Source organism: Mesocricetus auratus, unplaced genomic scaffold, assembly GCF_017639785.1.
Source record: "Mesocricetus auratus isolate SY011 unplaced genomic scaffold, BCM_Maur_2.0 Super-Scaffold_100042, whole genome shotgun sequence".
In the NCBI taxonomy this organism is placed as follows: Eukaryota; Metazoa; Chordata; class Mammalia; order Rodentia; family Cricetidae; genus Mesocricetus; species Mesocricetus auratus.
In genome coordinates this window covers 1,280,001-2,225,000 of record NW_024429219.1, presented here as the reverse complement: position 1 = coordinate 2,225,000, position 945,000 = coordinate 1,280,001, and the positions used below count along the sequence as shown (strand labels likewise).

Below are 945,000 nucleotides of genomic sequence, written 5' to 3'. Positions count from 1 at the left end.
CACACACACACACACACACACACACACACACACACGGAGACTGAGGGCAGCCTAAGGTCATTCGGGGCCATGTCCAAGCCATCTATTCATCCATGATGCTCCTGGACCAGTCAGGCCATCCTTGCCCTCACTACTGGCCTGGTCTCTAGCTGCCTCTGTAGCAACCTGGGCATGTCACAGCCTCCCACTGTGGTTCTACCGGGCCAGGGTTACCATCTGCACGGGGCCCTCTTGCCTCTGAATGTCTCCAGTATTGAAGACAGCCACCTCTCTCAGCCAGACAAAGCCGGTGTGAAGAGGCTGCGCTGGGGCTGGACAGCAGCTGGACACCCATGTCATCGTGCCTTTTTTGAATGCACAGGGGAACTTGTCCCGCTCCTTCCTCTGCTGAAGGACTCCCGAGACCAGCTGTCCACAACCTCGCACCCGCCGGGCGTTGGTGGCACACGCCTTTAATCCCAGCACTCGGGAGGCAGAGGCAAGCGAATCTCTGTGAGTTCGAGGCCAGGCTGGACCGACAGCCTCCAAAAACAGAGAAACCCTGTCTTGTAAAACAAAAAAACAAAAAACAAAAAACACAACCTCGAACCCAACCATAAAGCCCTCTCCTGGCCTATCCACCTGCTGCTTAGACTTTTCTGAGGAAAGGGACTGTCGAAACCCAAGGCAGCAGCCAGGGAGACTAGCATGCTCATCCACATTTTGCTGGCATGCCTGTGTGTCTACCGGCTCCTGTGTGTGCATCCATGTATGGCACATATAGGTCCCTGAGCACACGTGTGTTTACATCCTTGTGTGCTCATAGATACATGTGCATGCTCTACGCACATCTGTGTACCTGTGTACATCTGGTGTCCACACTTACGGCACCCTGTGCACATGTACACATGTGTGTATACATTCGTGCTGGGCCATGAACTGAGACCCCAGGCCCCCTCATTACACAAGCAGGTTTTCAGGCTGTGGAAGACTGACTAGAGCAAGCAGATCCTCTGGGGCTGGGAAGGCCCAGAGCAGCTTCAACAACGCCAAGGCCAAAGGCCCCATTAACAGCTGTGGTCACTTGGAGGCCAGTGAGGGTGTTTTTGTCAATCCGAGAGAAATGAAGGCAGCAGTCAATATGGAATTGTACTTGAGAAAAATATGAATTATCTATCAGTTACCAGCCAGTGGTGTGGCAGGGGCCTAGGCGCAGAAGCCTGGGTGGCAAGTCTGGGCAGCACCTACACAGCTGGACCCCCGGGACTGAGAGCAGCCGCTGCCAGCCCCTTCCCTGGGCATTGAGAAAAGCCCTTGGGTGTCTGCTCCCAGATGGCCGAGGTGCCAAAAATCTCATTATCAATGTTGGTCCCACCTCCACCCCCTGTGTGGCAGGGCTGGGAGGGGGCAGGAGACAGCATCCTCCTGCCTGACAGCTCAGCTCTGCTGCCCTGGCATTGGGTGAAGGTTGGGCTGGGAGGCCAAGCCTTCAATGCTCCCTGGTACGTCTGGCCAGCCAGGACTGTCTCTAGTCTGAGCAGACTACCCCATGAGAACAGTTAGAGCAGGGCAGCAGGAAATAAATCATTGTGGGAGACTTGATGCCAAACACCTCAGAAGGGGGTTGCAGAGGCCGCAGCTGGAAGGAGGAAGCCAGCAGAGTTGGCAGTGCCTGTCTCTCTCAAAGACCAAAGCCCTGGACCCTCAGCATGGCAGAGACTGGCCCCACCAACACCTTCAGGCAAATAAGATGAAGGGAGGTGATCCCACAGGCTGCATCATCCCCAGGACTCGGGGGGGACTTCTGCCAGACACCACCAGACCTCGTGGACAGACCGGAACCCTGCCTCACTCTAGGAAGGGAGGATGGACTTAAGGGGTGCAGTTGAAAGCAGAAGAGCCCTGTGGAGAGCCTCGTGTCACTGGAGTCACCCAGGTATCTCCTGGGGCTTCCTGACCTAACCCCAGGTCACTCAGCTGGAGTAGGGGGGTCCAACCCTGCCCCCAACTATGCCCCAGATACAGACAGGGAAAGAGAGACCTTCAGCAAGGATAGTTATACAGGAAGGCCAACTTCAGGAGGCCATGTTGGATGGCTCCCTCATCTCTGCTGCTCATCTTACAGGAGTAAGTGCTGCGTGCTATACCAGTCCCATCTCATTCAGACCCTTCATCAGCAACAGTTTATGGTTGGGGAGAACGGAACACACAGGCCTAGAGTAACTCAGGATGAGGCACTGTCTATAAAGTCACCCAGACCCTCTTGGCCCATGGGAGCCAATCAGAGCTCCAGCAGTTGGGCTCAGCCATCACTTAACCAAGGGTGAGAAGTTGGGGGAGCCTGCCAGCCAAGAACAGTAGCCAAAAGAAACCACAGGAGGTCAAGGCCTGAGACCCGACCCAGGCCAAGTAGACTGATCACCCACCACACACTGGGCCTGGCTCTGTCCAGCTCTTCAGTCTCCAGAGAGAGTGCAAAAGCCACACCAGCGGGGGTGAGGGCTGCGGGGGTGGGAGTTGGGGGTGGGGGCTTAGGTTTTGGAAAGGAGTCCCAGGAGGTGAGGTGAGACCAAGCATGCACTGCAGGGACTGCCCCAGCCCCAGCTCCAGCTGTCCCCTAGAACGTGGATGATAAAGATGCTGCCCAGAGCGGGGAGGGCATGGGAGGAGGGGAGGGAAAGGGAGAGGGACCTGGAACTGACTTGTGAAGCAACCTTGTTTCTTATCTAAATTTAAACTGAAAAATAAATAAAAAATATTATTAAAAAAAAAAGATGCTGCCCAGTGGGTGACCCAGTATCCCTCAGTCACCTCCTCACTGCTCCAGCTGCTGCAGGGTTCCCTGTGCACAGCTGGAAGGCCCTGGGACTTCCCCCTTCCCGCCCAGTGTCCCGTGTGCCCTGCACATCTAGTCAGCGTCCCCAAGAAGGTCTCGCTCTGCTCCTCCTGCAGCCCTTACTCCCCAGGACGTTAAGAAGGCTGGTGTCAGTGACCACCGTGTCCCAAGCCCAGCATCTGCTGACTAGTCGCATAGCCCTGAGCAGGCTGCTTTCCCTTGTCACTCCTCAGCTTCCCCGGCTGTGCAATGGGGACAGGAACAGACTCCACTTGGGCAAGTCAAAGCACTCGTCTGGCTACCCGGCTCCCAGCAAGTGCGCAGGGGGTGTTTCTGTCAATGTCAGCTGGAGCTCGGGACACTGTGCTTCCAGCCCCTGGAGATCTGGCCCCCAAGCCAAGGCAGAGAATATAAGAAGCAAAGCCCAAGCCCACAACCGGCAAGCGGTCACATCACTGGGAGGAGGCAGGCAGCCCCCAAGGTTTCCAGGGGGCTCTCAAGACTCAGCAGAGGCGCGGGACTCCGCTCAGAATAGATTTCAAGGCACTGAGCATTAAAAAAAAAAAAAAAAAAAGCGGCCGTTCTCTCCCTGCCCCATGGACCTCATTGATTGCAACACTCCTGACATTTCCAGACCCCAGGGGAGGGAGGCTGACTGACTCTGGCCACACGTCTGTCCGTCCGAGGGGTGGGCACACCCACACTGCCCGGCCCCGGGACCCGCCTCCTGCTTGAAGGATGCTCCTCCTGGCTCTGGCCAGGTGGGAACCCCATGTGGACAGCATGTGTGCTCACGCACAGACCTCAGTGCCCCGGGACCGCGGCGTCCCACCCGTTGGCCCTCCCTCCAGGTGCCCACTGACGGCGCAGCTACTCACCGTCCAGGTGGCCGACTTGGCTGTGCTGGACTGCTGGAAGGTCACCTCGAAGTGGTGGGGGCCGGGGTAGTCAGTGTTGGAAGGGATGACAGGCGCTGGAGACATTGTGTCGAACGTAGAGCTGGGCTGGGCGTAGGGCGAGTGGGTGGGCGCACTGGCAGCGTGCTCTGGGGTGTAGGGGCTGGCCGGGGCCGCGCGGCTGCCCATCTGGTCCATGGCGCTGCTGAGCAAATTGAACTGGGCCTGGGGAGGAGTGGGGGGGGGGGGGGTTGGACGAGGAGGGAGGGGAGAAACAAGGGCTAAGGTGGAAACCCCAGCGCCAGCTTCTTGTCCCGTTGGGGAGGTGTCTTGTTACTGGAGCCTTAAAGGGCCAGCCGGCTCCCAGTCATCCCAAATATTTCCTGGGGGGGCCCCCACCCCACCCCAACAGGTCACTACTTGTGTTGGGATAAACGCATGTTCACCTCTCCTGCCTGCCCCTCTCTGTCTGCCTCTCCCGGGTGCCAGGGCTTCTGGGGATCCACCCAGCTGCCAGAGAGGTGGATTGGGGCTTTCTTCGCACACCTACCTGGAGGGGAACTATTTGGCAGGGAAGGTTCCCAGCCCAAGACCCCCGTGAACTCCACTGTGTCCCTAGGGCAGCCTAGGGGCTGGAGTGCCCCATAGATCACACAGAGAGCCTGTAGCCTGGCTGCAAGGGTGGGGTGGGGATACACTGGCTTCTGGAGCATGGGTGCCCCAAAGCCGGGGAAGACTGTGAGTGGCTCCTAGATCCAGCCCCTCTTGAGTGATTGCCGGGACAGAGGCGAGGCTGCCCTCAGTCCCTGAGGTCCCAGGACCACTTCTAAAGGAATTTCTTTAAGCTGTTGACTTTATCTCCATTACAATGACTTCCCCGCCCCTCCAGGCTTGGCAGCTCCTCCAAGCTTCCCTGCCGGTTCTCTTGGACAGCCCAGGCAGCCCAGCCCTCCCCCCCTCCCCAATCAAGTCAGTGAGCCCCTCCTTCACCACCCTTGGGACCCTACTGCCCCGGAAATTTAGGGAGGCCCCACCCCACTGCCGAGGGTGTCTCAACAGGTACCAGCTGGAAGACTCCCTAGTCTACAATCAAAGGCATCAGGCAGGAAGGATTTGGGGGGGACAGTACCAGTGGCTGATGCTGGCCAGAGTGGGTCCCTAGCAGAGTTGCTTAATTGATCCTCTCCACGCCAGTGAACTTTCCCACAGACCTGTACTTCCATAGGCTTGAGGAGGAGGGGGTGCTGCCTCCTGTTCCCACTTCATGAATGAGAACCCCCTGAGGGGGAAATGACTTGCCCCAGCAACATAACATAAGACCGGCTTGATGGTGCAAAGTTCCCCTTTTACACTGTCTCCCTCTTCAGAGAGGGCCTGGGAATCTGGGATCCTGTCCTATACATACATCCCCTCCCACTAGCCCGACTCCTCTAAGTGCCAGAGCAATAAGTGCTCCCACACAACAAGAGAGGCCAAGACCCAAGGCCTGGACTCTACAGGGCTCCAGATCACCGTGCTCTCTCCTCCTCGTGGGGACCTTTGTGCTCAGCCCCTCCTGTACCTCAGTCTCGGGTGGAGGGCAGTTGTACAAAGTGATGCCAAGGCCCCAGCGGGCCACTGCGAGTCCTTGATGACAATGACAAACAACCCAAGTGTCCTTGAGCACAAGACAACATCAGAAGCAAGGTACTGCAGGAGGGAGGTCCTACTAAAGGCTGCCCGGCAGGAGGAAGGCTAGCTTATAGGATAGACAGGGAGCTGAGCAGTCAAGGGGAAAGTGACAGGTTCTAATTTGGCTGTTTTTTATTTTATTGTTATTATTATTTTTTATTTTATTTTATTTTTTGGTTTTTCGAGACAGGGTTTCTCTGTATTGTTTTGGAGGCTGTCCTGGAACTCGCTTTGTAGACCAGGATGGCCTCGAACTCACAGAGATCCACCTGCCTCTGCCTCCCGAGTGCTGGGATTAAAGGCATGCGCCACCAACGCCCGGCCTTGGCTGTTTTTTAAAATATATATATACGTTTATTTATTAACTTTTGGTTGGTTGGTTGGCTGGTTTTTCAAGAGCGGGTTTCTCTGTGTATCCCTGGCTGTCTCATAACTCCCTCCCATAGACCAGGCTGGCCTTGAACTCAGAGAGATCCTCCTGCCTCTGCCTCCTGAGTGCTGGGATTAAAGATGCGTGCCACCACTGCCTGGCTCAAGATTTATTTTTTTATTTTATGTGTATGAGTGTTTGCTCGGATGTGTGCGAGCAACACCGCACGCAGGCCCCATGTGGAAGTGGGCTAGGAAGATGTAACCCTAGCCCCGAATGGCATTGAAATTAAGATGTTCTAAAGAGAAACTTGTGTCTCTCAGTCTGACTATGAGGGTATTGAAACAATGGACCCCAAAGAAATGGGGGCTTCCCCCTCCCCCCCACAAGAATCTCATGCTGGGAGTAGGAAAGACTTCCGCACTGTTCAAACAACTTGCCTGCACTGACACTGAAGCTCAGGGGCAGGTCCTCAGTAGGCTGGATGCTTAGATATGCAAATTCTTGGCCCTCTATTTAAATTTTAATTTCACTTTGGACCCTGAAGCCAAACTTAAGTGTCTTTCTTTGTCCTGCTTCCCAGTGTGGCCATGAAAACACTTTCTCTATGATATTGGTTTCATTTTTTTTTTTTTTTTTTTTTTTTTTTGGTTTTTCGAGGCCAGGTTTCTCTGTATTGTTTTGGAGGCTGTCTTGGAACTCACAGAGACCCTCCTGCCTCAGCCTCCCGAGTGCTGGGATTAAAGGCGAGTGCCACCAACACCCGGCTTGGTTTCACTTTTTACAATTGGCTTATTGAGTGTGGGTGGCCAAACCTGGCTTAGGGCACAGGATTGTAACCCCAGATTCAATAACAAAGACAGCATCGAATCCCCTGGAACTGGAGTGATAAGTGGTTGTGAGCTGCCATGTGGGTGCTGGGAACCGATCCTGTGAGCTCTGTAAAGGCAGTAAGAGCTCTTAACACTGAGCCGTCTATCCAGCCCCAAGTTCTGGCTCTTGCCACTACTGTGGCCTCTGCACCCTGAGACTCTGAGGACCAGGCAGGAAGGGATTTCCTTGGAGGCTCCAGCTGAGCTGAGCCAATGTCTAAGACCCAGCTTCTCCCAAGTATACACAGCCCTGCTGGACTTGGACGAATAGACCTTGGCAGGACAACCCGTTTCCATTGTTAAAAAAAAATCCAACCACAGAGGGTCCAGACCCTGATACCACTGAGTCTTCCCCCTAGTCCTGAACTAGCCCCCCACACTCCCCCAACTTCCTGTGTCACAGGACACTAGGCCCTCCACCCCTACCCCAGGCAAGTGGACAAACGAGTTAGAAGACCACCGGCAGCTAGGGCTGTGTCTTGAGACACAGCAACTCTGTGGATGAAACCCCAGAGCCTTGTTCTGAGCAGACGCTAAGTGTGAGTTCATGTAGGCAAACACCCAGAACAGGCAAAAGAAGCCAGAGCAGAAGATGGCGAAAAGGCTGCACAGAGAGAGACAGAGGAGCTCAGGAAGGCATTCCTCTCTGGGGAGGTGGAGATGGTCTAGAAGTGACACTTGACTACATCTGTCCACACTAAACACCTCTAGGTGGCGTGTTTTATTATTTGTTTGTTTGTTTCATTATTTTTAGTTTTTAAAGATATCTATCTATCTATTTATCTATCTATCTTTTTATACAGTGTTCTGCCTGCATGGACATCTTCAGGCCAGAAAGAGGGAGCCAGATGTCATTACAGATGGCTGTGAGCCACCATGTGGTTGCTGGGAATTGAACTCAGGGCTCCTGGAAGAGCAATGCTCTTAACCATTGAGCCATCTCTCCAGCCCTATGTTTAGTTTTTGAGACGTGGTCTCATGTAGCCCAAGCTAGCCTGGAGCTCCTTATTCAGGAGGGTGACCTTGAACTCCTGATCCTCCCTCCTCTTCCTCTTGAGAGCTGGGATTACAGGCAGGCACACCAGGGTGCCCACTTCCTACAGTGCTTAGAATTAGACCCATGGCCCCAGACACTCTAGGCAGGAAGTGTTCTACCATCTGAGTTAGGCTCCCCAGCCAGACTGCATGTTTTACATGAGTAGGTTGTATGGTGTGTGAGTTTTACCTTAATAATGCTATCCAAAAACAGAAAGGGACATGATCCTTGCCTCCCCCAGCACCCAGGCCATGTGAGGGGAGCATGGGATGCGGCAGCTGGCCCCCATCAGAAAGAGGGGTTAAGCCTCCCACTCCGGGGTATGTAGGATGGGGAGTCCTCACCCCATCCCAAGATCTCCCTACAGACTCCTGGTAGAAAGTTCATGTTCCCCTCCTCCTGCTCTGCTGACTTAGGAGTTTGAGCATAGTGGCAGAAGTCTGGTTGGCCCAGCAGTCCCCGACTCAAGCACCCCCACTCTCAGACTCCTCCTGCAGACCTCCGACCACAGCCCTTCCAGTGGAAGCCTCTACCTTGGTCTTGTCACAGACTCTGCTGAGCTCAGAAGGGCTAGCTCTGGCTACAGCAGCTGGAGCACCAGCATGCCCCTGACCTTTGTCCTGCTCTTAGTGCTCTCCACTGGAAGGTGTCACTCCTATGCTCCCTGCTGAACAGCAAGCCTGTGAATTGGACCAGTGGCTACAAAGGATTTGAGCATGTGAAGAGAAGCATCCCAACTTCAAGGACTCTATGCCATAGAAAGAAGGTCGGTCACCCCACTCCTGGTCCCATGTCACACACTGAGATGACCCTAGGCCGGCAGGAGTAATTATTGGTTATATTCACCAACTCATTTCATCTGTCTTAAGCCACAGTGCTGGGGACAGAACCCAGACTTTACACACGGCAGGCAAACACACCACAGCTCTGACTCTCTTTTTACCATGTGAATGGAGCTATTGACATTCAGAATTCCATACATGGTTCACATTCTACACTTGTCTGGAAAGCCATCAGGCCGAGGAACCCCATGGACATCCTCACATAAAGCCCCTTCCAGACGATGTAGTAAGGAGCCAACACAAATTCCCTAGCTGCACACAAAACCTAACACACCATATCTGCTGTGCAGTCATTGGACTACACTGCTGAGGGATGAAGGGAACCATGTCTGTACACGTTCGGTATAAATGCAATTTTTTTGGATCCCTACTCATTAGAATTTGAGGATGTAGAACCCACAGACACAGGAATCCAGAGGGTGCAGAGGACTCAACAGACTCAGACAACCCCACGGTCACAGAAGAACACACGGACAGATGACTCAGTAGACACGGGAGCCCACAATCACAAACATTGAGAGCCACATAAGACGCAGAGGGCGCCCCAGGCGCAAGAAGCCCACAGATCCGGGCTCCCACCTGCTGTGTTTCCCGAGTGGTCCGTATTTCAGAACGGTTGCTTAAGGCATTTTCCCACCAAACAAAGTAGCAGAGGGATGAATGAGTGAGTGAATGAATGTGTGTTGTGTGTCTGGTGACAGCTTCACACATCTGGGTAACGGTCAAGAAGGCAGCTCTCTCTGGAGTGGCTGTCTGTCTAGGAATGAGGGCAGATGAACCGTGGTTCTACCTCACGTTTCCTGTCTTCCAGGGGGATCTCTGCACCTCAGGGAAGGGATTTCCCCTGTTATGGTTTCAGATCCAGGATGTCTTCCCAGCGAAGGGCTTTGGGGAGGGGAGTCAGGACAGCGGCAGCAGGCAGTAGCAGCCTTTCCATGCCCAGTTTCTGCCCTATCCCTGATGGGCAGGGAGCCCTACCTCTCTTGCTCAGATGCAGGGCACAAGCCCATGGCAGTAAGGTTCATATTTTAACTTGTCTGCATTCTTCAATGATTGGAGGTGGTTGCCAAGGACTTAGTCATTGAACCAAAAGGAACTGCGATAGCATCTGTGAGGGGCATTCTGCAGGAGGGACCGGGCGCTTCCAGGAGGCAGGCAGGCCCTCAGGAGCGGAGGGCAGAACCTGGCTGGCATGGCGAAACTGAAGTCCTCTCACAGAGGCAGGACTCTGATGACCTGCTTGGGAGCACTGGACCGGCATTAGACCAACCTGTCCTCTTGCCTGGTGAACGCTGCCCCTCCCCTGCCTGCTCTTTTCCTGCGTTCCTAGGGACGCCTCCCAGTCTGCTCTTGGTTGGTTATCTACCGTGCCTCCTGATGATGGCAAAAACCCCGCTGATTGGAACCTGTAGGAGAGCTTCTGTGTAGTGCTCCCTTCTCCTTCTGAGTTTGGGGGGGGGTGGTGGGGGGAGAAGGACCCACTCCTGTTTCCACATTGCCAGGCTGTGGGGCTCAGTCTGCCCCCCGACTTCTGCTTCTAGTCAGGCTTCTGAAAGAGGAGCCTTGTCAGAGAGGCCTAAGTAGGTCCACACAGAAGCCCAGGGGTCCCCCAGGACCAGAGGCCCCCTGGAAGCCCAGACAAGGCCCACTTGGCCTCAGGGAGGAACCTGGGCAAAACCCTAACTTTTTTTGGTTTGTTTTGTTTTCAATGAGAACTCCAAGATAGTGGGCTAATTAGGACCTGCCCGGCCTTCGGCGGCCCACATGTGCCTACATGTGCATGTGGGGTGCCTGGGCGTGACCTGAGAAGGCCCTGAGGAATGAGGGAGTCATGGAGCCAGAGGGTGGCCTTTCCTCCAGTGTCTAGGCCACTAGTGGACCAGCCTCTGTGGGGAACCCCAAAATCAGGATGGAGGACAATAATAGTTCTAATGGGGATGGGGGTTTGAAGAGAACACAGCCCCACCCCACCCCAGGTCTCTGTGTCACACACTAGACTTTGTCTAGAGGGGCTGGAATCATCTAGCAAACCCCAAGGGCACTTGAGGGTAAGACTTGCCCTGGGCTCAGGCAGATGGGGTCCCTGTGAGCCACACCCTCTACACTGTCCTGGCCTCGGGCAAAAGAGGGGTTCCCTCTGAGCCACACCCTCTACAGAGAAGGACAGGCTTTCTCCAAAGAGTCTCCCATTCCCTTAGTCTCAGGAGTCTTTTTCTTGGTTCCTGCAAATAGATCTGCTGGAAGCAAGACTATCAGTACCTCTGCCCTCTCTCCTTGGGCTCAGACTTCAATTCAGTTCTAACACCTTGCCTCCCTTAGTCTCTCTTCATGCCTGGGGTGACAGCAGGCTGGTGACCTCACCCTATAGCAGAGGGTCATGGAGCACAGGACACCCACGACTGGACCTCCAGCTCCCCGACCTCCTGCTGGAAGGCAGCTGAGTTTCTTATCTTCCCCGAGCAGAGAGAGAAGTGGATAGAGCCAATCCAATCCCCCAGCATTCTCTCCTGGCTATGTTAGGTTGACAGTATGGGTCCAGGGTGAGCACTGTGTTCCCTGGGGAGTGAGGGTGGGACAGCAGAAACAGGAGAGAGGTAGGATATGGCTCCATATCCTTGGGCCTCCATTTTCTCTTCTGCACAGTGGGAATGAAATCCATACGTGGCTAGCAGCTTGGTTGAGGAGGTCTGGAAGCAAGAGACCCCATGGCTGCCTTGCGTGGGCACGTCACCACCAATCCACTGCCACAAGGCCCGGTGAGGAAGGGACAGAGGCTGTCTGCCCACAAGAAGCAAGTCTGGCACCAACGGCTGAGCGGGGCCACGAAGCTACATGCAGGATCGACTTCACTGTCCCTAGATGGCATCTGGGGACTCATTCTTGGATGTGCACCACGCGTATTAACACCCGCCATGGAAACGGGTGCTCAGAAACTCTGGCTGAGCGTAGCAGACCCTGAAACACCCAGGCAGGCCTAAACACAGAGAGTTCTACCTCCTTGGCCTCCAGGAGTCTGGAGGAAGTTGTCCACCATGTGTCGACTGTTGTCCCTCTTGACCACAGTGCCCATGGGGACGGGCTGATCCTGCTCATTGCTGGAGTGAGGGCAGGGTCATCCCCCAATCCATCCCCGGCATCACCTGTCCTCAGACAAGGAAGCTCTCACTTCCTGCTCTCAGGCTCCTGCCCTCACACGTAAAATTGGATGCGTGATTTTACCTTAACGATTCCCAATCTCACGTCTTAACTGTTTCAAACCCACACGCAGTCTCAGTCGATCTGAGAGTGGTGGACGTCTTTTTAAAGGTTGGGAGCGGGTACCTCCCCGGCGCACTCCCTTCTGAAGTCACCGTCCGTGGCAGCCTTTGTCACAGCCTAGAGCTCCAAGACAGACCACAGAGGGGGACTGGTTGCGCCCAGTTCTTAGCAATACTTCCATATTGCATGCAATATTCTCCAGAAAGGCGATTTTTTTCCCCTAATGAAAATGGGAACAGAAAAACCTGCCTGTCATGTGTACTGGATGTCGAAGTTAAACGCAAAGGCCCAGGGGTGCAGGCTGATCTCACTGTCCATCTCCTCACCACAAGACCAGCCTGCCAAGGCGCCATACCTCCCGGGAGCCCTGGTGTGCTCTCTCCAGCTGCCCGAGGGTTCTGGGCTTCCCTTCCCACTCATATGTGTAGCACACCTAAGGTGGTGCGGTATTATCCCCTGTCTCCCCACCTGCTTCCCATAGAACTCAAGATCTTCACGGGATCGCTCTGCCTCAGTTTACATTGAGGTGATGGCACTGAAATCAATATATATGGAGAAATGGGAACAGGTCATGACACATCACACAGTGCTGCAAGAGTGTTGGATACTGACTGGGCTCCCTCCATACTCTGCCCTCTCAGAGAGGCACAGGCGCCGGCCAGGCTCTGCTGCTGCTTCTGAGGACCCCGCACTGAAGCCTCCAGATCTCCGCAGACAAAAAGAGCCAAAGTTCACTCACCAAAGTGGCCAATCAGTCCCCGGTCCACAGCCATCAGCCAAGGGCTTGTCTGCCTGCCAGGGGCACCCAGGCATCTCCATAGACTGTATGCAGCATGCCTCGCACCCAGGCAACTCCATAGACTGTATGCAGCATGCCTCGCACCCAGGCAACTCCGGACCCTGGATGCAGCATGCCTCGCACCCAGGCAACTCCATAGACTGTATGCAGCATGCCTCGCACCCAGGCAACTCCATAGACTGTATGCAGCATGCCTCGCACCCAGGCAACTCCGGACCCTGGATGCAGCATGCCTCGCACCCAGGCAACTCCGGACCCTGGATGCAGCATGCCTCGCACCCAGGCAACTCCATAGACTGTATGCAGCATGCCTCGCACCCAGGCAACTCCGGACCCTGGATGCAGCATGCCTTTTCAGGAAGGAAACCTTCCTCATGCTTCCTTCCTTCCAGCCTCATGCTGAGCCCACAGCTGCTCTGACAGCCCACCTGGTCTGGCCAACTCCTCTCCTGGGCTAGACTCACAGAGATGACACCAGGGACCCAAGCCTACCGCAGGGGGCTGCAGCAGAAGCCTTGAGGTCAGAGTTCCCACCCTGCTCCCTGAGGTTCTGATATGCACAGAGGGGAACGTGGCTTCATCGACCACACAGGACAACAGGAGAGGCTGGAGCAGAACCCACCCAAGGCCACTGTGGCCTCAGTAGGAGAGGGCCTTGTCTGGGTTCGACCTCCTTTTCTTCTCTCCTTCACTCTTCCTCCCTTCTTTCTATCACTTCCTCCTTCCCTTACCCCCTCTCCATCACTTCCTTCCTCCTTCCCTTCCCCCCTCTCCATCACATTCTCCTTCTCTTCCCCCCTCCATCACTTCCTCCTTCCCTTCCCCCCTCTCCATCACATTCTCCTTCTCTTCCCCCCTCCATCACTTCCTCCTTCCCTTCCCCCCTCTCCATCACATTCTCCTTCTCTTCCCCCCTCCATCACTTCCTCCTTCCCTTCCCCCCTCTCCATCACTTCCTTCCTCCTTCCCTTCCCCCCTCCATCACTTCCTCCTTCCCTTCCCCCCTCTCCATCACTTCCTTCCTCCTTCCCTTCCCCTCTCCATCACTTCCTCCTTCCCTTCCTCCCTCTTTTCTCCCTTCTTTTCTTCCTTGCCTCTCCCTTCCTCCCCTTTTTGGTCTGTTCCCCCCACCCCTGTCCTTTACTTCCTGCCTCCCTCCCTCCTCTTTTCTCTCTTCCCTCCCTTCCTTCTGAAAAACCACCCTGGTCTCTGTGTGTCCCCTCCTGTGGATTACAGGACAACTGTGGCACATCCTGGCTTTCTCACACAAGTAGCTGGGATAGGAACTGGAGAAAGGAGCCAGATGCCAGAGACCCACATGCTGTGGTCCCTCAGGCTCCCCTGGGCTGCCTCTATTAGTTCATGACCAATGTCACTTCCTCACTATAAGACCCACCCTGGGCACTTACTCTGCTGTCTCATGGCCTTTTCTGCTCCCTTACTAAGGCAATAGTAGCAGCCAGGTAGCGTTTACCCATTCAGCACAGGTATGGGTACCGTGGCCCTGTGACCACATCTGCTTCCATGGGGTCTCAGTATTCCGCAGAAACTTGCCCTCCCCACCCCCAGGCTTCTTTCCTTCACCCTTGGGGCAAGTGCCACACTCAGTTCTGCTCTGAGCCCAGCACTGAGGGATGGGGAGACAGGGTCCTCCTGTCTCTAGGACACAGCTGAAGCTGTGTGGACTCTTCTAAGGGTAAGGAGGCTTCTGGAACCCCAGTGTTCTCCCATAGGCATGTCTGAGCCTGGGTTCAGCTTGCCCGGGGTTAGTGACTGACAGAAGCCTGGCCCTGTGGAGACAGCCATCTCTCCCGCCTGTGCGCGCTTGCGGGAGCCCTCCATCCTGATGGTGTTTCCCACAGTCTCTCTGAGCCTGTGATTAAACGGATGGAAATGTCAACAAGACACGACTTGTGCATGGGGGGGGGAACGGCTGCCTCCCTGGAGGTATGCACATAGCACCCCTGCTTTTGCCCGCTGAGGCAGAGCCCGGTCCCATGCCAGGGCCATGTGGAACTTTCCTCTCCTCACACCCGGGAAACGTGCCCCCAGAAGCACCACACTCAGCTGCCAGGCATGTGTCTGCACGACCCACTGTGAAACCCAGGCCCGCCACCCCACCCCACACCCCCACCCAGCGCAGCCTGAACCCTGGGTACGGCAGGGCAGACCGTTCTTGGGGGTTGTCTAGTCAGCTCCCCCATCTCTCCGGCACTAGACAAGCAGCAGTGATTTCACAGGAATCTTTTTAAAACCACCTGAGTGCACCCCAATATTACAGGGGAGGTGGCTCTCTGAGAAAGATGTAGGAGGGGGCGTGCCTCTGCCAGCTTCTCTCCCTGGGCACGTTCTTGTGCTCTGGAACTCAGCACCCATGTTCATGCACGCACACACACACACACACACACACACACACACACACCAACTGCCCTCCTGTCCCTCTGTCCTGCTTATGGAGTCAGTGAGGACCCCCCATCTCCCCAGTCTCTTCCTAGATCTTAGGACAGCGTGGAACAAGGGATGAGAGGCTGAACTGAGAAATCAGGACGTTGACGACAAAGGGGATGTGCAGTCAGGGTGATGAGGGCCCAAGCGTGTCACCTGCAGTGAGACTGTCACACTGTCTTGGGACCCGAAGAGGGAGAAGGCGGCCGAGTGTAAGCCGGGGGGGGGGGGCGTTGTGTGGGGCGTGAAACAGAAGCTGCCCATGCATCCGGGGCGTCCCCTGGCTCTGCCTTGCTTCAGGCCCCCTCTTGGCAGAGGGTCCCGAGCTCTCCCCTGGGAGTACGGTGATGAGTCATGCGGCCTATCAGCAAACGAGCTCAGGGGCTCCAGGAAATAAGGGAGGACACTGCCCGGCAAAGGGCCCAGAAACGGGCATCCGGGTCGGGTGGGATTCTGGGAAAAGCAAGGGCTACTGTGGTTTCTAGTCTGTAGGAAGCCGCCCCCTGGGCCCCCAAAGGTCTTGTGGGATCTGGCATGGTTCTAGGCAGGCTTCCTGGCTTCTCCTTAACGTGGTTCTCTTTCCCAGACCTGCTTCCTCATGTCCATCTCCACACCATCCCGCCCACCCCGACTCCCACGCCCGGGTGTCCACGTGGCCACCCCCATTCATGTGCTCAGGCTCGTGCACACAGAACCCTACAGCCTTTCTGGCCACGGATGCAGGGCTCCTAAGGCTACCGTGGCCTCGTCCCCTGCAGGTCTCACACCTGAGCATCTCCACAGATGCCCCGTCCCAGCCACCAGACAGGAAGATCCCTCTTCCTCCTTCCTATCCTTGCTTCAGGAGCTCCACACTCCCGTCTCCAGCTCCGGCCTGCCAGCCGCTCTCCCTGTCACAGCTATCCAACAGCGATGCACCCCAGACACTGCACAGCCGCGGCACAATGCTCAGTCCTCACTCCCGAGGTCACTGCAGCAATTCCCCCATCACAGCCGAAAGCCCCTGAGGTCACTCTCATGCACTCCCTGCCTGACATCCAGTCCAGTACAGAGAGAGAGTCCTCGTTTCCCACCCCGCCTGCCTTCCCGAGGGGCTGGCCTCGCATCTGGATGGACCACGTCTCTCTCCCAGCCTCAGCTCTGCCCTCCTGTGGTCAGTTCCCAGCACTGCACCATGCCTCTGTAGAACCTAAGCCAGCTCCACCCCTCACCCTATAGCCCTTTTCCTGATGCTATCTTTTCCCACTTGGGGCCATTCCTTGTGGGCTCCTCTGGTCCAGAAACCACGCTTCCTGCAGGATCACAGGGAAGCCTTGCTCCAGGCGCACGGTTCGACTCCAGACCTGGGCCACACCTCAGGCAAAGAGTATACAGCATTCATACACCACTGAGCTAGGAGGGAGAACAGCCAGGTTCACCAGGCATGCAACCTTGATGCTGGATCTGCAGAGACAGCTGAGCCCCACTCCGCACACCACACATGGAAGAACCAGGGCACGCTCGCGTGCGAAACACACACACACACACACGCCTATATCTATCTTGGGGAGATTGAAGCATTCTCTGTCTCCTCCTTCTCTCCCTCCCTCCCTCCTCTCTCTCTCTCTCTCCATCTGTCCCTCTGTGTTTGTGTGTGTGTGTGTGTGTGTGTGTGTGTGTGTGTGTGTACATGCAGAAGAACTGGAAATTGAGGAAGCAGCTAAGATTTTGGGTGTCAGGAGACAGTGCCAGCTACAACACGTTTCTTTTCAGCTCACCGCATCCAGCAGGTCCAGCCCCAGTGACTCTCAACTCCTTTCCACACCGTAAAGGGGCTCCCTGTGCGCAGGAGGACCAAGCCTGCCCTGCATCGCATTCAGGGCTGGACTCGAGCTATGGGCATCGCTTAGTTAAAGAGTCTTTACCCTTGGAGAGAGAGAGGTGGGGGGAAGGTGGGGGAGAGACAGAGTCAGGGGCATAGGAAGCTGTAGGAGGAAGAGTCTATGCCCAGTTCCTGCAGTCGTGCAAAGGGCTGGCGGCACAGCCGTGACCAGACCTGCTCATTGGGACCTCACAGCTCATCTCTGCAGCCTGAGCAGACGCCAGCCGGTACCACCCTGCTTACAGAGAAGGAAACCATGCCTCAGCCCGTGACCTCACGCCCCCCACACACACAAAAGTCACGGCTGGCGGGCGCCGGAGGTAAAGTCTGAACCCACACACTGAACCCTCCTCAATCAAGACGGGGTACGCTTTATCAGAAAACCCTGGAAATCAGTCGCTTCTCCAAAGACAGGGCTTCCCTGCCGATTCCCAGGCGGCTTCTGCAACTGGGCTAGGACAACAAAGACAGACGAGTGGAAAAGACGCGCCAGAGAGTCCTCGGTTCACACAGACTTTAGTGTACTCTGAGCCAAAGGCTACACTCTCCTGCGTGGTCCACTCGGTCACCGGGGCAAGGTCACAAAGTGATAAGGAAACCGAGTCACCCACCCAGTTAGGATGGCGGCTCAGCCCAGCTCCCGGAGGGAGAAGTCTGGTGCCCCAGCAAATCCAGGGCTGCACTGCTGTGTTGGGTCGAATGCCTAGGGGGCACATGGTGGCTGTGCTGGTGCAGTGGATACCAGAGGAAAACCACAGTGCCCTTGGTCTAACGAGGAAGAACACAGGGGTTGGGGAGCTGGCTCAGCCGGCGATGTGCGTGCCACCAAAGAATGAGGACCCGAGTTCCATCCCCAGCACCCATGTTAAAGGCCAGACGCGGTAGTGTGTGCATGTATTTCTAGTGCCAGGAAGCAGAGACAGGCAGAGAGACAGACAGACAGACAGTTCAGTCTACCAAGCATGCCCCAGGCACAAGTGAGAGACTGTCTCAAAATACACGGAGGACAGATCCTAGTGAGTGATACCCAAGGTTCACCTCTAGCCTACACTTGCACCCACATATAAACACACACGTACACACCACCCACCATAGCTGCCACCACCACCACTGCCATAGCCACCGCCATAGCCATGGGCGCCGCCACCACCACCACCACCACCACCAGCATCACAGCAACGTAACACACACACAGAGAAAAATCACATGACATAGTAGCCTTTGCTGGTTCTGGGACCTAGGGCAGTGGCAGCAGGATGGGAGTCGCTGATTATTTTGGAAGCAGGACTCTGTGTGGCCCGCACGGTGGGTCTCTGCCCACTCTCTGCCTCAGGGAGGGCACCCACGGATAACCATGATTCAACCTGCGCTCGGTCTTTGTCATGGGCGGTGCCTGCACCAGTAGAGGACAAAGGTACTAGAGTCCTTCTGCCCTCTGACCTCCAGGTTAGCCAGTTAGGAGTCTCTTAGGTTGCAGACATGGCAGCCAGATCCCCCCAGAGGTCAGTAAAGTGGATACAGCACAGAGCTGGGTATGAGGTTTGAAGGCTGCCGCCTGGATGCCCGTGACAGTGGTGGACAGATGCACCAATGAGTATGTGGGGGAGGACAGGCAGAGGAAGGAAGGGAACCCTTTCCTTGGATTTTAGGGTTGAGGGTGGGGGCAAGGATGGAATTTCTGTCCCTTGGAGCTATGCTAGGATGTCCCACAACGCATGTTCATGCATGGATACATATATATGCACATGCATACACATATATGCACATATGTATGTATATATGTGTATATATGCACACGCAGTGTGTGTGTGTGTGTGTGTGTGTGTGTGTGTGTGCTTGCTCTATTCACACTGCCAGGAGCTGCAGCTCTCCAAAGGTCTCTGGTCTTTCACAAAGACACCTGAGGCTCTGTACTCGTGGCCCCCGTCCTGTCTACGCCTGAACTCTGTCAGCCTCCCACAGTAAGTCCTTTACCCCGTGGCAGGGTCCCTTGCACAACGCATGTGCCAATGGCCCTTACTCTCCCTGCCCCCCTAAAGGAGAAATAGCCCTATGTGGGGCAGCTGCGCCCCAGCTTCCATCTGCTCAATTAAGCAGCCTGGTGTCTGCTTGACCCCAGGGGCCTGGCAAGTCTGGAAATGAGCCCGGAGTCCCTGGGGCTCAGGCCAAGCACAGGCTGTGGCCCCTTCTGCCTGCTGCCTTTCTGCCGGGCTAACTGTACCTGAATGAGAGAAGCAACAGGAAGCCTTGGGTCCGGTCTGTCTGTGCCTTCAAGTTCACACCCACATTGGGCAGAGCCCACGGCTATGAGAAATGCCCCATCTGTGCTGTCAAGTGAACAAATTCCCAGGAGAGGATGCTCTCGGCAGGGCGGGGCCACTTAACGCCAAAGCCCAAAGCAAAGATGACCTCGTTGCACGAGGTCCGTCCGTCCGTCCCCTCCGCCCCCTCCACCCCCCCCCCCCGCGGCAGCTGGGTAAGCTGGACAGGATAGCTCGGGAACTCTGAGCATGGCCAGAAGTCACCAGCCTCAAAAGCTGTCTCAGGATTACCCAGCTCACAAGGTAGGGGCAGTAACGCACCCACCCCGATCATACACCAGCCGAGCCTCCCATCCAGCTTCCCGCTCACTGCCCAGCCAGAAGCTACCCCAGGATGAACAGAACCAGGGCCGTCCACCCTCCAGCCTTCCCGATGCCTCTGGTCACCCCCAACCAGTGGCAGGCACCTGACCAGGGAGACACCTTAGACCGTCTCTCTGAACCCCGACTGCGACAGATCCTGCCGAGACCCTGAGATGCACGGCACCTGGTCTCCAAGCAGAACCCGCCACCAGGCGCAGCACACCTACCGTGGCAAGGTGTCTCATGGGGTCACCGACGTAAAGCATGGTGGGCTCGTGGGGGTCTGCACACGCTGAGGAGCTGGTGTGCCGCGGGACGAGGCATGGGTCTGGGTGGCTAGGTGGGGGGTAGGGGGCGGGTTGGTGGCTTCCCACTGGGGTGGACTGGGGGGTGAGGCTCTGTGGCTAGGAAGGCAGGAACTGAGGATGCTCAGGAGTGTGTGGGCTGAGGCTTGGCATTCTCGCCCTGCCTGTCTCCCTTATTTCTGTCAACTGGCTGCATCCAACAACAAACTGGGGTCCACCCCTTTATTCCTCATGACTATTCATCAACACAGGGCAGGCCTCAGCTTGCCCGGAGATGTGTTGGACCGCACCAAGAAGGCTGCGCAGGGGGAGCGGGTGGGGGGACGCAGGGTCAGTGGTTGACTCGGAGATCATTCTCTCCCACCCTGCTCCTTCTAAGCTGCTGCCCAGGGAAGGCTCTGGGGGCTGTGGCTGTCAACTATAAGCAGCCGCTGCTCTACAGCATGAGCAGTCAGCCCTGGTCTTGGAGACCTTGACAGCCAGGGCTTGGCCACCCTCAAGGAAGAGATGGTTGTTGCCAGGCTTGGAGACCCAGGTGAGAGAACCTGCCTCCTCCCAGGTAACTATGGACCCGTAGGGACCACCCCAAGGTCTGAACAGAGGAAAGATGCACCAGTATGCTTGTGCCAGGGCACCTGTGGAGAGCCAGGCGCAGGGTCAAGTGCTCAAAGGCCCAAAGTGGTGGCCGGAGCCAAAGAACCCATAGCATTGCCTTATAGATAAGATAGTATTTTGTCCTGGCTCTAGCTAAGCCCAGGAGGCAGGGACATGGCCACACCACCAAAGAGAATTCCTGAGGGACCCCTTTATAGAATGCTTCTCGGCCACCATGGACCTTGCACAGTCGGGGGCTCCACATCAGCGTCTGCCTAGTGGGGATCGTACGGTGGCCACCACTGCTCTTTTGTCTGGAGAAGTCACCTTTGGCGGCGGTGCCCGAACCCTTCTCGTCTACAAACGGATGTGTGTGTCCCGTGAAAGTGGACACCGGCACTGGATTCCCAGGCCCCCTAAAATACAACAGCTTGAGCCCCACAGATGTTCAAGAAGATGCAGAGATGGTGTGAAGACTGAGCCCTTCTAGCCCTTTCTTGCCAAATCCCAAAACCACCCTTCTGCCTCTCCAGAGAGCTGGGAGCAGCTGGGCTCGGGCAAGGGGGCGGCTGTAGCTATAGCTCCCATTCAGAGTCCTGGGAGCCACGGAAGCAGTGGAGACAGGACTCTACTTCATCCTCAGCCCTACACTGGCCCGAGAGCCACAGCTCCACCTGGCGTGGTCGTGGTTGGGGCCACAAACTGCACCAGGTCTGCTCTGCTCATACAAAGTCACCTGTGAACAACAAAGTCAGTTCGCTAGTCAAATTTTGGAGGAGGCAATCTTCCAGGAAACCCTGCTCAGGGGGCCCTGGAGGCAGGCGCAGCCTCCCTCCGTGGGGACTAAGGGGGACAGGCTTGCAGCCTCCCACCCCAGGAGGTGTGGTGGACCTCCAGTTTCCAGAATGACGTTTGGGGATCTGTGTCCCTCAGCTGCTCTGAGTCCTCATCAATCAACTGTCATGCAGGTTTTTTTGTTTTTTGTTTTTTACAAATACCCAAGGGAGAAATTGAAGGGAGAATTAGTACAGGGGAGGACTTCAGCAAGAGCTCATGCCCACACTACTAGAGAAGGTGCCATCAGCCTCGTGAGGGAAGGCATGTCCAGCTCTAAGCTCTCCTCGCCACTCCAGCCTCTGCCCCAGCCTGGCTCCTGCCTCTTCCTAGGTGATCTGTCTGTCTGCCTCGGGTACCCCCAGGTAGTGTTAGGAGTCCTCAGATAACCCCAGGTAGTGGCAGGGGTCCTCAGATAGACCCCATAGTGACAGGGGTCCTGAGATACCCCCAGGTAGTGGCAGGGGTTCTCAGGTACCCCCAGGTAGTGACAGGGGTCCTCAGATGGCCCCCATAGTGTCAGGGGTCCTCAGGTGCCCTCAGGTAGTGGCAGAGATCCTCAGATACCTCCAGGTAGTGACAGGGGTCCCCCATAGTGGCAGGGTCTCAGCACCAATATCTGTGTCTCTGACTGGCTCCCCCTTGCTGACAGCTGAGGCAGGAGAGTGAAGTTCTGCAGGCTCCTGTTTCTCTTTCTACACCACATGTACTGGCGAGAGAGCTTATCAAGAGAGGCAGGTGCCTGAGTGTGGTGTGTTGGTTCAGGAGCAAACACACCATGTACTGACCCTGCTGGTGGCTTTGTCCTCTTCCCCTGGACCTTGGAGTGGGGAAAGTTGGTGGTTGGTTGACTTTGGTGCTGTACACGTAAGACCCTCCTACCACCAAAGCCTGACAAGGTAAGGGTTGCCAGGAACCACTGTCGGTGGTGGGTAGGCTTGGGGTCCCCAAGTGAACTACTCTGAACCTGTCCCCAACTTAGACCCACCCTTCTTCTCACTGTAAATACTCCTTGCAAAGGTGTATCCTTCCTGACCTACCTGCCCCAAAGATTCGTACACAGGTCCCTTGTGTGTCCTTCTCTTGGGCAGGACAGACACCCTCTCTTCACCCCCATGTCAAAGCCGGGAAGTCTTCCTTGGATACCCCTTGGGGTCTCAAGGCATTTGCTCCCTGGCTCAACCACCAACAGACCACAGGGAGATCAGCACAGCACCTTCTGCACAACCCAGCTGCAGCACCACCCCCAGCCCTCCGTGGCCCACCTGCTCACAACAGCTGCTGCCAGAGAAAGGCGCCAGAAACAGCGGGAAGGGGCGCCTGTAGTGGAGGTGCAGGCCTGGCGGAGGATGTGGGGAGACAGGAAAGGGCAGCGATCCTGCAGCCCTGCCCAGGGCACCCGACTCTCTCCCCTTTCCTTTGTTGGACCACGGCACCCCCTATACTTTTCTGCACCCTAAGATCTGGAGGGGGCTCTGGCTCTCGGTGCCCACCTTCATGTGGTTCGTGGAGACTCTAGGAATCAGAGGGAAAGGGCTGATCCAACACCCTGTATCCAGAGTGAGAATTGGGATGCCTGGCCTCCGAGCCAACCCCCTGCTGTCCCTTGGCACACAGTTGGTGCTCAGGATGGGGGGGGACTTCTCTCTCTTTCCCTTCAATCTTCCAAGACAGTGTGGCAGAAGCCTCAATGATATGGGACTCCCCCCAACCACACACACACACACACACACACACACACGCACGCACGCACGCACGCACGCACGCACGCACACACACACACACAGCAGCAGCAGCAACAGCATCCAGAGGCTCACAATCTTGCTGGGTACCCTAGGACAGGCTGGATCAGTTATCCCCATGCCCAGCCTTTGGCATGGGCCCCTCAGCTCACCCTACGCAGTATCCAGGAGAGAGTTCTCTGTGTTCTCCTCTTGTTGGACAGCGAGTCATTCCACTTTTGAGACGGGGTCTCGCTGACTTCAAACTTGAGATTCCCCTCCATGTGCTACCTACCCAGGGGCTGGGATTTTAGGCATGTGCCACCACACCCAGCTACCAGGGCCTGTTTTAAAGCGTTGGTTTCTGTAAAACCACCTGAAATCTTCAAGGGTGTCCAGAACTGAAGACCACTGCCCCGGGAAAGGATATGCACAGGCAGAGGCCGGATTGGATGAGGAGCAAAACCAGTTCGAGGACCTAATGCCCGCTGCTTAGCAAACTGTTCGGGATCTTCAAGGAAACAGTCTGGGGAGCACAGGACCTCATCCGTGCCCTCACCATCACTCCCTGTGGGAGAAATGGCACCTGTTGTTCTCAAACCCTAGAGACTTCTAACTGTCCATCTCCCCATTTTACAGGAGCCAGGCAGGAAGTATAGGCGGGGCTACCAGACCAGGGGAAGCCTGGGGAGAGGGAGGCAGGGAGAGGCGGCCAAGAGACACCATGCTGCTGAAGGAGAAACACGCTGGATTACGGGCAAGCCACAGCCTCGTGTCAATACACAGATTGATAGAAACAGGTTAATAATATTAAGACAGAGCTAACCAATAAGAAGCCTAAGCCATCCACCAAACATTTTATACTTAATATAAGTCTTTATGTGTTTATTTGGGACTAATCGGCTATGGGACCAGATGGGACAGAAACCTCTGTCTTCAAGTCACTGAAATCCAGAAGACTAAAGGACCTTAAGGTCTTTGCAGCTTACAAGGTCAGGGGGGTGGGCTACGAACCCAGGACATTTAGCTTTGGGGGCCTTCAATTTTCCCCTATGCATCACAACCTTCTAGACTCTGCTACATCATCCACATGACCATAGGAATCTAAGACCACAGAAGCTCAGGCTTCCCTCACCAAGCCTGGAGCTCTTCCAGGACCCACTAGGAGCCCAGCAGCTCCTGTCTACACCATCTTCTTTAACCCCACAATGCAGTCTCCTCAAGCAAGACAAGGATGTGGTCAGATGTCAAGGCCCAGCCTGCCCTTACACACAAGGCCAGGCAGGTAAGCTGGTACATAGCATCAGCTGGTACTCCTCAGGATTCTGCACATCTTCCAGCATCCTCTCTGTTCTAGCCCCTTCCATCACTCCAACTTCACAAGCAAAGTCATGGAGACACTCAGAGGTATGTGAGAACTTGAACTCACTGACTGCACCAGTTTCTGTCAGTCATTAAGGTGGGCTGAAGGGCATCATGTAGTTTTGAGGGTTTACTGCAGCAACATCTGGTAGACCTGCCCAAAATCTCCTGGTAGACCTGCCCAAGACCTCCTGGTAGACCTGCCCAAGACCTCTTTGTAGACATACCCAAGACCTCCTAGTAGACCTGCCCAAGACCTCCTGATAGACATACCCAAGACCTCTTGGTAGACCTGCCGAAGACCTCCTGGTAGACCTGCCCAAGACCTCCTGGTAGACCTGCCCAAGACCTCTTTGTAGACATACCCAAGACCTCCTAGTAGACCTGCCCAAGACCTCCTGATAGACATACCCAAGACCTCTTGGTAGACCTGCCGAAGACCTCCTGGTAGACCTGCCCAAGACCTACTAGTAGACCTATCCCAAGACCTCCTGGTAGACCTGCCCAAGACCTCCCATGTGACAGGAAGCAATCTCCCACTCGAGGTCCCTTGGACACAGGATAAAGCATTGAAGAGATGTCCCACCTGTCCAGGACTGTACTGGCTTAAGCCAGGCCGCCCTTTGCTGGACTTTGCGGTATTTTTAGGTGGGGATGCCCAGCACATAGGAATAACTAGGCACCAATCAACACTGAGTGAGTGTCTGTGGGTGTGGGTAAGGACACAGGCAGTAGGGTTGCTGAGAGCCTTTGGTACCTCGGATGCCAGAACTGTCCACTGACCTGGGAACAAGCTTGGGTAGTATTCCTTGTACTGGACCAAGCCAGAGACTGGGCTGGAGTTCTCAGGGATGGGACTAGCACTCGGGAGTTCCCATGCAGTCACAGTGTTAAATGGGCCCAGGTACCCCAGCCCTGTTGGCACCGCTTCCTGTGTGCACTTGCCAACGCCCCTGGACTCTAAGATCATAATACTCAGTCATTCTCTCAAAAGCCACCCAACGCTTTAGAAGCTGCTGAGTCTGGGGCTTCACCTTGTGCCCATGTTCTTCTTGAAAGGAACAACACAGGGAGACCACATGTGAGTCCACGGCACGCACACCACCCTCCCCTCTGCGCGAGTGTGGGCCGGCTCCTCCCTCAGATGTCCATCCATACTTCAGAGGCCCCCGAGTGTGTGTCATTAACCTTAACTCCTGGGCTTCAGACACCGGACACAGAAGAGCACTCATCCAGCTCACACCTGAGAGTGTGGGCCTCTGCAGGCTGCCCACTGCCTGTGGCTTCCTCAGACCAGGAGTTCACCTTATGGTCTGTGCCCTGGCCACTACTTCCTTAGAACCCCACCCTACAACAACGAGGGACCTTGTAGGTCCCCGAACCACTCCCACACGGCTGCACCCCAAACCGTTACTTCCGTAGTCACCTCCGTCCCACGTATCACCGGACTCTGACGACCGCTAGGAGTCTCGTCACTGGCCATCACCTTGCTCTGGGAGCACGCTTTCTGTGGTGTCGGGCTGTCCCCTTCCTCCCTAGCCACTGTGACCCTGATAAGTTGCAATCAGCAATGTCATTTGTGAGATCAAACTGCAACATCTAAGTGCCCCCTGCAGCACTCTGCCAGTGGTGGCAAAGGCCACCTTCCTGCTGATGAGCTCTGTAACACCGCAGTCGGACAGCCCTAGACATCGCTTGTCTCTGAGTCTTGCTCTTCTGCTATCCAGAGCTGGTGAACATCCAGGAAGCTGCCAGGCCAGCAGCTGTCTCTTGAAAGGACTGGACATAAGGGTCAGAGACGAAGCCTGCCGAAGGGAGGCCAGGAAGTCCTGGTCCCAGGGAATTCCCACTTCCAGGAGCTGAGCTGTGCACCCAGGAATTTCACCCATGGCTTTACTGCAAAGGCATGTTGCTACCTGACAAAGCGGGCCCCTTGTTTGTGGAGGCGTTGTGCCCCACCCGAGTTACCCCTGCTGGGAGCTGCATGCCCCAGCAGGTGAGGTCTCATGAACACCTTGCCAGCATGTTTACATTGGGCATCCTTAGGGCCAGGGGTGGGTACCATATCCCTAACCTCAGTGGTCTGGGACTGTTCCCTGCTCCTCGCTTCAGTCCAAGACCCTCACCAAGGTAACTCAGTGGGGTCTCAGGGCACTCTGCCCTCAGGCATGGGCTGGGAAGCTTGGGCTGGGGGTGGCAGCTTCCAGCATTCCCAAGGCAGGCATCTTTAAAGTCTTCGTGTAAGCCCCTCCCCAACCCACCGACTCCCAAGCCTGGTAGCCATCTCCTGCCCCTCTAGACTGGAAGACACCAATATCCTAGATGATGAGGGTCGGGATCTTGTCTCTAAGGGGTAGCAGGCAGGCAGGATGGGGGACTTTGCTTCTTGATATGCTGCAGGACCGTCTTCTGCCCCCAAGCCCCAGGCTATCCTTCCGCAGCATCTGCCTCAGTTTCCTTGCCTGCAAAATGAACACTCACAGGTGTTGAATGAGGGTGAGCTGCCACTCTGAGACAGGATCCTGAGCAGGCAGAGACCAGGGCTGGACAGACAGAGCTCAGAGACGTGGATATCTCCAGGCTGACACCCGAAAGACCTCCGCCCACCGGGGCTGCCGCTATAGGACAGAGTCTTCTCCCAGATCCACGGGGACCAGTGGGCCCTGTCTAGCATTCCACCCTCTACAGAGAGGGGGCAATAAGGAGGTGCGTCCTGACTCTTCAGTCTTGCTTTGCTGTACATGCATTCTTTTTTTGTTTGTTTGTTTTTTTGTTTTTACGAGACAAGGTTTCTCTGTATTGTTTTGAAGGCTATCGGTCCAGTGCTGTACATGCATTCTTACGGCTGGATCTCCACAGGGCCTCCTGTTCACTGATGCCCAAGGCAGTCAGGCTTCCCCTTCCAAGATAGGGCTTAGCCTCACACTTCCCCAGCCTCCCCAGTCCCTGCCCCTCCAGCCCACGGCCCATCAGATGCGAGTGTAAGGAAGGCTGTAGGGGAGACCTGCTCAGCTCTCGGGTGCCTCTGCAGCTGACATGTGCCAACTTGGCCTGGGCTTTGCGCTTCCTTCATGTGTTTGCAGGGTTCCTCCAACAAGTCCCCACCTGACACCATCCCAGCCCCCCTCCCCGTCTTGTGGGATCCCAGCACCCTGGTGGTCCAGTGGGGGGGGATGCTGAGGACAGAAGGCCTAGCGGGGCCTCCTCGGGACTAGAGGTCTTCACCTGCCCCTTCTTGCACGCACCAGACACCTCCCTCTAGCTCCTGGCCTCACCAGGACATGACGGTAGCCGGTGAGTGAGGCAGGCCCAGAATCTGCAGCTTGATGGCTTGACATCAAGAGGAGCTCCCAGTAGGAGACCACACTGGCTGCTTGGCACTCCTCCTGGTCCCCAGGAAAGACAGCCCTCAAGATGGGGGAATGGAGTCACTGTTCCCACTGGCCGCTTCTTCCCCTTGTAATAGAGAGCTCACTGCCCTCCATCCTGACCTGGTCCAGAGGTTTATACAGGGACGCAGGTCAATCAGAAAGAAACGGCTTAGAGCTCAGAGGTGGATAGCAGCAAGCATACTCAGACCAACACGGGGCAGGTTTTCCTGGGCAACGGAAAAAGAGAGGTACCCTCCCCACAGGGCCTAGAGATGTTGGAGAATCCCAGCTCCCTTCTCTCTGAGGGGTGAGCTGCCTAAAAAAAAAAAACAAACAAACAAAGGCACCCCAGGAAAAATCAAAGGAAGAAGTGGGTAAAAGAGGCATCTGGGAAACATGGGAGGTCCAGCCAGGCCTGAGGCTCTTCCTACCCCTGGATCCAATCATGCTTGGATCCATTCCTACCTAGGAGTCCACATAACACGAGAGCTGGTTATACATTTATTTCTTTATAATTTGAAGTGGTCCGACTAACCCAAGGTGAGCCACCCAAAGCCCCTGGCTTCCCCGTGCCACCTGGCTGCCAAGAAGAGTCAACCCACATTTATTACCGGCGTCCAGTCCTCAGCAAGGATGGACCCACTCACCATGACTGAGGAGGTCACGCCCGGCAGGTGGAAGACATCCATGCTGGTCTCCTCGCCGCCCACCGCCTCGCTATTCCCCCTGCTGGGCTGGGGAAGGTCAAAGTAGGTGCTGTCTGGCTCCCTGCATTGTGGGGGAAAAGAAAACTGGCTGTTAGCATCTGGTCCAGCACTCCCTGAATTTCCCCTGGCTCAGGATGCCAGGTTACCCCATGGCCTTTGTGTGTCCCAGGAGATCCGTCGCCTGCCCCCATCTTCTGGAGCTTTCCTACCTCCCCCCCACCCTACCCCCCCACCCCCGCCAGCCCTTGGCTTGCCCTTCAGGCCTGATACTACTGGGAAGACCTTGCTTCACATACACGGGTCTCTGTACCCTGGACCTCTCCTGCCCACAGCCGTCTAAAGAACTGGCCAGGGAAAACCATGCCTATGGGTCCTATGCATGTGGGTCATGGCCTAAGGCAGCTACTACCCTGGCAGACCCCTCTGCCAACCTGCTCCAAGCCAGCCAAGGCCAACCAAGCCCAGTGTGTGTGTGGTGTGTGTGCCTGCCCGCGCCCACAGCGGTGGGAGGGTCTCCATACTCACAAAGAGTTCCACAGATGTTCGAAGGTGGCTCCCTCACCAGGGGAGGAGGACGGAGACTGGGCCATCTCCCCGACACTGCGGCTCATTCTGGAGGGAGAGGGAGGACAGCATGAGTATCTGGGGAGTCCCGTCCTCAGCCTTCCTCAGTACCAGGGGAGGTAAGGGGACAGGGCTGGCTGTGACAGTGCAGGGGGAAAGCCCCTGCTGGAGCCAGGCCTGGGATGCAGAGCTGCCTCGGGGCTGTCCACCCACGCTGCCCACCCCACCTCTGCACCTTCCCCTTCTCTTCCTCCCTACCCTTCCCCCCCTCAAGCCGCCCATCCGCTGGCCCAGGAATTGAGACTGAGGCAAATTTGGCTTTAGAGATGCCATTCCTAGATTCTGCTGAGGTGGGGGAAGGGGTCTGGACAGGCAGGAAACAGCCTCCGGAAAACAGGTAACGAAGGGCAAGCCCTTGTGTAGACGGGGTGAGTCAATTTAGTCTCCAGGGCCTTGGGTCAGTTGGTGCAAAAACAAGCCGGGACTGTCATTGCCATGCTCCCAGCCTACAGGTACGGCCAGGGTTAGGCCAAGCCAGGCCTTGGTTGTGTGTTTGGTGGGGGAAGGTTGTCCCTGGTGCCTAGGACTTGGCTATAACTCAGACTCCATCGGTTCCTCTCAGTAAGAGCATGGGTAGGGTGCCCCCTGCTGGAGCCAGGCCTGGGATGCAGAGATCTGTGCAGACTGTGGTGGGACTCAAAAGAGGGGCAGGGTCCTCTGGGACCCACAGGTAAGAAAACTTCACCCTGCAGAGTCTAAGGCCAAGGCCCCAAGCTTGCCCTGGAGTTGTCATCTGGGGGTGCTCTCCTCCTCAAGGACATAAAGGGGAGCAGGGTTACCCTGAGCCCAGCTAATACCCACTATTTCCTTAGCGCAGCTTCCCACATGGAGACTCCACCCAGGAAGAGGGTGGGGCAGGGGAACCCCAGCCCACCTGCCCGCTGCCCCCATCCCTGCTGAGGAACTGCTCCCTGGGGCAGCCTTCTGAGCCCTGGGAGCCAGCCTGGCCCAGCCCTGAACTGCCAAGCCAACATGCCCAGACTTGCCCGGGGCTGGCAGGGCAGATCTGCCACTTTTGTCTGACCCCGGGGCAGGCGGCTGCTGCTCACAGAGGTTTGTGGCATAAGTCTAGAGATGGCACACGCCAGGCCATCCGTCCCCAGAGAAGTGGCACCAGCTGGGAGGGCCAGTGCCGGAGCCCAGCTGAGTATAGGCGAAGAAAAACCCGAGGACGGAGGCCCAGCCAGCAAGGGAAGACGGCCCAGGACAAGCATCCTGTACATGCCGCAGCCCTGTCTTACTCAGTAATAACAATCAATTTTCCTCACCTCCCAGCCGCCACAACTGCAAAGGTTTTGAAAAAGCATAGGGCCAACCAGCATGGGGGGGGGGGGCAGAAACCGGCCTTCACCAGTTTCAGGGGAGGGGAAGGGGGGCTTGTCCCTTCTGGTGAGGAGCCCTTGGTCAGGGTGGGCTGGCCAGCTGGGCCAGGCTGGTGGATGAGGAATGAATGTCGTGAAGAGGTCAGCTAGGCTAAGCTAACACCCTCAGACCCAAGAGGACATGCTTGGACGTCCTGTCCCCAAGGACCACTTGGTCCGTTTGTCCCTTTTACACTGGCTCTGCCAGGTTCAGAAGGGGAAAGGACATGGCTCCCTGTCACGCAGTAAACGGAGAGCAAAGCCCAGGTCCCTTCCTAGTGGCACTGTTCACCTTAGCCAGACGAGACGGAGAGCCAGGGACACATCAGCAGAGGAGCTGACAGAAATGATGTGACCGAGCACATGTTAGGTGGGCATTTGGCCATGGCCAGGGACAAGCTGCTGATTTCAACTCCCGTGGAAACAGTGCTGAGCCACCTACGGTCTGAGCCTGTTGCTTTAACGGGTCTGCGCAGAACAGGAGATCCAGAGGGAGTAGAAGGCATATTGGGGGCGCTAGCCTCAGGGGGTACAAAGGCAAGCAAATGCTGACGGGTCTCTTCAGGGGCTTAAGTATGCTCGGACCAGACAGAAGCAGGTGGCTGCACCTCAAGATGAATGGAGGTTGCTGAGCTCCAAGCTTCAAAACGCCGTTTGGAAGCCAGCGGTGGTACGCACATTGCAAGCCCAGCCATCAAGACGCTGAGGCAGGGGCATCAGTTCAAGGCCAGCCTCAACTACATGAGATCTTGTCTCCAGAAGTAATAACAACAACAACACTGCTTTAAAAATAAAATGCTAAGCTGGGCGTTGGTGGCCTTTAATCCCAGCACTCGGGAGGCAGAGGCAGGTGGATCTCTGTGAGTTCGAGGCCGGGCTGGACCGACAGCCTCCAAAACAATACAGAGAAACCCTGTCTCCTAAAACCAAAAAAAAAAAAAAAAAAAAAAAATTAATTAATTAATAAAAAATAAAAATAAATAAAATGCTAATTCCATGTTAGGAGAATTTCAGGGCATTCCTTAATTTTGTTTTTGTTGTTTTTTGTTTTTTCAAGACAGGGTTTCTCTGTATTGTTTTGGAGGCTGTCCTGGAACTCGCTCTGTAGACCAGGTTGGCCTCGAACTCACAGAGATCCACCTGCCTCTGCCTCCCGAGTGCTGGGATTAAAGACGTGCGCCACCAACACCCAGCTTAATTTTTTTTAATTCCCTGTATTTATACGCATGTGGTGCGGTGTATGTGTGCACACGTGTGCCCTGGTGCGAGTGTAAGAGGCCAGAGGATACCCTCCAGGAGCCGGTTCTCTGCTTCCAGATCTTCAGACACGGCAACAAGCACGCTCGCCCACCCAGCCATTTTGCTGGCTCACTTTTATTTTCTAAATTAAAAGCAGAGGTGAGTTCAAGGCCGGGCTGGGCCGACAGCCTCCAAAACAATACAGAGAAACCCTGTCTCATAAAACCAAAAAAAAAAAAAAAAAAAAAAAGCAGAGAGACCCATGGCCGCATCTGAAACAGGCGTGAGTCACACTGCCTTAAATGGTCTCCCACCCCCCCTTTGCCACCCTCTGATGACCAGGACTCAGGGTAGGAACGAGCACTTTGAAACTCCCTGTCAGGTGGGGGGCCCCAAGCAATGCTCCCCCATCTTGGATGTGGCCTGGGATCGGACTGGGGTCTGGGTGTGCCAGCGCAGGATGTGGTAGGAGTGCCCCGTTGGCACCTCCACTCCCACACCTCACCCTATCTCTTGCCACCGTGCTGCTGGGTGACCTCCTCGGTTCCAGCCATGGCATATCCGAAGATGGCCAGTCCTCTGGGGATGCAAGGAGGAACATGGGTCTCGCCACACCCCTTGTGCCCACCCGGCCAGGATAAGCAGAGGGACACTGAGAAGGGGCAGGCGCCCAGTGCTCAGAGACAAAGCTGGGGCGGGGCGGGGTGGGGTGGGGGATGGGGCGGGGCTACCTGCAGGCACCTGCCGTGGAATATTTGTTTTATGATGCCAAGAAATGTTGCATTCTTTTTGTGTTGCATTCGTTTAACTCTGTGGAGCTATGTCACTTTGCCTGTCTGAAGCACCTGATGGGTCTAATAAAGAGATGAACCGGACAGTAGTTAGGCAGAAGAAAGGATAGGCGGGGCTGGCAGGCAGAGAGAACAAAAAGGAGGGGGAAAAATCTGGGATTGATGAGGGAAAGAAGAGGGAGGACCAGCCACCCAGCCCCTCAGCAAGCTGTGGAGGAAGAAGTAAAGAAAGACATGCAAAAATGGAGAAAGGTAAAAAAGCCCAGAGGCAAAGGGTAGATGGTATATTTTACATTAAAGAAAGCTGGCTGGAAAAAAAGCCAAGCGAAGGCTGAGCATTTATAAGAAAGAATAAGCCTCCACGTGTATTTATTTGGGAGCTGGATGGCGGTCCCCTCAAAGAGCAAAGAATAAAGAGTTTTTAAAAATTCACTAACCCTGTCTTGATAAAACAAAAAACAAACAAAAAAATTAACTATCTTGTCCTTGAAGACTCCTTCCTAGCATCCAGGTCTGGACTCAGAGACCACCACGGCCTCAGGGAGGCCACCTACACCCTCCAGCCTTGCCTACCTTCCCTTATTTTCTCCCAAATTTCCACAGCTGGTAACCCACCCTGATGACATTATCAGCTTATAGTCTGTCTCTTCAGAGAGGGGGAGAGGGGGAAAGAAGGGGAGAGAGAGAGGGAAAAAGAGGGAGTGAGAGACAGCAAGAGGGAAGGAGAGGGAGAGAGGAGAGGGAGGGAGAGGAGAGAGAGAGACACAGAGAGAGCAGAGAGAGACAGAGCAGAGAGAGAGAGACAGAGACAGAGAGAGACAGAGACAGAGACAGAGACAGAGAGAGAGAGAGAGAGAGAGAGAGAGAGAGAGAGAGAGAGAGAGAGAGAGAGAGAGAGAACCTCAGGACCAGGGTTTGGTGATGGATATCAAGATATCAAGGTCTCCTGCACCCAGCTTCCTGGAGCTGTCAGGACGCACCGTTGGTGACTGCCTGATGGAGGGCACCGGGCACCCGCATGTAGTTTCCCATTCACACAGCCTTCCCCCTGGACCTCAGATCCTGCCAAGCTCCCTTCCTGCCCTGCCCAGTTTTGGCTCCTTCATTTCCCCAGGCTCCCACCTACCACAAGTGGGTGTTCAGGGGTTGCTTTCCCTTCCCGTCCCAGCCAGACTGCAGCCCTGGCCTCTGCCTCCACCACCGGGAGTGTGCCATGCTGGCCATCACAGGAGCCAACCAAAGGGGCTTCCTGGGGCCCTGGCTTCAGGTGTGTGTGTGTGACCTCGGGGTGAGAGGGTAGGTCAGAACCTGCACTCTGGTAAATCAACCCTAAAACCTCAAGTTAAACCCTCTCAATTAAATCTACATTCCCTAATAACTTGGGAGGCAGAGGCAGGTGGCTCTCTGAGAGTTCCAGGCCAGCCTGGTCTACAAAGCTACACTGAGAAAACCCTGTTTCAAAAAAAGACAGAAAGAGAGAGGGAGGGAGGGAGGCAGGGAGGAAGGGAGAGAGAGAGAGAACACCATATGTCATGATGGAGAAGAGACCAGTTTTGAAGAACTATTTGTCAGAGGTTACGACAAATTTGGAGAGTGCAAATCCACTGTTGGAAGTATAGATGTCAAAAAAAAATTACTGTGTGCGCGAGCAGGGTCACACACCTCAGAGGTCAGAGGACGGCTTTTAGGAGGATTCGGTTTCTCCTCTCTGCAGGCTCCAGAGATAGAACTCAAGTTGTCACCTTGACCCTCTGAGCCATCCCGCTGGCCTAGGGACCGTAGGTGTTTGATGAAGACTTGCGTTTCTCTGGGAGCCACAGAAGGTCCAGGATCCTCAGAGGAAGACTTCAGGTGCAATAATTACGCACAGCCATGATGTCTGCTGATGGCAGGAGCACCAATGGTTCCCAGAGGGGCCCTGGCCAATCATGTCAGAAGCTCGAATGGACCCATGCATGTGTGTTCACACGGCAGCCGGGTCACAGCCTCTGGGCATGGCTGGGACATGGGGTGCCTCCAGCCCTGTCCTAGCCCAGCCTCCTCCACCTCCTCAAAGCCTCAGGTGAGCTCCTTTCTCTGCTGAGCTGAGCCTCCTCTAGGCCCGGCAGTGCCTACACCGGCGAGCCAGGACCAAGGCAAGCCGCCAAAGATGCTCTGTGACAAACTCAGACCCCAGCACCTGCTGCACCCCACGGAGTCCCAACAAGTATGTGAGTCGGGGGGTACATCAGCCCACAGTACCAGAGCAGAACACGGTTACAGACGGAAATGAACACGTCCAGATAGCAAACCCTCGTTGAACCAAGGATGGCACAGCTTATCACAAAGGGCATTTGCATCTGCTAGGAATACTTCCATTGTCACAACTGGGTGGCAGAGGTTCACCCCATCCTCCATGGAGAGAGCCCAGGGATGCTGACTAAAGACCCCTGGCAAAGCCACTAGGCCCGCACAGACACTGGGCTTCCTGGCTATGGCAGGGACCGTCTCTCTTCTGGTCATAAGGGACTAGCACCCAGAGGAGCCCACCCTGCCTGGGCCATCCCTACCCATCATGGTATGTCTACTACATGATGTCACGGTTAACGTTGTCTGTCAGTGGCTCACCTCCCATTGACTCTGCTGATCCAATCAGAAATAAGCAAACCAATAGTCCCAAGCCCACAATGTTTGAGACCGAAGGGACCTGCCCAAGTAATTGGGCATCCTAGCTGCCGCTTGAGCTGAAGCAGGCTTCCTGGTGACTTCCTCTGTCCTCTGGCCCCTGAGGAAGTCGCCGACTCTCACTACCTCACTGTGCCCATTATATCTGGTCTCAATTTCCCAGAAAAAGCCACCACCCTTTGAACCTTCTGTTTGGTCCACACATGTTCCGGTATCAGCTCCGTCCTTCTGCCAAGCGTCCTCTCCTTGTCCCCTGTCACCGTGGCCCTGGATACACGCTACTTCTATGTTCGGCTTTCCAGCTCCTCCCATCACTGTCCTTGAAAACCAGAGGCAGCTTCTCAAGAAAAGCCTTTGTCTTGGTCAACTCTCAACTCCTCTCCTGCACCCTCTGTCCCTGTCACCTGACTGGAGGTGGGGACACAGATGTCACTTCACATAGGCCACGCCAATCAAACAGGATGGGGCACCTTGCTCCTGCTACCCCTACTCCCCACCCCACCCCACTCCACCCCACCCCACAATTGCCCTGAGCCATCCGCGGGGACACACACCCACCTACTAGGACCCTAAAACCCACCCTCCCTGTGGGAACTCCTAAGCATGGCTGTCCACATTTAGCCCAGAGACAGCAGAGGCAGCGCCTTCAGCAGTATGAGACTCCTGGGTTACGGCAGAGGTCATCTCTCTTCAGGTCAGCAGGGAATAGCCCCACCGGAACCCACCCTACCATGGTATGCCTACATGATGTCTTGTCGGCGGCTCATTTCCCGTTAGTAGTTAATTTCAACGAACAGAAGATCTGAAGTCTGGGGCGCCTAGTAAATGGATGGTGACCACAGGAGGCGCCATCCAGGGCCCGTTTCAGTCACTCTGTGGCCTTTCTTCCAGGGAAGACAAAAAGAAATGCCCTTGCACCCTTGAGATCCCCTCTTGGGCGCAGCAAAGGTGGCAGGCTCAGGGGCATGACCAGTGAGCGTCCCTCCTGAAATGGCAGTGTTTCTGGGAAGTGGCGTAGACCAAAGGCACAGGGAGTCAAGAACCTGGCCACGTCAGTGCCCTAGTGTCAGGAGCCTGTGTCTCCCAAGTCACTTCCAGAAGAGGCACCGATGGCACGGTAGGCTAGACAAAGGACAGGGTCCTACCCAATGCAGGGCAGAGAAGTACCTCCCTCCTCCCCCTTGGCCTGTCGGTCCCGCCCCAGCTGGCTGAAGCCCTGCCCTTGCTCACCTACCGGGTGGGACAATCTGTTCCCTAGCCAGGTGGAGGCCCTTGATGTCCAGGTGGCAGCTTGCTGCCCTCTCCCCAAGCTGGGGGAGTAGGGCAGTGGTGACGGAAGACACATTTAGCCACCCCGTGCAGGGTGGGGTATGCTATGTGAAGTATGAAGCAGCTGCCTCCTCTTCCCTGGGCTGAGGCCATCGGCCACAGAAGGCGGATGGGGCTGGAGGAGGCTTAGCCCTCATCCCTCAGGTTACCCAGGGTTCCCTGCACTTCTTGAAGGAGACAACGGTTAGTCAAACTTCCGGCCCGTGCCAAGTCACCTGGCGCCATGTGGGAACTCAGACTAGACCACAGGAAACTAATACTGCAGCAGGCCGACCCGTGTCCCCTCAAGACAGCTGGAACTCCTCTTACATTACCTCTGTGAGTCCACCAAGCCGGTAGAGCATGAGACTCTTTAACCCTCAGGGTCTCGGGTTTGAGTCCCGTGTGGGGCACCGGATGATGCGTGGACTCACGGAGGTAACGCAAATCAAATGATTAAGGCGTGCAATGAAAAGGACAAACTCACAAAAGCACAGAGTAAGGCCGGAGCTGCCTCTGATCCCTCGCAGACTCTCTGCCACCTGGGTCTCTGACCTCCCAGCCCGAGCCAGAGCAAGAAAGCAGGCATGCTTTCCTCTCAGACCTCAGGCTTATGAGTCCCTCACATAGCACCCCAGGCCACGCCCTAAGGTCGGTACCCAAAGCTATCGGCGGGGATAAATTTCCATAACAGAACTCGACGTACAGAGAATGGCGGGTCCTGCATCTTATTTGACTAACCAGCAAACAGCCACAGGAGGCTGCATCACCCACTCAGGGCACATAGTTAGCGCCCAGCTCTTGACCCCTGCACTCTAGAAGTGACAGTGCTCCTAGTACACCTTCCTAGGGGAAGCCCCCACTTGTTTTCAAGGCCCCGCCTATACACAGACATCCAGGGATTTCCCCTACCCTGTTGCTGGCCCTGCTCAGATCTTCCTTCTGTCCAAGCCCCCTCATTTCCTACCCTGACACTCAAGCCCTGTTGGGCGCATAAGCCAGGGTCCCTTCTGCTCCGTCCGCACAACCTACCCCCACCTCCCTCTCCAGCTGTGTGAACCTGGGCAGGTGACATGCCTGTCCCGAGCCTCCTGTGCTCTCATCTGCAGAGGGATGATTATGGGTTGTCACACCCCCCCTCCCCCTCATACCCCCTCCCCCTCCCCCCTCCCTCCTGGTGGTGCAATGATATTAAGAGTGTGACCCTGAAAGCATTGCACAGGGTGATGCCCCTGCACAGAGCAGACACAGCAGAGTCACACCCCTTTACAGTAGGAGGGAATAAGTCGGGCCCTATCACCCTAAGGGAAAGGTGGGGCGAGGGACAGCATCTGCGGATGGAGGAGAGACAGACCGTTGATCTGGTCTCCACCCGGCCACTCCGGTCTCATGCGCCTCTTTTGAGAGTGGTCCCCAAGCCTCAGGAGCATGGTCTCACTCACAGGACAAAAAGCGGGCGCCAGGGAGAGGGACCAGGAAGCCGGGTCTGGACTCCCACCCTATGCCTCCAGGTTATGGTGGCTGGAAATAAGGGGGGCAGGTGAATTTGGAGGGTTGGGGGGCAGAGGTATGACACAGTTGATGGAGCGAGTTCCTCTGAAGGACCAAGGGCATGGGTGGGGGGCAATTCAAGGGTGTGACCCAACACACACCATCGGTGAAGCTGAGCAGACCTCCCCTGGCCATGTGCAGGAGGAGCTGGCTCTGAGGGAGCACATGTGGGGAGGAGTGGGTGACAAGACGGGTTCAGGCCGAAAGGATGGAACGGAAAGGGGACCGGGATTCAGCTGGGCACAGCTGGGCACAGAGTAGGGCTCCTGCTGAGGGGTAGGAGAGACGGGAGCCTGCCGTCAGGGAGGGTGTCTGCCTAGAAACTGTGTGTGCCGGTTGGCAGAACAATTCTCAGCGAGGCAGGCGCCCTCCTCGAGGCAGTTGTCACAGCAGCCCTCCCCTTTACCGTCCGCCTGCGGCCCTATTCCCTGCCAGGACGCCAGTCCCCCTTGTTCTTTCAGACTTCCCATCAAATCCCCCCTGTTCTGAACTCATTTCTGCTCTGATCACAGTGGGCAAATGGTCCCTTTGCCAACCGGTCACCATCGCTGCGGGTCTGGGGTCAGCAGCTAGGCACATCACGTGGCTGCTGAATACAGAGGCTGCGGGTCACAGAGACAGCAGGGCAGGGCAGGTAGAGCTGCCCAGGACAGTGATGGCGCCATGGGAAGAAGCAGTCTCCAGTGTACTATGACCCTGATCCCCAGACCTCTGCACCGACCAGCAGCATCAAGAACTTCAACAAGCCGCCAATTCAGGGGGCCCCCATCTCTTCCTGCGTGTGGAGCCTAGATTCTCTAGTCCCTAACACGGACCGTCACGCCTTCCTTGAAAGGATGGTCCGTGCAACGCTTTTGGGAGATTCCTGGACAAGGTTGTTACCGAGGACCGTAATTCAGCCACCTGTGGGTCCTCGTGGCCCAGCTTTCGTTTGGCTTTGGAGGCAGAAGGTGGCTTCTTACAAGCACTGTCTGCCCCACCCACCTCTCCAAGGGACTTACCGACTCCTGGGTAAGGTGGCCTTTAACCTGGCAGAACTAGGTGACAAACATATCAGAACACGCTGTCTAGACCCTGAGGCTGCAAAGACACGTTTTGTGGTGCGTGATAGCAGAATCCCACTGTCATCTGTAGGACCAGATGGCTTCAGAGTCTCACCTCTCAGGGTCTTCTGGACAGCCACCGCCTTCCCCTGGGGAGTGCCATGACATCTGCTACAGGGGGAGAAGCCCGTGTGTGTTCGGCTATAATGCAGAGACAGACCTGGCCATGCTGCTCGGTGAGTGCCCAGCTGGCGCCTAACGAGCAGATACGTTGGTGGTAGAATTAATCGTTTAGTGTGACCAAGTGGTCTTGCAGGTCAGGGAAGGAGGGCCGAACCCTGGAAAGGCACCTGCTGCCAAGCCCGGCGACCCAAGATCCATCTCTGGGGTGTGCTCACATGCCTTCATACACACAAAATAAATATACAAAATTGAAATAACCAAAAATAAAAAAGGAACTGTATCCTTATTTGGTCTTTGGTCTGTTGAGAGTTCAGATTTTGGGACCCAAGTAAGTGCCACTGGCCATGTGTGGCACAGCAGGGCCCTGTGTCCGCATGCTGGCCCTGTTAGCATTCACTGTAGGCACAAGACCCTCACAGCATGAGAGAGACCTGCAATGAGGCTGTCACTCACGCCTACAGTGAATGCCAACGGGACCAGCAACTGAAGTAACCAATCAAATCAGAGATACCTCGAGGCAACCAACCATAGTGGTGCACGCCTACAATCTCAGCACGGGGGACTGAGGCAGGGGGATCAGGGCCGAGGGTCATCCTGGAGTACTATGAAACCTGTCTTTAAAACTTGCAGGGAGACGTCTCTCTTTCAAGCAATGTTCCAGCCATCTGGGCTCCGGGGCCAAGGCTAGGTTCTACTGAAACGGTGATGATAAAACACAAGGGATGTGGCCCATACATCCCCCCCCCACCCTGCTTCCCCACCCACCCTCTCACCGCCACATGCACACTGCCTCACAGTGCACACCACACAACTGAGGTGTTCGTATGCGTGCACACACACATGCATGCTCACGTGTTCTCCGGCCTCACTGTAACGGTTTCTACATAGGACCTTCTCCATCTTATCCTGGTAGGACCCTACGTAATTTGCCTGTCCCGGGACATTCACCCCACCCCCACCCCCAACACACACCTGCTGAACCCCATCCACTGTCCACACTCAGGCCAGACTATAGATGGCCATGTGAGGACCATGAAGCCCAGGACAGGCTCAGGCTGAAAGAGGCTGAGGCCAGGCAGTGGAGAGGGAGCTAAGGAGAGCCAGTCAGTTCAGGGCAGTGACAACATCCTGCAGGACAAACACGGCCTCAGGGGGTCCAGGTAGCTGCTTGGTGCCTCTCTTGGGCAGGGAATAAAGGGAAACCCAGGCGGGGCTGCAGAGATACCAGAAACATTTCTGTCTCCATCCTTACCAGCCACATAGCACAGGGTCGCAGGGAGACCCTGTAGTCCGCACAAGACAGACGACTTTCCAAAGTGCCACACCACGATGCCTGGTCCCATCACAACCACGGACAGTGCCTCCTCAGACTGCCTTGGCCACCGGCTTGCCCATGGGGCAGGCCTGCTCACATAGTGCCTTACTTCTGGGCTACCAGGTGAGAGTTAGGGGGGAAGAAGGGCCTTCGTGTCCCGTTGGCACCGTGAGGCTGTTGTCCCATGAGGGAGGGGGAACCCGACATTCAGAGCTGGGAGTCAAGCAGAGCCCCTGCCTACCTTGGCTGAGCCTGGGCCCTGGGTGGGTCCGCAGACTGGGGTAGAGGTGCCGGAGGCCCCGTGGTTTGCCAGCGGGCAGTGGCAGCAGCGTCCCTGTTGCCTAGGTGATGACATTGGAGTTACGGAAGCTGGGAGGCCTGTGTGACCAGCTCCAAGCCAATGGGTGGAGCCTGGCTGGGAGCCCTGGGTCTGGGGACCAGCTAGTAGGCTTACAGGTACTGTCCTGGCTTGTGTTCTTGACCCCTACTCCCCGGCGACCGACCCGAGGACGGTCTGCCATTACCTGGGAAACTTGAACTGGGGAGGTAAAAATCACAGGTGGTAGTTTCTGCAATGTCTGCTTCCCCCTGTTGATGGTCCCAGGCACATAAACTAAGTCAGGAGATGTCACAGTGAACCCACTTACGCCCTGGTACCATCTCTACCCGCTGTGAACAGTTCAGAATACGCCCTGTGGACCCTGACCTCTCAACAGCACACCTCCATGTGTTGGCGGCAGCTGGGAACCTGTCCTTTTGAGTGTTAGGAACCATGCCTCTATCCTGTTCACACCCACGCCAAACTCTAGCTGGGTGGGAAGCTGGGATGATGATGAGCAGCCAGAGTGATAAACTCAGAATTCCTATCTCATGCTCTTAACCCCCAGTCAAAGGATTTTGAAGGCACCCCTACTTACACTCCTGTTGTAATGCAGTTTATGCTGGTAAACTACCCGGTGCACTGAAGTTTTGCAAAAGGAGACTCTGGGAATGGGGAGGTTCCCTTGTCTCCCCCAAGCCCTTCGTCCTGATGCGAGCTGCGTCCCCACCCTCTCGACTCTATAACAAGGAAATCAGCACACAGCTACGAGCACCAAAAATATTGATCTTGCTGGCAATGTGATGGCACACGCCTTTAACCCCAGCACTCAGGAGGCTGAGGCATGTGGATCTCTGTGAGTGTGAGGCCAACCTGGCCTACAGAGCGAGTTCCATACCATCCTGGGCTGCATAGTGAGACCCTGTCTCCAGGAGGCAAACCATTCCCAAGGGATGTTACTCACCGTTGCTCATCTCATGAGATAAAAGCGAAGCATCCAATCAGAAGTGCCCAGCAGAGACATCTGGAGTGGCTTGATTGGTGCAACCAAGGAAACATCATCACCCAGCAGAAACTGACTGGGGAAGCTGAGGCAGTCAGTCATAGCCGCCGCCCCGCCCCACCAGCTGTCAACGAATAAGTCTCCAGGCCTGAACGTCTCAGCTTTTCCTTCCACTGCAGGGATTCTTTCAGGTTAAAAAACGAAATTTAATTGTGAGCGTGCGTGTGTCGGTGTGTGCATGTGGGTGTAGCCCCTTCTGAGGCTTAAGTGCCGGGTTCCCTGGACCTGAAGTTGCAGGTGGCTTTGAGCTCTCCACCTCTCCAGTGCCCACTGCAGACATTCTTTTTTTTTTTTTTTTTTTGGTTTTTCGAGACAGGGTTTCTCTGTATTGTTTTGGAGGCTGTCCTGGAACTCACTCTGTAGATCAGGCTGGCCTCGAACTCACAGAGATCCACCTGCCTCTGCCTCCCCAGTGCTGGGATTAAAGGCGTGCGCCACCAACGCCCGGCCACTGCAGACATTATTACATCCTGGGGCTTCCCCCACGATGGGCAGGAGGAAGCCTGTCCTCTTCACACCTAGACACCCCAGGGAAAGCGACCTTGCACACCTGACCACTAGAGATTAAAAAAAAAAGCACCTTTAGAGGCGGGAGACACGGTGGAGCATAGGTGCTAAGAAAGTAAAGAGGGGGCTACTATGGGCGGAAAGGTCGGGGAGAAGAGGGAGGGGCGGGACTGGGAAAATGAGGGTGTATGTGATGGGCAGGGTCAGCCGGATAAAGGGAATATACAGAAGCCATTTGGAAAGCAAGATATGCAGAGCTGTGCAACAGTGGCTTAACTGCTTTGGGTGGCAACCAACCACCCTCTGGAGAGACTCGGTTCAGTTAACTCAAAACCAGCCCGTAGCGGGAGGAGGCGAAAATGTGGTACTGTAGGCTCCCTTAGCAAGCCAGGTCTGGAGAGGTAGTACACCAATGGGGGGGTCTTCTCCTTCCTTCCTTCCTTCCTTCCTTCCTTCCTTCCTTCCTTCCTTCCTCCCTCCCTCCCTCCCTTCCTGTCCATCTGTCTGCCTGTCTCTCCACCACCACCCTCATTTTTCAGACACAGTTTAACTAAATATCCCTGGCTGTACTAGAACTTGACATATAGACCAGGCTGGCCTTGAACTCACAGAGATTCACCTGCCTCTCCCTCCCGAGTGCTGGGATTGAAGACATTCGCAACCACACCTGGTGAGAGCACATTCCTTCTAGTCGACGAAACTGACAAAGCACACCGCCTCCTAAATTTCTGTGCCTATGCCCGAAGTCACAAGGCCCTCCCGAGACCAGGCAGAGATGCTTTCTCCTTGCAACAAACAGGGGCAAATGCTGAGATTCACCTTCCTCAGACACAGAAAAGTGACAGATGTGGACCAGGCTCTCAACAAGTTACCTGTTATCATCCCCTCTAAGGCTCGGGGAACACCGTTCAAGGCGGGCGGTGTGAGACCAGAGTAGAGTCAAGCCGGCTACTGCAATCATGAGCTCACCTCCGCTGCATTCACCTCCACAGACCCACACAAGACCAGCCCCGTCAGCAATCAGTCAAGGAAGGGAGAGGACCTCAAGGGGCTCAGCCCTTCACCTCTGAGCTACCGGCTGCCGGTGGGTTCTGGGAGAAGGGGAGCCATGTCTTTGGTTGTGTACCCTCTGCTGGGTCCGGTGGGCTCCCACGGATGGCTCTGAACTCGCAGCCACACCCTTGGCCCGCTTATGCTTGATGGGTCGCAAAACAAGCCAACATGAAGGGTGGACAGGTGAGAGCGGTCAATACCCAAGGCGTTCCCATGCGAAAAATATAAAAATAAAAATACGGAAGTGCCCACATGTTGTCATAAGCTGCAAAGGTAAGTGGGTGGTGATTACAGCGGATGCAGGAAGCAAGGAATTCCACAAAATGCCAGTTTGGGAAATGTTACCTGAGAGGGTGGCCCTGGTCTCCTCTGGATAAACCCAAGCTATACGCAGTGGTTGCTGTGGAACAGCTCTCTTGTTCACTGTGAAAATGTGTTGCTGTCCTTGTTAATAAAGAGCTGACTGGCCTATAGCTGGGCGGGAAGAGATTGGGCAGGAGAGCCAGACTAGGAGGACTCTGGGAAGAAGGGAGGAGCCTGAGGAGTCTCAAGAACCAGATGCAGAAGAAGCAAGACATGTAGGAAATGAGATAACAAGGCATGAGCCATGTGGCAGGAACTCAGATAGGAAATATGGGTTAATTTAAGTTGTAAGAGCTGGTTGGAACAAGTCTAAACTATTGGCTGAGCATTTATAATTAATAGTAAGTCTCTGTGTGGTTATTTGGGAACTAAGCAGTGGTCCTAATGAAACACTCCACCTACAAGTGGTCAAGTCTGAGCAATGTGTAAGAGGTGGCAGAGCCTTTGTAGGACAACAGACCCTGGGCAATAGACCTAGAAAGGGAAGGAGGTGGTGTCCCATCATTGATCCTGTCTCCTGCACATCTCTCTCTTTCCAGGAACCCAAGGCCCAAGAGCTGGGGTGTGTTACACACACACACACACACACACACACACACACACACACACACACACCACTCAGGTCAGAGACACTTGTGGGGGTAGCTGGTACTTTTCTGGGTTCTCTGAGGACAGGCAGGGACCCAGCATCTGTGCTACATGAATCCTTGCATTGAAGGACAATGGATGAGCAGGAGGATGGATGGGTGAGTGGGGAAATGGATGGGTGAGCGGGAGGATGGATGGGTGAGCGGGAGGATGGATGGGTGGTTTGGTGAATGGGTGAGTGGGTAGCCAATCACATCTCTATTTACATGAAAAATGACAGCTCAAGCCATGTCCCAAGCTATTTCCTGACCCATAGAACATGTAATACAATGGCAGGCAGCCGCCCCAGTGCTAGACAGAGAATTCAAAAAATGTTTTTGCACATCTCTCTGAAATGAGGTCAGGGCTGTTCTCACCATACTCCAGGCCCAAGAGTGGTGTCCAGGTGTGGACTTTAAAGATGTCCCTTGCTTGTTTCCATGGAAAGTGGGGACAGCTTGTGAATGAGCACACAGGTAAATGCTAGTGAGTACAACCTTGAGGTGAGCCTGGTCTCACCTGTTGTGAAGCTAGTGACATCAAACAATGAGTGTTTCTTCCCACACGGGACTGGAGAACTGAGCCAAACTGGCTAAAATCAAGGTGTGACTGCTGGAGGGACTTGCTTCTACGCCACCCAACTACTCCAGGCACCCAGCTCTTCCATCCTGGAAACATCTGTCTAACCGTTGCTTCCGGCATGACACCCTCTCTCCAACTCTGACCCATCACTCTCTTTATAACGGCATTGGGTTGCCTGGTTTAATAATCCAGAATGATCACGGTTGTCACCATCCCTGAAGCAGGAGAAAACGCTCCCAGGGATTAGGATGTGGCTGCCTTGGGGAGCCAGTTTCCCTACTGGTTTCACAGATGTCTTTTGAGCCCTGTGCTCAGAGCCAGCCCTCAGCTGCCCTGAGCTTCCAATAGAGATATCCACACCATGCTGAAGTAGCAACGGTCAGGGCCCCCAAAGCCCTGGTGTCAATATTTACTCGCTTCTGAGACTGAGGGCTGCCTTGAGCGGGCCCTGCTTCTTCCTGTTCCGTTAGACAGAGGACACGCCTTTCAGGGGTCAGAGACTGCCCTGGCTGACAGCCAAGGCCAGGGACACTGGCAGATGGAGGCACAGTTACCATACCTGCCCTCCCCACCTGCCCGACTGCCAGGACCGCACCTTCCTTTGTCTCAGTCCGAGTCTTCAGTCCTGGCTGTCGGTGCCCCACCCCCAGCATGATAGTTCCTGAGTGCACATGGGCGTCAAACAAAGGACGCGATGGACGCCCCGGTGCTGACGCCGTTCGTTTGACATGAATTTCAGTATTCGCGTACATGGACAGTGTAGCTGTCACACCAATACCGCGAGTGAAGGAATGAAGATCAGAGGACGGTGGAGCTAGCCATTAGCCAACTGAAGAGGTCTGGAGGCCTGCCACGCTACAGCCACCCCTGTTTACCGATGAGGAGGTGGAGGGGTTGTTCTGTCCAACACACAGTTCATGACTGGGGAAACGCCCCGACAGAACATTCACTAAGGCTTCTGTTTCCACCGCCGACAGCTGACCTGGGTCTCCCGGACACACTCTTGGCCAAACCTCTGTGCCTTTGATTGTCCTCACTCAGGTCCTCCCCATGAGAGGAGTGTCCTCAGAGGACTGCCACGAGCACATCACTAGACGGCACCCTCCCTGCTGAAGTTTCTGGTGGTCCCTCCAGTGGCAGATCCACGGCGGCCCCTCCTGCCCCGCTGCAAGGCCTATTCCCACCCCACCCCTGAGCAATGCAAAGCGTGTCCTTTGGAACACTGGCTCCCGCATTCCACCTGGGGTGGCTAACGATGTGGTGGCCTCAGTGACCTCCACGTGACCCAGGAGGCCCACACCCCGCAGGACAGAAACCTCAGCTTCAAACTGATACCACCGAGCTCACAAAGCTTGGGTTCTCTGGCCCCATAATGGGGCCTAGCAGACAGCAGACAGTAGGTGCTCAACAGTGAGCAAGCGATGAATGCTTTCATGGTGGCTTTGTGGACAGACGGACAGACGGACAGACGGACGGGCGGACGGACGGACGGACGGACGGGATGGGGTAGATGGAAGTGTGCTGTGAACAAGTGGGGGAGCCATATGTGGATGGATAGATAAAATGAATAGATAGACAGTGAACAGACGTGCGGGGAGGGTGGGACGGATAAATGGACAGGTAGATGGGGTTAGGCAGATGAAGTCGTAAGTGCAATACTTTCATTTTTTTTCCAGCTCCATGATCCCATTCTGGACTTAGACATCCAGGCAACTCATAAACCAAAGGCTTGTCCCCACTCTGGTAAAGCTGGTTGCGGGCGTTTTTAATCAGCCCCTTGGTGGGATTATCATACATAGCTCAAGGAACACCTGTGTTGGTGTTGAACTGGTGGTGAAAATCTGTTCTCTTCTGCAACCCGGAACTCACTGTTCGGTGCAAGTAAGTTTGGATCCATGTAAGAACCATGGTAACCAGGACGGTGAAATGGTAAGGAAGTGACAAGGGCCATCCTAAGAATAAAGACTTGATAATTTAAAAGATATGCCTGGCTCAAATACTATGCTATTTGTCTAGGTGGATATTTTCTGGAAACTGTTAGCTCTTGAGCAGGCTAGGCACCAGCCAGGGTTTGGAAGTGAGGCCAGCAGCCCGGAGTTAATCCAGACCATAAAAGTTATCGCTGTGGCCAGGAGAGGAGGGCAGGTCACATCTATCTGGTCTGCAAGGCCCTTCAGATGCCCTTACATAGAAACCTGACACCTCACTGACACACTAGGAGAAGCCATGGCTAGCACTCACCCTGTCCCTGTGAGGAGATTTGATTAGGCTCCTCTGGTGGCTTCTTGCACGGGAGACATTTCCCCCTTCCCTGATGAGAACAGGGCTTGGAAGATTGAGCCCACCATCCAGAAGAGGGAGGCTCCCACCATAACTTTTATAACCTGACTTTTTTGTTTTTAATTCCATTAGGTAGCCCACACCACGGGTTGGACTCAAAACTCAAAGAATTCTAAAGCGCCACATAAGGCCAAGGGGGAACGGAATGAGAGCTTGGGGAGATGACTCAGCAGTCAAGAGCCCTGTTACACTTGGGAGTCTGGTTCCCAGCACCCACCAGGCAGCTCACAACTGCCTGTAGCTGCAGCTCCAAGGGGATCCAAGGGTTCTGGCCTTCACGGGCACCTACACTCGTATGCACATACACACATATGCGTAATTTATTAAAAAAATCGAAACACGGGGTGTTTTCATTGCAACCGAGGAAAGGACGGCAGTTGGCACACGATGGTTCTGGTGTCTCCAAAAATGACTCAGGCGTCAGATAGTGGCAAACCCGAAGAAACAGCCGTGCCTCCCAGGTGGTTTGCATGCATTGACTCAAAGGAGGCTGTACTGACTCAGATGTGTTTTGCATACACAGTGGCACATTTTAGTGTCACACAAAGCTTGGGCGTTGTTCTTGGAATTAACTCTGACCTCAATCTTCCTGTGGTCCGCCTCACTATTTTTATCCCAATCTATCATTTCCACACTAATCCAATTAGCGCCCTGTTTACCGATGCCTCATTTTTTAATTTGCAGCTTCATTCTATAAGCTCGGGGACACTTTCACAACCTCGTCTCTCCTCCCTCATTACTGCCAAATAATTAGTCAAGGAGGCGTCCCTGATCAAAAATTAAGGGCCCAGCAGCAAGCTGGAGCATGCCTTATTCCAAAAGAAAGAAGTGACAGGAGGCTGTCTGCAATTACAAAGGCTTGTTGATGGTGGCTGACCAAGGGGAGACCAAGGATGGCTGGTGGTGGCAGGAAGGAGGTGGGGGGGACCCACAATGTCTGATCCTAGTCTAGTGGATCAAGGAAGCGCTGTCTCTAACTTGCATGGCAATCACTAGCAGAGCATCCTTCTCTAGTATGGTATCTGAGTCTAGTCCGTATTGTGTCATTAAGAGTCCCAGGGACCCCAAAGAATGGGGCTTGATAAAAGAGTGGTCAGACAGGCTGCTTATTGCTCACAGTCTGGGCAGCACAGATAACAGGAAGTACCCACTGCCAACGGGGTGGGGGCTCCCCTTCCCTCTGTGGCCCTACAGCATCTAGCAAGGGCTGCTGGGATTTCTGCAGAAGAGAGACCCCTCCCTAGGGTGAGCCCCTGCCTCCAGGGCTGGTGAGCTGCCCTCTCCCCAACCCTGGCACCTGGGTTGCTCTCCTTGATCCTCACAAGGGCCAGGGATTCCAACGGGTCAGCTGGGCTGAGAGTCACCAGGGGTGTTCTCTAGCAGGGCAGCCTCCACCTGGGAGGTGGACATGGCCGGGTGAGCCCAGAGGTCTCAAAATCCAAGCCCCCAGGTTTAGCTAAATCCAGAGACGGGGACAGCTCGGAAATCACTTCTGAAGTCCAGGATACGGTATACAGGATGGAAGAGTGGAGCTTCCTTGGCCTCTGTGGAGGACCGACCGAAAGGTGTCTGCCATGCATACTGCCCCCACGGGGAGGGGCCACGTGCCTAATTAGCCCAGCTTCCCCTGACACCCCCCTCCCAGGGATGGCAACTTCTCTGAGCAGCAGGTGAACAATTACGAGTCCCGGCTATCCCCATGGGAGGGATCTGGCAGCTGCCACTGGGCAGGGACATTGGGACAGCCCTTCTTAGATACAGCAACCCTGAGCAGACTGACAAAGCCTGTCCTTTGGGTTTCCTGCCCAGGCCCTGTCCCTGGTTGGCAAGAAGATGGAGCAATGGGGAGGGTGATGCTTAAAGAATCTATGCTGGAGCTGGTTGCAGAGAGGCTGTGCAAACGTTCCTGGGTACCCGATACCCCTGCATTGTCCCCCTCCCTCCTCTCCGGGTTCTCCGGTGTGGTCCGTGGGGGCTCAGGAAAGATCCCAGGAGGGATGAAGCCTCAGCTTCTTCAGAGAGCATGGAGGCAGGTGGGTGACTCGTGTCTCCCAGGGTGGGACTCCGGGACACTCTCCCTTCACACGTCACATGGTCGCATTTGAGAAAACAGAAGAAGTAGGAAGACCATGCTTTCTATCCCTCACCCCGTCCTCCTGCAGAAGTCCACGGATGCACGAGACTTCATGAAATGCAAAAGACTTCGTACAGAAAAAAGAAACAGTCGCCTGCGCAAAGAGACAGGAAGTCTCTGCTGGCTATATGTCTGGCAGGGGATTGGCAGTCTAGAACACACAAAGACGGTCTGGAGAGCCATTCGGGCTGTTAACACTGGCTGTTCTTCCAGGGGAACTAGGTTCAACTCATAGCATCCACATGGTGGCTCACAACCATTTGCAATTCTTGTTCCAGGGGATCTAACGCTCCCTTCTTGCTTCCATGGGCACCAGGCACACATGTAGTACACAGACATATATGCAGGCAAAATATCCCTACCCATAAAATAATGGAACATACAAAGAACTCAAAACACTAAACACGGGGGCTACAGAGATAGTCCAGCCATCGAAAGGGCTTACTGCTGCTGCAGAAGATCTGGGTTCAGTCCCCAGAACCTGTACCAGGTGGCTCACAACTGCCCATATCTCCAACTTGAGGGAATTTGACACCTTTTGGTCCTGTTTGGGTTCCCGCACACATGTGGTACATACACATATGTACACTCAGGCACACATGCATACACATACATAAAAATAAAGCAAATAACCAGGTGGTGGTGACACATGCCTTTAATCCCAGCACTCAGGGAGGCAGAGGCAGTTGGATCTCTGTGAGTTCGAGGCCAGCCTGGTCTGCAGAATGAGTTCCAGGACAGCCAGGGCTACACAGGGAAATCCTGTCTCAAAAAAAAAAAAAACCAAATAAGTAAATAAATAAATAATAAAGCAAATATGTAAAAAAACTAAACACACACACACAATCATACAACTCAATTTTTAATAAAATGGACCAATGAGAGGAGCAAAGAACTCTCAGAAGGGGAAATACAGATGGTTAATAATCAGAGAAATGCCAATCAAAACTGTACTGACATTCTGTCTTATTACCCATTCAAAAGCAAACAAACAAACAAAAACAACAAATGCTGGTAAGGATGTGGACAGAAGGGAGCCAGAGGGAAGGCAGACCAGCCCAGCTGCTTTGGAGTCAGTACGGAGGGTCGTTAGCCAGAGACCTACCATGTGCGTGACCCATCTGTACCACACCTGGGCTTCTACTCCAAAGACTCCGAATCAGCGCCACGGACAGACACCTGTGCATCAGTGCTCACGGCAGCAGCGGCTCTGAGAGCTAGTTACCCAGCAACAGAGGAATGGATGAGGAAAATGTGGCAAATAGACACCATGGGATTTTTTTTCCAGCCGTAGAGAATGACGGCGTTCTGTCATGAAATGGGAGCAACTGGAGTGTGGATCATATTGAGTGGATTAGGCTAGTCCCAGCCAGATAAACGTCCTGCGTTTTCTCTCATGTGTGGTGCCTAGACTTTTACATATACGCATAAAATCACATAGGCGTATGCAACAAGAAGGTAGAAATGACTTGTCTAAGGGGGACTAATAAGAGAGGAGGGGGAGGGGAGAGAAACACAGAGTTACACTCACTGTCCAATGTACGCCTGTAGGAAAAAAATGTCCTTATGTATGTAACACAGTACTACACACTTCATAGAGAATTCTCAGCCTGACCCTGAATAGCATGAGACCTTCTGTGCCCTGCTGTGAAGGACAGGAACCCACAGGGAGGCAGCACCCTCACTACGGGATTGGCTTATTCCTATTCTACCCCTTGTCCTCTGATCACAGTTCAGCTGGGAAGGCTCCCTCTAACACACACACACACACACACACACACACACACACACACACACACACAGGAGAAAGACACTCAGGACTCCGTCTTCTTTCTGTCTTCATCTCTGAACTCCCCAGTGTCCAATAAAACTAGTGTTGAGGCTGGAGAGACGGCTCAACAGTTAAAATCAATCGCTCACTGCTCTAGCAAAAGATCAGAGTTCAGTTCTTAGCATCCACATGGTGGCTTTTTTGTAACTCCAGTTCCAGGAGACCTGATGCCCTCTTCTGGCCTCCATGGGGACACACGCACATGCACGTGCACAACACACACACACACACACACACACACACACACACACTGCACATACATACATGTAAGCAAACACTCAAGCACATAATTTTTTTTAAAATTGTACTTAAAAAGTAGCATCTAGCCGGGCATTGGTGTGGTGCACACCTTTAATTCCAGCACTCGGGAGGCAGAGGCAGGTGGATCTCTGTGAGTTGGAGGCCAGCCTGGTCTACAGAGGGAGTGCCAGGATAGGCTCCAAAGCTACATAGAGAAAACCTGTCTCTGAAAGACAAAAACAAACAAACAAACAAACAAAAATTAACATCAGAGTGTCATCTCAATCGTGAACTCTCCTGTTGAGACCCTGTCCTTTCTCATCACTCTTACTGAGCACCTCCAGGCAAGTGCTGTACCACAGAAGTATGTCCCAAGCCCTTCTGAGTCAACCAGGATAGGTTCAAACTCGATTTGCTGCCCATGGTGGCTATAAGCTTTTAATCTCCCTGCATTGGCCTCCCCGGTGGTTGGGATCACAGCCCAGGCCTGAGTTCCTCTGTCTTTTTATGACAGCAGCCTCACCACACTTACGATGAGCTGCTCCCCGCACCCACCCCAGGGCCCATCCTCTTAGTTGCTGTAGGGCTCTCCCTGCCTCTACCTCCCCATCTGTAAACATATGAAACAAAGCCTACTGCAGACAGGAGACCAAAGCAACAACATCCTTTGTGAGCAGTTACAGGGGAGAAAGCATCATGCAAATTCTTTAGCCGTACTGCCATTCACCCTTGTACCCAAAGCACCCTGGGAAAACAGAGGGACTTCCTTTGCAGAACAAGGGGGTTTTGCTGCGAACCCACAGAAGGTCCTAAAATGCCAGGTGTCACCACCCAGGGCCCCTCTCAGCCTTCAGTCTGTTGAAGTCTGCCCCGGGCCAGTGACATCCTGCACCGACTCTTTCGGGTAAACTGGGCCCAGAACCACAACCCCATTGCCTCAGCCACAGTTCTAGGTCAATAGTGAGATTCGGGACATACAACCCCTGAACGTGACTACAGGACACCAGGACATGTGACTCCGAGCTTACCTGCTGGGCACTCTCAGTGTGTCCAGGTGGCCACCTTGAGACTGCAGATCCACAGTGGCACTGAGCAGCTGCTCTGTGTAGGAGCAGATGGTCCAGCGCTGAAGGACACACGCATTAGGAGATGGTCCCAGCTGGGAGGGAGAGGTTCTGGACAATCATCAAACCAAAGACCCATCTAGGGCTGGGGACACATCTGGGACTTGGCTGGGAACACATCTGAGGCTGGGGACATGTATGTCTGGGGACACATCTGGAGCTGGGAACACATCTGGGGCTGTGTCACTAAAGCACTCTCCATAAGCATGAGGACCCGCTTACGGCCCCCAGAACTCGAGTTAAAAAAGTGGGGTGTGAGCGGGGTTATTGAGATAGCTCACCTGGGCTCAGTCATTTGCAGCCAAGCCTGAAGTTTGAGTTGGGAACCCAGACTCCACACGGCAGAAGGAGAGACCCAATTCCCCCAACCTGCCCTCTAACCACCATGGGCATGCTGTGGCATGTGCGTACCCACAGACGTAAAATACTAATAAAATAATAAGTACACTAAAATTTGGGAAGAAAGCATCGGTTGTCTTTAAAACCCAAACCAGGCATGATTGCACGTGCTTGTCATACCAGTGCCGGGAAGAGGGAGATGGAGAGATCCCTGAGGCCCCACGGAGACATCCAGGGGAGAGGCTCTGTCTCAAATAAAAAGGCGGATGCCACCTGAGGAACAACACCCAGAGTTGACCTCCGAACCCTATACCCATGTGTATGTGTGCACACGGGTACACACACACACACACACACACACACACACACACACACTGTTGTATTTGCATATTCCTCACCCACTCCCCTTCACATTCCCACAGACTTCTGCCACCCACAGGCCCCTTACTGGGACCCAACATGAGCCACCTTTACCTGCACATATGGATAGGTGCAGCTAGAACGGCTTTCCCCTATCCCCTATCTGGTGTAATCTTTCCCCCTATGCTTTAGTGACTGGGGAGGGACGCCCGTGGCTGGGACCTGTTTCCTCTGGGACTGTGACAGCAGCTGTGGGATTTGGAAGCCTAACAGGAAGCCAGCCAGAGATAAGAGGTCCAACTGAGGCACACTTCCCACCCCAGGTCGGGTGGAAGCAAGAACAGGGAAGGTCTTTGCCTTTTGAGATTCTCTCAGCAGAGGGAAGCCTGTGGGAAATGCTCTCATACAGAGACCCTGCTGGCCTTCTAGGGGAGGGAGATGGAGCCCGGGTCCTCCAGGCTCACCAGATGAGTTTCTACCCCTTAGCCCTGGGATCTATTGAATCTGTTGGTGTGAGGATGCTGGTTTCTTCCCCCTCCCATTGTCCTTCAAGAGCAGAATTTTAGGCAGGATACAGACCCCAGCCTTGAAAGGCTGCTGTCCACGGCTTCCTAGGTTATCAACTTAAGGGTCTTAGCCAGACTGGTGTCTGCATGGAACAGCTTTGTTATGGGTCAAATCAGATGATGCACTCTCCACAGTTTGTCCTGAGAATCTGGCTCTGTGACCGGTAGCCACTCTGTTCCCCCTCTCAGCTGGGATCTCAGCACTGGCCTGCATCTGAGCTCAATGGCTCAACCATGGCCCCGGCTCTCCATAGATTCCATACAAACGAGAGGTCCAGGTCCATGAGTGGCCTCTCTGTCTTCCCTCATCCTCCGTGTAAGGTCAGTGCTGGTAGGGTACCTTCCCACACAACTGTCCTACATCTGTCACTGAATAGCAAGTGGGGACTGAGCCCACATTCCTCTGGAGACTGGAGAGTTTGTATACATGGTCTCCACCCACCTGTCTAAAAGTGAACTTGGGGGATCACAAGGGTTGCAGGCTTCACAAGCCTGTTTGAACATGACTCTTTTGTTTTTGTTTTTTGTTTGTTTGTTTTGAGACAGGGTTTCTCTGTGGCTTTGGAAGTTGTCCTAGAACTATCTCTTGTAGACCAGGCTGGCCTTGAACTCACAGAGATCCACCTGCCTCTGCCTCCCAAGTGCTGGGATTAAAGGCGTGTGCCACCATTCATGGTTGTCATAAAAGTCTTACTAAACATCTTGAGTTACCAACACCAGGGTGTGGGGGGGGGAGGGAGGGAGGGATGGAGGGAGGTAGGGATGGAGAGAGGGAGGGAAGGGGGTAGGGAGACTTCAGGAACCCTTACTGTGTGATCCGCTGAAAGCTGATATTAAAATACTTGCAAGGATTCTTTTTCTTCAGAACTCTGTTATCAGAAGTTGGCTTCATGGAAGCCTGAGACTTGAAGCCTGTCAGAACTGTCTCCTGTGGGATGAAGCAAGCACCTAGGGCTGTGTACAAAAGCTTAAAAATCCAAATTGAGGCATGGGTCATGAGAGGCCAAGGCAGGAGACTCATTTCCAAATAGCAGCCAAATTTGGCACCCGAGAAATCTTAAATCTTTCCTTACCCATAGTCTGAATAGAAAATTCCTAATGAACTATTAATCTTAATTTATTCCATCTCCTCAAGACGTGGGGCCAATACAATGACTTAGCAGGTAAAGGTGCTTGCCACCAAGCTTGACAACCTGAGTTAGATCCCCAGGACCCACAGGTTAGAAGGAGAGACCCAACTCTTGCACAAGGCACGAAAAGTAAGTAAAAATGGAACAATTAAAAAAAAACAACTCAGCATGGGACCTTTTCACTCTGTGTACTATGCATGCATGTACATTACACGAATGTGATGTTTTTCTAGCTCCAGATAGTACTGCCAAAATATATTTCTGGAAGAAGTCTGTTTAATTCCTTATATAAATTAATTATTCCTAAAGCCGTAAAAAAAAAGATAGAAACTAACTGAAAAGCTTTCTCTGTTCACATGAACTATAACCATCTTTGGTAAATAAATCTAGCTCAGGTTTGCTGGTTTAATTTAAATACACATATCTTCCACACTGTCCATACCAAAAAATGAGACAAACACACAACTGCTTTCTTCCTGGGTTTTCTGGTCACCGTGCTGCTAGCCTGGGCCAGCTAACCTCACAGTAATTCAGGAGCTAACTGGCCTGTGGCAGTGCCTGTAACTCCAGCTCCAGGGGATCGGTACACCCACTCTGACTAGTAGGTACTGTCACTCACATGCACATACCCACATGAAGACACACACACATGCAGACACACACACATACCCACACACACATACACACACACACACACACACACACACACACACGCAGACACACACACATTAATAAAACAAGTAAACTTGTAAAATAAAATAAACATTTTAAAAACAGGAAATTACCCATAAAATTTCTCCTGGAGCTTTTATAATTCAAACACAGTTTTTAGAAGAAAAAACAAAAATAAACATATCTCAGAAAAATAAAACTATCAGCAAAGTCTTCCACAATAATTAGGAATCATAACGCATCTCCTTCTAAAATAGCTGCTCAAGTCTTTAAAAAATGTTTTCAGAGTTACTTTCTAAAAGAATCATTTTATGTGTATGTGTGTTTTGCACCATGTGTGCTCCTGGTGCCTGAGGAGGTCAGAAGAGGGTGTCAGATCACCTGGGATAGAAGTTATGGATGGTGATGAGCCGTCATGACAGTGCTAAAAACCCAGGTCCTCTGGAAGATCAGCCAATAAAGACGTTCTGTGCCTGCTGAGGTATAATCCTTTTGCATACTGTATGTATTTGCCATTCGAATCCATTTCATAAAAAGCTGACTGGCCGGTAGTCAGATAGGAAGTATAAGCAGGACAAGCAAACTAAGGATGCTGGAAAGAAGAAGGGTGGGGTCTCAGGAGATGCCAGCAGATGCAGAGGAAGCAGGACACGTAGAAAACGAGGTACTAAGCCATGAGCCACAGGGCAAAGGGTAGATAAGAAATATGGGTTGGTTTAAATGCAAGAGTTAGCTAGTAACAAGCCTGAGCTAAAGGCCGAGCATTTACAATTAATATATGTCTCCATGTCAGTTATTTGGAAACTGACAGGCTGCCTATATGTGCCACTCCAGAAAAATGTACAAGGTTGCCTTAAAGAAATGCTTACACGGACAGTCCCACATTTGCCATCCATGAGTAGAATACTGGTGTGAAACCTCACTGTTGTTTACCTCTGTGTTTTCTTCTGGAGGATGGAATTACGGAGAGCTAAAATTCTTTAGTGTGTATATTTAAGACCAATGGAAACTGCAAGAGAACCTCCTCTGTAAGGGACGATGCAGGGACATCTTGTGGTGAGGAAAGTCAGAGGTTTGAGGGAAAGAACTCATTTAGTTTGAGGGTTAGTTCAAAAGAAATAGCAACAGAAGGAAGAAAATAGGAGGGAGGGAGGGAGGGAGGGAGGGAGGAGGGGGAAGGACAGGGGCTGGGATGGGGGAAGGAGAAAGGGCTGGAAGACAGGCTGGGAAGGGGAGGAAGGAAAAACAAACTTACATTGATATAGAAAGAGGGGAAGAGATAATAGAGACAGGACTGGAAATTTGGCTCAGTGGTTAAGAGCACTGGGTGCTGTTCTAGAGGACCCAGGTTCAATTCCCAGCACCCACATGCTGTAGCTCAAGTTCCAGGGCATCTGACACCTTTACCTTTTTGGTTTTTTCAAGACAGGGTTTCCCTGTGGCTTTTGGAGGCTGTCCTAGAACTAACTCTTGTAGACCAGGCTGGTCTCGAACTCACAGAGATCCGCCTGCCTCTGCCTCACCAGTGCTGGGATTAAAGGTGTGTGCCACCAACACCCAGCTCTTTTCTTTAAAAAAAAAGACAAAAAGGATTTATTTTAGGTGTATAATTTTTATTTTGGGTGTATAAATGCTTTGCCTGTATGTGGTATAGAGATGCTTGTTTCCATAGAGGTGACAGAGAGAGAGGAGAGAGAGAGAGAGAGAGAGAGAGAGAGAGAGAGAGAGAGTACCTGGCTTTAGATAAGGACTGTTACTCCCTGGGGGGGCATCATCCTTAAGGATATTTGGAGGAGAAGTTCTGCAGCTGGACCCTGATGGTGGGACACTGACTCGGCTTGGCCCCCAGCACAGGTTTCTGAGGTCTGCCCTGGGACTGTATGCGACTTACATGGATTTAGTACACAGCACCTAAGCAAATACACAGGGGCAAGCTCAACAAGACCAGGAATGTTTCTGAGAACAACACTAGTTTATTGTGATTACCTTTGTGGATATGGGGTGAACGGGAGATGGCTCATCTGGCAAACTGTGAGAACCTGAGCTCAGATGCCCAGATCCCACACAAAACATATTTTAGGGAGGGGGAGGGTAGGGAGAGGGGGCATAGGGAGAAAGAGAGGGAGGGAGGGAGGGAGGGAGGGAGGGAGAGAGAGAGAAGAACAACATCAACAGCAAAAAAAAAAAAACCACATTAAACAACAAAAAACAGGCATGTCAACAAATGCCTGCAATCCTAGCACTAGGGAGCAGAGACAGACAGTAAAAATATCAGTCATTGGAATGGGAACAATCCCATGGGCTGTAAAAATGTGGTTGGTTTATACATTCATAACTGGAGAAGACGGGGTTGGGTTCACATCACTCCTAATCCTAGTCACGTAGGTTCAAGGAGTCCTTTCCAACAGAGAGCTCCACGCAGGGTACTGAGGTGGCTCTGTCTTACATTTACTAGGTTTCTTGGCCAACACCAGCTGCAGTGGAGAGAAAAACCCAGAAGCCCCTATCCCGCTGCCTATCAGATCTGGGATCTCAGCTCCTGCAGTATGAAGACATGTAACTCCAGGCCCCTTGAATTACACACTAAAGCCTCTTATGCCTCAACTGTAAATGGGCACAATGGCAGTACCTATGAAAGGGGGATGTTGGAGAATTACAGGCAAAAGCAAAATCCGAACTTATTTAGCCTAATACCAGAACACAGCCATTATGCACTAGGCGCTAATTCCTGCAGCTACTTCATAAGCAGTACTTTTGCTAAGCGATTCTTTCTTCTTTGGTCCTCCCCTGTGGAGCAGCAAGTTCAGGAAAAAAGCACTCTTTTAAAGAGAAAGTGTCTGCAAAGGCAGATAGGCTACAAGGTTGCTCTGCAGGGTGGAAGGCAGCAAGAGGACCTTGCCTGGCTCCAAGTTGTCTGTAGATCACAAAATGTATCTGTTAAACTTCTTGCTGCATATTCAGACAGAAACAAGGTTGAGCGATCTGGGCTTCAGGAGTTTCTGTCACAGAATTACTCATCACAGTTTCTTTGAGGCTGAAGTAGAATTCGGTATTGATAATGTTTCAAAATACCAGCTTAGTCTTACATGAACTGGAAACTAAAGGCCACCTCCAAATGCTGGAGTGTTAGAAGGAACACACAAGAGGGATTTTGAGGGTTTCTCTGATTTTTTTTCTTTTTTATGAACACCATTCACCACGTACACAGTCATTTGTGTTTGCTTCTGGGCAGTAAATTGTCCTTGAGTTTGGTGACAGAAACTGTCTCCCACTGAAATGGACATGCAGCTGTATTAAAGACAATGACAAAAAAATTGGTTTTACTTTGGAGTTGTAGGAATGTTGGGGTTAGTACAACCCTGGATGCAAGCCAGGCCTCCTTGAAGCTCTCTCCAGTCTCCCCTCTCCATCTCCACTTTGGCTGTGCTCCTTTGAATGTGTCAGCATTGGAAGCCCATTCCAGAACCTGGGTTGGGCATGCTCTATAAATAAATGTAACACAGAAGCATCTTTACCACCAGACCTACTCTTGACAGATGCCACCAGCCTGCACCCAGCTCAGAGGCCGATTCCTGCTTTTCTGCCACCATCTCTCCAAAACCTGGGAACTGGCCCTCTCCCTGGGGCTAGAGTCAAAATCTAGGACCAAAGGCCATCACATTTGGGGGGGGACTGCTCGGTGGATATCAGCATTCTTCCAAGCATGTTGGCTAGAGCACCTTGGCTACTTTTCTTCAAACCTTCTGAGAAAGGCACTGCTCTGACTGTTTTGCAATGGTAAACCGAGGTTCCCAAGGGTTAAGTAACTTGCCCCAGACTGTTTTCAAATGGGGTGCCCATCAGAATAGACAGGCATGCCTGTTCCACAGAGTTTTCACCAGAAGAACCATATTGCTCAGCATCCCACAGGTACCTGTGTGGGATAGACAGTCTTCTACTTAGGCTCACCAGTAGCCCAAGCCCACCAGACTGGTGGGAATGCAACATCTTCAAAACTGCTTATCTTATTTTTAAAATTGCTTATACAATCCATACATTCATGGATGACAACATTTCAAACACTTCCCTTTTGTCCACAAAGAAATGTTATAATTTGTTTTCACTGAATAATTCAGAGGATGGAGGTTTTTATTTTTGGGGGGGGGGAGGGTTGACGTTTTCAACACACCAAGAATTTGTGATGCATTTTGTCTCTGTTGATTTTCTCCCAAAGCTAATCATCAGCAAAACACAACGAAGTCAACAACCACAAAAACCAAACAGGAGCAGCGAGGCTCACAAGTAACTAAAGGTGTCTGCTGCCTAGCCTGGATGCTTGAGTTAAATCCCCAAAACCGATGGAAAGGGGAAATTGATTTCAGAAGCCATCCTCTGACCAGTGAGTGTACTGAGGCTCAAACACACACACACAATTAAATTTTTAAGTGAAGAAAAACAACAAGAACAATACGACCTTCCCCAAATATTGCCGCAACCCAGGTCCCAAGTGCCCACCTAATTAATAAACAGACCACCGCAGCACACATAGGGAACCAAGTGTCCTGGGGGTCAGAAGTCAGCAGTATTTTCCTGACTGTCCCCCCTTCCACCTCCGCAAGTACATGGACAGGCGCCTACAGATGCGCTCACATCTTAAGAGTGAGAAGGTCATAACTAAGTTGCCCAGTTCCGAAGGACTTGAGCTGATCCGGAACAGAAGAGATCGAGCGCGGGCAGCCTGGATTCTCTACCTGAAAGACTAGCCAGGCAGGTGAGGCACTATAGTAAACTTAACGCAGGACCAGCAGCAAAACCCCAGGTAACCCGTATCTCGGAACCAGCTTAGATTGGCCCTAGCTGGCTCTGCTCTCTCTTAGTCTGCTTCCATGGCAAGAATTGAAAGGCCCTCAGATTTTGCATTCCTTGCAGGATAGGATACCCATGTACCTCCCAATTTCCACTAGCACCAGACCTAAGCCTTAGCATCTCTGGGGATGGTGATCTACCTGTGGTGGACAGGGTGGGCAGGAGACAGGCCCATGGGTTGCCGAAGCACCAACTGGGTCTACTAGTAGCCCCACTCCAGCTCCTCCTGCCACAGATGCGAGGTCCCTGGGGCGGTTGCCACGGCTAGCACCCCGGCTTGCCGCTCACCCCAACCCCAGTTTCAGAGCCGCGTGAGGGATCCCTGCCGCTTACACCGGTCCCAGCGCTGCCTACCTGGGGCTGGCCCGGCGTCGGCGTCGCAGAGGACTGGGCTGCACCGCTGCCTCCTCTCTGGGCTGCGGGGCGGGCTGCGGGACGGCGGGTTATATTGGCGCCCGGCGGGGAGGCGGCGGCAAAGGGACTGCCGCGGGCTTAGCGCCTTTCGCAGCAGACCGGCGGGAAGGCAGCGCGGGCACTCAGCCGTGGCGGGAGGAGGGCCGGCCACCCGGGCCCCGGGCTCCCACGCGCGCTCCGCCTCTCCAGCTGGCTCTGCCCGAGTCGGGGTCCAGGCTCCACTCCTCCCGCCTCCTTCCCGCCACCGCTTGGCGCGCGACGCCCAGCGGAACCCCAGCGGGGTCTCCCTGCCGGGCTGTGCGCTAGTAGCCGGAGCCCTCGGCGGAGCGGGACCGGACTGCGACCTTTGGCGGGGCTCGGGGCGCCAGGAAGGGTGCGCAGGCGCCGAGGGGTTGGACACAGGTGCAGACTCGGCACTCGAAGCCCTGGACTCCCTCAGACTCTCTCCTCTGTCTTCTCCCCCAGACGCCCATCTCTCCCGATCCCCCTCGCTGCCCCTACTGCCCTGCGTCTGCAACCCAGGGGTTCGGGGTGCCCTCGGTGAGGTAGCTGCGCCTCCTCCGGAGTTAGCCCTGGCTGGAGTAAGCCTGGAGGAGGGATGGAGCCCGAAGACTGAAGGCCCTGGAGGAGAACCGTTGTCAACCGACAAGCACCAGCGGGGCTCCTAGGAGAAAAGTTCGAAGCCCTCTCGATTTGCCTGATGGAGACCACAGCACGCCTGGAACGAGTATTCAGTGCAGACCACCTTGGGTTCGACTCCTCAAACTACAGTCAGAGGCTGCGCCTCCTGGACCGGTACACCCCGGGGGGCCACCGGCTGCACCCTACTCCCTCCCGATCTGTCCGGGTTTCCTAGCCTTGGGTGTCAGTCTCTTCTTGGTCGAAAATGCACGTGGGTGTTAGTGAGGTAGGCGATGCCCAACGGATGCCCACAAACTGCTCCTACAGAGCGGCTTGGGGTTAGGCAGAGGGGGGCTCATCTCTGGCTCGAGATGTCTACTGCAGTACGGTGGGCAAGCGAGCTGCGAGCGGTCGAGCCTTCTTCCCTCATCTCTGCACCCAGGCCCTCGGGACAGACTCAACACACAGAACGAGTTCGAGTTCGTAGTCGGCTTTCGGGCACCAGGTGTGCACTACCTAGCGTCGGTATGGGACCCCTCAGAGGCTCTGCAGAGTGGTCCTTGCCCGAGATGTTCCCACAGCCCTCAAAGCTGCGCCAGCGTCGCCGCCAGCGGCTCTGCGAGAGAGGCGGGCTGGTGCAGACTGATTCCCCCTCTCACTCGGAAGCCTGACCACGAACCAGGCCGATTGCTTGGTGCAGGTTGGGGACAAAGATGGAACACCAAGCAAGACTTTGGGACTGGTTGGGAAGAGGAAAGCCCAGCACACCGCGCCCTCTCCAAGTTCTTTCCGGACGGTGCAAGTACCCCCATTCGTTTCAGTATCGGAAGTTAGATGCAGAGGTTGGGAGCTATGAACTGGACCAAACCACACCAGGTCCTGTTCTGCTTTCAGAATTCGACAGCGATATAGTGATGCGCGGGGGCGCTGGGTGCAGACAGAACAACCAACCTCCTGAATGAGAGGGGGAGGGGGAGCCCTGTAGGGCAGAGGACTTGGGGTGCCGCGTGGGTAAGGAACGGGCACTTTGGGGGAGCCAGCGCGGTCTGAAGTCCAGTTGGTGCCCTATCCCGCAGATGTCTGGCGGGACTGCCATCCCGGGTGAACCAAGGACGACTAAGTTCACACTCGAACACAGGACCTCCAGGAAGGCGAGCTGATACACATGCCTACGATTTCGTTTCGAGCAGCACCTGAGCAGCTCGAGGTCACGCTGCAGGTGGTCGCTCTCTCTCAACGAAACCTCAAAGCAAACCTATATGTATACTTCTACACTACATAGAAAATAAATTGTAATAGATACTATGCTTTGCTTTATTTATTTATTTATTTATTTATCTGAGAAAGGGTCTCACGAGACCCAAGATGGCCTCAAACTTTATAGTTAACGGAGGATAATGACCTTGATCGGTCGCTGCCTCTGCCTTCAGGTCTGGGATTAAAGGTGAGCTTCATCGTGCCGGGTTTATGCAGGGGTTGGGGATCGAAACCAGGGTTCCATATAAGCTAAGCAAACTCTCTGCCATCTGTGCCGCGCCCGTAGCCCAGGCAACAGAAACTTTGTTCCATACTAAATAGGTGGACCTGCATACGACTACATACTTACAATAAATATGTATTTACATGTCAATAAATGTAGTTTACAAGCACAAACGTCTAGTTAAAAACCTAAATTTCAGACGAGGGAGGTTTTTCAGCCTAAGTTTGTCCCATGCAACGTCTGGTAACATATTTATACTGTGACTTAATCTGAAGTCAGAATTTAGCCGTGCCAAGTCCCTGCGGCTTGCGCGGAGAGCCTCTGTGGCGCAGAAGCGCGCTCGGCGCCTTTAAGGCACGAGCTCGGACTCCCCGCCCCACAATGCCGCGCGGCCTCTCGGGGCTCCCATTGGCTACGGCTCGCTTCCGCCTCTGTACTTCCGGCAGCGGCCCGCGGCGGTTGCGGGCGGTGCCTCAGGGCGGTTCTGGCCCGGGCTGGCCATGGCCATGAACTTCTCCGAGTCATTCAAACTTTCGGGCCTGCTTTGCAGGTTCTCCCCGGACGGCAAGTACCTGGTGAGCCGCAGTGCGCGGGGCAGAACCCATGCGTGGGCGCGCGACTTGTGCCGGGGGCCCGGGGCGGGTCGAAGGGGGGCGGGAAGGGGGCCCGAGCGGGACGAGGGGGGCGGCCAGGGGGACTCGAGCCTGGCAGGAGTGATGGTGGTGGTGGTGGTGGGGAACCAGGCAGAGGAGTTTTGGGCCGGATGTGGGGGAATTAGGTAGACGATCGGGGAAGAGAAAAGGGACCCGAAGCAGGAGAAGAACCCCGGCGGGACTAGGGGGATCCTGGCCGGTGACCATGCGTGGAGCGGGTGGCCTGGGCAGGGCAGGGATGGAGTTGCGGGTAGGTTGATACCTCTGGCAGGTGGTCAGGGTAGGGGAGGAAGGGACCTGGAGCAGGTGGCCGGGGCTGGGCGGATGCCAGCTTCCCCCCTGCTCCAGTTTCCCTTTATCAGAGTTGGGTAAGGTGATGCTGCTGCTTTCACACGTTGGAGGGCACAGGGGATGCCGGCTCATTGTTTGTTATTTTGTCACAAACGGCAATGGTTTATGCTTTCTCGCTTGTAAGCTGGTTAAATGGTGCCCTCATTTGTGGCCCTCACCACCTCTTTCCCTCCATCGCATGCAGTTATTTAAGTAACTGTCTTTCTGAGTCCCAGTGTTGGATGTTAGCTGTCCATTCAATGGGTGACAGGACAGAGTTCAAAATACACCAGTATGACCATTGTGCACTTAGAAGGCAGAGGCTCGACATTAGGAAGTCATCAGGAAAAGGGCTCATGTCTTATTAAAAAAAAACCAACAACAACAACAACAAAAAACTATGGTTCTGGGCCAGTGGGGTAGCTTGGCCGGGAAAGGTTCCTGCCACTAAACCTGATGACCTGAGTCCCATCTCCAGGACCCACGTATAGGAAAGGGAGAACTGTCCTCTAACCTCGACATAAGCCATAGCTAGTGAGGACCCTTCCCACAAACAACTGTAATCATAATTTTTAGTGAGCTTCCTTTTATGCATCTATCTTCTTTTAACAGACATGTACCTTTTTAAAAACTTATTTTTCAAGACAAGGTTTCTCTATACAACCCTGGCTGCCCTGGAACTAACTCTGCAGATCAGGTTGTCCTCAAACTCGAGATCTGTCCTCTTCTGATTCCCCTGTGCTGGGATTAAAGGCAGGTACCACCACCACCATCTGGCTATCTTGGATCTCTTTGTGTGTTTGTTTTGTTTTCTAGAGACAGGGTTTCTCTATGTAGCCCTGGCTGTCCTGGAACTCACAGAGATCCACCTGCCTCTTGTTTCTTAATCCACACTTGTGCTGTATTTATCCAAGCCTTTGAGACAGAGTTTACCCTTCTGTGTCATTAGAAAGTAGGAAGTGTCAGGATAGAGATGGTGTTAGCAGGTAAAGATACAGCTCTGCAAACCTGACAACTTGAGTTCTGGAACCTGTGTAAAGGGGAAAGGAGAGAACACACGCTCTCTCTCTCCCTCCCTTCTTCCCTCCCTCCCTCCCCCCTCCCTCCCTCGATATATTTTACCACTGCTATGCAAGCCTGACAACTTGGGTTCTGGGTTCTGGGTTCTGGGACCCAGTAAAAGGGGAAGGAGAGAATTAACCACATTTTCACCAGTTGATACATTTTACCTTTTTCTAAGTGTCTCCACAGATTAGGGTTGCTTTACTGTTCTGAAAGTTCTAATGAACAGCATAGAGCTTTTGGTTATCTGTTTGTGTTTGGGATTTGCCCACTCATCAAAGTATTGTGGTGCTCTTGGTAATTGTTTCTTGGGAGTCTTGCCATACTGAACAGAGAAGGCCCATGTTTCCAGTTTCAGTGTCTTCAATGGTTCATAAGGAATTCATTGTAACTGGTAACTTTGTAATTCACAGCTCACCAAGGATAAAGTGAAATCCTGTGGGAAGTCCTTCTAATCTGCACTTGGCCTTTGTGCCCTACCCCCACAGAATACTAATTAGGCTTTCTTCGAGAACATCTGCATGTGCACTGCATGCACATGTGTCTCTATGTTAGTGTGCAATGGTACTCAGGTGCCACAACACACAGAAGATAGAGGACAACCCAGAGTATTATTGCTTGACTTTCACCTTATCTGAGACAAGGTCTCTTGTTCTCCACTGCACACACCAGGCTGGCTGGTCCACAGGCTCTTGTCCCCACCTCCCCTCTGACCACTGTAACGCTGGGATTATAAACTAGTGTACCCAGGTCTATGTAGCTTCCGGGGATCCAAACCTGCTTTTGAGGCAAGTGCAGCTTCTTGGCTTTTAGACTATAGTATAATATGCAGAGCTGGCCTCAGGCTTCCCCTCCTGGTGCTGTGATTACAGGCATGTACCGTCACACTCAAGGGGAGCCTGTGTTTCAGGGTAGAGTTTCTTGTTCTGGCCGTTCAGGAACTCACTCTGCAGACCAGGGTAATCTTAAACTAAGGGATTTGCTGCTGGGAGTAAAGGTCTGCTGCTGGGATTACAGGCATGCACATGGATACCTGGCTCCATCTGATAACCTAATTTTTAAAAAATAAATTTACTTGCACAAATCTTGGGGTTACAGTTGATAATCTGACAGATGTATACTGTGTGTAATGATGAAACTAGGTGGTAGGACTTTTAAATCTGTGTGCTCCAACTTTATCTTCTTCTAACTAATTTTGGAATGAGCTCTGTAACTGCTGGTCCATGTGAAGCCAAACAGCTCTGAAACACATCAGACAGGAGGGAAGGAGATGGCCACTGTGGCCAGGCAGCACTGTTGTTCTGAGAGCTCCCCCTGTAGAGCAGATACTATCGAGTGCTTTCTGCCTGGTTTTTTAGGCTTCCTGTGTCCAGTACCGGCTAGTGGTCCGGGATGTGAAGACCCTTCAGATCCTCCAGCTGTATACATGCCTGGACCAGATCCAGCACATAGAGTGGTCAGCAGACTCCCTCTTCATTCTGTGTGCCATGTACAGACGGGGCCTTGTGCAGGTGTGTACTGTGTGTCAGTGGAACTTCTGCAGACAGGTGCTACATATCTGTGGGCCCTGTGTGTGTGTGTGTGTGTGTGTGTGTGTGTGACACTTATAGATGGGGTGTGTGCAGGCAGGACACATACCTCATATAGGTAAGGCTCATGTAAGTGTGTCCCATGTGTGGATGGGGTGTCTGCACACATGGCATGTGTAATTGGTCTGGTGCTGTTACTGTAAGTAACAGAGTTACAATTAGGAAACTTTCCCAGGGGTGTAACTAGAAAAGAATAGTTTCTTTTGTATCCTTTCAAGTTTGAACCCCCCCCCCCCCATGAAATTCTAAAGTTTCTTTGTTTAAATATGTAATGCTCTCTAATAAATATTTTTGATGTGGGAAAAAAAAACACACTAGAGTGTTGTTAGTCTTTAAGCATATGTTTTCCAGGGTGGGAGGTATTTATCAATAGCAATGGAGCAGTTTAGACACAGTGTTTCAAGACACGCTACAAGGCAGTGTTTCAGTGCTCACAAAGCCTAATGAGTGAGGTTCTAGTGATGGAGACATTAGCAGAGAAAGTCACCAAGAAGTGAGGCCTGAAGTGACCAGGTCCTGCTCTCTCCCTCACGGAGGGAGGTGCGTGCAGCCGGTTTGCAATCCTGTGTTTCTTTCTGGATCAAGGTCTGGTCACTGGAGCAGCCAGAATGGCACTGCAAAATCGACGAGGGCTCTGCAGGGCTGGTTGCTTCCTGTTGGAGTCCGGATGGCCGCCACATTCTGAATACAACTGAATTCCATGTAAGCTGGCCAAGTGTGGCCCATTCTGTCCTGTGTGCCTAAAATAACCTGGCAATGTGAAAATCTGGGTTCTGGAGTAACATGCAGGTCAGAGTTCATAACCAGTATAATTTTTAAATCCTATTTTTTTAAAGGAGTATTAATTCATGCATTTTAAGGACATGAGTGCTCAGTCTTCATGCACAGCAGAAGGAGGACCATTACAGATGGTCATGAGCCACCTCGTGTTGCTGGGATTTGAACTCAGAATCTCTGGAAGAGCAGTCAAATGCTCTTAACCACTGAGCCATCTCTCCAGACCCTTGAATATTAAAAGGGGTTGGCAAAATGGCTCAGTGGTTAAAGACTTTTGCCATCAAGCCTGGCCACCTGAGTTCAGGCCTGTGAATGTACATGCTGGAAGGAGAGAACCGTGAAATCCTGCAAAGAAAAGTTTGTGTCTCCTGTTACAGGCTGTTAGAGCAAGAGGCAGGGCCAACTCTGCATTTGTTATGCTAACATCTTACAGGGATATGTGGCCTGGGTTTATAGAGGATCATTTGGGAGTTTTCTAGACAGCTTGGTCAACAGTCCATATGCTAAGAGCTCTGTAGACCAAAGTCCAGCCTCCAGATCTGAGACCCTCAGTTAATGACCCAACGGGAAAGTTACCCTTTCTAAAGTTTATGAAGCATTCTTAAAAAATGCAACTTTATTCATTCAGTTACACACACTGAAATGGAAAGAGCATTTGAACCGAGTAAAGTGTACAGATTGCCTCTGACATTGTTGGCTAACAACTAACTCGGTCATAGGTACTTTGCTGGTGGCATTGAAGTGAACATTCAGATCAGGTGTGGAGGAATATCATGTCATACCAAGGGGCACCGGGAAGAAGACACTGAAAAGTGTTCCCACCTTTTTGTTATAGTTTGGGACAGGGTCTCACTGTGTAGCTCTGACTGGCCTGGAACTCAGATGTGTAGACCATGCCGGCCTCTGCTTCTTGACTAATGGGACTGAAGCTTTGTTTCACCATACCCTGCCTTACTCCTAACTTTTAAGTTTTAGCTTTTAAAAAGTCCCACAGACTTCAGTTAGCACCAGCTATGCTTGGTGGCCGGGAGGTGACCCTGTAGGTATCCGTCTGTTAGTAGAGTGGACACATAAGTGAGAGTCGGACACATTGGTTGTTGTTTTCAAGGCAGGCTGTATCCATACGAGGGCGCTACAGAGTGGAGGGAGACCCTGCATCCTGTGAGATGAGGAGAAGAGCACCAGTTGGGCTGGTGCCTGAGCAGTGGAAGACGCTCACCTCCACGCTGCACAGGACACGCCCGGCCCTGAGAGGCTGCTGGCTCCAGAGGGCACCTTCGGCCGCATTGCACAATAGCCATTTGCTCCCTTTTTTTTTTTTTTTTGAGGGTCCTGGGGTCTGCAATGTATATGACATTGTGTGATTAACGGTGGTTCACAGATTATTTAAATATGCCTGTGCCCCGCCCCTCCTGCTACTTGTAAGGAAAGGCTTGCTGGAGCTTACTTGGCTGTCACTCTGCTGCTGGGATCTGAGCTGTAGGGAGCCCTGTGGCTTTGGTCTTCCCCTGTGTCTCTGCTAGTGACAGAGGACCCTGCTTGACTAGTGCAGATGGAGGTGTTCAGGTCTCCAAGGGTCTGCATCAGGATTTGAAATGGCCACCAGTCCAGGAGCACTAAAGTAGCATTGCATTGAGGGTTGTTGTTGGATGTGTATGCCCCTGGATACGTGACCTCGTGTGCTGTCAATCTTGTCCTCCTTGGTTATTCCCCACCTTTTATTCTAAGGCAGTGTCTCTCACTTGAACTCAGATCTCTTCAAGATCTGTTACTTGGCTGGCCAGCTTGCGAGTCTCTGTCCTGCACAGGCTGGAATTTTAGACAGGCCACCATACCCACCTGGCATTTGGGGAGTGCTAAGTTTGCGAGCTCCACTCTTCCCTTGAGCAGGAAGGCCTTCCCCTGTCTGTCGCAAGCTCTGCACTGAGGTGTCAGTTTTCACCTCTGATGATTGCTGACAGTCTTAGGCAGGCATGCTATATTAAACTTCGTGGGAGTGTACAGTGTGAGCCCATCTTTATCTTATTCAGCTTCAAGAGTCTTTCTAAAGATGGGAAGCATCCTAATTCCTTTCTCTCTCCCATTCTCCCTGGCAGCTGCGAATAACCGTCTGGTCCCTGTGCACAAAATCTGTATCTTACATCAAGTATCCCAAAGCCTGTCAGCAGGGTGAGTCTGCCAGACCCCTCACACACAGTCGTCTTTGTAACTGTTCTGGAGGGCAGCTCTCTGTCATGGAGAACGGACAAACGTGGCTGCAGCAGCATGCCCCTCCCAGCCAGCCTCCTCTGTGCCTTCAGATGTCTCCTGCATCCCCCCACTCTGTGCCTGTTCCTCCCTGTGTCTCTGTGAGCAAGAGCCCCTCCATGCCATTTCCTTGACAACAAGATGCTGTGGAAAGGAGCAGAGAGGAATGGCATCCTGGGAGGAGACCCTGCTCTCTGTTTAAACAGGGCCTTCAGCTCCCGCCCGTTAGAGTCTGGAAGGACTTGCCTTCGGCACCTAGCCGCCAGCTTCACTTCACTAACTCTTTTTTTAAAGATTGATTTGTACCTTCGGGTGTGTGTGTGTGTGTGTGTGTGTGTGTGTGTGTGTGTGTGTGTGTGTGATGTGAATGCAACTACTCGTGGGGTCCAGAAGAGGACATCACATCCCCTAGAGTTGGGGTTTCAGGTGGTTGTGAGCTGCTTGTCTTGGGTGCTGGGGTCTAGTTTTCTGGAAAAGCAGTACAGGTTTTGAGCCCCTGACCTGTCTCCAGCTCATTGCAGTGGCTCTTCTGTCAGAGCTCACAGCTGTCACATCTGTGCATCCCAGAACAGGGCGAGTGGGAGAAGCCCCTCCCCATTTGAGCCTTACTGCCCCTGGAGAAGGTAGAGGGCTGTCAGAGTGCATGGGATGATGGGATAGGAACGCAGCTCTGCCTTGGAACCCAGAAACTGCACACAGTAGGGGAGCAGGACACATTGGGTGTCTTAGTTTCCTTCGTTGCCATAAGCAGTTTGCAGATCACACTGGACCGAAATGCATTGTAGGTTAGGATCACATTGATTCTTATAGTCTTACTTAAGTGTACTGTACCTCAGCAACAGTCTGGCTCTGGGTGGGGGTGGTCCTCTAGTCCTCTATTTGAAATGTTCTTGTCATTCATGGAGCAACAACATTGGCCTTGTGCTTTTCATGCTAATACAGTAGAGGAAAAATTGCTTAATGTTTTTAAGTAAGTTTGTTCTGAATATTCATCTTTTGTTATTTGAAATGATAAGTTCAAAAGTAAAAATAAGAAACGGTGGGCTGGAGAGATGGCTCAGAAGTCAGGAGCACATACTTCTCTTCCAGAGGGCTCTCATTCAGTTCCCAGCACCCATGTCAGGTGGTTCACTGCTGCCTGTAACTGAGCTTCCGGCCCCTGCGGGCACTCCTGCATTCTGTGCGCATACCTGTACACAGACATACACACATACTAAAAAAAATAGAAACAAAAAGAATGCAATGACAGACTACAGAGCTACCTCAGTGTGTAAAATGCTTGTTGAACAAGCATGAGGGCATGAGTTCAGATCCCCAGAATCCACTTCAGAGCTGGGCACGATAGCACAAGTCTATAATCCTAGCATCCCGACATCAAGATGGGAGCTGGAGACTGAGAGTTCCAGAAGTTTGCAGGCCAGTTAGCCTGTCATATGCACTTGCAAACAAAAGATCTGTGTCAGACAAGGTGGGAGGGGAGCACAGACACCAAGATTGTCTTCTAACCCTTATACATACATGCGCCATGGCACAGGTGTGCCTGGATTCACATGCAGACACACACACACACACACACACACACACACACACACACACACACACACACACAGAGCAAGCTGGCTTTTGACCAATGCGTGTCTCCTGTAGTTTCCTCTGTGAAGCATGCTAACCAGGTAGGCCCTGCATTCATTCATTCAGGAACATTTGTGGCACGTCAGGAATCAGGTACTCAGGTTGATTCAGGGCCGAGAGAACCGCGGTGTTCGTATTTGTGGGGCTCCCCCTTCTCTTGATTGGCTCTTTCCTGTGTCCCTTTTAAAGTCTCTGCTGTGCTCTGGTGTTTGTCCACGCTCTAGTTCCAGTTTACCTTCTTTCTCCACAGGGATAACTTTCACCAGGGATGGCCGCTACCTGGCCCTGGCAGAGAGGAGGGACTGCAGGGACTACATCAGCATCTTTGTGTGCAGTGACTGGCAGCTCCTCCGGGTAGGGAAGTCCTCTCTTCAGGGAACCAGTGTTGTGGTGATCCCAGGGGCCTCTGAAGTTCCTGGTGTAGATAGGCTTCCATGGCCAGAGGGCAGGCCTACTGGGTGTGCCTTTACACGGCGCACACTAAGTGTGATCCAGGCCTCGCGGTGCATACTTGGTGCACATTAGAAGCCGGTGTGAATTCTGACCTCTTGTTTGCCCACCGGGAGTAACGAGAGCATTCAAGCTCCAGCCTGGGTGCTCTTCGGTACAGGCTAGGGACCAGACAGCAGGCAGGTAGGGCTTTTTAAAGCCCTCTGAGGGTGAGAGGAAAATAAGCCAGCTCCAAGGCTCTTTACTCTTCAAAAATGGAGGCTTCCCAAAAATGCTCTCTCTCAAAAGCTCTCTCCTCAAAACTTCTTTCTCTAAAGCGCTTTCTTAAAGTTCTCTTTAAAAGCTCTCCCTAAAACTTCTCTGAAGTTCTTTCTAAAAAGTCTCCAAAAGTTCCTTCTAAAAGTTCTCCTGAGGTCTTCTTTTCCTATCCTACAAGTTTTTATACCCACAGGCACATTTAACAACTCTCTGACAACAGGGCATGCATAGCTCTCAGAGCCAGGAAGGCAGTAGGATCTTGAACAAAGCCTCACATCTCTCCCCTGACAAACTTAACTGATTAAAGGGGGCTTCTCAGTGCTGCATCAAAGGGGAAAACCAAGGCTGTATTATATGTGATCTGGAGGCTACAGCTCTTACCACTGACACATGGGTGAGAAGGAATTCCTTTCTCTGGGCCTTAATTGAGAACACAAAGCACCCAGTATATATTCTATGTACAACCAGATTCATAGTAACAAATATTCTGGAGTTGATCCCTAGAATATTAACTGCTACTTCTGTAATAAATGATAAAGGCCCCAGCACTGCAGGAATGCTGTTGAGTTGGTCCTGGGCAAGATGCCTCAGGAGCTATGACACTGAACACATTGCCCTCCATGCCCACAAGCTTCAGACCCATGAACATAGTCAGTGTCAAAGTGTTAGAGCAATATATATGGGGGTACCCTGGGGAAGCGAGGTGCGGGTGGGTGAGGGGATGTGGGCCTTGCCCAGAATGATTGGCATGGACGCTGTGTGCATTCATTCACAGGACAGCATGCAGATATTTAATCTGTCTGTAGCTGCATATAAAATGATGCATGGGCCAAAAGCATTGGCTATATTAAATAAATGTGCTCATCTACGGAAATGTTTTTCAATTGTCTTGCTTTCCTCTCGTCTGGAAGCACTTTGACACAGACACCCAGGATCTCACAGGGATCGAGTGGGCCCCGAATGGCTGTGTGCTGGCAGCGTGGGACACCTGCTTGGAGGTATAGCGCATGGTCAACAGCACACTCTTTTTTTTGAGAGCATTCACCCGCGGGTCCCTGCGTGTGCTTTTAGTGCGGCTAGGCACTGAAGCACCGCGCTCACTGCCTGTGACGTGTCCTGATGTCTCGTTGCAGTACAAGATTCTGCTCTACTCCTTGGATGGCCGCCTGCTCTCAGCATACTGCGCCTACGAGTGGTCCCTGGGCATCAAGTCTGTGGCTTGGAGTCCGAGCAGTCAGTTCCTGGCCGTTGGGAGCTACGACGGAAAGGTGGGGAAGCCCAGGCCAACTCCCCGAGTTGCAGGACACTGGCAGCTCACCTGGCAGCTCTGTGAGCTGCCCGCATGCCATTCTCACGGTTCCTTCCCCAGGTGCGCCTCCTTAATCACGTGACCTGGAAGATGATCACCGAGTTTGGGCATCCTGCCGCCATTAATAATCCCAAGACAGTAAGTCTTCATACATCTTCACTTGAGCATGGTGGTTTCTCGGTGCTGTGATGTTGTCTTCCCTGCCCTGCCTCCTCACACACTCCTTTGTCAGGGGCAGGTCTAGTCCAGGCTCCTCTGGACCGCGCCTCTGTCCCAGCCAGGCTCCTCTGGACCGCGCCTCTGTCCCAGCCAGATGCTGTGTTCATTCTTGCTCCATCCTCTGCAGGCCCCTGGTGTTTTCAGAGGGGACTGGGGAACCCTGAGCATCTGCCATCCTACCAGGCACTGTGCTCTGGGTCAACAGACAAGCAGGTCCTGTGCAGACCTTGGCTTAGGGGCAGCCCGGGTCCAGGAATCAGGGAGTTCAAAGATTCTACAGTTGAAGGCGTGTTCCGTAGCTCTGTAGTGCTGAGTCTGCTGTCTTCTGCAAGTGGTCTGCAGCAAGGACAGACCTCTGCTTCCCTGTAGAGGTCACCCATCCACTGAGATGGTAGACCTGCGGAGAACAAGGGAGGGCCAGGGCTACAGGCCAGAGCCCTGCAAGAAGGAAGAGCTGGGTAGAGGCGAGGCTTTGACTTAGAGTGCTCGTCTAGTAGCTGTGGCGGACCTTGGCCAGAGCTCAGGGTAGGGATAGCAAGAGTGCAAGGCTGGCCGGCCATGGAGGCTGCCAAGGTTTGCCTATGGTTCACGCGTCTAATTTTCTTCATATGTGCCGTGTTTTCTCTACCTGGGGCTGTGCTGCATGGGTCAGCTTTATGTCACTGGGACAGAGACATAATCCGGGAGAGGATCAATTTAAAGGATTTAAAGGGTGTATCTGGCTCCTAATTTTCAAGGCTTCAGTCCAAGGTCCCTTTGCTGGTTACTTTGGGTCTGTGTCGAGACAGTACATTGTGGTAAGGAAGGAATGTCAGAGCAGAGCTACTCTTACAGTGGTCAGGAAGCAGAGAGGAAGGACAGGTGAGGTCCCCATATGGGCTTCAAAAACACCTCCAGTGACCTACCTTCCCCCACAAACCACTTAAAGTTACCGCCACTCCCCAGTAGTGCCACAGGCTGGCAGCCAAGCCCCAACTCGTGGCGTTTAAGATCCACACTAGCAGCAAGACTGTCAGGCCTGTCTGTTTGCTGCTCCCACAGCCTTGCTACTCACTGGCCTCTGGTCTGGCACCCACAGGCCACTTCCGCAAAGCTGTTACACTGTTCGCCATATACAGCCATGTGGTCAGTGCCCGTCTCTAAAGGACAGCCTGGCCAGCGGGACTGCTGTGGCAGCTGAGCTGGCTTTCCCTGCAAGGAGCCAGGTGGGCGCTGCTGCTTCCCGGTGGCCGTGGCCTCTGGCACTTAAGTTGGGCCACCTTCCCTTGAGCCCCAGGTTCTTGTCAAACTGGTCAGTGGCCACGTCGTATTTTTCAGGTTGTATATAAGGAAGCTGAGAAGATCCCACAGCTGGGGATGGGCCACCTGTCCTTCCCACCCCGAGCAATGGCTGGTGCCCTCTCTACTTCAGAGAGCAAATGTAAGCAGCAGAGAGAAAGCTCGTTCTTTCTTAGATGAGACTCCTGTCCACGTGAATCTCGGGTGCTGCCAGGGTGGGGGAGATTTTGATTTGAGGTGGGGTCACCTTTCCCACACTGCCCTGCAGTCCCTGTGCCGTCATGAGTCTGTCAGGATAGCTTGAGTTAACTGTCCTGGCCCTGTAAGGCATCTTTTAGACACAATTCTCTGAATGGACCTCAGAGGGATTTGGGAGGATGGAGAATAGGGGCAGACATATACTTGGTGGCTCAAGTCTTTTCTGGAATAGGACTCTGAGCTTCCACTTCCTGCCCGGCAGGGAAATGGGCAGGGACTTCAGACTGAAGATGTGAGGGGACATCAGCTGGCCAGTGCGGGCTTGCAGGGTTGAGGGAGCCAGGCTTGAGAGGTGCCGCTCATGCCAGCTGGCGTTTGTCTAACATCTGGTACTGGTTGATAATCTCCCTTCAGCTCCCAGCTGGAAAAGGGTGGCCGCCTGCAGAGATGCTGGAAATGGGTAGACCTGCTGGATGTGCAGGTAGCTGGGGCTAGCTCAGAAAGCAGACCTGAGCACATTATTCCCTTCCACTGTGGCTCTAGACTGCATGGTCCTGTCCCCACGTGGGACCCTCTAGGCAGCAGAACTGTTGTCCCCTAGGGAACTTGTGCCAGACCTCTTAGCACAGCTGTTGGATTTTTAAGCCTCCACCCAGCAAGTCTGCCCCACACTTGCTGGCATGTTTTCCTTCCCTGTCTGCTTGCTCCCCTCCCCCACTCTAACAGCGCCCTCAGCTTGTCCTCCCTGTTGGTGTTCCAGATGAGATCGCCTCTGGACCAGTTTCCTTGCAGACTCTGAAGCCAGTAGCTGACAGAGCAAACCCTAGGATGGGTGTAGGGATGCTGGCTTTCAGTTCTGACAGCTACTTCCTGGCAACAAGAAACGGTCAGTGTCACACTCACAGGCAGGTGAGCTGCTCACTGCACCCTTTGATGCCAAGAGCAGAGCGGAGTGGAGAAAGGAAGCTCAGGAGGTGCTTTGTGCTGTCACCCCTGGTTCTCTGCGAAGAGCACATTGTGCGCCGTAGCTCCTTGCTAGTCAGCCGCACTCTGGCGACCGCTGCTCCCTCCTGCAGGCCCTCACTGTGCAGGAGCATTGGTCCAGCGTTAGTCTCTGTGGGCCTGGTTTTGTTTGCATGTTTCTACATTTGCAAATGTAAAAAACCAGAGGAAAAAAAGGGTTTTGTGGCTTTTGGAGGCCTTTCCTTTGTTCTGGGTGCTAGTCCCTGAGAAAGAAACCAGTACACCTTTGAGCCAGGGTTTGCTTGAAGAGGGTCAGCACTAACACCATGTCCTATCTCTGTTCTCTTGCAGACAATGTCCCCAATGCTGTCTGGGTCTGGGACATTCAGAAGTTGAAGCTGTTTGTGGTCCTAGAGCACATGTCTCCAGTACGCTCATTTCAGTGGGACCCTCAGCAGCCGCGGCTGGCCATCTGTACAGGAGGCAGCAAGGTGTACTTGTGGTCCCCAGCAGGCTGTGTGTCGGTGCAGGTACCTGGGGAAGGTGAGCAGATGCCCACAGACAGGGACATGGTGGCTCAGCAAGGCTAACCTGCTGAAACCTATTGCCACGTATAGCAGTGACATGCCCCCCCCCATGTCTTTCAGCAACCTTGTAGGACCTTGCCTAGTATGTACACTGAAAGGGGACCCGCTGTCCTATAGTGTGCACACTGAAGGGACCTGCTGTCCTATAGTGTGCACACTGAGAGGAACCTGCTGCCCTATAGTGTGCACACTGAGAAGGACCTGCTGCCCTATAGTGTGCACACTGAGAAGGACCTGCTGCCCTATAGTATGACACTGAGAGGAACCTGCTGCCCTATAGTGTGCACACTGAGAAGGACCTGCTGCCCTATAGTGTGCACACTGAGGGGACCTGCTGTCCTATAGTGTGCACAGAGAGGAACCTGCTGTCCTATAGTGTGCACAGAGAAGGACCTGCTGTCCTATAGTGTGCACACTGAGGGGACCTGCTGCCCTAGTGTGCACACTGAGAGGGACCAGGTTCCTCACTCATCCCAGGCTGTCCTCCCTGGTCCTGGTTTCTGCTCTCACTCTGTGACCACCTGTCTCTCTAGGTGACTTTCCAGTGCTTGGACTGTGCTGGCATTTAAGTGGGGATTCCTTGGCCCTCCTTAGCAAGGATCACTTCTGTCTCTGCTTCCTGGAGACCAAGGAGGGGGTTGGCACAGCCTGTGGACAACGGGATGGCCATGCGTAGGACCAGATGGAAACAGAGGCAGCGGATTCTGCTGGTCCCAACACAAGCAACAGCTACACAGGCTCTCCAGATGGGATACTCGGTGCTCGGTTGTCTGGAGTGAGGTGTTTCTGTAAATATGTATAAAGTTGTAATATAAAATAGGTATTTGCTAATCCACAGAAAACTGGTGATTGTTTTCCTCAAGGCCTGTCTGGGGGGGGGGATGAAGAACCCGGAAGTAACCCACCTACCTCCCTTATGACTCTTTGCTGTCCCCTGGGCTGTTGTCAGGGTGCTCTGGAGCAAGGGTGGCTGCTGTCTGACCTGTCCAGCCCTCTGCAGCAGGATGTCCTCAAAAGTGCTGAGGCCCCAGCACCGTGCCTGTCCCCATGTGGGATGCGAGTTCACAGCAGTTGGGCAGGTCTCTGGCCTGGCAAGGCGGTTATCCTGGGTTTCCGCCTGGTAGAGTCAAAAGTGCTCAGCCCACCCAACATACTTACACAACCTCCAGCAAATGCCTTGAAAGCAGCCAGACTAGAGCTGGGCTTGCGAACCAGGATTCTAACCTGACTGTGCACTTGCCCATCTGAGTTTCTGTGAAGAGAACCTCTAGGGAGGGTCCACAGCCAGGAGCACATTCAGCCCCTCAGGCCTCAAAGGCAGTCTTCGGCTGGCACACCTGTTTATGCGGTAGTAACTTCAAAATGAAGCAACTTCATTTGGTTTTCAACGTCTTTACTATGAGACCAAAAGCACAGGGTGAAGACCGGGTGCATCCGAGGTCACCTTTCCACCTGGACAGGCCCTGACATCCTAGTCACATCCATGCTGGTTAACTTAAAGCGGGGCAGGGGTGTCACGTGACAGGCCAGCAACTAGAGTTGTATTGGCAAGTGGTAGAGCTGTGGGGCAAGCTGTGTGAGGTTGGCGCGCTGAAGCCCTGCGAAGCTCAGGGACAAGCTGTGTGAGGTTGGCGTGCTGAAGCCCTGCGAAGCTCAGGGACAAGCTGTGTGAGGTTGGCGTGCTGAAGCCCTGCAAAGCTGTGTGAGGTTGGCGTGCTGAAGCCCTGCAAAGCTCAGGAAGGCTGATGGTGCCTGGGGTCCAGGCTGGTCTGTTTATTAATAAACATGCACTTCTTAAACCAAACCACTCAGTCCCTTTTAAACAGAGACACGATGATGTAAACCCACTACCACAACTTCCGGGAGGGGCTGGATTATGTCATGAAATGGACCTTTTCTGGGCCTAGGAAAATTGCTGAGTTAACCCAACCTGGATTAATTTTACAAAGCGTGGCTTTAGGTCACATGCACTCACAGAAGGCAGGCAGCCTTTCTTGGTAACTGGTCTACGGACTGCTATTGTATTTAGCTTTGAAAAAATGGGCTGAATTTTAAAATACAAAACTTGACGGGGGGGGGGGGTGTTAACGCTTGTGCAGTAGCGGTGCAGGCTCCAGAATCACTGTGCTCCGTCTCGTGTTCAGCAGTCCACGGAGCAGAAGGGGCGGGCACACCCTGCTAGGCATGCTGGAGGGGCAGGGCAGGAAGAACAAGCCCCGCAGGGACATGGAGGAAACACTTATGTGGAGTTACAGAAGGAACACAGTGGCATGGGACAGTCAGTATTCCTGCCTTCACCTATCAAGTTGCCAAGGTGTCTAATATCCAACTAGATATATATATATATATATATAATTCACTTGACTATTCTAATCAGACACCTAAAGGGACATTGCCTGTGCTCTCTCCAGCCATGGTGGGTAGCATGAGGTTGCACACTGAATCCCCACAACCTTGGTTTTCTTGAGGACACGGCCGTCTAGAAGCCTATCTTGCCCCTAGTCATGGAGTAACCCAGCTTGGCTTCGTTGTTAATGAAGGACATGAGTCCCACGTAGGTCTCGATGAGGAGTGGGCGCTCCAGCACCAGCACGCTGTTCGCCTGTCCTGGCAGTGGGCTTTCCTTCTGGGCTTTCTTGACAGCTTGGATCAAGAGAGCCTGGAAGCTTTCCAGCTTTAAAGAGAGAACAAACATGGAGGCTTAGCCTCGAGGTAGACCACACTGCTCCACTACACCAGGAGAGGAGGATCTGGGATGTTCCAACGACAGGTCAAGCGCTAAGAGCTGTGTCACCAAACAACTCGTGCCGTGCGGACATCACAACAGGACTTGCGTTAAGTCCAGACAAGTATAGATAGTACCACTCTGTCACTCAAGATGCAACCAAGAGACTCAGCAGCGCCCCACAGACATGGTGCTGCCAGCACAACAGACTCAAGAGACTCAGCAGCGCCCCACAGACAAGGTGCTGCCAGCACAACAGGCGGTGGACCTCTTACGCAGACGCACATGCTCTGTACACACTACAACAGGCAGTGGACCTCTTACGAAGACGCACATGCTCTCAAGTGACACAGGGTGGCTGGTCCCTTAACAATCCCGTCACCACTCACTGTACACACGGGTGAGCAGTGACCAGTAATATCACAGCCGGAGGAACCCATGAGGACTGTGATGTCACTGAGCGACAGGACTCTCTCAGCCCTACCATAACCTATCTGGGACGCATGTAAGCGATGCTCCGTGTGCTGCCGTGTCTGCCCCTCTGAAGAACCTCAGGGCTCCCTCAGCACCTCCCAAGTACAGAGCTGCACCGTCAGCAGCACCTGCAGAGCCATCGCCAGGACTGTGGGGTTTCCCCACGCTAACTCACCCAACCCAGACCGAGCATCCTGCAGCGGGATGGGGGGGGGGTCCTCCCTGAGTTCCCAGGCCCCGCTATCTAGTTTCCCCGTTATCAGAAGCTGCACGTCCAAGTGCTCACACTAGACCGTACAGCCCGGGGTACCCCCACCGGTCACTGCTGGGTCCAGGGGCCTGGGATCTGCTTACCTGGCACAGAGACGCGGTCTTCTCGTCCATGCCGGCCATAGGGTGTTCTATGAAGGTGGCGTAGGGCATGTTGGTGGACCAGGGGTTCCATCTGTTGATGAAAGAAGGGCGGCTCTGCCTGTCCCACTGGATGCGAACCCCAAAGCCTTCTCGCCTGATGGAAGAGGGGGAGGAAAGCCTTGCTTATTACCACAGGGGCACAACACTGCCGCCAGCATCAGGGACGGCAGGGGAGGGCGTGGCTTAGCGTGACAGTGGTCTCCACAAGCCACTTCAAGTACTTTCCAAGTGCCCTGGGGCTGGAGAGATGGCTCAGAGGTTAAGAGCCCTGGCTGCTCTTCCAGAGGTCCTGTGTTCAATTCCCAGCAACCACAAGGTAGCTCACAACCATCTGTAAATGAGATCTGGTGCCCTCTCCTGGCCTGCAGGCATACAAACAGGCAGGACAATATACAAAATAAATAAATCTTAAAAACAAAACAAAACAACAAAAAAAAAGAAGTTAATGCCTTGGTTGATGGTAAACCTCATCTTTACAGCCTATGAAACAGGCACACAGTTCAATCTGGCCAAATTATGGACGGGTTCGTTCCTTAAATGTGTTACTGAATGGTGTTTAAGCTTGTAGCCATTGGCTTCCTGGATTCCCTATTCAAACTCGGGTGTGGGCCTCTTAAGCTTCAGAATCTTTCTTTCACAGCAAGCTGACCAGCTCTTGAAAAGTGGCTGTTGGGTGTTTTCAATACATCCGGCTTTTAGTACGTTCAGTCAGTCAACCAACCAGTCAATAATCTGCTTTCAAACAACAAGCAGAAAAAGACTGAACACATACCCTGTGTTCCCATCCCGCTAGGGGTTAAAATGCCCGGTCTGGGGAGTGCTCAGTATGCAACAGGGCTTTTAACAGTGGGGCTAGGCTTGCACACACCCTAACAGGTAAGTGGATTTTCGTGCCGGCAGAGCGGCCGACTGTGCCAGCATCCCTTTTAAGGAGGTACTGGGCCGTCCTGAAAGTCACCAACTCCTGTTTTTAAGGCCCTTTCCGCTGGTCCTTCAAGAGGAGGCCTTTCGCTCACGGAAGAGCGGGGCAGCACCGCTCACAGGGCCGGCAGGGGCCCTGTCACGCAGTGCGCCGGCTGGTGCACCTACTTGTTGAGCGACTTGGGAGGAAACTGGAACTCTCCACAGGAGATGGTGTCCACCGCGCTGAGCGCCACCCTGACCACCTGCTGGCACCGAAGGCTGATGAAGTCATACTTGCAGATGAGCAGCGACTGGTCGGTGATGAGCACCAGCCGCTCCTTCTCGTTGTTCCAGTGGTCCACCCTGGAGGGGCGGGGGGAAGGGCCTGTCACCACGGGTCCCCGCCCGCTCACCCCGCTCTCCCGCTCGCCCCGCGGCTCGGCGGCTTACTCGGTCAGCAGCCACACCCCCTGGATCTCTCCGTCCTCCACGGGTCGCACGACGGCGCGGATCTCCTCCACCGCCTGCTCGATGGTGCCGGGCCGGAACACGAAGTACTCCTTGACACGGGCGCGCCGGGTAGGGTCGTGGACGCTCAGCGGCCACAGCGTCTGGCGCAGCGGTGTGTCCGCCCCCGGCCGGCCCGCGCCCGCATCCTCGCCGGCCGCCAGCAGCGCCGTGGGGCTCGTGCCCGCCGAGTCCACCGTGTCCCGCAGCTGCAGCATCGCGCGCAGCCACCCGCCGGTCCCCACGGACGCGGCCGCCGCCCCGGCGTCAGCCCGGCCCCGGCCCGGCCGCGCCCCGCCCCCTCGCCCCGCCCGCCTCGCGATTGGCTGTACCGTGCAGGTTCCCACCCCTCCCGCCTTCCGGATCCGCCTCCCGCACATCCCGATTGGCTTTTCTCCCGGCCGTCTCCTGCGATTGGCTCCAGCGCGTTGCCGTTCATAATCGCGGCGGGCCCCCCGGGCCGGAAGCAGCCGCCACGCGCGGAGCCACTTCCTGTTTACTCGACGGGAAAGGTGCAGGTTGCCCGGGGAGGTTCCTGGCTGAGGACCGAGGTGGAAAAGGGAAGCCGCTGACTCGCGCGGAAGGCGGGGCTGGCGCCAGGGGCGTCGCCCCGACAGTGCGTCCGCGCGCAGTGGCTCAGGGCGCCCTTCACCTTCTCCAAGGTTACGGTGCGGTTCGGGGCGTGGCGCTCCGCGGAGGTGTGCGTGCCTGCTCGGGGGCGGTGGGGGGGGTGTTTGGAAGCGCGGCCACGGGGGTGTTGGCTTCCGGGGACTGTGCACGCCCCGTGTGTGGGCACCTCAGATAGGTACAGACATCTCAGGGTGTGTGCTGCCCGCCATGTGTGTGCATGCGGGCATCGAGGGCCACCCTTGGGTTTGTGGCTTCTTACGGTTTGTGCACTGCGGTGGTTGGGTACCTGAGGGCCACGTCTAGGGTGTGTGCGGGCATGATTGGATGTCGGGCATGATTCGCACGAGTGAGCTACCACATCGCAGACTAGTGCTGCTGAGAGGGCTTAGGAAGAAAACCCCATTGGCCGTTCTTGGGCCCTGCAAAGCCTTCTTGGGACAGACGCCCTCCTTAGCCCACTTCATCCAATCCAGCGGGTTCTCCGTGGAAGAATGGTTCCTTTAAGTGGGTGGCGCACGTATGCTCTTCATAATAGGCACGTCTCCTGGCCTGCAGTCCTGGACCCAGCTGTCCTTCCAAGAGTCTAACTGACAGCCCCCCCCCCCATGCCATCCTCCATTGCTCTGTCCCCGCAGGCTCCAAGGGCTGTGCATCCATGGCAGTTTAAATCCTACCTTCACCAGTGGGCACTTCTGACTTGGCTGACCCCGTCATGTTCCCTCTTACTCTCCCCCCCCCCCCCCCGTCACCCCAAAGCCTTTTTTTTGTTGTGGGGTGCTGCACACGAGATACAGCAAGCCAGGCATGGTGGCGCACATCTTCACTCAGGAGGCAGAGGCAGGCGGATCTCTGTGAGTTCGAGGTCGGCCTGGTCTACAGAGCGAGTTCCAGGACAGGATCCAAAGCAAAAACCAAGGGGGGGGGGAGATAAAGCAGTAATCACCGAGGGAGCATTTGCCAGAAACACTTCCCCTTCTGCAGAAACAGGCCAGACCGGCACAGGTGTGTGGGTGCTGGCAGAAACTACCAGGCCTCTGGGTCAGAGAGGAAGAACTCTTAGGAGGAAAGCCGTGGAGGGTGTCGGAGCACCTGCTCCCACAGGGTTTCCAGCCGTGTGCCTGGGTTGGTGGAGATAATGGTCTGCTAAGACGATGTGGCCCATCAGTCACCCACGAGACCTGGGTTAGATTCAGGAGTGAGTGACAGCCCAGGGTCGCTTTAGCTCTGGACCTGTCGTCCGTCTCTTGATAGTCTCCAGGGCTAGTCAGTCAGCCTGCAAGACCTTTTACGTCGTGGCTTCTTCAGAGTCTAGTTGACAGGGCTGAGGTCACTGGGACACGGATAGAAAGCAGCCGCCACGACGTAAGAGATCCCCACCCGGGCTCCTGTCTCTGTGGATAATGGGGGATGAGCTACTGACAAGGGAGGGGCAGATGACCAGTTAAATGCCTTTAAGACAATAAGCAAATGTCTTTCTGTGGCATGCACACGTCCAGGGTGTAAGGGGTAAATCATCGTGGTCCATTTTCTGTCTGAGGCGTCTAGTAGAGCCACAGCTGAGCAGGTGATCTGTGCCTGTCCCCAGCAGAGGGCATAAGCAGCTGGAGCCTGCCTGTCTGTAGACACCCTCAGTTCACCTTGAGGTTGAAAGCCCCATCTGCTGCAAGACAGAAGCCATGTATCAGAAAAGGGGAGGAGAATCTCCAGCCCCGGGAGGATGCAGGAAGGGAGGGCTCCGTGCTAGACAAGCAGGAAGGGCAGCAACACTCTGTCCCAGCCCGTGGCGGAAAAGGGCAGGGATCTTCAGATTTGGGGACTACAAAAACGCATGGCCTCACATCGTGAGGAATCTGCATACTTGTCCATTTTGGCCACTCGGACACCCGGCTTCTGCTGAAGTGGAAATAACCCTGTCTCAATTTTGCTACGAAGTCAGCAGCATTCTCACCGTGAGTAAGGGCCACTGTGTCGCACGCCGGGCTGCCAGGACAGACCACGGACTGGCTTGTTGGAAGCAACAGCAGCATGCAGCGAGATTCCTGAGAGCAGCCTACCAGGACCACAGTGTGTGGGGCGGGGTGGGGCGGGGCGGGGGAAGGACTCCTCCTGACTCCTGAGGACACACACGTCTTCCTCTGTATGTTGCCAGCCCACTCTGGGTGTCCCTCAGCCTGTGGCCGTCTTTACACAGTTGTGTCCACTTCCTCTTTTGTAAGGGTCCCTGACATATTTGCACAGGCGCACCCTAACTGCCTCCGCTTTACCTGGCCATCATCAAAGGCTCTGCTTTCCGAAGATGATCAGTCACCGATACAGGCTGGGATTTGAATGTACATTATCTATCTGGTAATGGTGGATTCATCTAGGCACAAGTGATGACACATTGCATGTAGATGACCCCCACATGGGTACACAGGTCAGGGGCGGGGGCGAGGAGCCAGGGGGCAATGCCCAAGACTAGGGGAATATGGTTTGGGGGCCCCAGAGCTTGGATTGGCCCTGGGGCCCAGTAGCCTATTCCAGGGACTTTTCAGGGGGCTGTTCCCAGATTGGCCAGCAGATGTCGCAACTACCCACACCCAGCCTTCCTGGGGAGGCAGCAGCTTCACAGCTTGTGTTTTTAAAGTCCCAGGTGAAGCCATTATCTTCCTGCAGAAGACTCGGAACCCCGGCCTTAAAGAGTGGATTCTCATCTTGATTTCCCGATGCTGTGACATAGCATTTTGCAAAAATCTGTGGGTCCCCACCCTTGCCCTCTTTTTAAGGGTCCCAGGCCTCACACACGCTAGAGGCTAGTGCTCCACCACTTGGGATGCTTCACCACAAGGCTGAGCCCCACCTCTGATGCCCGTGAGGACCCTGAAGAACCTGGGGTGGGTTCTCGGGGCTGCATGGGGCTTCCCCAGGAGCTGGTACCATCCGTCCCCCGTAAAGTTCTATGGGCAGCCTGGAGGAGTGGGGAAGGGAGTGGGGGGGTGGGAGAGGGGCCCTTTCAGAGCCATCTGTCCTCTGGCTTGTGCGCAGGGTCTGTCTCTTGGATCTGCCCTCCTGGAAGCACCACTGGAAGTTGTCCACAGGAGGCAATCCTCGCACTGTCGGGAGCTCTGCCGTGGAACGCCCCACGTTGCCCTTAGCCACTGACTCAGAGCCTGACTCAGAGCCTCCACCACGTAAGCAGAGGTCGCTTTGACCAAGAACCGGGTTCCCAGGCTGAAAAGATGGCTCAGCAGGTAGAGCGCCCTGCTGCCACACCTCATGGCCTGTATACATACTAAATAAATTTAAAAAACAAACAAAAAATGCCATGACCATGGCAACTCTTAAAAAAAAGTTAGTCAAATGCACACACACCTGAGAGAAATCAGCTCTTGACAACTGCGACACACAGGGCTGTGGGCATAAAGACACCGGCTCCAGACACTGGCCTTACGGAAACTCAGCCTGACCACAGCCCTGGGTGGTCCTCACAAAGTGTTTCTATGGTGATTTCCCAACAACTGCCACGCCACCAGGAGGATGATTTTCCTCCATGTCCAACTGAGTCCAAGAGGGTCGGTCTCTCCGGAACCAACCAGAGCTCCAGTGTCCACCTAGCCCAGTGAGGAGGCCCGGTCTTACACAAGGCGTGTCCGCCCGCAGTCCTCCATGTCCCCCATGTGGCCTCAGAGAAAACCTCTGTGGGTCTCTCTTTCGGAAGTGGGAAGTAGGAGGAACCTAGGCCAGGAGATCTTTTCATTTATTTATGGTTTTAGATCAATCCTCATATACCCCAGGTTTTATGCAGGGCTGGGGATTGAACCCCGGCCTTTTAGTACGATAGGCAAGCACTCTACCAAATGAGCTACAGCCCCACCTCCACGCTGAAATACTGGAAGGATCTGAGGCACCTTCTCTGATTGTGACTCACAGACAAGGACTGTACATGCATTGAGTGTGAGCTGGCTGACCCCTATGCCCCCCAAGAGACCTCAGAAGGACCCTCGGCTGGCCCAGGGCAGGCCCTGCAGAAAGAAGTTGGGGGGGGGTTCTTGGCTGCCCCAGGACAGGCAACCTCTGTGGACATCCATCTCTTCTTCAAGTGACATTACCACAGGACAGTCTGCCCAGGGTACAGTTGGCATTAGATTTCCTTTGCTGCTGTACAAGTGACCCAGGCTGGCAGCTGAGCCCACAGAAGTGCATTGCCCTATATCCCAGAAGCCTGAGGTTGGGACATCCAGACTTCTCTCCAGCATTGGTGGCCCTGCAGTCCCTACCAGCCCAGCTGTCTTCTCAGTCATCTCCCTGATGGGTCCTCTAGTGTCTCCTCCTCTGTCCCACAAGAATCCCTGCTGTTGGGTTAGGAACCCACTCAGATAATTACTAGGATGGTAATCTGAGATCCCCTCGGCAACTTCACCTAACTGTTTCCAAATCAGGCCCCACGAAGGCATGGGGGATGGGATGTGGACTGTCTTAGGAAGGTATTCAACCCAGACCAGCCACCTCTCCGACACAGGCTGTCGTGTGAACCGATGTTATTCTTGCTTGCAGTGATGGCTAATAACACACCCACCACCCTGGACCTTCCTCCACCCTGCCCGATGTTCCCTTGGTAACGGGTAATAAGGTGATGAGTGAGGGCCTGTGATGGGTCAGGCAGGCCCACATAGAGAAACCACATGTAGCAGCGCTGGCTAGTGTTTTATCAGATGGGTACCAGCCAGCGTCATTTGGGAAGAGAGAATCTCAATTGAGAAAACGGCCCCCACCAGACTGGCCTGTGCAGTTTTTTTTTTCTTGATTGATGAGTGACATGGAAAGGCCCAGCCCATTGTGGGTGGTGCCACCCCAGGGCAGGTGGTCATATGAGAAAGGTTGAGCAAGCTGAGGGGAGCAAGCCAGTAAGCTGTAAGCTGCATCTCCCTGTGGCCTCTGCTCCAGTTCCTGCGTCCAGGTTCCTGCCCTGAGTCCCTGCCCCGACTGCCCTCGGCAGTGGCGATGGAGTGGTGACCCGAGAGTTGTAAGAAGAGATAAACCCTTCCCTCTCCAAGTTGCCTTTGACGGTGGTGTTTTCACCACAGCAGTAGAAACCATAATTAAGCCGGTAGCTACACATTCCCCGAAGCTGCACAGGCTGGGTGTTCAAGTACTGAGCAGGAGGCAACCTCCAGGGAGGTGGTTGCGTTTCTTCCATATTGCGCTCAAAGTCAGGAGGCCACAGAAATAGAGGGCCTGGTGCAGGCCCCGCAGCTGGCCACCGACAGGGTCCAACCTGGGTCCTTGCTGCAAAATCATGAGCCAGAACTCCATCCCGGGCCACAGTCCATGTGAGTCAGCGTACGTGGGGGCGGGGGTGGGGTGGGGCGTGTTTCATTATGGTTTCTCTCTCACAGCAGGTTTAGAGCTTTGGAAATGGATGTGAGAACCAGTGAGCCACAGGCCTCTAAAATGAGTTGTTTGGCGTTTGTTCGGGGCACCTGGCATAAACTTTGCCCTCTAGAGACTATCCCTGTCCGTCTCTGGCTTTTGCCAAAATTTTGGTTATCACCAATGATGTCATCTGCAGAAATAGGTGACTGTGGTTGCATCTGAGTACCCGAAGATACCTGGGGCATTTGTTTCTTTTTGCTTTCTGAGAGAGGGTCTTACCATGTTGCACAGGCTAGCCTCAAACTCCTGCTCCCTCTGCCTCAGCCTCCGCCGTGGAGAACTGGGATCACAGACAGATGCCACGGTGTCCGGCTGTGGAGACAACCTTTGATGTTAGTTAGGTTGGCCTTTCACCTGTTAGAAAAAGTAGCCTTGAAAACTCAGACGGGACACTGGCTTACTTTTTCAGAATGGAAGCTTTTGCCTGGCAGCTGATGTCTCTGTAGCTGCAGGGGATGCTTTGGGATTCTATCTGTTGGGCTCGCTTTCCCAGCTCCTGCAAAATGCATCAGACTGCAGAGCAGGGCGGCCAGCATGGCTGTGGGGAAGGAGGGAGCGGTTTGCTTTGGAAATTAGCGCTGTGGTTTGAGCCCTCTTCCTCCCCACATTATTTTTCCTCCAGCCAAAGAATATTTTAATTATTTCCTGCAGAGAATGAGACGACACCAATGGAAAATACTGTCTCCTCAGGGCACAGTGCTTCGGGCCTCTAACCCAAGCAGCTGGTAGGGGCAGGCAGAGCTCCGTGAGTCTCAAGGCTAGCCTGGTCTACATAGGGAGTTCCGGGACAGCCAAGACTAGTGAGAATTAAAAAAAAAAAGGTGCTTTTTAGTAAGACGAGAGAAGCTTTTCTATAGGTGTGGAAAATGGAACTACAGCCATGACTCTTTGTCTGTTTGGACTGGACCATCAAACAAAGCCTGACCCCGAGTGTCGCCAGAGTTACGACTCAGTGACACTTTAGCACACTGCTGGGTGGGAGGCACGGTGACAAGGTGGGCTGAGGAAGGGACAATCTACGATCCTGGGAGGCGTGTGCTGCAGCAGTGGGCTCCGGCCCATGTGTGAATGCCGCACACTCCTTGAAAGCCCGTGGTTAAATAAATAGATAGGTCAGGTGTGGTGGTGCATGCCCTTAGCCATGGCACTTGGGAGGCAGTGGCAGGTGGGTCTTTTAGTTCCAGTCCAGTCAGGTCTACAAAAAGAGTTCTGGGATAGCCAGGGCTGCAGAGAAACTATCTTGAACAAAACCAAGTGTGTGTGTGTGTGTGTGTGTGTGTGTGTGTGTGTGTGTGTGTGTGTCTGTTTTGCCTTAATGTGTATTAAGCTTAGAAGAGGGCACGGGATTCCCTGGAACTGGAGTTACAGAGGGTTGTGGGTGGCCATTGGGTGGCCATGTATGTGCTGGGAATCGAACCCAAGTCTTCTGGAAGAGCATTCAACTCTCTTAACCACTGACCTATCTATCCAGCCCCAGAAGCTCAGGATTTTGATGGGTAAATCCAACCCGTACCCCGCAAATGGACCAAGCAGACCCTAAAGTGGAAGGTGACATGTGGCAAGATTCAGTAAAGGCTAATCTGAGTGGGCGGGCCACCAGCCTCCTGAAGCCAGCACCGTGGTCTTCAATACATTCAGTGCACACAAGGGGGCGCTGTACCAACAGTCCAGTTAGCGTAGATAATCCCAAAGCACGTTAAAGGCAATTGCCGCTAAATCCCAACACAATTTGACAGGAACTGGATAGATTAACCTCAAAATTAATTTGGAAGGATGACCAAGAATGACCATTACAGGCCCAACAAGATGACTCAGCGGGTAAAGGTGGCTGCTGAAAAGTCAGATGGACCCGAGTTTGATCCTTGTGACACACATCATAGAAGAACCAATTCCATCAATTTGTCCTCTGATCCCCACACTTGCACTTCGACACCTGAGCTATCCAATAAACGAATAAGACTAATACAAATTAAGAAAAAGAATCACTGTTAATTATTTGCAGGAAAAAGCAAGCTACAAACTTCACGGATCTGGGTACACAGTTATGTACCTCCTTAGCCTAGAGCTGTCACAAGCATCTCAGTGGCCAGCTATTGCTCGGACCTGTTTCGGCAAGGAAGGAAAAAATGGTACAATAATTTGGGATGGAATCATCAGAAATAATCAGAAGCAGGAGCTGTTTGTGTCCAGCCAGGAGAACACAGTATCCGTGGTAGCCACGTGACCGGGTCACTGGCCATATTGTTCGGGTCATTGGCCATATTCTCCTTTAACAGCAGACACTGGGATGGACTCCATGAAATACACGCAGCAGATTCAACAACAGAACACTTACCCATCTTTCATGACTTTTATATATGGGTTTACATACAGGTATTATCCGTATGTACTGTATGTACTTGATGAACTTGGAGCATGTCCCTTCCCCTCTTGCCTGTGCTTATTGTGGAGTGATGGAGAGACACGTTGACTGCATAACTCATGGAGCTAGGCTGCTTCGTTTACCGTGTTGTGACTGTCACTCCAGCCCATGACACACCTTGAAACAATTATGTCCCAGAAGCTGTCATGTCATCATGAAAAAGCAGCAAGGCAGCTCATTTTTGGAGAATATTTGTTGTGCTTAACTTAGTAGCTGTAAAAGAAAACTTTTTTTTTTTTGGTTTTTTTGAGACAGGGTTTCTATGTGGCTTTGGAGGCTGTCCTGGAACTCGCTCTTGTAGACCAGGCTGGTTCGAACTCACAGAGATCCGCCTGCCTCTGCCTCCCGAGTGCTGGGATTAAAGGTGTGCACCACCTCCGCCTGGCAAAAGAAAACTTTTTGTTGTGAGTATAGAAGTGTATGAAACCCACATGTGCAGTTTGTTAACACACGTGCAGTCTGATTTCTAGTTTTGTGGGGTTTTTCCTTCTTTCCTTTTTTTTTTTTTTTTTTTTTTTTTTTTTTGGAGATAAGGTCTCATGTAGCCCAGGATGGCATTGCATCGAATTTGCTATGTAGCTGAGGATGACCTTGAACTTGGGCTCTTCCCTCCTCTACCTCCCCAGTGCAAGTGTGTAGCACCACACCTAGTTTGTGTAGCACCCGGGATTGGACCCAGAAAACCTCGTCCCTGATGACTTTTAAAATGACAAACTCTAAATGTCCTGATTACTCCATGGTTGTGTTGGAAACTAGACACTCATTAGGCAGACAGCTGCTCACACATGCTCATAGGAGCCAGACTGGACAGGGAAAGAAAGGGTCTCTGGGGCCAGGATGAGACTCCAGTCAACACCAGCCCATGTGACAGGCTTTGCTTGGAGATGTGAGCTCCATGTTAGTGGGTCACCTACCCACACCTGACTGGGAACAAGGACTCTGGGAATAGGGGGCAGACCCCATTCTGCCCATGTGCATTCCTCCTCTCGTAAACGGCATCTGGGAAAGGACACACCTGCCATGGAAGAGGGTGTGTCTTAGCCCAACCACAAGGACTCCAACAGGAAGCACCTGGTTTCCTGCTGGCCTGACCACCTGACACCTGCCAAGACTCTTCACATGGCAGAGAGCATAGGCGGAGCTAGAATAACCCAAGGTCATTAAAGGAAATCTAAGGGAAATCATCAAGTTGACGGGGCCATGCACGAGGCCATGCATGTTCTTTTGTAAAATCAGTAAAACCAGTTCCCTTTGCATTGTTTTTCTTCAATAAGGTCCCCACACAGAGCTGCTGGATCCTAAAAGCCCAGACCCTGTCCCACCCATAGATTGTCTTTCTGAGCCAGGACCACTTCTCTGTGATGAGCAGAGGAGATACTGAGATGGAGTCATCTTTCACACGCCCACCCCCAGCCCCAGCCCCAGGGAAGGTTTAGCAGAGCAGGAGGTGAGCTTTTCCAGGGTCCCAGTCCATGCATGCACACCCTACCGACCGTGCATTCACGAAAGCCAGCTGTTGGAGAGGAATAGGTGCACAGAAGGGACAGGCAGGCAGGTCCTGCCTGCAGTGGAGGCCCCTGGTGTGACATGGGGTACTCAACGATTTCTTGAGTGCAGACACCTGGGAGGCCAGTACTTCAGAGTCACCCAGAAGGCTTGGGTCAGCCTCTGCTACCCTGATCCAGGGAGGGTCTGGTGATGGGTTCAAAGAACGGGATCCAGAACAGAAGGGTAAACTGGGTTTCTGTTTGGGGAATTGGGTAGCAAGTTCCAAGACCACTTGTCTCTTCCCCCCTGTCTTCTGTCTCTGTCTCTCCCCCTCTCTCATCTGTGTCCCCTCCTCCCTCCCCAAAGCCAGGTTCCTGTGATTAGTGCAGTCTGTAGTCTTCGTAGGCTGAGGCAGGGGCTCTGCTCCCTTCCTGGTCCTGGGGTTCATTTCACAGCAGCAGGTCTGTCTGAGCTGGCAGTACCCACACCCATTAACGCCGGATGCAGCCTTCTGAAATGGGAGTGGAACACTTTCGCACCTCCTCTTCCAGGTCCCTTGACCAGAGTTTCCCTCAATCACTATCATCGGGGAGGAGGAGGTTGGAACACCTGCCTCATTCCCCAAGAAATGATGGCGGAGGAGGGAGGTCTTCAAAAGAGGGCAGGCTAGGCCTACCAGTCATGGAAAGGCAGGCGCAGCTCTCCAGAAAGACTAGCAGGGACTGAACCTCACACAGCTAGTGAGGTCCCCTACTGTGCCCTTCTGGGACTACCCTAGTTCAGCTTCCAAAAGGAGCCCCTCTGAGTGTCCTGGCCCCAGGGACTCCATGTCTAGCGCTGGACAGTCTGGCCCTAGCCCTGGAAGAAAGTCACATCAAAACAAAACCAGGCTTAAAGGACAGCAAATAGCCCGGAGCAGGGAGTTGCCTTGCGTTCCAGACCCCATGCAGGTGCCTGGTGGGACCTACACGCCCACTCCACGCCCATGCCACCATCCCGAAGCACTCCGCACAGAACTAGGAATACAGATGCTCAGGCGGTGGTGTGTCACCTATAATGTCAGTTCACAAAGGAGGTGCCCAGAGTCACACAAAGGCTGCCCTCCCCGTATCCCAATCTCCCCCTGCTTCTGGGGCAGCCGAAGCGGGGCGCGGGATGAGGAGCCAAGGAAAGATGAATGCAGTGTTCGTGGAGATGCGCTTGCGGAGGTCCCGGGTAATGGTCGAATCGTGTTTGCCAGGTGTGCGACATTCAGGACTGGTCACTTGGATGGGAACAGACCTAGGGCTCTCGGCCCGAGGTGCGCAGGGAACTCCAAGAGGATGCTCAAATGAAGCTAGATGTCGGGTACAGGGACGCGAGCTTAGTCTTGTGGGTTGAATCAGGAGCCGCGGAGGGGAGGGGCTGGCGCGGGACTGGAAGTGGGCTCTCTCTGTTGGGACGGTCTGGGCGGGGCCGAAGGCGGAACGGGCGGGGCCTGGGCTGGGGGTGGAGCCGAAAAGGGGCGGGAGTCGGGGCGGGAGGGGGCTGGGGTCCGGGTTGGGGGCGTGCGGCGGGCGGACCTGACGTCTGGAGCGTCCCGCTCCGAGTTCGCTCTCCATCACTTCTGGCAAGTGTCTGCAGAGCGGAGCGCGAAAGTCTGTCTGTCTCAGCGCTCCGAGGAGCTGCACCATCCGCACCTGCGGCGACCTCGCGCCCCGCACCTGGCGCGGCTCGGTTGCTGCATCCCGCTGTCCTACAGGGCATGGCGCGCGTGAAGAAGGGGTCTCGTGGCCACAAGAGCCGCTTGTGAGTCGGAGAGTAGAGGACCGAGTGGGAACGCGACCGCGCGCACGATGCCTGTCCGGGAGGAGGCGAGAGCGGCTTGGCGCGTGGTGGCCCTGGCTCTGCTGCTGCTCCCCGCGGTGCCTGCAGCCGCTCAGCCGCGACCCCCGCGCCCGCTGCAGCCAAGCATGTGAGTAGCGCGAGTCCTGAGGCTCGCGGCAGCGACGTTGACCCGGACAGAGCTCGGGGCTTTGTCTTTGGGGCCCCAGAACAATGGACTCTTTGCCTTAACTAAGGAGGATCTGGGGCCCTCGAGGCTGCCACAGGTTCCTAGTCTCCCGGGTCCTGCCTCTGTAGCGAGGGTTCTGCAGATTTAGGAGGACTCTGAAGTTTGGAGAGGTGAGGATTCCAAGCCCCTGCGGCGCAGGGTCCAGCTGGGGAACCGGCTTGGAGACGGCCGAGAGGAAGCAGCCTGGACCCACTTCCTCCCGAAGCTGGTCTCCTGGGGTCTGGGGGCCTGAGCAGGGGCGGGGGTGCCCAGAGGGGGCTGCCAGAACTGGTTTGTGTGTTAAACACGTGCGCTCTGGGGCCTCGGGAGAAGGAATTTAGTACTAGAATGGGCAGGAAGGAGAGGGTCAGGGAGCCAGCGGCGCCGGATTTAATTTTGAAAGATGATTCCCCAACAGGCCTGTTAGCGGTCTCTTAAACTGCAAAGCGATCCCTCTGTTGGCCTCAAAGGAAAGCCGGTGCGAACTGAGCCCAAGTGGATGAGGTGCACGGAGGAGAGGCCTGAGGCCCCCACCCGGCCCTTCCCTGCGGGTTGCAAGGTGGGGCCTGGTAAACTTGGCAAAGCTGCTGGTGCTGCCTGGGGAGTGGACGAGGGACCCTGAGTTGGAGGCTTCCTCTCTGCCGATTAGAGCGCCCTTTCAGCCACAGAAGAGCAGATTTGCTGCTCTTGTCTAGGGCTGGCGACTGGTGGAACCACCACGTACTTGGCCTTGAGGACAGAGCCATGGCTCCCTGGGGGAACGAGAGGACAAACTTCCCACTGGGACAGGTGCCCTCAGGACCCCCCACCGTGGGCCTTGCTTTGGTCCTGGTGGCCATTACAATGGAGAGCTGATCTGAGTTGGGGGCCTCTCACCCGGGAATGGATGCATCCCTGGCTCCTGCTGCTCATTTATTTCTCTTAGCTGTGAGTTTGCCCAGAAGGAGCTTCAACCCCACGATGATGATTTTCTTAATTAGCATGGTGGCCTGGGTTGCGAGCCTGCCCGCCCACTTTCCTCAGGTTCTGGGTGGATGGATGCAATCTGGCATATGTGGAAACTGTCGGTCGCCCTTTATGGGTTCTCCACCCAGCTTTGTCCGCTCCTGCCGATCTCCCTGGGAGTGGAGCCAAGAGCTTGCTGCCCGCGTCCTGCTCACCTGGGCCCGGAAAGTCTTCAGCTGTTGAGAAAGTTGTTGGGACTGGTCTTGGATGGGCAGCAGGAGAGCCTGTCCTTTCTTGATGCATTGTCTAGGACCCGCCTTCCTTTCTTCCTGCAGTGGGGGCTGCATCTCTGGGGCTCCTGCCCTAACTTCCCTGCTCTTGCGGGGGGGGGGGGGTCCCAACAGGGCCTCTGTTATCAGATTGTCCGTTTTGAGTGGGTCTGAGTTCCAGGCTGGCCAAAAGTCCTGGCTTTCTTCCCCAGAGCTGTATCTCTTGGGCATCTGAACACGGGCCCTAGCTGGCTGGGCCAGCAGAGAGATCTTTCTGAGCTTTGGAGAAGGAGCACTTGACTTGCCCAGCAGAACAGCAGCAGGTGGAAGCCTTGAGGAAGGACCAACTTCCAGAGGTGACTCTGCAGGTTTGCCCTTGGCTCCCCCGCCTCACAGAGGAGCAGGGGAGGGGGGCTGGGAAGGCAGCCAGGACCCTAGAAAATACTTCTCCCTGGGCCCGACCCTCTCTGCCCTGCTGCCTTCCCCCCCCACCCACCCAAGGATTTCTAACGAGCTGGCAGGGCCTGGTACGGCTGCCACACCTCTTTGGCCAGTTTTCCTGAACCGATAGCTGCTGACTTTTCATAGTACTTTGTCTTCCTGCCCGTAACTCCCTACAGCTGGTGTGTGCGCAAGCCATGGGCCTCTGTGGGTTCTAGGGGTAGGGTGGCTCTGACGCCCATCTCATGAATCTGCCATGGCAATGGGTGTGGTTCTCTGGCTGCCATCGACTGAGGGTGCCCAGATCCAGTGGCCAGAGCCCGGCTCACCTGCTTGTTTTTTTTTTTTTTTTTTTCCTCTAAGTGACTTTTCGGCTTGGTGGAAGCGAGGCTTGCCGGTTTCATCCGGAGATGGGAGCGACTGCTGAGCAGTGCAAGGCCAGCATGGCTCCTTAAGGACTTCCCGCAGCCCCGTTGAGGGTGGAGTGAGAGGTTGCCCGGGTGCCGAAACCCTGAGCTCTGGCAGAGGCTGCCCTGCAGTGTTCATACACAGCTTCAAAACACAGAGCTTCTCCCAGGCTGGAAGCCCTTTGGGTAGCCATGCTAAGAAACCTGCCAGGACTTGGGAAACAGCTAGTGATGACCCCCCCCGCCCCCCCTCCTACCCCAGGCAGGTAGAAGGCCCCTCTCCCCACCAAGCTCAAGTTCCATCTTGCAAGGAGCTTTTTTGGACCTACTGGCCCCGAGGGCTTAAGTAGCCACGTTCTCCGCGGCTGAGGCCATTTCCAGTTCATCTCTTGAGTAGCCCCGGATGCCCCTCTTCAGGGCATGGGGAAGCTGACGGGGTAAATGGCCAGATGTCCCAGAAAGCAGGAGGTGTTGCACCTGTGGTGGGGGAGCAGAGCAGGGGAAGGAATGCATGTCTGCCGAACCTCCTCCGACGGTTTTTCTTGTGCCTGGTGAGAGGCCTCTGAGGGTCTCCAATCTGCCCTCTCACGGGCGAGCATTGCGATGCCCCAGACAGCCACTGGGCTCCTGTCCCTAAAGTCTCACACTTTTCAGTGTGTCAGCTGCACCCAGGCCAGGGGAAGTGTGCTCAGAGGTGAGCCAGGAGGCCAGATGAGGGGGATGGTGTGGACAAACCATCCTCCGGAAGCAGCTTCAGGCCTCTCATAGGGACAGCGTGCCTCCCGCGCTTCCACACCTGGGTAAAGGGCGCCATTGCGGCGAGCATCCCGGGCCTCCAGCTCCTGCAAAGGCTGCCAGCATCCTGGAGCCCCGTTTCCATGCTTCAGCAGATGGCTCTGCGGCCGGCCGGGCTGAAGTTCCCTCCCTCTGCTGGCCCTGGGTCTACCTTGCGGTTTGAGCTTTGCCTTTCATGCCTCGGTGAGAGGCTGCGTGCAGTTACAAGGAACAGAATGACACCGGTGCTTCTGGGGCCTGCGGTGTGGCTGTCTGTCTGTCTGTCTGTTCCTTCACTTCCCTGCCCCTAGAATCCCCCACCCTCCACCATGTACCTGCACCAAGTCCAGCATGTGCCCCCTACAAACATCAGTTAACCACCCCGTTGGGCTCCTGTAAGAGCTTGGAAGCCCCTGGGCTGGTCTCCTGTCCACGTGGCATCCTGCAAGACCATCCTCCTCACACGGCTGGGGACAGCGGCATTCTCTGCCTGCTGCGGATGTCTCAATATCAGCTGTGTTGTTCTCTTGGGCCCTAGAGAGGTACAGAGCAGGGACAGGTGGTCAGAGGGGAACAGAGGGAACATGTGACCATAGCAGAGCCGCTTCCGCCCGGCAGGGAGGGTTCTAAGTGGCTGGGGAGACAAACACCCCGTGTCCCTTCTCCTAGGCCCCATCTTCTGTTGGTCCTCCTCCAATCAGCTACAGTTACCACTAGCCAGAGGGCAGGTGTGTGTGTGTGTGTGTGCAAGTGTGTGTGTGCAAGTGTGTGGGGCAGGTGTGTAGGGGTGTGTGTGCAAAGGAAGTTGCATATATTCAGGGGTTCCATAGAGGGCACTCTCCTGCAGTCATACAGCAAAGTGGAGACCACCAGGATCAAGAATGAGGCTATGACCCAAGCCAGGGAATGCTGAGGAGGGCTGTCCCTGTGTGGGGTCTGCTGCTCTTGTGCAAACCCTTGCCCTGGCCTGTCCCTGCCTGTGTTCCAGCCTGGGCTCCTCTGCCGACAACAAGCTCTTGCAAGTCTGGGTCCCTCATTCCTTAGCTAGCCATCTGAGAAGCACAGCATCTCTGCAGAGCTCAGGAAGAGGCGTGCGTGGTCTTTGGTCCAGGTACCACTGTCTGGCTAACAGGTTAAGATTTTAAGACACTTCCAGGAAGTCATGGTCACCTCCTTTGAGGTGGTGGCATTCCCATGGGGTGCCTATTATCAGTATAGGGGAGGAGGGTGGTGACTGATCTTCTGTCTCCATTGTTGTCATCATTGTCTTGGTCATTGGGGTTGTCTGTCCTCCTGGGGCATTGTCTTTATAAGGTGGCAAAAACCCTTTTCCATCTGGCCCTGGGATTTCACAGCTACTCAGTTCAGTCTGGGGTTCCACCTGGCCATGGAGAAGGAGTTATAGTGCACATGTGGGGTCCACAGGATACTTCAGACCTTATTGCTTTGTCCTGGGACCTGAGCATCCTTGCTTTGCAGTCATCCCAGACTTGGTAGGGCTGGCTTCAGCCCGAGATAGGAAGTTTGGGAGACTGGGGAAAGTATGGTGGGACTGGAAGGCCTTAGGACAAGTTATGACAGTTCCCTGTCTGCGATTGCCAGTGGCTGTGCCTTGCCTATGTTGTGGCTGATGGGAAGCTAGGGTTGAGATGGCCCTGGAGCAGATGCAGACCCTGCACTAGGCTGGGCGCCCCTGATGTTTGTTTTCTTGCATTCATCTTGTCTACAGGTGGTCATACGCTTCCCTGAGGGGGTGGCTTCCCACGCAGCAGAGCCAGGGAAAAATAAAAAATAAAGGCCTCTTCCGTCAGAACATCCGTCTGGGGGTGGCTGGTCTGGGGCCAGAGCTGCTGGTTGGCTTGGTCCGGGTCTCTTAAGTGATGGACTTTGGGCGGCACACAGCAGTCACTGAGAATGCTGAGGTCATTTGGGGAGGGGTGCCTCACTGGGCATGGGGTGGAGGCAGAGGTCAGGGGCAGAGCCGAGGAAGTATCTATATCCCCTGCTGGGACAGGGACCTCAGATAGGGTGGGGACGGGTGGCCCCTGCTTACTGTATTCCCTGACGAGAGGGAGGGGCTCTGTGCAGAGGATTCTAGGCTCTCTGTAGTACCCAACAGATTGGAAAGTGACTCTGGCCCATGTGACTGGTGACTCTCTGCCCTCGGGATTGAACTCAGAACCTGGCCACACTGGTTGAATGTCTCCTTCTTGTTCCTTGTGCCACGTGGGGTTCTCGCCTTTTCCCCCAGGGTTGGCCTAATGGGGTGGGTCTTGTCTTCTGTCCCCTGACTTGCCTTCGTATCCCCTGGTCCCTCGGGGATACAGGCTTGAGTGAGCCTGCACTTTGTGTCTGTTCCTGGATGAGCATCTCCAGGTTGCCCCTCCAGGTGACTTTCTCTCACAGGGCCTTTTCTCCTCTTGGTGGGCCTGGGGGGGTTGGGGGGGCTGCCTTAGGCCATCCACCTCTGACACTCTGTGCTCCCAAAAGCTGGCTACTGGGACAAGTGGAGGGCAGTGACATAAAAAGTCACTGCCCTGGGTACGGCTGGATAGTGACCAGATTTTGGTTTTCCCTTTCCTAATTTCTACTCGTCTCCATCCCTAACTACTGGGTCATGTCCACATACCCCCACCGTGTAGACGCTGAGGTAGCAGGAATGAAGGAGGTTATGGAAACAGCATTATTCTAGGGACCTGGACTTAGGGACCAGCCTGAGCCCCAACAAAGGCTGTCCAAAGGGGGCGATGATTCTGCCTACAGGGCCTGGGGCAGAGCCTCGTCCAGCCCAGGATCCTGGCAGAAGATGCTGCGGCCGTCATTCCTTCTCAGTCGCCTTGTCCTGGAGTCCAGAGTGGATGCCAGGCAGGCATTGTGTGCTGTGGCCCAACCACAGTTGGGTACTTAGAATAGCTGTGGAGGCATGACTGGTGCCAGCCAGCTGTTGGTAGTAGGTAAGTCGAATGTCATTGTCCTTCTTCTTTCCCCCAGGCCCCATGTGTGCGCCGAGCAGAAGCTGACCCTGGTGGGGCACCGCCAGCCCTGCGTGCAAGCCTTCAGCCGCATAGTGCCCGTGTGGAGATCGGGCTGTGGGCAGCAGGCATGGTGTATCGGCCAAGAGCGCAGGTATGTGGCAGAGGTCCTAACGTATCGGGGAACAGTTCTCAGCTAGGGTCAGACAGCCAGGGCTTGGAGGCCCGCCTTGGTTCCGCCTGAGGCCTCTCCCCAAGGACGTGGCCTCTCACCCTCAGACTTCAGCAGGCCCTGGACGATGAGGGTCGGGAGGAGCCCTGGTGGTGGTGTGGGACCTTGCAGTGGGGGACAGGGAGGAGTGGCTGACTGGCCAGAAGGTAGAAGCCTGCTCAGCCGGCTAAGGTTCCGGCTGGAGATTTTTGCCAGCTGACCCCTGGGCCTAGTTCCCAAGCCTGTGAAAAAAACTTATTGCTCAACGTTTTATTTAAAAATCAAACTTAAGGGAGTGCCTTTGCATAGCTCTCCTCTGAAGGGCTCAGGGGAAGCTGAGCAGTGTGGGGGAGCAGTACGGGAGTGGGAACACTGGGTGGCGAGGGAATGGGGGTGGGGGGCGGGGGCGGGGGTGGGGGGGGAGCCGGCTGGAGCTCTGGGTAGGTGGAGGTGTGTGTCTGAGGAGGAGAGGGCTGAGTCCTGAGCTGGGTGGGGTACTCAGCAGGGAGCCACTGCACTTGTGGGATCCAGGGTCCACGGGTTACCTGCTGCCCGCTGCTCTGCCTGACCTAGATGCTCCGGAGGCTGCTTCAGAATTCAGTATTTGTTTGTTGTCCGTTAGAGCTGGCGTAGAATAGAGATGGGAAAATACAGCGGCGATTCATTGTTTCTCAGGGACTGTTGTCTCCTCACCCGGGACAACCATGGCAATGTCTGAGGGGCGAAGGGGTGTGGCGCTTACCTGGATGGGGCGTGCTGCTCAAGTCTGAAAGACATAGCAGAGCCCCTCCCCATGGAGTGACAGGCCGCACCTCCCAGGGACCGAGGCACCTTGAGGGGAAGGAGAAGTCTCCCATTCTCGGATGTCAATATTTTGTACCTTTCCATCCATCCTTTGCATGGTCCTGGGTGCACACGTTTATGAAGCAGGGATTGGTGCTCTACGCCGTGTTTCCCTGCCCACAGCTTGTGAAAGACACTCTTTCTGGAAGCAGCTGGGAGCCACTGGGGGGCCCTGAGGCTGGAGACCCTGTGGCAGTCAAGGTCTGTAGGTTGGCAGGGACTCAGTGCGGCAGGGTTTTCTATGTGGCTGAAGACCTCCAGCCTCCTGGCACGATGTCCTCAAGAGTCTGGGGAGAGCCGCACATCCCTGACTCTGTGTGTGTGTGTGTCTGTGTGTGTGTGTTGGGGGGACAGGGCATTGGTGGGTAGGCGTGGAGGACAGTGTACTTGGCATAGTGTCTGAGTGAGGGTTTCCTGGATGTCGCAAGATGGCTTGTGTCCAGTTTCTGGGATCCCCCCATCATACTGCCCAGCTCAAGGCATCTGGTTCCCCTTCACCCATCCTCTGACCTGTAACACAGACGTTCAGCCCCGGGTAGGGGTGGGGGTCCCTTGTGGCGTTTTGGGTTCTCGGCTCCAGGCGGGGGCCAGAACTCTGTGGGTAAGCAGCAATCTACTAAGGTTGAGGCTGTCCTCTTTGTTGGACACGTGCCTGTGTCCCTCCTTCTCCTGCTCTGAGGTGTACCTGAGTCATCTACCTCCGTGCCCACTGTAGAGAGGGTCTTACCAGCTCATGGAGACAGAACTCAGTACACACACCAACCAGACTCGCCCCGGCTCAGCTCCCAGGGAACAGCAAACACACGGGCATTGCTCCAGGCCTTGACGTCCTTCTTGCTGTCTCTCCCAAGCTCTGGGAGGAAACTCCCCCAGCCCTCATCTGGACAGCTGGCCTTCCAGTGGCTGTCCTGCCTCACCTTATCCCTCTTAAGAAGCCAGTCCAGAGACCCCTCCCTTCTCCAGTGTGCCTGACCCAGTGGGATATTGCTTCTGGGTTCCCAGTCTCTACCTGGAACCCTCTGGCCCGTCCGTCTCCCTAGAGTCATGAACAGAGCCCACGCTGGGGTGTAGTCTGAGGTTGGTGAGCGGCGCAGGTGTTTGGTAGGGGAATGAGGTCAGAGTGGGGCCCCACCGTCAAGTTGAGCTGCAGGGACTTGGGGGACATCACACAGTGGTCTCTGGGACAGGGCCCTGCTAATGGGCTGTGTTGTCAGCCTTGCTGTTTCTGTCTGCCTTCCTCTTTCTGATGTGTTATGTGCGCGCGCGCGCGTGTGTATTTGTGTGTGTGTGTGTGTGTGTGTGTGTGTGTGTGTGTGGTGGTACAAGCATGTGAGTGTGCAGGACGCGTATGGGTGGGCGTGACCGCGTGCGCACGTGGAGGTCAGAGATGTCGTCATCTACCCCGCTCTTCCCCACTGTCTCGAGGCTGGGCTCTCTCGCTGAGCTGGGAACTCGCTGTCTTGGCTAGGCTGGCTGACCAGCGAGCTCCTTGTGTCAACCTCCTCTTCCATTGCTGGGGTTGCATATATATGTAGACGTGTTCAGCCATCTCCATGGATGTTGGGGGTTTGAACTCACACGCTCTTGCTTGCACACTAAGTGCTCTCTCACCCACTGAGCCATTTCTCTAACCCCTAGGGATTTTTTTGTTTGTTTGTTTTAGGTTTTGCGATTTTTTTTTTTGGGAGGGACCCTCTCCTCGAGCTCTTGTGCGGGCAGCCAGGCAGGGCATCACATCACGGACTGAGGATCCCAACCCCTGCCTTGAGTGTGCATGGCCGGGTGGAGAACTTGTTCTGGCCTGGCCTCATCCGGTATTGACCTGGGTGAGGTCATGGTGACTGCTTAGGCCATGCCTCACATGTGGCCGTTAACCTGGCGGCTCCCGCCACCCTCCTTTGTCTTGAGGTAACGGGCATTTGCGGTGGCATGTGGCCTCGTCGGTAACAGGCGAGGCTGCGGTGACACCTGAGAGGCCAGAGTGTGGGGGGGGGTCAAGGGTCTCAGGGTGAGAGTGACTTCTTGACAGACCGACAACCAAACGCCAGGCTGGGAAACTCTACATCGAGCACTTTCTAGGCTACATAAAGAGGTCCTTTGAGGGGTGAGGGAGGCGTCACCTAGAAAAAGGAAGGAAGGGAGAAGGGGAACGGAAGGTGACTGAGATTCAAATCATGGGACCCCCCCCCCCGACCCTTTTGGAAAGCCCAGAGTTAGTACTGTGCCCTCCATCCTGACATGGCCCCGGCAGCCTCCAGTCCTACAAGGCCAGAGCCCACGCGAACTGGCGCTATCTGAAGGTGAGCTGAATCTGGTTCTCATAGCTGCATGGCCTCTCCCAAGAATCTTTTCCTTCAGGGGGCCTTGTAGAGGAGCGTCCAGGGGGGAGCCGCACACAGCCCAGCCCTGTCTGCAGCCCAGGCAAGGGGATAAATATTTACGATGGCCAGGCTCTCGTGCTTTCTCGCTGCCAAATGTTCACGCTGTGGCCGGTTTCTGTCCAGGCAAGTGGTTTCATGTCCTGCCAAGGTAGTATTTTGTAAAGCACTCCCAGAGTTTCTGTGTGCAGGGCCTGCGGCAGGGACACATGCTTCCGGGAAGTGGCCTCAGTCCTGTTTATTGGGCAGAGCCCAGGCAGGGCCACTTGGCTTCCCGTGTACTACTGGTCCCAGAAAACACGGCCTGGTTTGTTGCCTAGAGACACAGCCTGGGCCACCTGACCATTCCCAGGGCCTTGAGGGCCCCTTGACCTTGTGGCTGTTGGCCTAACTTCTGGGTGGGGAGGGTGGGCCTGTGGCCTTAAGGGCTGTAGACACTGCAGGCTGGAGGCCGGTTGGGGAACTCTGGAGTCGTCATCTTCTCCTTACCTGTCTTTCCTCTCCCATGTCTGTCTCCGGTCTATGTCTCATTCCTGGTCCTACAAACAAAATTCACAGTGCTTACAAACAAAATTCACAGTCATGGGGCTCGGGGGCGCATGTTCCCAGCTGTGAGTTCTGTCTTCGTTTCTTAGAACTGCTGTGGCAAACGCTGACGAGTCGGGTGGCTTAAAAACGGCTTTGTGTGTGGGGGGGGGGTCTGGGGAGATGGCTCAGTTGGTTAACTGTCTCACAAGCATGGAAAAACTTGGGTTCAGATCCGCAGAACCCGTATTAACACATGCTAGGCAAAGCGCTGCACACCTGTAATCCCAGCGCCGAGGAGGCCAGGACAGGTGGGTCCCTGGGGCCTGCTGGCCAGCCAGCACAGGCAGTTAGCGAGCTCCCGGTTCAGCGAGAGGCTGCTTCGAAGAAATAAGGTGAAAAAAAAAAAGACACCCAACAGTGTCCTCCCTCCCCTCCACATGCTCATGACACACGCGTGTGCGCCCTCACGCGGGAAATAAAGGCTCACAAGACAAACCAGCAGGTTTTGAAGTTGGAAGCCCTAGTATAGTGGTGAGGTGCTGAGGGAGCCCCTGTCGCAGCCCCCAGCTCTGGTGCCACTGGCTGTCCTATAATGTCTATCTTGGGGTGTCACCAACTGTCCCCACCCCCCATCCACATGCTTTCTTTTTCATAGTCTCAGCAGGGTACTATTCCCCGTGCTCTGATGTGTCCCCATCACACAACTGATTGCACGCTAAACAGACTTTGTTCCCTAGTCAGGTCCCTTATAGGCAGGCATGGATTTGGGGGAGCCGCTGTTCAAACTCAGTGTCAGGAGTGACAGACAAAAATGTCAGAGTGGCCAGAGCTGACAGCCGAAGCCACAGCCATCTGCCTTAACTGGTCCCTAGAGCAAGGGAGGGTGTCTGTGTGTCAGGCAAAGGCAGAGACAAGATTCTTCCCTTACTAGGATGGAGCCCCTAGTAAGTAGCCCTAAGGCTTCTAAGAACGGCCCTAGGAAGAAGGCAGAGACTTTGGGGGGACAAAAGGAGCTGGGCATTGGTATGTGGGGTATCAATTCCCTGGGCACTTAGGCCTGCTCAGCTTAAGATAAGGACCTGTTTCTAAGGTATTCTCAGAGCCCGAGTGCTGGCCCTGTAATGATCAACACATACTTTCTCTTCTGTTCCAGGACCGTCTACTATATGAGCTATAGGCAGGTGTATGCCACGGAGGCCCGCACTGTGTTCAGGTGCTGCCCAGGGTGGAGCCAGAAGCCTGGCCAGGAGGGCTGCCTCTCAGGTGAGTGCCCATCTCTCTTAATATGTGCCGGGCAGACCATGAACAGAGGTATCTCTCTCTAACGGGGAGCATCTGCCTGGACTTGACTCCCTGGGTACTGGCCCATGGCTTCTATACTCATAGCCCCTGCCGCCAGCCACATTCGCGGTGCCCAGGGACCTCTAGCGCCACAGTTCTGTTTGCCAAAGACTGTTGAAGCAGAATTCAGAAAGAAGGGACAGTGGATTCCCAGCATAGTCTGGTAGAACCGTGGGAGGCAGAGCTGGCCTGGTGCCGGCACAGGAGGGAGGAAGGAAAACCTGAGCATCTGGCCATGCCAAGGACAAAGGAATAAGCTCCTGGCCATGGAGCTTGGCTATGGTGGCTGCTGGAGAGAACTTGACCTGCAATTATGGAACAGATGGCTGGCAGGTGGATGTGGGGACAGGTGGCTGGCAGGTGTTATGGGGACAGGTGGATGGCAGGTGTTATGGGGACAGGTGGCTGGCAGGTGTTATGGGGACAGGTGGATGGCAGGTGTTGTTGGGACAGGTGGCTGGCAGGTGGATGTGGGGACAGGTGGCTGGCAGGTGTTGTTGGGACAGGTGGCTGGCAGGTGTTGTGGGGACAGGTGGCTGGCAGGTGTTGTGGGGACAGGTGGCTGGCAGGTGTTATGGGGACAGGTGGCTGTCAGGTGTTGTGGGGACAGGTGGCAGTCAGGTGTTGTGGGGACAGGTGGCTGGCAGGTGTTGTGGGGACAGGTGGTTGGCAGGTGTTGTGGGGACAGGTGGCAGTCAGGTGGATGTGGGACAGGTGGTTGGCAGGTGTTGTGGGGACAGGTGGCTGGCAGGTGTTGTGGGGACAGGTGGCTGTCAGGTGTTGTGGGGACAGGTGGCTGGCAGGTGTTGTGGGGACAGGTGGCTGGCAGGCAAGAGTGGTATTCCTCTGAAAAGACCAGTCCCTAAAGTCAGCGGGATGGCTGGGAGTCACACTCCTCACATTGAAGGACAAGAGTGATGGGCTTCACCATCGGAGACTTAGTTGCTTGTCCCGAGTGAACTCTAGTGAGAAAGAGGGAAGAGAGAAGAGATGCTTGGTGATTTTTTTTCCAGGAGGGAAGTGAGTCACTCTCCGGAAGGGAACAGAGGGAAGAGGACAGGAGGCCAGCTTGGAGGTGACAAGACTGGGATTCTGTCCAGCGCTCCCTCAGGTTGGGGTGTTCTGGCCCAGCACCAGTATCTCCCTTCCCTCTGTGGCTCTCTGAAGCTGTCTGCTGTCTCCCCTGCTTCCCGTGGCTTATAATGGGCCACAGGTCATCAAAGTCTAGGGCCCCCGGGTTTCTGCTCTGAGGCGGGGGCTCCCTGGGTCCACTAGAGGAGACGCTAACCATGGGATGAGACAACAGGGAAGCATAGAGCGTGTGTGGCTGGATGGGAGGGAAGCTGGGCTCTGAGGCTTCCTGGGACCAGGTGGGCAGGGATGCTCTGGGCCTGATGGCAGGGCGGGGGCGGGGAGCAGGGCAGCCTTGTAGCCCCGTGTCCCCTCTGAGTCATGAGCTGGGGTTCAGAGAACATCCCAAGGTTGAGGGTGGGCAGAGGCAGGTCAAGCCAGGCTTGACCCCTCCATCTGTGCAGGCTGGCTGTCTCCCTGCTGTGTGGTGTGGTGGAGTCGAGGCCCAGGTGCCGGCTTTTGTGGGCAGTGAGGTCATCACGGCAGGGTGGGTCCTGTAGCAGCGCTGTGAGTGTGGCCATGAGCCCAGTCTGGCAGATGGGGAACCCTGGGCCTGCTTCTTTCCTGTCCGCCCCGCTTGTCCGTGCACAGACACCCCGCTGTCTGCCATGCACATGTAGAAGTGTAGACATGTTACGGGTTGCTCGTAACTCCTGGCTTGTGGCAGAAGGTGGGTTATGGGAGCAGGGCCACCCAGCACCGAGGAGACTGTAGAGACCCTCCCTGGGCAGTGGGGCGCTGGCTGTCCCCTGGCCACTGCAGGATCTCCGCCCAGAGCCTGGGCTTCCTTAGTTGTTTGCTTTGAGGCTTGTTTTCGATGAAGGCCTCTTAGTTATACGTGTCTGACCTTGTTTATTTAACGGTCGCCGCGGAGCCCGTGACCCAGCATCTCTGTCTCCGGATGTTCCTCGCTTTCCTTGTTTATCAGAGTCTGGTTCCCATCCTCGTGGGGTGGGGGGGGGCGCTGGCGTAGGTGTGAACCTGGGCCTGTCCCCTCCCTAGGGGCCGGAGACCCAGCACGTCCCCCGAGGTGGCCGCATGCTCCTTCCTTTGTCCACCAGTTTCTCAGGCTACTCGCTGCTGGTGCTGGGGACAGGGTGGGGGGTGGGGGGCGGCTAGCAGGGGCAGCACCTGCCTTGGGAGCCCTGGGATGGGTGAGGAGGCTGAGGGCAAGCAGATGCAAACGCTGTGGTTAGTGTCTTGAGTGGAGCCTAGGCAGGTGAGGCGCAGCATCAGCCTAGGCGCGGCCGGCTGGCAGGGCAGGGTTTGGTCATGGCGTCTGCCCCACATCATCAAGCTTGTGCTACTCTCTCACGGCTGTCCTTCTGGAGCTGCCGTCACACCGTGGGCCACAGACTCGGGGGCACCAGGCCACTGTCTCCGAAGTCCTGTTTCTGGAGACACTGGGCCAGGCAGGGCTTGGGGCTTCTCTTGCATGAGAGGTCTTGTAACCCTGGCCTGATTCGGGCAGGAATGTGGGGACCGGTGGTTACTAACGGGCTAGACACCTACCCCGTGTGAGCCAGGAAGCGGAGGCTGCTCCTGTGACCTGTGGGGTGTCACCAGCCCCCAAGGCCTTGGCTTGGGCTGGTGACACAGGTGTGACAGTGCCCATCTCAGAACCATGCATGTAACGAGTAGCCTCTTGTGGGGGCTGCTGGCTGGTATACAGTGGAGCTCAAGCGGTGTGCACTTGTCCAGTTGTTGCTATAACGAGTAGCTTCTTGTAGGGACTGCTGGCTGGTATACAGTGGAGCTCAAGCGGTGTGCACTTGTCCAGTTGTTGCTATAACGAGTAGCCTCTTGTGGGGGCTGCTGGCTGGTATACAGTGGAGCTCAAGCGGTGTGCACTTGTCCAGTTGTTGCTATAACGAGTAGCTTCTTGTAGGGACTGCTGGCTGGTATACAGTGGAGCTCAAGCGGTGGGCACTTGTCCAGTTGTTGTTATAATGAGTAGCCTCTTGTGGGGGCTGCTGGCTGGTATACAGTGGAGCTCAAGCGGTGGGCACGTGTCCAGTTGCTATTAAAGGGGGTCCAGATAGCATGCAGGGGCAATAGCATGCGGGGTCGCTCTGCTGACGGTTGGGGGGGGAATCTGTTTCAAGCCGTGACCTCCAGGGATGGAGCCGTGAGGGCTGCCCGACAGGTTCCGCGGAGCACCTTTAGGCTGAGACTGTCCTACGGTTTCCAGGTCACACGAAACAAGGGAATTTCATAGCGGCGGGGGAAGGGCTGACTTAGCGGCTTGTGGGGGAGTGTTCCTCCCTCCTGTGAGGTCCACTGAGCTCAGATGCTGGCGCTGGCTCTGCAATTCTCTGTCCTGCGGGCTGGAGACCCTGGGAAGTCTCATCCCAGCTTAGGCTGTGTGCTGCTACCCACCTAGAGACCAGGACCTTGCGCGGGTGGATAGGGCTTCTGCCTTTCAGGTTCTTCTCAGTGCCTTAGCGGTCCCGGCTCCCCATGGTCAGGTGTGGAGAGAATCCCCTCCCAGCCAGCTGGTTAGGAGCAGCAAGGACCAGGTGGGGGGTCAGGGAGAGGTAGAGGCTCAACTGATTTCAAGGGCGGGGTTACGTCTCCCCCTCCCCCCGTCCCCCCATCACCCCTAGCTCCCCTCCGCAGGGAAGGGCAGTGCCCTGGCTGCCAGCTCCAGCCCTTCCCCAGCCATTGTGAAGTTTCCTTGCTTCGTGTGACCTGGGAAAACCGTAGGAGGACGGTGTCAGCCTGAGGTGCTCGGTGGACCTCACAGTGTTTGTGTAGGTGATGGAGTGATCGAGGCCAGAGAATGGCAGGAAGCTGCTAATCGGGTCGTGATTTCTCCCAAGGTCCATTTATGGGATGGTGGCTGGGACTGGGTGGGGCGTCAGGGGTAATTACCAGGCTTCCCGAGGGCCCTTGTGGCCCCGTGACGCGGGTGCGGCTGGACCCTGCCCCCCCTTCTGCTGCCCTCCCTGCCTCCTGCTTCCCATTTCTCCGAATTCCATTTTATTTATTTATTTATTTTGAAATAACATAATCCTTTATTGCTTCTCTGGGAATTTCACACCATGCACCCCCCCAGCCCTGTTCACCTCCATATCTGCCCTTCATCCCTGAGAGGGACTCCCCTCACCCCCAGAATGAATTAAAAACAAAACAAAAAGAGCCGCCTCACTCCCCCGTCTTTCGAACACCTCCCCGCTTGTCCTGGTGGCATCGGTAGCTGCGGTGTGTCCCAGAGTAAACCCCTTTGTCCAGTCAGCCCCAACCACGAAACGTGCCTTGCGATGAGTCCCTTGGTCTGGCTCAAGGCCTCTGGCAGCGCCCTCCTCACCGGATCCTCACCGAAACTCCTCTCAGACATCCTGCTGTTGCTGTTGTCATGGAAGGTCCTGTGGAACGCAGGACCCTCTGGGGTAGTTGTTACGGTGGAGGCCAACTAACTGGAGGCCCAGGATGTGGGTCTGGGTCTCTGTGGCAGCTGAGCCGGTTGCTCTAGGCCACCGATGTCGTGGACTATTATTTTGAGGCGTGTTACCTTTCGTTTATGCTGTGGAACGTTTGTTTCGCGATGCAAAGGTGTGCTTGATTAAGTAAAACTCACCTGCGGTCAGGAGGTTTTTTGACTCAGCAAGCAGCTGACAGGAAGTGGTGAGGAGCAGCCAGGTGGAGAAGGGTTTTCAAGAGGGGCAAGGAGACCCACACAGATGGACAGGAGGTGAGTGACTTGCTAGACAGCTTCCCGGAGGAGCAGGGTTCCACCTCAGCCTTTGGATCTTGAGTTCTTTAGGGGGACGGGGGTTCAGGTAAATTCCCTTTCTAGCTTTGAAAGAGTTGGTGCCGGGGCTCGAGAGATGGCTCAGAGGTTAAGAGCACTGACTGCTCTTCCATAGGTCCTGAGTTCAATTCCCAGCAACCACATGGTGGCTCACAACCATCTACAATTCAATCTGGTGCCCTCTTCTGGCGTGTAGACAGAACACTGTATATGTAATAAATAAATAAATCTTAAAAAAAAAAAAGAGTTGGTGCCTGAGGGAATAGAATTCCCTCAGGCCATGGCTCTCGCTGCCTAACCACTGCTCGTAGCAGCCAAGTTGCAATTGCTGATTTGGATAGCCGTGAGTTAACTTGACAAGTTAAAAAGAGGCCTGTAATTGGTGTCCAGTGTGAGGCGCCAAAATGTTGTGGGGTGTATTTACTCTTTTACTCTTTGGGGGTCAGCCACCCAACTCCCAAATAAATCACACACTTTCTTATAAATGCCCAGCCTTAGCTTGGCTTGTTTCTAGCCAGATTTTTTTTAAAGATTTATTTATTTATTACATATACACCAGATTGAATTGTAGATGGTTGTGAGCCACCATGTGGTTGCTGGGAATTGAACTCAGGACCTCTGGAAGAGCAGTCAGTGCTCTTAACCTCTGAGCCATCTCTCCAGCCCCAGATTTTTTAAGTTAATCCTGTCTATCTTTTGCCTCTGGGATTTTATCTTTCTCTGCTTCTGAATACCTTTCATTGCTTCTTACTCCGTGGCTTGCTGTGTAGCTGGCCTGTGATGTTCTCCTCATCCCCTTCTCTTGCTCCTCCTCCTCTTCCAGAACTCTCCTATTTATCCTCTCTGCCTGCCAGCCCCGCCTGTCCCAGCTCCTGCCTTGCCATTGGCCGTTCAGCTCTTTATTAGACCAGTCAGGTCTTTCAGACAGGCAGAGTCCCGGCTTCACAGAGTTAAACAAATGCAGCATAAACAAAATTCACACACCTTAAAGTAATATTCCTCAACAACACACTTGAGACCTGCCCCCCTCAGTCGAGGGATGGGGGGTTGAGGGGGCAACTCTCCCATGAGGGGCGGAGCAGCTCTCCTGCTGCTGTGGTGGAGGGGAGAGGGGGAGAGCAGGGCCTGATATCCTGGGGCAGCTTGGCACACTCTTGGATTTAAACACACATCGTTCCCATGACCCCCTGTGGTAACGTGGGCCATGGAACATCATTGCAGACCCCAGCTGCAGCAGGAACATGGGCCCAGACATGGCTCTCAGCAGCAGCTCAGGCTGGGATGTCACCATGGCCCTGGTGGCAGTGGCAGCACAGGCCACCCAGATCAATACGGCCCTCAGCTACCAACATGGTCTCAGAAGACTGACCAGAGCCCCGGCATCCACAAAGCCCTCGGTAGTAATAGGAGCCACAGACATCAACTGAGACCTTGGCTGTGGTAGGGTCATGGACCCAGACAGGGCTCTTGGCAAGCAGTCCAAGCCAGGACATCACCACAGCACCTTGCGGTAGTGCGGACCACTCAGATCCGTATGGCCGTGCCTGCAGCATGACCCCCAGACCTCCCACCTGGCCTCAGGTGACAGCCTAGACCCTGGTAGGGCCACACCGAATTCCACTCTTATTCCAGTTAGGTGGCAAATTTTGCTCAGATCCCCCAACTTCTCCCCCCTGCCCCCCTGATTTCTAAGCCATTAAGTTGCTCAGGGCCTATGTTGGGACTCTCCTCCTTCCACTGAATAGGGGGAATATGTACACAGCCAACAAGGTGCCCGTCCTTAGCGACTGATCTCCATCCCACTGCATCCAGTCCCTGAGACAGACCTGCAGGGGGTGACTCACTGGCCTGTGATGGCTGGGCTCAGCTCGGGGGAGTTGGGACCCAGCGGGGGCTGTGGAGTATGAAGGACATTGTGAAGGAAGTCTGCAAGAGAGTTGAGTCTCTCTCTCTCTCTCTCTCTCTCTCTCTCTCTCTCTCTCTCTCTCTCTCTCTCTCTCTCTCTCTGTCTCTCTCTCTCTCTCTCTCTCTCTGTCTCCCCCTCTTCTCTCCCTCTCTGAGTTCCATAGGCTTCCTTTTTGAAAGATATGCATTGTGGATTCCCGGGGCAGACTATGTGTAGTGTGTGTATCCCACGCCAAAGGCCAGGGCCATCTTCAGGAAGAGAAGCGCCATGTTAAGGCAGCTAGGTGGCCTCGACAACGCACATGTAAGGACCAGTGTGGGTGTGGCGCTCCACGGTTGCCATGGAACAGAGGAAGTCTGGGGTGGGGCACGTGGCCTCCAGGGAGGGTGGGCAGTTCTCCTGAGTGAGAAGTGTTGGTAGCAGGGCAGGAAGAAGGCAGGGCAGGGTGGAGCTGGAGGAAAGCCCTGTCCGAGTCGTCCGTGGCAGCCTGTGTGTGAAGGCGGCCGTGTCCGTACCTGGGTAGGAGTCCTAGCAGGGCATGGGGTTTGAGGGGGCAGTCCCAGGAGTGAGGCTGGAGTTAGCAGAATAAACTGGAAGGATGAGGTCAGGATAGTGGAGGTAGGAGGCTCCTATGGCCGCGGCCATGACGGCAACGGGGCATCTTAACCCTTCTAGACTTTATCTCTTGGCTCCCTTTTCAAATAAAAAAAAAAATCAATTTTGGGGCTAAAAAGTTTGTGCTGGTTCACTTTTTTATCAATGTGACACCAGCCAGAGTCATCTAGGAAGAGGGAACCTCAACTGGGAAAATTCTCCCTCAGATCTGGGGTAGGGGTGGTGGCATTTTCCTGATTTGTGATTGATGTGGGAGGGTCCAGCCCACTGTGGTCCTGAGTTGTTTAAGAAAGCAGGCTGAGGCATGGCGGCTCTGGCACACACCTTTAATCCCGGCATTCGGGAGGCCAAGGCAGGCGGATCTCTCAGTCTCAGATCAGCCTGGTCTACAGAGTGAGTTCCAGGACAGCCAGGGCTACCCAGAGAAACCCTGTCTAAGGAAAACAAACAAACAAGGAAGAAAGGAAAGAAGAAAGGAAGAAAGAGAAAGAAGGAAGGACGGACGGACAGAAGGAAGGGAGGAAAGAAGGGAAGCGGATTGAACAAGCCGCGGAGAACGATCCAGTAAACATGGTCCCTCCATTGTTTCTGTTTCAGCTCTTGAGTTGAGTTCTTTCCCTGACTTCTCTCCATGGTCTGGACCCCCAGTCTATGCGAGCCAGGCTGCAATCTGAAATAAGCCCTTTCCTCCCCAAGTTGCTTTTGGTCCCGGTGTTTATCACAGCAACAGAAACCCAAGTAAGACAGGGTTTATCCGGCTCACAATTCCGGGCTATAGTCCATCGCTGCAGAGGAGTCAAGGTGTGAATTCCACCAGTTACAAGAGAATCTCTCATAGGGGTGCCCACTGGCTAACACAGTCCAGACAGTCCTCACTGAGGCTCTCTGGTGATTCCGGATTGTGCCAGTTTGACAAATCGGGCTGTCCCAGCTGGTAGCCGTGATCCAGCAGCATCCAGGGCCTGTGTCATGCTACCTCTCCCAGCTCTGGTAACCCAGATGTCCTTGATATCCATGGCATGGAGAATCTTTGCCCTGTCTCTGCCTCTGTCTGTGTGTGACCTCCTCGTTCCTGCTCCATGCAAGGACACTCGGTGTGTTTAGGAACCACTCTTGTCCTTGTCTTTATTTCCATTTCGAGTGCCGACCCCATTTTCAATCAAGGCCACCTTGTAAGGTCGCTTATAGGTACGAGTGTTAGCCAGGTACCACATGCTGATGGGTCCTTAACCATGGAGCAAGAACAGAGACTGCACAGGTAGGGGCTGGGGAGCCTAGACTGCTGTGGAAGGCTGAGGTAAGGACTGGCAGGGTCAGAGAAGCAGCTGGGCGGATGGCAAGGGGACTCAGCTCCACTCTACCTCCAAGAAGCTGGATGCCCAGGGCCCCCCACTACCCTGGTCCCTGCATATGCTTTGCATGTCTGGGGGAAGAGAGCTCAGGCTCTTGGCTCTGCTGGGGGGTGGGGAGCATGCAGTCTTGAGGATATGTGCTGTGACTGCTTGTCCAGCTCACAATTCTAGGCTAAAGTCCATCACGGCAGAGGAGTTAAAGGTGCGAATTCCAAGCAGCCAGTTACAAGAGAATCTCTCATAGGCGTACGTATTGGCTAACACAGTCCAGTCCTCACTGAGGCTCTCTGGTGATTCTGGATTGTGCCAGTTTGACAAATCAGGCTACCTCAGGTCCTGACTTTCCCTGGCCACTCCCGCCTCCTTGGTGCTAAGGAGGGCGGCATTGCCAGGTGCCAGAGGTTTCCTTAGAAAACTCCCTAGGCAGGTGGAGGCACTTGTCACTCTGGGAACGGGGAGGCATGTGCCTCTGACCCTGCTCGCTACCTGGGGTCCCGGCAGCCTGGACCCTTACAGTTGGACGTTTAGGGATGAGGCTTCAGCTTGGAGGTGCAGCTGGTGGGTGCGGTCAGGCGGGGGTGGCTCCTCCAGGTCTGCTGCCCCCTGGGGACATCCGGGTCTCCCTGGCTGGCTTGTCAGGGATGCTTTAGAGGGGCTGCGTGCAGGAAGGGCCGCTTGGACCCCAGCTCCCCTCGCTTCCTGCCTCAGCATCTGCTCTTCCTTTTCTGTTTCCGTTCTGGCCGCCCGTCAGCCCTGCACTCCAGTGTGGGAGTTGGATCTGCCAGTCCCGGTTCCCGGGCTTCCCTTCCTCCATGTGGATGCAGGGTCTGCTCCGCAGGACCCACGGGGCCCCCTCTGTGCTCCTGTGACCTCCTGTTGCTGTTTTCCTTTAAGTGCCTCAGGTCACCCACTCACAGAGTCCCCCTTTTAGGCTCCCCGGGCACCATTCCCATGCATGTTGTACCTGGACTACAGTCCACCCAGGCGAACCAGCCATACTCTGTCTTGTATAGATTCCTGCACACAGAGAGGTCCCCCCCCCAACCCAGGCATGCCTGCGTGTAAACCGTGCGCTCACTTGTATGGCGTGAACCCGCATAAGCGTATGCGTATTCTGTCACAGTCCCCATCTTAGTGTTTCGTGGCTGCTAAGAGACACCATGACCATGCCAACTCTTATAAAAGAAAGTGTTTGATTAGGACCCACATTTTTCAGAGGTTTAGCCCACTGCCATCATGGCAAGGAGCATGGCAGCGTGCAGGCAGACATGGTGCTGGAGAGGTAGCTGAGAGTTCTGCATCCAGATCCACAGGCAGCAGGAAGAGAGGGACACTGGGCCTGGCTTGGGCTTTTGAAACCTTAAAGCCCACCTCCAGTGACACACCTTCCTCCAACAAGACCACGCCCACTCTAATCCTTCTCAAGCAGTGCCACTCCCTGATGACTAGGCATTCAAATACAGAGCCTATGAGGGCCAGCCATTCAAACCACCACACCCCCACACAGCACGTGTGCCTGCGCATGCTTATAGCGACATGCTTTTATGGGCCCACGCGTGTTCACATCCACGGCACGCGGACACTTTGGCTCAGAGTCTCGTGTTCATACCCTCCATCCCTGGGGCTTCCTTTTCCTCTCTCCACTCTGAATGGGGTTCTGTAAGCGTGAGATCCCTGGTAGAGAGGAGACTGTTGGGCCGGGCAAGTGATCAGGACCAACTTAAGCAAGTGTCTCGGGTGCCAGCAGTAGGGACAGGGGGGTAAACAGGAGGGCACCAGGGGCTGCTGTGACACTGGCACTGGGGTGAGGAACTCGTGGGTGGAGCAAAGGAGACACGTGTGTAGCTGGTCTCTGGCGTGCTCTCCGGCTATGGGGGACTTGGAGTGCCCCTAGACTTCCCTCCACCTGCCCCTTCCCTTTCTCTGTATGCCAAAAGGCAGGGTGAATCCTGGCCGCTGGAGCTGCCTTCATGTCCAGCATTTCTGCATCCTGTCTGGGGAGCCAAAGCTGCCCTAACCCTCCTCAGGGCCCTTACCCGTTCCCCATGGTGGCATGCTGTCTGCTGTGTGTGCACACGAGCGCCAGGCTCAACCCAGCAGGGGCCATGGCCCCAGAAGCCTTCATAGTTCGAGCTGTAGGCTTGATGAGTTGAACCCTGCTGAGGCAGCAGGGCCCTGGCTGCTGCGTAGCCCGTGAGTGGCGGGAACGTAGACAGGGTTGGGTTGACGGTCCTTGGCATGGCGTTTTCCTTTGGGTTCTTCCAGCTCCTTGGTAGCCTGTTTGAGTCTGGTGGGAGAGGGGGCTCTGAGATACCGCTGTCCTCAGTGGCGGGCTCTGCGGCTGTGACCTCAGAGCTCATTCTGTCAAGCCATGGTATTTGCAGATGAGGTTGCACCCTGAGGTGGGCTGGAGTGGAAGGGCTCCCTGGCCTGCATTGCCAGCTGGCCAGAGTCCAGTTGTACTTTTTATCCCTGTATCACTGTTGGGGGGGCTCGGTATCCAGTGGGGGCGCATCTGTGTTCCCAAGGCAGCGGGTGCCGTGCGGGCTCACATGTCATACACGCGATGTTCGCAGTATGGGCCACTTAGGGGCCCTTGCCTACGGGTATCTTAGGTCCCGACATCTATGTCATACAGGCACCGGACTATAGCCTCCTCGCTGCTGGTCATCACAGGGCTGGGCTCTGGGGATCTGGGTGGACCCAGGAGGGTGGAGCGCCTCCCTTGCTGTGCTCTTGGCTCTGCCTGTGTCGCCTTTTGATCCCTCACTGGCCAGGGTACCTATGCAGGGAGGACTGGTCCTTTGGCCACATTGCAGTGGTTAGAGTCATAGCCTGGTGGTGTGTGAGTAGGAGCTACCTTCTCTGAGAGGTGGATCAGCTGCGGTGGGCTTCCTTTCCTGGGAGAAGTAGAGGCTGGTTGTCTACGGTGTGCAGGGTGGGGCAAGGGGGTGGTAATATGGTTAGGGCATGCAGGACCACACGGGAGTGGGCGTGTAGGACCCGTTTGCAGGGGCTGGGTGTACAATGGTGTGTGCAAGGTCGGGGGAGGGGGGTGAGCATGTAGGTCAGGAAGGAGACTGAGTCAGGCAGGGCTGGGTCTGCAAGGCTGCGTATGTAGAGTGTGGGTTTTCAAGAATTCCTTCTCTGGAGGGGGATGTAAATAATGCCTGTCCCCTTCTTGTAGCCCCACCCCCAATGGCAAATATGATTCTCAAAGTCAAAGTCCAGCTTGGGGAACCCATGAATTCACTGGGCTTTGCTTACAGAGCATGGCGCAGACACGGGAAGAGCTGAAGCTCGGGGACCTTCCTGCTAAGGTGAGCCCAGCTCCCTCGCTGGAGGTGGCTTCGTGCTGCCAGTAGCACAGGCCAGCTCATGAAGCCAAGGAGCCCACGCCTGCTTTTCCAGTGCAGCCGTAGTACAGGAGGCTCTCACCCGAGCATGGAGGTGGCCAATTCCCCTATAGCTGCATATAGAGTGCCTCCCAACTCAGCCTTCCAGCCTGTGTACTCCAGCGCCTGGGGCATGGGGTCAGAATAACATACAGATGGCCGGGAGGCGCAGGAGAGAGTGGTTGGACTCTCTGGTGAGTCTCCAGCGACCCGTCTCACCCCTTCCTATGAAGACGACCCCTGTAGTTGGCAGGCCTGGTCTTGAGGGCTTCTTGCAGGTAACCACAGCCGTGCTGCTGAAGATGGCTGTTGAGTGTTCTCTGATGGGGCTGGATAGTGCTGGGATGTGGAGCATGGGACACGTAGGACCAAGCGTGTAGAGCCAGGTGTGCCAGCTGTGGTGTGCTGGGCGGGGTGTATAGGCCTTGAATGTGCCCAGTACAGATTGGGGCCTGAAGGGCTGATCGTTGAGCATGCAGGGCCAGGTGTGTGAGCTCTGTACTGTTCCTAGGGACAGCCTCTGCCTTCATAACACCTACCCCAAAGCCCACACAGTCACTTGCCTGCTCTCTTCCAAAAGCTGGGTTTGGGCACCTGGACTCAAATGTAGTTGGGGATATTTAACTAACCTCTCAATTATAATTGGTTCCAGTTTTGAAAACAAAAGCTGTATTTTTCTGGTCCCGTCCCGCACGCCAATTCTTTGTTTGAATGAGTGGATGAAGGGGGAGGAAGGGTTTTTGTGGTGCCTCTGGGTAATGTATGGAGAGGCGTCCCCAGGAACTGTGCCCTCGGCCTCTTCCCTCCCTCTTGCCATCCTCCCCGCCCCCGCCACATCAGCCTTAGCTGCTTTGTCCCCCATACTCCCCCTGCCAGGAAGCCTATCAGGCCGCAGAAGCAGCCCGGGGTAGGCCCCTGGAGCACAAAGCAGGCCTTGGGCACAGCCTGCCTCAGAGGGACCATCCCCAGCAGGAGACGAGGACAGGCCCTGGGCGGCACGATCCTCTGTGTGACCGACCATAGCTGGCACCAATGTCACAGTTAGCCCAGGCCGCCTGCTTTAGCACCTGTGTGAGCAGGGTGGCCTACTCAACCTTTGGGATGCCCCTGCCCTCCTGCAGGGGATGAGCTGAATCAGTACATGGGGGGCCTGGGACCAGCCTGCTGGGAAGTTAGGAGGCAGGGCCATCCCGGGGACAACTTCGGGGACCGTGACAAGCGCGTGAGGTGGAAGGGACGGGCTCCTGGAGTGACCACGCGCGGTTCCCGCTGCCGCTCCCCCAGGGAGGATCCCAGGACTCCGTGTCCCGTACCATTTTGGTTAGCACTTGTTGGTAAAGTGGGGGGAAGGGATGTCCTGCCCGCTGTAGGTCTCTAGGGTCAGTTAGAGCCTCCACTCTCCCCGACCAGCCATGCACGCCCTCACCGACCAGGAATCCGACTTCATCCTGCCTCCCCACCCAGAGCCCTTTCTGTGTGTGGTCTCCTCTGTGTGGTTTTGAGTTGACAGACAGCACCTCACCCACCCCAGTGCCTGCCAGCGACCCGCGCTTTGCATGGCCGGCACTGAATTGGGAAAAGATGGGCAAAAACTCGTGCTCAGGCGATGAGTCGTTGACACATAGTGACCACTGTCCCTCTCCTGTATCCGTTGTGGCTGTGCTGTGGGACCACAGCATTTTTTTTGTGTGTGTGATCCAAGGCCAGGCTTTCTCTAAGTGGACCCAGGCGCTGAGCCTTGAGCTTTCTGGGTCCAAGAAGTCTTGTCTCTGGGATTGCTCTTGGCCTGGGGGGGGGGGTTCTTGCATTGGAGAGGACCAAGGTCTGGGAGGCGATACCAGTCTTCAGAGTTTCTGGGTAGAGATGGCCCTGGGGCCCAGGAAGGTTTGGAATTAGGGAAGGGTTAGGAGAAGGAGGGGGAACAGTGGAGTTGGGAGGGGGAGAATTGAGGGACTGGGGCAAGATTCTCGAGTCTGCAAGATGGGATCACTGTGGAGTGTCTGAGGTCTCTGTGACAGCTGGTGAGGTTCTGTCGCAGTGCCAGGAGGGAGAGCTCTAGTGGAGCCTTGGGGCTGCCCTGGGGTGAGGGGTACACGGTGCTTGGCTGGGAAACTCTTGGGCAGCCACCAAGCTTTGGGCCATGGGGTGTGGCTCAAGGGTGCCTGGTTCTAAACTGGGATAATTGATTAATAGAGGGAAAGCTACCCAGCCAGCTGCCCTCAATGTCGCCACTGTCTCAGGGCGGGGGACTGACCCCTTTACTACAGGTCCAGATGCCACCCAGGCCTGCTTTTGGGCAGCAGCCTCAGTCAGGCTTGGGCGTGGCTGCCCTGGGACTCCGGCCCACAGTGAGGGGCCTTGTTTCTCTGGAGAGGTTCTGGGAGGGGGCCCAGGTCCTTCCTTGTCCTCCCCGTCTATTAGATGCAAGTGGCCCTGTCCTGGCTGTGGTCGAGGCTGGTTCCACTAGGCACCGCTGTACTGAGGTCCCTGGAGAGGGGACGGCAACCTGACCTTGACCCTGGGCTGTGGCTCCGGGGCTGCCTGTGCTGTTCCTCACAGTCCAACTCCTGTTTTGGGGCTACAGCAGGCTCAGTGAGGAGACATCATCTAGCGGGGGACTCTTGGTGTTCGCAGCTGGACCCCAATGCTGGGCTATAGGGAGGACCCGAGAGAACCCTGCACACCCCGGGGAGGACCTAGCTTCCCCAGCCACCAGGGCACATGGGCTTTTTAATAGACTATGCCTGCTCCCTGCTGAGGGGCCAGGCCTCTCAGAGCAAAGGTATCCAGAGGCATTTTATGTCTGGCTGAGTGAGCTCTGTGCCAGCTGCCCGAGAGGGCTGATGCTTCTCACACACCCCCCCCCCCCGTGTGTGTCTGTGCTGTACTGACAAACATCTGTCCTCGAACCCCTGACAGGTGTCTCGTGTCATTGTAGAACTGCTGGAGGAAGGCGCGGGTTATCATGAGGGTGTGTGGCTTGCGATCCCAGGTATTGGGGGTGCCTGGGCCCAGATGCTTCTTCTTGGCTTCACCCATTTTTGGGACACCCTCAGCTCCAGGTCACTTGAGGGCTCTAGGCAAGAAAAACCATTCCGTCCCTGCAGCCTGCTGCATTCTCCTCTCCCCGTGGGATGACCCTTCAGACTCACTGTAGATGGGTTTTTCTCTGCTACCAGCTCTCTCTCTCTGTCTCTGTGTTTCTCTCTCTGTCTCTCTGTCTCTCTGTCTCTCTGTCTCTGTCTCTCTCTCTCTCTCTCTCTCTCTCTCTCTCTCACACACACACACACACACACAAACAACAACATGGAGACACATTATTGATTGTGAAAGCTTGGCCTATAGCTTAGGCTTGTCCCGCTAGCTCTTATAACTGAAATTAACCCATGTCTGTTCACCCGCGTGCTGTCTTGTGACTGTGCTTGCGCCTCTCTTTCATCTTGCAAATCCCCCCCCCCCCCCCCGTTTCCTCTCCATGTCCTCTGGAGTCTCTCCTATGCCTAGATTCACCTCTCTCTCACACACTCCTCTCTCTCTGCCCAGAAGTCCCGCCTAACCTCTTTCTGCCTAGCTATTGGCCACTCAGCTCTCTATTAAACCAATCAGAAGGCATCTTGGCAAAGATACATCTTCACAGTGTGCAAAAAAAGACTGTTCCACAACACCCCACTTTCTGCAGAAGCTATTGCCGGAGGCCTGTAGTGGCCTTGCGACTAGGTAGGTCAAGGCCATCTCTGCCCCAGGTGGAGGAGAAGGGAGGACTGGGTCCCCTCCTCTCTGGCCTTGCTTGTGGGAGCAGTGGTCGGGACAGATATGGGCTGCTCCAGGTCACTCTGTTGTGCTCAGGACAGTTCCCACCTGTCCCAGTGCCAGTGGGGGCCCGGAACATTCATGTCTCCCCAGTGAGTCAGTAATGACCGGGCTTGTCCCCTCCCCTGTTCCCTAACAAAAGCACTTCTGTCTTTGTCTGGAATGGCTGTCTCCCAGAGTGTTGGCTTCAGAGATGGGTGGTCTTCTAATGACATAATTACAGCAGACGCCGCAAGAGGCCCACTCTCAGGCACGGTGCTTTTGAGCTGCCTGGTCTGGGCATTGGCAGGCTGGTGGTCGGCATCTCACGTGAATGGCAGTGTCCGGGCGCGGCGGTAGAAAGCCCCGTTGGGTCTCGGTGCTGTCCCAGGCTCGAGTCCCCCCCCCCATCCCTTGTTTTCTCCGGTGGTCTCTCTGGATGCCTCTCCCCAAACTGGACGTGGAAAAAGACCCTGTCTTTTGCATCCTCTGGTTTAGTTCTCCCCCACCTCAGCCGCGGCACCCTCTCCGAGGCACCGTGGAGACTTCAGATACTGGACTAGGCAGTCCTGGTGTGTGTGCCTCGCCGCTGACCATGTCCTGAAAACCGGGATGCCTGGGTTGCTTGGGGTCTGCCATGGCTGATATCCCCCCCCATGTCTGTCCTCGAGTCTGGTGTGGAGGTCTGGCTGGGGTCACGAGAACCTGGATTGTGAGGACCTTGTGGCCAGGAGCCCTGTATGGTGTGGGTACCTGGGACCACTCGAGGCTAAGGGGATAGCTGTGTAGGCTACTGGTGAATGGTTTCCTGGCTGCTGTCACCCCGGTGAAGTCTAGCTTCTATCCACATGTCAAGAAGCTGTAGTGCCCAATTTAACACTCCCCCACCAGCCAAGTTGAAGGATCAGGAACTGTGGTTCCCCGGGCACTAGATGGAGATACCTCCAACCTCCATGGATGGCCTCTTCTGTCTCCTGAGCCTCACGCCCTCATGGTTCTGCTGTTCTTCAGCTGGCGGAGGGACACAGAGGGGCAAGCCTCCTCCAAGCTTCTGGAAAGCACGAAGGACACAAGTGTCTGCCTCTGAGATGCACACGGCCCACGTGGGAGGCTTCCGTGAACTGGGAGCTCCAGGCTGCTATGCCGGAGTGAAGCAGCTGTCTGGATCGGTGAGAGCAGAGAGGGGCTTTGCACCCTCCCACTCAGCCGTGAGCACCAGAGCCAGGGAGAAAAGCTATTTTCCTACAGTGCTGCAGCCTCAGCCTGCCCCGGAGTCCACGTAGGTGCCAGGTTTAGGCTGTGTGTGTGCAGGGGGATCCCCCTGCAGGGAGCTCAAGTGCAGGGTGAGCAGCGGTCAGTAGACATGGAGCCTGTTTGGAGCCGAATGTGGAGAACAGTGCCAGGGAGGGTCTCTGAGGATTAAGTCCCTTGATCCCATAGCCAGGAGTGGGTGGGCTTGGAAGGCACCACTTTGCCAGTGCCTCGGTGAACAGTGACTGACAGGCTTGACCCCCTGGCGTGCGGTGCCTGCAGAAGGGAAGGAATCGGTGTCAGCACCTTCAGTCCCCAGGCTCTAACAGGGGATGCACAGATGTGTGGTTGCCAGAGCCCTGCTGATTGCCACAGGATACAGTGAATGCCAGGAGTCTCAGTTGCGGTGGAGTCCCCAATGGGTTCACGTGCCAAGCCTCACCCAGCCTGTGGGCAAGTGGGGCAGCCACCCTGTGCCTCAGTTTCCTCCCTGGGGAAGAAAAGGTGGCTGTGAGTCAGAGGGGACAGTAAGGGACAAGCTTGGTGTCTAACCAGAGAGCGAAGGTGGGCTCAGAGGCCAACAGAGTCCAGGCTGCTTTCCTGAGTGAGCTCTGCGGGTCCCGTCTTGCAATTATGCAGCCCGAGGTCCTTGTCTTGTGGCTCTGAGGCCCCTTTCCCAAGGCACTGCCTGACCTGTGGCACTGACTGGGGCCACCAACCCCTAAGCTGAGACCTGTGCCAGCCCAGGTATTTCCATGCCTGCTACCCCCATCCCCAGGATCAGTCGATCCTGTAGGCTGGCCCACTTCACCAGCCCCGGGTGTTTTAAAGTGTTGGACAGACTTGCTGGGGGTGGGGGAACTCACATCTCTGGGTGCCTTGGGTGGGTAGACACCCCAGAGTCCTCGTACTGAGCCAGGGGTCCTGGGCTATGAGGTCTGCTTAGGACTCTTCCCAGAGGCTGGAGGCTCTGGCTTCTTCCACCTAGATAGAAGGTACATTTCGCAGAGTGGCCTTGGGAGCTGGCCTTCCTACTCAGACAACAGAGGTCAGCTTGCATCTTGTCCCCACTCTCCCGAGTGAGCAATGGCTGCTCAGAGCCGGCCTCATCTGGGGAGGCAGACTCTAGGGAATCTCCTGATGGCTCATCTCCGGGATTCCTGGGGTGTGTGTGTGTATGTGTCTATTCCCACCCCAGCGGGATAATTAACGAGGTATCTGCAGGGAGCTGGTGGGGGAGCCGGTGGCTGCTTCCCAGATCTGCTCTCAGGTCTCAGCCCCAGGCATTCCGGAGCAAGGCCCTGCCCTCTGCGCCCAGTGGTGCCAGGCCTGTGCGCCGTCGCGAGGATCTAGGCCAGCAGATAGCAGGACAGGTACCGTGGGAGGAGAGGGTTGGCCACCGAGCTGCTGACAGTTGCATAGATGGTTAGCATCCAATCAGGACTGGCTGTGAAAGTGCCGCTGCCCGGGTCATACTTAGGCCAGCGTCTCCGTCTCCAGGCAGCCGGGAACAGTGGGGAGGCTGCTCCTCCATGGTAGGCTCCAGGCTCCCGAATCTGGGAGAGGAGGCCTCTAGTGGCTGCCTCTGGCCACAGGTCTCAGGAGGGAGGCTGCGTCTTGTGCTGGGTGCTGGATTTCAGTTGCACCAGCCTCCAAGGCCCGGATGGAGTGAATGAGCGTAGTGGACCCCAGGCACATTCTGGTTTCCTGGGTAGGTGTGGTCACCCAGGACCGGGATCCTCCAGGCTCCTGAGGAACTGCAGTGTGCCTGTTACATGCTAGCCCGGAGGCCCCGAGGGCAGAGAGGCCTACAAGTCCAGTCATTCAATTTAACTGGACATTTCAGAAAATGATAGACGGCGGGGTACCACTGTGCTGAGCCCTACCTTGGAAATCATGCAGTACCCATTTGGCAACTCTGGGCCAAGCATCTTCCCTCAGCCCAGGCCCCAGGTTCCTGGTCTCATTCCCTCAGGCCCAGCCTATACCTTCTCGACTTGGCTTTTTCCTCTAGACTCTCTTGGAAGGCCTGACTCACCCAGCAGTCTATGTGTCTGCTCCTCAAGGACTATTCCAAAATGCTGCCAAGGAGCCTTGCGCTCGAGGAAAAGGGAAGGGTGTGGCTTGGCCTCTGGCTGGGCGGCGAGGATGACATCATCTCCTCTCTACCCCCGATGTGTTTGGAGACGGCACCCCAGGATAGCTGCTTCCTCACATGGAGAGGAAGTGGCTACATGTCCCAGGATCACCTCCCTTTGTGTCCGGGCTATCTTGGAACGTGCACGGGGCAGGCAAGTGCCTTGGTTTTTGCCTGGGTCCTCTGGGCCTGCAGTCCACCCAGTAAAAGGACCAGACGCAGGTCGGTGGTCCACCGAGCTGTTCTGCCTTCCTGGTGAGCTGTCTACCAACCACGGGGCTTGCAGCTATGTCCGCTTGCAAGCTGCGGCGCCTGCCCCTCAGGCTCGATCCAGGCCACGGCTGTGAGCGCCTCCTCACGCTGTAGTGTCCCTGCTGACCAGCTGTGGGCCCTTGAGAGCCTTCATGTGTATACCCTGGCTGGCGCGTCCACTCCAGCCCCCTGTGGGCTGCGTTGCTCCCAGGTGGTATCCGAATATCCCTCGGGGATGAGAGCCCATGAAGATGGCTGGGTACAGCGAAGGAAGGCGCCACGGACAGCATGCGGCACTAGAGAGGACCGTCCTTACACGGTACCAGAACCCATGTGACCCCCAGACCCACAGAAGCCTCTCTGCGGCTCCCGTGGAGGAGAGAGACCCTCACGGGGCTCAGTCCAGACTGCCCCTCCGTGGAGTTCTCTGTGTGTATGATCTCCCCTTGGGTGCCCCTATGAAAACAGGGGGCCGGGCGTTGGTGGCGCACGCCTTTAATCCCAGCACTCGGGAGGTAGAGGCAGGCGGATCTCTGTGAGTTCGAGGCCAGCCTGGTCTACAGAGTGAGTTCCAGGACAGCCTCCAAAACAATACAGAGAAACCCTGCCTCGAAAAACGAGGAAAGAAAAGAAAAGAAAAGAGGGACAGGGTCCCAGGCATTCTGCGGTGCCCGGGGACAGGTGAGTTTTCTGTAAGATGCCCTCCTCTCACTCTGTAGATGGGGAAGCCGGCATTTACAGAGGCGATGCCCAGGCACTGAGCTCTTCAGGGGACGTCGGTGTGGCTGTCACCCTGTACCTGGGGACGTGTTCAGGGCTGAGCTGGCGGCTTGCTCGATTGAGTTGTGGGGCTGGTATGGGGCAGGGGCAGGGCCTAGGCAGACAGGCTCTGCTGTGCTTATAGCCCCTGCATTCTCCTGATCCCCCACATGCATCTAAGGTCATCTGTATTCTGTGTGTGGGGAAAGTGCTTAGCTCAGGGTAGGAACTTCCCCCGCCTCTTGGCCCGTCTCCTCGCCAGGCTTCAGACCAGAGCTCTGTCGGGTCCTGAGGATTTGACCTGGCCCCGACCGGATGCTGTTTGCTGTAAGCCACACCTACAGGGATACAGGATGAAGAATTTGGTGGGCAGGGAGAGAGGCCAGGGAAGACATCACTACAGACCCACAGCTAGACAGTGGCCTTGATCGCGGTTGCGTGGGGCCATGTGTGGCGACACCGGGGACGAGGAGGGCTGCCCTATGGGGAGCAGGGATAGCTGGTTGGGTCCCTGCGACCACACGAGGGGGAGACAAAGGAATTCTTTCTTGTCACTGTGTCCAGCGGGCCGCCCCTGAAGACCGCTCTCCAAGGGTCCTGGTTAGTGTGGTTCCCGTGGCCTGGGTGCTCGAGGTGGACAGCCTCATGGTGGATCTTGGGGCTTGCTCTCCTGTGGTTGTCCTGGTTGATGCCATCTGTGCCTCTGGAGGAGGGGCCTAGAACTTACAGTCCCAACTATGCCTGCCCTGCCTAGGGTTGCTGGCCCCTCCTTGTTCCTTGCTGTCAGAACTGGGGCGACCATCTTTCCATCTCTTCCAGACCTTCCCCTGGGTGGCAGGGAATGTTGATAGAGGAGCCATCAGAGAGCTGGGTCCGGCACTGGGCAGATTTGGAGGTTCACAGATCTCATCCTGGAAGAGCTCAGGGTACCCACTGGCTTTGGTGCCTTGTGTTCAGGGCGGTGCACTCGTGCCCCCTGGTGGTGATAAGAGGCCAGTGCAGGCTGTGGCTGCCTAGGATTTAGGGTCATTGGTATGACCTAAAAACAGTCACGACAGGCAGAGTGGGCTGAGGGTCTGTGCCCCGTCGGGCTTCATTCCTGCGTTTCCCACCTACACACCATCTTCCCAGGGAGAAATGGCAAGGCGCTCACACACACAGACATACAGAGACGGACACACACCACCTACACCACACTACACACACACACACACCACACCACACCACACATACATCCACATACCATCCACACACCACATCACACACCACACCACACACACCCACACACCACACATTACATCGCACACTACACACACCACAACCACACACACACACACACCCACACACACACCACACACCATATACGCATACCACACACCACACACACAATACTCACATGCACCACATACACACACACCACGTATATACACACAATACACACACCACACACACAACACATACACACAGCACACACACCACACACCCACACCACACACCCACATACACACACACCACATACATACACATACAACACACACACACCACACACACACATACACACACACCACACACACACCACACACACATACACACACACCACACACCACACACACACACACACACCACACACCACACACACACATACACACACACACACTCCCTCAGGCAATCTGTTACTGGATCTCACCAGGGTTTGGCCACCCAGGCCAGCCTAAGCCCTTTCTTCTGCAGACTGCATCACGATATTTGAAATATTTGAAATAATGGTGGAGAGATGTTTGGACACTGGAGGCGAGGCAGAGGTGTGGCTGGGAGGTCTGGGGTGGGGGGGTGACACGGCACGGACTTGGGTGGGTCCAGGGTGACACTGTCAGTCTGTGCAGGTGGCAGTTGTGGTGGGGAGGGGCTGATCATAGGTCTGTGAACCCTGTTAGGATTAGAGTGTAAAGCGCTTGTTTTGAGGTCTCCCTCCAGTTATGGGAGGCCAAGAGTCGGGGAGCAGACAGTCTGGGGAGGAGGAGGTAGAGTTATCCGGGAAGATGGCAGCTGGGGTTAGGCTTGTCTGTAGAGAAGTAGAACCCAGTGTGATTGATGGGGGCAGGGGAAGTAGGTTCCCATGAGTGATGGGGTCCTGGGTGAGGGGAGGCTTCTTGGAGGCTCTTGGAAACTTTCTTTTTTCTTTTTTTGTTTTCTTAAGACACGGTTTCTCTGTATTGTTTTGGAGGCTGTCCTGGCACTCGCTCTGTAGACCAGGCTGGCCTCGAACTCACAGAGATCCGCCTGCCTCTGCCTCCCGAGTGCTGGGATTAAAGGTATGCGCCACCAACACCCGGCTGGAAACTTTCTTGAACCAGGGAGAGGTGGGGAAGGAATAGGCTAGTTGGGGACATGAGAATGGGTAAATTGGGGAAGTACCCTGGAGAAGAAGACTCAAGCCTTCAGGGTGCTGGACACAGGGTGGGCAGGGCCACAGCCTTCCCTGCACAGAGGCAGTACAGCCCGAGCCTGCTCTGTCTCCAGGTTGCCTTTTGAAGAATGGACAGCCCTCACTTTCCCAACCATTCTCCATCTTAGTATTTCCCTCCTGCATTTTACTGTGTGGTGTGTGTGTGTGTGTGTGTGTGTGTGTGTGTGTGTGTGTATCTGTGTGTATGTGTATGTATGTCTATGTGTGTGTGTATCTGTGTGTATGTGTATGTATGTCTATATGTGTGTGTGTCTGTCTATGCGTATCTGAGTGTATGTGTCTATCTGTGTCTCTTTCTCGTATCTGTGTGTATGTGTATGTATGTCTATGTGTGTGTGTATCTGTGTGTATGTGTATGTATGTCTATGTGTGTGTGTGTCTGTGTGTCTTTGTGTGTGTGTGTCTGTCTATGCGTATCTGAGTGTATGTGTCTATCTGTGTCTCTCGTATCTGTGTGTATGTGTATGTATGTCTATGTGTGTGTGTATCTGTGTGTATGTGTATGTATGTCTATGTGTGTGTGTGTCTGTGTGTGTGTGTATCTGTGTGTATGTGTGTGTATGTCTATGTGTGTGTATCTGTGTGTATGTGTATGTATGTCTATGTGTGTGTGTCTGTGTGTCTTTGTGTGTGTGTGTGTCTGTCTATGCGTATCTGAGTGTATGTGTCTATCTGTGTCTCTCGTATCTGTGTGTATGTGTATGTATGTCTATGTGTGTGTGTATCTGTGTGTATGTGTATGTATGTCTATGTGTGTGTGTGTCTGTGTGTGTGTGTATCTGTGTGTATGTGTATGTATGTCTATGTGTGTGTGTATCTGTGTGTATGTGTATGTATGTCTATGTGTGTGTGTATCTGTGTGTGTGTCTGTGTGTCTATGTGTGTGTGTGTCTGTGTGTGTGTGTGTATCTGTGTGTATGTGTATGTATGTCTATATGTGTGTGTCTGTCTATGCGTATCTGAGTGTATGTGTCTATCTGTGTCTCTTTCTCGTATCTGTGTGTATGTGTATGTATGTCTATGTGTGTGTGTATCTGTGTGTATGTGTATGTATGTCTATGTGTGTGTGTGTCTGTGTGTCTTTGTGTGTGTGTGTCTGTCTATGCGTATCTGAGTGTATGTGTCTATCTGTGTCTCTTTCTCGTATCTGTGTGTATGTGTATGTATGTCTATGTGTGTGTGTATCTGTGTGTATGTGTATGTATGTCTATGTGTGTGTGTGTCTGTGTGTGTGTGTGTATCTGTGTGTATGTGTATGTATGTCTATGTGTGTGTGTATCTGTGTGTATGTGTATGTATGTCTATGTGTGTGTGTATCTGTGTGTATGTGTATGTATGTCTATGTGTGTGTGTCTGTGTGTCTTTGTGTGTGTGTGTGTCTGTCTATGCGTATCTGAGTGTATGTGTCTATCTGTGTCTCTTTCTCGTATCTGTGTGTATGTGTATGTATGTCTATGTGTGTGTGTATCTGTGTGTATGTGTATGTGTGTCTATGTGTGTGTGTGTCTGTGTGTGTGTATCTGTGTGTATGTGTGTGTATGTCTATGTGTGTGTGTATCTGTGTGTATGTGTATGTATGTCTATGTGTGTGTGTGTCTGTGTGTGTGTGTGTATCTGTGTGTATGTGTGTGTATGTCTATGTGTATGTGTATGTATGTCTGTGTGTGTGTGTGTCTGTCTATGCGTATCTGAGTGTATGTGTCTATCTGTGTCTCTTTCTCTGTGTGTGCCATGTGTCTGTTTCTGTGTGTCTTTGTGTGTATGTGTCAGTGTGTGTGTATTGTAAGTTGAGTTCCTGAAGGTTCAACCTTGACTTTGTAAATCTTCCTCTGTGAATATAGTGGAGACCTTATTCATTAAGTCAGGATCTCTTGGTGGAAACCGGAACTCACCAGTACGGCCTGTCTGTCTAGCCAGCTCACTCTAGGATAGCCCCCACCTCTGTCTTCAGAGTGCTGGAATCACAGATGGGCTGCTATGGGTGCTGGGGATTTGAACTCCCCTCCTCACATTTGCACAGCAGCACCTTACTCCCCGGCCTGAGTAATTCTAACACCTGAGCATTGACATCACCGCTCCTTGGCAGGGCGCCCTGCGGTGTGATGTTTGCAGAACCTAGGCCCAAACCAGATCCTGTGTGGACTGAAACCCAAGTCCAATCTCCCTGCCTGCCGCAAGAATTCTCCCAACAGGTGTTTGTTGGCCTTTACTGTGCTCCGGGCTGTACTTCAGTTCTGAGATGGTGGCCTGTTCCTGTACGCAGCAGGAAGGCAGATGGGACAGAGACACTCACAGAGACACATGGCCAGTCTAGGGCCAGTACTGGAGGTCAGGACTAGTCCACAGGCAGGGAGACTAAGAAAGGTGTGGTCATACCAGATGAGGGTGAGCAGAAGTCCTTCACAGGGTAGGCTTCCCCAGTAGGCATGGGTGGCCTCTCTGGAGAGGTTTTCAGCTAAGTCCTGGTCTCCTGGGCTAGCCGGTGCCCCTTTCTAGAGCAAGTGCACGGAGGAGCTGCAGATCTGGCCATCCGTGCTGGACGGGGCAAGTCGGATGCTGGCCAGAGAATCATGTGTGCCGCGTTCCCTTATAAACCGGGACAGTGTGAGCAGACGGCTGGCCAGCTCTGGCTAAGGCTGACACCCAAGGTGGGTTCCCAGCCAGGCCCAGCCCCATCCCTGGCAGGGCGCTGAGCTCTGCCGGAGAGAGCCGTAGGAAAGTGAAGAGATCCCCCAGATCCTCCGGTTCTCGGCCCAGAAACTGAGCAGGAGGCAAAGCTGGTCGTAGCCGGTCATCCAGACCATGGGGGGAAACATGGGTTGAGATCTTCCGAGACCCTGGGAGAACCAGCAGTCAGTGTCCCTGGCAGAATGACAAAGGGAGATTGGGACGGACAGTGAGGTAGAGACAGAGGCACGTGCAAGCAAAAGGCTCCCACATGCCTGTCCCCCAGTTTGCTGCTAGCTTAGTCCTGCTTGGCTCTGATCCCCCTGCTGCAGTCCTCCCTCCTGGCAGAGAAACGAGAGGTTCGGAGTCATGGCCGTGGCGGCGAGCGAAGACCTGGACATTTGGGGGATCTGAGGAATGTTCTTGGCGTCTTCTGAGCTTTTTACATTTTGTCTTGTTTTCTGGGAAACAAATGGAAAAGAAAAAAAAAAAACAACCAAAGCCCATTCCTACAGTTTTGGAGGCTGATGTGTATAAACTGTTTGAACCTGGCAGAGCTTAGAGAGAGAGGGACAGGAGGACTTGCTGCGGAGGCCTGTGTACCCCCCAAGTTTTGGCCATGGTTCTGCAGCCTCTTCAGCGGTCCGGGATAGCCCCAGACACTTAAGGAGAACTTTCCATCCCATGCATCTAACTCGGAATCTAGATGTACCATCCCGCAGCGCTGTGGAGCCCAGAGTCATCTCTGAGTGGGCATTGTGTCACCTACCTGTGGGCTGTCTGCACGAAGAGCCTCTTGCTGGTGCCGGGTGGCTTTTGGCTGTGGTGGCGGTTCCCCACTGCCTGGGTTCAAGTGCTGGGATTGCCGAGTCCTGGAGCTAGAGGCAGAAGGAAGCAGGAGTCTCCCTGTCCTGTCTGGGTGGCTCCACTTCCTGAGCAGCCTCAGTGATGGCCCGCCCTGTCACCCGTGTGTCTGACTTGTCATGATGTCTTTCCCTGTCATTCATCTTGGGCCTCAGCTGTCAGGCTCCGTCAGAGTGCAGCGTGGTCCTCCCTCCATTGTCCTCCATGTTCCTGGCTAGAGCCAGTGGTGGTCTCCACTGCACAGAACCTTACTGTGCCCATAAAGATTGTGTCTCCCGCTGGGCAAGGCCTCCCTTGTAGCAGCCTCTGCCTGGTCTAAGGGTGGAGCAGGAAGCCTGGGGCTTTGCCCTGCCTTCCAGAGATCCTGGAACTGTGGATGGGTGTGGGCCTGGGGGCACTGGGGCCCAGGGAGGGAGGACATCTGTGTGGGAGCCCCCCCCGTCTCAACCAGAGCTGCTATTGGCCAGCTGCTCCTGTAGCCACCTTAGCGGGAGGGCCTGTGACTTTCCTAAAGAGGTCGCCCAGTGACCTTGAATGTTCAGCCAGGTGAGGGAGGCCTTTTAGGCTGTTTCTTGACCACCATGTCTTGTCTTCAAGTTGCCCTGGAGACCATGGGTGTATGTAGGGGGGTGAGAGATTGTGTGTGTGTGTGTGTGTTGGCTCCCAGCCTTCCCTCCATCTCCAGCTTCCTGTTGGAGAATATCATGGAAAGCCCAGCTCATCAGCTGTGCATGGTTCTCTGAAGTGAACGGATCAGGGCTGGCGGCACACTTGTGCTTCCAACTTCTGGCATTCTGGAAGGGGAAGAAGTTAGAAAGCCAGAGCTTGGGTAAGTGATGACCTGAGTTCCATAGCCGGGTGCCGCATAGTGGAAGGAGAGACCGGAGTCCCACACGCCGTCCTCTGACTTCACGTGAGCACTGTGGCATGAGTGCTCACACCACATACATGACTTCCATGTGAGCACTGTGAGCGTGAATTCCCACACACATCCATGACTTTACATGAGCGCTGTGGCATGAATGCCCTTACATACATGACTTCCACGTGAGCACTCACATACATACATGACCTCACGTGATCACTGTGGCATGAGCTCTCACATGCCAACACGCACATGGAATAAATGAACAAGATGTGATATGAAAAGTCGGAACTCTAGGGACCAGGGAGAAAGGGGTAGGAGACAGGAGATATGGAGGGCAGTGGAAATACCTGTGCCACCTCAGAGGATCTGTGTCCCTGTACCTGCTCAAACCCCTGGAAGGTGCAGCATCCTGATACAGACCATGAACTCGGGGGTAGCAGTGGCATGGTTTCTTTCTACACAGTGCACCTCCAACATCATGTGAATGAGGAAGGAATCCAGCTGGAGAGAGGTGGCTCAGTGGTTAAGGGCACCGACTGCTCCCCCAGAGGACCCAGGTTCAATTCCCAGCACACATAGCAGCTTACAAACTGTAACTCCAATCCCAGGATATCCAACATCCTCATCTGGCTTCCATGGGCACCAGGCACAGTTGTGTTGTACAGACATGCATGCAACTCAACACCCGCACACATAACAATAATAAAAACAATTTTAAAGTCAGGAAAGAATTACGGGTGGCAAGGTAAGAGGACATAGGGGACTCTACATTTTGAAATATTCTATAAACCCCAAACTCTTCCAGAAACAAAAAGGAAAGGAAAGGAAGGAGGGAGGGAGGGAGGGAAGGAAGGAAGGAAGGAAGGACTAAAGCAGAGGATCTCGTTGGAAAATGTAGACAGTGGCCCCACCCATCACAACCGGCGCTCAGGGAAGGGACCCAGTCACTTGGTAGCAACACTTTTCTCATGCAAAAGGGATCTTTGTGATGCCTTTAGATAGCGCACTTTTGCCCGTTTCTGGGAGAGTGGGAAGCACGTACACACACACACACACACACACACACACACACACACACACACACACACACACACACACACACACACACACACACACAGCCGCTCTCCCTGTAGCTGGTGCCCTGTGGTTGGCGCACCTGCCTGAGCTGGTTTCTTCTGAACAACTTCTGCCCCGAGGATGCTCCTCCGGAAGAACTCCCCCCAGTAATGCTGTGCTCTTGGCCCTTCCCTTCGGCCATGCTGCCCATCCCATGATTCTTCTTGGCTTACCCCACCTTGCTCGCCGTGGGGCCAGCCCCCCCCCATGCTTCCCTGGGGGAGGGGTCATGGTACGGATGGCCTCTCACCCTGCTCCTCCTAGTCTGTGCTACCGTGGGCAGGGTCTGGTGGGAATCTGTCTGGAACGTTGTCTGGCTGCCCCAGGCTGCCAGGACTCCTGATCGGAACGGGAGGTAACCACCCAGTAAGGTATGCAGGTGGTGAAAGCCAGGCTTGCAACAACAGTGGCTCTGCTGGGCACCATTCCCGCCTCCCCCCACCCCTGCCACCCCCCCCATCTGAGGGCCAAGGGGCAAGCTCCAGCCCGGAGCAGTAGGCAGAGGCTGCTGAGTGCTGGCTTGTTTATTTCCATTTTTTAAAAGCTGATCCACGCCTAGTGACATCATCAGCTCCCGTGTTACCATTCAGACTAGCACAGACGGGAGATTATGAAGATTTTTTGCCTCATGGTTCTCTGGGGCAGATTCCCTCACTGAGTCCAAGAATCACCCTTCTCCTGGAGCTCTGGAAAGATCACAGCCTGGCCTTCTGTGCCTTCCCAGGGTCTCTTAGACGTCGGTTTGCGGCCCCTTTGTCCCCCGCTCAGACTCAGGGTGCCAATACCTGTCTCTGACCTCTACCTCTTCTCTCTCTCTCCTGCCCCTACTTATAGGACCCCTCAGGGTCACAGCGAACCTCCCACCCCCCACCCCGGGGGGGGGCAACTCCAGCAACTCAGCAACTCCACTTGTCCCAGCAGCTCAACCCCATCTTGCTGATGGAGCATCGTATGCTTACAGGCCCTAGGGGCGGGAGGCGTGCGTGCCCGGTGGGGTGGGGGGTGGGGTACAGTATTGCAGCAACTGAACTTTGGAAAGCAGAGCAGGAGAGCGATTGCAGCCCAGCACTTAAAACTCCTTGCCTGCCGGAGGCCATCATTTGTGTGCGGGTGACACACCCAAGCACTCCCTCGTGCAAGATGAAGGCTGGCGTGGCCAGAGTGGTCCTCAAGCCCTTGCCCGAGTGTCTCTTGCTGGACCCACAGGCCGTTCTGGGGCCCTAAGGGCTGCCCTTCCTGGGCTCTCGCTGTCAGAGCAGGCGAGAGGCTAGGGTGGGACAGCGCGGGGCGGAGGGGCTTCAGGCTGCTCTGCTTCGCAGGGACCTCCCCAACCCCACCCCTGTGTGAGCGCCGGCCCCTGGGGTGGGGTGGTGGGTGGGTGGGGAGGTAGCAGAACGCTGAGTCCCACCCTGTGGATTCTCAGATGTAGCGGTTACTGTCTGTGCTTCATGAAACCAGAGCGAGACTTCCTGCCTCCAGGCGAGTTCAGGGGTCTCTTTGGGTCAAGGTTATGGGCCTTACCCAGGTCTCTTGGTTGGATGGGATGGGGCCACGCTGACCCCTCCCCTGCCAGAATTGGAAAAGCAGAGCTTGGACTCTTTAGCCCTGTAGATGCAACTCACATCTGTGTCTAGGTCACCCAGTGACAGGTTGGGTCTGGCCTGCCTTGGAGAGAGAGGGGCCACTGCTGGCTAAGGCTTTGGTCTCGTTCTAGGGTTGTAGAGCTATAGTGGTGCCAACTGCAGACCTGGAGTGGATGGGCCAAACTCTTTGCCCGGGACGGCAGCCGGGGGGGGGGGGGGGGGTAAGGGACAGTTTTTGAGCCGGGTGTCCTGTGAGCAATGTGTGTACACACTTGTGACAACTGTCTTCTTGACAGAGGCACAGGGAGGTTCATCCTGCCCCCGGTCAAGCCATTCTGCAGACAACTCCCCTGAGAGTCACGCAGCATAGCCTTGGCTGTGACCCCCCCCTACCCCCAGGGAGAGCTGTGGTGTAGGCCACTGTGTCGGGGCCCATGTAATGTTTTGCTACGATAAGCCGTGGTCTTCAGTATTAACTGGAAGCCTCTCTGATATGACCAGATGTCTCTGTCTCATCTTTTAACACCGTTGGAGAGGTAGCCTACCCTGCATCCATACACCTCCACTCAGGGTCGGACCTGGGGCTGCCCGGCTGGTTCCGATCGCAGCCCCAAAGATACCAGTCCATGATAAATGGCCCCCTACAACGTGGGTCTAATACAGACCGGACGCAGCAGCACCACGGCAGGTGTCTGACCCGAGAGCCAGTGTCCTGAGAAGAAGGTTCTAGTCTGCCCTGTGGAGGTCGCAACATCTTTCCTCAGGGACTCAGCTCCTGGGGCCTCCCAGAGTTCCCAGCTTCTCCTATAACCAGTATGAAGACCATAGTCTTGGTTCTGACCGTTTTGGGCCTGGGTTAGGTAGGACCCTGGGACTGTGGCGGCTCCTGAATTTGTTCTGCGTAGATTTCCTCCAGTGGTCCGTCTAGGTCTTCTCGATGTGTGTTCCTTGCATCTAAGGTGAGAGAAGAAAGACCCACAGAGGTTCACCGTAGTCCTCCTGCAGCCTGCAGGTCAAGCCAGCTCAGAACTCTTGCCCACGGGACCCCTGCCCAGCTTCCGAGCCTCTCCGCCAAAGCACCATCAGGTGTGACGTGCCCAGGGTTCAGGAGCACACCTGGGCCGGCATGTGTGGGTGTTTGGGTGTCCAGGACTGTGAGCCCTGCCCAGCTCTGACCTTCATGTGGGTACAGGCAAAGTTGGCCTTGGCTCCAGGGAACCCCAGTGGCTGCTTCCTACAGATCCTGGGAGCAGATTGGGGACATTCTGAGTGGTGTCTTGGTGGCTACCCAAATGGGTGGGTGATCCCTTTTGAATGTCCCATTTCTGTGCCTTGGCTATAGTTCTGAGAAGTGGGCCTCCTGCTTTAAGGGAAGTAAGCAGGAAAGGCCCAGCATGGCTTGGGGTTCTGCCTGTCCTATCTGTACTCCGAGGAAGCATGAGCAAGCCAAGGGGTGTGGGCCAGCATCCCCCCCCCCAGCCAGCGAACTGGCAACTAGTACCCCTAGCTGATCTCAGAGCCCCTGGCTTTAGGACAGAGGTTTGGAAGATGCGATCAATTTTACAACCTTTTTTTTTTTTGAGACAGGGTTTCTCTGTGTAGCTTTTGTAAACCAGGCTGGTCTCCAACTCACAGAGATCCACCAGCCTCTGCCTCCCGAGTGCTGGGATTAAAGGCGTGTGCCACCAACGCCCAGCTAGAGGGAGAGGTTGGCCATGATTCCCCAAGGGGAAGAATGAAAACTAGGCATGGCAAAGAAGTGACTGTGGCTTTGGAGGCCGAGGTTGGAGTGACTTGGGGGAAAATGGGAACCGGTGTGGGTGGGGGGGCTCCGGTGCCTGAGGTTCTAGAGGAAGTATGAGACCCCCTGGCCCATGCCCTAACTTAGCTTAGTGATAGGGTATAGGCTCATTGACCATTAGAGCCGAGAGTGAACAAAATCATTGTTTGTGCTACCTGGTTAGTGGTATTTTGAAAAACATTTAAATTTTATTTGTATGAGTGTTTTGCCTGCGTGTGTGTGTGTGTGTGTGTGTGTGTGTGTGTGTGTGTGTGTGTGTGTGTGTGTGTGTGTGTACGCTTGATGCCTGTGGAGGGCAGAAGAGGGTGCCGGATTCCCTGTAAATGGAGTTATAGACCATGTGGTGCTGAGAACCAACCTGGGCCCTCTGTAAGACTGGTCAGTGCTCTTAACTGAGCCACTTCCGGAGCCCCGGTTGGTGGCACTTTGAGACAGTAGTGGCGGGAACTACCCCTCTAACTCCGGGGACCTTGAAGCCCCCGCCTGACCCCCCAGGTACATCATTATCAGCCCCTGGTCCAGACCAGGCCCTAGGCTGTCTCAGCTCTGCCTGTGCCAGGCACCCGTGAGCTCGCACTTCCCTTCCAGTCTGGCTGGGCTGGCTCCCCAGACCCTACCTCACCCCTGCTGCCTTACCTTCCACAGAGGGCTACCACTGAGAGCAGCCCCCCTTGTCACCAGCCGAGCAGCACTGCTAACCACCCAGTCACTGTCATTGTCATTTCCTGTGTCCCCAAGGCTGGCCTAGGTCACTGTCTTCCTAAAAAGATCTGTTTCCATGTCCCCGAGGCCAGACACCTGCCACGGTGTTTGGCAGGGTGCGCAGGAAGGGAGGCATGGCGGCTTCCTGGGGCTAGGTGTGTGTTTGGGGGGGCACGTGGGTGCTCAGCCCCACCTAAGCAAGCAACACCTTCACCCAAGCAACACCCCTGAGCTTGTTCAGCCAGGAGAGCTGAGCGGGCATGTCGGCCCTGCAGAGCAAGCTTGCACAGAGGTTCCCAATTGTCCCACTGCGCCCCTGGGGAAGGAGGGGCCCATCCGGGCTCTGAAGAGGAACATTCCTAGGGAGGAACATTCCTGGGGAGGGTAGAAAAGAGGCCCAGCCAGTGCAACTGTCCCAGATCAGAGTCTCCTGGAGTGTTGCTGGCTGAAGGGATGTCCCTGGGATTGTCTGTCTGTCTGGCACAGCAAAGTTGAGGGGCTGCCCACCCCCTCAGGGGAGATGCCTCTCCAGACCTTCCAGGATCAGGTTCTTTCTGAAGCCCCTTGATCCTGCAGCCCCTCGCCTTTCCTCTGGGGCTGACTCTAGGCCAGCTGGTTTGCATCAGCTCTTGGCTGAGACTCAGGGAGCGGCCTCGGCCTGTCTGGGTGACACCTGGCTGGCTATAGGAAGAGGGGATTCTTGGCCTCATAAATCCTGGCTCCTGACAGGCAGCCCGAGGCTTCAGGTGGGTAGACAGGATCAGGTAGAACCCTGGTCCTGGCTGTCGCCCCTATCCAGTGGGTGTGGGCAGCCCCTTTGGGTGTCCCAACCCATGTTCTGTACAGCAAGGGCCTCCTGGTCTGGGGAGCTCTTCTTCACAGGCTTGTGTGTGTGTGTGTGTGTGTGTGTGTGTGTGTGGTGTGGTGTGGTGTGTGTGGTGTGTACATGTGTGTGTGTGGTGTGTATGTATGTGTGTGTACATGTGTGTGTATGTGTGGTTTGTGTATGGTGTGTATGTGTGTATGGTGTGTGATGTGTGTGTATGTGTATATGTTGTGTGTATGATGTGTGTATGTGTGTGGTGTGTACATGTGTGTGTGTATGTGTGTGTGATTTGTGTCTGGTGTGTATGTGTGTATGGTATGTGTGTATGTGTGTGGTGTGTACATGTGTGTGTATGTGTGTGTGGTTTGTGTCTGGTGTGTATGTGTGTATGGTATGTATGTATGTGTGTGTTGTGTTTGTGGTGTGTGTGGTGTGTTTGTGTGTGGTGTGTGTGTATGTGTGTGGTGTGTGTGTATGTGTGTGGTGTGTGTGGTGTGTGTGTGTGTGGTGTGTTTGTACATGTGGTTTGTGTGTGTTGTGTGTGTGTTCTGTGTGTATGGTGTGTGTAGCGTGTGTGTGCATGTGTGGTGTGTTTGTGTGTGTGGTGTGTGTGTATGGTGTGTATGTGGTGTGTGGTGTGTTTGTGTGTGTGTTGTGTGTGTGGTGTGTGTATGTGTGTGTTGAGTGTGTGTATGGTGTGTGTGGCGTGTGTGCGCATGTGTGGTGTGTTTGTGTGTGTGGTGTATGTGTGTATGTGTGGTGTGTGTGTAGTAGTGAGGGCACATCTTTTGGCTGAGTCCTCCCTTTTACTGCTCCTGGAGATTTCTAGGAAGGATGTATTGATATGCCAAGAGCCCGGTTGTGAGGTGACCAGGTCATACGCAGTGCTGTCTAGTGAGAGTAGCCAAGGGCAGGCCTAGGTCCTGCAGGAAGGTCCCATAGGCTCTTTAAGTCTCTTCCTCAAGGTGAGAGGGCTGGCGACCCCGGGAGTCCAGCAGGAGGCAGGGGGGGCCTCCCCTGTGCTTCTGGAAGGGACCGTGTCAGGTGGGCTTGCTGCTAGTCCTCCGGGCATCTGGGGAGCTGAGCTGGATGACTGAGGCAGGCTGCCTGCCCATCAAGCTCCTCCCCGCACACCGTGGCTCCTGTTGTTCTTGGGCGTCTCCCGGGTCGTCTTTTCGGGTCCCCCACTCTTCCTGGGCTCTATTCTAGACCCGTCACGTTGCAGCTCTGGTTCCAGCCCCAGATACTTTAATGCTGCCGTTGTCCTCACAGCCCTCTCTGGGTCCTGGTCACTAGTTTTCTCTTCAGAGCCTGGAGTTTGGAGAAGACAGCTGCCTGGGGTAGGGAGGGGTAGGGGCAGATGAAGCCAGGGTCATAGGCACCAGTGTGGCCGGGCTTGGATTCGTGTCCAACCCTTCTATGGCTGGGGGCAGGGTGCTAAGCAGGCTGTGTCCCCAGTGGTGACGTGCGGGAGGTGCCAAGGACCGGGCCACAGTGCCACCGATGCAGAGCAAGGTTCCTGAGTCGTAACCTGATTGTGATGTCCAGCTTGGGGTCCAGTGGGTTCCTGAGTGGTAACCTGACTCCAGCTTGGGGTCCAGTGCAGATGGGTGGCGTGTTGCCTGCCCAAGCCATTTGGCCCCTTGGGACTCCACATCTAGTGTGGAGTTGGGGAGGGGGTATCTTGTAAGTGCCAGTTCCCAGATGATGACCCGTGAGCAGGGACTGTCTCCATACAGCTGCTTCTCGTGGCGGGGCGGTGGGGGAGACACAGCCTCTCCCCTTGTCCCCAACCCTGGCCTCTTCCCCCTTCCAGTTACTCTGATGGTCCCTGTACAGGACATTGTGTGAAGGTTGCCTTCACCCTGTGGGGTGTGTGCGGGGAGTGGGGGAATGTGTTGGGGTAAGGAGAGGCGGCGGTGTCCTGTCCTTGGCCGGCTGTTTGCTGAAGGCCCCTCTGGGCTGGAACGACACGTTGAAGCCAGCCTTGACCAGGAGGAGAGGAAGCCTGGGCATCCTGGAGACAGACAGACATCCCTGGTGGTAGTGGTGGTGGTGGTGGTGGTGTTCCAAGCTGACTTGCCAGAGTTCCATCTATCACGCAGCTGCTGTTGGGGCCTGAGGGACGTGTAGATACAGCCCAACCCGGGACCTGGTCTTGTACTGTTCTTGGTGTTTTTGCTTAGAACTGCTTCTCCAGCGGGGAGGGGAGTTAGTCCCCCCTCATATCACACCTCCTCCTGGAACCTCCTCGCGGCCCTGCCACTCCCGGCAACCTCCATCCTAGATGATTAATGACGGTCGAGTGGGCCAAGCATGGAGTGTGTCCCCTGGGGTCACACAGCCTTGGCTGTTTGTCTGGGCTTCCTAGAACTAGGCTTCGGTCCCCTGCGGTGGGCCCCTCTAAAAAGCCCCACGGCGTCTCGCTGCATTGAGGGGGGCTGGTGCCCAGGTCTGGCAGGACCGAATCTGTGAGGCAGTGGCCACAGCCTTGTCTCTGCCCAATGGAGATGCTGTGTGTGTCGATGCTGCAGACTCTCTCCTGGCTGGGGAAGGCCAACCCCCCGAGAGCCGCACCCATGTACCCTTTAGCATCTCCCGGTAATGGATGTACAGGCGAGGGCCCGCCAAGCCTTGTCAGGCTGGGCGCCAAGATGCCGAGGTGTCTTTTTTTTTTTTTTTTTTTTTGAGGCAGGGTTTCTCTGTATTGTTTTGGAGGCTGTCCTGGAACTCGCTCTGTAGACCAGGCTGGCCTCGAACTCACAGAGATCCGCCTGCCTCTGCCTCCCGAGTGCTGGGATTAAAGGCGTGCACCATCAACGCCCGGCTGATGCCAAGGTGTCTTAAGCGGCTTGATGCTCACCTGCATTGTAGTCACTGTCCTGGGGCCCCCGAAGCAGTGGGGCCCACCCGGTGCGAAGAGCACTCCCTTTTCTGTTTAAATCGAGGTGGACTTCACGCTACGAGAATCACTTACACTACAAGAATCAGCCCCTTTGGGCTCGGGTTTCGGTGGCACCTGTCAGCATTTCTGGCGCGGTGAGGCCATGATGCTCTCACCCTCCAGTGCTGTTTGTTGCCTTGGTGGAGGGCCCTGTCGTCAGTGGCGGCTCCCACACAGCTTTTCCTGTAGACACGCCCCCTGAGGGTACCAGGCACTGTGACCCTCATTGTTATTCCAAGCTCAGGGCTTTTCCTGTAGACACATGCCCTCTGGAGGTTCTGAGCTGCCATGGACATTCCCACCCTGGTGCCCGCTTGACCAAGGCCTGGCCTTGTGAGGTCCCCTAACCTGGATCCAGGGTCTGTACAGTGCTAAGAGAGAACCTTGGTGTGTGACCCTGACCTGTGAGTCCCCACTGGCCTCCCCTCCAGCTTCCCACACAGTGGTGGCATCTGTCTTTGTGTGTGTGATTTCTGTCTTTGCGTGTTGTGATCTGTCCCGTGCTAATAGCGTCGGGCAGTGTGTAGCCCCTGGGACCGGCTCCTGGCACTTCTCACAACGTGGGAAACCCGTAGGGGGCTGCTCTGAGGATTGACGTTGGCTTGGGGGGATGCAAAGAGGAAGGTGAAGGTATTCCCTAGGGGGTGTCCTAGTGGTCCATCTCGGGGACATCTAGTGGGCCATGGGGTTGCTGCAGTGGACTGTGGAGGTGTCTTAGCCTTCGGGAGTGGGGCCGGGGACCGTCCTTGAGAAAGGTAGGAGCATCCTATTGAGCCATGAGTGGAGTCCAAGGGGGCCAAGGTTCAGGTTTTTTTCTTTTGTTTTGCAAAGGAACATAAGGGTCGCATATTATTGTCTTGAAATGACAATCCTTGGCCATCAGAATCAGCATCAGGGGTGGTGCAAGCCAGGACTGCAGGCTACTTGGTGGGTCCCTGTGCTAGGCGCTAGGTCTGCCTCCAGTGGATTCAGCGGTGAGGTCTCTAGCTTCAGGTCACCCGTGTGTGCCTGCCTGCCTGCCAGTGCCACAGCCTCCGGGCCGTATTGATTTCAGAGGGTTTCATGAAAGCGCCTACCCAAAGCATGGAAACCCTGTGTCTGTAGCCAGCGACCCCGGATAGCCAGGGCATTGCAGACGTGGAACAGTTTGCACATGTGTCACTAAGAACTTGAAATGTAGCATTGGCGGGGGGAGGCACCTTCCTCAGCTGTCCCCCACCCCTGACATGCCTCCATCACTTCCCAGACAGCCAGCTGACCCTGGCTATGTGCATAGAAGGTTGCTCAGCTCGGGGGACCTGACCACTCTGCCCTGCTGTCCTGCTTCCCTGGTTGTGACAAAGATTGTCAGAGCCTGGGAGGGAGAGTAGGGGTGAGTGTTCTGGCTTCTGTCCTGGAGCTCTTATGTGTAGAATTTGTGTAGCCTTTGCTGTTTCCCGCAGCCCCCCCCCGTGGGCCTGGGCTGGAGACAGAGGAACCCTGGGGTGGGTGGGGGTCAGATCTTCTCTGAGGATTACATACACAGTTACGGATGATTCCCCCCAGGGCAGATGATGAGAGCAGAGCTCAGGCTAGCCCAGTAGTGAAGGGAAATACTCAGGGGTGCTATGGTGACAGGGCAGCAAGTGTCTATCCCGGGTACCAGGCACTGTGACCCTCATTGTTATGCCAAGCTGTAGACATGCCCCCTGAGGTTCTGAGCTGACATGGACATTCTCACCCTGGTGCCCGCTTGACCAAGGCCTGGCCTTGTGAGATCCCCTAACCTGGATCCAGGGTTTGTACAGTGCTAAGAGAGAACCTTGGTGTGTGACCCTGCCCTGTGAGTCCCCACTGGCCTCCCCTCCAGCTTCCCGCACAGTGGTCTGAATGACAGGACGGGCCTCAGAAGCTGTGTCGCGCCCTCATATCCTGGCCCGCCAGCCTGGCTTCGGTGTTGTCTCGTCAGGCCAGCAGACAGGGGACCCTAGGGGCACCCCAGCCGTGACCTCCGCTGAGACTCTGTGTAACTCCCCAGGAATTCCTAGGAAATTCCCACTGTAGACTTTGCAGGGCTGGTGGTGGCTACATTCCAAGACTCCAGAGGCAGCAGCTGGACAGTGTCCTTTGGCCAGCCACTATTCTCATGGGCCTGTGGGTATCTCTGAGGCCCTGAGCTTAGAGGCGGGAGGTTCTTCTAGAGGACCTCCTGAGGAGATGCGAAAGATACTAGGGCCACTGGGCAAGCCTTGGGTTGTCTCAGGCCTCAGCGTCTACGCCTGGTTCTGTCTACTAGGTAGTAGCTGGGCAGGGTTTGACCTCCTTCCCAGCAATTGCAGATGGCAGGTGGAGTAAAGGTTTATCCTTGTGTGCCCGTGACACAAACTAATAAAAGGTCCAGAGGCTGATCCTGGGGTTCAAGCCTCAAGCTGAAGATCAGAAAAGCAAAGCAGCCGGCCACTAGCTTCTTACTTACCTTGGCCTCAGGCTGGATGGGCCGCTCCCGCCTCCGCGAGCTCTCACCAAGCCTCAGACTGTACCCTTGCCTCAGCGTGACTGGTGGACAAACGTCTCCCTGGGACCTTGCTTCTGCAAATCATAAACAGTGTATCACCACAGTGCCTGTGACATGCTGGGGTGCCCTTGCCCCAAACCTGCCTCGAAATTACATGGGGGAGAGCCTCAGCCTTTGTGGGTTAGTGGTTGGGGACACTAGAGGAGCCTCCCTGGACGCAACTGAGGCAGTCTGAACAGGCTGGTGGGCAGAGTCGCTAGAAACTGACTCCACGCATGATGGCCTACACACTTGTAAGGCGTCCTGGATCCCTCTGGACCCCACCCCCTCTCCCCCCAGAACCCTGGTCCCTTCAGTCCCAGGCTAACCAGATTGGGTGGCAGTTGAAACACTGTTGCTTCTGTGTAAGACTGAGCCCAGGCAGGAGTCTTCGTCTCAGCTGTCCACAGACCTACTCAGAGTAGCCGCCCGTGCTCTGTACCCTCGGGAGCTGGTGGAGGAAAAGGAGCCGTGGGCTCAGGGCCTGGCAAGTATGGGTCCCGCAACTTTGGCTCCGTGCTCATTGCCTTCCCTAACCTGACACAGCTCCGCCAGGTCATAGGGGCGTGGAGGGAGACCAGAGCTGCCATGGTGGGACCCAGGGTGTTGAGTCCATTGGCAAGGTCCTGGCAGCTGCAAAGAGGGGTCCTGTGGGGTCCCCCAAGCTTCAGAGCAAAGGGAGGCTGCTTTCTTTGGGAAAGCACAGGTGGTCCACCGGAGCACGCAGGATGCCCTGGGGGCTACACCCCTGCTCTAGAAAGTCAGATCCTCTTTGGATGAGATGCTCAGATGGCGTCCTGTAGACCCGTTACACCGGATGCTAGGGAGAAGTGGGGGGGGATGGCAGTATGGCTCTTGGTCTGTTCATTGGGTCCCCCTTGGGGGCCTGTCCTCTTAGCTAATGCCCCCCTATCCCCTGGGGGACGCTGAGTTTCCACGGCTAAATGCTCATCTGCCTTTCTCGCCACAGATGTAGATGAGTGTGCCAATGCCAATGGGGGCTGTGAAGGCCCTTGCTGCAACACCGTGGGTGGTTTCTACTGCCGCTGTCCGCCTGGCCACCAGCTGCAGGGTGACGGCAAAACCTGCCAAGGTATGACCTGTCCCGTTGCTCTGCTCTGGGAAGGGGAGGGGGGAGGGGGGTGGTAAGAGCCAGGGGCAAGCCCAAGCTTAGTACTAGGTGCTGAGTCCCCATGGGGGAAGGGCCGCATCCCTGTGGGATGCCAGGCGGCACCCATAGGAGCCTCGCCTGCCTGTCAGGGACTGTCAGAGGCCTGGGGCTGGAAGCAACTTGGACGGGCTCTGTAACCCCGCCCCAGCATTGCTGGTAGGCAGCCAGCAAAAATCAAGACCAGACAAAAGGCAATCCTGGGGGAGACACAGGGAACAAGAGGGGAGGAGGACAGAGAGGGGGGAGGGGGCCAGGAGGATGGAGGGGGCCCTGCTGTCCCCAAGCCCCTCGTTCTCTGGCTGCCCTGGCATCTGAACCCAGGGCTGGGTTTGAATAGCTGAGTCTCTTGGATCGTCTGGGGCCATCAGTGGTCAGGGTTCTGGGCCTGGGTGAACAGCCTGTCCCTCTGCTCTCTCTCTATCAGGTGGTCACTTGTCATCTTTTGCCCCAGCCCCAGTTAAGTGTCACACCGTCTCCAGCCCTCCCAACCACCCATCTGTGAACCATCTGCCCACACGTGGAGGCCTAGTCTGCTGGACTTTGGGTGGGGAGAGGCACTGAGACGTAGGGGCTGCGGCTGGGGGTGGGGGGTGGGGGAGTGTCCGCTCTGTGTGAGACATTCTGGAACAGATTCCCATGCTCTCCCTTCGAACTTGTTCCTTATGGCCAGCGGGAGGTCGGAGGTGGGGGATGTTGCTGTGACCTAGGGTCATGTCCCAGGCCATGGGGCAGTGCTAGGCCTGCACCTCCGTGCGTGTAGCCTGAAAAAGGAAGCATGGGTTTGGAGTTGAAGGTCAGCATCCCAGGAGATCAGGGTTAATGACTGTGCCAGTGTCCCCATGCCCATGTCCCCAGTCCCCCTTTAGAGCTGAGACATCTGCTTGCAGGTCCACTTGGTTCCCCCCCCCCACCACCCACCCCCCACCCCCTGCCCAGGACTTCTTGCCAGCAGAGATTTGGGGCTTAGGTTGGCACCAGCATTAGAGATGGATCCGTGATTCGAGGTGGCATCGTAAGTCAATTCTAGGGAGCAGCTCGCCCTACCCTGTTCTTGTATCTCTGTGACATGGCTGTACATATGGGGCAGAGTCCCCCACTGTGACCCATAGATGCATCCTAGGAGGAGACTGACAGGTCCCTGTCAGTCACAGATCCTAGAGAGCCACCTTCATCACCTTAGTAAGCCTGGCGGGGGCGGGGGGTGCGGTTATCTTCCTCTGAAAGGAGGGAGTGCTCGCTGCTAAGCTGGTTTGAGGAGGAGACTGAAGGGCGTGGTTCTGTCCTGACCCTGGACAGCTTGCCGTGAGCCAGTTCATCTAACCAAGTGTTGGTTATATGCCCCCCCACCCCCACCCCACGTGCCACCTGCCCCGCAGCCCCCTTCCCATGGCCGCTTCTTCCTCTCCCAAGAGGGAATCGGGCTCTCGGCCCTGTGACTTCCCAGATGGGGCTGGCCTGAGGCAACCGATTGCCCACGGGCCCCCAGACCCGACTGGGAGTCTGGAACCCCTCTCTTCAGTGGTATACGGAACACCAGGTCAAGGAAGGGAAGACTCCCGGTATTCCCATGCTCTGGTCCTCCTCCTGGAGTGTGTGGCATTTATCCATGTGGCTGGCTGGCCAGTGCCTGGCCTGACCAAGCAGTCACTTGTGCTGGTGTCTACCTATCTGGCAGCTCTTACACAAGGGTAGATAACCCAGAGTTACCCCTGTCTCTGGGGCAGGCCGTAATGCGCCAGGCATAGGGTCTCTTCGGAGCCTGCAGGGAAGGCCCAGCATAGTCTTGAAGACACCCCCCCCACACACAGACATCAGCGTGTGGGCCAAAGAACCCAGCGTCAGGATGAAATGGTGCTTGGGGTGGCGTGTTTCTTGCCACCCAGGGCTCTCCCTGCCCAGCCGTCCTGCTCCAGATTTTGGTCAGTTGCTTTGGCGGTGATGCAATGGGTCTCAGACCTTGGCTCTGCTGGCCCCATACTTCTTACAGCCCAGGAGAGCGGGGCGGAAGCTCTACCGTGGGGTTCCAGGCGGGCATGTGTTAAGGCACGGGGAAGGATGACCCCCCCCCCAAAAGACCCCACAGAGCCCCGGAGAAAGAACTGCCGCCTTCATCCCGTTTACATCTGTCCAGTCTGGCAGAGGGATGCTCTTGGGTGTGTATCGGGACTTGCTTCCCATCCTCTCCCTCCCAGAAGCTGGAGTTTGTAGCGGCATGTACCCTGGGGCAGGTGTGTGGCGTTGATGACCATCCCGGTGGGACGTGAACATCTGGGAGCTGAGCTCGGTGCCAGCAATCCAACCAGGCTAGCCTCCACTTGCGCGCCCCGGGCATGAGGTAGAAAGAAATCAGAGAAGAGTGATGAGCCAGGGCCAAAGCTGGCCGCCCGTGGATGCTGCTGGACTTGGGCCAGGCAAGCACACTCCGCCACTAAGCTATACCCCGAGCCCTCTTTGAGATGGGGGCCTGACTAAATTTCCCAGGCTCTCTTGGATCTCACTCTGTCGCCCAGGCAGGCCTGGAACGTGAGATCTTCCCAACTTAGCCTCCTGATTATCTGGGGTTGTGGGCCTGTGGTTCCAAGCTCTGCTTCTGTTCCTTTAATGAGATATTGGAGTCTCTGTTTGGGGACCCTGAGGGTAGACCAGGTCCTTGCCTTCTGGCTGAGGTGGGTAGAGGCGGTGGCATGGCCAGATGGCCGAGTCTTGGGCAGGGGATGGGTTGGCCTCAGACCTTGCATTCCAGCAGCACCCGCCTTCTCTCTCCTTCCTGTCTCTTCCCTGGTCCCACTCCCCCTTTGCTCCCCCCCCCACACTGTGGGGTTCATGTCCCAGCTCAAGTTTGGGATGATTGGAGTTCTAAGTCACCTCATGGCCAAGGGGCCTCTACTGAGAGCCAGGAGCCTGCTGTGTTTTTTGTGTGTGTGTGTGTTCCCTGCCAGCCCAGCCTCCTCTGGCAAGTAAGAGAGGCAGCATAGCTCGCGGGGAGGGGAGGGGTGGCAGCCTGTGTGTGTGAGCACAGGCCGTGTAGGAAATGAAGACATCCCAGGAGGGAAGGACGGCCTTGCCTGCTCACGCGGCAGGGAGGTGTGTGCAGAGTTGATGGTGGGGTGAGCCCAGAAACCGCTGTGAGTGATGAATAGCCGCTGTAAAAAACTGAGTACTGGCTTGGGAGTCTGGCCGGAGGTATCTTGGCCCCGGGGCCCCGAGACCTGGTCCAGGCTGGTGTACGTCATGTTTTGGGACACTCTGCTGGGGCCAGGGCTGAGTCCAATCAGCTGGACTGGGTAGCCAGAGTGACACTAGCCGCTGCTTCTGCCATGCTGGGTGGGAACTGGCCTCTGCTCTGGACTAGCCCTGAATAGGTAGGCCCCAGGCCCATGTGCGATAGGCCTACCTTTGGTGAGACCCATTTTTATCTGCTGCTGGGTGTGTGAATGCATGTTTGCATGTTTGTGTGTGTGTGTGCATGCGCGTGAGTGTGCGTGTGTGTGTGTGTGTGTGTGTGTGTGTGTGTGTGTCTGTGCAACAAAAGAGGATGGGCAGGATTCTCAGCTCCTAAGTCACTAGAGGACTCAGAGGACACGGTTGGAGGCTGAGGCCTGCATCACTCCAGCAGACTGCCGGTCCCCAGGCCAGTATTAGCGGCAGATCGTGGACAGGGGAGGGGCTCTGAGGATGGCCAGCCTTTGACCTGGGCTGTCACCTCCTCTGTCTTCCCTTTACCTGGGTCCTGATGGGGGCAGGTCCTACATCAGGCCTGGGGCTTCTGGCAAGTTCAGGCAAGCTCCAAAAGCCACAGTTTCCTTTCCCTTGCTTCCTGCCTGGGCTGCCCTCTGGCTTGGAGCTCATTTCTTTTCTTTTCTCTCTTTTTTTTTCCAGACAGCCCTGGCTGTCCCTGGAACTCGCTTTGTAGACCAGGCTGGAACTCACAGAGATCCACCTGCTTCTGCCTCCCACATGTGCTGGGATTAAAGGCGTGCGCCACCACCATTGCCTGGTGGAGTTCATTTCTTAAGCGTTCCCATCTGTAAGATGGGTCCAGATCTTACATCAAACGGAGCGAATGGCCTGAAGACTCTTGTGGAGTTGAGTTGTACGGGGAGAGTTATTTTATCTTATTTTGAGAAGTTAGTGCTGTCAGGCGGGTGGCCAGGGCTTCTCATGTCGGGGTGGGGGGTGGGGTGGGGAGGATGGGGGCTTTGGGGAGGGTGGGAAGGTGAGGCTTGGGAGCCCTTTCTGGTTCAGGTCTGCAGGACTGCCCTCCTATTCAGGATAGGGCTTTGCAGGAGATGCCCCCAGCCCAGCCCAGTCCACTCCTGCCAGAAGATAAAGGAGACTGCGAAAGGGACCCCTGGTGCCCAGGACAGGGGCTGGGTGGGGCTTTCTCCAGGGGAAATGGACAGCTCTTCCCTGGGGGAGGCTTGGTCTTCTGTCTCAGTCCCTTCTCTTTCCCCCATCAGCTGTAGGGGTTTAAAGGTAGAGCTGGGATCACCATGGAATGTTCACGAGAAGCCTGTGGGCTCCAGGTCTTCTTGGACACTACGTCACTGTCCCCAAGGAGGCTCCCCCCAAACCAGGGTTCCCAAGGAGCCGTCTCACCCGCTCTCAGCTGTCACAGTGACTCCAGTCCCATTTCTGTCACACCCACTAATGCAGCCTTGTTGCCCGAGAGCTCCACCAGGTCCTCTCTGTCCCTAGGGAGACGAAGGAACGTGGGAAGTAAATTGCAGTTCTGATTAGGACAGTCTGACAGCGGTTGCAGTTCAGATTAGGACAGTCTGACGGCGGCTGACCCAGGCCAGCTGTACTGGTCCGCAGGCGGGGCCAGTGGTGCTGCTTTAGACCCCTATTCTTGTGCCCGGCACCTGGTGTGGCCGTATATTTGTCTGCACCTCCTTGGCAGTAGAGCCTTCTCGAACCCTCTTGCTATGCAGGGTCTGGACCCCGGGAAGCAGCATTCCTATGGAGTCTTCCCAAAGTCTTTAGTGCCTGTGGATTTTGTACTCCTTGGGGTAGCCTGGCCTCAGTGGACAGGAAGGACAGTGACTGAGATGCCCGCTATGCTCCTGGCACTCACAGGTACCATGTGGGATGGCGCTGGGCCACTGCTGACCCAGGCCCCTCTCTTTCCATCCCTCAGCTGTAGGGATTTTTTTTTTGAGACATGATTTCTCTGTATTGTCTTGGAGGCTGTCCTGGAACTCGCTCTGTTAGACCAGGCCGGCCTCAAACTCACAGAGATCCTCCTGCCTCTGCCTCCCGAGTGCTGGGATTAAAGGTGTGCATGCCACCACCGCCTGGCTGACAGTAGGGGTTTTAAAGGTAAAGCTGGGATGGTTATAGGCTGTTCCTGAGAACATTGTCCTCAAGGAGGCAGACATGCAGGGGAAGCCTCCCAAGTTTCACACAGGGGGGTAGCAGTGACTGCAAGAATCCCAAGCAGAGGGTATGGTGATGCCAGGGCTGGTGAAGTTCAGAGTGGCCTCAGGAGAGCCACAGGGTCCTGTCCTTGGATGCTTGCACGGCGTCTGCTCCCCCTGGGACCCTCTCCTTTCTCTCCGGGCCTTTGGGATGTAGGAGAGGTCCGTTTCTCTGGTCAGCAGTACCCGGCACGTAGCTGGTGTTTGCGTCTACCGATGTCCTCTGTGAACTTGGATGGTAAGTTTAACCTGCGGTGTTGGCCACATGAAGGGAGGTGGTTGCAAGGAAACCTGAAGTGAGCCTGTTGCTCCAGCCACCCTCTAAGGAAGACCCGAGTGCCATCTAGGAGGAAGAGGCCTCGCCAAATGCCAGTTCTGCCGGCTTCTGTCCTGGCTCAGCACGTAGCTCCCTGTTGAGTCAGTTCCTGCTGTTGATGGTGTACCAAATGAGGCACTTAGTTTAGCAGGGAGAGTCTCAGGCTGGGGGGATGTGGCCACACACCTGTGGGCCCTAGAGCTAGGCATGGGCCTGGCTCCCGGGCCACAGGCATTCATAGTCTTCTCCCTGTCAGGGCCAGAACGGGGGCTTTCCCAGTCCAGTGTCCTCTGGATATGGCAGGGAAACCCAACTACAAAATGCGATCCTTCCAGGCCGGTGGCGGGATTTCCAGGGACGTCCATGGCCAAGGCCTCCCTCCATCAGAGGTGCTGAGCGTTGAAGGTTCTCATTTCCCGTTGCTGGCACACACTTATTCCTCTGGTGAGCAAGCTGGCAGGTAGACTCTTGGTTGAGGCCAAGGCAGGAAAGCAATAGCCTTCAAGGTCACTACGTCGCCAGTGGCAATGGCAACAGCACAGAGGCTTGTCACACCTTCCCAAAGTCAAGAGCACTGGGGCCAGTTCTCCAGGGGACACCCCAGGGTAGGCAGGTGTAGCCTCTGGTAAACACCAACACCCTCCTTCTTGGCAGAAAGTACTGTGGGCTCAGGCAGACCCTGCAGAGGGAAGAGCTACATGTCATGAAGGTCTAGGTGTGAGTCCCCGAGTGCTGACGTGGGACAGCATGACTCGGGGTCCCTCAATCCTGGGGCTGGGGCTGTGTTAGAGCACTTGCCTAACATACCCAAAGCCTTGGGTTCAAATCCCCAGGACTACACGCATTTCATGGTGGCTTAAGCCTACAGTCTTTAGACTTGGGAGAAGGATGCAGGAGGATCAGAAGTTCAAGGTCACCCTCCTCTGCTTTTGAGGCCAGCTTGGGGCTGTAGAGACTGCCTCCTAATGAATAAACCAGCAAACAATAAATAAATAGAGCTTCATTCTCAAGCTAAGCCTATAGAAAGGAAGTAGACAGTACAACGGTAGGCCCCAAAGTGTTCTAGGAATCTTGGCTGGTATCCCGGGGGGAAGAAGACAAGTCTCCCCATTGAGAATATGACCATCAGACGATGCAGGCAAGATCTTGCCCTGGTTCTGGAAGCTTCTGCACTGGACTAGGGGGGTCTTCTGGGCTGGGGAAGGGAGGCTCCAGGCAACCCTTCTCTCGTGTCCTCCTGGTACCTCAGCTGGACTTCCTGGCTTTACTCCCTGGTGGTCTACTCGACTCCTGAGTAGACCAATAACTGGCGGATAGCAGGGATGCTGAGCTACCATAAAGCATGTCCTGTCTTGTGTAACCCGGAGCGACTCATTTCCTTTCATGTCTCCTGAAAGTGAAGCCGTCCGGCCCCTCCTGATTAGCAGATGGCTGGCAGGGCCTGGACCTCACGGCCAGCTCCAGGGCGGTGGGGGCGGGGTGGAGGCGGGCTGGGGGCGGGGACAGGTGAATCTCTGTACCTAGCCTCAGCATCATCTCTCCTCCACTTGGGTCCTCTGCCTCTATTCCCCTGCTGCGCCAATCTCTGCTTGCCCCAAGGCCTCGACTTGTTCCTGTGTGGACTCGTCTTCCGGCTGCTGTTTCTCCCATTGTGTTTGGTCTGAATGATGGCGGCACCTGCCACCCTGGCCTCGCTCTTCCCCCAAGGTATCCTGAGAAGTGAGTCTCAGCCCAGACCACCCTCCAATGCACACATACGGTTCTCTCACTACCCCCCTACTTCAGACCCTGCTGGGCGCAGCTAGACGCCTAGCTCCATCGAACCTTCAGACCCCAGAGTCCCATCCTAGAACCCTTTACAACTCCGGACTGCAGGAACAGGGGAACGGTCTGTAATTGGCTGCTATGGGACCCATGTACCCCTTAGGGCCAGTGTAGGGGTTAGAGGGAACAGGATACATACATGCATGCATGCATGCATGCATACATACATACATACATACATGCATATATTGAAGAGTAGGGGAAACCTTGGTGAGTCAGAGATCACTGATGCAACTCTTACACATGGATGCAGACTGTTTCTTAGAGTCTGGGTACCATGTATTCCAGTGGCCTTGGGCATGACAAGAGTTACATACCTGTGGGTATTGGGGGGTGGGGGCAGCAGTATCTGGGACCTCCTGCAGGTGCCCTGGAGGAGTTGGCTGCCAACCCTTGCCCTGGCATCCAGCAGGTGTAGGGAGGAGTGACTGTAGGGGCAGCTGGGCCATGGAGGTGACAGGTAGGCATCCTGTTGGTGGACTCACAGTCTGCTGGCACCTTCTGCTCTGCTGTGAGCCAGGCCCTGGGATCCAGGCACTCTGTCCAGGTCCCGACTTCACTGCCAGACCTCCTCTTCTTCCTTGCCTAGCAAGTTTGCACCTACCTGCTCATGCGTTCTGTATTCCTAAAAAAATGTCACTTCCAATAAGGCCAGGTCAGGCCCTACCTCAACTCAGGATGAGTCACTGATGTCAATTTGTCCCTTTCTCCTCTTAAGTGCAATGTGAGACTCAGGTGTCCATGATGACTGACCTCCCCCTAGGGTGTGAATGCATCCTTAGTAGGATGCCCATCATGGCCCTGTGTTCTCACGTAACCATAGGGAGAGAGGACCCAACAGCAGACAGCCACTGAGAAACTGACAACGCACACTGTGTGTGCATGGTCTGAGATCCTTGCATGGTCCTAGATCTGACCTTTGTAGTGCCTCACTGGCATTATTCTGGCCTTTGGGGGGGTCTTGGGTGCTTTGGGTGGGTTCAGTGTTCCCTGGGGTGTACTGCCTCTAGAAGAGGCCATGTGTCAAAGCTGCTCGCTCAGGAGGCCCTCCATCTGTAAGGACAGGGGCCGCTCTTAATTCCACCAGGCCCTGCCAGGAATGGCTACAGGCAGGGAAGGCAGCTGGATCCATTCTCCTTCCTCCGCTTGGGTGAGGAGCAGAGGCTGGTAATGGGTTTACCAGAAGGCTCACTCAGAATGATTCCAGGAGGCACAGCCAGGACCCTCTGTGCTCTGAGGCCAGGCGTGGGCCCTGGTACACTCTGCTCCTGAAATAACCTCCATACAGCGCAGTAGGAGAGGGCTTGGGAGGAATACTGCGGAGCCTGGGCTCTGTAGGGAAGCGAGCTGAGCTATATTTTGGCTGCAGACTGCAGACTGACCTCCTCTGGGGGCGAGAGGTCAGAAACAGTCAGCAGGTGCATATGCTGGCTGGGAAGGAGGTTTGAGGGTAAGAGGGGGTGGCGTTCTTGGCCTTAGAGCCCGAGTTCCTCTTTCCCATGCAGGTTCCATCCCAGTTCTGGTTTCTATTTCTGCTTCTCTGACAAAAAAAAAAAAAAGCCCTGATAAAAAGCATATTTGGCTGAAGAGCGGTGGTGCATGTCTTCAATCCTAGCACTCCCAAGGCAGATGGGAGGTGGATCTCTGTGAGTTTGAGGCCAGCCTGGTCTATGGAGCAAGTTTTAGGACAGCCAGAGCTGTTACACAGAGAAATCCTGTCTTGAAAAAACAAACACACATGCGCACACACACACACACACACACACACACACACACACACACACACACACAAACCCCAAAACCAAAAACAACAACAAAAAAGCAAAGTTGGGGGAAAGGATCTATTTTAACTCACAATTCCAGGTTGCAGTCCTAGCGGCAGAGCTTCAGACCGCTGGTCCCAACACATCCACAGTCAAGAGCAGAGAGAAATGATGCACATACATGCATGCATGCTTGCTTGCATACACGCATGCGTGCATACAAATCGGTGCTCAGCTGTCTCTCCACTCATGCAGCTCAGGCCCTGCTGTATAGGAAATAGCACCCCCTCCACCCCGACCCCAGGCTGAGTCTGCCTTCTCTGACTGACTCAACGAAGGCAGTCCTCCCGACATCTCCACGGGCCAGTCTGCACAGACAGTCCTTCACTGAGACTCTTCCCAGCGGATTCTGGGTCGTGTCCACCAAGGTAACCATCCCCAGCCCCTGTCTGGCCCTCCTCCCTGTGTAGCTGGAGATGCAGTTGGCATGAGCCTGGCCCTGTCCTGCTGACAGCCCACCCTGCTCTGTCCGCATGGGCTGTCTGCCCCTTTGCTGCTCCTGGAATAGACCCTCCGTTCACCTCTCCTGAGGTCCACCTGGGAGCATGCCTAGACAGCCCAGCACAGCGGGCGTGTGAAGATGCCTATGGACATCACTGCCTGTTTCACCACACACCTCTCCCCACCACGGGGTGGCTTAGGACCTCAGCTTTAGACCTCAGTACCGTCTCTAAAGGCCCCTGCCTCCTCCCCCCTCTCCTCTGTACCCCTCCCCTGCCTGCTGGGGAGTCGGTCGTGATGTTTCTTCGCCAGGTCAACACAGGCAGTTCCCCCCTGTGGGATATTGCCATGTGGGAGCATGGGCAGGGTGGGGAGTGAGCCTCATCTCTGGGAGTCATCTCTGAGCTCCTAGGAACCTGGACCTAAATAGACCCCACCACCACCCTCAGACATTATGCTTCTGTGCCCCCATACCTCACCCATTCTGTACTCAGCTGGGGCAGCCTGGGCACTGCTCATTTCTTTGGGGCCCAGTAACATGTACTTAAGGTGTTTGATATCCAAGTTTGGACCAGGATAAAGCCTTGGTAAAGGAATCATGGAGAGGGTATCCAAGGATGACACTAGGAGACAGACCCACAGAGCAGGAGCGGGGGCCCGTGGCTCTTAGCTCTTGGTGTCCCTGGGAGATGCCAATTCTGCCCCGCTGCCTAGAGTCAGAGGGCCTCCTGACTCTGGAGGAAGTAATGTTATTTGGGGGAGTCACTGTGGTATTTGGGGGGGGAATCAAGACAGAGGAAACTAGTGGTTGCTTGCTTGGGGAGGGAGCTGGGCTGACTGGGAGGTGGGAGTGGTCCCTGTTGCTGACACAGACATTCCATAGGCAGAGAGCCACAGCGGGTTTGCATCGGGAAGGCATTTTCCAAACAGCATCCAGACCCCAAAGTCCTGTGCCTGGATATGTTTAGTGACACTGAGGGGAGATGTTGGGGACAGTAGGGTGACTTTGCAAGTCCCTGGGCTGTTATTTGGGCCAGGCTAGACAGATGAGGGACATGGGAATGAGTGGCCCCAGTTTGGCTAGGGTATGAGCTGGAGTCAGTAGAAGAGGGAGTATGAAGTGAGGCCACCAGTGGTCCCAGACTGCGGGGGCTGAGGTCAGCATGCATGTGGCTACCCATGGATAGGGCCAATGCTGGAGTCTTTTGGCTTGTTCCAGGCCCGTCTGGCTGGCTCCCTTGAGATCTTTAGGGACTGATGGGGAAGGACAGATCCTTCAGGGATCAGCTCTGGACACTGTCATTGACTTAATGTTTAGTCTTGGGGGGGGTTGGCATTATTAGAGGACCTAGGGGTCAGACAGTCTGACCTCCCTACTCATGTCTACACTTTTTCCACAGGAGGGAGGGGCTGCCACTGTCACCCCTTACTGTAGAGGAAGAAACGGAGGCATAGACAGGTGTCATGGCTGGGGACTGGGCATGGGAAAGATAAGTAGCCATACATGGTGCTGCATGTGCAGTTGAGAACTCACATCTAGGTCTATAAACTGGGAACCAAGAAAGCTAACTTGAAGTGGCAAAGTCTTTTAAAATGGCCTAACACACCCTCTGATTATACAGCTCCCAGGGAGGTTATACCACCCAACCCTCTCTAAATGACCACTAGCTGGGGACCAAGTGTTCAAGGTTTACTTCAGCTTACAACTCTCAGGACACACTTGGTGACTGAAGTCTGGGCAGGAACTCAAAGCCAGCGACCTGGAGGCAGGAGCTGAAGCAGAGGCTGTTTGGCAAACTTTGCCTGAGGAGATGCAGCACCCACAGTGTCTCCTCCCACCACAGGCTAAGGTGTAGTTACTATCAGAGTCCCACTTGGACATCCCATGAGTTTTACTGGGGTCACTTACAGAAACATGGGTGAGGGGTTGCTTACAGTGGCAGAAATGACTCAAAGACAGCCGCGTCACCAAAGCCCACCCCGGCATGGGTGACAGATTGCAAAAAGCTTGGAACCTGGGGAACACGGCACAGCCTGCAGGCAGCTAGCTCAACAGGTTGGGGAGTGCCCTTTCTGGGTGCCTCAGTTGGCCTAAGCCCACCCCAGACAACTCAGCTGGTTTCTGCTTTCAAGCTGCTCTGCTTCTTCCAGGCACCTGTCTTCTCTGAGAGTCACTCTCCTCAAGTCTTGTTTATTCTTGGGAGGGAGGGGCCTAGTGAGTCTGGTCAGTTTCAGAGACTTCCTGAGGCTATTTTGTGTGGTTACTTTCTATCTTAAGGAGCTTCCCTACCAGATACAATGTTTCAATCTCGAGGAACCCACTACACAACGTCTGGCTGGCTTGCTGTATTTGCTTTTTTGTATCACCCTGGACCACCTGCCCAGGAACGGGAATAGCACCACCCATGCTGGATTGAGCCCTCCCACATAAATCTTTAATCAAGAAAATGCCCTGCAGGCCAATCTGATGGAGGCATTTTCTCAGTTGAGGCATGCACATTCTCTCTCTCTCTCTCTCTCTCTCTCTCTCTCTCTCTCTCTCTCTCTCTCTCTCTCTCACACACACACACACACACACACACACACAAAATAAAAAAGAACCACCCCCACAACCCCAAAACCCAAACAAAACAGGACAAGTGAGTAGTTCTGCTCTCTAGGGCCTTGAGTTCGGGAGGTGTCAGAGTTTTGCCTAAGCAGGTGTTTGTGTCACTTTGTCTGCCACTTCTCCCAGCTGTGACCCAAAGGGTGCCAGCAGAGGAAGCCCTGACTCACTGGTGAAGTGACTTGAGTTGACTCTTTTCCTGCCTCTGTGAGATGGCTACTGCCTCAGCCTCATCACATACTGGTCTGATGCAGCTAGAGCGCCCCCCACTACCTACCACCTTTTGGTAGCCAATGACTAAGTTGGGACCCTAGAGTCCCCATTGGCAAATGGGGTACATGTTCAATGGTAGCAAGCAGCGCCATACTATGAGAGTTGCCTGCCATCCAAGTCCTGCCCATGGCATGCTTGCTGGGGAGGGTTCTGGAAGCGTACCCCAAGGCAAGGGCTTGGTATCTCTGAGGTGTGCCACTCAGGGAAGTCAGGAGAGGGGGCTTACCCTGCAAACCAGCAGATCCCAGACAAGCATGTCTGCACTGTCATGCCCCGGCAGGTAGGTGATAGAGTAGGCTGGGCCCTGGATTCCAGACAGGACAGAACAGGTGGGACACTGGGGCTCTCAAGGCTGCTTCTTTCAGGGTCTCTACATTGTTGGGCAGGGCCACTGGTCAGCAGGGGCTTTTCTCTGCCATATATAGCCAGTGGGCCAGACTGTGGGTCGCAGACCTTTCCGGTCTATTGTCTGGTGACCCAGGGAGCATGAACCCTCTTCGTTCCTGGCAGCTGTGGCTAATGTCACCGTGAGCTCAGTGCCTATTTGGAGTCTTCAGAGGAGACACTGGTCACATCCAGGAGAGCAGATTTTGCTGTTAGGATGTCAAGGCAATGGCCTCCCTTGTGGGTTGCTGTCAGTGGCTTCCTGGAAGCAGGCACGGACAGGTGTCCTGCCGTCCCACCCTGGCTCAGGGACTCAGCCTAAATCTAGAGTTCCTTCCCAGCAGGGAATCACCTGATCACCAAGCCCCCTATCTTGTCAAGCATTCCCACCTTGCTAGGCACAGTTTTTCTCCATCTTCATTCAGGCCCTGGGGAGAGAGAGGGGGTCTGTGATTGAGAGGGTATATCAGAAAAAAGTTCAGGTTCAGGCTCAGGAAGCAATCTCCCACCCAAGCTGGAATCCCAGACCTGGTTCTCCGTGTGAGGTTGGTTGCAGGGCAGCTAGTTAAGAGCCTGAATGTGTGTCTTCTGGGACTCAGAGGGGGCATCTCCTGCAGACCCACGCCTGTGCGAGGGGCTGCCCCTTTTAGCTTGTCTGCTCTACTCACTAGCACTCTCCTCCTGCTGAGGGATGTGGGGACCCTATCCAGGCTGCTTTCACAGAGTTCAGTGAAGGGTGGGATAGACTGGGACACAGGGCTTTGTACTGTGGCCTCACGCAGCCCCGCCTCCTCTCACTCCCCACCAAGCCGCCTCTGCAGGGTCTCCCAGCCTTGCCAGGGTGGCTTCACTCTCTGCTTTGGTTTCTCTTCTGTGTCGGCCAGGATGCGGCGACTGTAGCCTGTGCAAGCTTGTGTGCCCATCTCTGTGTGAAGTTGCACGTCTGCGTGCGTCTTGTGTGTGCCTTTGTACGGCGGGCCTGTGTGTGTGTGTGTGTGTGTGTGTGTGTGTGTGTGTGTGTGTGTGTGTATGTGTGTGCGCCTGCGGTTTTGTGTGGGTTTGTGTCTCTGGACCATGGTTTGATTGCGAGTGCGCCGGCAGGAATGCATGGGGTGTGCTGTTGGCTGGGACCAGTTTGGCCCCCTTGGGGGAGGTTGGGCGGGGCTAGGAGTGGGGCGGGCTCCCTCTGGAGTCTGAGGATTTGGCCTTTACCTGCAAGGGGTGGAGGGAAAGTTGAGACCATAAAGGCAAAGGGGCGTGACATGCCAGACGCAGAGCTGCTCCTGGCCGGCACACAGCCCCAGTGCCTCGGAGGAGCTGGAGTGCATCCGACTGTCTGTGTCTGGGCTGGGTGTGCACTGGAGCTGGAGCCCTGATCTGTGAGCCCTGAACAAGACTCCTGAGCCCCAGGACGCCCACCGCTCCACAGACCCGGCATGGAGGCATCCCGGGGCTGGGGAGGGCTGGCTGTGCTCTGGTGCCTTGGGCTCCTGGGCAGCCTGGTGGTGGGTGTTGCCAGCACTCACTACCGCTATCTGTGGAGGAACTGCTACCCATGCCACCTGAGCCAGGCTGGCTACCCAGTGAGCACCGGTGACCAGAGGCCAGGTGGGCACCCCAGGAACAGGGGTGGGTGGGATCAGGATGGCCCTCCCTAGCACGCTCTCTTTGTTTCTCTCTCTCTCTCTTTTTGTTTATTTTTGTTTGATGTGCACGGGCATTTTGTCTGCATGTATGTATGTATGCATACTGTGTGTGCCTGCAGTGACCCCAGAGGCCAGAAGGGGGTGTCGGATCCCCTGGATCTGGAGTTACAGACAGGTGTGTGCCCTGTGTGGATTCTGGGAATCAGGGAATCAGATCCTCTGGATGAGAGAAAGCAAGTGATCCTAACCACCGTGCTGTCTGCCCCCTATTTCTTTTTTCAAAGTTTATGCCAGGCTTTGAGCATGGGGAGGAAGGGGGGCTGGGGAGCCAGAACTGGAAGGGCCCAACAGATGGTCACTACTGCTGAGACGGGACCCGCGTGTGTCCTGAGCAATCAGACCTTCCCATCCTGTAACAGCAGGGAGGTCACTTGATTGGAGGAGGGGAACCTTCCTTGCTTCTTGTGCTAAGCTTCCCGTGTCCCTCCGCCCCTCTGTATCAGCCACTCTGGGGGTCAGGGAGGTGCTTAGGGACCTCTTGGGGTTGCCTGTGTGAGTATGGCTGGTGTTATCATTTTGGCTCATGGGCCTCTCAGTTCCAGCCAGCAGGGTCACTTAGAGGCTCTGGGCTTGAGGCAAGGTCACCATGGGGATTAGATCCTCTTACTCTAGTTCACCCTGGAAGCTGGGATGGGTGCTTCTGAGCCAGCCTCCATCCACTCCATTTGGCTAAACAGAGCTTGGAACTGGGCACCCTCAGGAATGTGACCAGAGTCTGTGGTGCGGTCAGCTCCCAAGTGACTCATCACCCACACCGCAGGGGGGAGGCAAGGGCCGCTGGCGCTCCCAATCAAGCCCTCCCAGACTTGGGGTGTCCCTAGGGTGAGTCCCACTCAGACTTGGGGTGTCCCTGGGGTGAGTCCCACTCTTCCACACCTGGTAATCAGAAGCCGCCTCCTCTACTGTGTTACTCAACTCCAAGGGTCCCCAAAGCCCCCAACTCCAAGCAGACCCCTCACTCAGTGGCTTCGTCCCAGGCCAGGCTGGCCCGTCACTGCCTTGTAAGTGGCATTTGAGAGCCTGTGTAGCACCAGAAGGTCTCAGCTGGGCATGCCCAGGCTTTGGAGAACTTAGAGCACAGTGCATGCTCTGAGACTTTTACGGGGGGGGGGGGGATTGAGGGGTCAGCGGGAGGAGAGAGGATAGTGGAGCATGACTTTCAAGACTGAGAGCCTGGTGTCTTGCGTGTGGCAACAGGAGAGTCTCACTTGGTGCCTGGCAGAGTGGGCTTGCTGTCAAGGGCCCAGAGGTCTCCGTGTTTCCTGGAAGCCATGGTGACGCTTGAGAAAAACTCTGAGGTGGTTTCCGCTGAGGCAACATTTGGTGGCTGGCTACTCCCTTGCCTGTTGTTGGGCCAGGAGCTGGTGGGGTGGGTTACGGATCGGGGCCGCTGGTCTCTCCTGATGGCACCGCCAGCCTCAGCTTAGCAGGTACTCGCAGGCTGACCCAGCTTAGGTTGGCACGGTGATGTTACCATGTGGTGCTGACCTGTCATGAGACTGCCAAGTCCCCAGTCACTGGTCACAGCAGATGGGGGCAGAACTACTTAAAACGATTTTCCCAGTTCCCCCCGGCTGGATGGCTCTGCCCTGGTACTCTTGGGGATTCAGTGCCCAGTGGGTTTGCCTGTTATCAGACATAGCCCCCTGGAACAAGCGGGTTCCAGGTCATCTTGGCGTGTATCTCTGCTTCAGTTCTCCCCGGGTCAGCAGGAGGGTTGCCTGTGCTGCAGCTGCTGCATCCCAGCTGACCCTGCTCCTGGGAGCATCTCGGGGTGGCCCCCACTGCAGGTTCAGTGTGACTCCAGCCGCTCTGTCTCTGTGTGGGAAGTGTAGCACGGTCCTGGGGTGCGGGCCCGTGGGATGAGAAATTCCAGTGAGCGTAGCCTCTGAGCATGCCAGGACACGGGTAGCTCTTGTGAGCCTGGCCATGTGGGTCCCCCTCCCCCCCACCCCCGCGCAGGTGCTGCAGGGTCAGGAGACCAGGCTGGGAACTATGGGTTCGTGGAGCAGCAGCTCACGTGACCTGAGTCACACAACAGATCTGTCTGTATTCTGGCTTTTTGTTGTTGTTGTTTTTGTTTTTGTTTTTCTCATGACCACTCTCATAGATCAATCTCCACCCGGTGCCCTAACACAATGCAGACACAGACCAGGCCTGTAACTCAGTTGGTAGAGTGTTTTCCCGACGTGCGCAACATCAAGGAGCCCATTCCCAGCACTGTGTTAAAAACTAGATGTAGCAGACTGTGTCCATGATCCCAGTGCTCAGGAGGTAGAAGCTCAGGGCTGTCCTTGGCTACACCGTGAGTTTGAGGCTGGCCTTGGCTATAGGAGACCCTATGTCAAACAACAACAGAGCCCGACTAAATTACATGATGGCCATGGCTAGGGTTGAGATGTAAGCATGGAGCAAGCCTGGGAGAACCTGGGTCCTCTCCCTCCCAGCGCACAGAGGCCTGGACTTCACGGTGTTGAAGCGACAGGGCCTTAGCCCCCCCACCCCCACCCCCACCCCAGCTTGCCCTCTCTGACTCTCCCGTTGCCCCATAAGGCTTTGTGGTGGCCCTGTGTTTTGTCCTTTGCTTGATCCTGTCTTGGGTTCTCACTTTGTCACGGGGATGAGGGTGCGAGCACCTTTAGGGACGTTATCTAGCCTGTCGCGCTAACTTTGAGGACTGCCGAGCCTCTGTGGCTCCTTTGGGTCCTCCAAAGGCTCTGCTTGTAGGCTCAGCACCTACAGAGGTCCTCCAAGCTGTTTGAGAACAGCTCCATGCTGCCTCCTTGTGGCCCACCTTGGGATGAAGCAAGCAGGGTCCCAGGGTCCTGCCCTGCTTTTCAGAATGTCAGCTGTTTCTGTGAAACGGGGTTGTCTCGGTTCAGAAGAGGCCTGGCTGTCAGGGCTGCCGGGGGAGAGGGGGAGGAGGGGAGGGAGGGCGGTGTGTTGGGGCAGATCCTTCACCCTGGGATGGGCCTGCTGTGTCCAGATGCTGGCTCTAGAGAATGACGGTGCTGGGACTGCTGAGAGCCACAGGGGGCGCTACTGAGCTCTAGCCCATGCTCCATTATAAACTCCCGCAGTAGCAGGCCCTCCATTTCCAGGATGGGAAGGGATTGAAGCTGGAGTCATGATGCCTGTCCCTCCTGAGAGGCACTTGGGACGGTGATAAAGGCCCTGCCCCTGCCTGGGAGACGTGTCACGGGAGTGATCTGGGACCCTTGCAGGGAGTTGGTTGCACACAGAAGGAGGCTAGAGTGACGGTCCCTGTCTGAAAGGACTGTGGAGGGTGGGCAGGTATGTGAGATCACGGAGACCCGTGCCTCCACACCTGTGTACGGAGAGCTAGCAGAAGGGTCGAGTTGAGAAACAGCTGCCTTGTGCCCGGGAGTCCTTCACAGGCTGCCTTCTGCTTGAGAGCCTTTGTGGTCAGCAGGGCTGCTGGGCTTTTGGAGAAGCATGCAGCCGTGTGCAGACTCACCGCTTCCCTTGGACTGGCCCGGGAGGATTGAGAGCCCCCTGCCGAGGTGGCTCAGAGTCCATCGCTCTGATAGCCTATTCACTGTACCCGCGCTGTTGGGGGCCAGGGGTGGTGCCCAGGAATGCCCACACTGTCTAGACAGGGTTTTTACAGACCGACTGGCTGAGAAAGTCCCCGGCATGTACCTCAGCCGAGCTGTGTGAGGCTTCCGTGACCTTCCAGGGATTTGAGCTCAGGAGCCACTCCTCTGTTGGCCCCATGAGATGGATGTTGTCACCCTATAGAGTCACCCTAATCATGCCCTGGCTTTTCTGTCTCTCAAAGCGTTTTTTGGGTCCACGTCAGTGCCGTCAGGCCTTTGTTTTCAAGCCGAGGACTCATGTGACCGGTGGCTTTGCGGAACAGAAGCAGGGGCTCGTGGCCTTATTTCCTGCCTCTTGTGGCAGGTACACGGAGCAGGGCCACCCTCTGGTGGCTCCAGGCGAGCCCCTTTCTAGCCAGCCGGTTGGCTCTCTCCGCCACATCCTCCCGTTGCTGCCCTGGAGGTACCTGGCGACACTCACCGTCTAAGTTCCCGGCAACACTCCTGGAAGGAGCATCATCGTAGAATGAGGGTCACACTCCCAGCAGAGACAGGTCTTAGGAAGCACTGAGAAACCGAAAGGAGGCTGCTGTGTGGACAGAGAGAGAGAGAGAGAGAGAGAGAGAGAGAGAGAGAGAGAGAGAGAGAGAGAGAGAGAGGCACCAGTGTCCATGGTTTGAGTCCATCCTCCACCACCCTGGAGCTCCCCTCAAGCCCTCATTGTCTCCTTCTGGATCCCTGGGCTGGTCCTAACCCTTGGGGTTGCATGTACCTGATAATGAAGAAGCCAGTGGCCCGTGATGAATAGCTCTCCCCAGCAGGGCATGCCAGCCATGGAGGATGGGCATGCCAGCCATGGAGGATGGGCACTGCCTCTGTCTGGGGTTGTGATGGAAACAGATGCGGTCTGACGAGATCTCGAGTTTATGCTTCCATCCGTTCGGTGCAACGGGCCCGGCCTGGTGTGTGCCGAGCCGGTAACTCCACTCTCTCTACCTAGATGTGGACGAGTGTCGTGCGCACAATGGTGGTTGCCAGCATAGGTGTGTGAATACCCCTGGCTCTTACCTCTGCGAGTGCAAACCCGGCTTCCGGCTCCACACGGATGGTAGGACCTGCCTAGGTAAGTGTCACCTGCCTGGGGCTCTGAGCCTCTGATGAACTTCACCTTCCAGAAACATACTCAGGCCTGGGAAAAGGGACCAAGGGAGGCCTGAGTAGGCTAGCATTGGGTTATGCTGCTCCCTCTCATGGAGCACAGCTGCCTGGGAGTCCTGAACACACCCTACAGGGGTGGTACTGCTTCCCGCCTCTCAGGTAAGGAGGCTGAGGTTCAGATGGGAAAAAAAAAAAAAGTGCATCCAAGGTCTCTGCTCACCCCAGTCCCTGTGTCCCCAGCCTGTGTTTGCTCTGCAACTATGCTGAGTCTTGTTGAGATTGAGATCATCTGCAGGGGTGGGGGGTGACTGATCAATCAACAGGGACCCAGGCCTGGCTGGGCTGCCACCAAGACATGGGGTGGAGGACTCCTCGGGGTTGCTCTTGGGTGGTAGGGAGGCAGGCTGAGCCTTGGCCCTGTCAACAGAGACTATTTCTTGGTCTGCAGAACAGGGCCTCTCTGGAAGCCTAAGGAACAAGCTACAACAGAGGTAATGGGCAACCAGAAAGCAGGCCCCTGGCCCTGGCTATTGGTAGCATTTCAACTATGAGGGGAAGGGTTTGGTGGGCTCCTGAGAACGCAAGGCCTCTGGTGCACCCTGGAGACAGGGTTGATTCCCTCCCTCTGTTTCTATGTTGCTCTTGGGGGAAGGCGCCCCTACTTTCTACTTTTGGAGATCCAGACAGCTTGGGCCAGTTCTGAGCAGCCTGGTCTTGGCTGCTATATGGCTGGCACTGTGCCAGCCCTGGGAGGTTTCACTCTGTACACACATGTCCCAGCCTCCGTCCGCTGCTCCGCTGCAGGAGCCAGGCAGCTGCCCGAGTGAGAAGTAGAAGCAGATGCAGGAATGTTGCCATGTGTTCGGGGGGGGGTAGCTGCAAGAGTAGAGCCCAGCAGCAACTGCCTGTTGCTCCTTCTGCCCGTGGCTTGGGCTCTTTAGTCTCCTGGCCCCCTTGTCAGGCAGGATACCCCTCCTTAAAGCGGGGTGACACTGGAGTTTTGGTGTGAAGGGTGACCCCCTGCTGCTGGCTCCCTGCTGGCTCCCTGCTGGCTCCAGGACCAAGGACGCTCATTTCCTTGTTTCTCCTCTTTGTCTCCATCGAGATGTCCTGAAAGGATAGCGCCAGGATAGGATTGTACCATTATCAGTCAGAGAACAGAGATGCTTCTTAGACCCAGAGTGGCCAGTGGTGCTTCTCGGAGGAGCTCTGAGCTGCTGGTCTCGGGAAGCCCAGGAGGGATAGCCCTTTACCCTACCCTACCCTGTGCCAACACCACCCATTGCTATGCTGGAGGTCGGCATGCTAGATTCTGCACCCGTGGGGCCCCAGAGGGATGGACTCATGACATACATTTATTGTAGGCGGTCTGCATTGCCCCCATGGTTGTCCCCACAACACTGTTTAAGTGGCGGGTGAGTTCTCAGGGCTTCTGACCCCTCCCACCTGACAGCTGACTTGGTGGACATTGGTTGTATGTGGAGCAGTGGCCTCAGATGGCCTCTCTCTCTCTCTCTCTCTCTCTCTCTCTCTCTCTCTCTCTCTCTCTCTCTCTCTCTCTCTCTCTCTCTTGCGTGCACACGCACATGCTCGCTCTCACTCTCTTTTTACTGCAACTTTCAACAAGGGATTTACACTGAAGTTTCATGAGATCACAGCTTCCTGCTGTGCTGTGTCTGGGGACAATAGAATAATGGCCTGAAAACTCCCCAACGTTGACTCCTCTAGGCGTGGTGGCTTCCCGTCTCTGGTGAACTCTGCCTTAGAGACACCTTGATCTCCCTGTAAGTGTCTGGTGGTGTTCTGGGGACCCCTGAGCATTATCTCAGTTCCTGCGCTATGCCTGTGACACATTTCCCCGCATTCCCTGGGGGATATGGTGCCTACTCATCCTCCATCTTCAGTCGTCTCTCTCTGTTCCCATCTGGCTGTGGGTGATAGATGATTTTGTGTGTCTGTAATTCCTAGGGAGCTTCTATGATGACCCTGGGTTTGTCATCCTGGGACCACCAGATGCTGACTTCCCTGTGGGGACCTGAAAAGGTTCCAGAGTAATTATAGGACCTCTTGGGAGCTTCCTTCAGGAGTCCCTGGGTATCCCTGATGCCCTATCCCATGCCTCTTCTTCCAGTTGCTGAGGGAACCACCTTGACTGATTGGCATGAGATGCTGGCCTGGGATGGAGGTAGCTGAGCAGCTCTGGATGGGGCTGAGGTGGTTGCCTGAGGGAGTCAGGGTGTGGTGATCTTTGTCCTAGGGTCTATGGAGGACCCGACACTGGCCATGGTCATGTCACATAGTCATCTCCAAGGCCAGGTAGACCAGGGAATGTATAAGTTCTGACACTGATTCTCATTCTCTTACTCCCTCTCCACCTCCCCACTCCCTCCCCGTCCCCTTCCCCTTCCCTGCCCCCTCCCCCTGCCTCTCCCCTTCCCTCTCCCCCTTCCCTTCCCTCCTTCCTCCTCTCTCCTTCTCTCTCCTCCTCCCCCTTCCCCCTCCCCCTTCCTCTGCCCCTCCCTCTCCCCCTCTCCCTCCTCTCTCCCTCTCTCTCCCCCTCCCCTTCCTCCTCCCTCTCTCCCTCCCTCCTCCCAAGGTCTCACATAGATGAGGCTGGCTTGAATTTACTGTGTAGCCAGAGCTGGCATTGAATTCCTCCAGCCTCCACCTCCCAAGCATCAGGATTATACATGATTACAGGCACGCTTCACCCACACGCTGCCCCAAATGTAACAAAACACACAGAAAGATTTCCGTTTCCATCCCTCTTTTTAGATTTTTATGTGCATGAGTATCTGTTTGCCTGTACGTGTGTGTATGTGTGTGTGTGTGTGTGTGTGTGTGTGTGTGTGTGTGTGTGTGTGTGTGTGTGTGCACTATGTGTGTGCCTGGTGCCTGTCAAGTCCGGAAGAGGAGGAGTTGGATCCCCTGAACCCAGAGTTAACAGATGGTTGTGTGCTACCGTGGAGACGCTGGGAACCAAATCCAGGTCCTCTGCAAGGGCAGCCGCTGTTTTTTAACCACTGGGCCTTCCCTCCCTGCTCTTCAGAATGGGTATTTTAAGCAGGACTTTGCCACCAACCCACTGTAGTAAGAACATTGTCCCCTGTCCTGGCTACCCACTCCGACAGGAACAAAAGAGCCCCACCCATGGCTTGGGTTGCCCTCTCCTGGGGTGCTCTGTCCTCTGTCTCATTTCTGAGGTGGTAACGTGGGGGTAGAGTGGGAGATTCAGGCCTGAGACTGTTCTAGTTTTCTGAGCTTGGGCCATAGCCCGTTCCTCCTTTCCCCAGCCATGGAAAGTAGGGCCTGCCCAGGGTGGTGGTTTGGCTGAGGGTCCGGGAGTGTCATTCCTACTTTCCCGTGACATTTTGCAGAGCTCCAGAATGGAATAGCCGCAGGGTGTCATAACACAGCAAGGGGGGGAGACCCTCCTCCTCCTTCCCCTCTGTGGCTGTGGTGCTCTGAGTGGCATGTGCCCGTCCAGTGGTTTTCAGTATGACTTGGACACCGACCTTGTATATGGCTATGTCCTTTGGGTTGAAGGACAAATGGGTCCAGTCTGAGGGGCTATGGTTGTCACTGGCTCAGCCCCGTGGCACAGGTGGCCTCTCTTCATCTCACACCCATTGGCTCAGGATGGACACCCTTGGGGAGGCCTCTGTGGCCAGCACACACCTGTGGTGGCTCCACCACCTGCGTTACATGGGTGTGAGTGTTTGCATGACCAGAGGAAGGCTGCTCAGCCCTGTCTTTGTGTATCTGTGGCCTTGACTGAATCTTCCCTCCCAGGCATCAGGTCGGTAAAGGGCTTTACAAGCCCCAGTCTGTCCCCAAGGCTCCTTTCTGGAGGAGAAGCCCCAAGGAATGCTGTTTGGGACCTGGAGGTTGCTGCTGGCAGCATCCTGAGTCTGGGGCCAAAGCCACAGGCAGCTCAAATGTGCAAACTGCCAGGCTCTTCTGCAGAACTCATCCCCATGGAGCCACAGATGCGGCTCTGCCCATGTTTCCCAGTCCTTCCAAAACCTGGCAGGGGTTACAGTTGTACAAGGGGTCAGCTTCCCATCCTTGAGAAGCCCGAGGAAGCCTGGCCTGAGTGAGGCCAGTGGGAGAGGCGGGAAGGGAGCAGCCGCTGTGGTCAATCCCTTCCTGTCTCATGATCACACCCCGGGCTCTTCACAAGGCAGGGACCGCCTCCGCTTGGCGTTGGGGGAGCAGGCTGAGATGGAGCAAGGGTACCTACTAGGTTCAGTGGCCCATACCAGGTATCTCATCTCGACCCAGAGCTGCCTGGAAAGAGGGCACAAATCCTGGGCTGGGCACAGAGCCCAGCAGGGATGGTTAAGCAGTCACGCTGGGCGTGCAGGGATATGGCATGCCATAGGGGACAGAGTTGGTGACTAAGGCAGTGTTGGCTTGGTGTGTGTGTGTGTGTGTGTGTGTATGATTGGAGGGGCCCAGTTCTGCTGCCCTTGGGTGGGTTGCAGTGTCAACAAGGCCAATACTGGAATTGTGGCAGAGTAGTACTCTTTACAGGACATATCTGCCTTCTAAGCAGCCCATCCAACACTTTCGTACATGCTCTGATGGACGGAAGCCCAGCAGTTCTTGTGGTACCTCTTGAGAATGCAACTGGGAGCTAAGGCTTGACAGCAGAAAACTGCCCAAGGTTGTGGGTGTGGTGTGAACAAGGTGTGAACTTTGAGCCTAGAGGTTGCCTGCATATGTGTGTGTGTGTGTGTGTGTGTGTGTGAATGATGGATGCATGCATGATGGATGCATGTATATATGGATGTATTGATGCATGTGTGTATTTATGATTATGCATGCATATATGCATGCATGATGTATGTATGTGTGGTGTGATGAGTCCCCTCTGTGCTGCCGTCTGCCCCTGCCTTGTCAAAGACCTTCCTAGGACAGACTGCTCTGGCCGCTAACCATACATGGTGGGAGCTTAGCACCCAGACGCCACACCAACTTGAGGACAGCAACTATAACTCCATGACACCACCCTCCAGCTAGCCTCAGACACCAGGCTGGTGTGGGGGCTGCACTAAAGCAGCCGATGGGCTTGGCTTGCCGATCGTAGGTAGACCTCGCTCTCTACTGGGTCCGTAGTGATGAGTTTATGAGCTGGAGGCTGGAGCCTAGAGCCACCCCAAGGCCCAGTGTGCATGTCCTGTCGCGTCTGCTGCGCGGCCTGTGTCCAAGAACGTGCGGAGGGTGTCGGGGATTGACAACACAGAGACTTGTTCAACGATGTAAAGAAAACTTTAAGCAGGCCCCAAAAAGGTTCAAGAAAACTTCCTAAGAAAGGCTCCCACCAGAGAAGCTTCTGCTCTCTCCTCTCCCCTGGCTGGTTCTGCTCTGACCCCAGAAACTGATCTGGGCATGGCAGAAGAGGCGGTTAGTCTTTGGACAAGGTCGAGGTCAGGGCGGTTTCTGTGGGTAGGCCTTTTCCAGGAACGTATTGCCCCGGGCATTGTATTGTTTTTAGTAAACATGTTTTTAGTAAACATTGTCTTACAGCTGCCTACTCCCAGGCAGAAGGGGAAGTGGGTCTCTGCTCAAGGTCTGGTGTTCCCACATGTCCCATCCCCCACCCCCACGTGCTGTCATCTGCACGGCACTCATGTTCCTGATGCGAGCCCTGAGGCCTTGGCTTAAGACCTGAGTTTGTTTCTGCAGCGCAGGTGCTGCCTCTTGAGACTGGGCTAGTGCCCTTTGTTGGGGGATATCATACATCCAAGAGTGTTGTACAGTTTGGCACAAAGTAGCCCTCTGTCTTGTAGGAAACATCATTTCTTCCTCCACAAAGTCCATTCCTTCCTCCGAGCTTTGCACCTCACACCCCACCCTGAGCAAGTGTGACTCCTGCTGGTTGTGAGTGGAGTCACAGCCCAGCTCTGTTGGAATTCCAAACTCTTGGATTTGCCAATCATCCTGTGCTGGCTGCCCTGACAAAACACTGCATGGGCTCAAGCAACAGGGTTTTGTTTTTCACATAGTTACAAGTCCAAGAGCAAGGTGCCAGCCTTTCTGGTCCTTGATGAGATCAGAGCCCTATCTGTGTGACCACTTTCGACCTTAATTAAGGTACAAAACTCTGAAGAGTGTCATATCAGAGGGCTTCGGCATGTGAGTTGGGGGGAGGGGTACAGGGACACACACAAACATTAAGGCTCTAATATAGAATGTCATCCAACTGTAGTCACTTGTGTTTAATTTGGAAGTGGTCAGGGACCCACGTGAGATCTTGGGAATTGCAGGATGGGCCATGGGGCAGGACTACTGGGGCCTGAAGGATTGGGCACAGACCCTGCCCAGTGTGGGATGAAGGGGGTTTGCTATGAGTACATATGGCCTGCAGGGAGGCCAGTCCTGACCCCTGCTCCAGAGGTCACTCAGCTCTGCTCATGTCTGACCTCGTGTCTGATTTCGAGAACCATAATCAGATGTCAGCCTCTGGCCCTGGCCCTGGCAGAGGTCCCCAGAGCGAGTGTCCTCGGTCGTTCGAGGGGCCTGGAGACATCTCCACCAGCCCCTGAGGCCCAGGCATGCAGACCCCGGCCAGTCCGGGAGCTGTGCAGCCCCCCCTGGCACAGGGAAAAGACAATCTGCCTGGCTTAGCTTTCCGGGAATCCACAAAGGATGTGCTGGGTGATGCTGGCCTGGCTCCCTGGTGTGCACAGCTTGGGAGCATCTGTGAAGTCTGAGCAGCCCTGTGGAGCAAAGGACAGCAAAGCCGTGGTTCTGAGGCTGTGAAGCTGTGCTGGAATTCCAGGTCTTCCATGCCAGTCCACGGCGGGCTCATTCATGGGCCCGCCCCAGCTTCTTTGCCCATGACCACATCGGAGATGGAGATGAAATACCCTTACCTCCTGGTTTATGGTGCATCCCTGAAGGGAGATTGAGACACCGTGCCCCTCTGTGCCTGCCTGGTCCCACCAGATGGGCTTCTGGTTCCCATTACATGTCCTGAAGGGATGCAGTTGGTGTGGTGTGAGAACAAGTAAACAGAGCCCCCAGGAATGCGGGGCCAGCTGAGGCCATGTGCATGGGCGCCCAGACGCCTCTGGAGGAGGGAGGGCTAGTGGCTGGACGCTGGACGCCGGGCTCAGGTGAGGCCAGCCAGGCCTGGGGTCAGCATGGCTTCCATCCAATCTTAGGGGTCGGGGCAGAGTTGGGGGGGGGCGGACCTCAGCTTTGGTGGACTTACCTCAGTCCTGTAGGCGATTGCTGTAGCTTCCCCCTCGGTGCGCATGTCGGGGGGGGGGTGGGTGGCCAGGAGATTGGTCACTGCCTCCGCATGGCTGGCTTTGCCCTGGAGAAGGGGGGCCTCCATGTGCTCTCCCGGCTCCGCTTCACTTGAAAGAGAGATCTGTTTCCTGAGCACTGTGGCCTTTAAGCAAGCTTGTTTTGAAGGAAGTCCAGCCTCCTCAGCGCCCCGAGGCAGCTCAAGTGGCAAATGCCTGCCAGCGCATCCCTGGCCTTGCAGTGCCGTCCCCAAGTGGTGCCAAGCCCCCGTTCCTAGGCAGTAATTAACCATTTCTCCCAACCGGGCCACGGACAGCACCGCTTAAAGTTGACAGTGCCCCCACATCCCAGGCAGCACCTCAGGGTACAGCCTGGCTCCCGAAGTGCTTTAGTGATGAGTCTCAGGTTTGCTGACACAGCTTGGAGCGCAAGCCTGCAGGCAGACAGCCTTACCTCCCTGGCCAGGGGCAGCATTCCTGCGGCAGGGCTAACTTCCTTTAACCACGAGGGCGCCACTGCCAGACCGTAACCAAAACCATGCCAGGAGCTGGCTGCCACTGCCGGCGGGGAAGCTCGGTGTCCATCCCGCGTGTCCCGCCATGCAAAGCATCCTCCCCGTCTCAGCAGCTGCGAGGGCACAGGCACCCGCCAGGCCGGCCAGCATCTCTCTTCTATTCCTGGCAGCAGTCCAACCTTGCAGGACAGGATGCTGCCCTCTGGGACACGGTCTTTCTGAGGACTGATGGTTGCTGGGAAGAGTGGGACACTCTGCTAGGGTGTGAGGTGTGGTCTGGCCTGGGGTAGAAAGAATCTGCTCTGATCCCCCCACCCCAACCCCTGAGAAACGGGTGGCCAGGCCTGTGGACTGAGGTGGGCATTCATAGGTGGCCTTCTGACCTGGCCCTGAGGACCAAGGCGGTAGGGTGGATCTCACCATGCCTCCTAGCCTGCTGCTGGGGTTGAGCCAGCTGCTTCTCAACAGCCTCCTGGTGTTGCACGGGGTTGGGGTGGGGTGGGATGAGATACTGGGCTTCTGTCAAGGTGGGCTGATCTCCCTTGCACCCGGCCCTATGTGTGTGTGTGTGGGCTGGGTTTAGAGGGTTCAGAGAGATGCCCACCGTGCCGTGGATCCCGCTGGTGGCTGCGAAGAGAGTAAAGTCAAAAGCTGGGCACTGAGAGCGAGGGAGGAGGGTGGTTTGAGGGTTTGTGTGGGGAAGACGCTGCCGCCTGCCCCCCCCCCTGTCTTCCTCAAGTGAGAAAACGAGGACCTGCCCTCTTGGCCTGACCTCGGCTCCTCTGTGCCCTCAGCCATCAGCTCTTGCACCCTGGGAAATGGCGGCTGCCAGCATCAGTGCATCCAGCTCACAATGACACAGCACCGCTGCCAGTGCCGGCCCCAGTACCAGCTGCAGGAGGATGGCAGGCGCTGTGTGCGTAAGTATTGTGGAGCTGGGAGAGTGAAGGGGTCCGGGGTCCAGAAGAGCCTGGTGCTGTGTTAGCCTGGGGGTGAGAGGGAGGGAGGGAGGGAAGGAGGGAGGGAGGGAGGGAGGTCTGGGCTGCTGTGGGCCTGTGGTGCAGGGATGGCTAGCACTGTTGGAAGGTATGGCCCCGGGGTGGGAAGTTCAGGGTGGAGATATCACCCTCTATTTGGTGGATATGAAGGTGAGCGAGCGTTCATGAAGCAGAGGGAATCAAAGCTGAGGAGCTCGAGGCCCTGGAGGGCCATAGGGTTGGGTCCTTGGGTCAGAGGACTGGGGAGAAGGGTTTGGGGCTCCTAGCCCAGCCCCCACCCCCACCCCCTGTCAGTTTCAACACCTTTGCAAACTCTGGGAGGAGCCAGTAAGACTCACAGCAGGAGCTCACCCGGGCTGGCCGCCTCCTTGCTGGAAGTCCCTCTTTCCAGTGAGGCCTTGCTCTCTGCATGTCCTGGAGAACCGTGACACTCCACAAGTCACGGGCCTCGGTGGGGCACTGACTCTTGGCTATCTGATAGAGCTGTAGGAGCCCAGCCTTGGCTATGGAGTCTTCTTGGGGGGACTCGGAGCCACCCACAAACTGGGGGGACCATGGCCCAGGCTGGAACAGAGAGGGGTTCCCGTCCTGAGGAGAAACCCTGCCTCTGTCAGAGTCGCCTTTCCCCATCTCTTCTCTCTGCTTCCATCCCTCTGGCTCTGGTACGCAGGGAGAAGCCCATGTGCCGATGGCAACGGTGGCTGTATGCACATATGCCAGGCGCTCCGTGGCCACGCCCACTGCAGCTGCCACACAGGCTACCAGCTTGCTGCGGACCGCAAGGCCTGTGAAGGTAGGATGCTTTACCTAGCCCCAACATCCCTGAGGTGTCCTTCTGGATGGGTCTCCGTGTGACCTTGGGTGATACTTAGTCTCCTCTCCCTGTCGGGTGGGGAGACCCAACATGAGCTGCCTACAACCCAGTCATGTTTCTGCAGAAGGGAGGGAACTCAGGGTGTCTTAAACATACTTCCCGTAGTGCCCAGCTAGTACCTGATCCTTGGGACCCAGGAGAGGTAAGCAAGGGGAAGGAAAGGGGGTCGCTGATAAACCCCAGGAAATGTCCCAATGAATCGGTGCTGGGCTTCCTCGGGGCCAAGCGGTGTTAAATGCTTCCTTAGCTATAGGCTACGGTTTGGCACTAGCTTCCGGAATCCATTCCTTCATCCTGCTGGCGGCTGTTGTACCGCCAGCCAGGCCAAGTTTGTACTTGACTTGCTCCCTAGCTGTGTGCTGTCCCAACGTCTCTGTAGATAGTAGGTCTGGGATGGGCAGCCTTGCGGGGAAGTCTGTCCTTTGCCCAGTGACTTCAGAGTGAGTGTGGTGCTCCTGGAGACCATCAGAGAGACGGTGGTTGGCCTCCCAAGATGCCACGGGTCAGGTGGCCAGGTGCCCACAGGATAGGGGAAGTCAGCAGCTACATACCTATCTGCACTAGGAAGTCGTTACCCGTGCAACGGAAAAGCCCCAGCCCTGGGCTCAACACGAGACACAATCCGTGTCAACGCCACCCCCAGGAACCTGTCAGGGTGAGCCTGGCAGGTACGGGACAGCGTGACCTACACTACGCTGTCTGATCCAGGAAGCAGTTAACGTGTCCAGGGATATGGGGGCCCCCCCACCACCACTTTTCCCGCCGTCGGGAGCCTCTAACAGCCCTTTTCTCTGTCCTTCCCTTTCAGACGTGGATGAATGTGCCTCAGGGCTGGCCCAGTGTGCTCATGGCTGCCTCAACACCCAGGGATCCTTCAAGTGCATGTGCCACGCAGGCTATGAGCTGGGTGCCGACGGCCGGCAGTGCTACCGTGAGCAGTGGACTGGGGTGGGGGTGTGTGTTTGGGGAGCACTGACGAGGCCCCTCAAGACCCTAACGTCAGTTTCAGCCGGGCAGCTCTGGGCGTCGTGGGTCCCCAGGGGGGCTGGTTAGTGAGTGCGGAACCTTGCCCCGCGTCCCAGCTGTGTGATGTCGTCACAGGGATCGAGATGGAGATTGTGAACAGCTGCGAGGCTGGCAATGGCGGCTGCTCGCACGGCTGCAGTCACACCAGCACGGGGCCCCTGTGCACCTGCCCTCACGGTTACGAGTTGGACGAGGACCAGAAGACCTGCATTGGTGCGAGCCAGTTCCCTTCCAGGGTGCCCTGCCCCTCCAGCCCCAGGCCTCGCTGCGCTTGGGCTTGTTCTGGTGTCGTGACTTGGAAGCTTCTTCCCTCTCTGCTGCTCTGACTGCCTGGGCTCGGCAGGGGCTGCAGGGGAGCTGATGAGAGTCAGCGACTCAACGCCAAAGGATTCTGAGCGCTTGCACTGGGGCTGCTGGGCTGTCCCCTGCCTGCACTCTTATGGCCATTGGCTGTTGGGGGGGGCACAAAGGGAGAGAGAGAGGGGGGAGAGGGAGGGTAGGTTGGAGGGAGGGGGAGACAGACAGGGGGAGGGAGAGAAAAAGGGAGGGAGGGGGGCAGAGGGAGGGGGAGAGTGGGGCACAGGGGGAGAAGATGAGGGAGGGGGAGACAGAGAGAGAGAGAGAGAGAGAGAGAGAGAAAGAGAGGGGGGGAGAGAGGGGGAGATCATGTTGTCCATGTAACTGTCCATGTGTGTGGTTATGAGTGTGTACAGTTGGATATGGGTATGTGAGTATGTGAGTTTGGGCAGGATCGAGCAGCTGCAGATGCGTGATTCCTTCCAGGTACGTGACTCTGTGACTGTATGCATGATTGTATGTAGTATGCAAGGGACTGCACACAGGCTCACATGCGGCTAGGTAGGGTTGCATATACACAGTGTGTGCAGGGGTTGTTGCTGTGGGACTGTGGGAGGATGTATGTGTATCCATGGCGCCAGCAGGCTCCCGTGTGTACCCCACAGACGTTGACGACTGTGCCAACTCCCCATGCTGCCAGCAGGTGTGTGCCAACACGCCTGGTGGGTATGAGTGCAGCTGCTACGCTGGCTACCGGCTCACCACTGATGGCTGTGGTTGTGAGGGTGAGCACATGCTACACACGGTAGCAGTTGGGTCCTGAGGTGACATGCAGCCGGCATGCTTCCTGCTCTGCTTGTGGGCATTAGGTGCCTACTGTATGCTCATACACACCCGTACAACCCATCCTGACCACATGCAAACTGGCATATGATCTCTTGCACACCACACACAAGTTGTACATGTAGCTAGCCAGCCTCACATAGCCAGAAGCATGTACTTGTATACCATTGTGTGCACACCATTGCCCCTCCCTCCCTCCCTCCCTCCCTCCCTCCCTCCCTCCCTCCCTCCCTCCCTCCCGTAGTCACTGGCTCCCCTCACAGGGTTGGGGACATGCTCCTGCCTGTTCCTTCAACAACTCTCCTGGCAGATGCCCACTGTCCCTTCACTCTAGAGTACAAAGACTTCTGGAGCAAGCACCGTGGCTGGGCAGTAGGGTGGGGTAGGGAGGGGTAAGGTGGGTAGTGTTACCAGACGCTTAGCGAATGAGTGCTTGAATATGTCTGTGAGGTACAGCCAGGATAGGCGTGGGCCTCCAGGCCTCTGACCGTGCATACATAGCAAGCCCGTTTGTCTGCAGATGTTGACGAGTGTGCCTCTGGTCACAGCGGCTGTGAGCATCACTGTTCCAATCTGGCTGGCTCCTTCCAGTGCTTCTGTGAGGCTGGTTTCCGGTTGGACGAGGACCGCAGGGGCTGCACCCGTGAGCCTCCCCCAGTCACCACTGCCTTCTGGGTGTCTGATCCCAGTGGTCCACATGTCTGGCATGCTAGCTGGCTTGCCATCACCTTTGTGGGTCCCAGGGCAGGATGGTCCTGCCTCCTGTGTTAGGGGTGGGGCCAGCAGGCTGGTCGGGTGATTGATTGGGCAGGGCACAGTGTTGCGGATGGAGGGGGGGATCCTGGGCATCCGGTTTCTGTATTGACCAGGCGAGAGAAGAGCTGAGACTTAAGGCGGTGTTGTTGAGTTGAGTGAATGGGCGGCAAAGTCTGAGGCCCCCGTGTGTCCTCCCCCCAGCCCTAGAAGAGCCCGTGGTAGACCTGGATGGTCAGCTGCCCTTTGTGCGGCCCCTGCCCCACATCGCAGTGCTGAGGGATGAGCTGCCACAACTCTTCCAGGATGACTACGGGGCTGAGGAGGAGGCGGCGGCTGCGGAGCTGCGGGGAGAGCACACGCTCACTGAGAAGTTTGGTGAGGCGTGAGCCCGCCCCCCCTTGCAGCTTGCAGTCCTGGGCCATGCTGCCCTATGATCTTGGGAGGCCCAAAGAAGGTCCACCCCTCACAGTTCGTACAGCTCGCTCAGGGCTAAACAGGCCCCCACTCCTAGGGTGGGGGTTCCCATATCTCACCTTGGAACTTAGAGGCAAGGCTCTCCCTTCTCCTCTCTTCTTTGGCCCCAAGGGCCCGAGGCTAGGGGATCTAGCTCTTAAGTCCCACTCTCCGTCTCCCCCCCAGTCTGCCTGGACCACACCTTTGGCCATGACTGCAGCCTGACCTGTGATGACTGCAGGAATGGAGGGACCTGCTTCCCGGGCCTGGATGGCTGCGACTGCCCAGCGGGCTGGACAGGGATCATCTGCAATGAAAGTGAGGCACTGGTGGGGTCTAGGCCCAGTCTGTGAGCCCAAGAGTTATGAGCATCCATTCTGTATGGTTCCTCGTGCCTAGCTCTGGGGAGAAGAATCTGAGTGTGTGCACCCACCCATCTGTCCACCCATCTGCCCACCCACTTACACACCCACTTACACACCCACCTATCTGCCCATCCACGCATCTACTCACCTATCCATCCATCTATTCACCCATCAATCTATCCATCTGTCCATGTACCAATCCGTCCGTCCGTCCATCCATCCATCCTCCTACCCATCCTCCATCCATTTGTCTGCCCGTCTGTCCTTCCTTCCTTCCTTCCTTCCTTACTTCCTCCCTCCCTCCCTCCCTCCCTCCCTCCCTCCCTCCCTCCCTCCCTTCCTTCCTTCCTTCCTTCCTTCCCTTCTTCCTTCCATTCATCATCCACCCACTATCTTATCAGTCTTTCCCTCCCCCTTCCTTTGATAAGAGTCTACTGACTGTCTGCCCCGCCCCCACTAGTCATGGTACTAGGAAGTGGTGCATTCTGGGAACCAGCAGGCCAGGATGTCTGATGCTCCCAGTCAGTCTCTAGGGATTCAATGACAAGTCGACAACTGTCTAAGGGTATTGGAGGTGTCTGTGAAGGAGAGCTAGCAGGCAGGCTTCTCTTATACAGGTAGCAGGGACTATGAAGCCATCTGATGGGAACAGAGTCTTGTTCAGGGCTACACAAGAATTTATAGCTGAAACACTCTCGGAATGGATCTGTCTGTCCAGAGCCTTTCTCATCTTCCCCAAAACCCCCTGACCCGGGAGGAAATTACACTCTTCTCCTAACTGTGAGGATCATCTGAATGGGATGTCTGGTTGAAAGAGCATTGGATGTCAGGATGCAGTTGGAGCATTGGATGTCGGGACGCAGTTGTTGATTAGTGATGTCTGCCGTGAGTGTGGCTGGGGCCGTGAGGCACAAATAGCATCGTTTGCTGTTCCAGGCTGTCGTTTGAAATTGGTGCCTTTCACGCCAGGAGGACCACCGAGTTCTGCTGGTTGGTAATCCTGGTGTTTCCCTGTGGTCTCCCTGTAGCTTGTCCTCCAGACACCTTTGGCAAGAACTGTAGCTCTCCCTGCGTCTGTCAGAACGGCGGGACCTGTGACCCGGTGTCAGGAGCCTGCCGCTGTCCCCCAGGTGTCAGTGGGGTCCACTGTGAGGATGGTGCGTGTAATCCCTCTGGGAACTCTAGAGAAAAGGGGAAGCAATGTAGAATTTGGTGCAGATTTTTATTCTTCTGCCTCCGGGGCTCCAGGCTGTGCCTGGGAGGGAACAGAGACTTCAGTAAGTTTGGTGTTAGTTTTGCCTTGTTGCTCATTTCCTTCCTGGGACTTCTGTATAGAAAGTTGAGATTCAATTCGATGGGTGGGAGACATGTTTGGAATGGATTCCCTGGGGAGGTGGTGAGCCCTTTGGACCTCAATAGCCTTGGAGCAGAGATGGGGATGGCCAGCTGGGATTTGTAGAAGGGATTCTGTGTTGGTGGCTTTGTAGGGTGATGCTTGACATCCTGTCTGGCTGTAGTTACAGCACTGTGAAGGAATTATAGTTCGTGGGAATAAGCTTCTCAGGGGATGGCTTAGTCTTTGGGTCACTTATTTTATTTATATTTTAGTTCTACCACTTAAACGGTTCCTGCTAGGGTAAGAGGATACAGTTGACAGAACCCAGCCCCGAGGCTCTGGGGGTGGCCTGAGGACAACAGGGTGCCCAGACAGCCACACAGTGTTTTCTGCTTCTCCCCAACCTTGCTTAGTGTCTCTGCTGTCCCTCTCTCACACTCTGCTACAAACATGTAGAGACTGGAAGAGCCGTGGGTGTGACAGGCTCCTGGTGGCCTTAGGGACATTTGGCAGGTATAGGATCTGAATCTACATCACCGGAGACTTTTCCCCAGTTATCTTGGGAAGAGGGCACTGGATTCCCCAGCAAGTGAAATGTGCCAGTACAGGTAAATTAGAGGAGGCATCTGGGGACACATAGGCAGTTTTTCAGGGGCAGAGACCTCGCAGGGCCCCTGTGTCCCTTACTTTGTGGCACCATTCTTCCAGTCTGCCTGGGACTCTCTGTGGCCACAGCTCTTTGCTGACTTCCTCCCTCTGTCTCAAAAACCACCTGCCTGTAAGCTAAGGGCATCATTTGTTATTGGCTTTGGGCAATGGAGGTGGTCTGATCTTGAGATCGTCTGATCTTGAGATCCTAGAGATTGGGACACGGCAGCTTTAGGTTTTCATTTTCAACTATCTATGTCCCTTTTAGTAGGAGGGACATGGGGCAGGGCAGAGCCAGAGAGGGTATTTGAAGAAGGGTTAGCCATCCAGGCTTGGGTGTAGCCCTGACCAGTTGAGGCCTTGCAACCTTCTCTCTTTGGGATGGAGAAGTTGGGCTCAGTATATCCTGTGTGGATCAGAGGTCAGGACACTTAGGAGAGATTTTGCACCTCTCAGGCGTGTGCCGATGAATGTGGTCAGCCTCCTCCTTTGCTGCTGGTTCTGCCAGGACAATCAGCAGGCGTCACCGGAAAACTCAGCTTCTGCCCATCGGTCACAACTGTTCCTGTCCTCTGTCCTGGGCACTAGGCCTCTGAGTGTCTCCTCATCTGAGAACCACGTGTAGGTAAGCCAACTGCTCTCTGCAGTTCTAACCAAACTGTTCCCCACAGGCTGCCCCAAGGGCTTCTACGGTAAACACTGCCGGAAGAAATGCCACTGTGCCAACCGGGGCCGATGCCACCGCCTCTACGGGGCCTGCCTCTGTGACCCAGGGCTCTATGGCCGTTTCTGCCATCTTGGTGAGTTCTGTTGCGTCTGCCCGTGTGAATGGGGCCACCTGTCTTGCGCCGAGCCTCACAGCTGTTCTGGGAGCACCGTGACAGGGTCTGGGTGGATGGGGTTGGCTTGAGGTGACCAGCTGGAGTTTCCCCCCACTGTCCTGGTCTCCAGGCGTCTGCTGCGCTGACCCTAGACTGTGGTGTCATGCCTACCTCTCATCCGGTAATGGAGGCAAACAGGGCCCAGACTTCCCAGGAAACTTGCGGGACGCTGGTCTGGGCTTGTGGGGCAAAGCCAACTCCTCCCCAGCCCCTCAAAGAGTTCCCATCTCTGAGTGCAAGACACTCAGAGAAGGAAGGGGACGGTACATTAGCAGAGAAAGATGTGTGAAGGTAACGTTTGACGTTTCTAAAGGAGTTGCTTGAGAGGAGAAAGCTGAGGTCATCCTCGTTGGAAAGTGGTGTGATCCAGGGACAGGCCCTCAGCTGTGTAGTCCCTGGTTCTTAGTCCCGGGTCACCAGGTCACAAATTGATGTGCTCGTTTTTTTAGAATGTTCTGGATGGGGACTCAGCTACAGCAGGCCCACCGGGGCCACCCCTGCCGATTCAGGCTGACTGGGGGTGAGTGTTGTCCTGGGTAGGGCCCCTTACTTACGGCTCTATGTCTGCAGCCTGCCCTCCCTGGGCCTTTGGGCCGGGCTGTTCCGAGGATTGCCGCTGTGAGCAGTCACACACACAGTCGTGTAACCCGAGGGATGGCAGCTGCTCCTGCAAGGCTGGCTTCCGGGGCGAGCACTGCCAGGCAGGTGAGTCTCTGAGGGAAGAGGGAAGGTCCCTGGGCTACCGAGAACATCACCTCCCTCTCAACGTTTCCGTCTCGCCCCTCACTCTGTAGAGTGTGAGCCAGGCTTCTTCGGGCCAGGATGCAGACACCGTTGTACCTGCCCACTGGGTGTGGCCTGCGACCCTGTGAGTGGCGAGTGTCGGATGCAGTGTCCCCCAGGCTACCAGGGCGAGGACTGTGGCCAAGGTGAGCGCTGTCCCCTGGGGTTCCCGTGGTCGGGGGCTCAAAGTGCAGAGCTGGAAGCAGTGCCTAGGTGCAAATGGCCCTTCACCTCCTGTCAACCTCAGCAGCACTGTGGTTCCTGAACGGCCATCTTAGGATGCTCAGAGCGGGGAGCTGGCCTGTCTGCCTGGTTCAGGCCGGAGAAATGGTCAGCACCTGTGTGGGATGACTGTTCACTCCTCACCTCCCTGAGGGTCCCGGGATGGCGCTGTGCTGGAGTCTGGGCAAGATGGATGAGAAGGGAATGGGAAAGAGCAGGGTGGCTCCTGGAAGAAGGATGCCTTGGAGACGTTTAGTCTACCCATGGGGTCTTGTAGTCAAGTGCGTATGAGTGAGCACAGAGCCTAGATGCTATAAATTACTTGGCAGCTGGAAGAATGGGTCTCAAGACTGCTTGAGGGGCAGATGAGCGACATGAGTCCCTAGGTGTCAATGGAGAGTCTGTTCTGCCTGGCCCCACAGCTGATTAGCCCCAAATAAACACACGGAAGGCTTATATTAATTATAAACTGTTTGGCCGATGGCTTAGGCTTAGGCTTCTATTAATAGCTAGCTCTCTCTTAATTATTATCCCATAACTTTTTTGCTTATTTTTTATTATTTTAATTTTAAATAGCTTGTTTTACATGTCAATCCCAGTTCCCTCTCCCTCCCCTCCTCCCGCACCCCTCCCCACCATCCCCCCCAGCCTCCCACCCTATCGCCATTTCCTTCCACATAGGGGATATCTAGAGTCTGTCATTTCACTCAGGGCAGGGTCCAGGCACTCGCCTAAGAGTCCAGGCTGAGAGAGCATTCCTCTTTGTGTTATGGACACACGATGTCTGTTTGTATGCCAGGGATAAACACTGATCCACTGCTCAGGGCCCCATAGGTTTCCCAGGCCTCCTCACTGACTCTCACACTCAGGGGGTCTGGATCAGTCCCATGCTGGCCTCCCAGCTGTCGGTCTGGGGTCCAAGAGCTCTCCCCCTTGTTCAGATCAGCTGTCTCTGCTGGTTTTGTCAGCCCATTCTTTGCTAATTTTCTCATCGCTCCTCTCTCTCTGTCACTGGGTTCCATGGGTTCAGTTCAGTGTTTAACTGTGGGTGTTTGCCTCTGCTTCCATCAGTCACAGGATGAAGGCTCCAGGATGGTTATAGACATCAAGTTCATTTCAGGAATGGGCATTTAAGGTGGTCTCTCCACTATTGCTTAGCTTGCCAGTTGATGTCATCCCTTTAGATCACTAGAGGTCACACTGGTGCCTGATCTGTCTTCTAACCTATGATTCCCTCTTGCCCCTATCCTACCCCCCACTCAACTTTCCTGTTCCCCCATGACCTACTCTCTCTTCCTCTTCTCCCCCATAACTTTTAGTCTGTGTGTTTCTACATGGCCTTGTCTTACCGGAGAATGCCCGGACCTGTTACTCCTTTGGCGGCTACATGGTGTGTCACTCTGGTGTCTCCTCTCTGCTTTCTTCTCCCCAGAATTCTCCTCGTCTGGTCGCCCCGTCTATACTTCCTGCCTGGCTACTGGCCAATCGGTGTTTTATTCATCAACCAATAAGGGAAACATATATACAGAAGGACATCCCCCATCACTTAGGTATCACTGAGAGACTCGAGACAAGGCTGGGGAGCAGGTAGCTTAGTAACCCCCCCCCCCATTTGTTGGCAGTCCAGCCCATGGGGCTGGGAGCTTGACCTAGAGGACCAGAGAGGGAAGCTGTTTGGCCTATACCAGCAGGGGTCGTGTGACTAGGTGCCATGAACTGTGACCCTTAGTGTGAGGGTCTAACCTGTATAACTTGTGGGAGTGTCAGGCTGGGCACCCAAACATTCAGCTTAAAGCTTCTTGACCGGGAGGGGATATACCACGTGGTCACGGGTCCCTGAGAGATAGGGAAGGCTCTCGGCATTCGTGTTGTGGTCAGTACAGCTGCTGCCAGCTGGTGGGGGGTGTTGGAGCCTCTCTTGGCATAGCACTTGTTGTCTATATACCCACCCATTGGTCAGATTCGAAGGGAGCTTCTGGGCCCGAATATGACCATTTTAGTGCGGGCAAGCATAGAGAGGAATGCGGGAGCCACCAGCCATCCCCCCCCCCCTCCCCTCTCCATTGGGGAGAGAAGCAGAAAAGACTTGAGCACTACCACCCAGCCAGGGACAGAGGTCAGCTCGGCAGAATCGGCCAGGTTGACCTGTCTGCGGGAAGAGGCCCGGCAAGGGCTTTCAGGACTTGTTGGCGCAGGAGAGAATATTCAGGGCCTCCCAACCCAGTCTAGTGTCCCCAGACCTGGCCTGCTCTCTGGTCTCCATGATCTCAGGCTGCTCACCAGCTACGAGCGAGCGTCCCTATTTCCATCCATAAAAGGGTCTGGGAAGTGCACAGGACTGAGCCTCCTAACAGAAGCCACCCAGAACATACACACACGCATACACCCGTCCGTGTGCCTGTGTTAGACGCACACTTGTAGCTCACTCAACTTCCTCCCCAAGCCTGTGTCCTCCTTTTCCAGGTTCCATGCCGCATGGCCAGGCCCGGTGAGGCAGCTGTGCAGGGGACCCCTCTTCCCCGCCAGTCCTGGGGTCCGCCCCCTGTGCTACAAGGAAAGGGAACCTCCCCGTTCCTTTCTTTACTTTACCGAAGCCTCCAGGGCCCCCGAGGACAGACCACAGGAAATGACACGCATACTTTTACAGAAATGGCTCCCCTTGTTATTAGGTCTGGAAACTATTACCGCCCAAGCACAAGTCTGTGCTTAGTGGGGAGAGCTCCCGAGGCCTTGAGGGACCGCCAAACCGGGAATGTTGGGCTCTCTCCCTGGTCTGTGCTGTGTGGTTGTCTCCGCGCGTGTGTGTGTGTGTGTGTGTGTGTGTGTGTGTGTGTGTGTGTGTGTGTGTGTGTACACGTGTGTGCGCGTGCCTATGTGGGTGCTTTGATCAGGTACCTAAAGCATGCATATGTGTTGTGCCTGGTGGCCGCCTGCCTGCCTGCCTGCCATACCTCTGCACCAGGCCTGCTGTCTCATTCCAGCAGCCAGAAGTGGGCAGATGCTAGGGAGGCAGGCAGGCAGGCAGGCAGGTAGGAGGCCTTCTGTGCTTCCTAAATCCCCGCTCCAGTCTCCTGCTCTGCTCTCCCCAGGCCCTGAGAGCAGAGTTGTTGGTAGGGGACACAGAGGTGCTTCACCAAGTGAGATCACTCGGGGCTTTCCGGTACCCAGGGCTGTTGAGCGGCTGTATGCACTCTAGAGGCCCTGCCCTTGGACATTCCCCAGTTCCCATTACTGCTGTATTCCTTGGTGTGACCTGAGTTTCAGAATGTGGAGGGCCCCAGACCGCTGGGGTCCTTCCTTCCTCTCTGTGTGGACCAGTTAACCACCCTTTGCCACCTCACCCTTTCAGCCTGCCAGCAGATAGCTGCAGCTTTGGCACTGAGGAGCCGCGTATGAGGCGGAGGGGACAGACTGGCACACCTTGGTTGAAGTGGGCTAGTCGAGGTTCCCTGAGGTGTGAACCATCCTCCAGCAGGAATGCCGCCCCCACTGCTCCTGGGAGCTCTCCAGGGTCCTGGATGGCCGTAACTTCTGGCAGCCCTGCCCCTGCCTCTTCCTGTGCCCCAGGACTGACCACTCGCGACTCTCACATCTGCTAAGCTCCTGTTCCCATAACCTGCCCCTGGTCTCCCTGGGGCTCCAGAGGAAGCTCCTGGCCTTGATAACTACACGCAGAGCGACTGAAGCCCAGCTGCTCTCTCCTACAGAGTGCCCAGCAGGAACGTTTGGTGCGAGCTGCTCGGGTTCCTGCTCCTGTGTGGGGGCCCCCTGCCACCGGGTCACGGGACAGTGTCTGTGCCCACCGGGGAGGACCGGGGAGGACTGTGGAGCAGGTGAGTGGTAGCCGTATGGCTCCAGGAGCCCCCAGCCCTGGGCTGTGCTTGAGAATACCATCCTGGAGCACATGTAGGGACCCTTGGATCCCAGCCCAAGCTCTATTTGGGGGGCACCCAATCTGGACTACACTTAGGAACCTGACCATAGACCATTTTGGAAGCTTATCCCTAACCAAGCGCTAGGTTCCTTTGTAGTAGCTTCAGGGACTCATACTGGAACAAACTGGGATATGGGGGAGGGGAGCTGCCTGTAGCTGGTCCAGCAAGCCTTGGGCCCTGCACTGGGCTCTCCTGAATCGTCAGCTCCCTGCCCGGTGTATTTGTCTCTCTAGCAGGCTCCTTATTTTTCCGTTGAACTGTCTCTGGGGTTGGGATTGCTTATCACTGGGTGGGTGAGCTGCAGGCCTGCGGTTCTGAAGCCTGCCTCTTCCCTTGGCAGTCTTCTATGGGAACTGCGGTCCCTTCTCTGAATTGTGGCAAGATGGGGGGGTGGTGCTTCAGTGATGCGTCAGGTACACACCATTGTGCCAGCGCTGGGGTTGCTAGGGAAAGAACAGCTAACCCCGGGAATGGGCTCTAGATTGTCCCGAGGGCCGCTGGGGGCTTGGCTGTCAGGAGATCTGCCCTGCGTGTGAAAACGGTGCCAGCTGCGACCCTGAGACCGGAGCCTGCCTGTGCCTCCCTGGCTTCGTTGGAAGCCGCTGCCAGGATGGTGAGTATGGCGGCTGTGTGACCTCAGCCTCAGCCTGTGGCCCTGGATGGGCACCCCAGGCTGCCACGCTCACCCTCTTTACCACCAACAGCCTGCCCAGCAGGCTGGTTTGGAACCGGCTGCCAGATGAGGTGTGCTTGCGCCAACGACGGACACTGCCACCCGGCCACTGGACGCTGCAGCTGTGCCCCTGGGTGGACGGGCCTCAGCTGCCAGAGAGGTATTATGTGGGTCCTTCTGCGTGTCCTTTGTCCACTGGTCCCTCCCTTGCATCCTGTCCCAAGAGGCCCCGTGTTCTGACCTGGCTGTGGAGCTCGCCACAAGATGACTCTGAGCTCTGTTGCAGCCTGTGACAACGGGCACTGGGGGCCGGATTGCGTCCACCCGTGCAACTGCAGTGCGGGCCATGGGAGCTGTGATGCCGTCAGTGGCCTCTGCCTGTGTGAGGCTGGCTACGAAGGTGCACAGTGTGAGCAGTGTGAGTACCGGCCCGGCACTTGTACCTCTCCCCCAGCGCGCGCACTGGCATGCACACGCGTGTGGCCGCGTGCACACGTGTGACCACGCACACGCGTGTGACCTCGCGCACACACACGAGACCTGAGTATTCTGGCGCACCCAACCATGCATGCTCATGCACTCTCTCCCACCTGTCAGTGGCAGACTTAAGGCTCGCCTGGAGTAGCAGACGGGGAGCTAGGACTGTCCCAGCCTGGGAGGAGAAGAGAGGGGTTCCTTAGGTCTCCATATGTGTACGCCCAAGGCTTGTGGATGGGCTGTGAGTGGTTCCGGGTAGCTGGTTTTAGAGGTAGCCATAGGTGAGATCCTACATGGGCCCCAAAGATCCGGGACTGTTACCTGCCATCTGGGGGAAGGGTAAGAGGGGAGTGTGTGGTAAGGCCGGGTGTCCCCACTGTTGGGAATGGAGGGACTTCAGACCTTTCCCCCTAGTCCTGGACTCTGCTACAGACTCTTGATGTCTGAGCCAATGGTGGACCGCCCTTTGTGTCCTTAGGGTGTCGCCAGGGGTACTTTGGTCCTAACTGTGAGCAGAAGTGCAAGTGTGAGCACGGGGCAACCTGTGACCATGTCAGCGGGGCCTGTACCTGCCCAGCCGGCTGGAGGGGAAGCTTCTGTGAACATGGTAAGCTGGGTGGGAGCAGGCCGGGGCGTGAGCATGGTAGCCTGGGTGCAGGCTGGGGTGGGCCCTGAGTACAGGGCAGGGTCCTCTGGCCTCTGGGCCTCTTGCCAATGCCACCTCTGTCTGTAGCCTGTCCTGCTGGCTTCTTCGGGTTAGACTGTGGCAGCGCCTGCAACTGCTCCGCTGGGGCCACCTGTGATGCTGTGACCGGCTCCTGCATCTGCCCAGCTGGCCGCTGGGGTCCACGCTGTGCCCAGAGTATGTAAGGGGACTAAGCCTGGGTGCTGTGGGGAGCATGGGTTCTTCATGGGACCGGGGACACCCCTACCCCTGGTGCTCCTTCCTGGCATCCGACTGCTGAGGACATAGCTTTACCCACGGGATCCCAAGTGTCCATCCCTTTTGTGGCCGCTGAGATGTGGCCCTGAGCCTGGCAGGTTTGCTCAGCCCCGTGACAGCTCTTGCCGTCAGTCCCCTGGCTACGCCCTTGATGGTCCCTCTCCCCTTACAGCTTGCCCACCCCTCACCTATGGGCTTAACTGCAGCCAGATTTGCACCTGTTCCAACGGGGCCTCCTGCGACCCCATCCATGGGCAATGCCGCTGTGCCCCTGGCTGGATGGGACCCACCTGCCTGCAGGGTAAGCCCTGCCTGGGAGTTCAGGGTCCAGTCCTGGGTAATGACCTCTCATCGGGCCCGTGGAGGGACGTGGGCACGTGGAATGCCGGGGTAGGTGCAGGGCGGCTCACCTGTCAGCATGGCCTTTTGGGGGAGGGTGGGAGGGAGCTTGACTGTGGCCCTTAGTGTCATGGCCCCCGGTGGGTTCAGGACAAGCCTGGGCTCGGGCATCATAAAACCAGCCCTGATAAGATTGCAGCTTGAAAGTCAGATTGGGCTTTGGTGGTGGTGGGGATGTGTGGAAACTTAAAAAGAACGCCAAAGGTCTCTGCCGGCCGGATGCTGAGGCTTGCTTCTGCTTTCTGGGCCTCAGCCTGCCCTGCTGGCCTGTACGGTGAGAACTGTCAGCATTCCTGTCTTTGCCGCAATGGAGGGAGCTGTGACCCCGTCTCGGGCCGGTGCACGTGCTCAGAGGGCTGGACCGGCTTGGCCTGCGAGGAAGGTAAGCTGACTGGCCTGGGTAGTAGATGTTTGACTCCTTGAGGGGGCGGCTCCCTGGGGGTGGCCTTCCATCCAAGGACAAAGGTTTAGGAAGGTTGGGAAACTCAGACCCTCCCTCCCACCCTCCCTTCCCTCCCCCTACTTTTTCAGAGTGCCTTCCCGGACACTATGGAGCTGACTGTCAGCTCACCTGCGGTTGCCTTAATGGGGGCACATGTGACCGGCTCACGGGCCACTGCCTCTGCCCAGCTGGCTGGACTGGGTACAAGTGTCAGAGTCGTGAGTGGGTTCTGGGAAGCCGGGGGGGGTTCTCTGCCAGGGGTGACCTGGTTTCACTCCATGCTGAAGATATGGGGCCAGGCCTGGCTCTCACCAACTTTTGAATGGGTTTGGGACTTCCTGGCTGCACCTAAGAGACCGGCCTGATTGGCTGGTTTGCCTCTACCTGGGAGAGAAGGGTGTACTGTTCATCTCAAGGCTTCAGAGAGAGAAAGCCTTGATCTCTGGACTTGAAGCCCTGTACTGTTCCAGGCTCCATGATTATAGAAGGCTTTTGAGCCCAGGGCCCTTGTCCACCACCCCACTCCAGGCTTGAATCCCCTTGGAGTCTGGACACGTGGACACTGTCCTCCTTCTAACTCACAGGCTCCCCTTCTATGTAGGCCCTGTCGTTTGCAGACCCAGCCTAGAGAAGCCCCTTGCTCAGACCCAAGCCTGGGGCTGCTGGTGCTGGCCGGGCCACACTGGGATCCTCTGGGTGGGTGGGGGGGATCCAGTGACTCTTCACGGCTTCTGGCCCCAGCCCCTCCCCCTTCCCCCTCGACCTCCATGGACAGCAGTCCTGGTTCTGTGATTCCCAGCCTTCCTTGTCTGTCTCTTACGCCACAGCCTGTGCCAAGGGCACGTTTGGGGGTCGTTGTGAAGAGCATTGTACCTGCCGGAGAGGTGCCACCTGCCACCATGTCACGGGGGCCTGCCTCTGTCCTCCAGGATGGAGGGGCCCACACTGCGGGGATGGTGAGCGCTGACTCATATAGCGTATGGATCCAGCTGCTGGGAGGGAGCTGGCCCTGCACAGCCACCTCGGGACTCCCCGCTGCCCCTTTCCAGGGAAGCCTACCTTTACCTAACCCTACCCTTCCCGCAGCCTGCCCACCTGGCTGGTTTGGAGAGGCCTGTGCCCAGCGTTGCGACTGCCCACCTGGTGCCCCCTGCCACCATGTTACTGGGGAGTGCCACTGTCCACCTGGCTTCACCGGACCTGGCTGTGAGCAGGGTAGGTGCTCCCCTCTCGTTGTGCTTTGTGGAGAGGGGGATTTCTGAGGGCTAGGCCAGGCCTGACCCTAACCCAACTCATACCTAGCCTGCCAGCCCGGCACCTTTGGAAAGGACTGTGGGCACCTATGCCAATGCCCTGGTGAGACCTGGGCCTGCCACCCTGCTTCAGGGGCCTGTGTGTGCGCTGCCGGTTACCATGGCACCGACTGTCAGCAACGTGAGTGCTGTCCACTGCCTCGGGGGGGGCCTGGGGTTCTGTCTGACATTCTGGTATATGCGGGGTGGAGGGGGAAGCTCACAGGGGTTGCCATGCCGTGTTCGGTGTGTGGGGGGGTGCCGCATGTTTGACTCCAGCCCCCAGCTTATGTAGCAGACCCTCTTCTCTCCCTGCAGGCTGCCCGCCTGGTCGCTACGGGCCAGGCTGTGAACAAGTCTGCCAGTGCCTCAACGGCGGCTCCTGCGACATAGCCACGGGAGCTTGCCACTGCCCTGCTGGGTTCCTTGGGGCCGACTGCAGCCTTGGTGAGGAAGCCAGGTTGTAGGGCTGGATGGCTTATTGTTGAATTTCTGGGGAAAGGGGGCAGGGCCCTGCTGGCCGACCTATGGGAGGACAGACCCCTGCCCACCCCCCCTGCCCGCTCTTCCCGCATTCCTGAAGTAAGGTAGAACGGCAGTGAGGGTGTTGCTGATGGCCCCAGACTTCTGGCCAGCTCCGTCCCAGATAGTAGGCCAGGCACTGAGTACCTTCCTGCCCAGGAAAGGGACTTTCTCCTGAGTCACATGGGGACTTTCCCCATTTGAAATCCAGGCACAGCCTGGGGGGGTGGGGGTGGGGGTGTTGTGTCAGTGTGTCTCTGCAGAGACGGCCTGGGGCCCAGCTTCCTGCAGAGCCTTTTCATGGAGGGAGGAGGGCACCGGGGATTGGCGGTACAGCCCCTGTGTCTCCTGCCCCGTCGCTGGGGTTGGTACAGATCCCAAGGGGAGGAAACGACCCACCTGCCCCCTCCACAGCCTGCCCGCAGGGTCGTTTTGGCCCTGGTTGTGCCCATGTATGTGCGTGTGGGCAAGGGGCGGCCTGTGACCCTGTGTCAGGGATCTGCACGTGTTCTCCTGGGAAGACTGGAGTCCGCTGTGAACACGGTGAGTATCGGAGCGAGGCGGGGCGGGGTGAGGGGGGCGGCTGGGCACATGCACAGTCCACCGATGTGCCTTTGAGTTAAGGAGCAGGCTGCTGAAATGATGGACGGGAAGGGCGTGTGCCCATTCCCCAGGGTCGCACTCACGGCCACTGTGGATTCTCCAGAGACCTTGGGGCTGGGAAAGCAGTAGCCTCACCTTATGGACAGCCTGCCATGCTGGCAAACAGGCCATCTCATGCCAACACAGGCCCTACCCACACAGGACTCTTGAGACTTGGTTCACTCAGGGGCCTGTTCATGCCTCTGTGGTTAAGTGGGGACCCCTCCCCCCCATCCTGAGCCTTGTAGCTGTTTTGTGTCCTGGTGATACACTTCTTGGAAGAGTGTCTTCCCGGTCCTTTTTGCCAGGCCCAGGCCGGGGTCCCCAGCAGAGACAATCTGGACTGGTGAGCAGTGGGTGGACCAGGGGCCGTGGTTCGTGGCACACACTCATGTCGGTGTGCCCAGTTCCAAGGCTACACAGGCACAGCTTCTCGCTTCCTCCTCTCAAAGGGCCGCTGCTCTCTAAACCCTTGTTCTCAGCCTGGTGCCCCCCCACCCCGGGACTGGTACAGTCAGATTAGAAGCCCAAGGCCTGGCGGGGGCCAGGATGCCCCCCCGTGGCAGGCAGTACAAGGTGGACAACCGGCCACCTCTGAATCCACACAGCCCGTCATGCCTGACCTGGGGTCTCCCAGTGCACATGTTCTCAATCCTGAGGAAGTGTGCTGGGAACCCTTCCTGACTCCTTGCTGGCTGTGCAAGTGCTCACAGCCTCATCCCCGAAGACCATGCTCACAGCCTCACCCCCCCCCGCCCTCCCCCGCCGCAAAGACCATGGTCCCCTTATCTCAGAGTGGCCCTTGGACCAAACCTGGTGCAGGCTGTCCAAGATGCTGTGTGGAGCGTGGATGCTGTGAGGGCAAGACCAACCCTAGGCAACTCAGGAATCAGCTGTTGAGTGAATGCCAGTCTGTGTGGGGACGTGTCCCGGGAACGTGTCCAATCCTTGCTAGAGTTCTCAGTTATGCCTGCCTTCTCGACCTCAGGGTGTCCCCGGGATCGTTTTGGCAAGGACTGTGAGCTCAAATGCGCCTGCCGAAATGGGGGGCTGTGTCACGCTACTGATGGCAGCTGCTCCTGCCCCCTGGGCTGGATGGGGCCACACTGTGAGCAGGGTGAGTTTATGGGGGCGGCTGGACCAGAATGTCCATGTGGATTCTGAGCAGGGAGGGCCTTTCTCTGGGCCCCGAGAAAGATGCAGAGCTTAGGGCCTGGGCGGCCGTGCTGGGGGCAGAGTCAGGTGCACTTAAATCTTTGTCCTGTCCCTGCAACAGCCTGCCCTGCTGGGCACTATGGTGCTGCCTGCCTCCTCCAGTGCTCCTGTCAGAACAATGGCACCTGTGAGCCCACCACGGGTGCTTGCCACTGTGGTCCTGGCTTCTACGGTCAAGCTTGCGAGCACTGTGAGTGGGGCTCTCCCCTGACCTTGAACACGCCGTCTAGGCTGGTCCTAGTCTGTGAGAGCAATGGCCACTTCCTCAGTCATTGTTCATTGGGATCAGATGGGATGAGCCTGACCCGGCTCTGGGCTGGAGACGCCTGCTCAGGGTCACACAGAATGGGTAGAGATGGGCTCCCCGGCTAGCTCCCTATGTCTCTACCTTGTCATGTGAGCCCTGGCTGGAGCCGGGAAGGAGGGAGACTAGGACATTCCGGACAGGGCGCCTCTCTCAGCTCGGATTTGGCCTTTTGCTCTGGGAAAACTGGGTGGTCTCTGCTGCCTCCTGTGCTCGACTTACTCTAACTAGGGTCCTCCTTCAGCCTGCCCCCCTGGCTTCTATGGATCTGGTTGCCAGGGAGTCTGTGAGTGTCAACAGGGAGCCCCCTGCGACCCTGTCAGCGGCCAGTGCCTCTGCCCTGCTGGGTTCCATGGCCAGTTCTGTGAGAGGGGTAAGTGTCAGGGCCCCCACCCAACCCCTTTACCCTTTCTTTGTCTTCTTTTAATCTGGGGAAGGGAACGCTGAGCCCATTGTCCCCACCAGGGTGCAAGCCAGGCTCCTTTGGAGATGGCTGCCAGCAGCAGTGTAACTGCAACCAAGATGTGCCCTGTGATCCCATCAGCGGCCTCTGCCTTTGCCCACCAGGGCGCACAGGAGCCACTTGTGACCTGAGTAAGTGGAGGGTCCTGCCCAGGGTGGGACATTATCAAATCATGCGGGTTGGGTACCTGCATGCCAGGCCTCAGACTGGGCACTGTAGCTTCCTGCGATCTCTGCTCCAGCCTGCACCCTCTGGGGGCTGCTGGCAGTAGCCAGAGCGTGATCTGCCAAGTGCAGGCACCCATTTACAGCTACCAAAGCGAGGTCCTGCTCTGTGGTAGCCTGCAGTCTCGGGACTCTATCTGGCTATCATGAGAAAGGTCCCAGTGGAGGTGGGAATATGTCCCCGACTTATCAGTCATGGCCATGACCCCCTTCACACCAGATTTCCTGAGGATGGGGGCTCTCTTGTCCTGCTGGGGGTGCAAAAGTGACTTTATGATTTTTGGATCCATGTAGCCTCGGGGACAGCAGCTGTGGCCACTCTACACGGCCTCAGCAATCCAGGCACCGGGCAGGAACGCGTGCCCAGGGCTTGTGACTGATGCTTTTCCATTTAGGAGCTCATCGTTACAGAACACAGGCTTTTAAAAAGTGGTAGGAAGCCGGACGTTGGTGGCGCACGCCTTTAATCCCAGCACTCAGGAGGCAGAGGCAGGTGGATCTCTGCGAGTTCGAGGTCAGCCTGGTCTATAGAGCGAGTTCCAGGACAGCCTCCAAAAACAATACAGAGAAACCCTGTCTCGAAAAGCAAAAAAAAAAACAAAACAAAACAAAAAAGTGGTAGGAACTGTTATCCTTTTGAAAGGAAACTACTTTCCCAGAGGACCTCATGCCACCTGGGCTGTCTACCCATTGTCCAGGCAGATGGGAGGGTTGTTTATGCTTCTCTTCTCCTACCTCCTGCCCCTACAGATTGCAGAAGGGGTCGCTTTGGGCCTGACTGTGCCCTGCGCTGTGACTGCGGGGGTGGGGCTGACTGCGACCCCATCAGTGGGCGGTGCCATTGTGTGGACAGCTATACAGGGCCCACTTGCCGGGAAGGTGAGTCAGGTCCCCCTGGGGGCTGGGGGGAGAGGAACTGAAGACTTCCCTGCCCCTGGCCAGGAACCCACCCCCTTGTCCCCAATACCGCCATCAAGTGGCGGTACCAGGCCAGTCAGTGAGAAACTCGGCCATCCCTTCCCGGCACCCACAATGCTCCCACTCCACACAGCTAGTGTTTGCTGAGTAGGCCTCCTGGCCGTTTCCCGTGGGCAGGACTGCGTTGCACTGCCAGCCCAGAGCACCAACCCTTTCTCTAGAGTGACCTTGCAGATTGCAGGGGGGGCTCACAGACCCACGCGCTGGCAAAGGGCTGGGTGATTCAGCACGGGCGGGTGCTATGTGCCCGTGTGTCCGTGAGCAACAGTGTATTGCATGTCGGTCGGTCGGTCCACGCATGTGCTCCAGGGTGTTGTGAGCTAGTGCTTGTGCACATGTGCTGGCCACTGTGCATGCACCTGTGTGCTCACATGTACCGTGTGCTCCAGGGGTGTGTGTCCACCCGGTGTGCACAGGCGTGCGTGCGTGTGTGTGCGTGTGTCTGTCTGTCTTCCTAGTGTGTGTGCTTCCGGTACACGTCTTCCCCATGCATTCGTGTCCCGGGTGTGCGTGTGCTTCCGGTACACGTCTTCCCCATGCATGCGTGTCCCGGGTGTGCGTCCGCACGGTGCGTGTGCGCGTTTGGGTACATGTTCTGTGGATGTGGGCATGGGCTTTAGGCATGCATTCTCTGGGTGAGTTTGTGTGTCCCGTGTACACGTTCTTCAGGGCACATGTATGCTCTAGATGTGTGCTTCCCAGGTGTATGTGCCCCACGTGTACGTGTGTGCCCGCATCTCTGTGTGCACTGCATGCGTGTGCATGCGTGTGCTTGCTCCAGCGATGCCTATGCACCAGACATGCCTACCATGCTGCACTCGAGTATGTGTGCTACAGTGCATGCCTGTTCCAGTCACGTGTGTTCCAGTACACATGTGTACGTCAGACACGTGCGTGTACACATGCTTTATTGTGTGTCTGTGCCTGTATGTACCCACATGCATAGGCAAGTCGTCCCTTGGTCCCCAAGTCCCCAAGGCCCCATGGGACTGCAAATCCCATCTGCAAGGTAGAGCTGGTTGTATACCGCACCCCTGTGACCAGCCCCAAGCCCTTATGGCATGTCTTGTAGGCTCCCCAAGTCCAATCGGCTGAAGTCTCTGGGAAGGATCTCTGAGAGAGCTGAGGGCCCAGACCCAGGAGTCCTCAGCTTGAAGATCCTCAGTGTAGACTGGATACTGTGTGAATCATTTTCAGCTTCTCTCCAAGGCGATCATCGCCTCGTTTGTTCAGGGTTAGGTTGCAATTTGCTAACGAGTGCCTGGATGCATAATGCTATCTATCCACAGTGACACCCAGTGGTCAGATATGGTACTACACCCTAGGGCACCACACGTCCCAAGCCTTGACATATAGCTTGGGATCTCTAAGGATGGGGCTGTGGGGAGGGCATTGTTGGCCCCCGGGAGTCCTGGGATAGCCCTTTTCCCTGGGGTGGGGCTTGGCTTAACCTTGGGTGAAGTTTTTTTCCCACCCAGCCTCAATGCCCTATCTCCCACCCTTCTGGGAAGCTGGCAGAGTGGGGCTGTTTACGTGGGAGTAGGATGGAGAAGGTTATGCTGGGGGATGTGGGGCGATTGATGCCTTACTGGCCCATTAATGGTGTCTGTGTATCACTCGGCTCCCTGGGAGCCCAGAGATCAGGCGGAGAACATACTTGCCCAGACACGGCTCTCTGGTTAGGCCCACAGGAGTAGTCCCACACAATGGTGACCACCTTTGCTTCCCTGTGCCTTCAGAACCTGGGCCATGGAGGTGATGGGGCTGGACCATGGAAAAAGGGCTAGACCGTGGATGGGGCTGGACCATGGACATGAGGCTGGACCATGGTGGGAGGGGGATGGGCTAATGCCTTCACTGGGCTTGGCTAATGAAGGAAGATCACCACCTTCATTCTGGAATTGGCTGTCTTGAGGATCCCCCCACCTCCCCACCTTGCTGCTGACCCCTCTTTTCTTCCCATGGCCCCAGTGGCCACACAGCCATCCTCCAGCAGGCCAGCGACGGGGCCATGAAGCACTAGCTCACGGAATCCCTCCACAGAGAGCCACTGCCATGTTGGGGCCCAAGGAACCCAGAGGACACACGTGGGTGAGCCTAGGACTCCTGGATCCACACCCCCTCTGGAAAAGCCATGGATCTCTCTGGAGGGCTGCGGATAGCCGCACAGCCTACCCGCCAAGGACTTGTGGCCATGGAGAAAGGGTCTCAAGTGGACACAAGGAACCCAGGGAAGTAGACCAGGCCCTCAGGCCACCGTTTACATGGGGACCCTGCAGGCTGTGCCGAGGAACCCTGGCCCTCTTCAGAGACCTGGGTTGGGACCGAGGCAGGGGTAAGCAAGGCCCCACCTGCCCGGCAGGTCCTTCTGGTGCTAGGCCGTGGACTGCTGCAGCCAGCGGCTGCTTACCTGGAAACGTAGTCCGGCCTGTATTTATGTAAATGTATTTATGGGCAGCTTCACTAGCCATTGTGGCCCTGGGTCAGCTGGAAACCGCCCCATGCCAGAAGCTTGGACTCGGGCCGGTGAGCCGTGGGTTCTCCATCAAGTGGGATCGAGAGTTTTGTAAAGTCCTGTGAGTTAAAAGGCACAGCGGTGCCCTTGTGGCCTGGGTCTTTGTGCGTTTCATAGACTCTGTGGGAGTCCTCCCAGGAGCACCTGGCACGGAGGGCTCTTGGATGGGATCCTCCCCCCAACCAGGGAGGCCCAGGTGAGTTCTGCACCTCTAATGACAAGTGCCACACCAGTCACACTGGGATTCTTCTAGCTTCCAGCTCTGGGGTCATGAGTCAGCTCCTGGCCAAGGTGAATTATCCCTAGAGCATACACTGGTAGTGCTCAAGACACCTATAAGAGACCTGGAAAGTGACTTCCTGTAGGAAGAATGGGCAGGGGCTGGTGTGGGAGGGAATCCATGCTTAACCCAAACAGCCCACCCCTGCCTCAACAGGGGGAGGGACAGGCTGGTGCCACAGGTGTGGCCCAGAGCAGAGCTGCAGACGGCAAAAATTGGGGGAGCGCTGGACTTAGACCTGAGACTCTGCTGCCACTCAGGGTAGCCCCTTTGCTTTGGATCTAGGTAGCGGCAGCCTCTTCCCTGTCTCCCCGTGACCTAAGCTCAGGTGCAAACCCAAGTTTTAAAGAAACACTTTAATGCCATTTAAACCCTCCGTCACAGTATCCCTGCTGGCACCTCGGGTCACCTTCCAACAACACAGGCCCTTCCTGTCCCACTTGGGAAAGAGAGGCCCATCTGGGAGGTTGCCCCGTGCTGTCTTGGGTAAAGGCAGATGTCCTGTATCGCTCTTAGCCTGGCTGCAAGCTCAGGTGGCCAGGAGCATCCAGAAAAAGGGGCAGCCAAAGGGAGAGGCCAGGTTGGGCTCCTACCACAACGCAGGCCCCTGTAGCTCCGCCCGGAGCCTTCCGAGAAGGCGGTGGGATGGATGGATGCCCTGCACGCAACCTCGAGGCTGCGGGGAAGGCCCACAGTGCACGTGTGTCCCGGGACAAACTTCTCGGGAGTCAGGCAGAACCACAGGCTGAGGGACTGACGCCGTGTCCGCCATGGCGGGTTTTTTGTTTGTTTTGTTTTTGGCGCGGCCCAGCTACACATCCGTCTCCACCCGCAGCCGCTCCATCCTGCGCACGTTGCCCTCCACCGCCATGCGGCTGGTGATGCAGCGGGCAAAGCCCTCAGGAAACCAGCCGGTTTCTCCATCCCGAAGCCTCTCGCCATGTAGCCAGCCTGGATGCACAGGGGTAGATGAGAGAGGAGTCCGTCCCCCGCCCCGCACCTCCCATCCCTACCTCTGCCCTTGAGGGTTCTAGGGCCTGGGTGACCATTGGAACCGACACCCCCCCCTTCCTGCCTCAAGAGCACCTAGACAAGGAGGCATCACTCAAGGCCACGTGGGCACCCAGCCCTCCCAGCAGCTCCATCACTGGGGACGGGGATGGGGGTGGGGGCTGCACCCACTACTCCACCATGACCTGGGCCCTGTAGAGAGAGGCCTATGCTGGGACCACCAGGGGAGCGGATACCCATTTGCTTCACTTAGGGGTGTCGGTGATGAACTTTCCAAATCTCTTTGTCCCAGTACCTACAGTCCTCCCTTCGAGGAGTCTGAGTGCAGCTGTGTTTGCGCATGGATGCGTGGATCCACATCCATGTGCACCCATGTGCAGGGAGGCCCAAAGAGAGCCTCAGTTCCTCAGTCTCTCATCAGCATGGAGCTTGCCAATTAGGCTAGGCTGGCTGCTCAACGAACCCTTAAGATTCATTTGCATGCCTCTGCTTCCCTGGCAAATGGTGACGCAGACTCATGTGCCACCGTACCCAGCTCTCTTTCACGTGGGCTCTTGAGTGCGAGAAATCAGGTCCGACTGAGCCATCTCCCCAGTCCCAACCTTTGGGGGAAGTTCACCGCTGGTCGCTGTACCTCAGGCACACTCTGCACCCTTGTCTGGTTGATGCCCACCTAGGTGTGGCCCATCCACACTCACCGTCCTCTTCCTGAAGGACCAGGACAACATCAGCCTGCTGCAGTGTGATCTCATCAGCCTGCTTGGCAAAGTATGCCTTGGTGATCTCCACCTGGGGCAGTTCTGCGGGGGTGGGGGGTAGAAGAGAGAGGGCTAGGAGGGTGGTATTCCTCTCCCACAGACACGTAGTGTCAGCTGTCCCAAGCACAAGACGGACAGCTGCCCCTGGCATGAAGACTGGCCTTCCAGGGGTGCGGGGCAGACACCTGCAGATGGACTTCTCTCCCTTAAGGGCCCGAGGTGACATTTCGATGGGCAAGCCTGTTCTGTTGCTTAGGACCGTCTCCCCGGCTGCAGGGCTTCAGGGCCAACAAGGTTAAGCTGTGGCTACCTGTACATAGTCACAAGTGCATACAGGGGCCACGGTCCAGGCCCCTGGGGAAGCTGTGGTGTGGCCTGAGGATCTAGGACAGACCATCTCTACCCCAGGGCTGAAAAACCCTGCAGACCCCATCCCTCCACTCACCTCCTTTGTTGGCGATGCCCTGCCACTCCCTCTCCTTGTAGGTGAGCGATGTGATCCACCGGGCCCGGTCACTCCTAGAGGCCAGAGAGAGCATAGTCGAGACCCTCCCTCCCTTCCTTCCTTGGGGTCCATGAGTTCTAGGTCCAAGATTCACTGGCCATGCTGACCTGCCCTAGTGTGCGCTTCAGCTCCTGACATGGCCCATGTTGCCTGGCAACATGGGACTCCTGCCTCAAGGCCTTTGCACAGTGGTGCAGCGGCTGAGCCTCTCTCCCTCCTGGCTTCACCACCACCCGGACAGTGATGAAATACCCATCAGTCACATCCATCCACACCCATCCTTTCTTCCCCTTGAAGCTCCCTCCCTGGTTACCGGACAGCACAGCTATTCACCGTCTGGTGTCGCCCCACGAGGAAAACAAACACCCAGGGACAGGCTGCCGTTTTTGCTTATGGCTCTGCCCGGCCCTGACAGTGCTCAGCATACACGCAGGCACTCGGTCACAGCACACCCCATTCTCATGGGGCCCCTGCTCGCACAGGTGCTCCCCTCGCATGCAAGCTGGGCCCAGCATCTTACGCAGAGTCAGAGGACAGCAGGATCTGCTCCTGGCGGCCCTCACTGTTGCGTAGCAGGGTCACTTGGAAGGGGTGGGGCACGGAGGAACTTCGGCTGCTGCCCCCTGGCAGTGAGGGCTCTGAGGCCTCCAGCTTCCTGACCTGTATGTGGTCTAGCTGCGCATAGTCTTGGACCAGGTAGCTCTCCTCGCTGTGGGGACACAGGAGAGTCATTAGGGCCAGGAGCCAGTTAACCTCAAGAGTGCTCCTAAGACTTGTCTCCTGGGCCTGGGGACAGCTTCTGTGGCCAGGGAGGAAAACCCAGGCCTGCCAGAAAGCATAGACCTGACTCTGTATAGAGTCCTGTGGCCGTCCCGGATCAAGTGAGGTGGGGGGGGGGTCAGGGCCACTCCGGGCTGCTCTCTAGTCTTGATGTCTGCAGCCTAGTGCCTACCTCTTCTTCTTGGTGACAACCAGGACGTCGTTGAAGAGGAACAGGTAGCATGTGGGCCGGCTGGCGATTTTCCGAAAGATACTGGATTCCTCCAAGAGGAAGACCTCCCCGCGCTTCAGCAGCCAGCGAGAGGCGGAGATGAGCGGGAGGGACTAGAGACAGAGCGGGCAGATGAAGGAGCAAGGTGGGGGTGATGGTAGGGACAACCCCTGCCTCCCTGGATTGAGCCGGCTGTCCCCGTTAGGACTGAACGGAGAACCCAATGAGATATTCCTGAGCCTTAAGGAACGGCCATTCAGTTGGCCCACAGGTACCAGGGGCAGACCCTGGGCCCTGTTCTGCCCTACAGGAGAGCCTTGACCAGCCCCAATCCCCAGGAATGTTCCACCTAAGCTGGGGGTGGGGGCCGGTCCTGGAGAGGCCGTGACAGCCTCCTTGCTCCTGATCTCCCCAGGCAGGTGTCCCCAGAAGCCCCTGAGACTCCCACGATGAGGACAGTAGGGTGGGGCGGGTGGGTTGGCACGGCACCTACCTTGACCTTACCGAAATCCAGCTGCGTGTGCAGTGTGTACATCTGCTCTGTGCGTTCCATTTTGTGGGCCCCCTCGTTGCACTGTTTCACAAGCTGCGGGGGGGGGGGCGAGTCCACGCGCATACACGTCAGAGGCGTGGACGCAGGACCGTGGACGGTCAACGGAGCACCCGCCCTTCCTGTGGCACTGCCCTGGACCTAGTCCCCTTTTCCCCACCAGTGCCACAAGACGTTTGGGATGAATAATCCTGTTAGATAAGCTGGGGTGGGCGTGGGGGCAGAAGTTGCCTCACCTTGCTGATGGCCTTCAGGGCCCGGCTGGCGGCTTTATACCTCTCGGGGTGGCCCTGTGTCTTCAGGCAGAGCGTCTGGGGGGAAGGCAGCAGCTGTAGAAGCCCCTCCCGAAGAGCCCTGAATGGGGCAGGGGGCTCCCCACCAGTTCCAGACTCTGGAAGTCGAGGAGGGGCCTCGAGGCAAGCAAGGACTTCCAGAGGGCTCTCGATTGGACCCACCAGGGTTGTCTATAGCCTGCCAATGGCCTCCGCACCTCTGGGGCCAAGCCAGGGAAAGGGAGCCGGGCACCACGCATCCCGGGGAGAATGTCAGTATGTCTGCAGCTCCAGGGCCCGAGGGTGTAATGGGCACTTGCCTAAGTACCTGTCTGCAGGCTACAGTGTCGTGTTACCCGGCCCACCGCCGAGTGATCAAGGTTAATCACACTGCCTTATATTGAATTGTAATTATCCAACTACAGATGTGTATGAGTGTGGTGAGGGAGGCGGTCAGAGAGGCACCACGGAAGGCAGGGCCTCCCAGGGAGGTTCCCACGAGCCGCCACCCAAGCCTCCTGCAGGACTCACATCTGTCAGGAGTGGCAGCCGGGTCACCCTCTGCATGGGGAGGATCAGGAAGGAGATCATAGGCAGGCCCCCACACGCGGGCCGTCTCTCGATCTCCCTGAGTGCTTCCCGGAAGGCCGCGTTGCTGTTCCTGCAACAGGGAAGCTTTGTCACTCGACCGCAGGGAAAGTGGGGTGGGGTGGGCTGGGAGCACAAGGGGGGGCCCCCACTCACGACAGCTTCTGCAGGGTGCGCTGCTGGTAGACCTCGTTGGAGCAGTAGGCGACGTAAGGGTGGAAGTGCTTCTCGGCGTGCTCCTCCAAGACGTCGCTGATGTCCTCCACGCACACCTGCGACTTGTGCCGCTGCTCCAGGGCTTCAAAGAACCTGCAGCGTTGGAGCGAGTGGGGGAGCGGTTGGGGAGGGCGGAGGCTCGGTTTTGGCGGGTGCGCTGCACACCTACCTACGCAGACTGTACGCACGGACAAAAAAAAGTGTCCCCGCAGATCGGTTCTTAGAGGCAGCACCTAGGCAGGTGCCCAGTGGGTCAGGCAGATCCTCGTGTAAGCTAGACCACATCTGTCCAACGGCTCCGCCCCTCCCCCATGACAGATCAGCTGGCCACACTGCCTTTGTAACATCCAACACACACACCCGTGTCTGTTGTCCCTGGGTGTGAATTCAGAGATGCGGCCACCCCTGTGTTGTACTGGGGTCCTAAGAGACCCAGGGAGAGCCATGCCTCTTTAGGAATAGGCCTTTTAAAACTAACGTGGTTCTGCCAGCCAGGCTCCCCGCAAGGCTTTGCAACTATCCACTTTCATGGAATCCAGCCCATAATGGACAAATGGGGGCTGGGGGCCTGGGCTCTTGGCGGCGTCCTGGAGCGACTGCCAGCCAGGTAGGATGATGGCAAAGTAAGCAAATGACACCAATGGTTGGCCCAGAGTTTCCTGGGTCTTGGCCACCTGGTATGTAGGACCATACCAGGCTGGTCCTGGGCTATGTCCATGTCTCTAGGCCCTGGTTTTAGGCAGCTGGGAGAACTCTCTCCATATGGAGAAGACGCTTCGAGGCTTGGGTGTGAGCATGGGCTCTTAGGATTCAGCAGACCCTGTAACCCACATGGACCGCGTTTCCTGTAAGAAAGTGTGCTCTAAGAGTCTCTGGCCCTTGGGAAAAGCTGTGTAGCTGACTGAGAGGTTCATAAGCACATGGGCCCCATGGACGAGCGGAAGCTGCAGCTGCCCGGACACGGCCACTCGGCTGAAATGCGTGAGTCCTAGGGTTTCCTGGAAAGGTCTGGAAGGGCCAGCTTCCCCCTCCTGGCCCCAAATAGCACAATTCTCAGAGGAGATCACTATGAACGGCCGGGGGGAAGGCTAGAGAGTCCCGCACCAAGGCAGCAATGGCCATGCTGAGCCATTAGAAGCTGCACAGCTCATCAAGGGACCGCAATGGGGGTCAGGAGTCTGCATGAGGGTCACCCACTTCCCGGGACCCGTCCCCTCCTCTGATGAGTCAGGAGTGGGTAGTTCCCACAGCTAGACGCTGAGTCTCTTACAGGAAGCCCCTGTCTCCAGGGATATGACAGTCCTCGGTTCCCTGTCTAAATGGCTCAGAAACTTCCTGAGGTAGAGAGGACACCCGCGGCAGCAGACTGTGAGCGGGCTTAGTAAGGTCCGGGCTGATCCTGACGTGCACGGGCCAGCACCCTGTGTTTGGAGGGGCCTGGCTTGTGAGCCAGCACTCTGTGACCTATTCTCCTGACACTACTGAGACCCAGGAGCGTGCCTCAGGCAACAGCCTCGTCAAAGAGCGAAGCCAAAGCTAAAGGGACAAGGAGACCTGAGGTTTCCTGGACTACAGCAGCAAGGGCAGACCCCCCTCCACACACACATACCACATGAACGGACTGTGCTAGGGATATAAACATACGCACATATACAGGCATGAGCAAACACATACAGGCAGCACTATTCCCAGTGCTGGGGTGAGATAACCCACCGGCATTAAGCAAAAAGATATACACAGGCACACGCAAAGCACATATATACACTAGCACACGCATTCGCGAAAGCACTTGCACACACACAGACAAGATACAAGCCCTCACCAGCCTGCAGCTGCGTACCTGGTCCCTCCTCGGATTCTAGGCCCTGAAACTAGAGCCCAGCCAGGCCACCAGACACTGCTGGGTAGAACATGACCTGGGGTTGCAACTCGAGGCTGCCACCTGGCTGGCTGAGTACTCTGTGGGCACTGCTGACTATGCCCGGTGCTGAGATGCAGGGTTGTACCTGAGAAGTGTGCCCCTGCCCCTGCACCCCATTTCCTGGGAGTCTGGGATGCCCACAGTGTCCCCATAGCCAGCTCCCAAGGGCTCCTAGTGGTTGCCATGCTCTGTCTCAAGCTCCCCATCCACTGGTACAGCCCAGGGCCCACACAGAGCTTGCTGATATCCGCCCCCCCCCCCCCCCCGCAGTGAAAGCTGCCTGGAGGCATGCTTGGGGACCCAGGGAGCCCCAGATGGTGGAAGGACAGGGACGCTCACTTCTGACTGGCAGCCAGCACGTCCAAGATGTTGGAGAAGAGGTGGTGGTGCTCTGTCTGTGTCATGGTGACCCGCAGCTCCCTGGACTGCAGGAACTCGGTCGCCAGGATCCTCAGGCTGTGCAGATAGGAGAACTCAGATGTGAGGATCTCGAAGATGGCCTGCACGAGAAGAGGATGCTCAGAATGACGGGGTGGGGGCGGGGGGGGGGGTGGACTGGGGTGCGGGCCCCTTCGGGGAAGGCTGCCATGACTGCTGCACAGGCCAGAGTCCATATCCCTGTGTGCTCAGGCTGGGTGGAGGTGGCCAGGGGTCTGCTTTCCGGGCAAGTTGGTACACACAGTACCGACACGTGCACGGCAACTCCTCTACCACTGAGTCATGCCCCTCATCCCAGGCCAGGACTCTGGCTCTTCCTTCCTGACGTCCCTTGAGGATTCGCAAGGCAGTCAATGAATGGGTTTAGTCCTTCAGCCATCACAGTATCTGGCCATTAGGGTAGGTGAGGAGAGGGTATCACCGTGGCTCTAGTCTCTAACTCCCAGGGTACCGTGTGGCCCCCACACCATGTCTGGGGCTTCCCCAGTGGACTTACCTCCTGCCTCTTGCGCTCCTCCACCGACAGTGTGTCCAGGACACCTGACTCCAGCACCTGTGGAGAGCGCAGGCGAAGGAGCTGTGGGTGGCAGGTCCCACAGAATGGAGCCTGGTGCCTCTCCACTTCCATCAGGGACCTTCAGCCGTCTACAGCTCCTCCGCTTATCTCCCACTCCATAGAACCCTCCCAGGACAGCGCCAGATCATCTCTAGAGCCGTGGACCAGGAAGACGGACAGGGTCCAGAGGAACAGAGTGTGTGTGTGTGTGTGTGTGTGATGACTCACATGCCACCTGGGCATCTGAGTCACAGTCCTGCCAGGGAAGGGCACAGGCCGTTATCACCCGCACTCTTCACTCTCTTGGGGCCCCGATGGCTCCAGGCTGTCTTAGTGCGGCTCCCCCGATGCCTATAGCAGTAGAGCGTGTCAGGGCAGGCTGGACCGTCACATGCCTGTCCTCCTACTCACGGGCTGGGCAGAAGAGGCACTGTCAACAATGCACGGGGGGCCCCTGCGTTGTTTCCAAGGCTGCATAAGCCGGGCTCTAGATATCAGGCAATGCTGTGGGGTGCAGTGTGCTGGGCCCCGTCCCCAGCTTCTAGCATCCAAAAGGGTAATAAACACGTACTTCTGGACATGTCTGCTTGTGAAGCACAGAAGTCTGTCTTGCCGCAGCCCTTGGCTGGACCCTCCCTGGCTAGGGTCCCACTGTAGGCACTCTCGTGGTGGAATGCCTGGGTCTACCACCCCCATTTCCCGCCACACCCACAGCCTGCAAAGGACACATGCCTCTAACAGCAGCCAACCAGCTGCATGTCCTATGTGTCAGGACCACCACTCTGGCCCTGCTTTTGATGCAGCCTGGACAGGGTCCCATTTCCAGATGTGGGAAGTACGGGGAGAGTGGGGAGGCTTCCCTAGTGATATGACGGTCCTAGGAAGGGGGCTCCCTGTGCTCACAGTGCACCTTTGTGTCAGACCAACCAGGACCTCTAGCCACACATTAGGACAGAAGACAGACTCTGCTCTACTGTATTCCAGTGACTTTGGAAGCTAACTTTGAGCTCCTTGTAAGGGCCTGGGCTACCACAAGTTGGGCAAGGGAAGGCCATGGGGCCTCCTTACCTCTGGGAGCTGGCTCCAGGTGAGCTGAGCAGGCCGATAGCTCTTGACCACGATGGTGTCCGCTTTCTGAGTTCCCTCTGGGCTGGAGGGCTCATCGAGTATATCATCATCAGACTCATGACTGGTATTTAGACCCCGCTCCCGGATCTCCTGGTACAACTGGGGGTCTGGAGAGAGCAGAGCCGCCTGTGAGGGTTTGGGGATAGCCTGGCCCTCCCAAGGGCCCCACAAAGCTCTCAGAAACATGTAGGCTCCCCTATGGCCACGGGTCCTATGGCGGTACAAGGACAGGCTGGGAGATGGTAGCAGCCCAGTGTAGAATGTAGCACTCCAGGTCAGGGCCAAGCAGACCAACCAGAGCTGCACGAGCCAGCTGTGCCTAGTCTGGGAGAAGGAGGCTGGGTACTCAGGTGGGGCCTGAGTATGCTGGCTGCTGCCCACGGACCGACAATACTCCCAGCCCAGTCTGGCCTGGGCCAACCCAGTTCAGGGCATCTCTGAGTTTGTGAAGCTGCTGTGTCAACCTGCATCTGAGCCTGGGCACGGTTGCTGCTGCACACAGGGAGTGTTTCCCAGAGACTTTGCAGAGAGGCTCAGATCCTTGTGTTCTGGACCACGGCCACCCATAGAGCTGACATGGGCCAGGAGGGAGGGATATTCTTGCCAAAGTCACCACGCCTTAGCGGGACCAAGAAGACACAACAACACTAGTTATTGCTGTCTTACGGGCTGCAACGCCCAGTAGGCTCTCTTCAGACCGGGAAGATTCCACGCAGAGAAGAGAGATGAGCGTCTGCCTCTTATCTGATGCGCTATAATCCAACCTGGGTCCCATTGGATACTGAAGATAGTGTGGGGCTTGTCTGTCCCCATCTTTGGGTCACACAGTCTGGGAGTCCAAGGGATTCTATGAGATGCACAGTCAGACTAACAGTAGGGAATCTGTGTGTGTCCAGTGTCCTGCCCAGCCTGACCTCATCTTCCCAGACCCACCCAGTCCCCAGTTGGCCCTACCGAGACCCCTCCCTGGCCATGCTCAGCCCTCAGTTTCCTGGGAGCCACTTACCATCTTTGAAGGAGCCTTTGTGTGGGCGTTTCCGTCCCAGAGTTTTCTGCAGACAAGACACAGAAACCTCAGCAGCCAGTGGGGAGGGAGCTGTGGGTCGGCTCCCCTTCCGTTACTATGGCAGCCCAGAGATCTCCCCCACAGCAGGATAGGTAAGAGAAGGGAGGGGGCTTTGTCGACACACAGGAATTGCTCACTCAGTGTGAGCTTCACAAAGTAGAGGCCAGAACAGGTAAAGGTTGGGGTTCAGGGCAGGGGGCTGCCACGGGCCCAGGAAGGCTGCCTAAGGGGCTAAACCAGTTAGGAGGCATTACCTGGAGAGTGGGACGTAGGGGGGAGAGGGGGGCTGGACTGGGCCTGGTACTGGTTCAGGGTCCCAGAAACTGAGGGAGGGGTTGCAGAGGCAACCAGGGGCAGAGCTCTGAGGAATCCCCACCCTACACTGGCTTCCCTACACAGTCCCCACTCCTTGGCTGGAAGACCAGGTTTTTTTTTTTTTTTCTTTTACACAGGTACACTGGTTCCAGGAAAGCAGGGGCCAGTTGCTTCTGGCTCCTGAGAACCAGTTGGGACCTGAAAACTCCCCTTACAGGTCGGGAAGGTGTGATATACTGCCAGCCGAACCTGGCCCAGCTCTTTCTCACCCACCCCCTCACCTCCTCCTTTCCAAATCCTTCCTCAGTCTCTCCTGCATCCCTTCTGGCCCTGAGACCATGGGGGGGGGGCTCCTGTACTGTCTCCTGCCAGGCCCTGGGCACCCCACAGTCCCCTCTCAGCACAGGAGATCTCAGGAGCAGCCACCACTTGGCACCCCCAGCAAGGGCGTGCAGCAGGTACTCGGTGGAACTTGCTACAGCCAAGGAAAAAAACGAAGCCGGCATTGGTGGCGCACGCCTTTAAGCCCAGCACTCGGGAGGCAGAGGCAGGCGGATCTCTGTGAGTTCAAGGCCAGCCTGGTCTATAAGAACGAGTTCCAGGACAGTCTCCAAAACAGTACAGAGAAACCTTGTCTCGAAACCCCCTTCCCCCCCAAAATAAACAAAATGAACGAGACCTCGACCAGCCTGGTGCTGGGTGGGGTGGGGTGGGGCAGTGATGCCACTGACCTAGCTGCTGAGGTACAGGGTTACACTTCAAGGGTCCAGGCATCTCAGGCAGATGTGGCAGGGCAACCAGAATGACGGACAGTTGCCGGCACTGCAGACACAGGCCTTGTCTTAGCCACCACCGGCCTCCATGGAAGCTTATGGCCTGGCCAAGCTGCGTGCCGGTGGCTACCATTCTGGTGGGTGTCTGCTTCTCCCCAAATCAAGCTGTGGTTCGGGGTCTACGGAACCAATGCCCAAGTAAGCACGCTTCTCCCCCCACGAGGAGGATGTGTACATCTCTAGGCAACCAAAGGCGGCACGTACTCCTTTTTGGAGTGTGCTACAGCTGGATGGCGGCCACCCTCACTTATATATGGGGAAACTGAGGCTCAGAAGGAATCTGTTAGGGGCCACATAGCCCACAGAGGCCCATCACAGGCCCTTCATGGAATCTGACTGAACTCTGTGCCTGGGGCACCCCTGGACAAGTCTGAGGGAAACACCTGCCAGAGAGGCCCAGAAACTCATCTGCCCTGCCTGTGTCCTGGGAAGCAACTGCTTCGCATGGCTGTGACACAGAGATTTCCCCCATCTGACCCTGACAACATAAGGATGGAGGGTGGGAGAGGCCACTACCTGACCATGGTCTTCTTGCTCAGTGGCTGTCTGTCAACAGACGCCTGGAGACGCAAAAGGCTACAGCAGAGCTCAGGGGAAGAATGTTCTCCCCACAGGGCAGGGAGAGAAGCAGCAGGGCTGGGGGACAGGTGATGAGGGCTACACACTGTCCCTCCTTGTCCCACTGGGAGCCTGAGCCTGGCCTGGCTGCAAGTGCCATCAGACAGGCTGGCTCCATGCTTGGGCTCGATGGCAGCCGATTCCCTCTGCTGTCCACTCCGGGCGGAAGCAGGGGCACGGAAGAGTCCCAGGAAGGTGACCCAGCCTCCTCCAGCCAGAGCATGAGACCTGAATGCATCCAACTAAAGTAGGAAGGTCAGGAGCCCGCACCCAGCAGCTGCCCTGCATGATGCAGATGCAGATGCAGGAGACAACAGGACCGGGCTGCCTCCTTGCCTGTGAACTCCTGAGACCCTAGAGACACTGCCCATTCCTTGCTGTCCCCTACCTTATTTTTGGCTGGGCACCGAGCAGGAGGCTGAGTGGCCTCCTCAGTGAGGGCCTGAAGCTTGGGGCCGAGCTGGATTGAGTCCCCCTTGCTGCTGAATGACCCCAGGCCCTTCATGGCTGCCCTGTAGGACTGGTTCCTCATTCGCTTCAGATTCCCACCAGTGTCCGTGTCCATGTCCATGTCATCCAAGGATACGTTAGGATTCGGGAAGAGCCGGGGATCCCGCCGAGCCGCCTCCTTGCTGAGCACGGCCGCCCCGAAGCTCTGATGGCGGGCTGGGGACTTGGTCTTGGCCTTGCTGGCCACCGCCAAGCTCTTAGGGATGAGCTGCTGGGTCCCCATCTTGAGTGCCGCGGGGCTCTGCGTGCTGAGGACAATGGGCTGTGACCCCTCACCTTCCGGTGGCACATGCAGGGGTTCGGAGGCCTCTGGCTCGAAGGCAGCATTGGTCCTGGCTCTCAAGGAGCCCCGGACCATGGGGAGCCCCGGCACTGGATTCCCATTGGCGTCGAGTTTCAGCTCCGCATGGAAACGATATTCCAGTAGTTTCTCATCCAACGAGCTGTCAGAATGTCTCTGGGACATGCTGGGCGGGCAGGCTGGGGCCTAGAGAGAGACAAGAGGTGAGAGGCTCAGAGGGCCTCCTGCATATACAGCCTTCCTGGCGTTCAATACCGTTTCTTCCTAGTGTCTTCCCATAAAAGCGCCCAGGCAAGGACAGGGAGAGCAGTGCCGGCCATGGCTGCTCACCAGGTACAGCTGCATTACAGGTGTGCAGGGAAGCTGGGGTCTGGGCTTATCTGAGGCTATGTGCCTCAGGCATGCAGCTAACCATTCTCTGGTGGCTGGATTGGGCCTCAGGGACTACTCTGCTTTCTTTGACATAACTTACCAGGTCCTGGGCAGGAAGCAAATAAGAGCGGGTCTGTGACTGGGCCCAGAGGCCCCGTAGACCAGGTTAGGAATCCCAGGCGCCTTACTGATACCTTGAGCACTTGATGCACGGTTTGCACAGGGACAGTTACAGTTTCCCCGAGACTGCTGTGGATGTGACCGTGGCCCTGCCTGGCTGTGCATTCTTGCTAAGAGGATGGGCTATGCAGAGGCCCAGGGACCTGTCGGGGACGTGCCTCGGATGTCTGACCCTGACAACATGATAAGGAACAAGCAGGACGGAGGGTGGAGGGAGAGGCCACTCCTGGTCATAGACGCCCTGCTCAGTGACTGTCCACACAGACACCGCAGAGCCAGGATCCAAGTGTGAATGAAGCTTGCTTCCTCTTCTCCTGGCCAAGCCCATTTCCCATGGTGCCAAGGCTGACTCCAAAACCTCTCCTCATAGCACTCCCCAATACACATTTGCAATTTTCATGTTTCCGAAGTAGGGGGTCCACAATTCCAGTCTTGGGGGGGGGGGCGGTCCTAAGGTAAAAACCTGGGTTACCGTGCAGATGGGACTGCAGCAGGGAGTTTCAGCCTGAGCCACACTCCCAGGGCTCGCTGCCCAGCATGGGACGAGAACTGAGAGCCACTGTCAATATGCTACCCCCCCAGCCACTCCACCTGTCCATCCCAGCAGCTCATGTGCCCAAGGCCCCTTTCTGGCTTCTTTCCCCTCAGCGTTGGCCTGCCCCTGTCCCGTCACCCTGCCCTATCTACTACCCAGGCAACAGAAGGAAACCCTGAGCAACGGTTTCCAGAGTGTTCTATTTATTTCTTCACCATTGGTATTTTCTGTCCCCCTTGGAGCAGCATAGCCCTAAGGTTGGCTTTTGGCTAGCAGGAGATGCGACTGGAAGGGACAAGTGTCTCTCCTAAGCAGGGGAATCCCACTGGCCTGTGACCCAGAGACTGAGGCCTGGATGCAGCAGGAGCCAGAGTAAAGGGTTGTCTGTGTGGGAAACCAGTCTTCCACACTGACCAATCTGCTGAGGGCCAACTGTCCACGGTGCTGCCACTTACCTCCGTGACTGGAGGTCCTCAGACACCAGTCAGGAGCTGCCCTCCTGGGGGCCTGGAAGCCTGGGGTCCTCAATGGTTACAGGTGCCACCTCTTGGTTTCAATCTGCAAATCTGCAAAATGGGCTCAGTAAGAACAAAGGCGCTGCCTGAGGATTTCCTAGCAGACTCCTTAAATGGTCTGCAAAGCCCATCAATTAAAACAGCTCTGGCCGGCTGCAGGGGCCACACAGTAACAGCCAAGGCTTTTCTGAACCAAACACCACACTGTACTGGTAACGAGAGAGGCTGCCACTCAGGATTTGTAGGATCCTGATGTAAAGCGGAGAAAACTCCCTTCTATATATATTTTCCCTTTAATTTTTTTTTTAAACAAGGGAGCCAACGTCGAGGAAGCCTTTTATTTTCTCAGAACTTGGTACAGGCTAAAATGACATGGGTCTAAGAGGTCTGTGGAAGCACACCATATATATAACCTCAGAACCAGAGAGGCTGGAAGAGGAAGTGCCAGCATTCCATGCCAGCCTGGGCTACATACATAGCGAGACTATCTCAATGAAATAAATTAAAAAAAAAAACCCCTCAAATCCCAACTTATGAGGAAGAGCCTTCCAAAAGGGAAGTTAACCCAGCTCCATGTCTCCTGCCCACCCACATCTAGGGTGAGGCTTAGCACTGGGTCCCAGCGGCTCCTTGTCACTTGTCCTGGGCACTGTCCCAGGATCCCATCCTAGGGTGTGGTACCTCTCTGCCCTGCCCGACAGAGCAAATGGACTGAACTGGACTAGAGAGGACAGCTACCTTGGGGATTACCAGCGGTGGGGGTGGGAACCAGACTGTTTGGATGGGTTCAGGGCCTCGGGAGCTGATGACTCCTTGACCTCTAGGAAGATCATACCCACCCCAGAGCTCAAGGCAGGTCACAGCTCCATCCTAAGCCATAGTTCAGAACACAGAGTGGTGCCAAGACCCTGCCCAGAAGTCCCTCCCTGAAGGGGACGGGGCTGGTCACACTACTGATGATAACCACACCGTGGCTAAAATACAAGGCACCCAGGAAGCTGTTCGTGTCCCAGCTCACCCCCTGAAGCCCTAGGCTCCTCCACCACAGAAGATCTTAGCTGAAACTATCCGGAGAGGTTGAGTGCAGCCGAGCATCACGGGCCCCAGGGAGGGGCAGCCTGGGGACTTAGTGCCCCAGAGCAAGGGAGGGTGCATTCCTAAGGACATTCCAAATGGTGGCTGGGGATGATAGCAGCCGCACCAGGCCTCCCCCGGGGCGGGAGCTGGCATCTGTCACCCGTGTGGTGTGAGGCAGGGCTGCACCAACCAAGGCCCCACACTCAAGTTAGCTTCTCCGGTTCACCAAGGTCTGATGGCCCAGGACAGACTTCACCCGCAATTCTTTTTTATACAGTGATCATTACACTCAGAAAGGGCAGACCACACGGAAGCGCCCCGGGCCATTAGTTTGCCCCTCTCCTACCAGTAAACACCCATCACCCCTAACCCAGCGTCTCAGTCGTGAGGGACAGCATAGCCCCTGGCAGGCGGTGGCCTCTCCCAGAAGAGAGCAAAGTCCATCCCAGGGCCAGAAGTTGCCCAAAGGGAATCTGTCAGGTGAGCCACTGCTGGGAGTGGCTCCTGTTCCCAGCCTGGCACCGCACCCACAGGCCTGGCAAACAACCTGCCTGGCACCCCAGAGAGTAGGACTGAGGGCTATGGGTGCGTGTCCTGCCAGGTAGCACTGAAATGCCTGCTGGACACGTGTGTCCTGAAGCTGCGGGGCTTCATGGGCAGGGGACCACGAGGCTGGCTTGCCTCTTGTTAATCATTTCCACTCTCTCTGTAGCCAGCTCTCCTGTTAATCCCCCCCCCCCCAGCTGTCCAGTTTTGCTTCTGCATGCTCCTTGGGTCTGGCCCACTTCTAGGTCTTCTCAAGCACCCTCCTAGCTCAGGGTGGGGGGGTGGTCCTTAGGCTTGGCTCAGGCTATCCTCAGGCTATTAGGGCTCTCTCTAAAGCAAAACAAAAACAAAACAAAACAACAACAACAAAATGCCAGGCATTGTCTTGGGAAGGAGTTGGGGACAGATTTTTAATGTCTATAAAACATTTTTACTTATTTTAGGTGTATGAGTGTATGTATGTATCTAGGTATGTATGTAATATCACATACATGCCTGGTGCCTGCATAGGTCAGAAGAGGGGGGTCTAATCCCCTTGTAACTGGAGTTAAAGACAGTTGTGAGCTACCATGTTGGTGCTGGGAACCAAACCCAGGTCATCTACCAAGAGCAACAAAGTGTTTTTTTTTAAACCCCTGAGCCATCTCTCCAGCCCCAGATCTTTTTTTTTTTTTTTTTTTTTACTGTTTTTTTTGTTTGTTTGTTTGTTTTGGTCTTTCGAGACAGGGTTTCCCTGTATTGTTTTGTAGGCTGTTCTGGAACTCATTCTGTAGACTAGGCTGGCCTTGAACTCACAGAGATCTACCTGCCTCTGCCTCCCGAGTGCTGGGATTAAAGCCAGCAGGGGGTGAATTTTTGACTGCCGGAACACGTCTTTCTCTCCTCTTCCTCTCTCCCACTGGGGGATAACTTTCCTTTGGATCTGGAGGCACCCTCTTCTGTTCTCGGTGCCTCAGACTTCACGTCCTCATTTGGTGGCCCGTACTCCTTCTCCCTACCCAGCCCTGCAGAGCGCTCTCACCCCACACTCACTAAGCGCGGGGCCAGGTAGACTTTTCCAGCTTGTCCCCGTGTCTCAGACCTGCATCTACATGTGGTGCAATGTTATTTCCTGGGTTATTTCCCCCCCCTAGACACCCCCCCCCGCCGTCGGGAGACAACCCTGGGACCCATGCCGCTGCTACACCACCGAGCTATATCCCAGCCCCTTGCCTTATTATAATTTATTATATTTGAGACAGGGTCTTACTAGATGGACCAACTTGGCCTTGAACTTGCTCTGCAGTCCAGGCAGACTTTGAATTTGTTGTCGTCCTGCTTGAGTCTCAGGTGACTAGGATTTTTTTTTCTTTTTTAGATAATTTCTAGTTCTAGCACCATTTTATCCTTCTGGAACACTCACTAATCAAGACTGAAACCTCTGAACCAGGCAGTGGTGGTGCAGCACGCCTTTAATCTCAGCACTCATTGGGAGGCTGAGGCAGGCTGATCCCTGTGAGTTTGAGGCCAGTCTGGTGTACAGGGCGAGTTCCAGGACAGCCAGGACTCCTGTCCAACAACAACAAAAGAGAGGATCTCTGACATTTCCTCCTAATTTCTTACCTCTCCAACTTTTTCATTTCTTTGACCTTCTTTTGAAGACACCTCCTCTCTGTTCAGCCTTCTGACTTCTGCCACTTCCCTCCTGTCATTTCTGTGTCCGCTCCCTGCCAAGATTCTCCCTTGCAACCCCCCCCCCATCGCTCTCCATTCCTAGCGCCCCATTCTGATTTCTCGAAGACAACATCTTCCACCGACTTAGAGGGCAAGAATCCCAAGTTTTCTTTTACATGTCTCTGCTGGCTGCTGTTGGCTACCTCACTCTCTTGCTCTGTCTCGTCTGCCCTAGACCTTGGTCTCTCAGACACGAAATGTTCAAAATAAAGAGCTGCTTTGGTTTCCGCTGCCGACGGGAGGCCGATGTGGCCCAAGAGCACACAGGCTCTGTCCCCGGGAGCTGTGGACTCCCTGCTGCAGCCCACGTCCCCATGGGACAGCCTTCCTTCCGGGCTGGCTGGCTTCTGACTCTTGGTTCACCAAGAAACTGTCAGTGCAGGGACCTCAGATTCTCCTTCTAGAGGCCTCCAGGGAAATAACCAGCCATGGTCATCCACCAACAGTATTTCTGAGAGTGGGGTGTGAGGCCTCCCAGACTCCATATGGACCAAGGGTGTGTCTTGTCTATTCCAGGCCTCCAGGTTCACCGAGAACATGGAAGCAACTCCAAAGTCACCTTCGACAGCAGCTCTATCTGGGTGCCTGGCCATGTATCCCTGAAAGTCTTTGGGATTCAGGAACAACTTCTTCTACGTGCCCCCACAAACACAACAGAGCTCAATTCTCAAATGGATGTTGGCACTTTCCCTGTCCTGGACCCACCTCGTGCCTCCCTGAAGAGGCTGTGGTGTTCTAAGAGAAAAGCAGCAGAAACTGGGCCAGAGCCACTCGGCAGACCCAGATGCAACAGCGATAAGGGTGACTCCTAGCTGTTTCTGCTCACAGTGAGCTGGAAGTGGCCCCATGATTGAGGCCTTAGAGCCTACAGCCCACATTCTCTTTGCACAAGGGTAGCAGAACCACAGGGCAGGATTTCATGCAGGGCCAGTGAGATCTTGACAAGACATCTCAGGGGGCCACTGTGGGTGTGGTCCTGGATGGATGGGACTCTCTGCACCCATGGTCCTCTGCTCCAGCACCCTTCCAGGAAGGTCAGCTTTTCATGAACCTTGTGGGTACCTGTGCTGCCCTCTAGTCCCCTAAGCCTGATCTCTTCCTAGTCTGAGCCTGTCTGTCACAGCTGGTCATAGGAACCCAAATCTCTCAGAGTCTGAGCTTCTCTGCCCTGCTGGAAGCCCTCCATCGCCAGCTCTGACGCTGGGCCATCTCTACCTGGTGAGGCTCAGCCTCTTCAGTATCAGACTCAGCTAGCGGGCAATGGTGGCCTTGTGCTTGGGCAAACCCTGCCTGACTGAGCTGGGGAGTCGAACATAATTTGCAGCAGGGTTAGGCTTTGTAACTGGCTAGTTACATTTGTAATCAGCTAGTTACATTTGTAACCAGCTAGTTACATTTGTCAGGTGGCCAGCAGAGCTCAGGAGAATCTCAGCTGAGGGCAGTCTTGCTGGGAGCAGTTTTATCCACCTAGAGACAATTTGTAACATCTGAAGACACTGTTGGTCATACCCACTGGCATTTCTGTGTGCCAACAAAGCAACCGACTGTAACAAATGCCTCCAAAGCTGAGGTGGGGGAAAGACCAATCATAGCTAGCTAGCTAGAGTCACCCTTCACTCACCCACTGGGTGCATCCAGCCAGGCCACATCATCCGCCTGTCACTCCACACTCCCCTTCCCATTCTATAAGCCCAAGTGGTAACCACCGGGGTCCCTTATAAGGAGCCTGGGTTGGGGAAGCAGAGTCCTGACCTGACGGGAACCTGGGGCCAGGCCTCCACTGCTCAGTTCACCAGCTGAGAAACAGGCCCACGGGAAGGTCTCCAGGGCCGGCTAAGTCTTCAGGCCCCTCCCCGAACTCCTGGCCTCTGAGTGTCTTCCCTTCAGGCAGTGAGAAGCAGGGACAGAGGGAATGTGACCTGCCTGGGTCAAGCCCCAGCCAGTGAGAGCACAAGGGGGAGGAGCCAAGCTCCGAGGCCCCATCCTGACCTAAATGGCTGTCCTCAAACCAGGAACTAGATGCAGACGACGAGGGATTCTGGACCAGTGCTGCTACAGGAGGGCAGTCACCTGCACACTGTGTCACAGAGTGAGCACAGGCAATGCCTAGATGGATCTAGAAACCAAAACCAAAACCTCCAGGTCTTGTGGCCAAACAGAAAAGCAACTGGGCCACCTTCCGGGAAGCAGACTTGTTGTCTCCAAGAACAAGCCTTGGGAATCTCAACCAGCTACTTCACCTCTGCACTGGGACTCAGGCATGCTCCCTCACACATGGGTGGGAATTGACTGCCCTGCAGGAGGTGGAACGTGGCTACAACCCTCCACCAAAAGTTCAACAGAAATCAGCGGTGGCTGCTCTTCCAGAGGACAGGGTTCAAGTCCCAGCACCCACATGGTAGCTCAGGACTGTCTGTAACTCTGATCCCAGGGGGATCCGATGCCCTCCTCTGACTTCTGTGGACACTAGGCACACCTGTGGTGCACATGCATAAACATGGGCAAAACACTTAAACATATAAAGTAAATAAATCTTTAAAAAGAAAAAGAGTAGTTTCTGGTTTTAGATGCTTGGAGACGGGAGTGCCAAGGGGCCTCTACCTAGGTGACTTAGTCCTTACTTTTTTCAAGGAAGCCTGGACACCCCCTCCCTCCAACAGGCAGTACTGCAAAGAGGTTCCTCTCGGGACGATGGACATCCTGAGAACATGGCCTGACAGACACATTTATCCATTTTTTCCCCGGAACAGGAACACAGCAGCAGCCGACTGAATCAAGGCGCTCTGAGAGATAAACCGCGGCCCGGAGGCTCGAGCAGCTTGCCTGATTTCACACATAGCAACTTTCAAGCCTGGCGCCCACATACCAGGGCAGAAAGCCAAGGGTACCAGGGCATACCGGCACACAGTCACGAATGGACCCACACACGGTACCCTGACGTTGGTCACTCCAGTGACGAAACACCCAAGCATCCACTTGGGGACCATCACCTCCTGTCTGGGCCCCAGGTGTGATGTGGAGGCCACTGAGATCCCAACCGTGGCTGCCACCAACTCAGTCCCCTGCTCCTGAGGCCCATGCCCAGGTTCATCTTTCTCGCTCAACCTCAAAGTAGATCCCTGCTCCTGATTTACAGATATGGGGATCAAGACGGGGTGGGGACAGGTGTCCACAGGCCAGCCTGCAAGCGGCTCCCGCAGATGTCCGGAGCTGCCCCTCCCACTGGAAGGCACTGTGGAGACCGGCTGGCCACCAAGGCCATCAAGGTAGAAAAAGTGCACGAGGGGGTCAGGCCCCTCACTCTTGGGGCCCATCTGAACAGACCATCTTTCTAGCTCCCGGAAGAGTTACTTCCACCACCACCCCGCCCCCCGGGACTTCCCAGGAGTCTCTGCTCCCTAGTGTCTAACCGGGTTCGCTGCAAAGTGTCCCTTGGACTGCGCGGCTCGGGGCAGCTAGGCTCCTAGTACCCGGCTTGCAGCTCCAGCGAGGGCGGGGCGCGACGCTGTCGCCGAGGTCGGGAGGGGCTGGAAAGGAGCAGAGGCGCCCCGGGAGGCCCAGGTGGCCTTCCCCTCGGTTGACACTCCAGTCCCCAGACTCACCTGTGCGCACAGCCGTGGAGCAGCGGGGCGGGTACAGCCTGCAGTAACGCCGGGTCTCCTCGTCCGGTGCGGTCCCGCCCTCCCTACTTCCTGCGCCGCCGGCGGGCGGACGGGCGGACGGGCGGACGGGCGGAGCCCGAGCCAGGTGGGCTCCGCCGGCGGCTGCGCGGCCGGAGGGCGGGACGCACCCTAGGCACCTGCTGCACCGGGGCCGCCTCACTTGGCCGCGCCAGCTGCGTCACCGCACTACCCGGGCCCGCCTGCGTCCACGTGACCAGTCTGGTGGTTCGGGGCCGGAGTCCGCCCTTGGGTACCGTCTACTCACCCTCCCGCGCCTAAGTCTGCTTCCTTTCTGCGCCTGTCTCTGGGCTCCTCCGTCTCCTCCAGGAAGCCTTCTGAGATAGCCCGGGCCTGCGTGAACCTGTTTGCTGAAGGCAGGCCCCACCCTCTGCATTCTTTGCAGCTGGCTACTTCAGGGCAGCCCCAGCCAGGATCTCCCAGAACAACCTCCATGGTGTGTGGTACAGGGACCGCTGAGGGTTGGAAATTCTGCCAGCCACGCAGGTCGGTCCCCGCCTTGATTCTCCCGAGCTCAGGAAAAACACTCCCAAGTCCATGTAGTGTCCTCAGGGATGATGCTGTAACAGTGCGCGCACACACACACCCCCATCCCACACGGGGACTTTAGGGGCCAGGCTCACCGTGTGGGGAAAGATGGGGGGCTGCACCATTGCCCTCCGAAGTGCCACCAAATCTGAGCCCCCAAGGATGAGCAGAGTTAACCGATAATGGGGGGAGAGAGGAGTAGAAAAGGCAAGAGTCAGCATGAGTATAAGGGTCAAGAAGCAGGAGGGGCATGGCCAGGGGGAAGCCTGAGGGGGGGGGAGCAGAGAGCACAGGGCAGTGTGGGCGGCAGTGCCCAGCCTCCATCCAACAGCAGGAGCCTCTGCCTAGTAGATGAGTCCACCAGTTCCCAGGCTGCCTCAGGTTCCTGAGAGCAGGGGTTATTTGCAGACGGGCACCACTGCACCCGGCATTTTAGCATTTTAGGTTTTCTTCGTGCAACATCGAACTCATGGTCTGACATTCCCAAGACACCTTGAAAACGTGGTCATCATAGCAGACCCAGAGGAGGGGACAGCCACAGCCACCTCTCACTGTGGCTCTTTCTCTGTCTGGCTCACTGTGCAGAACCAGGGCTGAGTGTGACGGGGACACAGTGAATGCCCGGTGACCCTGGTGTAACCTGAGGTCCTGGGACACATCCAGAAGCCTTAGTGTATGCTGGTTCCTTTTCTGTGACCTCACACCACGCCCCCCCCCTTGTCCCCTACATGTTCCTCCATACAGTGACCCAGGTAGTGTTGCCCAAGAGCTTGCCTCATTGAGCACCGCATTTCTAAGAGGGATAACCCTGGAGACTCTAGCTTGGCCCTTCCTTGGCGATGCAGTGTGAGGGGTGTGCCTGGCCGGAGTCCTCCTGCGCCCTCATCCTTCGCCGGCCTCAGCCCTGAAGTTAGGTGGCTTGGTTGCGCCATCCTCTGCCCTTTCCGGTGTGATATCATCTGGGCAGGGCACTAGTTGGTCACGGGACCAGGTCCAATGGACATCAGTCACACTGGAAGGAGAAGAGGAGCTCAGGATGACCTGGGGACTGAGTGAGCCCTGGGTCCTGGAACTCCTTGGGTAGCCAGCGGGTGTGCCGCTTAGGCGGCTCCTGGGAAAGGTGGGTTGTTGCTGACCCCCAGAGGCCATTGTTGGGTATTGCGCTCACCAAGCCCAACCTCCAAGAAGTTGCCTGGGGGTTTTGGAGCACACTGACCAATGAAAAGAGGAGGCTGAAGCCGGATGGAAACACTGGCCAACCGATGCCCGAAAGAAGGCCAAGGGCAGGTAGAGAGAGGGTCCTTTTACTCCAGCTTCCTAGTAAGGCCTTGAATGTCAGCCTCTGCTGAGCGCTGTCTCCTCACACCCTCCGTGAGTACCTGACCCTTAAAGAACTAAAAGACAGGAAGAAACAAAACAAAAATAAAAACAGCAAAACAAAAAAACCCTGATCACAAAACAGTTTACAGCAGGGAAAAGTCCAACAGTGCAGGTAGAATTGACAGACCAAAAAAACACTTTTTTTTTTTTTTGCAATCATTATGCAGACCAGGCTGGCTCAAATTCACAAAGATCTGGCTGCCTCTGCCTCCCAAGTGCTGGCATTAAAGGTGTGCATCACGGTGTCTGACAAAAAATGCATATGGCAAGGTGCACACAGAGAAAGACCCCCCCCTGCAAATGGGGGACTCAGACCAGGACGTCCAGCCTCCTCCTGGAGGACCACAAGTTGTTAAGGGTATTTGGTAGGCTGCAATGGGGGTCATCTTTATCTAATTTAGGAAAAGCCCTTCGGGCCTTTGTATCAAGCCGCCAGGCCTTTGTCTCAGTAGGGCAAGGAAGAAGCTGGGAGTTACCCATCTCTGACGCTTATGTCTGTCTGTCTGTCCGTCTGTCTGGGATCTGCCTAACTCCTAGTCCCTCCCCTTGTCCTATCATTCATCTCTAGACTTGTAACTGGTGGAAGGCTGTGGGGCTGTCTTCACCTGTCTTCACCCTCAGGAAGGGTGCTGTGTCAAAGCCTGCACAGAACTCAGATCTGGAGGGTGAGCTGTGGCTGGGCAACCTATACTGCCTGTCCTGGGGTCCTCTTTGCTCCCCAAGATCCCTGGTTGGGGAGAAGAGGTTGATTCTGGCCTTCCATCCTTCATAGCTTTGGGCCAGTGTCTGTCAGTAGCCACTGCCTGTGTTGGTATATTACTTATGATTTATTTAAGCTTGCCCAAGGATTCAGAAAGGAAAGTCAGCCTTAAGCTATATAAGGCAGGCACACACCTTTAATCTCGGAAGCCAGAAGCTAGGAGGTGGTGGTACACACCTTTAATCCTAGGACTCAGGGCCAAGAGGGCAGGCGGATCTCTGTGAATCAAAGGCCACCCAGATATACACAAAATTGATCCAATCCTAAAGAGAAACAGCTGGCACAAAGGTGATCTCAGCACCTGGGATCACACACCTTTAATCCCATCATAAGGGAGGTAAATAAGACAGCCATTGATTCTCCAGCCACTTGGAGGATGGGAAGACATTCAGTCCCAGGATTCTCCAGTCACGCTGAGGAGAGGCAGCAGGATCAGCCCATTCAGCCTGAAGTAGCGGTAAGAGCTAGTGACCTGAAGTAGCGGTAAGAGCTAGTGACCTGCTACTTTGCTTTTCTGGTCTTCAGCTTGAAGCTTGAACCCCAATATCAGCCTCTGCGTCATTTATTAATTCGTGTTACAACCACCCCTGCAGGACACCCAACACTGAGCCCTGTGGCCTAGGCCACACTCAGTATCGCCATAGTATGGGAGACATCTGATTCCAGCTATCTGCAGGGAAGAAACATGCTGACCAGCAGCGACTCAACCAAAGCAGCCCCCATCCTGCCTTCGGAAAAGCTATCCTGGTGGGGGTGGGGGGGCGGGATGCTCTACCTCACGCTAAGGGTAAAGGGGCCTTCGAGGGCCAGGTGAATTCTGTTGGCACAGCAGTCAACACTAGTAAAAGGCTGGTCGAAAGGGGAATCTTATCAATGTGTGAGGCTTACAACCCCAAGTGCCAGGCACAACAGTGGGGGGGGGTGGGGAGGAAGCTGGGACCCAGGACAAAGGGAGAAACTCCATCACCAGAAACAGACCCGGAACAATACATGTGATGGAATAGTGTGTGAGGCTTGTGAGGCATCTAGCATGGATAAGCACACGTGAATGCATACGTGCCTGAGCCCGGGGCCCTGCTGCTGCGCTGTACCCCAACTCTGCCCAGGAATTTAAAGAAACCAAGAGCACAATCTAAAGGGTAGCAAAAGGGCCAAGGGGAGAGAGAGCGTTGGTCCATCTAACGATGCGTGCGAAGGGAGGCTCCGGAAGGGGTGGGCAGGAGAAAGGATGCTGGAAAAGATACGGTTCCAGATCAGTAGTGCCTTGCAGTCGTCATCAGAGACTCCCCTCCGGCAGCAGATGGGAGCGGACGCAGGGACTAGGCATTATGTGGAGAGAGCCTAAATCCAGAGGTCTCCACCCGGCTCCTTCCCCTTGGAGCTCGGGGCAACCCCATGGAAGAGGGGGGGAGTCAGGCCCACTGAGACAACTAAGCAGGGCTCACATGGGCTCTCATAGGGATTGAGGCAGCAAGCACAGGCCTTGCAGGAGGTCTGCACCGGGTCCTCTGTGTATATGTCGTCGAAGTAGACGGCCTTTCCGTCCCACCCGGTCCTGTGGCTATTCAGTTCCTAATAAACACACAGAGGCTTCTATTAATTATAAACCGTTTGGCCGATGGCTCAGGCTTCTTACTACCTAGCTCTCTCTCTCTCTCTCTCTCTCTCTCTCTCTCTCTCTCTCTCTCTCTGATTTTTCGAGACAGGGTTTCTCTGTATTGTTTTGGAGGCTGTCCTGGAACTCGCTCTGCAGACCAGGCTGGCCTCCAACTCACAGAGATCCACCTGCCTCTGCCTCCTGAGTGCTGGGATTAAAGGCGTGCACCACCAACGCCCGGCCTAGGTCTCTCTCTTGAATATTAACCCATTTCTATTAATCTATGTATTTCCACGTGGTCTTGGCTTACTGGAGAACGCCCTCCGGTCCTATCTTCCCTGTAGCTACACCATTGCCCTCATCTCTCTCTCTCTCTCTCTCTCTCTCTCTCTCTCTCTCTCTCTCCTCTCTCCTCTCTCCTCTTTCTCCGTTTAATTAAACCAATAAGAGAAACATGTATGCATGGCATACAGAAGGACCTCCCCCATCACGTTGTGGCTGTTAGCCTGGTGTTTTTGTAGGACTCCTAGCTGTGGGAGCGGGTGTGTCTCTGATGCTTTTGCCTGCTTGGGAGACTTTTCCCTCCTGTTGGGCTGCCCTGTCCAGGCAGGGTTTTTGCCTTGTCTTACTGCATTTTGTTTTGTCCTGATGGGTTGTTTTCTCTTGGAATCCTGCTTTTTTTTTCTCATGGGGAGATGGACGGAGAGTAGATCTGGGGGAGAGGGGAAAAGGCGAGGGGTGCTGGAGGGGTGGAGGGAGGGGGGGACTGTAGTTGGGATGTGTCGTGTAAGAGAAGAATATATTTTCAGGTTAAAAAGAAAATCAAATTACGGGCACTGGAGATTCGACTCTCGGACATCAGGATCACTTGCTGCTTTCCCAGAGGACCTGAGTTTGTTTCCCAGCACCCATGTCGGGCGGCCTACAACTGCTTGTAACACCAGCTCCAAGAGATCAATACCCTTCCCCAGCTTCTGAAGGCACCAGTACATGCAATGTCAGGTCCACACGGGAACAGAAGCCTGCTAGATGGTATTAGTACTGAGAGCTCTTTCATGCTTTAATCTTTTTTTGAAGGATGCTTTTTTAAAAATAAAAGTAATGATGCTAAACTCTGATATTTGCAAAGGTCAGTAAATCAAACCACAGAAAAAGCTCAAAACACGGCAGAGGACCTGTCCTACCTAAGCTCCTACCGTGGTTGCCCTGGACTACAGGCCATAAAATGAAGTAAACTCTTCCTTCCCCAAGATGCTTTATGTCACAGCCTTTTCATCAGCTGGCTCCTGAAAGGCAGTGGTTAGTTTCAAAGGCTTGTATTCGAAAAATAAGACATGTTTCAAATCCATGATCCATACACTTCTATCTTCAAAATTAAAACAAAATAGCGCAAATTGAAACCAAAATAAACACGAGAAATCAAATAATAAATTATCATAAGACAGTGTAGTAGGAAACCAGTCTACATCATTAAAAAAAAAAGCAATGATCAGTGAAAAGCAGAGATACTATTTGAACAGTTCGATGAATTTGATATCCTTAGACTGCTAAAAAAAAAAAAGGAAAAGAGCTAAGACTCAAATGATGGATTATCAGGAAGGAGAAAGAGCCATCACCACAGATCTTACAGACTGTAAAAGGATAGGGAACTTGGCCAGTAGATTCAACAACTAAAGGGAAATGGCCAAGTCCCTCTAAAGGTGCTAGCCACCAAAACGGGCCTAGCCACAAAAAGATTATGTAAATGGAATCGTATCTATGAAGAATTAGAGTAAAAAGAAAATCACTTTTTTTTGTCTAGTGTGGGGGGACAGACGTGCCGTGGGGCATGTTGTGGGGGCAAATGTCTTTCCTTCCACCGTGTTGGTTCTAGGGCTGCAGCTCAGGTCGCCAGGCCTGGCAGCAAGCGCTTTGACTCACTGAATAAAGACACAAATTCGTTCTGCAGCTCCGAGCAAACAAACACACATTCCTGAAGAAGACCCTGCAGGCCCTGAAGATGCTACTGGTGAATCCACTCCAACAGAAGAAGCAATGTTCCCCTTACATCGAGTGTTATCAAGGCCCCGAGAGAGCAGACGTTGCCCACCTCAGGCTATGTGTCCACTGTTACCCTAAAACCAAGACTAAACACATCATGAAAAACCTCCCAGAGAACTGCAGACTAATATCCTTCGTGAACACAGAGGCCCATGGTCTTTTTACAGAATAGTAACGAGCCGGATCTTGTCGTGCACAGGATAGATGATAATTGTGGGATATTTCCATACACTTGGACACTCCCGAGACTGCCGGTGAAGTTTACTTTGGATCAGAGGGTGGAGCTAGTACTCGCTGACCAAAATTAGGCACGGGGGTTTTGGAGGATGGGGAACATATAGACACAGGAAATGGTAGGGTGAGGCTTAGGAAGATTCTTGACCCTTTTGAATCAAGGAAGAAAGGGGAGGGAGAGAGAGAGAGAGAGAGAGGGAAGGAGGGAGGGAGGGAGGGAGGGAGGGAGGGAGGGAGGGAGGGAGGGAGGGAGGGAGAGAGAGAGAGAGAGATCACTGGTCACTTCTCCGCTGCTTCTCCGATCATTCAGATTCTTACACTGATATCTGACTCCTGACTTCTTATTGATTAAAAAATACTTAGATAAATGCTTCATCTGGTGACCAACACAGGGCATGAGATCAGGAGGCAGGTGCTCGCTGCCACAAACAGAGTTAAAAATTAAAGGCCTACATAGAAAAGTTTTCTGGATTGATTCTGAAGGGAAAATTGAGACTTCATCAATTATCAGGAATAGACCCAACAGAAATTGTTGGACCTTTTACTAATGCTGAAATTGCCTCATTTTGGGCAGAAAATGAACATTGCCAAAGAGCTTGCAGTAATTTTCAAGAGAGATTCCTAACAAATATCCCAAAAGCAAGAGACTTCAGTTAATAAAAACAACTAATTGGATCCTCACGTCACACAGTAAGAGGAACACCAGTCTGGAGTCCCTATATTCCACACTGATGCACATAGATTAGGAAAGACAGGTTACAAGTAAGGAAAATTAAGTAAAGTGACTCAAAGCCCTTATAATGCTGTTCAAAAGGGAGAATTATATCCTATTCTCATGGTGTTATTAGATTCTCCTGAACCTCTTAATGTAGCTAACTGACTCCTAACATGCAAAGAGTTGTTTTACACATTGAAACCAATGAACTTTTTCAGATGATTCAGAATTAACTTTGTTATTTATTAAATTACAAGAAATAATCAGAAATAGAAATTATCCCTTGTATATAACATACATCATATCCCGGGCTAACGAGGAGCAAGGCTGCCATTAACCTAGGGGCATTAATCTAGGCCTGGTTTGTGGATAATGAATCCTCTATTGAAGGTGTTCGGATTTTTGCAGAGGTACAGTTGAGTAACCACAGTTCTGATGTAGAACATATTGGTTACCTTGGGCATTCCCATCCACCCTTGCAGTTCATCATGCCCCCCAAACCTGTGGGGCCTTGTCCCCCTCACGTCCCTTATGTGAGATTCAGCTACATTGTGGTGACTCTCAATAGGACTTGCTCTCTGGCCTGCAGAGCTTGGGGTCGTGCATACGCAGCACACTGCATTGCATAGCTTGAGGTCATGCTACAGAGCTTGGGGTCGTGCACACGCAGTACACAGCACTGCAGAGCTTTGACTGATGGATTCGAGTTGCGCCACATTGTTTATCCTGATCCCTGATCCCACTCTGCCACCTCTCTATATTTTCCTGTAGCCTCCAGTTTCCCTGCTGCGGTTAGGAGTTCAGGAGCTATAAAACCCTCCTAGGGTCTTCTCCCTCTGTTAGGCCATGGCAGGCTCCAGCCCCTCTGTGCAGGGGGGGGGGGCATTGGCCCGACCTTCGATTTGTAGAATCTGCTTCTAGCCCCCCACCACGCTTTCTCCTCCACACTTTGCCTTTGGATGGAGCTGTGGAATGGCCTTGTCCAGCCTGGCAAGAGAGACATGTGCTTTTCCCCAGCAGGGCTGCAGTCTTGGCTCATGGCTGGGGACCCCTCATGTCCCAGAGCCCCCTTGGGCAACCTACACAGCAGGCACTTGCTTTCTCAACTGCAGAAACACCCAGCCCTCATCCTGGCTGTTGTACCCGCAAAGCACGACACAGCTTGTGCTGTGGAAAACTTTCGCTGCATGAGAAATACGGTTGAGGGCTCCCTAAAATAGTTTCCCTGCAAATGGCCAGCAGTTCCCCAGCCCAGAGGGAAGCTGAGTGGGAATGAAAAGCCCCTCTCTTCCCAGAAAACAGATTCTTCTTTGACACATTTTTTTTCCTCCTCTTAATACCCCCATCCCCCCTTTTCCAAAATGGGGCCTTTTTCCTCAGTCTTTTATGTGGGGACTGGGCCACGAGAAGACAAAGTCCACTTGTCAGCAACCTTCTGTCAGCCGCTGTTCCCTTTCCCTCTGGGGCTCTTTCAACAATACAGCCATTATCGGGCCTTCTCCGATTCCACGGAGTTTTCCTCTCTCTCCCGGGCTAATGAGGAACAAGGCTGCCAGGTTGGACAAAACGGGACAGTTTTCACTCCACTGGAGCCCCAGTGTGGCGAGCTCTGGGAAGCACCATTATTGGGGGGTGGAATCTGTGGGTCACTGTCATGCCATTTGGGAGAACCACTTTTGGGATTGTGGCCTTCAGTCAGCTTGATGTTTCACAGAGGACGGAAATGTACTTCCCAAAGTAGAGCCTTTCAAGCCACCCCAGGTCTCAGGCTCCCCGGGCAAGCCCCAAAGTTGTGACCATCCAGGCTTAAGATCTCATTGGCACCTCGTCAATCATGGCGGGAAGGAAAACAACCTGAGACATTTAGCGCTGCCCCCCACCCCCCCACACACACACTTGGCTTGATGGTGTTAAGAAAATATAAGGGCTCGGCTCCCCAGATCTGGGTCCGGGATCTTATGCCAAGATCAACTTCCATTTCTTCTCCTCTGGCAGCTAGAAGGAACTGCTGATTAGGAACCCTGAGAACCCTACGTCTGGTGACATTCATCAGAGCACAGAGAACTTGGGGAGGTCCAGGACATCCCAGAATCCCCGTTCAGTGATGGTTCAAAGAGCAAGCCATTCACTCCTCCACCCACCACCCATCCACCCACCACCCATCCACCCACCACCCATTCACCCATCATTCACCCATCCACCCACCACCCATCATTCACCCATCCACCCACCACCCATCATTCACCCATCCACCCATCCACCCATCCATTCATCCATCCACCCACCCATCCATCCATCCATCCATCCATCCACCCATCCACCCACCATCCAATTACTCCTCCACCCACCCATTCATTCCACTCCTCCATCCATCATCCATCCACTTCCCCACTCACCTGTCCGTTCCATCTATTCACCCACCGCCTACCTTCCATTAACCCCTTCACCCACCCACCCACCCCATTCACTCCCCCCCATCTTTCTCCCACCTGCCATCCATTTGCTCCTCCAGTCTCCGATTCATTCACCCACCCAGCCACCATCCACTCACCCCACCCGCTCACCCACTTGCTGGTGCCACGCCTTTCCCTGGCTGCACCCAGTCTGTTGTGGGCACCAACAGCTGCACTGAAGGCCCCCCTCCTAGAGCAGGGATTCCATTGGAGTCAGGACCTCCTCCCTGTCTTGGGGCCTGATCACCTACTAGTACTTCCAAGCTGTTGACTGGAGTCTATGTACCTGCCTTGTGTCCACAGTGTGTCGGCGTAATACTTGAGGAAAGGTGGTGACTGGGTGGGTCTGGGGTGGGGGGATGCGGGGTTGGGCTCATGTGCCCCACCAATGTGGTCAGATGGAAGAGGGGAGAAGCCAAAGGCAGGGTCGGCGCCCGGAATGAGTCCCGAGGCAGCTGAAGGTAGGAGGCAGAAAAAAGGAGGCCAAGAGAGTCTTGGGAGGCCAAAGGGCAGCTCCAGGAGCAGGTGAGACAGCCCATCACTTAAAGCTTATGACAGCAGGGTCAGGCATGCCCAAGGTCAATTTCGTGAGCCCAGGCTCCTCAGAACGGGGTCTTTTATCTATCATCTATCTATCTATCTATCTATCTATCTATCTATCTATCTATCTATCTATCTATCTATCTATCATCTATCTATTTTGTTTTTTCGAGACAAAGTTTCCCTGCATTGTTTTGGAGGCTGTCCTGGCACTCGCTCTGTAGACCAGGCTAGCCTCGAACTCACAGAGATCCGCCTGCCTCTGCCTCCCGTGTGCTGGGATTAAAGGCGTGCAACACCACAGCCCGGCTGAACGGGGTCTTTTAAATAAGCAACGTTTACTCATTGCGAGTGTGAGTGTGCCTATGCCGCGGCAGTGTCCAGAGGTTAGAGGAAAACTGAGGGGCTCAGGTCTCTCCTGCTACCCTGAGGGTGCTCAGGGACCAAACTCAGGTCGCCGGGCTTTGCAGCAAGTGACTTTACCTCCGAGCTCTCTCAGCAGCCCCAGGCAAGTCCTCTTAAGAGGTGGTCATCATCCCTGGTAGTTTCTGGAAGGCAGGGCCTGCAACCTCGGTTCTGCAGCAGAATCATTTGCTGCTTGGGCTACCGCCCCAATCCAGTCAGACTTGCCGTGGAAGAAAAAAAAAAAACCAGATAAAGGGTAACTCACCCGGGACAGGAAGAGGGTGGCAAAGAGGAGCCAAGGGGAAAGTCAGTCAGGGACCCTGGGCAGAGGTGGGCAGTGGGGGGCAACACTGCTCACCTAGGACATGAGCTTAGCCTCTGCCTTAAGATGCATGGTGGGCTACACTTGGACTGCCAGGCTTAGATGGTGGACACTCATCTTCCCCAGGTTTCTCCATCTGAGCAGAATCAAGCTGGGGATCAGATGCTGAGAGGGTGTACTGCAGAGAGAGAGGGGGACATCCCTGGGTCTCCATAGGAGAGACACTCTGGGTGAGGCCAGAGAAGCCAGGTCTGCTCACCGATAGCCTGAGGGCCTTTGCTCAACCCTGTTCCTCTCCTGGGGCAGCTCCAGGCACACCTGGGTTATAATGCAAGGTAAGTGAACCTGGCCAGGGTCTCTGCTCTAGCAGAGAGGGTGGCTTTGCCTAGTACCTGGACCAACTTGGTCTAGGCTTGGGAGGGGGGCCGCACCCCCTCCTACCCCACCTCAGAGGCCAGGCTTCCCCTTAATGAAACTTTCAATGAGACTTAGAAAAACACACAGATTTATTGCATATCAATCTCAATGTATAAATTCATTGTAGCATTGGAAAGATTACATTTGGTACCCAGTCCGTCCTATTCTACAGCATTGACCTCCAAGCCAGCCTCTCCTGGCTTTTTTTTTTACCTTACAGAAATCTCTACACAAGTACATCTGTCTTTGCCACAAGCCTCAGAAAGAGATCTGCAAAAAAAAAAAATCACTTTTGACTATCCTCTACATCGTGTCTTCTTAATTCGTGATTCTCCCACGGCGATTTCCATGGTCACTAGGAACTGTGGTCCATTTTCATGGGCATTTTGGGCCTCTTGGCCTTGACTTAGACCCTAATTACATACTCAGTAAGTGCGTCTACGGGATTTTCCTCGTAATAAGAATTTCACAAACAGACACAATAATGACCGCTAAACACGAGCCATGCACAGCTTTTTATCAACGCAACGGTAATTTACAAGGAAGGAGGCGAGAGGTGAGGACAGACACCAGCCTCCTCCTCAATGGTTTTAAATTCTTTTTAACATTATATGAAAACCAGACATTTACATTTGATTTCCTTCTCAACACTATATAGTTCTAAAAGAAAAACAACAAAACAAAACAGAAAACAAACTGAATCAGATCTGAATGTAACAATGGCAACACTCTTACAGGTTCAAGATTCTCGCAGGTGTCAGGGATATATTTATATATATATATTTATTTATATACTATTGGTTCAAAGTACACACACACCACACATGCACACACACGCGCACACACACACACACATACACACATGTGCGTGCACACATACAAACAAACACACAGACACACACACACACACACACACGCACGCACACACACACACACAGGCTTTAAGTTACTTATTCTGACACCAGGGCCCGCTTCCCCCATGCTGCAGGAGGCACCGGAGAAAATCCCCAGCTTCCTCCATTTGCAAGTTGAATCACACATCTAGAAATCCAAGCTGCCTTTCTGGACTCAACCTTTCCCCTCCTAAAAGTGGTGATCTGAATTGGTGACAGAAAGGAACTAAACGAACAAATGACTGGAATGGTGAAAGAAAGGAACTTGTCCGGAAATAATGCAAGAATGTCTTGTCACAGTATCGCTCAAGGCTACAGAGACAGTTTTCATGGCTTTCAATACCCGGCTGATCTCCGTGGAAAGGAGTGTCCCAGTGTTGGCTGGCAAGAGGGAGTGTGGTCCATCACAGGCTTCCCACCCCCCTGTCCCAGCAGCAGCACAGTGGGTCTCCTCTTCCCTACCTGGGACAGCGCAGTGAACAGCTCAGTACGTTTCAATCACTTGGGCAGGGAGACGGGAGACGGGGGACGGGGGACGGGATGGGGACCATGATCCAGTGCTTTGAGCTTCGTGTCTAACACACGTGACACGTCTTTACGAAGGTACTTCACTCACTCACTCACTGGGGAAGCAGACGAGGCAGAGGAAGGCAAGGGCTCTGTGAGTCTGGACTCTGAGAGGCAGAGGGGTTAGGTCAGTCGGGGTCTGGGTAGGTCACCTGCTCTCCTGGTCTTACAAAGCAGGGCCCCTCAGCCTGGGCGGGCTCAGCCATGTGGTACTGCTTGCCCATTCCTGGGTTTGCATGGGGATGCTCGGTGTCTCCCTTCGCCCACAGGATGGTGAACCCCCATGTTTCCTACCCGATCTTCCAAAAAAAAAAAAGGCAGAAGTAACAGGGGAAGAGTGTGGCCTTGCCAGGGGCTGGAGGGGATGCAGGCTAGGAGGCCCTCCTTACGGAATTTCTACCTGGGGAGGCAAGTGCCAACAACTGGAGGTATAGCATCAGGGAAACAGTCTGGCTGGACACCTGTCCTGCCGTTCCATGCTGCAGGCGGCGACAGGACAACGGAGCCCTGCTACCGTTTGGTTCTCCAGCAGCCAGGATCTTAGAACTCACACCTGGTCCAGCTCCCTGACCCTGAGAGGGTCTCCTGTGCTTCCCGACGCTTGGCTTGAGCCAGATGGGCCATGCAAGAGTGCAGCGATGTCAGGCAGGCAGAGCTTACTGTTTGGGTGCAATGCGGTATGGAGGCAGCGTGTTGGGGGATGCAGTGCAGGTAAGCTGGGGATAAGCGCTGTCTCTGTCAGGGGGTGAAGGACAGAGTCCTTCAAGTGCTGGGCCCGAGGGGTGGGTGACTGTTCAAGAGAACCTGGGTTTGCTAGCCTCACTTTTTGGGGGGGGGAGGGGTGTGGGCAAATGACATATGACTTAGCACAGCTGAGACGGTCTTGAGAAGGGGAAAGAGTGGATAGAGAAGGAGGTCAGGGGTCAGGAGTGCCAAAGAGGACAACAAGGAAAGCCTTTAGCCGCTCGGCTGTTGTCAAGATTCATAGAAGTCTCTATCCAGATAGACTCCCCACTTCGGAGAGGCAAAGCCACATCGCAGGGGGGGGGGGGGGGACAAAAGCACACATCTTACTCTTTCTCAGAAGAAAGTATGTAACTTGGGGCTTACAAAAGCGGGGCATACGTATATCAGAGGTGGAACTTACGGAGGGGTCCCCTCCTAGCTCCAACCTAGAGGAAACTGGAACCCCTAAGCCGAGGCCTAGCCCACCACTCGAGAGGACGCCATGAACCTGTGAGAAAGTGTGCGTGGTTGGGACCCATGAATCCTCACAACTCCCAGCCACGGCAAGTTCCTCCGAGGCGTGTCCCGCTGCCCCAGCCTGCCGGCCCACGCACGTGACCGCGTGTCTGCTCGCACGCGCACAACAACACACGCCACGCAGGGCTATCCTCTGTAACCTGCAGCGTCGCAGTATCTTCAGGGATGTCCCCAGCAGTCCAGCCTCCAGCATAGCCCGGACCACACAGCAGAGATGATTGTCTTTGCCCCAGAACAGCCACAGAATCCATGAGCGCGCACCTGCTCGGATGTTAGGTTGCCCCCCAGAGAGAATCACTGACATGCCCGTAGTGTGACAGACTTGAGCCTATGGCTGTTGGCACCGACACCACTCTCACTTTTTTAAAAGGGAAAAAAATCCAGGAAGAAGGATTTCCCTTCCTCTTTTCTTGTTGGGTTATTCTTTTTTTCTCTCTCTCTCCTTCAAAACAATAAAATAAATAGAACGCTTGTCTTAAAAATTCAAATTTAACAAAATCATACGATTGTCTGGTAAATGGGCAATGGTGTCGGCAGGACTCCTCGAGGGAGGGGCGCGGGGGTATTTGGCACATTAACAACCGCCCCCCCCACTCCCTGGTTACCGATCGCACAGCACACAACCTCATCACACAGTTTTGGTCCTTCACTACATACTTATATTAACATCATTTCTTCAGTATAAGTTGTCCAATGCCAAAATACTGTTAAGGAGGAAATAAAATAAGGAAAGAAATGAATTAGAAAAAAAACTACAAGTTATATACAGATTAAGGTAAATTCCATCAGAGAAAGACATTATATGAAGTTGGCCCCTGTAGGAATAATTTAAAGCCCATCTAAGCAGAGAAGTAGACACATCATGACCGTCCCAAGGGAGCAAGGCATCTGGTCCCAGGGGCTGTGCTGCCTCTGCTCTTTGCTGTGGCAGGTTCCCTGGATCCTCCTTTGCTCCTCACCAGGAACGCACACAAAGAACAGATGTGGTGGCTATGCGGTTGGTGGATCTGGAGTCTTAGGCACAGGCAGTGCTTGGCGTCCTGGAGTGGTGGAGCAGGTGGGTGAGCTCCCCACACTCAGTGGCCATGGGGAGGGCATCAGACCGCCAGGGTTGGCGGAAGAGTGGAAGGCTGAAGGTCAGACAGAGCCCTGCCTTCGGAAGAGCAGCAGTCAGGTCCAGCACTGGGGTTGGTTGTGAAGGGGAAAGACCACTAGGTGTCCAGCATGGAAGACCCGAGTCACCGGCTCCCGACTTCCCCATACAATTGGGGGGTCTTGGAGTGGGGGCCGGTGGATTGCTCTGCAGGCCTCATGGGGCGAGACGACAACCTCCCTGACCAGGCCTCCACAAACCTGCAGACAGGCACCATGACCAAGAATTCCTGCGTAGTCAGCATGCTATTCAGACGGCTCCATGCCCCTTATCCTGTGTCAGGGACACCCAGAATCACCTTGGCTTGTACAAACAAACAGGGTCGGGGATAGAAAATTCTCCATTATCTACATTATAAAGGACACACCCGAGCAGTGCTCGACGTCCTGGTAGGTGTGGGCTTGCTGAGATTTCAAAGCAATGCAAAATTACTTTAAAAAAAAACATTTTGCAAGTCATTTTTGATTTTCTTTTTTTAAAAAATACTGTCTATTTTTAAAACCCACATGCTTAAATAGACTCTCTGGTCAATAAGATTACCAAAAGGGTTATTCGTGTAATTTTCATTATAAAAATCATTTTTGCGAGGTCTCTCTCCGTAGCACATGCCCACTCGTTTCCGTTCTCTCCCCCCACCCCTTTCTTCATACCATGCAGCTGCCCAGATGTGGCCAACTGGCTCCTTTTGGGATATAGAGCCCACCCCTGCCCACTGGTCATCTGACAGACGGCTCCCGGGTGGCCGTGCACTGCACCACTGCAGACCATGTCCTCGAGGCCAGTTCTAAGGGGTGGCGAGGGTCAGCGGCTACATGAGGGGCCTTCAGGTTCCGAGTTTCATGGGAGAAGCTGGACTTGAGCCATGGTGGGTGGGGCTGGAAGCCGGTTGAGGCAGAATGAAGATGTCAGGAGCCTCTCCCTGGCCCCTTCTCTGTCTCCCGCAGCTGGTACCCTCCCTGGCTTTGGACTCCAGCTCTGGGGCCTCCAGGACCTCAGAGGTGGTTGATGGGGTTAAAGGCTCCGGACTCTGATGAGGCTCCTGTGATGTTTAACCAAGCATCCAGTGAACTCTGGGAGGGGGCGTGGAGAGCGGCGTCCTCGGAGAGGGACAGCATCATTGCATACGCCTGGTGGGGGGGGGCAGCACACAAGAGGACAGGTGAGGGGCATCCCAGACAGGCAGACCCCGCAAGCATCACCAACTGTCCCCAGCCTGTCTGATCCCCAACCTCAACCCCTGCCCCCACCCAGTTTAGATGGATAAAGGAAAACAAAGGCACTAGAGAGGCCCAGACGCTCCAGCTTGGGAGGGGGAGAGAGGAGTGTATGGGAACAAGGGGTGCCTCTCCTGCCAAGGGTGACACCAGGACACAGCAGACCCTGGAGGAGCCTCTGTGCCCACTGGGATCCCTTGAACTCCTGGGGTGATCCCCTACAATTGCATCTTCATCTCCCTCCAACCCCTGGTTTCTCTGCCCAGTGACTGGCAGAAACCTAATGGTAAGTGTCTGCTCCGGGAGCATGCTGGGGATTGGCAAGAGTTGTTTTTAATTCTGTGCCAGTGAGACTGTCTTTGCTTAGTGGGCAGGAGGCCCGGGGGAACTTGGAATGACTATGGTAGACTCCTTTATGGAGTAGGGGGGAAATGTCTCTGAGCTGATGCAATTATAAGGTAACGTGCTGTGTTTGCTGGCCTCAGACAGTCGTGGGGGCATCCTTCTGCCTCAAGCCATGGGACGGGGCAGGAGGTACCAGGGCGAACGGCTGTGTGGAGTATAGTATAGGAGTTACAGGCGGGTGCTACGGAAGCCCACTATGGGCTCCCTCTACCCTTGAGCAAACACTTAGTTAGAGACAAAGACAGACACGCAGACGAATCGGGGTGAGAATCCTGAGGTGATGCTGGGAAGGCTGCCGAGGGCAGAATGAGAGCCAACCCCCTCTAGATGTCCAAACAATGGGGTGCAGAGTCCTGCGGCCACTGTCCCTGAGACGTGAACACAGAAAGTGCCCAGGACAAGCCCGTACCCTCTAGGACCCGGTTCTAGCTCCATCTCGGAAGCAGTGATCTCCTGAAAGGGACTTTCCCTGAAACAGCAGGGTAGCCAGCCACTCATCCAGGCTCAGAGGGGAGGAGATCCAGGCAGCTGTTCCCCATTGGGGGTGGGATGGGCAGGGTTGGGAAAGTTGCCCTCACTTGTGGTCAGAGAGCTAGCTCAAGTTTATCTGCCTTCAACCCCCCCACCCCCGCCAGCTCTACCAGAGTGCTGGGGGCTTACATTGGGCTATCTCTTTAGACAAGGCAGTGGGCCCGGGGCGGAGCTGGGGGGGATATGGATCTGAATGTCCTCCAGGACTCCTGGGATAGCTATAGCCGGGAGTGCTCAGGTTATCTTTTGGGTGATGAGCCATGGTGGCCGCTTACTGTCTAAGCCAAGAGGAAGTGTAAAGGAGGGGGTGAGGGCTCTGCTGGGTACCTACCTGGTTCTTAGCCTGCCTGTACAGGGTCTGTTTTAAAGCCTCAGAATCTAAGGTGGAATTAAGCACATCTTTAACTTCAAATGCTTCCTCAGCTGCTCTGCGGAGATCCAGCCCCTTCCCAAAGGTTGGCGTCGGCTCCAAAGCTAACAGACCGCCTGCTCGCTCCTCAACACACCTGCACCAAGGACCAGGGAAAGGGGCCTGGGGTCAGCTCTTTGGCCGCTGGTGGCCTCTCTCTAGGGCTTCATGGCTGGTCCCCATGCCTGCATGCACGCCACGGGTTCCCACAAGCCACATGCACAAGGAGACAGACACACAGACACACAGACACCTAGATGGGAAGCCACACGGATGTGGAGGAGCAGACAGAGGGACAGCAGGAAGGCTGAACGCGTGCACACGTCACAGGCAGCAGGCAATGTGGTCTTCGGGGTAAAGGGTGAGAGGGAAGCTTTCGTTTTCTTTCCTGAGACTCTGGGCAGCTTTTGGAGGGGTCCTGGCTGCCCTACCCAACCCCAGGACCAAGAGGGCTAAGGAAGAAATGCTGGCTCCAGAGGGCCAGCCTAGGGCATCTCAAATACTGACACTGTCACCACTGACAAAGTAATCGGCGAACAGTTAGGACACGGGGACGTGGCTCTGGCCTGGACAACTTCTAAAATCACGGGCGCTGGGCCACAGCCCACCAGAGGCTGCACCCAGCGGTCCCAGGTAGATGGGGTAATGAACAGCCGCACAGCAGAGCTGAGGCCTCCTGAGGTAGGGTCAGCACAGTGCACCCTTCCCGTCCTCTTCCCCACTCCAAGCTTCAGGGAGACCCGGAGGAAAAGAGTGGAGACCCTGAACTCTGGCTAGCATCACCCCAGACCTAGCTCCAAATGCCTGGCGGTAGCAGCACCTGCTGGGCAGAGGTTAGGCCAGGCTGGAGGAGGTGGTTCCGGAATGGTGGCCTCGTATTCAGGTCCCTCCCACCCAGCCGACTGATTCCCCGGCACTTGGCCACCCCCACCTTCGGGTGTGGTCGAAGCCCATGGTTAGGGAGTTGGGTGGTTCCTCATCCTCCTCGTCCTCATAGACTCCTTGGGGCTCAGGTGTGGGGGACACAGTGTCTTCCTGTGACTTCCCGGCTAAGCTGTCATCATCCTCTTCCTCCAGGTCCTCCTCTTCCTCCTCCTCCACATCCTCCCGCTTTGCGCCGGCTGAGCCCGGACATGGGGGGTTGCTGTCCAGGTCTTGGGTCTCAGGCCTGAAATGACAGGTGGGGAAGTTGGCTGTGTTCAGGGGCCATCCTTCTTACCGCAGGCCACGGAACGTGGCTCTCCCCCTTGGCCTTCCCAGCCCTTCAAAATGAGCTAAGCTGGCATCTGTGATCACTCGAAGAGGGAGATACAGGTCTAAAGGCAGTTGCCGACTTCCTCACCCAGGAATGAGAGCGACGGAGGAGGTAGGGGGATCCAGAAGAGATGGGGGCACCCCCGAGGGAGAAAGGGGGACAGAGCAGGGTCCCTGAGGGACAGACACCAGGCCATTTGGGGGCCAGTGAGAAATGTGGGTGTTAGGGAGGAAGCTATGACCAGGCCTGGAGAGGAGGGGTCCTGTAATGGTGCTGGCGTTGGATGCTACACAAAGGGGAACCCTCTGGACGCTGGCATATAAGTGCTCAGATGCCTGGGGCTCTGTGTTACCCATCTGTGCACGCACCTCCAAGCCAGCCATGAGATCTCAGGTTGCAGAACTTGGGGACCGAGGGCTGGGTTCGGGCTGCCGCTGCTGCTAACAGAACTGCCAGGATGGGCTGGCTTCAGGGAATGTTGGTCCCAGCTTTCAGCCTAGGCGCTAACTCACAGCCTACCATGGTCTCCGTGGTCTAGGCAGATCTCAGACACTCTCTTGGTCTCTCTCTCAGTCTCACTGAGTCCTCTCTCTCTCTCTGCATATACTATGTATGTATGTATGTCTGTATGTATGTATGTGCGTATGAGTACAATCGCATGTGTCTAAACGGAGGCCAAAGGTCAACCACCCACGTCCTCCTCAGCCACTGTCTGCTACGAGGGTCTCTCACTGGCCTGGGCTCACCTATTTGGATAGACTGGTGGCTGCCAAGTCTCAGAGGTATCTGAGCCTGCATCCCCAGCACTGGGAACACAGGATGTCATACCATACTCTTTTCGTCTTTAAACATGGATTTTTTTTGAGGCTTGAACTCAGGACCCTCATGCTTGCACAATGACTGGACCACGTCCTCAATCTTTTGAGCAAGAATTTATTAAAAAAAAAAGATTTCATCTCTTTGCATGTCTGTGTGCGGATGTGTGTGTGCACACATGTGGGTGCCCAAGGATGACATTAAGTGGAGCTGGACATTAAGTGGACCTTGAGCTGGGTGCTGGGAAATGAACTCCAGCCCTCTGGGTGAGGCCTCTATCCAGGTCCTGGGCAAGACTTTTTGAGCTTTGGCTCCCTATGCACGGAGGGTGAGCCAGATCCATTTCTTTCAAAGGGGCTTTGCCAGTCTGTCTCAAGTTGAAGTCAATGACCACACTGTGTTCCCTAGGGGCTGCGGCCATGCGGGCAGTGTCCACTCCAGCAGAGGGCACAACAAAAGACAAATGAGCCTTGGGTCCCACACCTAGAGCTCCCCCCCCCCCCCGTTCTCCATTCGCACTCAGTTCTTGCGGTCTTGGGGGAGAGGGGCATGCAGTTATTGCCAGTGAAGACGGCATCTTAGTTAAGTGGACTTGTGAGGTGGTGTCAAGCCCTTGGCTGTATAGGTGGGGCTGAGCTGGGGTGATTCCGTCGCAGAGATGTTCAGACACCATCACCAGTTTCTTCCCAACGTGCGGGACACTGCCTCCTGACCTGCCGGCCCTCCGGGACAGGCAGAATCTTGACAGGCTTTGAGGCACCATGTGTCCCTGGCTTCTAGTCCACCTGTGTTGGGGGGCCAGCCAAGAATATGCTGAGTTCATCCCCCAGCAGGGAAAGCTCCAGGTCAGGCGGGGTCTGGATCATACCCCCCCCCATAGTTGTAGGGTAGGAGCCCCAAGCTCCTTCTAAGGACAGGAAGAGAAAATGTGGGCCAAGAGCCCAACCTGACCCTGGGCCACCAGGTAGCTGTGTGAGTAGGCCACACCTGCTGGTTGGTCTTCGGCAGAGCTAAGAAGGACCCTGCTGTCTGGGAGCAGAGGCCACGCTATCTTTTCTTGCGTGCCCACTCTCTGGTGTGCAGTCCAGCGGGGACAGCGGGAGCCCTCACCGGCTGGTGTCAGCTTCAGGTAGGAGGGCGGCTTTTCCGGCGAGGACAGGAAAGTGCCCTAGGGGTAGGTGTGCTAGCACCCTGGCTGGCATGACCCGCAGCAGTAGAACCGATAGCCCCAGGGCCGGGGAAGCAAAAGGCGGAGAGGACAGGGTGTGGCATAGCTGGTTCCTGGGGATTCTGAGGTAAAATCCGGTGTCTTCCATGGTTCTTGGTCAACAAGTAGCCTCTGCATTTTACCTTCTCATGTCCTTGGTCAGCCAGTAGCCTTCTCGTGTGTGTGTGTGTGTGTGTGTGTGGTGTGTGTGTGCTGTGTGTGGTGTGTGTGTGGTGTGTGTGTGGTGTGTGTGTGTGTGTGGTGTGTGTGTGGTGTGTGTGTGTGTGTGGTGTGTGTGTGTGGTGTGTGTGTGTGGTGTGTGTGTGGTGTGTGTGTGTGTGGTGTGTGTGTGTGGTGTGTGTGTGGTGTGTGTGTGTGTGTGTGGTGTGTGTGTGGTGTGTGTGTGGTGTGTGTGTGTGTGGTGTGTGTGTGTGTATGTGTGTGTGTGGTGTGTGTGTGTGTGTGGTGTGTGTGTGTATGTGTGTGTGTGTGGTGTGTGTGTGTGTGGTGTGTGTGGTGTGTGTGTGTGGTGTGTGTGTGTGTGTGTGTGTGTGTGTGTGGTGTGTGTGTGTGGTGTGTGTGTGTGTGTGGTGTGTGTGTGTGTGGTGTGTGTGTGTGTGTGTGTGGTGTGTGTGTGTGTGTGTGTGTGTGTGTGTGTGTGTGGTGTGCCTGTGTTGTCATTTGCGGAACTGTCCCCATCAACCAGCAGGACTTTGCTGTAACTCTATCACCTCTATAGAGACCCTATCCCTAGTCTCCATCGGAGGCACTGTGTAAAGAGAAGCTTTTTCCTTGAGAGAAGCCTTCCCGCCAGCCTGGTTCTAGAGCCGCATCAGTCCCAAATAAACACACAGGAGGCTATATTAATTATGAAGCTGTTGGCCTTGCTTGTTTCTTACTGGCTAGCTCTGACTTAAGTAATTACCTCATAATTGTTAATCTAAGTATGTTTCTTACCGGAGAATAGTTCCGGGCTTCCTATCCCATGGTGTTACATCTTGACTCTCTGTGTTTCTCCTTCCCAGAGTCCTCCTGGACTCCTAGTCCCACCTATCTAGATTCCTATTGGCCACACAGTGCTTTATTGACAAATGCACAGGACTTCCCCAACAGCACTGGGTTAGGATTTCCCAGTTGATCTCTGGGACACAGTTCAGCACATGGCTATTCCTTTGGGTTGGCCTGGAAGGCATTAGATTCTCACTGATCACTAAAGGAAGGACTCAACAGTGAAAGAGACTTAGATAATGTGGGTACCAGGCCCAGCTGGGTCTGCTCTCCTCCCCACCAGACTGCCAAGTAATGGAAACATCACATATGCTTGCTCTAATAGCAATAGTGGTGACATGCGGGGGGCGGGGAGGGGATGGTCTTCCTTAGGCTCCTTGGCTCGCAGGACAAAGCCAGCTGGACCTCAGAGAACTCCCTCAACAGATTGACTGCGTTTAGGAGGGGGCTGGCCCTGCTATGTTGCCAGCAGTGTTGAATGCGAGGGAGGGTTGTGGGGAGCTCTGTTAGAATACCCATGATCTGCTTAGGTTGGGTGGCAACTTCTCTTCTTTTCGCAAATGCCTCTTCTTCCACTGGGTCATGTAGGTGGTCCCCTGGCCTTCCACTGTGACTCAGAGCTGTCTTTTGAGTGCCCAGGTACCTGGCAGCCCACCCATGCCTGGTTCTGGTCCATCCCAGTAAGGAAGAGTCTTCATTGTTCTTTGGGTGGTTCTCCCTTGGAGCGTGAGGAAGCCATGGTCTGAGCTTGTCTTCAGCAACAGGGATATTTTCTCCTGCTCTCTGCGGGGTCAGGGAAGGTAGCTCACTCACACACAGCTTCCTCTGAAGGGAGGACATCAAACTGCTGAGCAAGTGGGTGGTTCTCAGATATGTCACATCCTGAGTGACAGAGTCAGGTTCCTTTCAGAGCACCGTACCTAAAGCCAGGATGGGCATGCCAGGGTACTTAGCAGGCTGTAGCCTGGGCCCTGGTGCATAATCAGGGGTCTCCAGGAGCAAAAACCACAGCCTAAGAGCATTGGTGCTAATGATCCGGGTCGGTCTGTGTTGGTCTCTCCCAAAGCACTGGACAAGAGAGGCACAGCCCGCCTTGGAGGTGCAGACAGGTGCTTGAGGGAACACATCTCTGGGGAACCCTCCCTCACTCCCTCAAAGTGTTTTGTGGATGGCAAGCTGGGCCCTGGTGGCACAGAGCTGTAGTTCATGATGCTCACGCAATAAAGGCTGGCTCCCGGCTCTAGGTTGTGGGTTGGCTGTGGACTACAGCAAGGCACCCCACTCCCATGGGTTCTCCTCTTCTGAACCAGAGATCCATCCCATCCTGAGGTTTCTTGGAGGGGGTGGTTTACAGAGCTTCTGCTTCTCAGTGACTTCTCTGATCAGTTTATTTTCCTGGGGTACAGAGACGTCCTTGTAGAAGGGAAGAGTTTTCTGAGTAAAGGGCACGCTGGAGCCTGCATGTGAGGTTTTAGAGAACACCTCCAGAGCCTGGTTGAAGTCTGCCACCTCTCTGTGCATCTGTGCAAGTCTGTGCATATATGCATGAGTATACATACACATCCATGTGCATACATACCACACCTATTTACTACATGTAGATGCATGCACACACACACTTCTGCTTGCACATGCCCATGTGTGTTTGTGTACAAACCATCTTTGACTTACAAAGGTTTTAAATTTTACAACGGTGTGAAGATGACCAGAAGGATCCACACTGTGTCGCTTGACCTTTCCCCATGCCACGCTATGCACAGGTACAGTATTCCCAGGAGATGCTGGGCAGGGCCAGGGAATCTGCTCCCGGGCAGCTTGAGGACACCAGGGCGTAGCCAGTACGCTATCGCACACTGCACCCTCGGTGTCTTGATGTGGGCGGGCGGGCTTTTGGTCAGTCGCCCAAGAGTTGTTCCTGTCTGCATTACAGACGAGGCTACCTGTGGCAGACGGTCTGCGTAGCACCCTACTGTGTGTTTCCTGAGTGTCACGGAGCAGGGGTTGGGGTGTAGAGGCTTGCTGAGCTGTGTTTGGTGACTTAGGCCCACTGAATATATCACTGAATGACGATCTTTCTGCTTTGTGGGATTTCCATCTCATAGCCTCGTTGTCAGTTGATCTCTCTCTCTCTCTCTCTCTCTCTCTCTCTCTCTCTCTCTCTCTCTCTCTCTCTCTTCTCTCTCTCTCCTTCCCTCCCTCTTCCATATGCACGTTTAAAGGGGCAGCATTTCTGTCTGGAAAATTCTGGAAAATGGGTGCCGGAGCTGCAGTGTAGGAGCTGCAGTGAGGAACTGGAGCTCTTCTTGTTTCTAGCAACAGAGCCTGGGACTTCCTCCAGTGGGACCTAGCACCACGGCGGGTGGGTGGGGGTGGGAGGGGGCGGTACACCTGGGGCAAGACCATTGGGGCAGCTGAGTCTAGGCCTTCCCCCCCAGGGGGCCGGCCTGCTTTCCTTACCGTTTGTCCATCCGAGTAGACGCCTGGTTCATCTCGCTGTTGGCGATAAAGTTTCGGATCTCAGAGAAGTAGGAATCTTCCTTCTCGTCTAAAAGTGCATGGTTGTCCGACTCGGAGGTGGGGGAGGAGGCGCCGGTGCCCAGGTGGTTTGTGAGAACCCCAGAGTGCTGGCTCACTGTGGGAGGGGCTGAGTGTCAGGGGGCATTCTGGGTACACCAAAGCCCCCAGCTTGGGGCCATCTCAGGGGACTGTACCTTGGAGAGCTGTTTGAGGGGTGGAGTTACCCATGGCCCCGCCCCTCCGGCTCTCATCCCTTGCCCGTCCTCCGCCGTGCCCCACAGCCCACCAACCTGGTGCACCCTCGTGCTCGTGTTTCTTCAGGTGCCGGTCCAGGTTGGTCTGCTGCCCGAAGCAGCGGTTGCACAGGTGGCATTTGAACGGCTTCTCCTTGTTGTGGATGTTCCTCACGTGCCGCTGGAGGTTGGAGGAGATGCTGAACGACCGATCGCAGTACTTGCACCTGGTTAAAAAAAAAAAAAAAAGGGTGCCCTTTGCCTCAGAGGAGAGGAGACCCGGTGTGGTGGGTCAGGGCCAGACCTCAGTCTCCACAGCAGCTGTGGAGTCCCTGAGGCCACCTGGATACCCAGCTGGAGAGCTCGGGTGGTCCCAGGGTTGCATTCTCTAGAGACTGGATATCCAGGCCCTGTTTGAATCGCCCCTGAGCTAGTGGAGGGAGTTAAGAGGCGGAGATACACAGCGTGAGATGTCGTTCTTCGGCCAGCCTCAAGAGGGCAGCCTTGAAACACGGAAACATACACAGACTATGCAGGCAGGTTAACAGCCATGGGAAGGCCTGGCTCTGGCTTTTCTGACTGGAGACCTTGGGCAAGCCCCATCTCACTTAGGGACTCAGTGTGACTATTAATATTCTTAGTGTCCCTGAGGGCTAGGCGGGGGCTTTTGGCCTTGTGGCCTTGACCGCTGGGGCCAGCCAGTAGCCACGCTGAGCTCTTACTTCAAGGCACCGCCAGCTCCTGCAGGATCAGATTATTGTCGTGTCCCCCACTAGGTTGACCAAGCACTGGAATTAGAAAAAAAGATGCTAGTGGCCAGCATGCATTTTATCAGGAATCGCGGTGCAGTTAGAGGCCAGGAGGGATGTCTGCTGTGTGTGTGTGTGTGTGTGTGTGTGTGTGTGTGTGCCCATGCCCCCAGGTGTGGCCTCAGTGGCCCTCACAGCAGAGAACAGAGGCCTGCTACCCCCCACCCCCAGTTTCAGAACAGGCCCAGGCAATACCCACAACAAAGAAACCAAGCCGGAAACAAAGAGGAGCAAGTGATTTAAGAAGGAACCTTCCAAGCCCTGCAGCACACGTGCTCTGCCTCGGAAAGGAGCCATGTCTGCATTGTGGGAAGCCTGCGCTGTGGGGTGGCTGACAGGGCTTTCCTGAGGACCTGTCCACACAGGCAGAGCAACCCTGGAGCAGCAATCCTGATGCCGTGTTTTTATTGCATATGTGTGCATGCCCCCTCTCCACCTCCGTGTGTGTGCGTGTGTGTGCGTGTGTGTGCGTGTGTGTGCGTGTGTGTGTGTGTGTGTGTGTTTACAAGGACATGTGTGTGCTCAGGCCTATGAGAACACACCTGTGAAACTGGCCATCAGAAAGACTTCTGGGTGTTTATCTGGATCTTAGAGGCACACAGCACTTAAAAACTATGTTTGTGTGATTGTATACTTTCATATTTGGGAAATGAGTCCCGCTAGGTGACAGCCCAGCACACAAGATTTCCAGTGCCAGCGCCATGAGACACTCTGCCCTCCTCTCTGGAGTCAGAGACTGTGATGTCAGCCCCAGCGAGACAAAGATGGGGGGCTTTTCTCCACCCACAGGGGTGTGTGACTGTTCTAAATACAGCAGCCTTGCATTCCTATGGGTCCTACCCCACTGCGATTTGGGGCTGGTGGCCTGCTCTAGAGTAGCACTCTGGTCACGAGCCTTTGTCATGTGGTTGAGGACATGCCTGAGGACACCAGGGACACAGCCAGGAGGGGCTGTGCCAAAGCTGCTTTTATGACATCGTGCCGTTCCCGTACAGGAGGGGGCCCGGGCCCAGAGACTAAGATCGGAGGTCTGTGTGAGTTGTGGTGGGCCCCCCCATCATGTTCTGTGACAGGGTGTGTCTGCTTGTGTTTCTGTCCCTGTTGGAGCCCAGAAACCTCAAGGGTTGCAGTTATTTAACTTTGCCCTTGGACTCTAGAGCCTGAAAGTCCTCTGGTTCCTGGCTTCTAGATAAAGCTGAGGAAGTTTAAGGCCCTGGAGAATAGGAGGCTTCTCTGAGAGGGGCCCTCCCTGTTGCCCAGGCTCTTCCTTCGGGCTTGGCCGCTGCCAACACTCCCAACCTTGAGTTTGGTGTTACTCTTCAGGGTTCCCTTACTCAGTCGCTATAGCCTCCAGCCTTGCCTGAGACCAGGCTCCCCTGGCTCTGTCTGTACTGTTAGCTGCCTCACCAGGCTCTTGGTGACCTAGCCTCTTCCCTGAAGCACAGGTTTAGGGCCTCTCTATTCTATCTCAGATTGTCCCCAGTGGCCTCTGGGGCATGTGGGTGTCCTTGGTCACAGCATTTCTTCCTATAGCCTGGGAAGCAGCCCGACTCATGTGACCACCTGCAACGGTATAGCCGCTGGTTTTCTCAGCCTGAGTATAACAGACTTCAATCCTTCATGCTCCGCACCCTCCTACAGAGGCAACAGTCCCAAAGGAATTTCACCTCTCACCTGCAACCCCCCCCAAACCCTAAGGCATACAGACACCTTGACGGAGCCAGCCAGGCCCAGGTCTTTCCGCTTAGGAAAGGAAAACCTGATTTGCATCTGCAGAGTAACACCAAGGTCAAGCTGCCCACCACGGGACTGGGAGTTCACACCACCAGGATGAGAGTTCTCTGCCGATGCCACTGGTCAGCCAGGTGGCCCCTGTGTGTGTGTCGGTCCGAAGCCCTCCCTCCCCATCCTAGCTCTGGACTAGACGGGGGGGGGGATAAAGTGAGATGGACAGGGGATAACGGGGGTCGGGGGTCAGAAGGATAGAGCTCTAGAGCCAGGACGGACCGTGTGTTCCGTCTGCTTGCGGTGTCCTGAGTGTAGCCTCTCCTTGTTCTAATCTAAATAAATGGCCCAGGCAGAGACGTCCACTTGAAATTTAGGGGAGCAGAGAGCCCAGGGCTGCGAGGGGAGCAGAGTTCGCCCAGCCCGCGCTGTGAATAAGCTGACAGGCGGCTAGGGGAATTTACAGCCATGCTGCATAAAAGCAACACACACCATTGTGCTCGCAGAACGAGAGGGGCACGGGCGGCTCAGTCGGGAGCTCTGGGAGGACCTTGCTGTGACCGTGCCTGTGGCAGTTCCAGGGAAGTGAGGGGTGAACAAGGCAGGAGAGGGTGAAGCCATGCCTCCCCGACCCCAGGCAGCTGCATCTCCCCGGAGACGCAGGAGGGCTCCCCAAGCCACTGCTTCGTTGTCGTTTTGAAAGTGAGGACAGAAAAGGAAAGGAGAGGTTAGAAATGTTCTAGGAATAAAAACGAACAAGGAAGAGGCCTTGGAGGGGCTGCCTGCAGCCCCACCCGACACTGTGTCGGCTCTAACACAGGACACAGACCAGGGGTCGGGAAGGGAATGAGGGCTACACAACCTCACTCTGGGGGGCGAACATGCCTGAAGCGGGAGCCACAGGCCTGATCAGGAGTTCCAGGTTGGTTCAGGGAGGCTTGCCTCCACAGGTGATGCAGGCTATGCCCGACAGCCAGGAGAACCTCTACTTGAAAGTTGGAACTCAACTTTTACATTTAAGATTTTTTTCAGTTAAAAACGAATATGTGTGTGAGTGCCTATGTGTGTACATGTTCATGTGTATGCGCTAGTGTGCGCACCCATGTATATATGCATGTAAGTACACATTCGTGTGGAGGCCAGAGGTTGACACTGGATGTCTTTTTACTGTTGCTTTTCTACTTTATTTCTTGAGGGCCTTTCATTGAATCTGGGTTTCACTAGACTGGCTGGTCAGAAAACTCCAGGTGTCTTCCTATCTCTGCCCAGTTAGCACTGAGATTACAGGGACAAACTGCCATGACTAGCTTTTATGTGGGTCCTGGGGATCCAAATGCAGATTCTCATGCATGTAAGACCATCCCCAGTAGATCAGATCTTTCCACCTCTGCAACCCAAGTCTGTGAAGCCTACATGCTGGAGTCTTAGCGTGTGAGAGTGTTATTATGTGCTCTCCAACTTCAGGAGAAGATTTCAAAGCCAGGAGTGCTAAGGACCGCTTCCTGGCTGGAGTGTATGGGAAAGCGGCCTCTGGGGAAAGCAGAGGCCACCCGTGTCAGACATGGAGACACATGTGAAACAGACATATTTCTGAGGGCTTCCCCATCACCCAAGGCAAGCTTCCTCATCTTTCTTCGGAAGGCCTCTGGAGGGTGCATACACCCACATGTGCACACGCAGTGACTTTGCACATGCGTGTGCTGACACCGAGGTGGGCATCATACCGGATCAAGCAGCCTTGCCAGGCCTTTGCTCTGTGCAGTGGTCTTTCAGGATGGGCTATGCTTTCTCCTGTTACAACTTAAACTCCTTCCAGTTATCAAAGCAAGACCAAGGTCCCCAGTAATATCAAGAGGCAAGCTGCACACTTTTAAACCCCTTGGCGAAGGCCTGCCTCGAGCCAGATAAAGTCAGGATTTGCAACACAAACTTGCAAAGCAATTATTGTTACCAAAGTCGAAACTCTCAGATTGGAGAGAGCAAAAGAAATCAATGATAATTAAATTCTTCTATAAACACGGCCCCTACCCTCTGGGGGCTCTTAGCACGACACGCTGTCCAGGAGTCGGCTCTCATTACAGAAAAAACACAGGGCTCGTTTTCTGGGCGAGGACCAGACCAAATAAATCTTTCTGTTGCTCGCCTTTGTTAAGTTGTAAGTCACTATTTTCAGAGAGTAGACGGGGGGGGGGGGGGTGGCTGCGTGTCGGGGAGGGCTGGGAGGCATGGGACACAGAACTAGAAAGAACTGTCGTTCATTCTGCTGGCACAGATGTGGGCCTGTGGCCACCAGGGATGCTCTGTATACCTGAGCGGGGCTTGGGGGATCACAACACATGCAACCCACATGGGATCCCCGGATGCAGGGAACCGGCACACAGACCGAGTCCCCCAGGGCTCCATCGTCACGTGGCCACTTCCTGGTGAAAGGAGCTCTGCATGGACACAGTCTGGGAATCTAATGCCACCGGTCTAAACCGAAGCTAAACTCTTTCTTTCCCAAAGCCTCAGCCAGCTAGACACACCCCAGAACGTGTTGCTAAACTGGTCCTGGCAGAGAAGTGGCCGTTTCCCTGTTTGTCTCAGGGTGACAATTGCCTGAGTTCTGTTTAAAAAGGCCCACTCCCTGGCTGGGAGCATGGGGCAAGAAACGTCTGCATCCTCAGCTCTCTTGTGCAAAAACAAAGGCTCAAGGGCAAGAGGGACAGGGGCACGGGGCTGGAACAGCAGGCAAAAGTGGCCATAGGTTCCGACCCTTGGGGAACCTCAGGACATCTCTAATCAGTAACTCCTCAGCTTTGAGGTAGGGACAGTAAGACCCACTAGGACGCTGCTCCGTGTCACTCGGCAACTCTCGTATCCCAAGATTCTGCGTGGCTCACTCTCTACTCTAGCGACATATGTGTGTGAGTGCCTATGTGTGTACATGTTCATGTGTATGCGCTAGTGTGCGCACGCATGTATATATGCATGTAAGTACACATTCATGTGGAGGCCAGAGGTTGACGCTTGGGCTACTGCAGGGACTCGAGGGCATTCCATATTTGTTGAAGAGATCATACTCGGGGGGGGGGGGGAGGAGGTGGCTATGGTCACCATGAAAGGGACAGGACTGGATGGGGCTGGCTAAGGTTCTCCTAGGGATCTGTGGAGAACCCAGCTTCAAGCCACATCTCTCTCTCTCTCTCTCTCTCTCTCTCTCTCTCTCTCTCTCTCTCTCTCTCTCTCTCTCTCTCTCTCTGATTTTGATTGCTTGCCCTGGTTGATTACTTTAGCTACAGGAAAGGAGAGGTTCTTTTACATCTTCTTTTAGGAGCTTGGAAGGAACCTTCTAGAAGTTTCCGGGGCACCTCCTGCCTCATCCTTACACTCTTCTAGGGAGCAGGGGGACGGTGGGCCAGGAGATAGAGGCAGACCGTGTCAGAGCCAGATCCCACTGAACATCGTGGCTCCTGTCCACTATCCTTCCACTAACCATAGTCCTGTGGGTGGATCTGAATGTAGGTGTTTAGAAAGGGTGCATAGAACCAAATGGGAAAAATTCTCTCCCCCCAACCCCCGCCACTAACCCTAGGTGACTCCTACCTGTAAGGCTGTTCCCCAGTGTGTGTCCTCAGATGTCTTGTGAGATTCGCAGATCTGGGGAAGATCTTGCCACAGTACCTGGGGCAGAGGGAAGAGAGAGAGGTTGGAGAGGCATTAGGGTGGTCCACACGGCCCTTTCCCACATTTCCCTTCATCCAGAGCCCCATGCCTGAATTCCACTTTATTATCCCCTCTTTGCCTCGGTCCCAGACGTCTCACAAAAGCACAGAGCAGAGGGAACCGGCCGTCACTCCTCCAGTCTGGGGGTTGGGTGGGGGCATCGTGTCTGTCTGGGATCAGCAAGGGAGCCTGGGAGCGTGTCCTCCCAACACCGTGACCCACGGCGGAAACTACAACACCGGGCTCAATCCTTCCTAGCGCTGTAGCTAATGCTGACCAGCTGTTCCCCCCTGGCCTCTGAGCTCAGCCAGGTGAGGCTGGAATGGCACAGCGTAGTGGTGGACGGTTCTAGAAGCCCTACCCACACGAGTCACGTGCAGAAGGCGACATCACGCAAGACAGTGTGCTCACCACGCTTCTCCATGACTGTAGCTCGGCCTCTTTCAGGGACAAGCTCACAGCCGCAGGGCAGGGATGCGGTGCAGCCCCTCCCACCGGCACCCAAGGGGCACGCAGTGCCTACCTGCATGTGTATCTCTCCTTGCCCTTTCTGAGGATGGGATCCGAGAGCGTTGGGGGTGGGGACCGGAAGTTGAAGGGGTGGTGAGGCAGGGGCTGCAGGGAGCTGCCGGAGTCGGCCTTCATGGCTGCAAAACTCTCCAGCTTCTCCGTCATGGTTTCTATGGCTGACATCTGCAGGCGTGGAGAGGGCAGAGAGGTCAAGGACTCAGGCCTAGCTGTCACCTGTCTTCAGAGATTGGGCATGCCCACTCTGCCTATACCCCAAGAGCTTCGCCTCTGCATGTCAAGTCTCAGGCCCAGAAGGGCTTGGTGATGATGGGGTTGGACCCCGGAGGGTACAAGCTACTTAATGCACAGCAGTGATGTCTGTTTCTCAGAAACTTTCTCGACATGGTTACCAGGCTCTTTCTGTCTGAGTGACAGTCTATCAGACCGCTTAACTGGTGACCCATACGGTCATCTCTTTTCTGCCTCTTCACCCTGGCTCTGGGCCACAGTGGCAGGCAGAGAAGGTAGGCCCATGGGAGCCGTGGGCAGAAGGGACAATGGGTATCTGGGCCCCCCACAGGCCTCTCTTCCTCAGGCCGGGTGGGTCCTGCCTGGCTGGCCTGCTCTGCCCCACCAGACATTCCCGTGAGCTCCTAGCGAAAACACAAACACCGGATGAGCCTGGCTGGCTAGTCGACTTTTTCCAGCGGGCCCTGGGAAAATTGGGGGAAGCTATTAACCAAACTCTGAGGCCCGACGGAACAATGGCAGCTCTAAGTTTAGCTGTGAACTCAGCCATGGTGCAGGTTTCACAGGCCGGGGCTTACTCAAGGCGGGAAGCTCAGGGAAGAACAATGCTCTATGCAGGGTTAAGATTCGGTGCTGGCGGCGGTGGTGAGCTAGGCTGAAGGGCTATGACCTGCAGCTCAGGGGAGGGGCCGGACCATTGCAATGGGCAGGACAGGACAGGACACTTGGAGGACTTTCCCTTGGGCTGTGCCCTGGGGCTGGGGGTGGAGGTGGGGGAGGAGCACATGGCCTGGGGGCCACAGGCAGGATCATTAGCAGGCTGGAGGGGTCTATACTCCATTTTCTGACAGTGGGGCTTTCCTGGATTCCACGGAGCTCCTTGCAAATAGCCTGGCTTCCCTCTGGGTTTCCTCTATGCCTTCCTGCTTAGTCTTGCCCGTGCCTCTTCCCGCAAAGGCCTGTCCTGTCTCTGGTCCTTTCGCTGAAGCATGCTAAGCTATCACCCGCCACCCCCACACACAAACCCCACCCCAGGAACACCAGCCCCAGGGTTTCCTTACGTCCAAGACAGTGATCCACTGGTCACCCTACACCAGCCATACAGCCCTTCCTAGGACCTGGGGCCCCCTCTCAAGCACGGGGCTACTTTGGACAAGAGGCCCCTAGACCAGGCCAATGGCTTCCACGTGAGAACCACCTGTTTTCCTATGTCCACCAGCTCCACCACGACCTATGAGGCCTGCAGAAAGTTCCCTCTGCCTCCCGGGAACCAGAAACCCGAGGTCCAGAGCTTGTTCATGGGGGGGGGTCTAAGTACACCCATCTCAGACGCCCACTGTGGTTGTTACCTGGGGGTGGAACAGTAGTGAGGACGGCCTCAGGTACTTCTCTTTCAGGACTCCCACAGGGTCCGTCACCTTCCGCTTTTCTACCCTGCTGGACAGCAACACAGAGGGTTACGTACCCCCACCGAGCCACTTGCACCCCGGTATAGCATTGCTGTGCCGTGCTGGTCGTGAGGCTGCTGTGGTGTGTGTGTGTGTGTGTGTGTGGCAACAGGGTTGCCCAGCCAACTCCTACGTGAATTCCAATGGACCCTGAGGATGGTGGGTATAAGGCCCAGCTGCCCCCCGGCCCAAGATTTCCCCAGCTTCCTGATAGTCCCATTACCACTCCCAACTTTTCTGAGCTCCCTTGCATTCCCTCCAACAGTCATCGCCTCCTGTGGGAGGACGGAACGTTTCTGTGCCTGCAGGCCCCACGTGCACCGGCCTCCTACCGGTCGGCTGGTCATACATGCGTGATGGGGGCCGTCCTCGGGGTCTCCAGCCACCCACAAGTTACTCTGCACCGCTGTAGGGGCTCACTGCTATCCCGTCCCGGCTGGTTACCCGCACAGGGCACTTTACCTATGTATGCTGACAAACGTGAGTGGCAAACACCTTTCTGTCCTGGGGGAAGTTACCAGACACTTCCTTCCTACAGCAGCCAGGCAGATTGTACCTGAAACCCTTCAGTGGGTGCTGGACTCTGACGTTCAGCGACAGCTCGTTAAACAGTAAATCCCCGCGGCCATTTCTTTTTGTGCCCCCCCCCCCAATACCCAGCAAAGGCTGCGCTCCTATCTCGGGCATTGGTGGTGTAGAAGCCCACGAGGTTTGCTCAAACCTGCTGACCCTCTTGTTGTCCTGTTCCCTCCCTCCCACCCCCCCCGCCGCGTGCCCAGAGACAGAATGAGCTTTTTTCCCCCTAAGCCGCTCACTCACATCCCACATGGACCCTGGCCTGGCCTCGCTTCGCCCACCCTTGGGCGAAGCCTTTGTTCCCCTGCCTTCCAGGGGAACAGCAACAGGAGAGGCAAAGTGGTTACAGGAGGACATCACAGTTAGCCCTGGGTCTCCAGAGGAGATCCGAGCCCTGCCCCAGGGGTAGTGACAGGATCAAGGCTGAAGAGAGGGCCGCAGGAAGGGGGCGGCAACAAAAATGCCAAGGCACTTGGCAAGAACTGCCAGCCTGGGGCTTCCCTCAGGTAACTAGGGCGTGCCTGCTATGGGTGGGTGGGTGGGGTTGGCGTCTCCCATGACAGACAGGAGTTCAGTCTTTCCAATCATCTAGGGATGGTGACGCTGGCAGAGAAAGGGACCCAAGCGGCAAGGGGGAGGGCCTTGATGGCAGACCTAGCATTGTGGCAGTGGGGCAGTTCAGGACCCCTCCTATGGTCTCGCTGCACTGTGTCCTAGCCTCCTGTGCTTTCACCTGGAGGGCATTCTGAAAACGCACACATTTGTCCACCACGCCTGGACCTGTTTTTGCGGACGACCTGCACAGCGGAAACATCGCTGCTGCTCCCCCCACTGGGCTCATCTGTCTGCCGGGGGCGGGGGGGGGGGCTTGTCCATCCCTATCCTCTCCAGCGGCCACAGTCTTAGGTCCCGAGGACAAGCGCTCAGCCTGGCTTCCTGACGTTATGAGGAGAGACTACACGAGAATATAAAAGGAGGCTCTGGGGTCCTGTGGTCAGTCCCCATGATTTCCTTTCTCTCAGACCGAACATGGGTTCCTGGCAGCTCACAGAAAACGACAGGTCTAATCCATCTGGTAGAAGGGGCCAGCAGGGGGAGCAGGGAAGCCCCCCCACCCCCGGGAGGGGTTCTCAGGGAGAGTTGCCTCGCTCGTGGGGTTTAGCCAGAAGGTTGTTTGTCTCCAAGTACCTGCCTACATTCTGCATGAGTCCACAGGGCATTGGTGCCTCTTGCTTCCTGTCTTAGAAAAGCACTTCCTCCTCTCTCCCTCTCTCTTTCCTCTCTGGAGCCTCAGCACTTCCTTGCGTAAGCTGTGGGAGGCACATTTTCTCAGAAAACACCTGATGGGTATCTTTCTCGTTTCCTGGGATTATGAAGCCAGAATCCGGCAGAAAACAGAAGCCCGGCCCCGGTGGGGAAGGTGCAGCCTGGGGCCTGGGTGAGATACTTGTGGGCACAGGTGGCCGTATCCCCCGGGGTAGCCACCGTCCGGTCTGCCTCGCTTGGGGTTTTCCTCAGCGCTTTATCACCTGCTTGCCTCTCCTCTCGGAGTTGTGGGTCCGTCTCCAGTCCTCACACCACATGGCCAGCCCCAAGGAGACAGTAGGCACACAGGCCTGTCCCCACAGCATCTCTGAATGCATGCTCACACATGCGCACAAGATCCCTGACAGAGCACACTGACAAGCAGGGTCAGCATCAATGGCATGACCTTCCTAGGGTCACCCCACTCCTTTCAACCCCGTGACTCCCGCACACAGCACATGCTGGCAGGGTTGGGGCTCCAAACATGGAGCCCGGTCTGTTTCCCAAGCCCACCCTGCCTCTTTGGGAGACTCAAGGCCTCTCTGTAACCGGGGAGTAGACTCAGACTTGCCCTCCGTTGCAACTGGTGTCAGAGAGGCAAGAACTCTGCCCTACAGGGACCAGCAATTCCTTTGGTTTGCTCTGGGTTCCCAGAACCCTCCTGTCCCTCAGTGTGGCTCTAGGGTAGTATGGGGCCCCACAGGGCAGTCTCAGGAGAGGAGAGCTGCAGGGAGATGGAGCAAGTTCTCAGAGGCAGAGCAGGGTGTACTGACCCCTTCGAGTGAGGCAGAGATTAGCTCCCGAAAAGACAGCTGATGGGGGAGGGGGCTCTGGATTGGGTCTTAATGGAGAGGCTCCAGGTAGGGTGTAAGATGTCTGCCCTGCCCCCCTCCCCCGAGGGAGCATGGGACCCTCATGGGCAGAGGTACTTCCCAGCAAATGCACACGGAAGAACCTTGAGTTAGGAGGTCGAGAGACAGAAAGAGAGAGTCCCTGCCTAACTCCACGGATGTGTGGCGGGGGGGGGGGAGCGAGTGAGGGCAGGCCATGTTAATACCTGTAGATGGGATCCATGAAGAAGGGTGAGGGCTTGGCATAGTGCAGGGACGGCTGCTGGGGCAACTGTGCTGGGCACACCTTAGGCAGCCCCTCGCCAACCCCTGGCTTCCGTTCGCCGTAGACGTGGTTCTTCCTTGGTTCCCGGCTGCCTCCGTTCTGGCTCGCTCGGGCCCTGCTGCCGATGCTCAGGTCCAGCGGCTGCTCCTCTCCAGACGAGGGGACCAGGGGAACCTTGGATGTGAGCAGGGCAGGCTTGGCCTCTTTTGGTTTGGTGGTGAGGTCGAAGGGGCACTCTGCGCTGGGGCCGCCCACCTTGAGGGCATCCCGGGGTGACTTTGGCTCGGCCTTGACCAGCAAGTTATGGGCGAGGGCTCGGTCCGTGAAGGGGTAGAGAGAGTGGGGGAAGTTGGGCAGAAACTGGAAGGGGAACACGGAGTGGTAAGGGAGCGAGCCCAGCTTCTTCTCCTGCATGCTCATGAAGCCAGGGCCGAAGTACTTCTCGGCGATGGAGGCGATGGCCTTGATGGAGTCGCCGGCAGCCCCCGAGGCCGTCAGTAGTTGTTCCTCGGGTGCGGGGAAGAAGGAGTGCTGGGAGTAGAAGGCTGGCACCTCGGCCACACTGTTCATGGCCCCCGGGGGCGCCGATCCATCCCCAAACCCAGGCTTGCTCTCGGCCGGCTTGGCCTTGTCCTTGCCCTTGTCTCGGTCACTGTCCGCGTCACTGTCCAGGTCCGAGCCGGTGCCCGTGGTGGTGTCCAGGTCTGTCCCCGTCGTGGTGTTGATATCCTCGAAGTCACTACCATCCGACATGTCAGGGCTCCTGGTCTTGACCTTCTCTACGTACGTATCTTCCAAGCGGCCGTCGAACTTCTCCTCGGGCCCCGTGGCCGCCGTGGCGCCCTGGCTACTGTTGCTGACCGCAGAGACAAGGGGCAGGGCCGGATTTCCCAGCGGGCTGGGGAGCTTGGCGTCCTGTGCGTGGTTCAGGGGGCTCTTGAGCAGCGGTGTGGGAGGTAGCAGCGGCGGTCGTGGGTACAAGGACGGAGGAAAGATGCCCGGGAAGCCCGGAGTCAGTGTGGGGAAGGCTGGAGGGGCGGCTGAGAAGGGGAGGCTCCCAGGATGAGGTCTGGAGGGGAAGTACTCGTTGAAGCCCAGGCCCCCATGGTTGAGGGTGGGGGAGGGTTTCGTCTTGTCCATCATGGGGCTGGGGGTCAAGGGCAGGCCTGGGGTGAAGATGCCTCCCGGCGTGTAATGGTTCTTGCCCTCGCAGAAGCGCCGGTGCTTGTTGAGGGAGGACGTAGTGCTGAACATCTGCCCGCAGTCCTTGCACTTGATCTGCGTCCGGCAGTCCGCGTGCATCCGCTTGTGCCGGCACAGGTTGGAGAACTGCGTGTACGACTTGTGGCAGACCTCACCTAAAACACCCACGGGAGGCAGAACAAAAAAAGCAGGTGCAGGGTGTGAGATCATCATGAGACCCCAGGTACCGATGCAGGCTGGGGTCCCTCCCCAGGGGTCCTGGCCACGTGGACCGAGGTCTCTCAGCCTTCTGTTGTGGGAAGCGTGGCGACTTTCTGATTACTGGTTCTTACCCTGGGGCATAGGAAATGCCCACATCAAGCTCTTTGGAAGCCACTGGTCCAGACTGGGTGAGGGCAGAGCAAGGGTGCCCAACGCCAGAGTCTCACTGGTGACCAGGAGATGGCTTAGCGCAGAACTGTCCACATGACTTGCCTCAAGGTGGTGACCTTGGCTGGCTGTCTCTACAAGGGAGTAGCAGCCCTTCCTTCCTAGTTTAAAATGCTCCTTGCTTTCTCCCCCCCCATCCCTCCCCCCCGTTCCCGGGCCCTGCCACCAGTGTCTCCGTATCTCAGGGTACCCCAGCAGCTCTCGGGAACCCTAGAGTTAGGGCTCCTGATTGTGCCTGTCCACAGTTTTGGGGATGAGGCTCTGACTGTGACTTTCAGGGAAAGGGCTGGGTCCATGCTTTAAACTTGGGAAGCCTCCTAGCCAGGAGCGTACAGCCCGGGGGTCCAGCAGAGTCTGCTTTAGCTGACAGACATCATCATCTTACAGGACAGGGCAATACCAGGTGGACATCAGCCTACCCAGAGGCTCAGAAAACCCCACAGTGATCTTCCTGAGGCCTGGAAACTGGAGGTCAGTAAAGCATTCACCTGCCTTTCTCCTTTTCTAACAACAACAACAAAAAAGGAGGTATATATATGTATGTTGCACATTCTTCCACACACCCACAGCCCTATAATTATCTCTCTCCTCCCAATGACAGGGCCGTGGACACACACACACACACACACACACACACACATACACGCGCGCGCACGCACGCACGCACGCACATACCCACACACACACCATACATGCACACCACACATGCACACACACATGCACACATGTACACACACACACACCCTTTGACTTTCCCCACAGGGGTTTGCTTTCTGTAGCATGCTATAGCTCTCTATACATTCTGATCTACCACTTTATCTGAGATGTCTTTTCTCTGAGACTATCCCACACTTTAATCACAGTATCTATTTATATTAGCTGCCTTTCCTTCCTTGTAATCATGGTGGGGCATTTTCTGGCTGAAAGGAGACAAATTTTGCTTCATTTAATCAAATCTTCCCTTTTTGGGACACTGTTCCGGGAGAGGCACCACGTTTAGATGGTCTATGAATAACCTTACCTGACTCCTGGTTTCCCACAAGGATCCACAAAGCAAATCTCAAGCTCAGGTCACTTAGACAGACTAGACACGCAGCACCCGAGAGTCCTGCCATGTTCCTGGGCCCCTGAGGGATCCTGGTGGAACCTAAATGTCATCTTCTGCCATCATCATGAGCAAGCCTCCCACTCAGGGGCCTCCTGGGACAGAGGGACCCTTCATTCCTACCTATTACTACAACTGGGAAAGGAGACTCTGTGGTAGGTGGGTTGCAGAGACACCTGGGCAGTCCCAGGAAGGGAGGGCAGGTTCTAGACATGGAGAATGACTGCCAGCCAGCTCAGAACCATCCAAAGGAAGTGGCTGTCTCAGGAATTGGGAGAAAGTCCTGGCTGCAACATTATGTTGGGTATGAGGAACAGAGCTGAAGAATCTACTAGGACAGGAAGGGACCCTGGGGAGGAGTTCCCTTTACTTCTGGGATGTGTGTGTGTAGATGTGCATTAGTACAGGCATGCATGCAGGCACACACACACACATACACACAGGCATACACACATACATACACATGCACATGCACACACACATACATACAAATGCACACATTCAGGCACACACACATACATACACATGCACACAACACACACACATACATGCACCACACACACATACATACACACATACACACACATACATATACATACACATGCACACACACATAGATAGATACACACACAATGCACACACATACATGCAGACACACACACACTGGGGGTAATAGTGCCAACTTAGCCCATACCGTACACTGTCATATGTACACACTTCCTCCTTCAAAGATGCTCTTTTGAAAAGGACCCACGAGAGCGCCTCTGCGACCCAAACGCTTCTCTCTCCCTCTTTCACGCTGCCCCCTCTCATATACACATCTGAACTCCCTGATCCAGAAAGTTGCTATCCCAGTCTCTGTGCTCAGTCAGGTGAGGGTTTGGGGATTTCTAGACATTGGCTGTAGACGCACGTTTCACCTGGCAGCCAGATGTAGAGTTTTCTTGTAAGTAGCTGGTACCTGGGCCATTGGGGACTCTTCTCCAAGTAGCAGATCCTTCCTTGGAAGGGCCACGTTACTAGACTCCCCTTAACTGATTTTCAGTTTTCCTTCAAGCTTCCTACATACCTCCAGTATACTCCATGGTCTGTAGGATGCACACAGTGCTACACCTCACGCTTATCTCTCTCAGGTGTGTCACTCCAACTGACCAGCGTGCTCATTGGGCCTGCCTGTCCACTTCTGGGGACTTCTTTCTAGTTGGCTACCCTTGGTCAAAGCAAGGATGCAGAGACGGGCCAGAGACAAAGGGTCACGGATGCCGGGAGACCCTTAGGAAACACCGTGCTCAGTACATGTCATTTAGGGATGGTCACATTCAGAAGTTTCCTAGGAGACACGATGCTCAGAGCGTGTCAGCTGGGATGGTCACACTCAAGAGAGTCCAGCTGGGGCTCGGCTAGGGTGGGAACACAGGGAGGAAGGGCAACCAGACCCTTCTGCAGAAATCTCCATCATTAAGAGTACCTGTTGGCTATTACCTTCCTCCAGCTACCCACAAGGAAATCTGGAGGCGTGCGTGAAGATGTGAGGTGCAGAGAGGGGAGAGAGTTAAGTCTGCAAACCTCGAGGAGGCCAGCCAGCAAGGTAACGGCACGGTGCCGCGTGCCCTGTATCCAACTAGAACCAGCTGTAAAGGCTTCTGGATAGATGGGTGTCCTCAGCAAGACCTAGGGGAACCAGGCTGGGCAACTCACATATGAATGGCTTCACTGTGCTGTGGATATGCTTGTGCTGCTTGAGGCCACTGGATGTGGCGAAGGTCTTGCCGCAGTCGGGGCAGGCATGGGCCCGGGCACCGACGTGCTGTGAGCGGATGTGACGTTGGAGGTTGCTGGGGTCCGTGAACACCTGGGGAAATAAATGCCATTGCTGTATGGCCCTCTTGAATTCTACCATAAGCCTAGGGGGTATTGAAGGATGGGCCCTGCCCCTCTTTCTCCTGTTGCCCTGCAGTGAGATGGTTGGGACAGGACTTTGCTATAGCAGTGAAGACCGGAGGGCCTTAGCAGGACACCGAACCTCTCCTGGCCTCAGTTTCCCTGCCACTGGAGCCAGAATTCTGTGACTCCCGAGGCTCCAAAAGACACTCAGTGTTTTCTGGAGCCACTAACCTGGATGGTCTTGGTTCTGGAGGCTTCACCCCTGCGACCCCCCAGCATTGTGCATTGGCAGGGGGAGGCACAGGGCTGCCCCCGAGGAAGACTCAGCTCTGGTCTTGGCTCTGTTTACTGTAGGGCTGTTCGATGGCATAATCTCTGAGACTTCCTGCCTTTCTCAGTGATGAGGAAGGACCTAGACAACCCCAGGGCACCTAATCCACGACACCACAATCTCTCCTGAGTTTCACAGAGGGGTAGAGGGAGAGTGTGCAGGTGAGTGCATGCTCTGCGGGGCGAGGGTCTGGTACCTTAACGCAGTTTTCACATTCGAAGCGCTTGCCGCTGTCGTGGGACATCTGGTGGCGGATGAGGTTGGATTTCCAGTTGAAGGCTTTGGGGCACTGGTCGCATTTGTACTCACGCTCCTCCGTATGGACAATCATGTGCTGCTCCAAGCTGCGTACAGGGGATGGGGGATCACTCTAGGGTCCACTCGTCTGGAAGAGGAGGTCCCCTTACCCCATACGGCTTGTTCTCCTGTTATGTGGCCCCCTTGGAGGCCCCATCAGGCGGTCAGGGGTAGGGTGGGACCCTAGGCGACCCTTGTCAGATGATCCCAACGTTAGGGGCTAAGTTTGGGTCTGATGCTGTGCTACGCAAGTATCAATTCCAACACCCGGGAGGTTGAGGCAGGAGAATCTCGAGTCTGAGGCCAGCCTGTACCACACAGCTAGACCGTAACTCAAAAGGGGTGACGGGGTGGGGGAAGCTAAGCTTGGGCCTAAGGGAAAGGGTTCAGGGTACCAACGCAGTCACAAGTCCCAGAGTAATACTGAGGCCACGACATTCAAGTCAGCCTTCTGAGAGGAGTGGTAGGCAGCGGTGGAGTGGGTCTTGGATGAGATGTTGTTACGGTGGTGAGAACAGCTGCTCTAGGGGGCCCCCCGCTCCTCTTGGCTGCACTAGCAACCCCTAATCCCCTCCTCCCCGGGGACTCTCCCTCTCCTGTCCCCGGGATGACCGTTAATCTTCATGAGTAAAGCAGTCATATATCACGGCCCGTTAATTACGGGGCCCAGCCACCCGTTCAGAGCAGAAACGCCTGCTCCTCTAGGTCCCAGAGATTGTATCTTTCCCCTGTTGCTAATTGTGATTTATGTGTTTATGTAAAGAAAACACGGACCCTCCTCAGCCCCGGTCTCTGCGACGCGCTCGGGCGGGATTTGCCCACAAGCTTGTTCATTCTCAGTCATCTGCTCGGGGTGGAGGGTCTGCTACCCCCAGGGAGTCTGTGATGGGATTGGTGGTAAATCCCTAGTAATCACAGAGCCGTTAGCGGCCTGATGGGGTTTTTTGCTCCGACCTCGCAAGGTTGTCCGGGGTAAACTCTTCAACAGCATGGGCTCGGAGGCTGGAAAAGTTTCCCAGACTCCTCCGCTCCTCAGAGCACTGGGGCCAGAGGTACCAGCTTCTCCTACCCAGAGCCCAGGATGCTCTTTTGTCCCAGGGGTTCAGATAGGTCCCCAAAGACCCTTGTGCCTGGGTCCTCACACAGTTCTGACTTCAGGGCAGAGAAGGGCAGGTTGGGCCCGCTCCAGCTACCAGTGTCTGGTTGTCACGCAGCTGGGCTTGAAGCTCTTTGCCCATGCTTCCGGGGTCCCTCCCAGGCAGGTAGCTGCCACCTGAGGGGGCCATTCTCATGAAGGATGACCCTGTATGATCCTTTTGTGGGTCCACTGGGAAGGGCTGTGTACGTCCAGAGAGCAAGGCTGGTCTATATCCCCTCCACAGCGGGCGCTGTGGGCTCACAAATCCAAGTTTGGGGGCCTTATTGCAAAAGTATCACCAGGGCCAGGTGGTGGCAAGACCACGCTGGTGTGTACTGTCTCTTTCAGGGTGTGTGTGTGTGTGTAGGGTAGTGGTGCCAGTGGCCAGCAGACCAGGCCCAGTGGGTCCTCCTGATGGGGCCAGGCCCTTTGTGGTAAGAATCCTATCCGGTGAGATATGGTGAGAAAACACCACCTGCAGCTTGCAGACCTGCACACCCACTCTGTTCCCAGCGCAGAGAGGTAGCGTGCATGAACCCTTGGTCTCCTAGCCCTAGAGACTAAGGCTTGACAGGGCGGTGGGCTGGGGACCATGGTGGGGGGGGGCTGCCAAGCGGAGGGCGTGGTAGGCGGGGCAGGGCGGCACCTGTACTTGTTGGGGAACATCCTCTCGCAGTCCTTGCACTCATGAGCTTGCCCATCGCTGCCCCCGCTGAGCCCCTCGGGCTTGAGCTCTTCCCCGAGGCCCTCGTACAGCGGGGCCCCCGCAGAGCTGCACGCATACTTCTTGTGGCGCCTCAGGTCCAGCTTGCACTGGAAGAGCTCATCACACTCGTCACAGCGGAATGTGGGATCCTCTGCAAGACAGAGGGCAAGGAGGTGAGCAGGGCAGGCTGACGCTCACCCAGCCTGGATCCCCAGGGGGGACCTTGCAGACCCAACCCATCCCACTGCCCCAGGGCTTCCATCCACCCTGGCTGCTCCTACCCAACTTCCTTCCAGCCCTTGTCCTGGCCGCCCAGGGGGCACAGAGGTCACAGGACAGATCAGGCCAAGCTGGAGGACCTCATCTCCGCGTCGTGGAAAACACTGAGCAAAGTCGGGCTCCTCCCTGCATGCCTAGCGGCCACTGCAGATTCAAGGGAACCCTGCCTCTGAGTGGAGAAGGAAGCCAGGCCAAGTGCTTTGTTTATGAATTAGGGGAAAAAAGAAGGCAGAACTCCGTCGCATATAATAAATTATTGTCGTCAAGGTCAAACAAATTAAAGGGGGGCAGCTATTATTAAGTTTATGAGGCAGCATCCCGAGCACAGTGCCAAACCAAACAATTAGCCCGGAGCTGTAACCGGGGCGGGTCTCTGCGCCCTGCCTGCCCCGCCTCCCTGCGGCTGCAGCCGGCCCTTCAGCTCTCACCCAGGCCTGGAGAGAGAACACCTGCTCTCGGATCGTGCACGAAGAGGGCTTATGCGCACACATGAGCACGAGCACAAGCATGTGTGTTCTCTGTGTGCTCTGAAGTTACATGTGGGTGTGTACCCAATGCAACTGTGTTTGTGTGAGCGTCCCACCCCATCTGCTCCCACGTGTGCAAAGTCATGCATGTGTGGGCATCTGCACCCAGACCTTAGTGAATGGGCAAACACGCATGCATGTACCTACTTGTAAGTGTAGGTACATGTTTGTGTACCTAACTACACGTGCGATGTGTGAGCATACTTTCACATTTGAATACACTCGGACTTTATATGTACGTCTGCATAATTGGGGCATGTAGGTATTTATGACCATCTTCATGTGACTTTGTATATATTTTCTGCGGGTTATGTGTGCATGGGTGTATGCATTCTATACATCTGTGGACATGTATGGTTATGGGTAAGGGGCTTGTACATGTGTCGTTGTGCATGCTGTTGTAAATGTGTACACACTTGTATGTAAATGGTCACATCTTAGGGGCTTGCAGTTGTATGCCAATGTGTGTGTGTCCGTGTTTATGAATGCTTGTATTTTGTGTGGGGGGTTATGCTTGCATCTGTGTGCATGTGCGAATGTGTTGGAGGGGTGTGTGTGCATGGTCACGAGAGCTGGCCTGGAACCCAGCAGTAAGCGCTTAGATCAGGGTAGGGGCAGTGCTGCTTCTTGGTCCCGACTCCCACCAGAGAGAGCACCATAACCATGGACTGTTTCAGGGTCTACAGGAGATGGTTAGCTTCTCCTGAACAGCATGGAGTTCTAAGGACGGACCCTCTCCCGCTGCCCAGAACCTCTCCCGACTGGAAGTGTAGAGGTGACATTTTACTATCTGTCCTGCGCTGTACCTGGGTAACTCAGAATCCAAGGTGGGACTTTGCAGGGCTGGGTGTCAGATGCATCCCCGAGCCTGTGCAATGATGCCCACCATGCCTAGCTGGATCTGGGAAAGGGGAGATGCCTGGGTGCCAGGGAATGGACATGTGTATGTTTGGGGCTAACTGGGAAGGTACTGCTCCTGTTTTCCAGGGTCCAGACATCCTGGCCCACTGGCTTACCTCAGCTGCACAGCAAGCCTCTTTGGGGAGGAAAATGAGACCATGGGAACAAGGTGCTTTGGGTCCTTTGGGCCAGTGGAATTCTTTCCTATATGCAGCCCTGCTGTGCTGGGGAAAGAAGGCTTGTACTCTTGCCTTGGCTTGGAGGTCTCAACTGGTAACATCTCCTGGAAGGCCCTGAATTCCTCCTTGGGTGCCACCGTGGGACCTCATGACTCACAGGATAGGGTCGGGGAGGAGGCAGGCACAGGGGATTCACACACGGAGCACCCACTTTCCGTGTCTATAGAAGAAATCAACTACAATTCAAAGAGGTTTGCTGGGAGCCCTTTGGGGCAGGCATTATGCTGAGATGCTCCACCCAAGGGATGCCCTGCTGTATCCCTGGCTTTATCACGGTCAGCTGTGGCTAGCCATTCTCACTATCTGGGCACGAGATGCAGGGTAGCAGGCCCCCTGATTTCCCAGAGAGGATTACGAAGCCATCAGCCAGACCCTATGAGCGTTTGAAGGTAATCATGTCACTCTCCACGCCAACCCTGGTTTTCAGAGTCAAAACCCCACCAGGAAGGATCCTGTGTCTGGGCACACTAGGCACACGCTGTCACAGAGGCCCCTGTGGCTCCTGGAGGATGGAAGGGGATGGACATGCAGATCATGGAGAGTCAGGAATGAGAAATGCTCATTTTTATCACTCTTTCTAGACTCACGAGGAAAAGTCACAGTAGTTCAGGAGGAAAATGACATCACTGGCCATACCACTCACTGGCTGGCAAAAAACTTCTAGTTCTGATTTGGGGTTAAGATTATTTTATTTTTAAATTAAAAATTTTTAAAAAGTTGTCTTTAGGCAGGGACTCACTATGTAGCCCTGGATGGCTTGGAATTCTCTATGTAGGCCACACTAGCCTTGAACTCATGGAAATCCACCTGCCTCAGCCCCCCTGAGTGTTGGGATTAAAGTCATATGTCACCACATCAGGTCTTGGGCTTTAGACCTTAAGTGTAGGGTTTTTTTTTATAAGAAAATTCAGCTTGATTCTCACTTGATGCCTTAGAAGTCACCTTGGAGGGGAGGCAAATGACCTTGGTGACAGCGCTACCCTTCTCCTCTGCCCGTGTCTCTGTAGAAGGACAGATGTGGGGACAAGACATGCCTCTGCCCAGGTAAGTGGAAAAGCCACTCAGAATCTTCCAGGCAGGGTGGGCTGGCCTTGGGCACACACCTGGGGCACACTGCAAGGCATTTTCATTTTCCCAGCACACAAAATTCCATTTAAGGAACTGTTGAAAAGGCAGGTTATACCGATATTATGTCTATTACAGCCCATCACAGCCCGGGGCCTCTCCTGTGCACACCACACAATGGGCCACATCGTGGAGAGGGGAAGTGGGCTGCCAGGAGGCTTTCTGAATGAGGAGAGTGTCTGAATGCAAACGATTTCTTTTTTCCCCCAGAGAGCAAGTGCTTCTCAGGAAAGAGAAGGAGAGAGAAGTCTTCCTCCTCCACCCAATAATCAAAGCATCATGAGGTCACCTGGCCTAAGGAGCGGCCTGTGCCGTCCATCCTGCGAGGATGCTGAGTTGGCCTTGTGTGCAGGGCTCCATGCAACTCTGCCGCTGGTGTGTCTGTACGGTGGGACCATGCTCTTCCCTACCCAGGAGCAGGAAAACCAGGGGTTCCATGTCCTCCTCATCACAATGGCCCCCCAAAGACCTCCAGACCCTTCCCCCCACGAAAGCACAAGAAAAAGCAACTGGGAAAGAAACTCTACCTAAATGTGGTGGGGGTCTTGGGTTGGGGTAGATCAACCTTCCACCAAATTACACTGTACCAGCACCTGCCTGTCAACCCTGCACCTTGCTTGTCTAGCTCAAGTTCCATCAGCAACTTTCTCGGCTGAACAGGAATGTAACAGAAAAATAAATCCCTGCCTAATGGCTCTGAGACTGAGGGGTTCACAATTACACGGCACCCGCATCCTAATCTACAACTCCAGCTCAAAAGCGCTCAAGAGGCCTACTCCAAATTCCTGTGGCGATAAGGGGCTGGCTGCATTTAGCCAGGGCTGGGATAAAAGATTTTTTTTATGATAATTATCTTAGTGAGGGACGCGTTTGCATTTTCTTTCTGTGCAATTCTGAGTTTAACTCGGGCGTGTGTTGGGGGTAGCTGTTGGGGTGGCAAAAGAGTGATCTTGACAGCAGAGGTTAGGAAAGTCAAATATTTGATGTCAGACTATTATGTGTGGGAAGTAATTAGCTCACAAATGTTTGATCAGTTATTAGGAAAATGTAGAGGGGGTTATTTAATATCAGGGTGGGAGGTGTGTGGTGTGTTTAGGGGGGAACAAGAATCAAGGCTTTTAAAGAACCCTTTGGAAGAAAGAAATTTCAGTATATGAGTGGAATTGCATAGAGGAGGATTCTCGGAGCTCGGGTGATTTATCTTCTGTGGCTCTCAGGTGCTGGCTAAGACTCACAGGTCCTTTCAACAATCACTTTAAGGAAAATGAAGCCTCCCTCTTGCTGCACAAGTCTTGGGGATTCATTTTTGTTTTCTCAGTGGCCTAACTGAAAACCAAAGTTTAGAGGAGACAGAGGACCCTGGCTGGTCAAATGGCCCTTCTACTCCAATTTCTTGTCTGACAAGCTAAGAGTTATGTATTACTGCGGGAAAAAAAATAAGGCACTCTGGTTACTGGCAGGCTTGCAGCGTCCACAGGTAAACTGAGGCAGAGTTCCACAGGAATGGTCACAGAGACTTCTGCTAAATCCAGTGGGCATCCAGCTCCCTGGTCTTTGCTGCAAGAATCCTTGTGTCTAGAAACATCTAGGGGACACTGCTGTTTTTTTCCCCACTGGTAGCTTGGCATTAAAAAGGAAGACAGATTTGAAGGCTGGGAAGGTAACTCAGTAATGCAATTGCTATGTAGCATAGCACAGGTCCATAGACATGAGGGCTGGGAAGTTAACCCAGTAACATGCTTGCTGCATAGCACAGGTCCTGAGTTAAATCTCTGCAACACGCTGGCATGGTGACGGACACTAATCCCAGAGCAGGTAGGCAGAGACAGGAGAGTCCCTGGAGCTTGCTGGCCATCCAGCACTTGCCTAATTACTGTAAGCTTCAGGCTAGCAAGAGACCTTGTCTTGAAAACAACGTAGACAGCACCAGACGAAAGACTGTCAAGGTTTACCTCTAACCTCTATGTGCAAACCCACACATCTGCACTTTCCCTGCACACACAGGAACACAAAAGCGCCTCCCATACCCCACAAGAAATTAGACACGGACCCTCCAGTCCCTGCAATGACAGTAGAGGGCCAAGAGATTCACTCTTCACTGCCAACGTACCCTTCTCGAAAGCAGCTGTGCCAGGGCCCCGAATATGCAGACACAGACTCAAGAGAGTATAAACCGTGTGTTGGAACACCCAGAGTGCGTGAAACTGGCTTCCTCTCTAGCATCCTCTCAGAGGTGATGGAATGAATGGCTCACGAAAGAGGGCTCTGGGCTCTGCCCAGCCTCCCAAGTACCACACTAGGTTGGGGTCTTTTAGTACAAAAACACCTGGAAATAACGATACATCTGAAGCATCATCTGGGCTCAGCGGATAAAAGGCTTGCTGCACAAGTAAGAGGAACAGAGTTCAGATCCCCAGCAACCACGTAAAAGCCAGGTAGATGCGGCAGCCTGCCTGTAATCCCAGTGCCAGGAAGTTGAGACCGCTGTCCGTCGTTCCCCAACCCCCCCCCAGAGCAACCATATGTCTCTACGTGTATGAGTACACATGTGAATACAAACCTGTACACATGTATATTCTGATGCATGTGCACTTATGTGTGTGTGCATATATGTATATAAACACACATGCATATGCACACAGAAAGTTTTCTGGGCCATTAGCAACATTGTATAGATGTAATTCAGCATAATAACAATTTGGCTACATTGCCTCACGCCCCTCTTACATTTAGGATGTGTGTTGAATCTCCAATGAAAGGGAGGGGGTCTCTAGCCTCAAGGGGAAGGGGCTGGTAGCCTGTTGTCCTGGTTGGCTTTATAGTTTATTTTATATTTTATCTTATTTTTATAGGACAGAGTTATCTGGGAAGAGGGAATCTCAGTTGAGGTAATGATTCCCCAAGACTGGTCCTTAGGCAAGCCTGTGGAGCTTGTTTTAAAATAATGATTAACGTGCGAGGACCCAGCCCACCATGGGTGGTTTTAGCCCTGAGCAGTTGGTCTGGGTTGTACAAGAAAGCAGGCTAAGCAAGTCGTGGGGAGCAAGCCAGTGTAAGCAGCGCTCCTCCACGGCCTGTGCTCCCAGGTTCCCTGCTTTGAGTTTCCTGCCTCGGCTCCCATCAATGGACTGCGACTTAGGGGGGGCGGTCTACGAGCCAAATCGGACCGTCTTCCCCATGTTGCTTTTCCTTCACGGTCTTTATCACAGCGACAGATGCCTGAGTCACACACCCCGGGGTCTGCAGAAGCTCAGCCAGGGGCATCAGCTTGCCAATACCTGCAGGTGTGCAGGGGCAGAACACCATTCATGATCTCCCAGGTTGGGCGGGGCGGGGGGGTGTGGCGGGGGTGGGGCGCGGGCGGGGTGCGGGCGGTTTCAGGGCCACAGTTCAGCAGGCTCTTACCATCCAGGCTGGGCGCCATGACACCCAGGGAGTAGGTACCCTCTTTCACATGCACCAGAAGCTCTTCTCCAGGCTCAACGTCCTTAATGACTTTGTAGTAAATCTAGGAGACAGAGAGAGATCGAAGGCAGTGAGTGAACGCTGAAAGTGGTCTGTCGTCACCACAGGAGGCACCAGGCACCCACGGAGCCTCTACCCCGCCACCTGAGTGCCACACGAGGCACCACGACTTGACCTAATTCTTAACTTCTCAAAAAAGATGCTTGCGTGTACAGGTGTTTTCTATCGTGTGTATAAGCCAGAAGAGGGGATTGGATCCCCGCAGAACTGGAGCTACAAGCCGCCAGCCACGTGGGTGCTGGGAAGCTGCAAGTTCAGTGGTTCTCAACCTGTGGGTGGTGACCCTTGGGCTGAAGGACCCTTTCACGGGAGTCGGATATCAGATATTTACACTACGATTCCTAACCGGTGGCAAAATGACAGCTAGGAAGCAGCAACAGAAACAATGTTATGGCTCCGGGGGGGGGGGGGGTCACCACAACACGAGGAGCTGTATTTAGAGGGTCGCGGCATCTCCCCAGCCCCCAAGCTGTTTATTCTATTTTTTAAATGCAAACACATTTTATCACATTTATTTATTATCTTCCGTATGTTGGGGGGGCCGACATGTGGCGATCACATGATAACCTATGGGAGTCAGTTCATCGCCCCACCACGCGGGTCCTGAGGATTTAACTCGGGGACCTCGGGCTTGATAGCAAGGGCCCCACTGAGCCATCCCACTGGCCAGATGCGACGGCGGAGAAGGCCTTCTCCTGAACTTCGGAACCATGTCAGCATATGAAGAAAAGAAAGGAACCGAACCCCTTCTAATCTGTCTCATTCTGCTCTGACAGAAAGGATAGGTGGGAACCCACAGAGTTGGCTCAGTGGTTAAGGGCACTTGTTCCTAATGAAGGACCTGGGTTTGGTTCCCAGCACACACACACACGCACACACACACACACACACACACACACACACACACACACACACACGAAGGCTTACCGCTTCCTCGGGTGCTAGGCATGCATCTAGCGTGCAGACATACACGCAGGCAAAGTCCTCATGCAAAAAAAAATTAATAAATAAATCCAGAAGAATAAGAAAGGATAGGAGATGCTCAGTGTCATGCCCCCCGCCCGACCAGGATTGTCCTAGGAAATGTCCCAGATTATACAGTGGCTTCCCACTGGGAATGCGCCAGTCCATTCTCAGACCCCCCTTGCCAATGTGAGCCTGAGTCAGTTGGCTACAGGGGGTCCCCGGGGAGGTCAGAGCGTTGGTTGCTTGTGAAGATGCTTTCCGGCTGGGCACAGGCCCTGTGGGCGAGGGTGCTGCCAGGCTGTGACTTTTACGCCCGTGTGGCAGCTGTGAGTCAGGACAGCCCAGGGTGGAATGGAGTGAATGCCTGCCAGGGGCTGCATCCAGCAGGGGACCAGGGGTTCGGAGTCTGGGAGTGGGGTGGGGGTGGGGGTGGGGGGTGGAGTTATGGACCTGGAGGGAGTGAGCCCTGGCGCTGGGACAGCTACATTTGCTGTGTCCAGCAGTATGACCTAAACCCTGTCGGTTGTAGCTTGCTACCGCATCTCCCCCAAAGCTGAAGTCAGGCCTGGTTTGCTGGCTGAGATGAAGAAGACTGGCTGTTCTGTTGGGGAGACTAAGCTGCCACAGTACTGCAGGCTTGGGTGATTTTGTGTGTGTGTGTGTGTGTGTGTGTGTGTGTGTGTGTGTGTGTGTGTTTATGTGTCTTCCCTAACTTTGCCCAGACTCCAAAGCCCAACTCTTCAGGTGGGGCCTGGGCCTCCCAAGTGCACAGTGGCTCAGAAAACTCTCTCTTCTATCTGGAAGTGTCAGCATGTGGCTGTGTCTCTCTCCCCCCCCAGGGTAACTCACTGGCTACCACCGCGGGCGGGTACTTTGGACTCTGTTCTGATGTTGGGACTGTCTGGAGGTGGAAGAAATGCCCCAGAGATACCTACGGCTCTGGGGAGGCCTGACACAGGCCCATCCAGCAGCCCGAGGCTGGCCTTCTACATTGCTGGAGGGGTAGGTAGGGCAGGAGGAAGAGCACAAGACAGGGCATTGTAAGAGAAGACAAACTTGCCTAAGCACAGGGACAGGGCGGGTGGGTGACCCTCCTGGCCATAAACAGCAAACAACACTTCAGTTCCCACTCACTGGCCCTGGTGGAAGTCCGCCCTATTAGGTACCTAAGGGAGCCCGGGGAAAGCCGCTTGCCTCCCCGGGGACACAGCCCTAATTAGGGCTAAAGGCAACTAGCTCCAGAGTGACACCTGTGAATCACGTAAGGGCACAGAGGAGCTGCACGCAGAGTGGATGCCCATTGGCTGTGACCCCCAGAACACCAGACAGCGGAAGTGTGCAGCCAGGAGCCTGCAGGTACACAAAGCAATCTTATCGGTGAGGCATTCCTTTAAAGAGCCGTCCACAGTAGTAACACACTTGGGGGGGGGGTTATTCTTGGGAAGGTCGACAGTACAGAGAGGTCTTAAAATGGGGGGCTGGAAATGGGATCACACAGGCTTCATGAACAAAACCAATGGTGTCTACGATCCCAGTTTTACATCACCAACACTGCAACCGAGTAACTTGAAGGTCAGACTCACGCCGCCACCACGCTTCGGAAGAGGATCCACCCACGGCTGCCCCAGAGAGAGGAGCTGAGGCCACACAGGTACAACCCCCCCCGCCCCCGGATCCGGAGGGGAGGGTGTGTGTCAGCGGTTGATAAGCTTAACTCGCACTTCTGTCTGGCAGGAGAGCGTATGCTTTGCGCCCAGGGCTCAGAACCAGCGAGTGCGGCAGGGGACTTGGTGCTGGGTATGAGGGCTGAAGGAGAGGGTAACGAGAGCTTGGCCCCTCGAGGTCCCTGGGTTAGAGCGTGCCACCAGCCACCTGTAATCACCCAGACTGCACGCGGCCATGGCTGCCATGCCAACAGTGTGCCCTCCTACCAGCTGGCCACCTATCCCGAGACGTGGGAGGTAGAGGGGAGAGAGCACCCTTCCTTCCACACACACCCTTCCCAGGCTGCCGGCCTTCCTGGCCTACATCCCACATCACTCCTCTGGTTAAGCCGCCTGGCTTTCCAAGGCTCCACGCCACACACGTCCTACCCCTTTCTCTCTGGGCTGGAGGGACCTGGAGTCGTGCCACCCAATTCTGGTTCTGAGGTCTACAAAGGCAGTCAGTTCCGCCTCCTGATTACTTTCGAAGGTAGCCAGCCCTCCTGGGACCTGCTCCTGCCCACACCTAAGCCCCTGTTTCTGGGACCAGTGGGCCTCCTGACTCTTACGTCATCTCTTGGGGCTGCCCAGCCTCCCTGCCCTAATCTCCTCTGAGGGCTAAGGGGGATTCCTTAGACTCCATACCCTCCCGCACCTTTGCTCCTGGGCTCACCGGGCCTCCAGGGACCTCTACTCCGGTTCTGTAGATGGAGCCTTCTGGGACCCTCCCACCAGCATGAACACTGCAACCGGAGCCACAAGTAGGGACACAGGTGTACCTTCCTCATCCTCGCAGAAGGGCCACTAGGGCCCCTGTCAGGGACACGTGGGACACACAAAGTAGGCTGGGCAACCGTGGCTAGTAGGACTTTGAGCCCCGGACGTAATTAATCAATCCCTATTAGTGCTAATTGCAGAGGCCAGGGTGGGGCTAAGGTGTCCCAGCTTGCCTCCACCTGGAGGGCCAAGAAAATGGGCAGGAATCTTCACAGACTTTCCCGAAGCCTCGGCCCTGCGTCAGGCAACCACATGGGGGCACATACGGAAGCCAACCCGTGCTTTTATGACCTGTTGCAAGTTGGCACGAAGCCCTTATCACCCAGGCATTCTGAGAAAGCCAGTTCCTGGTCTTGCGGGGCTGGGTGGCTTCCCTCAACAAAGGCCAACTTCAGTCGGACCCGGCGCTGTGTTCAGTGGGGCGCCAGGCGGAGGGGCGGGGCGTCCCATGCTTCAGCACTGCTGTCCACTGGATGCACCAGACCCCTTCTAAGCCTGGCCCATAAAAGACCATAACCGTAGTCCATGGAGATTCTCGCAACTGGCTCATTACATCCATTTGGAGTGCTCCGGCCCCTGACCAGTAGCCTCACGAGGTAGGCTGCCAGCCAGCAGGAGAATAAGAAACCCAGGAGTATGACACCCTTCAGCCCCCAGCAGCATCTTTAGAAGAAGACTGCCTTCTTTCTAAACCACAGTGCCATGGGTTTTAGGTACAAATGAGTCCTGGGTTCCTGTCACTGCAGGTCTGGTGGCTACCCCTTGTCTGAGACCCTGAGGGCGGCAGCCTTCTCTCCCCAACAGCTGAGGTGACAAGCCAAATAAACGGCTTCTGTCGGTGGCTCTCCGGAACGAGGACACAAGCAGATGGAGCCCTCGAAGCTGAGCCTCCGTCTCTTCCTCTCAGCCTCCCTCATCCAGCCGTGGCTGCTCAGAGTTCGGGTCAACACGCAATCGCCTGTAACTATACTTTGCTCAGCCCAAACTGTTTCCCTTTTCCTTTGCACACGTTCCGGGCACTAAGAGGTGGGCTCCGTGTAGCAGAGAGAACCTGGAGCCTTTTCAACGAAAGGCAGACACCTGCTTGGGGACCAGGTTCAAGCCTAGGACCCTATCACACCCAGAGGGCCGTTTACAACGGCTGCCAGCTCTCAACACCCCCCCCCAAGGGCCCTTGGCTTGGAACCCGAGATACTGTTTAGTGACGAAAAGCAAGGCCCAACAGGTCCCAGGGCTGCTTAGCCCGAGCATGCTAGCACTGGAACCCTCTTCGTGGGAAGGGAGTGAGGAGAGCAGGGGCTTAAAGCCAGTGGACACGCCAGTGGTTCCTTCACTGTGTCTACATCTGTGTGGCCCTTGCCCTACACGCCCAGCAGGAACAACTTCATCTGTGCCTAAGCCTTTACAATTGTTTTTATTTTTACTGTAAGTTCTGTTACTTGAAGATTAAAAAAATTCCTATGCCTCTATCTCTTTCTTAGCTGCGCACTTTGGGTAAGGATTATACAAATATAAAGTATTAGCCCATAGTTAAATCTTCGACACCCTCTCGTGGCTTCCTAACAAGGCATTGCATTTAGCTAATGGAAGATAAATTCTGACAAGCGTTTTTGTTTATTTGTTTTGTTTTAATTGGGCTATCACCACAGTTGAAAGCTGATTTAAACTTAACTGTTCTCAAAAAACAAAAAAACAAAACAAAGCAAAACAAAACAAAAAAGAGGGTCCCCTTGATCCATAGAGAGTCCCTGACAGGTGACAGTTTTTCTGAATTAAAACAAATCTGACATCTTTTTTAAAGGTTAAGAAAAATCCAAAATTAAATCGTGTGTGTGTGTGTGTGTGCGCGCACGCGCACGCGCACGCGCATGTGTGGATTGAGGACAACTCGCAGAAGTTTGTTATTTCTGGGTTCCAGGTACTGAACTCAGATCATCAATTTAGGTGGCCAGTGCCTTTACCCCCTGATACATCCCACCAGGCTGCACTGGATTTTGAAAGTGTTTTGTCCATTGGTTAGCAAGGCTCAACACATTCTCTAATCACACCTTGCTTGTTTTCAAACAGAAAGCCGTGTTTAGCTGTTTGGAGCTACCGCTCCAAAGGACCACAACAAAAACACGATTTCTGAAAGTGACGTAGGAAGGAAGCAAGAGGAGTCAGGAGAGGTCAGGGGCTCAGAGCCTGATGACCCTGTTTTAAAAAAAAAATCATCCCTGGCAGCTCACACACCTTGGAGGTAAAAAGGTTCTCGGTGGAGAGCCATCTGTCACCAGGCTTGACTGGGCGGAGCGGCACCAGGATTTTGTGAAGGAGCAGGGTGGGTCCCATGGACACTTGGATGCACAGCTCCCGACCAGGTCCTGTTTAGACACCCTGTTCAATACATTCAGGAGGGGCTTCTCTCCTGCCGTAGGCAGACCTGCTCTTTAGCTCCATTGGCTGCAGCTGCCTCAGCCTTCCAGGCACAGGCTAGGCATGGCACCCTGGCTGCGCTGCCCTGCCCTGGAATACTGGGGCACTCTACAGACAGCCCAGGCTTGGGTTGCTCTTACAGATGTGGGGTGCTCTACAGACAGCCCAGGCTTGGGTTGCTCTTACAGATGAAAGCAGCTGTATGAAGCCGGAGCAGCAGGCCTCTCCCAGGGCTGCTGGAAAGCATGACCTCAGCCTATCCTCCACCCTCAGCCTGTTGTCCAGTAAACCCTCCTCTATGCACAATCCCACCCTACCAAGGCTATGCGTGAAAAAGAGATGCTGGGACCCTCCTCTCACTCTTCTGTCTCTTTTGGATACTGGAGCCGAGGCCCTGGATCTTGCACCATGAATTAGCAAGGTCTATGTTTCCCTAACTTGATGTATTTCCTTCACTGAGTATCCTGCATAGTATAGCAGCACCATTTCTGCAAGGCAGGTGTTTGGTCATGGGCTCCTTCCCTTCAGGGCCTGTGCTGTCTCAGGAGTGCTATGTACATGTGCTGTGTACATGTGATTACACACATGGCTGTATGTTTAGGTATGCACATGTACTGTGTATGTGCCCGTGGGTGTGTGGTGTTCCTAGCTGCCTACATGTTTTTGTAGACACTTTTGGGAGGGAGAAGAGAATCTGAGAAACACTATGGACATTTTTCGGTGTTTCTTTCTCAAACAGAAGCCTGTCCTCAGGAACCTTTTTATTAGTAATGTCTCCAGGAAGTTTTATCCAGCCATGGAGAGGGTCAAAGTGCTACTCTGTAGGGACAATTGTCTTCATGGGATGGCCAGGAAGTGGAGTGATTATATGGAGTCTGTGGATGTCTGGGAAAAAGAGAAGGAGAGAGGGAGGGAAAGGGAGAAAAAGGAACAGGTAGGTGTGTATGTGTGTGCATGCATGTGTGTGTGTGTTTGCATGCGTGTGCGCATGTGTGTGTTTGTGTGCGCGTGCACATATCTATATATCTCTGTTTTGGAGAGAATAACAACTAGCCTGAAATCTAATTTTCATTTCAAGAAGTCATTTCATTTAACTGGTGAATATTTGCTGTGAGTCTGTGGGTTCCAGTGGGGAGGGGGGAGGAGGCTCTATTCTCCCTAGAGTGAAGGGGTCTCACTGTGAGGTTTAGGGGTGGGAACAGCCCCAGGTGTGTGTGGGGGGGTGATTTTGGCTGTGGACCCTCCAGAGGTGGCATTTGCCTAAATCTCCAGTCCCTCCTGAACACGGGGCTGTTTATCATCCTACACGGGACTAAGGCAGGGAGAATTCACTCTGCAAGGCCACGGAGAAGAGAGGCAGCCAGCGGTAAGGAGGTACAGGTAAGTCTGACCTGATACTAGTCAGGCAATGTAGGCAAGTGTGTGACACAGGGCACAGGGCACAGGACACAGGACACCACAGGACACAGGACACAGGACACAGGACACAGCACACAGGACACAGGACACCACAGGACACAGGGCACAGGACACAGCACACAGGACACAGGACACCACAGGACACAGGACACTGGACACAGGACACAGCACACAGGACACAGGACACAGGACACAGGACACTGGACACAGGACACAGGGCACAGGGCACAGGAACAGGACACAGGACACAGCACACAGGACACAGCACACAGGACACAGGACACAGGGCACAGAGCATAGGGGATAGGACACAGGACACAGGACACAGGACACAGGACACAGGACACAGGACACAGCACACAGGGCACAGAGCATAGGGGATAGGACACAGGACACAGGACACAGGACACAGGACACAGGACACAGGACACAGGACACAGGACACAGGACACAGGGCACAGGACACCACAGGACACAGGACACAGGACACCACAGGACACAGGACACAGGACACCACAGGACACAGGACACAGGACACCACAGGACACAGGACACAGGGCACAGGACACAGCACACAGGACACAGGACACCACAGGACACAGGGCACAGGACACAGGACACAGGACACAGGACACAGGACACAGGGCACAGGACACAGGACACAGGACACAGGACACAGGGCACAGGGCACAGGGCACAGGGCACAGCACACAGGACACAGGGCACAGGGCACAGGACACAGGACACAGGACACAGGACACCACAGGACACAGGACACAGGACACAGGCACACAGGGACACAGGACACAGGACACAGGACACAGGACACAGGACACAGGACACAGGACACAGGACACAGGACACAGGACACAGGACACAGGACACAGGACACAGGGCACAGGACACAGGACACAGGACACAGGACACAGGACACCACAGGACACAGGACACAGGACACAGGACACAGGACACAGGACACAGGACACAGGACACAGGACACAGGACACAGGACACAGGACACAGGACACAGGACACAGGACACAGGACACAGGACACAGGACACAGGACACAGGACACAGGACACAGGACACAGGACACAGGGCACAGGACACAGGACACAGGACACAGGACACAGGACACAGGACACAGGACACAGGACACAGGACACAGGACACAGGGCACAGGACACAGGACACAGGACACAGGACACAGGACACAGGACACAGGACACAGGACACAGGACACAGGGCACAGGACACAGGACACAGGGCACAGGGCACAGGGCACAGCACACAGGGCACAGCACACAGCACACAGGACACAGGACACAGGGCACAGGACACAGGGCACAGGGCACAGGACACAGGACACAGGACACAGGACACAGGGCACAGGGCACAGGACACAGGACACAGGGCACAGGGCACAGGGCACAGGAACAGGACACAGCACACAGGACACAGGACACAGGGCACAGGGCACAGGACACAGGACACAGGGCACAGGGCACAGGAACAGGACACAGGACACAGGACACAGGACACAGGACACAGGACACAGGGCACAGGACACAGGGCACAGAGCACAGGACACAGGGCACAGGACACAGGACACACAGCACAAGGAACAGATCACAGGGAACAGGGCACAGCACACAGCACACAGGACACAGCACACAGCACACAGGACACAGGACACACAGCACAAGGAACAGATCACAGGGAACAGGGCACAGCACACAGCACACAGGACACAGGACACACAGCACAAGGAACAGATCACAGGGAACAGGGCACGCAGCACAGGGCTAGGAAAGGCTGGGGATGCAGTGGCTTTGAATCAAAAGGATGGATGCAGGGAGTTCAAGGATGTCAATCATTCTAACCTGGAGCGTTCTTGCCCATGGTCTGAAATGAAAAGAGAACTCCCTGCAAGGCAATCACTTCTCTTTAAATCCTACATGATAGTTTAAGTAAACTTCACTGGAATGGTTTTTTTTTTTAAAAAAAAAGCGTTTTGAAGGCCAGTTTTCTAAAAAGCTTGCCCCACAAAGACTCACGCCTCGCTGTTCCATTCCAGCTAAGTTCTAGCATCTGTTTCCCAGGTAACGAAATCCGTATTCTCACTGCTCTACCAGCATCTCATGGAACGAAGACCATCCCTGCAATCTAGATGCCTGCCTCATGCTTCCCGGGGCTCAGTGCTCTGCAGACCGGAGCTTGGGAGGGGGCTGGGCCAGGCTGTGCACCTTAAATCCAGTTTTCCACCACTCTCTCTTCTTCCTAGCAGCAGGAGGGTTTACTTCTACGCTCCCCTCTAACATCACGGTTATTATTTCCGTGCTCCAAGTTCCTCAGTCAGAAAGTTGTCTTTTTTTCCCCCATCTCTCAAAATTTTTGTTTCTCGTCGAAAGGTCACGGGAGTCTTGGAAGCAGAGTCCCTCCCTGGTCCTGACTCTGTCTGGAACCAGCAAGTGTCCGGTGAATCCATTGGTAGTTTCCAAATCGTGCCCAAGAGCTGAGGAGACAGCTCTGGAGGGACGCCGTGAGGCAGTGTGCAGGGCTGGGGGGCCTCCCTGCAGCTTCCTTGCTGCCTTTTTAAATGCAAAATATTTCTCTGAGAGTCAAGATCCTTGAACCACTTTAGACAGCTTGCACAGGCGACACAAGAATGGGGCCTTTGTTATGTGGTCTTCACAGTTTTTAAAGTAAACGGATCCCTCTTCCCCCCCAACAAAATATCATGTGCAGCCCTAAACTGCTCTGCTGGGATGGCTGGGAGCTGCTCCCCAGAGGGACCCATGCTCTGAGAACACAGAGCTTTGCTGGGGGTACCTGAAGTCTGCAGGGTCAAACTTGAAGTTGCAAAACGGACAGAGCAGCGCTGGTCACAGTGCTCAGTGGATCGGAAAAGAAACCGAGTATCCTCTCTCCCGATGGGCTTGCGGGTCTGGACCCCTGCACCCTGGGAACGCAGTGAGCAGCAAGCCATGGCGTTGGAGGAGCCCGTGAACTTATGGGTGTTCCCGTTCTGAAAAGTTGAGCTCAGAACTGGAGGTTCCCCAGCCTCTGGGAGGACTGAGGCAGAAGTCAGGATGGCCAGCTCAGTTTGCTCCTAGAGAGAATGGAGGCCACGCCGACGCAAGCCCATGTCCTTGGCAGTAGGTTATGCCATGATTATGACTTGTGGGCTTTGGACATTTTTCCTGGTTTAGGAAGCATTCCTGTGCCAATAGATTGGCCAGTATGAACCCTTTGGGAAACCTTGGTTGACCAGGGCCATTAAGGTCGTTTCCCGCTGGTTCCCATGTCTGCTGGCATTTGTTGGGAATGTGGCCCCTGTGAGTTGCAGTCCCGTATGTTCCAGCTGGCCTTTAAAACTATAGCTTTCGGTTCTCCAATGCCATCAGCCCCAGACAAGTTCTTCTGACCTTTGCTCTGTGGTCTCTGCTCTCATGGAGTATTCTGGGGCAGCTAAGTTCTTCAGGTAGCCCATGCTGGGCAGGTGTCAAGTGGCCATCCTCTGTGGCAGGACAGAACTTAGCAGTTGACCCATGATCTTACCAGAGGCTCAGCTGACCTGCCCCTCAACAACCATCCTCCTGGGTTCCCTGTCTCCAAGGACAGTTCGAGGGGACAGTGACCATCATAGACCTACCTGCTCGTTGATCTGACACATGGTGAGGTTTTGGTCATCACAGGAACAGGCTACACGGATGTACTTGAGCCAGCTGCCAGCCCCGGCCTGATTGGCATCCACGCAGAACTTCTCGCTGCCCAAGTCTTCAGAGATCTGCTGGGGAAGAAGTACACTAGGGTCAGAGGTGGCCTGCGAGCTGTGTCACGCCGCACCGGCATCAGAGGCTCAGGCAGGATGGCAGGTTGCCTGAGACCTTCAGCCAGTCCTGCGAACCAGAGAGGCCCTGTCCACCCGGCCCACACGGTCCCGGGAGCCATCAGGAGATTGGTGGAGAGGAGGGTAGCCTTTCCTGTCCTTACACAGCGGCTCACACAGTCAGGTCAGGCAATGAGGAGTCTCCAGCATGGTAAAAGCAAGCTGTCCAGGTGCGAGAAAGCAGAGCCTTCTGCGTCTGACACAAGCCCTCTGCTAAGGACAGCGGGGTTGCTGAGCTAGCGAAAACATTTCTGAAGGTAAAGGTGTGACCAGGGTGGTGTGCAGCTGCACCTGAGTCTGGGTGTGTGTGCATGCGCACGCGTGTCCAAAGTGTGCGTGCACGCATGTGCCAGTGTGCACACACGTGCCCGTGGAGACATGCTCCCGTCGGATGGCGCACGTCACCCGGATGCCAGGGAAACATCTCATTTCCTTAAAACTGGAAAGTTTTCAGCTTGGTGCTGGCCAGCATGCAAACATCACGCTTCCTCACCACGTCCTGCTCAACAGGCGGGCCTGGCACTGGCTTCGCTTTGTTGCTGCTGGCTCCCCTCAGAGACCCAGGGTTTGCAGATCTGTGTGTCCCCCACCCCACCCCGGGCCCCCACCCTGAGGGTTGCTTGCAAGAAGACCTGGGGCCACGTGCTTGCAGCTGCAGATACAACAGTGCCTGCTCTGTTCAGTGCCTGTGGCAAGCCTGAGTTCAAACCTCCGAAGCCAACAGCAGCTGAGGTGGTTAACTAGGCACACAACAGGCAGGATGGTTGGCGGGCAGGAGTGCCCTGGGGCGGGCATCTCCAGGTGGGAAGGGTTGGACAGATAGATAGGAGAGTCTAAGCAGGCAGGAGTAATGGGTGTCTGAGGAGACCAGTGAGGTGCTCTGTTAGGGTGGGGACACCTCACCACTCGGCACATGCTTTCCAAGATCCCTGTACACCTGTGGCAGACACCGGTATTCTTCTTTTGAAAAGTTTGGCGCCGTCATGAAACAGTGAAGCCACGTGCCCTGCCTCTGTAACCCACCCATTCCCTTGTCCCCAAGGACTCTCTGACACTAAGTCAGACCCCGAGCACACAGGTGAGAAGTGAGTCTTTCTTACCCCCCCCTCCGCTCCAGAATGCTTTGTCTCCCAGCTGACGCCTGTCTGCGACCTCTGGGTTTCCGACAGAGGATGGCAGCCTACGGGTACCTGGTAGGAGAGACTCGGCGTACGGAGCAGGAGGCTCTGCGGCTCCCAGGGGCATGGCTGCACTTTGTTCAGTAACACACTGTGATGCCTGATCCCAGGGCCACGTGAACTCCCCGCGTGCTCCCTTGGGTGCCCAGTGGACTCTCGGGAAGCATGAGGCAGCAGGGACAGAAATGCGGCTAAGGACTGACTCCATCAGGCAGAGACTCGGGTTGAAGCGGCAGAGTCCTTCAACCACTCACCCTCATGCTAACCTCAGTCCAGAATCAGCTAAGAGGCCTCACCACTCCAGGCTGGCTTCGGACGAGGCCATGAAGCAACTGTATTCTGTGCCTGGGAGACGCCCACGGTGTAGATGCTGGGGAGAGCAGCCAGGGCCCCCAACCTGAGACCCCCACTTTCCTCTCAAAACTGAAACACTAGGATCCACACACTGTTGGCAAAGTTGGGAGCCCAACTGTACTCCTCTCTCAGCTTGGGGAACAGGTAAGGGTGTCAGAATGCTTCCTGAGATGCAGGACCCTCAACTCTAGAGACACTGGGATAGAGGTGTGGCCTCCCCTCCCTTCTGGGGCCCAGCAAGACCTCCCTGGGTGACTGAGCCCAGCAGAGAGAGTGTCTCACCCTAGCCAGGACACCGGGAGTTCACTCATGGCCCTGCCACTCAGGTTAGATGAAGCTACCCTTGGAGGCCACTGCCTGCCATGCTCCAATCCAGGGCCAGCCCAACCACACCACTGGGTGACCCCCACAGCCTGGAGGGGATGGAGGCAGAGATGACAGCGGCCATATGTTGACGCCACAAAGGCTGACATTCAGGAGGGCAGCCCCCCATTCTCTAAGAAGTTGGCTCAGGATACCGATCCCAAATGGGGGGCACCCTCCTTAGACATTCAGACATGTCACACTCTCTTCCCGACTGATGACTCTGCAGGAAACTGCTGAGGAGGTCAGCCCACAGGTTACAGGACCTCTATCTGATAAGGCAACTCACTCCCCTCCTGAGACACACGGACTGAGAAGGGGTAGCTGCGGAGAGACCAGTAGACCCCTTCCTCCATGCCAGAGGGGTCAGGGACTTCCTGTGGGTCCCAGCCACACAGGCCTCTAAGCAGATGGTGCTGAGTTCCCAGGGCCTGTCTCTGGCTCCCTGTCCCTCACTCTGTGTATCTTTCTCAATTTTCTGTCTCTCTCTTTTTTCCTTTATGGTTCAGGGCCTAGGGGAGCCAGTTAACAGCGCTGTGAATGGACATGTCTTCATACAGGGGCCTGTCCCCGGGACTTGGTTTCTCAGAGTTGAGGCCTATTTCTCCAAGAACAATCTTTACGAATCAGCTTGTAACAACTCTGCTAAAAGTCCTTGGGAGCTTGCTGAGACCTAGTTAGTCATATTGCATGCACTCATTTATGGTTATACATATATAGATATGTACCCCTGTGGGTATGTGTGTATAAACATGTGCATTTATATATATATTCTGTATATACATCTGTGTATACACAGAATCTTTACTCGTGTGTACACATGTGCATTTGTGTGTGTGCACACACACGCACTCAGGGGTCTTAGTCATGGGTCAGTTGGTATTATTTTTGAAGAAGACAAATTCAGTCCTGTGAGAAGGTGACCTAGGTAGCTATTGTTGCTGGCTCTAGTCTGTGACCTGTCCAGGCTCCTGTCTCTCAGGATCAATGTATGACATACACACTAGGGGAGGGGTAGCATCCTCTAGGATCTGAAACCCGCCAGGCAGGCCTGGCTCCTTACAGGTCCCTGGCACTGTTGCCTCTGCAGCGGGGCTTTGACGAACTTACAGAGATGGAGCCTAAGTGCCACTTCCTAGCTGTGGGGACCTCAGGTGGCCCACTGGGACTCTGACCAATATTTGCTGGGCTTTGGTGGTTCTTAGGATACTGAGAGAAAGGCCTGGGTCTCAGAGTGTCGAGTCTACAGCCGTAGGCAGCCGAGCGCACGCATGTCCCTGACTGCACTGGGGGTAGCGGGTGCCAAGGGCCTGACGCCAGAGGCAACCGCACCAGCCCGGCCTTCCTGACCTGGAGTCTGGCCTCTGCCTGCACCTAAGCTCTGGTGGGAGCTGTGTGTAGCTCTGACAGTCCCAAGGATGTCTGAGAGCTCACAGGACAAGAGTGCGAGGACTCTTGTGTTAGGCTCTGTTCGTACGTGAGACATGAACAGCTATGATCAAGGGCAGTTGTGTTCTCTTGGCTGCCTTTGCCGTGGCAGTGGAGTTGAACCTCCGTCCAGATTTTGGAGTTTGGGCCCTACCCACTTGAAAGCCTGGCTCTGGAGTTGAGCCCGCGGACTCCCATAATTGCTGGTGGAAGTGGCCCTTTCTGCCCATTTGCCCCCACTTGGCCTCTCAGCCACCCCCCCGCCGCCCCGTGCTCCTGCCAGCTTCCCCAGCTCATCAATCACCCCCATCAGAAATGCTGAGTTAAGAAACGAAGAAATGGAAAAAAAAGAATCCTCTTACCCTTGACAATTTTTTTTGCACATCATTTGAGGTTTCCTGCACTTTTAATTTGTGGCTCTCTGCTGGGGCTAACTCTTTCACATTTAATGGGCATGGCCAGGGCCTGGCTCCATCTGGGATGTGCACACAGGCGGGAATACAGAGGCGTCTGTCGTCAGCTCACCTAATGGATTCCCAGGCCTGCCGGACGGAGTGAGGCCTCGGGGGTCACCTTGTTGGCCTGTGCCCCGTGGCAGCCCTAGAAGTTCACAGTGCGATGGGTGTCCCACTGCCCTCCTCCACACCTGCATGCACACCTGGACGCACACACTAACATGGACACACATGCACACACATGCATAGAGGCGCATGTGTGAGCTCACACACGCACACACACACACACACACACACACACACACACACACTGGTTACGATTTACGACATTCACAAGGAGCTGAAACAGAAAGTCCGTTCTTGTGACGGAAAGAGGAGGGCAGGCCTTCTGGAGACACCTCGGTGTGGCGGACATGGAGCCTGAATGAGCTCATAAATCTGGACCTGATGCTCATTATGGGCTTGGTGGTGACATGACCAAGTGCTAAGCAGAAACACGGCGGCAGGATGGGGCCCTACTGCTGCCAGCAGACAGGGGCCTGGCTGCAGAGACCAGGAGGTCGGGGGGCCCATCTGTTCAAGCTGAGCAGGAAGGAGTCAAGAAACGGGAGGGAGAGAGTAGTGGCGTGTGTTTTCTGGGACTCATTCCTGGAAGGAGTTGCCTGGGACTTTCTGACCTTGGCCTTCACTGGACAGTTGCCAGGGCAGTGGTGCCTAATGGAAGCATGGGATGGGGTAGAGTTACAGGGTCTTGGACAGACCCCAGAGCGTGGCTGGCTCAGGGTTTGGATGCTGCAAAAGACAGCGTTGCTGCCTGACCCCCAGGGACTCTGCTGACAGGTGCTGGTGATGTCCCAATTCCACACCTGGAGAACTTGGCTCCTATGTCAGTCACGGATAGGTCCCCTTGTCTCAAAGCCACACCAAGGAATGCGTGTCACAAAAAGTCACCGAATTCCACATTTTCCAGCGTCTGGGCCCCACACAGGCCTTTGCAGAAGGTCTGAAGGAAGCCGCTCAGACACCCAAATGCCTCGCGAACACTATGAGGTTCCCGGCGTTCTTGCACCCAGCCCTCGGAACTCTGAGATTCTAGGCTGTGTGCAGACATCCCAGACTCACAGCCCAGCTCTCCCATGTCCTCAGCCACCCTGTGCAGCGGAGCCCGTGGGGTACACGCCTCATGCATCCAGCCTGACGCTCTTTGTACCATCCTCAGCCGTATCTCTGTGCCTCCCAGCCCTTCTATGCCACGCTAACTCTACTTCTCCCCTTTCCTTCTTTACTCTTTTTGGCCCAGGCTCCTCCTGGCAGGGAATGACTCTCTGGAATGACCCTCCTTACCAGCATCTTTGAACTTTGCCTGAAGGAAGAGGGTGGGATGGTGAAGTGGAAAAGGAATTGGGTGTGGCTGTGTGCTTTGCCTAAGACTCTCGAAGCCTCTAGGGGACTCATACGTACGTCTAAATCTCAGGTAGGACAAAAGAAGATCAGAGGAGCCTGGGGAGCCTGGGCCTGCCAGGGCTTGTCCTTGATGCCTGTTGCAGAAGCTGGGTCACCAGCCTTTCCAATGATCCTACTGCAAAGCCACCAAGGGCATCCTTTGACGGTCCTCACGCCGTCCCCACAGTGCACACAGTGGCCTGAGTGGGGTGTCTGAGGTGGGTGGCACTGACTCAGCCACCTGCCATCTGTGGCTTGTCTTGTCGGTCTTGGGCTGCAAGCCCGAGCCACAAGGAATAAAAGGTCAGCTTGGTGATTCATTGCTAGCTTGCTGTGCCTTCCACAGAGTGGAGGTATGAGACACAGAAGGGGCCAGTAGGGAAGCGTCGTAGGCCACTAGCAACAGCTGGCGGGAGAGGGTCTGCTGAAAGTCGGGGGGCTGGCAGGTCAGACACTTCTTCTACCGCCAGCTGTGGGCGGATGAGAACACTCGGAAGTGAATGCTCTGCCCCCAGGGGGATACAAGGAGGTTTGGGTGGCCATCTCTCCCTCTGATCATTCACCGCTCTCAACTGGATAACGTGCCTTGTCTTGGGTCCTGCCTCATGGTCCACCTAGGAAACCAGAGAGCCTCTTTTCTGCTCCCCAGGCCCTAGCCATCTGCACACATAGTGAGCTCTGAACAGCCTGCTGGAGGTACTAGCCAACACTGTTGTTATGTACACTGTCTGAACACTGATGGCGGTGGGGCTCGTTGACTCTAGGAGGAGCTGAACCTGGGGGGGGTCTGCTCTTGAGACTCGTGCCTACCGCCACTAATGCTCCAACAAGTGGGGGGGGGCGCTCTCCTCAGTCTTCAGAATGCACGTGACCCATGTGCATTCTCTGGGGACTGTGTGGTGGGGGTGATGAGCGCTGGGCATGTCTCTCAGGAGCTCTAGAGTGGGGGTTATAGGGCAAGTTTCTCTATACTGTTGCTGCCTCCACTTCTCCCAAGAGGCCGAACTGGCGACTCTTGTCACAAGCGCCTTCTCCATGCAGCTCCAGCTTCTCAAAGCCAAGGCTGACAGTCTAGACAGTAGTAGTCACCCCACCTGATTGTCACACAAGATACACTCAAAGAGGACATATTTTGGTGAACTCAACCCCCTTGCAGAAGTCCAGTCCATAAACATCTGCTCAGAGTCAAACATCTGACATCACTACCTGATCCTGGCGGCATGCGCAGGAATGGTATTTCAACTGGTGTGTAGAGGACAGGGATTTGGGGGAGGGGGTTGAGCCTGAACCTATAAGGAAAATGACCATGAACCCCGCTGCTCATAAGACTGCTACAGTCACAATGTCTGCTTGCCCAGATGTGAGTCTTGTAGGGAAGGACTCCTTGGATCCTACCAACAAAGGAGCACAGTTTCTGAAAGCCGGAGGCACGGTACCCTAAGGCATCGCAGGTATATATGTTCTACTCCACCCATGGATGTTCCCAACAAGTAACCAGCTCACGGGGGTCTCTTCTGCGTGACAAGCTCAACCCACTCTCTGCTCCTTGTACGGCAGGAACACCCATCTCTGGTTCTGCTACTGTAGGCTGACCCCAGGTCACAAGCAAGTGGCCTGGGACCCTGTGCTTTACAAAGGCCTCTGAGAAAAATCATCCAGGTCCCCCAGGGGACTTGCGGAGTACTCCTAAGTGTTGAGGGTCTTCCCATATTTGGAGCCTCCCCCACATCGCCTACAGCACTCCTTGGGCTGGTTGGGGCCAGAATCCCAAACTCAGGCTGTTGGCGAGAGGAGGGACACAGAACTGCTGTTTCTAGTCCGGTCCATCCAGAGCAGTGCTGACGCAGTTCAAACTCAAATAACTTCAGCAATATTTCAAGTCCAAGTTTCCTTTCAGTCAAGAACAGTCCAGGCAGCATCCCAAGACTGGAGCTTGCAAGCTGGCATAGACCTGGCCCTGACCTTCCAAAGCAAGGCAGTTTTGCTCTTCCAAAGCAAGGCAGTTTTGCTCTTTTTTTTCTTCTTCTTCTTAATCATAAAAAAATATATTAAGATCCCACAACCCCAAACCAAATGCTTGTGGCCACACCCCTGTTCAGGGGGTGCAGTGCAAGGTTTGTCACAGGAAGTGGCTCTTCTGAGGGCAGGCAGGGCCTGGGAGGTGTCACACACATAACCTTTCTTTGGCTTTTAGATGGTGACAAACTGCAGCACTTGCGAACATAGCGACCCCCACAGCGGATGCGGGAGGAGTTCCCCATGGTGGGCTAGCCACTGACATGTGGTTGGGGCCACATGAGGTCTCAGGCCTTGTGGGAGCAGGGCCTTGGTGTAAGCCCAGATCTTTGTTTGACAAAAGCCCTCATACATGGGAGTCGTGTGCAAGACTGGGGAGCCCAGCAACCGTCCTGGGCCTCCCTACCCAGCTTGCTAGAATCGATCTCTGCTTGGCGTCCAGTGGGACTTCTGAACCCCGGGCATACAACGTCAGGATGGGAGGTTAAATGTTCCCTCTCCGCTCATCCCCGTCACTGTCACGGCAGCCATCACGGGCAGCATGCGGGGAGGGTTTGGAGAATTTGGTGCAGCCTGGCTGTAAGTGGCAGCTCCCACTCTTCTGCTCCTTAGAGAGGTCACTGATGTGCAAAGCCCAGGTCACTCTGCTGGCCCTGACCTTTCTTATCTCACCCTCAGCAGGAGGGTCAACCCCCCCCCCCCCAGGGTGTGTGATGCTACAATCAATGGTTACCTGGTCGTCTCGACACGGCAAACTCACGTTTCCCCAAGGGACGGCCACAGCTGGAAGCGTTTCTGAGGCACAAAGTAATCTGGGAAACGCGCGTAGGTTGTACAAACAGAGAGGTACAGATGGGTAGAGCAGTGAGCACCGGCTATTTGTCAAACACTTCCATACCGCGTCACTCATTCTAACCAACCTCTCTTCTACCTTTCCTTAATGTCTCACAACCCCAGGGTTGCCTAAGGCAACTGAAACTTCTCTAGGGAGGTCTGTCCTCAGTTGAGGCCCACTGGATGTCTTCATGGGTAGACAGATGGGTGGGTGTGTGAATGGATGGATGTTGAATGGATGCGTGGGATAGATTGGTGTTGGCAGTCTGTATGAATGGATGTGTGAGTGTATATTGAATGGCGGATGATGAGTAAGTAGATAAACATCAGACGGATGGGTTTTGGACTGTTGTTGGGTGCATGTACGTGGGGATTGATGGATGGACAGATGGATACTGATGTTGAATAGGTAGGTGGATGCATGGACGTTGGGTGGATGGATGGATGGATGTTAAATGGGCAGACAGATGGATATTGAATAGGTGGATGGATTAACAATTGTTGAATAGATGTATAGGTAGATGCTGAATGAGTGGACTGATGGATGTTGAGTGGGTGGATGGACAGATGGCTGTGTGGATACATAACCCATCCAGAACTCTCTGGCTTCCTGAAGCTCCCACAGTGGTCCAGAAGAGAATATCTTTCCAGTAATATGGATGACAGAACGCAGGATACCTCTTCCAAGATGCTACTTGGAAGTTTCACATCAGGGGTCCTCTGCAGCATGGACGGACTGGACTATGGCGGTCATTTTCCATCTTATTTCTCCTCCCTCAAATGGGTGAGGGTCTTGAGGATTTCATCTGGCTGGCTCCCAGAGCCAGGTAGACAGTAGGTGCTCAAACAAGGTTTGGAGAACAAGTGAATGAGTGAAGGCATTTCAGGACAACCGAGGAGGATCCATGTTCTCCCATGCCTTCCTTTGCCCACTGGACTCCCTTTCTTCATCTCCCCTATTAAGTCTGGGTCATTTTCCTTCTCATCTCTCTGGGCTGTGCTGAAGGGCCTGTCAACCCTCTTAGCCAGTCCTCTCTGAACTAGAATTATAATCTTTGCCGGGTCAATGTTACTAAGTCACCACCCTGAGTCTGTTTCCCGGGGCTCAACATAATGGCGACCTACATCCCCCAGCACAGAGGCTGTGGATGGCTTGTGACATGACACATGGTAGGTGCCTAGAGAAGCCTGCTAGGTTATATATGTGACTCTCCTGCAGCAGACGCGGTCTCTGGGCACCCATCCCTCTCGCTGGAACACACGGGTACAGAGGAGAGCAGTGACTCACCGCCTTCTGTATCAGCCCAATGTTTTGAGGTCAACTCTTGGAAATAGCTCAAATCTCAACAGGCCAAGTCTAAGCAAAGACCTTGCCAATCTCCACAAAGAGCGATTCTTGGTGCTCTTTGACATACAAAAATGGTCATTGGCACAGGATTCTTGGTGCAGACAGTGTTGTCTTTGGAGGTCCTGCAAAGGGCTAATGCCAGTTCCTTTCCCTGAGCGGGCCCAGGTATGTGCACAGGAAAGGCCCAGCTGGTGAGGCTCAGCTCTTATTGTGACTGCACTGCGCAAGGAACTTTTCCTCCAAATGGTGCTTTGTGATGACTCTGCTTCCCATGATCCATTTTTCTTAGGGTGCCTGGACCTCAGCCAATGCCCAGTTGGTTGGAAAGATGAACCTTAGGACCCATTGACTGCATTCCAACTGGGCCATTCTCTCTCCTTACAGCCAGCCCTCTTGGCACCAGAGGTGAAGAGACTAAGACACAAGGTATGCTGATTAGCTTCCATACACCTTACTGGTGACGGGCTTTGGGCTGCATGTTAAGCCCGCCCTCAGATGTGAACTTGGCCTGAGACTTCTGCTTCAGGATGGGCATGTTTGAAGTGACTCTTTAGACAAAGGTACAGCCTAGTCAGCCTGTTACAGCAGATAGAAGCCATTCAGCATAATGACTCTCCCCATGTCTGTGTTCCAGTGCCACTGCCGAGTGAATGAAGGGTGCCCTCCACCCTCTGCCTGTGTCTCTTCTGGGTCCCCAATCTATTCAAGTCTAGGATGTGGAACAGAAGTATTTATGTGTGTGCGTGTTTATATATATGTGTGTGTGCTTATATGTATTGATACATTGTGTACATGCAGGTTTGTGTGTGTGTGTGTGTGTGTGTGTGTGTGTGCGTGCGTGTGTGTGTAGGCCAGAGGTAACTTTGGGTATCTTCCTAAATTGTTCATCATCTAATATTTTACCATATTATATGTAAACATACTACATTAATCCCATCACGGAGAAAGGCCTCTCACTGAAACTGGAGTTCGTCATTAGGCCAGGGAGCCCAGGGGTGCTCCTCTCTCTTTCCCTAGTGCTGAGATTACAGATGTGTGGCCGCACTGTGCAACTTTTTACATGGGTTCTGGGGATCACACTCAAAGTTTATCATGCTTGCACTCAAGCCTTTTACCAATGGAGTCATTTCCCGGGACCCCTTAAGCAGTTTGCTCAACCTTTTTTGCTTCGTTTCGTTTCGTTTTTAGTTTACTCAACCTTAAACAAGGCATTGACACGCTACCCTGATGGTGAACACACCCCGCAGCCCCCATGCCCGCACTGACACGCTACCCTGATGGTGAACACACCCCGCGGCCCCCATGCCCGCACTGACACGCTACCCTGATGGTGAACACACCCCGCGGCCCCCATGCCCGCACTGACACGCTACCCTGATGGTGAACACACCCCGCGGCCCCCATGCCCGCACTGACACGCTACCCTGATGGTGAACACACCCCGCGGCCCCCATGCCCGCACTGACACGCTACCCTGATGGTGAACACACCCCGCGGCCCCCATGCCCTCTGATGCAGAATCTAAACGGGGTGATTGTGTAGGAGGCAGGGCCTATTTCCCTTCCTTACAACTTACTCTTCCTGCTGCAGATGGCACTAACGGGATCGGTACGGCTGGCCTTCCTCCCCCCAAAGGAGCCCAGAGGCCCTTGTTTCTGGTAGACCTGCCTCCATGTCCACGGGAGAAGGAAGCCATCCCAGAGAACTGGGAGAAGCAGACATGGTTTGTGAGTGTCTGTCTCTGCGTCCCAGGATATTTCCAGAAGGAGCCATAGATGTTTTCTCCAGGGCATCAACCTGTGCAAGGACTGACCCCGCTGCTCGGTGTGAGCATGGGGGAGGCAGGGCTCCTAGCCATTGCTTGAGTTGAGTATTCTGGGATCTGGGTCCACACAGTGGCCACCCAGGTCCAGACTCTGGTCTGATACTGCCCCCCCACCTTAACAACAACCCCCCCAAAGGCAGGCATCTGAGTTGCTTTCTGTGGCTCCTGAACTGGGGTGTCCCACACAGTGGCCTGCACGGCCAGCCCCTCCTCAGCAGAGGTTTGGAGTAGATCTCCAAGGCAAAACATTTCTGGGGTGCTCCTGACAGGCTGGCGATTTGGCATGTTGTTGACAACGCTTCTCCTTCTGTTGGAGGATGGATGCATTGTTTTCTAGAAGGTTCTGTGACTTCCTGAGGAAGTTCAGCTCCACGGTGTGTCAGGGGCATCTGGGCACACTCTTGACATTATTTTTTACTTTAACTTGCCTTAATTTGATCTTCTGTTCTAAATAGTAACTACTGTGTGTGTGTGTGTGAGAGAGAGAGAGAGAGAGAGAGAGAGACACAGAGCAACACACAAACACACAGAGAGAGGTAAAGAGAGAGAGGGGAGGGAGAGAGAGAATCTGTCTGTGTCACTATGTAACTCGGGTGAACCTCTGGACTCACTATATAGCTCAAGCTGGCCTTGAACTCAAACCCTCCTGTTTCCACCTCCTGAATGTGAGTCCATGCCACCACATCTGAAGTAATTATCTTATTAATGATTTTTAAGTCAGAGGAACCGCTCTGATTTCTCTCTAAATGCTTTCGTTGGAAGACATGGTTTTTTTTTCCAATTTCATGTCCAATTCGATTTTCAAAATAAATAATGAAAAATATGACAGAGTCATAACATTTAAAATAAACAGTTTTGCAACCCTCTCCAGTAATTCATTTAACAGTCATTAGTGTGGAAAAAAAATCAATTCAGAAATGTTTTTGCTTTTAAGCAAACCTCTTCTGCTTTTGTCAACAGTTTATATATGCAGATTCCACTTTATGGGATCAACAAAACACAGATCAAAAATATTTTTTAAAAAAGGTTTTTGTGTGGAATTTGCACACACCTGTGATTTCCTGACCCTATCCTTTAGACAGCACAGCATGCTGACTCTTTGAAATGTATCAGGGATTCACAGCTCAGGCATGCATGTGTTCATCTGTGTCGTTCTATGCAAACGCCACCTTCCTTACATCAGGGACACAGCCTCCTCAGATTTTGGTCTCTGGGATGTCCTGGAACCAAACTCCTCATACACCAAAAGACAACTGTATTCTAGAGTGGAAGCAAGAATTCTTTCTAGAAAATGAGGAGCCTTACAGTCGCACACACGCGTCTGTGAACAACAGAGAGCTGGGTCTGTTAGCTCTTTCAGTGGGGAGCTGGGTCCTGCCACCTCGCTGGCTTGGCCTAGCAGAAAAGGCAGCCACCAAGGGCGCCCTTGGCAGCAACATCCAAGTACTTGCACTCAGTTATCCTTTCTGCAGGGCGAGACTCCTCCAACGCCATGCCCGTGTGCAACTGCAAACCCAGCTTCCTGTGGCTCACATGGAGAGGAGCCTCTCTGTTGGACAGAGTACAAACCCTAGAAGATGCTTGCACCTACTAGAACTGGTTGTCAACATCTCGGAAACAAAGCCTAGCGAAATAAAAACCCACGTGCAGCCCTGTCCCTGCCCCAAATGCCACAGACTTTGCTTCACGTGCTTGTAGACGCTGGCAGACTGAACTGTGGCATTTGTGGGCATGCCTGGCATTATGCAATAGGATGTTAGGCACACTTTCTAATGAAAAAAAATAATAAACACCGGAGTGTAGAGTACGGATCTTTCACGAGACACCGTAATCATTTTTTTCTGCTCTAACCTCAGTTTTCTCTGGAGTAGCTCCAGGGAGCCCAGGGTGGCAGGGCTGCCTTCTTGTTGGGGGAACAAAAGGGCTTTTTTGGTCTTTGGGGCTGTCAAGTTTATCCAAATATTCTCAGTTTACTAGTAGCCCCCTTTTGAATTGATATTCCCAATACAAGGACACTTTGTATCTGGAAGCCACACTAGCCTAGGAAGACTGCGGAAAAGCCTTGTCTGCCCTCCTTGGGGTCCAGGAGGAAAAGACATTCCTGGTGTCACTGGCCATGGGTAGTGGTGAAGCCCTTCTATGGAAGGGGAAACGGAACACACAGAGGATGCCACCCTCTCGCCAGGGCACCAGCATGCCCCCCCATTCTAATTTTGACCCATCCCATGCAGGCTCTGTGTAGCCGCCACACACCATTGCCGGAGGAGGGGATTCGTCCAGCCACACTGAATTGTGTGCATTCTCTGGCTACAGGAGCACCAGGACAGGATAACTGGACTCCTTGCACAAGACAGATTATGTTTCACCCTCTCCTCCATCCCATCTGCTCAGTCCCCTCTCCTACTAGCCAGCCCCACGGGCCACACATGTATGCATACATATACCCAAGCGTGTATACCCGCCCACGCATGCCCGCGCATGCGCCCGTGCACAGGCAACCGAAACTCTTCAAAGGGGTCTCAGCAGCTTCACAAAGAGTGTTTCCTTCCACTTCAGCCTTCCCGAAACGGCTCTGATTAGCGCTAATGATAATTCCCATTAATCACCTTTGACTGCTGCAGGATGGAAACAAGGCTGTGGTCAGGGGCCACTGGGGTCTATTTATGGCTTGTGTGTGTGTGTGTGTGTGTGTGTGTGTGTGTGTGTGTGTGTTGGCAGTCAACACTGTGCCCCAATGCCTCCGGCCTGTGGTTGACATCAGGCCAGGTACGTGGGGGCTGCCAGCTGCCCAGCGCAGATCAGTGTCTCTCCTCCGTGTCTCACGTGGGGTATACCAGCGACTCACGGGACCCTCATTATCCACAACCTAGAAGCAGTGTGGCTATATGTCCAGTGGCAGTCACAAGTAATGGCTCTGGGTGTAGGCAACTGCCTCAGATGTGAGGAGAAAGAATGAGGGATGGACCCTGTTATCGGCCAAAAAGTCTTACTCTCCACATTTCTCCTCCCCTCCTATACATAATGGTGCACCCCATTCCCTTTCCCTGACAGCCCCTAACCCAGGGTAAGAAAAGCATCCAAACTTGACCCTTCACGCCACCCACAGGTAGTCAGCGGATGGTCACAGGCCGCAGAGCTGAATGTCCAGAAGAAAGGCAGGCGTGAAGCTCCGAACCTGTACCCTTGAGGTCCCCAGTCACTGCCCAGCCCTTGGAGAATACAACATTCAGCTCCTTTTCCAAACCGGTGCACGCCGAGCCCACAGCTCTGCCCATAGCTCTTGCCTTTGCCCATTGGCATCATGGCTTCCTAGCTCAGACTAGACCGAGTCCTCCTTCCCCCACCTCGGGGATTCCTGGCGCTTTTCTTCCTTGTGGACTTCCCAGAGGTAAATTCCAGCCTCTCAGCACGGAGAAAAGCCTTCCCCTGGCTGAGATGAGACAGGACCATACACAACCAGGCTACACACACACACACACACACACACACACACACACACACACACACACACACACACACACACACGGTTTCTTCGTCAAACAATGGCCATGATAAGCTTACCTGGGGACTAGGAACAAAGTTTCCTGTGTTTCAGGTTTCTGGTCATCCTGGAGGCTATGATAATTAAAATTGTATTCCGACTCTAGTTTATTATGGACAGTCTACCTGTCCCCAACAGCAGAAACAAAAAGGGAGGAAGTCGTTGTCTGGTAGCAAATGGTCAAGTTGCCTAAAGGGGTGGGTAGGGAGGGCTGGGATGGGGGTGGTGGGAAGCCTAGGCAGGGACGGCCCTGGTCAGGCACGGGTGAAATGGAGAGGAGTCAGAGAGCACCCTGCATCATGGTAGGTCCATGTGTATGAATGTGTATGAATTTAGAAGTGCTTCGGCTTACGCCCTGGAACTTTTTGAGTTTAAATGTTATGAGGTCCAAGTGAGGCTGCAGCACAGGTTGATGTGAGGTTGACTTCACAGTAAACTCGGGACTCCCTCCAATCATGAAACCACTGAGCACAGGTCTACAGTCCAGACCTCTCCTAGTGGGTAAAACATGGCCCCAGAGGCCTCCATCTCTACTACTTAAGTTTTGTTATTTTTTAAGCATGCATTATGCACTTCCACGGCATAGTGAGTGGTGGGGATCTGGTGAAACCTATTCAGGACCCGAAGAACCTCCATCTGCCTAGCAGGCTGGTTGAGATGAGCCTCTGTCTACACCCCCATGCTTGCTGGAGTCCACACGAGGCAAGAGCGCGCAGTGGGCAGACATCGCTGCCACTCTACAGATACCATGCAAGATCTGTTTCCTATTCATAGAGCCCCTCTGGGATGATGCCACGGCAGGAGCTGGCCTGAGCTCTTCAGCCCTTTGCCTTCAGTGGCAAATGTGTTAGTAATGGTTCTCCTAAAGGTAGGTGCTCCTGGGATTCCTACTGCTCCGTGCTAGGTTTAGTTTCCCTTACTCTTCTTCTCTCCCCTTCTCTCTCCTTCCATCCCCTCTCTCTTTCCTTGGAAGGGTTTGGTCTCAACATCTCCGAGTCTGACTTCTCCTCACGGATGAATATCATCACTGTGGAAAGAGACTGCCAAGAGGGTAGCTGGCTTTGTGGCCAGCCCTGCGCCGTGCGTCTGCTTGGTGGTCTCCTGCGGGGGGGGGTCTTGTTTGGAAGGCGGCCTCATGGAAGACGGAGAGGAACCTCCAAACTTCATATTCATAACATCGAGACCGGGATCAGACTTTCTAACATGGGAAGTAATTGCTTTATAGCCCCAGGTAGTTCCTCCTTCCGCTGCAAGATGATACCACACATCTGGCTCTGTTTTTGTGACTTCCCAGGGAGGTTCCACCTAGGAATGACCCTTTAGAGACAGTGGCCTGTGCAGGCTGACTGGTCAGACAGCTTTGGAGTCACAGCTAGCCTAGATTCCCAGACTTGACCATCCCAGGACTGTCAACCTAGAGCCCCATTCCAGGGTAGGAGGCATTCCCTACAGATGAATACTGTCCCTTGGAGTCACGCCCATGCAGCACATTCACTTCACACGGCTCTTTGCTGTGTTGAAGGGGCTGCCAGAGGACAACGGCAGGGGGCATAGAGCCATCAGAGGAACACCAGTCTTCAGAGGTTGAGACAGCTAGAAGGAGACTTATACTTTCCAGCCTGGGGTTGGAGGTCTTGTGTCTGCACAAGATCAGTGGTCCCAGAGCAGAGACTGTCTTGGTATGGACTTCAATCTTTCCCACAGGTCTGCATCATAGCCTTGGAGGGGGCGTGTGCGTGTGTATGTGCGTGAGTGCATGTGTGTGTGTGAGTGTGTGCGTGAGTGCGTGAGTGCGTGCGTGCGTGCGTGTGTGTGTGTGTGTGTGTGTGTGTGTGTGTGTGTGTGTGTGTGTGTGGTTTCCCCAGAGTGACCCTGTATGTACATCTTGATGGCGGTGCAAGCCCATACTGTGACTGCATCTCCTTGCTATGGACGATTATCCTGGTCCATCAAAAACCCTATTCTGTCCTCCTTCTAGTGAGTCTTCCTAGCCAGTGCAGAGATGTCCCGATTTCCAGCTCTTCTACGTTGCTGGGTGCAAGCCTATCTTCTTTAACCTTCCGGGGAAAGCCTCTTGGGAGCACGGCACGCACAGAGTGGACAGGCTGCTTGCCATTACCTTACATCTTTCAGCGTTTTCAATCAAGTTTAATAAATGCCAGGTGGGGGCATTTGAAGAAATAAGGGCCATGTCCCCAGAGCTAACATGAAGACAAAGGCCACGCTGGGACTGGGCTGCGTAAGGCCACTTTACACTCCTGGGCGGAAGTCTGCCCTGGGTGAGGGTAGGAACCTGAGCACCTCCTTGAACTTTCCCCAAACCCAGGACCAAGCAGCTACGCCTATCACTTCTTCAGTGGTCACATGTCCATTCTCCAGCCCATCCTTTCTAGGCCTTCTCTCAAAAGCCCTGGGATACTTGTTCCTCCTCATCCACGTGAGAGAGTTTCAGAGCTTCAGGGTTACAAGTGAGGTGTGTGTGTGAGAGTGTGTGCGCATGTGTGTGAGTTAGTGAGTGTGTGTATGTTTGCAATGTGTGTGCATGTGTGTGAGAGACTGTATGTGTGTGTACTTATGTGAGAGACTGTGTAGTGTGTTTGTGAAAGAGAGTGTGCATGTGTGTGAGTTAGTGAGTGTGTGCATGTGTGCAGTGTGTGTGAGTGTGTATGTGTGTGTACGTGTGTGAGAGACTGTGTAGTGTGTGTGAGAGTGTGCATGTGTGAGTTAGTGAGTGTGCGTTTGTGAGAGTGTGTATATGTGTGAGTTAGTGAGTGTGTGCATGTGTGCAGTGTGTGAGTGTGTATGCGTGCCGTGTGTGTGTGCATGTATGTGCATGTTTGTGTGAGAGACTATGTATGTGTGTGCACATGTGTGAGACTCTGTGTAGTGTGTGTGTGAGTGTGTGCATGTATGTGTGTGAGAGACTCTGTGTAGTGTGTGTGTGCATGTATGTGTGTGAGAGACTCTGTGTAGTGTGTGTGTGAATGTGTACATGTGTGTGCATGTGTGTGTATGTGTGTGCATGTGACTATGCTGGACAAATGAACTTTGCGTTTGACCTCCATGTACTGAGTGTAGCATCACCCACAGCTTTGGCCTCGGGTGGGGGGTAAGCGCCTGGTGTTGAGTGTTTGGCACTGATTCTGGATTCAGACATCCGTAGGTCTTCCACAGAGACCCCTCTCTAACCTTGCTGGTGGTGGGCTGCCAGGGAGGTGCAGGCACTGAAGTAAGCCCAGGGAAGGAGTCGCCCCCCCCATTTTGGGGCAGTGAAAACAGATGCATGTTTCAAAGGTGGACAGGGCCTCTCTGGAGGCGTCTGAGGCTCTGCCCATTGGCCTCTCTGAGTCAAAACACGGGGTGAGAAATGCCATGTCTTCAGACCGCTCCCCCACTTCAAAAAAGGCTTTCGCGGCACTCAATGGAACTCTGTTCTGCAGACACTGCCACCATTGTTGCCTCTGTGTCTTCGCCCTATCACACACAAGTGGCTCTGCTGGAGAAATGAAAGTACCGTACGCACAGCCCCAGCCGGCAGACCGCCCCTCCTTCCTGCTGCAAGACGGCACTGCACATCTGGCTCCATTTTTTTTCCTCCCGTGACTTTCCAGGGTGGTTCCACTCCTGTTCCGAATGGGACCTGGAGGGGGCTCCTGCTAGAAGCCGGGGCAGGACAGCTCCCCTGGCTCCCGTTGTCAACCCCGCCATGTCACAGCCGTAGCAGACCCCAGGCCCCTGGCTTTGCTTGGCACGGCTTCTAGTCTTGCTGGATTCTGCCTAGAGGTCATGTTCCCAGAGAACCCAGGCAGGCACTGGAACCGCGCCCTGGCTCTTTGGCCAGCTATGAGGTGGTACTGCAGAGGTGGCTGGTGGTCTGAACACCATACACCAGTGGGTGCCTCTCTCTAGCATCGGACTTAACCTTGTGCTCCCTGGAAGTCTGGGGTTCAAGGACAATTCACTGAATTTGGTTCCCTTGGGCCATGATGGACCCAAGCCTTGCATTAGGTTCTTGGTCTACATTTTTTGCCAAGAACCTATGGCTTGCTTGATGGAGGGACTGTACTTAACCTAGAGCCCAGCTGCCCTCCAAGCGCAAATAAAAAAAAAAAAAAAAGCCAAGTCCTAGAAGGAGCTGTAGCTTCCAGAGGGGTTGGGGGGGGGGCTACTTTTCTCTCCTGTAAGAGAAACATCCAGACTGGAATCTCCTGGCCTGAAGTCCCTGATCAGTAACATACAAGTGCTGCACATATGGTCACCATTAAGGCGTCATGTCCAAGATGACAGATAAAAGAAGTGTTTGGTTCGTTTGCCAGAGCTTTGACCATGTGACAATTAGTGGCAAGGACAGTGGCCTGCTAATAGGAGACATGGAGCTAATCATATCTGCCTGCTGCCAGCCAGTGAGCCAGACAGCCAAGGGAACCCAATTCTAAGAGGGCAGTCTCTCTCTCTCTCTCTCTCTCTCTCTCTCTCTCTCTCTCTCTCTCTCTCTCTCTCTCTCTCTCTCTTTCCTCCCTCCCTGTGTGTGTGTGTGTGTGTATTTGAAAGTTAGAGGTTAATTTGGGATGCCACTCTTCAAATGTTATCTAACTCATTTTGGTTTGATTGCCTTAATTTGTTTTTTTGTCTTTAATTATGGTGTTCATGTGTGTGTGTGTGTGTGTGTGTGTGTGTGTGTGTGTGCGCATGTCAGTTCAGGTACCCATACAGTCCAGAAAGGGAGTCAGGTCCCCTGGCATTGGAGTTACAGGCAGCTGTGAACCATCTTATGTGAGTACTAGGAACAGAACTTGGGTCCTCTGCATGAGACGCACAGACAGGCTTCTACGAGTCTGAGGATGCACACAGTCCTAGGTTACGCCAAGCCCAGACACGAGCACATGGCACCCGCTTTCCAAGAGTCTTCCATGTTGCTCACATTTGAAGCCCTCGTCTCATGCCAGCTGCTAAATAAACATCACTGTGGAGCGAGGGCGTTTCGTCTGACGTCCATCCTCTGTGCCTCCGAGCTCAGGTTGCTGCTGACGGACAAGTCTCGGGTGTTCTTTACAACCAGCCACACAGAGGACACTTTTTTTTTTCTCCTTACAGGCAAAGAAGTGAAGGCTGCCAACAATTTTCTGAGGGTCTCTAAGGGAAGGATGAAGCTGTGAGTGTGGGTAAGGATAAACAAGGGTGACAGGTGGGGGGGAGGCTGAAATCTGAGCTCCACAGTAACTGCCAGAGACTCCGTGCAGATGGTGTGGACGGGTCTCTTGTCAGGAAGCTTTGGCCACTCTGCTTCTGACTGGGGCCCTGGATCCTACTGCTCAGGCCTCTTCCTGAAATTCTGGCCTCAGCCCTAGACCCAGGAGATCCCTGGTGAGTCTGATGTGGAAGCCGGGGAGGTGGCGGGGGAGGGGGCGTTGGTGGCTGCTCCCGGAACCCTGATACCCAGGACAGAGGGTTGGGTAACAGGCCTTTAAGACAGCCCTCAGTGCTCTGTAGCTAGAAAGCAACTTTGCATTTTAAAGAATATAGAACACACACACACAATACACACACACACACGCACCCATATATACACACACATGCACGTGCACGCGCACACAGACATGGATGCGCTCGCATATGCACATGTGCACGCACACACATACATACACACACTTATATACACACACACACACACACAATGCACCTTGAAGCTAAGCATCTAAAGAGGAATGCCACATTGAGAAGCATCAGGCCACAAGGTCATTAACGTTCTCTCCTGGGCTTCTTAAAGGCTCCCAGGTGACTTTCCGGGAGTGCTACCACCTCCCTGCTCTGTGCTGTGAAGTGGGAGTGCCCCTTCTTCTCACGTCCCAAAGCATCATGGGTAGAAGACTCAGAGGGAAGTGCGGCCCATGAGACTTCCTATCCATCACTAGGTGAGTGCAGGTGCTGAGGTGTGGACGGACGGGCGAGGCGAGGGCTGTTTCAGGGGAGCCATCTGACTAGCGGTCCCAGGAATTTGTCCCTCTTGTGGCCACACTGTAGGGATGTCCTAGCCCTTTCAAGTATAGGGGCCAGGGGGTGAGAGAACCCAGATCTCAGTCTGGGGGCAGGAGAGGAGAAGCCAGGCCCTGGCCCTTCTGGAGCAAGGCGGACGGCCAACCAAGGGCCTCCGTGAAGACTGGCTGCAAATCAATCTGACTGGACACTGGAGTCCGCTGCCCTCCCTTCGTCGTTGCTCTAGGGGGCGCTGCAGCCTTGCTCTCAGCGTCTAGCAGCCTGGTGGGAGGGTGTGAGTGGAAGTCCTGCACCCAGGAAAAGCCGTTTTTGGATCTTCTTTTCCGTTTGTTGTTTTGTTTGCTTGCTTGATTTTCAGACAGGATTTCCCTGTAGCTTTGGAGCCCGTCCTGGAACTAGCTCTTGTAGACCAGGCTGGCCTCGAACTCACAGAGATCCGCCTGCCTCTGCCTCCCAAGTGCTGGGACTAAAGGCGTACGGCGCCACCAACCACTGGCACTGGATCTTCCTAACTAAGCTTCCCTGCAGTGGCTGAGCGGGTGAGAGGCAGAGCCAAGCTTAGACCGCAGTTCTCCAATGTACAAGGCAAGGAAGGGGCACGTTGTCCTTCAAGGTCTAAACCATGCCTTGTCTGGGCTGTCCATTATTCCCTGTACCTTGACCTGGGCCCCACCTTGGCCCAAACGATGGACACATTAAGGGCTGGGCCAGGATGTGAGCAGCACGGTCACACGGGCACATTCCCCCCCCCCCAGAAATCTCTTTGCACTCAAATCATAAACCTCTTCTTAAGAGCACAGAGGTGTCCTCCCCTAAGATAGAGCTCACCCAGTTGCAGTCCATGACTGCATTTTGTGGTGTCAACCTCAGGGACCAGTGAGATGATTCTGTGGGCAAAGACACCTGCTGCCAAGCCTGATGACCTCTGCTCAGTCCCCCCAGGACCTCCTGGTAGAAAGAGAACCAACTCCCACAGATTGTCTTCTGACTTCCACACACTCACTGTGGCACGTGTATACACACACACACACACACACACACACACACACACACACACACGAAAGATCTAGATTTCTACCCTCACTGCATGGACCCGTGCTGCTTGCTTTCTACTGAGGGCGTCTTGTTTTGGACACTGTAGAAATGTCCCACAAGTTCCCTGGACTCTACCCACCAGCGCCCCTAGTGGTGACAACCACAACCATCTGCAAATGTTTCCAGTGTTGGAGCCGGGGACAGGAGGGGACAGAAAGGCCCTAGTTGGGGACCACTAGCCACTCTGAAGGCCACTTAGGCACTGCTGCCTTCAAGAGCACCATGGAAGAACACCAGACGTCAATTTGTCCCTGTCCTCCTGCTCCCTAGCCAGAGTCCTGTTCAGGGAAACGGTACTTCCCGGGACCTAGGAAGAGGAAGAAGGGGAGACAGACACTCTCGGTGGGGACAATTCTGATAAGAGTGCATGACAGCCACCTGGAGGGGCTCTGCCCAGGCACCTCAGTTGTATTTCCCAGTTGGGCTTCATAGTTTTTCATTTGGCTTGGCCAGGGCCAGGACTTGGAGCTGTGGAGTAGGCTGGGTATGGGGTTAGCTGGCATTAGGAGATGGTTGCACGCCACATATCCAGCTGTCACGGGTCTCTGAGAGACGTGTTTCATTAATGCAAGCACAGGTGTTGGCAGGCTGGGGCCCAGGTGAGATTCGCCAGGCCTGAATATGACAGTCCTCGCTCCCAGGCCAGGTGGGGATTGCACAGGAGTCAGGTCTGCTCTCTGGGTGGATCAGGCCAATGGAGGCAGTGCTGGGCAGATTCTAGACAACCCAGGTGACCCCACCCCCAGTCTCCTTCCTAGCCCAGCCACCTGTCTTAGGTTAGGGGGCACTGCATCTGACTGGCCAGAGCTGAGAGTCCCCTGGGGACACTGCCCAGGGCCTTAATCCTGGGCAAAAAGGGCAGGCTGATGTGTTAGCCCCAGGTCTGAGAAATTCATGGAAAACAAACTCCTCCATGTCTGAGACTCACTGCCCGGAGTGGGGGTAAGCCACTCCTTTGTCGAACCATCCCTGAGTCTTCACTCCTTCTTGGCTTACTGACCCACCCCACAAAGCCTTCCCAAGCCAACCACATGTATACGCCCAAACCCAGCAGTTACTTTTGACGTCGGGGCAGCAATTGCTGTTTAATACTTGTTACTGCTCTGCTTCTTGCCTTTTGGAGTCAGGGTCTCACAGAAACCAGGCTAGCCTCCACCTCCTCACTATGCAGCCAAGGATGACCCCGATCTTCCTGCCTCCATGTCCCAAGTGCTGAGACTACGTGTGCCTGTCACCACGTCTGTCTGGGAAAGCTGAGGCCAGAGGGGCTTTCCCAGCTGTCCAGGGAGGGCTCACACGCAGCCTCTGCCTCCTCCTGCCCCTCCAGCTGATCTAAGGGATTGTAAAGCAGATGGCTGGGCTGTTGTCTGGCCACCAAGGCCTCCTCATGGTTCCTGTTCTCTGGGAGCCGGTGGATTTTCTCCAGTGTGGCCTCTGAGCCGGTGGATTTTCTCCAGTGTGGCCTCTGGGGTGGGGGGAGGAGTCAGTTGGGGCAGTATGAGGGACACACAGGGCTGCCTATGAGGTCAGAGAGTCCTTGTCTGTTCTCTGCTCACCTGGATGGCCTCAAGCCCTACCATTGTCAAACAAGCTCTAGTACTGTCACCTCAGGGTGGAGTGTGAGCGCCAGGGAGAAGTCCCTTCCCCCACACGAGGGTTCTGCCCACTAGGACCCAGCCTAGTTCCTATGGATTAGGACCTCAGGCACTGACATAGGGTGTAGGGAGGTAAGTAGGGGTAACGCAGTACCTGCTGGAGGCCAGCACTTAGATCCCATAAGGAGGCATTTTGCAATGATATCAAGGGCAAATGCAGGGGTTCTCTGAACTGAGACCAGGAGAGGCACTCCTTCTGGGGCTCAGTCAGCCTTCAAGGTGCGACAAGAAACATCCTGTGTCTCTTTCTGTTGGGCCCTGAGGTCCTCTGGCTGCAGGCTATGAAACTGAGCCAGGACCAGGCAGGCAAGGAACAGCCATCCTGGGCAGAGAATCTCATGCCCTTCCCACCAACCTCAGGCACTTCACACCCAGTTAACTTTTATGAGCAGGGCTTGCTGGGGGAATAGGAGGGTGCTTGCCCTTGGGGGCAGCCAAATCCCAGGCCCCAGGGGACTCTGAGCACAGGCAGGTTGGGCCAAGGCCAGCTTTCTAGTCATTGAGATCTCTGTCTACCTTCACCTGTCTCTCCATGAAACCCTGAAGTGCTATACAACTCACCAGGTCTTCCCCTCTCTGTAGGGCAAACGACTCCAGCCTTGTCCAGCATCCCTCTGCCTTCGTGATGCCTTTAACTAACCCCACGGCACCATAAGAAGAGAATCCCAAGGTGGACACCCAACCCCTGGTTACAGTAAAAGCCCTTCCAAGTCACTTGTGGACATGATTCAGAACTTGATGAGTGCCAAGTGCGGCCTGATCAACACCCTGAGCCATCTATTGTTCATTAAGCTGGACAGAGGCCTTAGTGGGGGGGACTTGAAATGGGGAGGAAGTGGGCAAGCTGGGGGCGGGGGGGTGTCTAATGTCTGTTTTCAACACGTGGCCAATCACAGCCTCTCTTTCTTCTGTTTAGTATAATTTTATACTGGGCGGATGTGTTTAGGCCTGAGCGGGCCTGACAGTGATGATTAATACCGTGCATCAGGAGATTCCAGCGCAAGCATTCGGGAACAAGCTGTGCCTGCACCGTTCTCATCAGATGGTCAAGCCTGCAGGCCTATTAGAACCAGCAGGAGGCCTCCAGGCTTAATCACAGAGGCTGGGCCCATGGAGGGAGAAGAAAGGGAAAAAGGAAAGAGAACAAATCCCAGAGAGGGCCCGGAAATGCTACTGGAACCCCCACCCCTCCCCCTCCCCCCCAGTCACTGCAAGCGGCCAGGAGGGGAGTCAGCAAGGGGGGAGAGAAACAATTAAAACCTGCAGCCAGCCGCAAGAGACCACAACTCTGGCCGTGGGAAGTCTTGCAAGGTCGTGGGCGTCAGTGGCTGAAATAAATCAGCCGTGGGCAGGGGCAGTGTGGAGCTGGAGTCTTGGTGTTGAGGCAGAGCAAGTCAGGAACAAAGAGGGAGGTGGTCAGGAGTGAGAGCAAGGGCTATCAGTGGAGACCAGCCTCTGGCCTGCCATTCCCCGAAGGATGGTCACTGCCCTGTCCGCCGAAGGCTGTCTGGACTCATCTGCTATTAGAGTCATCCACAGTGTGCTCCCCTGTCCCAACCCGACCTCTGATGTGGTGGGTCAGTGTTCTCATCTTTATCTTTGAGGAAGCCCTGGAAGTCACAGACACAGGATCCCCTCCTAGTTTGAGTATGAGTGTGTACGTTCTCCCCTGCCTCCTAAGTGGGCTCCAGGGTAGGGGTAGAGGGTTGTGGTGGTGGTGGGGGGCAACAGAGGGTCAGTGGGGTTGTCAAATACAGAACCCGTGGTGCAATCAGGTGCTTGCAGGCGATGCCCAGAGCAGCTGTGGTTCTTACCATTTTGTGGGCCATCAGAGCCCTATTCTAAGGAACCAGGTTGAGCTTCTACCGGTGTGGGGTGGGGGACTCAGAAAGAGGCTTAATTGTGCAGGCAAGTCTGGCAATGAGGAAGAAAAGAAGGCTGCTCAGGGACAGATGGAGCCCCATCTAACATCAAATGGCTCGTGGCAGAAGACTGGTCCAGCCTTGTTCCCGGCTTGGAGGGTGTTTGGAGCATCCCTGACCTCACCGAAGTTAGGAAAAACTAAAAGGTCAGCAGGAGACCCTGAATTTTCCTATCAAATCCCCGACCTTTCTGTACAATGGTGGGTCTGCGGCACCTATGTCAACCCTGCGGTCACCAGACATCCAGTGACCGGCAAAGGTTAAGACTGACCATCCTCCGGGAGTCCTGCTTCTATGCCTGGAGCTCCTTCCTCTGTGATCCCACCGAGGGTTCTGCAGAAGACCAGGCCAGTTTCATCCCTTAAACACAGCAACCCAGAGGTACTTAGTGGTCAGGACGTTCCAGGATGCCCTCAGATCATCTCTGCCAAGCGGAGTCCTTTCTATCCAGAAAAGACAGAGGGACTTTGTAGCCAAGCCCTGCCGGTTGCTCCGACTGCCTAGAGATGTGAACTGGCACTGACTGGGACCTGGCTGACCGTGAGGAGCAGGTGCCTTTGCGAAGTCTGAGCTCAGAGACCTACGGAGGGCAACTTGAACTGGTCCCCCAGTGGCTGATAGCCTTTCCCAGAACACAGAGCGGCCTGGCCAGCCTGTGCCCCAACCCCGAGTGCTGCCAACCAGTACCACCCGATTCCTGCTGTTTGCTGTCTATTTTTGGAAATGATTTTTTTTCTGACTTGTTTTTCTCCCTGGCTTCATAATAAAAAAGAGCTGAATGTTACCCTGGGTGACTTTCACGGTGGGTCTGCAAGGCTTGGGGAGGTAGTCATACCCCCCAGAACTATGCTATTTTGATGGGAAGAAGGGTCTATGCTATTTTGACGCGAAGAAGGGTTGCGGCTGGGAAAGAGAGAACTAGATACTGAATTATGAAGTTTCCCAGATGCCAAGTTCTTATCCTAGAAGGGAGGGAGGAGGCAGGCGAGCCCTTGGGAAGCCATGTTCTGAAGGGTCTCTACCTTCAGGTGGTTCTTCTATGAGGCTGCCTAGAGACCCAACATCCCTAGCCACTCCCCCTTGTCCCGGCAGGGATTTGTCTCAGTGACAAGGACAGCAGCGGTTCTCAACCTTCCTAACCCTGAGACCCTGTAATACAGTCCCTTTTTTTTTTTTTTTTTTTGGTTTTATGAGACAGGGTTTCTCTGTATTGTTTTGAAGGCTGTTGGTCCAGCCCGGCCTCGAACTCACAGAGATCTGCCTGCCTCTGCCTCCCGCGTGCTGGGATTAAAGGCGTGCACCACCACCGCCCGGCTAATATAGTCCCTCTTATGTTGTGGTGGCCCCTCCCCCAACCATGAAATTATTTTTTGTTGTCACCTCATAACTACACTCTTGCTGCCGTTATGGACTGTGATGTAAATAACTGATACGCAGTGTATGCGCTATATGACCGCTGGCCCCACAGGTTGAGAACCAATGTGCTACAACATGAGCTGCCTGGGCTCTTGGTCCCAGGGCCATGCTGCCCCCTGGGAGCTTTAACACACATTACGCCCGGGGCCGGACTACCCCAGGTGGGGCCCTGGCTGTAAAGTCAGCAACAGAGAATGTAACAGTAGGGAAGTGGCTGGGGAACTGGAAGCCCGGTGTCTTTGCTTGCCTTTGGATCTCCCTCTTCTCTCCTACTTCCTGCGCAAAGACAGACGCCTCATTCAGCGTGGCCCAGGTATCTGAGTTCTGCCCCAAGCATGCAGGTACCTGAGAAAGTCAAGCCACGCCTGCTGTGTGGCAGGGCCACATACTGCTGGTCTCCGGGCCAGCACGGTAGAGGGCAGAGTCCAGGCTCGGGGAGGCTCAGCGAACAAGCCTGGCAGACCCTCAAAGCAGGGAACTTACGTGGGAGCTGGCTTTGACAAGGGGCCCAGGAGCCTCCCTCCCTACCGGCAGCTGCCCCTCTCTACCAGCAGAGGCCTCGGGTCTCTTTCTGTTCTCCCAGGATGCCCCAGGGCTTAAGATGACAGCCCTGAAATGAGTTTGGAGCCCAAGCCCTGCAGGCGTTGGAGCTGGCGGCTGCTATGGGGTGCTAGGTGTTGACAGGCAGTGGCAGATGGCCCCACTTCCCGCTGCTGTCACTCTGGGAACCTGACCTCCAGGTCACCGGGGCAGTAGCTTTGGCGATGACCTCATTAAGCGCGGTGGCCACGTCAGCACCTTCCAGAAGTCCCTTTTATCACTCACAGCGAGCCGAGCTGAGCCAGCCCGTCCACACCTCCTCCCCAACACGGGCTCTATCTTATCTCTTTCGGGTGTGGACCCTTGTGGGGAGCCTGAGAGCAGGTCCAGGAATGCCGGGTCCAGACAACCAGGCCATCAGGTGTTGACATGGTGGGGGATGGGGCGGAGGGGGTGGTGGGGGGGAGCCGGTGTGATTTCTTGCTGGTGAAATTGTGCAGAAACACATTGATTTCTGGCTCCTCTAATCCAATAATCATCCTGCGGGCTCGTCATCTCTGGCTAACCCCGATTTCCCAAATCAACATCTTTGGAGGGCCTGAATGGGGGAACCGGCCTCTGCCAATAGGGGGCGAGCTCAGAGCGTGAGCATGTCGGGAGAGTGGGTGGGACTGGCCCAGAGGGAGGAGGGGAAGCCACTCATCCTCGGGAGAAACCAAAGGCTGGTGTCAGGAGCCAGGACAAGGGGCTCAGTGGCACCTGACATTCAAGGTCACCTCCCAAATGGAGCTTCTTGAGTTCAAAGGCTCTTGGGGAAGCCCTGTTCTGTTCTGCTCTGTCCTCTCTGCTGGAGGCCGGGCGGAGGAGGATGTCTTTGAGCAGAGTATGGGTCCCTCCCACTGCTCCGCACTTTCAAGCCTCCTTTTGTGAGCATCAGAAGCCATGCCCACTGGTCTGAATGAAGACTGTTCTTTGTCCCAGTGTCCTTGGCCATGGGTTTTGGGGATGGTTCTGAATAGTTTCCCTACCCTTGTTTCTCTTTCTACTCTCTGCTTGTCTCAGGACATCAATCACACAGAATACTAAAAAGTGACCCCACCAGGAGCCAAGCGACTGCTGGAGTAGAGCCCCCAGGAAGCTCAGGGTCCAGCAGGGGAGCAGTGAGGGGTGGACAGCACCGCCTCTCCAGCAGCAAGGACTCACGTGGAAATGCCAGGGCTGGGATGAGTCACCTGACTCTGGGTCCCAGGCCACACTCTGCTTCCTGCCACCAGAGGGGCCTATGGCCTTGCCAAAGGCCCAGTGGCCTGACGGGCACCCTGGTTCTCTGCTGGGGCAGATGAAGCCGCTGCCACCCAGCCTCAGTGTTCAGGTGCTCACGGGGAAGGGACCCAGAACCCAATGCCAGCCCCAAGGATGACCAGAAGCCATGTCGAGATGCCGCCGCAGACACAAGGAACGAGTCTCTAACATAAGACCAGGCTGTGGCTTCCCCTCTCTTGCCCAGCCCAGGGCCCTCCAGGAACTGGAGTCGTGACAGAGACAACTCTGGGGAACAAAGGCTTGGGTTTTGCTCTTAGGAGACCTAGCACTGCCAAGATCTGGGACTCTGTGGGGACCGGACTCCTCTACTGACTCCAGGTCCCACTGTCCAGAAGCTCCTCTGAGATCCTACTCTGTTCACCTGCGGAGGCAACTCTGACTGCCTGCTGCCGTCTGGGCCCCGTAAGTCCCTGTTGCCCCAGTCCATGCCTCTGGCGGTTGTTTATCCACCGCGGATCCTAATCTAGGTCCAGCAACATTGCAGGGCATGTCCAGCAGCAGGCAGAAGGCACCAAGCAATAGGACCTGCACTGCATGGGGCATATGCAGGGGCGCCGGCTCCTTTCTAACTCGATGCCAGAGTACCCAAAGCCTCCAGGCCCATCCCTTACAGGGCACAATCTCCTCCAGAGGCATCGGCTGAGACCCCTGGAAGCACCTAGCTTACTCTGAGCCTCTGTCATGGAAGGATCACCCCGCAGCCAAGAGACAGGAAACACCTGCTGTCAGCACCACAGGCCAGGGACCTTTTTTTGTACTAGAGAGCTCTCTGTCTTCCTGGAGAAAAGCTCAGGAGCCGGGCAGGTGTGTCCCATGTACGGCTTGGGTTTGAGATACTCACCATGAGGCGAGTTTTTTTGCAGCATCCTCAAGGTTGCTGCACTCCCCCAGCAATCCCCCACCCCTACACACACACTCCTAATTTCTGTTACTTTTATAGAATATCCTGCAAAAGGCCACTTAGGGGAAAGGAGGTTTATTTCAGCTCACGGTTCTAAGCTACAGTCCATTCTGTGGGGGATGTCGAGACGGCAGCGGCTTGGAGCAGCTAGTCAGATCACACACAGTCAAGAGCAAAGAATAAATGCGTGGCTGTCACTTGCTCGCTTGTCCTGGGAGGGTGGTGATGGGGGCCACAGCAAGAATTTCTCGAGAGCCAACAGATGCACTGGATAACCACCCAGTCTCATACTTAGCTGTGCAACAGATACGTCATTCAACAGACACATCGAGGCACTGGTGGGACACACACAGGCAGCCGTGTGTGTGAGAGGGAACCCCGGGCTCCACGGGTCCGCCGACCTACACTTCACAGTTCAGTGGGCGCTGCCAGGATACAGAGGTGACTCCCTGGCTCCAGAGCCACTCGGTGAGATGACGCATCTGCCATGTGCATTTGGAGGGGAGTGGACACAGTTAGGTGAGGGCAGAGGGAGGGAACCTGTCTGTCCCATGGAAGTCACCTGAAGGATGGGGTGTATTTTCAGGAGACTGGGACAGGTAAGGACAAGAAAAAGAAGATCGGGGCAAAAGCAAGGTTGGGGAAAGGTTGTACGGAGGCCTCAGCATCCTGGCTGCCTCCCGGGGAAGAACCCTGGGACAACAGCGCCTCTACCATGCCAGACGTATTAAAGGAATGCCACCTCCTGTCCAGTAAGTGTGAGAGCATCGCACAGGACCCTGGTGCCCGTAAGAGCCATGTCTCGGCCTCAGCCATAGATGCCCCCGCTCTGTCCAGTGATCAGAGCACAAACACCTCTGCTGACACCCTGGGAGGGGGGGCGATGCCGTTGCCACTGTGGGGTGAAGCTAAGGGGGGGGCAGAAAAGGAAAACTGATAAACAGTTTCCATCTCCAGCATTTTCCACATTCGATTATTTTTAAATTAAATAATCTCTTCCCTAGGAGAAAAGGGGAAGAGAGTTCCCGCACAGCTCAGCCCCTGGCAGGTCTCACAAAGCCCACATTGTGGGGTGCTGATGGAGAATGAGTCTCCTTGGAGTCCGCCCCTCAATGCCCCCTTTTATACTGCTGTCCACAGGCAGCCCCCTCAGACTACCCGGCGTGGTGGAGACCCTGGACCACCGCCACGTGGCCTCTGTGGGTCTCTTGTTGGCTCCCTGGAGCTCTGGGTTTGTGGGGGGGGGTTATTGGGAAGGCTTGGGTGGAGCAAAAAGGCTGCCAAGAAAAATTCAGGGTTCAGTAGGCAGCATGGGAGGAGGACCTGGGGGTCTGTAGAGGGAGTCTTGTCACATGATGTACCTGGAACTAATAGCTGAGAGAACACAGAGCCTTCAAGTGACGCATCAGGCTCCACGGCCCAAGTCCTTTCTTGCTGGCTGGGGTTGAGGAAGCTGGCCAAGGTGACCCTCATTATTGCCAACTGTATAAAGGAGAAGGTACCCACCTCCCAGGTCTGCGGCAAGGATAATGTATCCTTATAAGCGGCACGATGAAGAGATGGGGCTTCAGCGATGGCAGAATAGCTTTGGGTTACATGGGGTTTGCTCTCTTGCAACAAAAACAATCAAATGCTACGGACAACAACAACAAAAATTTTTATAGAAGGTTTAGGGGCGCTAGAGGAAGAGAAGGAAGGGGGGATGAGGCCCTTAAAAGAAGGAAGAGTGCAGGAGAACTGGGCTGTCATTTGGCTTTTCTCTCAAGGCCACTGTGAAGTCGGGCCCAGGGCAGCTGGAACCAGACCTTGTGGGATGAAGTTGTCCGGGGATGGAACTGGAAGTGGCACTGCATCTGTAAACAGACCCAGAAAGTCTGGAGAGGAGGAAGCTGTAGAACGGGGACCCCTGATGTGTCTGGGAGACCTTCAGATTTGGGGCTTGCTCCTGGTCACGCCCACAAGAAGATGCTGAGCAAAGGTTCAGCTGTCACTCACCACAGCAGAGGAAGATACTCTCAATGTGGAGGGAGGAGGTGTTAAAACTGACTTTCCTTTAAAACTATAGAAAGGTGCATCTCAAGAACAAAGACCATACCCTATGACTAAGGACAAGACAGCAGAGATCCACTCTAGTCAAGTATACAGTCAGTGTCTGGCAGACTCAAGGTAAGCAGCTAGGGGTTAAAATGCCTGCTAGATAGAAAACAACAGTCTTTACCAAAAATACCACGGATTCCAGAGTTTATACCACGCACCATCTAGTAGCCAATGTAATGCATAAGAGTAAAACAACCACCCCTCAGGAAATATGACCCACAATTAATAGAAATATTAGTTAATGCAGCTAACTCGGACACTCAGATTAGACCTGCTGAAAATAATTCCTGTAAGCGCATCCAAAGACTTAAATGAAAAGGTGACCATAAGAAAAAAACATACTGAAAATGCCAGCAGAGACAACAATTAAGAATCAAATGTAATCCTAAAACTGAATAGTATCTTGCATGAAGTTAACAAGTTGCCAGAGAGACTTTTTTCTTTCTTTTTTTTTAAGTATTTATTTATTATGTATACAGTGTTCTGGCATATATACTTACACGCCAGAAGAGGGCATAAAACCTCATTATAGATGGCTGTGAGCCACCATGGGGTTGCTGGGAATTGAACTCAGGACCTCTGGAAGAGCTGTCAGTGCTCTTAACCTCTGAGCCATCTCTCCAGCCCCCAGAGAGGCTTTTTTTTTAAACAGAGACAGAACAAAGGAGGGGCCGGATGGAATTATCCATACAGCATGGGAAATGTTGAGGCAAAATGAACACAGCCTCGGTGACCTGTGGGACAGTGTCTGGAGTATGTGTAATTGGAATTTCAGGGGAGGAAAAGGAATGGGAAAAAAGGAAGAAATGCTGACTTAAAAAAGTAACTGGTCCAGATAGAACAAATCATCCACTAATCGAAAGACTCGGGTAAATCAAAAAAGCAAACTACACACCAAGAAAAAATCAGCTGCAATAGGCAGAGATGACCAAGGGGTTGTATTTATACTATATAAAGATCTAAAAGAGTCAGCCAGAATCCAGGCATGGTCATGCTCACCTTTAATCCCAGAGCAGAGGAGGCAGAGGCAGGTGGATCTTTGTGAGTTCCAAGCCAGCTGGGTCTGCATAAGAGAGTTCCAGGCTAGGCAGGGCTACATCGTGAGACCCTATCTCAAGAAACAAAGAAACAAAAACAGTAAAAGGGAAACAATATAGTTACAAAGTGGACAAGAACCTGGAGCAAACACTCCACCACCTGGAGCGTGTGAGCACACAATGCTCACTAGTCACCAGGGACATGAGGTGTTACGTCATACCCACAGGGACATGAGGTGTTACGTCATACCCACCGCAACACTTCGACATGTAATGATGGAGAACACAGGTTGTCAGTGAGCAAAGAGGTAGATGGAACTCTGGTGGAGCTGGCAAAAGACCTTGTCTTATGCATCCAACAACCTCACTCCTAATTCACACAATGAACAACAACTCAGGCTCATAAAAGGCTAACAGGGACTTTATCCATATTAGCCTACATGGGAAATAGCCCATAATGTTCATTCCCGGGACAGTGAATAAACAGCCCATGGCAAGTTCATAGCAAGGAAGGGTACTTACTACTCTGCAATAAGAGCAACACTGTAACGTAGGCAACAACTCAGACAGATCACGGGTGTCTGTGTAAAGCCCAAAGGCAGGTGGGACTGATCTAGGAACGAACCCCAGGTTAAGGGCTACCTATTTGCCCATGGGGGATGTGGACGGAAGAGTCCCGAGCTGTACAGATGCTTTCTGACTTGATTCTATCGGTAGCTTCTCTGTCAGTTGTTCACATGCAATGTGGGATTTATCATGTACCACCTAGGACACACGCGGGAGACTCTGAGGCCAGGGTGCTGGGGCATGGGTCTCAGATAGGTCACTTGCTGTCACATTCCCAGCCTGGACACACAATCCAGCCTGCTGCCCTCCCTGCAGGCAGACAGCTGATGCACTGGGAAGTGTCCTGGACAGTGGGGAACCTGGCTGTTCCCTCCTGCTCTCTGGCTTCCCTTAGGGTCAGGTATGGGGAACTCCCCAAAGGGTTAGGCTTTACCTAGGAACGGGACTGAGATTTCTACAGGGGATCTTCTTGCTCTCCGAGAACTTAGAGTGGATCTATGGACTGCAAGGCTGCCTCGGAGGCTGATGGGAAGGGTGTAGGCAGCACTGTGGGTGGTGGTGGGGTGAGATGCCCTTCTGGAGGCTTCTGGGTCACGGGCTTCCCCACGCCCATTGCTGCACTCTCTAATGGCACTTCTAATCTCTGGTTTAAGGCATGTGTGTTGACATGCTGGGCATCTCACAGTTCCTTGATACCCACGGCAGGTTGCACCAGCTGGGCTGGCCTGATTCACTGATGCTGGTCTGCTAGGTCCTAAGACTGTGCAATTCAGGCACAAGTTACGGAGATTTGTGTCACCTGCACCCTTCTCTCCTCTGGAAGCTACTGGGGGAACAGCCTCATGCATAGCCATGGGACTCCAGTCCTGGTCTGCAGTCCCCACCATGTGGCTTGGCTGGATCAACACCTCTGAGATCCTACCTGTCACCTGGGGGGTGAGAACCCTGCTGGGGAAAAGTTGGCCACACTCTGCTATGACACCATCTCTGTGACACTCTGCTTGGTCCCTGTTGTTGGATGTCCATCCCATATGAGCGGGTAGAGGCCATGGCAAATCACACAGTGGGGCTCGCCCCACATCCCAGTCTTCACCACGGTCCTGCCGAAGGTGCTCCAGTGTGATGCTCGTGGTCCACACCGTCACGGAGTCCCTTGGCCATTTCCCCTTTCCTGAAGCATGCCCTCCCCGCCCCCAGGTTCAGCTTTGCCTCAATCCTTCCATCTGTCAGGTCACAGAGCTGCCTTCATTGGCCATGCGGTGACTCCTGCCCCCTATCCTGCCAAACCCTCCAGCTGTTAATTTCATAAATAGGCCGTTGTTCCTCTGGACGGGCTTTTTTTTTTTTTTATGAAGCATGTCCCTGGCGAGTGGAAACATTTAGTTAATAATTTAACACTGTGCTGTCTGCTGAATTCTCAGGCCCCCCAAATGAGATCGATGGAGCTAACAATTGGCTTATGGTGGAGTTTCCAGGCTCTATTTCCTGAAGACACAGGCGAGTGCAGAAGAGGCAGTCCTGTGGGGGAGGGGGCGCCGTGTGTGTGTGTGTGTGTGTGTGTGTGTGTGTGTGTAAATGTAGATGCTATTGATGTGGGTTGTCAAAAATAATTGTTTTATTTCCCTGGGAGTGTTCCAGAGCCCCCAGACGCACTGATCCATAACACAGGGCCTCCAGGAATAGTGAGCTTGCGGGCGTCGGCCGGCGTCTTGCGGCCCCCTCCTAGGAGGGCAGTCAGGTGTGTGTCACTCCTCACCCCGACACCATTAGGAGGGGTGTGGGAAGGAGAAGAGCTCACCTGCATCCTTTTCCTGGACTTCTGAGGGGGAAGGTGGAAGCTTGGGATTCAGTTAGAGCTAAGCTAGGACACTCTAAGACCCAGACAGAGGCCCCCACAAGTACTTTCCCAGGAAAAAAGAAACGGGGTCACTCACTACCACCAACGCCACTGGACAGTGGATTCCAGAGGGTGGGCTTTTTGACCCTAGAGGAGCATGGGTCATCCCGTTGGCCAACATTCTAGCCACTTCACAGAGATTCCTGGGGAGGGAAGGCTGTCCCAGGGCCCCAGGACCCCAGTCAAAGGGGCTGTCTATCCTCAGCCCCCACAAACCTCACTGTCCAGTGGTACAGAGATTCCCACCGTCTCGGGGGGAAGCCCCAGTAGGTGGATTTTACCACTCTGAAATAAGGGCTCCCTTTTCACTGTTGAAGCAGGGGTGTGGGGTGGGTGGGAATTCCGTATTACCTCGTACAGTTCTGTAGAGGGGTGGGAGGATCTGGTCACCTTACTGACTTAGCAGGAGGTACTCGGGTCACATGACACCCAGGTGCCAGTCCCTGGACAATTCCTCCCATGGTCTGTCTGCCTGAGTTCCTCGATTTTTGCTTTCTCGATGTTTATCCCGAGTAGCGCTTCTCCCAAGATGCTACTTAAGAGTCACTGGGTGGAGACACACATCCTTTGCACTCAGCCTGGACACTGCCAGGCCTGCGTCCATCCATGGCACCTATCCACCTGTCTATCACTGATGTGCGAGGCTGATCTCCACCTTGGGCAATGCCTGGGGATGCAAGGCTGTCTGTCTGTCTGTCTGTCTGTCTGTCTTTGAAGGGTGAGTGGCAGTTACTTTTCCTTGAGGCGATAACCCACAAAATGTGGCTCAGTTATCAGTGGCCAGGAAGTTGCTCCGCAGGGTGAGAGACCAGGATACCTCTGCATGCCTGGGGGCTTAGAGGCCCCCCTACTGACAGCCTTGAGATTATAACTCTTCCTCAGGAGAGAGAACACCACCACGCCACATCTATGTGACCCGCATGTGAGCAGCTGGGGACTTCCTGTCATTTTCATAAAGGCATCAGAGATTGCAGACCAGCTTTGGGGACCTTGTCACAACCCCACAACAAGGAGGAGAAAAGTGTCCCCTCTGGACTTTTCACCCCTGTCTGTCACTGTCAGCCTGGCAGGATACCACAGCCTCAAGGGGAACAGGACTTGGTTCATACGTTACAGTGAATCCTCTCTAGAGAGGATTCTTGTCTTGTCCACACAGAATCCTTCTGCTCTGGTGGCCCCTGACTCCTTGGTACCCGGCGGCTTTCATGATCCACCAGGTAGCACTTGAGGCTTTGGATCCTGGGCTATCAGGCTGAAGACGGAAAGGTCAATCCTGGTGACACTCAGCCATCTCCTGTCCTGGGCACCCAGACAGATAGACAGATAGGTCAGCCCCATCCCCTACTCCGAAGTAAGATCTGAAGTCAGGAATTGGGAAGAAGCCAGGAGTATCTCCCTGGTTCTTGATTCTTGGTTTTCTGTTTAGGTATCTGGGCTTCACTGAGCACTCTGTGGACTGCGTTTATAATAATCCCAAAGGCTAAATATCTAGGGATCCTTCCTTGGCCTCTCTGCTTCTGTCCATGCCTCACTGTGGGTTCCTGGGCTCAGGAGAGCCTCTGTTGAGGTGTGGAAGCCCTCACCTCTTGGTGGCTGGCATGAGCATGTGGTTTTTCCTCCTCCAAGGTCAGCTTCCTGCTCCCTCCCCAGGTGCTGCCTTTAGCCCCAGAGGAAAAATAAATTTTATTTGATTTTTTTTTCTTGAACAACGAGCCTCACCAAGGTGGATGTTTCTTTAGCTTTTATACAGGTGCACGCAAAAGCATTCTTACCTGCGTGCACATGGGTGTCACTTCCTTTTCTTTTCTTTTTTTCCAGCATGTTTTCCAGGGTATGGGACTCTAGGTTACCAGAGTGATGGGGGGGGGCACAGACGGAAATCAGTGAGAAACTGGGTCTTGCTGCCCGGCGTCCCCAGGTTTGAAAGAACAGATGGAAACTTCCTGGGGTTTACACAAGGCCAAAGTCAGTCAGTCCAGAGTGAGAGAATTGCATGGTGTGTGCCCACAGCTCTGCCTAGGCTAATGGAATGCAGCCAAGCGTTCTTCCTTGCTATACGGGCCGGTTTTCCTTAGCTGACCGCTCCTCCATGGAGGTCTCAGGCAAAGAGGACCCTTCACATAGACATGATGAGTCCTAACCTAGCCAGTTAGGTTAAAAACATAAAGTAAGGCCATCCAAACTGGAAAGGGGAGAACCAAGCAGTCCCTGCTTACAGATGACATGGTTTTATTACAAAAAGACCTAGAGATGCCAAAGGGTATTAGAAATGATAAAAAAAATTTAGCAGGGTCATTAGAGCTGATAAACAAATTTAGTGAAGTCACAGGATATAAAATTAGCACATGAAGATCAGCGGCGTTCCTCAACACCAGTAACAACCCGCTGAAAAGCAGTCAAGAGGGCTACAAGGAAATAAATTTAATCAAGGAAGTGAAGTATCTGAATAATGGAAATCATAAAACACTGATAAAAGAAATTGGAGAGGGGGAGGAGATATCCCATGATAGTGAATTGGAAAGATTAGTGTTGTTAAATGTTCACACTACTGAAGGAAATCCATAGATGGACATAATGCAGTCTTACCCAAAAACACTAATGGAATTTGTCACAGAGATAGGACAAATAATCTTAAAATTCTAAGGTGACCTTAAAGACCCCCATATAAATGGAACTATCCCGAGCAAAGGGAGCAGAGCAGGGGGCATCGCCATAGCTGTCTACAAACCCCACTTCAGGAGCTACAAAACCCAAACATACGGACACAGGAGCCAACATGTAGCCTAACGAAATAAGACAGAAAATCCAGAAATAAATTAACATCTCTATAGTCAATTTTTAAAAAGACAAGAGCTCATGTATCTAAGGCTAGCCTCGGACTCGCTGTGTAGCTGAGGATGACTCTGGACTCTGATCCTCCTGCCTCAACCTCCTGAGTGCTGGGATTACAGGTGTGCAACACCACACGAGTTTTTGTAATGCCAGGGGGAAATATGTCACCAAGTATACTAGACAAAAAATTCTAGCAACTGAGCAGTATCTCCAGCCAGAGAAAACTGACTTTTTGACAAAGACAGCAAGAGCATCTAGTTGAGAGAGAGGAAAATCTATTCTATAAATGGTGGCAGGAAACCAGATAGCTGTAACAGAGGAGACCAAACTTTTATCTCTCATCTATTACAAGATAATTCACAAAGATCACAGCTTTAAATACAAGGTCTGAAAAGCACAGAACTACTAGAAGAAAACACAGGAGAATCGTCGGGTTTGCAAAGAACAGATCACATAATCCCTCATGCACAGGAACCCGAGAGAGTCTACCAAGAAAATATTAGAACAGAGTCATAAAGGTGTAAGATATAAAGTCAAAACAAACAGGCCAGTAACAATAAGTTAGCTGAAAATGAATTCTAGGAAGCTTTTAGATATGACCCCGGAAGGGCAGGCAACAAAAAGCAATGGATGATGGAAAGGATCCATCTCCAATTAAAAGAGGAACCCAGACAGCAAAGGAATCAACAGAGCAAAGATGCAGCCTGTGGGGTTGGAGACAATCCATCCAACAAGTGCTCAGTGCCCAGAACACACAAGAACCCAAAACAATCCCAACAACTGGATTTGAAGGCGGGCAAATGATCTGAAGAGACATTTTTCAAAATAAGATGCCCAAGAGGCCAAGAAGCACAGGAAAAGTGTTCAGCATCGCCGGTCATCAAGGACCAAGCCACCAAGAGACACTGCCTCACCCCAGTTAGGATGACTATAACCAGCAGGATAAAAATTGGAAAATGATGCTGAAGATGCAGACAGAGGGTACTCGCACGGCTGACGGGAGCACTCGGTGGTACTGCCGCTATGGAAAACAGTAAGACTAGGACTACTCATAGGCCAGCAATCCTACTGTTGGGCATACGTGCAAAGACACTGAAATCCACACATCAAAGAGACACCTGGCCTCTCGTGTCTATGTCAGCTCTGCTCCCGGGAACCGTGAAAAGGTCACTGAAGTGTCCACTGAAAGATTAGGGGATAGAGTATGACATGCGTGGTAAAGTATTATTCCACCTGGGGCCGGAGAGACAGCTCAGTAAAGCGTGCACTTGGCATGCATGAGGACCCTGAGGCTGGTCTTCGGAATCTATCTAAATAAAAAGCTAGGCATGTCTCTGTGAGTTCGAGGCCAGGCTGGACCGACAACCTCCAAAACAATACAGAGAAACCCTGTCTCGTAAAAAACCAAAAAAAAAAAAAAAAAAAAAGCTAGGCATGGCAGCACACGCTTGTAATCCCAGCTGTAATCTTGGTGCTAGGGAGGTGGGGACAGGCAGATTCCTGGAACTCACAGGTTTCAGGCAAACAAGAGCAACCTTGTCTCAAAGAACAAGGAGGACGGGTGTCCTGAGGAAGAATGTCTCAGGTTGGCCTCTGATCTTAGCATGCACACACATGCACATGCACAGGTACTGGCCTTAATCCACACAAAACAAGCTTTCATATGATTCAGCAGTAGAGAGATGAAGCTCTGCTATGTGCAGGAACACGGGTGAGCATAGAAGAGGCCATGTTAAGTAAAGTGAGCCATGTACTCAAAGACAAAGACGGCATGTTTTGTTTATATGCAGAAACTAAAAACCAGCCTCTGTTCATTCGGTAGCTAGTGGCTTGTTGAAGTGGGGAAGGGTGGGAGAGGTGGTTGGTTGAAAGTAAGCAGTATCTGAAGTTCTGTTACAATAGGGTAACAGTGGCTGGTGACAGCTAATTGTGTGTTAACACAGAAGAAAAGATCAGTGTTGGGGGTGATGGCTAAGCCAGTCACCTGACCAGGTCAACGAATACCAGCATACCATATATATATATATATATATATATATATATATATATATATATATATGTATATTTTTTCATTGAAATGTCAGCCCATAAATCTGTGCCATTGCCGCATGTGAATTAAAAACAAAAATACGAAAACAATGATCCCATGTGGTGACCTAACATGGTTCTTGCTCCACCCCCAAGACAGCAGCTACAAATAGCAGGTTCCTCCCAAGAATCCAGATGCCCCAATCCTGGCTTCACACCTGAGGGAGGTGGCTGTCCACGGGTGCTTCTGACATGGGCAGAACCTGGAAGGCTGAAGCCCCAGGAAGGACAGACAGCTCACACAGAAAGGCCTTCCTCTTCTTACCCCGGCACAACTTTCACAGGACTGCATACACATGGAGAAATACACAGTCACACACAAGGGTGTGACATGTTCACCCTCCATAAATATCCTCCACACAGGCAGACACACAGACAGGCACAGAAACTTACAGCCAATCACGCAGACACAGGTCACACATGTGCGCACACAAAATACACAGACCGTGTGTATGCACATTACATGTGCACTCACAGCTGCCTCGGGATATCTGTGAGTCTTAGAGCCCCAAGCAAAGGAGATTGGCTTGCCAGTCAGATTCCAAGCTAACCTCTTCTCTGTCCACAGCATAGCTGCTTAGTAGGCTCAGCCACTGACAAGCATGTGTGTGTGTATGTGTGTGTGTGTGTGAGTGTGCGCGCACACACAGAGACACCACAGCCTGCCTGTGGGACCTGGAATTATGTGAGGGGGGATCTGCACTGATGTCAGGTTCTGGAGATGAGAGCAAGAGCAGTTTACAGGGAGCAGCTGGGGGTCCTCTTGCCCTGTAGCATACTTCTCTCTGGCGTGGCCCCAGTAACTTGTGACCTGGGGTGAGGAGCCCCAGGCCCCGTTATTGGCCTGGCTCGCCAGGTCCGGCGACCCCCTCCCTGTACCAGGCCACCGCCCCCTCTGGGATGCAGGATGGAGGGTGGATGAAGGGTGGTCCTAATGGAGTGGATGCTTTCCTTCGGAAAGTTCATTTGCAGGTTTACATCCAAGGGTGTTGTTTCCTTACGTCGCAGCCAGAGGCTGGGTTTCAGATGTCCTCCGCTGACTCTGTCTGCTTGAAGTTCTGCTTATTTGTTTGGATTGGCCAGCCAGAAGTTAAAATAAATAAACTCTGCTCCTTTTAGGATCTTGCTCAGCACACTTTGGACATGCAACCTGCTGCCCGGGACCGGGCTAAGAAGGAGCTCTTTGTTGATGCCACTGGGAGGGTTTTCCCTGTGCTCTTCAGGGGCCTCACTGTCTTGCTGTCTCCACGTCCCTGCCCTCCGTCTACTCTGTTCCGTCCTGAAGCTGCGGGAAATACTCCTCTGAGAAGCCTCCCTGGGCTCAGAAGGCTTGACAGGTAGACACCGCCACACGCTGTCCCTTCTTCTAGGTCTGGCTGGGGATCTGGCAATGAACTCTGCATCTCTCAGGGCGCCTGGCTTGTCCCTATCACCTCCTCCCCTCCACTGGTGTCCCACTGGCTCTAACAGCTTGGAGCACAAGGAGTGATGTTTTGTTGCTCACATGGGTGAAGTCTTATAGGCTTAGGGAGGTGGTCTGTCTTCCTGGGCACCCCGGAAGCCATGTCTGGCTGTGCCACTGAATATGCTATTGGATGTCTGGCGGATGACAGCTAATGGGAGCCCCAGCCTTGAAACATACGGTGGGCACCATTGATGGAAGAGCTGAGAGGAGCTGGGAAGACCCTGGGGACTCTGGGGAGACAGAGGTCATGACAGGAGTGTCTGGAGAACAGAGTCCCCGGAATCCTCCACTCCTGTCTCCTCCACCAGCCCTCAGATCAGTTGGAATCTTGGACTGATCTGTGTCTTGTTCTATTTCCCTACAAGAGGAGCTGATGGAACGCTCCGACAAGCAGGGGATGGGCTGGTGAGTTGCCATGTGCTGTTGGCAAACCAGAGAACTCCAATCCTCGGTGGTGGCCAGAGCCTGAGGACCGGGCTCCCAGCCACACTCAACATAGGTGATGACCCAAGAACAGTGTGTGCTTCAGGCAAAATGATTCCTTGTTGTCTCATGAGCAATCATGCCCTTCCTGATGGGCAGACACCTCTGTCCCCACCACAAATGGGGGTCAGCAGGTTTCCCTGTATTTGATCTCAGCTACCCCTGGGTAGAACAGGGTGGGTTCCAGCCAGTGATCGCTCTCCTGGGATGCTCGGTGTGTCTGTTTCTCAAAGCTCCACAAGGCAGGGGACAACAGTAGCTCTGCCCTTACGTCAATGCCTTCCCATTATCAGCACCCGCCAGACAATGGGGAAATGGACATTCGGGTGGCACAGCTCTGCCCAGGTTTATGCTGCCTGGCTCATGCCCAGGTGAGGTACACTCCTGGCCACTTGGACTCACTGCCAGTGGTTATCACATTCCAGAGAAGCTCCCAGAGCCTCTGTTGGAAGACTCACCCTTGAGGAAAGGGGTCTCCTTATGCTCACACCTGGCAGGCCTTTCTTCCCTGAGAGTCCCCATTCCCTTCATGAGCAATCAGGGCTTCCTGAGGCAGATTCCTGCTTAATTCAGGTTCCCTTTGGCTCTGCGGCATCTAAACAGTTTCCTCCACCCCCCCCCATTGTGTATGTCCCTGTGTCTGAGCAGAGGGACAGGCCCCCATCTCCATCTTCCTTTCTCACCAACTCTTCTACCCAAAACACTCAAACTCAGTCCCTGTGGCCTATGGCTCAATCTGACAGCAACTTAAATACCCTGAGCCCTAGTCTCCGTGGGGTGGAGGTGAGCCCACACCCATCAGCAGGTGTGAGCTATAAACACATCAAGGTCCAGCCACACTCAAGGACTGAGGCACAGCTTACAAGATCAACCTTAAGACAGGACGCTGAGGGACAGAAGCCAGTAGTGAACCACACATTCTGCTTGGTCAGGCAAATCAGCAAAGAACTAAGGACTGGAGCGCTGGGGACAGGAGAGGGATGGGGGGGCGGGGAGCAGGAACAGGGACTACTTTAGAGTTGCTTCTGGGGAAGAAGAAAGTGCCGTGGGAAAGAGGAGAGAGCATGACTGCACAGCTCTGCGGGAGTGCTAAACAGCTCAAATGCTAAACATATGTATTTTGCCACAATTTGCAAAAATAAGCAAACCCTTGACACTTAAGTTGGTTTAAAACAGAAAGAAGAAAACAAACAAACACTAAACAAAACCAAACGTTTTTTTTCCCCACCAGAGCCTCAGGAGCCCCCTCCTGCCAGCTGTTTTCTCCTGCCCCCTGGGGGAGGGGCACTTCTTGTGGCATGGCTTCACTGGAAAAGGTGGGAGTTCCGGCCCAAGAACCCGTCTCCTCTCAGATGAGGGGACTCTGTCCTACCAGGCAGTTCCTCTGTCCCCAAACTGGAGAAAGATGCTTTGAGAAGGGAGTAGTGGGAGCCAGGAGGCCGGGGGCCGGGGGTGGCTTTGCCTTGTCCTCCTGCCATCTTCCTCCGCCAAGGTCCCCCCCTGCCCTGTGATTAGCAGCAAGAGGATGGCTTGTCTAATCCAGCTCCCGCTGAAACAACAGGGTCCCTAATTGAAATGTATGAGAAACAATTAAGAGTAATTGGCATCAATTAATACGTGATTTTCTCCAAAAGGGTACACAACAAGAGGCAGAATCGCATTACAGTTTCCACGGGCACACGGACGGCTTCCACGGGGACACATGGTTTCCACAAGCAGGCACATGCAGCTTCTACAATTACATTCCTCCCAAAGACAGGTTCGTGATGGCGGGAGGAATGGGTCTGAATTCTCACACTTGACGGCAGAGGGGCTGATATGCATTGGTATGCATGTTGGGAGCGTGTGTGTGTGTGTGTGTGTGTGTGTGTGTGTGTGTGTGTGTGGTGTTGCACAAGGTTACAAAGAGGGAAGTGCCTGCCGGTGTGCCCCTGGAAGGTGGGCCTGCCATACAAAGACCCCAGACTTGCTCCCCGCCCTGGGACCACCCCCTGTCAGCTCTGTTTAGGATATGCCAGCCTTCCCTCATCCTCAGAGAGAGATTGGGGTTCCACATCTGCGCCAGGTGACCCCGAGTCCCTGAAAGCGGAAAGCGCTGGCTGGCCCCAGCAAGCTGTACGCCCTCACTGCTAGGGTCTCCAAAGCAGAGCCTGCGTTGGGCTCCATTAGCCCAGGGGGGAAACCATAGCACTCGGGATGGGAACTGGGATGGCAGCTGCCCTCTCTGGCCAGGCCAGCTGCAGCCTGCACCACCCAGCTGCTCATGCGGGTTAGGGCTGTGGCGAGGACCCTACCGACAGGTGGGATTTTTCCGTAAGACCTGGCTCGCTGAAGATTTAGGCACCCTCCAACTGCACTACTTTTCTGTAGCCAGTACAGAATTAAGGCCTGGAATCCTTCCTCATTTCACTCCTTCAATTCACTCATCCATGCCTCCCCACTTGGGCCTTGGCCTCCGATTTAGGGTTCTGCAGTAGGCCACGCCCACTGAGGAGCAGATCCTGCCCATCAATCTGGTATGAAGTGGGGGTTCGTCAAGTCTTAGGTTGGCTCCCTAAGTCTTCTCTCCTGTGCTCAACATCTTCACGGGATGTGCCCCCCCCCACACACACTGTGACAGTACGGGGAGCCACACTCTGGGACACAGGCAATGCCCACCCACCCCTCAACCCACAGGGGGGTCCAAGCCCACCCAGGAGTGAGCCTTCTCCCTGGTGTTCACAGCCTGCTTTAGGCTGTCCCCCGGGGGTGGGGGGAGCCCATGGTGAGCAGACACTGTCTGTTGTGTGGGCTCAGCCCCCTCCTTATCAGATGGAGCAGCTTCAATTCCCAGCATTCAGGTCCATTTCCTGTGGACTGAAAGCCCAAGCTCCAGACACAAAGGGCTGGCCCTTATCTCAGCACCCCCTGACCCCAGATGCACACGCCCCAGGCAGCTCTCATTTCAGCAGGTGAGACAGTTACTGGTGAAGGGGGAGGAAGGGTCTGGTGGGCAGGCAGTAGGGAGTAGGGAGTGGGGCTTCTAAGTCTGCAAAGGAAGAGGCCCTTGGGTCTGAGTTTTTCTATCTTTGCCTCTAGGGTCAGCCTGAGGTCCTCCAAGAGATTATCACACACACACACACACACACACACACACACACACACACACACACACACACACACACACACACACACGGAGGCGGGGGTGGGGGGGGGGGGGACTGTCTGCTTTGCCAGCCTGACGCTCTGCAGCCCTCTGCTCTCGCTGAGGTCAGGGAAAGGGCAGAATTAACAGGGGAGCTGAGCTGTGGGTCCCGCATGTCCAAGGTCCCAGGAATAGATAGACAGATGGCTGGGGGACAGGGGAGCAGCCAGGGAACAGGAGGCAGAATCCAGCTGCACAGGAGGGGACTCAGGACTGCTCTGTGCATCTGCATTCGCAACACTGTTGCCGCCCAGACACAGCTTGGAGGCTTAGTTCTGGTGGGGCAAGGGTTAAGTGCTTCTGTGTGACTTGACAAGTCCAAGGTGAAGTGGGTGGCCAGAAGTCTCAGAGGCATCATTAACCCTCTTGGCTGAGAAATCTCACAGCCCTCTGGATAAGCTCTGTGTTATCACCTGTGATAGGGATCCCAGGCCCAGAGCAGAGGGCTGCATTCTTAAAGGGACAGACCTCAAAGCCTCTTCCGGGTCCTGTGCCCTTGCCCAGGCTCACCTTCCAAGTACATTCCTTCCCAGCTGGAGGAACTCGGCTCAGAGACTCACCAAGTCCCACTAGGTGGGGGGTCCTGGCTTATAGAACATGGGGTCTTCAAAACTTTAGCAATGGTGGATTCTCTCGGCCTCCCTACTTTTCTTCTTCCCCAGTAATGCTGATTTTCCTACAGCCAGGGGTCACTCTCAACCCCTGAAAATGAGGGCTCACACTGGGCTGGTGGCCTTAGACGCCTGGACTGGCCTGGCTGGGTAGCAGTGGCCAGGCACTATGGAGTTTCCTTGGACTAGTAGGGCCACACCCTCTTAAGCCCACACCTCTCCTCTGTCTGGTCTTCCCTTAGCGATGGGGTTGGACTAACGTGAGTACAAGCCCGTACAGACTGTGACGCTGACTTTGCCGAGTGCTGAGGGTGACATCTCACTGCTCCTAAAAGTGCAGCTTCGACAGGTCTGCAAAGTTGCATTCTCGTGGTTCACCATCCCCGGGGGTTTAGACGAGTTCCCATTACATCAAGTGTCAGACCCAGTGAAGAAGCAGAGAGAGTCGCACCCTGGGCTTAGACCTTCCAAGGCAGAGCCCACAAAATCAAAATCCCCATGGCAGGCTCATGGCCTCCACTGGGGCTAACTTCATCTATCTTTACAGGCCCCTCACCTCCAACCCATTGGGCATCTCTAGCTCTCAAGGCCACAGGTCACCAGAATGCCACATACTTGAGGGTATCTGAGGATAGAGGACCCAGGAATGGGGCCCATGACTCATTGAGGGTTTTGAGTACCAGGAAATACACCCCGAGATGTAGGTCTCATATTACCTTGGAGTCACTGAACCCTGAATGGTTCTCACCGCACCTTCCCTGCACGGAGTTGCATCTCGGTGCCTTTGTCAGCCTCCAAGGTAGAGGGCTGGCTGCTAGAGGTGGTGGAGAGGCTTGCAAGAGCTTTCTCGTTTTTCTAAGAACTGGTCCATGGACAGAGAGCCCCTTCAGTACCAAGGAGAAAAGACTTCTGCTAGACCAGAGGAACAGGACCCCAGAGTCCTGTGTCGCTACGGAGCCAGCCAGCCCTGGGGACCCTGAACCTGGGACTGAGCAGGAATCTGGGTGAGTAAAAACTACACTCTTCTTCCTTACTAAGGAAAACGAGGCATGAGAGAGGGGCATAACGGGCCAGGATCCCATTGGCTGTAGGGCCTTTCTTGCGTTGATGTCTGAGCCCGATTCTCAGGGTGGAGGCTCATTCTTGGGTCCAAAGAGACAAGCTCCAGGCACAGGAGTGGCTCCTCTGGCTGCCCTCCTTGTTCTGTGTGTGTGTGTGGGGGGGAGTTTGTGCTGTCTGTGGCCAGTTTTGGCTTTATCCCTCAGTCCAGGGACAGAGACCAAAGCCTTTGATTCAAGAGGACATCTGCGCATTCCTCCCCAGCTTTGTGAAGAGCCCAGCTGCCAGAGGAGTGATGAAACCACTAGACATGCTGTCATCTTCCCGTGCCCCCATGAAAGGCCAGTTGACACAGCCAGGGGCTTGTTATCCGCACAGGGGGACGGTTTCAGTCCTCACTGTCACTTAAAGCAGAAACCAGAGACTGCAAGGCACAAGACAACTAACTCTCCACGACAGAACTTGACCCTAAGCACGGGGGAGTTCCAAGGCTTGACCAGGAAGCACTAATATCCCTGGAAGGGTCAGCGACAGCTGACAACCCAAGCAGGGATGGGCTCAGGGTATGTTGGAGAATCTTCCAGGCTCGGCTGTGCCCCAGCTGAGCGTGTTCCTATGCACCTGTGTCCAGGAAGCCCAGCGTGCCCTCAAGTGTGGGGCATGGTCCTGAAAGTAATTCAGCTCAAGAGAGCATTCAAGATCCCCGAGGTGTCTCTGGGAAATAGTGTGTCGGTCAGACCCTAGAACCACCCTGAAGGGAGGCGAGTCTCGATCTGGATCTGTCTAGTCTAGGCTGGCCCCGTGGGCTTGTTTGTAGGCGAATGCCTTGAGTATGTTAGTTGGGGTAGGGTGACCTGCCCATTGTGAGTGGCTCCATTCCCTAGCAGGGGACTGCAGACGGCATGGAAGCCAGGCAAACTGGCTGAGCATGGGTGGGCATGCATTCATTGCCCTCCCCGCCCCCGACTACAAAGTTAACGTGTTCCGCTCGTTTCGAGCTCCCGTGGCCCTGGCTTCTCTACCCTAATAGACTGTGCTTCGATCTGGGAACTAAAGCAAGACCTTTCTTCCTTAAGTCACTTTTCTTTTTTTCGGTCAGAGCGTTCTATTACAGAAACAGGGAAAGAAACTAAGATACTTGGTGCCCCTAGCTCTCTGAAGACCTTGTTTCTCTGCTCAACAAGCCCCTGGGTCCCCATAGCTTGGATCTGTTCTCTGGGTGTCCAGATCTGGGGAGACAGTGGCATTGTTTCCCAAGCCTGGAAGATTCTCCAACACACCCTGAGCCCATCCCTGCTGGGCAGCTTCAGACAGCAGGTACATACACCTTGCGGGTAGCTCCCTGTTAATGGCCTGTTGGGCAGCCATGGCGCTCTCTCTCTCTCTCTCTCTCTCTCTCTCTCTCTCTCTCTCTCTCTCTCTCTCTCTCATCCTACAGGCTTTGTTTCAGGTCAGCACACGCTCTCTTTTTAGGTCTCCTGCATGCTATTGTCAAATCTGGGGTTTCATGCAGCCTCCTCCCCCCCCCCACTGCCTATGGACCCAGTGAGCTCAGTATTTTGCTCCTGTGCCTGATATTCCCTAGTAAGGGAGAGAAGCATAGTCAGAGGATAGAAGAGGGAAGGAGGCTGATGATGATCAGGGAAGGTTCTAAGACCATGTAGCGCGACTTAAGCTTCCCGCCATCCGTACCCCTCCAGAGCAGGCAGCACCAGGCTGAGACGGTGCACTGGGGTGCGGCACCTGGGTACCATGCACCTGCCTGTCTGCCGTCCCCCATGCTGCTAAGGCCTTAACCTCTAAGAAAGGCTCAGTGTTGTCACCCAGGTGTCTACATGGGAAGTAGCCACGAGCAGCAGCCCCCACCCCCCCTCCAGTAACTGGAGCACTGCTGGGTCGAATGACAGTCCTGGGAGCACATTTCCCACCTGGGACTCGGCCATGGCCACCCGGTGTTGGTCCTGATGGTAGGGAGAGGTCACTGAAAGGTGACTCCTGGGTGTCTGACTGAGGGGGGAGGGGGAGAGGGAATGGAGGGAAAGAACAGACAGACAAGCAGGGGTATCTCTGCCTGTGATGCTGCCGGCGATGCCCAGGCTTCCCCGTTGAGAGCAGTCTTGGTCTTCCCCACCAGCCACAGAACCGTCTCCTCCTCGAGTGAAGGGGTCCAGCACAGGCCAGCGCCCATGGGTTCAGACCGTGTCCCCGAAGGGTTCAGAAGGCCGCATGAGGAAGTCCCATGGGACACTATGCCAAGTAAGAATTCAGAAAGGAAAAAAAAAGTCCAGATGTAGATACAGACCACACTCTAAATTCTAGTTTCTCTGCCCTGATTACAGGCCATTGACTTCCCACTGCACACGAGGATCTTGGGTTCTGAGGGCCACTCAGCTGCTCCAGCCTGCCCACATACGCCTTACACCGTGGCCAGTTACCTGCGGAGGCCCCGCCTGGCATGTCTGAAAGCCGACTCCTGTGAGGAGCAGTCTTTCTGTCTGAAACAGAGGAGACATTGTGCCCAGTGAGGCCAAGCGTGGCCTGTGTGGGGCCAAGGATCCACCTCTGTCCCTGGCCTCGAGACAAAGTAACCTGCTTCTGCTGACAGGCCCTGTGGAGAGGGGACCGTCAAAGGCCACCTGCTGGCTGCTACCCGGACGACGTGATCCTTGCTCTGGCCTTCATCCCTCCGGTTAGCCCTGGCACTGCTGGCCAACACAGGTGTCTGGGGGATGGGGTGCCAGAGTGGTGGTGAGGATGGTGGTTCTGCCAGCTCTGGAAGTACCCGCCCTTGCTATCTGTGGCCCCGGTGAGCCATGTTCCAGAGCGTCTCATCACTTAACCAAGTCACGGAATGGGCGGGGCCAGTCTCATCACTTGCCCGGGCCAGAGGACTTATCACTGGGGTGGGCACAAGTCTAGTCAGTGGAGAGGCCAGCCCATTGTCTCCCGGCCATGCAGTTACGGTTACGGACCAGGATGGTCCTTGGTCCTGGGAGTGGAGTCATCAAGAGGAACTGTCAGGAGATGAGGAAGGGGAGGAGGGATGGTGAAAGGAAGAGTAAAGGAAGTAAAGACAAGACAGGCAGGAAAGAAGGGGGAGAGAGAAGAAGGGAGGGAGGAAAGGAGGGAGGGAGGGAGGGAGGGAGGGGAGAGGATGGACCTATGGACTGTCAGGTTAGTCTCTTCAGCCCTCTGTGTCCTCACAATAGTGTGCCATTTCCTCCCATTCCCTCCCATTCCTCCCTGTCTAGATTCCTCCTTCAGCCAGGACCACTTCCTCCCATCCGTGAGAAAAGGAGACGGGCAACCCCACAGTAGAGAGCTCTAAGGGAGGCAGGTGACCCCACAGTAGAGATCCCCTGTATCTTCTCCCAGTGAAAAATCTTCCCCTCTGCCTGCAGGAGCAGCCCAGGGGAGGCAGCATTCTGAGCTTGGTACCGGTGAGTGTCCTAAACTCCAAATGACTCTGAGGTGTGATCACGTTGTTTCACTGCTCCTGCAGGGGCCAGAGGCTGTTAATATGGAGGAAAAGCCCTCTCTGCTAGCGGGGCTCTGGGATATGAGGCCTGAGGCTTTTACTGCTCTGGATTAAGGGCAATCAAGCTTGCTGGCCGCTCCCAGCCAACCAGCCCCCGTCAGGGTTTCCGGCTGCATTTCCGCTCCTAATATTGGCGCCGAGGAGGAGACCAGGGATCCTCTGTCCTAAAATTACATTTGTGCACCCAGGCTGAGAGCCCTACCTGCCAGCTCGTAGACAGCAGGGCACTGCGTGGGAGAAGGAGGAGGCACCCTCCGCAGGTGCCTGTGTCAGCTAACATACTCGGGTCTGCCTGAGCAGTGCCAGCACCTCCCGAGTTAGACTTGAACATGAAGGATGTGTGCGGAGTTTGCCTCAGCCAGAACCAGCAAGCTCAGTGGGTCCATATGCACCGGGGGTCCTGCAAGAAGCCCCAGATTTGACAACAGCATGCAGGGGATGCCAGCAGAGAGCGTGTGCTGACCTGAAATAAAGCCTGTAGGATGTTAGGGTATCACTGTAAAACCGAGAGAGAGAGAGAGAGAGAGAGAGAGAGAGAGAGAGAGGCCATAACAGGGAGCCACCCACAAGGTGAATCTGCTGTCTGAGCCCGCCAAAGCCTGGAGTATGTATCAGAAGGGACAGAAACACAGGAGGTCTAGATAGGGGGATCACAGCCTCAAGCCCCCACTTTTAAGACACTTCCTCCACTTCTGCCCAGCTTTGGGAGGCATGGGGGATTAAGACAGGATGACAGTCCACACAGCAAGGAAATCCCAAGCCAAACAGGGATGCCAGTGTCCACTGTAGAAGACAGGGTGCTCTCTGAGGCCAGCCCACCCCCACCCCCAGCCTAGGGCACTGGCCTGCTGAGCTACAGTGGTTCTCCTCTGCCTGCTTAGGGTAGGGCTGTCATAGGGTCCCAGATCCAGGGAAGAGACAGGGAGGGTCCATCTTGGGTGCATTCGCTGGCCCTTCTTCAAGATCAGGCTACAGGGATTGGACTGAGGGCGGCTGGAAGCTCTGTTGTCTTTAATTCTGTTTTTACAAGGAGTGTGAGATTTACAGGCCCTGGAGGGGAAGAAAACGGTGTAACCCGAGTCAGTCAGCAGCAGTTCATGCCGGGCTGGCTTCTCTCACAGAGTCTGCCAGAGGCTGCTGAGCATCAGGTCCACACAGAGAGCCACTGCCCATGATCACCATGCTCCAGTGCTGTGATACCTACCACACACACACACACACACACACACACACACACACACACACACATGCACGCACCATGTACAGATACACAAACACACCCACACAGATGCACGAGTGTCTGCATGCAAATACTGCATGCAACCGTATAAGGAAACTCACACATATCTGTACACAACACACAGACTTACACACATGCACACAGAAATGCAGAAGCAGTTCATGTCACACACAGATGCACACACGTCTACTGGCTCAGTCCACACACAGAAACACCCACTCATGATGTTTCTTAAAGTCTAATCCCTCACACTCCATACACACACACACACACACACACACACACACACACACACACACACACAACTAAATGCTTATGGCACATAGCTGCCTACGAGGTCAACTTGGCTGAGTAGTGGCTGCTTTCGCATGTACTTTAAACTCTTCCAAAATTTTGTGTTTTCACTTTACTTTTACAATTAAATTTATATCTATGTATTTATGAGGGTATCTGCCACATGAGTGCTGGTGCCCCAAAAGGCCAGAAGAGGGCATCAGAGTCCTTGGACCTGGAGGTTGCGGACTTTGCAGTGTAGGCTCTGGGAACTGAACTCAAAACCTTGGGAAGAACAGCAAGCGTTCCTAACCACTGAGCAATCTTTTCAGCTTCCTGCCAGGCCCCCTTCCCCGTGTGTGTGTGTGTGTGTGTGTGTGTGTGTGTGTGTGTGTGTGTGTGTGTGGTACAAACAGCTCTCTGTGTAGAATGGACAAACCCTTATCCAGTCTTTGCCCCTCTTGGGGCTAGCACAGTGTGCGCTGCAGACAGAACAAAGCTTAGGCGTCTCCCTCGGGTGTTTGGCTCAGCTGTGCCACCTGGCTGAGCAGTGAGGGAGGCATGAGAAGGTCCATGTCTACCTGACCTCACCCAGCTCCTGTCTGGTCCCAGGAAACGCAGACAGAGTAGGTGTAACTCGGATGCTTCTGCTGCCACCAGGGCTGGGCAGGCGGAGGGCCTCTGTCGTGAGCTGCTTCCACGTGGAGATCGATGAAGATCAAAGAACCCTGTCTTATCTCAGGAGGACCTTTGTGCGGTGCCGGGGGACAGATTCAGCAGGAAGACGTGGGGCTTTCTAAAAGTGCGAGGGTGCTCTTTGAACAAGTGTATTATCGATTCCTCTCCATTCCCCGCTCTGAGTCAGGGGGATCCAACACAGACTTTGTGCTCTGAGGCGGTAATAACAGTGGCCTGATAAACAAGGCTTCTTGTTCAAGAATGCCAGTCCTAGCCAGTCCTAGCCAGTCTGCGGGCTCCCTGGTCACTTGCTTCCTGTCTCTGCACCTCAGAGGCAGCCTTCGGCACACTGCAAATCCCAATGTCTGGCACTCAAATCCCCAGAGACCTGTAAGATCTAGTACTCAACAGACAGTAATTGACTTTCCTGTCTCAGTTTAAATTCCTTGTCTGGGGGCTGGAGAGGTGGCTCAGCAGTTAAGGGTGTGTCCTGCTCTTGCAAAAGACCCAACTTTGGTTTCGCAGAACTCACATCAGGAGGCTCACAAAGGCTAATATAATGTCAGCTCTAGGGGATCCGATGCCCTCTTCTGGCCTCCACTGGCACAGCACCCGTGTGCATAAACCCCACACATGTACATAAATAAAAAAAAAATCTTTAAATAATCTTTGTCTTGTTATTTGGCGCATGCATGCTGTTTTGTTGTGGGACTGCAATACTGCTAATGAACAGCAGAGGGAGGTAGTGAATGCTTTTTTCCTGGTTCTGTGTCCAAGAAAACATAGTAGGTTTTTTTTTGGGGGGGGGGACCTACTTACTATGCAAGGCTGATGGCTGTAAGCTTCCTTTCCCCGGGAGGGGCTCTGCTAGTCTCTCTTCGGCTGTGTGTAGCTGGTATCCTGTGGACTAGGACAACACCTGGCCCTGAGACCCTCACCAGGGTGTTCTCTAGAGGTTAGGTGTCTCGTGACTGGCATGATCTGACTTTGGCTTCTCTTCTGTCTTTCTGTAAATGTGGGCAGGAGATGCAAAGCTTCTAAGCGGAGGTGGGTAGAGCCATGAAGGAGTATGTGCCTGCCTGTGGATAATGGCTTCAGGAATGTCAGGGTAGAAGAGAGACAGGACTCCAGGCTTTGATCTTGCCCTTGACACGGGAAGTTGTTGGTAACTCAGTTTCCCTACTGGACTGTAAAGTAGTAGCTAACATGCGGGCCCTGTCCTCCTTCCCACCGGGAGCCAGGGGCCAGCCAGCAGAATGCTGACCCCCCATCCCATCTCCATCCCAAGAAGGTTTCACCCATCTGCTCCACTGACTTAGCCTAGTGGGCGGTAGGTTCAGAGTCCTCCTCAGGCTCTGTTCAAATTGGGAGCAAGGCCTGTCCCCCAGCTCTTCCCAGCTAGAGAATGCAAAACTCTGGCCTAGATGCCCAAGGATGGCAAAAGGAAGCACATCCCCCATCCTTCAAGTCTCAGCCCTTGACTTGACGTCGGCAGCATTAAGAAAGAGGATGCAGGCTAAGTCCACATCAAAGCATTGTCCTGGCTCCTCTGTCCCTGCAAGTGACTGAAGGGCCATCTGAGACCTATTGGTCCTGGCCACCAGGCAACACCACCCCAGCACAATCAGTGGGTTCAGTGGTGGCGTTTCTTGCTGCCACTCCAAATGTCATTGCCGTGTTTGCAGCTGTCTGCAGTGTTGAAGATGGGATGGGATTTTAGTCACTTACAGCTGCGTCTTTCTTGGGAGAACGGGCAGAGAATCTGTGTGTCCTAGGGTCCAGGTGTCTTGTGACTCTTCTCATTGTTCCTTGTCTTGGTGAGCCTAGGTGACGTTCGACACTTACAATTCTGTTTTTGTTACTTTCACCTTGGTACAGTAGTTATTGGGATTCAATACGTTTGGGAGCAGAAGTTTAAAGGTGTTTCTGATATGGACACAACAAATGGTCCCGAGTTGGAGGATGAGTTTTACATGTTTGTGAAGTACTGAGTCCTATCTGCCCATGTTGTCTGGTTTAAGTTGTGAAAGAATAAAAGAAGAAAAGAACATGGGAAGAAAAAAAAGGGGGTGAATTGGAACTACATAATAGTTTTCTTAAAAAAAAAATCAGCCAAGTGTCCAGGTCCCAGGAGCAGGCATAGTCTGGGAGAGCTATGAGTTAAGAAGCCGGTAAGACAGAGCAGGAAGCAGTTCCAAGGACACTCTTAATACAGTTATTAAAATCCGGTCCGTGTCTTCCTTATAATTGGGTTTCACCGCATAATTTAAGAAAAGCCACACAAAAAAAAACCTTGCAGTGAAAAACCGGGGTATAATTTTCTTCAATCAAGCCTGACTCATGACTGCAATTACCCCGAACCCTTTGCGCGCTCGCTGCGATGCTCCAGGCCGCTCGGGGCCGCTGTGGGTGGCGACCTTTCATGTGCCTCTCAAACCAGTCTTTATTGTAAGGTTTCAAATTAGCGCTAGCAGCAATGAGCAAATTTGATAATTCGATCTCAAATTAGTTAATGTAATGTGCCAGTAACCACTAACTAGTGCGTTACAAAGATGAAAATGTATCTTTTTGGAGTTGGGATATAAAGTTAACCAGCCTGTCATTTGACTTTTGGAAACTTATTTTGGGTCTTCATTAAAGGAAATAATCGTATAAGCAATGTGCATCCTTGTGGCACTGGGGTGTCCAAAGAGGACGGGGAAGTGTTAGTGGAACCAGCAGGTCAGAGGTGAGTCCTCCTGGCTGCCCTAGGGGGGCTTCCAGAAAGAGCTACGACTGATGGCCAGGTGGCCAGTGGGGGAGTGGGCAGGAAGGACCTGGCCCACAGGATGGCTCGAATTGAACATTAGTACAACAAGGCAAGAAAAAGCTCTTGGTGGCCTGATGACACCAGACTTGGTGGCTCCCAACTGCTCAGTCACTACTAGGGAGCATGTGGCCCAGGACCAACCCCTGCTGAGCAGGCAGTAGCAAGGAACGGTCCCAGGACAGCATGTGTCACCCCCTTCCCGCCACGTGTCTGTCCTTGACAGCTGGGGTTCCCTGCAGGGTCATAGAGAGCCCAGCTCGGGAATGTTCTTGGAGCCCCTTCTCCTCTTTGCCATCTTGGTCTACATAGGACATTTGCTTACGTCACAGGAACGGAAATACAAGTGGAGAAATGTCCCTTACATCAAATGGCAGGGAAGAGATGCCCGTGCCCTGGAGACACAGTTGAGTATGGGACGTGCCTTGCAAGCACGAGGACCCTGAGTGCGGTGCCCCAGAACTCACAGAGAAAGCTGTGTGTGTGTGTGTGAGTGTGTGGGGGGTTCATACTTGTAACACCATCCGCAAGGAGATGGTGACGGGCGGATCCTGGGACTCCCCGCCGCAAAAACCAAGAGGATGATGGCACCTGAGAGAGACTGAGAGAGAGAGAGAGAGAGAGAGAGAGAGAGAGAGAGAGAGAGAGAGAGAGAGAGAGAGAGAGAGAGAGAGAGATCCTCACACAAGTCGCACTGCCGGTCACAGCGGATTACTGGCCAAGGGTTACCTAACGCTCTCTGAGAACAAGTCCATGTAAAGCCTGGAGCCCAGGCCTGGCTGGATCGTGGTACCCCTGCCTACTGACTACAGTGTCTCCTCAGCTTCTTGTTTTCCTTCCTTGCTTACAGTACTTAATGCACGTCGCTGGCATTTAATAACTGACAAGCCTTCCCTGAAAGTCGGATGGATAGTTGAGTCCTGAAGAATTCCAAAGCTCTTTTCGGGCTGGGGGAAAGGACCTCCCTGAATTCAGGAGGCCAGCCTGGCTGACCCCCCCCTGCCATCCCCACCCTGTGGGTGGCATGGGGTCAACTTGAGAAGAGACCTGGAGAAAAGGGCCAGACTGTTGCTGGGACTTCTGCCGGGGCCCTGGACCTGTGACTTTAATCAGAACTGAAAGGAACCTCCAGCTGCCCGCCTGCCTTGCCGGGGACATAGGGTTCCTGTGCGGGCCCCGGTTCCTGGAGAGAAGGGGCTGTTCTTCATCTGTGTGGCCCGAGCCCTCTCCTCCAGGAGGATGGCCCCCAGCCCACTGAGAGCCTGCACTGTTCTCTCATCTGAAGGATGAAAGGGATCTGGAAGCCGGATACCGTCCCTCGAGATGACATTCAAGCCCTCGGATACCTCCGCAGACAGAGCCACAGCCACTGGCCGGCGCATCTCCTCACCCCCCCACCCCTGCTCCCCTCACCCCATGGACCCCAGCCTCAGCTTGGAGGCCTGCTCTAATCAATGTAAACCAAGAGAGACCTGGGAGAGACTCCGATTGGAAGGCTGGAAAAGAAAAATGTGATTAAGAGTGAAATCACCGGGGATGCTCTGTCGATTGAAGGCTTTGAAACCGGCTCGGGTGGATCAGCTTTCCCTCACCGGGAGACTTCTTGTCAGTTTCCATGTAGAGCAAAAAGACGAAAAATGCAAAAGACAAAAGCGTTTGGGGCCCTCCTCTAAGGGCGGCTGGGGACAGCCACCGTGTTCTCTTGGCTCGTTAAAAAAAAAAAAATCTCACAAAGAACGATAACTACAGCAGGGCTTACTTCTGACAGAAACAAAGGGAAAGTGGGTCTCATGGTGTCTCCCTGCCATACACCATGCCCTTGGGCACCAGCTCCTCCTGGCTTTCATCCCCACCCTCCCTCCAGGCCCGCCACCCCGGCTGCTGAAGTGTTTAGACCCACTTTCAAATCCACGGACACAGCATCCTGGGTGATGGATGTACCCCTTCCTGGAACTTGAATATAAATCCCAGCCTGCACTGGGATCCCTGGCAGTTTGATTGATTGGTGCTGTGGCTGGGTCGCCCTGTAGACTTTCAGAAACTTGGAAAGGTAAGGGATGCAGGGAGAGGGAAGACAAGAGTCGTTGAGCCAGCCAGCCAGAGACGCACATGCTCAGCTCACAGTGGGTTCCTGTCTCCCTGGCCTTCCACTGGCAGGGTGAGGCTACCCAGTCAACCTCCCTCTCTCTCCGGAGACGGCTAATCTGCAGGCTTCTCTGCTCGTGTGATGTTACTGCCGCTTTATCGTAAACCGGGCAATGAAGACATTTTAAAGCTGCTACTGTTATAATCTATCCAAGATGAGGAAAGGCGAAAGCTGAAGTCAGCCCCTTGGCTTCCTGTCCCATCTGTCTGCCAGACCGTGGCTGCAGGTCCAATGCATCCTCCCCCAAAGGCTGGTAATTGCGAAAAATGAAGCAACTGAACCTGAACCAGGAGATCAAAGAACTAAGAACTCAGGAGAAGAGGAGGTGGGAGGGGGAGGGGCTCTGGGAAGCCGTTGTGTGTGTGTGTGTGTGTGTGTGTGTGTGGGGTGGGTGCATGCGTGCGTGGGGGGGTAGGCTAGTGATGGGGGATGCCCCCAAGCCCACCAGGTCTTTGTCAGTGAGGCAGGGGGCAAACTAGGCAGAGAGACAAGATACAGGCACATAAAATTGGCTTCCTGGCTGGAGCAGAAGACTAGACCAGGATGGGGGAATGGAGACCTGAGGGTATCCTGAGTGATCCTGGCCTCTTTTCTGGCCTCCATCTGACCTGAGTCTCTCCTGCTATCTGGCTACCTAATCAGCCCCGTGAAAGTGACCTTTCTGCCTCTGCAGAGACTTAAGTTTCCTCCCTCCATCTCAGCCTTCCCTCTCCAAATTTCCAGTGACAACTAAAAAAAAAAATTGTCTTGGCAGCGGGGCGTTGAGAAAAGCCACCAAACCGACAACTGTGCAGCCCGCTCCCCGCCAGCCTCTGTTCCCAGACACCCTTGTTACCCATCCTTAGGGACCGGCACTTTGAACTGTCAGGGCCACCCAGGACCCAGGATCTTCTCTCCTCGGATTCAGGCAACACGACTTGGATCTGTTTCCTGTCTCTGGCTTCACAGCGGAGACGGGCCATGGAGGGTGAATCTCACCTCCTGACACGGGGTGACTTAACAATTTCGTTTTATTTTTAAGTGGGTGAATCTGCGCCTCGAGCCCGTGCTTCCCCCACGGTTGGCGATAAATCGTGGCTGAGTGCTAACAGCGTACACACTGACTCCCATTAATGCTTCCTGTGTCGGCACGCTGGGTTAGAGCCAGCTCGACTGCATGAGGAGCTTTCCCGCTGGAGGAGTGAGGCCTCTGGGCTGCCTTCCAGTCCTAACTGGCAGCTAATGCTTTAGCGCATTCACAAAAACCCACGCTAGAGGTGCAGGCACGGCTGGGCTTTGCCTGGGTCAGAGATCACAGCAGGCCCCGGAGGCCTCGGGTCTCAGGTAGGACACAGAGAGGATAGGGAGGTGCTTGCAGGGCAGGACTCCCGAGGACAGGACTGTCACAGGCCTGAACTGACAGTTTCTAGCTTATGTGAGTGTTTTCATCTTTTTTTGTTTTCCTGCTTTGCTTCTTGTCCCTCCTGCTTTGAGAGGTGGGAGCAGGACTCTGCACCCCTGAGACCCTCTCCTCTGGGAGCTGCTTTGAATGCCACCAGCTCCTCCCCACCAGCGCTCCTGGGACATTGAGCTCCCACGCCTGGCAAGGGTTCCCATCCTGACTCAGGCCTTGGGATGACTAATATATGACAGGGAGCAGGGAGCAAGCTCCGGTGCCTCCAGAGCCGAGCGGAACTCCCGGGAGCATTTCGTAGACAGCTAGTGGTTAAATTCCTTTTCAACGAGTATTCTCGCCTTTATGTCTAACCCTCCGTGGGCTTGAAGCCTGGTGGATGAGGCAGCAGCAACCACATCCTCCTTCAACACCACCCACCAGAACAGACTTTAACAACGGCAGCGGGAACTCTGCCACCGACCGGTTCCTTTAGGGAGGAGTGGCCCTAGTGCCCATGTGGGAAACACAAACTTGTTCCTTCGTAGGAAAACTCATGCCCTTCCCTTGATCACTGTAACCCTTGTCTTTTAAGCCACACCCCAAGGCACAGATGTGCGTGATATGTGCACGTGTGTGCATGCATGCTTTGAGAAGCCCTTTCCCTGCATGCTAAGGTCACACGTGTTCCATATCCAAGCACACTTTTAGAAGTTATTTCTGGAAAAATGTTGAATCTCATAACAGCAATAAAAAGGAAAATACTGACTCAGCCAACACAAACGTGTGTCTGGAACATGCTCCAAAATACAGGAATGTGTGTGAGTTTGAAATACCAGCCCCAGAGCTGAGCTCTGGCTATGGCTGGGCTCTGTGGAGAAGGGTGGAGGGTCTCTTCCCAGAAGGCCCTCACTTCAGTAGACCAGCCAGTGACCCTGTCAGAAGCCTAGACTACTGGCCCCAGGTTTCAGAGGCTTCCCCTGAAGGACAGGCTGACGTTATTGATGACAAAGTCTGGGCACAGGAAGGCTTTAGGTCTTTTGCCTTGTGGTCTTTGGTTCTGCAAGGTGTACTGTTGTCCTTGAATACAGGCTGCGGGTCCTTATTACTATGATGGCTTCTTCTCTAGGTCCCTGCCTGGATTTATAGTCTGGTAGAGAGTGGGCACAGGCAGTTGTGGCAGCTCCCTGCTGGGAGCTCCAGGTAGACAAGGCCAACTGTCATGCAACCAGCCCCACAGAAGGTCACACTGCCCTGGTCCAGGGCTCAGGGCATGATGGAATTGCTGAACTAGGCTATGACACTCTTCTAGGCCCGTATGCAGCTCCTGGTCCTTGTCCCATAAGAGAGCCTTGGCCATTGCATTCTCTCCTCTCTCTCTCTCTCTCTCTCTCTCTCTCTCTCTCTCTCTCTCCCTCTCTCTCTCTCCCTCTCTCTCTCTCTTTCTCTCTCTCTCTCTCTGTCCCCATCTCTCTCTGTGTCCCTGTCTGTCTCTCTCTGTCCCTGTCTCTCTCTCTGTCCCTGTCTCTCTCTCTCTCTGTCTCTGTCTCTCTATCCCCGTCTCTCTCTCTGTCCCCGTCTGTCTCTCTCTGTGTCTCTCTCTGTATCTCCTCTTTCCCTCCCTCCCTCCCTCCCTCCCTCCCTCCCTCCCTCCCTCTCTTTCTCCCTCCCTCTCCCATCCCCCCCACCATGTCTCTCTCCCTGCAGTAGCTGGGCTTTCTCAGGCCTATGTTTCTGTGACCAGCAAGGTTTCCCCAGGAGAGTGGTAGGGATGGAAGAGTGGGCACTGCCAGGGAGGTAGCTGCCACTCAGCTCGGGGAAGGAGTAACATTCTTCCTAAGTGTGGTGGACTGACAAGATGGCTCAGCCAGTAGAGGGTGTTTGCCACGCAAGTCTGGCAACGTGAGTTTGATTTCCTGGGACCCACGTAAAGGTGAGAGGGGAGAGTCCTGAGTTCAACCCATGTGTTCTGTCACACGATTCCCTTCCATCACACGCGTGCATGCGCGTGATCATTAAAACAGGAATCCTTTTCTTTCCGTCTCAAGTTTCCCTGCCCATTTCCAAAGCAAAAGAGGTGAGAGGGTGATTCTAGACCCCAAGCACACTCCCTGGGCACAGCAGCAGAGCCCACCTCACACGGTGGCAGAAAACACTGGGTGATTGTTGTAGGAGGCTCTGGTTTACATTAGCAGAAAGATGGCCCAGTCTCAGAACAGGACTGAGCCCCAGACCCGGGATGGGGGGGGTGTTAACCCCTTCACCACCTCACCCTAACCACACACAGCTGGCATCCCGAAGTTAAAGTGTCCTGGGTCAGGGCTAGCTGAGGACTGCCTGGGCCCTGCCAGTTTACACTGTGCTGCTCCCTGTCTCTCTCATACACAGGTACACATAATAAAAGCAACCCATGTACATGCACATGATTGCATACACAGTCAGAGAGGCACACACATATACATACTCATGTCTGTGTGCAAATTCTTATAGGCATTCGTGCAGCACATATATGCTCATGCATACACATCTCACATCCATGTACATATTAACACACACACACACGTACATAGAAACGTGCTCATGCTGTCACACATTCATGTACATGCACATACATGTTATTCCTCTCTGGGGGCATCACAGATGAGGTTCCAAAGAGCAAACGGAGTCACTGGAGGGCAAGGAGGCATGAGCAGAGCAAAAGGGAACGGACCACGGGGAGGTATGCATACCAACATCCTTGAGCGGGAAGTGTTTGCTGGCTGGACTTCGGGGCCCATCTGGGACATGACCTTGGAGGGTCTGGTGTCCCAGTGACTATGAGCTCAGCATAAGAGAGCTTGACAAGTGTAGTGAGAGATCCAACCACACACCCGTGGCGCCGACCACGCCCATTTGGGCGTGGTCACAGGTGCATATGTGAGGTGTGGGATTTGGTCTGGGGTCCCGGGACAGCCTTGCTGCCTCTGGGCTGAGTTAGAGAGGAAGGTGCAGGCACCGGGTTCACAAAGCCAATGTCTTCCAAACACCGCCCGGTACCTGGCTTATCCGAGTGTGAGTGTGCTGGCATGGCTGGGTCCTTGTACCGAGAGGGGTGATGGGAGGCTTAACTCCAGAGGATCTGGGGAGCGGATGTGCACACCGCCACAGGCTTTCAGCCAAGGCCCCTGTTGGGACGCTTGGCGAGAATCACCTGGGAACCATGAAGGGCCTGAAGGAGGTCACATTTATGTTGACACCCATTCTACATATGTCAAGGTTTAGCTGAAGACGGTCACACGTGAAGCCCCTACAGGCAGGCTACCCCATGATACTTCGCCAGGTCTGCACCAGGCAGGGCACAGTCTCTGTCACTGCCCTCACACACCGTGGTGCACTCATTACCCAGGCACCACGATCTCCACTGCTTTGAGAAAGGAAGCTGAGGTACAGAGAGGTTAAGGCATCTACCAGAGTCCCACAGCCGGGCAATAGCTAAACTGGAGGTAAACCAGTGGTCCGGCCATACCCGCACCCAGGCCCAGCTTCAGAGTATCAGGGTGAAACATCCCAGTTTCCTTGCACTAGGGGCTGGGCTGTCAGCGTCACTCAAAGAAAGCCAGGTAGGCGGAAGCAGGGGTCATACTCAGAGGAAGCAGAGATTAGAACAACTCTCCCTGGCAGGAGGGGAAGGGCCTCCCAACCCTAACGGAGCCCCTAGTCCTGTTCAACTCTAACAGAGATGAACAGGAGCCTATAGGTCCCACAGGAACTGGGCTGTGATGGCACAGTGAGCCTGTTAGCAGTCAACCTGGGAAGACTCTGAAAAACCAGATGGTGGCCTTGCTACTGGGCCACACACACATAGCGGCATACAGCCCCAAACTGGGCAGCTTTGGGTTAAAGGAAGGGAGATGCTATGTGGTGGGCACTATGTGTGTCCCATGACAGGAACACACGGGGCCATAGGGTGTGAGCCCCAGACCCTGGGGTGCATGGTGATCAGAAGATGAAAGCTTGGGGTTCTGAGAGTCCAAGGTCATAAGGGAGGTCAGGAGGTGGCTACTGCTGTCCGTTTCACCTCTGTGGTGGGACTGCCCTTGGGGGAGAGCCACTCAGTCTAACCACAGAGCAAGGGTGATTGCACAGGGCAGAGCCGTGCCTACCCGAAGGCAGATTTTGGCACCTGGCAAAGCCCTCACGTCTTTTTAAGACACTTGCCTCTGGGATAGGAAGGTGAACTTCCTGCTGGGTGCAGGGTAGGAACCTGGCGTGGACAGACAGCAGCTAGCAAAGGAGACCCTTGGGGATGCTGGGGCATGTGACAACAGCCCTGTCCTTCCCCAGCCTTTCTTGCTAAATGTTTACAGGCTGAGTGGCTCTTGCCACAGATAGAGACAGCTTGGGACAGATCTCCTGAGGTCAGCAGGTGACATTTGGGGTCAGCATATGTGACTGACTCACTGCAGAAGCCTCTTCCTGAGGTGGTAGCGGGTGGTGGTGATTGGTGGCAGGAAGGTCAACAAGTCTGGGGACATCCTTAGGGATGGGTCTTCAAGAGTACTCATTGGCTACTGGGTAATTCAGCTTACTGAGGAGAAGCAATGGGATCTATGGCAGCAAGGAGTGCTCAGTGCCTGGATCCACCTAGAAACACTGGGAATAGGGGGTAAGCACGGATGGAGACATACCTGGGAAGCCTTTTGAAAAATGTGGATTTGTCACTGGTACGGACTTGTGGCCACAGGCACTGTAGAAAGGGAGACTGATGAGCTCACAGTCCTGGGTACGTCATTGACAGGGAAGCCTCAGGCTTAGCAAGTTTCACTCCCAAGCCTGCTGGGAGGTCACAGGTGCAGCCATGAGAAGTCACGTGACTTCTGGTTAACTTCCCTTTTTTTCCTTGTTGCTCAAAATCAGACACCCAGATTGGCCTGAAGCCTGAATACCACGTGTTGTAAGAAACCTCAGATCCATTAGTAGGCCCAGAAGATGTTCTGCCATAGAAAATACTCAGTGTACCACACAAAGGTCTGGTATGTAGCTCAGTGGTCAGGTGCTCACATAGCGTGTGCAAAGATGTGAGCCTGATCCGGTACAGAAAAAGCTGTCACGTGACTCAGCAATTCTATTAAGTGTTAGAGAGAAATTAGAGAGAAAAGTACATGCCTATACAGACATGTAAAATGGGGTGTTTGAAAGATCTGGATTCCTAAGAGCTGTGCAGAGGAGATGGCCAGAATGACGGAATGAGGAAGTTTGTCCAACGCTGGACTATTTCATGTAGCTACACAGGAGTGAGGGGTGGGGGGGTGGGTGACTAGGGTACTAACCCCACAAGCATGGGAACATGTGTTCAATCTGTAGCATTCAAGTAAGCAGTCAGGCATGGAGGCATAGCTATGAGCAGGATACCTGGGGTAGGTCGGCTGAGCCTACTTGGTGAGCTCCCAAGCAAGTGAGAGACCTTGTAGACGGAAACTGAGGCATGACACCCAAGATGAATTGTCGTTTAGGCGTGTTCACGCATGTAAGTGCGTGCCTGAACACACTGCTACAGCTGTGCATTCTTCATACATACAAAATCATGTTTAAAAAAAAAAGAAGGAAGGAAAGAAGGAAGGAAGGAGGTGGCTACTGTCAGTATTCAGGCATTTGTCCTGGCCTGCCTTTGGAGTTCTAACAGGATACGCCCTCGGCTGCTGCCACTAAGAGCACCACCTGTGCCTATTCACTGCGTTCCCTTTCAAAAGGGCCCCGCCCACCTCCCATCTTTCTCTTTCTCTCCCTCTCTCTATCTGTCTGTTCCCCCACCCTCTCTCCCACTGCTCCTGTTCCCAGAGGCTGGTTTCCCTCACTCCCCTTTCTCCTTTTTAAGATCCTTTTCCTCTAATAACTCCCCACCCACCCACTCGAACTCGGGCACATGGTGTCTTTCTCGAGCGGCTTTTAAAATTACAACAGCTACATCATGGATGGACTTTGGGAACATGAAAGAAATCTGATGAAGCTTGTGGTCCTATTTGTATAAAATGTCCAGATGAGACAAATCCAGAGGCAGAGAGACCGGTGATCACTGGGTACTGAGAGAGGATACCAGAGAATTGGGGGTACCTCCCAGCAGCCTGTGATAACTAGCCTCTCTATGGCCACTCGGGAAACACTGAACCACACAGTCTAACTGGGTGGATCGTCATCTCGAATGTGAACTAGGCCAAAGGGACCCGTTCTAAATGCAGTTATTATAACATATGAGAACATGTGTCAGGAGCCATGTGTTTCTGGAATACTTAACATTTGTCCAAACGCCCCTTGCCTGTGGTAGGCGGCCTTTGAAGTCTCATATGCTCAAGCTATGCCCAGTGTGGTAGCAAGTCTCTCCCTGCTGCCTGTGGGTCAAGATGTAGAACTCTCCGCTCCTTCTCCAGCACCATGTCTGCGTGCACGCCGCCATGCTTTCCGCCATGATGACAACGGACTGAACCTCTGAGCCATAAGCCAGGCCCCAATTAAACGTTTTCCTTTGTAAGAGTTGCCATGGTCACAGTGTCTCTTCACAGCAACAGAGACCCCAGACAGCTGGCCAGGAAGAACCGATGGTGCATCTTGCCTTCCAGGGTGCACTCCGTTCCCAACCGTGAGCCTGTCTGCCTCCTGAATGCACGCAGACGAGTCAGGCACATCTACACTGGGTGGCCGGCAAGCAGTCATCACCTGCTGGCCCTGGTCCTGCCTTTTCTTCTGCCCCCTCCTCTTCCCACATGGACCTTCTTCCTCTACCTGCATGCTGGCTGACATCTGAAGGGCCACCCTTCCCGCTGCTCTGACAATCTGACTACAAAGAACCTCACTGACTGGCTACCTCCACTTTACAACACAGCCTCAGCCAGAGTCTGATTGCTGATAGAGACTCTAACACAAAAAGCTACTGAGTGGGAATCCAGAACAAAATAACTAAAGGCAAATCCATGGCCACAGGGTTGTTATAGCTGGATGGCTGCCTTTGGCTGGGCCCGTAGATACTGAAGCATAGGTCAGGGCTGGGGGACTCTGAGTGACGTATCCTCAGGCGTTTGCCTGGGTTCTGACTGTGTCAGGGACAAGGGGTCTTTCAATTCCTCTATCTTCTGCCAGTGTCTTGTTTCAGGGAGGATTTAAAGACCCCACAGTGGTCCTTAGCAAGCTTCATTAGAAATGCTCTCTCAAGGGACCAAAATATTAGCTGCTACTGGGACCACAGATATCCTGACCTGTACCCCTCCATCACCTCACCTGGCTATGCCGAATCTGGAATGCTTCCTGGTATAGCTCATCAGCTGGCGAGAACTGCAGAGGTGAACAGAACATGTCCTGCTTTGACTAGGACTTCCCACTAAGAGCCCAGACTTAGGCCTGGTCCATGTAGGATTAGGGGCCATTTGGGTGGCCACCTCCCTAAGCTTTCCTCTGGCTTTGGAGGGAAAACTCAGGGCAATGGGGGTATTCCAAGCTACTATCTACTCTCCACAGAAAAGCCCAGAGCTCCATTGGACACCTGAGGGGAGGGGAAGGGACAACAAGTTTGGTTGGGTGCCAAAGAATCAGCTCCTGGGGGGACATCATCCACATCACCGTCTGTACACAAAGGCTGGTATGGCTGTGTCCAGGTTTAGAGGCTCTCTGTGTCACACCCTTTGCCCCAAGTGTGGGTCCCAGCTGGTAATTCTGCGTACTGAGATGGTATAAAAGGTTTCTTTGTTTCTAACAAATGGGCAGGCCTCCATCCTGGACCACAGGCTCTGTTTCAGCAACTGAGATGATCTGTCAAGGGAATGTTTCCACAGGAAATCGCTTCTCTACCCCGCCACGCCTCAAGCAGCATCATGCATGCGGCCACGGCCACCTGGGTGGGAGTCCCAGGCAGAGCTCCTGCATTTCCCAGGTGTCCATTAAAAAAAACAGTATGGAGAAACTCAGCAAGGGACATGCATATCACAAGTGGCTACCATCCCTGATGGACATTCCCAAGCATCAGCAAAGATACGGAGAGAGACTGTAGCCCTCGGAAGGGGGGGGGGAGTCAAATGGCCAGCCACCACGGAACACAACCCAGAGTTGGCACCAGATCAGCTGCCAAGAATGTGCCTAGTTACACGGCAGCTTTTACAAAGTGGACACAACAGCACAGTTCACACTGGCCTCGGTGACAACAGCTTGAATGTCCATCGACGGATGAATGAAAAACGGCAGATAGCCTGTCCATGCTACAGAATGCTATTAGACCGTAACAAGGCACCCAGCAGATGCAGTGGCCGAACTTGGAAGCACTGTGACAAATAAGGAAGGTTTGGTCATAGAGGCTGCCACAGTTGGGCTCCTCCTACATGAAATGTCTAGCCTTGGACAATCCAGGGATAGAGGATAATAAACTTGACATTTCCAGGGGCTGGAGGAGGTGGGCATAGGGGTTCCTTGCGGGGGTGGGGTGGGGTGTGTGGATGTCTAACTTTAGATGATGTTGATACTTGACACTATGACTCAAAGCCACCACCTCGCCAGAGTCTTTTTCACCGCATTCGAACTGTGTCTCGACAGAGCCAACGCGTGTGCACGTGCTTACATGTGTTTTTGCTTATGTCTGCACTCTTAATGTTTTAGCACAGTTGTCTCATTGGCCCGGGACTTGTAAATAGTTTGGGTTGGCTAGCTGATGAGCTCCAGGGACCCAGTGGGGCTACAGCATGAGCCAGCACCGTACCTGGCTCCTACATGTGGGTTCTGCAAGACCAAACTCAAGTCCCTACAGTGGTGTAGCAAACACATCTGAGCTATGACTGAAGCCCCAGTCTACAGACTTTTGTGTATGAATTAACCAACTTATTTACTCTTATCTATGTCCCCCAAATAATGCCCAAAGTTCCGGTGACATGCTGGTTAGACCCAGGGCCTTTAAATAGTTGCACACGCTAGCAAGGCTACGTATTAACTAACTGATGGCAGCGTTGCTACCAGAAGCTTGCGGGAACCTAACCCCATTATTCTCCTAGTACCCATGGTTCAAGACTGTAGCCAAAATAGGAAAAGATGGGATAGACAGAGGTAGGGACAGAGCCATCCAGTGTTGCTGGAACAGTCTGTGGGCTCTGTGTCCAGGTACATGGCTGGTACACTCTCCAGAGCCTTGAAGTAGGGGAGACTCGGGCATTTACAAGGACCCCATGGCCTGGCATGACTCTTCAAGTGCAGAGCATGTGGGGGAACAGATGCTGGTCATTGGGTCCAACTTAATCACAAAGGCTTTGCTTGGGAATAAGCAAAACCTTCAGGTGAAGCACAGAGCCCCTATCTCTAAAAATCTTCCTATGTGGCTTTTTAGTTACAAACATGGTCTTTCGTCTAGTACGTTTGTGTGTGTGTGTGTGTGTGTGTGTGTGTGTGTGTGTATGTGTATGTGTGTGTGTGTGTGTAGGTCTGAGAAAAACTTGCAGGGGGTTGTCTCTCTCCTTTTACCATGGTCCTGGAGCTAGGATTAAGATTACAATCCTGGCATCAGGCTCCTTTACCCACTGAGATATCTTACCAGCAGCCACACTATGTTGTTGAATCTTAGAGAGAAGTCTTTGGTGCCATGAGCTGGAATCTGTCAGAGCACCCAGTGTCTGCCTAGGACCACCAAATATCCAAAGACACCCAGGGCTTCATTAGCAAGGAGACATTGGAATGTCAAATCCAAGCTACCCTCCGTCTCCAAAGCACACATCCCAAGTCACCGGTACAGTCAGTCAGTCATTCTTAATTTGTTCATTTGTCTGGCACCACTTTGTTGAGACAGAGACTAAAGCCTTGCCCTTGACAAGTTTTCTCAGCTAAGCAAAGATGGAATCAAGAATGTCACTGGAATTCTTGGTGATAAGTTCCCAAAGCAAATAGACAGCAATGTAACTAGAGTACCTCACGTTCCCAGGGACAAAATCCCCACCACCACCACCCCGCAATGTTGAAGGAATGAGGCCATCCAGGCCAGAGAGGGAAGTTGTGGGGAAGGCTTCCATCTGTAGAGGCCTGTCTCTAGCTCAATAGGCAGAGTGATTTATTCCACGTGTCAACAGGGTTGGGTGCAAGACAGAAAAGGCACATGGGGTGGGGATGAGGGCTGCAGGCAAAACTCAGAAGTTAAAAGGACTTTCCTTCTCACTCTTGCTACGGCTTCCAAAGGATCCAAGTTCAATTCCAACACCCAGGATGGTCAGCTCACAAGCACCTGTTCCAAGATATCTGACACCCTCTTCTGGTCTCTGAGGGTACTGCACACATGCAGCATACACTCAGACACAAATACACACAAATATAAATAACAAAAATACAAATCTTAAAAAACAATGATACACTAAAGATACACTGTAGCAGACAAAGGAAACTCCAGGGAGATGCGATCATGCACAGATCCTGGTAGAATCAGATACAGTGTAACAAAAGCTCACTGCAGACAACAGACTGTGGTCCCCAGAGGTGAGTATGGTGAGGCCAAGAGTCCCTTGTGGACCAGCATCGTCTCACTTAAAAGGGCCCATCAGTCAGTGCTGTCTGCCCCAAAAGATTCTGTTTAAATGCAACTTAGACAAGACAAATCAAAAGGAAATCTCAGGAGCCTCTGCAGTATTGGCTGCAGCATCTCTGGCGCCCAGCAGCCAGGAGCCAGCTGACATGCGCAGTGCGGTTCTAAAGGATTTCTGCCATTGTGGATGATTCTGCCACAGCCTCTTGCCCCAAACTGGGTACTGGATACTCAGAGCCTCATAAGTAGGGTAGGGCAGGAGAGTGGGAGTGTGGTTTAGACTCAGAGAACGTGTCTCACGTGGCTTTGGGTCTGAGCGAGAGCTGCTATGGGTTGTGTGTTGGGTTGCTACCTGGTGATACTATGGAGAGGTGAAGGCGCCCATCAATGGGTGAATCCACTGAGTTCGTACCCTGTAGGCTGTTAGAAGGAGGGGCCTTTTTGAGTAAGTAGTCCACTGAGCTATGCCTTTGGTATAGATAGTCCTCACCCTTGTTCCTTCCTGTGCTCCTCTGCTTTCTGGCCACCGTGAAGTGAACAGCTCTGTTACGCACTTACACTCTGAAGTACTGCTCCATCACAGGTCCCAAAAGCAGTGAGGCCCACTAGCCACGGGGTTGAACCCCTTGAAACTGTGAGCTGAAATAAATTCTTCCTCTTTTAAGTTGATTTTGCGGGCTATTTTTGTAACAGCAACATAAAGTCTGATGAGAATCTACTGTTTTAAGGTATAGAAGATTTTCAATCGCAACTAGACCCCAGGGGTGTGGCTTTTAGGGATCTTTTCTAAGGCAGGGCTCACGTCTGCATGCCTCTCTCCACCTCCTCCGACCTCTGCGGTCTCCTTCATGGTTCAGATTAACATTCAGGTTACTGGCAGCCGTGCACCTGGCTGGATCCCTTCTGGAGTGCTGGGCCCTATCCTTCTTACCTCTGGGAAGTGCTACATGATTCTCTGTTCCTCCCACCTGGCTGTCCTTCTAGGTGGTGACTGGACTCAGCAGGAGGCTTAGTTCCCTTCCCTGTTCCCACTTGAGACCTCTCCTGCCTCCTTGAGTCCTCCAAACCCTCTCACCAGATGCGGATGGGGCCCGCTGGGTCCCAAATTCCACCAGGCACTTGGAGAGAGACAGAAAGAGCAAGAGAACAGCTGAACCCCATTCCTGCAGACGCTGCTCTGATCCAGGATGGCCAAGAACAGCGGCTTTGTGAGACCGATAAACTGTGCAGAGTGGGGCAGTGCACACGACGCCACCGCGATGGCTGGAACGTGGAACGCGGTCCAAAGTCACGCCCACCCAACCACTGTCCTCGGCACAGTCACTTCATGGTGGGGGATAAATCTGTGAGTGAGGGGGGAGGTGACTTTTGTTGCTTGGCAAATGCCATGGAGTACGGTATAAACTGAATAGTTCTAGCCACCTCTTTCTTGGGTGAGGTTCTAGACGAGACAGACAGACAGACAGACAGACAGACAGACAGACAGACAGACAGACAAAGGCAATGATACGAGACATGAGGCATCCGAGGCTGCTGCTAGGTGGCATGGTGGGACGGGGTGCTTCCCGATTCTCTGTACGCAGGACTGCACCTTAAAGTGACATCAAAACAAAAACAAAAACAAAACAAAACAGTGCAGCAAGGGCATCTACGAAAGTCAGCGCCACGGCCGTGCAGGACAGTCACGGGAAGAAGGGCAGAGCGGCCAGTCTGTTCACGTTCCAATTGCGAGGCTGCAAAGGTTACAATGTTGCTTAAACGACAGGGACTTTTCAGCTGGTGTGACGAGTTGATATGAGCACAGACCGGATGCATACCCCAGTCCTGTGCACTCCACAGCTGTATTTCAAGTCATTACACCGGCGATACCCAAACTGTCTCTCCTTGAAAGCAAACTGGCTCCCTCCCGGCTTGGCTTGTTTCTCTCACTACTCCACCTCCCCCGCAGCTGTTCACTCTGGCCCACACACGATGCTCAGGCTGCCTGGCATTCACTTGGAGCCCTGCCTCTGCCACCATGAGCAACCTCTCTTCTTCCCAGATGACCGTGCGTGCTGAACGTCCCTTTAGCCCCAGGGCAGACTACGCTAGTAGCTTTGCCCATTCCCTCCTGTCTCCCTTATCTTGCCACACCCAGCAACCAAGACCTACTGAATCACGGTAGACAGATCTGTAGCAGATTCTGTGCAGTCAACGGCTGGGACTTTTCTGCACCCCTTGCGTGGAGATCATTGTTCTACACTAAGCAGTAGGCAGGCATCTGCTGGGTCACCACTGTACCACACCAGGCAACAAGGCCAACTGTGCAGACCTCCTGGGTCCCCAGAGTGTCCAGACTCCAAATGTATCCTTTCTTCGTGGGAAATGGGGCTCCTGCCTCTATGGATGGAACACCGGCCATGCCCATGAGCATCAGCTGGAACCGCTCCATCAGGCTGGCAGCTGTCTCCCATGGATTCTATGCCATGAATGTAAGCAAGTGAGGGCTCTGGACTTGGATCTGAGCGACTGTTCAGCTGTGGTTGAACATAGCTCCCTCTGCTTCTCAGGGAACCCCAAGTTCAGGACCGAGGCAGCTGGACGCTACCCTCCACACACAAGACTCTCCATGACCTCCCTCAGTCATGGGGTGTCATGCCCCAGTTACCGCCTTTCTCTGCAGGCAGAGCTCTGCCCACTCACCACAGGAGAGATGGGACTGTCTGTCCTTTGGCATAATTCATTATCCTGCGGAGGGAGGGATATCTCCAGCCTGCAAGATTCTGGGAGGATTTTGAGGAGAGACGAGCCCAGCACCCAGAAGCCCCATCCATGGAGGCTGCCCCCAGACTAAACAAAGCTGGAGGTGGGCAAGCTGTGGCGAACCAGCCTCGGAAGCTGGCAGGGGCATCTGCCATTGCCTGTGAGAGAGAACAGACACGGCACAGGTTCCACACCATAGACCGAGGACCGGCGTCAGCCTGGAGGGGATTGTGAAGGGCTCTTTGTTCCCGAGGCATATGGTCCCAGCTCCTTGATGGGTGTGGGGACTCCACACACACCTGCAGCGGAGAAAGCTGCCATCCCATCACGGAGTGCTGGCGCTCACAGGGGGCAGGGAAGGGACCCCGGGGTCAGCAAGGATCCAGGAATAACACTGCCTCCAGGGCTGGTCTTGGAATATCCTCTCCCAACTCCTGGACACTGTGGTGCCTGATCTCTGACTACTCCCCCCACCCCTTCTCCACACCATTTGAAGAGGGGAAACTGAGGCCAGGAGGGACAATCCTGCAAGGCAGCTTATAATGGCCTGATCCTGTGATACACACGTTCTCGTCCTGTAAACCAAGAGGCTTAGGCCTCCCACATCAGCACCATCGGGGCTCTCCTGGATGCAGAGATGAAATGGACTATCCCAGAGCCTCCTGTGATCCCCCAGCAGCATCCAGGTGGGATGAGGTCCTGGTGACAGGACCACAGGGGTGGATTAAAACCTCATATCTGGCATCATTCTCTCCTGGGTCTGCCATTCTGAAGGCAGGTGGGTCCATGTTCATTTATGTGGGTGTGGCTGATGCTTTCTTTTGAAAAAGGGAATCAAAGCAAAACACTTTCAAGAACAATCATGGGGTTTTCTGGTCTAAGGTCCCCACAGGCCCATACTAGACAATGCTCAGCCCTGATTCTTATTCTGTCACGGGACTTCTTGGGAGGAGAACCATGGTTGCTCCTTCTGACTCAACCTATGAGGTGAGTACTCAAGTTTCCTCAGTCTTGCTTGCTACAGGCTGGCCTGGGGACTCTACACCTGGTGGCAGAGGAAAAGGATCACATAAAGACCCCTGGGTGGGAAGCCAATGAGTCAGTGGAGAGAGGCTGGGTCCTGGCCTGGTTATGTGTGGACAACTAAGCCTTTCTGGGGCCCCCTTCTCCACCTAGGCTGCAGAGCCAAGCTCAAAGGGACATCGCGGCGTCAGGGCAGGGTGTCTCTGTGTGTGTGTGTGTGTGTGTGCTCAGAGATGCAAGTGAATCAGAAGATGGGGCGGGTCCGCTTGCCCTCTCCACCCAGAAGGCCTGCAGATGACCTCCGGAGAAGGCTAGGAATTATAGTGCCTTGTCCAGCCTGGGCAGCAACCCCAGCCATTCCTAGCCGGTATCTCTGCGCCACAGCAAGCTCTCCCCACCTCTTCCTGTTCATCTTTACACTAGTCCCAGGCCAGATGCCATCGTCACTAGCCTCTGACGGACATTCAGCCGAGGGTCAGGTCCCGAGAGATGCCACGCAGCAGCGACAGGGTGTGATGATGCCACGTGGTGACAGGGTGTGATCTGCGGAGAAGCTGGAGTCCCGGAGGCTGTCATTTATCCCCAGGCACACTCTTTGAGCACCTACGTAGAGCTGGCCTGATGCTCTGGTAGCTAGCTCTTCAGGCGCTGCTCTACCGGTGGGAGCCGGCCTCGTCACGGCTACGAGGGCCAACATCAGCCAAGAGATGCAGAAGAGACCACTAGAGACGGAGCGCCGCCGCCGCCACTGATGCCTGACCTCCCAGCAACCGCTGAGCATCCCCGCACAACAGCCACGCAGGATCCGGCCATAAATCCCGTTCAACAAGCTCTTAACAATGAAATACCCAACTATTAGCCGAGACAACCACTTACTCAAAACCAATACTATTCACGAGTTTAGCTAAAACGCATTCTCCTATGATCATCAGTTCCTGGCCTGGGCACTTCAATCTCTCTATTTATGAAACAATAATGGAATTCTATTTAACAGCGCAGTGCGGAGTTCACTGCCTCTGATAAGTTTGCATCGTAACTTTGCCCCTGGCGATCTGCTCCTTCCTATTACTGCCTTGTCCTGGTTCGCAGATGGATGAATCATGGCCTGGAGAGCAATACAACCTTTACCCACACACTATTATCAAAACCAGTGTCCATGGCTGGCTTGAAGGCTTCATTCTGGCCAATGAAGGGCTTGGGATGCGGATGAGCACAGCCTCAGACGCTGGTGTGGCCCTGTTACAGTATCTGGGAACCTGATGGTGTCGTACTGTTTCCCAGGTGAAGAGGGGACACTGTCTGGCTTCCCATGGGGGATGGTCTCCTTTGTCCCAACATGAGACCCTGCCTGGGGCAGTTTCTTCTTTGCCCAGGGTAGTGAATTTTTTTTTCAATCCATAGTGTCTTTGAGTCATACTCACATGTTAGATTCTAGGGTGATTATGAGGTTGGTAGAGTCCCCTTCCAGCTGGCATGGACTACCACTCTTATGTAGTACGATGAATTAAAAACCCAGAGACAGATATCAGGGCTCAATCTGAAGACCAGAAAACCAAAGCCTCCAAGCCTCTAGAGAGTTCTAACCTCCACCAAGGATGACACCAAAGAGGGGCGATCCTGTCCTCAGAGTGACTGCAGACAGTCATGCTCTCCACCAGACCTCAGACTGGGGGCTGGCATAGCTCGGTGAACAGTGCTCACCAGGTCTGAAACTGAAGAGCTTACAACCTCCCGTAACTCAAGATCCAGGGCATCTGATGCCTTCTTCTGGCCTCTGAGGGCACACACACACACACACACACACACACACACACACACACACACACACACACAAATAAAATTGTTTAAAAGAAAAGGATTACTACACTTTATGTGCACCCATAGCCCCATAATGAGCTCAGACACACAGCCTATGTCCCCAGTCTAAAGTTTGGGCTACGGAGAGTAACATCTGCCCGGGAAAATTTAACCAAGGTGGGCAGATGACCTCAGAGCCTCCCACTCTCACAGTCAGGAGTTCAACCGTGATTTTTTTAAAGCACTCTGCACATGATAGCTTTCTGGGTTTGGGAGTGGGATCGAATTCCTGGCCCATAAACTGCGTGTGACTGGAGGGCGTTCAGCACGGGTTCCTGATGCCTTGGCCACCAGGGCCAGTCCCAGGTCCGTCTCACAGGAAGTCCAGCAGTTGCCCACCCAGCAGGCAGGCCTGGTCTTTCCTTCAGGGGGGTGGACAGATCACACAACCTTCCTAGACACCCTCAGCGTTTGTCTGCCACAACGGCATGGTCAAGGTGACAGTACACAGCCATCAAGGGGACTCTTTTTTTTTTTTTCAGAGTGCAGCCTGCTCGAGTGTGGTTATCTCTTCCATGCTCTCTGCTTCTCCCAAGCTGGAGTCGTGGGGGCAGAGCATCAAAGGCCACCAGACAGAGCCGGACACCACTTTGATTTCCAGAGGCTAAAAATGAACAGATTTGGGAAGGCAAAGCACCCTCCCCACCGCACTATCACCTCTGCTCTCCCCTCTGGCTTCACTGAGCAATAAGGCGAGTGTTGAGTAACAAGGCAGGGCCCAGCCAAGCAGATTCCTTCTAGCAACGCCATTGGACGACACCACTCAACATGCTTCCCCTCAATAAATCTGTCATGTGTGCAAGGTCCTCAGTACGACCTTGAAAGGCGCACAGTGCTTGCCAACGGCTCTCCAGTGCAAAAGACCTTAGCCTCTAGACCATTCTTCCTGAAGTGGACGTGTCCCTTCACACTGGGCTTCTACATAGGGCCTAAAGGTACCCTGGAGAGACCAGGTGCCGGGCGTGTCCCAGGGCCCGGGAGAAGATGCTTCCCTGTGCAGGGAGTTAAGTCTAGAAGAGTGCTGGGGACTTCAAGGGTTAGGCCTATGGTGACAGGAGACCATCTGTCAACCTTCCCTGGAGGAGACTTTTTGGGGGTTTAGAGGACAGAGGTACAGCTCGTCCTCTAAGTCCGTCTCAGAGGGTCCCAAACCGGAGCAAGGATCCTCTGATAAATAGAGCCACCCACACGGTACTGAGACTCAGAACATCAGGGATAGGAACTCGATTTCACTTTTCAAATGTTAATTGATACAAAATTAATTCTATATATTTCTGGGGATGCCGTGTGATGTGTTGGCCCACATCTGCCTGAGGGACTGACTGCCTTTTCATACAAGCCCGCAGGTCGTGTTGAGCACTGTAGGTAAGCTTCACCCAGGGCTGGCAGGGCACTGACAATATAGTCAATGCTGGCTACTGTTAACCAGACTGGTCCTTTTATGAGGAGACCCCAAGGGTGAGAGGACATGGGGTCATGAGATCAAGCAGGCCCACGGTCTCACTGGGATGGCCCTTTGTCATTGGGGCTGCTAGACTAACCATAACACATGTGGTGCCATTTGCGGGATTCTGATCAGAAGCCAAGTACTCATGCCTTCTTAGACACGCAAATCACCCCGCTGTCAGGATGCTCGTGGTGCAGAAGGGGAAACCGAGGCCCAGTGGGTGTAAGTGGGAGGACTGAACTCTCTGGGTTGGGGGGAACCAACAGGGGTGGCCTTGGGCCTGCCCTGCTCACTGTCCTCACACGGGATGCTTATTGTGGCTGCTCCCAGTGAGAATGTGTGGGCAGAGCTTTGTGGTACACAGACAGGGCTGTTCTTCCTGGTTTCGCCTAGTAGCTCAATTGTCGCACATTAAAACCGTTCCCCTTATTCCGGGGGGCCTCCGCCCACTGCAGGGGCTGGGAGTCCCTAGGCTCCTCTGGCCTCTCTCTTGGAAGCAGAGGGTACGGATGGCCTCTCCCAGGCCCCTGAAGTCAGGAGGCCAAGCCACTCTGGTCTCGTCTAAGACAGTTAATAAGACTCCCGATGAGTGATGAGTATGCATCTCCACACCGCTAATTTCCGTAACTATCACTCTCTGAAAGACAGCTTGGGCCCCGGGTGCTCCCACCCTTCCTAAACAGAGCCGCATTATGTGGCCAAGTTCGGATTGGTGTATCCCGTTTCTTCAGGCATCTGACAGGGCTTGCCCCCTCGGGAACTTTCGCAAGATGTTGCCATCCACGGCCCAGGCCATCTTGGGTTTCCTTCATGTCTGCGCAACCCTCCCCCCCAACCCCCCGACTCAATTCCCTCTGGGTGGGTGCAGAGTTCCTATAGGCAGCATCCAGCCCATGTCCTGGACAGGAAACCCATCAAGTACCGGGTATAGGAGCTGCTTGCCTCTCAGCAATAACTGAACACCCATGTCCCCAGCTTTGGAGGGTTGACTAGACTCTGGTCTGGACTCATAACTGGGGTAACATCACACTGCCTTAGGCATCGGGCCACACTCAGGAGGGTGCCCTGCGTGGCTTGACAGAGCTGCAGGATCACAGGCAAGAGACAGCCGGGACCTTTGGCCTTGTCCTCCTCTTGGGATGGGTAAAGCTCCAGACTTTTCGTTGGCCCCCGAGGGACAGGTTACTTTTATGATTCTAGGTCTAGGGATTCTTACTGACACTCAGCAGTCATTGAATTCCCTATTTACCATGGTGGATGGGTGTGGGTGGCACAGATGCCATGTCCTGCCGTGCCCACTAGGCTCGCACCAGGCACTGACACCTTTCAGAGCAGAGCTGAACATGCACGGGTCTGCTCTTAACCACCATTCCTGGTCCCCATGCCTGGAGTCACCCTTTGGCATTTCCCAGGAAGTACCCTGAACATCAGGAAAAGCAGGTTAGTGCCCCCACCCCCTCCTCGGCTTTCCCTGACAGCTTCTAGTGAAGTGCAGAGAAGAACCCAGGAACTGGCATGGTAGGGGACGATAGGATAGATAAGTCTGCAGCTGGCCTAGCTTAGAAGGCTTTGCCCCTTGCTGTGGGTCAGCGGCTCCAATGTTGACTGACCCTTAGGCAGGCCCAGGGATGCTCGTGGTGATCATATGCCTTCGAGCAGATGGATAATATAAATAGTGCGTGCTTCCTGCAGGGCTGGCTTAGGGTGCCCAGCGAGCATTGCCTCGGTCATGGGGAACACGAACTCCGCTTCACCGAGAAGCCTCAGTGTATTCTGTCTCTTGTCCCCATCGTGACAGTCCTATGCTGTCCTCTGAGAGGACTCTAGATCCCCAGGATCCCACGGCCTAAATCATGGGCAGAACACACAGACACACACACACACACACACACACACACACACACACACACACACACACACAAAAGCAGCTTCCAGAAATACACGGCCCCAACGACTGGCAGTGGGGGTGGTGTGGGGTGGGGTTGAGCAGACCTAGCTTTGAGTTCTAACTCTCTCCACTCACCAGTGGGAGAGCTAGGCAGCTTCTCGACTCCCTGTGCCTCAGTTTCCCTCTCTGCATAGGGAGGGCTTGTGAGTTAAGTGCTCTGTATGCAAGCATATCAGTACGGCTGGAGTCAGAGGGCAGCGTTGGTGTGGTATCCATGTGCTCGGGAGGTTCCTGTGTTGGACAGAGTGTGGGTACTGAGCCTCCAGTCCTTAGAGGGGACCCTGAGTCCCCCTCTCCCCCTTCCAGCTGGCTAGTCCCATTCAGAAGATTACAGCCTTCAGCTGGGACCATCAAGAGGAAGGAAAATGGTTTAGCTATCTTTGCCGGGGACACAAGAAGGGGCTGGTGGAATCAACAAAGATCCATATCCGGCACCTTTGGGAAGACTCTCCCAGGCAGGCGGGGATGTGGTTCTGTGCCTATGGGAAGGAAGGGATGAAGCAGCGTTCTCTAAAGGGTTAACCATGCCTGCCATGGTCCCCCCACCCACCCACAGTCGGCTTTATCAACATGCGCCTCCTATTACCCACACAGCTTACAATATTTTTGGTGTCTGTATCAAGTTGATTCAATTACTAAGACCACTGTGCAGGAATATTCCCTCCAGGGTTGGCCAACGCTCAGTGCCCATGGAGGAGTGGGAGGGGCAGGGGGAAGAATGCTGACTACTCCTGGCAAACCCCTGTAATTGACTTTTAAAAAGCGGCATTAGCATTTAAATGGTCCCTTCGTTATGGGGTGAAGGTTCAGGGAATATGATCAATTTATTGAGCCCTTCAAATGTTCTTTTGATATTTATTTTTTTCCCTGTGTCATGCCGTGGGGGCCTTTTCCAGCTCCCCATCAGCAGTGGCAGGGGGTTTGCTTCTGAGCAGACAGCACCACGATCCACCTGCCCTAGCCTGAGACCTTCTAAGGAAGGGTGCCAGTTTGTGCGATGAGGCCTAATGCCCCTCCTGGGGAGGGGGATGGGGAGGGGGCGGGATATGCCGAGTATCTGGTATACTCCTAGTCTGTCGCTGGCCTGTTCAGATGGTGCCACCCTCATTGACCCATTCCAGGGGAGAAAAGCGGACTGTTGGCTGCTTGGGGATCAACTCACGGATGAAGCTGAGTTTTAGAAGGCAGCGGGGCCTTGGGTGCTAGCCAGCACCCAGTCCACGTAGACAGGTGGGTGTTGGGGAAGCAGAGAGGACCCCAGTAAGCATGTCTGGTCACAGCAGCCAGAGGCCTGCAGGGTCTGTGTTGGCCCTGGGCTTTGTGAATGGGGACGAGTCACCAGCTGCACAGAGTCGACTTTGCACAATTACAGGGATCAGATGAAAACGTAAAATGAGCTAAGAGGAGCTGGGGGGACAATGGGTGGAGAGGAGAGCGGGGCTGACTCTGCAGCCACACCTGAAGGGGTAACAAGAAAGCCCAGGAGGCCACCTGCATGGAAGAGAACCTTAGGGACACGCCTCCACGCTGTTCACACGCTCCCGCATCTGCACTAGACTACCCCTGTTTGCCCAGAGGGTTCTAGAAATCTCACCAAGGATGTCGGACCTCTTAACTGGAGTGTTTTGGGGGTTCTCAGGGTCTGGGCCCTCAAGAGTACAGTCTCCTTCCTTCATACCTGTTTATGTTTTCCCAGCATCAAAGCTGAGGGCTCAGAACTGTGCACCCTGCACTTACCCTCGGAACTAAGGACCACACACAGCTCCCAAAGCTTATCTCTGTCCAGGAGCATATCGCTCCGGAACTCACTGCCAGGGAAGGGACCAGTATGACACCCTTTCCCCCACGGCCCCAGTCCCGTGTCCCCAGACAGCCATCTTCCCCTGACCCTGGGCAGTAAACTGTCACATTTTGTTGTTTACAGTCCTTTTTATGCTCTTGTACACCTTCTATAAGAGAGTCTCCCTTTCAGAAGCCCAACTACTGGTTTTATGGACCCCCCCACCTCCCTGGCCAGGGATAAGGCCACCAATTCCATCCTCAGAGTATGTCAAGCCTGCAATTCCTTAGGGCTGGTCTCTCTGGAGTCCATCCGTGGGAGAACAAGGTACTTACCCCCCCCACTCCCAGCCCTGCACATTCCCAAGGACACATGGATGGCAGCACACAGGTAGGAAAATGCCCCCAGGGTCACCGCAGGACTGGCACAGGCACTCTGGGAGGCTAGGTGAGGTGCTCCCCACGGTCACAGTGGCTTCTGTCCTCCATAAACAAATCCCCGAGCACAGGACTCATAAAATTGTAGCCAGTGACATCAATCACACATTCCTCAGGAATGTTTCCAGGTCTGTCATAAACCCACAGTTTGGGGGTGTGCGAAGCCACTATTTTCTCAGCTTCTGGCGTCTTTCTGGTGTGCCAAGAGGTTGCAGGGAACCTCGCGGGTTTTAAAACGGAGTTCTGGCCACTAAGAGATAACCAGGAAGGCAGAAGAGGTCTCTTACCAGTGGGCCCTGTCAGAACCTGGAAACTGTCTCCCTCCCTCTTCCCAGAGCCTGGACTGGGCTCCCACAAGAGTTTGTTGATGTTGGAAGCTCCGGGTCCCCCGTTAGTTAGCTCCAGACCTCCCCAGCCCCAGCCCCGTCCCACCTGTCACTCCCACTCCACCCAGCAGATAGAAGGCTTCCGAAAAGCTTCTGCGCCCTTACCCCTCAGGACCAGTCTGCCCCGAGGATCTCTCCCTGGCAACTAGCCTCACTTCCTATGGTGCCCTCCGGGAGCCAGCTCCAGTCATGCATTTGTCTTCTGGGTGAGACCTACACCTGCTTGCCGGGTCAGGAACTCCTGACCGGAGCCCCAGGGCAGGGCTGTGCAAGGTGAATGGGTGACGAACGGCCAGGGAGGGGGAAGTGTTCCATGTCTGGCCCCAGGTAGAACACCGACGTTCCGACGTTTTAGGGATAATAACAACTGAGCCAGGTATTTAGAGGTGTAGGCTAATGTTCCATTTGAACTCACAGATAGTGTGGCACCTGGAGAGAAGCCGGGTTTTTTTTTTTCTCCTGTTCTGGTTTAAGCCGGGCTAGTAGCCACCACCCTCTCTATCCCTGCCAGCTATACTTCTGGGCTCTGACAATGAGACAGCAGAGGTCCACTGAGGCAGGGACGGCACCTTGGATAGACAGTGCCCCAGAGAGCTCCCTCACCCTTGTCCAGGTGCAAACCCGCCGTTACGGATGCTGAGCCTCTATTTTCCCCAGCACTGGGTCTGAGGATTCCGCCCTCCTGCCAAAGGCCCTAAGAAGAGGCTACGGCTCTGGGGTAGAGGCACCGTGGAAACTGCATGGCACGTGGCAGTTTGCCACATCTCTAAAACCCCCTGGTACCCTTGGTGCTACACAGTTGTCCCTTTCCCTGCAGAGCTGACCTTGGGCTCAGGGCAGGACCCTGCTATTATGCCCCCCAAGAGAGGAGGAGCTCAGAGCCCCAGCCTCTACAAAAGCTCAACCAGGACTGCTAAGAAAAGGCCTCTAGGGAAGTTCAGCCTGGCCCTCTGTCTTTTCCAGAAGGCACCTAAAATGCTAAACACCTTTTCTCTCCTTAAAGCTATGCACTATGGGGGAGGGGGGGACGAGCTTGTTATTTCGGCCCTACTTTTGATTTCTTCCTTCTCTTTTTTTTTTCTGGCGAATGCTGGCCTAACAGGTGAATGCCAGGTTGTCTCTCGGCCACACGGGCAACTCTGCAACTGCCCGTGTTTAAGTGGCCACACAGTGGTCTACATAAGGACTCAGACAGGGTCTAACATGTACCACAGTCTTTATTTCAAAGGTTCCCAAAGGCAGGCCCTGTCTAGGGGAACTGTGACATTTCACGTTGGTTAGTGAAGTTCTCCCAGATTGGGCAATAGAGGGCGCCTGTATCCCAGCTTCAAGGCAAGGTGGGCCATAGCCCCTAGCCAGGAACAGGCCTAGTAGTGAAGGAAACTGACTGGCTCCTTGGCCCTCTCCAGGCAGCCACTAGATGAGCATCTCAGACAGCAGTCTCTGGCCAGGACCTGAGAGCGGCCAGTCTCTTCTAGACTCAGCCCCTCAAGGTTACCTCTGAGGATCTCCCACCAAGTCTGAGTTGCTGTCAGACCTGGTTCGCATATCTGGAGGCCTCCAGAGGAGACGGTGAGAAAGGCAGCTGTTCCCCATAGCGTTTACCCCTACTTTCTTTCCTCTGTCCCAACCTTCAGGATAGCCCGGCTGTAGAGACAGTCTATCTCCAGCGGGCAGTGAGTCCTGAGAGGGAGGGGAAGCGATAAGGACAGGGCCACGTGAGTCTATACACGTGCTAATCCACAGGACCAAATAAAGTGTTGGGAGGGACAGAATCAAAACCCAAACCCAGCCGCTTCTTCCTGCTGAGGCTTTCAATCAGAAGGGGCCCGGCCAAAGCAATGGCTCGGTGACAGAGAGAGTGAGCACAAGGATATGTGACCGCATCCTAAGTCTTCGGGAACCCCCTGACTCCTTCCCGGGGAGTGGCTTTCTCGGTGTGGGTGACTGCACGCTAGGTGCTACCCGGGGTCTGCTCTTGGGATCCTGTGCCTCAGGTGATAAAATGTGTCTCCCAGAGGGAGGGAGCTTTTCCTGGTGACCAAGGGCCATAGAGCTGCCGTGAAAATAATATTCATCCCAGGGAGTCAGCAAGTTCTCATCCTGGGAGCTGCGCCCTGGTCCATTTATCTCATGGAACAAGTGTTTCCAGGCCAAGATCTCAAGGGCCATAACTATGAGAGCCCTTTCCTGGCTTCCGGGAACCTACCTTCCTGTTTGGTTACATTGTGAGAGAAGTCAGTGTTCGACTGTACTCTGAGGTCCCTGCCTTGAGCAAGGAGGTGGCGGCGTGAGACCTAGCAGGGAAAAGTCCCGCACCCCGGAGGAGCTAGGCGGTACGGAAGGTATTCAGTGCTAGGAGTCGGCTATAGTCTGTCCTGAGCACTGGGCTGGGGTCAAAGTTCTGAGCTGAGGACCTGGGGGCTGGGCAAGGAGCCCTCCATCTCTGCCCTGCACACTAGTGGCCAGAGCTGCCCGACTGGCAGAGTCAGCCTGCGTTTCCAGGGTGGGTGCCAGTGCCTGGCACTCTCTGGCCTCTCCATGGAAATGTCTGCATGCTAATGTTTGGCTACCCCAGCCCCAAGCACATTCCTCATCTAGAACATTCTGAGAACTCACGGTTCAGGCCTGTTTATAGGTAGGAGAACGGGGCCAAGTTGGAAACCAGATGCTTTTAATTTGCAAATCTAAAAGGGCTTCCTTGGAAGGGGCAAGGGCGGCTCCCACTCCACCTACCGGGAGGCAGGACAGAGACCCAGGCCAAGCACACTGGTGAACACTACACACACACACACACACACACACGCACACACACGCACACACACACACGCACACACACGCACGCACGCACGCACACACGCACACACACGCACGCACGCACGCACACACGCACACACACGCACGCACGCACACACACGCACGCACGCACGCGCACACACGCACGCACACATGCACATGCACGCACACACGCACACACACGCACACACACGCACACACACGCGCACACACGCGCACACACGCACGCACACACGCACGCACACACATGCACATGCACGCACACACACGCATGCACGCACACACGCACGCACACACACATGCACATGCACGCACACACGCACACGCACGCACGCACGCACACACACGCACGCACACACGCACGCACACACGCGCGCACACATGCGCACACACACGCGCACACACGCACGCACACGCGCACACACACGCACACACACGCACACACACACGCACACACATGCACACACGCACACACACACACACAAGGCAGGTTGTATATACCCCAATGATGCCCCTGTTCTGCCTCCAGGGGAGTCCATGGGACCTTCTAACAACTCTGTGCCTCACCCTTCTGGAGTACTAACCCCCCACGCACCCACTTGTAAAGTACACTCCAAGGACCCGGTATGGGTCAAGAGCCAGGAGTGAGAAATTGGCCCTAAGACAGACATGTTATGATGGTCACAGTCCATGTCAGGATAATTAGGCTCAGGGGAAACTCAGCTCATGTCACATGTCTAACCGAAGAGTTCACGGTTGGTCTGGCCAGTTTGAAACCTTCTGTCCCACAGTTACCATCACTCTCTGAGGGGAGACGGGGGTGGGGGGGTGAGGAGAGCTCCTGTCCCTTGTCCGTTGAATTCTGTTTTCAAAAAACACAGCTCATCAACCCAATCATGGTTGTAACAGATTTGATTATAGCTCCTCGGTAACTCTGATCAAGCCGACATAACTCATCAATGACTCCGATCATAGCTCATCAGCTCATCAATGAAGCACGCTTCCTCCCTAACCCAGGAGACATCCCCCTCGACATCCCTTTTATTAGTGCTTGCTGTGTGAAAAATTAAAAAAAATCATTATCAGACCTCAGAGAAGGCTTTAGTTGGCATCCGTGGCTACCTCTTGAAGCCTCCATCACGGGTCTGCACGGGCTTGAGAAGCCAGGCTCCACTAGTCACTCAATAGACAGGAAGGAGGGGAACCCTGAGGTCTGAGTATGGATATTCTGGAGTGATAAGAACTGCTCGAATGGCCTCCTTGCCTCTATACCCCAAACAGGGATTCCCTGAAAGAAGCTGCTTCCTTCATATGGGGATGCATACTCAGTGTGTGTGTGTGTGTGTGTGTGTGTGTGTGTGTGTGTATGCAAGAGAGAGACAAGAGAGATACAAGAGTGAGACAGAGGGAGTCAGAGAAAGAGAGAGAGAGATTCACTTTCCATGTGCAAAACAAGAGGAAGCTGGCCCTTCCTAGAACCACTTGCATTGGTTGATTCTGACAGGAACGCTCATTCGTGCTCAGGTCTATTCAGGCTGCTAGACAGCCTATGTGTACACAGTGTCCCCTCTGCAGTATGTAACATGTCTACACACAACACACACACACATACTCAGATCTATGTGTACATGTTTATACACACACACACACACACACTCATTTGTGCTCAGGTCTGTGCAAACTGCTATACAGCCTATGTGTACAGGGTGTCCTCTCTGCAGTGTGTAACATGTCTACACACACACACACACACACATACACACACGCATACTCAGATCTATTCAGACTGCTATACAGCCTATGTGTACAGGGTCTTGCAGTGTGTCACGTCACGTGACTATCTTGAACTGCATCTTAGCTTTATATGCAGCTAAGCAACTGCTGGTAACTGATTTTTTTTCTTAAATTTAAATGCCTCCCTTTGTCTCATAAAAGACATGACCATTGCTATGATTTGGGGGTAGACTGCTACTTCTTTTAAGAGGCTAGGTTTTCCACAAGGCTTTGTTCCAACTAGGCTCACGTCCCCCTGGCTGTGTCCTGGAGGCACCACAGACCCGCATCAGTTGTGTGTCTATCTGTACAGGTGTGTGGGGGACACCTGTCTGTCCGTCACACACTGGCTGGCCTTCTGTGGGACAGTGCTCAGGGGGACGTAAGGGACATGGGCCCTCCCCCTGCTGCACACCCATGTGAACCTGAGTCCAGGTGAATTCCTCCAAAGGGATTGATTCTTAGGCACCTGGGACAGTCAGGTAGTGGCAGGGTTCCTCTTTCTCTTGCCCCTCCACCTCTGCTATTCCCTTTATCCTTACCTCCCTCTTACCCAGAGCCACCAACCTTCCAACATTCCGTGAGGATGTCACCTGTTCCTCTAGGTGGCACAGGCCGCAGTGGAAGGTTCCTAGCAAACACCTGCCTTTTAGTGAGAAAGAGACTGTGTCTGTACCACCCCTCCCCCCCAAGTCTGGGGTGAGCTACTTTGCAGGCCACTCGGAGCTGCTTCCACACCCACACTGCCGTTTGCAAAACTAATACAGGGTGAAGCCGGATCCAGGCGTGACCCAGCCCTTAAGGAAGCAGGCTGATGGTGACGGACAGAAAACACATTGCAAACTTGCCAGACGCGGGCTACAGGCTTTGCTCGTTTCCAAGACTGACCAGCAGGAAATACCAGGCACGGAGATGCAGCAGGGGGAGGGGTCCGGGAGCTATGGAGCTGTGGACGGGAAACGTCTGGATGCTCTATGTCTGGTTAGGGCTCCTTTACCCGGCCTGACCTTTCCTATTGTCACATCAGTGGAGACGTTAAATGTCTTCCGGAGATGTGCCACCAGTGAACTTGTTGCTGAAACTGGGGGAGGGGTTGCGGATGACTCAGACCATGGTGAGCATAGGCTCCGAGTGAAATGTCCCTGCAGAACCTACAGGACCTCCAGAGTGGCCCTCCTGGTCACTACAGACCCTCTGGCTGCAGCTGGATGCAGGAACATCTCTACCATGTGTCCATCTGCAGAGGAGCACACTTTTTCCACGGGAGTGTGGCTAAGGGGTTCCAAACCACAGCTGTATCACACATCAGCACCAGCCCTGTTGCCAGGGGACCATCCAAAATGTGGGATGCACACAGGTCCGTGTCCTAGGCTGTTGACGTCCTGTCCCACAGCAGTGGCATAGTCAGTCTCTATTTGTCACCCACATAGCAAAATGCTTAGGATGTTGGCTAAGGAGCCAGGCCTGGGGAATCCAGCTCTTTGCCTGCTCCCTGGGTGACGTCCCATGGCAAGGATTTGGTTCCCTGCTGGCTAGGAAGAATCTGAAGATCTTATTCTGCAACAGGTGGGGGACACACTAAGGAACAGGCAAAGGCCACAAGGCCCAATTAACGACAGGGTTGGTGACCGTGGATGGCACCGTGAGAGACTGGGGGGGAAGAGGAGGGGGAAAACATCAAACCGAGGCTTAGAGTCCCTGACACAAGGCTACTGGGCTCTTATTCCACCCTGGATTTTTTTTTTCTGAATGAGAGTTCCATTCATTCAGAAGGTGGGTATGATGAATCTATCAGCTTTATTTTAGTTTGCATGTAGAACTCGGATCTTGGGAAGGTATCCACGTATATTTGTGTTGTTCGGCTCTGTGTGTGCATGTTGGATACCTCTACATGTGTCCAGCATAACACTGTGTACGCGTAGGTTTCCGTCTATGTACATATGTTATGTCTGCTGCATGTTTGTCCGTATCTCATATGCCTGTCCCTATATTGCATGTGTGTTTCTGTATACTTACGTGCATGTGTGCTTGCTATGTCTCTATGTGCCTGTGTCTTGGTTTATTGCTGCACATGTGTGTACACGGTATACCTGATATTTCTGTGAATGTGTGTCTGGAGTGTCCGTGTGTGTGTGGAGGCAGCAAATACTGCTTTTCTCTGTAGCTTTGCAGGTTTCCCTGGGGCCAGCATCCCGTTGCGTCCAGGCCTCAATGTGTGAGATGTTTCCCCTGTCCCTGACCTTATGCCCTGTTCTCCAGAGGTAGCATCAGATTTGCATCTTTTCTCCCAGGACAGAGGACATCCTGGACTCCCTGCACTCTGTTGCTTTGTCTACAAAAGGTTTCCGGTGGCAAGAAGAGGATTCATGGCCCAGCTGAGGGCCTCACACCCTTCTACTGGTATGCCTGCTGGCCTTGGAGGTGGGTGGGACCAAAGCCAGTGCATTTACAGAGAGGGCAAAGCTTACAGTACCCAGTAACATCCCGAAGTGGCATAGCAGGCAGAGCTCACCCTCCCAGCCTAGACGTTTAGATACTGGTCCACGTGCCTAGGGGCCTGATGATGGGTAGGAGGAGGCACAGCCACAACTTCTTCCATTTGTCCCAAACAGACTGGCTCGCCACTGCTCCTCTCTCCTAGCCTGGTTCTTGTCTGTCTGCTGGTCATTGTGTGCAATGATCCCAGGCAGCAGGTGACGAATGGCTAGTGTCAAGTCCTGTCATACCAATGGGGTCCTGGGGGAAATGCAAGGGACTCTCAAAGCAGCTTTATTACCAACCTGTGGCCGCAGAGATGATCAATCAAACTGATCAGTGATGGCAAATGCTGGGGAGACGAAGGGCAGATGCTGACCTCTTGGTGCGGGGAGGGAAGGTGGTGGGTTAAAGGCTGCCCTTGACTCAAGCCTGGTCTCCTTCATGGACACGTACCTTCCACTACTGGGCAGCCTGTGGGCATCAGCTGGGCTAGACCCTAGTGATGGGAAGGGGCAGACCAGCAGGCACAGGGGCTGCCTGGGGCAGGCTGGGGCTGCTGCCAAAGAAAGGAACTGAAATGATCGGAAGCAGAGTCTTTCTTGTCGATGGCCTTGTTGACAGTCCGTCAGGTAGACCGGGGACAGAGACTTGGGAACCGGTGTCCGCAGGGGCAGACACGGGAAGAGCTGAAGCTCGGGGACCTTCCTGCTAAGGTGAGCCCAGCTCCCTCGCTGGAGGTGGCTTCGTGCTGCCAGTAGCACAGGCCAGCTCATGAAGCCAAGGAGCCCACGCCTGCTTCCTGAGCTGAAGAGCCCCTGGGGGCTGTTGTTTTACTGAGGTGAATCCAGAAACCCTTCCATCAAAGCTGTCCACGACGGAGACGGTCATACTGAGCCCTAGGTCTCCTCCCATGGGCCAAGCTTTTAGGGAGACCCTGGCAGCCATCTGGGGTGGAGGGGGCTGTCCAAAGCAGGATGAATCAGCCTTTTCTTGGGAAGTGACCCCCCCCACACACACACAAGGACATTTTAGTCAGACATAATTGCAAGGAAAAATAAACCTGCCATAACAGAAAACAGCCTTCCAGTTGTCCTTCCCTCCCCCCGAAGCCTTTTCAACGCTAGGTCTTGGCAAAGCCTGGTGGTGGGTAATTGTCAACATGATGCAGTGTCAGAGACCAAAGCCAGTCAAACGGAAATGGCGCCCACAGAGTGATAGGAACTTGGTGGGCTGCTGGAAAAGTGGGTATGGCTGGTGGGCATGAATGTGCTGCCATGTGTATTCCTTCCAGGGGCACAACCTGGGGGGGGAGATGTGTCTTAAATGTGACGGAGACGGCTCCAGAGGACACCCCGTGGGCTTTGCTAGGACCACAGTGGCCAGCTGTGGCCCCTGGTACATGTGGCTCTCTTCCTCTCCTCAGCCCTGTCCCAAGTTTCCACGTTACCCTCGATCACCTGAAGTGGGGGCAAAAGACCCTATGTCCCTTCAATATTCTGCCACACGGGAACTGGATGGTGTCATAAAGGAAATTTGCATGCCAACAGGACCAACTGGCATTGCCTCTTCTCGGTGCGCCCCAAACTGTCCCGCCCTCCCCAGAAGCAAAAGGTTATATATATAATCACAGTCCCAGGAACATATCCCATGTTGGAGGACCTCTGCCTGTGGCTGTACTCTGCTTTGGGCAGATGCAATCAGATCCTCATTTCACTGACTCTGTCTTTGTCGGGGATCCGGGAGAGGCCAGGCGGGCAGAAGGGCGAGGGAAGCAGATGCGTGCAGGAGTGAGGGCCAGGCCTGCCAATGCCGGGAGGATGGCGCCGACCACCTCCTAGCTGCCCATATCCTCGCTCACTTCCAGGGACTAGTCACAGGGCCCGTCAAGCCCAGGGCTGATGGGGTGATGTTACGCACTTGGCTGGCTTCTAGAAAACCCAAGCTCATTTGCCAGGCAAAATTAACGAGAAAAAGAAAGACCCAAACGAGATAGTAATTTATGATTTCCACTGGGCTAGTCTCCCCGGCCCCCAAGCACATCTCACATGGGGGAAACATTGTCAAGCAGGGACAGGCCGGCCCTGAGAGCTTCTGGATCTGTGCCCGTCTGGAGCAGCCCACTGAGGGACCTCAAGGCATCACTTTGCCCTCTGTGTGGGGCCCACTTGCAGGATCACAACACCCCAGTCCCAAATCTCAAACCCACAGAACACCAGGCACCCCAAGTCCTCAGAGCAAGCACACTTGCCTGGCAGCTGGGTTCAGAGGACTCACACCCCCAAGGCCTCTTTTCTCCGTTCCCTGCCCTCACCACCAGTCCCCCCCCCAAAAAAATACAAAGGAGAAGAATGTAACGGAAAAGCCAGCAAAGCAGCAGCAACAGCAAAATAACCCTTTGCTAATGGCTACCAAACTTGCTGAGTGTCAGTTCCCGTGACTCTGTGCGGGGAGAGTCTAACGATCACGCAGCTTCCAGACAAGGCCTCTCTCCGGCAGGAGCCGACGTGACAGGGCCTGGAAGGCAGGTGCTACTGTAATTAGCTATTGTTTGACTATCAAAAGTCAGGGCTGATTAAAGCCACTAAGCACAAGTGCGCTATTTTATTTCAAAGAATATTATGAACTGCACGCTGGGGCCCTTTCAGAACGGACCTTCCTTCCGCAGCCGGCTAAGAGCCCATGCCAGCAGTAATCAAACGCAAAATCTGCATAAACCTTCAGGGTTTAATTCAAGCAGAGACCTTTCATTAGAAATATGTTACTTTATGAAATCTGGTCGCCAGCAAGGGGAGAAAAATGTGGCTTCTTAAGAAAAGTGAATGGCACCTCTTTAGTGATTAACCCAAGATTAATGGAGGCCCCCACTGCTCGGCCTAAGTCCATTTTATTGCTAATTCATTTAGGTACCATTTCAGATGTGCCTGATGAAAGTTACCTGCTAGGGCGTCAGGTTTTGGCAAGCAAGGATAGCCATTACGGTCAAATCCCAAATACACTTTTATTAAAGAAGCTTTGAAAAGTGTCTTGTATTAGTCTTTTTTTCCTCCCTGCTTTTTTAGGGACTTTCTATTTAATGTACTCAATTAGTTAAAAACTTGGATCCTGGCTCATTAATCACAGATTGATGCGACTGGTTCACTTTCAGAAGCTCATTCCCTGCTTGCCCAGGGTGAGGGAACAGCACCTCCCTCCCTCCCTCCCTCCCTCCCTCCCTCCCTCCCTCCCTCCCTCCCTCCCTCCCTCCCTCCTTCCTTCCCTTCCTCCCTCCCTCCTTTCCTCTCTCTCTCTCTCTCTCTCACTCACACACACACACACTCTCTCTCTCTCTCTCACACACACACAGCATGTGCACATATACACACATGCCTATACAGATTCCCCACACATGTGAATTCTTGTATGTACACATATGTACATACATGTATAGGCACACATGCACACACATATGTCTATGCTCCTCCAACATATGAATGTTTACACAATCACACACATATACTAGCCTAACTCACACAGGCACATTTTTACGTACCACACACATACATATACACGCATGCTCAGACATGCACACTCACACCCATGCATTGACAAGAGTCACTCAGCTACCCATACCTACACAAATATGGATGTGCATGCATGCAGCTCACCACATATACACATGCACACAACACATGCACATACCTACAGGCAGACGTGTGTACATGCGTGCATATACACCCCGTATACACCCGCACATATGTCCAGGTGCAAACAGACATGACTATTCACATGTAAATACATATGCACACATGCGCAGATACTCCCAACCTACTACCCATGTATACATACATGCTGTACCCCTACCAGGTGCACACATCTTAGGGCACTCAGGGTGCCATGGATAGGATCATAATCTATGGGGGTGGGGTCCTCCACCTCCAATTCTTCCAGAAGTCACCTCAAATGTCAAGGGAGCCTTTACTCTTCTGGGCACTGAGTGACAATCCAAGGTGGGCGGGGGGTCCCTGAGGAAGCAGCTCCTTGCTTCCCACAGAAACCAGGGGTAGGGATGTACGAGAGCCAGACAAGAACCTGCTAAGGCCTGGTGTCCGGTCCATTCTGCTCCTGCCCGCACTTGTCTTCCAAGCCCTTCCTGCTCCTGGGGAGGAGCTTTTATGGCATCTTCCGATACCAGATGCAGATCCTGGCTGCTCTGTACAATCACCCAGGCTCAGGGACACCTGGCCCTCCCTTAGCAACAATACATTTCGGGATGGGGGGAGGAAGGGAGGGAAGCACCACCTGTGGGAAGTGGGGAGTGTTAGGGTTTGCGTGTGGAATGTGTCCCACGTGCATACTAACACGTGCTGGAGCTGTTCTGAGAGGTCTCAGGACCTCCAGGAGCCTAGTTCCAGTGGGCCACTGAGTGACCCTGAGGGTTCTAACCTGCCACTTTTTGTTTTTGTTTGTTTGTTTGTTTGTTTTTTCAAGACAGGGTTTCTCTGTATTGTTTGGAGCCTGTCCTGGAACTCGCTCTGTAGACCAGGCTGGCCTCGAACTCACAGAGATCCTCCTGCCTCTGCCTCCCGAGTGCTGAGATTAAAGGTGTGCACCACCAACGCCCGGCCTGACCTGCCACTTTCTGCCCAAGTTCTCTGCTCCGGCTGGCATGCCCCTGTCACTAAGGCCGACCTACCGCATGCCTCTCCGCCATGATGATGAGCAGTGATGGAGGGCAAGCCCCTCCTCCTTTAGGTCATTTCTCTCAGAGGTTTGGTCACAGCGATGGAAAAGTAACATAGACGGTCTCCACTGGAAGGAAAAGCAAGTGTGGGCCTGTGCCCGTCTCCCGCTCGCCCCAAGATGCAGCTGTCATCTCCTTGGCTAGTGTAGAGAGAGAGAGAGATTCAGGAAAGAGCAGGGGCTGATGTAGCTAGCTTAGAGGCCAGCCAGCTACAGGCATCGGTTCTGTTTGCGCCACAGGAGAACCTGTGTGACAGACTCCTCCTTTAAGCTGGGCCTCCAAGTCTCTGAGGGTTTGTGGAGGTCACGGCTGTCATTTGTAGCAGGTCTCACAGGGTAACCACAGCCTTGACTCTTCTAAGGCCAACACTCACAGAGAGTGGAAACTCTGCAAGGGTAGTCAGGGTCAGCTCTGTGTGTGTGTGTGTGTGTGTGTGTGTGTGTGTGTGTGTGTATGTGTGTAGCACAGGAACTAAGAATCAGCTGCAGGGACCTGGCCCACTCCAAGAAAGCAGACATAACCCCTGTTGTCATGGCATCCACTTATAAGGCCACTGGCCAAGGTCCCAGTCAAACCTCAGAGCAAGCACCATCTTATGATGCTGGTCAGAGCAATACCCAGGGCCAAGTCTATGACTCTAGGTACCTTGTGCCCTGTTGCCTGGCACACAGAGTGGAGGGAGCTGGCCCTCAGCTTAGGAAAGACAGGGAGAGCCAAGGCCTTGCTAACTTAGTTCATGGTCTGGGAGTGCTGACTTTAAGCCCTGTATCAGGCCTGAGAGAGACCCTATCCTGCTACCTCCCAAGGGCATGGGCATCAGATGAAAAGCTTTTTAATGCCTTCCTTAAAACTCTGGACCTGACAGAAGGTAGCCAGTCCACGGTGGGCTGTTCTGACTTGTGTTAAGCCCAGAACTGACATAATTACTCACAGGCCACTGTCGTGACATCCGCTGGGGAGGACCCTGGGAGGTAGGTATTATTCACTGACCTAGACCATCATGAGGTACAGCTGGAACAGCTGGAAGGATCCTAACCGTGGGGACCTTGTGAGGCTGTGCAGGGTGCGTGACGCCGCCTCCATGCACTCCCTTCCTGTGATACGGCCAGCCCTTGGGTTGTGTGTGATGTAGTAATAAGACCACATCGCAGAACCCAGGCCTGCAACATAGTAGTCCTCCTCCTACACCTGCTCTATGGGGAGTGGAGCCAGGACCCAGGCCTGGGAACTTCTAGGCCGCCAATCCTCTCAGGACAGCATTCATGGGACAGCTAGAAGTTGCCGCCCCCGTGACTCACAGACAGCCGGAGGGTAGCCTAAAGCTAGGAGAACCATGTTGTTATGTGGGAAACTCGGCTGGCGGCGGCAAAGGCGGGTGTGCAGCAGGGCGGCTGGGTCGGGCGAGGAGCTAGCTGGTCAGCATGGATAGGCGAGGACAGGGTGTATCTGAGCCGGTGAGTTGGGAGGGCCTGGGATCAAGGACTGTGGCTCTGAGCCATTGCTTCCTGGGACTCCTGATTGGTGACTCCAGACTGATTTGGAAATGGGATACCCTGATGCCAGGTGTCTCTTCCAATTGGCCTTGCCCTAAACTGGAGCTGAGGAACACAAGCCCCAGCTTCTGCCTCAGGCTGAGTGCCTGAGGTGATGATAGGGTCCTCAAGGGCTGTGGGGACTCTGGGGACCTGGCTGGCCTCAGTCTCCATCTCATTCACCAGTTCCAGGTTTATTTGCCCATGGGCAATTCTGAGGTCATCCTTCTCACCACCGCTCCATGGCCACCAAGGGAGCTCCTTACACTTGACCCTAGGGCCCATTCCCCACAACCAGGCCCTCCAGGTTATATGGTTTAGCTGGCTGTAATAGGGATGTGATTAGGGCAACCTCTCGGTTTAGAGAAACACTTGGGTCTGTCCTTGAGGAATATATGGCAGGAGAGTCCTGGCACTTTCAATTCTGATCTTAAGAGCCAGAGGACCGCAATTGGGACCCTGGTCTTGCCTCTGTACCTACAAATCCTAGACACTACCTATGCCGGATCAGGGGTCAGGCAGGGCCCACGTCCGGCTGCAGGGAGGCCTTCCTCCTCCCCAGGACTGACCAGCTAGCTAGCTCTCAGCCACCCAAGCACGAGTCTATAGACATCTTTATCTGGGAGAGACCAGCACGTTACTAGTTTTCCTCTGTCTGGGCCTTTCTGGGAAAGTAGACCATGTCCTGCCCCGGTCCCTGCCCCCCCATCTTACTATTTATTATAAAGGGTAGGATCAAGGCCCAAGCTGCCATCTCTACAATGTCCAACAAGGCCTGGAGATGAGAAAAGGCTCGCTGTGCTCCACTGGCAGCCTAGGGTCTTGGGCCCCAGGGATAACAACACACAGACGGAACTACTCCAGTCCCTAGCACAGTGGATGGAAGCGTCGCTGGCTCCAACAGGATGCTCGGCAGGGAGAGCTGGGGTCCTGCTCAGATGAGGACTCCTGGGTCTCCACCTCTAAGGCCCTAGGAATATCAGAACAGGGTGGGGCCCTTGAGACAAAGGTGGGAAGAGGGTGACACCCCGGCCAATCTCCGGTGATCTGCCCACAGCCTCCACAGTGGGTAGCCAGTGGATAGCCAGTGGGGAGGCCACCAAGCTTCCTGCTGAGTGTGGGGTGGGCCTCTGAAGCAGACACTGGAGGGCAGGCTTCCTTCAACCCACCCAGAGCCCCGGTGGGCTTGCTGCCTCAGGGCTGCGGGGGTGTGGGGGCTGCTCACCCTCCTCAGCCAGCCTCACGCCTGCTGCGAGTGGCCCTGTCCTCTCACCCCTCTCTCCTCCCCAAGCACGTGTTAATTATCTTGCCACTGCTGTAATTTCTCCCTGTAGTCCATTAATTAAGGGGTCACAATCCCGGAGCATGTTTACCCAATAAGCTTTCTTTTTTAATTATCCTAATTGCTCGGAGACTGACAAAGACGCTGCCCTTCTCCCTCCCGGTGGATTAGCAGATGACAAACGCGAGCGCTTCCACACGACCCCGCGATACGTGATGCTCGCCAAGCGCCAAACCCGTAGCCTCGTAGGCTCACCCAGGGGCCCCGCACGCATGCGTTGAGGTCCCACGTCTGAATGGGATGTCACACAGTTCGGGGGTGGGGTGGGGGGTCCCGGGGTCAGCCTTAATTCTTGTCTCTAGCTCAGGAGTAGGCTTCTCCTTCGGAAGTTGCGTGGAACAATGGCTACCCAAGTCACACATCTGACTTGGCTTGGAGTCTGCCTCGACACCCTTCACAGCGGGTTGAGTGAAGCTCCCTAAGGCTGGGCGAGTCCTCTGTCTCCCAGCGCAGTTACCCACTGATCTCATATTAGACAGAGAATCTCCTCACAGCACAGGGAGGCTGGCTCTGCTCTGCCCCAACTAATAAGGGGAGGAAAAAGGACTTGGTTTGCAAGGACTGACTATGAATTCAGCCCCTCCCATCATGAGCATCTGGTGGTGGTGGTGGTGGTGGTGGTGGTGGTGGTGGTGGTGGTGGTGGTGTGTGTGTGTGTGTGTGTGTGTGTGTGTGTGTGTGTGTGTGTGTAAAAGAACATGGCACCGGGGGACGGACTGCACCATGCTTTCTGACACAGATCAGGTCCCTCAGGTGGACAGATCTAACAGGAGTTAAGAGTCACTCTACAAGCCGGGCGGTGGTGGCGCACGCCTTTAATCCCAGCACTCGGGAGGCAGAGGCAGGCGGATCTCTGTGAGTTCAAGACCAAGCCTGGTCTACCGAGTGAGTTCCAGGACAGACTCCAAAACAATGCAGAGAAACCCTGTCTCGAAAAAACCAAAAAAGAAAAAAGAAAAGAGTCACTCTACAAGACGTCCCCCAAGAGAACAGGAAGTACACACATGCTCATGTAGCACTCGTCACAACAACACGGATGAAAGGACAGGACAGGCGTGGAGCCTATCTGGAACACCACAGCATGCGCAGGCCTAGAACACACGAGGGTGAGTGAGAAGACAGCCACCCCACATGACTCTATTTCTAGACAATGTCCACTGTGGGACAATCCAGAGACTGACTACAGATACATGGTTGCTGGGGGCTGGAGAAAGGAGAACCCTGGGATGTCACTGAATGGGTGTGTGGTGCCTGTGCCGGGCTCACGGGAGCATTCTTTATATAGAGGGCATATAGCATGATGGACACGCTGGGTACCACAAAACTGCTTATTTTAGAAGTGTGTGTGTGTGTGTGTGTGTGTGTGTGTGTGTGTGTGTGTGTATACCAACAATCCCAGTACTGGGGAGGCAGAGACAGGCAGATCCCTGAGGCTTGCTGGCCTGCCAATTTAGCTGAATTTAGCCAATTCAGCTCTGGGTGCAGTGGGAGGCCCTGTCTCAGGAAGGAAGGTGGAAGGCTAGAGAGATGGCTCACCAGTTAAGAGCACTTGCCGATTTTGCAGCGGACCTGAATCCGGTTTCTAGCACCCAAATGGCAGCTTATAACTTCCCAAAACTCTAGTTTCAAGGGCATCCAGTGCCCCCTTGCAGTTTCTGAGGATACCAGACACATGAGGTGCAAATATACACATGCAGACAAAAGCACAAACTCTTAAAAAAAATAAGGTGGAGGGCGGTTATGAGTGATGTATTATTTATGGTCTAATAAAGCTTGCCTGGAGATCAGAATGCAAAGCTAGCCACAGCCATAGAAGCTGAACAGTGGTGGAACACACATTTAATCCCAGGACTCAGGAGACAGAGGCAGATGGATCTCTGTGAGTTCAAGGCCAGCCTGGGCTACACGGGAGTGAATCCGTCTAAGAGAGAAACAGAGCTCAGGCCTTCAATTCCAGCACTAGAGAGAACACAAGGTGCTCAGTGCAGTCTCAGGAGAAGTCTGAGGTCTGGTGAGGAGCCGTGCGGTCTGGAGATGCAGTCTGAGGACAGGATCGCCCCTTCGGTCTGAGCATTGGCAGAGGTGAGAGCTCTCTGGTGGCTTGGCCACTTTGCCCCTCTGATCTCTCCAGGCAAGCTTTATTAGATCATAAGCAACATTATCACCACAGAGGCAAAAGAAGTGTTGACCTCCGGTTTCCATATGCACAGTCATGCGTGTGCATGCACATGTACCCAGACATACATGAACACATGCACACAAATAAAATTTGAAAGGAGAATAGTCAGGGTCCCAAGTGCACCCTATCACACTCAAGGCGGGCAGGCATGGCAGGGTCTGGTATTTAGGAAACCTGCTGGGCCATTCCACCCATGGTGAAGGAAGGCCTTGGAAATAACACGATACTGGCCACTTTGCAGCCCCCCCCCACCTCCAGCAAAGCCTTGGAGCAACACCTCAACCTGTTTATTGGTTCCTTCCTAGTGTTAAGCATGCTGAGCACACAGGCCTCTCTGGGGCTCTAGGGGTTGGTAATTAATTCACGTCTGCTGAGGTAAGCACCAGAGGCCCTGGGGGAGATGTGGTTCTGGCTCAGTTATTCTTGGTGGATTAGGCGAACGTGGTCGTCCTCAGTCACCTCTACCCGCTCTTCTGGTGTCTGGCCGTGCCAGGCAGGCCCGCCAGTTCCATGGAAGTTTATGTCTCTTTAATAAAGATTAAGATGTCAGAGGGCCAGTGTTGCACAAAAGCCCACTTTTATTAACTTCTCATTACCAACCGAAGAGCGAGGCCTATTTCTGAACTTCCGAAAGCGGCATGGTTTCTGGAGAAAATGGTTATTAAATATGCATGCATGAAAGCTGCAGCTAGGGCAGTTCTTGCTGAGTAAGCAACTGGGCTGCGCGCCTCCCCGGCTGAACCCAAAACAATGGGGACTTAATGAAAAGAGTGACCTTATGGCCTCGCCCAGGCTGGGGGGACACCCCTGGAGGGGCTGGGCTTCATGTGATACCAGCTGGTGGTGGTATAGGGTCATGGGGATCTCAGGCCTTTGGTCTTGACCAGAAGCCAGTCCTGGGGATCCAGGAGGTGCTGTCCACACACATGCTGCACTGACTAGGCTCATTAGCTTCATTAGGTCTCACCATTGTGGTCCCCCCCTTATGCCCTCAGCTCCCTGCTCGAACCCCCAGGATGAATTGGGTGGCTGGCAGCAAGAGCTCTGCCTGTGCTGTAGTTCTGAGGGCCACCAGCCTGCCAGGGGCTGTTGGCTGACATCACCGCCTCTTCGTTGTGACTCCGTGTCACCCTGAGAGCCTGAGTCTCGCAGCGCTGGCACCAGCCTCCTCCCGATGAAGCCGTGTGCTGCCTGGTGGTAACCTACCTTTCTCCTCCACCTCGATGCACCCCCTTCCCCGATCCCATTCTCCACTATGAACCCCGAGGGGATCCTTCCTCTCTCTAGCACCGTCGTCTACCTCCTTCCCTTGGCCTCCATTAGCTTGCGTCAGCTGTGCCCAGTCCAACCCCATCTTAGACACTGATCTTTCTCGGCCTACACCATGCGCACCTACTATTTTATGACTCCTGACTCGGCATCTGCCAGGCTTCTTGCAGGCCAAGGTCCGTCCAGTCACAAGAATTCCAGCCATCCACAGGCAGGGACGTCAGAGGCCCCGACTCCAAGAGTCTCTTACTTGTGCTATGCATGAGTCCCATCTATCCTTCCCCTCCCTACAGGCTGACGCTGTGTAAGCAGGAAAGGAGGAATATCCTTACACACCTTTGGGGCAGCTCCCACCTATATCCCCGCATACCTTTGCGACAATTCCCACGGACCGATGTCTCCATCATCACGGCTCACACCCCTCCCGAGGCTTCTCATCCCGCACATGCCCTTCCTGCCAGCAGCTCGCACACACACGGGCTCTCCTGGGCCCTCATCCTACAGTTTTAGTTGTCAGCCATAAATGCTCCATTTCTGGGCCCCCTCCCTTCATTTTGTGACTCTCTACAGGTTTGCCCAAGTGATTCACCTTCGACAGAAACCACACTTCAAATTTTGGACTCAAGCCTCTTCCCAGAGATGATCTCATGATATGCGGGCCCCACCCTCTCTCCTGTCTTGTGCTGGATCCCTGCACAGCTTCCCGGGGACATGGGGAGAATTTTTACCCCCTGCAGAAGGAAAGGGGCAGGAGAACTAAGCACACTCATTACACTTAACAGTGCGTTCGGCTGATGATGAGTGGACGGACTTCATCTTGGTTCCACCCTGAGTCAAGGAGCCCCTGCCTGATGCCCTCCTCCTCCTCCTCCTCCTCCTCCTCCTCACCACAGTCTGCTTTTGCATCTCCCTCGCCACAATCTCACCACCACCGTGACCACCATCCCTGATCTTGATGGCTGCACCGCCCCCCCCGCCTTTGGGTACCCAAGGACTCAGCAGTACGCAGTCTGCAGGCCCCACGAGGAAAGTGAAGGGGTCCCTTCAGGGGTGGGGGTGGGGGGCTTAAATGCTGCCACTTTATCCCTGGAATTCTCAGCTCTACCTTCCAGGTCTGCTGGGGAAAGCACCCCTCCCACCCCACCCCCAGGCCCCCATCCCACAGGCCTGGCTGTCTGTGCTACTGACATCCCTTCTCCTTAGAACCTCGCCTAGGTTTTATCCTTCTGTTGTCCTGTTCAAGGGGGCGAGGACCCTCATCCCAAGCAGGTTTTAAGAAACACCGCAGAGGACTGAACCCCTAATAAGGCCAGGCAGGCCATCGGCCAGCTCATCCCTCTGCAGCTTTTGTCAGTCTTTCGTGTTCCTGAGCTCGGAACCATCATCGGGAAGAGCCAGGAGTCAACGGGAGAAGGGGAGATACAGCGTGAAGGGGAATCCTCCACCAAATGCCTTGGTGAACGAACTCAGGAGTCAACGGGAGAAGGGGAGATACAGCGTGAAGGGGAATCCTTGCTGAATGAACTAAAGTGAGATGAAGGGTTCCATGGCGTAAGTGGGGGACTCCTCCACCAAATGGACAGACAAATGTTGGGTCACTCACCCCCTTTCTGCCATCTTCCTGGGGAACATCAAAGGGTCCCCTCTGAGTGCTTCTTATCTACATTATGGGAGGGGGCTCTTCCTCTAGTGCTTGTCTGGTCCAGGCTGGCCTCCTTGGAGTAAATGATGCTTTTTTTTTCTGAGTAGTAACATGGCTGTGGCCCAGAGAAACTAGCCGTCAAAGCCGGCCGGGGTTGTGTGTGAAGCTGATCCGCGGCGGAGTGAGAGTTCTTGGGAGATCCCTGGTGAAATTCCCAGTGAGGTGGCACTGCCTATGGTCCTGGCACCCCTTGACATGGGTTGTGCTCTGGCTGGTTCTCCCTGGACTCCATAAGAAGGAGAGGCCCCAGAGCACCAGGCCAGTCTCCCAGACTCTGCTAGCCAAGCAGGTGGCTGTTACTGAGAGGCAAGTGGAGGTACGGGGGGTCAGGTCCTCTCCAGGCCAGACTAAGTGGGTACAGCATGTGTGTGGGCAGCCACCATGAGCACAGGGTTGTGTAACCTGTACTCCAGGGCCTGTTCGCTGAGAGGGAGAAGGGGCTCTCACTGCTGTGTAAACACAGTTTGCAAAGGCCTCTGCGTTCTCACCCCTCTCCGGCTCCCCAAGCACACAGTCACAGGCTTATCAGGAGGCTGTCTGGCAGTTAAAAGATATTTCCCTGCATTGTGAGGCTACATGGAAACCAAGGCATGTCAGCCCCCAGGACAAAGGGACTCAAGTGTTTGAAATGCAAAAATATTTTGACCCGGCTACATCATTTTTCAAAGGAAAAAAGTAATTCGCGGCTCACAATCTACTTACTAATTCACAGGAAGTCCTGTATTTCTTATTAATTCCCCAAGGTCTGCTTTTCTATGTGAGAGGTCGTCTATGAGGGCCAGGGTGTGAGGGAGGTTTATGGCTTCTCCTTCCACCTCTTCCTGTTATTTTTTCTTTTTAATACCTTGTCTTGCTGAATGAACACTCTCCACGGTGCTGTCCCAGGCCTTATCTTTAGTGTCCATACTGTTGGAGAGCTTGAGTGGGTACACAGTAACTGCCTGGTGCAGGCAAGCCAGGAACCAAGACCCTAAGAAACTAAGCGGTTCACCCATGTCACCCCCATAATGGGGAGTCATAACCGAAGCTCCCGTAGTTCTCACAGCCCTCTGCGAGCAGCCTCTCCTGGTTCTTGGGGTACCCTTGGTAATGACTGCGTCTGGAGAAGTCCTCAGGACTCATGGCTTTCACAGTTATTATCATCACCAACATACTACCATCTAACCACTGTCTCTTCCACCATGATTGCCACCACCATCTCTATTGCCACCATCTCTAACAACACCATCACCACCGCCATCTCCAGTGACACCATCATTACGACCACCATTACTACCATCATCATCACCAACACTCTCACCACCAACTCTCAACACAACTATCATCTCCGACTTGTGCCAGGTGCTATTACATATGTCCCATACATGGCTAACTCGCGTAAACAACCACAAGCGCGAAGCCAGAACTGCTGCCCTTATTCCTCTGCTTTACAGATAAGGAGAAAAAAATCAGCGGGACAGATAAGTTCTATGGAAATGTCTGACTTCCAGAGTCCTTTGCACTCCCACGTCCCCTGTGCCTACAGATGTGTTTGCAGACAGGCTCTCATGAGATTTCTAGGGCGTGTCAATGTGACAAACTCTGGGGTCTAGGTGAACCAAGCTCCAGAGTGCCTCTGAAACTGCATTTGGGGTTTGGTTCCCAGACAACAGGAGTCCACTCCACACTGCTCAGCGAGTCTTCCCTTGGGCTGTAAGGCAGGGAGGACCTGTCCCGACTGGTGAAGGAGGAGTTTCCCCTTCCTTAGGAGGGGCTCAGTGAGGAGAACAGAGAAGCCACACTTCCCTAGTAGAGTCCTCTCTATGAGAGGGGAATCCTAAAGAGGAAAAAAGCATGGTGATGCTAGCAGAGTGGGGGCCCAATAGGAACAAGGGCTCTGATGGGTATTTGATTTATATGCCAATTCAAAAGCTGGGGGTTTAATTCAGAAGGAAAATTGGGGACCAACCCTTTCTGTAACACCAAGTATAGGAAAACGAGGTCACAGCACAATGGTTGCCAAAGAACGAGGAGGAGTGGAGATGGGATGGCCCCCTCAGGCTTCAGGAGGGGCCTGTAAAGAACACTGGGTTCCTTTGGATGCGGTCTGTGGGGAGGCCCAGGGGGTGGGCTGCTGGCTGCCAGGCCAACGCTTGTTGGATGTTAGGTCCTCTCTGGGCACAGTGGGTACTGAAGAGACTGAATCGATCTGGATCAGAAGTTCCTCCCCCCCCACCCCGCCCCACTGGGAACAAGTCACCACATTGTACCTGGCTGACCTTGGGGAAGTGAATGTACCTGCCCAAATCAGTTTTCTCATAAGTACGCAAGGAGGAAGTATAGCCGCTGCCCTGCAGGGTTAGCTACGAGACCCCTAGAGGTCCTGAGGAAGTGGCCTGAGAACAGGCAGATTGGCTTCTGCCACCACAGCCTCAGAGTCACCATGGCGTGACTGCCAACAGAAAGGCAAAACCCTACCCTGGCACAAGCCAACGCATACCGAGTCCCTGGCTGTGTCACCCGCCACCTCCCCCCCCCCCCAAAAGCAGACATTCTCCTTCAGACCTGTCCTGGGCCTCCTCAGGTGGGCTGAGCAGGGAGGGACAGGGTCTCTCCTGGAGCCAGTTCTGTCTCCTGGGAGCTTCACATGGGAAGGCACGGGACAGAGGTGCTCCACACCCCCAGCCCTTCCTCACCCCGGGCGGCCGCCAATCCTGCTCCCTCTGAGGTCTAATTTGATGTTTGCTCCTACCTGCCAGTTCCCTCTCACTCCTGCCCCTGCACTGCTTGTCCAAAGCAGAAGTACAAAGGGAGGAGAGCTATTCAAATCCCTCCTCCTCGGTTTATTTTTGCAGCTCTCTGGGGGTGCCCATGCTTCAGATTCTCTTCCGATAATTATCTGCCCTTTCGGGGGCCTTAGGAACCCAGAGTCCCCAGTTTGGAGGGCTAGAAAGAAGCCCTGGCCTGGCCTGGCCTGGCCTGGCCATGGCACACTGGACCTTTTAAGTAAATGCTGCAAGCACGGGAGCTCACTCTTCCCTCCTCACCCCATGAGTACTGTGAAGTAGACTCTGCAGCCTTTGAGTCCCCACCCCCACCCCCACCCCGCTGGTCTGTGATGGACACCATGCCAGACTCTGTCTGGGTGATAATTTTCCGTCCCCGACAATGCAAACATTTCTGAGGCTAATCCTCCAGGTCTCAGCCATTGCTCAGAAATAGCAGAGCCGAGACTCCAACATAAAATAATACATCTTGCTTTTTATGGCTTCATTTATCAACAGCACACTGGAGCAACATCTTGCTAACTGGGTGAGAAGAAGCTGTTGTTTGCCGGGTGCAGTAGGCTGATGGACGTGGGTGTCAGGTGGATAACGAATCCCGTTAGCATACAAAGAGGCCAAGGCGGAGAGAGGGTATCCATCAGAGAAAGAAAGAGTATTAAGTAAGAAAATGGCATATCATGCTGAATCTGTTAAATTAAGAACTGCGATCTCTCTTACAAAAACCAATTTGTTATCCTTGCAATTTCTCCCTGTATATGGTGGAGGAAACAGAGCTATCTGCTCAGCACCAGGCTGGGCCTCCTGGCTGACTGGTGCCTAGGGGCACAGCCCAGCCCATCTACATACAGGGCATTTCTGGATCCAAAGCACAGAGCAGGGCCAGCAAGATGTCTCTGCAGGTAAAGGTGCTTATTGCTTAGCCTGACAACCTAAGTTGTATCCCTAGGACCCCCATAGTAGAAAGAGAGAGAACCAACCCCTGAAAGCTATCCTCTGATATCCCCCACAGCCATGCGTATGAGCACACACACACACACACACACACACACACACACAGGAAATATAATTTTGAAAATAAAAAGATTGCAGTACATAAAGACCATTGTACAGTCACAATTGATCAACGTGCAGGCAACAATCAAGTGTGGGGTGCACAAACCCAGTTGATGCATCTACAACACAGACCCTATTGTAAGGGCTCAGGCATTATGCTAGCCTGCCTCTGTCACCTGGCAGAATGCACTCAGGCAGTACACTGGTCAGCCTAGGTGCAAAGGACCCCTTTAAAAAACAAACCTTTCCCACTTACTCTCTTTCCACTCTCTCTTTCCCGCTGTTCCCCTGGGGCAGACAGGACTTTTCCTATCTCCCTCTTCTCTTCTGTCCTCTCTCTGTATTTCTTTACCTCTTTCCTTCCCCCTTCCCTCCCCTTTCTAATAAAACTTCTCACTAAACTCTATCTGCCTGGCGTGTTTGTTCCTCCACCTTGGTCACCTCATCTGCCATGGAATCTGCCAAGGTTCCCCACGCACTTTATCGTAGCACCCAAGGCTCAGAGGACATCACAGGAGAAGGGCAGGAAGATGGCAAGAGCCGGAGGACTCGGATGTCTGCTTGAGGTCGTGTTTTCTATACACGACAGGGAAGCTGTACCCAGGAAGTTTCAACAATATGGTTGCCTAAACAAGACAGAAAGACAACAGCAGCCATCTGCATGATACGGGGCCTCTAAGAGAGCCACAGGCAATTAATGGTTGCTGAAGAGGGAGAATCAGCCCCATGACGGGTTAGCCAGTCCCAAGAGGCTGGGCCTAAGCATACATGAGCAATACTAAATGATCTTATCAGGTTGTATTTGCCAACTTACGCACATCTGTATGTAACAATTTACAATTAGAGGATAAGCAGCCACGAATCTGAGGAGTGGGAGGGTCGCAGTTGGATGGAGGGGAGAGCAATAAAAAATACATACAGTGCATACTCAAAAAAAAAACTCCATAAATTTTAAAAATTGAAAAGGGAAAAATTTAAAAATTTAAAATAAAAACAGCACAGGAGGGTCTTGGAAATGGGCCCCCACGAGGTAGATTCAGCTTGAAATGGGGTACAACAGAAGACAGAGAGGAGCAGGGTCCCTGTGAGTACAGCACTGGGCTTCTCAAGACCCCAATTCTCTAAGGGGAGAAACTTGGCGAATCAGCACCCCGGACAGCTCCCGTCCCCACAGTAGGTGCTCAGCAAGCTTCTTCAGTGAGTGAAGGAAGCAAAGTTGTGAAATTCCTGCCCCCTGAAAGCCCTGTCTGGAAGAGCTGTCACACCACAATGGCAGCCTTCAAGACTCAACAACTTTACAAGGTACCAGAAAGTTTTATTTTCTCAGTAAGCCCAGTGTGACTCCTCCGGATGGCTCTGCAACTCTGATTACAGGATGGAAGGTAAAGAGCTCTGTGGGGCATGGCTGCAGAGACCAGCTGCCCGGCCTAGGAGTATCCTAACCCTTGTACAAGGTGTTTCCATGGAGCCCCAGGTGGCAGAATGTCACCCAATATCCAGGTCATTTGAAGGCAAGCGAGAACTTTCAAACATGAGAACTTTGAACTCAACAAGCCAAGTCAAATGACCATCACCACCAGTGCTAAGAATGCCTGCCCTAGGTCGTGCTGCCTGTGGGTCAGGCGTGTGTGGCACACTTTACATGAGCTAACGTACTGGCAACAGCAACGCACCTCATGAAGTTACAATTTAAAATAATCCTTAGTAGTCAGGCAGTGGCGGTGCACGCCTTTAACCCCAACACTCGGGAGGCAGAAGCAGGCAAGTTTCTGTGAGTTTGAGACCAGTCTGGTCTACAGAGAAAGTTCCAGGACAGGTTCCAAAGCTACAGATAAATGCTGTCTGGAAAACCAACCAACCAAACAAATAAAGAAAACCTCAATCCTCATTATATCACCAGGAAACAGCCTGACATTGTGTGGATGTTTCCTTCCAGCCTCCTCATACATGTACATCTGTGTGTGTGTGTGTCTGTGTGTTTCACACCTGGGTATAATATACCACTTATGCATCCACACATATGGAGGCCAGAGGTTAACATCAGGTGTCTTTCTAACCAGTCCAGCATCCCTCACTGAACCTGGAGTTCACCAACTGGCTAAGCTGGCTGGCCAGTTGACTCCAGAGACACTCTGGTCCCTACCTATCCAGTACTGGGATAACAGGCACATGTTCTTAAGCCTGGCTTTTTAAACGAGTTCTAGGAATCTGAACTCCAGTCCTTGTGTTTGCATATCAAGAACCTTACTGAACGAGTCACCTCCCCAGCTCTTAAAACTTTTAAAGAGCCAGGTGGTGGTGATGCACACCTTTAATCCCAGCACTTGGGAAGCAAAGGCAGGTGAATCTCTGAGTTCAAGGACATCCAGGTCTACAGAGCAAGTTCCAGGACAGCCAGAGAGATACACAGAAAAACCCTTTCTCGAAACAAAACGAACAAAAAAAATTAAAAGAAAATAAAGACTCCTTTTACTAACAGTTTTGGTTCATGGAAACACGAGTGCCAGTACAGATCTCCACACGGCCCCCCTCCAGTCCCCAACGGGGCTTCCCTGAGGGTTAACACCCCCCCTTAGAGTTTACCACCATATTTGTCACAGTTAGTAAGCCAACATTGATACATTGTAATTAACCCGAATTCAGGCTTACATTATGGCTAACTCTGAGCAGAGCCTGTTCTTGGTTTGGACAGAAGACATGGCCTGGCGTCTTTTGTTCATCTTACATAGCAGTCTCCCGCTCTGAGTACCCTGGTCCTTTTCTAGTGAAGCCCTGTGTGTTGTTCATCTGCTGCTGGCCTCGCTCACAGGCCTGAGATTTCTATTTGCTCTTTCTGTTTTTGTGTTTTGACCTGGAAGCCCTATTTTTGATGCCAAGTTGTCTAGATGATATTTTGGGGGCACTGAACACCATGTTGGTCCGTTTGGTTTACATACTCCGCTATTAGTCAACGAACAACCAGCCAGGAGCTACCCTGGGTTGCTAGGCATATTCTTTTCCAGCAAAAGGCCCTGGGACACAGCTAAGGTACACTTGGCGTTTCCTGGAGCAAGCAGCCCATGTCCCCTACAGCTCTGGGGAAGTCCAGAGTCTCCACCTGAGACAGTCACTCTCAAGGGGCAGGCACACCCACAGCTTGGCCTGAGGGCAGCAGGGTCAGGTAAAGCCATGGCAGTTCAGTGTGATGCAAGGACAGCTGTGTGTTCTCCACTCTGTCTGTCTCTCTCTGCACTTACGCTTTGCTCGCCTCCTAGATCTCAACAGACCTAGAAGGACTACCAGTGCCTTAGCTTGTGGTGGCCAGATGTCAGCCTGGACACCACCTCCCCCAGGAAAGCTTGCTGTCCCATCCATGTCTGTGGCATAAATAAGAGAGGCAGTGTTCAGTTCCCACCTGCAGGCCAAGGCCCACCCACCCACAAGTCCCAGGGTCATACACTGCAGATAACTGACAATAGATAGTCACATCCTATTGGGCCCAGCCACAGGAGGAGAGTCACAGGCCGTCGCTCTGCTGGTCCACAGGCACCCTGCATGTCTGCTTGAGTCAGGGGCCACGCTATTTCTAGTCACCATTTCCCGCAATGCTCTGTCATCTAGCATCATCGTGACGGTAACTTACCAATACAACTACTTTCAACGCCTCCAGCCCACTCAGGCTTGTTAGGTCCTGAGATCAGCTAGGCCTACAGTGCACAACCACTCTGACAATGGCTGTGGAAGGGCCCAAATCAGCCTCACATCTTGCCTGCAGAGCAACACCGGATCCATGGGGGAACCACGGGCTAGCATTTGACAATACTGCATTGGGTCCTGTCCCTCCCTTTCTCCTCGCTCTCCAGTTAAGTAAAGCAAGGCTAACGATGTCTACAGGGAGACAGGAATCACGTCACAAAGGCTAGCATTCTGTAAGCGGCACCGCAAGCGCGGACGCCACAGACACGAGTCTGTGTGTCACCTGGCACACAATGCCTCCCTGGGGCTAGGGAGGTGGAACCCATCGTGTCTGTATGCCCTTCCCCTTTCCTGCCTCCGCCGTGGACCAGGAAAGTCACAGATGTGGTGCGCACATCAGAGCTTGGACTCTGCGACAGCTGTGGCAGCTACCCATGGGAACCCTGAGAGTGGACGCACAGGGGCCAGCGCAGCCCCATCCGTTAGAGGTCCTCAACCTGTGAGTCACGGCCCCTTTGGGGTCACGTGTCAGATACTCTGCCTATCAGATATTTACATTATGACTCACAGCAGTAGAAGAATTACAGTTATGAAGTGGAATAAGTTTATGTTGGGGGGGTCACCACAACGCGGGGACTGTATGAAGGGGCGGCAGCACTAGGAAGGCTGAGGACCACTGCCATAGAGGAGTCAGCCAGCGAAGGCATTCTTGGGACGTCAGTGGGCTTGTGCCTTCTCTCGGGACTGGGCAAACCCCTCCCCCTGGATATCCTCCCTGAACCCAGGGCAGGTGTCCTCTCTAGCAACAGGTGGTTTTCTAGAAGTGAAGGGATGACACAGCCTCCCACAAAGGCCCGCCTCCTCCAGAGAACTCCCCGCAACCAGGCAGCCGTTGTCCAGGGAAGCCTCCCTCTCCCTCTTCTCTCTACTCCCAATCCGGGGTCCACCCGAATCCTACCTGGAGACAAAGCTCTAAGGAGGTTCTGCCCTAAACAAACAAATACAGGAGAGTGTGGCTTCCAATGCTCTCAGTGAACCTCCGAATTCTAGGAAGCTTAAGCTGCCCCATAAGGAGGACACAGATTCAACTTTAGTATCCTGCTGTGCCAATTTTCTTCCAGGAATGCAGGGCTGTCAGACAGCGTGACACAGACAAAATCATCGACTGCAGGGAAGTGGTCAAGGCATCTGTGGTACCCGAGCATCAACCCGTCCTTGCTCAGCGATGCCTAGCCACGTGGTGTCCTTCTGCCCAGGACTTGGAGTGTCTTCGTGTCATGCATCGCATTGACGGGAACCCTGTGATGGGGCCAGAGCTGACCCTCCTCATCTAGGCTTAAGACTGGACTTGGCTGAGTCTGTATTTGTGTGTTTAGGACAGAAGAGGCTAAGGAGAACCTCCGGCTGATATATATTTCTCTCCTAATAGTGCCGCACAATTTAATTAACTCAATATTGCACCCACCTGAAGATTACGGACTGACTTTATTGACGCCTCCATCTGGCTCCTATAAAGCCAGTAATGCGGCCAATAAATCCTGTTCAGATCCGGGTGTGGGAGAGGCCGTCCCACTTGGCTGTCTTACCCAGTGCTCTCTTGCAAGGCTGCTTGGGTAAGAGTGACAGGGTCTGAGAACCCCACAAAGGTCACCTACCTGTACGCCCATAGATACTGGCTGGTTGTGAGGCCGGCGACAGTGGGACTGTGAACTCAGAGCTCTAGATGGAGAGGCTCTGCCCTGGAGACAGAGCCCAACACTCACAGCCTGAGTTCAGACGACCAAGCCCCTGCTTTCTCACCTCTATTGAGGAGCTGCCATGGTTCCTATAGGCCAGCCTGTCCACTCTAGAACAGCGCTGGCTGCTCCTACCACCCCTGACTTAATCCCCAGACCATGCCGAACACTGGGCCTTTAACTATGTACTGTTTTCAGAGGGGTACAATGTGGTCGCAACTTCAAAGTTCAAAGCCAAGGGCTATGGTTCCTGGGTGGGGACAGGCTAGGATGATGGCCCCCACCCCAGGCCTCCAGGGGAAGGGGCCTCTGCTCTCCCTCCCTGCTAGAAACCCAGGGGATGTAAGGCTTAGCCAGCTTCCTACTCCTGGCCTCTTCCAGGACCTTTCCCCAGAGATCCTTCATGAATGCCACGTAAGAGGTTTCCGAGAAAGCAAAGCCTGACTTATTTCTCACAGAAAGGGAGAAATGAACACAGGTTCCCCCCTCCCCACCCCCTTGACTGCCCAAGCCTGTGTACCTCCAAGCCTCCTCCAGTTGTTTGAGCGCTGTTTTCAGCCTTCATCCGACAAGCAAGGGCTCTGGAGACAACACCCACGGGAGCAGGTAATAAATTACCGCCAGAAAATTAATTAGCTGCACCTCTGCCCACCTAATCTGATGGTTCAAGCTGATTTAAGGGAGCCTCCAGTGGGGGGGGAGTGGACAGTGGGGGTTGTGTGTGTGTGTATAATCAGCATCAACCCCCGCTCAGGAGATGAACATTTACACAGTCATCACCAAGCTTGGGGCTGCCTATAACTCACCGAGGCCACACTAACGGGCCATTAGTCACCCTTATCGTTTCACAGAGGGGCCACAGTTCGAGGCCCTGCCCTAAGAAGCTAGCTCAGGTGCTGCAAGGGGGTGAGGTCAGAGTCCGGCTGGGGCCCCAAGCTGCCCAGGATGGGGGTGGCTAGAGCTTCCCCCACAGCCCCTCCCCCAGACTGCTTTCCACCTATCACTGGATAGAGTCCTGGAAGGGGGCTTTCTGTACAAGCTTCAAGTTCTGAAAACAGCAGCATTCCCCATCCTCTTCGGAGGGGTGAGGGAAGAAGCCAGACGTAGGCTGGTTTCAGAGAGCCACCGAGGGTCCCAAGGCCAGTGGCCCAGCCCCCTCGGGAGGGGACCCTTGGAGGCAGCAGCTCCCGACTTTCTGCTGTCTCTGTGGCAGTGTTACACCTCTTCACTTTGTAGCCTTTGATTCAGCAAAATCAAGGATGCAAACTTCTTAGGAGTACTTAGTTTCCATGGCAACTGAAGCTGACCTCAACATTATTGTTCTCAAGAGGGGACTGACTTTGCTATATGTTCATTCACTGAATTAATGGACTCCCGGTTCTTTTATCAGCAACCCCAGAACAATGGAAAGAGAGACATGTCCTCAAAGGGCTTTCAACCACTGTCCAGCCTTTTGTCCCCGGCTTACCGCAACGAGGCAAGTCTATTCAGCCTGAGATTATCAAAATCAACTTGGGGCTGTCTCCGGGGCAGCTAAACACACTTTGATTTCATAAAGACATAACTGATCCCACATGTAAAATTAATAATTTCGATCGCAGTGTTTGTTGTGTTAGCGGTGGGTTTTTTGTTGTTGTTGTTGGTGGGTTTTTTTTTGGGTGGTAATAAGAGAGCCTGTAGGGATTGGGGGGGGGTAATAAGAGAGCCTGTAGGGAAACTGCCTATAGTCATGCACCTTGATGGATTCTGAGTGTGGCCAGCTGTCTGGTAAGGGCGGGAGAGGAAGACGTTCCTAAGCTCACCTCAGTGACACGGCCCTTAGCCAAGCTATGGGTGGGTGGGGGAGATTCTTCCGGTTCCAATAAACACCAGCCAGATCCTGACCTGCAGGTCAGTGCCTTGTTGCAGAGCACCACCAGAATAAGTGTCTCCCCACTGCCTCAGCCTGCAGCTACACGGGAACAACATAAACCGATATCTGGCCGTACAGCCCTTGGGAAGAAACAGTCTGCAGAGGCAAACGGCTCGCTCAGTTGTGGTCGGGTTTAGATCTCCGGGGCGTGTGACATCCAAATAATCGCTGCACAAAAGCCACTTGGAAGTTGCCTGGTTGCCTCGGCTCCTACCTCCTCAGCAGGCTGAGCTCACAATCCTGGCCCCGGTCGCCCTTCATGAACCCTGAGGCCTCTGGGCTTCCGGTCACCAGAGGCAGCTCAGCCAGGACCATATGATGGGGGGATAAAAAAGGTCCCCAAGTCCAGTGGGAGAAGACTTTCGCTTCCGACACCCAAAAATAATCATTTCACAGATTTTCATAATCATCAATCAGTCATTCTGTTTGGATCACTTGAGAGCTATCAGGTGGCTTTTTATGACCTGTAGCGTTTTGTACGAAATAATAACTGGAAGAGATTTATGGACCCATCGCTGACCCCTCTCAATTTATTTTTCACTCCTTCCATACCTCCTGCCACAGCCCAGGAGTGCTGGCTGGGCCCTTCCTGACAGGAACCTTTTCCAGGCCCCGAGTCCCAGTTATAACGGTACAAATCCCCGATTTCTTTATTTGGGGGCGGAGAAGGAGCAGAGAAAGGGAGGAAAGGCGGAAATAAAAATACAAGAGGAAAAGGTCACTTCCTTTCATTTGTGTTTTCTCCCAGTTGCCCTGTATTAACACCTCCTTCCTTTGCGAGACGCTGAAAGAAAACAAGATAAAGTGGGACAAAAGGAAAGGCCGTGGGGCCCTGTGTTTCCCTTTTCATATCACTGAAGAGATTGAATCAAAATTCCTTCGCCTGATACCATCTCCCCGGGTGGACTACACTCTTGTTAACGGATAAATTCAGCCCTCCAGAAAGTCAAAGAATAAATTTAAGCCTTTGCCAAATGTCTATCCTATTGGATTTTGATAAGGCGGCCATTGAGCCTCAATAATGTCTTCCATCCATTTTCTGCGAGCCCTTAACACGGCTCTTTATTCGTCCCCAAAGCCTCTTCTCCCGGCCTTTTTATTACGGGCTCCGACGTGCTCTCCAGGGAGCCGCGCAGCCGAGTGATGGATGGACAGCTCGCTAGATTATCTCCCGCAGATGTTTGCTCTCCAGGAGCCCCGGGCTTCCCTCTAAGTAAACAGACTAAATAGAGTCGCCAGCAGAGGGGCAGCCCCAGAGGTCCTGGGTTCCGCTGTGGGAAGAAGCTCGGCCAGGTCTGACCACAGCCAGAGCGACTCCTGGGGAAGCCTCCAGTGACGTGCCCTGAGGGCACGGAGGACAGGGGCAGACATGACATCGAGATTTAGGTGCTTGGAGCTGGGGGCCTGTGGCCACAAGAGATGGAAATGTTAGTGACAATGGAGCCCGGAGGGATGCTGGGAGTAAGAGACAGAGGGGCTAATGGGGGTGAGCAGGAGACTGGGTTCAACAAGGGGAGCAGGATGGGGGGGGATGGACTGGGCCAGGGGTAGCTTCTCTCAGTGCAGGTCTGCACAGGCTCGGGTGTGAGTCTTGACACGGCCGTCCCATGAGTAGCCATGCTTGCCTGGCTCCTTCTGTAAATCCTGAGTCCATTCAGAAGAATGCGCTACCTCTGTGGTTACTTGTTGTCTAACACCTAATACTTAAAATAGCAGCCTCCCTCCATTTCTCCTTCAGGTGTCGGAACTCCTTGGGGCTGAAAGAACTAAACCAAGCCTGCGCCATTTCACAGAATCAGACGGAGGGCTGGGAATGTATGAAGCTCAGAGACGGCAACTGAACAACCCAAGGACACACAGCCTCCACATACCCCTCTGCCCCATAATAATTCCCTATCATATTTTGAATACAAGTGTGCATGTCTTCAGGTAATCCAAATGCACACAGGTACATGTAGCATTGTCTTGGAAAAAGAATTTTTAAAAAAGGCACAAGTATGGAAAGCATACACTAGCTACAGCTCTAAGTGACATATCTGTTAGTGAGGCAGAAACTTCCACCTAGACACAAGTTCAAAGCCATGAGTTTCTCCTGCTGCCCCTAGGCCCTGGCAAGTGACTCCCCTTCGGTGCTGACTTGTAATTCCCATCTCCAGTTCAGTCACTTCCGTCTCCCACTGCTCAGGTCCACACCTAAGACTAGGTTTTAACTCTTGTTCTGTGACCCCCCCAGAGAAACAGGGATGTCTGAACTCGGCCACGGATGGAAAACTTCTGTTCAGCAGCCCCCAGCCTCGTAAGAAGACCTGCAGAGGCTTAGCCAAGGACACCCACCAGCAGCCTATAACGTCCTCCACTGGGGCAGAAGAACGGAGAGGGCTAGGATGGGCTCTGAGAAGCCCCCTGGGAAAGACAGCCACCCATGTCCCCTTCAAGCTTCCAAGATGCTCCACCCTATGTGGGGGTTGCTCTGTCGGGGCCCCCTGGTTCTCTGAGACCCTCAGCCTGGCTGCAGAGATTCAGGGGCATCAAGGGGACCTGCAGTTGAGATGCTCCATCCTGCAAGCGTCTTCAAGTGGGTCTCTGCTTGTGGTGTATTCCATAAGCAGCTCTCAAGAGGACTGGGGTCAGTCTAGACAAGACATCACAGATGTCTTATAGGGGGAGGAAAACAAAACCCCACCACAAATGGCGTCCCCACCTCCCACCCCACAGCAAGAGGAGAGCAGCCAGGCTCGGTCCTGCCATCCGTTACTTTGTTTCCATTCGAAAGTATCCAGAACTTTTCCTCTTCACAGCCCCTTTACATTTGAACTTGACCTCTGGGTCTCCTGCCTTAACCATGACGCCCTGGCTGGGCAGTGCCCCCAAAGTCACACCGACAACAAGATAGTCTCAGTGAGGCCCAGCTCTGTTTGTGGCACAGAGTGCACTGTGCTTTTGCTTTCCCACAATTCTTGATATACAGAATTCATCTCCAGCTCCCACCCCTTTCCCTTCACAAGATACAATTTTATCCAAAGAAGAAAAGAAGGAAGGAGGGAGGGGAGGAGGGAGGGAGAGAGAGGGAGGGAGGGAGGGAGGGAGGGAGGGAGGGAGAGAGAGAGAGAGAGAGAGAGAGAGAGAATCTGATCCATGGTACACTTAAAAGGCAGAGGGAGGGATGGGGGAAGGAAGGGCCACTGTCACAATCTCACCTCCAAAATGCTGCCTGGGATTTGCCTGGGAGAAGCACAGGTACCATCCCTTGCAGAGAAGCTCTGCCTATGTGCCCAGCATAGTACACATCAGATCAGACCTGTCTGCTCACTTGGGTGGCAGGACCCCTCAGGTGCAATTTCGGTGTTGCAAGACTAGGGGTGAATAGCAGGCGGTGCTGATGCAGCTTCCCCAGCAGCCTGAACTGAGAACCCCCCCCCACCCCTATCACCACTTCCAGGTAGGGATGTGGTGTAAATGGATCTCTGTGCCCACGTTTGTTCCTGGGCAAAGATGCCCAGAGAGAAGGCGTCACTTTAATTTCATGGGAAGACCCTAAGAGTAGGATAAGACGCTTGTGTGAGCATGTGCACACGTGTGTTTTCCCTGTGCACAGTGACGGAGCTCATGGAAGGCTTTGGAGCTGACTGGAGACCATCTTCTTACCACTACGTGGACTGCAGTGTGTGAACACTCAGGTGTGCTTGCACCTCTGTGTGTACGCGTGTGCGTCTCCCCAGGGCCATGTGTATTTTCCCCTCCGCATAGCTCTCTGTCTCCGTCTCTGTGTCTTTCAGGGCCGTGTTTGTCGACCAGCTATGATCCATCATCAGCCAGAAAGGCGGCAGACAATGCCCAGTTGAAGCTTTTTCTTTTGCCTAATGCTTTGCTTACTTAAAGCAACGCCCGAGCCCTCTTTGGGAGTTAAGAGTGCAGCGAAAGGATCTGTTGAATCTGCGGCCCATTGCACCCGCCCCATATTCTTTTCATGTGAGTATTCGGTGAAGATAGTTAAATAAACACAACCTGCCTTTATTTAGTTTCCATGTGTCTGCATGGCCTGCAGCATTCCCACGGGCCCAGGGTTGTCCTCTGTTCTCAAGAGCTGGGGTGCCTTAGTGAGGTGACACCCCCCCATCCCCCTGTCCCACCCTGCCGCTTACACAGTGAAAACAAGAGTCTCCTCTAATGGCATTTGTACACTGTGTGCAGATAATGCTCTGATCACAGACGGCTTCTTTGCTATGTAGCTCAGAAACAACCAGGACCACATAGCTGTCCCACCAGGGGACTACACGGAAGGGTGCTGGGGTGAACAGCAGTGATGGCATGTTTGCCTACCTTTTTGATGCAGCTCTCCTGGGATGACACCTCTGTATCCGTCAGCATCTGCTGCAAAGCAAATTGGAAAGGGCTGTTAGTGGCTGACAGGTGTCGCCTTCAAGCTGCAGAGGGCTGTGAACCATGGGCAGATCACCACCTCACCAGCATGAAGACAAAGTCTGGTGGCTTCCCCGAGAAACGAAGGGAAACTCTTTGTTGGGGGCTCTCTCTTTTAGTCTCTCTCTCTCTCTCTCTCACACACACACACACACACACAGAGAGAGAGAGAGAGAGAGAGAGAGAGAGAGAGAGAGAGAGAGAGAGAGAGAGAGAATATCCTGTCTCAAAGCAACACACACACACACAGAGAGAGAGAGAGAGAATATCCTGTCTCAATACTCAGGAGCAATACTCAGGAGAAAGGGGTTAGCCTGGTCTACAATCTACAATTCTAGGTTACAATCTACTGTTTTGGAAAAGTCAAGGCTGGAACTCCTACAGTCACATCACATCCGCAGTCAAAAGCAAAGTGAATATGCTTGCCTTTGATCATCTGCTGAGCGTCCTTATTCTAACAGAGGTCCCCTATTTTCTGGGGACTAAAAACACCCCCGAGAGGTGTCTCCTCTCTGCAAATGCTATAGTTGGTTCTTTAGAGCTCCACTTTCAGAGATAGCCTTGTTCTGCTTTGAGACCCATGGCCCATGTGAGGGCTGAAGTGTCTTAAGACAAGTCACCTGTGGTTGCAACCAGCAGGGAGCTCAGACTCTGAGAGGGACAGCCGACTTCAAGCTCTACCAGAAAACCCACAGAGCACACGTTAAAAATGGCTCTGTTCCAGTCTGCCCAGCCTTAAAGGGTGAGCAGGCTGCAGGCATGGATGGCCCTCTCCTCCTGGGGATTCCAGTTTGACTTGGGAGGCAGAGTTCAGGGGAGTCACAAGTCCCATCTCTGTTCTAGGAGACTGCAGATAGGCTGGAGCAAGCGGGGGGAGGGGGGGCTTCTGCAGTCTGAGATGGCAGCTTGTTGCCGGCTTCTATTAACATGACATGACCCGGGAAGGAACAAGGCTCTCTGTTATGTACGGGGGTACTTCTTCAGCTGTGGTGCTGGACATCTTGAAGGTGCCTGGTGCACCACAGTAGACCCTCATCCCTCATCCCTCTACCTCTCTCTCTCTCTCTCTCTCTCTCTCTCTCTCTCTCTCTCTCTCTCTCTCTCTCTCTCTCTCACACACACACACACACACACACACACACACACATCTGGCAGAAGAGGAGCAGGAGAGCACCACCCTCGGATCCTTCTGTCCCAGAGCCTCCCATCCAGCTTTCCTTGGTTCCCCGCTGCATGGCTGTGGCATTTTAATCCCACGTCTCCTCTCAGAAAACCGCCAACCATGCCTAGTACTTCAGTGACCGGACGCAACGTGCTAAAGCTAAACAAACTGGCCAACGGGTGGCAGAAATTGGGTCTTCCCTTCTGGGTTGGAAGTCCAGCTCATAAGACTCATGTTCATAAGCTACAATGTCATTTCCAAAAGAACAGGAACCAAGACGGAAAACCATACTTGAAAGACAAAAACGAGGAGTGATGTCAAGCCCAAGGGTTTCCTTTCCCTCCCCTTCACGCCACCCTGAGGTGCCCGCGTGTGCCCCCGCGCAGACCGGCAAGGGAGTGTGGCACACCGAGCAGGCCCTGCCTGGCTCAGCTGTAATAACAAGAGGCCATATTCTAAATGTTGGGAATTCTAACCAATTGGGAATTTTATGTTTCTCTTAATAAATTCTGAAAGTGTGGTTTGGAAAGTGGCTCTAAGTGAAAAGGGAGAGCAAGGCGGGGCTCAGCGAACGCCACGCACGACTCACGCCAGCCTCCAGAGGGGGACTCCACCGGTGATGCAACTTTGCCCGGCTTGGCTGGATTCTGCCACATGACCGGCCACAGAAGCCAGACGGAGCTGAGCCGTGCACAGCTGTGCTTCTGCCCCTCTCCCTCCCCCCCCAATGGTTTTCTTCTCAGTCAAAGCAGGGCCCAGGAGGGTGGAGGGGATCCTGAGAGAGTGACTCTGGCCACCAAACCCTAGAAAGGCCTCCTTTCCCAGTGACGTCTGCATTCATGTGCTGGAGACAGAGGTTACCCAAGGAGGCCTCTTCCTGACACATGGACAGTCTATCCAAATCTGCACCCTGGATGCTGTTCCCAGTGTGGATAGAGACCTCTTGGCGGTGGTTCTGTGCCACAGGCTACCCATGGCAGGATAAGAGGATCATTAGCGCTCTTGGCTTCTAATGGTCTGGCTTCAGCCAGGAGACAACCGGTGTTTTCATTTTTCCCCCCAGCCAAAGTAATGCTTGCACTACACAGAGAAGACTAGACACAGCCAGGGAGTGAGGAGCCATCAGGAAGATGTTCCATGTAGAAACCAACTGCGTCCTAGAGGCTCAACATAGAGCAGACACTGCCCGGAACCTAGTGCATGTCTCCAAACTCCATCAGCGCAGAAACCCAGCACTGAGGAGTGCCGAGCTACTTGACGTAGCTGGGTGCTCTAAAGGGTCACCTCATCACTATTAGGATCCTTTCCTAGGGTCCCAGGCTTCAGGGACACACACGCGCGCGCACACACACACACACACACACACACACTGCACGCGGTTGCAAACCCCTGAGTATGTGCTATGTGTGCTGAACCTGTCAACAGACAGGTCACAGGAGACCGTGTGCTGCTGTCTTAGGACCTGTCTAAGGAGCTTGCTTGGTGGCATTCCATTCCACAATCACCCTGTACTAACACACGAACGTCAACACAGTGCTAGACACTGGAGAGAGGACTAGGGCACAGGGCCGGGTATGAGGTGTCTCTCTGGCCACTCTCCTGTTGCAAGAGAGAGAAGCTGTCCTGGATCTACTGGAAAAGGCGCCCACCCCAGTCCTGAGAAATCTCTGAGAGTAAGGGGGTGGTTCCTGTCACAGCTAAGCCCCTCTGATGTGGAAGCTGCAAATGGTGTTGCTAGTAAACTCGGGGGCCCAGGCCAGAACTGTGCCCTTGCACGGCTGCCTGCTCTGTTTTCTGTGTGCTCAGTCAAGCTTCAGGTGCCTGCAAGGGCACCAGCAGCCAACAGAGGTCCTTGGGAAGGGCTTATCACTGCTCACATTGCACACACACTCACCATTGTCTTGTGTGGCTGCCTCTGAGGGAACCTTTTTGTTTTTTAGTTTCTTTCTCCTAGCAGGAAAAGGGCTGGCATATTCAAGCCAATTCAAGCCTTCTCCTGACCTGCCTATTGTCCTTCAACTCAGTGGAAGGGAAACTGTTCCATAGACCTTTGGATGAGTGTGTTCCCTAGGAGGGCCCTCATCAGAAGCTAAGAAGGAGCCAGGTAGGGGTGTAAGAGCCCAGTTAACACATCTGCTATGCCATTATGGGCTCTTTCATCCCCAGAAATGTTAGCACAGCCATGGTGATGGCTACTACCTACCCTGGAGTTTGCTCTCAGATGGGGACACACAGAGGGACACCAACAACCATGTCTGCAACTCTTCAACAGCCACCAAGTGAAAGAGACAGAGCCCTGTGCTTTATAGGTCATGGGGCCTGGTCGGCTTTGGGGACAGGAGCTGGGGCCCTGTCCTTGGTCCTCTTCACACATACTTTGAGCAGATGCTCACTGGGGTACTGGGCATGGGAGCTTGCACTGAGACAAACTGTGAGATGCCAAGGACCAGGAAAGCGCCTCATGACAGGCTTCCTTAGTTACTAGGGCTGGAGGAGGGAGCATCAGGCCCTCAGAGGAAGCTGGCACCTCACGAGTTTCCAGAGCCCTCCTGCAAGGGGAAGGCTCGAGTTGGGTTTTAACAGCAGCCTTGCCAGGTAGAAATATCTTTAGTGAGGCTCACTCCCCTTACCCGCTGCTGACCTTGGGTGGAGAAACCGCCGGACACACTCCGGAGCCTCTCAGCCTTGGCTGGCTGGCTGGGCTGCCGTTTACTGAAAACCCTCTTTATGTTGCTAGCTCAGCCTCAGCATATGCACCGCTGGCTTGTCGACTGCTGGCAGTGGCTGCCCCGGGCTCTCCACTTCTCCCCCGCGCCCCGGCAGAAGTATTAGGTGTGTTTTGATTGAACATTTTAGCCAAAAAAGTGAGGTTTGACCTCCGGCATTTAGCTTCTCTCTCGAGTACCGGTGCCAGGATTTAGCTAAGTGGGGTTGCTCATAACATCTTTTTTTTTCTTTGACTCTTAAAATAAATACCCTCTGTTCTCCAAGAGGTTGGTGAAGAGTAGACACACACATACAGACATCTCATAGGCTCACAGCTCCAAAACTCTGGCATGTCCCCCCAAGGGGGCCGACTTTCTGTTTGGTGTCACAAATGGATCCCAGAAGGAGTCTCTCTCCCTTCAAAGAATCCGGGAGCAGACCTATGGGAGGAAGCCAACATGAACCCCAACACAAGGCAGAGCAGCCAGACTGGGGAGCATGGTCTTGGGCTTGCTCTGGGATGTCCTCTGGTCTTTACACGTAGCCCATGCCTCTCTATCCCTTATTTCTCTCTTATCTGTTTTTTGAAGTAGTTTCTTTGGATCTGAGTATTTGTGTGTGAGCCTAGAACCTCCAGGAAGTTGGTTCTCGGATCTCTTCTGGGAGGGGAGAAGGGCAGGGTGTTTGTGATGTTATCAAGGGAGCCATGGTAGGGACTCCCCAGGCATCCAATCCTAGCTGTGGGCCTTGCTTGCTGATTGGAGGAGGCTGTGGGCTCAGGGGATCAACGCTGTTTGGGGGACAATCTGAGCAGATGGCACACGATGGCGGCTGTCGACCTCCCCGTGGTCATCTGTGGCGTTGACCTCTATGAGGCTGGCCTTCACGGCAGGGTTTTCTACTCATGAGTTCAGAGCTTAAGAATGAGATTGCGTGGGGCTACCCTGATGAGAACCCAGCCAGTCTTTGGACAGAAACACCCTTAACTCTTTCTGGGATGCTGGAACACGGCAGACGTGCATTTCTTTTTTAGGCTAATGCACACTGCTGGTAGAACCCGTCCTTGGCCTGGAACTTACTAATTCAGCTAGATTGGCTGGTCAGTGAGCTCTGGGTATCCTCCTGCCTCCATTTCCCCTCCATGGGGATTAGACGCACGTACCACAATGCATGGATATTTTTTGTTGTTGGGTGAGTTCCAGGAGGTTGAACTGAAGCCCTTGTATCTATGCAACAAGTACTTTCCTGGATGAAGGTGAAATTCTTAAAAGAAAAACGTTCACCCTCCGTTTTCTTCCCGTACCAACATCTTCAGCCACGGCATCTTTCTCGCCTGGTACAGACGCCACCCAAGCGCTTCATCAAGGGTGACTATGATGATGCCAGCAGCTGGTCATCTTCTGGCTCTTCTGGGACAGAACTCCTTCATGTTAAGAGCCCAGAGGCAGCTGATCTAGGCTTTATCACTAGAAAGATGAATAGGGGGAGCTGAAAACTTGGAAGGACAGGCAAGGAAACGGCAGGCAGGCAGGGTACATTGGAGTGTGGGTCTCTGCTCCTGTGTTGCATGGGCTCTGCAGGGATGGAGTAGGCGGGACAAATGCCTTTGAAGAAAACAGCCATGCGTCCCTCCCTTCTGACAGGTCCCACACCTGACACCGCCTGTCCGGATCTCCCTAGGAGAGGGACACTCCCCATAGGTGGAGCGTTGGCCAGAGCTGAGCTGGGACACGTCCCGTTGGCAGTTCTAGTGGGAACCCTGAGATGTTCTGAATCTCCAGGCCAGTCCTGGCTTCCAGAGCAAAGGATCCGGCCGTGTTGACACAAACTCCTGTGCTCTCAGCTGGGAGAGTGGGGTCATATTTATTTATTTATTGCCTTTGGGGAAAAAATCAGCTTGGCCATGTTTGAGCTATAGAAATGATTTAAAAAAAAAAAGAGCGGTGGACACTGTTTTTTAGCTTTTATGCCTAAACAGACACTTCTCAGTTCCTTCGAGCGAGAGCTGTCTAATGAATGGAGGCTCTCTCTTCCCTCCTAAGAAAAATATTTACACAGTCTAGCAGAGCAGCGAAGGGCTACAGGCAGCAGAGGACCATTCTGGAGCCCATCCCTGAAATGCAGAGAGGTCTCCACGCCTGTCTGCCGGTCCTCCTCTCCTCAGGGGCATTTCCTAATTCCCCTGGTAAGGGTTCCTTCTGAGAAACCAGCCCCAGGGGAATGCTGACTTCACTCTACCTTCTAAAGTCATCCTATTGGGCTACGAAAGGATGTATGAGAAGAGGCACTGGTTTTCTCAGAAATCTCCCTTGAAACACCACTCCCCATGACATGAACCCATATACCACACCCTTTATGACTTGGGTGGGGTGTGCCCAGCCCTCTTCATGGCCCGATGGGGCCACTGGGATTCAGCACTGTGCCCAAACGATTCCCCCTGGGCACGGGCCTGGCCTGTGCTGCCAGGCCAGCACAGTGGTGCAGACCCAGAACCTGGGCACGGACCAGCTGCTGTCAGATGATCCAAGAACACTCTGTTCGCCGGCAGTTCTGGGCCCTGTGATCACACTGCGGGGACACCTTGTCCAGCAGAGGCTGCCTAGTGCTTGTGGCTGCCTGTTGTGCAGTGATCAGATCTACAGGTTATGGGGTCTTTGTCCGTCTTGGGTCATCTGTGGGCAATCATGGGAGTACCTTGTTTACACTGCCTCACAGACTTGGGTCATCTTACCCACATCTGTGGGCAGTCATGGGAGTACCTTTGTCTACAGACTTGGAGATACTCTATAGTGCACCGGAAAGGTGGCTCCTTCTCTGTACTGAGACCAACAGTTAATGAGAAGATTGACGGGGAGGACCAGTGAGCCTGGGCTTTTCCTGACACAGAGACCATGGGGTAGGGGAGGGGAGGGCAGGGGAAAGGTTAGCATAGGGATCCTGAGGTTGGGGGTAGGGTAAGCAGGGACAGGGTTGTAGCAAAGAACCAGCAAAGGCAGGGGAGGGGCTGAAGAGCCCCCTGCTACACAGACAGAGATGCTGCCTTGCTGGAAGGCCTGGACGCTGGGCTGGGGAGCTGGATTTTTACTAAGAACCTGGGCATCTGAGGCTATGACAACAAGCAGGTATAGTGGTTTTTCTTTGGCTTTAGCTGTCTCCTGCTTGAAGCTCTACTATGCCATGGCAGAATGAGGGTTGGGTCTGGGCTGACCGCCTACTGGGGGTGGTATCTGCAAGGACTCTCTATTTCTTACCCTTACAGTTTTAGGTTTTGAGGAGAGGGACATGGATTAGCCCAATGCCTCATCCAATACCTTTATATAGAGCTATCCCAATCAGGAGTTTGGCTCTCCCCCGGGGAGAGGCGACCCTCCAAGGCTGTGACCCCTCTCTCTTCATGGAAGCAGCATTCCTGCTTAGCTTCCCTCTATAGGTGCTGGCCAATGTAGGGGTCCCTCAGCACAACAGGAGCTGGGGAATCCTTCCACTATGTAACCCCAGAGGACTGACAAGGGCTGGAAGGCCCTACCGTCTACAGAGGCACTCCTGGCCATCAAAGTCCTAGACAGTAATTGTAGCCCAGGAAAGAGAGGGTGGAAGAGACCTTGTGAGTGTGGCTTGGAGGAAGATGTCAGCAGCAATGGCAGGTTCTGGAGAACACAGACCAGAAATGGTAGAAGCTGAGGTGACCTCAGATGCCACAGGACTAATCCAGAGACGCCTGGGCTTCCTGTACTGGGCACTCAGTGCGGGTGAAAGTCCTCAGTCCCAAATGACCCTTGACGCTGACCCTTCAACCCCCTTGTCCTGTATCTCTCTACCAGCCTTACCAGCCCCAATGAAAAGCCAGCAGAGGCTAGACTAGTCTAGCTAGAGTAGTTAGGTACCCCAGAGGGCAAGAGGCAACAGGCAGAGAAGTAGATACCACCAGCAGTGACATGCCAGCCACGAGGTCCCAGAGACACTAAACAGTCATGAGCTAGGCCTGCAGTGCCAGCCACTACTGGACACTTATGGGCCCCATGAGAACCTATGCCGTTGCAAACAGTAGAGACAGACCCAGCCCTAAAGGCACTTGATAGGAGATACATGGAGTGGAGGCTTTGGTGTGCTAGCGATGAGCGGTCGGTATGTGGGAACATTTTCCAGCAGCCACCTGACTGTCTAACAGCCTTGGTGAGTGTTCTATGCACCCAGCATGACATGTGGAGACAACTGTGCACCATATGCCCATCCCTGCATTTTCCACCTTATACCACCATGCACCATGACCTCCAAAAGATCATTATGGTTGTTATTCTGTGATAGGAAGGCACACTTAACCACAGATCTACCCTCTCAGCAAAGGGCCAACCATTCAGACAGAGGGACACAGGTGAACCTGGCAGACGTTATCCCAGGTCCAGGATGAACTGAATGATGTAGCATAGATTGGAGGAACCTTGAATACTCAAGACTGGACAGGGGATAGAAGGTGGCTGCAAATGTTCTAGCAAGTTCCAAGAGACCAATTTGTAGAAGTGAGGGAGGTTCCTACTGTCTGATACCTTTTCTGCCCAGAACAGCCTTCCTGTACCATCCATTCATCCTCCCATCCATCCATCCGACCTCCCATCTATCCTCCCATCCATCATCCATCCATCATCCATCCATCCATCCTCCCTCCCATCCATCCATCCATCATCTATCCATCCTCCCACCCATCCATCCATCCATCTTTATCTTCCTTTCTTTTTCTCTTTTCCTTCCCTTTCCTTTCCTTCCCACCCGTCTTCTCTTCCCCTCTTCCCCGTCTTCCTTTCACCCTTTGATGCTAGGGATGGCACTGCATTAAACAAGCCCTCTATGTGCTGTCCTGCACTCCCAGTCCCAAGAACAAATGCTGTGTCTGCTACAGACAGGAACCTCCTTTTCTTTGCTCAGTCCCTGGTTGCTTGAACCAACCCTGAACACTATCCATCACAAACCCAGAGGTAGCTCTTTTGACTCACATCCCTAGGGTCCTCATTGCCATTCTCCCACCTCACTTCAGAGAGCTCTGGAAATGCTCACACAAGCACACGACATCACCCAGGGCAGGAGGGCGGTTACCACAGGTACCACCAGGAACCCACTATGACAGCCCCACAGAGACCCACAGTGGACCTACAGACATTGTGCCTGATTGTCTCCCGAGGGCATTTTGTTTCCTAGGTCAGGAAAACCAAATCATTGGGCTAACTAATGGCTCCACACAAACATTTATCTTTTATTTCCAGCCTTTCTAGTTATAGAAATAACCTTGATATTGATAGAACTATATTAATGCACTCCCACCTGACCCCATTTATCGATGGCTTGTTTGTTAAGGCGATCTTTAATAATCATAAGTGAATAGAAAGCTCACCAATCTTCTGTGATGGAGACTCTGTCACACAACTGCAACATCCAGAGGCCCCAGGGGCTCGACCCCTGGCGTTTCAGCTCTTCTGGGGGCTGTGACATAACTTTCTCATTGGGGTTTGAGACAACCATTTATTATCTAGAGGTGAGAGTGCATCACAGTGAAACAAATTTAGATCCCCTTTGAAAGGACAAATGGTGGCAGAGAAAGAGAAAGAGAGACAGAGACAGAGACAGAGACACACAGAGAGAGACAGAGAGAGAGACACACACACAGAGAGAAAAGGCAGCTCAGTAGGAAAAATGTTCGACGTCCTGAGTTCAGATTCCCAGCACCCACATAAAAAGGTGGGTGCAGGGGCGCAGAGATGGCTCCATGGTTAAGAACACTTACTGCCCTTGCAGAGGACCCAGGTTTGGTTCCCAGTGCCCACATCAGGCAGCTCACAATGGCCTGTGGCTTCCGGCCTCCCCAGGCACCTGTGTGCGTATGGTACACAAACTCAGGCAGGCATACAAACACACATTAATTGCTTAAGATTGTCTTAAAAAGCCGATTCACCTGTAGTCCCAATGTTGGAAAGGCAGAGACAGGAGGACCCCCTGGGGTTTGCTGGCCATGCAAATCAGCAAATTAAGGTTCAATGAGAGATCCTGATTTTAAAAATAGCAATAACAATAATGCAGAGGACAATAGGGGCAGATGCCCAGTGTCAACCTGGCCTCTAAATGCAGGCGCACACACACTGCACTTGCAACCACACACTCTTGTGCGCACACATGAAGAGGTTCACATACACAAGAAGAGAAAGTGGGGGGGGGGCAGCAGTACATTCTGGAAAGGGAGGAAGATCAGACCACCACGGGCGTTCCTATAAAAACCTCTACACCCCCCCCCAAATCCGGTCGCATTTTTTCCTCCTCATCGAGCTCTCACCTGCAATACTACCTGGTTCTCACAATCAGTGTGCCCACGCTCACTTTTGAGCCCCCACGGGCTGGCAGCCAAGGAGGCCGGCTGTACCACTGTTCCCATTCCCACCTATAACAAAGTAGCAAGGGGACTAACAGCTGTGATACCACCCCCACCCCAGCCCCCACCCACTACTACCCCCTCTCCACCCCGTCCCCCGTCTCCAGGGGCTACTCCTCACTCTCAGGAAGCATCCTTACATAGATAGAGGTTGGGGCACACATCCAGTGTCACACAACGCCACCGAGTGTGCACAGAGCCACCATCTCATTTGGCCTCCGTGGAATGGGTTCCACTTGAAGGAACAACCACCAGGAGGGGGGGTGTGTGTAAAGGAGCCTTGCCCTCTGCCTCACCAACGATGATGTTTCCAGTCTGCTGCCGGAAGGGGACAGCAGGGCAGCAGAGCTGTCTGGGTTTGGTCACAGCTGCAGCCAGCGCTAACTTGAGACCACTGTGGGAGGGGGCAGAGGGAGGCTGAGAGCCGCCGCCAGACAAGACCGCACACTTTCCTAATGGGACCCAATTACAGGAACAGCTGTCTGTGTGTGTGGGGGGGGGGGGATTCTGCGCATGGCTGTGAAGTTCCAGCCTCAGGGATCTTGCAGAACCGACGAGACCATGGCCATAGCCAGGAGGCCTGGGGCTCAGGTCTGCTCTCTGGGGTGGGAGAGGCAGGCTCGTCTCACCCCTCTCTGCCTCCAGTTCCCAAGTACACTCTTGTGCCCCGCTTTGGTGAAAACGCTGTGGGGTTCTGTAACACTGTCCAGCCCTGGTGGACTTTCAGCAAGGGCACCACGAGGCTGCCTGCCCTTGGAGACTCCCATGACAGTTCTGGTGTTTTCTCTGCCTTCTTCCTGTTCTGGAGTCTTCACAGAGCTGGGAGAGGCTGCAGGGCTGGAAGGAGCCATCCTAAGGCCAGTAGTAATCTCTGCACGGCGCATGCCCTTGGTGGCCCTGTGACCTCTCTTCTGCCTCTGTGGTAATGGGATGGCCTAGGCGTTGAAGCTGCCCCAGGGTAGTATAGAGACACAACTGGAATAATATTACCAAAGACGGACCTGCCTCTGTGACTGCCAATGCAAAAAACCCAAATCCCTGTAGTTCTATCTACACTAGGATAATCCTATCCCAGGGCAGGGAGATGGAGCCATCTTGGCTGTCCCAGCACTGGACAGGGGCCAGCTGCTCTCTATGGCCCACAGGACAGGTCTAATCCAGACTGTGGCCCGTTTGGGTGCAGCCTGTCAGATAAGCGCGGCCTTTACAGGTTTTAAAGAGTCACAAAGTAAAGGATAAAAAGGAGGAGGCTGCATACGGCGCACAGGCATTTCACAGAAGAGCATGAGTCCTGGCCTGCACCATCGCAGAGATTAATGGATCCCTATCATCTAGACTTGAGCCAAAAAAAGTAGGCACGGGCTTCTTAGTGGCCATGCAGGGATGAGGCGGCTCATAAAGACAAAAATCCCATGCAGAATAAAACAACAGGGGCTAGAGCTCCCAACGCCTCCTCCTCTGGGGGGGGGGGACTTGCTTGCCTCCGGGAAGGTGGGAAAGGGTGGATTAGGAGCTGTGTCTGGGCTGCGACACCTGATCTGCACGGCAGCTGCTGAGACCCGCCCAACAGGACCTGGAAGACCACACAGTCCCCAGCTGCAAGTCCCCCTGAGTAAAGATGGGAAGTTGGAAGCAGTCTGCAATGGTTCTGGCTCCTCCCCCACCACACTCTTCCTCTTTCTTGGCTCCCAATAGGGAGAAGCGGCACAAACAAGGGAACCCCAGAGTTCACCTGGAGTCACATGACTTTCTGAGATGGGTAGGGAGGTCCCTTCTTCAGGACAGGTCTTGTAGTCCAGAGTTCAGAACTGGCTGAGACTCTGCCCAACGTGACCATGGAACTAGGAGGTGGGACCATTTGTTCTCTACCCTGAAAACAAGTCTCAGGGAAGCCCCGGGAACACTCATGAATCTGGAATGACTTTCAGAGCGACCTCCTGCCACATCCTTGAGGAGAAATGTCTGCCTATCAGGCTGTGGCCGTTGCATGATAGGTGTCCCTGTCCCTTCTCAACACCCTCTAGAGAGGCCAATGGGCAAACGCCAAGTATCCCTCATGGGTTTCATTCTGTGACAACCTGTGGGCGTCCAGGGATCTCAGACTGCTACAGAGAGCTAGGACTCCTGCCTCGAGACATCAGAAACACAGTTAATATAAACCAGACACCCAGGGCATCCTGTCTTGTCCTGGATAGCGTGGGGGCGTGGCTTTCAATCTATGCCACCTTCCTCTGCTTCCTGATGCTGCTCTCTGGAAAAGCCTCGGAGTGCCAGCATGTTCCACCCGCTGCCCATGTGCCTTAGGAAAACGCCTGTGCCTGCAGCCTCCCCCCTTCTCTTCCTAGCGCTGAACAGACAAGACCTTTCCATCCTTCCTGCCCTGGCTTGTCTCCAGGCGCCAGAGTCAAAAAGCACAGGTGGGAAGGAGCCAAACAAGTTGCCGAGGTCGCAGACCTGGGGGGGCCAGGTGGGAATCTGCTCTGTCCGGCCGTCTCACCTAGTGGCACGCTGTAGCAGGGCTGCCAGCTATCGTGGCGGATAGACGGACAATGACCCCTGTCGGCATGGGAGGCTCAGCTCAGGGCACCTGTGACACACCCAACCTCTAGATCCTCTGCACAGGCCACGGTGAGCGCAACAAAGGTCCCAGGAGTATGTCAGCCTCTTCTCTGCGTGGTTCAGAGCTTCAGAGCTCTGTCTCTTGTCACCTTTGCCTGCATGGAAGTGACTCTTCCTACAGCCAGCTGGGCCATTCTCCTCCCAAGGACACAGTGGAAACGATGCATCCGACCCAGAAAGGGCATCTGAACCAGGGAGACCCAGCTTTCAGGGAAACTGGTGCTAGGCACAGACAGGGTTTGAGAACTCTGATCCAGGAGAATGTGTTTGTTTGGCCATTGGCTTTATTTGCTCTTCCCCAGGACTGAGAAGATAGCTTGCCTGCCCTACTGTGAACTCAGCGCCAGGGGCGACAGCCCAGCACGCAACATGCAGAGAGATGGAAAGAGGCACACGGTAAATCGGGGGTGAGCGTGGAAGGACACAGAGTCTAAAAAGAAGAAATCGCTGATGAGGGGCATCTGAGCAAGCACAGCTGAGGCCATCAAGGGTCAGACATCTTCCACCTGGTTTGGCTCCACAGCGAGGGCCAGCTGCATCTTCTAAGCTCTGGGGATGGAGGAAGGAGCCAATAAAGACTTTTTGGGAGTCTGCTTCTCCCTCTCTTGCAACCCTCTCTCAGCCGGGCACGATCCTTCTCCTGGTAGCTGACAGAGGGGCTGCAGGAATGGAGAGCTCACTGGGAAGTAAGCAAAAAGCTCTCTCTTTTTCTTTTCAGTCATTTTGTTTGTTTTGGTCTAGTGGTATTAATTATGACAAGCTGCTACGAAGATGCTCCTGGTCTTGCTATGGGGGTCGCGTCCAGATAAATCATCCTACGTTGAAAATGACACAAATCAAAATCGCACTGGCTACACCTCACCTTTTAAGCTACGCAGCTTAGCGGTATAGCACAGCACACCATGGAATGCCAGCTGTTTCCCTGGTGACCGTACGGCTTCCTGGGGGGGGGGAGCAGCGGCTGCTCCCCGACACCATAAGCAAGGATCACACTGTGTGTGGCTGGCCCAGGAAAAGATAGAGGGGAGCAGAATTCGGAGTTCAGATTCTGCTGAATACACCGAGTTTTGTGTCAGCAGAAAGTTGGAAGTTTTAAGGTAAATCACGGCTTGTGAGGGAACCGATTATGGGCTACCTGGTGTTTCCGAAGTCACCTTTGCAGAGTAAAGCAGAAGCCTCCGGGGTGAGAGGCGTGCTCAGCGGAGAACTAACTGCCCAACGGCCCCTCCTGATCTTGTTTCTCATCCCCAGGGCACACTTCCTGTCTTGTGTGACCTGTGAAAGCATTCCCTTTTGTCCTAGAGATCATTCCTGATGGAAACACATACTCAAGATAAAACAGAAGAAGTTGGAACACAGCAGGAAGCCCACATCTGCCAGCACACTGGAGAGGGACTCGCCTGATAGCTCAGCTCAGGTGCATTCACGGACTCTTGACAGCTTCTTCTTCTTCTTCTTCTTCTTCTTCTTCTTCTTCTTCTTCTTCTTCTTCTTCTTCTTCTTCTTCTTCTTCTTCTTCTTCCTCCTCCTCTTCTTCTTTTAAAGTTATGTATTTCTTTTTGTTTTATGTGCAGGTGTTTTTGCCTGCCCGGATATGTGTGAGAACCCCCGGAGCAGGAAAGACAGTTGCGAGCTGTCAGGTGGGTGCTGGGATTTGAACCCAAGGTCCTCTGGAAGATCAGCCAGTGATCTTAACGTCTGACCTTCTCTCCAGCTCCTGTTATTAGCTCCCTAACCACACACAGGAAAATCCCCCCAAGCTGACGGCCAGTACCTGCCCTCTTAAGAATGTGGGTTCTCCTGGAAGATTCTTGCATCAGGGTTATGGCATCTCATTTTTCTAACATCTTATGATGATCTTGGGTCTGAGCCCCACCCAGTGAGACTATGACGTGTAAAGCAGGGACTGGGGACTCTGGTCTTTGCAATTTACCAGCCGGGTCCTTGGGCCCAGAAGTCCTTTCAACGCCGGCTTCCCTAGAGGAAGGCAGACCCGGGCTATGGTGGCTGCCCGCACCCCAGTCTGCTCTACCCGGTGCCTCCACTCAGCAGCGCTGTGTCCGAGAGCCACCGCTGTCTTTTTCACCCAATTTTCCAGCTGAGCTGACTGAGGCCCGTGAAGGTCAAGAAGCTTGCCCTGGGGTCACTGAGTAAAACAGCTTAGTCTGTGGCCTTAGGACAAGGATTCGGGACCCTGGCTCCTGTCCCTAATCGCCCAGATCTTCCATAAATAATAAGAGTAACAGGGCTCCATTTTATGTAGGAGAACCGGCTCCCCAAGGGGCCACCAGGTTTGTGGGCAGGCACATGCTTTAAGGCTCCCAGGCCAGAGGCAAGGTGGGGACACAAACGGCGGGAGACGGGGGCCTGACATACCAGTTGGCTCTCTCGAAGGCATTAATTTGTAACAGACGCTCAAAGAGCTGGAAAGAGCGCAGGACGTTCCGCACATGCGGCAACAGCTGATTGTTCATCGCTGACAGTTATTAGCCTGTTATTAGACGTATGAATTGCCTCTTTCAAACCACACCGCCTATCCTTAAAGAGCTTTATGAACTAACATTAACCAATCCAATTAGCAAAAGACACTGTATTTGTGTAATTAGTAATTTGAGGCTTTGTCTTGGTCTTACAGAGAAAAAGGCATTGGATGTTGATTAGCTGGTAACATCATACAATTAGGAGAAGTGGTCGGAGATTAGCCGGAATGTTCTTGTTCCCCGGGGTCTCCGTTAAGGGACCTGGGTCTTGCTAAGAAGCACTTGGGGGGGGTTATGTTTGTGGCATTTAAGCGGATCCAATAGCTTCCTCCCTTGTATCCAGGCTCCTCTATGCCGCTGGCATGGCCTTCTGCGTCAGGAAGGGGAAATATTTGTTTTTGTTATAAATTCAGAGGCTGAGTATAGTAAGGAACCTTGTTATTAAATGCTCCAAGCCCAATCCTGCAGAAAATCTCAAAATCCAACTTTGGGTATTGATTGCAAGATTTTTTTTTCTAATCAGATGCCAAAAGGAACATTGTGGAGGGAAAGATGTCCCAGGCAACCCTTGCCAAGTGGTGTTTCTGTTTATGTCTCTCAGTGAGACACTCAGCCAACCACGATGGGCCAGATCTCAGATAAGAGCACTGCCTGTCTGCTGCCTCGGGAGTCTTGAGGGAGACCCTGGGCACGTCTGCACAGCACGCCCAAGTAAAGAACCACATAGAGAATGGTGCTGAGATCCTGGGGGAATCCAGGTGGTTCACCAGAAAGCCCCGTGATGCAGATGACATTTTCCAAGTCCCCCTTGGATGCCTCTAAATTTTATTAGTTTATAAAACTACAGCGTGAGCTCCACTAGTCTGAGCGGCTCCCTCAGCACCTCCTGGCATATGAGAACTCTGGGCAAGAAGGAAGCTGGTTCCAGCCCCTAGTCAGCCATGTGAAGTCTCATCTGCAGTTACCCGAGCTACTGGGGGAAAAAAAGGGAACAAGCTGGTGTTTCTACATCCCGAGAGACTGCCGTACTCTGACCCTCGTCAGGGCAGCTCTGGCCTTTCTTAACGCAGGTTTACCAGATTAATGTCTGTCCTAAAACAGTTTTACAGGGACCTGGCCACAGGTAAATAGACTCCCACCTCCTGCAGAGGTGAAGGACTTGCCTACAGCTGCTGTGGCTCTGTCTCCACTATGCCACACATCTGGCTGTCCTGGTGGCTCCAACCGCAGGGTCTGTGCCCTGTGACGACACTTCTGAGGTGCTGGTGGGGGGGGGTCTCTCGATAGGAGACCAGAGGTGTGGTTCTTGAGCAGACATTGCCACACCAGCTTTGTACAAGTTCAGACAGGGCCTTCTTTCAGGACTTCAAGAAGGGTGTGTGCATGCGTGTGAGTGTGAGTGTGTGTATGCACAAGTGTGTGAGTATTCAAGTGTGTGTGTGTTTCCATTCTATACCAAAACAAAATTGCAAATCTTCATCCCTCATCTGTGTCCCTTTTTTCTGAACACTTGTACATACCAACATGCAAGCGCCCACACTGCATACCTAAGCAACATAACTTGGTTACTCTTTAGAAACACAGCCCTGAGGAGTACCTCCTCCCCTGGACCTGTCCCTCAGAGGCAGCTGGGGACTGGTCAACATGGGCACTCACGAAAGGCAAGGCTAACAGGAGACCGGGTGCAAACAGCTCAGAAACCTCTCCAAAATATTTGGGTTTGTCAAAATCCCAAACCGCCGTTTGCCAGGCACTTTTCCCGCTAGTGTTTGAGCCCGCGGGTATTTTAAAGGAAATGAAATCCGTGTGTTTCTGATTTATTTATACTTAACTCATCAAAATGCTGTTATAAAGAGCTATTTTGTATCCAAAATGCCCTTTATGCTTTTTTCCCCCTTCCAAACTAAAAGCCATATTCTGCCAAGCATACATGACCTTAAGCTCTAACGTTCTCAAGGTTCCTTTGAAAATCAAGTTCCTGATGTCCAAGCAGACCTGAACTGAGACCAAAGGTGCCCTCCCATTCTCCTGGCACCCGCTCCTACCTAAGGAGAGACACAATGTTGCAATGTGGGGGCCAGCTTTTATCTTTGCCTCTGACTCAACCAGAGCCCCTAGGGTTTGACTCCAGCAGGAGGCAGCAACTTCTCTGGGGACAAGAATCTGAGAACCAAGACCTTAAGTCTCCCCAAGAGCTCCTGCCTAGGCCAGCTCGGGTGAGAGGACAGCAGGCCCTCAGATGGTCCCTGCTTCCTATGGAATTCCTTCTCTGGTCCCGTGGAACTCAGCATTTTCTATCCCAACTGTGGCCCAATTGCTCAGCCTCACTGTGAGGACCCCTCACGAAGATGAGCAGATACAGTTCTCCTGAAAGACTGAGTTAACGCAGACCAGAAAACGTGTTTTTCCTTCTCCAAGAAAGGAAAACAGGAAGCTCCAGCGCCAGTCCAAAGCAACCGTGGGGAGGCGCTAGGGAAGGAGTCGCACCTGCAGGCAGGGCAAGCCAGGCTGCAGCCCTAAACAAACAGGATATTGGCAACACTGTTGGCTGACCTGTAACACCAGGACTCAAGTTATATTCTTTTGGGTGTGATATTTATTTCTGCCTGGTTTCATCCAATAGAGCTCAATTATGAATCTGATTGCTTTTGGGGGGGAGAGGAGGGTGCATGGTATAAAATCCTTTATCCATACAGCACTTAATTGTGTTTCCTGGCAGATTTGGTATCCATCATGGCCCTGATGCCCCCAGCCCCAGAGATAAACCATCCGAGGGGCAATAAATGTCCACTCTGATTATTGATGTTTTCAGAAAAATTGATTATCTATTTGAGGGGTGGGGCAGGCTGATATACTGCAGCCTCTCTACCTGACACAACAGCTTCTCTGAAAGAGAAATCTCTCAATTGCCTCCATGGATTTTCTATTATATTTAACGCTCTTGAAAGTGACATCCGTTTGTCTTAATATTTGAGGATGGAGTTGGGAAACAGCTCTACGCTTTCACCCGTGTGAGGTAGTTAAGGCTGAAGAGAGCCAGGGAAGCCGGGAAGGCTGGGGTACTTGTGCCAGGTCTGTGATTTGTCACAAAATTTGTTCCTAGTTATATATAACATAGTCCACCATCCAGATACCTGATTCAAATTGTATCTTAGCACAACTCACTACAGGAAAAAAACAGGTGTTAGGTGAGCTTAATTTGACCTAAATTAAGAAAAAAGAAGAAGAAAATAATCCCAAACAATTTTATTCTAGATTTTTGGCCATACTTTTGTGTCTGTGTGTATAGACGCATGTATGTGGGTGCACATATGTATATGTATGTATGTATGTACGTGTGTGTGTGAGAGAGAGAGAGACAGACAGAGAGACAGAGACAGAGAGACGGAGAGAGACGGGGAGAGAGAGGGAGAGAGAGAGAGGGAGGGAGGGAGGGAGGGAGAGGGAGAGGGAGAGGGAGAGGGAGAGGGAGAGAGAGAGAGAGGGGGGGTGGAGAGTTACTTTTGAGACAGGGTCTCTTACTAGCCTGAAGCTCTAAGCAGGCAGGGCTGGTAAGCTAACAAGCACTAGGGGCCTGCCTGACTCCATCTCCCCAACACTGAGATGGGTGTGCCCTACATTTTTTTTAAGTGGATTCCAGGGGCTGGGGAAATTGAACTCAGGTCCTTATGTTTTCAAGACAAATACTTCTGACTGAGCCATTACCCCAAGCCTTTGCCACATCGTGACAGCCAAAGTCTCTCCTCTTCTTGTCCCACGTCTGTGCCTATGTGGTTGTGAACCCCCTAGCACACCTGTGTAAGGTGTGCAAGGCATGCTGAGCCCAGAAACTACCCAGACAAAAGATGAACTTCGAGCTTCAGCTCACAGCACTGCTCTTATTAGTCAAGAGATAACAGGCGTTATAAACTTAGGGAATGTTTGCTCACCTTAAAAAATCGATAGCAACTCTGTAATCGACACTGCGGTTAACTGCGCCCTTTTCAAAATGGGTCCGGGTTGTGCCCATTGGGTAACTCCTTCATAGCAGAGGGGCTTTTATTTTGGCCAAGGTAGAGGCAGGACATGGGTCTTAGTGGCCCTCTGAAGACAGACGGTAAGGACAGGGCTGGTGCTTCCGCCAGCTCACATAGCAGGGAGCCATGTGCTCTGTAGATGGGGTCTCAAGCTGTGGATTCCAGGACAGGCTCCATTGCCCTTCAACTGAGACAAAACAAGACCTCTGAGTTCTCCCTGAGAGGAAGTGTTAAGTGCACATCGATGGGTCCCCCTGAATCAGGGTTCGAAAATATAATTCCAGGTAGAGGCAGTGAGGGAACAAGGCTGAGCTCCCTCTACATCAGCCACCACTCTACCGGCAGGAGTTCTGGTCCAAAGCCCAGGCAGCAAGTGGGGCAGCCAGGGGCTCTGAAGTACTGAGGCCCCGCCCACTGCCAGAGGTCATGTTCTGGGCTCCAGCAGGGGCCAAGACGCCAGCAGTTCTGGAGCGCAGCCAGGACAGAACACAGGCTCTGAACAGTAGCTGGTGAGCAGGGCCTCACCCGCAGGGCCCCAGAACGTGCCAGGCCCATCCCTGGGCAGGGCCCAGTGGGGTATAACGCTTGGAGCTTGCTGGAGGCCACAGACAGGCCTCCCTCAGGGAGCAAAGGTGGGAAAGTTGGTGGCTGGATGATACTGCCACCCTGCAGATGGAGGAGCCGGGAGGCTCCACCAGAGAAAGGATATGCAGGCATTCAGGTCTTCTGGGAGGACTGACTCTTTGCTGCTCAGAATGCGGGGTGACAATAGGCAAGATGCCCCCAGCTGTCTGCCGCTGCTTCTGAGGCCCAGGCTCTTCTACCTGGGCAGGGCGGCCTGGATGTATCTGCCTTGTGGGGGCAGGGAGGGGGGGATGAATGGGAGGGTACCGGGTGCTGAGGCCAGCCCTGCTGGGATTCCCTCCTTCCGCTCCACCCTCCCTGCACAATCTCATGCCTACATCCCCAGCCTGCCTGTTGCCACTGGTAACCCGTGGGCATCCCAGGGTCTGGAGGCAGATGACTGACAAGACGCCATCTTGAGGGTTTCTACACCATGTTTAAAACCACAATGCCCTTTTCTGCAGAGGTCACCTCACAGGGGAAACACTGAAGGCTTCAAGATTCTGCACCCTGGGCTAAGAGTCGTTCTCCATGTGGGAACAGCCCCCCTCAACCCCCTCAACCCTGTCCCCCCGCCCGCCCGCCACTGCCACTGCCTGGCATATGCTGTATGTGTGGGGTTTTTTTTTTTGAGCATGTGAGCTCAATGCAGATACAATGTGGTCCATGCACATGCACACAGACACGCGTGTCCCTGTGTGCTTGCATGTACACGGTGTGTGCATGTGTCCAGCACACTCACGCGCTCTGGGTAGCTGGGGGCCAGACAGGAAGGGAGTCAAGGAAGAAAGGGACAAATTCCAAATGCCTGTCCTGCCCCACCGGCTTGGGAACGGTACTGCATGTCTGAAGCCAGCCTTTCTGTGACTGATGGTCCCGGCAGTCACTCTTCGTTTATACCCAAGGAAATATAGCGCCTATAAGACTGTGTCCGCTCGAGACAAAGGGTTCTTCAACAATACAGCTGTAGGCACTCTCTCTCTCTACGTGCACAAAGACAACACACCCAGGCTATTCTCTACATCTTGTGTGTTAAAAAAAAGAAAGAAAAGAAAATAAGTCCCACATACATTATCTGGTTTGATTGTCTCTCTTACACTGTGAATCGGAAGCCCAGAGAGACCAAGTAACTATTTTAAAAACACACAGCAGGGAGCTGTGCCCTGTTACTGGAGGGTCCACGTACAGCCTTGGGCTTCCCTGGTACAGTGTCTATTTCCTTGGAGATCAGAGTGAGGGAGTGGGTCCCTCTAGGGCCTTTTGCCAAACACCAGAATGTTCTCCAAGATCACTCTGTGCTAGAGTTGCATATGACAGGTCTAGTCCAGACATCAGCAGGAGCCAGCTCTGATACCTGGGCCCAGACCTTGCCTGGCCCGTTGCCAGCCTCTGCTTCAGGAATCTTCTGGGACTGTGTAATGTGTGTGCTCCCTAGACAGGGTATGCTGGACTTGGGAGCAACGCACGGATTATCAGCAACATTTGAATCTCCGCACGGCCAGTGGCGGACACGAAGTGTTCTTGTGGTTGCTCTTCCCAGGGCTGGGCTGGGTTCATTTCCTTTCCCTTTGAGGCCACCTGTAACTAGGATTCCACATTCAAGATCTCTGTGTAGAAGCCCCTACCCACCGCCCCAAGGAGATGAGCGGGCTGCACCCCTAAAGTGCTTTGGTCCTCAGTCCTCATCGAACGTCAGGGTTCCTCACCCTTCCGACAAAGGAGCTGCCAGGGAATCCTTTGTCGGATGGTTGGCACAGCTGGATGGAGGGGAACTGAGAAGCTCCATCCAGCTGTACCAACCAGACCACTCCAGAGGTCACCTTTTTGCAGAGGGAAACTCCAGTCATTACGGGTGAGCAGCAGGACCCAAGAGCCGGTGAGGCCTCATGCTCCTGCATCCAGTTGCTTCCTCCTATGCCTGGGTTCCTGCATGACCTGGTCTGAGGTTCACGAAGACTGAGAGAGGCCACAGGCCATCTACCACCAGAGGGTCTGCAGCCATCTGACAGCCTGTCCTGAGGCTGCCTGGCCGGCCAGAACGCCGTGGCAGCGATGTGACTCCTGGCATTGAGAGCTCTTCTTGGAACAGGCCTGTGAGGTGGGTGGGCTTGGGACCCACAGAGACATGCGGAAGGAGGTACTGTATACAGATGGACAGACGGTGTGGGCCGAGCAGGCAGAACGGATGCTTTCATCATGGCTGGTGTGGGCACGTAATGGATGTCCTCTGTCTGGAGCCGTGGGCAAAGCTGTCTAGGTCCTGTGAGAGCCTAGGAGGCTTCTGCTGGCTGAGGTTATGTGGTCAATGTGGAGGCTCATTATCACTTCAGTGCCAAACATCTGTGGCCCAACAACTGCCTTTACTGTTTCCCAGAGGAGACTCCACTGGTTTCTGGTCCTTATATCACCCTCAGCTCTGTGAAGAAGATCCCCATGTCTAGAGGAATCCAAGAAACAGGCACAGCCCTGTCTTTGCATCCCAGTCTGGAAGAGATACTGTCCAGACTCCTAGGGGAGTGAGGTCCTCCAGGTCACAAAAAGAGACTCCAAATTCCCTGCAGGATGTGTCCCCTTCCCTGGTCAGCCTGAAGACACACTCTACCCTGGATCTCCGGGGGACAGAGCTACAGCTGGGCTGGGGGTGTTTCTCAAACGATGCAGATCTGCTGCCGGAGTAATCATTAACCCGCTTCTGCCAGCTCCTTCCCGAAGACGATTCCACCCTCCCAAAGGCTCACTGCCTGGCCCTGGCCCTCTCCTCCCACGCTGGACCCTTCCCCCGCCCAGCTCCGCTGCACTCTGAGGGGAGAGAATGAGAAAGCAGGTCCTCCGGGAGCTGGCACGGCAGACAATGTGTGTCTTGTGTGAGTAATTTAGCACTGTGGCCAGTCAATCTGGTTTCTGGGCCCGCTGCCCTGACCCTCTTAGAGCTGCTGGCTCTCGCCAGCACAGTGTGAAGCATTTTCTTTCACTGCTCTGACACTCCGCAGATTGAGACGTCAGCCCGGTCCAACTACAGCAAATTAGCAATTTTTCTTTTGCTAATTGGAAATAAAAACGTTTGCCGAGGGAGCCGTTTGTCGGCATGCGGTTTTCGGTTTCTGTGCACAGGGAGGCAGCGTAGAAAACGCATCCCAAGGCGCTATGCATCCTGGGGCTGGGGGCCCCTTGCTACAAATGTGAAGGGACCTTCTGGTGGCCGTGCAGAGATACTCCCTGACCCAGCCCCAGAGGCTATTGCTCAACAGCTGAGCATCCCTGTGTCCACAGAACCCTTCCTCTGGAAGGCCATTCTGTACTTGGAGGAACTATTAGGGTCCAGCAGGTGGCAAAAGCTTTCTGGGGCAAGCTGGTAAGGAAGCTCTTTGCCAGAAAAGGGGGAGCTGCAAACAGGAGGGATACCCACAGTGGTCCATGCCTTCCTAAGCACAAACACATCTTCCAAAGAGCAAGAAGGGTTAAAGGGACTTCCAGAATAGCATGCTTAGGATGTTCACCCTGCACCCATGCGGCCCAGTGTGAGTCCAGGGTAAAAATGCATCATCTTGGTTCCAAGATACAGAGACCCCCCTCACTTGATAAGCAGGTGAAGGCACCTGTCTAGAGGACAGATGAGCACTGTCCTCTAAGGAGAACAAAGAGAAACAGGAGAAAAGAGTCAAGGTCATCGCCTAGGAGGGCTGTCCGGACCCAAAGCCAGAGAGCTACATCTTAGGCGTCTATCAACGAACAAGTTCATGCATGTCGACCTGTGTGTGCACATGTGTATCTGTGCATGCATGCAAGTACGTAACTGGCTGGGTACCTGTGTGATGGCTTATCCCTATGTACAGACCCTGCCCTCCCTGTCCAGGGCTAATCAGAATTCCAGGCTGCAGGCCAGCACACAAAGGGTTACTGAGCCTCCTCCCTCCCTCACGCTTTTCTGATAAAGCTTTTGACAGCCATGCCTAATAATTCTTTCTGCTAGGATCTTTCCTTGATGTCTTTATGTGGATATGAAATCCGAATGAAAGGCCTTGAGGGACCCCCACGAGAGGGGAAAAAGTATGAACCAGGAAGAACGCTCTGCAAGCCCCCTGCTGAGAGCCAGAGGCTCCCACAAGTGTCCACGCTGTGGCTTCTGAGCCCCCAAGGCTTCCTGTTGAAAGCCACTGGCTCTCCCAGTGTCCACACTATGACGTCTGAGCCCCCAAGGCTTCCTGTTGAGGGCCACTGGCTCCCACACTGTCCATGCTGTGGCCTCTGAGGCCCCCAGGCTCCCTGTGGAGAGCCACTGGCTCTCCCAGTGCCCACACTGTGACGTGAGGCCCCCATGTTCCCTGTTGAGAGCCACTGGCTCGCACACTGTCCACGCTGTGGCCTCTGAGGCCCTCTGTGAGTGGGATCAAGTCTTCCTCACTTGGCCACAACAATAGTGTTTTGTCAGAGATGGATGGGGAGAGGTGTCAGGGGCGATACTGGCTCTCTTGTTCTGATGCTGGATGAGGGATGCCCTGAGCCTTGCACTTGGCTACCTTCCAATACCCCCAACACTGGTGACAGAGGAGGGAAGGCCAATGAGATGTCCCAACATTTCATTTACTGGGGGGTGGGGTGGGGTGGGATGCAGGTAGCACCCATGAGAGGTGTAGGCAGGAGAGAGCCTGTAGAGATCACGAGAAGCCAGGCTGCTTTCTCTAGAAGTCAAGGGTGGGCAGCAGCAGCTGCAGCCAGCCGGACTTCGGTAGGATATCTTGCTCCGGAGTCACCAGCTTAGCTGCTGTGGGCTGAACCACCGTCACTTGCCCCATGAACTTGAGCTAATGCAAACTGTGTAATTGCCAAGTTCAAAGGGGCTGGATTCCATTTCCTGGGGCTCCAGGCTTCATTTTTATCCAAAGTGAGGAGTGAAAAGCAACGGTTTTCTTCTCTGGTTCTGACCTGGCTCAAGCCAAAGAGACCATAAATCCAGCATAGAGGGCTGTTCCCTTGGGGTCCTATTTCCATTCCAGACCAAATAAGTCTGGATGGGGATGGGGCACCAGCCCAAATGTCATGGTACCGCTTTCTGAACAAGAGAGGCCCTGAACAGCCCCCTGCAACGCAGCTCATCTCTATGCTCACCAAATCCTGAGCTCCTTGATGATGAGTTGGCAGGGCAGCTCCAAAGGCCAGGCCGTCCCGGGCCATCTCCAGCAGGAAGCAATCGTTGCCCGTTAGTTCAGAACCATAAAGCCCAGCTTCCTTGTGGAAGAAAGTGTTGGGGATAATCATACTGGAGCTTTCGAAATCCCATTTTGAAATGAGCTTTGAAAACACCCAAATACTGATCAAGGATCCTGGGAGGGAAGGCATCAGAGGGGTGACATTCCTGGCACAAGTGCAGGTATCTCTCCTCTCTCCTCGCAACATTCCAACAGGAACAGCAATAGACTTCAAGATTAATCACAGGAGGAAGCCTTGCCTGAGCCCAGTTGTGGTTGGCCAAAGCCCTGGAAAGGCCTGGATGGGGCTGGGAGACAGAGGAGAAGGGGGTGAGGGTGTGATGGAGGGGGGATGGTCAGGAAATCTGTTCACCCCGGTTCTCAGTGCTGCTGGCCACCGGTGAAGTCCCACTTCCCGTTACAGCTAACACTTTGAAGCTCTCTGCCTCCTGGTTTGGGCCTGACTTTCATTTCGTGAGGCCAGATGGGACCAAGCGACAGGCCCATAGGTGGCTCCTCCTCCACGCCAGGAAAGGGTTCAGCCTTCCAAGTCACCTGCTATAGGATTCAGTCTCTCCGCAGAGACCTGCCGGCAAGAGCCACTCCCGATCTCTCTGAACCCTGATGGGACGTGCCTGAACCATCCTTCCCAGGCAAGCTGTTACGGAGACAGCCTCTGCAGCTCCTTCCTGGGGCTGGGGGTGGGAAGGGTAGGGCCAGGGCTACAGGGACACATGTGCTCCACGGGACTCAGCTCTGCAGCGGCCCCTGCAGCTTCCCAGCCCCAAGGCCTGGATGTCACCCAGTGTGACAACAACGTGAGAACTGCTCAGTTCTTTTTGTTGGTGGGACACTATTTGGACATGGCTCGTCCTACATCTCGAGGGCCTGGCAACTGCCACATCAGCACAAATTTCTCCCCCAACATTTCACTGTGATATGTGGACACATTTTTCCCATGGAAAGAGAGTGTGGCCTTTGTAAGGGGGGCACGGCCGGCCTGAGTTACAGTAAAGATTAATCCCAAACAAGAGACAAGAGACAGAGACAAAGAGCATCATACACTTCGGCTTTCAATGGATGTTTTCATAAATGTATGAATAATTTAAATTATCATTGCTGAGTATTTATTCGAGTGTTTCAGGGGGAAAAATGCCTCCTCTTTTTTTTTTTTTCTCCCTCGATTCTTTTCATTTTTGTCTCATCTCTTTTATGTGCTGCATGGGCTGTTTTCTTGCCATCTGAATCGGCCTGGAACAATGGGATGTAAGAGGCTGAGGGGCCGAGGAAGAATGCGGCCCTTGTTGCCGACGCCGCGCTGACATTGATTAATGAGGGTGCGGACACGGGCAGAATTTGTGAGAGCCGAGGGGGAATCGGGACCTGAGGGCATCCGAGGAGGAGGAGGGCAGGGGCTGGCAGGGAGAAGGCCTCAGCCGCCCCCTCCACGCCCAGTGGGAAGAGATAGAAGGGGAAGCGTGGCCTCGAAGCCACCAGCACTGATGGGCGGGTGACTTAGCAGGTCCATGGAAGACAGTGTGCCAGGGCGGGGGTGGGGGGTATCCTTGGGCCGATGCCCACCTGCCTATCAGACATCCGCTGGTAGAGAAAAGATGGGGTTGCCACCACCGCGCTAGGACACATGGAGCAGGGCGGCCCTGCCCAGAGGCCCCTGCCTGCTGCAGGCAGCCACCTTCTCCAGTGTGTCCTTTCCTGTCTACAGGGCTCATGAGACTCTGCTTTTCTGAAGCCCAGGGGACCCTTGTCCCGTGGTCCGGCCTGTTGGACCTCCTGACATGTTCCAATGCTACCTGCCACCGCAGGAAAGTCCTCATCTTTCCCTCTCTCCTCTGCCATCCCCTCCATTCATTTTAACTCTTTAACCCAAGATTCTAACTCAGTTCTGACTCGGGCCTCTCCCCTAAGATGACACTGGAGTCCACCAGGACTGGCCGTCAGGACAAAAGGTGGTGACAGGTCAGCAGAGGGGACTGCGTGTCTAAACGACACTCCGAGGATGGCCTTTGTCATCAGCTGGCTTCGGCCATTGGAGAGGACCTTTGGGGACCAGGCACAGCAGCACACAGACTTCGGTAACCAGCAGGGCATTCACAAGTTAGTGAGGACAGGGGCTCTGGGTGCTTCTGGGTCTGTGTCTACCAGGGAAGTTCTGCTCTGCTGGGACTAGGCCGCGAGGACGACCTCTGCCCACAGGCATCTGTCTGCCAGGCGGAGCCCACCATGCCTCTGAGTGCCGACCCTCATCTCATGGAAGAGTCATCCTCACCTGCAGTTTCTACAGAGGTCGCTCTTGTCCTCAGCCTGGGGTCCAGGCTCAGAGAGACTGACAGCACAGTCCCTCTGGAAACTAGCCCCCCAAGTCCCCTCCCATCACCTCAGCTGCTCAGCACCACCTAAACCCAACACTGTTTGCTTAGAGCGGCAGATCTTAACGCTTTCCTAACCCTATAATACAGTTAGCACCTCATGTTGTGGTGACGCCCCAACCATAAAACCACTTTGTTGCTACTTCATAACTGTGACTTTTGCTGCCCTTATGAGCTGTGATGTAAACATCTGATATGCATGGTATCTGACAATAAGGCCCCTGTGAAAGCATCGTTCGACCCCAAGGGGGTCACTACCTGCTAGTTGAGAACCGCTGGCTTAGAGAAAGCAGGTGGCTGGAGGTTACCCACCTCGTTCTGGAAGTTTCTAGATTACACAACTAGTAGGAAATCTTTTTTTTCCCCCTGTTTGTTATGCTCTCCCTTTGCAGCAGTAAGCATTTCATAGGGAGACGTTTCTGCCAGGTCAGTGGTGCAGCCTCCGGACACAGAGACAGGCAGAAGCTGCAGGCTCCAGATCTACTTTACCAAATGACTCCATGGGACCTGGACACCTGTCTGGCGCTGCTCCCCGCTGGCTATATCCTTTGGTTCAGAGCACACCCTCTCACCTGCATGCTTCCAAGTTAATGTCCCAGGCAATGTTGCCTTGATAATGATCTGGAACTGCAGGATTAATGGGGGGTGGCCAGGCCTCCCAGGAGGGCAGTGTTTGGCCTCCAGAGTCCTGGCCTCCAGCCTTGTTGGTGACCTTGTTCGACCTCAAGAGATCACAGTGTCCTGGAAATCCCACTTCCTCAGTGGATAGCACAGTCCTCCTTGGAAGGGTGTGCCCTGGGAGACTAGTCAGTGTATCATCAAGGATATCTAGTCCTCACATGGGTGGGTGGGTGTGGGGGCACTTACAGTATCTGAGTCCCGAGAGAAGCTCAGGGGCTCTCAGGTAAAATTAAACAGGCTTCGTCAAGGCCCCCGAAACTAAACCCAGCAAACGACCCCTTCCCAGTGGTGAAAAGCATGAGTGGCAAATTATAGTCCTCATGGTACTGTAATCCTTCCACCCCACCCCGTGTGTAACAGCCCCGCTCCCCAACAAAGACATTTGGGGTCATGTGTCAGCAAAGTAAGCAAAATGCATGCCTCTGAGTCGGATGGGTTTGCCACGTTCAGTTCACGCAGACTTTGGGGAGATAGCCTGTTGTGTCTTTCCCTCCTGTCTCTGAGTAGGGGGCGTTGGCCGGCTAATTTGGGGATCCAAAAATCTGCTCGTCGCTGCTGGTGGTGGTGGCTTCCTTCTGGCAAACAGGAGTTTCCATCATGCGGGGTGGGACCTAAGGCCACTTCTGTGAGCGTGTCCCTCCAGGAAACCAAGTGTGAGTGTGAGAGCAGGCCTTTCTTGAGGCGAGTACCAGGAAGGCCTTCAGGTCTCCCACATGTGAGCCCACTAGCAGGGTATCTCTAAATGTATGCGGGGATCCCTCATTGAGAAAGACAGCCAAGGGAAGGCTCAGGGACTCCATCCAGCCAAAGCAACTCCTTACCAAGAGGGACACAACTCAACCGCAGGTCACCCGGAGGTCATCTCTGACAGAGGGGACAAGAAGGTGGGGGCCAAGGAGAGAGAACAGGGCTTCTCCGGGTGTAGGGTAGCTGTGGAAGACTGATGGGAACTAGGTAGGACCCCCCCCATCTCGGTCGTTTTTACTGTGCTCCAGCAGTCCTTGCACTGTGACAAATACGACAGTGTCCCAGCGGGAATTAAGACCAGGCCAGGAATGTCCCTCCTCTTCAGAGGTGGGAGAGGCTCGCTCTAGCTGAGACCTCAATTTGACAGAGCAGCACAGGTAGGAGTAAGTGAGAAGAGGAGCTCTGGGGGTGTGCAACAATGAGGATTCTTTGGGGGGGTGCCCCTCCTCCATCGCACCAGGCAGGGGGTGTCAGGATCACCCAGTTAAAGGCAGCCAAGAGTGACCCAAGCCCTGATCCCCGGTGGTGGGACGATGAGGGGCTTAACCAGCCCGGGCTGCATGAAAGAGGAAGGGAAGGCTGGAGAACAAAGCTCCGCCAATTTGCTCTTTGGGGCATTGTGCAAACTGGCCCCTTTCCCAGCGTATCACTCTCCCATTGAACGAGGTCAAGCGCAGCCACAGTTCTTCCGCAGTCCTGATGGGTTTTCAGGGGCTGGTGAATGGCGTGCAAATTAGCCGAGTCCTCGGGAGCCTCGTTACTGTCACTCCCAAACTGAAGCTCCAAAGGCAACGTGAGGATTAATCAATCCAGAAAGCTCACCCATTATCAAAGCAAGGTAGGAAGCCATTCATTGTCTCCCTCCTTCATGTTGCCTCCGTCTTGCCCGCCACGGCCAGCCCAGAGGCATCAGCAGCAGGAGACGCCTACCCAGGCGTGCCCTGCCCACATTCTCACTCAAGGCCACAGGAAGCCACGGGGTCTCTGTTCTCTGAGCGCCGGCGCTGGCTTGGCACCGGCAGGGAAGGGGAGCTGACGGCTCCACAGCAGTGTGCAAGACCAAGGATGACACCAGAGGTCCCGGTCCTAAGGATGACGCTTCCCTCCCTCCGGGCCAGCTGAAGCGCCAGCTCTATCTGTATGGTTCCCCTTCCAGTCAAGCTGGCTGTGTCCGGGGAATCCAGCTAGCGTCTGTGTCACACCAGACGGAGCCTGCAGCTCTTGAGGCCACACCACCACTCCACGGGGATGCTCACAGGATGCCTCCTTCACCTTGCACTTTTAAGCAAGAAGGCAGGCCTGCTTAGTAAACTGACAGTTTGACCCAGACGCACATAAACGGATGACAGAAGAGCTGGCCAGCGGCAGCCCTGAACCCACACAAGCAAACATGGTGTCTGCGTCAACGAATATGACACACACACACACACACACACACACACACACACACGCCTCGAGAGGAACTTGGGAAATAACCACACTGAGGAGTTTCATTGATAATATCTCAAATGAACGGATAAACACCCGGTGGCTACATAAATATTAAGTTGAATGAATTTCGTGCCTAATGAATGAGCTGGCAAGCTCGCCGACTAAATAAAGACGGGGAAGCGTATGAATAACGACGATAACTTGTGTTGTGGACAAATGTACACCGAGTGAGCTAATAAGCAAATATCCATGTAAGTGCACAGACAAGCTCATAATTAGATATTCAACGGATAAACAACGATGCGACTATGTAAAGACGGGTGAAGAAATAATGAGCGCATGAATAAATAATCTGATGGATAACGAGTGATTAAGCAGATATTATATGGTTTATTATAAGAACATACCTCATGGGTGAATAGATACATTAATTGGTAATAGACAAACAAGGAAATAAATACCAAAAAGCCACTGAGAGCGAACGTCTTATGAATGAGGAGAGAACCAGGTGCCCACCTAGACAGCAAGGCTGGGCTCTTTGCGGCCTTCTGACCCCATGGCTCACACAGTGAACCTTCCACCATCCTAGCTCCCTCCACGCAGGCCTGCATTTCAAAGCATGCCTTGGGCATATGCTGTCAGCAGCAGCCTCGATGACACCCTCAGCCCAGGAGCCACTCGGAACTGGAAGCCAAGCTCTCTCTCTCTCCTCTACGATGCCCACTCACCTCCAGCTGATCTGCCAAAGCTGCAGCCTCAGCTGGGCGGGGGAGCCTGGATGCCAGGCCTTCCCGTGGTTTCCCTTCGTGAACCTCCAGGCGTCTCACACCTTCCCGGGCCTCAGTTTCCCCACTGCCACCTAGGATGAACTTCTTATCCCAGCAGCTCAGAGATGGGCAGGCCACGTTAAAGAGGCCTATGGAGAAGTCCTGCAAACCTCTGAGAACTGCAGGGACGCCAGCCGCCTGTTCATGTGCCTGTCTGTCCTCCCCCTCAGGCTCCCACCACAATGGTATATTGCTTTGGCTCCCAAGCAGGAAACGGCAGTTAACTATAAATCCTCTTAGCAAAGGCTGGAGAACATTCCACAGCGTAAGATCAGCTTGAAGCTTCCTTCGCACTTCTGCAGGAGGGAGCCCGGGACAGCCAGCCAGCATGCTCCATGCCTAGCTCCGGCTTCTGGCTCCCTCTCTGTCCTGCCTGCCTCTTCCAGGGCACACATGAGTGAACATGACTTTCACTAATCTCTCCATGGGAAGGGGGGGTGTGGACTGACCCTAGTCTGTCTGAGGTCACCCAGAGCAGGTGTGAGAGTCAGGCCAGGCTAGGAGAGAACGGTGTTCTTGACATGAAGGAGGTGGGGGGGTTGTTCTCAGGACTCCTGTCAAGTTTAAGCCTGCTTGATAAATCCCAATCTGATTCATTCTGTCTCCTTATCACCCTGTCCCTTTTCGACTCAGGCATGAGTATCTACCAGATAAATGATTAAAAAATTGTTTTCTCGCGTCCTTGGAACCAACACTTTCCCGTATTTTTGGCTCCATATTGTGAGGCCACCACCTGCCCCCAACACATCAGTTCACATGCAGGAAAACACAGTGTCCCCCCCTCCACCCCCCCCTTCAGAATTCCTGCTGCTTGGCTCACTAACCCACCCTGACTAGCGACAAACCCACCCCCATGCCCAAGAAGCCAATGGCAGTTCAGAATGGTTGAGACGGAGCCTCCACAAGCCCAGGGAATGGCAACCTTCTAACACTATTTGCGTGGAAGGGGCAGGTTACTCCACAGTTCCCAGAAACCATCTACCCGTTCATGGGACCCTTGGGGGGCTGGCAAGATCCTTGTGAGAGGAGAAATGGAGGCCAGCTCCCATCACTGACCTGGAGGGCATGAGCGTGGTGATTTGCCATCCATCACGGTTTAACGGGTGAGGCATGCACGTGACAGGCACAGAGTGAGGAATCTCCAGGTCCATGTGTCAGCAGAAAAAAAAGGAGGGGGGGAGCAAAGAAGATTCGTTTCTCCCCGAGGCCTCAAAAGAGGTACCTTAATAGACTGTGGATTCTGGCCTGCTGGGCTGCCAGTGACCCATGGAACTGCTGAGTCAGTTCCATGATGCAGGAGCCACTTTACAGACAGGCAGACCAAGGCAGTCTTCAAGCCACCAAGTCAACAGGTGGCAGAGCCAGGACTCAAGCCCAAGCCTGTTCTGCCCAGTGTGGTTTTTGCCCCTGAGGGCTTTCCCGGTCTCCTCTGGTTCCTCGGAATTCCAGAGGCCTCAGCAGAAGACGGCCAGCAACCCAGCAGGCAGCCGCAGCCTCAGTAGCCACCTGCTACCTGAACCTTGACCTCGTGGCTAAGGATTCTTTCTGGAGTGGCAGAAAGAGACCCATAGATTTGGGCAAAACCTGTGCTCACAATTATCTGGAAAAGTCTGCTCACAGGTGGTGGGCTATAAAGAACAGGACTTCATCCCAGGGAAGAAGCTCCTGTCGTCGGTCCCTAGGGAAGATGGTACATCAGCATGAGCCCATGCCTCCCCCAACCGTGACAATACAGCCACCTTCATGTTCCGGGCGTGGCAGTCTTTCTGTTGATCAGAAGGGGCAAGAAGACGGGAGCAGGGCGGAGGGCTTAACGGCTGCCGCCACTGTGTAGCAGTGTTCTTTGGGAGCAGGGCCGTGCTTTCCCTACTCAAACCTGCTCAGAAAGCAATCCTTTCTGCCTCCTGCCGCCATCCGTGGTGCCAAACCACTGGGACCGGAAAGCTTGCCCTCCAACAGCTGTCCTAGTCCCCCGTACATTGCAACTATGGAGAGATACATATGGGTGTTGGAATGGACGAGGTGTCTTGCAACTTGAAACTTAAGCTTTGTGGATAGGAATTTTTTTTGAAAGGAACCAAATGGCCTCAGGCAAAACTTATATACACAGTCATCCTAGAGGCTGCAGGCCAAGGAGTTGACTAGTTGGGCTCCGTGGACATGTCCTCGAGGACCTCTCCATCTGGCTGCCACCTCCATGTCTCCCTGTACTCCTGGGTATCAGCTATCACGAGACTCGCAGGTAGTATGATGGCCTCTGAAGCCCAGGGCACAGATGTCTCCAAGGGCCCAACCATACTTGCCCGTGGCCCTACTTCCTGGCTACCCACCCTTCAAACTTAGTATGTCTCTCCTATCTTCCTGCTTCCAACCTCCCCACAGGTCAACTGGGGTCCATGCTGTGCCAGTATTAACTTTCACAGATATCTAGAAGGACAGCCAGCTGTCAGGTAGCATGGATGCATGGGTGACTGTCCTGGTCGCACTTCCCCGAAATACACGAATACTCACCCACTTCTAGGATTCAGGGCTGTGCGTGAGTCCCAAAGTGTTTAGCCCAGATCACTATAGAATAAGGGTTCCTTATAGAAACTCAGCCACGAATCCCTTCGTGTGAGTGTGTGTGTGTGTGTGTGTGTGTGTGAGAGAGAGAGAGAGAGAGAGAGAGAGAGAGAGAGAGAGAGAGAGAGAGAGTGGGGAGGGGTTTGTCGATTATGTATGTGTAGGATGATACAGCTGTACACCAAAGAGCTGCATGGAGGCTCATACACAGACTTAGGAAGGGCCAGCATATGTCTGGAATTCATTCATTAGGATACAGTTTCTGGGGTCTGTTCCCCCTATCTCTATCCTGCATGTTGGCAAAGCTGTCTGTACAGACTCAAAGAGCTCAGGAGGCCAGCCCAGTGATCATTTATCACTAGGCCTGGAAAGGACAGGCATTGGGTGGGGATGCTGGTACTGTGTTCAGTAGGGAGTCGTGAGAGGTAAGGCAGACTGATCATCCCCTGAGAAATTTCTCTGTCGTGGGTCAGAAAAACAGATTTACTATGTTTAAAAACTGCCCAGTTTTCACCTCAGCCACAGCCAGGCCACCCACAGGATTGCAGGAACTTTCAGGGTGCCTGTGTCCCCTAAATGGGCTCTGTGTTGGCTCTATCTCCTATGTCAGAGATGATCCCAGAGGCAGAGAGCTGCTTGTACACTGGAGCTCTCTCATTCCCAGGAATAGGATCTAAGTTCATCATCTACTGAGGTCCTTCCTGGACAGGACCGGCTAAGCTCTACAGGGCTGTCAATCAGCTTTGCAGGGGTGTGCCCACTAGGGTGCTATCACTCTATGGTCACCATGCACTAGTTCTACAGTTAAGGCAAGGGAGGTCTCTGTGGGGCCAGCGGTGATGGGGAAACAAGGGACACTTGCTAGCCCTGAATCCACTGGTGGTCTCTTGGCGTGAACTACCTAAAAGAAAATATCCAGGAGGGACAGTGTGCTGGGTCCCACCAGGGAGTGGACCAAAGTGACAGAAGGAAGTTCTACAAACACTCCACAGGTTAGAGTGTTACGGGGGTAGGTGAGCCAGGAGACTCTGCAAGCTACCAACCAACGCAGTGGGGGGGGGGGATGGAAACCGCGTCCTTCCCCAGCGACGGAACTCAACTCCAGTGCCAAGCAGGCTTGTGTTAACAGGCAATTACAGAAGTCCGAGCCTCACCAGGAAAACGACCTGCCTGTTGCACCTCAGGAGGGGCCTGGGCCCCAAACCTCACGCACAAGCACATGCCTTTCATCTCCCCCAGGCCTCCCCAGTCCTCAGAGTCCTCCCTAATCCCCACTTTCTTTTTAAAAAATGGATTAGGCAAATCTCATCTGGAAAATTAATTAATGTATGAATTCGACAAATATTTACTGAGCATAGCGTTTTTGTTAAGCACTTTTCTTTTTCATAATCCCATGGCGCCTCTCTCTCTCTCTCTCTCTCCACGTACTTTTTTGCCATTCAAGTTTTGGGATGGTCCACTTCTGTATTTTGTAGATTTCTTTTTCTTTCTTTCTTTCTTTCTTTCTTTCTTTCTTTCTTTCTTTCTTTCTTTCTTTCTCTCTTTTTTTTTGGTGTGGCTGATTCTAATAACAGGCTTTTTGTCCAATGCAACTTTAAAGACGTTCCTTTATTATACGGGCAGCTATGTGGAATTTTCGAACTTTTACATGGTGTAACTTGGTGACCTCAAGACTGAGGGCAGGTCTCTCTGAATGGCAAACCCCGCTGAACTTGGGGACCAAGCGGGGGGGGACCCAGGAGTTTCTGGAGCCTGTGGGTTCCCACTGCCAGCCCTGGGATTATTTTAAATTTTCCTTCTGTGCCTGTCACTGGCAGTAGGTAAGTATGTCCTCGGGGCTCCCCGCCCCCAGCCAAACAAAAGTGAGCTTGCCCGTCGCTTCCCCAAGAAAGGGAGTCCTGGGCTTTTCACGGCAGTGAATGGGGCCCCCTCATTTAGGCAGCATTATTATACCAGGGCCTTCATTTCCCCTTCCCTTCTTTACCTCATTCAGGGGGCTTCTGACTTCAACTAATTCGATCATAATCCCACCGGGCCTTCTCAGCCACCCCCCCCCATTCCGGAGCACATTGTCCAGGCCTAGCAGCCCCCACCAGGCACACAGGGGTCCCCCATTCCAATTAGCCAACTGCTGGGTCCCAGTTCCTTTCCTGTCTGCCCGTCCATTTTTTTTTAACCATTTCCTTTTTGAATTAGACACCCAAGAGCCTTCAAGGGCAAGCGTCGCCGCACACTGTGAGGCTCAGGCCCTGAGTGGTCTTCGGGCACGGACGCAGTGTGCTTGCGTCGAGTGGGCCAGCACACCGTTTGAAAGCCCCCACTTTAGTTCCCCCAGCCCCACCACAGGCTGTCTGAACCCTGCTAGCTGATACTACCAGGCCAGCAGGGATTGGGGTGTTCCCGCACTTGTCTTTGGATGGGGTGTCTTCTTCTCACTTGTGCTAAACTTAGAGCCAGAGACGACCCCGTGGCTCATTCACAAACCAATCTTCTTCCTGCCTAAATGAGAAGTTTTAGAACTCGCCAGGGACCAGGTTCCCGAGTGCATCCACGAGTGGCATTTTGCTAGTGTGGCAACGCTGGGAACCGGATGAAAATCCCAACCCCAGGGGACTGGAGAGAGACAGCTCAATGGTGAAGAGAACTGGCTTCTCTTGCAGAAGGCCCAGGTTCCATGATGGTTTGTAAGCACCCATATAACTCTAGGCCCTGGAGATTCAACTCCCTCTTCTGACCTCCATGGGCACTAGGCATGCAAAGCACACACACATATATATATATATATATATATATATATATATATATATATATATATGTGTGTGTATGTATGTATGTATTATATATAATAAATCTAGAAACAAAAAAACAAAATGCTACCACAAAGATAGTATGTTACTATTATGACTAGGCATGGCCTTGATGTGAATTTGTTACCAGCAGTAAATTTGATCCACTCCTGGGATTACTACACTCACATCCGGAGACCAGGTACATCCACTCTCTGTATTCCAGAGGGTCTTGGGAATCACCACGGCCACAGTGCGCTCTGGCTTAGGTGTGACTCTGCACACTCTCTGGTCATTTCTTCCACCTGAGAATTACTCAGCCTGGATATTTGATCCCCTACGGATCTGTTACAAGCTGAACTGTGAGGCGGCCCCCAGCCCCCCCAAATCTGCACACCAATATCCTCTCTGGCCTCTGTGGGCATTACACGCACATGGTGCACAGACATAGGCAGGCAAAAATACACACATACATATGATAACTTTTGAAAAGAAAAGAGAGGAAAGGGGCAATTGGACATTGATATACAGAAAGACCCTCTAAGTACAAAGCAGGGGATCCCGGGTGACATATCCGCAAGCCATAGGATGCCAATGTCTTCATGGAAGTCTGGACCTGGAATAGTTAACCACACCCATCCATACCAGAACACAGCCCAGTATTTGCTACAACACGAAACAGGCATCTGCCTTAGCCACATGCCTTAGGATCAGGCATTTTCCACTGTGCAGTTAACTGATTTTTGCCCCCAATAAACATCAATGACTCCAAAAAACTCACAAGGACCAGGCAGAGAGATCTACCAGACCTACGTCAGGTGTCAGAGAAACTGTTGGCAGGTTCACACTGAAGGCCGTGCCCTCTCCCTTCAGCACGGACTCTTCCAGAATCTTCCTACAGCCCTGGGACAGGCTTTCAGAGAGCAGTTTTCCAACCTACTCAGGAGGAGGCCATAGGGAGCTGGGTCCATTTGCTGGGGAGGACACCTGTGTGACCCCAGCAGGTGCTTCATTAGGGAGGGAAGGAGGGGTTCAAAGCAGGGGCAAAGCTTTGAGAGGGGCCACAACGACAAGTCGCCGCCTTTCAGATTCCATCAACAAAGTCCCCCAAGATGCCATTCTCACATCTCCAAAGCATCAGAATTCAAAAGCCAGCTGTGCTGGTACACACCTTTAATCCCAGCACTTAGGAAGCAGAGTCAGGCAGATCTCTACAGAGTGAGTTCTAGGACAGCCGGAGCTACACGGGGGAAACCCTTACTCAAAAACAAAACAAAACAAAAAAACCAAAAAGCATCAAAAATCAAGCTAGGACCCCATCTCTAGATAATTTATTTCAATGTCCTAATTGAACAAATGGGGAGCCCAGGGTCTCAGGAGCGTGTTCCAAGCCAGAGTCGAACCGTCTTTCTCTCTCCACAGCACTGGGACTGTCTCTTGAGGTTCTGTCATCTTACACCCAGGCACCACTTTTCACCTGGAGATGTGTGTAGCTCAGCTGGCAGTGTGTTGCCGGCAAGCATGAGGCCCTGGGTTTGGCCCCCTGCACCAAATAACCTGAGGGGGGGGATGGTGGGAGGATCAAAAACATGTCTGCTACATAGTAAATTTGAGGTCAGTTTGGGCTACATGAAGCACCGTCCCTCTGAAGCCCAGGGGAGCCAGAAGGCATCCCCCCTCCCTGACTCCCAGCCTGAAGACAGAGGGGACACTACACTAAAGAAAGTCTCCTGCTACTACATGAACAGGGTTGTTCCAGTCAGAACTTTGCAAGGCTGGATTCCATGTGGGGATGCTCTGGAATTATCCATCAGCTCTGAAAGCAGTGGGAAAAGCCAACTCTTCAAGGGCTGTCGCTGGAGTCTTTTATTCCCCCACCCCCACCCCCCGCCAGGTCCTGCCGCTTCGGCCCCAAACAAGCACACGGAGACTTGCATTAGTTATAAAAACTGTTGGCCGAGGTCTAGGGCTTCTTATCGGCTAGCTCTGTCTTAATTATTAACCAATTTCTATCAATCTATGTATTTCCACGTGGTCTTGGCTTACGGGAGAAAGCCCGGCACGTCCTGTCTTCCTGTTCTCTACATGGCGTCCCCTTTTTGACAGGCTCTCTCTACCTATCTTTCCCAGAATTCTCCTCATCACCTAGTCCTGCCTATCTTCCTAGCTCTATTGGCCAAACAGTGTTTTATTCATCACCCAATGAGAGAAACATATACACGGAAGGACATCCCCCATCACTGGGCAGAAACAGAAGGATATGGGGGTGACATTTTTAAGCTTGGCCTCCGGCCTAAGTGCCTAGGAATGGCATCTTCTATAGCAAGCAGGCTTGGCTGGATCCCTAAAGCTCCTGCAGCTGCCTCCTCCAGACCCACCATTCTTCACCCCAGCTCCTGCCTCTGATGAGGCATGAGTACTGTCTCCCCAGGTCCTGAGCTAGAGTCAAAGCACGGTTTCTTCTGGAAATGTAGACCCATGCCTCTACGAGGTGAAATGGAGATGCACTGCCTTTGGGTGGGGTAGCCCCCTGCATGCCCCTCCCCGCTGAGATGCTGTGGACATTGCCAGGTGGCAAGAGCATGAGAGACAGCACAGGCTCCAGTCTGAGAGCCCCACCCGGCTATGCTTTCAAGGTGCTCTGGGTGGAACTGCCCGTAAAGGCTTAAACTGGAGAACAGGTTTACCAGTGGTCTCTCTGACATACAGCACGGCACACATCACAAAGTGGGCAGGTGCCAGCAGCCAACAGAACGTCATCCTTTGTCCACAGCTCTGGTCATGGAGCCCTGGAGTGCCCCTGGGGCTTATGTCCAGGTAACCCCTCTGGCTATATGTATTTGGTCACTTCTCCAAGAGCACAGATCCTCACGCCCAAGGGGTTCACAAGACGCCCACTCTCATGAGAGGCTAGTGTCTGAAGGGGCCAGCTAGCTAAGTTGTAGTAGACAGGCCTGCTGGAACCTTCTAGAACTGTAAAACTTGGGTTAGCCTGGGAGCCCAAGCAGACTCTCTTGGATACTTGCTCGTGGAGGGGGGCAGGGAGGCCAGAGTTGGCTGGAGCTCCGTAAGGCAGCTGGGGTCAACACACCCAGGATGGACCTAGTGGCAGGGGAACTCCAGGCACCTGTGACCTCTGAGTTCTTTTTATTATATACACCCCCAGTCTGGCTCAGACAGCTGTATTTCAGTGCTGAAAGTGGCTAGGGGAGGCCTTGGTCACATCTCCTGGGCACCCCACCCTCTTCGGCACACATCTGGCTTATTCCTTTCGGCCTGTGGTCCTACCTTCACTTCCCTAACCCACGGGTGGGCTGTGGAGGGAGGCGCCTGTTGAAAGCAGGGGGGTGGGGAGGGAGGAACCAGCCAAGCATCCTAATCCCATCTCCCCCACTCTCCCCCAGCACTCTTTCGGGGCCTCCGCTGAGCGTGCGGAGGCCGAAGCGTAGGCTGATAAATTAGTCTAAAGGGAAACAAGGCTGCTTCTACTTGTAAAAGGTCATTTCGACTTTGTTCTGGGTGAGGGTTTATCTCAGCTGCCGCGGTGTCAGACAATGCCTGGGGCCTAAATGGCAGAAATCTTAGCTCTGCTCGTGAAAATTACTGTGCTGATAAGACAGAATGGACTTTGGAGAGATCTAAATGGGAAAGGAGCGGATGTAGGTATTTCTGAACATGATTGAACAGGGATGACACAATGGGATGTACAATTAAACTGGGCATTAGCCCAGAAGGAGAAACAGCCCTGAAAGGCTTGACAAAGGTAGCTCCTGTGGCCCTGCTCAGGGCTGGTAATCCCTGCGCCCGCTCCGCTATGGGCTGGCTGAGGGGGTGCAGCTGGGGACAGGAGGATGAGGACACAGGAGTACATCTGGGCAACTGCCGCTGCTGCCCCTGGAAGCTGGGGCCTTCACAACTCATAGATGGCACAGCCAGCCACAGCTGGAGTGCAGGGAAAAGCCACCGAGCACCGGTGGTCTTGATCCGGCGTTATAGGTGATGGGGAGACAGTACAGGGTGCCCCCTGAAGCTGACCCATGGCTATGACCTGAGTGTGGTGCGCGCGCGCGCGCGCGCACACACACACACACACACACACACACACGTGTGCATGTGACCTAGATTCTTGTTTGTTTAAGAAAAGTCTCTTACGCAGCCCAGGCTGGCCTCCAACTTGCTATGTGGCTAAAAATGACCTTGAACTTCGGAGACCCCCGCTTCTACCTCCCACGTGCTACAACTACAGGCATGCACTGCCACACCCGGTCTACATGGTGCTAGGGTTGGAACTGGGACTTTATGCATGTTGGGTTAGACCCTCTACCATTTGAGCCATAGCTCTGTCCCTGACAGCTTTTGAGCAACATGAAAGGGAGGCCCAGGGCATATCAGACAAACCTTCCACTGCACAAGAAGATGTTGAGTCATGTTATTTCCCAAGCTTCAGCGGGGGGACCTGGGTCACCCTCCCCCCCACAAAAGTCAACTCTGGGATGAACTTTCCCGGACATGGCTGCTGACTTCATTTAGGACAAACTCAATCCCCTGGGGCTGCTAAAGTCCATTCAGGGTGTCCCACACAGACCCAAGTTAATTCCTGCCTGCCTGTGCCGAGCAAAGAAAGACAGCACAGGTGCACCGGGAGGCGCCTGGTGGCCGGTGAGAGGCAGTGTCACCCTTGCCTTTCGCTGAAGCCAAGGTGGCTGGATTATACCAAGAGCACGTGCCTTTGCCAAGGGACATAGTCAGTCAGAGAGAGGAGCTCTGGTAAGGCAAGGGAAACTGTCCTCCACCTGGGGAGGTAGCCCTGGGGCTCATGTCTCAACCCAGGCCCAGGGAAACCTTTAATGGCCTGGAACGCCTGGGGGCTTGTCTGACCCTGTACAGGGGGGGCAGGAGGGCTCACAAGGGACAGATGTCAACATGGTGGCTGGGGTACTCTAGGAAGACACCAGAGGGAAGGCAGCCCTCCTGGCTCTTCCTGCTTCTTACAAAAAGCACGGCTGGGAAACTAGTACACATAATTGATACTACAGTTTCTGCAGCCTTGGTGCAGGTCTGGTTGCTTTCTGCCTCCAAGGGCCAGCCCAGAGCAGCCCAGGCTGTACCTGTGAGAATGTGCTGGGGGCGCAGATTGAGACCCTGGGTTACATCTGTTACTACTCCCTGCCTGGCATAGGCAGCACCCTCCGAGTCTTCTATGCCTTCATTTCAGCAGCACACCGAGGCTCTGAGATTACCAGACCACTGCCACGTTGACTGAGTATACACCATGGGCCAGGTCTGCTAGAGGGCCATACAGGAGGGATGTGGGAGACTAGGCAGAGAGGATATCAGCAAACAGAGACACCCAAGGCAAGCAGCAAGCCCCTATTCCTCTGTTGCCATTGATATGCAGATTCTTGGACCCAGACACAGGCATCCTACCCCTGCGGATAGAGATACTCTGAAACTGGCTGTTCTGAAAGTGCCCTGGATGTGGAGGGTATGCATCAGTCTCTAAAGACTGTTTCAAAAAACTCCAAGACTAAGGTGCGTTGTGGGACAGAGAGGTCCAGACACTATGCTGTGGGCTGCCGGGGCCAGATCCCCACATTTGCCCGAACACACCCCTGTCCCCTGAAGTCTTGCCCACTGGGCATCCCGGTGGCTGCTGCAGAAACCTCACACTCGTCTTCAGGATGTCCGATGGCATCTGAAGTATTTCTGTGTCACAGACACCATGAGCACTAAGTGGTCCTTGCCTGGCCCAGCTGCAGTCCCCAAAGCAGGGTCTGAGACTTATTTTCACAAGAGAGGGAGGGAACCACAGCTCTGGGGGAGGAGGTGACATCGCAAGGAGCCAGGGCTAGGACTGGACTCTGCTCTGGCTCTGCTGGAACCCACCCTGGGCCTCACCCCAGGCAGAGTCAGACTTCCCTGTGGGGCCTCCATCGCTTCCCCAACAGGGTCACCGAGCCAGGCTCCTGTTTCTCCGTTCCTATCAGCAGGTGAGCCTCCTGCCCCAGGAGCTAGGAAAGAGCTCAGTGGCTGGGGAGGGAAGTGGCCAAGACATTTGTTGAGCCTGGCTTCCTTGGGCCCTCAGCCTTGGCTTCCTCTCAGCCAAAGGATGATGGTATGACAGTGTGTCAGTCACAGCGCCGCTAGGAGTAGAGCACCCCGGGTAGAAAGGGCTGGTGCGGACCTTGGCCAGTGCCCGGTTAGGACTGGGACTCTCTTTCTGCACAGCTGGCCCAGCTCATCAAGCTTGCCGGGCACGGCCATCCCAGCTCACGACTGTGTGAGCTTCATTAAATGCACAGCCCTTGTTTTCCTTAAGGAAATAAGGAAGGAGAGGAAAAGGGAAGAGGGAAGAGGTCCTGTTCCACAGCCTTAAGGGTGCCTCAAGCAGACTGAGCCAAGCCCTAGAGTAGCCCACCTTCTCGTCTCCCCCAGCCTTCCCCCTCTGCTGGGACACCCCCCCACTCCACCTCAACCCCATACTTTCACATGTCAGCTCACAAGCAGCATTCCGAGCCAGGATAGGCACTGGCTGTCACTTGGGGTAGTGTGTGAGCCGGATGGCAAAATACCATTTAAGAAGTTGGCATTCGCGGATGTCTCCCGAATATGAAAAGAAAACATTTATTTCCCTTTTTCGCCTGTGAATCAGAACGCTCTATTTAAAGAAAGTGCCCTCTGCCGGGTTGCTGCTGAGTTATTACCCCTTAAGGAAGTGAAGGAGAGCCACCGGGGAGGTATTCTTAGTCATTCTTTCTCCTTCTTTCTAAAATTCCTTATAAACCCGGCTTTCAGAGCTGGGCCTAAGATAGTACAGGATTCCATGGCATTCCTGGACTGAAAATGTGAGGCCGTTGTCTCAATGTGCTTGGGAGAGGCGGGAAAGGTTGGCTACTGGGTCCCACAGCTGTCCTTAAGAAATGGCCATATGTGGCTCTTCCCCTAGGTGTCGAAGGTGCCTTGAGCTCAGCTCTTTCCAAGCAAGACACAAGTCGGCTGAGACTGGGGAAAGGGGCCCCCTAAGGCATCGCTGCATGATCAGGGTGCTGGCTTCATGGTGTCCACCTAGGGGCCATTTGCTCAGCGCTGTCCTCAACGGTTTCATACATTCCATTTGCCTCCATAAGCACATTCTTAATCGTCACTGGGAAGAAAAGTCCACAGCATGTCTTGCCTCAATGAATCTCTCCAGCAACTAGACAAAGAGAGGTCGCCCTGCATAGAGGGTGCACAAGGTGCCTAGGTAGAGGGCCTAGCATTGCAAAAATTCTGGGGCCACAGAGAAAAGGCATAATCAGAAGATGAGCTTGGCTTTTAGATGAAACGGGAACCACCGTGAAGAAGCCCTATAGCAGTGGTTTTCCAACCCATGGGCCATAGTCCCCTAAGGAGTCAAACCACCCTTTCACAGGGTGTCACATGTCAGATGTCCTGCACATCACATAGTTACAATTCATAACAGTAGCAGCAAAATTACAGTCATGGAGTAGCAATGAGATACTTTTATGGTTGTGGGGTCACCACCACATGAGGAATTGTGTTATGAAAGGGTGGCGGTGTTAGGAAGGTTGAGAACCGCCGCCCTAGAGGGTGTGGCCATCCCAGGGAGAGCACAGGCCCTTGCTGGCCTCCCTGCCCAGGATCCATTGCCCAGGATTCACACCAGGCCATATCTTCAGTGGCACCGCTCTCTCTCCCACCGGTGGGAACTACACAGAACCAGACATAACAAGCAAGGCTGAGAGCTGAAGGAGAGACAAGGGGGCCTGCCCAGCAGGGGTGCCAGAGTAAGAGGCGAAACCCCTGTGTTGGGAGGTAGAATTCCAGGACCCCCGCTATACGGGACAAGTTCGTTCGTCCTGCACATGTAAGCACTTAAGTGTGCAAGAGGTGCCCATCTGTGTCCGTGTGTTCGCAGGAGTGTGAGCCTACATGAGTCTACCCACAAGGCCTTGAGTGTATGGTACTGAGCTAACACAGAGGACGTAGTTGGCTGGGCAATGCTCCTGGGTGCGGCATTGTCCGCTGAGCGATTTAACGCCCCCTTCACCGTCTCTGCTGCACAGCCCCTCACAGCCTCTGTGCCAGGGACATAGGACATGCCCTGCCGCAGCTGTCCTCATGCTGGGCCTTCTGGTGGGATGGTAAGCGTGTGGAGGGAGTCTCCCTCTTCCTTCCTAGGCCAGTTGTTCTGGACCCTTGATGGTGGATGTTAATCTCTGGGAGCTTTCACGACTTCTGCTGCTGGATGATTAAACCCAAATGCTCTGACAAAGAGATAACCAGCCCCTCCCAGAGTGAGCCTGGGCTCCTGTGCTGCCAGTAGTCATCGGGTGACACCGGCAAGCAGTCAAGTGAGAGCCATGAGCTCTGGGCCCAAGATACCTAAGAAGGACTCCAAGGAACGAACACGCCTGACCCACAGGACCTGATACATTAACTCATCACCTCCAAATATTTCTTTGCAAACTCATTCCCCAGCTGGACAGACTCGCTTCTTGGGTGACTTGTATAGACACTGGGTCTGTCCCCAGCTTGCCTCTCCTGCCATCCCAGACCCTGCACAGCAAGTCCTGTAGACCCTAGGAGAACTGAGCTTGTAACTATGGACACTTCCAGGCATCAGTTTAGGAAGCTGACCAGTTGGCCCTGGACACACAGTCTTGCCTTGGAGCAGACGGCTCCAAAGGGAATGGCCAAGCTGCAGGAGTGTGTGTGCCTGCTCGTCCCCCTGTGGAACCAGAAGAAACCTGGCATTCGGGAGGGAAACACACGAGGCTAAGCGCAGGGAGGGCGTCACACTCTCTCAGCACTGTTTGGGAAGCATGTGGTGATCTGAATGAGGCCCACGAGTCTGTCAGCTGCCTCCTTCCCAAACTGACCATTTCCACTGGGCATTCATTGTCTGGTCTGTCTGGACTAAATGTTGCTACACGCACGAGTCACTGGGGACCTTGTCCAAGAGTACACGGTGACTCAGTGATTCTCTTTGTCCAGAGGGCCTCAGAGCAGCGCCGAGCTGGTGGGCTGCTCTGGGACAGTGAGGGGCTTCTTCATGCACGGGTCTCTAAACTGAACTCCATTTCTCCAGCGCCCATTATGGGATCAGAAAAGGGCAGGCAGCTCGGATGACCTCCCTCATCAGAGGGTGTTTGTTGCTTCCAGGACTCAGGCTGACAGCAAGTCATGCCTCATCCTGGGACTCATGAAAACTTCTAACTCTGGCTCCTTCACCACCATCAAAATGCACCCTCAAAAAAGATGCAATCTTCAGCCCCACATCCCAATCCACAATTTCTTTGTCCAAGTCCTTCATGATGAGAGACTGTCTAATGGTACAGCTGCTGGCGAGACTACACAAGCCTGGTGGGAGGGGCGTTTCCCAGAGTTTCCTCCATCCCCAAGATCAGCATTAGTCCAGTACCTCCAGGGATCTCTATAGGGTTTGAGTTTAGACTTCAGCTCAGAGCCCAACTCACCATACCCTGAGCCTGGCCTACCAAAGCAGCCAAGGCCAAGAGGATCGAGATACAGGTGGTCCCTAGAGTCCAATGCCAGGACTTTAGTTCAAAACTAAGCAGGAGGTAGCGGGTTGCCCCCAAAGCACAGTCTTGCTGGGAGGGAATAGCCTTTGTGTGTGTTTCTAGAGACAAGCCCAGTGGAGGAAAAGGTATTGATGTGAGGGTCTGCGAAGGCTGGGGGAGAAAGGACCAAGGTTGCTGCTGCCTCTGAGAACCCTGAAGCTGAATCGAGACCCAAGCTGGGGTTCTGTGGTGAAATTGTAGTCTGTCCCCCGCCGCAGGCCAGGCTGTTCCCCAGGAACTGGCAAACACACCTATTTATCTCTCCTGCCCTGGGACTGATTTTAGCCTGAGCAGTTTGGTCCCCCGGAGTGCACGTTCTCAATATTTGGAGATGATGGTTCTTGGTACAACCATCTAATGTTAAGTCACTGTGGCTTTAACAGTCACTTAGAAGATCTTCGTCCCAGGGGGGGCTTGGGGGCTAGACATTAAGGCTACACTATGTGGATACTTCTGCCTTACAAGGGAACAGACACCAGCCAGACTGACCCCCAACACTGCCACCCTACTATTCCCCCCCCAAATTTGTGCTTCCCATCCCCCACTCTCAGGAAAAGAAAGGCCAAGAGCTCCTGAAATGTGTAGAGATGGCTAACATGTACATACGTAAGCACACATTACATTCTTTCCAGCCTAGCTGTTCAAGGCTGGTGTTGGGAGTCACGGGCTCACATTAAATGTGCAGAAGTTTCTCAGAACCTGATGGCAGGACTGGGTAGCTTTCATCCACAGTGTCTTCCAGCCCCGACATCTCTGGTCACTATGGTAACTCAGGGGGTCTCTAAGGATCAGTAAATCTTGACTCTCAGGGTTGGAGAGATGACCCAGTGCTTAAGAGCACTGGCTGCTTTTCCAAAGGACCTGGGTTCAATTCCTAGCACCCCACATGGCAGCTCACAGCTGTCTGCGACTCCTGTTCCAGGAAATCCGACACCCTCACACAGACACATATGCAAGCAAAACATCAATGAACATAAAATACAAATAAATAATTTAAAAAAATTTTTAAAACCTTGACTCTTTCCAAAGACATTCTTGGGTCTCAGGAGCCCTGAAGGAACTGGCAGAGACTGCGACACAGAGGGAGGAAATGGGGTAGGCTGAGGCCTCCAGGCTGTTTTCCCTTCCTCCCCAGAGTGCTCTGTTACCTTGGCCTGTTTGTTGATTGAACAAATGAAATGCATGTATTAATATTCAGACCCTCACTCCGGGGAATGAGGCAGTCCACTTGAGCAAAATCGTGAGATGATTGAAACGCCATCAGTTCACATTAACACCTCTTAAACACTGGGAGACACATCTACTCAGCAGATGATGCTTGTGTGTCAATCACAGGCTCAACACAGTCTCAGAGAGTGACTTTCTGGAGTGACAATTGTGTCAACACAATCTCAGAAAGTGACTTTCTGGGGGAGACATCCTCCACGAGAACCTGGTCTTACTCTGGAGAGGAGTGGCCAATGTCAGTGAGAAGCCTGTCTCCGGTACCTCCCCAGGTACCCTGCCTTAACCAAGCAAGCTCAGGCACACAGCTGCAGACCCTGCCTGGGGCAGGTGGCCTCTGAGCAGCCCATCCATAGCCCATCCCTCTGGGCTGTCACAGCAGCCATCTCTTAATTAGCAAAATAAATAGCACAATGATAAATGTCATAATTTACTCAACACATGATCAAAATCATTGCTTTTGCAGACCTCAGGGCAATAAAATGCAATCGCGGGGTGATTTATTCCCACCGGCAGGGTGAGTGCAAGGCTTCGTGTCAGTAAGCAGGGCATGACATGAGGGGGGGGGTGGCCAGATGGAGGAGCCTGGGAATAGGGACAGAGCCCATAGGGATGTCCAGGCTTTGAAACCACACCCACATACAGACCCATGAGCCAGGCTCAGGGCATCTGAGATGTTCCTTTCCAAAAATTATCAAGAGTCATAACCCGGTGGTCCCAAAACATTCAGGGAAGGGGGTTTTGGAGTCACTGAAGATCTCCAGTATATAAGAGAGGAATGGGCCTATTCTGGACAAGAGATGGGCTTCGAGATCCACATGAACACAGAAAGGGGCAGGCTCAGCTGCTGCACCCCTAGCTCTGCTCTGTCAAAGGGGAGTCTACCTGGGGTGGGAGTGCCCCGCCGCCAAGTCAAAGGTCATCGCATGTCACTGTCTGACCCCTGTGGGGGAAAAGAAGAACTTTTTCCTCCCTAGTCACCCCCGAAACCTCACAACAGCCAGGCCTCCATACTCATCTTTTCACCTGGAGCAAGAACTTTGCTCTCAGAGAGGATAAAGTACGCCCACAGCATCCCAAGTGGCGATACAGACACTAAGTCCGACCTTCATTTCAAACTGGCCACCGGAAGACCACAGTGTCATCCCCCCCCCCACCCCCCCGTAGGCCTCTCCCAAGCTCTGGAGTGCAGACTGGCCACAGACCGGTGCAGTCCACGCCTAGGCCACTCCTCGGGGAAGCCAAACCAGAACGGGCCTTCCTTAGCTTTCATCTGTCATCTTTGCTAAAATGTCACCGCTTGCTCTCTGGCAGCGAACGCGCTAATGGTCGCAAAATTCAATTACTCTGACTCACAGAGCCTAATTATGAGGGTGAGAGTGAGTAATTATGTATGCAATCTGGGGCCATTCTGAGGGGGCCACACCCATGCACGCCTCACACTGCCCTGAGCCCGACTGGGGCTCCCAGCCGTCAACATGCTTACACGTTACCACTTTCTGGTAGGCCCTGCCTCCCTCTGCACTCGCAGAGGTTCAGAGGGCTGGTGGTCAGGCCACCTGGTATAAGTAGCTGGGGGTGGTTAACAGAAGGCCCCTTTCCCTGAACTCAGGAGAGACCCGAGCCCCGGGGTTCTGGGTTTTCTTTCCGTCCTGAACCATGATCAGGAGAAAAGGCAGGTAAGTTAGGAAAGTCCTGGGCAAGTAAGGAAAAGCTAGGAGGGTCACCAGAACTCACTGACTTCGCCCAGCTACATTTGGACTTTCGAGGAAGACAAAGAGGCAGTAAAAGGGACAAGAAAAAAAAGTACAGTTCACACATGGGAAAACAGAGCAAAGTTAGGAGGAGGAGAAGAGGTCTCAGTGCTTTCCCCAGGCCCGGTGGCCCCAACCTGTGGGGCTGAGCAGAACCCACTTCTGACCTAATCCTTGACCCCAGGCAGCCTCCTCCCCAGGGGCTTCCTCTTTCCTCCCCGGAGAGCACCAGCTACCACTCCAGTCCTGCCAGCGGCTCCAAGAATCCAACTGCTGGCCAGCCACCGTGGAAGGACACAAAGCCCAGAAAAGGTTTACAGAAGCAGGCGACGGCTGCCTGAACCCACAAAGAAAACAAGGTTAGATGGACCAATGCTAGGTGCGTCTAAGACACTGTTTCAGGGCAATGCTAGGGCCAGCCATTCCTAAGCACCTTCACAAAAGTCTTGCTGTCAGGTCACCACCAAGGGACAAAGCTCTTCATAGTAGAAGTGTGGGGTTGGGGGAGCAACTCACTCTCAAGTACCTACACAGGGAGAGTAAACAAAAATGCTGCAAAAGTCAACAAGCCCCGAGGAGTGATAGCGCAGCCTGTACCAGGCCTGGCACCCAAGCACCCAGGGAGCCGCTGTGATACGGGGCATTTCTTTAAAAACCGAAATCAAACAGAAACTTGTATCAGCGGCGGAGCAGACAAGAACAAAGTCACTCCAAGGTCATCCAAAAGAACTACCTATTACCAAGGTTTGTTTACCCTCCAAGCATCTAAAAGCTAGCCTACTGATTAAATAGCGAAGATCTTTTAAGTGCGTTAAGCAAATACCCTTCAACCGTCTCCGGCACACCAGCAGGGAAGGGTGGAGAGGCCCTCCACAAAGCCAAATCCAACTGAGCCCAAAGTACTCAACTGCCATGTTGTGTAAAAACACTCTCCTTGGGCTGCAGAGCACAGTGTGTGCCCAGGAGAAGGACTGGATTCCATCCTCCCCTCTCCTGCCTCACCTTGTTTCCTGGCCCGGCCAGTCAGGTTCAAAGATGATCTCAACCTTGGTCCCCATCCCCTGCATGTGTTTACCTCTGATGGTTGAAGACACGACAGACAAAGCTACTGTTTTCCACGGTGCTGGACTGCTGTGAAGCCCAACCCACCCACCTCCTCATCCGTTTGGTCAACACGGCTTCTCGCCTGTACCCCTCCGAGCTCTCTGAAGAACAAGTAAGGGTGGCTGGCACTCAGATAAGAGCCCCAGCGCCCCTGACGACAAACTAAACAAGACCCTATGATACGAGGGAAACCTCATTCCGCCTGCCTTCTGAGACACCCAGAGCTTCAGGCGCTCGACCTCAGTTTCACAGGGCACGTGAACAGCGTGTGAATGTGACATAGCTACCACGGGCAGAGACATCAACTCCCCTGGCTCTCAGTGCTGTCCCCCCAAAGAGGCTTTACACGTGACAGGACCAAGGGAAATCCTTGGTGCTTGTTGGAGCATCCAGAGTTTCCCAGGGTCTGGAAGAGAAAACTATCTGCAAGAGGACAATTCATCCGTTTCTAGGCAGCTGGGGAGTCTTTGGTGAGCACGGTCTGGAGATTCCTAAACGGCCAGGGGAGAACGCCAGGCCTTAAGTCTTTCCTTACTCTACAAAGAAAACCCAACACCCACATCTGCTTGAAGACTTTCTTAAGGTTGTCAAGGGGCCGGGGGAGGCAGACAGACCGGAGATGGACCCTTGTCCCACCTGACGGCCACCCCCAGCCCCACGGTGAGGGAGCCACTGCGGGGCTAGCAGATGCTCTCCCTCCCCTGGACTGTTTGCCCTTCCTGGCACTGACCTCCACACAGGCACTTGTGGAGGTTGTGAAACACCAAAAAGAATCTGGATTTGCATTCCTGCCTTCCACCCAGGCAGGCTTCCTGCCAAAACTACCACTGGAAACCAGCCCTGTGGGCCGCAGGAAGGCCGGGGCCTACAGGAAAACGTGCTTTTGTGGCATTCTTACTCTCCACGAGGCCACCTTGATAAGACCCCTCAAAGCAGGGCTCATTGTGCCCCCCCACAGCCTGAGCGGACACCTCTGGATACTTCTGGTTCGGAGCTATCCCCGGCACACCTAGATTCCAGCACTCTCTTCCCCTAACGCACCATCCTTCCCAACCTGCCTGCACAGGTTAACTCACGTGAGCTCCAGCCCGCAAAGGCGCGTGAGGATACGATAAGGAAGTTTAAATAGGCAAGGCTTCTGCTCCCAAATCTGAGAATAGACTCCCCATTAAGGCTGGTCAGGAGCCTTCCCAATGGGTTACAGTTGGTGGGGTCTGCGTGGCCACAAGGCCTTCTTTGTAAGCTGCCTCAACCTGATGGAGACAGAGTGGGTTTCTCAGCATTAAGAGGCTTCTTCTGGAACACTCGACCATCCCGCAATGAGGGTAGGTGAGCACCTCTATCCAGTAGGAGGCACGAGACGTTTTAAAACACGAACTCATAAAAGACACATTTCCAGGAAAAGGGTGCCTCAGCCGTCGGGGCTGATGGGTGTCCGAGGGGACCACAATGTTTTCTGAGTCACGTCATGCGAGCTGCTGGATAAAATAACCCTGGGAAATGTGACATTCGAACGCTCTCTCTCTCTCCAACAGACCGAGCCTCCTGCCTGGGGCAGTGGCTGCACCGGCTTTATAAATAGATTGAACACAAGATAAATGGCCACGATCAATCATGCTCAGAGTGAGCATACTTACCTCCCATCCAAAGTCAGCCTCCTTCAGTGCGGCCCGGGGCGCCACCACATAGGGGCCAAGCCTCTCCCCAATTTCCATCTTCCGCTTGGCCCAGATCCCCAGACCAGCTCCTGGGATGGAGGATTCCCGCAACTCGAAGTCTGGTGGGATCGGAATGTCTTCAGGAATGTAGACAGGAGCCTCGTAGGGCGAGCCCTCCTTAGGGGTGAAGTCCTCGCTGGTGGGGAAGGGGGACGGCGGCCCCATAGGGATGGGGGACAAGATGCTGTCCTCGGTCTCCTCCTCAGCACTCTGGCCGGCCAGCAGGTCCGGGTCGGCTTCATACATATTATTTACAACGTCACCGTCACCTAGAGAGATAATGTAGCATCAGCCTCTGTAGCAAGGGACTCCCCGGGGATGTGGCCCTCATGGAACCCAAAGGCACCACAGGCCCAGCAGAATTCCGGCTGCTACCCCTTGCCTGGCAGATGCCACCTCTGCACCATCCCGAGCCTGGCGGCGGGCAACACAGTGCCAGCGGCTTCCAGGGAGGACACCCCACCAGGCTGTAGAGGCAGCACAGCCGAGCTGTCCCTCGTTTGTTCACTGTTTCCAAATACATTAGAGGCGGGCAACTTCATCTCTGCAGCCACCTGAGGATATGTGCTGCCCGGCTCTATTGTGGAGAAGCAGAAACGGGAGACGAGGCTGTCACGGGGAAGGTGAAACATTTGCTGTGGGATGATTCCAGGGCTTGTCTGAGGCCTCAGACATCAGGGAGCTGGGATGCTTTGAAGAGAATTCAGAATCTGAGTTCACGTGAGATTTGCTAAAAACATGCTACCCCAGCATGAAGCTACTCCAGACATCACACTGGGATAGCCAGTGTCCTGTATGGGGTTTCTGCAAGTTCCTGGTGACCTCAAGGCAGATCAGGAATAGTTGTAGCCATGGACACGGTATGTGAGCTGCAGGCCACAGGACTGAGCAAAAGGAAGAGGATCCACAGGTTACCTGTGGGGGATGGGTTTCCATCAGAGCCAAAGGCTGACGTCAAGACGGAGCCACTTGGAATAGAAAAGGATCACCTTGGCACACCAAGGCTGCCACGGCACTGGATAGAGATCTGAGAGGGCAAGGAGGAGGCCAGGCAGAAAAGAGAAAGGACAATCCCGTTCTGATGTGTAACCCGCACAGCACCGCAAACAGGGCTTTCAACCAACAAGGACTCCAGCAGCTAGAAGGCCAGACCAGCTCAAGTCAAGCCCCCAGCAGCACAGACAAGCAAACGATGAGACTGTGCTCTGTCCACACCACGGTCTATCCGCCAGAAGAATGCAGCTCACCTTGTTGCAATGCAGACAGACCTCAGAAGCATACAGACTACCCAGAAAGCTTGGGGAAGGGGGTGGTTGTCTTATAGTTATTTGAAACACCCAGCATATTACCACTAACCATGCCATTTTGCTGTGCCCAGGAATACGACATTCATCTTTCCTATCTGTCTAGCTTCTTCCCTTCCCCTCCCCCTCCCACATGGAGGTATCACTCCTGGCCGCCCTGACTTGACTATTCCCCAAGGCCAACAACGTGTGCACACTGCAAACATCACACCGGAGCCTACAAATCCCTACCCATTCCCCCAATGTGAGACTGCACGATTCCCATAAAGGGTCACTCGTTTTCCGGTTGTGCACACGGGTAGAAACTCTACAGTGTCTTATCAATACAAATGATCGTTATTTATTCACTAAGACTTAAAAAAATCGCATTATGTGAAATGGAAGGCAAATGCCATGCTTCTATCTGTAAAGGTTGGGAGGGGCTGGGGAGTGACTGTTAATGGGTGCTGATTCTCTGGCCGGTGGTGAGAATGTTCCAGAGTTACAGATATAGGTTGGTTGCACAACACGGGGAAGCGTGCTTACGTGCCACTGGATTGCACGCTTCCGCATGGTTACCTCTTCCTGTTCTGCGAATTTGACCTCAGCCAACGAGGGAAGCCAGAGGTGTGGTGGAAATAGGTGGGTAAGGGCCCTCACTCAAGTGTGCTGACCCCCGGCCCAGATCTCCCAAGTCAGGTCCATCCCGCCGCTGGTCCGTTGGCCTGTGGAAGTCACCCAGGAGCCACGTCCCACGCCCCTCCCTGCTCTTTGACGTTGGCTGGCGAAATAGAAGCCTCCAGGGAGACAAGAACTTTCAAGTACAAGGAAAAAAAAAAACGATTTCAGATTCCCCACGCTGGCTGCAAACAAACCGGCTGGGGAAGTAACAAAATGTTTTCTTTCAAAAGGAACCAAAGTCTCGGGTGGAAAAAAAAATCAAGCCGATAACACTTATTTAATTTAGCAGCATTCACAGAAGTAATGACTATGTTTTAAGTGGCCAACGGTTCCTTTTTAATTGGCTGGTGGGATCCTTTCAGAGCCTCAGCGACATGAAGGCGGCAGAGCTCCCTCCACCCCAAGGCCCCGGCGTTGTTTAGGTTTGAAAGAACACCCCCGTAAACCTTCCTGTTGCCTGTGTGCGGCAGAAAGGTAAATTAGAAGGGGGGGTAATTAACAAGCCACCTTATTATTCAGAACTGGTAACTGCACAGAGCTCACAAACAAAATCATGCTGGAAGCCCGTGTTCCCCGCGAAGTGCTCCTTAACTCCTTCGGGGGCGCTGATGCCATTGCCTCCCCCAGAGCGGCTAGGACGCAGATCAGAGCAGCACCTCGGATGCTCTGAGGGGGTCCAAGTCGGGAAATGTCCCCATCCAGTGTGGAGTCACCTCAGGACGACTTCCTTTCTTCTTTCAGTTTGAATTCTACCCCTCGTAACTTTAATAAAGGCTGACTCAACTGGAGGCCCAGCGAACAGCTGGAGAAAGGACAGTGTTTCCTGCCGACTAGAGGCAGGCCTGTGCCCAGGTGGTCACCAAGGTTAAGAGACAGCTTCCTCTCTTTGCATTCAGCTGTCCTCCCCCGCAATGGGGGAGAGAGAGAGAGAGAGAGAGAGAGAGAGAGAGAGAGAGAGAGAGAGAGAGAGAGAGAGAGAGAGAGAGAGAGAGAGAGAGCAGAGCACTCTTCATTCACAGATGGGCATGGAGGAGACAGGAGGCCTAATGAGCGAGCGTGTGCAGAACGCATTTTGAGAGAGGATTCAGGAAGGGCTCTGAAGAGGAAGCAATTGCCTGCTCTGAGTGTTGGAATCCTGGGAGAGCTGGGCATGAGTCTCTCTGTTTTTGGTGGGGGTGAGGAGTCTTATGTTAAGCGGGGCTCCGGGCCAGATGTCCTCCAGAGATGGAAGCCCCCTCTGCCCAAAGTGGACAGGCATGTTCCCAGAGTAGGTACCTTTCACCCAGACCTGGTTTGGGTCACAGGAACACACCGGTGCATTTTCCAGGCCGTGTTCTCTTCCAGGTGGAAGAGTAGTGCCAAGGTCATGGGTACTTTGTGACTGTGTCTGGGAGATTGGATGTCACTGATTGGTCAGGAGGCCTACTTTTTTTTTTAAATCTGGACCTTTTGCAATGGCTTCATGCTGAAGATTCTTGGCTGGGGCTGTCATTCATAAAATCTGAAACGCCTACCAAAATGATAGTAACGGGGAGGAGAGGGTACGTGAAGCAGCAGGAAGGGAGGATCAGCATGAACCCGGCTGGCCCTCGAGTCAAATGGCCCTGAGTCATAGCCAAGTCTGTTTTTAATGCTAGGAACACCTGCTCGGTGCACCCAGGGCCTAGCTGAGCCTATTCCTGGTGAACTCGACACCAAGTCCCTCTGAACATCGTGTCAGCCAATGCTCAAGTGACCATCATGACCCTGTGGCATGGAATAGACCTCACCTTCTCCCCAGAATGAGGGGAGCATGGGCTGAGAGCCCACCACGACACTGTCTTTCACCCTGCTCTGGTTTCCACACAACCTGGTTTTTAGAGTTGGGTCTCTTCTGACCTTATACCAAAGGGCTTTCTGACCCTGTCACCTAGGACACAAATCACCTGGTATCTCTTCAGAGACTTCACTGAAGAGCAAACATGGATGGGATACTGATGTCTAGGAAGGAGATAGGAGGGAGAGGGAGGGAGGGGGAGGGAGGGAGAGAGAGAACACAAATGTGTGAGCATGTAAGAGCGCTATGTGAGCATGTGTCTAGGGGAGCAGAGACAATGGTGCGGAACCCTGAAAACAGGCCCTTGGGGCCAGCGCAGATCCACCCTCCACAAGTCCACTGCCCTCTGCCTAGAGGGTTCTGGGGAAAAAGAAAAGACGGCAGGATTCCAGAAGCCCCCAACCACTTGCCTAGCAAGCACTAGATGGAGGCCCTGAGTAGTCTCCTGATGGGGCCTGGACATCACTGTGGTTGATCTTCACTGCTGGGGGTGGGATCTCCCCTAACAGCAACCACAGACCTTATCTGGCACCTCTCTGTCTCCTCAACTCATTTTCCTCTCAGGGCACCTCCAGCTGCCTATGGGAATATTCTAACTTCATTCTGTACCCCCCAAAGCACCACATAGCCCACTCTGCCCCACAGGCATATGCCCATGTCAGCTGTTCCCAGAAAGGAAGGCACCAGGCTGACACCTCCAACTCTACCCTCAAGAGCAAAGAAGTCAAGCCAAGTGTCCGCTCAGCTCAGCAACTTCGATGCAGTTCTCTCCTGGAAATGGAGGAGGCAGAGAGGGGGATCGGGACAGCAGGGCAGGGCCTTCTGAAGAGGATGCAACTTAAGATCTGGGGTATCCAGACAGGTCCCGGGGTACAATACTCACCAGGCGGTACAAGGTGTCTGATGATCTGCACCTTGACTCTGGTGGAAACACAGGCTCACCGTGGGACACAGACCAGTGTGCACAGCGCATGCTAAGAACAGATCCCCCGGGTCATCTGAAGAAGGCGGGTGTGGCCTACATCAATAACCCACCCTCAAGGAATGGGATTACAGCACAGAGCCTGGCACAACTCTGCAGCTGGTGCAGCTGTGCAACGGTCTCACCGACCCGTGTCCTGGGGTCCCTGTGTTGTTCTTTATAACTGTGTATGAATCTGTAGTTTTCTTTTTCAGTTAACCTTTCAGTGGAAAAGGAACTTTCTTTCCAAAGCAAGATCCTTGTGTGCGGGGGTTTTGCACCCTCGGCTTCTGCTGGCTCTACTGAGCAGATAGCTCTCCTGCCCAATCTGGGGGTTCCTCACCCTACCCGGGAACAAGCAGAATGACAAACTAGCACTGGGGAGGAACAAGATGGGTGACAGGCGCCTGCCAAACCTGGAAACCACCGCCTAAGCAGGTCCTTGAAAATTTAGATTTGAGAAAAACTCAAGGCCAAGTTACAACTCGCGGCGAGTTACAAAGGTAAGAACTCTCCATGCCACCACACTGCGTCACTAGTTAGTTTGATATACAAGTGAAGAAGGAGACTGACGGAGCTAGGAGGGTCCACACAGTAGTCGGCAGCCTGGGTTCTGGACCTGGCTCCTTGTTGAAGGTTCCCGAGGCACCTAGCTCATCTTTGACTCTCTGGGTACTGGGAACCTCTTCCAGAACCAGAGAACATCAGTACCAGATCATCCCATGATCTTCCTTCTAAGGAAATCAGCACAAGCAAGACGGGTCAGAAAGGTACCCAAGACGTAGTGCATAGCTCTGGCAGTGGCCATGTGTGGTGGTTTGAGCAAGAATAGCTCCTACAGGCTCACACACTTGAATTCTTGGTCCCTAGTTGGTAGAACTATTTTGGGTAGGATTAGGAGGTGTGGCCTTGTCAGAGGATGTGTGTCACTGGAGGTGGGCTCTGAGGTTTTTAAAGGCCTATTCCAGGCCATTTCTGCCTCTCTGCCTCTAACTTAACTGGCAGACCGGGATGTGAGCTCTCAGCTACTCTTCAGCACCGTGTCTGGCTGCTGTCATGCTCCCTATCACAATGGTCATGGTCTCACCCCCCTGAAGCTGTAAGCAAGGCCCTAATTAAACACTTCCTTTTATAAGCTGCCTTGGTCACTAGTAACTAAGATGGCACTCTTTAATTTGCATCCAAGGTGTCACACTGGCTGCTTGAGTCCAGGTCTGGCACCAGGGTAGGAAGTGTAGGTAGGGTAGGGTAGGGCATTTTCTTCCTCTGGCATCCTGTGTGACTCATTAGGGCCCGTGAAACAGATAGCAGTCTTTCGGCCCCTTGCTGAGAACACAGCTAGAGATGTGAGGTCGCAGGCCCCAGAAGACGGGCAACTAACTCTGGGCTGAGAATCTGCGATGGGCTGGAAATGGGAATTTGCAGAATCCGTTTTCATCCCTGCTTCCATCGGACCTTGGTTTGGGTGGATCTAACAGGGTCACTGAGCGTGCACAGAACTCCAGGTCCTCCAGTGAGCTGAGGACAGCCTCGATGGGTGGGTTCCGCAGAGACCCAGAGCTTCCTGACTTAGAGGTGCTGCCTGGGATCCCGGAACCCTCAAGAGTCTAGGTAGGTTCTTGAGAGGTAGCTGTGGACTTCAATGTCAACTGAAGTAGTAAAGTGGCTGAGCCCCTCTGTCCCAGGACATAATTCTCTTAACACCTGAGAGCCTTGGTCAGCTCCATCAGCACCTGCCCTGGAAAGAAACTGAGCTTGCGTAACCTACACAGACACTGCATTCTCAGCCTACATGGGGGAGAACAGATACTCGGAGAGTAAAGCAGCCCACCCAGGGACCCACAGCAAGGGACAGAGTAGGCGACACCTACAGCCCAAGTTCCACGTACCCATATAAGCCCTGTTGTGGGAAGTCAGTGCCCCCACCACAGACCCGGAGGCCGTTCTCTGTCTGGATACACGTCTTATTTTGGTGGGTAACTGCTATGCACACAAGTCACGGGGCAGGAAGTCGAGGGCTGGGAAGAACATGTATCCTCGAAGCCACCTGGGTACTTTTTCAATGGATTTGGTGGGTGATGGAGTCTGATCAGGCCAGATACTGACTGGACTTCCTTAAGATGCCAGCACTGAGGTTTGTCCTTTACTGGGACACACACATGTGCACATGTATGATACCCATACAGACACACACACATAGGCACGAGCACACACACACACACGCACATACACACACAGAGTCACATTAAGCCCCATCCTGTAAGTTTAGAAACACACAGAGTCACATTAAGCCCCATCCTGTAAGTTTAGAAACAGATTCAGCTACCGAGGGACAGTGCCTTGGGATGGGTCTTAAAAGCCAAACAGAGGGAGGGCTTAGGGGGAGTTTGTTCTATCCCCACCCTGTGACATTCCCTCTGGCCACTGTCCTGAAGCCAAAGGGCCAGAATCTGTCCTCATCTGATTGGATGCTGATCTTGAATGGCCACTACTGTCCCTCCTACAAGGGAGAGAAAAGAGCATCAGAAGAGAGAAGAGGGAGAGCACAGACCCAGCATGCAGAAGCAGCTCCCGAAGGAGACTTGGGGTGGCATGCACAGCCTTTCCTGCATGGGGAAAGGGACAGACAGGCTGGCTGCGGCCCCGCTGAGCACTACAGAGCCACCGCAACCACCTCTGGGGGCCAGATTCACGAAGGAAGAGTCCCTGATATACCTCATAGAACGCAGGCCCTTAGTCGTCACTGTCCCAGACCCTGCCCACTGCTGCTGGGGCAGGGAGGGAACCTCCTCATGCTCGTACCCAGAGGACATGAGCAGCTCATCTGACGGTGACTCTTAGATCTGGCCAGCTCTTTGGAGCTGACATCTTCCCACTGTAGAGCTGAGGTCAGATCACACACCCTGAATCCACAGAGGGATGTGTGCCGGCCACACCTATGTTCTTGGCTTCCCAGCAGCTCCCAGCCATCCCATCTCTCCCCCAGGAGCCCATCCAGGCTAAAGAGACATCACAATGAACCAGTGACGTGTTTACAGTAATATGCAGCTAGTGACCAGCCTATGCTCTTTCCCCTGGGGACTGACAGCTGTACCACAGCTATAAGACTTGTGGTTTCCTGTGGGTAGTTCATCTCCCTGCTTGGCAGAACAGCAGCCCCCATCTTAAGGCCATTTTCCAAGCTTATGGGGGGGATTGGGGGCTCAGGGGAGAGTTGAAGAGTCTAAGGGAGTCTGCTCAGAATTAACCAAGAACTGACCCAGAAACAAAACAAAAACCAGCCCATGCCCTGAAGAAAAGAAAGCCTGTCTGAGACAAGGTTCACCCGAAATATCTCAGAAACAAAACCCCAGACCCAGGGCATCCGTCTGTGGGCGAAATCATATGTCCAGGGAAACCTCAGTGGGACCAAGGAGTTCCTTGCCCCATGAGTCATACGTGCTGTCCAGAGTCAAGCTAGCCCAAGAGTGTCACACTGAATGACAAGTTTCCTGAGCCGTTCAGCCCACCATTGTTAGAGATAGGATACCTCCATGTGAGAACCATGCATGTTCCCAGGAGGTCATGAAACCGAAACTAGGAGAGACACACATTCTTCCCTGGCAATGTCCACCCAATGTGACAAGCCTGCTCATTAAGGGGTTCCATGATGACACGGGAGCCACCTAGGGCCGGAGGGTTGGGAAGTGACCGAGGACTCCTATGAGGAACAATGTAGTACAGTAAGGGCTTGTTTGCACTCATCTGAGACCCTGACTGTCACAACAGCATAAGACACTCAGGGCCCTAACGAGGGTCATGGTGAGGTGATAGCGACCTCTGGAAAGGCCCTCTCTGAGTTCACAAGTTGGGGTTCTAGTCGAAAGGAAGGGTTGGAAAAAAACCACCGAGGGCCAAAGGGTAGGAATTTTTTATAGACAAGGCAGACTCAGTAGCGTTGGGTGTTTGGGTACTTTTGCTTCTGTCACTTAAAAGTCTCACAGTAGGGTCCCTGGTCAAGAAGCATTGCGTCCCCCGGGGACTTAAGAGGCAGTGGTTCAGGGAACCCACCTAGACCTGACAAAGAGACAGGGAAGCACCAAGTGTTACGAAAGGACAGGGTCAAGATTCCCCCCCCCCGCTCTGGCCGCACAGGGTTCCAAAGTCTCTTGTTTCAAGCCACGAGCTGCTTCTTTTCAGTGGCACACCTTTTTTTTTAAACTGGGTTAGGGAGAGCCAGGGTCTACCACACTTCCAAGTCTCCTCACCCCACCCCACCCCAGGCAATGTGGGCAGAGAGCAGGTTCACACCCTTCCACAAAACGACGAGCAGTAAAATGCAACCCTGGCCATGCCTCGCAAGTATCTTTTTAAAAGGGAATATGGCGGTGGCCCTGGTGCCACAAGCATCGTGTCTCCCAGAGGAGCCAGCCGCCACTGGGATGTCAGCAATGATCTGAAGCTGCTGCCGCCATGCCAGCCAGCAGCAAGAACCCTAGTATGCTTTCTCCAGAAGAAAACAGCAAGGCACCCCACCCCAAAGGTAGCTCAGGCTAACTGAAGCTCCACCGGACTGTTGAAAGCAGACTGTAACACACCCACCCATCAGTTCAATTCGACTTATGTAATACATGCAGCCACAGAAGTGAGACCACACTTCTGGATGTATAACACTCAAGTCACCAAGGCGTTGAGGAAACAGTTCCCAGATGGCCACATGGTGTCAAACTCTGGAAGCTATAGGGATGACCCAAGGAAGTCTAATGATACGCTGTCTCTCCGTAGTTCTGTCCATCCCTGTCAGGCCTGCTGGACATTGCTAGCATTGGTGTGGGCTCACTATCTGGGGGTTCACTTACTAACTGAACCCATGAAGCATATGGCCATTACTGCACTTGATCTAATTCTCCCAGAGTCCACAACACAGGTAGCAATTATTACATCAAGCACATGGAGTCTGGAGAATGGATAAGTACTTAGAACCCCACATTTAGTTGTACCTAGCCAAGGAACTATATAGTCTTCATTCTAAGGTACCTAAATGTCATCCACACCCACAGTGATAAGCTATTCACAAGAGGCATTTATTGATGCCCTTGCTGTGGGGACAGATTGGGTGAATGGGTGTGTGGGTGAGTGGATGGATAGGTAGATAGATGGATGGGTGGGTGGATGGGTGGGTGGGTGGGTGGGTGGATGGATGGATGGATGGATGGGTGGGTGGGTGGGTGGATGGATGGATGGATGGATGGATGGATGGATGGGTGGGTGGGTGGGTGGGTGGATGGATGGATGGATGGGTGGGTGGGTGGGTGGGTGGATGGATGGATGGATGGATGGATGGATGGATGGATACATGCAGAGGGGATGGATGAACAAATGTATGGGTATGGGTGTGTATGTGACTACATGGGTGAAGTGACAAACACTAGATGGGCAGATGAGTGGATGGATGGATGGAAAGACGGATGGATAGATGGATGGATGGATGGACAGATGGACGGATGGATATACAGATGAGTATGTGGGGGAGTCAATGACTGAACAATAGATGGGCAGATGAGTGAGTGAATGGATGGATGGATGGATGGATGGATGGATGGATGGATGGACAGACGGATGGATGGATGGATGGATGGATATACAGATGAGTATGTGGGGGAGTCGATGACTGAATGAGTGGTTTCGGTGAATTGATGGATGGGGGGTAAACAGATAGATGAATAAGTAGACTGGTAGGAAGATGAGTGAATGGATGGGAAGGTTAGTGGATGATGGATAGACAGGTGGACGAATAGACAGACTGAGGCAATGGATGAGTGGATGGATGTATAGGCAAGTGGATGGTGAAGACAGGTGGGCTGATACATGAATGGATAGATTAGAGTAGGGATGAATCCACAGAGAGATGGTAGGGGTGAGGGAACCCCCTGAAAGCAAGTCATTTCATTTGTTTTGATTATTGTTTTTGAGACAAGGACTCACTATGAAGCCCCATCTGGCTATGAACGTACTCTAACCCAGCCTGTGCTGGAAGTCACACAGTCTTCTTGCCTCTGCCTCCGGAGTTCTGGGGTTATGGGTGTGTGTCACACATCCAGCTGTTGAAACAAAAAGTTCCTAATGGGGGTGGTGAACGTCGGGCCTTTCCTTTCCTTCCTGACAATGGAAAGCTCACTGACGTGAGTCAAAGTCCACTGTCCTGCACTCTGATTGGTTATACTGTAAAGATAACTCTTTTTTCACACAGACCCTCCTCTTGAAAATGGGTCAGGTGTTTCTGATGTCCCTTCAAAGCTTTTACCCACCCTCTTCCACTCATGTAGGGTAGCCTGCCGGGTCTAACACGCCATGGTCATGTGTGTGAATTATGGGTTTCAGCCAACAGCCTGACTACTTTTCAGAGATGTTGCCTCTCACTTGAGCTTTCATTGGAGAAAAGGCAGAGCTTGGCCTCTGACATTTGTCCCTGCTTCCTCCTCAGAGACAAATGGAGAAGAGGGCTGTGCATGAGTCCCTCAGAGATCCTGGCAAAGATCTCCTGCCTGGAGGCCTGCACATCACATGAGCTGTAAGTATCAGGGAGGAATAGAAGGCAAAGGGTCTTGATCTCCATGTCTGCAGGAGCCGCTGAGGGGAGCAGAGGCAGAGGTCGTTCTCAGGGGACAGTAAGAAGGTCTATTCTTAGTGGGGGATTTTGGCACAGCCACTATGACAGACCAACAAAGCAGACATTTCCTCCTCCAGAGAAGGATTCTGGGCTGCCAGAGGAGTTTCCTAAAGACTCACTTCCCCCCAAATGGGATGTTAGGAAGGGACACTCAGGAGTTTATCAGCTCCCATCTGCTTGTGTCCTCTGTCTCTAAAACATATGTGCTACAGTGACAGCCCCCAGCCCCAGGGCTCAGCCTTGGAAATTCTCACCGACAACCTGGCGAGAGGCTGCACACCCATCTCCTGACAGGCCACCCAGGGCCCTGCCTCATCCGTAGCAAGAGGCTCACCGGCACTCTTCTAGAGCCAGGACTGAGCCCAGCAGCTGTTAACACAGCAGATTAATAGGGCCAAGGAATGATGGCGGTGCAAACATGCTAAATGTTAATAATAATCAATCGCCGTTTACATTCTCAACCCTGCCCGCAGGGATGGCCCCAGCTGCAGGACTGATGCAACCAAATTGCCATTCGGACTTGGGGGAGCCTGGGTGGGTAGGCAGCTAGTGCTGGCTGACCTGAATCTGGCACAGGCCTCTCTGAGCTGTCTCTCTAGAGACTGGGTGTATGGAAACTCCCCAGCAAAGATCTTGGGCTGCCCACCTGGCTTCTCCATCCTGGCTGCATCAGCCACGTGTCCTGGCCATATCCCCCACATGCCAGTCTTTGTCACAATTATGAAGGGAAGCAACGACCCAACCCACAGAACTGCTTTTCTTTGCAGGTGAAGGAAAGGCTTAGAGCCACCTGGAAGAGGCAGTCTCAGGCCTGTCCCTGGCCCGGGCCTGAACTAACCTTATGGATAGGTCTCCGGCCACCCATGATAACGGATGGCTCATTTGGGTCCTTGGGTACTAAATACCTCAGAATGTGGGTTTACTTTGAAATAAATTATTTGTGAAGGTATGGACTTCAGATGAGACATTAGGATTTCCAGTCCAAAGCGAGTATTCGGGGGGAATGTAGCCCTGCCACACCTGAACTTCAGACTTCCGGCTTGTGCCACCCAGTTGATGACTGTTTGTTCCAACGGCACCCCAAAACCATCCTGGTGGACCCTCCCAACCCATTTCCACAAAGAGGCCAACACACTGAGGACAAAGAGCCCTAGGAGCCCAAGTAGCTCATGCTTAGCCTACAGTTTCCTGTAGGCCTCTCCCTTGTAGTCTCTGAGCCACGGGCTGGCCAGGGTCATACCCCAGCCTACCTCAAAGCATCCCACGCCTTTGGATGCAAAGATAGCCACATTCCTCTAGAAGAGGAGTCATGGTGAATGCCCAGGCCCTTCCTCAGCCCTCTACTCCTGTGCAGTCCAGGGCCAGCGTACAGCTCATTGGGGTCCCGGAGCCCAGGGCCAGCAACCTGAATCCAGCCCTTACCGCGGGCCATGGAAGGCTCTGGCCAGCCCCGGCCACCTGGCCCCAGTTAAAGCTGATGCATTATTCCAAGACGATTATTTGTCCTGCAATGCTCTGGGGACACTGAGCTCTGCGGCAAACCCGCGTCTTCCATTTCCTGGCCGCCTCCATCGCCCGGGGCAGGCGCTGAATGGCTGTGATGCCTCTGTAATTTTTATCAAGGCTTGTTCCTGGTAAAAAGCCTCTTTGTTTCAGAGAGATGTGATTTGGCCTTTTTCTTCCTCTCCTTTATTCCTTGGTTAATATACCACTTCCCCGAGCCCCGGGGGCAGCGAGGTAGCCCACGGATCGCTCAAATCTCAGTGTTTTTCTTCTAAATCACAGCAAGGCTCTCTGGCCCTGCTGAGCCCTGAGCCCGGTATGAGCTGGCAGGGCCCGGGCGGGTGCCCTCCTTAACCCTTTGCCTGCTGAATGGTCAACATGTAGGCACCTCAAGTTTCAGGATGGGAGCGTTGGCTACTGTGCAACCTCCAACCTAGACAGTGGGACAGGGGCTTTCTAAGCAATTGGAATGAGGTTCAGTAGTACAGCACCAGCCTGGCATGGGCAAGGCCCTGAGTTCTATAACCCAGAACTGAAGAACGACACTTAAGTTAAATGCTGGCAAAATACACACCACATAAAATCTACCATTTTTTAAGTGACATCAAGCATACACGTCACAGAGGACAAAAGTACACGCAGGTCCTTCCCTTGAGCCCTTTCCTATGTTGGAACTGAAGACACTCTTGCCTCCACTACATGTGAACCCCCAGGTTTCCTCCCTGGCCAGCATTCCACTGTCTGATTTCACGAATCAGCCTCTCCTCTTGGGGTCAGATGCAAGTGGACTCACACAGGACTTGACCTTTGGTGACCGGCTTATCTCACAGAGCACCCTGCCCTCAAGGTCTCCCTCTCCACCTCTGTGTTACAGGGCGCATCGAAACTAACCTCCGTTTTAAGTCCGGGTGGTGCCCCCACCATGCTCGCCTCCGACAGACACAGAGGCTCCCACCCTTTGACGCGTGTGGAGAACGCAACAGTGAACATAGGTGTGCAATGTCTCTAAGCCATGACGGTTTTTGGAAGAGGGTTCTCACGGGCTGTTCCCCCCAGAGTGAAGCCTGCTTCCTGCCAACAGCTGCTGCTCTACAAAAAGTCAGGAGAGGATGCCCGTGACCCCCACCACCCCACTCTGGACTGACGTATCCTCTCCTACAGTTAGGTAGGCTGGTCCCTCCTATTGGTCCACGTGGCCACTCGGGGTGAGTGGCCCGAGTGACCGACTCATGCAGTGGGCACCCCGTTGTGATGCACAGTGTGCCCAGGTCAGGGCGGAGGGCCAGGAGCCCTAGAGGAACACCAGGTAGCCAAGCGTTCTTAGCTGGGTTGCTAGTTGGGGCTTTTGCACTTGGAAGATGCCTAATCCTTCATGCCTATGGGGACACTCTACCCCTCCTCAAGTCACCTCAGCTCCTCCTGAGCGTTTAGCTAAGCTTGCTTGAGCCTTTCAGAGTCTCTTAATAGAGTCAACCAGAGCCCAAGAGGGACCTGGGCCTAATCAGTCTAAAGGGGCCTAGAGGACTCAGGTATGGTCAGCCCTTGGGGACCTGTCTGCAGACTCAGAAGCCATGGTGAACACTTGGAAGATGGGCCAAGGCAAGAACGCCACCTTTTTCCAGAAGGCCACACCTGCCTGCTACAGGGTCCCAGAGCAGGCTCTGGGTCACTGTGCTTGGCCAGGGCATGCCGAATGTGCTCTCCCGATGTCTGCTCTCTGCCCCCTGACAGCACAGTGGAGGAGCAAGGGGTTAAATGCTGAGCAAACGCTGCAACAACTGTCACCAAACTATTTATAGACACATTTATCTCTATAGCTCCTACCAGCCGGCCTGTGGCTGCCATTCACAGGCCAGAGTAAGGATGCAAGTAAACGCATGTGCCTCAAGAAAATGGGGGTGTGGTGGCATGCCGGGAGGGCCTGCCTTTTGCCTAGGACGCTGGTGCCTGGGAGCTCAGGAACCAGCTCCTTGGTGGCCATCACCCCAAGCTGGCGGGGGTGGTGATGAGAGGTTACAATGAAGCCAGCAGGTTCTATTGGTAGGGTGGGCAGGGGGAGGATAAGTGGTCCCGCTCGATTGGTACCACGAGGTAGAGGATGAGACATGATGGCTTCTGAGCCTTTTCCTCTGTGGCCCTGGATGCAGGCAGGGCAAGCCTTAGGTCCTGGTATAGATAGCGGCGACGGCTTGGTGAAGCAGAGGGCCAGCATCGGGCAGGGCACAGGCCGGCATGTTCACTGGCCTCTGGCCCTCATCCTGGGGAGCAGCGGATGGGGCTTTGTTGTCCGTATTGGGCCTGGGTCCTCGGCCTCCTTTTCACTCCCCGAGGCCCCACCTCTTTCTGGGCACTCCGGCCTCTGGCTCTCCGCCCTGTCCTGGCCTTATACCAAATTGGGGGTAAAGAGCTAGGGATGCTGAGCCCCTCCGCCACAAGGAAGCTTCGTGGGAGGATAGTGCCACCTTGTGATCTGGCTCCAGGGGACCAGGCAGAGAGTTTTGGGGGGGTGGGGGAACACTGTGTTTCCCAGGGGTCACCCACTTTCTGTTTTCTCCACTCTCCTGCCTAATGCTGCCCAGGGGCTGGGGCCGAGTGGGGTGTCTGCAGGCATAAGGTCATCCTGAGAGCACCCCACCCTCCTCAGGCTAGAGCCCCCCTCCCTGTGGGAACGGGGGGGGGCAGGGCCCTCGGCTCCCCACCCTGGAGCAGCCTCTACCTCCTCCACTCCCCTTCCAGAAGGCTGCAGGTGAGTGGTCACCCTGGTTCTCCAGCCCACCCTGCCTAATAAAGACGTTTATAGTTTTAACCATCACGTAAAGTGCTCAACTCCACCTTGTTCTTCTCTTCCCCCGTTCAGCCACTCGGCAGCTTCACTTAGCAGGCCAGTGGCGAGAGGGAGGGGAAAGAAAAAGAGAGAAAGAAAAAGAAAGAAAAAATTCATTAATTTTTATTAACAGGGAGAGCCATTTGTTCCCTGTGACAATATTTGACTTGTCGAAATGATTTTCACCTCTGCCACGAGGTGCGCGCTCCCCACATACATCACCCGATTACTTGGAGCGCGCCGGCCGCAGTCATTAGGCAGTGAATTAACGGCAGTCCCCACCACTATTAATCACCCTGACAAAGGCGTTAGCTCGCCGCTGACCCGAGCACGGCCCACGGACACAGCAGTCAGGGGGAAGACCGCAAGCTGGGGGGAGGTGACAGTGCTGTGGTGGGTGCCTGGCCTTTCCCCCCTGAATGCCCCTTGAGGTCTTGACAAGGTAAGCAGGACAGCCCCCTGGCCCTGGTGACAGAGTGATGGGGCAGCAGGGTGGCAGGGTCCCTGGTGCTTTTTCCATTTTCTCGTGATCCCCGGTGCTACGGCGACTTTTCCCTATTCCTCACTACCAAGCCTGGAGGCACAGCTAACAGCATCCCATTTTACAGTTCAAGAAACAGGTGCAGAGAGGCCAGGACCTCCTTGCCCAAGGTTGCGAACTATCAAGGAATGTCACCAGAGTTCCGGCCCAGGCCTAGGGATCCCCACTGGCCCCCATCTTGGTTCTAACATCTCCCACTTGAAGGGAGGTGTGTTGGGAAGCTGGAATCCATTAAGAAATCTGGAGTGTGCCCTTGGGTCTGACGGGTTTCATAGGAAAGCTTGTGGACCCCCACACAGTCAATTCCGACTACTGATGGGGCCCGGTGATCAAGGGTTTAAGGAACTGTTTTTGTAAAATTTGGTTTCCAAGTCCCAATCTGTGGGTTTTGTGGCAAAAAAAAGAGCTTTTTTATGTGCACGCTGGACACCCTCACCGAGCAGGTGGGGAGGCAGAGAGTCTGGGACAGGAAAGTTCCTGAACTAGCCTGAGACATCCCCCTCAAAGAAGATCCTAATGGCCGTGTATCACGGCCATTTCTTTGGATTTTTGTCTCCGAAAGACCTCATCTCTAGTGGGTCACAGATGCGGGACTATAGCCCACGCCCCTCTGAATGACTCAAAGCATGTACCCTGGGTGTGGCCAGGACTCACCTACGGACGGACGGGAGCCCTAACAGCAGGACCCACCAGGATACCCCATGGTTGCTCACCCTCGGAAGGGAGGGGTGGCACCTACCTGCTGGGCGGGGCCTTCCAGGACTCAGTGAGCACTTTTCACAGGCAGGTTAGGTGACAGTTCCCTCCTGCGCCTTCCTTCCCTCAACCCTCGGCATACTTTAGCCATATTTCCCATGTGAATCCAATTAGTCGACTCTACGTTTTAAACCAGTTTCTTCGAATTAACCCAGGCGTCGGGTTTGTATCTTAGTCCGGGCTGAACCAGAGCTTGAAAGGGCTGAGCTGGGGAGGTGGGAGGGGCGGCTTCTTCACACTTGTCTTCTCTCTCCGGACTTCTCATTTTTTATGCCTCAGCAAATTTCCTAATTTTTCCTCATTAGCAACTCATTTACAAGTCTCAACACTCTTCCCACCTGTCCCTTTCATCGCGGACTCTGCAAGATTAGAAATAGGCACTTGCTCACTTGTGCGATGCTGGTTCCCGGCTCCCAGAAAACAGGGCAATGCTGGGTGGGACCAGAGATGATTCCAAAGCCCTATGAGACAGCAAGAGGGGGCCCTTCTCTGCCTGTGGGGGGTTCGAGACGGGAGACGGTTCATATGGACCATACTAGAGTATTAACCATACTGCGGCCCTGCGGCCAGCACCCTGACCTCCTTTCTCTGCAGCTGGCCGTGTGGTCTGAATTCAAGTCTCACAGGTAGATTCCCAGGGAACCGGGGACAGCTTTTGCAGCTGGGCACTGGCTAATTTCGAGGATGGCCTTGGCCGAGATTGTCTTTTAAAAGTCTCAAATGAAAGGGTAACTGCAGTGGGCTGAGGCTCTGGCCTTGGAAAGGACGCTGTCCGAAGCCCACTGTTGGTGATGTTAGCTCAGACTAGCCTTGATACTTACAAGGCGCAATGCAAACTGGCTCATGGTATCTCTGTCCCCAGGAGTCCCTCCAGGGGAGGCAGGCAGAGGCAGAACAAAAGTCAGTTCAAGGCCCGAGCACCCTTATTCCAGGGTGCAGCTGCAGGTACCTGACCAAGAGTCTTGAGGTCTCCGGGTTTCCCGGTGTCAACCATGCAGGAAGACCACCTTGAGAACCAGTGGCCTCCACTCAGGCGGGTGATCTAGCCAGAACCCAAAATGGGGATGGCTTCGCTTTACAGGGGGAACCTTGGGCTTGGTCAAAGAGCCAGAGAATCTGTCTCAGGCTTGGCTCTGGCTTCTACCCACCTGCCTCTCTAACCACCAGAATGTGCTTGCTGGAGATTGCAGGGGACATGAGGTTTGCACCTGTTGGTTCAGGGTACTAAGCCAGGGGGACGGGAGCAGGACGTGGATACTGGGAGTGTCTATCCCCTTAATCCTTCCTTTTAAATAATTCACATTTCCTTATTACGACTTTAAAAATAGTTGCTTAATCTTTATTTTTTCACGCATTTGTATGCGTGTGTGGGGGTCAGAGGACAACTTTCAGGAACTGGCTCTCTCTTTCCACCATGTGGGTCTTGGATATTGAACTCAGGTCATCAGATCTGGTGCTAAGTCCTTTAACCACTGACATCTGTGGGCCCTCTTGAGTAGTCTCATCCCCAGAGGGGTGGCAGTGGCCAAGAAGGCTCAGTTTAATGGTGCCTGAAGCACCCATGTGTAGCCAAAGTGATTCTTCCCAACATCTGAAGCTCCTCCCTGGGGGAGCTTGGGGGAGGTCCATTTTCTTTCTAGAATTTCCTATACACAGACCCTTGGAGTGCTGCTCTTCAGCCTGACATACCTGGACCATTCTGCCCGGTTGGGCCTCCTAGGCACCTGAGATGTGTCTGGGTATCGCTGTGCCCAGCCCCAGCAGTAAGGAGGCCACACCTTCTGAGGGCTGCTTCTCACTACCTGCTTGCATTGGTTTGGTTTTTCTCGGCTAAGCGAAAGATGATGGGCAAAGGGAGACCTGCAAATCCACGATTTCCCCGGAGGCTCATGAATTTCATCCAGGCAGAAAGCAAGATGATGTTCCCGTATGCCACTCAAGACCAGGTAGAAGAAACCTGGGAACTGGGGGAAGGCACTCTCCCTACCCACACCCCTTACAGATAACTACTTATTGAGCCCTCACTCAACTTACTATTTCGTTAAGCATTTGGCCACGTGGTAGATGACATCAAAAGGCCACCCCAGTCTCAATCGTCCCCTCCCCGCAGGAGGACCAGACAGAGAGGGTACCCAGAGCCTTTGCGTTGACCCAATTGGTCTGTGTATGGGCAAGCCCTCAAGCATAAGCCAACCAATGGCAGAGGAATGGTGTCTGTGGTGGGGTAGAACTAGCCGAGGGGACACCAGTACACTCCGTGATGCCACTGGTAGGGACTGGCCCACTGCTGATAAAGAGTGGAGGGTCTGTCCCTGCTAATCTCAACATGACCTGCAGGGGTATGTTCCAGGTATGTAGAAGTCAAAGCATACTCGGGACACAGCAGGCAGGGTGCTATACCTCCCCGCTTCCCCCAGCTGCAAGCACTGGCAACCATGATCACAACAATACCGTGACCTCATTCCCTCTTGGGTCAGCTCACTTGACCATGCCTCTTGCAAGTCACTCGCCTGCCTCGGGGACTTAGAGAGCAATCTCTCATGAGGCCACGCTGCCACCTTCCAGGCACACTTCCACGGAAGCTTGCTCTGTGGTCAGCAAGCAGGGTTTTTGTTGTTGTTGTTGTTTTGGGGGGTGTTTTTTTTTGGACTGCTATGATGGAGCCCAGCTGAAGGAGAAGCCAGGTGCAGCTCCAATCTGCAGAGTTCAGAGCCTTTGTCACAGCCGCAGCAAAACCCTGGCTGTGACTCAGAAGGCGAGAAACTCATTCCTGAAAGCTGTCAGTCCCAGCCCCGCCCCCGCCCCCAGAAGACTGACATCGGTCATGTTTCCAAAAATTAGGAACAAGGAGGCAAAACCTTTTAGTCCACAGAACTTTGTCTCCTCAGATTGCCCGTTACATTGTTTTCCAACCTCAGACAACCTGAAGTTATTTTAAATCTCTCTCTTTTTTTTGAATCTTAGAAAACCACAGAAACAGAACGAGTGTCTTTATCACACATTACACTTTATCTCTTGGCTGGATGTCTGAGTGGCTCATAAACCACACAGTGGAAGCCCACGGGAGACGCGGGCCTTGGGGGCCTACGGGCAAGTGAGATGTCTCAGAAGCGACAGCTGTACAGGTCAGGGATGGCAGGAGGGTGTCTCATCTGGAGAGGGGCCATACTAACGGGGGGGGGGGGCATCCTTAATAACCGAGGAGTAGGACATCAGTGGGTATTTACACTCCCTGTGTCCTAGTATCCCCCAAGTACTTCTCTCCCCCCAGCTCAGTCTGCCACCAGGTGAACCCTCACCTGTGCCATCACAAACCGAGAAATACAGACACACACACACCAAGGAGGTACCTCGTGTGAAGACTAAAGGAGGTTCAGAGCCTTCAGAGCCTCTTGGGAACTCTGAAGCCTGCACTTCAGACTCTAGAACTGTCTGAGGCACCTGGTCTGGGCTCTTCACCCTGGGCCCTCTTAGTTACTGGGTTTGTATAACTTTTAACTAAACGCCAATGCTGCCTGCCACTAGGGGATCCTGGGGGTCTGGTGGGTTCTGCAAGCATATCAGGTCTCTATGATCCACCTGGAGGTCCCCAGGTGGACACAGTGGTCTCGAGTGACCCATCAGAGGAGGGACCGTGCCAGAGTTTTCTACACATACCTCCTCCTTTCAAGATCCCTGGAGATCTCAGGGCCCCCAGAAGCATCGCTGAGATGGCCCTTTCGCCTTTGAACCTTGCTCTCTGACCGCTAACATCCCCTTCTCTACAAAGCAGGGACGGCAGGAATGAATGAAGAGACGGTGAAGCAGTGTTTACCAGAAAGCAAACCTCTGTCTGATTCAGTGTGGTCACTGCCTTCCACACAGCTGCCTGGCTGCTGTTAATTCTAAATTACTTGCTTCCTGGAAACTGTCATTTTCCTAACCAGGTCCTCACAAAGCTGGGGGGGTGCATTTAAATAAAGTCTAATGCCTGGCAGTGTTGGCAGGCCTATGACCCGGACCAGCACAGAGAGGCCTAGGGGAGCCTGGCACTGAACAGGCTGCTAACCACGGAGTATCCTGAACCTGTATACTGCCCGGGATTAAGCGATGATCTAAATACATGGGCCAGCAAACCCATGAAGACAGACAGATAAAGGTGTGGGTGGGGCAGGGGGCAGACGGGACAGGGGGACAGGGACTGTTTCCTTGTGTGACACGGAGTCATGACCGCACAACCCACGGGACAGATTCCATGACACCAAAGAGCACATTAACAGGCGGCTGGAACGGCCCACAATATATGTCTTGCTGCTTTTCTACCAGAATTCAAAACACAAAGATGTTTCTCGGAGTCGGGTTCCCCACAACACAGACAACCTTTTCCCAGTTGTCCTCAGAAGTAACCCTTCTTCCCGGCCGGGATCAAACGTCCTTCCAGCAACAGCCACACTTGTTTTTCGATGACACATCTAGCACAAAGTGACTTTGCACACAAAATGAAGAAGGCCCAGAGAGGGTTGGATTCTTGGGGCCTGGGCGGCGGGATGGGAGACACAGAAAGAGAAGCAGCTGGCAGAGACCCTTCCTGTTCCAGGGGCTCGTGACAAAGTGCCTCCTGAGCCGGCCCGGCCATGTCACTCGGGGAACACAAAGGGTACTGCCAAGGAAGTGATTTTTAAACCTAATTGTTCCCGTTTTCTTTTGTTAAGTGTCTTTAGGGGTGCCTGGAGATCTGCTCGCGGGGAACACAGCAAAAAAAATATGCGTGAGGGCGCACACTGCGGAACTTGTAAACAAGACTGAGATGCAGCCACTTTTGCCTAAAAGCAAGAAGTGCCACATGCAAATTTTTTTATGTGCTGGGTAAAAAAAAAAAAAAATCCCTGCACAAATGTCTGATACTCAAGGAAAAAAAAAACATCTCAGCTCCCTCCTGGCCTGGGGTGGGCTTGCGGCTGGGGGCCATCTTTGGTGACCAGCTTCTCCTGCAGCCGAGCGGGCAGGGGACACTTAATTGTGGAGCCCGTTTGCTGGCAGGAAGCCCTGCCTCGTCCAGGGGCAGCCAGCATGATAATGAGACAGTTTCTATGGAAATGAGCTTATAACTATTCATTTTCTCCCCATTCCCGACCCATCCACAAAGAGGTTTTCCAAAATGACCCCCCGTTTTCCTACCCCCAACATCTCCTCACACCACTGCCCGACCCGCTAATCAGCTCGAGGAGAAAGGAAAGAGGAAATGCGGCTCTTTGACAAGATGTGGGAAACCACCTCGATTTGTGCTCGGTGTGGCTGTGACCAGAAAACAAAGAACCCTCGCCGGATCCGGGGGCCAAGTTTCAAGTAAACTTTTCCGGACGCACCGAGCAAGCGTGTTTTTTTGTGTGTGAGATCTGAGCACGCTGCTTCGCCGCTTCTTAAGAACACTGAGCGCAGCAGCAGCAGCAGCAGCTCTGTTCTGCAGAACGCTCAACATCGGTCCCCTTTCCTCACCTGCCAGACGCTCTCTTGAAACCTTGTGTGTCTTGGGACAGTAAAGAACCAGGGCGTCTCAGCGATGAAGAAGAAGAAGAAGGAAGAAGGATGGTGGGGATGGGTATCATGGACCTGTCTTCTTACTGTGTTTTCCTGAGCCTTTTAAGGGTCTAGGCGAGGCGCAGTGATGGGGTAGGGGAAAAGGCTCAGCTCCGTATCTGGATTTGATAAGGCAGCTAATACCTAGGAGCCTTGGCTGTTCTTCCCAGAAATCCAAGTAGGAAGGGAACTGGCCTGCACAGTGGGGAAGGTGGACAGGTCATTCCTAAGGCATTCTGGCTTGGTGTCTCAGGGAAGAGCTTATCATAATAATGGTGAGATGAGAGATCCACATGTAGGGACTTGTCCAGGGTCCTCCCTGGGAAGGAGGGTTCAGGTGTGTGTGGGGGAGGGGGGAGGGCCATCTCTGGAGGTCATAGAGTTGCTGTGACCTCCACAATGTCAAGTGGGCTCTGTGCACACAGTAGGCACCACAGAAAGGCTTGGTAAGCTCATCCGTGAGGGTAAGAGAACAAGTGTCAGGGGATATGGCACTTGCGGCCATGCCGTAAGAACTGATATGCACTGGACACCAAGAACACTGGAGTCTGGGGGAAGCCGAGGTGGCCACAGAGCCCAAGAAAAGGCTCTGGCGCCCGCCGGCCATGTGTCTTCTTTCCCTCCTGTCCAAACATCCCTTGGTCTCACCGCTGGTGTCTGGGTGCCAATCCCTGCAAGGCCCACCCATTTCTTGGGGCCTGTGGCCGGAATTCCATAGACATGTCCCTGATAGAGTGTGTGCGTGCCCAGTTGGTTGGCTGGCCAGAAAATGAAAAGGTGAGACCCCAGGTGGCTGTGACATTCTGATAAGCAGAGAACTGCCCGGAAAGTGTGTCCACACAAGAGGTTGGACATACTGACACTCAAGAAGTAGCCACGGTTTGTGGTTTATTCTGACCAGATTTTGCCTGTATATCCCCATGTTGTCTGTATCTTCTCTAACAACCTGAGTTATTATTTTTGTTTTGTTTTGTTTTGTTTTTTGAGACAGGGCTTCTCTGTGGGCCAGGCTGGCCTCAAACTCATAGAGATCCACCTGCCTCTGCGCCTCCCAAACAACCTGATTTTAGGTGACCACACCTTCCCCTAGCTGCCTCTGCAGGCGGTGCCTCTCTCTGGCGAGAGATACACTAGCTCCAGGTTCCCAATGTGAAATCCTGACTCCAGAACCTCAGAATGTGGCTGTTTGAAAACAGGGTATCTCAAGAGGTCTTTGCGTTAAAAAGGGGACAGCGGAATGGGACTCAACCAATACAACATGTGCCTTTGTAAGAAGGGGTAAGGACACAGACACACAGGGGGACAGTTCTGTGGAGACAGAGGGGGAAAGTGTCACCTGCAAGCCAAGGAGAGAAGCCTGGGGAGGAATCGGGTCCGAGACCTTGGGCTTCCGGCCTCCAGAGCTGTATCTGAGCTGTTGGACATACTGTGTTCCGGTCAATTCCTTATGGCTGCTGAAAAAGACACGCGGTATGTCCCTACCCTTCCAATGACCTGTTTCCTTGTCTGCCTCCAGGGCCCCAAGTCCACATCCCTGGCAGAGCCTGGTGGCTGCCCTCATGGCTGCCCTAGTGGACTAACTTTCCAACCTTTCTAAAGAAAAATAGTCAACAAACCATCAACTCAGCCCCTTCTTCTTCCTCCACAATGCTGGAGCCTCCCTGAGAATCAGAATATAAAAATCATAGCTTCTTCCAGGTCAAGATCAGTTTAAAAATACCAGTGTTAAAATTCAAGGTGGAAAAATTGATCCATTAAAAAATAATAATTAAGTGACTCTAAATAATCATAGCACACGTTCAACACGAGGTAAGTTCTGAGGTTTGATTTAGTTCTGATTCCCTCTATGGGAAGATCACCTCCTCGACAGGATTTGCAATCCTCTTTCTGCCCTGGGCCTTGGCTTCTGAATAGCAAGGTCCACCCTCAAGTCAATTTACAAGGAGAAAGGGATCAAGGAACTTTCGTCTCATAGGGACTAAAGGAGTGCCTGGAAGCGTGGGGACCCACTGCCAGACAAAACACCACAACCAGAGTTAACAAACTACATAAGTGCCATAAAAGAAAAAGTAACATGCAGGCCGAATCTGGGACTTTCATGAACTAAAAGACTACGGGCTGTTCACTGAAATTCAAATTTGGCTGAGTGTCCTGCTCTAGAGTCTGCTCAGTCTGGCTGAGTTTGACAATATGGAGCCGATTTCAGCCTTGGTCCTATGTCATGTCCCACCCATGCCGGGAAGTTTGTATACAAGGAACACAGATTCATCAAGTACGCAAAGCTCGCCGTCCCTGATCAGGGTATGCTTCCGTAAGACAGGCGAGCTGAGGTGTGAGCCACCTCACCGTCTCAAAAGGAGTCATCCTCCTGAGTGCGTAGGAGACACGAGACACAGACCAGAGAGTGCAACGGGGGCTCTCTCCAGATAATGGGATGTGTAAGACTGCGGTTTTCAGAACACACGTCTGCATTCTCTATAGTCAGAATCCATCCATTATTCCTATAACTTATACTTCCCTGTAGTGTATGCTTTTATAATGTGAACAAAACCAAGTCTTGAAGCTGGAGCAGACACGCCTACCTCTGGAGCAGTTAGGAGGGGGCTGATGTTACTGCCAGGATCAGAGGTGAGCCCTGAGCTAACCTAGGAATCCAGGGCAGCCGGATTCCAACCAGTCAAGAGACTCTGCTCATCTTGGATGTGGCTAGGGCCGTCTTGGTGGGCAGCCAACTCAGAACCACCCACCGTGGACGTAATGTGCGCTCCTAGATGACCAGGTCCAGCATGATCGAGTCTGGGACTCTTTCAGGCCTCACTGTCCCAGGATCAGAAGAGTCTAGCACCCCCAGGTCATTTATAACCTGCATCCTGACTTCTCTGTGCCCTGGACCCTCATCTATGATCCCCCCCCATCCCAACAGCTAGCTCCACTTGCATGGAGGAAAACCAGAAGAACCACGCCCCTACCTCGGAGGGGTTAAAGAAGTGCCTGGAGCCCCGGAGGAAGAGTCAGACAAACACAGTGAAATGTAGCAGGGGGGCCGTAAATACAGCAACATGCGAGCTGGACTTAGGACATATTTGTACCAAGAGATCAGGAGCTGTTTACTGAAATTCAAATTTGACTAGGTGTCCTGCACTCTTGCCTGCTCTCTGGCTGCCCTAGTGGGTAGAGCTTTCACCCCAGCCCAACCATTGTCTAGTGTGACTCTCTTCCTCTTCTCACTGTGTGAGCAAGGTGGGATCGGGTAGGCAGGTATGGAAGCCTCCGTACTGGGAGACTGGGCAACTGATGGCTAGCTCTCGGCTTCCTCTTCAGTCCCAGCCCCAGCTCTGCCCAGACACTTATTGATCCACACGGAGCTGTGGGCAAGCACAGCAGTCAGGCCTTAAGTCCATTTGGTTCCCTGCCTCTGACTTAAGAAACCACCGGTGTCCTGAAGGCACCTGAGGGGCTCCCTGAGAACTGCCAACCCGCACTTGAGTCTTTGGAAGCCATGTGGTTGAGGCACAGACCCAGATAAAACTGATCTTCCTTCCCTCCCAGCACAGAGACCAAGCCCGATGGCAGGCTTGGGGATCCAGGGTTTGACTCTGAGGTCCTAGCGTCACTAACGCTGGGAGAAGCTGCACGCTGGGTGCTTCCCTAGAGCCTGAAGGCCCCAGGCCCTCAAAACAGGTCTATGAGGAAAAACAGTTCTCAAAGTAGACTTATGTTTCCCCTTCCCAGCTTCTTCCGAGAGAGAGAGAGAGAGAGACAGAGACAGAGACAGAGACAGAGACAGAGACAGAGAGAGAGACACGGAGACGGAGAGATAGAGGCAGAGACAGACAGAGAGACAGAGAGACAGAGAGAGAGAGAGAGAGAGAGAGAGAGAGAGAGAGAGAGAGAGAGAGAGAGAGAGAGGAGACTCAACACAGTCTAGCTTTCTTTTGCCAGTTAACAAATCCTTCCAAACTAGAAAAAAACATTTTGCCCATCTTTGGAGGTATACATTTGAGTTTGGACCAAGGCATCTTTTGAATGACAGTCGCTGACACGATCTAAACTTGAAAACAGGAGGAAAAGACCCTTGGGCAGAATCACCTCCCTCCCCCCCCACCCCCCAAATCACCTAAAATCAGACTGATAACAAACAAAAATCCAAAGGACCACAGTGGAACACAGGGCAAGGACCAACGTACTGGGAGCTGCAGTGAGCCCCATCTGTTGCTCTGGGCAGCTGGGCCCTCCTTCATTCTATCACAGCTCAAAGTAGGTTATCTAAATAAATGGGAGAAGAAATCAAGGAGATATATTAGCGTGGTGGGGTATTCGTCATCGCCTCTGTCCTTCCTTCCCCAAGAATATCGGTGATGAATTTGCAAATGGTTCTGGATTGTGACAGACCTCTTTTCTCTCTTCATTATTTATCCCTTCTCTGTGCACCTCGATTAGAGGCCACAGTGACAAATGCATGAATAAAAGGCAAAGACAATATTTGAACCATGTGTTGTAAATCTCCTTCTACGCATTATTAATTTAAAGGAGTCCATTACACCCAACAGCTCTGAAGAGGAAGACGGGATAATGGGAGAAGGGCTTCTGCCTGTGGGGGTCAGAGAAAGAAAAAGCACGATGGACCTCTTGAGGAGGGCGGGGGGGGTTGCTCAGACTGTTCTCTCGCCAAATCCTGAAGCCTTTCGACCACCTCACTTTTAGTTAAAGGAAAGGAAACGTTTGCTCCCTCAGACACAATCTCATCCTGCAAAGTAGAGGATGGGTGTGATCTGAAAGGACCTCATTTTTTTCAGAAACAGCGAAGGCCAGGCTCTGGCGATGGCGATGGCGACGGGGGCTGGTGTCCCTCCCTCACCTCCCCTTGAGACAGAAACACTGCTCACATCAGGAGAAAGAAGAAAGGCAAGCCAGTGGAAGGTGCTGGGCGGGAGCAAGAGTGTCCTTTTCTTCTCCCGGAGAGGAATTCACCACGAGTCTGCTTGATGCGAAGACCAGAACAGCACAGCTAACAGCAATAATGCAGGCGTCCCAAAGACCAATCAGGGGCAGCCGCAGCGGCAGCCCCTGCCAAACCCTGCAGCTTGCATTTCCTTTCCCCCTATTTTCTTTCCTTTCAAAAAATCCTCCAAGAAAGGAGCATGGGCCCTGGATCTCAACACCTGTCTTTGGCGGGCAAGATGTGTCGGCAGAGATCGAGCCAGCTCTGGGCTCTCCCTGGACGGGCATCTCTTCCACAGACCTTCCTTGGGAGCTCTGAGGCAGTGGCAGCATCTCACAGATTTGGAGAGCCACAGGACCAGCTGGGAGCTCACCCACCTATGCAGTCTGAAAACAAGACCACTGGTAGAGCTGGGAAGCTGACTGATTTAAAAAAAAAGAATGAAAAAATTTTTGAAAACCTCCATCCGCCCACATGTACCGAAGACCTAGTTTGGGTGTTTTACTTGTTTTGTTTATAACCAGAGCTCAGTTTCCTTTTCTTTTGCCCAGATGTGTTTCCCCTCTCTGAAGCAGAAAGATTTTCCCCAGCAATGTCCTCAGTGCTGTCTCTGAACTGCTTGCTGGGGTCCCACCCACACTGGCGACGCATGTTCGGTGAGATCTATAGGCATCCTAACCTGAGCTCTGCTCCTCTTCCTCTTCTAGGGTATTAAGGCTCCTCGCTTGCTGGAAACTGTGACAGGGCCCATTTTGGGGGGGGTCTCAAGAGCCCTGGGGATCAGTTGAATCCAGGGGTACACAGGAGTGGGGGGAGGAAGAGCGTCCCTGAAGCTACCTAAGGGTGGAGCCCAGGACCAGGAGACTGTGGGGTGCAGAGGGTGGACCCTGCCGTCGGCACACCCCATACTTCAGTACCCTCCCTCTCTGAAGTTTAAAGCCATTCCCTCTGAAACATGTCAAAGTCCACCAGGAAGTGCACAGCTCTGTCCCTAAACCCACCCACCCTCCCACCCACCAGACTGATGGGTTGGTATGAGCTCCCCCCCTGCCCAAAGTGTTCATCAGCCCCCACTCCGTGGGAGAGTGCACTGGCCCACAGTGACAGCCCGACAGTCCATTTAGGGGCTCAGTGGTGGATTGTCAGGCAGATCCTAATGATTCATCACCGACCCAGCCCCGGTGACAGCCCAGCGGCACACACAGGCAAACAGTGGTAGGGCCCAGTGGGACCTGCAACTCTAAAATCAGAAACTCACAGACAAAAGGGCTCAGGATGGCGAGGCCGGTGGGAACAGAGAGGAATCCCTTGGCTGGTTTAGCCTAATTGCTTGGGAAGCTGTGGCTTTTCTTTGACACGGAGCAAGCAAGGGAAGACTCCCTGGTAACATGCTAAAAATCAAGAGTTACCAATAATTTTGCGGATGGCGACGCAGATACGCACATATTAATTTGAAATTTTAAGACAAGTGCTGCGTGTTATTAATATAATTGCCAGTTTGTGGAAGCGGTGTATTTATTGCGTTTTTCTCTATCGCTTTGTGCTCTGTGCTTCTCAACGGTACAAGGGTTGCGTTCAGCTGGTGTTTACCGAGCATCTGACTGTTAATCAGCGTAAATTAAATGTGTACTTGAAACCCTCACTTAAAGCCCGGCTAATTATTTTTTGATCCAAACAGGACTGCCTTTTCCGGAAGGGTGAATCGGGGGCTCTCTGGGGACCAAACGGTAGCGAGAGAGACCACTGCCAGCATTGGGGATCAGCCTCCACCGAAATGGCACCTCAGCAACTTTCGCAGCCCCGTTTCCCCTTCCGGCGGAAAGACGGGTTGCTTCTACGTGCGCCCGCTGTGCTCCCAGCCTTGTGGTCAGCCCTCTGCAATAGAGCCATCAGGAGTATGTGTGTATGGCTTCTCCCCCTGGACAGCCAATTGCTCACTGGCTGTGTGTCAACTGCGTGTCTGCTTCAGCGGTACATGGGCCACATTCCCAGTGTTTGTAGCTGGACAGAATAGGACTCAAATCACATGACGTAGACTCGGCACACTGCTTAGCATGCTCTTGTATGCTTATACAGATACAGGCAGCTGCACACATGTGCACATACCTAGCCCAGGGCTCTAGGCCTACCCTTGTCCATTTCCCAGGCCATGGTCCTCAACCCTCCCAGATCCCTCCTGGCCCGCCCCCACCCACCCCTCATCTCCATGCCTCTCCAGCAATGGTCTAGAAACACAGAGGAGTGGAGAGGTGAGGGAAGCATGCAGATGTTGCAAGGCAAAATAGTTGAGAGAGGAGCGAGTTACATCAAAGAGCTGGCTCTGGCCTACTTAGCTCCCTAGATAACTCCCTGACACAGAGGTCCTTGAAGGATGGCGTCTGTGGATCTGTTTTCTCCCCTTCCCCCTTTGAAGACCCCTTAGTAAGAGAAGAGGAAAAAAAAAGGAATATCCCAATACCCTAGTATAGGTATGCTTTTGAACTAAATAGTTTCATTGATTGAGTGAGTGAGAGTGATTGACAGTGTCTCATGTAGCCCAGGCTGGTCTTGAACTTGCTATGTAGCCAAGAATGACCTTGGGCTCCTTTTTCTCCTGCCTCCTGCCAAGCGCTGGGATTACAGGCATGTACCACCTCCCCTAGTTATGCTAATGCGGGGGATTGATCCAGGACCCTGTGTGTTCTAGACAAGTGCTCTACCAACTGAGCCACCTCCTCGGAACACTAGAAAGGTTTCTAAAGACAGTTTTCTTCTTTTAATTTTAACTTTCACGTTTTAACTTTTTTTTTATTTTAACATTTCGTATATAAGTGTTTGTCTGCACATATTTCCATGTGTGTCTAGTGCCCACAGAAGTTAGAAGTGGGTGTCAGATCCCCTGGAACTGGAGCTACAGATGGTTTGGGAGCTGCTATGTGGGTACTAGGAACTGAAATCTGGGTCCTCTGTAAGAGCAACACAAGTGCCCTTAACCTCTGGAGTCATCTTTCCAGCCCCACTCTTCAGACAGCGGGGAGCTATGTCCACTTCTACAGTCTTCATCCAACAAGAAGGAAACACATTTTAGAACCTTGGTTGCTCTCCTCAAGCCACTCCCCTCAGCAAATGCATGATTCAGAGTAGTGGAACTTCTCACAGGTGCTGGCTTCTTATGGATTCTACAGGTGTCTGGTCGCACCCCATCCAGGCTGTCTGAGGCTACTGTCTCCTCCCTGGCAGAGGTCAATCCATGCACTGCATCAAGACGGGACATGTCCCCAGCATCAAGACTAGACATATCCCCAGCATCAAGATGGGACATATCCCCAGCTGAGATATTGGCTTCCTGGTCTCTTGATCAGCGGAGTCCAGTAAAACACCTGGGTCCCTGGTCCCCTAGAGGTCTGAATGCTATTGCCAGGAGAACGTGTACCTGCCCCGGGTCCCAGGGTGTGCTAGCCAGTTTCATGTCAACTTTACACGGGCTAGAGTCACCGCAGAAGAGGGAACTTCAGCTGAGAAAATGCTTCCATTAGGCTATAAGGAGGCCCGTAGGGCATTTTCTTAATTAGCGACAAATGGGGAAGGGCATGGGAGTGGTGCCATCCCTGGGATTGTGGTCCCGGGTTCTATAAGAAAGCGGCTGAGCAAGTCATTGTGGAGCAAGACAGTAAGCAGCACCCCTCCATGGCCTCTGCATCAGCTCCTGCCACCAGGGTCCTTCCCTGTTTGAGTTCTTGTCTTGACTGCCTTTGATGAAGAACAGTGGTATGGGGAAGTAAGCCAAAAAATAACAAACAAACAAAAAAACCTCTTTCCTCCCCAACTTGCTTTTTTGGTCAGGGTGTTTCGTCACAGCAACAACAAGAGCTGTTTCCAGAAAAGCCATTGCCCCTCTTGGAGCTGTGCTTCCCCCAGGCAACGGTGCCCTGAGTGGGCCAAGGGCCTCTCTGTTTTTTTTGGGGGGGGGTTTGGTTTTTCGAGACAGGGTTTCTCTGTGTAGCTTTGGAGGCTGTCCTGGAACTCACTTTGTAGACCAGGCTGGCCTCGAACTCACAGAGATCCACCTGCCTCTGCCTCCCGAGTGCTGGGATTAAAGGCGTGCGCCACCAACGCCCTGCTAAGGGCCTCTCTGTTTTAATCCACGAAGTAAACAAAAAGCAAAGTTGGTGGGTGTGTGGGCTTTCTCTAGTGAAACGATGGACCTGGCCCAGTCTCAGCACACGATGGTGCTCCCTACCAGAGCTCCCTGTCCACCTGAAGCCCAAGCCTAGCCGGCTGAGATGAACCCCAGAGGGCAGTGTGGCCTTAGCCAAGGCGCACCCCTCCTGTGAGCCAGGCCGCTTCCTCAGCCTCCCTGGGTCAAGCTGGGCACTCAGCAGCTGCCCCCTGGTCAGTTTCACAGACACCTAGATCTACCTGCTCCTCGTGCTCTGCTCTCTCTGCCCAGGTTCTGGCTCCGTCCCCATCAGCTCAGGGGACTCGCTGGATTCTGGGGGATTGAGGAGCAATCTTTCATGGCAAGTAGACTCAGCTAGCTTGCTCTATTCCCTAAAGAAAGAACGGAGGATTGGGGGTGTTCTCTCTTCCCAAGATCCCTACTCCTAGCGAGGTTTCCTCTAGGTGCCTGGACCACAAGTCAAGGTTGGCTGAAGGGGGGTGTCCTTCTATATACGTTTCTCTTATTGGCTGATGAGTAAAATACTGTTTGGACAATAGAGGCAGGAAGATAGGCGGGGTGAGGAGATGAGGAGAATGCTGGGGAGAAAAGCACCAGGGGAGACGCCATGTAGACCACAACGGAGCAATAGGTCCGGGCATTCTCCAGTAAGCCAAGACCCACGTGGAAATACATAGATTTATGGAACAGGGTTAACAATGAAGACATAGCTAACCAATAAGAAGCCCTAATCGTCGGCCAACAGTTTCGTAACTAATACAGCGCCTGCGTGTTTATTTGCGGCTGAAGCGGCAGCGGGACCAGGCTGGAAAGGAAAACCCCAGTTACACTTGGCAGTGTCTCCATCTTACCTCAGCCTACCGGCCCCTCCAACCCCAACCGCCGCTTGTGTCCTCCATGCATCCCCACCCCCCTATACACACCCCAGCTTTCCGCCATCCTCAAAAGGAGGAATTCATGAGCTTGAGGACTTGGGTGACCTAGAAACGCCAGCAGAGCGCTGACTGAGGTCTTGGCCCACACGGGAGAGGTGCCTGGTCAGAACTGCGGCCTCACAGACTAGAGAAATGTATTGATAACGCCCTGGCCTTCTGAAATGGCTTCCAGCACAAATGAGGTCAAGGATGGAACAGGGAAATCCAAACAAGCTCTTAGGGATCCTGGCTTCCTCAGAGACACAGGTGTGATGTGAAGCTCTCTGGGGCTTCTGTGAGGAAGCTGCTGCCATGGTTGAGTGGGGTCCAGCGGGACCCCAGGGTCTGCTGTGTGATGAGTCAGGACATGGACCTGGATGACACAGAGCCAAGGGCCGTATGTGCCATGCTCTAGTCTGCTTTCTGTTGCTGGGATAAAACACCGACCAAAAGCAACTTGGACAGGAGAAGGTTTATGTGGCTCACACGGGTTGCAGTCCCTCATTGAGGGGGAAACCAAGGCAGGAACTGAATCAGAGGTCTCGGGGAGGAACAGAAATACTGCTTACTGTCTTGCTTCCTCTGCCTTGTCCAGCTACCTGTCTTAGACACCCCAAGGCCACCTGCTGAAGAATGGCAATGCTCACAGTGGGCTGGGGCCTCCTGCACCAATCATCAATTAAGAAAACAATGTACAGGCGTGGCCACAGGCCAATCTGGTAAAGTCCATTCTTCAGCTGAGGTTCCCTCTTCCTAGGTGACTCTAGGTTTGTGTCAAGTTGACAAAAATTACCATGACAGCCAATGTACAAGGCGCCAACCAGGAGGAGGGGGCAGCCTGCGGGAGCTACCAGTCAAGTGAAATGCCTTGGCCCAGGCTGGCTCACTCAGCTTGAGGCAGGTAAGCCCCCCCAGGTTAATCACCAGGTATTTAGGTATAATTCCCCCGGTGGCCCAGCTCCAACCAGTGTCCATGTCTCACCTCTGCAACCCCAAATCCAAAGGAATGAAGTGGAGCACTCCCTTTTTAATTCCCATCCCCTTTAAGGGTCTCCTCACCTTGCCGTAAGGGCTAAAATCGAGGCAGAACACGAGCCACCCTCATGGTTGACCACAGTGGGCGCACTTACACAGATGAAAATGAAACACAGGACTCTTACATGCCACTCACTAGGCAGGGATATGGCTCAGTAGGTGCTTGTCACACACGCATGAACACGTGAGTTCAGATACCCAGTACCAGACGTGAGAGCATAGGAAGGCAGAGACAGGCGGATCCCCTAAGCGCCGGCTTCAGTGAGGTGGCTATGGCTCAGTGGTTAACAGCACTGGCTGCTCTTGCAGAGGACCCAGGTTCAAATCCCAGCGCCCACAGCTGCCTGTAATTCCAGCACCAGGTGAGCACATGATGTGCAGACAGGCATGCAGCCAAAAACACTCGTACACGTAAAAATAAATTTAAAATATAAGTGCCTTAGGGACAGAATTCATTTGTTTGTTTGTTTTTTAAAGATGGAGAGTAACTGAAAATACACCCAACCTGAGCTGTGGCCCCCATATGCATGAACGCACACATGCATACTCACCTTCACACACACACACACACACACACACACACACCAAACAAACAAACAAACAAAACAAAACAAAAACTACTAGGTGTTCCAGCTGCTCTCCCCCGGGAAGCTGGTGTGTGTTGTTTCTGTTAGAAAGAAATGTAGAGAAGCCCAGTGAGAGGGCATCCAAGAAGCTGTGTGGTGTCCTTGTTCTGATGAGCAAGGACACAGGAGATCCGGTGTCTGTGCGTTCCGGCCCGCTCCTTTCTCTTCTCATGGAAGCCCTCAAGGTCATTCAAAGTCATCACCCCCAGATAATTGGTCCGCCAAGGTGGGAAGGAGTCACTCGCCTGCTGGGCCTTTCAAGGCATGGCGGTGGCTGTGCTTGGAGGAGATGGTGGTGCATTCAAAGGTGGGCTTCCCTGACTAATCTGTGGTCACCGTGGTGGCTCTCGGAGAGCTTACTAACCTTGCTGCTGATGCAGGCACTCTTGAACTATTTCTGAGAAGGCAAGCAAGCGGGAGGGGGGTGGGCCCCTGAATTAAACATTGGAAGGAAACCCCCCCTCCCAGGCACCCCCATTCTTGAAGACGTTTGAGACGCTGCTTAATCGTTTGCTAACCTGGAAAACAAAGGTCTGTAGCAGACGTTAAGCCTGGGAAGCCCAAGCTGGCTGAGGAGCCTGGTACCACCTGAGATGGCTGTAAGCACCACCCGCTGGATCACACAACACATGTGCTGCCATAGGTGATCGAGACGGCCGATGTTCCTGAACTGACACAGAAGGCCACAGCTACCCCAAACCCCATCCCTGCTGCATCCCTGAGCCTTGATGATGGCACACTTGCCATATCTGCCTCTGAGTGGAGCCCAGACACTTTTTTTTGTTTGTTTTTTCCCGAGACAGGGTTTCTCTGTATTGTTTTGGAGGCTGTCCTGGAACTCGCTCTGTAGACCAGGCTGGCCTCGAACTCACAGAGATCCTCCTGCCTCTGCCTCCCACGTGCTGGCCCAGACGCTTTCTTCTGGTCTTTGGGAAGAGCCAGGTGTATGTCTGGCCACACCAATTGCATTGTGTTCAGCTTTATTGTTAAACCTCTAGGTGGGGGGTGCCTGTGGCTGTAGATTCCTCTGGGGTCAGCTGCCTTAGCTAGGCAGAGATGGGGAGTGAGGTGGTGGTTAGGGGTGGGGAGCCCACCCTGCACTGAGCCTGCTTCTCACACACCCTCCCAACTGTGCTGTCTTCCCAACAAGACGGACCCTGAGAAATCCTCATACCAATGCCAAGGCCTCCTCATGACCCCAAGAGCAGGTTCTACAGAACTGAGAGCCTCCAAGTTCACAGCCGCCCCCACCCCAGAATAACTGTAAGGATGCCAAAGACCACACCCCAGAGGTGCCTAGCCCCACTTGCCTCCATCACACATTGTCCTGACCTGTCCCTAACCAGTAGCTGCCCATACCCCATCCATGGCATCCTTGCCTTCGGTGTTCCCTGAATTTTAGGCAGGCACTAAGATTGGTCCACGCAGCTCACTGGGCAGCGTTGACTGTAGCATCGTGAAATAAATGTGGAAACATGGAACCGGTCTTTCTGGGACCTCTGAACCCTGCTGGAAACTTCCTGCCTCACTGCTGAGCTTGGGTCAGCTGCTCCGATACAAACAAACAGAACTTCTACAGGACAAGACAAGGGGGGAGCTGATGAGGTCGGCCCAGCCGGGACATTTGACACCTAAGGACCTGGGTCTGTGAATACATATGTTGGAGGGGCAGAAGGACTCCATCGTTTCAGTTGGGCTAGGTTGGCCAATATCTGCCCCCTTGGCTTTCCCACCACGATGGGGAACATCTGACTTGCCTCTGGGCTAACAGAGCTTCTCACTGGCATCTACCCCTGGCCTAAGCGCCAGGTCTGTGGTTGCAAACCAGGAGGCTTCTGGGAGATGGCTTGCCTCAGGCTCCACAGAGGTGGATCATAGGGCTGGGACGCCGGCTTCAAAACACCCCGAACTGCACTCGAGAACAACGCCAAATGCAAATCGTAACTAGGATGTACCCAAGTCATATTTAGGTGATGAGGGGGTGTCCTTTTGTATATAGTTTCTTATTGGTTGATAAATAAAACACTGACTGGCCAATAGCCGGGCAGAAAGCACAGGCGGGGCTACCAGCCCTGGGGAAGGTGGGGGAGAAAAAGGCTGAGAGAGAGGCCTCCAGGAGATACCTTGTAGGGACAGGGAAGACAGTATGCACCAGGCATTCTCTGGTAAAATAAGGTCATGTAGAAAGACATAGATTAATAGTTATGGGTTAGTAATTAAGAGAGAGCTAGCCAGTAAGAAGCCCTAGCCAATCGGCTAACAGTCTATAAATCAATATAGGTCTTTGTGCGTTTATTTGGGGCTGATCGGCTACGGGATCGAGTTAAAAAGAAACTCCAGCTACGTTTAGGGGTCTCCTCCTTCACAGGACACTGCCAAGCAACGGCAGCCAATTCTGAGCACCAAGGTCCCACTTCTCGAACAGAAGAGGGCAAAACCGCAGCACACAGCTCCTTAGTCTACCTGAGCCAATTGACTCTGGCCCCAAGTCTCCAATGCTCACATGGTCCTGCCTGAGAACGATTTGCCAGAGAAGTGGAGAGCAGGACAGTGCTCCCACGCTACACGCACTGGAGAAGGCAAGGTTTCCTCTCCCTTTCAGGACCCCAGCTGGCCAGGCACTTACAAAGCATCCTCACATTGCTACTTAAAGTGAACACACACACACACACACACACACACACACACATGCTCTCACACACATATGTGTGCACCATCCCTCATGACTGACTACCGCATGGTATGCTTCTGATGGTGCACACTGATTTCTGTACTCAACCATCTCGCAGACGACCGTCTCTCACAGAGTGGGAATAACTGGTGAGACGTTCTGAATTCCATGTGAGGATTAATAGCCACCCATAGCCGAGAGGAAGGTGGGGGTGCATAGGGGACAGGACACCCCGAAGTGCACAGGATACGAAGCATTTGCAGGTTAGAAACCTGACGCACCCTGGGGCGCCCACAGGAGACCGGCTCATGGTGACACAGAAAGCTGTGGCCTGTCCATTCTCAGGGCAGCTCAACAGTTTCAAGCACATGTCTATCAAGGGTGTTACTCACACCTTGATGATTTGTGTGACCCAGGGCAGGGGTGTCTGGGGACCTTGGGGATGGTAGCTGACCCCTGGGGTGACAGAGTGGTTCCCATGCTGGGCCGATAGGGAGCCAGGACCCACTCAGACAAATTAGATAATTAAATGGAACCCAACTAGATAAATTGCACTTTTGTAAATGAGATTATCAAGAACCTTGGTGGGCAGCAATGACCTCACTGTCTTCCATGGCTGAAGCTGCTGCGTTCAACAGGGACCAGTTTTCATCTGGGCGTATCTGTGTTGTTGGCCCCGGGGGACTCACCACGCCATCCTTCTGATAATGGCTGCGTGGTGGACGCAGATGATACGGAGTAGACTCCACTCTGCCGAGCCCACCATGGAAAGGAAACTTGCCCCCAGGGAAACCAGAAGTCCCATTCCCCTAAAGGACAGCTGGGAAATTTCTATATACATTCCAGCCCAGGCTACTGCACAAAATCCTGTCCTAGCTGCCAGGGCCACGGGGACCAAGCAGGGGGAGACGACACCCACAACAACACACAGCATGCCATTCAACCGTTGAGCTATTGTAGGCCGGCCCCCAGCTGGTGGGAATATGGCCACAAGCCATGCTTACAGACCCTGAACAGCCACACCTGAAGCGGGCATGGTAGCACACGCCCGTTGCGCCAGAACTCGGGGTTCGAAGGTGAGAGGTTCAAGGGCGACACCGTCGCCACAAAGCGACACTTTCAGAGAGAAAAACAAAGCCACCCCTGTCACCCATGGTAGACCCAAGTCTGCGCAGTGCCTGGCTCAATGTCTCTGCCATGCAGAGGGTGACACATCAGCTCACCGTGCCTACCAGAGCGTGCACGCAGACTCCTCCTATGTGGCATCTTGGGATTCCAGCTCCCAGGGGCTTAGGGAGAGCAGGTGTTCTCACATCCCGGGCAAACCCCCAAGCCATGGCATCAGGGAGTCACCTGCCAGGTGCCTGGGGACCTTAGACAGGACATTCCAGGCTGATTCTATACAGCAAAAGAAGCAACTTTCTAGTGATCCCCCCCCAACCCACTCCCTTGTGTGGCTTCTGCTGTCATGCACGGCTCTTTACGCGCATGCACGTACGTGTATGCCTCCACGCGTGTGTGTGTATATGCGCTTGCAAGTGCAGCGCCTACATGTGTGTTTATGTGTTTGTAAGGGCGCATACACGTGCCTGTGTTTACAAGCCAGAAGCTTGAGTGTCATTCCCCAAGCTCCGTCCTTTTCTTGCTGTGCTTTGTAAAAGACAGGGTAGGTATGCCACTGGCTGTCATGTGTCAATTAGGGTAGGCTGGCTGGCTCCACGCCCCAGGGATTCCCCTGTCCCCGCCTCCCCCACCCTAGGATTACAAGCACATCCCTGCTCTGACTGGTTTTCTTCTGCATGGGATCCAGGGACCAAATGCAAGTTCTTTCCTAACTGAGCCATCTCCCCCCCCCCCCCCCGCCTCCACACGAGGCTTTTGTCTTTCCAGGTGAGATCTTGGTGTGCCGCTGGGAGAGGAACAGAAAGAGCCTGGTTTCACCTGTGCAAACCCCGCCTTCCCCCGCCACGTGGGCAACGGAACAGACTCCTGGGGCTGAGGTGATGTGAGACATCTGGGTCCCAGATTTCTGCTCCTTGGGAGTTCTTGACTGTGAGATTGAGGAACAGAAAATACTCTTTGTAGGGCTGGCTCCAACCCATTTGTGCCTCAGTGTTCTCGTCTGAGAAAGGGGAGAACCGATTGGGCTCCAGCCAGGGTGCTAAGGATCTGTGGCATGTGGATGTGTGGAGAGCTGTTTTTTTTTCTTTGTTTACTTTTTGTCCCCTTAAGTCCTGAGCGGCCTCCCTAGGGTTTCCTCAGCTCCTCAAACATCTGGCTCAACCACCATAGTCCTCAGTCAGGGTCTGCAGTGGCCAAGGGAGCACCTGGGGCCTGAACAAGCAGTAATGATCTCCCTATCTTATACAAGCATATCAGATCTGTGAGGCAGGGCTGCTGGCCCTACCCTGGGTAGGAGAAAAGCAGTGAGTATGGGGAAGCATTTCTCAAAATTGCTCTAGGGCACAGAGCTGTTTGTCCAAGTCCAGGCTTGACTAAGGTCACAGCACATGTGGCTAGTACCTGTTTCCCTTGGGAACTCGGGCCACCCACCTTCCGGAACTGCTGAGTCCTTGTGAGGCTGTGTCATGGGCAGGGTGCCTCTATGGGCAGTGGTGGCCATGCATGTGTTGCCCCAGGAAAGTGGGGACACAGAGACAGTGATTCTGCCCCCTCCCTCACTGTAGCAGAGCCTAGGAGGCAGGGGCCGTCTCTTCTCCATGCCTTGTAGCTACAGAAGCCAGCGGAACAATGTGAGGGACCCAGACATTGAAAGAGGAGGGAGAAATAAAATGGGGTCAGGTGGGCAGGGGAAAGTCCAAGCTGGCTGAGTTTATATCTTCAAACACAGCCCAGGAGACGCAGGTTCTCTTACAATCAAGATATTCTTATGGATTTTATTGCTGTTGTTGTTGTTATTATTATTATTGATTTTGCTACTTCAGGACACTGGGGAGAAGCTCCAAACATATGCAGAGCCAGCAAGTCCTCCCTGGCTCCCTCCTCAAGCCAGGTCTCAGACCCCTCTACACTGGCAGCCCAGATGCTCGGCTGAAAGTTGGGCACAGACATGGACACAGCCATTTCTATGAACTGGACAACTCCAGTAGGGGAGAAAAAAAGAAACACAATTTTAAGCTTAGCTACTCTTTTCTTTTGTGAAGAGAAAATGAGATAGGGAGAACTGAGGAGCCAGTCATGTAAGCCAAGTAGAGGCTGCAACACAACTTCCAGGGTATCCCTTGGGGCCCCACTTACTCTGGGGGTGCAAAGCCCTGAGTCCCGATTCCCTGACAGACAGGTGGCCGGTCTCCTCTGTCCCAATCCACAGCTTTGTCTGTGCTGCCCGTCCTTGCTTCTGTGGCCAGGACACCAACCGGGGAAGTCTTGGCCAAGCACTGATGCACCCAGGACCTAAACACTCAAGCCCCTTTACAGCAACATGAACACTTCCTTAAGGAGGTATAAACCACGGTGCGGCTGCTGTGATCCACCGACCCACTCTCCCTTCTTATTTTTATTTGAAACGACAGGCCACCAGAAAGACAGACTTCAAGCTTCCGTGTGTGCATACAGGCAGCCACCCCACCCCACCCCACGCCGTGTGATCTAATGAGAAACAGCCTATAGCCAAGAAAACATTTAGGATTCCCTAACAGAAAAAGCTGCTGCCGAGAGACTTCCATCCTGCCTCGGGGTGCTCTGCTTGGGGAATCGCGAGATGGCAGGCGGCTATTCCAGCCACCCTGTGCCCTGAGCTAACCCTCTCTCTGTGGAGCATAATACAATACGCGGGGCCCAGCCAAGCTGTTAAAAACAATTTCCTCTGCTCAGAACCCTTTGCCCCTTCCGGTGGTGCTTGCTCCCGGCTGCATGGGTGGCAGGTAATTATGTGAATTTCCTGGGCTTCCTGAGTTGGTAAGGTATACACACTCAGGTAAAACACCCATTCTCTCGGGGAGCAGGGGACATGGGAATCCAGATGCTGCTGGGCTGTATGTGTTCACACCAGACTGCATTCCAGGAAGACTCAGGCAGACTAAGGCCACTGGTTCTGATGCCCCGGACCCTCCTTGAGACCTTGTACGCCGCACACTTTGGGCATCAGCAGCCTTGACTACCGGCGTTGGATGATATGTGTCCCCTGATTCGCTTTTGCTCCCCCCCCCTCCACCGGCATCATCCTGAGGCCCAGAAATAGCTCTGCTAGAGAGAAAGAGGCTTCCGTGGGACAGTGTGATACAAAACAGGAGGCCGGAGGTCAGATCTCACTTCAACGGACCAAGTGAGGCAGGCCAGTGCTCACCCCAACTCCAGGGGCACGGCTCCCCACGTCCAGCAGGATGCCCATTGTTAGCAGGGCCAGATGTTTCCACTCGGTTTTGCAAATCTGCTCCAGGCCTAAGACGTCGCTGTTTGTTCTAGAAATCAAAAGGTCTTGCCTGGCTGTGAAAGATGCTTGACCGCCACCCGCCCTGAGCCCCTCCCGCCCCCCCCTTCCCGGAGACCTAGACCCATGAGCGCCCCCGGACAGGAGGAGGGGTGGACGCCAAAATGACTCTCCTTTCCTCATCAGCTCGGCTTTGCAAGTAGAAGGCAGCTCCCACAAGGTCGGGGGCTGCAGGTCTATGCTTGTCTTGGACCGCTCTGTACCCCCAGTATTGGGTGCCCCTAGGTGGTGACATACAGTGTGATCCCCCACCCCCAGTTTTTAAGAAAATGTCAAGCATAGTATATGTTTTCTTTTCTTGGTGGGTTTGAAGGCCACTGGCTGCTGAGGGCTGGGGGATTTAAAAAAAAAAAAAAAGAAGGAAGAAAAGAAACAGTGTTGCTTCTGCAAGGGCAGACTGAGTCAGACCAGGTCCTCCTCTTGGCATCAGAGGCACAGAGTCAGGACTGCCGCTGTGCGCCAAGCTAAGAGGGTAGGATTGCTCTGTTGTATATGCAAAGTTCTGAGCCTGTCTCACATTCTCTGTCCTGCTATTCCTCTCTACTCTCCTCTCTCAGAAGCCAATCTTGCCAAAGCACAAGGGAATAAGGCCATTCATTTCCACAAAATTTATCATCTCCTTAACAGGGCCTCTGTGGCCAGGGTGTTATTTACATCTCGACGGGACGGACAGACACAGCAACTCCTGGCTCCCAACTCCACAGCCCCAGCGGCCGAGGAGGGTCTAGGCTGAGGCCAGGCCGCCTTTGATATCTCACTGATAACGTATTGTACAATTAGATCAATTTGACAATTCCCATTATGGCTGATAAAATATTTATCGAGCCTTGGAGATGATGTCTGATCTCTGTGCCATTTGTTCTGCTAATGGGGGGGAGGCTGGCGAGGCTGCAGACAGCGCTCCAAGCCGGCTCCTCATACCCTCCTCCCCATTAGGTTTGCAAATTGCCAGCACCAGTCATAAATTACCGTCCAGCCCAGCGAGATTGATGCCGAGCTGACAGGGCAGGTGGGTGACTTGTGATGACATTGTTTCATGGAAGCATTAATCACGGAGGAAAGAGAAAATACCCTCAAATTGGTCCATAAGTCTAAATATTAAGGAATGAGAAGCAGGCAGCCAGAGGATGGCTTTAGCGAGAGCTGGGAATTGGGAAATGAAAAACATTTTCTATTATTTAACAAATCATCTTAATAATTTCCAGTGTTTTTCCTCGGAGTTCCAGGGTGACCAGACAGGCTGGACCACTCCGGCTACACACTAGCCATTGAGGATGTGTAATAAACCTCGCCAGTAGATGCCTCTGAGGCTGCCCTGTCCCCAGGCTGGAGGATGCGGTATTGGGGTGAAGGGAGAGATACTGGGGAAATAGCATATCCGTGTTGCTACTCAGCTGCCTGAGTAGCCAGGACAATCTGCAGACAGGCTGGATTTTCTTTGGCAGGGATGGATGTCATTTGGTATTACTGAGGGAGACAAAGCCCATCAGCCCATCAGATACAGACTCCAGAGCCCAGACGAGGACCAGACACACCATGGGGTCAGTGAAGGACTCACGTCCATGTCTCACCCTCACACCTGGGTCGAGGGAGCTACAGACATGTGTCCACACATTACTGTGGAGTGTCTATGCTGTCTCCTTCTTTACAGCCCTGTGCCGGGGCTCTGCGGGTAAAATATCAGTGTGAAAGATAAATGGCCCTTAATGAATTGCCTCTGAGTTAGAGTACCGACGTGGTTTTAATGGCAAATGAAAAATAAACACGTCAATAAGAGAGTGGAAACTGCGGCGCGGGGTCCAGTCCTCGGCAGAGACAAGCGGAGGGGTGGGGGTCCAGAGAGATCGGGGGTTGGGAGCCCAGCCCCTCTCCCTTCCCTGAGGCCTCTGGGCTCATCCTGAATTTGGGGCCCCGTGTGAGACCCCAGTAGCCACATCTTGGCTCTGAAGGTTGCAGTGCAGAGTAATTAAATTAAATTGATGCTGTCCCTGTTTTGAGGCCACCCTTGATTTAAGGCCAGAAAAGGAAGCAATTAAATTTAATAAAAACCAGGTCCCTGAACAAAGATATATAGCAAGTGTGGCTATCCGGAGACTGCACCCGCCAAGGAGAGGCCACTGTGGGTGCTGCCAGCCCATAGAGGGTTTGAAATAAAAAGTAATAATAATAATTCCCTCTTGGGATCCTGAATACCTAACTCACTGATTTAAAATGCCCATCTCCATGACAATTTTGTTTAAACCAGACTCCAACAGGCCACTCTTGGAGGGAGATTTGTAGCTGGTCAGTGACAGCAACTCAGAGCTGACCTGTTTGACCAACAGCCATGATTAAAAGTGGTCTGTCAGGGCTCAAGGTCAGGGAGCACAACCCTCGGGGTCAGGGAGTGCAATCCCCAGGCCAGAGAAGGGTCAGCTCTTGAGACAGGAAACCAAAGAGTCTGTGTCCTCTGCCCAGTCAGACCACGCTCAACCAGGAACTTTTCCCCTGGGAGGGATCAGCTCCTAGGAGCAGGTTGAGGCACACTCAAGTCCGAGGGGTTGTGCTGGTGGGCCTCGGCTGTGACAAAAGTTACTCTGCACAGAAAGAAGAACTGACCCCCAGCATAGGCAAAGAGTGAGTGCCCAGGGCCACCACAGAGCCACGGGTACCAATGCAGAGTTACTCCCTACAACACCAGCAGCAGCAGTGAGCTGGCCATACTGGCTGTCCTCAAGACACAGCACTGCTTCCCAAGCCCCAGAGGCATGCAGGGCAGAGGGCTCTGCAGCCCCAGCCAGTTCCACTCCTGTTGGCTGCTCCGTCCAGCTGGCTCTGCCGGCTAGGGAATCAACACGCACAAAAGTAAGGGAGCTGCCATCAATCTGCTGCCCGCTTTGGGCAAAGGGGCACGTGATTCATTATTTAAACATGGGTCTCTGCACCCCAGGGTCATGGAAAGCAGCCTGTAGCCCTGCTCCCTGCACAGATCTTCATGCAAACCATGGGTCTCCTGGGAGAGGTGAGTTCTGCAAGAGGCCAGAAGAATTGCTAGTGTGCCACATTTCTGGCTGGCCTGGCTCCCGGGCAGGAGAGTCCTCCGTTAAGAGAATGGTGGCCACCGGGCTGAGGCATCCATCCCGTCACGCGCAACCCACCGTGCCCCGCCTCCCCCCCGTAACAAAATCACAAAAAGCTGCAAAGTTTGGTTGCGAGTTCACCGATCTACAAGGATAAATCAGACTGGGGTCTGTAAACTCTGGGATCCAAAGCCTCCAGAAACGGGTACCTCTAGCTTGCTGATCCCAGAGTGCAAAGTCAGATGCCCACCACACACAGGAAAATTGGGCATGGGGGAGTTGAGAGCAGTGGAAGGAATGGCCCCCTTGCCCTCCCTCCTCCTTACAGAAGCACCACCAACAGTAACAATACAGATGAATCACAAGATAGAAACAGCAACGACACAGATGAATCACAAATCCGCCAGCCAACCTGCAGCAGATGTGCCCTGCTCAACCTTCAAAAGCCTCCTCACATAAAACCCAGTAACTGACTACTACCCAGGAGGCAGTCGCCCAAACACAGCCAAAATGCCTGGTCCTCGCTACCCACAGGGCCAGGGCAAGAAGGCCGTTCGTTGGTAACTATGCAGAACTTTCTAGAATCTGTCTCTTCACTCCCCACAGTGCTAGCTAGCATCTTATTCCAGGACACAGGTCTGTGGCTTGCCAGGCCCACCCCATCAGCTCCCCACGCTCCCCCACTCCACCCCCACCCATCTCCTTTACAGCCAAGCTTTTGCCAAGCATGACAGTAGGGCTCACACCCTGTGCTGGCAGGTAAGCAATGCTCCCTTCATGGCATTGCGAAGCGAAGGCTCCAGGATGTGGGAACAGGCACCCCAAACAGTTCTGGCGCCCAGAATCAACGTCAGCCTCAGTCAGCCATGGAGACCTGTCCCTTTAAGAGCCAGGGTCTCTGCTTTGTGTATAACTGGTGGGCTTTTCTTTCTTTCTTTCTTTCTTTTTTTTTCTTTTTTTTTTTTTGCTGGTGAAGAAGACGAAAGAGAGCTTTGGTGCCCCACAGACGTGAGCTTTGAGTGCCCACGCCCTCTCGCCCCCCCTCTCTCTCTCTCTCTCTCTCTCTCTCTCTCTCTCTCTCTCTCTCTCTCTCAGTGAAGCCCAGTCACTTCACTGGGTTAGATACAGACTCAGTTCTTAACACAACGTCCCAAAGATTGTTGAGGACACGGATAGGGGTTGCAACAAGAAATGGCAAGAGACACAAAAGATGGTTTGAAGAGGAAAAATAAATGGAGACCCTTCCATTGCGGACAACAAAGACAAACCCACGGCCGTGGACGACATGAAGGGAATTGCACCTGCCCATCAGAAATCCCTCCGTAAGAGGCACAGGACCCGGAATCTCAGCGGGCTCCTTGCTGCCTGGTTAGCTCAGTACACATGCCTTACTCACACAGCCCAGGGATGGACGGACACTTCAGAACTGGCACCTAAGGGGCCTCTGGGGTATCTCAGCACAGGAGGGGGAAAGGGGGGGTGTCTGAAGCCTGTAGCCTTTTTTGGGGCTGCTAGGTGGCCAGCTCAGAGATGAGGTCCTCTAAGGCTGTCAACAAGGAGCTGAGAAACGGATATTCTAGTCAGCAATACTACCATTAACTCTTGTTGGTAAGCCATACCTGGTATGCGTGTGTGTGTGTGTGCGTGTGTGTGTGTGTGTGTATGTGTGTGTGTGTGTGTGTGAGCATATCTGGGGAGGGTTAACCATACCAAGGGCGGGGGGGGGGGGGGAGTGAGTGTGACAGGGAAGCCTTCCTTCCACACCCGCCTTGGCCCCCAGCATGCATACCAGGCTGCCTCCCCCAAGGTGATATTGTAGATTTGACTGACTGCAGCCCCCTGGCTGCCAGCAGGCCCTGGATCCAGGTAGAGGCTCTACTGTTGGCCTCACTGGAAGCCACCACTGTGGCTTTGCAGGATGAAGCAGGGTAAACCTGCACTCCTGGCTCGGACTGATGAGCTCAAGTCAAAATCCACGCCTTCTAACACACCTGTCTCGTGCTCACTCAAGCCGGGTGAAGGCCAAGTCAGAGAAGACTTGCTCTGGGTCCCCTGGACACTGAGGCTGGGGAGGATACCGTAAGCCCAGGCTGGAGCAGGATCCCTGCTTCCAATACTGCCCCTTTCTGACTCTGTTTCGCCATCTGTAAAATGGGCTAATACGCCTACCAAGGTTCTCTGTCACCCCATTTGTGGGATGGCCACTCCGCAGGGGGGGCAGTAAACCACCTGAGGCCGCGGCTGCTCCCTGTGCAAGCTCCTCCCAGACAGGGGCAGTGGGAGAAACGGCTCCCACTTACCATTTGGCACTACTGCTAGTGCCTTGGGCCAGCAGGGGTCCACAGGCAGGTCAGCTCCCAGCATCCCTGAGCCTAGGATTGCCCAATCACCCAGCATGAGACAAGGGACAAGTGAAGCTGATTGCAGGACCAGGAGGGGGCTTGTGTGCTTGGGGAGTCGGTCACCGCAAGAGCAGAGCTGAGCCTGTCAGAAGCCAAAAGGTGGGGTGTGTCATCTGGGAAATAGCTCCTGAACCCCTTCCCCCTGTCCGCAGCGGGCAGAGCCCAGGGACCCTCAAGACGACCCTTTCGTTTTAGGCCCCGAGAGGCCTTCGCAGCTGCCCACTGGCACCTGCGGGTGCGGAGACGAGGGGGGATTTACTGCGCGCTCAGACAAAAGGCCAGTTCGTCCCTGCTTCGCAACTCGGGAGGAACGGTGACCACCGCACAAAGTCTCATGTGACCGGTGAGGGTCCTGGATATGGCCGGGCCAGGGTTCGCATGCCAGCTTAGCCACTCCCAAGACTATCTACCCTTCTCTCCCTGGACCACCACTTCATTGTTTCCCCCTCCTAACTCTGCTCATAGGAGACACTTCACCGTCCGGGATGCACGCCTTCGCCGCCGCCCCGCCCCGCCCCGCCCCTCTTCCTGGGTACCCTCTGCTGGGTTTGAGCCAGGCAGTGCAGGCACCACAGGGCTCTTACATTCGTTGGCATCAGCAATGCCCCTCTGCTGGGCAGGGCGGGAAGAAGACTTGAGGCTAGTAGCCCCACAGTAAGCCATTCAAGGACCCCTTTTCCTCTCGGGAGGCAGGTCCTGGGGCTCAGCCCCACCCACCCAGTATCCTGTATCTCCCGGACAATGTGGGCACACAATGACGGGCTACACTGCACCTGGGCTTTCTGTCTCAGCCGCTGGGGGAAAAGGAGGAAATCTCGGGCTCTGCTACCCATATCTAACTCCCCAGCAGGGTACCGCCCAGACCCCCAGGACCCCACTCTGGATCTGGGCCTGTGGGCTACCGAGGAGTAATCCAAGAGAGGGCACAAGAAGACGGGGGCCAGGGACAAAAGGGCAAAAAGGGGAGGGCCAGGGGATGGCTGTGTCCAGCTTGGTGGAAGTTTGGACTGAATGGTACAAATACCTGTTTCCCGGGTAACCTGACCCTGTAATTATGGCTAAGCCCTGGAAGGGTGTACAGGGATTTCAATGCCTGCACTTGGAGGCTGGGTGAAGAGACCCTTAATTGTCACTGCCATGGCAGGACGCATTGAGTCAGGTGGGCTCAGGTTACCCCCCGGGGTCCACAGCTGGTGCGTCACCTGCCTCGGTAGAGAGGGAAGCTCTGCCGGGACCCAGGGGCACCACAGCTGCTCCGAGGGGCAGGGTCGGTTCCCCAACCTTGGCAATGGCTGCCGAAGCTCTTTGGCGCATCGACATTGCCGTGAGCCCCCTCCCAGCACGGCGCGATCTCATTGTTTGCTCTCAGATAAGAAATGTGGGCTCATGTGTTTTCTTTCCTTGAGAAAATGTCAGGTCCCTGGACGGTGTCTGCCAGACAGGAAGAGATGGGTGCGGAGGGGAAAGGCCCTCCCTCAGTCCACCCTTCCCACTCCCCCTCCTCACCCCCTGCAGGACCCACTGGGCCCTCGTGCCCAGCTGGAGTCTCCTTGGGGCTTCCTTGCTGGTTTGGGACTGGTTCCTGCCAGCCTCCAGTAGGCAAGCGGCCTAGTTACGCAGGGAAGGTGTCCTTTCTCACAGCCACCCCTGACCCAGCTGGTAGCTGACATGCGGACGCTGGGCTCCCAGGCCCTGGCCTGTGGGTGGTCGGTGGCTCCAGGCCACACCAGCAGCTTGGTGGCCTTAATCCTTGGCTAATTTGTTGTGGCGATCCCTTCTGCTGGCTCTCAGAGAGGTGGGTCCCTGGGTGTACCCCCACGCAGGCTCAGTGGTCAGGCCTTAGAAGAACAAAAGGCGGCCCTGTTCCCGCCTCTGCCTCGACTCGGCTTAAGGACATTTTTCTCATTTTTGACCAGCTAATGTCTTGGAAAAGAAAAATAAGTTGTCTGATCGTGTTAAGTTTAATCGTCACTCCATCCAACCCTGTAGGTGCCCAGACTAACGTCACCAAATCAGTGAGGTCAAGGTCTTTCCGGGCCCGTTTGTAACTCCCTCGGCTTTTCTCATAGCTCTTGCTCCCGTTTCCTCATCCAAGGGAGGCAGGGCCCCACAGACTTCACGCATCCTCACAGTTGACCCTTGCAGCGGACCCGGCTTCCCCAGGGCAGAACGTTGGGCTCTGTAGGACGAGTGCTGCCCACGGGTAACCATCTTCCTAGCCTGCTGCCTGCTGCCTTGCACACCCTAACTCCCTTCAGAAACCAAGATGGCTGCCTGAACCATGGATCTTTCTAGAACGCCATCTCTCTTTGCAAGGCCAAGGTCCACTCCAGCCTTTGCTGTGTGTTTCCTATCTGCTAGGGGCCTAAGAACAGCTTCCTCCCCATTCCATATCAACTCTCGAGAGGCAGGGCAGGATGTCTTGGTCCCCAGGACCAAGGTGCTATCTGTAGTTAGAACCAAGATGTCGGCTGCCCTCCTTCTGATGTGACTGGCCTTTTGGGGGTGTCCTCAAACAAGTCGATGACTTTCCCATCAAGGTGATGTCCAGCTAGCTTCCTGGGGAAAGAAGGGACATCTGCAAGAGGCCACTGATCCCACATCTTTAGCCCCTGGCAGGCAGCACACTCCCTTCCCTCTTGAGGGGGGTCCCTCTTCCGCTGCCTTCTGGGAGGTAGGAAGTTCAAAAACTGGGTCCAGTTGGCTTTGTCGTCCCTAGCTAAGTGATCTCCATGAATTGTCCACCTCTATGGGAAATAGAGGGAAATAAGATGGGACTTAATATAATTGCTTAGGGCTTTAGGGGGCCCAGTGAGGGCAAGGGGTGATCATGGAGGATCTTTCCCATTGGTGGTAGAGGCTGAGAAGCCACTTTGGAGGGTCCTACTCCTAAAGACTGAAGCACCATTATCCTGGAGGGCCCTGCATATACACAACACAGTAAGGGCTGGGTGAAGACTCTAGGCTTTGTAATTGTGTTTCTTGAACAGAAGCTTCAAGAATCCAAGCCCTGCTGCTCTATTTCACTCCCAATCAATCCCCCTACCGAAGACGGCCTATCTGAAGACATTGTTGAAAGAATTCCCCAGGCCTGAAAACTACCCCACCCTACCTTGTTATTGGGAGAGGCAGGCTTAGGGGTACTTGGAGCCAGAGCCTGAGAAGGCCTCCCTGTGTTACACAAAGCTCTTCCTGCTAGAGCCCTGGCACAGGTGTCCCCATCTAGAGATAGATATGTCCTGGGCATACCTGGAGGAGGCAGGCTGTGGTGACGCCACGCTGGGGGCCTTGGCAGTTATGCTAGCTGGATGGACAACCTTCACCGAGGGACACGCTAGGCCCAAGACCTACTGGAGCTTCTGGTCAGACCCATGCTGATACCCGACAGACGCACAGGCTAAAGCAACCCTGAAGCCCCCTACAGTGTTTCCTGTTAACGCAAGGGTCTTGGACAGGGCTGGAGAGATGGCTCAGAGGTTAAGAGCAATGACTGCTCTTCCAGGGATCCTGAGTTCAATTCCCAGCAACCACATGGTGGCCCACAACCGTCTACAGTTCAGTCTGGTGCCCTCTTCTGGCATGTAGGCAGAACACTGTATATGTGATAAATAAATAAATCTTCAAAAACAAAAACAAGGGTCTTGGACAGTTAGCATAGCTAAAAGTCAGTTACAGGCCCATTTCCTGCACAGCAGAAAATGGGTTGCAAGATGTCAGGATCCTGGATGTGTACTTGGCTGGGCTGCCCTGTGGAGCTTCTTAGACTCTAGGCCTTTGTCTTTGTATGCCTTGTACCCACTTGCAGATTTTCCGTGTGGGATACGCTCAAAGGAGGCTGGACCGAAGAAGTCAAAATGATTCGGTTTTAAGTGGGCCTTCTACGCTCTGTCGGGAAACAGAGGTGTTGATGTTTCCGGACAACAGTGTGAATCACACAGCTCTGGGAATCCTCTGGATCTCAGAGGCGCCAGACCTATGCCAGAGGAGGAAGGATGGCAAAAGGGGGGGGTAGTGGAGGGGAGATGCATTTGGCGCAGGTTAAAGGCACGCCCGTCACCTCTGCTTAGCCTTCGGGTCTGCAGTGGTGACCCTACCCAAGGGTAAGTTCCCTCCCTAAAGTTCAACAAGTTGGTGGAGTGTGTGTATGTGTGTGTGTGTAGCCATCTGGAAGGTTCCAGAAGGTTCTACAGGCTTCTGGAATGTTCAGGGATGGTTCTGGGATGTTCTGAAAATCTGTGTGTTCCAGAGCTGCCCTTGGGGGGGCCTTACTGCTCCGACCAGGCTCACACCTCCTTTCTGTTGCCATTTAGCAGCCTAGAACGTGGAACCAGTCGCTGGCTGTCTGCTGAGCATCCACTTTTGCTCTTCACCCTGGTTCTAAAACGCACCTTTTGCACCCCAACATCCTGTCTGCCCACACTACAGACGCCAGAATGCAGACTCTAAACCCTAAACTCAGATAAGTAAGTTTAAACCTTTAAAAGGTGCCCCTAACGCCCCATTGTGCCCTTGATTGCTCATTTTCCAACTATATAATTAACATGTAAAGAGTGCTCTCCTCTGAATTAAATGGCAGTAATTGGGGTTTTAAAAAAAACTAATTTAGATCCTAAAGCCTTTGGGGAGAAAAATTGTCATTGTTTACATATTAAATGGACTAGCATTTTAAGTATTATGGACTAACTTAACAGCTTATCTGGGACATAGGTCTGGAGGGGAGGGGAGGGGAGGAAGGGAGAGCCCTATGGAAGCCTGAGATATTGGGAAGGGCTCCGGGAAGCGATTCCATCACTCAGGACAAGGCAGTGGCTTCCCTGTGAGGTTTGCAGAGTTAGGATCCCTAGGCTGCACAGGTCCCACCGAAGCCGCCACCCATACATACCTACAACAGGGACATCTCGTATGACCAGTGACTATGTAGAGACCAGGATGGGAGCATCTCCTTCTTCAGTGGTGTGAGACTATTTGCTTACTGTTTCTGGAATTGTCTCCTTAAATTAATCCTTACATAGCAAGGATTCATGTTGAGGGAGATACGGGTTTAAATTATTTCCATTTCAACATCGGCTAAAAAGTGAGAAACATCACATTCCTCCATGGAAGAATAAAAAACAATATTGTTCCCAGTCTCCCTTTAATCTGGCAATGCGATAATATTACAGGGGAAAACAAAAAACAACTTTTCATTTTCCCTTTAAACTTGAGGCGGGGGGAGGAAATAACTTTCAAGTTTTCCTCAGGAAAAGAGGGGAAAAAAATCAAAGTGGGCAACAAAAGGTGTGCTTAAAAGTGGAAATGGAACCTTGCCTTCCCGTGCGTTTGGGGTGTCTGGTCGGGCAAGCAGGGTTAGTGCAGACAATGATAACAGAAAAACTCAGGGCTGTTGGCACTCAGGAGGATGTAGCAGGATGAGCCGTGCACAGCCACATGCCCGGGAGATCGTGGTCTGGTCTGCGGGATCCAGAAATGACTGTTCCCCTCTCAGGAGCAAAACAAAGAGTCCAGAAAAGATAGGAGAAAAACGGCACGGAGACCACATAGCCATCAAGGGTGAAGAGAGAAGCCGGGGAGGAGGAGAGTCTCTGTCTTCCACACCAGACACCAGGCCACCTGGGGGGGGGGGAATCAAGTCATGCCACAAGATAAAAAGATGACCTCGCCCAACCAAACAGAGGTGAAACATCAGCGGGTTCCCAAGACTTGGGAAACTGGAGGCAAAGGTCCCCTGAAGGCAGAGAGGGGGGAAAGGGAGTGGATGGGATGTTTTCTCTACCCCCAAATCTCCAGTGTATATTAAAGGGGTGGCACTGTAAACGGGGACCTTCGAAGCCAGCTCTGTGTCCCTCACTAGGTACCCCTGACTGTACCTCTTACAGTCCTCGCGTTGCTGTGAAGCTAGGGCGGGCTTGCAGAGGCCTCGAGAGACACAGGGAATGTGCCCTGGCCCCCTGCGGCCTCAGCTGCTCCTGTTCCTCAGGACCTTGACTGATAAGGCCTCACTGCAGATTGAGACCCCCCCAAAGTCCCTGCTGACAAAACAGAGTCAGGACAGGGAAAGAGGGGCCTGTGGGCTTTTCACTGAGATTAGCAGCCTCATCAGTATCTGCCCCCAAGACTCTGAGACCGCAAAACCCTGGGTTATTGGGCACGTAGCCAGGGGACCTGCAAGGTCCATTCTGGTATGTCACTGGGGCTTACGGCCTTAACTCTTCTCTTCAAAGACAGAGATTTCTGGCCCACATTGGGCTCTCTCCTGCCTCCTGGACTCTTAAGTAGTCTGTTCCGCAGCTAGCAGGTGAGGCCCTGTCTTCCGAGCCCTGCTGGCTAGAAAGGCTAGTGGCCCCTTAAGGACCCTACACAGTCTTTGTTGGACACAATAGCTGTAACCCTCCCCTGGCACTCATTCCACATGGGGTAGGGTGGGGCCTCCGATTCCTGGGGCCATGACTTCCTTCTCTCGTGTATTTATTTATTTATTTCTATGTAGAATGGGAAGCTGTTACCTCACAAGGGGAAAAAAAAACACATCCACGGATCCATGCAGGGCCAGCCAGTGCCACAATCACCCAGAAATAGCCACTCAACAATGACATGGCCCGCAACAGCAAGGCAGGGAAACAAAATTGTCCTCTAGGGGCTAGTGCAACAACAGAGAACTCTCCACCCAGGTACCCTCCAGGCCCCAGGATGCAGGTTGCCAGGCCAGGCATCCCACAGACTCAGCCTCCGTCCATCCCACCCCGACCCACGCACAGCTACATCAGGTGGTAGAGACTGCTTTGGAATCTCCTGAGCTGGGAGCTGGAGGGTCAGGAGGAAAGCCGTAGGGCTGCTGAGAGAAGGCAGCTCGGGGTAAAAGCTCCCGAGCTGAGCCTCTAGGTACAGAGAGGAGGAGCCCTACTTACAACACGGCCCTGTATGAATGGGCCCCACCACGGGGGCACCATGCCTCGAGACTGACCACTCCCCAAATCTAATCCGAAACTTTCAAAGCGTCCTGGACCCCCTAATCTCATAGAGTGCTCCCTTCTACTGCTTGATCACCCCCCCCAAAACACACACACACACACACACACACACACACACACACACACACACACACGAGCTGACTACATTTTAGGTCCCTGAGCTGAGAGGTCTCCCTGCTCTCATGTCTCAGGCCAAGTAGTTCCCACTGCAGGATAACATTTCACCACCACAGAGCTACAGAGTGTGCTGCGCCCCGGACTATTTCAGTGTCTCTACTTTCCATGGTCACTCAAGGGACACTGTGAACAGTACAACGGCGTACAAGTCACCTCTAAACAGTCTAGGTTCCAACTCACAGGCTGAAATAGGAAGCAAATGCACTTGAAGGCCACCAAGTCTCCGGGACGTACTCCCAGGTCCCTCCGTGTCTATCAGGGTCTCTACCTCATTGGTCCCCCGTGATGCAGACGGCGGCCAGGGGGAGGTGGGGGGGCACGACCTCAATTTTCATTTTCACTTTCAACCACTCAGAATGGAGACTAGCTCTCCTGGTGACAAGGCTGGCCCTGAAGGCGTCACTCCTTCCATGGAAGGAAGTGTGGTGGCCCTCTCTCAGGAACTGGCTACTTAGGTAGAGGTTCCCAGAAGGGGTCCCCGGATGCAAGGAGTCCCTCGATAAGACCCTTGGCTCAGAGCCCTCCCTGGGGGCTTCAAACCAACCTCCCCACTCTAGGAACCTAGGCCCTTCAACAGGAAGCCAAGGCCTGGGGGCGCCCGTGCATGGTTCCACGCTGTCCTCTGTCCCACTGTTTCATGGCATCCTAGAATGTTCTACATCCACAGGGACCCTTTGACCCTCCTACTCTCATGGGAAAACTCATGAGCAGTAGATGCAACCTCCCCACAGGGCGCGGACACAGCCGCGGGTGCCTGCTGACCCCCGGCCTACTGTCCCAGCTCAGGGGCGCGAAGCATCTGGGCCCTTTTACAGGCTGAAGGAATCTGCCCAGCAACCAGGCTTCCAAAATGAAACCAGAAACCAGGTCTAATCATTTGAGCTTGATAAAGACTCCCCAAGTGCCCGGGGAAGCCAGGGTTGGGTCGAATCGGCAACTGGTTTCCTTTCTCCCCAGACACATGGATCGTGCGAGCAACAAAATGGAAATACGTTGGCTGAGCCCACTGAGTTGAGGGGTGGGGGCCTATCTCACAGGGGCATCGTCTGGGTAAGATGATATCAGATGTAGCAAACAAGAAGCGCAAAGTTCAAGAAACCAACATAGATCAGCTTTTGGCAAAGTGTGTGCACCCCTGTTATGCATTTGAAATGACTCGGTGCCAAATCGTAGCAGGCTCTCCCTGCCAGGAACCAGGAGAGGTCAAGCGAGGATCCCAGAAGCGCGCAAAGATTTGTCTTTAAAAAGCACAGTGCTGAAATCTATTTTAGTTTTGCAAAACAAGAGACCGTCTCAGTCTCTCTCGGTCTCTTCTTATCTCTCAGTTTCTCTCTCTCTCTCTCTCTCTCTCTCTCTCTCTCTCTCTCTCTCTCTCTCTCTCTCTCTCTCTCTCTCTCTCTCTCTCTCTCTCTCTCTCTGTCTGTCTGTCTCTGTCTCTCTGTCTGTCTGTCTCTGTCTCTCTGTCTGTCTGTCTCTGTCTGTCTTTGTCTCTGTCTCTGTCTCTCTGTCTCCCTCCCTCCCTCCCTCCTGGCCTTTCCCTTTTCAATTGAAAAATAACATCTAAACTGACTCCCCACCACCAGACTCCAACCCTATCCAGGCCTGGCTGAGCCTAGTACGAGAGGGGGAACTCAGCAAATTTTTTCAAGACAGACAGGCAGTAGTCCTACTAGGCTCCTAGGTACCAATGTGTTCAAGACAGACAGGCAGTAGTCCTACTAGGCTCCTAGGTACCAATGTGTTCAAGACAGACAGGCAGTAGTCCTACTAGGCTCCTAGGTACCACAAGGGGCTTATTGGTCAGGCCTGGGCCTTCTGACTGCATCTGGGGAAGCAGACCCCCAACCCCGAAGCTTGCAGAATGTATGACAAAACAAAACAGGTGCTAAGCCCAGCCTCTCAGTGCCCCTGCCCACCTCAGTCCCTGACACCCGTCATCTTCCCGTCTCTACATCCTTGCATGAAGCTGCTCCCCTCAGTAAAACCTCCCTCTGCTTTGTCTGTGGGCTCATTTACGTTGCAGGCTGAGCTGGAGCCACCACCAGGCCTGGATCCTACCTCACTTTCTCCTGCCAATCCCTGTCTCCTGAGCATAGAGGGGATGGTATGCAGCTTGGTACTGAGCATACAGCCCTGGCTTCCCATACCATCCTGTGATGTTGGAAGAACTGCCAGGTGACCTATAGACTATATCCTAAAGGATCCACAAGCATAGCATCTGAACACCTAGTCAGAGAGACCCAGACGCTGCCAGCAGGTCACCTCGGTGATTACTCACGATGTAATCTTCATCCAACACCCCCCCTCCCCAGGTCTCACTGTACTCATCTGTACAATGGGTCTGTTGAAATCCAGAGCACAGGGAGGGAGGAAGGAACTGGCAAGGCAGGAGTGAAGCTTGATTTTTCAGGACACCATCAGACAGGCAGATATTTTCCCAGGCTAGATGAGCTGTGCAGGCAGTGAGAGCGAGGCAGGGACACGCTAGGCCGGGAAGAGAGGCCAGCGGCGCCCGGGTCCACAATGGCCCCTTTCTCCCTTCGTTGATTGAGACAGTTGAGTGTGGAATATTTAAACAGTTGTATATTCACAGATTGCAAGACGAGAGACGATTACCTAAGGACCGAGGTTCGCCAGGCGATCAATGCATAATCAGATAACTGCCCAGCTCGGCAAGGCTTTACGGGAACATCAGCCACTCACACTCTAGTTCCTCCTGCTAATTAAGCAGCCTGTTAATTGCTCCCGGCCTCTAATGCCCCTGTCATTATGCCCATAACAGCTTGCCTGACAGCAACCGTCCCTGAGCTCGGGGCCCACAAAGGACTGGAGCCCTTATTGAATCGGGGCAGTGCGGGGGACCTGGTCCCATTGGCCCTACGCCTCGCCTGTCCCGTACTGCGCTGCGCTCTGAGGGGGGCTGGCACGGTAGGGTCAGCACCCCTCGAGTGGACCAAGCGGGCTACAAATGACATGGCCCGCTTTGACAGCAGCCAGTATCCAAGCTCCAAGGAGGGAAAAAAAAAAGACTCTCCCTTCACTCCTCCAGAAACAAGCAGGTCTGGCGGAGTTGTACCCTGTCCTGGACTCACAGCTGCCGGCCGCATAAACCCCTTGGACGATCAGACTTCAGCCTAGCAGCTACTCTGTCTTTTAAGGACTCAGCAGAAATCTAGTGGCCCTGAGCAAGCTGCCATGTTTCCGTGTGGCCTGCATGATCTGAGGGTGACAGCAAGTACAGCATTGGGCGGGGAGGGGGAGAGTGAGGGACACACACACACACACACACACACACACACACACACACGCACACACACACACACACACACACACACACACACACACACACACACACAGAAGCTGATCCTTCCTGGAACTCCCTGTCCTTATCCACAGTTAAGCCCAGGCTGCACCAATCAGCTCTGAGACCCTCAGGCCCAGGCCCATGTCTGAAGGGGGCAGTGATCTGGGAACAGCAGAAACACAGGCAATGAGGTGGTGTGGTTGCCCTTGGCGCTGACCAGCCTTAGCAAGTCAAGAAAACCATCAGGCAAAGAGGAGCCCAAGAGAGGTGGGTGTGTTTGGCTTGGTCTAGGAGGCAGGTTTTTCCAGAGGCAAAGAAGCCCAGAGAGCAGATAGTCCTGGAGACCATAAGAGTCAGGCAGGCAGAAGCCCGAGTGCTGGGAGCCATGTATGCCGCCACCACACCAAGCTGTCCCTGCCTCCCAGAGACACGACCTCTTGACTTCTTCCTTATCCTCTTCTCCGGTCACGTTCAATGGTTCTGAAAAGTCAGCCTTTAAAGTGTTCTCACACACACACACACACACACACACCGTTCTGCTAGCACTCCCAAGCCAGGAAGTGTGACACGTCACGGCTACCCACAAGGCAGGGTAGGGACTTGCCTGTCCATGGCCCTCTCGGCTTCTGCCCTCCCAGGTCGTGGCAGCATGGCTGGGACTGCTTTAAGCGGGCAGGCCTGGAATACAGCCGGGAGCTGCTCTACACCGCCCCTCCCTAGACGGTACAGCGCTTGATGTCCACGAGGCAGTAGACCCCTGTGGGAATCACTGACCAACCCAGCCTGGCCACGGGTGATGTAGAGAGACCATTTGGAGCCCAAATGAAATTAGATCCTTTCCTAAAGCTATGGCGCCCAGGCTGCGTCTCAGTCTAGCCTGGCTCCTCCGCTTTCAGTAATTTTTACAGACGGGAGAGAGTGGGGACACCTAACGCTGGGATATTCTTCCCCAGGCCAGGTCACCATCTGTAGGGAGGAAGGTCGCTTCAACCCCCACCCGCCCACAGGGGGACTGAGCACACGTGAACTTCAAGACTCCACAACAGCCTGGTCAGCATCCCAGAGGCCCCGCCTCATTCTCTCCCCCAAAATCAACAGGGGCCACATGACTTGGCCTGTAGTACCTTCAGAGTAGCTCAGAACTCAGTGGTCCAAATGGCCTCCACAAGGCTTGGGGCCTCCCAGGAGGCAAGCAGAAAGCCCTCGAGACGTGCTGACCCTCATCACTTAGAAGTCTGCAGCTGTGGGTCCCTGACCTTCTTGGCCTCCCCCAAGGTCCTAGAATTGGCTGCCACACACTCCATGTCTATCCATGTCCACCTGAGAAAACTCAGGGTCCCTACACCTGGCAGTGGGGTTCTGGACTCTGTGCCAGAAGAGCCTGTGGAGCAGTCCAGTGGCAGTGGCTATGTCACCAAATATCTCAGAAAGGTCCAGGGCTGCAGCAGGTGGCCCTCTCTACGCTTTTGAGAAAAAAAAAAAAACCATCCCAGTCCACGGGCCCCCTACATTCTTGAGCGGGTCTGAATGTCACAGTTGGGGATTATAATCTTGGCAGATGCCCCAGAGACACGCTACCTCTCCACTGGGGACTGGCTCCTATAGTGATCAGGCAGTGATCTGCTCTGGCGTGGTCGGGGGCTGGGGGCGGAGGAGGACATGAACCCTGACCGCTAACGCTGGCCTGCGGTATTGCATCCCAAGTGCGAGGGCCTCATCTTGAAGATCAAGCACTGAGGTTAAATGATGCCAGTGTCCAAGGGGCACGGAAGGACTTCTCTAAAGACTAAGGGGGCTCCTGTCGGGACACCCCCATTAGCCATACAGCCGCCATATACAACCCACACTGGGCCTCGGCCCCGACCCTCTGGAAAAGCAGGCATTAAGTGAGAGAGAGGGTTGACTTCTCCTTCGGTGGACACGGCAGGCATCGGGGATCTTTCTTCCCTGGCTGCCCGGCTCTCTGTGCCCCATTGCCCAGAGCACCAAGTCCCTGATACTTCTCGGCCCCACAAGCTCCACACGTGGGTGCTCTGCCTCTCCGCCGCGTCTCCTTGCAATGAGTTCTGGTTTGAATTTGCAAGGCTGGGGCTGGTTTTCATTCCCCGGCAGCCGCCTTCCTAGAGCCTACAGGAAGATTCAACCTGTTCAAAGTAGGAATAAAATAAGATACAACAGCATCTCCCCACCCCCGTTATTAAATTAAAAATTCTAGCCAGTCAGGGAAACTCTAAATTTGATTTCCTTTCCTGGGCTGTTTTTAGCACGGGGGGGGGGGACTGTGCCTGGAGGAAGGGCAGCGTCCTGGTATTTGTTGAACCAAAATGCTTACTTTTTTTTTTTCTTTTTTTTCCCCCACTCATAGAACGATCCTTTCTCTCCCTGCAGGTACTTGAGTTTTGTTTATTCTGCCTAAACCCTACACTCTTCCACACTGCTGCTCAGAGCTGCCAAAGGGGCCCAGGGCGAGCCAGTCACCTTCAAGTGGCCTGCGGGCCTCTCGGATAGAGCTTTTTAAAGACATTGCGTCAGGCTTATGAAAAACTTAAAGACATAAGAGGAGATGCCGCCCGCAGCAGACGTCTGCCCTCACTGAGAAAATGATTTCCCTGTGATGGAACACTTTGGGGCTTTCCTAAGCACAGTAGCCTCCCTGGACTGTTTAGGGGGACAGGTAGTAGCAGCAACTCGGCAAAAAAGAGATTATCCTACGGCGAGAAGGTGGGACCCAAGGTGTGTCAGGAAAGGCCTAGACGTCATTAGGCCCGTTTCGTTTCTCTCAACACCAAATGACGAGACTTAGAAGGTGTCAGTGAGGCAGGTGGGCAGGGAGGATCTCCGACAGGCAGCACCAAGGCATCACTCTTGAGGGTCCTGTATGCTGCCTAGACCAGAATACAGCCCTCACCCGCCTGACCCTCCCCGGTCACCGTGGACAGGAAAGAGGCTCATAGTGCGGTGTGGTTCCCCTAATAAGATCCATACTCTGCCCGGTGCACGCTCGATATAAAAGATCTGGCGATAGCCTCTGCCGAGGCCTGTGCACCAGCCCAACTGAAGGGTCTTTGTTCTGGGGGAGATTACAGTGGGGTTCGCTTTCACACCACGTGACGGTTCACTCACTACATCATGGGGTTACCGACTTGGACGTGGTGGCCTCTCCTCCTTCCCAGCTCCACCCAGGGCCGTACATCCTCGGGGGGGTTCTCAGTTCCTCCAGAAAGGGGGGCGGCTGGCTGGGTGAAGAGAGTCCTGCATGGATGGACAGCTGGAGAGCTGGGTTGAGATTTCAGCAACCTCAGGGGTTTCCAGTCCGCCTTTCAGCCATGCCCCAACGTCCCTAACTGGCTACCTATCTGACTGCCCCTTCACGGCACAGGCTCACATCTGTTTCTCTGCATTTGGAGGTCTGTTCAGGTTTTACTGCCACCCTTTGTCCCACACTTAACTAGTTCTGGAAAGAAACTAGGATCAGCGGCCACAGGGCCTCTGAAGGATACCACCACGCACAGGAGTCCCAGACCCTGGCTGTTCCGGTCCAGGGTCTACTGGCTCCCTGCTGCTCTTACTACACTTCATCTTAATCAAGGCTGATCTTTCCAGAGGCCAGCAGCGCAGTGCTTTCCTCCAGGGTGGACGGCTTCTAAAATAAAAACTGTCTTTAAAAAGCAAATACCATCCTCTCCCACCAGTACAATACCATTTTCACAGACGGACACACGCTAAGCAGCTACCCTGGCCTGGCTGGAGGGTGGGCTCGTGGGGACCAGCCCTATTCAGGCAGGCTTTCCCTACCTGCTGATCCCATGCTGCCACAGGGTCCAGTTGCCCCTGAGGCAGACAGGCTTCTTACAGGGCAGGCTGTCCCCGGCCTCCAATCTCCCCTGCTTCCCCCAGCTTTGCCTAAGAGCTGAGCACTAATTGCAGCGTTTTCCTGTACAACAGAAAGAAAAGAGGAGAAAACACCCACTTATGTTGTCCCAACACGAGATTCTGACATGTTAACAAGTTTATTATATCCGGTTTCTAATCTAAACACAGAAGGAGTTCTGGGCAGAAGTAGGAAGCCAGTCTCCAACGGTTTTCTCTGGGCCGGTAGCTCCCCTCTTCCTGGTCACCATGGCTGGAGTGGCTCCCCCCAGACCCACTGGTTCCAGGTGACCCCTATCCCAGGTCCATTATCCTTTTCCAATAAAATCTGCAGAAGATACCTGACCCTTAGGTCTACAAAGGCATGGGAGAGGCCAGAGGCCTCCCGGCTTCTCTCTGGCTGTCTTTGCCTCTTTCTTTGGTTTTTAGGGGCCAGTAGTAGACTCTTGGGAGTTTCTAACAACAAATAACCTAGTTCATACTTGGAATGGTCTTTCAGCATCCAGCAATTCCCTTAGGTTCATGAACAAAGCCCCCTTCCTCTTTCCTTGGCTCTAGAAGCTCCCCCTTACTTCTGTCTTTGTACCAAGCTCCTGGGCACGCATGCACACACGTGCACACACACATGCACACAGCATCATGGCCCACCTGTGGAATCAGAGCCAACAGGGGGCAGAATGACCACGCCCACGGGCAGAATGACCACGCCCACCCGCCTGGAGCAGGGAGGTCCAGCATTCTGGCCTCTACTTCCTGCTTTGGGCCTGTCAGCACCTGCAGTCCCTAGGACTCCAATCCCCCAGGACCAAGGGCAGAGAGCCCCTGTCTTAATCAAAGATAGCTTCTGCTGTGGGCAGGAGGACCTCTGGGGGCTGCAGAGACCTTAAGGGGCCTCTGCCAGCTCTCTCTAGAGCTGTGCCGATGGGCCATATCAGCTGTGATTGGGGACAATGCAGCCTGACCAGGGCAGGCCTTGCTCAGCTTCGGCTGTGATTTCCAAACAGTGACCTCCCCTCAAGGAGAGAAAGCTGCCTCCAAGGATCTCACGGCGTGAACACGTAGCACAAGGAGACAGTCCTGGATTCTCAGGCCTCAGGCTTTGGCTTCCTTGCGCAGACAGGCATCCAGATTTCTCTACCCAGAATGCTTGCTCAGTTAAGTCAGAAAACACACACGCGCATGCATGCATGCACGCATGCACCCGCTTATGCGTGCACACACACACACACACACACACACACACACACACAACATGGCCCCCTGTCCTAGAAACAGGTCCCCCAGAAGAGCAATCCAAGTCTCTCAATGGGATGCTCCCAGGTCTCAGGCCACAGAAAATTCCCCGAGAACACTCATCCCCACTTCCACCAGAAGAGGCCAGGCTACTGGGGAGGCCAGTGGCTGTGAAACACCCCCCCACACACACCACATCCTTTCAGGAAAATGGCTTTCCAAGCAGAGGTCTGGAGAGAGGTAATTAACGTGACCCCAGAGGCCTGGGCCTGCAGTGGGTCACCTGTGTGGCTACACAAAGAGCCACCACTGTGCAGGGACAGGCTGCAGCACTCTGTCCATATCCTACAAGGCAGGCGACATGTTCTCCCCCACCGGTGCCTGGGAAGGGAGCCCCACTGTGGTCTAGAGACAGCAAGAGGTTGGGCTGTTCCTGAAAGGGAACAGCAAGGTTTGCTGAGCAGGGAGCCATCCGCACCAGACCTAGGGTCGATGGACGTCTAACTGAAGTCACAAGGCCAGTGAGTTAGCCACAACAGCCCGGGGACATGAAGGCAGCACAGGAGCAGAAGGCAGACAGGGAAGGATGGCTGCTGATGACAACAGGGCCACGCTGCCCCCCGATATCCTCAAACTGCAGCATGGTCCCTCACTACCCACCTTGAGGCCCAGCAGCCCTGTGAGCCTTTTACAAGAGGTTCTAAATAACAACGATCGCTCCCAACAACTCACACGGCAACGTGACAGGATCTCCTGTCGGCAAAATGGTCCAGAAAGTTAGGAAGGGGTTGTTGCTGCCCTCCTCTGTCAAGGGACCCTTCAATATCTCAGGCTGCCTGCCCTGTCCATGTCTCTGCATATGCATACATGTACACACACACACACACACACACACACACGCACACACACACACACACATACTCACACACATAGTATGCCAGCAGAGCTTGTATGTATACAAGTTCCCCAGGCTTAGGTGGAACATTCTGCACCCCGGATGACTTTCCTTTGTTAGGACCTGGATACAGTCTCCCAGAAAAGCATCTAGTGTACCCCACACCTTGGTGGCTACTGCATCATAGCAGATACCTGAACCACAGGACTTGGGAGTGCAGGCTGTATGGTGTACCTCAGTCTGTACGCTGATCAGCTCAGCTCCATCAGGGACCCTGGCCCCCTGAGCAATGTAAGGGGCCAGTGCTTTCCCACATACTGGATAGGGGACTTGCCACTGGGTCCACAGTTCCTTTCTGGACAACTATGTCTGTCTGAACTAAGAGCAAGTCTCAGTGAAACTTCAAGAATGTCTGTGTTCATGGGAAGGTGATTTTGTATGTGTACCATCTCCATGTGTACATGTATTTGAGTCTGTGTTGTACGCGTATGTGCTTATCCATGTATATACATGTCTCTGTGTGTGTATCTGTGTGTATCTCTGTGTGCTGTATGCACGTGGCTTTGTATTTGTGGATGTGTCATGTGTGTTTAACTGTGTGTGTCTCTGTGCATGGATCTGTCTGTGTATGTGTGTGTATGTATGGATGTGTCTGTATGTCTATGTTGTGTATTTGTGTATATATGTGTGTGTGAATGTTTGTCTACGTGTATGTGTATGTATGTATTTTGTGTATGTATATGTGTCTTATGTATCTGTGTACATACATGTCTCTATTTATCCATGTGTGTGGGTCTGTGTGTGTGTGTGTGTATCTATGTGTCTCTGTATATTTGTATGTGTGTATCTGCACAAAATCCCAATTTCAGTGAGACACAGCCTAGAAATAAGAGAGAGGGCAGGGTGGCCTGTGATCCTGGCTCAACCACTGCTGGTCACCTCTGGGTTAACCGTGAGCTGTGATACACCACCACACTCATCAGCGGTACTGGAGTGCCTAGAGTCCTAGGCAGGCCCAGGTGGCTTCCGCGCACTAGAGGTGACTCTGGGAGTCACTGGCCATTCAGCCGTTCTCTGGGCTGGTCCACTCAAGAGCTCTTGAAGAAGAGAAGAGAACACAAAAGCCAACATGGCAGCCCCACAGGACGACATGGGGGGCATGGGCCACCTAGGCTCCAGACTCCTCCCAGTTCTGCATCTCACTAGCTCTCCAGGGATAAGGCAGATGCCAGAGAAGGAAAAAAAAGGTTTATTCCACACATACACACCAACCACTTCCCAACCACCTCTACATAGACCCTCAAACCCCTGGTTTCAATTGGCCTGGTTCACGCACGGTCTAATCCGATTTCCTACTCTAAAGGAGCCGCGGCCAATACCAGCGGAATGTGGGGCCAATGCCCCTGGCCCCTGCTTGCCACATTTGTATTTAAAGTGCCCTTGAACCCAGGCCAGCCTGGGGCAGCTCACAGAGGCAGGAGTGGAGGTGAAAAACCAGGAATGAATTACACCAGAGGATGTTAGCCTAAAAACCGTGGCCAAAAAACTTAAAGTATAGATGCAGAAAGGGGGAGCCCCCCCTCTGTGGAAGACACATTGCCTTCCACAGGAACCCTCAAGTCTGACTGTATTTCAGTGGGTGCTGCTAAGGGAACCCTGCCTGCCTGTTAACCACACCTGTACCCCCTTACCACACAACAGTTTGGGGGACGCCAACTTTCTTCGTCCAACATTCTAAGTCCCTTTCTGCACTTTGGGAATGGTCTCAGCTGGGATTCCTGATGGGACAAAGGACGTGAGTGCCAGTAAGATAGTCTGCAGAGTGCCGGGCTGCTCTAGGAAGCTTGTTAGTGGCTAGGGCTCACTGGGGCAGGGTGCAGGCATCAGGCTCAGCGCTGAGGGCCATAGCCTTAAGCTACATCATCACACAGGGCAAAGATCCAAAGAACCTGGATGGAGGCAGGGCAACACAGAGTGGCCACTAGCTCCCCTTCCTACTTCACCAACCTTATAAAGATCCTGGTTGATGCCAGGTGTCGGTGGCACAGATCTTTAATTCCAGCACTCTGGGAGGCAGAGGCACGTGGATGCCTGTGAGTCTGAGGCAGGTCTGGTCTACGGAGCGAGTTCCAGGACAGCCAGGGCAGTTACACAGAGAAACCCTATCTTGAAAAAAACAAACAAGCAAACAAAACCCTAGTTGATACATGGCCAGAGCCTAGATACAGAACTAAGATGATGGGCAACACAGTGTCTATGGCCAGAACTGGGGTTAGGAGAAGCTGAGTCCATGTCCCCAATGACTATACCCAGGCTGGGGGGTAAGGTTCCTTTGAAGATCAAGGAGAAGGTTAGAGTTATCTGTCCTGAGCACCTGGGTTGTTAATGTTGGCTTCCAGTTTTAGCAAGAAGGTACACTTAGTGTACACAACAGGGCATAAGTTCAGGACAGGGTCAGAGACTTGAGGCACCCTGTGGCCTGGGACTGTCTCCTGCCTCACAAGCCAGCCAGTCACCCTTGCTGCCTGCTGTCAATAAGGGATGAAAGGTGGCCCCACGGATGACTTCCGGGACCTGACGTAGGCTACCCATGGTCTCCCTGGCTGGGTCTGGCCTTGAACTCCCTAAAGATTAAAAAGACTTCTCAGGGCTTTCTCCGGGTGAGGGGTCCTGGCCTTAGATACCTCTGTGGACCCGGCTCCATAGCCATGTGCACACCACACAGCAGGGCGGTGAGCAGGCCACTCAACCCTGAAGAGTCCACGTAGCCACTGCAGGTGCTGGACACAGGGCAGAGGGCCAGAGAGGGGAGGCGACGAGGCAGGTGGACGGATAGAGCCAAGGCAGCTTTACGAGACTTTACCTGGAACCTCTCACCAGCCACCTAAACAGCCCTTCAGCGCCCTGTTGGCGGCGTGAGAGGTGTCTCTACGGGCAGGCCAAACCTGAACACCATGGCCAGGGACAGCTGTCAGCCTGGCTTTAGGGAGGATATACTGAGACCCTCCGCCTCTCAAGGGGCCCCCGCAGGGTGTGGCTTCAGTTAGTTTACCGGAGAGGCCGGTGCCACAGGCAGCAGCCTCCCTTTTGTCTACATAAATGCTTTCATAGGCCTGGAGCTCTCCTGCCTGATGGAGTATCGATTCTCCGAGTGCAAAGTCCAGCGTGCGGCTAGTGGGATCTGCACAGAGCTGACACAATCCCACCATTTGTCATGCTCCCCCTGTCCTGCCGGGTTTGCTCAGGAGTCCCGTGTGTTTGTTTTAGTCGCCACTTCCCAAGCCTTCCTGCAGCCCTCCCTGGTGGATGCTAATGGGCTACCCCATGCTCAAGGCCCCTCCTTCTGCCCCTCCTGCCCCTCCCCCTAGGTTACATGAGGCCTTCACTAGAAGTGAGGTGTCCCTCTATCCACTCAACAAAGTGAGTCCACTGATACGGGGTGAACGGGGAGGCAGGGTGTGTCCCCCCATCTTCTCCCCCGGCCCCCCAGAGTCACACAGCTGGAAGCTAAAAAAAACAAGGTTATCCAACTCCAGGAGCCTTGTCCTGCAAAAATTCCGTGATGTCTCCACACCAGAGCTGGCAGCTAGAGAGCGCAGGAACATAAGGGCGAAGGATTGAGGCCCCTCGCACCCTGGGGCCCTGCTCCAGTCAGTCCTGCATCTGTGCGGTGTCCCCCGCGGGGCACCTGTAGTTCATCTGTAGTTCATCCTCTCGGGAGTTGACCTGGGGACTGTTTCTGGTGAGGCTGAGACTAAGCGGTTGGTGAGGCTCAAGAGACTCGGGATCATCTGGAAAGGGACCGCCCGCCCTTTACCGCAGGTGTGCCTGCATTCCCAAGCACCAGTTCCTTAATGCGATTCAGTCCTATGAACGCAAATTCGTCTTTAAAACTGGGCAGCGTTGACCCCCCTTGGAACTTCCTCTGTATGCTACCAGTGGGATTAAAAATAATGGAACACAAGCTTGGCAGGCAAGGAAATCAGGCATAACCATGGCATCTGGTAGGTGGGCCTTGGGTGCTGCCCATCTCTGTGAACTGAGTACCTGCCTTGGTCTAAGGATCTGGTTTCTTGATTCTCTTACCCCCGTCTCCCCTCTGGCCCCTGCTTCCTCAGCACACCCAACTGAATGTTAGTTGTGTGTCATCCCTGGGCACATCAGTGGCTTCCTGGGCTCTCTGGCAGAGGACCGGACACTTTCAGGCTTGGACCTTGGGTTGCAGGGCCATGTTTTCACACACACACACACACACACACACACACACACACACACACACACACACACACACACACACGTCTTATTTTGTTAGTCTCTTCCTCGTCCTTCTTCCTCCTGGCCAATGGCAGAACCAGGAAGTCCAACTCCTTGTGCTCAGGGGAACACAGGGGACACCCAGTGATCAGCCTAAGCGACTCTAATCATGGGACCTTGGAGGTATCATAAGGGTATGCCAACAGAAGTGTGATTTCCCCACTACCTAGCGGCTGCCCCCGGCAGCAGGGAGTCCTCCAAAGCCTCCCTCCCCGAGACCCTGAGACTCTAGAAGGGTGGCTGTAGGGAACAGAGTGTTAAGCGTGGCTAGTGGCCTTTGCAAGGACAGCCCACAGAAACACTCTTCTCCTCACATAGCCGCAGTTTGAGCTGCTGGTAGCAAAAAATAAATACCCAAGTGAAATCCAACAGGCCAGGCCTATAAAAGAAGGCCGTAGTCGTCGTTGGATTGCATCGCCAGAGTGCTGTATCACCTCGTGCGTTTACAAGTGAACCAATGGGGCAGCACAACCCTCGGAGCCTGTATACAACACACTCGCACGGGCCGGGGGCAGGGGGCTTAGTGACACTGTACTCCAGAGAAACTTTTAAGGCACCAAATCGCACACAGGTCAGGGAAGCAAACGCCAGGGCGGGAGCCCCCCCAAGACACACTGGTGCTCAGCGCATGATCCTGAACATTTCTTACGAGCGGGAACTTGGAGACAAAGACAGATGGCGCTTTATTCTAAGCCTCCGCCCTCTGTCACCAGGGGAGAGACACACAGCCTTCCCAAGGTCCCCCATCCAACTTCTCCTTCACTAAGACTCTGTGATGCTGCCATCTAAATCCACCAAAAAAAAAAAAACACGCAGGGAAGGCCAGTCGGTAAGCATGGATGTGGGCAGGGGTTTGGTGCCAGTCTTTTCTACTACTTCCTACCTAGATAAGATCTTAATCACAGCCCCCAAATTATCTGGGCTGACATTTATCAACGCCCGTCCTCCACGCCGCCCGCGCTGGGCCATCGGCCTTTCTTCCTGGCCTCCCTCTCAATGGAAGTTAATTCCGAGTACATGATTTATCTTGCTGGGGAGCAGCTCTGAGGCGGCCCACCTTTTCAAAGGGCGGGCCGGGAGTGAATTATAGCCACGCTGTCCAGTGATTGGGTTCCGCGGGGACGCAGAATAGGCAGCAGTGTGTAGCCTGATGGGATGCTGGGCCTTTTCAGCCCGTGAAGAAAAAAGATTAGGCCTCTGACGGCGGGGCTGACAGGCGAGCTTGGGGCAGCAGACAAAAGGCCGTACCTGAAAGCCGGACGAGCCCCTGCCCTGAGGGGGTGTGCACACTGCCCTGACAGGCTGTGGCTGCATGTGCCGCCACCCCCATGCCCCCACCTGCTTAAGCCCTCCACCTTCCTGCCCTCTTCCTTCTCTTCTCTCTTCTGCTCCTCTCCTCCTCATCCTCTCCCCTCCTCCCCCCTCCTCTTCTTCTACCTCCTTTCCCTCTTCTCCTTCCTCCTCCTCCTCCTCCTCTTTCTCTCTCTCTCTGCCCTCCTCCCTTCCCTCCTCTTTCTCTTGCTCTCCCTAGTCTCTCCTCCTCCCTCTCCCCATACCCGCCCCCTTCCCCTCCCTTCTTTCCTTCCCACAACAAGCCTTGCACATCAGAGTCCCTCACAGTGCCCTGCCTGGCTCTCAGCCCTTCCACAAGAATCCTGCCTCTGTGTGGATCCCTCCCCTCCACAGCCTGGCCCTTGGAAAAGAGGGAGAATCTCGCCCATCACGCCACCCCTCCCTCCCTCCCCAGCACAGGGAACACACAGAGAGGCCTATGGAGAACCTGCCCCCACCCAGGGGTGGCAAAGAGCAAAGCTGCTTCCCTCCTTTCTGCCCTTCCCAGGGGACTTGGCAGGCCGGCTGGGGGTGTGGGCACAGGGACCAGCTTGGGCCACTGGAGCTCATAACTAAGGGTGGAAATGGAAGGGGATGCTGTAAGCACGAGGGCTCAGATGTCTGTCTAGACTCCTACAAACCAAGGCAAGGTGGAACCCCCCCGCCTCCTCCAAGCACACATCTCTCTGAGTGCCCGCTGCACGCTCCACCAGACATCCCTGCCGAGTTTTCCCCCAGCCCTCCCCTCCCTTCCAACCAGGCACCAGCGACCCTCATGTTCACCATCTTACTCAGATTTGGTCAGTCTCAAGTCCCCCGTTCTTGGCACGCCCAGCCTTGCTATTAAAGTAATAATAATAATATAATAATAAAGAGTACAGCACTGTCTCCATCAATACAACCCATGTTCCGTCTCCACGTGTGTGTACGCCATGCCTCCCCACAGCCCATCTAGAAGCCCTCTGGATCCCACGGCTGCTTTGCCCACTACCACGGGGGACCCCACGGATCAGAGATGTCAACCAGGGGGGAGGCTGTCACCCACATCAAGCTACTCTTGGTCTCTCCTAGAAACAAGCCACCGCTTTTGTGCTGATAACATGTGAACGTCCGAGGAGCCGTAACTACTAAGGCAAAACAAAACCAATGTTCTTCCTTTTCTGGATTAAGCGTCAAGGACAGATGAGGGGTGAGGCCTGGCAGCTGGAGGCAGTATGGGGGTGGATGGACTTCCCTGAGGTCTCCTGGGCCTTGCCCCAGTGAGTACCAACATGGACTGGATGAATAGAGTCGGGTGTGCATTGGTCCATGTGGGATGTGACCCCCTGATAGTCTCAGGGATTCTGCAGGGTATCAGCATCCTCCAGGGGAGGCCACTATCCTCCCAACCTGTCCTCTGAGGCTGCCCAATCTCTGTGAAGCCTTTTTTGGGGTACAGAAATGGGACAGAACTGTCTACACCCCCAGAGGACGGATCACCTCATCCCAGACTCCGTGTCCCTTAGAATCCCACACATGCAAGTTCCCAACCCAAGCCAGGGCAATGGGGAAAGAAAAGCACCGTGACTAGGGGAACAGACAGTCTTTGACACCCCCTGAGAGCGTTTAAAGACCCCAGCTGGAGTCTGCTTTATGTGTGGAGAGCAGGCCACAGCCTAGGAAGCCCCTTTAACTGTAAAGAACACATTCCTGAATCTCCTTGCAGGGCACAAGGCCAAGCCTCCTCGGGAAAGTGACAACTGTTCCCTGTCCATGGAGACAAGGAGACCCCACTGGTCCTAACTTCAGGATGATGGGTTTCATCTTCAGTCAAAGATGAGAGGGCAACTCTTCCTTGATCCCTGCTCCCATCCAGGTGGAGGCTGCTCACCCAAGACCGCCTCACCAAAATGCACAGCCTTTCTGAGGGTTGCACACTGAATTCCAAGCCATGCCTACCTTCTGCCCGATGCATGTGGGTTTCTGCAAACACTAAGAACTAGACAGTTATTAAAATCCAGTTTGACTTCTGGGAGCTCCATGGAAAGAAACCTTTCTGTATCTGTTCATAAAGCCGCACTGAGCCACGCACGGGGAAGAAGGCAGGGCCAGTGTCCTTGGTGGCATGGGGTAGCCTGCCTCCCTTCACCAACGATAAAAATCATACTAACAATGAACAGAAGCTGGAATCCACAGTCCAGCTGAAGATGCTGGCAGCATATCGTCTACAAAAAAAAAAATGCCAAGGAGAGAAATGTTCCCAGGACCAGGAAGATTCTCACTGCCAGAGCCCAGCGAACCCCCCACCCAGCTGGGTGTCGCACAGAACACACCTGTTTTTGGCATGACTTTGTTTTGACTGTCTGGAAGAATCCATGTTGGAGCAGCCAGGGGGTCACTGTCTTGGCCCGTGGGGCTTAAGCACAGGGCTGGCATCTTGTACTCTGTCCCTCGCCTTACAATGGCAGCTAAGGCCTGAGATAGCTACGCCATGGCTCCCAGATTAGTGAGGGCAGAGCCTGGACAGCAGCAGCACCCCATCTCCCAGGACCTCCATCCACTCCCGAGGCAGATGTCAGAGTTTTGACACAGTGCACACACACCCATCAGCACGCATGCCATTAGTACACGGTGATCACTCCAGCAGTTGGGCTTTATGATCCCGGACCCCACCCCATATATGTGAGTTCACAGACAGCTTAGATCTCAACCCCACACCAGACACTGAAATCCGCAGTGGGAGGAAGAACTTTAATCACAGAAAGGAAAAAATCAACACTTAGGCTGGGCATACAGCTCAGAGCTAGAGTGCTTGCCTCCCATACATTCAGTGTGCTGTGACAGTGTCTCCCAGGCCACAATACCAGGATGTTCAGGGCCCCCAACTCACAGGTTTGCCGTGAACAGGGAATGTGGTGTGGTGGTGTGGCGCACTCTCCGTTTTCTGTCACCAGCCACACTGCAGCTTCTCCCCAACCATCGGCTCCCCTCTCAGACAGGAGCCTCAGATTCTGCTTAAGTTGACTCGCACTTTGTAGTGGCTCCCTCAAGAGAGTCCATCCCCAGGCTGGACATGCAGTGACCACTTGATGGAGAGCCTGGCCTGGCGGATGACTTAACTAAGACCAAATCTTGGCTGAGTTGAAGAAGGAACCAAGACCTAGGAGCGGGGGGGGGCAGGGAGGGGGGAGCAGGCACCCCGGGGAGGTGGCCCACACTTGGCCAGCTGAGTTCTCAGGGATCATATGTCTCCCTAACAAGGGAAGGTGGTGCCAAGGTGTTAGTCCGGCAGGAAGGACAATAAGGAGACTAGAATCTATGCAGGACGCTTTCCATAATTACTGTGTTACCCTCACAGGCTTACCACAAACACGGCCACAGGGAAATGGGCTAAGACCGGAGAAGTTAACCTGCAGGTGTGTTGAGAGGAGGCTGCTGTCGGGGAGATCTGTGGGCTCCCTGCCGAGCATTAAATGATATATACTTAAGAGATTGCTCTATTTACAGTAGAATTAGCTGTGCAGACTGACACCAAGGATCCGCTGGCTTCCAGATTCTGAGCCTGCTAATCCTTCCTTAAGCCCCATACGCTAAACCACCTGGGTGCAGAATCACGAGTCCGGGCTCCTTGGGGCCCAGACACTCTGGGTAGGAGCCACAGCTCCCATGGCTGCATGCAGGCCAAGCCATCTGCAACCTACCAGACTGGTCCCCGAGACCAGCAGGTCAAAACACCAGCAGGGGCAAAGCCGGCAGGGAACAGAGTGGCTCTCGAACACACAGCACAATTAGAGGCCACCCCTCCAGAACTCTTGAGCCGTAGAAGCCATGGCCCCTCTAAGACTCTGTGACCTCCTCTGAGGTCAGGGTATCAGAAGGCACCGGCACTCGGTGACCCCACCCTGAAGGGGTATGAAGAGGGTTATGCTGGATGGAATAAGCAGTCACGGGGTTTGTACCTGCCCCAGCAGGAAATAGCACCTGTTGGGCCAGAGCTGGCCTATTATACTGCTACTGCCCACCTGTGGAGGCCTAGCAATGGGCAGTGCCACCTCCCTGATGCTCAGGGGCCTGTGCCAATCCTGGCCATCCACCGGTATTCAGGAATGAGAAAGAGATTCCTCTATATGTCTCCTGCCACTCCATTCTCTGCCCTACCTACCACAGCGTCCCAGTCCCTGCCCCTTCCTTGCACCCCAAGGCCCGGCAGGAGACCCACCTGTCTCACTCAACAAATGGGACTCGACCCACACCCCTCCCTCACTGAAAGCATTCCTCTCCTCACACCTGGAGCAAAGCTGGCTTGCCTTGCACAGACCATAAGCCCTCCATGGGCCTCCTTCCCTCGCCGATGGCCGGCACCCAGGTTCTGGAGGCACCAAGGCCCTCAGTGACCCCCAAGGCTGCCATCTCTCCTACTTCCTGCCACACCAACTCCTGCCTTCTATAGCCTGTGTCCTTTCTCCAGGTTCCAGACAGAACACGTTCCCCCGCCCCCAATTTATCTGGAGAGAGCCCGGCTCTTATCTGAACAAATACTGCCCGCCTCTTACACACAAGCAGTTGCAAGCCTGGCCTTCTGTAGCTGGGGCTGCTTCTTCCCCGAGGATCAACCCTCTGTGACCCTGGCCCCTGGCTTAACCAATGCGGCTGCGTCGACGTGCTTAGCGAGGAATGGGACTAGTGTCCCTTGGAAAAGAGACTCACTGGGGCAAGGGGAGTCTTACACCAGTCCCTGGTTGGCCCTGGGTTTTGCACCCATTGGAAAACTGGAAGACGGCAACCTCCTGGGGTTACAGACTGGGTAGCACTTGTGGGGCCGACTCTGCCCTTACCCCATAAGGACATGGTCAAGGTGACTTCCAGGGTCACTGAGTACAAGTGGGAGAGGTTTTGGCACTGGGTTGCCCCTGTGAACCCACCCTGCTGCCCTGGGCACCTCCCAGGGTCCGGTCGTATATGAGGAAGAGAAGGGGAAGGGTGTTGTAAACAGAAGTGGCCTCCTCTGGCCCCTTTCTCAGGGACCTGAAGCCAGGCTCCCGAGCAGCTAATTAGCATGCTGTTTGGGCCCGAGTTAGGAATGTAATTACTGTTGGAGGCAGAGCCCGCCCAAGGAATGCATTCTGAAGGTTACCATAGGAATCCAAGGGCCTATTCATCCCCGCAACACTAATCACAGTCATAAGGAAAGGATTGGGGACAGGCTGTAGGTTAACATCTGATGAGATGCCCCTGAACAAAGCCCCCAGCACTTGCTCCTTAACCCTTTGGGGTCCAGAGTGACGGCTGTCTAAGGGTCCTTGGTCAGGTCCAAGTACCGGGTTCGCCACCGTGCTCCCGTTGAGAGTCTACTGCCTGGCTACGGGTGATGAGAGGGTCCTGACCTTTGAGGACCTGTCCCCAAAAGGAATGCAAGAAGAGGTTGGCTGGCTCTTGACCCCAGGGTCCAGGTCGAATCCTTCAGTAGACTGATGTGCAGCAGAAGTCCCTCCCCTTAGGGAAGACTCACTTCCTTTGCTTTGGGAAGAGGATTGGCTCTCGTGGAATGGCCCTAAGGGTCCTACCTCCCAGGCACTCTTAACTGGACCCCTTGGGTAATACTGCTCTGTCCTGCCCCCCCCCAACACATGTCCTCTCATCTTGGTGAGCATTCATCCTTACCTATGTGTTCAGGGCATGCGTTTGGTGCCAACTGACCAGGGGCAGCTCAGAGCTGGGAGGGACAAGAAAAGCGTCGTGTCCCTCAGAGGTCACAGTCTCCCAGTGGGGATGACCACGGCTTAGAAATGCCCACCTTAGAAACAGGATGGGACACACGGGTAAGGGGGATTGTGGTGCCTGACTGGAGATGGCCAGGGTGCTCTGCTATGAAGCAGAGGAGCTGAGGCTCCGAATCCGGAGCCCTCCCTAGCACTGGGCCCACGGGAACTGTGAGGGGTGTATCTCAGTCCTTTCTCTTGGCTGGGCTTCCTGGTTTCTTGTCCTCGATGGGCTTAGGGCTGCTTAAGGGCTAGCTTGGGCATGCACCTTCTCAATCTCTAGGGCAGGCCCCTGGGGACCCTGACTGCTGCAGAGGTCTGCATTGTCCTGAAACCCTGTGCCCAGGGTTGGGGCACATGGGAGCACCTACAATATGAGCTCCCACGCTATGAGCTCCTACGCAGAGGCACCTGTCCTCTCATCTCTTCCAGGACCTTCCAGCAAGGACAGCAGCTCCTGGCTGTCTCTGCCCAGTCTTCTTTCCCTCCAGGCTGCCTCCCTGGCCCCCTACAATGGCACTTGTTGGCTGGAGTCTTGAAAAGAGTGGCAGGGGCAGTGCACACTTACATCCCAAGCCATGCTGTTCTCTGCAGACCTCGGGGGACCTGCCTCTGTGGGAATCACCATTCAGTGGTGGCCTAAGAAACTGTGTGTTATCAACACTAGGCCAGGAGCAGGGAGGAAGGCAATTTGTTTGCGAATTTTGCCCTTTGTTATGGAAAGCTGCTGGGTTTTAAAAAATTGTAAAGGTTTGAACCGTTAACTCCCAGGGTAGTCCCGCCCAATGGCTGGGGAAGTTTGTGGATGTGTTTATTTCTTAAAAAAAAAAAAAAAAGAAAAAATACAGAATTGCTGTTAAGTAGCCATATGCAAATTTCCTGGGGCCTGTTGATTTTATTCCCTTGAAATCTTATTGAAAAGGATCAACCCCACAAAATGGGAAAAATTGTGCACTCCAGAGCAGCCCTGATTTCCTCAGACGCTTCCAGGCTGCAGGCCTCTCTTTGAAGTCGGTTGGGTCCTTTCAGGAAAGATGTGGGGGTTGACTACAGCTTCCTCACTCTTCCCACTGTGTACCCCCATTCCTGGGATGCTCAGATAACCCAGGCCCCCACCCACAGGCGTTTTCATTGCCCCTGCAGGTCCTTTGCCAGTGATTTTGGGGGCCGGGTTTGTGTTAACACAGTTATAGAGAACGGTCTCTACAGAATCAAAACAAAGCAGTCACAAGTCACAAGGGTCGTGGAGGGGAGGCCAGAATGGCCCAATTGTGCTCCCCAAAAAATTCCTATGTGCTCCCCCAAAATTCCTATGTTGAATCCTTAACCCTCAGTATCTAAGAATATCACTGTTTGGAGAGCAGATATTTATTTATGTGGGCGATTACATTAAAATTGATCTTTAGCTGGCCAAGGACTAGTGTTTTTGTAAGAACAGATGCTCAGGACACAAACACAGGACAACCACCCATAGGACACAGGGTGGGTACCATCTATAAGCCAAACAGAGAGATCTCAGGAGGCATGGCCTGTCATATCTGGATCTTGGACTTTGGCGCCCAGGATATGAGACAGTAAACCCCTAAGGGCTAACGCCCAACTATGACCATGAAGTTGAAAGGCGGAGCCTTCCATCACCCCACCACAGTACCAAGTCAGGCCACAAAAGAGGACACACTCAACCTACTCTCACTCCAACCTGTGAGGCTCAGAATTTATAATGCTCTGTCCCAAGCCTACTGATGTCTTCAGGTTCGCTTGGAGGACGGCAAGAGAAAGTGTGTTTAGCCACATTTGGTCAATGTTGGCGGAGGCGGCAAACTGCCTCTGCCCATGTACCTCCTCAGGGAAGGCTAGAAGCTATCCAGAAAAGGAGCCCAGAGTTCCTGACCCTCCAGAGCAGCAGCTGTCAAACCTCCCAATACTGCAACCCTTCAATACAGTTCCTCTTGCTGTGGTGACCCCCCAACCATAAAATTACCTTTGTTGCTACTTCATAACTGTAATTTTGCTACTGTTGTGAACCGTAATGTAAATATCTGTGTTTTCTGATGGTCTTAGGCAACCCTTGTGAAAGGGTCGTTCAACTCCCCCTCCCAAAGGGGTCATGACCCACGGGTTAAGAACCACTGTTTGGAGTCTTGCAGGGTCCTGATACGGGCTCTGCCCTTGGCTCCTATCATCAATAAACTCCGGTTTGGATGTGATCGGTGACCAGTAACAACCCAAATTTCCTACTTGAAAGCATTTAGGACAATAAGAGGTATCTGCTTAGCAAGAAGTCTGTACCCAAGTGTTAAACCCTTTGTCAAAGGAAGCTCCACAAAAAGAATTGACAAAGCCAAAGTCTGGTTTGTATCCAAACCCAGCATGGGGCATAGGGGTTCTGAATGCAGGTCAGGGCCAGATCAGGGTGGTCTTGGAGGGCTAACAGGTACATCTTCAACTACTGCACATTTAGAAATGTCTTCCAAGACAGCCTTTGATTCCCCCCCCCCCAGTTTCCATTTTTGGGCATCTGTTTACCCTGGTGATTCAGTGTATAGGCGGGCTGATCTGTACCTCCCTCAAGAACACTCCTGAACTCACTGTCTACCTGCTATGAGCTACAGTTCTCTGGCTGTGACATGGGTCCCAGGCATATCAGAAAAGACTTTGTGAGGCTCTGGTCTAGCTAGGGGCTCTCCCCAACTTTGCCTTGACGGCTCTGTGAGTTGGGTTTCTGTTTTAAAAGGTATCTCTCATTGCTCCAAGTTCTGGAAAACCACCAATCACTCTTTCTTCCTCCCATGGAGTGTGGACAAGAGTTCTACACAGCGCCCGGCCAGCAGAGATGGCACCCAGCCTACAGTACCACGGCCCGGTCTGGCCAGGTTGTGAGAGATTGGAGGGAGATGGGTGAGGCACATTCCCAACTTTACCCTGACACTGATAGCGTCACACAAAGAAAGTTCAGATCTTGCTGAACTAGCTTAAACCGAGATCCCACTACTGTCCTCAACTGCCCTCCCGTGGGAGAAGCTTTTCATTCTAGGTGCCTGCAGCAGACATCCCCACTGACTCTAGACCCCTCCATGTGAGTCACTTGGGGTGGATGACGAACAGACTCAGACTGAGCCTATTCTCTTCTGCCAGGATCGCTGAGGCCTCACCAGCTGCTGGGCCTTGGCTTCCCCGAAGGCTGCTGCTTCCGAGCCGTTTGGAAGGTGCCTGGACGTCCACTCGGCCTTGTGGGGAGGCCGCCCATTCAGCACAGATAAGCCCCTTTAGAATCAAGGGGGAATTTAATTCAGTGCCTGAGTGACAGCACGAAGATTTATCCCCTGGCCAGACAATACAGCCCTGGGGCTTTAATCTCACCCAGACAATGCTCTGCTTCTCGGCCCTCATCGCAGCTTTCCCACGATGGCTGCTGATTAGCAGAGGTGCGCTGGATGGAAGCCACTATCTCTCAAGGAAGTGCCTGCTCCTCCACCCAGAGCTGCAGGAGGAGAGAGCCCAGCCATTTCATCTCTGCCTATCAAGGGGCACAGCAAGGAGACTCCCCCCCCCCCCGTGCCTTGCAAGGTGCCAGCCACGAGGCAGAGTCATATCCCTCAATTCCAGCTTCATTTTCCACCGGGGGGGGGGGAGAGGGGTGCAGCTCCTACACCCTAGAACATCACCTGCCCATTCCCCTCCCCACCAACCCATGAAGTGAGGTCAGAATGCCAAGCAGGTGAGTTGGTATCCATGGGAAATCTTGAAGCTAACCGGCCCCTCTGGCCTTGGAGTGACATTAGCACAGACTCCGTGAACTCTGTCACCTCCCCCCTTCAGGACCATAGTGAGTCTTCATCCTTCCCCATATTCCACCACCCAGGGCCACCTCAGGGTAAGACCTCAGATGCACAGACACTAAGGATGCATGAAAAAAAAGAAACAAACTAACTAGCAAACAAACAAACAAAAAAAAAAAAAAACAACCCTCTACAGAGGGATGCTCACTCATCTTGCCAGCCCAGAAACATCACGAGAGGCATCTTATGCTGAAAGGGGCTCCAGGAATGTGAAAAGAGATGGGGGGGGGAGATAGTTCTGAGGGTCCTACAGGAATATCTAGACTGGTCCTCCTAGCCCATGGGACACTTCAGAAACTCTATGGAGGACCTGTCCATGGAAGGACAGTGGCAAGCCAACTATAGAAGCATTTGTAATCCAATGTCAAGGCTGGACTGTCTGCTTAAAGACACGTGGAGATCATGCAGGACTCATTCCTAGCGCTGATGTGACTCAGTGTCTCCTTGGAGTTGGGAGTCTCTGTCTCGTTTTCCCCACACGACGCTCCTGGACACCAGCTCTCCTTGGTTATGCGGCAGCAGCCGCAGAGTGTTCAAGACATTGGACCTTTCAGATCTGGTTTCTACTCACCTCCTTCCCTCCTGCAAGGCCCCTGCATGCAGCCCCAGCAAGGGCCCCAGAAACAGGCCCTAGAATTCCATAGTCTACTGCTCCCAGCTGGTTCAGCTCAAGGATGCTACTGTGTTCCCTTATCCTGAAAAAACCCACCTCCTGGATATGCCTCTGGCTGGCGATGTAGGGATGGCCTCTCCTTGGGGCCAAGAAGCAGACGGATGCAATAAAGAAGCAACAGTAACCGAAGCAGCCAAAGTGTAAGAGTTAGCCTGCTCATTGTCATCACACAGTAGGACGACTCGCTCCAAATCACAGGCGGAGCCCTCCTCCCGAGGCAGACACACCTGCCCAGCAGTCCCTGCAGCTCTTCCCGTCCCTGAAGTCGGCTGGGAGGACCTCATTCCATCCCCAGATACACCAGGACTCGACTCTGCAGTTTCCTTTTAGGGGAGGATTGAAGGACCCATTCCTGTCCATGACAAAAACAGGGTCTTTAGCTGCCCATACCCTGGGGAAGACCCAGGTCTACACCGATCACCAACCACGTCACAGCATAGAAGAGGCCAAGTTTGACACCGCTCCACTCTGCCAGTCTATGGGCGACAGGAAGAGGCTTGGCTGCCATACAGGAAGAGTTCTAGTCTAAAACCCAAAACCATGAAAGAGGGTCAAAATATAAAGGGTATGAATTCTGTCCTATAAGCACATATTCTGGAGAAAATGGGGGATTGCTTCTTTTTTTAAAAAAAAATCTTCCTGTGTACATCGTATGTGCCTATATGCTGTGAAGATGTGATGTGTACATCATATGTGCCTATATGCTGTGAAGATGTGATGTGTACATCATATGTGCCTGTGTGCTGAGAAGATGACAGGGGATACTCTCGAGTGTTGAGCCTCAATTATTTGAAACAGGGTCTCTTGTCCAATGATGCACACTCCAGGATTCCGGGGACCCTCCTGCCTCTCACAGGAGTGCCGCGATTAGACATGTGCTTCAGCATTTGGCTTCCCTGGGCTCTACAGATCCAAACTCAGAACCTCAAGTTTGCGTGGCAATCTCTTTACTCACTGAGCTCCCCTCTCCATCCCAGGATTTCTTCTTTGGAAGGTTGGTTGTTTACAAACTACAGAAACTTGTCCAGAAAACAGTTGTCAGTGCTGTTTAGAACCCTGGCAAGCTAGGTCTATGGGGGAAGGTGCCTCAGACACACAGGCGTGGTACTGCTGCTTCCCTGGCCATTGCCTGATGACCCTGAAGGTCTGTCTATCATTCTTCCAAAGTCCCCCTGTTCCTCCAGGCTGGGGCTCAGGCTCCTGTGGGATATCTGTTCACACTATAGACTGTCTTCCTTGTACTGGGACAACTGGGCTTCCTCCGTGCTTGACTCAAATCTCAGGTCTATACAGCTCAACTCACAGCAAGTGTTACAAACAGTGGCCTAAAGCCTTCCTTTTTAGCCTGTCCCATGAAAGAGGGGAAAAAACAAGGTATGCTGGCCAAGCTGGGGTAGAGCTTCTGCCCATGGAAGACTCAGGACCACACCCTGATTGCCCAAAGAGGCAAGAAGAACTCTCCACACAACTGTCCCAAGAAACGTACTTTCAGATCTACCTGGAACTCCCCTGCGAAGATGCTTGAAAGGCCAATCATACGCATCCACCCATCCCTCCCCCAAAGGATGCAGAGCCAAGTCCCAGATAAGGCAGGGTGTCTTCTTCTGGTTCCCACCCTCCGGCTGGGGAGGAAGACCCAAGACCCAGACCTCTCTCTCCCCATACCTCAAATGAACATGATACAGTCAGAGCCTGAGAAACAGAGCAACATCTGACCGGATCCCACCTCCCAAGAAAGCAACTGGAGACAGGAACTGACAGGAACCAGGGAGGCCAGGATTGCATGGGCCACTGGCCCCAAAAGGCAATGGAGGTGACCATAGGGGAAGCCACTCTGCCTGGACTGAGCTGTATTCACGATGCCCTGAGATTAAGAGTTCACATATGAAATGGGGTAGAAAAACAGAGAAGGGAAGCAAAGCTAATTCTATGACTTTCCTTCCTACTGGGTCCAAGAGATGACTATGGCCATTTTTTTTGAGATCCACAGGGCAATAGTAGGCAGCCACAGGGTCATGGGTCCCCTGGAGGGCAGCAAGCACCTCCAAGTCTGACAGTCCAGGGGTACCCCTCCCAAGAACTGTATCACTAGACTAACAGGCTGTTATTGCATGGGTCTCAAGCAAGCTGCCTTCTACCTGTCCCTGGCTCTGCTTGCATTCCGTGGGGTCTATGTTCCCTGATGATTAGGAGAGGACATGTTTAGAGGAGAGTGTCTCCTGTGTGGCCTGCCTCCCTCATCCATGCTCTAAGACAGTGGTTCCCGACCTGTGAGTCGAAAGCCCCTTGGGGGGGGTCACATATCAGACATTTATATTACAATTCATAACAGTATCCAAATTACAGTTATGAAGTAGCAACAAAAGTAATGTTATGGTTGGGGGGGGTCACCACAACATGAGGAACTGTATAAAAGGGTCACAACATTAGGAGGGTTGAGAACCACTGCTCTATAAGATGTCTATTTACTCTTATTTGGAGGGTGGTGGGAAGTTTTCTTCTTTCATTCTTTTTTTCTTTTCAGGTTTAAAAAAAATGTTTTATGTGTTTGCGTGTATGTATGTGTAGCATGTGTGCAAAGCCCAAAAAGGCCAGGAGAGGGCATCAGATCCTCTGGAACTGGAGTTATGGGTAGTTGTGAGCTGACATGTGGGTACTGGGAACCAAACCCCGTCCTCTTCAAGAGCAGCAAATGCCCCTAACTGCTGATCTCTCTCTCTCTCTCTCTCTCTCTCTCTCTCTCTCTCTCTCTCTCTCTCTCTCTCTCTCTCTCTCTCTCTCTCTGTCTCTCTCTGTCTCTCTCTGTCTCTCTCTCCCTCTCTCTGTCTCTCTCTCCCTCTCTCTCTGTCTCTGTCTCTCTGTCTCTCTCTCCCTCTCTCTGTCTCTCTCTCCCTCTCTCTGTCTCTCTCTCCCTCTCTGTCTCTCTCTGTCTCTCTGTCTCTCTGTCTGTCTCTCTGTTTCCTTCCCTCCCTCCCTCTCATCTCTCTCTTTTTTTTAAACATTCACTTAGCCAGGTCTGGTGGCCTTCTATCTCTTTAATCCCAGGACTCAAGAGGCAGAGGCAGGTGGATCACTGTAAATTCAAAGCCATCCTGGTCTACACAGGAGTTCCCAGCCAGCCAGGGCTACACAGAGTGACCGTCTGTACAGCCCCTTTGAAAGGTACGTAAGTGAACACCAACTAAAGCCCCTTTTCCCTAAGAGGCCATGTGGGAATGAAGGTGTGAGGGTGCCCCTGAGGTCTCCCAGAGTCTATCGGCAGGGCCTCTGTATCCTAGACCCAGGTGTGGGGCTGCAAAGGGTCGGAAGTTGGAGGAGTACCTCTCTAGGATACACTTAGGATGTTCAGGGCACCACAAATAACCAAGGATCAGAGTTGTAGCAGAATCGGTACTGATGCCCACGACCTTCTAACCCCCTGTGAGTGGGGCCCAGTGTCGAGTAAATGATGGCCCTAGGGGACCTATGCCACTTTGTTTATTAAAAGAAACTGAATCCAAATACCTTTAGATATATCTCCTTGGGTTCCCTGGGCAGCCCTGCAGTGGGGTGGGGTGGGGTGGGGTGGGGTGGGGGTATAACTTCCTAGATTTTCAAGGCATTTTGAGACCTCTGGGACCCAGGGCTGTGCAGTGGCAGTCCAGGCTAGCTCTCCCTGGCTCTGAGTCCCTACAGGGAAGGTCTCAGTGAGTTGCCTCTTTCTGGGCCCAGCGCCTCACATGGGACAAGAAGGAAAGTCCCCCAGGAAATCCCACTTTGGAATTCCCACTGCATGTGGCCTCGGCTCTCAAGCAGTTGTATTCATGACGTGTCCTGACAGTCTAGGCATGCTACCTGGGGGCTCGAGAGGGGTGCTGACACTCCGTGCTCATCAAGGGACAGGCAGTTCCCTCCTCTGCCCCTTCATCATTCAAACGTGTACTTGCAGGAAAACACTCTCAAGTCCAGTTCTACCTGGGAAGGCGGCAAAATGTCACCACTGAAGGGGCACGGTACGCCCCTCCAATTCACCCAACTAGAGAGGCCAGGACACGGGACGGGAGCTAACATCACAGGACAGGAGCTAACACAAGGCCCCTGCACCTGCCATTCCTAGCAGAACTTGCAGCGGCGAGGAGTATGAGCGAAGGGGGTGATCAACACTGATGAGCAGGCAGGAAGGGGCTCTGCGGCTGGCTGAGTAGCCCCTTTGTGTCTTTAGCATTGGGGATATCTTCAGGCTTCAGAAGTGTGTTTACCCTCTTTAGAGAAAATCAGATACATTTTACAAGGCGGGGTGGGGGGTGTGTGTGCTAGCATGGGCATCCACGCTGGACAGGAACCTCCCTTCTGTGGTTCTGCCATGCAGAGAGCTAATGGGGACCAGACCCCTCGGCATCTTTCCAGCCACCTGGAAGGCCATTTATGGCCAATGCCCTCTGGAGGTCTGGTTCCTCTCCCCTTCCTGGCAAGTCCTGGCTCTCTAGAGGGGAGTCTAAGGTGGGAGGTGCACGGGAAAGGGTTAGGGTGAAGGCAGTAAGAGAGCACTTGGCCCAGACACGTCAAGTTATTTCTGGGGATTCCCCAGGTGGGCCGTAAGGGTAACCCTTGCCCACATGATGAAGGTCCCAAGCGCGGCGGGCCCTGAGTCATCTCATGGTGACACTGGCCCTGAAGAGACCCACTGAGCTGAGGCTGGGGCAAGGCGGGCCTGGAAAGGTCCTTCTATCCCCATGGCCAGGCATCTGTTTGGAGACCTGAATCCAACAGGCAGTACCAGAGCCTCCCATGGGGTCCTACTTAAGTCTCAGAAGCTGCTCAGCAGTAGCAAAGGTCAGCCTGAGTCAGGGTACAGTCAGCTCCCAACATGGTCATGTCTAGGTCTGGAGAGTCCCCCAACACACACACACATACACACACAAACGCACACTGGAAAGGCCCTGGAGTCCTCCCGTATCACATACACACACACACAGGTTAGCACCATGCACTTAGGGTGAGCAGCAGGCAGGGGGCACTAGACTTGGAAGTCAATAACTAGGACATAGACATGACTACCCATCTACCACTATGCTATCTATCATTAAGAAAGGCTCACTGACCCAGGACATGCTGGGCTCTCTCCAGGCCTTCTGAACATATGGCCTCAGCAGCCCTACCACGTGGACATCATGCACTCACTTCGTAGCCAGGAAGCAGACTCAGAGAGATTAGAAACCCGCCCGAGGTCACACAGCCAGCGAAAAGCCCAAAGCACAAAAGTCCTTCCTATATGGTGGAGCCCCAATGTCCCCTCAGCTTATGAGAGGGCTCTCAGTCCTGTCCCTGTGACCTCAGCAACTCAGGCAGGAATCCGCTAAGTTCTTCTTTACCTGGGAAATGAGTCCGCTTTTGACCTCAGTTCCAACCTGCCATCCCCAGGGCGTGCACACACCCCAAGCACATAACCCCAAATGCAGGTAACGCACATAGCACCCAGAAACTACATTCTTGGAAGGGAGGCCTCAAGAGATCAAAGATAATACACACATGCGCACGCGTGCGCACACACACACGCAAGCATACCTACACATGCAAACATACATAGTCACACATATGTACATACACACACATTCATACACAATCACACATGCATCCGCACATACATATGCATACCTACACACACATGCATACATGCATACACATACATACATGTCTACACATACACTCATATGCCTACACACATACACAATCACACATATATACATGCATATACACACGCATATCTACACATACACATACATACATAGGTACACATACATACATAACACGCAACACACACACACATGTCACACACACACATACACAGGAAGTCTAAAATATAGGTCAGGGATTACAGGATGGCCTCCCAAGATAAGAAGCAGAACATCTAAAGGCCACAGCAATGGTGATCACCTCAGTGAGTCTGGATAAGAAACAGCATGAAAACCCAAAGAGGCTAACCCCTGGGCCCTTCTAGAAGGCCTGCCAGGGAAAACGAGGAGAGCCAAAGCCAAGGCATACCCACCTTGATCTCCAGGCAGACACAGCTCATTCCACATCTGCCCTGCTCTGGAAGCTTCAGAGGGCTGCCAGCCCTGGGACCAAGGCTCAGGAGACAGACAGCCCCTGTTTCTCAGCCTGTAGGCTTTCCACGGGATGGTTACGAGGGTCCTAAAGCCACAACACGAAGAGCCCCTGAACCTGGGGTTGGGTAAGGCAGGTGCCCGTGTGGCAGAAGAGGAACAAGCCTGCCCAGAGGGGAAGCTCTGCCTTGTTGAGTTTTTTTTTTCTTCCTGGCCTCAGCCAAGAGGTACAGGTTCTAAAAACAGACCCTCTGGCCTGCACGCACGACCAGCCGCCCCTCCCATGACCTCATTCTTTCCCAGTGGTTCCAACTTGGCCAGAGCTCTGCAGCAGCAAGGCAGACAGGGGCTCCAGGGACTTGGAGAAAGTCGGGTGGGAGCTGAGGGGGAAGCCGGGGGTCTGGGCTAGGGAGGTCAGACAGGGAGGAGGCCACAGCGTGGGAACCTCCAAGCAGGGACTGTGGTGAGAACCCAAGTAGATGCACCAGGGAGGTCGCAGAAGGCTGCTGCCCCTTTTCCATGCAGAATCCTAAGGGTCCTGGGAGCCTACTATATACCCCCAGATGGACAGGCACCAGACACACTGGCTAAGAGGCAAATAGAGGGCATGCAACCCCACAGTTCTGCAGAACGGTAGACATCCTGGGCCAGAAGTCACTAAACTGTCTGGTGAAGAAAGAGTAAGAGGAGTAAGGGGCGCCCACCCCGCTCTAAAGCTTTTGATATATTGAAGCCCCCACTGAGTCCAGTCTGGCGAGTGGAATGCCAGCTACAGTGATCCGGGGTCCTGCAGTAAAGATGGAGCCTGGACATACATATCCCTGAGCAGACCCCAAGGCATCCCTGCATGTCACCCCTAAGTCCAAACCTGTCTACACCACACAGGGGTGCCAGACCCGTCTAGATGACTCCAAACCCAAAGTTTTGTCCCAACGCTACATGCTGAGCAGAAACCTTGCAGTCCATCTGCAGAGGAGACTGTAAGGTTGTTTTGGTCAGTCCTCACGCCCGCCATCGATGGGAAGCCCATCGGACCCTGGAAGCCCGTCAGCCCCATCCTCACCCCATGCCATCTCCCCACTGCCCCTCAGTTCCACCTTCTCCATCCTCTCCCTGGAGAACAGGCTTGCTCCACTCTCCAAGCAGGCTCTAGTTTGCTCAAGAGGGCCAGCTCCCAACTCTATGAGAAGACGCTACCATCCCTGGGTTCGCCAAGGGGAAACCGAGGCCAGGCTGCACAGGGTCTCCGATACACCTCCCAAGGCTTTAATCAGCTAAGTTTAACTATTCCTTCTCCACAGCCCCAGACGCCCACTGCCTCATTGCCTCCTTCGGCAGCTCTGGGCAAGTGGTGGAAAGGGAAACTCAAGTCTCCTTGACTCCGTGCAGGAAGGGCCGTCTCTCTCACCTTGGCTGGGCTGGGCAGTGAGGACGTGGCCAGGAAGTCCACGTGGTGGTGGGAAGTACAGTGGGAAGGGGTCTGCGGAGTCAGAGGACATCAGTCGCCCTGACCCCTCACCCTCACCTCTGTCCTGGCATTCCTTTGAGGCCACAGAAGGTGCTGGATCGCAACCCTGAGACCTCTGACTTCCACAGCTCACCCACGGCGGGGGAGACAGAAGAAAACCCGGCGTCCTTCCTGAACCCGACGGTGATGAGGCCCTAGCCTCCCAGCTACACGAAGTCCTGAGAAACCGCGAGCCTCTGCCCCGATTTGCTCATCTGAACAGAAATAGCCTATAGTCCACAGCTCAGGGGATGGCCCATGTTTTCCAATCAAACCGGTCTCTCAAAACCAAAAGGCCAAGCATTCTGTTGTTCCCCAATGTGAAAGTCACCTCTCCATCATTGCTCACAGGGACGGACCCAGTGCAAGTGACAGCCAAGCCCTGCAGCATCCCAGGGCCAGCACTGAGTTGCAAGGGGGCCCAAAGTCTACTCTCCTGAGCATGCCCGCTTCCATAATAAACCTCTGCAAGGTCTGGTTCTGACACCATGCTAAGGGCCATTCATCTGGGGCACTTGGGACCTGTCACTGACTCAGAGCCCTCTTCTGCGCGTGGCGGCTGAACACAGGTTTGCACCCTTCTCTCTACATACTGAGTGTCCGTGGCCACCCAGCAACACTCAGAGGAAGCAAGGATGCTGCAGAGGGAGGTTAGGAGTCAGAGGGTATAGCCCCTCCCCAGTGCTCTTGCCCACCCTACCCCCCCCATCTCTGCCTTTACAGCCTGCTGGCTCCTGTCTACCGAGAATTCCCCTTCCTGCAGCCAGCTCATTCTGACATGGTCCCTATCCACCCTCTACCCTGAACCCTCAAATGTTCATTTTTCTGGGTCACCGGCAGCCACAGACCACACTGACTGCAGCCACTACTTTCTCCAGACCAAAGTCGCTAGCCAAAGTCCCCACTTCTGCTTGGCACTTCCCGAAATGCGGTACCTGGCCACGGGACCACAGAAACACACAGGCCCGTGGTGACTTCTCCTACGACGTTCTTGGAGCTCAGTGAAAGCTGCCAGGGGCCCCCCTTCCTTGTCTCACCTGCTCTCCGCTTAGGTGTGTGTGGGGCACACAGGTCTCATCCCACAAGCTCTCTGCACGCTGCGACCACTGCTTGGGTGTGGCAGGTACCCGGCCAAGTTTTAACCATGCTTTGACAGGGAAACAGAATGCTGTCTGCCCCAGCTGTAGATGGAAGAGGTTTCCACTAGTCAGTCACTGGCCCCTCCCTACTGAGGCCTGCGTCACCTCTTCACAGGTTGGGGGAGCAACCCAGAAGCACCCTTCTCTGCAGGGCAACCCATCTGTGCTGAATGTGGATATTTACTCCCTCCTCTCTCCAGTCTGAGTGTTTGTGGACCCCCCCACCCCCGGAAATGCTGAGAGAAGCGAGGAAGGATGCTACGGGGATGCCCGGAGTCTTGAGCACACGGAGACCGTACCATACTACTCCATCTGGACCGTTCTCACTGTCAACACCCCTGCTTCACCAGAGCATCTCCGGGGTCCTGCAGGCTCCCCGTGGACAGGCAGTGTGAGGCCCTGCTCCAGCTTAGGCCCCTCTCTACCCATGCTGCATTGCAGCTACGTGGAGGCCAGAGGAGTGTGGGGCACCTGTTCCCCATTCCTGGACGGTGGCAGGCAGGCTCTTCCGAATTGCAGCCATTCACAGCTGCACTCATCTGGGCTCAACTCAAAGTCAGCTAGCCAGGGCCTCGAGGATTTGTGAGTGAGTGGCAGTCATCGTCTGTCCCAGTCAGTGCAGGAGGAGCAAAGAACGGAGAAGCCACAACAAGGGGCAGCCAGCAAGGTTGACTCAGTGTCTCTCGGCTCCCAGGGAGTAGGTAATGAGTTCCAGGAAGGACTAATACGCAGTCCAACGAGACCCACAGGCAGAAGGCCAGCAGCATCCGAGTCCCCTGTCCATCTGCCCATGAATGTAAATCAGGCCACATAGGTGCCCTGGGCTTGGCAAGTTCTACCTTGGGATCTCTCACAGTCCTTTGTGACCAGTGGGAGCAGCCAGCCCTGGTCCCCAGGCTTGGAGCAGTGAAAACCACACGGTACATCAACCCTTGCCGAATAGGGGCTGCCCAGCAGGCAGGCAGGAGTACCCCTCGCCCAGGTACAAGCAGTCCTGGAGGGACTGGTTTTTATTTCCCACTCACAGACAGTGTATTTCACTGCGGAGATGGAGAGGACAAATGTCCATCTTATCCATGCCTGAATCTCCTCCATGTCTCAACCTGCTGGGTAGCCTTGACCCAGAGGACATGGGCACAAGAAGATTTGAGAATTGGCCGAGTTTTCTCTTAGAAGCTGGTGCTTTGTGGGGAGGGAGAGGGGATGGGGACATGTAAAACTCTCTGTCCATGTTGCCTCTCTGGGCTGTACTACAGGGCTGCATGGTGTGGCTTACCAGATAGAGACCCAGACATAGTCCAGGCTACTGAGACTTAAGTCTTCGTCCACAAGCAGCTGACTCCTGCGCGGCGCAGACCGTCACGGAGATAAGGGTGCACCCTACGTGCCAGCCTTGGTCTAAGGTTGTCTCCATCTCATCTTTTGCACCCGGGCCTGGGTCCCCTCCTCGGGAAGCCTTCCCGCCCCTCCCACCTATAATGCCTCTTCCATCCCCAGGATGTCAGTGAATGACCCTGTTGCTTTTACCTGAGGTTTCTGAATTCTTGAGCAACTGACAATGTCCCTGGGTAGAGTGTGAGGCCCCAAGGTCAGGTTCTATTTCTCTGCAACCTCATTACCTACCAAGAGCTATACTTCTGTGGCTCTCATGGTGGAGGCTGTCGGGGGTGCTCTGTCTATAGCGGCAGGGGGGGCGGTGCTACTATCACCCACCTGCCTTGCATGCTCACAGCAAAGAGAATGCTATTTCCCCTCCTAGAGGCTGAGGGCTCCTCAGCCCTGCTCGGAGCCGTCTGTGGCCCTGATAGAATTGACCCCTCTACAGGGTGGCTGTGCCCTCTGCAGCGAGATGGAATTTGCTAGCTGTACTGCTCGGTTCTGGGACATGAGAGGAGGCCGTCTGTAGGAACAGGGTTGAGTGGCGGGACACAGCTCTGGGGCTTCATGGAGAGGAGCTGAACTACAGTAGGGCAGGCTTGGTTCTTATCAGCACTCCTCACTAATCCCAAGGGGTCCGAGCACTTCTGAAAAGCCCAGCATGACCAGCCCCAGGGAACCCCAGCTGGGCCCTACTACATAAGGACCACAGGACTGAAACACAGAAGCTCAGCACCCTGGGCAAGTGGGCATGCCCCGCCTAACAGCATCCAGGGCTGACACCACCCATGGGTAACTGCAACTCCTGGCTGTCCACCCACGGGGGTGACATCCCCCGCCCCGCCCCACCCCCATCCACACATCATGGGGTTCTGAGAGCCTGTCAGGCTGGGCCACGACCAACGTCAACCAGGAAGACCCCCACTCGGCCCTCCCTCCAGGTTGTGTGGCCCCCGTGGTTCCAGGAGAATTTTCATTGATCTAGTCACTCTCTCTCCCTCTGCTCAAGTCTCTTTGAAGCATTGGGCATTTTGAAAAAGCAACCTCCATTGTGCCCCCAAAATATAAGGCTACTGGTAGGGACAGGTCGAAGCTGGAGGCAACAGCCAGAGTCTGCCACCCACAAACACCTGCTCACGCAGATGAGGCATGGGCACTCCTCGCCTGCACACTCTGGAAGCCTTAGAGCCTGACCATGTAGGTGGCCTCCCGAGGGCCACCCTTTCTCATCACAGTCTCATGGGGGCCATGCTCAAAGACCAAAGGAACACCCTCGACTCATTCCACAAGCTTCTGTGGCAGGTTTCAAAGCCTCATGCCAAGCTCTGGAGGAAGCGAGATGTCCACCCATAGCAGGGCAACTTCAGCCACTTCTGAAACCTTGAACGAGTATCTGTTTTCTCTTTTCGGTGCTCAGGGAGTTCAAAGTCAAAAGACTCACAGCTACTAACAGAAGAGGGCCTTGGCATCAGAGTGGGAGCCACTATGCTGGATTTGGGATACCCTGAAGCCAGCTCTGTGTCGTAGCCCTAGGCTGAGGCTCACAGCCCTCAAGAGTGGGCACCTGGTCTCTGAGAGGGGACACACACCTCGGGGGAGTATGGGAGTCTGGCCTTTCAGGAAAATAGTGGACAGCTGTTCCCCCAACATGTGGGTAACTGCAGTGTGAAGGGAATTACTGAGGTGCACAGGCATATCTCTTAATCCAAAAGCAAGCCCACCTTATTCACCCAAGGTGGAACCAGGTTTTGCAAGCTTCCTCGGCCAGAGGGCAATGGATGGCAGGCAGCTAAACAGGCAATCATTAGTTATTACCTTACGTGGGATGTTCGGGGACACCAGGGCCCAGCTGGTGGAAGCAAACCCACCAGGTGTGCAGACAGGATACGCCGACCAACTTAAAAGCCCCTAGGACGCCTTTGTCCAACCTGGGTGTAGACCCAAGACCTTGCATTTTAACTCTGCTACCTCGACTCTGTACAGAATGGGTTTCAGCTCCTGGGCAATACCACCGTCCTTAAAGTTCACTCCCACCCTATCTGGCTGTCCTAGGCAGTTTGGATCCCCTGTGTCCCGGCTATGATGACGGATTCCAGGAACCCTGCTGGTGTTCTCCTCTCCTGCCCCCTGTGGCAAGTGAGCAGAGTAAAGAGATAGCAGTAGAATTGAGGTCGGCGTGAGATCTGGATTCTCACCCCATGTCACCACCAGGGCAGCCCTGAGCTCCCACGTCCCAGGCTTGTCTAACTACTGAGTGCAGACCGGGCCTTTGCTGTGGTTGGTTTGACTGTTTGGGTTTTGAGATTTGTTTCTTTTTTTTTTTTTAGTTTTCTTTGTTTTGGTTCTGTGTGTATGTACTCGAGCAGCATGTGCATGCATGTGCCGGTTATGTGCACACATATGTATGTTCACGTAGAGATCGAAGATCTACAACTGGGGTCTTTTTTTGATCTCCGTATTTCTTAAGACAGGGTCTCTCACTAAACCTGCAGCTGACTAACTAATTCAGCTAGGCTGTCTGGCCAGCAAGCCCTGCCGAGCCTCCTGTCTCTACCTGCCCAGTGTTAAGGTTGTCCAGTGTGTACCACCATGCCTGACTCATTTACACAGGGCTTGGGGATCCAAACCCAGGTCCTCACGTTTGTCAGGGTAAGGCCTTTACCAGCTGAACCTTATTTCCTCGGGCCTGAATATGACGTATTTACGCCTCATTTATTTGTTTGGAAGTTGGGGGCTGAGCTTTAAGGGGAGAGCCTCATGGGGTGGGTCCCCGACAGCCATTGAACAAAAACAAGAGAATGAGGAGTGATGGCGCGGGGAATCACAGACAATATAAAGCATATATTTGATGGGCCAGCTTTAACTGATGCTGCAGCCAGCATGTTCTGTGTCCCCCGCTTTTGACTAGATAGAAAGCAACACCGGGAAAGTGGGGAAGACTTGAGTCTCAGCAGACACGTCATCTTGCATTTGGGGGACTTGAGGGATAGGGACTTCACAGAGGACAGACAGAGGCTCCTTCCCATGTTTCAACAGGGCTAGCCACCCCAGAACAAGCCACCAAGGAGCTCCAAGCCTAGAGGGGTGTTTCTGTTTAAATGAGGAAGCTGCCCTACAAAAAGGACCGACTGAACAATGTGCATTTAATGGTCTAGAGACACTTTGACAGGGTTTCTTTCTCCTGAACAAGAACACAACGGGCTGCTATGCCTAAGAGTGTCTACCTCTCCAGGCATATGGCCTAGCATCTTTCAACAGCTCGATTCCAGCCCCAGGAAAGGTACACGGGCCCAGGACTGGATAGGAGAACAGCCCGAGCCCAGAACTTCCTGAAGCCCACACTCAGGCTTGGCCATCAGCCAGGTACCTGCCTGTGGATGGTTTCAGTGCTACCAGGGTCCACACCTCTTCTCCTCCATCCAGCCAGTACCGCAGATTCTCTTAGCACGTGGGAGGGAGGCTAGGGGTTGAGCAGGCAGTCCTCAAGGAGTACCTACATTTCCAAGTTATTTCCAGAAGTCGTGCGGAGTGGACTTGGGGTTCTGAACTAGAAAAATGAATCCTGTATAGTTAAGTAGGGAGAAGCAGGGGGAAAGGGTGGGGATGGGGGACGGGGGACGGGGGATGGGGGACGGGGGATGGGGATGGGGAGGGTGCAGCCACTACCTCCCTTCCCTGCCTAGTGAATCGCCACAGTGCCGCCTGCCCCACAGAAAGGTGGCTGCAGCCTCCACGTTGTCCCTGTCCTTTCTAGCTGTGAGGAAGCGTGGGAAGAGAAACTCCCTGGAACATTTCCCTTCCACATCTGGACTACCCCACCAGAGGGTCAAACACACAAAGAACACACAGGGTTGAAAAAAGCCTGCCGGGGTTTGTGTGTGTGTGTGTGTGTGTGTGTGTGTGTGTGTGTGTCTCCTTGTGGGTTGCTCTGAGTCAAATTCTTCGTTCTCTGATTTGGCACAGCACAAGGGAAAGGTGGAGGGGTTTTGTTACTGTTTCAGGACTGAGCCTAGTGACTCAGGCCCCTCACTCCTGCCTGAATTTTGGTCGACTCCAGAGCCCCACTTTGGCCTCCAGGAGGAAATTTCTCCACTCACACTCCAGCACAGACTTGCTGTACCCAGAGCCATGGCTGAGGTCAAGCAACACAGCAGAGGAAAAAAATAATAATAACAATAATAATAATAATAATAATATAGACAATACTGTTAGAAACACCTGCTCATAAATCTCCACACTAAGGGGCTGACTTTGGAAGGTGAAAGAGGCCTCACCAAACCGAATCAGGACAACAGAAGGAATGTAGCGGGGAAAGCCAAAGAGCAGGGGCGAGAAGGAAATCAGGTTTTTCCAAGAATAAACTCAGTCTGATCCTCAAAATGGAGGAGTTACCCAGAGCCGCAGCAACACGTGTGAAAAACTCTCCGGGGATTGATTTGTCAATAACCAGAGACTTGTCCAAAGGCATCCCAAGGTCACTCAAAAAAATAAAAAAGGTAAAAATAAATACACTACACGAATGGCCACATGATCAAGAGATGGCTTCTGGGGGGGAAAATGACAACCGCCACCAAGCATCTCACATGATGGCAATAAATGTTAAGCTTACAACGTCTGAGGAACTGGTGCTGGAGACTAAGGACATCCACCCTACACACACACACACACACACACACACACACACACACACCATCAAAATCGTTCTCCTCTGACCTACAAACTGCCTCTCAGAAACTCTAGAAATGTGGATTTCCTCATTTGCAGCTGAGTCACCTGAGCCACTAGGACGGATTGCTGGCCTGACCCTAATATGGGAAATAGTTCATGCCAGGCCTGGCTCAACCAGGAGCAGCTAGACCGGGCTCCAAGACCATGTCCTTCTGTGGCAAAGGACAGAGAAGCTCCAATCCTGCCCTCTGCTGCCAACTCAGCTGCGCTCTCTGCACCTGCCTGGGCCCAGAGCTTGAGCTGGAGTTGACCAACACCCACCCAGAGTGCAGGACCAGCCTTCTAAGAGAGGGCCACAGCCGCCACGAGGAAAGGCAGAAATGTACAGGTTCAGTTTGCTTTCCCTACGAGCATATGGGTATTAGCATGAGAACTACCTTGGATTTCAGCTTTTCTTTTTCCTCCTTAAAAATAAAAAGTCATTGAAGATGAGTGATGCCAGATCTATCTTGGAGACTCCCATCACTTCATTGCTCTCCACTCCCGGAAATTTTGGGAAGGTTCCCCCCCCCCTTTATTTTTGGTGGAAATCTCCAAGCCTGACACGTTTCCACAGAGCTTTTGTCTAATTAACAGCCATAATTCATAAAAAAAATAAGGAAAGCAAACACTGGCAGAGTAAGCCAAGAGTTATTCCCTAGTCTCAAATAACTGAGCCACTGCAGAAGACCTAGTGGCTGAAAACAAAAATGTCACCGTTCAAAGGGTCCCAAGTAGAGAACCAGGCACCCACTCTGCTTGCGTCACAGCCCCGGGAGGACCCCTCAATCATCCTCAGCGGCCACTGCGGAGCCAGCTCAGCCCAGGAAATGCTCAGGCAAAGCGGCAGGTGACTCGGGAAGCCCGGAGGCGGAGGAGGCAAGCATGCCAACAACTCCAGCTAGTCTAGCATCTCCTATGTGGACTGGAAGTTCCTTGGTAGCGGTCCTGGGCTACTGTTCTGAGTGGACGTGCCAGAGCCTCCTTTCATCACTGAACAGAGACTCAGGCCAAGGGAATCTGTCTGCTTGGTTTAGCAACTGCAGGTAGAAAGAAACACGCGAGCCAGGGTCTGAACAGGCGACACCCGATGGAGCTGGATTAGGCCATGGCCTGAGTGGGAAAGCACAGGACCCTTACCCTCGCTCCCTCCCCCCCCCTCTCTTTGGTTTTTCAAGACAGGGTTTCTCTGTATTATCTTGGAGGCTATCCTGGAACTCGCTCTTGTAGACCAGGCTGGCCTCTAACTCACAGAGATCCACCTGCCTCTGCCTCCCGAGTGCTGGGATTAAAGGCATGCGCCACCAACGCCCGGCTCCACTTATTTTTCTGTCCTAAAGGAAAGGAACCTGATGTGTAAGCCAGAAAAAGAAGGGGGGGAACCCAAAATCTCAGCAAGAGGCCCCTGCCCAGCCTCCACTGAGACCCCCTGCCCGTCACCGAGTCCCGGATGCCAACGCCCTTGCACTCATTCCGAGGCCCCTAAATTACACCAAAGCTGAGTGGTGGGCCATGCCTGGACCAGGCCTGTGGCCACTGCAGTCAGCTTGAGCTCTGAAAAAGCTACTTTGCCGCCATCTAGTCAACATGGCCATATGTTTGTAGTGCACAGAGCACCAGAAACCCTGTCAGACCCCTGTGAGGCCTGAGGCAAACCTCAGTAATCCTTGGGGGAAGGAATCTGACCAAAACCTGCCACCCACTTACTCTAAGACCCCAAAGGTCAACCCAGACAACTCGAGGGCATCTGCTGAATCCTCCACTGTGGCCTCCAAGAGAGTCCGAGACCTTGAGGCAAGATCACATGGCAAGTGGGAAGATGGGGAGAGGCTTGGGCTTGTCACCTGGGCACACAGCTTAAAACAGGTTGCAGGACGGCATCTGGTCTGTCTGAGCCCCAAGCCTATGCTATGCACTGTCAGCTAGACTCTAAGAGCACATGCTCCACTATCGGGGGGGGGGGCTCTCGGGGAGGGGAGCTCCTCTACACTATGGCTTGTGGCTATTCTGTGAGGGCGAAAGCCACACCTTTATGGTACTCTCAGCCTTGCTGGCAGTTAAGACAAAGCTACCATCTTGGCTGCAGGATGACTTCAGTCCAGATTCCCATGACTGTAGCTTTACCAGGCTTCTGAGCACCTCCCAGCTTTGGCCTCAGCAACACGACACCTCTCTCTCTGAGGCTTCTGTCTACGGACATGTCCAGATAGGGTCTGGAAGACCAGATGGGTCTTGAGTACCAGCCTTGGGGGCTAGATACAACCTTAAGCTACCCATAACAAATACAGAGGGACAAAGGACAGGCAGGAAAAATGGGGCCTGGAGACCCTGGCCACAGTGTCCACCAAGCCCAGTCAAACATGTTGAAGTTCTGCTAGCTCTCTGTGGACGTCTTTCTACCCACTCCGTCACCACCCCACCCCACCCCTCAGGTGACAAGAGCCCTGAGTAGAGGCAGATGTGGCTTCAAATCAAATTCTCAAAGGCAAGCACAGAATGGACAGTGCCCACCTCCCACCCCACCACCACCACCCGGCTCAAATGTTCCCGGACAGTGGCCTCCGTTCTGGGGCTGCACCTCAGGTTTCGGAAACAGAGCAGCCACAGAAAGCAGCCCGTTTTATCGGCAACCTGCACAGCTCTCCATTGCCACGGCCCCTCACCCTGGCATTCCGTGCCTCCCAGGGGGGGCAGATAATCCCACAAAGGGCCTCGTGCCAGAGTCTGGACACTGGAAAGAGCTTTCTCCAGTCGGGAGCTTTTGGGTTTGCTGGAATCTTCTTACTGAGCCCCAGGGTTCAGATCGAATATCCCTTTGAAAGGGTTGGAGGAGACCCCTGTGCCCTGCTCTGGTCTGTCTGACACAAGATCTAGGGGGCTGTGATTGAGGGGATATCCCCCTCGACAAAAACCAGGGGCCCCCCAAGACCATGGTCCCAGTAATGAGAGGAGGGAGAAGGAGGGAAAGGCCCATATCATATCTCAACAGATGCCAACACCTTCTCCCCGAGGAAGCCCACAGCCAGCTTTCCCCTCTCACAGCCTCCTCCTGCTCCATCCACAGTCTAGAGAGTGTGGAGACCCAGGAATGGTTGATCCTCCCCGAACAAGACTCCTGTATACACCCGATAAAACCGTCTCCCGTGTCTGGCATTTATGCCATTCCGTCTCTGGAAGCACATGCCACTGGTGTGTCTTACACATGTGCTCAGCAGCGTATACATGTGCTGGCAGAAGCATTCACGAGCGCACACGCATTCACAAGTGTGCACGCACACAGACTGCCAAGCAGACTCCCTGAGTTAAGTTTGAAGCATGACACAATCTCAGGAGGGAGGCAATTGAGGGGACAGGCAAAAAAAAAAAACCGTGTTGCTCAGATATTAACACCCGCCCCCAAGCCCTGGGAACACAGATGACAGGTGACCCCTGAGAAGGGAGAGCACAGGCCGAGGGCCTTGGACCCTGCTCCTCCTTGTGGTGATGCTAAATGCCATCTCCCTTTCCATGCAGTGGCACTGCATCCTGGTACCAGGTGTTCCGGAGCAACTAGTATACCTCAGCAAAAGGTTGGCATAGTACCCGTGGTCCTCTGTGGAAACATGAAGAACCTTATCTGGGATGGACCCCAATCCAACAATGACACCCCTGCTGCCAACTGTCCACAGCCTAGATGGTGGCCTTCTAATGTCTCCTTCCATCCCAGAACAGAACTAACACAGGCATAGGACACTGAATTTCTATCTACCAGCCAGGAGAGCATCCCTTCATGAGGATGTATCCAGGAGGCTTAGCCAAGGAGTCTCGATCACTTGAACACTGCTCATCAAGCTATTTTGCACAAGTGTGTTAACATGGAAATGAAACCGAGGGAGGCTCACCATTCTGCTCTGCACACACACACACACACACACACACACACACACACACACACACCTTCCCTTAGCCAAAGAACACGAGCATTTCAGAAAGCCAAAATAGCTGCTAACAATGACAACCTGGCACCCGAGGACAAGGGTTGTTCAAGTGTTCTGGCCATTATCACAGCGGGGCCTGGCCAAGCTCTGTTCTGACTCTTACACAGACCTCTGCAGACTCTTCCATGTTGGCTCTGTATTGTTCAGATATGTCAGGCCCAAGGTAAAGATGAGCATCAGCCCCCGGGAAGGGGAAAGATGAGGGTGGTGGGAACTTCACTTCCAAAGAGCACTGGGGCAACAGCATCCGTGTTCCCTTCCGCCAGCATGGTCAAGCACTGGGGCAGAGAAAGTGAGTCTATACCTACACATGCTGGCAGCTTGGAGGAAACAGAAAAGAAAAATGGGCCCTGGCTGTGTCGTGTTGTCTGGAGGGTCCGGGGAAGGACAAATTTGCACCGACTTGTGGCCTCTCGCTGTACTCTGACCCAGCAGGGGAAAGAGCCTGAGGCAGCATACCCAGGGACTATGGATAGTACTTCCCACCTTAGCACTTATTAAGATGAAAGATGAATCCTTGGGGCTCCATCTCTAGCAACTAAATACAGCCTCACCCTGGGGCCTCCTTGGGAGCCACACAGGTGAGATTTGGTCCCCTTAAGTTCCTGGCAGGTGAACGGCGCTCCCTTCCTAAGGGCACGTCCAAATGGAGAGGGTGACCTTCTGACATGGGCCAGGCTATCCCAGCCCTACAGAGGCGCACATTAGATCCCAGATGTCACAGAGAATAGAACCATATCCCCTTAGGAGGGTCCTGCTAGGCCTCTATGGCCACCTTGACCTGACCACATAGGAACCATTCAATCATATCAAGACCCAAGGGTCAGCCTGATGCCTGTCCATCTATTCTCATTACTTGGTCCAAGGTCAACTAAGGTGGTAGACGTCTGTGTTGAGTTCAGAAAGCAAAAGCCAGGGGCCATGGGTGAGGCCGAAGATGGTGGACTCAATTCAGAGAGGCCACCAGAACGACAGATGGCCTGTAAATTGGGGGTAATGCTCATAGGGGTCTTCCCCATACCTAGCAGGGGCCAGGGCATAGCTTCTTCCCCAGGTCTTGCCTGCTGGCCCTGGAGCCATCTGGTCAGAACTAGTCCTTGGTGTTGAGTTTTGCTTTTACATATTCAATAGAGGGCCCAGAGGCCTCAACGATAGCGGTTAGCTAACCTGGCTGGCTCAGTTTTGTCTGGTCTGGCCCTCAGAATGTCCTTCCCTCTACCCGGGCCAGGCTGTGACCACTCCCTGGTGACGAACACATGATCACGGTACTGGAGACCCAGCTGTCTTGTTGGGATTGTCCCTGACCACTCCCTCCTTTCCGCAGATAGGGGACCACCCTCTCTTCCCAGCCCCCAGCACAGGTTAAGACCACACATCTATCCAGACCCCAGTGGAGGCAGGCTAGGGGCTATATGCTTCTGTGTTACCATACTAAGTCTGGTGAGCCAGGGAGGGGAGCTCTCCAGGACAGCAAAGCCCAGGATCCTCATCTCCTACCCCCCCCCACCTATGGTCACCAGCTCCTGTTCCCCTTTGAATGAGGGTAGTCTGTCAGGATGAAGGCAACCTAAAACCCTGGGCAACAAGAGAGCTGGGACAGGAGAGAAGAAGGGTTCCCTATGGAGTCTGCCAGTGCCAGGAACCAGGTGCAGCCGGGGGTGGGGTAGGGGTGTGCTTGAACTTGAGGGCACTGGCACCATCATTAGCAGATGAGATTCAATTCCAAGCTGCTGCTTTCAGGGACTTTAACCTTTGGGAAGGTAAGATTAACACCTTGGTTTGGAGGGAAAGTTAAAACTCAGGGCCTCTGCTTTGCAATTCTGATTCCCAGTCCTGAAACTGGAGAGTGTCTCCTGGGGGGCTATCTGCCCAGGCTTCTGAGCACTTACTCTCCACCGTTTACAGAACTTTCGTCTTAAGGGCACTCAGCCAAATGTGCAGCCACCAAACCGCCCTTCCACGGAGCACTCTCGTACACACCGCCCCTTGAGAAAAGTCTCAAGCATTAGGGATCAATGGCAGGCTCTCGCTGAAGATGCCTGGCTGCCACAGGTTCCTCGGGGGACATTAAAAAAGAAAAAAGATCTTCCACCTGCCACGCTGACTTGTGGCTGCCACCTGCCCGGAAGAAGCCGTCCAGCGAGCACCCTTCTGCACCAAATCCAGAATAAGCCGGCCTCGCCAGACAGCAGCTTCCCACGCTGACACTCGCCGTGTGCAGGCGGCAGGCACAGAAGCAGGCCCTCGGGATTTTCACAAAATGGACGGGCGGACGGGTGACAGCATTGATGAGATAATGAACTCTTTGGGCAGTCTGAAGACGCCGCCCTGCACAGCGAAGCAACCGTTATGTTTTAAGTCACGTCAAATCACTTCCAGGGGGAAGGAAGAAGGAAAAAAAATCGATCTGCCCCCCCATAGTGTCTCCTCCCGCTAACATGATGAATAAATAATTAGCTGCATCATCAAGTAGAAGAAAGAGTGTCGAGGTGGGCCCAGATAGAAAGACCGATCAAGAAGACCAGGGCCAGCTGTAAATCTCCCGCCCCCAACCCGCCCTCTGTGCCTTATGACACCATTTGTGTTCTGTCAGTCACTAGCTTACGTTCAGTCTGAGCTGGGAACTGAATATCCTATTCAAAGGGGTACTCACACGGCATGTTATTGCAATTTAATATTTTCACACAGAGGCACGTCATTATCTCGAAACCTGACACTGGCAGCATTAATTCTGTAATTTTTTTTTCTCAACGAGAACACCAGGGCCCTGGATTGTCTAAACAGCCCCATCTCCTCCTCATTTCACCTCAGGGCCGCAGACATGAGGAAGAGTGCTCACTCACAGATCGCCGGCCATGGCCTGTGTTCTTTTCCCTGGACAATCAGCGGCCAAGCAGTTCTGGGGGTAGGCCTGGCACCAACCAGCTGCTGACAACTGTCTCCACACCTTGTGAGAGCTAAGGGCACAGGGTGTCGTTTCCCGCCCCCCCCAAACTACGTGGGCAGGGAAGCATGTGACACCTCTGAAAAGCAGGCATGAATCCCCGTTCAGACAAACGGATCTTCCCTGGTGCACGCTGGTGCACATGTGTGTGCGCACTCGCGCGCGCACACACACGCAAGCGCAGACATACAGCACACTCACACAGCACCTGGTGTGACTACCATGCCGTATGGAGACAGCTTCATCGTGCCTGCCAGACGAAGAGGAACCCACCTTAGGAGCTACCTTTCTCCCCAGCACTGTTGAATCTGGCCAGAAGAACGCACTAGTACTTCAGGAATGTGTGTCAGCCCTTCCAGGAATAAGAGCCTGGGAGAGACCTGGAAGAAAAGCCAGAGGTTTCCCAGGGAGCCACTGACTCAGGCACGCAGCTGGTAGCAAAGAGGACGGTGGCATTCCCCCACTCCCACAAGCCAGGCCATATCTCTGCTGGCTGCCACACTAGCTGTTCTATTCGGAGCAGTGGGTATTCTCTGGTGCTCACAAGGGACCCAGGACCTGTAGGAAGCGTACTGATCACATGCATGCTGACGATCCAGGTGCTGCCCCTGGGGCTGACCTGGCAGGGTGGCCAGTGTGCTAGAGGGGCCCACCGACAGTCCCTTCCTGATGTGGCCTGGAAAGCCGTCAAGCCAGCATATACCAAAGACTGAGCTCAGTGCAGCCTTCTCATGGCGTGGCTTTTCCTCCATGTGGGGTTTCGATGGAGACTCCAGGGAGGAAGGAGGCAATGGGGAGGGGAGTGCCAGAGATTAATACCCGGGCCTTCTGAGGCAAGTCCTGCCATCTTCCTCTTTGCCCCGGGAGGGACCGCATGGCTCTCTCTGTGGTCACCACTCGGGCTCCTCCGGTGAGCGTGATTTTCCGTCTTTGTTTAAATGCTTTATGGACTGATGTGGCTGGGCCCCTCGGAGGAGACTGTGGCCGCCCGTTGGGCAGATATAAATGTCTGAGCCTTTTCGACTCGTGCCCCTTTCCCTCGGAGACCTGGCTGCAAGGAGCAACCAGAATCTATTATGTAAATCTGCATTTTGGTATAATATCGACTGTCATCTTGTGAATGCAGACACGGGATTAAAATCCATCACAGGAAAGAGTCCCAGTAGTTTTCGGGACCCGCTCTTCATGCTGACCCAGTCCTGCTCTCTGGCTGAGGCCCTGCCTGCCCAAGGGCTAGAGAAACAGTGAAGCTTTCCCAGTGTAAAGCAGAGGCGGGGCCCAGACATCCTCCACCAGAACAGGCCAGGGGCGATAAGACAGGCAAGGTCAGGAAGCTGTTGGTCTGGCTCAGGCCTACCCCCGATCTGAGCAGACTGGACATAGAAGCACAGACCCTGAGGCAGTGCCCGGCACAGAGTACCCAGGATTAAAGGCAATGTCTTTCTCTGAGTGAACTCCTGAGTCTCCATTCTGCGGGGAAGGTCCCCTAGCCCCAGGTGAGCCAAGGTCAGAGTCCAGCTCACAGTGGACTCCTAGACCTTGTGCTGGGCTTCTAAGAATGGTGGGCAGGCCTGAGGCTCCCACCCTGGAGGGCCTAGGGGGCCTCTGATAAGGAAAGAGCCAGCAGATGCCAACAGCTGTTTCAGCCCCAAAGGCAGATGCAACGTTGGAAATACTTGCTTGGCTGAGATAGAAAAGTCATGGGATGAGGGAAGAGGGGTGAAGGGAGCTAAGCTTTGAACGCAGTGAGTCCCTTTGCACACACAGCACACACCTGTGCTTCTGAGTTGGAAAAAATTAAAGAAATAGTGAAACGATAATGTGTTGTGGTTTTATTTCAGGGCACGGCTAAATGGAAGAAATCAAAATAGGGACCCTGCTGGAGCAGAGTGGGGCCCACAGTGGGCATGGCTTCATGGTCAGGTCTCACAGCTGGCCTGAGCTGATGGTGGTCTGCACTCTCCGCCTGACCTCAATGCCTTGCAGGGTAGGAAGCTGAGAACGACAAACCCATTCCCAAACAGAAAAGTTAGTGTGTGTGTGTGTGTGTGTGTGTGTGTGTGTGTGTGTTGGAGGGGAGTCACTCTGATACCCTGTCACATTTGAGGGCCAATCTGACGGCTATAAGCCCCTACCTATGCAGAAGCATCGGCCAAACAATACACTGGACCTTTCTGGATCCTTCAAGGCAGCCCTCCCTGAGTGAGGCAAGGAGTTAAAAGTGCTTGGGGCAGAGTCAGACACATCAGGATGCTGTAAGGCTTCACCCAAGTTAAAACTGACTTGTTTTCTCTGAGGTATTCTCACTTCTTATCTGGCAAATCCCAGCTGCAGTGGAGTTCGGGGATCACAGAAGGGCAGACAGTTCACATGGCACCAGAAAGCAGGGAAGGGAGGTCCCCTGCACGTCCCCCTAAGCCTGTGCAATGGGATGGGGGTGGGGGGTGGGGAAGGCCAGGCGAAGCCCATATGAAGCCTCATGGGTAGCCTCCAGGGTTTCTTGGGCCAGGCTTAGATACTGGCACTAAGCATTTGTCTTTGTTATTCTTTCTAAAGTAGGAAAGTAGACAAAGCCACTTATTTCTCAACTCGACAGTGTACCGACTGGAAAGCAAATTGCAGGCATATGGAGGTCACTTCGGTGGGGATTGCGCCCAGAGCCAGGGATCTGGGGAGGCCAGCACCAGACACAGTCCAGACACTCTATTCCTGCCCTACCAGGACACCTAGAGACGGCTGTGTCTCCCCCAAATGCCCTACCATCAGCCAACATTGAAATTCATATAGAACATTCCCTATGTCAGAAAGGGGGAAGAAAGGAAGTCTGCCTGACTCCGTCTAGGTAAAACCAGGAGGCCGAGGAGAGGGAGTGAGACATCCTCATACAGGCCCAAGCAGAGTCACCTATGAAATCCCCAACGCCTGGGAAACCTCAAACCCCATCAGCCCTGCTCCCCAATGTCCTACTCAATCATCTGGTCCCTTTTCTTCCTGACAATGTCTCAAGGCAATGCCTGGGGCAGAGAAAGGGACACACACCCACCACTCACAACTCTCCTGCCTCTGTCTAGGTGGGAATGGACTCACTTCAAGGCTACACCACCAGGCTCCATCACACACAGACTTATACTTTGAGCCGCTGCTATATCAGCAAGCAAACAGCCTCAGAAGGGGCTTCCAGCCACACTCTCAGACCACCTGGGAGCATTAAGTCAGAAGCCGGGAGAAGCAAGGCCCCCCGAAGAACCACCCACCCGTGCCCCGCCCCGCAGCTCACCACCCACTCCCTCCATCCAGACCCTCTGGTTCTGCTTCAAGGCACACCGGTGGAAATAAGGAGTCAGTGTCACACTCATCACTGCTCTCAGTCACTACAAACTCACCTCGGACAAGTCCAGGACTTCCATGGGCAATGTAGATCCAGCACACATACGTGAACACACACACGGGCACACGCAACGCCCCACAGAGCACTGCCCCAGAGCAAGCCCTATTTTTTTTTTTTGGATGCACGTATTTCCCAACTGACTGGGCATCATGCTACCCTTCACCAAGTGCCTTTTCTTTTTTCATTTCTTTTCTTTTTTTCTATTTTTGCTCTCCCAAACAGGAATCCAGCGTGAACAAGAGCATCCCTGCTTGCTGCACTCAGAAACAGGATGTGGACAGTTTTGTTCCCGTACCTATAAAGGCCTACATAGATGTGCACTGATTTTTTTTCCCACCTGAGCCAGAAGGCGGGATGAGCTAACGCCCCCATGGAATGCCCTCTGGCTGCACTAGGTTCCCAATAACTTTGTGCCTCACATCACATACTCTCAACTGTGGGGTTCAGGCCGGGGAGAGAAAAGAGATCCTGTCCTCCATGGGGTTTGTCTGAACGCAGGCGTGAACTGCTTTAGCACTGAGGGATGAGCACTTGGGGGTTGGAAATGTGTGAGTGTGCACGGGAGAATGCAGAACCGTATTTAGACGAGATGAAATATTCACCAGGACCAGCCATGTTTTAAAATGATTATAAATTATTTTAACAGGGCATTTGCAAAGGGTTATAAAAACAGCCATAATATATTTTTTTCTTTAGATTCTAGAATTACCAGTATGACAGCTAATGCAATAATGATTTGTTTCAAATGCCAGTGTTTAAGCCGCATAGAGCTGATTTCAGACATTTTTTCCAGTAGGCCACATTGTACTTAATGAAATTAAACACACCAATCGCATTTGTCCCCAGGGGACGAGGAACTGAACACACCACTGGTTTATTTTTTTATTAAAATAAATTGCAGCCGGCAAGATGGACTAATTGCATACAGAATTGAAAAAGAAACATTCCATTGATATAATTAAGCCAATTTTCATGGACAGAAATAGTTATAGTGGATATAAAATAAGCAAAGCCTTCACCAGAATCTGCCTTCCCTCCCTCTTTTTCTTTTTTGACACAAAATGTTAACTATTGAACAAATATGTATCTCAAGTGGCTGGCACTCCTATCTCCAGCTTGCTCGGGGAGTATTGTCCCTCTTCCTCATGAGAGGCACCTCCAGGGAGCAAAGGATCTAAGAATGGGGAGTGATCAGAACAGGAGACTACACCCTTCCCTTGCTTCAGGACCACTAAAGCTAAGGGCACTCTGAGCCCAGAAGGGTCGCAGTGGCTCTGTCCAGGAGGAGGTCCCAGCCTTAAGGAACAACAGCCCATCTCAAAGACCTTGCTCTAATCCTGCAGCTGAGGTCTACTGGTGTCAGCAGCAGGAGCACAATGGAGTACGGGCATCTCCCTAATGACCTGAGGGAGACAAGGTGGATCCCCTGGAAAGGTTGAGGGTGGGGTAAGCAGGCATTCCTACACCTCCATGCAAGGTTCCCGTACTGTGCTGGGCAGAAGGCGAGGAGGGGGGTGGGCAAGGTCATCCCTGGTCAACCTAGCATCTGCCCTTGGAGAGGGTACCCACCGCCAGGTGAGGGCAAGCTGTGCAATCACTCCCTGGAGGGGGAGAGTCCAGTCCTGAGTAAATAGGATTCCAATCTGTAGTCAAGGGGGGGGGATAACTCTGATGGCTGCATTCACGGGGTTATAATGCATGGGATCTACTTTAAGAACAGACCACTGTAAGCCTTTGGTCTGGAACTGCTTTAACCCTGGCACGTTAAAGAAATTAGTTATTTTAAAACGCCATGGAATTGGCTCTAGTCTCAGTGCCACACTGAGAAACCCTGAAGGTGTGGAACTTGCAACGGTGTTGAGCAAGGGCACCTACTTGGGGTCCCTTTCCTCTGGAGGCATCCTACTGTTCCACACCCTCTCCTTTCCTTCCCCGGGCGAGCGAAGGGAATGCCGGCTCACACCTAACCCAGGAGGGTGGACGGGCACCCAAAGGCACTTTGAGGATCTATTCCCAAGCTGGTGCCACACAGAACAGAGAGGCAGAGCAACTCACAATGCAGGCTACCCTCTACCCTCCCCCTTGTTTAACCTGACAGGTCTCCCCCCCCCCTGCCCCTGCTCCCCAGTTCAAACCCTGGGGTGGGTGGGCACACCTGTATGCAGTCGTCTAGAATGCAGGCTGGACACTAAAGGGGAGAGACCTTGTACTGGGAGTTTCTGGGCCAGGTGGAAGAGTCTGGAAACTCCAGGCAGGAACACCCAGGAAGCCTGAAGGTGGCCCCCAAGTAGGAAGGCACTGTTGTCATGGTGTCTAGGTCAGAGGCGTTAAGTCGGTGCAGCGGAGATACCTACTATGACTGGTCCCACAGACTCTGGGAGACGGCACCTGGATAGAGATCCCTGGGCAGGTGCCGGGGAATTGGTGATCTGAAGCCCACGACTGCTGGAATCTATGCTCTGAGCCAGGCTGCCTTTCAGCCAAGCAGAAGCCGAGAGAGAGAGAGAGAGAGAGAGAGAGAGAGAGAGAGAGAGAGAGAGAGAGAGAGAGAGAGAGAGAGAGAGAGAGAGAGAGAGCAAGAGAGACTCCCTCCACCTCACCGAAGTTCTCTCCTGAGGGAAAGTGCTAACACTGTTCCCCCAAGGCCTTGGGGGAGGGGGTGGTTTGATTCAAAAATCTGATAAATTGTATTTAATGGCATTTGAAATTTTTTAACGAAATTACTCAAAAGGTTTTTTTTAATCCAGGATAATTTTGTTGTAACTCTAATTATACATAACCTTAATTACCAGTACCAGCCCCCTCCCCCAAGGACCCCCTAATTGCCTCCTAATTGAATAAAACAGAGGGCTAATCATGCCCTCACTGAAGTCCTGTAAGCAGTCACAGCTGAGGCAGTGCAGGGGCCCCTGGGGGGGGGAGGGAGCTGCCTGCTACCCTTACCTAGCCTCCAAACAAGAGAATAGGGACTTAGTTCTCTGTCAATAGCACTGCCCAGGTAGGGGTGGGGGGTGGAGGGGAGAAAGGCAGGACTAGGAATCCACACCTGTCCTTCCCAGGCCTCCAGACCCTGGGGCTATGCCCCTGAGGGGAGACTAACCAGCACCTGCTTTACAAACACACACACACACACACACACACACACACACACACACACACACACACACACCTCCAACACCAACCAGTAGTTGCAGAAGCAAGGCCTGTGGCACATACCCCAGAGCCTCAGGGCACTGGCCGCCAGCCCTGCACCCCGCTGCCCCTCTACCAGGCAGGCCCCACCTTTCGCCTAAAGCGGGCAAGACAATCAATTCCCCCGCCTACAGGTTCCTGCTACTGTTGTGGCTCCCTGAGGAAAGACTGTCCCCTGGGCTCTCACTTCCCTGGGGAGGGGGTAGAAGGGCAAGAGCCAGACAGCCTAGGCCTCTGCTTGTCTCAACAGGGAAGGGCATAGGCCTTGAGCTGGGCCTCCCCAGTCCTTCAACCCAACCTGCTCCCCATAATTATTAAGCTAATTAGCAATTCGGCAATCCCAACACATGCAACACTCACATACACACACACACACACACACACACACACACGCATACACACACACACACACAGTCCCACACCTAGCAGGGTGGGATGTGTGGTGTTTGGGACCACAGGGTCTGTCATCTCCATGACAGATAATCGCATCTCTAAGTGCTGCTCTGGTGGGGTTCCCAGCTATAGCCTTCCTGGTTGTGCTGCGTATGGAAGGACAGGACAGACGGCACCAGCACCAGCCAGGCCCCCTCCTGCCCACCTGGATCGTAACAGAGGCAGGAATAAGTGACTGTTATGACTGTTAAGTATTTTGGTTTTTCAAATGTAGGGTCAGGACAGCCTCGTGTCCTTACTAGCGAGCCCCAAGTTGGGTAAGGGGACCCGTTTCCCTGAACTATCTTCACTCTGCCCCAGCTCAGGCTTAGTTTCCCCCGTTGGGGCTACCCCCACCCCCACCTCAGACACCTCTATGCTTACAAGACTCAACACAAGGCTCTACTCTGGGCCCCTACAAGTGGGACACCTGAAAGGCCCAGCTTGAGTAAGCCACGCAGACAGAGGTCTGTAGTAGGGACACCAAGAAATAGATACAAACGAAATTACACCTCAAGGTGCACACCCTGGGACAGGCCCCCCAAGCCCTGCGTCCTGAGGTCACACCCATTGTCCCAGCTGTCCTTCTGTCCTCGGTGCAGCCTCAGTCATGGCTCAAGGGCCCTGAGAGAGAAAAACCTGAATAACCATGACCTTGCTCCTTCCCCTGACCCAAGAGGCGGGTTGGGCTGGCTGCTGCGTGTCTGCTTGCCAGCCTTTTACTCCAGGTAGTGGAGTCAGGTATTCCAGGAGCCTGCCACATCTGCTTAAAATATTATCAAATGAGATCCAAAAGTCCTCAGTAGGCCTTGCATCCCCGGGCCGTCTCAACCACCTTCTTAGGGGGGCTTTGGTGACAGCAGTCACACAGCCTGGAACTGGATCTCAGAGTGACACCCAAGCGGAGGGGACTCTGGGCCTGTCGGGCAAGCTTCCCGAGGGCAGTTTCTAAGGACGCCCGGCAAAGGGGAGCCTCAACAGTGCACTTCCACCGGCTGTGTCCTCTAGGGAAGGCCTCAAGACCGTAGCCTGTTCAGTTCCGATCCCTAAGTAAGGCCGGGCCAGGTAAACCTTCCCCACCTGGAGTTGGAGCCAGCGGGGAGCTGAGGCCAAGCAGTGCACCAACCGGCTGTGGACCTCTGGGAAGTTTCCGGGGCCCGCGCGCGCAGGGTGCAGGGTGCGTTGAGCCAGTCTCTCGCTTGCAACGAAAGGCGGCAGCGACAAAAGGAGCCCAGTGGTTTTACTCTCCTCCTTCCAGCTCTGGGTCCTTCCTCTTGAGAGAGCCTGACCATGCCAGCCTGCAGCTAGGGGGCTAAGACTCCTAAAAGGCCCAGGGTGCAGACCAGACTGCACACAGCACACCCGCTCCGTGCGTCGTGGATAGTCACGCAGTTCGCACACAGCTCATTCGTACCCGCTGGGAAAACTACTAGCCCTGTTCGCACCAAGAGGGGTCAGAGGTCATGGGTGGCCCAGGAGGCCGAGGTCAAGGGCAGCCGGACAGAGCTCGGTGGGAAAGGGGCTCCTAACCCAGGGGCCACGCACGAACCGCAGAGCTCAGGGAAGCTTGGTGGAGGCTGGAAGTTGCTTTTCCCTGCAGGGTGGGCACGCGGCCTAAGGCATCCGGGGCCAAGTTTGGCAGGGTCCCGGAGCTGAAAGCGCCAGGCTTCGGAAAACTATCGTAAATCCTACCCGCGTTGGGCTCATGTTTTTAAGAGTTCAGCTCTGGAAGCCGCGAGGCAGAGCCAGGCAGGATCCAATCCTGGAGAGGCAGCCCGAACGGCCTGGTGATCAAGAAGGGACCTTGAGCCAGCCTGCCGGACGCCCCTTTCGCGGGCCCTCGGTAAACGAGGGGGCGGCAGGGATGAGCGATTCGTATCCTCTGCGCACAGCGCTCACCGCTTCGCTGTAGCCGGGCCACGGCCAGGTCTGTTGAAGCCGCGTTTCCATGGCTGCGGTGCAGCCGGTTCCCACCTGCTGGCTGCAAGGGCCGAAGCCCCCAGCCCGGACTCGTAGCGGATGGCGCCGGCCACCGAGCTAGGAGGGCGCGCGGGCTGCTCTGAGACGCGGTGGCGGTGGTGCGGACGACCGGAGTTCGCGGGTTTCGGTAGGGACCGGCCCGCGCGGCTCACTGCTCGCAGAGCCCCAGGCTCGGCCCAAGGCGGAGCGAAAGAGAAAGTAAGACCCGAGCCCTGGCAGTCTCGCCGGGGCAGTTCGTCCCTTTGGGCCTCCCGGGTGCCAGGGAGACCGTGTGCGGGAGGGTCGGAGCGAGACCAAGTGAGGAAGAGCGGCGGGTCGCAAAGCGGCTGGAGGCACCGGCACCGGGCGGCCCGAGCGAACTGCCGGAGTCACAGAGGAGCGCCGGCCACCACGCGGGGCACCACTTGGGAATAAACTTCGTGACCACAGTTCCGAGCTCAGGAAAAAAAAAAAGTCTCCATGTTGCTTCCCCAGCGGCTGCGGCCGTCCTGCCTGCGCCAACCCTGCCCTTGCTCCCGGGGAGCCGGGTGGGCGCCGACCCGCGCCCCCTCCTCCGCCCCCTCCCCGGCTCGGGGTCTCCCTCCTCTGAGCCCGGCTGGCGGACGCCAAAGGCGGTGCTCTAGCGCCCACTATTTCAAAAGCCCGGAATATGATTTGACCAGGACTGAGAGCCACTCGGAGAGAGAGAGGGAGAGAGCGAGCGAGAGGAAAAGTTACTCTCCCCTTTCGTCAACTTTTCGCTAACTTTCGCTTTTCTCTCCCCTCCACCCCCGGCCCTCCCCCTCCGCCCCCCTCCCCGGCCCCCACCGCGCGCCTCGGGTTCCCGGGCCCGAGCGCCTGACACTGTGGGGGGGAGGGGGTTCGGCGAGGAGGGGGCCGGCGCCTTCGGGGAGCGCGCGGCCCGGGAGCCCCGAGCCTCCGTGCCGAGCCCGGCCGCCCCGGAGCACGGGAGGCGGAGCAGCCCCCGGGCCGCGCGGTCGACCGGGGGCCGGAGCCGCAGGCGCGCCGACCGCGCCCCGACGCGCACCCCTGGCCCGGGTACCCCGGTCCCGCGGCCCGGGCCCGGCGACGCGGCGCGGTCGAGCGCGGGAGACTTACTTTTGGCTAGCTTCCTCGCCCTCGCCTTGGATCGCATGGTGTCGGCTCGCGGAATCTCTCTCCTCCTCCTTGAGCCCAGAAGCAGCTACACACTATCTTCATCTCCCTAGCATTGTCAGTTTGGACACCTTCGCACATGCGCACAGAGCACTCAATCTGACACCCCTCGCCGGGGCCAAAAAAACTTTGCAATGTGTTCATCATCGTCTTCGTCGCGCCGCCGCCGCCGCCGCCTCGGCGCGGGATTGGGGGGCTCTCCGATGCCTTCTCGGTCTTCACCTCACTTCTCTCTCTCTCTCTCTCCCCCCCTCTTCCCCCCCCCCCTTTTCAGTGCAGCTCGGAACTGGCCCTTTAAGAAAACATTCCGTGCTCGTCGCTCCCGCCCGGGGCCCGCACCCTGGACACTTTAAAAGGACCCAGGTAGCCCTGAAGGCGAGGTGACCGTCCCCCCCGCCCTGCCCCGCGCAGCGCTGCGGCTCCTGCCCAAGTCGGGCCGAGGAGGAGACTGGCCGCTGCGGTTTTCTGCGCGACTTCCTCGGATTTAACCCCCCACCACAAATGCGCTGATAGTTCGGACGCGGGTTCGGGCTGGTTTTGCTGCGTTTTATTGCGTTTTATTACTAATTAAAAAGCTTTCGTTCGCCGTCGCCCCAGAGCGCTCTCCTCCCGAACTCCCCCTCGGTCCCCGCCCGCACCCCGCGCTCGCAGAGGGGGTGTCGGGGCCAACGCGCCAGAACCCGGCTCCTCCGAAGCCCCCGCCGGCCGCCGCCCCCCGCGGGCCTCCCGCCCCCGCCCCTCCCCCTCGCCCCAACCCGGTGGCTGCAGCTTCGGGCTCCGCGGCTCAAAAACAAACAGCCGAGGCGCCGCCAGCTCCGCGCTCTGCCACCGCCCGGGACGCCGAGCGGCGCTGGACCCGTCGGTCCTCGGTCGGGCGCGGCGGCTGAGGGCAGCGCGCCCCGCGTCGGGGGGCGGCCATGCTAAGGCCAGGCGTCTTGCCCCGAGCGTCCCGGGGCATCCCGCACCTCCGTCTCCGGGGTGGGCCGGTGCGCTCCGGTCTCCGCGCCCCGTTGGGCTGCTACCGCGGCCCCCAGGTGAGTACCGAGTGCGGAAGCGCCGGAGCTAGGCCACTTTCGGGAGCCGGGGTCCTTTCCGGACACCTCCCCTCCGGCTTCTCCCGGCCCAGGTGCGTCTTGGTCTGGAGAACCCGAGGCACAGGTGGAGGAGTGCGGGCTGGAAAAGATCTGGCGCTTCTGACCCTGCAGCCTTCAAGCCCGGAGCTCAGGCAGACAAGGGGCCTGGCAGGGCAAGCGCAGGGTGGCCCCAACTAAGAGGCCTAATGGGGGTGAATGTGGATTCCTCCTGAGAGTATGGCTACAATTTGAGTTGGAATTGGAAACAAACCGAGGCGTTGCTGGGGCTGGGTCACTGCCCTGGGCGCCCTTCCCGAATACCAGGGTCCCTCCAGGCAACAAGATTCAGATCTGTCACCGTGTCACCTGAGCCTTAGCAGGGGAAGGCGCCATTTGGGTGTTTCTGCCTCCCAGGTGGGGCTTCTCGCCATCCTCACCCCCTCTTTGTTGTGCAGCAAAAAAAAAAAAAAACCGTCTTCTAGTACTGAAATCTGCACACCCACCCCTAACCCCGTTAAAACGACAGTCTCCAGAGAGTCCTTCCTATAAATCCCCTCGTCCAATGGAGAGTGCCCCTGGGCCCAGACTACCCAGAGGGAGAAAGAACCCGGAGCAGGCGCGGCAGCAGCCTGCAGAGAGCCTTCTGACTAGCAGCGGGTCACTTCCCTGCCGAGATTCAAACGTCTCTGAGGACACTACACCTTTGGGTGCCTAACCCTATACCCAGCTGGTTGCTGAGATGGAGGCCCGGTTGTAGAAGGGCCTCACTCTCGTCCCTTTCTCAGTCTTTACCTGGACTGAGTCACAGATCCACTGCGTTTATAGTTCTAGGCTCGGGAGGTCTTGGTGTGAGGAGCTTCCATCGCTGACTGAGGCAGTGTTGCAGCTCCTGTGCGTCTTGGAGGACCCTGTATCTTGCTCACTCCCACGGGGTGGTATGACAGTAGGAGCCCCAGTGGCCTCTGGCCTGTGGGTTTAACCTGTGACCGGACTTGCAAACGCACCACAACGTTGGAGAGGGCCCAAGGTCACCTTGTTCACCTGTAACCTCAAAGGAGATTTGGAGAACACCTGGGAAGTCGTGATGATGCCTGTGAAAAGCTCTCTGCTACATAGGGGCCCTGCCCTTCCCCTACTCCAGCCCAGTCAGGCATCTTTCTTTCTAGTCCTGGAGGCTGCCAGAGGGCCACCCCACACCAGGTCAGAAAGGCCTGACTTCTTCTAGGGCGGGCTGGCGGTGGCTGGCGTTCTAGAGTTTTCTGGAGCCCTCCTGGTCCCCCTCTCTGCTCAGGACACAGAGTTCTGGCCAGAATGGACTAGATCAGCCTAGGATGAAAGCTGAGAGCTGGCCTTTTTGCCGGTGAATGTGTGAGGAACTGGCAATAGCAGTCTTTAGGGCTCTTGGTCACCACCCTCTGAGCTGGGGGTGGGGGCTGCCTGGGGGAGGAAGCTGGGAACCAAGGCTGACTCCTTCCTGACCATGGAAACCCCCAGGTGCTGCTGCAGTGACTCTTCAGTTCAGGACCTCCGGGTCTTGAAAGGCCACGGGCCCTGGCCCTGGCCAGGCCCTGCCCCCCGCGTGGTCAGACTTAAAAGCTGAGAGGTCAGACATGGAGGAATTTTTCAGCGAGAGTGGAAAAGCAAGGAAAATCAGACACAGGTCCCTTTGGGAAACAGTACTGTACCTCCATCCCACTGAGAAAAAATTTTAGCCGGGATGGGGGTCGACACGCAGAGGAACAAGTATGGCCAAGTGGAGGTCCTGTGAGGGGGAATGGTTATTGCTAAATGTTTTCAGAACCATGTTTTGACTGAGTCAGGCTCTGGGGAATTTGGAGACCGTGAGCTCTTTGGTGAGAAGGGATACCCATTTTGCTCTCTGTGTGTGTGGGGTTGGTCAAATAGCCCCCTGTGCTGGACAAGCGCTAAATACTGCCAAGTCCGGGGTGGGGTGGGGGTGGGTATGCTACAGAAGAGACCCCCCACCCGTTTCTACCATGCTCCATCCTCATCTAGGCTGTAGAACCAGAACGGGTCACTTCTGGGGACTGGAGAAGGACCAGAAGGAGGGTCTTCAGTCACTTAGGGAACTCTAAGTCCCTAAGTTCCTGCCCACTACTAGGTCTACAAGGCCCCTCGGCTTAGCCATACCCTGTCCCAGGTCTCCTAGAGGAAGCCAGCCTCTGGAGAGGTACAGGGGTCAAAACCGAGTCTTTAACCTTCTCAGTACACCCCCCCACGCCCCCCCAGCAGAGATTTACTGCAACACCTTGTGCAGCATTGCTAGACATGCCTGCCCGCTGCCACAGTTTCCTGTCACCCATCCCTCTTTTTCCCCTGCGCTCATGAAACTCTTCCATGCACCACTCCAGACACTCAGCTTCCTCCACGGGCAGGCGGGCTTGCGGGCGGCGCAGTCCCCCTTTTTCTGGTGCCTGTGCAGCAGCAGCAAAGAAAATAGAAGCGCTGCTCCTTCCTTTGCCACGTGTGCTTCCCCGGGTTGGGGGTGAGGCTGGGGGGGGGAGCTGGAGGTGTCCTTAGAGGGATCTCAATCATACCACCAGTTCCCATGCTACCCCAGAACATGGGCCACCAAGTCAGGATGGATGAGGGTCTCTCCACCACCACGGGAGGGGTGTTCTCCTGTTACGTGTCGTGTCTTTGTTGGGGGTGGTGGTTGGTTACCACTGCACAGATGTTAAAAAAAATAGAGCAGAGACTTGGGTGCTGGGCGAGCAGGGTGGAGAGTAAAGTCACCTTTCTTCCTGAAGGCAAAAAAAAAAAAAAAAAAAAATAGGAGCCTGCCTGCAGATTGGTCCTCCGGATGGGGTATAAAATACTCAAGCAACCCCCCCACCCAGGCCTCCGAAATGGCCCCAAGTAAGTGACTCCCCAACACCTGACTTCCAGTGTTTGTGCTCTACCCAGGAGTCATTTGCACATTCCCCGTTTGCCCGTCTGTCCTCCTAGCTCTGGGGGGGGGGGGACCTTCATTGTGACCTGGATGACCTTGAATTTCTATCCAAGGGGTTCTCTATGAAGATTTGGAACTTTCCAGGGCCAATACCAGTTCCTATGGTTCCAAAGTGGGTTTCTGGGCCAGCGGTGTGGGACATTCGACCAAGACTTCCCAGGAATACAGTCTTGTATCAGATGTTGAACAAACCCCAGATGTTCAGAACAGACTTCTTTGGATCACAGGGCAACTTTTGTCCCTTCTTCATTGGTAACACCCTGGAGGCCTGCGTCGGCAGCCAGCAATCCTTGCAAGGGTGCTTCAGCTGCCTGGGGACTCTATCTGAATTTCTGAGTCCCTGCTGGAGTGATGTATAGGAGACAATTTGCCACTTGCCCGAATACTTGGCAGTGCCAACAGCGAGGACATGGGGGGAGGTGTTTTGTTTTGTTGTAAAGCACTGAGAGACCAGGACTGAACTCCCTTGTCCTCTCCGTTTTAGTCCAGGATGGAGTTAGCTCTCCAGAAGGCAGTAGAAGCTCCCAAGGACTCCTTCCTCCTGTGCGGGATCAACTGCCTGCGGAGAAGCCGGGGGCTTTTGCAACTGTGTTGGGGCTGTGGCCACCGGGGAGCAATAAACGGGGGATCTGGGAATCGGTTTCTCATGCTTTCCCTCTCAATTCCCAAACCTTTGAAAATACACTAACGAATCTGGATCTGCGGCTTGCAGTTGCTTGTGTCCTTGAGGCACGTGCTTATCCCCAACCTGGCGGCAATGCAGCTGGTAGGTCCCTTCCCTCCGCTGGCGCTCACCAGCAGTAACTTCGTTGCAGGTACCACCCTGGAGCCCTGGAGCCGAGGAGTGAGTTGAGCCCGGCACCCGCCACCTCCATGGCTCCCAAGGGCTGCCACCCTAGGATGCTAGCCAGCAAGTCAGCTTGCAAGCAGGAAGGGCCAGGGCAGCAACGAATAAAGCAAGCTGCAAGTCTCTCCAGCCTGCCGACGGAGGCTCCGGAGGCTCCGGAGCTGCAGTGCGGCCGGTGAGAGCCTGCCTTCCCTGCACAGCGGAATCTAGAGCTGAGTAGAGCAAAGCAACCAAGTCTACTCGGCTCCTCTTGAATCTGAAACTACATTTCGTTTTGTAAAGTCACCTACTATTTACCGATTCAATGGCAGACTGGCCGGTACAGCTAACACTCAGTTTGGAAACCAAATTTTGTATTTGAACGTGAGTGTGTGTGGCACTGCACTCCACAGCCAGCCACAACTGTTGGGTGATGGCTGGAGGTATTTCTTCTCCTCCTACCCTTCTGGGACTTGGAGCCACTTCTCTTCAGAGTTCTTGTGTGACTGGCAGGGGAGAAGGGTTAGTTGCAGCGCCAGGCTGAAGGCTACCAGGAGGCACAGAGCAGCCCACCCTGATGGCCACAGTTTTAGGCCATCAGAAGTAGTGCTGGGATAGAAATTTTCTAACCTGGGTGAGGGGTTATCTGCAATGCGGGCTCCCTCCCTCCTGTTGCTTGGAGGAGTTGAGAGTGTCTCTCCTTGACCCAGGAAAAGATTTTTTTTCTGTTCCTATCCTTGTCTGGTATAGAGTTGCTTGGAAATTTAACTACAAGGCCTCTCCATCCAGCACTCAAAATCCTAGAGAGAGTGAATCGGGTGTGGGGACTGCCAGGAGGGCTACAGCCAGCTCTAGCTCCACACAACTCCAACAGCTTCTGGGAAACACTGGCCGTCCCCACGTACACACATTCATAGTACACACATTCATATCACCCCAACTCCCATTGGCTGCCTTGGCCTGGGCAGCAGATACTGGAGAGGGATGGAGCCCAGACTTAGCTGTCTACAGAACTTCTCCCTCTGGGCTTAAGGTGGGAGTTCCGGGCAAGCAAAAGAAGAAGGCTCCCTGAGTAAAACTTCTCCTCTTCCCTCTGTCACCAAAACCTCTGATCCAGACACCGGGAGATGCCCAAAGGGACTCCGACTCTGATCCCTCCCCTTCCCCCTTCTCTTTTCTACGAAACCAGTAACAGCCAAACAGTGGCTGTGGAGACATGTTTTGTGAGTCGGCAAGAAAAGGGCAGAGACCAGTATGGCCTGAGGCTGGGAAAAAAATGACCAGTTCTGTATAGTCACTAAAGGTGATGGAATCAGTGGCCCATGTCTCTAAAGCCAGGACATGCTCCCTCAATGAGGATTTACTGTGTGTGTGTGTGTGTGTGTGTGTGTGTGTGTGTGTGTGTGTGTGTGTGTGTGTGTGTGTGTGTGTGTGTAGGGAGCTTAGGGGCCGGGGTGAAAATGACTGTGTCTCGGCTTGCGCATCCCCTCACTCCTAGGGGAGATGGCTTTCATGACTGCATACATCCGGTATCAGCAGAGGGGATGCTGGCTCCTGAGGAGGGGCGGGTCGGGTCCTGCCCTCTGTTAAAGGAACTGCCCTCTAAGCCAGCAAGGAGCCATTTTCGTCGCAGGAGACCCCAGAGATCAGGCTTTGTGGACAGGTAGGGGCGGGGAGGGCCGTTGCACTTGCATCCTCCCAGATTCCCGGCCACTCCTACCTTCTGTGTGTAGTTCTGCCGCAGCTGCGGGGGTGATCTTAGACAACAAAAGTATAAAGACCAAAGGCCAGAGGACTAACTCAAGGGGGGTAGGCAGTTCTAACTATACAGCTATGGGGGAGTCAACCATTCTGGGGTGAGAATTTCTTGGCGGTACAGCTGCTTTGGGGTCATTCAAACTCCTATTAAGTAACCCCTCACCTATTCTCTGTTAGTTCCCCCAAGTTGGACTTCAGCAGGATTCTATGTCAGTTTGGAGTCCTCTAAGGAGGGGAGTACACGTTTGTGTCTCTCCAGGAAAAGGAGTTCCTTGTACCCCTGCCCTAACCTGGCAGAGCAAGCAAAAAGACAACTGTTGTCCTGGGGTGGGGGGGACCTAGACCAGTTACACTTATTTAGGACCCCGCTGCCATCAGCTCCGCAGCTCTCCTGTTCCCTGGCAGCATGTGATGAGTGGGTGGGTGTACCAGGCAGTACCCTGGCAATAGCCTTCCAGGGAGGGTTGCACTTCCCAGGAGCTCCCTTCAGTTCTGTGGATCAAAGGGAGCAGAGGTAAGAGCCCCTTGCCCTCCTGCTACTTTTTCAATTCCTCTTAGGGAACCTGGGAAGCACCTGCCCCTTGGCCGGACAAAGAGTGGAAGCCATGTGTGAGGATTCACAGTCCTGACAGATGTAAGCTCACTGTGTCCTCATGAGTTTCACAGTGTTGTCCCCCTTCCCCTCCCCAGCTCCAGGCTTGCTTGTAACAGGACAGACTCAGCCACTTGGGCTCTGTGCTTCCTGACTCCAGAACTCCATAGGCAATCAGGAGCCCCCTTCCCTACATTCCATCTCAGGGCTGGGCTCTGACTGCCTGGGGCTGAGGGGAGGGCCTCATGCCTGAACCAATAGCTTGGGAGGGGGCTCATCATAGGACTAACACACTGAGGTCATGTTCTGACACACCAGCATATTCCGTATTTGAGTGTCTAGTAAGGCATCTTTAATTATAAAATGTGTCATTCGGAAGGAAAAAAGAAAAGCCTCACTGTCCATTAAGTGTTCACAAAGCTTGGACCATGAAGCCTGGATCGTATGGGACACAATGGTCCTAGGGAACATGAGAAAGCCAGTTTTCACATTAGAGAAATAGCAGTTCTTGTAGAAATGTAGCACTTTTTAAAAGAGGTTAATTAATAAACAGCAGGTAATTGTTCGTGGCACGATGTGGCAGAGGGTAATTTTCATTTTTGAGGATGGAAGGGCCAGATGCCCCTCCCCACTCAGCATTTCTCTGTAATAATCACCTTGGCTTCCTTCCGCCTTTAATTTTTACAGCTGGAGCTGTTTATCATCGCTCCAACTTTCACTAGAAAGGCAAAACTATCACTTAAACAAAGCTATTGAAAACTCAGCATCATATGTGGGTTTCTTAACATAAATAAATCATACAAACCAAGATTTATGTTCAAGGAATGATGTCATTCATCGAAGACTGCCTTCCCAATCAGAACAGCATTTCCGCACGTGTGTGTGTGTGTGTGTGTGTGTGTGTATCTGTCTGTCTGCCTGCCTGTCTGTCTCTATCTCTGTGTGATTCTGTCTGTCCTCACACTCGTGTTTTGCAAGAAAGAAAAAAATAAAAACCACAGCCTTTCTCTAGCATCCGGGATGCTCTTCCGTTTGTCTGGTCATCGAAATGTCCCTGCCGTATGCCAACCCAACAGAACCAGGTCAACTGTTGGCTGTTGTTCAGGGTCCCTCAGGTCTTCTGACTTTTGGGACGCGTCCAACTAGGGAGGACATCTCTACAGAAGCTTTAACCGTGCTGAACTGACTGAGGAACTTGAAAGCCACCAAGATGTAAACAAAGGACAGGATACCTATCTATACAATAGAGTATTGTGCAACTTCAAAGGGAATGAGACACTGACCCATGCTACAAAATGGATGAACCTCAGAAACGTGGCGCATAAATGACACCGGTCATTAAGGGCCACCCATCATGTGACTCACATTACAAAGTGTCCAGAATCAGAAAATCCACAGAGACATATTGGGGTCTGAGGGAGAGATGAAGGGCATAACTGGGGAGCGCCCGGCAAGGAAAATGTTCCGGAGTGAGCCATGGTGCAGGCTACACATGTTGAGGCTTAAATGTTGCTGTTTTGTTCACCTTTACCAGATGAATGTTTACTATGTGTGACAAACCCTAATAAAAGTTGTTAACTGCAAGTCACTACTCGGTGTTTGAATTTTTAATTAGTATTTTTAATTCTGTTATCACAGAAATCAGTGTTTAGATTTAAGGAACTGTGGTAACTTTTCCTGGCAGACACGAGCAAATGCTATTCACCCCAGATGTGCCACTAAGGACAGACCAAAGAAATGATTCCACCAGATCAAGGTCGGCGTTGTTTTCAGGACCAGGAGCAAATCCCAGCACCTGTTAACTGCATACGTATCCCCAGGGATGGGAGCAATGGTACTTTTTTTTTTTTTTTGGTTTTTTTTTCGAGACAGGGTTTCTCTGTAGCTTTGGAGGCTGTCCTGGAACTCACTTTGTAGACCAGGCTGGCCTCGAACTCACAGAGATCCGCCTGCCTCTGCCTCCCAAGTGCTGGGATTAAAGGTGTGCGCCACCAACGCCCGGCGAGCAATGGTACCTTTATTGTACTACTCCTGAGCTCTCCCACCTCAAGGGAACACTGGTAGGTCCCAGCTTGTGAGGGTTTCAGGTTCTAACAGGTAACCGCTGCTCTAGAGTAGAGATAGCAATGGCATATTATACCCAGAGAACAGAGTTCCATGTCTCTAAATGCATCTTTTAAACATTTATTTATTTATAGTTTTTTCAAGTCAGGGTTTCTCTGTGTAATGGTCATGGCTGTAGACGAGGCTGGCCTCGAATTCACTGAGATCCGCCTGCCTCTGCCTCCCGATTGCTGGGATTAAAGGTGTGCTCCACCACCGCCGGGCCATCTTTAAAGGTTTAAGTTTCAAAGTGATCACACAAATAAGAAATGGTCCCAGAATCCTCGCCCGGCCTGCAGAACAGTATACGGGCACCAGGGCTGACACTCAGGTAATGGGTGAGCATGTGAGCGTAGCTTCACAGCTCTCCCTGCAGCTGGAGGGCACTACTGTCTAGGTTTGAAGTCAACCTTTCCCTTCCTTTGATGTTCACTCTTAATTACCCATAATTGAAGCCAAAGAGGACAGATATCTCCACTATTTCCAAAGGGTGAGTAAAATATACTCCATTCACTTGCTGTGGGTACCAGTCAGCCATGAACAAGGAGGGTACTCTTTTTTTTTTTAAGATTTATTTGTGTATTATGTATACAGTGTTTGCCTACATGCCTGCAGGCCAGAAGAGGGCACCAGATCTCATTACAGATGGTTGTGAGCCACCATGTGGTTGCTGGGAATTGAACTCAGGACCTCTGGAAGAGCGGCCAGTGTCCTTAACCTCTGAGCCACCTCTCCAGCCCAAGGAGGGTACTTTTATACCTGAATGTGCATGAACCCTGGTCATTACATGAAGAGTTGAAGAAAGCCAGTCACCGAAGGTCATGTGGTGTGTGATTCCGAAAAATGTCCAGAAGAGGCAAAGCCACCAAAACTGAATGTAGATTAGGGCTGCTGGCAACAGCTTGAGAAACCAGTGATGTCTCATTCAAGGCAGGTCTGAGAGCAGATGAACTCCACCCTGTCAGCCCCAGACAATGGCAAGAGGCTCATTGGGAAGCCATAGGAATACATCACTGGCCCAGGTCAGGTGCCCAGCAGGCCACACTGATGTTGAGAGAAGCCTTTTCCTTGCCAGCCGCTTTGGTTTTTCCCCACCTGGGCTCTGCCGCATTGTAGTCCCCAAATAACATACAAGACACTGTATTAATTATGAAGCTGTTGTCCTTGCTTGTTTCTTACTGGCTAGCTCTGACTTAAGTATTTATCCCATGATTGTTAATCTAAGTATTTCTCTTACCGGAGAAAAGTTCTGGACATCTTACTTCTCTGGTGGGCTACATCGTGACTCCCTGTGTTTCTCCTTCCCAGAGTCCTCCTGGACTCCTAGTCCCACCTACCTTGCTTCCTTATTGGCCAGCAGTGCTTTATTGACATATACACAGGACTTCCCCATCACACTGAGCCTTTTAATTCTTCAAGAGTCATTGCAGGAGCTGGAGAGATGAGTTAGCTGTTAGGAGCACTTGTACACCCACAAGGCAACTCCCAACTTTCTGTAACGCCAGTTCCAGGAGGTCCAGTGCCCTCTCCTGGTTTCCATTGTACACATGCATGGAGGCAAAATATTTGTACACATCTTAAAACAGAGTCGCTTTGTACCAACTATAAACACAGCCCTAAGAACACAGCAGTGACCCAGTTCAACCTCTGATACCCCATTGAGGTCCACATCCTTCAAGGATGGCAGCATTTAAAAAGCTACATGACTCGCCTAGGAAGCTTAAGCACTAAGGATGCAACAGTGGGGTGAGGACTTGGCACAAGAAAGGCCTGGGATGTAATTCTTTTAGGACTTTACATGTCCTGAAGATGTCTTTCTCCAGCTTAGCAGGGAGATAGTTGGGCTAGGTATAGAATTCTAGCATGATGATGGATTCCTTCATTTAGAATTAGAGAGTGTTGGCCGTGGTCTTTCCTTCCAGGAGAGCCGAGATGTCCAAGGGGGATTCTACTGCCTCGGGTTTTGTGTGACTTGTTTTTGCTCTTGGAAACTCAAGAGAATCTTCTGTCTCAGACGTTTCCTGGGTATGTGTCCTAGAGTGGGTATCTCGTTCCATCTACCCTGGAACCTTCAGCCTTTGGTAATTTTCTTGAAACATGTTACTGGTGATTTTCTATGTTATTTTCTCCGTCCTTGGATTTTGGAACTTGAAGGTTGTAGGATGTGCATACTCCAAATGTCTTTCTCTCCTTGGCTGGGTGTCTATGGCTATGAGCTGACGGACAGAGGACTCAGTGCTGGTTGTCTCTGACCTCCATAACTGGGCGCTGTTCAGGATCCTGGATGCTGCCATCTTGAGGTACTAGTCTGGTCTCCCAGGGGCTTTCCCAGGAAGCCACCGGAAGGGGCTGGCTACCAGCCTTATAATAGCCAAATTGGAGAGCTGGAAGGGGGTCCATGGTAGTTTGAATGTAGTTGGTCTCCATAAGCTCATAAGGAGTGGCACTATTAGGAGGTGTGGCTTTGTTGTGTGTTTGTGTTAAATGTGGTCTTGTAGAGGAAGAATGTCACTGTGGGGGTGGGCTTTGAGACCTCCTTTTCTCGAACTCAGTGTGTGACACTTACACTTCCTGTTGCCTGCCGATCAAAGGTAGGACTCTCAGCTAGAGAACCATGTCTGCCTGCACACCGCCGTGTCCCACCATGATGATAATGGACTAAAACCCCGAAGCCATAAGCCACCCCATTTAAATGTTTTATAAGAGTTGCCGTGGTCACGGGGTGTCTCTTCACAACAACAGAAACCCTAACTAAGACAGGGTCTCTGCAGTTTCAGGAGAATAAACTTTTGGATGTTTGCTAATGGGTGAGAAGGACAGTTTCCTTCTCCCAGGAGTGTTCTTATTAATCCTGGCTGTACCCCCATCCCAGGGGAATTTTCCTCTTGCTCTCCCCATATGCTCTGGGGCTTACGTAGACTTGTGACCCCAGACCCCAGCCAGATCCCGTAGAGGGGTAATCACAGCCCTGATACTCTGCCCCCAACACAGGGAAAGGAAGCGGCAGGCATTTCTGTGGGGGAAGACATGCAAGAAGTAAGATAACCAACTTGATGTAACCCAAATAGAGGAAGGTAACCTCCTTGCCCTGTACCCCAACTCTGCTCTCCATCCTCATTCTGGTAAAACAGCTCTCTAGGATCCCCAGAGGTGTGTGGGTGACCCTCCCCCACATCCACAGCCCTCTGCATATTTTTTGCAACTGGTTCCAAAGGACGGAGCCACCAGGGCCTTGCAGTGACTCTTAGGACTCCCAGCCTCCTGTCCTCAAGACCAGCACGTTCCAAGGGGGCGGGGCAGGAGACCCCAAGGGAGGAGCTTGGGACAGGGGAGTTTGCCACTCCTTCCTTCTTTAATCTGCTGTCTTAATCCATGCTCAGTCACTGCATGGTTTCATGCAAGCTGTGCTCTCCCAGCATGCTTCTGTCTCTCTCTCCTATATGGGACCCCCCCCACCCCGAGGTGGACCCAGCAGGCCTAGCTGAGCCACCAGCCTCATCCAGCAGAGGAAAAGACGATGAACAGCTGAAATGAGACCCTCCTGGGTGGAGAGTCTAGTCCACTCTGAGGCTCATGATGACTCCAGCGGGGTGAGTGTGGCAGAGACACTGTGGTTTGGCCTGGGGGCTAGCCTCACCGCCCACCGCCGCCGCTGTATCCTCTGTCCAAATAACTCTGTGATCCCACACCTGTGGGGTAATTCTGGCCTCCCTGCAAATGAGCCATGGCAGAAACAGCTGCCCTAGGCTCCAAGGCTTTTATGGGTTTGCCTTAAAGATTTTATTCCAGAAAAAACCCAAAGCAATTAATTCAAATTACAGAGTAGTCATTTGCGATAATATTTGCTTTAAATATATGTTTTTTTTTAAAAAACCCTCAGCTGTGGGCCTTGAGTGAGTTCGAGGTGAAGGACACCTTGAAATAATTACATTTTTTGCTCATTTTATGTTGTGAAAATGGCTTAGTCAATTTGGGGGAAGAACGTAAAGCGTTCAGCCCTTATAAAGGCTGTGCTATTTCTTTTCCCGTTTCTGCCAGCGCGACCACACTGGGATCATTCGCCCTTTGGCCTTGAAGGTGGATTTCTTCCAAAAGGCACCCAGGCACTGGCCCAGCTGCCTCTCAATCTGGGTCTTGGCAGCAGTGAGGAAAAAAGGCCTCTTCTGGAGGCCCACCCGATAGGTGGTGGCATTGGGAAACCCAGAGGCCAGGACCTGCGTCTGGGAGCCCTTGTCCTGGCCCACAGCTACTGTCTCTTCAGGCGGAGGGTATGAGGGAACTGGGGCTCACCTTGTCCCAGGATGAGTGTAGCTCAGAGCAGGGCAGCCGCACCAGCCAGTACTGTAGCCGGCATGTGCGTCTGGAGAGGGGCTTTGAGTCTGGAAGATGGGAATTCACTAAGATGAAATTGTGCTTTGCACAGCATCAGAATGTGGGCCTGTTCAGATTCAGGAGCCTGATTAACACTCCCACTGCCACAGATAATCAAGGACACAAGACAGGACCCTCCGTCCTCCCTGCAGCATCAGGCATGTAGTGTAGGGATGGTGTCTGGCTTGCCTTTTCTTTCCAGTTGTTTTTCTTTTTGGTATGCTATGGAATTTAAACTTTTTTATTATATGTATTCATTTAGTGTATGTGTGTAGTGTGGGTGTGCACAACACCTTGTTTTTTCTATTATGCTAGTCTATGTGTGTGGTGTGGGTGTACACACACCATGGTTTTTTATTATACTAGTGTATGCATGTAGTGTGGATGTGTATACGTAATGTTTTTTATTAGTGTATGCGTATAGTGTGTGTGTCCACACACCATGTTTTTTATTATACTAGTGTATGTGTGTAGTGTGGGTGTGCACACACGTTTTTTATTATATTAGTGTATGTGTGTAGTGTGAGTGTGCACACACCGTGTTTTTTATTATATTAGTATATGTGTGTAGTGTGGGTGTGCACACACCATGTTTTCTTATTATATTTACTTAGTATATGTGTGTTGTGAGGGTGTGCACACACCACGTTCTCATATTTATTTAGTGCGTGTGTGTCGTGTGAGTGTACACACACCGTGGCACACACATGTGGAGGTCAGAAGACAATATGTAGGAGCTGGCACTATCCTTCCACCATGTGGGTCCTGGGGATTGAACTCAGGTTGCCAGGGTTCCTTCACTTGTTAAGTAATCTCATCAGCCCAGTACTGGGGAATTAAATCCAGGTCTTAAAAGAGTGTTCAGCAAGTGCTCTACCACCCAACTTCACCCTAGCCCATGCTTACTATTTCTTACGTCTTTTTTAAAAATTTGAGACAGTGTAACCCAGGCTAGCTTTGAGCCTGCTATGTCTGTTTACATCTTTTTTTTTTTATTTGAGACAGTGTAACCCAGGCTAGCTTTGAGCCTGCTATGTCTGTGGTTGAAGATAACCTCAACTTCTGATCCCTCTGCCCCTACCTCCTCAATGCTAGGATCACAGGTATACACACCCCCTACCCCCAGACCAGTTTATGCAGTGTTGTGGACAGTGCCCAGAGCTTACAGCTTCTAGGCAAGCACTCTACCCTCCAAGCCATCCCCTCTCCTAGCCCCTTAGTTGTTTTTCTTAAGTGTCTACATTTTTATTAACTTATTTCTTCTTTTTGTTTCTGTTTTTTTTTTGAGGCAGGGTTCATCTTTGTAGCTCTGACTGTCTTGGAACTCACTTTGTAGACCATTTTTGTCACACTTTAAAAAATCTTTGCTTAACTTGAAGCCAAAACTTTCTACTATGTTTTCTCTAAATTTTATATATTTATGTTTAGACCAAAGATACACACACTAACAGTCCCAGCTACTCGGGAATGAGGCCGGAGGATTGCCCAGAAGCTGTGGGCACAGTTTGGACAGCACAGCATAAAGTTCAACTTTTAAAAAAAAATTGAGGGCCGGGCGTTGATGGCACACACCTTTAGTCCCAGGCGCATCTCTATGAGTTCAAGACCAGCCTGGTCTACAAGAGCTAGTTCCAGGACAGCCTCCAAAGACACAGAGAAACCCTGTTTCGAAAAATCAACCCCCCCCAAAAAAACAAAAAACAAACAAAAACCAAGAAATTGAGGGACTGAAGCAATGGTCAGTGGTTAAAAGCATTGGCTGTGCTTGAGGAGAAAAGTTCATCTCCCACCAACACAGCAGGTGGTTCACAACCAACTATAACTCCAGATTCAGGGGATCTGACGCGCTCTTTGGTCCCTCTGGGCACCTACCTATGCACACAGGACACACTCATTTAAACACACATACGTATGCATAAACTAAATCTTTTCACGAAAGAACATTTATATAGTGTCTATCTTGGGCTAGTATTTACACGTTGAAGGTGCACTTATTTATTATTGGTTTGGTGTGTATGAAATGTTTTGCCTGCACCACATGCTTGCTTGGTGCCCTCAGGGGTCAGAAAAGGGCATCACACCCCCCTGAACCTGGAGTTATAATGGTTTCTAGCCAGCAGGTTCTGGGGTTCAGAGCCAGACCCTCAGCAAGGGTGACAAATGCTACAAATAGTCTTCACTGCTGACCCGTTTCCTAGGCCCATCTTTTTTCTCTTTTCTTTTTTAAGAAAATGACTTTTAAAAATGTATTGTAGAGAGGGCCTAGGCCCTGCCCCGGGATGATATGACAGACTTTGGAGATCCCAATGGAGGGCCTCACCCTCCCTGAGGAGCAGAGTGGGTGGGGATTGGGTGGGGGGGCCCATGGGGGGGCTGGGAGGGATGGGGGAGGAGGGTGGGGGGTGAGGGAGCTGGGACTGACATGTGAAGCAAGCTTGTTTCTATTTAAATAAAAAAAAAGATAAAACTAAAAAAAATTGTATTGTAGCTGGGAGTGGTGCCATACACCTTTAGTCCCAGTGCTCCGGACAATGGCTGCCTGAGGCAGAGAAGGAAGGATGAGGAGGAAGGACAGAGAGAGAAAATGATGAAAGGTGCTGAGGAATCACAGACACAGCCATGCACTGGGAGCTCGGGTAGCTGGACTTGGTTCTCTGATGGGGTTGCGGGGCCGGGGGTGGAGGGGCTGGGGGGGGGAGAATACCGGATCTCAGGTTAGGCTGGAAGGGCTCAGCTATGCAGAGTGGGCACCACCGGTTCCTGCATCCCTTCCTCCTCATGAGGTGAGAGGCCAGGAAGGAGATGGAGTGGCCTTTGCCTCCGGAGCCCTGGCACTCCTGGAGTCCTGAAAGGGGAAGGGCATGCCCTCACTCCCCAGGACCCGCCCGCCTATGGCTAGATCCTGGGCCCAAATCACTGATGGTTTGGCCAGTGCACTTGACCAGTGTCTGGGTGGTCCTGCAGTACCTACTCCTCCAGAAATCTGATGCCCTCCAGCCCGCACATCCGTCTGGAGGACTTCCAGCTGGAGGGGCAGGGTGGCCTGCCCGCCACACAGAGATCAACAGCCATGCCATTCCCAGGCTGTCCCCTCCAGTCCCAGGGTTTAACAACGGAAGGGCCAGCTGGTCCCAGCTGTATCTCAGCAGGACAGAGACCATGAGAAGAGACCCTCCCTCGCCCTCTCTACTTCCCCATTCCAACCCTGTCCACCCTCGTGCTGAAGCCCACCCCAGCTGCTTCAGCTCCCTCCAAGCGGTGCTGGGGTGGGGGGCGGGGATTCTGGATCCCTTAGTGTCTGCTTCAGGTGGGCCAGGCAGCAGGAAGGGAAGCTGGCCTCCTGCTGGCCGTCATTTGCTCACCCCTGTTGCAAGTCTCAAAGCTTTCTTCCTCTCTGCAAGACTTTCACATTTTCTACATTCTTCAGACGAGGAACCTGCCCTTACCAAGGTTGCAGAGCTGAGTTCTGAAACTTGCCTGGTTTGCTGTCCTGGCACATGATTCTTAGACGCTGTTCTTGGCGGCCTGAGGCAGATGAGGAAGGGAAGTTTCTTTGGGGGATATGGAGGAGACACGGGGCCTCAGGGAGCATGGTCACCTGAAGGACACTGAGGGCAGGAATCCTGGGTGCAGACACAGACAGGGTGTTGAGGGAGGGAAGGAGGGAGGGAGGGAGGGAGGGAGGGAAACAGTATCACTAGTTGCTTCCCAGTCCTCCAGCCTCAGGACCTTTGCAAATACTCTCAGCCAACTCCTGTCACCTTGTCATTCCTGCTTCTCCTGCACAGCTTAACTGTCTGGACTCCGGGGAAAGGAGGCCATTTCTCAGTGATCTTGGGAGGAAATGAAAGTGTAGTCTTTTAAATGGATGAAACCACCATTCTGAGACAAATATATATAGATAGATATATAGATATATAGATAGATAGATAGATAGATAGATAGATAGATAGATGATAGATAGATAGATAGATAGATAGATAGATAGATAGATAGATATTTTTTCAATTCATTGAGAGGGATGGATTCAAAGGACAACATGGAATCAAGACCCTTTGGGCAGGAGGAACCTGAAGACTTTACTGTAGACACCCAGCATAGATACTCACAGGAGATGATTGAGAAGTTAAAGGCCTCACCGCAGATGCCCCATGTGGATGTTCACAGGAGGAAACCAGGAGTCTAAGGGACTTTACTGCAGACACCAGATGTAAATGTACACAGGACAGACACCCAGTGTAAATGCTCACTTGTCAGACCCCCAGTGTAGATGTTCACTGGACAGACCCCCAGTGTAGATGCTCACAGGACAGACACACAGTGTAGATGTTCACTGGACAGACACACAGTGTAGATGTTCACTGGACAGACACACAGTGTAGATGTTCACTGGACAGGCACCCAGGGTAGATGTTCACTGGACAGACCCCCAGGGTAGATGCTCACTGGACAGACCCCCAGTGTAGATGCTCACGGGACAGACACCCAGGGTAGATGCTCACGGGACAGACCCCCAGGGTAGATGCTCATGGGACAGACACACAGTGTAGATGCTCACGGGACAGACCCCCCAGTGTAGATGTTCACTGGACAGACCCCCAGGGTAGATGCTCACGGGACAGACCCCCAGGGTAGATACTCACGGGACACACACAGTGTAGATGCTCACGGGACAGACCCCCAGTGTAGATGCTCACGGGACACACACACACAGTGTAGATGTTCACGGGACAGACCCCCAGGGTAGATGCTCACGGGACAGACACACAGTGTAGATGTTCACGGGACAGACACCCAGTGTAGATGCTCACGGGACACACACACACAGTGTAGATGTTCACGGGACAGACCCCCAGGGTAGATGCTCACGGGACACACACACACAGTGTAGATGCTCACGGGACACACACACACAGTGTAGATGTTCACGGGACAGACCCCCAGGGTAGATGCTCACGGGACACACACACACAGTGTAGATGCTCACGGGACAGACCCCCAGGGTAGATGCTCACGGGACACACACACACACACAGTGTAGATGTTCACGGGACAGACCCCCAGGGTAGATGCTCACGGGACACACACACACAGTGTAGATGTTCACGGGACAGACCCCCAGGGTAGATGCTCACGGGACAGACACCCAGGGTAGATGCTCACGGGACAGAACCCAGTGTAGATGCTCACGGGACAGACACCTAGGGTAGATGCTCACGGGACAGACACACAGTGTAGATGTTCACGGGACAGACCCCCAGGGTAGATGCTCACGGGACAGACACCCAGGGTAGATGCTCACGGGACAGAACCCAGTGTAGATGCTCACGGGACAGACACCTAGGGTAGATGCTCACAGGACAGACACACAGTGTAGATGTTCACGGGACAGACACACAGTGTAGATGTTCACTGGACAGACCCCCAGTGTAGATGTTCACTGGACAGTCACCCAGGGTAGATGTTCACGGGACAGACCAATTGCCCCTTCCGAGACTCTCCCCGCTCCACACTGCTCTGGGAAAGGAACAGCTCAGAGTGTGAAGGTCACAGATCTGGGACTCACAGAGAGGCCAGGACTTGCATGCCGGACAAGTTGCCTCAAAAGACCATCTAAAGAGTCCTGTCTTCATCCCAAAGCTAAAGATCCCCCTGATGCACTTAAATACCCTGTACCCTCCCCGCCTGGAACATCTCTCCATGGCCGCTGATGCAGTTGAGCCCCTTGTCACCTCCCTAGCCAGACTCTGGGAGGGCAGGGACTCCATGCTGCACCCCATGACGTGCTCAGGCTCACATACAATGGTGACAATGATGGGCTGCAGTGGCCATGTCTCACCATCCTCAGCAGCGTTTTCTCCCCCTGGTCTGAGGGGTGCGAGGCACTGCCGTTGCCTCTGTGTCTCTGAGGGAGACGCCTGTCGGCTACACCCAAGTAGCCGACACCCAAGTAGCCCCCAAGCGAAGATGTGGTGGCAGTATTTGTGCATCTGGGAGGCAAGGGGGATATCTCACTGCTCCTCAGGCTCCTCCACAGCCAGGGTTATCAAGTGAAAGACTACAGGTATGTGAGTAGCAGTCTGCACCAGAGGAGGTCACACAGTTTGCATGCCCACCTCTGCAACAGTGGGGCGGGGTGAGGGAAGGGCCTCAGGGACTGAGCTGAGGCTAGCCCTAGGGAGAGTTAACTGTTTCCCAGCCTGGTGCACTGGATAAGGTACTGGCGGTGAATTTGCTTCTCATGAGATCACCTGAAGGGAAGGTACGGTAAACCTGCAGATCAGGGCAGGGTAAAAGCGGCCTCATTGGAAAACCACGAAGGACCTTTCAGCTGGGTCCCCGCACCAGCCAGTTTTCTGGTTGCTGCAAGAGTAAAGCCGATAGAAGCAACTTTGGCTCATGGCTTGAGGGTGCAATGCATTGCATAAAGGAGGTGTGTCAGCTCCAAAAGAGGCACGGCGGTGGCAGCAGGAGCAGGAAGCAGCTCATTCATGTCTCAGTGGGTCGGGAAACAGAGAAAGACAGTTCCAGAGCTTGGCTGGCTCTTCTTAGGACCCCAGTTCACGGGCAGTCTCCCTCCTTCACTTAAATCCTTCAGTTTCCTAGACAATCCCCGAATCTAAGCAAACTGACAGTGAGTATCGACCATCAGTCATCCGTGACAATGTCAGGGGCCAATTCCACCATCTTGGCGCATGTCCTGCGACTAGTGTGGAGTTCCCAAGACTGATCATAGAGACAGAGAGTTATTTGGCTTGGGGTCCTGGCAGCTGGAGCTCCCAGGAGCTCGTCCATCTTGCGGCAAGGGGCCCATGCTGCTTCAGCCTCTGGTAGGAAGCAGGGTTAAGTGGCTTGCAGCAAAGACCGAGCAGGAGGCTGGCGTCCACTTCCCAGCAGCGGCCGGCCCTCACAGGTGTGAACTCAGTTCTTAGCTGAGCTCACTGAGCTCCTGAGAAAGGCCTCAACCACCCCTGAAGGGTCCATTCCAGGTCTTTGAATATGTCACAGTCTCCCATCCTAGGGCCAGGCTTTACCAGGGGCTTAAGAGATTGTCCCCAAAATCAGTCCTACTGCAACCCATGCTGTGGGGCACCCTGCCACTTCATAGACACACACACACACACACTCACACAAACACACACACACACACACACACACACTCTCTCTCTCTCACACACACACGCACACAGCATTGCTGATCTCTCTGCCCTCACGTGTGCTCCGAGGCAAGAGTCAGCCCGCCAGCCTGAACTTCACTTGCCCACTGAGATGTCTAACCAGGCTACCCAGAGAATGCCGGCCACTTCCACGGCGCTGACGGTGGAGTCCCACAGCTGCACAGGCCTCTCCGCCTTGCCGCCTCGTTTCTGACGGCCCTGCACCCTGGCCCCCTGGCATTCCCAAGTGTCTCCAAAGCACGTTGAGCAGCAACTTTCTTGCCGGGAGGAGGATAGACCCACATCCAGCGGCACTTACAGGCAGCCGCCCCCTCCCAGCTGGAAACTCGGTCACCAGTCACCCCCCCCTCCCAGAAGGGGCCTCTTTATCTTTTCCAAGGCTTTATCCTGCATAACATCTCTCTCTCTCTGTGGCCAAGGGGTAGAAGGTCCCATCCCCACAACAAGGGGAGAGACAGTAAAATGAAAGTGATTGTGTAACCCTAGAGGAAAGAATGGCTTTGGCTTCGTGGTGAAGTCCCAGCAGAAACACTGGATTATTCAGACTCTGCTAATGTCTGGGGCAAGGAGGGGCAATGGGGGGGTGTGGCTCATAGACCCTGTGTAAGTACCCCAGCATCTATCACTTTGCAGGGTGGACTGCCTGTCTCCCTAGAGTGAGCACTTTGACCTCAAGATAGTGGGGAGCTGTGGAAATGAAAAAAAAGTCCTGGAAGCTTGTAGCTCAGGCTGGAATCAGGCCAGGAAGGGGCTGCACCCCCCTACATCCTGAACTGACTGATATCTCTAAGAGGGAGGAGAGCCCCTTTGGAAAGAGGAGGGGGTGGGGGGTCTGGGATATTTCCCCCCAGTCTTTCCAGGGGAATTAGACCAGGGAACTTCAGACTATCCCCCCCCAATGTGTTGACAGCCTACAGGTCAAGAGAATAGACACTTCAACCTTCTGGGAGCTCCATACCTGGCCAGGCATCAAGTAGGGAACACACAGCCAGTCAGTCTGAGCCCTGACATTCCAGCCAGTCTCTTAAGTCACTGTTCTGGGGGGTGTGGGGAACGAGGGCAGGGGAGGAACATGGGGACGTGGTCTGCGGACATGCCGTACAGAGCCCAGAAGGCTTAGCGCTGCTACAGGGAGCCTCTGCCTCTAAGCTCTGGGAAGGCGGCCCCTCCTCTTACCCAGGCCCCTGCTTCTGAAAAACTGGGTTTGGACTTTAAAAGCACCACACACTTACCACCCTCGGAAAGTCGCGCATCTGATTTTCACATTCACGTAATGGTCATCTTGGGGCCGGGTAGAGGTGGGATGGACTCGGGCGTGGAGATCCCATTTTACAACGTCTCTGTGTGCGTACCCACGCGCATGCGCGCACCTATTGTACCGTGCACTGACTCATGTTGCATGCTCACTTGCCGGTACCTGTGGGCACTCACACGTATGGGTGTCTACATATGTGCACACGTTCCTGGGACATGTGTGACTGCCGGTGCATGTCCGCTCTACAGTATTCACTGAACCATGGTGCCTCTGGGGGTCGTACCAAGAAGCAGGCACTGATCTAGGTAGGGACCAGAGCTCCAGGTTGGGAGCCCTCTCCACAGTATCTCACAGCCTGTGGAGCCGGGCACAACCCATTCCAGACACCAAGATCTGGCGGGTGAAGTAGTTCACTAGACTGCCTAGCTTGGCTGCACAGTTCATAGCAGGACCTGAAGCCCAGGTGCTCTTGGCAACCTGGAACTGACTCTGAGCCTGAGCTTTGCTGCAGTTTGGTTGTAGGGATTTACATTTCTGTTGGTGTCCCTGAGAGATCAGCTCCCACTTTTTCCCTACTCATTTCCAGAACACCTAGCTGGGGCCAGATTTGGTTGCTCACACACGAAAGCTCCAAATTTAGGAAGCTGAAGCAGGAAGATGGCCATGAGTTCAAAAGGCCAGTCTGGACTACACAGTGAGGGTCTTCCTCAAAAAGTCCAAAGTTGATTGAAATCAGGCTGGATTTCTAGGGAAAAGAGTCAATAGAATGTGCTATTTTATATATACACACGTGTGTACCATAGTCTGCACATACTTGTGCATGTATATATACAGGAATATATATATATATATATATATATAATTTGGTTTTTCGAGACAGGGTTTCTCTGTGGCTTTGGAGGCTGTCTTGAACTCGCTGTTGTAGTCCAGGCTGGTCTCAAACCCACAGAGATCCACCTGCCTCTGCCTCCCAAGTACTGGGATTAAAGGCATGCGCCGCCGCCGTCACCACCAGGCACATGAATATATGTGTGGAAATATGTTCATGCACACTTGTTCATGCATGTATGCCTATGTGATAATGTGTATGCTGTGGTCTGTATTCACTCATGTATGTGTGTGTTATAATCAGTATGCCATGGTACATGTCTGTGTATTCACAAATGCATGCCTATGTGTCTGCCTGTGTATGTACGTAATGCTCTATGATGTGTATACATTCTCTGTTTCTGTGTGTATGCATGTGTGTGCTTTGGTCTGGATACACCCAGGCATGTATGTGCATGCACATGTGTGCTATAGTCCGTATAAACTCACTTATGTGCGTGTGCATACCTATTCATGCACACATGCCCCTGTGCCCACATGTGTGTGTGCTCTGACCTGTATATATCCTGTATGTGTGATACATGTGTTTGCACAGGTGCATGGGGAGATTTATTTCAGGCTGGCTCATGTGACTCCAGCACTGGCAGGTGGGCTGGGATGGAAACCCTGGAAGAGCTGAGGTTGCAGTCTGGAGTCAGAAAGTGAAACTCCCTCCTCGGGAGGCCTCTGTCATCTCCCTTGAGGCCTTCAACTGATGGTCTGAGGCCACTCGCAATACAGATGGCCACCCACTTTCCTCAAAGACTACCGAATCAAATGTTGATAATGTTCTTAAAAGTCTCCACAGCGATGTCAAACTACCGTCTTAACCAATAAAGGGGTACCACCTTTCATCCCTGGCAGATTCACCCAGCTGATGAGACAGGGTCTGCTCTGAACTCCCTAAGGCCTGGAACTTGTGTATCCATCTCCCTGGGAGTTCAGGTGAGTAGAGAGGGGTATAGTTTCTTTAAAAAAAAAAACAAAATAAACAAAAAGAAACAAAGCTGTTGCGGGATGCCACTCAGTGTTTATGGTATTTACCTATGCATGTGACATACAAACAAGAAGAAGCAAATAACGATAAAATGCAGCTATTAAAATTTATCCCTTTGGGCATGGGCAGGTAGCTTGAGCTGAGGGCCCTGGAGCTGCAGGAGCAGAAGAACCTACTGGTTGGCCAACAGGACCCCAGGCGTCTTTCAGGGAGAGGGAGTGAAGACAGCTGATCTTCTCTGAGGACAGGGAATGTACTGGAAATGCGATGGCCCCGAGGACAGAGGCAGAGCTGAAGCAGGGCCTATGTGAGCTTGGTCACATGAACGTTCAGCCTCACCACCATTCTCTCAAAGAAATCCCACCAGTTTCATTAATAAAAAAAAAAAAGTTCAGTTGGGGGGGAACCTCCCCTGGGAACAGGAAGTGGCAACATCATATCAGACCCCCACAAAGGTCATTCAGGTGGAGGGATGGCCAATTTATCCTTGGCGTGTGCTTCTGTTAAGGGTGAAAGCCTTTGGCTGCTGAATTATTAGAATCCTCACCCCCCACCCCCTACCCACACACACACTACATCCCTACCTTATTGCCCACACTACCAGAGGAAGAGCAGGGGGTCCCTGCTGTGTAGAGAGCCTGGCCTGGGGTGGAGGGCTGAGAGGAGGGTGGAGCAGGCTGCTGACTGGACCTGAATAGGTCAGGGGGACCGCAGGGAACCAGGTCTGAAGTCTGCTCAGCCTCCTGAGCACCCTCAAAAAGGGCTGAGGTCCCGCAATAAGGGACAGCGGTCTGCAGAGCTGTGATAATGCTGTCCCACCAAAGACGTGGCCCTGAGAGAGGAAAGGGCAGTGGGTATGTCTGTGAGTGGCTGCTCAGAGGGTCAGAGTTCCTAACCTGTGAGCCACAGGGGGGACCACTATCCTCTTGGTAGTCGCCTAAGGACCTGCAGTGGGCCAGGCTGCCCTGGGATCACACTTCACCACAGAAGGTCCTCGTGCTGTCTGAGCTCAGGGGCTCATCTCTGGCTTTGTCTTTAATGCCTTGTCTCCCCCGCTGGCTGATACACAACACCTGGCTCTGTGAAGGTGCTGAAGCGAGCTTCCAGCTATGGTCACCTTCCTCTTTCCCCCTGGCTGCTGCTGCTGTGCTGGAGAACCAAGCGGCTGACATAGAGCCAGAGCCGGTTGAGAGGGCCCCCAGCTCTTCCTCAGCTGGGGACAGGATCAGGGCCCTTTGCCCAGCCTCAGAGGGGACCCTTGCAAGGACGGTTGTTTTGGAGGCACCACCTGTCCCTGCCCACTGGCATGGGGCTGTTGTTATTCTGCCTTTGGCTCTCTCCCCTTCCAGAGATTCCAGATTCCAGCAAGGGACTTCCGAGTCACGGACTATCACAGCCCAGTCTCCCTGGCTAGTCCCTGGTTCTAGGCAGGCACACACTGCCACAGCAGGGTGGGCTGTGGAACGCCTTCAGTTAGCTATCCCTGAGATCATCCCATCCTGAGCGCAGGATTTCCTGTTTCTCATCCTTACCCCCCTACATGCACTGGCTAGAGCTGATACTTGAGGCTTTTATAGAGCCCCACTTCCTCTCCTCTGATTTATGTTCCTGGGGAATGCAGTTTTATAGGAAACAGTCTCAGCTCCTGTGAGATAAAAGGCGGCAGCCCCTGCTCCTCCGGAGAGTGGATCATTTTTCCCCCCCTCATAGATCTTCACACTCTGGGCGCAGGAGCACGGCCTCCCACACAGGCAGCCGCCTCTGTCTGCCCATCAGCCTCAGCCTGAGATAAAGGAAGACATAAGACTCCCTGCGGGGAGGGCCATCAGAGATCTGCCTCCCTCCTTGTTGTGTAACAGTTTCCTCTGAGATTGAAACATTTCATCCTGCAGGGAAGCCCTTAAACGGGAAGGTAAACAAAGGAGCCCCAGGAAGTCCCTGAAACTGACCAGACTCACTAAGCCCCTCCCGACCAGAGGAAGAAACAAAGGCTACTGAGGGGTGCCCTCAGATCAAAAGAGCCAAGCTGCCGGGAAGATTCTCAAGACCAGACAGCTGCCAGGAAGAGGTGTAGACATCTGAGGCACCTGGAAAGGACACTCTCCGGCCGGTAGAGCTACCATGTGTTCCAGGTTCCCATGCTCTGGTGAGCTTTAGTGATGCAGCTGTCTTTGAGTCATTTCTGCTCCTGTGAGTAACCCCTCACTCATTTCAGTAAGTGACCCCAATAAAACTCATGATTCCCCAAGTTGGTCTTCGGTGGCATCAGTGCTTTGGTCTGTCCTGAGCTGCCTATCAGGGGGTGAGTAGACATAGTAGTGTCTCCCCAGGAAAAGTTTTGTCACAGCACCCTTCCTCTGAGTGCTGACTCTTGCTGGCCATGGATGGTACCCGGAGATGGTTGGATTCTTCTTTTGTAACAGAGGACACTTGTCCTCCCTTTGTCTGCCTCTCCCCCTCACCTTCCCAAGAAGCCTCTCACTCCACAGGCTGGTGAGCTCCTCTGGGCAACACCATCAATCTTCTGGACCCTCCTGTTCCCAATATCACAGGGTATTCACACTGCTCCCAGCCCCGACTGTATCTAAGATGCCCTGGGCGATGAAACAGGCATAGTCACGCTTTCCCAGCTCGTGTGTGTGTGTGTGTGTGTGTGTGTGTGTGTGTGTGTGTGTGTGTGTGTGTGTGAACTCTGCTTGGTGAATCTCCAGCGACAGCCAGGTTGTCAGCACCTGGGGTGAGCTGGCCCCTGTGGGACTCTCTGATGCCCGCCCGCCACGCTGCAGGACACAGAGCACTTCCGGCACCCACCACACAATCCTAGGGCAAAGAAAGAGAGCAGAGGCATGGCTGTCCCCTCCCCCGCCACACCACACACAGGGTTTGTGTGTGAAATGTCCCTCTTTAACTGGGGGAAAGAGGAGAAGACTCTGGGAGAGACCTCCTGCCCTCCCTGAGGCACTGGGGGGGGGGGTGAGGAGGCCAGGCTGGCTGCAAGAGTGGGCCAGACCTCCCAACAGGCTGCCCTTCCAAGGAAGACTCTTGCAATTGGTGTCGGCCCTGTTCTTCCCTTGTAATCAGGCCCGGAGATTTCACACTCTGGAGCCAGGATGGTGCTTGTTTTGGCTGAACCCAGCGCAGGCAGCCCATCCTCGCAGACCCTGGGTTGCATAACGGCGGGCAGGCTGCAGGCGGCAAGGTATCTACTTACGCCTGCTCCCTCCTTGCAGCAAGGCCTGGGCAGCCCTCCTTGGGTGGAGCAGCCTCCCTGGGAGGTACCCAGTCCCATCAGGCTCAGGGTGGGGTCTCTTGGGCCTCTTGACCCTGCAGCAGCTGGCAATGCCACATCGAGCCTTGGCCTCCAGGAGCCAAGAGCAGTCAACTCTGGCCAGAGTTGGCCATTGCGGGTGTAGGCGGGTGAGGGGCTGCCTCCACCCACTGATTGTCTCTCTTCCCAGCCTCAACGTCATCTTTGGCTCTGCCAGAGTACTGTGGGCCCCAGGTCAAGAGACAGCAGTGTGTGTGTGTGTGTGTGTGTGTGTGTGTGTGTGTGTCTGCACACGCGTACATGCGTGCGCAGATCCAGCTCCCTGGTCCCTGTGGGCCCCTGGACCCAGCCCAGCTGGCCCAGGTGTGAAGATGTCCCAGTGTGCAGTGCCCTCACAGCCCAGCAGCGGCCGCCAAAAGGTGGAGCCAGAGAAATAGGAGATTTGAATAATGGGAGACAATTATTATGTCTTCGTGTGAGCCGGAGCCCAGCCTTCCTCCCCAGGGGTGTGATAACTGGAGGCATCTTACATTTCTCCTGTTCAGAGCCAAGGCCAGCCATGACAATACTCACATTGTTTTCTGTGCTGGGGTATTGTTAACTGATGACAGTGCCCTGAAACACTGCTACGGAGCACTCGGGAGTTGGGAACATGGGCATCTGTAGGAAGTACAAAGCCGGAGGGGGTGACTACAAAGTCAGCAAGGGAGTGATGGTTTTATACAAGTGGCCTGGTGACAGCCAGGCCCACAGCTAGGCAGTGCCTGGCAGGAGGGAGCTGCTGGCACCCTGTAGCGGGTTCTATGGGCTACAGAGGTTTCTACCTGTGACAAAACAAGACTGAGGGCTGGAGAAATGGCTCAGTGGTTAAGAGCAGTGACTGCTCTTCCAGAGGACTGGGGTTCAATTCCCAGCACCCACATGGCAGCCCACAACTGTCTGTAAATCCATTTCCAGGGGATCTGACACCCTTACACAGACATACATGCCGGAAAATTACCAGTGTGCACAAAGCAAAAACAAATAACTTTAAAAAAAAAGACTGAACTGGCCAGGTTGTGGTGGCACGCGCCTTTAATCCCAGCACTCGGGAGGCAGAGGCAGGCGGATCTCTGTGAGTTCGAGACCAGCCTGGTCTACAAGAGCTAGTTCCAGGACAGGATCCAAAGCCACAAAGAAACCCTGTCTCGAAAAACCAAAAAACCAAACAAACAAAAAACAGAAAACCAACAAAACAAAAACCAAGACTGAACTGGCTTTGGTTTCTTACCTGGGACCAGATGAGAGGTTGGGCCTGCCTCCAGAGGCTGGGAACAGTCCTGGTGCTGGGGTGGGTTGAGGGTGGGGACCACCAGGTTGCTGACTCAGAGTTAGTGGATAGACAGACCCTAGTTTTCCAACACATAGAGGTTCAGGAAGCCGGTCCATACCCCCACATAGGAGAATGCCAACCAATCAGCTCAGCATCCAGAGATTCAGGTGCAGCCCACCATCCCCTCTAGACTGCTGGCTGTCTGTAAATAATAACCTTGGACAGGAATGGAAAGTGCTGGCCCACAAGGCTATGGTTCCTTCTGCAGCCAAGGCCACCTGGGGACAGCTGCTTCCCAGAAAAAAATGGAAGCCACCTCTGAGTATGGAGTCAGCAAGGCTATCTTAGAAGGGACAGCCCTGGAGAGAGGTCCTGGCCACGTGTGTACTGGGCCCTCAAGATGGTCTAGCTTCCCAGCACCGCCCCCTCCCTGCCCTGATCTTCTTTGTTGGATTGCCAAGCACCAGGCTGAACTCTGAAGCAGCTCCGTCATGAGGGATTAGATGGCCTGTGTGTTTTTAGATTCACTGGTTTACACGACTCCTGTACTAACACGGAGGACTAGGATCCTGGAAGTCCCCAGAGTCCTGCCCGGCCTTACTGTCCTGGAGTAAAGGGAACTGTGGAGATGGGTACAGGTGTACTATCTGAGCCAGAGGCTCTCCCTATCCCGTGGCTCAAGGGGAGTGTTGGAGCCCTGTCTCTTGCCAGTTCCTGTCCTGGAGTAAAGGGAACTGTGGAGATGGGTATGGGTGTACTATCTGAGCCAGAGGCTCTCCCTACCCCATGGCTCAAGGGGAGCTTCTGAGCCCTGTCTCTTGCCAGTTCCAGAGAGGGACAGAGTAGCTAGCTGCTCAGATTCATACCCTGGGCTAACCCCTGGTAGGTACACCATCCCTTTCTCACACACAGCTCTTCTGCCCCTGGGAGCATCCCACTGGGATATTAAAACTTCATAGGAGGCCAAGGCCAGGGGCCAGAAGAAACTCACACCTGGGGCTCTTTGGTTCTCGCAGCACACATCTGGACAACATCTGGTCCTCACAGGTGTGCAGAGTCTGAAACACCCCCAGGGGGGGGGCGGGCACCAGAAGAAGAGCTGAAGGCCAACCGAGGAACATGGAATCCCTATTCGTTCTGCACTTCCCGGGTCTTGTTCAGCCACCTGCAAGGTCAGCTAGCCTTGCCTGTTGGCCTCCGGGTCGACTTCTCCCCTAGCTTCCAAGTGTCTTCTGCTCCCACAGCTTACACATCCATATTCCTTGAACCGGCAGGCTTCCTTTGAGTGCTGTGCGATGATGATGGGAATGAATGAATGAATGAGTGTGTATGTGAGTGAGATGATGGATTCATGAATTAGAGCAAGAAAAATGGATGGATGCGTGAGTGAAGGGATGCGCGGGCCAGGCTTCTTGGCATGTGTATCCTGGGAGGATGGAGTCCCCCCGGGTGGAAGACAGTCCTTGGGGGAATAGTAACAGGTCAGCCACACTCGCTGCCATAGCAGCCATCGTGGTCACATGCCAGAATTTCCTCACCCGTGACAAGGGCTGAAGTCAAAGCGGTCACCTACCCGGCTTGTTCCTTCTGGGGACTCTGGGAAGGATCCTTCTGGCCTGTGCAGCTGTCCTCATTGTGGTTATCAACTGCAACCTGCGGTCCTGCACCACAGCCCTACCTGGGTGAGGTGGCCGGGGCAGCCGCCCTGCATCTAGCTCCTTCTGAACCTGAATTGGGTGCCCGGGTCTCAGGATACCATGGAGGTGGCAGAGGCAGAGCCAGCCCCAGCCTTAGCAACCCGGAGCCACTTGAGACAAGTAACTGAGCACACTGTGACATTCAGGTGGTAGCTGTGCTATGTGACGGCCACCACGGTTGATGGGGTGTGGGGGTGGGGCGCGTTGGCAGGGTCTCCCAGCATGTGTCCGGTCCCTCTGAGCCAGAGAGCCCGCACCCCCCCCCCCGCCCCAGAGTTCTGTTTGCAGAACTCTAGAGGAGCAGCTGAGGTTTGCAGGCGCTTCTAGTCCAGCCACAAGGCGGAACGCCATAGTTAAGATATCCACCCCAGCCCACACCTGTAGCACTGACCACGCCTGTTTGGGCGTGGTCACAGATGAGGATGTGGTCAGTGCTACAGGTGTGGGCGGGGTGGATATCTCACTACAGAACACACTGTAGAATAGAGGGCACTAGATGCTGTCCACGCACGGAACACCCTCCTCTCATCCCTAATATACTGTCTTCCTTCCTGTCTCTGCATGGAGTACCACCGCATCAGCTGGTCTGACTTAGAACTTATTCATGAAAGCAGTCAATTACTACGTTGGCCCCTACTGGTCCCCTTCTTCAGTGTTTCCCTTTGTCTTTGGAGAACTCCGTTTTAAGATGGATGATGCATGCAGAAATGAGAACCAGTTTACTATGCCTGGGAGGACACTACAGTTTTATTTTAAAAAAATGAGTGAGGCTTCTTCTCTAAAGATAGCCCAGTCAGAAAAGTTATTTATTTCCCCAAATTATGGAAACTCAAACTCAACCCCCAGCACCCACATAAAATGACAGACACAGAGCCCAGAGAATTGCCTCAGCAGTTAGGGGCACTGGTTTACCCTTCCAGAGGACATGGGTTCAATTCCCAGCACCAACATGGTTGTGTAGCAGTTTCCTAGAGATGGCAGTATTTCATCATCCAGGTCAGCCCCTTAAGCAGGAAGGTAAACAAAGGAGCCTCAGGAAGTCTCTGAAACTGACCAGACTCACTAAGCCCCTAGTGGCCAGAGGGAAAAAACAAAGGCTGCTGAATGTCACCCTGAGATCAAAAGAGCTAAGCTTCAGGGAAGATTCTCAAGACCAGAGGACTGCCTGGAAGAAGCAAAAGTCAGTTCTGCTGCCAGGAAGAGGTGTAGACCACCAACTGAGGCACCCGGAAAGGACGCTGCTCTCCAGCCTGTCAAGGTGCCTACAGGCTGTGCAGTGGGCTCCAGGCTCCCAGCTTTTGTGATCTGTCACCCATGTTCCGGTGAGCTTTAGTGAAGTAGGGGGTCTTTGAGTCGTTTCTAGTCCTGTGAGTAACCCCTCACCCGTATTTCTGTTAGTGATCCCAGTAAAACTTGTGGTTCACCAAGTTGGACTTTGGTGACATCAGTGCTTTGGTCTGGGGTAGCGTTTCCCCAGGATACGTTTTGTCACACAACTTTTGGCATCTCACCGTCCTCCCTACCTCCAGTTGTTCCAGGGGATCCGACAACCCCCCCTTCTGAACTCCTCCCACACCAGGCACACATGTGGCACTAAAATCATAAGCACAAGCAAAATGCACACATGTAAAATAAATAATTTGAAAACAACATATTTTTAAAATGTCAGGCATTGAGGCATGCATTGTGATCCCGATGATACATAAACAGACACAAGATTTTCTTTTTCTGGGATTTGATGACCTGGCCGTGTAGCCTAAGCAGTGAGCTCCAGGCCAATCCCTGAAGACTGCCCCAAAATGAACAGTGGACAAGCTCCTTGGGAATGACACCCGAGACTGACTTTGGTCTGTATATGACCGGCACACATGAACACACACCTGCACCCACACACATTCACACATGCAGGCAGGAAGGAGGAGGAAGGGTTTTCTCTGTGGTCTCCATTTCTCTGCCAGTTATTTTTTGGGAGAAGTCCACCAAATGCATGTAGAAATTCCCTTCATGCATCAGCTACTCAGCCGTTACTTTACTGACGGCCATTAACTTTGTTTCCAGTATTCTGCCTCCAAACAAGACTAAGCTATAAACATCCTTGAAAGTGAAAACAAACACAATCACCCATGGAGGTGTAGGGAGCCCTGAACTGCTGATATATGCTCCCAGATTCATGGCCACCATCCCCGACAGAGTACAGAGGCTCCACACTGTCGCTACCTGGCCTCCAGGCAACCCTGCCCTACCTAGCAAGGACCTCCAGGCAAGGGCTCCTTGAACCTTCAGACAAAATGGCATTTAGACCTGCTCCTCAGCCTCTAGATCACTATTCCCAAGTTCTCAGTCCTACCTAACACCCTTTACATGCATCCTCAGCACTTCTGAGGTTTTTTGTTTGTTTGTTTTGTTTCTTCGAGACAGGGTTTCTCTGTGGCTTTGGAGGCCATCCTGGAACTAGCTCTTGTAGACCAGGCTGGTCTCAAACTCACAGAGATCCGCCTGCCTCTGCCTCCCGAGTGCTGAGATTAAAGCCGTGCGCCACCAACGCCTGGCCTCCGGCACTTCTGAATAAAGCCTTTGGCCTTCTGCCGCTGGACAGCACCAGGGCTCTCTCAAAAGAAAGGGCAGGGGCAAGAGGTGTGGATAGGACCTCCACACGGTCGGAAAGGATTCTGTTAGGGGCCTAGAGAGATGACTTAGTCAGTAAAAAACTTGACACATAGCCCTGGAGAGGTTGGAAACAGGAGGACCCCTGGCCCAGCCGGCCTATCCTAATTGGGAAGCACCAGGTCCCAGGGAGAGACTGTCTCAGAAAGCAAGGTTGCTCCTGAAAAAGGGATACCCGAGGTCACACGCAGGCGCTGCACCTGCCCACAAGTGAACACATCTGTGCACGTGCGTGTGTGCGTACAGACACACCCACATACTCAAAGCGGTTCTGCTTCCTTAAGAGAATGAACCGAGCTCGACACAGTCAGTTGATTCACCACTCATCTTTAATTGAATATGGTGCTAAAGCCATGGGAAAGCATACCTCCCATGGGTGTCCCTCGCAAGGGACAGTGGTTCCTGGGAGCGTGTGGGGCGGGGGGGGGAGGGTCCTTCAGAAGCACCGTCTCTGGACCACAGATGCCCCAAACTCCTTGAAGTCTGCGGCGGTGATCCACATCTGCTTGAAGCTGATCAGAGAGGTGACAATGGAGGCCCCAATCCATGTTGAGAACCAGCGGTCAGGCGGTGCAGTGATCTTGATGGGGACTCCCTTGGAAGCCAGCTGCTCCAGCTCCCTCAGGAGCCTGTCATCCAGCCCCTGAAACAGCGTGGTACCCCCGGACAGGACAATCTCCCCGAAGAGAGTCTTCTGTATGTCCGCGTCACACTTGGCTATGCTATTGGACGCCATCTGCGCCAGCCCTGGGCCGTGGGTGCCCAGCTGGTCTGGAGAAAACAGAACCTCGGGAGCCTGGTACAGCTGGTCGCCGATGTAGATGACGTTCCCGTCCGGCAGTTTGTACTCCCTCAAGACGTCTTCTGCACGCCGAGAGAGCTCCTCCTCGGGCTCCAGGGCCACGTAGCATAGTTTCTCCTTGATGTCATCCACGAGGGCCTTGTCCAGCGGGCACGGAAAGGCTCTCCCGCTGGCCAGGAGGAGCCGCGTGAGGAGCTCCGTGATGTCCCTGCCAGCCACGTAAAGTTTGCTGACCGCATGGGGCAAGGAATAACCCTCAAAGATAGGGACAGTGCAGGTGACCCCGTCCCCGCTGTCCACCACCAGGCCCGTGACACAGGCAGAGGCGTAGAGCGCCAGCACGGCCTGGTCTGACAGATAGAAGGCAGGCACATCGAAGGTCTCAAACATCACCTCTGCCGTCTTCTCCCGGTTCTCCCGCGGGTTCAGGGAGGGCTCTGTCATGAGCACGGGCCGTTCACTGGGCTTCACACCCAGTTCCCATTCGAAGAGATGTCTCCAGAGCTTCTCCACATCATCCCAGCTGGTGACCAGGCCCCGCTCTATGGGGGAGTGCAGGCGCAGGGCCTCCTGCTTGTACAGGGCTTCCTCCCCAACAAAGTACTTCTTCTGATTGGCTCCCGTCGAGGGCATCTTAAACTTCGGGTACCCCACAATGGAGCTGGTGACATGACGGGGCCCGATCTCCCCAGACAGCCCTGCCTTACAGAGTCCAGACCCATTGTCAAAAATCACAGCAGGAGAGTCTAGAACCTGTGGGTTAAACATGTCTGCATCAATCCCTTCTGAGTGACGCCAAAATATAGGCAGATGAGCCTTCTGGGGCCAGCTCGTGTCACAAAAGGTTTCCCTGGGAGTTCACAGAATTCCAGGGTTCCTGGAGGCCTCCTCCCAGGCATAGCTAGCAGACTGACCCCAGGGCCGGGGAACCCTCCATCCTTCTTGGTGGCCTGCTCTCCTCTCGGGTGACTATGGCCCGCAAGGCCTTTTCAAGAGTACTTGACTTATACATAATAATCCATATGAAGTAACAATTGTCCTCTGTGGGTGTCAGAGCCTGTGGTGGGGCTCTGGACCCCTGTATTTCCTGGAGCGTTAGATAAGCGGAGAAAGTCCGGGTGATGTTGAGACACCTGGGGATCAGAGGCCTCATTTGGGAATGAGGAGCCCCAGGGCACTGTCTTGTATAGGGTGACAACACTTTACTTCCCTGGGGAAATGTCTCACAGGCCCTCAGGACATTCCTTTTTGAACATGCACTCTTCCAGGAAGCCCTCAGGAATGTCTCCTCACAGTCTGACTCCGGGTGGCGGGTCGCTGTCCCTGTTCCTATCTAGGTCAGGGTCCTTCATCTCTCTCCGTACGCCCTAAGGTACCCAGGAGCAACCTCTAGTTCATTTCGTTATCAGCTCATACCGAGGTGGCCCGTCTGGGTCTAGACACACAGGAAAGTAAAGGCATAACCACCAAAGGGTACTCAGAAACAAACAAGTCTGGAGTTACGGAACAAGACAGACGGTGGCTGGGAGCCACCTGCTACGGCCTGAGAGACACACATACAGGCCCATCCATTCTGGCTCTGAGACCAGGCTTGGCAATCAGCTTGGGGGAAAAAAATACAAGACGATTGATCCTGGGCACAGCTTCCCCATTCCATGATGAGGGAGAGGGCCTTGGAAATGTGGTTTTATCTGGCTGTTCTCCCTCCCATTGTGTGCAAAGACACAGGTAAGCCAGATTCCTCCTCCATCCAGAAAGTTCTGTCAAAGCGTCACCTCCCAGGGTACCACACACATCCTTCCTAGAGCCTGGGATCTTTATGCCCAGGGTTCCCTCTGTGCCCTTCTGACCCTGCCGACCCATCAGCAGGCAATCCTGAGGAAAGCTGTCACAAGGCTTTGTTGTTGAGACAGTGTGGACATGATAACAGACCCAACGTGGGGGTGGAGGTGGACCGAGGGCTCCCGTGAGATAATGTGTCACAAATTGGCAGCGTGGGCATGCACTAATGGCGTGGCTTCCTTGGCACCACTGAACCTCGCAGGGGGCGGATGATGAAAAGCTGGTGGTCACCAGAGGCTTTGCCTCTAGAGAAAAGCATCCAACACGGACGGAGGCTGAGGTGGGGCGGTAAAGCCGTGTTCACCATGTGAAAGCAGTTCTACTACTCCTGCTTACAACCCTCTCAGCCCCTATACCCGCTAAGACCATGAGATGGGCCGGGCACACATCAGCCCTCATAATCACCCACAGTGGGCTAGGGGCCCACATCAGGCATAAACATGGGCTCTAGGGCCATCCACGCTCTGCAATGCTGAGGTCAGCCTCTCCCCCCACCCCACCCGATAGTTGCTCAGGCCCCAGAACAGGAGGCTCCCACAGAGGTTGCAAAGCCATATCCCAAAGTCCTCCAGCAAGGTCTCTGCCTGGGGTCGAGAATACCTTGGTGAAAATGCTCTGCCCTCTGCATGTTTGTGGGTGCCGTATTGCCCCAGGGACACGATGGTCCTACTCAGCAATAGTATGTCTCGCCTAAGCAAGGCCCTGCTATCCCCACCCCCCACCCCACCCCACCCCCACCCCCGCCATCAAGGCAACCTTGGCCTTGTAAAGGCCCCCAGTGGCCATGACTATTGAGTTGACCATGACCCCTGCCTAAACCCAACTCCATATAATCTGCTCATTTGCTTTTGTTGCTGGTCTGCTAAGACTTAAGGGCCCTCATTTTGAGAACGGTATTCGTGCCGGCCTGCCGTGGGGGTGGGGGGGTAGAATGATGTGACTTGGGTTGCATCTTGCTTGCGTCACAGAAGCCCCGTGTGTTCATCCCTCAGGTGCTGCTATGTCTTTCCAGCTAGGCCAGACCAGTGATAACGCTTTCTCGATGTGAACGCGGTGTGTGGTTGGAGAGGATGAAACGGTGCAGAGGGCGCTTGGGGCAGTGACATGGGTGCATCTCGGTGGCCGTGGGCTAACCGAGGTTCTGGTATCCCAGGGAGGGACAGGAGGGAGAGTCTGGGATACTTCCTTTCATGTGGGTATCATGGCATGCTGAGGCTCCCTGGCACCCCAGTAAGATAACAGCCCATGATAGCAGTGTCCCAGGGGCCAGCGGATGCTTACGCAAGTACAGGCAGGCAGCCTAGCCTTGTCCCCTACCAACGTGGTTTCCTCTTCAGCCTCCAAGTTAGGTTCCCCACCCTCTTCTTTCTCCCAGGTTTCTCATGCCCTGAACTGCCATGTGGTGTTCATGCTTCACATGCATGCTCACATGCATGCTCACACGCATGCTCACACGCACGCACAGGTGTAAGTAGTGTATGGATACAAGCGTAGGTGTGCAAACATGTGTGGGTGGGTACATGTGGAGGTCAGGGAACAACCTCAGGCTGTTGTTCCTTGGGTGTTACCAGTTTGTCAACTGAACCATGAGCTAAGAACCTCTAGGTCATTCTGCCCCCCTCAATCCCCTGCTTTTGAGAGAGCCAGTCTATAAACAGCTGAGAACCAAATGGCCAGGAAGAAGCCTCGGGACAGCCAATCTGAGTATGTCCAGCCCCTTGGTATGATGCCGCCATCTCCCTGTCCCGGGACAACTGTGGCTGCCAGGGTTCCACACATGGAGCTGAGTGGTCCCAGAAACAGCGTTACTTTGTTCACATGGGACAATGCCTCTTGGCCAGGCATAGGCCTTTATCAGATACCACATGGGATTCCTGGATGCTGGGGACTGGCTGGCTAATCGTCTTTCCTGGGTTTTATGTTGGAGTCCAGAGAGGGCAAGGCTCAGCCCAGAGCATGACACAGGCTCAGCAAACACTCTATCCAGACACCAGTGTCCAACTGGGTAAGAGACAAAGAATTGGGGTGGGGGAACATATTCCGAAGACCCTGGCATGGAGGAGCCAAGGGCATTCCCTCGAGTAACATCACATGGCCACTGCAAATAAAAAACGGTTGGGTTTATGAGCCATAGCCTATGAACGTGATGTTGGGCTGGTTTGGAGCTGCCCCAGGGCAGAAATTCCACGTGCTTCTCAGGTGCTGGGAACCTTCTCAGCCCTCTTTAGAATAGAATCCTTGATGTGAGTGGTGGCCCTCCATCTCAGAAACACCCTGGCCCTGAATCCGACCCTGAGTCCCAGGGTCGGCATGTCTTGGAAGGACCGTGCGCACCTTCGAGTGGCTGAGGCCCTCTCGTCTTCCTGCCACCGTGAGTGTGTGTTATCTGTCAGAAAGAAACATTTAGTAGCTGGCTAGCAGCGCAATTTCAGGGGGCAGCCACAGCGAGGGTGTGTTTGCCATTAACACGGAATCTCTCCTCTCCCGGCTCCAATTAGAAGCTGCCTGAGTCTGCTGCCCCTACCCTAAGCCAGCCAAGCCTCATAAATCGCTTGAACAAGTTTATGGACAAACTGGCTGTAACGCCATCCCCCTCACCAATGCTCACCCTGGAGGGTCACAGTTCCCTCTCTATCCAGCAAACACACCCTTGTTTCTGCTCTGCTGTGTGTAGCGATGGCAGTCTTCTCCTGCTTCCATGTGACCCTGCTTCCCTTTTTAAGGCCAGGTGAGAGGTGAGCAGGTCCTGGGACAGCTGAGAAGGTGTTGGGCATTCATATGGGAGTGGACAGCCCCATACCTTCCAAGCACCTCTGCCTTTGCACCAGCCCACCTCGAAGTGCCTGGGTCCTACCCACCCAGCCCTGAATCAGGCCTACCTGTCTGCCTCATTGTCACCATCCACGGTTCCATCTGTCTCTAGTGCCCAGAGCCTCAGCCAATCAGTGACCAGCAGACTGAGCTCATTAGTGCCTATCTAACATCTGGTGGCCAGATCCTCTACCAGAGGGACTGGTCCGCATGTCAGCAGCCTCGAGGAGCTGGGTGGCCCTTCAGATGGTAGGATGAACACTGTCGTTGTAAGATTGGTAGTGTCTGAGGGGTCCTTGACTATGCAAGTCTTCACAGAAACCTCCCAAGTGGTCCAGCCCCAGCCCCAGAGCATGTTCCCTGGCAACTAAGCCATTCTGAGTCTCAGAGATGCAACTGGCATCGCCTGTGCACTTACCCATCTACTTTCCTACCTGTCCATCTTCTTGTCTACCGACCACCCGACTCCATCCGACCCCCACTCACCTACCAGTCTATTTACCTACCTGTCCATCTTCGTGTCTACCCACCATTCACTCCATCCAACCCTCACTCACCTACCCGTCTACCCGTCCATCCATCATCTACCCATCGTTTCATCCACCTACTTACTACCCATGTGCCCATCTGCTCATCCACCCCTCCATTCATTCATCCACCCCTCCATTCATTCATCCACCCCTCCATTCATTCATCCACCCCTCCATTCATTCATCCACACCTTCATTCATTCATCCGCCCCTCCATTCATTCATCCACCCCTTCATTCATTCATCCACCCCTCCATTTATTCATCTGTCCGTTCATTCGCCCACCCACCCATGTGCCCATCCATCCATCCATCTATCCATCCATCCATCCATCCGTCCATCTGCAACTCATTTACCCACTCACCTGCCCATTCATTCATCCAGATACCCATCTTTCCACCAACGTAGACATACCATAACCTTTCCCCTCTTCCCTCTCTTCCCCCTCCTGTCTCTCCCTTCTTCCTCCCCCTTCCTTCCCCCTCTTCCTTCCCACTTTTTCTTTCTTTCACCCAGCCGTTCCTCCTTCCTTCCCCAGTAGCTGAAGTCAGCATCCCCTCTTGCCTCCATGTCCCTGTTTCTTTGGTTACCTTCAAGCTTTGGCTCAAAGCTGGGGACTGTGGGGGTTCCCCCTCCTCAAGCCTGCCCAGCATCAACAGCTCCCGCCACCACGGTTTGATGCCCCTCCTATCCCATAGGGTCAAAGAAGACATCCAGACCACACCTCCTCAGGAACTGAATAATGGGTTAGGTCTCACCACATGCAGCCAACAACCAGTCTGCCCCCCCCCACATGGACCAGGGAGAGGGAGGACTTCACACTGGCTTGACCCTCACTAGGAACCAAGGAAGAGTCTTTCAGTGCAGCTAGCTGTCCGCGGTTCTGCAGGGGCAAGGGAAGCAGGCCTTTCCCAGTTCTTGGAAAAGCAGTCTGAGGCCAGCTGGCCCTTGCTGGCTGTGTTGTCACTCACCCGTGTATAAAGTTTGACCCCCGTAGCATCCACCTTTTTTTTTCCGAGACAGGGTTTCTCTGTATTGTTTTGGAGGCTGTCCTGGAACTCGCTCTGTAGACCAGGCCGGCCTCGAACTCACAGAGATCCACCTGCCTCTGCCTCCGGAGTGCTGGGATTAAAGGCGTGCGCCACCAACGCCCGGCTGCATCCACCATTTTGGTCTCGCTCTTTGGACTCCGGGACGTCTCTGAAGTCCTTAAGGTTGCCCGTCTCCACGGAGATGCCGGTGGTGATCGTGGACCACGCTGTTCCGCCCCACCCCCCATGCACACCAGCATTTCTGTTGGTGACAAACAGGAGCTCTAGGGTCCCTGTCACGTAGACAGGCAAGGACAGAGCCTGAAGCTACTCAACCTCCTACCTGTGCATCCTGAGCTCGGGGAAAACCTGTAACGGCCTCAGGGGGAGATATTTCATTGCCAGCCAGAGTCTGCACTCCAGCTTCCAGAATCACCAGCGCTCTGCATATGAACCCCCATACTGCGTCAGTCCGTGGGCAGTTATCCTCACCTGTGCACTTTGGGGAGGACTGTGCATCATATGTCTGAATGTTGAAAGCAGCATACCAGACAGAGTGGGGGGCTCTATCCTCTCTCGTCCGACGAACACTGCCCAGCATGGGCTAGCTGCAGGGAGGACCTGTCCCAGGGATGTGTGCCTGGAAACCTACACTGATTATGTAGGTGTTCCAAATGCTATTTAAATGGAACTGTAGCAGGTGTGAGAGTCTCAGGACTGGTGAGGTTTCTGGTTAAATTGCCGTTGGGCTAAGGTCTCACACGAAGGCTCAATGGCGGGGTGGGGGGTGCAGGTGGGGTGAATTCAGCTTCTCCCCTGACTGTCCCTTTCTGTTTTGAACTGTACTGGACAGCTTCATGAAATGGAATCTGGTTTACTTTGGGAATGAGGGGGATGTGGGAAAGAGAGGAGAGAGAGAGGAGAGTGGGGGAGAGGAGGAGAGAGAGGAGAGAGAGGGGAGAGAGGAGAGAGAGAGGGGAGAGAGAGAGAGAGTCAAATGGAAGCCAGTGTTCTCATTGCCTTATTTCAAAAGGCACCCACCCATCCCATCATTTGTGAAAGCCGATCAGTTCAGCCCGTACTACAGGAGGCCAGGGCTGCAAAGCAGAGGCGGGACCACTGGACCCCCAGACTCTACAGTCGGGTCAGAGCCCCTCCTGTCTTCCACGGTCACCAGCTCACACCGTTCCCCAGTCTTTGCAGTGCCCGCTTCCCTGGAGACAAGTGCGTATGACTTTGCAGAGTACCTGCCCAATGAGTAGAGTCTCTCATCAGGGAAGTGCACAGACAGACAGACAGACAGACAGACAGACTGACAGAATATCCCAGGTGGTCTTCCATGCCCTCCCTTGTTTACATGGCTACTGCTGCCCAGTTCCCTTTCCAGTTTCATGACCTGACCCAAAGGAGGGTTTTCATCCCAGCACCCAGCACCCAGCACTCACAGTCTGCCTGCCTGGCTTCCGTTCTCTGCAAATCCTCTTACTTTTCAGCTCAGGGCATCCCTGCCTCCCTGGATCATCTCTGTAGAGACCCTTCCCAGGGCTCCTCAGTTCAGGACACCACTTCCCGACTCTGGTCTTCAGCTCAAGGTCTCCCTGTATCCCTGGCCCCAGCTCGCCCCCACGGGATTCCCCCCTTCCATCCCTTTCCCAACTTGGACAGCTGGGGCAGCCCGAAACACAAACCTGCAGAATCCAGGCTAGTCCCAAAGAAGCTGTGTGGTGCGTGACCCTCTAAGCTACAAAAAGCATTTCCCGCCCCCTGCTGGTGCCCTGTGGAACTACCGCTGGGTCTAGGGGTGGGAGAATTGCAGAATCTTGGACAGGAGCAAGCAAGCTTGTTAATTTCCGGGCAAGGCAGGACACTAGGAGAGAGAAAAAGAAATCAATGCTTGCTAAATAAAGGGAAAGCATCACCCTGTCTCTGTGGAGAAGAGGTCTGTTTACAAGTGAATTACAGTGATTACCCAGAGGAGAGCCCCACCGAGTAAGCAAGTCCACCGACCAACCAGCCGTCCTTTCCCCCAAAGACTTGCGCGGAGTGCGTGTTAATGCGCTCCCGCCAACCAAACATGGCCAAGCTTTGGATTTTAAATAGTTTATAGCATTTCAGATGCGGCTTCGAAGTCAGGCGGTCCCTGGAGAGGCCGAACAGGCTTCTACACTTAGCCAATGATGAATAACCGAGAGACCTCGGGGTCCGGAAGGATTCCAGATTTAATTCAAATAATTTAAAATCTAATGTTGAAAGAGCTCTTTGCATTCATGGGCCGTACCCATTTCCAGCTGCAGAAAGAAACGGCTTTGTGTTTGAGGCTGAGGTAGGAGCATTAACTGTCTTACCATGTGCCTGCCACTTCCAGCCAGCACGCCGACATTTTTCATGTTACAAATGGCAGTCTGCGATTTCGAGAGCCAGACACGATGAGGGGGGTGGGAGGGGAGATTTATCATCGCCACGGAGCTTTAGCTCCAGGTGGAAGGATTTTGTCCATGTCCGCAGTGAGGTTGCTGCCTAACCGGCCCTGCCAAGAGGAGAGGGAGCCCTCAGGCCCAATGTGCACAGCCTGGGAGGCCCTTAGGAAGCTCAGGATGCTGGCTGCAGAATCAAGGGCTCCCGCGTGTGCTTGGTGGCACTGAGTGCAAGTTCTGCTGGCTTGGAAGAGGTGGAGTGCACCAGGGACTCACTGGCTGGTAGGTATGCCGAGCCTGGCTAAGGCCCATCAGGGGAGGGGAGGGATCTCCAAGCCCACCTGCTTCCTTCTTGTCTGGTCTTCTCAGACCAGAACAGGATGGGCTTGGGTCTCAAGAGACTGAACTTGCAAGAGGTGCAGGCAAAGGCTGGCTCAGCCTGGATTTCGGAGAGCTTGCAAGCCTCTGAGTGCTCTCCCGGTTAAAGACCGTACCCACTCACCCCCGATGCATGCACACACATCATTTGGAATCTCGGAACGTGCGTTTGTTTGCAAATAGGGTCTTTGCAGATATAACTAGGTAAGCTAAAATTAAGGATACTGAATCAGGGTGGGCCTCAGACAATACCTCTGTGCACTCTCGGGAGAGGGAAAGATTGGGAAGATGTGACAACGCAGGCAGATGGATGGTGTGACTACAAAGAAAGGTGTGACCAGGAGTCAGACAGAGAGGTTCTGGGGAGGGGCGTGGACTTGACTTACACCCAGTGATCTCCATACTTAGAGAGTTGATCCTTTTGCTCTGAGCTGCTCCCTTCTGGTCTCTTGTTATAGTGGTCACAGAAACTCAGTATTTTATCACTCAGATTCTCAGAACGTCACACCAGCTTTTCACTGAAGCCACAAAGCCAACTGTCGACCAGTGAACGAGCATGCTTGTCGGTAGGAAGCACCCCCTTTCTGTGCCTCTTCCGGGTGGCTTTGGGGAGGCCCTTGGGTGCTTATGGTCTCCAATCATCTGTGGACATGAACCCACGGCCACCAGCTCATCTTTTAAAATTATCATCTCCCCACCCCACCCCCGGAACCCTGAGACAATCCTAGGACCATGAGGCACCCCAAAGGCAACATCTCACTTCAGAGTCTATCCCAGCTTGGGTGACAAGGACTTTGAAGGGTCTTTTGTGACGTGTGAGGGCCAGCAGGTGTCCTGCAGAGTGGCAGTGACGTCAACAAGCAAAGCTACTTTCATCGTCTCTCCCCTAGAAAGGTCTCAGTAAAGATTCTACCTTAAAGCTGTGTTTTAAGGACAACAGACTCAGGGTTTGGAAGAGCGGAGGAAATGATTTTCTAAAACACACAGCACAGAGCTCGAGATGAGACGCTTGGGGTTCCCACAGGCTCCCAACGCCTGCCATTCCCAGAGACCTTGGTTCTGCCTCCATAAGGGAAGGGAGCTGCACTTAGGGCCATAAGGCAGAGGGAGCTCCATTAGAGCAGCTGAAGGCCACTGCAGCCCTCATGTCATCCTCTGGGTCCTCCAGGAGAGCTGTTAAGGACTGCCTTTTCTGAAGGACTCTGCTGGTGACAGTTGCCCAGAAGCTGGCCTAGACTCCCAGTAGTCCCCTGCATGTGGACATGGAAAGTGTGGGACCAGTTCTAGGATTCTGCAGCCCCAGGCACATCTCAGCACACTGCGCCTGCATGCTTGTCTGCACGAAGTCTCTCGGGACCCAGGGCAGTGGGTGTCCTGTCCTTCGGTTGCAAGAAACACTCTGAAGGACAGTGTGCCGGCCTCTGCTGATCACACTCCACTGGTCAGAACTAGTCAGGTGGCCAGTCCACCTCCACGAGATCCCGGATCCGGAAAAAGCACAGGGGCCGTGCCCCCTGAGTGGTGTTTGGCTCGCCACTGATCTCCCCTAGGACCGTGGGACACATCCGCACTCAGCACCAGTCTGTGTATCTGAGATTCTCATTTACCAGGTATCCCATCCCCGTATTTACTCCACCTGCTTGATACCTGGACAGTCCGTCTCCTCTTATCGGCGGGAGTGGTTTAGACCCCACAGCGACTGGCACATACTGTGTACAGCTGTATACTATGAAAGAGACAGGAAGAGATGACCACCGTGGTCATCCCTTGATCCTGCTAAGGGTGAACTCCACTGTCTTCCAAGCATCTATGCCTAAGGCGGAGCTTTCCAGGGGGAATATAACCTAAAATGAGGGTGGGCTTGCCCCCCCTCCTGTCCACCCTGACACCCAGAAGAGAGACGCTGCAAGCTTCGTAACAGTAGGTACAGCATCCATAGTACTTGTGGGTTCTCTGCTAGGTACAGAGAAGATACCCGTGGGTGTGCATTAACACTGTCTATCCAAAGTGGCCCCTGGCATTCTCCTCTGGCAAGCATAAAGGAAAGGTCTGGAGGATACAGAGAGAGACCACGCAGCCAAAAATCACCCACCAAGAACTGTGAGCTGACGGACTCACCAAGTTGGAGCTTGGATGCCTCCCTCAGGTGATGTGGGCCATCTAGAGACAAGCTCAAGCCAACCCAGAAGGCATAATGCTACTGCCCAGACAGGCAGCCTCAACCCCTTATCTACCTCCCTGCCCCGCCAATCTCTCTCCCGCTGCTCGTGCCATGGCTTCCTGAAAGAAAGGCAATTGAACTACAAACGTGGCTTTTAGTGCAAGCTAAAACAAGGCTGCTACTCTTCTTCCTCAAACCGGACCTCGTAGACAGGGGCCAGGGACATTCCCAGTTGGCAGAGCTTTGAGTATCATGTTGGGCACGAACCTACCAGACCATGAACCACATGAATACTTAATGTAGCCCAGGCCTGAGAGGAAATGTCAGAAGTCAGAGAGGAATGGAGAACGAGCGTATGCGTGGCCCCCGGAGAAGTGGAAAAGCCAAGGAGACAGGTGACCTAACCTCTCTGTCCTTGGCCTCTCAGGTCTGAGCAAACTTCGACACTAAAACAGGCACGGTGGCAGCGTTTGAGCCCACGAGGTTCAACAGCCTGGTGCTTCCTCTTATCAACAGGTGTGGCTGGTGCTTCTGTCCCACATCCCCACACCATAAGCAGATCTGCTGTGCCGTAACTCCAGCTCTCTAGCTTCTCGGTCCGTGTTGATTCCTGGCTTGGGGGCCGGCATATGTTCTGGGTGCCGTGGTTTGCGGGCCATGTGGCTGTGGACTCCCTGTTCCTTCACAGCCACAACCCTCATCAGCCAGGTGGGCAGGAGGCAAGGTAGGAGGCAGGCCACGGTCGCCATCATCCCAAATTACTCAACTGTGGGAATGAGTCTGCCCACCCTCACACCGTGTCCCCTGGGATGGCTAGGTCTTTATCCAAGTACCACGGAAAGACCGTCCTGTTGCCGTGGCCTCCCCTGCATCCATACATCAGCAGGGTGCAGATGGAGGAATCGCCCTGGTAGGGTTTGTTGACCTCGGTCTCAAGGTGGAGCTGAGCTGTGGCTGCAGAGCAGGTAGGGAAAAAAATCCCTGTGTCATTGACTCCCTGGGCACCTCTTGATACTCCAGTGCTAGGGCATGCCTCACTGAGGGGCACAGTGGCCAGGACTCTGTTTTTGTCACTAGTCCAGCCAGCCGGGACTTTGGCATGGGAATATCTAGGTGTATTGGTTTCTTGTGTGGTTGCCGTGACAAAGTTCTTTGTCAGGGTACTTTTGGTGACGGCTTGCCCTGGCTTACAGTTTAGGGAGATGCCGTTTGATCGCAATGAGAGAGGCACGGAAGCGGGAGGCAGCCGGTTGCATCTGGATCGCAAAACCTCCATGTCCATCCCCAGCAACCGACCGACCTCCTCCAGCAGGCTCCAAATCCTAAAGGTTCCACAGCCTTTTACAATGGCACCACCGGTGGTGGGCCAAGCGTTCAAATACCTAAGCCCTACTGGAGATACTTCACCTTTGGGCCATGGCTTGCGGCTGTGGGAGCAGCAAGGGCCAGAGCCAAGCTTCATGGGTGGGCTCTCGATCAGCACACCCCCCTGGAAGCAAGTTTCCAGGAGCTAAGGAAACCCGGTAATAGGAATATGAGCACACCATATCCTTCAGACAAGGGACAGACAATTGTGGGTGTTCTCGGGGCGTCAGCCAGGGCTCTTCCTGGACCGATGACTTCGTCTCCAGGTTGTCGGTGTGCCGGGAGCCAACGGCTTATGGTTTCCACCTCTTGCCAACTGACAGCTACTGTTCTGCTTGGGAAGTTATGCACCCCAGGGAGGGAGGGGAACAGTCAACACAGACTGGCCGCGGAGGTACGGATAGACAGATGGACAAGTGGACAGACATTTGCCTGCATTGTGCATGAGGCGATAAGGCCTGTCTCCCCTGTTTCGTCACTCCCACCCTGGCCTTTCTACAGAAGCAGTCCCTGGGTAAATGTCTGTGCCATGTGTCTTCATGTCTGAGGAAAGATATGCCAGTAGCCCCTTCCTGTTGGCAAGAATGACAGATCTCCAAACTCAAAAAATATGGACTTTCAGAATCAGCAGTCGTAATTAACAACAGGGGACTCCATGGCGAGAAAAACCAACAAGGAATCTTCGCTGTGGTGGCTCTGGGATCCCTCACCAAGCCGGCTCCTCAAAGTAGAGAGAATGGGTGCCTCCAAGGGGGGAGCCTCCAAATAACACCTGGTGTCTAAAGCACGTAGAAATCTATGTCTGGAGATAATACTTGGCCAGAAAGGGTGCTAACGATACCATCCAGAAGGGAGAGGACACATCCCTCGGGTGCCAGCTTCTACCAACCCATCTAGCAGTTATATTCCGGCAAAACCTGTCGCTGGAACCTAAAGCTAAGAAAATGACTCAGCAGAGGGCAAGGGACAGGGGAAAAGCAGAAGGTAAAAGTGGCCACGGGGTGTCTACAGTTCAGTGCTGGGTAAAAGAGTAGAGGGTGTGTGACAGTTATCCTCACTTGCCAACCTGACTACAATCTGATATTAACTAGAACCCAAACATGGAGGGCACACCTGTGAGGGATTCTTGCTTAATTTGAAGGGGGAAGAGCCACTTCTAGCTGGGGCGAGGCCTTCTATCAGAAGCGTATATAAATAAGGGCATGGAAGGAGGAAGTTTTGCTCTTTGCCTACCTGCTCCCGCCTGACTATCAAGTCCATTCCTTCCCTGGTATTCCAGCTAATCCTTTGGGATTCAGGTGCATACAGAAGGCCAGCTGAGACATCCAGCCTCTAGGACTGAACAACTACTGGACCTTGGACCTCTGTTCATAGGCAGCTATTGTTAAATGATCTGGACCACAGCCTGTAAGTCATTCTTAAAACCCGCCCCCTTTATATAGAGAGTTTCATGCTATAAGTTCTGTTACTCCAGAGAACCTGAACTAATACAGACTTAGTGGTGACTTCAGGGCAAGACCCCCCCACCCAGCTAAGCTTCCAACTTGTGAAAACGGATAAAGAAAAGCTTCGGCAATGAAAGAAACCGTCAAAGCAGAAAGCTGATGCAGATGTTAATTGATTGAGCGGGTGCGTGTTCCAGACCCAGCCCAAAGTGGCAAAACTTGGCAGCTTCAGCCACACGGTTCTGGATTTATAGTCGAGGATACAAGAAAGGAGTTGTATAACCTCTCTCCACGGTTGAGGGCAGCCACCAAGGCCAGACATATGTCAGGGGTGTCCCTTCATGGAGGCCTAGGGAGGCCATTGCATGAAGCTGTGAAGGTGAAGCCTGGATTGCCTTGGAGACTCCAAGAAGCTGGAGATGCTGGAGTCATGGGATGACTGCTATGGAAAGTTGCATACTGGGCGTGGAACAAGCCCAAGAGAAAAGTGTGTTGCAGTCAACAAAGATGGTGGCGCATGCCTTTAATCCCAGCACTCGGGAGGCAGAGGCAGGCGGATCTCTGTGAGTTCGAGGCCGGGCTGGACCGACAGCCTCCAAAACAATACAGAGAAACCCTGTCTCATAAAAACCAAAAAAAAAAAAAAAGCCTGTCATTTCATCCAGGGCAGGGCCTAGACCCTCCCCCCAAGAGTTCAGGGTGAAAGTGCATCTCACATTGTTGGATGGGAGTCGAAAGTCCACCCTCCTTGGGGAAATGAGGGGATATTGGGGGGGTTGGGGAGAAGGGCACGGGAGGAGGGGAGGGAAACGGAGAGGGACCTGGAACTGACTTGTGAAGCAACCTTGTTTCTAATCTAAATTTAAAAATAAATAATAAAATAATATAATAAAATAAAAAAGAAAAAGATTGCCAGGCGGTGGTGGCGCACACCTTTAATCCCAGCACTCAGGAGGCAGAGGCAGGCTGATCTCTGTGAGTTTGAGTCCGGGCTGGACCGATAGCCTCCAAAACAATACAGAGAAACCCTGTCTTGAAAAACCAAAAAAGAAAAAAGAAAAAAAGAAAAAAAGAAAAAGATTGTTTCTAATTTAAATAAAAATTTACAAGAAAGTAAAAAAAAAAAGATGAAAGGAGTTGCAGGTCTGAAGAGCCCTTTGACATCGGACATGGAGACAGAGACAACTTTGCTCAGCTAGTTTTAGGTTTTTCTTTGTCCCAGCATTTCCTCCCTTTTGGAATGCTAGCGTGTATTCTGTGCCATTGTGTGTTGGAAAAGTATGTGATCAACTTTTTGATTGTGATTTTACAGGGGGTTGCAGTTAAGAGAGTCTCAGGAGAGACTTGGAACTTTCAAGCAGTGTTGAGACTGTGATAGACCATGGGGACTTTTGAAGTTGGGCTGAGTACATTTAGCATTATGACTTGACTACAAGCCTCTGAGTAGAATGTGGTAGTTTGAGTAAGAATGGCCCCTATAGGTTCATTTATTTTAATACGTAGTCATCAGGGAAGCACTACGTGAGAAGGAGTAAGAGGTGTGGCCTTATTTGAGTAGGTGTGGCCTTATTGGAGGAAGTATGTCACTGGAGGTGAGCTTTGAGGTTTCAAACTTTCAGTCCAGGCCCAGAGTCTCTCTCCTCCTGTGGATCCAGACACAGAACTCTCAGCTGCTTCTCCAGCACTATCCCTTCTGCTATGATAATGCCGGAAACCTCTGACACTGCAGACAATCTCCAACGAAAGGTTTTCTTTTATAAGAGCTGTGGCCATGGTGTCTCTTCACAGCCGTGGAATGCTGACTAAGCAGGGGTGTCTCTGAGTGACTGGAGCATTCCTGGTGCTCTAAAGACACATGGGTGGCAGGGTTCCCTGCTGGATTTTTGACTTCCATGAGGTAAGACATTCCAGGCTTCCCTGAGCATGGTCCCTCCAGTCCTCACTATCACTTCCAGCTTGGAAACATCGATTCATTCCGGGGGTCATTTGCCTCACCTGCCTGCCCTCGGGGTATCTCTCTTTCTGACAGCTCCCTTGGTCTGGTTGTCCTGGACAAACGGTCTCGCTGCTGTGCTTTGGGTCTAGCCTCTGAGCGTCCCACCCTCTGCACCCTGCCAGATGTCGCCTCTGCTAGTCATTACCCAGGGCCCCAGCGTCTCTCTTCGGGTGAAGAGCATTGTTCTAAGAAGGGCAGGCCCTACTGGAGGGGCAGAGGCCCTGGGACCACGGAGGTTCCTCTAGCCCTGTCAGAAGATGGGCTGCAACACTGACATCAATGAAAACCTCTGGAGATGATCAAGGTGGCTGAGGAGTAGCGTATGAGAGTCAGGGTCTCCTGTTTGCACCCAGCGCTCTTGGCCCACGCAGGCTAAAGCCCTGCGTGTCACGTCTCGATAGCAGGGAGGATGTTCGTGTGACTTTTAAAACAGGGAGAGTCCCTTTCACCAAGAGTATCTCCATCAAGATTGCCCAGAGAATGCTCCTATCTAGAGAAGAGCGAGCTTAGGAAGGACCAGGTAAAATACGAAGTGCATCTTTCCTTGCAGGGCTGAGCTTGCAAAAGAGTAATGGAAATTTCCAGGGGCTCAAAATGGATAACACGACCCAAAGTAACAACTGTGTGAGGTAAGGCTGTGCTGCCTGGGGCTGGCTCCCAGATGTTGATCTTGGTACAAGGGGCTTAGTAGGCTCCTAGGCTAGGCTAGGGAGGTCCCCCAGTCCTCAAGGGGCCAAAGTCAGGCCTGTAACTTCTACACAAGGCTGTTATTCCTACAGCGGCCTCATTGAAGTGCGGCTACTAGCAAACCTGCCCCCAGAGCAGGGTGTGACCGGAAGGATAATCTGCCTGGCTCTTGACTAAGATGGTCCTACAGTCTGGTTGAAACGAGTTGTCCATAAGTAAATTCTTAGATCCTGCAGTGTCAGCATGGGGATGTGTGGTCCGCCATTAGGAGGCAAGGTCCTAATAGGAGGCTTAGGTCACTGGAGCTGTGCCCTGGACTCAGTTTCTTGGTCTCTCTGTGTTCCGGGCTTAAGCTAGGACCGCTCCCCATGTGTGCCTCTGCCTGCCATCTGAGGTCATCGTCGTCGGAGGCCCAAGCCACTGGGTTACCTGATCTTGAAGCTGAGCCTCAGTGGCTAAGAGCTAAAGAAACTGTATCTCTTTATTACTTACTTGTCTCACATGGTTCCACTGTCATAGCACGAAGCTGACACAGAGATGGGAATCTGGAAAATTTCTCCTGGGGCTGGAGAGAGAGAGCTCAACAGTTAGGAGCGCTGGCTGCTCTTCCAACCCAGGTTCGATTTCCAGCACCCACACAACTCTTCCCAGCTATCTGTAATTCTAATCCTTGGGGATCCAGTGCCCTCTACTGGCCTGCCACAGATACTGCACACATGTGGCGTATAGACATATGTGCAGACAAACCCCCTATAGATATAAAATAATAATAATAATATGGTTTTAAAATTTCTCCTGAAGAGAACTTCCTGAATAGTGGACTAGAGACTCAAAATTCTATAACTCTAGAAAATCAAGGAGCACGCTGGAAAAAAATATCATCGAAGTTATTAAGCTGTTAATTTTGGCTTTGAGACTCTGCAGAACTAGGAACTAGAGTCTAAGTCAGAGTTACAACCTGCTAGGAGGCTTAAGTCCCACTCACTAAAATCTGAAAGGCTTCTCTCACCTCAAGAAGTCTCTTAGGGCTGGGGAGATGGCTCAACAACCAAAATCTCTTGCCACAAAAGCCCTCGCTATAAGTCTGATTCCCAGAACCTACCCGAAGAAGCCAGATGTGGTAGCACACATCTGTAACCCCAGCACTCTAACCTCCACCAGCAAGACAGGGGGGGGGAGTGTGTGGAGGTAGGAGAATCCTCCCAAAGCTGTCTGGTCAGCTAGCCTGGAGTATGTAGTGCATCCACTCAGTGCAGGAGAAACTAACTCCACGTGTCAGGCTGCCTCAAGGAGGAAGGTGAGAGCAGACTCCTGGAGCCGGCTTCTAACCTGCATACGGTTGGCATGGCATGCTTGTGCTCACTCCCCCCCCTTAAACAAAATGCTTAAAAAAGAAAAGAAATCCACACCCAAACATTAACTGCCCACTAACCAGACAGAGTGCAGATACTTCAGCGGCCACACCACACAAGATAAGGAAAGCAGGTCTCCCAGGGGCTCCACCAGGTAAACAAACAACAACAAAACCAAACGAGAAAGAAGCACAAAACAAAACTCTGGAGTGTGAGAGGGAAATGTGACTTCTAGGACTTCCACAACATCTTCTTGCTCCAAGTGCCTGTATTTCAGCAAAACTTACGAAGCTTCGGAGGAGACAGGACAATACAGGTAATGAATGAAGACATTTTTCTAACCACTTGATAGCATCTGTCCCCAAGAAAGTCCGATGCTAAATTTACTAGCAAGACTTCGTTGCCTGTTATAAATAGAAGGGCACCTCACCAATAGCAATAAGTCAATAAATAATCAAATAGATATTCTGCTGCCGAAAGTATAATAACTGGAAAAAAATGTACTAGATGACATGAACAGAAGATTTGAATTAACAATAGAGCTAAGCGAACTTGACACTGGGGAAATTAAAATCAGAACTTCCAAAATCGATTTTTAAAATTCGTTTGCATGTTCCAGGAGCTTAACATTGAGTAGAATAAACCCAAAGAGATCTACACCTGAGTGCTCATCTACACCTAATTGCCAGAAAGCAAAGGAATAAAGCCAGAACGCACTCACCAAGAGTACCCGATAGCTAAAGCAGACTGACCCAAAGGGGGAGGGGTGTAGACCAGAATTCCTCATAAGTATTGATGAAAAATAGTAACAACACAAACCCAACAGTATAGAGCACTCTTATTCCTCATTGTCTACCCGAGTGTACCCCAAGAACTTAAGACCTGTTCCACATACAAGCTCAACTAACGGGACACCTGGAGCAGGCTGGCTTCCTAAAGAAGACAGGTCAATTAGCTCACAGATGAGAGAGTGGAAGAAGCCGAGAGGCTCTCATGGCGGGTGGCAGAGTGCAGACTGTGGGAAGAGTCATACCCGGAAGTGGGAAACCAGACCGGCTGGGTAGGGCCAGGCTCAGACGTTTGGATTGAGCACCTAGTACCTCCCACTGGAATTGCCTGGCTCCCTCTCATACCCCTCTGGGGGAAGGGCCTTCCAGCAGGCTCCGCCCCTTATGCTAAGGACCTTCCAGCAGGCTCCGCCCCTTAAGTAAGGACCTTCCACAGGCTCCACCCCTTACGCTAAGGACCTTCCAGCAGGCTCCGCCTCTTAAGCTCACCACTACCTTAGTGGGCCTTCAGGAGCTCCAAACATGAGCAAAGGGGTCAAGACTGTGCTGGGGAAACCCACAGAAACAGCTGATCTGAGCAAGTGGGAGCTCATGACCCCAGTCTGACGGCTGCGGAACCAGCATAGGACCCAACCAGGCCCCCTGAACATGGGTGTCAGTTAGGAGGCCTGGGCAGCCTGTGGGGCCTCTGGCAGTGGAACCAGTATTTATCCCTAGTGTACGAATGGATTTTCAGAGCTCATTCCCCATGGAGAGATATTCTCTCAGCCTAGATACATGGGGGAGGGCCTAGCACAAACAGATTCAAACCACAGGCCCCAGACCCAAGCATTTCATGCTGGTATGTGTTAATCAGAAAGCACCTGACTTTGACAGGCATTTTCAATTGCTCCTAAGACCTGGTCAATGCATTCTACATCTAAAAAAATACAGCGAGTATTCATCAGCTTTAAAAATAAATCCTACATTTCAACAAGGAATACCAGAGAGTGTACTAAGGGTTTATTCACCAACTTCTTAGCCCCTGTGGCCTCCCCTGGGTCTATGGCACCTTCTCAAGCTGCCAGCCTATCCCCTAAGCCACCCAGTAATTCACATTCACTCTGTGTCCAAGGAGGTATCAGTAGTCAAGAGTGCACTATTTATTGGGTAGGGGATGGATGGATGGATGGATGGATGGATGGATGGATGGGTGGATGGATGATGGATGGATGATTGATGGATGCACAGATAGATGGATGATGGATGAATGGATGGATGAGTGGATGAATGGATGGATGAGTGGATGAATGGATGGATGGACGGATAGATGGATGGATGGATGGACGATGGATGGATGGATGGATGATGTATGATGGATGGATGGGTAAGTAGATAATGGGAGTGGGTAACTAGATCAGTGGATGAATGGTAGATACTTGAGTAGTTAAGTGGACAAAGAGTAGATGGAAGGATGGGTGGGATGAATGGATGGATAGATGGAATGGATAGAGCAGATAGATGATAGATAAATGAGATAGATGTATGGGTGGGATACCAGATGGATAGGTGAGTAGATGGTGGGGATAGATGAGTGGGTGGACAGATGGACATAATGTATGGATTAACTGATGACTGGATAGATGCATGGTAGTTTGATGACTGAATGCAGGATGGATGGAGCGAGTGGAGAGATGATAGATTAATATATATATATATATATATATATATATATACTACCAGCTGTATGAATTGATACAGAGATGGATGAATGGATGGATGGATGAATGGATGGATGGATGGACAGACGGACAGACGGATGGATGGATGGATGGGAATATGGATGGATAAAAGAGTGGATGGGCTGGTGAATGATGAGTGGATGGATGATAGAGGATGGGGTCTTCCTGAAGTTGAGATCCCCCCCACTGGAAGTTTTTATTAGACAATGGAATCCCACCTACAGCTCTCTGGGGTCTCAGGAATTCTAGCAAATGAGAATCCTCATTGGCAGGAAGGTGTGCCCATTTTACCCTTTCCAACAGAAACAATATTCTCAGTGCCCAAGAAAAGCCAGGGCCAGCAGCAGTAACTTCCATTGGCTAAAAGAGTTGGGTCACTGACTGGAGTTGTTAAAAAAAGATTTATTTTGCTTTTATTTCTGTGTATATGTGTCTGTTTTGTGTGGGTGAGTGCACATGTGTGTGGTTGCCTAAACCAGCATAAGGCATTGGATGCTCAGAAACTGGGTTGCAGGCAGTTGAGGGCCACTTGGTGAAGGTTCTGGGGACCAAACTGCAGTCCTCTTACAAGAGCATCAAGTACTCTTAACTGCTGGGCTATTTCTCCAGCCCCTCCAGTTCATTTTCTCTGGAAGAAAAATGAAAAGCTAAGAAAATAACATTCTGCTCAACAAGCATTGGACAGTGCATCTAAAGACAGTCAGAAACTGACTCCTAAGACTTTCCTGGGAATACATTAAAAGCGAGAGTATGGTGTCAAATAGCATAGAGCAAAGGATAGGGGTGTGTTGTCAGAGTGGTGATCTCCATGGGGAAGAGCTCAGCCAGTGACCAGGGGATAGGAGGCTTCCTGGCATGGAAAGGCTGCATTCAAGAGGATGGACAGCCACTGAGCAGCACTGGAGAAGGCTCTGCCAAGGCTCTGTCGGGGCCAAAGTCACAGATCCCTGATCTAAGGAAGGAAGAGAGGAGACCACCAGTTTCCACAGGGAAACAGCTCACCACATGGCATATTTTTTTTATTGCCGTCCAAACAACAAGGCCAGCCACAAGGTTCCGCAGGCCTTGCACCCGCGGAGGTTTCCACGGAGACCTACCACTGGCCTTTTGCACGGAGCGTTAGTGGGTTTTGTGCGCGCCAATAAAAAAGTAAAAGCCGCTGTTAAAATCGAAGCCCTGGCACATGCCTGGTTCAGATCACAGGGGAGCTGGGCTTTTGCACTGGAATTTGCAGCATCTGTCCCAATTAAGTCTTGTTTTTTAGCTTAAAGATATTAGTCCGATCACTAGTGTTCTGTTTGGGACATGAATGGCGCATTGTTCTGCCCTGAGCAGCCCTGCAGACACTCAGACACCATTAAACGGCTTCGAGGCCCAATTAGAGGTGGAGGTGGGCTGGCTGTGGGGCAGGGGGCTGACCACCAGGGCACAACACTGGATGGACATGGAGTGGGGGGAGGGGTGACTAGCACAGCCCACGTGTGGGGAGGGCGGGCTTCGGCATGCGGGTCACTGGCTCCATGAGGAGGTTCATCCGTCTTGAGGGTGACCACTGCTCAAATGTGGTGGCCCAGTGGGGAGGGACAGCAGAGTCCATGAGCCTAGACAAATGGTTCCAGGCTTCGAGGGCGAGTCCAGTGGGAGAGACCCAGCAGGCTCATGTCCACATCTACTGGTCCAGTCACCAGGCTCCCCTCCCCCTCCCCCTTCCCCTCCCCCCCGCAGCAGCACACAGACACACTCACGCAAGACTCACAAGCATGTACCCGTGCACATGTGCAAGCACTCACGCGTGTATACACACATGTCCTCACACGACAGTGCACTCATGCATACAACTCACACCCTATGCATGTCGTGCCATGTGCACATCTGTGTCTTTGGTTAGGAGCACACTAATTTACAGCCTGCTTCAATGTCAACCGTAGAGCGCATCCTGGCGTTTTCAAGGTCCCTGAGCATCAGGGTCCACAAATAGCTTCCTTTGCTCACGGGGCCCAAGGATTCCGTCCACAGCACCAGCATGAAGCCATTTCTGAAAAGTGGGGTCTGTGTGCCCGGGAGGAGTTTATGTCTTCTTCCTCAGCCCTGTTGTCCCACCATGGGCATTTTGCTCATGGACAGAGTTGAGACTTTCCTAACTCCACATAGAAAATGCAATCCCCAGCCAGGAGCTGGTGACACACCTGCTCAGTTCATTACTGTTCTCTGGCTGTCCACTTAGGGAATGTGTGCTTTCCCACATTCCAGTTAAACTTCAATAGAACTTCAGAACATCCCAATGCCCCCATAGTAGGTTTAACTGATTATTTTGTTACTATCCAAGCTCATCTTCATCCCTTCCACTTAGGCAGGTCACCCTGGGAATGCAGCAGTGTGTGCTTAGATGGCCCAACCTCCCTGGGTAGTAGAGAATGGGTAGGCAGAGTCCTCCTGGAGAAGTCTTTTTTGAAATGTCTGGACAACCCTTCACAGCCTTGTTTCACAGCTAAGCAAATAGAAGTCTGTCTTCCTCCAGGACCATACAGCAAGTCAGGACTCACTGGGAGTCAACCTGCCAAGGCAGGATCAGGTGAGACTCTACTTACCATTAGCATTGGTCCCATCTCTGGACTTCAGGCTGCCGTGGGGATACCACACTGCTCTCTATGAAAGTTGTGTCACCTGACACTGATTCAGAGAACACCATGTTACCTAAAGTCACCATGCTGACACGCCACACCACAGCACAGTGGAAATGAGTAGAAGGAGAGGCACTCTTCACTCACTCACACAGACTCTGTTCCACAAAGGGTAGCCTCAGCTGGCCTGATAACCAGCCAATGGTTTGCACAGCTGCCTGATAACCAGGAGGGCATGTCTTGCAGAACCTTCAGAACAAAAGTTCTCATACTGTCATAGACATGTCATTAAGAGACAGAACAGCTTACAGAAGGCACCGATGTGTATGGATGCTCATGATATACAAAAGGAGAAGATGAGTCGACCACTGATAATAGGCTACATCATAAGCAAATACCACTTTTATCATGTAAAGAGATGGCAACTGCCTATAATTTCACAAGAGTTGAATGGATGGGTATGTGAATAAATGGGATGGATGGATGGATGGATGGATGGATGGATGGGCTGATGAATGATAGACAATTGGGTAAGTGCCTGAATGGAAGAAGAAAGGAAATGATGAATGGACAATGGATGGATCAATTGATTGATCAACCAAATGATTGATAATTTGATGAGTTGCAGAGACTATAGAGAGATGTGGTAGAAAAACACTGGAAGAAAAATACAAGGCAGGATTTTCAATGTTTTCTACTTCCTCCTATTGTCTGACTTTTCTAAATCCTTTATAGTAAGCAGATAGATAGATAGATAGATAGATAGATAGATAGACACATAGACAATATTAGATAAACAGATACAGATGGGAGGGTGGGTAGATAGATGATGATGATAGAAGTATGGATAGATAGATAGACAGACAGACAGACAGATAGATAGATATGGATGGGTAGATGGTTAGATAATGATTGATAGATGATAGATAAGATAGATAGATAGATGGATAGATAGATAGATAGATATGGATGGGTGGGTGAGTGGATTGATAGACGATGATAACAGATGATAGATAGACAGATTGATGATAGATAGATAGATAGATTGATTGATTGATGATAGATAATGGGTGGGTAGATAGATTGCTTCTATTGTGAGCGAACATGAACACACACACACACACACACACCTTCATTCCAAACTCTGGCCTCCCATTCTTGAAGCTAGGAAGAGGAATTCCAACACCCAGTGCCAGGAGGCTGTTCTGTCCCAGCCTTCAAGTTTGAAACAGAGGGGCCTCTTTCTTCCCTTGCACAGGCGGCTGCTGCCATGACATCATCTCCATGGTGTGAAACTCGAGAAGCACCGTGGGAAGTGTTGGAGCTGATTGATCTGTGTGCTGGTGTCCAGGAGGCTGAGGGGCCAGCCTGAGACAGCAGCTGGCTGTGTCTCTCACCGGTGATGGGGCTAGGAGCTGCATTTTCATTGCACAGTCCATAAGCGGCGAGAATGGTGAGTGCGCGTCACGTTTCCAGTGAGCACTCGCGGGCCGGTGTGGGCCCTGGAGGAGACATATCTGTGCACGGTCCTCTCCCAAGGCCTCCACCCCCTTCCTTCCCACCCTATCTGCCTGCCCCCTGCCTGACTCCTTGGGTGGGCTGCAGTTGTTGCCTTTTCTCCACAGAGAAGGCAGAAGGTAGGGAGGACTTGGCGGGGGGGGGAGGCTGGCTGGGTACCCCCGGATACTGAAGCCAAACTTATTAGTCTGGACACGGGCACAGTTCAGGCTACTGGGCCAACACTTAGAGAGAGGGAGCTTAGATGTCACTTTGCTCCTTTATTGTTTCGTTGTTGGGACCAAATCACGAGGAGATTCTTATGAGGGCCAGGCCAGGGGTCTCACAGACTTGAGGAACATCTTCCCACTCAGCCCTCTTGTAAGGCTTAGAACACTTAACTCCTGGGAGCCTCGGAGTTGCAGGCGATAAAACAGGAAGCTGTCCCACCCAAAAGGTGATCGTAGGAAACACATGGGTGATCAACTTGATGCCTAGACACAGGAAGTGACCTGCTCGTGGTTTCTGCCCACCACCTGGAACAAGATTTCAATTCCCAGTTTCCGGTGTGATTGGGGGGAATAACAAGAACACCACCTCTGTCCCTGTCCCTGTCCGACAGAGCTCCCTCTCAGCTGGTGCTGGACTAGCCCTCCCTCCTCCACCAGATGAGGTGAAGCATTCTTTTCACCCCCGCTGTGGACTCTCTGTGACTGGCCATAGATGTTCTCCATTTTGTGTTTCCCAAGTTCTCAGTGCGTGAGTCCCCCGGGCCCTTGAACACCTTGTATAGGAAATGCAGAGTTCGGGCCTGTCGCAAAGCACCCACATCCTGGTGGCTATGTGGGGCCTCTCACAGATCACCTGCCATCCAGAAATGCCCCCTTGCTCCTCCAAAGTCCCTGACTTTATCCACTGCAGGTCACAAGGTGACCAGGTGACTGTGCTCCAAGCTAGCGTCAGAGCCCAGATGTCTCACAATCCAACTCACCAGGGAGGGCCCAGGGTCTGTCAGCGTGCGCCAGCTAACACCACGGGGGTTTCTTTCTTTCTTTTTTTTTTTTTTTGACACTCTGAAGAAGCTGCCAGCATGGACCGAGCTCTATCTCCCGACCCTTCCAACGACTCTGTGAGCCTGGAACAGTTTACGGCTTCCAATATTTCGCCACCCCTGAGGAGCTGGGCTCAGAGAAGTGGAGAGAGGCCGTTAGCACCACACAGCTTCTGAGAAGCAGTGCTAGGGTTTGTGCAGGCGTGTAGGCAGACTTGCTGGTCAGAATGTGGCCTCCCTGGGGTCAGGTGCAGGCCAGTGCACTGTCCCAGTAACCCCAAGGAGCTCTCCTGATGCCCTGCATTAGCTAAATGCAACACACAAAGGGATGCTAAGAAAAAAAAAAATCAATTTACAGTGGAACGGCCATCTATTCCAGAGTGGAAACAATCACCTTTGTGTCCCAGAGAAACGGGAGAAAGCACTTATTTAAATTGCCGTCTTAGAACTCCGCAGAAGCTATTTTCAGAAAACCCTCGAACGCTTTTTCCTTCCCTTCCCACAGAAACCCACCATCCCTCCGCCCCGCGTGCCTGCTTAGGTCCGCGCCTTCAGCCTGCAGAGCCTCTAGACCCCCAGAACGCAGAACTGGGCCTCCCTCGACGAGCAGGTCTGGCTTTCCGTGGCCCAGGCAGGTAGGACCCAGGGCTTTTCTGAAGCCATTAAAATAGGGAATTTGGAGGGTTTGCATTGCCTTTGCAGCCTGGCCAGGAGGGGAGCGACAGGTCAGACCCCCTCACTGAGGCCGTTAAAAAGTAACACAGCCCCCAAATCACATTAAATATGTTAAGCAAACACACGGCAGGCGGCGGGGATATTAGGTCATTTCTCATAAATATTAATACCGGGGAGTTTTCCAACGGGGCGAAATTACAGAAACAAAGATGCCTCTTCAGGTGCAGCCTTGCTCGCTGGTAGTCCTGGACCAGGCCCAGCAGGGGAGGGGTCAAGTCAACTCAGCATCCAAAAAGACTTCTCGGAGAACTGGCAAATGTGGTCCCCCCCCAAGTGATTTGCTGGCACACAGAGGCGGAGGGAGGGCCAGGCACCCAGTGGGGACAAATCAATTGTCCCCAGGCTGAGAACATGCACGTTATTAGGGCTTCAGAACTCTCTCTGTCTCTCTGTCTCTCTGTCTCTCTGTCTCTGTCTCTGTCTCTGTCTCTGTCTCTGTCTCTGTCTCTGTCTCTGTCTCTCTCTCTCTCTCTCTCTCTCTCTCTCTCTCTCTCTCTCTGTCTTCAGCATCCATGTCCAGTGTCTACACCTGATGCCTCTACCCCAGGCTAGAGGTCTGTGAAGGAAACCACTCAGTTGACCAGCTTGGCCTCGCTGCTCCTTCTGAAGTAGCCAGGACTCCTGTGTGTCTAGAACAGGCTTGGCCTACCAGGGGCACCCAGTGAAGAAGCTCAAAAGTACACAGAACTCTGCCAGTCTCTCCTCGGGGTTCTCTCACTGCTGCCTACTTGCCAGATAGCATGGTCTCTACCTGGACCCCAGAGGTCTAAGAATAGGTGGGCTCTCAGCCTACAGGTGTCGGCGAGGGGGATGGGGTTGGTCTGTTAACCACCAAGTTGCCTTACCTGGGACACAGCTCGGGAAGGCCGTCCTGACAGCTGGCAGCTTGTCTTTCTACCTCTTTGGGCTGAAGTAGTCTTTGAAGGGCCAGAAGAGGCCATCTCCAGGGACCACAGTAGGTTCCGGGTGTGTTTCAGCCATCAGGGCTGCTAACTAGCAACGCAGGTCAAGCTCAACCCGACCAGATGCAGGGAGCAAAAGGTTTCGGGGAGGAAAGCACACCATGGCTATTCACAGCTGCATGCTATCTACCAGCCACCTGTGGGCCTTCAGGTCAGAGGGTAGGCTGCAGAGACTTTGTCCAAGGGCTTTGCTGCCCCTACAGTGCCATGGATACAGCAGCGTCCATCAGTTTCTTCCTCCTCTCTGGGACTCGACACTTTGTGCACAGGACAAAGTCCTTGCTCTTCACGGATGGCCTAGGTCCTTGGAGTCCACACCCCCTGCCCACATCTGGCACCCCGGGCTTGGCACAGTTTGCTAGGGTGGCAGACTAGCTCTAGGCGCAGGCTCTGGAGTCAGGACATGCCCTGAATCTGCATGAGGCTCTTGCCAGGCCGCGGCCAAAGCAACATGCCAAGCCTCATCTCGGAGTGGAGATTCATGAGACCCCATGACTTAGCAGAGGTAGAAAGAAACTATAAGCTATGATTCTGCTCTCAGTCAGCAGCAGTGAAGCTGGGGGTGGCCCAGTGGGTAAACCACCGGCCTTACAAGACCAAGGACTTGAGTTCAGTCTCCAGCAGCAGCATTAAAAAGTCAGGTGTGGTGGTGTGCATTCAAGAAGTGGGGAAAGGAGGGTCTCTGAGGCCTGTCAGCCAGGTGGCGTATCATAATCAACACTTAGAAGACCCCAGTAAGAGGCCTTGTCTCAAAAAAAATGTGGATTGCATCCAAGGTTAATCCCTGGCCTCTACACACATGTGCACATGTGTCCGTACATACCTTCCTGTGCGTGCATGTGTGTGCATGTACACACACACACACACAGAGAGAGAGAGAGAGAGAGAGAGAGAGAGAGAGAGAGAGAGAGAGAGGATAGTAGTGAGTCCTTGTGCTCCATAGTTTATGTCAGCAAGCTAACATCATCTGAAAGGAGGGAGCCTGCGTTGAGGAAATGCCTCTATAAGATCCGGCTGTGTGCAAGCCTGTACGGCATTTACTTCATTAGTGATTGAAGAGGGAGGACCCAGCCCATTGTGGGTCAGACTATCCATGGGCTAGTGGCTCTGGGTTCTGTAAGAAAGCAGGCTGAGCAAGGCAGCACCCCTCCATGGCCTTTGCATCAGCTCCTGCCTCCAGGTTTGAGTTCCTGTCCTGGCTTCCTTCGGTGATAAACAGATACGGACGTGTAAGCCAAATAAACTCTTTCCTCCAGGTTCTTTGGTCATGGTGTTTCATCACAGCAATAGAAACACTAGCTGAGGCATCACTAAGCTATATCTCTAGTCCCTGAAGAGACACTGAAAAACAGTATGCTGGGCAGCAACTACCGGCAACCCTAACTTAGAAATTAAGCATTATCGTGTGTAGACAGGACAAAGAGTGGTAAGTGTCTTGGTTAAGACACACTCTGGGTCTTGGAAATCATCCCCGCAGATAGGTCGTAACAACTATGCATGCTATCTAACTCCATTTTTTTTTTGTTTTGTTTTTTGATACAAGGTTTCTCTGTATTGTTTTGGAGCCTGTCCTGGAACTCGCTCTGTAGACCAGGCTGGCTTTGAACTTACAGAGATCCACCTGCCTCTGCCTCCAGAGTGCTGGTACTAAAAGGGTGCTCCACCAACACCCTGTCTAACTCCATTTTTACGGAATTTAGGAAATGTTAACTCAGGAGCAACAAGAAGACGAGTGGTTTTGTGTCCGACAGAGGCAGGAGGAAGGGCTAGCAGGGGTGTGAGGAGGTGAGTACCCTGACAACTCAGGTCATGGCGTCTCACAGGTAGATATCCAAGCTCCTACACACCACACGCTGAGCGTAGAATGCAGGGACTCGTACGAGCAGACCATACATTCATCAATGGAGGCACGCCCCCAAGCCCTTCGAAAGGCATAACTTACATAGTGTCAGTAATACTCAGAGTAAGTAGCCAAAAAAATATCACGCAACAAGGCCTGGCCTATCACAGAGCATGGCCAATAAATATAAGCATGCAAGAAAACCTTGTAAAAGGAGACAGAAGGATGAATAAGACGCTCTCTCTTGCACCATGGACCCACCCTACAGATGAGGCTCAGGTGGCCTGGGGTCCGTTGGGAGGAATGTGACTAGTCCCAGGCCTGCTCTTTGCCAGCTCCCTCTGAGGTGCCCCCTTCTAAGCCTTGCCACTCGGAGAGACTCCTGGGAACCTCACTCTTGCTTGGTTATTTTTGGAAACCGTTAACGATTCTGCTTGCCTTTCCAATGACCTCAAAAGTTCCACTGCCCCAGCAGACCCCTCCCCCTGCCATCCATGCCCAACTGCCCTGCTCCCCTCTTCCCAGAACAGACCACAGGCAAAGAGAGGCGGCTAAGGACCTGAGACACCGCCCCCCCCATGACCCTGGTCTTGTTATGGAAGACATCATTCGCATACCGGGGACAAAAGGCGTGTGTCCGGCGGCACCGTCTCCGTTTACTTTCCTAAACAGTGGGCATAGGCCTGGCCTGGCCACTGGAGGTGAGAAAGACAGTCATGCTGGCAGCTGTGGGCGCTGTCACGGCGGGGGGTGGTGTAGAGACACAAGCTGGGTCTACAAGAGACACAAGCTTGGCGTAGAGATAGATAGGAGGGATGGGGCAGAGAAGGGGCCTGAACTGCCCCAGACTTGGGAGTTGAGGCTGTGTCCGCTGGAGATGTGCAGATCGACGGGCTGAGAGCATGCCAGTAGCCCTCCCTTGGCTTTTGGGGAACATGGACACAGAGTTTTTATTGCCCAAAGCTGCTTTCCCCTTGATTTCCAAACCCATGTGCATTTATAAGGGAAATTTAATCGGGTTGTTTTTAATTCCCTCACACTTAACTCATCAAAATGCTATTTGGTGAGAGAGCAAGTCCAGACCAAGGAGCCTCCAGAGCCTGGTGTATAAGGGCTGCACAGCCAACCTCTCTTGGAGGATACTAAGGGGCTGGGTTGGCACACCATGAGAGTCACCTCTTCCTGCCCGTCGGGTATGCTCCTTTGGGGGATGTAGGATGGGGACCTTCTTTGCTACAGAGAATCAGGGAATCCCAGAATCTGTGTCCTGAATATTCCCCAGCGCCAGGGTGGACACGAGGGGCTGAGGCGTGCCTGATGTCTCCCACCTACCAAGTCTGCCTCCTTGACACAGCAGATGTCCTCAGGAGGGAGGGGGGGCTGCAGAGGTTTGGAATCCAGGCTGGGGAAGCCAGCAGTGTGTGTTTCTGTGCTCACTAGTCTCCGGCGCTTGTGGGCAGTGTCTAAACACACGCCCACTCTGTAGCACGCACTGTTCTGCTATGACTGATCAATAGTACCTGCTGGGAGAGGGCCAGCTGGTGGGGCTCAGGGGGAGAGGCAGAAAGAACATTCCCACACTCTGGGGGGGCAGGGTGACCAGAGAGACACCCCTCACCCCAAAGTAGCTGCAAAGCTGCTGGAAATGGGGCGTGAAAGCCTTTGCGAGAGTGCGGGCAGGGAAGCCAGGGCTGACAGGCCCCTGAGAGCCTGTGTGGGAGTAGGGGAGGAGGAGCTGGCGGAATCGTCCTTGTTCCTTTCCAGGTTAGTCAACACCTGCCTCCAGAAAGCAGTCTTCAGTGCTCAAAGAGCCATACTGGGTCCTTAGGAGTCGCACAGTGCCCTCTGCCCTTTTTCTAGATTGCCTTTCTTCCTCCATTGTCCTCTTTGCCAAGGGGGTAAAAAAGAGGTAGGGAAACCCCTGAATGAGGGAGGACCATGCATGCTCTGATCCAAAGTGGTCAGGCTGACTCAGGAGATTTCAGGCTGGGTGACCGAGAAGACCACCGAGCCCCATCACGACCAACCAGCTCCGCTTCCTAACCCGCTGCCCAACAACGTCACCTGACTTTGGAGGCTGGGTTAGGGATGTCCTCGAGGTGGCCGGTGGCATCAGGGCCCCGCCTGGGAGGTACTGACGGATGGGTACAGAGGTGCGTGGACCTTCCAACCCAGTTTAGGGGCCTCTGTGACGTATGGGAGGAGCATCTGTCCTGAGCCCCATCTCTCTGTTCCCTGTCCATTCCTCTGTCACTGCTTGACAAGCCTGGCTTGTGGAAGGCCTGGGTCCTTTCTGGCCCAACTAAGAGGAGAGAGGTCTCAGTCAGGCAGAGCATCAAGAGGGAGAAAGGTACTCCGCCACATCTGCCGAGAGCAGCAAGGCTGGCTGGTGAGAAAAACATGGGGTTGTGAGGCTGTTAAAGCCGCGGGTCATCTTGGGCACAGCAGCCACGCCACGCTGGAGATGGTCTAACTCTGATGGGGGGCAGCAAGCGTCAGGGACCTGGGTTCCTTAGAGACTCAGATCTAGAACCAAGCGTGGCCAGTCCAGTTGCTCTGCTGGTTTGTTTCTGGGCTGTTGCCATTGCTCTCCTGCTTTCTCTGAATTATGGGAGGCCATCCAGGAGGGGGAAACCAGCTGGCATGGTGATCTGACAGCTTACCCGTGCCTAGAGGTACCAGAGGCAAAGGGGTCCAGTGACGACCCCAAAGGAGGCCCAGCCTGGGACCAGTTGTGCCACGGAAGCTGTAAGTTCACTGCCAAGCTTTGGTGGATACTCAGGATCTAAGTGGACATCTGGACTTCAGGGAGATAACCAATTTCAGCTGATAAACAGGTTCCAAGGAGAAGCCGAGGCCCTAGTAGGCAGTGCCCAGGTGACCACTAGGCCCTGGAGAGACTGGACATGAAGCCCCAGTGCACACTCAGGCCCAGGTGGGTGCTTGTGTGACAGGTGGACACCAGGCTAGCTTCAAGCCTCAAGTAGACATCCAGGCTCACACTCAGGCCCCAAATGGCACCCACTCTGGAACTCCCAGCATGGAAAATGGAGAGTCTTATCAGACAAATATCCCTGTTCGCCTCAGCTGTCTGGTTCAGCCCGAAGGGCCTGTGTCTAACCTACAAGAGGGCAGGTGGGAAGCCCTAGCTGGGACCGCTGGGATCCAGCCCCTGCCAGGTTCTGCCTGCAACCGTCATGCACTGAGCAGCGGGGCAGGAGGTACCCAAGGAACCTCAGTCAATGGGCTTTTCATTTCATCCGATTTCACCTCTGCTGCGGCCTCGCTCCCTCTCCCCAGCAGAATTACTCTTATCTGCAAGTGATTTAAACTCTAAGGTTTACTGAAGATTTAAAGACTGTGAACACAGTTGGAATGTTTTAGACCAACAGTGCAAGTTGCATTTTAAGAAAATAATTAACTCCCGGGGGAGGTGTGGGTTTTGGAGCCACGACAGACCCTCGAGGCTGCCTTCCCTATATGGAATTTCCAAATAATAAAATATCTTTGATTCCCTGCTGATGTCAGACGAGAACCTGTGAGTGTTCGAGCAAACTGTCATTTTTTTAAAAAGCGGGCCCATTAGTGTCTTAAAGATGCAGAACCCAGTCTACAGAGGGCAAAGGGCTTGTTCAAAGTGCTGTGGGGTGGGGGGGACTGCTATAGCCTCATGGAGTCCTTGTTCCTTGTCCCCTCTTAACTTTCCACTGCCCGGACAGCCTTTGAGGTACCTTCATTCCAGTGCCTCAGAGGTCGGGTCCTCACCTGCCAGGATGCTTCCCTTAAGGCACAAGAGCAATGCCCAATCTCCAGTCCCAGGACAGGACGCAGATCCACCCAGGGTAAGTAGCCTGGCACACGTGTGTCCACGCAACTGTTGAACCCTAGCCATGGAGAGTATTACCAGTGTCTCGGGGAGCTGGACATTAGTTTTAGCCCCATGGGGGGCACTGGGGAGTTTTGTGTGCAGCCAGCACTGACTCTTATGGGGACACTGAGCTATGTCACTTGCTGTCCGCAAGAGCCCTAGTGTGGGGGGAGGGGGAGCTTCTTTCACAACGCACATATGAGAATGGGGCCAGCAGGTTAGAGAGATTTTCAGGGTCACTCGGTGCTGGCGGGGAACATGGACCTCCCGAGCTCAGTGTCACCTCTCCTCCCTTCCCACGAAACAGCAGATCAGCACCCGAGGACAGCTTCAGAGACACAGCAGGCAATACTGGCATTAGTCATGTGTCTCCCTCCTGGGGCTTGAAGTTCAGGGAGAGAGCAGGTGGAGTGTGTAACCCCACCCCCGACCCCGAGGTCTCCCCTGAAGGAGATGGCACTTTCGCTGATGGCGTCTGGTGATGGCTCGCCCAGCCATTTCCGGGGTCACCATCCCTGGGAATGCATCCAACATTTCCACTGCACCAAACTGGCTGCAGGCACTGTGCCCAACAGGAACACTCCCCCCCCCATATGTGTGCCCGGTTTGAACAGTGTAACAGTGCAACATGTCTTAATGTCATTATCTCACAGCCCTCAAGGCTGTGTCGTCCTCTCTGACCTCATTGCCTACCTCCAAGACGGGGCACCACAGGCCCTGGGACGCCAACTCCTTCCAGGTATACCCTGCAGCTTTCCCAGCCATAGGATGATTGGCCAGAAGTTGCTGAGCATGTCTCCTCTCTTCTTGGGGGCCTTCCAGGTGACCCCCTAGAAGGAAGAATGCCTGTCTCCAACTACTTCCCCAGAGTTCCCGGGCTGGCTGGAATGCAGGTCAGTCCCAGCTGTCCTTTGGAGGAGGTACATGCCTCCTCCATCTTCTAGCCCCTGACTCCAGAATCACGGGTACCATCTTGGCAGCTTCCAGCAACTCCATCCCTAACTCCTAAGATGTACTCAGGACTTTTCCGAGAGGGATTGCTTCCACTGCCAAGACGGTTCTCCAGGTCCCCACCCTACCCCTGGCTTGAGGAAGGAGACCTAGGGCAACCTGCTGTCTATGCCCTGCCAGGGAGGAGTCCTGGAGAGCTCACCACAAGCCCCACTCCAGGAAGGCAGCTCCTATGAAGGGGAGATTAACACCGTTTCTCCCAACCTGCACCTTACTCTGGCCCCAGGAGTGGCCCAGCTGGCCACGCCAGCTGGCCTCTGCGCCTGCGGGGAGGGATGGAGACAAGCATGGCTGGCTGTCCAGTTTCCTAACACCTTTCCACAAATCTCTGCCTCTCAGGAATAATTCTTTCTGGTAATTTACTTGCAAAACATTTGGCCATTAACACCCAGCCAAGAGTGGATGGCAGGTCACAGACTATTAAAAATATCCACCTGGGCCCTCAGGCAGCCCGTTTAACCACGGCCCTGGGCGGAGAGTCCGGCCAAGGGACCCATGTGCCTGCCAAGCAAGCTGTATGAGGGTAAGAGGATACCTGCCCAAGCCTGGCCTGATCTTTCTGTACCCTCTACCACCGATGTCCATCCTCTTCCATCGTCATTTGCCAAGGGCTTTGGGGCACACATAGTTACCTGAGGAGTGGGGGGTTCAGGATCATCTGGTTTGGAGTGGTTCCTGGGAGGGCTGGAGGCCAGGTTCCACCCATAGCACCACCATAGATAAAGAACTTCAACACAGGCACTCAGATGTCCCCCCCCCAGGACCCCATCGATGCCGCAGACTCAGATCTTCTCAGGGGGATTATTTCCACCCCCAGCTCCTCTAGGGGTGTGTTCAATGTGCTTTCTGCTGCTTTGGGGTGGGATTTGACCTCCCTGCAAGGACACTGGTCCTTGCTGGTCAGGTCTCACCAGCCCTTTCCTCGCCAAAGGCATCCACACAGCAGAACAGCTTCATAGCATGCCTCTACCCCCCACTCCTGCCTCAGCCGCTCTGCCTGGTAGACAGAGCAAGTAAGGAAACTGAGGCATGGGAGACAACCAGCCCTTGCCTCAGAGGAGCGCAGGGTGTACGACATGCCCTCAGTTTCCACTCCCAGACGTGGTCACCACAGTCAGACCCAGAACACTAGCCACCTTCTTCCAAAACTTCCGGAATGTGGCCCTTGGAAGTGGGGGTGGGGCAACAGCTCATTAACCTCTGATGAGACTTTTGCATCTGCTCCAGTGGGTGATTAAGCTCTGAGGACTCATATATGGGGATGGGAACCCAGGGGCCCGAGATCCCAGCCCCACCCACCCGGCCAGAGCCCTCGGAGAAGCCACAGAAGAGAGCCTCAGAGGAGTGGGACTCCTGCCACTGAGCACACCTGTGTCCTCTCCCAGCGACAGTCCTGGGTGAGGGTGATGAACAAACCCAGTCCAGCTGGGTCTGGACAGACAGACGGATGAGAAGATGTTGGCAGAGCTGTCGGGGTGTTGGGGTGGAGGGCGCGAAGCATCGGGAGGTTCCCAAATGCAGTTTTGCCCCCTCAGGCATCCTACATGAACCTTGTGACCCTACCTCTGAGAGTTTGGGGTATCATCTTCTCCCTGGTCTCGGGGCCACACCCAGGAGAAGGTGGGCAAAGCCCTCAAGTGCAGAGGACTGGACTTCACAATTGTGCAGAGCAAAGACTTGCGCTGGCCACTCTCTCAGCCAGGCCCCCACCTCCCCTTCTCAGCCTCACAGCAGATGGCCTGGGGGCGAGGGCCAGATGCCATAGGGTCCTTTTCAGCCCCAGTGTGTCTTCCCTCCACCCTGCCACCTCCAGACAGAGCCGCCCAACGCTCACAGCCAGCATGGCCTGAGGCTGCCTACGGTGTCAGCATGTATCCAGCTCCTTGCAAGGATGATTGTGCAGGACCCCGAGGAGTCTACCCCATCCTGTTCTGAGACCAGCGCCCCTACTCATAGAAAAGTGTGTCCCGTCTCTTGGAAACACCTATCATGATGAATCCTCTTTCCCATCCATGAGGCTGGGACAGAAGCAAAGACTTTTCAGTGTCAAATTATTGGACCCCCTCCCATCCCACCCTATGCTTGGAAGAACCAGGCTAGAGGTGATGCTCCAGGGTTTAACATCCTGCCCTACCCCTATCCACCCACCCACCCACCCCTGCACCACACACATGGCTCCCACCTCACGGCAACGGGGGGGGGGGGGATGTCCTAGACTAGTACCCACCCCACCCAGACCTCTTGTTCTGAGGGAACCATCAGAAACCCGGAAGATCTGGTTGACTGGCCAGGGATGGCCTCTGCCTTTGAGGTTGGGTGGAGCCATAGAGATCAGGACTGGGCATGGACAATTCCTCCAGAGGCCCTGGCTAGTGCTCCAAGCAGTGCTCCAAGGATACTGGGAAGTAATGCTAGGTCCAGCCAAAGTCCCTGAGCCACTTAGACACTCCCCTCCATCCCCCAAGCCAGGAGCCTGGTAGCAGTGGATCTTCCCACTTCTGGGCCACCTGCTGGTGGGCAGCACAGGTTTCAGAGGCTAAGCGCTGGCTGCCCCGAGCCACAGGCTCTAACTCTTGCCCATCGTTCAGGTTCTGAACACTGAGATGATTTACTGTCCCCGCTCCATAGCCGGTGGCCAGTTTTCCATGGGGGAGTTCTAGGCTGCACCCTTGAGCCAACTCAAGCCTTTTCTAAAAGGTTGATAAGCCGCACGGACAGGACGGTCCGGGGCCTAGGTCCAAATACCTAGCTGGCACCAGTGAGCCCCAGCGATGACCCCGCTGGCCATCTCTAAAGACCGCACATGAGCTGAAACTCTCAACATACACCGTCTTGGGCCTGGCTCCAGCCCAGGAGGGCAAAGCCGAGGACAGGCCCAGCAAGGCCGGCCCCAGGCCGCAGCAGCCTCTAGAAAAGACCTTTACCACACACCTCCAACCCCCTTATTTCCTCCCCCCCCCGCCTCCCCCCACAGCCCCCACTCCGCCAGGCCAAAGAGGTTTATAACGAACTGTGCGGCGCACCAGAGAAAATGCCCCCCCTATCATTAAGGGATTTAACGACAGCGTTGGCCGATATTGGGGATTTGTTCTGTCTCTCATTACACATTTTAACAAGCGCATTTCTTCGCCACGCAGCCCCGCATCCTGGGCTGCCTGCCCCTCTGTGTGTGTTACTTTCATTAGAAGGCGTTTTTATGAAGCCACCGATCACAGATGCGCACTCAATCCACAACTGCTGGCCTGGTGTCCTGAGTTGGGTGGCCAGCAGCGTGCCTTCGGCATGCCTGTGGTGATGTCTGCAACCCCAGGCTGGGAGGGGGGCCCCCTTCTTTTCATACTTGCCCCCAGCCAAAGCACTTGATGAAGGGAAGGCTGGGGATGGGAGACGTATCCCTGAAGAAAGTCAGGGTATCTCTAGGTCACGCCTCCATGAGACTCTGGCTGCTTCTTGCCCCTCTCTAGGCCTTAGTCTCCCATGTGTGTGAGGTCAAGAAGGTGTCCCCGGCTGACAAGGGGCTTTCAGATTATTTTAGCAGCAGCTGTATTTTCCCACAAACCACTAAGTGGAATAAAAACAAAACCGAAAGGCAGAAATAAAGCTGATTCTGTACGTGTAGAACGTAGCCACCAGATCCCACCCCGCTCCAATACAGGAGGCCCCGAGGGCACCCGGAATTCCTTGGAGTCTGCAAATGGTTGGGGCCCGGGTCTCCCTCCTCTAGCTCTATGGCTGGTACCCCCGCTAGCATGGAGGATATGGAAGCCCCGAGGCAGCCTTGGGCTCCAGGCTTCCCAGCAGGAAGATGTGTGTGTGTGTGTGTGTGTGTGTGTGTGTGTGTACTGTCTCATCCCCCTCTGAGTCACCCACTTGGTATCATCTGTTTGATTTTGCAGCCAGGTGAGCCTTACGTTTTGAGAGCGGTGAGTGTCAGCCTCCTGGGGCAGTTAGAGGCCCCCACACCTTGGGCTGAGGGGCAGCTCTTGCAAGACCGTTGTGACCAATACGAGCACAGGGTGGATGGAGCAATGAGCGCGTGTCTAGCTCGGGATCCCGGAGCCCCCTCGCCTGTAGCCAGGCAGCCCCACCCTCTGCCTCTCCACACTGACAACGGATCCTCAGCCACACATCCTTATAGGGCATTCTGCAGAATCTTCTGGATCCCTCCCCTAGACCAAGCACCCACCGAGGCTGTGTTTGGACATAGCTTTGGCTTGGCCACTTGGACCAGCTCTCAGAAGCTTGAAGAAATCAGGGAGGTCAGATAAGACACGGGCCTGGATGTGCGTGAGGAGGAAGGCGGTCGAGAAGGGACAACAGACTTCCTGGGGAAACACCCACGCAGAAATCTGGTCCTGCCAGGGGTCACCTGGTTCCTCCCAGACAAAAAGCCACAGGCTGGAACCTAATGAAGCCCAGGAGGGAGCAACAGAGGTGCAGGGAGGTGTCACAGTCCCGGCTGAGATGGGCTCACCCCGCCCCCAGCAAGAAGCCAGCGAGCTAGTAAATAGCAAACCTTGTGGGTCCCGCTCTGCCGCCCATTTGGCTGCCCGGCCTGTGACTGTGGCCACAATGCCTTGCTTTCATTATGCTCCTTAAAAACGGCCTTGTGTGTCTGGAGAACAGGAAGTGGCCCGAGTCCCCCGTGTAAAAGCCATCTGAAGCCCCGGACCAGGTATGTTCTCAATCAGGAAGCAGGCAGTAAATAAACATTTACGTCCCGTGGCCGCGCACCGCCTGCCCCCGGGCTGCAGAGGAACATGGAGAGCGGAAATTTGCTTAGTCCTATAAAAGCACAGGCCGTATATCAATAAATGATTAAAAATGGAAACGGAGCCGGCTAATGGACGGTATTGATTTTAATAAGCGTTAAGTACGTGGGGTTTAAAGATAAGAACCGCCTGCCCATCTCTCCACGCTCCAGGAACATGACTCATGCCAAGAAGAAAACGGCCTCTCTTCTAAGTTAAAAACCCCCTCCCCGTCCTATCGGGATGGTTTCTGAGCCAGCGTCCACCTGAGTGTCAGTGCGGCACAGACATGCGCATTTACTTATACTGTCGGGACAGCATGCTGGCCTCAGAGCAGAAGGCATGCAAGCCCGCCGTGCCCCCACGTGACCCCCGGAGTCCATCTCCTTCATCGTCGCCGGCGTGGGTCAGGCTCCTGCAGGCCCCAGAGTGCACCAAGTGTCCGCTCACCACGGGGTGCTATGGGCATACCTGGTACCAAAGATGACATACCCCATGCCATCCCATTTTGTCAGAGAACTGTCCAGCTTGCCCCAGGTTCCAGGCCACCTGTTAGGACACGCCCATGTTCATCTGAACTTTTGTCCTAAATTAAAAAGTGGCATGGGTCCTTGGGAGGTGGAGCTAACGTTTTTCAGGGAAGCATGGGATCTGGACAAGTTTAGGTGGGAGGGAGCTAAAAGCGGTTGATCTCCTGCTCCAAAACCATTGCACAGCGCCTCCTCTCCCCCCTGCCCCCCAGCAAGATGACAGTTCCTCACAGGCACTCACTACCTGTAGCTGCTGGCTAGAAGAGAGGCCTGGTCACTGGGAGATGGTTGGGCGAGTGTGGTGCATCTCAATTTACAGCTGTTTACAGCCAGAGAGGAAGAAGGTGGGGTCCAACTAGATAGCCACCATCTGAAGTTCTGGCTGGGGACAACCCATGGGTCACACCACTGGCACAGGGATATGGCCATCGCTTGTCCCTAACTTCCTGCCGAAGGCTTCCTGTAAGAAGCAATGGATGCTCGGTCTGTTAACCCCTTCCTGCCAGAGTCGGCGGTATCCTGGCCCTGAGGGGTAGTGCCCCGGAGCTCCAAATCCACCTGGCCCATCAGGTGTGTGTTCAAGAACAGAGGGTCCTCACATAGAGAATGCTTCCAAACCACAGGGGTAGTGTGCTGCCCTGAGCAGAGCAAACCGTTGCCTGCCTATCCACTGGGCTCTTAACCAAGCAAGGACCAAGTGTCATTGGCAGAGGCAGGGAGTCCAGCCAGGCAGATCTAGCCGGAAGGCACCTCCCCCCCAGAGCCCCATCCCTGGCTGGGAAAGACTGCACCAGCCACATTCTAGCTGTGACCGACGGCTGCTTGGAATTTTCTGATACATTATTTTGTCTAGCCAGCATTCCAGGCCGACCTCCTTGGCCTCAGAATCCCTTATAAATCATCTGCAAGAGTGGGAAACCGAATCCCCCCTAAGTCTCAGCGCTGAGGCAGTCAGGGACAGCATGAGGGACATCTCACTCTCGTAGCCAGCTGTGGAGGGCCCTCGTCGGCTTTGCAAGGGTGAGCTGCCAGGGCATGCAGGTAGATGCTGTGGGGTTCAGGACAGGGCACAAGTTGGGGTGGTCAGGTCAAGGCTCCTAGGGGCAGATTGTCTTAGGAGATGAAGACGTGGACTGGGAAAGAGGGCCGATCTGTTAAAGCACTTACTGCATGAGCATGGGATCCAAGTTTGGATCCCAAGATGACCCATGTAAGGGCCAATGGGGCCTAGGTTCCCCAGGAGCAAGCTGGCTAGCAAGAGTAGCCATGTCAATGAGCTCTGGGTTTGCCTGGCAGATTCTGCCTCAGTAAATACAATCAAAGATGATTCAGACATCAATGTTGGGCCTCCACACTCACATGCATGTACACACACACACACGTACAATACATATAAAAAGTTAAGACAATAAGGACTTGAGTATAGCTGGTTTGTAGTAAATGGGACGATCCATTGTAAAGCACCTACAGTGTGCTAAGCCAGTTCTGCCCCCTGCCTCCCAGTGTGAAGTTCGGCCTCAGTGATGAGCCTGAGCCGCTGCACCCGGGGCCAGCAACAACTGCATGCAGGGTGGCCATGACCAGGAAAGAGGAGGTTGGTCTGAGCGGGGTGGGGCAGGGGTGGGGTGGGACTGGGATGGGGGGTTGTTTCCCAGGAGTCACAACAAGTTACTGAAAAGTGGGTCCCTGAGAACAACAGAACCTCATTCTCCACAGTCTGGAGGCTGGAAGAACAACATTGAGTTATTGGTGGGGTCAGAAGTCCCTTCCTCTCCCCATCCAGCATCTGGGGCCTCTGCCAGCGCCTGGCGTGTGGAAGCATTCCACCCCTCAGCTCTGTCTTCTCTGTGTGTCCCCGCTGAAACTCTAAAGTCACTCTTGTAAGGGTTCTGGCAACTGGTTCTGGCACTCGTCCGAAGCCAGCACGGTTCGTTTTAAACTAGTTACGTCCGCGGCAACCTGACTTCCGGGTAAGGTTGCAAGGCACATGGATTTTTAGGGACACTACTCGGCCAAGTCTGGGGACAAAGTTCCCCGAGGCCCCGCGCTGCCCTGCTCTGCTGCTTGAGGACGCAGGCTCTGTGGCAGTTGTCACAAACACGAGGGTCAGCTCTGCCGTGGCCCTAGCTCTGTCATGGCCTCCCGTACCGCTTTGCCCTTCTCTGCCCCAGGTCTCGGGGTCACCTTAGCATGGCCTCAGTCCCTCAGCCGTTCTGTGTGACAGCACCCTTCAGCAGGTCTGAGACTAACATTCCCTCCTTGGGAATACCTCCTCCCACCACAACCACCAGGATGCCTGTGTTTTTTGGTTGTCTTCTTCTTCTTCTTCTTCTTCTTCTTCTTCTTCTTCTTCTTCTTCTTCTTCTTCTTCTTCTTCTTCTTCTTCTTCTTCTTCTTCTTCTTCTTCTTCTTCTTCCTTCTCCTTCTCCTTCTCCTTCTCCTTCTCCTTCTCCTTCTCCTTCTCCTTCTCCTTCTCCTCCTCCTTCTTCTCCTCCTCCTCTTCCTCCTCCTCTTCCTCCTCCTCTTCTTCTTCTGAATGTGTATATGTGTGTTTTGTGTGTATGTGTGTTCATATGTGTGTAAATGCACATTGGAGGGTACACATGCATGTAGGGGTGGAGGCCTGAGGGTGCTGCTGGGGGTTTTCCTAGCCACTCCCTACCTTATAAATTGAGGCAGGGTCTCTCATTGAATCCAGAGCTGGCTGATTTGGCTAGTTAGGCTGCCCCATTTTACTCCAGGGATTTCCTCTCTCTGCCTCTCATGTGTTTGGATTATAGCTTCTACCTGACTTTTATGTAGATTCTGGGAGGGGGGTGTAAATGCCAGCCCTCACTTCCGTGTGACAAGCATGTGTCATGCACTAAGCCACCTCCACAGCCCCTTCTGTTCACTGCTGAAGATAGAATAGGTCACGTTATGTGCGCTCCTCAAGACAGAAATTCATGTTTGTCCTGGTCTCTGAGCCAGGCAGCATGGAGCTTCGGCAAATGGACCCTTGGGGAACATCCACTGAATAGATGTGTGGGAGTGTGAGTGTATGGATGAGTGGAATGAGCAGGTGGGTGGGCGGGTGGACAGATGCAGCGTAGGTTGATGGATAAATGAGTGGATGAGTGGATAAATGATGGGTGGATGGCTAGAGGGTGTGAAGGAATGGGTGAATGCACAGAAGAGTGGGGTGAGTGATATACATATACATAGGTGTGTATACATATATATAGGTGATATACATATATATGTTTATATATGAAAGGATAAGGGGGTGTATGTGTGGGTGGACAGGTAAAACGATAAGGGATGAGTGGGTAGATGGATGGTCCATAGATGAACAAACAAACAAGAAGATAGATGAGTATAGATGGTGTATTAACGGGCAAGGGGATGGGGGTGGACGGATTGATGGTTATACAGGGGTAGATGGATGGATGGCAGACACATGGGTGACAGGCAGGTGGGTAATGAGTCAATGGGGAGATGGTACCTACATGGGTGGATGGTTTGTGGGTGGACGGATGGATCAGACGATGGATGAGTGGGTGGATAGACAGTGGTGGACAGACGGATGATAGGTGAGTGCTGGGTGGATGTTGAGACAGCAGGTAGGTGATGGTAGATGGATTGATGGGTTGTAAGTAGACGCATGATGGGTGGGTGGGTGGGTGGGTGGGTATGTGGGTAGGTGATGGGTAGATGAATGGATTCACAGATGGGTTTGAATGGGTGGGCGGACAACTGTCTTAGCGTCTCACCTTCATGCTCAGCATGCACATACTACATACATACGGTATGCTACCTATTACATATGACATACTACACACGCATGGTGTGCAGAGGACATGCAGGCAGGGAGGAGGACGACAGACACGTGGGAAAGTCTAGGATGCAGCAAAGGTCCTTCCCCCAGATGTTCACGGGGAAATGCTTTCGCTGCCATTTTCTGGGGAGACAACCACTTACGGCTTTGCACAGTCCCGGAGCCAGCTGTGGAGGAAAGTTACAACCAGATAAGGGGATACCGTGCTTTGACTCAAGACTTCCTCTTCAGGGTGGGTGGGTGGATGGGTAAGAGAATAGATGCGTGGATGGGTAGACACTGGGCACACTTCTGCTAGAAAAATCCCAGGAGGCGAATGAAGAATCCTCAACTGCACTGTTACATGGAATGTATTCTTTTTCTTTCTTTGTTTTTTTTTTGTAGATCTAAAACTACAGAAACCACTCTTGACTCATGGCTGTGTAGAGCAGCAATGGTCTAGGTTGGGTCTACAGGATGCAACTTTCTGACCCCATCCTGAAGCAGTGGTTTCTTTCCCTAACATTCTAGGACAGGATGACTGTGTGTGCTCCCTCTAGGAGGGACTTCTAAGATCTGATGCTGGTTCAGCAGGGTAACTCTACCTAAGGTAATAGGTGAGCGTATGGCACCCCAGCAATGTTCATCCTAAGGCCTTGTCTGCAGGGCCATGGTGAGTGTTGCCAGGGCATTTTCTCAGTAGGTAGGAGGACTCTGGTCACATCATGTCACCAGCATATCCCCTTTGGCCAGAGAAGTCACAGGGACAAAGCCTTAGCACACAGCGTGGAAACTGCCCCACCCGACAGCAATGGGAGACAATGAGTATCTGCTGAGCAACGGCGCAAATGATCACATATGTTCTCATTAGCTTCTCTAAGTGACTATTAATTCCACTAATAGCCCGTCTGCTCCGCGAGGATGGGCGCTGTGTGTGTTGCTCACCTTTAGAAAGCTCTGAGCAAATATTTGCTTGACCAGCTAGTGACACCCTGTGTCTGGATCCTGTTTACACAACATTATCAACACCACCTTCCTCTCCGCCCCAGCGCCATCACTGCTCAGCGGGCTGCTGTGCTGAAGAGGGAGCAGGGATGTCTGGCATCAGGGACTTTTCTGTTTGGTCCTCTAGGAAGGGCACTGGTGAATCACTAGAGGGTGGGGGATCTGCCTGCACATAGTGGGCACTCATAATCCTGGAGGGTGGGGGATCTGCCTGCACATAGTGGGCACTCACAATCCTGGAGGGTGGGGGATCTGCCTGCACATAGTGGGCACTCACAATCCTGGAGGGTGGGGGCATCTGCCTGCACATAGTGGGCACTCACAATCCTGGAGGGTGGGGGATCTGCCTGCACATAGTGGGCACTCACAATCCTGGAGGGTGGGGGCATCTGCCTGCACATAGTGGGCACTCACAATCCTGGAGGGTGGGGGCATCTGCCTGCACATAGTGGGCACTCACAATCCTGGAGGGTGGGGGCATCTGCTTGCACATAGTGGGCTCTCACAATCCTGGAAACTGGGAGTCCATGGGCAAGGAAGGTATGGTGGGGCTGGCTCCTGAGATCTCTCTCTCTCTCTTTGGATGGTGGATTCTGTCTTTCCCCCAGAGTCCTTAAATACTGTTATTATTTCTTCTTATATAGTCACAAATCTGACAAGACTCAGGCCCACTTAATGGACTGTTTTAGCATGAGTCGTCCTATAAGAACCCTTCTCCAAGTACAGCCACATTCTAACTAAGGTCTGGGGGACTCAGAGCACCCGCAGGTGGGAGAGGAGGGTAATTCAGCCCATTCCATGGAGACTTGATGACCTATCACTGCTAGTGGAGGCATAGACCAGGCAAATCTCCAGAGATCTATGGTCACCATACAATACGACCCAGCAGAGAGAGGACAAGTGTCTAACCCAAGTCCAGTGAGACCCAGGGTATAGCCAGGATCCAGCAACTGTGTGATAGGCACATCACACCTCTCACATGCAGGATGTCACTCTGCATAGGATTTCCCATTTCTTGGCCAACCGTGACTTGAAGGAATGGACACACTTGTGGTTGAGGTATGCCAACTTGGCTTTCCTAGGCCAAAGTAGCTTGACATCAAATGTCCCTGAACAATGAAGGAAACAGAAATGCCACTCAGAGGCCCACTTCAAGAGGCCGGCTTTTCTCCAGGGATCCAGGGAGCAAGGATCAAGAATGAAAATGCTTGCAAACCATCCATGGACACAAGACTTTAGCACCAAGAAGGTACATGGCCTTCCGGGTTGCTGCACCTCCTAGTTGAGACCTTGTCTTGCCGTAAGTGACACGAAGTCTTCTGTTTGGGGACACATCAGAAGTCACGGGCCTCCAGGAGCTTTATATGCTCTCAGTAAGGGCATCTGCAGGAGGGCTTACAGCAAGTCCCCAGACATCTACAGAAGAGAGGTGAGAGGAACCCTAATACCTCAGTCCCTCAAGGCTTCTCTCTCCTGCCCTTACAGTCTCTCCTTGCTCCAAATTTAACATAAGGCCAGGACTAGAAGCTTTCACAGGAAGTCACCAGACTAAGGCCATGGCCAGTCCATGCCGCGCCAGCTGAGGAGGCCAGAAGAGGACATCAGATCATCTGAATTTGGAGTCACGGCGGTTGTGAGCTACAGTGTGGGTTCTGGGAACTGAATTTGGGTCCTCTGCAAGAGCAACAAACTCCCTTAACCACTGAGTCATCCCCATCAACCCTAAGGTTTTCCCATTTCAAGGTGCATTTGTGCCCATTAGTTCAAGTTGCTGGCTATGTAATTTAAATCTTCTACATCATTAGTTGGCGTTTGTCTACTTGTTCTATTACTTGCAAAGAAATTTGTGTTAAAAATATTCCATTTTCCTGTTCATCAGTTTCTCCCTTTTTAATTGTTATCTTTTGTTTTATGTATTCCAAAATTGTTGATGAGTGCACATGTGTCTAAAATCCATACATCTTCATGGAAACTCTTTTTTTGTTGTTTATTTATTTTATTCTCTCATACAATACATCCCAACCACAGTTCCCCTTCCCTCTCTCCTTCTTCCTCCTCCCTTCCCTCCCCCTCCCTGCCTCTCCTCCCCCCTCCTCCTTACCCTCCCCTCCACTCCTCCCAGCTCTTCCCCACCCCCTGCTGTCCCCAGGATTCACTCCCTCTCATCTCCCTTCAGAAAAGAGCAGGCTTCCAAGAGACAACATCCAAACTATAATAAGACAAGGGAAAAGCCCTCCCACTGAAACTGAACAATCCAACCCAACAGGAGGAAAAGAGCCCCAAGAGCTGGTGAACGAGTCAAAGACACACCTGCTCCCACCGTTAGGAGTCCCACAGAAACACCAAGCTGACAGTCACAACATATATGCAGGGGACCTGCTGCAGACCCCTGCAGGCCTTGTGCTTTCCACTTGAGTCTCTGATGTGAGCCTCATGTGCATTCTCCTTGACTGATTCAGCGGGATACGTTCTCCTGGTGTCTGCCATGCCCTCTGACTCCCTCTTCCGAAGGGTTTCCCAGTCTCCAAGGTGAGGGACCAGATGGAGACCTCCAGTTAAGATTCGCTCTCTCTCCACATAATGTCTGGCTGTGGGTCTCTAAGCTCCCTCCCATCTGCTGCTGGAGGAAGTCTCTCTGATGATGACTGGACGGGCACGGCACCGATTTATGAGTATAGCAGACTATCATTAGGAAACATTTCTTGCCTTTCTTTTCTTTTTTCTTTTAGACAGGTTATGTTTGGTTCTACCCTAGGTCTCTGGGCTATCCAGTCTCTGGTTCCTGGTCATCCAAGCAGTGTCAGATATTGCTTGGCCACTCCCACAAGTTCTGCACCGCTATTGCCCCAGCACGTCTTGCAGGCGGGGCAGATTGTAGGTGAGGGGTTTTGTGGCTGGGTTGGTGTCCAGGTGGCCTGCAGAGTACCTTCCTGCAGAGATGAGATGATGGGGTGAAACCTCCATGCAGGGACCAGCTCAGCTTCTCCATGTTGAAGGAGCTGTGTGGATGCTGTAGTCAGCAATGGCCCCCCACCCATCAGTTTTCAGAGAGACACCCTCTGTTCTAGCATCAGCCTGGGTTGTTTGAGGACCTCCGTGGGATTGCCTCAGTCAACAACTGAACCAAATGCAACACAGAACCACCGCTGGAAGCCTTGCCTGGCTGCAAAAGACGGCCATGGAAAAAGACAGCCATATCCTCCATTATTAGGAGTCCTCACTAGGGTCACCTTCATAAGATGCCAGGGAAGTTTCCGCTGCACTGGGTTTCCACCCCACCCCACAGTAGCTGCCCAGTTCTAGCTGTTTCTCTCTACACTCTCTCTCCCTCCAGCCCCCTCCCCATCCCTTTCCACCCCCACTCCTGCTCCCACCCATCCCAGTCCATTGCAAAATCTATTTGATTTCCCCTTCCCCAAGATATCCCCGCCCTCCCCCCCAGAGCTCTCCTACTTACCTGACCTCTTTGTGTCTGCAAATTGTAGCTTGGTTACCATTTAGTGAATAGCTAATAGCCATTTATAAGTGAATACGCGCCATATTTGTCTTTCTGGTTTATCACACTAAGGATGATTTTCTTTTTTTTCTTTTTTCTTTTCTAGTTCCATCCATTTGCCTGCAAATTTCATGATGCCATTCTTTTAGCAGTTTGGATTATTTACTCCATTGTGTAAATGCATCACATTTTATTTATCCATTCTTTGGTTAAGGGGCATCTAGTTGGTTTATTTCAGTTTCTGGCTATTATGAGTAGAGCCGCAATGAATATAGTTGAGCGAGTGTCCTTGTGGTAGGACAGAAGGTTCTTTGGGTATTTTTGGGTGTGTACTCAAGGGTGCTATAGCTGGGTCTTGAGACAGCTCGTTTCCCAGTTTTCTGAGGAGCTGTCATATTGATTTCCATAGTGGCCGTACAAGTTTGCACACCCACCAGCAGTAGAGTGTCCCCCTTGCCCCCACAGCCTCGCCAGAATGAACTGCGTTAACTGACCTTAGCCAATCTGAGAGGTGTAAGTTGGAATCTCAAAGTAGTTTTGATTTGTGTATCCCTGATGGCTAAGGATGCTGAGTGTTTCTTTTAAATGTTTCTCAGCCATTTGAGATTCCTCTGCTGGGAGTTCTCTATGTAGATCTGCACACACATTCCCCCCCCCCTTTTTTTCAAAATTGGGCTTCTTACATCCAGTTTCTTCAGTTCTTCATGTATTTTGGATATCAGTCCTCTATCGGATGTGGAGCTGATTTAAAAAAACAAGAAAGTCTTCTCCCATTCTGTAGGCTGACGCTTTATCTGACTGTCCGTGTCGTTTGCCTTACAGAAGAGGTTCCGTTTCATGAGGTCTCATTTATTAGTTGTGGGTCTTAGTGCCTGCACAATCAGTGTTCCCTTCAGGAAGTTTGTCTCCTGCGCCGGTGTACTCAAGGCTATCCACCACTTACTTTTTGTTCAGGTTCAGTGTGTCTGGTTTTACGTTTATCCACTTGGACCTGAGTTTCGTGTAGGGTGGTAAGTATAGATATATTTGCATTTTTCTACATGCCCGTGTCCAGTTTGACCTGCACCATTTGTTGAAGATGCTGTATTCTTTTCATTGTGTATGTCTGGCACTTTATTGAGAGTCACCTGTCTACAGGTATATGGATTTATGCCTGGGCTTTCAATTCAACTCCATTAGTAAATGTATCTGTTTTTATGCCGATACAATGTGGCTTTTTACTAATGTCACTTTGTAATACAACTCAAAATCAGGGGTGGCCATACCTCCAACAGTTCTTTCACTGTTCAGGATTGTTTTAAGCTACACTGTTTTTTTTTTTCATATAGAGTTGAGAATTGTCTTTTTAAGGTCTGTAAAGAATTGTGTTGGGATTTTGATGGGGATTGCAATTGAATCTGTAGATTGCTTGCTTTTGGTAGGATGGCCATTTTTACTACATTAATATTGCAGATCCATGAGCATGGGAGATCTTTATGGAACACTCTTGTCAGTATGTCTCCCTCCTTCTCTCTCCCTCTCCCTCTCCTTCCCTCTCTCCCTCTCCCTCCCTCTATCCCTCTCCCATAATGTTTTTTTTCCTTGAAGTTGACTTTATCCAATCTTTATGTAGCCATCACGGCACAGCTTTCTGATACAACTATTCCTTTTCCTAGCCCTTTATTTAAACCCCTCTATGTACTTCTAGTTAGACTGAATTCCTGTAGTTTGTAAATTACATATACTTCAATTTTGGTTTGTGCCATTCGTAAACAAAAATTGAGGTTTCATTATTATTGGGTGTGGCAATGTATTTCTTTAATTAAGTCATTTGAATTTGATGCATTTACATTTAGTGCAATTACTGATATATTTAGTCTCTTTCTGCTCACCCTGAAGAGTGTATACTCTCTTTTCTTGCTTTTTTTTGAGGGGGTTGGTTCCATTCTTTTATTACTCTGCTTCTGTTGTCTGCATAGGTATCAGTTACACATAGATTTCTGCTCACTTAGACATCACCCTAGAGATTACATCATCCAGCCTTGCCTGGATCAAATATAACATCTCTTATGAAGCCATGAAAATGTTTAGGAGTAATTTCATTTAGCTACTTTAACTTAGGTATTACATGTTCTCATATATTATAAAACCTAATAGTAAATTTCTTAAATCCATTAGGAAGTTTATTTAAATAATCAATATTTACATAAAGTAGGCAACATGTTGCCATCTGGAATGAAGGAATGCTTGACCCTTGGGAGTCTCTTCCTTTCTAGTGAAACTTTTGTGTGTTTAAGTTCACAGCCACTTCTCCAGATTTTGTTGCCCAGAAATACCTTTGTTTCACTTCTTTCTGAAAGAAACTTCTGCAGCCTTTAGAATGTCTAGGTTGAGGCCAGAGAGATGGCTCAGCCAATAAAGGCTAAGGCTCACAGCCCAAACTTCAAGAAATAAGAAATCTAGGATGAATTCTTGAGATAGGCTCTTGCTAGATAGTCCAGGTTGGTCTTGATCTCATGACCCTCTGGCCCTGGAACCCTAGTGTCTGAGCCTGTCTTTTGCTGGCAGCTGTGAAGAGATTGCATCGTCGTCTTCTGCCTTCTGTCTGTATGTCAACGTTAGGTCTAGCCGTGGTTCCCAAGGTAAAGGATCTTGTTTTCTGGTTGTCTGAAGATTCCCCTTGCTCTTGGGTTCCCAGCACTCGCTACAGTGACATGGGAGGTATGGAGGTAGGGAAGAGAAAGGGGTATAAAGCTGGAGCAAGGCCACGCTTGTCCAGCGAGCCTAAAGGAAACGGTCACTGAGCATGTCAGCTCTCTTATCATCTCTCTGTGTCGCCCCACACTTGATACCTCAACTCTCACAGACCTGTTAGGGGCTGCTGGGCTTCCTGAGTGAGACTAGAAGCACTAATGATTCAAGAATTTTAGAATAATTTCAGTGATTACCAGTGTGAAGGTGGCTTTTCAGATCTCTTCTGCCTCTCCCTTGATGTCTGGTTAGAAGAGCTCACTTTATCCCATGTGCATCCTACGTTCTCCTCTGTATTCTTCACAATTTAAATTCCACAAGCTTCAGTTTGGGTGTTTTTTCTTCACATATACCCCCCTTGCTCATTAAATTCTCTCCATCTATGTCTAACTTGTTTAAGACAGCTCCTAAGTTATTAATATTTATTATTGCATGATTTTCAGTCCTTGATCTTCCATTTGTTTTTTTCCCCTACGTCTTATAGTTCTCTATTGAAATCCCAACATATTAACTTAATCTCCTCACACATTTTTAAAAACAAATAAAGTTTGTGTCTGAAAAGTGCAACGTTTGGGTTTGTGTCTGTTTATAATGCTTGTTGCTCTCAGATTTTACTGATGCCATTTTATCTCTGTGTGTCTTTTTTTATTTTTTATTTTTTTTTTTGGTCCAAGGCCAGACATTATATACTTCACTAAAATAACCAGAAATAAGAACTGTGCCAGCCTCCTCCAGAAAGGGCTTACATTTGTTTCTGGTGACCACATAGGGACACTAAGGACCCGGGGGCAGCAGAACCACCCGCATCTGACCAGTGACGCTTAGTTCCTGAGTTAGGATAAATGGGTGTTGTGCAATACTGAGATCCTTGCTCTGGGGTGGCGTCTTCTCCTGAGGTGTGTCGTATCCTTTCCTTGCTGATTTTCTATTCAAATTACTTTGGCCCACATTTCCCAGAGTGCTGGCCCGGGCTGCCTGTCCTTACACACACACACACACACACACACACACACACACACACACACACCTTCTCATCTGTGCTTCACGGAGGCACACACAAAGGCTTGTGGTTCAGGGCCCTGACTCGCAGAGAGGAGACAAGATGATAAAGGAAGGTGACCCCGCCAGCCTGCTAGGTCCGGACAGCATCACCCTGGCTGAGAAAGGGGTGGTGCAGCCAGGGGTGGTGCAGCCACGAGTGGACTCCAGCTGCATGCTCGCTCGGGCTTACCGGGACTCCTGAGGGGCAAAAAGTGGCAAATGGGGAGAGTCTCCTGTCTCACCAGCAGCTCATACTCTGGCCTGCCAAACCGCTGGTCTCTCGGGCACTGACAGATCCCTTCATACCAAGTATCTGAGTGTCAACTGTGTGTGTGTGGGGGGGAGAACCAGGAACACGGGGGCGGGGGGGGGTGCAGGTGCACAGAAACAAAATAACAAAGGGAAAAAGGCCAGTGGTTCCGAGGATGTAAGTAGAGAGACATTGAGAAAGATTCGGGAAGAAAGGGCCAGGGAGCAGAGGGCAGAGGTCGAAAGGCTGTGTACACTCCGGGCACTTGCGCAGGACTGCTTCCCCCACATTCAGGCCTCTGTGTTTTCCTGTCCCCTCTGCTGGGGGCGGGGTGGGAGGGACACCCAACCTCGCTGGCTAGGCACCCAGGATGGAGTTTCTTCCAGACTTGGCCTAGCCACAAGCTTCATTCACCGGGACCCCCAGACCAACCTAGCCATTTCCTGCTCAGCCCCACCCCCTCCCCGCTGCACCCTCAATGGTGGTGCAGGCTGTCACCTTGGACATTGGAGGCCCAGCCCTGCCTCCCAGGGCCAGTAATGACCTCCATATGGCTCTGTCATGGCCATCATCTCTGCTGGCCCCACTCCTCAGACTCCTCCGACATGTTTGACCACAGAGCGCATTCCGGATGCTTGGAGGGAGTGGCAAGGGGGCAGGCAGGAGAGAGAGAGAGAGAGAGAGAGAGAGAGAGACAGAGACAGAGACAGAGACAGAGACAGAGACAGGGAGACAGAGAGAGACAGAGAGACAGAGAGAGAGACAGAGACAGAGAGAGACAGAGAGACAGAGAGACAGAGAGAGAGAGAGAGATGTGGTGGGGGCTTCTCCTGGTCTTCTCTGCAGCTCCACTCGGACCCTTTCTTGGTGCAACTCACTCCAGCTACTCCCCCCCACGGCTGGCAAAAGCCCAGCTCCTGGTCTGCCCGCCACCCTCCATCCCGACAGAGCTAATCTTGGAAGAAATGGCAGCAAGCAGCCTGGAATAGTGAGCTAGGACCAGCCAAGTGCACTTTTTTTTTCTCCACGGCTGCCACTATTCCTCTGCAAAGTTTCTAATCCCAGATGACGCTTTGGGCCCAAGCTGGAATTCCAGCCCCACGGTTGCTCGGCTCCATCTTCCTCATTTCTCGCTAAGGGCCTGAGACTGCTCCAAGGCCTGCCCTTCTCTCACTCCCTCAAGGTGGCGGCTCCTATTTCCATCCCAGATCCGCCTTTGAAGGCAGCATTAAATGCCTCTCCAAGAGGCTTTTTATCATCCCGGAAGTAGTTCTGAGCTCAGAGGTTACTCAAAATAGACCCCTAGACAGCTCCATTTACTTCCAAGGGAAGATGGGAGAGCTGGCCCAAAGGAAACCAAATCCAACCCAGGCATTGCCCCCAAACAAAGCAGGGCATTTATGAGATTTGGCGGGGGGCGACAATCCCTTGGGCATGCTGGGCACTTTAGAAGGTAAGGGGAGCCCTCGCAGATGACCAGAAGTGTGGGGGCTGCTGGACACCGGCTGCGGGGGGGAAGGGGAGGGCTCTCTCTCCTTCTGGAGCACTCTGGCTTGTCCCTGCCTTCTGTGCTTCCTGTCCCTTCCTCGAGACAAGATTTTCATCCTCTTCCTGGCAACCCAGAGCCAGGTAAAGCTCTCATCCCCCGAACCCTGTGCCTCTTGGCATTGCCTGGCACCGGGACAGCTTCATGCAGCTCGTGGGGTGTTTCTGGCCTTTGCCTCCCAGACGTGTCTCTCTGCTCCAGCCCCGCCCGCAGTCTCAAATGAATACGAAATGTCGGGCATGGCTACTCTCTGTCTGCCTTGGCACCAAGAGGCCAGTTTTGCTAACTCCCCTCACTGATGGCAGAGCTTGGAGAAGGCTGGGCCGAGCCGGCGGCTGTATCTGTACACCGATACTATCCTGCCACCCAGGACAACCCTGGGGAGAGACGGCGTGTTGGGGTTCTGGGAAGCAGTCCACCCCTCTTTTGTGATATGTCACGGCCACATGACCACGTGGGTTTCAAAAGCCACTAAAGCGTGTGAAGCCCCTGTCCTCTGTGTCTGTCACTGGGCTGAGGCAGACACTGACTGTGGGGTGGGATGCTTCCGAGATACCGTACAGCACTCTCCTGCCTCCTGCAGCTTCTCCCAGCTGCCGATAGCACTTGGCTTGTGGTCACATCGCCCCTCTGCCACCAAGCTCCCCCCACTCTGATTGTGTCCCCATGCCTCCTCTCCTCATTTATGCGATGTTTGCTCTTAGGGTTAGGTCCTACCCTGGTCCAGTTTGGCCTCATCTTAATTTCCCCTAAACGAATCTATCTCTGAATGAGGCCCCCTACTGAGATTCTGTGTGTGTGTGTGTGTGTGTGTGTGTGTGTGTGTGTGTGTGTGTGTGTGTGCATGTGTGCATGCACGTGTTGGGAAACAGGGGCCGACGCTGGCCGGCCTGCTGGAGGAGCCTTGGCTCTGACCCTCCATCCAGACCCGCCCTCTTCTGGTGTGTGAGAGCATTTGCCAAGCTGGTGTCTTGGCCTCTGATTCCCTGGGAGAGGATAGCTCCAATGCGATAGCACAAAGATGAGCTCCAAAAGAATGGGTGGGAGTGGAGGGAAGTGTGGCGACTGCATCCGACTGTAACCCTATCACTTGGGGAGCTGAGGTAGGGGGATGATGAATAGAGACAGTTAAAAACAAAAACACGGAGGGAGGGAGGGGAGGAAAGAAGGGGGAAGGGGAGAGAAAAGGTCCCCGGGGAGAGGAAACAGGACAACCTCTTTCTTCTTTGCTCCCAGAATGTGGGCACCCAAACAGAGTAGCTCCTGCAGCCCTAGGGCCCGCAGAGCTTCTGGAGTGGCCCTTGCACAGGTGTGGCCCTCTGCATAGCCACTGTCACCTTCCAGATGAGAGGCGGCCTAGTGATGGCTCAGTGCCATTTCCTCCTGGCCTGTACAAAGATGCCCCCTTCCCCCCGTGGCTGTGTGTTAAGCCCGCAGCCATCACAGCGGGCTGGCCCTGAGTGAGGTGGGGTGGAGAGAAAACCAGCCAAACCTGTGGGTGGATGCTAGGGCCTGATGCTAGGCTTCCATTGCTGATATTTGCTAAACCCTCCAATGCCCACAAATGAGCCATCTCTCATGGCTAACGGGCAGGCACACAGCTGCTGAGGAGGCTTCTAGGAAGCGGCCGATGGCTGTAATTGGCAAGGGTGACTTCCTCCTCTCTCACCCAGGGTTGGGAAGCTGAGCTGGCCCAGGGCTGTCTAGTACCCAGTGACCATGGAGAGCTGCAGATGCTTCCCAGGGCACGGTGTGCAAACAGGAGTGACCTTCTCACGAGGGGCCTGGTGGGCAGGGAAACATTTGTGACTTCTTCAAGAGAACTTACTTGTCTGGTTCTGGAGCATGGTGGGGCCTACAGCTCCCAAAGCTCACAAAGATCCTGGCACACACCCCCTCCCAACCCCTGTTGCCTCTTACCGGGCACCTGCCTATCTGCTCCTGTCCATCTCAGTCTTCTTGCTTGCCTCCCAATGGCAGCCTTGGGCAGAGCCTTCAGGTCTCAGTGGGAATGCCTGGTTGTCAGTGGAGACACGGAGAGGACTCCTCAGCCGTCTGGCTTTATCATGCTTAACGGTAACTTCTTTGCCCGCCTGGTGCCCGTGCTATGAGGGCAGGCCTGACCTCCTGCCATCTCCAGCCTTGGGTAAGGCTGACGCTAAGGGAAAACTGTTGGGTAAGCAAAGGGTACAGGCAGGAGGCCCTGGGCTCCCCCACTTACCCCTGGGGTCCCCAGCTGTGCTTCTCACAGGGCCCCTACCCTATGAGCCCCCCCCAGAGCTAGGCTGTGTTCCAAGCCTCCCTCTGCATCCTCCCCAGAGCATCAGAACCAGCGTAGAGCCTCAGCCTCACCCAGGAACGGGATCCACCATGCACAGCTCGCACGTTCTGCAGCCCTGCTTCATTCCCGCTTGAGTGTCTGTGCCCTGTGAGCCGCAAGCCTTGGTGCTTCCTCCGTCCCCCTCCCTACCCCCGCCCCCCAGGTGGGTAGATTCTGGTGTCACACCTCCCCCTCTGCTTCACCTAAAGATGGGTCCCACCAAGATAGAGTTCCCTGTGCTGGCACAGAGTAGGTCCTCCGCAGCCAAGGGAGAGAGCCTCACGAGGAGTAGAGAGAAGAGCAGTCTCTCTCTCATGAACCGAGTTAGCACACCATCTTGAGTGGGACACAGATGGGGCTGGGGGAGGGGGAGGGTCCCTGGCCTCTGGCTGTCTCCAGGCGCAGGCCTAGGTGGCTCTGTCCTCAGAGCCTGTTGAGAAGTGGGAAGGAGCCCAGGGTTCTTCACGCATCGTGGCTCATTGTTCTGTTTCCATAAAGTCACTTAAGTGGCAACTGGCCTTGAGATTGGTCCCTGATTGGAGTCAGGTTGGAAGACATGTTGAATTAATGATGCAGCTGTGGGCCGTTGCTCCCTGGGCCATGGTTTTTATGGTGAAGGTGGGTGGGGAGGGGTGAGGGTGGAGAAGGGAGAACTTCAAATGAGGGAGGTTTTAGATCCATGCTATGTTTTGCTAATATTTGGATTTTTACCTAAGATTACTATTTCTCCCCTGTTTAATATATTGTTTTAAATAAAAAACCCTAATAAATCTTGAGAGAAATATGTCATAGCAGAGTTTAAAAACCATAGTGCAATATCTAACAGTTCATAAAATATTCTATTCAAATAGCCCAAACTGTAAGGCGTTTGGACCAGAAGTAGTTAACTCCAGGCTCGACATTTTATTAGCTACTAAAATTAAGAAAGGGCAACGCTGTTTCACAGCCCGATAATTAAGTACCGTTTTCTCTTTTTTAATTCTATAAAATTAAACTTCCTGTTTAAAGGTCTGGAGGGGCCCTGGGCAAAGGGGCCACGGATGAGCCCCGAGGGCAGCTGGAGGAACAACCTTGCTTTATGTACCTGTGACTCTAAAACCAGGCCTTGGAAAAAAAACATGCCGCAGTCAGCAAAAAAAAATTGCAGGTCATAAATCAGAGGTCCGTTTTCCACATCACTTTAACTAATCCATTAAACCGTGATGCCCAAGGCTCCATCAGCAACAGAAGCCGTGGCAGACAGCACCCATAGCCCATCCCAGCTACGCAGATGTGGGGTGCGGCAATGCAGCCACAGGATCCTGGTCCGGAGGGCAGTGGGCTTGACCTTCCAGCATCCATAGTTGGTCTCCTCATGGAGTGCCAGGATAAGGCAGCACGCTGTGTCCTATGCCAATGTCAGTTAAGTCCCAGTGCTGAGGAGCCAAGCCGTGCTGACCCCAGCGACTCCCTTCCCGAAACCAGTGGGGAATTCTCTTGCCTGAACAGAGCAGGGGCCTTTCGGGGAAAGTTATACAAATAAGATCCAGTTTCAAATGCTGCAACAGGGTGCTAGGAATATGACAGACTCCTCGGCTATTTGGGGTGTTAGGGGCGTGGTTTGTTCTTATTTAATGTGACACTGTTATTTGGTGGGGGGAGGCACTTCGCTCCAATGGGTGAGTGCACTTTTAATGGATTCAGTACTTTATTATTATTATTTTATTTAGGTTAGAAACAATCTTGTTTCACATGTCAATCCCATCTCCCTCTCCCTCCCCTCTTCCCCACCAGGTCCCCAAGCCTCCCCACCCAATCTCCACTCCCATCCCCAGGGAGGGTGAGGCCCTCCATGGTGGATCTCCAGTAACTGTCATTTCATCCAGGGGGATTCGGTATTTTAAAAGCCTAGTAGTGCCGGGCATTGGTGGCGCACGCCTTTAATCCCAGCACTTGGGAGGCAGAGGCAGGCGGATCTCTGTGAGTTCGAGGCCAGCCTTGTCTACAAAGTGAGTTCCAGGACAGCCTCAAAAGCCACAGAGAAACCCTGTCTCGAAAAACAACAACAACAACAAAAAAAACCCCAAAACAACAACAACAAAAAAAAAAGCCTAGTAGCATGACTTGTGGGTCACTTTATGGTCAGAGAGCAACGGCAGGTAGCCAACGTGGCTGGGCTGGCCACAGAAGACACAGTGAGAGCAGCGGACAGCAGCCACAGTCTCCCAGCTGAGAAGTGGCAACTGCTGTATTTCATCTGTCCTTGCTGCCTTGTGTGATTCCTCCATGGAAGTCCAGTTTCAGCGTAACATCTGCCCGGGGGCTAGTCAGCACTTCCCCCCTGACCTTGTCTCTACTCCTGTCCCTCCATTGTCTCCTTAGTGATCACCCTGGGGTAGGAGGGGGTGGGGTGTGATCACCATGGGGGCAGTAGGGGGGGTGAGGGGGACATCAGCCTCTTCTGCCAGGGGTGAGGGTGGAGAAATGGTTGGCTTGTTGATCTGAAAGTGTATGTAGACAGGATGCCGCGCGCGTGCGGACCCAGCGGCAGAAAGATTGAGGCTGAGGGGACCCTGCACTGCTCTGGTGGATAGATCTGAAGTGCCCCCCCCAGGCCAGCTTGGGAATGTGGCCCCTCACCTAGGTGAGTGAGGTCCTTACGCCTGGGCAAGGTGGGCACTCACCCTGTGCAGATAGAAGTCCCTGCTTGGTGCAGACTTCTTGTCCCTGGGATAATGCGCTGAGAGTGGGTAGCCCTCCCTGGGGCCTTGCTCCACATCCTTGCTCTGTCCAGACACTGGGGATTTCAGGATAACAGCCCTATGGGATGAGGGTCCCCAAGAAGGTGGCCACCATGGCTAGATCACTGCCAGTCCGAGGCCTGTGTTCCTCGAGTCCCGCCATACCCCAGGCAAACTTTGACTCATTGCCTGTAGATGTTAAAGGCATGGCTGCCAGGCCAGGTTCCTTCAAACCTTTATGGATGTGCACAGCCACGTTTTCATAACAAAATACTCGTTGAATCTCTACGGAAAAATTTAAGAGGCTTTAACATGGCTGTTAAGTTTTCAGTGGAGACAGGTTATCAGATTTCGGGCATCTGCTGGGGAAGACTTCTACTGAGATTTCTTTGACATAAGCCATGGCTTCCCTGTCCTGGCCAAAGCACACTTGTGAGGCCCCAGGGCCAGTCTGCATGGGGAGAATCCTTACAGGAGAAGCCACGTACCATGTATTCCAGCACATATGTGAATACACATACACAGTGACATCACTGGTCCACAGTGACTGGTACCCACACTAACACATCTGCACAGCAGCACACTGCTGGTACACTTGGTGTTGCGGGCCCACACTAATACGCATGCACGCTGACACACATAAAACACCCTCTGCTGGGCAACACATGTGCAATGCTTTCATACAGAAACATACCAACGCACTGACACGCACTCCCACAAACACATATGTCTCTGAACATGTGCCCTACCGTGCATGATGATGTATGGACAAACACGCGGACATCACATGCACACACACCAGAAGTTGTACTCAGAGGGTGTCATCATGCACGAATTTACACTTAGAAACCAGGTGCAATCTCCTCTGTCACACAGGGCACCCTTGCTATGCTGCTGTGCCCACACCTGAACCCAGACTCTAGGAATGTGGGCCACAGATTTCTGATGTTTATAGGCAAAGAACTGAAAACTGGTGCACGTGCACACATACACATGCACACACACACTCACCAAATACACACACACTTATCAAATATACACTCACCCTCACACCATCTCACACAGGAACATCCTTACACAAACATACACACTCACCCTCACACAAACTCACACACACACATATCCTCATACATACATACATACATACCCACACATACATGCATACATACATACTTACACACATCCTTCACACATATACTCACATATACACTTACTTTCAAACACTTACATATACACACCCCCACACACATACATACACACTCACCCTCACACAAACTCATGCATACACATATCCTCATACATACCTACCTACATACATACATACTCACACACACATGCACACATCCTTCACACATATACTCACATATACTCACGTGCCCCCACAAACATACTCACACATAAACACCAGCACATACATGTGGTATACATTGTTTATGATCTAATAAAGCTTGCCTAGAGATCAGAATGCAAAGCTAGCCACAGCCATAGAAGCTGAACAGTGGTGGAACACACATTTAATCCCAGGACTCAGGAGACAGAGGCAGATGGATCTCTGTGAGTTCAAGGCCAGCCTGGGCTACACGGGAGTGAATCAGTCTAAGAGAGAAACAGAGCTCAGGCCTTCAATCCCAGCACTAGAGAGAACACAAGGCGCTCAGTGCAGTCTCAGGAGCATCTGAGGTCTGGTGAGGAGCCGTGTGGTCTGGAGATGCAGGCTGAGGACAGGATCGCCCCTTCGGTCTGAGCACTGGTAGAGGTGAGAGCTCTCTGGTGGCTTGGCTGCTTTGCTCCTCTGATCTTCAGCTTGAACCCCAATATCTGTCTCTGGGTTTTTACTTTTCATGTTATACACACATATTCACACACATACATGCTCTCTCTCACAAACACACACACACTTATACACTCCACTTACACACTCACATACTCATGTGCCTTCACACACACATGCACATTCACATACTTACACACCTTCACACAGTGCACACTCGCATACTTACATGCCTTCACACACATGCACACTCATATACTTACATGCCTTCACACACATACACACTGACATACTTACATGCCTTCACACACACTTACACACTCACATACGTACATGCCTTCATACACACACACGCTCACATACTTACATGCCTTCATACACACATATACACTCATATACTTACATGCCTTCATACACACATACACACTCACATACTTACATGCCTTCACACACACATGCACACTCACATACTTACATGCCTTCATACACACATATACACTCATATACTTACATGCCTTCATACACACATACATGCTCACATACTTACATGCCTTCATACACACACACGCTCACATACTTACATGCCTTCATACACACATATACACTCATATACTTACATGCCTTCATACACACATACATGCTCACATACTTACATGTCTTCATACACACATACACACTCACATACTTACATGCCTTCACACACACATGCACACTCACATACTTACATGCCTTCCTACACACATATACACTCACATACTTACATGCCTTCACACACACATGCACATTCACATACTTACATGCCTTCACACACATACACACTCATATACTTACATGTCTTCACACACACATGCACATTCACATACTTACATGCCTTCACACACATGCACACTCATATACTTACATGCCTTCACACACACATACACACTCGTATACTTACATGCCTTCACATACACATACACATACACACTCGTATACTTACATGCCTTCACACACACATACACACTGACATACATGCCTCCACACACATATATACACACATGTCCTCATGCACACATTCACATACACCTCTACACACCCACGTCCATGCACATATACAGACTTCCACTTTCACACACTCATGTTCCCGCTACCTGTGTGTAGAAGCTGCAGAGACTATCATGACCTATTGAGGTCACTGTCCTTATCTCAGCCACACCCGCTGAGCACCTGGATACTCTGACCACCAAGGCCCCTTGGGTCCTGTCCTGACCGTGTCTGACCCTGGTGCCCGTGCTTCGTACAGGGCAGAGGGCTGTCCTGGGTCTGGATGGAGGAAGCACACTGACAGCCTCAGTACCTCTCCGGGGTCATGGAGCATGGAGGGAGCTGCAGAGGGACACAGGCAGATGCCACCTTCTGCCCTGGAGCGGAAGTCCTGCTGGACACTGCAATCCTGGTGAGCAGAGGGACAAGACCTGACTCCAGTGCAGTAAGCAAGAGGGACCCTCCCTCTGAAGAAGGGGGTACAGCTAGCGAGGCATGATTTGAGATGGATCCCGTCTGACCTGGGCAGGTCCTTCCCACATGCCCTGCCTCTCCAAAAGGCACAGGGCTGTCAACGAATGGGGCTCCTGACATGTGTGCTGGCATGAAACACGTGTCTGCTTTTAAATGAGGTACAGGACTTGCTTTGTAGGTGGTTGCTCTCGCTTTCCAACAAATGCTCAGACGCACCCAGAATTTGTGGGTGTCAGAATGTCTGTGCAACCAGCGGTTTTCACCTGCCTTACCCCCATCTGCAGAGGACAAGGGTTGGGTGAGTCTTTTCCAGAGACTTCGATTGTGTCACCAAATCAGGTCCTGGTACTGGTAGACGAGGACTTCAGACGCATCCATTGCCCCTGGTGACCAAAGGTCAGATGCAGAAAGCAAAACCCTTCCATTTGGGGACTGAACCCCCCAGAGACGACATGTCCTGGGGCTACCGGGGTCCAATGCATTGCTTAGGGTGCACCCAATACCGTGCAGGCCAGGAGGGCTGGTACCCAGGAGTACCTTAATTGGCAACAGCCAGCAGACAAGTCCACATCTGCAGGTTGTTTCAAAGACAATAAATCAGGGGCTTGAGGGGCTTGTGGGGCTGGCACCCTGCCAAGGGAGAGGGGCCTAGGAGAGCCAGGGCCACGATGGCCTGAGTCCAGAGGGGCTCCGGGATTGGCAGAACTCGAGACAGATTAGTCTCCAGTGAGACCTTGTGGTTGGCTTGGGACTGATTAAAGAATGTGTCATTGGGAAGAGGGCTACACGGAGGGGCTGCCAGAGTTCGGGGTCCCTGCCTGTGAATGGGGTCCAAAGTTTCCTTTCTCAAAGAGCAGAGGTGAGAGAGCGAGTCTGGGTCAGCCGGGCCACTGCGTTCCTTGTGGCATGAATGGGGGAGGCTTGCCCACCTAGACCTCCGTGCACTGTCACATGCAGTCATACAATCCACTCAAGGAGCCCCCCAGATGATGGAGCACCACCCCTAGCATGGACGCTGGCCTCGGGACGGAGAGGCGTGGAAGCAGGCAGGGCAGCTACTGCAAGGGCGGACGCATGCTGCATGTGGACCCTGCCGGACACATAGGGACAGAGCCCACCTCATTTCCCTCAGCTTGACTTTAACTCCATGCCGTTCCCAGGACCACTGAGGGAAGATCTACCTACTAAATGCACCTACCTACTAAGGTCACGTAGAGACAGGAAGACCAAGTTCTGAAGAGCCGGAGCGACCTTCCAGAGGCGCCACTGCTGCTGTGAAGCCCAAGATATGCCACTCAGCCTTCTTGTCAAGAAGGGAAATGGATGAAATTAAAAAAGATAGACCCGGGAGTCTGGCAGCTGGCCAGGGAGATCAAAGAAAACCCAGTAAAAGCGCAAAAGTACTGAGCCCAAGGAAGGGGGACCCAGCTGCACCATGCTTAGGTGCCATAGCCGAGGTGTAATAAGCGCCAGCGGTGGGGGAAAGAGCGGCACCTGGGAGCTGGCGGAGAGGGAGACAATGCAGAGGATCAGGAATAAAAATGGCTTCTGACCTCAGAGCAAGTAGAAGCTCAAAACTCTGAGGGCGGCTGTTTCCAGTCTTCAGAAGTTACTGCGGTAACACGGGGGAATCTCAAAGACTTGAACCCTTCCTCAGAAAGCTACCAGAGGCTGTGTTCCAGTCAACCAAAGACAAAGCCCAGAGGAAGTAAAATATATAAATAAGATTCAGACAAAGTCCAAAACTGAGAGGCAAGGTCCCCAGAATGGAGGTCAAAAATAAGTAATAAAGTCCCCCCAGGAAACCATGACACAACATGGTGTGTATGTGTGTGTGTATGTGTTGTGTGTGTGCACATGCGTACATCATGTGTGTGTCCCTGTGTCCATGTGCGTTTGTGTGTGAGCACCATAGGTGCAAGGCGTATGCCAGCATGAGTGTGATTTTTCTGAGAACATGTGATTTGTGTACATGCCTACTCTTGTATATGTACACGTGTGTTCACATATGCCGTATCTCTGTGTGTATACACTATGTTTGTTCGGAGCACCCAAAGGTGCTGCAAGGCTCAGGAGACAGGCAGAGATGACAAAATGAAAAACTGGGAGAATCAAGGTTATTTCCTACCTCCATGTCAGGTGCCAACTGAGGCGTAGAGCCACCCACAGACTGCGGGGAAGGCGGCAGCCCTCCTGGGCTCACCGCGTCTTTCATGGGGTCTTCAGGCTGCCCTCTATAGTTACCCCAGAGGAAAGTCCCAATGGTCATGGCTCCAGCTGGATGCTGTCATGGAATAAAGACTTTCACTCTTCACCTGCCTACCAATGACAGGTGGGGGGGTCTGACCTGTGTATGAGCCAAAGCCAGCCAAACCACCCAAACCCACAATGGCCCCTTCCAAAACCACAGTAAATGCGACCAGGAGGGGCCCATAGGACCATCATGTCACTCTCCTGGAACTCCTCATGGCTGGGGGACGGGGAACTCTTGTCATCCACAGCCCAAGAATCTGCCCAGGTTCTGTGTCCTACACTGGGGACAGAGAAGCCAAGGCCTCCGAGGTGTTCCTCCGTGGGGTCACTTGGAGGAGGCCACACTGGGCCAGCACCCAGGATTTTCTCTCTTGGCACGCTTCCCACTGTAGCAGTGTCTCTGGGCAGACCCGGGTCCCAGAAAGGCGAGCAGCACTGGTGTTGAAAGATGGGGGCAATGATAGATTGAGCACGTGGGAGATGGCTGAGGGCCGCTATTCATACGTAGTCCAGAGCCCGGGATGCAGGGCCATGAATCTCCCAGGCTGAGGCTGCACCTCTCATAAAGGCCTGATTCACTGGAGGAGCTGGCTCTGAGGACTGGATAGCAGAGGGCACTTTTTTTTTCCACAGAGGCCCAGGTGGGAGGGTTTGCAAGTCACCTGGGCCTGCGGCTTTCCCTCCCCCCCTCCTCCTCTCCCCGCCTCTCCTTTCCTACCCAGTGGTCCCCTCATGAGACCCTGCTTCCTCCTGGCCTCTTGGTCCTCACTGGAATTCCCCAACCCAGGTGTGTAAAGAATGGCCAATTGTGAAAACGTGACTTCTGGGTCAATCCCTCCCTTGCAGCATATTTCCTGGGCTAAATATGAGCACCAATGGCTTTCCAGCACCAGGGAGAAGCTAAAGCCAGAGAGATACCAATGCCAGGGAGGTTCCAGGGGCAGGGAGGTTCCAGAGGCAGGGAGGTGCCAGAGACAGGGAGATGCCAGAGCCAGGAAGGTGCCAGAGGCAGGGAGGTGCCAGAGGCAGGGAGGAACAGCATGGAGCTCAGAGCAGAATGGGTGGAAGCCAGCCTCTGCTTCCCACATACCCCTCTAACTTCCTCCCTTCACAAGCTAGCACATGACTCCTGCTTTGCTAAGGTCTGGAGAAACTTGGTGTGCCCCTGAACCCATCACTTGCACCGAATTAGACATTATACACAGATCTGAGACCAAGAAACAGCCCAGAAAACAACACACATCGGTGACAAAGTCAGTCTCCGCTTAACCTTGGCCAGGTCTGGAAATCTTCAGCCATTCAGGGTTCGGGGTGGGTCAGTCATGGCCTGTTCATCTCCCTCCTAAGCCCCAGGGTGACACAGTCCAGTGAGGACTCTCACAGGGGACAGGGCAGGGTCCTACTCAGGCTGCAGCTCCCAGTGCTGACCATGCTGCCCAGGCGGCTTTGGGCAGACCGGCTCCAGCTGGCCTCTGGCCTGTTTCCTATTGATCCCCCTAGCTGAGCCCACCGAGGCCAACTTGGTGTCCCCGACCATCTGCCACTGTGCTCTTCTTTGCTACAATCCAAAAGTTCCATGTCAGAGAGGCTTCTAGAACTTTAGAGATGGCCTAGGAGCTCCCATTGCCAGAGTCCTTTGGCCATCAATCCTTACTGGCCCCCATGTCATTCGGGCTCCAAGGACCCTCCATGATTAATTTCACCGTGATCCCAAGTGCAACCAGCAGTCCCCAGGGGGAGGGGTTCCTGGCATATGTATGTGCTTACCTAGATCTGGGTGTGATGCTGGGACTGAGCTGCTCTGTCTCCATGCTGCCTTTCCCTCCTGCCTCCTCTCCTCCATGGGTGACTGCTAAGGGCGGGAGTGAGGACGGCTTTGTCTCCATCATGAATGTCTGATCGCCACTGTTGTCCAACTGGAAGAAGTTGGCTGCTGATGGCTAACTGCTTCTGCTCAGAACTCCTGCCCCGACCTCCACTGGCTCAGCCCAGTGAGACAACAGCACAATTCCTTCAAGGCACTCAACCCCGCAGTCAGGCTGGGGCTTCAGTGGTCCTTCAGCCAGAATCGCCGGGTGTAGATTCAGGCGCCTGGTGTAGATTCAGGAGGGGTCCTGAGGGCAAAGATGTTCACTCCACGTGTCCGGGACTTGTGTCTTTCTGCAAGGGCAGCTGCTAAGAAGAGAGGGGAGGAGTCTCGCCCCTCCGCCATGTGTGGCAGCTTCTGCCTGGCTCTTGGAAGGGATAGCCTGCTCAGCCCCAAGGAACAGGCTGTGGATGGTGAGTCTGTCAGTCTGGTCGTGTGGGACAAGAGTGTCTGTCCCACCATCACGGCCATTCCCAATTCGGCTAAATTAAGAATTCCTCCCCGCACCCTGGGCACGAACTCAAGCGTCTTCCAGAGTGGAAGAACAAATCTGTTTGAAGTGTGGCCACGGTGGCCAGCATTGAGGGCTCCTGGGAGTGCGCTACTGCTATACACCAGCAGCTGGAATGGGGGCCGTTGTCTTCTCCCAGCTCTGGAGGTTGCGGTACAGGATGGGGGCGGGGGCAGGCTGGGCTGACCCTTTCCAGCATTGCAAGGGGACATACACTCCAAGCCTGTCTCGGTTGCCAGAGGTTTGCTGGCCACACAGCCATAGACCCACACACCCCTGTGTGTCTCATCCTGTGTCTAAATGTCTGCTTCATATGAGGACACCAGTCATGTTGGACAAGGGCCCACAGTAATGACTTCATCTTAGCTTGACCACTTGAAACAACATTTTCTTTTTCAAGTGAAGTCTCCTTTAAAGATGTTTTTGGGTCAGGACTTCATCGTAAGACTTTTGGGGACACAATCCCATCCCTAACAGGAGCCAAGGAAGTCCCCTGGGCATCGAAAGCCTGGGCATCGAAATCGAGCTCAGATTCCCTGATCTGAGAATGGAGTAAACCCAGAGGGAACCCCCCCCAGTCCAAGTCCCCACAGAAGGGCCCAGTGTAGTGCCCGGCCTCTCGTGTCTGTCCGATAAAGCCGTGGTGGTGATCACGCAGGACTGTGAGAGGCCCTGATTTTGAGTACCATGGTAGCTGTGGGACCAGGCAGGATCCCTGTGAGCTCCTCCTGCCAGGGGCCAGTGAGGGCTGCAGCTGCTCAGAGTCCTAATAGCCAGAATGGCCTGGACTTTCAATTACCCCAACAATACTGAAAACACGTTGTGGAGGCCGGCGTTGGGTTACAATCGCCAATTCCGACTTCAAGAGCAGCTATAAAACGGAGACCCTGAGCATGTTCTTCGCATTTTTTCCAACATTAGCAGCTCATCTGATACTTATTCTTTGGGTCCAGTTTCCTGAAAGCTGATGACAGGCCCGGGACCTAGCCCAGCCGATGCAAGCCCGTGGGTAATGAGTGTGCGTTCACCCAGCTCGGGTCCAGGAGATCACAGACACAGAGGGGTTGCCCCGGCTGTAAATGCTTTTCACGACCCAGTATTAGGGTTAGCCTTTATTTTCTACCTGAAAATCTTCAAGCATAAAACCCGAAGGGGAAAGTCCTCCGGGCCCCAGCGTGGCTTAACCTCCTGCAGAGGGTCAAATGTGGAACCCAACCTCCGACACACGGAGGGGTCCTTCACCGAGATCGAGCCCTCCCCAGTCAGTCCAAACCTCACTTTGGCTCCGTCCTGATGCTCATTGATTTCACACCACGGCTTTGGGAAACCGTGCCTCCTTTTGAGGGGTCTGACGGAAATCACAGCCCCAGAAATAAGAGCGGCAGTCCCCTGTGTTTAACAGGGGCCCGGGACTCCATAACACATGTGAAATTTTCTGAGACCTGCATGAGGTAGGTAGGGAAATGGGGAGAAGGCTACGACTTCCCTTGGGCTCCCATGACACCATCCTCTGCTGCCTCTGCTTCGCCCTCTTGGCCCAGTAACCCAGGAACTGATGCCGGACGGATGAAGAAACTGAGTCCCGCGGAAGGAAACCAGCTCACCCGGTCCTCTAGCTGAGACTCAGGTGAAGGGAGAGCGCACAGGTCCCTCTCCCCACACACTGATACACCCCATGCCTGCTGGCCTATTCTCAAATCCTTTTCCATTTGTCTCCTGTATCCCAGGAGCCCCCAGAGTCATGGGCAGCCGAGAAGTCCGTGGACAGGACAGGCAGGGCTGCACTATCAAAAGGCTCGCAGTAGGGACTCTGGCGTGCCACCTGAGGCCAGGGAATCCCGATTCTAAGCCCGGATGCTTGGCTTGGGGAACCCTTGCAGGGAGAGGAGCCGGAGGAGCACAAAAGATGCTCCTGCCAGAGCCCTGCTGGAAACCACAGCAGCCCGAGGTGGTGGCTTCTCATCTGTCACCAGTGTGCAGCTCAATAGCTAGCGCAAGGCGCGGCCAACCAAGGGACCGAACGGAGCTCTCCGCCGCTGTTCAGTCTGTAAAAGTCAGCTCTAAATAACACAAGCCTGTACAGGGATGCCCCTGCCACACACACCACAGCCCTGGTGTAAGGCAGTCAAGTTGGGGTGGTGCCGACGGCCACAGGATGGTGGGTTCTGCAAATCCTTCCCACCCACCCCGAGACCCAAGGTCTCTTCTCTTCTGTGCCCTTTGGGGGCAGACACACATGCTGCCTTCAACTTGGCCAGCCACACCAGCCCCTCAGTACTGGCAACTTAGTGGTCCTAACCAGACACACCTTCTGCATCAAATGTTTGCTCAACTACCCCGAGGGGGAGCAGTGCCCCTGCTTCTCACGTTTGCAGGGCTTTCCTTCTGAGGTCAGATCTCTTCAGCAGGGTGCTACCTACTGCCCGAGTTCATTCTCGGCCTCTGTCGTCAGCACCCTCTACACCACACCGCACATGCCCGCCACCTGACCATCTTGTTTCTCTTTCCGCACTCACCCTCGGGAAATGCCGCTGTGGGCAGGAACAGAAGGCTGCAGACCAAGGTGCCACGTGGCTTCACGTGGTGATCACGAGGGCCTGGAAGCAGATGGGCCAAGGCTGGAGACCACGTTCCTGCATCCTTGGCAGTCAGGTCAGATGCTGAACCTGTGCCTCGGTTTCCCCAGCCATAGTGGAAGCGCGCCTGACGCTGAGGGACTGGAGGGTCAACGACAGGAATATGGCTGACTAAGTGTGTCACCGCACATCGACAATCCCTCCTGTGTCCCTTGTCTGGTGTTCTGGTCTCTGTTCATTTCTCTATACTGAGTCAGCAGCTGTGTCTGGCACCACCCAAGGCACCTGGGGTCTGCCTGCTGCTCAGCTGGTCTCCACGCTTCCAGTTAAACCCCACTGGGGATAGGGAATACCCCTGTGAGCTGGAAGACAGAGGCCATCTGGGTAGCACATGGCCCTCTCCACACCTGCAATGACTCCCGAGAGGCCCCATGCCAAGTTCACACTAAGGATGAATTGTCCACACAAGGTTCTTGCCTGGGAGCTGCACAGGAGCCAAAGCCAGGCCACTGACAACCCCTCCCAGGACCGCAGAGGAGTCAAGCAAGGGAGAGGTGTTTCTCCTAGCCCTGCACAGAAATGGCCCAGAACACAGGGCTCCATGAAGCACCAAGCCACTCCCTACCCACGGGACAGCACAAGCCCCCACAGATGTTCAGCAGAGACACATCTGCAAGCTGGTGTGTCCAGATGATGGGCAGAGAGCCCGGGTGTGCCAGGGAAGACCCTGGTGCAGCAGCGAAGCCTTTGGCGCTCTCCGTGCACTCACCAGAGGATCCTTACTGGGCTCCGTAAAAATATCACGCCTGCTTATGGGGAATTTACAACCCAATAAAGTGTAAACAAACAGCTTTTTAGATCAAAGTAGCATAAATAACAGACGCACTGGCTTCTGGAAGAAAGTCAATAAATCCGAGGTTTTCAGCTGAAAACTATGCCTGGTGCTGACACTTCCCAACTTTCTGGCTGGGCCCAGTGGGGGTGGCAGCACCCTCCCCACCCCCACAGGCTCCACACACACCCACTGCAGCATGGCCACTGGTACCCCAGGCCCACTCAGCCTTGTCTACCTGTCTACCACAGTCCGGCATCCCAACGGTCAACGGTCCCACGTTTCGTTGCCCCTTGTGTGTTGTAGACTGGGGTCTCAAGAGAGCACTGGAGGTAAAAAAAAAAAAAAGTCCTACTATGGCCCTGTTCTCCCTGAGTCCCATAGCCTTATTCTTCTCATTACTTCTATATCTGGACTCCTGTATTTTGCATTAAAAAAAAATAGCCAGAGGCCAACGGGGACCTGGTTCCTTCATCGCCTACCCCAAGCCCAGCGTGTAGGGGTCACATCCCCTTGGAGTGCCCCTGTGTATGCAGACATGCCAAGACATATGTGAACAAGAGTGTACACACACATGTGCATGCCGTGAAGGTAAGCCCCCAGGCAGCTCTTTCCAGGTGGAGGGCTCTCCTCCATCACTGAGCTGTCACGTCAGTGTGGTTCTGATGGCCCCACCAACCCTGTGGACTTCCAGTGCAAGCCCTCCCTCCTTTTTGGGGCCTTACCCACTGAGAGGGAGAGGACTCAGGCCTGGGCTCTGGGAGACAGTTGGTCCAATACATCGAAGAAATACGCAGGGTGCCTAGGTTTGGCTGTTAGACAGAAAGGCCTGACTGCATGTCATACACATCACGGGCCATATTGGTGCAGTGTGACTCGTACACCCCAATGAGGCCCAGCAAAGCCCTCGCCCCTAGAATCTTTATAGAGGTAATGAAGAGGAAAACAAACTCAGCAAGGTGAGCCCAGTCCTGGGGTCACCAACACATAGGAAGGTGACCATATGAGGTTCTAGAAGACTTGCTTATACACCAAGGAGGCTGGCTCCTTGAGGGAGAGGCTAGACTAACACCTAATCTTGGACCCCAGCCTTCCGGACCATGAATAGCAATTTCTGGAGTCTGAGGCCTATGGGTGGTGTGTGGTGGTGGCCTCTACAAAACACTAACACATGGACCTTAAAATATTAAGCCTCACCTTAACCTGCCTGCCCTGCTGAACATCTCCAGTGTAGGAGGAGACTTAGGACGGCACAGGAACTCTTGACTGACGTGAAACTTGTCCCTTCCTCGTCCCACAGCCAGGACGGACATTTCTTCCCACTACTGGCCACTGCTCAGGTTGGGAAGAAGGGTTCCATTCAGAATTACACTGTGGCTTCAATCCAGACTGCAACAGACTACCTCCATGGCCCCTTTTGGGGCTGCCCACACCACCTTGATGGGACGTGCAGTGTACCCCAGTTTTAAAGTTGGTAGAGTGTCTGGCTCCTCCCTGGCAATGCCTCTCCTGAAGTCAGGAGGACGCACACCCACTGGTAAACGGGAGACCTGCCGAGGAGTCGGGCTGGGGAGGATTGTCATTGTGGGGCTTCTCGTTTGGGAAGCATCTATTATGAGTGACTGGGCAGCTCACAGAAGTGTGATTTTTCTGGGATCTTCCTTGACGCGGGGTGAGAAGGAACAGGAGGCAACTCAAAGGGCAGAGGCAGAGCAGGATGCCTCCACCCCACTCTGTGTCCCCGGTACCCAGAGGCAGCCACATTGCGCACTCACGCCCGGCAGCCCAGAATTGCCAGCTTCAAGTCCTTGTAGCAGTGCTTAAATTAATTGCCGCAGAAATTAGAGCAGTGGCGGTCCCAAGGAGGCAGCTTGGGGGCCTGCATTCGCACACAACGGTTTTCATTCTATTTGTTCTGTTTGTGAGTAAAAACGGTCTTTCTCACAAGGACATAGCCAGGCTTTCGTGGGAGACCCCGCAGAGCTTCCTCTCCCTCCCTCCCCTAGCTCTTCGCCAGAGAGCTGTGCACCGTGTGGGGGCGTGGACCAGGCAGTGCCCGCATCTGCATTCACCTGGACGTGCCTGCCTGATCACCAGGACCTGGCTTCAAGAGGAAGCAAGTGGCAGACAGTATGAGCCGGTGAGGGAGCCGACCCAAGCGTTGGGAGAGAATGAATGGGCAGTTGGGCCAGACCTAACTGCTTCTAAGTGCAACATGTTTCTCTGCAAAAATCATCATGGGAGTAGAGCCCCGGGGTGGTGTGAGTAGACTCTTCCCTCCCACCTTGTGTGTCCTGTCTATTTGGGTTGTTCCAGACAAGCCACTGCTGCTGGGACAGCCACTTCACCTACTGTCAAGCATCCATCATATGCCATTGCAAGACTAGGCCATCTGTATGGCCCCCCTAACACCCAGGAGGCACCCAAATGCCACTTAAGAATCAGAAAAGGAGCCGGGAGGTGGTGGCACATGCCTTTAATCCCAGCACTCGGGAGGCAGAGGCAGGTGGATCTCTGTGAGTTCGAGGCCAGGCTGGACCGACAGCCTCCAAAACAATACAGTAAAAACAAAAAAACAAAAAACAAAAAGAGACCGTGTCCATGCCCATGTCCAGCAGGGCAGAGCATCCCCATGCCCTCGGCAAGCTCCTGGGAGCAGGCGGTTTTCACTCCAAATGCACTCATCTAAAAATAGCCCTTCTCTGTGTGTGTTTTGACTCCACGCCCAAGAACACCAACATGTTTCCATAGAGAGCAGGAGACTTGAAGCCCCAAACATCTTGGAGTGATTTGGGTGCCGTCTTCCCAAGACGTTTCTCTGCTGTTTTAACACGGTGGGGTTTTCTAAAATCTAACGTGCCCGTTTGCCCAGCAACACGAGCAGAGTATTCCGTCTTCCGAACCATAAAGATCTGAGGCTCTAAACTGTCGTTGCTTAAATGTTTCAAAGCAGGGGAAAAAAAAGGCCGACACCACAGTTGCTATAAAACAAACTGTGAGGCTGCAGCCCTGAGAGGTTTATGCAGCGTGGCGAATCGCTGCTGCCGGGGTGTGCAGAGGTTGCCAGCAGCATGCGGCTTACAGCTGGGGAGGCAACTGGGGTTGCAGAAGCGCTGTGTGGCCAAGGACCTGTGCACCCGGGGTTAACCTTCATAGTCAGCGGTTGCCGGCAGGATGCCTGCATCGGAGTGCGGACAGGCCCAAAGAGAGTGATGTCTCTTGTTGAATTCGGAATCAGCCATCCTCCACGCTCTCCTCCTATCATGGGACCTTTGAGACGGCTTAGTATGTAAACGTGCTTGCTGCCGGGCTTGAGTTCCATCCCCACATGGTAGACGGAGAGAACCAATTCCCCCCCAGGCTGTCTGCTGACCTCGACATACGGTCGATGCATGTCCACATCCATGTATGCATGCATGCGTGGCGGGGGGTGGGGTGGGGAGACGGACACCAATTCCTGGCAGATTGGGCCCGTCGGTGGTGTTGGAGTCTTCCAGGTGAACTGGGGCTGGCCTCCTGGACTCATCTGTGGGCACAGCTTTGCTTTTTCTTAAAGAATTAGGTGAGGAAGTTTCTGATCCAAAGCAAAGTAGGAATTTTCCCTGTGGAGGGACAGGACCATCCCCCACTCCAGTGTCCCCTTAATGCAGGAAGAGCAAGTCTTCTGTCCGCCCATGAAGAAGAGACACTACCATTGGAGCAGGGAGCCCCCACCACCCCCATCCTGTGCCCAGACGCTCTGACCAGCTCAGTGGTGCCGCAGCTCCTGCTCCGGTACCAGTTACCCAATGCTCAGTCTGTCCCCTAACCCTGAAAAGGAAGGATTGCCTCATAGTGGGGTCAGCTAGACACTCCTCTAGACTCTCCCTAACGGAGAAATCCCCCAAGCGTAAGCATGCCACTGCATGGCTATAAGAGGCCCTGGGCTCCTCTGACCCCCAGAAAGATTGAAGGGAGACAGCTGTGATGTTCTAGGACAGAGTCTATCCTCTCTGGGATGGGGGACAGAGGTATCAGCAGGTCCTGTTCCACACACCTGACAGGTGGGCTGTGAGGGACGACTAGCCCTGTCTCTTGCCTCCCCTGGAAACAGCAGCACAGGCCCAACCCCCAGATGGCTCCCCGCTCCTGGGGCTCAGTGGGTCTCCTTATCTACATGGGGTCCCAGCAGCAATGGGGGCATATTGGGATGAAGTTGGCTCCCGAAACAAGAGACGCCAGGAGGAGGTGGCATCACCAAAGCTTGGAAAGCTAGCTGATTCCCAGTCCCTGCTCATAACGGTTGAGTCACGCACCACCCCAACAAATTAGGTGCAATGTGTCTGTAAAACACATTGCTATAACATCAGACCCCCCACGTGACTTTCTTACCCCTAGCAGTCTGGAGGAATTTGGAGGCACACTGAGTCGCCGCCGAGGTGAGCCATGGAGAGGCTTCACCCTGTGCAGATGGAACAGAGCAAGTGTGTGTCTGACTTCAAGAAAACTCAGCACGGTGGGACCCACACTCTGCAGCCCCATGATTGCTACTGCACATGTATTGGGTTGCCCAGATCAAGACACCCAGCAAAGCTGGGACCAAAGCCCAGACCCCTACAGGACTCCTGGGCCAGCCAGCAGTCACATTGTGGGTTAGAGCTGCCCTCCTTTTCCTGGGTATGGGCAGATCTAGAGTGGTCCTGGGACTGCTCACCACCCGAAAAAAAGGCATGGTGGGTCTCCATACAGCAGGCTCACGCCCAAAGCATCAGGCTCCACGTGGCCGACATCCAGCACAGAGACAGACAGACCCAGCCTCACAGGGAATCTGACCAGGGTGTAGATGGAAGTTTCTATCCTTCCCGGTTCTGCAGCCTTTTAGTACCAAAATAAACACACAGAGGCTTGTATTAATTATAAACTGTTCAGAGGCTTGTATTAATTATAAACTGTTTGGCCGATGGCTCAAGCTTCTTATTGGCTAGCTCTCTCTTAATTATTATTAACCTGTTTCTATTAATCTGTGTGTCTCCACATAGTCTTGGCTTACCAGAGAACCCCAAGGGGCAGGCGTCCTACCCTCCTGTTATCTGCATGGTGTCTCCCTGGCGACTCACTCTCTGTGTTCCTCTTCCCAGAATTCTCCTAGTCTGGCCGCCCTGCCTGTCTTCCTGCCTGGCTACATCCTGTTTGTCCATTGGCCGAAACAGCTTTATTCATCAATCAATAAGGGAAACATATATGCACAGCATGCAGAAGGACATCCCCCATCACCCAGGGGCCTGAGAGCCCTTACGCCTGAGTGCTGCCTGGTCCCCCACCTGGCTGACTCTCAGCCCTTCCCATCTGCAGAGCTGTTTCAGTCTCCCTCCAGCTGGGCTCCATCCTCTCCTCCTGGGTCTCTGACCTGCAGCCTCCATTCACCTTGACCAAGTTGTCAACACTGGGCCCAGGTGACTCGGTCTGGGCTCCATCCCAAGATCCTTCACTTCGACCCTGTGCCCTCGGGAAGAGGACAGGGTCATTCTGGGGTCATCCTTCCGCCTTCACCTTCGCGGTCCTGACACTGGGCCTCGGCTGCTGATGGAAAAGCCTGGATGCTTCAGTCCCCTTCAGTAACTGACCTTGAGATACAGAGAAGGACTTGTTTCCTTCTGGTTTTGGCGTAGGAAATCTTAGAAGGCTCTGTGGAGTGGGACACTACAGTCAGGCCACATGAGCTCTGTGGTAGAGAACAGAGAATCTGCAGAGGAAACACACTGTGGCCCAAGCCCCAAGTAAGGACATGCAGGCCCATCAAGGTAGGGACAAGCTCAAGACGGGGGCCACTAAAGACGGAGGGCCAGAATCAAATATCTACCCAGGCACCCCCTCCCTGGTCCCATAGATGACTAGGTCATCGCCTCCACTCTGTTGGGTCCTGGCGACACCTTGTTGTGCCCAGGGACTTGGGGCCTGGTGACAACACCTTGCTGTGCCCAGGGACTTGGGGCCTGGTGACAACACCTTGCCGTGCCCAGGGACTTGGGGCCTGGTGACACCTTGCTGTGCCCATCACTAACCACAGGGACCCTCCCGGAAGAGAAAGAACTGAGAAGGGTCATCCCCAGGAAACTGCAAACTCAGCAGACCCCCTGAGCCAATAGATCCAGATACCCCATCATGGGTTGGGGACTTGGGAAATCCCAGAATAGGCAAAGACAGGTGGGTCCACTCTGAGAAGGGAGAACAAGAGAAACACAACCCTGCCACCAACGTCATGAGCTGCCGTTGGCCACCTCAGCAGGTCCTCCCAGAAGCATGCTATCACCCGGGGGCCTGGAAGAGTTCCCAGGGGGACAGGCATGGCCTTCCCACGGGTCAGTGGAACCAAGCAGGATGTGGGGGTGAGGGGGGGAAGGAACGGGATCTCAGGATTAGGAGAACCACACAGGAAATCACTGAATTTCAGCACGCAGACAGTGAGGTGGAGAGAAGTGGAACCCGGCGGGGAGGAGTGGATGCGTTTAAGTGCGGCCTGTGTGTGGCGCGGCACCCAGCCACGGGGAGGAAGGGAGCAGTAGGCTGTACTCCCTGAGCACCTCCACTTGGAGAGACGCCAGATACAAAGGGTCACAGAGCCTCTGACCCTGTCCGGATGAGTCTAGAGGTAGAGTGAAGACTACAGCTGCCAGAAGCCAGGCAGGGCTGCAGACCACTCTACAGCTGAAAGTTTAAGAGAACCTGGTTCAGTGCCCAGTGCCCACATGGTATGGTAGCTCACAACCATCTGTGACTCCAGTCCCGGGGGGATCCAGTGCCTTTTTCTAACCTCCAGGTGCTAGGCGCATATGTGGTGCACACATATACGTGCGGGCCAAACAACCATGCACGTAAAATAAAATAAGCCTTTTATTCTCTCTCTCTCTCTCTCTCTCTCTCTCTCTCTCTCTCTCTCTCTCTCTCTCTCTCTCTCTCTCTTTCTCTCGTGTGTGTGTGTGTGTGTGTGAGTGTGTGTGTGTGTGTGTGTGTGTGTGTTTAGGTTGCTAGTTAAGTTCTTGGTGTGTCCTCAATATTGCCTAGACATATTTACACCCAAATATTATTCCTTGTTAGTCTGGATTTAAACCTGATTGTGCTGTTCTGTATTTTTAGGTGTACACCCTCCCCTCCACCATAAGCCACACCGTCATATCCTGGAACTTGCAAGATACCAGGGAAGATGGGTTCCAGAAGAAGGACAAGGCTGACAGGACTGGGGGACTGAACTGGGCGGGTCTGCACCCAAGATGAAACTGGTGGCTGCATTGGTAGCTAGTTACCACCAGGGGGCTCTGGGCACTGAGGCTTCCTGGGTGCTCACTCAGTCCTCAGACCTGGACCAAGGTAGAAGAGGCTGGGGCCCCTGCTCTGAGCTGACCTTGCTCCTGAGGGTCCACCACTGAACCTAGAGTTCAGCACCCACATCAAACACTTAGGCTGAGAAGGCAGCGGGAGGGCACCCCAGAGCCTGGGCAACCTGGACACTCAGCTGTGAGGTTCAAAGACAGACGTGTTCCAAAGTACTCTTTAAAAGAGCTTTTAGATCCCCAAAAGCCGTGGCACCATCTGTCACAGCCTGGTAGCCTCTGTGTCTGCAGTCACTCCAGAGTGATCCACCACCTCCTCTGGACACAGTGCATTGACTCCACACTCTACCTGCTCCCCCTAGCTTCCTGTTGGGGACTATTCAATCACACTGTGAGCCCCGAGTGTGCATTTGTGTGAATTAAATAAAATTAACCTTGGGTCAGGAGCTGAGTTAGCAACTAGCTAACAGAAAGTTATCATAGAGCATCAGACAGCATCTGGAAGGGATTTGACTGGCACAGGGATTTTGTTCGTGCGTTTGTGTGTTTGGTTGGTTGGTTGGTTGGTTGGTTGGTTGGTTTTGGTGGAGCAGAAGGACAGGCTTTTGGGGAGATTCCAGCAAGGAGGGAAGATTAGCTAGCTGCTACCCAACCTCTCTGAGCTAGCAGGGTTTCACCCCAACCTTCAAATCTCGAGTCTTATTTATACACAGAATGATAGAGATCTAGTTAAAGCTACCTTCAGGAGCAGCGACAGAGCCGGTGCCTGTGGGAACAGAATTCTCACCAGGCTGCAGCCTGAGCAGCCAAGCCGCTGCCAGAGAAGCAGTCCGGTAACTGTGGAGTCACAATTGCTGGTTGAAATAGTAGCAGATTAAGACACAGCCACTGTGCTGAAGACAAAACAACAGCCCCCAGCTAGCAAAGGGCGACCTCAGCTCCCCACAGGCAAAGGCTAAGCATGTAAGTTGAGAGACCAGGTTGGTGGGCCTGCTAAGGACTACGTGGGAAGAGTCCTCCTTGGTCTGACACAGATGATGTCCCCCTCATTCAGTTGTGTCCATGGGGACAACGAGAGGCACATAGAGGTCTCAGGCGCCAGAAGCTTTGGAGCAGACAGAGTCCTCAGTTCCGGGACAGCAATGACCAAGGAAAGTGACTGTCCCTCAGGTCAGACTCCAAAGCCCTACTTAGTGTATACAGAGGATATATATACCCTGGGTACCCTGGCTTGACACCTGGCTGTGAGAAGACCTCTGAGCCTTGGTATTAGTAGGGGTTTGGGGGTGAAGGTCTTGAGGTTTGGGGGCTAGGCAGCCAGGTCCAAAGCCAAACTCCCTTCCTGGGTAACTGACCTTGAGCAAGATGCTCAACACCCATGCGCCTAACTCCAGTGTAGTGTTGCCGTTAGACTAGGTAGCAAGGTGCCCACACACCACTGTCTGTAATCATCCTGCCTGACCTGAAGGTTTGAGACTCTGGGGTGGGCTGCCACAGACGGCCAATCCATGACCTCAGGGTTGCAGGTCCTGCGCGGCAGTGGGGCAGGGCTGGACACAGCTGGGGTGCAGTGGGTGCTTTGGGGATAAGGAGAGGATCTATGTGTGTCCACACTGCAGGGGTCCAGGTCTCTAGATACTACATGCGCTTTCCGCAGACCCTCGACCATGTAGGCAGAAATCCGAGAGAGGCAGAGGCTTACCGCCCTCGTCGGCCAGCAGAAGGTGAGTGGGGGTGCTGCTGCTGGCTCCCCACCCACAGGGAGCCTGCTGCAGCTGCTTGCTAAGCCCTAGGCCAGCGGTTACACAGGCTTTGCTGTGGGTTTTCTCCCTCCCGACTTTTGATATTTTGGGGCCCACTTTTATATTTTAATGCATGTTTTTATGGAAATATTTATGGTGCACATGTAGCACATAAAACACCATTGTAAAGCCGTTTTGCCCCAATGCTGCTGAAATAAATGATGTTGTTAGTATTATGATTTCACAGGGTCCTATCTGGCCTTAATGAGAACGGTCTGGGCTTGCAAGCTGCCATCCCAGGAGCTCCGCCGCTGCTGTCTGCAAGACCCTGGCCGCCTGCAGAAATACTCTCCAACAAGCAGAAGGAGGGGCTGGCCCAGGAGCCAGGGGTCTGAAGAGGGACTTAGGAACAAAGTGGCCTCTGTAGAGACACTCCTGAAAAGTATCTGGATCTGACTTGGTTTCCCTACACGTAAACTGTCAACTTCTTACTCTTAGGCAATCCCAATACTCCTCGAGATGATCTGAATGATCCTGGGAGAGCAGTTGTGGCCAGTCAAGCTGTTAGCCGGGAACTGCCATCCACTTGGAGGCTTTTTCTGCTCCATCTAGGATGCTCCCCAGTGATTCCCCAACCACAGGGAACAGTCACTGCCTCCTCCCTTGACAAACAGGGCAAGAGAGGCATACCTCAGGCTGGCCACCCAAGTGGCTTCGTTTAAAATTTAATTCACCAACCTCAGAAAAGCCTGCTCCAGGCTCCACACCCTCCCACTGCGCCTTAATCCCAGGGTGGGCAAGACATGAATAATTGAGTGGTCGCTCATGAAACCGCCAAGGTGGGTGAGTGGAAGGGATCGTCATTAAAAGCAGTGCTGGCCTTGCATAAAGTAGGGTAGTGGCACACAGGTGATGGGCCCTAGTGACCAGTGACCATAGGGAAACCAAGAGAGGGTGTCTCAGACCCAAGGCGTGAGCTGGGAGCAGAAGGCATGGTCTTTGTCCTGACGCTGACATCCAGTGCGTCCTTAGCCTCCCGGAGCCACGTTACTGCCTGCCCCAGGCGTGGGTCCTGCAGGTGCAGTGAGATAAAGGGCAGATACAAAGCCAGCATCCTCCAAACACACCATCGCCTGCAGCAACCGCCCACACAGGCAGCCCGCGATGTCACTGCTTTCCCGGGAGTTCCTTGCCATGACCAGACCAGGGGCATGTCTCTTCTAGAAGCTTCTGTGCTCACCCACTTGCTCACCTTCAACAGCCAGGGAGGTGGGTGAGCATAGACCGGGTCCCTGTGACAGCCATCTTTGTAGGAATAAAGACCTGTAGATCTGTTAGTCCCCGTGTCCCCTGCTGGAGGGCACGGAACAAGGCCCAGGCCCAGGCCCTACCTACCTACACACTCCAGCTGCCTCCCCGTCCTCTGTTCCTGTTCCAAATCTCACATCCCGTCAAGGACAAGGTCTTAAGTAGATGAACATACTTAGTCTGCATAAAATGTCTTCTCGTGTGAGCGAGGGACCCACATACCTGAAACGGGAAGGGCCAGCAATGCACAAAAATAACAAAATGTTTGATGATGCTTCAAAAACTGCTTTCCTAAGTCGCATTAACTCTCCCAGTTTCTCTCTCCTGTATCCTGACAAAATAGGATTTCATGCATTTTTAAGAATGACAGAAAAAAGAGACTGGGGTGGAGGGATTGGCACTTGGCGTTTGGCACTGCCCTCCGTGGGACCAGCAAAGGGGAAGCTGTGGACAGGGCTCCATGGCAGCCATGGTTTTGAGCCACATCCTGCTCAGCCACAGACTCAGGTTTGCAGCGCCTGCCATTGACCCAGCCAGGCTCTGGGATTCTTGACCTGAGAAGGGCAAGTAATTTAGAAATAAGGTCTTTGCAGATATGATCAAACCAGGATGACAAAGTATCAGGGGCCCCAACCCAGATACTGGTGTCTGTATTAGGAAAGGAAAGACACCAGAGAGGTGCAGCTATGGCTGCAGTTTTGGGGTATGGATGGAAAAGGTCTGGTTAAGATGGGATCTAGGTAGATTAGCATATTTTCCATTGAGCTAACTTTAGCAACTGTTAGCTATAGATCACTTAAATTATTAGATTATTGTATGTTGACTGTTTAGGGCCTCCTTTCTGTTTACGGTATTTTGCACACAAATATATAACTATCTTGACATACATACATTTTTGTATATTGATACCGCTTAAGATATTTTATCAGGGGTTGGAGAGATGGCTCAGTGGTTAAGAGCCTTGGTTGCTCTTCTAGAGGTCCTGAGTTCAATTCCCGGCACCCACATGGTAGCTCACAACCATCTGTATTGAGATCTGGTGCCCCCTTCTGGCCTGCAGGGATACATGAAGGCAGAACACCATATACATAATAATAAATAAATTTTTTAAAAGATATTTTATCATAATGCACTTTACAGTCCTACCCCTAGTCAAGACATTTCAGTTCTATCTCTGTTAGTGAGAATTATATGCATATATATAGTTACCTTTTTTAAGTCATTGTCCTGGTTAAATTATTTCGGGAAGCTTCAGTCATTATACAACTTTGTTTCTGAGAATTGCAGACTATTACCACCCATGTTTCCTATACCTATGAAATTAGTCAGACATAGATATTTGATCTTCAAACACTTCATAGACCTGCAGAATATGACATTTGAATGTTTTAATATTAGTACTCCATTGACATGAGACACAATTGCTCCTGACAGCACTGAGCTATTCCCGAGAAAATGTTGGGCACTGAAGTCACTCCTTCTGGAGTCCATTCTCTCTTCGGCTAGTGGCCTCTTGGGCAAAGAACTACCCCCACCTTGACCACTGACTTTGGCCATGCTGGCCAACTGTGCTTGCAGGAGATAAACCCAGAAGACTGCTGAACCTTGCCAAGTCAGGGTAAGACAGCCTTTCTACCTCCCTGCTTCTGTGTTGATCAGTCAGATACCCCAGACCTTAGCCAAAGCTGGTTGCCCCTACGCTGCTGTGAGACTGTGGGTGACTGTCCAGGTAGCCTGATGTTTTTGTCTTCACTGGACCTTTTGGAAGATGCTTGCCTGCACTTCCTCTCTACCCTGGCATTGTTGTCGTCCTTCTCAGGTCTTTGGTGAGGTTGAAGATTAGACTGTCACAGTTATTGTTCTCTCTTCCTAGAGAGAAATATTAGGTACAAGACTTAAACTTTCCACTTTAGGACAGCTCTACAGTAATCTCTCTTATGCCTTTACCCTAGGACTGGATATGTGTTTCTTGCCATCTGCTCTTGTTGCTTCACTGGCGATAGGCCTTAAGGGTGTTTGTTCTTACTTCTTCTTCTCCTAGAACACACTTGATATTCGCTATTTTTTATATAGCTTTGTATCAAGCCTAAGTCTTTTTCTTTAGACTAAAAGGGGAATTGTAGTGAGACACCCACCCCACCCGTTGGGCGTGGTCACTGGTGAGGATGTGATGGGGTGGGGGAGGGGAGGTTAGGTCTGGGGTCAGGACAGGTGACTCTCTCTTTCTTGAGTCCAGTCACGTCACAGGGAGTAGCCTGTTCAGATCCTGAGAGTGGGGACCTGCGGTGGCCATCTGCTTTTTGTGTAAGTGACTTCTTCCCGAAATAAATTATATTTAACCTGTATTTGAGCATAGTCCAGTGGATCATTATCAGTGCCTCCACAGCTGGGGCTACAGCTCAATAGTAGAACATACCTGGCATTCATGGGACCCTGGGTGCCTCCCTTTGTACCCCCATAAAGAAAAAAATATCTGCAAACAGTAAATAACAATATAAGGACGCAGAGACAGAGGCCCCCAGCCTCCCTGACAGCTCACACCCCAACCTCCTCCCCCAGTAACAGCCGCTCACAACTGCCCAGCTGCCTGCACTAAGTACCTCTGCCCACTTTCCCTACACCATCCCTTCATTTATTTATTTTCAGGGGCAAATAAGTGTTTCCTTTTGTTCCGGCAAATGGGTCTCCCACGTTTTTTGCATGTTTTAAATATTCACACATGTAAAAGAATGGAAACGTGCGTCCTTGATTCATTATTTACGGAGTTTTTTCTCTGATAAAGCAGAAAACCCCCCATCTGAAGGGGAACTTACATTTTATTTCCATTAATGCCTCTCGTTAAAGTTTAAAACCTGCTTTGTCCCTGTTCTTGAGGATTGATATTTCCGTCTGTCAGGGAACACGATTGTGCTTGTCGACATGACAGGGGGGAAAAAAGACCAAACAGGAAAGGAAATGCCAGCCTGTCAGCCGGCCGTGATGGGCTGAGGCGACACGGGGCTGTGGCAGTGGGGCTGGACGGGGGCCATTGCCAGGGGTCAGGACCCACGTGGGGGACAGGGCCTTGGAGCCCGGATTCTGGAGTGGCTGGACCAGAGCACCAAATAAAACACGCCGCAAGATCTCCACAGCTGATGGCAGTGGCAGAGTGGATGCAGGACCAGAGAGCCCAGGAGAGCAGCGCAGCATAGGTCCCAAATGGGCCAGTACAGAAGATGGCTTACACAGGCAAACACGAACACCAGTATGAAGGTGCAGGTGTATGCCCAACGAAGCAGGCACACACACTGGTATCGGCTGTCGCTGCATCCACGCGTGTGTACACCCAACAGCAATTGTTCACACACATGTGCACACAGTGGCCTGGCCGGCGCAGCCAAGCGTCTAATCCCAAGCTAGGCCTTGCATGCTAGACAGTGTCTCAAGGCTGGGGACCCTTGGACCTGGGTGGGGAGGAACCTCAGAAGTGGGTGTGTGCAAACACATATGGACACGCACAAATACAGAGGAAGGGGCGTGTGTGCATACATGTGCAAGCACACATGTGTTGCGGGCATGTGTGAATATGTGCGCGCATGTAGAAATATGGCTGTGTGAATGCGGGGGCAGGTTGACAGTGAATGGGACAGGGTGAGCCCATGCACAAAGCATGCTCCAAGGCACGGAGCCTCAGGCAGCTGCATCTAGAATGCTGGCTGCTCTCAAGCTGCCACTGAGGATTCCTTGGGTAATCTAGAATCCTTTCTCAACCGTCCAGGCACACTGAGCTCGGGAGCCCAGCACTTTCCAGCCAGTAACAGCAAGGGCTCAGTCTTCCTGCATCCCACCCCAACTTCAGGTTCAGTCTGGAAGTTCCCATAGAGACTCGGAGGAAGGGCACACGTCACATCAGACAGACTGAGGGGAAAGAGTACATGTCACCCAGACAGACCCGGGAAAGGGTGTGTGCCACTCAGGACCCCTGAGCGTGTGATTCTAATATCTGGGGCAGAGTCAGAGTGATTAAGGGTAAGTTCCCACTTTTCTGTGGCTATGGCCTTAGCCTTGGGGGTGGTGGGCAGGCAGGCGTCTATACTCAAACCACTCCAGACTGACTGACTCTTCCCTCCTAGAGACGAACCTGCTCCTCCATCTTTCCCAGGAGCCCTTTCTGGTGCAGCAGCTCTCTGCCTCCCCCCAGAGCATTCTGACAGGTCCTGCATGTTCTCTGTGGGCTATGAATGGGGCAGGCAGCAAACACACTTTCTGGATGCTCTCAGCCTCGGCCGGGGTTCGGGCCTCCACCCGGTGAGATCAGAGTCCCAGCTTTCCCCCACCATGCTGGGAGCAGGCTCCCAGTGTCACCATTGGTATGTCTTGTTCATAGTCTGTGTGGGACTTGGCAGACTCCCTTTGCCCGTTCAGGCAGGGTGACCTTTTGATTCTGGAGTCAGCTTGCTGAGGAGGGACCAGAACAGGAGGCTCAAGGGGCCTGTGTTGCTCCAGAGCTAAGCAAGCTCGGGTGTGGCTCCTGGGGAGGGTGGGGAGCCACTGCAGGTATAATGAGACCCCAAGCCCTTCCTGCTGGTGTGAAGCAGGTGGGTAGGCACCAGGCCTCACCATGGACCAGCTTTCTCCTTGGTGCCCTGGTGGCAAGTGACACCTGGAGCTGCTAGGAAGCCTTATGAAGTGGGAATCTGTGGGGTGATGGACAGGAAGCAAGGGTGACATAGGGGGAGAAAAGTAAAAGTGAATTCACAAACAACACAGCCCAGGAATATGCTGCAAGGGCAGCTGAGCCGTCACAGCTCACAGCACCCTCCCCTCCTATGAGTCACAGCTCACAACACACACACGCACACACACACACACACACACACACACACACACACACACACACACACAGCCCCTAGTCAAATGCAGATATATAGAAGAGACTGAGTGAGCGGCGAAGTCTGTGACAATCCCAGGCCTGCCTGAAGGAATGGGAGGCTCCGGGTTCAAGGATGTAGCCATGCTGCCTTCCTATCCCCTGCAGCCCGTGTCAAACGGCTACACGGGAACCCCCCTCCCCCTGAGCTAGCCCTCTGCAAAGCCGGTAGAAGAAATACAGAAACTTCCAGAAGCATGACATCTCCGTTCCTCTCAGTCATTTTCAGAGAACGTACAATGGTGGATAGAGTCTGAAAGGAAGCCTGAGTGGTCCCAGGATCTTTGCCAGTCTGGTTGTGATGCAGGCCTGGAAACAAGCCCTAGAGTCCTTCTCCCCCCGCCCACAATCATAATTAAGCCTCAAACATGGGGAAGATCAAAGTAGAGGCCCAGACTGCAGGATGGGTCCACAGGGCCCTGAGAACCCCGACCAGCAGACGGTTGCCACTCCTGAACTAGGTCTCTGAGAAAGGGCCAAGGGCAGGCTGTGGGAGTACCTCTGCCCCGTCACAGTGGAGTGGCAGGTGGGGACGAGGGTGGCTCCCACGATACTGAAGAGCATCCTCCATCAATGATGTCAGCCGCCCCGGGACACTGGGAAGAGAGCATCCTCCAAAGGATGCTCTGAGACATCTGCCGGAAGCTGCTCATACCCCATTCCCACCACAGACACATTCAGAAGCATAGACACGTGCGTGTGCATGCACACACACACACACACACAGCATGATCTTGACAAGCACACTCCCACACATGATCTCTCAGGTGCTCACGTGTTCACCAGCCCTGGCCTCCCCACGGACTCCGAGACACTCGGCGGCACAGCATTCAGAACAGACCCTGCATGGATCACAGCCCCAGCCTATAAAATGCAGCTGGTCTCCGGAGGCTGCTCAGTTCCTCCGGCAGCTGCAGTGACAGGCGAGTGAGGAACACTCAGTGGTGAGATTTATCGGATGCATGGCAGCGGATGGGGTGATGGTGGCTAGTCCTCCCAAGCTGAATTATCTCTGGCAGAAATAAAAATCAGCTGAGCACCGGGCTGAGATAGGCCACAATCTGTTAGCAGAAAATTGGACTGTCACCAGTGTGCCATGTTCATTTGGCTGATTAGAGAGATATTAATCTACTGTCACTGCCGCAGCTGCCAGCAGAGCCAACAGGCGGCAGAGATGAGGCTGCAGTTTGGGGACAGCTGCATTGCGCTAGTCATGCAGTAAAGGCGTGTGTTCCGAGGCCACCAGTGCACCTGGGAAGGGCTGGGTCTGCTGTGACATGTCTCTGGTCCTTCAGGGGTCATAGATAGCCTTGAGGATGTGGGGTAAAGTTTGTGGGTCCTCAGCAACAGCACCCTCATTCCACGGAGTCATCCGTGCCTGTTCAAGGGGTGAGACCTCTCGATGCACTTCTCAGGGCTCACTCAAGGTGCTGTGTTCTCATGGGACAGAGAGAGGTGGGGAGTCACATGCACAGTGCCCCCTGCATCTTATACCAGACTTGGGTATAAGCCAGGCTGAGCAAACATCGCAGCAGCTTAGGAAACCTGTCTATCTGGCCCCTTGGTCTTTGACCTAAAATGAAGATCCTGGCTCACAGCATGCCCACACTCAAATCTCCAGACCTAAGTTCCATGTCGATACAGGCCTTGAGGGACTATTGCGTGCTACCATCTAGAGCTCCAGCCACCAAGAGGGCGTGGAGTCCCTTTAGCCATAGAATGCCCTGGAAGAGATAACAAATGGGACACCCACTGAATACTTCACCAGTTCAAGTTGCCTGGCAGTATATTATCTTGGACCAGCTCTCCTAGGACCCAGGGCCAGCAGCACCCATATTACTTTCTGAGGATCCTGGCAGGGCCGACTGAGACCTACACAGGATACGGATGTCCCAGGACTGTCCCTCCTCCACTGACAGTCCTTTAGCCTTAAAACCACAGTAAAACACAGGGCCTGCATTTTGTAGTGTCTCAACCCTATAAATGCCACATATGGCTAAGCCTAGCCGAGGTCCACTCTGCCAACCAAGGTCTCCTGAACCTCTTCCCTACCCACAAAGCAATTAGAACGTATCTCTTGGGGGCAAGCAGGGAAGACATTCAAGGCACAGAGTCCAGCATCCCACAGTAAAACAGGGCCTGAGATGCCCGTAGGGGGCAAGACACAAAAGTTGGAGCTATAGGTAGGAGTAAGCAGTTTGGGGGCCTATAAGGCATGGTGGCATCTTTGTCTTGCTGCCTCAGGGGACACCAAGGGAGGTTCCAACACGGAGAATGAGTGATAGACCACACAAATGCACAGATTCCCATTCCCACTGTAGCTCTAGGGAAATCCGTACTGGCCACAGGGTCCTAAAGGCAGCCCCTAGCCCCCCAGAACTTCCTCTGATGCTTATGCACTGAGTGGGATACAATTGGCCTCAGACTCCAGGATCTAGACATCCCATGCCAGAATGGAACATGGAGTCTCCAGCTCTGCTTGCCCCAGCTTCTTAGTCCCACTGCCCATTTCCCCACTTACAGGTGTCCGTGGTTACAGGAGAAACAAACTCAGAAGACCTCATGCTAGCGACAGTCATCTATTGCTTCCCACAAAGACCAAAAGGGTGCTGATTAGACTTGGATGTGGTTACCCTGGGTCATTCACGGAGGTCTGAGGGGAAAGTGGGTGGGGCTTTGGTTCCCTGGAAACTGGAGGATTGGTCATCCTCTCTTGTGCCAAGAGGGCAAAAAAGGGGGAGACCAGCTGCCATTTCTATGTGCAGAATCTTCACCACCACAGACTCCTGCATTCTGAACACAGCCCTCAGCATATGTACTATTCCCTGCACTACGTGATGCCAGTCTAATGGGGATGCAAGCAATAAATAAATAAAGAGCATGTCACGCAAGTAATGCTGGAAACGAAGCATGGGGTGTCCACCTAGAGCCACCAGCAACTTCAGCTCCAAGAGGGACGCCGAGTGGAACCTTGGAGAAAGAAAGGGGCTGTGGTACCAAACTTTATGGGTGAATGGACCCAGGTTCCCCCAGGCCTCTCGGAAATGCCCAACTCTACCAAACCACACTATCCGAGTCTTGGTTTCAGTGGCTAGCTACAGCACATACAACCACAGGGTTGGGAGCAGAACTTTTTCTGGGCAAAGCTTGAGTTTACCAGAGCCCAGGTCTGTAAGATCTACCGGGCATCAGAAATCACGAAAGGGTATTGCCATTCAGGATCATACACTGGAGTCATGGACCAGTCTCCAGGTAGGTGTCCTTACTCTGGGGTACCAGCAGGATTCTGTTTCTCCTTGATAAGGACCAGACCCTGGTCCCATGGTAGGTGATGCCAAGCAACCAAAATTGCAGAAGGAATCTCTGTATGGGCCATCGAGACACCACTGTAGAGTCACAATCACATTAGAGCATGAACCTGGGATAGAGCGAGATTGGGAACACAGTTCAGAAAGGTACTGAATCCCTAGAGGCTACTTCCTGGGTGCAGTGGGTGGTCATGATGGTAGTCCCCTCTTGATTGAACCTGGTCTCCTGCTGCTCTACAAGAAAGCATCTCCCCTTGGCTTCTCAGAATGCAAGCAGGACCTCTTGGTCTAGCTTGGTGCTGACCTGTAGGTATGGTACAGTAAGATGGGAGAAGACCAAGTGTCTCAAGACTCAGCCATTAAGGACTGGACAGAGATTTGAAGAGAAAAACATGATTGCCTCAGCTTCTATCTCCTGGAGCTGGCATAGCCAAACCAAGCACTCAGAGGGTCTCCAGCTCAGCAGCTCAGCCCTAATGTCTAGGACTGGAAGCCAATGGGTCTCCTCCAGAGACCTCTCCTCCCCATGCAGCATGTGACCTCCCAGGGTCACACTTCTGTGCCTGCCTTCCTTATGAGGATGTGTCACACTGGATAAGCGTTCCCTAATGACTTCAAGCCCTGTCTCCAAAGACAGTCACGCTCCAAGTGTGGTCCTAGAGCTGACTTGAAGACAAAGCTCTGCCACAGTAAACCTGCCTTTCCCCCCAGCATGATGTAGCTGATTCAGGAATGGCACCTGGGGTCCAGCCACTCCTCCAGGGACAGTGTAGAGCCGGTGCAAATGCCCTGTGAAGCCTCTCCTCCCAGAAGGGTGTAGCTGATTCAGAAATGGCACCTGGGGTCCCTAAGTGTCAGGATCTTGCCTAAGCCCCATCACTGTGTGGTCCCAGAAGAAGAAGAGCTGGAAGAACCCAGGAGGAGCCAGCCTGCAGTCCGTACCCCACGGCCCGCTGAGTCTAGAAGTGCTGACAAGAGTTGGGAAAGTTTGAACCTCCGTCTTCCATTGCTCTGCCATCAGCATCCAAAGCCCCTGAGTGTAGGCCACATGAAATATGCAGGAGAATTCTATTATTGAATTAACTATTTATCGATTTATAATTCAAAAGACATATGTGCAACTGTTAACAAAGATTCCAAACAGACTTGTGAGGCCCCAGGGAACTCCCTTCTGCAGATCCTCCCCAGGTACAAAGTGGGGAGGTAGGCATGGGCATAGCAGTCCCCCACCACATGCACACACACCATCGCCCTGGTCAGCCCTACAGAAGCCAGCCTGCAGAATCCAGACAGAGCTGTGCTCCTGCCCCCATCCTCATCCTGCCTCCCAGGGTTGAAGGGCTCCATCATCTGTGAAGACATCTGCGTATCTCCTCCAGATTTGACAAGTAGAGGGCTGGGGTCTGAGCCAAGTAACCTCAAATGGTTGATGCTATTGAGCACTGGCCATGACCAGTTCCAGGTACACAGCTTGTACATATTACCTCATTTGTGCCTTCCTAAAAACATAACTAGGTCTCATTACTGAGAGCAATTTTCTGTATTCACAACAAAATTGAAAGGAGTGAGAAAGAATTACCCAGATCCCTCAACCTTGCCACATACAGTCTCTGGCTCTAACCACATCCTAGGACAATCACCATTGGTTACTGGGCCTTGCTACATTGTGGCACTGTTACGTTATATTGTTGTTGCTGTAGTTACATTAGCACAGAGTAACACTGTTGTATTATATAGCTACACTGTTGTGAGTACAACGTTACATTGTCACAAGTACACAGTAAATACAACAGGATTATTGCCTAGAATTCACAGTTTATATCAATGTCTCAGTGTGGGACATGCTATGGGTTTTCACACATGTGCAATAGCATATAATCATTGTAGCATCAAAAACAAGTCTCAACAGTCCTCGAAACTCTTTGTGCCCCAAGACCTCATCACCAGTTCTTTTATGATGAGTTTCGCCTCTGAGATCACTGGGCTTCTGTGATTTCTGTGAGAAGGTCTATCACTTCATTGCACACATTTGAGGCTGTAAGCAGGTATTTTCACTGTGCCTGTTTTACAGATGTGGAGAGAGAAAAGCCTCTCCTATAACATCATCATGGGAACCCAGCTAGATTCCACTCCTGTACGCTTTACTGTCCAGTGGTCTCTGAATGGCATGGTTGGAACTGGCACACATAAAGGCTCTGGGCCCATGGCCTCGCCGAACACAACTCTGTTCTTGGCAGAGGGGCTCAGGATGCAGCTCTCAGAGTGAAAGTCTGACCCCGATTCCATCTCAGCCACTCGAAGAAGCCAGCACAGCCATCAGCAAAGTGCTGTAAAGGAGACGGAGGGGCTTCCGCAGCCCCACCCCGCAACATGGTGCAGCGCACTATAAATAATCACTGTTTTAAGACTCCATGTCGAGACCCTAATGGCATTACTAGGGCACAGGGATTAAGCCCAGGAAGATAATTACCAGCACATCAGACTCCAAACCACAATCACACCTATTAAAATGACACGCTAGGGAAATCCCCGGGATTATGTGAGGGCTGCCTCGGTAGAGTGCCTCTCTCCACAGAGATAAGCATCCCAGGCCTGGGCCGCCCTACCCACAGCTGGGTAATCATCTCTCAGGGCGGGGAGCTCACCCTGAGAACAAGTGGAACATCTTCTTTAAGGGCTCATGTCTCTACTGGGATTCAAGAGCCACATTTGTGGAAGCAGAAATGCCCCCACATCAAAGCAGGGCATGGCTCCTCGGGGTGGGGGCATCTGGCCCTCCAAAGTTTTGTCCCCTTTGGGATCCCCTCTGGGTACCTGGGGACTCACTTGTGAATTGCTTCTGGAGAGAAAGGGTGGTCCCACTTGGCTCCTGAGGATTGTGGGTCAAATACAGCTTGTAAAGCCCATCTTGATGAGTTAGAGTCTGGGTGGGGGAACAGCAACCCAGACATTTGGGGAAGTATCAGGAAGGTTCCAAAGGACCTGGTACAGAGTACAGAGTGTGAGTGGGACTGGGGTACTGTGAGGAGACAGGGACGATAGGGACCAGTACCAGTGACTAAGGTCCCTGGACTTAATGGAGAGAAGAGAGAGGACTTCTAGAGAGGACACAGGAGTCCTAGTGGTCTTCATAGGAGGAACACAGTCATGCTACCAGCATCTATGAGGGAAGCAGGCAAAGGAAGCCCTGGCCACTCTCCTCCACCCTTGGGTTTCCTGCCCATCCTCTGCAGAAAGCCTGGATGGAGCCTCCTGGGAGCACAGAGCCTGGTGGAAGAGGAAGAGACTGTGCCCCCACCCACCTATCCACGGCACTGCCTCACTGTCCCTGCCACTATCGTGACGCAAGGGGCTCATCAGTAACCAACAGTATATGCCCAGTCATGCACGCTGCAGCCCCAACTCTCACCTTTTGGCCAAGCATCGTAAGTAGAATGCTTATGCTGGGTCCCTCCACTTGGGTTCCAACCCATCAAACCTGGGGTGGATACTGACTTATGAGGACTGGCCACTGAGTCCTGCCTACTGTAGGGTTCTCATGCCACCAACCACCCATCTCCATCATACTAGAAAGGGGACTAGGTACCCAGCTCTGGCCCTGACATGATGAACTGATGAATGAATGAATGAATGAATGAACGAACAAACGAAAAGGTAAGTGAAATAGCACAGGAGCCTAGGGATCGTGTAAATGAACACTGCCAGGGCTCCCACTTTCCTGCTTTTTTTTCTTTTTTCTTTTTGTATTAGCTACTCTTCTGTTACTGTGATAAAAACACTACCACCAAAGGCAACTTAAGGAAGAGAGAGTTTATTTGGGCTTACGGCTCTGGGGGCAGGGGGAGTCCCATCGTAAAGGGGTGAATGCATGGTGGCCGGAGCAGGAAGCTGGGAGACAGCATGTTTGACACCAAGGAAGATGCAGAGAGTGAGCTGAAATTAGAGCTAGTGAGGTTTTTTTGGATTAAAGGCGTGCGCCACCACCGCCCAGCACGAGTGAGGTTTTAAAGCCTCAGTCTGTGTACTTATTCCAGCAGGGCTCCGCCTCTCCATAGCCTCCCCAAAAACGGCACCACCCACCGCAAAGTTGGAGTTCAAATACATGAGCCTATGTCAGACATTTCCCATTCGAACAATCACACTCTCCAAAGTTCAGTCCGGACCAACAGCTTGGAAACAAGCTGGTTTGCTGGAAGAGGAAGGCATTAGCCTTTTTTTGTTGTTGTTGTTGTTGTTTGTTTGTTTGTTTTGTTTTGTTTTGTGGTCTCAGTCAATGACACAAAGACGACAGACACATCCTGCTAGGGCAGCCTGCTGTCTTTTGATAACCAGTGTCCCCAGAGGCTCATGTGTTGGAGGCTGGTTCCCCCAGCTGACGGTACTACTGAGGGAGATAGGCTAAACCCAATGGTTCATTCCTGCAATGGGCTGCTGGGCAGCAGGGTCTGGCTAGAGGGAGCTGCCTTTGAAGAGTTTACCGTCTCCCCGGACCCTCCTCGTTCTCTGCTTCTTAGCCACCGTGGAGTAAGCAGCCTTCCTCCACCACACCCTCCCACCGTGACGCTCTGCTCCACTGCACACAGGCCCAGAAGCAACAGAATCAAGACTCTCCATGCACTGTAACCTCCGCCACTGTGGGCCAAGACAAACCTTCACGTTTCTGTCTCAGGTATTTCGTCACAGCCACAGAAAGCTTTCTAGAACAGAGATAAAGAACACTGTGTTGTAAAGAAAGCCGTGGGTAGTTGGGGAAGGGTCTTGTTCAACTCAGTAGCCTTCCTCTGTGTTTGAACACACAAGTACATGTGTTCACGGTTTGGCACATATGTGCGTGTCTATATGTAGGCCAGAGGTCAACCTCAAGCATCATTACCTGGGAGACACCTACCTTATTTTTTTTGGTTTGTTGTTGCTGTTGTTTGAGACAGGGTCTCTCACTGGCTGGGTCTTGCCAAGCAGCCCATGATGAGCCAGAGAACCCCAAGGATCTATCTATCTACCTGTCTCTGTCTCATTGGGACTGAGGTCGGTGCTACCACGCCCAACGTTTTTACCTGGGTTCTGTGAACTGACAGTTGGCACTGGTGCTTACACAGCACTCTTCTGACAGTTGTAGAACTACCCTCATAGAGAGAAGCATCGGCCAGGATTTCACAAGGAGGGTCCAGTGACACGCAGCAAGGTTCCCCAGTGCACGTGCACATGCTCACCCGGGCTCTTCCTTACTGTGCCTAGAATACAGGAGTGCACATCCCCACACTGGGGGCAGCTCCTGATATCTGCTCACCCTCCTCCATGTGTCTCTTCTGTTCCTACTCAGTAACCAACAAGGCGTGTGAGGTTACAGCCTCCTATTTCTTTCCAGTCTGCAGATCTGAGCGTCAGCCAGCAAGAACACCAAACGCAGTTAATGGGTGACTGATGCTCCCTCACCCTGATGCTCGTGTCTAGCAGGTACTCGGGGCCATGCTTGCTGAATTAGCACACGAGGGCACGTATCTATGTAGACGGTTGATCTGGATGGCCAGAAGATGGGCTCCTGCCTTCTTGTCACCTGCCCACAGCTGCCAAGTGGAAGAGGCAGGCACAGATACGTAGCCCTTCCTTTCTGATGCATGAGGATCTGGCATGGTGCAGATGCCCAGTCCCTCCTGCTCAGTGCCTAGGGAGCGGGCCCTGTGCTCCTAGGGATAGGAGCAACTTGGAATCCAGGCATCAGTTGAGTTCAGATGGAATGGGGGTGTGAAGGGAACCAATCCTGTGGAACTCTGAAGATCCACCCTTCTCATCCCTCCCATGGAGCTTGGCGGAGACCATGCACCAATCAGAGACTGGAATGCCAAGGCCATCTCATATTTCCCTGTTCCCTTGACACCAGGGCATGGTCACTAACCTCTGTCAGCTCTTGCGGCATTCGCCCCTGTCCTGTATTCCTACACACAGCCCTTAGTGCCTCCTCAGAGAGTCATCAACCCCTCCACTGCTGATGTGGTCCTTCTCTTGGACGCCACTCCTCCGCTCAGACACGAAGATGACTCCGTCTCCTCATGGTCCAAGGAGCATCTGAGAGCCAGATGACAAAGCTGGGTTCTGTGGCATTCTAGCTTACTGGGATCTTTGTCAATGACAAACGGGACCTCTTGCAGGGACGTCACAGTTAAAAAGTGTCGGGTCTCCCCAGCTGTGGAGCTGTGTTCTTAGAGGGAAGCATCGGCCAGGATCTCACAGGGAGCATTCAGCGGCACACAGCAAGCTTCCCCATTACACATACGCACGCTCACATGACCTCTTCCTTACGGTGCCTGGAATAGAGGAGCGAAGACACCTGTATGGAGAGTGATTAATCCTTCCAGAATAAGTGCTGCAGGGACCGAGCGGTGGCTGGCCGGGGCCACGGCTGTCTTTTACAGTGGTGGCTATGGAGATGGGACGGGGTGCCTCAGATTGCCCTGAGAACCTACAGGAGGGTGAGAAGGCCTCTGGTTACAGTCAGAGAACTGGAGAACCACGGTGGTGGCCCTGAAATAATCTCATTTCTTTTAGCCCCGGGGGCAGAAACACTGAAAACAAAACCTGAACGTAATCATATCAGAGTGTGGAAACAGAGCAAATTGAACTCCAGGATTTGTCAAGCCCTCCATGCGGATGACTGCTCTTCAAGAAGGATCTGGCTTTGGGGGTGTGGAACACATGGGAGAGTGGACCTGGGCAGACACAGGACTCTTGACCCTGTGTATTTTTCTGATGCCCTCTTGCCAGAGACGTCCCCTCAAATGGGAGGCACCAGCTTCATCTCCTCAGGGACACAGTAAACCTCATCTGGGACAGTAGGCACATGGGAAGTTCCTGCTCTGGAATCCATCCAGCCATGCACCTCACCTACCTCTGCCCCTGCTGCCTCTGGACCCTCAGAGGGCCAGCACATCTGACCCAGGAGATCTCACAAATGCTAAAAGACAGGTGTGACATTCGGGTGCTGCAGACTTGGGGAAAACCACATGGGGGAGATGCTGAATCTTCTTTGGGGGTCACAATGCTGATTGGATTGAGAGCACCACTGGGGCTCACTCAGCAGACAGGAACCCAGGGAAGCTGGGTGATTGGTTGGCCGGACTGGACTCCGGTGGCCAGCGGTCAAGTTCCCTGAGCTAATGAGAGAATGGGAGCTGTTGGCATAAGGAAGAGTACTGTGAGGAGCACTTGCAGGAACACCCTGCCCTGTACTGTGCCCGGAAGAGGGTCCCGCCTAGACACAACAGCCTGGAGAAAGAGAGCCAAGTGCAGGCAAGGAGTCCCCGCCTCCAGACGCCACTGCGTGCGTCCCACAGGCTAGCGCTGCATCAAAGGGCCACCCCATCCTAGATTTTGCAGCAGCTGCTGCTGTCACAAATCCCGTAGCCAGAGGGCTTAATGCAGCACACATCGTTCTCTCACTGTTCTGGAGGTGGGGAGTCAGCCATCGGTCTCACTGAGCCACGCTCCCTCCAGAGGCCTCCAGGCCAGACCTCTTCCCCGGTGTTCCCATCTTCTGTTGGCTAGTGGCATCTTTGATTTCTTCTGGAGATATGGGTCTCCCTGGGCTGTCCATATCACAGGACTGTTTGCCCTAGTATCTCCTCTCTCTCTCTCTCTCTCTCTCTCTCTCTCTCTCTCTCTCTCTCTCTCTCTCTCTCTCTCTCTCTCTCTCTCTCTCCTCCTCCTCCTCCTCCTCCTTCTCCTCCTCCTCCCCTTCTCCTCCCCACTCCATCTTCTGAAAGGTAGCCTGAGACCCAGCACCTGAGTGAGGACATCAGTGGACATTCCATAGTCCTGTCCTCTCCTCTCATCCTCCCCCCACCCCATCCCCACCCCTGCCCAGGACACAAGATGACCCTGTAAGCAGTGAGATGAGCATGGTGGCAGCAATCCATAATCATGGGAATGAGGAAGGTGGGGTGGGGACAGTCAGTGCACCAAGAGAGAGCTCAAGGGAGAGCTAGTGAGTCCTGATTCAATGACCCGCGCTCCTCTACGAAAGAGAAACACTAAAGACAATCGGTGCAATGACTCAGGCAGACTGGAGGGAATGTAGCCACAACCCGGGGACACGGGGGGGGGGAGCAGTAGCCCTCTGAAGAAGAGCCCTGTTCACAGCCCAGTCTCAGCCTCCAGACCCGCGTGCCTCCGATCCCTGCAGGACCCGGGCAATTGTTCCAGCAGTGCATGAGCTGCCCTGCACAGACTCAGCCACCGCGAGAGCAAACTCCATACAGGGGAGAGCCAGCCTCCACCACAAACTAAGACTCACCTGGCGAAGCAGAAATCATCCGGGCCCTCTGGTGGCAGCCTCCGGGATTTGTGTCACCACTGCAGTTTGGTTTATGGGCACCGAGATACTTAACTGTCACCGGTGGCGGCAGTGAACTTCCTCTCAAGATCTGGCTTTGCCCTGGGGCAGCGCCAAAAGCATATGGGGAGACGCAGTGGCTCCCTCACCATCATGCGTCACCATAACACCGCTGTGTGCCCAGGTTAAGCTGCGGTGAGAACCACGCGGCGTGGCTCCCACCTTGGCAGCAGTTGGATTTACTGTTAACTGTTGCCTGCCAGCCTAATAAGGACCCAGATATAGATTCAGTGACATTGGGGTGGCTCTTCCAGAAAGCCAGTCCTCCTGCTGTTACGGTTTGTGTTACGGAGAACAAGGTGAGGCGCTGTGCCTCTTGCGGCCAGACTGGACAGGTCCCAAACGCCCGGTCCAGCCGTAGAAACAATTCCTCTCATCTCCTTCAAGGTTCTTGCTTGGCTTTAGAATCTGCAGCTCGTGAACCTTAGTTCCCAGGAAGGAGGAACATGGCTTCTACCGGTGACATGGCTGCGGTTATGAAGAAACGAACACCAAGGCCAGCAAGCGTCCTCTAGGTTGCTGTGTGCCCTTAAGCTGGCAGGAAGAGTAGGTGGCTACAACCAGGACAAGCAGGTCCTTGCTGTATTGGTGTGAGAATACAGCTGAGACCCAGGGTGTCTCCAGGGTACTGCCTGGTTCTCCTAAGGAGACTTGCAGCATGAGGAAGGACGAAAACAGCAGGGCCACCAAGGACTTAGACCCATCTTCTATGATCTTTCAGGGAAACCCAAAAGGGGAGTGAACTCCAGCCGGACAGGATGCTGGTAGGAGCAAACAAGACATAAGAAAGACATCCCAGTAAATATGGATGCGCACACAGCCGGTTCTAGAAGGTATGACCATAACTGCCATACATACGTGCATGCGTTTTTATGTCTGAGTATATTGTACATGTGTGTGCAGGCATGTGACAGAGCATGCATTCATACATGCATGCATTGTTGTACTTTATATACTTGCTTGTGTACTGTGTATATACATGTGTACACACAGGCGTGGCAGCTTGTGAGTGTGCGTGCATGTGTGTGCATGTGTTCATGTGCTTACAGGTAAGAGTGCACAAATACGCAAACACAAAAGCACATGGGCATTTGCATGTTCGTGTGCATAGGCACGCACAGGCACTCTCTTCCTCCCCGTGTCTGTTGCTCTGGAACTTCACAAGCAGTAAAGCTAGCAATGGTCAGTGGTGGCAGTTTAGTCTGCACATTACAGAACACCCGAACAGTGTAGACCTGACCATGGGGAGAAACCAGCTCTGCCCTGGGACAATTCTGTGACGCTGTCAGGAAGTGAGTGCTCTGACAGCCATCACTCATCTCCCCTTTGCCCGAGAGAGGTTATGTTTGCCTCACAGTGGCCCATGGTGCGGTGTTTCTCAGAGCAGAGGCGTGAACTGGATGCTGCAGCCACGGGCTGGAGACTGACGTCCACGCGTGCACAGCACTGAGAGGCAGTCTGTGTCCCACGGTGGCCTGGTATCTCCATCTCCAGCCACCCTTCATTTTCTGGGGTGCTTCTCCTTGCTGAAGGCTTCCCTTGGGTCCTCCGATGGCATCAGGAGGAGGGATACTAGATCTGGAAGGAGGGCTATTTACTTTGGCTCCTTTGGGTTTGCTCCAGGGCCTGGAACTCATCCCCGGTAACTGCAATTGACTCCAGCCTCTAACCTCCAACATTTGCAAAACCAGCCACGGGAGCACCCGTCTCAGGGGGTGACCCAGAACTGTGAGGCTGTCCTCGGGGTAGGCATGGTAACCCCACTGTAGGCTGGTGTCTGCCCTCATTCTTATTATCCCAGGCTTCTGAATTCGCTGGCGGTTTCCCCAGTCCCCCGTTCTCCTGAGATTGTTGCCTTTGTGAAAACCTGCCAGTCGAGGTCCCTGGCATGGACTGTACTCCCAGGAACTCTGGTACTCCTTTGAATCTGTCAGAGTGGTCGCCGGTTATAGCAGGCAAATATTTTTTTCTGCAAGTAGACAGTTGGGAGCCCTGACAAGTTGGGAGCCCTGAGTTGGCCGACTCACTGCACGCCACGGCTTCTCCAAACACCTCAACACACTTCAACTCACACGGGCCTTACAACAGGGCTGAGCTGCGTCCCACATTGGCATGTTGAGGTCCTGACCCTATTCGAAAGCAAGGTGGTGGCAGGTATGATTGTGATGGCGGAGGTTAAGTTCACACTGCATGATGGCGCCCTTATAAAAAGGGGTATCTGAGCCAGGCAGTGGTGGCACTCGCCTTGAATCCCAGCACTCAGGAGGCAGAGGCAGGAGGATCTCTGACTTGAAGCCAGCAAGTTCCAGGCCAGCCAGGGCGATGCAAAAAAAAAACCCTGCTTTGGAAAAAAAATAGGGGGGAGGGTAATCTGGCCACAGAGACCTCCAGGGAGGATGCCATGCAGAGAGAGATGGAGACATGGATGAGGCTGCCATAAATCCAGAGTATACCAAACACCTGAAGTTCAGAGGGACCCAGAGCAGACTCAGTATCAGCGCTAGCAAGAGGCCAGCCTGCCTGACCCCAACCCTGACCCTTACCCTAACCCTGACCCTGACCCTGGCCCTAACCCTAACCTTCACCTTGGCCTTCCAGCCTTGAGTCTGAAATGTGGGGAGTGTCTGTTAAACCCCAGTTAACTGTGCTTGGCTGCAGTGGTCCCATGACACAGGCACAGCACCCTTGCCTGGTTACCCAGTGTGGCTCACAATCACTCCCTTGTCCAGCTGCACGCTTGGTAAGCGAGTGTTCTGACTGAGGTGTAGAGTTGGCCCGAGGACAGAAGCGGTGCCTTTGCTAACGCCATGCTTGTCAAGGCGAGGATCTGAGTGAACTGGGACCTCACTGGACATCAAACCAAGGCATCGCCACGGTGCCTCACCACAAGGAAGAAGCCCCGCACTGGTGTCTACACCCAGGCCCTGAATCTCTACTATGCAGAAGATGGTTTCAACTAGTGGGAGCGATGGGGCCGGGAGGATCAGACGCTGAGCCGGCCTCAGCAACATCAGGGTTTTAGAGAGGGAGTGTCCCCTCACTGGGGACGTCCTGAACAACTTATCAGCCTTCAAATACCACCCACTGCCTACCGAGAAAGGACACTGCGCCCCTTAGGGACGGGGCAAAGGGCAATGAGAAGGCCACACACAGCCCAGGAAGCAGGCAAGAGTTCTTCTCGGAGTAGCATAGCTGCTGTACCAAATTCCCCATCCTGTCTCTGCCAGGTTTAGGTTGGACCTCAGACCACCACTCCATGGCCAGGAAGCACTGCTCTCCAAACCAACGCAGGACGAGCCAGGGCCTGAGACTAAGGGTGGGTCCAGGCCTAGGGGTTCCTGCTGAGCTACAGCTGACCTAGTGGGACACTGTAGATCCCCGTCACCTGAGGTGTAAAAGCAACAACCCAGCCAGGTCTGTCCAGGACATTGAGTGGTGCTTTTCACTTCCTCAAGTCGACAGGGAAGTGAGGAAGTGAGGCCAAGCCTACATCTAGTGAGTGGGTTCTTCCCAGGTCTTTGCATCAAGGCTCTGAGCCAACCCCACTCTTCACAGACCAGCAAAAGGTAGCTGGTGCGTGCGTGCGTGCGTGCGTGTGTGTGTGTGTGTGTGTGTGTGTGTGTACACATGTGCACAAGCGGCCAGTGTGTGCATGCGCGTGGCCAGTGTGCATGTGTCTACCCTTCCGTGAGTATTGTGTCATCTGTGTGCACATATGTGTCAGGTACGTCCTTGTTCTTAAACATGGATTTGTGTTTGTATACATGTGTGAGGTGTGTATACGCATCTATATGCGGCCTCTTGCTTTGTAGGCTGTCACACGTGCACATGGATGTATTGTGCATGTATGCCTGTGTACATGATGGGGTGTGCTGGTGTGCGAGTTCACTAATGTGTGCTACACGTGCACTACATGTCTTGCATGTGCCTGCACGCATTCCCCGACATGTGTTGCATGTGCATACAAATACAAGATAGGACGTGCTCTGTGTGTCTACATGCTTATATTATCCAGAGCCAGTGTGCATTCTGTGTCCGTGTGCTTGGTGGACATGTACCTGTGTGCCACGGTCTATAACTTTCTGATGGAACAAAAACAGACTCTCCGACACCTCGCCTGCTTCCCCATGTAAGACCTCTCTGCTATCTCATCCAGCAGGGGCTGGCATTCCCAAGGAGCTTAGGCCTGACCGGATGGTGAAATGGGCTTCATCCTGTCCTGCCTCTTCATCTTAGGAAGATGCCTAATCTGTTGGCCAGAATGCCCCATGCTTGGAAGCATGCCCCAATATCTTCTGCAGAGTCCTCCCGACACCAAGGACCAGGGCACCCAGCAGGCCTCCCAGCAGGGATGTGGACTGACCGAGGCCAGATGGGAAGGACACTGTGGGGAGGTGAGGAGACTCACACTGTGCCTGAACTTCCTAAGCCACCATGGACAGGACCAGATGCTTCCTCCATGCCTCTGTTTCCCCCAGTGGATTCCAAAGAGGGTTCTGAATCATCCCAGAGTTACAGGCCAAGAACGTTGTGTGTATTCTCATGGCCAAATCTACCAGAGGTCAGTGTGGCCTAGAAAACGTGCCCAGAGAGGGACACTCAGGGCCACCATCCCTGCACCAGCTGTGACACAGATCCAGCTTCCCAAGCCCCCATTCTGAGCTGGGGTCTGGGTGACAAGGGGCCCTGCTGCCTCCAACCGCGCGGCCGGGTCTCATCTGCCCTTCCCCCACCATGCTGCCCCTCTCCGCTTTCTGGGGCTGTAGCTCTCGGCCTAATTATCTCGAACCTTCTGTTCGAAGACTGCTGTCCTTGCCTGATAAAAACCAGTAACTTTGAAAGCAAACTGGGTCTTAATTTTCCTTGACAGCCCCGCTTGAAGCACGCGGGCCGAGCTGGGGTTTAATTAAATGCACATTCGTATTCCAAACAAATTAAGTACAATTAAGGACTCTGAGTTATGGGTATCTATCACTCCGTGATGTTTTTGTAAAAATTACCCCATCGAGATCAAAGTCAGAGGATCCTTGCCTTAATTGCTTCATTAGGGCGCCGCGCACCAGGCTTCGCAAGCACCAGCCCTGGTGTCTCTTTGGGAATTACTCAAACGACGGCTTTTGGGGTAATTGCTTCCACATTTTTCTCCCAGAGACGGTCCTGGGCTCCACGGATCAAATGCAATAGCAGCTTAAGGAGTACACAGCTCCACTCCGGTCTCCACGCCTGTGGCCACAGCGTTTCGATGGCACATGCCGTGAGGGCCCCACTGACCTTGCGTGGAAGGGCATCCGCCAGGCTTGTTTCTCTGTCAGGGCAGCTGGTGACCAGGAAGGGGGCGCTCTGGCCCACTGAGGACAGCTCAGCCACCCTGTCATCTGCCGGCTCAGCAGCAGCCACAGGTTCAGCCCCAGCTTTCTCCACAACCGGCTATATGACCTGAGGTTTATGGTGAGCCACCCCAACCCCCCCCCCACACACACACCCTCTAGCCAAGAGCTCCTGGCCTTTTGGGAGGCAAAGCCACTTGCTGGAGGCAGGAGGTGGGGACAGTCACTGACCTCTCAGTGCGGGTCTCATCCCCTCCCCCACACGGCCAGTCCTTTTGAATGAAATTCTCCCACATCACCCTGCCCTCCCCCAGGAACCCTTCCGGAAGTGAGGAAAAGCCTCCCTGCTGCCTGGAGCAGGGCAAAGGCACAGCAGTGTCTACCTCAGTATCTAGGCCCAGCTTTGGTTCTGGGTAGACCACAGTGAAGCTAGACAGGTCAATATGGCTGGGACTGGGGCCACTAGGTCAGAAACAGGACACCACTCTCCTGGGAAGTTCAGATGTAGTGCTTCCTTGAGGGTGTCTCACCGCATCTTACTTGAGACATTCAGGAACTGAGACCTGTCTCAGACCCACTCTGGGGCCACCAGCAGCAACTTGAGCCTGCAGGAAGGAGGGGGGTTGGAGACAGGGTTGGTTGGTCTGTCCCTGGCGGAGCAAAGGCCTCCAGGACTCAGGCTGCCTGATAGCACTCCAGGGTCTCCCCCATTTCCCCCAAAATGCTGCTTTTGTCACTTCAGGGTTCTCCCGCTCTGCGACGACTCAGCACCTTGCCTTGGCTTCTGTATTCAGAGCATAAAGTGAAACCCACTTGCTCGTCCCCGCAAAATCCTGTTCTCTGCCCTTCTGGTACCTCCTCTACAGAGAAGGGCTGGCCTGGAGGACCTGGTCTCTCCATTCCCAGAGAGAAAGAAGGGGCCATGGCACTACCCAGGGAGAGAGGACTTCCAGAAGTACACCAAACTTAGGATCCTCTTTAGACCGCCACACCACAAACTTTAATCCACAGTACCGAGCCCTAGAGTTGGAGGTGATCAAAGAGGGGTCCAGACTCCCAAGAAAGATCAGCAGTGCTGGGACCAAGTCTTGCATTTTACCAGTGGGGGGAACTGAGAGGAGGCTTTTGTCCCTAGTCTGACAGGCAGTTAGTGGCTTTTAGAAGCTGCAACGTCCCAGCCCAGCCATCCTCGTCTCTGCCTCCAGGTCAGTTGGCATGCCAGAGGGTCGGTCACCAGTGCCCTCCCTCAGTAAGCAGTCTGCCAAGGGCAAGCCTGGTCACCTCCAGTCTTGCCCCAGGCTACCCTAACCAGCAACATGAAGACCACTGGCCACACTGACGCCTGGGCAAAGCAGCACTCCACGCAGTAATTCCGTGTCAGTGCCTACTGAGCCCCATGGGCCAGCTTCCTGATTGCAGCACAGGCAGGGCTGATCCAAAGCCCCCCTTTGCGAGAGGAAGTCCCAGCAGGAGAAAAGCCGCAGGATCTGTGTTTGCACCAAAGAGGAAGCCCAGAGTCCTATCGTGATGTTCGGGTACAGAGGACACCGTGAACCTCACTCCCAGGCCAGCAGGTTCTGCGACACCCTAAGCATCTATGCTCTTCATGGCAGGCACCGAGGGGGACCCACAAACCAATGAGCCCACAGCGTTCCCAGTAAGGACTGCCATGATGGGTAGGGGGACTTCCCTCAGACCAGCACCTAACCCTAGCCACCTGCCAAGCCTGAGGGCAGCAGCACTAGGCTCTGGCTGTGCCTCCCAGCAAAGGGCCGAGCTAAAGAGGCTAAGAAATGGGTCCTTGGAGACGATCCCAGATGCACAAGATGAGCCCACACCTACTCTAGCTGGGAAGGCTGCAGGAAAAGCCTAGAGGCAGGTACAGGGCCAGCTCTACCCAGCCCCACTCCGAGCTTACTAGAGCTTGTAGAACCCCTAATAACAGCCCATTGATGCCCTGCTGTATGGCTCAGGACGTGGGAGTCAGAGAGGTAAAGGTGCTATGGCTGACACCCAGTGAGGGCTGGAGGACCTGAATGCAGGCTCAAGTTCAGAACCAAGTCCTCTTACAGAACAGGTACACACACTGGGCAGGTAAAGGTGTCCCCTCCTCCTAGGGGTACATCTGAAATCCAGGCCGAGACACCAGGCCAAGCTGAACAGAGACGGATAGAGGGCCACCTGGGACCCCTGCAGGGCTCATTACCTGCCTGCCAGAGGCTGAACTGCAACCTGTCTCATGCTGGCACGCTCATTGAATATGCATAGCTCTATCAGCAGAGAGCGGCTCCACACCATAAACTTTTAAGCAGAAATCAAAACAGATTCTGAGGGGGGCAGGTAGGGACCAGCCTAGGCCAGTTAATTGAGGAAGGCTCTACAGAGAGACACATCCATCACAGGTCATTCTCAGGAAGCTGCCCCCCAGTCTCAATACCCAGCAGACACCGTGCCCCCACAAGTCCAGGGCCAGGTAGGGTCTTTAACAAGACTTCTGTCTCTCCACCGTACCTGGGTCTCACGAGCCCTGAAACTGAGCCCTAATAGCCACTAGAAAACCTTTGGGTGGGGCACGGTGCCTTGTCATACCCAGATGGTCTCCAGGACAAGAGAGAGAAGGGAGCCACCAGATAACCCACTAGGAGACCAGGGAAGGAGAGAGATTTGGGGAAGAACTGGATTCAGCCCGACGTGCAGAGTTTGGGGGCTCACGGGACCAAGTGGGGAGTAGAGGTGGGCATGGGACAGGGGTCTGGGGTAAGTGCAGGAACCAGGGCGTACGACCTAGGGAAGCAATCATATCGTGGTCACTGAGCCAGAGGGATGAGGTGGGCAAAGGGCACTTGGCAGCTGGCTTTCTAGAGATGACCACCTTCCGCTCTTACAGCCACTTTGCATGTGGGGCTCAGGTGTGACTGCAGGACATCCCTGGGGTCCCTACAGTGTAACAGGGCAGGTGAGATAGGAGAGGCCCCAGGTATGCAAGGGAAAGTCATATGGCCTCTCACCCGAGCCCCTCATTGGAGGGGGCCCTTTGTGGACGGGACCTATCAGGATGCCCACGGAAATGAGGCTGGAGGCCCAAGCAGACTCACGGAGGTAGTAGGACAAGGCTTGGCTCCTGTCCACCAGCCGCTCCTCCAAATGGACAGTTCTCTGAGGCACCCACCCGTTCTCGGATGCTGGGCTGGTACAGGCTGCTTTGTTCACCAGGGGCAGCTGTTTGCTGGTCAGGCCTGACTCTAGTTTCCTAAACCCTTAAGGGGTGCTCACACCATGCAAGGCACAGAGAGAGATTTCACAGGTGGAGAGTCCCCTTCCTAGAATACCACTGACTTCCAGGATCACAGCTCTCCAGACAGACTGAAGGTCTTGACCAATGCCCCCCTCCTTTCTGTAAGCCAAGAGGTGGGAATGGCTGGCCATACCCCTCTTCTGGCCAAGTAGACACCTGGTATGTGCATGGGTTAGGTAGCTGAGATGCAGGGTGATGCCTTTGGTGTGCGAGTGTGCTGGAGGCTAGGATTAAAGAGAATGCCTCGTTCTGCATAGGTAGGAAGCCAAGTGCCGAGTAGATGCACCCTCTCCTCCTGCTGCTCCCCCCCCTCCTTTCTCGGGTTATATCTGGAGATTTTGATGATGCAGAAGGCAATATAAGAAGACAGAAAAGTCCTTGCTGGTGAGCAACAGAGGCAATGTGAAGCAGCCTTGGGTGGCAGGGTGGCTTGAGGGGTGGGGCGGAAGGAGATTGGGGAGGGGCAGGGGACAGCAAGATCTCCAATTCTTCAGTCTAGTTGGTCACTGGCGCTGAGTATCACACAGTTTGGAGTCTTTGAGGATGAGGCTACTGGAAAGTGGTGATAAGCCCCTAGCTGCTGTGGCAGGTCCTAAAGCCAAGGGAGGAACCATCCTTTTTGTGGACAGGACCAGGAAGAGAGGATCAGTCAGTTCATCAGTGACAGCACACACGAGTCTCCGGAGTGACAATAACCAGGTCAGCCAGAGTCCAGGTGTCAGGAAGCCCTGGTCTGTGACGGTCTTTAACCACACAAATATATTTGTGAAAACAGCTGCCTACCGGAGGCTCCAAGGCCATGTCCATGGGAAGGAGACTTAACCACAACACAGCCAGCAGGTTCGCAGCAGGACCAGAGATACAGAGGCCGTGCTTGGTCTCCCTGTCCCATTAGGCTTTCGGAACAGGAAAGCCCATCCTGTCAAGAGTGGCATTCCACCATCACTGTCACAGAAAAAAAAAACCCAGCTTGACTCCGGGAAGGGTGGGGGAGGGGCAGCGGGAGGGGCTTCTAACAGCAAGGGACACAGACAGGAGGCTGACGGGAAACGGGACCCTGAGAACCGAAGCATTGCCACCGCCATCGTCACCTGCGGGAATGGCATTGGCAGCAGAGGCAGTATACGGCTTGGCCATGAAAATGCAAAGGACTGCCGGGGCGCTGGTGGCGCACGCCTTTAATCGCAGCACTCGGGAGGCAGAGGCAGGTGGATCTCCGTGAGTTCGAGGCCAGCCTGGTGTACAGAGTGAGTTCTAGGACAGCCAAGGCTATACAGAGAAACCCTGTCTCAAAAAATAAATAAATAAATGGAAGGAAGGAAGGAAGAAAGAAAGAAAGAAAGAAAGAAAGAAAGAAAGAAAGAAAGAAAGAAAGAAAGAAAGAAGGAAAGAAAGAAGGAAAGAAAGGAAATACAATTCCAGGCTGTAGACACACAGCTGCAATCCCATCCACTATCGAGGTGAGGCAGGAGAATCCAAAGGTCAAGAGATACAGTTCAACTTAGTGAGACCCTGTGCCAAAATTAAAGGGCGATCACCAGTATAGTGTTTGTCTGGTGTGCACTAGATTCCAGGTTAGGCGATCTGCACTTCAAAAGCACAAGTTAAAAAAAAACAAAGGTTATCTATGAAGACTCAGGAAGTTCATCTGCCCACCGCCTCCAAGGAGGCGCCTGGAATAATGAGTTCAAAGACCTCGGGGCATCGGTGGGGGTGGCAGGTCATTTCCACGGTTACTTATTAGTTTGTTCATTTGCCTCCTGCTAGGTTACCGTACTGGGTGTACTTTAGTTACCTAGCCCATGCCCTCTCCAGGCTAAGCGGATAGCTCGCACCCCTGGATGGCCCAGGCTCAAGGACTGGAGAACACCTGCCCAGTCCTCTAAGCCCCAGTGGATGGCTTCACATACCTGGATTTCTCAGCAGTTAGGAAAAGAAGCTGGCGCCGGGCGGTGGTGGTGCACGCCTTTATTCCCAGCACTCGGGGAGGCAGAGGCAGGTGGATCTCTATGCGTTCAAAACCAGCCTGGTCTACAAGAGCTAGTTCCAGGACAGCCTCCAAAGCCACAGAGAAACCCTGTGTTAAAAAAAAAAAACAAAAAAAAAGAGAGAAAGAAAGAAAAAAGAAAAAGAAAAAGAAAAGAAACTGAGGTGGTGGAGATAACAGAATAGAGATTCACAAAACACAAGTGTCCCCCCTCCCAAGTCCCAGGAATTGACCATATTTGGAATAAGTCTCTCATACATAATTAATTCACAATCTCCTAGTCTCTTTTTTTTTCCCCTTTATGCCTCACTGTGTTGCCAAGGCTAGATTTGGTCTTGAACTTCCAATACAGATCATGTGAAGGGGATTTCCGCTTCCCAAACATCTGGTGCCCTCTGTGCCATCCCGCTCTTAGTTAAGGATCTCCGAGGTGAAATCCCCCTGGATTTGGGGTGGCCCTGATCTGATCGCTGGTATCCTGTCTAAAGGTAGAGTATGGAGTAGCTAGGAGACAGTGAAGCCAGACTGGGTCCATGGAGTCAGGAGCCCGGGGATGTATAGAGCCATCAGATGCTGAAAGAGATAGGTCTCCCTTGGGTCTGTGGTCCGCCAGCACGGAGGCTCCAGGCTGAAGTGCTGGGAAAAGGATATCTGCTGCCTCACTGGCATCCATGCTACATCCTCAAGGAACCAACAAGCGAGTGTCCAGGGCAGTACTCTAGGCTTCCAGGACCCTGTCTCCCCCTACAGGTTCCTACTGGCATCAGGGTCTTTTCCAGAAGCTCCTCAGACCGCAGCCATGTTTTACCGATGGTTCCTGGAAACTTAACCCCTGCTCTCTGCGAAAGGGATAAGCAATAAACTCTGGGCTATCTATCTTTCCAGTCCCTACTTCCTTAAAAAAAATTTTTTTAATTCATATGTAATAGGCAGGGGTGGAGCAGGGAGGTGGGGGAGGGGGAGTATGTACATATGAGTGCAGGTACCTGTGAAGACCAGAAGAGGGAGTCAGATCACCTGGAGTTAGAGTGAGTTGTGAGCTGCCTGGCAAGGGTTCCAGGGACTGTACTCCTGTCCACTGCAAGAACAGAATGGGCTCTTAACCACTGAGCCGTCTCTCCAGCCCCCAGAGCGTTGAATTCCATGCAAGAGGAAAGAAAAGGGAGGGGGTCAACTGGAAAGGCGGTACAGTGCCTCGACCACAGGGAGCAGAGGGTGGCACCTCGCACCCCAGACAGAGTGGACAGAGGACAAAGGTGGCGCTGCCGTCCCTCCCGGGACTGGTCAGTGGCAGACAGGATGAGTGGGCCAGGCAAAGAGGCTCAACACTAACTCTATAACACCCCTCGGCTTCTCAAGAGCCGGAGTGGCTGAGGGAGCCCGTGCTGCATACAGCATCCCAGCCTGCTTCTGCTCTTCGCTTCCTGAAAACGCAGCCACTTCTGAGATCAGCCCCCAAGCCTGTGACACCTTCCCTTTGTCCTCTTCCTCCCTAGGGGGCATCGATTGCGAGTGAAAAGCCAGGAGTCTTGGCTTGACCGCTATTTGTTTTCCATAATGGTACCTTCTCAACCTTGAAACTAGTTTCTGTTTTGAAAATTATCTGACATCTGAAAATAAGCTGATTCCAGGACAAACGCTGGCCTTGTGTACCCAAGACTAGGGGACTACCAAGCCAATAAATGAATTCTGGGTCTGCCGATACAGTGACACAGTAGCAATATTCCTCCAGGGCGTGATTGGTGCGGCCCCTGCGCAGAAGCCCGTGCTACTCCAGATGCCACAACGCTCAGTCTGACTCTAAGCTTGAACATTTGGACCGAGAAGCCAAGTCTGCTGACCTCCTGAAGCAAACACTGGCTCACGTAGGACACAGAATAGAGACTCAGATTACAAGGACTGGAAGTTCACCTGGGCACCAGAAGCCTATACGTGCATTCGTGGAGCGGGCAGGCACACAAGACACAAGGGGACGTTCACACGCAAGTCACGCATGTGTATTCATGCATGAGATCAGAAACATGCCACATACATGCCTGAGCAACAGGAGCTCACATGTGCACCCATGTACCCATGTTCCTCTACACACACACACACACACATATATACACACACACACAGAGAGAGAGAGAGAGACAGAGAGAGAGAGAGAGACAGAGAGAGAGAGAGAGACAGAGAGAGAGAGAGACAGAGAGAGAGAGAGAGCCCCCACGACCAATGCCACAGGCCCAGCAGGGTCCATCATAACTTGGAACATAAATGACAGTGTTTTCAGGGGATGGCACTGGCATTGCCCAGGCCTAGCCTGACTAGAAGTCTTCGGGGATCAGCATACAGAGAAAGGCAGCTGAACCTCATCGAAACCCAGTCTGGACCCATGGACCTACAGCCCTAGCAAGACCAAGTTTCAGGCTCTCCTTGTCACAGGTTCTGAATATACTATGAAGACTCCTCCTACCTCCCAAGCCTAGATGCCAGGTTCCTCAATGGCTCTGCAGAAGGGGACAAGGTCCATAGGATACCCAAAAGGCAGTATACCCTCAGACCTCTGAGCTATTCCCTTAGCAGGACCCAAGTTGAGCAAGGCCAGAGCCCAGGTGTGCAGAGCAGGCTCTCTCCTAACTCAGACAAGACAAAGGGTATGTGAGTTCCCGGGTAGGCTCAGCAAAGCTATACACCCAACTCCAGTAATTCCCAGAAGCTGCCCCAGGTAGCCAGGTGAGGAATGCTTGAAAAATGGGGGATGCCCCCCACCACATCCTCATGCATCCTCCTAGCTGAGTACAGGCTAATGCCCATTTGCTATTTTAAGGCCATTGGTGCCTTGGCTGGGCCACTCAATGTCACCAGGAGCCGGGTGGGGGGAGGAGGGCAGAACCTTCAGAACTAATGTCAATTTTCTGCATCAAATATTTTGATAATTAAACAAAGCTGATCAAGAGAGGCAAGCAGCACGGCTCCGGAGCTCAGGAAGCAGAGCCCATTAAATAGAGGGGCCAGAAAGCGCCCGAGGCGGCAGCCCCAGATTAATGGCTTGGCGGTAATAGATTTTCCCAAGCTCAGCCGCACGGGGCAGCGTGGGGGCAGGAGGGGCTCGGGTGTGCGGGAAGGCCAGTCAGGAAGCAGGGACAGTAAATCAAGGTGCCCACAGCAGATGTGGGGCCGGCTGTGGGCAGTGACCCGCCCATCCTGATCTGAATGTTCCTCCTCCAGGGTGACAGGCGCTCATCTAGAGCTCAGGGTGGCCCTGAAGACCCACAGCAGGTCTGTCCTGGGTTTTGCGTTTGCAGCACAGGTAGACCCGTGTGGACAACCCTCCCCCTTCAGCAAGGCCGTGCACCACTCAAAACAGGGAAGTGCACCATGCCCGAGGCAAAGACCCCCCAGGCTCCTGCCTCTGTCTTCTGGGTGGGACAGAGAAGGAGAGTCCATCCAGATGGGGCTGGCCTAGATGAACAGCCTGCATGCCTTTATGCCCACCCAGCTGTGATTCTGCAAGGCAGAAGAAGGAAGCAGTTTGGGACTATGGGTGCCTGATACAATCACACCACAGGCATGGGTTAAGTTTGCAGTGTTTTCCAAGCCTGGGGACAACTTGAGGTTAATGAAACCCAGAGCTTCTGGCCAGCCCTACTCCCACGTAGCAGCCGACCTGAGCAGAGTGCAGACGTACATCCAGAAAGGTTCCCACTTGGCCTTAGTGACAAGAAGCACCGGACCGTGTAGGAGACGCCCTGACCTCTGGTGGAAGGTAGACGGTGGGCCCCCACATGGAACCCCATGTGGTTGGGGACCTTCTGCTAAAGGTCCCATGGGATCTTAGTCCCTCTCTTAGAAAGCTAGCCCCACTCAGGGGTCTCATCTGTAGACACCAGGTTCCCTTGGTCCACAGGGTCCTAACTGCACAAGAAGGACACCTCATGTTTCAGGTTGACTGGGTATGGAGGGGGCACTAGTGGCCAGGCTAGGAAAGCAGTACGAGTTTGGGCCGAGCTTGCAGAGTCTGTCATGGAGGACCAAGGAGTCATGCTGTCTGCACCACCATCTAAACCCCTTCCTTCATGGGTTCAGGGAAGCCAGGGACCACTAAGGAACAGGTGATTCCAGGACTGGGGCCATGTGACCCATGAGCTGCCTTGCCTGCTGGACAGGGAGAAGGGGAAGATACGGGGGTCCAGTCTTGGCAACTGTGCTCTTTAAGGTGCCAGAAGCAGTGTGATTTCAGAAAACAAGAACTTTCTGGGTTTAGGAGCAGAACCCTGGGAATCCAGGAGCTGTAGTGTCTCCTCGGACTTCTGCTTGCTAAACCCAATGCGTGCTAGGCTCTGGAGCAGAGCCCGCCTTCTTGGACCTTCACAGCCAGGGGGTGTGGCCAGCAAGCCCTTCATACAGGCCAGACAAATCCCACCACGATTTCCCTACCAGCACTACATCTACTCAGGCCTCCTCCATCCCCATGGTCAGTGTATCTCAGGCAGTAGGACTAGACAGAGGAATCCTTGGCTTCCCAGTGTGACTCTGCTATGTAGCCAGCCATGCTGGGGACATTGCAAACTCTGAGAGGCTCTGTGTCTGCTTTTTTGTGAGCCAATGAGTAGCATTTGAAGGCTACTGGCAAGAACCATGGAGAATCAGGTCCTAGTCTGCCTGACCCTAGATCCTAACGCCCTACCCTTGCCTAGAAGCCTGTGCCAGCAGGATGGGCCCACTGGTCCTTCCATGAGGTCTTGTGTATATCTATCTCTGTGCTCCATTATGGACAGAAACGCGCCGCCCCCCGCTCCCGACTAAGTAATCCTCCAGGCTCTGCGGTATGGAGTGTAGTGTCTCTGTTACTACTGGTGTAATTGGAGTCATCTTTCCCAAATACAGACCAGCTCCTAGCCTGGGACATTGCTGGAAGCCAGAACAGACCTGGAGGTTCTGGTGTGCAAGCTCATGGAAGTGTGTTGCCTGTCAGGCTGAAGCTTGCCAGAGCATGCCCTTGGATCTAATACCAGAAACTGGACAGGTAGAGGGAGGGTAGCTGGTCCTAGAGAGAGCTGCCCCATGCACCCAACACACTTTTAAACTAACCCCAGATCTCCAGGTCCCTAACTTCTTTGTGCTAACAGTTTAGTGTTTCATTGCAGAACGGCAGAGCAGGTGAGTTCCCCTGAGGCTACCTTCAGGGCAGAGGCCACACACAGAGTCTAGTGCCCTGGAGGCTTACACCACATCCTCCAACCCTTCTCTGTCTCAGCCTTGGTCCCTATAAGGTTGAAACCACAGTTGACCCGTGCCCTTGTGGAAGCTATTCCCTCTTCCCTGGAACCCTGCCCTACCTCCAGCACCAACTACTCTAAGTGGGACCTCAGAGCCTACTGCCTGGGGCTATACTGTGGCATTCATCCTAGGCTTCTTCCTAGACCTGAGCACCGGATGCCCTCCACAGGAGCCGTGCAGGCTGATTGTGGAGGCACTGCCAGAGGCCTCCGCTATGGTTGCTGCCGTGAAACCCTGCACACTCGCCTCAGCACAGCCTGCGTGGCTCCACCTCCTTTGACTCCCATCCTGCAAGGACGTGACAGTCCCAGGAGGGCAGCAAGACCCCCACCCTGGAGTCTGACCTTGGGACCTCTGTGCCTATAGCATCCACACCCCGGAGCCTCTATCTCCCTTTGCATAGGGTCACCACAGGGTCAGCGTGGAAAAGGCTCTACCCAAGGAAGCAAGGGTTGCCACGTGTGGTGATTTTCGATGAAACGTCCACCACCAAATAAAGCGATGGAATGCTTGGTCCGCCCTTGGCGGCCCCTGTTTGAGGTTGCTTAGAAGGTGTGGCCTTTCTGGAGAAAGTGTGCGCCACTGAGGGTGGGTTTGTGAGAGCTTGGTGTTCTACCACTGCAATAGAAAGCTGACTAAGACATTGTGCCAGGACCACAGCGGGGTTATCCCACCAAAGGTCCCTCCAGATGCAGTGAGCAGGAAGGGGCCGACTACAAGCAATTCTTCCTCTATACCCAGACACTCTCGGATCCCCCACATCCTTGCCTGTGGCAAGTAAGGCTGAGAGGGGTCCCTGTGCCCCTTGTCCTCACTCGGGTTTCCACTTAGGGTTCTAGTCTACGGAAGTGAGTCAGTGCTACCCCACAGGGACTCCTGGATCTGAGGACGTGGTAAGGCTGCAGCCATCAACATACACCTGGGCCAGTCTCTTCCCCAAAGAGTACAGAGCAGGGTGGTCTGCTGCACACTCCCCACACCGTGCTGGGGGAGCTCCGAGGGGCTTAGCGTTCTTCCCTTGGCTCGTGGCGAGTCTGGCTACAAGGCCAAAGCACTCTTGCTTGCAGTCTCTCAGCTTAAGGAGGCACATAGGAACCTCCCAGGAGCCTGGTGCTCATGGCCACCCAAGACCCAGAAGGCCCAAGAGCCCCAGAATACAGCAGTTAAGACCAATTGGTCAGTAGAACCAAGGCAGCCTTTTGTAAGGTGGTTTACTAAGAACAGGATCAGGGAGGCAGCCAGGAAGGAAAGCACAAGAGCCCCACGGATGGATGGCAAGTAAGGATGTGTCTGAGAGTGCCTTAGGCCAGAGGGTAGAGGAAGGAGAATGATGATCTGGATGTGTATGCATAAGACCGGGGCTCTACCTTGACTCAGATGCCAGCCAGCAGAGGCTGAGTAGTTCCCTTGATCCAGGACCTCCTCCCCACCTGAATCTAGGCTGCCAAGTGGACATGCTATGACCTAGGCACTCCGGCTTGATGTAACCGCCAGGACAGGGTAACTCACAACCCACCCACCACCTGTGAGGGCCCCCCCCGTCTTGACTGTGAGCCTGTCAGGGCAGGAGCATAGCCCGCAAGACTTGGCCCCTGGATTGGCTATCTCCACTGGGGACCGTAAATTCCTGAAGCACCCAGTGCACCTAGTCTCGGCTTGGTCACTGTAACCACACGGTAACTCGGGAGCACATTTCTATTGGCTGTGACAGCAGAAATAAATCTGCCCCCAGCCAATCAACTGTGGGCAGCAGGGCATAGTAAGGAAGGTAGAGCCAACAGAGGCAGGAGTTATTGGGGACCAAGCTGTGGGAGAGTGAGACCTTGTACTCACACTGGCCCAAAGGCACAGAGACTGCCAGATGTGGGGGACCCAAGCTGCTGCTTCCTGCCCCCTTAGGAACTTAAGAACACCTCCTTCCAATCCACCAACATGTCTACAAAGTGGTCCAGGGGGTTGAGGGAGAGAGGTTGACCAGATATCCAACTACTGGGATCCTGCCCTGCCCCCATTCCAGGAGTCCCAGCTTTTGTCTGTCATTTACGACTGTGTGACCCTGGGCTGGTCCTGGATTCTCTTTGCCCTTCCCCTTTCTCATCTACAGAGCAGGGATGCAACTCTCAGCCAGCTTTTGGAGCCTGGTACAAAAACAAAAACCCACTGCACCAGCAGCAGGGCTGCAAAGAGCGAGCAGGGCCACAGCAAGCTTTACTGGCTAAGGATCATCCTCACTTAAGCTGGGACACCAAGAGGAACTCCCTCACTCCTGGCTCGGACCTGATGGATGCTGGTCCATGACAGGTCCTTTAGACCCTCCTTATCCCCAGCCTCCCCTCCTACTGCCCACACCAGCCCCCAACGGCTTCCACACCCCTCAAGCTTCCTCCTTTTCTTGACATATCTTTCACTGACCTTCCAAGACTCCACGTTGACTGCTCTAGAACCTCCAACCCCAATAATCTTGGGCCAGAAGGTAGGTGACACAGCCAGGCTGGTGATCAGGAGGTGTTCCCACTCTTGAAGGGACTTTAGGTAACCATCTCTAAGGCCCCCCGGATCAGGGCTCTGTGCCACCCAGAGCTTTACTGAACAGCAAGACGGAGGGAGGTAATGACACCTGGGCTCATGGCAGGGGCAGCCATCGGCCACATGTCCGCTGACTCCCACCCTCAAGAACTTCCCCATCTCTGACCACTCACGCCCACCGTGCTCCAGCTGAGGCTACCTCCAGGGTCACACCCTTGGAGGGCGGGGCAAGGGGCTGCTGTCTAAGCACCCGCTCCACACACTGAGTCTCTGTCAGATCGGAAGGCCTTGGGCCAGCTCTCCAGAGGCGATTCCGCAAAGCAGGCTGGGGAAGCGTTTTCCCCACACAGAGCAAAACAGGGGTGTGACATCAGAACCCAGGGAGAACGCAGGATCAAAACAGGTACCCCATTCATCAGGCAGGGCAGCCCAGCATGGGCCATGCCCAGGAAGTGGGGAGACTTTCATCTTCCATTTCCTCACCTCTCATGCCCCTCGTGCCTGTACCGTCTGCATGAATGAGCGGGCCTGGGAGCTTGACTTGCCTGCGGCCCCCAGGAAGGACCCTGCATTCTGAACCGGCACTGACCATGCATATGCCCATCAGCCCAATGCTAAAGCTAGATGCTGCTCTTCCCTGGCCCTTAGACAGCTTCTACTCAGAGTCACAGCACAATGGGGTTCCAGCATTCCCAAGCAGGGGTCAAGGGAACGAAGGCCCCAGGGAACCCCAAGAGGGTCTGTGGCTTTGGAGTTCCCAGCCTTGGGGACCCATAATTCAGACGTGGTTGGTCTCTATAGCTCCTCCAGCCAATAGGATGGGAAGAGAGAGCTCCTACCAGGCCAGTCACCTTGAAATAAAGGCAGGAAGGGATGGGTGGTGGGTGCCAGCCCTGCCTTGTCTCCTAGGAGTGACGTCCAGTAGCCCAGCTTTCCCTCAATCAGGCATTAGACAGAGAACATCCCTTTGTATAGATGTCCAGCCTGGGTCCACTCTCAATGCCCTCGTCCACGATAGATAATGGTTTAATAAGCGATCTGTTTTTTATTTAAAGGGTCGACAGTAAAACCCAGATCACATTTCTCACTTGGTGGGTTAAAAAACCGCTTATGCTCATTTCTGCAATGTAAAGCGACACTCTATCAAATCAAACATTTCCAGATGGGCCCAGCTTGGTGGAGGAGAGCCGTGTACAGGCGGGGAAAGTAGGCAAGGAACACCACCTGCTGGCCAGTGTCTGGGCAGCACCCACCATCTAGGCTAGCCTCTCTGCTCCCCCAGTTCCAGACGACCTGTTGTATTATGAACATAGCAGCCCAGAGTCTGGAGGGGTAAGGGTCCTGGCCACTCTGCCAAGGCCTCCCTAGCTACTGTCTGTTTCCTTCTAGCCAAGATTTCAAGGCTTAGACAGTATCTGCACAGCTTTCCTCCAAGGGACAGGAGTCAGTAGTATTGGGTATGGGTCAGAAAGCATGCTGAGCACAGGGTATGCTTATCACCAGGACAGAAAGAGAGGCTTTGGAAAGGTGAGGGCTTAGCGTGCGCCCCTCCCACACAGCATCCCGACTCATGGTTCCACTCCCGTGCCAAGGACACAGAGCAGAATGTGCAGCTATTCCACAGACAGGTCCACTGGATTCTCAGATTGCCCTCATCCCTCTGTGCCATAGGAAGGCTCGCCTCCAGTGTCACCAAAAACCCCAGGAGCTAGTAGGTGGTTCCATTAGACTCAGAGGACACAGGCAGGGTCTGACCAGCCAGTGTCCCTGAAAGTTCAACCACCAGGTTCCAGTCTGCAACCCCGTGATACTGGGGGGTAACAGACACCTGGCGTGAGAGACCTGGCTGTCACACCTTTGGGCCTGGTCTCCAGATATTATGGAGTCTCCTAAGCACACTGCCCATCTCCGGGGGCAGGAGTCCTAGAAACTGACTTGTTGGCAATCTCCCCAAAATGCATTCCCGGGATTCCCCCCACGGTATGCAGTTTTCACTCTGAATTAAAGCCGAAGCCAGCTCTAAATTTAATAACAGAGTTATAAACTCTTGAAAGTGCACGGATGGCTGACCGACCCCAGAGAGGAATAGCATCTATAAATAGAGGTCTGTGTGAGTGAACCTCGGGGTTTGCTCCAAAAGTCATTGGATTTCCTTTTATAAAAGCTGCTGCATGACTACACTGGTGAGCCAGGGAAGACCCAGGTGACAGCGATGCCACCTGACAACTCCGCCCTCCCCCAGGCCTGCTGGGCTGCTTCTCCCAAAGTGGGCCCCACCCCTAAGCACAGATACCCACAGCGACCCAGTGTCTAAAGCAATGTCAAAAACACTGGGAACAGACAGGAGCCAGCAGGCTAAAGAGGGGGCGTTCTGCCTCCAGAATTCAAGAAGATGACCCCCATCAGCGGCCCTGGGCCCGCCCCGATCACCCCCAAATGTGAGCAATGCGGATGGGGAGTCTCCAGAGGAATCCCTAGACCTCTGTGTCTCTAAAATGCTAAAACCTTGCCCTATTCTTCTTGCTCGTATCCTGCCTTTAAAAGCATGGGGATGCTGCCTTCTGATACCTCCAAGCCACCTGGTCACCATGCCAACCAGTAGTTGGAGCCACGGCGTGAGAGGAGCATAGACCCTGGGGACCTCAGGCCTGCTAACCCCATACCACCTCACCCACTGTAAGGGACTCAACCCTGTACGCTCACCTGCTGCCACCCCACCCCCCTCTCCATCCTTAAGCTTTGTCCTCAGGAAAAAGAGAAGGGGGTCTGACCTCTTCTCAGTCCTGCATCATCCATCCAACATGTGCGCCCTGGTTGAACTGCACCTCGGTGTAGACGCTCCCTCCACCAGGATGCTTGGGATAGCATCGGAGTTTGATATTGCCCCCCCAAACCCTGCTCCTGTCACTCCTAACCTTTGCTAGTCCCAGGGTTAAGTGCGATGCATATTCCACACGAAGCGTTTGGTGCATGATTTTATTTAAAATTTTTTTAATTGGGGTTTTGCTTTGGTCCAATATGAGGATTGGCGTCTCCGCCTGGCACACGCATTTGCGGACTGTAATTAATCTACATCCCACACAGAGCTCCGGGAAGAAGAGCGGTAATGTCGGGAGGGGACTCCACCTACCTGGCCCACCCAGCACAGCCCAGATCTCTTGTCTTGTAGAGTTCTGACTCCATGTATCCTGAGCAAACATCAGAGCCAGCATCTTTGTTTCAGTTTTGTGTGTGGTTTGCCAGGGTCCCCTCTGTCCTCCAGCCACCCCTGCTCAACCTTTCGGAGGCAACACTCATGCTACTTTGCATGAGCTGGAAGTGTGGAAACATGTCCTTCCCAGACTTTTGGGAATTAACCTGAGGAGACGGAGTAGTGACAGGGCCTGCCCAAAAGGCTGTGGAGAGAGACGGGGAGGGGGCTCAGAACATACCCTGAGCACAGCAAGCACTCAAAGGAAAGTTGTCGTTATCACTGTCACCACCATCATCACCATCATCACCATCACCATCATGGTGATCTATCCCCCTATCCTACTTCCAAGGCTCCACCCACTGAGGAAGAGGCCAAGATAGTCATAACTACGCCACTGAGAGAAGCTATATGCTCAGGCAGCTGGGGGAGGCTAGATCCTGGTCCCCAGTGCAAAGGTGAGTGGTAGGCTCCAGAGATGTCTGAATGGCACAATTTCAGCATCCCCAAACACTTGCCCATCTGAGTCTTGCCACAGTCTCCCAACCCAACGCCCTAGGGCAGGCCTTCTCCGCCCCACCCTGGATCCTAGAACAAAGATCTATAAAAGAAAGGTTCTTTCTTCGGGGACCTGGCCATCCCTCCTGCCGTCGCAGAGAAGACCAGGCAGTGACCAAACCCAAGGAGGCCCCGGACGGGACGGCATCTGATGGGAAAAGGCCTCGCAATGTCTCCATCCTAATGACCTACCCTGTTGGATGGTCCCCAAAGCCATGGAGAGCCTTCCGTGTGTGAGATATGAGCTACAGAATGGCAAACCGAGGACTGACTAGGTAAGTTCACCACAAGCCCTTGGCTGCCGCCACCCCAAAACCCAGGCATTTGTAACTAAGCATTTCTAAAGCATTTATTTTGCATCTCAGAGTGTTCAACAGGTAGAAAGTTCTAGAAGGGGTAAATGAACCAGGAAACTGAGGTGTAACAGAGGAACTATGCTCCAGGTATTTCTGGTCTAGGCTTCAGCCTGAATTTTTCTGGGCATGTAGGACACAGCCTTGAGTTGCTAGGGCCACATCTGAAGCTTCACGCGGCAGAACAGCTGTGACCCAGACTCAGCCAGCGCCCAAAAATCAAAACGTGTTGCAAACCCGGCGTTCTTGAGTTCATCTCTCCATCCCAGGGAGGGGAGGCCAGGCCAGGGCTAGGAGCCCGCATCTGAGCTCCTGGTCCTACCATGTTGTCACCTCCTCCACAGCCCTCAGTGGCTCCCCGTGGCTCAAGGCAGGCAGCCTGCAGCTCTCCTGCACACAGGTGCTCTTTGGAGTGGTCCTTGAGGCTTCCTAAGACACCTACTTCTCTCTGGCTTCTGGGGAGAAGCCTAACCCCTGAGCCCGGAACTGCCCTGAGTTGCCTCACTGCAGCCAACACAGGGTGAATGCCTGCAGCAGCAGCAAACCCCACCTAACCCTTGGGAGCCAAGGGCTTTATAAACACTAACCAGGACGCGGTGGTGGCCTGGGCAGAGCGTGTCCATATACAGAAGCAGAGACCAGCATAGAAACACCGCTATGGCTGTGGTGCTGTTCCCTTCCAGGCTTCTACTCCACGGGAGGGGGGGGGAGGGGAGCAGACACCACTCCTCTGAGAGGGCTGTGTCTCCTCCATTCAGCGTCCAGGGATGGAAGGGTTAATATCCACAAAGGGCAGCCCAGCTCACAAGTGCAGCCAGTAGGCCTGGCCCTTTAAGGGGCCCTGGGCCCTGCCTCTGTTGATGAGCCAGCCTGCAAACTCTGTGAGCTCTGTCAAAATATTTTTAGCATTTGTTCTGTTTAAAAACCCTGAGGTATTAGAGTGTGCTAATCTTTAGAAAGGTTAATTTATTCATAGGGGTTTTGACAGAGATGTATGGCGCAGTACAGCATGGCCCCTGCCCAGGGGGAGCGCGCACGCGCAAGGGAGAGCAAGTGCCACAGACAGGGCCAGCCAGAGTCCGTCAGGGGCCCAGTCCACCCCTCCCACTGCCCCCAGATCTGCCTTGCTCTGCCCGGCCTAGACAGACCTCCTCTCTCCTCTCAATGACCCCTTCTCCAGGGGAGTGTGCCCTTCCTTCCTTCATAGAAAGGCAGGACCTGGGTGAAACTTCCGTACCCATACCCAAACCTCCAAACTTGCTCTGAGGCTGCAAGGTAGCGTTGGTAAAAGGCCACCGACCCTGCCAGGGTTACCATCTAAGATCCCTGGAAGCCCCTTCTCCCAGACATTGCCACCGACTCCGGGGACTGTGAGCATCTGCAAAAGAGCCCCCAGGAAGCTGGTGGCAGGGCTGAAGCCAAGCATTCCCTCTTCGTAAGGAATGGCTATGCCGTCTGGGGTTCCTGTTTTGTTTTTTTAAGCAGCAGAGTAAAAGGAAACATCCCAAGAGTGTTTCGTTTGAAGTTACCCACCATCTTACCATCCAAGGACCATGAGCCTCTGTGTATCCTTATACCAAGTCTGAATGGAGCTTGCCCTGGACAGGAGACTCTGGAACGGCCACACCCATTGGCCACAACCACACTCTGACCACTGCAACTTCAAACCCTCAAAACCAGGCTACCTTGGACTCCCTCTTCTGGGGACTCCTCTTGGTCCCAAGCGGTCCAGCCTCGGAGGCAAATGTGACCTCCTCCATGAAGCCCTTCCAAATTGCCCATGGATCACTTCTGTCCAAGCATGCCAGAATTTTTTTTTGCCGAAGCACGTCACCATTTTTTTTATGCTATGATTTTCTCCCCTCAGCTGCCCTCTGAGAAACATTTGCCCATTCTTTATTATTTGCTCTTGGCCATGGCTGTTTCTCAGACTGAAGGTGAGCAGCAGTTGCCTCTTGGTGTCCAGGCAGCCCAGCACAAGTAAGCCCTCAGAGGCGGGTGTAGAGTTTTGAGCTATAAGCTGGTGTCTACCTAGCATGCATGGTTTATGATGGCCTCTTAAGTGACAACTGGTACCCAAGCCACGACTAAACCAAGGTCAGGAAACAATATGTTCCTGACCTGGAAGCTGTTTATTCTTTATTTTCTGCTCACAACAACACAGCAAGAAGCCCCCTTGAGGCACGGGTCTGTTGAGTGGCTTCCTGATTCAGTCACCAGAACACAGGTCTGGCCTTCCCTCACCGGGCTCTGGGTCTCCCTCTGCCCCCCACCCAGGGCTACCACTTCCATCAGCTCCCATCACCTTCCCTGGGGACCATTCTAGAGCAACCTGGGCTGGATGAGCATCCACCGCTGATGCTGTCATGGGCAGATTGCTCTGAGTGGACGTTTTCCCTTCCTGCAGCATCAGATAGCCCAGTGACCGAAAGTGACAGCGGTGTGGCCTTGTGAAGTCCCAGTAGTGTCCTTGCTGGGACTGCCTGCCTTCCCTCTCCATCCCCATCCAGCAAAAGCCACGCCTGTACTGGTTACTACTGTCTCCTCACTGTGAGACCCAGCCTAATGAACCAGCCCCACACCTCCAGACCAGGAGGCCGCAGGCCCCTCTGCCATCACCAAAGCGATTTGTGTAGTGCCCCAACCACAACCCCACCCCAACCCCATACCACCCCGTATGCAAACTTCCCTGCCCTTGTCCTTGGAATGTGGGGCAGTGGGCTGGGAGGGATGGGAGACAGATGCACACTCCTGGGCCCGTGTAAACAAGGCGGGGGAGGGCAGGGTCGGGTTACACCGGTGGAATATCCTAAAATAAATATAAGGACGGTTGGTATACTTCAGGTGAATTAGCCTGATTCAAGCTGTCAGCTTTAGGAAAAGTCTAAATAAACAGGGCTCCGTCTCTTCCCGGCATAGGAAGGGGTGAGGACACGGCGGGGCGCCAGACTTCAGAGCTAATCCGTGGGCCTCCGTGGTCTTGAGTGTGGCAGCATCAGCCTCGAATTGAGGGGACCTGCACTCCGCACTCCGGGGAGGCCCCCAGGTCAGACCGAGACCTAGTGAAGCTGGTAGCCCCCAGAACAGCAGCACCCTTCCCTGCTTTGGGGTCGGAGCAGCAGAGCCTCTTTAGACAATCAGCATGTCAAGTCACCATGATGGACCACGCTGTATGCCAGGCCCCACGGGGTGTGGTGTGTGTCCCCTCCATGTCACTGGTGCAAGCTGGGTCACGAGTCTCAGGACAGTCCTTCACCTTCCAGACCAGAGCACCTGTTACAGAAAGAGGTCCCTCCAAGCACGTATTTGTGAGCATGTGTGGCGGTCAGGGAGCCAGGATGGTCCTACATGGTACCAAGTGGCCAGTCTGAATCCAGGGCGGGGGTGGGAGGGCCATACGTCCTGGATGATCACTCACACCATCCCCAGCTCTCGGATGTAGACATTGGCCTCTGGGTTAGCGATCTTCCCCGGAATGCTTATCCCAAGCCCTAACAAGAACCGTGGGGTTTAGGAAGCTCTCTGGAACAAGGTTTCAGAGCTGCTAACAACAGCAGCATCCTGCCCTAAGTACCCCCACCCTCTCCAGGTCTGTCCTTCCTGTCACTGTCCCCATTTGTCCCTCATCCTGGTCGTCTTCAGATGGCTGCTTCGCCTCCTTACCCCTTACTTTATTTACACCCAGTTCGGGGTGGGCATACCTGGGCTGAAGACCAAGTCATACCATAGCCTTTAGGAGGCTGCAACGCCCTCTTCCACTACGCTGATCCACAAGAGATCCCACTGGCGTTTTCTATGGACTCAGCGTCATCCCCAGGGTCCGGAGGGGAGCCCATGTATCTGACTGATACCAGCATCCTTCCCAGCTAGAAGTCACAGCCCTCAGCTGGGCTGATGGCGGCGTCGGTTCAGGATGTGCTCCGAGCATACGCCTCTACTGAGATTTGGATCAGCATCACTGTGTCATCCCTGGTCCCCTCAGAGATCAGCCTGGCTTTGCCCATGGAGACAGGGACCAAGCTAGGGCCTGGGCATAGGAGCCCTTGGTGTAAGTCCGTGCCTATCCTTAACCGCATCTGTAGCCCCAGCTCAGGGGCTCCCTGGTGTCTTCTCCATTGCCCCCAGGTGCTCTGAGCCTTTTGTACACCTGGGAGGGACTCACGTGAGGGGCTTTCTTGGCCTAGGCACTAGCACCTTCAAGGGTATACTTGAGGAAAGGCCAGGACTGCAGGAGTGTGGGAGACCAGGATGACCTCAGGCCTTCCTCAGAGCTCAGGCCTGGGGAGCTCATGTTGTGAGGCTTTCTGAGAAGCTCACGGGGTGTTTGTGAGGAGTGGTACTGGGCCTTCCTAGCTCTGCCTCCCAGCTATTCCCAGCAGTGCCCTTGACAGAAGCTCGGGACAATGGATGAGGAGAAAACACAGCCTCCTTACTCTGGACCCTAGGGCCTCTGTGCATGGCCAGACACTATATATACCCTCTACCAAACCACACGCCATGGCAGGTGGAAAATGGCTCATGCAATGTCATCAAAGGCTAGTGACAGACCCAATAAGACATGCCAGTCTGAGGACAGGAATGGACGTTGTCCCCACCAGAGAAGTCTGTGAGAATTGACAGTGCTAGCCTTTCTTGTCTGCGGTCTCCTGCAGAAGGATTTTCAGAACCCACAGCCCTTGGCATGACCTGAGGCTGGTGGGCATCCTCCACCATGCCCTGGAGGACCCCCCACAGACTGTCAGTGTTCAGAAGCACTAAACCGTCTCCGAGGGCACAGCTCACCCAATTCCCGCCATCGGTAACCACTGGCCATTTCTCTGAAGGACCCTGAATAGGGAAAGGACTTGTGGGCAGGGCTAGGAGGGGGAGGATGAGGGTCACTGGGGAGAGCAAGGTATAACGGGAGGAAGCAGTCTAACCTCTGGGATGCAGGATTGTTGATATACATTTCCCTTCAAGGAGAAAGTCTGCTTTAACTCACAGGGGTCAGGAGAGCACCCCCACCTTTGAGAGAACCCAAAGCCAGATGGCAAAGAAACATCAGGAAAGACCCGGATGCTTTGCCCACCTGAGTGGAGCCTCAGTAAGCTTCCCTGAGGCTGTTTCCCGTGCTTTTCTTTCCCCAAATCTCCTGAGTGCCTGGGCTACAAGTGTTTCTCACCACACCTGGTTTCTCCTAATGATTTGGTAAAGTTTGTGACCTTCATTGGAGGGGCATATTTGGTGAAGGAGGAGGTGAGGGGTGTTTGAGTCCAACTTTGGGACAGCTAGGGACAGACGGTTCAAAACGCTAACTCTAAATAAGCAGGTGGGCCGCCCAGGGTCAGCTCTGCCCTCCCCACCTCTCTGTGGCCCAAGGTTCCCTAGAAACGAGTCTTTGAAAGCACCAAGTGATTTCAAGCTAAAGAGGGGAAACAGTGAAGGACAGAGGCTGAGATTTGGGGTGGAGGTTGTGGCCTTCTTCTGTTCCATTGGGACCCCAAGTCTGGAGTCCTCCGTGCCACTAAGAGCCACCCAGTGATGTTCCAAAAATGCCGCTCTTTGTGGAGGGATGTGTGGGGCTGCTGGAACCCGGCTGAGGGCTGAGGACTCTTCAGATTTGGTGGGGCAGGGGGAGCAGCATCTGTCACAATCAAGAGGCCAGTGACTGTGGATGGATGCTAAAGGAAACGCCGTTTGTTTTAGGGCATAGATATTGGGGAGGGCGCGTGCTCCTCTCTAGGATCACCGGATCCAGGATGTCAAGAGAGTCTATGCCCAGCTCTAGACATTCTAAGCTGGCCTGGGCTATAGAGCAAGACTCTGAGAGCTGAAGGCTTCAGGGGGTGTTGGGGAAAATCAATGCTGGCACTGATAGTGACCCCAAGAAGCAAAGGGGGAGCTTGGAGAATCAGCTGGCCACACGGCCCCCTTACGTCATTTTTGTGGGAGACCCTTGCTAGGAATTCTGAGCCTTCTAACAGTTTTCTCTTCACCTCGAGGCTCATCCAGGAAGTGCAGAAACTTCACCGGAGGGAGCTAAGGTCCTGCAGACCGTCCATGGCTCCTAGATGCACCAAGCCCCTGTCCCTATCAGCAGGAAGGCTCCTGGCAGCCTTGTCTTCCTGTCTCCTGGGAGACTTTCTGTGGGGCCTGGACCAGAGCAGGAGTCTGTTCCCAGCCCAAGCAGCACAGCAGGTGTGGGGAGTTAGGGACCTCTCCAGGCAATAACCCCCTCCACAAGCAATTAGTTACTATCAACAGGCTCTGAGCAACTGTCCAGATGGGGAACTGGGCACTTATGACGGCTATCACTATCAAATTGATCATTACCACGTTGATTTTTAAGAGTTTGAGCCTCAAAGCCTGGCGAGCCACGGGTTCAGCCCCAAATGAACAGAACCTTTAAAACGCAGGGTCAATCTCACCCGAGTTTACACTAGATTTAGCAAATGGAGTGCACTGTGCACTTCTGGCTCACTGCCTCGGCAAGAGTGCCTGGCCCTTCCAAGTGCCAGCGTTTACCTCGAGCTCTGATACCTCCAGGTGTGAGTCTTAGCACCCACCAGAGTGCCACTCGGCTAATGAGGGCTCTCACTCCTGCCCTAATACAGGAGCCACGTCCCCGCCCTTTGGACGCCCCAGTGAGTTCACAGATGGATTAATTCTTATCCTCTAGAGGGCTGATAAATGTGGCTTTATTGAGAGTAAATAAACGGTCATAGATGATTGTTGGCCCAGAAAGCATCCGTCTGGAAGGCTGAGCCATCCAACACTTCTAACCCTGTTAGATATCACAGACACACGCCTGGGAAGGTGGGGCGGGGGATCACCTTTGTCTGTCTAACTCCAACTTCCTAAACACGAACAGAAGGTCAAAGGCTCAGTTTCCCTTCCTGGATCCCCAAATGTGTGTTCAATGAGGTCGACTTCAGCATGGCTCGATTTTCATTGGGGGGGGGGGAATCATCCTCTCTCAAGCCACTTATCAGTTCCAACAGGAGGGAGCTTTAGATGGAGGGGACTGTCAGAGACCTGATCACCAGGTGAGTCTTGCCCACTGGGTAGCTGTGCTGCCCTCTAGTGGACAAGGTAAGCAGAGCCCTCATACTGGCTGCTTGAGAGCTATGAAAGATTCAGGGATGTTTGGGAGAAGGAACTTCAGGGAGCTCTTAGGTCACCAGTAGTAGGCTGGTGGCCTTACGCTGTCCTTCCTTGCTTCCAGGGATGAAAAGGTTTGGGCGTGGAGGCTTCAGATCCAGGTTCTCAAGGGAGCCACTGAAGCTTTTGGCATGGACATGCGTTAGATTGCGTCTCTCTGACTCTAGCTTGTGGCCAGGAGGAACTGCCGGGTGCCTTGTGGAGGCTCCAAGGCACCTGAACCCAGCTCATCGGTTGCAAGTTAAGGTCACCCCCTAGGACAGCAGAAATGGTGTCGTGGGACCAACAGCACTCCAGACCTCTTCAACGGAGATGGGGAGAAAAAAAAACTTCCTTCCATTCCTAAAAACAGCATTGGTTTGGTTATAATGACACAGAATACATAGTGTTCCTTCAATTGGCCCCCCTCCTTCCTGACTCCTGACCTAAGCAACCCAGCAGGATGGCAGGAAGGTATGGGCCACTCCATCCTACACATGAAGAAATGAAGGCAAGCTATATCCCATATGCAGGACCCAGTACAAAGGCCCCATTCATGACTTGGCCCACATCCCAGACCTGCACACATAGGCTTCCGGAGCCCCACAGGTACCAGCTCTGAAAACCCAGAGGTATTTTCCCTGCCCACAAGAAGCTTCCAACTTGCATTTCAGCTGGAAAAACAGTGAGGGGTGACCCCTATGGCTGGGTATAAATGGCTGAGACCTGCCAGACCCCAGGTGCCTGCTTCATGACCCCAGGCAGATAAGTCAGTCTCTGGGCTCCCTCACTGTCCCATGGTGACCCAGGGCCAATAGCACTTGTCCAAGGATGCAGGTTCGGTGACTAATGTGTTTTCAAGATGAAAGACCCCAGGTATCCCCTTGAGGATACCTCTCCAACCAGAAAGTGTGATCTTTCCCCTCCCACCAACTTGGTCAGTTGGGAGTCTTATCCAGCAGGCCTAGTTTCCTTAACATGCCGCAGTGTTTGGTATTCCAAGTGTTCCCTTATTTCTGGGCACTACAAGATGCTCCAGGATCCTTTCTCCAACTCTAGGCTCACCATTTCTCCTTTCTGAAGGATGGTCTGAAAAACAAGCCAGGATATTGGTGTGCTTATGCTGCTGGGATGACCTTGCATGCTCGTGGCGAAGGGGGATGGACACCTGCCACTATGTGCCCAAGTGCATGTACCCGTCTGTGTGCACAGGTAACTATGCATGCATAGATTGGTGTGTGTGTGTGTGTGTGTGTGTGTGTGTGTGTGTGTGTGTGTGTACTCAGGTACTGACATATGTGTTTGTGTGTGTTCACCAACTCATTTATATACACATGTATAGACTGCCATAGAAAGAAGTCTGGGGGAGACTCAGATAAACCCCTGGAAAACTGGACAAAGACGCAGCCCCCAGTGTTAATGGGGAGGAAGACAGGGGAGACTCTAGTGTCAGTGGTTACTTTGCTTCACGGGCATTTGACATACTGTATATCTTCCTATGACTCCCACAGCACTGACCCTGGTTGTAACAAAGATCCCTTGAGAACACAAGGACGGCCAGCCATCGGAATGATCGGCTGGATGCCCTGAGAAGCCACCTACCTGGGCCCAACTGATGTGCTTCTGTGAGTTGCCTGTGTTTATGGATATTGGAGAGAAATCACAGAGAGGAGAAAACTGGACTAAACCTGCTATTCTTTCTTTGTGATCTCTGAAGCTGTTCCAGAATAAAACACTTGTTTTAAAAGTTACCCTGAAGCTGGTGAGATGGGTCAGTAGTGAGAGCGCTCACTATGCAATCATGAGAACCTGAGTTCATATTCCTAGCCTCCTATGTAAAAAGTCAGGGGTAGTGGTAGGCAGAGATGGGTGTATCCCTGAAACGCACGGGTCAGTCGCCCAGCTGAATCAGTGAGTGTAGTTCAGTGAGAGGCCCTGTCTCAAGGAAATAAGTCAGAGGGGGCGGGGGAGGAGGACACTCAATGTTCTCTTCAGGTCTTCAAGTGCGCTCACAGTGGCATGCACACATGTGTGCACATGAACACATACGGCACACGCACATGAGAAATTACCCTGACATGGGAAGTAAGGACAGCAGGGGGCCACACCATTCCCCTGTCCAGTTCCAGCTCCTCTCTGATGCCGTTTCATAGCTAGAACTCTGTTCAGTTGGTAGCCAGGCCATTGTTCCACACCCTCAAGCCAGAACTCTAGTGATGCACGGGGCTGTCCAGCTGGGCTAGGAACATGGACCCCAGGATGCAACGAGCCCAGAGGACACTGAGGCTCCTAGATACATGCCTTAGAGCAGGCTTGCTTGATGCCAGTGAGGCTACCGGTGCGGGGACAATGGGGGCTGACTCTCCTTACTGTGACTGAACTGACCCCATAGCCATCACCAGGACAGTCTCCCCTGGTTCTGAGGGAGTCTGTAGAGAGACCACAGCAGCCACAGGGGCCCTGCACAGAGCTCCACCCTCAGTCCCAGGCAGGGAGGCATCCGAGTACTGTGAGATGAAAGATTGGTCCTTTGCAAACGAGGACCGCTAATGACTATTTAGCACGTCCATAACTTTACCAACAGAGCCCAGCCTGAGAATCCCCAACGAGGCCCGGTCCTTGATTAATGCTAATGGGTTTTCTCACCAGCTGTGAAAATGCATTTTCCATAATTTAGCTGTCATTACAATGGGAAGGATTTATAAAACACACGCACACACAACGTTTTCAGAAGCCCTGGAGGGGAGCTGTCCAGGGAAGGCCTGAAAGCAGCTGGCCTCGCTGTGAAATGCAGGCTGCTGGCCACACCTAGCCATGAGAGGATGCTGCTGAGGACACACACATCCCCTGAACCCTGGACCTTACCAAATAGAGAATGAGACAGAGACTGTGGGCTAGGACTATGAACTAGGATCAGGTTTTTCTGCCTCTTTGGGAAGCAAGGGCAGCAGGAGCCACACCATCCCCCCAACAGCCAGTTCAGTCTGGTGACCTTTCAAAGCTAGAACTCAAGACCCAAGGACCAGGCTCTTTCAGAACCCCTGACACTCCACACCTCTCTGCTCCCAGCTCCTCCCGTCCCTGGAGCTTCCGGAGGGTCACAGTTTCCACCTTAACAACAGGAAGAAAATAAGGCAGGTTTTGAGATGGAGGTAACCACCTGGCAGATAGCCGGGCCTCAGAGAAGGAAGGGAAGGAAAGATGGGAGCAGGAAGAGGGACTCCCCTCCTGTCCCTAGCCTCGAGTATCTAAGATGGAGCTTCACCCTAGCCTCGAGTATCTAAGATAGAGCTTCAAGAGCCCCTAGGTCGCCAGCCACGCACAGAAACTCAGAGCACAGTGCAAAAAGGCTTCAAGTGGAGGCATGCTTATTGAGAACGTTGTTTCTAGATGAATAGAGGCCAGAGGGCAGGAAAGAAAGAAGGGCATAGAGGAGATGGAAAGACAGACAGCTGGGTGGGTGGAGGGAAGCCAAGTGGATGGGTGAATGGGAACATGGGAGGGAGAGAAGGAAGGACGGAGACGCGGGCTTAGTTCTGGGAGCATAAAGAAATGCCTAGGCAGAGAGGTACACACACACACACACACACACACACACACAGCATCTTTGAGGGTCCCCCTGAAGCCTCTCAAGGACCTAGTGGTGAGTGATCAGAGTGTAGCTCGCAAAAATATTAACACCTCCGGTTGAGTACCATTGTCGGCCCCAAGGCTGAGGGCAAGAGCTCCAAGTGGCCACGCTGATGTCTGGTCCACTGTCCTCTGCTCACCTCCCCCCACCAGAGGGGTTCAGGCAGGGCAGGCCTTGCCCCACCCCCACCCCCACCCCTGATTTCAAACACAAATGAGTATCTGGAAGTAAGTTAAGGACGGGGGTGAGGGGGGGAAAGGCCTAGAAGCAGACCAGCATCGAATCAATTAATGAGCGTTCTTCCGAGCCCGGTGCACGCTTTGCCTTCAATTAGCGGATCTCGCTGGCCCCGGCTGCAGGCCCGGAGCCTTCGCCGCGGAAACTTTCTCCTTCTTGTTTTAATCTTTCACCGAGCCCGGCCTTTCGCCTCCAGCCCATCTAATTGAAACTAATCTTCGCGGGCAAGGCCTGTCTCTCCTCCTAATCCTCCTCCGAGGAAGTTCACATGGTCCCAATTACAGCCACACCGGCCCCTTTTATTCCCGCCCTCGTCTCCCTCTGCCAGCCTCATTTTTTGAAAGTCTGCGTTATTAACTCCATGCTTTCGAGTTCCTGCCCGTCACGGGCCGCGAGATGCTATCGCTGGCTGCCGATGGATAAGGTTACCACGAAAGCATTTTGTGGGTTACGTTTCGCACAAAGGCGATAGAGGGCATGATAGCGCAGAACCGGTGAGCTCCGAGGGGAAGGGGGGACCGGGACTGCCAGCCCAGGCACTCAGATCGCCCACTTGCAACCTGCAGGCTGGGGAGCCAAGAAAGGGCTCTGGAAGCGTCCTGGGGAGGGGAGGAGGGGCAGATAGGGAGAGGGGGCATCAAGCAGCCCCAGGGAGAACATTACCCCACTGCCAAGCCATATGGTCCCAGCCAGCCCCCTGCTGGGGGCTACAAAGTGGGAGATGGGGGTCCCTTGAGCTGGCTCCACATTACAAGGCAAACGGAAATCCTACATTTCCAGGCTGTCGAGAATGTCAAGTTTCCGTGCTCCAGGCTGGAATCCCACCAGCACCGTGTAGGCAAGCTGGTTATCGTGGCTGATCAAACCTCAGATTGGCAGCTTGGGATGTCTCTGATTATTATTTTTTTAAAGAGAAACTGAAATAATCATTAGTTAATGAAGACATCTGGGCCCAAAATTCCAGAACTACAGGAGAGAAGCAGTGAAATGGGCCACCACAGGGTGACCAGTGGGAAGGATCTGGACTGACCAATCCCCCCCCCCCACAGCAGAGGTCAAAGTTCCACATGCTTGGGGGATGGGTGACTGGGGGGGGGGATGGTTCAGGCAGTAATGTATATTTCCATGAAGACCTGAGTTTGATCCTCAACGCCCATGTAAAAAGCCATGCATGGTGGCACTGGGGTGGGGGGCCGGGGAGGGGGGCATAGGAGGAGGATCCTGGGGCCTTGCTGATCAACCAGTATAACCAAATGAGAGAGCTCCAAAGAGGCTGTCTCAAAAAACAAGGTGGAGGGAAATAGAGGAAGACACCCATACTGAACTATGGCCTACACACACACACACACACACACACACACACACACACACACACACACACACACCACCACACCCCAGTGCATTTGCATATACATAAAAATGTCTATTAACATAAAAAATCTATAAAACTACATTGCTATGGAAGCTATGCCCAGCCCCTCCAGGGTCTTGAGCAGGAGCCCGCCCTGTGTGATGACTTCCTCACAGAAGAATGACAATCATGAGATGGACGTGACTCTATCACCCACCTCCAGCAGAGCCTTCAGATGCCAGCCGAACCCTGGGCACAGCAGCTATGAAGCACAAAGGACTGCAGGGAAGCCCTACCCAGACCCTCCCTTCCCCATTACCTAGGGAAGCCCAGTCCCCTGTCTATCAGAGCAGGATACAGAGTCTGGATTCTAGGTTCAGAATCCTCGATGCTGGGCTTCCTGGGTGAGCTGTGAAACTGATGGTGAGGACTGGCCTGTAAGCCACAGGAAGTCATGAACAGCACAATGACACAATCATATGCCCTAGGCACTTCCTGGTTGGCCCGGGGGTCCCAGGCCCACTGAATTGTGGCATCTCCTTCCTGGGAGCCCCAGAGTTGATCGTATAGGTTGTTCTAAGTTTGGCTATCCTGTGTGTACAATGGGACCTTGTCTCCCTTCCCAAGCCAGGTGGGGAAACAGTGGCCTGAGTTGGAGGTATACAACAACCCCCCTCCAGAAGGCCCTCCCCACTGTCCGTTAGACACTTCTCTAGCCTTCAGGCTCTGCCACACTCCACTCCTGGCCCATCTGGCAGTGCCAAAACCATGGTAGGGCTGATTCTGTCCCAAAGCTGGGAACCACAAAGATCCTGGCAAACAGCAGGCAAGAAAAATGAGTTGTCCCATGATGTGCATAGTTCAAAGCTACACTCTGTACATAATAAAATATGCACAATTCATATTTAACAGTTAGATTTTTTTAACCAAAAGCATAAAAGAAACATAGAATAAGACGAAACCCTCGAGATGGCTGAAGTGGAAAAGGCTGACACAACCAAGGGCTGCTAAGGCATACAAGCACCTTGGTGTGTGTGGCCACTGTAGCTGTGGGCAGCTGGCACCAACATCTTCCAAATAGTTTGTGGAAGGACACAGGCAGTCCACACCTACCTAGGCATCTGCTAAACACACGAAAAGGCATTCACCCCGAAGGGAGCCTGTAACTGTCTGAGCAGCTGGATGAACCACACTGGAAACCACTCAGACAAAAAAAAGGTTAGTGGACAGCGCTTTGTGGTCTGCTGGGTCTGAGCGAGTGTGGAAGAAGCCATGAATGCAGAATTCAGCAAGCACCTGACTATACAGGCTGGGCAGAAGCAAGGGTAAATAGATACATGCAAGGGATACAATGTGTGAATTACAGACAGGCAGTTTGGAGGGATGGATACTAAACAATAAAAGTTACCAGTGCCTAGTAACACAACTGCATCAGAGAACAAATGGGCTGGGGAAAAGAATCCCGACCTCAGAGGACACACTTACACTCCTGTAAAACCCCCAAAAGAATGTAAACTAATCTGCAGTGACAGGGATCTGATCTTGGGTTGCATGAGTTGGACAGGAAGGAGGAGAGAATTTTCAGGGGATTTGGACAAGTATGTAACTTGAAGGACAGGACACTTGGAAGACTGGGCAGTTATCTGGTTACATTTTATAATTGTGGTTAAAGTGTGTGTGTGTGTGTGTGTGTGTGTGTGTGTGTGTGTGTGTTACTGTATCCAAGACTGGAAAGATAGCTAAGTACTTAGGAACACTGGCTTCTCTTCCAGAGGATTGGATTTGGTTCCCAACACCCACAGCATGACTCAAACATTCTGTTACTCTAGTCTCAAAGGATCTAACACCCTTGGATTCTGTGGGTATTGCACACACATGGTGCACAGACACACATATGGACAAAACACCCATACCCATAAAACCAATTTTAAAGTTACTATACTGGCCATTCTTAAGTGAGTAGTTCAGTGGCATGCATTAAGTCCATCTGCAAACGCCAAGCAAGATGGTGAACACTGGTAACCCCAACAACTCGGAAGACTGATATAGAAGGATTGCTCTGAGTCTGAGGCCAAGCGGGGCCACAACGTGTGTGCTGGGTCAGTCAGAGAGCTTTGTAGCATGGCCCTGTCTCAAATGACAAAACATAAATTCTATCCATGTTGTCTGACTGTCCTTAAGTCTCCAGAGCCTGGCATCTTCCCAAGCTGGAACTCTGTCCCCATTAAACTGAGCTCCTCAAACCCTGCAGCCAGCGCTCCACCTCTGTCTCTGCAAGCCCTTGGTGTCCTTAAAGCTCTTCCAGGTTGTGGTTTGTGACCTAAGTCCCGTGCATTTTGATGCTGAGTAATACTCCGCTGTGTGGTGATTCTGTGCAGGCCGCTCCTCCTCTCGCCTATTCATGGGCACTTAGGGTGTCTCTCCTTTTGGTGTTAGAAGCTGTGCTACTGAGAACGCAGCTGTAGAAACAACACCTGCTCTGGACTCTGTCTGTGGTGCATGCATGCATGCCCAATGAATATGACTGCTGGTTCTCATAGCAAATCCATTCACTATTTTTTAAGAGATCACAGTGCTGTTTTCCATACATGCTTCTTCATTGCCCATCTCCCTCAGCAGTGTGAAGGTGACTCAGTTTTTCTACAGCCTATCTACTCTTAATGTTTACTGCTTGGAGTTTGTCTTTGCTTTTTGGTTTTTCTCTCTATTAGCCATCCTAATAAAATGCATTCCAATGGTTAATTTTAAAATGTAAATGATGTCTCGGTAAAATAAGCAAAATGAGAAAATAGGAAGTAAATCCCTGTACTCTATTCCTAACTCCAGGGAGGAGCTCAAATCCTACCATGCAGTGCAAAGTTCTAGATATGCAATAGAGACAGTATTCCCACAAGATCTGGGACCTCCTCTGTCACCTCCCAGCTCTCCACCCCTGCTGTGACACCAGATGATGGGAGACCTTTGTCTGAATGCTTCTTATCCAGTGTTCACATGAAGCCATGGAGAAGGGTCTTTGTGGTGGCTACACAGGGTGAAGGCAGCAAGATGCCCCCTCAGCCATTGCAAACCACCACCCATCATCTGAGCATTCTCAACTCTGCTGAGACAGACAAGCCCCGAGGCCTAAAGGGCCTTCTGGCTGAAGAGATGCCACTCACCAGTTGAGGCATGACAGCGTGAGCCTCACCAGGAGAGCATCTAGCCACAGTGACCCGGAAGTGTTGTTGGCAGATACCTCAGGACTGTCTTTGCATGCTGACTCCCAGTGCAAAACTAAGACTCGCTTCAGGCCACCCAAGGCACAGTGGGCTTTTCACACACACCCCCAACCTGGAACACAGCACTGCTGCCTCGAGATGAGAACTGTACACTCTGCTGGCGGCCATGGTAGTGACTGAACAGACCCCCAGGAGCCCGCAGAACATGACAGAGGGGAGCTAGTCTCTGCATCTCCCATGTGAGCTTCTTCTGCAAACCTAAAAGAAAGTGGCAAAGTATAGCAAGTAAGAACCCAGTAGGGATACTTGAAGGGGAGAAATGGAGAGCCCTGAGGAGATAGTCTCCAGTTAATGCCCAAAGAATAGGATAGAACCAGCTAAGCAAAACGCCTTCCCCTCTAGGCAGTACCAGCACAGCGATGGCCTCCTTCCCCATCCTCAAGTATTCTGAGCTCTGCACATGTCTTCAAAGCAGCAGATGGGTGGATAGTAGGGTAGATACAGGTAGCCAGCTATCCCAAATTGCCCAGGGATGAGAGATCCCCAGGACTATCAGTTTTAAACAAAAGTCCATAACAAACACAAAAGACCCACTCACTCTTGGGGGGGGGTCACAAGACCCCTTTGATTCCCCATTGGACTCAGAGAAGAAAACTCAATCCCATGATGGGGGAAGTCCTTCTGTGTATATGTAAATAAAGTACTGTTGGCCAATAGGGAAGCAAGATAGGTGGGACTAGGAGTCTAGGAGGATTCTGGGAAATGTAGTGAAGAGAATGGTCGCCATGTGATCCCAGAAGAGAACGCAAGTCTGGCATTCTCGGTAAGATAAGACCCTATAAAAACACATATTAGTAATTATGGGTCAATAATTAAGTCAGAGCCAGCCAATGAGAAACAATAGCAAATGGCCAACAGTTTCATAGTTAATATAGTGTCTCGTGTGCTATTTGGGGCCTAAAGAGGCAATGGGACCCAGTCGGCTAGAGGGAAGACTCCACGTTACAATCCCAGACTGCCCAAACCCCACCAGGCTCTTTCCCTGAGATTACAGAGTCCATAGCAGTCATTCAGGTCACCAGCGCCTGGGATGGCTGAGAAAAGATTAAAGCCAGAGGTTTTCTCTGCCAATCTCCCCTTCAGTTAGAAAAGGTATGGAAATGTCAGACTCCGCACCGATCCATCTCCTAGAGGAAATGGCCGATGGCGTGTGAAGCCAGGCAGCTAGCTCAGCCCAGTGGGGGAGACTGGATGTGAAGCCAAGATGCAAGGCTGGGATGAGGGAGGGACCTGTGGCCTCATTCCAAGGTCACCACATGTGCTAATCAGGTTTTCATTACTGGGGCAGAACACCTAAGGAAAAAAACCATTTTAAGGAAGAAAGCTACCTTGGCTAGGAGTTGAAGAGGTCTCAATCCCTCGCTGGCTGGCCTCCGCCGCTTCACGGCCTATGGCAGAATATCATAGTGGAACTAGGGTGCTCACCAGGAGCCAAGGAGAGAGGGAGGGAGCAGGAAGAGAGAGACAGAGACAGAGAGAGCGCATGCCAAATGCCTCGCAGTAGTCCCACCATCTGGAGACCCAGCCACCTTCTGAGCCTGTGGCAGCATTTCTTGCTCAAAAGACCCCATCACAAATAAGCCCCTGCTGTGTCCCTTCCCTGTTTCTAGTGGTGGGCATGATGGTTCACATGAGTGAGAGCCTGTGTGTTCCCAGAGAGCCCATTCTTGCAACAGCTTTAACTGAGTTTCGGGGATTTGAACTCAGATCCACTCGCTCGTCTGAGGTCACTTCCCCAGCCTGGTTTTGTGGGGTTTTTTTCCCAAGCAGAAGGCATAAGTAGCTAGAGATATCCAGCTAAAAGGGAGTCACATCAAACTGGGGGACACAAAGAAAATGATCTGCAGAGTAAAAGAAACGGTCTAACAAATGAGAGAAGATACTGGCAGCCGCACATCTGAAAAATAGGGCTGATGTCCAGCACATACAAGGAACTCAAGACTCAACAGCAAGGAAACAAATGACCCAATTTAAAAATATGGGCAAAGGACCTGAACAGACATTCCTCAAAAAAAAAGGGTGTGAGTGGTTGACAGCTGTGTGAAAAATGTCCAACGTTGCCGATCATCGGAGGGGATGTAAGTTAAGAACCAAGTGAGGCCACCGTGGGTGGGAAGGGAGGCTCTGCCGCTTTCTATGCCATGGACAGTGTTGTGGTGATGGGAGTTGTCCTGTGTATATGTTTCTCTTATTGGTTGATGAATAAAACACGGTAGCCAATAGAGGCACTAGGAGAGGAGGAGAATTCTGGGAAGTATAGGCAGAAAGCAGACACCATGTGAGACAGGGGAGGTAGGACTCTTTTCCGGTAAGATAAGACCACATGGAAACACTTAGGTTAATAGAAACGGGTTAATAATTAAGACAGAGCTAGCCAATAAGAAGCCCTAGTCACCGGCCAATAGTTTATAGCATCTGTGTGTTTATTTGGGGCAAAATGGCTGCAGGGTGGTGTCTCTGGTGAACATATACACACTTCCACCCTTGTTTGTATTCCCCCCCATCACCTCTGGACGCTTGCTGGAATCATGCCACCTCATGCCGTTAGAACAACTGTCATCATGGGATCAAGGCTCTATAACCTGACGGGAAAGCATTCCCCATTCCCAACAAACATGGCATGATGCATCCCTGGATGTAGGTGAGTCACGTCACACACATGCATGCATGCACGCACACGCGAGTACACACACACACACCACGTGCCATCTAAGAAGCATGCTGTAGGCACACCCTGTGACCACAGGATCCCCACTGCCATTCCCATCCACGTCTTCAGCTGTGCATTCGAATGAGCAGGGCATTTTACCTGCTCTCCTCTTTGGTGAGAATGGCTCATATGCCAGGGAGTGACACTATTTGAAAGGATTAGAAGGATGAGCAGGTAAGGCCTCACGGGAGGAGATGTGTCATGGGGGTGGGCTTCAAGGTTTCAAACCCCTATTTCAGGGCCAGGCTCACTCGCTCTCAGCCTGTCCATCGTGATTTAACTCTCAGGTAACGCTTAGCACCATGGGTGTCAACATGGGGAAAATGGACTAAATCTCTGAAACCTTAGGAAGCCCCCAATTAAATGCTGTCTTCTGTAAGAGCTGCCTTGGTCCTGGTGTCTCTTCACAGAAACAGAACAGTGACCAAGACAGTGAGAGAATGTACGTGGTCACTCTGTTCCCTCCAGGCTACCACCTGGAGTTTTCCAGGGTCCCACTTCTGTGCCCACAGCACGCTGGCCCCCAAGTGACCTCCCCCAAGCAGGTTCCACAGCACAACACTGCCCTGCTCCTGTACGGATTTCCTAGAAGCAACAAAACAGAGGGGATTCAAGCTCTTCTGAGTCACAGAACAGGGATACTAAGCCCCACCTGTCCCTCAGGAAATCCAGGACACGGGCAGGCACTGGTGAAGGGGACAGCAGCTGGATCCGCTAGTGCCCAGAGTGTTCCGCACACTCCTCAGCCTCACGGCCTGTCTGTACTCTGACCACAGTGGCGCAGTGTGCTCCGCACTGTTGTTAATGGAGTTCTGAATCCTCAGATTTTGCAAGGCTTTGAAAGGCACCTTGCTGCAGCTCCTAGGCATGCGGTGGGTACCGTGGTTTCTCCTGCAGGTCCCTGAGTTTTCCTGTTCAGGGGCTCTGTGCTTGTGTCTGACAAAGTTACCTAACAGATAATGCCCTGGAGATGGGGGGAGGGACCTCCAGACCCCGGCGCAGCCCTTCAGGAGAAAATTATGATGTTTTACATAATGGGGTTTCTGAGGGAATTATAATTAATCTTGAATTTCACATTAGTGGATACTCGGCCACAAAATGACTTTTTCATCCAAACACACACACATACACACACACACACACACACACACACACACACCTGCTTCCAACCTGACCAATGGCTGAGACCAGTGACCCAGGGACGTCCTTCAAGAAACAGAAGTTCCCAAATCCAGAAGGAAGAGCAGTGGCTACGGAGAGAGCAGGGCTTGCAGTGTATTCTGTGGCTTTTATTTGCAGGACCCAGGTTGGCTGCTGTGTGGCCCATGCCAGGTAGAAATACCCCAGCAGGTGTAGGAACATAGAGACCAGCAGTTGGAACACCTCTTTTGCCAGGAGCTCAAACTCTAGGGCGATAAACCAAGAGCCTGGAGCTGAAACTTTCATCCGTTGTAGTTTTTCCAGGTGATCCTCCTCAGGTTCCAGGCAATGTCCCAGTGACTCCTGGTGGCTGGGCCCCTCCTGCCCCTCCACAGTCCAGCCCTTGTGCCTCTCCCTGCCCGCCCACCCACCAGCCCATCAAGCCACCCGGATAAGGCTTCACGTACCCGGACTTCCGATCTTCAATTCAGAACCCTTGATCCAGGTCCCTCCTTCACAGCCACAAAACCTGGGACTGGCTAAGAGGAAGTCGGGCTTCTGGAAGTCTCTAGATACGCTGGGCCTGGCGGACGCAAGGACTGCCAGAGCAAGGCCAGCCCTGGTTCCAGGTGAGAAGGATCAGGTCTCCCTTCTCCTCCACTACATCCCCCCTCTGAGGAGCTGGTAAGCTCCAGTCCCCAAAACTCCGTTCCAGCCCTGTGCACCCCTCCGCCACCCCTGCTGCAGCTCCCACACACCACCAGCAAAACCTCTTCATCCACGGCTTCCTCACAAGCCCAGTCCCTCTCCAGGCTCAAGCTCTGGAGAACCCACTCAGCCTGCTGACCTCTGGGCCAGTGGACAGTAGCTACTTCCTTTCCAATCCCTCAGTGGAGACCCGCCGGCCTGGAAACTCCTGGGTTTTTCTTTTCATTCTCACCCTGCTCCCAACTGTTAGTTCGGGATTGGGCTGGGGTTCAAGAGGACTCTGATGTGCCTTGCCTGAGAATAAGGAATTTCTTATAAGTTATTAACGCCATGGATGGATTGGGGGGGGCAGCAAAGGCATGGCAGGGGGCTTCTTGTACCTATTGAGAAGAGGACAGTAGCAGCAATGGCATGTGGGCAGGAAGCAGGAAGCAGGCAGGTGGGGAGCAGGGTGTGAGGCTCCCCTTCCATGGGAGAGGTCTTGACGCGACCAGCTCAGGACTCACAGTGCCCCAGCAGGGCACCTATCTGTAACTGTGACTTTGTATTCTTAGGCACACAGACATGCCTACGTGCACCTACTACACCCATGAAGAGCCAGCGCTTGGGGGAAAGGGGTAAGTGGAAGCCAGGGAGGGTGGCCGGAGGAGAAACTGAAGCATAGACAACACATGTGTTCTGGATCCACAGGCAGCCAGAGAAAGTGGCTTGGCTCTTCCCCACATGGCTTCCTTATCTTCAAAAGGAAATAAAATTGCCCCTCCTCCCCACAAAGGGGGTTAGACAGATTTGCATAGGTGGGGGTGGCCCAACGGTGGCTTCTTCGGAGCCACTAGGGTTTCTCCAGCCCCTGTTTTTGTTTTTTGTTTTCCATGTCTGCATCAGCCACAGGACATCCAGGCCTGAGGGATGGTGATCTGGGACCTTGGGTGGGGGATGGTATATGTGGAATGTGTGCGTGCTTGCACATTCTGAGGCACACGTGTGTACAAGTGCGTGTGGGTGCGTGTGAGTGCGTGTGGAGGTCGGAGGTTGGTGACATTGCCTTCCTTGTCGTGCTCCATTTTATTTACAGAGGGGTATCCTATCAAGCCCAGCTCCACTGCCAGATCTCTGGAACTATAAGCAGTCCTCTATTTCCAGTTTTTACATGGATGCTAGGGATCTAGAGGTCGGTCCCTATGCTCATGTGGCAAGAGTTTATCCATCGAGCCATCTCCCCAGCCGCGAGGGCCTTTCGGAACAGAAAAGTCACCAAAGAGAAGCATAAAAATGCAAACCACATGGCACCCACAGACCTGGAGGCTGGCGTTTGCTTACAGACGGAGCTGAAGGGAGGCACTGGCATCAGGGCCTCACCTGGGAAATGAGCTACAGGCCCTCAGACTTGTCACCACCCTTCATTGTCTGGAAATGACCTTCAATGTATCAGGAGAACTGGCCTGGGGATCACAAATACCTTTGGCCAATAGACAAATGTATAAATAAGGTATCAGAGATTAAGAGTCCAGCTGCAGGCACCTTACCAACACTCAGCTTGCCAGGGTCAGCCGGATGGTAACTCACACTTTCCGTACGATCCCTTGTCATATCCTAGGAGAAATGAAGCGTCCTGGAATCAAGCCAGCATGTACTGCCACCACAGAGGCCTCTGGCCCACAGAGGTCCCTTCCATGGTGCCTACTGTCTACTGCAGCCCCTGGTATCACCTAGGTCCTCTGCCCGACAAGAGCTGTAGTTCCCTCGTTAGATCTGTTCTGTCCCCTCCACCATCTGGTCCCCTGACCACAGGGCAGATGGCATCCTCAGACCACGTTGAAGGGGAAGGAGGCTGGACTACAAGTCCTCAACAAGCCCAGAGGTCATCTCTGGGGAACACACGCTACTGTCCCCTGACTTGGGGGGATCCCGAGGGGCTGGACAAAAAGAGATCATAGTGGACCGGTGTCCCCTGAGCCAAGGCCGGGTGAGACAGATAGGAAAGTGGGGTGAAGAGGGCCTTCCTAGGCGTCTCCACTGCACCAATGTCCTGGGCAACATCACCAGCCTCTCTCCCACCTTCGGAGTACCACAGCTTAGCAAAGCACAACCTAGGCAGCAATCCCGGTGGCTGACCAGGCCCGGCAGGACTGGGGCACAGTGGCCAGGGCAGGGGACTCACCCTCTTCCTGTGGTGTCCTTGTCTGGGAAGTAGGCTACCAAAGGACACTGGCCCTGCTCACTCCCTTCCTCAGGTTAAGGGGCTGTACGCATGAGGCCCGACACGCCTGCCCTCTATCCAAAGCAGATAGATGCTGCCCCTCAGCGTGGCCCCCCACAAGCCCTCTCCCAGCACCACTGCTCCCGGTACCCACCCAACGGGGGTGGAGAGACATCTTCAGCATACTCACTCCCAGCCTTGCGGCCTCTATTGGGGAGAGTATGTTTTATTAATATTGGATATTAAAGTTTAATACTGTGATTACAGGGAAAAATGGAACTTCACCTTCTAGGAGTATTAGAGGATTCCAAAGAGAGCCTGTGAATGAGGGGGACATTTGTCACCGCTCTGCAGATGGTCTCTCCCATTCATCACGCCCCAGGCAAGCACCCATAGCTGGCCAGTGAGGCCGAATGTCCTGATTGCTGGGCCCCCCCTCCCGCTCCCAGGGGCGGGGGCTTGAGCCACCTGGAAGGGCCCACAGATGAATCGGGAGCATCAAGATCCAAAGAGAGTCCTCAATATCCCTGGATCGAACTGAGGCAAAGCCAGTCCCCTGGTTCTGTGATGGTAAGGTGAGGTGCCACGGTGCTACCCTACACGGAAAAGTGAGGGTCTTTCTTCTAATTTGGGTGCAACAGTCAGGGCTACACCCTCCCCGCCCCACAGAAGCCAGAAGAAAAGATATTGAAGGGTCACTGATGGAGGGCTCAAAATAAGCAGAGTCACTGTTGCCTTGGGCAGTCCGGGCTGGGCAAACATCCAAAGGTCCACTTTCTCCGCCCTCTCCCCAAGGTCCTGCCCTCCCCATTCTGTGTCCCCTCCCCCCGCCCAGGACTCACAGTATCCTGCACTCAGTGCTGTTCAACCACATTTGTGGTCTGGTGAATCAGTGAAGTAGATGGACACAGCTGGGTGCATGTAGCCAGCGCATTGGCTAGGCCCACATGCCAGGGCCACAAACCAGGCCTGGTGACCTGTGAGAGATCCCTGTGTCTATCAGTACTGGAAGGTACCAATCCAGGCAGATCTCAGCCTCCTAAGCTGGAAGTCACCACCCTTGCCTCATAAAGGTAAGCGGGGGACGGGGGCGCGGTCACAGAAGCTCTGCAACAGTCATGCAAAATGACTAAATATTAGTTCAGAAGTGTGTGTCGTGAACCCAGGGTGGTTCTGGCAGTGCTAGCCACGCCACATCCATGACTTCACCGCAGCCTTGCACTCTGCTCTTCTCACGCTGTCACGTGACACGTCGCCAAGGGTGGCTGCCTGAAATGCCTCCGCTCAGGTTAGGAACTGTGGGCGTCAGGGCTGAACAGTTTTTTTGCTCTGCCATTGCAGAGCCGTGCTGAGAGTGGTGGTACCCACTGTGATCTCAGAACTTGGGAGGTGGAGGCAGGAGGATCAGGAGTTCAAAGCCAGCCTGGGCTACTTAGGAAGTTAGACTCCAGCTTGTCTCAGAAAACAAAGACTTTTCAACATTTTCCTGTTCTCACTTTTCAGCACCTAAGTATCCAACTAGTGTGTCTTTGGATTGGATTGTGTTAGAGTGTTTGATTTTAAACACTGCTATTTGAGTTGATGACTTGGGTTTCATGAAAAAGAAAATCATTCAATGAATGCTGGCTTAGGATTAGGACAAAGATGAGTCTCTATTGATTTCTAAAAGGAGCCTAAACATCCTTCTGCCAATTTGTACTGCTTATTTGTGCAAAGCAGAGTTCTCAGCACTGAAGATGGCAAAACCCAGCGTCTGTCAACCCTGAAAGACTCTGAAGCCACTCTGTGTCCTGCAGTAGCAAATACCCAGCTGAGGCTCACGTAGGAGTAAACGAGGAGCTGGAGAGGTGTTCGGTGGGTAAGAACACTGGCCGCACAGCATGAGGACGCGAGCTCGGATTCCAGCACCATGGGGAAAGCTGTGTGTGGCCATGTGCCTAAAATCCCATGGCTGTGAGTGGGATGGGGCGGGGCTGTAGACAGGAGCATCTGTTGGACTCATTGGCCAGCCAGGCTCACCAAAAATCACTCCAGGTTCAGAGAGAGGTCCTGTCTCTGGGGAATAAGGTGGAGGGTAATAGAGGCCTCTCCAGGCCTCTCTACAAATGTGTGCATGGGCATATGCACCTGCACACACACGCACACCACACACACACACACACACACATGCACACCACACATGCACACCACACATGCACACCACACACACACATGCACACCACACATACACCACACACACACACACCACACACACATACACACCACACACCACACACACCACACATGCCACACACCACATACACACACCATACACACATATACGCCACACACACATACACACCACATACACACACCACACACACACACACAGAAATAAACAACACATCTGTCTCATTAGCATGCAAATGTGCTCCCATCATTACTAAAATTGTATTTATACCTAAGAATTATTTTAAAACAACAAAATTCTTTATCGTGTCATCTCTGCAAATGTTTGAGCTATATACCTGTATTCCCAGGGTCACAATAAAATTTTCTGAGACAGGAGGGAAGATTTTTAAGAAGACTTGGTCTAGATCAAAGCTTTGGAAGGCTCAGCGTGGGAGGGCTGTGTCCCCAGAGGGGAAGCACACCTTGTTCTCACAGGGCAGCAGCAGGGGGGGGCACGGTCAACAGAAGAAGATTTTTACAAGTACTCCTCTGGATCCCACTGTTGGGTAGAAAGGCCCTTACCTCCCCGTTTCTTCTTAAAGGGCCGCTCTTGGCACCGTATGTTTCAACACTTGGTCTTTGGAAGAGGCACATTCGAACCATGGCAAAAGACAATAAAAAATAAAATCGGTCATTGGATGGCAAGCGCCTGCCGCTGGTACCCCTTGTGCATCTCACACACGCAGCAGGTATCATTCACCAACTGTCCAGGTCCTACCAGAACCTTCTCCAAACAGCCAGGAACGCCATTTGATCAGCAAGGTGTCTGTCTGGGGCTAGGCTGACTTGTGGGAAGTGACGGAGGCCCGGGAGTCCCTGGGGTTCTCCTCCCAAAGGATGTAGGGACACCTCCTTTCTGACAATCCCCTCCCACTCCAGCACAGGTAACCACCACCACCCTGTGTCTCAGGATCCAGCTGTGGGCTGGGGACACAGTGGGTGCTTTTTTAAAAAAATACTTTTCATTTCTTTATGTGTGTAGGTGGTTTTGGCCGCGTGTGTATCTGTGTACCATATGTGTAACCTGTGCCCTCAGAGGAGAGACAGATCCCCTAGAACCAGAGTTACAGATGATTGTGAGCTACCATATGGGTTTGGGGAATCCAGGCTAGGTCCTATGGAAGAGCAGCGAGCATTGACAGTTGAGACATCTCTCTGGCCCCATACATAACAGGCACTTAATACGCTCCTATAAGCAGGAGAGACCAGCCGGGGGAGGGACCCTTCCTGGCAGCCCAGCAGCTTCACCTTGGGAAGACCACAAAGGTCATGTTCAGTCTGTGGGAGGACACCCCAACCCAGGTTTGGACCACCTCAAGAGACAGGACCTCTGGTGGCCGCAGACTGGAGGAGGGGTAGAGGGAGAACTGTGAACCCTGGGGGAGGTGGGGGAGCCTCACAGACTGGAAACATTATCCGGGCCACCAGGCCCTTCCTGGGAAGTAGTTAGTGTAAAAAGTAGCAGAAGCTGTGAATGGAAACAGCTGCAGCCCCCATGGAGGCAGCTAGGACCTCACCCAGAGGTGACCCTAAGGCACAGCCAGGTGGTCAGATGGAGACTCTGCAGGGGAGCAGAGCTGGGAGGACCCCGAGAGCCCAGAATCTGAGGAGGGCCAAGGAGTCCAGGCGCTGTCACGCTGGCTGTCACGCTGGCTACCCGGGACAGAGGAGCCCCCTGCCGCAGCTGGACAGGTTAGAGAAGGGCAGGGCAGGCTCACAGCTGGAATGGTGCAGGGCCTTGTCAGTTGCTTCTGTCTTTGCAAGACACTCCTAAAGGCATAGGCTAGGATGGTGGGTGACCTGGGCTCTCAAAGAGCTGGGAGATGAGTCCGGGAGAGATGCTGACCCAGGAGGGCTGCCTGGAGGAGGGGAGCCACGGCAGCTGGTCAGGTGACGAGATTGAACGAGTGGGCAGAAGGACTGTGGAGAGTACAGCCAGAGCTTCCGCACAGACACAGGGGCGGGAACTCTCCGTGGACCCTGGGCGTACCAAGTGCCCAGATGACTCCAGGGCTGATTCCACGGTCCTGTGCATCAGGCCTGCAGTCGCTTCCGCAATTCCCGGGAGTGGAAACCAATTCCTAAAGGTAGTCCAGCTGCCAGAGAAGCAGGACAGAGGTCCAAGCAGGACCCCAGCGACGCTGGCAAAGACGGGGTTGAGAGCATCCCCGGGAACTGAGCTGGGACCCCTCAGAACACGGAGGACTCGGGGTCTCCCTGCTGCAGCTGCTGGATTTCCTCTACCCAGGGGACCCACAGATGGATCCCCACAGCCTGAGTCTCCCTTTTCCTCACCTGAGCCTGGGGACAGGGGAGAAAATAACCTAAACGGGGCCCTTTCTTTGTGTTGTGTTTTTTATTTAATTTTCCAACGAACACACTCTTTTATCATCCAAAACCGTGAAAGTAAATTAAGAAGAAATGGGTTTCTTTCAATTAGGCTCAGCGCTGCTTTGAGTAACTGCCTATAATTCTATTTAATGAAAAAATAAAATCATTATTCCACAGCTCCCCCTGCCCTGTCACAAGCCCACAGACGGGCTCCATTAGCAAGCACCGTAGATTTATTTAATTAGAAAAATATTTTGTTTTCTCTGATTCTTTAGGAAAAGAGGGGGCAGGAAAAAAAACTAAAAAAACCTCCAGGCACAAAATTAATCAAATCTGTTACCTGGTAGTTAATGGCTGCTACGCACAGGCATCCCTCAATCCGCCTTGGATACCCACCCGAATTTAGATTGCACTCCAACCACTGGCTGACCTACACCTCCCTGGCTGGTTGGCAAACTCTGATGCCAAGGCCTTCAATGCCAGAGTGGGGGACCCCTAGGCAGGCACCCAGGGAGAGCAGCCAGAGTCTCTTGTTGCCACCAAGCAAAGGCATCTGGGCTCTGGGCCCGTGCCCAATGTGCAGAGCCAGAGCTGCGGTCAGGCCTGTGCTGGCTATGTGGAGCCCTTGAAATGTCAGCAGTCCCCAGACCTAGACTGATACCCTCTCCCAAGTTGGAAACCTTCTGTGATCCCAGGGACCTGAGCCATAGAGCCCAGGAAGTGTCGGGGAGGACATGGGAGAGATGAGCAGCTAGGCAGCAGGCCCTTTGCCCGTACCAGGACACCAGTATGAGGGGGGAAGATCAGAATTGGGGACACCGCCTAATACCCTCCAGGATGACCATGGTGGCCTTAATGTGCCTAACTGCCCTGCAGGAACATGTCCCGGACACTCGGTTCCTGGTGGAGCCCCTGAGGAGAGAGACGAGGATGCCATTGTTCCTGTGGTCTTTGCCTCGCTGAGTCCTTTTCAGGGACTCCGAGCACCAGCCTTGAGCTCCCCCAGAGGCCACCACACAGCACGCACAGGGGAGCCCACCCTCCGCTGAGATGCCACGTCACACACAGGCACGATGTTGTCAGGGTCCCTCATCACACTGAGGGATAGAGACAGCAGGGACACAGCCCATCTCCCAGCCTAGAGGGAGCTGAGGAGCCTGGGCCAGACTGCAGGCAAAAATTCCATAGGGAGAGTTTCACCCAGGGCAGCCCTCGGGGCATGCTTGGAAAATGGTTGAGCCCAAGGAACAGGCAAACCTGCAGTGTCCTTGGCTCTGGAGCCTCCTTGTTCTTCCCTCCCTCTTTTTTCCCTTCTTCTTCCCCTCCCCCTATCTTCTTCCTTCCCTTCTATCTTCCCTCCTTTATCCCCTCTTTCCTTCCCTCCCTCCCTCCTCCCCTCCCCGGCCCCTGCAGGAACTTCCAAGAACACAGCAGATGCTTTAGAACCACTCCTGAGGGAGGACTCCCGAGAGCCACCGCAGGTTTCCTGGCAGAGAAGGAACATCTGTGAGCCAGGGGTCCCTGCAGACAGCGCTGCTGCTGTTGCTGCTGCTGCTGTGTGTGTGATACAGCTGCCTGTTGAAATCTGAATCAGATCGCCAAGGATCCATTTGCTAGCACAAGTTTGTCCCAAAACGCTTCTCGGGAAGCAATGGGATAGCGTGGCCTGGTGTCCAGCTGAGGTCTCCTGGGTCCCAGCACACTTGTTTCTTCCGGTGGCCAAAATGCAGAGTGATGAGAACTCCACACATGCCCCTTCCTCCCAAAGCCAGGGCCTCTCACTGGGAACAGATCCGCACCCTTCCTTCCAGCTGCACAGAAGCCACCTTCAAAAGGAAACAAAATTTAATGCACAGTACGTCTTGATCATGTTCTTTCTGCTCCCCCCAACTCCTCCTAGATCCTCCTCACCTCCCTGCCCATCTAAATCCATTCTCCCTCTCTCTCTCTCAATAAATAAATAAATAAATACATCAAAAGGAGTCAAAACAAACAAGACAAAAAAACAAAGCAAAAGAAAGCAAATGCACACTCACACACATACACACACTCACACACATACACACATACTCACACATACACACACACACTCACACACACACACACACACACACACACGAAGAAAACTAAATGTAATCCGTTTTGTGTTGGCCAACTAACTATTCCTGGGCACAGGGCCTGCCCTGGAGTGTGGTTGATACCCAGTAACACCCTACTGGAGAAAACTGATTTTCCTTTTCCCAGAGGGTATCAATTGCAAATCGCTCCTTGGTTAGGGGTGGGACTTTATGCCCACCCCCCCTTCTCAGCATCTTGCCTGGTTTGAGCTCGTATGGGTCTTGTGCGTGTTGTCATAGTCTCTGTGTGTATCAGCCCTGCTGTGGTGTCTAGAAGACTCGGGTTCCTCGGAGTCAAACACCACCTCTGGCTCTTACTACCTTTCCTCCTCATCTGAGGAGACTCTGAATCTAGGGGAATATCTTACACCACCAGGTAAAGCCTCCAGTGCCGAACCTGGTGACATCTTGCTGAGTTGTTGGCCAAAGGGGTTCCATAGACCCTCCAAAGCTACTGCCACAAGCTACTGCCAAGGCTGCTGGTTACCCTCCACAACTTGGTGGTAAGGCTTTTACACTACTTACTTATGCCATCGAAACATTGAGGAAAATGAGCTGGCCCCCAATCAGATGCTCTACCCCCCACGACCCGTGTTTGTGGTGCTGTGAGATGTTCTGCACACCACCAGATAGGAAAGTACCCTCAACATCACCCAAATACGAGCCCTGAGGCCCACAGCAGTGACCTGCCTGTAAGATATACTGACGCAATAGTGAAACAAATATTATGGAGGCAACAAACCCCTTTTCTAAATTCGTTTCAAGACACCCCCCCCCCAAGAGCCTTCAATCCATACTTAACCCTACTCAAGTGACAAGCAGCCTCCTTCAACAATCATTTTCCCAGTCAGCCCCATGGCAAGAAATCAGTCAGGGTCGTTGCAGGATCCTTTCCCGGAAAGGATCCCTTGGCCTGCCATCCAGCAGCTCCTGACGTGTCAGATGACCACATCTGGCCCCTGATGGTCCCTGGAAAGACTAGACCTAGAGGTAGTCACCTGGACAGCACCGGCAGACCTTTTGGCAATGAGGAGAGAACAATGTTGATGATGACCATGTCACATGGAGATGCCAGCACTACAGGGACACTCAAGTCTTTAAGGTAGGAGAGTATCAGGCAGCTCTGAGCCATGCATGGGCCAGTGCTAGGGGTGGGTATCACCTCTCACTACCCAGAACGTCAGTCAAGGCTCCTGTCTAGACGGAGCCAACTGGAGCCGGTGACCGGCCAATTTCACCCACTGTCTCTCTGTTTGTCCAGTTTTCCAGTAGGAACTTGGAGCTGGATCCTTACCCCTGTCCCTTCCCCATAGCTCCTCAAGGAGAAGAACCTGGCTCTCCTAGCCTACGTGGGTGTCCACACAGCCAGTCTGAGCTCAGTGCCCATGCCAGTGGCGCTACTGTTAAGTGGACTCTGCCCAATGCCAAGGGCTCTGGGTTCACTGAGATTAGAACAGGCTCTAAAACACAGGCTGGGTAGAGAGGCAGGTACGGGCTTCTGTGGCCACCAGGCTGCTTTAGGGAACCCCACGATGCAAGGATGAATGATTTAGGGAGTCCAGTGTGTTCCCCAGAGTGTGAGATCTACACCCGGGTCACATCCGGGTCCAGGGAGCCTCTATACTGATCTCTGAGCCCCTGGTGTAGTCCACAAGCATTCAAGGAAACACTAGTGGCTATGATGGTGACAACGCCAGACTGTCTTACTTAGTCCCTTTATATAGAACAGTCAGCGTCTGTAAAATCCACAGCTCATAAGCCGTCTATCACCACAGACAAGGATAAGTCTCCACCAGGGACCACAAGAAGCTGACAGAGGAAAACTCACCCGAGATCTAGACCATCAGAAACCCCAAGCCTGTCCCATGGTGTCCTGAGCAAAATCCCGTGGCTCTTAGCTCTTTATGGCTGGAAACTCTGGAAGGGGTCTTTCCACTGACCACCTAGGCAAAGGCCCCGTACCCAGCTGGTCTCTCAGAGTCTATAGAGGAACCCTGCTTGCAGCAGGGTCTTCCACAGAGAGTATGTTCACCCTGACCCCAGCACCTCAGAATGTGACTACATTCAGAGATGGGGGCCTTGAAAGAGTTTGTTAAGGAAAAATACGGTCATCAGGCAGCCCTACCCCAAGTGACCAGTGTCCTCTGAGAAAAAGAGATGGCCACACAGACACACGGTGAGAGATCTTGTGAGGATGCAGGGGAAGACGCCACCACGGACAGGATAAACCTTGGGAGGAATCCTTGATCTGGGACTCCAGACCGTGAGGACACAACCCTGTCCTCTCCCATACCCCCAAACCAACATTTAGGCAGTTGGGTCCTGTGTCTGCCAGAGTCTTCAAAAGGTGGAAGTGTTCTGAAGCCAGAGCCTACCTGACTCTGGCTTCACCGCCAGGAGCTCTTTCTGTGTGAACTTGAGCTAGTGCCAGGCATGGCTTCCTCGGTACTCAGTAGCCCCTTCCCTTAGAAAGGAGTCATGTGACTTTACGGCTGGCTGGGACCCCAGGCTCCTCTCTGACACCCAGCCTTTCTTCCAGCACTCATACCTGGCCCTGGATGGCCACCTGGGTTCAGCCCAGCAGAGCTCAGCCCTAAGGCTAACAGGAGAAGGAGGCTGATCCAAAGCAAATAACCACACAGGTGAGCTGTCCCTCCGCAAGGAGGCGTTAACCCGGCCTTGGCCCAGCTGATCTTCAGACGGAGGAAGGGGAGTGAACTACCCAGGGCTGATAGGAGATGACAGGACAGCAGCTGTGTCCCCCACCCCTGGAGCCCGAGGCAGCACCCTCATCCCAGCCTCCGAATCCTCTCTCTGGCTCCCTGAAATGCTCTTGGGGATAATAGCCCTCGGGGTATGTCAGCTCGGCTGTGGTCACATGCAGATGGGTGCTATGGTGGCCCCGCCAAGTGGCCCCAACGCATTTTCTTCACCTTGGGTTGCCTTTGTATCGCTGTGATAGACACCATAACCAAAAGCAACTTGGGGAGGAAGGGGTTTGTCTCATCTTACAGGTGACCGTTCCCTCAGAGAGGGACGCCAAACCAAGAACCTGGAGACAGGGACCATGGAGGGGACACTGCTAACCAGCTCACTCTCTGGCTTCTGCCCAGCCAGCTTTCTTATGCGGGCCAGCAGCTGCCCTTAGTACTGCCCACAGCGGGCCCTCCTACGCCAATTAGCAATCGAGAAAATGCCCCCACAGACGTGCCTTGAAGGCGATCTGAACTAGGCAATTCCTCAATTGCAGCAGTTCTCTCTTACCCGTGTGACACAGGTTTGCGTCCAGTTTGGCAATAAAAACCAACCGGCATGCCTGACATTCAAATTTCCCACCAGGACAAAAAGGCAAAAAAATGAAACCCAGAAGTGTCGAGGAAGGGCGCTGTCCCCAGTGCCCACACCACAGGCACTGTAAGCCCCCACAGGCTCCCCTGCTGTAACAATGTCCTGAAGGAAGGACTTTGCCTGTGTGTGGTCAGCAGGATGATGGCACCCATGGCACCCACGTCCGGTTCCCATGTCCAGTGGCCAACCTGTCTGTTCTTAGGGCTCCCCGGAGAGATGGAACCCATAGGCTTCGAGACACAGAGCAACTGTGAGTAGGTGGCCACATATGTACAAGGTGGCAAGTTTTCTGCACACCGGAGCTCAGGAGAGGCTTGGGTGTAGCTCTAAACTGACAGGGACCCCAAACTCCTCAAGGACTCATCTTTACTAGAAATCTGATCTCCAACCCAAACATCACTCATAGTCGCATTTCACACGGGCTCTTCTGCTCTAGGGGTGGAGACACTCCACCTTTTCACAGAGGATGTGCTTCTGTGGTTTAGGTCCATTCTGAGTCTCCCAGACAGAAGCAGCCAGGCCACAGGGAAGGGGGGTGATGGGGGAGACCAGCACCCTCTACCCCAAATATGTTTTCAACGTGTTCTTCTACCTGTATGGGGACAATGAAGGGGAGTTTTCTACCAGAACAAGATGACCTAGGAAATCTATTCTGAGGGTGACAAAAGTCAGAATTGGTGGCTGGATAGAAGTTGCCAACTTGGTCCCTAGGCCACCACCCCTTTGAGTAGCATGCTAAGCATCCCCAAGTGAGCCTTTTGCCCCACCTATCTTGTCTCCCACTGCCCCCTGGTTCCCTCGGCCCCAACCCAACCAAACCCCATACAACCAAACTGGTCCGAGGGTCATTGACCCCATCACATCCCTCACATCCCTTCCTTCCTGCCTGTCTGTGTAGATCTTGTGAGACCAGGTCCATGATTACCTCCTGAGCCTGAGTAGTGGGCACTCTTTTAACAGTGGGAAGGAGAGACTTGCTTACAGCGCAAAGCGCAGCCTAGTCTGTGGAGTGTCGCTGCCCTCTTCTGGCACCTCTGTGCAATAACCACGAAGGACTCCAGCCAAGAAGACAAATCCCTCCAAACCACCATGTCCTGGGTAGCACGGATGGACACTAGGTGCCCCCTTCCCAGTCTCACGGCGTGTATAAGGGTTTATTTCGCCTGAAAGCAGATACGTGCAGGCAAGAGACCACCATCTACATGGATACAGCCTCACCCCAATCGTTACACCATCTGCCCAACGCCGCTGCTCACCCCCAGTCAGGAAGCGCCACAGCAGAAGAGAGTTTGATCTTTCTGCCTTGCGGAGATAGAAAAACTTAGAAAAGTGACATCAAGCCCCTGTTGATAGCCCATCTCTTCTAGAGTGCCCATAAGGTGCTGTCCGAGGCTTCCCTCAGTCAGGGACCCCAGGGAGAGCAGAATAAGTCAGTGGAGACTGAACACTGCCCTTGACCTGAGCAGGACTAGGGCAGGACAGGTAAATGTGTGACCTGGGCTGGGGTACTCCAGGGCAGTGACACTACCTCCAGAGCACTCCCTTTTGTAAGATCCCTTCTTCTCCTTGGAACCTGACCCTGCTCCCGCCGCATCCCACACCTGGGGCTTGCACAGCCCTGACTTGCTGAATTCAGTCACCTGTGTCCTCTCTCCTGAAGCAGATTCAAGCATCCACTGACAAGGGTCTTTACCCTCCACTCAGGACCTGGTTACCCCAATACTCCGAAGCTCCCAAACCCATAGGTTCCTGTCCCTACCTCACCAGATCTCTAGAAGCCATTGGAGGTCTGGAGGCCCAGCCAGGCCCACTGGAGCTTTGCACCCCATGGGGTTAGACATTGCCATGCTACCCTCTGGTCAGAGGCCACAGCTCAGAAAGGCTTGGCCACGTCCTTCAGTCCAGTCAGGGACAGCAGCCAGCTTACAGGGAGGTACCCACCGCCGCTTCTCCCAGTATTTCAACACTTGGGGCCCTGAGACCCTGCTTGGCTCCTTGCCCCTGGTGCCCCCACAGTGTGCGATGCTGCCACTGACAACCCCAAGAGTCTTGGCGCCTGAGAAGTGAAAGAACCAGTCATCCTTAAGCCCCTGATCTCTCTCTCTCTTCTCTCTCTCTCTCTCTCTCTCTCTCTCTCTCTCTCTCTCTCTCTCTCTCTCTCTCTCTCTCTCTCTCTCTCTCATTGCTCCTTGAAGATTTGCTTTTACAATTTTTAATTGCATGCATGGGGGAGGGGTACATGCAGGTTCCCACGGAGGTGAGAAGATGGGGTGCATGGGATCCCCTGGAGTTGGAGTTACAGACAGTTGTAAGACGCCTGTGAGTCTTCACTCAGCCGCCTTTAACCGGTTCGCTCTTAACGGCTGAGCCATCTCTGCGACGTCACCCTGCTCTTCTACTAATTTCAAAGTAGCAATCATATATATTTTTTTTTCAGGGATGGGACCCAGACAGCTCCTCTAAACGCTTCGGGTATTTAGAAATGCAATGTAGCTTCCTTCACGAGGATTCCTGTTACCTCGATAAACAAACGTTTCCAAGCACTGATGACGTCGATTGTCAAAGAAAATCGTCAAGTTCCCTCAAAATGCCACCACTCTCCACACCCTTAGGAAAGCCACTCTACGCTGCCCAACTGAAATTTTGACTATCATTTAGCTATGGCATTAGTAAGAAGAACAGTCACGGGGGTCACCCCTGCACAGTGCGAGCGCCTCTTCAGCAGCCTGGATGCTCACAATGCCAAATACAGAGATTATATCTGAGCTGCCAAACTGGAGCCAACAACTCTGCCTCGGTGTGCCAATTCTGGGCTCCATTCCCGTTCTCCAAGGGGACGGGGACAGTTACTCCCCCCTCCTGGGGGGGGGAGTGTGGAGGGTGGGCTGTGGGTCCAAGTGACCTTTCTCATGATCTGAGGCTTTTTATAACCACAAGACTCAGATCATAAAAAGCTGGCCTCCGAGTCCAAGCCCAGGGAAGAGTATCACCCTCAATGTGGCAGCTGGGCCTTGTTTCCTGGCTTCAGATTGAACTGAGTCAAGATTAGATGACCCAGAAAAGCCCAGAAGGGTTCAGCTATCCAGCCATCACGGAAAAAAAACTGGTGTCTTCTGTCACTAAGGTCCTGTGACCACAGCAAAAGCTGGTGGAGGCCATTTTCGGTCTCCTCCATAGGCCATCAGTTACTCAACAGTCCACCCTTACTGACTGCAGATACCTGCCCTGGGTAGGAGGCTGGGATTGGCCTGGGAACCCCTCCATATGGGGCCAGGGGTCACAGGCCAGAGTGAACAACTGTGGGACAAGCTGTGTCCAAGACCCCTGGCCCCAGAGCCCGCCTGCCTGCCCACGGCTGACACTCCAGTTGTGTCCTGCTGGACTCAGTGACCCAGGTGAAGGGGGTGGGAAGAGCCAGCTCAGAACCTAGCTCCTGAAGAACTCACAGCGGCACTCAGAGGACGAGGGTCACCCTGCCCTGCAGGACAGAGAGGCAGGTAGGCGCCGGTGATAACCAAACATGGTAAAAAGCTCCAGTGCCACGGACTTGACCGCCTCTCCCAGATCTGCACTTAGGGCCGCACACCACACAGGCAAGCAGCGAGCGGCTGAGGAACCAGGGGCTGGTCCCCAGGAGCGTCGTTCACACCCTGCCACACCTGTGGTTCATCACGAGCTGCGCGCCCAGACGCCCATCCATCCTGGCCGTTGTCCTTACCACAAGAAAGCTGCCAAGACGAACAGGGATCAGGGACATCACAGAGAGATCAAAGGCGGGAGCCTTAAATGGTGGGTGCGGGGGAAGCAGAGGCGGTAGCAGCCCCCACGGAGGTTGGAAGTTCAGCTGAGCCTGGGCTGACAACTTCTGCCCTGCAGACACTTGTCCTCGAGGGGCCTACTGACCTTTCCGTCTCAGGGAGGGGCTGGGGGTCTACTGACCTTTCCATCCCAGGGAGGGGTGAGGGAGGATCTTCTAACTAACTGGGGCTTAGCAAGGGCAAGCCTGGAGACCGGATGCCGATTGCCTGACAAGGTATGGGTACGGCGATGAACGGGCTCCACAAGAAGGGCTCTGCGTTGCTTGATGAGGTGCGGAAAAGTCCGGATGAGGTTTCGGGAAAGGGGTCGGTTATAGCGGGGTCGGTGCTGAGCCAATTTGAGGAAAGAGGAGGTGTGAGCCGAACCTCCACACACAGCTGATCTGCTGTCCTTCATGGGTTCCCTACATGTCTGTGTCTATGAGTGTTTGGAGCGTCAACGCCAGGCTCCCTGGAGAGTATCACTCACTTATATTAGATTCGGGGTACCAGATGCATACATGGTCAGAATCCACGTTTCAGGACTTTCCTGATAAGGCCTAAGATGCAGGCAGCAAGAACTACTCCAGCAGAGCCTGAACTCAGCCAACCTTGCCAGATCTGTACCCCGCCCCCCCTTCTCACGTCTGACTTCCCAGGCAAGAGCTGCAGGCTCCTTAAGGCACAGTGTGGTGGCTATGCTCCTCAAGGTTCCCTTCCTTCTCTGGCTTTGTGTCCCCACCTTTGACAAGGGGTGCTTTACACCCGCCTGTGTTCTGTGAGACCTACCCCAGCTGATGTTCACCCAAAGCCTATACACCCCTGTAGTCTTGGCGCACCCCCAGGGGCGATCACAGCTGCACCTGGATGGCGGCTTGTCCAAGATGGGGCTGCACAACCATCCCCTGGGTCTCAGCACAACAGGAAAAGCCTGTAGGACAGATTGCAGCTCCCAGGCATGGCAGAGCTTATGGCAAAGGTGAGCTAAGCCAGAAGCATAGGTTCCATCACTGAGAAGCACTTGGTCACGCACCATAGGTGAGAGAACCCAGCGATGAGCTCACGGTTGCTTCCCTGTGGATCCACCCACTGCCCATCAGCGCCCATTTGCAAGGTACCTGCTGTGCTGCGCCCAGCCATCCTTGCAGATCCCCGCAGCAGCATCACCTACCCTGACCACAATGCGTAGCTGCCTGCGCATGGCCCAGGAACCTGCTGCAGCGTGCCCCTTGTCCCCTCCCAGTAGGGCTTTCTTGGGCTCTCCTTGGTTCTCTGACCCGAATGCTCACCTCCCAAAGCCCCCCAGGACCTAGTCTTTTGTCTCGTGCTCCAGTAGTCTTGCAGATCCTAGGCCAGAACACAGAGTCTTCAACCTCACATCCCATCCCATCCTCTGCGCCCATCACCTCTGGCTCACAGCTGCAGGGGCTCCAGAGTCATCCATCGATTTGAGACTGCCCCTTGCTCTTCCAGTGGGGTGGGAGCCTGTTCCTGAAGGACCCGAACATCCCTATGACTCATCAGCTGTGATGAGCCAGCCCTGATTAGAAACACGAAAGAATGAGGGACAGACAAGCACTAAGGAGCACAGACCATCTTGAAAGCTTCTCACTTCATCTGACGTCCCAAGCTCAGGACCGCTGTAAGGGGTCAGTAGTCGGCTTCTGCCCAGGGATCTCCGGGAACCTCCCAACTGTCTACTTAGTTCTTGGGGGCCCTTCCCTTTGCCGTAGGACTTTGATTTCCGTCCTAGAAAACCAAAAGTCTGAACACCACCCCCACCTCAGCTCTGGCCCCTGCCCTACTTGGGATCCTGGGTCTAGTTTTCAGTAGGAAACTCCCTATAGCTTCTAGGAAAGTCACAGGGATCCCATCCTGAGCTCCCAAATGGCTGTTTTCCCATCATGTTTCCAAAGCAGGCGGCCAACAGTGACCCAGACACAGTCCTTCTTATCAAGACGCCTGATGTGCTGTGCGCGGCTGCCACTGTGACCAGCCGCCCGGCACTCACCTCCACCTGCATCCATCCATCCAAGTCAGCCAGATGGGACCTGATGACCTGAGGACACCTATCCAGGGTTGTCACCTTCCCATGGCCACCAGCTGCTGGCCCAAGGCTCCCAGACCTCCAACGGGAGTTTACATTGCTTTGCTGTCACAAAAAAAAAAAAAAAACCACCCACCAGGAGGAACCAGTACCTGTTCAGAAGCAGCCTTAGGAGGGGTGACAGGGACAAGCCAGGGTGGGGTGGGGGTGGGGGTGACACAATGGGAAGTGACCCAGAGTTAGTGCCGACTTCCTTGTTCCTCAGAGAGTCTGATCTTCGAGGCACTGAGCAGCTGCCTATGCCAGGGCCTTCTTGGTGCCTACAAAAGGACAAACGGTTGTCCCCTGTCCCAGGATCCCTTGTGCTAAGGGACGGTGGCTTCCCTGCAGGTGTAGGCACAGCCCTTTGGTAGCCACAACAAGAGCCGAAGGAGGTAGAGGCAATCTTCCTGCTAATCAGGTAGCGCCCGCGTGAGACCCCAGGGTCTCAAGTGGAACTAGGGGAAGAGAGAGTAGGAGGGGGTCCAAGGGTGTGGGATGGGGTAGGGAGGGTTAGGAAGACTCCAAGCTCAGCCACGGGGTGTGGAGATGGCCGTCTTGTTCCAATGCTGTCTCATGGCTTCTGCTCTGTGGAGAAGAAGGAGGAAACGCTTTTACAGAGACCACAGGACTCCAAAAACCATAAACATCATAAGAGGAGATTTCCAGGAAACACCTGCCGGTTCCTCTTGGGAGAACACAGGTTGGTGACCAAGTTCCAGCTCTGCCATGGAGGGCAGCAGACAGAGTCGAAACAGACAAAACCATGTGAGCAGACCAGGGCCTGAGATAGCGTGGGCCAGAATGGTGGGTGGATTTGGGGTGGTGGGCAGGCTGATTTTCTAAAGAGGAGGCACCAAGCAGAAAGTCAATGGGGAAGGCATCGCTGGGTGCAGGAAGAGGTAGTGCGGACATTCGAGGGCAGGAGCTGCCTCCAGCAGGAAGACTCTGCAAGGCCCAAGCCTCAGCCAGGTTTGCAGTCTCTCCAAAACTAGCTTCCTGGCTGCCGAATTGGGTGTGTCTCACTCACCCTTCACTCCTTCACAGGACCATTGCACAGGCAAAGGCTGGTAGCCAGAGCCTTACCTTCTGGTGAAGAACACAGCCTGCTTTGTTGAGTGTTTCCCCAACGCAGGGATGGAAGACCTCGGACTTTGTGATGATGGCCTTTAGGCAGGTCCAGTTGGTGTGACCAAGCCTCATCTGAGCCTGCCTGTGGCCAACTAAGTCAATCTACAGCAAAAATCCTGCTCATCGGGGTAAAAATAAGGCCCCTACCTGTGATGTCCAGTCACCTCTGCTGTCATGAGCAAGAACCCTGTAGAGTCCTGGACCCTGGACAGCAACTCTGGGGCCCATTCCCATCTCCCACCATCATGAACCCGACTTGTCCTTGTAACAGGCTGGAGCCTCCCCCCTCTGGCTTACAGCACCCACTTTCAGCGCACAGGCTGCCTTGTAACAGTAGCAGGATAGGGACTGCCTCTCTGCCAGTTGCCCTCCACTCTTGATCTCTCTTGGGGTGATCTGGACATGTCCAGTCCACACCCAGCCCAGAGCCAACATACTCCCTGTCATCCAAAGCCATGGCAGGAAGGACGCCCCGAACACCCCCAGCACCCGGGGACGGCTTGGCCTGACATCACTCATCTCTTGCTTGCTCTTGTGTCAAAGTGCACACGATTTCTTGTAAAAATGATCCGGCTGCTAATTAGGCTGTTTATAACTTGTTTCCCTGGTCGCTGATGATAATTAACATGCAAATGAGCTTGGGGAGGGGAGGCTCTGAGCCCCCCGTTCATTACCACGTTAATTACTGTTTGCATACTTAAGTATCTCAGACACAAATGGCAGCAGTTAGCAGAATGGGCAAGATGATCATTATACCCACGGCATTTTGAAAAGTCATTCCACTCTGTTATTTTTCTGAGTGATTAATGGTTCCTGGTGGCCTGGTTGATAAACTTCGTTAGTTCAAGCCAATCTAGGCTGTGTACACAGACTGCGGAGCGGCTCCCGGCGCAGCGCCATTAATCTCTCTGTGTACCACCCCCCACCCACCTGCCCCCTTGGTGACGGAGTTTCAGGAGAAAGAGGAGGCAAGGGAGAAAGTTGGGTAGTTCTTGGGGCCAGAGAACTTCTTGGTGTTAAAGGGACAGGCTCCAGAACCCACTCTGCCCAGCAACAGTGGGCCATGTTCAGTTGCAGGGCTTAGTTTGGGGAGATCTGAGTCTCAGGACTGGCCTAGGAGACCAGGATGTCCCTGCACGGTGTCACATGAAGTTCTTGGATGGCACCTCTTCAGTACTGCCCCTCCCTCCCTTCTTCCTCCTTCTCTCCCTTCCTTCCTTCTTTCTTGTTTCTTCCTTCCTGTCTCTTCCTCCCTCCTTCCTCCCTCCTTCCTCCCTTCCTTCTTCCCTTCCTGTCTCTTCCTTCCTTCTTGTCACTTCCTCCCTCCATCCATCCCTTCCTTCCTTCTTTCCTGTTCCTTCCTGTCCTCCCCCCTTTCCCTTCCTTCCTCCTTCCCTTCCCTTCTTCCCTTTTTCCCTTCCTTCCTTCCTTCCTTCCTCTCTTTTCCTCCCTCCCTTCCTTCTTCCTACCTACTCTCCCTCACTAGTCCCCTTCCTCTCTTCCTTCCTAGCTGCCTGTCAGGCATCTGCCAGGTGATGATAACCCTAACCCTGACCTCCTCAACTGGGCGGCTGGAAATCCTCAGCTGGAATCCCAGCAAGGAAGCCAGCAACGCCTCGGTGAGCCCAAGGCTAACGGTGATGGTGGCAGAGGACCGGGGAAGCTATTTCATAGAAGAGGGTCTGTTGAAGTGGGGACGACCGAGCCCAGACCTAAAGGAAGTAAGGAGAGCCAGGTGGATATTGGGAGGGAACCGTGATTATAATAAAGGCCCTAGTGTGGGACCAGGCTTATGGGGGAATGGGGCAGGGTCTGGTCCTACTAGGGACCACTGCGAGCGCCCTGAGTGATTCAGGTGCCAAAACGGGTGAGAAGAAGCAAAGGCAGATCCCTGGCTCAGGATCTGAGCAGGCTTTGCGAGCTGTGCTTCAGATGTGGCACAGACAGGCTGCAGGCAGTGCAGGCGGGGAGACGAGACAGGATATGCTCAAACTTGATGGTGATGAGGCAGTGTGGGTGGGAGCAGAGGCCCTGCATGGAAGGGGTATCTGAGGAGGTCTCCTCACTCTAGCCCAGCTCCTGTGGCCAGGTAACCAGAAACCCAAGGCTCCAGGCAGGACACTGCTGAGCCAAGTCTCCCCTTTAGGGCCTAGGCCCACCACCTGGCCTCAGAACCCAGTTCTCATTGGGAAGACCCACTGACCAAATCAGCCATGGAGGGCCATGGTTTCCCCTCTGTAGCTGAGCTGCCTGCCAGGGAAGCCTGGAAGCCACAAATGGACAGCTCCTATAAATGCTGGGAGGGACATAGACCCTGTAACTAGTTCCCTATTGAGCCACCCGGCTCTTGGTTTCACCCACCTCCTGGGCACAGGGAAGGCTCTGCACCTATAGGAGGAACTGGAGCAGCCAGAAGCAGCAGGTAGGCAGATGGCTGGAAAAGGGGGAACAAGCGCACCATCCTACTACATTATTGATCCTAGAATAGAACAAGAGCCCCAGGGAACAAGAGGAGCCAGCTCCCCGGCAGGTGTGGACTGGGCGTGTGTGTCTGCCAGCTGTAGGGCCTGCCAAGAACTAAGCTTGACTGAGGTAGGATCTAATACTGGGGGAGAGGAGAGGAGAGGAGAGGAGAGGAGAGGAGAGGAGAGGAGAGGAGAGGAGAGGAGAGGAGAGGAGAGGAGAGGAGAGGAGAGGAGAGAAGAGAAGAGAAGAGAAGAGAAGAGAAGAGAAGAGAAGAGAAGAGGAGCCTCTCATTTGCTTGCAATTCCTGTCAACAGAGGAGACAAGCTGAAACTCCATTAGGCAACTCCTAGACTACCCCCAGGTAAATCTTCTGAACCCTAGAGGATTCTCTACTGAGTGAGGTCACAGAGAACCCTGGCTGGGGGAGGATATCCCACTCTGGCAGCTAGGGGAGCTCGGGGTAGCTTACACAGCCTGGCAGAGCAGTATGGATGCTTGGAATGTAGGTGACCCTAGCAGGTATGGGTAGGAACCAAGTTCATAGAATTAGCCAGTGCTATAGCAGGCCCTCGGGTCAGTGGGGAGTGAAAAGCACTCCCGAGAGCCCAAGACTGCCCTTTGGGGGATCCTGGGTGCAGACCTGCTGCAACTCATGTTGGCTTAGACACAATGAGCCCTTGAGGTGAGCGCCTGTAGAGGGGCAGAGGGGAGCGAGGCAGGAGGATAACGTGCATGGGGGCCTCAGGGAGGCCATGTCAGCAGCAAAGAGAAGCTCAGACCCCCTTGGAGGCCTGGCATGGACAAACAAGGCTGACCAACTCACCTCTGAGTTGTACCATGACCTCTACCCTGGATCCAGGACCATCAGCAGCAATCAGTGTCAGGAGGGATCAGACCCCCCACCTGGAAGGGGGAACATTTTCCCAGCCCCCAGGGTTGAACCTAACCATCAGGGACACATCAGAATCTGAGGGGCAAGTTGCCACTGCCCACTAGGGGGGCGAGACATCTGAATTCTGGGAAGACATGGACCAGATCTTTCTAATCCAGCCCTCTTGGGAGAGCACCCCAAGGGGTCTGGGAAGAGGATCCATAAAGACTTCCGGTGGGAACCATCACTCCCAGTCTTCCTCTGGAGAGGTGAGAAAGCGCCCCCTATAGGCCCTGGGAGCACTGTCCCTGAAACACTAACTCACAGCTACCAGACCTGTACCCCATGAGGTCAGCTTCAGTTTTTTTTTTCAACTTCTCCACTGTTCCCTGCTCATCTAAAAAGGCCCAGTCACCAACACAGTGCTCTCTCTAACACAGGGCATCCTGAGGCCCTGCTTAAACATTGTATACATTGAAGCCTTAGGGGCTACAATGACCTTTCCCCTCTTTCCCCGGCCAACCACAACCACAGATACAAAGCCCTCAGCACAGAGGAGTGGTCAGATGATCAGTACACCTCTTTTGCAACTATTCTCTAAGGGCTATCCCTGTGGAGCAGGGCTGGCTGAATTCCCAACAAAGTGGGGTGTCTAAGGCAGCAGGACCTATGTAGTGTACAGGGCCAGAATTCTGGTCACCGCCAGCTAGATTTGAGTCAGGCACAGCAGAAATCCTTTGGACCAGGGAGACTAAAGCCATGAGATCTGCCACCCATGCCCAGAATCTGAAACTCTCAAGGTCATGGGCCTCAGCCTCTCCACCCAGGCCCAGCAGCTGGTGTCCGTGTACCACGATATCAGAAATGAAAACGCAATAGAGAAGATAGCATGGGCAGGTAGGTTCCAGCACCCAGGCATATTACCCTCAAATGGGAGCGGCTACTGCAGCCCAATCCCAACCAAAAGATGGCCCATCTGGCCAGTGCCTGCAGGCCCTCAGGCTCCATACACCCAGGCAGGACACAGGGGACAGATCAGGGCTAATGTAATTGCCATAGTTAGTGCCCCTCTGTGCCCCCAGGCCCTTCCAACAGCCCCACAGGACAGCCCACTCCATTACAGAGCTAGCCTAATTAGGGTAATTAAAATGAAAGTAATCAAAGTAACATAATAGGAATTTTCTTAATAAGCCCTCACTGCCGCTGACGGCATGAGTCCTGTGCCTTTGTGAATGTCAAGGAGCTGAAGAGAAGGTTGGCCCCTGCAGGGAGATGGGCCTTGCTGACCATGCCCGCCCTGCATCCTCAGACCTCAGCCCAGGCCCTTCCATATCACAGCTCCCTCCTCAGAGGGGTGTGGGCCACATCCCAGGAAGCTAGCCTCTGGAGGAGGACACCAGAGGACCCCACTCCCCAGCTGCCTTGAGCCCATACCTCGACGCCTTGATATGGTGCGTTGGGAGGGGCTGCCCAAAGCAGACCCCCTGTGCAGGCCTGTGAAGCTGGTAACCCAGCATGCCCCATAGGGCAGTTGACTAAATCTGAACTGATTCTCAGTCCCCAGCCTCCACCCCCTCTTTAAAACTGAACACTATGTCCCACTGCTCAGTCTCAACCTGGCCATCCCCAACAAGGAGGAGATCAGCAGGCCTGCCAGAGCCAGGACAACCCCAGGAGCTGCGGGCATCCTAGCCTACTTGCCCAGTTCAAGGGACTTGGGGCAAGTGAGAAGACCTGCAGGACACCAAAGTGGACAGGGAGAGGAGTGGGAATGGGGGTGATGTGGGGGGCCACACCATTAGAATAGCCAAGGCTGAGTTCTGAGGTTCAGAGACGAAGCCTGAATGTGCTGGGCAGGGACTTGTACAAGTCATCGGGCAGCTTCACCCAGAGCCCAGAGGTTGCATGCTCCTGGGCCTCCTCCTCCAAGACTTAGGCTCTCCACTCCAAAGCCAGCCTGGGAAGCCTCGGCTACTTTCCTTGCCCTCCCCTGTCCTGATCACTGCCAGGGCTGGGGCGGTGTGCGGGTACTCAGTCTGAGCATGTCTGGCCACTGGAGGGCATCGCTGAGCAGCCAGGCAGCTTCGGGATGTTGACAGGCTCCCTGGAAACTGGAGATTGGCCTCGCTGCGTGTCTGCGGTGTTGGGCCAGTGTCTAAAAGGGCCCAGAGCACCTGGGACTGACAAGCTGCTGCACCCACCACCACCTAATCCCAGCCTAATAAGGAATTTGAGCCATCAGAGCCTTTCCATCCCCAGACCTGGATGGTTCAGCTTGTGAGTGAGTGTAAGTGTTGAGCATGTGTGTGACAAGGAGGGTTTGTTGGGGGCTCTTCACTGAAAGTACTTGGGGACCAGGAAATGAAAAGCCAAGAGTAGTTCCTGGGGTCAGAGGCCAGGGCTAGTCCTGGAGCTTTACCTCAGAGCTGACCATGGGTGGTCTGGTGGAGCTCCCCACCCAGCTCCGGACCTGGCAAGCGCCTCTCGGCAGGCACAGGCAGGTTGGTGAGGGTGCAGCGCTGGACTCTGAGACATTGCTGTCATTTGCCTTCCTGATTGATGGAGCCAGGTGTCCCAGGGTCTGCCCCTGCCCCTGATCCCTTAAGCACTCAGCTGCTCCCCCAACACAGACACCAAGGCCCTCTGAGGCTTACCTGAGTGGGCAGGGTCCCATCCCACCGGACAAAGCAGGAAACTGAGGCTCAAGACATGAGAGTAACCTGGCACTCAGCCTGACGGGCCCCAGCAGAACCCCAGCTAGTGGAGACTGCCTGCCAAGAGGTTCCGAAAGACGTCTTCTTAGTGGCCAGGTCCCAGGTTCCACCCGGGGGGGTCTGCACAGGTTCTCAGAGGCAGGAGCTGGGAGTTTGCTCCAAGGCCAGGCTCGACGGTGGCTGTAGGGCAGGTGAGCATGACACCTTGGACAGTAACTACGATTCCCCTCCTGCAGGTACTCATGAAGATCGAATACAGCCCAGTGGGGATTGAGAGCATGATGTCAGCTCAGGATCTCGTGGCCTGCCTCTGCCAGCAGGGGGACAAGCACCTGGCCCTGGGGGAGCTGCCCTTAGCCACAGCCTTCTACCTGGCTGCCTTCAGTTGCCATGCCCCTTCAGCCGTGCGGCACGTGCGGGCCGTCCTGGCTGATGAGGCCCCAGGGTCGCCTGTGGTGGCCACACTGGAGGCCTGGTGTCGTGGGGACAGTCAGATCCCTGATATCCACTGGGATGGCATGGCAGTGGTCTCCCTGACTGGGCCACTGGCCTCTGCCTTCCTCGGTGCCATTTACCCGGACCACCCTGCCACTGTCCTGTACCTTTTGGCTGGCCTGCTAGCCCATGGGCGCCACACGGAGGCGGTACAGCGCTGCAGTGCCCTGCTGGACGCACACTCCCAACAGACCCTGGAGCTGCAGCTGACTCGTGCCCTGGCCTGGGTCCTGTCCGTGGACCAGGCCGGTGAGGGCATAACTGCGTATCTTCAGGCCTTTGCCTCCAGTGCAGACCGGACAGTGGCTTTCATCCGTAGCCACCAGCAGCCCTACCTCCCCACGTTACTTGGCACCCTCCAGAACTACCTCTCAGGACGCCTGAAGGACGCTGGGAGCACCACCCCTCAGGAGACCCACTGCCGAGAACTCCTGGAGGCCCTGGACCCCAGGGGCAGCTGGGTGGATGCCTTGTCACCCAAAGCTCTGCTTCGCAGAGGCAGGTTTGAAGACTGCCTGGCAGCATGCAGCCGGGACCTGCAGCCTGACTCAACGGGGAGCAGACCCCAAGGTAACAGAGTGGAGTCAATCACAGGTCACATCTCCCAAGATCCATGGAGACGGTCACTCCGGCCACTGCTAAAACCTGCCTATGGTGGGACCGGAGGTGGGGATGGGACAGGGGGTTGGGGGGGGAGGCTGAGGCTGGGGACACCACGGTGAAAAGGCAAAAAGGGAGCAAGCAAGATTCTTGCCTTACAAAATGCAAGGCACAAATCTGGCTGCTAGTCAAGGAGGGCTTCTCAGCTGAGGTGGCTTTTCAGCCGAGACTGAACCAGTCCATGCAGCAAACCCCTTGGGAAGAAAGATCTTGAAATGCCCTTGCCACCAAATAGTCAGGTTGGCTGGAAGGGGAGGAGATGGTAGCAGGCTGGTCCCTGGAGGACTTCGGATTTTACCCCTAAAGTTTCTTCTGCTATTGTGTATGGACTGGTGAGGCTACTAAAACCCATCGCTGAAAGTCAGTGCAGAAAGAAATGTAAATAAATTTCTATTGGAACTGAGCGGTGATGCCTACCCAGAGCCACTCTGGGGGAACACTGCTGGGTGGCACCAGGAGCTACTAGCTGTGGTGCTGGTATACAGATGCTGTGGCATCACACACGGGCCCCGTGGGCTCGGGGTCATCCTTGTGGTTCCAGAGCCCTGGGTTACCCGCAGACTTGGGGGAGATGCCCTGATCTGACAGAAGAAGGGACTTTGGGAAGGCAGAGCAACACTCGTTTCTCTCCCCAGGTGAGCACCTGGCGGCCCTGCTAGTCACCCGCGCAGCCGCGGCCTTCTTCCTGGATGGCCGAGCCGGGGACATGCTCCTGGACCTACAGGAGGCCTTCCGTGAGAGTCCTGCCGCGGCACGGAGGCATTTCCAGACCCTGCTGTCTGCTGAAGACCGCCAACGCGTGCAAGCTCAGGCGCAGGAGGCCGCTGATGTGGGCTTCTCCCGCTTCCTGGAGGCTGTGCGAAGCCGCCAGGAGCTGCGGGAGGACGCAGACCGCGAGCTCTTGGTTCCTGTGACCCACGCGCTCCATGTCCTGTTCCGCGTGGCGCCCGCCCGAAGGCGACCCGAGCTAGGGATCCGCCTGGTCGAGTGCCTGCTGCTGGCCGGGGACGTGGTGGGGGCTCGAACACAGTGTGAGCGCCTCTTGAGGCCCAGGCGTCCTGGGGAGCGCGTAGGGGACCGCACCGGAGACTTCGCGCCGCTACTGGCGCTGCGCGGCTTCTGCGCGCTGCACGCGGGCGATGCGCGGCGCGCCCGCGAGGACTTCCAGGCGGTGGTGGAGCGCGGGGCGCCGCATGCGGGAGGCTGTGTGCGCGCGCTGTGCGGCCGAGGGCTGCTGCGGGTGCTGGAGGGCAGCACCTTCCTGGGCGCGCTGGACTACGTCACCGCCTGCCGGCTGCGGCCGGAGGAGGTGCTGCTAGTCGCCAAAGCCTATGTGCCCTGGAACCAGCGAGGGCTGCTGCTGACGGTGCTGCGGGAAGAGGGCCGCAGGATGCTGCTGCGCTCGCCGGGCTGTGTGAGGAAGGCTGCTCAGGGGGTCGGCCCCGCTGCACAGGTGCAGGAAGGGTGAGAGCCTGCCCCGGACTGGAGGTGGGGGAAGCTAGAGAGGGATGTCTGATAGAAAACTGTGGCTTCCCTAAAGCAAGGATGGGTGAGGATCTGGAGCCAGGGCTGAGATCTCAGGATCCTGGGTCTCAGATTGTGGTACTTTGTGGGTTCCTCCCCTTAATGTAAGGAATACCGTAGGCATGGAGGCTCACACCTGCAACCCCAGCACTTGGGAGAATGTTACAGGAGGGTCGCTGTGAGGACAGCCTGAGCTGGAGAGTTCCAGACCAGCCTGGGCTACAAAGTGAGACCTTGTCTCAAAAATCACAAAAAGCAAACAAACAAGCAAGCAAAAAAGTAATAAAACGAAAAGATCAGGGGGCTGGAGAGATGGCTTAACAGTTGACAACAAGTGCTAGTAAGAGCCTGAGTTCAGTTCCCAGCAACATGCATAGGGTAGCTCACAACAGAATCCCTCACCTCTGGCTTCCAAGAGCACCTGCACTCATTTACACACACACACACACACACACACACACACTTTTCAGAATAAAATATTTTCGTTTTATTTTGTGTGTGTGGTTGGTTTTGTGTGTGTGGTTGCTTTGGCTTGGTTTTTTTGTTTTGTTTTGTTTTGCTTGCCTGTGTGTATGTGTTCCACGTGTATGCAGTGCCAGCAAAAGCCAGAAGAGGGCATGAGCTCTTAGGACTGGAATTTCAGTTGTGGTCACCATGTGGGGCGCTGGTAATTGAACACTGGTCCTCTAGGGAAACAGCCAGTGCTCTTAACCATTGAGCCGTTTCTCCAGTCCCAAGTTTTTCCTTGAACATTAATTAGTCCCCTGCGATGTTATAGTTATTTCTTACTATGCGCATGAAATGTCTCAAAATATGGAGCTTTCTCTGAAGCTGCAGCGTGTATCCCTCCTCTTAACCTCAATTGATGTTGAGTTTTTGTTGTTGTTGGTGGTGGTGGTTTTTTTTGGTTTTATGAGACAGGGTTTCTCTGTATTGTTTTGGAGGCTGTCGGTCCAGCCTGGCCTCGAACTCACAGAGATCCGCCTGCCTCTGCCTCCCGCGTGCTGGGATTAAAGGCGTGCGCCACCACCACCCGGCTGGTTGATGTTGAGTTTTAAGTTGCCCTTTGTTGCTAAACGGATTTGTGACGCTTTGTCTCCACAACACCTTGTCTCAAAGGGGGGCAAGGGTGTAGCTCTAGCTCAGTAGGCAGCTCCAAGGAGAGGTATTTGACTTCTAGTACTACCCACCCTACCCTCCCAGGCTCGTGTGGCACACCTGTACCTCCAGCTGCCCAGCCTTCACCCACCACTGTCAGTCCACAACCCCACACCTACCCATGAGGTTCCTCTGCCCTGGTATGAATTGCTACTGCTACTATGTTTCTTTGTGGTGAGCCCAGCAAAACCAAAACCATCAACTCTTGTACTTATAAGACAGAAAACGGAGGCAGGGTCTGCTCAGGGTCCTTAGGTGGCTTTGGTCCCTACTTCTGCGTAGCGCCTGCCCCCATGCTGTGGTGAAAAGAGCCGGGGAGAGGGTGAAAGGGCAGTTTAGGAATCTGGAGAGAGGTGTTATGGTCCTCCCTATGCAGCTCATTAGGGAAGATGCTACCCAGACTACAAGCATAGATGGGGATGAGATTCACCTGAGGCCTGACCTCTTGAGCAATGTAGGGGATGTAGGAAAAGGCCTGTGCCACACTGAGCCACCCTCTCTGTAGGGATGCCTATGGTGTGTACCAGCTGGCCATGCTGCTGATGGAGCTGGACGCGGAGGATGAGACTTCCTGCCTCTTGGTGGCTGATGCCCTGTACCTCTTGGGCCGCCTGGATGATGCTCACAAATCCCTGCTGATTGCCTTGTCCCGGAGGCCCCAGGCAGCCCCTGTGCTGGTGCGGCTGGCCCTGCTTCAGCTGAGGAGGGGCTTCTGCTATGATGCCAACCAGGTGAGAAGGCCCAGAGGTCTTATGCAGGTGGGAATGGGCACAGCTCTGCGGGGGGTGGGGAGGATACCATGCATCCTGTGTCCTTAGATCTGCTTCCTACAGCCTGGGCTTTGGGATAGGCAAACCTCATTAAGCTCCACCCCACCACCTCATACTTCTCTGACCCTCATCGACTGAGATAGTGCCAGGACCTGGGAGGTGCCTGCATAAAGCAGGTGCTTCCTGTTTGCTTTGACTGTGGCATAATGGAAAGTGGCCAAGAATCAATGGATCACAGGCTGAGCTCCTACTCAAGCCTGACTCTGCCTGGAATAAGGACGCAGCTTTCATGAGGCCCTTGGTCCCTGCTTGCTGGCCTCTGAGAACCCCTGCTCCCACATGGTGGAGCTTAAGACCTGACCCGGGTGTTGTGAGTTTTCTGTGTCCACAGTTGGTGTTTCTGGGGGTGTAGGGGAGTTCAAACCTCGAAGTCTGGGCTGAGGGGCCAACCAGCTTCTTCACTCTCCTCTGGCCTGGCTGGAACTCTGATCCCCTGGGCAGAAACCTGGAACTAACCAATCCTTCTCTGTCAGGGACAGGAGTCAGCACCAGGCCCATGGGGAACAGTGTTGTGTCTCCCAAGATGGAGTCATGGAGGGAGGAGCTTGTCTCTGCCTGAGAAGTTCACCCTGGCTAGAGCCAGGTCAGATTCTTGGCTTTTGGTTTGGTTTTTTTTCTGAGACAGGGTCTCTCTTTGTAGCTTTGTAGACAAGGCTGGCCTTTAACTCCCTGAGATCCGCCTGCCTCTGCCTCTGCTTCCTGGGTGCTGGGATTAAAGGCGTGTGCCACCATCTCCCGGCCCCAGATTCTTGGCTTTGGGTCAACACCTTATGAGCAGCTCCCCAGAGTCCCCATCACTTGCTGTTCTGAGCTGTCCCCTGCTCTAACTTGTTGAAGCCTTCTTTTGGGGTGGGCTCTCCCGTACACGATGGAGGAGGACCCCAAGACTCAGGGAAAGGAGAGCCACACCCCACCTTGCCTTTCTGTAGAGTGAGATTCTACTGCTGCTTCTTTACTCTCCACACCCAGGTCCTCTTTGGAGGAGGCACAGTAAATGGAGGACAAACATACCTTCAAGGGCTTAAATGTCTGGGGCGTCAGTTCATGGGAAAAAAAAACCTCCAGTGCTCAAGATAGACAGCTTTCCTGCACCCCAGACTTATGGAGACAGCCAGGACCTACTAAGGGCAGCAAGTGCTGGGAAGGGCATGGGTAGGAAGAGAAAAGGACCAACAGGGAGGGCAGTGACGACTCCACTCTTGCTCCCACAGCTGGTGAAGAAGGTGGCCCAGTCTGGGGACACTGCCTGTCTCCAGCACACCCTGGACATCTTCCACCATGAGGACCTGAAGCTGCTGCAAGGCCACTGCCACACACGGGCATTAAGCATACTTCGGGCACGACCAGGCGGGCCAGACAGCGAGGCCCACACCAGGGAAGCCATCACCTACCTCTCTCTGGCCATCTTTGCCACAGGTAGGAAACCCACCAGCCCCAGGGGTCCAATCCTGGGCCAGATTCATGAGGGCACATGGGTTCTGAGGACAAGCTTGCTCTACACGGTCCTATGCCCGGGAGCCTCCACAGTGCGGACGGGTTGGGACCATTTAGCAGGATCGCCTAAGTGCTGAACCCTGGCTGAGCGGCGAACGTGCCGAAGCTTTGAAGGGCCTGGGCTAGCCGGGACCCTGCACTGCTCCCGAACTGCCCTCCCCTGCTTGGTCCAGCGCTCTAAGGTGTAAGCCAGACCTTGGCTCCCGTGAGCTCTTCATAGTAGTGACAGGTTTCATATGAGCGCGCCTGGCCTCCACATCCAGCTAAGCCATCCCCTCTGGGTTGCAGCAGGGCTTGCCTTGAGCATGCCCTGCTCAAGCGCCATGGTGCAGGTCCAAGTCCCTGGAGCTTGTCAGGACCAGGGGTCAGAGTAGCGTATACCTTCATTCAGATCGTGGTGGCTTCTTGGTGGCTTGTGCTGGCTCCTCCCCGCTGCTCGTTCCTCAAAGAGTAGGCAGAAGAGAGCCCATGGGAGTTGGGAGGGGGGGCAGTTAGTGTATTGATTCCAGCAGGTTACCAGTGGCAGGGAAATGTCAGAGACCAGGCGTGACAGTCAGAGTGAGCATGTGGTTCCCTGTGTGGGACAATAGACAGGTAACGCAGAAGGAGTGTGCTGAAGGTGTTCTGTTTGGAGAAGAGCTCCACCTCCCGGAGTTCACTGAGAATGGCTACCCACCTTTGAGCCTCACAGCCTACCTACCATACGCCTCCTCTCTCTACCCTGGCCTAAGGAACTTATCCTCCTACTCAAGCCCTGCCTATTCCCTTCCCCCAAAACAGTGGCATAGACCTTCCTAGAACACCCCAACCATCCACTAGTCCTCCCAGGCACCACTACCCCTCCTGGTTGGGTTTCTGCCCTGTATCCAGTAACCCTAGCTGCCTGACTGTTTTGGTATCCGATGGAGTGTTAGCACCCCAGGGTGGACTTTTTGTCCTGTGCCCACCCAGTGTGGACACTAGGTAAGACCCTGTACAAGAGCCCTACCAAAGCTGTGTCTTGACCACATTTACTTCCTTCAGGGAGGCAGGCCAGTGAGTCCCTCCTCACCCGAGCCCGCTGTTACGGACTCCTGGGTCAGAAGAAGACAGCCATGTTTGACTTCAACTCCATTCTTCGGGAGGAACCAAGGAATGTGCAAGCTCTGTGTGGACGAGCCCTTGTGCATCTGGCCCTGGACCAGACTCAGGTGCCAGACTATCCTCTCCAGCTGGGGCTGGGCAAGCAGGAGTGGGGGCGGCCAGGGTGCTACCTTCCTCCTCTGCTGAAGGAGATGAGCTAGGTCGGGTCTTCCAGCCATCAGGGTACACATCAGAACCTGGTATTCTTCTAACCACGAGCACTTGCAGAGAGCAAGAGCCACATTCCCCACAATCCACCTTTCTGGGTAATCCTGCCTTCAATGCTTTCCTGCATCAATCTGTGTAAGCCCTTAGGGCAACTAGTGGGTGGTAAATAAATCTGTGCAGGTGGTAGGTAAGCCAGGATAGTCAGAATAGGGAAGGTGGGAAGTTGGGTGGGACAGACCCTCTGAGACTCCAAGGAGAGAACTTGAGAAGAGACTGGAAGGATGGGAGTGAGTCCTCCTACTCTGACACAGGCCCTCCTCCCTTTGCAGGAAGCTGTGGATGACATGGTCTCCGCCCTGAAGCTTGACCCAGACACTGTCATCTCTGAGATCCACTCTCTGAAGCCAGAAGTTCAGTTGCCCCTCACACTGGGCCTCCATGCCCACTGCCAGGTCCTCCTGAACCAATGCTTGGATGCCGGAGGCCCCATCAGGGAAGAGGACACCCAGAGCCTCCTTGCCGTGGGGAAGGCACTGATTAGAATTGATACTGCACAGCCCAGTTGGCACCTGCTTCTCACAGATATCCTCACGGTGCTGGGTATGTGTGTGTGCAAGACACGGGCCTCTGTCCCACACTCCTGACCCTCTTGTTATTATATCTGTGAAGTGGAGAAAGAGTCCTTAGACTATGGCTTCTAAGTTTCCAAATCCTGCAATCTCCAACCCCTGTATAAGAGCTTGTGGAATGGCTACTCTCTGGCTTCTTGTTTGCTTGTTTTGTTTTTCTCTCTCTCTCTCTCTCTCTCTCTCTCTCTCTCTCTCTCTCTCTCTCTCTCTCTCTCCCTCTTGGTTTTTTCAGACAAGGTTTCTCTGTGGCTTTGGAGGCTGTCCTGGAACTAGCCAGCTTGGTCTACAGAGTCAGTTCCAGGACAGCCAGGGATACACAGAGAAACCCTGTCTTGAAAAACAAAACTAACAGCCAGGTGGTGGTGCCGCACACCTTTAATCCCAGCACTTGGGAGGCAGAGGCAGGCAGATCTCTGTGAGTTTGAGGCCAGCCTGGTCTACAGAGCAAGTTCCAGGACAGCCTCCAAAACAATACAGAGAAACCCTGTCTCGAAAAACCAAAAAAAAAAAAAAAAGAAAGAAAGAAAGAAAAGAGATTGCTGGGATGAAAGGTGTGTGCCACCACTGCCTGGCTTTACTCTCCAGTTTTTCAAGTCATATCCCTCTGCTGGCAGAGGGAAGACCCAAAGGGCTCGTACATACATCCACATGGCACATGTGGGTTTCCTTTGACACTCTTGTTTGAAAGGCAGCTCTCTGCAATCTGCATTTACCCTGCAAAGACTTCAGGGGGGGTGCCCCACAGCTCTGCTCGTACTGGAGCTGAGTCTGCTCCCATCAATTGGACCCCAACCAAGACAGAGTAGGAGACACCAAAGTAGCTCCCTAGGGCTAGATGTCCTCCTTCCTGGGCATGCCTCTGCCCCTCCCACCCCCGCCACACACACTGACCATCTTCCCCTGCTCCCCGCAGGTAAGTATCAGGAGGCTGGCACCCACTTGAAAGAAGCCCTACAGCTCAGCCCATCATCAGAGGCTGCCCAAGCCCGGCAAGGCTTGCTCCAACTTAAAAAGGGAGATGTGTCCGTTGCTACCCATGACTTGCAATGCCTGGCAGAGTCAGACACTCAGGACCTCATCTTCCTGCTTCGTCTCCTTGAGTCCCCAGAGCGGCAGAGTCTCACCCAGGTATGCAGCACACCCACGATCCCCATGCTGACCTTGTCCCAGTACCACAAGCTTCAGAACGCCACACCCACCACAGGCCACTCTTCCCTTCTTGCTTGTTGGCTGGCTTCCTTGGGTTTAGGGTGGGAAGGAATAAGAAACCCCAGATCTGGACAGGGAAGATTTTTCTGGAAACACTACCCCCTGTTTCTCTCCTTGTGACATGCAAGTTGGGCCCCTTACCCTGGTACAAGGCCCACCCCAGGACACAGCTCAGGCTGTGAAGACCAAGAGGAATGATGTGCAAGTCCAGGCATTAGGCCTTGGAGTCAGAGGGACGTGGTGTCAAAAGTTGACATGGGGCAAAACAAGTGTCTCTCCAAATGCCTCCCTCTCTCTCGATTGCTCTGAATTCTGCCAGTCCAGTAACATGGAAAAGGGCTTATCAGAAGAGCGGGCTAAAACGGCAGGATTGGCTTAACAGTGTCAAAGGCTTCCTAAGCAAAGGACCTACTGCCAGAAGAAAGGGGACAAGGGCTGTGATGGTGTCGGCCAGACTTAAACTGAGGGGAGTAGCTAGCCTGGAGTCCATAGGGTCCATAGAATAGTATTCTGTAGTGTAGAGATCTAAGGGGCTAAGGCCTCAGGTCAGGGAGGGCCTGGGATCTGACCTGTGAGCTAAGAGAGGTCTGTGTAAGCCTTGCAGCTCAGATGGAAAAAGGGATCCTGGCAGTCGGGAGCCAAGGAGTACTGTGTAGCAGCTCACAGCCCTGCTCCAGGGAATGGTTTCCCCAATGTAACAACTCTGCTGTGATAGGGGAGGGTTTCCCCAATGAAATTGTTACAGTTTTACTCCATTCCCCCTGGAATGTAACAATTCTGTTCCTCTAGGGGAGGTTTTCCCCAGACAAACGCTAGAGCTCCACTCCTGCGAAAGAAGGTCTCACCCAAATCTCATTCAATAGATTTCCTGGGAGGGAGGAATCCAGGAGAGCAGCTACCTCTGCCAGGGTGGAAAAGGGCAGCAGCGAACTGTGCAGACACAGGGCTTATAAGGCTTCTTAGGGGCGGAAATTTTTCCAGGGTAGAGATTTTTCAGGGTGCAAGTTGGTGGGATTTCAATCCCTGAGCCTGGACAAGCTCAGAAATTGGCTAGATTTCATACTCAGGGATTGGTTGGTTTTTTTGTACTGAGTTGGTCAAGGGGCAGAGTTTGTTTCCTGGCTCTGGTTTCAGGGTCAAAGTATGCTTCTTTCACTGACTCTTTTAACCTTTTGGCTCTGGTTTCAGGGTCAGGGTGTGTTTCTTGGCTCTGGTTTCGGGGTCAGGGTGTGTGTGGGTTTTTTTGTTTGTTTGTTTGTTTGTTTGTTTTTGTTTTTTTGTTTTTGTTTTTGTTTTTGCTGGCCCTTTTATCCTACAATCAGGGCACTCTGGGAAGGTGGGGGAAAGTTCCCAGGCTTACACATGGTCGGGGCCTGGGGAGTCAGTCCTAGGGCTGAGTGGGGCCAGAGATGTCTCTGAGGTCCTGGGTGCCAATTAGGAGTCCCAGAACTGGGGGGGGGGGCTGGGGAATGGGGTCCTGAAGCTCTAATAAGGTCAGAAGGGGAATCGCGATCCCCAAGCTATAGGAGGACTAAGGAATCCTGAGTTCCAGGAAGCGCGCGGGGTTCCGGGAGGCGGGGTACGGGTTCCTGGACCTCAAGCAGGGAATGGGGACTTGAGATGAAGGTCTGGGGAGGTTCTGGAGCTTGAAGGGGAGAATTGAGAAAGCACTGGCCTAGGGGGTCTCAGCCCCAAGGGCTGGGTTTGGCAAGGCAACATTTCGGTTGCCCAGCAACAGGGACCAACCCGGAAATGGCCTTTCCCAGCTTCCTGCCCCCCCCCGCACTGATTCCAGCTGCTATACTGCGCCTGCCCCTGCACAGTCACCGCCCCTCCGCGAGCTGGGCGGAACTTGGATTTTGCAGAGCTTGGGTGTTCTTTGAGTCCCTTCTAGCTGCAACCTGCAGCCACAAGGAGCAGGCAGCTTAGCAGGAATGGCGAGAGGCTCTTGCAGGTCACACAGACGAGAACAAGAAGAGCAGATGCCCTTGTGCGAGCCTCAGAGCCTAGAGCCCTTCAATCTAATGCAGAGAGGTGGCACGGAAAGCCGGTTCCCTGTCCCTGTGGACTCCGGACCCTTCGGCCCTCCTACCAGAAACATTTGGCCTAACCAACTGGCATGTGGCGTTTGTTCCATGTAGCTATAACTGTGCAGAGCCCTGGGACCAAGGGAAGACAGACATACTAGGCCCGCTGCAGCCCTCAATCACAAGGAGTCATCTATCCAGGGGCTGGGAGTGGGTGGGTCTTCTGCACAGGGAGGGGACCAGACACCGGCAGAGGCTGAACTGCAGAGAGGCTAACTCTGTGCTCTTTCCCTGTGTCCCCTGCACAGGCCGCTGCCAAGGAAGCAAGCAACCTCTTGGATTTAGGACAGCCAGGGCTGGCACTGGGCTACTGTTCTTTGGCTGTCCTGGCTGGAGGCAGCAGTCCTTATCACCTGCGTCTCCGAACGGCCTGCTTGACCCAGCTACAGGAGTATGACCGGGCACTCAGCGACCTGGACCACGTGCTGCAGGAGGGTGCAGGGGACAGTGACCTGCCACAGCGGACAGAGGATTTCTGCTCTCGGGGTCGCCTGCTGCTGAGTCTGGGGGATAAGGATGGAGCGGCAGGGGCCTTCATCCAGGCCTTGGCCCTGTCACCAGCCCAAGCTCAGAGCAGCCTGTCAAAGCAACCAGGCCGGGTCCCCACAGCCGGTGTGTTCCTGGCCCATGGGCAGCGCTGTCTGGAGGAGCAGCGCTATGAGGAGGCCTGGACGGCAGCCCAGAATGGCCTCCTGATGGACCCCAGCCACAGTGGGCTGAAGAGACTGAAGATGAGGACTCGCAAGGAGGTGGCCTCTGGCTGCAGACTGCACTGACCAGCAGTAGCTAGCCCACCGGACACCCCCACCAGCACCTGGCCTCTCATTCAGGGTCACGTGACTCCTCAGACCATTCTTCCCTGTCCTTTGCTTTAGGACTAAAGAAGACCCTTCCGGCTTATGCAGAACAGCTGTCCTGGGCAGCTCACAGCCCCACTAAGGAGGCAGCTCATCCTCTCTGCTCAAACCTGGCCTTGGAGCAGCCACGGGCAAGATTTGGGCTGGTACCGTAGAGTCTTGGGGGAGACGTGGTATCCCGTGGAGCCCTCCCTGGGAAGAAAGCAGCTTAGGCTGGGCCTGGACTGCCTTCCGCATCAACCTTCCAGATTCTTGGGTGCCTGTGTGGAACTAGCTTTGCAAGGTCACTCACCAGGGAACTCCATGCTCACGCCAACAAGCACAGCCCAGGCAGCCCCTTCCCTCCACAGGTCCCTGAATCCTCTCGCAAGGTTGAGAGACCTCAGGCTTACCACTTGGTCTGGCCGTGTCCAAATGGCCAGGGTGTGATTTGGTGGCTTCTGAGCTTCGACAGCGGTTTCCTTACGTGGGCAGACTTCCCATCCAGTCTTGCTCCCTGTCATGGGGCTCCAGCCTGTCTCCATCACTCCCACCGTCACCACCAAAGCTGTCAAACAGAGGCCAGGCTGGGGGCTGCTTGGCATGAAGTGGTACAAACCCCTTCCTGGGGTTTTCCTGTGAGGGTGAGGGCAATGCGTCTGGATCTTGAGCCCTTCCCTTTGCCCTGGGCTGCCCTCTCTGCCCCTCCCTCCTGCAGGCTTTAGCCCCATAGAAAAACCCACTCTCTTACCCCATAAACAGACCAGGCTGGGATACACAGGATTCCTGATCCTGCCCATCCCCCAAGCAGCGATGAAGCCACTAGGTGGGGTTAGCAGTCCCCTTCCTACTGAAGGCTACCTCGTCATCCCTCCATGGTATGAGAGCCCTCCTCCTCCCTGCTGCTAGGGTACCTGAGATCCACCAAGCTCTGCCTCAGTGGGTCAGCCCATTCCAAAGGGGACCAGGAAGAGCAGGGAGCCTAGAAAGGCCTCTTCATGGGGCACAGCCTGGCTCCTGCCTTCCTTCCCCACTGCAGTCTCTAAGGTAGCCTGATGCGCCTCTCCCCATGCTGTCCCCTGCACCCACCACACCTCTCTCCACCTGTGCATTCCTTGGCACCGTGGACACTTGGCCGACGCCCAGCATGACCAAGGTCAAGGGGCCACTGAATCCTGGTGGCTGAAGGTGGATCTCAGCAGGAAGGTGGAGGTGGCAGGCAGTTGTCGCCCGGACATGCTCTCCCCACCCTGTGCCTTTTGCTCTTGCTGTCCCTCAACGTTCGTCCACTCAAGGACATCTCAGTCCTTGTCGTTCTAAGCACGAAAGTACCGGAGTCTGGCAGAGCTACTCCCGGCCCTTTCCCTTTCCAGCCACAAGGGGGCATCCCTCCTCACCTCATGGCTCATCCTACATGTATGCGTGAGCAATCACACACACACACACACACACACACACACACACACACACACACACCATTGTTCACCTTGCTGCGGTCTGAGTGTATTCCCAGGATTCATGAGTTCAGATCCCACTACCAACGGGATGGTGCCACGGTGTGGAGTCTTGCTGGTGGGGAAGAGTTAGATCCGGAGCCTTAGAAAATGGGATGAGCGGCTTTTTAAGACACTTCAGCCTGCCCACGGGTGAGGACAGGGTGGGAAGGTGCCACCTACAAGCCAGGATGCCACGCCCCACATGCCTACCAGTGCCCAGCCTTGGACTTCCACAACTGTGATAAATAAATCTCACTCCATAAGGCTCCCAGCCTGTAGTATTTTTGTCACAGCAGTTGAGTGAACTGAAATACAGTGTGTCCTCCTCACCACCACTCTGGCCTGACCACAGACCTCCGATCCCTGAAGATGGAGGTGAGTCTTAGCCGGCCAAGCCCCTCAGCCCACACGTGGTCTCATGAAACAGGCCCAGGCTACATCAGGCACCGCACCAGAGGTGGAGGTTTCTAGTAGCTGTGTGTATACCCTAGCTAGGGATTACGCCTACAGGTCATTTCCAGGGCAACTGGCCCCCACCATCCTGGAGCGTACACTCTGCAGATCTATATACCTCCTTGCAGCTCCCAAACTCCTACCCACAATCCCCCATGCTTGGCTGGACTGATAAAAACCCAAGGGCAGGTGTCCAGCCCTTGTGTGGTTCCAGCGTCTCTGGTTTACTATGGTCCCTGGAGTCCAGCTTTCACTGCACCTGGCAAACCACAAGTCACTTCTGATCTAAAACAACAGAGTTCCCATCGGGATCTGTGTGCACACAACCACCCCAATCCGGTTGGCTGCCACCCTAGACTCTGCTCCTGCCGGCTTTCCCGGGACTCCTGGAGGCGTCGCGGTGTATGAACCACAGCCTCGAGGCCCATCTTGGTCTTCAGTCACACTCGGGTTCCTAAAACCTGGCTTTTGACCTGGCTAAGGGTCTAAAGCCAGGTCTTTTAGTGCTGACTTACCATGAGGTTTTCAAATGAGAATGGCTAGTGTCCCCACATGGCCCTGGTTGGGGGGGGTGGGCATTTGAAAGGCTGAGTCCCCTGAGTTCTTACCTCAGCCCATCCCAGATGTGCCCATTCCTGTTCAATGTTCTAATTGTCTCATAAGAACTCAGTAAGGGGGACTGAGCAGATTGCAGCCGAATGTTTGTTTTTCTCTGTCTCATCCGATCCCACTGGACCAGTTTCTCGGGGTCTGTGCAGCCGCTTATAATCACTCAGAGGCTAATATTATTTTTTTAAGATTTTATTATGTATACAGTGTTCTGGCATGTGTTCCTGCATACCAGAAGAGGGCGCCAAATCTCATTATAGATGGTTGTGAGCCGCCATGTGGTTGCTGGGACTTGAACTCAGGGCCTCTGGCAGAGCGGTCAGTGCTCTTAACCTCTGAGCCATCTCTCCAGCCCCTCAGAGGCTAACATTAAATTATGATTGTTTGCCCAATGTCTCAGACATGTTACTGGATAGCTCTCTTATAAATTAACCCATTTCTATGAATCTGTGTATTGCCACGAGGCTGTGGCTTACCGGTAATACTCTGGCATCTTACCGCTTCGGCAACTACGCGGCATTTCCCTGGCCTTGCCTTCTTTTTCTCCATAACTCTGTTTAGATCTTCTGCCTAGCTATAGTCTGCCTGACCACTGGTCACATCAGCTTTATTTATCAACCATTAAAGGCAACACATATTCGTAGCACACAGAAGGGGACATCCCACATCAGCAGTAAAGTGCTTATTTTAACAAGCCCAAGGACCTGGGTTCAATCCCCAGAACTGGGGAGATAAAACGCCAGGCCACAGTGTCATACACCTGTAATCTCAATTCTGGGGGAGCCAGAGGCATGAGGCCCCTGAGGCTAACTGGTCAGCCTGTCTACTTGGGTAGGCGGTAGGAGACGTCCGCAAAGAAGGCAAGAAGCCTTACCAGAGATTTCCGTAACACCAGTTTGTCTGGAGAGCTATTGGTTATTAGGAAGTTGTTAGTGTAACTGGGGGTAAAGCTAACGCGTGAATGAGGTACTGCTGTGTCCTGAAGCACCTATCAGACCAGTCAGCTGCCCCCCCTCCTCTGCTCACCCTACCCAGCCCCTTGGCAGGTGAAGCTTGGCCACACCTTCCCGGCATCGGCCGAACATTTGTTTTTATGACAAGGTCCTTCTGTGTTAGTCAGTCAGCATCAACTTGCCAGGATTTGGAATCACACAGAAGATGCACCTCTGGGTGTGTTTCCAAGAGTATTTCCAAAAAGGTTCAACTAACAAGGGAAGAGCCACCCTGGATGTAGGTGGTGCCATCCCATGAGCCGGGGTCCTGGACTGAATAAAAAGGAAAAAAAGTGAGTTTAGCACCAGTGTTCATCCCCAAACCCCCCCCCCCGGCTTAAATGGCTTTTGCTAGACACTTGTTCATACCAAAAAGAAAAGCAACCACTAATTCCACCCAAAATTCCAAGCGATGGACCTAGGGCCTGAGCCCAGCTCTGAGCAGCAGGTGGAGACTGCCCCCCCCCCCAAGGCCATGGGGCACTCTCTGAAGCCATCAGAGCACAAACCCAACGTTGCCAACAGCCCCATTAAGAGATTGTTTTCATGGGACCCTAGCTCTGCTGTCCAGCCCTGCCCAGATGCCCTTGGAGGCTGGGAGCACTTGTCCATGGGCCACCCAGACAGCCTGAAGTCAATGCCTTGTTTAGAGCCCCTACCACTTCTTTAAGCATGTTCCTGGCTCATATTTGAAGATCTGGAAAGACAGCCCCTGAGCCCAAAGCCGTCTTCCAGGTCCCTAGCCAGGCTCCCTTCCTGGCTCTGGGTTGGAGTCTGAACTTCACAGTTTCCCCACAGGCTCTGGGAAGCAGTCCAATCTCTTACTATCGTCTTGAGCGAGAAACCTTTGTAATACTATGTCGGTCCATCACCATGGGCAGGGCCTCCCTTATGTTGGCAAGTCCTCCATAACCATCCCTCAAACACACCCCAGAGACTGTAGGGAAGAACCCCAGAGGAAGGGCCACTCATATCAGCCTGCAGCGGAAACCCTGCCAACACCTCAGGCCAAATAAGCATCGGTTTTCCTTCTCGGTAGTCCCTGGGTCCCTTTGGACTAGAGTCAAGAGACAGAAATGAGAGGGAGATAGGGGGGTCGGAACACTCCTTCAACAGGGTCCCTGTACCAGAAAGCACGCCTGCCCCTCCCCCACACTAAAGCCATGGAATGCCTGAGTATGTCCCATCTCCAAGGAGCTCATGCCATCACAAAGGTGAGCTAGAAGCCAGCACCGTGTGACCTCACAGCCAGATCGGCCTGACCGCTGCTCTACTCCACCGAAAGCCCACCTTGGCCAGCTCACCCCAGCTCTGAGACACCCTAACCCAGCCTTTAAGGATCTGCCCTGTGGTGGCTACGGCTCCTGAGATCACTAGGTAAGGCTCACTGAGAGGCCTCTGCCCAGCTGCTTCACTGGGTGGTATCTTGTTTTGTGTTGTTGTTTGGGTTCGGTTTATTTTTTGTTTTGTTTTGGAGACAGTCCTCGCTCTGTAACCCAGGCTGGCCTTGAGTTCACAGCAGTCCACCCATCTCTAGCACCCCCATCTCAGCCTCCCAAGTGCTGGGATTCCAGGCATGCACAACACACTTGACACCTAAGCTTTGTCATGGCACCCTCTGAGAACCCCGACGTTTCCTCTGGAGGCACACGCTGTTTCAGCATTCCACCACGCACGCCTGGTTGGGTAGCTCCTTTGATCCATTTCCTACCTGGAAGGCCCCCAGCCCCTCATCATGACAACCCAGAGGGTCTCCTGGAACATCTCCAGGGAGATGGAAACCCACTTCAGGGCCTGGCCGCACTGACTTCTCTCTCTTGCCTAGCACAGACATGCCTCACCTACCCCAGACCACCTGGCCATGTGCTTTTGTGTGTGTGTGTGTGTGTGTGTGTGTGTGTGTGTGTGTGTGTGTGTGTGTGTGCCGTGTTAGCAGGACATGAAGTTAGCAGGACAGAATGATGTGAGCCAGCAGAATGCAGCCGAGAATTAGCTAATGCATTCGGAGTCACAACAGGTTGGCTGGAACGTGAGCTGCGAAGGCCAGGCCCAGCCCCAGGCTGCCCTGCAGGGTTGACACACACACTCCTTCATTTACTCATTCACTCGCTTTTTCAACTGGCGCTGTGGATGTCCCCACATGAAGACGCAGGGGCCCCAGCCCTGGGGGAGCTGGTGTTCTCGCAAGTATGACATGAATAAGAACATTTGGGTCTACAGAACTGTGTGTTAGGATAAGAGAACAGGAGCTAAGGTTGCTTGAAAGCCGGGACGGGGAAGCCCATGTTTCAGGCTCCATTTACTCCCCTCCCCCCTTAGTTAGGGAACCTGGAGATTGGCTTGAGAAGATAGGGGGAGAGGGGTGGGGGGAGGTCACATTGGAAAGTGGCAGGCCCATAATGTCCTGAGAGGACAGTGGACTTCTGACTTTCCCCACTAAGGGGATGGAAAAGGGGACACGCCCTCAGTAGGTCTTGGCTGCCACTCAAGCAGATGGACAGCCTGGAGCAAACTAGGGGCAGTAGGAAGGAGCCAGGGGTCCGACACCCGCAGAACTTAAAGGAACAGAAGTCCTCAACAACCTGGCAATGGGACCGTCTGGAGGAAAGCAGAGGTCCTGTGGGTATGCAAAGGACCAGCAGGCAGCCATGGTCTGAGCAACCCAGAGGGTGTATCAGAAGTGCTGGTTTTGTGAGCACCAAGAGACAAAGAGGGAACAGTTAACTGACAGCCGAGAATCAGGAAGTGGGGCCCAGGGCCATGGCTCTGTACCATGTCAGAAACAGCCATGCCAACTTAGTGAGGACTGCCAGACTAGGCCATTTGGAAGATGATGTATAAGCAGAGGCACCAAGAGCCCCAGGAGACTCATAGGAGCACCCACCAACCCAGGAACGTTGTCGGTCACCTGTGCCTGTCCCGCAGCCATCCCTACCCAGCCACCTGTCCTGGTCACAGCAGCAACCTGCCACTCACTTTGTGTGTCCTCCACTACTGTCCATCTTGTGGTGACTCAGAAAAAAAAGTCTTCCCCATAGTGACATGGTGATGAAGGTGATAGACCAGATCTGCTCACAGCCCGATGGATAATGGGGAGGGGCTTCAAGCTGCTGACTCCCTCTTGCCCTGCTTGGTCCCCACACATGTTCTCACCCTTCTAATTCCCACAACCCCTGAAACTCCTGGATTGCAACAGGAACAGTGGAAAGACAGGCCAGGAGTTCAGGGCCTGAGTCGCCTTCCCAGCAGCATCCCTGATCCAGCTTCCAGGCCCATAACTCCAGGAACTCTTGGGCATAGGCAGCCCAAAGCAGGCTCCCCTGCAGAGGCCAGTGGATATCCAGGCTGAACCTCCTGGGTCCAGCATGCAAACACCAGGCCATGAGCAGAGTAGCTCCAGGACTAGGTAGTCCCTGCCATGTCAGTCAATGGAACAATAGAGACACTGACTTGGAGACACAATGGTCATCATGAGCTGATGGCCAGGTCTCCCTTCTACACAGGGGTTCCCTGAGCACTCAGAGACCCCTGCGAACCCCAAGACCAGGGCACTCGGGGCACAGTTTGCAGCTTTAAGGGCAGAGACCAGGACACAGCATCCCCAAAGCACCAGTTCCAGTGTGGCCAGGGCATTCAAGCTCCAGCTGTCTCTCCTGCCCCTGACCTGGGGTGCTCAGCTGTGTGCTTTCCACCCAGAACCGGCTGATGGGAAAGTCGGAGAGCCCAGTGGGGATGGTGGAGAAAGCAGACCGGTCTGGAAAGAAGCTGTCAGGCTTCCTGGAGGGGGGGCTGCTGCTGCTGCTGCTCCTGCTGCTGGGAGCCCTAATGGCCCTGGGTGTCCTCTACAGCAGAGGTGAGTAAGGACATCCTGCCCCTTTACCTTCCCCCTACCCACCCCCGCCCAGGGCTTGCGTACCCCTGCGAGGAACCAGCCTTGCAGAGTGGGGCAGAGGGCTCTGCCAGGGCCCCCTGTCCGCTCCTAGGGCCGTGCTGCTGACTCCAGAGGTGCCACGGAAGGGACACTGACCTGCACGGACCCAGCGACCCCATCCAGAAAGCTCTGTCCTGGCTTGCTGGCGCAGCTGCTGCTGCGGGCTCTGCCTCCGCCCCCTCTGCCTCGGCCGGACTCTAGGATGCTGCAGACAGCAGACAGGTCCCCCCGCCCCACCGGGCCAGCCCCCTTCTAGTCGGCAACACAGCCAGGCGTAGCGACTGCTGCAGTTCCCAGGTGGTCCAGCAGCGGGAGCCCAAGCCCCTGAGCTAAGGGGTCTGTCCCTCCAGCTGTCTCACCTGGTGCCAGTCAGGATGACCTGCTGGCTCCTGATACAGGCTCTTGCTTCTTGCAAGTTTGGAGGAGGGGGCTAGCCTGAGGACCCAAGAAGGTGGGGGGGGGTGTGGCTAGGGCTGCCCTTTGGGTAGACCTCGGGTGTCTCAGGAGCTGTTTTACACTCTCCGACCTCTTCCTAAAGGACCACAAGTAGGGCTAGGGTGCTCCCTTTGGATGGGGCACCTAGACGCCCAGCATTCCGGCATCCTCAAAGCCCTTCATCCCTTCTGAGACAGGGGCGGGGGATAAACACGCAGGAGGAAGGAAGGTTCACTCCTCCGCTCCTGCTGTGTCTGTAAGCGATGCGCTCACCTTGGTCTGGGTCTAACGCCAGGGCATGGAGCCTGAATGCTCCCCCAGCGAATGCCTGATGAGGGACATCTGGGAAACACAAGTGGGTTCTGCCTCACCCAGGGCTGCCTTCAAGGGCCCGTGTAGAATGTTACTTTCACCCAGTGGCCACTGTGGTCTCTGCCCCCTAGGTAGTCATGTAAGGGTTAGCAGGAATGACAGGGTCCACATGCCCAGTAGAGCCCAAGGCCTCAGGGACTCTTTTTGAGGTTCATTGGTCCCAAAACACCTGATTTTTGAGACCTCCAGAGAACAGGTCTCATGGCCCCACCGCCAGCCCCTGAGGTAGAAGGTGGGGAGGGGGAGGTCTCCTTCTCTTCTGTGGCTCTGTCTGTCTTCTCCCTGCCTGGCTCTCCCTTCACCCTTCAAATAGTATGACTTCTGGGACAGCCAAGGTCTCCTGGGCTCCACTAGGGCCCCACAATCTTTACTTCCTCCTCCTCCTCCTCCTCCTCCTCCTCCTCCTCCTCCTCCTCCAAAGCTCCTGGACTACTGGAATGACCCCACATCCAACCTGGGCTGCAGCCCAGGACTTCAGTCAGGATTAGGCAGCTGGGTGGATTTATATTATCCATTTTTAAATATTTTTCTTGTTTCTGTTTAGACGATTATTATTATTATTTCTGATTCGTTGAGCTGCTGTTTACTCTTTAGTTTCTATATCCATAAATTTTACTGACCTCTGGGTCAGTTGCACAGTTGTCAGAAACTCAGTTGGAGGTGGTCTGCTTGAGATTTCTGTCACTTGCCTGAGGGTAGCCTTCTTAGGAATGTTTCTGCTGTTGTGATAAAACACCCTGAAAAGGGCAAAGTAAGAAAGAAAGTATTTGGGGAAGTCGAGGTGCGGGATCCTTGAGGACATCAGAGGAGAGCAATGAATGCTGCGTTGCTCAACTCATTGTCTTCGTCTCTACAGTCCTGAGATACCCTCCCTAGGGAATGGTCCCACCCACAGTGGGCAGCCCGTCACATCTCACTTAGTCAATATAGTTCCCCACAAGCACACACACAAGAAACCCTTGTCCCCGGGGATTCTGGATCCTGTCAAGTTGATAACGCTAACCATTATACCAGCCTTAGGTGTAGACAAAGTTTCTGTCCCACCCCCTCCCACAGTCATTTAGTCCCAAGTAAACACACGAGGCTTATATTAATTATAAACTGTTTGGCTGATGGCTCAGGCTTCTTACTGGCTAACTCTCTCTCTTAGTTGTTAACCCATTTCTATGAATATGTGTATCTTCGCATGGTCTTGCTTACTGGAGAATGCCAGGACATCGCATCTTCCGGGTAGCTACATGGCGTCTCCCTCCCAACTCCTCTCCTTTCTTCCTCCCAGAATTCCCCTCGTCTGATAGCCCCGCCTATGCTTCCTGCCTAGCTACTGGCTAATCGGCATTTATTTATCAACCAATAAGAGAAAAATATATTCACAGCACACAGAAGGACATCCCCCATCACTTAGGCCAAGTAAGAATTGTAAAATAGGCCAGACACACTCAAGGGCTATGCCCATCCCTACCTGCAGAGTGACAGTGTCCATAGGTGCCTGTGAGTTCAATGAAGGCCCCTATAATTTTTGCTTCCTTCATTCTCTTGATCTTCCAGATAGTTATTAAAAGGAGTGTGAAATTCTCTATTTTTTGCTTTGTTTTGTTTGTTTGTTTTTCGAGACAGGGCTACTCTGTGGCTTTGGAGGCTGTCCTGGAACCAGCTCTTGTAGACCAGGGTGGTCTTGAACTCACAGAGATCCGCCTGCCTCTGCCTCCTGAGTGCTGGGATTAAAGGCGTGTGCTACCAACGCCTGGCGACTGTGAAATTCTTACATTAGAGACTTGTCAAATTCCTGACATACTATCAAGGGTTAATTTATCTCAGCAATTTAATATTATCACATAAACATAAATTTAGCCATAAGGGGATGGAGATGGCTCGGCAGTTGAGAGCACTGACTACTCTTCCAAAGGACCCAGGCTTAATTCCCGGCACCCACGTGGCAGCTCACAACTTTCTCCAACTCCAGTTCTAGGTAACCTGACCCTCTCTTCTGGCTTCCATAGGCATTGGGATGCACATACGATGCACAGACATACACAAAGACAAAGCACCCATACACATAAAATAAAATAATAAAATCATCTCCAAAAAAGGGCTCTAATGTGTTTCCCTCAAACACTCTCCATCAAAAAAAAAGCCATAACTACAAACTTAGTTTTCATAAACTTATGCAATTGTATATATGACTTATTTATTTATTTATTGGTTTTTCGAGACAGGGTTTCTCTGTATTGTTTTGGAGGCTATCGGTCCAGCCCGGCCTCGAACTCACAGAGATCCGCCTGCGTCTGCCTCCCGAGTGCTGGGATTAAAGGCGTGCGCCACCACCGCCCGGCTGACTTATTTATTTTTATTTCACGTGTGTGAGTTCTTTGCCCTTGCAGTTTTATATTTAGATGTACATACAAAATCAGCCCACTACACATCATTACACAGTGATCTTATCTTAGCCATGCTAACCCTGGATTCTGTTCCTTTTTTAAAAAAATTTTTTTCACATGGAGCTGGAGAGGTTGCTCAGTGGTTAAGAGCACTGGCTGTTCTTCCAGAGGACGGGAGTTCAATTCCTAGCACCCACATGGCGGCTAATAACCGTCTTTATCTCTAGTTCCAGGAGCTCTGATACCCTCTTCTGACTTCCACAGGCACCAGGCACACCCACGGTACACAGGAATACCTGTAAGCAAACACACACAGAGACACACACATAAAAATAAAATAATAAAATGCAAGGCAGTTCCTTACGGTTCTTGTATCACGTTTTATTTGTGTAGTGTGGGGAGCCTGAGGTCAGAGGACAATTTGTAGGGATCAGTCTTCCCTTCCACTGTGTGTGTCTGGGGGCTTGAATGCCAGTCCCCCACTTTCTTCTCCTCTGGAAGATTTCTGTGTGCCACTCGGGCTGTTTCCCCGCAACCATGACTGCCGGGTTTCGAGCTTGCCTTTTAACTGGGAAGATTTTCCTTCTTTGTGTCCCCTGTAATCACCAGAATGTGTCTTTTGCCGACAATGTTTGTGTTTCTGAGGCAGCTCATCTTTGGACTCTTCTACCTGTTACTCAGTGAGGACACGAAATGCCTGAGGCGGTCTGCTCATCGGTTCCCAGCTATATACAGCCTGGGTGGGTGGGCATTCCAGCTCCTGTCCCAGCTGCGTGACCTCAAATAATTTCCATGATGTCTCTGTGCCTCAGTTTCCTGACCTGCAAAACAAACTATAGGAGCGCATGCATGGGAGGCTCATATGAGGGCTTGGAGACTTGATACAACAGGAATGTTTAGAAAAATTCCCATCCCATTGCTCATTATCAGATTTAATAACAAAACGTCAGTCTTGCCTCTGATCCCGTCAATCTTGTCGTTACATCCCGTATGAAGGTGTAGATTAGCTTGTGAGACACCAAGTCCCCACCTCCCAGTATAGACGTCTCCATAGGTTTTTGCTTAAATCCACACTCGTCATTTATGTATTTTATGGTGTATTTTAAAATACTTATCATTTGTTCTTAATTGTGCATGTGTCAGTACAAGGACCCTCAGAGGTCAAAAGAGGGCGTCAACTCTGGGAACTGGAGTTGCAAGAGGCTATGGACAGTCACATGGGTGCTGGGGACTGGGCTCAGGGCCTCTGCAAGAGCAGTGAGTGTTCTTAACCACTGAGCCACCTCTCCAGGCTCTAGTCTGTATTTTTTTAACACCTGAACTATGAAAAATTGCTGTTGTCTGGATGTCATAGCTCTCCTGACAGTTCCTTTTTCTGTCTAGTGACTATTATGCAAGGTCTGTCTTTGCCATTTCAAAACACATCTGCCTTCTGTGTATCTGTCGTGGCAGGGCAGAGGGTGGGGAGAAAGAGAGATAAAGATCTCATGTAGCCCAGGCTGGACTCCAACTTACTATATAGTCAAGAATGACCCCGAACTTCTGATCTTTCCATCCCTACCCCGAAAGTTCTGGAATTACAGGGGTACACCTCTACATCTGCATTCAACCAGTACCTTTAAAATAGTTTGCTGGTTATCGAGGGGATGTAACAGGCAGCTTGAATATCCGTTTAGTCTTTGAGTGTTTCAGATTTGAAATGCCTGGCATAGGGTCATGTGTTTGAACATTTGGTCTCCCCGGTGGCACTGTGGGGAAGGTTATGGCTGCTTCCACTCCCTGCCCTTGCTCTGCTTCCTGTTTGCAGATGAAATGGGATCAGGATGCTTCCTGCATGGAAGGCCAGCCTCACACTCCTGCTGCCGTGCCGTGGTGGTCCCCTCTGTGAGCTAAAAAGATCCCTTTCTCTCCAAAGTTGCTTTTTGTGGGGGTATTCTGTCATGGCCACGGGCAAAGTAGTGGATAATATTGTCCTACATGAAACTCTCTGCAAGATACATAGCTTACTGCTAAAACCATTTTCCTGGCCTCTCTCTTCTTTAAAAAAAAATCAATGTTTAAAAGTAGATGGCTTTTAATTTTGCACAAGTAAAGCCACATCCTCAGCCCTCAAGCTGAAGTTGTGTCAGCCAGTTTTCTGGGACTGTGACAAAGCACAAAGATAAATGGCTTTAAAGGCTTAAAGGTTACTTTTTGGATATGGTTTCAGACCTTGATAATTTGGTGCTATTACTTGAAAGCCCCACTCCTGGTATGATTAATTAAAAGCCCACCCCTGATATGATTGATTGGTAAAGACCCCACCCGTGGTGTTTCTACAGAAGCAGAAACAGCAGCAGACAAGCATACTCGGCGGTAGGCTACCCTGCTTTTGCTGCTTAGTCTCGGGCTGAGGGTAGAAGCTCTCTGTGGGATCGGCAACAGGCCCGGGGAATCTGAGGCTCAGAGAGGAGCGTTGCCACCGTGTCGCTGCCTCTGTTTCCGTGTTGGCTGAAGGTGGCTTTTGCTGGATTCCCTGTTCTGTGGGGGTAGCAGACCCCAGCTTGACGTGGGTCTGGGCTCTTGGGGCCACAGACTCTCTCCTGTTGTCCTCCCACAGGCATGGAGTCTTATTCCCCACCTCTTGTAGAGCCAAGGTGTTCACCTGGCCTGTGAGGGTGGAGGTTTATCTTTCCCAGCTGTGTACAACAGCTCTTGCTTACTTCAGAAAGGGGCAGAAAGTGTCCAAGCAAGCAACAGATTCATTGCTGGGTCTTCAGTCTTTCTTGGCCTCTCCCTGCCATCACTGGAAGCCTCTCTCTCCCTCTCTCTCTCTCTCTCTCTCTCTCTCTCTCTCTCTCTCTCTCTCTCTCTCTCTCTCTCTCTCTCTCTCTCTCTCTCAAGCAGGCTCCCTAGAGTCTTCTGAGATCTTCTCTTAACAGTCTTGTAGGCAGTTGGTTAAGGTTTATGGAGAGGACCCGGGTATGCACAGATGCTCTCGAAGACAAGGACTCTCAGCCCTCCAAGCAGAAGCGTGCCCACATAGGGTGGTCAACTGAGTCCTTCCTACGCCTTGTTTGAAACATCTCTCCCAGATCCTATCAAGGGTAAAGCCTCCTGTGTGTCCCATCTCTCTCCAAAACTGGACCAAGTGCTCCAAAATATCATTTCCCTCATCTTGTGGCTGAGTCTTTGGTCAGATCCAAAATATAGAGTGATTTTTTAAAAATAGGTTATCTGGCTTTTGTTGTGATTTCTAAGAAGGAAATAACAATCTATGGTTGGCTTTGATGTCAAAATAGAACTTCTCTCATAAATTTCAAGTGCATATTTAACTTAATAAAACACTAACGAGGGGCTGGAGAGATAGCTGAGAGGTTAAGAGCACTGTCTGCTCTTCCAGAGAACCAGAATTCAATTCCCGGCACCCACATGGTGGCTCATATCTGACTGTAATTCCAATTCCAGGGGATCTGACGCTCTCACGCAGACATACATGCAGATGAAATACCAGCGAAATAAAATAAACACAAAGCATTAAAAAATAAAAGGCTAAGGAAATTAACATCTCCAAACAATGCAACCACTTAGAATAGCACGCGTGTGTGTGCGCGCGCACACACGTACACACACACACACACACACACACACACACACACGGTCTCTCCTATATTACCTCTATTTACTCCTAAAATTCTGCTAACAGGGCTGTGAGAGGACTCAGTCAGTAAAGTGCTTGTGCAAACGAAGACCTGAGTTCGGTCCCCAGATAGGAGAGCCAGGCATGGTGACACATGCTTGGCAGCCTGCTACTGGGGAGACAAAGACAGGTGAATCCCTGGAGCTCGTTAGCCAGTCTAAGCCTATCAAACTCGGTGAATCCCCTGCCACACTGAGAAATCCCATCTCAGAAAAAAAAACGAGGTGGGCAGTGCCTGAAAAACAACACCCATGACTGACCTCTGGCCTCCACACACACGTGCATACGTGCATGCCCTACATACAAACACACAAACCATAAACATATAAATTAATGAAGTGAAATTCTGGCTGCTTATGGGCTCACTTTTTCTGATGCTCAATTTTTCTGTGAATGTTTCTGTCCCTGGCTTTGCCCTGCACTCCTGGTAAGCTCCACGGAGCCTCGTTGAAGCCCACTAAGTCTCTCTTCAGCTGGGTTGAATCCGGCCATTCTGGGTTTGCAATTGGTTATAAACTTCAACAGCTACATATTTTCCTTTTTAAAATGTTTATTATTGTCTTTGTTATTTGTGTGTGTGTGAGAGAGAGAGAGAGAGGAGAGGCATATGTGAGTGCAGTCAGATTCATGCCACATAGGACAAGAACAACTTGCAGGAGTCGTTTCTTTCTACTGTAGGTCCCCGGGTTCGCACAAACACTTTGACCCACTGAACCTTCTCACTGTCCTAGATGGTTTTGTTTCTAGCATTTACAGCTGATTCTTTTTCAAAATGGTTTTTAACTTCTCCTTGTTTGTTGTCAATTATTTCATCTCTTTGGAGTATTTCAAAGGTGTATATTATGCTCTGTGTCATTTACATACCCGCAAAACAGCCCAACATCCAAGTGCCCAAAACAATTACCCAGCACATGTCCTTGGCTGAGGTCAAGTTGATCCAAACCACCTCTGTGTCGGGGGAACCTCATCTAGGTACAGCAACCTGGCTAGTCATGTTCCTCTCCTGGAGAGCAGAAATCCTAGAGGACGCACAAAAGGCACACAGGCCACTCGGTGCGTTAGCTTAGAACTGGAGCGTGCCACACCCACCTTGTTTTGTCATCCAAACAGGCCACGGGGGCACCCCTCAGCCCCCCATATCTGAACTCCTCCCGGCTCTGCTCTTTGTTCTTCCTAATGTGTGGATACCTTCTTTTCGTAAACACAGATTCATATCCACACGGCCTTTGTCTCTGGCCTTCTGTGTGATGTAAGTGGAGAGAGTTTCCCTTTGAGAACATGTTTGCCTCCATCGGGTGTCTTGGGATGTTTCCATTTGGGGCAGCTTCATGTTGACTCTCAGGACAGGTTTCCTTGGCCACACCACACCCACTCCCCACATAGGTCACCTCCTCAGTCAGCTGATCATGCAACCTCAGGGGAACATGAGTTTTCTACATCATTGTAGCTCTCTCTCTCTCTCTCTCTCTCTCTCTCTCTCTCCTCTCTCTATCTATCTATCTATCTCTATGTGTGTCTGTGTCTGTCTGTCTCTCTGTCACTGTATCTCTTTCCCCTCTTGTGTGTGTGTGTGTGTGTGTGTGTGTGTGTGTGTGCAGGCCCTGTGTGTTCAGATGTGGAGGTCAGAGATCAACGTGAGGTGGCGTCTGTCATGCTCCACTTCATCTTTTTTTTTTTTTTTTTTTTTGGTTTTTCGAGACAGGGTTTCTCTGTATTGTTTTGGAGGCTATCGGTCCAGCCCGGCCTCGAACTCACAGAGATCCGCCTGCGTCTGCCTCCCGAGTGCTGGGATTAAAGGCGTGCGCCACCACCGCCCGGCTGACTTATTTATTTTTATTTCACGTGTGTGAGTTCTTTGCCCTTGCAGTTTTATATTTAGATGTACATACAAAATCAGCCCACTACACATCATTACACAGTGATCTTATCTTAGCCATGCTAACCCTGGATTCTGTTCCTTTTTTAAAAAAATTTTTTTCACATGGAGCTGGAGAGGTTGCTCAGTGGTTAAGAGCACTGGCTGTTCTTCCAGAGGACGGGAGTTCAATTCCTAGCACCCACATGGCGGCTAATAACCGTCTTTATCTCTAGTTCCAGGAGCTCTGATACCCTCTTCTGACTTCCACAGGCACCAGGCACACCCACGGTACACAGGAATACCTGTAAGCAAACACACACAGAGACACACACATAAAAATAAAATAATAAAATGCAAGGCAGTTCCTTACGGTTCTTGTATCACGTTTTATTTGTGTAGTGTGGGGAGCCTGAGGTCAGAGGACAATTTGTAGGGATCAGTCTTCCCTTCCACTGTGTGTGTCTGGGGGCTTGAATGCCAGTCCCCCCACTTTCTTCTCCTCTGGAAGATTTCTGTGTGCCACTCGGGCTGTTTCCCCGCAACCATGACTGCCGGGTTTCGAGCTTGCCTTTTAACTGGGAAGATTTTCCTTCTTTGTGTCCCCTGTAATCACCAGAATGTGTCTTTTGCCGACAATGTTTGTGTTTCTGAGGCAGCTCATCTTTGGACTCTTCTACCTGTTACTCAGTGAGGACACGAAATGCCTGAGGCGGTCTGCTCATCGGTTCCCAGCTATATACAGCCTGGGTGGGTGGGCATTCCAGCTCCTGTCCCAGCTGCGTGACCTCAAATAATTTCCATGATGTCTCTGTGCCTCAGTTTCCTGACCTGCAAAACAAACTATAGGAGCGCATGCATGGGAGGCTCATATGAGGGCTTGGAGACTTGATACAACAGGAATGTTTAGAAAAATTCCCATCCCATTGCTCATTATCAGATTTAATAACAAAACGTCAGTCTTGCCTCTGATCCCGTCAATCTTGTCGTTACATCCCGTATGAAGGTGTAGATTAGCTTGTGAGACACCAAGTCCCCACCTCCCAGTATAGACGTCTCCATAGGTTTTTGCTTAAATCCACACTCCTCATTTATGTATTTTATGGTGTATTTTAAAATACTTATCATTTGTTCTTAATTGTGCATGTGTCAGTACAAGGACCCTCAGAGGTCAAAAGAGGGCGTCAACTCTGGGAACTGGAGTTGCAAGAGGCTATGGACAGTCACATGGGTGCTGGGGACTGGGCTCAGGGCCTCTGCAAGAGCAGTGAGTGTTCTTAACCACTGAGCCACCTCTCCAGGCTCTAGTATGTATTTTTTTAACACCTGAACTATGAAAAATTGCTGTTGTCTGGATGTCATAGCTCTCCTGACAGTTCCTTTTTCTGTCTAGTGACTATTATGCAAGGTCTGTCTTTGCCATTTCAAAACACATCTGCCTTCTGTGTATCTGTCGTGGCAGGGCAGAGGGTGGGGAGAAAGAGAGATAAAGATCTCATGTAGCCCAGGCTGGACTCCAACTTACTATATAGTCAAGAATGACCCCGAACTTCTGATCTTTCCATCCCTACCCCCGAAAGTTCTGGAATTACAGGGGTACACCTCTACATCTGCATTCAACCAGTACCTTTAAAATAGTTTGCTGGTTATCGAGGGGATGTAACAGGCAGCTTGAATATCCGTTTAGTCTTTGAGTGTTTCAGATTTGAAATGCCTGGCATAGGGTCATGTGTTTGAACATTTGGTCTCCCCGGTGGCACTGTGGGGAAGGTTATGGCTGCTTCCACTCCCTGCCCTTGCTCTGCTTCCTGTTTGCAGATGAAATGGGATCAGGATGCTTCCTGCATGGAAGGCCAGCCTCACACTCCTGCTGCCGTGCCGTGGTGGTCCCCTCTGTGAGCTAAAAAGATCCCTTTCTCTCCAAAGTTGCTTTTTGTGGGGGTATTCTGTCATGGCCACGGGCAAAGTAGTGGATAATATTGTCCTACATGAAACTCTCTGCAAGATACATAGCTTACTGCTAAAACCATTTTCCTGGCCTCTCTCTTCTTTAAAAAAAAATCAATGTTTAAAAGTAGATGGCTTTTAATTTTGCACAAGTAAAGCCACATCCTCAGCCCTCAAGCTGAAGTTGTGTCAGCCAGTTTTCTGGGACTGTGACAAAGCACAAAGATAAATGGCTTTAAAGGCTTAAAGGTTACTTTTTGGATATGGTTTCAGACCTTGATAATTTGGTGCTATTACTTGAAAGCCCCACTCCTGGTATGATTAATTAAAAGCCCACCCCTGATATGATTGATTGGTAAAGACCCCACCCGTGGTGTTTCTACAGAAGCAGAAACAGCAGCAGACAAGCATACTCGGCGGTAGGCTACCCTGCTTTTGCTGCTTAGTCTCGGGCTGAGGGTAGAAGCTCTCTGTGGGATCGGCAACAGGCCCGGGGAATCTGAGGCTCAGAGAGGAGCGTTGCCACCGTGTCGCTGCCTCTGTTTCCGTGTTGGCTGAAGGTGGCTTTTGCTGGATTCCCTGTTCTGTGGGGGTAGCAGACCCCAGCTTGACGTGGGTCTGGGCTCTTGGGGCCACAGACTCTCTCCTGTTGTCCTCCCACAGGCATGGAGTCTTATTCCCCACCTCTTGTAGAGCCAAGGTGTTCACCTGGCCTGTGAGGGTGGAGGTTTATCTTTCCCAGCTGTGTACAACAGCTCTTGCTTACTTCAGAAAGGGGCAGAAAGTGTCCAAGCAAGCAACAGATTCATTGCTGGGTCTTCAGTCTTTCTTGGCCTCTCCCTGCCATCACTGGAAGCCTCTCTCTCCCTCTCTCTCTCTCTCTCTCTCTCTCTCTCTCTCTCTCTCTCTCTCTCTCTCTCTCAAGCAGGCTCCCTAGAGTCTTCTGAGATCTTCTCTTAACAGTCTTGTAGGCAGTTGGTTAAGGTTTATGGAGAGGACCCGGGTATGCACAGATGCTCTCGAAGACAAGGACTCTCAGCCCTCCAAGCAGAAGCGTGCCCACATAGGGTGGTCAACTGAGTCCTTCCTACGCCTTGTTTGAAACATCTCTCCCAGATCCTATCAAGGGTAAAGCCTCCTGTGTGTCCCATCTCTCTCCAAAACTGGACCAAGTGCTCCAAAATATCATTTCCCTCATCTTGTGGCTGAGTCTTTGGTCAGATCCAAAATATAGAGTGATTTTTTAAAAATAGGTTATCTGGCTTTTGTTGTGATTTCTAAGAAGGAAATAACAATCTATGGTTGGCTTTGATGTCAAAATAGAACTTCTCTCATAAATTTCAAGTGCATATTTAACTTAATAAAACACTAACGAGGGGCTGGAGAGATAGCTGAGAGGTTAAGAGCACTGTCTGCTCTTCCAGAGAACCAGAATTCAATTCCCGGCACCCACATGGTGGCTCATATCTGACTGTAATTCCAATTCCAGGGGATCTGACGCTCTCACGCAGACATACATGCAGATGAAATACCAGCGAAATAAAATAAACACAAAGCATTAAAAAATAAAAGGCTAAGGAAATTAACATCTCCAAACAATGCAACCACTTAGAATAGCACGCGTGTGTGTGCGCGCGCACACACGTACACACACACACACACACACACACACACACACACACGGTCTCTCCTATATTACCTCTATTTACTCCTAAAATTCTGCTAACAGGGCTGTGAGAGGACTCAGTCAGTAAAGTGCTTGTGCAAACGAAGACCTGAGTTCGGTCCCCAGATAGGAGAGCCAGGCATGGTGACACATGCTTGGCAGCCTGCTACTGGGGAGACAAAGACAGGTGAATCCCTGGAGCTCGTTAGCCAGTCTAAGCCTATCAAACTCGGTGAATCCCCTGCCACACTGAGAAATCCCATCTCAGAAAAAAAAACGAGGTGGGCAGTGCCTGAAAAACAACACCCATGACTGACCTCTGGCCTCCACACACACGTGCATACGTGCATGCCCTACATACAAACACACAAACCATAAACATATAAATTAATGAAGTGAAATTCTGGCTGCTTATGGGCTCACTTTTTCTGATGCTCAATTTTTCTGTGAATGTTTCTGTCCCTGGCTTTGCCCTGCACTCCTGGTAAGCTCCACGGAGCCTCGTTGAAGCCCACTAAGTCTCTCTTCAGCTGGGTTGAATCCGGCCATTCTGGGTTTGCAATTGGTTATAAACTTCAACAGCTACATATTTTCCTTTTTAAAATGTTTATTATTGTCTTTGTTATTTGTGTGTGTGTGAGAGAGAGAGAGAGAGGAGAGGCATATGTGAGTGCAGTCAGATTCATGCCACATAGGACAAGAACAACTTGCAGGAGTCGTTTCTTTCTACTGTAGGTCCCCGGGTTCGCACAAACACTTTGACCCACTGAACCTTCTCACTGTCCTAGATGGTTTTGTTTCTAGCATTTACAGCTGATTCTTTTTCAAAATGGTTTTTAACTTCTCCTTGTTTGTTGTCAATTATTTCATCTCTTTGGAGTATTTCAAAGGTGTATATTATGCTCTGTGTCATTTACATACCCGCAAAACAGCCCAACATCCAAGTGCCCAAAACAATTACCCAGCACATGTCCTTGGCTGAGGTCAAGTTGATCCAAACCACCTCTGTGTCGGGGGAACCTCATCTAGGTACAGCAACCTGGCTAGTCATGTTCCTCTCCTGGAGAGCAGAAATCCTAGAGGACGCACAAAAGGCACACAGGCCACTCGGTGCGTTAGCTTAGAACTGGAGCGTGCCACACCCACCTTGTTTTGTCATCCAAACAGGCCACGGGGGCACCCCTCAGCCCCCCATATCTGAACTCCTCCCGGCTCTGCTCTTTGTTCTTCCTAATGTGTGGATACCTTCTTTTCGTAAACACAGATTCATATCCACACGGCCTTTGTCTCTGGCCTTCTGTGTGATGTAAGTGGAGAGAGTTTCCCTTTGAGAACATGTTTGCCTCCATCGGGTGTCTTGGGATGTTTCCATTTGGGGCAGCTTCATGTTGACTCTCAGGACAGGTTTCCTTGGCCACACCACACCCACTCCCCACATAGGTCACCTCCTCAGTCAGCTGATCATGCAACCTCAGGGGAACATGAGTTTTCTACATCATTGTAGCTCTCTCTCTCTCTCTCTCTCTCTCTCCTCTCTCTATCTATCTATCTATCTCTATGTGTGTCTGTGTCTGTCTGTCTCTCTGTCACTGTATCTCTTTCCCCTCTTGTGTGTGTGTGTGTGTGTGTGTGTGTGTGTGTGTGCAGGCCCTGTGTGTTCAGATGTGGAGGTCAGAGATCAACGTGAGGTGGCGTCTGTCATGCTCCACTTCATCTTTTTTTTTTTTTTTTTTTTTGGTTTTTCAAGACAGGGTTTCTCTGTGGCTTTGGAGGCTGTCCTGAAACTCGCTTGGTAGTCCAGGATGGTCTCGAACTCACAGAGATCCGCCTGCCTCTGCCTCCCGAGTGCTGGGATTAAAGGCGTGCGCCACCAACGCCCGGCTCCACTTCATCTTTTAAAGATTTATTATGTGTTTATTTTCAGTTCTTTGCACGCATGTATGTTTGTGTAGGGGCATATGTGCACATAAATGCAGTTTCCCTCTGAGGAGAGAAAAGGAACCTGGGAACTGCATTCTGGTCCTCTGCAAGAGAAGTACACGATTTCCACCACAGAGCCATCGCTCCAGTTTCTCTCCCTTCTTTTTTGAGACAGGTTCTCTTGCTGAACCCTCTGTAGTTTTTTTTTTCCTAAAAGAGAGACTGGGAGGGAGAGGGAAAACAAAAGTTGTTTAAATTAAGGTCTTAGGGATTGGAGAGATGGTTCAGCAGTTAAGAGCACTGGCTGCTTTTCTGGAGGACCCAGGTTCAATTCCCAGCAACCACATAGCTGCTCACAACCATCTGTAACTCCAGACCCAGGGAGATCCAACACCCATTTCTGGTCTCATGGGCATCAGGCGTGCTGGTAGTGTACACACATACATACAAAGACACCCCTATACATAAAATAGGCTTTATTAGATTAAGGTCTTAGTCAAGGAATTTTTTAACTTTCTGAAAACAACATTTTAGGAAAACAAACTTTCAGGAGCATTGTAAAGACCTGTGGCACACGTATGTGCACATATATATATATATATATATATATATATATATATATGCTTGTGTGTGTGTGTGTGTGTGTGTGTGTGTGTGTGTAGGCCAGAGGTAGACACTGGGCATATTTTTCGATCACTCTAAACCTTATATGTTGAGGCAAACCCAGAGTTCACAGTTTCAGCTAACCTAGCTAGGCAGCTTGCCTGAGAGACCCCATGTTGCCTCCTCCTAGAAAACACTGGGAACACTGGGAGTGTAGGTGGGCTACCGTACCTTCTGGTCTTTACTTTGGTGCTGAGGACCCAAACTCCAGTTCCCACACTTGTGAGGCAAATGCTTGCCCACTGAGCCACCTCCCAACCCTCAAGGCTATTTTTTCCCCTTTGGTCTTTGAATACCACAGAAGTTGCCTAAACAAGCACCAGGGATGTCCAGGGAGTTTGATCCTTCCTGGAATCCCATCCACTCTAGCCATTCATTACCTGTGACTTTAAACCAGAGAGCCTTGTGCTGTTTCCATTTCTTTCCGAGTTGGGGGGTCTCCGGCTACGTAGCCCAGGCTAGCCCTGAGTTTGCAATCTTCCCATCTCTGCTTCCTAAACAGTTGGGACTACCATGCTCGGCTCTGGCGGCTGTTCCCTCCATTCATTCTCTTCTCTTCCCTTCGTGTTTTGTTGAGGTTTGGGTAGTCTTGCTGACTGGCACGCACTGACAGGAATACTTCCTTTGTGGGATTCAGTGACTGTGACAACTGTGACGTGGTTTCCTAGATTTTTTTTTGAGACAGGATCTCATGGACCCTTAAGCTGGTTATGTAGAGAGGCTAACCTTGAACTCCTGATCCTCCCATGTGTGCCTCCTGAGTCGTCCCTGAGTATCACCAACACTCTCAGTGACCGCACTTTCTCATGCTGCATTTACATCCTTGCTCTTCCTGCGGCTCCCGCTTGCCTAGTGAAGCACACAGCACATCTGTAAGCTTCCTGCCTCTCCTGCAAGACGCTAGCTTAGTGACTACAGCCACTGCACAGACTGCCACTGCTAATAGTGGGGTCTCCCCAGAGTCCACTCCTTGTGACTATTTGGGGGTTCCATCTTGGTTTATTTGTCCTGGTTAGAGTTTGGGATTTTTGTTTCCGTTGTTTTGGCTTGTGGGTTTTTTAAAACTTTTATTTATTATGTATACAGTGTTCTGCTTGCATGTATGCCTGCACACCAGAAGAGGACTCCATCCAGATCTCATTACAGATGGTTGTGAGCCACCATGTGGTTGCTGGGAATTGAACTCAGGACCCCTGGAAGAGCAGCCAGTGCTCTTAACCTCTGAGCCATCTCTCCAGCCTGTTTTTATTGTTTCTTTGGTGGGGAGCTGTTGTTTGCTTGTTTGTTTGTCTGTTTGTACATGTCTGGTTTATTTACTTTAAGAAAGGGTCCCACTAGGTAGTCCTATCTGGCCAGAAACTCATAGAGGTCCACCTGCCTCTGTCTCTCAAGTGTAGGATTAGAGGTGTGTGCCACCATGCCTAGAAACGTTTTGGGTTTCAAGTATCCCAGGGGGGCTGGTCTCAAACTCGTTATATAACTGAGGGTGGATTTTAAATTCCTAATTCTCCTGCCCTCTACCTCCTAAGTGCCACGCACTGTTCATGTGGCGTTTGGGATGGGAACCCCGGGGCTTTGTGCATGTATGCTAGGCAAGCACTCTGCTAACTGAGCTGCACCCCTGACCCCCGAGGTTCCTTCTTGATTGTTGACGGCGTTCGCCTGCTTCACTGGGGCCTAGAAGTGGGAGGGTTCTTCTCTGTTCTCCTTCTCAGCCGGTGGACATCACCGCAAACTCCCGGAAGGCTATGTGAGCAAGACTAGGTGGGGACATGCACCCTGTGCAGCAGTCTACCCGAGGCCCTGGCTCCTCACGGCAGCCCACACGCGTGCACCCAGCACACTGTAGATCGAAGCACATTTGGGATTGGCCTTGCTGCACGGCCTCCCTTCCTGTGCGTACTCTGGCCTGGTCGCTCTTCCGCGGGAAGGGAAGGACTCGTGCCTAGAACCCTGTCCTTTTGAGCCTCTGTGTCCGTATCTTCCTTGTGATGCCGTGCGTGGCGGCTTCAAAGGTCCGAGCTGAGTCTGCAGGTGCACCTTCCTCCCGTTCTGCACGTCGTCCTCTCACTGGAGGCGTGACTGTGTGAGATCCAAGGCCCACCGGTGCCTCACCCCCGCCCCAACTCTGCTTTTGAGCCGGGCACACCCCTACAGGGCATCCAATGCTCAAGAAGGACCCTGGGCCCCTCCCCTTCATGTCTCATCTCCATTGCAGACCTGGGAAGTCAGCTTTTTTTTGGTCCCTGGAGCGCAGGTTGCCCCTTGAAAGGTGTCCCTCCATGGCGCCATCAGATTGGGGGCCGGAAGGGCGCGAGATCCCCACACTGGCATCATAAGCCAATCAGGCCCGGTTTGTAAACATCCTCGTGTGTAGAACAAACGGCCCTTCTATGCGGCCTCGCCCTAAGGGGCGCCCATTGTTGGTGCCTCCAGCCCCTTGTGCCCTGACTGTGCCAGCAGCCAAGGGGATGCATCCCTAGTCCCTCGTGCCCCACAGGTCTGTGTGTCTGACTGGTGGGGGTGGGGGAGCCTCAACACCTCAAACCAGGTCTGAAGACCAGCCAGACCTGACTTGCTCTTTCCCAAACCCCGCTCCAGGTCCTGAAGGTTTCCACGTGCAGCAGCTTCCCTCCGCACATGCGGTGGAAAGACAGGGAGGGTGGGCTTGAACCTTCAGCAGGCAGTGAGAGTAGTTGGTGGGTGAAGGTTGCCACTAGGGAGGGGTCCCCCAGACCTACAAAGACGTGATTTTCCTAAATTAGCCTATTAATTCCTGTGGTAAGGCTGCAAGAGAGGCCTTCTGTAGGTGCAGCCAGGGAAGACAGACAGAGCCTGGGCAGTAGCAGAAGTACGAGAAGATAGGAATAGCAAGACAGGGGGAACCCTCCCCCTAACCCACCCAAGCCTTAGAAGGAAGGAAGAGGAGGAGGAAGGGGACAGAAGAGAGGTTGACTAGACACCAAGTTCCATAGCTCCCACCCTGCCTCAGTTTCCTGGTAGCCAGAGCTCACTGTGTGGTGTGCACCAGAGCCCACAGCTGTACATAGACACACCAGCGCTGATAATAACCAGACCCCAAGGCTCCACGGTTACTGGAGGAGGCTGAGCACCGTGTTTCTCCCCCAGGGAAGCAGCTGCCCCTCTTAACTAGCCGACTACGCTTCTCCCAGGAAGAGAGGACGATTGTAAAACGAGGTAGCCTTTGCCTTCCCTGCCAGGCAGCCCTGAGGAGGTGGGCTTGGCATCTGGGCCTGCCATGGGGAGGGTCACCTAGATGGGCAGGGAGTAGAGGAGGGGACGGAGAAGATATTGGCAGGGACACCAATAGAATGACTGGGCACAGTTGGGTGCCACCAAGGAGGCCTGCCTGACTCCACCTTGACAGGGTAAGAATGGGGGGAGGAGGGTAGTACAATACCTTAGTGCTAGTGGGGCAGCAAGGTAAGAGGCCACCAGCAACCTCAGTCCTGAGGGTTCTGGGCCACAATAGGAGGGTCAGTGGAGTCAGAGAACTTAAAAGGGGGATCCCAAGTCACAGCTGTAGGTAAAATTCACACTTGGGGTCCAACTGGGGAGGTGTCCATGGAGGGTGGGGGAGAATGGAGGCCCACCCCCCATCTACCCTGCCCCTGTTATACCCTGCCACACCCACCCCAGCTTGTGCCTCACCAAGCCCTCCCAGGCCTGGACCCTCTCACCAAGGCCTGCCTGCGCAGTGTGCGCCCAAGCTTGTGGACCATCCCTTCTGACTCTCCACACCTCACACCCCTCCTTCTGCCCCTCCAGCCATCAAAGAGTCATCGCGTAAAAGTGACGTCTGTACCACCCCTGGCTGCGTGATGGCAGGTGAGCACCTCCCCTCGGGCGGCCAAAGTGCTGTCCGGGGCTGACTGAAGCCAAGATGAGCAGCCCTGTTAGGCTGAGGTTTGGATCCCACGTGTGCAGGCCTCCCACACAGGTTGGGTTGCAGAGACCCAAGAACTCTCAGCTAAGTTGATAGAAAGCAAAGTAAAAAAAAAAAAATCAAAGGATATCTTTTATATTTCTCATTTTCTCCCTCCGGGACTTTTGTCTTAAAATTGGGTGCCACAGACCTGCCCCCCTCTGCAGGAGGCAAAAACAAAGTTTTGTGGGGAAAGGTTGGAGCAGGAGTAAAAAGGCCTGGGGGAGGGAGACACGCGGAATACGCGTTTCCCTGTCTGAGGGTGTCCTGGATCCTCACCATGATGCTTTCCCTGAAGTCCCCAGCTGCAAGAGCCCCAAACCAGGGGCCTCAGCAGCAAAGTCAGCAGAGCCACTGAGCCCACGGATCAGGCCCCTGTCACCAGCATGCTCAAGATCTTAAGACACATCTGTCTCTTCATAAAAAAATAAATAAATAAACCTCAAGGCAATAGACAGGAGTGAGAGCCACTGGGACCGCATGGAGCAGAAGGGTTATCTATGCCAGAAGGCCAGAGGTCTGGTAGAAGGCAGGACCACCATCTGGGTCCTTCCTATGAACAGGAACTGTCTCCCAGTATCAGGTCCTCAGGAGGGAGAAGACAGGAAGGTTCAAGGTCCTGTAACTTGTAAGTGGCAGCCCTAGTCCTTGAAGCCACTTGGGCAATTCTTCCAGTGTTTCTAGCCTCCCTGTGACTCAGGGAGCCATGACTAACCCGCCCAAGAGCAAGTTAGTATCTGCCAGCAAGTTAACAGTTGAAATTAAATCTCCAGACAAACTGTCCCCAACGGGGCAACACTGTCTCTCAGACTCAGAGACAACATCAAGATGTCTACAACTCAGGGTCTCCTCCCCCTCCCTCCTCTCCCCACCCCCTCTGGATACACAGCTGCCAGAATCCTGCAGAACATGGACTCATCACATAAGCCCTGTGACAACTTCTACCAGTATGCTTGTGGAGGCTGGCTGCGGCGTCATGTGATCCCTGAGACCAACTCTCGATACAGTGTCTTTGACATTCTCCGGGATGAGCTGGAGGTTATCCTCAAAGGTGAAACCATCAGGGGGCATAGAGGTGTCGCTAAGACTTGGGTGGGTTCCTGCCAGACATCTACGCAGCTGGGTCAGTGGAGTTGGAGTGGGTTGTGACTGTGGTGTGTTTGTGCAGTCTGACAATGCTTGCCTGGGGCCAGAAGGGGCCAAGGGCTACAGTAGACATGGGTTGTTGACCTGGGGCTCCAGAAGTCAACTCAACCTCTATTAAGCTTTTTCCTCTGCCCACAGGGGTGTTGGAGGAATCCACTGTCAAGGACCGGCCGGCCGTGCAGAAGGCTAAGACACTGTACCGCTCCTGCATGAATGAAAGTGAGTAGAGGAGCCTGCTAGCCCAGGCAGCTCCAGCTCCACACCAGCACACTGAAGCACCATGGGCGGGCAGGCGTGGGGGAAGGGGGGATTGAGCGTTGTGCAAGACACATACAAAGTATCTCTGTGCTGTGCCTCCCCTGGTTCTTTGGGCTTTGTAATCCTAGCCTTGTCCAAAGGTAATGCTCCTGTCTGCTGAGCTCCAGGGCTGGGACCTGGGAATGTCCTAGAGGTCTGAGGTTGATTCCTGTGTACCAACAATGGGACTCAGCAGAACTGTGGTTTTATGAGACTGTCTCCATTGAAACCCCCATACGTGGGCGTGGCCAGGCACAGACAACTTTCTGGATTCTTACGTTTCTTGCCTGAAAGGCAGGATGACAGCAGCATGTAAACAGAACCCTGAGCCCCTTCCTTGGCTTTCAGCCCACTAGCCACAGTAGCAGCCCGGCAGCTGCACACAACACTGCGCCGTTTGACGCCAGCAGCCGGGACTTCATTTATGACCACCAGTTTCTCTAACTTTGTCCTACTTTCCAAATTAAGCCCAAACAGACAGAGAAGGCCAAATATGCCACGCCCAACCCCATGGCAAGCCTCCTCTTATCACATACTCACAGCATGCTGAGGCTGGTACCCTCAGACTCTTCATCAGACTCCTCCGGTGCCTCCCTTCCCACTGAACCATTCCCTGTGGCCCCTCAGCCCTGACCCAGGCTGTGACAGTGGACATCAGCCCCTTCTTGTTGCCAGCTCTGAAACACTGCCCTGTCATCTGAGGGTCCTCCTCCTCCTCTGTATCTATAGTGACTTTTGGATATGTCTTTAGCACATTGTCTCTGTCTGAAGTCCACCCAAGTTTCCTTTCAGAAAGCACTTCCTTAGAGGGACCCTGCTCTGGACCTTAGCCTCAGCCTTTAGACCGCCATCATGCTACAGAAGCAAGTCGCACGGGCCCTGTGTGTCCCTGCTCTTGCCCAAATATCTTCTGTCTCTGTGCCTCCCTTCTGGCCACCACTCCTTTCCTAGGCTTGTTCACCTGCTGCCAGCTACCAAATCCCCATCCATCCTCCTTGACCCCAGGGAACTGTGTGCTTCTCCAGCAACCCCTGAGCTAAAGCTGAGCTTGTGAAGCAGACGTGTTCTGGGCATGTGTGGTAGCACCTGAGCCACCATCCTCTCCTTCCCTTCTCAGGTGTGATAGAGAAGAGAGACTCTCAGCCCCTGCTGAACATCTTAGATATGATAGGAGGCTGGCCTGTGGCCATGGACAAGTGGACTGAGACTATTGGTAAGTACAGGCAAGTTTGCAGACTCCAGGGAGAGGCTACTCCACACCACCGCTGCCCACAGGCTAACTAACTGCTCTTAGGAAGCCCCAAGAGGCTCATTCCTCCCGAGGACAACCTCAGGTCCCCAAAGCTAGCTTAGGCTCCACACTGGGGAGCCAGTGGCATCTGTGATGAGTGTCCATCGTGGTGGCCCTGAGGTTCTGCACCGAAGCATCCCTCCTAGTATCTTAGACACCAGCCTTCATATCCCTGTTTAGGCCTCAGACCTTGGCCCACTCCAACTCAGGGGCAGGAATAGTGCATCTCCCATCCACACATGGTGATTCCCTCAGTCACTCTTTCCCCATGGACCTTAGAAGAATGGTCCCTCAGTCCCCAGAGTCTCACAGTGAGTTCGCTACCTGAGAAGGCAGGGCTCCCTACACCCCAGGAATGCTGTGCTTGGGAGGCAGTACCCTGTGTGTCTGGAGAGGGGCTGGCTGGTCACCATCGTGGGTACTGACTCCTCAGGCCCCAAGTGGGAGCTGGAACGGCAGCTGGCTGTGTTGAACTCGCAGTTCAACAGGCGCGTGCTCATCGACCTCTTCATCTGGAATGACGACCAGAACTCCAGCCGGCATGTCATCTATGTATGCAATACCCTCAGTGGGTAGTGTGGGGGAATCAGTGCTATCGGGGTCCCTGAGCTCTGGGCTTTTCAGCAGAGCGGGGAGACTGATGGGGTGGGTAGCTGGAGGCGTGGGGGGAGGAGGGGACATGTGAGCCCAGCATATGTGTTCTCTGTCCACGGCTTAGTCTGCAATGTGAGTTGTGCTGATCAGGGCTCCCATGGGACCTCGTGGCCCCTGCTACGTTCTGCAGGCCGGCTGTGTGCTTAGCCTGCTTCTTACCCGTAGCGAGGTCTTTAAAAGGCACCTGGGCAAGGAGGCCTCCAGGAGCCATAGCTGGAGGGTGAGAGAAGCACACACAGACGTCACTTTGGGCAGGCTGTGATGGGAGTCCCTCCTGTGGGGACTTGTGCCCCCCACCCAGCCCATCTCTGTCACGGAAAAGGCTTGGGTTCGGAAGCATTTGCTTTCCACGGGCAGCCGGTGTTCTACCAGACATAATCCTGGGGGAAGGGAACAGCTGCCTGCCCTCAGCCGGGCTGCAGGGATTCCCTGCTGCCGGCTAGGAGTCACATCCTCTGTGTTTCCAGATAGACCAGCCCACCTTGGGCATGCCATCCCGGGAGTACTATTTCAACAACGGCAATAACCGCAAGGTAAGCAAGGAACCTCAAGACCCGTGTCAGACGCAGCTCCCTTCACATGGCCTGCCTCCCCCCACCCCAACCGGGGCTCGGCATTCCTGTCTGTCCACTACCTGTGTGCGCCCTGCCGCCAGCCTTGTAAGCACCCAGTGGGGTTGCGGCAAGGCACTGAGCACTTGGGGACACAAAGGTGGACACCCGGTTCTCACACTGTGTCAGCCCTGAGGTGAGTGAGCTTGTCTGGACAGGCAGTCTTTTCAGCTTGACCCACCCATGCCTGAGCCTGCTCTGCGGAGTCCGCTCCTGCATCTGTGAGAGAATTCAGCTGTGGAGTAGCCCAGGATGGCCAGGGTAGAAGAAAAAGAGTTGGGGTGAACAGAAAGGAGGCGGGGTAGGAAAAGGGCTGGGAGGCAGGAGTGACCCTCACGGCAAGGCTGGAAGTACCAGTGTGCCCTGAGCTGCCTGATATTCAACAGATGGATGGGTGGAACCAGAAGAAAGGATGGCAGAGGAATACAGAAAATTAGAACCTAGGGCATCCCAAAAACTCACATGCGTGACCCCCAGCCCACTCTAGCAACTAGTAGAAGTAGCAGGGCTAGTCACCAATGGATGGGGGCAGTCTGCAGCCTCAGCCAGAGTGAGGAAAGCCCCTCCAAGAACAGGCATGAGGAAGGATGCCCAACTGAATGGGACAAACATCTTGAAGAATCAGTCTCCCACCCTATGGCCGAATCATGGCTGGGGCAGTCTGACCTCCCCCTGGCACCAATGGCCGAAGAGTTACTAAGCACCTGCGGAGGCCAACTTGGCACTGTGCAGCCCCTAAAGAAACCTACCCACAGAGACCTAAGCATGGGTCGGTCATTCTGCAAAAAAAAGGAGTTGGGACCAGAGCTTGGTCCTGAGCTGTCTGGCAATGGCCAGGGCACCGTGACTCCACACCAAGTTTAGGGAGTAGGACCCAGACCACAGAACACAAAGACCATCATCGTGCAGGCTTGTCCCTGGAGTGGGATCAAGATGGCAGTGACAGCTGGGTGTGATGTGGACAAGTCTCCGTGCTCCATTCTGCGCTGCCCGTGCCAGACACTGTTGGGGAGGAGGCTAGATAGGGGCAAGCTTCCAGGGGCCACTCCATGTCACACACCACCCCCAACCCCACAGAGTGCTCCATGGTGGCCAAGGTGGCCAAAGCCTCCCAGCTCCATCCATCGTCCTTTGGCCCAGGTGCGGGAAGCCTACCTGCAGTTCATGACGTCTGTGGCCACCATGCTGAGGAAAGACCTGAACCTACCCAAGGACAACAGCCTGGTGGAGAAGGAGATGACTTTGGTGCTGGAGCTGGAGGCGCATCTGGCCAACGTGAGGCAGGGCCGCCCTGGGAGGCTCGGGCTAGGTGCCGAGTGACACACCACCGTGTGACCCCCCCTTGGTCCCCACACAGGCCACAGTCCCTCAGGAGGACAGGCATGACGTCACCGCCCTGTACCACAGGATGGACCTGGCAGAGCTGCAGGACAGGTTTAGTCTGAAGGTGAGACCCAGGAACCCACCCAGGAAGTAGCAGGGGCCCAGCCCCAACCCAACTGGAGTAGCACTTACTCCACACACAGCTACTCCTGCGTTAAAGGGGCCACATGGTTAAAGGGGGCGCCTAGACTGATAATGCCTTTAAATGAGCACGTGAAAATAAAAATTCCAGGGGGGGGGCATCCATTGTTGCCCTGGGACACACGGGCCTCCCCTACAGCGCTGCTAACAAAAGGTCATGTCAGAGAGAGGCCACGGGTGGGACAGAACTCAGGTCAGAAGTAGGTGACTGAGCCTTCGGCCCCTTCTTCCTGACCCATATAAATAAGCACTTGAATCCATAGCCGTACACAAGGGTAAGACATGTGAACCATGGGAGAACCCTGGCTTCAGCTCGTGTTTCACATGCCATGTCCCTAGATTAGAAGGTCCTGGATGGAAATATTGCTCAGCAACTAAGAACCTGCACTTTGAGAGGACCAGAGAGTTCAGTTCCCAGCACCCATATCGGGCAGTTCACAATCACCCATAAACCCCAGCTCCAGGGATCCAGTGCTCTCTTCTGACTTCGATGGGCACCCACAGACACACACATCACACACACATAAGAAAAATTAAAATAAATCTTTTAATTAAACCATGAGTTCAAGCCTGGCATGGCGGTGTACGCCTTGAATCCCAAGCACTTGGGAGTCAGAGGCAGGCAGATCTCTTAAGTTTGAGGCCAACCTGGTCTCCAGAGCGAGTTCTAGGACCACCAGGCCTACACAGAGAGACCCAGTCTTGAAAACACACACACACACAGAATAAGTTCAAGAGCATTCTCAGCTGTGTGTAAGTTGTTCAAGGCCAGCCTGATTAGAGACCCTGTCTCAAAACATTTTTTTCAAAGTAATTAAAATACACCATTAAGCTCAGCAGTGTGGACTATTTACTGAGAACAAAAATTACTACGGGACTAGTAGAGTTTAGTGGTAGAGCATCACCTTTGCATGCATGAGACTTATGTTCAATTCTCAGCATTAATGCTAAAAAAGTTACATTAAATAAATAACTACCCAGCTTATGTAACTTGTAAGGCTACCATGTTTCCTTCTTTGATCGTTTTTTGCTAAATCGTGTTTGTCCAGTAATTTCCCCCAACTACATGTAATTTTCAAATATTCTGCATAGACTCTTAGTAATTTCATAGGCTCTGGGGAAATGACACCCTTTGTCCTGATTCTTATTAGCAGTGCTTTCTCACCTGCTCCTCAAATGCTCTTTAGTGGGAGCTGAGTCTCTTAGGTGCACAAGGATCACCTACCTCTCTCTCTTCCTCCACACCCCTCTCTCTACAGGGGTTTAACTGGACCCTCTTCATACAAAGTGTGCTGTCCTCTGTCCAAGTCAATCTGTTACCAGATGAGGAGGTGGTGGTCTATGGCATCCCCTACCTGCAGAACCTTGAGGATATCATTGACATCTACTCAGCACGGTGAGGTTGGGGGACGTTTCCACTGCAACTGTGTCCCTGCCCCACAACACGCACACACACACACACACACACACACACACACACACACACACACACACACACACGAGTTCCTGCTTTTGAGGAGGAGGATGCCAGGTATAAGGCACACAGAGGGTTCAGTTTTGGTGTCCCTGGTACCTCACCCTAATGATATGAGGGATAAACGAGCTAATTCTTAGAGAATCTAGAACCTTCCTTGGTCTAGAACCTGCTTGGTCTAGAACCCTGCTTGGTCTAGAACCTGCTGGCTAACCTGTGTCTCCTATCCTTGGCAGGCAGCCACTCACTTGTCCCATTTCACCTCTGCTTCCTCTAGGACCATACAGAACTACCTGGTCTGGCGCCTGGTGTTAGATCGCATCAGCAGCCTGAGCCGGAGATTCAAAGATGCACGGGTGAACTACCGCAAGGTGAGTGCATCATTCATTCATCTCATGCATTGTCGTCACTGAGGTCTGCGACAAGAACCTGGCAGACAAGGTCCCTGCCCTCTTGGGACAGTCAGCAGTCAGAAGCCAACAATGCAGAAGCCTGGGCTGTTGGAAACCAAGTGTGACCAGAGGAGGGACCAGGCAGGGTAGGGAATTGCTTGATAGAGGTCACTTTGGCTTTCAAGACATAAAGAGACTAGGGTAAGCTTTGGGTAGTGTCCAGGCAGACCACCAGGTCCAGGGGGTGAGGGACAGGGTCTGAGTGGGACCCTAGCTTTCCCAGAGTAATGGCAAGTCTCCTCAAAACAACACAGTGGCCTTTGCATGCCCACAGCCAGCATCCTGTGTCACCTGAGTCATCCTGTGTCACCCTCTGGGTACCCTGAAGCTGGTGGTGGGAGGAGCTGCCTGTCTTACAAGCTCAGGGCCCCATACATGACCTGGGAAAGTTAAGCATTGGTACATGGGACACGAGTGAGTGAGTGAGTGAGTGAATGAGTGAGTGAGTGTGTAAATAAACACACCAGGCGCTGTACGGCACAACCGTGGAGGAGGTGCGCTGGCGGGAGTGTGTCAGCTATGTCAACAGCAACATGGAGAGCGCCGTGGGCTCCCTCTACATCAAGGAGGCCTTCTCCAAGGACAGCAAGGAAATGGTGTGTAAACTTGACTTCAAAGGGGGCACTGTCCGCTTCTGCTCTCAAGCTCACCCTGGGACAGCCTCCTGGCAAGGATACCGGCCCCATCACTATCACCCCACCCATTTGTGGCCAGTTCAACTCCTTATTCTCTCCCCCAACTCAGTGACTCCTAGAGGGACATGCATTAATATCAGTGCCCACCAGAGCAAAGGAAGCCTTGACCCCAGGTGCCTCTGACCACGAGCTCCAGTCCTGGACCCTGTTAGACCCCTGGGAAAGGCGCAGGCTGCATTATGAGTTCTGAGCCCAGGGCAAGCCAGCCTCCAATCCACCTGTGAGGCTCCAACTCTGAGCCAGAATAGTCACCCCACATCAATGCCACACCCCCTCCCAGAAAGTCAGGGCCCAGGGCAGCACTGGCCTCATCCTAAAGGTGTCCTAGACCAAAGCTGGAGTGCGGTGATGACCCCTAGGCCTGCCTAGGACATGAGGATATGCGTTCCCCCAGGTCAAAGAGCTGATTGACAAGGTAAGATCCGTGTTTGTGGATACCCTGGATGAGCTGAACTGGATGGATGACGAATCTAAGAAGAAGGCCCAGGACAAGGTGGGCGAGCTAACGACCTGTGTGGAAACCCCCACCCCCGAGGGGAGTTCCTGTGGTCAGGGCCCCCTGCTGGAGAGACAGTCCTGGTTGGGGAGGGGGACTGAGTAGGTGTCGTGCGTGGGAAATCCCCCAGGAAACAGAAGAAGACTCCGTGGTCTGAGGCTAGGACCTATCCAACCTCCTCTAGGCCCGGTGACAAACCATAGGCACCCATTCAGGAACCCCCCCCCCACCTATGTGTCTGGTTCTGCAAGCCAATGGAGGGGACATGTTTGTCACCCCCTTACCCACACAGCAGGGCACAGAGCTAGCGGGGAGGACTAGGGACCTCCCATGGTGGGTGACCCTAGCTGCCCCTCCTCTGTCCAGGCCATGAACATCCGGGAACAGATCGGCTACCCTGACTACATCTTGGAAGAGCACAATAGGCACCTGGATGAGGAATACTCCGCTGTGCGTACCCCTTGGGCGCTCTGCCCGGCCCCTGCCCTGAACCACCCCTGGGGATGGGCACTCTGCGTCAGGCATCCTTCTGTTCTCTTAGTAGTTCACTCGGTCGCACCTCCACACCCTGGAGTGGGCTCTGATCTCACTCTGCTAACGGATAGAGGAGCAGAGGCCCAGAGAAACTAAACTTTCTGGGGGTCACATAAATGCTCAGAGCCCACTTACCGGCTTCCAGAAGCCCGAGGGGCCACATGCTAGCTGACGTGTAGGTCTTGAGACCCTTCCTCAACCCTCAGCCTCCCTCTCCCTCCCCCAACACTCCCGGGGACTCAGCCTGAGTGCCAGTCACGCCAAGCTTTTCTCTTCTCATAGCTGACATTCTCAGAGGATCTGTATTTCGAGAATGGGCTCCAGAACCTCAAAGCCAGCGCCCAGAGGAGCCTCAAGAAGCTTCGGGAAAGGGTGGACCAGAACCTGTGAGTGGAGTGGCTACAAGGCTAGCCTGGCATGCCGAGCTTGCCTACTGGCTAGGGGTGGCTACATGAGTCTGGCCAGATGCCAGCTAAAGAGGACACTGGACCTGAGCCGCCCCCACCTCAGCACCCTTTGCTTTGGGCTGGGGAGGGGTGGGGGTCTCAGAGAGGAACCAGACCTTGGGATTGGCTTAGGACACTGCACTAGCTGGCCACCACGCCATGAACCTCTTCAGGGCAGGATCTGGTCAGCCAGGGCAAAGGGACCACAGGGAGGGGTCCTGGTAGACGTGGACTCCAAATGACCAGTGTATTTACCACACAGCTGGATCATCGGGGCTGCAGTGGTCAATGCCTTCTACTCCCCAAACAGAAACCAGATCGGTAAGCCCGCCTTGCCAATCTGGTGCCAGAGAGGAGCACCCCCCCACCCTTGCTCAGGAAACCCCCAGCCTAATCTCAGAAAGGAGAGTGGGCTCCAGTCTCTTAAACGTTGCCCCATGACCCACCTCAAGGGTCGTAGGTTGGAAGGGACACAGAGGGACCATTAGAGAGCGTGTTTTTGAGAAGGCAGCAGTGGGTGGGAAGAAAGCGGGCGTGGGTCCTCAATCTAGCAACTCTTGTCTTGGTGTCTGAGCTCAGTTTTTCTTGATCTGTACGTTGGGCAGGGAGTCCTAACCTCCACTTGCTAAACCTCAGCATTAGATGACAGGCCGGCCCGGTAGAGGTGCCCCGCCTGAGCCGGGCACACAGAAGTAACCACTCATAGCTCCTCTTTGTCACCCTTTCGGGCACAGTGTTTCCTGCCGGTATTCTCCAGCCACCCTTCTTCAGCAAGAACCAGCCACAGGCTCTGAACTTTGGGGGCATCGGGATGGTGATCGGGCACGAGATCACACACGGCTTTGATGACAATGGTAAAGGGGCGTATGGGAGTGTCCCAAGCACAGATACACCTGTAAATCACACACACACACACACACACACACACACACACACACACACACTTTCCCTCTCTCCGTCTCTCTCCCTCTCCCCTCTCTCTCTCTCCCTCTCTCTCCCCCTCTCTCTCTCCCTCTCTCCCTCCCTCCCTCCCTCCCTCCTTCCCTCTCCCTTCCTCCCTCCCTCCCTCCCTCCCTCCTTCCCTCTCTCTCTCTCTCTCTCTCTCTCTCCCATCCCATTCCCATTCCCATTCCCATCTCTACTGAGCAGTCAGGGAGCATCCATTCAGTCTCTCAATTAGGTTAGTTAGACACGGGGGCCTTGCCTTGATCTCCATCTCTGGAGGGGCTGCCCCTGCTTGACTCTTAGGGCCTGACACCATCTATGATGTCTCAGTTGATTTTTTTTCCCCTATGTGGCTCAGCCGGAGGGGTCCTATAGGGGTTAGCCATGTACCACCCCCCCCCTGCCCGCCCGACACCGGCACCTGGGTTTAGATCAGCTGGATTTGAGAGTCCTGGTCCTAACTTGAGGGGCAAGGATGGGGTGGCCTGGAAGCCCTCCTGAGCAGCCCTCAACATGGTGCTGTTGTGCGTGCTTGGAACCCCTGAACTGTAGCTGCCGGAGGAAGGATGTGCCTAAGCATCCCAGCGCTGAACTGGACTTTCTAGAGGGGTTGCAGGAGGGCAGTGAAGGCAGGGTCTGGGGTGGGACGGTGTGCACACGTGCCCTGCTGCCCCCTCCCCCACCCAGGCCGGAACTTTGACAAGAACGGCAACATGCTGGACTGGTGGAGTAACTTCTCGGCCCAGCACTTCCGAGAGCAGTCGGAGTGCATGATCTATCAGTACGGCAACTTTTCTTGGGACCTGGCCGACGACCAGAATGTAAGCGTGTCACCAGTACTGCAGGGGCCCTGCACTTTCACCCAGCCCCGTGGGGCAAGAGAGGACTGATGCCAGGCTGCCCCCCCCCGTCCTGTCTCCTTTTTGTGCAGGTGAACGGATTCAGCACCCTAGGGGAGAACATCGCCGACAACGGTGGGGTGCGGCAGGCGTACAAGGTGGGCCCTAGCAGAGCCCTCGGAGGGGATTGGGGTAGTCTCGGCATGGCAGGGCAATGCCCAAACTAGAGCCGTGTCCTAAAGAAAGCCCTCCATTTGGGTTGGGGAGGAAGCAGAGATCCAAATCCTGAGGTTGTATGCCTTATATCTCACCCATCTCCCGTGTAAGCCAGTGTGGGAACCAATTTTGTCTCCTAGTAAGTATACAGGGTAGAGACAACGTGGCCGTGGGCCTCAGCAGCTCACATCTGCGGCCTTGGGACTAGAGCACCGGATACCAGGAGCCCATATGGGTGGACTTGAGGCGGCAGCTATATGGCCAAGGGTCCCACAGGGCTCTGTTGGATAGGCCATTAGAAGACTGCAGAAGATTTAGCTGGCTTGTACACAGCAGCCCTACGCTGGGGAGGCAGGACCCACCTAGGGAAGGTCCTGGTACCAGATCATTGTGCGTGAGGCTCTCTGGGGGCCCGGCTGGACTGAGCCCCAGTTTGGTGCTTGCAGGCTTACCTACAGTGGCTGGCTGAAGGCGGCAAGGACCAGCGACTGCCGGGACTGAACCTGACATATGCCCAGCTATTCTTCATCAACTACGCCCAGGTAACCCCTAGTCCTGGCCCCCACTCTCACAGCTTTGGAGGGCCCCAGGATCGGGTACATCCAAGGGTACCATGAGCTTGTCCCACCCCCAAACCAGAACCAGTGGGCCTGGCAGGCTTCCTAGAAAAAAGACTGAAGCTGGTGATTGGGAGCCAGCTGAGGGAGGGGGGAGCGGCGGACGTGGAAGGAAAGATCTGTTGGCCTCTCTTCTGTAGAGGGCTTTGCTCCGGCCCTCAGGCCAGTAACCAAGCCACTCATGCACACTCTAGGTGTGGTGTGGCTCCTACAGACCTGAGTTCGCCGTCCAGTCCATCAAGACTGACGTCCACAGCCCTCTTAAGTACAGGCAAGTGTGCGGTCCCCCAGCAAGCATGCCCGCCCGCCCCTGCCCTGTCCTCTCCCCACATCTCAGACCTCCTTGGACTTGCTGGTCCACAGGGTACTGGGCTCGCTACAGAACCTGGCCGCCTTCTCCGAGGCGTTCCGCTGCCCCAGGGGCAGCCCCATGCACCCCAAGAGGCGATGTCGCATCTGGTAGCCAAGGCTGAGCTATGCTGCGGCCCACCCGCCACCCAGAGGCTTCGCGAAAGGTGCCTGTTGGCGGAGATGTGCAAGTCCTTGCCTGAAGGCCACCCGAGGCACCAGCCAGCCTTCCGCACCTGGCCTAGAGTGCAGCCGCCCGCCCGCCTGCCCGCCTGCCCGCCCGCCCGCCCGCCCGCCTGCCCACACCTGGGATGAGTGGTGCCTGGTCCCGTGCCCCTTCAGGCCAGTGAGGGTCAGCAGCCCTGTAGGAGCTGTCAGCTGTCTTCCACCCTTGTCCATAGTGCGTGGCTAAATGTCCTCGAGCTTCAGACTTGAGCTAAGTAAACGCTTCAGAGAAGGCCTTGCATTTGCTCATGTAGCGGCCAGGTGGGTGGTCGCTGGGTTAGCTGTGGCCAAGGGGAGAATAATACCAGCCTCCCAGAATCCTGGTGCTAAGAACCCTGAAGAGACCGAGGTGTACCTAGAGACCACCCTCTGGGTGTGACTGTTCAGTTGACTGGGCTTCCAGGACGGGACCTGACCTATATCCTGGTGACTCACGTCAGCACTTGGCAGAGGGACCTCAAGACATAGGGAGCAACAGGCGAACTCTGGAAGCCAGAGATGGTCTAGATTACAAACGGGACATTGCCTGCTGTTTACAGATGGTCCCTGCATAGAGGGAAGACATCCAGGTGGACACTGTGGTCACCCTGGCTTGGTCTTGGAAAGTGCTAAGCTGGTTACCAGAGCCCACCTGGAGGGAAGATCCCTTGAGAAAGGGAGGCCTGAAATGGTAGGGTGTCTGGAGTTACTCAGACCCTAGGACCTTGGGAAAACAGGCATGCTCAGCCAGACCCTGGCTTCTCCCAGGACAGCACCTGGAAAGGAAAGGGTTTCCGGCTCTAGAACCGGTTCCACGGTCCTCGTCTGCCACCTCTTCCCTGAGCCCAATTAGCCTCCAGCCTCTACCACAGACACAAGCAGACGCCTGCCCTCTCCATTCCCCACAACTGGAGTCCCCTGGAGAGCTGGGGCCAGGGTCCCACCAACCCTCCTCTCCGCATCCTCCAATGAAGTGAGCTACTGTGTTAGGCATCATTGGAAGGGAGTGACACTGTTGTCCCCAGGGTCCCCATAACCAAAGCCCAAAGTCTGTCCTCGGGGAAGATTACACTTTAGCATCCCTCCTGCCTGGAGGGACCAGCAGTGTGGCAGGAACTGCAGAGCAGAGGATGCAAAGTGTGGAAGCAATGAAGACGCTCACTGCCCAGGACCTACACTTTAATGGCTCACTGCTGTCCCAGCGGCTCCACGGTGATTCTTTCCACTCCAAAGACATTCAAGGCTGCAGACGCCTCCAAGTCCTCGGGGGCCAGGCATCACCGCCCACACACCTCTTCATCACACTGTAGGAGCAACAGGGGTTCTAGAGTCAGCCTGGCCACACCCCTCAGAGGCCAGGATGCATGGATAGATGGATGCATGGATGCATGGATGGATGCATGGATGGATATAGGTAGATATAGAATTTGGGGCTGGGTGACAAGCAGTATCCCCAAGGCCTCTACTCACCTGTGGTGGCTTGCTGGAACAAACCTCTGCAGAGATACCCAAGGACTGCAAGATGTTCTCCTGGGGAACATAGTCACCTGGGGACTTCTGGATGAAGTGCAGAAGCACTTTGTCACCACCTGTAGCCGTAGGCAAGCAACCAAGTTGCTTGTATCTTACATGTGCCAGGAAGAGAGAGGGCAATCTACTAACCAAGCCAAGCAGTCCAACCCCCCTACCCAGGTACCCAGTATGGGGAGGGGGCTGTGAGGACATGGACCACTAAGACGGACAAGATGGAGCCCTATGCCCTGCCCTGACCCACCCTTGCTGACCACCAGTAGTCCTCCACTCTGCAGTAGGTCACCAGACAGGTTCCCCTGGATGCCAACAGCCTTAGCCTAGAAAGACAGGAGCAGGACCCACGTCAGTCCTACAGGGAAGTTCCCAGGGAATCCCACCATGCTCTAACGTTATATGATCTTGGCCATCACAAACCTTGGAGGCAACATCACGCACAGGTTTTCCCAGGGCAGCTGGTAGGATGCTTAAGCTGTTGTACCTACAAAGACAAGGGGGCCCTAGCCCAGATTCTATAGGAGTACAAGCACCCACACCTGCTCCCAGTGTCCTGCCCCACCCAGACCAGCAACCAGCCTAACCGGGAGCATCTACAGAAGCACAGGGAGCCCCGGGCTGAACACTGCCGGCCTGAGGGCCCCAGAGACATGGTGGAATATGGGGACTGAGCTCCAAACTGGGCGTGCCCAGGGATCTGTCTCAGCTGGCACTGCCCATCCCCATCATGACAGCCTGTGGCAACAGAGGACTGAAATGGGCCACGATTAAGTCATGGGCTCCCAGGTTCCTCCTGTTTATGAAACTGCAGACTGCTGAGGGTAGGCGGGGCTTGGACCCCCAAAAGAAGGGCTAGTTAAAGCTGCCCATGCCACCAGAGTCAGTTCCCACAGGACAAACTGAACAGCGGGGCAGAGAGGGTGGTAGCAAGAAGATGCATAACAGAGCAGTGGCCACTCTGCCCTCCCACTCCTGGCTAGTCCCATGCTCCCACGGAGTCTCACTTACCGCTTGAAGCCCAGCTCCTTATAGAACTGTTTGCTCTCATCGAGATAGAGTTCTAAAAGGGAAAGCCACAGGTATGTGCCCCAGGCTGCCTACAGTCTGTCATATGTCCGCTTCACTTAGGGTGCCCAGCTCAACCCAACCAAGCCAAGTGGAGCGAAGTGGGATTGAATGTCAGCACTGCTTGAATAAATGATCAGGCAAGTCACTGGGACTTTGCCACCAGGTCTAGGCGCCAGCCAGTGCACAGGCTGGGAGACAGGGCAGGGGAAGGCTGAAGGTGCTGACACATGAATATGTTCCTGCTGGGCCTGGAAAGGGATGGCCCCGGCTTGGCAGAGAGGCCAAGCCAAGGTTCGGAGTCCGGGAAGAGTCCGCACCTCCTGAGAAGTAGCCACCATCCAGGAACTCCTGCAGGCCCAGGGCCTCAGGCCCCACGCCTATCAGGCGCACATCTTGCTGGTCCAGGACGCCCCGGAGGTTGCTGAGGTCCTTGGCTATCCAACGGCACACCAGGCAGCCGAAGCGTCGCAGACCGGCCACCACACAAGCTTTATCCTGCCAAAGGCTCCGCAGCTCCACGGCCTGCAGAATGGAGCTGTCAGGGGGCGGGGGCTCATCATCTCCCTAGGTCCTGCAGCCCCGCATGCCCCGCAGTGTGCTGCTCTATGATTCGCAGCCCCATCGGCGGTCCTGCTGTGAGCCACCAGCTGTACCCACGCCCAACATGAGAACCCATGGGGACCCCTCAGGACTTCCACTCCGGCCCATGTGAATTGGCAGGGCACCGGGGTAGGTGCGCCGGCCAGGCCTCACCTCCCCGGTCACTGCATGTTTCAAGACACACGCGCCCACGCGACTAAGGTCCACCGCACTCATGGCTTCCTCGGTCCCCTTCTGTTCCGGGCCCCGGGAAATCTCACTCAGTAATACTCAGCTTCTTCTCCCAGTCGGAGAGAACTGAATTATCTCCTGGGGGACCGGACCGCCGAGCCACACCCTTGTCCCGCCCCAGACTCCGCCCCGGGTATCCCAGCACATACCGCACAGTCTCCCCGCCCTCCCCTGAAGATCCATCCACCTAAATGGAGGAGCTGGGTTGCCTTATTTGCATATGCATAAGCCCGTTGGCCAATAGCGTAGCAGGCGAAGCTCGACAGCCTTCTGCAAGCGGTGCGCCTGCGCAGGATGCATTTGCGCGGTTCTCTGGTTGCGTCAGGTGGCTCCCCCAAGTGCTGCAGGCAGTGGCATTGGAGACAAGATTCGAAGCAAAGACCCCTGACCCCTGCACCCCAGCTGTGTTTGTGTCAGCTTTTAAAACATGCACACGAGAGTAAAACAACCTGAAGGATATAAGCTCACAGCAATGTGCCTCTTGAAAGAGTAGAGGACGGGGGAATCTGCTTGTCCTGACCGTTCCTCACTAAACTGCTTTCAAGTTCAGGCCCTGCTTTGTGGTGATATACTCCGGCTTTTTATTATCTAGACCAATTAAGAACGCCGTTTACATCGCTTGACTGGACTTGGGTAACACGGGAAGCCTTGACCAATCAGGCAGTAGGTCTTTTGCCCCTGGAACTGGCCCCATCCCCAGGCCCACAGACAGATGCTGAGTCTGCGAAAGGAAGAGAGTCACCATAGTCACCGAAAGTGGTGAGGCTGAGGCTGGAGGTCCAGGAAGAAAGGCAGGAACCATGTCACTGTGTCAAAAGGAGTAGGGGTGAGGGACCCGGGAGATGGCTCCGCAGTTATTAAGAGCACTAGCTGCTCTTCCAGAGGACCGGGGGTTTGGTCACCAGCATCTACGCAGCGCCTCACAACCCTTAGTAAGGCCAGTTCTAGGGCATTTGATACCCTCCTACGGCCTCTTCAGGCACCAGGCATGCACGTAGAGCACTGGAAGGACCAAACCCTCACCCAGCCCCTGCATTGGCAGCGTGACAGGCTGCAGAAAAGACCCAGGCTCCCCTAGCCTGGAGGTGCACCAATCCTGAGACTGTTGCTATACCCCAGATACTCCCTGAAAGGTTCAGGCATTGTGCTAGCCTGCCCTGTTACCTGGCAGGATGCACTCAGGCAACACTCTGGCCAGCCCAGAATTCCGTGAGAACCACGCAGGTGCAAAGGACCTCTCACCCCCCCCCCTTTTCCCTCCTCCACGTGGGATCGTTGAGTCACGGTTTGTGTCTCCTTACTGGATAAACCTAAACATTTTAACAACACTCCCCACAACTGCTTAGGGTCCCTCCTACTCTACCCACTGTGTCGGACAGACAGAGGACCCAAGTTAACTCATAAGTTAAAAAAAAAACTAATTTTTTTATCGGATCTGGTCTCTTGATGTTTGGGTTCAGAGTCTGGGCACAACACACTGACATGTATGCAGGCAAAGCATTCAAGCCCAAGAGCAGGGCTGAGGAGATGACTCAGCAAAGCGTCAGGCATCTGTAGCCCTAATGCTGGGCAAGCAAAGACATGAGTGCCCCCCCCCAGGCTCACTGGCCATCCAGTCTAGCTGAATCACTGAGCTCTGTGTTCAGTAATAGACCTTGTCTCAAGAAATAAGACGCAGAAGGACTGTGGAAGACACTCAGATGAACCCCTGGCCTTTGCCGGCACATGCCGGCACACGAAAACACCTACAAAAATACCTACAAAAGGGAAAGAAAATGTAAAAAGCCGAGCCCAGAGGAGGAGCTGGTCTGTAAAGAATGGTCACTGGTCCCAGGGGCACCACCAGAAGAAAGCCAGAGGTGGGGCTCCTGTGCCTGCCCTTTGGTGTTGAGGGGTTACAGGAACAGAGGGTCCCCGGAGGGTTGGGGAGAAGAAGTCTGCGGGAAGGCACTTAATGACAAGCGAGAAGAACCTAGCCTATGAGGCTGATCGCTCGCACCCACCTACACGGTGTGGCAGAAACCCACCTCCTTCCTCATGGGGACCTAGACTGACCTGGGAATTAAAATGAGGTATGACAGATCAACAGGAGGAAAGCTCTGTAGAGTCTTCGCCCCAAGTGTCACAGGATATAGGTACCTAAACTAAGGCTCCGAAGCCCTGGAGACACAAGGCCGTTCCTGCTTGCTACACAGGACAGAGAATAATGAACAGTTACGCTGGGAGGAAGTACATAAATTATGTGTGGAGGCAAACCTGTGAATTGTTCGAACAGGAACTCTTCAGAATTCTACCAGGACTTCTGGCTTTTCTACCTTTGGGGATAGGGCTGCTGTGTTTTCCTCCAGGGTAAAGAGGGTCCTTTTTGTGCACGACCAATAAGCTTCTGCTTTTACTGGTTCTTATGCCAAACCAGTAAAAGTCGAAGCGTTATTGTTAGGAATAAAGCATGTGGGGGACTTTGGCAGATTCCCTGGTGGGCAAGGGGCAAGCATGCTAGGCAGACAGAGCGTGAGAAGTTTTATTAGAAAGGGGAGGGAGGTGGAAGGAAAGAGAAAAAAGGTAAAGAGAGACAGAGACAGAGAGGACAGAAGATGAAGGAGACAGGAAAAGTCCTGTCTGCCCCAGGGGAACAGCAGGAAAGAGAAGGGAAGTGGGCAGGGGTCTTTCTTTTAAAGAGCCGGGCAGGGTACACACTCCTGCCATGGGCAGGTGGGTGAGAGACGGAGTCAGGCTTGCCTGGGTTACAACAGGTGTATTCTTGAACATCTCACAAATGTCAGTGGCACATGGAATGAAACAATATTCAAGCAGAGAAGTCCCAACCTCAGAGGGCAGCTGGGCCTATCCATCCGTAAACTTTGATCCATCAACTTGTGTCAGCGTTCTCTGGGTCATGCTACAGTAACAACCTCAAACCTCAGTTGATCTGTTATGCACAGATCACAGAGTCCCCCAAAATCCAACAAGGAGACTGAATCCCATATGTAAAAGCAAAAAAAAAAAACTTTTATTCCAGTTTGAATGAACTCAGACTCTCTGTGTGTCCAATGCATCGGCACTATCAGAGAGCATCTAGCTTCAGCTGGGGTGGAGTTTTTAATCATAGCAGAGGTTGGGGTGAAGGAATTTTAAGGTTCAGGACCCCTGATTGGCTGACATTTGTCCAGGGGTGTCCTAGTAAAAGGGAATGGGTGTGTGTGCTGGACTAAGAAACATCAGGTGATCTTATCTACAATGGTTGGAACATTAGGAGTTTCCTTTGGAACATTAAGTACTTTCCACTTGGATGGTCCATTCCTGCGTGGTGCCTGGGTGGTCTCAGTTTGTGGTCTTTCCTGAAACCAGGTATTGTCTTAGAGTAATCTGAAACTGGGACCTCTATTGAGTTTATCATGGTTGAGTCTTATAGTCCACTGTACCGCGCATTCTCCCTGCCAGCCTGGTTCCAGAGCCATGTCAGTCCCAAATGAACATGCAGGACACTATATTAATTATGAAATAGTTGGCCATTTTCTCTGATTTCTTAATGGCTAGCTCGTGACTTAATTATTAACCCATAATTACTAATATATATTTTTATAAGGTCTTATCTTACCAAGAACGCCAGACTTGTGTTCTCTCCTCCCCAATCACGTGTCAACTCCCCACTCTTGACTACATTTCCCAGAATCCTCCTCAACTCCTAGTCCCACCTATCTTGCTTCCCTATTGGCCAACCGTGCTTTATTTATCAACCAATAGGACAACATATACACAGAAGGACTTCCCCCATCAGACCACAGCAACCAAGTTTTGCCTCCTCCTCGTCAGAAGGGTGGGTCTCTGCTCCTGGTGCTTGCTTGATTGTGAGATCCAGACTAAGGAATCCATGGCACTCCAGAACATGCCTTTCTCCTAGCAGAGCAGAACTGGGTTACACTGCTATGCTCACATACTTTTGGCCGGGTGGATGCTGGGGGCAGGGAAGCATATGTCTTCTACCAAGCTTTTCTAGCCTGGAAATGAGCAAGCTAGCTATCACCCATTGCTGCTTTCAGAAAATGTGAGACTTGGGGAATAAATAGAAGGGATGGGGTATGGTTACTGGTTGGCGTAGCATCCTGCAGGGTTCTATGTGTCTGTGTGTGTGTGTGTGTGTGTGTGTGTGTGTGTGTGTGTGTTACCCACAAACAGGGTGATGTAGAGGTCCCTCAAGAGTTATCAGGGCAAACACAACCTTGGGCAAATTCTCTGAACAGTGGTTGGGTAGAAGAAGAGGAATCTATCTTAGTCATTGTGCTGTTGCTGTGAGAAGCCACCGTGACCAAGGCAGCTTTCATGAAAGAAGGCATTTAGTAGAGAACTCGCTCACACTTTTAGAGGTTTAGCCCATTTTCTTCATGGCAGTGAGCATGGCAGCATGCAGGCAGACACTGGAGCAGTAGCTGAGAGCTACATCCTGATTGACTGATAGGCAAGGGGAGGGAGGGAAGGAGGGAGAGAGGGGGAGAGAGAGGGCACTGATATGGGCTTTTGAAACCTCAAAGCCCACCCTCAGTGACACACTTCCTCCGACAAGGTCACGCCTGTCCTTCTAATCCCTTCAAATAGTGTCGCTCACTTGTGACTAAGAATTCAAATATCTGAGGCCGGGAGGTGGTGGCGCACGCCTTTAATCCCAGCACTCGGGAGGCAGAGGCAGGTGGATCTCTGTGAGTTCGAGGCTGGGCTGGACTGATAGCCTCCAAAACAATACAGAGAAACCCTGTCTCATAAAAACCAAAAAAAAAAAAAAAGAATTCAAATATCTGAGCCTATGGAGCCATTCTTACTCAAACTACCACACCATCCTTGACTCACATTGCAGATATAGAGTGGAAGCCCAAGAGGAGCCTGGTTCTTCTATCTAGAGATGTCGGAAGCAAAATAGCCCTCACAGGCCACTGCTCCAGGCTGCCGTATTTTACCAAACCATGGTAGTTTGGCTGATCTGGGGGAAAGGGGGGGAGGGGTGGCGGTAGGCATCATGGTTGGCAGCAAAATGATCCATGAAGAGGTGAGAACGAAAATTCAATTCATCCTGGTTTAGAGTGAATCAAATTTTGGAGTCTGATGCCAGGCAGCTTATGGCCAGCATATTTAAACACAGTACAACTTGGAAACATTTCCTAGTATAATACAATCTCTGGCACACGGAGATATAATTACATCAATAACACAACTCAAAATCCATGTCATTTCTTCCAAGATGATAGGTTTCAGAGAGAGGCTACCTGTTTTAGCTTAAGGGCCTAGGGAAAGATCTGGTGTGGTCTTGGTCATATGGATAGCACAGAGGTCATTTGGGGTATTAGCCACCTCTAATCCTGGTTGTGGAAGCTTGAGGGAGCCCCTGGCTATAAAGATAATGCAAGGGTCATATAGACTACTAGCCACCTTTGGTCCTGGTTGTGGGAGCTTGATATGGCCTGGTCCTACAGATAACACAGATCACCAGGCTATTAATCACCTACAATTCACAGCCTTCTGATGGAAAAACAGGTTTTATACATAATGGGACTTTCTTTAGACTGTCAGCTCCCAAATAATGACACAGAGACTTCTTGCTAAGTATGGAAGCTTAGCCTTAGCTTAGGCTTGCTCCCAACTAACTCTTTACCACATGTCTTGTTACTTCTTCTCAGTACAGTCCAACTTACTCTGAATCTCACTGGTGAATCCCCTTCCTCTCAGATTCTTCCCCGAGGTCCTCCCTCTCCGTGGAAGTCCCGCCTATCCCCTCCTGCCTAGCTATTGGTCATTCGGGTCTTTATTAAACCAATCAGACGGTGTTTCAGGTGGGTGAGGTAAAACAGAGACATCTTCAGAGTGTGATCAAATATCCTGTAGCATACTTGTCTTTCATTTGAGAGGACAGTCCTGCATGCTTAGCACGCCTGGTTTTCCTGGTGATCTGTGGGGGCAAGGACCTTCATGCTCCCAACACTAATCTACTGTGAAGCTGCTGGATGTAAGGGTATCTCTCACACACACACACACACACACACACACACACACACACACAGGATCTCACTTCAGGGACAGTAGGGGTGTGCACCTTTAATCCCAGAACTCTGGAAGCAGATACAGGCAGATCTCTGTGAGATTAAGGCCAGCCTGGTCTGCATAGTGAGTTCCAGGATAGCCAGGACTGCATAGAGAGACCCAGTCTCAAACAAACAAACAAACAAACAAAAAATGTGGGGACACCAGACCTTGAGCAGAAACCCACTTCCCCTTCGGCCTGGGAGCAGGCATCTATGTAATGTTTACTGAAAACAATTCAGTGCTTTAGGGCTCAGAAAGGGCTGGCTCACTGAAATACCATGCCTTTCACACCTCCTACAGCTAGATGCCTCTTCCTGTTTCCCTGTGGTGTCTCCCCGATTCTGGGGCCGGAGATTAGACCACCAGCCAGGAGGAAAGAATGGTATGTAGATGAATGGCAGAAGTCCTTAAAAAGGGAAGCTCCTTTTTCAGAGAAAGACTTCTCCTGAGACTCCTCCTGAGAGCTCTCCTAAGCGGACTTGGAATCTCCTCCTAAGCTGACTTGGGAAGCATAAAGTTTTCTTAAAGCAACCGACCGGTCTCTGTGTCATCTATCCCGACCACCTCGCTACATTCTTGGATGCAGGCCGCACAGCAGGTGCGACAAAAAAAGATGTCATTTTAGTCTTTTACAGGCCAGGGGATTCTGGAGGAGCTACACCCACAGGAATGCTATTGTGTAGCTATTTATTCTCATTTGAAAATGACCATCCTAGAGGGGGGAGGAAAGTTCTTGGAACTCGGAAAGTAAAGGAAACTTACAAGGCTCAGAGGAAGTTCCTAAAACTGGGAGGATTCACAAGGTCCCTCCCCAAGATAATAGAAATAGAAATGTCATCTAAGAAGTGGATTATCTCTACCCACAGAGCTGCCTTTGAGTTGTACAAATAGCTCTAGAGATGAAGCTTTCGTGAGTCATCACCCAGGCTGATGGATTTTTCTCTGGTGCAGAGAGCTGCCTTTGAGTTGGTAGAGCTCCAAGAAACTCACTGGTTCACTAAGATGGGCTTCAGTGAAACCATTCCTCTAGTTATTGTCAGTAATGAAACATTTGCTTACACCTCCCCAGCAAATGTCACAAAATACATGAAGAAGGAAAACTGGGCTGAGTGCGACCCTTGGGAAGGGACCCCCGACCCGCAGGGGTGAGGTGATGAGGGTCACTACTAATTTGGTGGGCCTTCACGAGCAGATCCGATCTGGAAAGTGAACTTCAAGAGGTTAATGGAATCAGGCTCAAGACAACGTTCGCTGATCAAGAGCCTTTATTTTTTGGGGCGCGCTGGAACTTATAGAGGAAGGACCTCAGGGGGTGGTACAAGCATGTCAATCAAGTCTCAATTCAAATATACACCAAATACGGTAAAGACAAAGCTGTAATTTTCCATCAGTCATTAGTTACATTCCACAAATGCTTGTCAGCGTAAGTCAGGTGCAGGAATTAGGGAGGGGTAGGGAGTATACAACAGAACACTATAATCTTTTGTTAACAAAGACAATTACTCTGTAAGGGTACTTCCCCCTGGCTAGGTGGGTGGGCTGCCCTGTGTAAATTTAACTTTTATGGTTAGCCTTTTCCTTTGTCTCAAGGGCATGTGTGCTCGCAGTCACGTAGGCAGAAGGCCAAGAAACGGTTGACAGACTCCATTTTGTTCAAGGTTCTAGCAGTCCCCAACAGCTGAGAACCCAGAACTTTGGCCTAAAATTTCCCAGACTTCTATCCATCTGCCTGATAAGACAGAACACTCTTACCCTGTGACCTGTCTCACAGTGCAGGTATTACCACAATAGGGACTGGCAAAGCCACAGATCAGGGGGAACCACCATTGAGAAGTGGGCTTGTTATAAAGTTCCTCCCTCCTGCCACACAGGGCCACCTGGGGAAGCCCCACAAAGTTGGTCAGCAAGCAAAAGGAGCAAGGTACCTGTCTTAGGATCTCTATTGCTGAGAAGAAACACAACCACCATGGCAACTCTTATAAAGAAAAACATTTCATTGGGGCTGGCTCACACTCTCAGAGGTTTAGTACATTACTGTTATGGCATGAAGCACGGCGGCGTGCAGGCAGACACGGCGTTGGAGACGGAGCTGAGAGTTCTGCATCCAGATGGTCCTACACACCGCATTTACACAGCTCTCTCACCACACAGCCCTTCACACGGTAGCTAGGCACACAGCTCCTCTACGTAGCAGCAGCTCTTACACAGAGCGCTCTCTCTCTCTCTCTCTCTCTCTCTCTCTCTCTCTCTCTCTCTCTCTCTCTCTCTCTCTCTCTCTCTCTGCACAGCTCCTGCATCGCTCTGCACAGCCGTCTCTCTCTACACTGCCCCTGCCACTCCCACGGCCAAACTCTGGACAATTACACGTTATATTTTCAGGGCCTGACCCATTCCCATAACACAAGATGAGTCACATGGCTTCTCTTAGCGTAGTGATGTCACATTGACCCACCACTGGGTAATGCTTGGCCATGCATGTAACTCTTTCCCAGAAAGAAAATGACATTGGAATTCAAGACTCAACACTAACCGATTAATTAGCTGGATCTTAAGTGGTAGGGAGTACAAGCAGAAAGGTCTACTGCTGCAGGGAGTTATGTCTACTAAAGTTGCTACAGGCTCTGACCTTGAATCAGCAAAACACCTGGGAAAATGACCTCATGTATCTGTTTCCAGGGACAACCAGATAGTCGTCTCCAGGGGCAGCCAGCCTGCTTTGAATCTGTGCTGGAGTCTAAAATTAGCTGTCTGTGTAAGAGGCTGTCTTTGTGCCTGAGAATCCTGTGTCGTTCTGAGTAATGTGAAGTGTCCTAGTATCATTTCTATTCATCAAAATTATACAGTGAAGCAGAAATAATCTTCCTGACCATCCACAGCTATATGTACGCCCAATGATGGAATATTTTCACGAGATAAACTCACAAGCAGTGGGAACATACCCAGAGCTGTCCTCGGGGAAGAAATGAAGTTCTTAGGAAAGAAACGAGACAGTTATCTACAGCCAGTGACCCCCAGATCCCACCAAGTGGGACTCTCCATCAGAGAGTCACTCACCTGGTGGGTCTGAGAGGACCAGGGAGCCAGACCAGAGCCACGACAGGTTTCTAATGGTCGCTGCCAGGGACCAGCTCTTGGGAAAGCCACAGTCCAGGGGCAACCAATCAGAGGGTCCCCCACAGGCCTTGTGCAAGCTTACAAGAACTAAGCTGAAAAGCCCCTAACCACCGAGCCTCCAACCAATTGCATAGCAACCCATAAACTGTTTAAAGTCACCAATCAGTCCCCAGACTAATCTCTCTTCCCTGAAATTCCCCTCACCTGGCTTAAAAGGAGCCTGTGGGCTTCTCTCAGGGTCACCATGTGCCACCCCAACATGTTGGAATGAATAAAGCACTCTTGTTTTATTGCATACGTGACTGCTGGTCTTTTCTTGGGGGCTTCTCTCAAACCCTAACAGGGCCTGCTTGCTGAACATTAGTCGTCACCTGCCGTATACCCCTGTGGCCCTCTGCAATAATGGGACCAAACCTCTGAAATTGTAAGCCACCCCCAATTAAATGTTTTCCTTCATAAAGAGTTGCTGTGCTCGTTTTTTTTTAAGCCCCTCGAGCCACATGAGTGGCCACGCCCCTCCCCCCAAGGACCTCTAACTGCCAGGTTCCATCCACAGAACATTCTAACTGCCCTAACTGCTGGGCCCTGCCCCCACTCTACAGAGTGAAAAGTTCAGCCTCTAGATAAGTGAATTCCCTCCAGTCTCCACCATGGAAAGCTCAACCCTGAAAAGTTCCGCCCACTTCCCAAGAAGCTCTATTTAAACCCTGTATCCTGTTCAGTTTGCTGCTGTTTCTTGCCTGAGCAGAGGCAGCCACCCTCCTGGGTTGTTTGCTTCCCCACCCCACCCCCCACCATCGCCTAATAAATCTCTTGTGTGAGGTTTGCTGTGTGGTGTGACTTTGTGGTACTCCTTGGTTCCTGGCTGACAATATCCTTCCATCTGAGCTGTGATGCTCAGATGTTGTCAAGACTCAAACTGGCTCTCCTGGTGCCTGTATTTTCCCTCACGGTCTAAGCTGCACTGGGACCCTATCCCTCATCTCTGGTCCACCGGCAACACACACACCTGCCGACTCACCGATTGCTCAGCAACCCACCCACCAGCAATAATTAGGTGAGTCGTGTGTGTGTGTGTGTGTGTGTGTGTGTGTGTGTGTGTGTGTGTGTGTGTGTGTGTCGTGTAAGTGCTTCCCCAAGTCTGAGGAAGTGACCGTTGAGTATCCGCACCCCTCTGTTACTCTTGGAGGTAGAGGTTCCCTCAGTCACGGTTTTTAAGGCTACAGCTGGCCCTCTTCACCTGAGCCCATCCCAACACCCTTGGAGCTGCAATCCTACAGTTTCCTTAAGCCTAACCGGGCTACTGAGTCCCTTCCTGCCCTCTTCTCTCACTTTACCCCCGGGGCTGTCTATAATCTCTCAGCTCCTTTAGGCCCCTGTGGCTTTTGTGACCCCATTCCCTGACCCTTTCCTGTGGATGAGAGACGACTCCTCCTAGAGTTCTGCTTTTGTTCCTGCCTTCTTGCCTCTACTAAAGCCCTGGCATCAGGCATCAAGTCTCTCTACTGGCTTAGCCCTGCTGAGCCCCTAACCCGGGTTGAGTGTGGTGATAACCCACTGAATGGCTTGGTCTTTGTTCGGTCCTCCCTGAGTCCTGGGGTCACCCATGACTCCTGGCTGCAGAGATATTTTCCTTTTCTCTCATCCGTGGGAACCGGTCCTCCATACTCTCTCATCCCCCCTTGGGATGCCTCTCAGAAAACCTCCAGCCTCTACACCTGACACCCAACATTTATTTCACTTTTGAAATCAAATTTGGTATTGGACCTCTTCGATAATCAATCCAAGGGGACACCTAAGATGTTAATATTACTTAGGACCTTTACAAACACTGTGAGTGATTTGGGAAATGTAAAGAGATCCCCAATCCCTATTTCTCAGCCCCAAGCCCTGTCCTTTTTTTTTTTTTTTTTTTTTTTTTTTTTGGTCTAGTCTGTCTCTGTCTCTCTCTCTCTTTCTCTCTCTCTGTCACACACACACTCTGTCTCTGTCTCTGTCTCTGTCTCTGTCTCTCTCTCTCTCTCTCTCTCTCTCTCTCTCTCTGCAAATGCCCTGCCTTTTAAGTTATCATAGATAGATGGATCTGTAAGTTTGTTGCAAAGTGAGAGCCTGGAGCTATACCTAGCGGGAGGAGGAGAAAGCAAAGGACTAGGCCAGCTGCAACATGCACACACCCTGCACACACAATTCCCTGGCTGGTGCTCCTCTCAACTCCCTCCTGCAGCATCCTTCATCCACAGTCAGGACGCGAAAATTTTCCTATCTCTAAGCCTTCTTTGTCTTCAGCTCACTAGATTCAGCTTTGCAGGGATTCAGGTGTCTCTTAGGTGTGAGTGGCATTAGATTGTTGTTGGTTTTTTTATTTTTATTTTTTATTTTTTGGTTTTTTTTTTTTTTGTTGTTTGGTTTGGTTTGGTTTTGGTTTTTAGTTTTTCAAGACAGAGTTTCTCTGTGGCTCTGGAGGCTGTCCTGGAACTAGCTCCTGTAGACCAGGCTGGTCTTGAACTCACAAAGATCCGCTTGCCTCTGCCTCCCGAGTGTTGGGGTTAAAGGCGTGCGCCACCATACCTGGCTAGACTGTTGTTTTATGCTGTCCCACTTGGATTAAAATCTGGCTGTAGAGTTAGGATGTGGCTCCCCCTCCTCTAGACCCAAAAGCGATTGTTTAAAAGTTTCTTCTAAAATCTCTGTCCCACATCAGGCAAGCCACCTGCTGTGTGACAGAGAAAGGAAAGCAAAACAAAACAAAGAGACAGACTATTCCCAGTGGGGACAATTGCTACTCATTGCATACTCTTTTGGACTTGGTTTCACTCTCTAAAACTTTTAGCTAATGCCGGGCGGTGGTGGTGCATGCCTTTAATCCCAGCACTCAGGAGGCAGAGGCTGGCAGATCTCTGTAAATTCGAGGCTGGGTTGGACCAACAGCCTCCAAAACAATACAGAGAAATCCTGTCTCGTAAAAACAAACAAAAAACACTTTTTGCTAAGATGTAAATCTTACCTCAAGATTTGTAAAGTATTATGAAAACTTCCTGTTCCTTGATATCTGTAAGCATATTGGTTATGATTAAAGCCGTGTAAAATCAGTAACAAAAAGGTTAAAACACACAGCACCAGGATTGATAGCTAAAAACCTATACATAGGTTAGGTAATTTTAAAGGAAACTTGCTGCCACCTTAGCTGCTGTCCCCCCACTGGGATGAGGATTGTAGGGAAAGGGGGCCAGCCAAAGAAACACACCCTGAACAGAGCCAAAGAAACACACTTTGGCCCTGCAACCAGAACCAACCAAATGCACCCTGACCCTGAAACCAGTGCCAAAGAAATACACTTTATCCCTGGAATCAGAGCCAGTGAAAGAAATACACCCTGGCCCTAAAACTAGAGCCAAAAGACTAAAAAGGACCAGAGAAAGAAACACACTTTGGCCCTGAAACCAGAGCCAAATCTGACTCTAACCCTGTGCAGAAAACTAACCAATCCTGGAGCAGGAGCTCTAGCTAATCTGAGCTCAGTATTGAAATCTGACCAATCCCTACCCTGGAAGCCCTATATAAACCCTGTGTCTGTTCAGCTTGTGTCTGTTTGCGCTACCCAGCTATCCTCTGCCATCTGGCTAGAGGGCAGCCATTCTCCTGGCTTCTTCCCTCCTAATAAAACCCTTGGATGAGCTTTGGGTGAAGATCTTCTTTTGTGGCAACACCAGAGCAGAGATGACCCTGGGCAGAGCAGAGCGAGCAGGGCTGTAACATTTTTGCAGCGGAAACCTTCCCCTGGCAGAGCGGAGTTGTTACACTCAGCTCTCCACTCTCCCGGGAGCAGAGCTGAACTGTAGCAACTCGGAAACCCTCTCCTGCGGAGCAAAACTGCTACACTGGGCAAACATCCCCAGCTGGAAGACCCTCTCCTGCCAGAACAGAGCTGATACATTTGGGAAGCCTTTCCCTGAGGCAGGGCTGTAAGCTGCTCTGCTTACTGAGGCCTGTGTTAGTCCTTGGCCCCCCCCCCCCGAGCTCCAGGATACCTTTCCATCTGAGCTGTTTAACACTTAGTAGTATTCTGTGCCTCCCAAGTGCCAGAATACCTGTCCCACCTGATCCGCCCAAAATGCCTACAAGGATAGCCCACATGGCCGACATCCATCTTTCCTAGGTTTGCAAAGGATGGACTTTGCCATGTCACCTCACTCCCATCTTAATGAAAGTGACCACATGACATAAGTCATCCAAGGAAAAACAACTCCTCCTAGCAGCTGTGAGGCCCAAACCAGACGATTCTTCCAATACTTTCAATCACTAACAAGCCTGGACCCACGGTCCCTTCTCTTCCTCTCCAGCCTCTCTAGTTTCCCTTCCTCCCTTCTCAGCAACAGGCTGCACACCCAGTCATGGCTGAGGCTGTCCCTGACCAGGACTCTGGATGGCATTACAATGCCCAAGGTAGCATCCTTGATAGAGATCTGATTGTAACTTACCTCCTGGCTGTCCACCCTTAAAGAGGTAAATTATGAAAAAAAAAATCAAGAGGTCACCCAGGACAGACATGATAACCCATCTTAATTCCTAGACTGCCTCACAGAGGCCCTCTTACAATACAGCAATCTGGATCCCGAGACGCCAGATGGAAAACAACTCCCAGAATTTCCTTGACATTAGGACCAAACTTAAATGTCTAGAGAAAGGACCACTGACTCCACAGGCAAGAGTCTTAGCTGTGGCCTTTAAGGCGTACCATTGGAGAGATGAAAAAGCCCCAAAACAAAAATACCTGATACTAACAAAGGCCTTTTGTGAAATCACAAGTTGGAGACCAGGCCTGGGTTGGTTGGTTCACATGCAAATTGCACACTGCAGGATGCTGGCGTGCGTGTGTGCGTGCGTGCATGCGTGCATGTGTTGAGTTTACTCTCCCTAGAAGCATAGTCTCCTAGGTAAGTGAGGCTCTAAATGCAAAACCATCAGATCAGCCCGGCGTTACTGGAGCATGCCTTTAATCCCAGCACTGGGGAAGCAGAGGCAGGCGGATCTCTGTGAGTTCCAGACCAGCCTGGTCTACAAGAGCTAGTTCCAGGACAGCCTCCAAAGCCACAGAGAAACCCTGTCTCGAAAACAAACAAACAAACAAAAACAAACCATCAGATCATCAAACTAAACACACATGCTCGGTACTGGCATCCTGTTGTGGATGGCTGACTACAAAACCAGAAGAGCCCATGGGCTCCCAATGCACTTTTCTGACAACCCAGGCGAGTGTGGCTTGGGCAAAACAGCCCTGGGTATCCCCTGAGTATAACGCCAGTATTGCTCTATGCTGTGTGTCCCCAGAGCCCGCCAAAGCCTCAGGGAGCCAGGCCAAAGAGGACTAAAGCATGGCTCCACACAGACAGTGTGAGCTCAGTCTCTGCAAGTGTAGTGAGCTGCAGGGAAATGGGGCAGGAAGCAGTCTGCGATGGCAGGACAGAAAGCAGTGATCTCCAGACCCCGCCTCCACCTCATGCTGGAGGGCTTCTGTCTGTCAGCGTTCAAGCAGCGCTCAGACCTCCATGCCTTGTACGCTGGGGCCTCCGTTCCCTACTTATTCAGATATTTATTTTGTTAATTTGAACTCCGTTATTAGGTGATGTCCCAGACCAACATAGGTCCAGCGTCCATGGTCCAGACCACTAAATACTCCTAGAGCTATGACATAAGCAGACTAAGGACTGTGAAGTCAGCATTTACAAAGGGCTTTTAGGGACAGAGCATGGTCCTGGTTGCAGAAGACCAACTGACTTCCACAACTGGAGTCAGAAGGAGGGACTCAGAAAAAACGGTCAGGACAAAAGTGACTTCATTCAAACCAGCTCACTTGGTCTATCACAGTGAAGCGTCACGGCACTGACACGGCCAGGATTCTTATTGCATTCCAATCGTTTGACCTCTACATTTTAATTGTTTTTGTCTTTTGAGACGGGGTCTTGCTATAGAGCCCTGACTGTCCTAGAACTGACTATGTACACCAAGCTGGTCTTGAACTCACAGAGATCTAACAAAGGGCATTCGAGTTCCAGCCTCGATGCCCTCTCGGGGTCCAGCTTAGGGGGTTTGCAACAGGCGGATTGATCTAAAATGATCTGAGAGCCACATTTCTCTCATCCTTCTTCATTCTTCAATAAAAGGGGGGAGGTGTCTTCTATCCCACAAGGCTTCCAGTTATATACCCAATGCAGATGCAATTAGCAGTTATGACAAGAGCAGGGATATCGGGCAGATAAAATCTTGAGAAAGGTGAGCGCCTTTCTCAGGGGGCCATAACTGGCAACAAGAGGTAAAGTTAGATGGAGTAAGGGGCTTATTATCAATAAGAGAGGAGAAAGAATGTTAGTGTATAATACTGCATTTATGTGATTAGTTAACCTAGAAGTCTGTAATTGATAAACGTAAAACGAGGAAGAAATAGTAGAAGTTTACAGTTGATAAATGTAAAAAAAAAAAAAAAAAGGAAGAAACTCTGTATGCATTGGGTTTCCCTTTCCCTTTCGGTAGCTGGAAACTGCATCGCGTAAACCATGGAAAGAAAAATGGGCCCTTAATCCACATCAGCAATTTTTGCCAATTGCTAGAGAATCCTCTCAACACTAGATCAAATAAAGAAGCTAGTTGAGGGGCATGGTGACATGGCTCAGAGGTTAAGAGCACTTGGCTGTTCTTCCAGAGGTCCTGAGTTCAGTTCCCAGAAACCACATGGTGGCTGACAACCATCTGCAGTGAGATCTGGTGCCCTCTTCTGGCCTGAAGGACACATGCAGTACAGAACAATGTATATATAATAAATAAATGAATCTTTGGGGGGGGAAGAAGAAGCTACGTGAGATCTAGAGGCTGCAGCTTCCAGCCCAGCGGAGGGGCTGTTGGTACCACTGATGCCCTGGTGAAAAGAGATTCCCTTCTCTGGGGCTGGCTAAGCAATCCGATGCTTGCTCTTGAGTCTGAGGAGTAAAGGCACAGTTTCCCTAGATTAAGGCCATTAAGACCTTGTATCGGTAGCACTGAGGTGAGAGAGAATATTGATAGCTTGTTAAGGCAGAACGGGGGCCAGTAGGCTGCACTCTCCTGAGTTGGCTGCCCAGCCCTGCTTGCTAGTCTTCTGGAGCTCTGAATGCTCTTTTTGCAAGGCTGATTTCCTTGTCCTGTGTCCTGCCACAAGAGATAATTGTTGGGAGCTAGCCTCTAATACTTTCACACCAGGGCCCCACGGTGTTGGGGAAGGTTATCCAGTTTATCGGTACAAGAGGGAGTTGTGCCCAGTAATTGATTAATTCACTGCTGGGGTTTTTTTTTGGGGGGGATGGATCCCCCACTATGGAAAAGGGGGATGACAGTGGCTATTCAGAAGGCAGGTATCCCCCAAGACTTTGCAAGTGGGGATCTTTTCCAGTGGAATTCTGATGTAAGTATGTCTCCTGTAGGACCTTGTGGACCACAGCAGAGATTCCCCCTTCCTCTGCCTCCTGATTGCTGTTACTAAAGGTGGATACCACCAGCCAGGCGATGGTGGCGCACGCCTTTAATCCCAGCACTCGGGAGGCAGAGGCAGGCGGATCTCTGTGTGTTCGAGGCCAGCCTGGTCTACAGAGCGAGTTCCAGGACAGGCTCCAAAGCAATACAGAGAAGCCCTGTCTCGAAAAACAAACAAAAACATTTTACAGGGAAGAGTATTAGGGAAAACAGACCAGGAAGGTCTATTAAGTCTAGCTAGATCCATGCAGGTAAATGCACAAGATTGGATTGGCTGCCATTAATGCTGGTGGTTTTAAGTCACCACCTCCCAGGATTTGGAGGGAGAGAGGCCCATGGGAGCAGATGGAAAGATGTAGAGGCCCCTGAACTAAATTAGACAGTAAGAATGGAAAAGCAACCCCTAGACCCTGAGTCATGATAACATACCCTCTGCAATACAGTGCTGGAGCTCCCCATCTCCGGCACCAAGCCAGAGGATGAATGCATGAACCTCTGCTAGAGGTTCAAGACTGACCACATGTGATACCACCTTTGTCCTGCAGGGGGAGCCAGGCATGCCAAAACTGTTTCGAGCTCTGGCCTGGGTCTACACTAATTAGGTAGGGTTGGAGACCCAGAGCCTGGATTTTTTAAATAAATAGGGATTCTCCTTGCCTCTGTTTCTTCGTACTCCAGGAAGCACGACTCCCCAGCTATGTCTCCACCGCCCCGGAAGTGGGGAGTCGGTAGGCTCTGCCATCCAGCAGTGTGGTGGTGGCTCTTTTTTTTTTTAAAGATTTATTTATTTATTACATATACACCAGATTGAATTGTAGATGGTTGTCAGCCACCATGTGGTTGCTGGGAATTGAACTCAAGACCTCTGGAAGAGCAGTCAGTGCTCTTAACCTCTGAGCCATCTCTCTTGGAATCTCAGTTTCCACATCAGTGGGAACCAGCAGTCTTCTGCCTCTCCAGGCCTGAGCCGGCTTTTCACGGGAACTGTGTGAACAGGTACAGGGTCACTGCAGGAGTGAGGCTGACCCCACGAGGGTACTGTGTCCGGGCACAGAAGCTCGCCTCTGTACGGGTGAGACCGTCTCCAGTGTACACCGATGGGCACCTCCCTAGGAGCGGGAACAACACCCTGCCTGTACTATGTGTAAGCACAGGGTCATCCTTTTGGGGATGACAGGTCCCTGAATACAGTGAGTGTGAGCACAGGGTCATCCTTGTGGTACGACAGGTCCCCTGCATGCAGTGAGTGTGAGCACAGGGTCATCCTTACAATGGAGGAGCCGATCGTGTACAGGCACAGGGCCACCCGGGATGGTATCTAGACAGTGTGGGTCTGTGGTGCAAACAGAAGCACTGGCCACCTCACTGGTTCAAACTTTCCCAGGACCTCCCTCCCCCTCCCTGCCTCTACCCAGGCACAGGCAGTCGTCAGCGGAGAGGTGAACCTTTCCTGGGTTCATTCACATGAGGAAGGAACGGAACGTAATGACCACATCAGCTCAGCCACTTCAAGAGGCAAAAAAAACGGGAGCATGGGAGAGCTGTGTAGATGGGGCCTCGGGAGACAGAATGGCGGTGGGCAACCCCGAAAACCTGCTTACAACAGCAAGAGTGTCAGCCCTGCAGCCCAGTGAATCGCGCCCCCCCGGCCTCGGGGCTCAGGATCCCCTTTTAGAACCAACACCAGAGCTAAGGTGTCTCAAGCACAGCCCACCTCCTCAGGAGCAGCTCCTTCCTGGGTCACAGACTCCACAGAGCAGACATTTGCTCAGGCCATTTGCATGGGAAGCAACATGAGTCAGAAGGCAAGGCGTGCGGGTGTGGGATTCATGCTGGTCTGTCGAAGGAAAACTCAGGAGACACTTTAAGAATGAATTCAGCCTTTTGGGCTGCTGGTACCCGGTTTTGAGAACTGAAGTACCTTCCCTACGCCCGGGGCACTTTTATTTTTCTCTGTATTTGGACTTTTAGCCAGCTGACTGCCACATGCTCAGAACAACTTGAAGGAGGCCTCCAAAAATGACGACAATGCCAAGTGCAAAGTCTGGATTCATAGGTACCGCAATTTTTTCCGGGTTTCCTGAAACAAGTAATTGCATAGGCCTTTGTCTTCTTGGGAAAGTCCCAAACAAAGTTCACATAGAGGGACAAAAGGATGGATTAGGCTAGGTGCTAGCTCTCCAGAACTAGACCAGGTGTCACCCAGTGGGTGGTTAGGGCTAGTTGCTGTCACTGTGGAGGCCAGGCCATCAGGATACCGCCTACAAAGACACAACACCCTGGAGAGGGGATGAGTGTTGGAGGGGACCATCCTCCCTCCATCCCTATGGCTCCCTCCTCCCGGTGGCCCAGGGCCTCAGTTAAATGCTCTGCTTTGTGCAGTGGGGGAAGCAGCAGCCTCTCAGCTCACAGCTTCTCTGTGGGACCGGCTCAGGGTCCACACCCGCTTAACCTCTCTTCTGCCTTCTTTCTGGGCCTGACAGTGTAAGTCCTGGGGAGTCAGCAGGGTCAGCTAGGGCTGCCAGCAGGGGGTAGCAACAGCTCTTCAGGATCCTAGGGGAGAGCAGCTGTGTCTGGCTGCGGGTCAGTTGCCTACTTGAGCAAACAAGGGAGACACCCTGGCTCCTGCCAGCCTGCCCTAATGTCTACCTGCACTGTACGAACGACATGATCGTCCTCTGGGCAGAGCTGCATAGGGCTGGCCTCTTGCTACAGGGCCTGGCCAGAGGCTCTTCCAGGTCAGAGCCTGCTGTTATGGTGGAAGTTTCACCCCAGCCCCTCCCCCACATCTCTTTCCAAACCCTGCTACATCTCAAAAAGCCTGCCCAATGATGAGCCCTCCCACAGTGATGCTCAAGACCACTCCCACAGGGTATTTAAACTGTCAGACTCAGGTATTCCCTGTCCCATCTTCTCTCTGAGGAACTGGAAGGCCACCCAGGAGCATTGTATCCATTAAACGTGGGCTTTTTCTAATTTGGTTTGATTTGGTCTGATTTGAATTTTTGCATTGGCCGAGAGGCTTATTTGGGGTATAGAAACTTGTCACCTGCCAAGGGTCACCATGCCCAGGAGAATACCTACCACCTGCTCTGGAATGAGAGCCACAGCAGATGTCTGTGAGTAGAGCCCCCTGGGGCCGGCCTATTTGTGGCCTCCTAACATAAGCTTGTCCTCAATCATGTCCAGAGATCTGGACATCCAGCAACAAAGAGCCCCATGAGCTAAAGGCCCAGACATCTGGGGTGATCTGTGCTGTGGCTGGAGCTGGGTTGGAAAGGACAGAACTTGGGGACAGGAAAAGGCTCGGGGGACTCACCAGCCTGTAGATGTTGTCTGTAGGGGCCTGGCTCCAGGGTGAAGACCCCCATGCTGGCAGAGGTTCCATGTTCCTGATCAAGACACTGCAGGCCAGGAGCCCCATGGGCCTGGACCTCACACACCCTTCTATGCCCATTGGCAAAAAAGTGAAAACAAAATAGAAATGCATTGCAGAGCCCTCAGGAAAGAACTTGGATGTTGAATGGGGTCTCGGGGTTGGTACAGGACACACTAAGACACCAAATTCTCAGCACAAAGAAAATGTATTACCCCTGGAGGGACAAGCCAGGGTGGAGGGAAATGATGCCTCTATGGGACAAGAACACAAGTCACCCCAGGATCAGTTTAATGAGGGGGGGGGGAGTCTGTGTTAGGATGAGTTGGTAAGTTTTGATTGGACAGGTTGGTCGGTGTGGCCAAATTACGTATTTTGATTGCTGGACATTGGGCCCTGAAGTTTTAGTCAGGCATAAGAAAATGGTTAAATAAGGAAATAGATCCTGGTGGCTAGTTTTATGTTTCAGCGAAGGAAGGGAAAGGTCCACGCTGGGGCCTGTTAGAGTCCTTCGGATGCCCTGTTGGGAAGTCTCCCACATGAGTGTCCCCTCAGTCTGCAGTTGTCCAGCGGGGAGGAAAAACCACTGATCAATTTTACGGTCAGGCGGTGTCCAGCCTAGAAGCTAGAATTCTGGATACTTCCAGAGTCAGACTGGCCAAACCGAGCAGCCCAGGAACAGCTGCTATTCCGGCAGGAGCTCCTGGCAGGCCAGTGCCACAAGACCAGAGCCTCAACCACAGAGGCAGTCCAGGGGAACACCAGCAAATTCCCATCTGGACCGTTGCAGTCCTTATATGCACCCTTGGAAGTGTATCTGTCTTCCAGGTCACTGCAAAGACAAAACCTGCCTTGGTGTTCACCTTAAAAGCCCCCTGCCACAGCCCTCATTCAGGAACAGTGATGGCGGCACCGTGATGACCAGGGATTTTAGCATCCAAGAGCAGGGCAAGGGACCAAGCACCTGCAGCCCCTCCCTGCTGATAAGGATGTTTGTGCAATAGAGATGAAGTTAGGGTGGGAGTGTTGGGGCTGGGCACAGTGGTATCAGTAGTGCCAGCTGGGGCAACTTGCCCATCAGTCCGGACAGAACCCCCAAGTGCTGGATCTCCCTGCAGGGGCACTGTGCCGTTCCCCTACCCGCCCCCCCCCCCGCCCCCGCAATCCCTTGCCTTTCTCCCTTGCCACCAAGCTGTTTCTTCTGTCTTCACAGACACCCTCTCGGAAGAAAGCCCTTGACTGTGAAGGCCCAGCCCTTGGAGCCTCCGAAGCTCCCAGAAGCTTCCATGGGACAGGATCAGAATCTGTGTAGCGGCCAGCCCTGATGACACCCAGCTCCCTGCAGTGTTCTAGCCCCTCAGGGACACTGCAACAGCTTCCTCAGGCTCTAAGTATGCCCTGCTCCCGAGACTCCCAGCCAGCCCAGAATAGGCCAGGCCAACCCCAACCCTCTGTCCTTCCTACGTCCTGAAGTCAAGTTTGTGGGTGCTGCCTCACAGAACCAGGGCTACACCAGAGTGGACATGAATCCAGTGGTGGTGTTAGGAGAGTCTTGTTTGGGTGTGCGATTTTTTTTTTTCGTTTTCCTTTTCTCTGCCTTTTTCCCTATTTTAAAATAAATGTTTATCACTGTTAGAGAGAGATTATGTGGTGTGTGTGTGTTTGCGTATGCACACGTGAGCATGTGCCACAGCACACACGCAGCCGTCACAGACAACGTGCAGGAGTCGGTTCTCACCTGACACCATGTGGGTCCCAGGGATTAAACTCAGGTCACCAGTGTCACAGCAGAGTGTCTTTACCCACGAAGTCACCTCACCAGCCCCTCCCCCACCGTGCCATCTCCCGGCCCCCAGCCTCACCCCTTTCCCTTTATTTGTGATAGAATAAAGCTGGGAGATAGATGCCTCAGGCTGGAAACAAAGCAACCCCTCCTAGAGGAAGAAGGGGGCTTTGGGGGCCAGGAAAATAAAGGAAATCTAACTGGCCTAGGAAGATCCTAAAAAAAAAAAGTTTCCATGGCCCCTTCCCAAGATTATAAAAGCAGTAGCAATTACTGGGGAGAGGAGGCCTGCTGGCCAGCCAAGATGCTTAGAGGTAAGAGCACAGAGCTCCAAGAGTGTGGCTTTCCCGAGCTGTCACTTGTGGGGTGGGGGTGGAGGGGGTGCGCGGGGGGGGGGTAGGGTGTAGGCTTTTCACTAATGCAGCTGACTTTGAGTTGTTCATGCTCTGTGAGTGATCAAAAAAATGCACTGGTTCTCTAAGCTAGACCTAGGTAATAGTATTTTTTGGGGATGGGGGTGTCTGTCTTGAGTGTCCTATCTGGGGTAACTAGACATTTGTTCACTAATGATGATAGTCAATGCTATAAGGGATCCAATATATTTATTTACCAGAGAGAGAGAGAATCACACAAGCTGGGAGTCAGAAGCGAGGCCGGCTTCCAAAAGAGGAGGTCCTTTTTCCTTTTGCTTCCTTTTATCTCTACCTGTGCTAATTTACTTGTCCCCGCCCTCATGGGCGGATAGCTTTGTGGGGTTCACTCCTACAGTTCTCCTTTTAGTCTAAATAGAAGATTTAAATTTGATACAAACTCAAACATATACAACATATATACATAGAGGGTGATAAATAAGTTATAATCTACTTATATCCTAAGCTAAACATATCCATTCCACCTAAATTCTAAGGCTTACTACAGCCCCACCCCCCCAGCTCCCTACCCTCCCACGGGGCCACCTGGGGACGCCCCAGGGTTGATCAACAAGCAGAAGAAGCGAGGTACCAACAGGTGAGGGCCTTCATGTGGTTTTCACGGGAAAGACCAGACAAGGTCATTCGGCGGGTCTAGACTTGGTTGACTGTACAGCCAATGTTAGCTCTTGGGCTCTGGGGACCGTTGGCCTGGGGCATAAATGGCTCCCAGAGGAGACGAAGGGTAGTATGACTGTAACTAACCTGGCAGAGAGGAAGACTCCGTTTTGTTTCCTCCCAGGTGACTCTCAAGCCTGTTGAAGCAAGGACCCCCAGGGGAGTGGAATTACCCCCCAGAACTCTTAACACTGAGGAAAGAAAGCCTAAAAAGCTTGGACCAGCCCCAGTAGAGAAACTTCTGGAAAGAGACTTCCAGTTTGCCGGGCCAACAGCAACGATGGGGTCTGTGGTAGGTGGGACCGTGACCTGACAGTGACCTGACTGCTTTAAATGCATAACTCCGGCCTCTCTGTTTTAGCCTCCACCTCAGGTCACGAGTACGAAGTTGGGCCTGAAGAAGAGGCTCTCCATCCCTACTCCCAGCGTGGCCATCTGCAGACTCCATCCAGTCTGGTGATTCCTGCCCTTGCCGCTTCCCAGGCAGCGTCTGAGCCTTGTTTGTTTCCTTCCCAAGAGCCTCTGTGCTACCCTCCTCCTGGCACTCAGAGCCCCCCCCCCACCCGCACCCCAGCGTGCCTCTGTAGGCCACACCTCACTCCCCCCGCCCCCAGCATCTCAAAGGCAGCTCCTGCCAGGCCCCACAACAGCAGGGGTGGGGCCTGCAGGGCAAAGGTCTTTTGGGTCCTATTTCACATCTCCCAGGCAAAAGTCACACAGTACACAAGAGAAGGCGGGCTGAAAACCCAACGCTGCGGTGCCCGCCTAAGGTCGCCCCGCCCCTCCAGCCGTCCACCTGAAGGGACCGCACAGTCTTATCCTGCGGCCTCTCTCCGTGCGGATGCTAGCACGGTGCAGGCTGGTCAGGCCTTCTCTGCTTTTTCTCTATTCATTTAGCTGTTTTAAGTTGTCTTCTCGAGGACAGGTGTCCAAACCTGGCTTGTTGGGGCACACAGGCTGTGAGACTCTTAAGTCCAGCAACGCAATGTTTAGTGTTGTTCATCATCGTGATGGGATTTAGAATCACCATGAAAACAAACCTCTAGGCACCTTTGGAAGGAGTTTCTAGATTGAGCTGATTGAGGAGGGAAACCAGACCTCAGGGGCGGTTACTCCCTTGCAGGGTGGGGAGGGGGGGCAGCACCGTTCCACTGGAAAGGGTCTTGGGCTGAGTGATACGAAAGGCAAGCTTCCCATCAGCGTCCATCGCTCTGCTTCCCAAATGCAGATGCGGTGCGACCAGCCGCCTTATGCAACTTACTGATTTCAGTTTTCCCACCGTAATGGATGCTGCTCTCACTCTAGGAGACAAAAGAAACCCTTTCCCCTTAGGTTGTTCCCTGTCCGGTATTTGTCCCAAGTAATGAGAAAAAGTAACTCACGCAGGTGGGGGCTTCAGCTTAGATAGTCTGAGCATAAATGGCAAACTAACTGGTCACTGTTTCCTGAATCCAGGAGCTGGCTCTTGTTGGAAGGGTGAGTGAGGCTCCAGGCTTTAAACCGTGAGAATAAAACCATTGGTGAAACAGGCATCCTATGTGGGCAGCTGGATACAAACAACTAGAGCCTTTGGGTTCCTGCTGCAGCTCTCGTAGATGTGGCTTGAAGGGGCTGGTTCTGGGCATCTCCAGAGCTCTCCACAGCTTCAGACACTATGAACACTGACACGGTGCCACACAGCTTTCCCAGGCCTCCATTGATTCGGGTGGGTGTGAACTCTGCCTCTGGCCAAGCACGCATGCCCTGTCCTGCTGCAGGAGGCTCAGAGGGCTCTGCAAGGCAGTGGTTCTCAGGGTCCTGCTCATGTCCTGCTTTGAAGTTTTAAGCCCACACATTCTGACAACACCAAAACGAGCAGTGCTCAGGCCAACACTGTGCCCAACCCTTAGTGACCACCTCCTCCCTACCTTCCAATAATTTGAATGTCTCTTTTGTTATTAGGTGCTGTCTTAGGGCAACCTGGACCCTGTGTTTGGACACCAGGCCCTAGATGCAGTCAGAACAAAGCCAGGGGCCAGCAGATCAGGGACTTACAGGCATAATATGGGCCTCAGTGGCAGAGGGCTGATCCCTGCAACTTAGATCAGAATGAAGAGTTTAGAAAATGAGACATCAATCAAGCCTGGTCCACGTGATTTTTCTTAAGCTTACACCAGGGGCATCGAGCACATTCTGGATGCCAACAGCACAGAGTCCCCACAAAAGGCCCCCGTGTTGCACTCTAGTGGTCTGTCCCCTTTACTTTGTTGGGAGACTCTGTTGAACACAGACCAGGTAGGTCAGCAGCTGCTGTGGAGTTAAGACTCAGGAAGGCTGCACTGGGCCAAGCTGCATCTGTGCATGCACTTAAAAGTCGGTATGATTCTTCGGTGGACAGGTCCCTCTGTGTTACTGGCTCTCTTCTTGACGATCGCCAGGTTCCAGTGTCGTCTTTGTGAGACATCGATGCAGGCTCCTTCTGCAGTCTAATTACAATCCATAGGTATCATAGCAAACGGCAGGCACTTGTACGGCCTGCCCATCTCTTCCTCCTGACTCAGCTTCCTTAACCACCAGCATCAACACGCAAGCTCTTCTGCTTGTTCCGTGGGCTAGGGAGCGGGTGAGCAGCAAATTATATGGGATAAAGAAGATAGACAGGCACTCGGGAGGCAGAGGCAGGCAGATCTCTGTGAGTTCGAGAGGTCAGCCTGGTCTACAGAGCAAGTTCCAGGACAGCCTCCAAAGCTACCTGTCTCAAAAAAAAAAAAGATAGACAGGCACATGAAAGGCAAGAAAATATGGATGACAAAGAGAGAAGGTAGGTGGATGACAGACAGAGATGAGAAAGGCAGACGTGGAGACTGTGGTTGTTTGAAGGAGGGTGGTCCCATAGGCTCCTGCTTTAGAAGAGTCGGGCCCCAGTTAGTGGAACATAGGGAAGGATTAGAGGTGGTGCCTTGTTGAAGGAAGTGTGTCTCTGGAGGTGGGCTTTAAAAGCCTGCATCAAGATCTCTCTCTGTATCTCTCTCTCTGTGTCTGTCTGTCTCTGTGTGTGTGTGTGTCTCTCTCTCTTGCTTGTGGATGAGAATATAAAGTTCTCAGAGACTCCTCCATGCCTGTCTTCTCCCTGTCATGAAGATAACAGACTAGCCCTCTGAAACTGTGAGCAAGCCCTCAGTCAATGCTTCCTTTCATTAGTGTCCTTTCACAACAACAGAACGTAATTAAGACAGAGATGAAATGACAGATACACAGAGCTGCTACATTGTAGCATCAATGAGACGGCCCACCCCTGTGGGAAATACTTCAAGGAGGAAGGGTGTGTTTCAGCTCACCGGTTCAGCAGTGTCCATGATGGCTGGCTCTGTTGTTTCTGTGATGTGACAGAGCATCCCGCCTCCCAGCCACCAGGGAGCAGGGAGGAGATACTGGCACTCATTTTCTTCCATCTTGGTGTACCCCATGGGTTGGTTGCACCCGTGCCGAGGATGGGAATCTCCCCTCAGCAAACCCTCTCTGGAGATGCTCCACAGGTGCACCCTGAATGTGTCTTACTGACCTCGAAGGACCCTCTGGACTCAATCAAGCTGGCAATCAAGGTTGACCACTGTGCACCTCAGAATGAGCAGTGACACTAAGCTCTGTAAATGCACATAGTTACTTGGAACCGATGCCAGGGCTTCGGCAAGGAGACAAGCAGAGACCGGGGCATGTCACTTGGCTCGACGTGAAAGGTCCAAAGACTCCTGTTGGTACACCAGGGCTGGAAAAGTATGGCAGTGAAGGAATCAAAGCCACTGAGCAAGATCGCATCAGTGAGGGTGACTGCACCTCCTGCCGGCGGATGCCCCTCACCAATGACCGCATGACACAGGGACAGAGTCACCGTGGAGTAGCTGCCATCACAGTCACAGGACAGACAAATGTCTGATGAGATACAAGATGTCTACATAGAGACGGGGAATGTAACAAAAATATTTATTTCTTCTAACAAGTAGGGGAAATAAGAACAAATAAAGACGTAATTCAGAAAATTGTTCTGAGGACAGGAGAATGGCTCAGTCGTTAAGCATTTGCCCCACAAGCGTAAGAACATGAGTTCTTGAACCTAAGTTCATCCCCAGAACCCACTTAAGAGGTTTGGCGTAGTGCTGTCTCCTCCCAGCACTGAGAAGACAGAGACAAGGGCTCAGTAGTAGACTAGTCTAGCTGAATTGGTGAGCCCCAAACTGGCTCAAGATGCACACATGGGGCCGGGCGTTGGTGGCACACGCCTTTAATCCCAGCACTTGGGAGGCAGAGGCAGGCGGATCTCTGTGAGTTCGAGACCAGCCTGGACTACCAAGCGAGTTCCAGGACAGCCTCCAAAGCCACAGAGAAACCCTGTCTCAAAAAAAAAAAAAAGATGCACACATGGGCACATGTACGTGCGCACGCGCATACACACACACACACACACACACACACACACACGAGAAGAAAAGAACTGAAAATCATCCTGTCCCAGCCTGGAGGCCCACAGAAGTAATCACAGTTACTTGAGAGGCTGAGGTAGAGAGGATCGAGTCTAAGGCTTGCCCAAGATACAGGCTGAGTCCAGAATGGGTCCTGACAGCGGCATAGGACTCTGCCTCAAAATAAAAGTGAAAATATAGCTGGGAACATAGCTCAGTCCCCCCAAAATAAACGAATCCCCTAATGCCTGGTTCACATGTCACTAGGTGCACCCCAGTTCCAGGATGCAGAGCTCCACCAGCTCACCAGACAACCAGGCCCGGGCTTAACATATCCGGGACTGGCAGAAGCTGTTCTGAGCTGACTGGAAGAACTGGGCAGTAGGGTCGGTGGTAGCTGTTATTGACATCAGAGGTTTTTGGCTCACCACCTCCAGGGGATTTGGATGAAGGGGCACGTGGGAACAGATGGGAAAAGGTAGAGGCCCCCAAACCTCACTTAACAGTAAGAATGGCAAAGCAACTCCTTGACTCTGAGCTAAAACCACATCTCTGCTGCTGTACGGCCCTGGAGCAGCCCAGGGCAGCAGTCACGCTCCGCAGGCATATGGAAGTCTCCCACTAGGGCCTCCTAGGTGTCCGGTCACACAGAATCCACAAGGTTGAAAGCTGTCTCTTCCTCGGCTGCAGGATGCCCAACCTCGGTAACTGGATACTTGACAGTGTCATCTTGTCCCTGCCCCTGCCAGAGAAACCCAGGGTGAAATCCAACCTCTCAGGCACCAAGCCGGGGGTGGGGGGCTGCATCCTGAGGGACCTCCTCTTCCCACCCAAACACCTGTAGCGATGATACCTGCAAAGGCTCACGTTCCCGGGCCACCAGTCCTGTAACACAAAGACATCGGGTCACGAGAGAAGCTGGAGCAAGGCAGATGGGTACACAGCAATGGAGAACCCACATTCTGGGCTTCCAGCTGTGCGGTCTACCCCCCAGAGTCTGACCTTCTCTAAGAGGAGAAGTGGGCTTTGGACGTGTGTCGAGACCCACAGGAGGCCCACCAGGTGGAAGAGCAGGTCTGCCCACCTTCCTGGAGGTCAAAGTCAGCCCACTCACTTACTTCACAGAGTTAAGGTTCGCTACTCCCATGAGCAGGGAATGAGGATGGGCTGCCTGACCCACCTCAGAGCCTAGCCACCTACCCGGGGGATGGGGGGGGGACCACCCAGGGGTATGCTTCCTCACTGACAAGAGTGTGGCCTCTTTGTCCCTCTGTGTCTTTTTTGCTTCCCTGAACCCAGGGAAGGGCCCACAGCTTCCCAGGCCTGAGTTGGTCTGCAAGCAGGCCTCTGGTGCCCACCTCAGCACAGCAAGGCTGAGACAGAGGAAGAGGACTGAACAATGAGAGAAAAGAAAGAGGAAGGGAGGGAGAAGATGGGGGAGGGAAGAGGGAAGGAGGGCCCCCAAAGCGGCCCACCTGACAGCTGGGTTCTGGGGAAAGCCTCCACCCTGCTAGCCATTGTGTAAAGGGAGACCCAACCCCTGCAGGGACCCTTGGGATCCCTCTGGGGTCCTGCGCCCTGACGGGATGGGATGCTCACTGGCTTGCAGTAGTTTCCTTCCAAAGTAGATGCAGGCTGTTAGGACAGCCAAAACCAAAGGGATGGACAAAATGGTGTAGAATTGCCCGGAGAAGGAGCAGGTGACATCTGTACTGCTGGTCCCCTGTTCGGCTTCTTTCTGAAACCATGCATTGCACCTAGGAGAGAGCAGCCAAGGGACTCGGTGGGAGACCTAGGCCGTGGGGACAAGTCAGCAGACCGGGCCCTGTGGCAGGGGGACCCAAGGTCCATACAGCTCAGAGACACTCAGGTGGTCAACAGCTCTGAGATAGGACTGAGGTCTGTCACAGCCTCCGAGCCCTTCGTGGGGAGACAGAGGAAAAGGGAGAAATAAGACAAAAGGGAAGAGAAACAAAGGACCAGGACAGAAATAACAGCAGAGAGCAAGGAACGGAGGGAGGGAGGGGGAGGGAGGGGGAGGGAGGGAGGGAGGAAGGAGGGGGAGGGAGAGGAGGGAAGGAGGAAGGGAGGGAGGGAAGGGGGAGGGAGGGGGAGGGAGGGGGAGGGAGGGAGGAGAAGGAGGGAGGGGGAGGGAGGGAGGGGAGAGGAGGGGGAGGGAGGGAGGGGAGAGGAGGGAGGGGGGAGGGAGGGAGGGAGAAGAGGGAGGGAGGGGGGAGAGGAGGGAGGGAGGGGAGGGAGAGGAGGGAGGGAGGGAAGGAGAAGAGGGAGGGAGGGAAGGAGGGAGGGAGAGAGGGAGAAGAGGGAGGGAGGGAGGAGGGAGAGAGGGAGGGAGGGAAGGAAAAGAGGGAGGGAAGGAGAGAGAAGAGGGAAGGAAGGAGGGAGGGAAGGAGAGGAGGGAGGGAGGGGAGGGAGAGGAGGGAGGGAGGGAAGGAAGGAGGGAGAGGAGGGAGGGGGGAGAGGAGGGAGGGGAGAGGAGGGAGGGGGAGGGAGGGAGGGAGGGAGGGGGGAGGGAGAAGAGGGAAGGAGGGAGGGAGGGGGAGAGGAGGGAGGGAGGGAGGGAGGGAGGGAGGGAGGGAGGGGGCTGATGTGGCAAAGCTGGGCACTGAACCGACAGCAGTGACAAGACATGAGGACAGAAGGATGGGCCCCTGCGCCCTCCTTCCCTAGGGAGGCCACACCTGACCACCCAAAGAAGCACAGCAGCCCTCAGAGACCCCGAGTTCTCAGGTTAGCTATAGGGTGTGGGACGCACATTTAAAGGGGTCCTGGCTCAGGTGGAGAAGGGACCTCACCTGAGGTCACCACTGTGGTGATTTGAATGAAAACGGCCCCCACAGGCTCATAGCGGCACTATCGGGAGGCGTGGCCTCCTTGGAGTGGGTGTGGCTTTGTGGGAGGAATTGTGTCCCTGGGGTGGGCTTTGAGGTTTCAGATGCTCAAGCCAGGCCCAGTGTCACTCTCTCTCCCTGCTGCTGCCTGCTGGTCCAGATGTAGGACTCTCAGATACCCCTCCAGCACCATGTCTGCCTGCTCACCACCATGCTTCCCGCCATGACGATAATGGACTAAACCTCTGAACTGTAAGCGGGGTCCCAGTTAAATGTTTTCCTTCGTAAGAGCTGCTGTGGTCACAGTGTGTCTTCCCAGCAATAGAAACCCTAACTAAGAAATCATGCCCACATCCACGACCCCTACCTGGGAGCCACACTGATAGGGTGGGAACTGGCCACAGCCTGTGGCCTCCTGCCTAAGGCCCCAATGATCTCTGGGAGCTCAGCCCCCCCCCCCCGTGTTGCTGTTCGAGGTCAGCCTACCAAGGGCCAACTCTGCTGGCACAGGGCACTCATCTCCCTGGAGAACAGAAAGTTCCTTCCCCAGAGTACAGGGCACCTACTTGGTCCAGGGCAGACATTCCTCCTGATTTCCTCCAGATGAGAAGGTTCCTGTCAGGCAGTCAACACATACAGTGTCCTGGCTGTGATTACCTGCGGATCAGAGAGAGACCACAGAAAACACTGGGCTCAGGTTTGCCAGGAGCTGGGCTTCCCTGGGGGAGGAGCCTGGGATCGGTCTGTTCCGGAGCCTTCTAAGGCATGATGTTCTGTGGCTGGTAGAGGGAGCGGTGGTGGGAGATGACACCCGGAGGACGCGTGAGGGGGGCTGGGTAGTTGTAGGACGTCCTGGACGAGGAAAGGGCCTCGTGTTAAGAATCTGGGGCTCCTGGTCCTTCACCCCATAAGCCCTTTCGGGTGTCCCGGCCAGATTCCGGATAGGAAGGAAAGACTGGCCTCACACTTAACATCTGGTTAAGCAGTGAGGTTGGCCTAGGTTACCCTACAAGTCAGGCTCCTTGCAGGGCATCTGAGATGAGGCTGGATAGCTGAGGTTAGACCAGAAGTGGGAGCCACTGGTGCTGCTCCAGCCCCCTTCCCTCCACTGCCCTCTGTCTTCTTCCTGACTCTCACCAAAAAGGCTTTTCTCTGCCCTCTCCTGCCTGCCCTTGCCCTGCCTTCCCCTGTTTCGCCTTCCCCTGCCCTCTCCTGCCTGCCCCTGCTCTCCCCTTCTCCTGACCTCTCCTGCCTGCCCCTGCTCCACCTGCCCCTGCCCCGCCTTCCCCTGCCCTCTCCCGCCCTCAGTGACTTTGTTCTGCCTCTTCCCTCAGCCTCCCCAATCTTCTGCTGCCCCACCCTCCCTTCAGCTGTCAGCGGACACCCCTCTCCCCCCTCTTGCCACCAGGACTTGTCTCAGGTGGGCGGCCTGCGGGTGGCCAAGGTTCCCACACCTTCCCGAGATCCCTGAGTCGGAGGGTTTCTGAACACCAGGCAGCAGGGGCACTGGGACCAAAAAAAAACAAAAACAAAAACGGACCCGGAGGAGGAGCCCACAGTCGTCCAGCGTCCAGCTCACCTCTCTTGAGTACCCTCTGTCCCAGAGGGCAGGCGGTGTGCGGCAGGCACGTGGAACAGTGGTCCCCCTCCTGGGTCTCACAGAAATAGCCTGGGATGCAGCGGCACACCGTGTCCTCCCGGCTGGAGCACTCCTGCCAGGTCACTAGGCCCATGTCTGCCGTCAGAGACAGAGCGGTGAGAGCGCCCACCCTCCAGCCGTCCCAGCGCACCACGGCCCGCCTTCCGCACAGCCCGCCTCCTCAGGAGCTCCTACCTGGGTCACAGACTCCGCAGGACAGGCATTCGCTCAGGCCGTTTGCATGGGCAGTGTATGTCTGCGGGGGGGCAGGGGGCACACACTGTGCCTGTCCGCTCACTGCAGGCTTGCTTCACATGGTAACCTGCGGCCAGGACCCACAGTTCCTCAGTGGGGGCGGGGAGGGGCGGGGCGGGGGGGCGGGGCGGGGGCGGGGGCGCTACCTGCAGAAGCCTACCCTGCACCCTCACCCGGAACTCCAGCGGCTATGGCACCAACCAAGACAAAGGCCCCATCTGCCTCCTGTGTGCCCTCTGTGGGCAATCCCGAAGTTTGCAGTGTGGGACCTCCTGATTCACCTGGGACTGTCTCTGGCCATAGCCCTGTTTTATGTCTCAGCCTCTGATTATGCTGGGCCTGCCCTGTGGCCCAGGTCCACCCCCACAGTGAAACAGCAAAGGTCCCGGAAGCTGAGGAATATAGGTTGCCAGCGGCTATCCGTGGACTGAACCCTGTACAGCCTGGGTCTGCTGGGTCATCGGGCTGAGAACCCAGAGGCCAAGAGACTCAGGGCAGGAGCTTCCAGGTGCCCGGCGCTGGCTCCTAGAGCTGTGCCTACCTGGGTTGCACATGGGGCAGCACTCGCCCCCCACAGAATACTCTTCCTCTCTGCACAGGGGCTGGACAGAGATACACTGCAGGAAGTTCAAAAGGAAGACACGCAAGACCTGGGAGAGGGGATGAGTGTTGGAGGGGACCATCCTCCCTCCATCCCTATGGCTCCCTCCTCCCGGTGGCCCAGGGCCTCAGTTAAATGCTCTGCTTTGTGCAGTGGGGGAAGCAGCAGCCTCTCAGCTCACAGCTTCTCTGTGGGACCGGCTCAGGGTCCACACCCGCTTAACCTCTCTTCTGCCTTCTTTCTGGGCCTGACAGTGTAAGACCTGGGGAGTCAGCTAGGGCTGGACTCAGAGGCTGCCAGCAGGGGGTAGCAACAGCTCTTCAGGATCCTAGGGGAGAGCAGCTATGTCTGGCTGCCCGTCAGTTGCCTAATTGAGCAAATAAGGGAGACACCCTGGCTCCTGCCAGCCTGCCCTAATGTCTACCTGCACTGTACGAACGACATGATCGTCCTCTGGGCAGAGCTGCATAGGGCTGGCCTCTTGCTACAGGGCCTGGCCAGAGGCTCTTCCAGGCTAGGGCCTGCCAAGGGTCACCATGCCCAGGAGAATACCTACCACCTGCTCTGGAATGAGAGCCACAGCAGATGTCTGTGAGTAGAGCCCCCTGGGGCCGGCCTACCTGTAGCCTCCCAACATAAGCTTGTCCTCAATCATATCCAGAGATCTGGACATCCAGCAACAAAGAGCCCCATGAGCTAAAGGTCCAGACATCTGGGGTGATCTGTGCTGTGGCTGGAGCTTGGTTGGAAAGGACAGAACTTGGGGACAGGAAAAGGCTCGGGGGACTCACCAGCCTGTAGGTGTTGTCTGTAGGGGCCTGGCTCCAGGATGAAGACCCCCATCCTGGTAGAGGTTCCATGCTCCTGATCAAGACACTGCAGGCCAGGAGCTCCATGGGCCTGGACCTCACACACCCTTCTCAGCCCATCGGCAAAAAGTGAAACTAAAAGAGATTTGAGTTCTGTAGTGCACTAAGTAGATGGGGGGGGGGGAGTGGAGGGGGGAGGAGAGTACAGGAACATGAGCTAGTTCCTGTTTGCACACTCCCAGACTGTATAAACACCCTGTGGAAGTTAAACGTCAGTCTCCCAGGGAACCTCAAATACCTGGCTTGAGTTTTCTGACAGACAGACAGACTGACGTAGGAACCTGAGCCTCAGACAACTGGGAGCTTTATGTATGGGCCCATCTCCCAACACAGCCCACTGACAGGACCCTCCTCCCCCAGGAGCTTCTAGTCACTTTCCAACTCACCGTGTCAGAGATATTCCCCCACCACCACTTGCCACGGCCCGGTTCTTCAGCCTTTACACTTATGCGTACGGGCGGGGGAGCCTAGCAACCGGAGACAACCTTTATCCTCGAAGGGTGAAGCAAGACTCCTTATCGTCCTGGAGCAGCCTTGGGCCTGAGAGGGAGCAGGCAGAACAGTCTTACTTTCCTGCCCGCAGATGTGGGTGGGGTTTCTTACTTTAAAGTAGTATGCTGGGCCCCAGAGCCATCGTCTTTGATCAGTCTTTGATCAGGGACCTCAGTAAGCCTGCAGGTGGGGTTTCTGTAGACCAAGACTCCAAAGAGAACTGAGTGACTACAATGTAATACAGGAAATCGAGTTCCTCAAGATCCTTCAACCTGTGCTGTTGGCTCTCTCCCCTCTACGGTCCGGTCCGTTAATTAGCCACAGATGATTGCTCCATCTAGCCAAATTGGTCACTACCCTCGTAGGTTTGGCTGGTAAACCCAGCCCTGGTCTGGTTTTCCTCATATCCAAGTCTTGCCCACACCTAGAACACATCCTGTTCCAGGGAACATTGTGGGCCAGCCTAAAAGACCCACCCACAGCTCTTTTTGGGGCCTGGCTGTCCTAATTTGGATTACTATTGCCATAATCAAACACCATGACCAAAAACAGCTTGGGAAGGAAAGGGTTTATTCGGCTCACACTTCCACATTACAGCCCATCACGGGAGGAAGTCAGGACAGGAACTCAAGCAGGGTAGGATCCTAGAGGCCGGAGCTGATGAGGAGGCCGCAGAGGGATGCTGCTTGCTGGCTTTTTGTCCATGGATTTCTCAGCCTGCTTTCTTATAGATCCAAGGATGGCACCACCCACAATGGGTTGCCCCCACCCCCTGTCAATCACTAATTAAGAAAATACCCTTTGACCAGATCTTATAGAGTCATTTTCTCAGTTGCAGTTCCCTCTTTTTTGGATGTGTCTAGCTGGTGTCAAGTTGACATAAAGCTAGCCATAGCCCTCCAGAATCCCATCCCAGAGGGACACCGAAAAGTCTGCTGTATGTTACAGAGGCTGTCCTACACAGCCACGCCGCGTGCCTCTCTGTCTGTAGTAGACTGTACAGGGTGGCCAGCCACAGAAAGTAAAAGCAGGACATGGGGACAGGAACACGCCACTCCCAAGTTCCTGGCAGTACAAGCTACAGGCACTGAGGCCAGCCAGCGTTGCGAGGCTGTCCACTGAGAAGGATCACACTGGCTACAGCCGCAAATGTCCTCAGGTCACAACTGTAGGCTCAGAGAGGAAAGGCTAGGCACTAGGGCAGAAGTAGTGTTTCTAAGTGAGCATGAGGAGAGGTGTCCTGTCAGGCCGAAGCTTCCCGCGCCTGGGGTCAGAGGTTGTTGCTGACCTCCAGTTGGGTCACTGGGAGGTGGTGCTCCCAGTCCCTAAGGCTCTGAAGTGGGGGACCAGACGGGGGTCAGATTGTGGATGCCTTCATGAGAACAGTCTCACTATTAATCTTCCAACCTTGTAGTACAAGGGCCTGTGGGTAAACTCTTCCAACTCCTGCTCTGTGGGAGCTTCCAGTAAGGAGCAGAGGCAGCCCCTGTACCCCATTCCACAAATGAGCCCTGGGAAAATAGTCAAAGCCCTACAGCTCATGGGCGCCTCAGAATACACAGAAGGCTCTGGGCTGCTGGAATGTCTCCATGTCTCCTGGCTCTCAGAAACATGCCCCAGGGTGGAGAGGCCAGAGGCTTCTGATGAGATTCCCTAACCCAGTACAACCCCCTACCCCCCACCTAAAGACCTCTACTAGGGTCCCAAGCCTTCATTCCCAGAAGATACACAATCAGAGATCATCATCAAGTCAGGAAACTGGGACACAACAAGAGACAGGACTTACTGACACCTGGGGAATGCCCAGTTACTCACCCCCTCCACCACTGGATGTCAGCGTACGGGACGTGCTATCTATGCATGGATCTTGTCCTGAACAGCAAGACTTCTGTGAGACCCATCCCTGCTCCATATAACTCGCCAACCATGTAGAACAGAATGAAAGCTAGGGTTGACCAATCACTCATTCAACCCAGGCCGTCCCATGTCCATCACCAGATAAGCTCTGTTCGGGCCCCCAGTGACAAGACAGACAGCAGAGGCTGAATCCAGGTCTTATCCACTTTCAAAGCACTCGCTAGTGGCTGTCACCTGCTGGTTTCACCCCCTTACTTCAGCCACCGGTCAGGTGGAGTGGTGCAAACATCCCTGGGCTTTTACCTCCTGTCCCCATATACTCTAAGAACCCCCACCCCAAGATCCCTTTGGCTGTCCTAACCAGACTCTTAAACCCAGAGGCCTTGAGGCCAGTCTCTTACTGGGTACCCACCTGATCCAGGGGAGTCGGAAAGGTTGTGCAGGGTACCCTGAGTGCAACCCTTCTCTCAGCCGACAATGGGAAACTCAGACAGCACAGATCTGATCAGAGACACCGATACCCACGCCAAGACTGACCTCCAAAGGGCAGAAGACCCAAGCCACAGGTTCTCCCCAAATCCTATCCCTGTCACCTAGCCATCCTCTAGAGCACTTCTCCCAGTGCCAGCCTGACCTCTGCAGGGGCCACCTCTCCTGTCCCCCTGGTGTATTGATCCCCCCTCAGGACAGTCTCTAGCATCTGGAATTTCCCCCATGGTAATTTCTTCTTTCTCTTGTCAAGAAGGTGGGAAGTAAAGTGGAGGAAACGTCTGATCTCATTTCTGGGAGATGAAGGTGAGGTCCTGGCTCATTCACCTTGAAGTCCAACACCAAGCTTCCCTAGTGAGGGAAGCAATTCTAGAAGCCACACTGAGGCTTCCACGGCTCAGTGTTCAAGACTGCTCCGGGCAGTATGTGACACATGAGCTTCTGGGGGATGAAGATGACACGGAGGGAAGGGAATTCTCTGTTAAGGACGCACGCAGCACACTGCCGTCGGGTCCCCTGTTGGTGAGGCATGGCAGGGACCATTAGGGCCAGCCGTGAACACAGACACACTCTGCACTGACAGGGCTGTGCATTGCATGGAGAGCAGAGAGAGTGGCTCTGAGGAACAGGCCCTAAAGGTCTCGTCCTTCAGGGAGCTGCTGAGAAATAAGACGTGAGGAGGAGGCTAACCACCAAAGACGGAGCAGTGCTGGGCCACCCGGATGAGATGGGGGAGAGGGCTCCCGCTCCTCCGTCATGGTCATGGTGGATTGGGCAGCCAGGCTGGCAGCTGCCAAGAGAACACAGATCCGGGGTATCCTGCTGACAGTCAGGAAGGTGCTGCCGACAAGATCGAGCAGCCTGGGGCTTTCCAGGATTCAGACGCTGAGGCAGAAGCATGTGACACCAGGTCTTGGTCTTCGGTTCACTCCAAGCTCCAGGCTTCTGCCTCATACACCTTGCCGCATCTCAGTCTGGTGTTTACAGGGGACCTCTTTTTTTTTTTTTTTTTTTTTTTTTTTGGTTTGGTTTGTTTGGTTTGGTTTGGTTTGGTTTGGTTTTTCGATACCGGGTTTCTCTGTATTGCTTTGGAGGCTGCCCTGGAACTCACTCTTGTAGACCAGGCTGGCCTCGAACTCCACAGAGATCCTCCTGCCTCTGCCTCCCGAGTGCTGGGATTGAAGATATGCACACCACCAACGCCCTGGCAACTACAGGGGCCCTCTTATCTCCCCACACCCCTGCTTATCTTTGGTCACCTGCCTCTGGGACTACCTAGGATCAGGAACCAGGACAGAAGCCGGTCGCCCGCACCTGGCCTTCCCGGACACCTACTACCAGTCCTGAGTTCCAGGAAGCTACTTCTATAGGGAAGTTCTTGAATCCCCTCCCTCCAGCCAGGCTGTCCTGTCCTGAGCCCGTAAAAACCCCTCTCTCCGCACCAGTGTCCAGGAAGCGCTTAGGGGGTGCTTTACAACCTACAAGAGCACCCCAGTCTCCCCTCTTCTTCACCCTTGGGCGCCTCCCGCCAGTGCCTGCTCCTTGCCGACCCACAATCTGTGTCCGTCGCTACCGTGCCTCTCTGGGTTCGGCTCCATCCTCGTGTGCCCCACCGCCCCTTGAGTCCCCGTTCATCTTGTCTGCTCGCTAACCCTGGAGCTCCACTTTCCTCTGTAGCCTGTGCGTTCATCCCTAGAGCTTCTCTGGCCCTGTGGTAGTGAGGACACCCACAGGCGGGCTGCATCCTCCCAGCCCTCACAACAACCCTGGGTCCTCCTACTAGTCTCCCACCCCACACAGAGGCGCCGGAGCCAGGCCGAGGTCTCACTCAGCACTGCAGGAGCTCAGGGCGTTCAGATGTAGGACAAGGTGCCAAAGCTGAGCCTCTGCCCTTGCACCACTCACAGGACAAACTTGAGGAGACAGCACAGAAAAGGACCGGTGGGTAGAGTCCCCCTGTTTCCTGGATCATGGGACCGCCCCCCCCCACGACCTTCTGAAGAGAACCGGACCTGGAAAAGAGCCATCGTCATTGATCCACGGAGGTTTTTCTGGGAGCTGCAAGAGACCCTTAGCTCCAAATTAGGCATGCATGAACAGCAGCTGCCTTCTGCAGAGAGGGAAAGGGACATCTGTAAAGACAAGGGTGGGGTGTAGCCATACATTTGCCTGAGCACCTGTGACAATGGCCACGCACACTTGATATTTGCTGTCATTGTAGATAGTTTTGTATCAAGCCTAAACCTCCTTCTTTAAACTAAAAGGGGATTTGCAGCAATACATTTGCCTGAGCGCCTGTAACAGTGGTCACGCCCCTTGGGCATGGTTACAGGTGTGGACTTGACCGGATAAAGGGAGAGGATCAGAAAATCGGGATCCCCTCCGGGTGGCAGAGAGCGTCAGGGAGACAGGGTTTGCATCCTTGGAGCGGGAGCTCCGTGACAGTCCCTTGTTGTTTCTGTGTAAGTTCTTTGCCCAATAAAACACCATCAATTACTCTACCAGGTCTAGTTAATTCTTTACTACCCCCTTAGTGGAGGGAGGCATGGGTGCTCATCTTGGGAAGGGGAAGCAGAGTTCTCCCTGCAGGGAGCATCCTGAAGGTCAACACTGACCACCTTATGAAGGCTAAGAGGACAGTGTATTGGTGAACTCTATGGACATCCCTACTCTGTTGGAACTGCACACCAGGGAAACCTGTCTGGGAAAATGGTCAGTAAGCAGAAAGTTATGTTTAAATCAACTCCCAGTTTGATTCAGAAAGAGGAGCCAAGCATGAGGAATACATACAGCCATGTGCATGGCTGCCCTGAGAACGGTATGTACTGAAAACAGTCCACGTAAGGGAAGGAGTGGCCCCTCAGAGGGGTACAGGACACACCCAGACACCAAGTTCTCAGTGCAAAGGACATTTATTACCCTGGAGGTGTAAGTGGGGGCGGGGGCTGCCTCTGGATTGAGCAAAGACAGAAGCAGCTGCAGCAAGCAGGTGCTTTCTATAGGAGTCGATTTTTACAGAGAAAAGGGCGGAGTCTGTGCTGGGGTGGGTGGACTTGGTAAGTCCTGATTGGACAGGTTAGCCAGGACAGCTGCATAATGAATTTTGAATCCTGGACTTTGGAGTTTAGTCTCAGGAATGAGCCAGTAACCATTGGGGGATATCATAGGAATATAATCTAACTGGTTTTAGAAAGGGAGAGAGAAGGCTAAAGGGCAAAAACCCGTCAGGGTCTTGTCTGCCGTGCTCGGGGCTGCTAGGGAGAAAGCACTTCAGTGCACAGTCACCAAAACAGAACTGGTAGAGTCTGGCCTGTTGGCACATGACCCATCCTGGCACTCTGGATGCAGACAGGAAGATTGTGAGTTCAAGGCTGGTTTGGACTGCACAGACAGCCCCTCTACCCCCAACACACACACACAGAGAGAGAGAGAGAGAGAGAGAGAGAGAGAGAGAGAGAGAGAGAGAGAGAGAGAGAGAGAGAGAGAGAGAGAGAGAGAGATCTTTGTCTCCAAAAGGGAAATAAAGAAGGCAGAGCAGAGAGAAGTGGTTGCTTCGAAACTGAAAACGCATGAATCGACTCTTTTTAAAAATTGAGCAATATGAAAAAAGCAAGAAGCTCAAGAGAGAAAGAGTCACGGGAGTCCTGGGTCAGCATTAGCAGGGCCTTGTGTGTGGTCTCCGCGCAGAGGCCAGGACACGGTGCCTGGCTGGGTTGACAAGGCAGGGCTCAGAGACGATTAAATTGTTCTCAAAAAAGGAGGGGACAGGAACACACGAGTGTTCGGCTATATGTGCTGGGTGCTCCCCCTGAGCTCTGAACAGCAAGCCACTGGAGAGCTGTGGGATGTAGGTCTCTGACTCGGTGAACCCCCAAGAGCTGGTTGTGGAGCTAGTTTGGGAGTGGCTTGGGCAGCCAGTGAGCCCTGGGAAGATCAGGGCTTTATTTAGCAAAGAGTCCCAGAGAAGAACCGTGGGTTGCTGCTCTAACACCGAGAGCAGCTACAGGGAGAGCAGAGTGAGAGCCAAGCCTCTGGCTGCACTCTAGCACAAGGCACCGCATCCCTCAGAGGAGGCACCTCCCTCCCCTGCAAAATCCAGGTCACCAAGCAGCTGAAATGGTGTCTAGCATTTGGCTGGAAATTACTAGTCATCTGCAGAGCAGAAAAATGTGACTGGACCTGGGATCCTGGACCTCATGCTGCCTGTCACCAAAGGGGCAATGTGCAGAGAGGAAGTTGTGCTTTATTCAGAGAGCTGGCTGTCTGAGAAGGCAACCTTCCAAGAAGGCTCAGGAGTCAAGATCACTTGCTGTTCTTGCAGAGGACCGGGGTTCAGTTCCCAGCACCCACACTGGACATCCCACACAACCTGTAACTTCAGCTCCAGGGGGATCTGATGCTCTGGTCTGGCTTCCATGGGCACCCATACTCATGTCCACATACCTGCACACACATACACATAAGTAAACAATAAAAGTAATCTTAAAAAATAATAGCAAACTGGGTTTATAATCCCAAAACTGTGGGGAGGGGCATATAGATGAAGGTTGCAGGCCAGCCTGAGCTTCACTGTGAGACTTCATGTAAAATTAACAGCAAAAAAAGCACAGACATGGATGGTGTGCCCCAACATCTGTAGCACTGTAATGAAACCCAGTATCTGGGATGGACCATAGGCCTGACCATAAATGCCCCACCTTCAAAACCAAGAGGAAACACAGGAAGACATGTTCGTGACCTTGATCGGGTAAGGGTGTGCCTTTGAGTGGGTAGAGATCACACAGACATCGAGGGAGACAAGTGAGGCTGGGCTTTGTGAAGACAAAGGAAGGATATCTGCCCTTCAGAGCGTATTGTTGAGCAAGCCACACACCGGGAAAAAGCCTCGCAGCCCATAAGTCGCACAATCAAAACATGTTTTGAATTCATAAAATTTAATGAGAAGGAAAACATGTTTATTCAGTTTTCTGTGATGGGGACAAAATACCTGAGACGATCTACTTTTAAAAGGAAGAGCCTCAGGCCGGGCGTTGGTGGCACAGGCCTTTAATCCCAGCACTCGGGAGGCAGAGGCAGGCGGATCTGTGTAAGGCCAGCCTGGTCTACAGTGTGAGTTCCAGGACAGCCTCCAAAGCAACAGAGAAACCCTGTCTCAAAAAACAAAAATAAATAAACAAATAAATAAATAAATGGAAAGCTTCTGTCCCCTGCCAATGTCCCTATAGCTTTGTAGCAAGACTGTGCATCAAGGCTGACCTGCACAATGGTGGAGGCTGCTTACCCAAGAGCCTGGGGTCCCATGATCCCCTTTGAGGCCACGTTCCCAGTGACCTAACTTCCTCCCACTAGGTCCCGCCTCCTCCAGGTCCTCCCCAGTATTGTTCCAAGCTGTGCCTTTGGGTAGCATTTAGACTCTAACCTGAACAGCAAAAAAAAAAAAAAAAAAAAAAAATCTAGGGAGGGTCTAGGCCTGTCCTGGATGAAATGACAGACTATGGACACCCCCAAGGAGGGCCTCACCCTCCCTAGGGAAAGGAGGGGATATTGGGGGGATTGGGGGAGGGCACAGGAGGAGGGGAGGGAAACAGAGAGGGATCTGGAAATGACTTGTGAAGCAACCTTGTTTCTAATCTAAATTTAAATTTAAAAATAAATAAGAAAAAAACAAAAAGAAAAAATCTAGATGGGTTTTTTTAGAAGCTTTTTTTTTTGAGATTCTATTTCTTTTTATTTTATATGTAAGGGTGTTTTGCCTGCTCATGTACACCACTGAGTCCCTAACGCCTGCAGAGGCCAGTAGAGAGCATCAGTCCCCTGGGCCAGTTACAGATGGTTTTGAGCCTTTAGGTGGGTGCTGGGACTTGAACCCTAGTCCTCTATAAGAGCAGTCAGTGCTCTTAAACGTTTGGGATATCTCTCCAGCCCCAACCATCTAGTTTCCCTTCCTTCCTTCCTTCCTTCCTTCCTTCCTTCCTTCCTTCCTTCCTTCTTTCCCTCCTCCCCCCTCCCTCCCTTTCTTCTTTTCTTTCTTCTTCTCTCCTGGAACTTGTTCTGTAAAGCAGGCTGGCCTCAAACTCAGAGACCCGAGTGCCTCTGCCTACTGAGTGCTGTGATCAAAGGCATGCACAGCCACCACCACTGGGCTCAATTTTTCTTAACATAAAAAAAAGAGAAAAATCTAGCCAGTTTGTGGTGGCGCCCACCTTTAATCCCAGCACTTGGGAGGCAAAAAGCAGGCAGATCTCTGTGAATTCAAGGCCAGCCTGGTCACAGAAGTTACAGGACATCCAGGGCTGCACAGAGAAACACTGCCTGGAAAAGCCAAGGGGTGGAGGTGGGGGAATGGGGGAGGCAACACCTGACTTCCCTGAAGAATACAAAAGACACTCCATACATCATTAGCCATTAGGAAAATTCAAGTTAAAAACCACAGGAGGGGCCTTTCCACCGTTAGAAGGCTCTGGCCCAACCAAGCGTCACAAGGCTGTGCAGCAATGAGAGCTCCCATGCACCATTAGTGAGATGCTAGATGGTACAACCACGTTGGACAATGGCGTGACGGAATCTTACAGAGTCAGCATGCACCATCTGCACGACCAAGCGTTTAAACTCCCAGGTACACACAGGTGTATGTACACAAACATTTACAGACATCAGAGGCAGGGCTGGAAAGATAGATCAGTGGGATCTGAGTTCAGACCATTAGTGCACTCTCGTTAAAAACTGGGCACAGTGGCATATGTCTGGAACTTTAGAAGGGTCTGAAATTAGGCCAATCCTGGGAGCTCAATGGCCAGCCATTCTAGCAAAACAGCCACCTCTGGGTTCAGTGAGAAACCTTGTCTTTAAAAAAAAATATAGGGTAAAAAGTGATGGAGGAAACATTCAGTGTCAGCCTCTGTCCTCCACACATACACACACACTTGCACACACGTGCCCATAATACATGCGTGGGCATGGGTGCCCGTGCACACACACGTGCACACGCACACACACACAAACAAATAAATTTTGGAGAAAAGTTGGTAACTACTCAATTCAGACTACCTGAGAATGGAAGTGGTTTCAGTTTGTTCCTCCCAGCAGAGGAACAACAAGCTGAGGTCCTACTTTGCAAACACGGCGGGATAAACCGTGGACACGCATCACATGTGCCCCGAGCCAAAGCCGTGTGGAGGAGGCAGACACAAAGGACCACATCATGTGATTGCACGTAAGCAAAGCTCTGGGACAAGTAGAGCAATCAGGAGGGGCAGAAAGATCCAGAAAGCATGTGACCGGGGTGGGGTCATCTGAGCTGGTCTGGTGACCATGACAAGACAGCACAGATGGGACTTAAAAACAAGTATTCAAGCTGGGTGCTGTGGCTCTGCCAGCCCTTGGAGACAGAGGCAGAAGGATCAGAAGCTCAAGGTAACTTTTGGAAACAGAAACAACCAAATGTCTGAGTTGAGGCCAGGCTGGTCTGCATAGGATAGCCAGGTCTGCATAGTTCTAGGATACCCAGACTAAACAGTGAGACACCCCACACACACACCGTCTCAAAAGAAAAAGAAATTATTCAAGGTCATCTTTGCCTATGTAGCAAACTTGAGACCAGTCTGGTCTACAAGAGACTTTGACTTAATCATCTACGTCAGTGGCAAAAAGAAGAAATAGTCACACCTCCGTGATCCTACAGGGTGTGAACTTGCTCAAAGATGTAACAAGGCTGGCCCCCACCAGTGCATTCTTCCCAGCCACAGACAGCATCTTCTGTATGTTCACTGACATCCCTGGTGCCTCCAGCATGTCTCCAAGGTCACTTGTAGTGACCTGACTTAACCTTAACCACCTACGGTCCCTTCTTCAGAGAGTCTGGACATTGGGCTCAGAGTATAAATTCAGAATCTCCTGTCCCCAGGAGCTAGGAGATATCTAACAATGTGCTTGCTGCACACATATAAGGAGGACCTGAGTCTGATTCCCAGAAACACCCACACCCCACACACAAGGATGCGACTCTCCACGTTCGACGTCTGTAACAGCTAATGTGTGTCTTCTCATCTGTGTCCTGAAAAATGCCAGACACGTCCCCCAGGGGGTTGATGAAGACCATTGCAGTCCATTTCTGTTTCTACTTTCACTTCTGCCTGGCTTGAATGTCTGCCAGATTTTGCCCCTTTACCAGAAAAGTATTTGCAAGTGATGGATGAACACGCGTAGCCCTGTGAAACCCGAACCACCAGGCAGACCCAAGAGGCCATGCTTTCCCCAGCAGGACCCAGTCGGGCATTAGGGCCGGCTGCATAGACCACTCCCACAGTCAGGCTTCTTCCTTCTCTCCACCCTTCAGCCCTGGACCAGAGGCCCCCTCCAGGGCAGGACCATGGGCTTTCTTGTATCTCCACGATTCCTAACAGCTGAAAGGTGGAAGTGTCTGTGCTCTTGGCAAGGAGATAGCAAAATCCTACTCTGAAATGTTATTCACCCACAAGAAAAAAGGTAAAATAGGATAGAATAAATGGAGCGCTGACACACGTTACAAGATGGATGAACCTTGAAGATACCATGCTCAAGTGAGAGAAAAGACAGACCCAGAACAACAGATAATGTAAGACCCGTGCAATCGAAGAAGACACAGGGGGAAGATGACGGGAAGAAGGCAGAGGCAGAGATGAGGGGGCCTGGAGAAGTCCACAAGGACACTGGAAAAGGGTCCACTGATGTGGACAGGGCTGATGGCTATGCAAAAAACGAGGAGCATGGGGACTGGAGAGAAGGCTCAGAGGTTAAGAGGGGCGGTGCTCTTGAAAAGGACCTGAGTTTGTCTCCCAGCCCTTCTGATGGGTATGGTGATACATTGTTTATAATAAAGCTTGCCTGGGGTGTGGCGATACATTGTTTATGATCTAACAAAGCTTGCCTGGAGAGATCAGAATGCAAAACTAGCCACAGCCATAAAGACCAGGCAGTGGTGGTTACACGCTTTTAATCCCAGGACTCAGGAGACAGAGGCAGACGAATCTCTGTGAGTTCGAGGCCAGTCTCGTCTACAGAGCGAGTTCCAGGACAGTCTCCAAAGCAATACAGAGAAACCCTGTCTCGAAAAACCAAAAAAAAAAAAAAAAAAAAAAAAAAAAGAAACCTTCGAGAAGGGTAGTCTTGCCAGTGTTGACCGGGTCACACCTGGGTCCCTCCTGGTTTCTTCCATCCTTCCTTCCTTCCTTCCTGGTCTATAGAGTGAGTTCTGGGACAGCCAGGCTATATAAAATGTACAGGACACAAAAAATCTACTATTTCAACCATCCATAAGTTCTTGAAACACAAGAGCAAAGTACATTTCCCATTCTTTTCAAAAGGACTTCTTTTTTTTTCCAGTTTTAAAGGTTTTATTTAGCTTTATTTTGTGTATGAATGTTTGCCTGCATGTGCACCACCTTGCTTGCAATGTCTGAAGAGACCAAAAGTGGGTATTGGTTCCCTCTGGAACTGGACTTACAGATGGTGGGGAGCCTGAGCCATCTGTCCTACTCCCGATTCTTATTATTTTAAATGTTTTGTGTTTGTTTGTGTCTCTGTGTATACGTGTGTGTCAGCGGAAGCTGGAAGAGGGCCTCAGATCCCCTGGAGCTGGAGTTACAGGTGGTTAAGTTGCCCAAACTGCTGATAGGTTGTGTATGGTTTAATAAAGCTTGCCTGAATATGACAGCAACAAGGCAGCCAAGCCACCAGAGAGATCTTACCTCTACCACGGCTGGGGTGGCCCTGACCTCAACGTGGCTAGAAACTAATTGCCCAAGACTGAATTCCAGAGTATCACGCGAGACCCCGAATGCCCGGCTTCAGGAGGGTTTCTGACAATTGTCCTTTGCTGTCTTACAGTTTCCCAGCAAAGATGAAATGGGAGAAAAAGGAAAGAGAAAAAGAGGACCCAAGGGAGAGCAAGAATTTGCACTTTGCCTTAGGAATTTATTGAGCTCAGCCCAAGACCTGGTCCTTGGCCCCGGCTCGGCTTAGTTCACAAGCTGCTTTCCTCAGACACAAGGGGAAGCCAGGGGAGAGCAAGGTCAAACCCTCCAACAGCCACACTTCCTGCCGCCGCCTGCAGCCTCCTAGGCTCAGGATTCTTCTGAAAGACAAAACACGAACTTATTTTCCACCGACTCATTACAATGGCAAACAAGAGGTTCTCGATATGACCTTTCTTCTTTTTTTTAAACACAAACAGGATCACAGAACATAATTTTACAGAGAAAACATGGCATATGTAAAGTACTGATGTGTAGCAGGACCCTAGTCATGACTTTGTCAGGGACTTTCCCCGGGTCTGAAGGAAAGCGTCCCCTCCCTTACTTGTTAAACGCACCCCACACAACACTTAATCATTCACTCAATCATCTTCTCATGCATGAATTCACTTTGCCGGGACCTCGTTCATTCACTCAGCCATCCTCCCAAATATGCAGTCAGTATTTACGGGGCAGCCCGAAGGTTCTGGTAGCATGCCGGCTAATTCTGGACCCTGAAGTCCATCCTCATGGGGACGTATTGTCCAGCTCTTCCTGGCCTGGGAGCAGCAAACTCTTAAGGTCAACATGCTGCTGGTAAAGGAGTCATGGAGTTAGCTAGGGCAATGCAGGGACAGAAGGCAATGCCACCAGCGGCACAGCCAATCAAGTCAGTGATGGCCAAGGTCCCACAGGCAGGCCCCCTGAGGCTGAGCGTTCAGTCCAGATTTGGGACAGCCTCCCAAGTTCTCTCAGCTCTCCTCTCTCCACAGAGTGGGCCCTGGTCTTCAAATTTGTCAAGCTCTCCTGTGGACTGGGGTAGTATAACAAGAGACATCTCGAGGCTGTGGAATGTGACAGCTGCTCACCTTGGCCTGTTAGCTCTTAGCCCAGCCCATCTGAGCACAAGGGCCCCCTGCAGGGTGGACATCGGATGAGGGGTCTGGACTCCAAGGAGACGTGGGCTTCTCAACGTAGGCTGCTCCCTCTTGGCCATCCTTCAGCAATCAGTGATGGACTGTAGGCCTGAATCCTGCGGCACCCCAAAGTCCTGTGACACCCCAACTTATTTTCCTCAGACTATTCCATTCCCAAACAAGAAGTGCTGTCAAGTCCTACCCCCAGCATACACACACACACACACACACACACACACACACACACACACACACACCAGACAGCTCTGGGGACCATGAACCAGACACCCAACCTGCTGTCCAGCTGAACAGAGACTGCTTATCCATCTGTCTGCATAGCTAGGAAAGCCCCACCTCCAGACAGAAGCCCCAGCTAAGTCAGGCTAGGTCCCTTATCCCTGGTACTGCACCTTGTGAGGAAATGGGAGGTCCCTGACCAAGTTGGGCTTCACCTGAATCCTGGGCTCCTCAGCTGCCAAGAGTCCTACTCTGTTTATAATCCATTTATGAAGTACCTACTGTATGCTGGGTAATGGGGCACAGGAGGGCCTCAAATTGTCCCCTCCCTGAAGACAGACGTGCTAATAGGCAGAGTAAGCGGGAATGGGTGGCATCTCAGACCTCACGGACACAGAAGGCTCAAGGCCATTAACAAGGTAGCCAGAAAGCCAGGCGTTGGTGGCGCACGCCTTTAATCCCAGCACCCGGGAGGCAGAGGCAAGCGGATCTCTGTGAGTTTGAGGCCAGCCTGGTCTACAGAGCTAGTTCCAGGACAGCCTCCAAAACAATACAGAGAAACCCTGTCTCAAAAAAAAAAAAAAACAAAAAAAAAAAAAACCAAGGTAGCCCGAGGCTGCTCAAAGTCCCTGCCCACAGAGGATCTATCTCCCACTGTGGGAAGGGAAATGCTGGGATTGAAGGTGAGCACCACCACACCAGACTCTGGGAAAAAGAACCCCCCTGAGCCTCTGCCAGGTCACGCTTGATACCGTGGGGGTATCCACGGGGCCAGGGAATTCCCCCTGGCAAGTGACTTCCTGTCTTGAGTCTGCACTCACCCCAGTCATCTTTCCCGGAACCTGGGAAAGAACCATTCGGGTCTCTTCCCTTTGTCAGCCTAGTGCTGAAGTGCGACCTCTGGTGGCAGCTGGGAGCTCCAGGATATTCACTTTGGGAATCCTCTAGTGTGGGGAAACCCTGCCCACTTCCCTGGGCGGTAAATGGGCGCGGGCAGGAGCCACTAGAGGGCAGCAAAACCCAGGCCTGGTTGCTCCCCATGCCACTTAGCCTCACCACCAGGCATCCCTTGGCAGAAGGAGGTTTGGGGACTGTAGTGGCTGTGTTTACTTAAGAATGCCACATCCCCACCACCACCACCACCACCACCACCACCACCACCACCACCACCACCACGGCGGGAGGGGGGCGGGGGGCATAAGGACTCCCTGCTCAGGTATTGTTTGGGGGTTGGTTTTTTGTTTGTTTGTTTGTTTTGTTTTGTTTTTTCGAGACAGGGTTTCTCTGTATTGTTTTGGAGCCTGTCCTGGAACTCCTGCAGACCAGGCTGGCCTCGAACTCACAGAGATCCACCCACCTCTGCCTCCCGAGTGCTGGGATTAAAGGCGTGCGCCACCAACGCCCGGCTTCAGATAATGGTTTTTATGAATCATGAATGCCGGCTAGGGTCAGGGACTTGAGAGAAATTTAGCGCTTATCAAGGTATAAAAAGAGGAGACAGAGAGTCAAAGCACAGCTCTGGCAGAGACAGAAAGTCCTATCACCACCTCCACTTGACTCCCTAACACCCCTCTCATGGTCCCACGGATGGATGGAAGGATGGATGGACAGACAGACAGACGGACGGACAGATGGACAGACGGATGCTCCTTTCTGAAATGAGGGTGATATGCTCTGCCCCTGGGGCTATGAAGAGGGTGACAGCATGAGCGGTTAATACCCACCATTGCTCCTGGGGTGCTGGGTGAATCCGATTCCTCAGCTCACACTGGGGAGAGGAGCTAGCCTGGACAAAAGCTAGCTCCAGTCATTCGGGACCCAAGTACGTGGACCGTTGTTAACCACAGAACCAGGAACGAAGCCAGCAGGACAAGGAAGGGTCCAGTCCGGGGAGCCTTAAACACAGGGCCAGCCTGGACAATACCAAAGTCTCCATCCCAAGTGGGTACGCAGAACCTCAGAGTTACAGCCAGCCTCAGGATGGATGATGACAGACTCGGCCCCTGAAGGCTGTTGACCCACGCCTTTGTTCGTGGTCTGCGCTGTTCCCACTCTGAATATGCACCGTGTGCACCCATACACACACCTGTCATCAGGATGCGCAGCTGCAGTCCCCTCCCCTCGGTGGAGGTCCAGCGTTTGCCCACCCAGCCTTGTTCCTGTATGAAAACATGGAGCCCATCACAGCCTGGAAGGAACAGGATCCATCTCTGGTCTGGCTAGGAAGGTCATGAAGATGGTAACCATTCATCTCTCCCCCGTGGGGTGCTGGCCCAGAGACACCCCTTGTCCTGGACAAGCCAGACAGTGTACAGCCCTTGCAACCCATAAATCCTGTGCCCCGGCACTGTTTCCCCGATATGAAGTCGGGTGGGTGGCTCATGGCCACTGTAAGGGCAGCTAACCAACCCCTCACCCGTCCACTGTTCAGTCCCTGCTCTGGACCCAGCCAGAAAAGTAGGACGGACAGAGTCCCAACTGCAGAAAGGGCCATGACAGCAACTGTTGGTCTTCACGTCTATTCCAAGGGACCTGCGTCATGGCCACCGGGTCTCTTCCATCCAATCCCCTACGGGCAGGGGCTGCTCCAGCATGCTGCACTTGGGTGACAGCGGGAGGCGGGGAGGGAATCTCTCTTCACCTAGGTTAGCACTTGGGGCAGAAAGAAGGCTGGAGGGGCGCTGACTTTGCCTTTCCTGATTCCCTCTGCCATGTCCCTTTGCTGCAAAGCAAAGGGAAGAGGCCAGAGGTACATGAGCCAAGGCAGGGCGACAAGTCAGCCACAACCCCCCCCCCCCCCCCCCCCCCGGCCAAGGCATCACCAAGGATGCTCCCAGCTCTAGCAGGGCGACCTGTCCCACCTCACCCCCACAAACCTCCAACAGGAAGACTCCAGGCTGCCTCCAGGTCCCTGCTGGACCCACACTGCTAGCTAGCACTGGACTCACTCCTCGCTCCTAGAGCTGGGGACTCGGTAAAACAGCAGCCAGACCAGGGGTCATCGTGCCTTTATGCCACTGGGGGTGGAGGTGTTGGCGGAGTCTCTAGTACTTTCTCACGCCCAGCGGCCGGTGGAGAGCCGGGATTGGTCAGACCCTGAACCCTCCTACAGAGGGGCTGGACCATTATCCCTCGGGTGAGGGGTGGGGATCGCCTGCAGCAAAATTCTGGGACCCTTGCAGGTGGGCTCCTGGCCCTTGGATCTTACCTTCCAACCCCCTGAAGGCTGCTAGTACTGCCTTGCACACTGCAGCCGGGATCTCAGAGATCAGTGTCACCAGTGGCTTTCTGCCCTGGCCCCAGTTTCCTACAGGAAAAGCACAGGACAGGTGTCCCCTATCCCTCCATCTAGCCATCTGACTTGTCTGAGGGGACGGACACACACACACACACAATTGATTTTTTTAATGACTTCAGAAGTATCCCTAGAAACGTCAAAGCCATCATTCCCAGAGAGCCCCAGCCTCCTTCAATCCAATACTCCACACTCCAGTAGTCACCCTCTCCAGGAAGTTCCACTCACCTTCTTCCAGGCTAGTCCTGATATTAAAAAGCCATCACAGTGCTGGTCCAGGTAGCTAATTCCTAGGGGAAAGTAACCCCCGGGCCCCATCCTTCCCCTCGACATCTCCATCACTTGGTGGATTTCTAACCCCCTTCCTTTTTATTTATTTATTTATTTATTTATTTGGCTTTGGATTCAGTTTATGGTCATGTCGACCAAGCTTGGGACTCACTGTCTTGCCAGTGAGGACGTAAAGACTCCGGATGTTCCCGCCTCTGCCTGCTGCTTCCCAACTGCTGGGGTTTACAGGGTGGTACCACTATACCCAGCCTGGCGTTTCTAAGCAGCTAAACTCGAGGGTCCCTCCACTTGCCCAGAGATGGAGCGCCGCCGCTGCTGCTCCTCACGAGACGGTGACCGGGGTGTCCGCAGAAGGCCTCATCCTTCTTATGCGCCCACCAAACCCCACTCTGTCCCTCACGTGGAGCGGCAAGCAGGGATGCTGGGGGCGTAGGGGGACAGGGGGAGTGAATGCTGGGGGTGAGAACAGTGTGGGCACGCCAGGGAGTAAGGAAGTGTGCCAGCCAGAGCGACTCTAGGCAGGACGTGTGTGTGGCAGGAGGAGAGGAGACGGGAGGGGGGAAGAAGCAGCCCAATGAAGGCAGAGGCAATAGCAGAGGTGCCGTGCCAGGCGTAATGGCAAGAACGTGTGCAGGGTCTTCCTGGGAGTCCTTCCCCCACAGGGGGGGCATTGAGGATAAGTGATGGAGCCAGGAATGGTGCCAGCCTTGGGCAAAAAGGGAGGGGGTAGTAGCTGCCCTGCGTGGCTTTATTTAAAAAAAAACTGCACCTAGGTAGATTCCCCGGCTCTGGGGACATCTTGGCCTCTCTCACTGGTCCACGGGGAGGAACCTCCTTGCGCACTCATCCTGACTTGAGGGTGGCCAGGTAGGCTGCGGTGGCTGCTCCGCCGCCCCCCCCTGCCTGCCTGGAGGCCCTGAATGGCCGGGGCCCAGTCTTTTGTGGGAGAGCAGCTGGCGCCCGGCCCTTTATGTGGGGCTGTGGGAAAGTCCCCGGGCCAGCCTCTCACAGCCTCTCAAAAAAGCCGGGATTATCTCTGAGCCTGAAGGACACCCTCTCAAGGAGCTCCCCCCCACCTCCCCAGTACGGTTGGGGGCAGGGACACCCCCACAGAGGGTCTGTCCACCACCAGACCCTGGCCCCAGAAGCCCTTTGGCCAGGGAGTGTCCTGGAGTGGAAAGACCCTTGAGCATTCTGCTCCCGCCCTACCAGCCCAGCTGACCGGACTTAGAAATGCCCACTAACACAGGCAGGGCAGCCAGGGGCAGTGGAAGGGCTGGCACCCATCTCAGACCTCTCTCTCTTTCCTCTCTACCCTGTGTGCCCGAGGCAGGCCCAGAGCCGGAGGCTTGCCAGAGAGATGTACACTTATTTAACACCTATGGCATACAAAACTGAGCAGAATGAGAGTTTGGGGGGGGGCGTGGGAAGACCACACCTAGCTATGTGCCTGTCCCTCTGGCTTTTCCCTGGTCGGCCAGGCCTATCCCATGCAGCCCAGAGCACAAGTCATCCACAGGGAAACCAAATGAAGAGGCTGACAGTGCCTGGGGCTCAGGAATTTAGACACCCCCCCCCCCAAGCAGCAGCTCTGATTCCAAGGCCACCCTGAACGCTCTCCAAGGCACACCTGGGCTGGGACCACCATCAGCCCATTCCACAGATAAGGAAACCCGAGGCCCAGACAGCTCAGCTTTCTGCGTAGTAGCGGCTCATGGCTTTGAACCCCTGTGGTCACAGTCCCGTTACGTCCCTGGGCAGGACAAGAGGCAAGCATCCACTAGAGCGTCCTCCTCACACATAAAACGTGACCCAAGAGGCTGTGAGAACTCCAGGGCACTCAAGGCCAGATGTGCTGACATCCAGCGAGGTTGCCAGGGAGCTGCTGCCGCTGCCCAGGGTCTCAAAGGCAGCCTGGAGGGGGGGGAGGCCCACCCTGCCCGCCCTGAGGACTGCTCCCCAGATGGCCTCTGGAGCTGGGAGCTTGGCTCACAAAGCACAGGGCCGGGCCCCGTGGCGAATGAGTTTGTTGCCGCGCACGCGCCTTTTGTGGAGGATGAATGTCGGAGGCAGGGGGTGGGGTGTGGGAACCCACCCGGAGCAGGCCTCCCGCCCAAATTATTCCCCTCCTATCTCTGTGGGGGGGGCGCTGCCTGGAAAAGAAGGCAGAACCAGCCCCTAGGCACTGCCTTGGCACCCTTAGGCCCCAGCACGCGGCCTCAAGCAGACATACGGGTACTCCACGGGATACACAAATGTGTGGGTCCCTTGTCTCCGTGTCATGCGGAAAAGCAGCCAGTGGGGCTGGCAGGGGCGGCTTGAGCTCCTGGGGAGGGGGGGAGGGCGGGACGGCGGGCGGAAGGGCGCGATGGGTTTAGGGTGGACCCGCTATAATGACTGTCCGGGGCGGTTATGAAGAGAGCAGGAAATTCCGGGACCCCTGCTAGGGCACTTCCAAGTCCGGGAGACCCAAGTCCTGCCTGGGTATGGGTTAGGAGGCTGGAAGTAGGAGGGGCAACCAGAGGCTGCTCCTTTTCCCCCCAGGCCACACACTGAGGTCAGGCTCCAGAACACAAACCGCTGGACCTGGCACACACGGCAGTTTAACCCATCTCCTCCTGAACTGGGGGCCGTAGGAGCTGGCTAACGCTCCCTGCAGTCTCTCCATCTGTGATCCAGGTCCCAGGAGACACCCAGTCACCCACTGATGTAGGGAGTGGCGGGTGTACCTGGAGCCGTGGGTGTCTGTCCTCCCTGTTGATTTTTTTCGAGGCCTCTAGCAAGAAGCCTCCCCCCCATCTCTGACCGCCGGTCCTGGCTGGTCAATCCTAATGGGACGGTAACATGAGGTGGAAACCCCAGTGCATGCCAGGCTCCAAAAAGAGAGTTGATGAGGTAGACATCGTATGTTGGAGTTGGAGCTGGGCATCAAGAGAGGGACTAGGAACCAGGCAGTGGTGGCGCAGGCCTTTAATCCCAGCACTCGGGAGGCAGAGGCAGGCGGATCTCTGTCAGTTTGAGGCCAGCCTGGTCTACAGAGTGGGTTCCAGGACACCCAGGGCTACACAGAGAAACCCTGTCTCAAAAAAACAAAAACAAAAAAAAACAAAAAAGAGAAGAAGAAAGAGAGAGAGAGAGAGAGAGAGAGAGAGAGAGAGAGAGAGAGAGAGAGAGAGAGAGAGAGAGAGAGAAGTAGGCTAGGGGGTCATGGGCCCAAGCCCCTGTCTGTAATCTCCCTGAATGGCAGAGTCTCCTAGAGACATGGTCTCACCATCTCGAAGAGTTAGGATCCTGACTCTTAAACATTACCAGCGGGGGCGGGGGGTCAGTATTCCGCTAGCCAATGTGGGGAGAGAAGGGGCCTCCAGTCACAGAGTCCCCACTCTAGGACTTCCTGGGAGAATTGATCTACTACAGCCACCATCTCAGGCCTTGCCCGGGACCCCCAGGCCCTAACAGGACCCTTGGGCTTCTGCACCATGTTGAGGTGCAGTCAGCCTCTCCCAGAGGCTTCTTTAAAGCTGCTGCTCACCCCTGGGTTCTGTTTCCCACTGGAAGCATGGTGTCTCCATGTTTGTTTAGCGGGTCCCTGTGACCTTGAAAGTCTGGGGGAGCGCCTTAAACAATAAGCCAAGGCAACCAGTGCTCAGGCTGGAGAGGAGCAACAGGGCACTTCTAACTCAGGAGACATGGACGATCAGCAACCCCAGACCCTGGGAGAAGTGTCTGCGGCTGACTCGGGGACTAAGTAAGCACCACACCACAGGCTCAGGAACCCACCTCTGTCCTTTCTGCCAGGGCCCAAGGCTTCCCCTCCTTGCCGCAACCCTTGCCCAGGGCAATCCAGGGCCCTTCCATTCTAAGCTGAGCAGCTTGGCCTTGAATTTCTCTGGACCTTAGTTTGTCTACCTGTCTAATGGGTATGATGATGCTAGGCATCTGGAGGCAATCCCACTTCTTGTAAGCCAGTCAGTCCTCCAACAGAAGCTTCCATGCCAGCCTCAGACTGTGTGGTAATTATTCTAGGCTGGGTGGGTGACATTTCCCTGAATATCCTCTGGTACTACATCAAGGTAGGCACAGGTAAGGGATGAGCCAGCGGCACACCAGCAGGATTTCATTAGCACCTGGCGGCGGTGGCGCTCAACTTTAATCCCAGCACTCGGGAGGCAGAGGCAGGTGGATCTCAGTGAGTTCAAGGCCAGCCCGGGCTACAGAGCCAGTTCCAGGACAGCCAGGGCTGTTTCACAGAGAACCCCAGTCTTGAAAAACAAAAGCAAACCAAAACAAACCAAAAAAAAAAAAAAAAAAAAAAAGGACTTCCTTAGCTACCCTGACATTTCAATCTTATCTAAGGTCTCACATCACGGAATAGTCTTATTTGGCGCAGTGCGTCCCTAAGCCAATTGACGGACCCTACCATTGCTCCCGCTTTGCAGAAAAGAAAACCGAGGCAGGCCAGGCGTTGGTGGCGCACGCCTTTAGTCCCAGCACTCGGGAGGCAGAGGCAGGAGGATCTCTGTGAATTAGAGGCCAGCCTGGTCTACAGAGTGAGTTCCAGGACAGCCTCCAAAACAATACAGAAAAACCCTGTCTCGAAAAAACAAAAAAAAACAAAAAAAAAGACAGACAGACAGACAGGAAGGAAGGAAGGAAGGAAGGAAGAAAGAAAGAAAGAAAGAAAGAAAGAAAGAAAGAAAGAAAGAAAGAAAGAAAGAAAGAAAGAAAACCGAGGCAGAGGTAGGTTTAAATGTGGTGCGGTGGGCTAGCTCTAGGCTGGGGAGTTGGGAGATGTGAGGATGGTGCCTGGGGAGGGTTCTGTGTCCCCTCTGAGACTGAGAGCCATGGGTGGGGACACCCAGCCTCTGGCTCAGTCCGGGACAGCCTCCCTCCTTGTCCCTGTCCCTGTGCTCCTCACCCTAGGCTATGGTTCCCACACGCCGCGACGGCGGCGGCGGAGGGCAGCGGCGGTAGCGCGGGAAGCGTGCCCAGCCCTGAGGCATTAGTGCCGGGGCCTGCCTCTGAATGAATGAGGGCGGCAGTGGGGGGCATGAGGAGGGTAGCTCCCAAAAGACCATCTGGCTCGATGCTATAATAGGGCAATAAAGGACTCGTCTGCTTTTCAGGGGTTGGGAAGGAGCTGCTCTCTGACACCACAGCGTTTTTTTTTTTTTTCTAACCAGCTTGGGACTGCGACCCTAGCGCTACCCTGGCCTACTGGGGGCTGGTGGGCAGAGCGTGGCCACGTGGGCTGGGTAGACCTAATTCCTTGGCTGCCTTGAGAGCATCCCCCACCCCCAGTTTTCCCACTTCCGTTGTCCAGAGTCCTTCACACCCCATTTCAGCCAACTAAGGTTGGTGATGGCTCTGGGGTGTGGACCCCCTGCGTAGGACTGCGCGGCACGGAGTTCCAGCAGCCATCCAGGCGCCTCTCAGGCAGCTGGGGCGCTCAACCCGCAGGGCTGTGGGGATGTGGGACACATCTCAGCAGATCTGTCATCTCCAGGCCCGGAGGGAACAGAAGGCTAGGGGGGGCTTGGATTTGTGTCCTCACTGTGTTGTCGCCACAAAGTGCTTTTTCCACGGGGCTGCTGGGGTACATTTCCCGGTCCCACCTTAGCCAGATGAGAGGAGAGGTTTTGGAGATGGAATGTCTCCAGGTGGCCACTATCACTAGAGCCCTCGGGGGCCGATGGGTAAGCAGAAGAAGAGGCTGTCCTGGGAGTGAGGTATGGAGTTGAGAAGCTGTGTGTGAGCAGCCTGAGAACAGCCTGAGGCTGCCTGAGCCCCACAGCGGAGTACCAGGTTTGGGACCTACGGAGTTACACCCAGCACCAGACCTTCTGTGCAGAGGGGTGACCTAGGGTCTGTGCTTCTGCAGCTCTGGAGTCTGGGTGCTCTCAAAGTATTTTAGCTCCTACCCTCTCAGGCTGGGTTGACGTGAGAACAACCAGTGGGTATGGAAGCCTTGTCCTCTTTGCTTGGTGGCCCTGGCTAAGTACTGTGTACAGTGCAGACACTGAGGCACCTGTTGGGGTACAAGTGGCAGGCAGCCCCCAGCTGCAGATGCTTCTTCTGACTGGAGCCCAGTCAGCAAGGCCCTCCTTGTAAGAGGGGTGTCTCCCTGCAATCCAGGTTGAATTCCTCAAGACCCGGGTAAGCCTGGGCCTGCGTGCCCATCTTACAGACAAGTACACCGAGTCTCAAGAAAGACCGAGATGCCAGGCATTGGTGGCCCACGCCTTTGATCCCAGCACTGGGGAGGCAGAGGCAGGAGGACCTCTGTGAGTTCGAGGCTAGCCTGGTCTACAGAGTGAGTTTCCAGGACAGGCTCCAAAGCAATACGGAGAAACCCTGTCTTCAAAAACCAAAAAGAAAAGAAATTCAAGTAAGAAAGACCGAGATGTGTTCACCTGTGTGAGAAAGTCAAAAGCCAAGCCAAGCCCTCACCTGGCCCAGCCCCCCTTTGTCACCCCATCCAGCCTGCTCTTTGGAACCCCCCAAAGGAATCCTGTGGTGGAGGAAGCTGGACTGAGTCAGGCTGCTCAGCAGCACCGTCACTGAAATGCCACAGGAGACACGTGTTTGTCTGCAAGACAGCGGTGGTGCAGACCCAGTGAATTATAAGCCTTGGGACCAGGCTGTGTTGTCTAACCTGACGGGAGGTATGCCACACACTCCCACCCAGCGGAACAGAGTGGGGCTGCCATCCTGGGGCCCCGCCTGTGGCTCTCAAGGCTCTGGAAGGTCAAGGCGGGTGTGGAAGGAGAAAGTAGAGGCACGGGAAGCAGATTCCAGTCGCCGCCACCGTCTGAGATCCACACCAAGAGAACACCTAGCTAGAGAGGCTGCCAGACAGAGACAGGGAGGCTGGCCCAGTGGGGGGTCCCAGAAGCAGCCCAGCCTCCGCGCCCCCCCCCCCCGTGAAAGTTTGATTTCCTCCACGCAATAGGTCGATGCCAACGAACCTTAGCCTGTAGGACCACTGCTGCAGACGGGCGTTGGTGGCGCACGCCTTTAGTCCCAGCACTCGGGAGGCAGAGGCAGGAGGATCTCTGTGAGTTCAAGGCCGGGCTGGTCTACAGAGCGAGTTCCAGGACAGCCTCCAAAAAAATACAGAGAAACCCTGTCTCAAAAAACAAAAACAAAACAAAACAAAAAAAGAACCACTGCTGCCTGCAGGCACCTAGCCCTTCCCTGGGAGCTCTGAACCCAAAATACTCCGGAGCTGCTGACTTCACCTTGGCAGGGTGTCTGCCTAGTTTCCACTTGAAATGAAGTTGTTTCTATCCCCCACTATGAGAAGGCCACTCTGCGTCAGAGGTACAGAGAGTGGCCCAACTTTGCCTAGGATGGTAGCTTCCCCTCCCAGGTCACCCTCAGCTTCCTTGCCTGAAGCACCGGCATACCCTTCCCTGCCTCTGAGGGTTGCTGAGGGTCTGACCCAGACTTGTGTCACAGCACGCAGGGCAGTGGTGACCACACAGTGCCTCCCACCATCGCAGCGCCCAGGTGTCCATTCCAAGGAAGGACGGCAGAGAGCAATGTCCAGCTCACCAGGAGCCTTCTGAGAGGTGAGAGAAGCAGGGCCAGGCTGGGACCAGTGACCCTGAGAGCAACCAAACACGGTACACGGTATATGGGCATTTGTGTGTGTGTGTGTGTGATACACGCACAGGCACCAGCACACGCAAATGTGCGAGTGTGCATGCCAGCGTGCTCCCTGGGCCCGCAGGAGCAGAAACGTGGGGCTCTACGTGCGTGTGTGCACTTGCATGCACGCCTCTATGTGTGTGACTTGCATGGCAGGGTGTGCACGCGTGTACGTTACCTGGAAGCACTTCATACGTTACCTAGTGGCAAATGTCCACTTAGGAAAATGTTGACAAAGGGGCCAGTGAGGCGGCGCACTAGGTAAGGGGCCCTTGCTGCCAAGCCTGATGACCTGAGTTTGATCCCCTGGAAGCCACATATTGGAAAGAGAAAACTGATCTCTACAGGTTGTCCTCTGACCACACACATACACACACACACACACACACACACACACACACACACACACACACACTCACTCACTCACTCAATGTAAGATGAAAATGTCAATAAGAAAAGCTAACCAAATTCACGTTCCAAACCATGCTGGAGTTTGAGGGTTCTTTGCATGTCTCCTCCTAAGTCCAGTCGGCCTCCTGGCCAGTAGTTACCTGTCTTCACTGCAACTCCATGCCATACTCAGTCTATGCCCCCCCCAGTCACTGCCCCACATTGGATTACAGTTCCTTCCTTAGTCGCCTCCGTTCTTGGGGAGGGGGAAGATTCAGAGCACTGGCTGTAGGGACCCATGAGCCAAAGTATTGACAAAAGGCATTGATTACCTTACTGGCGGCCTTTGCAACATAGCCGCTACCCTTCCTCCCTGAATCAGTCATCTGGTTACCCGCCATCTAGAGCATGGGTTCCAACAGACGGGTATGTTGCTTTCCTCACACTTGGAGTGCATACCCGAAGGTCAGACTAAGGGACTACCGAGCATCCATCTACCTGCAAATGCGCCCATCCCTTCCTAGACACAGTTCCCCACAGCCCCCGCTCACATCAGCATCTGACCCTCTGCTCTGCATACGCTTCTCTCCTCTCCTCCAGCTATACCCACCTCCCTCTGTGGCTCAAGGAAGAAAGCAAGCGATTGTTGGGGGTTTGAATCCCAGCCTGAGCCAGGGGTGGTAGCACATGTCTGTGATCTCAACTCTCAGGAGGGAGAATCTCCTATTTGAGGTCAGCTGAGCTACGGTGCAGCATGAATAATAAAAGACCCAGCGTTAGATATTGGGGTTCAAGCCGAAGAACCTAGAAGCAAAGCAGCCAACTACCAGCCCTTGTCTCTACCAAGCTGAAATGGCAGTCCTGTGTCCATGAAGAGCTCTCGGTTCCTGTCTCCTCCTCTTTATATCCCTCTCTCCGGCCAGCCATATTCTCCTATCTCCACCTTCCTAGTGCTGGGATTAGAGATGTGTGATTCCCAAGTGCTGGGATCAAAGGCATGAGCTCTGTTACTCTTCACTCTTGTGTAGGGCAGGGTGGCCTTGAACTCAAGAGAGATCCATCTGCCTGACTCCTGAGTCCTGGGATTAACATGCCTTTAATCCCAGCACTCGGGAGGCAGAGGCAGGCGATCTCTGTGAGTTCAAGGCCGGGCTGGACCGACAGCCTCAAAAACAATACAGAGAAACCCTGTCTCATAAAACCAAAATAAATAAATATATTTTGCCGGGCGGTGGGAGCGCATGCCTTTAATTCCAGCACTCGGGAGGCAGAGGCAGGCGATCTCTGTGAGTTCAAGGCCAGGCTGGACCGACAGCCTCAAAAACAATACAGAGAAACCCTGTCTCATAAAACCAAAATAAATAAATATATTTTGCCGGGCGGTGGGAGCGCATGCCTTTAATCCCAGCACTCGGGAGGCAGAGGCAGGCGATCTCTGTGAGTTCAAGGCCAGGCTGGACCGACAGCCTCAAAAACAATACAGAGAAACCCTGTCTCATAAAACCAAAATAAATAAATATATTTTGCCGGGCGGTGGGAGCGCATGCCTTTAATCCCAGCACTCGGGAGGCAGAGGCAGGCGATCTCTGTGAGTTCAAGGCCAGGCTGGACCGACAGCCTCAAAAACAATACAGAGAAACCCTGTCTCGTAAAACCAAAAAAAAAAAAAAAAAAATGTGTGCCGCCACTGCCTGATCTCTATAGCTTGTGGCTGACTTTGCCTTCTGAATCTTCAGGCAAGCTTTAATAAATCATGAATAATATATGTATCACCGCAACATAGTAGTTCCCTGACTCAGTTAAACGATCAAACAAACAAAAGTCCCAGCCTGGACCTCTATCTTGCAGTCTGTGCTGGTTGGTAGTCCACAAGTAAAGAGAGCGACTGATGGGTGGGTGCCTTGAAGTCAAATCTAAACCGGGAACTGACGACAGATTGCACAGTGGGTGTCTGGCAGTTTTGACACACAGGGTTAGCTGACGCACGGTTCACGTGCCCTGGCAAGTTTTTTGACCTCCAACTGTGAACTGAAGACAGCAGCTCTGTTCTCGAGAGGTGCTGGTCTAGGAAGTCTATGTCCAGTGTTCCGTGCCCTGCGTTTTAGTCACCCACTGCAGAACCTGCCTGGAGCATCCAAGAGAGCCCACCCCTCCCAGACCCTAAGGCAGGCTCAGCGGTCACTTAGCGCTCCTCTGTCTTCCAGGGCAGACTCCCTCCTTGGCCAACTGTCCTTCCTGGTGGCCTGTGTAGGGAAAACTAGGCATCCCCTGGCAGCAGAAGACTGAGACAGAAGGCTAGATGCAATGAGAACAGGGCTCAGCACAGGACAATCCTGTCCCCACAGTCCCAAATAAGGTCACCTCTTTGCCCCCGGTTCCCAGGCAAATGGCTTTCTGCCACTCAAGGCATAGTCTCTACTTCCCGGCTCCTTGAGGGCTTCTGAGGTCAAAGGGAACAAACAGGCTGTCCCTTCTCTTTCCCAGGCCGTCCTCATTCCAGACTGACTCCTATTCCCTCATCTCATCACGTTTTGTGAACAGTATTGCCTCCGCACAATCGCGATCACGTCCGTGGCTCTCCTCTAGAAAACTTCCTGGCTGTGACCAAACAGACGTCAAGTAAAGATTCACCCGCTTCTAAGTGCTGTTCACACGTGTTAAATATACTCGCGATGTTGTGCGGGCTGTCAGCACCACTTAACGCTCATCTTCCCGAGCCGGAACTGTGCCCATTAAGACACTGCCTGCCCCGTCTTCTCCCACCTCAGCTCTTGACAATAACGGTTCTACTTTATGACCCTGAATCTGACAGCTCTGGGCCCCTCCTGTAATTGGAGTCTCGCAGAATCTGTCCTTTTGGGGGCAGGGTTGTCTCCTTAGCACCATACCCACAAGGTTCACCTGTGCTTGGGTACAGACTGGCGACCTCCCCACTCTGTGGATATTTGCCTGTTCTTTATCTGTTCCTTGGTCTGTGAACACCTGGGTGGCCTTGGCTCCTTGGATAATGTGTGTGGCGAGGCTGTGAACACTGGTGTGAAAATGTTTTGAGCCCGGTTTTAACTTTTTGAGCACAGAGGCACTAAATTTTGTCCTCCCTCCTAACTGTTTATCACGGCGCTGTACTCCTGTCCAAAATGAGCCTCCTTCAGAGAGTATTGCCCTGCATCCCCCCCCCCCCAAGGCCCTTCCTCATCCAAGAAGCTCCTCAGTCAGGTTATGAAGAAGGGAACCGGGTTTGTGACTTTCAGCATAACCATGGCAATTCAGTTTGCAGGAGCCCCCCCCCCCGCATCCTCCCTCCAGCCCATGAACAAAATAGTGTGATTACTCAATGGAAGGGACTTGCCAGCTCCAGACTGTGTGCTCGTTTTTATCTGCTGCCCCCTCCCCCACTCACTGAACTCTCCTGTGGGGAGCTCTGGAAGGTGTAGGAAGGGCAACTTGGAGAAGGACCCCCTCCGCCCCGCCCCTTGCTGCTGTGGTGGCAGCAGTAGGATCCCTAGGCCCCCCTCCCCCATCTCACCGTGTTTCTGCAAGGCAAAGCCCGCCAGCCAGAGGCAGCCTTCACCCCCTCCCCCTTTGCAGCTACTCAAGTCGATGGTGTGAGCCAGGAGCCCAGCGAGTTTCCCACACTTTGGCCCCATTCACAGTGTTAAACGGCCCACAAAGGCCAGGCGTGTGCCTCAGAGGCCGCCCGGGCTGCCATCTGGCCCGCACTCGGGGAGGCAACCAGCCTTTCATCCGGCTGGGATTTAACACCATTCATTTCATATTTCCCACAACTGAAAATTGGATCAAAGCTGCTCCGGTTCATGGGGGTAGCGAGGAGGAGCAGGGAGGGGAGGGTGGCCCTCCCCGCGGCCCACCCACCCACCACCCTCGCCCCCAGTAGGCCACTCTCCTAACCCATCACGGGTGGGCGGGCAGTTGGGGTGGGATGGAGGTTGGACCACATCTCCTGGCACGCGTCTCGTTTGGGTGAGATGCTGGTTCAGTGGAGGGTCCTGGGAGTATAGAACACACGACTAAGTCAACTGTCCCCACCAGGAGCGTGGCGGAGCAAAGTCTGGGCCCGGGTGACCCCCAGCACAGTCTTGCGGCAGGCAGCCGGGTGCAAACGCAGGCCGTGAGGGCACTCACGGGCTCAGACCCTGTTTCCATTGGGTGGGTTCCAGGCTCTCCCTGCTCTGTCTGCATTGCCCCCGCCCCCCACCCCCCCCCCCCCCCGGCCTCTGCTCATCACCGGGTTGCTTCTGAGCCCTGAGTTGGCAGGGCATACAGGACAGGCGCACACAGGTGACCAGGTCATCCTGTGCTCTCCACCCCCAGGGAGCCCAGATCCATAACATGGCTAAATTTGACTACCATATGGCATGGACCTCTTTTGGATTGCAAACAGCTCTCCACTGAGCACCGCCAGAATTCCCCCCTCCTTTGTAGTCTGTGGGGGCCGCTTACCCTCCACACAGTACCAACCACTGCCAGTCCTGGGGACTGTAGAAGCAGAAGCCTGGGCATGCAGCCCTTTCCCCTTCTACATCAAACAAGTGCCTCAGAGAGGAGTCTCTAGCTCAGGGTGAGGGGTGTGGCAAGGTCTAGGGGAATATATGTACCTACAGCTTGCATGGACAGGTCATCTCAAAACCCCACTGTCCCAGATGGTTCCAGCCATGGTAACCACAAACTCCTTGTGCTAGGCCTGGCAGATAGACCACTTACAGCAGTGGGCCACTGAGTGGGCCCTAGTGAAGGCCTTCAATTCCTGGACCCCATCAAACATGGCCGACATCCATCCAGAGATCCTGGCCTCAGCTCTGGCTATGGTCTTCTGGTGCCAGCCTGCTCCTTGGACCTGGCTAGGTCTTAAGGTTGCCCCTGGGAGGAAGCACAGGCCTCACCTCCTCCTTCAGCCCCTGCGGAGAAGTAGTTCCAGTTCCAGTGGATGGGCACTTCCCTAGGGGGTCTAGGGTGGGGCTAGTCAGGTCACCTGGCCAGACAACACCATTATAATAAGTTCATCAAAAGGGGCCCGACTATGCTGACGCAGCATTTGTGTATGGTCTTATTCTCAGCTCTGCCACTTTGCACCCACACGTGAAAAATGCTGTGCAAAGCAAGAACACACACACACAGCGGGGGTTGGGGGCGCGCGGGGGCTGTGAGAGGAGTTAAGGGCAGACAGGGAACCACGAAGGAGTATTGATCACAGACAGCATGAAGGAGGCATGGTCTTCCTGTTTCAGAGTTGCATCATGGTACTCTCAGGTTCACACAAGGTAGAGAGAAGACCCCCCCCCCAAGGGCACCCGCTGGCCCAAGAACAGTCCAGGCACCCTGTGAGTGCAGGGGTTCCTGCAGAATTCTTGGGTATGGGGCTTCATACTAGGTATTACCCAAGGCAAATTCGGGGAGTCTGATCCTAAGCACCTGAGTCCCCCTCTCATCCTCTACCTGTAGACAGTGTGACAACAGCACCTGTTTGGGAGAGTGTGGCCCACTTCAATACACTCTGCCTGTGGGCAGCAGGTCCCAAATGGGGAGGGTGCCCAGGGAGGGTGCCCACCCCCTGGAAGCCTCTGTCTGTTAATTGTGAGACTCCGTTTTCTGCGCCTGTGGCCTCTGCCAGCCAGCAGTGGGGAGCCGCTGGGGAGTGGGAGGGAAGACGGGAGAGAAGGAGGGGGGGAGGACGCTCCTTCCTGCCCTCCCCACCTCCCCGCGGCCTGGGAAAAGGCAGCATATTGAGGCGCGGGGCTCTCAGCATCAGGCCCCGGGATGCTAATGAGGGCGAGCGCGTTCCCACAGCCCGGACATTGTGCCGCGCGGCCCACCTGCTCCTCGGGGAGCGACCATTGTGCCCGCGCCAATTCACAGGCAATTTAGCGTGCGCTAATGGGCCGGCGCCTTTGTGCGGCCGGCGCCGCCATTGGCCGCCGAGTGTGGGAACGGCCGCGGCGCCCGGGCCCCAGGCGCCGGGTCGCCGCCCGCGCCTATATAGGGCTGGCGCGCGGGGGTCGGGGCCGCGCCAGCCCGGGACGCCTGGCTTTGCCCGTTCCGCTCCGCTCCGCTCGCCAGTCGCCTCCTGAACGCCAGGCATGGCCCCAAGTACCGTGGCGGTGGAGATGCTCAGTCCCAAGGAGAAAAACAGAGTAAGTGCCACTCGCCCGGCGCGCGGTGTCCGGCTCCCCCGGGGCCTCTGGCCGCCGCCGCCGCCCACCTGACGCCCCTCTTCCCGCAGCTGCGGAAGCCGGTGGTGGAGAAGATGCGTCGGGACCGCATCAACAGCAGTATAGAACAGCTGAAGCTGCTGCTGGAGCAGGAGTTCGCGCGGCACCAGCCCAACTCCAAGCTGGAGAAGGCCGACATCCTGGAGATGGCTGTCAGCTACCTGAAGCACAGCAAAGGTGAGCCACGCGCCCATGCCCGCCTCCCGCTCCCCGCCGGTGTCGCTTCCACCGCGCGCGCGCCCCACTCATGCCGCCCCCGTCTTCCCGCAGCCTTCGCCGCGGCTGCCGGTCCCAAGAGCCTGCACCAGGACTACAGCGAGGGCTACTCGTGGTGCCTGCAAGAGGCCGTGCAGTTCCTGACCCTGCACGCCGCCAGCGACACGCAGATGAAGCTGCTGTACCACTTCCAGCGGCCACCAGCTCCCACCGCACCTACCAAGGAGCCCCCGGCGCCCGGCGCTGCGCCCCATCCTGTGCGCTCCCCGGCCAAGGCCGCTGCCGCCGTCGCCACCTCCCGCCAACCCGCCTGCGGCCTCTGGCGGCCGTGGTGACCCCGCGGCCGGCCGACAGTTGCTCGGAGCAGACCAGAGGACAGACAAGCCGGTTCCTCTCGTGTTCCTCTCCGTGTAGGGAAGACCTTCCCCAGCCGCTGTTCACGAAGCCCCAGGTTGGCCCCAACCTTCTTCCGAAGGCTCCCTCCCCCAGGCTGGCTGGCCAGCAGGAGGGTCATTCTTAGAGAATGTTTGTGCAGAGTTGTCATTTGGGGGATAATCAGGGTCCACCCTCTGCCGCGCGTCCGACCCCATGGGGTTGTTTTGTGTTTGCATTTCAGCAAGTGACTTCTGGGAAGTTCCCGGTCACGGTCACCGGGGGTTCTATGATATTTGTAGAGTCGGGGTGGGGGGGTTGGTTTGCCGGTGCCCCAGCCTGTAGAGGACTTTCTTCAGGGCCCGTTGCTGCTGGGTGGGCAAGCACCCTGCAGGCGGGCTGTGTGCCCTGGGCACACTTGCCTTTTGTGAAGGCGGAACCGCAGGCGTTTCCTCATAGGAAAGCACTTAGCCTGCGTGGGCATAGGGCCCATGGGACCTCACCTAAAGGTCCACGTGGCCTTGGCTGTCCGATGCACGCTCATAGTGGGCTGTCTGGGAGGGTGGTGGGGTCTCCACGATGATCCTTAAAGGATTCCTCTGTCTGGGTGGGTGCATGTGGGCACGGGCGGTTTTGTACTTAGGATTTGAACTCTTGGTCATGTGGGAGACCACAGGCTTCTCTGAAGGCTTCTAATAAAACATCAAGCCCTCCATGTCTGTCCCTCTTGTCTGTCTGTCCTTGGCAGCCATAGGGGTGGCCTGCCCCATGACTGGGGGTGGGGCAGTGGGACTACCGTGCTCACAAGCAGGTTGCTGGAGGTCCTCTAACAGAGAAGAGGCAGGAGGTGAAGGGCATGCAGTGCTGTTGGTGCTCTGTCTGTGCAAAGGACCTGGGTGGCTCCCAGGGGAGGGTGGGAGAAAGGCATCGTGATAACCGTAGGTCCTTTGCTCTGCCCACTGAGATGGGAGCTGGGAGTCTCAGTGCATCGTTTGCTTCAACAAAAACAGGCTTGGCTGTATCAAGCCTGAGAAAGTACCTGGCCCAGGTCCTGCTTCCTTTACTGCACCTGTTTGTCTAATTCTATGTCCCCACTCTCCCTCCCTCCCTTCTTCCCTTCCTCCCTCCCTCCCTACGGTCAGGGCTAACTCATTCCACATCCCATTTGGCCCACGAACCTGGTAGGGATGGTTCATGTTTAGTTTAAGGCAGTCTACAAGAAGGTCAGCCAAACTCACAGGACCCTAGAACCTCAGCTTCCAGGCCCCCCCCTTCAACGTCAAAACCCATGGAGCAAGGAGTGGGGAGGTGCTGGGCGTGTCAACAGGTCTTCTGAATGACAGGTCACAGGTGGGGAGGGCTGCTGCCCTGCCTTGATCTTCCCCACTCAGCACTTCTCATCAAACCTTCCTCTCGTCCCTTTCTGTCTCCTCTGCCAGGGGCCACCTGAAGTCCCTGCTGAGCCCCTAGCTGTGGAGAACCTCTATCTCCGCCCATTGGTGTACCACAGGGGCAGCAGCCCATCTACAAACAGGGGTGGAGTGGGCGGGGGAGGGGGGACCACTCCCCCGTGGAGTGTCCTTCTAAACTCGGGGCAGGCATACCCCCACTGACAGGAACTGAGCTGCTGGGTCAGGTTACTCTCAGGAGTCCTGCCACCCTGGAGCAGGCCCTCCCATTCAGGGCATGCCCACCCTGTTGCCAGGCACCCGGCAGTACAAGGCTGCCTCCTCCCCTGGACCAGTCCAGACACACCGGCAGGCGGCTGAGCCGTGCGCGTCGCCTGTGTGAGTGGCAGCCTGGATGCAGACAGAACCTGAGGGCAAGATATTAAGCTATGCGTTGGACCTCTTGGAGGGACTCTCAAGTCAACAGGAACTCCAGATCACCTCCTCCCATTTTTGAAGCCCGGCCGGCCCCCTCTTCCAGACACCCTTTCCTCCCTTTCCCTATAATTTCTGCACACTGCCATTAAAGACCAAAACTCGTGGTGACGTCTCCCGTCTCCCCATATCACTGTCCCCACGGCTGGGCACTCCTGAGTGTAGGGTCCTTAAAACCACCCCGATTTATATGGGAGTTTCAACATTGAAATCAGGGTGGTGGGTCCCACCCTATCAAAAATCATCTCCGCAGCTTGTAGGGCCGGACCTCACAGCGGGGGGGGGTGGGAGGGTGAGGGGCGCCAGGCCCAGGTGGTGTGACCTCGGCGCAAGTTAGCATCCAGACAACTTAGCGAAAGAACAGTATTCCAGAAGCTGCTTATTCATTCGTAGTTTGGAGAATAATAGCACTATCCTTTCGCAGTCCTGACCTCTAAGGACTCTAGTCTGGGGCGGTCGAGAGGCAAGGGATGGTCTCCTGCACAGGCGGAGGGGGCGGGGACATCATTAGCATAATTTATGCACGCGGTCGTTTACCAGTCAATTATATGCGCATATATCTCCATGGCTGATGAGGCTGTCCAGGCACTTTCAAAATGGCGGAACGTGGAGCAAGTGGCGGCGGGAGCGGCGGGGACAGCCTGGACAAGAGCATCACGCTGCCCCCGGACGAGATCTTCCGCAACCTGGAGAACGCCAAGCGCTTCGCCATTGATATAGGTAGCCACGGACCGGGTACTCGAACGGGCGGCTAGAGTAGTGGGCGCCGGCGGCCAGCGGGGGCGGCGGGAAGGACGAAGGGCGGGGGCGCGGGCCATGCGCACAGCCTCACGGGTCGCCGCACAGCCTCTCGGGACCTGTAGTTCGCGCAGCGCCTAGGTGCGGGATCGAGCTGGCTGTGGGACTTCAGCTCCCGGTAGGCACTGCGCGGTTGGAGCGGGGCATGTCGGGACTCGTAGTCCTCGCGGCGCCGGCCGATTGTGAGGGTTCCGCGGAGGGACGGGCAGGGCGGATGGCCTCGGTGATGCTAGTCTGCTCAGATCCCCTATAGTTTGACTGCCCGGCCCGAGCTCCCGCTTCCCGGACAGCGGTCGGGACGTAGTAGGACCCCGGTACCCGTGCACTGGGTGTTCCGTGGCTTTGGATGCCTGCTCTACCTCTTACGTCCGCCTCCTCCTGCGTGCCTGGTGGTTGACCTCACTGCCCACCCGCCGCAGGCCATCCTTGGACCCCCTCCCTCCTTGGGCTGCCTCATACCTCCCAACAAGGAGATTCTCTCATCGCCCCTGGGTGCAGATGTGGAGACCAAGGCACAAAAGGAGGCTAACTTGCTCGGGGGTCATTGAATTCGTAGATTAGCAGAGCTAGGATGGGAGCCGGCCAACCCCCAGCCACTCCGCTGTGCATCCTGTTATGGGGGAGTTTTGCACCCATCTGTGGCGGGCGTTTCGCCCGTGCCTCTTGATGCCAGCGTGGTCAGCAAGGCCCACACAGCAGGGCAGCATCCGCTGTCTTTGGACCTAACTCCGTGAATGAATGTGTGTGCTGCTGGCTCCTAGCCTCCTTGAAAAGAAAGTCTGGGCCGTTAAGAGACTTGAAGTCTCTATTTCTGGAACAGTGCATGTGTCCTCCACCCTCGGGCGTTTGGGTTGTCTCTCCGAGGTGCCCTTTCTTGGGTGAGAAAGCAGAGATGGCCTGGTTTGAGCTCCCACTTTATCAGGGGCTCAGGAGGGTTGGTGATGGGGGAGCAGGCACTACAGAAGACCCGAGTAACACCTGAGATGACTTGGTGACTGACTGGGTATTGGACTGAAACCGGTGAGCTTACAGGCCCAGCAGAGGGGTAACCAGACCAAGCCAGAGGCCCCAAGGCAGCCGTCCCCGGCTTCTGAAACTCTCTCTACAGGGGTAGGTTTTGTGTTTTGTCCTGTGGTCTTAACACTTGTTTGCTGGGAAGAAGTCAAGATTAAATAAATAGGTCTGAAAAGCAATTGAAGTTGGTTACAACTGTCATCGGGCAGTTGGGAAAACAGGGTTCCCTTGGATAATGTTTGTGGCTCCCAGAGACCATCCAACTAGTAGCCACAAAGCCTGAGCTGTAGTGGAGGGTTTCCTCCAAACTGAAGGTCCTGAGGCCAGGCACAGGCTACCTTGACAGAAGGACACTGCAGGGGTATGTTCAGTGTTGGTTTTTGTCTCCTCTCTCTGGAAGCTTCCACTAGCCTGGGTTCTGGATCTGAGCTTAGAAGGACATGCTTCCCGTTCCTGAGGACGGACTGATTTTTTTTTTGTTTTTGTTTTTTGGTTTTTTTTTTTTTTTTTTTTTTTTTTGGTGCAGCTGATGGGAGATCACAACTCAGGATGGGGTCGACAGCTCAGGCACCTACCGAACAACGTGCTTGTTGGCAGTGTTGTTTAAAAATAGACTTCTCCTGTTTCCTCTCTCCTCACTGTGTCCCCGGATCGAGGAAGCCTCAGCTGTTCTGTGTTCTTGGCGCGCTCTTTTCCTGTCTTGGATGGGACATTCATGTCAACTAGGTTGACTCGTCCCTGAAAACACAGGCAGTAGGGAGGGTCCCCCAGGGGCATGCAGGCACCAAGAGACTCCAGGGTTAGTAAGCGCTGGGCTGCTCCGCCCTCCCTTGGCTCTGTGAAAGTCAGAGGACAGCTTGGCGGGACTCAGTTCTGTCCTCACGATGCGTGTCCTGGCAGTCAAACTCAGGTAACCTCGCTTGACAGTGGCAAGCACCTTTATCCAATCCGTCTCGATGGCCTCTCTATGCTTTCTGTTTTTTTTTTTTTTTGGTTTTTTTTTTTGTTTTGTTTTGTTTTGTTTTGTTTTTTGGTTTTTCAAGACAGGGTTTCTCTGTATTGTTTTGGAGGCTGTCCTGGAACTCGCTCTGTAGACCAGGCTGGCCTTGAACTCACAGAGATCCGCCTGCCCCTGCCTCCCGAGTGCTGGGATTAAAGGCGTGTGCCACCAACGCCCGGCCTCCCTCTGCTTTCTGATAAATTAGTTGCTCAAAGTAGATTTCTGTATGCACAGCCTTATCTTTTCAGAAACAGTCTATCCTCAGACAAGCATTTAGAATCAGACAAACCTGAGGACAGGTTGGGATTGAGGGCAGGAAAAAGAGGGATCAGGAGGCTTAGGAGGATGGCCAGGGATTAAGCTTGTACCCTCACTAAGCTGAACGAGCAAGGCTGCATTGTGCTCATTCTTGGTCACACGGGACAGGCTGCCTTGTCTTAGTTCCACTGAAGGGAGAGCTCTGGCCTCCACGCACCCTCTGTCCCACATGTCTATAAATTTTGAGTATCTGCTCCCTTGTAGCCCATTAAGTATTTTCTCATAAAAACAAACACTTGGAAATAAGTTAGCCATTTCACTTTGGTACTGAGAGACCTTTGCCTTGTTTCTGTCAGCCTCTGAGAGGTGTAGCTGCAGTGGAGTGCCGAGATTCCTGTTTTCCCCATGTGCCATTTGAAGGCCTGTGAATCTGCAGTTGCAACTACAAACTAGACAGTTGCCTTTTCTGCCTGCAGGGACTTGTCCTTGACATCGCCTTCTCTGGAACTCTGGGCAACTCTCCCTGGAGTGTGTGGCTCAGTGGACAGAGACCTTGTTTTTCCTGGAGCACAGGGTGACAGGGCCCTGTGAAGATATCAAGAGCCCTCCTGATTCCAGGTGTGGTGGTTGATCCATACCTTGAGTTCTAGCACTGGGGAGGTAGAGTCATATGGATCTCTCTAGATTTGAGACCAGCTCAGGCTACATAGTAAGTTCCAGGGCAGCCAAAACTACATAGTGAGGACCCTATTGTCTCAAAAGACAATAGGACTGGCTGGGAGGTGGTGGCACACTCCTTTAATAGCAGCATTCAAGAGGCAGACGCAGGTGGATCTCTGTGAGTTCAAGGCCAGCCTGTCTACAGAGCAAGTTCCAGGTCAGTCATCAGGGTTGCACAAAGAAACCCTGTCTCAAAACAAACAAACAAACAAACAAACAAAACAATAGAACTGAAGAAAAGGATAAACCATAAAGAATACTGACTTGGTTTTTTTTAGAGCATCAGATTTAATTACCAACACCTGTCTGGTTACTAGCAACCATCTGTAACTCCATTTACAAGGGGATCTGGTGCTCTCTTCTGACCTCCACAGACACTACGTGGATGTGGTGGGCAGCCATTTTATGTAGGTAGGACATCCATACACGTAAAATAAAAATAAAATTTAAAAATATGTAAAAATAAAATCTTTAAAAACAACGAACAAGAGCTAGGTCCTCTGGAGGCCTCTGGGTTACTTTGGCTACTTCTGAGACTTGGGCTGTCCCATGAACTCAGTCCTGAACACTGGGGCCACTCTGACCCTCCATCCCTGTGTGTAGGTAAACCTTACCTGTTGATGCTGTGTGTTGCCCACCCTGGTTTATTAAGACGATGGACTAAATATGAATGAGTCAGCTTATTGGGGTCTGTCAAGATCGGGGCTTAAAACCGCATTGCTTTTAGGGTTGGAACTTGGACCTGGACCCCACATGTAGTAAGGGTACTGCCACTGAGCTACATCCCTGCCCTTTTACCTCATATGTTGGGGTGTTTCCCCTTGTGGCCCCCTTATGCCCCTCCTCTCATTAGCCTTTGTCTCCCTAGATGTCATTACATTTACTTTTTTTTTTTTAAAGATTTTTATTACATATACAGCGTTCTGCCTACATACCAGAAGAGGGCACCAGATTGAATTGTAGATGGTTGTGAGCCACCATGTGGTTGCTGGGAATTGAACTCAGGACCTCTGGAAGAGCAGTCAGTGCTCTTAACCTCTGAGCCATCTCTCTAGCCCCTACATTTACTTTTATGTCGTATTATACACTCATAGTTTTACATACCTATATAAAATCTGTGAATCACAAACAAAAGGAATACATGTTTGTCTTTCTGAGGCTGGCTTAATTCACTTAACATGAGCATCTCCACTTGTTTCCATTTTCCTGCAGTTGACATGACTTCATTCTTCTCATGGCTGGAAAAGAAATCCATATAATTATACCACATTTGTTTTGTTTTGTTTTGTTTTGTTTTTTTGGTTTTTCGAGACAGGGTTTCTCTGTGGCTTTGGAGGCTGTCCTGGAACTCGCTTGGTAGTCCAGGCTGGTCTCGAACTCACAGAGATCCGCCTGCCTCTGCCTCCCGAGTGCTGGGATTAAAGGCGTGCACCACCAACGCCCGGCTTATACCACATTTTTATTCAGTCCTGTTCCTCAGCCCACACTTTATTTTATTGTGAGACAGTGTCTCGATAAGCTGCCTCGGCTGGCCTTGAAATTAGTTTACAGCCCAGGCTGGCCTGAAACTTGTGATCCTGTTGCTTCTGGCTCCCAACTAGCTGGGCTTACAGGTCTGCACCAGCAGGCCTTGTAACTGAGTGTGTGGGGAGGAGTGGTCAGAGGACACTCAGGCTTTCTGCTTTTTGTCTGTCACTGACCTGGAGCTTTACCAACTAGGCTAGACTACTAGTTGGCCAGTGAACCCTAGCAATCTGTCTTTTTTCCTCCCTTTTTGTCATCACTGGAATCACAAGCACACACCATCATGGGAAAACAAGCACACACCATCATGGGATCATAAGCACACACCATCATGGGATCACAAGCACACACCAGTATGGGATCACAAACACACACCATCATGGGATCACAAGCCCACATCATCATGGGATCACAAGCACATATCATCATGGGATCACAAGCACACACCAGTATGGGATCACAAACACACACCATCATGGGATCACAAGCACACACTACCATCTTGTTGGGTTCTGAGCATCAGAACTCAGCACTCACAATTGCAGGGCTAATGTTTTATCAACTGAGTCTCGCTCCAGCCCTTGAAAGCTAAATTTTCTTTAAAACTGGCAACAGCTGAGTGCATTTGGAGACGGCTGGTTGGCTTCACTTGTGCTTTGTGAGTGTGGGGAGGGAAGCCGTGAACTCAGATTAGTTAAGAATCTGGGGGCGGGGCAGAACCCGTAAAGAAGAGCTGCTGCAGCATGGTGGTTCATACTCTCTTTCTCTCTTCTGTGTCCACAGGGATCTTACGTTCACATAGCACTGAGCACCTTGTCCACACAGACTCGAGTGCTCAAGCAGGAGGCTGTCTGCTGAGGCATCAGAGAGCCCACTGAGGGCTTACGGAGGTGGATCTCAAGGCCTCCTTTGTCCTCTTCTGAATTTTGCCTGGTTTGTGTCTTTCAGGTGGATCCCTGACCAAGTTGGCATACTATTCTACTGTACAGCACAAGGTGGCCAAAGTGAGGTCCTTTGACCACCCAGGAAAGGTGAGCCCCGAGAGGTGGGCAGGTGGGTGCTCCAGTGGAGCTGGACAGGGTGGCTGCTTCCCTCTGGGCTTGGGCTTCATGCTGTCACTTTGTTTGTTGTCCCCTGCTGTTTACACATGTTAACAACACAGTCCTGGAATTGATTGCTCTTCCCTGACCCCTTGTAGGTGTCTCTCCCACCCTTTGCGGGAATGCCTCCCCTCCCTCTGCTCCGTGTGTAGTGAGTGTCCTTCTCTGAGGGTCTTGGGTATCTAGACCTCTTCCCTTCATCCCCTATCTCTGCCTTGGCCCAAGCTAGTATCAGATAGTTTGTGTATCGCAGTTGAGTGAATGCCTAATGATGTGATTCTCGAGTCTTTTTTTTTTAACATTTTTTTTTAGATTTATTTATTTATTATGTATACAGCGTCTGTCTGTATGTCCACAGGCCAGAAGAGGGTGCCAGATCTCATTACAGATGGTTGTGAGCCACGATGTGGTTGCTGGGAATTGAACTCAGGTCCTCTGGAAGAACAGCCAATGCTGTTAACCTCTGAGCCATCTCTGCAGCCCCGATTCTCGAGTCTTAAAGACTTCTTAACTCTTTCCAGGACGTGGAACAGGACCATGAGCCACCCTATGAGATCTCGGTTCAGGAGGAGATCACAGCTCGCCTGCATTTCATCAAGTTTGAGAATACCTACATGGAAGCCTGTCTGGACTTCATCAGAGACCACCTCGTCAACACCGAGACCAAGGTCATCCAGGCCACGGGGGGCGGAGCCTACAAGTTCAAGGACCTCATTGAGGAGAAGCTGCGTCTGAAGTGAGTGGAGAACCTTACCTGTGCTACTTGTGGCTACTCTGTGCTGTCTCGTGTCACGTGCACCACGGCTGATTCTTGTGGCTGTGTTTCTTCCATTCGCAGGGTGGACAAAGAGGATGTAATGACCTGCTTGATTAAGGGGTGCAACTTCGTGCTGAAGAATATCCCGCATGAGGCCTTCATGTACCAGAAAGATTCAGACCCAGAGTTTCGATTTCAGACAAATCACCCCAACATCTTCCCCTACCTCCTAGTCAACATTGGCTCTGGAGTCTCCATCGTGAAGGTAAGAGTCCACAGAGTGATTGCTGAATGACTCAGTACTCCTAGCTATGCACACGCTGTGTGTCACAACCTTCGCTGAGCACAGGAACTCGCAGAACCATTGTCGGCCTGAGAGTTGGGCGCCTACCACTTAGATCAGCGCTGCCCAGCGTTCGCTTAGAAGAGTATGGCAGAAGCTATTAGCCTTGACCCCAGTGCCCTAGCAGCCTGTGTGGCCTGTAACCTGAAGCCTAACACTGCCCGCCCTACTCTTCCCCAGGTGGAGACGGAGGACCGGTTCGAGTGGATTGGTGGAAGTTCCATTGGAGGAGGCACCTTCTGGGGGCTCGGGGCTCTGCTCACCAAAACAAAGGTTACCCCTTAGGACCTCTGCTCTGTGTCCCTGAGAAGGTCGCTGCTACATGCCTGTAGAAGCTATTCCCAAGCCTTTATCCTGGCTCTCTTGCCAGGTCTCATTAGATCCCTGTGACTGAGCCATTTACACTCTGAAGGACAGGGACTCTGAGCTACTGGAATTCTGCCTGCTCAGTGGTCTAGTGTCCAGCTTGCCAGCCCCTGCCCTTACCCCATGTGCTGAGAGAGGACCATTCACATCCGGCCTGGCTGGCTCCTCTTTGGTGTCCAGGGTAGTGAGGGTCCCCCAGCTGCTAGCCCCTCACTACCCTGCTCTGCCCTGCCTCCACAGAAGTTTGATGAGCTGCTGCAGCTGGCCTCCAAAGGCCGGCATGCCAACGTCGACATGCTGGTACAGGACATCTATGGTGGGGCCCACCAGACCCTGGGGCTGAGTGGCAATCTCATCGCAAGCAGTTTTGGAAAGTCAGCCACTGCCGACAGAGGTACTTGCGAGGCTCTGCCCTCATGGTGACCAAGGACATCACTCTGCCCACTAGAGTGGAGAGACAAGTCTCACAGATTCCCCCTGAGACTGTTCTTGCTGGGCCTCTAGGACTCACCCTCCCAGAATCCTGCCAGATAGTTAACTTCCTTAGCCTCTGTTTCCAAGGAAATGCAAGCTAGGAAAAGCAGTTAGGATACTTTTTTTTCCCCTCTCTTGAAAACAAAGCCTCATTCATCCAGGACTGAGTCCCGCCTCCTACCCGAGAGCTCTGTGCCCCTCGCCCTCTCGCCGCCTGCCACCTGGGGGCGCTCACATCACACCCTAGACTGTGTTTCCATCTCCCCTCAGAGTTCTCCAAAGAAGACATGGCCAAGAGCCTGCTGCACATGATTAGCAATGACATTGGACAGCTCGCCTGCCTCTACGCCCGGCTTCACGGCCTGGACAGGGTCTACTTCGGGGGCTTTTTCATCCGGGGCCACCCCGTGACCATGCGCACCATCACCTACAGCATTAACTTCTTCTCCAAGGTGACCGTAGACAGCTTCCTGCCCTTGAGCACTGGTGTGGGCTCAGCTCACATAAAGTCTCCCAAAATCTCGACATTCTGGCCAGAACTCATTTCACACCCAAGGGGCACATGTGAGCCTCTGGGATGGGGCACAGCCATAGTTCCATCGTCTCCACGGGCAGATGGCCCTCCCACCCACCCAGACATTCTGACCAACGGCGCCTTCCTGCTGGCCAGCTTGGCCTTCTGTGCATTAAGCCTGTCACAGTAAAGGGCGACCAGGGGCTGTCCTTTAGTGAGGGGAGCCACACGTGGGTCTGAGGTGTCTGGGCAGTAGCAAGCCCGGGGGAGGCAGCTGTCTGGAGTCGGGCTTCCCCTCAGGCTCCTCAGCCAGCAGGCTGCCCTGTGGCATGTGGGTACCATCCGTTGGCAGGGTATCAGGCAGCCTTGCAGAAGCTGGCGTGCTGGTGTGTGGTGGGTCCAGAGTGGATCTTAGTGGACACTGACCAGTGACCTGTGGGCTTGGGCTGGGGCAGGGCGAAGTCCAGGCACTCTTCCTGAGACACGAAGGCTACCTGGGAGCCATCGGTGCATTTTTAAAAGGAGCCGAGCAAGACAGTGAGTAGAGTCACACTGCACTGGGCAGGGAGTGGCCCATGCCCCTGATTGGGGGCATCTGGGTGGGAGAGTGGGGGCGGGCTGGGGCGGGGGGGGAGGCTTGAGGAAGCCCTAGAAAGGGGTGATCCCTTAGCGGTGTAAATAGAGCAGGGATTTTATCCTCTTCCTTCTCTGCTTTCCCCTTTGGATCAGTGGTGAGGCTGACCCAGTGACTGGCCTCTCGTTTTTTTTCTAGGTCCTAACCAGTACAGCTGGGGAGAGAACTATGCAGCCAGCTCCGGGCTGATGAGCACATCACCCGAGCTGTGCCCGACCCAGCGGGCGAGGAGCGGCACAGTGAGTAGCAGGCCCTTCCGGAGCAGCCTGCCCAGCTGTTTCTGCTGTGACCTCTCACCACATAAGCTGCTTTTATGTTGATAGCAAGTTAGACTTGAGGGCAGGAGGCGCCGAGGTTTCCAGAGCTCTTGGGAGCCTGGGAGGCCTGGCAGCCTGTGCACAGCACCAAACTGGCGGCTGTGAACATGTTTGCAGCAGAAGTGGAGACTAGGCCTGCCCTTGGTGGATAGACCTGCCCTTGGTGGATAGACCTGCCCTTGGTGGATAGGCCTGCCCTTGGTGGATAGGCCTGCCCTTGGTGGATAGGCCTGCCCTTGGTGGATAGACCTGCCCTTGGTGGATAGGCCTGCCCTTGGTGGACAGACCTGCCCTTGATCTGAGCTCACTGCCAGCAGCTTTGTGTTTCTCAGGAAGTGTGCTCTCCCTGGAGTGTGTTATACCCATTTCTCAAGTCTCCACGTGAGATGAAGTCCACTGGGACGATAGACAGTGGGCTTACTTGGCCAGAGGCAGGCTGAGCTCTGTGGGGCTGGTGGGTTAGAAGATTCATTAGTTCCTGCCTCGTTAGAGTCCTAGCATGAGGGCTCCTGCCAGGCATTCTTGTGTTGGGTGCCCACTGTGGTGTAGTCGCCATTTTACCAGCTGTTTGGCCGTCAGCCACTGGCCGCAGACCTGTAGTGACTCAGATACCATACACACCTGGGAAAGAGCAGTTGGAATAAAGGGAGCTACTAGATACATGAAGTGAGCCACCACCCTCAGGACAAGGTTGCCAGCACTAGAGTGGAAAACAGCTTTTCATGGTGGACACAGCATCCCTCGGTAGTGAGCCCAGGCCTCACCAGTGAGAGCACTCTACATGTCCCCTGTGCACTTGTCGGTGGGCCAGACAGGCGGGGAACTGCTGTTCAAATGGCTGTCCTCCAGCCTTGGCTTTTAATTCATCAAGTGGCTGTGTTGAGGCCTGCCACATGGATTCAGAAATGAAGGGAGACAACAGCAACCAAAGCCCTCCTTCTGTCTGGACTGAAGGGTGGCTCATGGCTCCCCCAGTAGAGCATGGCAGGGTGAGTGGCACTTGCCCAGCCCTGTTCCACACCTTGGGGCCTGCATAGCTCTGCTAGGGTAACGTGTCTGACATGCAGGTGCTGAGCAGTCGTTTGAGGCTTCCGTTGCCAAGAGAGACAGAACTAAGTTTGAAATCCCTGCCAGGAAAGCCAGCGGAGGCCTTGGCAATGCCAAAACCTGCGGAGTGGGAAACTTGGCAGCATAACTAGTAACGAGAGCCTGGAATGCCATGTGTCCTCATGTGCAGAGAACACCAAGACTGGGTTGCCTGGTGGTGAGCCAGTGATTAATTAGTTAATCCCTGCCCCTTTCTGGTCAGTCTGGGAATTTCCCAGGCCTTTCCTGCTAACCTTGACACTTATATGTGTTCCCAGGTTTTGCGAGCATTTGTCTCTGTGGCTCTGTCCAAGCTGAGTCTTAACCCAGAGTTCATGTTCATTCATTGCACTCGAAATCCCGTGGCTGAAAGGGCTTGAGTTCATGGGTGTGGCGTGGCTGGTGACTGCTTGAGGTCAGAAAGAGGTGGCCTTGGAGCAGAGGTCACGCTTACGCTGGCTCTGACACGTGATAGTTTCTGCGGTCCTAGAGCTGCTGCTGGGCGTGTTCTCCTCACTGCTGTTATACATGTTGATTCAGCTCGTCTCACCTTAAAATAGAAAAGGGCCAGTGGGGAGAGGGATGGTTCCAGAAACACTCGTGGGCTTGGCACCAGTGGCTGTGGGGTACCCGTGGCTGCCAAAGTAGCTGGTCTTTCTGATTGCGTCTCGGAGCCAGTGTATGAGGAACGGCCCCGCAGTGCTTTGCGAATAGCAAATCGGGTGCACAGGACAGAGGCCAAGGCACGTGCGAGTGTGCCAGAACGCATGCAGGCAGACGAGAGTCAGAGGGCTGTTGTCACTCAGTGCTGCAGGTCCTCAGCACTGAGCAGCAGGAGCAGCAAGGAAGTTCTTGGAGGCCTGGACATGCAGTGCAAGCTGAGTGTTGGGAGGAAGCAGCATGAGCTGGTGTCGGGGCAGCCGAGGGGGCCGGCTCAGGAACCACAAGCTGCTGTGGAATTAAGGGTGGCAGCCAAGCGGGGGAGGCTGGGAGTTACTCTGAAGCTGTAAGAATAGGCCCACTCCACTGCCAAATAATGGGCTGAGCCCAGCAAGTCTGGCTGGCGGCTGCAAGAGGAGGCTCAGAGATGAGGCAGGTAGGCGCTAAAGCCAGAGCTTACGAGAGGACTGTGGTCTTTGCGACAGTGACATTTCTTCTTGTCCTCCTAGTTTGACCTCCTGGAGATGGACCGGCTCGAGAGGCCCCTGGTCAACCTGCCCCTCCTTCTGGACCCATCCTCCTATGTGCCTGACACAGTGGACCTCACTGACGATGCTCTGGCCCGCCAATACTGGCTCACCTGCTTTGAGGAGGCCCTGGATGGGGTGAGGCTCAAGACGTTAGTAACAAGTGGCCCATGTGGCCTCCAGAGCACCTGGGCTGCTCCGGGGCTTGGCCGTCTCCATCCCTATGAGGATCAGCGGGGAAAGAAGGCAGAAGAGGACAGGGATATTTTCTGGAAACCATGTGGTCTTAGAAAGCAAAGAATATTTCTGTCTCAGCAAAGTGTATTGGGGTGAGGTCATGATTTAGTGAAGTACTTGCTATAGAACACCATGTGCTTTTACTGTTTACAGCTCTTCCAAAGGCAAGCTATCACACAGACCTCTGTTTTGGGCAGTGTTTGGAGGGAGAGCCTTACTCTGTAGCCCAGACTGGATTGAAACTCACTGTGTAGCCAGACTTACCTCAGACTTATGATCCTTCCGCCTCAGCTGAGGGAGTGCTGGGAGTATAGCAGCCTGTGCCGCCAAGCCAGGCGCCTGATCAGATTTTTGACATGAATAGGATCCTGTGTTGCTGTGGAACCTCTACCGTGTTCATCTCTTTTTGTCTGTGTCAGGATCTGATAGAAACGAGGAAGAGCCTCTGGTTTACACTTGCGAAGGTTTCAGCCTATGGTCTACTGGCCCCTTGTGGGCCTGTGGTGAGACACCATTGCAGGGGCAGGGCCCAGTAGAGCAAAGCTGCTCACTCTAGCAACCAGGAAGCAGAGAGGGAAAGATTGGAAGGGACCAGGGCAAGATGCATTCTTCAGAGCTGGTACGGTGGCACACGCCTTTGCTCCCAGCACTCAGGACGCAGAGACAGGCAGATCTCAGTGAGTTTGAGGCCAGTTTGGTCTGCATAGTGAGTTCAAGGCCAGGGTGGGCTAAATAGTGATATCTCTCTCTCTCCAAAGCCCCTAGTGACTACTTCCTCAACCAGGCCCACCTCCCATATTCTACTTCATAATCGTATTAATATTTTGAGTCCATCAATGAATCACTCCATCAGTGAAGAGCTCTTGTGATCCTTCCTTCCAAAGGTCCATCTCTGAATACTGCTTGCATCAGGGACCAGGCCTTCAACCCTTCAGGTCCAAATCATATGTCTCGTCTCCTTGTGCATTTTCTGCCTTTTCCAGTGCTAGCACTCTATGTAGTGGTGGTGCTGGCCCCAGGGAAGTGTGGAGGTAGGGCTACGGCAGCTAAACCTTGAGCTCAGGAAGGCTGGGTGGTTGTAGCCACAGTAGGAATACCCAACCCTCTTTCAGGCATCTGGGTATGCGCTGAGTGAGGGGCACAGCCCTGGACTCCAAATAGCCCCTGGTTGTGGACATAAATTGGAGCCTTATTCTTTGTAGCTGTCAGTGAGGCCCTACAGTCTGATCCTGTCTCAAAAAGTAGCAGCAGGATGCTTGGCAAGGGTGGTGTCTTCAGAAGCTGAAATTCCAGACACACAGGGCCATCACCATTATTGCCACAGACACTGGCTTTAGCTGTGCAGGTGTGCTCCAGCACAGCTGGGCAGAGCTCCACCAGCCTGTGCCCACCCTCTCGTTGTGCCTGCCTATAACAAGCATTCTTTCCACCAGCCTGGACCCAGAGCCGCATCAACCCCAAATAACACGCAGAAAGAGACTCTATTAGTTACAATGCTGTCGGCCAATGTCCAGGGCTTCTCATAGGTTAGTTCTGCCTTAAGTATTAACCCATGACTACTAACATACATTTCTATAAGGACTTATCTCTTTCTATAAAGACGCGTCCTCTCTTCCCCGGGATCACGTGGCGACTCTCTACTCTTGACTGCATTTCCCAGAGCCCTCCTCAACTCCTAGTCCCACCTATCTTTCCTATTGGCCAACAGTGCTTTATTCAACAATCAATAAGACAAACACGTACACAGAAGAGCATTCCCCATCATCTCCTCTTTACTGTTTGAGTAAAAAGAAATGTTTTAACTTTAACATAGTTAAATATATAACAAAACAGTTATCAAGTAAGAACTATAGTTATAATATTTAGTCCATTAACATTTAGCAAGATTTAAAGAAAGTATCATCTATCCTATCTGTGAGTCTAAAGTCTTATTATGTAGCTTATCTTTTATCATAACTAAGGAAAACTGTCTGTCTTCAACTCCATCAAAGATCACAGAAGGATAATAAACACTAAAATTGACAGAGACATTTTGCTGCCTAGGCAGTCACCCAAAGTTCTTCTGATATGTTGGGGCATCCATCTTCAGCCCATAGGCCACAGTGTGTCTGGCAGACTTCTCTGTGAAGCAGGAAATTTTTAACTGTCTGCCTACATTGGCAGTTTGTCAGTCATTTTTCTGTGTGTCCTGTAGAATGTCTGGCAGACTCTTCCATGAAGCAGGAACCCTTCAGGACTGACCCATCAAGTTCAGCAGTCACTTTCCTGTGGGTCCTGCACCCACCTCTAGGGAATTTGACTTATTTGACCCCTCTGCTGTTGGCAGGTGGTGAAGCGAGCTGTGGCCAGCCAGCCAGAGTCCGTAGACGCAGCTGAGAGGGCAGAGAAGTTCCGGCAGAAGTATTGGAGTAAATTGCAGACGCTGCGGCACCAGCCCTTGTGAGTCCTATGACCCAGGCCGGCCACTGAGGAAGGGATTCCCTTCCTGGCATGGGGACCCTCACTGGCCTGGCCGCAGGATGAAGCCCACGTGATATGGCCTCTTCTGGCTGTGTGCAGGGGTCTCATTGGGCCATCCTGGGCTCTGTGAGACCTGTCTTCTTCAGCCACACTCCGTCCTGGTTTTGTCCCCAGTGCTTATGGGACACTGACTGTGCGCAGCCTGTTGGACACGAGAGAGCACTGTTTGAATGAGTTCAACTTCCCTGATCCCTACTCCAAGGTGAGCTCTTCAGGCTACAAGTAGGGTGCAGAGAACTTAAGAGCATTCTGTTATGCCCAAGCTCAGGAGGTCTAAGCCCACCCTGGCTAGTTCTCAATGGACAGCTCTACCCAGGGCCTGGGGTCCAGCCACTGTAGCCCCATGTGTTGGCACTCCTCATATCCTCTGGTAGGAGCTGTGGCCCTTCATTCCCTGCTGTCAGACATCTTGTCCCTTCCTCATATACCCATGCATAGTGGCCTCTGCCTCCTGACTCCATTTAACCTTGTGTGCTGAAGTGCTCTGCCTCACCCAACACCATGTAGACCCGAGGACTGCCCCAAATCAGTGAGTAACATGGTACACTCAGTGGGTCAGCGCTAAATGACCCTTTCGCTTCCCTGGTCTGTCAGGGATGTCAGGGTTTGTATCTTCAGTGAGCCTCCTTTGTCTACTGCCCTGTGGAGCCCTCCTTAGAAGCTACAAAGAGGTCAGGCGTTGGTAGCGCACACCTTTAATCCCAGCACTTGGGAGGCAGAGTCAGGTGGATCTCTGTGAGTTCAACACCAGCCTGGTCTACAGAGCTAGTTCCAGGACAGTCAGGGGGTGTTACACAGAGAAACCCTGTCTCAACCCTCTCCCCCTCCTCAAAAGAACAAGAGTGGTAAGGGGCCTCCTCCAAAGCGCTAAAGCAATGTTTATGTGTCTTCCCCATAGGTGAAGCAGAAGGAAAATGGCCTCGCCCTAAAGTGCTTCCAGAGTGTGACACGCTCACTGGACTCACTAGGCTGGGAAGAGCGACAGCTGGCCCTGGTGAAGGGGCTGTTAGCTGGGAATGTTTTCGACTGGGGAGCCAAGGCTGTATCTGAGTAGGTGTCTGAGGCCTGCTCAACTGGTCCCTTCCTTCTCCCTCTGAGGTGGCTTAGAGATGGTTTATTCCGTGACTAAAGTACGCCATCCTGCCTCCAGGCTGTCTAGACCCAGACCCATCTTGTTCTGGGCTTGCACTGCTTTTAACAGGAATGGACAAAGTCATGGGCCTTTGTGTTTCCGGAGGTTTTCTGGGCAGGCACATATCATCATGAGGTAGATTTGAGCTTTAGGGCAGACATTTTCAGGGTAAAAGTCCAAACTCATAGTTACTAAGTACAGCGGGGATTGATAAGACATGGTGTCCAATGTCACCAAGGGGCCTTACACAGGTGTTGGCACCAGCTGAACACCGGGACAAGTGTGTTTCTAAGCAGCATTGAGTTGCCGTCTCCGTGGTAACTCACCCCAGACCTGAGCCTCATTGGGTGACCATGCTACTCGCTGGTATGGATCCACACGGAGAAGGGTCATTCACTCTCCCGCCTCACCCTCTTCTCAGCTGCCCATTTGAGATGCAGGCCCCAGTGTGTTGTGGCAGGGAGACCGAGGCTGGCAGTCACAGAAGGAGCTAAGCTGCACTGCCCTGAGCAGGTCTGAGTTCTTGCACTGCACGGCCGGGATGTGTTCGTGTCTGCAGTGTGCTCTGCCTGGACCCGGGCTGCCCACTGAGTGGAGGTGCTGTCAGTCCAGCTCAGCACTGCTGGGAGACACCTCACCATGTTGATTCGTGGCAGAACGCTTGCTTTGTGGTTTTTTTTTTTTTTTTGCTTCATTTTAATTGTCTCTTCTCTGCACAGTGTCCTTGAATCGGACCCCCAGTTCGGGTTTGAAGAAGCAAAGAGAAAACTGCAAGGTATGGACACCGTGGGCACGTTGGGTGGGTGGGTGGCTGGGTGGTTGGTTCTGCAGAAGAACTTAGGCAGTGGAGGCAGGAGTAGCTCTGCCCGGTGCTGCGTAACTACGTGGGCTTGGCGTGAGGGAGCGCACTCCTTGTCGAAACAAGCTTCCCTGACTGGCGTTCCCCATCTCCTCACAGAACGGCCCTGGCTCGTGGATTCCTACACCAAGTGGCTCCAGAGGTTAAAGGTGCGTAAAGGTGTCTCCGCCTCTGCCCTTGGGGGTTGGCTACCAGAGGCATTGGGCTTAGTGTGAGGTGGGTGTAGCAGCCCCCTCCCGCCCCCTCCCCGCAGTGGCCTAGGACACGGGGATAGCCTGTAGCCCACCACTTAGAGCTCACAAGCCCTCAGCTGAGAATCTAATGTCAGAAGTACCCGTTGTAGGCTGAGGTGCGACTCAGTAGAAGAATAGTTGCTTGGTGGGTATGAGGTTCTGGGTCCCATCTCCAGCACCCCAGGGAAAACAGATATCCCTACTCCCTGCGTGACCTCCTCAGTGACCGCTGCCTGGGTCACCTGGCCCTGGGACAAACTGTCTTGTCCCCGTCGGCCACCATGCTCTGAGACCCTCTTCCTGGGCCCAGCCCCTGCGGGGGCTGTGGGGATGTAGAGTACAGCGGTGTGTGAAACGCTCGAGTGCAACCTGTTCCCAACTGAACGTCCTGGTTTTGTCTTACAGGGGCCCCCTCATAAATGTGCCTTAATTTTCGCAGATAACAGTGGAATAGACATCATTTTGGGAGTCTTCCCCTTTGTCAGGGAGCTACTCTTTAGAGGGACAGAGGTGAGTGCAAAGGCAGGGTGGGCGGGACCCTTCCCCTGGGCTTCTCAGCTGTTGGTGGGGTTGGCATTGTGTTGCCCTGGGCTTCTGGCGGTGGTCAGAGCTCCTCCATTTGTGTCAGGTGAGTGCGGGTGAGGTCAGGGAGTGCCTGGGCCCGTGGGTGTGGCTGTGTCTTAATGCCTGGGCTCAGGCTCTCCTGTTCCTGGAACGGCATTTCCCAGAGACGTGGGAATACATGGGAGGGTATCCTGGCCCAGGAGGCAGGCCAAGGATGGGATGAGAGGCAATAAACATGCGCTAAGCACAGCCCTGCCTCTCTTGGGAGCCACGGAGCCCTGAGATTGTGTGGGGCCCTGCTGCCCAGGTGGCTGCTGCTTGGACCCTGCCAGGGACAGCTTGGTGAGTTTTGGCCATATAAGTAACAGCCCCGTTCTAAAGAGCTGCTGCCCCCTCACCATAGGTCATCTTGGCTTGCAACTCAGGCCCTGCCCTGAACGATGTGACCTACAGTGAGTCCCTCATTGTGGCAGAACACATTGCAGCCATGGACCCCATCATCTGGTAGGTTCTGGCTGCCTGTGTTAAGCCGGGCAGGAGGTGGGCCTAAGAGGTACTGGGGGATACGCAAAGAAGGGTTGGGGAGGGTCTGTACTGGGGCTGACTGCCTTGTTTTCTATAGCTCTGCGCTCAGAGAAGACAGGCTGCTGCTGGTGCAGACTGGTTCCAGCTCCCCATGCCTAGATCTCAGGTAACCCAGCCTCCTCCCTCCTGCTCTGCCAGGCACCAAAACCAGCCATGCTGCTGCCTACCCTAAATGTGACCCGTGTAACCACTTCTTCCTGCGGCCTGTAGGACAGATAGACAACTGCCCAGGCCTTGGGACCCTCCTGTAGCAGGGGCTCTGCCCCACTATTCTCACAGGCAGTATGTACTTGTCATTTATTTACTGTGTCTATATGTGAGGGCCATAGCAGGTGTAGAAGGCAAAGGGCAACTTGCAGGAGCAGCCTTTTTCCTTTCACTGTGTGGGTTCTGCAGACCAAACTCAAGTCACTGGGCTTGGTGGGCAGTGCCTAACCCCATTGAGCACCTTGCTGGCCCATCCTTCAGTGCCTCCTAGGAAGAGCTGCACTGCACTAGACATGTCCAAAACGTGGGCGTTAGGGGAGCTCCTGGCCACTGCTGGAAGGCTGGGCTTGGATATGCCTCAGCCAGAGGCACTGGGGAGAGGTCCCCGTGTCCAACCTCGCTGCCTCCTTCTTCCCTGAAGCCGCCTAGACAAGGGGCTGGCCGTGCTGGTGCGGGAGCGTGGCGCCGACCTGGTAGTCATCGAGGGAATGGGCCGCGCCATCCACACCAACTATCACGCGTCGCTGTGCTGCGAGAGTCTCAAGCTGGCGGTGGTAAAGAATGCCTGGCTGGCAGAACGGCTGGGTGGCCAGCTCTTCAGCGTCATCTTCAAATACGAGGCTCCCGCCGAGTGATTGAGACCTCGGCCGCTCTGCCAGACAGACCCGCCTGCCTGCCCCTCGTCAGGGACACGATTCACCGCGAGGAACCTGTGTCACACTGGAGTACTGACAACGATGCTTCTGTGACTGACGGCGCGTGCACCAGGGCCACCCAGCCCAGCGTTTGTCCTGTGGGACACTTGTGTTGGAATGTATTTAACTGTTAAATAATCTTTTATATATATATATAAATATACATATATATATAAATATATAAATACACATGTATTCACCTGGTGGGAAAGAGTTCCTGGCACGCAGGTCTCCAGAGGCCAGATCCGCGTTGAGTGTGCTGCTGGGGAAAAGCCCACAGCCCCGAGTGCTCTGTGGTCGGTAGCCCCAGTGACTACCTCTTGTCACCTCTGGAGCTACCAAGTGCTCAGCTTCCGGTCCTGTCCCCTCACCTCTTTGGGTCCCAGAGTTTCCCCCATTCCTGTTTCTTGACTCTGTGCGTCTTGTCTGCTGACCCAGCTCCTAGGAGCAGCACAAGCTGCTAAGCCGCACTCCTGCTTCAAGAGCTGGTGAAGAGGAGGCTTTGTCGTGAAGGACTCTCAAGGGTTCTTGGAGGGAGCCGGACAGAGCCCAGCGACCTATGTGGGTTTTGTTGCTGTGCCTTTGATTCCAATCCCCAGGGCTGGGCCCCGGGGAGCGCTAAGATGCCTCGGGTGTACTCAAGGCTCTTGGGCTCCTTCCTTAATTGACTTGACCCCCAGGGGTGGATGTGTGGCCATGGACAGCCATGCACTGAGGATGTAGGTGTGTGTTCACGGGACTGCACAGGTACGGGGTGGAGCCTCAGGCTCCAGTTGTCACCGTAGGGGCTTGTGCTTGGTATCTGAACTGTTGGAAAGACCGAAGAGGCCAACACCACCTCCACTGTGTCCCCCCAAGTGGAAGGAAACGGGCCAGCTGAGAGGCACAGCCAGATGCACGTCACCCAGCGTACTCCATTCTGGACAAAGCAATGTTACAGGGTCTGTCCCTAGATCCAAGTCATCTAGACTTGCCCCACCCCTTCTCCATGCCCTCAGGTTTTCAGTGGTCATTTCGGCCCTTCCCTGATGTCTTTGTGACCTGCCCTGGATGTTGAGGTGGGCTGTACCACCTATGATTTGTGTAGTGGCAGTGACACCTTGTGTACCAGCCATTATGCAAAGTCTGTAGATGAGCAGAATTGAGGCCTGGCTCTCCCACAGATGACCACTAGGGGGCAGTAGGCACCACACCAAGCAACAAACAGCATCGTGGGGTTCTACACTCTTTGAGTTCAGAGCCTACTTCCCCTACTTCTGGCCTAGCCCTGGACCTCAAGTCATCAGCCCAGGTAACTGTAGATCCCAAGCCAGGGATCTAACGTCAGAGGTCTCCATTCACAGATCGGGATATGCTCCTTGGTCCCTAGCTCAGATACGGAAGCCCTCCCTGCTTGGGTAGGCATCTTGCCTTTCTTGAACTCCAGACAGGCCTAGCTGTGTCTTGGAACTGTCCAAACTGGAAAGATGGTCTAATCCTCAGCCCTACTTTAGGGTGACCTTCAGGTCCACCCTGGGGCTGGGTTACAATGGCCCTTGGGTCTCCCATCTGCCGTAGCTGGGCCCTCAGATGGGAAGACATGAGCAGAGAGTGATTACGGCTCTGGGCATAAGTTTAGTCCCGCCTAACACGTATCCTTTCACCGGGGCCTGCCTGTGAACCCACCTCAGCTACTTACTATGGGGAGGGGAGCAGGCTGTGGCCAAATACCTGTCACATCCCGCAGGCAGCCCCAACCCGCAACCTCCATCCCTTGCTAGAATAGAGAGTCTGCTCCACTCCCTGAATGAGGCAATGCCCATGACCCTGCCGATGCCTGCAGTTCGGCCGTCCACATGCATGCCACCCCACCGTGAGATGCGGTCACCAAGCTGGCATAGCAGTTCTTCACTGGTCCCAGGCAGGCAATCCACCCTCCACGTACTTGCGCTTAGTCCACAGTGTGCCCACGTGCCCAACGCACAGCAGGTTAAGAAAGCAAGAGGTCTTACTGGACTCAAGACAAGAAGCCCCCCCCCCCCCCCCCGCCCTGGCCTTGCTGAGCTCAAATAAGTTTGAACAAACCCCTAAAGCTCCAGGGGCACAGCACCCACAGTGGGGGCCCTTGCCATGCTGCCTTGAGGAGGGGGTTACCTAGGCCTACCCTGGAAGACTGTCCTCTCTGCCCTATGAAGATAGAGCTGCAGCAGCAGCAGGGAATGGCCCGGAAGGAAGGGAGCAAGGTTGAGCCCACACAGAACAGGCCTGATACATTTATTGGAGTTGTGTTCCCAAGTTCACACAGTTGCTGGGTGGTCTGTTCAGAACAAGCCAGATGCACAGTGGGGTGGGGGACAGGGACAAACGTCCTAGCAGTTGTGGGTGTGTCAGGCATTCTGGGTACTAGCACAAAGCTGGTGGCAAAAAAAAAGAAAAAAACCACTCGGCACACACCACCACAGAACCAGACACCAGGTAGAACAGTAGGGGGAGGGCTTGGAATCATTTTTAATGTGGTGTAAGTTTTGGCTCTAAAATTTTAAGTATCTCTCTATGTATATATCTTAAAACGTGGAAACTGCCCACTAGGACAAGTGGACAGTGCTGTCCCTTGCTTTCCAGGTTCAGGGACAGGAGACAGCTAAGGTTGAGGGGGGGCAACTGGGTACCCACAGACGGAGAGTGCGGCACAACAGCTTTGGGGACCCAGTGGCTTCTTTTCCTGAGCAAAGGGTGGGTTGAGGCCAGCCTCCCCTGCAGGCAGTCACAGGGAAGGGTGACTCGAGTTTGAGTCAGGCAGGGTCAGAGCCTGAGCAGCAGCCGGCCATCAGCGGCGGCGGCGGCAGCGCCGCACACCTGCCCAGGGGCTCCTTTGGTAGGCATTGGCACATCCACACAGCCCTCGTGGCCCACAGAACAGGCACCCTCAGGGCTGCCCCGCTCCTCCTCTGGGGGACCCCATGAGTCCAGGCCTCTCAGCCGCTGCTGGCGCTCCTGGGCTTGGCGGGCCCGGCTGGCAATAGCACGCACTCGACTCTGGCTCCGCGAGGAGGACCGTCTTAGGAAGCTGGGGCCCCCGACAGGCCCATCCCCAACTGGGCCCAAGCTGGTGGGCGACGTGATGTCCCCAGCCTGCTGGAAGCCGGTGAGCCAGCGTAGCTGCTCTGTGAGGGCGTCTCGCCGCAACCCTGGCTCCATCGCCTGATGCGCCACCCCCAGGCCACAGTTCAGGCTGCTGGCACTGCCCTGAAAGCCGGGGGCAAAGTCGTCAGCTGTCAGGTCTCCCAGACTCTTGGACTTGGCGGACACTGGGCAGTCCTGCAGGCCTACCAAGGGGAGGTGATGCCAGGGCGGCCGTGGGTGGAGGCTGGTGAGCCGTGGGGCAAGAGGCCGGGGCTGCAGCTCGTCGGGCGCAGGGGGCAGCCCGCCAGCAGCCCGCAGGTTGGGGTTCGATTTGCTCTTGGTCACAGGAGGCAGGTCAGGGCGGGCGGCTGAGGCCAGGCAGGGCCGAGGGGTCAGTCGTCCCAGGGAGACCCCAGGAATGCTCTCTCGGCTGCGGCAGAGGCCCAGGCTGGGCAGCGAGAGGTCTATGACAGTGTCGCTGGATGACATGCTGGAGGACGAGGACACACTGTCCCGGTGACTGCCAGGCTCCAGCCGCTGCCATAACCTGTCAGCGCCTGTAGCATCCGAGTACACTGCAGGCATGGGAGAGGGCTCCCAGGGCACCTGGCCCTCACTCTTAGCCCTTCTAACCACTGGCGGGTGGCCCAGGGCCCAGGAGCGGCTCTTGCTGTCTGTCTGTCTGCCAGAGGTCCCCTCGCGTGGCCCATTGGGGATCCCACCACTGTGTGGTTTTGGGGGTGGCTCTTCACTGTCCCTGTTGTCCCCAGTCCCAGTCCCGAGCTGGAGGGTTCCAGAAGCTCCCAGAGTTGTCCGCTGGGGGCTGGTCACTTTGGCTCCTGTTTCTACAGGGCACTGGGGCCCTTCCTGAGAAGGGCCTGTGGGGACAGCTGCCTGCGGTGAGGGGCCAGGGCCCAGGGCTGGTTCCTCAGCAATGGGTTCCAGGCTGCACAGGGGGGAGATGGGCCGCTGCAGGGGAAAGAGGCGGGTATCTGGGGGGGGGGGGAAGAGGGATGGGAGACAAGAGGCAGAGGGGGAGAGAGAGAGAGAGAGAGAGAGAGAGAGAGAGAATATGAATATTAATCCCATCAGTGAGAGCTAATTTCTGACCCCTGAGCCAAGGGTAGGGGCCAGCCCACCCCAGGGCATCCCAGCAGCTAGGTGTCTCCATGTATACAAACGTAACGTAACACTCAGAGCACCCCCCCACCCTGCTAACGTCGGGGGAGGAGTGGTGCCCGGACCCCACACGGGGCAGTGGGCAGGCCAGGCCCGATCCTCCTTGGACTGGGGCAGCATGGGGACACACAGGGGTTGGGCCTGTTACCTGGCACTCGCCGGTCTCAGTCCCTAACTATGCAAGCAGCACAGGGAGCGGGGACAGAAAGGAGAACATGGTCAGTGTTGGGTGGGTGGGCCGGACGGAGGGGCAGATAGACGATGAGGCTGGGCAGGAGCAGCAGAAGTGCAATGAAAGCAGGCAGACCCCCCCTCCACCCCCACCCAGGCTAGGGCTCAGGTAACCAGCTCGGCCCAGTTCCCCTCATACTCCTGCTGGCCAGGTGTAGGCCAGGAACTGCCAGCCAAGAGGGTGGGTGGTCAGAGGGTAAGCGCCATGAGGGCATTGCAGGTCCCTGGGAGCTTCCCCCGCTCAGCACTGTGTGTGCTCTCAGGCCCTGACCTCCCAAGTCCTAAGCACCTACTACCCTGGTCTCCAAGGAGACCCCAAGGGATGCCCGTCGGTACCACCGCCAACTGGCAGAGGCAGGCTTTCCTGAAGGGGCTGCAGGGCAGAGTGAGCCTTTTGAATCGGGCCCTGGAGGGCGACCTAGGAAGGTCATGGGGTGGGGGGGGTCAGTGAGGCATCAGCGAAGCCCTCACTGAGGGCTGGCTGGACATCCTTGGGTTCCTCTGCAAGCAGCCCTCAGAAAATGCCCATGGCGACTCGAACTCCCCTCTTCCCCATCCCTCCAAAGTGCAGGGGGCCATTTGGTCAGAGGGGAGGGGTCTGAGGCAGACAGGCCAGGCCACGGGTTAAGCTGATGGAGCAAACGGAAACGAAGCAGAAGCCACGAGAGCACAGCAGGCGCGGACTGCCGAGGCATGCCAGGCGTGCAGAGCACGGGACGACGGGGAGGAGTGGCAGGCCTTACCGGTGGAGAACATGGGGGAATGACTCCTGATCTCCTCCAGCTTTTGAACGAACAAGGCGTTCATCTCTCCCTGCAGCGCCCCCTGCTGCTGCCTGCGCGCACCCTCTGGCTGGCAGGGGGCCGCCTTGGGGCTGCTGCTGGGGCTGCCTGGGCTGCTGGAGTCCGAGGACACAGAGCCGCTGCCTGGGCCCTGCCGCCGAGCCCTAGGGCCCTTGGGGGCCTCTCTGCTTCTCCCCGGGGTGGCTCGAGGGCTCAGGCTGCAGCAAGCGTCCCCCAGTGAATCTACCCGGGCCCGGGGCTGCTGGCTGATGGCCACGCGGCTGCCCGCATTCCCCGGGCTGGGCTGCTGCTGCTCCCTTCGCAGGCCCTCAATGTCCATACCGGCGCAGGAGCCCACCACACACTTCATGCATGTGGCGGCCATCCCTGCAGGTCCAGGGCCTTCGGGGACATGTGGGGACCGCACCTGTGCCGGGGTTCTCTCTTCTGCCGGTGCCTTACCTCGGGGACTGCCGCTGCCTGACTTCTCTTGAGTAGGGGCCTCCAGAGCTGGGTTGGGGCTAGGGGGCGCCACATCGTCAGCCGCCCCCTCAGAACCCGTGTCCTGTGTGCCCAGGGCCAGCTCTGGGAAGCCCTTGCGACTTGGCTTCTGGCTCTTGGTTGGGGCACTGGCTGTGCGCCGCAGGAGCCTCTGGCTAACGGAGGGCCGGGGCAGGGGCCGCCCAGCAGCATGACTGTCCAGGGAGCCTGGCTTTGGGCCGCGGAGGAACAGACCTTTTAGACCCAGAGTCTGCTTGACCTGCAAGAAAAGGAGCCCACATAGCCGGTGCCTGGCCTGCCTGGCTCAGGTGCGGCTGTGACGGAGAACTGGTTCTCTCCAGGGGGCTCCGAGCCTGTGGGTGCCTCGGACTGCCACAAGAGCACGCCGAAATGCCACATTTGGGGAACAGGTTTTCCTGGCAAACTCTACCGAGGAAGGACAACAGGATGTCACCCTTCAGACTATAAATGAGCCATCCCCATGTTATCTTAAGGGCAGACCTCACTCCCTACACCCTAGCCACCCACTTGACCCGGCCTTGAGGAATTGAGGACTGCGGGCCCCAGTTGTGGGGAGAAAGAAGAGTTGGGGGGGGTGTCTGTCGCTGTGGGTCACACTCACCCTGCCCTGTGTGGCAGCAGCCTGGAAGGACCTGCTCTCCCTTGGGATCTGCTCTCCCTACTTCTCAGGTACTTCTCCTGCCTCCTAGAGGGCCGCCTGTCTAGGAAGCCTTCTTGAAATAACCCCAGGCAGGCAGACTCCTTCAGGCTGGCTTGCACTCTGGCCCTGTGAGTTCCCGAAGCCCTCAGCTGGCTCAGCATTTGACCAGTGCCAGGCCACACAGCCAGCTCCTGCCCACTCCCATCCTGCATTCCCCTCTGCACGAGTCACTGCTGGAGAGGATATGCAGCTCTACCTCTTAAAAGGGCAGAGGCCACAGGGGTCCTCACATGCCATCCACACCCCAACACCGCCCACCGCTCCCCCAAGATGGGCCGTGCTCGTGCGCCGGAGCAGCCCAGGGCCTGGCGGCCAGGGACCCTCTGCGGAGGCAGTAAAATGGCTAGCACTTGAATCAGGTTCCTGATTCAAGATCCCAAATCCAGTGCAATTGGGTCAACATGGTTGGAAAGCCATTTAGAAGGAGATCCAGGATTCCAGCTGGAGTGCCTGCTGGGTAACCGCCCCCACCCCAACCCAGACCCTGGCACAGACTGAGGAGAGAGCTAGACAGGCTGAGAACTGACAGTGCAGACAGACAGAGGGAGGGGAAGGACGGGAAAGGAGCTGCAAGTCTGTGCAGAGTTACAGTGGCAGGGGGAGGGCAGAGGGTGGGTAGGATGCAGACAGGATATTAGGACAGGCCTTTGACCTTGGCTGAATCCTGGATCTGCCTCGTAAATGCCACTCTCTGGCTGAGGATGGCCCAGGGAACCCCAGAACTGTGTCATGATCCATGTCACATGAGCTGACAAGTCTCCAAAATGCTACCAAGATTCACGGATGCTAATGGGCGCGGCCTGCATGCAGGTGGGGCGGCGGGCTACACCGTCCCGCGGCGCCGTGTACCTTTGAGACTCCTAACAAGGCTGAGCTTCTAAAAGTAGACTTGGGACATAGAGAAGCCCACTGCAAGACCAAAGAGACAGAGTGAAGGCAGGTGAGGTGGCCATCGTGGCCAGAGCAGGGCCGGCCCAGCCCTTGGCCCTCAGAGACAGGCAGGTGCAGGGTGGATGGACGGGTGGTGTGGCATAGGGCAGGACACCAGCAGCGCCTCTTGGCCCCATGGTGCTACAAGAGAGTCAGCGCTGGGCCCGGCAGGACCCACTCACTGTGCGGTTAGAGGCCCTGAAGGTGGCATCCTAAGGGTGCATCCGACTCCACTTAGAAGCCAGACAGCTGGACTCCACAGATTGAGAGCACTTCCTGCTCTGGCCTTGGGCAGGGCGCATGGGATGGGGGGCCCCAGGGGCAAGGTAGTGGGGAAATGCAGGTAGATCCCTTTCGGGAAACAGGAAGCAGAGGGATGGGACAGGAAAAGCCACGGGAGAGGCCATGGTGCTCTGTCCCCTGCTGAGAAGCCAAGCAATCAGTACAGGGCATTAGGAGGCCACTGAGGAAAACTGAGATTAGCATTGGCAACAGATGGAGGAGGGTGGGCAGGGTAGACACCAGGGAATCCCATCCCAGGACAGGGACGTTTGGTACACTCGGATGCCCAAAACCCCCTTGGGACACACAGAGGCGGCATTGGTAGGCTCCGGGGCCAGCATCTCCCTACAGCCTGCACCAAAGATCGAAGGAGAGGCCCAGAGAGGTGAATGGCAGGCAATAGAGCCCCAGAAGGGGACCGGGTGGGAGCAAGGGGCTGGCACTATCCGTCCTTCCTGTGGTTGCGGGAGGCCTGGGAGGCAGCACTCACCTTACCACTAATGTCGCTGACAGCCACATGTACAAAGATAGAGGCTTCTTCCATCCCTTCTAGGTACACGTGACGATAGCCTGGAAGCGATAGGGTCGCCAGTCATCATGGTTCCCACCTCTCCTTACCCTGCCAACTCTCCTCAAAGGTCTTTAGGCCTTGGGTAGGACCAGAGAGCCCCCCCCCACTCCTGAGAGGAGGAGGCTGAGTCCCGTGTCTGTGTTCTCAGTTAGTTAGAAGCTCCTGGGGAGCACCAGGTGGGGATGCTAGCAAGCGCTGAACCTCCCTCCCCCAGCCTGGGCCTCTCCCCTACCAGGCATCATGCTGCTGAAAGCCAGAGTCCTCTGGCCAATGAAGTCACGTCCAATGGGGTCATGGTCCCAGACGAGGAAGCGTACAAGCGCGATCTCCGGCATGTGCACGGTGAACACCAGTGTCTCCTCCCACATGGGGTTGAACCCTGGAGCGAGTGGGGGACAGAGTCAGCAGGGCAGAAGCTAGGACCACCGACTGGCACCTAAGGGGCGTCCCAGAGCGGGACGGGACACTGGGTCAGGCCGTCGTATCCCACGTGGGGCCTGTGGCAGCCTTGGATACACACTGGCATCTGGTGCCCGCACCAACCCTGACCGGAACCCTCACCATTGTCGTCCACCACCCGAGTCTGCTCCTTGCTGCAGTCCACGGGGAGCCCGATGACCTCCACCTCCACGAAGGGGTCGATGATCTGGGGACAGCGCGGTGTGAGGGTTGGCACCAGGTCCCTGGGTCCTCCCACCACCCGACGCGCGTGTGTGGGCTCTGCTCCTACCTCCCCGCGGTCACCCAGCACGGAGTCCCGCGGCTTGGGCAGCTGCTGGCCACTGATGATCCTCAGGGCCAGCTGCTTCTTGAGCTTCCCGGGCAGGGGGTCCTCAGAGTTGGGGTTGAAGACACCTGAGAGGGCACACGTGTGAGCACGCACAGCTTACCGGCACGCCCCTACCTATTGGTCTGTGGGGCTCTGGTGTAAAACGACCCCCCCCAGGGGAACAGTTTGGAAGCTTCGTCCTGCAATGGGACAGCTGCATCACAGTGAGGGGGGGTAGGTGCCCCGGTCATAAGGTAGGTGGGCGCTTGCTCGGGCTGCTAGCGTCAAGGGAGCGCCATGCAGTGAAACACAGCTCAATGCAACTTGAGAGAGGTGTGAGAAGACAGCATACATATGGAAGCCTGTACGGCACACTGGGAGAATACTAGGGATGGCTCCCGGGCACGCCCATCAGGGACTGGGGTCCAGCACCGGAGCCTGTATCCCCTAGAGCACACCAGGGGCCCCGGACAAGTCCTGCGCCCTCAAATCTCATGCAGTCTAGAGCCCAGGGCCAGCAGAGGGGTTCCCTAAGTCCCCACCCTCGGGCCCTTGGCATAGTTAGGAGTTGCGGCACCCCCAGAAGGTAGCTACCCCACTCTAGCCTCCCAGTGTCCTGGTAGTTGAGTCTCAGCCTGACCCTGCCGTCTGTTCGGTGTACCCACCACCCCAGTATCCCACCACAGGAGCCTACCTCAGCCTGAGCCCCTTACCCTGACACATGCACTGGGGTTTGAGCACGTAGCCGCAGCCGCCGTTGGCACTGAACTTGGCCCTGTTCAGCTGCAGCATCCGCCCCTCTGACTGGTAGTTCAGGGCAACTGAAGGGAGGACAGAAGCTCCTGCAGGTCAGTAATGCTCACACACTCTTGTGCATGGATAATTCTGGGTCCGGAGGCCCAGCGTGCGCGTCAGCAGTGCAGGGACAGACCAGGGTGTTTCTCGTGCCACCCTAGGGTCTGAGAGGCCCCCACTCTGGTTGCCAAAGGCCTTCGGTGGCACCCCTCCTCACCGTCCCGCCCTGCGCCGCGCCGCATGCCTGCACGCACCCATCTGGCAGCCAGCGTTCCAGAAGGGCTGCGGGTTGTAGTTGCTGGAGTCTACGCGGTAGGAGGAGGGGTATATCCGGGAGAGCTGGTGCTGGTTGAAGCGAAGGTACTGGGCAGGCTTCTGCTGAAGGATCTGGTGGGCCTTGGTCTCGCTGAAGGACGACACCTGCCAGCTAGAGGCCACTGGGGCGCAGACCAGCCAGGCGTGAGCGCAACACACAGCCCGTACCCCACAGCCGACCTGCCTGGGCCCCGCCCTCCAACTCGACCCTCACCCTCCATTTCCACGTCATGGGTGCCCACAGACTTGGTGTATTTCACTAGGTCCGAGAGGGCTCGTGACAACTTCATGGTCTTCTTTTGCCGGGCAGTCCTGTGAGGGTGCGGCAGGGCTGCTCAGGACCCTGTTGGCTTACGTCCCTCCCCCGTCCAGTCCCAGCCAGCCTTCCTGTTCCTTCGACGCAGGTTCCAGGGCCCGTACCGATCCATCTGCTCCCTCCCGAAACCACGTGTCCCAGGCAACCTGGGACTTATAAACAATAGTTAAGGTTCACTGCACGCTCCCCCCCCCTCCAAGCAGACAACTACCTCACTCTAACCTCCCACCCAGTGTCCTGGTAGATCTCAGTCTTCTCTGTTCCATGCACCCACCACCCCCCAATTGTCAGTGATGATGCTGTGGGAACATGTCTGCCGGATATGGGCTGCTACGAAGCCTTTCGGGGGATCTTTGGGACAAAGGCCCTGAGTGCCCTGAGCATGTGTGAGATCGGGGCTGGGGATGCCTGCCCTGCCAAGGGGTGCTCTGATGAGCATGGCCTTCTGAAGGGTTCTTTCTGGGCAGGAGGAAAACTGGAATGACTTAGACACGGAAAAGAGCCAGCTAGGCCAGTGATGGCGCCTTAGCAGCGTGCCATGGCAGAGCTGGGACTGCAGACACAGGAGAGGCTGGTTGTGACACAGAGGGATAGACGTGAACAAGGGCTGGGAAAGGGAAGGGGAAGGGAGCCCACCACGGGGTGGCGGGGCGAGGGGTGGCGGGGGGGGGAAGACGATCTCCAAGATGGACCAGTAGGTACGAGACCCCCAGTGAACGCTCTTAAGGTGCTGTGGACCAGCAAGTGAATACGGGCAGACTGGCGCGCTCAGGGGACAGACAGACAGACAGACAGACATTGCCCCCTGGAGGGAATGTACGGTTGGGGGCCTTGGGAAGAGGAGGTGGGAACTGAGGCCCGGTGGGTTGGGCTGTGCCTATGCCCAGGAGACTCTGAGGGAACCTTAGAACCAGTCCACCCATGCTCCCCCACCCACCCTTGCACCTGAGCACTGCTAGGTTGACCCCGGGTTGCACGTGCATCCCTTTCTGCGGCTGCCTGGACAACAGCTTCGTTTTCTCATTACTTGCTTCAGTGTTCAGAATGAAAGTAGGGTGTGGAATCCCATACCAGCCCCCCCTTTCCCCGTCCCGCATTTTGACCCAGCACTCGGGGACAGCTCCCTGAGACTGGGCAAGAAACACACACACACACACACACACACTGACTGGGCAGGGCACTGACCCTCGGCTCTGGCTTCCTGGGGAGTCCAGGTTCTCGTCCCCCTCTTCCACACTGGCTACCTTCTTTATCTTGCTGCCTTTTTTCTGTGCGGGGAGGAGGCACAATTGTGACCTGAGAAGCCGTGGGTCAAGCCGGGACACCGGAAAAGGGCAGGGCTTGCAGGGCGTGCAGGGTGTGCCAGGGCGTGCAGGGCGGAGGCTATCTGTCCAAGGTTCCTGAGTTCCTTCGCACCAATTGGACCCACAGAGGTATCTGCAGTGCCCTCCTCGCCCAGGGGGATTCCTTAGACAGCCGTGGGGAGATATCTGAATCTCAGACAGTGGGCCAGTGTGGGTCAAGGGAGGGGCAGTAGCCAGAGCTCCTGACCTTGGGACCCTGAACCCAACCATAGCTGGCCAGTGATAACAGAGATGAAAGTAGCACCAGATTGGGGGAGACCCCCCACCCCACCCCGCCTGCAATGCAGCCCAGGACGCCTGTTCACCTTGCGCTTGGAGAAGCTGCTCATGATGAGATGGCTGTTCCGCCTGCTTACGGTGGTGTTGTCCTCCCTGAACTCCGCGTCCTCCTCCACCTTGCTTTGACCCTGAGAGGCAGACAGAAGTTGAACCCAATCTCTGACCAGCCAAGGAGGGCAGGACAGCTCCCCGGTGGCCCCAGGAGGCCTTTCTGGAGGAGGCAAAATTGACCAGGTCCGGGAGCAAGGCACTGATTTGGGAGCCAAGGACAGCTACCAGGAAGATGCCTGAAGAGCTGGGCTCACATGCCCACACCAGCTCCCCAGGAGGTGTGGTTTTCAAACTCAAGTAACCAGTTCCAAATCACCTTTATCGCGGATGGGGACTGCATAATAAGTGCAGCTTGCATCTGGAATATTCTTCAGCTGAGTCTGCTTACATAATCCTTTTTTGTTTGTTTGTTTGTTTTTCGAAAATCCCTGACACCCCAGACTATTTCTGCAAAAATCAGGTGACTAATCCCAGACCCAGCTAAGTGAGGCTGGAGCTAAGTACAGGGCAGGACTACCTGCCCACTGGGCACAGGGTAGGCATACCTCCGGCCGTCCTCCCAGCCCCTGGCCTTGGGACCCAGGTCCCCACCCTGGAAGCTCGTTCTCCCACACACGGATCTGTATCCCACATGTGCACGGGTCGTATCCATACGGCATGGGTGTTACCATACGCACCACAGACGGCCCTGCACACTCTCCCCAAGGACACTCCGATACGTGCACATGGACACTTCATCACACGCTATAGACACCTCCACACACCACGGACACCCGAACACAGCACGGATCCCCACACACACTATGGGCCCTGGCACACACTAGGACCCCTGCGCACACCTTGGCCCCCTGCACACACCGTGGACTCCTGCACAGAGTGTGGGATCCTGCATGCACCATACACGTGTGTGTGTGCACACCCCTGCACACGCCATGGACACTTACTGTGAAGAGCCCACTTTGGTCCCTGACCACACAGAGCTCTTGGTTCTCTGCCACTGTCTCAGGAGACAGCTGGCATCTTCCCATGACCTCTTCTGCCTAAGCTACTCTACCTTGACATCGCCAAGCACCCGCTGTAGCTCATCTTTCTGATGTGATAGTGATCCGAAGCCCCCTGCCTTCACGTTGAATTCCTCCTCTACCCTCTTGGGGGGCCAAGGCCTGATGTGGCTGGCCTTTTCTGATACCCGGAGTGGTCCTGTGGCCATGTTAGCCAGACCCTTCCAGTCCATAGACTTCCAAGATCCAGAGCCAGAGGCAGATTCCCAGTACCTGAGGTACCCGTTTACCTGTGCCCTGCTCAACCTTTCGTTAGCCTATCACCCCCCCCACTGATGATAGTATGTTTTCCTCTTAGTATGGAAACATGTGGCTGGAGAGGTCCTAGAAGCTGCACTTGTATGTTGGGAACCTCACAAGACTGGCATGCTTCTGAGTTCTTTAAGTTACTGTTTAAAATGTTACTGTCGCTATGCCTTGCATGACCGAAATACGCACGCAAATTAGGAGAAGGACACGCCAACCATGGGGTGTGTGCTCACCAGCCACAGTTGACATAACAAGGTTAGAAGCCGCCATCAGCCCAGAAACACGGTGCACGTGTGGCTTGACCTGGCCACCCCCAGGGGCTGAGAGCAGCTTTGTCATGGGGGTAAGTTCAAGGTAAAGTTGTATAGGTGGCATTGGGGGTGTCCTCTCCACAGACAAGGCCATCAGTTAAGCCTCCATCCTCAGCAGAAAAAGGTCATTTTCTGGGGCCAACCTGAGGGACGGCGCCCCAATGGTCCTGCTCGGCACCCTCCGGAGCTATGTTTAACTGCTAGCGGTGTGTGTGTGTGGGGGGGTGCTTCTGTCCCTCCCCTCTTGCATTCGCATGCTACTCCCAAATCCTCCTGCTTGTCTCACAAGAACCCCTGAGTTTGGGCCTCATGTCCCCAAGGTTCATAAGCAGAACCCAGAGAGTTAAAAAAAAAAAAAAGGCCAGATACTCACCCTTCTGTTTGGACTACATGCCAAGAAGCTCCCTGGCTGGTCAGTGCCCTGCGCTACAGTTCTTCAGCCCCTAGCTCAAAAACCTTGAGAGGATGCATGCCCTTTCCATTTGTCTCTTGCAGGCTGTGTCATAGGCAGCCTGGTGATACAGTCAGGTTGGAGGGTCCAAGCTGCTCCTCCAACCTGGGTATCTCAGTAAAGGAACTCCTCCCCCTCCCCTCTCCCCTCCCACTCCCCTCTCCCCTCCCACTCCCACTCCTCCCCTTCCCCTCCTCCTCCAAGACACTTTCTCTGAGCACAGTTATTCACACGTGAGATAGCAGGGGCCAAGCTGTGCTACTGTCCCCAGGTGTCCCTCTTGTTGGCCAGGAAAAGCAGAGATCCTGTTAACCCTCACCGGGGTTGGACCAGTTTCAGGGCCCCACCTCCACTCGGCCTCCGCTAGCAGAGGCCGGGCAAAGCATCAGGCAGGCTATACTCTCCCTCCCAAATGCCTGGGAGCTAAAAATAAAGAGAAGGCTGTATGCACAGGACCCGTGTGAGCACCTGCACAGAGCTATCATATCAGCTATGCTGAGCCCTCCAGTGTTATGGGTGGAAACAAACGCACCTCTAAAAAAATACAGCAGGAGAGGACCCCGCTCATCCAGGAGAAGCCCCCTTCCGGCCCTCCCAAGAGCCGAAGGAAGGGAAGGGCAGGGGAGGCTCCCAGGCGATGGGAGCTGTGTGACATCTCACCCTGCGGATGGCCCTGCTCAGCTGTGGGGCCAGCCAGCTGCCCAAGCAGCCACAGCCACCACAGCCAGCTTCTGTGTGGATCGTTCGCTCAGGCCACTTATTAGTGTGCATGTCCTTCAAGCCTGGCTTGCTCGCTCCCCGCCAGAGGTGCACTGGCCGTGCAGTCTGGCCCAGCCTGTCTGGCGCGCCTGCCTCCACCCGGTCACACCTGCCGGGTCAGTCTCTGAAGGCCCTTCTCTCTCTGTATTTCCCCACATTATCTGTGAGTTGCTTCAGGTAGTGGGCAGCTCCCAGGACTGGCTGGGCCCTGAGGTCCTGCCGTCCACCCCTCCATCACCCATGAAACCCTCACCAAGGTAGGCAATGTTCCAAAGCCCCTCCAAGGGAAGTCGTAGGTCCCCAGGGGACTGCCTGCCCACACACAAACACTGTGCTGCTGGTGGTGTACGTGAGTGTGCTCAGGAATGTATGCAGGTGCGTGAACACGCATACGCGTGGTACTGACATGTGCAGAGGAGTGTGAGTATATGGATATGCGTGTTGGCATGTACACATTGTGTGAGTGCTGTGTGGCAGGCGCGCACGAGCATGTACGGGCACAGGTATGCATGCAGGCGTGCACGCCCAAGGGCTGTGCATGTGTGTGCTTAGACGCAGATGTATGTGTGTTGCCAGCACGTGCGCAGGTGCAACTGTGCTCACGGGTGTGCATGTGGACAGCTTTATAGATGTACCTCTGCACACTGGCGCCTGTATGTGAGTATACATCGGCTACCACGTATTCTGGGGCCCTGGCCCAGCCTGCCGACTAGCTTGTTTGGAGGAGGCAAGTGTCAGCAACGTGGGTCTCACCTTGGCCTCAGCTTTATGTGCAAGCTTTCCAGATGGGGACAGCGTGGAGACAGTGAAGTCATTGGGGTCTTCACAGTCACGGATCTTTGACTCCTTGATTAAAGAATCCAGCTTCTTCTTAGCAATGTTTTCCACACGCTTCCGATTGGTGGAGGCCTGCCACGGCCAGAGGATAGTCCCTTGGTGTCTGTCCCCATCCCAGTGAGCAGCAGAGGGGGCAGCCACAGTATGCACTTTGTGATTCTCAGTGCAGAGGCTGAGATTTGCCCTGGGAAGCTATGGGTAGCACTAAAAACCCAGACACACGTGGTCCCTAGAGTAATGTGGTTCTGCCGGGGGGAGGGGGGTCAGGAGAGGAGGATGGGACACTCTGAAGATAACATGGGATCTGAGGCCCATCCACTGGCCACCACACACGTCGAGCAGAGAGCAGAGACAGGGCAGACTTTGGAGAAACCTCTAACCCTGGCTGGGTGCTCTCTCTGACAAGATAAGCTCAGAAAGGCACTGATGTACTTGGAGCGCTTGAGGGAAGACCTCAATCTGGGACATTAGGACTCCCTGGGTGCACAGGATGGGGTGGCCATTAAGGATGTCACAGTCATAAGTTCTGTCACCATCCTGGGCCAGCCAGAGACATGTGCAGGCACACCCAAAATAGGAAGAATCTGCTGTCTCGGGGCTTTCTAAAACAATTAGCCAGCTCTGGCCCAGAGGCCTCCCGCACAATTATTTTCCCATCTGATGACTCCTCAGGGGAAAATAAAGCCTTCGCTGCTTCACAGCCGCTGAGAGCAGTAGACGAGAAATGCCCAGAGGAGCGATGTCAGTTACAGAACCTGCTCCACTCAGCAACCTCAGCCCCCAAGCCCACCAGTAAAGGCTCTCACAGGCCCCCAGCCCTGGGCCAGACCAGCTGCAGTAAAGATACAAGTGACCACTAGAGGGGCCTGCCATACGGGAGGTCTCGGTGCTGGAGTTGGCCTTGCAGTTGGTACTGGTGCTGGGCATGGGGTGGCTGGGCGTGACTTGGACTGGCCAGGAAACTTAGGGGCTCTGATTCAAAGCGTGTGGAACCCCAAGTACACCCCCGACTCCAGCTCAGCGCTGCCACCACTCACTGGAGGGCCAAGAGGACTAGGTCAGCCTCGTGGACAAAACCCAAGAATCAGCTTAGCGATGGAAGCAAATAATGGGACAGCTGTGTGGCCGGCCTGCTGGTTGGACACGAAGTTCTTGTCTCTTATACAGAGAGGGCCAAGCAGGCAGAAGAACAGCATCGAGGGCCCAGCATGACACAACCTCAGGAACTAGGCAGCTTTGCACGCCACACCAGCATCTCTCTGCCTTACGTCCATCCCTCCCGGCTGTTGTTCTTCCTAGCTCATGCTGGCAAAACCAGGACAAGAGGCTGCTCTTGGGGACCCCAGGCTTCCCACCCCTTGGGACCTCCGTAAGAGCCTCTGGCTCCCACTCACATCCCCGTTGAGGAGTTTGCAGTCATCGTCAATCTCATCGGCGCTGTCCTCGTCAGATACCTCGCCTTCCTCTGCATCCTCGCTGATAGTGGCGGGGAGCTTCTTGCCCTGGAGGGGGAGGGGGCAGATGATGGGAGAAGTTGTGAAGGGAGTATAGGAATCTAGCGGCTGGTACCCATCAGGAGCCGCTATAAAAGGGAGGGGGCCTTTTTTTTTTTCGAGCTCCTTCTTGGAATCTCAGGCCATAAGTGGGTTGGTTGTAGTTGTACGACCAGACCGGTCACCGTTGTTAGCAGCAGCATTCAACGGAAGCGGCTGGAGACGATACGGTGACCCCAAGAGCGAGTGCCCCCCACCAAAATCCGTCTATAGATACTGTCATTCTCCAGCTTGGCCCCTGGCCAGAGCCATCATAATGACGGTCCCAGGAAAGTCACCTTCACCAGGATCTTTCCCTTGAGCATCTGTGGAGAAGGAAGCATGGTGGCGTCCTCACTGCTCACTGAGGACAGGTCCAACTTGTCCCCAAGGATATCGGTCAGATACTGGGCCATCTTCTTCTGCTGAAGGACGCTACAGTGGTTCTCAATGGACAGGATCACAGGGTACCTGTGGTGCCAAGACAAGACGGTTGGGAAGAGGCCAGAACCCAGAAGCACCACCAGGCCTCACAGCTGTAGGGTACACAGGCCACCTATACCTTTGAATGGTGGTGTAGGTGATTGAGTAATTAGGCAAAAGGCCTGCCAGCTGCTCTAAGAGGTGTCACACCAATAACCCTGAAAAGTAAGTAAGTGGGTAGGAAAGAAACTGGGAAATTTTAGGGGCAGGTAAAGAAAGAAGAAGGAAGGAGGAGGAGGAGGAGGAGGAGGAGGAGGAGGAGGAGGAGGAGGAGGAGGAGGAGGAGGAGGAGGAGAAGAAGAAGAAGAAGAAGAAGAAGAAGAAGAAGAAGAAGAAGAAGAAGAAGAAGAAGAAGAAGAAGAAGAAGAAGAAGAAGAAGAAAAGAAACCAACAACAACAAAGGCAACCATAAACTCCAGGAAAGTAAAAAGATGGTGTCTGAAAACAATCCTGGCTTGAATACGGCATGTATTAAATAAGGCAGAATAGCAAATAAGGTTTGAAAGGCTTGATCTTGTTGAGGTAGACAGCGGATGGTTCTGGAGTCCCGGCGGTGGCCCCCGTGGTGATGGAGACCTAACCCTGGGGTGCAAGCAGAACAGTTGCTACCTGCTCGGTGCGGAATGAAGAGCGTGGGGCGGAGCTTTTTTGAACAACGCTTCTGCTTTGTCTACTCTGCTTATTTTTTTAACGATATGTATGCATACTTCTGACTCTGATTTGTTTTTACCAAAAGGCAATCATGCTCTATTTAGAAAATGTCAGTGCCCAGAACGAGAAATAGGCGGCCATGTGATCTGGAAAGAGCAGAGAGCGGGGCAAAAGCATTTTTTTCTCCCCATTTCTCAAGACAAAAGGCAGGTCCCTGAGGGGGACGCTGTACCTGGAATGACGGTGCTGGCTCACAGAGACATCCCCCTGACAGTTACAGGACATCTGCACATCCCAGCTGCCCCTGAGCTACAACATGTCCTCAGCTGCAATCCCAAGAGTGTTACAGCCCGGAAACTGCTTCTGTCTCCTAAACGCACCTGGCTCCCTGTTTCGACAGCCCCTTCCCTGCTTCAGAGTCTTGTTTACCCAAAGTAATGTCTTCTATTTCCAGAAACCAAATTGGATTTTTTTTTCCTCAACAGCATCTACGGCCACAGCTGAGTGACAGCAAATTGAGTCTGGACACAGAGTGACTTCCTGGGGGTAATTAGTGCTCGGGCCATCACTTAATGAGACCAGGGAATGCCACTAAGTGAACGTGGATAGGCTACAGGCACACAGTCACCCTGCTGTCCATTCTTACACATACTGTAACCTTCCCCCCTTCCCCCCGCCCCCAGCCGTGGCTCAATTCCCTCTCCTTGCCACCCTCCTGAAAGAATAATCTCTAAACAAAACCTGCCGGTTGGGTATTATAGTCACTGCCCACTGGGAAACGCAAGGGGAGGAAGAGAGACCCAGCCTGCCACAGGAGCCAGCCCCCAGGAGACCCGGCCACTCACTCATTCTTGATGAAGGCATATTTGTTGATGGTTTCAATGACATCTTTGAAAAGGATCTTGGAGGTCAGAGTGTAGCCGTGATGCACGATAGGCTCCCCATCGGGCCCGTCCCAGCAGTCCACTGTGGGTAAGCAGACCCTGGTTAGCCCAAGGAGCTTGGCTGTGTGAGCCTGGGGAGGCTGGAGTCCCTGGACTCCAACCACAGGGGCGGGGCGGGGAGGGTGGAGTCTCTCCTCTCAGTGATGAAAAAGGGGGACCCCCCTGTGGCTCCTCAAGCCCAGCCCATTTCCTGAAGGAGGTGCCACCTGCAGCCAAGACCGGGCCTCGGTGCCGGAGGGGCCCAGAGTCGGCCAGTGCTTACCCTCCACACAGCGGCAGCCGGCCTGCAGGACCCAGGCATACATATCTACCCGAGACTGGGACATGAGCTGGTCGCCCACGAGGTAGGTGTTGTGGGATGAGGTGATGAAGTAATGGCTCAGCGGCTGCGTCATGTCTTGGTGCACGCCGTGGTGCTCAGGGTTGAAGATGTCGCCAGCGGGGCTCCTGGTGTAGTTGGTAAAGCCTGCAATGTAGCGCGGGGGTGTTGGTTCTATCCCTGGGCTCAGCTCGCGACTACCCTGCCCCACAGGCAGAGTCAGTTCCCTTGTCCCGGCCATGCAGCTGCCCCCCCACCCCCCATGAGTTTCCCATCGCTCCCCACAACAGCTGGGCTGAGGGGAGCGCCCACTCACCGTCAATGCCCAGCACCCCCTTGCTCTTATTTTCCGGGCAAGGCTCAAACTGCTCGATGATATTCTGGCAGCTCTCAAGTGTCACGCCGTTCATCTAGGCCAGAGCAGAGGCGTGAGCCCAGGGCACCTTCGGGCGGCGTTCCCCTTCCTCCCCACCACCATTCACCGTGTCTTGCCCTTGTCTCTGATCACCTCGTGGAGACCGGACCACAGCAAGGGTGGCTTGAGGGCCGGAGGCACGGGCCACCTCCTGTGCCACGCTGCCTGGAACTCAGCGGCCAACTGACTATGAGCCACATGGATTTTGGGGGGGGGAGGGAAGGGGGTGTGTGGCTGCCATAGGGTGGAATCCAGCTGTGACATTAGGGTGGGAAAGCCTGGAGGTGGGGGCCGTCCTAAGGGTAGCGTAGCATAATGGTGAATGTTGACTGTCAGTTTCACAGTTCACAAGTCTCCATGAGACCTCTTGTCTAGCTCAGGTTGGCCTGTGGGCACGGCTGTGCGGACGGACTGTCTAGAACAGTAGTGGGCACGGCTGTGGGGACTGTTTTGGTTATGCTCATTGATGGGAGGGCAGACCCATCTTAATTGTGGAAGGGGCCATTCCCTTGGAAAGCAACCCTGGACTGTGTAAGACGGAGAATGCCAGTTGAATGCTAACATGCATGCGCTCACTTCTCTCTGCTCTTTTTTTTTTTTTTTTGGTTTTATGAGACAGGGTTTCTCTGTATTGTTTTGGAGGCTGTCGGTCCAGCCCGGCCTCGAACTCACAGAGATCCGCCTGCCTCTGCCTCCCGAGTGCTGGGATTAAAGGTGTGCGCCACCACTGCCCGGCTTCTCTCTGCTCTTGACTGCAGATGCAATGTGACCCCCCCATTCCCTGCCACAATGGACTACAACTTGGAACTGTGAGTCGAGTAAGCCCTTTGTCCCTTAAGTTACCTTTGTCAGCGTGTTTTGTCACAGCTACAGAGAAGAAACCAAGAAACTTAGGTTGTGGGCAGCCTTGTGGAGTGAAACAGGTCTAGCAATAATAACCCTGTTGGGCAGAGCCAGGAACCAAACCTCAAGTCTCAAGCCCACAGCTGCTATTCAACTACTTAGTCCCCTCCCTGCAGTGGTGCTACATGGTCAATCACTGTCAGGGGGGACTCTGAGCATGCAAGTGGGCAAAACTGAGGGCCTTCAGCGAGTCCCAGCCAGGAACTGGGCCCCCAAGGCATGCCCTCTGCCTGGGAGAAGATCCAGGAAGACCTGGCAGGTAGGTCTAAGAGGCCATCTTCCAGGTGCCCCCAGGGGGAGCCATAAACTATCCTACTTTCCATGGGAGTGCTCTCTACACAGGGCTTAGTCTCCGGTTTCCTTGCCAACAGAGTGGGCAGCACCTTATCCGTGCCCAGACCTGTTCTAAGGTGGGAGTGAGTGAGCTCTGAGGCTGCAGAAGTGAATGGTCTAGGCAGCAAGGTGGAGCCTAGGGGCACTTGGCTTTGCTGTTGCTTCCCTGTTGGTGGACTGACTTCCTGGGATCAAGGTAAATAGTCCTACAGTATTTAAGTGTTTGCAGGAGGCCACATCTGGAGTCAGGCAGGACATCTGTCTAGACCAGGATGGAGAAGTATGGTTCTCAAAGGCCAAGCCATAGAATACTCAGTACCAAATTTTTGCCAAGGGCAGGTATGACCTTCTGGAGGCTTTGGGTGGGAACCCGATGCCAGAATGGAGCTGACCAGAGAGGCCTCCTAAGCTTCCTCACAGACCGGGCAGCATCAAGGGCCCAGTCCTACTCTGCTATGAAGCTCTGAACACATGACGGTAGGAAGTAAAGCTGAAGTGGAAGCCACACCCATCGGCCACACCCATTGGTCACACCCACTTGCCACACAGCCTCAGGCAGGCCTCACCTTCTGCTCCACCTCCAGAAAGCGCTGCAGGTCTGAGGCATCCAAATGGTCCTTATGGTTGCTGTAGGTCAGCATGAGCAGATAGAGGTCTCGGCGAGTGGACATCATCTTGTAGAAGGCGCAGAACTCCTCAAAGCCTAGTGTCCCCTGATGGTCATCGGTGTCCGCCTCCTGCAACACCCAGACTCAGGTCATCACCCAAACTGCACCTCACAACTCCCAGTCTCAAGCCCAACTTCCCTTCCTCTGCCACTGCCCACAGCACCCCCAATGGCTTCCCTGCCTCTGTCACTGTCGACAGCACCACCCACCAATGACTTCCCTTCCTCTGCCACTGCCCACAGCACCCCCCAATGGCTCCCTTTCTCTCCTCCCACCAGAAAAACACTGTGGCCCTTGAAAGCATACATGGGAGGAGCCACCCTTCCCTTACGCCATGCCTTGCAAGGCCAACATGTAACCAAACCCCACCATCACCCACGCCGTAGATGCCAACACCCTGCCTTGTGAGCTGAAGCCTTTCCCTGGAGCTCCTTCTACCCTGGGCTCTGCGCCTACACCTGCAGCTACAGCTGGCCACCCGCCCTCTGACAAGAAACACTCAGGGCCCCGGAGGGCCCAGCGGTGTCCTGGGCTCAGGTGTCAATAGTAGAGAGAAGTGCTCTTGGCCACTGTCTTCCTTTTGCAGAAAAAGGGGGGGGGCTCACAAGATACACCCCAGGAACCATCCCACAGGGCGTCTAAGGAAGTATGACCTCTTCCCAGTCTTTACAGGCATAGGGAGCATCTACCAAGGGTGCCATTCTCCAGGATGCTAAAGTCTGAGGCAGTGCATACCCTAAGCCCAGACCAGGGGGAGATTCAGAAAACAAGGACACCAGGGACTGAAGTGGGCTTAACAGTGGCCCCAGGGTTCTCAGGGGTGGCCCAGGAAGGGCTCTGCAGAGTTCTAAAGACCGGGCTTTAGTTCTGCAAGGACCTACTGGGTGGGGTGGGTGAGCCCACACTTGCTCAGAAGTGCCTGCATTGGCACTTACTGTAGAGAGTTTATCCCAAGGTGACCACTGCTCACTGTTGAATGACAGTGCTCGGTACCTGGATACAGGACTGGGGTGGCCCAAATGGCTCAGAACCACCAAGGATCTGTCAAGGACCCATGGTTTACACAAGGCTCAGTTCTCATCCACTGTCCATGGGCCCTAAAGTCAGGTTCTATCCTGTGTATCGTCATCCCAGACCTGGGCATACAGATGCCAGTCAGCAGCTGTCCACAGACATCGGCTGACTCCTCGGGCCTCTGTAGAAGTTCTAGATATGTCCTCTGTGGCATGGCAAATGAGTGTCATCAAATCTGTCACACCAAAGTTGTAAAGCCTCATGGAGGTTCTGTGTGTTTGGGCACTCGTATTAACCCTTTGGCTTCTTTCCCCCTGGCCATCCATGGATTGAAGGGGGTCCCTGGGAAACACAGGAGGAACCCAGAATAGGTATCTGACTGTTCAGCCCAAGTGGAGCCCTGGCAGCACGGGAAACGAAGCTACCAAAAGCACCTCTTGCCAAGCCCTCTGTTGAGTCAAGCCCTGGTTAGCCCCAGGGTACTCTTGGGCCATTAAACCCGAGGACCAGTGTGCTGACCCACATTCCAATCTTATCTTAGGTTTAATGAAATTATGCCAAAACCACTGTATCTGCTTCACAGGTCTCTGCTCTGATTAGACAGTTCTAGACCACCATAATACTGATTATCAGAGTCAGATAAGCCTTGTAGACAGCATCATTTCTATCCTGGAGCTCCGAGTGCCTATGGAGGCTACCACGAGTTGCTCAGCCTAATGGGACCCTGCGTGGGTGGGAGAGAAGGCTTTCAGGATCTGGAATCTCTGTGGCTGGTTGACCACCACAGATAAAGACCACTGGGCCTGAACTCCGTGAGCTAAGATGCAAGGTCCATGTCTCCAGGGCAACAGCCCTACAACTTCCTTTCCAGACTCAACCCTGGAACTCCATCCTGCCAACACACCCCAGCTGTTAGCCTCTCAGCTCATGGTCTTTTTAGTCTCTGCCCAGGGCTTCCTATAGGCAATTTAAAGGAAGTAAGCCTGAGATCACCCAGAGGGACCCCAGGAACTAATCAGTACCCAGAGGCCTGACCTCTCAACAATGGGCTGGAAAGCACAAACTCCTGAGGGCTACCACATGGAGTAGCTCCAACCAAGGTCTGGAGCTTAAACCCTCCAATTGTACACAACCTACCAAGGGTGTTTTCCCTCCTCTTCCCTCTCAGGCTGCCCTGAGCGCTGAGTCCTGTTCCTGGTGCATCCCCACCCTGAGAAAAGCATGTTGAGCCCAGGGCTGTCCTGGGAGGGTTAGGGACGGCCCAGTGCAGGCAGTGGGGGATGGAAAGTGCTCACATCAGATGCAAGCCGTCTGCTAGGCCCCACTAATAAGCTGACTGCCCTAACAGGGGCCTTCAGGAGGGTGGCGATCACTCCCACGGTCTTCAGTGGGCAGTCTGAGCACACGTGTCCTGCTCACTGCCTGTCATTCACATAGAGATCCCGCCAGTAGCTGTCATGGCTGCAGCTGAGCGTGACTGCCTGTCTAGCATGAGTGCACATGCAGAAACCTTTGAGGGCCAGACACATCAGAGCTGTCAGGACAAGAGTGTGTGCGTGTATGTGTGTGTGTGTGTGTGTGTGTCCATACATGTCTGTGTGTTAGGGATGCTCACAGAAACCGCCTTCCAGGCTGCAGCAGGGAAACAAGGTCAAAGATCTGGGTTTGCTGGCTCAGCCCATTTCTGCCCCAAACCAGGACCTGCTAACGTAAGACTTTCTCTCCCATGGAGGCTCCCAAAAGACAGAACTAATTACAGACAATAAAGGCTTGGCTGAAGGATGCGTTTTCATAACTCCTAACACCAGGGTGGTTGGGGGTCAAGGCAAAGTGGGCTGGCTACTGAGAGTTTCTGCTTGCCAGTCCATCTCTTTGCTGGACCAGGTATGTCTTTAAGTCTGAGGATCACAGGAGACCAGTAAATGGGGTGTGACTGCATTTGAGCGACTACTGCAAGTGCGTGGTCTACCCTACTAAAGCCTATGCACAGTGCTCAGTGCCCTGCGGCACAATCAGCAGAACAGCACCAGGCACAGATGCCAAGAGGTGACACCCTGTGAGGCATCCATGGCTCTGTAGGGACCTCCCACAGCTCGTGCCTGGCTGGCCACTCCCAGTTTCCCATCTGCAGCGTGCAGTAGCCCCAGAAGGTGTTCCCACAGTGTGACTCAAAATGTCACACTCATCACTCACCCTGAACATCTGTTTCACCCTCTGCCGGGGCAGGTTCACGTTGAGTTTATGTAGCAGCTGCAGAACCTCACCGATGCTCAGGCTGCCGTCCCCATTCTTGTCAGCCTCATCAAATGTCTGCTTCAGCCACTTTGGGGCTGAGTTAGGGGCCATCACAGTCCATGGGCCTGGCCTTACTTTTTCCGCCCTCCAGCTTAGGCAGCAAGGAGCAAGAGTGCCCAGCCCAAGCACCCCGTCTCATCTTCCCTTCCTTGGGAAACCTACCCAGGTGGACACTGGAGTGTGCTCCAGGAGCCTGTCCCCACCCCCTGGAGACCAAGGATATTGGTCCCTGGTGCGCTGGCGACGGGCTAGGCTGTCCTCGTCACTGATGCCAGCCATGAGGTAGCGAAGGCCAGTGACCCAGGTGCGTGCCTCTTCACCACTGGGCGACACCAGGTCCAGCGACTCGCGGTGGCTGCCATGGTAGATGCTGAAGCAGCAGTTGGGGTCGAAGCTGTTGTCGGGGTAGCGCTGGAAGATTTCAGACTGACGTCCCTCACTCACCTCCTGGATGGAGTCAATGGAGACTGCAGGCAAGTGGGAGGATACAAGGTCACCGGTGACCCAAGTGTCCCCCTGCCCTTTAGGCCCAAAGCACCACGCACCAAGCAGATTGCATCTTTGGGCCCATAACTGACACCCTAATCCAACACCTCCTCACTAAGCCCATCCTCAGAGGGGCTCCCCTGCCCCTCAGAAGTAAAAGTGCAGTATGCTTGGCTGACCTGCCTCATCCTGTTCTGCTGACCATAGTCCTCTCCTTTCCCCTTTAGTGAGAAGACACATACACACACACACACACACACACACACATGCATACACACACACAGGCACACACACATGCATGCACGCACACCGGAGAAAATAAGAAAGGAACTATTTGTCCCCCAACTGGCAGTCCAGTTATCTGGCTACGCCAGGACTGGGTTTTTCTAGGGATGCACAGTAGGGCATCAGGAACAACTCACTCCACCCACCAAGCTCTAGCCAGCATGTCCCTCCATTCTGAAAAGCACTTGCAACCAGGCGTGACTAGATCCTGCAGCTGCTTCACAGCAACAAGCCCAGCGCTGCAGGTGAGAAGCCAGGTGTAGCAGGCAGCTGCAGCTTGCAGGTTGCTAGGTTGCATGTGTATCAGCACGCCCCGCTTGGGTTCCACCAAGGTCCCTCTTTGCTGGCCTCAGCATCCCAGCTCTACGGAACCTCTGCTCGGGTCAATCTCTGGGGTAGACGGGCTCAGGCGACACTTTTAGAATCTCTCCCTGTGTCTTGGGTAGGACCTCCTGACAGATAAGCCCATGGGTGGCCAGTGTCCCCTTCTGGACACTAACTATCCCCCATTCTGCCTCTGTCCTTTCTCCATTTCCCTGGCACGAGTGTGGCAGTCAAGGAGATGGGCTCCAGCCTGGTCCAGGAACCAGCACACCATCCTTTTTCTCTGCATTGGGTGCCAAACACCCACTGGGCCTCCAGGGGTGGGGAAGATTGAAGGCCCTGAACAAGTTTCTATTCCTCAGTCTATTCTTCCAGTTACTTTCCTGGCTGGGGGCGGGGGTAGGGGTCCTCCCTGGCCCATCAATGCTCAGCCACTAGGAAATGGACCTTTTGCTCATTGGCAGGGTTCCCCCTGGATGCTAAGATCCCAGGGAAACTTCTGGGCTCGGCGCTCCTGGCAAGGCACCAGGCTCCCTCTGCCTCTGCAGCCTTGAGGCGCCTCCACTGTCCTCAGGCTCAGGGCAGGGCCCGTCTACACTGGTTCCTGGAGCCAGCAGAAGCCACCGGTTCAGGAGGACATCACCATGAGGCTCTTTTTCACTCTCCAGGGCCCTGGCAGAGTGACTGTCTCCTGGGACTCCACGGTGGAATCCTTGGTAAATGCTAAGCTGAAGCCTTCCCTGGCATACCTAGGTGCTGCTGTTGGTAAAGTCTGAGAAACTCACTTCTCACAGACTCTGGTATCTCTCCCTGATCCAAGGCCTCCCAACTCATCCTCTGTGCACTCCAACTCTGACTCCGTGCTCCATGAGAGCTGTGCAGTTCAAGTGACCCCTGCAAACCCGGCCAGGTACTGTGACCCATTCTGCCTAAGTCAGCCTCAGGCTCCAAGCCTGCCCTCTGTGTTGCCTGACTATGTAGGCTTCTGTAGTTCCAGGACAGTCTCATCTTCTTGGCTGGTCTGACAGCCCCTTGCTCCTCACTGACCTCAGCATTTGATACAGGGTTATTATGCACTATGTCATCCAGTCCCCGTGGCGTCCCCCGTGGCGTCCCAGAGCCTTGCCGGGAGACGACTGGGCAAGGACCATCTGACCTGTCCCTGTTCCCTATTCCAGAGCCCACGCAGAAGTCCCAGACCACCTAAGCCTAGAGATGACCAGCACGCCGTCTGAGCAGGGTCTGCTTGGGAGGCCTCCCGGGTTGTTCACTCACTCTTGGCCTTCTCGTTCTTGCGTGAGGGCCGCCAGCGGAGGCAGGATCGGTGCTCATCCAGGTAGTAGAAGCGGACCAGGCCCTTGGTGCTACCGCGGAGCTTCACCATCTGGGTCCCCTCCTGCATGGCACTCATGCATCGCTCCACTAGACAGAGGACAGACAGACAGACAGACAGACAGACAGACAGATGCTATGAGAGCTATGTAATTTCACCTCTCTCCAAAGGGCCCTGTGTGCCTGTGTGGCCCCGCCCAAGAATGATGGTCCTGGGCCACTTGAGGTGGGGTGAGGCACCAGGGAGGACATTCAGCAAAAAGCCTATTCCCCAATGTGTGGCCAGTCCCAGAAACCACTGAGACCCCCAAGTGGCCTCATTTAGACCTCCAAGCAATCAGAGACTGGGACCAGAGGCTGGACCAGTTCCCAAATCCACTGTGTGGAGCTCCCCTACTGGGCACAAGGCGGGTCTAGGCACAGTGTACCATGCACCAAGCCTGGCTCCTAGTCCCAGTCGTGGGTCATCCCTGAGAGCCTACTGCCCCTTCTTGCAGCATCACCAGGAACATTACCTTTATCACAGGTAGTAAAGTCAGAGAGAAGCCCTATACATATTTCTTTTTCTTTTTTTTTTTTTTTTTGAGACAGGGTTTCACTGTATTGTTTTGGAGGCTGTCCTGAAACTCACTCTGTAGACCAGGCTGGCCTCGAACTCACAGAGATCCGCCCGCCTCTGCCTCCCGAGTGCTGGGATTAAAGGCGTGCACCACCAACGCCCAGCAAGAAGCCCTATAGGAAGGCACAGAACTAGGAGGCTGAGGTGCTGCTTTAAGTCCACAAGCTACACTTTTCCTTGAGTCACCTTGTCAACTAGGCCTCCTGTCCCTGGAAAAGGTCCACAGCCTCCAAAGAGTCCAGACCAGGGCCACTCTTCTTCCTCAGGCTGCATACCTAACTGTACACAGAAAGCTCGGGAGCCAGAGGGCACTGCGTGTCACAAGTGCCCACAATGAAGGTATCCCTAGGTGGGCAGTGTAGAAAACCATGGGTAGTGCCAGCCTCGGGGGACTTTTTAGGGGAAGCTGTTATAATAATTCCCATAAGCAGAAGGGAACTGTAGACATGGAGATGGGTACTCAAGGTAGATAGGACTCTCTAGGGAACAAAGCGAGTTTTGGGACACATGCATGGCTGCCGGGTACATTCGAGGTAGAGTTTGGGGACAGACACAAGGCCCTGATGCCCCCTCATGCTGTTCTAGAAGATGGTAACTGGACGTGCACCCTCTGCTCTTGGGCCAAGGGGTAGTGAATCAAGCACCTGTGACCAGGGCCTCTACGGCTTCCTGAGATGCACTGAACCCTCCTGACCACCCAGCCGCCTTCTTCTTTCGGCTCAATGGCTCATGGTCCAGGGCCTTCTGAGACCGTCGAGGGGCCCTGGTGTCTGTGCCTGCATGCCTCAATAACTAGGCTGAAGGTATCACTGCCCATAAAATTCCAAAGACCCCCCCAGAAAGAGCTCTGAAGCCACCTGTGAGTTCCAAGCACAAACAGCCAGGGGAGGTGGCTCCGGCTCCAGCTCTGGCTCTGGCTCCGCCTGGCTCCCTCCCCACTTGGAGTTTAGCCTCTAAGTTCTGCTAAGGAGAAGGACGGTATCTCTGGCTGGGGGTGGGGAGGAGCATGGAGGCAATGTCTCTGGGCCCAGAGATCCCAGAGGGAGATACAAGGGAATGGGAGGTTGGTGTGAGGAAGGAGAGGACCCATGCCTTCTTGCAAACCCAGGGGCAGCCCTGACTTCCCTAAGCTATGAACCCCATAGCCCCATAGGGCTTGGCCAGTCCTCAGAAGGACCTGCTCTTTGCCCTTTTCTTACCTAGAAGGCTGAGATGCCATCGTGGTGATACTACCACACCCCCTCCAACCCAGAGGAGCACCTCTGCCAGGCAGGCCACAGCTCCTGTGGTCCGGCTGGCGGCAGACGGATGGAGATCGGGCATGTCCAGGTGACAGCTGGAGGCTTGCTCCCCAGAGTTGGAAAGGGCCCTCAGCAACAGGCCAAGCAGAGGTGGTGGCTGGTGCAGGTGATCCTCGGGGCTCCCTTTCTCTCCTCTCCCTCCTTGGAGCCCACTGAAGTCCTCCCAGGGCTGTTCCCAGGTCCCACTGGCATTGACCCAACTGCTACCACCTGCTGCCCTGGATGGTCCCCAGGCCAGCCCACCCATCCTCTAGAATTCACAGGTCTGTTTGAAGATGAACCCCAGAGGTGGGGGAGCAGCCAAGCTTCACCCTGTTATCCTTGGCCAATCCCCACAGTAATCCTGCTGGATCCAGCCCAGCTGGCCAAAGGATTTAGGCCAGGAGCATGCCCAGCTGCCAGTTCAGAGTAGGCTGCCCATGTGTGAGCAACCAGACTCATATTTAAGTCTGAGGTAGGACACCAGGATCAGACAAGGGACCCTCCTAGGGTACAAAACTGTGGCTACAAGACCTGGAGTGATTGCCTCTGTGAGATTACCCCCCTAGGAGGGGCTGTGTATCCGTAGGTTTGCTCCTACATGGGGCTGTCTCTCTAAACCCTGCCCATGCTGGGTATCCAGGGCCGGTTTCTGTTTTGTTTTGTTTGTTTGTTTTTCTTTTCTTTTCTTTTTCCAGACAAGGTTTCACTGTGTAACACTGGCTGTCCTGAAACTCGCTGTGTAGGCCAGGCAGGCCTCAAACTCACAGAGATCCACCTGCCTCTGCCTCCCAAGTGCTGGGATTAAAGGTGTGCGCCACCACCGCCCAGCCAGGGCTGGTGGTATCTGTGAGTCTCTGTTTCGAGATCTCACCTACTCCTGTTTGAAACCCTAGTGTACACGGGGGCCTCCAAGTGGATTCCCCACAGCGTGGCAGGGAGCTGGCCCACAGGTGGGACAAAAGCAGCAGCAGTATGCTGTCCTAAGGCCCAGCGCCAAGAACCCAGCCCTCTTTGCCTGGAGGCCGGAGCTCAGCCAAGGCAGGGGTCACTTGCCTAGAACCTTGTGACCCAGGAGAACTTGACCCAGGGCAGAGGGAACACCTTTCCACTTTGACCTCCAGCATGAGAAGAAGGGTGTAGGTTCCCTGAGCCTTGTGCAACTCCATGGCCCAGCCCTCCCTACCTCTCCTGGTACCCACCAGAACCGGAGCTATGGTGGCATCCCATTACCCAGGGTATGTTATCACTGGGCATGTCTGGGCAGCCAGGTCCCCCATGACAGTCTCCTTGCAGGGAAGGGGGTCCAAGACTCAGAGGACACCAGGACACTGACCATCGGGGCAGAGTGGAAGCCACCACTCCACACCATCCATAAGCAACTGTAGGGGCATCCGGGCACCTAAGGAGCTGCTGGCGCTGTGTTTGACTCTGCATTGCACACCCTGGGCGCCTGGAAGCAGGGAGGTGGTAAGAACGGGAGGTAGGGTTCCATGCTGGCTTCATTACCTCGGGGTCGCGGGCATCCCAACTTCGCAACATCCCAACCAGGCTCCTGTCTCTGGCAAGGGACAGCACATCCTGAGAGTCCCTGCCAGGGGACTCCGCATCCCCCCACGGCCATATCACCCCCTCTTTGAAAAGGCACCCTGAATGCTCTTGCGCAGCCCACCCTCTTGACTCTGGCCTGTCTGTCTGCTCATGTGCCCTGGGCAACAGGAAGCTTAGCCACAGGGAAGCAGGAGCTACTGGGCCAGATCCAATGTAATCAACTCACAGCCAAACCCAGGACCCAATTAGGAGCCTTTGGCCAGAGGCCTTTGCCTCATTTGCTGGATGGAGGTCGGCAGGCGGCCTGCCCTTTCTGCCACAAATTAGATTAGGGGACCATTTTGCTGCTAGGGCAGGAAGAAGCACAGCCCTACTAGAGAGGCCACAGGAGGTCCTCACAGCGCGGTCACCTGTGTAGGCAAAGCCCAGAATCCCCCAGTGGGTAGTGGGATGAAAGCTGGGGGTGGGGGACCCCAAGTATCAGGAAAGCCACGGGGGGGGGGGTTCCAAGGCTGGGCAAGATGAGGCTCTGAGTGCTCCAGGATCACATGACTGCACCCTGGATGGTGGCTCTGCTACCCTCCCTCTCGCCTGCTGCTCACATTCAGCCATCTTCCAGCCCCCCCCCCCCCCCCAGTGGCAAGGCTGCTTACACTTCCCGTTCGGCGCTCACAGCCCAGTCAGCGTGTGCCAGAATTTCTAGATTTCCTGTTCTCTCTAGGTATCCTGCCTTTGGACACACCTAGCCTAGCCAGGCTAGGACCATTCGCGCTCCCCCAAATCTCCCCAGAACTAGATGGCTATACCTCTGCCCTCTCCTCCTCTCTGCTCTTAACATTCACTAGTCTCCCACCATCAGTCGGAAAAGGGAGTTAGGTGCCTAGGCAAGGGTTCTGGGAGGGACACAGATCCAGCGTTATACCAGCAGCCCCAGCGGAGGAGGACCCAGATTCACTGCACCCCAGACTCCCTGACCCACCTAGTGGCCTCAGGCCATCATAACCCTCCACTGGCTAGGCAGGCAGAGGCCCAGCTAACCCACCCTCACACAGGTTTCTGCTAGTAAGGCCTCTTCCACTGTCCTGGGGACCAAGGTGACCCTACCCACTGCTGATACTGCAAAAAGACAGGAGGTCCTGACACTGCAGCCACTGAGCAAACCAGTACCCTAGCCGAGGAAGACTGTAGACCGGGGGCAGCTTGTCCACAGTGCACTGGGCCAGGATCAGGCAGCACGAGGCACCCAGGTGACTGTCCACACAGGGCCCAAGCCCACTGACAGCTAGCCTGAACTTGACCACCCGGCCACCCAAGCCAGGTGGGAAGCTCAGACACACATCCCTAACCGCTGGCACAGAAAGAGGGGCAGCCATTCCCAGAAGAGCTAAATGCCCCTTCCAATGTGCGTCACCAGGAGCTACCCAGCAGCCCCTAGACATGCTTTAGCACCCAGGTCCAGGGAGGGGTAAAACTCCCACCTGCTGCCTGGAGGTTGGCACAGACTGCCTTCGGAGGCCAGAGGTAGTGTGTTCCCCCATATTAAGGTCACAGAGGGACTCTGACACCCCAGAGTGTTTTCTCACAGTTGAGCTGTGCTCAGTCAGCCCTGCTGTCCTTCATGGCCAGGTCCTAGAGCTCCCCCTACTCCCCTGATGTTGGGCCTAAGAAAGGCTCGGATGCCAGGCCCAGTGTAAGCTCCTGAGCCTGGCTAGAGTTTGGCGACCTGTCTCTGACCTGTAACCTCCACGTGGGGGTGACTCAGCCAGACCTGATGTAAGGTTGTCCCCCTGCCTAGCTACCTGCCTGATTGGTGGAATACTATTGGCCCTTACCCCTCACATCACCTTACCCCATCCTATGATTCCCATCCCCTATCTCAGCCCTATATAAGCTCCTGCCTGTTGGAATAAATCGAGATCCTGCTTCGACAGACTCCTGACTCAGTGTGTATTTTTCCCCCCGGTAGCTAATGGGGGGAGGGTCTGAGTGGTTGACACTCACCATCCCGCTCAGTCCTCAGTCCCGGGAAGAGACCGGCTGGACCGGCCCTTCCCCTGCTCTACCTGCAGGGAGGACCCTGAACCCCAGAAGTCCTAGGGACTCTTAGGAGTCAAGGATTTGCAGCCTCCAGGAAGGTGAAGCATCCGCCATGGTTCTCACTCAGGCAGGCGCTGCAATGGGACTTGCTGCCCATGTACCAGTCCGAGCAAAGCCTCGTGTGCGAGAGGAGCTGGTGTGTTTGCTTACCCACCAGAAAAGCACACTTGTCCCAACCACCCATCTCCAGGACAGGCAGAGGCAGGACGGTAACTTCTCAACTCCTCTGTCCCCAACTTCACCCACCCCACGCTGACCTACACAACTCCTTCCCAGAATGCTGCCTGCCCCCAGGGGGGTCTCCTCACTTGCTCCGTCTCAGCAGCACCCAGCACCCCAGCAAGCAAGAGATGGGATGGATAAGGGGACCAAGAAGATCCAAGGCCACATAGTCTCTCCTCCAGAAGCTGGGAGCAACTGTGTCACCCAGGCCATAGTAGCGTCTAGCGGGTTATAGTCTCTCCAGAGTGCAGCCAGCTGTAGGACTACAGGTGGTCCCCTCTGTCCTCATCACCTCTGCGCCTCAGTCCTCCTGCGGATGAGAGGCATGCCCCCTCAGCCCTGGATCCTCCTGCCTTGGCGCCCACAGATACTGGCAGCTGCTGGAAGGAGGAAGAGCCCATGCTGTCCCCCGGGGGGGGAGGCAGGGCCCGCTGGTGCCGTTTTACTTCTGTGAGGGAGATCGATCTTGTCCTAACGCAGTGGGCAACGCAGCTTGAGGGCTGCGGTGAACAAGAGAGCAGCGGCCGTTCAACAAACTCGCCTCTCCCCGGGGAAAGCTGTAAAATTAATTTACTCTCCCAATAAACCACAAATCACACGCACAGGCCTTGCCAGACATGCACACATGCACACAGGGGGCACCTTTGGGGTACGATGACCCTCATCCCACCAACAGGACTTGCACGTGTTACCTAGCAAGTGGGGCTCCAAAGGCCAGCAGCATGGGACATGAGGGAACAAAGCTCCCCCCAGCCCTTTTCCTGTAGCCTCGAGCCTCCTCGGGTGCCTCCCAACATGCAGGCCGTCCCAGACAATGCTGGGGTGGAGTGGAGGAAGGAGGAAGCCGTCCTGCCCCAGCCCCATGGAGCCCACCGGGATGAGCCCGGCCCCTGGCCCTGTGCCACTCAGGAGGGAGGGACAGGCCCACACACATATGGCCAAGCTTATTTAAATGTCTGAGAACAGCAATGCAACCTCCCCCACCACCCCGCACGTCTGGGCGCCTCCTCCCCAACTATTTTTACTGTATCAGGGAGTGTGAGCCGGCTTGTTCCCGCCCTCCCTGGCCAGACCCAAGGGGCTGTGCTCACTTTCGCGGTGGGGGGGCACCCGCGCCAAGGCAGAGAGAGTCTCAGGAATCCCTCAACAGCCACTACCTAGCCCCGGGGGCCGTCTGACCAGGCCTGAGGCTGCCCTCGGGAATGAACAGCAGGCCTGCTCTGCTGGGTGGATGTGCCCTTTTCCTCCAGCAGTGCCTGCCCCATGGCATGCAGCTCCAGCTTCCAGAAGAAGGAGGCAAATTCTGTGTGTGTGGGGGGGGGGCTGACCCATCGCAGCACTTGGCTAAGCGGTCGGGAGGACTGAGACAGGCCTCTTGCTCTGCCCCTCGTTCAGATGCCTGGGGGCAGCCAAGGATAGGAGAGACCTAGGAGGTAGAAACAGGCTCTCCACGCGCCACTCACTGAGCTAATTTGCCTATCCGTGAACTCACCTGAGATGCCACCCACCACCCGCCCTCTCTCTGAAGTTTCTTGCAGCTCAGGGAGCTGGCACTGGACAGCAGAGACTGAGCCTGGCTCATAACTCTTAGTGGCACCAGCTTCGAGACCTAGCGCCTACCTGGCCCGGTCTACTCGCTGGACCTCATTAACAGCTGACCCTGACCCATCAGGAGTGATGACGAGCCCAAGTTCAAAGCCGTTAGGCTGTATGTGAAGGTGCCAGAGGTCAGGAACTCAACTTGCAGCCTTCACGCAACAGCAGCGGATAGACAGGGCATTCTCGAAGGTCAAAGGTGTCCACCTGCCCAATAGCTCCACTTAGAGAAGTCCCCATGTGTTCAGGCATAAGCCGGGTCTCTCTCCAAAGCCTGCCTCCAAGAATGCCTGCAATGGCCCTGGCAGCCTGGTGCCTTCAGCCCACAAAGGTCCCAGCTTTTGGCCTTGCTCTGTCTCCAGCAGAGCTCCAAGGCCACAGTCAGAGTCCCTCCGGAGCGGGACTGGTACCCTCCCTACCCTCGCTGTCCCTGGCTATCACTAGCTGGCGGCTGGGCACGCAGCAGCTCAGCTCACAGCAGTGGCTTCAATCACATCCGACAGCCCCGATAGGAAGAGGTCTCTATTAATAGCCCATTTCACAGTTTTCTGCTGCCCCAGGTGGCCCTCATTCCTGTGTCCCTGGGGGGTTCCTGTCTCTGCCACCGTTCACTCCACTCGCTTGATTCCCTGAAGCCACTGCTGCCCTCTCTTCCTCCAGCAGGGCCTGGTGGGCAGCCATGGGCATACCTGTGCCGGGCTCTTGAAGGCAAGTGATCAATCAGCCACTGTCTGGGACAGGTTCTGACCCCAGGCCACTGCCCAGGACACCCTTGGAGGAGCCGTCACGGGAATCAGGCTGTAGCCATCAGTGTGGAGCCCCTTCTGGGAAGTCATCGGATCCGGGTGGGGATATCACTCAAGAACGCAAGTATTAATGAGAAGAGCTAGTCCTGCCCTGCTGCTTACCCTGGAGGAGTAAGGACAGGGTGGGTGGCCTCTGGGTACAGTCAAGCAGGGGCCAGAGATGACAGGAAACAAGAGGTCTGATCCCCTGAATAACTGCCCAGTGCTGGGCAACAAGGGCCACCTTGAGGCTACAGAGCACTGGGCGCTCCGAGGGGCCAGAGAATTGACCAGTGGGCCTCAGAGGAGAGCACTTTTCCGCACTCGGAGCTGGCTCCTCGAGCTTGACTTTCTACAGTGTGTGTGTCCTGAGGTTGCAGACACCTGTCTGGATGTCTCCCCTGCTGGACAGCTCAACAGCTGCTGCTTCAATCCACCTTGTACTTGTTGAGGCTGGGTGAGGCTCTCCCTGGTTCCAGACCCTCCTGGGATCTTTTCTGTGCTGCTCCATCACCCATGGTAACCCAAAACAGCATGAGCCGCATCTGAGAAATGGGCTGCCAAAATCTAAGTCATCTCAGCAACGGGACCAGAAGCCAGAGGCTTGAAGGGCTTCAGCAGGAAATAGAGCCATGGATGATACATATAGGGCTGTGACCTGACCAGCCTTGTGTCCAGATACCTCCAGGCCCTCTGGGGACACTGGGCTGCTGAGTCTTAGCAGGCTAAGGGCCGACTCCCAGGACTGGCTGGCCAGCTGCTTCCAAGTCAAGGCTCCATGCTCTCGATTGTTCCTGATCCCAAGGCTAGCCCTGTGAGCTATCCCAGCAGCTTACCTCACTCACCTGTGGCTATCCACCACAGCTCAGAGACCCGTCACCTACCTAGCAGAGGGCTCCTGTGTCCAGGAGGTAAATTCCCAGAAATCCAAGAAAACAACCCAATCCTGGGGCTGGTGCTCACTTCCCCCACCCTGCCCCTTCTCTTCCCCACACAGGAAGTCTGTCCAGCCGGCCATGAGCCCACGTACTCTGTGCTGAAAGCAAGCTCCCGGGGATAAGCAGGCTCGCTCCTCTGATTACTCATTCTTCTACCCAGCCCCCCTCCCCTTACCAACTCCCTCTGAGGTGGAGCCACAAGCTCTGTCTGGCCCAGGACAGGGCTCTGTACCCACACCTGCCCAGAGAGAGGGGGCACCTTCCTGGGCAAAGGCTTCCTCACTTTCCAGGGAAGGTGCCAGGAGCCAGGGAGCCTTCGTCATCGGCTCATTAGTGGCGCAGATGGAGGGCCAAAGCCAGGACAGCAGCCCATCTGCTTCTTCCTCAGCTACACGCTGCAACTACAAGGACTCTGCTGTCGTACATCTCTCCCCCGGGGTCGCTGGATGATGGAGGTGGGCTTGGGGCCCTCCTGCTGCTAGCCCTCTCCTCCTAAGACCAGGACTCTTCCCTCAGGCAGCTAAAAGCCCATGTATGTGCAGTCCCCTGGGCCCTGGGACCTCAAGGCTACACGGCAGCATCCGTTCCCTGCCCCTTCAACAATCTGGCGTCCCAAGCCCAGGAACCCCAGGATAAAGACTCCATGGGCACTCTGCAGGCCAGCCAGGTTCTCTCGGGTCAACCAAGCACACTGCCACACTGTAGTGGGAGGGGCTGTGCCCAGGGAGGGGTATATCTCACAAGGCCCCAGGAGGGTGTGCCCCAGTAGCCTCAATCACACCAGCCATGCTGTCCCCAACCCATAAAGAGCATCTTAGGTAGAGAGAAGAGCAGGGACAGGAGGGAAGGAATAGGCATTTGTGGAGCAGCCGCACGGGCCAGGTGCAGCAGCACAACGCTCTGCAGACAGAGTTTGACCGCTTACGAACTGCTCTGTGAGGTGGCCCTTTCCGACCACACAGGTTCAGGGAGGATCCTCAGGGTGGAGTCACACAGCCCTTCTAGTTTCCCTACACCTCTTCAACGTCCATGTCCCTCGGGAGCAGAGCAAGCACAGTCCCAGGATCAACCGGCCGAACTAATCAAGAGGGCGTAGGGTAGCCTTGATCAGGGAGTTCTTCCTGCTGCCTAACTCAGATCACCCCTGAGGCAGCCACAGCCTAGTGTCCTTTCCGCTCTCAGCCTCTCCCACCCTGGCCCAGACCGAGCCTTGTGTTGGGTCAGAGACACTGCCCAGGGGAAGCTCTTTCCCACCCCCACCACTAAAGACACCTGCTGGAAAAACTCAGAGAGAATGGCCTCTTCTCACGCCCAACCCCCTTGCTCCGCTCCCGTGGGCAGCCTGGAAGACTCGGAAGACTCATGCACCCCTGCTGGCCCGTGCTGTTTGCCTAGGGCAATGCCAAGTTCCCTAGACAGGAAAGTGGGACAGTTCTGAGCAAGGGGAGTTTAACTCTGGGGAACCTCAGGGCAGCTGGGTTGGGAGAGAGAGAGAGAGAGAGAGAGAGAGAGAGAGAGAGAGAGAGAGAGAGAGAGAGAGAGAGAGAGAGAGAGAGAGAGAGAGAGACCGTGGATCTGTCCATGGTGCTGACCGATTTCAGGACATTGCCCCTTCTCCCCCCACCACTGCCCCTTCCCTCCTCCAGACGTCCCCTTGGTCCAACTGGAAATGAGGGGACAGTGGCTGCAGGGTGGATGCACCTCATCCTGCAGAACAGGACCTTAGTACCTTCGCAGGTAGCATCCACTAGCAAGACGCAAACGTGAGGGAAGACGGGGGGGGGGGTGTTGCACTGTACAGCAGCTGACAGGGAATGGGGTCACCGATCTTCCCTCCCAGACACCCTGAGAGAGAGTGATCGAGCATAGCATATAGTGCTTGCTCTGGGGTCTGAGCCGAGCTGGGAGTCACAACCCTCTTCCAGACAACCCTCCTAACCTGCCCTTACCTTGGTCCTGGCTAAGCCCACCGGGGGGTCCAGGCTCTTCCATGGCCCGCAGGCACCAGTCCCACTGTTACCGGCACAGCCCGAGGGGGCCGGGACCCTGTGCTGGTCCCCAGTGTCCCCAAAGTTGTAGCCTGATCCAAGGCGCCCCACACACACACAGCGCCCATGCCGGTTCAAAGCCCGTTATAGCAAGCTGCTAAAGCTGCTTGCAAGCAAAGGCAGAGGGGAGGGGAGGGGAGGGGCAGGATGAGACCTCACCACCACTGGGACCGCCCCTCCCACGGGAGCCCCGCCTGCCCTTAACTCTTGGCTGTCCGGCTCCTGGCCTGCCGTGGTTGCTGCTCAGGGGCATCAGTCTGAATCAGGGAGGGAGTTTCGGATGTGCACCAAGTCAGCATTGTCGGAGGCCAGAAGAGGAGATAGCACTGGCCACTTGAAACTCCCATGGTGGCTTCAATGACCACTCACCATACCCACCTTTCTCTCCAAGCTGGTCCCTCCTAACAGAGGGGTAGCTATACACCCTGAACAGAAGCCAGATGAACCTGGCTGGCAGTTCCTGGTGACAGCGGAGTCCTTTTGACCACCCCTCCCCAACCTCCCCAGGCCTTGTGACTAGACTTTTCAAAATGGGCTGAAGTGCTCCTCCATCGGCTTCCCTGGCTGAAGGAATCCAGGCTTGGGGAGGCTGAGTCCAGGGGCTTAGGTCTGTGAAAGACCCACCCCTGTGTTCACCCAGATTTCCTTCGCCTAAGCCCGTGTGTCCATTGTTAAGTAAGCCCTTTCTACTTGGCTGCACAGGTTTGTGGGGCCTGGGGAACAATGATGACTGTTGACATGGCAAGGAATACCCCCTGTGTATATTTGCCCTGGGGCAGGCCCTGGAGTATACAGGGTGCCAAGGAAGTGGCATGATCTGGTCTAGCCTGGGTTCACCTCTCTGGAATCCGCTGTATTTGTGTAACAGCTTCTGGGCCATCTCTGTTCTCCAGCTCAGGAGAGGCGGTGACAAGAGTGACTTCTGCTCCCAGAACATCTGGTAGGGCTTTAAACTAGCATCCCAGAGGGGGCCCGGAACAGTTAGTGGGGATCCCAAAGGACAGGCCATTGGTAGGCATGGGTCCAAGCAGGAGGACAGGGGCCACCTATGGGCTCTCTGAACCGCCACCTCCAAGGTGTGACAGCCTCCTGCCATGCAGGGCGCCAGGTGTAAAGGGGGAGGAGAGCCTCTGTGGGTATTACCAGCTGGGTTCTGCCAGGAGAGGCCCTTAGCCCTGCTGCCTGGTGCCCTTAAAGGAACAGCCTTCCTCCTTTGCTGCTATTCATATGCTCTGGCATTTCGGAGCAGAGTTGCTCTGTCCTAGACCACAGGAGCTGCCCTCTGGGTAGACACTGTGTCTCTCCTTGGCATACAGCCTAGGCACGATTCCAGGGTCTATGTCTATCCCACTGACAGATCCGAGGCAAGAAAGGTGCCCTTCCTCTGGGTATGTATTGACTGATGGGGTCATACTGGAGCACAGGTGGGTCACCAGGACAAGAAGAAGGGACACAGTCACCAAGGGCGCCAGAGGCCGGGAGACCATAAGGGGAAAAAAAAACTCCCAGGAAGGTGCCCATGGCTGGACTTTATGTGTCTCCTCCGGGAACTAGTCAGCAGCCTCCTCAGAAAAAAAGAAAAGAAACTGAAGCAGGGAAAGAAAAATGGCAAGGAAACAGCAAAAACCAGAGAGAGAGAGAGAGAGAGAGAGAGAGAGAGAGAGAGAGAGAGAGAGAGAGAGAGAGAGAGAGAGAGATACATCCATGAGACAGGCAGGTGACAAGGTCCCTGGAGACCAACCCAGAGTGGGGCTACCTTCTCCCTGATGGACAAATGGCCCCTGAGCCTCCCTAGAGAAGCTCAGTGAAACCTAAGTTCACATTGCAATGAATAATCCATCACACAGTCGGCTCCCCCCTCCTCTGGTGCACCCAGGAGATGATTTCCAGCACTGAGACTGCGATTAAAAACGGTGATTAACATCCACCAGGCACATGTTAATTTGTTCAGATTCTCATCTCTTTTTCTGGGCATTTAAGCAGAATTCCACTCTGAAAGCGTTAGGCCTGGCTGGTCGCAAGCAGGGAGACTCCCTGGAAAGAAAGAGCCTGTGACCTTAAAGGAGTTTGGCACTCAGGGACTTCAGTCTTCTCCGAGAAGGCAGGTGCAGGGTACAAGACGTCCAGGGACTCCTGCTGTGGCAGTATTCCCTCCAGGGTGAGCTCCAGATGCTCAGAGAAGGTAGGGCTTCCAAGCACCCACAGGCCACAAGGTTCTGCTGGACCTGAGCTCCTACTGTAAGGGGACTCTGCTCCCTGGGGACCAGTTCTCACCTTCCAGATCTAAGTGCTTCTCTCCTTCCCCTTGCCCTTAACTTTAGTGGCCTCATTGTCAGAGAGGGCCGAGAGGATGACATACCCAGAAAACAGGCGTTTACCGGGACAGAACCTGCTCCTTCTCCGTGCCTCAGTCTCCTCGGTGTTTAATGAAAACACCACACATATGTTCACACTGTCCTTGTTCGTGGGTATGTGCTGAGAGCTCATCCCAGCCTAGCTGTAGTACATACATCTTACAGGGACATCCTAGGTACCACAGGGCCTGCTTCTAGTTTCTCAGTGGTGAGCACTCTTGCCCTGCAGCTTTGACAGAGGGTAGGGAGGCGGGGTGGGTGGCAGCAGTCTGGGGGAGAGCCGGGTCCTGATTCCCCTGACACTGCTTTTCACTTAAGGGTACGGAGTAGCACCCCTCAGCCCTGCACGGGAGTGTCTCCACCTTCCAGGGCCATAAGAAACCTGTGGGTGGCTCGAGGCACGAGTTAGGCTGGCCAACTCAGCTGCCTGTACGTAGTACAGTGATAAGGAAGAAACCACCATGAAAGTGGGTCAGAGGTAGAGATGTGGTGATCGAGGCAGTGTGAGGGACAGCCAGGAAGGCCAGCTGAGCAGGGAGAAGACAGAGAGACACGGCCCCCAGATACTTCTCCTACCCAGGGCATCCCCAGCATACTGACCCAGAGGGGCAGCACCTAGGAGCAGAAGCCAGTACTGAGCCCAGCACTGGGTCCTTGGGCTGACAACCGAGGGTAGGGTACGGTGGAAGCTGGGGATATCCTAGGAAATATCACAAGAGCTGCAGATGCCACCATAGACAGAGCCAAACTCAGCCGGGAAGGGACGTGGCAGGCAGCGCCTAGGCCAGGAAACACTACAGGTCAAGTCCTGGAGCTCTGCTACCCCTGAGCAATCTACCGGAATGCGTTGCTTCTCAGGCCTACTTCCCTATCCAGCATCCAGGGAGGACCAGCAGCCTGGGAGAGCAGAGTAGGGGGTCAAGGGAGGGGGAGGCAGCCTGGAGCCCTGAACTGAGGCTTTCTTCTGCGGAAGAAGAGGCGTCATCCAGGTGGGAGGCAGGACCCTCTCTGTGGCCCACCAGGCCAAAGGCAAAAGGGCCGAGTCTCTTTTAATGACCGTCACCACAAGAAAGGGGGGCCTGGGAGCTTTGGCTCCATGGTTCTGGGGTCATTAGCTCTGCCTGTAGATGGGCAACAGCTGCTACTTTCCAATAATCTCCAGAGACAGAAGGCCAGGAGAAAAAACACATCCCCAAACTTAGCAGAGTGATTCGCACCTCCGGAGCCTTTGTGGGGCACCTCAGATCTGGACTTCCAACTTCTGTCCTACATAAATCTCCAAGGAAACGGTTCCCAGTGGCCAGCTGTGCAGCCAGCTCTGTGTATCTGCAATGGCCACTGCACAGAAGCCTGGCCACATCACTAGGAGGCAGGCACAACATAGGGGCCCTAATGTGGTCCGGGTTCTGCTCCCGTGAGGCCATTTCAGCAGGGCCATCTCAGCAGGGCTCCGGGAGCCACTGATTCCAATCTCTTTCTTTTCCAGAGAGAAACCTTCTGGGGTGGAAGGGTCCCCACAGTCACTCCGACCACGCTGGGCCCTGCATTGTGAGCACCAGGGTCCACCGACATGGAACACCATAATTACCTCCCAAGTACTGAATGGTGAAGTGTAGACCCCTCGGGTATCGAGTCAGGGCTGACAATCCTACTGCTGGGAAGGACACAGGCCCAGCAGCCGATGCCTAAGACGGTTTATTAATTATTCAACACCAAATCAAATTTAGCGTTGTCTCTTGCCTTGTTTGAGAGTTCTGTCAATGTTACCACCTCGAGTGAGGAACCAAAGCTGCCTCTCAGAGGACGTGGTAGGATCCCCCAACCCTGGCACACCCTGGATACCAACACAGGCTGAGCAACTCCCTGACCTCGGTTTCAAGCGACAGACAGTGGAATGCAGGGTGGAATGTGTAGGGTTACCCCTTCCCCCAAACCCAGGGTTTCTAGTACAAAGAAGACCCCCTGCTGTCCCGGCCATCAGCCGCCCTCATGCAGTCACACCAGTACTGAGTTGAGCCCAGGTCATCACTCTCAGGATGAATGCTTCAGGGAGGCATGTGGCCTCAGGAGAACTGGCCGATAAGGAACTGGACTGACCACAGCTACCCAAAAGTGACCACAGCTGCTTGGGAGTGACCACAACAGCTCCAATGACCAGATGCCCCAGAGTGACTACAGCTGCCCAGGTGACCACAGCCGTCTCGGGGTGACCACAGCTTCTCCAGGCATCACCACAGCTGTCCCAGTGACCCCGGCTGATCACAAATGTCCCAGGGACCATGGCTGTCTCAGACTCCCCAAGAGGGAGGTTGCCATTCTAGGTCAGGCTTGCCCACCTGCCCTACCCCCCCAAACCTAGCAGAGCCAGGTTCAAAAGAAACATCACTCGATTCCAAGGCAGACAAAGAAACAAGACAAAGCAGAAACAGCCAGAGGTGGAATTCGTGGAGGAGGGAGACAGCAGAAAGAGATGGGACGCTCTGGCCAGGTTGTCACTGTCCGCACAGCAGCCTGGTGTTGCCAGGACAGAAGAGCTGCTGAGGCCCTCAGGCTGTTTCCCAGTCCCAATCCCAGGTCCCTGTGGATTGCAGAGAACACAGACATCAGCACAGTCTGGATGATAATGGGGAGAGTGGCAGGAAGCAGAGGCCTGGGCAGCAGGAGGGTCAAGAGATTTTAGAAAGGCTGCGACCTAAATTGTCACAGCCACAGGTGCTCAGGGGCCTGGCCATAAAGGCAAGCAGCATCTTGCCTTCACCGAAGGCATCTGCAGTCATAGTACACATCCATTGTTTGGCTTCTCACTCCCCAGGAGGGACTCTTAGCCTGCTCAGGCACCAAAGGGAGGGGTCTAGCCTGGGTCAATGGGTCAGAGTCCTGCCTGGAGCAGCGCTAGCCTGGATAGAGCCGAAGTGAGCTGCTCTGGCAGCTCACCCTGCCTCCCCGCACCAGCCTGACCTAGATTCTGCGCCTGTGTGCAGAGCTGCGGCCAGTCATGCAGAGCTGAGGACAGCCTGGCATTGAGACAGTGGGCAGAACCATGCAGAGCTGCACCCAGCCATGCAGAGCTGAGGCCAGCCATGCAGAGCTGCAGCCAGCCATGCAGAACTGTGGCCAGTCTGGCATTGAGACAGGTGGGCAGAGCCATGCAGAGCTGCGGCCAGCCTTGCAGAGCTGCGGCCAGCCATGCAGAACTGTGGCCAGCCATGCGGAGCTGCAACCAACCATGCGGAGCTGTGGCCAACCTGGTACTGAGACAGGTGGGCAGCAGCCATGCAGAGCTGAGGCCAGCCTGGCATTGAGACGGTGGGCAGAATCCAGAGCCAGCACAGCCACACAGCCACTAGCATGGCCCCAAGACTCACTTTGTGTGGGGTTCCACACGTGTTACCCACCCCTCCCTATATGGGATCCAGAGGTCCCTACCTGAGAAGTTCTGAGGAGCCCCTGGCCTCAGCTCTCTGGCCCCTATCCAAGAGCCTGCTGGAGGGAGAGGAGACGGGGAGGCTGAACCCACTCTTGTCTCCTTCCCACTCTAGCAGCCCTGTGGTCAGAGCAAGGGGTCCAAGATGTGAAGCCACAAGGCTTGCTACAGCCACTCCTCAACTCGGCTCCAGCAGCCCCAGATGCTGACCAGAGACCTACACAGCTGCCCAAAGGCAGGTCGGCTGACTCCCCACCCCCTCACCCCCGCAGAACTGGCATCCTTCAGGCTCCCCAGCCTGCACCGCAGGGCCACAGGACCAGCATATCTGGTCTGTATGCCCATGTGCCAACCTATGCCCCCTGGATGTATAAATCAATGAAAAATCCTTAAAAACCTGAGAAGCGTGCACTCTACATGCAAATACATGCAAATGTGCTCTTGCTTCTTAGCTCTCAGGCCCGAGGGGTCCTTCGGGCCGCACAATCCCTTATTCCGTGGCCAGAAATGGCCAATCCAGTGTCTCTTCTCGTTCTTCTCCCCTCTGCCCATTCCTCAGCTTATCAGCATTTATTAAGTGCCTGCTGTGTTCAGACATTGCTCGGGGCTAGGAAGGCAGTAACAAGTTCATCAGGGAGATCCTGACTGGGAGGGCAGGGCTGTCCCAGTGGTCCCTGGAGGTCAGTGGGCGCTACGGGAACTGGGCACAGACTGGGGTATGGGTTGTGTACCTCAGACCAGACCCCGAGCCACAGGTGAGGAAACGGAGGGCAGGGCATTGCCAGCGGGCCGCTGCCAGTACGGAACCCTTGGCGTGGGACTTAGCTCAAAGCACACACTCAGAACACAAAGCAGGCCAGAGGAAAGTGACAGGCTGCAGACGCGGGCCCTATTCTTGGCGATCAGCGCCTGCCCCTCGCTGCGGCACGGGATGGACGGAAAGGCTGGGCCTCCCACGCCAAACTCAGCTCAAGCCCCAACGCTTCCTTCGGAAACTGTTCACCCCAGTGTTCAGTGGTAGAATCTAAAATCATGAGTGGTAATTTGTACCCTTCGTTCGAGAGCAAAAACAGGACGCACGAGGCACAGCATTCCTGCGGTCAGTGTGAAACTGGTTGCCACAGGTGGTAGAGCTCTGGGTATCTGCACCAGGAGGCTCCTGGTGGGCTGGAAGGGCTTTGTGGACTGGCTGGCTCCCAAGAGTCCTGCCTCAGCCCCAACCCCAGAGTGAAGGCAGGGAGTGGGACTCGGGCTGCCTTTACAAAGGGAACTGGGTCCTATGAGGCGGCAGTTCAATGGTACCGAAGACATGCAGCGTCACCAAATCATGTCCCCGGGCTGCCTCTCCAAGAGTGCAGTCACACATCCCGCCATACATCGTGCCATCCCCACATGCCCATCGACAGGCAGTGACTTTGTGATGTCAAAACGGACAAAAAGGTGGAGAGGGCCTGGGAATACAAGAAGGGAATGAAACCTAGCCACGGAAACGTTACTGAAGAGACACGTCCCTGAGGGGCTGTGCCCGTGGGGTGTGAGGGTCTGTCTGGGTCTTCCCGGGAAGCAGAGTCGGTGGCCACGCCCATGTGGCCTTGCCGCCCGCAGCTCGCTCTTCCACACTA

General features: G+C 53.8%; 14 protein-coding genes and 11 long non-coding RNA genes across 60 annotated transcripts in view; 14 read left to right on the top strand and 11 right to left on the bottom strand.

The window, feature by feature from the left end:
- The window catches only part of Tp73 (tumor protein p73), a 78,711-nt gene extending 17,738 nt beyond the window's left edge, over window positions 1–60,973 (bottom strand). The window contains exons 1-4 of one of the 3 annotated variants that reach the window (XM_040735065.1): window positions 60,912–60,973; window positions 28,909–28,995; window positions 28,324–28,444; window positions 3,694–3,936 (exon numbers count right to left, since the gene is read on the bottom strand). In XM_040735065.1, coding sequence (XP_040590999.1) covers window positions 3,694–3,936; window positions 28,324–28,444; window positions 28,909–28,994 — 450 coding nt within the window. In that variant the 5' untranslated portion in view covers window position 28,995; window positions 60,912–60,973. Of the gene's footprint in view, window positions 1–3,693; window positions 3,937–19,716; window positions 19,929–28,323; window positions 28,445–28,908; window positions 28,996–40,703; window positions 40,794–60,911 lie in introns of those variants that run through there. The other 2 variants (XM_040735064.1, XM_040735067.1) reach the window with 2 other exon arrangements.
- A 270-nt stretch (window positions 60,974–61,243) lies between these two features.
- LOC121135811 lies at window positions 61,244–62,897 on the top strand. The gene is made up of 2 exons (XR_005872932.1): window positions 61,244–61,766; window positions 62,035–62,897. It is a non-coding gene; the product is annotated as an uncharacterized LOC121135811 (long non-coding RNA).
- Window positions 62,898–63,495: 598 nt separating this feature from the next.
- Window positions 63,496–77,461, top strand: Wrap73 (WD repeat containing, antisense to TP73). The gene is made up of 12 exons (XM_005079258.4): window positions 63,496–63,647; window positions 66,476–66,628; window positions 67,292–67,408; window positions 69,580–69,652; window positions 71,613–71,716; window positions 72,982–73,068; window positions 73,204–73,338; window positions 73,440–73,517; window positions 74,916–75,018; window positions 75,835–75,960; window positions 76,389–76,580; window positions 77,158–77,461. The coding sequence occupies exons 1-12, from the start codon at window positions 63,573–63,575 to the stop codon at window positions 77,298–77,300; spliced, it is 1,386 nt and encodes a 461-aa protein (XP_005079315.1). The 5' UTR covers window positions 63,496–63,572; the 3' UTR covers window positions 77,301–77,461.
- A 539-nt stretch (window positions 77,462–78,000) lies between these two features.
- Tprg1l (tumor protein p63 regulated 1 like) lies at window positions 78,001–81,907 on the bottom strand. The gene is made up of 4 exons (XM_005079257.4): window positions 81,591–81,907; window positions 81,327–81,503; window positions 80,178–80,331; window positions 78,001–79,298 (listed from the first exon to the last, which is right to left on the bottom strand). Exons 1-4 carry the CDS (start codon window positions 81,863–81,865, stop codon window positions 79,104–79,106), a joined length of 801 nt encoding a protein of 266 aa, XP_005079314.1. The 5' UTR covers window positions 81,866–81,907; the 3' UTR covers window positions 78,001–79,103.
- A 202-nt stretch (window positions 81,908–82,109) lies between these two features.
- Window positions 82,110–85,570, top strand: LOC121135741. Of its 2 annotated transcripts, none has more exons than XR_005872849.1 (2): window positions 82,110–85,127; window positions 85,302–85,570. It is a non-coding gene; the product is annotated as an uncharacterized LOC121135741 (long non-coding RNA). The 2 variants fall into 2 exon arrangements; XR_005872848.1 differs by having other exon boundaries at window positions 82,110–85,150.
- A 7,591-nt stretch (window positions 85,571–93,161) lies between these two features.
- Megf6 (multiple EGF like domains 6) lies at window positions 93,162–196,510 on the top strand. Of its 4 annotated transcripts, XM_005079372.4 has the most exons (37): window positions 93,167–93,553; window positions 99,459–99,593; window positions 104,553–104,662; window positions 144,423–144,545; window positions 163,976–164,098; window positions 172,702–172,827; window positions 173,576–173,698; window positions 174,588–174,710; window positions 174,881–175,018; window positions 175,768–175,887; window positions 176,466–176,588; window positions 176,903–177,076; window positions 177,341–177,472; window positions 178,548–178,676; window positions 180,175–180,303; window positions 180,955–181,089; window positions 181,179–181,313; window positions 185,097–185,222; window positions 185,806–185,937; window positions 186,029–186,157; window positions 186,284–186,415; window positions 186,953–187,081; window positions 187,208–187,336; window positions 187,590–187,718; window positions 188,070–188,198; window positions 188,348–188,476; window positions 189,086–189,214; window positions 189,345–189,473; window positions 189,561–189,692; window positions 189,869–189,997; window positions 190,487–190,615; window positions 191,703–191,831; window positions 191,991–192,119; window positions 192,478–192,606; window positions 192,699–192,827; window positions 193,671–193,799; window positions 195,870–196,510. In XM_005079372.4, exons 1-37 carry the CDS (start codon window positions 93,435–93,437, stop codon window positions 195,911–195,913), a joined length of 4,698 nt encoding a protein of 1,565 aa, XP_005079429.1. In that variant the 5' UTR covers window positions 93,167–93,434; the 3' UTR covers window positions 195,914–196,510. The 4 variants fall into 4 exon arrangements, 3 of the variants coding, with proteins under 3 accessions (XP_040590861.1, XP_005079429.1, XP_021088179.1); XM_040734927.1 differs by lacking the exon at window positions 178,548–178,676 and having other exon boundaries at window positions 93,166–93,553; XR_002384812.2 differs by lacking the exons at window positions 193,671–193,799; window positions 195,870–196,510 and having other exon boundaries at window positions 93,162–93,553; window positions 192,465–192,606.
- Window positions 129,742–131,367, bottom strand: LOC121135772. The gene is made up of 2 exons (XR_005872878.1): window positions 130,985–131,367; window positions 129,742–130,410 (listed from the first exon to the last, which is right to left on the bottom strand). It is a non-coding gene; the product is annotated as an uncharacterized LOC121135772 (long non-coding RNA).
- LOC110342672 lies at window positions 170,327–171,836 on the bottom strand. Its single transcript, XR_002384813.2, has 3 exons — window positions 171,356–171,836; window positions 171,015–171,114; window positions 170,327–170,858 (listed from the first exon to the last, which is right to left on the bottom strand). It is a non-coding gene; the product is annotated as an uncharacterized LOC110342672 (long non-coding RNA).
- A 524-nt stretch (window positions 196,511–197,034) lies between the features above and the next one.
- On the bottom strand, window positions 197,035–217,965 carry Arhgef16 (Rho guanine nucleotide exchange factor 16). 2 transcript variants are annotated; one of them, XM_005079256.4, is made up of 16 exons: window positions 217,811–217,965; window positions 210,813–210,923; window positions 208,848–209,456; window positions 206,634–206,679; window positions 205,568–205,734; window positions 204,440–204,496; window positions 203,845–204,005; window positions 201,525–201,677; window positions 201,312–201,441; window positions 200,745–200,819; window positions 200,452–200,544; window positions 199,920–200,071; window positions 199,488–199,676; window positions 198,908–198,981; window positions 198,403–198,504; window positions 197,035–197,644 (listed from the first exon to the last, which is right to left on the bottom strand). In XM_005079256.4, exons 3-16 carry the CDS (start codon window positions 209,433–209,435, stop codon window positions 197,505–197,507), a joined length of 2,127 nt encoding a protein of 708 aa, XP_005079313.2. In that variant the 5' UTR covers window positions 209,436–209,456; window positions 210,813–210,923; window positions 217,811–217,965; the 3' UTR covers window positions 197,035–197,504. The 2 variants fall into 2 exon arrangements, with proteins under 2 accessions (XP_005079313.2, XP_012975389.2); XM_013119935.3 differs by lacking the exon at window positions 217,811–217,965 and adding an exon at window positions 215,961–216,005.
- Window positions 217,966–220,881: 2,916 nt separating this feature from the next.
- LOC110342669 lies at window positions 220,882–223,265 on the top strand. Its single transcript, XR_002384808.2, has 2 exons — window positions 220,882–221,013; window positions 222,963–223,265. It is a non-coding gene; the product is annotated as an uncharacterized LOC110342669 (long non-coding RNA).
- Window positions 223,266–229,350: 6,085 nt separating this feature from the next.
- Prdm16 (PR/SET domain 16) lies at window positions 229,351–558,851 on the bottom strand. Of its 12 annotated transcripts, none has more exons than XM_040734877.1 (17): window positions 558,546–558,850; window positions 447,470–447,819; window positions 395,442–395,492; window positions 278,819–278,956; window positions 267,762–267,864; window positions 261,227–261,437; window positions 259,342–259,489; window positions 258,629–258,782; window positions 254,135–255,551; window positions 251,098–251,185; window positions 249,513–249,682; window positions 248,870–248,947; window positions 242,808–242,977; window positions 242,458–242,632; window positions 236,646–236,882; window positions 235,637–235,811; window positions 229,351–234,282 (listed from the first exon to the last, which is right to left on the bottom strand). In XM_040734877.1, exons 1-17 carry the CDS (start codon window positions 558,580–558,582, stop codon window positions 234,148–234,150), a joined length of 3,837 nt encoding a protein of 1,278 aa, XP_040590811.1. In that variant the 5' UTR covers window positions 558,583–558,850; the 3' UTR covers window positions 229,351–234,147. The 12 variants fall into 12 exon arrangements, with proteins under 12 accessions (XP_040590811.1, XP_040590813.1, XP_040590815.1 ...); XM_040734879.1 differs by having other exon boundaries at window positions 251,098–251,182; XM_040734881.1 differs by having other exon boundaries at window positions 251,098–251,182; window positions 278,819–278,953.
- Window positions 261,432–264,296, top strand: LOC121135749. Its single transcript, XR_005872864.1, has 3 exons — window positions 261,432–262,867; window positions 263,080–263,161; window positions 264,167–264,296. It is a non-coding gene; the product is annotated as an uncharacterized LOC121135749 (long non-coding RNA).
- LOC121135750 lies at window positions 270,310–272,796 on the top strand. The gene is made up of 2 exons (XR_005872865.1): window positions 270,310–270,498; window positions 272,074–272,796. It is a non-coding gene; the product is annotated as an uncharacterized LOC121135750 (long non-coding RNA).
- LOC121135747 lies at window positions 320,334–332,401 on the top strand. 8 transcript variants are annotated; one of them, XR_005872858.1, is made up of 7 exons: window positions 320,334–320,541; window positions 322,787–322,911; window positions 325,808–325,951; window positions 326,271–326,569; window positions 328,141–328,262; window positions 328,346–328,695; window positions 329,258–332,401. It is a non-coding gene; the product is annotated as an uncharacterized LOC121135747 (long non-coding RNA). The 8 variants fall into 8 exon arrangements; XR_005872862.1 differs by lacking the exon at window positions 326,271–326,569 and having other exon boundaries at window positions 320,335–320,541; window positions 328,346–328,812; window positions 329,408–329,446; window positions 331,670–332,401; XR_005872856.1 differs by lacking the exon at window positions 326,271–326,569 and adding an exon at window positions 322,384–322,468 and having other exon boundaries at window positions 320,335–320,541.
- On the top strand, window positions 556,619–559,192 carry LOC121135748. Its single transcript, XR_005872863.1, has 2 exons — window positions 556,619–557,645; window positions 558,877–559,192. It is a non-coding gene; the product is annotated as an uncharacterized LOC121135748 (long non-coding RNA).
- Window positions 559,193–591,848: 32,656 nt separating this feature from the next.
- On the bottom strand, window positions 591,849–593,319 carry Actrt2 (actin related protein T2). Its single transcript, XM_005079252.4, has one exon. It carries the CDS (start codon window positions 593,105–593,107, stop codon window positions 591,974–591,976), a length of 1,134 nt encoding a protein of 377 aa, XP_005079309.1. The 5' UTR covers window positions 593,108–593,319; the 3' UTR covers window positions 591,849–591,973.
- Window positions 593,320–756,278: 162,959 nt separating this feature from the next.
- Window positions 756,279–770,818, top strand: Ttc34 (tetratricopeptide repeat domain 34). The gene is made up of 9 exons (XM_021232589.2): window positions 756,279–756,417; window positions 757,081–757,909; window positions 758,635–759,463; window positions 761,187–761,412; window positions 762,723–762,927; window positions 764,029–764,195; window positions 764,625–764,895; window positions 765,838–766,052; window positions 768,469–770,818. The coding sequence occupies exons 2-9, from the start codon at window positions 757,087–757,089 to the stop codon at window positions 768,994–768,996; spliced, it is 3,264 nt and encodes a 1,087-aa protein (XP_021088248.2). The 5' UTR covers window positions 756,279–756,417; window positions 757,081–757,086; the 3' UTR covers window positions 768,997–770,818.
- A 3,026-nt stretch (window positions 770,819–773,844) lies between these two features.
- Window positions 773,845–808,440, top strand: Mmel1 (membrane metalloendopeptidase like 1). 2 transcript variants are annotated; one of them, XM_005079251.4, is made up of 24 exons: window positions 773,845–773,983; window positions 776,303–776,459; window positions 794,582–794,650; window positions 795,242–795,301; window positions 796,288–796,449; window positions 796,683–796,763; window positions 797,959–798,054; window positions 798,566–798,684; window positions 799,254–799,319; window positions 800,538–800,672; window positions 800,755–800,844; window positions 802,181–802,317; window positions 802,673–802,766; window positions 803,315–803,443; window positions 803,937–804,035; window positions 804,405–804,488; window positions 804,855–804,958; window positions 805,281–805,339; window positions 805,753–805,872; window positions 806,651–806,784; window positions 806,895–806,960; window positions 807,465–807,560; window positions 807,830–807,906; window positions 807,999–808,440. In XM_005079251.4, the coding sequence occupies exons 2-24, from the start codon at window positions 776,312–776,314 to the stop codon at window positions 808,096–808,098; spliced, it is 2,325 nt and encodes a 774-aa protein (XP_005079308.2). In that variant the 5' UTR covers window positions 773,845–773,983; window positions 776,303–776,311; the 3' UTR covers window positions 808,099–808,440. The 2 variants fall into 2 exon arrangements, with proteins under 2 accessions (XP_005079308.2, XP_040590983.1); XM_040735049.1 differs by having other exon boundaries at window positions 800,475–800,672.
- A 909-nt stretch (window positions 808,441–809,349) lies between these two features.
- On the bottom strand, window positions 809,350–811,739 carry Prxl2b (peroxiredoxin like 2B). The gene is made up of 7 exons (XM_005079249.4): window positions 811,536–811,739; window positions 811,100–811,304; window positions 810,723–810,774; window positions 810,135–810,198; window positions 809,962–810,037; window positions 809,658–809,776; window positions 809,350–809,491 (listed from the first exon to the last, which is right to left on the bottom strand). Exons 1-7 carry the CDS (start codon window positions 811,596–811,598, stop codon window positions 809,465–809,467), a joined length of 606 nt encoding a protein of 201 aa, XP_005079306.1. The 5' UTR covers window positions 811,599–811,739; the 3' UTR covers window positions 809,350–809,464.
- A 9,884-nt stretch (window positions 811,740–821,623) lies between these two features.
- On the top strand, window positions 821,624–833,315 carry LOC121135805. Its single transcript, XR_005872925.1, has 2 exons — window positions 821,624–821,853; window positions 832,886–833,315. It is a non-coding gene; the product is annotated as an uncharacterized LOC121135805 (long non-coding RNA).
- A 3,349-nt stretch (window positions 833,316–836,664) lies between these two features.
- Window positions 836,665–845,731, bottom strand: Tnfrsf14 (TNF receptor superfamily member 14). Its single transcript, XM_040734998.1, is given in 10 exon segments — window positions 836,665–839,721; window positions 839,833–839,864; window positions 840,579–840,736; window positions 842,395–842,485; window positions 843,408–843,563; window positions 843,663–843,732; window positions 843,734–843,789; window positions 844,264–844,372; window positions 845,115–845,267; window positions 845,579–845,731. Coding segments are annotated over 9 exon segments (876 nt in total). The 5' UTR covers window positions 845,220–845,267; window positions 845,579–845,731; the 3' UTR covers window positions 836,665–839,622.
- Window positions 845,732–857,960: 12,229 nt separating this feature from the next.
- On the bottom strand, window positions 857,961–863,627 carry LOC106021874. 4 transcript variants are annotated; one of them, XR_005872909.1, is made up of 4 exons: window positions 862,050–862,375; window positions 860,898–861,895; window positions 858,889–859,052; window positions 857,961–858,610 (listed from the first exon to the last, which is right to left on the bottom strand). It is a non-coding gene; the product is annotated as an uncharacterized LOC106021874 (long non-coding RNA). The 4 variants fall into 4 exon arrangements; XR_005872908.1 differs by lacking the exon at window positions 862,050–862,375 and adding an exon at window positions 862,382–863,627 and having other exon boundaries at window positions 857,961–859,052; XR_001197017.3 differs by having other exon boundaries at window positions 857,961–859,070.
- A 13,157-nt stretch (window positions 863,628–876,784) lies between these two features.
- Hes5 (hes family bHLH transcription factor 5) lies at window positions 876,785–878,332 on the top strand. The gene is made up of 3 exons (XM_005079248.4): window positions 876,785–876,951; window positions 877,041–877,206; window positions 877,300–878,332. Exons 1-3 carry the CDS (start codon window positions 876,898–876,900, stop codon window positions 877,578–877,580), a joined length of 501 nt encoding a protein of 166 aa, XP_005079305.1. The 5' UTR covers window positions 876,785–876,897; the 3' UTR covers window positions 877,581–878,332.
- Window positions 878,333–879,883: 1,551 nt separating this feature from the next.
- Pank4 (pantothenate kinase 4 (inactive)) lies at window positions 879,884–898,819 on the top strand. 2 transcript variants are annotated; one of them, XM_005079247.4, is made up of 19 exons: window positions 879,884–880,220; window positions 885,763–885,845; window positions 886,436–886,650; window positions 886,753–886,936; window positions 887,195–887,287; window positions 887,621–887,774; window positions 888,125–888,306; window positions 888,824–888,905; window positions 889,141–889,241; window positions 891,575–891,730; window positions 894,156–894,268; window positions 894,464–894,551; window positions 895,248–895,399; window positions 896,201–896,256; window positions 896,440–896,489; window positions 896,979–897,083; window positions 897,541–897,641; window positions 897,760–897,828; window positions 898,351–898,819. In XM_005079247.4, the coding sequence occupies exons 1-19, from the start codon at window positions 880,097–880,099 to the stop codon at window positions 898,562–898,564; spliced, it is 2,322 nt and encodes a 773-aa protein (XP_005079304.1). In that variant the 5' UTR covers window positions 879,884–880,096; the 3' UTR covers window positions 898,565–898,819. The 2 variants fall into 2 exon arrangements, with proteins under 2 accessions (XP_005079304.1, XP_040590933.1); XM_040734999.1 differs by lacking the exon at window positions 879,884–880,220 and adding an exon at window positions 880,524–881,408.
- Window positions 898,820–900,860: 2,041 nt separating this feature from the next.
- Plch2 (phospholipase C eta 2) overlaps window positions 900,861–945,000 on the bottom strand; it is an 80,470-nt gene continuing 36,330 nt past the window's right edge. For 3 of the 6 annotated variants that reach the window (XM_040734963.1, XM_021232552.2, XM_040734965.1), the window contains 21 exons: window positions 926,408–926,554; window positions 924,261–924,504; window positions 923,936–924,065; window positions 920,627–920,797; window positions 918,726–918,819; window positions 918,353–918,556; window positions 917,992–918,112; window positions 916,312–916,483; window positions 915,875–915,982; window positions 914,397–914,552; window positions 910,788–910,889; window positions 910,304–910,386; window positions 909,017–909,114; window positions 908,742–908,924; window positions 908,406–908,513; window positions 907,654–907,778; window positions 907,485–907,569; window positions 907,156–907,302; window positions 906,843–906,922; window positions 904,381–904,678; window positions 900,861–902,718 (listed from right to left, as the gene is read on the bottom strand). In XM_040734963.1, the coding sequence (XP_040590897.1) occupies window positions 901,406–902,718; window positions 904,381–904,678; window positions 906,843–906,922; window positions 907,156–907,302; window positions 907,485–907,569; window positions 907,654–907,778; window positions 908,406–908,513; window positions 908,742–908,924; window positions 909,017–909,114; window positions 910,304–910,386; window positions 910,788–910,889; window positions 914,397–914,552; window positions 915,875–915,982; window positions 916,312–916,483; window positions 917,992–918,112; window positions 918,353–918,556; window positions 918,726–918,819; window positions 920,627–920,797; window positions 923,936–924,065; window positions 924,261–924,504; window positions 926,408–926,554 (4,169 nt within the window). In that variant the 3' untranslated portion in view covers window positions 900,861–901,405. Of the gene's footprint in view, window positions 902,719–903,053; window positions 904,679–906,842; window positions 906,923–907,155; window positions 907,303–907,484; window positions 907,570–907,653; window positions 907,779–908,405; window positions 908,514–908,741; window positions 908,925–909,016; window positions 909,115–910,303; window positions 910,387–910,787; window positions 910,890–914,396; window positions 914,553–915,874; window positions 915,983–916,311; window positions 916,484–917,991; window positions 918,113–918,352; window positions 918,557–918,725; window positions 918,820–920,626; window positions 920,798–923,935; window positions 924,066–924,260; window positions 924,505–926,407; window positions 926,555–937,501; window positions 937,716–945,000 lie in introns of those variants that run through there. The other 3 variants (XM_040734964.1, XM_021232551.2, XR_002384817.2) reach the window with 3 other exon arrangements.

Excerpts from the sequence above, each read along its gene's own strand:
- Ttc34 (XM_021232589.2), top strand. The coding sequence starts at position 757,087 with ATGAAGATCGAATACAGCCCAGTGGGGATTGAGAGCATGATGTCAGCT. Across the intron at positions 761,413-762,722 it reads TCTGCTATGATGCCAACCAG|CTGGTGAAGAAGGTGGCCCA; the intron begins GTGAGAAGGCCC and ends TTGCTCCCACAG. Across the intron at positions 762,928-764,028 it reads TCTGGCCATCTTTGCCACAG|GGAGGCAGGCCAGTGAGTCC; the intron begins GTAGGAAACCCA and ends TACTTCCTTCAG.
- Prxl2b (XM_005079249.4), bottom strand. The coding sequence starts at position 811,598 with ATGAGTGCGGTGGACCTTAGTCGCGTGGGCGCGTGTGTCTTGAAACAT. Across the intron at positions 811,305-811,535 it reads AACATGCAGTGACCGGGGAG|GCCGTGGAGCTGCGGAGCCT; the intron begins GTGAGGCCTGGC and ends TCCATTCTGCAG. Across the intron at positions 809,777-809,961 it reads ACTACTGGTGGTCAGCAAGG|GTGGTGACAAAGTGCTTCTG; the intron begins GTGGGTCAGGGC and ends CTACGGCTACAG.
- Megf6 (XM_005079372.4), top strand. The coding sequence starts at position 93,435 with ATGCCTGTCCGGGAGGAGGCGAGAGCGGCTTGGCGCGTGGTGGCCCTG. Across the intron at positions 144,546-163,975 it reads TGACGGCAAAACCTGCCAAG|ATGTGGACGAGTGTCGTGCG; the intron begins GTATGACCTGTC and ends CTCTCTACCTAG. Across the intron at positions 177,473-178,547 it reads AGGGATCATCTGCAATGAAA|CTTGTCCTCCAGACACCTTT; the intron begins GTGAGGCACTGG and ends GTCTCCCTGTAG.
- Tprg1l (XM_005079257.4), bottom strand. The coding sequence starts at position 81,865 with ATGCTGCAGCTGCGGGACACGGTGGACTCGGCGGGCACGAGCCCCACG. Across the intron at positions 80,332-81,326 it reads CCTCCCAAGTCGCTCAACAA|GCGAGAAGGCTTTGGGGTTC; the intron begins GTAGGTGCACCA and ends CTCTTCCATCAG. Across the intron at positions 79,299-80,177 it reads AGACCGCGTCTCTGTGCCAG|CTGGAAAGCTTCCAGGCTCT; the intron begins GTAAGCAGATCC and ends CTCTCTTTAAAG.
- Prdm16 (XM_040734877.1), bottom strand. The coding sequence starts at position 558,582 with ATGCGATCCAAGGCGAGGGCGAGGAAGCTAGCCAAAA. Across the intron at positions 261,438-267,761 it reads CATGGCGCCCAGCCTGGATG|AGGATCCCACATTCCGCTGT; the intron begins GTAAGAGCCTGC and ends TCTGTCTTGCAG. Across the intron at positions 251,186-254,134 it reads TTCATGGATCCCATCTACAG|CAGGGTAGAAAAGCGGAAGG; the intron begins GTATTAACATGG and ends GTTGCTGTCCAG.
- Arhgef16 (XM_005079256.4), bottom strand. The coding sequence starts at position 209,435 with ATGTCCCAGAGACATTCTGACAGCTCGTTGGATGAGAAACTACTGGAA. Across the intron at positions 204,497-205,567 it reads CCTGGAGCCAGCTCCCAGAG|GTGCTGGAGTCAGGTGTCCT; the intron begins GTAAGGAGGCCC and ends CGCTCTCCACAG. Across the intron at positions 200,545-200,744 it reads CCCTGAAGGCCATCAGCAAG|CTTGTGAAACAGTGCAACGA; the intron begins GTGAGGCAACTT and ends CCCCCCCCGCAG.
- Mmel1 (XM_040735049.1), top strand. The coding sequence starts at position 776,312 with ATGGGAAAGTCGGAGAGCCCAGTGGGGATGGTGGAGAAAGCAGACCGG. Across the intron at positions 796,450-796,682 it reads GCTGGAGGTTATCCTCAAAG|GGGTGTTGGAGGAATCCACT; the intron begins GTGAAACCATCA and ends CTCTGCCCACAG. Across the intron at positions 806,961-807,464 it reads GGGTGCGGCAGGCGTACAAG|GCTTACCTACAGTGGCTGGC; the intron begins GTGGGCCCTAGC and ends TGGTGCTTGCAG.
- Pank4 (XM_005079247.4), top strand. The coding sequence starts at position 880,097 with ATGGCGGAACGTGGAGCAAGTGGCGGCGGGAGCGGCGGGGACAGCCTG. Across the intron at positions 887,288-887,620 it reads CTCTGCTCACCAAAACAAAG|AAGTTTGATGAGCTGCTGCA; the intron begins GTTACCCCTTAG and ends CTGCCTCCACAG. Across the intron at positions 888,307-888,823 it reads GCATTAACTTCTTCTCCAAG|GGCGAAGTCCAGGCACTCTT; the intron begins GTGACCGTAGAC and ends GGGCTGGGGCAG.
- Wrap73 (XM_005079258.4), top strand. The coding sequence starts at position 63,573 with ATGGCCATGAACTTCTCCGAGTCATTCAAACTTTCGGGCCTGCTTTGC. Across the intron at positions 73,069-73,203 it reads CGTGGGACACCTGCTTGGAG|TACAAGATTCTGCTCTACTC; the intron begins GTATAGCGCATG and ends GTCTCGTTGCAG. Across the intron at positions 76,581-77,157 it reads GGTGCAGGTACCTGGGGAAG|GTGACTTTCCAGTGCTTGGA; the intron begins GTGAGCAGATGC and ends CTGTCTCTCTAG.
- Actrt2 (XM_005079252.4), bottom strand. The coding sequence starts at position 593,107 with ATGTTTAACCCACAGGTTCTAGACTCTCCTGCTGTGATTTTTGACAAT.
- Hes5 (XM_005079248.4), top strand. The coding sequence starts at position 876,898 with ATGGCCCCAAGTACCGTGGCGGTGGAGATGCTCAGTCCCAAGGAGAAA. Across the intron at positions 876,952-877,040 it reads GTCCCAAGGAGAAAAACAGA|CTGCGGAAGCCGGTGGTGGA; the intron begins GTAAGTGCCACT and ends CTCTTCCCGCAG. Across the intron at positions 877,207-877,299 it reads CTACCTGAAGCACAGCAAAG|CCTTCGCCGCGGCTGCCGGT; the intron begins GTGAGCCACGCG and ends GTCTTCCCGCAG.